Source organism: Rhipicephalus microplus, chromosome 1, assembly GCF_043290135.1.
Source record: "Rhipicephalus microplus isolate Deutch F79 chromosome 1, USDA_Rmic, whole genome shotgun sequence".
Classification (NCBI taxonomy): Eukaryota; Metazoa; Arthropoda; class Arachnida; order Ixodida; family Ixodidae; genus Rhipicephalus; species Rhipicephalus microplus.
In genome coordinates, this window is record NC_134700.1 from 86,109,746 (window position 1) to 87,263,178 (window position 1,153,433).

Below are 1,153,433 nucleotides of genomic sequence, written 5' to 3' on the forward strand. Positions count from 1 at the left end.
GGTCCTGTTTCTTGTAGTTATAGGCTGTCCTGCAGCGCGGCTATTGCGTCGTACGTACGAGTAGAGCGAGCAGGGCAGAAGTTGCCGAGAAATAACGACAGATTCGTAAGGACTGAAGCATAGACAGGTGAATCTTGTTCCTGCGACGTGAGTTGCTTTCTGTGTTTTCCGTTTTTGAAGGGTATGAAAGAAGCGTCGACTGGTAAGACAGGCGGTAGAAATGCTCGGTGTTTAGTTTTTGGCTGAAAATCTACTTGCAATGTGTGCAAGTAGATGTGAAGAAGGCCGAGTAGATGTGTCGACAGACGTACAGAGAAGAGAATAAGTGGTTTGAAGCTTCTGTCAACTGACTTGTTCAGCTTTGTTTAGCTGCGGCTGCATGGGTCGTTTTGTTTGTCTCCTTTGTTTAATGTGTTCCGTAAGATTACGAAAGCTGAGGATGGTTTTGTTTGCTTCTCCGTCGTGGTTCGAAGTCTGGACCACCACTCGGAATACGAATCCTTGAGCTTGTCTGTGGGTGGCGTCGTTACCCAGGTTGCCTGTGTGCCTGGGACAAAAACAAGCTGCTGTTATGAAAAATTTATGATACAGGACGGGTAAAAAAAAGAAAAAAAAAGAAGGAAGTCCTGTACCCCACCCTATCCGACGTGTGTTGTCGTTTTTCTGTTTTCCCAACCCAACCTCTTCCCTCAAACAGAAACTTAACAACACATAATAAATACACTAGAATACATAATAAATACACTACAACAACGGATCAACACTATATACAATATGTACAGCCCAGCAGTGGAGGCCGGCTGGGAAATTCTTGTAGAGCGTTTTTGCGCGTCATCCTCCAATTGCGCGCTGTCCCCTGAGCCAGGTTGTTAACCCTCACTACCGCGGTCTCATGGCGCAACGCTCAAGCCACTCGACCACCCCAGGGGCTACAAGTTGAACAACTTTTTGCACCTTATATGTTTGAGAGCTTGAAGCTGCTCATTGAGAAGAGAGTTATCATGGATTAAAGCAGCGTGTGATAAATTCTGGGGTGGAAGCTCTGTTGTGGATACTAATACATCTATTAAGAAGAATGGTAATGATGATAATGATAGACACAGTCGTTACCTGTTACAAGGCAATGCGCAAGTGGAGGAACTATCCGATAGAATATACATCATTTAACGGTTAGGCACGAAGTTTTTTTTCGATACATTTGTTTCTCTAAACATACTAGAGCAATAACGGGCGACCGCAGGATAGATTATATATATATTGCGTGCAGCAACTGAACACTTGTCGATATGAATGCAACTTTTCTCTGTATTAGTTCAGCTTGTAGCATAAATAACAATACAAGAGGAAATTGTAAACTTAGCACAACTGAGGTTATCTCATTGGAGTATTCATCTGGGGAGGGGGGGGGGACACTCCGAATGGTAGGACTGCTATACCCTCGTTTATAGACTGCCCGGAGGCTTCGCGGTCCTGTTTCTTGTAGTTATAGGCTGTCCTGCAGCGCGGCTATTGTGTCGTACGTACGAGTAGAGCGAGCAGGGCAGAAGTTGCCGAGAAATAACGACAGATTCGTAAGGACTGAAGCATAGACAGGTGAATCTTGTTCCTGCGACGTGAGTTGCTTTCTGTGTTTTCCGTTTTTGAAGGGTATGAAAGAAGCGTCGACTGGTCAGACAGGCGGTAGAAATGCTCGGTGTTTAGTTTTTGGCTGAAAATCTACTTGCAATGTGTGCAAGTAGATGTGAAGAAGGCCGAGTAGATGTGTCGACAGACGTACAGAGAAGAGAATAAGTGGTTTGAAGCTTCTGTCAACTGACTTGTTCAGCTTTGTTTAGCTGCGGCTGCATGGGTCGTTTTGTTTGTCTCCTTTGTTTAATGTGTTCCGTAAGATTACGAAAGCTGAGGATGGTTTTGTTTGCTTCTCCGTCGTGGTTCGAAGTCTGGACCACCACTCGGAATACGAATCCTTCAGCTTGTCTGTGGGTGGCGTCGTTACCCAGGTTGCTTGTGTGCCTGGGACAAAAACAAGCTGCTGTTATGAAAAATTTATGATACAGGACGGGTAAAAAAAAGAAAAAAAAAGAAGGAAGTCCTGTACCCCACCCTATCCGACGTGTGTTGTCGTTTTTCTGTTTTCCCAACCCAACCTCTTCCCTCAAACAGAAACTTAACAACACATAATAAATACACTACAATACATAATAAATACACTACAACAACGGATCAACACTATATACAATATGTACAGCCCAGCAGTGGAGGCCGGCTGGGAAATTCTTGTAGAGCGTTTTTGCGCGTCATCCTTTAATTGCGCGCTGTCCCCGGAGCCAGGTTGTTAACCCTCACTACCGCGGTCTCATGGCGCAACGCTCAAGCCACTCGACCACCCCAGGGGGTACAAGTTGAACAACTTTTTGCACCTTATATGTTTGAGAGCTTGAAGCTGCTCATTGAGAAGAGAGTTATCATGGATTAAAGCAGCGTGTGATAAATTCTGGGGTGGAAGCTCTGTTGTGGATACTAATACATCTATTAAGAAGAATGGTAATGATGATAATGATAGACACAGTCGTTACCTGTTACAAGGCAATGCGCAAGTGGAGGAACTATCCGATAGAATATACCTCATTTAACGGTTAGGCACGAAGTTTTTTTTCGATACATTTGTTTCTCTAAACATACTAGAGCAATAACGGGCGACCGCAGGATAGATTATATATATATTGCGTGCAGCAACTGAACACTTGTCGATATGAATGCAACTTTTCTCTGTATTAGTTCAGCTTGTAGCATAAATAACAATACAAGAGGAAATTGTAAACTTAGCACAACTGAGGTTATCTCATTGGAGTATTCATCTGGGGAGGGGGGGGGGGACACTCCGAATGGTAGGACTGCTATACCCTCGTTTATAGACTGCCCGGAGGCTTCGCGGTCCTGTTTCTTGTAGTTATAGGCTGTCCTGCAGCGCGGCTATTGCGTCGTACGTACGAGTAGAGCGAGCAGGGCAGAAGTTGCCGAGAAATAACGACAGATTCGTAAGGACTGAAGCATAGACAGGTGAATCTTGTTCCTGCGACGTGAGTTGCTTTCTGTGTTTTCCGTTTTTGAAGGGTATGAAAGAAGCGTCGACTGGTCAGACAGGCGGTAGAAATGCTCGGTGTTTAGTTTTTGGCTGAAAATCTACTTGGAATGTGTGCAAGTAGATGTGAAGAAGGCCGAGTAGATGTGTCGACAGACGTACAGAGAAGAGAATAAGTGGTTTGAAGCTTCTGTCAACTGACTTGTTCAGCTTTGTTTAGCTGCGGCTGCATGGGTCGTTTTGTTTGTCTCCTTTGTTTAATGTGTTCCGTAAGATTACGAAAGCTGAGGATGGTTTTGTTTGCTTCTCCGTCGTGGTTCGAAGTCTGGACCACCACTCGGAATACGAATCCTTCAGCTTGTCTGTGGGTGGCGTCGTTACCCAGGTTGCCTGTGTGCCTGGGACAAAAACAAGCTGCTGTTATGAAAAATTTATGATACAGGACGGGTAAAAAAAAGAAAAAAAAAAGAAGGAAGTCCTGTACCCCACCCTATCCGACGTGTGTTGTCGTTTTTCTGTTTTCCCAACCCAACCTCTTCCCTCAAACAGAAACTTAACAACACATAATAAATACACTACAATACATAATAAATACACTACAACAACGGATCAACATTATATACAATATGTACAGCCCAGCAGTGGAGGCCGGCTGGGAAATTCTTGTAGAGCGTTTTTGCGCGTCATCCTCCAATTGCGCGCTGCCCCCGAGCCAGGTTGTTAACCCTCACTACCGCGGTCTCATGGCGCAACGCTCAAGCCACTCGACCACCCCAGGGGCTACAAGTTGAACAACTTTTTGCACCTTATATGTTTGCGAGCTTGAAGCTGCTCATTGAGAAGAGAGTCATCATGGATTAAAGCAGCGTGTGATAAATTCTGGGGTGGAAGCTCTGTTGTGGATACTAATATATCTATTAAGAAGAATGGTAATGATGATAATGATAGACACAGTCGTTACCTGTTACAAGGCAATGCGCAAGTGGAGGAACTATCCGATAGAATATACCTCATTTAACGGTTAGGCACGAAGTTTTTTTTCGATACATTTGTTTCTCTAAACATACTAGAGCAATAACGGGCGACCGCAGGATAGATTATATATATATTGCGTGCAGCAACTGAACACTTGTCGATATGAATGCAACTTTTCTCTGTATTAGTTCAGCTTGTAGCATAAATAACAATACAAGAGGAAATTGTAAACTTAGCACAACTGAGGTTATCTCATTGGAGTATTCATCTGGGGAGGGGGGGGGGACACTCCGAATGGTAGGACTGCTATACCCTCGTTTATAGACTGCCCGGAGGCTTCGCGGTCCTGTTTCTTGTAGTTATAGGCTGTCCTGCAGCGCGGCTATTGCGTCGTACGTACGAGTAGAGCGAGCAGGGCAGAAGTTGCCGAGAAATAACGACAGATTCGTAAGGACTGAAGCATAGACAGGTGAATCTTGTTCCTGCGACGTGAGTTGCTTTCTGTGTTTTCCGTTTTTGAAGGGTATGAAAGAAGCGTCGACTGGTCAGACAGGCGGTAGAAATGCTCGGTGTTTAGTTTTTGGCTGAAAATCTACTTGCAATGTGTGCAAGTAGATGTGAAGAAGGCCGAGTAGATGTGTCGACAGACGTACAGAGAAGAGAATAAGTGGTTTGAAGCTTCTGTCAACTGACTTGTTCAGCTTTGTTTAGCTGCGGCTGCATGGGTCGTTTTGTTTGTCTCCTTTGTTTAATGTGTTCCGTAAGATTACGAAAGCTGAGGATGGTTTTGTTTGCTTCTCCGTCGTGGTTCGAAGTCTGGACCACCACTCGGAATACGAATCCTTGAGCTTGTCTGTGGGTGGCGTCGTTACCCAGGTTGCTTGTGTGCCTGGGACAAAAACAAGCTGCTGTTATGAAAAATTTATGATACAGGACGGGTAAAAAAAAGAAAAAAAAAGAAGGAAGTCCTGTACCCCACCCTATCCGACGTGTGTTGTCGTTTTTCTGTTTTCCCAACCCAACCTCTTCCCTCAAACAGAAACTTAACAACACATAATAAATACACTAGAATACATAATAAATACATTACAACAACGGATCAACACTATATACAATATGTACAGCCCAGCAGTGGAGGCCGGCTGGGAAATTCTTGTAGAGCGTTTTTGCGCGTCATCCTCCAATTGCGCGCTGTCCCCGGAGCCAGGTTGTTAACCCTCACTACCGCGGTCTCATGGCGCAACGCTCAAGCCACTCGACCACCCCAGGGGGTACAATTTGAACAACTTTTTGCACCTTATATGTTTGAGAGCTTGAAGCTGCTCATTGAGAAGAGAGTTATCATGGATTAAAGCAGCGTGTGATAAATTCTGGGGTGGAAGCTCTGTTGTGGATACTAATACATCTATTAAGAAGAATGGTAATGATGATAATGATAGACACAGTCGTTACCTGTTACAAGGCAATGCGCAAGTGGAGGAACTATCCGATAGAATATACCTCATTTAACGGTTAGGCACGAAGTTTTTTTTCGATACATTTGTTTCTCTAAACATACTAGAGCAATAACGGGCGACCGCAGGATAGATTATATATATATTGCGTGCAGCAACTGAACACTTGTCGATATGAATGCAACTTTTCTCTGTATTAGTTCAGCTTGTAGCATAAATAACAATACAAGAGGAAATTGTAAACTTAGCACAACTGAGGTTATCTCATTGGAGTATTCATCTGGGGAGGGGGGGGGGACACTCCGAATGGTAGGACTGCTATACCCTCGTTTATAGACTGCCCGGAGGCTTCGCGGTCCTGTTTCTTGTAGTTATAGGCTGTCCTGCAGCGCGGCTATTGCGTCGTACGTACGAGTAGAGCGAGCAGGGCAGAAGTTGCCGAGAAATAACGACAGATTCGTAAGGACTGAAGCATAGACAGGTGAATCTTGTTCCTGCGACGTGAGTTGCTTTCTGTGTTTTCCGTTTTTGAAGGGTATGAAAGAAGCGTCGACTGGTCAGACAGGCGGTAGAAATGCTCGGTGTTTAGTTTTTGGCTGAAAATCTACTTGGAATGTGTGCAAGTAGATGTGAAGAAGGCCGAGTAGATGTGTCGACAGACGTACAGAGAAGAGAATAAGTGGTTTGAAGCTTCTGTCAACTGACTTGTTCAGCTTTGTTTAGCTGCGGCTGCATGGGTCGTTTTGTTTGTCTCCTTTGTTTAATGTGTTCCGTAAGATTACGAAAGCTGAGGATGGTTTTGTTTGCTTCTCCGTCGTGGTTCGAAGTCTGGACCACCACTCGGAATACGAATCCTTCAGCTTGTCTGTGGGTGGCGTCGTTACCCAGGTTGCCTGTGTGCCTGGGACAAAAACAAGCTGCTGTTATGAAAAATTTATGATACAGGACGGGTAAAAAAAAGAAAAAAAAAGAAGGAAGTCCTGTACCCCACCCTATCCGACGTGTGTTGTCGTTTTTCTGTTTTCCCAACCCAACCTCTTCCCTCAAACAGAAACTTAACAACACATAATAAATACACTAGAATACATAATAAATACACTACAACAACGGATCAACATTATATACAATATGTACAGCCCAGCAGTGGAGGCCGGCTGGGAAATTCTTGTAGAGCGTTTTTGCGCGTCATCCTCCAATTGCGCGCTGCCCCCGAGCCAGGTTGTTAACCCTCACTACCGCGGTCTCATGGCGCAACGCTCAAGCCACTCGACCACCCCAGGGGCTACAAGTTGAACAACTTTTTGCACCTTATATGTTTGCGAGCTTGAAGCTGCTCATTGAGAAGAGAGTCATCATGGATTAAAGCAGCGTGTGATAAATTCTGGGGTGGAAGCTCTGTTGTGGATACTAATATATCTATTAAGAAGAATGGTAATGATGATAATGATAGACACAGTCGTTACCTGTTACAAGGCAATGCGCAAGTGGAGGAACTATCCGATAGAATATACCTCATTTAACGGTTAGGCACGAAGTTTTTTTTCGATACATTTGTTTCTCTAAACATACTAGAGCAATAACGGGCGACCGCAGGATAGATTATATATATATTGCGTGCAGCAACTGAACACTTGTCGATATGAATGCAACTTTTCTCTGTATTAGTTCAGCTTGTAGCATAAATAACAATACAAGAGGAAATTGTAAACTTAGCACAACTGAGGTTATCTCATTGGAGTATTCATCTGGGGAGGGGGGGGGGGGGACACTCCGAATGGTAGGACTGCTATACCCTCGTTTATAGACTGCCCGGAGGCTTCGCGGTCCTGTTTCTTGTAGTTATAGGCTGTCCTGCAGCGCGGCTATTGCGTCGTACGTACGAGTAGAGCGAGCAGGGCAGAAGTTGCCGAGAAATAACGACAGATTCGTAAGGACTGAAGCATAGACAGGTGAATCTTGTTCCTGCGACGTGAGTTGCTTTCTGTGTTTTCCGTTTTTGAAGGGTATGAAAGAAGCGTCGACTGGTCAGGCAGGCGGTAGAAATGCTCGGTGTTTAGTTTTTGGCTGAAAATCTACTTGCAATGTGTGCAAGTAGATGTGAAGAAGGCCGAGTAGATGTGTCGACAGACGTACAGAGAAGAGAATAAGTGGTTTGAAGCTTCTGTCAACTGACTTGTTCAGCTTTGTTTAGCTGCGGCTGCATGGGTCATTTTGTTTGTCTCCTTTGTTTAATGTGTTCCGTAAGATTACGAAAGCTGAGGATGGTTTTGTTTGCTTCTCCGTCGTGGTTCGAAGTCTGGACCACCACTCGGAATACGAATCCTTGAGCTTGTCTGTGGGTGGCGTCGTTACCCAGGTTGCCTGTGTGCCTGGGACAAAAACAAGCTGCTGTTATGAAAAATTTATGATACAGGACGGGTAAAAAAAAGAAAAAAAAGAAGGAAGTCCTGTACCCCACCCTATCCGACGTGTGTTGTCGTTTTTCTGTTTTCCCAACCCAACCTCTTCCCTCAAACAGAAACTTAACAACACATAATAAATACACTACAATACATAATAAATACACTACAACAACGGATCAACACTATATACAATATGTACAGCCCAGCAGTGGAGGCCGGCTGGGAAATTCTTGTAGAGCGTTTTTGCGCGTCATCCTCCAATTGCGCGCTGCCCCCGGAGCCAGGTTGTTAACCCTCACTACCGCGGTCTCATGGCGCAGCGCTCAAGCCACTCGACCACCCCAGGGGGTACAAGTTGAACAACTTTTTGCACCTTATATGTTTGCGAGCTTGAAGCTGCTCATTGAGAAGAGAGTTATCATGGATTAAAGCAGCGTGTGATAAATTCTGGGGTGGAAGCTCTGTTGTGGATACTAATACATCTATGAAGAAGAATGGTAATGATGATAATGATATACACAGTCGTTACCTGTTACAAGGCAATGCGCAAGTGGAGGAACTATCCGATAGAATATACCTCATTTAACGGTTAGGCACGAAGTTTTTTTTCGATACATTTGTTTCTCTAAACATACTAGAGCAATAACGGGCGACCGCAGGATAGATTATAAATATATTGCGTGCAGCAACTGAACACTTGTCGATATGAATGCAACTTTTCTCTGTATTAGTTCAGCTTGTAGCATAAATAACAATACAAGAGGAAATTGTAAACTTAGCACAACTGAGGTTATCTCATTGGAGTATTCACCTGGGGAGGGGGGGGGGACACTCCGAATGGTAGGACTGCTATACCCTCGTTTATAGACTGCCCGGAGGCTTCGCGGTCCTGTTTCTTGTAGTTATAGGCTGTCCTGCAGCGCGGCTATCTCGTCGTACGTACGAGTAGAGCGAGCAGGGCAGAAGTTGCCGAGAAATAACGACAGATTCGTAAGGACTGAAGCATAGACAGGTGAATCTTGTTCCTGCGACGTGAGTTGCTTTCTGTGTTTTCCGTTTTTGAAGGGTATGAAAGAAGCGTCGACTGGTCAGACAGGCGGTAGAAATGCTCGGTGTTTAGTTTTTGGCTGAAAATCTACTTGCAATGTGTGCAAGTAGATGTGAAGAAGGCCGAGTAGATGTGTCGACAGACGTACAGAGAAGAGAATAAGTGGTTTGAAGCTTCTGTCAACTGACTTGTTCAGCTTTGTTTAGCTGCGGCTGCATGGGTCGTTTTGTTTGTCTCCTTTGTTTAATGTGTTCCGTAAGATTACGAAAGCTGAGGATGGTTTTGTTTGCTTCTCCGTCGTGGTTCGAAGTATGGACCACCACTCGGAATACGAATCCTTGAGCTTGTCTGTGGGTGGCGTCGTTACCCAGGTTGCCTGTGTGCCTGGGACAAAAACAAGCTGCTGTTATGAAAAATTTATGATACAGGACGGGTAAAAAAAGAAAAAAAAAGAAGGAAGTCCTGTACCCCACCCTATCCGACGTGTGTTGTCGTTTTTCTGTTTTCCCAACCCAACCTCTTCCCTCAAACAGACACTTAACAACACATAATAAATACACTACAATACATAATAAATACACTACAACAACGGATCAACACTATATACAATATGTACAGCCCAGCAGTGGAGGCCGGCTGGGAAATTCTTGTAGAGCGTTTTTGCGCGTCATCCTCCAATTGCGCGCTGCCCCCGGAGCCAGGTTGTTAACCCTCACTACCGCGGTCTCATGGCGCAACGCTCAAGCCACTCGACCACCCCAGGGGGTACAAGTTGAACAACTTTTTGCACCTTATATGTTTGCGAGCTTGAAGCTGCTCATTGAGAAGAGAGTTATCATGGAATAAAGCAGCGTGTGATAAATTCTGGGGTGGAAGCTCTGTTGTGGATACTAATACATCTATTAAGAAGAATGGTAATGATGATAATGATAGACACAGTCGTTACCTGTTACAAGGCAATGCGCAAGTGGAGGAACTATCCGATAGAATATACCTCATTTAACGGTTAGGCACGAAGTTTTTTTTTCGATACATTTGTTTCTCTAAACATACTAGAGCAATAACGGGCGACCGCAGGATAGATTATATATATATTGCGTGCAGCAACTGAACACTTGTCGATATGAATGCAACTTTTCTCTGTATTAGTTCCGCTTGTAGCATAAATAACAATACAAGAGGAAATTGTAAACTTAGCACAACTGAGGTTATCTCATTGGAGTATTCATCTGGGGAGGGGGGGGGGACACTCCGAATGGTAGGACTGCTATACCCTCGTTTATAGACTGCCCGGAGGCTTCGCGGTCCTGTTTCTTGTAGTTATAGGCTGTCCTGCAGCGCGGCTATTGCGTCGTACGTACGAGTAGAGCGAGCAGGGCAGAAGTTGCCGAGAAATAACGACAGATTCGTAAGGACTGAAGCATAGACAGGTGAATTTTGTTCCTGCGACGTGAGTTGCTTTCTGTGTTTTCCGTTTTTGAAGGGTATGAAAGAAGCGTCGACTGGTCAGACAGGCGGTAGAAATGCTCGGTGTTTAGTTTTTGGCTGAAAATCTACTTGCAATGTGTGCAAGTAGATGTGAAGAAGGCCGAGTAGATGTGTCGACAGACGTACAGAGAAGAGAATAAGTGGTTTGAAGCTTCTGTCAACTGACTTGTTCAGCTTTGTTTAGCTGTGGCTGCATGGGTCGTTTTGTTTGTCTCCTTTGTTTAATGTGTTCCGTAAGATTACGAAAGCTGAGGATGGTTTTGTTTGCTTCTCCGTCGTGGTTCGAAGTCTGGACCACCACTCGGAATACGAATCCTTGAGCTTGTCTGTGGGTGGCGTCGTTACCCAGGTTGCCTGTGTGCCTGGGACAAAAACAAGCTGCTGTTATGAAAAATTTATGATACAGGACGGGTAAAAAAAAGAAAAAAAAAGAAGGAAGTCCTGTACCCCACCCTATCCGACGTGTGTTGTCGTTTTTCTGTTTTCCCAACCCAACCTCTTCCCTCAAACAGAAACTTAACAACACATAATAAATACACTACAATACATAATAAATACACTACAACAACGGATCAACACTATATGCAATATGTACAGCCCAGCAGTGGAGGCCGGCTGGGAAATTCTTGTAGAGCGTTTTTGCGCGTCATCCTATAATTGCGCGCTGCCCCCGGAGCCAGGTTGTTAACCCTCACTACCGCGGTCTCATGGCGCAACGCTCAAGCCACTCGACCACCCCAGGGGGTACAAGTTGAACAAATTTTTGCACCTTATATGTTTGCGAGCTTGAAGCTGCTCATTGAGAAGAGAGTTATCATGGATTAAAGCAGCGTGTGATAAATTCTGGGGTGGAAGCTCTGTTGTGGATACTAATACATCTATGAAGAAGAATGGTAATGATGATAATGATATACACAGTCGTTACCTGTTACAAGGCAATGCGCAAGTGGAGGAACTATCCGATAGAATATACCTCATTTAACGGTTAGGCACGAAGTTTTTTTTCGATACATTTGTTTCTCTAAACATACTAGAGCAATAACGGGCGACCGCAGGATAGATTATATATATATTGCGTGCAGCAACTGAACACTTGTCGATATGAATGCAACTTTTCTCTGTATTAGCTCAGCTTGTAGCATAAATAACAACACAAGAGGAAATTGTAAACTTAGCACAACTGAGGTTATCTCATTGGAGTATTCATCTGGGGAGGGGGGGGGGGACACTCCGAATGGTAGGACTGCTATACCCTCGTTTATAGACTGCCCGGAGGCTTCGCGGTCCTGTTTCTTGTAGTTATAGGCTGTCCTGCAGCGCGGCTATTGCGTCGTACGTACGAGTAGAGCGAGCAGGGCAGAAGTTGCCGAGAAATAACGACAGATTCGTAAGGACTGAAGCATAGACAGGTGAATCTTGTTCCTGCGACGTGAGTTGCTTTCTGTGTTTTCCGTTTTTGAAGGGTATGAAAGAAGCGTCGACTGGTCAGACAGGCGGTAGAAATGCTCGGTGTTTAGTTTTTGGCTGAAAATCTACTTGCAATGTGTGCAAGTAGATGTGAAGAAGGCCGAGTAGATGTGTCGACAGACGTACAGAGAAGAGAATAAGTGGTTTGAAGCTTCTGTCAACTGACTTGTTCAGCTTTGTTTAGCTGCGGCTGCATGGGTCGTTTTGTTTGTCTCCTTTGTTTAATGTGTTCCGTAAGATTACGAAAGCTGAGGATGGTTTTGTTTGCTTCTCCGTCGTGGTTCGAAGTCTGGACCACCACTCGGAATACGAATCCTTGAGCTTGTCTGTGGGTGGCGTCGTTACCCAGGTTGCCTGTGTGCCTGGGACAAAAACAAGCTGCTGTTATGAAAAATTTATGATACAGGACGGGTAAAAAAAAGAAAAAAAAAGAAGGAAGTCCTGTACTCCACCCTATCCGACGTGTGTTGTCGTTTTTCTGTTTTCCCGACCCAACCTCTTCCCTCAAACAGAAACTTAACAACACATAATAAATACACTACAATACATAATAAATACACTACAACAACGGATCAACACTATATACAATATGTACAGCCAAGCAGTGGAGGCCGGCTGGGAAATTCTTGTAGAGCGTTTTTGCGCGTCATCCTCCAATTGCGCGCTGCCCCCGGAGCCAGGTTGTTAACCCTCACTACCGCGGTCTCATGGCGCAACGCTCAAGCCACTCGACCACCCCAGGGGGTACAAGTTGAACAACTTTTTGCACCTTATATGTTTGCGAGCTTGAAGCTGCTCATTGAGAAGAGAGTTATCATGGATTAAAGCAGCGTGTGATAAATTCTGGGGTGGAAGCTCTGTTGTGGATACTAATACATCTATTAAGAAGAATGGTAATGATGATAATGATAGACACAGTCGTTACCTGTTACAAGGCAATGCGCAAGTGGAGGAACTATCCGATAGAATATACCTCATTTAACGGTTAGGCACGAAGTTTTTTTTCGATACATTTGTTTCTCTAAACATACTAGAGCAATAACGGGCGACCGCAGGATAGATTATATATATATTGCGTGCAGCAACTGAACACTTGTCGATATGAATGCAACTTTTCTCTGTATTAGTTCAGCTTGTAGCATAAATAACAATACAAGAGGAAATTGTAAACTTAGCACAACTGAGGTTATCTCATTGGAGTATTCATCTGGGGAGGGGGGGGGGACACTCCGAATGGTAGGACTGCTATACCCTCGTTTATAGACTGCCCGGAGGCTTCGCGGTCCTGTTTCTTGTAGTTATAGGCTGTCCTGCAGCGCGGCTATTGCGTCGTACGTACGAGTAGAGCGAGCAGGGCAGAAGTTGCCGAGAAATAACGACAGATTCGTAAGGACTGAAGCATAGACAGGTGAATCTTGTTCCTGCGACGTGAGTTGCTTTCTGTGTTGTCCGTTTTTGAAGGGTATGAAAGAAGCGTCGACTGGTCAGACAGGCGGTAGAAATGCTCGGTGTTTAGTTTTTGGCTGAAAATCTACTTGCAATGTGTGCAAGTAGATGTGAAGAAGGCCGAGTAGATGTGTCGACAGACGTACAGAGAAGAGAATAAGTGGTTTGAAGCTTCTGTCAACTGACTTGTTCAGCTTTGTTTAGCTGCGGCTGCATGGGTCGTTTTGTTTGTCTCCTTTGTTTAATGTGTTCCGTAAGATTACGAAAGCTGAGGATGGTTTTGTTTGCTTCTCCGTCGTGGTTCGAAGTCTGGACCACCACTCGGAATACGAATCCTTGAGCTTGTCTGTGGGTGGCGTCGTTACCCAGGTTGCCTGTGTGCCTGGGACAAAAACAAGCTGCTGTTATGAAAAATTTATGATACAGGACGCGTAAAAAAAAGAAAAAAAAGAAGGAAGTCCTGTACCCCACCCTATCCGACGTGTGTTGTCGTTTTTCTGTTATCCCGACCCAACCTCTTCCCTCAAACAGAAACTTAACAACACATAATAAATACACTACAATACATAATAAATACACTACAACAACGGATCAACACTATATACAATATGTACAGCCCAGCAGTGGAGGCCGGCTGGGAAATTCTTGTAGAGCGTTTTTGCGCGTCATCCTCCAATTGCGCGCTGCCCCCGGAGCCAGGTTGTTAACCCTCACTACCGCGGTCTCATGGCGCAACGCTCAAGCCACTCGACCACCCCAGGGGGTACAAGTTGAACAACTTTTTGCACCTTATATGTTTGCGAGCTTGAAGCTGCTCATTGAGAAGAGAGTTATCATGGATTAAAGCAGCGTGTGATAAATTCTGGGGTGGAAGCTCTGTTGTGGATACTAATACATCTATTAAGAAGAATGGTAATGATGATAATGATAGACACAGTCGTTACCTGTTACAAGGCAATGCGCAAGTGGAGGAACTATCCGATAGAATATACCTCATTTAACGGTTAGGCACGAAGTTTTTTTTCGATACATTTGTTTCTCTAAACATACTAGAGCAATAACGGGCGACCGCAGGATAGATTATATATATATTGCGTGCAGCAACTGAACACTTGTCGATATGAATGCAACTTTTCTCTGTATTAGTTCAGCTTGTAGCATAAATAACAATACAAGAGGAAATTGTAAACTTAGCACAACTGAGGTTATCTCATTGGAGTATTCATCTGGGGAGGGGGGGGGGGACACTCCGAATGGTAGGACTGCTATACCCTCGTTTATAGACTGCCCGGAGGCTTCGCGGTCCTGTTTCTTGTAGTTATAAGCTGTCCTGCAGCGCGGCTATTGCGTCGTACGTACGAGTAGAGCGAGCAGGGCAGAAGTTGCCGAGAAATAACGACAGATTCGTAAGGACTGAAGCATAGACAGGTGAATCTTGTTCCTGCGACGTGAGTTGCTTTCTGTGTTTTCCGTTTTTGAAGGGTATGAAAGAAGCGTCGACTGGTCAGACAGGCGGTAGAAATGCTCGGTGTTTAGTTTTTGGCTGAAAATCTACTTGCAATGTGTGCAAGTAGATGTGAAGAAGGCCGAGTAGATGTGTCGACAGACGTACAGAGAAGAGAATAAGTGGTTTGAAGCTTCTGTCAACTGACTTGTTCAGCTTTGTTTAGCTGCGGCTGCATGGGTCGTTTTGTTTGTCTCCTTTGTTTAATGTGTTCCGTAAGATTACGAAAGCTGAGGATGGTTTTGTTTGCTTCTCCGTCGTGGTTCGAAGTCTGGACCACCACTCGGAATACGAATCCTTGAGCTTGTCTGTGGGCGGCGTCGTTACCCAGGTTGCCTGTGTGCCTGGGACAAAAACAAGCTGCTGTTATGAAAAATTTATGATACAGGACGGGTAAAAAAAAAGAAAAAAAAGAAGGAAGTCCTGTACCCCACCCTATCCGACGTGTGTTGTCGTTTTTCTGTTTTCCCGACCCAACCTCTTCCCTCAAACAGAAACTTAACAACACATAATAAATACACTACAATACATAATAAATACACTACAACAACGGATCAACACTATATACAATATGTACAGCCCAGCAGTGGAGGCCGGCTGGGAAATTCTTGTAGAGCGTTTTTGCGCGTCATCCTCCAATTGCGCGCTGCCCCCGGAGCCAGGTTGTTAACCCTCACTACCGCGGTCTCATGGCGCAACGCTCAAGCCACTCGACCACCCCAGGGGGTACAAGTTGAACAACTTTTTGCACCTTATATGTTTGCGAGCTTGAAGCTGCTCATTGAGAAGAGAGTTATCATGGATTAAAGCAGCGTGTGATAAATTCTGGGGTGGAAGCTCTGTTGTGGTCACTAATACATCTATTAAGAAGAATGGTAATGATGATAATGATAGACACAGTCGTTACCTGTTACAAGGCAATGCGCAAGTGGAGGAACTATCCGATAGAATATACCTCATTTAACGGTTAGGCGCGAAGTTTTTTTTCGATACATTTGTTTCTCTAAACATACTAGAGCAATAACGGGCGACCGCAGGATAGATTATATATATATTGCGTGCAGCAACTGAACACTTGTCGATATGAATGCAACTTTTCTCTGTATTAGTTCAGCTTGTAGCATAAATAACAATACAAGAGGAAATTGTAAACTTAGCACAACTGAGGTTATCTCATTGGAGTATTCATCTGGGGAGGGGGGGGGGGACACTCCGAATGGTAGGACTGCTATACCCTCGTTTATAGATTGCCCGGAGGCTTCGCGGTCCTGTTTCTTGTAGTTATAGGCTGTCCTGCAGCGCGGCTATTGCGTCGTACGTACGAGTAGAGCGAGCAGGGCAGAAGTTGCCGAGAAATAACGACAGATTCGTAAGGACTGAAGCATAGACAGGTGAATCTTGTTCCTGCGACGTGAGTTGCTTTCTGTGTTTTCCGTTTTTGAAGGGTATGAAAGAAGCGTCGACTGGTCAGACAGGCGGTAGAAATGCTCGGTGTTTAGTTTTTGGCTGAAAATCTACTTGCAATGTGTGCAAGTAGATGTGAAGAAGGCCGAGTAGATGTGTCGACAGACGTACAGAGAAGAGAATAAGTGGTTTGAAGCTTCTGTCAACTGACTTGTTCAGCTTTGTTTAGCTGCGGCTGCATGGGTCGTTTTGTTTGTCTCCTTTGTTTAATGTGTTCCGTAAGATTACGAAAGCTGAGGATGGTTTTGTTTGCTTCTCCGTCGTGGTTCGAAGTCTGGACCACCACTCGGGATACGAATCCTTGAGCTTGTCTGTGGGTGGCGTCGTTACCCAGGTTGCCTGTGTGCCTGGGACAAAAACAAGCTGCTGTTATGAAAAATTTATGATACAGGACGCGTAAAAAAAAGAAAAAAAAGAAGGAAGTCCTGTACCCCACCCTATCCGACGTGTGTTGTCGTTTTTCTGTTGTCCCGACCCAACCTCTTCCCTCAAACAGAAACTTAACAACACATAATAAATACACTACAATACATAATAAATACACTACAACAACGGATCAACACTATATACAATATGTACAGCCCAGCAGTGGAGGCCGGCTGGGAAATTCTTGTAGAGCGTTTTTGCGCGTCATCCTCCAATTGCGCGCTGCCCCCGGAGCCAGGTTGTTAACCCTCACTACCGCGGTCTCATGGCGCAACGCTCAAGCCACTCGACCACCCCAGGGGGTACAAGTTGAACAACTTTTTGCACCTTATATGTTTGCGAGCTTGAAGCTGCTCATTGAGAAGAGAGTTATCATGGATTAAAGCAGCGTGTGATAAATTCTGGGGTGGAAGCTCTGTTGTGGATACTAATACATCTATTAAGAAGAATGGTAATGATGATAATGATAGACACAGTCGTTACCTGTTACAAGGCAATGCGCAAGTGGAGGAACTATCCGATAGAATATACCTCATTTAACGGTTAGGCACGAAGTTTTTTTTCGATACATTTGTTTCTCTAAACATACTAGAGCAATAACGGGCGACCGCAGGATAGATTATATATATATTGCGTGCAGCAACTGAACACTTGTCGATATGAATGCAACTTTTCTCTGTATTAGTTCAGCTTGTAGCATAAATAACAATACAAGAGGAAATTGTAAACTTAGCACAACTGAGGTTATCTCATTGGAGTATTCATCTGGGGAGGGGGGGGGGGGACACTCCGAATGGTAGGACTGCTATACCCTCGTTTATAGACTGCCCAAGGGCTTCGCGGTCCTGTTTCTTGTAGTTATAGGCTGTCCTGCAGCGCGGCTATTGCGTCGTACGTACGAGTAGAGCGAGCAGGGCAGAAGTTGCCGAGAAATAACGACAGATTCGTAAGGACTGAAGCATAGACAGGTGAATCTTGTTCCTGCGACGTGAGTTGCTTTCTGTGTTTTCCGTTTTTGAAGGGTATGAAAGAAGCGTCGACTGGTCAGACAGGCGGTAGAAATGCTCGGTGTTTAGTTTTTGGCTGAAAATCTACTTGCAATGTGTGCAAGTAGATGTGAAGAAGGCCGAGTAGATGTGTCGACAGACGTACAGAGAAGAGAATAAGTGGTTTGAAGCTTCTGTCAACTGACTTGTTCAGCTTTGTTTAGCTGCGGCTGCATGGGTCGTTTTGTTTGTCTCCTTTGTTTAATGTGTTCCGTAAGATTACGAAAGCTGAGGATGGTTTTGTTTGCTTCTCCGTCGTGGTTCGAAGTCTGGACCACCACTCGGAATACGAATCCTTGAGCTTGTCTGTGGGTGGCGTCGTTACCCAGGTTGCCTGTGTGCCTGGGACAAAAACAAGCTGCTGTTATGAAAAATTTATGATACAGGACGGGTAAAAAAAAGAAAAAAAAAGAAGGAAGTCCTGTACCCCACCCTATCCGACGTGTGTTGTCGTTTTTCTGTTTTCCCGACCCAACCTCTTCCCTCAAACAGAAACTTAACAACACATAATAAATACACTACAATACATAATAAATACACTACAACAACGGATCAACACTATATATAATATGTACAGCCCAGCAGTGGAGGCCGGCTGGGAAATTCTTGTGGAGCGTTTTTGCGCGTCATCCTCCAATTGCGCGCTGTCCCCGGAGCCAGGTTGTTAACCCTCACTACCGCGGTCTCATGGCGCAACGCTCAAGCCACTCGACCACCCCAGGGGGTACAAGTTGAACAACTTTTTGCACCTTATATGTTTGAGAGCTTGAAGCTGCTCATTGAGAAGAGAGTCATCATGGATTAAAGCAGCGTGTGATAAATTCTGGGGTGGAAGCTCTGTTGTGGATACTAATACATCTATTAAGAAGAATGGTAATGATGATAATGATAGACACAGTCGTTACCTGTTACAAGGCAATGCGCAAGTGGAGGAACTATCCGATAGAATATACCTCATTTAACGGTTAGGCACGAAGTTTTTTTTCGATACATTTGTTTCTCTAAACATACTAGAGCAATAACGGGCGACCGCAGGATAGATTATATATATATTGCGTGCAGCAACTGAACACTTGTCGATATGAATGCAACTTTTCTCTGTATTAGTTCAGCTTGTAGCATAAATAACAATACAAGAGGAAATTGTAAACTTAGCACAACTGAGGTTATCTCATTGGAGTATTCATCTGGGGAGGGGGGGGGGACACTCCGAATGGTAGGACTGCTATACCCTCGTTTATAGACTGCCCGGAGGCTTCGCGGTCCTGTTTCTTGTAGTTATAGGCTGTCCTGCAGCGCGGCTATTGCGTCGTACGTACGAGTAGAGCGAGCAGGGCAGAAGTTGCCGAGAAATAACGACAGATTCGTAAGGACTGAAGCATAGACAGGTGAATCTTGTTCCTGCGACGTGAGTTGCTTTCTGTGTTTTCCGTTTTTGAAGGGTATGAAAGAAGCGTCGACTGGTCAGACAGGCGGTAGAAATGCTCGGTGTTTAGTTTTTGGCTGAAAATCTACTTGCAATGTGTGCAAGTAGATGTGAAGAAGGCCGAGTAGATGTGTCGACAGACGTACAGAGAAGAGAATAAGTGGTTTGAAGCTTCTGTCAACTGACTTGTTCAGCTTTGTTTAGCTGCGGCTGCATGGGTCGTTTTGTTTGTCTCCTTTGTTTAATGTGTTTCGTAAGATTACGAAAGCTGAGGATGGTTTTGTTTGCTTCTCCGTCGTGGTTCGAAGTCTGGACCACCACTCGGAATACGAATCCTTGAGCTTGTCTGTGGGTGGCGTCGTTACCCAGGTTGCCTGTGTGCCTGGGACAAAAACAAGCTGCTGTTATGAAAAATTTATGATACAGGACGGGTAAAAAAAAAGAAAAAAAAGAAGGAAGTCCTGTACCCCACCCTATCCGACGTGTGTTGTCGTTTTTCTGTTTTCCCGACCCAACCTCTTCCCTCAAACAGAAACTTAACAACACATAATAAATACACTACAATACATAATAAATACACTACAACAACGGATCAACACTATATACAATATGTACAGCCCAGCAGTGGAGGCCGGCTGGGAAATTCTTGTAGAGCGTTTTTGCGCGTCATCCTCCAATTGCGCGCTGCCCCCGGAGCCAGGTTGTTAACCCTCACTACCGCGGTCTCATGGCGCAACGCTCAAGCCACTCGACCACCCCAGGGGGTACAAGTTGAACAACTTTTTGCACCTTATATGTTTGCGAGCTTGAAGCTGCTCATTGAGAAGAGAGTTATCATGGATTAAAGCAGCGTGTGATAAATTCTGGGGTGGAAGCTCTGTTGTGGATACTAATACATCTATTAAGAAGAATGGTAATGATGATAATGATAGACACAGTCGTTACCTGTTACAAGGCAATGCGCAAGTGGAGGAACTATCCGATAGAATATACCTCATTTAACGGTTAGGCACGAAGTTTTTTTTCGATACATTTGTTTCTCTAAACATACTAGAGCAATAACGGGCGACCGCAGGATAGATTATATATATATTGCGTGCAGCAACTGAACACTTGTCGATATGAATGCAACTTTTCTCTGTATTAGTTCAGCTTGTAGCATAAATAACAATACAAGAGGAAATTGTAAACTTAGCACAACTGAGGTTATCTCATTGGAGTATTCATCTGGGGAGGGGGGGGGGGACACTCCGAATGGTAGGACTGCTATACCCTCGTTTATAGACTGCCCGGAGGCTTCGCGGTCCTGTTTCTTGTAGTTATAGGCTGTCCTGCAGCGCGGCTATTGCGTCGTACGTACGAGTAGAGCGAGCAGGGCAGAAGTTGCCGAGAAATAACGACAGATTCGTAAGGACTGAAGCATAGACAGGTTAATCTTGTTCCTGCGACGTGAGTTGCTTTCTGTGTTTTCCGTTTTTGAAGGGTATGAAAGAAGCGTCGACTGGTCAGACAGGCGGTAGAAATGCTCGGTGTTTAGTTTTTGGCTGAAAATATACTTGCAATGTGTGCAAGTAGATGTGAAGAAGGCCGAGTAGATGTGTCGACAGACGTACAGAGAAGAGAATAAGTAATTTGAAGCTTCTGTCAACTGACTTGTTCAGCTTTGTTTAGCTGCGGCTGCATGGGTCGTTTTGTTTGTCTCCTTTGTTTAATGTGTTCCGTAAGATTACGAAAGCTGAGGATGGTTTTGTTTGCTTCTCCGTCGTGGTTCGAAGTCTGGACCACCACTCGGAATACGAATCCTTGAGCTTGTCTGTGGGTGGCGTCGTTACCCAGGTTGCCTGTGTGCCTGGGACAAGAACAAGCTGCTGTTATGAAAAATTTATGATACAGGACGGGTAAAAAAAAGAAAAAAAAGAAGGAAGTCCTGTACCCCACCCTATCCGACGTGTGTTGTCGTTTTTCTGTTTTCCCGACCCAACCTCTTCCCTCAAACAGAAACTTAACAACACATAATAAATACACTACAATACATAATAAATACACTACAACAACGGATCAACACTATATACAATATGTACAGCCCAGCAGTGGAGGCCGGCTGGGAAATTCTTGTAGAGCGTTTTTGCGCGTCATCCTCCAATTGCGCGCTGCCCCAGGAGCCAGGTTGTTAACCCTCACTACCGCGGTCTCATGGCGCAACGCTCAAGCCACTCGACCACCCCAGGGGGTACAAGTTGAACAACTTTTTGCACCTTATATGTTTGCGAGCTTGAAGCTGCTCATTGAGAAGAGAGTTATCATGGATTAAAGCAGCGTGTGATAAATTCTGGGGTGGAAGCTCTATTGTGGATACTAATACATCTATTAAGAAGAATGGTAATGATGATAATGATAGACACAGTCGTTACCTGTTACAAGGCAATGCGCAAGTGGAGGAACTATCCGATAGAATATACCTCATTTAACGGTTAGGCACGAAGTTTTTTTTCGATACATTTGTTTCTCTAAACATACTAGAGCAATAACGGGCGACCGCAGGATAGATTATATATATATTGCGTGCAGCAACTGAACACTTGTCGATATGAATGCAACTTTTCTCTGTATTAGTTCAGCTTGTAGCATAAATAACAATACAAGAGGAAATTGTAAACTTAGCACAACTGAGGTTATCTCATTGGAGTATTCATCTGGGGAGGGGGGGGGGACACTCCGAATGGTAGGACTGCTATACCCTCGTTTATAGACTGCCCAAGGGCTTCGCGGTCCTGTTTCTTGTAGTTATAGGCTGTCCTGCAGCGCGGCTATTGCGTCGTACGTACGAGTAGAGCGAGCAGGGCAGAAGTTGCCGAGAAATAACGACAGATTCGTAAGGACTGAAGCATAGACAGGTGAATCTTGTTCCTGCGACGTGAGTTGCTTTCTGTGTTTTCCGTTTTTGAAGGGTATGAAAGAAGCGTCGACTGGTCAGACAGGCGGTAGAAATGCTCGGTGTTTAGTTTTTGGCTGAAAATCTACTTGCAATGTGTGCAAGTAGATGTGAAGAAGGCCGAGTAGATGTGTCGACAGACGTACAGAGAAGAGAATAAGTGGTTTGAAGCTTCTGTCAACTGACTTGTTCAGCTTTGTTTAGCTGCGGCTGCATGGGTCGTTTTGTTTGTCTCCTTTGTTTAATGTGTTCCGTAAGATTACGAAAGCTGAGGATGGTTTTGTTTGCTTCTCCGTCGTGGTTCGAAGTCTGGACCACCACTCGGAATACGAATCCTTGAGCTTGTCTGTGGGTGGCGTCGTTACCCAGGTTGCCTGTGTGCCTGGGACAAAAACAAGCTGCTGTTATGAAAAATTTATGATACAGGACGGGTAAAAAAAAGAAAAAGAAAGAAGGAAGTCCTGTACCCCACCCTATCCGACGTGTGTTGTCGTTTTTCTGTTTTCCCGACCCAACCTCTTCCCTCAAACAGAAACTTAACAACACATAATAACCCCTTCAGGCGCAGCGTCCACATTTGTGGACGCCAACTTCACAGCTCAATATCTCGAAATTTACTTTGAATCTCGCGCGCAACCAGTGCTCTCTCTATCACTACATGTTGCTGCAGCGACCCGTGGCGCCATCTGCCGCAGCTGACACAAAATAACTACAAAAACAACTCTCAAAGATGGACGCCTCCACGTTTTACGGCGGCGCACGTAAGTGGCTCTCACTTTTCAAGCCCTTGCTATGTTTCATTCGAGGTGGCATGAAATTATGCACTTGTCAGTAAGAGCTAAGAGATACCTCATGCCAATAAACAAGACTTTTGCAACTAGAAACTATTTATAACGTCAAAAAGGGTGCGTAAAATACCGCGTCCACGATCGTGGACATTGCGCCTTAGTGCTGCCTTTGTTGCAGGGCAGCCATTTCGCACCGTGTGCGCAGATATGATGGTTATGTGTGATTTTTTGTCTCCAGGACTTGAAGATCATGCTTCAAAACGTCAGAAAGTTGATGATGCGACAGCAGAAGAAATCCTCATGAGAATATCAAATGGAGATATCTCAGATGGCGACTTTTCAGATGACGAATTGGAAGCAGAAAATGAAGAAAACATAGTAAGTTTGCTCGAGATTGTGAGACATTATTTTGTGTTCTCGGGAAACATATGGCACCAAACTGTCTAAAGGTACTTTGACCCTAATTTACGCTGTTTGTTTCAGCCTGCCAATGGTCAGGTGACCGCATCCACGACCACAGCTGCACTGCCTGCACGACCAGACGCCACGGTCAGCTCGAACGCACCTGCGGCATCTACGAAGGCTGAGTTCAAATGGGTGAAGAAAGATTTTGCTCCAAGTGATGTTGACTGCCACTACAATCCTGAAGTAGCCTCGACATGCCAGCAGCCACTTGTGTATTTTAGCAAGTATTTCACCGAACAGATATTTGAAGACCTTGCTGAATTCACAAACAGGTATGTCCTGCAAAGAGACGGTGCCGTATTAGCCACTACAAAAGAAGAGATCAAAATATTTTTTGGAATGCTCATGCTGATGGGTGTTCTGAAATACCCACGCGTCAGAATGTATTGGCAAACTGCAACGAGGATTCCCGCAATAGCCGATTCGATGGGCGTGAAGCGATTCTTCAAAATCAGAGGCGCTCTCCACATAAGCGACGCTAATGAAGAACGGGACCCGAACAGCCAAGACAAATTTTGGAAAGTTAGGCCGTTGCTAGAAGCTGTCAGAAGCCGCTGCTTACAGCTTGTTCCCTTGGAACAGAATAGCATCGATGAACAGATGGTGCCGTTCACAGGACGCATTGCTGCAAAGCAATTTGTGAAAGGAAAACCGAACCCAGAAGGCGTGAAGGTTTTTGTACGCTGCAGTTTTGACGGTCTTGCACATGACTTTGAGTTTTACCAAGGGAAGGGAACGGGAGTGAGCAAAGAACATGCACATCTTGGCCTTGGTGGCTCCGTCGTAATGCGCCTTGTTGAAAGCCTCCCGAAGGCACAGAACATCAAGTGCTACATGGACAATTATTTTACGTCCGTGAAGCTCTTTCTTGAGTTAAAAAAGATCGGCATTTTGGCTAGTGGCACAATTAGGGGAAACCGCTTGGCAGGATGCGTCATGAAAACAGACAAGGAAATGAAGAAAGAAGGACGGGGAAGCTATGATGAGCGGGTTTCCCAGAACGACGAAGTTGTCCTTGTTCGTTGGCAAGACAACGGGACCGTCAACATGGCTTCTACCCACCTTGGAGTTGGAAATATTGGCACCGTGAGAAGATGGAGCGAATCCCAAAAGGTCCACGTTGACATTGACTGTCCAGAGGTAGTCCTGGACTACAACAAATACATGGGTGGAGTAGACAAACTAGACTTCATCATGTCCCTCTACCCAATGCGGACGCGAACGAAAAAGTGGCCTGTGAGAGTGATTTCCCATTTTGCATCTTTTGCGCTCTCCAACAGTTGGCTTGAATACTTAAGGGATGCCAATAAAGCAGGGCTACTAAGAAAAGAGACACTGGACATGATGGCGTTCCAAACAGACGTCGCGAATTGCCTGCTGAACAGCAATAAGCCACAAAAGAAGCGTGGACGTCCGAGCAATGACAACTCCCGAACAGTGAAAAAGAAGGTACCCAATGCTTCACCACTACCAGTCAGCACTGTTCGCTATGATGGGATTAATCATTGGCCGCAGCAAGTAAACATGGCTAACGCACAACGCTGCCGGAGAGAGGAATGCACATCCAAAAGCCGTGTCCGCTGCAGGAAATGCAACATTTTCCTTTGTCTGACATCTCAGAACGACTGTTTTTATTTGTTTCATACCAAATAGACTCTTTCTGATTATTTTTGCGGAAAAGACTTCCTAAGCAGTGTTCCTGCAATGATTATTTGCGAGCCTCCGAAATAAAAGCGTTTGTTTTCTTCTTCTCCACCGTTCATGGGTATTGCAACAAGGAAAGCGAGATGTAAAATATGTATTTACTAGAGCCTATACAACAGGCAGTATGGCGAAAAACCCACGCACAAGCCATGGCGCACCTTCGTCGTCTTCCTTTCCCTGCGTCTTCGTGCGCGCGCTTGGGTAACGGTCACGTGACAATATGACTGCTTTGAGGCGCAATGTCCACATATGTGGACGCCATTGAAAAATTGAACCAATGAATTTTTTTCTGAATTTCTTGTGGATTCCTTCTTTAATAGCGTTATGTATTCATAATCTGAACAAAATTTTTTTTTCGCTACGTCAGATTTAATTCGCGCCTGAAGGGGATAAATACACTACAATACATAATAAATACACTACAACAACGGATCAACACTATATACAATATGTACAGCCCAGCAGTGGAGGGCGGCTGGGAAATTCTTGTAGAGCGTTTTTGCGCGTCATCCTCCAATTGCGCGCTGCCCCCGGAGCCAGGTTGTTAACCCTCACTACCGCGGTCTCATGGCGCAACGCTCAAGCCACTCGACCACCCCAGGGGGTACAAGTTGAACAACTTTTTGCACCTTATATGTTTGCGAGCTTGAAGCTGCTCATTGAGAAGAGAGTTATCATAGATTAAAGCAGCGTGTGATAAATTCTGGGGTGGAAGCTCTGTTGTGGATACTAATACATCTATTAAGAAGAATGGTAATGATTATAATGATAGACACAGTCGTTACCTGTTACAAGGCAATGCGCAAGTGGAGGAACTATCCGATAGAATATACCTCATTTAACGGTTAGGCACGAAGTTTTTTTTCGATACATTTGTTTCTCTAAACATACTAGAGCAATAACGGGCGACCGCAGGATAGATTATATATATATTGCGTGCAGCAACTGAACACTTGTCGATATGAATGCAACTTTTCTCTGTATTAGTTCAGCTTGTAGCATAAATAACAATACAAGAGGAAATTGTAAACTTAGCACAACTGAGGTTATCTCATTGGAGTATTCATCTGGGGAGGGGGGGGGGGGACACTCCGAATGGTAGGACTGCTATACCCTCGTTTATAGACTGCGCGGAGGCTTCGCGGTCCTGTTTCTTGTAGTTATAGGCTGTCCTGCAGCGCGGCTATTGCGTCGTACGTACGAGTAGAGCGAGCAGGGCAGAAGTTGCCGAGAAATAACGACAGATTCGTAAGGACTGAAGCATAGACAGGTGAATCTTGTTCCTGCGACGTGAGTTGCTTTCTGTGTTTTCCGTTTTTGAAGGGTATGAAAGAAGCGTCGACTGGTCAGACAGGCGGTAGAAATGCTCGGTGTTAAGTTTTTGGCTGAAAATATACTTGCAATGTGTGCAAGTAGATGTGAAGAAGGCCGAGTAGATGTGTCGACAGACGTACAGAGAAGAGAATAAGTGGTTTGAAGCTTCTGTCAACTGACTTGTTCAGCTTTGTTTAGCTGCGGCTGCATGGGTCGTTTTGTTTGTCTCCTTTGTTTAATGTGTTCCGTAAGATTACGAAAGCTGAGGATGGTTTTGTTTGCTTCTCCGTCGTGGTTCGAAGTCTGGACCACCACTCGGAATACGAATCCTTGAGCTTGTCTGTGGGTGGCGTCGTTACCCAGGTTGCCTGTGTGCCTGGGACAAAAACAAGCTGCTGTTATGAAAAATTTATGATACAGGACGGGTAAAAAAAAGAAAAAAAAGAAGGAAGTCCTGTACCCCACCCTATTCGACGTGTGTTGTCGTTTTTCTGTTTTCCCGACCCAACCTCTTCCCTCAAACAGAAACTTAACAACACATAATAAATACACTACAATACATATTAAATACACTACAACAACGGATCAACACTATATACAATATGTACAGCCCAGCAGTGGAGGCCGGCTGGGAAATTCTTGTAGAGCGTTTTTGCGCGTCATCCTCCAATTGCGCGCTGCCCCCGGAGCCAGGTTGTTAACCCTCACTACCGCGGTCTCATGGCGCAACGCTCAAGCCACTCGACCACCCCAGGGGGTACAAGTTGAACAACTTTTTGCACCTTATATGTTTGCGAGATGGAAGCTGCTCATTGAGAAGAGAGTTATCATGGATTAAAGCAGCGTGTGATAAATTCTGGGGTGGAAGCTCTGTTGTGGATACTAATACATCTATTAAGAAGAATGGTAATGATGATAATGATAGACACAGTCGTTACCTGTTACAAGGCAATGCGCAAGTGGAGGAACTATCCGATAGAATATACCTCATTTAACGGTTAGGCACGAAGTTTTTTTTCGATACATTTGTTTCTCTAAACATACTAGAGCAATAACGGGCGACCGCAGGATAGATTATATATATATTGCGTGCAGCAACTGAACACTTGTAGATATGAATGCAACTTTTCTCTGTATTAGTTCAGCTTGTAGCATAAATAACAATACAAGAGGAAATTGTAAACTTAGCCCAACTGAGGTTATCTCATTGGAGTATTCATCTGGGGAGGGGGGGGGACACTCCGAATGGTAGGACTGCTATACCCTCGTTTATAGACTGCCCGGAGGCTTCGCGGTCCTGTTTCTTGTAGTTATAGGCTGTCCTGCAGCGCGGCTATTGCGTCGTACGTACGAGTAGAGCGAGCAGGGCAGAAGTTGCCGAGAAATAACGACAGATTCGTAAGGACTGAAGCATAGACAGGTGAATCTTGTTCCTGCGACGTGAGTTGCTTTCTGTGTTTACCGTTTTTGAAGGGTATGAAAGAAGCGTCGACTGGTCAGACAGGCGGTAGAAATGCTCGGTGTTTAGTTTTTGGCTGAAAATCTACTTGCAATGTGTGCAAGTAGATGTGAAGAAGGCCGAGTAGATGTGTCGACAGACGTACAGAGAAGAGAATAAGTGGTTTGAAGCTTCTGTCAACTGACTTGTTCAGCTTTGTTTAGCTGCGGCTGCATGGGTCGTTTTGTTTGTCTCCTTTGTTTAATGTGTTCCGTAAGATTACGAAAGCTGAGGATGGTTTTGTTTGCTTCTCCGTCGTGGTTCGAAGTCTGGACCACCACTCGGAATACGAATCCTTGAGCTTGTCTGTGGGTGGCGTCGTTACCCAGGTTGCCTGTGTGCCTGGGACAAAAACAAGCTGCTGTTATGAAAAATTTATGATACAGGACGGGTAAAAAAAGAAAAAAAAAAGAAGGAAGTCCTGTACCCCACCCTATCCGACGTGTGTTGTCGTTTTTCTGTTTTCCCGACCCAACCTCTTCCCTCAAACAGAAACTTAACAACACATAATAAATACACTACAATACATAATAAATACACACAACAACGGATCAACACTATATACAATATGTACAGCCCAGCAGTGGAGGCCGGCTGGGAAATTCTTGTACAGCGTTTTTGCGCGTCATCCTCCAATTGCGCGCTGCCCCCGGAGCCAGGTTGTTAACCCTCACTACCGCGGTCTCAAGGCGCAACGCTCAAGCCACTCGACCACCCCAGGGGGTACAAGTTGAACAACGTTTTGCACCTTATATGTTTGCGAGCTTGAAGCTGCTCATTGAGAAGAGAGTTATCATGTATTAAAGCAGCGTGTGATAAATTCTGGGGTGGAAGCTCTGTTGTGGATACTAATACATCTATTAAGAAGAATGGTAATGATGATAATGATAGACACAGTCGTTACCTGTTACAAGGCAATGCGCAAGTGGAGGAACTATCCGATAGAATATACCTCAATAACGGTTAGGCACGAAGTTTTTTTTCGATACATTTGTTTCTCTAAACATACTAGAGCAATAACGGGCGACCGCAGGATAGATTATATATAAATTGCGTGCAGCAACTGAACACTTGTCGATATGAATGCAACTTTTCTCTGTATTAGTTCAGCTTGTAGCATAAATAACAATACAAGAGGAAATTGTAAACTTAGCACAACTGAGGTTATCTTATTGGAGTATTCATCTGGGGAGGGGGGGGGGGGACACTCCGAATGGTAGGACTGCTATACCCTCGTTTATAGACTGCCCGGAGGCTTCGCGGTCCTGTTTCTTGTAGTTATAGGCTGTCCTGCAGCGCGGCTATTGCGTCGTACGTACGAGTAGAGCGAGCAGGGCAGAAGTTGCCGAGAAATAACGACAGATTCGTAAGGACTGAAGCATAGACAGGTGAATCTTGTTCCTGCGACGTGAGTTGCTTTCTGTGTTTTCCGTTTTTGAAGGGTATGAAAGAAGCGTCGACTGGTCAGACAGGCGGTAGAAATGCTCGGTGTTTAGTTTTTGGCTGAAAATCTACTTGCAATGTGTGCAAGTAGATGTGAAGAAGGCCGAGTAGATGTGTCGACAGACGTACAGAGAAGAGAATAAGTGGTTTGAAGCTTCTGTCAACTGACTTGTTCAGCTTTGTTTAGCTGCGGCTGCATGGGTCGTTTTGTTTGTCTCCTTTGTTTAATGTGTTCCGTAAGATTACGAAAGCTGAGGATGGTTTTGTTTGCTTCTCCGTCGTGGTTCGAAGTCTGGACCACCGCTCGGAATACGAATCCTTGAGCTTGTCTGTGGGTGGCGTCGTTACCCAGGTTGCCTGTGTGCCTGGGACAAAAACAAGCTGCTGTTATGAAAAATTTATGATACAGGACGGGTAAAAAAAAGAAAAAAAAAGAAGGAAGTCCTGTACCCCACCCTATCCGACGTGTGTTGTCGTTTTTCTGTTTTCCCGACCCAACCTCTTCCCTCAAACAGAAACTTAACAACACATAATAAATACACTACAATACATAATAAATACACTACAACAACGGATCAACACTATATACAATATGTACAGCCCAGCAGTGGAGGCCGGCTGGGAAATTCTTGTAGAGCGTTTTTGCGCGTCATCCTCCAATTGCGCGCTGCCCCCGGAGCCAGGTTGTTAACCCTCACTACCGCGGTCTCATGGCGCAACGCTCAAGCCACTCGACCACCCCAGGGGGTACAAGTTGAACAACTTTTTGCACCTTATATGTTTGCGAGCTTGAAGCTGCTCATTGAGAAGAGAGTTATCATGGATTAAAGCAGCGTGTGATAAATTCTGGGGTGGAAGCTCTGTTGTGGATACTAATACATCTATTAAGAAGAATGGTAATGATGATAATGATAGACACAGTCGTTACCTGTTACAAGGCAATGCGCAAGTGGAGGAACTATCCGATAGAATATACCTCATTTACCGGTTAGGCACGAAGTTTTTTTTCGATACATTTGTTTCTCTAAACATACTAGAGCAATAACGGGCGACCGCAGGATAGATTATATATATATTGCGTGCAGCAACTGAACACTTGTCGATATGAATGCAACTTTTCTCTGTATTAGTTCAGCTTGTAGCATAAATAACAATACAAGAGGAAATTGTAAACTTAGCACAACTGAGGTTATCTCATTGGAGTATTCATCTGGGGAGGGGGGGGGGGCACTCCGAATGGTAGGACTGCTATACCCTCGTTTATAGACTGCCCGGAGGCTTCGCGGTCCTGTTTCTTGTAGTTATAGGCTGTCCTGCAGCGCGGCTATTGCGTCGTACGTACGAGTAGAGCGAGCAGGGCAGAAGTTGCCGAGAAATAACGACAGATTCGTAAGGACTGAAGCATAGACAGGTGAATCTTGTTCCTGCGACGTGAGTTGCTTTCTGTGTTTTCCGTTTTTGAAGGGTATGAAAGAAGCGTCGACTGGTCAGACAGGCGGTAGAAATGCTCGGTGTTTAGTTTTTGGCTGAAAATCTACTTGCAATGTGTGCAAGTAGATGTGAAGAAGGCCGAGTAGATGTGTCGACAGACGTACAGAGAAGAGAATAAGTGGTTTGAAGCTTCTGTCAACTGACTTGTTCAGCTTTGTTTAGCTGCGGCTGCATGGGTCGTTTTGTTTGTCTCCTTTGTTTAATGTGTTCCGTAAGATTACGAAAGCTGAGGATGGTTTTGTTTGCTTCTCCGTCGTGGTTCGAAGTCTGGACCACCACTCGGAATACGAATCCTTGAGCTTGTCTGTGGGTGGCGTCGTTACCCAGGTTGCCTGTGTGCCTGGGACAAAAACAAGCTGCTGTTATGAAAAATTTATGATACAGGACGGATAAAAAAAAGAAAAAAAAAGAAGGAAGTCCTGTACCCCACCCTATTCGACGTGTGTTGTCGTTTTTCTGTTTTCCCGACCCAACCTCTTCCCTCAAACAGAAACTTAACAACACATAATAAATACACTACAATACATAATAGATACACTACAACAACGGATCAACACTATATACAATATGTACAGCCCAGCAGTGGAGGCCGGCTGGGAAATTCTTGTAGAGCGTTTTTGCGCGTCATCCTCCAATTGCGCGCTGCCCCCGGAGCCAGGTTGTTAACCCTCACTACCGCGGTCTCATGGCGCAACGCTCAAGCCACTCGACCACCCCAGGGGGTACAAGTTGAACAACTTTTTGCACCTTATATGTTTGCGAGCTTGAAGCTGCTCATTCAGAAGAGAGTTATCATGGATTAATGCAGCGAGTGATAAATTCTGGGGTGGAAGCTCTGTTGTGGATACTAATACATCTATTAAGAAGAATGGTAATGATGATAATGATAGACACAGTCGTTACCTGTTACAAGGCAATGCGCAAGTGGAGGAACTATCCGATAGAATATACCTCATTTAACGGTTAGGCGCGAAGTTTTTTTTCGATACATTTGTTTCTCTAAACATACTAGAGCAATAACGGGCGACCGCAGGATAGATTATATATATATTGCGTGCAGCAACTGAACACTTGTCGATATGAATGCAACTTTTCTCTGTATTAGTTCAGCTTGTAGCATAAATAACAATACAAGAGGAAATTGTAAACTTAGCACAACTGAGGTTATCTCATTCGAGTATTCATCTGGGGAGGGGGGGGGGACACTCCGAATGGTAGGACTGCTATACCCTCGTTTATAGACTGCCCGGAGGCTTCGCGGTCCTGTTTCTTGTAGTTATAGGCTGTCCTGCAGCGCCGCTATTGCGTCGTACGTACGAGTAGAGCGAGCAGGGCAGAAGTTGCCGAGAAATAACGACAGATTCGTAAGGACTGAAGCATAGACAGGTGAATCTTGTTCCTGCGACGTGAGTTGCTTTCTGTGTTTTCCGTTTTTGAAGGGTATGAAAGAAGCGTCGACTGGTCAGACAGGCGGTAGAAATGCTCGGTGTTTAGTTTTTGGCTGAAAATCTACTTGCAATGTGTGCAAGTAGATGTGAAGAAGGCCGAGTAGATGTGTCGACAGACGTACAGAGAAGAGAATAAGTGGTTTGAAGCTTCTGTCAACTGACTTGTTCAGCTTTGTTTAGCTGCGGCTGCATGGGTCGTTTTGTTTGTCTCCTTTGTTTAATGTGTTCCGTAAGATTACGAAAGCTGACGATGGTTTTGTTTGCTTCTCCGTCGTGGTTCGAAGTCTGACCCACCACTCGGAATACGAATCCTTGAGCTTGTCTGTGGGTGGCGTCGTTACCCAGGTTGCCTGTGTGGCTGGGACAAAAACAAGCTGCTGTTATGAAAAATTTATGATACAGGACGGGTAAAAAAAAGAAAAAAAAGAAGGAAGTCCTGTACCCCACCCTATCCGACGTGTGTTGTCGTTTTTCTGTTTTCCCGACCCAACCTCTTCCCTCAAACAGAAACTTAACAACACATAATAAATACACTACAATACATAATAAATACACTACAACAACGGATCAACACTATATACAATATGTACAGCCCAGCAGTGGAGGCCGGCTGGGAAATTCTTGTAGAGCGTTTTTGCGCGTCATCCTCCAATTGCGCGCTGCCCCCGGAGCCAGGTTGTTAACCCTCACTACCGCGGTCTCATGGCGCAACGCTCAAGCCACTCGACCACCCCAGGGGGTACAAGTTGAACAACTTTTTGCACCTTATATGTTTGCGAGCTTGAAGCTGCTCATTGAGAAGAGAGTTATCATGGATTAAAGCAGCGTGTGATAAATTCTGGGGTGGAAGCTCTGTTGTGGATACTAATACATCTATTAAGAAGAATGGTAATGATGATAATGATAGACACAGTCGTTACCTGTTACAAGGCAATGCGCAAGTGGAGGAACTATCCGATAGAATATACCTCATTTAACGGTTAGGCACGAAGTTTTTTTTCGATACATTTGTTTCTCTAAACATACTAGAGCAATAACGGGCGACCGCAGGATAGATTATATATATATTGCGTGCAGCAACTGAACACTTGTCGATATGAATGCAGCTTTTCTCTGTATTAGTTCAGCTTGTAGCATAAATAACAATACAAGAGGAAATTGTAAACTTAGCACAACTGAGGTTATCTCATTGGAGTATTCATCTGGGGAGGGGGGGGGACACTCCGAATGGTAGGACTGCTATACCCTCGTTTATAGACTGCCCGGAGGCTTCGCGGTCCTGTTTCTTGTAGTTATAGGCTGTCCTGCAGCGCGGCTATTGCGTCGTACGTACGAGTAGAGCGAGCAGGGCAGAAGTTGCCGAGAAATAACGACAGATTCGTAAGGACTGAAGCATAGACAGGTGAATCTTGTTCCTGCGACGTGAGTTGCTTTCTGTGTTTTCCGTTTTTGAAGGGTATGAAAGAAGCGTCGACTGGTCAGACAGGCGGTAGAAATGCTCGGTGTTTAGTTTTTGGCTGAAAATCTACTTGCAATGTGTGCAAGTAGATGTGAAGAAGGCCGAGTAGATGTGTCGACAGACGTACAGAGAAGAGAATAAGTGGTTTGAAGCTTCTGTCAACTGACTTGTTCAGCTTTGTTTATCTGCGGCTGCATGGGTCGTTTTGTTTGTCTCCTTTGTTTAATGTGTTCCGTAAGATTACGAAAGCTGAGGATGGTTTTGTTTGCTTCTCCGTCGTGGTTCGATGTCTGGACGACCACTCGGAATACGAATCCTTGAGCTTGTCTGTGGGTGGCGTCGTTACCCAGGTTGCCTGTGTGCCTGGGACAAAAACAAGCTGCTGTTATGAAAAATTTATGATACAGGACGGGTAAAAAAAAGAAAAAAAAAGAAGGAAGTCCTGTACCCCACCCTATCCGACGTGTGTTGTCGTTTTTATGTTTTCCCAACCCAACCTCTTCCCTCAAACAGAAACTTAACAACACATAATAAATACACTACAATACATAATAAATACACTACAACAACGGATCAACACTATATACAATATGTACAGCCCAGCAGTGGAGGCCGGCTGGGAAATTCTTGTAGAGCGTTTTTGCGCGTCATCCTCCAATTGCGCGCTGCCCCCGGAGCCAGGTTGTTAACCCTCACTACCGCGGTCTCATGGCGCAACGCTCAAGCCACTCGACCACCCCAGGGGGTACAAGTTGAACAACTTTTTGCACCTTATATGTTTGCGAGCTTGAAGCTGCTCATTGAGAAGAGAGTTATCATGAATTAAAGCAGCGTGTGATAAATTCTGGGGTGGAAGCTCTGTTGTGGATAATAATACATCTATTAAGAAGAATGGTAATGATGATAATGATAGACACAGTCGTTACCTGTTACAAGGCAATGCGCAAGTGGAGGAACTATCCGATAGAATATACCTCATTTAACGGTTAGGCACGAAGTTTTTTTTCGATACATTTGTTTCTCTAAACATACTAGAGCAATAACGGGCGACCGCAGGATAGATTATATATATATTGCGTGCAGCAACTGAACACTTGTCGATATGAATGCAGCTTTTCTCTGTATTAGTTCAGCTTGTAGCATAAATAACAATACAAGAGGAAATTGTAAACTTAGCACAACTGAGGTTATCTCATTGGAGTATTCATCTGGGGAGGGGGGGGGGGACACTCCGAATGGTAGGACTGCTATACCCTCGTTTATAGACTGCCCGGAGGCTTCGCGGTCCTGTTTCTTGTAGTTATAGGCTGTCCTGCAGCGCGGCTATTGCGTCGTACGTACGAGTAGAGCGAGCAGGGCAGAAGTTGCCGAGAAATAACGACAGATTCGTAAGGACTGAAGCATAGACAGGTGAATCTTGTTCCTGCGACGTGAGTTGCTTTCTGTGTTTTCCGTTTTTGAAGGGTATGAATGAAGCGTCGACTGGTCAGACAGGCGGTAGAAATGCTCGGTGTTTAGTTTTTGGCTGAAAATCTACTTGCAATGTGTGCAAGTAGATGTGAAGAAGGCCGAGTAGATGTGTCGACAGACGTACAGAGAAGAGAATAAGTGGTTTGAAGCTTCTGTCAACTGACTTGTTCAGCTTTGTTTAGCTGCGGCTGCATGGGTCGTTTTGTTTGTCTCCTTTGTTTAATGTGTTCCGTAAGATTACGAAAGCTGAGGATGGTTTTGTTTGCTTCTCCGTCGTGGTTCGAAGTCTGGACCACCACTCGGAATACGAATCCTTGAGCTTGTCTGTGGGTGGCGTCGTTACCCAGGTTGCCTGTGTGCCTGGGACAAAAACAAGCTGCTGTTATGAAAAATTTATGATACAGGACGGGTAAAAAAAAGAAAAAAAAAGAAGGAAGTCCTGTACCCCACCCTATCCGACGTGTGTTGTCGTTTTTCCGTTTTCCCGACCCAACCTCTTCCCTCAAACAGAAACTTAACAACACATAATAAATACACTACAATACATAATAAATACACTACAACAACGGATCAACACTATATACAATATGTACAGCCCAGCAGTGGAGGCCGGCTGGGAAATTCTTGTAGAGCGTTTTTGCGCGTCATCCTCCAATTGCGCGCTGCCCCCGGAGCCAGGTTGTTAACCCTCACTACCGCGGTCTCATGGCGCAACGCTCAAGCCACTCGACCACCCCAAGGGGTACAAGTTGAACAACTTTTTGCACCTTATATGTTTGCGAGCTTGAAGCTGCTCATTGAGAAGAGAGTTATCATGGATTAAAGCAGCGTGTGATAAATTCTGGGGTGGAAGCTCTGTTGTGGATACTAATACATCTATTAAGAAGAATGGTAATGATGATAATGATAGACACAGTCGTTACCTGTTACAAGGCAATGCGCAAGTGGAGGAACTATCCGATAGAATATACCTCATTTAACGGTTAGGCGCGAAGTTTTTTTTCGATACATTTGTTTCTCTAAACATACTAGAGCAATAACGGGCGACCGCAGGATAGATTATATATATATTGCGTGCAGCAACTGAACACTTGTCGATATGAATGCAACTTTTCTCTGTATTAGTTCAGCTTGTAGCATAAGTAACAATACAAGAGGAAATTGTAAACTTAGCACAACTGAGGTTATCTCATTGGAGTATTCATCTTGGGAGGGGGGGGGACACTCCGAATGGTAGGACTGCTATACCCTCGTTTATAGACTGCCCGGAGGCTTCGCGGTCCTGTTTCTTGTAGTTATAGGCTGTCCTGCAGCGCGGCTATTGCGTCGTACGTACGAGTAGAGCGAGCAGGGCAGAAGTTGCCGAGAAATAACGACAGATTCGTAAGGACTGAAGCATAGACAGGTGAATCTTGTTCCTGCGACGTGAGTTGCTTTCTGTGTTTTCCGTTTTTGAAGGGTATGAAAGAAGCGTCGACTGGTCAGACAGGCGGTAGAAATGCTCGGTGTTTAGTTTTTGGCTGAAAATCTACTTGCAATGTGTGCAAGTAGATGTGAAGAAGGCCGAGTAGATGTGTCGACAGACGTACAGAGAAGAGAATAAGTGGTTTGAAGCTTCTGTCAACTGACTTGTTCAGCTTTGTTTAGCTGCGGCTGCATGGGTCGTTTTGTTTGTCTCCTTTGTTTAATGTGTTCCGTAAGATTACGAAAGCTGAGGATGGTTTTGTTTGCTTCTCCGTCGTGGTTCGAAGTCTGGACCACCACTCGGAATACGAATCCTTGAGCTTGTCTGTGGGTGGCGTCGTTACCCAGGTTGCCTGTGTGCCTGGGACAAAAACAAGCTGCTGTTATGAAAAATTTATGATACAGGACGGGTAAAAAAAAAAAGAAGGAAGTCCTGTACCCCACCCTATCCGACGTGTGTTGTCGTTTTTCGGTTTTCCCGACCCAACCTCTTCCCTCAAACAGAAACTTAACAACACATATAAATACACTACAATACATAATAAATACACTACAACAACGGATCAACACTATATACAATATGTACAGCCCAGCAGTGGAGGCCGGCTGGGAAATTCTTGTAGAGCGTTTTTGCGCGTCATCCTCCAATTGCGCGCTGCCCCCGGAGCCAGGTTGTTAACCCTCACTACCGCGGTCTCATGGCGCAACGCTCAAGCCACTCGACCACCCCAGGGGGTACAAGTTGAACAACTTTTTGCACCTTATATGTTTGCGAGCTTGAAGCTGCTCATTGAGAAGAGAGTTATCATGGATTAAACAGCGTGTGATAAATTCTGGGGTGGAAGCTCTGTTGTGGATACTAATACATCTATTAAGAAGAATGGTAATGATGATAATGATAGACACAGTCGTTACCTGTTACAAGGCAATGCGCAAGTGGAGGAACTATCCGATAGAATATACCTCATTTAACGGTTAGGCACGAAGTTTTTTTTCGATACATTTGTTTCTCTAAACATACTAGAGCAATAACGGGCGACCACAGGATAGATTATATATATATTGCCTGCAGCAACTGAACACTTGTCGATATGAATGCAACTTTTCTCTGTATTAGTTCAGCTTGTAGCATAAATAACAATACAAGAGGAAATTGTAAACTTAGCACAACTGAGGTTATCTCATTGGAGTATTCATCTGGGGAGGGGGGGGGGGGACACTCCGAATGGTAGGACTGCTATACCCTCGTTTATAGACTGCCCGGAGGCTTCGCGGTCCTGTTTCTTGTAGTTATAGGCTGTCCTGCAGCGCGGCTATTGCGTCGTACGTACGAGTAGAGCGAGCAGGGCAGAAGTTGCCGAGAAATAACGACAGATTCGTAAGGACTGAAGCATAGACAGGTGAATCTTGTTCCTGCGACGTGAGTTGCTTTCTGTGTTTTCCGTTTTTGAAGGGTATGAAAGAAGCGTCGACTGGTCAGACAGGCGGTAGAAATGCTCGGTGTTTAGTTTTTGGCTGAAAATCTACTTGCAATGTGTGCAAGTAGATGTGAAGAAGGCCGAGTAGATGTGTCGACAGACGTACAGAGAAGAGAATAAGTGGTTTGAAGCTTCTGTCAACTGACTTGTTCAGCTTTGTTTAGCTGCGGCTGCATGGGTCGTTTTGTTTGTCTCCTTTGTTTAATGTGTTCCGAAAGATTACGAAAGCTTAGGATGGTTTTGTTTGCTTCTCCGTCGTGGTTCGAAGTCTGGACCACCACTCGGAATACGAATCCTTGAGCTTGTCTGTGGGTGGCGTCGTTACCCAGGTTGCCTGTGTGCCTGGGACAAAAACAAGCTGCTGTTATGAAAAATTTATGATACAGGACGGGTTAAAAAAAGAAAAAAAAAGAAGGAAGTCCTGTACCCCACCCTATCCGACGTGTGTTGTCGTTTTTCTGTTTTCCCGACCCAACCTCTTCCCTCAAACAGAAACTTAACAACACATAATAAATACACTACAATACATAATAAATACACTACAACAACGGATCAACACTATATACAATATGTACAGCCCAGCAGTGGAGGCCGGCTGGGAAATTCTTGTAGAGCGTTTTTGCGCGTCATCCTCCAATTGCGCGCTGCCCCCGGAGCCAGGTTGTTAACCCTCACTACCGCGGTCTCATGGCGCAACGCTCAAGCCACTCGACCACCCCAGGGGGTACAAGTTGAACAACTTTTTGCACCTTATATGTTTGCGAGCTTGAAGCTGCTCATTGAGAAGAGAGTTATCATGGATTAAAGCAGCGTGTGATAAATTCTGGGGTGGAAGCTCTGTTGTGGATACTAATACATCTATTAACAAGAATGGTAATGATGATAATGATAGACACAGTCGTTACCTGTTACAAGGCAATGCGCAAGTGGAGGAACTATCCGATAGAATATACCTCATTTAACGGTTAGGCACGAAGTTTTTTTTCGATACATTTGTTTCTCTAAACATACTAGAGCAATAACGGGCGACCGCAGGATAGATTATATATATATTGCGTGCAGCAACTGAACACTTGTCGATATGAATGCAACTTTTCTCTGTATTAGTTCAGCTTGTAGCATAAATAACAATACAAGAGGAAATTGTAAACTTAGCACAACTGAGGTTATCTCATTGGAGTATTCATCTTGGGAGGGGGGGGGGACACTCCGAATGGTAGGACTGCTATACCCTCGTTTATAGACTGCCCGGAGGCTTCGCGGTCCTGTTTCTTGTAGTTATAGGCTGTCCTGCAGCGCGGCTATTGCGTCGTACGTACGAGTAGAGCGAGCAGGGCAGAAGTTGCCGAGAAATAACGACAGATTCGTAAGGACTGAAGCATAGACAGGTGAATCTTGTTCCTGCGACGTGAGTTGCTTTCTGTGTTTTCCGTTTTTGAAGGGTATGAAAGAAGCGTCGACTGGTCAGACAGGCGGTAGAAATGCTCGGTGTTTAGTTTTTGGCTGAAAATCTACTTGCAATGTGTGCAAGTAGATGTGAAGAAGGCCGAGTAGATGTGTCGACAGACGTACAGAGAAGAGAATAAGTGGTTTGAAGCTTCTGTCAACTGCCTTGTTCAGCTTTGTTTAGCTGCGGCTGCATGGGTCGTTTTGTTTGTCTCCTTTGTTTAATGTGTTCCGTAAGATTACGAAAGCTGAGGATGGTTTTGTTTGCTTCTCCGTCGTGGTTCGAAGTCTGGACCACCACTCGGAATACGAATCCTTGAGCTTGTCTGTGGGTGGCGTCGTTACCCAGGTTGCCTGTGTGCCTGGGACAAAAACAAGCTGCTGTTATGAAAAATTTATGATACAGGACGGGTAAAAAAAAAAAAGAAGGAAGTCCTGTACCCCACCCTATCCGACGTGTGTTGTCGTTTTTCGGTTTTCCCGACCCAACCTCTTCCGTCAAACAGAAACTTAACAACACATATAAATACACTACAATACATAATAAATACACTACAACAACGGATCAACACTATATACAATATGTACAGCCCAGCAGTGGAGGCCGGCTGGGAAATTCTTGTAGAGCGTTTTTGCGCGTCATCCTCCAATTGCGCGCTGCCCCCGGAGCCAGGTTGTTAACCCTCACTACCGCGGTCTCATGGCGCAACGCTCAAGCCACTCGACCACCCCAGGGGGTACAAGTTGAACAACTTTTTGCACCTTATATGTTTGCGAGCTTGAAGCTGCTCATTGAGAAGAGAGTTATCATGGATTAAAGCAGCGTGTGATAAATTCTGGGGTGGAAGCTCTGTTGTGGATACTAATACATCTATTAAGAAGAATGGTAATGATGATAATGATAGACACAGTCGTTACCTGTTACAAGGCAATGCGCAAGTGGAGGAACTATCCGATAGAATATACCTCATTTAACGGTTAGGCACGAAGTTTTTTTTCGATACATTTGTTTCTCTAAACATACTAGAGCAATAACGGGCGACCACAGGATAGATTATATATATATTGCCTGCAGCAACTGAACACTTGTCGATATGAATGCAACTTTTCTCTGTATTAGTTCAGCTTGTAGCATAAGTAACAATACAAGAGGAAATTGTAAACTTAGCACAACTGAGGTTATCTCATTGGAGTATTCATCTGGGGAGGGGGGGGGGACACTCCGAATGGTAGGACTGCTATACCCTCGTTTATAGACTGCCCGGAGGCTTCGCGGTCCTGTTTCTTGTAGTTATAGGCTGTCCTGCAGCGCGGCTATTGCGTCGTACGTACGAGTAGAGCGAGCAGGGCAGAAGTTGCCGAGAAATAACGACAGATTCGTAAGGACTGAAGCATAGACAGGTGAATCTTGTTCCTGCGACGCGAGTTGCTTTCTGTGTTTTCCGTTTTTGAAGGGTATGAAAGAAGCGTCGACTGGTCAGACAGGCGGTAGAAATGCTCGGTGTTTAGTTTTTGGCTGAAAATCTACTTGCAATGTGTGCAAGTAGATGTGAAGAAGGCCGAGTAGATGTGTCGACAGACGTACAGAGAAGAGAATAAGTGGTTTGAAGCTTCTGTCAACTGACTTGTTCAGCTTTGTTTAGCTGCGGCTGCATGGGTCGTTTTGTTTGTCTCCTTTGTTTAATGTGTTCCGAAAGATTACGAAAGCTTAGGATGGTTTTGTTTGCTTCTCCGTCGTGGTTCGAAGTCTGGACCACCACTCGGAATACGAATCCTTGAGCTTGTCTGTGGGTGGCGTCGTTACCCAGGTTGCCTGTGTGCCTGGGACAAAAACAAGCTGCTGTTATGAAAAATTTAACCCCGGAGCCAGGTTGTTATGAAAAAGAAGGAAGTCCTGTACCCCACCCTATCCGACGTGTGTTGTCGTTTTTCTGTTTTCCCGACCCAACCTCTTCCCTCAAACAGAAACTTAACAACACATAATAAATACACTACAATACATAATAAATACACTACAACAACGGATCAACACTATATACAATTTGTACAGCCCAGCAGTGGAGGCCGGCTGGGAAATTCTTGTAGAGCGTTTTTGCGCGTCATCCTCCAATTGCGCGCTGCCCCCGGAGCCAGGTTGTTAACCCTCACTGCCGCGGTCTCATGGCGCAACGCTCAAGCCACTCGACCACCCCAGGGGGTACAAGTTGAACAACTTTTTGCACCTTATATGTTTGCGAGCTTGAAGCTGCTCATTGAGAAGAGAGTTATCATGGATTAAAGCAGCGTGTGATAAATTCTGGGGTGGAAGCTCTGTTGTGGATACTAATACATCTATTAAGAAGAATGGTAATGATGATAATGATAGACACAGTCGTTACCTGTTACAAGGCAATGCGCAAGTGGAGGAACTATCCGATAGAATATACCTCATTTAACGGTTAGGCACGAAGTTTTTTTTCGATACATTTGTTTCTCTAAACATACTAGAGCAATAACGGGCGACCGCAGGATAGATTATATATATATTGCGTGCAGCAACTGAACACTTGTCGATATGAATGCAACTTTTCTCTGTATTAGTTCAGCTTGTAGCATAAATAACAATACAAGAGGAAATTGTAAACTTAGCACAACTGAGGTTATCTCATTGGAGTATTCATCTGGGGAGGGGGGGGGGGACACTCCGAATGGTAGGACTGCTATACCCTCGTTTATAGACTGCCCGGAGGCTTCGCGGTCCTGTTTCTTGTAGTTATAGGCTGTCCTGCAGCGCGGCTATTGCGTCGTACGTACGAGTAGAGCGAGCAGGGCAGAAGTTGCCGAGAAATAACGACAGATTCGTAAGGACTGAAGCATAGACAGGTGAATCTTGTTCCTGCGACGTGAGTTGCTTTCTGTGTTTTCCGTTTTTGAAGGGTATGAAAGAAGCGTCGACTGGTCAGACAGGCAGTAGAAATGCTCGGTGTTTAGTTTTTGGCTGAAAATCTACTTGCAATGTGTGCAAGTAGATGTGAAGAAGGCCGAGTAGATGTGTCGACAGACGTACAGAGAAGAGAATAAGTGGTTTGAAGCTTCTGTCAACTGACTTGTTCAGCTTTGTTTAGCTGCGGCTGCATGGGTCGTTTTGTTTGTCTCCTTTGTTTAATGTGTTCCGTAAGATTACGAAAGCTGAGGATGGTTTTGTTTGCTTCTCCGTCGTGGTTCGAAGTCTGGACCACCACTCGGAATACGAATCCTTGAGCTTGTCTGTGGGTGGCGTCGTTACCCAGGTTGCCTGTGTGCCTGGGACAAAAACAAGCTGCTGTTATGAAAAATTTATGATACAGGACGGGTAAAAAAAAGAAAAAAAAAGAAGGAAGTCCTGTACCCCACCCTATCCGACGTGTGTTGTCGTTTTTCTGTTTTCCCGACCCAACCTCTTCCCTCAAACAGAAACTTAACAACACATAATAAATACACTACAATACATAATAAATACACTACAACAACGGATCAACACTATATACAATATGTACAGCCCAGCAGTGGAGGCCGGCTGGGAAATTCTTGTAGAGCGTTTTTGCGCGTCATCCTCCAATTGCGCGCTGCCCCCGGAGCCAGGTTGTTAACCCTCACTACCGCGGTCTCATGGCGCAACGCTCAAGCCACTCGACCACCCCAGGGGGTACAAGTTGAACAACTTTTTGCACCTTATATGTTTGCGAGCTTGAAGCTGCTCAGTGAGAAGAGAGTTATCATGGATTAAAGCAGCGTGTGATAAATTCTGGGGTGGAAGCTCTGTTGTGGAGACTAATACATCTATTAAGAAGAATGGTAATGATGATAATGATAGACACAGTCGTTACCTGTTACAAGGGAATGCGCAAGTGGAGGAACTATCCGATAGAATATACCTCATTTAACGGTTAGGCACGAAGTTTTTTTTCGATACATTTGTTTCTCTAAACATACTAGAGCAATAACGGGCGACCGCAGGATAGATTATATATATATTGCGTGCAGCAACTGAACACTTGTCGATATGAATGCAACTTTTCTCTGTATTAGTTCAGCTTGTAGCATAAATAACAATACAAGAGGAAATTGTAAACTTAGCACAACTGAGGTTATCTCATTGGAGTATTCATCTGGGGAGGGGGGGGGGGACACTCCGAATGGTAGGACTGCTATACCCTCGTTTATAGACTGCCCGGAGGCTTCGCGGTCCTGTTTCTTGTAGTTATAGGCTGTCCTGCAGCGCGGCTATTGCGTCGTACGTACGAGTAGAGCGAGCAGGGCAGAAGTTGCCGAGAAATAACGACAGATTCGTAAGGACTGAAGCATAGACAGGTGAATCTTGTTCCTGCGACGTGAGTTGCTTTCTGTGTTTTCCGTTTTTGAAGGGTATGAAAGAAGCGTCGACTGGTCAGACAGGCGGTAGAAATGCTCGGTGTTTAGTTTTTGGCTGAAAATCTACTTGCAATGTGTGCAAGTAGATGTGAAGAAGGCCGAGTAGATGTGTCGACAGACGTACAGAGAAGAGAATAGGTGGTTTGAAGCTTCTGTCAACTGACTTGTTCAGCTTTGTTTAGCTGCGGCTGCATGGGTCGTTTTGTTTGTCTCCTTTGTTTAATGTGTTCCGTAAGATTACGAAAGCTGAGGATGGTTTTGTTTGCTTCTCCGTCGTGGTTCGAAGTCTGGACCACCACTCGGAATACGAATCCTTGAGCTTGTCTGTGGGTGGCGTCGTTACCCAGGTTGCCTGTGTGCCTGGGACAAAAACAAGCTGCTGTTATGAAAAATTTATGATACAGGACGGGTAAAAAAAGAAAAAAAAAGAAGGAAGTCCTGTACCCCACCCTATCCGACGTGTGTTGTCGTTTTTCTGTTTTCCCGACCCAACCTCTTCCCTCAAACAGAAACTTAACAACACATAATACACTACAATACATAATAAATACACTACAACAACGGATCAACACTATATACAATATGTACAGCCCAGCAGTGGAGGCCGGCTGGGAAATTCTTGTAGAGCGTTTTTGCGCGTCATCCTCCAATTGCGCGCTGCCCCCGGAGCCAGGTTGTTAACCCTCACTACCGCGGTCTCATGGCGCAACGCTCAAGCCACTCGACCACCCCAGGGGGTACAAGTTGAACAACTTTTTGCACCTTATATGTTTGCGAGCTTGAAGCTGCTCATTGAGAAGAGAGTTATCATGGATTAAAGCAGCGTGTGATAAATTCTGGGGTGGAAGCTCTGTTGTGGATACTAATACATCTATTAAGAAGAATGGTAATAATGATAATGATAGACACAGTCGTTACCTGTTACAAGGCAATGCGCAAGTGGAGGAACTATCCGATAGAATATACCTCATTTAACGGTTAGGCACGAAGTTTTTTTTCGATACATTTGTTTCTCTAAACATACTAGAGCAATAACGGGCGACCGCAGGATAGATTATATATATATTGCGTGCAGCAACTGAACACTTGTCGATATGAATGCAACTTTTCTCTGTATTAGTTCAGCTTGTAGCATAAATAACAATACAAGAGGAAATTGTAAACTTAGCACAACTGAGGTTATCTCATTGGAGTATTCATCTGGGGAGGGGGGGGGACACTCCGAATGGTAGGACTGCTATACCCTCGTTTACAGACTGCCCGGAGGCTTCGCGGTCCTGTTTCTTGTAGTTATAGGCTGTCCTGCAGCGCGGCTATTGCGTCGTACGTACGAGTAGAGCGAGCAGGGCAGAAGTTGCCGAGAAATAACGACAGATTCGTAAGGACTGAAGCATAGACAGGTGAATCTTGTTCCTGCGACGTGAGTTGCTTTCTGTGTTTTCCGTTTTTGAAGGGTATGAAAGAAGCGTCGACTGGTCAGACAGGCGGTAGAAATGCTTGGTGTTTAGTTTTTGGCTGAAAATCTACTTGCAATGTGTGCAAGTAGATGTGAAGAAGGCCGAGTAGATGTGTCGACAGACGTACAGAGAAGAGAATAAGTGGTTTGAAGCTTCTGTCAACTGACTTGTTCAGCTTTGTTTAGCTGCGGCTGCATGGGTCGTTTTGTTTGTCTCCTTTGTTTAATGTGTTCCGTAAGATTACGAAAGCTGAGGATGGTTTTGTTTGCTTCTCCGTCGTGGTTCGAAGTCTGGACCACCACTCGGAATACGAATCCTTGAGCTTGTCTGTGGGTGGCGTCGTTACCCAGGTTGCCTGTGTGCCTGGGACAAAAACAAGCTGCTGTTATGAAAAATTTATGATACAGGACGGGTAAAAAAAAGAAAAAAAAAGAAGGAAGTCCTGTACCCCACCCTATCCGACGTGTGTTGTCGTTTTTCTGTTTTCCCGACCCAACCTCTTCCCTCAAACAGAAACTTAACAACACATAATAAATACACTACAATACATAATAAATACACTACAACAACGGATCAACACTATATACAATATGTACAGCCCAGCAGTGGAGGCCGGCTGGGAAATTCTTGTAGAGCGTTTTTGCGCGTCATCCTCCAATTGCGCGCTGCCCCCGGAGCCAGGTTGTTAACCCTCACTACCGCGGTCTCATGGCGCAACGCTCAAGCCACTCGACCACCCCAGGGGGTACAAGTTGAACAACTTTTTGCACCTTATATGTTTGCGAGCTTGAAGCTGCTCATTGAGAAGAGAGTTATCATGGATTAAAGCAGCGTGTGATAAATTCTGGGGTGGAAGCTCTGTTGTGGATACTAATACATCTATTAAGAAGAATGGTAATGATGATAATGATAGACACAGTCGTTACCTGTTACAAGGCAATGCGCAAGTGGAGGAACTATCCGATAGAATATACCTCATTTAACGGTTAGGCACGAAGTTTTTTTTCGATACATTTGTTTCTCTAAACATACTAGAGCAATAACGGGCGACCGCAGGATAGATTATATATATATTGCGTGCAGCAACTGAACACTTGTCGATATGAATGCAACTTTTCTCTGTATTAGTTCAGCTTGTAGCATAAATAACAATACAAGAGGAAATTGTAAACTTAGCCCAACTGAGGTTATCTCATTGGAGTATTCATCTGGGGAGGGGGGGGGGGGACACTCTGAATGGTAGGACTGCTATACCCTCGTTTATAGACTGCCCGGAGGCTTCGCGGTCCTGTTTCTTGTAGTTATAGGCTGTCCTGCAGCGCGGCTATTGCGTCGTACGTACGAGTAGAGCGAGCAGGGCAGAAGTTGCCGAGAAATAACGACAGATTCGTAAGGACTGAAGCATAGACAGGTGAATCTTGTTCCTGCGACGTGAGTTGCTTTCTGTGTTTTCCGTTTTTGAAGGGTATGAAAGAAGCGTCGACTGGTCAGACAGGCGGTAGAAATGCTCGGTGTTTAGTTTTTGGCTGAAAATCTACTTGCAATGTGTGCAAGTAGATGTGAAGAAGGCCGAGTAGATGTGTCGACAGACGTACAGAGAAGAGAATAAGTGGTTTGAAGCTTCTGTCAACTGACTTGTTCAGCTTTGTTTAGCTGCGGCTGCATGGGTCGTTTTGTTTGTGTCCTTTGTTTAATGTGTTCCGTAAGATTACGAAAGCTGAGGATGGTTTTGTTTGCTTCTCCGTCGTGGTTCGAAGTCTGGACCACCACTCGGAATACGAATCCTTGAGCTTGTCTTTGGGTGGCGTCGTTACCCAGGTTGCCTGTGTGCCTGGGACAAAAACAAGCTGCTGTTATGAAAAATTTATGATACAGGACGGGTAAAAAAAGAAAAAAAAAGAAGGAAGTCCTGTACCCCACCCTATCCGACGTGTGTTGTCGTTTTTCTGTTTTCCCGACCCAACCTCTTCCCTCAAACAGAAACTTAACAACACAATAATAAATACACTACAATACATAATAAATACACTACAACAACGGATCAACACTATATACAATATGTACAGCCCAGCAGTGGAGGCCGGCTGGGAAATTCTTGTAGAGCGTTTTTGCGCGTCATCCTCCAATTGCGCGCTGCCCCCGGAGCCAGGTTGTTAACCCTCACTACCGCGGTCTCATGGCGCAACGCTCAAGCCACTCGACCACCCCAGGGGGTACAAGTTGAACAACTTTTTGCACCTTATATGTTTGCGAGCTTGAAGCTGCTCATTGAGAAGAGAGTTATCATGGATTAAAGCAGCGTGTGATAAATTCTGGGGTGGAAGCTCTGTTGTGGATACTAATACATCTATTAAGAAGAATGGTAATGATGATAATGATAGACACAGTCGTTACCTGTTACAAGGCAATGCGCAAGTGGAGGAACTATCCGATAGAATATACCTCATTTAACGGTTAGGCACGAAGTTTTTTTTCGATACATTTGTTTCTCTAAACATACTAGAGCAATAACGGGCGACCGCAGGATAGATTATATATATATTGCGTGCAGCAACTGAACACTTGTCGATATGAATGCAACTTTTCTCTGTATTAGTTCAGCTTGTAGCATAAATAACAATACAAGAGGAAATTGTAAACTTAGCACAACTGAGGTTATCTCATTGGAGTATTCATCTGGGGAGGGGGGGGGGGACACTTCGAGTGGTAGGACTGCTATACCCTCGTTTATAGACTGCCCGGAGGCTTCGCGGTCCTGTTTCTTGTAGTTATAGGCTGTCCAGCAGCGCGGCTATTGCATCGTACGTACGAGTAGAGCGAGCAGGGCAGAAGTTGCCGAGAAATAACGACAGATTCGTAAGGACTGAAGCATAGACAGGTGAATCTTGTTCCTGCGACGTGAGTTGCTTTCTGTGTTTTCCGTTTTTGAAGGGTATGAAAGAAGCGTCGACTGGTCAGACAGGCGGTAGAAATGCTCGGTGTTTAGTTTTTGGCTGAAAATCTACTTGCAATGTGTGCAAGTAGATGTGAAGAAGGCCGAGTAGATGTGTCGACAGACGTTCAGAGAAGAGAATAAGTGGTTTGAAGCTTCTGTCAACTGACTTGTTCAGCTTTGTTTAGCTGCGGCTGCATGGGTCGTTTTGTTTGTCTCCTTTGTTTAATGTGTTCCGTAAGATTACGAAAGCTGAGGATGGTTTTGTTTGCTTCTCCGTCGTGGTTCGAAGTCTGGACCACCACTCGGAATACGAATCCTTGAGCTTGTCTGTGGGTGGCGTCGTTACCCAGGTTGCCTGTGTGCCTGGGACAAAAACAAGCTGCTGTTATGAAAAATTTATGATACAGGACGGGTAAAAAAAAGAAAAAAAAAGAAGGAAGTCCTGTACCCCACCCTATCCGACGTGTGTTGTCGTTTTTCTGTTTTCCCGACCCAACCTCTTCCCTCAAACAGAAACTTAACAACACATAATAAATACACTACAATACATAATAAATACACTACAACAACGGATCAACACTATATACAATATGTACAGCCCAGCAGTGGAGGCCGGCTGGGAAATTCTTGTAGAGCGTTTTTGCGCGTCATCCTCCAATTGCGCGCTGCCCCCGGAGCCAGGTTGTTAACCCTCACTACCGCGGTCTCATGGCGCAACGCTCAAGCCACTCGACCACCCCAGGGGGTACAAGTTGAACAACTTTTTGCACCTTATATGTTTGCGAGCTTGAAGCTGCTCATTGAGAAGAGAGTTATCATGGATTAAAGCAGCGTGTGATAAATTCTGGGGTGGAAGCTCTGTTGTGGATACTAATACATCTATTAAGAAGAATGGTAATGATGATAATGATAGACACAGTCGTTACCTGTTACAAGGCAATGCGCAAGTGGAGGAACTATCCGATAGAATATACCTCATTTAACGGTTAGGCACGAAGTTTTTTTTCGATACATTTGTTTCTCTAAACATACTAGAGCAATAACGGGCGACCGCAGGATAGATTATATATATATTGCGTGCAGCAACTGAACACTTGTCGATATGAATGCAACTTTTCTCTGTATTAGTTCAGCTTGTAGCATAAATAACAATACAAGAGGAAATTGTAAACTTAGCACAACTGAGGTTATCTCATTGGAGTATTCATCTGGGGAGGGGGGGGGGGACACTCCGAATGGTAGGACTGCTATACCCTCGTTTATAGACTGCCCGGAGGCTTCGCGGTCCTGTTTCTTGTAGTTATAGGCTGTCCAGCAGCGCGGCTATTGCATCGTACGTACGAGTAGAGCGAGCAGGGCAGAAGTTGCCGAGAAATAACGACAGATTCGTAAGGACTGAAGCATAGACAGGTGAATCTTGTTCCTGCGACGTGAGTTGCTTTCTGTGTTTTCCGTTTTTGAAGGGTATGAAAGAAGCGTCGACTGGTCAGACAGGCGGTAGAAATGCTCGGTGTTTAGTTTTTGGCTGAAAATCTACTTGCAATGTGTGCAAGTAGATGTGAAGAAGGCCGAGTAGATGTGTCGACAGACGTACAGAGAAGAGAATAAGTGGTTTGAAGCTTCTGTCAACTGACTTGTTCAGCTTTGTTTAGCTGCGGCTGCATGGGTCGTTTTGTTTGTCTCCTTTGTTTAATGTGTTCCGTAAGATTACGAAAGCTGAGGATGGTTTTGTTTGCTTCTCCGTCGTGGTTCGAAGTCTGGACCACCACTCGGAATACGAATCCTTGAGCTTGTCTGTGGGTGGCGTCGTTACCCAGGTTGCCTGTGTGCCTGGGACAAAAACAAGCTGCTGTAATGAAAAATTTATGATACAGGACGGGTAAAAAAAAGAAAAAAAAGAAGGAAGTCCTGTACCCCACCCTATCCGACGTGTGTTGTCGTTTTTCTGTTTTCCCGACCCAACCTCTTCCCTCAAACAGAAACTTAACAACACATAATAAATACACTACAATACATAATAAATACACTACAACAACGGATCAACACTATATACAATATGTACAGCCCAGCAGTGGAGGCCGGCTGGGAAATTCTTGTAGAGCGTTTTTGCGCGTCATCCTCCAATTGCGCGCTGACCCCGGAGCCAGGTTGTTAACCCTCACTACCGCGGTCTCATGGCGCAACGCTCAAGCCACTCGACCACCCCAGGGGGTACAAGTTGAACAACTTTTTGCACCTTATATGTTTGCGAGCTTGAAGCTGCTCATTGAGAAGAGAGTTATCATGGATTAAAGCAGCGTGTGATAAATTCTGGGGTGGAAGCTCTGTTGTGGATACTAATACATCTATTAAGAAGAATGGTAATGATGATAATGATAGACACAGTCGTTACCTGTTACAAGGCAATGCGCAAGTGGAGGAACTATCCGATAGAATATACCTCATTTAACGGTTAGGCACGAAGTTTTTTTTCGATACATTTGTTTCTCTAAACATACTAGAGCAATAACGGGCGACCGCAGGATAGATTATATATATATTGCGTGCAGCAACTGAACACTTGTCGATATGAATGCAACTTTTCTCTGTATTAGTTCAGCTTGTAGCATAAATAACAATACAAGAGGAAATTGTAAACTTAGCACAACTGAGGTTATCTCATTGGAGTATTCATCTGGGGAGGGGGGGGGGGACACTCCGAATGGTAGGACTGCTATACCCTCGTTTATAGACTGCCCGGAGGCTTCGCGGTCCTGTTTCTTGTAGTTATAGGCTGTCCAGCAGCGCGGCTATTGCATCGTACGTACGAGTAGAGCGAGCAGGGCAGAAGTTGCCGAGAAATAACGACAGATTCGTAAGGACTGAAGCATAGACAGGTGAATCTTGTTCCTGCGACGTGAGTTGCTTTCTGTGTTTTCCGTTTTTGAAGGGTATGAAAGAAGCGTCGACTGGTCAGACAGGCGGTAGAAATGCTCGGTGTTTAGTTTTTGGCTGAAAATCTACTTGCAATGTGTGCAAGTAGATGTGAAGAAGGCCGAGTAGATGTGTCGACAGACGTACAGAGAAGAGAATAAGTGGTTTGAAGCTTCTGTCAACTGACTTGTTCAGCTTTGTTTAGCTGCGGCTGCATGGGTCGTTTTGTTTGTCTCCTTTGTTTAATGTGTTCCGTAAGATTACGAAAGCTGAGGATGGTTTTGTTTGCTTCTCCGTCGTGGTTCGAAGTCTGGACCACCACTCGGAATACGAATCCTTGAGCTTGTCTGTGGGTGGCGTCGTTACCCAGGTTGCCTGTGTGCCTGGGACAAAAACAAGCTGCTGTAATGAAAAATTTATGATACAGGACGGGTAAAAAAAAGAAAAAAAAAGAAGGAAGTCCTGTACCCCACCCTATCCGACGTGTGTTGTCGTTTTTCTGTTTTCCCGACCCAACCTCTTCCCTCAAACAGAAACTTAACAACACATAATAAATACACTACAATACATAATAAATACACTACAACAACGGATCAACACTATATACAATATGTACAGCCCAGCAGTGGAGGCCGGCTGGGAAATTCTTGTAGAGCGTTTTTGCGCGTCATCCTCCAATTGCGCGCTGACCCCGGAGCCAGGTTGTTAACCCTCACTACCGCGGTCTCATGGCGCAACGCTCAAGCCACTCGACCACCCCAGGGGGTACAAGTTGAACAACTTTTTGCACCTTATATGTTTGCGAGCTTGAAGCTGCTCATTGAGAAGAGAGTTATCATGGATTAAAGCAGCGTGTGATAAATTCTGGGGTGGAAGCTCTGTTGTGGATACTAATACATCTATTAAGAAGAATGGTAATGATGATAATGATAGACACAGTCGTTACCTGTTACAAGGCAATGCGCAAGTGGAGGAACTATCCGATAGAATATACCTCATTTAACGGTTAGGCACGAAGTTTTTTTTCGATACATTTGTTTCTCTAAACATACTAGAGCAATAACGGGCGACCGCAGGATAGATTATATATATATTGCGTGCAGCAACTGAACACTTGTCGATATGAATGCAACTTTTCTCTGTATTAGTTCAGCTTGTAGCATAAATAACAATACAAGAGGAAATTGTAAACTTAGCACAACTGAGGTTATCTCATTGGAGTATTCATCTGGGGAGGGGGGGGGGGACACTCCGAATGGTAGGACTGCTATACCCTCGTTTATAGACTGCCCGGAGGCTTCGCGGTCCTGTTTCTTGTAGTTATAGGCTGTCCTGCAGCGCGGCTATTGCGTCGTACGTACGAGTAGAGCGAGCAGGGCAGAAGTTGCCGAGAAATAACGACAGATTCGTAAGGACTGAAGCATAGACAGGTGAATCTTGTTCCTGCGACGTGAGTTGCTTTCTGTGTTTTCCGTTTTTGAAGGGTATGAAAGAAGCGTCGACTGGTCAGACAGGCGGTAGAAATGCTCGGTGTTTAGTTTTTGGCTGAAAATCTACTTGCAATGTGTGCAAGTAGATGTGAAGAAGGCCGAGTAGATGTGTCGACAGACGTACAGAGAAGAGAATAAGTGGTTTGAAGCTTCTGTCAACTGACTTGTTCAGCTTTGTTTAGCTGCGGCTGCATGGGTCGTTTTGTTTGTCTCCTTTGTTTAATGTGTTCCGTAAGATTACGAAAGCTGAGGATGGTTTTGTTTGCTTCTCCGTCGTGGTTCGAAGTCTGGACCACCACTCGGAATACGAATCCTTGAGCTTGTCTGTGGGTGGCGTCGTTACCCAGGTTGCCTGTGTGCCTGGGACAAAAACAAGCTGCTGTTATGAAAAATTTATGATACAGGACGGGTAAAAAAAAGAAAAAAAAAGAAGGAAGTCCTGTACCCCACCCTATCCGACGTGTGTTGTCGTTTTTCTGTTTTCCCGACCCAACCTCTTCCCTCAAACAGAAACTTAACAACACATAATAAATACACTACAATACATAATAAATACACCACAACAACGGATCAACACTATATACAATATGTACAGCCCAGCAGTGGAGGCCGGCTGGGAAATTCTTGTAGAGCGTTTTTGCGCGTCATCCTCCAATTGCGCGCTGCACCCGGAGCCAGGTTGTTAACCCTCACTACCGCGGTCTCATGGCGCAACGCTCAAGCCACTCGACCACCCCAGGGGGTACAAGTTGAACAACTTTTTGCACCTTATATGTTTGCGAGCTTGAAGCTGCTCATTGAGAAGAGAGTTATCATGGATTAAAGCAGCGTGTGATAAATTCTGGGGTGGAAGCTCTGTTGTGGATACTAATACATCTATTAAGAAGAATGGTAATGATGATAATGATAGACACAGTCGTTACCTGTTACAAGGCAATGCGCAAGTGGAGGAACTATCCGATAGAATATACCTCATTTAACGGTTAGGCACGAAGTTTTTTTTCGATACATTTGTTTCTCTAAACATACTAGAGCAATAACGGGCGACCGCAGGATAGATTATATATATATTGCGTGCAGCAACTGAACACTTGTCGATATGAATGCAACTTTTCTCTGTATTAGTTCAGCTTGTAGCATAAATAACAATACAAGAGGAAATTGTAAACTTGACACAACTGAGGTTATCTCATTGGAGTATTCATCTGGGGAGGGGGGGGGGACACTCCGAATGGTAGGACTGCTATACCCTCGTTTATAGACTGCCCGGAGGCTTCGCGGTCCTGTTTCTTGTAGTTATAGGCTGTCCAACAGCGCGGCTATTGCATCGTACGTACGAGTAGAGCGAGCAGGGCAGAAGTTGCCGAGAAATAACGACAGATTCGTAAGGACTGAAGCATAGACAGGTGAATCTTGTTCCTGCGACGTGAGTTGCTTTCTGTGTTTTCCGTTTTTGAAGGGTATGAAAGAAGCGTCGACTGGTCAGACAGGCGGTAGAAATGCTCGGTGTTTAGTTTTTGGCTGAAAATCTACTTGCAATGTGTGCAAGTAGATGTGAAGAAGGCCGAGTAGATGTGTCGACAGACGTACAGAGAAGAGAATAAGTGGTTTGAAGCTTCTGTCAACTGACTTGTTCAGCTTTGTTTAGCTGCGGCTGCATGGGTCGTTTTGTTTGTCTCCTTTGTTTAATGTGTTCCGTAAGATTACGAAAGCTGAGGATGGTTTTGTTTGCTTCTCCGTCGTGGTTCGAAGTCTGGACCACCACTCGGAATACGAATCCTTGAGCTTGTCTGTGGGTGGCGTCGTTACCCAGGTTGCCTGTGTGCCTGGGACAAAAACAAGCTGCTGTAATGAAAAATTTATGATACAGGACGGGTAAAAAAAAGAAAAAAAAAGAAGGAAGTCCTGTACCCCACCCTATCCGACGTGTGTTGTCGTTTTTCTGTTTTCCCGACCCAACCTCTTCCCTCAAACAGAAACTTAACAACACATAATAAATACACTACAATACATAATAAATACACTACAACAACGGATCAACACTATATACAATATGTACAGCCCAGCAGTGGAGGCCGGCTGGGAAATTCTTGTAGAGCGTTTTTGCGCGTCATCCTCCAATTGCGCGCTGACCCCGGAGCCAGGTTGTTAACCCTCACTACCGCGGTCTCATGGCGCAACGCTCAAGCCACTCGACCACCCCAGGGGGTACAAGTTGAACAACTTTTTGCACCTTATATGTTTGCGAGCTTGAAGCTGCTCATTGAGAAGAGAGTTATCATGGATTAAAGCAGCGTGTGATAAATTCTGGGGTGGAAGCTCTGTTGTGGATACTAATACATCTATTAAGAAGAATGGTAATGATGATAATGATAGACACAGTCGTTACCTGTTACAAGGCAATGCGCAAGTGGAGGAACTATCCGATAGAATATACCTCATTTAACGGTTAGGCACGAAGTTTTTTTTCGATACATTTGTTTCTCTAAACATACTAGAGCAATAACGGGCGACCGCAGGATAGATTATATATATATTGCGTGCAGCAACTGAACACTTGTCGATATGAATGCAACTTTTCTCTGTATTAGTTCAGCTTGTAGCATAAATAACAATACAAGAGGAAATTGTAAACTTAGCACAACTGAGGTTATCTCATTGGAGTATTCATCTGGGGAGGGGGGGGGGACACTCCGAATGGTAGGACTGCTATACCCTCGTTTATAGACTGCCCGGAGGCTTCGCGGTCCTGTTTCTTGTAGTTATAGGCTGTCCTGCAGCGCGGCTATTGCGTCGTACGTACGAGTAGAGCGAGCAGGGCAGAAGTTGCCGAGAAATAACGACAGATTCGTAAGGACTGAAGCATAGACAGGTGAATCTTGTTCCTGCGACGTGAGTTGCTTTCTGTGTTTTCCGTTTTTGAAGGGTATGAAAGAAGCGTCGACTGGTCAGACAGGCGGTAGAAATGCTCGGTGTTTAGTTTTTGGCTGAAAATCTACTTGCAATGTGTGCAAGTAGATGTGAAGAAGGCCGAGTAGATGTGTCGACAGACGTACAGAGAAGAGAATAAGTGGTTTGAAGCTTCTGTCAACTGACTTGTTCAGCTTTGTTTAGCTGCGGCTGCATGGGTCGTTTTGTTTGTCTCCTTTGTTTAATGTGTTCCGTAAGATTACGAAAGCTGAGGATGGTTTTGTTTGCTTCTCCGTCGTGGTTCGAAGTCTGGACCACCACTCGGAATACGAATCCTTGAGCTTGTCTGTGGGTGGCGTCGTTACCCAGGTTGCCTGTGTGCCTGGGACAAAAACAAGCTGCTGTTATGAAAAATTTATGATACAGGACGGGTAAAAAAAAGAAAAAAAAAGAAGGAAGTCCTGTACCCCACCCTATCCGACGTGTGTTGTCGTTTTTCTGTTTTCCCGACCCAACCTCTTCCCTCAAACAGAAACTTAACAACACATAATAAATACACTACAATACATAATAAATACACCACAACAACGGATCAACACTATATACAATATGTACAGCCCAGCAGTGGAGGCCGGCTGGGAAATTCTTGTAGAGCGTTTTTGCGCGTCATCCTCCAATTGCGCGCTGCACCCGGAGCCAGGTTGTTAACCCTCACTACCGCGGTCTCATGGCGCAACGCTCAAGCCACTCGACCACCCCAGGGGGTACAAGTTGAACAACTTTTTGCACCTTATATGTTTGCGAGCTTGAAGCTGCTCATTGAGAAGAGAGTTATCATGGATTAAAGCAGCGTGTGATAAATTCTGGGGTGGAAGCTCTGTTGTGGATACTAATACATCTATTAAGAAGAATGGTAATGATGATAATGATAGACACAGTCGTTACCTGTTACAAGGCAATGCGCAAGTGGAGGAACTATCCGATAGAATATACCTCATTTAACGGTTAGGCACGAAGTTTTTTTTCGATACATTTGTTTCTCTAAACATACTAGAGCAATAACGGGCGACCGCAGGATAGATTATATATATATATTGCGTGCAGCAACTGAACACTTGTCGATATGAATGCAACTTTTCTCTGTATTAGTTCAGCTTGTAGCATAAATAACAATACAAGAGGAAATTGTAAACTTAGCACAACTGAGGTTATCTCATTGGAGTATTCATCTGGGGAGGGGGGGGGACACTCCGAATGGTAGGACTGCTATACCCTCGTTTATAGACTGCCCGGAGGCTTCGCGGTCCTGTTTCTTGTAGTTATAGGCTGTCCTGCAGCGCGGCTATTGCGTCGTACGTACGAGTAGAGCGAGCAGGGCAGAAGTTGCCGAGAAATAACGACAGATTCGTAAGGACTGAAGCATAGACAGGTGAATCTTGTTCCTGCGACGTGAGTTGCTTTCTGTGTTTTCCGTTTTTGAAGGGTATGAAAGAAGCGTCGACTGGTCAGACAGGCGGTAGAAATGCTCGGTGTTTAGTTTTTGGCTGAAAATCTACTTGCAATGTGTGCAAGTAGATGTGAAGAAGGCCGAGTAGATGTGTCGACAGACGTACAGAGAAGAGAATAAGTGGTTTGAAGCTTCTGTCAACTGACTTGTTCAGCTTTGTTTAGCTGCGGCTGCATGGGTCGTTTTGTTTGTCTCCTTTGTTTAATGTGTTCCGTAAGATTACGAAAGCTGAGGATGGTTTTGTTTGCTTCTTCGTCGTGGTTCGAAGTCTGGACCACCACTCGGAATGCGAATCCTTGAGCTTGTCTGTGGGTGGCGTCGTTACCCAGGTTGCCTGTGTGCCTGGGACAAAAACAAGCTGCTGTTATGAAAAATTTATGATACAGGACGGGTAAAAAAAAGAAAAAAAAAAGAAGGAAGTCCTGTACCCCACCCTATCCGACGTGTGTTGTCGTTTTTCTGTTTTCCCGACCCAACCTCTTCCCTCAATTAGAAACTTAACAACACATAATAAATACACTACAATACATAATAAATACACTACAACAACGGATCAACACTATATACAATATGTACAGCCCAGCAGTGGAGGCCGGCTGGGAAATTCTTGTAGAGCGTTTTTGCGCGTCATCCTCCAATTGCGCGCTGCCCCCGGAGCCAGGTTGTTAACCCTCACTACCGCGGTCTCATGGCGCAACGCTCAAGCCACTCGACCACCCCAGGGGGTACAAGTTGAACAACTTTTTGCCCCTTATATGTTTGCGAGCTTGAAGCTGCTCATTGAGAAGAGAGTTATCATGGATTAAAGCAGCGTGTGATAATTTCTGGGGTGGAAGCTCTGTTGTGGATACTAATACATCTATTAAGAAGAATGGTAATGATGATAATGATAGACACAGTCGTTACCTGTTACAAGGCAATGCGCAAGTGGAGGAACTATCCGATAGAATATACCTCATTTAACGGTTAGGCACGAAGTTTTTTTTCGATACATTTGTTTCTCTAAACATACTAGAGCAATAACGGGCGACCGCAGGATAGATTATATATATATTGCGTGCAGCAACTGAACACTTGTCGATATGAATGCAACTTTTCTCTGTATTAGTTCAGCTTGTAGCATAAATAACAATACAAGAGGAAATTGTAAACTTAGCACAACTGAGGTTATCTCATTGGAGTATTCATCTGGGGAGGGGGGGGGGACACTCCGAATGGTAGGACTGCTATACCCTCGTTTATAGACTGCCCGGAGGCTACGCGGTCCTGTTTCTTGTAGTTATAGGCTGTCCTGCAGCGCGGCTATTGCGTCGTACGTACGAGTAGAGCGAGCAGGGCAGAAGTTGCCGAGAAATAACGACAGATTCGTAAGGACTGAAGCATAGACAGGTGAATGTTGTTCCTGCGACGTGAGTTGCTTTCTGTGTTTTCCGTTTTTGAAGGGTATGAAAGAAGCGTCGACTGGTCAGACAGGCGGTAGAAATGCTCGGTGTTTAGTTTTTGGCTTAAAATCTACTTGCAATGTGTGCAAGTAGATGTGAAGAAGGCCGAGTAGATGTGTCGACAGACGTACAGAGAAGAGAATAAGTGGTTTGAAGCTTCTGTCAACTGACTTGTTCAGCTTTGTTTAGCTGCGGCTGCATGGGTCGTTTTGTTTGTCTCCTTTGTTTAATGTGTTCCGTAAGATTACGAAAGCTGAGGATGGTTTTGTTTGCTTCTCCGTCGTGGTTCGAAGTCTGGACCACCACTCGGAATGCGAATCCTTAAGCTTGTCTGTGGGTGGCGTCGTTACCCAGGTTGCCTGTGTGCCTGGGACAAAAACAAGCTGCTGTTATGAAAAATTTATGATACAGGACGGGTAAAAAAAAGAAAAAAAAAGAAGGAAGTCCTGTACCCCACCCTATCCGACGAGTGTTGTCGTTTTTCTGTTTTCCCGACCCAACCTCTTCCCTCAAACAGAAACTTAACAACACATAATAAATACACTAAAATACATAATAAATACACTACAACAACGGATCAACACTATATACAATATGTACAGCCCAGCAGTGGAGGCCGGCTGGGAAATTCTTGTAGAGCGTTTTTGCGCGTCATCCTCCAATTGCGCGCTGCCCCCGGAGCCAGGTTGTTAACCCTCACTACCGCGGTCTCATGGCGCAACGCTCAAGCCACTCGACCACCCCAGGGGGTACAAGTTGAACAACTTTTTGCACCTTATATGTTTGCGAGCTTGAAGCTGCTCATTGAGAAGAGAGTTATCATGGATTCAAGCAGCGTGTGATAAATTCTGGGGTGGAAGCTCTGTTGTGGATACTAATACATCTATTAAGAAAAATGGTAATGATGATAATGATAGACACAGTCGTTACCTGTTACAAGGCAATGCGCAAGTGGAGGAACTATCCGATAGAATATACCTCATTTAACGGTTAGGCACGAAGTTTTTTTTCGATACATTTGTTTCTCTAAACATACTAGAGCAATAACGGGCGACCGCAGGATAGATTATATATATATTGCGTGCAGCAACTGAACACTTGTCGATATGAATGCAACTTTTCTCTGTATTAGTTCAGCTTGTAGCATAAATAACAATACAAGAGGAAATTGTAAACTTAGCACAAGTGAGGTTATCTCATTGGAGTATTCATCAGGGGAGGGGGGGGGGACACTTTGAATGGTAGGACTGCTATACCCTCGTTTATAGACTGCCCGGAGGCTTCGCGGTCCTGTTTCTTGTAGTTATAGGCTGTCCTGCAGCGCGGTTATTGCGTCGTACGTACGAGTAGAGCGAGCAGGGCAGAAGTTGCCGAGAAATAACGACAGATTCGTAAGGACTGAAGCATAGACAGGTGAATCTTGTTCCTGCGACGTGAGTTGCTTTCTGTGTTTTCCGTTTTTGAAGGGTATGAAAGAAGCGTCGACTGGTCATACAGGCGGTAGAAATGCTCGGTGTTTAGTTTTTGGCTGAAAATCTACTTGCAATGTGTGCAAGTAGATGTGAAGAAGGCCGAGTAGATGTGTCGACAGACGTACAGAGAAGAGAATAAGTGGTTTGAAGCTTCTGTCAACTGACTTGACAGCTTTGTTTAGCTGCGGCTGCATGGGTCGTTTTGTTTGTCTCCTTTGTTTAATGTGTTCCGTAAGATTACGAAAGCTGAGGATGGTTTTGTTTGCTTCTCCGTCGTGGTTCGAAGTCTGGACCACCACTCGGAATACGAATCCTTGAGCTTGTCTGTGGGTGGCGTCGTTACCCAGGTTGCCTGTGTGCCTGGGACAAAAACAAGCTGCTGTTATGAAAAATTTATGATACAGGACGGGTAAAAAAAAGAAAAAAAAGAAGGAAGTCCTGTACCCCACCCTATCCGACGTGTGTTGTCGTTTTTCTGTTTTCCCGACCCAACCTCTTCCCTCAAACAGAAACTTAACAACACATAATAAATACACTACAATACATAATAAATACACTACAACAACGGATCAACACTATATACAATTTGTACAGCCCAGCAGTGGAGGCCGGCTGGGAAATTCTTGTAGAGCGTTTTTGCGCGTCATCCTCCAATTGCGCGCTGCCCCCGGAGCCAGGTTGTTAACCCTCACTACCGCGGTCTCATGGCGCAACGCTCAAGCCACTCGACCACCCCAGGGGGTACAAGTTGAACAACTTTTTGCACCTTATATGTTTGCGAGCTTGAAGCTGCTCATTGAGAAGAGAGTTATCATGGATTAAAGCAGCGTGTGATAAATTCTGGGGTGGAAGCTCTGTTGTGGATACTAATACATCTATTAAGAAGAATGGTAATGATGATAATGATAGACACAGTCGTTACCTGTTACAAGGCAATGCGCAAGTGGAGGAACTATCCGATAGAATATACCTCATTTAACGGTTAGGCACGAAGTTTTTTTTCGATACATTTGTTTCTCTAAACATACTAGAGCAATAACGGGCGACCGCAGGATAGATTATATATATATTGCGTGCAGCAACTGAACACTTGTCGATATGAATGCAACTTTTCTCTGTATTAGTTCAGCTTGTAGCATAAATAACAATACAAGAGGAAATTGTAAACTTAGCACAACTGAGGTTATCTCATTGGAGTATTCATCTGGGGAGGGGGGGGGGACACTCCGAATGGTAGGACTGCTATACCCTCGTTTATAGACTGCCCGGAGGCTTCGCGGTCCTGTTTCTTGTAGGGTTAGGCTGTCCTGCAGCGCGGCTATTGCGTCGTACGTACGAGTAGAGCGAGCAGGGCAGAAGTTGCCGAGAAATAACGACAGATTCGTAAGGACTGAAGCATAGACAGGTGAATCTTGTTCCTGCGACGTGAGTTGCTTTCTGTGTTTTCCGTTTTTGAAGGGTATGAAAGAAGCGTCGACTGGTCAGACAGGCGGTAGAAATGCTCGGTGTTTAGTTTTTGGCTGAAAATCTACTTGCAATGTGTGCAAGTAGATGTGAAGAAGGCCGAGTAGATGTGTCGACAGACGTACAGAGAAGAGAATAAGTGGTTTGAAGCTTCTGTCAACTGACTTGTTCAGCTTTGTTTAGCTGCGGCTGCATGGGTCGTTTTGTTTGTCTCCTTTGTTTAATGTGTTCCGTAAGATTACGAAAGCTGAGGATGGTTTTGTTTGCTTCTCCGTCGTGGTTCGAAGTCTGGACCACCACTCGGAATACGAATCCTTGAGCTTGTCTGTGGGTGGCGTCGTTACCCAGGTTGCCTGTGTGCCTGGGACAAAAACAAGCTGCTGTTATGAAAAATTTATGATACAGGACGGGTAAAAAAAAGAAAAAAAAGAAGGAAGTCCTGTACCCCACCCTATCCGACGTGTGTTGTCGTTTTTCTGTTTTCCCGACCCAACCTCTTCCCTCAAACAGAAACTTAACAACACATAATAAATACACTACAATACATAATAAATACACTACAACAACGGATCAACACTATATACAATATGTACAGCCCAGCAGTGGAGGCCGGCTGGGAAATTCTTGTAGAGCGTTTTTGCGCGTCATCCTCCAATTGCGCGCTGCCCCCGGAGCCAGGTTGTTAACCCTCACTACCGCGGTCTCATGGCGCAACGCTCAAGCCACTCGACCACCCCAGGGGGTACAAGTTGAACAACTTTTTGCACCTTATATGTTTGCGAGCTTGAAGCTGCTCATTGAGAAGAGAGTTATCATGGATTAAAGCAGCGTGTGATAAATTCTGGGGTGGAAGCTCTGTTGTGGATACTAATACATCTATTAAGAAGAATGGTAATGATGATAATGATAGACACAGTCGTTACCTGTTACAAGGCAATGCGCAAGTGGAGGAACTATCCGATAGAATATACCTCATTTAACGGTTAGGCACGAAGTTTTTTTTCGATACATTTGTTTCTCTAAACATACTAGAGCAATAACGGGCGACCGCAGGATAGATTATATATATATTGCGTGCAGCAACTGAACACTTGTCGATATGAATGCAACTTTTCTCTGTATTAGTTCAGCTTGTAGCATAAATAACAATACAAGAGGAAATTGTAAACTTAGCACAACTGAGGTTATCTCATTGGAGTATTCATCTGGGGAGGGGGGGGGGACACTCCGAATGGTAGGACTGCTATACCCTCGTTTATAGACTGCCCGGAGGCTTCGCGGTCCTGTTTCTTGTAGTTATAGGCTGTCCTGCAGCGCGGCTATTGCGTCGTACGTACGAGTAGAGCGAGCAGGGCAGAAGTTGCCGAGAAATAACGACAGATTCGTAAGGACTGAAGCATAGACAGATGAATCTTGTTCCTGCGACGTGAGTTGCTTTCTGTGTTTTCCGTTTTTGAAGGGTATGAAAGAAGCGTCGACTGGTCAGACAGGCGGTAGAAATGCTCGGTGTTTAGTTTTTGGCTGAAAATCTACTTGCAATGTGTGCAAGTAGATGTGAAGAAGGCCGAGTAGATGTGTCGACAGACGTACAGAGAAGAGAATAAGTGGTTTGAAGCTTCTGTCAACTGACTTGTTCAGCTTTGTTTAGCTGCGGCTGCGTGGGTCGTTTTGTTTGTCTCCTTTGTTTAATGTGTTCCGTAAGATTACGAAAGCTGAGGATGGTTTTGTTTGCTTCTCCGTCGTGGTTCGAAGTCTGGACCACCACTCGGAATACGAATCCTTGAGCTTGTCTGTGGGTGGCGTCGTTACCCAGGTTGCCTGTGTGCCTGGGACAAAAACAAGCTGCTGTTATGAAAAATTTATGATACAGGACGGGTAAAAAAAAGAAAAAAAAGAAGGAAGTCCTGTACCCCACCCTATCCGACGTGTGTTGTCGTTTTTCTGTTTTCCCGACCCAACCTCTTCCCTCAAACAGAAACTTAACTACACATAATAAATACACTACAATACATAATAAATACACTACAACAACGGATCAACACTATATACAATATGTACAGCCCAGCAGTGGAGGCCGGCTGGGAAATTCTTGTAGAGCGTTTTTGCGCGTCATCCTCCAATTGCGCGCTGCCCCCGGAGCCAGGTTGTTAACCCTCACTACCGCGGTCTCATGGCGCAACGCTCAAGCCACTCGACCACCCCAGGGGGTACAAGTTGAACAACTTTTTGCACCTTATATGTTTGCGAGCTTGAAGCTGCTCATTGAGAAGAGAGTTATCATGGATTAAAGCAGCGTGTGATAAATTCTGGGGTGGAAGCTCTGTTGTGGATACTAATACATCTATTAAGAAGAATGGTAATGATGATAATGATAGACACAGTCGTTACCTGTTACAAGGCAATGCGCAAGTGGAGGAACTATCCGATAGAATATACCTCATTTAACGGTTAGGCACGAAGTTTTTTTTCGATACATTTGTTTCTCTAAACATACTAGAGCAATAACGGGCGACCGCAGGATAGATTATATATATATTGCGTGCAGCAACTGAACACTTGTCGATATCAATGCAACTTTTCTCTGTATTAGTTCAGCTTGTAGCATAAATAACAATACAAGAGGAAATTGTAAACTTAGCACAACTGAGGTTATCTCATTGGAGTATTCATCTGGGGAGGGGGGGGGGACACTCCTAATGGTAGGACTGCTATACCCTCGTTTATAGACTGCCCGGAGGCATCGCGGTCCTGTTTCTTGTAGTTATAGGCTGTCCTGCAGCGCGGCTATTGCGTCGTACGTACGAGTAGAGCGAGCAGGGCAGAAGTTGCCGAGAAATAACAACAGATTCGTAAGGACTGAAGCATAGACAGATGAATCTTGTTCCTGCGACGTGAGTTGCTTTCTGTGTTTTCCGTTTTTGAAGGGTATGAAAGAAGCGTCGACTGGTCAGACAGGCGGTAGAAATGCTCGGTGTTTAGTTTTTGGCTGAAAATCTACTTGCAATGTGTGCAAGTAGATGTGAAGAAGGCCGAGTAGATGTGTCGACAGACGTACAGAGAAGAGAATAAGTGGTTTGAAGCTTCTGTCAACTGACTTGTTCAGCTTTGTTTAGCTGCGGCTGCATGGGTCGTTTTGTTTGTCTCCTTTGTTTAATGTGTTCCGTAAGATTACGAAAGCTGAGGATGGTTTTGTTTGCTTCTCCGTCGTGGTTCGAAGTCTGGACCACCACTCGGAATACGAATCCTTGAGCTTGTCTGTGGGTGGCGTCGTTACCCAGGTTGCCTGTGTGCCTGGGACAAAAACAAGCTGCTGTTATGAAAAATTTATGATACAGGACGGGTAAAAAAAAGAAAAAAAAGAAGGAAGTCCTGTACCCCACCCTATCCGACGTGTGTTGTCGTTTTTCTGTTTTCCCGACCCAACCTCTTCCCTCAAACAGACACTTAACAACACATAATAAATACACTACAATACATAATAAATACACTACAACAACGGATCAACACTATATACAATATGTACAGCCCAGCAGTGGAGGCCGGCTGGGAAATTCTTGTAGAGCGTTTTTGCGCGTCATCCTCCAATTGCGCGCTGCCCCCGGAGCCAGGTTGTTAACCCTCACTACCGCGGTCTCATGGCGCAACGCTCAAGCAACTCGACCACCCCAGGGGGTACAAGTTGAACAACTTTTTGCACCTTATATGTTTGCGAGCTTGAAGCTGCTCATTGAGAAGAGAGTTATCATGGATTAAAGCAGCGTGTGATAAATTCTGGGGTGGAAGCTCTGTTGTGGATACTAATACATCTATTAAGAAGAATGGTAATGATGATAATGATAGACACAGTCGTTACCTGTTACAAGGCAATGCGCAAGTGGAGGAACTATCCGATAGAATATACCTCATTTAACGGTTAGGCACGAAGTTTTTTTTCGATACATTTGTTTCTCTAAACATACTAGAGCAATAACGGGCGACCGCAGGATAGATTATATATATATTGCGTGCAGCAACTGAACACTTGTCGATATGAATGCAACTTTTCTCTGTATTAGTTCAGCTTGTAGCATAAATAACAATACAAGAGGAAATTGTAAACTTAGCACAAGTGAGGTTATCTCATTGGAGTATTCATCTGGGGAGGGGGGGGGGGACACTTTGAATGGTAGGACTGCTATACCCTCGTTTATAGACTGCCCGGAGGCTTCGCGGTCCTGTTTCTTGTAGTTATAGGCTGTCCTGCAGCGCGGCTATTGCGTCGTACGTACGAGTAGAGCGAGCAGGGCAGAAGTTGCCGAGAAATAACAACAGATTCGTAAGGACTGAAGCATAGACAGATGAATCTTGTTCCTGCGACGTGAGTTGCTTTCTGTGTTTTCCGTTTTTGAAGGGTATGAAAGAAGCGTCGACTGGTCAGACAGGCGGTAGAAATGCTCGGTGTTTAGTTTTTGGCTGAAAATCTACTTGCAATGTGTGCAAGTAGATGTGAAGAAGGCCGAGTAGATGTGTCGACAGACGTACAGAGAAGAGAATAAGTGGTTTGAAGCTTCTGTCAACTGACTTGTTCAGCTTTGTTTAGCTGCGGCTGCATGGGTCGTTCTGTTTGTCTCCTTTGTTTAATGTGTTCCGTAAGATTACGAAAGCTGAGGATGGTTTTGTTTGCTTCTCCGTCGTGGTTCGAAGTCTGGACCACCACTCGGAATACGAATCCTTGAGCTTGTCTGTGGGTGGCGTCGTTACCCAGGTTGCCTGTGTGCCTGGGACAAAAACAAGCTGCTGTTATGAAAAATTTATGATACAGGACGGGTAAAAAAAAGAAAAAAAAGAAGGAAGTCCTGTACCCCACCCTATCCGACGTGTGTTGTCGTTTTTCTGTTTTCCCGACCCAACCTCTTCCCTCAAACAGACACTTAACAACACATAATAAATACACTACAATACATAATAAATACACTACAACAACGGATCAACACTATATACAATATGTACAGCCCAGCAGTGGAGGCCGGCTGGGAAATTCTTGTAGAGCGTTTTTGCGCGTCATCCTCCAATTGCGCGCTGCCCCCGGAGCCAGGTTGTTAACCCTCACTACCGCGGTCTCATGGCGCAACGCTCAAGCAACTCGACCACCCCAGGGGGTACAAGTTGAACAACTTTTTGCACCTTATATGTTTGCGAGCTTGAAGCTGCTCATTGAGAAGAGAGTTATCATGGATTAAAGCAGCGTGTGATAAATTCTGGGGTGGAAGCTCTGTTGTGGATACTAATACATCTATTAAGAAGAATGGTAATGATGATAATGATAGACACAGTCGTTACCTGTTACAAGGCAATGCGCAAGTGGAGGAACTATCCGATAGAATATACCTCATTTAACGGTTAGGCACGAAGTTTTTTTTCGATACATTTGTTTCTCTAAACATACTAGAGCAATAACGGGCGACCGCAGGATAGATTATATATATATTGCGTGCAGCAACTGAACACTTGTCGATATGAATGCAACTTTTCTCTGTATTAGTTCAGCTTGTAGCATAAATAACAATACAAGAGGAAATTGTAAACTTAGCACAAGTGAGGTTATCTCATTGGAGTATTCATCTGGGGAGGGGGGGGGACACTTTGAATGGTAGGACTGCTATACCCTCGTTTATAGACTGCCCGGAGGCTTCGCGGTCCTGTTTCTTGTAGTTATAGGCTGTCCTGCAGCGCGGCTATTGCGTCGTACGTACGAGTAGAGCGAGCAGGGCAGAAGTTGCCGAGAAATAACGACAGATTCGTAAGGACTGAAGCATAGACAGGTGAATCTTGTTCCTGCGACGTGAGTTGCTTTCTGTGTTTTCCGTTTTTGAAGGGTATGAAAGAAGCGTCGACTGGTCAGACAGGCGGTAGAAATGCTCGGTGTTTAGTTTTTGGCTGAAAATCTACTTGCAATGTGTGCAAGTAGATGTGAAGAAGGCCGAGTAGATGTGTCGACAGACGTACAGAGAAGAGAATAAGTGGTTTGAAGCTTCTGTCAACTGACTTGACAGCTTTGTTTAGCTGCGGCTGCATGGGTCGTTTTGTTTGTCTCCTTTGTTTAATGTGTTCCGTAAGATTACGAAAGCTGAGGATGGTTTTGTTTGCTTCTCCGTCGTGGTTCGAAGTCTGGACCACCACTCGGAATACGAATCCTTGAGCTTGTCTGTGGGTGGCGTCGTTACCCAGGTTGCCTGTGTGCCTGGGACAAAAACAAGCTGCTGTTATGAAAAATTTATGATACAGGACGGGTAAAAAAAAGAAAAAAAAAGAAGGAAGTCCTGTACCCCACCCTATCCGACGTGTGTTGTCGTTTTTCTGTTTTCCCGACCCAACCTCTTCCCTCAAACAGAAACTTAACAACACATAATAAATACACTACAATACATAATAAATACACTACAACAACGGATCAACACTATATACAATATGTACAGCCCAGCAGTGGAGGCCGGCTGGGAAATTCTTGTAGAGCGTTTTTGCGCGTCATCCTCCAATTGCGCGCTGCCCCCGGAGCCAGGTTGTTAACCCTCACTACCGCGGTCTCATGGCGCAACGCTCAAGCCACTCGACCACCCCAGGGGGTACAAGTTGAACAACTTTTTGCACCTTATATGTTTGCGAGCTTGAAGCTGCTCATTGAGAAGAGAGTTATCATGGATTAAAGCAGCGTGTGATAAATTCTGGGGTGGAAGCTCTGTTGTGGATACTAATACATCTATTAAGAAGAATGGTAATGATGATAATGATAGACACAGTCGTTACCTGTTACAAGGCAATGCGCAAGTGGAGGAACTATCCGATAGAATATACCTCATTTAACGGTTAGGCACGAAGTTTTTTTTCGATACATTTGTTTCTCTAAACATACTAGAGCAATAACGGGCGACCGCAGGATAGATTATATATATATTGCGTGCAGCAACTGAACACTTGTCGATATGAATGCAACTTTTCTCTGTATTAGTTCAGCTTGTAGCATAAATAACAATACAAGAGGAAATTGTAAACTTAGCACAACTGAGGTTATCTCATTGGAGTATTCATCTGGGGAGGGGGGGGGGGACACTCCTAATGGTAGGACTGCTATACCCTCGTTTATAGACTGCCCGGAGGCTTCGCGGTCCTGTTTCTTGTAGTTATAGGCTGTCCTGCAGCGCGGCTATTGCGTCGTACGTACGAGTAGAGCGAGCAGGGCAGAAGTTGCCGAGAAATAACAACAGATTCGTAAGGACTGAAGCATAGACAGATGAATCTTGTTCCTGCGACGTGAGTTGCTTTCTGTGTTTTCCGTTTTTGAAGGGTATGAAAGAAGCGTCGACTGGTCAGACAGGCGGTAGAAATGCTCGGTGTTTAGTTTTTGGCTGAAAATCTACTTGCAATGTGTGCAAGTAGATGTGAAGAAGGCCGAGTAGATGTGTCGACAGACGTACAGAGAAGAGAATAAGTGGTTTGAAGCTTCTGTCAACTGACTTGTTCAGCTTTGTTTAGCTGCGGCTGCATGGGTCGTTTTGTTTGTCTCCTTTGTTTAATGTGTTCCGTAAGATTACGAAAGCTGAGGATGGTTTTGTTTGCTTCTCCGTCGTGGTTCGAAGTCTGGACCACCACTCGGAATACGAATCCTTGAGCTTGTCTGTTGGTGGCGTCGTTACCCAGGTTGCCTGTGTGCCTGGGACAAAAACAAGCTGCTGTTATGAAAAATTTATGATACAGGACGGGTAAAAAAAAGAAAAAAAAGAAGGAAGTCCTGTACCCCACCCTATCCGACGTGTGTTGTCATTTTTCTGTTTTCCCGACCCAACCTCTTCCCTCAAACAGACACTTAACAACACATAATAAATACACTACAATACATAATAAATACACTACAACAACGGATCAACACTATATACAATATGTACAGCCCAGCAGTGGAGGCCGGCTGGGAAATTCTTGTAGAGCGTTTTTGCGCGTCATCCTCCAATTGCGCGCTGCCCCCGGAGCCAGGTTGTTAACCCTCACTACCGCGGTCTCATGGCGCAACGCTCAAGCAACTCGACCACCCCAGGGGGTACAAGTTGAACAACTTTTTGCACCTTATATGTTTGCGAGCTTGAAGCTGCTCATTGAGAAGAGAGTTATCATGGATTAAAGCAGCGTGTGATAAATTCTGGGGTGGAAGCTCTGTTGTGGATACTAATACATCTATTAAGAAGAATGGTAATGATGATAATGATAGACACAGTCGTTACCTGTTACAAGGCAATGCGCAAGTGGAGGAACTATCCGATAGAATATACCTCATTTAACGGTTAGGCACGAAGTTTTTTTTCGATACATTTGTTTCTCTAAACATACTAGAGCAATAACGGGCGACCGCAGGATAGATTATATATATATTGCGTGCAGCAACTGAACACTTGTCGATATGAATGCAACTTTTCTCTGTATTAGTTCAGCTTGTAGCATAAATAACAATACAAGAGGAAATTGTAAACTTAGCACAAGTGAGGTTATCTCATTGGAGTATTCATCTGGGGAGGGGGGGGGGGGGACACTTTGAATGGTAGGACTGCTATACCCTCGTTTATAGACTGCCCGGAGGCTTCGCGGTCCTGTTTCTTGTAGTTATAGGCTGTCCTGCAGCGCGGCTATTGCGTCGTACGTACGAGTAGAGCGAGCAGGGCAGAAGTTGCCGAGAAATAACGACAGATTCGTAAGGACTGAAGCATAGACAGGTGAATCTTGTTCCTGCGACGTGAGTTGCTTTCTGTGTTTTCCGTTTTTGAAGGGTATGAAAGAAGCGTCGACTGGTCAGACAGGCGGTAGAAATGCTCGGTGTTTAGTTTTTGGCTGAAAATCTACTTGCAATGTGTGCAAGTAGATGTGAAGAAGGCCGAGTAGATGTGTCGACAGACGTACAGAGAAGAGAATAAGTGGTTTGAAGCTTCTGTCAACTGACTTGACAGCTTTGTTTAGCTGCGGCTGCATGGGTCGTTTTGTTTGTCTTTTTTGTTTAATGTGTTCCGTAAGATTACGAAAGCTGAGGATGGTTTTGTTTGCTTCTCCGTCGTGGTTCGAAGTCTGGACCACCACTCGGAATACGAATCCTTGAGCTTGTCTGTGGGTGGCGTCGTTACCCAGGTTGCCTGTGTGCCTGGGACAAAAACAAGCTGCTGTTATGAAAAATTTATGATACAGGACGGGTAAAAAAAGAAAAAAAAAGAAGGAAGTCCTGTACCCCACCCTATCCGACGTGTGTTGTCGTTTTTCTGTTTTCCCGACCCAACCTCTTCCCTCAAACAGAAACTTAACAACACATAATAAATACACTACAATACATAATAAATACACTACAACAACGGATCAACACTATATACAATATGTACAGCCCAGCAGTGGAGGCCGGCTGGGAAATTCTTGTAGAGCGTTTTTGCGCGTCATCCTCCAATTGCGCGCTGCCCCCGGAGCCAGGTTGTTAACCCTCACTACCGCGGTCTCATTGCGCAACGCTCAAGCCACTCGACCACCCCAGGGGGTACAAGTTGAACAACTTTTTGCACCTTATATGTTTGCGAGCTTGAAGCTGCTCATTGAGAAGAGAGTTATCATGGATTAAAGCAGCGTGTGATAAATTCTGGGGTGGAAGCTCTGTTATGGATACTAATACATCTATTAAGAAGAATGGTAATGATGATAATGATAGACACAGTCGTTACCTGTTACAAGGCAATGCGCAAGTGGAGGAACTATCCGATAGAATATACCTCATTTAACGGTTAGGCACGAAGTTTTTTTTTCGATACATTTGTTTCTCTAAACATACTAGAGCAATAACGGGCGACCGCAGGATAGATTATATATATATTGCGTGCAGCAACGGAACACTTGTCGATATGAATGCAACTTTTCTCTGTATTAGTTCAGCTTGTAGCATAAATAACAATACAAGAGGAAATTGTAAACTTAGCACAACTGAGGTTATCTCATTGGAGTATTCATCTGGGGAGGGGGGGGGGGGCACTCCGAATGGTAGGACTGCTATACCCTCGTTTATAGACTGCCCGGAGGCTTCGCGGTCCTGTTTCTTGTAGTTATAGGCTGTCCTGCAGCGCGGCTATTGCGTCGTACGTACGAGTAGAGCGAGCAGGGCAGAAGTTGCCGAGAAATAACGACAGATTCGTAAGGACTGAAGCATAGACAGGTGAATCTTGTTCCTGCGACGTGAGTTGCTTTCTGTGTTTTCCGTTTTTGAAGGGTATGAAAGAAGCGTCGACTGGTCAGACAGGCGGTAGAAATGCTCGGTGTTTAGTTTTTGGCTGAAAATCTACTTGCAATGTGTGCAAGTAGATGTGAAGAAGGCCGAGTAGATGTGTCGACAGACGTACAGAGAAGAGAATAAGTGGTTTGAAGCTTCTGTCAACTGACTTGTTCAGCTTTGTTTAGCTGCGGCTGCATGGGTCGTTTTGTTTGTCTCCATTGTTTAATGTGTTCCGTAAGATTACGAAAGCTGAGGATGGTTTTGTTTGCTTCTCCGTCGTGGTTCGAAGTCTGGACCACCACTCGGAATACGAATCCTTGAGCTTGTCTGTGGGTGGCGTCGTTACCCAGGTTGCCTGTGTGCCTGGGACAAAAACAAGCTGCTGTTATGAAAAATTTATGATACAGGACGGGTAAAAAAAAGAAAAAAAAGAAGGAAGTCCTGTACCCCACCCTATCCGACGTGTGTTGTCGTTTTTCTGTTTTCCCGACCCAACCTCTTCCCTCAAACAGAAACTTAACAACACATAATAAATACACTACAATACATAATAAATACACTACAACAACGGATCAACACTATATACAATATGTACAGCCCAGCAGTGGAGGCCGGCTGGGAAATTCTTGTAGAGCGTTTTTGCGCGTCATCCTTCAATTGCGCGATGCCCCCGGAGCCAGGTTGTTAACCCTCACTACCGCGGTCTCATGGCGCAACGCTCAAGTCACTCGACCACCCCAGGGGGTACAAGTTGAACAACTTTTTGCACCTTATATGTTTGCGAGCTTGAAGCTGCTCATTGAGAAGAGAGTTATCATGGATTAAAGCAGCGTGTGATAAATTCTGGGGTGGAAGCTCTGTTGTGGATACTAATACATCTATTAAGAAGAATGGTAATGATGATAATGATAGACACAGTCGTTACCTGTTACAAGGCAATGCGCAAGTGGAGGAACTATCCGATAGAATATACCTCATTTAACGGTTAGGCACGAAGTTTTTTTTCGATACATTTGTTTCTCTAAACATACTAGAGCAATAACGGGCGACCGCAGGATAGATTATATATATATTGCGTGCAGCAACTGAATACTTGTCGATATGAATGCAACTTTTCTCTGTATTAGTTCAGCTTGTAGCATAAATAACAATACAACAGGAAATTGTAAACTTAGCACAACTGAGGTTATCTCATTGGAGTATTCATCTGGGGAGGGGGGGGGGACAATCCGAATGGTAGGACTGCTATACCCTCGTTTATAGACTGCCCGGAGGCTTCGCGGTCCTGTTTCTTGTAGTTATAGGCTGTCCTGCAGCGCGGCTATTGCGTCGTACGTACGAGTAGAGTGAGCAGGGCAGAAGTTGCCGAGAAATAACGACAGATTCGTAAGGACTGAAGCATAGACAGGTGAATCTTGTTCCTGCGACGTGAGTTGCTTTCTGTGTTTTCCGTTTTTGAAGGGTATGAAAGAAGCGTCGACTGGTCAGACAGGCGGTAGAAATGCTCGGTGTTTAGTTTTTGGCTGAAAATCTACTTGCAATGTGTGCAAGTAGATGTGAAGAAGGCCGAGTAGATGTGTCGACAGACGTACAGAGAAGAGAATAAGTGGTTTGAAGCTTCTGTCAACTGACTTGTTCAGCTTTGTTTAGCTGCGGCTGCATGGGTCGTTTTGTTTGTCTCCTTTGTTTAATGTGTTCCGTAAGATTACGAAAGCTGAGGATGGTTTTGTTTGCTTCTCCGTCGTGGTTCGAAGTCTGGACCACCACTCGGAATACGAATCCTTGAGCTTGTCTGTGGGTGGCGTCGTTACCCAGGTTGCCTGTGTGCCTGGGACAAAAGCAAGCTGCTGTTATGAAAAATTTATGATACAGGACGGGTAAAAAAAAGAAAAGAAAGAAGGAAGTCCTGTACCCCACCCTATCCGACGTGTGTTGTCGTTTTTCTGTTTTCCCGACCCAACCTCTTCCCTCAAACAGAAACTTAACAACACATAATAAATACACTACAATACATAATAAATACACTACAACAACGGATCAACACTATATACAATTTGTACAGCCCAGCAGTGGAGGCCGGCTGGGAAATTCTTGTAGAGCGTTTTTGCGCGTCATCCTCCAATTGCGCGCTGCCCCCGGAGCCAGGTTGTTAACCCTCACTACCGCGGTCTCATGGCGCAACGCTCAAGCCACTCGACCACCCCAGGGGGTACAAGTTGAACAACTTTTTGCACCTTATATGTTTGCGAGCTTGAAGCTGCTCATTGAGAAGAGAGTTATCATGGATTAAAGCAGCGTGTGATAAATTCTGGGGTGGAAGCTCTGTTGTGGATACTAATACATCTATTAAGAAGAATGGTAATGATGATAATGATAGACACAGTCGTTACCTGTTACAAGGCAATGCGCAAGTGGAGGAACTATCCGATAGAATATACCTCATTTAACGGTTAGGCACGAAGCTTTTTTTCGATACATTTGTTTCTCTAAACATACTAGAGCAATAACGGGCGACCGCAGGATAGATTATATATATATTGCGTGCAGCAACTGAACACTTGTCGATATGAATGCAACTTTTCTCTGTATTAGTTCAGCTTGTAGCATAAATAACAATACAAGAGGAAATTGTAAACTTAGCACAACTGAGGTTATCTCATTGGAGTATTCATCTGGGGAGGGGGGGGGGACACTCCGAATGGTAGGACTGCTATACCCTCGTTTATAGACTGCCCGGAGGCTTCGCGGTCCTGTTTCTTGTAGTTATAGGCTGTCCTGCAGCGCGGCTATTGCGTCGTACGTACGAGTAGAGCGAGCAGGGCAGAAGTTGCCGAGAAATAACGACAGATTCGTAAGGACTGAAGCATAGACAGGTGAATCTTGTTCCTGCGACGTGAGTTGCTTTCTGTGTTTTCCGTTTTTGAAGGGTATGAAAGAAGCGTCGACTGGTCAGACAGGCGGTAGAAATGCTCGGTGTTTAGTTTTTGGCTGAAAATCTACTTGCAATGTGTGCAAGTAGATGTGAAGAAGGCCGAGTAGATGTGTCGACAGACGTACAGAGAAGAGAATAAGTGGTTTGAAGCTTCTGTCAACTGACTTGTTCAGCTTTGTTTAGCTGCGGCTGCATGGGTCGTTTTGTTTGTCTCCTTTGTTTAATGTGTTCCGTAAGATTACGAAAGCTGAGGATGGTTTCGTTTGCTTCTCCGTCGTGGTTCGAAGTCTGGACCACCACTCGGAATACGAATCCTTGAGCTTGTCTGTGGGTGGCGTCGTTACCCAGGTTGCCTGTGTGCCTGGGACAAAAACAAGCTGCTGTTATGAAAAATTTATGATACAGGACGGGTAAAAAAAAGAAAAAAAAGAAGGAAGTCCTGTACCCCACCCTATGCGACGTGTGTTGTCGTTTTTCTGTTTTCCCAACCCAACCTCTTCCCTCAAACAGAAACTTAACAACACATAATAAATACACTACAATACATAATAAATACACTACAACAACGGATCAACACTATATACAATATGTACAGCCCAGCAGTGGAGGCCGGCTGGGAAATTCTTGTAGAGCGTTTTTGCGCGTCATCCTCCAATTGCGCGCTGCCCCCGGAGCCAGGTTGTTAACCCTCACTACCGCGGTCTCATGGCGCAACGCTCAAGCCACTCGACCACCCCAGGGGGTACAAGTTGAACAACTTTTTGCACCTTATATGTTTGCGAGCTTGAAGCTGCTCATTGAGAAGAGAGTTATCATGGATTAAAGCAGCGTGTGATAAATTCTGGGGTGGAAGCTCTGTTGTGGATACTAATACATCTATTAAGAAGAATGGTAATGATGATAATGATAGACACAGTCGTTACCTGTTACAAGGCAATGCGCAAGTGGAGGAACTATCCGATAGAATATACCTCATTTAACGGTTAGGCACGAAGCTTTTTTTCGATACATTTGTTTCTCTAAACATACTAGAGCAATAACGGGCGACCGCAGGATAGATTATATATATATTGCGTGCAGCAACTGAACACTTGTCGATATGAATGCAACTTTTCTCTGTATTAGTTCAGCTTGTAGCATAAATAACAATACAAGAGGAAATTGTAAACTTAGCACAACTGAGGTTATCTCATTGGAGTATTCATCTGGGGAGGGGGGGGGACACTCCGAATGGTAGGACTGCTATACCCTCGTTTATAGACTGCCCGGAGGCTTCGCGGTCCTGTTTCTTGTAGTTATAGGCTGTCCTGCAGCGCGGCTATTGCGTCGTACGTACGAGTAGAGCGAGCAGGGCAGAAGTTGCCGAGAAATAACGACAGATTCGTAAGGACTGAAGCATAGACAGGTGAATCTTGTTCCTGCGACGTGAGTTGCTTTCTGTGTTTTCCGTTTTTGAAGGGTATGAAAGAAGCGTCGACTGGTCAGACAGGCGGTAGAAATGCTCGGTGTTTAGTTTTTGGCTGAAAATCTACTTGCAATGTGTGCAAGTAGATGTGAAGAAGGCCGAGTAGATGTGTCGACAGACGTACAGAGAAGAGAATAAGTGGTTTGAAGCTTCTGTCAACTGACTTGTTCAGCTTTGTTTAGCTGCGGCTGCATGGGTCGTTTTGTTTGTCTCCTTTGTTTAATGTGTTCCGTAAGATTACGAAAGCTGAGGATGGTTTCGTTTGCTTCTCCGTCGTGGTTCGAAGTCTGGACCACCACTCGGAATACGAATCCTTGAGCTTGTCTGTGGGTGGCGTCGTTACCCAGGTTGCCTGTGTGCCTGGGACAAAAACAAGCTGCTGTTATGAAAAATTTATGATACAGGACGGGTAAAAAAAAGAAAAAAAAGAAGGAAGTCCTGTACCCCACCCTATGCGACGTGTGTTGTCGTTTTTCTGTTTTCCCGACCCAACCTCTTCCCTCAAACAGAAACTTAACAACACATAATAAATACACTACAATACATAATAAATACACTACAACAACGGATCAACACTATATACAATATGTACAGCCCAGCAGTGGAGGCCGGCTGGGAAATTCTTGTAGAGCGTTTTTGCGCGTCATCCTCCAATTGCGCGCTGCCCCCGGAGCCAGGTTGTTAACCCTCACTACCGCGGTCTCATGGCGCAACGCTCAAGCCACTCGACCACCCCAGGGGGTACAAGTTGAACAACTTTTTGCACCTTATATGTTTGCGAGCTTGAAGCTGCTCATTGAGAAGAGAGTTATCATGGATTAAAGCAGCGTGTGATAAATTCTGGGGTGGAAGCTCTGTTGTGGATACTAATACATCTATTAAGAAGAATGGTAATGATGATAATGATAGACACAGTCGTTACCTGTTACAAGGCAATGCGCAAGTGGAGGAACTATCCGATAGAATATACCTCATTTAACGGTTAGGCACGAAGTTTTTTTTCGATACATTTGTTTCTCTAAACATACTAGAGCAATAACGGGCGACCGCAGGATAGATTATATATATATTGCGTGCAGCAACTGAACACTTGTCGATATGAATGCAACTTTTCTCTGTATTAGTTCAGCTTGTAGCATAAATAACAATACAAGAGGAAATTGTAAACTTAGCACAACTGAGGTTATCTCATTGGAGTATTCATCTGGGGAGAGGGGGGGGGGACACTCCGAATGGTAGGACTGCTATACCCTCGTTTATAGACTGCCCGGAGGCTTCGCGGTCCTGTTTCTTGTAGTTATAGGCTGTCCTGCAGCGCGGCTATTGCGTCGTACGTACGAGTAGAGCGAGCAGGGCAGAAGTTGCCGAGAAATAACGACAGATTCGTAAGGACTGAAGCATAGACAGGTGAATCTTGTTCCTGCGACGTGAGTTGCTTTCTGTGTTTTCCGTTTTTGAAGGGTATGAAAGAAGCGTCGACTGGTCAGACAGGCGGTAGAAATGCTCGGTGTTTAGTTTTTGGCTGAAAATCTACTTGCAATGTGTGCAAGTAGATGTGAAGAAGGCCGAGTAGATGTGTCGACAGACGTACAGAGAAGAGAATGAGTGGTTTGAAGCTTCTGTCAACTGACTTGTTCAGCTTTGTTTAGCTGCGGCTGCATGGGTCGTTTTGTTTGTCTCCTTTGTTTAATGTGTTCCGTAAGATTACGAAAGCTGAGGATGGTTTTGTTTGCTTCTCCGTCGTGGCTCGAAGTCTGGACCACCACTCGGAATACGAATCCTTGAGCTTGTCTGTGGGTGGCGCGTTACCCAGGTTGCCTGTGTGCCTGGGACAAAAACAAGCTGCTGTTATGAAAAATTTATGATACAGGACGGGTAAAAAAAAGAAAAAAAAAAAGAAGGAAGTCCTGTACCCCACCCTATCCGACGTGTGTTGTCGTTTTTCTGTTTTCCCGACCCAACCTCTTCCCTCAAACAGAAACTTAACAACACATAATAAATACACTACAATACATAATAAATACACTACAACAACGGATCAACACTATATACAATATGTACAGCCCAGCAGTGGAGGCCGGCTGGGAAATTCTTGTAGAGCGTTTTTGCGCGTCATCCTCCAATTGCGCGCTGCCCCCGGAGCCAGGTTGTTAACCCTCACTACCGCGGTCTCATGGCGCAACGCTCAAGCCACTCGACCACCCCAGGGGGTACAAGTTGAACAACTTTTTGCACCTTATATGTTTGCGAGCTTGAAGCTGCTCATTGAGAAGAGAGTTATCATGGATTAAAGCAGCGTGTGATAAATTCTGGGGTGGAAGCTCTGTTGTGGATACTAATACATCTATTAAGAAGAATGGTAATGATGATAATGATAGACACAGTCGTTACCTGTTACAAGGCAATGCGCAAGTGGAGGAACTATCCGATAGAATATACCTCATTTAACGGTTAGGCACGAAGTTTTTTTTCGATACATTTGTTTCTCTAAACATACTAGAGCAATAACGGGCGACCGCAGGACAGATTATATATATATTGCGTGCAGCAACTGAACACTTGTCGATATGAATGCAACTTTTCTCTGTATTAGTTCAGCTTGTAGCATAAATAACAATACAAGAGGAAATTGTAAACTTAGCACAACTGAGGTTATCTCATTGGAGTATTCATCTGGGAAGGGGGGGGGGACACTCCGAATGGTAGGACTGCTATACCCTCGTTTATAGACTGCCCGGAGGCTTCGCGGTCCTGTTTCTTGTAGTTATAGGCTGTCCTGCAGCGCGGCTATTGCGTCGTACGTACGAGTAGAGCGAGCAGGGCAGAAGTTGCCGAGAAATAACGACAGATTCGTAAGGACTGAAGCATAGACAGGTGAATCTTGTTCCTGCGACGTGAGTTGCTTTCTGTGTTTTCCGTTTTTGAAGGGTATGAAAGAAGCGTCGACTGGTCAGACAGGCGGTAGAAATGCTCGGTGTTTAGTTTTTGGCTGAAAATCTACTTGCAATGTGTGCAAGTAGATGTGAAGAAGGCCGAGTAGATGTGTCGACAGACGTACAGAGAAGAGAATAAGTGGTTTGAAGCTTCTGTCAACTGACTTGTTCAGCTTTGTTTAGCTGCGGCTGCATAGGTCGTTTTGTTTGTCTCCATTGTTTAATGTGTTCCGTAAGATTACGAAAGCTGAGGATGGTTTTGTTTGCTTCTCCGTCGTGGTTCGAAGTCTGGACCACCACTCGGAATACGAATCCTTGAGCTTGTCTGTGGGTGGCGTCGTTACCCAGGTTGCCTGTGTGCCTGGGACAAAAGCAAGCTGCTGTTATGAAAAATTTATGATACAGGACGGGTAAAAAAAAGAAAAAAAAGAAGGAAGTCCTGTACCCCACCCTATCCGACGTGTGTTGTCGTTTTTCTGTTTTCCCGACCCAACCTCTTCCCTCAAACAGAAACTTAACAACACATAATAAATACACTACAATACATAATAAATACACTACAACAACGGATCAACACTATATACAATTTGTACAGCCCAGCAGTGGAGGCCGGCTGGGAAATTCTTGTAGAGCGTTTTTGCGCGTCATCCTCCAATTGCGCGCTGCCCCCGGAGCCAGGTTGTTAACCCTCACTACCGCGGTCTCATGGCGCAACGCTCAAGCCACTCGACCACCCCAGGGGGTACAAGTTGAACAACTTTTTGCACCTTATATGTTTGCGAGCTTGAAGCTGCTCATTGAGAAGAGAGTTATCATGGATTAAAGCAGCGTGTGATAAATTCTGGGGTGGAAGCTCTGTTGTGGATACTAATACATCTATTAAGAAGAATGGTAATGATGATAATGATAGACACAGTCGTTACCTGTTACAAGGCAATGCGCAAGTGGAGGAACTATCCGATAGAATATACCTCATTTAACGGTTAGGCACGAAGTTTTTTTTTCGATACATTTGTTTCTCTAAACATACTAGAGCAATAACGGGCGACCGCAGGATAGATTATATATATATTGCGTGCAGCAACTGAACACTTGTCGATATGAGTGCAACTTTTCTCTGTATTAGTTCAGCTTGTAGCATAAATAACAATACAAGAGGAAATTGTAAACTTAGCACAACTGAGGTTATCTCATTGGAGTATTCATCTGGGGAGGGGGGGGGGGGACACTCCGAATGGTAGGACTGCTATACCCTCGTTTATAGACTGCCCGGAGGCTTCGCGGTCCTGTTTCTTGTAGTTATAGGCTGTCCTGCAGCGCGGCTATTGCGTCGTACGTACGAGTAGAGCGAGCAGGGCAGAAGTTGCCGAGAAATAACGACAGATTCGTAAGGACTGAAGCATAGACAGGTGAATCTTGTTCCTGCGACGTGAGTTGCTTTCTGTGTTTTCCGTTTTTGAAGGGTATGAAAGAAGCGTCGACTGGTCAGACAGGCGGTAGAAATGCTCGGTGTTTAGTTTTTGGCTGAAAATCTACTTGCAATGTGTGCAAGTAGATGTGAAGAAGGCCGAGTAGATGTGTCGACAGACGTACAGAGAAGAGAATAAGTGGTTTGAAGCTTCTGTCAACTGACTTGTTCAGCTTTGTTTAGCTGCGGCTGCATGGGTCGTTTTGTTTGTCTCCTTTGTTTAATGTGTTCCGTAAGATTACGAAAGCTGAGGATGGTTTTGTTTGCTTTTCCGTCGTGGTTCGAAGTCTGGACCACCACTCGGAATACGAATCCTTGAGCTTGTCTGTGGGTGGCGTCGTTACCCAGGTTGCCTGTGTGCCTGGGACAAAAACAAGCTGCTGTTATGAAAAATTTATGATACAGGACGGGTAAAAAAAAGAAAAAAAAGAAGGAAGTCCTGTACCCCACCCTATCCGACGTGTGTTGTCGTTTTTCTGTTTTCCCGACCCAACCTCTTCCCTCAAACAGAAACTTAACAACACATAATAAATACACTACAATACATAATAAATACACTACAACAACGGATCAACACTATATACAATATGTACAGCCCAGCAGTGGAGGCCGGCTGGGAAATTCTTGTAGAGCGTTTTTGCGCGTCATCCTCCAATTGCGCGCTGCCCCCGGAGCCAGGTTGTTAACCCTCACTACCGCGGTCTCATGGCGCAACGCTCAAGCCACTCGACCACCCCAGGGGGTACAAGTTGAACAACTTTTTGCACCTTATATGTTTGCGAGCTTGAAGCTGCTCATTGAGAAGAGAGTTATCATGGATTAAAGCAGCGTGTGATAAATTCTGGGGTGGAAGCTCTGTTGTGGATACTAATACATCTATTAAGAAGAATGGTAATGATGATAATGATAGACACAGTCGTTACCTGTTACAAGGCAATGCGCAAGTGGAGGAACTATCCGATAGAATATACCTCATTTAACGGTTAGGCACGAAGTTTTTTTTCGATACATTTGTTTCTCTAAACATACTAGAGCAATAACGGGCGACCGCAGGATAGATCATATATATATTGCGTGCAGCAACTGAACACTTGTCGATATGAATGCAACTTTTCTCTGTATTAGTTCAGCTTGTAGCATAAATAACAATACAAGAGGAAATTGTAAACTTAGCACAACTGAGGTTATCTCATTGGAGTATTCATCTGGGGAGGGGGGGGGGGACACTCCGAATGGTAGGACTGCTATACCCTTGTTTATAGACTGCCCGGAGGCTTCGCGGTCCTGTTTCTTGTAGTTATAGGCTGTCCTGCAGCGCGGCTATTGCGTCGTACGTACGAGTAGAGCGAGCAGGGCAGAAGTTGCCGAGAAATAACGACAGATTCGTAAGGACTGAAGCATAGACAGGTGAATCTTGTTCCTGCGACGTGAGTTGCTTTCTGTGTTTTCTGTTTTTGAAGGGTATGAAAGAAGCGTCGACTGGTCAGACAGGCGGTAGAAATGCTCGGTGTTTAGTTTTTGGCTGAAACTCTACTTGCAATGTTTGCAAGTAGATGTGAAGAAGGCCGAGTAGATGTGTCGACAGACGTACAGAGAAGAGAATAAGTGGTTTGAAGCTTCTGTCAACTGACTTGTTCAGCTTTGTTTAGCTGCGGCTGCATGGGTCGTTTTGTTTGTCTCCTTTGTTTAATGTGTTCCGTAAGATTACGAAAGCTGAGGATGGTTTTGTTTGCTTCTCCGTCGTGGTTCGAAGTCTGGACCACCACTCGGAATACGAATCCTTGAGCTTGTCTGTGGGTGGCGTCGTTACCCAGGTTGCCTGTGTGCCTGGGACAAAAACAAGCTGCTGTTATGAAAAATTTATGATACAGGACGGGTAAAAAAAAGAAAAAAAAGAAGGAAGTCCTGTACCCCACCCTATCCGACGTGTGTTGTCGTTTTTCTGTTTTCCCGACCCAACCTCTTCCCTCAAACAGAAACTTAACAACACATAATAAATACACTACAATACATAATAAATACACTACAACAACGGATCAACACTATATACAATATGTACAGCCCAGCAGTGGAGGCCGGCTGGGAAATTCTTGTAGAGCGTTTTTGCGCGTCATCCTCCAATTGCGCGCTGCCCCCGGAGCCAGGTTGTTAACCCTCACTACCGCGGTCTCATGGCGCAACGCTCAAGCCACTCGACCACCCCAGGGGGTACAAGTTGAACAACTTTTTGCACCTTATATGTTTGCGAGCTTGAAGCTGCTCATTGAGAAGAGAGTTATCATGGATTAAAGCAGCGTGTGATAAATTCTGGGGTGGAAGCTCTGTTGTGAATACTAATACATCTATTAAGAAGAATGGTAATGATGATAATGATAGACACAGTCGTAACCTGTTACAAGGCAATGCGCAAGTGGAGGAACTATCCGATAGAATATACCTCATTTAACGGTTAGGCACGAAGTTTTTTTTCGATACATTTGTTTCTCTAAACATACTAGAGCAATAACGGGCGACCGCAGGATAGATTATATATATATTGCGTGCAGCAACTGAACACTTGTCGATATGAATGCAACTTTTCTCTGTATTAGTTCAGCTTGTAGCATAAATAACAATACAAGAGGAAATTGTAAACTTAGCACAACTGAGGTTATCTCATTGGAGTATTCATCTGGGGAGGGGGGGGGGACACTCCGAATGGTAGGACTGCTATACCCTCGTTTATAGACTGCCCGGAGGCTTCGCGGTCCTGTTTCTTGTAGTTATAGGCTGTCCTGCAGCGCGGCTATTGCGTCGTACGTACGAGTAGAGCGAGCAGGGCAGAAGTTACCGAGAAATAACGACAGATTCGTAAGGACTGAAGCATAGACAGGTGAATCTTGTTCCTGCGACGTGAGTTGCTTTCTGTGTTTTCCGTTTTTGAAGGGTATGAAAGAAGCGTCGACTGGTCAGACAGGCGGTAGAAATGCTCGGTGTTTAGTTTTTGGCTGAAAATCTACTTGCAATGTGTGCAAGCAGATGTGAAGAAGGCCGAGTAGATGTGTCGACAGACGTACAGAGAAGAGAATAAGTGGTTTGAAGCTTCTGTCAACTGACTTGTTCAGCTTTGTTTAGCTGCGGCTGCATGGGTCGTTTTGTTTGTCTCCTTTGTTTAATGTGTTCCGTAAGATTACGAAAGCTGAGGATGGTTTTGTTTGCTTCTCCGTCGTGGTTCGAAGTCTGGACCACCACTCGGAATACGAATCCTTGAGCTTGTCTGTGGGTGGCGTCGTTACCCAGGTTGCCTGTGTGCCTGGGACAAAAACAAGCTGCTGTTATGAAAAATTTATGATACAGGACGGGTAAAAAAAAGAAAAAAAAGGAAGTCCTGTACCCCACCCTATCCGACGTGTGTTGTCGTTTTTCTGTTTTCCCGACCCAACCTCTTCCCTCAAACAGAAACTTAAAGACACATAATAAATACACTACAATACATAATAAATACACTACAACAACGGATCAACACTATATACAATATGTACAGCCCAGCAGTGGAGGCCGGCTGGGAAATTCTTGTAGAGCGTTTTTGCGCGTCATCCTCCAATTGCGCGCTGCCCCCGGAGCCAGGTTGTTAACCCTCACTACCGCGGTCTCATGGCGCAACGCTCAAGCCACTCGACCACCCCAGGGGGTACAAGTTGAACAACTTTTTGCACCTTATATATTTGCGAGCTTGAAGCTGCTCATTGAGAAGAGAGTTATTATGGATTAAAGCAGCGTGTGATAAATTCTGGGGTGGAAGCTCTGTTGTGGATACTAATACATCTATTAAGAAGAATGGTAATGATGATAATGGTAGACACAGTCGTTACCTGTTACAAGGCAATGCGCAAGTGGAGGAACTATCCGATAGAATATACCTCATTTAACGGTTAGGCACGAAGTTTTTTTTCGATACATTTGTTTTCTAAACATACTAGAGCAATAACGGGCGACCGCAGGATAGATTATATATATATTGCGTGCAGCAACTGAACACTTGTCGATATGAATACAACTTTTCTCTGTATTAGTTCAGCTTGTAGCATAAATAACAATACAAGAGGAAATTGTAAACTTAGCACAACTGAGGTTATCTCATTGGAGTATTCATCTGGGGAGGGGGGGGGGACACTCCGAATGGTAGGACTGCTATACCCTCGTTTATAGACTGCCCGGAGGCTTCGCGGTCCTGTTTCTTGTAGTTATAGGCTGTCCTGCAGCGCGGCTATTGCGTCGTACGTACGAGTAGAGCGAGCAGGGCAGAAGTTACCGAGAAATAACGACAGATTCGTAAGGACTGAAGCATAGACAGGTGAATCTTGTTCCTGCGACATGAGTTGCTTTCTGTGTTTTCCGTTTTTGAAGGGTATGAAAGAAGCGTCGACTGGTCAGACAGTCGGTAGAAATGCTCGGTGTTTAGTTTTTGGCTGAAAATCTACTTGCAATGTGTGCAAGTAGATGTGAAGAAGGCCGAGTAGATGTGTCGACAGACGTACAGAGAAGAGAATAAGTGGTTTGAAGCTTCTGTCAACTGACTTGTTCAGCTTTGTTTAGCTGCGGCTGCATGGGTCGTTTTGTTTGTCTCCTTTGTTTAATGTGTTCCGTAAGATTACGAAAGCTGAGGATGGTTTTGTTTGCTTCTCCGTCGTGGTTCGAAGTCTGGACCACCACTCGGAATACGAATCCTTGAGCTTGTCTGTGGGTGGCGTCGTTACCCAGGTTGCCTGTGTGCCTGGGACAAAAACAAGCTGCTGTTATGAAAAATTTATGATACAGGACGGGTAAAAAAAAGAAAAAAAAGAAGGAAGTCCTGTACCCCACCCTATCCGACGTGTGTTGTCGTTTTTCTGTTTTCCCGACCCAACCTCTTCCCTCAAACAGAAACTTAACAACACATAATAAATACACTATAATACATAATAAATACACTACAACAACGGATCAACAATATATACAATATGTACAGCCCAGCAGTGGAGGCCGGCTGGGAAATTCTTGTAGAGCGTTTTTGCGCGTCATCCTCCAATTGCGCGCTGCCCCCGGAGCCAGGTTGTTAACCCTCACTACCGCGGTCTCATGGCGCAACGCTCAAGCCACTCGATTACCCCAGGGGGTACAAGTTGAACAACTTTTTGCACCTTATATGTTTGCGAGCTTGAAGCTGCTCATTGAGAAGAGAGTTATCATGGATTAAAGCAGCGTGTGATAAATTCTGGGGTGGAAGCTCTGTTGTGGATACTAATACATCTATTAAGAAGAATGGTAATGATGATAATGATAGACACAGTCGTTACCTGTTACAAGGCAATGCGCAAGTGGAGGAACTATCCGATAGAATATACCTCATTTAACGGTTAGGCACGAAGTTTTTTTTCGATACATTTGTTTCTCTAAACATACTAGAGCAATAACGGGCGACCGCAGGATAGATCATATATATATTGCGTGCAGCAACTGAACACTTGTCGATATGAATGCAACTTTTCTCTGTATTAGTTCAGCTTGTAGCATAAATAACAATACAAGAGGAAATTGTGAACTTAGCACAACTGAGGTTATCTCATTGGAGTATTCATCTGGGGAGGGGGGGGGGACACTCCGAATGGTAGGACTGCTATACCCTTGTTTATAGACTGCCCGGAGGCTTCGCGGTCCGGTTTCTTGTAGTTATAGGCTGTCCTGCAGCGCGGCTATTGCGTCGTACGTACGAGTAGAGCGAGCAGGGCAGAAGTTGCCGAGAAATAACGACAGATTCGTAAGGACTGAAGCATAGACAGGTGAATCTTGTTCCTGCGACGTGAGTTGCTTTCTGTGTTTTCTGTTTTTGAAGGGTATGAAAGAAGCGTCGACTGGTCAGACAGGCGGTAGAAATGCTCGGTGTTTAGTTTTTGGCTGAAACTCTACTTGCAATGTTTGCAAGTAGATGTGAAGAAGGCCGAGTAGATGTGTCGACAGACGTACAGAGAAGAGAATAAGTGGTTTGAAGCTTCTGTCAACTGACTTGTTCAGCTTTGTTTAGCTGCGGCTGCATGGGTCGTTTTGTTTGTCTCCTTTGTTTAATGTGTTCCGTAAGATTACGAAAGCTGAGGATGGTTTTGTTTGCTTCTCCGTCGTGGTTCGAAGTCTTGACCACCACTCGGAATACGAATCCTTGAGCTTGTCTGTGGGTGGCGTCGTTACCCAGGTTGCCTGTGTGCCTGGGACAAAAACAAGCTGCTGTTATGAAAAATTTATGATACAGGACGGGTAAAAAAAAGAAAAAAAAGAAGGAAGTCCTGTACCCCACCCTATCCGATGTGTGTTGTCGTTTTTCTGTTTTCCCGACCCAACCTCTTGCCTCAAACAGAAACTTAACAACACATAATAAATACACTATAATACATAATAAATACACTACAACAACGGATCAACAATATATACAATATGTACAGCCCAGCAGTGGAGGCCGGCTGGGAAATTCTTGTAGAGCGTTTTTGCGCGTCATCCTCCAATTGCGCGCTGCCCCCGGAGCCAGGTTGTTAACCCTCACTACCGCGGTCTCATGGCGCAACGCTCAAGCCACTCGACCACCCCAGGGGGTACAAGTTGAACAACTTTTTGCACCTTATATGTTTGCGAGCTTGAAGCTGCTCATTGAGAAGAGAGTTATCATGGATTAAAGCAGCGTGTGATAAATTCTGGGGTGGAAGCTCTGTTGTGGATACTAATACATCTATTAAGAAGAATGGTAATGATGATAATGATAGACACAGTCGTTACCTGTTACAAGGCAATGCGCAAGTGGAGGAACTATCCGATAGAATATACCTCAATTAACGGTTAGGCACGAAGTTTTTTTTCGATACATTTGTTTCTCTAAACATACTAGAGCAATAACGGGCGACCGCAGGATAGATCATATATATATTGCGTGCAGCAACTGAACACTTGTCGATATGAATGCAACTTTTCTCTGTATTAGTTCAGCTTGTAGCATAAATAACAATACAAGAGGAAATTGTAAACTTAGCACAACTGAGGTTATCTCATTGGAGTATTCATCTGGGGAGGGGGGGGGACACTCCGAATGGTAGGACTGCTATACCCTCGTTTATAGACTGCCCGGAGGCTTCGCGGTCCTGTTTCTTGTAGTTATAGGCTGTCCTGCAGCGCGGCTATTGCGTCGTACGTACGAGTAGAGCGAGCAGGGCAAAAGTTGCCGAGAAATAACGACAGATTCGTAAGGACTGAAGCATAGACAGGTGAATCTTGTTCCTGCGACGTGAGTTGCTTTCTGTGTTTTCCGTTTTTGAAGGGTATGAAAGAAGCGTCGACTGGTCAGACAGGCGGTAGAAATGCTCGGTGTTTAGTTTTTGGCTGAAAATCTACTTGCAATGTGTGCAAGTAGATGTGAAGAAGGCCGAGTAGATGTGTCGACAGACGTACAGAGAAGAGAATAAGTGGTTTGAAGCTTCTGTCAACTGACTTGTTCAGCTTTGTTTAGCTGCGGCTGCATGGGTCGTTTTGTTTGTCTCCTTTGTTTAATGTGTTCCGTAAGATTACGAAAGCTGAGGATGGTTTTGTTTGCTTCTCCGTCGTGGTTCGAAGTCTGGACCACCACTCGGAATACGAATCCTTGAGCTTGTCTGTGGGTGGCGTCGTTACCCAGGTTGCCTGTGTGCCTGGGACAAAAACAAGCTGCTGTTATGAAAAATTTATGATACAGGACGGGTAAAAAAAAGAAAAAAAAGAGGGAAGTCCTGTACCCCACCCTATCCGACGTGTGTTGTCGTTTTTCTGTTTTCCCGACCCAACCTCTTCCCTCAAACAGAAACTTAACAACACATAATAAATACACTACAATACATAATAAATACACTACCACAACGGATCAACACTATATACAATATGTACAGCCCAGCAGTGGAGGCCGGCTGGGAAATTCTTGTAGAGCGTTTTTGCGCGTCATCCTCCAATTGCGCGCTGCCCCCGGAGCCAGGTTGTTAACCCTCACTACCGCGGTCTCATGGCGCAACGCTCAAGCCACTCGACCACCCCAGGGGGTACAAGTTGAACAACTTTTTGCACCTTATATGTTTGCGAGCTTGAAGCTGCTCAATGAGAAGAGAGTTATCATGGATTAAAGCAGCGTGTGATAAATTCTGGGGTGGAAGCTCTGTTGTGGATACTAATACATCTATTAAGAAGAATGGTAATGATGATAATGATAGACACAGTCGTTACCTGTTACAAGGCAATGCGCAAGTGGAGGAACTATCCGATAGAATATACCTCATTTAACGGTTAGGCACGAAGTTTTTTTTCGATACATTTGTTTCTCTAAACATACTAGAGCAATAACGGGCGACCGCAGGATAGATTATATATATATTGCGTGCAGCAACTGAACACTTGTCGATATGAATGCAACTTTTCTCTGTATTAGTTCAGCTTGTAGCATAAATAACAATACAAGAGGAAATTGTAAACTTAGCACAACTGAGGTTATCTCATTGGAGTATTCATCTGGGGAGGGGGGGGGGACACTCCGAATGGTAGGACTGCTATACCCTCGTTTATAGACTGCCCGGAGGCTTCGCGGTCCTGTTTCTTGTAGTTATATGCTGTCCTGCAGCGCGGCTATTGCGTCGTACGTACGAGTAGAGCGAGCAGGGCAGAAGTTGCCGAGAAATAACGACAGATTCGTAAGGACTGAAGCATAGACAGGTGAATCTTGTTCCTGCGACGTGAGTTGCTTTCTGTGTTTTCCGTTTTTGAAGGGTATGAAAGAAGCGTCGACTGGTCAGACAGGCGGTAGAAATGCTCGGTGTTTAGTTTTTGGCTGAAAATCTACTTGCAATGTGTGCAAGTAGATGTGAAGAAGGCCGAGTAGATGTGTCGACAGATGTACAGAGAAGAGAATAAGTGGTTTGAAGCTTCTGTCAACTGACTTGTTCAGCTTTGTTTAGCTGCGGCTGCATGGGTCGTTTTGTTTGTCTCCTTTGTTTAATGTGTTCCGTAAGATTACGAAAGCTGAGGATGGTTTTGTTTGCTTCTCCGTCGTGGTTCAAAGTCTGGACCACCACTCGGAATACGAATCCTTGAGCTTGTCTGTGGGTGGCGTCGTTACCCAGGTTGCCTGTGTGCCTGGGACAAAAACAAGCTGCTGTTATGAAAAATTTATGATACAGGACGGGTAAAAAAAAGAAAAAAAAAGAAGGAAGTCCTGTACCCCACCCTATCCGACGTGTGTTGTCGTTTTTCTGTTTTCCCGACCCAACCTCTTCCCTCAAACAGAAACTTAACAACACATAATAAATACACTACAATACATAATAAATACACTACAACAACGGATCAACACTATATACAATATGTACAGCCCAGCAGTGGAGGCCGGCTGGGAAATTCTTGTAGAGCGTTTTTGCGCGTCATCCTCCAATTGCGCGCTGCCCCCGGAGCCAGGTTGTTAACCCTCACTACCGCGGTCTCATGGCGCAACGCTCAAGCCACTCGACCACCCCAGGGGGTACAAGTTGAACAACTTTTTGCACCTTATATGTTTGCGAGCTTGAAGCTGCTCATTGAGAAGAGAGTTATCATGGATTAAAGCAGCGTGGGATAAATTCTGGGGTGGAAGCTCTGTTGTGGATACTAATACATCTATTAAGAAGAATGGTAATGATGATAATGATAGACACAGTCGTCACCTGTTACAAGGCAATGCGCAAGTGGAGGAACTATCCGATAGAATATACCTCATTTAACGGTTAGGCACGAAGTTTTTTTTCGATACATTTGTTTCTCTAAACATACTAGAGCAATAACGGGCGACCGCAGGATAGATTATATATATATTGCGTGCAGCAACTGAACACTTGTCGATATGAATGCAACTTTTCTCTGTATTAGTTCAGCTTGTAGCATAAATAACAATACAAGAGGAAATTGTAAACTTAGCACAACTGAGGTTATCTCATTGGAGTATTCATCTGGGGAGGGGGGGGGGGGGGACACTCCGAATGGTAGGACTGCTATACCCTCGTTTATAGACTGCCCGGAGGCTTCGCGGTCCTGTTTCTTGTAGTTATAGGCTGTCCTGCAGCGCGGCTATTGCGTCGTACGTACGAGTAGAGCGAGCAGGGCAGAAGTTGCCGAGAAATAACGACAGATTCGTAAGGACTGAAGCATAGATAGGTGAATCTTGTTCCTGCGACGTGAGTTGCTTTCTGTGTTTTCCGTTTTTGAAGGGTATGAAAGAAGCGTCGACTGGTCAGACAGGCGGTAGAAATGCTCGGTGTTTAGTTTTTGGCTGAAAATCTACTTGCAATGTGTGCAAGTAGATGTGAAGAAGGCCGAGTAGATGTGTCGACAGACGTACAGAGAAGAGAATAAGTGGTTTGAAGCTTCTGTCAACTGACTTGTTCAGCTTTGTTTAGCTGCGGCTGCATGGGTCGTTTTGTTTGTCTCCTTTGTTTAATGTGTTCCGTAAGATTACGAAAGCTGAGGATGGTTTTGTTTGCTTCTCCGTCGTGGTTCGAAGTCTGGACCACCACTCGGAATACGAATCCTTGAGCTTGTCTGTGGGTGGCGTCGTTACCCAGGTTGCCTGTGTGCCTGGGACAAAAACAAGCTGCTGTTATGAAAACTTTATGATACAGGACGGGTAAAAAAAAGAAAAAAAAAGAAGGAAGTCCTGTACGCCACCCTATCCGACGTGTGTTGTCGTTTTTCTGTTTTCCCGACCCAACCTCTTCCCTCAAACAGAAACTTAACAACACATAATAAATACACTACAATACATAATAAATACACTACAACAACGGATCAACACTATATACAATATGTACAGCCCAGCAGTGGAGGCCGGCTGGGAAATTCTTGTAGAGCGTTTTTGCGCGTCATCCTCCAATTGCGCGCTGCCTCCGGAGCCAGGTTGTTAACCCTCACTACCGCGGTCTCATGGCGCAACGCTCAAGCCACTCGACCACCCCAGGGGGTACAAGTTGAACAACTTTTTGCACCTTATATGTTTGCGAGCTTGAAGCTGCTCATTGAGAAGAGAGTTATCATGGATTAAAGCAGCGTGTGATAAATTCTGGGGTGGAAGCTCTGTTGTGGATACTAATACATCTATTAAGAAGAATGGTAATGATGATAATGATAGACACAGTCGTTACCTGTTACAAGGCAATGCGCAAGTGGAGGAACTATCCGATAGAATATACCTCATTTAACGGTTAGGCACGAAGTTTTTTTTCGATACATTTGTTTCTCTAAACATACTAGAGCAATAACGGGCGACCGCAGGATAGATTATATATATATTGCGTGCCGCAACTGAACACTTGTCGATATGAATGCAACTTTTCTCTGTATTAGTTCAGCTTGTAGCATAAATAACAATACAAGAGGAAATTGTAAACTTAGCACAACTGAGGTTATCTCATTGGAGTATTCATCTGGGGAGGGGGGGGGGACACTCCGAATGGTAGGACTGCTATACCCTCGTTTATAGACTGCCCGGAGGCTTCGCGGTCCTGTTTCTTGTAGTTATAGGCTGTCCGGCAGCGCGGCTATTGCGTCGTACGTACGAGTAGAGCGAGCAGGGCAGAAGTTGCCGAGAAATAACGACAGATTCGTAAGGACTGAAGCATAGACAGGTGAATCTTGTTCCTGCGACGTGAGTTGCTTTCTGTGTTTTCCGTTTTTGAAGGGTATGAAAGAAGCGTCGACTGGTTAGACAGGCGGTAGAAATGCTCGGTGTTTAGTTTTTGGCTGAAAATCTACTTGCAATGTGTGCAAGTAGATGTGAAGAAGGCCGAGTAGATGTGTCGACAGACGTACAGAGAAGAGAATAAGTGGTTTGAAGCTTCTGTCAACTGACTTGTTCAGCTTTGTTTAGCTGCGGCTGCATGGGTCGTTTTGTTTGTCTCCTTTGTTTAATGTGTTCCGTAAGATTACGAAAGCTGAGGATGGTTTTGTTTGCTTCTCCGTCGTGGTTCGAAGTCTGGACCACCACTCGGAATACGAATCCTTGAGCTTGTCTGTGGGTGGCGTCGTTACCCAGGTTGCCTGTGTGCCTGGGACAAAAACAAGCTGCTGTTATGAAAAATTTATGATACAGGACGGGTAAAGAAAAGAAAAAAAAGAAGGAAGTCCTGTACCCCACCCTATCCGACGTGTGTTGTCGTTTTTCTGTTTTCCCGACCCAACCTCTTCCCTCAAACAGAAACTTAACAACACATAATAAATACACTACAATACATAATAAATACACTACAACAACGGATCAACACTATATACAATATGTACAGCCCAGCAGTGGAGGCCGGCTGGGAAATTCTTGTAGAGCGTTTTTGCGCGTCATCCTCCAATTGCGCGCTGCCCCCGGAGCCATGTTGTTAACCCTCACTACCGTGGTCTCATGGCGCAACGCTCAAGCCACTCGACCACCCCAGGGGGTACAAGTTGAACAACTTTTTGCACCTTATATGTTTGCGAGCTTGAAGCTGCTCATTGAGAAGAGAGTTATCATGGATTAAAGCAGCGTGTGATAAATTCTGGGGTGGAAGCTCTGTTGTGGATACTAATACATCTATTAAGAAGAATGGTAATGATGATAATGATAGACACAGTCGTTACCTGTTACAAGGCAATGCGCAAGTGGAGGAACTATCCGATAGAATATACCTCATTTAACGGTTAGGCACGAAGTTTTTTTTCGATACATTTGTTTCTCTAAACATACTAGAGCAATAACGGGCGACCGCAGGATAGATTATATATATATTGCGTGCAGCAACTGAACACTTGTCGATATGAATGCAACTTTTCTCTGTATTAGTTCAGCTTGTAGCATAAATAACAATACAAGAGGAAATTGTAAACTTAGCACAACTGAGGTTATCTCATTGGAGTATTCATCTGGGGAGGGGGGGGGGACACTCCGAATGGTAGGACTGCTATACCCTCGTTTATAGACTGCCCGGAGGCTTCGCGGTCCTGTTTCTTGTAGTTATAGGCTGTCCTGCAGCGCGGCTATTGCGTCGTACGTACGAGTAGAGCGAGCAGGGCAGAAGTTGCCGAGAAATAACGACAGATTCGTAAGGACTGAAGCATAGACAGGTGAATCTTGTTCCTGCGACGTGAGTTGCTTTCTGTGTTTTCCGTTTTTGAAGGGTATGAAAGAAGCGTCGACTGGTCAGACAGGCGGTAGAAATGCTCGGTGTTTAGTTTTTGGCTGAAAATCTACTTGCAATGTGTGCAAGTAGATGTGAAGAAGGCCGAGTAGATGTGTCGACAGACGTACAGAGAAGAGAATAAGTGGTTTGAAGCTTCTGTCAACTGACTTGTTCAGCTTTGTTTAGCTGCGGCTGCATGGGTCGTTTTGTTTGTCTCCTTTGTTTAATGTGTTCCGTAAGATTACGAAAGCTGAGGATGGTTTTGTTTGCTTCTCCGTCGTGGTTCGAAGAGTTGACCACCACTCGGAATACGAATCCTTGAGCTTGTCTGTGGGTGGCGTCGTTACCCAGGTTGCCTGTGTGCCTGGGACAAAAACAAGCTGCTGTTATGAAAAATTTATGATACAGGACGGGTAAAAAAAAGAAAAAAAAGAAGGAAGTCCCGTACCCCACCCTATCCGACGTGTGTTGTCGTTTTTCTGTTTTCCCGACCCAACCTCTTCCCTCAAACAGAAACTTAACAACACTTAATAAATACACTACAATACATAATAAATACACTACAACAACGGATCAACACTATATACAATATGTACAGCCCAGCAGTGGAGGCCGGCTGGGAAATTCTTGTAGAGCGTTTTTGCGCGTCATCCTCCAATTGCGCGCTGCCCCCGGAGCCAGGTTGTTAACCCTCACTACCGCGGTCTCATGGCGCAACGCTCAAGCCACTCGACCACCCCAGGGGGTACAAGTTGAACAACTTTTTGCACCTTATATGTTTGCGAGCTTGAAGCTGCTCATTGAGAAGAGAGTTATCATGGATTAAAGCAGCGTGTGATAAATTCTGGGGTGGAAGCTCTGTTGTGGATACTAATACATCTATTAAGAAGAATGGTAATGATGATAATGATAGACACAGTCGTTACCTGTTACAAGGCAATGCGCAAGTGGAGGAACTATCCGATAGAATATACCTCATTTAACGGTTAGGCACGAAGTTTTTTTTCGATACATTTGTTTCTCTAAACATACTAGAGCAATAACGGGCGACCGCAGGATAGATTATATATATATTGCGTGCCGCAACTGAACACTTGTCGATATGAATGCAACTTTTCTCTGTATTAGTTCAGCTTGTAGCATAAATAACAATACAAGAGGAAATTGTAAACTTAGCACAACTGAGGTTATCTCATTGGAGTATTCATCTGGGGAGGGGGGGGGGGACACTCCGAATGGTAGGACTGCTATACCCTCGTTTATAGACTGCCCGGAGGCTTCGCGGTCCTGTTTCTTGTAGTTATAGGCTGTCCGGCAGCGCGGCTATTGCGTCGTACGTACGAGTAGAGCGAGCAGGGCAGAAGTTGCCGAGAAATAACGACAGATTCGTAAGGACTGAAGCATAGACAGGTGAATCTTGTTCCTGCGACGTGAGTTGCTTTCTGTGTTTTCCGTTTTTGAAGGGTATGAAAGAAGCGTCGACTGGTTAGACAGGCGGTAGAAATGCTCGGTGTTTAGTTTTTGGCTGAAAATCTACTTGCAATGTGTGCAAGTAGATGTGAAGAAGGCCGAGTAGATGTGTCGACAGACGTACAGAGAAGAGAATAAGTGGTTTGAAGCTTCTGTCAACTGACTTGTTCAGCTTTGTTTAGCTGCGGCTGCATGGGTCGTTTTGTTTGTCTCCTTTGTTTAATGTGTTCCGTAAGATTACGAAAGCTGAGGATGGTTTTGTTTGCTTCTCCGTCGTGGTTCGAAGTCTGGACCACCACTCGGAATACGAATCCTTGAGCTTGTCTGTGGGTGGCGTCGTTACCCAGGTTGCCTGTGTGCCTGGGACAAAAACAAGCTGCTGTTATGAAAAATTTATGATACAGGACGGGTAAAGAAAAGAAAAAAAAGAAGGAAGTCCTGTACCCCACCCTATCCGACGTGTGTTGTCGTTTTTCTGTTTTCCCGACCCAACCTCTTCCCTCAAACAGAAACTTAACAACACATAATAAATACACTACAATACATAATAAATACACTACAACAACGGATCAACACTATATACAATATGTACAGCCCAGCAGTGGAGGCCGGCTGGGAAATTCTTGTAGAGCGTTTTTGCGCGTCATCCTCCAATTGCGCGCTGCCCCCGGAGCCATGTTGTTAACCCTCACTACCGTGGTCTCATGGCGCAACGCTCAAGCCACTCGACCACCCCAGGGGGTACAAGTTGAACAACTTTTTGCACCTTATATGTTTGCGAGCTTGAAGCTGCTCATTGAGAAGAGAGTTATCATGGATTAAAGCAGCGTGTGATAAATTCTGGGGTGGAAGCTCTGTTGTGGATACTAATACATCTATTAAGAAGAATGGTAATGATGATAATGATAGACACAGTCGTTACCTGTTACAAGGCAATGCGCAAGTGGAGGAACTATCCGATAGAATATACCTCATTTAACGGTTAGGCACGAAGTTTTTTTTCGATACATTTGTTTCTCTAAACATACTAGAGCAATAACGGGCGACCGCAGGATAGATTATATATATATTGCGTGCAGCAACTGAACACTTGTCGATATGAATGCAACTTTTCTCTGTATTAGTTCAGCTTGTAGCATAAATAACAATACAAGAGGAAATTGTAAACTTAGCACAACTGAGGTTATCTCATTGGAGTATTCATCTGGGGAGGGGGGGGGGACACTCCGAATGGTAGGACTGCTATACCCTCGTTTATAGACTGCCCGGAGGCTTCGCGGTCCTGTTTCTTGTAGTTATAGGCTGTCCTGCAGCGCGGCTATTGCGTCGTACGTACGAGTAGAGCGAGCAGGGCAGAAGTTGCCGAGAAATAACGACAGATTCGTAAGGACTGAAGCATAGACAGGTGAATCTTGTTCCTGCGACGTGAGTTGCTTTCTGTGTTTTCCGTTTTTGAAGGGTATGAAAGAAGCGTCGACTGGTCAGACAGGCGGTAGAAATGCTCGGTGTTTAGTTTTTGGCTGAAAATCTACTTGCAATGTGTGCAAGTAGATGTGAAGAAGGCCGAGTAGATGTGTCGACAGACGTACAGAGAAGAGAATAAGTGGTTTGAAGCTTCTGTCAACTGACTTGTTCAGCTTTGTTTAGCTGCGGCTGCATGGGTCGTTTTGTTTGTCTCCTTTGTTTAATGTGTTCCGTAAGATTACGAAAGCTGAGGATGGTTTTGTTTGCTTCTCCGTCGTGGTTCGAAGAGTTGACCACCACTCGGAATACGAATCCTTGAGCTTGTCTGTGGGTGGCGTCATTACCCAGGTTGCCTGTGTGCCTGGGACAAAAACAAGCTGCTGTTATGAAAAATTTATGATACAGGACGGGTAAAAAAAAGAAAAAAAAGAAGGAAGTCCCGTACCCCACCCTATCCGACGTGTGTTGTCGTTTTTCTGTTTTCCCGACCCAACCTCTTCCCTCAAACAGAAACTTAACAACACTTAATAAATACACTACAATACATAATAAATACACTACAACAACGGATCAACACTATATACAATATGTACAGCCCAGCAGTGGAGGCCGGCTGGGAAATTCTTGTAGAGCGTTTTTGCGCGTCATCCTCCAATTGCGCGCTGCCCCCGGAGCCAGGTTGTTAACCCTCACTACCGCGGTCTCATGGCGCAACGCTCAAGCCACTCGACCACCCCAGGGGGTACAAGTTGAACAACTTTTTGCACCTTATATGTTTGCGAGCTTGAAGCTGCTCATTGAGAAGAGAGTTATCATGGATTAAAGCAGCGTGTGATAAATTCTGGGGTGGAAGCTCTGTTGTGGATACTAATACATCTATTAAGAAGAATGGTAATGATGATAATGATAGACACAGTCGTTACCTGTTACAAGGCAATGCGCAAGTGGAGGAACTATCCGATAGAATATACCTCATTTAACGGTTAGGCACGAAGTATTTTTCGATACATTTGTTTCTCTAAACATACTAGAGCAATAACGGGCGACCGCAGGATTGATTATATATATATTGCGTGCAGCAACTGAACACTTGTCGATATGAATGCAACTTTTCTCTGTATTAGTTCAGCTTGTAGCATAAATAACAATACAAGAGGAAATTGTAAACTTAGCACAACTGAGGTTATCTCATTGGAGTATTCATCTGGGGAGGGGGGGGGACACTCCGAATGGTAGGACTGCTATACCCTCGTTTATAGACTGCCCGGAGGCTTCGCGGTCCTGTTTCTTGTAGTTATAGGCTGTCCTGCAGCGCGGCTATTGCGTCGTACGTACGAGTAGAGCGAGCAGGGCAGAAGTTGCCGAGAAATAACGACAGATTCGTAAGGACTGAAGCACAGACAGGTGAATCTTGTTCCTGCGACGTGAGTTGCTTTCTGTGTTTTCCGTTTTTGAAGGGTATGAAAGAAGCGTCGACTGGTCAGACAGGCGGTAGAAATGCTCGGTGTTTAGTTTTTGGCTGAAAATCTACTTGCAATGTGTGCAAGTAGATGTGAAGAAGGCCGAGTAGATGTGTCCACAGACGTACAGAGAAGAGAATAAGTGGTTTGAAGCTTCTGTCAACTGACTTGTTCAGCTTTGTTTAGCTGCGGCTGCATGGGTCGTTTTGTTTGTCTCCTTTGTTTAATGTGTTCCGTAAGATTACGAAAGCTGAGGATGGTTTTGTTTGCTTCTCCGTCGTGGTTCGAAGTCTGGACCACCACTCGGAATACGAATCCTTGAGCTTGTCTGTGGGTGGCGTCGTTACCCAGGTTGCCTGTGTGCCTGGGACAAAAACAAGCTGCTGTTATGAAAAATTTATGATACAGGACGGGTAAAAAAAAGAAAAAAAAAGAAGGAAGTCCTGTACCCCACACTATCCGACGTGTGTTGTCGTTTTTCTGTTTTCCCGACCCAACCTCTTCCCTCAAACAGAAACTTAACAACACATAATAAATACACTACAATACATAATAAATACACTACAACAACGGATCAACACTATATACAATATGTACAGCCCAGCAGTGGAGGCCGGCTGGGAAATTCTTGTAGAGCGTTTTTGCGCGTCATCCTCCAATTGCGCGCTGCCCCCGGAGCCAGGTTGTTAACCCTCACTACCGCGGTCTCATGGCGCAACGCTCAAGCCACTCGACCACCCCAGGGGGTACAAGTTGAACAACTTTTTGCACCTTATATGTTTGCGAGCTTGAAGCTGCTCATTGAGAAGAGAGTTATCATGGATTAAAGCAGCGTGTGATAAATTCTGGGGTGGAAGCTCTGTTGTGGATACTAATACATCTATTAAGAAGAATGATAATGATGATAATGATAGACACAGTCGTTACCTGTTACAAGGCAATGCGCAAGTGGAGGAACTATCCGATAGAATATACCTCATTTAACGGTTAGGCACGAAGTTTTTTTTCGATACATTTGTTTCTCTAAACATACTAGAGCAATAACGGGCGACCGCAGGATAGATTATATATATATTGCGTGCAGCAACTGAACACTTGTCGATATGAATGCAACTTTTCTCTGTATTAGTTCAGCTTGTAGCATAAATAACAATACAAGAGGAAATTGTAAACTTAGCACAACTGAGGTTATCTCATTGGAGTATTCATCTGGGGAGGGGGGGGGGGGGGACACTCCGAATGGTAGGACTGCTATACCCTCGTTTATAGACTGCCCGGAGGCTTCGCGGTCCTGTTTCTTGTAGTTATAGGCTGTCCTGCAGCGCGGCTATTGCCTCGTACGTACGAGTAGAGCGAGCAGGGCAGAAGTTGCCGAGAAATAACGACAGATTCGTAAGGACTGAAGCATAGACAGGTGAATCTTGTTCCTGCGACGTGAGTTGCTTTCTGTGTTTTCCGTTTTTGAAGGGTATGAAAGAAGCGTCGACTGGTCAGACAGGCGGTAGAAATGCTCGGTGTTTAGTTTTTGGCTGAAAATCTACTTGCAATGTGTGCAAGTAGATGTGAAGAAGGCCGAGTAGATGTGTCGACAGACGTACAGAGAAGAGAATAAGTGGTTTGAAGCTTCTGTCAACTGACTTGTTCAGCTTTGTTTAGCTGCGGCTGCATGGGTCGTTTTGTTTGTCTCCTTTGTTTAATGTGTTCCGTAAGATTACGAAAGCTGAGGATGGTTTTGTTTGCTTCTCCGTCGTGGTTCGAAGTCTGGACCACCACTCGGAATACGAATCCTTGAGCTTGTCTGTGGGTGGCGTCGTTACCCAGGTTGCCTGTGTGCCTGGGACAAAAACAAGCTGCTGTTATGAAAAATTTATGATACAGGACGGGTAAAAAAAAGAAAAAAAAGAAGGAAGTCCTGTACCCCACCCTATCCGACGTGTGTTGTCGTTTTTCTGTTTTCCCGACCCAACCTCTTCCCTCAAACAGAAACTTAACAACACATAATAAATACACTACAATACATAATAAATACACTACAACAACGGATCAACACTATATACAATATGTACAGCCCAGCAGTGGAGGCCGGCTGGGAAATTCTTGTAGAGCGTTTTTGCGCGTCATCTTCCAATATCGCGCTGCCCCCGGAGCCAGGTTGTTAACCCTCACTACCGCGGTCTCATGGCGCAACGCTCAAGCCACTCGACCACCCCAGGGGGTACAAGTTGAACAACTTTTTGCACCTTATATGTTTGCGAGCTTGAAGCTGCTCAATGAGAAGAGAGTTATCATGGATTAAAGCAGCGTGTGATTAATTCTGGGGTGGAAGCTCTGTTGTGGATACTAATACATCTATTAAGAAGAATGGTAATGATGATAATGATAGACACAGTCGTTACCTGTTACAAGGCAATGCGCAAGTGGAGGAACTATCCGATAGAATATACCTAATTTAACGGTTAGGCACGAAGTTTTTTTTCGATACATTTGTTTCTCTAAACATACTAGAGCAATAACGGGCGACCGCAGGATAGATTATATATATATTGCGTGCAGCAACTGAACACTTGTCGATATGAATGCAACTTTTCTCTGTATTAGTTCAGCTTGTAGCATAAATAACAATACAAGAGGAAATTGTAAACTTAGCACAACTGAGGTTATCTCATTGGAGTATTCATCTGGGGAGGGGGGGGGGACACTCCGAATGGTAGGACTGCTATACCCTCGTTTATAGACTGCCCGGAGGCTTCGCGGTCCTGTTTCTTGTAGTTATAGGCTGTCCTGCAGCGCGGCTATTGCGTCGTACATACGAGTAGAGCGAGCAGGGCAGAAGTTGCCGAGAAATAACGACAGATTCGTAAGGACTGAAGCATAGACAGGTGAATCTTGTTCCCGCGACGTGAGTTGCTTTCTGTGTTTTCCGTTTTTGAAGGGTATGAAAGAAGCGTCGACTGGTCAGACAGGCGGTAGAAATGCTCGGTGTTTAGTTTTTGGCTGAAAATCTACTTGCAATGTGTGCAAGTAGATGTGAAGAAGGCCGAGTAGATGTGTCGACAGATGTACAGAGAAGAGAATAAGTGGTTTGAAGCTTCTGTCAACTGACTTGTTTAGCTTTGTTTAGCTGCGGCTGCATGGGTCGTTTTGTTTGTCTCCTTCGTTTAATGTGTTCCGTAAGATTACGAAAGCTGAGGATGGTTTTGTTTGCTTCTCCGTCGTGGTTCAAAGTCTGGACCACCACTCGGAATACGAATCCTTGAGCTTGTCTGTGGGTGGCGTCGTTACCCAGGTTGCCTGTGTGCCTGGGACAAAAACAAGCTGCTGTTATGAAAAATTTATGATACAGGACGGGTAAAAAAAAGAAAAAAAAAGAAGGAAGTCCAGTACCCCACCCTATCCGACGTGTGTTGTCGTTTTTCTGTTTTCCCGACCCAACCTCTTCCCTCAAACAGAAACTTAACAACACATAATAAATACACTACAATACATAATAAATACACTACAACAACGGATCAACACTATATACAATATGTACAGCCCAGCAGTGGAGGCCGGCTGGGAAATTCTTGTAGAGCGTTTTTGCGCGTCATCCTCCAATTGCGCGCTGCCCCCGGAGCCAGGTTGTTAACCCTCACTACCGCGGTCTCATGGCGCAACGCTCAAGCCACTCGACCACCCCAGAGGGTACAAGTTGAACAACTTTTTGCACCTTATATGTTTGCGAGCTTGAAGCTGCTCAATGAGAAGAGAGTTATCATGGATTAAAGCAGCGTGTGATTAATTCTGGGGTGGAAGCTCTGTTGTTGATACTAATACATCTATTAAGAAGAATGGTAATGATGATAATGATAGACACAGTCGTTACCTGTTACAAGGCAATGCGCAAGTGGAGGAACTATCCGATAGAATATACCTAATTTAACGGTTAGGCACGAAGTTTTTTTTCGATACATTTGTTTCTCTAAACATACTAGAGCAATAACGGGCGACCGCAGGATAGATTATATATATATTGCGTGCAGCAACTGAACACTTGTCGATATGAATGCAACTTTTCTCTGTATTAGTTCAGCTTGTAGCATAAATAACAATACAAGAGGAAATTGTAAACTTAGCACAACTGAGGTTATCTCATTGGAGTATTCATCTGGGGAGGGGGGGGGGGGGGACACTCCGAATGGTAGGACTGCTATACCCTCGTTTATAGACTGCCCGGAGGCTTCGCGGTCCTGTTTCTTGTAGTTATAGGCTGTCCTGCAGCGCGGCTATTGCGTCGTACATACGAGTAGAGCGAGCAGGGCAGAAGTTGCCGAGAAATAACGACAGATTCGTAAGGACTGAAGCATAGACAGGTGAATCTTGTTCCCGCGACGTGAGTTGCTTTCTGTGTTTTCCGTTTTTGAAGGGTATGAAAGAAGCGTCGACTGGTCAGACAGGCGGTAGAAATGCTCGGTGTTTAGTTTTTGGCTGAAAATCTACTTGCAATGTGTGCAAGTAGATGTGAAGAAGGCCGAGTAGATGTGTCGACAGATGTACAGAGAAGAGAATAAGTGGTTTGAAGCTTCTGTCAACTGACTTGTTTAGCTTTGTTTAGCTGCGGCTGCATGGGTCGTTTTGTTTGTCTCCTTTGTTTAATGTGTTCCGTAAGATTACGAAAGCTGAGGATGGTTTTGTTTGCTTCTCCGTCGTGGTTCAAAGTCTGGACCACCACTCGGAATACGAATCCTTGAGCTTGTCTGTGGGTGGCGTCGTTACCCAGGTTGCCTGTGTGCCTGGGACAAAAACAAGCTGCTGTTATGAAAAATTTATGATACAGGACGGGTAAAAAAAAGAAAAAAAAAGAAGGAAGTCCTGTACCCCACCCTATCCGGCGTGTGTTGTCGTTTTTCTGTTTTCCCGACCCAACCTCTTCCCTCAAACAGAAACTTAACAACACATAATAAATACACTACAATACATAATAAATACACTACAACAACGGATCAACACTATATACAATATGTACAGCCCAGCAGTGGAGGCCGGCTGGGAAATTCTTGTAGAGCGTTTTTGCGCGTCATCCTCCAATTGCGCGCTGCCCCCGGAGCCAGGTTGTTAACCCTCACTACCGTGGTCTCATGGCGCAACGCTCAAGCCACTCGACCACCCCAGGGGGTACAAGTTGAACAACTTTTTGCACCTTATATGTTTGCGAGCTTGAAGCTGCTCATTGAGAAGAGAGTTATCATGGATTAAAGCAGCGTGTGATAAATTCTGGGGTGGAAGCTCTGTTGTGGATACTAATACATCTATTAAGAAGAATGGTAATGATGATAATGATAGACACAGTCGTTACCTGTTACAAGGCAATGCGCAAGTGGAGGAACTATCCGATAGAATATACCTCATTTAACGGTTAGGCACGAAGTTTTTTTTCGATACATTTGTTTCTCTAAACATACTAGAGCAATAACGGGCGACCGCAGGATAGATTATATATATATTGCGTGCAGCAACTGAACACTTGTCGATATGAATGCAACTTTTCTCTGTATTAGTTCAGCTTGTAGCATAAATAACAATACAAGAGGAAATTGTAAACTTAGCACAACTGAGGTTATCTCATTGGAGTATTCATCTGGGGAGGGGGGGGGGGACACTCCGAATGGTAGGACTGCTATACCCTCGTTTATAGACTGCCCGGAGGCTTCGCGGTCCTGTTTCTTGTAGTTATAGGCTGTCCTGCAGCGCGGCTATTGCGTCGTACGTACGAGTAGAGCGAGCAGGGCAGAAGTTGCCGAGAAATAACGACAGATTCGTAAGGACTGAAGCATAGACAGGTGAATCTTGTTCCTGCGACGTGAGTTGCTTTCTGTGTTTTCCGTTTTTGAAGGGTATGAAAGAAGCGTCGACTGGTCAGACAGGCGGTAGAAATGCTCGGTGTTTAGTTTTTGGCTGAAAATCTACTTGCAATGTGTGCAAGTAGATGTGAAGAAGGCCGAGTAGATGTGTCGACAGACGTACAGAGAAGAGAATAAGTGGTTTGAAGCTTCTGTCAACTGACTTGTTCAGCTTTGTTTAGCTGCGGCTGCATGGGTCGTTTTGTTTGTCTCCTTTGTTTAATGTGTTCCGTAAGATTACGAAAGCTGAGGATGGTTTTGTTTGCTTCTCCGTCGTGGTTCGAAGTCTGGACCACCACTCGGAATACGAATCCTTGAGCTTGTCTGTGGGTGGCGTCGTTACCCAGGTTGCCTGTGTGCCTGGGACAAAAACAAGCTGCTGTTATGAAAAATTTATGATACAGGACGGGTAAAAAAAAGAAGAAAAAAGAAGGAAGTCCTGTACCCCACCCTATCCGACGTGTGTTGTCGTTTTTCTGTTTTCCCGACCCAACCTCTTCCCTCAAACAGAAACTTAACAACACATAATAAATACACTACAATACATAATAAATACACTACAACAACGGATCAACACTATATACAATATGTACAGCCCAGCAGTGGAGGCCGGCTGGGAAATTCTTGTAGAGCGTTTTTGCGCGTCATCCTCCAATTGCGCGCTGCCCCCGGAGCCAGGTTGTTAACCCTCACTACCGTGGTCTCATGGCGCAACGCTCAAGCCACTCGACCACCCCAGGGGGTACAAGTTGAACAACTTTTTGCACCTTATATGTTTGCGAGCTTGAAGCTGCTCATTGAGAAGAGAGTTATCATGGATTAAAGCAGCGTGTGATAAATTCTGGGGTGGAAGCTCTGTTGTGGATACTAATACATCTATTAAGAAGAATGGTAATGATGATAATGATAGACACAGTCGTTACCTGTTACAAGGCAATGCGCAAGTGGAGGAACTATCCGATAGAATATACCTCATTTAACGGTTAGGCACGAAGTTTTTTTTCGATACATTTGTTTCTCTAAACATACTAGAGCAATAACGGGCGACCGCAGGATAGATTATATATATATTGCGTGCAGCAACTGAACACTTGTCGATATGAATGCAACTTTTCTCTGTATTAGTTCAGCTTGTAGCATAAATAACAATACAAGAGGAAATTGTAAACTTAGCACAACTGAGGTTATCTCATTGGAGTATTCATCTGGGGAGGGGGGGGGGGACACTCCGAATGGTAGGACTGCTATACCCTCGTTTATAGACTGCCCGGAGGCTTCGCGGTCCTGTTTCTTGTAGTTATAGGCTGTCCTGCAGCGCGGCTATTGCGTCGTACGTACGAGTAGAGCGAGCAGGGCAGAAGTTGCCGAGAAATAACGACAGATTCGCAAGGACTGAAGCATAGACAGGTGAATCTTGCTCCTGCGACGTGAGTTGCTTTCTGTGTTTTCCGTTTTTGAAGGGTATGAAAGAAGCGTCGACTGGTCAGACAGGCGGTAGAAATGCTCGGTGTTTAGTTTTTGGCTGAAAATCTACTTGCAATGTGTGCAAGTAGATGTGAAGAAGGCCGAGTAGATGTGTCGACAGACGTACAGAGAAGAGAATAAGTGGTTTGAAGCTTCTGTCAACTGACTTGTTCAGCTTTGTTTAGCTGCGGCTGCATGGGTCGTTTTGTTTGTCTCCTTTGTTTAATGTGTTCCGTAAGATTACGAAAGCTGAGGATGGTTTTGTTTGCTTCTCCGTCGTGGTTCGAAGTCTGGAGCACCACTCGGAATACGAATCCTTGAGCTTGTTTGTGGGTGGCGTCGTTTCCCAGGTTGCCTGTGTGCCTGGGACAAAAACAAGCTGCTGTTATGAAAAATTTATGATACAGGACGGGTAAAAAAAAGAAAAAAAAAGAAGGAAGTCCTGTACCCCACCCTATCCGACGTGTGTTGTCGTTTTTCTGTTTTCCCGACCCAACCTCTTCCCTCAAACAGAAACTTAACAACACATAATAAATACACTACAATACATAATAAATACACTACAACAACGGATCAACACTATATACAATATGTACAGCCAAGCAGTGGAGGCCGGCTGGGAAATTCTTGTAGAGCGTTTTTGCGCGTCATCCTCCAATTGCGCGCTGCCCCCGGAGCCAGGTTTTTAACCCTCACTACCGCGGTCTCATGGCGCAACGCTCAAGCCACTCGACCACCCCAGGGGGTACAAGTTGAACAACTTTTTGCACCTTATATGTTTGCGAGCTTGAAGCTGCTCATTGAGAAGAGAGTTATCATGAATTAAAGCAGCGTGTGATAAATTCTGGGGGGGAAGCTCTGTTGTGGATACTAATACATCTATTAAGAAGAATGGTAATGATGATAATGATAGACACAGTCGTTACCTGTTACAAGGCAATGCGCAAGTGGAGGAACTATCCGATAGAATATACCTCATTTAACGGTTAGGCACGAAGTTTTTTTTCGATACATTTGTTTCTCTAAACATACTAGAGCAATAACGGGCGACCGCAGGATAGATTATATATATATTGTGTGCAGCAACTGAACACTTGTCGATATGAATGCAACTTTTCTCTGTATTAGTTCAGCTTGTAGCATAAATAACAATACAAGAGGAAATTGTAAACTTAGCACAACAGAGGTTATCTCATTGGAGTATTCATCTGGGGAGGTGGGGGGGACACTCCGAATGGTAGGACTGCTATACCCTCGTTTATAGACTGCCCGGAGGCTTCGCGGTCCTGTTTCTTGTAGTTATAGGCTGTCCTGCAGCGCTGCTATTGCGTCGTACGTACGAGTAGAGCGAGCAGGGCAGAAGTTGCCGAGAAAGAACGACAGATTCGTAAGGACTGAAGCATAGACAGGTGAATCTTGTTCCTGCGACGTGAGTTGCTTTCTGTGTTTTCCGTTTTTGAAGGGTATGAAAGAAGCGTTGACTGGTCAGACAGGCGGTAGAAATGCTCGGTGTTTAGTTTTTGGCTGAAAATCTACTTGCAATGTGTGCAAGTAGATGTGAAGAAGGCCGAGTAGATTTGTCGACAGACGTACAGAGAAGAGAATAAGTGGTTTGAAGCTTCTGTCAACTGACTTGTTCAGCTTTGTTTAGCTGCGGCTGCATGGGTCGTTTTGTTTGTCTCCTTTGTTTAATGTGTTCCGTAAGATTACGAAAGCTGAGGATGGTTTTGTTTGCTTCTCCGTCGTGGTTCGAAGTCTGGACCACCACTCGGAATACGAATCCTTGAGCTTGTCTGTGGGTGGCGTCGTTACCCAGGTTGCCTGTGTGCCTGGGACAAAAACAAGCTGCTGTTATGAAAAATTTATGATACAGGACGGGTAAAAAAAAGAAAAAAAAAGAAGGAAGTCCTGTAAACCACCCTATCCGACGTGTGTTGTCGTTTTTCTGTTTTCCCGACCCAACCTCTTCCCTCAAACAGAAACTTAACAACACATCATAAATACACTACAATACATAATAAATACACTACAACAACGGATAAACACTATATACAATATGTACAGCCCAGCAGTGGAGGCCGGCTGGGAAATTCTTGTAGAGCGTTTTTGCGCGTCATCCTCCAATTGCGCGCTGCCCCCGGAGCCAGGTTGTTAACCCTCACTACCGCGGTCTCATGGCGCAACGCTCAAGCCACTCGACCACCCCAGGGGGTACAAGTTGAACAACTTTTTGCACCTTATATGTTTGCGAGCTTGAAGCTGCTCATTGAGAAGAGAGGTATCATGGATTAAAGCAGCGTGTGATAAATTCTGGGGTGGAAGCTCTGTTGTGGATACTAATACATCTATTAAGAAGAATGGTAATGATGATAATGATAGACACAGTCGTTACCTGTTACAAGGCAATGCGCAAGTGGAGGAACTATCCGATAGAATATACCTCATTTAACGGTTAGGCACGAAGTTTTTTTTCGATACATTCGTTTCTCTAAACATACTAGAGCAATAACGGGCGACCGCAGGATAGATTATATATATATTGCGTGCAGCAACTGAACACTTCTCGATATGAATGCAACTTTTCTCTGTATTAGTTCAGCTTGTAGCATAAATAACAATACAAGAGGAAATTGTAAACTTAGCACAACTGAGGTTATCTCATTGGAGTATTCATCTGGGGAGGGGGGGGGGGGGACACTCCGAATGGTAGGACTGCTATACCCTCGTTTATAGACTGCCCGGAGGCTTCGCGGTCCTGTTTCTTGTAGTTATAGGCTGTCCTGCAGCGCGGCTATTGCGTCGTACGTACGAGTAGAGCGAGCAGGGCAGAAGTTGCCGAGAAATAACGACAGATTCGTAAGGACTGAAGCATAGACAGGTGAATCTTGTTCCTGCGACGTGAGTTGCTTTCTGTGTTTTCCGTTTTTGAAGGGTATGAAAGAAGCGTCGACTGGTCAGACAGGCGGTAGAAATGCTCGGTGTTTAGTTTTTGGCTGAAAATCTACTTGCAATGTGTGCAAGTAGATGTGAAGAAGGCCGAGTAGATGTGTCGACAAACGTACAGAGAAGAGAATAAGTGGTTTGAAGGTTCTGTCAACTGACTTGTTCAGCTTTGTTTAGCTGCGGCTGCATGGGTCGTTTTGTTTGTCTCCTTTGTTTAATGTGTTCCGTAAGATTACGAAAGCTGAGGATGGTTTTGTTTGCTTCTCCGTCGTGGTTCGAAGTCTGGACCACCACTCGGAATACGAATCCTTGAGCTTGTCTGTGGGTGGCGTCGTTACCCAGGTTGCCTGTGTGCCTGGGACAAAAACAAGCTGCTGTTATGAAAAATTTATGATACAGGACGGGTAAAAAAAAAGAAAAAAAAAGAAGGAAGTCCTGTACCCCACCCTATCCGACGTGTGTTGTCGTTTTTCTGTTTTCCCGACCCAACCTCTTCCCTCAAACAGAAACTTAACAACACATAATAAATACACTACAATACATAATAAATACATTACAACAACGGATCAACACTATATACAATATGTACAGCCCAGCAGTGGAGGCCGGCTGGGAAATTCTTGTAGAGCGTTTTTGCGCGTCATCCTCCAATTGCGCGCTGCCCCCGGAGCCAGGTTGTTAACCCTCACTACCGCGGTCTCATGGCGCAACGCTCAAGCCACTCGACCACCCCAGGGGGTACAAGTTGAACAACTTTTTGCACCTTATATGTTTGCGAGCTTGAAGCTGCTCATTGAGAAGAGAGTTATCATGGATTAAAGCAGCGTGTGATAAATTCTGGGGTGGAAGCTCTGTTGTGGATACTAATACATCTATTAAGAAGAATGGTAATGATGATAATGATAGACACAGTCGTTACCTGTTACAAGGCAATGCGCAAGTGGAGGAACTATCCGATAGAATATACCTCATTTAACGGTTAGGCACGAAGTTTTTTTTCGATACATTTGTTTCTCTAAACATACTAGAGCAATAACGGGCGACCGCAGGATAGATTATATATATATTGCGTGCAGCAACTGAACACTTGTCGATATGAATGCAACTTTTCTCTGTATTAGTTCAGCTTGTAGCATAAATAACAATACAAGAGGAAATTGTAAACTTAGCACAACTGAGGTTATCTCATTGGAGTATTCATCTGGGGAGGGGGGGGGGGGACACTCCGAATGGTAGGACTGCTATACCCTCGTTTATAGACTGCCCGGAGGCTTCGCGGTCCTGTTTCTTGTAGTTATAGGCTGTCCTGCAGCGCGGCTATTGCGTCGTACGTACGAGTAGAGCGAGCAGGGCAGAAGTTGCCGAGAAATAACGACAGATTCGTAAGGACTGAAGCATAGACAGGTGAATCTTGTTCCTGCGACGTGAGTTGCTTTCTGTGTTTTCCGTTTTTGAAGGGTATGAAAGAAGCGTCGACTGGTCAGACAGGCGGTAGAAATGCTCGGTGTTTAGTTTTTGGCTGAAAATCTACTTGCAATGTGTGCAAGTAGATGTGAAGAAGGCCGAGTAGATGTGTCGACAGACGTACAGAGAAGAGAATAAGTGGTTTGAAGCTTCTGTCAACTGACTTGTTCAGCTTTGTTTAGCTGCGGCTGCATGGGTCGTTTTGTTTGTCTCCTTTGTTTAATGTGTTCCGTAAGATTACGAAAGCTGAGGATGGTTTTGTTTGCTTCTCCGTCGTGGTTCGAAGTCTGGAGCACCACTCGGAATACGAATCCTTGAGCTTGTCTGTGGGTGGCGTCGTTACCCAGGTTGCCTGTGTGCCTGGGACAAAAACAAGCTGCTGTTATGAAAAATTTATGATACAGGACGGGTAAAAAAAGAAAAAAAAAGAAGGAAGTCCTGTACCCCACCCTATCCGACGTGTGTTGTCGTTTTTCTGTTTTCCCGACCCAACCTCTTCCCTCAAACAGAAACTTAACAACACATAATAAATACACTACAATACATAGTAAATACACTACAACAACGGATCAACACTATATACAATATGTACAGCCCAGCAGTGGAGGCCGGCTGGGAAATTCTTGTAGAGCGTTTTTGCGCGTCATCCTCCAATTGCGCGCTGCCCCCGGAGCCAGGTTGTTAACCCTCACTACCGCGGTCTCATGGCGCAACGCTCAAGCCACTCGACCACCCCAGGGGGTACAAGTTGAACAACTTTTTGCACCTTATATGTTTGCGAGCTTGAAGCTGCTCATTGAGAAGAGAGTTATCATGGATTAAAGCAGCGTGTGATAAATTCTGGGGTGGAAGCTCTGTTGTGGATACTAATACATCTATTAAGAAGAATGGTAATGATGATAATGATAGACACAGTCGTTACCTGTTACAAGGCAATGCGCAAGTGGAGGAACTATTCGATAGAATATACCTCATTTAACGGTTAGGCACGAAGTTTTTTTTCGATACATTTGTTTCTCTAAACATACTAGAGCAATAACGGGCGACCGCAGGATAGATTATATATATATATTGCGTGCAGCAACTGAACACTTGTCGATATGAATGCAACTTTTCTCTGTAATAGTTCAGCTTGTAGCATTAATAACAATACAAGAGGAAATTGTAAACTTAGCACAACTGAGGTTATCTCATTGGAGTATTCATCTGGGGAGGGGGGGGGTACACTCCGAATGGTAGGACTCCTATACCCTCGTTTATAGACGGCCCGGAGGCTTCGCGGTCCTGTTTCTTGTAGTTATAGGCTGTCCTGCAGCGCGGCTATTGCGTCGTACGTACGAGTAGAGCGAGCAGGGCAGAAGTTGCCGAGAAATAACGACAGATTCGTAAGGACTGAAGCATAGACAGGTGAATCTTGTTCCTGCGACGTGAGTTGCTTTCTGTGTTTTCCGTTTTTGAAGGGTATGAAAGAAGCGTCGACTGGTCAGACAGGCGGTAGAAATGCTCGGTGTTTAGTTTTTGGCTGAAAATCTACTTGCTATGTGTGCAAGTAGATGTGAAGAAGGCCGAGTAGATGTGTCGACAGACGTACAGAGAAGAGAATAAGTGGTTTGAAGCTTCTGTCAACTGACTTGTTCAGCTTTGTTTAGCTGCGGCTGGATGGGTCGTTTTGTTTGTCTCCTTTGTTTAATGTGTTCCGTAAGATTACGAAAGCTGAGGATGGTTTTGTTTGCTTCTCCGTCGTGGTTCGAAGTCTGGAGCACCACTCGGAATACGAATCCTTGAGCTTGTCTGTGGGTGGCGTCGTTACCCAGGTTGCCTGTGTGCCTGGGACAAAAACAAGCTGCTGTTATGAAAAATTTATGATACAGGACGGGTAAAAAAAAGAAAAAAAAAGAAGGAAGTCCTGTACCCCACCCTATCCGACGTGTGTTGTCGTTTTTCTGTTTTCCCGACCCAACCTCTTCCCTCAAACAGAAACTTAACAACACATAATAAATACACTACAATACATAATAAATACACTACAACAACGGATCAACACTATATACAATATGTACAGCCCAGCAGTGGAGGCCGGCTGGGAAATTCTTGTAGAGCGTTTTTGCGCGTCATCCTCCAATTGCGCGCTGCCCCCGGAGCCAGGTTGTTAACCCTCACTACCGCGGTCTCATGGCGCAACGCTCAAGCCACTCGACCACCCCAGGGGGTACAAGTTGAACAACTTTTTGCACCTTATATGTTTGCGAGCTTGAAGCTGCTCATTGAGAAGAGAGTTATCATGGATTAAAGCAGCGTGTGATAAATTCTGGGGTGGAAGCTCTGTTGTGGATACTAATACATCTATTAAGAAGAATGGTAATGATGATAATGATAGACACAGTCGTTACCTGTTACAAGGCAATGCGCAAGTGGAGGAACTATCCGATAGAATATACCTCATTTAACGGTTAGGCACGAAGTTTTTTTTCGATACATTTGTTTCTCTAAACATACTAGAGCAATAACGGGCGACCGCAGGATAGATTATATATATATATTGCGTGCAGCAACTGAACACTTGACGATATGAATGCAACTTTTCTCTGTATTAGTTCAGCTTGTAGCATAAATAACAATACAAGAGGAAATTGTAAACTTAGCACAACTGAGGTTATCTCATTGGAGTATTCATCTGGGGAGGGGGGGGGGACACTCCGAATGGTAGGACTGCTATACCCTCGTTTATAGACTGCTCGGAGGCTTCGCGGTCCTGTTTCTTGTAGTTATAGGCTGTCCTGCAGCGCGGCTATTGCGTCGTACGTACGAGTAGAGCGAGCAGGGCAGAAGTTGCCGAGAAATAACGACAGATTCGTAAGGACTGAAGCATAGACAGGTGAATCTTGTTCCTGCGACGTGAGTTGCTTTCTGTGTTTTCCGTTTTTGAAGGGTATGAAAGAAGCGTCGACTGGTCAGACAGGCGGTAGAAATGCTCGGTGTTTAGTTTTTGGCTGAAAATCTACTTGCAATGTGTGCAAGTAGATGTGAAGAAGGCCGAGTAGATGTGTCGACAGACGTACAGAGAAGAGAATAAGTGGTTTGAAGCTTCTGTAAACTGACTTGTTCAGCTTTGTTTAGCTGCGGCTGCATGGGTCGTTTTGTTTGTCTCCTTTGTTTAATGTGTTCCGTAAGATTACGAAAGCTGAGGATGGTTTTGTTTGCTTCTCCGTCGTGGTTCGAAGTCTGGAGCACCACTCGGAATACGAATCCTTGAGCTAGTCTGTGGGTGGCGTCGTTACCCAGGTTGCCTGTGTGCCTGGGACAAAAACAAGCTGCTGTTATGAAAAATTTATGATACAGGACGGGTAAAAAAAAGAAAAAAAAGAAGGAAGTCCTGTACCCCACCCTATCCGACGTGTGTTGTCGTTTTTCTGTTTTCCCGACCCAACCTCTTCCCTCAAACAGAAACTTAACAACACATAATAAATACACTACAATACATAATAAATACACTACAACAACGGATCAACACTATATACAATATGTACAGCCCAGCAGTGGAGGCCGGCTGGGAAATTCTTGTAGAGCGTTTTTGCGCGTCATCCTCCAATTGCGCGCTGCCCCCGGAGCCAGGTTGTTAACCCTCACTACCGCGGTCTCATGGCGCAACGCTCAAGCCACTCGACCACCCCAGGGGGTACAAGTTGAACAACTTTTTGCACCTTATATGTTTGCGAGCTTGAAGCTGCTCATTGAGAAGAGAGTTATCATGGATTAAAGCAGCGTGTGATAAATTCTGGGGTGGAAGCTCTGTTGTGGATACTAATACATCTATTATGAAGAATGGTAATGATGATAATGATAGACACAGTCGTTACCTGTTACAAGGCAATGCGCAAGTGGAGGAACTATCCGATAGAATATACCTCATTTAACGGTTAGGCACGAAGTTTTTTTTCGATACATTTGTTTCTCTAAACATACTAGAGCAATAACGGGCGACCGCAGGATAGATTATATATATATTGCGTGCAGCAACTGAACACTTGTCGATATGAATGCAACTTTTCTCTGTATTAGTTCAGCTTGTAGCATAAATAACAATACAAGAGGAAATTGTAAGCTTAGCACAACTGAGGTTATCTCATTGGAGTATTCATCTGGCGAGGGGGGGGGGGGACACTCCGAATGGTAGGACTGCTATACCCTCGTTTATAGACTGCCCGGAGGCTTCGCGGTCCTGTTTCTTGTAGTTATAGGCTGTCCTGCAGCGCGGCTATTGCGTCGTACGTACGAGAAGAGCGAGCAGGGCAGAAGTTGCCGAGAAATAACGACAGATTCGTAAGGACTGAAGCATAGACAGGTGAATCTTGTTCCTGCGACGTGAGTTGCTTTCTGTGTTTTCCGTTTTTGAAGGGTATGAAAGAAGCGTCGACTGGTCAGACAGGCGGTAGAAATGCTCGGTGTTTAGTTTTTGGCTGAAAATCTACTTGCAATGTGTGCAAGTAGATGTGAAGAAGGCCGAGTAGATGTGTCGACAGACGTACAGAGAAGAGAATAAGTGGTTTGAAGCTTCTGTCAACTGACTTGTTCAGCTTTGTTTAGCTGCGGCTTCATGGGTCGTTTTGTTTGTCTCCTTTGTTTAATGTGTTCCGTAAGATTACGAAAGCTGAGGATGGTTTTGTTTGCTTCTCCGTCGTGGTTCGAAGTCTGGAGCACCACTCGGAATACGAATCCTTGAGCTTTTCTGTGGGTGGCGTCGTTACCCAGGTTGCCTGTGTGCCTGGGACAAAAACAAGCTGCTGTTATGAAAAATTTATGATACAGGACGGGTAAAAAAAAGAAAAAAAAAAGAAGGAAGTCCTGTACCCCACCCTATCCGACGTGTGTTGTCGTTTTTCTGTTTTCCCGACCCAACCTCTTCCCTCAAACAGAACCTAACAACACATAATAAATACACTACAATACATAATAAATACACTACAACAACGGATCAACACTATATACAATATGTACAGCCCAGCAGTGGAGGCCGGCTGGGAAATTCTTGTAGAGCGTTTTTGCGCGTCATCCTCCAATTGCGCGCTGCCCCCGGAGCCAGGTTGTTAACCCTCACTACCACGGTCTCATGGCGCAACGCTCAAGCCACTCGACCACCCCAGGGGGTACAAGTTGAACAACTTTTTGCACCTTATATGTTTGCGAGCTTGAAGCTGCTCATTGAGAAGAGAGTTATCATGGATTAAAGCAGCGTGTGATAAATTCTGGGGTGGAAGCTCTGTTGTGGATACTAATACATCTATTAAGAAGAATGGTAATGATGATAATGATAAACACAGTCGTTACCTGTTACAAGGCAATGCGCAAGTGGAGGAACTATCCGATAGAATATACCTCATTTAACGGTTAGGCACGAAGTTTTTTTTCGATACATTTGTTTCTCTAAACATACTAGAGCAATAACGGGCGACCGCAGGATAGATTATATATATATTGCGTGCAGCAACTGAACACTTGTCGATATGAATGCAACTTTTCTCTGTATTAGTTCAGCTTGTAGCATAAATAACAATACAAGAGGAAATTGTAAACTTAGCACAACTGAGGTTATCTCATTGGAGTATTCATCTGGGGAGGGGGGGGGGACACTCCGAATGGTAGGACTGCTATACCCTCGTTTATAGACTGCCCGGAGGCTTCGCGGTCCTGTTTCTTGTAGTTATAGGCTGTCCTGCAGCGCGGCTATTGCGTCGTACGTACGAGAAGAGCGAGCAGGGCAGAAGTTGCCGAGAAATAACGACAGATTCGTAAGGACTGAAGCATAGACAGGTGAATCTTGTTCCTGCGACGTGAGTTGCTTTCTGTGTTTTCCGTTTTTGAAGGGTATGATAGAAGCGTCGACTGGTCAGACAGGCGGTAGAAATGCTCGGTGTTTAGTTTTTGGCTGAAAATCTACTTGCAATGTGTGCAAGTAGATGTGAAGAAGGCCGAGTAGATGTGTCGACAGACGTACAGAGAAGAGAATAAGTGGTTTGAAGGTTCTGTCAACTGACTTGTTCAGCTTTGTTTAGCTGCGGCTGCATGGGTCGTTTTGTTTGTCTCCTTTGTTTAATGTGTTCCGTAAGATTACGAAAGCTGAGGATGGTTTTGTTTGCTTCTCCGTCGTGGTTCGAAGTCTGGAGCACCACTCGGAATACGGATCCTTGAGCTTGTCTGTGGGTGGCGTCGTTACCCAGGTTGCCTGTGTGCCTGGGACAAAAACAAGCTGCTGTTATGAAAAATTTATGATACAGGACGGGTAAAAAAAAAGAAAAAAAAGGAGGAAGTCCTGTACCCCACCCTATCCGACGTGTGTTGTCGTTTTTCTGTTTTCCCGACCCAACCTCTTCCCTCAAACAGAAACTTAACAACACATAATAAATACACTACAATACATAATAAATACACTACAACAACGGATCAACACTATATACAATATGTACAGCCCAGCAGTGGAGGCCGGCTGGGAAATTCTTGTAGAGCGTTTTTGCGCGTCATCCTCCAATTGCGCGCTGCCCCCGGAGCCAGGTTGTTAACCCTCACTACCACGGTCTCATGGCGCAACGCTCAAGCCACTCGACCACCCCAGGGGGTACAAGTTGAACAACTTTTTGCACCTTATATGTTTGCGAGCTTGAAGCTGCTCATTGAGAAGAGAGTTATCATGGATTAAAGCAGCGTGTGATAAATTCTGGGGTGGAAGCTCTGTTGTGGATACTAATACATCTATTAAGAAGAATGGTAATGATGATAATGATAGACACAGTCGTTACCTGTTACAAGGCAATGCGCAAGTGGAGGAACTATCCGATAGAATATACCTCATTTAACGGTTAGGCACGAAGTTTTTTTTCGATACATTTGTTTCTCTAAACATACTAGAGCAATAACGGGCGACCGCAGGATAGATTATATATATATTGCGTGCAGCAACTGAACACTTGTCGATATGAATGCAACTTTTCTCTGTATTAGTTCAGCTTGTAGCATAAATAACAATACAAGAGGAAATTGTAAACTTAGCACAACTGAGGTTATCTCATTGGAGTATTCATCTGGGGAGGGGGGGGGACACTCCGAATGGTAGGACTGCTATACCCTCGTTTATAGACTGCCCGGAGGCTTCGCGGTCCTGTTTCTTGTAGTTATAGGCTGTCCTGCAGCGCGGCTATTGCGTCGTACGTACGAGAAGAGCGAGCAGGGCAGAAGTTGCCGAGAAATAACGACAGATTCGTAAGGACTGAAGCATAGACAGGTGAATCTTGTTCCTGCGACGTGAGTTGCTTTCTGTGTTTTCCGTTTTTGAAGGGTATGAAAGAAGCGTCGACTGGTCAGACAGGCGGTAGAAATGCTCGGTGTTTAGTTTTTGGCTGAAAATCTTTTTGCAATGTGTGCAAGTAGATGTGAAGAAGGCCGAGTAGATGTGTCGACAGACGTACAGAGAAGAGAATAAGTGGTTTGAAGCTTCTGTCAACGGACTCTTTCAGCTTTGTTTAGCTGCGGCTGCATGGGTCGTTTTGTTTGTCTCCTTTGTTTAATGTGTTCCGTAAGATTACGAAAGCTGAGGATGGTTCTGTTTGCTTCTCCGTCGTGGTTCGAAGTCTGGACCACCACTCGGAATACGAATCCTTGAGCTTGTCTGTGGGTGGCGTCGTTACCCAGGTTGCCTGTGTGCCTGGGACAAAAACAAGCTGCTGTTATGAAAAATTTATGATACAGGACGGGTAAAAAAAAGAAAAAAAAGAAGGAAGTCCTGTACCCCACCCTATCCGACGTGTGTTGTCGTTTTTCTGTTTTCCCGACCCAACCTCTTCCCTCAAACAGAAACTTAACAACACATAATAAATACACTACAATACATAATAAATACACTACAACAACGGATCAACACTATATACAATATGTACAGCCCAGCAGTGGAGGCCGGCTGGGAAATTCTTGTAGAGCGTTTTTGCGCGTCATCCTCCAATTGCGCGCTGCCCCCGGAGCCAGGTTGTTAACCCTCACTACCGCGGTCTCATGGCGCAACGCTCAAGCCACTCGACCACCCCAGGGGGTACAAGTTGAACAACTTTTTGCACCTTATATGTTTGCGAGCTTGAAGCTGCTCATTGAGAAGAGAGTTATCATGGATTAAAGCAGCGTGTGATAAATTCTGGGGTGGAAGCTCTGTTGTGGATACTAATACATCTATTAAGAAGAATGGTAATGATGATAATGATAGACACAGTCGTTACCTGTTACAAGGCAATGCGCAAGTGGAGGAACTATCCGATAGAATATACCTCATTTAACGGTTAGGCACGAAGTTTTTTTTCGATACATTTGTTTCTCTAAACATACTAGAGCAATAACGGGCGACCGCAGGATAGATTATATATATATATTGCGTGCAGCAACTGAACACTTGTCGATATGAATGCAACTTTTCTCTGTATTAGTTCAGCTTGTAGCATAAATAACAATACAAGAGGAAATTGTAAACTTAGCACAACTGAGGTTATCTCATTGGAGTATTCATCTGGGGAGGGGGGGGGGACACTCCGAATGGTAGGACTGCTATACCCTCGTTTATAGACTGCCGGAGGCTTCGCGGTCCTGTTTCTTGTAGTTATAGGCTGTCCTGCAGCGCGGCTATTGCGTCGTACGTACGAGTAGAGCGAGCAGGGCAGAAGTTGCCGAGAAATAACGACAGATTCGTAAGGACTGAAGCATAGACAGGTGAATCTTGTTCCTGCGACGTGAGTTGCTTTCTGTGTTTTCCGTTTTTGAAGGGTATGAAAGAAGCGTCGACTGGTCAGACAGGCGGTAGAAATGCTCGGTGTTTAGTTTTTGGCTGAAAATCTACTTGCAATGTGTGCAAGTAGATGTGAAGAAGGCCGAGTAGATGTGTCGACAGACGTACAGAGAAGAGAATAAGTGGTTTGAAGCTTCTGTCAACTGACTTGTTCAGCTTTGTTTAGCTGCGGCTGCATGGGTCGTTTTGTTTGTCTCCTTTGTTTAATGTGTTCCGTAAGATTACGAAAGCTGAGGATGGTTCTGTTTGCTTCTCCGTCATGGTTCGAAGTCTGGACCACCACTCGGAATACGAATCCTTGAGCTTGTCTGTGGGTGGCGTCGTTACCCAGGTTGCCTGTGTGCCTGGGACAAAAACAAGCTGCTGTTATGAAAAATTTATGATACAGGACGGGTAAAAAAAAGAAAAAAAAAGAAGGAAGTCCTGTACCCCACCCTATCCGACGTGTGTTGTCGTTTTTCTGTTTTCCCGACCCAACCTCTTCCCTCAAACAGAAACTTAACAACACATAATAAATACACTACAATACATAATAAATACACTACAACAACGGATCAACACTATATACAATATGTACAGCCCAGCAGTGGAGGCCGGCTGGGAAATTCTTGTAGAGCGTTTTTGCGCGTCATCCTCCAATTGCGCGCTGCCCCCGGAGCCAGGTTGTTAACCCTCACTACCCGCGGTCTCATGGCGCATCGCTCAAGCCACTCGACCACCCCAGGGGGTACAAGTTGAACAACTTTTTGCACCTTATATGTTTGCGAGCTTGAAGCTGCTCATTGAGAAGAGAGTTATCATGGATTAAAGCAGCGTGTGATAAATTCTGGGGTGGAAGCTCTGTTGTGGATACTAATACATCTATTAAGAAGAATGGTAATGATGATAATGATAGACACAGTCGTTACCTGTTACAAGGCAATGCGCAAGTGGAGGAACTATCCGATAGAATATACCTCATTTAACGGTTAGGCACGAAGTTTTTTTTCGATACATTTGTTTCTCTAAACATACTAGAGCAATAACGGGCGACCGCAGGATAGATTATATATATATTGCGTGCAGCAACTGAACACTTGTCGATATGAATGCAACTTTTCTCTGTATTAGTTCAGCTTGTAGCATAAATAACAATACAAGAGGAAATTGTAAACTTAGCACAACTGAGGTTATCTCATTGGAGTATTCATCTGGGGAGGGGGGGGGGACACTCCGAATGGTAGGACTGCTATACCCTCGTTTATAGACTGCCCGGAGGCTTCGCGGTCCTGTTTCTTGTAGTTATAGGCTGTCCTGCAGCGCGGCTATTGCGTCGTACGTACGAGTAGAGCGAGCAGGGCAGAAGTTGCCGAGAAATAACGACAGATTCGTAAGGACTGAAGCATAGACAGGTGAATCTTGTTCCTGCGACGTGAGTTGCTTTCTGTGTTTTCCGTTTTTGAAGGGTATGAAAGAAGCGTCGACTGGTCAGACAGGCGGTAGAAATGCTCGGTGTTTAGTTTTTGGCTGAAAATCTACTTGCAATGTGTGCAAGTAGATGTGAAGAAGGCCGAGTAGATGTGTCGACAGACGTGCAGAGAAGAGAATAAGTGGTTTGAAGCTTCTGTCAACTGACTTGTTCAGCTTTGTTTAGCTGCGGCTGCATGGGTCGTTTTGTTTGTCTCCTTTGTTTAATGTGTTCCGTAAGATTACGAAAGCTGAGGATAGTTTTGTTTGCTTCTCCGTCGTGGTTAGAAGTCTGGACCACCACTCGGAATACGAATCCTTGAGCTTGTCTGTGGGTGGCGTCGTTACCCAGGTTGCCTGTGTGCCTGGGACAAAAACAAGCTGCTGTTATGAAAAATTTATGATACAGGACGGGTAAAAAAAAGAAAAAAAAAGAAGGAAGTCCTGTACCCCACCCTATCCGACGTGTGTTGTCGTTTTTCTGTTTTCCCGACCCAACCTCTTCCCTCAAACAGAAACTTAACAACACATAATAAATACACTACAATACATAATAAATACACTACAACAACGGATCAACACTATATACAATATGTACAGCCCAGCAGTGGAGGCCGGCTGGGAAATTCTTGTAGAGCGTTTTTGCGCGTCATCCTCCAATTGCGCGCTGCCCCCGGAGCCAGGTTGTTAACCCTCACTACCGCGGTCTCATGGCGCAACGCTCAAGCCACTCGACCACCCCAGGGGGTACAAGTTGAACAACTTTTTGCACCTTATATGTTTGCGAGCTTGAAGCTGCTCATTGAGAAGAGAGTTATCATGGATTAAAGCAGCGTGTGATAAATTCTGGGGTGGAAGCTCTGTTGTGGATACTAATACATCTATTAAGAAGAATGGTAATGATGATAATGATAGACACAGTGGTTACCTGTTACAAGGCAATGCGCAAGTGGAGGAACTATCCGATAGAATATACCTCATTTAACGGTTAGGCACGAAGTTTTTTTTCGATACATTTGTTTCTCTAAACATACTAGAGCAATAACGGGCGACCGCAGGATAGATTATATATATATTGCGTGCAGCAACTGAACACTTGTCGATATGAATGCAACTTTTCTCTGTATTAGTTCAGCTTGTAGCATAAATAACAATACAAGAGGAAATTGTAAACTTAGCACAACTGAGGTTATCTCATTGGAGTATTCATCTGGGGAGGGGGGGGGGACACTCCGAATGGTAGGACTGCTATACCCTCGTTTATAGACTGCCCGGAGGCTTCGCGGTCCTGTTTCTTGTAGTTATAGGCTGTCCTGCAGCGCGGCTATTGCGTCGTACGTACGAGTAGAGCGAGCAGGGCAGAAGTTGCCGAGAAATAACGACAGATTCGTAAGGACTGAAGCATAGAAAGGTGAATCTTGTTCCTGCGACGTGAGTTGCTTTCTGTGTTTTCCGTTTTTGAAGGGTATGAAAGAAGCGTCGACTGGTCAGACAGGCGGTAGAAATGCTCGGTGTTTAGTTTTTGGCTGAAAATCTACTTGCAATGTGTGCAAGTAGATGTGAAGAAGGCCGAGTAGATGTGTCGACAGACGTACAGAGAAGAGAATAAGTGGTTTGAAGCTTCTGTCAACTGACTTGTTCAGCTTTGTTTAGCTGCGGCTGCATGGGTCGTTTTGTTTGTCTCCTTTGTTTAATGTGTTCCGTAAGATTACGAAAGCTGAGGATGGTTTTGTTTGCTTCTCCGTCGTGGTTCGAAGTCTGGACCACCACTCGGAATACGAATCCTTGAGCTTGTCTGTGGGTGGCGTCGTTACCCAGGTTGCCTGTGTGCCTGGGACAAAAAGAAGCTGCTGTTATGAAAAATTTATGATACAGGACAGGTAAAAAAAAGAAAAAAAAAGAAGGAAGTCCTGTACCCCACCCTATCCGACGTGTGTTGTCGTTTTTCTGCTTTCCCGACCCAACCTCTTCCCTCAAACAGAAACTTAACAACACATAATAAATACACTACAATACATAATAAATACACTACAACAACGGATCAACACTATATACAATATGTACAGCCCAGCAGTGGAGGCCGGCTGGGAAATTCTTGTAGAGCGTTTTTGCGCGTCATCCTCCAATTGCGCGCTGCCCCCGGAGCCAGGTTGTTAACCCTCACTACCGCGGTCTCATGGCGCAACGCTCAAGCCACTCGACCACCCCAGGGGGTACAAGTTGAACAACTTTTTGCACCTTATATGTTTGCGAGCTTGAAGCTGCTCATTGAGAAGAGAGTTATCATGGATTAAAGCAGCGTGTGATAAATTCTGGGGTGGAAGCTCTGTTGTGGATACTAATACATCTATTAAGAAGAATGGTAATGATGATAATGATAGACACAGTCGTTACCTGTTACAAGGCAATGCGCAAGTGGAGGAACTATCCGATAGAATATACCTCATTTAACGGTTAGGCACGAAGTTTTTTTTCGATACATTTGTTTCTCTAAACATACTAGAGCAATAACGGGCGACCGCAGGATAGATTATATATATATTGCGTGCAGCAACTGAACACTTGTCGATATGAATGCAACTTTTCTCTGTATTAGTTCAGCTTGTAGCATAAATAACAATACAAGAGGAAATTGTAAACTTAGCACAAGTGAGGTTATCTCATTGGAGTATTCATCTGGGGAGGGGGGGGGGGAGACTCCGAATGGTAGGACTGCTATACCCTCGTTTATAGACTGCCCGGAGGCTTCGCGGTCCTGTTTCTTGTAGTTATAGGCTGTCCTGCAGCGCGGCTATTGCGTCGTACGTACGAGTAGAGCGAGCAGGGCAGAAGTTGCCGAGAAATAACGACAGATTCGTAAGGACTGAAGCATAGACAGGTGAATCTTGTTCCTGCGACGTGAGTTGCTTTCTGTGTTTTCCGTTTTTGAAGGGTATGAAAGAAGCGTCGACTGGTCAGACAGGCGGTAGAAATGCTCGGTGTTTAGTTTTTGGCTGAAAATCTACTTGCAATGTGTGCAAGTAGATGTGAAGAAGGCCGAGTAGATGTGTCGACAGACGTACAGAGAAGAGAATAAGTGGTTTGAAGCTTCTGTCAACTGACTTGTTCAGCTTTGTTTAGCTGCGGCTGCATGGGTCGTTTTGTTTGTCTCCTTTGTTTAATGTGTTCCGTAAGATTACGAAAGCTGAGGATGGTTTTGTTTGCTTCTCCGTCGTGGTTCGAAGTCTGGACCACCACTCGGAATACGAATCCTTGAGCTTGTCTGTGGGTGGCGTCGTTACCCAGGTTGCCTGTGTGCCTGGGACAAAAAAAAACAAGCTGCTGTTATGAAAAATTTATGATACAGGACGGGTAAAAAAAAGAAAAAAAAAGAAGGAAGTCCTGTACCCCACCCTATCCGACGTGTGTTGTCGTTTTTCTGTTTTCCCGACCCAACCTCTTCCCTCAAACAGAAACTTAACAACACATAATACATACACTACAATACATAATAAATACACTACAACAACGGATCAACACTATATACAATATGTACAGCCCAGCAGTGGAGGCCGGCTGGGAAATTCTTGTAGAGCGTTTTTGCGCGTCATCCTCCAATTGCGCGCTGCCCCCGGAGCCAGGTTGTTAACCCTCACTACCGCGGTCTCATGGCGCAACGCTCAAGCCACTCGACCACCCCAGGGGGTACAAGTTGAACAACTTTTTGCACCTTATATGTTTGCGAGCTTGAAGCTGCTCATTGAGAAGAGCGTTATCATGGATTAAAGCAGCGTGTGATAAATTCTGGGGTGGAAGCTCTGTTGTGGATACTAATACATCTATTAAGAAGAATGGTAATGATGATAATGATAGACACAGTCGTTACCTGTTACAAGGCAATGCGCAAGTGGAGGAACTATCCGATAGAATATACCTCATTTAACGGTTAGGCACGAAGTTTTTTTTCGATACATTTGTTTCTCTAAACATACTAGAGCAATAACGGGAGACCGCAGGATAGATTATATATATATTGCGTGCAGCAACTGAACACTTGTCGATATGAATGCAACTTTTCTCTGTATTAGTTCAGCTTGTAGCATAAATAACAATACAAGAGGAAATTGTAAACTTAGCACAACTGAGGTTATCTCATTGGAGTATTCATCTGGGGAGGGGGGGGGGGGGGACACTCCGAATGGTAGGACTGCTATACCCTCGTTTATAGACTGCCCGGAGGCTTCGCGGTCCTGTTTCTTGTAGTTATAGGCTGTCCTGCAGCGCGGCTATTGCGTCGTACGTACGAGTAGAGCGAGCAGGGCAGAAGTTGCCGAGAAATAACGACAGATTCGTAAGGACTGAAGCATAGACAGGTGAATCTTGTTCCTGCGACGTGAGTTGCTTTCTGTGTTTTCCGTTTTTGAAGGGTATGAAAGAAGCGTCGACTGGTCAGACAGGCGGTAGAAATGCTCGGTGTTTAGTTTTTGGCTGAAAATCTACTTGCAATGTGTGCAAGTAGATGTGAAGAAGGCCGAGTAGATGTGTCGACAGACGTACAGAGAAGAGAATAAGTGGTTTTAAGCTTCTGTCAACTGACTTGTTCAGCTTTGTTTAGCTGCGGCTGCATGGGTCGTTTTGTTTGTCTCCTTTGTTTAATGTGTTCCGTAAGATTACGAAAGCTGAGGATGGTTTTGTTTGCTTCTCCGTCGTGGTTCGAAGTCTGGACCACCACTCGGAATACGAATCCTTGAGCTTGTCTGTGGGTGGCGTCGTTACCCAAGTTGCCTGTGTGCCTGGGACAAAAACAAGCTGCTGTTATGAAAAATTTATGATACAGGACGGGTAAAAAAAAGAAAAAAAAAGAAGGAAGTCCTGTACCCCACCCTATCCGACGTGTGTTGTCGTTTTTTTGTTTTCCCGACCCAACCTCTTCCCTCAAACAGAAACTTAACAACACATAATACATACACTACAATACATAATAAATACACTACAACAACGGATCAACACTATATACAATATGTACAGCCCAGCAGTGGAGGCCGGCTGGGAAATTCTTGTAGAGCGTTTTTGCGCGTCATCCTCCAATTGCGCGCTGCCCCCGGAGCCAGGTTGTTAACCCTTACTACCGCGGTCTCATGGCGCAACGCTCAAGCCACTCGACCACCCCAGGGGGTACAAGTTGAACAACTTTTTGCACCTTATATGTTTGCGAGCTTGAAGCTGCTCATTGAGAAGAGAGTTATCATGGATTAAAGCAGCGTGTGATAAATTCTGGGGTGGAAGCTCTGTTGTGGATACTAATACATCTATTAAGAAGAATGGTAATGATGATAATGATAGACACAGTAGTTACCGGTTACAAGGCAATGCGCAAGTGGAGGAACTATCCGATAGAATATACCTCATTTAACGGTTAGGCACGAAGTTTTTTTTCGATACATTTGTTTCTCTAAACATACTAGAGCAATAACGGGTGACCGCAGGATAGATTATATATATATTGCGTGCAGCAACTGAACACTTGTCGATATGAATGCAACTTTTCTCTGTATTAGTTCAGCTTGTAGCATAAATAACAATACAAGAGGAAATTGTAAACTTAGCACAACTGAGGTTATCTCATTGGAGTATTCATCTGGGGAGGGGGGGGGGGGACACTCCGAATGGTAGGACTGCTATACCTTCGTTTATAGACTGCCCGGAGGCTTCGCGGTCCTGTTTCTTGTAGTTATAGGCTGTCCTGCAGCGCGGCTATTGCGTCGTACGTACGAGTAGAGCGAGCAGGGCAGAAGTTGCCGAGAAATAACGACAGATTCGTAAGGACTGAAGCATAGACAGGTGAATCTTGTTCCTGCGACGTGAGTTGCTTTTTGTGTTTTCCGTTTTTGAAGGGTATGAAAGAAGCGTCGACTGGTCAGACAGGCGGTAGAAATGCTCGGTGTTTAGTTTTTGGCTGAAAATCTACTTGCAATGTGTGCAAGTAGATGTGAAGAAGGCCGAGTAGATGTGTCGACAGACGTACAGAGAAGAGAATAAGTGGTTTTAAGCTTCTGTCAACTGACTTGTTCAGCTTTGTTTAGCTGCGGCTGCATGGGTCGTTTTGTTTGTCTCCTTTGTTTAATGTGTTCCGTAAGATTACGAAAGCTGAGGATGGTTTTGTTTGCTTCTCCGTCGTGGTTCGAAGTCTGGACCACCACTCGGAATACGAATCCTTGAGCTTGTCTGTGGGTGGCGTCGTTACCCAGGTTGCCTGTGTGCCTGGGACAAAAACAAGCTGCTGTTATGAAAAATTTATGATACAGGACGGGTAAAAAAAAGAAAAAAAAGAAGGAAGTCCTGTACCCCACCCTATCCGACGTGTGTTGTCGTTTTTCTGTTTTCCCGACCCAACCTCTTTCCTCAAACAGAAACTTAACAACACATAATAAATACACTACAATACATAATAAATACACTACAACAACGGATCAACACTATATACAATATGTACAGCCCAGCAGTGGAGGCCGGCTGGGAAATTCTTGTAGAGCGTTTTTGCGCGTCATCCTCCAATTGCGCGCTGCCCCCGGAGCCAGGTTGTTAACCCTCACTACCGCGGTCTCATGGCGCAACGCTCAAGCCACTCGACCACCCCAGGGGGTACAAGTTGAACAACTTTTTGCACCTTATATGTTTGCGAGCTTGAAGCTGCTCATTGAGAAGAGAGTTATCATGGATTAAAGCAGCGTGTGATAAATTCTGGGGTGGAAGCTCTGTTGTGGATACTAATACATCTATTAAGAAGAATGGTAATGATGATAATGATAGACACAGTCGTTACCTGTTACAAGGCAATGCGCAAGTGGAGGAACTATCCGATAGAATATACCTCATTTAACGGTTAGGCACGAAGTTTTTTTTCGATACATTTGTTTCTCTAAACATACTAGAGCAATAACGGGCGACCGCAGGATAGATTATATATATATTGCGTGCAGCAACTGAACACTTGTCGATATGAATGCAACTTTTCTCTGTATTAGTTCAGCTTGTAGCATAAATAACAATACAAGAGGAAATTGTAAACTTAGCACAACTGAGGTTATCTCATTGGAGTATTCATCTGGGGAGGGGGGGGACACTCCGAATGGTAGGACTGCTATACCCTCGTTTATAGACTGCCCGGAGGCTTCGCGGTCCTGTTTCTTGTAGTTATAGGCTGTCCTGCAGCGCGGCTATTGCGTCGTACGTACGAGTAGAGTGAGCAGGGCAGAAGTGTCCGAGAAATAACGACAGATTCGTAAGGACTGAAGCATAGACAGGTGAACCTTGTTCCTGCGACATGAGTTGCTTTCTGTGTTTTCCGTTTTTGAAGGGTATGAAAGAAGCGTCGACTGGTGAGACAGGCGGTAGAAATGCTCGGTGTTTAGTTTTTGGCTGAAAATCTACTTGCAATGTGTGCAAGTAGATGTGAAGAAGGCCGAGTAGATGTGTCGACAGACGAACAGAGAAGAGAATAAGTGGTTTGAAGCTTCTGTCAACTGACTTGTTCAGCTTTGTTTAGCTGCGGCTGCATGGGTCGTTTTGTTTGTCTCCTTTGTTTAATGTGTTCCGTAAGATTACGAAAGCTGAGGATGGTTTTGTTTGCTTCTCCGTCGTGGTTCGAAGTCTGGACCACCACTCGGAATACGAATCCTTGAGCTTGTCTGTGGGTGGCGTCGTTACCCAGGTTGCCTGTGTGCCTGGGACAAAAACAAGCTGCTGTTATGAAAAATTTATGATACAGGACGGGTAAAAAAAGAAAAAAAAGAAGGAAGTCCTGTACCCCACCCTATCCGACGTGTGTTGTCGTTTTTCTGTTTTCCCGACCCAACCTCTTCCCTCAAACAGAAACTTAACAACACATAATAAATACACTACAATACATAATAAATACACTACAACAACGGATCAACACTATATACAATATGTACAGCCCAGCAGTGGAGGCCGGCTGGGAAATTCTTGTAGAGCGTTTTTGCGCGTTATCCTCCAATTGCGCGCTGCCCCCGGAACCAGGTTGTTAACCCTCACTACCGCGGTCTCATGGCGCAACGCTCAAGCCACTCGACCACCCCAGGGGGTACAAGTTGAACAACGTTTTGCACCTTATATGTTTGCGAGCTTGAAGCTGCTCATTGAGAAGAGAGTTATCATGGATTAAAGCAGCGTGTGATAAATTCTGGGGTGGAAGCTCTGTTGTGGATACTAATACATCTATTAAGAAGAATGGTAATGATGATAAAGATAGACACAGTCGTTACCTGTTACAAGGCAATGCGCAAGTGGAGGAACTATCCGATAGAATATACCTCATTTAACGGTTAGGCACGAAGTTTTTTTTCGATACATTTGTTTCTCTAAACATACTAGAGCAATAACGGGCGACCGCAGGATAGATTTTATATATATTGCGTGCAGCAACTGAACACTTGTCGATATGAATGCAACTTTTCTCTGTATTAGTTCAGCTTGTAGCATAAATAACAATACAAGAGGAAATTGTAAACTTAGCACAACTGAGGTTATCTCATTGGAGTATTCATCTGGGGAGGGGGGGGACACTCCGAATGGTAGGACTGCTATACCCTCGTTTATAGACTGCCCGGAGGCTTCGCGGTCCTGTTTCTTGTAGTTATAGGCTGTCCTGCAGCGCGGCTATTGCGTCGTACGTACGAGTAGAGTGAGCAGGGCAGAAGTGTCCGAGAAATAACGACAGATTCGTAAGGACTGAAGCATAGACAGGTGAATCTTGTTCCTGCGACATGAGTTGCTTTCTGTGTTTTCCGTTTTTGAAGGGTATGAAAGAAGCGTCGACTGGTGAGACAGGCGGTAGAAATGCTCGGTGTTTAGTTTTTGGCTGAAAATCTACTTGCAATGTGTGCAAGTAGATGTGAAGAAGGCCGAGTAGATGTGTCGACAGACGTACAGAGAAGAGAATAAGTGGTTTGAAGCTTCTGTCAACTGACTTGTTCAGCTTTGTTTAGCTGCGGCTGCATGGGTCGTTTTGTTTGTCTCCTTTGTTTAATGTGTTCCGTAAGATTACGAAAGCTGAGGATGGTTTTGTTTGCTTCTCCGTCGTGGTTCGAAGTCTGGACCACCACTCGGAATACGAATCCTTGAGCTTGTCTGTGGGTGGCGTCGTTACCCAGGTTGCCTGTGTGCCTGGGACAAAAACAAGCTGCTGTTATGAAAAATTTGTGATACAGGACGGGTAAAAAAAGAAAAAAAAGAAGGAAGTCCTGTACCCCACCCTATCCGACGTGTGTTGTCGTTTTTCTGTTTTCCCGACCCAACCTCTTCCCTCATACAGAAACTTAACAACACATAATAAATACACTACAATACATAATAAATACACTACAACAACGGATCAACACTATATACAATATGTACAGCCCAGCAGTGGAGGCCGGCTGGGAAATTCTTGTAGAGCGTTTTTGCGCGTTATCCTCCAATTGCGCGCTGCCCCCGGAGCCAGGTTGTTAACCCTCACTACCGCGGTCTCATGGCGCAACGCTCAAGCCACTCGACCACCCCAGGGGGTACAAGTTGAACAACGTTTTGCACCTTATATGTTTGCGAGCTTGAAGCTGCTCATTGAGAAGAGAGTTATCATGGATTAAAGCAGCGTGTGATAAATTCTGGGGTGGAAGCTCTGTTGTGGATACTAATACATCTATTAAGAAGAATGGTAATGATGATAAAGATAGACACAGTCGTTACCTGTTACAAGGCAATGCGCAAGTGGAGGAACTATCCGATAGAATATACCTCATTTAACGGTTAGGCACGAAGTTTTTTTTCGATACATTTGTTTCTCTAAACATACTAGAGCAATAACGGGCGACCGCAGGATAGATTTTATATATATTGCGTGCAGCAACTGAACACTTGTCGATATGAATGCAACTTTTCTCTGTATTAGTTCAGCTTGTAGCATAAATAACAATACAAGAGGAAATTGTAAACTTAGCACAACTGAGGTTATCTCATTGGAGTATTCATCTGGGGAGGGGGGGGGGGGACACTCCGAATGGTAGAACTGCTATACCCTCGTTTATAGACTGCCCGGAGGCTTCGGGGTCCTGTTTCTTGTAGTTATAGGCTGTCCTGCAGCGCGGCTATTGCGTCGTACGTACGAGTAGAGCGAGCAGGGCAGAAGTTGCCGAGAAATAACGACAGATTCGTAAGGACTGAAGCATAGACAGGTGAATCTTGTTCCTGCGACGTGAGTTGCTTTCTGTGTTTTCCGTTTTTGAAGGGTATGAAAGAAGCGTCGACTGGTCAGACAGGCGGTAGAAATGCTCGGTGTTTAGTTTTTGGCTGAAAATCTACTAGCAATGTGTGCAAGTAGATGTGAAGAAGGCCGAGTAGATGTGTCGACAGACGTACAGAGAAGAGAATAAGTGGTTTGAAGCTTCTGTCAACTGACTTGTTCAGCTTTGTTTAGCTGCGGCTGCATGGGTCGTTTTGTTTGTCTCCTTTGTTTAATGTGTTCCGTAAGATTACGAAAGCTGAGGATGGTTTTGTTTGCTTCTCCGTCGTGGTTCGAAGTCTGGACCACCACTCGGAATACGAATCCTTGAGCTTGTCTGTTGGTGGCGTCGTTACCCAGGTTGCCTGTGTGCCTGGGACAAAAACAAGCTGCTGTTATGAAAAATTTATGATACAGGACGGGTAAAAAAAAGAAAAAAAAGAAGGAAGTCCTGTACCCCACCCTATCCGACGTGTGTTGTCGTTTTTCTGTTTTCCCGACCCAACCTCTTCCCTCAAACAGAAACTTAGCAACACATAATAAATACACTACAATACATAATAAATACACTACAACAACGGATCAACACTATATACAATATGTACAGCCCAGCAGTGGAGGCCGGCTGGGAAATTCTTGTAGAGCGTTTTTGCGCGTCATCCTCCAATTGCGCGCTGCCCCCGGAGCCAGGTTGATAACCCTCACTACCGCGGTCTCATGGCGCAACGCTCAAGCCACTCGACCACCCCGGGGGTACAAGTTGAACAACTTTTTGCACCTTATATGTTTGCGAGCTTGAAGCTGCTCATTGAGAAGAGAGTTATCATGGATTAAAGCAGCGTGTGATAAATTCTGGGGTGGAAGCTCTGTTGTGGATACTAATACATCTATTAAGAAGAATGGTAATGATGATAATGATAGACACAGTCGTTACCTGTTACAAGGCAATGCGCAAGTGGAGGAACTATCCGATAGAATATACCTCATTTAACGGTTAGGCACGAAGTTTTTTTTCGATACATTTGTTTCTCTAAACATACTAGAGCAATAACGGGCGACCGCAGGATAGATTATATATATATTGCGTGCAGCAACTGAACAGTTGTCGATATGAATGCAACTTTTCTCTGTATTAGTTCAGCTTGTAGCATAAATAACAATACAAGAGGAAATTGTAAACTTAGCACAACTGAGGTTATCTCATTGGAGTATTCATCTGGGGAGGGGGGGGGGGACACTCCGAATGGTAGGACTGCTATACCCTCGTTTATAGACTGCCCGGAGGCTTCGCGGTCCTGTTTCTTGTAGTTATAGGCTGTCCTGCAGCGCGGCTATTGCGTCGTACGTACGAGTAGAGCGAGCAGGGTAGAAGTTGCCGAGAAATAACGACAGATTCGTAAGGACTGAAGCATAGACAGGTGAATCTTGTTCCTGCGACGTGAGTTGCTTTCTGTGTTTTCCGTTTTTGAAGGGTATGAAAGAAGCGTCGACTGGTCAGACAGGCGGTAGAAATGCTCGGTGTTTAGTTTTTGGCTGAAAATCTACTTGCAATGTGTGCAAGTAGATGTGAAGAAGGCCGAGTAGATGTGTCGACAGACGTACAGAGAAGAGAATAAGTGGTTTGAAGCTTCTATCAACTGACTTGTTCAGCTTTGTTTAGCTGCGGCTGCATGGGTCGTTTTGTTTGTCTCCTTTGTTTAATGTGTTCCGTAAGATTACGAAAGCTGAGGATGGTTTTGTTTGCTTCTCCGTCGTGGTTCGAAGTCTGGACCACCACTCGGAATACGAATCCTTGAGCTTGTCTGTGGGTGGCGTCGTTACCCAGGTTGCCTGTGTGCCTGGGACAAAAACAAGCTGCTGTTATGAAAAATTTATGATACAGGACGGGTAAAAAAAAAGAAAAAATGAAGGAATTCCTGTACCCCACCCTATCCGACGTGTGGTGTCGTTTTTCTGTTTTCCCGACCCAACCTCTTCCCTCAAACAGAAACTTAACAACACATAATAAATACACTACAATACATAATAAATACACTACAACAACGGATCAACACTATATACAATATGTACAGCCCAGCCGTGGAGGCCGGCTGGGAAATTCTTGTAGAGCGTTTTTGCGCGTCATCCTCCAATTGCGCGCTGCCCCCGGAGCCAGGTTGTTAACCCTCACTACCGCGGTCTCATGGCGCAACGCTCAAGCCACTCGACCACCCCAGGGGGTACAAGTTGAACAACTTTTTGCACCTTATATGTTTGCGAGCTTGAAGCTGCTCATTGAGAAGAGAGTTATCATGGATTAAAGCAGCGTGTGATAAATTCTGGGGTGGAAGCTCTGTTGTGGATACTAATACATCTATTAAGAAGAATGGTAATGATGATAATGATAGACACAGTCGTTACCTGTTACAAGGCAATGCGCAAGTGGAGGAACTATCCGATAGAATATACCTCATTTAACGGTTAGGCACGAAGTTTTTTTTCGATACATTTGTGTCTCTAAACATACTAGAGCAATAACGGGCGACCGCAGGATAGATTATATATATATTGCGTGCAGCAACTGAACACTTGTCGATATGAATGCAACTTTTCTCTGTATTAGTTCAGCTTGTAGCATAAATAACAATACAAGAGGAAATTGTAAACTTAGCACAACTGAGGTTATCTCATTGGAGTATTCATCTGGGGAGGGGGGGGGGACACTCCGAATGGTAGGACTGCTATACCCTCGTTTATAGACTGCCCGGAGGCTTCGCGGTCCTGTTTCTTGTAGTTATAGGCTGTCCTGCAGCGCGGCTATTGCGTCGTACGTACGAGTAGAGCGAGCGGGGCAGAAGTTGCCGAGAAATAACGACAGATTCGTAAGGACTGAAGCATAGACAGGTGAATCTTGTTCCTGCGACGTGAGTTGCTTTCTGTGTTTTCCGTTTTTGAAGGGTATGAAAGAAGCGTCGACTGGTCAGACAGGCGGTAGAAATGCTCGGTGTTTAGTTTTTGGCTGAAAATCTACTTGCAATGTGTGCAAGTAGATGTGAAGAAGACCGAGTAGATGTGTCGACAGACGTACAGAGAAGAGAATATGTGGTTTGAAGCTTCTGTCAACTGACTTGTTCAGCTTTGTTTAGCTGCGGCTGCATGGGTCGTTTTGTTTGTCTCCTTTGTTTAATGTGTTCCGTAAGATTACGAAAGCTGAGGATGGTTTTGTTTGCTTCTCCGTCGTGGTTCGAAGTCTGGACCACCACTCGGAATACGAATCCTTGAGCTTGTCTGTGGGTGGCGTCGTTACCCAGGTTGCCTGTGTGCCTGGGACAAAAACAAGCTGCTGTTATGAAAAATTTATGATACAGGACGGGTAAAAAAAAGAAAAAAAAAGAAGGAAGTCCTGTACCCCACCCTATCCGACGTGTGTTGTCGTTTTTCTGTTTTCCCGACCCAACCTCTTCCCTCAAACAGAAACTTAACAACACATAATAAATACACTACAATACATAATAAATACACTACAACAACGGATCAACACTATATACAGTATGTACAGCCCAGCAGTGGAGGCCGGCTGGGAAATTCTTGTAGAGCGTTTTTGCGCGTCATCCTCCAATTGCGCGCTGCCCCCGGAGCCAGGTTGTTAACCCTCACTACCGCGGTCTCATGGCGCAACGCTCAAGCCACTCGACCACCCCAGGGGGTACAAGTTGAACAACTTTTTGCACCTTATATGTTTGCGAGCTTGAAGCTGCTCATTGAGAAGAGAGTTATCATGGATTAAAGCAGCGTGTGATAAATTCTGGGGTGGAAGCTCTGTTGTGGATACTAATACATCTATTAAGAAGAATGGTAATGATGATAATGATAGACACAGTCGTTACCTGTTACAAGGCAATGCGCAAGTGGAGGAACTATCCGATAGAATATACCTCATTTAACGGTTAGGCACGAAGTTTTTTTTCGATACATTTGTTTCTCTAAACATACTAGAGCAATAACGGGCGACCGCAGGATAGATTATATATATATTGCGTGCAGCAACTGAACACTTGTCGATATGAATGCAACTTTTCTCTGTATTAGTTCAGCTTGTAGCATAAATAACAATACAAGAGGAAATTGTAAACTTAGCACAACTGAGGTTATCTCATTGGAGTATTCATCTGGGGAGGGGGGGGGGACACTCCGAATGGTAGGACTGCTATACCCTCGTTTATAGACTGCCCGGAAGCTTCGCGGTCCTGTTTCTTGTAGTTATAGGCTGTCCTGCAGCGCGGCTATTGCGTCGTACGTACGAGTAGAGCGAGCAGGGCAGAAGTTGCCGAGAAATAACGACAGATTCGTAAGGACTGAAGCATACACAGGTGAATCTTGTTCCTGCGACGTGAGTTGCTTTCTGTGTTTTCCGTTTTTGAAGGGTATGAAAGAAGCGTCGACTGGTCAGACAGGCGGTAGAAATGCTCGGTGTTTAGTTTTTGGCGTAAAATCTACTTGCAATGTGTGCAAGTAGATGTGAAGAAGGCCGAGTAGATGTGTCGACAGACGTACAGAGAAGAGAATAAGTGGTTTGAAGCTTCTGTCAACTGACTTGTTCAGCTTTGTTTAGCTGCGGCTGCATGGGTCGTTTTGTTTGTCTCCTTTGTTTAATGTGTTCCGTAAGATTACGAAAGCTGAGGATGGTTTTGTTTGCTTCTCCGTCGTGGTTCGAAGTCTGGACCACCACTCGGAATACGAATCCTTGAGCTTGTCTGTGGGTGGCGTCGTTACCCAGGTTGCCTGTGTGCCTGGGACAAAAACAAGCTGCTGTTATGAAAAATTTATGATACAGGACGGGTAAAAAAAAGAAAAAAAAGAAGGAAGTCCTGTACCCCACCCTATCCGACGTGTGTTGTCGTTTTTCTGTTTTCCCGACCCAACCTCTTCCCTCAAACAGAAACTTAACAACACATAATAAATACACTACAACAACGGATCAACACTATATACAATATGTACAGCCCAGCAGTGGAGGCCGGCTGGGAAATTCTTGTAGAGCGTTTTTGCGCGTCATCCTGCAATTGCGCGCTGCCCCCGGAGCCAGGTTGTTAACCCTCACTACCGCGGTCTCATGGCGCAACGCTCAAGCCACTCGACCACCCCAGGGGGTACAAGTTGAACAACTTTTTGCACCTTATATGTTTGCGAGCTTGAAGCTGCTCATTGAGAAGAGAGTTATCATGGATTAAAGCAGCGTGTGATAAATTCTGGGGTGGAAGCTCTGTTGTGGATACTAATACATCTATTAAGAAGAATGGTAATGATGATAATGATAGACACAGTCGTTACCTGTTACAAGGCAATGCGCAAGTGGAGGAACTATCCGATAGAATATACCTCATTTAACGGTTAGGCACGAAGTTTTTTTTCGATACATTTGTTTCTCTAAACATACTAGAGCAATAACGGGCGACCGCAGGATAGATTATATATATATTGCGTGCAGCAACTGAACACTTGTCGATATGAATGCAACTTTTCTCTGTATTAGTTCAGCTTGTAGCATAAATAACAATACAAGAGGAAATTGTAAACTTAGCACAACTGAGGTTATCTCATTGGAGTATTCATCTGGGGAGGGGGGGGGGGGGACACTCCGAATGGTAGGACTGCTATACCCTCGTTTATAGACTGCCCGGAGGCTTCGCGGTCCTGTTTCTTGTAGTTATAGGCTGTCCTGCAGCGCGGCTATTGCGTCGTACGTACGAGTAGAGCGAGCAGGGCAGAAGTTGCCGAGAAATAACGACAGATTCGTAAGGACTGAAGCATAGACAGGTGAATCTTGTTCCTGCGACGTGAGTTGCTTTCTGTGTTTTCCGTTTTTGAAGGGTATGAAAGAAGCGTCGACTGGTCAGACAGGCGGTAGAAATGCTCGGTGTTTAGTTTTTGGCTGAAAATCTACTTGCAATGTGTGCAAGTAGATGTGAAGAAGGCCGAGTAGATGTGTCGACAGACGTACAGAGAAGAGAATAAGGGGTTTGAAGCTTCTATCAACTGACTTGTTCAGCTTTGTTTAGCTGCGGCTGCATGGGTCGTTTTGTCTCCTTTGTTTAATGTGTTCCGTAAGATTACGAAAGCTGAGGATGGTTTTGTTTGCTTCTCCGTCGTGGTTCGAAGTCTGGACCACCACTCGGAATACGAATCCTTGAGCTTGTCTGTGGGTGGCGTCGTTACCCAGGTTGCCTGTGTGCCTGGGACAAAAACAAGCTGCTGTTATGAAAAATTTATGATACAGGACGGGTAAAAAAAAGAAAAAAAAGAAGGAATTCCTGTACCCCACCCTATCCGACGTGTGGTGTCGTTTTTCTGTTTTCCCGACCCAACCTCTTCCCTCAAACAGAAACTTAACAACACATAATAAATACACTACAATACATAATAAATACACTACAACAACGGATCAACACTATATACAATATGTACAGCCCAGCAGTGGAGGCCGGCTGGGAAATTCTTGTAGAGCGTTTTTGCGCGTCATCCTCCAATTGCGCGCTGCCCCCGGAGCCAGGTTGTTAACCCTCACTACCGCGGTCTCATGGCGCAACGCTCAAGCCACTCGACCACCCCAGGGGGTACAAGTTGAACAACTTTTTGCACCTTATATGTTTGCGAGCTTGAAGCTGCTCATTGAGAAGAGAGTTATCATGGATTAAAGCAGCGTGTGATAAATTCTGGGGTGGAAGCTCTGTTGTGGATACTAATACATCTATTAAGAAGAATGGTAATGATGATAATGATAGACACAGTAGTTACCTGTTACAAGGCAATGCGCAAGTGGAGGAACTATCCGATAGAATATACCTCATTTAACGGTTAGGCACGAAGTTTTTTTTCGATACATTTGTTTCTCTAAACATACTAGAGCAATAACGGGCGACCGCAGGATAGATTATATATATATTGCGTGCAGCAACTGAACACTTGTCGATATGAATGCAACTTTTCTCTGTATTAGTTCAGCTTGTAGCATAAATAACAATACAAGAGGAAATTGTAAACTTAGCACAACTGAGGTTATCTCATTGGAGTATTCATCTGGGGAGGGGGGGGGGACACTCCGAATGGTAGGACTGCTATACCCTCGTTTATAGACTGCCCGGAGGCTTCGCGGTCCTGTTTCTTGTAGTTATAGGCTGTCCTGCAGCGCGGCTATTGCGTCGTACGTACGAGTAGAGCGAGCGGGGCAGAAGTTGCCGAGAAATAACGACAGATTCGTAAGGACTGAAGCATAGACAGGTGAATCTTGTTCCTGCGACGTGAGTTGCTTTCTGTGTTTTCCGTTTTTGAAGGGTATGAAAGAAGCGTCGACTGGTCAGACAGGCGGTAGAAATGCTCGGTGTTTAGTTTTTGGCTGAAAATCTACTTGCAATGTGTGCAAGTAGATGTGAAGAAGACCGAGTAGATGTGTCGACAGACGTACAGAGAAGAGAATATGTGGTTTGAAGCTTCTGTCAACTGACTTGTTCAGCTTTGTTTAGCTGCGGCTGCATGGGTCGTTTTGTTTGTCTCCTTTGTTTAATGTGTTCCGTAAGATTACGAAAGCTGAGGATGGTTTTGTTTGCTTCTCCGTCGTGGTTCGAAGTCTGGACCACCACTCGGAATACGAATCCTTGAGCTTGTCTGTGGGTGGCGTCGTTACCCAGGTTGCCTGTGTGCCTGGGACAAAAACAAGCTGCTGTTATGAAAAATTTATGATACAGGACGGGTAAAAAAAAGAAAAAAAAAGAAGGAAGTCCTGTACCCCACCCTATCCGACGTGTGTTGTCGTTTTTCTGTTTTCCCGACCCAACCTCTTCCCTCAAACAGAAACTTAACAACACATAATAAATACACTACAATACATAATAAATACACTACAACAACGGATCAACACTATATACAGTATGTACAGCCCAGCAGTGGAGGCCGGCTGGGAAATTCTTGTAGAGCGTTTTTGCGCGTCATCCTCCAATTGCGCGCTGCCCCCGGAGCCAGGTTGTTAACCCTCACTACCGCGGTCTCATGGCGCAACGCTCAAGCCACTCGACCACCCCAGGGGGTACAAGTTGAACAACTTTTTGCACCTTATATGTTTGCGAGCTTGAAGCTGCTCATTGAGAAGAGAGTTATCATGGATTAAAGCAGCGTGTGATAAATTCTGGGGTGGAAGCTCTGTTGTGGATACTAATACATCTATTAAGAAGAATGGTAATGATGATAATGATAGACACAGTCGTTACCTGTTACAAGGCAATGCGCAAGTGGAGGAACTATCCGATAGAATATACCTCATTTAACGGTTAGGCACGAAGTTTTTTTTCGATACATTTGTTTCTCTAAACATACTAGAGCAATAACGGGCGACCGCAGGATAGATTATATATATATTGCGTGCAGCAACTGAACACTTGTCGATATGAATGCAACTTTTCTCTGTATTAGTTCAGCTTGTAGCATAAATAACAATACAAGAGGAAATTGTAAACTTAGCACAACTGAGGTTATCTCATTGGAGTATTCATCTGGGGAGGGGGGGGGGACACTCCGAATGGTAGGACTGCTATACCCTCGTTTATAGACTGCCCGGAAGCTTCGCGGTCCTGTTTCTTGTAGTTATAGGCTGTCCTGCAGCGCGGCTATTGCGTCGTACGTACGAGTAGAGCGAGCAGGGCAGAAGTTGCCGAGAAATAACGACAGATTCGTAAGGACTGAAGCATACACAGGTGAATCTTGTTCCTGCGACGTGAGTTGCTTTCTGTGTTTTCCGTTTTTGAAGGGTATGAAAGAAGCGTCGACTGGTCAGACAGGCGGTAGAAATGCTCGGTGTTTAGTTTTTGGCGTAAAATCTACTTGCAATGTGTGCAAGTAGATGTGAAGAAGGCCGAGTAGATGTGTCGACAGACGTACAGAGAAGAGAATAAGTGGTTTGAAGCTTCTGTCAACTGACTTGTTCAGCTTTGTTTAGCTGCGGCTGCATGGGTCGTTTTGTTTGTCTCCTTTGTTTAATGTGTTCCGTAAGATTACGAAAGCTGAGGATGGTTTTGTTTGCTTCTCCGTCGTGGTTCGAAGTCTGGACCACCACTCGGAATACGAATCCTTGAGCTTGTCTGTGGGTGGCGTCGTTACCCAGGTTGCCTGTGTGCCTGGGACAAAAACAAGCTGCTGTTATGAAAAATTTATGATACAGGACGGGTAAAAAAAAGAAAAAAAAAGAAGGAAGTCCTGTACCCCACCCTATCCGACGTGTGTTGTCGTTTTTCTGTTTTCCCGACCCAACCTCTTCCCTCAAACAGAAACTTAACAACACATAATAAATACACTACAACAACGGATCAACACTATATACAATATGTACAGCCCAGCAGTGGAGGCCGGCTGGGAAATTCTTGTAGAGCGTTTTTGCGCGTCATCCTGCAATTGCGCGCTGCCCCCGGAGCCAGGTTGTTAACCCTCACTACCGCGGTCTCATGGCGCAACGCTCAAGCCACTCGACCACCCCAGGGGGTACAAGTTGAACAACTTTTTGCACCTTATATGTTTGCGAGCTTGAAGCTGCTCATTGAGAAGAGAGTTATCATGGATTAAAGCAGCGTGTGATAAATTCTGGGGTGGAAGCTCTGTTGTGGATACTAATACATCTATTAAGAAGAATGGTAATGATGATAATGATAGACACAGTCGTTACCTGTTACAAGGCAATGCGCAAGTGGAGGAACTATCCGATAGAATATACCTCATTTAACGGTTAGGCACGAAGTTTTTTTTCGATACATTTGTTTCTCTAAACATACTAGAGCAATAACGGGCGACCGCAGGATAGATTATATATATATTGCGTGCAGCAACTGAACACTTGTCGATATGAATGCAACTTTTCTCTGTATTAGTTCAGCTTGTAGCATAAATAACAATACAAGAGGAAATTGTAAACTTAGCACAACTGAGGTTATCTCATTGGAGTATTCATCTGGGGAGGGGGGGGGGGGGACACTCCGAATGGTAGGACTGCTATACCCTCGTTTATAGACTGCCCGGAGGCTTCGCGGTCCTGTTTCTTGTAGTTATAGGCTGTCCTGCAGCGCGGCTATTGCGTCGTACGTACGAGTAGAGCGAGCAGGGCAGAAGTTGCCGAGAAATAACGACAGATTCGTAAGGACTGAAGCATAGACAGGTGAATCTTGTTCCTGCGACGTGAGTTGCTTTCTGTGTTTTCCGTTTTTGAAGGGTATGAAAGAAGCGTCGACTGGTCAGACAGGCGGTAGAAATGCTCGGTGTTTAGTTTTTGGCTGAAAATCTACTTGCAATGTGTGCAAGTAGATGTGAAGAAGGCCGAGTAGATGTGTCGACAGACGTACAGAGAAGAGAATAAGGGGTTTGAAGCTTCTATCAACTGACTTGTTCAGCTTTGTTTAGCTGCGGCTGCATGGGTCGTTTTGTCTCCTTTGTTTAATGTGTTCCGTAAGATTACGAAAGCTGAGGATGGTTTTGTTTGCTTCTCCGTCGTGGTTCGAAGTCTGGACCACCACTCGGAATACGAATCCTTGAGCTTGTCTGTGGGTGGCGTCGTTACCCAGGTTGCCTGTGTGCCTGGGACAAAAACAAGCTGCTGTTATGAAAAATTTATGATACAGGACGGGTAAAAAAAAGAAAAAAAAGAAGGAATTCCTGTACCCCACCCTATCCGACGTGTGGTGTCGTTTTTCTGTTTTCCCGACCCAACCTCTTCCCTCAAACAGAAACTTAACAACACATAATAAATACACTACAATACATAATAAATACACTACAACAACGGATCAACACTATATACAATATGTACAGCCCAGCAGTGGAGGCCGGCTGGGAAATTCTTGTAGAGCGTTTTTGCGCGTCATCCTCCAATTGCGCGCTGCCCCCGGAGCCAGGTTGTTAACCCTCACTACCGCGGTCTCATGGCGCAACGCTCAAGCCACTCGACCACCCCAGGGGGTACAAGTTGAACAACTTTTTGCACCTTATATGTTTGCGAGCTTGAAGCTGCTCATTGAGAAGAGAGTTATCATGGATTAAAGCAGCGTGTGATAAATTCTGGGGTGGAAGCTCTGTTGTGGATACTAATACATCTATTAAGAAGAATGGTAATGATGATAATGATAGACACAGTAGTTACCTGTTACAAGGCAATGCGCAAGTGGAGGAACTATCCGATAGAATATACCTCATTTAACGGTTAGGCACGAAGTTTTTTTTCGATACATTTGTTTCTCTAAACATACTAGAGCAATAACGGGCGACCGCAGGATAGATTATATATATATTGCGTGCAGCAACTGAACACTTGTCGATATGAATGCAACTTTTCTCTGTATTAGTTCAGCTTGTAGCATAAATAACAATACAAGAGGAAATTGTAAACTTAGCACAACTGAGGTTATCTCATTGGAGTATTCATCTGGGGAGGGGGGGGGACACTCCGAATGGTAGGACTGCTATACCCTCGTTTATAGACTGCCCGGAGGCTTCGCGGTCCTGTTTCTTGTAGTTATAGGCTGTCCTGCAGCGCGGCTATTGCGTCGTACGTACGAGTAGTGCGAGCGGGGCAGAAGTTGCCGAGAAATAACGACAGATTCGTAAGGACTGAAGCATAGACAGGTGAATCTTGTTCCTGCGACGTGAGTTGCTTTCTGTGTTTTCCGTTTTTGAAGGGTATGAAAGAAGCGTCTACTGGTCAGACAGGCGGTAGAAATGCTCGGTGTTTAGTTTTTGGCTGAAAATCTACTTGCAATGTGTGCAAGTAGATGTGAAGAAGGCCGAGTAGATGTGTCGACAGACGTACAGAGAAGAGAATATGTGGTTTGAAGCTTCTGTCAACTGACTTGTTCAGCTTTGTTTAGCTGCGGCTGCATGGGTCGTTTTGTTTGTCTCCTTTGTTTAATGTGTTCCGTAAGATTACGAAAGCTGAGGATGGTTTTGTTTGCTTCTCCGTCGTGGTTCGAAGTCTGGACCACCACTCGGAATACGAATCCTTGAGCTTGTCTGTGGGTGGCGTCGTTACCCAGGTTGCCTGTGTGCCTGGGACAAAAACAAGCTGCTGTTATGAAAAATTTATGATACAGGACGGGTAAAAAAAAGAAAAAAAAAGAAGGAAGTCCTGTACCCCACCCTATCCGACGTGTGTTGTCGTTTTTCTGTTTTCCCGACCCAACCTCTTCCCTCAAACAGAAACTTAACAACACATAATAAATACACTACAATACATAATAAATACACTACAACAACGGATCAACACTATATACAATATGTACAGCCCAGCAGTGGAGGCCGGCTGGGAAATTCTTGTAGAGCGTTTTTGCGCGTCATCCTCCAATTGCGCGCTGCCCCCGGAGCCAGGTTGTTAACCCTCACTACCGCGGTCTCATGGCGCAACGCTCAAGCCACTCGACCACCCCAGGGGGTACAAGTTGAACAACTTTTTGCACCTTATATGTTTGCGAGCTTGAAGCTGCTCATTGAGAAGAGAGTTATCATGGATTAAAGCAGCGTGTGATAAATTCTGGGGTGGAAGCTCTGTTGTGGATACTAATACATCTATTAAGAAGAATGGTAATGATGATAATGATAGACACAGTCGTTACCTGTTACAAGGCAATGCGCAAGTGGAGGAACTATCCGATAGAATATACCTCATTTAACGGTTAGGCACGAAGTTTTTTTTCGATACATTTGTTTCTCTAAACATACTAGAGCAATAACGGGCGACCGCAGGATAGATTATATATATATTGCGTGCAGCAACTGAACACTTGTCGATATGAATGCAACTTTTCTCTGTATTAGTTCAGCTTGTAGCATAAATAACAATACAAGAGGAAATTGTAAACTTAGCACAACTGAGGTTATCTCATTGGAGTATTCATCTGGGGAGGGGGGGGGACACTCCGAATGGTAGGACTGCTATACCCTCGTTTATAGACTGCCCGGAGGCTTCGCGGTCCTGTTTCTTGTAGTTATAGGCTGTCCTGCAGCGCGGCTATTGCGTCGTACGTACGAGTAGAGCGAGCAGGGCAGAAGTTGCCGAGAAATAACGACAGATTCGTAAGGACTGAAGCATACACAGGTGAATCTTGTTCCTGCGACGTGAGTTGCTTTCTGTGTTTTCCGTTTTTGAAGGGTATGAAAGAAGCGTCGACTGGTCAGACAGGCGGTAGAAATGCTCGGTGTTTAGTTTTTGGCTGAAAATCTACTTGCAATGTGTGCAAGTAGATGTGAAGAAGGCCGAGTAGATGTGTCGACAGACGTACAGAGAAGAGAATAAGTGGTTTGAAGCTTCTGTCAACTGACTTGTTCAGCTTTGTTTAGCTGCGGCTGCATGGGTCGTTTTGTTTGTCTCCTTTGTTTAATGTGTTCCGCAAGATTACGAAAGCTGAGGATGGTTTTGTTTGCTTCTCCGTCGTGGTTCGAAGTCTGGACCACCACTCGGAATACGAATCCTTGAGCTTGTCTGTGGGTGGCGTCGTTACCCAGGTTGCCTGTGTGCCTGGGACAAAAACAAGCTGCTGTTATGAAAAATTTATGATACAGGACGGGTAAAAAAAGAAAAAAAAGAAGGAAGTCCTGTACCCCACCCTATCCGACGTGTGTTGTCGTTTTTCTGTTTTCCCGACCCAACCTCTTCCCTCAAACAGAACCTAACAACACATAATAAATACACTGCAATACATAATAAATACACTACAACAACGGATCAACACTATATACAATATGTACAGCCCAGCAGTGGAGGCCGGCTGGGAAATTCTTGTAGAGCGTTTTTGCGCGTCATCCTCCAATTGCGCGCTGCCCCCGGAGCCAGGTTGTTAACCCTCACTACCGCGGTCTCATGGCGCAACGCTCAAGCCACTCGACCACCCCAGGGGGTACAAGTTGAACAACTTTTTGCACCTTATATGTTTGCGAGCTTGAAGCTGCTCATTGAGAAGAGAGTTATCATGGATTAAAGCAGCGTGTGATAAATTCTGGGGTGGAAGCTCTGTTGTGGATACTAATACATCTATTAAGAAGCATGGTAATGATGATAATGATAGACACAGTCGTTACCTGTTACAAGGCAATGCGCAAGTGGAGGAACTATCCGATAGAATATACCTCATTTAATGGTTAGGCACGAAGTTTTTTTCGATACATTTGTTTCTCTAAACATACTAGAGCAATAACGGGCGACCGCAGGATAGATTATATATATATTGCGTGCAGCAACTGAACACTTGTCGATATGAATGCAACTTTTCTCTGTATTAGTTCAGCTTGTAGCATAAATAACAATACAAGAGGAAATTGTAAACTTAGCACAACTGAGGTTATCTCATTGGAGTATTCATCTGGGGAGGGGGGGGGGACACTCCGAATGGTAGGACTGCTATACCCTCGTTTATAGACTGCCCGAGGCTTCGCGGTCCTGTTTCTTGTAGTTATAGGCTGTCCTGCAGCGCGGCTATTGCGTCGTACGTACGAGTAGAGCGAGCAGGGCAGACTGTCCGAGAAATAACGACAGATTCGTAAAGACTGAAGCATAGACAGGTGAATCTTGTTCCTGCGACATGAGTTGCTTTCTGTGTTTTTCGTTTTTGAAGGGTAAGAAAGAAGCATCGACTGGTCAGACAGCCGGTAGAAATGCTCGGTCTTTAGTTTGTGGCTGAAATTCTACTTGCATTGTGTGCAAGTAGATGTGAAGAAGGCCGAGTAGATGTGTCGACAGACGTACAGAGAAGAGAATAAGTGGTTTGAAGCTTCTGTCAACTGACTTGTTCAGCTTTGTTTAGCTTCGGGTGCATGGGTCGTTTTGTTTGTCTCCCTTGTTTAATGTGTTACGTAAGATTGCGAAAGCTGAGGATGGTTTTGTTTGCTTCTCCGTCGTGGTTCGAATACTGGACCGCCACTCGGAATACGAATCCTTGAGTTTGTCTGTGGGTGGCGTCGTTTCCCAGGTTGCCTGTGTGCCTGGGACAAAAACAAGCTGCTGTTATGAAAAATTTATGATACAGGACGGGTAAAAAAAAAAGAAGAAAGTCCTGTACACCAGCCTATCCGACGTGTGTTGTCGTTTTTCTATTTTCCCGACCCAACCTCTTCCCTCAAACAGAAACTTAACAACACATAATAAATACACTACAATACATAATAAATACACTACAACAACGGATGAACACTATATACAATATGTACAGCCCAGCAGTGGAGGCCGGCTGGGAAATTCTTGTAGAGCGTTTTTGCGCGTCATCCTCCAATTGCGCGCTGCCCCCGGAGCCAGGTTGTTAACCCTCACTACCGCGGTGTCATGGCGCAACGCTCAAGCCACTCGACCATCCCAGGGGGTACAAGTTGAACAACTTTTTGCACCTTATATGTTTGCGAGCTTGAAGCTGCTCATTGAGAAGAGAGTTATCATGGATTAAAGCAGCGTGTGATAAATTCTGGGGTGGAAGCTCTCTTGTGGATACTAATACAACTATTAAGAACAATGGTAATGATGATAATGATAGACACAGTCGTTACCCGTTACAAGGCAATGCGCGGAATGGAGGCACTATCCGATAGAATATACCTCATTTAACGGTTAGGCACGAAGTTTTTTCGATTCATTTGTTTCTCTAAACATACTAGAGCAATAACGGGCGACCGCAGGATAGATTATATATATATTGCGTGCAGCAACTGAACACTTGTGGATATGAATGCAACTTTTCCCTGTATTAGTTCAGCTTGTAGCATAAACAACAATACAAGAGGAAATTGTAAACTTAGCACAACTGAGGTTATCTCTTTGGAGTATTCATCTGAGGAGAGGGGGGGGAACACTCCGAATGGTAGGACTGCTATACCCTCGTTTATAGACTGCCCGGAGGCTTCGCGGTCCTGTTTCTTGTAGTTATAGGCTGTCCTGCAGCGCGGCTATTGCGTCGTACGTACGAGTAGAGCGAGCAGGGCAGACGTTGCCGAGAAATAACGACAGATTCGTAAGGACTGAAGCATAGACAGGTGAATCTTGTTCCTGCGACATGAGTTGCTTTCTGTATTTTCCGTTTTTGAAAGGTAAGAAAGAAGCGTCGACTGGTCAGACAGGCGGTTGAAATGCTCGGTCTTTAGTTTGTGGCTGAAAATCTACTTGCAATGTGTGCAAGTAGATGTGGAGAAGGCCGAGTAGATGTGTCGACAGACGTACAGAGAAGAGAATAACTGGTTTGAAGCTTCTGTCAACTGACTTGTTCAGCTTTGTTTAGCTGCGGCTTGATGGGTCGTTTTGTTTGTCTCCTTTGTTTAATGTGTTACGTAAGATTGCGAAAGCTGAGGATGGATTTGTTTGCTTCTCCATCGTGGTTCGAAGTCTGGACCACCACTCGGAATACGAATCCTTGAGCTTGTCTGTGGGTGGCGTCGTTACCCAGGTTGCCTGTGTGCCTGGGACAAAAACAAGCTGCTGTTATGAAAAATTTATGATACAGGACGGGTAAAAACAGAAAAAAAAGAAGGAAGTCCTGTACACCACCCTATCCGACGTGTGTTGTCGTTTTTCTGTTTTCCCGACCCAACGTCTTCCCTCAAACAGAAACCTAAACACACATAATAAATACACTACAATACATATTAATTACACTACAACAAGGATGAACACTATATACAATATGTACAGCCCAGCAGTGGAGGCCGGCTGGGAAATTCTTTTAGAGCGTTTTTGCGCGTCATCCTCCAATTGCGCGCTGCCCCCGGAGCCAGGTTGTTAACCCTCACTACCGCGGTCTCATGGCACAACGCTCAAGCCACTCGACCACCCCAGGGGTTACAAGTTGAACAACTTTTTGCACCTTATATGTTAGCGAGCTTGAAGCTGCTCATTGAGAAGAGAGTTATCATAGATTAAAGCAGCGTGTGATAAATTCTGGGGTGGAAGCTCTGTTGTGGATACTAATACATCTATTAAGAAGAATGGTAATGATGATAATGATAGACACAGTCGTTACCTGTTACAAGGCAATGCGCGGGATGGAGGCACTATCCGATAGAATATACCTCATTTAACGGTTAGGCACGAAGTTTTTTCGATTCATTTGTTTCTCTAAACATACTAGAGCAATAACGGGCGATCGCAGGATAGATTATATATATATTGCGTGCAGCAACTGAACACTTGTCGATATGAATGCAACTTTTCCCTGTATTAGTTCAGCTTGTAGCATAAACAACAATACAAGAGGAAATTTTAAACTTAGCACAACTGAGGTTATCTCATTGGAGTATTCATCTGGGGAGGGGGGGGGACACTACGGATGGTAGTACTGCTATACCCTCGTTTATAGACTGCCCGGAGGCTGTCCTGCAGCGCGGCTATTGCGTCGTACGTACGAGTAGAGCGAGCCGGGCAGAAGTTGTTGAGAAATAACGACAGATTCGTAAGGACTGAAGCATAGAAAGGTGAATCTTGTTCCTGCGACGAGTTGCTTTCTGTGTTTTCCGTTTTTGAAGGGTAAGAAAGAAGCGTCGACTGGTCAGACAGGCGGTAGAAATGCTCGCTCTTTAGTTTGTGGCTGAAATTCTACTTGCAATGTGTGCAAGTAGATGTGAAGAAGGCCGAGTAGATGTGTCGACAGACGTACAGAGAAGAGAATAAGTGGTTTGAAGCTTCTGTCAACTGACTTGTTCAGCTTTGTTTAGCTTCGGGTGCATGGGTCGTTTTGTTTGTCTCCCTTGTTTAATGTGTTACGTAAGATTGCGAAAGCTGAGGATGGTTTTGTTTGCTTCTCCGTCGTGGTTGGAATACTGGACCGCCACTCGGAATACGAATCCTTGAGCTTGTCTGTGGGTGGCGTCGTTACCCAGGTTGCCTGTGTGCCTGGGACAAAAACAAGCTGCTGTTATGAAAAATTTATGATACAGGACGGGTAAAAAAAAAAGAAGAAAATCCTGTACAACACCCTATCCGACGTTTGTTGTCGTTTTTCTGTTTTCCTGACCCAACCTCTTCCCTCAAACACAAACTTAACAACACATAATAAATACACTACAATACATAATAAATACACTACAACAGCGTATCAACACTATATAAAATATGTACAGCCCAGGAGGGGAGAGGCCGGCTGGGAAATTCTTGTAGAGCGTTTTTGCACGTCATCCTCCAATTGCGCGCTACCCCGGAGCCAGGTTGTTAACCCTCACTACCGCGGTCTCATGGCGCAACGCTCAAGCCACTCGACCACCCCAGGGGGTACAAGTTGAACAACTTTTTGCACCTTATATGTCTGCGAGCTTGAAGCTGCTCATGGAGAAGAGAGTTATCATGGATTAAAGCAGCGTGTGATAAATTCTGGGGTGGAAGCTCTGTTGTGGATACTAATACATCTATTAAGAAGAATGGTAAATGATAATGATAGACACAGTCGTTACCTGTTACAAGGCAATGCGCGGGATGGAGGCACTATCCGATAGAATATACCTCATTTAACGGTTAGGCACGAAGATTTTTGGATTCATTTGTTTCTCTAAACATACTAGAGCAATAACGGGCGACCACAGGATAGATTATATATATATTTCGTGCAGCAACTGAACACTTGTCGATATGAATGCAACTTTTCCCTGTATTAGTTCTGCTTGCAGCGTAAATAACAATACAAGAGGAAATTGTAAACTTAGCCCAACTGAGGTTATCTCATTGGAGTATTCATCTGGGGAGGGGGAGACGACACTCCGAATGGTGGGACTGCTATACCCTCGTTTATAGACTGCCCGGAGGCTTCGCGGTCCTGTTTCTTGTAGTTATAGGCTGTCCTGCAGCGCGGCTATTGCGTCGTACGTACGAGTAGAGCGAGCAGGGCAGAAGTTGCCGAGAGATAATGACAGATTCGTAAGGACTGAAGCATAGACAGGTGAATCTTGTTCCTGCGACGAGTTGCTTTCTGTGTTTTCCGTTTTTGAAGGGTAAGAAAGAAGCGTCGACTGGTCAGACAGGCGGTAGAAATGCTCGGTCTTTAGTTTGTGGCTGAAATTCTAGTTGCAATGTGTGCAAGTAGATGTGAAGAAGACCGAGTAGATGTGTCGACAGACGTACAGAGAAGAGAATAAGTGGTTTGAAGCTTCTGTCAACTGACTTGTTCAGCTTTGTTTAGCTTCGGGTGCATGGGTCGTTTTGTTTGTCTCCCTTGTTTAATGTGTTACGTAAGATTGCGAAAGCTGAGGATGGTTTTGTTTGCTTCTCCGTCGTGGTTGAAATACTGGACCGCCACTCGGAATACGAATCCTTGAGCTTGTCTGTGGGTGGCGTCGTTACCCAGGTTGCCTGTGTGCCTGGGACAAAAACAAGCTGCTGTTATGAAAAATTTATGATACAGGACGGGAAAAAAAAGAAAAAAAAAAGAAGGAAGTCCTGTACACCACCCTATCCGACGTGTGTTGTCGTTTTTTGTTTTCCCGACCCAACGTCTTCCCTCAAACTGAAACTTAACAACACATAATAAATACACTACAATACATAATAAATACACTACAACAACGGATCAACACTATATATAATATGTACAGCCCAGCAGTGGAGGCCGGCTGGGAATTTCTTGTAGAGCGTTTTTGCGCGTCATCCTCCAATTGCGCGCTGCCCCCGGAGCCAGGTTGTTAACCCTCACTACCACGGTCTCATGGCGCAACGCCCAAGCCACTCGACCACCCCAGGGGGGTACAAGTTGAACAACTTTTTGCACCTTATATGTTTGCGAGCTTGAAGCTGCTCATTGAGAAGAGGGTCACATGGATTAAATCAGCGTGTGATAAATTCTGGGGTGGAAGCTCTGTTGTGGATACTAATACATCTATTAAGAAGAATGGTAATGATGATAATGATAGACACAGTCGTTACCTGTTACAAGGCAATGCGCGGAATGGAGGCACTATCCGATAGAATATACCTCAATTAACGGTTAGGCACGAAGTTTTTTCGATTCATTTGTTTCTCTAAACATACTAGAGCAATAACGGGCGACCGCAGGATAGATTGTATATATATTGCGTGCAGCAACTGAACACTTGTCGATATGAATGCAACTTTTCTCTGTATTAGTTCAGCTTGTAGCATAAATAACAATACAAGAGGAAATTGTAAACATAGCACAACTGAGGTAATCTCATTGGAGTATTCATCTGGGGAGGGGGGGGGGCACTCCGAATGGTAGGACTGCTATACCCTCGTTTATAGACTGCCCGGACGCTTCGCGGTCCTGTTTCTTGTAGTTATAGGCTGTTCTGCAGCGCGGCTATTGCGTCGTACGTACGACTAGAGCGAGCAGGGCAGAAGTTGCCGAGAAATAACGACAGATTCGTAAGGACTGAAGCATAGACAGGTGAATCTTGTTCCTGCGACGTGAGTTGCTTTCTGTGTTTTCCGTTTTTGAAGGGTAAAAAAGAAGCGTCGGCTGGTCAGACAGGCGGTAGAAATGCTCGGTCTTTAGTTTGTGGCTGAAAATCTACTTGCATTGTGTGCAAGTAGATGTGAAGAAGCCCGAGTAGATGTGTCGACAGACGTACAGAGAAGAGAATAAGTGGTTTGAAGCTTCTGTCAACTGACTTGTTCAGCTTTTTTTAGGTGCGGCTGCATGGGTCGTTTTGTTTGTCTCCTTTGTTTAATGTGTTACGTAAGATTGCGAAAGCTGAGGATGGTTTTGTTTGCTTCTCCATCGGGGTTCGAAGTATGGACCACCACTCAGAATACGAATCCTTGAGCTTGTCTGTGGGTGGCGTCGTTACCCAGGTTGCCTGTGTGCCTGGGACAAAAACAAGCTGCTGTTATGAAAAATGTATGATACAGGACGGGTAAGAAAAAGAAAAAAAAAGAAAAAAAGTCCTGTACACCACCCTATCCGACGTGTGTTGTCGTTTTTCTGTTTTCCCGACCCAACGTCTTCCCTCAAACAGAAACTTAACAACACATAATAAATACACTACAATACATAATAAATACACTACAACAACGGATCAACACTATATATATATGTACAGCCCAGCAGTGGAGGCCGGCTGGGAATTTCTTGTAGAGCGTTTTTGCGCGTCATCCTCCAATTGCGCGCTGCCCCCGGAGCCTGGTTGTTAACCCTCACTACCACGGTCTCCTGGCGCAACGCTCAAGCCACTCGACCACCCCAGGGGGGTACAAGTTGAACAACTTTTTGCACCTTATATGTTTGCGAGCTTGAAGCTGCTCATTGAGAAGAGGGTCACATGGATTAAATCAGCGTGTGATAAATTCTGGGGTGGAAGCTCTGTTGTGGATACTAATACATCTATTAAGAAGAATGGTAATGATGATAATGATAGACACAGTCGTTACCTGTTACAAGGCAATGCGCGGAATGGAGGCACTATCTGATAGAATATACCTCATTTAACGGTTAGGCGCGAAGTTTTTTCGATTCATTTGTTTCTCTAAACATACAAGAGCAATAACGGGCGACCGCAGGATAGATTATATATATATTGCGTGCAGCAACTGAACACTTGTCGATATGAATGCAACTTTTCCTTGTATTAGTTCAGCTTGTAGCATAAATAACAATACAAGAGGAAATTGTAAACTTAGCACAACTCAGGTTATCTCATTGGAGTATTCATCTGGGGAGGGGGGGGGGGGACACTCCGAATGGTAGGACTGCTATACCCTCGTTTATAGACTGCCCGGAGGCTTCGCGGTCCTGTTTCTTGTAGTTATCGGCTGTCCTGCAGCGCGGCTATTGCGTCGTACGTACGAGTAGAGCGAGCAGGGCAGAAGTTGCCGAGATTTAACGACAGATTCGTAAGGGCTGAAGCATAGACAGGTGAATCTTGTTCCTGCGACATGAGTTGCTTTCTGTGTTTTCCGTTTTTGAAGGTTAAGAAAGAAGCGTCGACTGGTCAGACAGGCGGTAGAAATGCTCGGTCTTTAGTTTGTGGCTGAAATTCTAGTTGCAATGTGTGCAAGTAGATGTGAAGAAGGCCGAGTAGATGTGTCGACAAACGTACAGAGAAGAGAATAAGTGGTTTGAAGCTTCTGTCAACTGACTTGTTCAGCTTTGTTTAGCTTCGGGTGCATGGGTCGTTTTGTTTGTCTCCCTTGTTTAATGTGTTACGTAAGATTGCGAAAGCTGAGGATGGTTTTGTTTGCTTCTCCGTCGTGGTTGGAATACTGGACCGCCACTCGGAATACGAATCCTTGAGCTTGTCTGTGGGTGGCGTCGTTACCCAGGTTGCCTGTGTGCCTGGGACAAAAACAAGCTGCTGTTATGAAAAATTTATGATACAGGACGGGAAAAAAAGAAAAAAAAAGAAGGAAGTCCTGTACACCACCGTATCCGACGTGTGTTGTCGTTTTTTGTTTTCCCGACCCAACGTCTTCCCTCAAACTGAAACTTAACAACACATAATAAATACACTACAATACATAATAAATACACTACAACAACGGATCAACACTATATATAATATGTACAGCCCAGCAGTGGAGGCCGGCTGGGAAATTCTTGTAGAGCGTTTTTGCGCGTCATCCTCCAATTGCGCGCTGCCCCCGGAGCCAGGTTGTTAACCCTCACTACCACGGTCTCATGGCGCAACGCTCAAGCCACTCGATCACCCCAGGGGGGTACAAGATGAACAACTTTTTGCACCTTATATGTTTGCGAGCTTGAAGCTGCTCATTGAGAAGAGGGTCACATGGATTAAATCAGCGTGTGATAAATTCTGGGGTGGAAGCTCTGTTGTGGATACTAATACATCTATTAAGAAGAATGGTAATGATGATAATGATAGACACAGTCGTTACCTGTTACAAGGCATTGCGCGTGATGGAGGCACTATCCCATAGAATATACCTCATTTAACGGTTAGGCACGAAGATTTTTCGATTCATTTCTTTCTCTAAACATACTAGAGCAATAACGGGCGACCGCAGGATAGATTATATATATATTGCGTGCAGCAACTGAACACTTGTCGATATGAATGCAACTTTTCCCTGTACTAGTTCAGCTTGTAGCGTAAATAACAATACAAGAGGAAATTGTAAACTTAGCACAACTGAGGTTATCTCATTGGAGTATTCATCTGGGGAGGGGGGGGACACTACGGATGGTAGGACTGCTATACCCTCGTTTATAGACTGCCCGAGGCTTCGCGGTCCTGTTTCTTGTAGTTATAGGCTGTCCTGCAGCGCGGCTATTGCGTCGTACGTACGAGTAGAGCGAGCAGGGCAGACGTTGCCGAGAAATAACGACAGATTCGTAAAGACTGAAGCATAGACAGGTGAATCTTGTTCCTGCGACATGAGTTGCTTTCTGTGTTTTCCGTTTTTGAAGGGTAAGAAAGAAGCATCGACTGGTCAGACAGCCGGTAGAAATGCTCGGTCTTTAGTTTGTGGCTGAAATTCTACTTGCATTGTGTGCAAGTAGATGTGAAGAAGGCCGAGTAGATGTGTCGACAGACGTACAGAGAAGAGAATAAGTGGTTTGAAGCTTCTGTCAACTGACTTGTTCAGCTTTGTTTAGCTTCGGGTGCATGGGTCGTTTTGTTTTTCTCCCTTGTTTAATGTGTTACGTAAGATTGCGAAAGCTGAGGATGGTTTTGTTTGCTTCTCCGTCGTGGTTGGAATACTGGACCGCCACTCGGAATACGAATCCTTGAGCTTGTCTGTGGGTGGCGTCGTTACCCAGGTTGCCTGTGTGCCTGGGACAAAAACAAGCTGCTGTTATGAAAAATTTATGATACAGGACGGGTAAAAAAAGAAAGAAAAAGAAGGAAGTCCTGTACACCACCCTATCCGACGTGTGTTGTCGTTTTTCTGTTTTCCCGACCCAACGTCTTCCCTCAAACAGAAACCTAAACACACATAATAAATACACTACAATACATATTAATTACACTACAACAACGGATGAACACTATATACAATATGTACAGCCCAGCAGTGGAGGCCGGCTGGGAAATTCTTTTAGAGCGTTTTTGCGCGTCATCCTCCAATTGCGCGCTGCCCCCGGAGCCAGGTTGTTAACCCTCACTACCGCGGTCTCATGGCGCTCTCAAGCCACTCGACCACCCCGAAGGTACAAGTTGAACAACTTTTTGCACCTTATATGTTTGCGAGCTTGAAGCTGCTCATTGAGAAGAGAGTTATCATGGATTAAAGCAGCGTGTGATAAATTCTGGGTTGGAAGCTCTGTTGTGGATACTAATACATCTATTAAGAAGAATGGTAATGATGATAATGATAGACACAGTCGTTACCTGTTACAAGGCAATGCGCGGGATGGAGGCACTATCCGATAGAATATACCTCATTTAACGGTTAGGCACGAAGTTTTTTCGATTCATTTGTTTCTCTAAACATACTAGAGCAATAACGGGCGACCGCAGGATAGATTATATTTATATTGCGTGCAGCAACTGAACACTTGTCGATATGAATGCAACTTTTCCCTGTAATAGTTCAGCTTGTAGTATAAATAACAATACAAGAGGAAATTGTATACTTAGCACAACTGAGGTTATCTCATTGGAGTATTCATCTGGGGAGGGGGCGGGGGAACACTCTGAATGGTAGGACTGCTATACCCTCGTTTATAAACTGCCCGGAGGCTTCGCGGTCCTGTTTCTTGTAGTTATAGGTTGTCCTGCAGCGCGGCTATTGCGTCGTACGTACGAGTAGAGCGAGCAGGGCAGACGTTGCCGAGAAATAACGACAGATTCGTAAGGACTGAAGCATAGACAGGTGAATCTTGTTCCTGCGACATGAGTTGCTTTCTTTTTTCCGTTTTTGAAGGGTAAGAAAGAAGCGTCGACTGGTCAGACAGGCGGTAGAAATGCTCGGTCTTTAGTTTGTGGCTGAAAATCCACTTGCAATGTGTGCAAGTAGATGTGAAGAAGGCCGAGTAGATGTGTCGACAGACGTACAGAGAAGAGAATAAGTGGTTTGAAGCTTCTGTCAACTGACTTGTTCAGCTTTGTCTAGCTGCGGCTGCATGGGTCGTTTTGTTTGTCTCCTTTGTTTAATGTGTTACGTAAGATTGCGAAAGCTGAGGATGGTTTTCTTTGCTTCTCCGTCGTGGTTCGAAGTCTGAACCACCACTCGGAATACGAATCCTTGAGCTTGTCTGTGGGTGGCGTCGTTACCCAGGTTGCCTGTGTGCCTGGGACAAAAACAAGCTGCTGTTGCGAAAAATTTATGATACAGGACGGGTAAAAAAAAAAAAAAGAAGGAAGTCCTGTACACCACCCTATCCGACGTGTGTTGTCGTTTTTCTGTTTTCCCGACCCAACCTCTTCCCTCAAACAGAAACTTAACAACACATAATAAATACACTACAACAACGGATCAACACTATATACAATATATACAGCCCAGCAGTGGAGGCCGGCTGGGAAATTCTTGTAGAGCGTTTTTGCGCGTCATCCTCCAATTGCGCGCTGCCCCCGGAGCCAGGTTGTTAACCCTCACTACCGTGGTCTCATGGCGCTCTCAAGCCACTCGACCACCCCGAAGGTACAAGTTGAACAACTTTTTGCACCTTATATGTTTGCGAGCTTGAAGCTGCTCATTGAGAAGAGAGTTATCATGGATTAAAGCAGCGTGTGATAAATTCTGGGGTGGAAGCTCTGTTGTGGATAATAATACATCTATTAAGAAGAATGGTAATGATGATAATGATAGACACAGTCGTTACCTGTTACAAGGCAATGCGCAAGTGGAGGAACTATCCGATAGAATATACCTCATTTAACGGTTAGGCACGAAGTTTTTTTTCGATACATTTGTTTCTCTAAACATACTAGAGCAATAACGGGCGACCGCAGGATAGATTATATATATATTGCGTGCAGCAACTGAACACTTGTCGATATGAATGCAACTTTTCTCTGTATTAGTTCAGCTTGTAGCATAAATAACAATACAAGAGGAAATTGTAAACTTAGCACAACTGAGGTTATCTCATTGGAGTATTCATCTGGGGAGGGGGGGGGGGGGGGCACTCCGAATGGTAGGACTGCTATACCCTCGTTTATAGACTGCCCGGAGGCTTCGCGGTCCTGTTTCTTGTAGTTATAGGCTGTCCTGCAGCGCGGCTATTGCGTCGTACGTACGAGTAGAGCGAGCAGGGCAGAAGTTGCCGAGAAATAACGACAGATTCGTAAGGACTGAAGCATAGACAGGTGAATCTTGTTCCTGCGACGTGAGTTGCTTTCTGTGTTTTCCGTTTTTGAAGGGTATGAAAGAAGCGTCGACTGGTCAGACAGGCGGTAGAAATGCTCGGTGTTTAGTTTTTGGCTGAAAATCTACTTGCAATGTGTGCAAGTAGATGTGAAGAAGGCCGAGTAGATGTGTCGACAGACGTACAGAGAAGAGAATAAGTGGTTTGAAGCTTCTATCAACTGACTTGTTCAGCTTTGTTTAGCTGCGGCTGCATGGGTCGTTTTGTTTGTCTCCTTTGTTTAATGTGTTCCGTAAGATTACGAAAGCTGAGGATGGTTTTGTTTGCTTCTCCGTCGTGGTTCGAAGTCTGGACCACCACTCGGAATACGAATCCTTGAGCTTGTCTGTGGGTGGCGTCGTTACCCAGGTTGCCTGTGTGCCTGGGACAAAAACAAGCTGCTGTTATGAAAAATTTATGATACAGGACGGGTAAAAAAAAGAAAAAAAAGAAGGAATTCCTGTACCCCACCCTATCCGACGTGTGTTGTCGTTTTTCTGTTTTCCCGACCCAACCTCTTCCCTCAAACAGAAACTTAACAACACATAAGAAATACACTACAATACATAATAAATACACTACAACAACGGATCAACACTATATACAATATGTACAGCCCAGCAGTGGAGGCCGGCTGGGAAATTCTTGTAGAGCGTTTTTGCGCGTCATCCTCCAATTGCGCGCTGCCCCCGGAGCCAGGTTGTTAACCCTCACTACCGCGGTCTCATGGCGCAACGCTCAAGCCACTCGACCACCCCAGGGGGTACAAGTTGAACAACTTTTTGCACCTTATATGTTTGCGAGCTTGAAGCTGCTCATTGAGAAGAGAGTTATCATGGATTAAAGCAGCGTGTGATAAATTCTGGGGTGGAAGCTCTGTTGTGGATACTAATACATCTATTAAGAAGAATGGTAATGATGATAATGATAGACACAGTCGTTACCTGTTACAAGGCAATGCGCAAGTGGAGGAACTATCCGATAGAATATACCTCATTTAACGGTTAGGCACGAAGTTTTTTTTCGATACATTTGTTTCTCTAAACATACTAGAGCAATAACGGGCGACCGCAGGATAGATTATATATATATTGCGTGCAGCAACTGAACACTTGTCGATATGAATGCAACTTTTCTCTGTATTAGTTCAGCTTGTAGCATAAATAACAATACAAGAGGAAATTGTAAACTTAGCACAACTGAGGTTATCTCATTGGAGTATTCATCTGGGGAGGGGGGGGGACACTCCGAATGGTAGGACTGCTATACCCTCGTTTATACACTGCCCGGAGGCTTCGCGGTCCTGTTTCTTGTAGTTATAGGCTGTCCTGCAGCGCGGCTATTGCGTCGTACGTACGAGTAGAGCGAGCAGGGCAGAAGTTGCCGAGAAATAACGACAGATTCGTAAGGACTGAAGCATAGACAGGTGAATCTTGTTCCTGCGACGTGAGTTGCTTTCTGTGTTTTCCGTTTTTGAAGGGTATGAAAGAAGCGTCGACTGGTCAGACAGGCGGTAGAAATGCTCGGTGTTTAGTTTTTGGCTGAAAATCTACTTGCAATGTGTGCAAGTAGATGTGAAGAAGGCCGAGTAGATGTGTCGACAGACGTACAGAGAAGAGAATATGTGGTTTGAAGCTTCTGTGAACTGACTTGTTCAGCTTTGTTTAGCTGCGGCTGCATGGGTCGTTTTGTTTGTCTCCTTTGTTTAATGTGTTCCGTAAGATTACGAAAGCTGAGGATGGTTTTGTTTGCTTCTCCGTCGTGGTTCGAAGTCTGGACCACCACTCGGAATACGAATCCTTGAGCTTGTCTGTGGGTGGCGTCGTTACCCAGGTTGCCTGTGTGCCTGGGACAAAAACAAGCTGCTGTTATGAAAAATTTATGATACAGGACGGGTAAAAAAAGAAAAAAAAAGAAGGAAGTCCTGTACCCCACCCTATCCGACGTGTGTTGTCGTTTTTCTGTTTTCCCGACCCAACCTCTTCCCTCAAACAGAAACTTAACAACACATAATAAATACACTACAATACATAATAAATACACTACAACAACGGATAAACACTATATACAATATGTACAGCCCAGCAGTGGAGGCCGGCTGGGAAATTCTTGTAGAGCGTTTTTGCGCGTCATCCTCCAATTGCGCGCTGCCCCCGGATCCAGGTTGTTAACCCTCACTACCGCGGTCTCATGGCGCAACGCTCAAGCCACTCGACCACCCCAGGGGGTACAAGTTGAACAACTTTTTGCACCTTATATGTTTGCGAGCTTGAAGCTGCTCATTGAGAAGAGAGTTATCATGGATTAAAGCAGCGTGTGATAAATTCTGGGGTGGAAGCTCTGTTGTGGATACTAATACATCTATTAAGAAGAATGGTAATGATGATAATGATAGACACAGTCGTTACCTGTTACAAGGCAATGCGCAAGTGGAGGAACTATCCGATAGAATATACCTCATTTAACGGTTAGGCACGAAGTTTTTTTTCGATACATTTGTTTCTCTAAACATACTAGAGCAATAACGGGCGACCGCAGGATAGATTATATATATATTGCGTGCAGCAACTGAACACTTGTCGATATGAATGCAACTTTTCTCTGTATTAGTTCAGCTTGTAGCATAAATAACAATACAAGAGGAAATTGTAAACTTAGCACAACTGAGGTTATCTCATTGGAGTATTCATCTGGGGAGGGGGGGGGGACACTCCGAATGGTAGGACTGCTATACCCTCGTTTATAGACTGCCCGGAGGCTTCGCGGTCCTGTTTCTTGTAGTTATAGGCTGTCCTGCAGCGCGGCTATTGCGTCGTACGTACGAGTAGAGCGAGCAGGGCAGAAGTTGCCGAGAAATAACGACAGATTCGTAAGGACTGAAGCATAGACAGGTGAATCTTGTTCCTGCGACGTGAGTTGCTTTCTGTGTTTTCCGTTTTTGAAGGGTATGAAAGAAGCGTCGACTGGTCAGACAGGCGGTAGAAATGCTCGGTGTTTAGTTTTTGGCTGAAAATCTACTTGCAATGTGTGCAAGTAGATGTGAAGAAGGCCGAGTAGATGTGTCGACAGACGTACAGAGAAGAGAATAAGTGGTTTGAAGCTTCTGTCAACTGACTTGTTCAGCTTTGTTTAGCTGCGGCTGCATGGGTCGTTTTGTTTGTCTCCTTTGTTTAATGTGTTCCGTAAGATTACGAAAGCTGAGGATGGTTTTGTTTGCTTCTCCGTCGTGGTTCGAAGTCTGGACCACCACTCGGAATACGAATCCTTGAGCTTGTCTGTGGGTGGCGTCGTTACCCAGGTTGCCTGTGTGCCTGGGACAAACACAAGCTGCTGTTATGAAAAATTTATGATACAGGACGGGAAAAAAAAGAAAAAAAAAGAAGGAAGTCCTGTACACCACCCTATCCGACGTGTGTTGTCGTTTTTTGTTTTCCCGACCCAACGTCTTCCCTCAAACTGAAACTTAACAACACATAATAAATACACTACAATACATAATAAATACACTACAACAACGGATCAACACTATATATAATATGTACAGCCCAGCAGTGGAGGCCGGCTGGGAAATTCTTGTAGAGCGTTTTTGCGCGTCATCCTCCAATTGCGCGCTGCCCCCGGAGCCAGGTTGTTAACCCTCACTACCACGGTCTCATGGCGCAACGCTCAAGCCACTCGATCACCCCAGGGGGGTACAAGTTGAACAACTTTTTGCACCTTATATGTTTGCGAGCTTGAAGCTGCTCATTGAGAAGAGGGTCACATGGATTAAATCAGCGTGTGATAAATTCTGGGGTGGAAGCTCTGTTGTGGATACTAATACATCTATTAAGAAGAATGGTAATGATGATAATGATAGACACAGTCGTTACCTGTTACAAGGCAATGCGCGGAATGGAGGCACTATCCGATAGAATATACCTCAATTAACGGTTAGGCACGAAGTTTTTTCGATTCATTTGTTTCTCTAAACATACAAGAGCAATAACGGGCGACCGCAGGATAGATTATATATATATTGCGTGCAGCAACTGAACACTTGTCGATATGAATGCAACTTTTCCTTGTATTAGTTCAGCTTGTAGCATAAATAACAATACAAGAGGAAATTGTAAACTTAGCACAACTCAGGTTATCTCATTGGAGTATTCATCTGGGGAGGGGGGGGGGGGGACACTCCGAATGGTAGGACTGCTATACCCTCGTTTATAGACTGCCCGGAGGCTTCGCGGTCCTGTTTCTTGTAGTTATCGGCTGTCCTGCAGCGCGGCTATTGCGTCGTACGTACGAGTAGAGCGAGCAGGGCAGAAGTTGCCGAGATTTAACGACAGATTCGTAAGGGCTGAAGCATAGACAGGTGAATCTTGTTCCTGCGACATGAGTTGCTTTCTGTGTTTTCCGTTTTTGAAGGTTAAGAAAGAAGCGTCGACTGGTCAGACAGGCGGTAGAAATGCTCGGTCTTTAGTTTGTGGCTGAAAATCTACTTGCAATGTGTGCAAGTAGATGTGAAGAAGGCCGAGAATATGTGTCGACAGACGTACAGAAAAGAGAATAAGTGGTTTGAAGCTTCTGTCAACTGACTTGTTCAGCTTTTTTTAGCTGCGGCTGCATGGGTCGTTTTGTTGGTCTCCTTTGTTTAATGTGTTACGTAAGATTGCGAAAGCTGAGGATGGTTTTGTTTGCTTCTCCGTCGTGGTTCGAAGTCTGAACCACCACTCGGAATACGAATCCTTGAGCTTGTCTGTGGGTGGCGTCGTTATCCAGGTTCCCTGTGTGCCTGGGAAAAAAACAAGCTGCTGTTATGAAAAATGTATGATACAGGACGGGTAAGAAAAAGAAAAAAAAAAAGAAGAAAGTCCTGTACACCACCCTATCCGACGTGTGTTGTCGTTTTTCTGTTTTTCCGACCCAACCTCTTCCCTCAAACACAAACTTAACAACACATAATAAATACACTACAATACATAATAAATACACTACAACAGCGGATCAACACTCTATAAAATATGTACAGCCCAGGAGTGGAGAGGCGGCTGGGAAATTCTTGTAGAGCGTTTTTGCGCTTCATCCTCCAATTGCGCGCTGCCCCCGGAGCCAGGTTGTTAACCCTCACTGCCACGGTCTCATGGCACAACGCTCAAGCCACTCGACCACCCCAGAGGGTACAAGTTGAACAACTTTTTGCACCTTTTATGTCTGGAGCTTGAAGCTGCTCATTGAGAAGAGAGTTATCATGGATTAAAGCAGCGTGTTATAAATTCTGGGGTGGAAGCTCTCTTGTGGATACTAATACATCTATTAAGAAGAATGGTAAATGATAATGATAGACAGAGTCGTTACCTGTTACAAGGCATTGCGCGTGATGGAGGCACTATCCCATAGAATATACCTCATTTAACGGTTAGGCACGAAGATTTTTCGATTCATTTCTTTCTCTAAACATACTAGAGCAATAACGGGCGACCGCAGGATAGATTATATATATATTGCGTGCAGCAACTGAACACTTGTCGATATGAATGCAACTTTTCCCTGTATTAGTTCAGCTTGTAGCGTAAATAACAATACAAGAGGAAATTGTAAACTTAGCACAACTGAGGTTATCTCATTGGAGTATTCATCTGGGGAGGGGGGGGGACACTACGGATGGTAGGACTGCTATACCCTCGTTTATAGACTGCCCGAGGCTTCGCGGTCCTGTTTCTTGTAGTTATAGGCTGTCCTGCAGCGCGGCTATTGCGTCGTACGTACGAGTAGAGCGAGCAGGGCAGACGTTGCCGAGAAATAACGACAGATTCGTAAAGACTGAAGCATAGACAGGTGAATCTTGTTCCTGCGACATGAGTTGCTTTCTGTGTTTTCCGTTTTTGAAGGGTAAGAAAGAAGCATCGACTGGTCAGACAGCCGGTAGAAATGCTCGGTCTTTAGTTTGTGGCTGAAATTCTACTTGCATTGTGTGCAAGTAGATGTGAAGAAGGCCGAGTAGATGTGTCGACAGACGTACAGAGAAGAGAATAAGTGGTTTGAAGCTTCTGTCAACTGACTTGTTCAGCTTTGTTTAGCTTCGGGTGCATGGGTCGTTTTGTTTTTCTCCCTTGTTTAATGTGTTACGTAAGATTGCGAAAGCTGAGGATGGTTTTGTTTGCTTCTCCGTCGTGGTTGGAATACTGGACCGCCACTCGGAATACGAATCCTTGAGCTTGTCTGTGGGTGGCGTCGTTACCCAGGTTGCCTGTGTGCCTGGGACAAAAACAAGCTGCTGTTATGAAAAATTTATGATACAGGACGGGTAAAAAAAGAAAGAAAAAGAAGGAAGTCCTGTACACCACCCTATCCGACGTGTGTTGTCGTTTTTCTGTTTTCCCGACCCAACGTCTTCCCTCAAACAGAAACCTAAACACACATAATAAATACACTACAATACATATTAATTACACTACAACAACGGATGAACACTATATACAATATGTACAGCCCAGCAGTGGAGGCCGGATGGGAAATTCTTTTAGAGCGTTTTTGCGCGTCATCCTCCAATTGCGCGCTGCCCCCGGAGCCAGGTTGTTAACCCTCACTACCGCGGTCTCATGGCGCTCTCAAGCCACTCGACCACCCCGAAGGTACAAGTTGAACAACTTTTTGCACCTTATATGTTTGCGAGCTTGAAGCTGCTCATTGAGAAGAGAGTTATCATGGATTAAAGCAGCGTGTGATAAATTCTGGGTTGGAAGCTCTGTTGTGGATACTAATACATCTATTAAGAAGAATGGTAATGATGATAATGATAGACACAGTCGTTACCTGTTACAAGGCAATGCGCGGGATGGAGGCACTATCCGATAGAATATACCTCATTTAACAGTTAGGCACGAAGTTTTTTCGATTCATTTGTTTCTCTAAACATACTAGAGCAATAACGGGCGACCGCAGGATAGATTATATTTATATTGCGTGCAGCAACTGAACACTTGTCGATATGAATGCAACTTTTCCCTGTAATAGTTCAGCTTGTAGCATAAATAACAATACAAGAGGAAATTGTATGCTTAGCACAACTGAGGTTATCTCATTGGAGTATTCATCTGGGGAGGGGGCGGGGGAACACTCTGAATGGTAGGACTGCTATACCCTCGTTTATAAACTGCCCGGAGGCTTCGCGGTCCTGTTTCTTGTAGTTATAGGTTGTCCTGCAGCGCGGCTATTGCGTCGTACGTACGAGTAGAGCGAGCAGGGCAGACGTTGCCGAGAAATAACGACAGATTCGTAAGGACTGAAGCATAGACAGGTGAATCTTGTTCCTGCGACATGAGTTGCTTTCTTTTTTCCGTTTTTGAAGGGTAAGAAAGAAGCGTCGACTGGTCAGACAGGCGGTAGAAATGCTCGGTCTTTAGTTTGTGGCTGAAAATCCACTTGCAATGTGTGCAAGTAGATGTGAAGAAGGCCGAGTAGATGTGTCGACAGACGTACAGAGAAGAGAATAAGTGGTTTGAAGCTTCTGTCAACTGACTTGTTCAGCTTTGTCTAGCTGCGGCTGCATGGGTCGTTTTGTTTGTCTCCTTTGTTTAATGTGTTACGTAAGATTGCGAAAGCTGAGGATGGTTTTCTTTGCTTCTCCGTCGTGGTTCGAAGTCTGAACCACCACTCGGAATACGAATCCTTGAGCTTGTCTGTGGGTGGCGTCGTTACCCAGGTTGCCTGTGTGCCTGGGACAAAAACAAGCTGCTGTTGCGAAAAATTTATGATACAGGACGGGTAAAAAAAGAAAAAAAAGAAGGAAGTCCTGTACACCACCCTATCCGACGTGTGTTGTCGTTTTTCTGTTTTCCCGACCCAACCTCTTCCCTCAAACAGAAACTTAACAACACATAATAAATACACTACAACAACGGATCAACACTATATACAATATATACAGCCCAGCAGTGGAGGCCGGCTGGGAAATTCTTGTAGAGCGTTTTTGCGCGTCATCCTCCAATTGCGCGCTGCCCCCGGAGCCAGGTTGTTAACCCTCACTACCGTGGTCTCATGGCTCTCTCAAGCCACTCGACCACCCAGAAGGTACAAGTTGAACAACTTTTTGCACCTTATATGTTTGCGAGCTTGAAGCTGCTCATTGAGAAGAGAGTTATCATGGATTAAAGCAGCGTGTGATAAATTCTGGGGTGGAAGCTCTGTTGTGGATACTAATACATCTATTAAGAAGAATGGTAATGATGATAATGATAGACACAGTCGTTACCTGTTACAAGGCAATGCGCAAGTGGAGGAACTATCCGATAGAATATACCTCATTTAACGGTTAGGCACGAAGTTTTTTTTCGATACATTTGTTTCTCTAAACATACTAGAGCAATAACGGGCGACCGCAGGATAGATTATATATATATTGCGTGCAGCAACTGAACACTTGTCGATATGAATGCAACTTTTCTCTGTATTAGTTCAGCTTGTAGCATAAATAACAATACAAGAGGAAATTGTAAACTTAGCACAACTGAGGTTATCTCATTGGAGTATTCATCTGGGGAGGGGGGGGGGGGGGGACACTCCGAATGGTAGGACTGCTATACCCTCGTTTATAGACTGCCCGGAGGCTTCGCGGTCCTGTTTCTTGTAGTTATAGGCTGTCCTGCAGCGCGGCTATTGCGTCGTACGTACGAGTAGAGCGAGCAGGGCAGAAGTTGCCGAGAAATAACGACAGATTCGTAAGGACTGAAGCATAGACAGGTGAATCTTGTTCCTGCGACATGAGTTGCTTTCTGTGTTTTCCGTTTTTGAAGGGTATGAAAGAAGCGTCGACTGGTCAGACAGCCGGTAGAAATGCTCGGTCTTTAGTTTATGGCTGAAATTCTACTTGCATTGTGTGCAAGTAGATGTGAAGAAGGCCGAGTAGATGTGTCGACAGACGTACAGAGAAGAGAATAAGTGGTTTGAAGCTTCTGTCAACTGACTTGTTCAGCTTTGTTTAGCTTCGGGTGCATGGGTCGTTTTGTTTTTCTCCCTTGTTTAATGTGTTACGTAAGATTGCGAAAGCTGAGGATGGTTTTGTTTGCTTCTCCGTCGTGGTTGGAATACTGGACCGCCACTCGGAATACGAATCCTTGAGCTTGTCTGTGGGTGGCGTCGTTACCCAGGTTGCCTGTGTGCCTGGGACAAAAACAAGCTGCTGTTATGAAAAATTTATGATACAGGACGGGTAAAAAAAGAAAGAAAAAGAAGGAAGTCCTGTACACCACCCTATCCGACGTGTGTTGTCGTTTTTCTGTTTTCCCGACCCAACGTCTTCCCTCAAACAGAAACCTAAACACACATAATAAATACACTACAATACATATTAATTACACTACAACAACGGATGAACACTATATACAATATGTACAGCCCAGCAGTGGAGGCCGGATGGGAAATTCTTTTAGAGCGTTTTTGCGCGTCATCCTCCAATTGCGCGCTGCCCCCGGAGCCAGGTTGTTAACCCTCACTACCGCGGTCTCATGGCGCTCTCAAGCCACTCGACCACCCCGAAGGTCCAAGTTGAACAACTTTTTGCACCTTATATGTTTGCGAGCTTGAAGCTGCTCATTGAGAAGAGAGTTATCATGGATTAAAGCAGCGTGTGATAAATTCTGGGTTGGAAGCTCTGTTGTGGATACTAATACATCTATTAAGAAGAATGGTAATGATGATAATGATAGACACAGTCGTTACCTGTTACAAGGCAATGCGCGGGATGGAGGCACTATCCGATAGAATATACCTCATTTAACAGTTAGGCACGAAGTTTTTTCGATTCATTTGTTTCTCTAAACATACTAGAGCAATAACGGGCGACCGCAGGATAGATTATATTTATATTGCGTGCAGCAACTGAACACTTGTCGATATGAATGCAACTTTTCCCTGTAATAGTTCAGCTTGTAGCATAAATAACAATACAAGAGGAAATTGTATGCTTAGCACAACTGAGGTTATCTCATTGGAGTATTCATCTGGGGAGGGGGCGGGGGAACACTCTGAATGGTAGGACTGCTATACCCTCGTTTATAAACTGCCCGGAGGCTTCGCGGTCCTGTTTCTTGTAGTTATAGGTTGTCCTGCAGCGCGGCTATTGCGTCGTACGTACGAGTAGAGCGAGCAGGGCAGACGTTGCCGAGAAATAACGACAGATTCGTAAGGACTGAAGCATAGACAGGTGAATCTTGTTCCTGCGACATGAGTTGCTTTCTTTTTTCCGTTTTTGAAGGGTAAGAAAGAAGCGTCGACTGGTCAGACAGGCGGTAGAAATGCTCGGTCTTTAGTTTGTGGCTGAAAATCCACTTGCAATGTGTGCAAGTAGATGTGAAGAAGGCCGAGTAGATGTGTCGACAGACGTACAGAGAAGAGAATAAGTGGTTTGAAGCTTCTGTCAACTGACTTGTTCAGCTTTGTCTAGCTGCGGCTGCATGGGTCGTTTTGTTTGTCTCCTTTGTTTAATGTGTTACGTAAGATTGCGAAAGCTGAGGATGGTTTTCTTTGCTTCTCCGTCGTGGTTCGAAGTCTGAACCACCACTCGGAATACGAATCCTTGAGCTTGTCTGTGGGTGGCGTCGTTACCCAGGTTGCCTGTGTGCCTGGGACAAAAACAAGCTGCTGTTGCGAAAAATTTATGATACAGGACGGGTAAAAAAAGAAAAAAAAGAAGGAAGTCCTGTACACCACCCTATCCGACGTGTGTTGTCGTTTTTCTGTTTTCCCGACCCAACCTCTTCCCTCAAACAGAAACTTAACAACACATAATAAATACACTACAACAACGGATCAACACTATATACAATATATACAGCCCAGCAGTGGAGGCCGGCTGGGAAATTCTTGTAGAGCGTTTTTGCGCGTCATCCTCCAATTGCGCGCTGCCCCCGGAGCCAGGTTGTTAACCCTCACTACCGTGGTCTCATGGCGCTCTCAAGCCACTCGACCACCCCGAAGGTACAAGTTGAACAACTTTTTGCACCTTATATGTTTGCGAGCTTGAAGCTGCTCATTGAGAAGAGAGTTATCATGGATTAAAGCAGCGTGTGATAAATTCTGGGGTGGAAGCTCTGTTGTGGATACTAATACATCTATTAAGAAGAATGGTAATGATGATAATGATAGACACAGTCGTTACCTGTTACAAGGCAATGCGCAAGTGGAGGAACTATCCGATAGAATATACCTCATTTAACGGTTAGGCACGAAGTTTTTTTTCGATACATTTGTTTCTCTAAACATACTAGAGCAATAACGGGCGACCGCAGGATAGATTATATATATATTGCGTGCAGCAACTGAACACTTGTCGATATGAATGCAACTTTTCTCTGTATTAGTTCAGCTTGTAGCATAAATAACAATACAAGAGGAAATTGTAAACTTAGCACAACTGAGGTTATCTCATTGGAGTATTCATCTGGGGAGGGGGGGGGGGGACACTCCGAATGGTAGGACTGCTATACCCTCGTTTATAGACTGCCCGGAGGCTTCGCGGTCCTGTTTCTTGTAGTTATAGGCTGTCCTGCAGCGCGGCTATTGCGTCGTACGTACGAGTAGAGCGAGCAGGGCAGAAGTTGCCGAGAAATAACGACAGATTCGTAAGGACTGAAGCATAGACAGGTGAATCTTGTTCCTGCGACGTGAGTTGCTTTCTGTGTTTTCCGTTTTTGAAGGGTATGAAAGAAGCGTCGACTGGTCAGACAGGCGGTAGAAATGCTCGGTGTTTAGTTTTTGGCTGAAAATCTACTTGCAATGTGTGCAAGTAGATGTGAAGAAGGCCGAGTAGATGTGTCGACAGACGTACAGAGAAGAGAATAAGTGGTTTGAAGCTTCTATCAACTGACTTGTTCAGCTTTGTTTAGCTGCGGCTGCATGGGTCGTTTTGTTTGTCTCCTTTGTTTAATGTGTTCCGTAAGATTACGAAAGCTGAGGATGGTTTTGTTTGCTTCTCCGTCGTGGTTCGAAGTCTGGACCACCACTCGGAATACGAATCCTTGAGCTTGTCTGTGGGTGGCGTCGTTACCCAGGTTGCCTGTGTGCCTGGGACAAAAACAAGCTGCTGTTATGAAAAATTTATGATACAGGACGGGTAAAAAAAAGAAAAAAAAGAAGGAATTCCTGTACCCCACCCTATCCGACGTGTGTTGTCGTTTTGCTGTTTTCCCGACCCAACCTCTTCCCTCAAACAGAAACTTAACAACACATAATAAATACACTACAATACATAATAAATACACTACAACAACGGATCAACACTATATACAATATGTACAGCCCAGCAGTGGAGGCCGGCTGGGAAATTCTTGTAGAGCGTTTTTGCGCGTCATCCTCCAATTGCGCGCTGCCCCCGGAGCCAGGTTGTTAACCCTCACTACCGCGGTCTCATGGCGCAACGCTCAAGCCACTCGACCACCCCAGGGGGTACAAGTTGAACAACTTTTTGCACCTTATGTGTTTGCGAGCTTGAAGCTGCTCATTGAGAAGAGAGTTATCATGGATTAAAGCAGCGTGTGATAAATTCTGGGGTGGAAGCTCTGTTGTGGATACTAATACATCTATTAAGAAGAATGGTAATGATGATAACGATAGACACAGTCGTTACCTGTTACAAGGCAATGCGCAAGTGGAGGAACTATCCGATAGAATATACCTCATTTAACGGTTAGGCACGAAGTTTTTTTTCGATACATTTGTTTCTCTAAACATACTAGAGCAATAACGGGCGACCGCAGGATAGATTATATATATATTGCGTGCAGCAACTGAACACTTGTCGATATGAATGCAACTTTTCTCTGTATTAGTTCAGCTTGTAGCATAAATAACAATACAAGAGGAAATTGTAAACTTAGCACAACTGAGGTTATCTCATTGGAGTATTCATCTGGGGAGGGGGGGGGGACACTCCGAATGGTAGGACTGCTATACCCTCGTTTATAGACTGCCCGGAGGCTTCGCGGTCCTGTTTCTTGTAGTTATAGGCTGTCCTGCAGCGCGGCTATTGCGTCGTACGTACGAGTAGAGCGAGCAGGGCAGAAGTTGCCGAGAAATAACGACAGATTCGTAAGGACTGAAGCATAGACAGGTGAATCTTGTTCCTGCGACGTGAGTTGCTTTCTGTGTTTTCCGTTTTTGAAGGGTATGAAAGAAGCGTCGACTGGTCAGACAGGCGGTAGAAATGCTCGGTGTTTAGTTTTTGGCTGAAAATCTACTTGCAATGTGTGCAAGTAGATGTGAAGAAGGCCGAGTAGATGTGTCGACAGACGTACAGAGAAGAGAATAAGTGGTTTGAAGCTTCTGTCAACTGACTTGTTCAGCTTTGTTTAGCTGCGGCTGCATGGGTCGTTTTGTTTGTCTCCTTTGTTTAATGTGTTCCGTAAGATTACGAAAGCTGAGGATGGTTTTGTTTGCTTCTCCGTCGTGGTTCGAAGTCTGGACCACCACTCGGAATACGAATCCTTGAGCTTGTCTGTGGGTGGCGTCGTTACCCAGGTTGCCTGTGTGCCTGGGACAAAAACAAGCTGCTGTTATGAAAAATTTATGATACAGGACGGGTAAAAAAAGAAAAAAAAGAAGGAAGTCCTGTACCCCACCCTATCCGACGTGTGTTGTCGTTTTTCTGTTTTCCCGACCCAACCTCTTCCCTCAAACAGAACCTAACAACACATAATAAATACACTACAATACATAATAAATACACTACAACAACGGATCAACACTATATACAATATGTACAGCCCAGCAGTGGAGGCCGGCTGGGAAATTCTTGTAGAGCGTTTTTGCGCGTCATCCTCCAATTGCGCGCTGCCCCCGGAGCCAGGTTGTTAACCCTCACTACCGCGGTCTCATGGCGCAACGCTCAAGCCACTCGACCACCCCAGGGGGTACAAGTTGAACAACTTTTTGCACCTTATATGTTTGCGAGCTTGAAGCTGCTCATTGAGAAGAGAGTTATCATGGATTAAAGCAGCGTGTGATAAATTCTGGGGTGGAAGCTCTGTTGTGGATACTAATACATCTATTAAGAAGAATGGTAATGATGATAATGATAGAAACAGTCGTTACCTGTTACAAGGCAATGCGCAAGTGGAGGAACTATCCGATAGAATATACCTCATTTAACGGTTAGGCACGAAGTTTTTTTTCGATACATTTGTTTCTCTAAACATACTAGAGCAATAACGGGCGACCGCAGGATAGATTATATATATATTGCGTGCAGCAACTGAACACTTGTCGATATGAATGCAACTTTTCTCTGTATTAGTTCAGCTTGTAGCCTAAATAACAATACAAGAGGAAATTGTAAACTTAGCACAACTGAGGTTATCTCATTGGAGTATTCATCTGGGGAGGGGGGGGGGGGGACACTCCGAATGGTAGGACTGCTATACCCTCGTTTATAGACTGCCCGGAGGCTTCGCGGTCCTGTTTCTTGTAGTTATAGGCTGTCCTGCAGCGCGGCTATTGCGTCGTACGTACGAGTAGAGCGAGCAGGGCAGAAGTTGCCGAGAAATAACGACAGATTCGTAAGGACTGAAGCATAGACAGGTGAATCTTGTTCCTGCGACGTGAGTTGCTTTCTGTGTTTTCCGTTTTTGAAGGGTATGAAAGAAGCGTCGACTGGTCAGACAGGCGGTAGAAATGCTCGGTGTTTAGTTTTTGGCTGAAAATCTACTTGCAATGTGTGCAAGTAGATGTGAAGAAGGCCGAGTAGATGTGTCGACAGACGTACAGAGAAGAGAATAAGTGGTTTGAAGCTTCTGTCAACTGACCTGTTCAGCTTTGTTTAGCTGCGGCTGCATGGGTCGTTTTGTTTGTCTCCTTTGTTTAATGTGTTCCGTAAGATTACGAAAGCTGAGGATGGTTTTGTTTGCTTCTCCGTCGTGGTTCGAAGTCTGGACCACCACTCGGAATACGAATCCTTGAGCTTGTCTGTGGTAGGCGTCGTTACCCAGGTTGCCTGTGTGCCTGGGACAAAAACAAGCTGCTGTTATGAAAAATTTATGATACAGGACGGGTAAAAAAAAGAAAAAAAAGAAGGAAGTCCTGTACCCCACCCTATCCGACGTGTGTTGTCGTTTTTCTGTTTTCCCGACCCAACCTCTTCCCACAAACAGAAACTTAACAACACATATATAAATACACTACAATACATAATAAATACACTACAACAACGGATCAACACTATATACAATATGTACAGCCCAGCAGTGGAGGCCGGCTGGGAAATTCTTGTAGAGCGTTTTTGCGCGTCATCCTCCAATTGCGCGCTGCCCCCGGAGCCAGGTTGTTAACCCTCACTACTGCGGTCTCATGGCGCAACGCTCAAGCCACTCGACCACCCAAGGGGGTACAAGTTGAACAACTTTTTGCACCTTATATGTTTGCGAGCTTGAAGCTGCTCATTGAGAAGAGAGTTATCATGGATTAAAGCAGCGTGTGATAAATTCTGGGGTGGAAGCTCTGTTGTGGATACTAAAACATCTATTAAGAAGCATGGTAATGATGATAATGATAGACACAGTCGTTACCTGTTACAAGGCAATGCGCAAGTTGAGGAACTATCCGATAGAATATACCTAATTTAACGGTTAGGCACGAAGTTTTTTTTTCGATACATTTGTTTCTCTAAACATACTAGAGCAATAACGGGCGACCGCAGGATAGATTATATATATATTGCGTGCAGCAACTGAACACTTGTCGATATGAATGCAACTTTTCTCTGTATTAGTTCAGCTTGTAGCATAAATAACAATACAAGAGGAAATTGTAAACTTAGCACAACTGAGGTTATCTCATTGGAGTATTCATCTGGGGAGGGGGGGGGACACTCCGAATGGTAGGACTGCTATACCCTCGTTTATAGACTGCCCGGAGGCTTCGCGGTCATGTTTCTTGTAGTTATAGGCTGTCCTGCAGCGCGGCTATTGCGTCGTACGTACGAGTAGAGCGAGCAGGGCAGAAGTTGCCGAGAAATAACGACAGATTCGTAAGGACTGAAGCATAGACAGGTGAATCTTGTTCCTGCGACGTGAGTTGCTTTCTGTGTTTTCCGTTTTTGAAGGGTATGAAAGAAGTGTCGACTGGTCAGACAGGCGGTAGAAATGCTCGGTGTTTAGTTTTTGGCTGAAAATCTACTTGCAATGTGTGCAAGTAGATGTGAAGAAGGCCGAGTAGATGTGTCGACAGACGTACAGAGAAGAGAATAAGTGGTTTGAAGCTTCTGTCAACTGACTTGTTCAGCTTTGTTTAGCTGCGGCTGCATGGGTCGTTTTGTTTGTCTCCTTTGTTTAATGTGTTCCGTAAGATTACGAAAGCTGAGGATGGTTTTGTTTGCTTCTCCGTCGTGGTTCGAAGTCTGGACCACCACTCGGAATACGAAACCTTGAGCTTGTCTGTGGGTGGCGTCGTTACCCAGGTTGCCTGTGTGCCTGGGACAAAAACAAGCTGCTGTTATGAAAAATTTATGATACAGGACGGGTAAAAAAAAAGAAAAAAAAGAAGGAAGTCCTGTACCCCACCCTATCCGACGTGTGTTGTCGTTTTTCTGTTTTCCCGACCCAACCTCTTCCCTCAAACAGAAACTTAACAACACATAATAAATACACTACAATACATAATAAATACACTACAACAACGGATCAACACTATATACAATATGTACAGCCCAGCAGTGGAGGCCGTCTGGGAAATTCTTGTAGAGCGTTTTTGCGCGTCATCCTCCAATTGCGCGCTGCCCCCGGAGCCAGGTTGTTAACCCTCACTACCGCGGTCTCATGGCGCAACGCTCAAGCCACTCGACCACCCCAGGGGGTACAAGTTGAACAACTTTTTGCACCTTATGTGTTTGCGAGCTTGAAGCTGCTCATTGAGAAGAGAGTTATCATGGATTAAAGCAGCGTGTGATAAATTCTGGGGTGGAAGCTCTGTTGTGGATACTAATACATCTATTAAGAAGAATGGTAATGATGATAATGATAGACACAGTCGTTACCTGTTACAAGGCAATGCGCAAGTGGAGGAACTATCCGATAGAATATACCTCATTTAACGGTTAGGCACGAAGTTTTTTTTCGATACATTTGTTTCTCTAAACATACTAGAGCAATAACGGGCGACCGCAGGATAGATTATATATATATTGCGTGCAGCAACAGAACACTTGTCGATATGAATGCAACTTTTCTCTGTATTAGTTCAGCTTGTAGCATAAATAACAATACAAGAGGAAATTGTAAACTTAGCACAACTGAGGTTATCTCATTGGAGTATTCATCTGGGGAGGGGGGGGACACTCCGAATGGTAGGACTGCTATACCCTCGTTTATAGACTGCCCGGAGGCTTCGCGGTCCTGTTTCTTGTAGTTATAGGCTGTCCTGCAGCGCGGCTATTGCGTCGTACGTACGAGTAGAGCGAGCAGGGCAGAAGTTGCCGAGAAATAACGACAGATTCGTAAGGACTGAAGCATAGACAGGTGAATCTTGTTCCTGCGACGTGAGTTGCTTTCTGTGTTTTCCGTTTTTGAAGGGTATGAAAGAAGCGTCGACTGGTCAGACAGGCGGTAGAAAAGCTCGGTGTTTAGTTTTTGGCTGAAAATCTACTTGCAATGTGTGCAAGTAGATGTGAAGAAGGCCGAGTAGATGTGTCGACAGACGCACAGAGAAGAGAATAAGTGGTTTGAAGCTTCTGTCAACTGACTTGTTCAGCTTTGTTTAGCTGCGGCTGCATGGGTCGTTTTGTTTGTCTCCTTTGTTTAATGTGTTCCGTAAGATTACGAAAGCTGAGGATGGTTTTGTTTGCTTCTCCGTCGTGGTTCGAAGTCTGGACCACCACTCGGAATACGAATCCTTGAGCTTGTCTGTGGGTGGCGTCGTTACCCAGGTTGCCTGTGTGCCTGGGACAAAAACAAGCTGCTGTTATGAAAAATTTATGATACAGGACGGGTAAGAAAAAGAAAAAAAAGAAGGAAGTCCTGTACCCCACCCTATCCGACGTGTGTTGTCGTTTTTCTGTTTTCCCGACCCAACCTCTTCCCTCAAACAGAAACTTAACAACACATAATAAATACACTACAATACATAATAAATACACTACAACAACGGATCAACACTATATACAATATGTACAGCCCAGCAGTGGAGGCCGGCTGGGAAATTCTTGTAGAGCGTTTTTGCGCGTCATCCTCCAATTGCGCGCTGCCCCCGGAGCCAGGTTGTTAACCCTCACTACCGCGGTCTCATGGCGCAACGCTCAAGCCACTCGACCACACCAGGGGGTACAAGTTGAACAACTTTTTGCACCTTATATGTTTGCGAGCTTGAAGCTGCTCATTGAGAAGAGGGTCACATGGATTAAATCAGCGTGTGATAAATTCTGGTGTGGAAGCTCTGTTGTGGATACTAATACATCTATTAAGAAGAATGGTAATGATGATAATGATAGACACAGTCGTTACCTGTTACAAGGCAATGCGCGGAATGGAGGCACTATCCGATAGAATATACCTCAATTAACGGTTAGGCACGAAGTTTTTTCGATTCATTTGTTTCTCTAAACATACAAGAGCAATAACGGGCGACCGCAGGATAGATTATATATATATTGCGTGCAGCAACTGAACACTTGTCGATATGAATGCAACTTTTCCTTGTATTAGTTCAGCTTGTAGCATAAATAACAATACAAGAGGAAATTGTAAACTTAGCACAACTCAGGTTATCTCATTGGAGTATTCATCTGGGGAGGGGGGGGGGACACTCCGAATGGTAGGACTGCTATACCCTCGTTTATAGACTGCCCGGAGGCTTCGCGGTCCTGTTTCTTGTAGTTATCGGCTGTCCTGCAGCGCGGCTATTGCGTCGTACGTACGAGTAGAGCGAGCAGGGCAGAAGTTGCCGAGATTTAACGACAGATTCGTAAGGGCTGAAGCATAGACAGGTGAATCTTGTTCCTGCGACATGAGTTGCTTTCTGTGTTTTCCGTTTTTGAAGGTTAAGAAAGAAGCGTCGACTGGTCAGACACGCGGTAGAAATGCTCGGTCTTTAGTTTGTGGCTGAAAATCTACTTGCAATGTGTGCAAGTAGATGTGAAGAAGGCCGAGAATATGTGTCGACAGACGTACAGAAAAGAGAATAAGTGGTTTGAAGCTTCTGTCAACTGACTTGTTCAGCTTTTTTTAGCTGCGGCTGCATGGGTCGTTTTGTTGGTCTCCTTTGTTTAATGTGTTACGTAAGATTGCGAAAGCTGAGGATGGTTTTGTTTGCTTCTCCGTCGTGGTTCGAAGTCTGAACCACCACTCGGAATACGAATCCTTGAGCTTGTCTGTGGGTGGCGTCGTTACCCAGGTTGCCTGTGTGCCTGGAAAAAAAACAAGCTGCTGTTATGAAAAATGTATGATACAGGACGGGTAAGAAAAAGAAAAAAAAAAGAAGAAAGTCCTGTACACCACCCTATCCGACGTGTGTTGTCGTTTTTCTGTTTTCTCGACCCAACCTCTTCCCTCAAACACAAACTTAACAACACATAATAAATACACTACAATACATAATAAATACACTACAACAGCGGATCAACACTCTATAAAATATGTACAGCCCAGGAGTGGAGAGGCGGCTGGGAAATTCTTGTAGAGCGTTTTTGCGCTTCATCCTCCAATTGCGCGCTGCCCCCGGAGCCAGGTTGTTAACCCTCACTACCACGGTCTCATGGCACAACGCTCAAGCCACTCGACCACCCCAGAGGGTACAAGTTGAACAACTTTTTGCACCTTTTATGTCTGCGAGCTTGAAGCTGCTCATTGAGAAGAGAGTTATCATGGATTAAAGCAGCGTGTTATAAATTCTGGGGTGGAAGCTCTCTTGTGGATACTAATACATCTATTAAGAAGAATGGTAAATGATAATGATAGACAGAGTCGTTACCTGTTACAAGGCATTGCGCGTGATGGAGGCACTATCCCATAGAATATACCTCATTTAACGGTTAGGCACGAAGATTTTTCGATTCATTTCTTTCTCTAAACATACTAGAGCAATAACGGGCGACCGCAGGATAGATTATATATATATTGCGTGCAGCAACTGAACACTTGTCGATATGAATGCAACTTTTCCCTGTATTAGTTCAGCTTCTAGCGTAAATAACAATACAAGAGGAAATTGTAAACTTAGCACAACTGAGGTTATCTCATTGGAGTATTCATCTGGGGAGGGGGGGGGACACTACGGATGGTAGGACTGCTATACCCTCGTTTATAGACTGCCCGAGGCTTCGCGGTCCTGTTTCTTGTAGTTATAGGCTGTCCTGCAGCGCGGCTATTGCGTCGTACGTACGAGTAGAGCGAGCAGGGCAGACGTTGCCGAGAAATAACGACAGATTCGTAAGGACTGAAGCATAGACAGGTGAATCTTGTTCCTGCGACATGAGTTGCTTTCTTTTTTCCGTTTTTGAAGGGTAAGAAAGAAGCGTCGACTGGTCAGACAGGCGGTAGAAATGCTCGGTCTTTAGTTTGTGGCTGAAAATCCACTTGCAATGTGTGCAAGTAGATGTGAAGAAGGCCGAGTAGATGTGTCGACAGACGTACAGAGAAGAGAATAAGTGGTTTGAAGCTTCTGTCAACTGACTTGTTCAGCTTTGTCTAGCTGCGGCTGCATGGGTCGTTTTGTTTGTCTCCTTTGTTTAATGTGTTACGTAAGATTGCGAAAGCTGAGGATGGTTTTCTTTGCTTCTCCGTCGTGGTTCGAAGTCTGAACCACCACTCGGAATACGAATCCTTGAGCTTGTCTGTGGGTGGCGTCGTTACCCAGGTTGCCTGTGTGCCTGGGACAAAAACAAGCTGCTGTTGCGAAAAATTTATGATACAGGACGGGTAAAAAAAAGAAAAAAAAGAAGGAAGTCCTGTACACCACCCTATCCGACGTGTGTTGTCGTTTTTCTGTTTTCCCGACCCAACCTCTTCCCTCAAACAGAAACTTAACAACACATAATAAATACACTACAACAACGGATCAACACTATATACAATATATACAGCCCAGCAGTGGAGGCCGGCTGGGAAATTCTTGTAGAGCGTTTTTGCGCGTCATCCTCCAATTGCGCGCTGCCCCCGGAGCCAGGTTGTTAACCCTCACTACCGTGGTCTCATGGCGCTCTCAAGCCACTCGACCACCCCGAAGGTACAAGTTGAACAACTTTTTGCACCTTATATGTTTGCGAGCTTGAAGCTGCTCATTGAGAAGAGAGTTATCATGGATTAAAGCAGCGTGTGATAAATTCTGGGGTGGAAGCTCTGTTGTGGATACTAATACATCTATTAAGAAGAATGGTAATGATGATAATGATAGACACAGTCGTTACCTGTTACAAGGCAATGCGCAAGTGGAGGAACTATCCGATAAAATATACCTCATTTAACGGTTAGGCACGAAGTTTTTTTTCGATACATTTGTTTCTCTAAACATACTAGAGCAATAACGGGCGACCGCAGGATAGATTATATATATATTGCGTGCAGCAACTGAACACTTGTCGATATGAATGCAACTTTTCTCTGTATTAGTTCAGCTTGTAGCATAAATAACAATACAAGAGGAAATTGTAAACTTAGCACAACTGAGGTTATCTCATTGGAGTATTCATCTGGGGAGGGGGGGGGGACACTCCGAATGGTAGGACTGCTATACCCTCGTTTATAGACTGCCCGGAGGCTTCGCGGTCCTGTTTCTTGTAGTTATAGGCTGTCCTGCAGCGCGGCTATTGCGTCGTACGTACGAGTAGAGCGAGCAGGGCAGAAGTTGCCGAGAAATAACGACAGATTCGTAAGGACTGAAGCATAGACAGGTGAATCTTGTTCCTGCGACGTGAGTTGCTTTCTGTGTTTTCCGTTTTTGAAGGGTATGAAAGAAGCGTCGACTGGTCAGACAGGCGGTAGAAATGCTCGGTGTTTAGTTTTTGGCTGAAAATCTACTTGCAATGTGTGCAAGTAGATGTGAAGAAGGCCGAGTAGATGTGTCGACAGACGTACAGAGAAGAGAATAAGTGGTTTGAAGCTTCTATCAACTGACTTGTTCAGCTTTGTTTAGCTGCGGCTGCATGGGTCGTTTTGTTTGTCTCCTTTGTTTAATGTGTTCCGTAAGATTACGAAAGCTGAGGATGGTTTTGTTTGCTTCTCCGTCGTGGTTCGAAGTCTGGACCACCACTCGGAATACGAATCCTTGAGCTTGTCTGTGGGTGGCGTCGTTACCCAGGTTGCCTGTGTGCCTGGGACAAAAACAAGCTGCTGTTATGAAAAATTTATGATACAGGACGGGTAAAAAAAAGAAAAAAAAGAAGGAATTCCTGTACCCCACCCTATCCGACGTGTGTTGTCGTTTTTCTGTTTTCCCGACCCAACCTCTTCCCTCAAACAGAAACTTAACAACACATAATAAATACACTACAATACACAATAAATACACTACAACAACGGATCAACACTATATACAATATGTACAGCCCAGCAGTGGAGGCCGGCTGGGAAATTCTTGTAGAGCGTTTTTGCGCGTCATCCTCCAATTGCGCGCTGCCCCCGGAGCCAGGTTGTTAACCCTCACTACCGCGGTCTCATGGCGCAACGCTCAAGCCTCTCGACCACCCCAGGGGGTACAAGTTGAACAACTTTTTGCACCTTATGTGTTTGCGAGCTTGAAGCTGCTCATTGAGAAGAGAGTTATCATGGATTAAAGCAGCGTGTGATAAATTCTGGGGTGGAAGCTCTGTTGTGGATACTAATACATCTATTAAGAAGAATGGTAATGATGATAATGATAGACACAGTCGTTACCTGTTACAAGGCAATGCGCAAGTGGAGGAACTATCCGATAGAATATACCTCATTTAACGGTTAGGCACGAAGTTTTTTTTCGATACATTTGTTTCTCTAAACATACTAGAGCAATAACGGGCGACCGCAGGATAGATTATATATATATTGCGTGCAGCAACTGAACACTTGTCGATATGAATGCAACTTTTCTCTGTATTAGTTCAGCTTGTAGCATAAATAACAATACAAGAGGAAATTGTAAACTTAGCACAACTGAGGTTATCTCATTGGAGTATTCATCTGGGGAGGGGGGGGGGGACACTCCGAATGGTAGGACTGCTATACCCTCGTTTATAGACTGCCCGGAGGCTTCGCGGTCCTGTTTCTTGTAGTTATAGGCTGTCCTGCAGCGCGGCTATTGCGTCGTACGTACGAGTAGAGCGAGCAGGGCAGAAGTTGCCGAGAAATAACGACAGATTCGTAAGGACTGAAGCATAGACAGGTGAATCTTGTTCCTGCGACGTGAGTTGCTTTCTGTGTTTTCCGTTTTTGAAGGGTATGAAAGAAGCGTCGACTGGTCAGACAGGCGGTAGAAATGCTCGGTGTTTAGTTTTTGGCTGAAAATCTACTTGCAATGTGTGCAAGTAGATGTGAAGAAGGCCGAGTAGATGTGTCGACAGACGTACAGAGAAGAGAATAAGTGGTTTGAAGCTTCTGTCAACTGACTTGTTCAGCTTTGTTTAGCTGCGGCTGCATGGGTCGTTTTGTTTGTCTCCTTTGTTTAATGTGTTCCGTAAGATTACGAAAGCTGAGGATGGTTTTGTTTGCTTCTCCGTCGTGGTTCGAAGTCTGGACCACCACTCGGAATACGAATCCTTGAGCTTGTCTGTGGGTGGCGTCGTTACCCAGGTTGCCTGTGTGCCTGGGACAAAAACAAGCTGCTGTTATGAAAAATTTATGATACAGGACGGGTAAAAAAAGAAAAAAAAGAAGGAAGTCCTGTACCCCACCCTATCCGACGTGTGTTGTCGTTTTTCTGTTTTCCCGACCCAACCTCTTCCCTCAAACAGAACCTAACAACACATAATAAATACACTACAATACATAATAAATACACTACAACAACGGATCAACACTATATACAATATGTACAGCCCAGCAGTGGAGGCCGGCTGGGAAATTCTTGTAGAGCGTTTTTGCGCGTCATCCTCCAATTGCGCGCTGCCCCCGGAGCCAGGTTGTTAACCCTCACTACCGCGGTCTCATGGCGCAACGCTCAAGCCACTCGACCACCCCAGGGGGTACAAGTTGAACAACTTTTTGCACCTTATATGATTGCGAGCTTGAAGCTGCTCATTGAGAAGAGAGTTATCATGGATTAAAGCAGCGTGTGATAAATTCTGGGGTGGAAGCTCTGTTGTGGATACTAATACATCTATTAAGAAGAATGGTAATGATGATAATGATAGACACAGTCGTTACCTGTTACAAGGCAATGCGCAAGTGGAGGAACTATCCGATAGAATATACCTCATTTAACGGTTAGGCACGAAGTTTTTTTTCGATACATTTGTTTCTCTAAACATACTAGAGCAATAACGGGCGACCGCAGGATAGATTATATATATATTGCGTGCAGCAACTGAACACTTGTCGATATGAATGCAACTTTTCTCTGTATTAGTTCAGCTTGTAGCCTAAATAACAATACAAGAGGAAATTGTAAACTTAGCACAACTGAGGTTATCTCATTGGAGTATTCATCTGGGGAGGGGGGGGGGACACTCCGAATGGTAGGACTGCTATACCCTCGTTTATAGACTGCCCGGAGGCTTCGCGGTCCTGTTTCTTGTAGTTATAGGCTGTCCTGCAGCGCGGCTATTGCGTCGTACGTACGAGTAGAGCGAGCAGGGCAGAAGTTGCCGAGAAATAACGACAGATTCGTAAGGACTGAAGCATAGACAGGTGAATCTTGTTCCTGCGACGTGAGTTGCTTTCTGTGTTTTCCGTTTTTGAAGGGTATGAAAGAAGCGTCGACTGGTCAGACAGGCGGTAGAAATGCTCGGTGTTTAGTTTTTGGCTGAAAATCTACTTGCAATGTGTGCAAGTAGATGTGAAGAAGGCCGAGTAGATGTGTCGACAGACGTACAGAGAAGAGAATAAGTGGTTTGAAGCTTCTGTCAACTGACTTGTTCAGCTTTGTTTAGCTGCGGCTGCATGGGTCGTTTTGTTTGTCTCCTTTGTTTAATGTGTTCCGTAAGATTACGAAAGCTGAGGATGGTTTAGTTTGCTTCTCCGTCGTGGTTCGAAGTCTGGACCACCACTCGGAATACGAAACCTTGAGCTTGTCTGTGGGTGGCGTCGTTACCCAGGTTGCCTGTGTGCCTGGGACAAAAACAAGCTGCTGTTATGAAAAATTTATGATACAGGACGGGTAAAAAAAAAGAAAAAAAAGAAGGAAGTCCTGTACCCCACCCTATCCGACGTGTGTTGTCGTTTTTCTGTTTTCCCGACCCAACCTCTTCCCTCAAACAGAAACTTAACAACACATAATAAATACACTACAATACATAATAAATACACTACAACAACGGATCAACACTATATACAATATGTACAGCCCAGCAGTGGAGGCCGTCTGGGAAATTCTTGTAGAGCGTTTTTGCGCGTCATCCTCCAATTGCGCGCTGCCCCCGGAGCCAGGTTGTTAACCCTCACTACCGCGGTCTCATGGCGCAACGCTCAAGCCACTCGACCACCCCAGGGGGTACAAGTTGAACAACTTTTTGCACCTTATGTGTTTGCGAGCTTGAAGCTGCTCAATGAGAAGAGAGTTATCATGGATTAAAGCAGCGTGTGATAAATTCTGGGGTGGAAGCTCTGTTGTGGATACTAATACATCTATTAAGAAGAATGGTAATGATGATAATGATAGACACAGTCGTTACCTGTTACAAGGCAATGCGCAAGTGGAGGAACTATCCGATAGAATATACCTCATTTAATGGTTAGGCACGAAGTTTTTTTCGATACATTTGTTTCTCTAAACATACTAGAGCAATAACGGGCGACCGCAGGATAGATTATATATATATTGCGTGCAGCAACTGAACACTTGTCGATATGAATGCAACTTTTCTCTGTATTAGTTCAGCTTGTAGCATAAATAACAATACAAGAGGAAATTGTAAACTTAGCACAACTGAGGTTATCTCATTGGAGTATTCATCTGGGGAGCGGCGTTCTACATCAAGCCGCTACCTAAGAATATGCTGGCGGGCCACCACGACGCTCGCCGCCAAGCCCGTGCCGCCATGCTTCACGCAAAGTACGCCGACCACCCGGCCGTCGCCTACGTAGATGCGGCCCGATACAATGCACGCAGGGACGCCTTCGTAGTCGTTTCCGTGTCGCCCTCCTCAGCTCCTTTGGGGCCGACCATCACGGCTGGCACCGTCAGAACGCCTTACGCCGTCGAGGCGGAGGAAGTGGCCATTGCTTTGGCCGCGACCTCGGCTGACGCAAGCGTCATAATCAGCGACTCGAAACAAGCCATCTCGAATTTCGCGCGAGGTCTCGTCTCGCCTACCACCTTACGGCTACTTCGGCCCCTACTGCAGCAAGATGAGCAGTGCCGCATAGAACTGATCTGGGTCCCCGCCCACTCGGGTCACCCCGGCAACGAGACAGCTCACCAACGCGCTCGAGGATTCGTCGACCGAGCGGTGGGCCACTCAGAGTCGGACGCCCTGGTGCCGGAGCCCCTGGTCACCTACCACGACATCACTCAGCACTATCGCCTCGAGCGATATTTCTATTCACATCCTCACAGCAGCCTTCCCAAGCGGTCCGAGATCGCCTGGCGTCGCCTACAGACCCGCACCTTCCCGTGCCCCCTCGTGTTTTCATACATGCACCCAGGTGCCATCGATCCACGCTGCTGCCTGTGCGGCAACGTTGCCTCGTTGAACCACATCCTCTGGGGCTGCCCGGAGGATCCCCCGCCCGCCGACCTCCTTTGCTCACCCCCCACCGAGGGACAATGGGAGGCCCTTCTCTCCAGCAACGACATAGACATCCAGACACGGGTCCTGAAACGAGCGGAAGAAGTCATCGAGAAGCACAGCCTGGCAGCCTTCGTGGCTTAGCCTCCCTTACCCCTCACCCCTTCGACTAATAAAGTTGTTACTCACTCTGGGGAGGGGGGGAACGACACTCCGAATGGTAGGACTGCTATACCCTCGTTTATAGACTGCCCGGAGGCTTCGCGGTCCTGTTTCTTGTAGTTATAGGCTGTCCTGCAGCGCGGCTATTGCGTCGTACGTACGAGTAGAGCGAGCAGGGCAGAAGTTGCCGAGAAATAACGACAGATTCGTAAGGACTGAAGCATAGACAGGTGAATCTTGTTCCTGCGACGTGAGTTGCTTTCTGTGTTTTCCGTTTTTGAAGGGTATGAAAGAAGCGTCGACTGGTCAGACAGGCGGTAGAAAAGCTCGGTGTTTAGTTTTTGGCTGAAAATCTACTTGCAATGTGTGCAAGTAGATGTGAAGAAGGCCGAGTAGATGTGTCGACAGACGTACAGAGAAGAGAATAAGTGGTTTGAAGCTTCTGTCAACTGACTTGTTCAGCTTTGTTTAGCTGCGGCTGCATGGGTCGTTTTGTTTGTCTCCTTTGTTTAATGTGTTCCGTAAGATTACGAAAGCTGAGGATGGTTTTGTTGTCTTCTCCGTCGTGGTTCGAAGTCTGGACCACCACTCGGAATACGAATCCTTGAGCTTGTCTGTGGGTGGCGTCGTTACCCAGGTTGCCTGTGTGCCTGGGACAAAAACAAGCTGCTGTTATGAAAAATTTATGATACCGGACGGGTAAAAAAAAGAAAAAAAAGAAGGAAGTCCTGTACCCCACCCTATCCGACGTGTGTTGTCGTTTTTCTGTTTTCCCGACCCAACCTCTTCCCTCAAACAGAAACTTAACAACACATAATAAATACACTACAATACATAATAAATACACTACAACAACGGATCAACATTATATACAATATGTACAGCCCAGCAGTGGAGGCCGGCTGGGAAATTCTTGTAGAGCGTTTTTGCGCGTCATCCTCCAATTGCGCGCTGCCCCCGGAGCCAGGTTGTTAACCCTCACTACCGCGGTCTCATGGCGCAACGCTCAAGCCACTCGACCACACCAGGGGGTACAAGTTGAACAACTTTTTGCACCTTATATGTTTGCGAGCTTGAAGCTGCTCATTGAGAAGAGAGTTATCATGGATTAAAGCAGCGTGTGATAAATTCTGGGGTGGAAGCTCTGTTGTGGATACTAATACATCTATTAAGAAGAATGGTAATGATGATAATGATAGACACAGTCGTTACCTGTTACAAGGCAATGCGCAAGTGGAGGAACTATCCGATAGAATATACCTCATTTAACGGTTAGGCACGAAGTTTTTTTTCGATACATTTGTTTCTCTAAACATACTAGAGCAATAACGGGCGACCGCAGGATAGATTTTATATATATTGCGTGCAGAAACTGAACACTTGTCGATATGAATGCAACTTTTCTCTGTATTAGTTCAGCTTGTAGCATAAATAACAATACAAGAGGAAATTGTAAACTTAGCACAACTGAGGTTATCTCATTGGAGTATTCATCTGGGGAGGGGGGGGGGGACACTCCGAATGGTAGGACTGCTATACCCTCGTTTATAGACTGCCCGGAGGCTTCGCGGTCCTGTTTCTTGTAGTTATAGGCTGTCCTGCAGCGCGGCTATTGCGTCGTACGTACGAGTAGAGCGAGCAGGGCAGAAGTTGCCGAGAAATAACGACAGATTCGTAAGGACTGAAGCATAGACAGGTGAATCTTGTTCCTGCGACGTGAGTTGCTTTCTGTGTTTTCCGTTTTTGAAGGGTATGAAAGAAGCGTCGACTGGTCAGACAGGCGGTAGAAAAGCTCGGTGTTTAGTTTTTGGCTGAAAATCTACTTGCAATGTGTGCAAGTAGATGTGAAGAAGGCCGAGTAGATGTGTCGACAGACGTACAGAGAAGAGAATAAGTGGTTTGAAGCTTCTGTCAACTGACTTGTTCAGCTTTGTTTAGCTGCGGCTGCATGGGTCGTTTTGTTTGTCTCCTTTGTTTAATGTGTTCCGTAAGATTACGAAAGCTGAGGATGGTTTTGTTTGCTTCTCCGTCGTGGTTCGAAGTCTGGACCACCACTCGGAATACGAATCCTTGAGCTTGTCTGTGGGTGGCGTCGTTACCCAGGTTGCCTGTGTGCCTGGGACAAAAACAAGCTGCTGTTATGAAAAATTTATGATACAGGACGGGTAAAAAAAAGAAAAAAAAGCAGGAAGTCCTGTACCCCACCCTATCCGACGTGTGTTGTCGTTTTTCTGTTTTCCCGACCCAACCTCTTCCCTCAAACAGAAACTTAACAACACATAATAAATACACTACAATACATAATAAATACACTACAACAACGGATCAACACTATATACAATATGTACAGCCCAGCAGTGGAGGCCGGCTGGGAAATTCTTGTAGAGCGTTTTTGCGCGTCATCCTCCAATTGCGCGCTGCCCCCGGAGCCAGGTTGTTAACCCTCACTACCGCGGTCTCATGGCGCAACGCTCAAGCCACTCGACCACCCCAGGGGGTACAAGTTGAACAACTTTTTGCACCTTATATGTTTGCGAGCTTGAAGCTGCTCATTGAGAAGAGAGTTATCATGGATTAAAGCAGCGTGTGATAAATTCTGGGGTGGAAGCTCTGTTGTGGATACTAATACATCTATTAAGAAGAATGGTAATGATGATAATGATAGACACAGTCGTTACCTGTTACAAGGCAATGCGCAAGTGGAGGAACTATCCGATAGAATATACCTCATTTAACGGTTAGGCACGAAGTTTTTTTTCGATACATTTGTTTCTCTAAACATACTAGAGCAATAACGGGCGACCGCAGGATAGATTATATATATATTGCGTGCAGCAACTGAACACTTGTCGATATGAATGCAACTTTTCTCTGTATTAGTTCAGCTTGTAGCATAAATAACAATACAAGAGGAAATTGTAAACTTAGCACAACTGAGGTTATCTCATTGGAGTATTCATCTGGGGAGGGGGGGGGGGACACTCCGAATGGTAGGACTGCTATACCCTCGTTTATAGACTGCCCGGAGGCTTCGCGGTCCTGTTTCTTGTAGTTATAGGCTGTCCTGCAGCGCGGCTATTGCGTCGTACGTACGAGTAGAGCGAGCAGGGCAGAAGTTGCCGAGAAATAACGACAGATTCGTAAGGACTGAAGCATAGACAGGTGAATCTTGTTCCTGCGACGTGAGTTGCTTTCTGTGTTTTCCGTTTTTGAAGGGTATGAAAGAAGCGTCGACTGGTCAGACAGGCGGTAGAAATGCTCGGTGTTTAGTTTTTGGCTGAAAATCTACTTGCAATGTGTGCAAGTAGATGTGAAGAAGGCCGAGTAGATGTGTCGACAGACGTACAGAGAAGAGAATAAGTGGTTTGAAGCTTCTGTCAACTGACTTGTTCAGCTTTGTTTAGCTGCGGCTGCATGGGTCGTTTTGTTTGTCTCCTTTGTTTAATGTGTTCCGTAAGATTACGAAAGCTGAGGATGGTTTTGTTTGCTTCTCCGTCGTGGTTCGAAGTCTGGACCACCACTCGGAATACGAATCCTTGAGCTTGTCTGTGGGTGGCGTCGTTACCCAGGTTGCCTGTGTGCCTGGGACAAAAACAAGCTGCTGTTATGAAAAATTCATGATACAGGACGGCTAAAAAAAAGAAAAAAAAGAAGGAAGTCCTGTACCCCACCCTATCCGACGTGTGTTGTCGTTTTTCTGTTTTCCCGACCCAACCTCTTCCCTCAAACAGAAACTTAACAACACATAATAAATACACTACAATACCTAATAAATACACTACAACAATGGATCAACACTATATACAATATGTACAGCCCAGCAGTGGAGGCCGGCTGGGAAATTCTTGTAGAGCGTTTTTGCGCGTCATCCTCCAATTGCGCGCTGCCCCCGGAGCCAGGTTGTTAACCCTCACTACCGCGGTCTCATGGCGCAACGCTCAAGCCACTCGACCACCCCAGGGGGTACAAGTTGAACAACTTTTTGCACCTTATATGTTTGCGAGCTTGAAGCTGCTCATTGAGAAGAGAGTTATCATGGATTAAAGCAGCGTGTGATAAATTCTGGGGTGGAAGCTCTGTTGTGGATACTAATACATCTATTAAGAAGAATGGTAATGATGATAATGATAGACACAGTCGTTACCTGTTACAAGGCAATGCGCAAGTGGAGGAACAATCCGATAGAATATACCTCATTTAACGGTTAGGCACGAAGTTTTTTTCGATACATTTGTTTCTCTAAACATACTAGAGCAATAACGGGCGACCGCAGAATAGATTATATATATATATTGCGTGCAGCAACTGAACACTTGTCGATATGAATGCAACTTTTCTCTGTATTAGTTCAGCTTGTAGCATAAATAACAATACAAGAGGAAATTGTAAACTTAGCACAACTGAGGTTATCTCATTGGAGTATTCATCTGGGGAGGGGGGGGGGACACTCCGAATGGTCGGACTGCTATACCCTCGTTTATAGACTGCCCGGAGGCTTCGCGGTCCTGTTTCTTGTAGTTATAGGCTGTCCTGCAGCGCGGCTATTGCGTCGTACGTACGAGTAGAGCGAGCAGGGCAGAAGTTGCCGAGAAATAACGACAGATTCGTAAGGACTGAAGCATAGACAGGTGAATCTTGTTCCTGCGACGTGAGTTGCTTTCTGTGTTTTCCGTTTTTGAATGGTATGAAAGAAGCGTCGACTGGTCAGACAGGCGGTAGAAATGCTCGGTGTTTAGTTTTTGGCTGAAAATCTACTTGCAATGTGTGCAAGTAGATGTGAAGAAGGCCGAGTAGATGTGTCGACAGACGTACAGAGAAGAGAATAAGTGGTTTGAAGCTTCTGTCAACTGACTTGTTCAGCTTTGTTTAGCTGCGGCTGCATGGGTCGTTTTGTTTGTCTCCTTTGTTTAATGTGTTCCGTAAGATTACGAAAGCTGAGGATGGTTTTGTTTGCTTCTCCGTCGTGGTTCGAAGTCTGGACCACCACTCGGAATACGAAACCTTGAGCTTGTCTGTGGGTGGCGTCGTTACCCAGGTTGCCTGTGTGCCTGGGACAAAAACAAGCTGCTGTTATGAAAAATTTATGATACAGGACGGGTAAAAAAAAAGAAAAAAAAAGAAGGAAGTCCTGTACCCCACCCTATCCGACGTGTGTTGTCGTTTTTCTGTTTTCCCGACCCAACCTCTTCCCTCAAACAGAAACTTAACAACACATAATAAATACACTACAATACATAATAAATACACTACAACAACGGATCAACACTATATACAATATGTACAGCCCAGCAGTGGAGGCCGTCTGGGAAATTCTTGTAGAGCGTTTTTGCGCGTCATCCTCCAATTGCGCGCTGCCCCCGGAGCCAGGTTGTTAACCCTCACTACCGCGGTCTCATGGCGCAACGCTCAAGCCACTCGACCACCCCAGGGGGTACAAGTTGAACAACTTTTTGCACCTTATGTGTTTGCGAGCTTGAAGCTGCTCATTGAGAAGAGAGTTATCATGGATTAAAGCAGCGTGTGATAAATTCTGGGGTGGAAGCTCTGTTGTGGATACTAATACATCTATTAAGAAGAATGGTAATGATGATAATGATAGACACAGTCGTTACCTGTTACAAGGCAATGCGCAAGTGGAGGAACTATCCGATAGAATATACCTCATTTAACGGTTAGGCACGAAGTTTTTTTTCGATACATTTGTTTCTCTAAACATACTAGAGCAATAACGGGCGACCGCAGGATAGATTATATATATATTGCGTGCAGCAACAGAACACTTGTCGATATGAATGCAACTTTTCTCTGTATTAGTTCAGCTTGTAGCATAAATAACAATACAAGAGGAAATTGTAAACTTAGCACAACTGAGGTTATCTCATTGGAGTATTCATCTGGGGAGGGGGGGGGACACTCCGAATGGTAGGACTGCTATACCCTCGTTTATAGACTGCCCGGAGGCTTCGCGGTCCTGTTTCTTGTAGTTATAGGCTGTCCTGCAGCGCGGCTATTGCGTCGTACGTACGAGTAGAGCGAGCAGGGCAGAAGTTGCCGAGAAATAACGACAGATTCGTAAGGACTGAAGCATAGACAGGTGAATCTTGTTCCTGCGACGTGAGTTGCTTTCTGTGTTTTCCGTTTTTGAAGGGTATGAAAGAAGCGTCGACTGGTCAGACAGGCGGTAGAAAAGCTCGGTGTTTAGTTTTTGGCTGAAAATCTACTTGCAATGTGTGCAAGTAGATGTGAAGAAGGCCGAGTAGATGTGTCGACAGACGTACAGAGAAGAGAATAAGTGGTTTGAAGCTTCTGTCAACTGACTTGTTCAGCTTTGTTTAGCTGCGGCTGCATGGGTCGTTTTGTTTGTCTCCTTTGTTTAATGTGTTCCGTAAGATTACGAAAGCTGAGGATGGTTTTGTTTGCTTCTCCGTCGTGGTTCGAAGTCTGGACCACCACTCGGAATACGAATCCTTGAGCTTGTCTGTGGGTGGCGTCGTTACCCAGGTTGCCTGTGTGCCTGGGACAAAAACAAGCTGCTGTTATGAAAAATTTATGATACAGGACGGGTAAGAAAAAGAAAAAAAAGAAGGAAGTCCTGTACCCCACCCTATCCGACGTGTGTTGTCGTTTTTCTGTTTTCCCGACCCAACCTCTTCCCTCAAACAGAAACTTAACAACACATAATAAATACACTACAATACATAATAAATACACTACAACAACGGATCAACACTATATACAATATGTACAGCCCCGCAGTGGAGGCCGGCTGGGAAATTCTTGTAGAGCGTTTTTGCGCGTCATCCTCCAATTGCGCGCTGCCCCCGGAGCCAGGTTGTTAACCCTCACTACCGCGGTCTCATGGCGCAACGCTCAAGCCACTCGACCACACCAGGGGGTACAAGTTGAACAACTTTTTGCACCTTATATGTTTGCGAGCTTGAAGCTGCTCATTGAGAAGAGAGTTATCATGGATTAAAGCAGCGTGTGATAAATTCTGGGGTGGAAGCTCTGTTGTGGATACTAATACATCTATTAAGAAGAATGGTAATGATGATAATGATAGACACAGTCGTTACCTGTTACAAGGCAATGCGCAAGTGGAGGAACTATCCGATAGAATATACCTCATTTAATGGTTAGGCACGAAGTTTTTTTCGATACATTTGTTTCTCTAAACATACTAGAGCAATAACGGGCGACCGCAGGATAGATTATATATATATTGCGTGCAGCAACTGAACACTTGTCGATATGAATGCAACTTTTCTCTGTATTAGTTCAGCTTGTAGCATAAATAACAATACAAGAGGAAATTGTAAACTTAGCACAACTGAGGTTATCTCATTGGAGTATTCATCTGGGGAGGGGGGGGGGGGACACTCCGAATGGTAGGACTGCTATACCCTCGTTTATAGACTGCCCGGAGGCTTCGCGGTCCTGTTTCTTGTAGTTATAGGCTGTCCTGCAGCGCGGCTATTGCGTCGTACGTACGAGTAGAGCGAGCAGGGCAGAAGTTGCCGAGAAATAACGACAGATTCGTAAGGACTGAAGCATAGACAGGTGAATCTTGTTCCTGCGACGTGAGTTGCTTTCTGTGTTTTCCGTTTTTGAAGGGTATGAAAGAAGCGTCGACTGGTCAGACAGGCGGTAGAAAAGCTCGGTGTTTAGTTTTTGGCTGAAAATCTACTTGCAATGTGTGCAAGTAGATGTGAAGAAGGCCGAGTAGATGTGTCGACAGACGTACAGAGAAGAGAATAAGTGGTTTGAAGCTTCTGTCAACTGACTTGTTCAGCTTTGTTTAGCTGCGGCTGCATGGGTCGTTTTGTTTGTCTCCTTTGTTTAATGTGTTCCGTAAGATTACGAAAGCTGAGGATGGTTTTGTTGTCTTCTCCGTCGTGGTTCGAAGTCTGGACCACCACTCGGAATACGAATCCTTGAGCTTGTCTGTGGGTGGCGTCGTTACCCAGGTTGCCTGTGTGCCTGGGACAAAAACAAGCTGCTGTTATGAAAAATTTATGATACCGGACGGGTAAAAAAAAGAAAAAAAAGAAGGAAGTCCTGTACCCCACCCTATCCGACGTGTGTTGTCGTTTTTCTGTTTTCCCGACCCAACCTCTTCCCTCAAACAGAAACTTAACAACACATAATAAATACACTACAATACATAATAAATACACTACAACAACGGATCAACACTATATACAATATGTACAGCCCAGCAGTGGAGGCCGGCTGGGAAATTCTTGTAGAGCGTTTTTGCGCGTCATCCTCCAATTGCGCGCTGCCCCCGGAGCCAGGTTGTTAACCCTCACTACCGCGGTCTCATGGCGCAACGCTCAAGCCACTCGACCACACCAGGGGGTACAAGTTGAACAACGTTTTGCACCTTATATGTTTGCGAGCTTGAAGCTGCTCATTGAGAAGAGAGTTATCATGGATTAAAGCAGCGTGTGATAAATTCTGGGGTGGAAGCTCTGTTGTGGATACTAATACATCTATTAAGAAGAATGGTAATGATGATAATGATAGACACAGTCGTTACCTGTTACAAGGCAATGCGCAAGTGGAGGAACTATCCGATAGAATATACCTCATTTAATGGTTAGGCACGAAGTTTTTTTCGATACATTTGTTTCTCTAAACATACTAGAGCAATAACGGGCGACCGCAGGATAGATTATATATATATTGCGTGCAGCAACTGAACACTTGTCGATATGAATGCAACTTTTCTCTGTATTAGTTCAGCTTGTAGCATAAATAACAATACAAGAGAAAATTGTAAACTTAGCACAACTGAGGTTATCTCATTGGAGTATTCATCTGGGGAGGGGGGGGGGGACACTCCGAATGGTAGGACTGCTATTCCCTCGTTTATAGACTGCCCGGAGGCTTCGCGGTCCTGTTTCTTGTAGTTATAGGCTGTCCTGCAGCGCGGCTATTGCGTCGTACGTACGAGTAGAGCGAGCAGGGCAGAAGTTGCCGAGAAATAACGACAGATTCGTAAGGACTGAAGCATAGACAGGTGAATCTTGTTCCTGCGACGTGAGTTGCTTTCTGTGTTTTCCGTTTTTGAAGGGTATGAAAGAAGCGTCGACTGGTCAGACAGGCGGTAGAAAAGCTCGGTGTTTAGTTTTTGGCTGAAAATCTACTTGCAATGTGTGCAAGTAGATGTGAAGAAGGCCGAGTAGATGTGTCGACAGACGTACAGAGAAGAGAATAAGTGGTTTGAAGCTTCTGTCAACTGACTTGTTCAGCTTTGTTTAGCTGCGGCTGCATGGGTCGTTTTGTTTGTCTCCTTTGTTTAATGTGTTCCGTAAGATTACGAAAGCTGAGGATGGTTTTGTTGTCTTCTCCGTCGTGGTTCGAAGTCTGGACCACCACTCGGAATACGAATCCTTGAGCTTGTCTGTGGGTGGCGTCGTTACCCAGGTTGCCTGTGTGCCTGGGACAAAAACAAGCTGCTGTTATGAAAAATTTATGATACCGGACGGGTAAAAAAAAGAAAAAAAAGAAGGAAGTCCTGTACCCCACCCTATCCGACGTGTGTTGTCGTTTTTCTGTTTTCCCGACCCAACCTCTTCCCTCAAACAGAAACTTAACAACACATAATAAATACACTACAATACATAATAAATACACTACAACAACGGATCAACACTATATACAATATGTACAGCCCAGCAGTGGAGGCCGGCTGGGAAATTCTTGTAGAGCGTTTTTGCGCGTCATCCTCCAATTGCGCGCTGCCCCCGGAGCCAGGTTGTTAACCCTCACTACCGCGGTCTCATGGCGCAACGCTCAAGCCACTCGACCACCCCAGGGGGTACAAGTTGAACAACGTTTTGCACCTTATATGTTTGCGAGCTTGAAGCTGCTCATTGAGAAGAGAGTTATCATGGATTAAAGCAGCGTGTGATAAATTCTGGGGTGGAAGCTCTGTTGTGGATACTAATACATCTATTAAGAAGAATGGTAATGATGATAATGATAGACACAGTCGTTACCTGTTACAAGGCAATGCGCAAGTGGAGGAACTATCCGATAGAATATACCTCATTTAACGGTTAGGCACGAAGTTTTTTTTCGATACATTTGTTTCTCTAAACATACTAGAGCAATAACGGGCGACCGCAGGATAGATTTTATATATATTGCGTGCAGCAACTGAACACTTGTCGATATGAATGCAACTTTTCTCTGTATTAGTTCAGCTTGTAGCATAAATAACAATACAAGAGGAAATTGTAAACTTAGCACAACTGAGGTTATCTCATTGGAGTATTCATCTGGGGAGGGGGGGGGGACACTCCGAATGGTAGGACTGCTATACCCTCGTTTATAGACTGCCCGGAGGCTTCGCGGTCCTGTTTCTTGTAGTTATAGGCTGTCCTGCAGCACGGCTATTGCGTCGTACGTACGAGTAGAGCGAGCAGGGCAGAAGTTGCCGAGAAATAACGACAGATTCGTAAGGACTGAAGCATAGACAGGTGAATCTTGTTCCTGCGACGTGAGTTGCTTTCTGTGTTTTCCGTTTTTGAAGGGTATGAAAGAAGCGTCGACTGGTCAGACAGGCGGTAGAAATGCTCGGTGTTTAGTTTTTGGCTGAAAATCTACTTGCAATGTGTGCAAGTAGATGTGAAGAAGGCCGAGTAGATGTGTCGACAGACGTACAGAGAAGACAATAAGTGGTTTGAAGCTTCTGTCAACTGACTTGTTCAGCTTTGTTTAGCTGCGGCTGCATGGGTCGTTTTGTTTGTCTCCTTTGTTTAATGTGTTCCGTAAGATTACGAAAGCTGAGGATGGTTTTGTTTGCTTCTCCGTCGTGGTTCGAAGTCTGGACCACCACTCGGAATACGAGTCCTTGAGCTTGTCTGTGGGTGGCGTCGTTACCCAGGTTGCCTGTGTGCCTGGGACAAAAACAAGCTGCTGTTATGAAAAATTTATGATACAGGACGGGTAAAAAAAAGAAAAAAAAGAAGGAAGTCCTGTACCCCACCCTATCCGACGTGTGTTGTCGTTTTTCTGTTTTCCCGACCCAACCTCTTCCCTCAAACAGAAACTTAACAACACATAATAAATACACTACAATACATAATAAATACACTACAACAACGGATCAACACTATATACAATATGTACAGCCCAGCAGTGGAGGCCGGCTGGGAAATTCTTGTAGAGCGTTTTTGCGCGTCATCCTCCAATTGCGCGCTGCCCCCGGAGCCAGGTTGTTAACCCTCACTACCGCGGTCTCATGGCGCAACGCTCAAGCCACTCGACCACCCCAGGGGGTACAAGTTGAACAACTTTTTGCACCTTATATGTTTGCGAGCTTGAAGCTGCTCATTGAGAAGAGAGTTATCATGGATTAAAGCAGCGTGTGATAAATTCTTGGGTGGAAGCTCTGTTGTGGATACTAATACATCTATTAAGAAGAATGGTAATGATGATAATGATAGACACAGTCGTTACCTGTTACAAGGCAATGCGCAAGTGGAGGAACTATCCGATAGAATATACCTCATTTAACGGTTAGGCACGAAGTTTTTTTTCGATACATTTGTTTCTCTAAACATACTAGAGCAATAACGGGCGACCGCAGGATAGATTATATATATATTGCGTGCAGCAACTGAACACTTGTCGATATGAATGCAACTTTTCTCTGTATTAGTTCAGCTTGTAGCATAAATAACAATACAAGAGGAAATTGTAAACTTAGCACAACTGAGGTTATCTCATTGGAGTATTCATCTGGGGAGGGGGGGGGGGGACACTCCGAATGGTAGGACTGCTATACCCTCGTTTATAGACTGCCCGGAGGCTTCGCGGTCCTGTTTCTTGTAGTTATAGGCTGTCCTGCAGCGCGGCTATTGCGTCGTACGTACGAGTAGAGCGAGCAGGGCAGAAGTTGCCGAGAAATAACGACAGATTCGTAAGGACTGAAGCATAGACAGGTGAATCTTGTTCCTGCGACGGGAGTTGCTTTCTGTGTTTTCCGTTTTTGAAGGGTATGAAAGAAGCGTCGACTGGTCAGACAGGCGGTAGAAATGCTCGGTGTTTAGTTTTTGGCTGAAAATCTACTTGCAATGTGTGCAAGTAGATGTGAAGAAGGCCGAGTAGATGTGTCGACAGACGTACAGAGAAGAGAATAAGTGGTTTGAAGCTTCTGTCAACTGACTTGTTCAGCTTTGTTTAGCTGCGGCTGCATGGGTCGTTTTGTTTGTCTCCTTTGTTTAATGTGTTCCGTAAGATTACGAAAGCTGAGGATGGTTTTGTTTGCTTCTCCGTCGTGGTTCGAAGTCTGGACCACCACTCGGAATACAAATCCTTGAGCTTGTCTGTGGGTGGCGTCGTTACCCAGGTTGCCTGTGTGCCTGGGACAAAAACAAGCTGCTGTTATGAAAAATTCATGATACAGGACGGCTAAAAAAAGAAAAAAAAGAAGGAAGTCCTGTACCCCACCCTATCCGACGTGTGTTGTCGTTTTTCTGTTTTCCCGACCCAACCTCTTCCCTCAAACAGAAACTTAACAACACATAATAAATACACTACAATACCTAATAAATACACTACAACAACGGATCAACACTATATACAATATGTACAGCCCAGCAGTGGAGGCCGGCTGGGAAATTCTTGTAAAGCGTTTTTGCGCGTCATCCTCCAATTGCGCGCTGCCCCCGGAGCCAGGTTGTTAACCCTCACTACCGCGGTCTCATGGCGCAACGCTCAAGCCACTCGACCACCCCAGGGGGTACAAGTTGAACAACTTTTTGCACCTTATATGTTTGCGAGCTTGAAGCTGCTCATTGAGAAGAGAGTTATCATGGATTAAAGCAGCGTGTGATAAATTCTGGGGTGGAAGCTCTGTTGTGGATACTAATACATCTATTAAGAAGAATGGTAATGATGATAATGATAGACACAGTCGTTACCTGTTACAAGGCAATGCGCAAGTGGAGGAACTATCCGATAGAATATACCTCATTTACCGGTTAGGCACGAAGTTTTTTTTCGATACATTTGTTTCTCTAAACATACTAGAGCAATAACGGGCGACCGCAGAATAGATTATATATATATTGCGTGCAGCAACTGAACACTTGTCGATATGAATGCAACTTTTCTCTGTATTAGTTCAGCTTGTAGCATAAATAACAATACAAGAGGAAATTGTAAACTTAGCACAACTGAGGTTATCTCATTGGAGTATTCATCTGGGGAGGGGGGGGGGGGACACTCCGAATGGTCGGACTGCTATACCCTCGTTTATAGACTGCCCGGAGGCTTCGCGGTCCTGTTTCTTGTAGTTATAGGCTGTCCTGCAGCGCGGCTATTGCGTCGTACGTACGAGTAGAGCGAGCAGGGCAGAAGTTGCCGAGAAATAACGACAGATTCGTAAGGACTGAAGCATAGACAGGTGAATCTTGTTCCTGCGACGTGAGTTGCTTTCTGTGTTTTCCGTTTTTGAATGGTATGAAAGAAGCGTCGACTGGTCAGACAGGCGGTAGAAATGCTCGGTGTTTAGTTTTTGGCTGAAAATCTACTTGCAATGTGTGCAAGTAGATGTGAAGAAGGCCGAGTAGATGTGTCGACAGACGTACAGAGAAGAGAATAAGTGGTTTGAAGCTTCTGTCAACTGACTTGTTCAGCTTTGTTTAGCTGCGGCTGCATGGGTCGTTTTGTTTGTCTCCTTTGTTTAATGTGTTCCGTAAGATTACGAAAGCTGAGGATGGTTTTGTTTGCTTCTCCGTCGTGGTTCGAAGTCTGGACCACCACTCGGAATACGAATCCTTGAGCTTGTCTGTGGGTGGCGTCGTTACCCAGGTTGCCTGTGTGCCTGGGACAAAAACAAGCTGCTGTGATGAAAAATTTATGATACAGGACGGGTAAAAAAAAGAAAAAAAAGAAGGAAGTCCTGTACCCCACCCTATCCGACGTGTGTTGTCGTTTTTCTGTTTTCCCGACCCAACCTCTTCCCTCAAACAGAAACTTAACAACACATAATAAATACACTACAATACATAATAAATACACTACAGCAACGGATGAACACTATATACAATATGTACAGCCCAGCAGTGTAGGCCGGCTTGGAAATTCTTGTTGAGCGTTTTTGCGCGTCATCCTCCAATTGCGCGCTGCCCCCGGAGCCAGGTTGTTAACCCTCACTACCGCGGTCTCATGGCGCAACGCTCAAGCCACTCGACCACCCCAGGGGGTACAAGTTGAACAACTTTTTGCACCTTATATGTTTGCGAGCTTGAAGCTGCTCATTGAGAAGAGAGTTATCATGGATTAAAGCAGCGTGTGATAAATTCTGGGGTGGAAGCTCTGTTGTGGATACTAATACATCTATTAAGAAGAATGGTAATGATGATAATGATAGACACAGTCGTTACCTGTTACAAGGCAATGCGCAAGTGGAGGAACTATCCGATAGAATATACCTCATTTAACGGTTAGGCACGAAGTTTTTTTTCGATACATTTGTTTCTCTAAACATACTAGAGCAATAACGGGCGACCGCAGGATAGATTATATATATATTGCGTGCAGCAACTGAACACTTGTCGATATGAATGCAACTTTTCTCTGTATTAGTTCAGCTTGTAGCATAAATAACAATACAAGAGGAAATTGTAAACTTAGCACAACTGAGGTTATCTCATTGGAGTATTCATCTGGGGAGGGGGGGGGGGACACTCCGAATGGTCGGACTGCTATACCCTCGTTTATAGACTGCCCGGAGGCTTCGCGGTCCTGTTTCTTGTAGTTATAGGCTGTCCTGCAGCGCGGCTATTGCGTCGTACGTACGAGTAGAGCGAGCAGGGCAGAAGTTGCCGAGAAATAACGACAGATTCGTAAGGACTGAAGCATAGACAGGTGAATCTTGTTCCTGCGACGTGAGTTGCTTTCTGTGTTTTCCGTTTTTGAAGGGTATGAAAGAAGCGTCGACTGGTCAGACAGGCGGTAGAAATGCTCGGTGTTTAGTTTTTGGCTGAAAATCTACTTGCAATGTGTGCAAGTAGATGTGAAGAAGGCCGAGTAGATGTGTCGACAGACGTACAGAGAAGAGAATAAGTGGTTTGAAGCTTCTGTCAACTGACTTGTTCAGCTTTGTTTAGCTGCGGCTGCATGGGTCGTTTTGTTTGTCTCCTTTGTTTAATGTGTTCCGTAAGATTACGAAAGCTGAGGATGGTTTTGTTTGCTTCTCCGTCGTGGTTCGAAGTCTGGACCACCACTCGGAATACGAATCCTTGAGCTTGTCTGGGGGTGACGTCGTTACCCAGGTTGCCTGTGTGCCTGGGACAAAAACAAGCTGCTGTTATGAAAAATTTATGATACAGGACGGGTAAAAAAAAGAAAAAAAAGAAGGAAGTCCTGTACCCCACCCTATCCGGCGTGTGTTGTCGTTTTTCTGTTTTCCCGACCCAACCTCTTCCCTCAAACAGAAACTTAACAACACATAATAAATACACTACAATACATAATAAATACACTACAACAACGGATCAACACTATATACAATATGTACAGCCCAGCAGTGGAGGCCGGCTGGGAAATTCTTGTAGAGCGTTTTTGCGCGTCATCCTCCAATTGCGCGCTGCCCCCGGAGCCAGGTTGTTAACCCTAACTACCGCGGTTTCATGGCGCAACGCTCAAGCCACTCGACCACCCCAGGGGGTACAAGTTGAACAACTTTTTGCACCTTATATGTTTGCGAGCTTGAAGCTGCTCATTGAGAAGAGAGTTATCATGGATTAAAGCAGCGTGTGATAAATTCTCGGGTGGAAGCTCTGTTGTGGATACTAATACATCTATTAAGAAGAATGGTAATGATGATAATGATAGACACAGTCGTTACCTGTTACAAGGCAATGCGCAAGTGGAGGAACTATCCGATAGAATATACCTCATTTAACGGTTAGGCACGAAGTTATTTTTCGATACATTTGTTTCTCTAAACATACTAGAGCAATAACGGGCGACCGCAGGATAGATTATATATATATTGCGTGCAGCAACTGAACACTTGTCGATATGAATGCAACTTTTCTCTGTATTAGTTCAGCTTGTAGCATAAATAACAATACAAGAGGAAATTGTAAACTTAGCACAACTGAGGTTATCTCATTGGAGTATTCATCTGGGGAGCGGGGGGGGAACTCCGAATGGTAGGACTGCTATACCCTCGTTTATAGACTGCCCGGAGGCTTCGCGGTCCTGTTTCTTGTAGTTATAGGCTGTCCTGCAGTGCGGCTATTGCGTCGTACGTACGAGTAGAGCGAGCAGGGCAGAAGTTGCCGAGAAATAACGACAGATTCGTAAGGACTGAAGCATAGACAGGTGAATCTTGTTCCTGCGACGTGAGTTGCTTTCTGTGTTTTCCGTTTTTGAAGGGTATGAAAGAAGCGTCGACTGGTCAGACAGGCGGTAGAAATGCTCGGTGTTTAGTTTTTGGCTGAAAATCTACTTGCAATGTGTGCAAGTAGATGTGAAGAAGGCCGAGTAGATGTGTCGACAGACGTACAGAGAAGAGAATAAGTGGTTTGAAGCTTCTGTCAACTGACTTGTTCAGCTTTGTTTAGCTGCGGCTGCATGGGTCGTTTTGTTTGTCTCCTTTGTTTAATGTGTTCCGTAAGATTACGAAAGCTGAGGATGGTTTTGTTTGCTTCTCCGTCGTGGTTCGAAGTCTGGACCACCACTCGGAATACGAATCCTTGAGCTTGTCTGTGGGTGGCGTCGTTACCCAGGTTGCCTGTGTGCCTGAAACAAAAACAAGCTGCTGTTATGAAAAATTTATGATACAGGACGGGTTAAAAAAAGAAAAAAAAGAAGGAAGTCCTGTACCCCACCCTATCCGACGTGTGTTGTCGTTTTTCTGTTTTCCCGACCCAACATCTTCCCTCAAACAGAAACTTAACAACACATAATAAATACACTACAATACATAATAAATACACTACAACAACGGATCAACACTATATACAATATGTACAGCCCAGCAGTGGAGGCCGGCTGGGAAATTCTTGTAGAGCGTTTTTGCGCGTCATCCTCCAATTGCGCGCTGCCCCCGGAGCCAGGTTGTTAACCCTCACTACCGCGGTCTCATGGCGCAACGCTCAAGCCACTCGACCACCCCAGGGGGTACAAGTTGAACAACGTTTTGCACCTTATATGTTTGCGAGCTTGAAGCTGCTCATTGAGAAGAGAGTTATCATGGATTAAAGCAGCGTGTGATAAATTCTGGGGTGGAAGCTCTGTTGTGGATACTAATACATCTATTAAGAAGAATGGTAATGATGATAATGATAGACACAGTCGTTACCTGTTACAAGGCAATGCGCAAGTGGAGGAACTATCCGATAGAATATACCTCATTTAACGGTTAGGCACGAAGTTTTTTTTTCGATACATTTGTTTCTCTAAACATACTAGAGCAATAACGGGCGACCGCAGGATAGATTATATATATATTGCGTGCAGCAACTGAACACTTGTCGATATGAATGCAACTTTTCTCTGTATTAGTTCAGCTTGTAGCATAAATAACAATACAAGAGGAAATTGTAAACTTAGCACAACTGAGGTTATCTCATTGGAGTATTCATCTGGGGAGGGGGGGGGGGGACACTCCGAATGGTAGGACTGCTATACCCTCGTTTATAGACTGCCCGGAGGCTTCGCGGTCCTGTTTCTAGTAGTTATAGGCTATCCGACGTGTGTTGTCGTTTTTCTGTTTTCCCGACCCAACCTCTTCCCTCAAACAGAAACTTAACAACACATAATAAATACACTACAATACATAATAAATACACTACAACAACGGATCAACACTATATACAATATGTACAGCCCAGCAGGGGAGGCCGGCTGGGAAATTCTTGTAGAGCGTTTTTGCGCGTCATCCTCCAATTGCGCGCTGCCCCCGGAGCCAGGTTGTTAACCCTCACTACCGCGGTCTCATGGCGCAACGCTCAAGCCACTCGACCACCCCAGGGGGTACAAGTTGAACAACTTTTTGCACCTTATATGTTTGCGAGCTTGAAGCTGCTCATTGAGAAGAGAGTTATCATGGATTAAAGCAGCGTGTGATAAATTCTGGGGTGGAAGCTCTGTTGTGGATACTAATACATCTATTAAGAAGAATGGTAATGATGATAATAATAGACACAGTCGTTACCTGTTACAAGGCAATGCGCAAGTGGAGGAACTATCCGATAGAATATACCTCATTTAACGGTTAGGCACGAAGTTTTTTTTCGATACATTTGTTTCTCTAAACATACTAGAGCAATAACGGGCGACCGCAGGATAGATTATATATATATTGCGTGCAGCAACTGAACACTTGTCGATATGAATGCAACTTTTCTCTGTATTAGTTCAGCTTGTAGCATAAATAACAATACAAGAGGAAATTGTAAACTTAGCACAGCTGAGGTTATCTCATTAGAGTATTCATCTGGGGAGGGGGGGGGGGGGGGACACACTCCGAATGGTAGGACTGCTATACCCTCGTTTATAGACTGCCCGGAGGCTTCGCGGTCCTGTTTCTTGTAGTTATAGGCTGTCCTGCAGCGCGGCTATTGCGTCGTACGTACGAGTAGAGCGAGCAGGGCAGAAGTCGCCGAGAAATAACGACAGATTCGTAAGGACTGAAGCATAGACAGGTGAATCTTGTTCCTGCGACGTGAGTTGCTTTCTGTGTTTTCCGTTTTTGAAGGGTATGAAAGAAGCGTCGACTGGTCAGACAGGCGGTAGAAATGCTCGGTGTTTAGTTTTTGGCTGAAAATCTACTTGCAATGTGTGCAAGTAGATGTGAAGAAGGCCGAGTAGATGTGTCGACAGACGTACAGAGAAGAGAATAAGTGGTTTGAAGCTTCTGTCAACTGACTTGTTCAGCTTTGTTTAGCTGCGGCTGCATGGGTCGTTTTGTGTGTCTCCTTTGTTTAATGTGTTCCGTAAGATTACGAAAGCTGAGGATGGTTTTGTTTGCTTCTCCGTCGTGGTTCGAAGTCTGGACCACCACTCGGAATACGAATTCTTGAGCTTGTCTGTGGGTGGCGTCGTTACCCAGGTTGCCTGTGTGCCTGGAACAAAAACAAGCTGCTGTTATGAAAAATTTATGATACAGGACGGGTAAAAAAAAGAAAAAAAAGAAGGATGTCCTGTACCCCACCCTATCCGACGTGTGTTGTCGTTTTTCTGTTTTCCCGACCCAACCTCTTCCCTCAAACAGAAACTTAACAACACATAATAAATACACTACAATACATAATAAATACACTACAACAACGGATCAACACTATATACAATATGTACAGCCCAGCAGTGGAGGCCGGCTGGTAAATTCTTGTAGAGCGTTTTTGCGCGTCATCCTCCAATTGCGCGCTGCCCCCGGAGCCAGGTTGTTAACCCTCACTACCGCGGTCTCATGGCGCAACGCTCAAGCCACTCGACCACCCCAGGGGGTACAAGTTGAACAACTTTTTGCACCTTATATGTTTGCGAGCTTGAAGCTGCTCATTGAGAAGAGAGTTATCATGGATTAAAGCAGCGTGTGATAAATTCTGGGGTGGAAGCTCTGTTGTGGATACTAATACATCTATTAAGAAGAATGGTAATGATGATAATGATAGACACAGTCGTTACCTGTTACAAGGCAATGCGCAAGTGGAGGAACTATCCGATAGAATATACCTCATTTAACGGTTAGGCACGAAGTTTTTTTTCGATACATTTGTTTCTCTAAACATACTAGAGCAATAACGGGCGACCGCAGGATAGATTATATATATATTGCGTGCAGCAACTGAACACTTGTCGATATGAATGCAACTTTTCTCTGTATTAGTTCAGCTTGTAGCATAAATAACAATACAAGAGGAAATTGTAAACTTAGCACAGCTGAGGTTATCTCATTAGAGTATTCATCTGGGGAGGGGGGGGGGGACACACTCCGAATGGTAGTTCTGCTATACCCTCGTTTATAGACTGCCCGGAGGCTTCGCGGTCCTGTTTCTTGTAGTTATAGGCTATCCTGCAGCGCGGCTATTGCGTCGTACGTACGAGTAGAGCGAGCAGGGCAGAAGTCGCCGAGAAATAACGACAGATTCGTAAGGACTGAAGCATAGACAGGTGAATCTTGTTCCTGCGACGTGAGTTGCTTTCTGTGTTTTCCGTTTTTGAAGGGTATGAAAGAAGCGTCGACTGGTCAGACAGGCGGTAGAAATGCTCGGTGTTTAGTTTTTGGCTGAAAATCTACTTGCAATGTGTGCAAGTAGATGTGAAGAAGGCCGAGTAGATGTGTCGACAGACGTACAGAGAAGAGAATAAGTGGTTTGAAGCTTCTGTCAACTGACTTGTTCAGCTTTGTTTAGCTGCGGCTGCATGGGTCGTTTTGTTTGTCTCCTTTGTTTAATGTGTTCCGTAAGATTACGAAAGCTGAGGATGGTTTTGTTTGCTTCTCCGTCGTGGTTCGAAGTCTGGACCACCACTCGGAATACAAATTCTTGAGCTTGTCTGTGGGTGGCGTCGTTACCCAGGTTGCCTGTGTGCCTGGGACAAAAACAAGCTGCTGTTATGAAAAATTTATGATACAGGACGGGTAAAAAAAAGAAAAAAAGAAGGAAGTCCTGTACCCCACCCTATCCGACGTGTGTTGTCGTTTTTCTGTTTTCCCGACCCAACCTCTTCCCTCAAACAGAAACTTAACAACACATAATAAATACACTACAATACATAATAAATACACTACAACAACGGATCAACACTATATACAATATGTACAGCCCAGCAGTGGAGGCCGGCTGGGAAATTCTTGTAGAGCGTTTTTGCGCGTCATCCTCCAATTGCGCGCTGCCCCCGGAGCCAGGTTGTTAACCCTCACTACCGCGGTCTCATGGCGCAACGCTCAAGCCACTCGACCACCCCAGGGGGTACAAGTTGAACAACTTTTTGCACCTTATATGTTTGCGAGCTTGAAGCTGCTCATTGAGAAGAGAGTTATCATGGATTAAAGCAGCGTGTGATAAATTTTGGGGTGGAAGCTCTGTTGTGGATACTAATACATCTATTAAGAAGAATGGTAATGATGATAATGATAGACACAGTCGTTACCTGTTACAAGGCAATGCGCAAGTGGAGGAACTATCCGATACAATATACCTCATTTAACGGTTAGGCACGAAGTTTTTTTTCGATACATTTGTTTCTCTAAACATACTAGAGCAATAACGGGCGACCGCAGGATAGATTATATATATATTGCGTGCAGCAACTGAACACTTGTCGATATGAATGCAACTTTTCTCTGTATTAGTTCAGCTTGTAGCATAAATAACAATACAAGAGGAAATTGTAAACTTAGCACAACTGAGGTTATCTCATTGGAGTATTCATCTGCGGAGGGGGGGGGACACTCCGAATGGTAGGACTGCTATACCCTCGTTTATAGACTGCCCGGAGGCTTCGCGGTCCTGTTTCTTGTAGTTATAGGCTGTCCTGCAGCGCGGCTATTGCGTCGTACGTACGAGTAGAGCGAGCAGGGCAGAAGTTGCCGAGAAATAACGACAGATTCGTAAGGACTGAAGCATAGACAGGTGAATCTTGTTCCTGCGACGTGAGTTGCTTTCTGTGTTTTCCGTTTTTGAAGGGTATGAAAGAAGCGTCGACTGGTCAGACAGGCGGTAGAAATGCTCGGTGTTTAGTTTTTGGCTGAAAATCTACTTGCAATGTGTGCAAGTAGATGTGAAGAAGGCCGAGTAGATGTGTCGACAGACGTACAGAGAAGAGAATAAGTGGTTTGAAGCTTCTGTCAACTGACTTGTTCAGCTTTGTTTAGCTGCGGCTGCATGGGTCGTTTTGTTTGTCTCCTTTGTTTAATGTGTTCCGTAAGATTACGAAAGCTGAGGATGGTTTTGTTTGCTTCTCCGTCGTGGTTCGAAGTCTGGACCACCACTCGGAATACGAATCCTTGAGCTTGTCTGTGGGTGGCGTCGTTACCCAGGTTGCCTGTGTGCCTGGGACAAAAACAAGCTGCTGTTATGAAAAATTTATGATACAGGACGGGTTAAAAAAAGAAAAAAAAGACGGAAGTCCTGTACCCCACCCTATCCGACGTGTGTTGTCGTTTTTCTGTTTTCCCGACCCAACCTCTTCCCTCAAACAGAAACTTAACAACACATAATAAATACACTACAATACATAATAAATACACTACAACAACGGATCAACACTATATACAATATGTACAGCCCAGCAGTGGAGGCCGGGTGGGAAATTCTTGTAGAGCGTTTTTGCGCGTCATCCTCCAATTGCGCGCTGCCCCCGGAGCCAGGTTGTTAACCCTCACTACCGCGGTCTCATGGCGCAACGCTCAAGCCACTCGACCACCCCAGGGGGTACAAGTTGAACAACTTTTTGCACCTTATATGTTTGCGAGCTTGAAGCTGCTCATTGAGAAGAGAGTTATCATGGATTAAAGCAGCGTGTGATAAATTCTGGGGTGGAAGCTCTGTTGTGGATACTAATACATCTATTAAGAAGAATGGTAATGATGATAATGATAGACACAGTCGTTACCTGTTACAAGGCAATGCGCAAGTGGAGGAACTATCCGATAGAATATACCTCATTTAACGGTTAGGCACGAAGTTTTTTTTCGATACATTTGTTTCTCTAAACATACTAGAGCAATAACGGGCGACCGCAGGATAGATTATATATATATTGCGTGCAGCAACTGAACACTTGTCGATATGAATGCAACTTTTCTCTGTATTAGTTCAGCTTGTAGCATAAATAACAATACAAGAGGAAATTGTAAACTTAGCACAACTGAGGTTATCTCATTGGAGTATTCATCTGGGGAGGGGGGGGGGGACACTCCGAATGGTAGGACTGCTATACCCTCGTTTATAGACTGCCCGGAGGCTTCGCGGTCCTGTTTCTAGTAGTTATAGGCTATCCGACGTGTGTTGTCGTTTTTCTGTTTTCCCGACCCAACCTCTTCCCTCAAACAGAAACTTAACAACACATAATAAATACACTACAATACATAATAAATACACTACAACAACGGATCAACACTATATACAATATGTACAGCCCAGCAGTGGAGGCCGGCTGGGAAATTCTTGTAGAGCGTTTTTGCGCGTCATCCTCCAATTGCGCGCTGCCCCCGGAGCCAGGTTGTTAACCCTCACTACCGCGGTCTCATGGCGCAACGCTCAAGCCACTCGACCACCCCAGGGGGTACAAGTTGAACAACTTTTTGCACCTTATATGTTTGCGAGCTTGAAGCTGCTCATTGAGAAAAGAGTTATCATGGATTAAAGCAGCGTGTGATAAATTCTGGGGTGGAAGCTCTGTTGTGGATACTAATACATCTATTAAGAAGAATGGTAATGATGATAATGATAGACACAGTCGTTACCTGTTACAAGGCAATGCGCAAGTGGAGGAACTATCCGATAGAATATACCTCATTTAACGGTTAGGCACGAAGTTTTTTTTCGATACATTTGTTTCTCTAAACATACTAGAGCAATAACGGGCGACCGCAGGATAGATTATATATATATTGCGTGCAACAACTGAACACTTGTCGATATGAATGCAACTTTTCTCTGTATTAGTTCAGCTTGTAGCATAAATAACAATACAAGAGGAAATTGTAAACTTAGCACAGCTGAGGTTATCTCATTAGAGTATTCATCTGGGGAGGGGGGGGGGCACACTCCGAATGGTAGGACTGCTATACCCTCGTTTATAGACTGCCCGGAGGCTTCGCGGTCCTGTTTCTTGTAGTTATAGGCTGTCCTGCAGCGCGGCTATTGCGTCGTACGTACGAGTTGAGCGAGCAGGGCAGAAGTCGCCGAGAAATAACGACAGATTCGTAAGGACTGAAGCATAGACAGGTGAATCTTGTTCCTGCGACGTGAGTTGCTTTCTGTGTTTTCCGTTTTTGAAGGGTATGAAAGAAGCGTCGACTGGTCAGACAGGCGGTAGAAATGCTCGGTGTTTAGTTTTTGGCTGAAAATCTACTTGCAATGTGTGCAAGTAGATGTGAAGAAGGCCGAGTAGATGTGTCGACAGACGTACAGAGAAGAGAATAAGTGGTTTGAAGCTTCTGTCAACTGACTTGTTCAGCTTTGTTTAGCTGCGGCTGCATGGGTCGTTTTGTTTGTCTCCTTTGTTTAATGTGTTCCGTAAGATTACGAAAGCTGAGGATGGTTTTGTTTGCTTCTCCGTCGTGGTTCGAAGTCTGGACCACCACTCGGAATACGAATTCTTGAGCTTGTCTTTGGGTGGCGTCGTTACCCAGGTTGCCTGTGTGCCTGGGACAAAAACAAGCTGCTGTTATGAAAAATTTATGATACAGGACGGGTAAAAAAAAGAAAAAAAAGAAGGAAGTCCTGTACCCCACCCTATCCGACGTGTGTTGTCGTTTTTCTGTTTTCCCGACCCAACCTCTTCCCTCAAACAGAAACTTAACAACAAATAATAAATACACTACAATACATAATAAATACACTACAACAACGGATCAACACTATATACAATATGTACAGCCCAGCAGTGGAGGCCGGCTGGGAAATTCTTGTAGAGCGTTTTTGCGCGTCATCCTCCAATTGCGCGCTGCCCCCGGAGCCAGGTTGTTAACCCTCACTACCGCGGTCTCATGGCGCAACGCTCAAGCCACTCGACCACCCCAGGGGGTACAAGTTGAACAACTTTTTGCGCCTTATATGTTTGCGAGCTTGAAGCTGCTCATTGAGAAGAGAGTTATCATGGATTAAAGCAGCGCGTGATAAATTCTGGGGTGGAAGCTCTGTTGTGGATACTAATACATCTATTAAGAAGAATGGTAATGATGATAATGATAGACACAGTCGTTACCTGTTACAAGGCAATGCGCAAGTGGAGGAACTATCCGATAGAATATACCTCATTTAACGGTTAGGCACGAAGTTTTTTTTCGATACATTTGTTTCTCTAAACATACTAGAGCAATAACGGGCGACTGCAGGATAGATTATATATATATTGCGTGCAGCAACTGAGCACTTGTCGATATGAATGCAACTTTTCTCTGTATTAGTTCAGCTTGTAGCATAAATAACAATACAAGAGGAAATTGTAAACTTAGCACAACTGAGGTTATCTCATTGGAGTATTCATCTGGGGAGGGGGGGGGGACACTCCGAATGGTAGGACTGCTATACCCTCGTTTATAGACTGCCCGGAGGCTTCGCGGTCCTGTTTCTAGTAGTTATAGGCTATCCGACGTGTGTTGTCGTTTTTCTGTTTTCCTGACCCAACCTCTTCCCTCAAACAGAAACTTAACAACACATAATAAATACACTACAATACATAATAAATACACTACAACAACGGATCAACACTATATACAATATGTACAGCCCAGCAGTGGAGGCCGGCTGGGAAATTCTTGTAGAGCGTTTTTGCGCGTCATCCTCCAATTGCGCGCTGCCCCCGGAGCCAGGTTGTTAACCCTCACTACCGCGGTCTCATGGCGCAACGCTCAAGCCACTCGACCACCCCAGGGGGTACAAGTTGAACAACTTTTTGCACCTTATATGTTTGCGAGCTTGAAGCTGCTCATTGAGAAGAGAGTTATCATGGATTAAAGCAGCGTGTGATAAATTCTGGGGTGGAAGCTCTGTTGTGGATACTAATACATCTATTAAGAAGAATGGTAATGATGATAATGATAGACACAGTCGTTACCTGTTACAAGGCAATGCGCAAGTGGAGGAACTATCCGATAGAATATACCTCATTTAACGGTTAGGCACGAAGTTTTTTTCGATACATTTGTTTCTCTAAACATACTAGAGCAATAACGGGCGACCGCAGGATAGATTATATATATATTGCGTGCAGCAACTGAACACTTGTCGATATGAATGCAACTTTTCTCTGTATTAGTTCAGCTTGTAGCATAAATAACAATAGAAGAGGAAATTGTAAACTTAGCACAACTGAGGTTATCTCATTGGAGTATTCATCTGGGGAGGGGGGGGGGGACACTCCGAATGGTAGGACTGCTATACCCTCGTTTATAGACTGCCCGGAGGCTTCGCGGTCCTGTTTCTTGTAGTTATAGGCTGTCCTGCAGCGCGGCTATTGCGTCGTACGTACGAGTAGAGCGAGCAGGGCAGAAGTTGCCGAGAAATAACGACAGATTCGTAAGGACTGAAGCATAGACAGGTGAATCTTGTTCCTGCGACGTGAGTTGCTTTCTGTGTTTTCCGTTTTTGAAGGGTATGAAAGAAGCGTCGACTGGTCAGACAGGCGGTAGAAATGCTCGGTGTTTAGTTTTTGGCTGAAAAGCTACTTGCAATGTGTGCAAGTAGATGTGAAGAAGGCCGAGTAGATGTGTCGACAGACGTACAGAGAAGAGAATAAGTGGTTTGAAGCTTCTGTCAACTGACTTGTTCAGCTTTGTTTAGCTGCGGCTGCATGGGTCGTTTTCTTTGTCTCCTTTGTTTAATGTGTTCCGTAAGATTACGAAAACTGAGGATGGTTTTGTTTGCTTCTCCGTCGTGGTTCGAAGTCTGGACCACCACTCGGAATACGAATCCTTGAGCTTGTCTGTGGGTGGCGTCGTTACCCAGGTTGCCTGTGTGTCTGGGACAAAAACAAGCTGCTGTTATGAAAAATTTATAATACAGGACGGGTAAAAAAAAGAAAAAAAAGAAGGAAGTCCTGTACCCCACCCTATCCGACGTGTGTTGTCGTTTTTCTGTTTTCCCGACCCAACCTCTTCCCTCAAACAGAAACTTAACAACACATAATAAATACACTACAATACATAATAAATACACTACAACAACGGATCAACACTATATACAATATGTACAGCCCAGCAGTGGAGGCCGGCTGGGAAATTCTTGTAGAGCGTTTTTGCGCGTCATCCTCCAATTGCGCGCTGCCCCCGGAGCCAGGTTGTTAACCCTCACTACCGCGGTCTCATGGCGCAACGCTCAAGCCAATCGACCACCCCAGGGGGTACAAGTTGAACAACTTTTTGCACCTTATATGTTTGCGAGCTTGAAGCTGCTCATTGAGAAGAGAGTTATCATGGATTAAAGCAGCGTGTGATAAATTCTGGGGTGGAAGCTCTGTTGTGGATACTAATACATCTATTAAGAAGAATGGTAATGATGATAATGATAGACACAGTCGTTACCTGTTACAAGGCAATGCGCAAGTGGAGGAACTATCCGATAGAATATACCTCATTTAACGGTTAGGCACGAAGTTTTTTTTCGATACATTTGTTTCTTTAAACATACTAGAGCAATAACGGGCGACCACAGGATAGATTATATATATATTGCGTGCAGCAACTGAACACTTGTCGATATGAATGCAACTTTTCTCTGTATTAGTTCAGCTTGTAGCATAAATAACAATACAAGAGGAAATTGTAAACTCAGCACAACTGAGGTTATCTCATTGGAGTATTCATCTGGGGAGGGGGGGGGGACACTCCGAATGGTAGGACTGCTATACCCTCGTTTATAGACTGCCCGGAGGCTTCGCGGTCCTGTTTCTTGTAGTTATAGGCTGTCCTGCAGCGCGGCTATTGCGTCGTACGTACGAGTAGAGCGAGCAGGGCAGAAGTTGCCGAGAAATAAAGACAGATTCGTAAGGACTGAAGCATAGACAGGTGAATCTTGTTCCTGCGACGTGAGTTGCTTTCTGTGTTTTCCGTTTTTGAAGGGTATGAAAGAAGCGTCGACTGGTCAGACAGGCGGTAGAAATGCTCGGTGTTTAGTTTTTGGCTGAAAATCTACTTGCAATGTGTGCAAGTAGATGTGAAGAAGGCCGAGTAGATGTGTCGACAGACGTACAGAGAAGAGAATAAGTGGTTTGAAGCTTCTGTCAACTGACTTGTTCAGCTTTGTTTAGCTGCGGCTGCAAGGGTCGTTTTGTTTGTCTCCTTTGTTTAATGTGTTCCGTAAGATTACGAAAGCTGAGGATGGTTTTGTTTGCTTCTCCGTCGTGGTTCGAAGTCTGGACCACCACTCGGAATACGAATCCTTGAGCTTGTCTGTGGGTGGCGTCGTTACCCAGGTTGCCTGTGTGCCTGGGACAAAAACAAGCTGCTGTTATGAAAAATTTATGATACAGGACGGGTAAAAAAAAGAAAAAAAAGAAGGAAGTCCTGTACCCCACCCTATCCGACGTGTGTTGTCGTTTTTCTGTTTTCCCGACCCAACCTCTTCCCTCAAACAGAAACTTAACAACACATAATAAATACACTACAATACATAATAAATACACTACAACAACGGATCAACACTATATACAATATGTACAGCCCAGCAGTGGAGGCCGGCTGGGAAATTCTTGTAGAGCGTTTTTGCGCGTCATCCTCCAATTGCGCGCTGCCCCCGGAGCCAGGTTGTTAACCCTCACTACCGCGGTCTCATGGCGCAACGCTCAAGCCACTCGACCACCCCAGGGGGTACAAGTTGAACAACTTTTTGCACCTTATATGTTTGCGAGCTTGAAGCTGCTCATTGAGAAGAGAGTTATCATGGATTAAAGCAGCGTGTGATAAATTCTGGGGTGGAAGCTCTGTTGTGGATACTAATACATCTATTAAGAAGAATGGTAATGATGATAATGATAGACACAGTCGTTACCTGTTACAAGGCAATGCGCAAGTGGAGGAACTATCCGATAGAATATACCTCATTTAACGGTTAGGCACGAAGTTTTTTTTCGATACATTTGTTTCTCTAAACATACTAGAGCAATAACGGGCGACCGCAGGATAGATTATATATATATTGCGTGCAGCAACTGAACACTTGTCGATATGAATGCAACTTTTCTCTGTATTAGTTCAGCTTGTAGCATAAATAACAATACAAGAGGAAATTGTAAACTTAGCACAACTGAGGTTATCTCATTGGAGTATTCATCTGGGGAGGGGGGGGGGGGGGACACTCCGAATGGTAGGACTGCTATACCCTCGTTTATAGACTGCCCGGAGGCTTCGCGGTCCTGTTTCTTGTAGTTATAGGCTGTCCTGCAGCGCGGCTATTGCGTCGTTCGTACGAGTAGAGCGAGCAGGGCAGAAGTTGCCGAGAAATAACGACAGATTCGTAAGGACTGAAGCATAGACAGGTGAATCTTGTTCCTGCGACGTGAGTTGCTTTCTGTGTTTTCCGTTTTTGAAGGGTTTGAAAGAAGCGTCGACTGGTCAGACAGGCGGTAGAAATGCTCGGTGTTTAGTTTTTGGCTGAAAATCTACTTGCAATGTGTGCAAGTAGATGTGAAGAAGGCCGAGTAGATGTGTCGACAGACGTACAGAGAAGAGAATAAGTGGTTTGAAGCTTCTGTCAACTGACTTGTTCAGCTTTGTTTAGCTGCGGCTGCATGGGTCGTTTTGTTTGTCTCCTTTGTTTAATGTGTTCCGTAAGATTACGAAAGCTGAGGATGGTTTTGTTTGCTTCTCCGTCGTGGTTCGAAGTCTGGACCACCACTCGGAATACGAATCCTTGAGCTTGTCTGTGGGTGGCGTCGTTACCCAGGTTGCCTGTGTGCCTGGGACAAAAACAAGCTGCTGTTATGAAAAATTTATGATACAGGACGGGTAAAAAAAAGAAAAAAATAAGGAAGTCCTGTACCCCACCCTATCCGACGTGTGTTGTCGTTTTTCTGTTTTCCCTACCCAACCTCTTCCCTCAAACAGAAACTTAACAACACATAATAAATACACTACAATACATAATAAATACACTACAACAACGGATCAACACTATATACAATATGTACAGCCCAGCAGTGGAGGCCGGCTGGGAAATTCTTGTAGAGCGTTTTTGCGCGTCATCCTCCAATTGCGCGCTGCCCCCGGAGCCAGGTTGTTAACCCTCACTACCGCGGTCTCATGGCGCAACGCTCAAGCCACTCGACCACCCCAGGGGGTACAAGTTGAACAACTTTTTGCACCTTATATGTTTGCGAGCTTGAAGCTGCTCATTGAGAAGAGAGTTATCATGAATTAAAGCAGCGTGTGATAAATTCTGGGGTGGAAGCTCTGTTGTGGATACTAATACATCTATTAAGAAGAATGGTAATGATGATAATGATAGACACAGTCGTTACCTGTTACAAGGCAATGCGCAAGTGGAGGAACTATCCGATAGAATATACCTCATTTAACGGTTAGGCATGAAGTTTTTTTTCGATACATTTGTTTCTCTAAACATACTAGAGCAATAACGGGCGACCGCAGGATAGATTACATATATATTGCGTGCAGCAACTGAACACTTGTCGATATGAATGCAACTTTTCTCTGTATTAGTTCAGCTTGTAGCATAAATAACAATACAAGAGGAAATTGTAAACTTAGCACAACTGAGGTTATCTCATTGGAGTATTCATCTGGGGAGGGGGGGGGGGGGGACACTCCGAATGGTAGGACTGCTATACTCTCGTTTATAGACTGCCCGGAGGCTTCGCGGTCCTGTTTCTTGTAGTTATAGGCTGTACTGCAGCGCGGCTATTGCGTCGTACGTACGAGTAGAGCGAGCAGGGCAGAAGTTGCCGAGAAATAACGACAGATTCGTAAGGACTGAAGCATAGACAGGTGAATCTTGTTCCTGCGACGTGAGTTGCTTTCTGTGTTTTCCGTTTTTGAAGGGTATGAAAGAAGCGTCGACTGGTCAGACAGGCGGTAGAAATGCTCGGTGTTTAGTTTTTGGCTGAAAATCTACTTGCAATGTGTGCAAGTAGATGTGAAGAAGGCCGAGTAGATGTGTCGACAGACGTACAGAGAAGAGAATAAGTGGTTTGAAGCTTCTGTCAACTGACTTGTTCAGCTTTGTTTAGCTGCGGCTGCATGGGTCGTTTTGTTTGTCTCCTTTGTTTAATGTGTTCCGTAAGATTACGAAAGCTGAGGATGGTTTTGTTTGCTTCTCCGTCGTGGTTTGAAGTCTGGACCACCACTCGGAATACGAATCCTTGAGCTTGTCTGTGGGTGGCGTCGTTACCCAGGTTGCCTGTGTGCCTGGGACAAAAACAAGCTGCTGTTATGAAAAATTTATGATACAGGACGGGTAAAAAAAAGAAAAAAAAAGAAGGAAGTCTGTTACCCCACCCTATCCGACGTGTGTTGTCGTTTTTCTGTTTTCCCGACCCAACCTCTTCCCTCAAACAGAAACTTAACAACACATAATAAATACACTACAACAACGGATCAACACTATATACTATATGTACAGCCCAGCAGTGGAGGCCGGCTGGGAAATTCTTGTAGAGCGTTTTTGCGCGTCATCCTCCAATGGCGCGCTGCCCCCGGAGCCAGGTTGTTAACCCTCACTACCGCGGTCTCATGGCGCAACGCTCAAGCCACTCGACCACCCCAGGGGGTACAAGTTGAACAACTTTTTGCACCTTATATGTTTGCGAGCTTGAAGCTGCTCATTGAGAAGAGAGTTATCATGGATTAAAGCAGCGTGTGATAAATTCTGGGGTGGAAGCTCTGTTGTGGATACTAATACATCTATTAAGAAGAATGGTAATGATGATAATGATAGACACAGTCGTTACCTGTTACAAGGCAATGCGCAAGTGGAGGAACTATCCGATAGAATATACCTCATTTAACGGTTAGGCACGAAGTTTTTTTTCGATACATTTGTTTCTCTAAACATACTAGAGCAATAACGGGCGACCGCAGGATAGATTATATATATATTGCGTGCAGCAACTGAACACTTGTCGATATGAATGCAACTTTTCTCTGTATTAGTTCAGCTTGTAGCATAAATAACAATACAAGAGGAAATTGTAAACTTAGCACAACTGAGGTTATCTCATTGGAGTATTCATCTGGGGAGGGGGGGGGGGACACTCCGAATGGTAGGACTGCTATACCCTCGTTTATAGACTGCCCGGAGGCTTCGCGGTCCTGTTTCTTGTAGTTATAGGCTGTCCTGCAGCGCGGCTATTGCGTCGTACGTACGAGTAGAGCGAGCAGGGCAGAAGTTGCCGAGAAATAACGACAGATTCGTAAGGACTGAAGCATAGACAGGTGAATCTTGTTCCTGCGACGTGAGTTGCTTTCTGTGTTTTCCGTTTTTGAAGGGTATGAAAGAAGCGTCGACTGGTCAGACAGGCGGTAGAAATGCTCGGTGTTTAGTTTTTGGCTGAAAATCTACTTGCAATGTGTGCAAGTAGATGTGAAGAAGGCCGAGTAGATGTGTCGACAGACGTACAGAGAAGAGAATAAGTGGTTTGAAGCTTCTGTCAACTGACTTGTTCAGCTTTGTTTAGCTGCGGCTGCATGGGTCGTTTTGTTTGTCTCCTTTGTTTAATGTGTTCCGTAAGATTACGAAAGCTGAGGATGGTTTTGTTTGCTTCTCCGTCGTGGTTCGAAGTCTTGACCACCACTCGGAATACGAATCCTTGAGCTTGTCTGTGGGTGGCGTCGTTACCCAGGTTGCCTGTGTGCCTGGGACAAAAACAAGCTGCTGTTATGAAAAATTTATGATACAGGACGGGTAAAAAAAAGAAAAAAAAGAAGGAAGTCCTGTACCCCACCCTATCCGACGTGTGTTGTCGTTTTTCTGTTTTCCCGACCCAACCTCTTCCCTCAAACAGAAACTTAACAACACATAATAAATACACTACAACAACGGATCAACACTATATACAATATGTACAGCCCAGCAGTGGAGGCCGGCTGGGAAATTCTTGTAGAGCGTTTTTGCGCGTCATCCTCCAATTGCGCGCTGCCCCCGGAGCCAGGTTGTTAACCCTCACTACCGCGGTCTCATGGCGCAACGCTCAAGCCACTCGACCACCCCAGGGGGTACAAGTTGAACAACTTTTTGCACCTTATATGTTTGCGAGCTTGAAGCTGCTCATTGAGAAGAGAGTTATCATGGATTAAAGCAGCGTGTGATAAATTCTGGGGTGGAAGCTCTGTTGTGGATACTAATACATCTATTAAGAAGAATGGTAATGATGATAATGATAGACACAGTCGTTACCTGTTACAAGGCAATGCGCAAGTGGAGGAACTATCCGATAGAATATACCTCATTTAACGGTTAGGCACGAAGTTTTTTTTCGATACATTTGTTTCTCTAAACATACTAGAGCAATAACGGGCGACCGCAGGATAGATTATATATATATTGCGTGCAGCAACTGAACACTGGTCGATATGAATGCAACTTTTCTCTGTATTAGTTCAGCTTGTAGCATAAATAACAATACAAGAGGAAATTGTAAACTTAGCACAACTGAGGTTATCTCATTGGAGTATTCATCTGGGGAGGGGGGGGGGGGGACACTCCGAATGGTAGGACTGCTATACCCTCGTTTATAGACTGCCCGGAGGCTTCGCGGTCCTGTTTCTTGTAGTTATAGGCTGTCCTGCAGCGCGGCTATTGCGTCGTACGTACGAGTAGAGCGAGCAGGGCAGAAGTTGCCGAGAAATAACGACAGATTCGTAAGGACTGAAGCATAGACAGGTGAATCTTGTTCCTGCGACGTGAGTTGCTTTCTGTGTTTTCCGTTTTTGAAGGGTATGAAAGAAGCGTCGACTGGTCAGACAGGCGGTAGAAATGCTCGGTGTTTAGTTTTTGGCTGAAAATCTACTTGCAATGTGTGCAAGTAGATGTGCAGAAGGCCGAGTAGATGTGTCGACAGACGTACAGAGAAGAGAATAAGTGGTTTGAAGCTTCTGTCAACTGACTTAATCAGCTTTGTTTAGCTGCGGCTGCATGGGTCGTTTTGTTTGTCTCCTTTGTTTAATGTGTTCCGTAAGATTACGAAAGCTGAGGATGGTTTTGTTTGCTTCTCCGTCGTGGTTCGAAGTCTGGACCACCACTCGGAATACGAATCCTTGAGCTTGTCTGTGGGTGGCGTCGTTACCCAGGTTGCCTGTGTGCCTGGGACAAAAACAAGCTGCTGTTATGAAAAATTTATGATACAGGACGGGTAAAAAAAAGAAAAAAAAGAAGGAAGTCCTGTACCCCACCCTATCCGACGTGTGTTGTCGTTTTTCTGTTTTCCCGACCCAACCTCTTCCCTCAAACAGAAACTTAACAACACATAATAAATACACTACAATACATAATAAATACACTACAACAACGGATCAACACTATATACAATATGTACAGCCCAGCAGTGGAGGCCGGCTGGGAAATTCTTGTAGAGCGTTTTTGCGCGTCATCCTCCAATTGCGCGCTGCCCCCGGAGCCAGGTTGTTAACCCTCACTACCGCGGTCTCATGGCGCAACGCTCAAGCCACCCGACCACCCCAGGGGGTACAAGTTGAACAACTTTTTGCACCTTATATGTTTGCGAGCTTGAAGCTGCTCATTGAGAAGAGAGTTATCATGGATTAAAGCAGCGTGTGATAAATTCTGGGGTGGAAGCTCTGTTGTGGATACTAATACATCTATTAAGAAGAATGGTAATGATGATAATGATAGACACAGTCGTTACCTGTTACAAGGCAATGCGCAAGTGGAGGAACTATTCGATAGAATATACCTCATTTAACGGTTAGGCACGAAGTTTTTTTTCGATACATTTGTTTCTCTAAACATACTAGAGCAATAACGGGCGACCGCAGGATAGATTATATATATATTGCGTGCAGCAACTGAACACTTGTCGATATGAATGCAACTTTTTTCTGTATTAGTTCAGCTTGTAGCATAAATAACAATACAAGAGGAAATTGTAAACTTAGCACAACTGAGGTTATCTCATTGGAGTATTCATCTGGGGAGGGGGGGGGGGACACTCCGAATGGTAGGACTGCTATACCCTCGTTTATAGACTGCCCGGAGGCTTCGCGGTCCTGTTTCTTGTAGTTATAGGCTGTCCTGCAGCGCGGCTATTGCGTCGTACGTACGAGTAGAGCGAGCAGGGCAGAAGTTGCCGAGAAATAACGACAGATTCGTAAGGACTGAAGCATAGACAGGTGAATCTTGTTCCTGCGACGTGAGTTGCTTTCTGTGTTTTCCGTTTTTGAAGGGTATGAAGGAAGCGTCGACTGGTCAGACAGGCGGTAGAAATGCTCGGTGTTTAGTTTTTGGCTGAAAATCTACTTGCAATGTGTGCAAGTAGATGTGAAGAAGGCCGAGTAGATGTGTCGACAGACGTACAGAGAAGAGAATAAGTGGTTTGAAGCTTCTGTCAACTGACTTGTTCAGCTTTGTTTAGCTGCGGCTGCATGGGTCGTTTTGTTTGTCTCCTTTGTTTAATGTGTTCCGTAAGATTACGAAAGCTGAGGATGGTTTTATTTGCTTCTCCGTCGTGGTTCGAAGTCTGGACCACCACTCGGAATACGAATCCTTGAGCTTGTCTGTGGGTGGCGTCGTTACCCAGGTTGCCTGTGTGCCTGGGACAAAAACAAGCTGCTGTTATGAAAAATTTATGATACAGGACGGGTAAAAAAAAGAAAAAAAAGAAGGAAGTCCTGTACCCCACCCTATCCGACGTGTGCTGTCGTTTTTCTGTTTTCCCGACCCAACCTCTTCCCTCAAACAGAAACTTAACAACACATAATAAATACACTACAATACATAATAAATACACTACAACAACGGATCAACACTATATACAATATGTACAGCCCAGCAGTGGAGGCCGGCTGGGAAATTCTTGTAGAGCGTTTTTGCGCGTCATCCTCCAATTGCGCGCTGCCCCCGGAGCCAGGTTGTTAACCCTCACTACCGCGGTCTCATGGCGCAACGCTCAAGCCACTCGACCACCCCAGGGGGTACAAGTTCAACAACTTTTTGCACCTTATATGTTTGCGAGCTTGAAGCTGCTCATTGAGAAGAGAGTTATCATGGATTAAAGCAGCGTGTGATAAATTCTGGGGTGGAAGCTCTGTTGTGGATACTAATACATCTATTAAGAAGAATGGTAATGATGATAATGATAGACACAGTCGTTACCTGTTACAAGGCAATGCGCAAGTGGAGGAACTATCCGATAGAATATACCTCATTTAACGGTTAGGCACGAAGTTTTTTTTCGATACATTTGTTTCTCTAAACATACTAGAGCAATAACGGGCGACCGCAGGATAGATTATATATATATTGCGTGCAGCAACTGAACACTTGTCGATATCAATGCAACTTTTCTCTGTATTAGTTCAGCTTGTAGCATAAATAACAATACAAGAGGAAATTGTAAACTTAGCACAACTAAGGTTATCTCATTGGAGTATTCATCTGGGGAGGGGGGGGGACACTCCGAATGGTAGGACTGCTATACCCTCGTTTATAGACTGCCCGGAGGCTTCGCGGTCCTGTTTCTTGTAGTTATAGGCTGTCCTGCAGCGCGGCTATTGCGTCGTACGTACGAGTAGAGCGAGCAGGGCAGAAGTTGCCGAGAAATAACGACAGATTCGTAAGGACTGAAGCATAGACAGGTGAATCTTGTTCCTGCGACGTGAGTTGCTTTCTGTGTTTTCCGTTTTTGAAGGGTATGAAAGAAGCGTCGACTGGTCAGACAGGCGGTAGAAATGCTCGGTGTTTAGTTTTTGGCTGAAAATCTACTTGCAATGTGTGCAAGAAGATGTGAAGAAGGCCGAGTAGATGTGTCGACAGACGTACAGAGAAGAGAATAAGTGGCTTGAAGCTTCTGTCAACTGACTTGTTCAGCTTTGTTTAGCTGCGGCTGCATGGGTCGTTTTGTTTGTCTCCTTTGTTTAATGTGTTCCGTAAGATTACGAAAGCTGAGGATGGTTTTGTTTGCTTCTCCGTCGTGGTTCGAAGTCTGGACCACCACTCGGAATACGAATGCTTGAGCTTGTCTGTGGGTGGCGTCGTTACCCAGGTTGACTGTGTGCCTGGGACAAAAACAAGCTGCTGTTCTGAAAAATTTATGATACAGGACGGGTAAAAAAAAGAAAAAAAAGAAGGAAGTCCTGTACCCCACCCTATCCGACGTGTGTTGTCGTTTTTCTGTTTTCCCGACCCAACCTCTTCCCTCAAACAGAAACTTAACAAAACATAATAAATACACTACAATACATAATAAATACACTACAACAACGGATCAACACTATATACAATATGTACAGCCCAGCAGTGGAGGCCGGCTGGGAAATTCTTGTAGAGCGTTTTTGCGCGTCATCCTCCAATTGCGCGCTGCCCCCGGAGCCAGGTTGTTAACCCTCACTACCGCGGTCTCATGGCGCAACGCTCAAGCCACTCGACCACCCCAGGGGGTACAAGTTGAACAACTTTTTGCACCTTATATGTTTGCGAGCTTGAAGCTGCTCATTGAGAAGAGAGTTATCATGGATTAAAGCAGCGTGTGATAAATTCTGGGGTGGAAGCTCTGTTGTGGATACTAATACATCTATTAAGAAGAATGGTAATGATGATAATGATAGACACAGTCGTTACCTGTTACAAGGCAATGCGCAAGTGGAGGAACTATCCGATAGAATATACCTCATTTAACGGTTAGGCACGAAGTTTTTTTTCGATACATTTGTTTCTCTAAACATACTAGAGCAATAACGGGCGACCGCAGGATAGATTATATATATATTGCGTGCAGCAACTGAACACTTGTCGATATGAATGCAACTTTTCTCTGTATTAGTTCAGCTTGTAGCATAAATAACAATACAAGAGGAAATTGTAAACTTAGCACAACTGAGGTTATCTCATTGGAGTATTCATCTGGGGAGGGGGGGGGACACTCCGAATGGTAGGACTGCTATACCCTCGTTTATAGACTGCCCGGAGGCTTCGCGGTCCTGTTCCTTGTAGTTATAGGCTGTCCTGCAGCGCGGCTATTGCGTCGTACGTACGAGTAGAGCGAGCAGGGCAGAAGTTGCCGAGAAATAACGACAGATTCGTAAGGACTTAAGCATAGACAGGTGAATCTTGTTCCTGCGACGTGAGTTGCTTTCTGTGTTTTCCGTTTTTGAAGGGTATGAAAGAAGCGTCGACTGGTCAGACAGGCGGTAGAAATGCTCGGTGTTTAGTTTTTGGCTGAAAATCTACTTGCAATGTGTGCAAGTAGATGTGAAGAAGGCCGAGTAGATGTGTCGACAGACGTACAGAGAAGAGAATAAGTGGTTTGAAGCTTCTGTCAACTGACTTGTTCAGCTTTGTTTAGCTGCGGCTGCATGGGTCGTTTTGTTTGTCTCCTTTGTTCAATGTGTTCCGTAAGATTACGAAAGCTGAGGATGGTTTTGTTTGCTTCTCCGTCGTGGTTCGAAGTCTGGACCACCACTCGGAATACGAATCCTTGAGCTTGTCTGTGGGTGGCGTCGTTACCCAGGTTGCCTGTGTGCCTGGGACAAAAACAAGCTGCTGTTATGAAAAATTTATGATACAGGACGGGTAAAAAAAAGAAAAAAAGAAGGAAGTCCTGTACCCCACCCTATCCGACGTGTGTTGTCGTTTTTCTGTTTTCCCGACCCAACCTCTTCCCTCAAACAGAAACTTAACAACACATAATAAATACACTACAATACATAATAAATACACTACAACAACGGATCAACACTATATACAATATGTAAAGCCCAGCAGTGGTGGCCGGCTGGGAAATTCTTGTAGAGCGTTTTTGCGCGTCATCCTCCAATTGCGCGCTGCCCCCGGAGCCAGGTTGTTAACCCTCACTACCGCGGTCTCATGGCGCAACGCTCAAGCCACTCGACCACCCCAGGGGGTACAAGTTGAACAACTTTTTGCACCTTATATGTTTGCGAGCTTGAAGCTGCTCATTGAGAAGAGAGTTATCATGGATTAAAGAAGCGTGTGATAAATTCTGGGGTGGAAGCTCTGTTGTGGATACTAATACATCTATTAAGAAGAATGGTAATGATGATAATGATAGACACAGTCGTTACCTGTTACAAGGCAATGCGCAAGTGGAGGAACTATCCGATAGAATATACCTCATTTAACGGTTAGGCACGAAGTTTTTTTTCGATACATTTGTTTCTCTAAACATACTAGAGCAATAACGGGTGACCGCAGGATAGATTATATATATATTGCGTGCAGCAACTGAACACTTGTCGATATGAATGCAACTTTTCTCTGTATTAGTTCAGCTTGTAGCATAAATAACAATACAAGAGGAAATTGTAAACTTCGCACAACTGAGGTTATCTCATTGGAGTATTCATCTGGGGAGGGGGGGGGACACTCCGAATGGTAGGACTGCTATACCCTCGTTTATAGACTGCCCGGAGGCTTCGCGGTCCTGTTTCTTGTAGTTATAGGCTGTCCTGCAGCGCGGCTATTGCGTCGTACGTACGAGTAGAGCGAGCAGGGCAGAAGTTGCCGAGAAATAACGACAGATTCGTAAAGACTGAAGCATATGATTTGATTGATTTGTGGTGTTTAACGTCCCAAAACCACCATATGATTATGAGAGACGCCGAAGTGGAGGGCTCCGGAAATTTTGACCACCTGGGGTTCCTTAACGTCCACCCAAATCTGAGCACACGGGCCTCGACATTTCCGCCTCCATCGGAAATGCAGCCGCCGCAGCCGGGGTTTGAACCCGCGACCTGCGGGTCAGCAGCCGAGTACCTTAGCCACTAGACCACCGCGGCGGGGCAGGACTGAAGCATAGACAGGTGAATCTTGTTCCTGCGACGTGAGTTGCTTTCTGTGTTTTCCGTTTTTGAAGGGTATGAAAGAAGCGTCGACAGGTCATACAGGCGGTAGAAATGCTCGGTGTTTAGTTTTTGGCTGAAAATCTACTTGCAATGTGTGCAAGTAGATGTGAAGAAGGCCGAGTAGATGTGTCGACAGACGTACAGAGAAGAGAATAAGTGGTTTGAATCTTCTGTCAACTGACTTGTTCAGCTTTGTTTAGCTGCGGCTGCATGGGTCGTTTTGTTTGTCTCCTTTGTTTAATGTGTTCCGTAAGATTACGAAAGCTGAGGATGGTTTTGTTTGCTTCTCCGTCGTGGTTCGAAGTCTGGACCACCACTCGGAATACGAATCCTTGAGCTTGTCTGTGGGTGGCGTCGTTACCCAGGTTGCCTGTGTGTCTGGGACAAAAACAAGCTGCTGTTATGAAAAATTTATGATACAGGACGGGTAAAAAAAAGAAAAAAAAGAAGGAAGTCCTGTACCCCACCCTATCCGAGGTGTGTTGTCGTTTTTCTGTTTTCCCGACCCAAACTCTTCCCTCAAACAGAAACTTAACAACACATAATAAATACACTACAATACATAATAAATACACTACAACAACGGATCAACACTATATACAATATGTACAGCCCAGCAGTGGAGGCCGGCTGGGAAATTCTTGTAGAGCGTTTTTGCGCGTCATCCTCCAATTGCGCGCTGCCCCCGGAGCCAGGTTGTTAACCCTCACTACCGCGGTCTCATGGCGCAACGCTCAAGCCACTCGACCACCCCAGGGGGTACAAGTTGAACAACTTTTTGCACCTTATATGTTTGCGAGCTTGAAGCTGCTCATTGAGAAGAGAGTTATCATGGATTAAAGCAGCGTGTGATAAATTCTGGGGTGGAAGCTCTGTTGTGGATACTAATACATCTATTAAAAAGAATGGTAATGATGATAATGATAGACACAGTCGTTACCTGTTACAAGGCAATGCGCAAGTGGAGGAACTATCCGATAGAATATACCTCATTTAACGGTTAGGCACGAAGTTTTTTTTCGATACATTTGTTTCTCTAAACATACTAGAGCAATAACGGGCGACCGCAGGATAGATTATATATATATTGCGTGCAGCAACTGAACACTTGTCGATATGAATGCAACTTTTTTCTGTATTAGTTCAGCTTGTAGCATAAATAACAATAGAAGAGGAAATTGTAAACTTAGCACAACTGAGGTTATCTCATTGGAGTATTCATCTGGGGAGGGGGGGGGGACACTCCGAATGGTAGGACTGCTATACCCTCGTTTATAGACTGCCCGGAGGCTTCGCGGTCCTGTTTCTTGTAGTTATAGGCTGTCCTGCAGCGCGGCTATTGCGTCGTACGTACGAGTAGAGCGAGCAGGGCAGAAGTTGCCGAGAAATAACGACAGATTCGTAAGGACTGAAGCATAGACAGGTGAATCTTGTTCCTGCGACGTGAGTTGCTTTCTGTGTTTTCCGTTTTTGAAGGGTATGAAAGAAGCGTCGACTGGTCAGACAGGCGGTAGAAATGCTCGGTGTTTAGTTTTTGGCTGAAAAGCTACTTGCAATGTGTGCAAGTAGATGTGAAGAAGGCCGAGTAGATGTGTCGACAGACGTACAGAGAAGAGAATAAGTGGTTTGAAGCTTCTGTCAACTGACTTGTTCAGCTTTGTTTAGCTGCGGCTGCATGGGTCGTTTTGTTTGTCTCCTTTGTTTAATGTGTTCCGTAAGATTACGAAAACTGAGGATGGTTTTGTTTGCTTCTCCGTCGTGGTTCGAAGTCTGGACCACCACTCGGAATACGAATCCTTGAGCTTGTCTGTGGGTGGCGTCGTTACCCAGGTTGCCTGTGTGTCTGGGACAAAAACAAGCTGCTGTTATGAAAAATTTATGATACAGGACGGGTAAAAAAAAGAAAAAAAAGAAGGAAGTCCTGTACCCCACCCTATCCGACGTGTGTTGTCGTTTTTCTGTTTTCCCGACCCAACCTCTTCCCTCAAACAGAAACTTAACAACACATAATAAATACACTACAATACATAATAAATACACTACAACAACGGATCAACACTATATACAATATGTACAGCCCAGCAGTGGAGGCCGGCTGGGAAATTCTTGTAGAGCGTTTTTGCGCGTCATCCTCCAATTGCGCGCTGCCCCCGGAGCCAGGTTGTTAACCCTCACTACCGCGGTCTCATGGCGCAACGCTCAAGCCACTCGACCACCCCAGGGGGTACAAGTTGAACAACTTTTTGCACCTTATATGTTTGCGAGCTTGAAGCTGCTCATTGAGAAGAGAGTTATCATGGATTAAAGCAGCGTGTGATAAATTCTGGGGTGGAAGCTCTGTTGTGGATACTAATACATCTATTAAGAAGAATGGTAATGATGATAATGATAGACACAGTCGTTACCTGTTACAAGGGAATGCGCAAGTGGTGGAACTATCCGATAGAATATACCTCATTTAACGGTTAGGCACGAAGTTTTTTTCGATACATTTGTTTCTCTAAACATACTAGAGCAATAACGGGCGACCGCAGGATAGATTATATATATATTGCGTGCAGCAACTGAACACTTGTCGATATGAATGCAACTTTTCTCTGTATTAGTTCAGCTTGTAGCATAAATAACAATACAAGAGGAAATTGTAAACTTAGCACAACTGAGGTTATCTCATTGGAGTATTCATCTGGGCAGGGGGGGGGGGGACACTCCGAATGGTAGGACTGCTCGTTTATAGACTGCCCGGAGGCTTCGCGGTCCTGTTTCTTGTAGTTATAGGCTGTCCTGCAGCGCGGCTATTGCGTCGTACGTACGAGTAGAGCGAGCAGGGCAGAAGTTGCCGAGAAATAACGACAGATTCGTAAGGACTGAAGCATAGAGAGGTGAATCTTGTTCCTGCGACGTGAGTTGCTTTCTGTGTTTTCCGTTTTTGAAGGGTATGAAAGAAGCGTCGACTGGTCAGACAGGCGGTAGAAATGCTCGGTGTTCAGTTTTTGGCTGAAAATCTACTTGCAATGTGTGCAAGTAGATGTGAAGAAGGCCGAGTAGATGTGTCGACAGAAGTACAGAGAAGAGAATAAGTGGTTTGAAGCTTCTGTCAACTGACTTGTTCAGCTTTGTTTAGCTGCGGCTGCATGGGTCGTTTTGTTTGTCTCCTTTGTTTAATGTGTTCCGTAAGATTACGAAAGCTGAGGATGGTTTTGTTTGCTTCTCCGTCGTGGTTCGAAGTCTGGATCACCACTCAGAATACGAATCCTTGAGCTTGTCTGTGGGTGGCGTCGTTACCCAGGTTGCCTGTGTGCCTGGGACAAAAACAAGCTGCTGTTATGAAAAATTTATGATACAGGACGGGTAAAAAAAAGAAAAAAAAGAAGGAAGTCCTGTACCCCACCCTATCCGACGTGTGTTGTCGTTTTTATGTTTTCCCGACCCAACCTCTTCCCTCAAACAGAAACTTAACAACACATAATAAATACACTACAATACATAATAAATACACTACAACAACGGATCAACACTATATACAATATGTACAGCCCAGCAGTGGAGGCCGGCTGGGAAATTCTTGTAGAGCGTTTTTGCGCGTCATCCTCCAATGGCGCGCTGCCCCCGGAGCCAGGTTGTTAACCCTCACTACCGCGGTCTCATGGCGCAACGCTCAAGCCACTCGACCACCCCAGGGGGTACAAGTTGAACAACTTTTTGCACCTTATATGTTTGCGAGCTTGAAGCTGCTCATTGAGAAGAGAGTTATCATGGATTAAAGCAGCGTGTGATAAATTCTGGGGTGGAAGCTCTGTTGTGGATACTAATACATCTATTAAGAAGAATGGTAATGATGATAATGATAGACACAGTCGTTACCTGTTACAAGGCAATGCGCAAGTGGAGGAACTATCCGATAGAATATACCTCATTTAACGGTTAGGCACGAAGTTTTTTTCGATACATTTGTTTCTCTAAACATACTAGAGCAATAACGGGCGACCGCAGGATAGATTATATATATATTGCGTGCAGCAACTGAACACTTGTCGATATGAATGCAACTTTTCTCTGTATTAGTTCAGCTTGTAGCATAAATAACAATACAAGAGGAAATTGTAAACTTAGCACAACTGAGGTTATCTCATTGGAGTATTCATCTGGGGAGGGGGGGGGGACACTCCGAATGGTAGGACTGCTATACCCTCGTTTATAGACTGCCCGGAGGCTTCGCGGTCCTGTTTCTTGTAGTTATAGGCTGTCCTGCAGCGCGGCTATTGCGTCGTACGTACGAGTAGAGCGAGCAGGGCAGAAGTTGCCGAGAAATAACGACAGATTCGTAAGGACTGAAGCATAGACAGGTGAATCTTGTTCCTGCGACGTGAGTTGCTTTCTGTGTTTTCCGTTTTTGAAGGGTATGAAAGAAGCGTCGACTGGTCAGACAGGCGGTAGAAATGCTCGGTGTTTAGTTTTTGGCTGAAAATCTACTTGCAATGTGTGCAAGTAGATGTGAAGAAGGCCGAGTAGATGTGTCGACAGACGTACAGAGAAGAGAATAAGTGGTTTGAAGCTTCTGTCAACTGACTTGTTCAGCTTTGTTTAGCTGCGGCTGCATGGGTCGTTTTGTTTGTCTCCTTTGTTTAATGTGTTCCGTAAGATTACGAAAGCTGAGGATGGTTTTGTTTGCTTCTCCGTCGTGGTTCGAAGTCTGGACCACCACTCGGAATACGAATCCTTGAGCTTGTCTGTGGGTGGCGTCGTTACCCAGGTTGCCTGTGTGCCTGGGACAAAAACAAGCTGCTGTTATGAAAAATTTATGATACAGGACGGGTAAAAAAAAGAAAAAAAAGAAGGAAGTCCTGTACCCCACCCTATCCGACGTGTGTTGTCGTTTTTCTGTTTTCCCGACCCAACCTCTTCCCTCAAACAGAAACTTAACAACACATAATAAATACACTACAACAACGGATCAACACTATATACAATATGTACAGCCCAGCAGTGGAGGCCGGCTGGGAAATTCTTGTAGAGCGTTTTTGCGCGTCATCCTCCAATTGCGCGCTGCCCCCGGAGCCAGGTTGTTAACCCTCACTGCCGCGGTCTCATGGCACAACGCTCAAGCCACTCGACCACCCCAGGGGGTACAAGTTGAACAACTTTTTGCACCTTATATGTTTGCGAGCTTGAAGCTGCTCATTGAGAAGAGAGTTATCATGGATTAAAGCAGCGTGTGATAAATTCTGGGGTGGAAGCTCTGTTGTGGATACTAATACATCTATTAAGAAGAATGGTAATGATGATAATGATAGACACAGTCGTTACCTGTTACAAGGCAATGCGCAAGTGGAGGAACTATCCGATAGAATATACCTCATTTAACGGTTAGGCACGAAGTTTTTTTTCGATACATTTGTTTCTCTAAACATACTAGAGCAATAACGGGCGACCGCAGGATAGATTATATATATATTGCGTGCAGCAACTGAACACTTGTCGATATGAATGCAACTTTTCTCTGTATTAGTTCAGCTTGTAGCATAAATAACAATACAAGAGGAAATTGTAAACTTAGCACAACTGAGGTTATCTCATTGGAGTATTCATCTGGGGAGGGGGGGGGGGACACTCCGAATGGTAGGACTGCTATACCCTCGTTTATAGACTGCCCGGAGGCTTCGCGGTCCTGTTTCTTGTAGTTATAGGCTGTCCTGCAGCGCGGCTATTGCGTCGTACGTACGAGTAGAGCGAGCAGGGCAGAAGTTGCCGAGAAATAACGACAGATTCGTAAGGACTGAAGCATAGACAGGTGAATCTTGTTCCTGCGACGTGAGTTGCTTTCTGTGTTTTCCGTTTTTGAAGGGTATGAAAGAAGCGTCGACTGGTCAGACAGGCGGTAGAAATGCTCGGTGTTTAGTTTTTGGCTGAAAATCTACTTGCAATGTGTGCAAGTAGATGTGAAGAAGGCCGAGTAGATGTGTCGACAGACGTACAGAGAAGAGAATAAGTGGTTTGAAGCTTCTGTCAACTGACTTGTTCAGCTTTGTTTAGCTGCGGCTGCATGGGTCGTTTTGTTTGTCTCCTTTGTTTAATGTGTTCCGTAAGATTACGAAAGCTGAGGATGGTTTTGTTTGCTTCTCCGTCGTGGTTCGAAGTCTGGACCACCACTCGGAATACGAATCCTTGAGCTTGTCTGTGGGTGGCGTCGTTACCCAGGTTGCCTGTGTGCCTGGGACAAAAACAAGCTGCTGTTATGAAAAATTTATGATACAGGACGGGTAAAAAAAAGAAAAAAAAGAAGGAAGTCCTGTACCCCACCCTATCCGACGTGTGTTGTCGTTTTTCTGTTTTCCCGACCCAACCTCTTCCCTCAAACAGAAACTTAACAACACATAATAAATACACTACAACAACGGATCAACACTATATACAATATGTACAGCCCAGCAGTGGAGGCCGGCTGGGAAATTCTTGTAGAGCGTTTTTGCGCGTCATCCTCCAATTGCGCGCTGCCCCCGGAGCCAGGTTGTTAACCCTCACTACCGCGGTCTCATGGCGTAACGCTCAAGCCTCTCGACCACTCCAGGGGGTACAAGTTGAACAACGTTTTGCACCTTATATGTTTGCGAGCTTGAAGCTGCTCATTGAGAAGAGAGTTATCATGGATTAAAGCAGCGTGTGATAAATTCTGGGGTGGAAGCTCTGTTGTGGATACTAATACATCTATTAAGAAGAATGGTAATGATGATAATGATAGACACAGTCGTTACCTGTTACAAGGCAATGCGCAAGTGGAGGAACTATCCGATAGAATATACCTCATTTAATGGTTAGGCACGAAGTTTTTTTCGATACATTTGTTTCTCTAAACATACTAGAGCAATAACGGGCGACCGCAGGATAGATTATATATATATTGCGTGCAGCAACTGAACACTTGTCGATATGAATGCAACTTTTCTCTGTATTAGTTCAGCTTGTAGCATAAATAACAATACAAGAGGAAATTGTAAACTTAGCACAACTGAGGTTATCTCATTGGAGTATTCATCTGGGGAGGGGGGGGGGGGACACTCCGAATGGTAGGACTGCTATTCCCTCGTTTATAGACTGCCCGGAGGCTTCGCGGTCCTGTTTCTTGTAGTTATAGGCTGTCCTGCAGCGCGGCTATTGCGTCGTACGTACGAGTAGAGCGAGCAGGGCAGAAGTTGCCGAGAAATAACGACAGATTCGTAAGGACTGAAGCATAGACAGGTGAATCTTGTTCCTGCGACGTGAGTTGCTTTCTGTGTTTTCCGTTTTTGAAGGGTATGAAAGAAGCGTCGACTGGTCAGACAGGCGGTAGAAAAGCTCGGTGTTTAGTTTTTGGCTGAAAATCTACTTGCAATGTGTGCAAGTAGATGTGAAGAAGGCCGAGTAGATGTGTCGACAGACGTACAGAGAAGAGAATAAGTGGTTTGAAGCTTCTGTCAACTGACTTGTTCAGCTTTGTTTAGCTGCGGCTGCATGGGTCGTTTTGTTTGTCTCCTTTGTTTAATGTGTTCCGTAAGATTACGAAAGCTGAGGATGGTTTTGTTGTCTTCTCCGTCGTGGTTCGAAGTCTGGACCACCACTCGGAATACGAATCCTTGAGCTTGTCTGTGGGTGGCGTCGTTACCCAGGTTGCCTGTGTGCCTGGGACAAAAACAAGCTGCTGTTATGAAAAATTTATGATACCGGACGGGTAAAAAAAAGAAAAAAAAGAAGGAAGTCCTGTACCCCACCCTATCCGACGTGTGTTGTCGTTTTTCTGTTTTCCCGACCCAACCTCTTCCCTCAAACAGAAACTTAACAACACATAATAAATACACTACAATACATAATAAATACACTACAACAACGGATCAACACTATATACAATATGTACAGCCCAGCAGTGGAGGCCGGCTGGGAAATTCTTGTAGAGCGTTTTTGCGCGTCATCCTCCAATTGCGCGCTGCCCCCGGAGCCAGGTTGTTAACCCTCACTACCGCGGTCTCATGGCGCAACGCTCAAGCCACTCGACCACCCCAGGGGGTACAAGTTGAACAACGTTTTGCACCTTATATGTTTGCGAGCTTGAAGCTGCTCATTGAGAAGAGAGTTATCATGGATTAAAGCAGCGTGTGATAAATTCTGGGGTGGAAGCTCTGTTGTGGATACTAATACATCTATTAAGAAGAATGGTAATGATGATAATGATAGACACAGTCGTTACCTGTTACAAGGCAATGCGCAAGTGGAGGAACTATCCGATAGAATATACCTCATTTAACGGTTAGGCACGAAGTTTTTTTTCGATACATTTGTTTCTCTAAACATACTAGAGCAATAACGGGCGACCGCAGGATAGATTTTATATATATTGCGTGCAGCAACTGAACACTTGTCGATATGAATGCAACTTTTCTCTGTATTAGTTCAGCTTGTAGCATAAATAACAATACAAGAGGAAATTGTAAACTTAGCACAACTGAGGTTATCTCATTGGAGTATTCATCTGGGGAGGGGGGGGGGACACTCCGAATGGTAGGACTGCTATACCCTCGTTTATAGACTGCCCGGAGGCTTCGCGGTCCTGTTTCTTGTAGTTATAGGCTGTCCTGCAGCACGGCTATTGCGTCGTACGTACGAGTAGAGCGAGCAGGGCAGAAGTTGCCGAGAAATAACGACAGATTCGTAAGGACTGAAGCATAGACAGGTGAATCTTGTTCCTGCGACGTGAGTTGCTTTCTGTGTTTTCCGTTTTTGAAGGGTATGAAAGAAGCGTCGACTGGTCAGACAGGCGGTAGAAATGCTCGGTGTTTAGTTTTTGGCTGAAAATCTACTTGCAATGTGTGCAAGTAGATGTGAAGAAGGCCGAGTAGATGTGTCGACAGACGTACAGAGAAGACAATAAGTGGTTTGAAGCTTCTGTCAACTGACTTGTTCAGCTTTGTTTAGCTGCGGCTGCATGGGTCGTTTTGTTTGTCTCCTTTGTTTAATGTGTTCCGTAAGATTACGAAAGCTGAGGATGGTTTTGTTTGCTTCTCCGTCGTGGTTCGAAGTCTGGACCACCACTCGGAATACGAATCCTTGAGCTTGTCTGTGGGTGGCGTCGTTACCCAGGTTGCCTGTGTGCCTGGGACAAAAACAAGCTGCTGTTATGAAAAATTTATGATACAGGACGGGTAAAAAAAAGAAAAAAAAGAAGGAAGTCCTGTACCCCACCCTATCCGACGTGTGTTGTCGTTTTTCTGTTTTCCCGACCCAACCTCTTCCCTCAAACAGAAACTTAACAACACATAATAAATACACTACAATACATAATAAATACACTACAACAACGGATCAACACTATATACAATATGTACAGCCCAGCAGTGGAGGCCGGCTGGGAAATTCTTGTAGAGCGTTTTTGCGCGTCATCCTCCAATTGCGCGCTGCCCCCGGAGCCAGGTTGTTAACCCTCACTACCGCGGTCTCATGGCGCAACGCTCAAGCCACTCGACCACCCCAGGGGGTACAAGTTGAACAACTTTTTGCACCTTATATGTTTGCGAGCTTGAAGCTGCTCATTGAGAAGAGAGTTATCATGGATTAAAGCAGCGTGTGATAAATTCTTGGGTGGAAGCTCTGTTGTGGATACTAATACATCTATTAAGAAGAATGGTAATGATGATAATGATAGACACAGTCGTTACCTGTTACAAGGCAATGCGCAAGTGGAGGAACTATCCGATAGAATATACCTCATTTAACGGTTAGGCACGAAGTTTTTTTTCGATACATTTGTTTCTCTAAACATACTAGAGCAATAACGGGCGACCGCAGGATAGATTATATATATATTGCGTGCAGCAACTGAACACTTGTCGATATGAATGCAACTTTTCTCTGTATTAGTTCAGCTTGTAGCATAAATAACAATACAAGAGGAAATTGTAAACTTAGCACAACTGAGGTTATCTCATTGGAGTATTCATCTGGGGAGGGGGGGGGGGACACTCCGAATGGTAGGACTGCTATACCCTCGTTTATAGACTGCCCGGAGGCTTCGCGGTCCTGTTTCTTGTAGTTATAGGCTGTCCTGCAGCGCGGCTATTGCGTCGTACGTACGAGTAGAGCGAGCAGGGCAGAAGTTGCCGAGAAATAACGACAGATTCGTAAGGACTGAAGCATAGACAGGTGAATCTTGTTCCTGCGACGGGAGTTGCTTTCTGTGTTTTCCGTTTTTGAAGGGTATGAAAGAAGCGTCGACTGGTCAGACAGGCGGTAGAAATGCTCGGTGTTTAGTTTTTGGCTGAAAATCTACTTGCAATGTGTGCAAGTAGATGTGAAGAAGGCCGAGTAGATGTGTCGACAGACGTACAGAGAAGAGAATAAGTGGTTTGAAGCTTCTGTCAACTGACTTGTTCAGCTTTGTTTAGCTGCGGCTGCATGGGTCGTTTTGTTTGTCTCCTTTGTTTAATGTGTTCCGTAAGATTACGAAAGCTGAGGATGGTTTTGTTTGCTTCTCCGTCGTGGTTCGAAGTCTGGACCACCACTCGGAATACGAATCCTTGAGCTTGTCTGTGGGTGGCGTCGTTACCCAGGTTGCCTGTGTGCCTGGGACAAAAACAAGCTGCTGTTATGAAAAATTCATGATACAGGACGGCTAAAAAAAAGAAAAAAAAGAAGGAAGTCCTGTACCCCACCCTATCCGACGTGTGTTGTCGTTTTTCTGTTTTCCCGACCCAACCTCTTCCCTCAAACAGAAACTTAACAACACATAATAAATACACTACAATACCTAATAAATACACTACAACAACGGATCAACACTATATACAATATGTACAGCCCAGCAGTAGAGGCCGGCTGGGAAATTCTTGTAGAGCGTTTTTGCGCGTCATCCTCCAATTGCGCGCTGCCCCCGGAGCCAGGTTGTTAACCCTCACTACCGCGGTCTCATGGCGCAACGCTCAAGCCACTCGACCACCCCAGGGGGTACAAGTTGAACAACTTTTTGCACCTTATATGTTTGCGAGCTTGAAGCTGCTCATTGAGAAGAGAGTTATCATGGATTAAAGCAGCGTGTGATAAATTCTGGGGTGGAAGCTCTGTTGTGGATACTAATACATCTATTAAGAAGAATGGTAATGATGATAATGATAGACACAGTCGTTACCTGTTACAAGGCAATGCGCAAGTGGAGGAACTATCCGATAGAATATACCTCATTTACCGGTTAGGCACGAAGTTTTTTTTCGATACATTTGTTTCTCTAAACATACTAGAGCAATAACGGGCGACCGCAGAATAGATTATATATATATTGCGTGCAGCAACTGAACACTTGTCGATATGAATGCAACTTTTCTCTGTATTAGTTCAGCTTGTAGCATAAATAACAATACAAGAGGAAATTGTAAACTTAGCACAACTGAGGTTATCTCATTGGAGTATTCATCTGGGGAGGGGGGGGGGGGGGACACTCCGAATGGTCGGACTGCTATACCCTCGTTTATAGACTGCCCGGAGGCTTCGCGGTCCTGTTTCTTGTAGTTATAGGCTGTCCTGCAGCGCGGCTATTGCGTCGTACGTACGAGTAGAGCGAGCAGGGCAGAAGTTGCCGAGAAATAACGACAGATTCGTAAGGACTGAAGCATAGACAGGTGAATCTTGTTCCTGCGACGTGAGTTGCTTTCTGTGTTTTCCGTTTTTGAATGGTATGAAAGAAGCGTCGACTGGTCAGACAGGCGGTAGAAATGCTCGGTGTTTAGTTTTTGGCTGAAAATCTACTTGCAATGTGTGCAAGTAGATGTGAAGAAGGCCGAGTAGATGTGTCGACAGACGTACAGAGAAGAGAATAAGTGGTTTGAAGCTTCTGTCAACTGACTTGTTCAGCTTTGTTTAGCTGCGGCTGCATGGGTCGTTTTGTTTGTCTCCTTTGTTTAATGTGTTCCGTAAGATTACGAAAGCTGAGGATGGTTTTGTTTGCTTCTCCGTCGTGGTTCGAAGTCTGGACCACCACTCGGAATACGAATCCTTGAGCTTGTCTGTGGGTGGCGTCGTTACCCAGGTTGCCTGTGTGCCTGGGACAAAAACAAGCTGCTGTTATGAAAAATTTATGATACAGGACGGGTAAAAAAAAGAAAAAAAAGAAGGAAGTCCTGTACCCCACCCTATCCGACGTGTGTTGTCGTTTTTCTGTTTTCCCGACCCAACCTCTTCCCTCAAACAGAAACTTAACAACACATAATAAATACACTACAATACATAATAAATACACTACAACAACGGATGAACACTATATACAATATGTACAGCCCAGCAGTGTAGGCCGGCTTGGAAATTCTTGTTGAGCGTTTTTGCGCGTCATCCTCCAATTGCGCGCTGCCCCCGGAGCCAGGTTGTTAACCCTCACTACCGCGGTCTCATGGCGCAACGCTCAAGCCACTCGACCACCCCAGGGGGTACAAGTTGAACAACTTTTTGCACCTTATATGTTTGCGAGCTTGAAGCTGCTCATTGAGAAGAGAGTTATCATGGATTAAAGCAGCGTGTGATAAATTCTGGGGTGGAAGCTCTGTTGTGGATACTAATACATCTATTAAGAAGAATGGTAATGATGATAATGATAGACACAGTCGTTACCTGTTACAAGGCAATGCGCAAGTGGAGGAACAATCCGATAGAATATACCTCATTTAACGGTTAGGCACGAAGTTTTTTTTCGATACATTTGTTTCTCTAAACATACTAGAGCAATAACGGGCGACCGCAGGATAGATTATATATATATTGCGTGCAGCAACTGAACACTTGTCGATATGAATGCAACTTTTCTCTGTATTAGTTCAGCTTGTAGCATAAATAACAATACAAGAGGAAATTGTAAACTTAGCACAACTGAGGTTATCTCATTGGAGTATTCATCTGGGGAGGGGGGGGGGGACACTCCGAATGGTCGGACTGCTATACCCTCGTTTATAGACTGCCCGGAGGCTTCGCGGTCCTGTTTCTTGTAGTTATAGGCTGTCCTGCAGCGCGGCTATTGCGTCGTACGTACGAGTAGAGCGAGCAGGGCAGAAGTTGCCGAGAAATAACGACAGATTCGTAAGGACTGAAGCATAGACAGGTGAATCTTGTTCCTGCGACGTGAGTTGCTTTCTGTGTTTTCCGTTTTTGAAGGGTATGAAAGAAGCGTCGACTGGTCAGACAGGCGGTAGAAATGCTCGGTGTTTAGTTTTTGGCTGAAAATCTACTTGCAATGTGTGCAAGTAGATGTGAAGAAGGCCGAGTAGATGTGTCGACAGACGTACAGAGAAGAGAATAAGTGGTTTGAAGCTTCTGTCAACTGACTTGTTCAGCTTTGTTTAGCTGCGGCTGCATGGGTCGTTTTGTTTGTCTCCTTTGTTTAATGTGTTCCGTAAGATTACGAAAGCTGAGGATGGTTTTGTTTGCTTCTCCGTCGTGGTTCGAAGTCTGGACCACCACTCGGAATACGAATCCTTGAGCTTGTCTGTGGGTGGCGTCGTTACCCAGGTTGCCTGTGTGCCTGAAACAAAAACAAGCTGCTGTTATGAAAAATTTATGATACAGGACGGGTTAAAAAAAGAAAAAAAAGAAGGAAGTCCTGTACCCCACCCTATCCGACGTGTGTTGTCGTTTTTCTGTTTTCCCGACCCAACATCTTCCCTCAAACAGAAACTTAACAACACATAATAAATACACTACAATACATAATAAATACACTACAACAACGGATCAACACTATATACAATATGTACAGCCCAGCAGTGGAGGCCGGCTGGGAAATTCTTGTAGAGCGTTTTTGCGCGTCATCCTCCAATTGCGCGCTGCCCCCGGAGCCAGGTTGTTAACCCTCACTACCGCGGTCTCATGGCGCAACGCTCAAGCCACTCGACCACCCCAGGGGGTACAAGTTGAACAACGTTTTGCACCTTATATGTTTGCGAGCTTGAAGCTGCTCATTGAGAAGAGAGTTATCATGGATTAAAGCAGCGTGTGATAAATTCTGGGGTGGAAGCTCTGTTGTGGATACTAATACATCTATTAAGAAGAATGGTAATGATGATAATGATAGACACAGTCGTTACCTGTTACAAGGCAATGCGCAAGTGGAGGAACTATCCGATAGAATATACCTCATTTAACGGTTAGGCACGAAGTTTTTTTTCGATACATTTGTTTCTCTAAACATACTAGAGCAATAACGGGCGACCGCAGGATAGATTATATATATATTGCGTGCAGCAACTGAACACTTGTCGATATGAATGCAACTTTTCTCTGTATTAGTTCAGCTTGTAGCATAAATAACAATACAAGAGGAAATTGTAAACTTAGCACAACTGAGGTTATCTCATTGGAGTATTCATCTGGGGAGGGGGGGGGGGACACTCCGAATGGTAGGACTGCTATACCCTCGTTTATAGACTGCCCGGAGGCTTCGCGGTCCTGTTTCTAGTAGTTATAGGCTATCCGACGTGTGTTGTTTTTCTGTTTTCCCGACCCAACCTCTTCCCTCAAACAGAAACTTAACAACACATAATAAATACACTACAATACATAATAAATACACTACAACAACGGATCAACACTATATACAATATGTACAGCCCAGCAGGGGAGGCCGGCTGGGAAATTCTTGTAGAGCGTTTTTGCGCGTCATCCTCCAATTGCGCGCTGCCCCCGGAGCCAGGTTGTTAACCCTCACTACCGCGGTCTCATGGCGCAACGCTCAAGCCACTCGACCACCCCAGGGGGTACAAGTTGAACAACTTTTTGCACCTTATATGTTTGCGAGCTTGAAGCTGCTCATTGAGAAGAGAGTTATCATGGATTAAAGCAGCGTGTGATAAATTCTGGGGTGGAAGCTCTGTTGTGGATACTAATACATCTATTAAGAAGAATGGTAATGATGATAATAATAGACACAGTCGTTACCTGTTACAAGGCAATGCGCAAGTGGAGGAACTATCCGATAGAATATACCTCATTTAACGGTTAGGCACGAAGTTTTTTTTCGATACATTTGTTTCTCTAAACATACTAGAGCAATAACGGGCGACCGCAGGATAGATTATATATATATTGCGTGCAGCAACTGAACACTTGTCGATATGAATGCAACTTTTCTCTGTATTAGTTCAGCTTGTAGCATAAATAACAATACAAGAGGAAATTGTAAACTTAGCACAGCTGAGGTTATCTCATTAGAGTATTCATCTGGGGAGGGGGGGGGGACACACTCCGAATGGTAGGACTGCTATACCCTCGTTTATAGACTGCCCGGAGGCTTCGCGGTCCTGTTTCTTGTAGTTATAGGCTGTCCTGCAGCGCGGCTATTGCGTCGTACGTACGAGTAGAGCGAGCAGGGCAGAAGTCGCCGAGAAATAACGACAGATTCGTAAGGACTGAAGCATAGACAGGTGAATCTTGTTCCTGCGACGTGAGTTGCTTTCTGTGTTTTCCGTTTTTGAAGGGTATGAAAGAAGCGTCGACTGGTCAGACAGGCGGTAGAAATGCTCGGTGTTTAGTTTTTGGCTGAAAATCTACTTGCAATGTGTGCAAGTAGATGTGAAGAAGGCCGAGTAGATGTGTCGACAGACGTACAGAGAAGAGAATAAGTGGTTTGAAGCTTCTGTCAACTGACTTGTTCAGCTTTGTTTAGCTGCGGCTGCATGGGTCGTTTTGTTTGTCTCCTTTGTTTAATGTGTTCCGTAAGATTACGAAAGCTGAGGATGGTTTTGTTTGCTTCTCTGTCGTGGTTCGAAGTCTGGACCACCACTCGGAATACGAATTCTTGAGCTTGTCTGTGGGTGGCGTCGTTACCCAGGTTGCCTGTGTGCCTGGAACAAAAACAAGCTGCTGTTATGAAAAATTTATGATACAGGACGGGTAAAAAAAAGAAAAAAAAGAAGGATGTCCTGTACCCCACCCTATCCGACGTGTGTTGTCGTTTTTCTGTTTTCCCGACCCAACCTCTTCCCTCAAACAGAAACTTAACAACACATAATAAATACACTACAATACATAATAAATACACTACAACAACGGATCAACACTATATACAATATGTACAGCCCAGCAGTGGAGGCCGGCTGGTAAATTCTTGTAGAGCGTTTTTGCGCGTCATCCTCCAATTGCGCGCTGCCCCCGGAGCCAGGTTGTTAACCCTCACTACCGCGGTCTCATGGCGCAACGCTCAAGCCACTCGACCACCCCAGGGGGTACAAGTTGAACAACTTTTTGCACCTTATATGTTTGCGAGCTTGAAGCTGCTCATTGAGAAGAGAGTTATCATGGATTAAAGCAGCGTGTGATAAATTCTGGGGTGGAAGCTCTGTTGTGGATACTAATACATCTATTAAGAAGAATGGTAATGATGATAATGATAGACACAGTCGTTACCTGTTACAAGGCAATGCGCAAGTGGAGGAACTATCCGATAGAATATACCTCATTTAACGGTTAGGCACGAAGTTTTTTTTCGATACATTTGTTTCTCTAAACATACTAGAGCAATAACGGGCGACCGCAGGATAGATTATATATATATTGCGTGCAGCAACTGAACACTTGTCGATATGAATGCAACTTTTCTCTGTATTAGTTCAGCTTGTAGCATAAATAACAATACAAGAGGAAATTGTAAACTTAGCACAGCTGAGGTTATCTCATTAGAGTATTCATCTGGGGAGGGGGGGGGGGACACACTCCGAATGGTAGTTCTGCTATACCCTCGTTTATAGACTGCCCGGAGGCTTCGCGGTCCTGTTTCTTGTAGTTATAGGCTGTCCTGCAGCGCGGCTATTGCGTCGTACGTACGAGTAGAGCGAGCAGGGCAGAAGTCGCCGAGAAATAACGACAGATTCGTAAGGACTGAAGCATAGACAGGTGAATCTTGTTCCTGCGACGTGAGTTGCTTTCTGTGTTTTCCGTTTTTGAAGGGTATGAAAGAAGCGTCGACTGGTCAGACAGGCGGTAGAAATGCTCGGTGTTTAGTTTTTGGCTGAAAATCTACTTGCAATGTGTGCAAGTAGATGTGAAGAAGGCCGAGTAGATGTGTCGACAGACGTACAGAGAAGAGAATAAGTGGTTTGAAGCTTCTGTCAACTGACTTGTTCAGCTTTGTTTAGCTGCGGCTGCATGGGTCGTTTTGTTTGTCTCCTTTGTTTAATGTGTTCCGTAAGATTACGAAAGCTGAGGATGGTTTTGTTTGCTTCTCCGTCGTGGTTCGAAGTCTGGACCACCACTCGGAATACAAATTCTTGAGCTTGTCTGTGGGTGGCGTCGTTACCCAGGTTGCCTGTGTGCCTGGGACAAAAACAAGCTGCTGTTATGAAAAATTTATGATACAGGACGGGTAAAAAAAAGAAAAAAAAGAAGGAAGTCCTGTACCCCACCCTATCCGACGTGTGTTGTCGTTTTTCTGTTTTCCCGACCCAACCTCTTCCCTCAAACAGAAACTTAACAACACATAATAAATACACTACAATACATAATAAATACACTACAACAACGGATCAACACTATATACAATATGTACAGCCCAGCAGTGGAGGCCGGCTGGGAAATTCTTGTAGAGCGTTTTTGCGCGTCATCCTCCAATTGCGCGCTGCCCCCGGAGCCAGGTTGTTAACCCTCACTACCGCGGTCTCATGGCGCAACGCTCAAGCCACTCGACCACCCCAGGGGGTACAAGTTGAACAACTTTTTGCACCTTATATGTTTGCGAGCTTGAAGCTGCTCATTGAGAAGAGAGTTATCATGGATTAAAGCAGCGTGTGATAAATTTTGGGGTGGAAGCTCTGTTGTGGATACTAATACATCTATTAAGAAGAATGGTAATGATGATAATGATAGACACAGTCGTTACCTGTTACAAGGCAATGCGCAAGTGGAGGAACTATCCGATACAATATACCTCATTTAACGGTTAGGCACGAAGTTTTTTTTCGATACATTTGTTTCTCTAAACATACTAGAGCAATAACGGGCGACCGCAGGATAGATTATATATATATTGCGTGCAGCAACTGAACACTTGTCGATATGAATGCAACTTTTCTCTGTATTAGTTCAGCTTGTAGCATAAATAACAATACAAGAGGAAATTGTAAACTTAGCACAACTGAGGTTATCTCATTGGAGTATTCATCTGCGGAGGGGGGGGGGACACTCCGAATGGTAGGACTGCTATACCCTCGTTTATAGACTGCCCGGAGGCTTCGCGGTCCTGTTTCTTGTAGTTATAGGCTGTCCTGCAGCGCGGCTATTGCGTCGTACGTACGAGTAGAGCGAGCAGGGCAGAAGTTGCCGAGAAATAACGACAGATTCGTAAGGACTGAAGCATAGACAGGTGAATCTTGTTCCTGCGACGTGAGATGCTTTCTGTGTTTTCCGTTTTTGAAGGGTATGAAAGAAGCGTCGACTGGTCAGACAGGCGGTAGAAATGCTCGGTGTTTAGTTTTTGGCTGAAAATCTACTTGCAATGTGTGCAAGTAGATGTGAAGAAGGCCGAGTAGATGTGTCGACAGACGTACAGAGAAGAGAATAAGTGGTTTGAAGCTTCTGTCAACTGACTTGTTCAGCTTTGTTTAGCTGCGGCTGCATGGGTCGTTTTGTTTGTCTCCTTTGTTTAATGTGTTCCGTAAGATTACGAAAGCTGAGGATGGTTTTGTTTGCTTCTCCGTCGTGGTTCGAAGTCTGGACCACCACTCGGAATACGAATCCTTGAGCTTGTCTGTGGGTGGCGTCGTTACCCAGGTTGCCTGTGTGCCTGGGACAAAAACAAGCTGCTGTTATGAAAAATTTATGATACAGGACGGGTTAAAAAAAGAAAAAAAAGACGGAAGTCCTGTACCCCACCCTATCCGACGTGTGTTGTCGTTTTTCTGTTTTCCCGACCCAACCTCTTCCCTCAAACAGAAACTTAACAACACATAATAAATACACTACAATACATAATAAATACACTACAACAACGGATCAACACTATATACAATATGTACAGCCCAGCAGTGGAGGCCGGGTGGGAAATTCTTGTAGAGCGTTTTTGCGCGTCATCCTCCAATTGCGCGCTGCCCCCGGAGCCAGGTTGTTAACCCTCACTACCGCGGTCTCATGGCGCAACGCTCAAGCCACTCGACCACCCCAGGGGGTACAAGTTGAACAACTTTTTGCACCTTATATGTTTGCGAGCTTGAAGCTGCTCATTGAGAAGAGAGTTATCATGGATTAAAGCAGCGTGTGATAAATTCTGGGGTGGAAGCTCTGTTGTGGATACTAATACATCTATTAAGAAGAATGGTAATGATGATAATGATAGACACAGTCGTTACCTGTTACAAGGCAATGCGCAAGTGGAGGAACTATCCGATAGAATATACCTCATTTAACGGTTAGGCACGAAGTTTTTTTTCGATACATTTGTTTCTCTAAACATACTAGAGCAATAACGGGCGACCGCAGGATAGATTATATATATATTGCGTGCAGCAACTGAACACTTGTCGATATGAATGCAACTTTTCTCTGTATTAGTTCAGCTTGTAGCATAAATAACAATACAAGAGGAAATTGTAAACTTAGCACAACTGAGGTTATCTCATTAGAGTATTCATCTGGGGAGGGGGGGGGGGACACTCCGAATGGTAGGACTGCTATACCCTCGTTTATAGACTGCCCGGAGGCTTCGCGGTCCTGTTTCTAGTAGTTATAGGCTATCCGACGTGTGTTGTCGTTTTTCTGTTTTCCCGACCCAACCTCTTCCCTCAAACAGAAACTTAACAACACATAATAAATACACTACAATACATAATAAATACACTACAACAACGGATCAACACTATATACAATATGTACAGCCCAGCAGTGGAGGCCGGCTGGGAAATTCTTGTAGAGCGTTTTTGCGCGTCATCCTCCAATTGCGCGCTGCCCCCGGAGCCAGGTTGTTAACCCTCACTACCGCGGTCTCATGGCGCAACGCTCAAGCCACTCGACCACCCCAGGGGGTACAAGTTGAACAACTTTTTGCACCTTATATGTTTGCGAGCTTGAAGCTGCTCATTGAGAAAAGAGTTATCATGGATTAAAGCAGCGTGTGATAAATTCTGGGGTGGAAGCTCTGTTGTGGATACTAATACATCTATTAAGAAGAATGGTAATGATGATAATGATAGACACAGTCGTTACCTGTTACAAGGCAATGCGCAAGTGGAGGAACTATCCGATAGAATATACCTCATTTAACGGTTAGGCACGAAGTTTTTTTTCGATACATTTGTTTCTCTAAACATACTAGAGCAATAACGGGCGACCGCAGGATAGATTATATATATATTGCGTGCAACAACTGAACACTTGTCGATATGAATGCAACTTTTCTCTGTATTAGTTCAGCTTGTAGCATAAATAACAATACAAGAGGAAATTGTAAACTTAGCACAGCTGAGGTTATCTCATTAGAGTATTCATCTGGGGAGGGGGGGGGGGCACACTCCGAATGGTAGGACTGCTATACCCTCGTTTATAGACTGCCCGGAGGCTTCGCGGTCCTGTTTCTTGTAGTTATAGGCTGTCCTGCAGCGCGGCTATTGCGTCGTACGTACGAGTTGAGCGAGCAGGGCAGAAGTCGCCGAGAAATAACGACAGATTCGTAAGGACTGAAGCATAGACAGGTGAATCTTGTTCCTGCGACGTGAGTTGCTTTCTGTGTTTTCCGTTTTTGAAGGGTATGAAAGAAGCGTCGACTGGTCAGACAGGCGGTAGAAATGCTCGGTGTTTAGTTTTTGGCTGAAAATCTACTTGCAATGTGTGCAAGTAGATGTGAAGAAGGCCGAGTAGATGTGTCGACAGACGTACAGAGAAGAGAATAAGTGGTTTGAAGCTTCTGTCAACTGACTTGTTCAGCTTTGTTTAGCTGCGGCTGCATGGGTCGTTTTGTTTGTCTCCTTTGTTTAATGTGTTCCGTAAGATTACGAAAGCTGAGGATGGTTTTGTTTGCTTCTCCGTCGTGGTTCGAAGTCTGGACCACCACTCGGAATACGAATTCTTGAGCTTGTCTTTGGGTGGCGTCGTTACCCAGGTTGCCTGTGTGCCTGGGACAAAAACAAGCTGCTGTTATGAAAAATTTATGATACAGGACGGGTAAAAAAAAGAAAAAAAAGAAGGAAGTCCTGTACCCCACCCTATCCGACGTGTGTTGTCGTTTTTCTGTTTTCCCGACCCAACCTCTTCCCTCAAACAGAAACTTAACAACAAATAATAAATACACTACAATACATAATAAATACACTACAACAACGGATCAACACTATATACAATATGTACAGCCCAGCAGTGGAGGCCGGCTGGGAAATTCTTGTAGAGCGTTTTTGCGCGTCATCCTCCAATTGCGCGCTGCCCCCGGAGCCAGGTTGTTAACCCTCACTACCGCGGTCTCATGGCGCAACGCTCAAGCCACTCGACCACCCCAGGGGGTACAAGTTGAACAACTTTTTGCGCCTTATATGTTTGCGAGCTTGAAGCTGCTCATTGAGAAGAGAGTTATCATGGATTAAAGCAGCGCGTGATAAATTCTGGGGTGGAAGCTCTGTTGTGGATACTAATACATCTATTAAGAAGAATGGTAATGATGATAATGATAGACACAGTCGTTACCTGTTACAAGGCAATGCGCAAGTGGAGGAACTATCCGATAGAATATACCTCATTTAACGGTTAGGCACGAAGTTTTTTTTCGATACATTTGTTTCTCTAAACATACTAGAGCAATAACGGGCGACTGCAGGATAGATTATATATATATTGCGTGCAGCAACTGAGCACTTGTCGATATGAATGCAACTTTTCTCTGTATTAGTTCAGCTTGTAGCATAAATAACAATACAAGAGGAAATTGTAAACTTAGCACAACTGAGGTTATCTCATTGGAGTATTCATCTGGGGAGGGGGGGGGGGACACTCCGAATGGTAGGACTGCTATACCCTCGTTTATAGACTGCCCGGAGGCTTCGCGGTCCTGTTTCTAGTAGTTATAGGCTATCCGACGTGTGTTGTCGTTTTTCTGTTTTCCTGACCCAACCTCTTCCCTCAAACAGAAACTTAACAACACATAATAAATACACTACAATACATAATAAATACACTACAACAACGGATCAACACTATATACAATATGTACAGCCCAGCAGTGGAGGCCGGCTGGGAAATTCTTGTAGAGCGTTTTTGCGCGTCATCCTCCAATTGCGCGCTGCCCCCGGAGCCAGGTTGTTAACCCTCACTACCTCGGTCTCATGGCGCAACGCTCAAGCCACTCGACCACCCCAGGGGGTACAAGTTGAACAACTTTTTGCACCTTATATGTTTGCGAGCTTGAAGCTGCTCATTGAGAAGAGAGTTATCATGGATTAAAGCAGCGTGTGATAAATTCTGGGGTGGAAGCTCTGTTGTGGATACTAATACATCTATTAAGAAGAATGGTAATGATGATAATGATAGACACAGTCGTTACCTGTTACAAGGCAATGCGCAAGTGGAGGAACTATCCGATAGAATATACCTCATTTAACGGTTAGGCACGAAGTTTTTTTCGATACATTTGTTTCTCTAAACATACTAGAGCAATAACGGGCGACCGCAGGATAGATTATATATATATTGCGTGCAGCAACTGAACACTTGTCGATATGAATGCAACTTTTCTCTGTATTAGTTCAGCTTGTAGCATAAATAACAATAGAAGAGGAAATTGTAAACTTAGCACAACTGAGGTTATCTCATTGGAGTATTCATCTGGGGAGGGGGGGGGGGGGACACTCCGAATGGTAGGACTGCTATACCCTCGTTTATAGACTGCCCGGAGGCTTCGCGGTCCTGTTTCTTGTAGTTATAGGCTGTCCTGCAGCGCGGCTATTGCGTCGTACGTACGAGTAGAGCGAGCAGGGCAGAAGTTGCCGAGAAATAACGACAGATTCGTAAGGACTGAAGCATAGACAGGTGAATCTTGTTCCTGCGACGTGAGTTGCTTTCTGTGTTTTCCGTTTTTGAAGGGTATGAAAGAAGCGTCGACTGGTCAGACAGGCGGTAGAAATGCTCGGTGTTTAGTTTTTGGCTGAAAAGCTACTTGCAATGTGTGCAAGTAGACGTGAAGAAGGCCGAGTAGATGTGTCGACAGACGTACAGAGAAGAGAATAAGTGGTTTGAAGCTTCTGTCAACTGACTTGTTCAGCTTTGTTTAGCTGCGGCTGCATGGGTCGTTTTCTTTGTCTCCTTTGTTTAATGTGTTCCGTAAGATTACGAAAACTGAGGATGGTTTTGTTTGCTTCTCCGTCGTGGTTCGAAGTCTGGACCACCACTCGGAATACGAATCCTTGAGCTTGTCTGTGGGTGGCGTCGTTACCCAGGTTGCCTGTGTGTCTGGGACAAAAACAAGCTGCTGTTATGAAAAATTTATAATACAGGACGGGTAAAAAAAAGAAAAAAAAGAAGGAAGTCCTGTACCCCACCCTATCCGACGTGTGTTGTCGTTTTTCTGTTTTCCCGACCCAACCTCTTCCCTCAAACAGAAACTTAACAACACATAATAAATACACTACAATACATAATAAATACACTACAACAACGGATCAACACTATATACAATATGTACAGCCCAGCAGTGGAGGCCGGCTGGGAAATTCTTGTAGAGCGTTTTTGCGCGTCATCCTCCAATTGCGCGCTGCCCCCGGAGCCAGGTTGTTAACCCTCACTACCGCGGTCTCATGGCGCAACGCTCAAGCCAATCGACCACCCCAGGGGGTACAAGTTGAACAACTTTTTGCACCTTATATGTTTGCGAGCTTGAAGCTGCTCATTGAGAAGAGAGTTATCATGGATTAAAGCAGCGTGTGATAAATTCTGGGGTGGAAGCTCTGTTGTGGATACTAATACATCTATTAAGAAGAATGGTAATGATGATAATGATAGACACAGTCGTTACCTGTTACAAGGCAATGCGCAAGTGGAGGAACTATCCGATAGAATATACCTCATTTAACGGTTAGGCACGAAGTTTTTTTTCGATACATTTGTTTCTCTAAACATACTAGAGCAATAACGGGCGACCACAGGATAGATTATATATATATTGCGTGCAGCAACTGAACACTTGTCGATATGAATGCAACTTTTCTCTGTATTAGTTCAGCTTGTAGCATAAATAACAATACAAGAGGAAATTGTAAACTCAGCACAACTGAGGTTATCTCATTGGAGTATTCATCTGGGGAGGGGGGGGGGGACACTCCGAATGGTAGGACTGCTATACCCTCGTTTATAGACTGCCCGGAGGCTTCGCGGTCCTGTTTCTTGTAGTTATAGGCTGTCCTGCAGCGCGGCTATTGCGTCGTACGTACGAGTAGAGCGAGCAGGGCAGAAGTTGCCGAGAAATAAAGACAGATTCGTAAGGACTGAAGCATAGACAGGTGAATCTTGTTCCTGCGACGTGAGTTGCTTTCTGTGTTTTCCGTTTTTGAAGGGTATGAAAGAAGCGTCGACTGGTCAGACAGGCGGTAGAAATGCTCGGTGTTTAGTTTTTGGCTGAAAATCTACTTGCAATGTGTGCAAGTAGATGTGAAGAAGGCCGAGTAGATGTGTCGACAGACGTACAGAGAAGAGAATAAGTGGTTTGAAGCTTCTGTCAACTGACTTGTTCAGCTTTGTTTAGCTGCGGCTGCAAGGGTCGTTTTGTTTGTCTCCTTTGTTTAATGTGTTCCGTAAGATTACGAAAGCTGAGGATGGTTTTGTTTGCTTCTCCGTCGTGGTTCGAAGTCTGGACCACCACTCGGAATACGAATCCTTGAGCTTGTCTGTGGGTGGCGTCGTTACCCAGGTTGCCTGTGTGCCTGGGACAAAAACAAGCTGCTGTTATGAAAAATTTATGATACAGGACGGGTAAAAAAAAGAAAAAAAAGAAGGAAGTCCTGTACCCCACCCTATCCGACGTGTGTTGTCGTTTTTCTGTTTTCCCGACCCAACCTCTTCCCTCAAACAGAAACTTAACAACACATAATAAATACACTACAATACATAATAAATACACTACAACAACGGATCAACACTATATACAATATGTACAGCCCAGCAGTGGAGGCCGGCTGGGAAATTCTTGTAGAGCGTTTTTGCGCGTCATCCTCCAATTGCGCGCTGCCCCCGGAGCCAGGTTGTTAACCCTCACTACCGCGGTCTCATGGCGCAACGCTCAAGCCACTCGACCACCCCAGGGGGTACAAGTTGAACAACTTTTTGCACCTTATATGTTTGCGAGCTTGAAGCTGCTCATTGAGAAGAGAGTTATCATGGATTAAAGCAGCGTGTGATAAATTCTGGGGTGGAAGCTCTGTTGTGGATACTAATACATCTATTAAGAAGAATGGTAATGATGATAATGATAGACACAGTCGTTACCTGTTACAAGGCAATGCGCAAGTGGAGGAACTATCCGATAGAATATACCTCATTTAACGGTTAGGCACGAAGTTTTTTTTCGATACATTTGTTTCTCTAAACATACTAGAGCAATAACGGGCGACCGCAGGATAGATTATATATATATTGCGTGCAGCAACTGAACACTTGTCGATATGAATGCAACTTTTCTCTGTATTAGTTCAGCTTGTAGCATAAATAACAATACAAGAGGAAATTGTAAACTTAGCACAACTGAGGTTATCTCATTGGAGTATTCATCTGGGGAGGGGGGGGGGACACTCCGAATGGTAGGACTGCTATACCCTCGTTTATAGACTGCCCGGAGGCTTCGCGGTCCTGTTTCTTGTAGTTATAGGCTGTCCTGCAGCGCGGCTATTGCGTCGTACGTACGAGTAGAGCGAGCAGGGCAGAAGTTGCCGAGAAATAACGACAGATTCGTAAGGACTGAAGCATAGACAGGTGAATCTTGTTCCTGCGACGTGAGTTGCTTTCTGTGTTTTCCGTTTTTGAAGGGTTTGAAAGAAGCGTCGACTGGTCAGACAGGCGGTAGAAATGCTCGGTGTTTAGTTTTTGGCTGAAAATCTACTTGCAATGTGTGCAAGTAGATGTGAAGAAGGCCGAGTAGATGTGTCGACAGACGTACAGAGAAGAGAATAAGTGGTTTGAAGCTTCTGTCAACTGACTTGTTCAGCTTTGTTTAGCTGCGGCTGCATGGGTCGTTTTGTTTGTCTCCTTTGTTTAATGTGTTCCGTAAGATTACGAAAGCTGAGGATGGTTTTGTTTGCTTCTCCGTCGTGGTTCGAAGTCTGGACCACCACTCGGAATACGAATCCTTGAGCTTGTCTGTGGGTGGCGTCGTTACCCAGGTTGCCTGTGTGCCTGGGACAAAAACAAGCTGCTGTTATGAAAAATTTATGATACAGGACGGGTAAAAAAAAGAAAAAAATAAGGAAGTCCTGTACCCCACCCTATCCGACGTGTGTTGTCGTTTTTCTGTTTTCCCTACCCAACCTCTTCCCTCAAACAGAAACTTAACAACACATAATAAATACACTACAATACATAATAAATACACTACAACAACGGATCAACACTATATACAATATGTACAGCCCAGCAGTGGAGGCCGGCTGGGAAATTCTTGTAGAGCGTTTTTGCGCGTCATCCTCCAATTGCGCGCTGCCCCCGGAGCCAGGTTGTTAACCCTCACTACCGCGGTCTCATGGCGCAACGCTCAAGCCACTCGACCACCCCAGGGGGTACAAGTTGAACAACTTTTTGCACCTTATATGTTTGCGAGCTTGAAGCTGCTCATTGAGAAGAGAGTTATCATGAATTAAAGCAGCGTGTGATAAATTCTGGGGTGGAAGCTCTGTTGTGGATACTAATACATCTATTAAGAAGAATGGTAATGATGATAATGATAGACACAGTCGTTACCTGTTACAAGGCAATGCGCAAGTGGAGGAACTATCCGATAGAATATACCTCATTTAACGGTTAGGCATGAAGTTTTTTTTCGATACATTTGTTTCTCTAAACATACTAGAGCAATAACGGGCGACCGCAGGATAGATTATATATATATTGCGTGCAGCAACTGAACACTTGTCGATATGAATGCAACTTTTCTCTGTATTAGTTCAGCTTGTAGCATAAATAACAATACAAGAGGAAATTGTAAACTTAGCACAACTGAGGTTATCTCATTGGAGTATTCATCTGGGGAGGGGGAAGGGGGGACACTCCGAATGGTAGGACTGCTATACTCTCGTTTATAGACTGCCCGGAGGCTTCGCGGTCCTGTTTCTTGTAGTTATAGGCTGTACTGCAGCGCGGCTATTGCGTCGTACGTACGAGTAGAGCGAGCAGGGCAGAAGTTGCCGAGAAATAACGACAGATTCGTAAGGACTGAAGCATAGACAGGTGAATCTTGTTCCTGCGACGTGAGTTGCTTTCTGTGTTTTCCGTTTTTGAAGGGTATGAAAGAAGCGTCGACTGGTCAGACAGGCGGTAGAAATGCTCGGTGTTTAGTTTTTGGCTGAAAATCTACTTGCAATGTGTGCAAGTAGATGTGAAGAAGGCCGAGTAGATGTGTCGACAGACGTACAGAGAAGAGAATAAGTGGTTTGAAGCTTCTGTCAACTGACTTGTTCAGCTTTGTTTAGCTGCGGCTGCATGGGTCGTTTTGTTTGTCTCCTTTGTTTAATGTGTTCCGTAAGATTACGAAAGCTGAGGATGGTTTTGTTTGCTTCTCCGTCGTGGTTTGAAGTCTGGACCACCACTCGGAATACGAATCCTTGAGCTTGTCTGTGGGTGGCGTCGTTACCCAGGTTGCCTGTGTGCCTGGGACAAAAACAAGCTGCTGTTATGAAAAATTTATGATACAGGACGGGTAAAAAAAAGAAAAAAAAAGAAGGAAGTCCTGTACCCCACCCTATCCGACGTGTGTTGTCGTTTTTCTGTTTTCCCGACCCAACCTCTTCCCTCAAACAGAAACTTAACAACACATAATAAATACACTACAACAACGGATCAACACTATATACTATATGTACAGCCCAGCAGTGGAGGCCGGCTGGGAAATTCTTGTAGAGCGTTTTTGCGCGTCATCCTCCAATGGCGCGCTGCCCCCGGAGCCAGGTTGTTAACCCTCACTACCGCGGTCTCATGGCGCAACGCTCAAGCCACTCGACCACCCCAGGGGGTACAAGTTGAACAACTTTTTGCACCTTATATGTTTGCGAGCTTGAAGCTGCTCATTGAGAAGAGAGTTATCATGGATTAAAGCAGCGTGTGATAAATTCTGGGGTGGAAGCTCTGTTGTGGATACTAATACATCTATTAAGAAGAATGGTAATGATGATAATGATAGACACAGTCGTTACCTGTTACAAGGCAATGCGCAAGTGGAGGAACTATCCGATAGAATATACCTCATTTAACGGTTAGGCACGAAGTTTTTTTTCGATACATTTGTTTCTCTAAACATACTAGAGCAATAACGGGCGACCGCAGGATAGATTATATATATATTGCGTGCAGCAACTGAACACTTGTCGATATGAATGCAACTTTTCTCTGTATTAGTTCAGCTTGTAGCATAAATAACAATACAAGAGGAAATTGTAAACTTAGCACAACTGAGGTTATCTCATTGGAGTATTCATCTGGGGAGGGGGGGGGGGGACACTCCGAATGGTAGGACTGCTATACCCTCGTTTATAGACTGCCCGGAGGCTTCGCGGTCCTGTTTCTTGTAGTTATAGGCTGTCCTGCAGCGCGGCTATTGCGTCGTACGTACGAGTAGAGCGAGCAGGGCAGAAGTTGCCGAGAAATAACGACAGATTCGTAAGGACTGAAGCATAGACAGGTGAATCTTGTTCCTGCGACGTGAGTTGCTTTCTGTGTTTTCCGTTTTTGAAGGGTATGAAAGAAGCGTCGACTGGTCAGACAGGCGGTAGAAATGCTCGGTGTTTAGTTTTTGGCTGAAAATCTACTTGCAATGTGTGCAAGTAGATGTGAAGAAGGCCGAGTAGATGTGTCGACAGACGTACAGAGAAGAGAATAAGTGGTTTGAAGCTTCTGTCAACTGACTTGTTCAGCTTTGTTTAGCTGCGGCTGCATGGGTCGTTTTGTTTGTCTCCTTTGTTTAATGTGTTCCGTAAGATTACGAAAGCTGAGGATGGTTTTGTTTGCTTCTCCGTCGTGGTTCGAAGTCTTGACCACCACTCGGAATACGAATCCTTGAGCTTCGTCTGTGGGTGGCGTCGTTACCCAGGTTGCCTGTGTGCCTGGGACAAAAACAAGCTGCTGTTATGAAAAATTTATGATACAGGACGGGTAAAAAAAAGAAAAAAAAGAAGGAAGTCCTGTACCCCACCCTATCCGACGTGTGTTGTCGTTTTTCTGTTTTCCCGACCCAACCTCTTCCCTCAAACAGAAACTTAACAACACATAATAAATACACTACAACAACGGATCAACACTATATACAATATGTACAGCCCAGCAGTGGAGGCCGGCTGGGAAATTCTTGTAGAGCGTTTTTGCGCGTCATCCTCCAATTGCGCGCTGCCCCCGGAGCCAGGTTGTTAACCCTCACTACCGCGGTCTCATGGCGCAACGCTCAAGCCACTCGACCACCCCAGGGGGTACAAGTTGAACAACTTTTTGCACCTTATATGTTTGCGAGCTTGAAGCTGCTCATTGAGAAGAGAGTTATCATGGATTAAAGCAGCGTGTGATAAATTCTGGGGTGGAAGCTCTGTTGTGGATACTAATACATCTATTAAGAAGAATGGTAATGATGATAATGATAGACACAGTCGTTACCTGTTACAAGGCAATGCGCAAGTGGAGGAACTATCCGATAGAATATACCTCATTTAACGGTTAGGCACGAAGTTTTTTTTCGATACATTTGTTTCTCTAAACATACTAGAGCAATAACGGGCGACCGCAGGATAGATTATATATATATTGCGTGCAGCAACTGAACACTGGTCGATATGAATGCAACTTTTCTCTGTATTAGTTCAGCTTGTAGCATAAATAACAATACAAGAGGAAATTGTAAACTTAGCACAACTGAGGTTATCTCATTGGAGTATTCATCTGGGGAGGGGGGGGGACACTCCGAATGGTAGGACTGCTATACCCTCGTTTATAGACTGCCCGGAGGCTTCGCGGTCCTGTTTCTTGTAGTTATAGGCTGTCCTGCAGCGCGGCTATTGCGTCGTACGTACGAGTAGAGCGAGCAGGGCAGAAGTTGCCGAGAAATAACGACAGATTCGTAAGGACTGAAGCATAGACAGGTGAATCTTGTTCCTGCGACGTGAGTTGCTTTCTGTGTTTTCCGTTTTTGAAGGGTATGAAAGAAGCGTCGACTGGTCAGACAGGCGGTAGAAATGCTCGGTGTTTAGTTTTTGGCTGAAAATCTACTTGCAATGTGTGCAAGTAGATGTGCAGAAGGCCGAGTAGATGTGTCGACAGACGTACAGAGAAGAGAATAAGTGGTTTGAAGCTTCTGTCAACTGACTTAATCAGCTTTGTTTAGCTGCGGCTGCATGGGTCGTTTTGTTTGTCTCCTTTGTTTAATGTGTTCCGTAAGATTACGAAAGCTGAGGATGGTTTTGTTTGCTTCTCCGTCGTGGTTCGAAGTCTGGACCACCACTCGGAATACGAATCCTTGAGCTTGTCTGTGGGTGGCGTCGTTACCCAGGTTGCCTGTGTGCCTGGGACAAAAACAAGCTGCTGTTATGAAAAATTTATGATACAGGACGGGTAAAAAAAAGAAAAAAAAGAAGGAAGTCCTGTACCCCACCCTATCCGACGTGTGTTGTCGTTTTTCTGTTTTCCCGACCCAACCTCTTCCCTCAAACAGAAACTTAACAACACATAATAAATACACTACAATACATAATAAATACACTACAACAACGGATCAACACTATATACAATATGTACAGCCCAGCAGTGGAGGCCGGCTGGGAAATTCTTGTAGAGCGTTTTTGCGCGTCATCCTCCAATTGCGCGCTGCCCCCGGAGCCAGGTTGTTAACCCTCACTACCGCGGTCTCATGGCGCAACGCTCAAGCCACCCGACCACCCCAGGGGGTACAAGTTGAACAACTTTTTGCACCTTATATGTTTGCGAGCTTGAAGCTGCTCATTGAGAAGAGAGTTATCATGGATTAAAGCAGCGTGTGATAAATTCTGGGGTGGAAGCTCTGTTGTGGATACTAATACATCTATTAAGAAGAATGGTAATGATGATAATGATAGACACAGTCGTTACCTGTTACAAGGCAATGCGCAAGTGGAGGAACTATTCGATAGAATATACCTCATTTAACGGTTAGGCACGAAGTTTTTTTTCGATACATTTGTTTCTCTAAACATACTAGAGCAATAACGGGCGACCGCAGGATAGATTATATATATATTGCGTGCAGCAACTGAACACTTGTCGATATGAATGCAACTTTTTTCTGTATTAGTTCAGCTTGTAGCATAAATAACAATACAAGAGGAAATTGTAAACTTAGCACAACTGAGGTTATCTCATTGGAGTATTCATCTGGGGAGGGGGGGGGGGGGACACTCCGAATGGTAGGACTGCTATACCCTCGTTTATAGACTGCCCGGAGGCTTCGCGGTCCTGTTTCTTGTAGTTATAGGCTGTCCTGCAGTGCGGCTATTGCGTCGTACGTACGAGTAGAGCGAGCAGGGCAGAAGTTGCCGAGAAATAACGACAGATTCGTAAGGACTGAAGCATAGACAGGTGAATCTTGTTCCTGCGACGTGAGTTGCTTTCTGTGTTTTCCGTTTTTGAAGGGTATGAAGGAAGCGTCGACTGGTCAGACAGGCGGTAGAAATGCTCGGTGTTTAGTTTTTGGCTGAAAATCTACTTGCAATGTGTGCAAGTAGATGTGAAGAAGGCCGAGTAGATGTGTCGACAGACGTACAGAGAAGAGAATAAGTGGTTTGAAGCTTCTGTCAACTGACTTGTTCAGCTTTGTTTAGCTGCGGCTGCATGGGTCGTTTTGTTTGTCTCCTTTGTTTAATGTGTTCCGTAAGATTACGAAAGCTGAGGATGGTTTTATTTGCTTCTCCGTCGTGGTTCGAAGTCTGGACCACCACTCGGAATACGAATCCTTGAGCTTGTCTGTGGGTGGCGTCGTTACCCAGGTTGCCTGTGTGCCTGGGACAAAAACAAGCTGCTGTTATGAAAAATTTATGATACAGGACGGGTAAAAAAAAGAAAAAAAAGAAGGAAGTCCTGTACCCCACCCTATCCGACGTGTGCTGTCGTTTTTCTGTTTTCCCGACCCAACCTCTTCCCTCAAACAGAAACTTAACAACAGATAATAAATACACTACAATACATAATAAATACACTACAACAACGGATCAACACTATATACAATATGTACAGCCCAGCAGTGGAGGCCGGCTGGGAAATTCTTGTAGAGCGTTTTTGCGCGTCATCCTCCAATTGCGCGCTGCCCCCGGAGCCAGGTTGTTAACCCTCACTACCGCGGTCGCATGGCGCAACGCTCAAGCCACTCGACCACCCCAGGGGGTACAAGTTCAACAACTTTTTGCACCTTATATGTTTGCGAGCTTGAAGCTGCTCATTGAGAAGAGAGTTATCATGGATTAAAGCAGCGTGTGATAAATTCTGGGGTGGAAGCTCTGTTGTGGATACTAATACATCTATTAAGAAGAATGGTAATGATGATAATGATAGACACAGTCGTTACCTGTTACAAGGCAATGCGCAAGTGGAGGAACTATCCGATAGAATATACCTCATTTAACGGTTAGGCACGAAGTTTTTTTTCGATACATTTGTTTCTCTAAACATACTAGAGCAATAACGGGCGACCGCAGGATAGATTATATATATATTGCGTGCAGCAACTGAACACTTGTCGATATCAATGCAACTTTTCTCTGTATTAGTTCAGCTTGTAGCATAAATAACAATACAAGAGGAAATTGTAAACTTAGCACAACTAAGGTTATCTCATTGGAGTATTCATCTGGGGAGGGGGGGGGACACTCCGAATGGTAGGACTGCTATACCCTTGTTTATAGACTGCCCGGAGGCTTCGCGGTCCTGTTTCTTGTAGTTATAGGCTGTCCTGCAGCGCGGCTATTGCGTCGTACGTACGAGTAGAGCGAGCAGGGCAGAAGTTGCCGAGAAATAACGACAGATTCGTAAGGACTGAAGCATAGACAGGTGAATCTTGTTCCTGCGACGTGAGTTGCTTTCTGTGTTTTCCGTTTTTGAAGGGTATGAAAGAAGCGTCGACTGGTCAGACAGGCGGTAGAAATGCTCGGTGTTTAGTTTTTGGCTGAAAATCTACTTGCAATGTGTGCAAGAAGATGTGAAGAAGGCCGAGTAGATGTGTCGACAGACGTACAGAGAAGAGAATAAGTGGCTTGAAGCTTCTGTCAACTGACTTGTTCAGCTTTGTTTAGCTGCGGCTGCATGGGTCGTTTTGTTTGTCTCCTTTGTTTAATGTGTTCCGTAAGATTACGAAAGCTGAGGATGGTTTTGTTTGCTTCTCCGTCGTGGTTCGAAGTCTGGACCACCACTCGGAATACGAATGCTTGAGCTTGTCTGTGGGTGGCGTCGTTACCCAGGTTGACTGTGTGCCTGGGACAAAAACAAGCTGCTGTTCTGAAAAATTTATGATACAGGACGGGTAAAAAAAAGAAAAAAAAGAAGGAAGTCCTGTACCCCACCCTATCCGACGTGTGTTGTCGTTTTTCTGTTTTCCCGACCCAACCTCTTCCCTCAAACAGAAACTTAACAAAACATAATAAATACACTACAATACATAATAAATACACTACAACAACGGATCAACACTATATACAATATGTACAGCCCAGCAGTGGAGGCCGGCTGGGAAATTCTTGTAGAGCGTTTTTGCGCGTCATCCTCCAATTGCGCGCTGCCCCCGGAGCCAGGTTGTTAACCCTCACTACCGCGGTCTCATGGCGCAACGCTCAAGCCACTCGACCACCCCAGGGGGTACAAGTTGAACAACTTTTTGCACCTTATATGTTTGCGAGCTTGAAGCTGCTCATTGAGAAGAGAGTTATCATGGATTAAAGCAGCGTGTGATAAATTCTGGGGTGGAAGCTCTGTTGTGGATACTAATACATCTATTAAGAAGAATGGTAATGATGATAATGATAGACACAGTCGTTACCTGTTACAAGGCAATGCGCAAGTGGAGGAACTATCCGATAGAATATACCTCATTTACCGGTTAGGCACGAAGTTTTTTTTCGATACATTTGTTTCTCTAAACATACTAGAGCAATAACGGGCGACCGCAGGATAGATTATATATATATTGCGTGCAGCAACTGAACACTTGTCGATATGAATGCAACTTTTTTCTGTATTAGTTCAGCTTGTAGCATAAATAACAATACAAGAGGAAATTGTAAACTTAGCACAACTGAGGTTATCTCATTGGAGTATTCATCTGGGGAGGGGGGGGGGGGGACACTCCGAATGGTAGGACTGCTATACCCTCGTTTATAGACTGCCCGGAGGCTTCGCGGTCCTGTTTCTTGTAGTTATAGGCTGTCCTGCAGTGCGGCTATTGCGTCGTACGTACGAGTAGAGCGAGCAGGGCAGAAGTTGCCGAGAAATAACGACAGATTCGTAAGGACTGAAGCATAGACAGGTGAATCTTGTTCCTGCGACGTGAGTTGCTTTCTGTGTTTTCCGTTTTTGAAGGGTATGAAGGAAGCGTCGACTGGTCAGACAGGCGGTAGAAATGCTCGGTGTTTAGTTTTTGGCTGAAAATCTACTTGCAATGTGTGCAAGTAGATGTGAAGAAGGCCGAGTAGATGTGTCGACAGACGTACAGAGAAGAGAATAAGTGGTTTGAAGCTTCTGTCAACTGACTTGTTCAGCTTTGTTTAGCTGCGGCTGCATGGGTCGTTTTGTTTGTCTCCTTTGTTTAATGTGTTCCGTAAGATTACGAAAGCTGAGGATGGTTTTATTTGCTTCTCCGTCGTGGTTCGAAGTCTGGACCACCACTCGGAATACGAATCCTTGAGCTTGTCTGTGGGTGGCGTCGTTACCCAGGTTGCCTGTGTGCCTGGGACAAAAACAAGCTGCTGTTATGAAAAATTTATGATACAGGACGGGTAAAAAAAAGAAAAAAAAGAAGGAAGTCCTGTACCCCACCCTATCCGACGTGTGCTGTCGTTTTTCTGTTTTCCCGACCCAACCTCTTCCCTCAAACAGAAACTTAACAACAGATAATAAATACACTACAATACATAATAAATACACTACAACAACGGATCAACACTATATACAATATGTACAGCCCAGCAGTGGAGGCCGGCTGGGAAATTCTTGTAGAGCGTTTTTGCGCGTCATCCTCCAATTGCGCGCTGCCCCCGGAGCCAGGTTGTTAACCCTCACTACCGCGGTCGCATGGCGCAACGCTCAAGCCACTCGACCACCCCAGGGGGTACAAGTTCAACAACTTTTTGCACCTTATATGTTTGCGAGCTTGAAGCTGCTCATTGAGAAGAGAGTTATCATGGATTAAAGCAGCGTGTGATAAATTCTGGGGTGGAAGCTCTGTTGTGGATACTAATACATCTATTAAGAAGAATGGTAATGATGATAATGATAGACACAGTCGTTACCTGTTACAAGGCAATGCGCAAGTGGAGGAACTATCCGATAGAATATACCTCATTTAACGGTTAGGCACGAAGTTTTTTTTCGATACATTTGTTTCTCTAAACATACTAGAGCAATAACGGGCGACCGCAGGATAGATTATATATATATTGCGTGCAGCAACTGAACACTTGTCGATATCAATGCAACTTTTCTCTGTATTAGTTCAGCTTGTAGCATAAATAACAATACAAGAGGAAATTGTAAACTTAGCACAACTAAGGTTATCTCATTGGAGTATTCATCTGGGGAGGGGGGGGGACACTCCGAATGGTAGGACTGCTATACCCTTGTTTATAGACTGCCCGGAGGCTTCGCGGTCCTGTTTCTTGTAGTTATAGGCTGTCCTGCAGCGCGGCTATTGCGTCGTACGTACGAGTAGAGCGAGCAGGGCAGAAGTTGCCGAGAAATAACGACAGATTCGTAAGGACTGAAGCATAGACAGGTGAATCTTGTTCCTGCGACGTGAGTTGCTTTCTGTGTTTTCCGTTTTTGAAGGGTATGAAAGAAGCGTCGACTGGTCAGACAGGCGGTAGAAATGCTCGGTGTTTAGTTTTTGGCTGAAAATCTACTTGCAATGTGTGCAAGAAGATGTGAAGAAGGCCGAGTAGATGTGTCGACAGACGTACAGAGAAGAGAATAAGTGGCTTGAAGCTTCTGTCAACTGACTTGTTCAGCTTTGTTTAGCTGCGGCTGCATGGGTCGTTTTGTTTGTCTCCTTTGTTTAATGTGTTCCGTAAGATTACGAAAGCTGAGGATGGTTTTGTTTGCTTCTCCGTCGTGGTTCGAAGTCTGGACCACCACTCGGAATACGAATGCTTGAGCTTGTCTGTGGGTGGCGTCGTTACCCAGGTTGACTGTGTGCCTGGGACAAAAACAAGCTGCTGTTCTGAAAAATTTATGATACAGGACGGGTAAAAAAAAGAAAAAAAAGAAGGAAGTCCTGTACCCCACCCTATCCGACGTGTGTTGTCGTTTTTCTGTTTTCCCGACCCAACCTCTTCCCTCAAACAGAAACTTAACAAAACATAATAAATACACTACAATACATAATAAATACACTACAACAACGGATCAACACTATATACAATATGTACAGCCCAGCAGTGGAGGCCGGCTGGGAAATTCTTGTAGAGCGTTTTTGCGCGTCATCCTCCAATTGCGCGCTGCCCCCGGAGCCAGGTTGTTAACCCTCACTACCGCGGTCTCATGGCGCAACGCTCAAGCCACTCGACCACCCCAGGGGGTACAAGTTGAACAACTTTTTGCACCTTATATGTTTGCGAGCTTGAAGCTGCTCATTGAGAAGAGAGTTATCATGGATTAAAGCAGCGTGTGATAAATTCTGGGGTGGAAGCTCTGTTGTGGATACTAATACATCTATTAAGAAGAATGGTAATGATGATAATGATAGACACAGTCGTTACCTGTTACAAGGCAATGCGCAAGTGGAGGAACTATCCGATAGAATATACCTCATTTACCGGTTAGGCACGAAGTTTTTTTTCGATACATTTGTTTCTCTAAACATACTAGAGCAATAACGGGCGACCGCAGGATAGATTATATATATATTGCGTGCAGCAACTGAACACTTGTCGATATGAATGCAACTTTTCTCTGTATTAGTTCAGCTTGTAGCATAAATAACAATACAAGAGGAAATTGTAAACTTAGCACAACTGAGGTTATCTCATTGGAGTATTCATCTGGGGAGGGGGGGGGACACTCCGAATGGTAGGACTGCTATACCCTCGTTTATAGACTGCCCGGAGGCTTCGCGGTCCTGTTCCTTGTAGTTATAGGCTGTCCTGCAGCGCGGCTATTGCGTCGTACGTACGAGTAGAGCGAGCAGGGCAGAAGTTGCCGAGAAGTAACGACAGATTCGTAAGGACTTAAGCATAGACAGGTGAATCTTGTTCCTGCGACGTGAGTTGCTTTCTGTGTTTTCCGTTTTTGAAGGGTATGAAAGAAGCGTCGACTGGTCAGACAGGCGGTAGAAATGCTCGGTGTTTAGTTTTTGGCTGAAAATCTACTTGCAATGTGTGCAAGTAGATGTGAAGAAGGCCGAGTAGATGTGTCGACAGACGTACAGAGAAGAGAATAAGTGGTTTGAAGCTTCTGTCAACTGACTTGTTCAGCTTTGTTTAGCTGCGGCTGCATGGGTCGTTTTGTTTGTCTCCTTTGTTTAATGTGTTCCGTAAGATTACGAAAGCTGAGGATGGTTTTGTTTGCTTCTCCGTCGTGGTTCGAAGTCTGGACCACCACTCGGAATACGAATCCTTGAGCTTGTCTGTGGGTGGCGTCGTTACCCAGGTTGCCTGTGTGCCTGGGACAAAAACAAGCTGCTGTTATGAAAAATTTATGATACAGGACGGGTAAAAAAAAGAAAAAAAGAAGGAAGTCCTGTACCCCACCCTATCCGACGTGTGTTGTCGTTTTTCTGTTTTCCCGACCCAACCTCTTCCCTCAAACAGAAACTTAACAACACATAATAAATACACTACAATACATAATAAATACACTACAACAACGGATCAACACTATATACAATATGTAAAGCCCAGCAGTGGTGGCCGGCTGGGAAATTCTTGTAGAGCGTTTTTGCGCGTCATCCTCCAATTGCGCGCTGCCCCCGGAGCCAGGTTGTTAACCCTCACTACCGCGGTCTCATGGCGCAACGCTCAAGCCACTCGACCACCCCAGGGGGTACAAGTTGAACAACTTTTTGCACCTTATATGTTTGCGAGCTTGAAGCTGCTCATTGAGAAGAGAGTTATCATGGATTAAAGAAGCGTGTGATAAATTCTGGGGTGGAAGCTCTGTTGTGGATACTAATACATCTATTAAGAAGAATGGTAATGATGATAATGATAGACACAGTCGTTACCTGTTACAAGGCAATGCGCAAGTGGAGGAACTATCCGATAGAATATACCTCATTTAACGGTTAGGCACGAAGTTTTTTTTCGATACATTTGTTTCTCTAAACATACTAGAGCAATAACGGGTGACCGCAGGATAGATTATATATATATTGCGTGCAGCAACTGAACACTTGTCGATATGAATGCAACTTTTCTCTGTATTAGTTCAGCTTGTAGCATAAATAACAATACAAGAGGAAATTGTAAACTTCGCACAACTGAGGTTATCTCATTGGAGTATTCATCTGGGGAGGGGGGGGGACACTCCGAATGGTAGGACTGCTATACCCTCGTTTATAGACTGCCCGGAGGCTTCGCGGTCCTGTTTCTTGTAGTTATAGGCTGTCCTGCAGCGCGGCTATTGCGTCGTACGTACGAGTAGAGCGAGCAGGGCAGAAGTTGCCGAGAAATAACGACAGATTCGTAAAGACTGAAGCATATGATTTGATTGATTTGTGGTGTTTAACGTCCCAAAACCACCATATGATTATGAGAGACGCCGAAGTGGAGGGCTCCGGAAATTTTGACCACCTGGGGTTCTTAAACGTCCACCCAAATCTGAGCACACGGGCCTCGACATTTCCGCCTCCATCGGAAATGCAGCCGCCGCAGCCGGGGTTTGAACCCGCGACCTGCGGGTCAGCAGCCGAGTACCTTAGCCACTAGACCACCGCGGCGGGGCAGGACTGAAGCATAGACAGGTGAATCTTGTTCCTGCGACGTGAGTTGCTTTCTGTGTTTTCCGTTTTTGAAGGGTATGAAAGAAGCGTCGACAGGTCATACAGGCGGTAGAAATGCTCGGTGTTTAGTTTTTGGCTGAAAATCTACTTGCAATGTGTGCAAGTAGATGTGAAGAAGGCCGAGTAGATGTGTCGACAGACGTACAGAGAAGAGAATAAGTGGTTTGAAGCTTCTGTCAACTGACTTGTTCAGCTTTGTTTAGCTGCGGCTGCATGGGTCGTTTTGTTTGTCTCCTTTGTTTAATGTGTTCCGTAAGATTACGAAAGCTGAGGATGGTTTTGTTTGCTTCTCCGTCGTGGTTCGAAGTCTGGACCACCACTCGGAATACGAATCCTTGAGCTTGTCTGTGGGTGGCGTCGTTACCCAGGTTGCCTGTGTGTCTGGGACAAAAACAAGCTGCTGTTATGAAAAATTTATGATACAGGACGGGTAAAAAAAAGAAAAAAAAGAAGGAAGTCCTGTACCCCACCCTATCCGAGGTGTGTTGTCGTTTTTCTGTTTTCCCGACCCAAACTCTTCCCTCAAACAGAAACTTAACAACACATAATAAATACACTACAATACATAATAAATACACTACAACAACGGATCAACACTATATACAATATGTACAAACCAGCAGTGGAGGCCGGCTGGGAAATTCTTGTAGAGCGTTTTTGCGCGTCATCCTCCAATTGCGCGCTGCCCCCGGAGCCAGGTTGTTAACCCTCACTACCGCGGTCTCATGGCGCAACGCTCAAGCCACTCGACCACCCCAGGGGGTACAAGTTGAACAACTTTTTGCACCTTATATGTTTGCGAGCTTGAAGCTGCTCATTGAGAAGAGAGTTATCATGGATTAAAGCAGCGTGTGATAAATTCTGGGGTGGAAGCTCTGTTGTGGATACTAATACATCTATTAAAAAGAATGGTAATGATGATAATGATAGACACAGTCGTTACCTGTTACAAGGCAATGCGCAAGTGGAGGAACTATCCGATAGAATATACCTCATTTAACGGTTAGGCACGAAGTTTTTTTTCGATACATTTGTTTCTCTAAACATACTAGAGCAATAACGGGCGACCGCAGGATAGATTATATATATATTGCGTGCAGCAACTGAACACTTGTCGATATGAATGCAACTTTTTTCTGTATTAGTTCAGCTTGTAGCATAAATAACAATAGAAGAGGAAATTGTAAACTTAGCACAACTGAGGTTATCTCATTGGAGTATTCATCTGGGGAGGGGGGGGGACACTCCGAATGGTAGGACTGCTATACCCTCGTTTATAGACTGCCCGGAGGCTTCGCGGTCCTGTTTCTTGTAGTTATAGGCTGTCCTGCAGCGCGGCTATTGCGTCGTACGTACGAGTAGAGCGAGCAGGGCAGAAGTTGCCGAGAAATAACGACAGATTCGTAAGGACTGAAGCATAGACAGGTGAATCTTGTTCCTGCGACGTGAGTTGCTTTCTGTGTTTTCCGTTTTTGAAGGGTATGAAAGAAGCGTCGACTGGTCAGACAGGCGGTAGAAATGCTCGGTGTTTAGTTTTTGGCTGAAAAGCTACTTGCAATGTGTGCAAGTAGATGTGAAGAAGGCCGAGTAGATGTGTCGACAGACGTACAGAGAAGAGAATAAGTGGTTTGAAGCTTCTGTCAACTGACTTGTTCAGCTTTGTTTAGCTGCGGCTGCATGGGTCGTTTTGTTTGTCTCCTTTGTTTAATGTGTTCCGTAAGATTACGAAAACTGAGGATGGTTTTGTTTGCTTCTCCGTCGTGGTTCGAAGTCTGGACCACCACTCGGAATACGAATCCTTGAGCTTGTCTGTGGGTGGCGTCGTTACCCAGGTTGCCTGTGTGTCTGGGACAAAAACAAGCTGCTGTTATGAAAAATTTATGATACAGGACGGGTAAAAAAAAGAAAAAAAAGAAGGAAGTCCTGTACCCCACCCTATCCGACGTGTGTTGTCGTTTTTCTGTTTTCCCGACCCAACCTCTTCCCTCAAACAGAAACTTAACAACACATAATAAATACACTACAATACATAATAAATACACTACAACAACGGATCAACACTATATACAATATGTACAGCCCAGCAGTGGAGGCCGGCTGGGAAATTCTTGTAGAGCGTTTTTGCGCGTCATCCTCCAATTGCGCGCTGCCCCCGGAGCCAGGTTGTTAACCCTCACTACCGCGGTCTCATGGCGCAACGCTCAAGCCACTCGACCACCCCAGGGGGTACAAGTTGAACAACTTTTTGCACCTTATATGTTTGCGAGCTTGAAGCTGCTCATTGAGAAGAGAGTTATCATGGATTAAAGCAGCGTGTGATAAATTCTGGGGTGGAAGCTCTGTTGTGGATACTAATACATCTATTAAGAAGAATGGTAATGATGATAATGATAGACACAGTCGTTACCTGTTACAAGGGAATGCGCAAGTGGTGGAACTATCCGATAGAATATACCTCATTTAACGGTTAGGCACGAAGTTTTTTTTCGATACATTTGTTTCTCTAAACATACTAGAGCAATAACGGGCGACCGCAGGATAGATTATATATATATTGCGTGCAGCAACTGAACACTTGTCGATATGAATGCAACTTTTCTCTGTATTAGTTCAGCTTGTAGCATAAATAACAATACAAGAGGAAATTGTAAACTTAGCACAACTGAGGTTATCTCATTGGAGTATTCATCTGGGCAGGGGGGGGGGACACTCCGAATGGTAGGACTGCTCGTTTATAGACTGCCCGGAGGCTTCGCGGTCCTGTTTCTTGTAGTTATAGGCTGTCCTGCAGCGCGGCTATTGCGTCGTACGTACGAGTAGAGCGAGCAGGGCAGAAGTTGCCGAGAAATAACGACAGATTCGTAAGGACTGAAGCATAGAGAGGTGAATCTTGTTCCTGCGACGTGAGTTGCTTTCTGTGTTTTCCGTTTTTGAAGGGTATGAAAGAAGCGTCGACTGGTCAGACAGGCGGTAGAAATGCTCGGTGTTCAGTTTTTGGCTGAAAATCTACTTGCAATGTGTGCAAGTAGATGTGAAGAAGGCCGAGTAGATGTGTCGACAGACGTACAGAGAAGAGAATAAGTGGTTTGAAGCTTCTGTCAACTGACTTGTTCAGCTTTGTTTAGCTGCGGCTGCATGGGTCGTTTTGTTTGTCTCCTTTGTTTAATGTGTTCCGTAAGATTACGAAAGCTGAGGATGGTTTTGTTTGCTTCTCCGTCGTGGTTCGAAGTCTGGATCACCACTCAGAATACGAATCCTTGAGCTTGTCTGTGGGTGGCGTCGTTACCCAGGTTGCCTGTGTGCCTGGGACAAAAACAAGCTGCTGTTATGAAAAATTTATGATACAGGACGGGTAAAAAAAAGAAAAAAAAGAAGGAAGTCCTGTACCCCACCCTATCCGACGTGTGTTGTCGTTTTTATGTTTTCCCGACCCAACCTCTTCCCTCAAACAGAAACTTAACAACACATAATAAATACACTACAATACATAATAAATACACTACAACAACGGATCAACACTATATACAATATGTACAGCCCAGCAGTGGAGGCCGGCTGGGAAATTCTTGTAGAGCGTTTTTGCGCGTCATCCTCCAATGGCGCGCTGCCCCCGGAGCCAGGTTGTTAACCCTCACTACCGCGGTCTCATGGCGCAACGCTCAAGCCACTCGACCACCCCAGGGGGTACAAGTTGAACAACTTTTTGCACCTTATATGTTTGCGAGCTTGAAGCTGCTCATTGAGAAGAGAGTTATCATGGATTAAAGCAGCGTGTGATAAATTCTGGGGTGGAAGCTCTGTTGTGGATACTAATACATCTATTAAGAAGAATGGTAATGATGATAATGATAGACACAGTCGTTACCTGTTACAAGGCAATGCGCAAGTGGAGGAACTATCCGATAGAATATACCTCATTTAACGGTTAGGCACGAAGTTTTTTTCGATACATTTGTTTCTCTAAACATACTAGAGCAATAACGGGCGACCGCAGGATAGATTATATATATATTGCGTGCAGCAACTGAACACTTGTCGATATGAATGCAACTTTTCTCTGTATTAGTTCAGCTTGTAGCATAAATAACAATACAAGAGGAAATTGTAAACTTAGCACAACTGAGGTTATCTCATTGGAGTATTCATCTGGGGAGGGGGGGGGGACACTCCGAATGGTAGGACTGCTATACCCTCGTTTATAGACTGCCCGGAGGCTTCGCGGTCCTGTTTCTTGTAGTTATAGGCTGTCCTGCAGCGCGGCTATTGCGTCGTACGTACGAGTAGAGCGAGCAGGGCAGAAGTTGCCGAGAAATAACGACAGATTCGTAAGGACTGAAGCATAGACAGGTGAATCTTGTTCCTGCGACGTGAGTTGCTTTCTGTGTTTTCCGTTTTTGAAGGGTATGAAAGAAGCGTCGACTGGTCAGACAGGCGGTAGAAATGCTCGGTGTTTAGTTTTTGGCTGAAAATCTACTTGCAATGTGTGCAAGTAGATGTGAAGAAGGCCGAGTAGATGTGTCGACAGACGTACAGAGAAGAGAATAAGTGGTTTGAAGCTTCTGTCAACTGACTTGTTCAGCTTTGTTTAGCTGCGGCTGCATGGGTCGTTTTGTTTGTCTCCTTTGTTTAATGTGTTCCGTAAGATTACGAAAGCTGAGGATGGTTTTGTTTGCTTCTCCGTCGTGGTTCGAAGTCTGGACCACCACTCGGAATACGAATCCTTGAGCTTGTCTGTGGGTGGCGTCGTTACCCAGGTTGCCTGTGTGCCTGGGACAAAAACAAGCTGCTGTTATGAAAAATTTATGATACAGGACGGGTAAAAAAAAGAAAAAAAAGAAGGAAGTCCTGTACCCCACCCTATCCGACGTGTGTTGTCGTTTTTCTGTTTTCCCGACCCAACCTCTTCCCTCAAACAGAAACTTAACAACACATAATAAATACACTACAACAACGGATCAACACTATATACAATATGTACAGCCCAGCAGTGGAGGCCGGCTGGGAAATTCTTGTAGAGCGTTTTTGCGCGTCATCCTCCAATTGCGCGCTGCCCCCGGAGCCAGGTTGTTAACCCTCACTGCCGCGGTCTCATGGCACAACGCTCAAGCCACTCGACCACCCCAGGGGGTACAAGTTGAACAACTTTTTGCACCTTATATGTTTGCGAGCTTGAAGCTGCTCATTGAGAAGAGAGTTATCATGGATTAAAGCAGCGTGTGATAAATTCTGGGGTGGAAGCTCTGTTGTGGATACTAATACATCTATTAAGAAGAATGGTAATGATGATAATGATAGACACAGTCGTTACCTGTTACAAGGCAATGCGCAAGTGGAGGAACTATCCGATAGAATATACCTCATTTAACGGTTAGGCACGAAGTTTTTTTTCGATACATTTGTTTCTCTAAACATACTAGAGCAATAACGGGCGACCGCAGGATAGATTATATATATATTGCGTGCAGCAACTGAACACTTGTCGATATGAATGCAACTTTTCTCTGTATTAGTTCAGCTTGTAGCATAAATAACAATACAAGAGGAAATTGTAAACTTAGCACAACTGAGGTTATCTCATTGGAGTATTCATCTGGGGAGGGGGGGGGGGACACTCCGAATGGTAGGACTGCTATACCCTCGTTTATAGACTGCCCGGAGGCTTCGCGGTCCTGTTTCTTGTAGTTATAGGCTGTCCTGCAGCGCGGCTATTGCGTCGTACGTACGAGTAGAGCGAGCAGGGCAGAAGTTACCGAGAAATAACGACAGATTCGTAAGGACTGAAGCATAGACAGGTGAATCTTGTTCCTGCGACGTGAGTTGCTTTCTGTGTTTTCCGTTTTTGAAGGGTATGAAAGAAGCGTCGACTGGTCAGACAGGCGGTAGAAATGCTCGGTGTTTAGTTTTTGGCTGAAAATCTACTTGCAATGTGTGCAAGTAGATGTGAAGAAGGCCGAGTAGATGTGTCGACAGACGTACAGAGAAGAGAATAAGTGGTTTGAAGCTTCTGTCAACTGACTTGTTCAGCTTTGTTTAGCTGCGGCTGCATGGGTCGTTTTGTTTGTCTCCTTTGTTTAATGTGTTCCGTAAGATTACGAAAGCTGAGGATGGTTTTGTTTGCTTCTCCGTCGTGGTTCGAAGTCTGGACCACTACTCGGAAGACGAATCCTTGAGCTTGTCTGTGGGTGGCGTCGTTACCCAGGTTGCCTGTGTGCCTGGGACAAAAACAAGCTGCTGTTATGAAAAATTTATGATACAGGACGGGTAAAAAAAAGAAAAAAAAGAAGGAAGTCCTGTACCCCACCCTATCCGACGTGTGTTGTCGTTTTTCTGTTTTCCCGACCCAACCTCTTCCCTCAAACAGAAACTTAACAACACATAATAAATACACTACAATACATAATAAATACACTACAACAACGGATCAACACTATATACAATATGTACAGCCCAGCAGTGGAGGCCGGCTGGGAAATTCTTGTAGAGCGTTTTTGCGCGTCATCCTCCAATTGCGCGCTGCCCCCGGAGCCAGGTTGTTAACCCTCACTACCGCGGTCTCATGGCGCAACGCTCAAGCCACTCGACCACCCCAGGGGGTACAAGTTGAACAACTTTTTGCACCTTATATGTTTGCGAGCTTGAAGCTGCTCATTGAGAAGAGAGTTATCATGGATTAAAGCAGCGTGTGATAAATTCTGGGGTGGAAGCTCTGTTGTGGATACTAATACATCTATTAAGAAGAATGGTAATGATGATAATGATAGACACAGTCGTTACCTGTTACAAGGCAATGCGCAAGTGGAGGAACTATCCGATAGAATATACCTCATTTATCGGTTAGGCACGAAGTTTTTTTTCGATACATTTGTTTCTCTAAACATACTAGAGCAATAACGGGCGACCGCAGGATAGATTATATATATATTGCGTGCAGCAACTGAACACTTGTCGATATGAATGCAACTTTTCTCTGTATTAGTTCAGCTTGTAGCATAAATAACAATACAAGAGGAAATTGTAAACTTAGCACAACTGAGGTTATCTCATTGGAGTATTCATCTGGGGAGGGGGGGGGGACACTCCGAATGGTAGGACTGCTATACCCTCGTTTATAGACTGCCCGGAGGCTTCGCGGTCCTGTTTCTTGTAGTTATAGGCTGTCCTGCAGCGCGGCTATTGCGTCGTACGTACGAGTAGAGCGAGCAGGGCAGAAGTTGCCGAGACATAACGACAGATTCGTAAGGACTGAAGCATAGACAGGTGAATCTTGTTCCTGCGACGTGAGTTGCTTTCTGTGTTTTCCGTTTTTGAAGGGTATGAAAGAAGCGTCGACTGGTCAGACAGGCGGTAGAAATGCTCGGTGTTTAGTTTTTGGCTGAAAATCTACTTGCAATGTGTGCAAGTAGATGTGAAGAAGGCCGAGTAGATGTGTCGACAGACGTACAGAGAAGAGAATAAGTGGTTTGAAGCTTCTGTCAACTGACTTGTTCAGCTTTGTTTAGCTGCGGCTGCATGGGTCGTTTTGTTTGTCTCCTTTGTTTAATGTGTTCCGTAAGATTACGAAAGCTGAGGATGGTTTTGTTTGCTTCTCCGTCGTGGTTCGAAGTCTGGACCACCACTCGGAATACGAATGCTTGAGCTTGTCTGTGGGTGGCGTCGTTACCCAGGTTGCCTGTGTGCCTGGGACAAAAACAAGCTGCTGTTCTGAAAAATGTATGATACAGGACGGGTAAAAAAAAGAAAAAAAAGAAGGAAGTCCTGTACCCCACCCTATCCGACGTGTGTTGTCGTTTTTCTGTTTTCCCGACCCAACCTCTTCCCTCAAACAGAAACTTAACAAAACATAATAAATACACTACAATACATAATAAATACACTACAACAACGGATCAACACTATATACAATATGTACAGCCCAGCAGTGGAGGCCGGCTGGGAAATTCTTGTAGAGCGTTTTTGCGCGTCATCCTCCAATTGCGCGCTGCCCCCGGAGCCAGGTTGTTAACCCTCACTACCGCGGTCTCATGGCGCAACGCTCAAGCCACTCGACCACCCCAGGGGGTACAAGTTGAACAACTTTTTGCACCTTATATGTTTGCGAGCTTGAAGCTGCTCATTGAGAAGAGAGTTATCATGGATTAAAGCAGCGTGTGATAAATTCTGGGGTGGAAGCTCTGTTGTGGATACTAATACATCTATTAAGAAGAATGGTAATGATGATAATGATAGACACAGTCGTTACCTGTTACAAGGCAATGCGCAAGTGGAGGAACTATCCGATAGAATATACCTCATTTAACGGTTAGGCACGAAGTTTTTTTTCGGTACATTTGTTTCTCTAAACATACTAGAGCAATAACGGGCGACCGCAGAATAGATTATGTATATATTGCGTGCAGCAACTGAACACTTGTCGATATGAATGCAACTTTTCTCTGTATTAGTTCAGCTTGTAGCATAAATAACAATACAAGAGGAAATTGTAAACTTAGCACAACTGAGGTTATCTCATTGGAGTATTCATCTGGGGAGGGGGGGGGGGGGCACTCCGAATGGTAGGACTGCTATACCCTCGTTTATAGACTGCCCGGAGGCTTCGCGGTCCTGTTTCTTGTAGTTATAGGCTGTCCTGCAGCGCGGCTATTGCGTCGTACGTACGAGTAGAGCGAGCAGGGCAGAAGTTGCCGAGAAATAACGACAGATTCGTAAGGACTGAAGCATAGACAGGTGAATCTTGTTCCTGCGACGTGAGTTGCTTTCTGTGTTTTCCGTTTTTGAAGGGTATGAAAGAAGCGTCGACTGGTCAGACAGGCGGTAGAAATGCTCGGTGTTCAGTTTTTGGCTGAAAATCTACTTGCAATGTGTGCAAGTAGATGTGAAGAAGGCCGAGTAGATGTGTCGACAGACGTACAGAGAAGAGAATAAGTGGTTTGAAGCTTCTGTCAACTGACTTGTTCAGCTTTGTTTAGCTGCGGCTGCATGGGTCGTTTTGTTTGTCTCCTTTGTTTAATGTGTTCCGTAAGATTACGAAAGCTGAGGATGGTTTTGTTTGCTTCTCCGTCGTGGTTCGAAGTCTGGATCACCACTCAGAATACGAATCCTTGAGCTTGTCTGTGGGTGGCGTCGTTACCCAGGTTGCCTGTGTGCCTGGGACAAAAACAAGCTGCTGTTATGAAAAATTTATGATACAGGACGGGTAAAAAAAAGAAAAAAAAGAAGGAAGTCCTGTACCCCACCCTATCCGACGTGTGTTGTCGTTTTTATGTTTTCCCGACCCAACCTCTTCCCTCAAACAGAAACTTAACAACACATAATAAATACACTACAATACATAATAAATACACTACAACAACGGATCAACACTATATACAATATGTACAGCCCAGCAGTGGAGGCCGGCTGGGAAATTCTTGTAGAGCGTTTTTGCGCGTCATCCTCCAATTGCGCGCTGCCCCCGGAGCCAGGTTGTTAACCCTCACTACCGCGGTCTCATGGCGCAACGCTCAAGCCACTCGACCACCCCAGGGGGTACAAGTTGAACAACTTTTTGCACCTTATATGTTTGCGAGCTTGAAGCTGCTCATTGAGAAGAGAGTTATCATGGATTAAAGCAGCGTGTGATAAAGTCTGGGGTGGAAGCTCTGTTGTGGATACTAATACATCTATTAAGAAGAATGGTAATGATGATAATGATAGACACAGTCGTTACCTGTTACAAGGCAATGCGCAAGTGGAGGAACTATCCGATAGAATATACCTCATTTATCGGTTAGGCACGAAGTTTTTTTTCGATACATTTGTTTCTCTAAACATACTAGAGCAATAACGGGCGACCGCAGGATAGATTATATATATATTGCGTGCAGCAACTGAACACTTGTCGATATGAATGCAACTTTTCTCTGTATTAGTTCAGCTTGTAGCATAAATAACAATACAAGAGGAAATTGTAAACTTAGCACAACTGAGGTTATCTCATTGGAGTATTCATCTGGGGAGGGGGGGGGGACACTCCGAATGGTAGGACTGCTATACCCTCGTTTATAGACTGCCCGGAGGCTTCGCGGTCCTGTTTCTTGTAGTTATAGGCTGTCCTGCAGCGCGGCTATTGCGTCGTACGTACGAGTAGAGCGAGCAGGGCAGAAGTTGCCGAGACATAACGACAGATTCGTAAGGACTGAAGCATAGACAGGTGAATCTTGTTCCTGCGACGTGAGTTGCTTTCTGTGTTTTCCGTTTTTGAAGGGTATGAAAGAAGCGTCGACTGGTCAGACAGGCGGTAGAAATGCTCGGTGTTTAGTTTTTGGCTGAAAATCTACTTGCAATGTGTGCAAGTAGATGTGAAGAAGGCCGAGTAGATGTGTCGACAGACGTACAGAGAAGAGAATAAGTGGTTTGAAGCTTCTGTCAACTGACTTGTTCAGCTTTGTTTAGCTGCGGCTGCATGGGTCGTTTTGTTTGTCTCCTTTGTTTAATGTGTTCCGTAAGATTACGAAAGCTGAGGATGGTTTTGTTTGCTTCTCCGTCGTGGTTCGAAGTCTGGACCACCACTCGGAATACGAATGCTTGAGCTTGTCTGTGGGTGGCGTCGTTACCCAGGTTGCCTGTGTGCCTGGGACAAAAACAAGCTGCTGTTCTGAAAAATGTATGATACAGGACGGGTAAAAAAAAGAAAAAAAAGAAGGAAGTCCTGTACCCCACCCTATCCGACGTGTGTTGTCGTTTTTCTGTTTTCCCGACCCAACCTCTTCCCTCAAACAGAAACTTAACAAAACATAATAAATACACTACAATACATAATAAATACACTACAACAACGGATCAACACTATATACAATATGTACAGCCCAGCAGTGGAGGCCGGCTGGGAAATTCTTGTAGAGCGTTTTTGCGCGTCATCCTCCAATTGCGCGCTGCCCCCGGAGCCAGGTTGTTAACCCTCACTACCGCGGTCTCATGGCGCAACGCTCAAGCCACTCGACCACCCCAGGGGGTACAAGTTGAACAACTTTTTGCACCTTATATGTTTGCGAGCTTGAAGCTGCTCATTGAGAAGAGAGTTATCATGGATTAAAGCAGCGTGTGATAAATTCTGGGGTGGAAGCTCTGTTGTGGATACTAATACATCTATTAAGAAGAATGGTAATGATGATAATGATAGACACAGTCGTTACCTGTTACAAGGCAATGCGCAAGTGGAGGAACTATCCGATAGAATATACCTCATTTAACGGTTAGGCACGAAGTTTTTTTTCGGTACATTTGTTTCTCTAAACATACTAGAGCAATAACGGGCGACCGCAGAATAGATTATGTATATATTGCGTGCAGCAACTGAACACTTGTCGATATGAATGCAACTTTTCTCTGTATTAGTTCAGCTTGTAGCATAAATAACAATACAAGAGGAAATTGTAAACTTAGCACAACTGAGGTTATCTCATTGGAGTATTCATCTGGGGAGGGGGGGGGGGCACTCCGAATGGTAGGACTGCTATACCCTCGTTTATAGACTGCCCGGAGGCTTCGCGGTCCTGTTTCTTGTAGTTATAGGCTGTCCTGCAGCGCGGCTATTGCGTCGTACGTACGAGTAGAGCGAGCAGGGCAGAAGTTGCCGAGAAATAACGACAGATTCGTAAGGACTGAAGCATAGACAGGTGAATCTTGTTCCTGCGACGTGAGTTGCTTTCTGTGTTTTCCGTTTTTGAAGGGTATGAAAGAAGCGTCGACTGGTCAGACAGGCGGTAGAAATGCTCGGTGTTCAGTTTTTGGCTGAAAATCTACTTGCAATGTGTGCAAGTAGATGTGAAGAAGGCCGAGTAGATGTGTCGACAGACGTACAGAGAAGAGAATAAGTGGTTTGAAGCTTCTGTCAACTGACTTGTTCAGCTTTGTTTAGCTGCGGCTGCATGGGTCGTTTTGTTTGTCTCCTTTGTTTAATGTGTTACGTAAGATTACGAAAGCTGAGGATGGTTTTGTTTGCTTCTCCGTCGTGGTTCGAAGTCTGGATCACCACTCAGAATACGAATCCTTGAGCTTGTCTGTGGGTGGCGTCGTTACCCAGGTTGCCTGTGTGCCTGGGACAAAAACAAGCTGCTGTTATGAAAAATTTATGATACAGGACGGGTAAAAAAAAGAAAAAAAGAAGGAAGTCCTGTACCCCACCCTATCCGACGTGTGTTGTCGTTTTTATGTTTTCCCGACCCAACCTCTTCCCTCAAACAGAAACTTAACAACACATAATAAATACACTACAATACATAATAAATACACTACAACAACGGATCAACACTATATACAATATGTACAGCCCAGCAGTGGAGGCCGGCTGGGAAATTCTTGTAGAGCGTTTTTGCGCGTCATCCTCCAATTGCGCGCTGCCCCCGGAGCCAGGTTGTTAACCCTCACTACCGCGGTCTCATGGCGCAACGCTCAAGCCACTCGACCACCCCAGGGGGTACAAGTTGAACAACTTTTTGCACCTTATATGTTTGCGAGCTTGAAGCTGCTCATTGAGAAGAGAGTTATCATGGATTAAAGCAGCGTGTGATAAATTCTGGGGTGGAAGGTCTGTTGTGGATACTAATACATCTATTAAGAAGAATGGTAATGATGATAATGATAGACACAGTCGTTACCTGTTACAAGGCAATGCGCAAGTGGAGGAACTATCCGATAGAATATACCTCATTTAACGGTTAGGCACGAAGTTTTTTTTCGATACATTTGTTTCTCTAAACATACTAGAGCAATAACGGGCGACCGCAGGATAGATTATATATATATATTGCGTGCAGCAACTGAACACTTGTCGATATGAATGCAACTTTTCTCTGTATTAGTTCAGCTTGTAGCATAAATAACAATACAAGAGGAAATTGTAAACTTAGCACAACTGAGGTTATCTCATTGGAGTATTCATCTGGGGAGGGGGGGGGGGACACTCCGAATGGTAGGACTGCTATACCCTCGTTTATAGACTGCCCGGAGGCTTCGCGGTCCTGTTTCTTGTAGTTATAGGCTGTCCTGCAGCGCGGCTATTGCGTCGTACGTACGAGTAGAGCGAGCAGGGCAGAAGTTGCCGAGAAATAACGACAGATTCGTAAGGACTGAAGCATAGACAGGTGAATCTTGTTCCTGCGACGTGAGTTGCTTTCTGTGTTTTCCGTTTTTGAAGGGTATGAAAGAAGCGTCGACTGGTCAGACAGGCGGTAGAAATGCTCGGTGTTTAGTTTTTGGCTGAAAATCTACTTGCAATGTGTGCAAGTAGATGTGAAGAAGGCCGAGTAGATGTGTCGACAGACGTACAGAGAAGAGAATAAGTGGTTTGAAGCTTCTGTCAACTGACTTGTTCAGCTTTGTTTAGCTGCGGCTGCATGGGTCGTTTTGTTTGTCTCCTTTGTTTAATGTGTTCCGTAAGATTACGAAAGCTGAGGATGGTTTTGTTTGCTTCTCCGTCGTGGTTTGAAGTCTGGACCACCACTCGGAATACGAATCCTTGAGCTTGTCTGTGGGTGGCGTCGTTACCCAGGTTGCCTGTGTGCCTGGGACAAAAACAAGCTGCTGTTATGAAAAAATTATGATACAGGACGGGTAAAAAAAAGAAAAAAAAGAAGGAAGTCCTGTACCCCACCCTATCCGACGTGTGTTGTCGTTTTTCTGTTTTCCCGACCCAACCTCTTCCCTCAAACAGAAACTTAACAACACATAATAAATACACTACAACAACGGATCAACACTATATACAATATGTACAGCCCAGCAGTGGAGGCCGGCTGGGAAATTCTTGTAGAGCGTTTTTGCGCGTCATCCTCCAATGGCGCGCTGCCCCCGGAGCCAGGTTGTTAACCCTCACTACCGCGGTCTCATGGCGCAACGCTCAAGCCACTCGACCACCCCAGGGGGTACAAGTTGAACAACTTTTTGCACCTTATATGTTTGCGAGCTTGAAGCTGCTCATTGAGAAGAGAGTTATCATGGATTAAAGCAGCGTGTGATAAATTCTGGGGTGGAAGCTCTGTTGTGGATACTAATACATCTATTAAGAAGAATGGTAATGATGATAATGATAGACACAGTCGTTACCTGTTACAAGGCAATGCGCAAGTGGAGGAACTATCCGATAGAATATACCTCATTTAACGGTTAGGCACGAAGTTTTTTTTCGATACATTTGTTTCTCTAAACATACTAGAGCAATAACGGGCGACCGCAGGATAGATTATATATATATTGCGTGCAGCAACTGAACACTTGTCGATATGAATGCAACTTTTCTCTGTATTAGTTCAGCTTGTAGCATAAATAACAATACAAGAGGAAATTGTAAACTTAGCACAACTGAGGTTATCTCATTGGAGTATTCATCTGGGGAGGGGGGGGGGACACTCCGAATGGTAGGACTGCTATACCCTCGTTCATAGACTGCCCGGAGGCTTCGCGGTCCTGTTTCTTGTAGTTATAGGCTGTCCTGCAGCGCGGCTATTGCGTCGTACGTACGAGTAGAGCGAGCAGGGCAGAAGTTGCCGAGAAATAACGACAGATTCGTAAGGACTGAAGCATAGACAGGTGAATCTTGTTCCTGCGACGTGAGTTGCTTTCTGTGTTTTCCGTTTTTGAAGGGTATGAAAGAAGCGTCGACTGGTCAGACAGGCGGTAGAAATGCTCGGTGTTTAGTTTTTGGCTGAAAATCTACTTGCAATGTGTGCAAGTAGATGTGAAGAAGGCCGAGTAGATGTGTCGACAGACGTACAGAGAAGAGAATAAGTGGTTTGAAGCTTCTGTCAACTGACTTGTTCAGCTTTGTTTAGCTGCGGCTGCATGGGTCGTTTTGTTTGTCTCCTTTGTTTAATGTGTTCCGTAAGATTACGAAAGCTGAGGATGGTTTTGTTTGCTTCTCCGTCGTGGTTCGAAGTCTGGACCACCACTCGGAATACGAATCCTTGAGCTTGTCTGTGGGTGGCGTCGTTACCCAGGTTGCCTGTGTGCCTGGGACAAAAACAAGCTGCTGTTATGAAAAATTTATGATACAGGACGGGTAAAAAAAGAAAAAAAAGAAGGAAGTCCTGTACCCCACCCTATCCGACGTGTGTTGTCGTTTTTCTGTTTTCCCGACCCAACCTCTTCCCTCAAACAGAAACTTAACAACACATAATAAATACACTACAACAACGGATCAACACTATATACAATATGTACAGCCCAGCAGTGGAGGCCGGCTGGGAAATTCTTGTAGAGCGTTTTTGCGCGTCATCCTCCAATTGCGCGCTGCCCCCGGAGCCAGGTTGTTAACCCTCACTACCGCGGTCTCATGGCGCAACGCTCAAGCCACTCGACCACCCCAGGGGGTACAAGTTGAACAACTTTTTGCACCTTATATGTTTGCGAGCTTGAAGCTGCTCATTGAGAAGAGAGTTATCATGGATTAAAGCAGCGTGTGATAAATTCTGGGGTGGAAGCTCTGTTGTGGATACTAATACATCTATTAAGAAGAATGGTAATGATGATAATGATAGACACAGTCGTTACCTGTTGCAAGGCAATGCGCAAGTGGAGGAACTATCCGATAGAATATACCTCATTTAACGGTTAGGCACGAAGTTTTTTTTCGATACATTTGTTTCTCTAAACATACTAGAGCAATAACGGGCGACCGCAGGATAGATTATATATATATTGCGTGCAGCAACTGAACACTTGTCGATATGAATGCAACTTTTCTCTGTATTCAGCTTGTAGCATAAATAACAATACAAGAGGAAATTGTAAACTTAGCACAACTGAGGTTATCTCATTGGAGTATTCATCTGGGGAGGGGGGGGGGACACTCCGAATGGTAGGACTGCTATACCCTCGTTTATAGACTGCCCGGAGGCTTCGCGGTCCTGTTTCTTGTAGTTATAGGCTGTCCTGCAGCGCGGCTATTGCGTCGTACGTACGAGTAGAGCGAGCAGGGCAGAAGTTGCCGAGAAATAACGACAGATTCGTAAGGACTGAAGCATAGACAGGTGAATCTTGTTCCTGCGACGTGAGTTGCTTTCTGTGTTTTCCGTTTTTGAAGGGTATGAAAGAAGCGTCGACTGGTCAGACAGGCGGTAGAAATGCTCGGTGTTTAGTTTTTGGCTGAAAATCTACTTGCAAAGTGTGCAAGTAGATGTGAAGAAGGCCGAGTAGATGTGTCGACAGACGTACAGAGAAGAGAATAAGTGGTTTGAAGCTTCTGTCAACTGACTTGTTCAGCTTTGTTTAGCTGCGGCTGCATGGGTCGTTTTGTTTGTCTCCTTTGTTTAATGTGTTCCGTAAGATTACGAAAGCTGAGGATGGTTTTGTTTGCTTCTCCGTCGTGGTTCGAAGTCTGGACCACCACTCGGAATACGAATCCTTGAGCTTGTCTGTGGGTGGCGTCGTTACCCAGGTTGCCTGTGTGCCTGGGACAAAAACAAGCTGCTGTTATGAAAAATTTATGATACAGGACGGGTAAAAAAAAGAAAAAAAAGAAGGAAGTCCTGTACCCCACCCTATCCGACGTGTGTTGTCGTTTTTCTGTTTTCCCGACCCAACCTCTTCCCTCAAACAGAAACTTAACAACACATAATAAATACACTACAATACATAATAAATACACTACAACAACGGATCAACACTATATACAATATGTACAGCCCAGCAGTGGAGGCCGGCTGGGAAATTCTTGTAGAGCGTTTTTGCGCGTCATCCTCCAATTGCGCGCTGCCCCCGGAGCCAGGTTGTTAACCCTCACTACCGCGGTCTCATGGCGCAACGCTCAAGCCACCCGACCACCCCAGGGGGTACAAGTTGAACAACTTTTTGCACCTTATATGTTTGCGAGCTTGAAGCTGCTCATTGAGAAGAGAGTTATCATGGATTAAAGCAGCGTGTGATAAATTCTGGGGTGGAAGCTCTGTTGTGGATACTAATACATCTATTAAGAAGAATGGTAATGATGATAATGATAGACACAGTCGTTACCTGTTACAAGGCAATGCGCAAGTGGAGGAACTATCCGATAGAATATACCTCATTTAACGGTTAGGCACGAAGTTTTTTTTCGATACATTTGTTTCTCTAAACATACTAGAGCAATAACGGGCGACCGCAGGATAGATTATATATATATTGCGTGCAGCAACTGAACACTTGTCGATATGAATGCAACTTTTCTCTGTATTAGTTCAGCTTGTAGCATAAATAACAATACAAGAGGAAATTGTAAACTTAGCACAACTGAGGTTATCTCATTGGAGTATTCATCTGGGGAGGGGGGGGGGGGGGACACTCCGAATGGTAGGACTGCTATACCCTCGTTTATAGACTGCCCGGAGGCTTCGCGGTCCTGTTTCTTGTAGTTATAGGCTGTCCTGCAGCGCGGCTATTGCGTCGTACGTACGAGTAGAGCGAGCAGGGCAGAAGTTACCGAGAAATAACGACAGATTCGTAAGGACTGAAGCATAGACAGGTGAATCTTGTTCCTGCGACGTGAGTTGCTTTCTGTGTTTTCCGTTTTTGAAGGGTATGAAAGAAGCGTCGACTGGTCAGACAGGCGGTAGAAATGCTCGGTGTTTAGTTTTTGGCTGAAAATCTACTTGCAATGTGTGCAAGTAGATGTGAAGAAGGCCGAGTAGATGTGTCGACAGACGTACAGAGAAGAGAATAAGTGGTTTGAAGCTTCTGTCAACTGACTTGTTCAGCTTTGTTTAGCTGCGGCTGCATGGGTCGTTTTGTTTGTCTCCTTTGTTTAATGTGTTCCGTAAGATTACGAAAGCTGAGGATGGTTTTGTTTGCTTCTCCGTCGTGGTTCGAAGTCTGGACCACTACTCGGAAGACGAATCCTTGAGCTTGTCTGTGGGTGGCGTCGTTACCCAGGTTGCCTGTGTGCCTGGGACAAAAACAAGCTGCTGTTATGAAAAATTTATGATACAGGACGGGTAAAAAAAAAGAAAAAAAAGAAGGAAGTCCTGTACCCCACCTTATCCGACGTGTGTTGTCGTTTTTCTGTTTTCCCGACCCAACCTCTTCCCTCAAACAGAAACTTAACAACACATAATAAATACACTACAATACATAATAAATACACTACAACAACGGATCAACACTATATACAATATGTACAGCCCAGCAGTGGAGGCCGGCTGGGAAATTCTTGTAGAGCGTTTTTGCGCGTCATCCTCCAATTGCGCGCTGCCCCCGGAGCCAGGTTGTTAACCCTCACTACCGCGGTCTCATGGCGCAACGCTCAAGCCACTCGACCACCCCAGGGGGTACAAGTTGAACAACTTTTTGCACCTTATATGTTTGCGAGCTTGAAGCTGCTCATTGAGAAGAGAGTTATCATGGATTAAAGCAGCGTGTGATAAATTCTGGGGTGGAAGCTCTGTTGTGGATACTAATACATCTATTAAGAAGAATGGTAATGATGATAATGATAGACACAGTCGTTACCTGTTACAAGGCAATGCGCAAGTGGAGGAACTATCCGATAGAATATACCTCATTTAACGGTTAGGCACGAAGTTTTTTTTCGATACATTTGTTTCTCTAAACATACTAGAGCAATAACGGGCGACCGCAGGATAGATTATATATATATTGCGTGCAGCAACTGAACACTTGTCGATATGAATGCAACTTTTCTCTGTATTAGTTCAGCTTGTAGCATAAATAACAATACAAGAGGAAATTGTAAACTTAGCACAACTGAGGTTATCTCATTGGAGTATTCATCTGGGGAGGGGGGGGGGGACACTCCGAATGGTAGGACTGCTATACCCTCGTTTATAGACTGCCCGGAGGCTTCGCGGTCCTGTTTCTTGTAGTTATAGGCTGTCCTGCAGCGCGGCTATTGCGTCGTACGTACGAGTAGAGCGAGCAGGGCAGAAGTTGCCGAGACATAACGACAGATTCGTAAGGACTGAAGCATAGACAGGTGAATCTTGTTCCTGCGACGTGAGTTGCTTTCTGTGTTTTCCGTTTTTGAAGGGTATGAAAGAAGCGTCGACTGGTCAGACAGGCGGTAGAAATGCTCGGTGTTTAGTTTTTGGCTGAAAATCTACTTGCAATGTGTGCAAGTAGATGTGAAGAAGGCCGAGTAGATGTGTCGACAGACGTACAGAGAAGAGAATAAGTGGTTTGAAGCTTCTGTCAACTGACTTGTTCAGCTTTGTTTAGCTGCGGCTGCATGGGTCGTTTTGTTTGTCTCCTTTGTTTAATGTGTTCCGTAAGATTACGAAAGCTGAGGATGGTTTTGTTTGCTTCTCCGTCGTGGTTCGAAGTCTGGACCACCACTCGGAATACGAATGCTTGAGCTTGTCTGTGGGTGGTGTCGTTACCCAGGTTGCCTGTGTGCCTGGGACAAAAACAAGCTGCTGTTCTGAAAAATTTATGATACAGGACGGGTAAAAAAAAGAAAAAAAAGAAGGAAGTCCTGTACCCCACCCTATCCGACGTGTGTTGTCGTTTTTCTGTTTTCCCGACCCAACCTCTTCCCTCAAACAGAAACTTAACAAAACATAATAAATACACTACAATACATAATAAATACACTACAACAACGGATCAACACTATATACAATATGTACAGCCCAGCAGTGGAGGCCGGCTGGGAAATTCTTGTAGAGCGTTTTTGCGCGTCATCCTCCAATTGCGCGCTGCCCCCGGAGCCAGGTTGTTAACCCTCACTACCGCGGTCTCATGGCGCAACGCTCAAGCCACTCGACCACCCCAGGGGGTACAAGTTGAACAACTTTTTGCACCTTATATGTTTGCGAGCTTGAAGCTGCTCATTGAGAAGAGAGTTATCATGGATTAAAGCAGCGTGTGATAAATTCTGGGGTGGAAGCTCTGTTGTGGATACTAATACATCTATTAAGAAGAATGGTAATGATGATAATGATAGACACAGTCGTTACCTGTTACAAGGCAATGCGCAAGTGGAGGAACTATCCGATAGAATATACCTCATTTAACGGTTAGGCACGAAGTTTTTTTTCGATACATTTGTTTCTCTAAACATACTAGAGCAATAACGGGCGACCGCAGGATAGATTATATATATATTGCGTGCAGCAACTGAACACTTGTCGATATGAATGCAACTTTTCTCTGTATTAGTTCAGCTTGTAGCATAAATAACAATACAAGAGGAAATTGTAAACTTAGCACAACTGAGGTTATCTCATTGGAGTATTCATCTGGGGAGGGGGGGGGGGACACTCCGAATGGTAGGACTGCTATACCCTCGTTTATAGACTGCCCGGAGGCTTCGCGGTCCTGTTTCTTGTAGTTATAGGCTGTCCTGCAGCGCGGCTATTGCGTCGTACGTACGAGTAGAGCGAGCAGGGCAGAAGTTACCGAGAAATAACGACAGATTCGTAAGGACTGAAGCATAGACAGGTGAATCTTGTTCCTGCGACGTGAGTTGCTTTCTGTGTTTTCCGTTTTTGAAGGGTATGAAAGAAGCGTCGACTGGTCAGACAGGCGGTAGAAATGCTCGGTGTTTAGTTTTTGGCTGAAAATCTACTTGCAATGTGTGCAAGTAGATGTGAAGAAGGCCGAGTAGATGTGTCGACAGACGTACAGAGAAGAGAATAAGTGGTTTGAAGCTTCTGTCAACTGACTTGTTCAGCTTTGTTTAGCTGCGGCTGCATGGGTCGTTTTGTTTGTCTCCTTTGTTTAATGTGTTCCGTAAGATTACGAAAGCTGAGGATGGTTTTGTTTGCTTCTCCGTCGTGGTTCGAAGTCTGGACCACTACTCGGAAGACGAATCCTTGAGCTTGTCTGTGGGTGGCGTCGTTACCCAGGTTGCCTGTGTGCCTGGGACAAAAACAAGCTGCTGTTATGAAAAATTTATGATACAGGACGGGTAAAAAAAAGAAAAAAAAGAAGGAAGTCCTGTACCCCACCTTATCCGACGTGTGTTGTCGTTTTTCTGTTTTCCCGACCCAACCTCTTCCCTCAAACAGAAACTTAACAACACATAATAAATACACTACAATACATAATAAATACACTACAACAACGGATCAACACTATATACAATATGTACAGCCCAGCAGTGGAGGCCGGCTGGGAAATTCTTGTAGAGCGTTTTTGCGCGTCATCCTCCAATTGCGCGCTGCCCCCGGAGCCAGGTTGTTAACCCTCACTACCGCGGTCTCATGGCGCAACGCTCAAGCCACTCGACCACCCCAGGGGGTACAAGTTGAACAACTTTTTGCACCTTATATGTTTGCGAGCTTGAAGCTGCTCATTGAGAAGAGAGTTATCATGGATTAAAGCAGCGTGTGATAAATTCTGGGGTGGAAGCTCTGTTGTGGATACTAATACATCTATTAAGAAGAATGGTAATGATGATAATGATAGACACAGTCGTTACCTGTTACAAGGCAATGCGCAAGTGGAGGAACTATCCGATAGAATATACCTCATTTAACGGTTAGGCACGAAGTTTTTTTTCGGTACATTTGTTTCTCTAAACATACTAGAGCAATAACGGGCGACCGCAGGATAGATTATATATATATTGCGTGCAGCAACTGAACACTTGTCGATATGAATGCAACTTTTCTCTGTATTAGTTCAGCTTGTAGCATAAATAACAATACAAGAGGAAATTGTAAACTTAGCACAACTGAGGTTATCTCATTGGAGTATTCATCTGGGGAGGGGGGGGGCACTCCGAATGGTAGGACTGCTATACCCTCGTTTATAGACTGCCCGGAGGCTTCGCGGTCCTGTTTCTTGTAGTTATAGGCTGTCCTGCAGCGCGGCTATTGCGTCGTACGTACGAGTAGAGCGAGCAGGGCAGAAGTTGCCGAGAAATAACGACAGATTCGTAAGGACTGAAGCATAGACAGGTGAATCTTGTTCCTGCGACGTGAGTTGCTTTCTGTGTTTTCCGTTTTTGAAGGGTATGAAAGAAGCGTCGACTGGTCAGACAGGCGGTAGAAATGCTCGGTGTTTAGTTTTTGGCTGAAAATCTACTTGCAATGTGTGCAAGTAGATGTGAAGAAGGCCGAGTAGATGTGTCGACAGACGTACAGAGAAGAGAATAAGTGGTTTGAAGCTTCTGTCAACTGACTTGTTCAGCTTTGTTTAGCTGCGGCTGCATGGGTCGTTTTGTTTGTCTCCTTTGTTTAATGTGTTCCGTAAGATTACGAAAGCTGAGGATGGTTTTGTTTGCTTCTCCGTCGTGGTTCGAAGTCTGGACCACCACTCGGAATACGAATCCTTGAGCTTGTCTGTGGGTGGCGTCGTTACCCAGGTTGCCTGTGTGCCTGGGACAAAAACAAGCTGCTGTTATGAAAAATTTATGATACAGGACGGGTAAAAAAAAGAAAAAAAGAAGGAAGTCCTGTACCCCACCCTATCCGACGTGTGTTGTCGTTTTTCTGTTTTCCCGACCCAACCTCTTCCCTCAAACAGAAACTTAACAACACATAATAAATACACTACAATACATAATAAATACACTACAACAACGGATCAACACTATATACAATATGTACAGCCCAGCAGTGGAGGCCGGCTGGGAAATTCTTGTAGAGCGTTTTTGCGCGTCATCCTCCAATTGCGCGCTGCCCCCGGAGCCAGGTTGTTAACCCTCACTACCGCGGTCTCATGGCGCAACGCTCAAGCCACTCGACCACCCCAGGGGGTACAAGTTGAACAACTTTTTGCACCTTATATGTTTGCGAGCTTGAAGCTGCTCATTGAGAAGAGAGTTATCATGGATTAAAGAAGCGTGTGATAAATTCTGGGGTGGAAGCTCTGTTGTGGATACTAATACATCTATTAAGAAGAATGGTAATGATGATAATGATAGACACAGTCGTTACCTGTTACAAGGCAATGCGCAAGTGGAGGAACTATCCGATAGAATATACCTCATTTAACGGTTAGGCACGAAGTTTTTTTTTCGATACATTTGTTTCTCTAAACATACTAGAGCAATAACGGGCGACCGAAGGATAGATTATATATATATTGCGTGCAGCAACTGAACACTTGTCGATATGAATGCAACTTTTCTCTGTATTAGTTCAGCTTGTAGCATAAATAACAATACAAGAGGAAATTGTAAACTTCGCACAACTAAGGTTATCTCATTGGAGTATTCATCTGGGGAGGGGGGGGACACTCCGAATGGTAGGACTGCTATACCCTCGTTTATAGACTGCCCGGAGGCTTCGCGGTCCTGTTTCTTGTAGTTATAGGCTGTCCTGCAGCGCGGCTATTGCGTCGTACGTACGAGTAGAGCGAGCAGGGCAGAAGTTGCCGAGAAATAACGACAGATTCGTAAGGACTGAAGCATAGACAGGTGAATCTTGTTCCTGCGACGTGAGTTGCTTTCTGTGTTTTCCGTTTTTGAAGGGTATGAAAGAAGCGTCGACTGGTCATACAGGCGGTAGAAATGCTCGGTGTTTAGTTTTTGGATGAAAATCTACTTGCAATGTGTGCAAGTAGATGTGAAGAAGGCCGAGTAGATGTGTCGACAGACGTACAGAGAAGAGAATAAGTGGTTTGAAGCTTCTGTCAACTGACTTGTTCAGCTTTGTTTAGCTGCGGCTGCATGGGTCGTTTTGTTTGTCTCCTTTGTTTAATGTGTTCCGTAAGATTACGAAAGCTGAGGATGGTTTTGTTTGCTTCTCCGTCGTGGTTCGAAGTCTGGACCACCACTCGGAATACGAATCCTTGAGCTTGTCTGTGGGTGGCGTCGTTACCCAGGTTGCCTGTGTGCCTGGGACAAAAACAAGCTGCTGTTATGGAAAATTTATGATACAGGACGGGTAAAAAAAAGAAAAAAAAGAAGGAAGTCCTGTACCCCACCCTATCCGACGTGTGTTGTCGTTTTTCTGTTTTCCCGACCCAACCTCTTCCCTCAAACAGAAACTTAACAACACATAATAAATACACTACAATACATAATAAATACACTACAACAACGGATCAACACTATATACAATATGTACAGCCCAGCAGTGGAGGCCGGCTGGGAAATTCTTGTAGAGCGTTTTTGCGCGTCATCCTCCAATTGCGCGCTGCCCCCGGAGCCAGGTTGTTAACCCTCACTACCGCGGTCTCATGGCGCAACGCTCAAGCCACTCGACCACCCCAGGGGGTACAAGTTGAACAACTTTTTGCACCTTATATGCTTGCGAGCTTGAAGCTGCTCATTGAGAAGAGAGTTATCATGGATTAAAGCAGCGTGTGATAAATTCTGGGGTGGAAGCTCTGTTGTGGATACTAATACATCTATTAAGAAGAATGGTAATGATGATAATGATAGACACAGTCGTTACCTGTTACAAGGCAATGCGCAAGTGGAGGAACTATCCGATAGAATATACCTCATTTAACGGTTAGGCACGAAGTTTTTTTTTCGATACATTTGTTTCTCTAAACATACTAGAGCAATAACGGGCGACCGAAGGATAGATTATATATATATTGCGTGCAGCAACTGAACACTTGTCGATATGAATGCAACTTTTCTCTGTATTAGTTCAGCTTGTAGCATAAATAACAATACAAGAGGAAATTGTAAACTTCGCACAACTAAGGTTATCTCATTGGAGTATTCATCTGGGGAGGGGGGGGGACACTCCGAATGGTAGGACTGCTATACCCTCGTTTATAGACTGCCCGGAGGCTTCGCGGTCCTGTTTCTTGTAGTTATAGGCTGTCCTGCAGCGCGGCTATTGCGTCGTACGTACGAGTAGAGCGAGCAGGGCAGAAGTTGCCGAGAAATAACGACAGATTCGTAAGGACTGAAGCATAGACAGGTGAATCTTGTTCCTGCGACGTGAGTTGCTTTCTGTGTTTTCCGTTTTTGAAGGGTATGAAAGAAGCGTCGACTGGTCATACAGGCGGTAGAAATGCTCGGTGTTTAGTTTTTGGCTGAAAATCTACTTGCAATGTGTGCAAGTAGATGTGAAGAAGGCCGAGTAGATGTGTCGACAGACGTACAGAGAAGAGAATAAGTGGTTTGAAGCTTCTGTCAACTGACTTGTTCAGCTTTGTTTAGCTGCGGCTGCATGGGTCGTTTTGTTTGTCTCCTTTGTTTAATGTGTTCCGTAAGATTACGAAAGCTGAGGATGGTTTTGTTTGCTTCTCCGTCGTGGTTCGAAGTCTGGACCACCACTCGGAATACGAATCCTTGAGCTTGTCTGTGGGTGGCGTCGTTACCCAGGTTGCCTGTGTGCCTGGGACAAAAACAAGCTGCTGTTATGAAAAATTTATGATACAGGACGGGTAAAAAAAAGAAAAAAAAGAAGGAAGTCCTGTACCCCACCCTATCCGACGTGTGTTGTCGTTTTTCTGTTTTCCCGACCCAACCTCTTCCCTCAAACAGAAACTTAACAACACATAATAAATACACTACAATACATAATAAATACACTACAACAACGGATCAACACTATATACAATATGTACAGCCCAGCAGTGGAGGCCGGCTGGGAAATTCTTGTAGAGCGTTTTTGCGCGTCATCCTCCAATTGCGCGCTGCCCCCGGAGCCAGGTTGTTAACCCTCACTACCGCGGTCTCATGGCGCAACGCTCAAGCCACTCGACCACCCCAGGGGGTACAAGTTGAACAACTTTTTGCACCTTATATGCTTGCGAGCTTGAAGCTGCTCATTGAGAAGAGAGTTATCATGGATTAAAGCAGCGTGTGATAAATTCTGGGGTGGAAGCTCTGTTGTGGATACTAATACATCTATTAAGAAGAATGGTAATGATGATAATGATAGACACAGTCGTTACCTGTTACAAGGCAATGCGCAAGTGGAGGAACTATCCGATAGAATATACCTCATTTAACGGTTAGGCACGAAGTTTTTTTTCGATACATTTGTTTCTCTAAACATACTAGAGCAATAACGGGCGACCGCAGGATAGATTATATATAGATTGCGTGCAGCAACTGAACACTTGTCGATATGAGTGCAACTTTTCTCTGTATTAGATCAGCTTGTGGCATAAATAACAATACAAAAGAAAATTGTAAACTTAGCACAACTGAGGTTATCTCATTGGAGTATTCATCTGGGGAGGGGGGGGGGCACTCCGAATGGTAGGACTGCTATACCCTCGTTTATAGACTGCCCGGAGGCTTCGCGGTCCTGTTTCTTGTAGTTATAGGCTGTCCTGCAGCGCGGCTATTGCGTCGTACGTACAAGTAGAGCGAGCAGGGCAGAAGTCGCCGAGAAATAACGACAGATTCGTAAGGACTGAAGCATAGACAGGTGAATCTTGTTCCTGCGACGTGAGTTGCTTTCTGTGTTTTCCGTTTTTGAAGGGTATGAATGAAGCGTCGACTGGTCAGACAGGCGGTAGAAATGCTCGGTGTTTAGTTTTTGGCTGAAAATCTACTTGCAATGTGTGCAAGTAGATGTGAAGAAGGCCGAGTAGATGTGTCGACAGACGTACAGAGAAGAGAATAAGTGGTTTGAAGCTTCTGTCAACTGACTTGTTCAGCTTTGTTTAGCTGCGGCTGCATGGGTCGTTTTGTTTGTCTCCTTTGTTTAATGTGTTCCGTAAGATTACGAAAGCTGAGGATGGTTTTGTTTGCTTCTCCGTCGTGGTTCGAAGTCTGGACCACCACTCGGAATACGAATCCTTGAGCTTGTCTGTGGGTGGCGTCGTTACCCAGGTTGCCTGTGTGCCTGGGACAAAAACAAGCTGCTGTTATGAAAAATTTATGATACAGGACGGGTAAAAAAAAAAGAAAAAAAAGAAGGAAGTCCTGTACCCCACCCTATCCGACGTGTGTTGTCGTTTTTCTGTTTTCCCGACCCAACCTCTTCCCTCAAACAGAAACTTAACAACACATAATAAATACACTACAATACATAATAAATACACTACAACAACGGATCAACACTATATACAATATGTACAGCCCACCAGTGGAGGCCGGCTGGGAAATTCTTGTAGAGCGTTTTTGCGCATCATCCTCCAATTGCGCGCTGCCCCCGGAGCCAGGTTGTTAACCCTCACTACCGCGGTCTCATGGCGCAACGCTCAAGCCACTCGACCACCCCAGGGGGTACAAGTTGAACAACTTTTTGCACCTTATATGTTTGCGAGCTTGAAGCTGCTCATTGAGAAGAGAGTTATCATGGATTAAAGCAGCGTGTGATAAATTCTGGGGTGGAAGCTCTGTTGTGGATACTAATACATCTATTAAGAAGAATGGTAATGATGATAATGATAGACACAGTCGTTACCTGTTACAAGGCAATGCGCAAGTGGAGGAACTATCCGATAGAATATACCTCATTTAACGGTTAGGCACGAAGTTTTTTTTCGATACATTTGTTTCTCTAAACATACTAGAGCAATAACGGGCGACCGCAGGATAGATTATATATATATTGCGTGCAGCAACTGAACACTTGTCGATATGAATGCAACTTTTCTCTGTATTAGTTCAGCTTGTAGCATAAATAACAATACAAGAGGAAATTGTAAACTTAGCACAACTGAGGTTATCTCATTGGAGTATTCATCTGGGGAGGGGGGGGGGACACTCCGAATGGTAGGACTGCTATACCCTCGTTTATAGACTGCCCGGAGGCTTCGCGGTCCTGTTTCTTGTAGTTATAGGCTGTCCTGCAGCGCGGCTATTGCGTCGTACGTACGAGTAGAGCGAGCAGGGCAGAAGTTGCCGAGAAATAACGACAGATTCGTAAGGACTGAAGCATAGACAGGTGAATCTTGTTCCTGCGACGTGAGTTGCTTTCTGTGTTTTCCGTTTTTGAAGGGTATGAAAGAAGCGTCGACTGGTCAGACAGGCGGTAGAAATGCTCGGTGTTTAGTTTTTGGCTGAAAATCTACTTGCAATGTGTGCAAGTAGATGTGAAGAAGGCCGAGTAGATGTGTCGACAGACGTACAGAGAAGAGAAGAAGTGGTTTGAAGCTTCTGTCAACTGACTTGTTCAGCTTTGTTTAGCTGCGGCTGCATGGGTCGTTTTGTTTGTCTCCTTTGTTTAATGTGTTCCGTAAGATTACGAAAGCTGAGGATGGTTTTGTTTGCTTCTCCGTCGTGGTTCGAAGTCTGGACCACCACTCGGAATACGAATCCTTGAGCTTGTCTGTGGGTGGCGTCGTTACCCAGGTTGCCTGTGTGCCTGGGACAAAAACAAGCTGCTGTTATGAAAAATTTATGATACAGGACGCGTAAAAAAAAGAAAAAAAAAGAAGGAAGTCCTGTACCCCACCCTATCCGGCGTGTGTTGTCGTTTTTCTGTTTTCCCGACCCAACCTCTTCCCTCAAACAGAAACTTAACAACACATAATAAATACACTACAATACATAATAAATACACTACAACAACGGATCAACACTATATACAATATGTACAGCCCAGCAGTGGAGGCCGGCTGGGAAATTCTTGTAGAGCGTTTTTGCGCGTCATCCTCCAATTGCGCGCTGCCCCCGGAGCCAGGTTGTTAACCCTCACTACCGCGGTCTCATGGCGCAACGCTCAAGCCACTCGACCACCCCAGGGGGTACAAGTTGAACAACGTTTTGCACCTTATATGTTTGCGAGCTTGAAGCTGCTCATTGAGAAGAGAGTTATCATGGATTAAAGCAGCGTGTGATAAATTCTGGGGTGGAAGCTCTGTTGTGGATACTAATACATCTATTAAGAAGAATGGTAATGATGATAATGATAGACACAGTCGTTACCTGTTACAAGGCAATGCGCAAGTGGAGGAACTATTCGATAGAATATACCTCATTTAACGGTTAGGCACGAAGTTTTTTTTTCGATACATACGTTTCTCTAAACATACTAGAGCAATAACGGGCACCCGCAGGATAGATTATATATATATTGCGTGCAGCAACTGAACACTTGTCGATATGAATGCAACTTTTCTCTCTATTAGTTCAGCTTGTAGCATAAATAACAATACAAGAGGAAATTGTAAACTTAGCACAACTGAGGTTATCTCATTGGAGTATTCATCTGGGGAGGGGGGGGGGACACTCCGAATGGTAGGACTGCTATACCCTCGTTTATAGACTGCCCGGAGGCTTCGCGGTCCTGTTTCTTGTAGTTATAGGCTGTCCTGCAGCGCGGCTATTGCGTCGTACGTACGAGTAGAGCGAGCAGGGCAGAAGTCGCCGAGAACTAACGATAGATTCGTAAGGACTGAAGGATAGACCGGTAAATCTTGTTCCTGCGACGTGAGTTGCTTTCTGTGTTTTCCGTTTTTGAAGGGTATGAAAGAAGCGTCGACTGGTAAGACAGGCGGTAGAAATGCTCGGTGTTTAGTTTTTAGCTGAAAATCTACTTGCAATGTGTGCAAGTACATGTGAAGAAGGCCGAGTAGATGTGTCGACAGACGTACAGAGAAGAGAATAAGTGGTTTGAAGCTTCTGTCAACTGACTTGTTCAGCTTTGTTTAGCTGCGGCTGCATGGGTCATTTTGTTTGTCTCCTTTGTTTAATGTGTTCCGTAAGATTACGAAAGCTGAGGATGGTTTTGTTTGCTTCTCCGTCGTGGTTCGAAGTCTGGACCACCACTCGGAATACGAATCCTTGAGCTTGTCTGCGGGTGGCGTCGTTACCCAGGTTGCCTGTGTGCGTGGGACAAAAACAAGCTGCTGTTATGAAAAATTTATGATACAGGACGGGTAAAAAAAAGAAAAAAAAGAAGGAAGTCCTGTACCCCACCCTATCCGACGTGTGTTGTAGTTTTTCTGTTTTCCCGACCCAACCTCTTCCCTCAAACAGAAACTTAACAACACATAATAAATACACTACAATACATAATAAATACACTACAACAACGGATCAACACTATATACAATATGTACAGCCCAGCAGTGGAGGCCGGCTGGGAAATTCTTGTAGAGCGTTTTTGCGCGTCATCCTCCAATTGCGCGCTGCCCCCGGAGCCAGGTTGTTAACCCTCACTACCGCGGTCTCATGGCGCAACGCTCAAGCCACTCGACCACCCCAGGGGTTGTTGTGCCTCGCCCAAGTTCCACGTGGTCTTCGCGGCCTGCTGGCACCTGGCAGCTGTTGATGAGTCAACCCTGCACCGGGACGGCGACGGACGCGGACAATCTGGAAAAACCACGTCGCCGGCTCCTCTTGACACAAAAGTCGTTGGCCAAGCTTTTGTCAGCCGCCGAGAGCAACACTCCGAAGCAGCGTCGACCCAGCAGCTGTACGGGGTATTCTGCCTTGCTTGAGTCAACCTGGCTGCATCAGGGAGCGACTTTGCGCATGGGATTCCACGTCATCTCACTGTGGTGCCACGCTGGCGCGTGGGGTCTCCCTCACCAAACAGCGAACTGGGCATGTCTTGCCCCTTTCCTAGGTTCAGAGGGAGGCGGTGTTTGGCTTTCCCTCTTCGGGGACGGAGAGGAAGACGACGATCTCATTGGAGTATCCTGCGCATAAATTTTCTTTGCAAGGGATTTTGGGAAGGCGGACGATGTATAAAAACGCTAGCGCAGAGGCGCTCGTGTGTGATTCTCTTTTCATGTTGTACCACGCTACCATGTAAATACTGTATATAAACATTTTTTTCTCCTTCTCCGGCTTCTCTACTCGTCCTCTCCGGGGACTCGGATGGCCCGAGTCCGCACCACGCTACCCAAAGGCGCAACAGTGGCTGGCAGCTTATGGGATTCGCCTGCGTCGGCTGCATCGAAGTGGTGAGTGCCGCGTGTTTGCTCTTCTTTTCGCCAGACTCGTTAGCGCAGATGGTCGGTAACGTGGTAGGGTGATTTTGGTAAATTTTGATTCGCAGACCAAGAATTGGGTGGCTCGTGGGCAAAATTACCTTAGAAGAGAAACGGTGTGCATATCTAAGATGGAGAAGTTTAAGGTCCAAGAACTCCTCGAAATTTGTCAGGAGCTGAATATTTCGGTCGGCTCGGTTAAAAGAAAACAACAAATTTTGGAGCACTTGGGAAAAGAGGAAGTGAGTTTAGAAGAGGCCATTGAGGCCAGAGAAACCATTTTGGCAAAGAAAGAGGAGCGTGAGCGCTTAGCCCGTGAACAAAGAGAGGAGGAAATAAGGAGGGATCGCGAGGATAAAGAACATGAAATCCGTCTGAAAGAACTGGAGCTTCGTATGTCCGTGGGAAATCAAAATTCAGGGGGTGGAGAATCAAAGATAAAGGATCTAATCCACACCTTCAAGGCGGGTGACGACATTGCATTATACCTCGTGCATTTTGAGCGAGCATGCAAAAATGCAGGGTTTAGTAGGGAGACTTGGCCACAAAAACTGATATGCGTACTACCAGGCGAAGTGTCCGATGTTATCGCAAGAATGAATAAAGAGGACTCCGAGGTGTATGACAGGGTAAAGGCTGCATTGCTACGAAAATGTCGCCTATCGACAGAGGCTTTCCGCCTGCGGTTCAGGCACTCTAAGAGGGGCAACGAATCTCATTCAGACTATGCCTACCAAATTAGAGCCAACTTTGAAGAGTGGCTCAAAAGCGCGCAAGTCTATGGCAACCATGACAAGGTCATTGAGTTGATGGTACTTGAGCAGTTTTACCGGGGAATTCCCGAGGAGGTAAGGCTTTGGGTGCAGGATAGGATGAAAGACGTAGACATGAACAGGGCAGCAGAACTCGCCGAAGATTACTGCTCACGCCGTAGTCTCCGCAATACACCACGAACTTCGGAAAAAAATGAAAAGGTAGAAAGCTGGTCGGGAAACCAGGGACGCAAGAGGTTTGCAAGAAATAACTGGAAACCCGAAAATTCCAAGTTATTAGACAATCAGCAGGGAAAGGACAGTGAGGGGACTAAGGCGGCACCTTCATCAGGTTCAAAGGCGCCTGGTGACATAGCGCATGCGTTAGAAGCGCGGAAGCCAGTTGTTTGCTACAGCTGCGGAGAAAAGGGCCACATGGCCAGGAGCTGTAAGAGGCACATGGCATTTGCCACAATTCAGGAGTCAGAGGATAGCTTAAAGCTGTTGAAGCCTTACATGAGGACACTCTCAGTGAACGGCCGAATGTGTAGGGTATTGAGGGACTCGGCGGCCACAATGGATGTAGCGCATCCAAGTTGCGTATCTTCCGAAGACTATATAGGAGAGTGTGCCTGGATTCGGCAAGTGGCAGAAAAGCAAAGCGTCTGCCTACCGATAGCGAGGGTTGTAATCGAGGGCCCTTTCGGCCAATTGTGTACAGAAGCAGCAATTTCAGCCAACCTTCCGGAGCACTTCCCTTACCTATTTTCAAATAAATCTGAGGAAATGTTAAAAACACGTGGAGAATCATTTGCCACCGAAATAGCTTGCATGGCCCTTACCCGTTCGAAGGCGCGCGAGCTGACGCAACAGCTGAGCAGCTCACCCTCTGGGGAACAGACGTCCGAGGGCAGTGTAGGAAAACCTGAGGTAGTTGCGACGGAAAATGAGTCTGCCATGCGAATTGTCGAGACGGAAACTGGGGCTATGGTCGACAACAGCGAGGAAATATCTCTAACGCCCGAAAACGAGGACTTGGTGACAGGCTCGGTGTTAACACCCGCGTCCACCAGTTGGTGTCAGCTAGCCAAAACCGACCGTGCAACGCTAGTGGTCGATCAAAAGGCGGATCTCGCACTCTCTATGCTGCTAGATGCCATACATAAGGAAGGTAACTCTAGGAAGAACGTTTCGTTCTACACCCAAAACGAGCTGTTGCATCGCAGGTATGAGAACGCTAAAGGGCGGGTCTACACCCAAGTGGTAGTTCCACTAAAATACCGGCGGAACATTCTCGACCTGGCCCACAGCAACGCCTGGGCGGGCCACTTAGGTATAAAGAAAACGAAAGCTAAGCTGGCTCAGGAGTTCTACTGGCCCGGGTGCTGGAAGGATGTAGAGATGTTTGTCCGTGGATGCGACACTTGTCAGCGGATAGGAAAATCAACAGACAAATGGAAGGCACCAATGAAACTAGTGCCAATAGTCACAGAACCCTTCCGTCGGCTCGTGATTGACATCGTGGGGCCTCTGCCTCCATCTAAATCAGGATATCGGTGCGTCCTGACCGCGCTGTGCGTTGCCACCAAGTTCCCGGAGGCAATCGCACTGAAAGAGTTGAGTTCAGTATGCGTGGTGGACGCATTGTTGTCTATTTTTTCTCGGGTGGGTTTTCCCTCGGAGATACAGTGTGACAACGGAAGTGTGTTCACAAGCTGCCTTACGACTACATTCCTAGAACGCTGCGGGATAAAAATCGCGCATAGCTCTATTCACCATCCACAGTCGAACCCTGTGGAACGCATGCACTCGGTCATGAAACGCGTTTTGCGAGCTTTGTGCTTTGAGCATAAAAGTGACTGGGAGGGGTGTATACCAGCTGCGATGTTTTCTCTGAGGTCGGCCCCACACGAGAGTACGGGTTTTAGTCCGGCTGAACTTGTCTACGGCAGGAACTTGAGAGGTCCGCTGCACTTAATACGAGAGTCATGGACTGGATATGGGGAGGACCCTAATGTGGTTTCCTATGTACTGGATTTATTGGGGCGACTGGGGACTACACGCGAAGTGGTGGAGAGCAACATGCGCGCAGCACAGGCGCTTTCCAAGGCCCGTTACGATAAGTCAGCTCGAAAGCGAGTCTTTAGAGTGGGCGATGAGGTGATGCTGTTGTGCCCTTCAAGAAAAAACAAGCTGGACGTACAATGGGAGGGACCAGCGACAGTGTTGTCAGTGCTTTCAGACACCAACTACGAGGTAAAGTGGGGCCGGAAATGCCCCAAAGTGTATCACAGTAACCTAATGAAACCCTACATGCGACGAAAAGCAGTAGTAAACCTTGCACTCAATGTTCCTGAGGATGAGGGCGCGGAAATCCTTTGTCTTTCCGATGGCACGGTCAGCAGCACATTGTCCGATAGGGTAGACACAGGGAACACCCTAAGTAAGGCTCAAGAGGAAGATTTAGAGCTTTTAGTACAGGAATTCGCTACCGTTTTCTCCGAGAAGCCAGGCAAAACGGATGTGATTAAGCACGACATTGAGCTGACGGTTAACAAGCCGATCAGCTGTAAGCCGTATCGGGTGTCACCTAGACAGAGAGAGATACTAGAGGCCGAAATTCGCCGCATGATCGACCTAGGTGTTATCATCGAAGCAGACAGTGATTTCACCTCGCCTTTGATTTTGGTTGAGATTCCGGGCCGTGATCCAAGGCCATGCGTGGACTATCGCCGCCTGAACTCTGTAACAGTCGACCAGACTTACCCTATTCCTAACATTGAAGAGAGGGTAGAGACAGTGTCTAAGGCGAAATACATTTCTACGTTAGACCTTGTTAGGGGGTATTGGCAGGTCCCTTTGACAGAGCGCGCGAGTCGATACGCTGCTTTTATCTCACCCCTGGGCACTTTTCGTCCTTTGATGATGAGCTTTGGGCTCAAGAACGCGCCGTATTGTTTCAGCCGCCTGATGGATAAGGTTCTCCACGGGCTCGAGAAATTTGCGCTGCCTTACCTAGACGATGTGGCGATATTTTCGGACAAATGGGAAGACCATGTTGAACACCTTCGGATGGTTTTGGAACGGGTCAAAAATGCAGGTCTTACGGTAAAGAGAGAGAAATGTCATTTGGGCTGTGCTGAAGTAAGCTATTTAGGGCACATTGTAGGAAATGGGCGTCGTCGACCGTCCGAACTCAAGGTAGCCGCGGTGGTCGGTTATCGTCGTCCCAGCACTAAGACCGAGATGAGAGCATTCCTCGGCCTCACAGGTTACTATCAGCATTACGTCCCGAATTACTCCGAGATTGCCAGCCCTTTGACAGATAGTTTACGCAAGACCGAACCTGTGAACATTCAATGGGACTCTAAAAAGGAAGACGCTTTTCAGAAGCTGAAGCACGCATTGAGTGAGAAACCCGTCTTGAGGGCACCGGATTTTGCAAAACCTTTCACTATTCAGGGTGATGCAAGCGAACGCGGTTTAGGAGCAGTGCTATGTCAGACGGACCAGAGTGGAGAGGAGCGGCCGGTTTTGTATTTGAGTCGCAAATTGAGCAGCAGGGAAGAGGCTTATAGCACTTCGGAAAAAGAATGTGCTTGCATTGTTTGGGCCGTACGAAAACTAGGCTGCTATGTTGCTGGCTCTAAGTTTATTATAGAAACTGATCACTCTCCACTAACCTGGTTACACCAAATGTCACCTAAGAATGGTCGTTTGCTCAGATGGAGCATAGCACTGCAGCAGCACAATTTCGAGGTGCGCTACAAGAGAGGTGGCCTTCATACAAATGCAGACGCCCTAAGTCGAGCGTTTTGACTCGTCAAAAGACGCGGAAGGTTTGTTTGATTTTTTTGTTTACCTTTACCTAGTTTATGTGTACTTTTTTCAATGTGTTACAGTGAGGGCGTAGAGAAATTTTTCACTGACTCCCTCGTTGTCCCGAGCTCTACAGTTTGCTTGTTTAGCTTGATTATAATGTTATCTCGATTCCAAATGGAGTTACGTATGAAAGAGTTACTGGACACTTGTCCCGATTGGTATGCACATTGTTTCCTTGAGCTTAAGTTATTAAGATAAGATGTTTGCTTTGTAAAATCGGAGGCCTGGCGATGAGAGTGGCGTGCACGCGGTGCTTGTCGCATTGTGTGTGGCTGACAAAGGTCGTTTCTTGGAGCTTGTCACCCACTTTTCACCGAAGCGGGGCGCAGAGGCCAGCTCTTGGAGCATTCCAGTTTGACCAGGCCCTTCGAGAAAGCAAGAGCCTTGCCGGAACGTCGCCGACATCGACCCGGCCGAGCTGCATGGAACAACTCGACCTCCCGATGTATCATCTGGCGGCGGGGGTGCTGTTGTGCCTCGCCCAAGTTCCACGTGGTCTTCGCGGCCTGCTGGCACCTGGCAGCTGTTGATGAGTCAACCCTGCACCGGGACGGCGACGGACGCGGACAATCTGGAAAAACCACGTCGCCGGCTCCTCTTGACACAAAAGTCGTTGGCCAAGCTTTTGTCAGCCGCCGAGAGCAACACTCCGAAGCAGCGTCGACCCAGCAGCTGTACGGGGTATTCTGCCTTGCTTGAGTCAACCTGGCTGCATCAGGGAGCGACTTTGCGCATGGGATTCCACGTCATCTCACTGTGGTGCCACGCTGGCGCGTGGGGTCTCCCTCACCAAACAGCGAACTGGGCATGTCTTGCCCCTTTCCTAGGTTCAGAGGGAGGCGGTGTTTGGCTTTCCCTCTTCGGGGACGGAGAGGAAGACGACGATCTCATTGGAGTATCCTGCGCATAAATTTTCTTTGCAAGGGATTTTGGGAAGGCGGACGATGTATAAAAACGCTAGCGCAGAGGCGCTCGTGTGTGATTCTCTTTTCATGTTGTACCACGCTACCATGTAAATACTGTATATAAACATTTTTTTCTCCTTCTCCGGCTTCTCTACTCGTCCTCTCCGGGGACTCGGATGGCCCGAGTCCGCACCACGCTACCCAAAGGCGCAACAGGGTACAAGTTGAACAACGTTTTGCACCTTATATGTTTGCGAGCTTGAAGCTGCTCATTGAGAAGAGAGTTATCATGGAAAAAAGCAGCGTGTGATAAATTCTAAGGTGGAAGCTCTGTTGTGGATACTAATACATCTATTAAGAAGAATGGTAATGATGATAATGATAGACACAGTCGTTACCTGTTACAAGGCAATGCGCAAGTGAAGGAACTATCCGATAGATTATACCTCATTTAACGGTTAGGCACGAAGTTTTTTTTCGATACATTTGTTTCTCTAAACATACTAGAGCAATAACGGGCGACCGCAGGATAGATTATATATATATTGCGTGCAGCAACTGAACACTTGTCGATATGAATGCAACTTTTCTCTGTATTAGTTCAGCTTGTAGCATAAATAACAATACAAGAGGAAATTGTAAACTTAGCACAACTGAGGTTATCTCATTGGAGTATTCATCTGGGGAGGGGGGGGGGACACTCCGAATGGTAGGACTGCTATACCCTCGTTTATAGACTGCCCGGAGGCTTCGCGGTCCTGTTTCTTGTAGTTATAGGCTGTCCTGCAGCGCGGCTATTGCGTCGTACGTACGAGTAGAGCGAGCAGGGCAGAAGTCGCCGAGAAATAACGACAGATTCGTAAAGACTGAAGCATAGACAGGTGAATCTTGTTCCTGCGACGTGAGTTGCTTTCTGTGTTTTCCGTTTTTGAAGGGTATGAAAGAAGCGTCGACTGGTCAGACAGGCGGTAGAAATGCTCGGTGTTTAGTTTTTGGCTGAAAATCTACTTGCAATGTGTGCAAGTAGATGTGAAGAAGGCCGAGTAGATGTGTCGACAGACGTACAGAGAAGAGAATAAGTGGTTTGAAGCTTCTGTCAACTGACTTGTTCAGCTTTGTTTAGCTGCGGCTGCATGGGTCGTTTTGTTTGTCTCCTTTGTTTAATGTGTTCCGTAAGATTACGAAAGCTGAGGATGGTTTTGTTTGCTTCTCCGTCGTGGTTCGAAGTCTGGACCACCACTCGGAATACGAATCCTTGAGCTTGTCTGTGGGTGGCGTCGTTACCCAGGTTGCCTGTGTGCCTGGGACAAAAACAAGCTGCTGATATGAAAAATTTATGATACAGGACGGGTAAAAAAAAGAAAAAAAAGAAGGAAGTCCTGTACCCTACCCTATCCGACGTGTGTTGTCGTTTTTCTGTTTTCCCGACCCAACCTCTTCCCTCAAACAGAAACTTAACAACACATAATAAATACACTACAATACATAATAAATACACTACAACAACGGATCAACACTATATACAATATGTACAGCCCAGCAGTGGAGGCCGGCTGGGAAATTCTTGTAGAGCGTTTTTGCGCGTCATCCTCCAATTGCGCGCTGCCCCCGGAGCCAGGTTGTTAACCCTCACTACCGCGGTCTCATGGCGCAACGCTCAAGCCACTCGACCACCCCAGGGGGTACAAGTTGAACAACGTTTTGCACCTTATATGTTTGCGAGCTTGAAGCTGCTCATTGAAAAGAGAGTTATCATGGATTAAAGCAGCGTGTGATAAATTCAGGGGTGGAAGCTCTGTTGTGGATACTAATACATCTATTAAGAAAAATGGTAATGATGATAATGATAGACACAGTCGTTACCTGTTACAAGGCAATGCGCAAGTGGAGGAACTATCCGATAGAATATACCTCATTTAACGGTTAGGCACGAAGTTTTTTTTCGATACATTTGTTTCTCTAAACATACTAGAGCAATAACGGGCGACCGCAGGATAGATTATATATATATTGCGTGCAGCAACTGAACACTTGTCGATATGAATGCAACTTTACTCTGTATTAGTTCAGCTTGTAGCATAAATAACAATACAAGAGGAAATTGTAAACTTAGCACAACTGAGGTTATCTCATTGGAGTATTCATCTGGGGAGGGGGGGGGGGGGGACACTCCGAATGGTAGGACTGCTATACCCTCGTTTATAGACTGCCCGGAGGCTTCGCGGTCTTGTTTCTTGTAGTTATAATCTGTCCTGCAGCGCGTCTATTGCGTCGTACGTACGAGTAGAGCGAGCAGGGCAGAAGTCGCCGAGAAATAACGACAGATTCGTAAGGACTGAAGCATAGACAGGTGAATCTTGTTCCTGCGACGTGAGTTGCTTTCTGCGTTTTCCGTTTTTGAAGGGTATGAAAGAAGCGTCGACTGGTCAGACAGGCGGTAGAAATGCTCGGTGTTTAGTTTTTGGCTGAAAATCTACTTGCAATGTGTGCAAGTAGATGTGAAGAAGGCCGAGTAGATGTGTCGACAGACGTACAGAGAAGAGAATAAGTGGTTTGAAGCTTCTGTCAACTGACTTGTTCAGCTTTGTTTAGCTGCGGCTGCATGGGTCGTTTTGTTTGTCTCCTTTGTTTAATGTGTTCCGTAAGATTACGAAAGCTGAGGATGGTTTTGTTTGCTTCTCCGTCGTGGTTCGAAGTCTGGACCACCACTCGGAATACGAATCCTTGAGCTTGTCTGTGGGTGGCGTCGTTACCCAGGTTGCCTGTGTGCCTGGGACAAAAACAAGCTGCTGTTATGAAAAATTTATGATACAGGACGGGTAAAAAAAAGAAAAAAAAGAAGGAAGTCCTGTACCCTACCCTATCCGACGTGTGTTGTCGTTTTTCTGTTTTCCCGACCCAACCTCTTCCCTCAAACAGAAACTTAACAACACATAATAAATACACTACAATACATAATAAATACACTACAACAACGGATCAACACTATATACAATATGTACAGCCCAGCAGTGGAGGCCGGCTGGGAAATTCTTGTAGAGCGTTTTTGCGCGTCATCCTCCAATTGCGCGCTGCCCCCGGAGCCAGGTTGTTAACCCTCACTACCGCGGTCTCATGGCGCAACGCTCAAGCCACTCGACCACCCCAGGGGGTACAAGTTGAACAACGTTTTGCACCTTATATGTTTGCGAGCTAGAAGCTGCTCATTGAGAAGAGAGTTATCATGGATTAAAGCAGCGTGTGATAAATTCAGGGGTGGAAGCTCTGTTGTGGATATTAATAAATCTATTAAGAAAAATGGTAATGATGATAATGATAGACACAGTCGTTACCTGTTACAAGGCAATGCGCAAGTGGAGGAATTATCCGATAGAATATACCTCATTTAACGGTTAGGCACGAAGTTTTTTTTCGATACATTTGTTTCTCTAAACATACTAGAGCAATAACGGGCGACCGCAGGATAGATTATATATATATTGCGTGCAGCAACTGAACACTTGTCGATATGAATGCAACTTTTCTCTGTATTAGTTCAGCTTGTAGCATAAATAACAATACAAGAGGAAATTGTAAACTTAGCACAACTGAGGTTATCTCATTGGAGTATTCATCTGGGGAGGGGGGGGGGGACACTCCGAATGGTAGGACTGCTATACCCTCGTTTATAGACTGCCCGGAGGCTTCGCGGTCCTGTTTCTTGTAGTTATAGGCTGTCCTGCAGCGCGCCTATTGCGTCGTACGTACGAGTAGAGCGAGCAGGGCAGAAGTTGCCGAGAAATAACGACAGATTCGTAAGGACTGAAGCATAGACAGGTGAATCTTGTTCCTGCGACGTGAGTTGCTTTCTGTGTTTTCCGTTTTTGAAGGGTATGAAAGAAGCGTCGACTGGTCAGACAGGCGGTAGAAATGCTCGGTGTTTAGTTTTTGGCTGAAAATCTACTTGCAATGTGTGCAAGTAGATGTGAAGAAGGCCGAGTAGATGTGTCGACAGACGTACAGAGAAGAGAATAAGTGGTTTGAAGCTTCTGTCAACTGACTTGTTCAGCTTTGTTTAGCTGCGGCTGCATGGGTCGTTTTGTTTGTCTCCTTTGTTTAATGTGTTCCGTAAGATTACGAAAGCTGAGGATGGTTTGTTTGCTTCTCCGTCGTGGTTCGAAGTCTGGACCACCACTCGGAATACGAATCCTTGAGCTTGTCTGTGGGTGGCGTCGTTACCCAGGTTGCCTGTGTGCCTGGGACAAAAACAAGCTGCTGTTATGAAAAATTTATGATACAGGACGGGTAAAAAAAAGAAAAAAAAGAAGGAAGTCCTGTACCCCACCCTATCCGACGTGTGTTGTCGTTTTTCTGTTTTCCCGACCCAACCTCTTCCCTCAAACAGAAACTTAACAACACATAATAAATACACTACAATACATAATAAATACACTACAACAACGGATCAACACTATATACAATATGTACAGCCCAGCAGTGGAGGCCGGCTGGGAAATTCTTGTAGAGCGTTTTTGCGCGTCATCCTCCGATTGCGCGCTGCCCCCGGAGCCAGGTTGTTAACCCTCACTACCGCGGTCTCATGGCGCAACGCTCAAGCCACTCGACCACCCCAGGGGGTACAAGTTGAACAACGTTTTGCACCTTATATGTTTGCGAGCTTGAAGCTGCTCATTGAGAAGAGAGTTATCATGGATTAAAGCAGCGTGTGATAAATTCTGGGGTGGAAGCTCTGTTGTGGATACTAATACATCTATTAAGAAGAATGGTAATGATGATAATGATAGGCACAGTCGTTACCTGTTACAAGGCAATGCGCAAGTGGAGGAACTATCCGATAGAATATACCTCATTTAACGGTTAGGCACGAAGTTTTTTTTTTCGATACATTTGTTTCTCTAAACATACTAGAGCAATAACGGGCGACCGCAGGATAGATTATATAGATATTGCGTGCAGCAACTGAACACTTGTCGATATGAATGCAACTTTTCTCTGTATTAGTTCAGCTTGTAGCATAAATAACAATACAAGAGGAAATTGGAAACTTAGCACAACTGAGGTTATCTCATTGGAGTATTCATCTGGGGAAGGGGGGGGGGGACACTCCGAATGGTAGGACTGCTATACCCTCGTTTATAGACTGCCCGGAGGCTTCGCGGTCCTGTTTCTTGTAGTTATAGGCTGTCCTGCAGCGCGGCTATTGCGTCGTACGTACGAGTAGAGCGAGCAGGGCAGAAGTCGCCGAGAAATAACGACAGATTCGTAAGGACTGAAGCATAGACAGGTGAATCTTGTTCCTGCGACGTCAGTTGCTTTCTGTGTTTTCCGTTTTTGAAGGGTATGAAAGAAGCGTCGGGGGGGAAGTGGTTCTTAAAATTGGAAAAGAAAAGAAAAGTGAACCCCGCAACTGTCTGCAGCTAAGTGCGACACCTCAGCAGTGGTTCACATGGGAAGGGGAATGGGGGATAATAGACTTGAGCGAAGAGAGGAAAGAGAAAGGAGAGAGCGAGCAAAGGAAGGGGGGGACGCACAGATCGTCTACCAAAATCACGGGGCGCGAATTCTCTAAATTCGCTCACGCAGTCCGCTTCCGTCTACAAAGTAGAGCAGCGCTGAAAGGGCACGCTTGATATGCGCGCGGCCACTGTTCGGGAACAAGAGGTGCTCAGTTGTTGTCCGAGGCAGGCCGAGAGCTCCGTACGTTGCGAGCATCACCTGTCTGCTCGCGTCACCAGCCGGGCAATGAAGCAAAAGGTGGTCCAGAGTCTCCAGGTCGCCGCAGTCCATGCAGTATGGACTGCCACGCCCGGAGTGCCGATGTTTTCGCTCGGCGGTGTAGTTGTCTCTGGTGCGGAGACGGAGAAGGAAACCGCGGTCTCGTCTTGGGAGTCCCTTGAGAGGGAGCCGCCGCGGCGGCCTTCCAGCTGCTACGCGAGGGTCGGAATGACGCTCGCGCACGTAGCGGGCGGTGAGGAGACGGCCGGCATCCGCGGAGCACACGAAGTTGGTGACGCCGGTGTCGGGGTCGTGCGCATCCCTCGCGGCACAGTCGGCCGCCTCGTTGCCGGGTATTCCGATGTGCGAAGGCACCCAGTGCAGCGAAAGGTCGCACCCCGTTTGCTGCACGGCGTGCAGCTTCCGGGCAACTCTCTGCGCAAGGAGGCTGCCGTCTCCCTCGCGCGAAATCGCGGCCAAGGCCGCCCGGGAGTCGCAGATGATGGCTGCAGCGCTCATGGGTGCCCGCTCACTGAGGAAATCGGCTGCCAAATTTATAGCGGCGAGTTCCGCCACAGTGGAGGAGGCGAGGGAGGGGAGGCGGCACTTGAGAACCGCGCCGACTGATGGCACAACGCAGGCGGCGGCCGCGGAGCCGTCGCGAAGCACTGACCCGTCGACGTAAACAAGCAGCCGGCCGTTCAGCTGTTCGTGAAGGAGGGCGGAGCACTCCTGCTGCATCGCTGCCAGCGGGGTGCGCGCCTTCGCTTTGATGCCGCCAATGGTCTTGGTGATCACCAGAGGGGTGTGGCGGTAGGGTGGGATAGCCAGCCAGCTGGGGTACTGCATGTCTGGCACAACTGTCAAGTGCTCACTCGCCCGCTGCCCCGTGGATGAGTGAGGTAGAGCATATAGCCTGTTCACAAGGAGCTGCCCCTGCCTTGTGGTTTTCAGCCGCAGTACATGATTTAGTGTCCGCTGGGTCACCCGCAGGGAGATGGGAGTTTCCCCCGCTTCGGCGAGCGTGGGGCCCACCTGGGAGGTTTGGGGAAGTCCGTAGTACTCCCGCACGGCGTTGCGATGGTCCGCGTCCAAGGCAGCTAGCAGGCAAGCACTCAACGAAGCCACTGCTGCAGTGTAGATCACGCGTGCCGATGCGACTGCGTTGTAGACTCGCAGGGCAAGGGCAGGGGTGCAGCCGTGCCCTCGCGCGAGGAGACTGCGTGCGGCGCCGAGTACCTTGCGGTTGCTCGTCCGCAGATCGTTGACGGCCGGTCGCCAGCTGAGCCGGTGGTCTATGGTCACCCCCAAGTAGCGCACCTTCGTGCTCCACTCGATGGGGAGGCCCCGGAGTGAGAGCCGAGGCGTGGAGCGGCGTGTCGACGCTCGCGGGTGGACGAGCAGTGCCTCCGTCTTGGAGGCGGCGAGCGCCAGTCCAACCCCGTTCAGGAATGCGTCAACCGCGTCGATGGCCACCTGGAGGGACTCGAGAAGGGCTGCCCGGTGGCGACCGGGGCCGCAGGCAAACAGCGCGATGTCATCGGCGTAAATCGCCACATGCACTTCACACGCCGTGTTGCACGGGATGTAGTCGGGCAGCTTGGCAAGAGCCAGATTGAACAGAAAAGGGCTCAGTATGCTGCCCTGGGGTACGCCTGCAGTGACGGAGTGGGGACCGCTGATTGTGGAGCCAACACGAACGCGAAGAGTGCGGTCGCCCAAGAAGCTCTCCAGGTAGTCAAACATCCGCCCGCACACACCGAGGTCACGAAGTGCGTCCAAAATCGATGCGTGGGGCAAACAGTCAAACGCACTTCTCACGTCGAGCAGCACGAGGATGCCGTAATCGCCGCGGTACTTGGCCTCCTCGAGGGTGGCGATCACGTCGGCCAGTGAGTCGAACGTACAGCGCCTTGGGCGAAATCCGCTCTGTTCGGGAGGGAATGCGTTGGTTGCGGTGGCAATCCAGCGAAGGCGTCGCAATGCCATGGCTTCCATGACTTTCCCTGCGGCCGAGGTAAGTGACACTGGCCGGTAGGATGAAAGCTCCGTGGCCGGCTTCCGTGGCTTCAGGATGGGCACCACGAGCGCCTCTTTCCAGCCAGGAGGCACCTGACTTGTGCGCCACACTTCGTTGTAGGCCTCCAGCAACCGGGGCCGCGTGGAGGGGTCAATGTTGCGCAGCACCTGGTAGGTGAGGCCGTCCACTCCCGGGGCAGACCGCTTCGTGCGGTTGTTGAGCACTGCGGTCAGCTCGCTGAGAGTAAACTCCTCCGTGCACAATGCGCGGATCTCTAGCAGAATGCCCTCGGTGGGAAAGTACCGCTCGGGAGCGAAGAGCTCAGGCCTGTTGAGTGCAGGCACAGGTGGTAGTCCCTGTGGAGGCTGTGGGCAAGCAGGAGGGGCAAACTTGTCTGCCAGCAGCTCAGCCAATTCCTGCGTGGCGATCTTCATTGCAACAGCAACACAGAGAACCGGGCAGCGAGGCTCTCTGGTGCGAAGAACGGCAGCGAAAATGCGCCAGGCTTGGGCGTGGTTCTGAGGGTCATCTAGTGACGAGCAGAGGCTCCCCCAGCTCTGGTTGCGACGGCGTCTGGCGTGCCTGCGGCACACCGCGTCAATACGGTTATAGGCACGCCAATGTTCCGCCTTCTGCGAGCGCACCGCCACAATCTGCGCCCTGCGACGCGCGGCGCGAAGGTTGAGGAGGCTGATGTCTGGTGCGGGGGTGCCCGCAGGCACGGTGCAGTGGGTGGTAGCTGCGTCGTGACACTCGGCCAGCGCGGTGAAGAAGTCTGCAGAGACTGGCACTCTAGCACACAGTTCTCTGAAGCGAGTCCACTTCACAACACTGTAGGTCCGAGTGTACCTGATGTAAGCTGAGGGGGGTGTGACCACGATGGGGTAGTGGTCGGAGCCCTGAGAGTCCGGTGCACGTTGCCACTCATATTTACACGTACCACCCACGAGAGTCAGGTCGATGGCACTGTCGGACACACCACGGCGCGCGAGAGTACAGCTACCCGTGTTTATAACGAGCAGTCCGGCCTTTTGCACGGCATCGAGAAGGTCGCGCCCACGGTGGTTCGTCACGCCACTGCCCCACGAGGTGTGGTGAGAGTTAAAGTCGCCACCGATGACCGCGTCGCGATTTAGGCGGTCTGCGAGGCGGCACACGAATTGGGTGTCCCAGCGTGCCGAGTAGTTCGATGTGCACACGTACACGCTAGCGACACTGGTGTCCGTGCTCCCGATGCGCACAGTCAGGGCGACGGCCTCGAGGGTGTCACAGAGAATGTCCTCGATGTCCACTGCAGCGTGAGGGAGGTCGGCGCGCACATAAACCGAAGCCCGCGACGTGCCGGGAGGATGCGAGGGAGTGCTGCACCGGACTGCGCTACACTCTTCAAGTTCGCACTGCGTGGTGCTGTGATAGCCGACAAAACCAGGTATGTTGAGTGTTCTGACGCGAGCGTAGGTTTCCTGCAGCAGCAAGACGTCGTACTCGCGTCGGAGGAGTTGGGTAGACAGCTCGGCGTGACGGCAGCGGAGGGAACGAACGTTCCATTGAAGAATCCGCGGCCGAAACACCTTGCCGCTAGCCATGTTGATTGAGGGCAGCGTGGGCGGCCAGGGCCGCGTTGCACAGCTCGAACACAGGGCCGGATTGCGGTATTGTCCCGATGAGGGCCTGCACGGCAGCGGCCAGGGCACTAATCACCATGTCCTTTTGCACCTCGCAGTCGGGGGCCGAGGGTTCGGCGGCCGGGGGCGAAACAACCGCGCTGTACGTCCGGCCCGGTTGCACTACCGAGGAAATACCAGTGCACGGTGCTCGAGCAGGCACGGCTTTTCCCTCGCTCTTAAGGTTCCTCTCGGCCTCACGACGAGAGAGGGGCGGGTCCGCAGAGGCCATGATTTCTAGCACCTTCCTCTCGTGTTGCCAGCGAGGGCATCGGGGCTCGGTGGCGGGATGTGGGCCGCCGCAGTGTAGGCACTTGGGGCCGGGTGCAACGCAGTCGGCGCGGGCGTGGTCGCCGCCACAGCGCGAACAGCGTGGGGAGCTGGTGCACGTCGCATGAGTGTGTCCGAAAGCGCCACAGCCAGCGCACTGGAGAGGGCGGCGACGACGACAACGTACAGGGCGGGTCTGCTTAAATAACGCCACCTCAGGTGGCGGTGCGTTACCCACAAATCGGAGAAGGACATTGCGTCCGGTACGGGCACAAGAGAGGATGGGAGCAGAGCACTCTATGTTGTTTTTGAGGACCTCCTCGTCAAAAGCCGCGTCAACGCCGTGAAGTACGCCGGTACAGGTTCCTTTGTTGGCGGTCTTGGCGTTGACAGCCACATTCCCGATGCTTTCCACTGCCAGGAGAGCGGAGGTGTCAGCTCCGGGTGTGGTGTCAACCGCAACAACGTTGCCGCTGAAGTTAATGCGCACACGCTTCGTGCCGGGCACCTTCGAGAGCTGTGCTGCAATTGCGTCGCGGCTGAGGGAGAGGAAGTTGTTCTTCCTGCCCTCGGGGCGGTAGAGGATGGTGGCAGAGGTGCGGCGGGGCTCATTCGCGACCAGGTGTTCGATAATATCGAGTTGGTGCTGGCGGCGACCTGGTTTCTGGCGGGGCCCCTTTCCCTTGCTTGGGGGAGCTGCGCTGGCTGGCTGCCTACTGGAAGGGGCATTTGTAGCTGTTGATGCCTGGCACGGAAATCCGTTTTTCTGCTGATGCTTGCGTCGGGCCTCTTCATAATCTGCTTCGGTAGAGGCGTCCACCGTCAGTGGGCGCATGGGGCCGAAAGCAGAAGGAGGGTGTGGCGCGGTGCTAGCGGCAGAGTTCGGAGGAGCTGCGGCCGTAGCAGACGACGCGCCCGTGCTCTCCTTTGAGCGGGAGAGTGGAGGAGAGTGCTGTTGTTGTGGCGAGGAGGTGGGAGGTAAACAGACCACCCCATCAGACACCGGAGAGGCCGCTCTCTCTGGAGGACGGGTCGGACGGGTTGCGTGACCGGAAGAAGGTGGGGAAGGCTCGAGGAGGGTGGGATTTCCTGTGGTGGTCTGGGAGGCTCCCGCTTGCGCAAGAGACTCCAATGTTGCCTCGGTTGCCCTTCCAGTAGAGGTCATGCGCGTTCCTTCGCCTGGAAAAAGGGGAGAGACAGCACTACGTGCACACCCCTCTCCGAACAGGTCTTCTTGACGCCCGGCGCGGCAGGCTTGCCCAGCCAGCAGGCAAGGGCAGAAAGTGGTTGCCGGCGGCGCAGAGTGAGCGCGCGCTCGCTTGGGGGGAGCTGCAAACGAGGCCTGTTGTGTTGCTCGTTGGCGGCCTGGTCCGTCAGCGCAGATTCCGGTTCTGAAAAGGGCCAGACCCTTTGGGGAGGGCGACAGGGACGGAGAGGAAGACGGAGGCGTGTTGTGCTCCCAAGAGGAGGATGATGTGGGCGAGGAGGAATCGGTACTGGCCTGTTCCTCGCTGTCTGCCGGTGTTGATGCGACCGATTCTTGGTAGTCCTGCAGCTCAGCCTTGCTTCCCTCTTGTAGTGTGGGTACAGGATGGAGTTGGGAAGGCTGTGGTACTAAGGAAATGGCGGCGGCGGCCTCCTCGGCTGCGGCCGTTAGCTTCGCGCTTTTCGTGGTGGCGGCCTTGATTGTTGGTGCCTGACGCCGGCGTGGTGGCAACAGTTTCCCGATCCTTCGTACATGGGGCCGAGAAGTTGGGGTGCTGGTAGATGAGTGCTTTTGAAGACGATTGGCAGCAGCCTTCAGTTTACGAGCCCGGGTAATCATCGGGGCCGCAGGCGATTGTTTGGGTGAGCTGGGGCGGCTCGTTGCGGTAGCATGCAGGCTCGCGCAGAGGGTGATCTCGTCAGGAGCGTCCTTAGAAGGGGTGTCCGTCATTACTGGTAGAGGCGATGGGCCGTACTAGGCGAGGTCATTACAGATTAAAAAAAAAAAAGAACTAAGGGGAGATGAGAGGGCTCTACGTTTCCTCAATATCTTGATAGCCCTGAACAGGGCTTGAGACAAAAAATGGCTCAATAGGACAAGGGAGGGAAGAAAAAATTAAAACGGCGAACGGGTGTGTGCAAAAGCTATCAAAATAAAAAACTGGGGGAGAAAAAAAAAATGGAAGCATGGAAGCGCCCGTAAGGTACGGCGCCTCACTAGACGCTCGCGTGCTCCTCCAGGAAAACCGGTCGGGGACCGACCGAAAAACACGTCTGCTCTCTTCGGCGGTCGAGACGAGACTCAAAGAAGCGTCGACTGGTCAGACAGGCGGTAGAAATGCTCGGTGTTTAGTTTTTGGCTGAAAATCTACTTGCAATGTGTGCAAGTAGATGTGAAGAAGGCCGAGTAGATGTGTCGACCGACGTACAGAGAAGAGAATAAGTGGTTTGAAGCTTCTGTCTACTGACTTGTTCAGCTTTGTTTAGCTGCGGCTGCATGGGTCGTTTTGTTTGTCTCCTTTGTTTAATGTGTTCCGTAAGATTACGAAAGCTGAGGATGGATTTGTTTGCTTCTCCGTCGTGGTTCGAAGTCTGGACCACCACTCGGAATACGAATCCTTGAGCTTGTCTGTGGGTGGCGTCGTTTCCCAGGTTGCCTGTGTGCCTGGGACAAAAACAAGCTGCTGTTATGAAAAATTTATGATACAGGACGGATAAAAAAAAGAAAAAAAAGAAGGAAGTCCTGTACCCCACCCTATCCGACGTGTGTTGTCGTTTTTCTGTTTTCCCGACCCAACCTCTTCCCTCAAACAGAAACTTAACAACACATAATAAATACACTACAATACATAATAAATACACTACAACAACGGATCAACACTATATACAATATGTACAGCCCAGCAGTGGAGGCCGGCTGGGAAATTCTTGTAGAGCGTTTTTGCGCGTCATCCTCCAATTGCGCGCTGCCCCCGGAGCCAGGTTGTTAACCCTCACTACCGCGGTCTCATGGCGCAACGCTCAAGCCACTCGACCACCCCAGGGGGTACAAGTTGAACAACGTTTTGCACCTTATATATTTGCGAGCTTGAAGCTGCTCATTGAGAAGAGAGTTATCATGGATTAAAGCAGCGTGTGATAAATTCTGGGGTGGAAGCTCTGTTGTGGATACTAATACATCTATTAAGAAGAATGGTAATGATGATAATGATAGACACAGTCGTTACCTGTTACAAGGCAATGCGCAAGTGGAGGAACTATCCGATAGAATATACCTCATTTAACGGTTAGGCACGAAGTTTTTTTTCGATACATTTGTTTCTCTAAACATACTAGAGCAATAACGGGCGACCGCAGGATAGATTATATATATATTGCGTGCAGCAACTGAACACTTGTCGATATGAATGCAACTTTTCTCTGTATTAGTTCAGCTTGTAGCATAAATAACAATACAAGAGGAAATTGTAAACTTAGCACAACTGAGGTTATCTCATTGGAGTATTCATCTGGGGAGGGGGGGGGGGACACTCCGAATGGTAGGACTGCTATACCCTCGTTTATAGACTGCCCGGAGGCTTCGCGGTCCTGTTTCTTGTAGTTATAGGCTGTCCTGCAGCGCGGCTATTGCGTCGTACGTACGAGTAGAGCGAGCAGGGCAGAAGTTGCCGAGAAATAATGACAGATTCGTAAGGACTGAAGCATAGACAGGTGAATCTTGTTCCTGCGACGTGAGTTGCTTTCTGTGTTTTCCGTTTTTGAAGGGTATGAAAGAAGCGTCGACTGGTCAGACAGGCGGTAGAAATGCTCGGTGTTTAGTTTTTGGCTGAAAATCTACTTGCAATGTGTGCAAGTAGATGTGAAGAAGGCCGAGTAGATGTGTCGACAGACGTACAGAGAAGAGAATAAGTTGTTTGAAGCTTCTGTCAACTGACTTGTTCAGCTTTGTTTAGCTGCGGCTGCATGGGTCGTTTTGTTTGTCTCCTTTGTTTAATGTGTTCCGTAAGATTACCAAAGCTGAGGATGGTTTTGTTTGCTTCTCCGTCGTGGTTCGAAGTCTGGACCACCACTCGGAATACGAATCCTTGAGCTTGTCTGTGGGTGGCGTCGTTACCCAGGTTGCCTGTGTGCCTGGGACAAAAACAAGCTGCTGTTATGAAAAATTTATGATACAGGACGGGTAAAAAAAAGAAAAAAAAGAAGGAAGTCCTGTACCCCACCCTATCCGACGTGTGTTGTCGTTTTTCTGTTTTCCCGACCCAACCTCTTCCCTCAAACAGAAACTTAACAACACATAATAAATACACTACAATACATAATAAATACACTACAACAACGGATCAACACTATATACAATATGTACAGCCCAGCAGTGGAGGCCGGCTGGGAAATTCTTGTAGAGCGTTTTTGCGCGTCATCCTCCAATTGCGCGCTGCCCCCGGAGCCAGGTTGTTAACCCTCACTACCGCGGTCTCATGGCGCAACGCTCAAGCCACTCGACCACCCCAGGGGGTACAAGTTGAACAACGTTTTGCACCTTATATGTTTGCGAGCTTGAAGCTGCTCATTGAGAAGAGAGTTATCATGGATTAAAGCAGCGTGTGATAAATTCTGGGGTGGAAGCTCTGTTGTGGATACTAATACATCTATTAAGAAGAATGGTAATGATGATAATGATAGACACAGTCGTTACCTGTTACAAGGCAATGCGCAAGTGGAGGAACTATCCGATAGAATATACCTCATTTAACGGTTAGGCACGAAGTTTTTTTTCGATACATTTGTTTCTCTAAACATACTAGAGCAATAACGGGCGACCGCAGGATAGATTATATATATATTGCGTGCAGCAACTGAACACTTGTCGATACGAATGCAACTTTTCTCTGTATTAGTTCAGCTTGTAGCATAAATAACAATACAAGAGGAAATTGTAAACTTAGCACAACTGAGGTTATCTCATTGGAGTATTCATCTGGGGAGGGGGGAGGGGGGGACACTCCGAATGGTAGGACTGCTATACCCTCGTTTATAGACTGCCCGGAGGCTTCGCGGTCCTGTTTCTTGTAGTTATAGGCTGTCCTGCAGCGCGGCTATTGCGTCGTACGTACGAGTAGAGCGAGCAGGGCAGAAGTCGCCGAGAAATAACGACAGATTCGTAAGGACTGAAGCATAGACAGGTGAATCTTGTTCCTGCGACGTGAGTTGCTTTCTGTGTTTTCCGTTTTTGAAAGGTATGAAAGAAGCGTCGACTGGTCAGACAGGCGGTAGAAATGCTCGGTGTTTAGTTTTTGGCTGAAAATCTACTTGCAGTGTGTGCAAGTAGATGTGAAGAAGGCCGAGTAGATGTGTCGACAGACGTACAGAGAAGAGAATAAGTGGTTTGAAGCTTCTGTCAACTGACTTGTTCAGCTTTGTTTAGCTGCGGCTGCATGGGTCGTTTTGTTTGTCTCCTTTGTTTAATGTGTTCCGTAAGATTACGAAAGCTGAGGATGGTTTTGTTTGCTTCTCCGTCGTGGTTCGAAGTCTGGACCACCACTCGGAATACGAATCCTTGAGCTTGTCTGTGGGTGGCGTCGTTACCCAGGTTGCCTGTGTGCCTGGGACAAAAACAAGCTGCTGTTATGAAAAATTTATGATACCGGACGGGTAAAAAAAAGAAAAAAAAGAAGGAAGTCCTGTACCCCACCCTATCCGACGTGTGTTGTCGTTTTTCTGTTTTCCCGACCCAACCTCTTCCCTCAAACAGAAACTTAACAACACATAATAAATACACTACAATACATAATAAATACACTACAACAACGGATCAACACTATATACAATATGTACAGCCCAGCAGTGGAGGCCGGCTGGGAAATTCTTGTAGAGCGTTTTTGCGCATCATCCTCCAATTGCGCGCTGCCCCCGGAGCCAGGTTGTTAACCCTCACTACCGCGGTCTCATGGCGCAACGCTCAAGCCACTCGACCAACCCAGGGGGTACAAGTTGAACAACGTTTTGCACCTTATATGTTTGCGAGCTTGAAGCTGCTCATTGAGAAGAGAGTTATCATGGATTAAAGCAGCGTGTGATAAATTCTGGGGTGGAAGCTCTGTTGTGGATACTAATACATCTATTAAGAAGAATGGTAATGATGATAATGATAGACACAGTCGTTACCTGTTACAAGGCAATGCGCAAGTGGAGGAACTATCCGATAGAATATACCTCATTTAACGGTTAGGCACGAAGTTTTTTTTCGATACATTTGTTTCTCTAAACATACTAGAGCAATAACGGGCGACCGCAGGATAGATTATATATATATTGCGTGCAGCAACTGAACACTTGTCGATACGAATGCAACTTTTCTCTGTATTAGTTCAGCTTGTAGCATAAATAACAATACAAGAGGAAATTGTAAACTTAGCACAACTGAGGTTATCTCATTGGAGTATTCATCTGGGGAGGGGGGGGGGGACACTCCGAATGGTAGGACTGCTATACCCTCGTTTATAGACTGCCCGGAGGCTTCGCGGTCCTGTTTCTTGTAGTTATAGGCTGTCCTGCAGCGCGGCTATTGCGTCGTACGTACGAGTAGAGCGAGCAGGGCAGAAGTCGCCGAGAAATAACGACAGATTCGTAAGGACTGAAGCATAGACAGGTGAATCTTGTTCCTGCGACGTGAGTTGCTTTCTGTGTTTTCCGTTTTTGAAAGGTATGAAAGAAGCGTCGACTGGTCAGACAGGCGGTAGAAATGCTCGGTGTTTAGTTTTTGGCTGAAAATCTACTTGCAATGTGTGCAAGTAGATGTGAAGAAGGCCGAGTAGATGTGTCGACAGACGTACAGAGAAGAGAATAAGTGGTTTGAAGCTTCTGTCAACTGACTTGTTCAGCTTTGTTTAGCTGCGGCTGCATGGGTCGTTTTGTTTGTCTCCTTTGTTTATAGTGTTCCGTAAGATTACGAAAGCTGAGGATGGTTTTGTTTGCTTCTCCGTCGTGGTTCGAAGTCTGGACCACCACTCGGAATACGAATCCTTGAGCTTGTCTGTGGGTGGCGTCGTTACCCAGGTTGCCTGTGTGCCTGGGACAAAAACAAGCTGCTGTTATGAAAAATTTATGATACCGGACGGGTAAAAAAAAGAAAAAAAAGAAGGAAGTCCTGTACCCCACCCTATCCGACGTGTGTTGTCGTTTTTCTGTTTTCCCGACCCAACCTCTTCCCTCAAACAGAAACTTAACAACACATAATAAATACACTACAATACATAATAAATACACTACAACAACGGATCAACACTATATACAATATGTACAGCCCAGCAGTGGAGGCCGGCTGGGAAATTCTTGTAGAGCGTTTTTGCGCGTCATCCTCCAATTGCGCGCTGCCCCCGGAGCCAGGTTGTTAACCCTCACTACCGCGGTCTCATGGCGCAACGCTCAAGCCACTCGACCACCCCAGGGGGTACAAGTTGAACAACGTTTTGCACCTTATATGTTTGCGAGCTTGAAGCTGCTCATTGAGAAGAGAGTTATCATGGATTAAAGCAGCGTGTGATAAATTCTGGGGTGGAAGCTCTGTTGTGGATACTAATACATCTATTAAGAAGAATGGTAATGATGATAATGATAGACACAGTCGTTACCTGTTACAAGGCAATGCGCAAGTGGAGGAACTATCCGATAGAATATACCTCATTTAACCGTTAGGCACGAAGTTTTTTTTCGATACATTTGTTTCTCTAAACATACTAGAGCAATAACGGGCGACCGCAGGATAGATTATATATATATTGCGTGCAGCAACTGAACACTTGTCGATATGAATGCAACTTTTCTCTGTATTAGTTCAGCTTGTAGCATAAATAACAATACAAGAGGAAATTGTAAACTTAGCACAACTGAGGTTATCTCATTGGAGTATTCATCTGGGGAGGGGGGGGGGGACACTCCGAATGGTAGGACTGCTATACCCTCGTTTATAGACTGCCCGGAGGCTTCGCGGTCCTGTTTCTTGTAGTTATAGGCTGTCCTGCAGCGCGGCTATTGCGTCGTACGTACGAGTAGAGCGAGCAGGGCAGAAGTCGCCGAGAAATAACGACCGATTCGTAAGGACTGAAGCATAGACAGGTGAATCTTGTTCCTGCGACGTGAGTTGCTTTCTGTGTTTTCCGTTTTTGAAGGGTATGAAAGAAGCGTCGACTGGTCAGACAGGCGGTAGAAATGCTCGGTGTTTAGGTTTTGGCTGAAAATCTACTTGCAATGTGTGCAAGTAGATGTGAAGAAGGCCGAGTAGATGTGTCGACAGACGTACAGAGAAGAGAATAAGTGGTTTGAAGCTTCTGTCAACTGACTTGTTCAGCTTTGTTTAGCTGCGGCTGCATGGGTCGTTTTGTTTGTCTCCTTTGTTTAATGTGTTCCGTAAGATTACGATCGCTGAGGATGGTTTTGTTTGCTTCTCCGTCGTGGTTCGAAGTCTGGACCACCACTCGGAATACGAATCCTTGAGCTTGTCTGTGGGTGGCGTCGTTACCCAGGTTGCCTGTGTGCCTGGGACAAAAACAAGCTGCTGTTATGAAAAATTTATGATACAGGACGGCTAAAAAAAGAAAAAAAAGAAGGAAGTCCTGTACCCCACCCTATCCGACGTGTGTTGTCGTTTTTCTGTTTTCCCGACCCAACCTCTTCCCTCAAACAGAAACTTAACAACACATGATAAATACACTACAATACATAATAAATACACTACAACAACAGATCAACACTATATACAATATGTACAGCCCAGCAGTGGAGGCCGGCTGGGAAATTCTTGTAGAGCGTTTTTGCGCGTCATCCTCCAATTGCGCGCTGCCCCCGGAGCCAGGTTGTTAACCCTCACTACCGCGGTCTCATGGCGCAACGCTCAAGCCACTCGACCACCCCAGGGGGTACAAGTTGAACAACGTCTTGCACCTTATATGTTTGCGAGCTTGAAGCTGCTCATTGAGAAGAGAGTTATCATGGATTAAAGCAGCGTGTGATAAATTCTTGGGTGGAAGCTCTGTTGTGGATACTAATACATCTATTAAGAAGAATGGTAATGATGATAATGATAGACACAGTCGTTACCTGTTACAAGGCAATGCGCAAGTGGAGGAACTATCCGATAGAATATACCTCATTTAACGGTTAGGCACGAAGTTTTTTTTCGATACATTTGTTTCTCTAAACATACTAGAGCAATAACGGGCGACCGCAGGATAGATTATATATATATTGCGTGCAGCAACTGAACACTTGTCGATATGAATGCAACTTTTCTCTGTATTAGTTCAGCTTGTAGCATAAATAACAATACAAGAGGAAATTGTAAACTTAGCACAACTGAGGTTATCTCATTGGAGTATTCATCTGGGGAGGGGGGGGGGGGACACTCCGATTGGTAGGACTGCTATACCCTCGTTTATAGACTGCCCGGAGGCTTCACGGTCCTGTTTCTTGTATCTCATTGGAGTATTCATCTGGGGAGGGGGGGGGGACACTCCGAATGGTAGGACTGCTATACCCTCGTTTATAGACTGCCCGGAGGCTTCGCGGTCCTGTTTCTTGTAGTTATAGGCTGTCCTGCAGCGCGGCTATTGCGTCGTACGTACGAGTAGAGCGAGCAGGGCAGAAGTTGCCGAGAAATAACGACAGATTCGTAAGGACTGAAGCATAGACAGGTGAATCTTGTTTCTGCGACGTGAGTTGCTTTCTGTGTTTTCCGTTTTTGAAGGGTATGAAAGAAGCGTCGACTGGTCAGACAGGCGGTAGAAATGCTCGGTGTTTAGTTTTTGGCTGAAAATCTACTTGCAATGTGTGCAAGTAGATGTGAAGAAGGCCGAGTAGATGTGTCGACAGACGTACAGAGAAGAGAATAAGTGGTTTGAAGCTTCTGTCAACTGACTTGTTCAGCTTTGTTTAGCTGCGGCTGCATGGGTCGTTTTGTTTGTCTCCTTTGTTTAATGTGTTCCGTAAGATTACGAAAGCTGAGGATGGTTTTGTTTGCTTCTCCGTCGTGGTTCGAAGTCTGGACCACCACTCGGAATACGAATCCTTGAGCTTGTCTGTGGGTGGCGTCGTTACCCAGGTTGCCTGTGTGCCTGGGACAAAAACAAGCTGCTGTTATGAAAAATTTATGATACAGGACGGGTAAAAAAAAGAAAAAAAGAAGGAAGTCCTGTACCCCACCCTATCCGACGTGTGTTGTCGTTTTTCTGTTTTCCCGACCCAACCTCTTCCCTCAAACAGAAACTTAACAACACATAATAAATACACTACAATACATAATAAATACACTACAACAACGGATCAACACTATATACAATATGTACAGCCCAGCAGTGGAGGCCGGCTGGGAAATTCTTGTAGAGCGTTTTTGCGCGTCATCCTCCAATTGCGCGCTGCCCCCGGAGCCAGGTTGTTAACCCTCACTACCGCGGTCTCATGGCGCAACGCTCAAGCCACTCGACCACCCCAGGGGGTACAAGTTGAACAACGTTTTGCACCTTATATGTTTGCGAGCTTGAAGCTGCTCATTGAGAAGAGAGTTATCATGGATTAAAGCAGCGTGTGATAAATTCTGGGGTGGAAGCTCTGTTGTGGATACTAATACATCTATTAAGAAGAATGGTAATGATGATAATGATAGACACAGTCGTTACCTGTTACAAGGCAATGCGCAAGTGGAGGAACTATCCGATAGAATATACCTCATTTAACGGTTAGGCACGAAGTTTTTTTTCGATACATTTGTTTCTCTAAACATACTAGAGCAATAACGGGCGACCGCAGGATAGATTATATATATATTGCGTGCAGCAACTGAACACTTGTCGATATGAATGCAACTTTTCTCTGTATTAGTTCAGCTTGTAGCATAAATAACAATACAAGAGGAAATTGTAAACTTAGCACAACTGAGGTTATCTCATTGGAGTATTCATCTGGGGAGGGGGGGGGGGGACCCTCCGAATGGTAGGACTGCTATACCCTCGTTTATAGACTGCCGGGAGGCTTCGCGGTCCTGTTTCTTGTAGTTATAGGCTGTCCTGCAGCGCGGCTATTGCGTCGTGCGTACGAGTAGAGCGAGCAGGGCAGAAGTCGCCGAGAAATAACGACAGATTCGTAAGGACTGAAGCATACACAGGTGAATCTTGTTCCTGCGACGTGAGTTGCTTTCTGTGTTTTCCGTTTTTGAAGGGTATGAAAGAAGCGTCGACTGGTCAGACAGGCGGTAGAAATGCTCGGTGTTTAGTTTTTGGCTGAAAATCTACTCTCAATGTGTGCAAGTAGATGTGAAGAAGGCCGAGTAGATGTGTCGACAGACGTACAGAGAAGAGAATAAGTGGTTTGAAGCTTCTGTCAACTGACTTGTTCAGCTTTGTTTAGCTGCGGCTGCATGGGTCGTTTTGTTTGTCTCCTTTGTTTAATGTGTTCCGTAAGATTACGAAAGCTGAGGATGGTTTTGTTTGCTTCTCGGTCGTGGTTCGAAGTCTGGACCACCACTCGGAATACGAATCCTTGAGCTTGTCTGTGGGTGGCGTCGTTACCCAGGTTGCCTGTGTGCCTGGGACAAAAACCAGCTGCTGTCATGAAAAATTTATGATACAGGACGGGTAAAAAAAAGAAAAAAAAGAAGGAAGTCCTGTACCCCACCCTATCCGACGTGTGTTGTCGTTTTTCTGTTTTCCCGACCCAACCTCTTCCCTAAAACAGAAACTTAACAACACATAATAAATACACTACAATACATAATAAATACACTACAACAACGGATCAACACTATATACAATATGTACAGCCCAGCAGTGGAGGCCGGCTGGGAAATTCTTGTAGAGCGTTTTTGCGCGTCATCCTCCAATTGCGCGCTGCCCCCGGAGCCAGGTTGTTAACCCTCACTACCGCGGTCTCATGGCGCAACGCTCAAGCCACTCGACCACCCCAGGGGGTACAAGTTGAACAACGTTTTGCACCTTATATGTTTGCGAGCTTGAAGCTGCTCATTGAGAAGAGAGTTATCATGGATTAAAGCAGCGTGTGATAAATTCTGGGGTGGAAGCTCTGTTGTGGATACTAATACATCTATTAAGAAGAATGGTAATGATGATAATGATAGACACTGTCGTTACCTGTTACAAGGCAATGCGCAAGTGGAGGAACTATCCGATAGAATATACCTCATTTAACGGTCAGGCACGAAGTTTTTTTTCGATACATTTGTTTCTCTAAACATACTAGAGCAATAACGGGCGACCGCAGGATAGATTATATATATATTGCGTGCAGCAACTGAACACTTGTCGATATGAATGCAACTTTTCTCTGTATTAGTTCAGCTTGTAGCATAAATAACAATACAAGAGGAAATTGTAAACTTAGCACAACTGAGGTTATCTCATTGGAGTATTCATCTGGGGAGGGGGGGGGACACTCCGAATGGTAGGACTGCTATACCCTCGTTTATAGACTGCCCGGAGGCTTCGCGGTCCTGTTTCTTGTAGTTATAGGCTGTCCTGCAGCGCGGCTATTGCGTCGTACGTACGAGTAGAGCGAGCAGGGCAGAAGTTGCCGAGAAATAACGACAGATTCGTAAGGACTGAAGCATAGACAGGTGAATCTTGTTCCTGCGACGTGAGTTGCTTTCTGTGTTTTCCGTTTTTGAAGGGTATGAAAGAAGCGTCGACTGGTCAGACAGGCGGTAGAAATGCTCGGTGTTTAGTTTTTGGCTGAAAATCTACTTGCAATGTGTGCAAGTAGATGTGAAGAAGGCCGAGTAGATGTGTCGACAGACGTACAGAGAAGAGAATAAGTGGTTTGAAGCTTCTGTCAACTGACTTGTTCAGCTTTGTTTAGCTGCGGCTGCATGGGTCGTTTTGTTTGTCTCCTTTGTTTAATGTGTTCCGTAAGATTACGAAAGCTGAGGATGGTTTTGTTTGCTTCTCCGTCGTGGTTCGAAGTCTGGACCACCGCTCGGAATACGAATCCTTGAGCTTGTCTGTGGGTGGCGTCGTTACCCAGGTGTCCTGTGTGCCTGGGACAAAAACAAGCTGCTGTTATGAAAAATTTATGATACAGGACGGGTAAAAAAAAGAAAAAAAAGAAGGAAGTCCTGTACCCCACCCTATCCGACGTGTGTTGTCCTTTTCCGGTTTCCCCGACCCAACCTCTTCCCTCAAACAGAAACTTACCAACACATAATAAATACACTACAATACATAATAAATACACTACAACAGCGGATCAACACTATATACAATATGTACAGCCCAGCAGTGGAGGCCGGCTGGGAAATTCTTGTAGAGCGTTTTTGCGCGTCATCCTCCAATTGCGCGCTGCCCCCGGAGCCAGGTTGTTAACCCTCACTACCGCGGTCTCATGGCGCAACGCTCAAGCCACTCGACCACCCCAGGGGGTACAAGTTGAACAACGTTTTGCACCTTATAAGTTTGCGAGCTTGAAGCTGCTCATTGAGAAGAAAGTTATCATGGATTAAAGCAGCGTGTGATAAATTCTGGGGTGGAAGCTCTGTTGTGGATACTAATACATCTATTAAGAAGAATGGTAATGATGATAATGATAGACACAGTCGTTACCTGTTACAAGGCAATGCGCAAGTGGAGGTACTATCCGTTAGAATATACCTCATTTAACGGTTAGGCACGAAGTTTTTTTTTCGATACATTTGTTTCTCTAAACATACTAGAGCAATAACGGGCGACCGCAGGATAGATTATATATATATTGCGTGCAGCAACTGAACACTTGTCGATATGAATGCAACTTTTCTCTGTATTAGTTCAGCTTGTAGCATAAATAACAATACAAGAGGAAATTGTAAACTTAGCACAACTGAGGTTATCTCATTGGAGTATTCATCTGGGGAGGGGGGGGGGGACACTCCGAATGGTAGGACTGCTATACCCTCGTTTATAGACTGCCCGGAGGCTTCGCGGTCCTGTTTCTTGTAGTTATAGGCTGTCCTGCAGCGCGGATATTGCGTCGTACGTACGAGTAGAGCGAGCAGGGCAGAAGTCGCCGAGAAATAACGACAGATTCGTAAGGACTGAAGCATACACAGGTGAATCTTGTTCCTGCGACGTGAGTTGCTTTCTGTGTTTTCCGTTTTTGAAGGGTATGAAAGAAGCGTCGACTGGTCAGACAGGCGGTAGAAATGCTCGGTGTTTAGTTTTTGGCTGAAAATCTACTTGCAATGTGTGCAAGTAGATGTGAAGAAGGCCGAGTAGATGTGTCGACAGACGTACAGAGAAGAGAATAAGTGGTTTGAAGCTTCTGTCAACTGACTTGTTCAGCTTTGTTTAGCTGCGGCTGCATGGGTCGTTTTGTTTGTCTCCTTTGTTTAATGTGTTCCGTAAGATTACGAAAGCTGAGGATGGTTTTGTTTGCTTCTCCGTCGTGGTTCGAAGTCTGGACCACCGCTCGGAATACGAATCCTTGAGCTTGTCTGTGGGTGGCGTCGTTACCCAGGTGTCCTGTGTGCCTGGGACAAAAACAAGCTGCTGTTATGAAAAATTTATGATACAGGACGGGTAAAAAAAAGAAAAAAAAGAAGGAAGTCCTGTACCCCACCCTATCCGACGTGTGTTGTCCTTTTCCGGTTTCCCCGACCCAACCTCTTCCCTCAAACAGAAACTTACCAACACATAATAAATACACTACAATACATAATAAATACACTACAACAGCGGATCAACACTATATACAATATGTACAGCCCAGCAGTGGAGGCCGGCTGGGAAATTCTTGTAGAGCGTTTTTGCGCGTCATCCTCCAATTGCGCGCTGCCCCCGGAGCCAGGTTGTTAACCCTCACTACCGCGGTCTCATGGCGCAACGCTCAAGCCACTCGACCACCCCAGGGGGTACAAGTTGAACAACGTTTTGCACCTTATAAGTTTGCGAGCTTGAAGCTGCTCATTGAGAAGAAAGTTATCATGGATTAAAGCAGCGTGTGATAAATTCTGGGGTGGAAGCTCTGTTGTGGATACTAATACATCTATTAAGAAGAATGGTAATGATGATAATGATAGACACAGTCGTTACCTGTTACAAGGCAATGCGCAAGTGGAGGAACTATCCGTTAGAATATACCTCATTTAACGGTTAGGCACGAAGTTTTTTTTTCGATACATTTGTTTCTCTAAACATACTAGAGCAATAACGGGCGACCGCAGGATAGATTATATATATATTGCGTGCAGCAACTGAACACTTGTCGATATGAATGCAACTTTTCTCTGTATTAGTTCAGCTTGTAGCATAAATAACAATACAAGAGGAAATTGTAAACTTAGCACAACTGAGGTTATCTCATTGGAGTATTCATCTGGGGAGGGGGGGGGGACACTCCGAATGGTAGGACTGCTATACCCTCGTTTATAGACTGCCCGGAGGCTTCGCGGTCCTGTTTCTTGTAGTTATAGGCTGTCCTGCAGCGCGGATATTGCGTCGTACGTACGAGTAGAGCGAGCAGGGCAGAAGTCGCCGAGAAATAACGACAGATTCGTAAGGACTGAAGCATACACAGGTGAATCTTGTTCCTGCGACGTGAGTTGCTTTCTGTGTTTTCCGTTTTTGAAGGGTATGAAAGAAGCGTCGACTGGTCAGACAGGCGGTAGAAATGCTCGGTGTTTAGTTTTTGGCTGAAAATCTACTTGCAATGTGTGCAAGTAGATGTGAAGAAGGCCGAGTAGATGTGTCGACAGACGTACAGAGAAGAGAATAAGTGGTTTGAAGCTTCTGTCAACTGACTTGTTCAGCTTTGTTTAGCTGCGGCTGCATGGGTCGTTTTGTTTGTCTCCTTTGTTTAATGTGTTCCGTAAGATTACGAAAGCTGAGGATGGTTTTGTTTGCTTCTCCGTCGTGGTTCGAAGTCTGGACCACCACTCGGAATACGAATCCTTGAGCTTGTCTGTGGGTGGCGTCGTTACCCAGGTTGCCTGTGTGCCTGGGACAAAAACAAGCTGCTGTTATGAAAAATTTATGATACAGGACGGGTAAAAAAAAGAAAAAAAAGAAGGAAGTCCTGTACCCCACCCTATCCGACGTGTGTTGTCGTTTTTCTGTTTTCCCGACCCAACCTCTTCCCTCAAACAGAAACTTAACAACACATAATAAATACACTACAATACATAATATATACACTACAACAACGGATCAACACTATATACAATATGTACAGCCCAGCAGTGGAGGCCGGCTGGGAAATTCTTGTAGAGCGTTTTTGCGCGTCATCCTCCAATTGCGCGCTGCCCCCGGAGCCAGGTTGTTAACCCTCACTACCGCGGTCTCATGGCGCAACGCTCAAGCCACTCGACCACCCCAGGGGGTACAAGTTGAACAACGTTTTGCACCTTATATGTTTGCGAGCTTGAAGCTGCTCATTGAGAAGAGAGTTATCATGGATTAAAGCAGCGTGTGATAAATTCTGGGGTGGAAGCTCTGTTGTGGATACTAATACATCTATTAAGAAGAATGGTAATGATGATAATGATAGACACAGTCGTTACCTGTTACAAGGCAATGCGCAAGTGGAGGAACTATCCGTTAGAATATACCTCATTTAACGGTTAGGCACGAAGTTTTTTTTTCGATACATTTGTTTCTCTAAACATACTAGAGCAATAACGGGCGACCGCAGGATAGATTATATATATATTGCGTGCAGCAACTGAACACTTGTCGATATGAATGCAACTTTTCTCTGTATTAGTTCAGCTTGTAGCATAAATAACAATACAAGAGGAAATTGTAAACTTAGCACAACTGAGGTTATCTCATTGGAGTATTCATCTGGGGAGGGGGGGGGGACACTCCGAATGGTAGGACTGCTATACCCTCGTTTATAGACTGCCCGGAGGCTTCGCGGTCCTGTTTCTTGTAGTTATAGGCTGTCCTGCAGCGCGGATATTGCGTCGTACGTACGAGTAGAGCGAGCAGGGCAGAAGTCGCCGAGAAATAACGACAGATTCGTAAGGACTGAAGCATAGACAGGTGAATCTTGTTCCTGCGACGTGAGTTGCTTTCTGTGTTTTCCGTTTTTGAAGGGTATGAAAGAAGCGTCGACTGGTCAGACAGGCGGTAGAAATGCTCGGTGTTTAGTTTTTGGCTGAAAATCTACTTGCAATGTGTGCAAGTAGATGTGAAGAAGGCCGAGTAGATGTGTCGACAGACGTACAGAGAAGAGAATAAGTGGTTTGAAGCTTCTGTCAACTGACTTGTTCAGCTTTGTTTAGCTGCGGCTGCATGGGTCGTTTTGTTTGTCTCCTTTGTTTAATGTGTTCCGTAAGATTACGAAAGCTGAGGATGGTTTTGTTTGCTTCTCCGTCGTGGTTCGAAGTCTGGACCACCACTCGGAATACGAATCCTTGAGCTTGTCTGTGGGTGGCGTCGTTACCCAGGTTGCCTGTGTGCCTGGGACAAAAACAAGCTGCTGTTATGAAAAATTTATGATACAGGACGGGTAAAAAAAAGAAAAAAAAGAAGGAAGTCCTGTACCCCACCCTATCCGACGTGTGTTGTCGTTTTTCTGTTTTCCCGACCCAACCTCTTCCCTCAAACAGAAACTTAACAACACATAATAAATACACTACAATACATAATATATACACTACAACAACGGATCAACACTATATACAATATGTACAGCCCAGCAGTGGAGGCCGGCTGGGAAATTCTTGTAGAGCGTTTTTGCGCGTCATCCTCCAATTGCGCGCTGCCCCCGGAGCCAGGTTGTTAACCCTCACTACCGCGGTCTCATGGCGCAACGCTCAAGCCACTCGACCACCCCAGGGGGTACAAGTTGAACAACGTTTTGCACCTTATATGTTTGCGAGCTTGAAGCTGCTCATTGAGAAGAGAGTTATCATGGATTAAAGCAGCGTGTGATAAATTCTGGGGTGGAAGCTCTGTTGTGGATACTAATACATCTATTAAGAAGAATGGTAATGATGATAATGATAGACACAGTCGTTACCTGTTACAAGGCAATGCGCAAGTGGAGGAACTATCCGTTAGAATATACCTCATTTAACGGTTAGGCACGAAGTTTTTTTTTCGATACATTTGTTTCTCTAAACATACTAGAGCAATAACGGGCGACCGCAGGATAGATTATATATATATTGCGTGCAGCAACTGAACACTTGTCGATATGAATGCAACTTTTCTCTGTATTAGTTCAGCTTGTAGCATAAATAACAATACAAGAGGAAATTGTAAACTTAGCACAACTGAGGTTATCTCATTGGAGTATTCATCTGGGGAGGGGGGGGGGGACACTCCGAATGGTAGGACTGCTATACCCTCGTTTATAGACTGCCCGGAGGCTTCGCGGTCCTGTTTCTTGTAGTTATAGGCTGTCCTGCAGCGCGGATATTGCGTCGTACGTACGAGTAGAGCGAGCAGGGCAGAAGTCGCCGAGAAATAACGACAGGTTCGTAAGGACTGAAGCATACACAGGTGAATCTTGTTCCTGCGACGTGAGTTGCTTTCTGTGTTTTCCGTTTTTGAAGGGTATGAAAGAAGCGTCGACTGGTCAGACAGGCGGTAGAAATGCTCGGTGTTTAGTTTTTGGCTGAAAATCTACTTGCAATGTGTGCAAGTAGATGTGAAGAAGGCCGAGTAGATGTGTCGACAGACGTACAGAGAAGAGAATAAGTGGTTTGAAGCTTCTGTCAACTGACTTGTTCAGCTTTGTTTAGCTGCGGCTGCATGGGTCGTTTTGTTTGTCTCCTTTGTTTAATGTGTTCCGTAAGATTACGAAAGCTGAGGATGGTTTTGTTTGCTTCTCCGTCGTGGTTCGAAGTCTGGACCACCACTCGGAATACGAATCCTTGAGCTTGTCTGTGGGTGGCGTCGTTACCCAGGTTGCCTGTGTGCCTGGGACAAAAACCAGCTGCTGTTATGAAAAATTTATGATACAGGACGGGTAAAAAAAAGAAAAAAAGGAAGGAAGTCCTGTACCCCACCCTATCCGACGTGTGTTGTCGTTTTTCTGTTTTCCCGACCCAACCTCTTCCCTCAAACAGAAACTTAACAACACATAATAAATACACTACAATACATAATAAATACACTACAACAACGGATCAACACTATATACAATATGTACAGCCCAGCAGTGGAGGCCGGCTGGGAAATTCTTGTAGAGCGTTTTTGCGCGTCATCCTCCAATTGCGCGCTGTCCCCGGAGCCAGGTTGTTAACCCTCACTACCGCGGTCTCATGGCGCAACGCTCAAGCCACTCGACCACCCCAGGGGGTACAAGTTGAACAACGTTTTGCACCTTATATGTTTGCGAGCTTGAAGCTGCTCATTGAGAAGAGAGTTATCATGGATTAAAGCAGCGTGTGATAAATTCTGGGGTGGAAGCTCTGTTGTGGATACTAATACATCTATTAAGAAGAATGGTAATGATGATAATGATAGACACTGTCGTTACCTGTTACAAGGCAATGCGCAAGTGGAGGAACTATCCGATAGAATATACCTCATTTAACGGTCAGGCACGAAGTTTTTTTTCGATACATTTGTTTCTCTAAACATACTAGAGCAATAACGGGCGACCGCAGGATAGATTATATATATATTGCGTGCAGCAACTGAACACTTGTCGATATGAATGCAACTTTTCTCTGTATTAGTTCAGCTTGTAGCATAAATAACAATACAAGAGGAAATTGTAAACTTAGCACAACTGAGGTTATCTCATTGGAGTATTCATCTGGGGAGGGGGGGGGACACTCCGAATGGTAGGACTGCTATACCCTCGTTTATAGACTGCCCGGAGGCTTCGCGGTCCTGTTTCTTGTAGTTATAGGCTGTCCTGCAGCGCGGCTATTGCGTCGTACGTACGAGTAGAGCGAGCAGGGCAGAAGTTGCCGAGAAATAACGACAGATTCGTAAGGACTGAAGCATAGACAGGTGAATTTTGTTCCTGCGACGTGAGTTGCTTTCTGTGTTTTCCGTTTTTGAAGGGTATGAAAGAAGCGTCGACTGGTCAGACAGGCGGTAGAAATGCTCGGTGTTTAGTTTTTGGCTGAAAATCTACTCTCAATGTGTGCAAGTAGATGTGAAGAAGGCCGAGTAGATGTGTCGACAGACGTACAGAGAAGAGAATAAGTGGTTTGAAGCTTCTGTCAACTGACTTGTTCAGCTTTGTTTAGCTGCGGCTGCATGGGTCGTTTTGTTTGTCTCCTTTGTTTAATGTTTTCCGTAAGATTACGAAAGCTGAGGATGGTTTTGTTTGCTTCTCCGTCGTGGTTCGAAGTCTGGACCACCACTCGGAATACGAATCCTTGAGCTTGTCTGTGGGTGGCGTCGTTACCCAGGTTGCCTGTGTGCCTGGGACAAAAACAAGCTGCTGTTATGAAAAATTTATGATACAGGACGGGTAAAAAAAAGAAAAAAAAGAAGGAAGTCCTGTACCCCACCCTATCCGACGTGTGTTGTCGTTTTTCTGTTTTCCCGACCCAACCTCTTCCCTCAAACAGAAACTTAACAACACATAATAAATACACTACAATACATAATAAATACACTACAACAACGGATCAACACTATATACAAAATGTACAGCCCAGCAGTGGAGGTCGGCTGGGAAATTCTTGTAGAGCGTTTTTGCGCGTCATCCTCCAATTGCGCGCTGCCCCCGGAGCCAGGTTGTTAACCCTCACTACCGCGGTCTCATGGCGCAACGCTCAAGCCACTCGACCACCCCAGGGGGTACAAGTTGAACAACGTTTTGCACCTTATATGTTTGCGAGCTTGAAGCTGCTCATTGAGAAGAGAGTTATCATGGATTAAAGCAGCGTGTGATAAATTCTGGGGTGGAAGCTCTGTTGTGGATACTAATACATCTATTAAGAAGAATGGTAATGATGATAATGATAGACACAGTCGTTACCTGTTACAAGGCAATGCGCAAGTGGAGGAACTATCCGATAGAATATACCTCATTTAACGGTTAGGCACGAAGTTTTTTTTCGATACATTTGTTTCTCTAAACATACTAGAGCAATAACGGGCGACCGCAGGATAGATTATATATATATTGCGTGCAGCAACTGAACACTTGTCGATATGAATGCAACTTTTCTCTGTATTAGTTCAGCTTGTAGCATAAATAACAATACAAGAGGAAATTGTAAACTTAGCACAACTGAGGTTATCTCATTGGAGTATTCATCTGGGGAGGGGGGGGGGGACACTCCGAATGGTAGGACTGCTATACCCTCGTTTATAGACTGCCCGGAGGCTTCGCGGTCCTGTTTCTTGTAGTTATAGGCTGTCCTGCAGCGCCGCTATTGCGTCGTACGTACGAGTAGAGCGAGCAGGGCAGAAGTCGCCGAGAAATAACGACAGATTCGTAAGGACTGAAGCATACACAGGTGAATCTTGTTCCTGCGACGTGAGTTGCTTTCTGTGTTTTCCGTTTTCGAAGGGTATGAAAGAAGCGTCGACTGGTCAGACAGGCGGTAGAAATGCTCGGTGTTTAGTTTTTGGCTGAAAATCTACTCTCAATGTGTGCAAGTAGATGTGAAGAAGGCCGAGTAGATGTGTCGACAGACGTACAGAGAAGAGAATAAGTGGTTTGAAGCTTCTGTCAACTGACTTGTTCAGCTTTGTTTAGCTGCGGCTGCATGGGTCGTTTTGTTTGTCTCCTTTGTTTAATGTGTTCCGTAAGATTACGAAAGCTGAGGATGGTTTTGTTTGCTTCTCCGTCGTGGTTCGAAGTCTGGACCACCACTCGGAATACGAATCCTTGAGCTTGTCTGTGGGTGGCGTCGTTACCCAGGTTGCCTGTGTGCCTGGGACAAAAACAAGCTGCTGTTATGAAAAATTTATGATACAGGACGGGTAAAAAAAAGAAAAAAAAGAAGGAAGTCCTGTACCCCACCCTATCCGACGTGTGTTGTCCTTTTCCGGTTTCCCCGACCCAACCTCTTCCCTCAAACAGAAACTTACCAACACATAATAAATACACTACAATACATAATAAATACACTACAACAGCGGATCAACACTATATACAATATGTACAGCCCAGCAGTGGAGGCCGGCTGGGAAATTCTTGTACAGCGTTTTTGCGCGTCATCCTCCAATTGCGCGCTGCCCCCGGAGCCAGGTTGTTAACCCTCACTACCGCGGTCTCATGGCGCAACGCTCAAGCCACTCGACCACCCCAGGGGGTACAAGTTGAACAACGTTTTGCACCTTATAAGTTTGCGAGCTTGAAGCTGCTCATTGAGAAGAAAGTTATCATGGATTAAAGCAGCGTGTGATAAATTCTGGGGTGGAAGCTCTGTTGTGGATACTAATACATCTATTAAGAAGAATGGTAATGATAATGATGATAGACACAGTCGTTACCTGTTACAAGGCAATGCGCAAGTGGAGGAACTATCCGTTAGAATATACCTCATTTAACGGTTAGGCACGAAGTTTTTTTTTCGATACATTTGTTTCTCTAAACATACTAGAGCAATAACGGGCGACCGCAGGATAGATTATATATATATTGCGTGCAGCAACTGAACACTTGTCGATATGAATGCAACTTTTCTCTGTATTAGTTCAGCTTGTAGCATAAATAACAATACAAGAGGAAATTGTAAACTTAGCACAACTGAGGTTATCTCATTGGAGTATTCATCTGGGGAGGGGGGGGGGGACACTCCGAATGGTAGGACTGCTATACCCTCGTTTATAGACTGCCCGGAGGCTTCGCGGTCCTGTTTCTTGTAGTTATAGGCTGTCCTGCAGCGCGGATATTGCGTCGTACGTACGAGTAGAGCGAGCAGGGCAGAAGTCGCCGAGAAATAACGACAGATTCGTAAGGACTGAAGCATACACAGGTGAATCTTGTTCCTGCGACGTGAGTTGCTTTCTGTGTTTTCCGTTTTTGAAGGGTATGAAAGAAGCGTCGACTGGTCAGACAGGCGGTAGAAATGCTCGGTGTTTAGTTTTTGGCTGAAAATCTACTTGCAATGTGTGCAAGTAGATGTGAAGAAGGCCGAGTAGATGTGTCGACAGACGTACAGAGAAGAGAATAAGTGGTTTGAAGCTTCTGTCAACTGACTTGTTCAGCTTTGTTTAGCTGCGGCTGCATGGGTCGTTTTGTTTGTCTCCTTTGTTTAATGTGTTCCGTAAGATTACGAAAGCTGAGGATGGTTTTGTTTGCTTCTCCGTCGTGGTTCGAAGTCTGGACCACCACTCGGAATACGAATCCTTGAGCTTGTCTGTGGGTGGCGTCGTTACCCAGGTTGCCTGTGTGCCTGGGACAAAAACAAGCTGCTGTTATGAAAAATTTATGATACAGGACGGGTAAAAAAAAGAAAAAAAAGAAGGAAGTCCTGTACCCCACCCTATCCGACGTGTGTTGTCGTTTTTCTGTTTTCCCGACCCAACCTCTTCCCTCAAACAGAAACTTAACAACACATAATAAATACACTACAATACATAATAAATACACTACAACAACGGATCAACACTATATACAAAATGTACAGCCCAGCAGTGGAGGTCGGCTGGGAAATTCTTGTAGAGCGTTTTTGCGCGTCATCCTCCAATTGCGCGCTGCCCCCGGAGCCAGGTTGTTAACCCTCACTACCGCGGTCTCATGGCGCAACGCTCAAGCCACTCGACCACCCCAGGGGGTACAAGTTGAACAACGTTTTGCACCTTATATGTTTGCGAGCTTGAAGCTGCTCATTGAGAAGAGAGTTATCATGGATTAAAGCAGCGTGTGATAAATTCTGGGGTGGAAGCTCTGTTGTGGATACTAATACATCTATTAAGAAGAATGGTAATGATGATAATGATAGACACAGTCGTTACCTGTTACAAGGCAATGCGCAAGTGGAGGAACTATCCGATAGAATATACCTCATTTAACGGTTAGGCACGAAGTTTTTTTTCGATACATTTGTTTCTCTAAACATACTAGAGCAATAACGGGCGACCGCAGGATAGATTATATATATATTGCGTGCAGCAACTGAACACTTGTCGATATGAATGCAACTTTTCTCTGTATTAGTTCAGCTTGTAGCATAAATAACAATACAAGAGGAAATTGTAAACTTAGCACAACTGAGGTTATCTCATTGGAGTATTCATCTGGGGAGGGGGGGGGGACACTCCGAATGGTAGGACTGCTATACCCTCGTTTATAGACTGCCCGGAGGCTTCGCGGTCCTGTTTCTTGTAGTTATAGGCTGTCCTGCAGCGCCGCTATTGCGTCGTACGTACGAGTAGAGCGAGCAGGGCAGAAGTCGCCGAGAAATAACGACAGATTCGTAAGGACTGAAGCATACACAGGTGAATCTTGTTCCTGCGACGTGAGTTGCTTTCTGTGTTTTCCGTTTTCGAAGGGTATGAAAGAAGCGTCGACTGGTCAGACAGGCGGTAGAAATGCTCGGTGTTTAGTTTTTGGCTGAAAATCTACTCTCAATGTGTGCAAGTAGATGTGAAGAAGGCCGAGTAGATGTGTCGACAGACGTACAGAGAAGAGAATAAGTGGTTTGAAGCTTCTGTCAACTGACTTGTTCAGCTTTGTTTAGCTGCGGCTGCATGGGTCGTTTTGTTTGTCTCCTTTGTTTAATGTGTTCCGTAAGATTACGAAAGCTGAGGATGGTTTTGTTTGCTTCTCCGTCGTGGTTCGAAGTCTGGACCACCACTCGGAATACGAATCCTTGAGCTTGTCTGTGGGTGGCGTCGTTACCCAGGTTGCCTGTGTGCCTGGGACAAAAACAAGCTGCTGTTATGAAAAATTTATGATACAGGACGGGTAAAAAAAAGAAAAAAAAGAAGGAAGTCCTGTACCCCACCCTATCCGACGTGTGTTGTCGTTTTTCTGTTTTCCCGACCCAACCTCTTCCCTCAAACAGAAACTTAACAACACATAATAAATACACTACAATACATAATAAATACACTACAACAACGGATCAACACTATATACAAAATGTACAGCCCAGCAGTGGAGGTCGGCTGGGAAATTCTTGTAGAGCGTTTTTGCGCGTCATCCTCCAATTGCGCGCTGCCCCCGGAGCCAGGTTGTTAACCCTCACTGCCGCGGTCTCATGGCGCAACGCTCAAGCCACTCGACCACCCCAGGGGGTACAAGTTGAACAACGTTTTGCACCTTATATGTTTGCGAGCTTGAAGCTGCTCATTGAGAAGAGAGTTATCATGGATTAAAGCAGCGTGTGATAAATTCTGGGGTGGAAGCTCTGTTGTGGATACTAATACATCTATTAAGAAGAATGGTAATGATGATAATGATAGACACAGTCGTTACCTGTTACAAGGCAATGCGCAAGTGGAGGAACTATCCGATAGAATATACCTCATTTAACGGTTAGGCACGAAGTTTTTTTTCGATACATTTGTTTCTCTAAACATACTAGAGCAATAACGGGCGACCGCAGGATAGATTATATATATATTGCGTGCAGCAACTGAACACTTGTCGATATGAATGCAACTTTTCTCTGTATTAGTTCAGCTTGTAGCATAAATAACAATACAAGAGGAAATTGTAAACTTAGCACAACTGAGGTTATCTCATTGGAGTATTCATCTGGGGAGGGGGGGGGGGGGGACACTCCGAATGGTAGGACTGCTATACCCTCGTTTATAGACTGCCCGGAGGCTTGCGGTCCTGTTTCTTGTAGTTATAGGCTGTCCTGCAGCGCCGCTATTGCGTCGTACGTACGAGTAGAGCGAGCAGGGCAGAAGTCGCCGAGAAATAACGACAGATTCGTAAGGACTGAAGCATACACAGGTGAATCTTGTTCCTGCGACGTGAGTTGCTTTCTGTGTTTTCCGTTTTCGAAGGGTATGAAAGAAGCGTCGACTGGTCAGACAGGCGGTAGAAATGCTCGGTGTTTAGTTTTTGGCTGAAAATCTACTCTCAATGTGTGCAAGTAGATGTGAAGAAGGCCGAGTAGATGTGTCGACAGACGTACAGAGAAGAGAATAAGTGGTTTGAAGCTTCTGTCAACTGACTTGTTCAGCTTTGTTTAGCTGCGGCTGCATGGGTCGTTTTGTTTGTCTCCTTTGTTTAATGTGTTCCGTAAGATTACGAAAGCTGAGGATGGTTTTGTTTGCTTCTCCGTCGTGGTTCGAAGTCTGGACCACCACTCGGAATACGAATCCTTGAGCTTGTCTGTGGGTGGCGTCGTTACCCAGGTTGCCTGTGTGCCTGGGACAAAAACAAGCTGCTGTTATGAAAAATTTATGATACAGGACGGGTAAAAAAAAGAAAAAAAAGAAGGAAGTCCTGTACCCCACCCTATCCGACGTGTGTTGTCGTTTTTCTGTTTTCCCGACCCAACCTCTTCCCTCAAACAGAAACTTAACAACACATAATAAATACACTACAATACATAATAAATACACTACAACAACGGATCAACACTATATACAAAATGTACAGCCCAGCAGTGGAGGTCGGCTGGGAAATTCTTGTAGAGCGTTTTTGCGCGTCATCCTCCAATTGCGCGCTGCCCCCGGAGCCAGGTTGTTAACCCTCACTGCCGCGGTCTCATGGCGCAACGCTCAAGCCACTCGACCACCCCAGGGGGTACAAGTTGAACAACGTTTTGCACCTTATATGTTTGCGAGCTTGAAGCTGCTCATTGAGAAGAGAGTTATCATGGATTAAAGCAGCGTGTGATAAATTCTGGGGTGGAAGCTCTGTTGTGGATACTAATACATCTATTAAGAAGAATGGTAATGATGATAATGATAGACACAGTCGTTACCTGTTACAAGGCAATGCGCAAGTGGAGGAACTATCCGATAGAATATACCTCATTTAACGGTTAGGCACGAAGTTTTTTTTCGATACATTTGTTTCTCTAAACATACTAGAGCAATAACGGGCGACCGCAGGATAGATTATATATATATTGCGTGCAGCAACTGAACACTTGTCGATATGAATGCAACTTTTCTCTGTATTAGTTCAGCTTGTAGCATAAATAACAATACAAGAGGAAATTGTAAACTTAGCACAACTGAGGTTATCTCATTGGAGTATTCATCTGGGGAGGGGGGGGGGGGGGACACTCCGAATGGTAGGACTGCTATACCCTCGTTTATAGACTGCCCGGAGGCTTGCGGTCCTGTTTCTTGTAGTTATAGGCTGTCCTGCAGCGCCGCTATTGCGTCGTACGTACGAGTAGAGCGAGCAGGGCAGAAGTCGCCGAGAAATAACGACAGATTCGTAAGGACTGAAGCATACACAGGTGAATCTTGTTCCTGCGACGTGAGTTGCTTTCTGTGTTTTCCGTTTTCGAAGGGTATGAAAGAAGCGTCGACTGGTCAGACAGGCGGTAGAAATGCTCGGTGTTTAGTTTTTGGCTGAAAATCTACTCTCAATGTGTGCAAGTAGATGTGAAGAAGGCCGAGTAGATGTGTCGACAGACGTACAGAGAAGAGAATAAGTGGTTTGAAGCTTCTGTCAACTGACTTGTTCAGCTTTGTTTAGCTGCGGCTGCATGGGTCGTTTTGTTTGTCTCCTTTGTTTAATGTGTTCCGTAAGATTACGAAAGCTGAGGATGGTTTTGTTTGCTTCTCCGTCGTGGTTCGAAGTCTGGACCACCACTCGGAATACGAATCCTTGAGCTTGTCTGTGGGTGGCGTCGTTACCCAGGTTGCCTGTGTGCCTGGGACAAAAACAAGCTGCTGTTATGAAAAATTTATGATACAGGACGGGTAAAAAAAAGAAAAAAAAGAAGGAAGTCCTGTACCCCACCCTATCCGACGTGTGTTGTCGTTTTTCTGTTTTCCCGACCCAACCTCTTCCCTCAAACAGAAACTTAACAACACATAATAAATACACTACAATACATAATAAATACACTACAACAACGGATCAACACTATATACAAAATGTACAGCCCAGCAGTGGAGGTCGGCTGGGAAATTCTTGTAGAGCGTTTTTGCGCGTCATCCTCCAATTGCGCGCTGCCCCCGGAGCCAGGTTGTTAACCCTCACTACCGCGGTCTCATGGCGCAACGCTCAAGCCACTCGACCACCCCAGGGGGTACAAGTTGAACAACGTTTTGCACCTTATATGTTTGCGAGCTTGAAGCTGCTCATTGAGAAGAGAGTTATCATGGATTAAAGCAGCGTGTGATAAATTCTGGGGTGGAAGCTCTGTTGTGGATACTAATACATCTATTAAGAAGAATGGTAATGATGATAATGATAGACACAGTCGTTACCTGTTACAAGGCAATGCGCAAGTGGAGGAACTATCCGATAGAATATACCTCATTTAACGGTTAGGCACGAAGTTTTTTTTCGATACATTTGTTTCTCTAAACATACTAGAGCAATAACGGGCGACCGCAGGATAGATTATATATATATTGCGTGCAGCAACTGAACACTTGTCGATATGAATGCAACTTTTCTCTGTATTAGTTCAGCTTGTAGCATAAATAACAATACAAGAGGAAATTGTAAACTTAGCACAACTGAGGTTATCTCATTGGAGTATTCATCTGGGGAGGGGGGGGGGACACTCCGAATGGTAGGACTGCTATACCCTCGTTTATAGACTGCCCGGAGGCTTCGCGGTCCTGTTTCTTGTAGTTATAGGCTGTCCTGCAGCGCCGCTATTGCGTCGTACGTACGAGTAGAGCGAGCAGGGCAGAAGTCGCCGAGAAATAACGACAGATTCGTAAGGACTGAAGCATACACAGGTGAATCTTGTTCCTGCGACGTGAGTTGCTTTCTGTGTTTTCCGTTTTCGAAGGGTATGAAAGAAGCGTCGACTGGTCAGACAGGCGGTAGAAATGCTCGGTGTTTAGTTTTTGGCTGAAAATCTACTCTCAATGTGTGCAAGTAGATGTGAAGAAGGCCGAGTAGATGTGTCGACAGACGTACAGAGAAGAGAATAAGTGGTTTGAAGCTTCTGTCAACTGACTTGTTCAGCTTTGTTTAGCTGCGGCTGCATGGGTCGTTTTGTTTGTCTCCTTTGTTTAATGTGTTCCGTAAGATTACGAAAGCTGAGGATGGTTTTGTTTGCTTCTCCGTCGTGGTTCGAAGTCTGGACCACCACTCGGAATACGAATCCTTGAGCTTGTCTGTGGGTGGCGTCGTTACCCAGGTTGCCTGTGTGCCTGGGACAAAAACAAGCTGCTGTTATGAAAAATTTATGATACAGGACGGGTAAAAAAAAGAAAAAAAAGAAGGAAGTCCTGTACCCCACCCTATCCGACGTGTGTTGTCCTTTTCCGGTTTCCCCGACCCAACCTCTTCCCTCAAACAGAAACTTACCAACACATAATAAATACACTACAATACATAATAAATACACTACAACAGCGGATCAACACTATATACAATATGTACAGCCCAGCAGTGGAGGCCGGCTGGGAAATTCTTGTACAGCGTTTTTGCGCGTCATCCTCCAATTGCGCGCTGCCCCCGGAGCCAGGTTGTTAACCCTCACTACCGCGGTCTCATGGCGCAACGCTCAAGCCACTCGACCACCCCAGGGGGTACAAGTTGAACAACGTTTTGCACCTTATAAGTTTGCGAGCTTGAAGCTGCTCATTGAGAAGAAAGTTATCATGGATTAAAGCAGCGTGTGATAAATTCTGGGGTGGAAGCTCTGTTGTGGATACTAATACATCTATTAAGAAGAATGGTAATGATAATGATGATAGACACAGTCGTTACCTGTTACAAGGCAATGCGCAAGTGGAGGAACTATCCGTTAGAATATACCTCATTTAACGGTTAGGCACGAAGTTTTTTTTTCGATACATTTGTTTCTCTAAACATACTAGAGCAATAACGGGCGACCGCAGGATAGAATATATATATATTGCGTGCAGCAACTGAACACTTGTCGATATGAATGCAACTTTTCTCTGTATTAGTTCAGCTTGTAGCATAAATAACAATACAAGAGGAAATTGTAAACTTAGCACAACTGAGGTTATCTCATTGGAGTATTCATCTGGGGAGGGGGGGGGGGACACTTTGAATGGTAGGACTGCTATACCCTCGTTTATAGACTGCCCGGAGGCTTCGCGGTCCTGTTTCTTGTAGTTATAGGCTGTCCTGCAGCGCGGATATTGCGTCGTACGTACGAGTAGAGCGAGCAGGGCAGAAGTCGCCGAGAAATAACGACAGATTCGTAAGGACTGAAGCATACACAGGTGAATCTTGTTCCTGCGACGTGAGTTGCTTTCTGTGTTTTCCGTTTTTGAAGGGTATGAAAGAAGCGTCGACTGGTCAGACAGGCGGTAGAAATGCTCGGTGTTTAGTTTTTGGCTGAAAATCTACTTGCAATGTGTGCAAGTAGATGTGAAGAAGGCCGAGTAGATGTGTCGACAGACGTACAGAGAAGAGAATAAGTGGTTTGAAGCTTCTGTCAACTGACTTGTTCAGCTTTGTTTAGCTGCGGCTGCATGGGTCGTTTTGTTTGTCTCCTTTGTTTAATGTGTTCCGTAAGATTACGAAAGCTGAGGATGGTTTTGTTTGCTTCTCCGTCGTGGTTCGAAGTCTGGACCACCACTCGGAATACGAATCCTTGAGCTTGTCTGTGGGTGGCGTCGTTACCCAGGTTGCCTGTGTGCCTGGGACAAAAACAAGCTGCTGTTATGAAAAATTTATGATACAGGACGGGTAAAAAAAAGAAAAAAAAGAAGGAAGTCCTGTACCCCACCCTATCCGACGTGTGTTGTCGTTTTTCTGTTTTCCCGACCCAACCTCTTCCCTCAAACAGAAACTTAACAACACATAATAAATACACTACAATACATAATAAATACACTACAACAACGGATCAACACTATATACAAAATGTACAGCCCAGCAGTGGAGGTCGGCTGGGAAATTCTTGTAGAGCGTTTTTGCGCGTCATCCTCCAATTGCGCGCTGCCCCCGGAGCCAGGTTGTTAACCCTCACTACCGCGGTCTCATGGCGCAACGCTCAAGCCACTCGACCACCCCAGGGGGTACAAGTTGAACAACGTTTTGCACCTTATATGTTTGCGAGCTTGAAGCTGCTCATTGAGAAGAGAGTTATCATGGATTAAAGCAGCGTGTGATAAATTCTGGGGTGGAAGCTCTGTTGTGGATACTAATACATCTATTAAGAAGAATGGTAATGATGATAATGATAGACACAGTCGTTACCTGTTACAAGGCAATGCGCAAGTGGAGGAACTATCCGATAGAATATACCTCATTTAACGGTTAGGCACGAAGTTTTTTTTCGATACATTTGTTTCTCTAAACATACTAGAGCAATAACGGGCGACCGCAGGATAGATTATATATATATTGCGTGCAGCAACTGAACACTTGTCGATATGAATGCAACTTTTCTCTGTATTAGTTCAGCTTGTAGCATAAATAACAATACAAGAGGAAATTGTAAACTTAGCACAACTGAGGTTATCTCATTGGAGTATTCATCTGGGGAGGGGGGGGGGGACACTCCGAATGGTAGGACTGCTATACCCTCGTTTATAGACTGCCCGGAGGCTTCGCGGTCCTGTTTCTTGTAGTTATAGGCTGTCCTGCAGCGCCGCTATTGCGTCGTACGTACGAGTAGAGCGAGCAGGGCAGAAGTCGCCGAGAAATAACGACAGATTCGTAAGGACTGAAGCATACACAGGTGAATCTTGTTCCTGCGACGTGAGTTGCTTTCTGTGTTTTCCGTTTTCGAAGGGTATGAAAGAAGCGTCGACTGGTCAGACAGGCGGTAGAAATGCTCGGTGTTTAGTTTTTGGCTGAAAATCTACTCTCAATGTGTGCAAGTAGATGTGAAGAAGGCCGAGTAGATGTGTCGACAGACGTACAGAGAAGAGAATAAGTGGTTTGAAGCTTCTGTCAACTGACTTGTTCAGCTTTGTTTAGCTGCGGCTGCATGGGTCGTTTTGTTTGTCTCCTTTGTTTAATGTGTTCCGTAAGATTACGAAAGCTGAGGATGGTTTTGTTTGCTTCTCCGTCGTGGTTCGAAGTCTGGACCACCACTCGGAATACGAATCCTTGAGCTTGTCTGTGGGTGGCGTCGTTACCCAGGTTGCCTGTGTGCCTGGGACAAAAACAAGCTGCTGTTATGAAAAATTTATGATACAGGACGGGTAAAAAAAAGAAAAAAAAAGAAGGAAGTCCTGTACCCCACCCTATCCGACGTGTGTTGTCGTTTTTCTGTTTTCCCGACCCAACCTCTTCCCTCAAACAGAAACTTAACAACACATAATAAATACACTACAATACATAATAAATACACTACAACAACGGATCAACACTATATACAAAATGTACAGCCCAGCAGTGGAGGTCGGCTGGGAAATTCTTGTAGAGCGTTTTTGCGCGTCATCCTCCAATTGCGCGCTGCCCCCGGAGCCAGGTTGTTAACCCTCACTACCGCGGTCTCATGGCGCAACGCTCAAGCCACTCGACCACCCCAGGGGGTACAAGTTGAACAACGTTTTGCACCTTATATGTTTGCGAGCTTGAAGCTGCTCATTGAGAAGAGAGTTATCATGGATTAAAGCAGCGTGTGATAAATTCTGGGGTGGAAGCTCTGTTGTGGATACTAATACATCTATTAAGAAGAATGGTAATGATGATAATGATAGACACAGTCGTTACCTGTTACAAGGCAATGCGCAAGTGGAGGAACTATCCGATAGAATATACCTCATTTAACGGTTAGGCACGAAGTTTTTTTTCGATACATTTGTTTCTCTAAACATACTAGAGCAATAACGGGCGACCGCAGGATAGATTATATATATATTGCGTGCAGCAACTGAACACTTGTCGATATGAATGCAACTTTTCTCTGTATTAGTTCAGCTTGTAGCATAAATAACAATACAAGAGGAAATTGTAAACTTAGCACAACTGAGGTTATCTCATTGGAGTATTCATCTGGGGAGGGGGGGGGGGGACACTCCGAATGGTAGGACTGCTATACCCTCGTTTATAGACTGCCCGGAGGCTTGCGGTCCTGTTTCTTGTAGTTATAGGCTGTCCTGCAGCGCCGCTATTGCGTCGTACGTACGAGTAGAGCGAGCAGGGCAGAAGTCGCCGAGAAATAACGACAGATTCGTAAGGACTGAAGCATACACAGGTGAATCTTGTTCCTGCGACGTGAGTTGCTTTCTGTGTTTTCCGTTTTCGAAGGGTATGAAAGAAGCGTCGACTGGTCAGACAGGCGGTAGAAATGCTCGGTGTTTAGTTTTTGGCTGAAAATCTACTCTCAATGTGTGCAAGTAGATGTGAAGAAGGCCGAGTAGATGTGTCGACAGACGTACAGAGAAGAGAATAAGTGGTTTGAAGCTTCTGTCAACTGACTTGTTCAGCTTTGTTTAGCTGCGGCTGCATGGGTCGTTTTGTTTGTCTCCTTTGTTTAATGTGTTCCGTAAGATTACGAAAGCTGAGGATGGTTTTGTTTGCTTCTCCGTCGTGGTTCGAAGTCTGGACCACCACTCGGAATACGAATCCTTGAGCTTGTCTGTGGGTGGCGTCGTTACCCAGGTTGCCTGTGTGCCTGGGACAAAAACAAGCTGCTGTTATGAAAAATTTATGATACAGGACGGGTAAAAAAAAGAAAAAAAAGAAGGAAGTCCTGTACCCCACCCTATCCGACGTGTGTTGTCGTTTTTCTGTTTTCCCGACCCAACCTCTTCCCTCAAACAGAAACTTAACAACACATAATAAATACACTACAATACATAATAAATACACTACAACAACGGATCAACACTATATACAATATGTACAGCCCAGCAGTGGAGGCCGGCTGGGAAATTCTTGTAGAGCGTTTTTGCGCGTCATCCTCCAATTGCGCGCTGCCCCCGGAGCCAGGTTGTTAACCCTCACTACCGCGGTCTCATGGCGCAACGCTCAATCCACTCGACCACCCCAGGGGGTACAAGTTGAACAACGTTTTGCACCTTATATGTTTGCGAGCTTGAAGCTGCTCATTGAGAAGAGAGTTATCATGGATTAAAGCAGCGTGTGATAAATTCTGGGGTGGAAGCTCTGTTGTGGATACTAATACATCTATTAAGAAGAATGGTAATGATGATAATGATAGACACTGTGGTTACCTGTTACAAGGCAATGCGCAAGTGGAGGAACTATCCGGTAGAATATACCTCATTTAACGGTCAGGCACGAAGTTTTTTTTCGATACATTTGTTTCTCTAAACATACTAGAGCAATAACGGGCGACCGCAGGATAGAATATATATATATTGCGTGCAGCAACTGAACACTTGTCGATATGAATGCAACTTTTCTCTGTATTAGTTCAGCTTGTAGCATAAATAACAATACAAGAGGAAATTGTAAACTTAGCACAACTGAGGTTATCTCATTGGAGTATTCATCTGGGGAGGGGGGGGGGACACTGAATGGTAGGACTGCTATACCCTCGTTTATAGACTGCCCGGAGGCTTCGCGGTCCTGTTTCTTGTAGTTATAGGCTGTCCTGCAGCGCGGCTATTGCGTCGTACGTACGAGTAGAGCGAGCAGGGCAGAAGTCGCCGAGAAATAACGACAGATTCGTAAGGACTGAAGCATAGACAGGTGAATCTTGTTCCTGCGACGTGAGTTGCTTTCTGTGTTTTCCGTTTTTGAAGGGTATGAAAGAAGCGTCAACTGGTCAGACAGGCGGTAGAAATGCTCGGTGTTTAGTTTTTGGCTGAAAATCTACTTGCAATGTGTGCAAGTAGATGTGAAGAAGGCCGAGTAGATGTGTCGACAGACGTACAGAGAAGAGAATAAGTGGTTTGAAGCTTCTGTCAACTGACTTGTTCAGCTTTGTTTAGCTGCGGCTGCATGGGTCGTTTTGTTTGCCTCCTTTGTTTAATGTGTTCCGTAAGATTACGAAAGCTGAGGATAGTTTTGTTTGCTTCTCCGTCGTGGTTCGAAGTCTGGACCACCGCTCGGAATACGAATCCTTGAGCTTGTCTGTGGGTGGCGTCGTTACCCAGGTTGCCTGTGTGCCTGGGACAAAAACAAGCTGCTGTTATGAAAAATTTATGATACAGGACGGGTAAAAAAAAGAAAAAAAAGAAGGAAGTCCTGTACCCCACCCTATCCGACGAGTGTTGTCGTTTTTCTGTTTTCCCGACCCAACCTCCTCCCTCAAACAGAAACTTAAAAACACATAATAAATACACTACAATACATAATAAATACACTACAACAACGGATCAACACTATATACAATATGTACAGCCCAGCAGTGGAGGCCGGCTGGGAAATTCTTGTAGAGCGTTTTTGCGCGTCATCCTCCAATTGCGCGCTGCCCCCGGAGCCAGGTTGTTAACCCTCACTACCGCGGTCTCATGGCGCAACGCTCAAGCCACTCGACCACCCCAGGGGGTACAAGTTGAACAACGTTTTGCACCTTATATGTTTGCGAGCTTGAAGCTGCTCATTGAGAAGAGAGTTATCATGGATTAAAGCAGCGTGTGATAAATTCTGGGGTGGAAGCTCTGTTGTGGATACTAATACATCTATTAAGAAGAATGGTAATGATGATAATGATAGACGCAGTCGTTACCTGTTACAAGGCAATGCGCAAGTGGAGGAACTATCCGATAGAATATACCTCATTTAACGGTTAGGCACGAAGTTTTTTTTCGATACATTTGTTTCTCTAAACATACTAGAGCAATAACGGGCCACCGCAGGATAGATTATATATATATTGCGTGCAGCAACTGAACACTTGTCGATATGAATGCAACTTTTCTCTGTATTAGTTCAGCTTGTAGCATAAATAACAATACAAGAGGAAATTGTAAACTTAGCACAACTGAGGTTATCTCATTGGAGTATTCATCTGGGGAGGGGGGGGGGACACTCCGAATGGTAGGACTGCTATACCCTCGTTTATAGACTGCCCGGAGGCTTCGCGGTCCTGTTTCTTGTAGTTATAGGCTGTCCTGCAGCGCGGCTATTGCGTCGTACGTACGAGTAGAGCGAGCAGGGCAGAAGTTGCCGAGAAATAACGACAGATTCGTAAGGACTGAAGCATAGACAGGCGAATCTTGTTCCTGCGACGTGAGTTGCTTTCTGTGTTTTCCGTTTTTGAAGGGTATGAAAGAAGCGTCGACTGGTCAGACAGGCGGTAGAAATGCTCGGTGTTTAGGTTTTGGCTGAAAATCTACTTGCAATGTGTGCAAGTAGATGTGAAGAAGGCCGAGTAGATGTGTCGACAGACGTACAGAGAAGAGAATAAGTGCTTTGAAGCTTCTGTCAACTGACTTATTCAGCTTTGTTTAGCTGCGGCTGCATGGGTCGTTTTGTTTGTCTCCTTTGTTTAATGTGTTCCGTAAGATTACGAAAGCTGAGGATGGTTTTGTTTGCTTCTCCGTCGTGGTTCGAAGTCTGGACCACCACTCGGAATACGAATCCTTGAGCTTGTCTGTGGGTGGCGTCGTTACCCAGGTTGCCTGTGTGCCTGGGACAAAAACAAGCTGCTGTTATGAAAAATTTATGATACAGGACGGGTAAAAAAAAGAAAAAAAAGAAGGAAGTCCTGTACCCCACCCTATCCGACGTGTGTTGTCGTTTTTCTGTTTTCCCGACCCAACCTCTTCCCTCAAACAGAAACTTAACAACACATAATAAATACACTACAATACATAATAAATACACTACAACAACGGATCAACACTATATACAATATGTACAGCCCAGCAGTGGAGGCCGGCTGGGAAATTCTTGTAGAGCGTTTTTGCGCGTCATCCTCCAATTGCGCGCTGCCCCCGGAGCCAGGTTGTTAACCCTCACTACCGCGGTCTCATGGCGCAACGCTCAAGCCACTCGACCACCCCAGGGGGTACAAGTTGAACAACGTTTTGCACCTTATATGATTGCGAGCTTGAAGCTGCTCATTGAGAAGAGAGTTATCATGGATTAAAGCAGCGTGTGATAAATTCTGGGGTGGAAGCTCTGTTGTGGATACTAATACATCTATTAAGAAGAATGGTAATGATGATAATGATAGACACAGTCGTTACCTGTTACAAGGCAATGCGCAAGTGGAGGAACTATCCGATAGAATATACCTCATTTAACGGTTAGGCACGAAGTTTTTTTTCGATACATTTGTTTCTCTAAACATACTAGAGCAATAACGGGCGACCGCAGGATAGATTATATATATATTGCGTGCAGCAACTGAACACTTGTCGATATGAATGCAACTTTTCTCTGTATTAGTTCAGCTTGTAGCATAAATAACAATACAAGAGGAAATTGTAAACTTAGCACAACTGAGGTTATCTCATTGGAGTATTCATCTGGGGAGGGGGGGGGGACACTCCGAATGGTAGGACTGCTATACCCTCGTTTATAGACTGCCCGGAGGCTTCGCGGTCCTGTTTCTTGTAGTTATAGGCTGTCCTGCAGCGCGGCTATTGCGTCGTACGTACGAGTAGAGCGAGCAGGGCAGAAGTCGCCGAGAAATAACGACAGATTCGTAAGGACTGAAGCATACACAGGTGAATATTGTTCCTGCGACGTGAGTTGCTTTCTGTGTTTTCCGTTTTTGAAGGGTATGAAAGAAGCGTCGACTGGTCAGACAGGCGGTAGAAATGCTCGGTGTTTAGTTTTTGGCTGAAAATCTACTCTCAATGTGTGCAAGTAGATGTGAAGAAGGCCGAGTAGATGTGTCGACAGACGTACAGAGAAGAGAATAAGTGGTTTGAAGCTTCTGTCAACTGACTTGTTCAGCTTTGTTTAGCTGCGGCTGCATGGGTCGTTTTGTTTGTCTCCTTTGTTTAATGTGTTTCGTAAGATTACGAAAGCTGAGGATGGTTTTGTTTGCTTCTCCGTCGTGGTTCGAAGTCTGGACCACCACTCGGAATACGAATCCTTGAGCTTGTCTGTGGGTGGCGTCGTTACCCAGGTTGCCTGTGTGCCTGGGACAAAAACAAGCTGCTGTTATGAAAAATTTATGATACAGGACGGGTAAAAAAAAGAAAAAAAAGAAGGAAGTCCTGTACCCCACCCTATCCGACGTGTGTTGTCGTTTTTCTGTTTTCCCGACCCAACCTCTTCCCTCAAACAGAAACTTAACAACACATAATAAATACACTACAATACATAATAAATACACTACAACAACGGATCAACACTATATACAATATGTACAGCCCAGCAGTGGAGGCCAGCTGGGAAATTCCTTAGAGCGTTTTTGCGCGTCATCCTCCAATTGCGCGCTGCCCCCGGAGCCAGGTTGTTAACCCTCACTACCGCGGTCTCATGGCGCAACGCTCAAGCCACTCGACCACCCCAGGGGGTACAAGTTGAACAACGTTTTGCACCTTATATGTTTGCGAGCTTGAAGCTGCTCATTGAGAAGAGAGTTATCATGGATTAAAGCAGCGTGTGATAAATTCTGGGGTGGAAGCTCTGTTGTGGATACTAATACATCTATTAAGAAGAATGGTAATGATGACAATGATAGACACTGTCGTTACCTGTTACAAGGCAATGCGCAAGTGGAGGAACTATCCGATAGAATATACCTCATTTAACGGTCAGGCACGAAGTTTTTTTTCGATACATTTGTTTCTCTAAACATACTAGAGCAATAGCGGGCGACCGCAGGATAGATTATATATATATTGCGTGCAGCAACTGAACGCTTGTCGATATGAATGCAACTTTTCTCTGTATTAGTTCAGCTTGTAGCATAAATAACAATACAAGAGGAAATTGTAAACTTAGCACAACTGAGGTTATCTCATTGGAGTATTCATCTGGGGAGGGGGGGGGACACTCCGAATGGTAGGACTGCTATACCCTCGTTTATAGACTGCCCGGAGGATTCGCGGTCCTGTTTCTTGTAGTTATAGGCTGTCCTGCAGCGCGGCTATTGCGTCGTACGTACGAGTAGAGCGAGCAGGGCAGAAGTTGCCGAGAAATAACGACAGATTCGTAAGGACTGAAGCATAGACAGGTGAATCTTGTTCCTGCGACGTGAGTTGCTTTCTGTGTTTTCCGTTTTTGAAGGGTATGAAAGAAGCGTCGACTGGTCAGACAGGCGGTAGAAATGCTCGGTGTTTAGTTTTTGGCTGAAAATCTACTTGCAATGTGTGCAAGTAGATGTGAAGAAGGCCGAGTAGATGTGTCGACAGACGTACAGAGAAGAGAATAAGTGGTTTGAAGCTTCTGTCAACTGACTTGTTCAGCTTTGTTTAGCTGCGGCTGCATGGGTCGTTTTGTTTGTCTCCTTTGTTTAATGTGTTCCGTAAGATTACGAAAGCTGAGGATGGTTTTGTTTGCTTCTCCGTCGTGGTTCGAAGTCTGGACCACCACTCGGAATACGAATCCTTGAGCTTGTCTGTGGGTGGCGTCGTTACCCAGGTTGCCTGTGTGCCTGGGACAAAAACAAGCTGCTGTTATGAAAAATTTATGATACAGGACGGGTAAAAAAAAGAAAAAAAAGAAGGAAGTCCTGTACCCCACCCTATCCGACGTGTGTTGTCGTTTTTCTGTTTTCCCGACCCAACCTCTTCCCTCAAACAGAAACTTAACAACACATAATAAATACACTACAATACATAATAAATACACTACAACAACGGATCAACACTATATACAATATGTACAGCCCAGCAGTGGAGGCCGGCTGGGAAATTCTTGTAGAGCGTTTTTGCGCGTCATCCTCCAATTGCGCGCTGCCCCCAGGAGCCAGGTTGTTAACCCTCACTACCGCGGTCTCATGGCGCAACGCTCAAGCCACTCGACCACCCCAGGGGGTACAAGTTGAACAACGTTTTGCACCTTATATGTTTGCGAGCTTGAAGCTGCTCATTGAGAAGAGAGTTATTATGGATTAAAGCAGCGTGTGATAAATTCTGGGGTGGAAGCTCTGTTGTGGATACTAATACATCTATTAAGAAGAATGGTAATGTTGATAATGATAGACACAGTCGTTACCTGTTACAAGGCAATGCGCAAGTGGAGGAACTATCCGATAGAATATACCTCATTTAACGGTTAGGCACGAAGTTTTTTTTCGATACATTTGTTTCTCTAAACATACTAGAGCAATAACGGGCGACCGCAGGATAGATTATATATATATTGCGTGCAGCAACTGAACACTTGTCGATATGAATGCAACTTTTCTCTGTATTAGTTCAGCTTGTAGCATAAATAACAATACAAGAGGAAATTGTAAACTTAGCACAACTGAGGTTATCTCATTGGAGTATTCATCTGGAGGGGAAGGGACACTCCGAATGGTAGGACTGCTATACCCTAGTTTATAGACTGCCCGGAGGCTTCGCGGTCCTGTTTCTTGTAGTTATAGGCTGTCCTGCAGCGCGGCTATTGCGTCGTACGTACGAGTAGAGCGAGCAGGGCAGAAGTTGCCGAGAAATAACGACAGATTCGTAAGGACTGAAGCATAGACAGGTGAATCTTGTTCCTGCGACGTGAGTTGCTTTCTGTGTTTTCCGTTTTTGAAGGGTATGAAGGAAGCGTCGACTGGTCAGACAGGCGGTAGAAATGCTCGGTGTTTAGTTTTTGGCTGAAAATCTACTTGCAATGTGTGCAAGTAGATGTGAAGAAGGCCGAGTAGATGTGTCGACAGACGTACAGAGAAGAGAATAAGTGGTTTGAAGCTTCTGTCAACTGACTTGTTCAGCTTTGTTTAGCTGCGGCTGCATGGGTCGTTTTGTTTGTCTCCTTTGTTTAATGTGTTCCGTAAGATTACGAAAGCTGAGGATGGTTTTATTTGCTTCTCCGTCGTGGTTCGAAGTCTGGACCACCACTCGGAATACGAATCCTTGAGCTTGTCTGTGGGTGGCGTCGTTACCCAGGTTGCCTGTGTGCCTGGGACAAAAACAAGCTGCTGTTATGAAAAATTTATGATACAGGACGGGTAAAAAAAAGAAAAAAAAGAAGGAAGTCCTGTACCCCACCCTATCCGACGTGTGCTGTCGTTTTTCTGTTTTCCCGACCCAACCTCTTCCCTCAAACAGAAACTTAACAACACATAATAAATACACTACAATACATAATAAATACACTACAACAACGGATCAACACTATATACAATATGTACAGCCCAGCAGTGGAGGCCGGCTGGGAAATTCTTGTAGAGCGTTTTTGCGCGTCATCCTCCAATTGCGCGCTGCCCCCGGAGCCAGGTTGTTAACCCTCACTACCGCGGTCTCATGGCGCAACGCTCAAGCCACTCGACCACCCCAGGGGGTACAAGTTGAACAACGTTTTGCACCTTATATGTTTGCGAGCTTGAAGCTGCTCATTGAGAAGAGAGTTATCATGGATTAAAGCAGCGTGTGATAAATTCTGGGGTGGAAGCTCTGTTGTGGATACTAATACATCTATTAAGAAGAATGGTAATGATGATAATGATAGACACTGTCGTTACCTGTTACAAGGCAATGCGCAAGTGGAGGAACTATCCGATAGAATATACCTCATTTAACGGTCAGGCACGAAGTTTTTTTTCGATACATTTGTTTCTCTAAACATACTAGAGCAATAACGGGCGACCGCAGGATAGATTATATATATATTGCGTGCAGCAACTGAACACTTGTCGATATGAATGCAACTTTTCTCTGTATTAGTTCAGCTTGTAGCATAAATAACAATACAAGAGGAAATTGTAAACTTAGCACAACTGAGGTTATCTCATTGGAGTATTCATCTGGGGAGGGGGGGGGGGACACTCCGAATGGTAGGACTGCTATACCCTCGTTTATAGACTGCCCGGAGGCTTCGCGGTCCTGTTTCTTGTAGTTATAGGCTGTCCTGCAGCGCGGCTATTGCGTCGTACGTACGAGTAGAGCGAGCAGGGCAGAAGTTGCCGAGAAATAACGACAGATTCGTAAGGACTGAAGCATAGACAGGTGAATCTTGTTCCTGCGACGTGAGTTGCTTTCTGTGTTTTCCGTTTTTGAAGGGTATGAAAGAAGCGTCGACTGGTCAGACAGGCGGTAGAAATGCTCGGTGTTTAGTTTTTGGCTGAAAATCTACTTGCAATGTGTGCAAGTAGATGTGAAGAAGGCCGAGTAGATGTGTCGACAGACGTACAGAGAAGAGAATAAGAGGTTTGAAGCTTCTGTCAACTGACTTGTTCAGCTTTGTTTAGCTGCGGCTGCATGGGTCGTTTTGTTTGTCTCCTTTGTTTAATGTGTTCCGTAAGATTACGAAAGCTGAGGATGGTTTTGTTTGCTTCTCCGTCCTGGTTCGAAGTCTGGACCACCGCTCGGAATACGAATCCTTGAGCTTGTCTGTGGGTGGCGTCGTTACCCAGGTTGCCTGTGTGCCTGGGACAAAAACAAGCTGCTGTTATGAAAAATTTATGATACAGGACGGGTAAAAAAAAGAAAAAAAAGAAGGAAGTCCTGTACCCCACCCTATCCGACGTGTGTTGTCCTTTTCCGGTTTCCCCGACCCAACCTCTTCCCTCAAACAGAAACTTAACAACACATAATAAATACACTACAATACATAATAAATACACTACAACAGCGGATCAACACTATATACACTATGTACAGCCCAGCAGTGGAGGCCGGCTGGGAAATTCTTGTAGAGCGTTTTTGCGCGTCATCCTCCAATTGCGCGCTGCCCCCGGAGCCAGGTTGTTAACCCTCACTACCGCGGTCTCATGGCGCAACGCTCAAGCCACTCGACCACCCCAGGGGGTACAAGTTGAACAACGTTTTGCACCTTATATGTTTGCGAGCTTGAAGCTGCTCATTGAGAAGAAAGTTATCATGGATTAAAGCAGCGTGTGATAAATTCTGGGGTGGAAGCTCTGTTGTGGATACTAATACATCTATTAAGAAGAATGGTAATGATGATAATGATAGACACAGTCGTTACCTGTTACAAGGCAATGCGCAAGTGGAGGAACTATCCGATAGAATATACCTCATTTAACGGTTAGGCACGAAGTTTTTTTTCGATACATTTGTTTCTCTAAACATACTAGAGCAATAACGGGCGACCGCAGGATAGATTATATATATATTGCGTGCAGCAACTGAACACTTGTCGATATGAATGCAACTTTTCTCTGTATTAGTTCAGCTTGTAGCATAAATAACAATACAAGAGGAAATTGTAAACTTAGCACAACTGAGGTTATCTCATTGGAGTATTCATCTGGGGAGGGGGGGGGGGACACTCCGAATGGTAGGACTGCTATACCCTCGTTTATAGACTGCCCGGAGGCTTCGCGGTCCTGTTTCTTGTAGTTATAGGCTGTCCTGCAGCGCGGATATTGCGTCGTACGTACGAGTAGAGCGAGCAGGGCAGAAGTCGCCGAGAAATAACGACAGATTCGTAAGGACTGAAGCATACACAGGTGAATCTTGTTCCTGCGACGTGAGTTGCTTTCTGTGTTTTCCGTTTTTGAAGGGTATGAAAGAAGCGTCGACTGGTCAGACAGGCGGTAGACATGCTCGGTGTTTAGTTTTTGGCTGAAAATCTACTTGCAATGTGTGCAAGTAGATGTGAAGAAGGCCGAGTAGATGTGTCGACAGACGTACAGAGAAGAAAATAAGTGGTTTGAAGCTTCTGTCAACTGACTTGTTCAGCTTTGTTTAGCTGCGGCTGCATGGGTCGTTTTGTTTGTCTCCTTTGTTTAATGTGTTCCGTAAGATTACGAAAGCTGAGGATGGTTTTGTTTGCTTCGCCGTCGTGGTTCGAAGTCTGGACCACCACTCGGAATACGAATCCTTGAGCTTGTCTGTGGGTGGCGTCGTTACGCAGGTTGCCTGTGTGCCTGGGACAAAAACAAGCTGCTGTTATGAAAAATTTATGATACAGGACGGGTAAAAAAAAGAAAAAAAAGAAGGAAGTCCTGTACCCCACCCTATCCGACGTGTGTTGTCGTTTTTCTGTTTTCCCGACCCAACCTCTTCCCTCAAACAGAAACTTAACAACACATGATAAATACACTACAATACATAATAAATACACTACAACAACAGATCAACACTATATACAATATGTACAGCCCAGCAGTGGAGGCCGGCTGGGAAATTCTTGTAGAGCGTTTTTGCGCGTCATCCTCCAATTGCGCGCTGCCCCCGGAGCCAGGTTGTTAACCCTCACTACCGCGGTCTCATGGCGCAACGCTCAAGCCACTCGACCACCCCAGGGGGTACAAGTTGAACAACGTTTTGCACCTTATATGTTTGCGAGCTTGAAGCTGCTCATTGAGAAGAGAGTTATTATGGATTAAAGCAGCGTGTGATAAATTCTGGGGTGGAAGCTCTGTTGTGGATACTAATACATCTATTAAGAAGAATGGTAATGATGATAATGATAGACACAGTCGTTACCTGTTACAAGGCAATGCGCAAGTGGAGGAACTATCCGATAGAATATACCTCATTTAACGGTTAGGCACGAAGTTTTTTTTCGATACATTTGTTTCTCTAAACATACTAGAGCAATAACGGGCGACCGCAGGATAGATTATATATATATTGCGTGCAGCAACTGAACACTTGTCGATATGAATGCAACTTTTCTCTGTATTAGTTCAGCTTGTAGCATAAATAACAATACAAGAGGAAATTGTAAACTTAGCACAACTGAGGTTATCTCATTGGAGTATTCATCTGGGGAAGGGGGGGGGGGGGGACACTCCGAATGGTAGGACTGCTATACCCTCGTTTATAGACTGCCCGGAGGCTTCGCGGTCCTGTTTCTTGTAGTTATAGGCTGTCCTGCAGCGCGGCTATTGCGTCGTACGTACGAGTAGAGCGAGCAGGGCAGAAGTTGCCGAGAAATAACGACAGATTCGTAATGACTGAAGCATAGACAGGTGAATCTTGTTCCTGCGACGTGAGTTGCTTTCTGTGTTTTCCGTTTTTGAAGGGTATTAAAGAAGCGTCGACTGGTCAGACAGGCGGTAGAAATGCTCGGTGTTTAGTTTTTGGCTGAAAATCTACTTGCAATGTGTGCAAGTAGATGTGAAGAAGGCCGAGTAGATGTGTCGACAGACGTACAGAGAAGAGAATAAGTGGTTTGAAGCTTCTGTCAACTGACTTGTTCAGCTTTGTTTAGCGGCGGCTGCATGGGTCGTTTTGTTTGTCTCCTTTGTTTAATGTGTTCCGTAAGATTACGAAAGCTGAGGATGGTTTTGTTTGCTTCTCCGTCGTGGTTCGAAGTCTGGACCACCACTCGGAATACGAATCCTTGAGCTTGTCTGTGGGTGGCGTCGTTACCCAGGTTGCCTGTGTGCCTGGGACAAAAACAAGCTGCTGTTATGAAAAATTTATGATACAGGACGGGTAAAAAAAAGAAAAAAAAGAAGGAAGTCCTGTACCCCACCCTATCCGACGTGTGTTGTCGTTTTTCTGTTTTCCCGACCCAACCTCTTCCCTCAAACAGAAACTTAACAACACATAATAAATACACTACAATACATATTAAATACACTACAACAACGGATCAACACTATATACAATATGTACAGCCCAGCAGTGGAGGCCGGCTGGGAAATTCTTGTAGAGCGTTTTTGCGCGTCATCCTCCGATTGCGCGCTGCCCCCGGAGCCAGGATGTTAACCCTCACTACCGCGGTCTCATGGCGCAACGCTCAAGCCACTCGACCACCCCAGGGGGTACAAGTTGAACAACGTTTTGCATCTTATATGTTTGCGAGCTTGAAGCTGCTCATTGAGAAGAGAGTTATCATGGATTAAAGCAGCGTGTGATAAATTCTGGGGTGGAAGCTCTGTTGTGGATACCAATACATCTAATAAGAAGAATGGTAATGATGATAATGATAGACACAGTCGTTACCTGTTACAAGGCAATGCGCAAGTGGAGGAACTATCCGATAGAATATACCTCATTTAACGGTTAGGCACGAAGTTTTTTTTCGATACATTTGTTTCTCTAAACATACTAGAGCAATAACGGGCGACCGCAGGATAGATTATATTGCTACGTGCCAGTGCATGGAGCTGAAGAAGACGAAGCAGATAGACTGGCACGAGCTAATCTGTGTGGCTGGCGCTGCTCGCCTAACCGTCTGTAAATACCTCGGTGACTACCCCTCTGAGTCAGTCTCCTTCACGTAACATATTTGGTGGAGTTGTGCGATCCCCGTCCTCGCCACGGAACTCCGAAGCGGACGCTCACTCGCGGCTTACAACATGACCACCCAAGACTCGGCTACATCCTCTCCGGTCGCTCCCCCTTCTGCCCGACCTGTCAACCCAGCGCCCGCAACAACATTCGTGACGCTTCCCGCGCTCAAAGACCCCGGCGTGTTCTCGGGCAGCGAGGGTTCCGACGTCGACCAGTGGCTACGCCTCTACGAACGCGTCAGCGCCACTTACAGGTGGGATCCCACTCTTATGCTGGCAAACGTCATCTTTTATCTCGACGGAACACCTCGTGTTTGGTTTGATAACCACCAGCATGACATAACAAGCTGGGACAGCTTCAAGGCAAAGATCCGTGAGCTTTTTGGCAACATCTCTGGTCGTCGTGAAGCTGCGAAAAATGAGTTGTCGACTCGCGCACAACCTTCCACGGAGCCCTACATCGGTTATATTCAGGCTGTCCTTTCACTATGCCGCCAAGCTGACGAAAATATGTCTGAACCTGAAAAAGTTGCCCATATCCTAAAGGGTATCGCCGACGATGCGTTCAACTTGTTGGTATTCAACAATGTGTCGTCTGTTGATGCCATCATTCAAGAATGCCGCCGGTTCCAACAAGATAAAAGCAGACGCATCTCCCATCAGTTCCAGCGCCTCCCGAACACCACTGCGACGTCCTCATGTCTCGACACATATCATCCACCAGACAACTGTGACAACTTGACGCGAATCGTCAGGCGGGAGCTTGAAGCGGCTGCTCCAGCTAAGGTGGGAACAACGTCCCCTGACCCCTCTCCGCCAATTACGTTGCCTCTCATTCAAGCAGTCGTCCGGCAGGAAATCGCCAGCTTGGGAATTCACTCTATCTCACCGCCTACCCGCACCGACTACCAGCCCCGATACACGCCTGCACGTCCCTTCCCGACCGGCTCTCCCTCAACTTTCCGTAATCCGTCCGCATGGCGAACACACGATGACAAGCCGATATGCTTCTCGTGTCACAGAATCGGGCACATTTCTCGCCATTGCAGAAGTCGCTGGGGTCCTCCTGCACAACCGTCCTCTCGTCCCTTATATGCACGTCCTGCCTATCGCCATGAGACCAACCGCGACCATTTTGCCCAGGAACCTGCTTCTGAACGCCGCTACTCCCGCTCTCCATCCCCCCAACGTCGCCAGTCTCGTTCTCCACAGCCCCGCCGACCATCTTCCCCCGCCTTCCCACGAGGTTCTCCGACGGAAAACTAAGCGTTGCAGCCCCCGGAGGTGGCGCTGCATCGCTCGGACTGACCGAAAATCCTCTTTTGACGATACCGACAAAACGGAACCTCATAGACGTACAAGTAGACGGCCTACATGTCACTGCTCTTGTCGACACCGGCGCCCAACTTTCCGTGATGACGAGTGATTTTCGCCGCAAGCTCAAGAAGGTTCTCACACCTGCGACCACCAAATTCGTCCGTGTTGCGGATGGTGGCATAGCATCGATCGTTGGAATGTGCTCCGCTCGTGTGAGCATTGCGGATCGACACACAGTTGTTCTCTTCACCGTCCTTGATAAATGCCCCCACGACGTAATCTTAGGCCTCGACTTCCTATCCGCGCATTCTGCCCTCATAGACTGTTCGACCAGTACGCTCCGTCTACACTTGCCCGCAACAGAACCTCTTACACAACGGCCGAGTCGCCTCTGCACAACGGGACACGCGCGCCTCCCTCCACAGACACTGACCTACATAGAGCTCGTCTCAATACCACCAGTTCCCGACGGTGACTATGTTCTGACCCCTATCACCGATGTTCTCATAAGCCGTGGCATTACATTACCGCACACCATTCTGTCCGTCGCAGGAAATTCTACGTGCCTCCCAGTTGTCAACTTTAGCTTGACACCTCAAGTTTTGCCGCAAGGGATGTCTTTAGCGTTGCTCTGCACCTTAGAAGACAATGCGGTAGATGTTTTCGCGATGGCCGCCCCTTCTGAACCCCACGCTCAACATCAGTCTGCCACTTGCTCCGACAGCGCTATTACTTCGATGATCGCTTCCAACTTAACACCGCAGCAGACTGATGAGCTCCACCGGGTTCTGCTGTCCTACATCGACGTATTTGACATCAGCGGCCGTCCGTTGGGGAAAGCTACCGGTATGAGCCACCGCATAAACACTGGTAATGAGCATCCTATTCATAGGCGCCCATATCGGGTGTCGGCGGCCGAGCGTCACATCATCCAAAGTGAGGTCGACAAAATGCTCGCCAAGGACATCATTGAGCCATCTTGCAGTCCTTGGGCTTCTCCTGTAGTGCTAGTCCGCAAGAAAGACGGTGCATGGCGTTTCTGTGTGGATTATCGACACCTAAACAAAATTACCAAAAAAGACGTCTACCCTCTGCCACGAATAGATGATGCGCTTGATTGCCTCTATGGGTCCCACTATTTTTCCTCCATAGACCTTCGTTCCGGCTACTGGCAGATAGAGGTAGATGAAATGGACCGTGAAAAGACGGCATTCATCACCCCCGATGGCCTATATTGTCACGGGCTAAGTAGATGCCTGAGGATGACGACGACGAAGTGCTGAACGGGAACGTGCTCGGACTGCAGCAGCGTCGTACGCATTAGCTCGCCAGTATATTCGCCAGTACACATTTGTTCATCAGTGTATACTTTATTCCCCGTAACATCATTGGTGGAGGTGCGGGGTACCACTCGCTATACAGCCCAACGAGCTGGATCTTCGCAGCGGACGGCGCATTGCAGCTACCACGATGACTGACCAGGCTACTCAATGTCAACAAGATCCGTCAGCCCCGCAGCCGATCGTTGTGGTGCAACCTCGTGACCCAGGTCCATTCAACGGCACAAGTGGCATAGACGTCGATGACTGGCTTGTTCAATATGAGCGCGTCAGCAGCAGCAACCATTGGGGTCCAACGCTTATGCTGGCGAACATCATCTTCTACTTGCATGGCACGGCAAAACTCTGGTACGAGACACATCAAGAAGAGTTGACTAGCTGGGACGTCTGTAAGCAGAAATTGCGCTATCTATTTGGGAAACCCATCGGACGTCAAGTGGCCGCAAAGAAAGAGCTTGCGACTCGTGCCCAGACATCCACGGAGCCGTACATCGCGTACATCCAGGACGTGTTGGCTTTGTGCCGCAAGGTCGACAAGGACATGCTCGACGAGGACAAAGTCGGACACATCCTGAAAGGAATTGCGGATGACGCCTTCAATTTTCTCCTGTGCAAGGACTGCTCCACGGTGGAGTCGGTCATCGAAGCATGTCGTCGCTTCGAACAGGCAAAAAGTAGGCGCATAGTTCACCGATTTGACCGCCTTCCCAACACGGCGGCTACGTCCTCTTGCGAAGATTTGCCCACACTACACCAACCACCAGCGCCAGAAAACGTCACCAGAATAGTCCGTCGGGAACTCGAGGCCATGGCTCCCGCTATGCCTAGCGTCAGCGCGCCAGGACACAACCTGGGTGCTGTTTCAATGATACAGGCCGTGGTTCGCCAAGAGATCGCGAATATGGGCATTTCGCCACCTCATCAAAATGCCTCTGCTACTTCCAGCTCGGCTCCAGTCGTTGCGGCTGCCACTCCGAACCGCACGTTCGCGCCACGATGAAACCCAGCTGAATGGCGCACTCATGATGATCGGCCATATGTTTTACGTGCCATCGGATAGGACACATCGCTCGCCATTGCCGCAGCCGGTGGACCTCATCACCTCGACCGAGCTTCTATGATTGGCGGCCTCGCTCTGAACGTGCACCTTATGCCCCGTCCTACCGTGCTGAGACAGGTGCAGAGTATAATCCAGAACGTCGGACCAGCCGCTCGCCATCGCCCGTGCGTCGTCAGTCCCGCTCGCCCCAACCCCGCCGTTCTCGGTCTCCTTACGACCGTCGCTCGGAAAACTAGCCGGTGGAGCCCCCGGAGGTGACGCTGCATACACGACTTGGACTGCAAATCCTCTGATTACTCCCGACCAGCGGTGCAACCTTCTAACAATTCTCGTTGATGATTTACCTATAACGGCTCTTATTGATACCGGTGCACAAATATCTGTGATGAGCTCAGACCTCCGCCGCCGCCTCAAAAAAGTTCTGACGCCTGCGATTGCACCTACCGTTCGTACCGCGGATGGGAGTACTCCTGCTGTGCTTGGAATGTGCACTGCGCGATTAACAATTTCTAAGCATCAAACTTCAGTTTTGTTCGCTGTACTGGAAAATTGCCCTCATGACCTAATCCTTGGACTCGACTTTCTGACTTCACACGCTGCGCTCATTGACTGTTCCAAAGGTCTTCTTCAGCTCGAACTACCATCCTTTTCGGAGACCGTCTCTACCAGCCCACCTCGTCTACGCTCTGTCGATTTCCTTAGACTTCCGCCGCAAGCCGCAGTCCAAGTCCAACTCTCGCCATATCCTGCAGTACCCGATGGTGATTATGTTGCTGCCCCGATTTCTGACGTCGCCATGACACGCAATGTTGCACTCCCCAACACGGTGGTTACCGTTAAGGACAACCGAACTTCGTTTCCCGTCCTCAATTTCGGCCTCTCAGCGCAAGTTATTCCTCGCGGCATGTCACTTGCGCATCTTACACCACTGGTCGACCACACAGTTTCCGCTCTAACCACCAATTCGCCACCCGATTTTTCATCAACGTCGTTCTCGTCACGTTCCTGTTCCGACCTTTTCAAGCCAATGCTATCTGACAAGCTCACCTCTGAACAAGTCTCTGCTTTCTGCCGTGTGCTTGCTCCTTATCAGGACATCTTTGACTTCGGCGACCGTAATTTGGGCCAGACATCTGTAGTAACCCATCGCATCGACACCGGTGACGCTCGACCCATTCGCCGACGACCCTACCGTGTGTCAGCCCCGGAGCGTGCTATTATACAGCGAGAAGTCGATAAAATGCTTGATAAGGGCATAATCGAACCCTCATCTAGTCCCTGGTCCTCACCCGTTGTACTTGTTAAAAAGAAGGACAATAGCTGGAGATTCTGTGTTGATTACCGCCATCTCAACCATATTACCAAGAAAGATGTCTATCCCCTACCGCGCATAGATGATGCACTCGATTGCTTGCACGGTGCCAAATATTTCTCTTCAATAGACCTTCGCACAGGCTACTGGCAGATCGCTGTGGACGACAAAGACAGAGAGAAGACGGCCTTCGTGACTCCTGATGGTCTTTATCAGTTCAAGATGATGCCTTTTGGATTATGCAATGCCCCCGCGACATTTGAGCGCATGATGGACTCTCTCCTTCGAGGCATGAAGTGGACCATCTGGCTCTGCTATCTTGACGACGTTATTGTTTTTTCGACTACTTTCGACGACCATCTTACCCGTCTGTCCGCAGTGCTTGATGTTTTTCGACGTGCCAACTTGCAACTTAACTCGTCCAAATGCCGCTTTGGGCAACGCCAAATTTGCGTACTCGGCCATCTTGTTAACGCTGCGGGTGTTCAACCAGACCCTGCGAAAGTCCGAGCAGTTCGCGACTTCCCCACACCCCGCTCAGTCAAGGACGTCCGAAGTTTTCTGGGACTGTGCTCCTACTTCCGTCGTTTTGTCGAGAAGTTCGCTGAAGTAGCCCGTCCTCTAACCTGCCTCCTCAAAACGGATGTCGCATTCACCTGGGGCCAACAGCAAGCAAACGCCTTCTCGTCGCTCGTCGACATTCTCACCAATCCACCAGTCCTAGCACACTTCGACCCATCTGCTGCTACGGAGCTTCGTACTGACGCCAGTGGCCACGGCATAGGCGCAGTGCTTGCGCAGCGGCAACAAGGAATGCACCGCGTCGTCGCGTATGCAAGCCGTCTGTTGTCGCGCTCGGAACAAAATTATTCCATCACAGAACGCGAGTGCTTAGCTCTCGTCTGGGCCATTGCGAAATTCCGACCGTACCTGTATGGTCGACCATTCTCAGTTATTACGGACCACCATGCGCTTTGCTGGCTCTCCTCACTCAAGGACCCTACGGGACGCCTTGGTCGCTGGGCGCTGCGCTTACAAGAGTACACTTTTTCCGTATCCTATAAATCCGGACAACTTCACAAGGATGCCGACTGCTTGTCCCGTTACCCAGTCGATCCCCCTGACACGAGGGAAGATGAGCAAGAGGCCCTCGTTCTTTCAATTACCGACTTCACCGACATAGCTGCTGAACAACGCCGCGACCCCTCTTTGCGTGCTATTATCAATGGTCTGCACTCTCCCCACCCTGACCACTCCTTACAACTGTTCGTTCTTCACAACGACATTTTGCACCGCTACAACACCCGCCCTGATGGTGCTGAGCTTTTACTCGTTGTTCCTGTGCATCTTCGCTCAGACGTTTTGGCCCAGCTGCATGATGCCCCCTCCGCTGGACACCTAGGGGTGTCACGCACGTATGACCGCATTCGCCGCCGATTCTTTTGGCCTGGCCTCTACCGTTCTGTGCGACAGTACGTTGCGGCATGCGACCTCTGCCAGCGCCGCAAGACACCTGCTCTGAGACCTGCTGGTACCCTCCAGCCCATTGAAGTACCAGATGAGCCATTTTTCCGAGTCGGCCTCGATCTTCTAGGACCCTTTCCCGTGTCGGCCACCGGTAATAAGTGGATTGCTATTGCTACCGACTACGCAACGCGGTATGCCGTTACACGCGCCCTCCCCACCAGCTGCGCTACTGATGTAGCCGATTTCCTTCTTCATGACATCATTCTGCGTCATGGTGCTCCTCGTCAGTTGATCACCGACCGCGGCAGCTGTTTTCTATCTAAAGTAGTCGACGAGCTCCTGCGATCCTGCTCTACCCACCACAAGTTCACTACAGCGTACCATCCGCAAACCAACGGCCTCACGGAACGCCTCAACCGTACCTTGACGAATATGTTAGCGATGTACGTTTCCAAGGATCACAAAGATTGGGACATCCACTTACCTTTCGTTACCTTCGCATACAACAGTTCACGTCATGATACAGCTGGATTTTCCCCTTTTTACCTACTGTTCGGTTATGACCCGCCTTTGCCCATGGACACCATGCTCCAATCTGACGCCGCCTCATCGACTGCTTATGCTCGTGATGCCCTGGCCCGAGCTGACATCGCCCGCCAAGTCGCCCGGGATCGTTTATGTGCCTCGCAGCTTAACCAAAAGAGTGCTTACGATCGCCGGCACCGCGACGTACAGTACTCTCCGGGGTCACTCGTCTTGCTGTGGTTACCATCACGTCGTGTTGGTCTCAGCGAAAAACTGATGTCCCGTTACGTTGGCCCCTACCGCGTCATACGCAAGGTCACCAGCGTGACCTATGAGATAGCTCCACTCCATACCACGTCAGTACCAGCTTCCGTCCCGACCGATATAGTGCACGTCTCACGGCTCAAGCCATACTTCTCACGCCCCGAGAATTGATCGCACCGGGACGGTGCTTCTGCCGCCGGCGGGTAATGTCACGGGCTAAGTAGATGCCTGAGGATGACGACGACGAAGTGCTGAACGGGAACGTGCTCGGACTGCAGCAGCGTCGTACGCATTAGCTCGCCAGTATATTCGCCAGTACACATTTGTTCATCAGTGTATACTTTATTCCCCGTAACAATATCAGTTCAAGGTCATGCCCTTCAGCCTTTGTAACGCTCCAGCCACCTTCGAACGAATGATGGACTCCCTGCTCAGAGGATTCAAATTGTCCACATGTTTGTGCTACTTGGACGACGTCATCGTCTTTTCACCAACGTTTGAAACTCACATAGAGCGCCTCTCAGCCATCCTGGGAATCTTCCGTCGCGCTGGCCTGCAGCTCAACTCGTGCAAATGTCACTTTGGACGCCATCAAATCACAGTGCTTGGCCATTTAGTAGACGCCAACGGTGTGCAACCAGACCCGGCAAAAATCAGCGCCGTCAAAAACTTTCCTGTACCACGATCTGCGAAGGATGTACGCAGCTTTATCGGACTAAGCTCCTACTTCCGACGCTTCGTGAAAAATTTTGCGCACATAGCGAGGCTGCTTACGCAGCTCCTCAAGAAAGAAGTCCCGTTTTCATGGGGCTCCGAAGAGGCTTCTGCGTTCTCGACTCTCGTCGCTCTTCTCACTACCCCTCCGATTCTGGCACACTTCAACCCTGCTGCCCCTACGGAAATCCGTACAGATGCAAGTGGGCATGGCATTGGTGCAGTGCTGGCTCAGAAACAACATGGCCATGATTGCGTTATTGCATATGCCAGCCGCCTCCTATCCGCCCCTGAACGTAACTATTCGATAACAGAGCGTGAGTGCTTGGCTCTTGTATGGGCGGTAGCGAAATTTCGACCTTATCTATACGGACGCCCATTTTCGGTAGTTACCGACCACCACGCACTCTGCTGGCTGAACTCTCTGAAAGATCCATCAGGTCGCCTTGGTCGCTGGGCTTTGCGCCTGCAAGAGTTTTCCTATTCGGTGGTCTACAAATCTGGCCACCTACACCGTGATGCCGATTGCCTCTCCCGGTACCCTGTCGACGATCCTGACGACACTGACGAGCCCATGGAGAACTCTATCTTGTCAGTGTCCGACTTCCTTAATATTGGGGAAGAACAGAAGCGTGATCCAGAGCTGCTTGACATCATCAGCCGTATGGAATCCTCCACAAATGATGCTTCCGTCCGCTACTTTGTCATTCAAAAGGGTGTGCTATACCGTCGCAATTTCCGACTAGACGGGCCCGACCTTCTCATTGTTGTGCCTAAGCATTTGCGCCGCTGTGTTCTCACTGAACTTCACGACGCTCCCACGGCTGGACACCTTGGCGTATCCCGCACGTACGAGCGCGTCCGGCGCCGTTTTTTCTGGCCAGGCCTTGCTCGTTCGGTACGCCGATACGTCGCCACATGTGACCTATGCCAACGTCGTAAGACACCATCGCTGCTACCCGCTGGCCATCTTCAACCAATTGACATACCCGCGGAACCATTTTACCGTGTTGGGTTAGACCTGCTTGGTCCTTTTCCCACATCAACATTGGGAAACAAATGGATAGCCGTTATCACAGACTACGCTACACGCTACGCTATTACGCGAGCTCTACCGACCAGCTGTGCAACCGACGTCGCTGACTTCTTGTTATGGGACGTTATATTGATTCACGGTGCGCCGAGACAGCTTCTCACAGACCGTGGCCGTACATTTTTATCCCATGTCATCGCCGACATTCTGCGTTCTTGTTCGACGCAACACACACTGACAACCGCTTACCACACTCAAACAAACGGCCTTACGGAACGATTTAACCGCACTTTAACAAATATGCTCGCTATGTACGTGTCGCCCGACCACCGAGACTGGGACCTTGCCTTACCCTACGCAACTTTCGCGTATAATTCATCCCGTCACGACACAGCGGGCTTTTCGCCGTTCTACTTATTGTACGGAAGAGAGCCGACTTTACCACTGGACACAGTCATCTCAGCTCACACCTCGTCCACCAGCGAGTATGCCCGCGACACGATTGCGCGAGCCGATCATGCCCGTCAGCTCGCTCGCGCTCGGCTGATGGCGTCGCAAACCAACCAATGCCGTCGGTACGATGCGGAACATAGAGACGTACATTTCGCTCCCGGTACCCTCGTTTTACTCTGGTCCCCTCATCGTCGGCTGGGCCTATCCGAAAAACTTCTGTCTCATTACACGGGACCCTATCGTATATTGCGTCAAGTAACACCTGTCACCTACGAGATCAGCCCCATCTGCCCATCATCATCTACTATGCGGCCCAGTGATATCGTACACGTCTCGCGGATCAAGCCCTACAATAATGCGTCAGATAACGACCTTTAAAGCACCGGGACGGTGCCTCCGCCGCCGGGGGTCATGCTACGTGCCAGTGCATGGAGCTGAAGAAGACGAAGCAGATAGACTGGCACGAGCTAATCTGTGTGGCTGGCGCTGCTCGCCTAACCGTCTGTAAATACATCGGTGACTACCCCTCTGAGTCAGTCTCCTTCACGTAACAATATATATATTGCGTGCAGCAACTGAACACTTGTCGATATGAATGCAACTTTTCTCTGTATTAGTTCAGCTTGTAGCATAAATAACAATACAAGAGGAAATTGTAAACTTAGCACAACTGAGGTTATCTCATTGGAGTATTCATCTGGGGAGGGGGGGGGGGACACTCCGAATGGTAGGACTGCTATACCCTCGTTTATAGACTGCCCGGAGGCTTCGCGGTCCTGTTTCTTGTAGTTATAGGCTGTCCTGCAGCGCGGCTATTGCGTCGTACGTACGAGTAGAGCGAGCAGGGCAGAAGTCGCCGAAAAATAACGACAGATTCGTAAGGACTGAAGCATAGACAGGTGAATCTTGTTCCTGCGACGTGAGTTGCTTTCTGTGTTTTCCGTTTTTGAAGGGTATGAAAGAAGCGTCGACTGGTCAGACAGGCGGTAGAAATGCTCGGTGTTTAGTTTTTGGCTGAAAATCTACTTGCAATGTGTGCAAGTAGATGTGAAGAAGGCCGAGTAGATGTGTCGACAGACGTACAGAGAAGAGAATAAGTGGTTTGAAGCTTCTGTCAACTGACTTTTTCAGCTTTGTTTAGCTGCGGCTGCATGGGTCGTTTTGTTTGTCTCCTTTGTTTAATGTGTTCCGTAAGATTACGAAAGCTGAGGATGGTTTTGTTTGCTTCTCCGTCGTGGTTCGAAGTCTGGACCACCACTCGGAATACGAATCCTTGAGCTTGTCTGTGGGTGGCGTCGTTACCCAGGTTGCCTGTGTGCCTGGGACAAAAACAAGCTGCTGTTATGAAAAATTTATGATACAGGACGGGTAAAAAAAAGAAAAAAAAGAAGGAAGTTCTGTACCCCACCCTATCCGACGTGTGTTGTCGTTTTTCTGTTTTCCCGACCCAACCTCTTCCCTCAAACAGAAACTTAACAACACATAATAAATACACTACAATACATAATAAATACACTACAACAACGGATCAACACTATATACAATATGTACAGCCCAGCAGTGGAGGCCGGCTGGGAAATTCTTGTAGAGCGTTTTTGCGCGTCATCCTCCAATTGCGCGCTGCCCCCGGAGCCAGGTTGTTAACCCTCACTACCGCGGTCTCATGGCGCAACGCTCAAGCCACTCGACCACCCCAGGGGGTACAAGTTGAACAACGTTTTGCACCTTATATGTTTGCGAGCTTGAAGCTGCTCATTGAGAAGAGAGTTATCACGGATTAAAGCAGCGTGTGATAAATTCTGGGGTGGAAGCTCTGTTGTGGATACTAATACATCTATTAAGAAGAATGGTAATGATGATAATGATAGACACAGTCGTTACCTGTTACAAGGCAATGCGCAAGTGGAGGAACTATCCGATAGAATATACCTCATTTAACGGTTAGGCACGAAGTTTTTTTTCGATACATTTGTTTCTCTAAACATACTAGAGCAATAACGGGCGACCGCAGGATAGATTATATAGATATTGCGTGCAGCAACTGAACACTTGTCGATATGAATGCAACTTTTCTCTGTATTAGTTCAGCTTGTAGCATAAATAACAATACAAGAGGAAATTGTAAACTTAGCACAACTGAGGTTATCTCATTGGAGTATTCATCTGGGGAGGGGGGGGGGACACTCCGAATGGTAGGACTGCTATACCCTCGTTTATAGACTGCCCGGAGGCTTCGCGGTCCTGTTTCTTGTAGTTATAGGCTGTCCTGCAGCGCGGCTATTGCGTCGTACGTACGAGTAGAGCGAGCAGGGCAGAAGTTGCCGAGAAATAACGACAGATTCGTAAGGACTGAAGCATAGACAGGTGAATCTTGTTCCTGCGACGTGAGTTGCTTTCTGTGTTTTCCGTTTTTGAAGGGTATGAAAGAAGCGTCGACTGGTCAGACAGGCGGTAGAAATGCTCGGTGTTTAGTTTTTGGCTGAAAATCTACTTGCAATGTGTGCAAGTAGATGTGAAGAAGGCCGAGTAGATGTGTCGACAGACGTACAGAGAAGAGAATAAGTGGTTTGAAGCTTCTGTCAACTGACTTGTTCAGCTTTGTTTAGCTGCGCTGCATGGGTCGTTTTGTTTGTCTCCTTTGTTTAATGTGTTCCGTAAGATTACGAAAGCTGAGGATGGTTTTGTTTGCTTCTCCGTCGTGGTTCGAAGTCTGGACCACCACTCGGAATACGAATCCTTGAGCTTGTCTGTGGGTGGCGTCGTTACCCAGGTTGCCTGTGTGCCTGGGACAAAAACAAGCTGCTGTTATGAAAAATTTATGATACAGGACGGGTAAAAAAAAGAAAAAAAAGAAGGAAGTCCTGTACCCCACCCTATCCGACGTGTGTTGTCGTTTTTCTGTTTTCCCGACCCAACCTCTTCCCTCAAACAGAAACTTAACAACACATAATAAATACACTACAATACATAATAAATACACTACAACAACGGATCAACACTATATACAATATGTACAGCCCAGCAGTGGAGGCCGGCTGGGAAATTCTTGTAGAGCGTTTTTGCGCGTCATCCTCCAATTGCGCGCTGCCCCCGGAGCCAGGTTGTTAACCATCACTACCGCGGTCTCATGGCGCAACGCTCAAGCCACTCGACCACCCCAGGGGGTACAAGTTGAACAACGTTTTGCACCTTATATGTTTGCGAGCTTGAAGCTGCTCATTGAGAAGAGAGTTATCATGGATTAAAGCAGCGTGTGATAAATTCTGGCGTGGAAGCTCTGTTGTGTATACTAATACATCTATTAAGAAGAATGGTAATGATGATAATGATAGACGCAGTCGTTACCTGTTACAAGGCAATGCGCAAGTGGAGGAACTATCCGATAGAATATACCTCATTTAACGGTTAGGCACGAAGTTTTTTTTTCGATACATTTGTTTCTCTAAACATACTAGAGCAATAACGGGCGACCGCAGGATAGATTATATATATATAGCGTGCAGCAACTGAACACTTGTCGATATGAATGCAACTTTTCTCTGTATTAGTTCAGCTTGTAGCATAAATAACAATACAAGAGGAAATTGTAAACTTAGCACAACTGAGGTTATCTCATTGGAGTATTCATCTGGGGAGGGGGGGGGGACACTCCGAATGGTAGGACTGCTATACCCTCGTTTATAGACTGCCCGGAGGCTTCGCGGTCCTGTTTCTCGTAGTTATAGGCTGTCCTGCAGCGCGGCTATTGCGTCGTACGTACGAGTAGAGCGAGCAGGGCAGAAGTTGCCGAGAAATAACGACAGATTCGTAAGGACTGAAGCATAGACAGGCGAATCTTGTTCCTGCGACGTGAGTTGCTTTCTGTGTTTTCCGTTTTTGAAGGGTATGAAAGAAGCGTCGACTGGTCAGACAGGCGGTAGAAATGCTCGGTGTTTAGTTTTTGGCTGAAAATCTACTTGCAATGTGTGCAAGTAGACGTGAAGAAGGCCGAGTAGATGTGTCGACAGACGTACAGAGAAGAGAATAAGTGGTTTGAAGCTTCTGTCAACTGACTTGTTCAGCTTTGTTTCGCTGCGGCTGCATGGGTCGTTTTGTTTGTCTCCTTTGTTTAATGTGTTCCGTAAGATTACGAAAGCTGAGGATGGTTTTGTTTGCTTCTCCGTCGTGGTTCGAAGTCTGGACCACCACTCGGAATACGAATCCTTGAGCTTGTCTGTGGGTGGCGTCGTTACCCAGGTTGCCTGTGTGCCTGGGACAAAAACAAGCTGCTGTTATGAAAAATTTATGATACAGGACGGGTAAAAAAAAGAAAAAAAAGAAGAAAGTCCTGTACCCCACCCTATCCGACGTGTGTTGTCGTTTTTCTGTTTTCCCGACCCAACCTCTTCCCTCAAACAGAAACTTAACAACACATAATAAATACACTACAATACATAATAAGTACACTACAACAACGGATCAACACTATATACAATATGTACAGCCCAGCAGTGGAGGCCGGCTGGGAAATTCTTGTAGAGCGTTTTTGCGCGTCATCCTCCAATTGCGCGCTGCCCCCGGAGCCAGGTTTTTAACCCTCACTACCGCGGTCTCATGGCGCAACGCTCAAGCGACTCGACCACCCCAGGGGGTACAAGTTGAACAACGTTTTGCACCTTATATGTTTGCGAGCTTGAAGCTGCTCATTGAGAAGAGAGTTATCATGGATTAAAGCAGCGTGTGATAAATTCTGGGGTGGAAGCTCTGTTGTGGATTCTAATACATCTATTAAGAAGAATGGTAATGATGATAATGATAGACACAGTCGTTACCTGTTACAAGGCAATGCGCAAGTGGAGGAACTATCCGATAGAATATACCTCATTTAACGGTTAGGCACGAAGTTTTTTTTTGATACATTTGTTTCTCTAAACATACTAGAGCAATAACGGGCGACCGCAGGATAGATTATATATATATATTGCGTGCAGCAACTGAACACTTGTCGATATGAATGCAACTTTTCTCTGTATTAGTTCAGCTTGTAGCATAAATAACAATACAAGAGAAAATTGTAAACTTAGCACAACTGAGGTTATCTCATTGGAGTATTCATCTGGGGAGGGGGGGGGGGACACTCCGAATGGTAGGACTGCTATACCCTCGTTTATAGACTGCCCGGAGGCTTCGCGGTCCTGTTTCTTGTAGTTATAGGCTGTCCTGCAGCGCGGCTATTGCGTCGTACGTACGAGTAGAGCGAGCAGGGCAGAAGTCACCGAGAAATAACGACAGATTCGTAAGGACTGAAGCATAGACAGGTGAATCTTGTTCCTGCAACGTGAGTTGCTTTCTGTGTTTTCCGTTTTTGAAGGGTATGAAAGAAGCGTCGACTGGTCAGACAGGCGGTAGAAATGCTCGGTGTTTAGTTTTTGGCTGAAAATCTACTTGCAATGTGTGCAAGTAGATGTGAAGAAGGCCGAGTAGATGTGTCGACAGACGTACAGAGAAGAGAATAAGTGGTTTGAAGCTTCTGTCAACTGACTTGTTCAGCTTTGTTTAGCTGCGGCTGCATGGGTCGTTTTGTTTGTCTCCTTTGTTTAATGTGTTCCGTAAGATTACGAAAGCTGAGGATGGTTTTGTTTGCTTCTCGGTCGTGGTTCGAAGTCTGGACCACCACTCAGAATACGAATCCTTGAGCTTGTCTGTGGGTGGCATCGTTACCCAGGTTGCCTGTGTGCCTGGGACAAAAACAAGCTGCTGTTATGAAAAATTTATGATACAGGACGGGTAAAAAAAAGAAAAAAAAGAAGGAAGTCCTGTACCCCACCCTATCCGACGTGTGTTGTCGTTTTTCTGTTTTCCCGACCCAACCTCTTCCCTCAAACAGAAACTTAACAACACATAATAAATACACTACAATACATAATAAATACACTACAACAACGGATCAACACTATATACAATATGTACAGCCCAGCAGTGGAGGCCAGCTGGGAAATTCTTGTAGAGCGTTTTTGCGCGTCATCCTCCAATTGCGCGCTGCCCCCGGAGCCAGGTTGTTAACCCTCACTACCGCGGTCTCATGGCGCAACGCTCAAGCCACTCGACCACCCCAGGGGGTACAAGTTGAACAACGTTTTGCACCTTATATGTTTGCGAGCTTGAAGCTGCTCATTGAGAAGAGAGTTATCATGGATTAAAGCAGCGTGTGATAAATTCTGGGGTGGAAGCTCTGTTGTGGATACTAATACATCTATTAAGAAGAATGGTAATGATGATAATGATAGACACAGTCGTTACCTGTTACAAGGCAATGCGCAAGTGGAGGAACTATCCGATAGAATATACCTCATTTAACGGTTAGGCACGAAGTTTTTTTTTCGATACATTTGTTTCTCTAAACATACTAGAGCAATAACGGGCGACCGCAGGATGGATTATATATATATTGCGTGCAGCAACTGAACACTTGTCGATATGAATGCAACTTTTCTCCGTATTAGTTCAGCTTGTAGCATAAATAACAATACAAGAGAAAATTGTAAACTTAGCACAACTGGGGTTATCTCATTGGAGTATTCATCTGGGGAGGGGGGGGGGGGGGACACTCCGAATGGTAGGACTGCTATACCCTCGTTTATAGACTGCCCGGAGGCTTCGCGGTCCTGTTTCTTGTAGTTATAGGCTGTCCTGCAGCGCGGCTATTGCGTCGTACGTACGAGTAGAGCGAGCAGGGCAGAAGTCGCCGAGAAATAACGACAGATTCGTAAGGACTGAAGCATAGACAGGTGAATCTTGTCCCTGCGACGTGAGTTGCTTTCTGTGTTTTCCGTTTTTGAAGGGTATGAAAGAAGCGTCGACTGGTCAGACAGGCGGTAGAAATGCTCGGTGTTTAGTTTTCGGCTGAAAATCTACTTGCAATGTGTGCAAGTAGATGTGAAGAAGGCCGAGTAGATGTGTCGACAGACGTACAGAGAAGAGAATAAGTGGTTTGAAGCTTCTGTCAACTGACTTGTTCAGCTTTGTTTAGCTGCGGCTGCATGGGTCGTTTTGTTTGTCTCCTTTGTTTAATGTGTTCCGTAAGATTACGAAAGCGAGGATGGTTTTGTTTGCTTCTCCGTCGTGGTTCGAAGTCTGGACCACCACTCGGAATACGAATCCTTGAGCTTGTCTGTGGGTGGCGTCGTTACCCAGGTTGCCTGTGTGCCTGGGACAAAAACAAGCTGCTGTTATGAAAAATTTATGATACAGGACGGGTAAAAAAAAGAAAAAAAAGAAGGAAGTCCTGTACCCCACCCTATCCGACGTGTGTTGTCGTTTTTCTGTTTTCCCGACCCAACCTCTTCCCTCAAACAGAAACTTAACAACACATAATAAATACACTACACTACATAATAAATACACTACAACAACGGATCAACACTATATACAATATGTACAGCCCAGCAGTGGAGGCCGGCTGGGAAATTCTTGTAGAGCCTTTTTGCGCGTCATCCTCCAATTGCGCGCTGCCCCCGGAGCCAGGTTGTTAACCTTCACTACCGCGGTCTCATGGCGCAACGCTCAAGCCACTCGACCACCCCAGGGGGTAAAAGTTGAACAACGTTTTGCACCTTATATGTTTGCGAGCTTGAAGCTGCTCAATGAGAAGAGAGTTATCATGGATCAAAGCAGCGTGTGATAAATTCTGGGGTGGAAGCTCTGTTGTGGATACTAATACATCTATTAAGAAGAATGGTAATGATGATAATGATAGACACAGTCGTTACCTGTTACAAGGCAATGCGCAAGTGGAGGAACTATCCGATAGAATATACCTCTATTAACGGTTAGGCACGAAGTTTTTTTTCGATACATTTGTTTCTCTAAACATACTAGAGCAATAACGGGCGACCGCAGGATAGATTATATATATATTGCGTGCAGCAACTGAACACTTGTCGATATGAATGCAACTTTTCTCTGTATTAGTTCAGCTTGTAGCATAAATAACAATACAAGAGAAAATTGTAAACTTAGCACAACTGAGGTTATCTCATTGGAGTATTCATCTGGGGAGGGGGGGGGGACACTCCGAATGGTAGGACTGCTATACCCTCGTTTATAGACTGCCCGGAGGCTTCGCGGTCCTGTTTCTTGTAGTTATAGGCTGTCCTGCAGCGCGGCTATTGCGTCGTACGTACGAGTAGAGCGAGCAGGGCAGAAGTCGCCGAGAAATAACGACAGATTCGTAAGGACTGAAGCATAGACAGGTGAATCTTGTTCCTGCAACGTGAGTTGCTTTCTGTGTTTTCCGTTTTTGAAGGGTATGAAAGAAGCGTCGACTGGTCAGACAGGCGGTAGAAATGCTCGGTGTTTAGTTTTTGGCTGAAAATCTACTTGCAATGTGTGCAAGTAGATGTGAAGAAGGCCGAGTAGATGTGTCGACAGACGTACAGAGAAGAGAATAAGTGGTTTGAAGCTTCTGTCAACTGACTTGTTCAGCTTTGTTTAGCTGCGGCTGCATGGGTCGTTTTGTTTGTCTCCTTTGTTTAATGTGTTCCGTAAGATTACGAAAGCTGAGGATGGTTTTGTTTGCTTCTCGGTCGTGGTTCGAAGTCTGGACCACCACTCAGAATACGAATCCTTGAGCTTGTCTGTGGGTGGCATCGTTACCCAGGTTGCCTGTGTGCCTGGGACAAAAACAAGCTGCTGTTATGAAAAATTTATGATACAGGACGGGTAAAAAAAAGAAAAAAAAGAAGGAAGTCCTGTACCCCACCCTATCCGACGTGTGTTGTCGTTTTTCTGTTTTCCCGACCCAACCTCTTCCCTCAAACAGAAACTTAACAACACATAATAAATACACTACAATACATAATAAATACACTACAACAACGGATCAACACTATATACAATATGTACAGCCCAGCAGTGGAGGCCAGCTGGGAAATTCTTGTAGAGCGTTTTTGCGCGTCATCCTCCAATTGCGCGCTGCCCCCGGAGCCAGGTTGTTAACCCTCACTACCGCGGTCTCATGGCGCAACGCTCAAGCCACTCGACCACCCCAGGGGGTACAAGTTGAACAACGTTTTGCACCTTATATGTTTGCGAGCTTGAAGCTGCTCATTGAGAAGAGAGTTATCATGGATTAAAGCAGCGTGTGATAAATTCTGGGGTGGAAGCTCTGTTGTGGATACTAATACATCTATTAAGAAGAATGGTAATGATGATAATGATAGACACAGTCGTTACCTGTTACAAGGCAATGCGCAAGTGGAGGAACTATCCGATAGAATATACCTCATTTAACGGTTAGGCACGAAGTTTTTTTTTCGATACATTTGTTTCTCTAAACATACTAGAGCAATAACGGGCGACCGCAGGATGGATTATATATATATTGCGTGCAGCAACTGAACACTTGTCGATATGAATGCAACTTTTCTCCGTATTAGTTCAGCTTGTAGCATAAATAACAATACAAGAGAAAATTGTAAACTTAGCACAACTGGGGTTATCTCATTGGAGTATTCATCTGGGGAGGGGGGGGGGACACTCCGAATGGTAGGACTGCCTTACCCTCGTTTATAGACTGCCCGGAAGCTTCGCGGTCCTGTTTCTTGTAGTTATAGGCTGTCCTGCAGCGCGGCTATTGCGTCGTACGTACGAGTAGAGCGAGCAGGGCAGAAGTCGCCGAGAAATAACGACAGATTCGTAAGGACTGAAGCATAGACAGGTGAATCTTGTTCCTGCGACGTGAGTTGCTTTCTGTGTTTTCCGTTTTTGAAGGGTATGAAAGAAGCGTCGACTGGTCAGACAGGCGGTAGAAATGCTCGGTGTTTAGTTTTCGGCTGAAAATCTACTTGCAATGTGTGCAAGTAGATGTGAAGAAGGCCGAGTAGATGTGTCGACAGACGTACAGAGAAGAGAATAAGTGGTTTGAAGCTTCTGTCAACTGACTTGTTCAGCTTTGTTTAGCTGCGGCTGCATGGGTCGTTTTGTTTGTCTCCTTTGTTTAATGTGTTCCGTAAGATTACGAAAGCGAGGATGGTTTTGTTTGCTTCTCCGTCGTGGTTCGAAGTCTGGACCACCACTCGGAATACGAATCCTTGAGCTTGTCTGTGGGTGGCGTCGTTACCCAGGTTGCCTGTGTGCCTGGGACAAAAACAAGCTGCTGTTATGAAAAATTTATGATACAGGACGGGTAAAAAAAAGAAAAAAAAGAAGGAAGTCCTGTACCCCACCCTATCCGACGTGTGTTGTCGTTTTTCTGTTTTCCCGACCCAACCTTTTCCCTCAAACAGAAACTTAACAACACATAATAAATACACTACAATACATAATAAATACACTACAACAACGGATCAACACTATATACAATATGTACAGCCCAGCAGTGGAGGCCAGCTGGGAAATTCTTGTAGAGCGTTTTTGCGCGTCATCCTCCAATTGCGCGCTGCCCCCGGAGCCAGGTTGTTAACCCTCACTACCGCGGTCTCATGGCGCAACGCTCAAGCCACTCGACCACCCCAGGGGGTACAAGTTGAACAACGTTTTGCACCTTATATGTTTGCGAGCTTGAAGCTGCTCATTGAGAAGAGAGTTATCATGGATTAAAGCAGCGTGTGATAAATTCTGGGGTGGAAGCTCTGTTGTGGATACTAATACATCTATTAAGAAGAATGGTAATGATGATAATGATAGACACAGTCGTTACCTGTTACAAGGCAATGCGCAAGTGGAGGAACTATCCGATAGAATATACCTCATTTAACGGTTAGGCACGAAGTTTTTTTTTCGATACATTTGTTTCTCTAAACATACTAGAGCAATAACGGGCGACCGCAGGATGGATTATATATATATTGCGTGCAGCAACTGAACACTTGTCGATATGAATGCAACTTTTCTCCGTATTAGTTCAGCTTGTAGCATAAATAACAATACAAGAGAAAATTGTAAACTTAGCACAACTGGGGTTATCTCATTGGAGTATTCATCTGGGGAGGGGGGGGGGACACTCCGAATGGTAGGACTGCTATACCCTCGTTTATAGACTGCCCGGAGGCTTCGCGGTCCTGTTTCTTGTAGTTATAGGCTGTCCTGCAGCGCGGCTATTGCGTCGTACGTACGAGTAGAGCGAGCAGGGCAGAAGTCGCCGAGAAATAACGACAGATTCGTAAGGACTGAAGCATAGACAGGTGAATCTTGTTCCTGCGACGTGAGTTGCTTTCTGTGTTTTCCGTTTTTGAAGGGTATGAAAGAAGCGTCGACTGGTCAGACAGGCGGTAGAAATGCTCGGTGTTTAGTTTTCGGCTGAAAATCTACTTGCAATGTGTGCAAGTAGATGTGAAGAAGGCCGAGTAGATGTGTCGACAGACGTACAGAGAAGAGAATAAGTGGTTTGAAGCTTCTGTCAACTGACTTGTTCAGCTTTGTTTAGCTGCGGCTGCATGGGTCGTTTTGTTTGTCTCCTTTGTTTAATGTGTTCCGTAAGATTACGAAAGCGAGGATGGTTTTGTTTGCTTCTCCGTCGTGGTTCGAAGTTTGGACCACCACTCGGAATACGAATCCTTGAGCTTGTCTGTGGGTGGCGTCGTTACCCAGGTTGCCTGTGTGCCTGGGACAAAAACAAGCTGCTGTTATGAAAAATTTATGATACAGGACGGGTAAAAAAAAGAAAAAAAAGAAGGAAGTCCTGTACCCCACCCTATCCGACGTGTGTTGTCGTTTTTCTGTTTTCCCGACCCAACCTCTTCCCTCAAACAGAAACTTAACAACACATAATAAATACACTACAATACATAATAAATACACTACAACAACGGATCAACACTATATACAATATGTACAGCCCAGCAGTGGAGGCCGGCTGGGAAATTCTTGTAGAGCCTTTTTGCGCGTCATCCTCCAATTGCGCGCTGCCCCCGGAGCCAGGTTGTTAACCTTCACTACCGCGGTCTCATGGCGCAACGCTCAAGCCACTCGACCACCCCAGGGGGTAAAAGTTGAACAACGTTTTGCACCTTATATGTTTGCGAGCTTGAAGCTGCTCATTGAGAAGAGAGTTATCATGGATCAAAGCAGCGTGTGATAAATTCGGGGGTGGAAGCTCTGTTGTCGATACTAATACATCTATTAAGAAGAATGGTAATGATGATAATGATAGACACAGTCGTTACCTGTTACAAGGCAATGCGCAAGTGGAGGAACTATCCGATAGAATATACCTCTATTAACGGTTAGGCACGAAGTTTTTTTTCGATACATTTGTTTCTCTAAACATACTAGAGCAATAACGGGCGACCGCAGGATAGATTATATATATATTGCGTGCAGCAACTGAACACTTGTCGATATGAATGCAACTTTTCTCTGTATTAGTTCAGCTTGTAGCATAAATAACAATACAAGAGGAAATTGTAAACTTAGCACAACTGAGGTTATCTCATTGGAGTATTCATCTGGGGAGGGGGGGGGGACACTCCGAATGGTAGGACTGCTATACCCTCGTTTATAGGCTGCCCGGAGGCTTCGCGGTCCTGTTTCTTGTAGTTATAGGCTGTCCTGCAGCGCGGCTATTGCGTCGTACGTACGAGTAGAGCGAGCAGGGCAGAAGTTGCCGAGAAATAACGACAGATTCGTAAGGACTGAAGCATAGACAGGTGAATATTGTTCCTGCGACGTGAGTTGCTTTCTGTGTTTTCCGTTTTTGAAGGGTATGAAAGCAGCGTCGACTGGTCAGACAGGCGGTAGAAATGCTCGGTGTTTAGTTTTTGGCTGAAAATCTACTTGCATTGTGTGCAAGTAGATGTGAAGAAGGCCGAGAAGATGTGTCGACAGACGTACAGAGAAGAGAATAAGTGGTTTGAAGCTTCTCTCAACTGACTTGTTCAGCTTTGTTTAGCTGCGGCTGCATGGGTCGTTTTGTTTGTCTCCTTTGTTTAATGTGTTCCGTAAGATTACGAAAGCTGAGGATGGTTTGTTTGCTTCTCCGTCGTGGTTCGAAGTCTGGACCACCACTCGGAATACGAATCCTTGAGCTTGTCTGTGGGTGGCGTCGTTACCCAGGTTGCCTGTGTGCCTGGGACAAAAACAAGCTGCTGTTATGAAAAATTTATGATACAGGACGGGTACAAAAAAGAAAAAAAAGAAGGAAGTCCTGTACCCCACCCTATCCGACGTGTGTTGTCGTTTTTCTGTTTTCCCGACCCAACCTCTTCCCTCAAACAGAAACTTAACAACACATAATAAATACACTACAATACATAATAAATACACTACAACAACGGATCAACACTATATACAATATGTACAGCCCAGCAGTGGAGGCCGGCTGGGGGAAATCTTGTAGAGCGTTTTTGCGCGTCATCCTCTAATTGCGCGCTGCCCCCGGAGCCAGGTTGTTAACCCTCACTACCGCGGTCTCATGGCGCAACGCTCAAGCCACTCGACCACCCCAGGGAATACAAGTTGAACAACGTTTTGCACCTTATATGTTTGCGAGCTTGAAGCTGCTCATTGAGAAGAGAGTTATCATGGATTAAAGCAGCGTGTGATAAATTCTGGGGTGGAAGCTCTGTTGTGGATACTAATACATCTATTAAGAAGAATGGTAATGATGATAATGATAGACACAGTCGTTACCTGTTACAAGGCAATGCGCAAGTGGAGGAACTATCCGATAGAATATACCTCATTTAACGGTTAGGCATGAAGTTTTTTTTCGATACATTTGTTTCTCTAAACATACTAGAGCAATAACGGGCGACCGCAGGATAGATTTTATATATATTGCGTGCAGCAACTGAACACTTGTCGATATGAATGCAACTTTTCTCTGTATTAGTTCAGCTTGTAGCATAAATAACAATACAAGAGGAAATTGTAAACTTAGCACAACTGAGGTTATCTCATTGGAGTATTCATCTGGGGAGGGGGGGGGGGACACTCCGAATGGTAGGACTGCTATACCCTCGTTTATAGACTGCCCGGAGGCTTCGCGGTCCTGTTTCTTGTAGTTATAGGCTGTCCTGCAGCGCGGCTATTGCGTCGTACGTACGAGTAGAGCGAGCAGGGCAGAAGTTGCCGAGAAATAACGACAGATTCGTAAGGACTGAAGCATAGACAGGTGAATCTTGTTCCTGCGACGTGAGTTGCTTTCTGTGTTTTCCGTTTTTGAAGGGTATGAAAGAAGCGTCGACTGGTCAGACAGGCGGTAGAAATGCTCGGTGTTTAGTTTTTGGCTGAAAATCTACTTGCAATGTGTGCAAATAGATGTGAAGAAGGCCGAGTAGATGTGTCGACAGACGTACAGAGAAGAGAATAAGTGGTTTGAAGCTTCTGTCAACTGACTTGTTCAGCTTTGTTTAGCTGCGGCTGCATGGGTCGTTTTGTTTGTCTCCTTTGTTTAATGTGTTCCGTAAGATTACGAAAGCTGAGGATGGTTTTGTTTGCTTCTCCGTCGTGGTTCGAAGTCTGGACCACCACTCGGAATACGAATCCTTGAGCTTGTCTGTGGGTGGCGTCGTTACCCAGGTTGCCTGTGTGCCTGGGACAAAAACAAGCTGCTGTTATGAAAAATTTATGATACAGGACGGGTAAAAAAAAGAAAAAAAAGAAGGAAGTCCTGTACCCCACCCTATCCGACGTGTGTTGTCGTTTTTCTGTTTTCCCGACCCAACCTCTTCCCTCAAACAGAAACTTAACAACACATAATAAATACGCTACAATACATAATAAATACACTACAACAACGGATCAACACTATATACAATATGTACAGCCCAGCAGTGGAGGCCGGCTGGAAAATTCTTGTAGAGCGTTTTTGCGCGTCATCCTATAATTGCGCGCTGCCCCCGGAGCCAGGTTGTTAACCCTCACTACCGCGGTCTCATGGCGCAACGCTCAAGCCACTCGACCACCCCAGGGGGTACAAGTTGAACAACGTTTTGCACCTTATATGTTTGCGAGCTTGAAGCTGCTCATTGAGAAGAGAGTTATCATGGATTAAAGCAGCGTGTGATAAATTCTGGGGTGGAAGCTCTGTTGTGGATACTAATACATCTATTAAGAAGAATGGTAATGATGATAATGATAGACACAGTCGTTACCTGTTGCAAGGCAATGCGCAAGTGGAGGAACTATCCGATAGAATATACCTCATTTAACGGTTAGGCACGAAGTTTTTTTTCGATACATTTGTTTCTCTAAACATACTAGAGCAATAACGGGCGACCGCAGGATAGATTATATATATATTGCGTGCAGCAACTGAACACTTGTCGATATGAATGCAACTTTTCTCTGTATTAGTTCAGCTTGTAGCATAAATAACAATACAAGAGGAAATTGTAAACTTAGCACAGCTGAGGTTATCTCATTAGAGTATTCATCTGGGGAGGGCGGGGACACACTCCGAATGGTAGGACTGCTATACCCTCGTTTATAGACTGCCCGGAGGCTTCGCGGTCCTGTTTCTTGTAGTTATAGGCTGTCCTGCAGCGCGGCTATTGCGTCGTACGTACGAGTAGAGCGAGCAGGGCAGAAGTCGCCGAGAAATAACGACAGATTCGTAAGGACTGAAGCATAGACAGGTGAATCTTGTTCCTGCGACGTGAGTTGCTTTCTGTGTTTTCCGTTTTTGAAGGGTATGAAAGAAGCGTCGACTGGTCAGACAGGCGGTAGAAATGCTCGGTGTTTAGTTTTTGGCTGAAAATCTACTTGCAATGTGTGCAAGTAGATGTGAAGAAGGCCGAGTAGATGTGTCGACAGACGTACAGAGAAGAGAATAAGTGGTTTGAAGCTTCTGTCAACTGACTTGTTCAGCTTTGTTTAGCTGCGGCTGCATGGGTCGTTTTGTTTGTCTCCTTTGTTTAATGTGTTCCGTAAGATTACGAAAGCTGAGGATGGTTTTGTTTGCTTCTCCGTCGTGGTTCGAAGTCTGGACCACCACTCGGAATACGAATCCTTGAGCTTGTCTGTGGGTGGCGTCGTTACCCAGGTTGCCTGTGTGCCTGGGACAAAAACAAGCTGCTGTTATGAAAAATTTATGATACAGGACGGGTAAAAAAAAAGAAAAATAGAAGGAAGTCCTGTACCCCACCCTATCCGACGTGTGTTGTCATTTTCTGTTTTCCCGACCCAACCTCTTCCCTCAAACAGAAACTTAACAACACATAATAAATTCACTACAATACATAATAAATACACTACAACAACGGATCAACACTATATACAATATGTACAGCCCAGCAGTGGAGGCCGGCTGGGAAATTCTTGTAGAGCGTTTTTGCGCGTCATCCTCCAATTGCGCGCTGCCCCCGGAGCCAGGTTGTTAACCCTCACTACCGCGGTGTCATGGCGCAACGCTCAAGCTACTCGACCACCCCAGGGGGTACAAGTTGAACAACGTTTTGCACCTTATATGTTTGCGAGTTGAAGCTGCTCATTGAGAAGAGAGTTATCATGGATTAAAGCAGCGTGTGATAAATTCTGGGGTGGAAGCTCTGTTGTGGATACTAATACATCTATTAAGAAGAATGGTAATGATGATAATGATAGACACAGTCGTTACCTGTTACAAGGCAATGCGCAAGTGGAGGAACTATCCGATAGAATATACCTCATTTAACGGTTAGGCACGAAGTTTTTTTCGATACATTTGTTTCTCTAAACATACTAGAGCAATAACGGGCGACCGCAGGATAGATTATATATATATTGCGTGCAGCAACTGAACACTTGTCGATATGAATGCAACTTTTCTCTGTATTAGTTCAGCTTGTAGCATAAATAACAATACAAGAGGAAATTGTAAACTTAGCACAACTGAGGTTATCTCTTTGGAGTATTCATCTGGGGAGGGGGGGGGGGGGACACTCCGAATGGTAGGACTGCTATACCCTCGTTTATAGACTGCCCGGAGGCTTCGCGGTCCTGTTTCTTGTAGTTATAGGCTGTCCTGCAGCGCGGCAATTGCGTCGTACGTACGAGTAGAGCGAGCAGGGCAGAAGTTGCCGAGAAATAACGACAGATTCGTAAGGACTGAAGCATAGACAGGTGAATCTTGTTCCTGCGACGTGAGTTGCTTTCTGTGTTTTCCGTTTTTGAAGGGTATGAAAGAAGCGTTGACTGGTCAGACAGGCGGTAGAAATGCTCGGTGTTTAGTTTTTGGCTGAAAATCTACTTGCAATGTGTGCAAGTAGATGTGAAGAAGGCCGAGTAGATGTGTCGACAGACGTAGAGAGAAGAGAATAAGTGGTTTGAAGCTTCTGTCAACTGGCTTGTTCAGCTTTGTTTAGCTGCGGCTGCATGGGTCGTTTTGTTTGTCTCTTTTGTTTAATGTGTTCCGTAAGATTACGAAAGCTGAGGATGGTTTTGTTTGCTTATCCGTCGTGGTTCGAAGTCTGGACCACCACTCGGAATACGAATCCTTGAGCTTGTCTGTGGGTGGCGTCGTTACCCAGGTTGCCTGTGTGCCTGGGACAAAAACAAGCTGCTGTTATGAAAAATTTATGATACAGGACGGGTAAAAAAAAGAAAAAAAAGAAGGAAGTCCTGTACCCCACCTTATCCGACGTGTGTTGTCGTTTTTCTGTTTTCCCGACCCAACCTCTTCCCTCAAACAGAAACTTACCAACACATAATAAATACACTACAATACATAATAAATACACTACAACAACGGATCAACACTATATACAATATGTAACCCAGCAGTGGAGGCCGGCTGGGAAATTCTTGTAGAGCGTTTTTGCGCATCATCCTCCAATTGCGCGCTGCCCCCGGAGCCAGGTTGTTAACCCTCACTACCGCGGTCTCATGGCGCAACGCTCAAGCCACTCGACCACCCCAGGGGGTACAAGTTGAACAATGTTTTGCACCTTATATGTTTGCGAGCTTGAAGCTGCTCATTGAGAAGAGAGTTATCATGGATTAAAGCAGCGTGTGATAAATTCTGGGGTGGAAGCTCTGTTGTGGATACTAATACATCTATTAAGAAGAATGGTAATGATGATAATGATAGACACAGTCGTTGCCTGTTACAAGGCAATGCGCAAGTGGAGGAACTATCCGATAGAATATACCTCATTTAACGGTTAGGCACGAAGTTTTTTTTCGATACATTTGTTTCTCTAAACATACTAGAGCAATAACGGGCGACCGCAGGATAGATTATATATATATTGCGTGCAGCAACTGAACACTTGTCGATATGAATGCAACTTTTCTCTGTATTAGTTCAGCTTGTAGCATAAATAACAATACAAGAGGAAATTGTAAACTTAGCACAACTGAGGTTATCTCATTGGAGTATTCATCTGGGGAGGGGGGGGGGACACTCCGAATGGTAGGACTGCTATACCCTCGTTTATAGACTGCCCGGAGGCTTCGCGGTCCTGTTTCTTGTAGTTATAGGCTGTCCTGCAGCGCGGCTATTGCGTCGTACGTACGAGTAGAGCGAGCAGGGCAGAAGTTGCCGAGAAATAACGACAAATTCGTAAGGACTGAAGCATAGACAGGTGAATCTTGTTCCTGCGACGTGAGTTGCTTTCTGTGTTTTCGTTTTTGAAGGGTATGAAAGAAGCGTCGACTGGTCAGACAGGCGGTAGAAATGCTCGGTGTTTAGTTTTTGGCTGAAAATCTACTTGCAATGTGTGCAAGTAGATGTGAAGAAGGCCGAGTAGATGTGTCGACAGACGTACAGAGAAGAGAATAAGTGGTTTGAAGCTTCTGTCAACTGACTTGTTCAGCTTTGTTTAGCTGCGGCTGCATGGGTCGTTTTGTTTGTCTCCTTTGTTTAATGTGTTCCGTAAGATTACGAAAGCTGAGGATGGTTTTGTTTGCTTCTCCGTCGTGGTTCGAAGTCTGGACCACCACTCGGAATACGAATCCTTGAGCTTGTCTGTGGGTGGCGTCGTTACCCAGGTTGCCTGTGTGCCTGGGACAAAAACAAGCTGCTGTTATGAAAAATTTATGATACAGGACGGGTAAAAAAAAGAAAAAAAAGAAGGAAGTCCTGTACCCCACCCTATCCGACGTGTGTTGTCGTTTTTCTGTTTTCCCGACCCAACCTCTTCCCTCAAACAGAAACTTAACAACACATAATAAATACACTACAATACATAATAAATACACTACAACAACGGATCAACACTATATACAATATGTACAGCCCAGCAGTGGAGGCCGGCTGGGAAATTCTTGTAGAGCGTTTTTGCGCGTCATCCTCCAATTGCGCGCTGCCCCCGGAGCCAGGTTGTCAACCCTCACTACCGCGGTCTCATGGCGCAACGCTCAAGCCACTCGACCACCCCAGGGGGTACAAGTTGAACAACGTTTTGCACCTTATATGTTTGCGAGCTTGAAGCTGCTCATTGAGAAGAGAGTTATCATGGATTAAAGCAGCGTGTGATAAATTCTGGGGTGGAAGCTCTGTCGTGGATACTAATACATCTATTAAGAAGAATGGTAATGATGATAATGATAGACACAGTCGTTACCTGTTACAAGGCAATGCGCAAGTGGAGGGACTATCCGATAGAATATACCTCATTTAACGGTTAGGCACGAAGTTTTTTTTCGATACATTTGTTTCTCTAAACATACTAGAGCAATAACGGGCGACCGCAGGATAGATTTTATATATATTGCGTGCAGCAACTGAACACTTGTCGATATGAATGCAACTTTTCTCTGTATTAGTTCAGCTTGTAGCATAAATAACAATACAAGAGGAAATTGTAAACTTAGCACAACTGAGGTTATCTCATTGGAGTATTCATCTGGGGAGGGGGGGGGGACACTCCGAATGGTAGGACTGCTATACCCTCGTTTATAGACTGCCCGGAGGCTTCGCGGTCCTGCTTCTTGTAGTTATAGGCTGTCCTGCAGCGCGGCTATTGCGTCGTACGTACGAGTAGAGCGAGCAGGGCAGAAGTTGCCGAGAAATAACGACAGATTCGTAAAGAGTGAAGCATAGACAGGTGAATCTTGTTCCTGCGACGTGAGTTGCTTTCTGTGTTTTCCGTTTTTGAAGGGTATGAAAGAAGCGTCGACTGGTCAGACAGGCGGTAGAAATGCTCGGTGTTTAGTTTTTGGCTGAAAATCTACTTGCAATGTGTGCAAGTAGATGTGAAGAAGGCCGAGTAGATGTGTCGACAGACGTACAGAGAAGAGAATAAGTGGTTTGAAGCTTCTGTCAATTGACTTGTTCAGCTTTGTTTAGCTGCGGCTGCATGGGTCGTTTTGTTTGTCTCCTTTGTTTAATGTGTTCCGTAAGATTACGAAAGCTGAGGATGGTTTTGTTTGCTTCTCCGTCGCGGTTCGAAGTCTGGCCCACCACTCGGAATACGAATCCTTGAGCTTGTCTGTGGGTGGCGTCGTTACCCAGGTTGCCTGTGTGCCTGGGACAAAAACAAGCTGCTGTTATGAAAAATTTATGATACAGGACGGGTAAAAAAAAGAAAAAAAAGAAGGAAGTCCTGTACCCCACCCTATCCGACGTGTGTTGTCGTTTTTCTGTTTTCCCGACCCAACCTCTTCCCTCAAACAGAAACTTAACAACACATAATAAATACACTACAATACATAATAAATACACTACAACAACGGATCAACACTATATACAATATGTACAGCCCAGCAGTGGAGGCCGGCTGGGAAATTCTTGTAGAGCGTTTTTGCGCGTCATCCTCCAATTGCGCGCTGCCCCCGGAGCCAGGTTGTTAACCCTCACTACCGCGGTCTCATGGCGCAACGCTCAAGCCACTCGACCACCCCAGGGGGTACAAGTTGAACAACGTTTTGCACCTTATATGTTTGCGAGCTTGAAGCTGCTCATTGAGAAGAGAGTTATCATGGATTAAAGCAGCGTGTGATAAATTCTGGGGTGGAAGCTCTGTTGTGGATACTAATACATCTATTAAGAAGAATGGTAATGATGATAATGATAGACACAGTCGTTACTTGTTACAAGGCAATGCGCAAGTGGAGGAACTATCCGATAGAATATACCTCATTTAACGGTTAGGCACGAAGTTTTTTTTCGATACATTTGTTTCTCTAAACATACTAGAGCAATAACGGGCGACCGCAGGATAGATTATATATATATTGCGTGCAGCAACTGAACACTTGTCGATATGAATGCAACTTTTCTCTGTATTAGTTCAGCTTGTAGCATAAATAACAATACAAGAGGAAATTGTAAACTTAGCACAACTGAGGTTATCTCATTGGAGTATTCATCTGGGGAGGGGGGGGGGGACCCTCCGAATGGTAGGACTGCTATACCCTCGTTTATAGACTGCCCGGAGGCTTCGCGGTCCTGTTTCTTGTAGTTATAGGCTGTCCTGCAGCGCGGCTATTACGTCGTACGTACGAGTAGAGCGAGCATGGCAGAAGTTGCCGAGAAATAACGACAGATTCGTAAGGACTGAAGCATAGACAGGTAAATCTTGTTCCTGCGACGTGAGTTGCTTTCGGTGTTTTCCGTTTTTGAAGGGTATTAAAGAAGCGTCGACTGGTCAGACAGGCGGTAGAAATGCTCGGTGTTTAGTTTTTGGCTGAAAATCTACTTGCAATGTGTGCAAGTAGATGTGAAGAAGGCCGAGTAGATGTGTCGACAGACGTACACAGAAGAGAATAAGTGGTTTGAAGCTTCTGTCAACTGACTTGTTCAGCTTTGTTTAGCTGCGGCTGCATGGGTCGTTTTGTTTGTCTCCTTTGTTTAATGTGTTCCTTAAGATTACGAAAGCTGAGGATGGTTTTGTTTGCTTCTCCGTCGTGGTTCGAAGTCTGGACCACCACTCGGAATACGAATCCTTGAGCTTGTCTGTGGGTGGCGTCGTTACCCAGGTTGCCTGTGTGCCTGGGACAAAAACAAGCTGCTGTTATAAAAAATTTATGATACAGGGCGGGTAAAAAAAATAAAAAAAAAAGAAGGAAGTCCTGTACCCCACCCTATCCGACGTGTGTTGTCGTTTTTCTGTTTTCCCGACCCAACCTCTTCCCTCAAACAGAAACTTAACAACACATAATAAATACACTACAATACATAATAAATACACTACAACAACGGATCAACACTATATACAATATGTACAGCCCAGCAGTGGAGGCCGGCTGGGAAATTCTTGTAGAGCGTTTTTGCGCGTCATCCTCCAATTGCGCGCTGCCCCCGGAGTCAGGTTGTTAACCCTCACTACCGCGGTCTCATGGCGCAACGCTCAAGCCACTCGACCACCCCAGGGGGTACAAGTTGAACAACGTTTTGCACCTTATATGTTTGCGAGCTTGAAGCTGCTCATTGAGAAGAGAGTTATCATGGATTAAAGCAGCGTGTGATAAATTCTGGGGTGGAAGCTCTGTTGTGGATACTAATACATCTATTAAGAAGAATGGTAATGATGATAATGATAGACACAGTCGTTACCTGTTACAAGGCAATGCGCAAGTGGAGGAACTATCCGATAGAATATACCTCATTTAACGGTTAGGCACGAAGTTTTTTTTCGATACATTTGTTTCTCTAAACATACTAGAGCAATAACGGGCGACCGCAGGATAGATTATATATATATATTGCGTGCAGCAACTGAACACTTGTCGATATGAATGCAACTTTTCTCTGTATTAGTTCAGCTTGTAGCATAAATAACAATACAAGTGGAAATTGTAAACTTAGCACAACTGGGGTTATCTCATTGGAGTATTCATCTGGGGAGGGGGGGGGGACACTCTGAATGGTAGGACTGCTATACCCTCGTTTATAGACTGCCCGGAGGCTTCGCGGTCCTGTTTCTTGTAGTTATAGGCTGTCCTGCAGCGCGGCTATTGCGTCGTACGTACGAGTAGAGCGAGCAGGGCAGAAGTTGCCGAGAAATAACGACAGATTCGTAAGGACTGAAGCATAGACAGGTGAATCTTGTTCCTGCGACGTGAGTTGCTTTCTGAGTTTTCCGTTTTTGAAGGGTATGAAAGAAGCGTCGACTGGTCAGACAGGCGGTAGAAATGCTCGGTGTTTAGTTTTTGGCTGAAAATCTACTTGCAATGTGTGCAAGTAGATGTGAAGAAGGCCGAGTAGATGTGTCGACAGACGTACAGAGAAGAGAATAAGTGGTTTGAAGCTTCTGTCAACTGACTTGTTCAGCTTTGTTTAGCTGCGGCTGCATGGGTCGTTTTGTTTGTCTCCTTTGTTTAATGTGTTCCGTAAGATTACGAAAGCTGAGGATGGTTTTGTTTGCTTCTCCGTCGTGGTTCGAAGTCTGGACCACCACTCGGAATACGAATCCTTGAGCTTGTCTGTGGGTGGCGTCGTTACCCAGGTTGCCTGTGTGCCTGGGACAAAAACAAGCTGCTGTTATGAAAAATTTATGATACAGGACGGGTAAAAAAAAGAAAAAAAAGAAGGAAGTCCTGTACCCCACCCTATCCGACGTGTGTTGTCGTTTTTCTGTTTTCCCGACCCAACCTCTTCCCTCAAACAGAAACTTAACAACACATAATAAATACACTACAATACATAATAAATACACTACAACAACGGATCAACACTATATACAATATGTACAGCCCAGCAGTGGAGGCCGGCTGGGAAATTCTTGTAGAGCGTTTTTGCGCGTCATCCTCCAATTGCGCGCTGCCCCCGGAGCCAGGTTGTCAACCCTCACTACCGCGGTCTCATGGCGCAACGCTCAAGCCACTCGACCACCCCAGGGGGTACAAGTTGAACAACGTTTTGCACCTTATATGTTTGCGAGCTTGAAGCTGCTCATTGAGAAGAGAGTTATCATGGATTAAAGCAGCGTGTGATAAATTCTGGGGTGGAAGCTCTGTCGTGGATACTAATACATCTATTAAGAAGAATGGTAATGATGATAATGATAGACACAGTCGTTACCTGTTACAAGGCAATGCGCAAGTGGAGGGACTATCCGATAGAATATACCTCATTTAACGGTTAGGCACGAAGTTTTTTTTCGATACATTTGTTTCTCTAAACATACTAGAGCAATAACGGGCGACCGCAGGATAGATTTTATATATATTGCGTGCAGCAACTGAACACTTGTCGATATGAATGCAACTTTTCTCTGTATTAGTTCAGCTTGTAGCATAAATAACAATACAAGAGGAAATTGTAAACTTAGCACAACTGAGGTTATCTCATTGGAGTATTCATCTGGGGAGGGGGGGGGACACTCCGAATGGTAGGACTGCTATACCCTCGTTTATAGACTGCCCGGAGGCTTCGCGGTCCTGCTTCTTGTAGTTATAGGCTGTCCTGCAGCGCGGCTATTGCGTCGTACGTACGAGTAGAGCGAGCAGGGCAGAAGTTGCCGAGAAATAACGACAGATTCGTAAAGAGTGAAGCATAGACAGGTGAATCTTGTTCCTGCGACGTGAGTTGCTTTCTGTGTTTTCCGTTTTTGAAGGGTATGAAAGAAGCGTCGACTGGTCAGACAGGCGGTAGAAATGCTCGGTGTTTAGTTTTTGGCTGAAAATCTACTTGCAATGTGTGCAAGTAGATGTGAAGAAGGCCGAGTAGATGTGTCGACAGACGTACAGAGAAGAGAATAAGTGGTTTGAAGCTTCTGTCAATTGACTTGTTCAGCTTTGTTTAGCTGCGGCTGCATGGGTCGTTTTGTTTGTCTCCTTTGTTTAATGTGTTCCGTAAGATTACGAAAGCTGAGGATGGTTTTGTTTGCTTCTCCGTCGCGGTTCGAAGTCTGGCCCACCACTCGGAATACGAATCCTTGAGCTTGTCTGTGGGTGGCGTCGTTACCCAGGTTGCCTGTGTGCCTGGGACAAAAACAAGCTGCTGTTATGAAAAATTTATGATACAGGACGGGTAAAAAAAAGAAAAAAAAGAAGGAAGTCCTGTACCCCACCCTATCCGACGTGTGTTGTCGTTTTTCTGTTTTCCCGACCCAACCTCTTCCCTCAAACAGAAACTTAACAACACATAATAAATACACTACAATACATAATAAATACACTACAACAACGGATCAACACTATATACAATATGTACAGCCCAGCAGTGGAGGCCGGCTGGGAAATTCTTGTAGAGCGTTTTTGCGCGTCATCCTCCAATTGCGCGCTGCCCCCGGAGCCAGGTTGTTAACCCTCACTACCGCGGTCTCATGGCGCAACGCTCAAGCCACTCGACCACCCCAGGGGGTACAAGTTGAACAACGTTTTGCACCTTATATGTTTGCGAGCTTGAAGCTGCTCATTGAGAAGAGAGTTATCATGGATTAAAGCAGCGTGTGATAAATTCTGGGGTGGAAGCTCTGTTGTGGATACTAATACATCTATTAAGAAGAATGGTAATGATGATAATGATAGACACAGTCGTTACTTGTTACAAGGCAATGCGCAAGTGGAGGAACTATCCGATAGAATATACCTCATTTAACGGTTAGGCACGAAGTTTTTTTTCGATACATTTGTTTCTCTAAACATACTAGAGCAATAACGGGCGACCGCAGGATAGATTATATATATATTGCGTGCAGCAACTGAACACTTGTCGATATGAATGCAACTTTTCTCTGTATTAGTTCAGCTTGTAGCATAAATAACAATACAAGAGGAAATTGTAAACTTAGCACAACTGAGGTTATCTCATTGGAGTATTCATCTGGGGAGGGGGGGGGGGACCCTCCGAATGGTAGGACTGCTATACCCTCGTTTATAGACTGCCCGGAGGCTTCGCGGTCCTGTTTCTTGTAGTTATAGGCTGTCCTGCAGCGCGGCTATTACGTCGTACGTACGAGTAGAGCGAGCATGGCAGAAGTTGCCGAGAAATAACGACAGATTCGTAAGGACTGAAGCATAGACAGGTAAATCTTGTTCCTGCGACGTGAGTTGCTTTCGGTGTTTTCCGTTTTTGAAGGGTATTAAAGAAGCGTCGACTGGTCAGACAGGCGGTAGAAATGCTCGGTGTTTAGTTTTTGGCTGAAAATCTACTTGCAATGTGTGCAAGTAGATGTGAAGAAGGCCGAGTAGATGTGTCGACAGACGTACACAGAAGAGAATAAGTGGTTTGAAGCTTCTGTCAACTGACTTGTTCAGCTTTGTTTAGCTGCGGCTGCATGGGTCGTTTTGTTTGTCTCCTTTGTTTAATGTGTTCCTTAAGATTACGAAAGCTGAGGATGGTTTTGTTTGCTTCTCCGTCGTGGTTCGAAGTCTGGACCACCACTCGGAATACGAATCCTTGAGCTTGTCTGTGGGTGGCGTCGTTACCCAGGTTGCCTGTGTGCCTGGGACAAAAACAAGCTGCTGTTATAAAAAATTTATGATACAGGGCGGGTAAAAAAAATAAAAAAAAAGAAGGAAGTCCTGTACCCCACCCTATCCGACGTGTGTTGTCGTTTTTCTGTTTTCCCGACCCAACCTCTTCCCTCAAACAGAAACTTAACAACACATAATAAATACACTACAATACATAATAAATACACTACAACAACGGATCAACACTATATACAATATGTACAGCCCAGCAGTGGAGGCCGGCTGGGAAATTCTTGTAGAGCGTTTTTGCGCGTCATCCTCCAATTGCGCGCTGCCCCCGGAGTCAGGTTGTTAACCCTCACTACCGCGGTCTCATGGCGCAACGCTCAAGCCACTCGACCACCCCAGGGGGTACAAGTTGAACAACGTTTTGCACCTTATATGTTTGCGAGCTTGAAGCTGCTCATTGAGAAGAGAGTTATCATGGATTAAAGCAGCGTGTGATAAATTCTGGGGTGGAAGCTCTGTTGTGGATACTAATACATCTATTAAGAAGAATGGTAATGATGATAATGATAGACACAGTCGTTACCTGTTACAAGGCAATGCGCAAGTGGAGGAACTATCCGATAGAATATACCTCATTTAACGGTTAGGCACGAAGTTTTTTTTCGATACATTTGTTTCTCTAAACATACTAGAGCAATAACGGGCGACCGCAGGATAGATTATATATATATATTGCGTGCAGCAACTGAACACTTGTCGATATGAATGCAACTTTTCTCTGTATTAGTTCAGCTTGTAGCATAAATAACAATACAAGTGGAAATTGTAAACTTAGCACAACTGGGGTTATCTCATTGGAGTATTCATCTGGGGAGGGGGGGGGGGACACTCTGAATGGTAGGACTGCTATACCCTCGTTTATAGACTGCCCGGAGGCTTCGCGGTCCTGTTTCTTGTAGTTATAGGCTGTCCTGCAGCGCGGCTATTGCGTCGTACGTACGAGTAGAGCGAGCAGGGCAGAAGTTGCCGAGAAATAACGACAGATTCGTAAGGACTGAAGCATAGACAGGTGAATCTTGTTCCTGCGACGTGAGTTGCTTTCTGAGTTTTCCGTTTTTGAAGGGTATGAAAGAAGCGTCGACTGGTCAGACAGGCGGTAGAAATGCTCGGTGTTTAGTTTTTGGCTGAAAATCTACTTGCAATGTGTGCAAGTAGATGTGAAGAAGGCCGAGTAGATGTGTCGACAGACGTACAGAGAAGAGAATAAGTGGTTTGAAGCTTCTGTCAACTGACTTGTTCAGCTTTGTTTAGCTGCGGCTGCATGGGTCGTTTTGTTTGTCTCCTTTGTTTAATGTGTTCCGTAAGATTACGAAAGCTGAGGATGGTTTTGTTTGCTTCTCCGTCGTGGTTCGAAGTCTGGACCACCACTCGGAATACGAATCCTTGAGCTTGTCTGTGGGTGGCGTCGTTACCCAGGTTGCCTGTGTGCCTGGGACAAAAACAAGCTGCTGTTATGAAAAATTTATGATACAGGACGGGTAAAAAAAAGAAAAAAAAACAAGGAAGTCCTGTACCCCACCCTATCCGACGTGTGTTGTCGTTTTTCTGTTTTCCCGACCCAACCTCTTCCCTCAAACAGAAACTTAACAACACATAATAAATACACTACAATACATAATAAATACACTACAACAACGGATCAACACTATATACAATATGTACAGCCCAGCAGTGGAGGCCGGCTGGGAAATTCTTGTAGAGCGTTTTTGCGCGTCATCCTCCAATTGCGCGCTGCCCCCGGAGCCAGGTTGTTAACCCTCACTACCGCGGTCTCATGGCGCAACGCTCAAGCCACTCGACCACCCCAGGGGGTACAAGTTGAACAACGTTTTGCACCTTATATGTTTGCGAGCTTGAAGCTGCTCATTGAGAAGAGAGTTATCATGGATTAAAGCAGCGTGTGATAAATTCTGGGGTGGAAGCTCTGTTGTGGATACTAATACATATATTAAGAAGAATGGTAATGATGATAATGATAGACACAGTCGTTACCTGTTACAAGGCAATGCGCAAGTGGAGGAACTATCCGATAGAATATACCTCATTTAACGGTTAGGCACGAAGTTTTTTTCGATACATTTGTTTCTCTAAACATACTAGAGCAATAACGGGCGACCGCAGGATAGATTATATATATATTGCGTGCAGCAACTGAACACTTGTCGATATGAATGCAACTTTTCTCTGTATTAGTTCAGCTTGTAGCATAAATAACAATACAAGAGGAAATTGTAAAGTTAGCACAACTGAGGTTATCTCATTGGAGTATTCATCTGGGGAGGGGGGGGGGACCCTCTGAATGGTAGGACTGCTATACCCTCGTTTATAGACTGCCCGGAGGCTTCGCGGTCCTGTTTCTTGTAGTTATAGGCTGTCCTGCAGCTCGGCTATTACGTCGTACGTACGAGTAGAGCGAGCATGGCAGAAATTGCCGAGAAATAACGACAGATTCGTAAGGACTGAAGCATAGACAGGTGAATCTTGTTCCTGCGACGTGAGTTGCTTTCTGTGTTTTCCGTTTTTGAAGGGTAAGAAAGAAGCGTCGACTGGTCAGACAGGCGGTAGAAATGCTCGGTGTTTAGTTTTTGGCTGAAAATCTACTTGCAATGTGTGCAAGTAGATGTGAAGAAGGCCGAGTAGATGTGTCGACAGACGTACAGAGAAGAGAATAAGTGGTTTGACGCTTGTGTCAACTGACTTGTTCAGCTTTGTTTAGCTGCGGCTGCATGGGTCGTTTTGTTTGTCTCCTTTGTTTATAGTGTTCCGTAAGATTACGAAAGCTGAGGATGGTTTTGTTTGCTTCTCCGTCGTGGTTCGAAGTCTGGACCACCACTCGGAATACGAATCCTTGAGCTTGTCTGTGGGTGGCGTCGTTACCCAGGTTGCCTGTGTGCCTGGGACGAAAACAAGCTGCTGTTATGAAAAATTTATGATACAGGACGGGTAAAAAAAAAGAAAAAAAAGAAGGAAGTCCTGTACCCCACCCTATCCGACGTGTGTTGTCGTTTTTCTGTTTTCCCGACCCAACCTCTTCCCTCAAACAGAAACTTAACAACACATACTAAATACACTACAATACATAATAAATACACTACAACAACGGATCAACACTATATACAATATGTACAGCCCAGCAGTGGAGGCCGGCTGGGAAATTCTTGTTGAGCGTTTTTGCGCGTCATCCTCCATTTGCGCGCTGCCCCCGGAGCCAGGTTGTTAACCCTCACTACCGCGGTCTCATGGCGCAACGCTCAAGCCACTCGACCACCCCAGGGGGTACAAGTTGAACAACGTTTTGCACCTTATATGTTTGCGAGCTTGAAGCTGCTCATTGAGAAGAGAGTTATCATGGATTAAAGCAGCGTGTGATAAATTCTGGGGTGGAAGCTCTGTTGTGGATACTAATACATCTATTAAGAAGAATGGTAATGATGATAATGATAGACACAGTCGTTACCTGTTACAAGGCAATGCGCAAGTGGAGGAACTATCCGATAGAATATACCTCATTTAACGGTTAGGCACGAAGTTTTTTTTCGATACATTTGTTTCTCTAAACATACTAGAGCAATAACGGGCGACCGCAGGATAGATTATATATATATTGCGTGCAGCAACTGAACACTTGTCGATATGAATGCAACTTTTCTCTGTATTAGTTCAGCTTGTAGCATAAATAACAATACAAGAGGAAATTGTAAACTTAGCACAACTGAGGTTATCTCATTGGAGTATTCATCTGGGGAGGGGGGGGGGACACTCCGAATGGTAGGACTGCTATACCCTCGTTTATAGACTGCCCGGAGGCTTCGCGGTCCTGTTTCTTGTAGTTATAGGCTGTCCTGCAGCGCGGCTATTGCGTCGTACGTACGAGTAGAGCGAGCAGGGCAGAAGTTGCCGAGAAATAACGACAGATTCGTAAGGACTGAAGCATAGACAGGTGAATCTTCTTCCTGCGACGTGAGTTGCTTTCTGTGTTTTCCGTTTTTGAAGGGTATGAAAGAAGCGTCGACTGGTCAGACAGGCGGTAGAAATGCTCGGTGTTTAGTTTTTGGCTGAAAATCTACTTGCAATGTGTGCAAGTAGATGTGAAGAAGGCCGAGTAGATGTGTCGACAGACGTACAGAGAAGAGAATAAGTGGTTTGAAGCTTCTGTCAACTGACTTGTTCAGCTTTGTTTAGCTGCGGCTGCATGGGTCGTTTTGTTAGTCTCCTTTGTTTAATGTGTTCCGTAAGATTACGAAAGCTGAGGGTGGTTTTGTTTGCTTCTCCGTCGTGGTTCGAAGTCTGGACCACCACTCGGAATACGAATCCTTGAGCTTGTCTGTGGGTGGCGTCGTTACCCAGGTTGCCTGTGTGCCTGGGACAAAAACAAGCTGCTGTTATGAAAAATTTATGATACAGGACGGGTAAAAAAAAGAAAAAAAAAGAAGGAAGTCCTGTACCCCACCCTATCCGACGTGTGTTGTCGTTTTTCTGTTTTCCCGACCCAACCTCTTCCCTCAAACAGAAACTTAACAACACATAATAAATACACTACAATACAAAATAAATACACTACAACAACGGATCAACACTATATAAAATATGTACAGCCCAGCAGTGGAGGCCGGCTGGAAAATTCTTGTAGAGCGTTTTTGCGCGTCATCCTCCAATTGCGCGCTGCCCCCGGAGCCAGGTTGTTAACCCTCACTACCGCGGTCTCATGGCGCAACGCTCAAGCCACTCGACCACCCCAGGGGGTACAAGTTGAACAACGTTTTGCACCTTATATGTTTGCGAGCTTGAAGCTGCTCATTGAGAAGAGAGTTATCATGGATTAAAGCAGCGTGTGATAAATTCTGGGGTGGAAGCTCTGTTGTGGATACTAATACATCTATTAAGAAGAATGGTAATGATGATAATGATAGACACAGTCGTTACCTGTTACAAGGCAATGCGCAAGTGGAGGAACTATCCGATAGAATATACCTCATTTAACGGTTAGGCACGAAGTTTTTTTTCGATACATTTGTTTCTCTAAACATACTAGAGCAATAACGGGCGACCGCAGGATAGATTATATATATATTGCGTGCAGCAACTGAACACTTGTCGATATGAATGCAACTTTTCTCTGTATTAGTTCAGCTTGTAGCATAAATAACAATACAAGAGGAAATTGTAAACTTAGCACAACTGAGGTTATCTCATTGGAGTATTCATCTGGGGAGGGATGGGGGGACACTCCGAATGGTAGGACTGCTATACCCTCGTTTATAGACTGCCCGGAGGCTTCGCGGTCCTGTTTCTTGTAGTTATAGGCTGTCCTGCAGCGCGGCTATTGCGTCGTACGTACGAGTAGAGCGAGCAGGGCAGAAGTTGCCGAGAAATAACGACAGATTCGTAAGGACTGAAGCATAGACAGGTGAATCTTGTTCCTGCGACGTGAATTGCTTTCTGTGTTTTCCGTTTTTGAAGGGTATGAAAGAAGCGTCGACTGGTCAGACAGGCGGTAGAAATGCTCGGTGTTTAGTTTTTGGCTGAAAATATACTTGCAATGTGTGCAAGTAGATGTGAAGAAGGCCGAGTAGATGTGTCGACAGACGTACAGAGAAGAGAATAAGTGGTTTGAAGCTTCTGTCAACTGACTTGTTCAGCTTTGTTTAGCTGCAGCTGCATGGGTCGTTTTGTTTGTCTCCTTTGTTTATAGTGTTCCGTAAGATTACGAAAGCTGAGGATGGTTTTGTTTGCTTCTCCGTCGTGGTTCGAAGTCTGGACCACCACTCGGAATACGAATCCTTGAGCTTGTCTGTGGGTGGCGTCGTTACCCTGGTCCTGTGTGCCTGGGACGAAAACAAGCTGCTGTTATGAAAAATTTATGATACAGGACGGGTAAAAAAAAGAAAAAAAAGAAGGAAGTCCTGTACCCCACCCTATCCGACGTGTGTTGTCGTTTTTCTGTTTTCCCGACCCAACCTCTTCCCTCAAACAGAAACTTAACAACACATACTAAATACACTACAATACATAATAAATACACTACAACAACGGATCAACACTATATACAATATGTACAGCCCAGCAGTGGAGGCCGGCTGGGAAATTCTTGTTGAGCGTTTTTGCGCGTCATCCTCCAATTGCGCGCTGCCCCCGGAGCCAGGTTGTTAACCCTCACTACCGCGGTCTCATGGCGCAACGCTCAAGCCACTCGACCACCCCAGGGGGTACAAGTTGAACAACGTTTTGCACCTTATATGTTTGCGAGCTTGAAGCTGCTCATTGAGAAGAGAGTTATCATGGATTAAAGCAGCGTGTGATAAATTCTGGGGTGGAAGCTCTGTTGTGGATACTAATACATCTATTAAGAAGAATGGTAATGATGATAATGATAGACACAGTCGTTACCTGTTACAAGGCAATGCGCAAGTGGAGGAACTATCCGATAGAATATACCTCATTTAACGGTTAGGCACGAAGTTTTTTTTCGATACATTTGTTTCTCTAAACATACTAGAGCAATAACGGGCGACCGCAGGATAGATTATATATATATTGCGTGCAGCAACTGAACACTTGTCGATATGAATGCAACTTTTCTCTGTATTAGTTCAGCTTGTAGCATAAATAACAATACAAGAGGAAATTGTAAACTTAGCACAACTGAGGTTATCTCATTGGAGTATTCATCTGGGGAGGGGGGGGGGGACACTCCGAATGGTAGGACTGCTATACCCTCGTTTATAGACTGCCCGGAGGCTTCGCGGTCCTGTTTCTTGTAGTTATAGGCTGTCCTGCAACGCGGCTATTGCGTCGTACGTACGAGTAGAGCGAGCAGGGCAGAAGTTGCCGAGAAATAACGACAGATTCGTAAGGACTGAAGCATAGACAGGTGAATCTTCTTCCTGCGACGTGAGTTGCTTTCTGTGTTTTCCGTTTTTGAAGGGTATGAAAGAAGCGTCGACTGGTCAGACAGGCGGTAGAAATGCTCGGTGTTTAGTTTTTGGCTGAAAATCTACTTGCAATGTGTGCAAGTAGATGTGAAGAAGGCCGAGTAGATGTGTCGACAGACGTACAGAGAAGAGAATAAGTGGTTTGAAGCTTCTGTCAACTGACTTGTTCAGCTTTGTTTAGCTGCGGCTGCATGGGTCGTTTTGTTTGTCTCCTTTGTTTAATGTGTTCCGTAAGATTACGAAAGCTGAGGATGGTTTTGTTTGCTTCTCCGTCGTGGTTCGAAGTCTGGACCACCACTCGGAATACGAATCCTTGAGCTTGTCTGTGGGTGGCGTCGTTACCCAGGTTGCCTGTGTGCCTGGGACAAAAACAAGCTGCTGTTATGAAAAATTTATGATACAGGACGGGTAAAAAAAAGAAAAAAAAGAAGGAAGTCCTGTACCCCACCCTATCCGACGTGTGTTGTCGTTTTTCTGCTTTCCCGACCCAACCTCTTCCCTCAAACAGAAACTTAACAACACATAATAAATACACTACAATACATAATAAATACACTACAACAACGGATCAACACTATATAAAATATGTACAGCCCAGCAGTGGAGGCCGGCTGGAAAATTCTTGTAGAGCGTTTTTGCGCGTCATCCTCCAATTGCGCGCTGCCCCCGGAGCCAGGTTGTTAACCCTCACTACCGCGGTCTCATGGCGCAACGCTCAAGCCACTCGACCACCCCAGGGGGTACAAGTTGAACAACGTTTTGCACCTTATATGTTTGCGAGCTTGAAGCTGCTCATTGAGAAGAGAGTTATCATGGATTAAAGCAGCGTGTGAGAAATTCTGGGGTGGAAGCTCTGTTGTGGATACTAATACATCTATTAAGAAGAATGGTAATGATGATAATGATAGACACAGTCGTTACCTGTTACAAGGCAATGCGCAAGTGGAGGAACTATCCGATAGAATATACCTCATTTAACGGTTAGGCACGAAGTTTTTTTTCGATAAATTTGTTTCTCTAAACATACTAGAGCAATAACGGGCGACCGCAGGATAGATTATATATATATTGCGTGCAGCAACTGAACACTTGTCGATATGAATGCAACTTTTCTCTGTATTAGTTCAGCTTGTAGCATAAATAACAATACAAGAGGAAATTGTAAACTTAGCACAACTGAGGTTATCTTATTAGAGTATTCATCTGGGGAGGGGGGGGGACACTCCGAATGGTAGGACTGCTATACCCTCGTTTATAGACTGCCCGGAGGCTTCGCGGTCCTGTTTCTTGTAGTTATAGGCTGTCCTGCAGCGCGGCTATTGCGTCGTACGTACGAGTAGAGCGAGCAGGGCAGAAGTTGCCGAGAAATAACGACAGATTCGTAAGGACTGAAGCATAGACAGGTGAATCTTGTTCCTGCGACGTGAGTTGCTTTCTGTGTTTTCCGTTTTTGAAGGGTATGAAAGAAGCGTCGACTGGTCAGACAGGCGGTAGAAATGCTCGCTGTTTAGTTTTTGGCTGAAAATCTACTTGCAATGTGTGCAAGTAGATGTGAAGAAGGCCGAGTAGATGTGTCGACAGACGTACAGAGAAGAGAATAAGTGGTTTGAAGCTTCTGTCAACTGACTTGTTCAGCTTTGTTTAGCTGCGGCTGCATGGGTCGTTTTGTTTGTCTCCTTTGTTTAATGTGTTCCGTAAGATTACGAAAGCTGAGGATGGTTTTGTTTGCTTCTCCGTCGTGGTTCGAAGTCTGGACCACCACTCGGAGTACGAATCCTTGAGCTTGTCTGTGGGTGGCGTCGTTAGCCAGGTTGCCTGTGTGCCTGGGACAAAAACAAGCTGCTGTTATGAAAAATTTATGATACAGGACGGGTAAAAAAAAGAAAAAAAAGAAGGAAGTCCTGTACCCCACCCTATCCGACGTGTGTTGTCGTTTTTCTGTTTTCCCGACCCAACCTCTTCCCTCAAACAGAAACTTAACAACACATAATAAATACACTACAATACATAATAAATACACTACAACAACGGATCAACACTATATACAATATGTACAGCCCAGCAGTGGAGGCCGGCTGGGAAATTCTTGTAGAGCGTTTTTGCGCGTCATCCTCCAATTGCGCGCTGCCCCCGGAGCCAGGTTGTTAACCCTCACTACCGCGGTCTCATGGCGCAACGCTCAAGCCACTCGACCACCCCAGGGGGTACAAGTTGAACAACGTTTTGCACCTTATATGTTTGCGAGCTTGAAGCTGCTCATTGAGAAGAGAGTTATCATGGATTAAAGCAGCGTGCGATAAATTCTGGGGTGGAAGCTCTGTTGTGGATACTAATACATCTATTAAGAAGAATGGTAATGATGATAATGATAGACACAGTCGTTACCTGTTACAAGGCAATGCGCAAGTGGAGGAACTATCCGATAGAATATACCTCATTTAACGGTTAGGCACGAAGTTTTTTTTCGATACATTTGTTTCTCTAAACATACTAGAGCAATAACGGGCGACCGCAGGATAGATTATATATATATTGCGTGCAGCAACTGAACACTTGTCGATATGAATGCAACTTTTCTCTGTATTAGTTCAGCTTGTAGCATAAATAACAATACAAGAGGAAATTGTAAACTTAGCACAACTGAGGTTATCTCATTGGAGTATTCATCTGGGGAGGGGGGGGGGGACACTCCGAATGGTAGGACTGCTATACCCTCGTTTATCGACTGCCCGGAGGCTTCGCGGTCTTGTTTCTTGTAGTTATAGGCTGTCCTGCAGCGCGGCTATTGCGTCGTACGTACGAGTAGAGCGAGCAGGGCAGAAGTTGCCGAGAAATAACGACAGATTCGTAAGGACTGAAGCATAGACAGGTGAATCTTGTTCCTGCGACGTGAGTTGCTTTCTGTGTTTTCCGTTTTTGAAGGGTATGAAAGAAGCGTCGACTGGTCAGACAGGCGGTAGAAATGCTCGGTGTTTAGTTTTTGGCAGAAAATCTACTTGCAATGTGTGCAAGTAGATGTGAAGAAGGCCGAGTAGATGTGTCGACAGACGTACAGAGAAGAGAATAAGTGGTTTGAAGCTTCTGTCAACTGACTTGTTCAGCTTTGTTTAGCTGCGGCTGCATGGGTCGTTTTGTTTGTCTCCTTTGTTTAATGTGTTCCGTAAGATTACGAAAGCTGAGGATGGTTTTGTTTGCTTCTCCGTCGTGGTTCGAAGTCTGGACCACCACTCGGAATACGAATCCTTGAGCTTGTCTGTGGGTGGCGTCGTTACCCAGGTTGCCTGTGTGCCTGGGACAAAAACAAGCTGCTGTTATGAAAAATTTATGATACAGGACGGGTAAAAAAAAGAAAAAAAAGAAGGAAGTCCTGTACCCCACCCTATCCGACGTGTGTTGTCGTTTTTCTGTTTTCCCGACCCAACCTCTTCCCTCAAACAGAAACTTAACAACACATAATAAATACACTACAATACATAATAAATACACTACAACAACGGATCAACACTATATACAATATGTACAGCCCAGCAGTGGAGGCCGGCTGGGAAATTCTTGTAGAGCGTTTTTGCGCGTCATCCTCCAATTGCGCGCTGCCCCCGGAGCCAGGTTGTTAACCCTCACTACCGCGGTCTCATGGCGCAACGCTCAAGCCACTCGACCACCCCAGGGGGTACAAGTTGAACAACGTTTTGCACCTTATATGTTTGCGAGCTTGAAGCTGCTCATTGAGAAGAGAGTTATCATGGATTAAAGCAGCGTGTGATAAATTCTGGGGTGGAAGCTCTGTTGTGAATACTAATACATCTATTAAGAAGAAAGGTAATGATGATAATGATAGACACAGTCGTTACCTGGTACAAGGCAATGCGCAAGTGGAGGAACTATCCGATAGAATATACCTCATTTAACGGTTAGGCACGAAGTTTTTTTTCGATACAATTGTTTCTCTAAACATACTAGAGCAATAACGGGTGACCGCAGGATAGATTATATATATATTGCGTGCAGCAACTGAACACTTGTCGATATGAATGCAACTTTTCTCTGTATTAGTTCAGCTTGTAGCATAAATAACAATACAAGAGGAAATTGTAAACTTAGCACAACTGAGGTTATCTCATTGGAGTATTCATCTGGGGAGGGGGGGGGGACACTCCGAATGGTAGGACTGCTATACCCTCGTTTATAGACTGCCCAGAGGCTTCGCGGTCCTGTTTCTTGTAGTTATAGGCTGTCCTGCAGCGCGGCTATTGCGTCGTACGTACGAGTAGAGCGAGCAGGGCAGAAGTTGCCGAGAAATAACGACAGATTCGTAAGGACTGAAGCATAGACAGTTGAATCTTGTTCCTGCGACGTGAGTTGCTTTCTGTGTTTACTGTTTTTGAAGGGTATGAAAGAAGCGTCGACTGGTCAGACAGGCAGTAGAAATGCTCGGTGTTTAGTTTTTGGCTGAAAATCTACTTGCAATGTGTGCAAGTAGATGTGAAGAAGGCCGAGTAGATGTGTCGACAGACGTACAGAGAAGAGAATAAGTGGTTTGAAGCTTCTGTCAACTGACTTGTTCAGCTTTGTTTAGCTGCGGCCGCATGGGTCGTTTTGTTTGTCTCCTTTGTTTAATGTGTTCCGTAAGATTACGAAAGCTCAGGATGGTTTTGTTTGCTTCTCCGTCGTGGTTCGAAGTCTGGACCACCACTCGGAATACGAATCCTTGAGCTTGTCTGTGGGTGGCGTCGTTACCCAGGTTGCCTGTGTGCCTGGGACAAAATCAAGCTGCTGTTATGAAAAATTTATGATACAGGACGGGTAAAAAAAAGAAGAAAAAGAAGGAAGTCCTGTACCCCACCCTATCCGACGTGTGTTGTCGTTTTTCTGTTTTCCCGACCCAACCTCTTCCCTCAAACAGAAACTTAACAACACATAATAAATACACTACAATACATAATAAATACACTACAACAACGAATCAACACTATATACAATATGTACAGCCCAGCAGTGGAGGCCGGCTGGGAAATTCTTGTAGAGCGTTTTTGCGCGTCATCCTCCAATTGCGCGCTGCCCCCGGAGCCAGGTTGTTAACCCTCACTACCGCGGTCTCATGGCGCAACGCTCAAGCCACTCGACCACCCCAGGGGGTACAAGTTGAACAACGTTTTGCACCTTATATGTTTGCGAGCTTGAAGCTGCTCATTGAGAAGAGAGTTATCATGGATTAAAGCAGCGTGTGATAAATTCTGGGGTGGAAGCTCTGTTGTGGATACTAATACATCTATTAAGAAGAATGGTAATGATGATAATGATAGACACAGTCGTTACCTGTTACAAGGCAATGCGCAAGTGGAGGAACTATCCGATAGAATATACCTCATTTAACGGTTAGGCACGAAGTTTTTTTTCGATACATTTGTTTCTCTAAACATACTAGAGCAATAACGGGCGACCGCAGGATAGATTATATATATATTGCGTGCAGCAACTGAACACTTGTCGATATGAATGCAACTTTTCTCTGTATTAGTTCAGCTTGTAGCATAAATAACAATACAAGAGGAAATTGTAAACTTAGCACAACTGAGGTTATCTCATTGGAGTATTCATCTGGGGAGGGGGGGGGGGACACTCCGAATGGTAGGACTGCTATACCCTCGTTTATCGACTGCCCGGAGGCTTCGCGGTCTTGTTTCTTGTAGTTATAGGCTGTCCTGCAGCGCGGCTATTGCGTCGTACGTACGAGTAGAGCGAGCAGGGCAGAAGTTGCCGAGAAATAACGACAGATTCGTAAGGACTGAAGCATAGACAGGTGAATCTTGTTCCTGCGACGTGAGTTGCTTTCTGTGTTTTCCGTTTTTGAAGGGTATGAAAGAAGCGTCGACTGGTCAGACAGGCGGTAGAAATGCTCGGTGTTTAGTTTTTGGCAGAAAATCTACTTGCAATGTGTGCAAGTAGATGTGAAGAAGGCCGAGTAGATGTGTCGACAGACGTACAGAGAAGAGAATAAGTGGTTTGAAGCTTCTGTCAACTGACTTGTTCAGCTTTGTTTAGCTGCGGCTGCATGGGTCGTTTTGTTTGTCTCCTTTGTTTAATGTGTTCCGTAAGATTACGAAAGCTGAGGATGGTTTTGTTTGCTTCTCCGTCGTGGTTCGAAGTCTGGACCACCACTCGGAATACGAATCCTTGAGCTTGTCTGTGGGTGGCGTCGTTACCCAGGTTGCCTGTGTGCCTGGGACAAAAACAAGCTGCTGTTATGAAAAATTTATGATACAGGACGGGTAAAAAAAAGAAAAAAAAGAAGGAAGTCCTGTACCCCACCCTATCCGACGTGTGTTGTCGTTTTTCTGTTTTCCCGACCCAACCTCTTCCCTCAAACAGAAACTTAACAACACATAATAAATACACTACAATACATAATAAATACACTACAACAACGGATCAACACTATATACAATATGTACAGCCCAGCAGTGGAGGCCGGCTGGGAAATTCTTGTAGAGCGTTTTTGCGCGTCATCCTCCAATTGCGCGCTGCCCCCGGAGCCAGGTTGTTAACCCTCACTACCGCGGTCTCATGGCGCAACGCTCAAGCCACTCGACCACCCCAAGGGGTACAAGTTGAACAACGTTTTGCACCTTATATGTTTGCGAGCTTGAAGCTGCTCATTGAGAAGAGAGTTATCATGGATTAAAGCAGCGTGTGATAAATTCTGGGGTGGAAGCTCTGTTGTGGATACTAATACATCTATTAAGAAGAATGGTAATGATGATAATGATAGACACAGTCGTTACCTGTTACAAGGCAATGCGCAAGTGGAGGAACTATCCGATAGAATAAACCTCATTTAACGGTTAGGCACGAAGTTTTTTTTCGATACATTTGTTTCTCTAAACATACTAGAGCAATAACGGGCGACCGCAGGATAGATTATATATATATTGCGTGCAGCAACTGAACACTTGTCGATATGAATGCAACTTTTCTCTGTATTAGTTCAGCTTGTAGCATAAATAACAATACAAGAGGAAATTGTAAACTTAGCACAACTGAGGTTATCTCATTGGAGTATTCATCTGGGGAGGGGGGGGGGGACACTCCGAATGGTAGGACTGCTATACCCTCGTTTATAGACTGCCCGGAGGCTTCGCGGTCCTGTTTCTTGTAGTTATAGGCTGTCCTGCAGCGCGGCTATTGCGTCGTACGTACGAGTAGAGCGAGCAGGGCAGAAGTTGCCGAGAAATAACGACAGATTCGTAAGGACTGAAGCATAGACAGTTGAATCTTGTTCCTGCGACGTGAGTTGCTTTCTGTGTTTTCCGTTTTTGAAGGGTATGAAAGAAGCGTCGACTGGTCAGACAGGAGGTAGAAATGCTCGGTGTTTAGTTTTTGGCTGAAAATCTACTTGCAATGTGTGCAAGTAGATGTGAAGAAGGCCGAGTAGATGTGTCGACAGACGTACAGAGAAGAGAATAAGTGGTTTGAAGCTTCTGTCAACTGACTTGTTCAGCTTTGTATAGCTGCGGCTGCATGGGTCGTTTTGTTTGTCTCCTTTGTTTAATGTGTTCCGTAAGATTACGAAAGCTGAGGATGGTTTTGTTTGCTTCTCCGTCGTGGTTCGAAGTCTGGACCACCACCTGGAATACGAATCCTTGAGCTTGTCTGTGGGTGGCGTCGTTACCCAGGTTGCCTGTGTGCCTGGGACAAAAACAAGCTGCTGTTATGAAAAATTTATGATACAGGACGGGTAAAAAAAAGAAAAAAAAGAAGGAAGTCCTGTACCCCACCCTATCCGCAGTGTGTTGTCGTTTTTCTGTTTTCCCGACCCAACCTCTTCCCTCAAACCGAAACTTAACAACACATAATAAATACACTACAATACATAATAAATACACTACAACAACGGATCAACACTATATACAATATGTACAGCCCAGCAGTGGAGGCCGGCTGGGAAATTCTTGTAGAGCGTTTTTGCGCGTCATCCTCCAATTGCGCGCTGCCCCCGGAGCCAGGTTGTTAACCCTCACTACCGCGGTCTCATGGCGCAACGCTCAAGCCACTCGACCACCCCAGGGGGTACAAGTTGAACAACGTTTTGCACCTTATATGTTTGCGAGCTTGAAGCTGCTCATTGAGAAGAGAGTTATCATGGATTAAAGCAGCGTGTGATAAATTCTGGGGTGGAAGCTCTGTTGTGAATACTAATACATCTATTAAGAAGAATGGTAATGATGATAATGATAGACACAGTCGTTACCTGGTACAAGGCAATGCGCAAGTGGAGGAACTATCCGATAGAATATACCTCATTTAACGGTTAGGCACGAAGTTTTTTTTCGATACATTTGTTTCTCTAAACATACTAGAGCAATAACGGGCGACCGCAGGATAGATTATATATATATTGCGTGCAGCAACTGAACACTTGTCGATATTAATGCAACTTTTCTCTGTATTAGTTCAGCTTGTAGCATAAATAACAATACAAGAGGAAATTGTACACTTAGCACAACTGAGGTTATCTCATTGGAGTATTCATCTGGGGAGGGGGGGGGGGACACTCCGAATGGTAGGACTGCTATACCCTCGTTTATAGACTGCCCGGAGGCTTCGCGGTCCTGTTTCTTGTAGTTATAGGCTGTCCTGCAGCGCGGCTATTGCGTCGTACGTACGAGTAAAGCGAGCAGGGCAGAAGTTGCCGAGAAATAACGACAGATTCGTAAGGACTGAAGCATAGACAGGTGAATCTTGTTCCTGCGACGTGAGTTGCTTTCTGTGTTTTCCGTTTTTGAAGGGTAAGAAAGAAGCGTCGACTGGTCAGACAGGCGGTAGAAATGCTCGGTGTTTAGTTTTTGGCTGAAAATCTACTTGCAATGTGTGCAAGTAGATGTGAAGAAGGCCGAGTAGATGTGTCGACAGACGTACAGAGAAGAGAATAAGTGGTTTGACGCTTGTGTCAACTGACTTGTTCAGCTTTGTTTAGCTGCGGCTGCATGGGTCGTTTTGTTTGTCTCCTTTGTTTAATGTGTTCCGTAAGATTACGAAAGCTGAGGATGGTTTTGTTTGCTTCTCCGTCGTGGTTCGAAGTCTGGACCACCACTCGGAGTACGAATCCTTGAGCTTGTCTGTAGGTGGCGTCGTTACCCAGGTTGCCTGTGTGCCTGGGACAAAAACAAGCTGCTGTTATGAAAAATTTATGATACAGGACGGGTAAAAAAAAGAAAAAAAAGAAGGAAGTCCTGTACCCCACCCTATCCGACGTGTGTTGTCGTTTTTCTGTTTTCCCGACCCAACCTCTTCCCTCAAACAGAAACTTAACAACACATAATAAATACACTACAATACATAATAAATACACTACAACAACGGATCAACACTATATACAATATGTACAGCCCAGCAGTGGAGGCCGGCTGGGAAATTCTTGTAGAGCGTTTTTGCGCGTCATCCTCCAATTGCGCGCTGCCCCCGGAGCCAGGTTGTTAACCCTCACTACCGCGGTCTCATGGCGCAACGCTCAAGCCACTCGACCACCCCAGGGGGTACAAGTTGAACAACGTTTTGCACCTTATATGTTTGCGAGCTTGAAGCTGCTCATTGAGAAGAGAGTTATCATGGATTAAAGCAGCGTGCGATAAATTCTGGGGTGGAAGCTCTGTTGTGGATACTAATACATCTATTAAGAAGAATGGTAATGATGATAATGATAGACACAGTCGTTACCTGTTACAAGGCAATGCGCAAGTGGAGGAACTATCCGATAGAATATACCTCATTTAACGGTTAGGCACGAAGTTTTTTTTCGATACATTTGTTTCTCTAAACATACTAGAGCAATAACGGGCGACCGCAGGATAGATTATATATATATTGCGTGCAGCAACTGAACACTTGTCGATATGAATGCAACTTTTCTCTGTATTAGTTCAGCTTGTAGCATAAATAACAATACAAGAGGAAATTGTAAACTTAGCACAACTGAGGTTATCTCATTGGAGTATTCATCTGGGGAGGGGGGGGGGGACACTCCGAATGGTAGGACTGCTATACCCTCGTTTATCGACTGCCCGGAGGCTTCGCGGTCTTGTTTCTTGTAGTTATAGGCTGTCCTGCAGCGCGGCTATTGCGTCGTACGTACGAGTAGAGCGAGCAGGGCAGAAGTTGCCGAGAAATAACGACAGATTCGTAAGGACTGAAGCATAGACAGGTGAATCTTGTTCCTGCGACGTGAGTTGCTTTCTGTGTTTTCCGTTTTTGAAGGGTATGAAAGAAGCGTCGACTGGTCAGACAGGCGGTAGAAATGCTCGGTGTTTAGTTTTTGGCAGAAAATCTACTTGCAATGTGTGCAAGTAGATGTGAAGAAGGCCGAGTAGATGTGTCGACAGACGTACAGAGAAGAGAATAAGTGGTTTGAAGCTTCTGTCAACTGACTTGTTCAGCTTTGTTTAGCTGCGGCTGCATGGGTCGTTTTGTTTGTCTCCTTTGTTTAATGTGTTCCGTAAGATTACGAAAGCTGAGGATGGTTTTGTTTGCTTCTCCGTCGTGGTTCGAAGTCTGGACCACCACTCGGAATACGAATCCTTGAGCTTGTCTGTGGGTGGCGTCGTTACCCAGGTTGCCTGTGTGCCTGGGACAAAAACAAGCTGCTGTTATGAACAATTTATGATACAGGACGGGTAAAAAAAAGAAAAAAAAGAAGGAAGTCCTGTACCCCACCCTATCCGACGTGTGTTGTCGTTTTTCTGTTTTCCCGACCCAACCTCTTCCCTCAAACAGAAGTTTAACAACACATAATAAATACACTACAATACATAATAAATACACTACAACAACGGATCAACACTATATACAATATGTACAGCCCAGCAGTGGAGGCCGGCTGGGAAATTCTTGTAGAGCGTTTTTGCGCGTCATCCTCCAATTGCGCGCTGCCCCTGGAGCCAGGTTGTTAACCCTCACTACCGCGGTCTCATGGCGCAACGCTCAAGCCACTCGACCACCCCAAGGGGTACAAGTTGAACAACGTTTTGCACCTTATATGTTTGCGAGCTTGAAGCTGCTCATTGAGAAGAGAGTTATCATGGATTAAAGCAGCGTGTGATAAATTCTGGGGTGGAAGCTCTGTTGTGGATACTAATACATCTATAAAGAAGAATGGTAATGATGATAATGATAGACACAGTCGTTACCTGTTACAAGGCAATGCGCAAGTGGAGGAACTATCCGATAGAATATACCTCATTTAACGGTTAGGCACGAAGTTTTTTTTCGATACATTTGTTTCTCTAAACATACTAGAGCAATAACGGGCGACCGCAGGATAGATTATATATATATTGCGTGCAGCAACTGAACACTTGTCGATATGAATGCAACTTTTCTCTGTATTAGTTCAGCTTGTAGCATAAATAACAATACAAGAGGAAATTGTAAACTTAGCACAACTGAGGTTATCTCATTGGAGTATTTATCTGGGGAGGGGGGGGGGGACACTCCGAATGGTAGGACTGCTATACCCTCGTTTATAGACTGCCCGGAGGCTTCGCGGTCCTGTTTCTTGTAGTTATAGGCTGTCCTGCAGCGCGGCTATTGCGTCGTACGTACGAGTAGAGCGAGCAGGGCAGAAGTTGCCGAGAAATAACGACAGATTCGTAAGGACTGAAGCATAGACAGTTGAATCTTGTTCCTGCGACGTGAGTTGCTTTCTGTGTTTTCCGTTTTTGAAGGGTATGAAAGAAGCGTCGACTGGTCAGACAGGAGGTAGAAATGCTCGGTGTTTAGTTTTTGGCTGAAAATCTACTTGCAATGTGTGCAAGTAGATGTGAAGAAGGCCGAGTAGATGTGTCGACAGACGTACAGAGAAGAGAATAAGTGGTTTGAAGCTTCTGTCAACTGACTTGTTCAGCTTTGTATAGCTGCGGCTGCATGGGTCGTTTTGTTTGTCTCCTTTGTCTAATGTGTTCCGTAAGATTACGAAAGCTGAGGATGGTTTTGTTTGCTTCTCCGTCGTGGTTCGAAGTCTGGACCACCACTCGGAATACGAATCCTTGAGCTTGTCTGTGGGTGGCGTCGTTACCCAGGTTGCCTGTGTGCCTGGGACAAAAACAAGCTGCTGTTATGAAAAATTTATGATACAGGACGGGTAAAAAAAAGAAAAAAAAGAAGGAAGTCCTGTACCCCACCCTATCCGCAGTGTGTTGTCGTTTTTCTGTTTTCCCGACCCAACCTCTTCCCTCAAACAGAAACTTAACAACACATAATAAATACACTGCAATACATAATAAATACACTACAACAACGGATCAACACTATATACAATATGTACAGCCCAGCAGTGGAGGCCGGCTGGGAAATTTTTGTAGAGCGTTTTTGCGCGTCATCCTCCAATTGCGCGCTGCCCCCGGAGCCAGGTTGTTAACCCTCACTACCGCGGTCTCATGGCGCAACGCTCAAGCCACTCGACCACCCCAGGGGGTAGAAGTTGAACATCGTTTTGCACCTTATATGTTTGCGAGCTTGAAGCTGCTCATTGAGAAGAGAGTTATCATGGATTAAAGCAGCGTGTGATAAATTCTGGGGTGGAAGCTCTGTTGTGGATACTAATACATCTATTAAGAAGAATGGTAATGATGATAATGATAGACACAGTCGTTACCTGTTACAAGGCAATGCGCAAGTGGAGGAACTATCCGATAGAATATACCTCATTTAACGGTTAGGCACGAAGTTTTTTTTCGATACATTTGTTTCTCTAAACATACTAGAGCAATAACGGGCGACCGCAGGATAGATTATATATATATTGCGTGAAGCAACTGAACACTTGTCGATATGAATGCAACTTTTCTCTGTATTAGTTCAGCTTGTAGCATAAATAACAATACAAGAGGAAATTGTAAACTTAGCACAACTGAGGTTATCTCATTGGAGTATTCATCTGGGGAGGGGGGGGGACACTCCGAATGGTAGGACTGCTATACCCTCGTTTATAGACTGCCCGGAGGCTTCGCGGTCCTGTTTCTCGTAGTTATAGGCTGTCCTGCAGCGCGGCTATTGCGTCGTACGTACGAGTAGAGCGAGCAGGGCAGAAGTTGCCGAGAAATAACGACAGATTCGTAAGGACTGAAGCATAGACAGTTGAATCTTGTTCCTGCGACGTGAGTTGCTTTCTGTGTTTTCTGTTTTTGAAGGGTATGAAAGAAGCGTCGACTGGTCAGACAGGCAGTAGAAATGCTCGGTGTTTAGTTTTTGGCTGAAAATCTACTTGCAATGTGTGCAAGTAGATGTGAAGAAGGCCGAGTAGATGTGTCGACAGACGTACAGAGAAGAGAATAAGTGGTTTGAAGCTTCTGTCAACTGACTTGTTCAGCTTTGTTTAGCTGCGGCCGCATGGGTCGTTTTGTTTGTCTCCTTTGTTTAATGTGTTCCGTAAGATTACGAAAGCTCAGGATGGTTTTGTTTGCTTCTCCGTCGTGGTTCGAAGTCTGGACCACCACTCGGAATACGAATCCTTGAGCTTGTCTGAGGGTGGCGTCGTTACCCAGGTTGCCTGTGTGCCTGGGACAAAAACAAGCTGCTGTTATGAAAAATTTATGATACAGGACGGGTAAAAAAAAGAAGAAAAAGAAGGAAGTCCTGTACCCCACCCTATCCGACGTGTGTTGTCGTTTTTCTGTTTTCCCGACCCAACCTCTTCCCTCAAACAGAAACTTAACAACACATAATAAATACACTACAATACATAATAAATACACTACAACAACGAATCAACACTATATACAATATGTACAGCCCAGCAGTGGAGGCCGGCTGGGAAATTCTTGTAGAGCGTTTTTGCGCGTCATCCTCCAATTGCGCGCTGCCCCCGGAGCCAGGTTGTTAACCCTCACTACCGCGGTCTCATGGCGCAACGCTCAAGCCACTCGACCACCCCAGGGGGTACAAGTTGAACAACGTTTTGCACCTTATATGTTTGCGAGCTTGAAGCTGCTCATTGAGAAGAGAGTTATCATGGATTAAAGCAGCGTGTGATAAATTCTGGGGTGGAAGCTCTGTTGTGGATACTAATACATCTATTAAGAAGAATGGTAATGATGATAATGATAGACACAGTCGTTACCTGTTACAAGGCAATGCGCAAGTGGAGGAACTATCCGATAGAATATACCTCATTTAACGGTTAGGCACGAAGTTTTTTTTCGATACATTTGTTTCTCTAAACATACTAGAGCAATAACGGGTGACCGCAGGATAGATTATATATATATTGCGTGCAGCAACTGAACACTTGTCGATATGAATGCAACTTTTCTCTGTATTAGTTCAGCTTGTAGCATAAATAACAATACAAGAGGAAATTGTAAACTTAGCACAACTGAGGTTATCTCATTGGAGTATTCATCTGGGGAGGGGGGGGGGGACACTCCGAATGGTAGGACTGCTATACCCTCGTTTATAGACTGCCCAGAGGCTTCGCGGTCCTGTTTCTTGTAGTTATAGGCTGTCCTGCAGCGCGGCTATTGCGTCGTACGTACGAGTAGAGCGAGCAGGGCAGAAGTTGCCGAGAAATAACGACAGATTCGTAAGGACTGAAGCATAGACAGTTGAATCTTGTTCCTGCGACGTGAGTTGCTTTCTGTGTTTTCTGTTTTTGAAGGGTATGAAAGAAGCGTCGACTGGTCAGACAGGCAGTAGAAATGCTCGGTGTTTAGTTTTTGGCTGAAAATCTACTTGCAATGTGTGCAAGTAGATGTGAAGAAGGCCGAGTAGATGTGTCGACAGACGTACAGAGAAGAGAATAAGTGGTTTGAAGCTTCTGTCAACTGACTTGTTCAGCTTTGTTTAGCTGCGGCCGCATGGGTCGTTTTGTTTGTCTCCTTTGTTTAATGTGTTCCGTAAGATTACGAAAGCTCAGGAAGGTTTTGTTTGCTTCTCCGTCGTGGTTCGAAGTCTGGACCACCACTCGGAATACGAATCCTTGAGCTTGTCTGTGGGTGGCGTCGTTACCCAGGTTGCCTGTGTGCCTGGGACAAAAACAAGCTGCTGTTATGAAAAATTTATTATACAGGACGGGTAAAAAAAAAGAAGAAAAAGAAGGAAGTCCTGTACCCCACCCTATCCGACGTGTGTTGTCGTTTTTCTGTTTTCCCGACCCAACCTCTTCCCTCAAACAGAAACTTAACAACACATAATAAATACACTACAATACATAATAAATACACTACAACAACGAATCAACACTATATACAATATGTACAGCCCAGCAGTGGAGGCCGGCTGGGAAATTCTTGTAGAGCGTTTTTGCGCGTCATCCTCCAATTGCGCGCTGCCCCCGGAGCCAGGTTGTTAACCCTCACTACCGCGGTCTCATGGCGCAACGCTCAAGCCACTCGACCACCCCAGGGGGTACAAGTTGAACAACGTTTTGCACCTTATATGTTTGCGAGCTTGAAGCTGCTCATTGAGAAGAGAGTTATCATGGATTAAAGCAGCGTGTGATAAATTCTGGGGTGGAAGCTCTGTTGTGGATACTAATACATCTATTAAGAAGAATGGTAATGATGATAATGATAGACACAGTCGTTACCTGTTACAAGGCAATGCGCAAGTGGAGGAACTATCCGATAGAATATACCTCATTTAACGGTTAGGAACGAAGTTTTTTTTCGATACATTTGTTTCTCTAAACATACTAGAGCAATAACGGGCGACCGCAGGATAGATTATATATATATTGCGTGCAGCAACTGAACACTTGTCGATATGAATGCAACTTTTCTCTGTATTAGTTCAGCTTGTAGCATAAATAACAATACAAGAGGAAATTGTACACTTAGCACAACTGAGGTTATCTCATTGGAGTATTCATCTGGGGAGGGGGGGGGGACACTCCGAATGGTAGGACTGCTATACCCTCGTTTATAGACTGCCCGGAGGCTTCGCGGTCCTGTTTCTTGTAGTTATAGGCTGTCCTGCAGCGCGGCTATTGCGTCGTACGTACGAGTAGAGCGAGCAGGGCAGAAGTTGCCGAGAAATAACGACAGATTCGTAAGGACTGAAGCATAGACAGGTGAATCTTGTTCCTGCGACGTGAGTTGCTTTCTGTGTTTTCCGTTTTTGAAGGGTATGAAAGAAGCGTCGACTGGTCAGACAGGCGGTAGAAATGCTCGGTGTTTAGTTTTTGGCTGAAAATCTACTTGCAATGTGTGCAAGTAGATGTGAAGAAGGCCGAGTAGATGTGTCGACAGACGTACAGAGAAGAGAATAAGTGGTTTGAAGCTTCTGTCAACTGACTTGTTCAGCTTTGTTTAGCTGCGGCTGCATGGGTCGTTTTGTTTGTCTCCTTTGTTTAATGTGTTCCGCAAGATTACGAAAGCTGAGGATGGTTTTGTTTGCTTCTCCGTCGTGGTTCGAAGTCTGGACCACCACTCGGAATACGAATCCTTGAGCTTGTCTGTGGGTGGCGTCGTTACCCAGGTTGCCTGTGTGCCTGGGACAAAAACAAGCTGCTGTTATGAAAAATTTATGATACAGGACGGGTAAAAAAAGAAAAAAAAGAAGAAAGTCCTGTACCCCACCCTATCCGACGTGTGTTGTCGTTTTTCTATTTTCCCGACCCAACCTCTTCCCTCAAACAGAAACTTAACAACACATAATAAATACACTACAATACATAATAAATACACTACAACAACGGATCAACACTATATACAATATGTACAGCCCAGCAGTGGAGGCCGGCTGGGAAATTCTTGTAGAGCGTTTTTGCGCGTCATCCTCCAATTGCGCGCTGCCCCCGGAGCCAGGTTGTTAACCCTCACTACCGCGGTCTCATGGCGCAACGCTCAAGCCACTCGACCACCCCAGGGGGTACAAGTTGAACAACGTTTTGCACCTTATATGTTTGCGAGCTTGAAGCTGCTCATTGAGAAGAGAGTTATCATGGATTAAAGCAGCGTGTGATAAATTCTGGGGTGGAAGCTCTGTTGTGGATACTAATACATCTATTAAGAAGAATGGTAATGATGATAATGATAGACACAGTCGTTACCTGTTACAAGGCAATGCGCAAGTGGAGGAACTATCCGATAGAATATACCTCATTTAACGGTTAGGCACGAAGTTTTTTTTCGATACATTTGTTTCTCTGAACATACTAGAGCAATAACGGGCGACCGCAGGATAGATTATATATATATTGCGTGGAGCAACTGAACACTTGTCGATATGAATGCAACTTTTCTCTGTATTAGTTCAGCTTGTAGCATAAATAACAATACAAGAGGAAATTGTAAACTTAGCACAACTGAGGTTATCTCATTGGAGTATTCATCTGGGGAGGGGGGGGGGACACTCCGAATGGTAGCACTGCTATACCCTCGTTTATAGACTGCCCGGAGGCTTCGCGGTCCTGTTTCTTGTAGTTATAGGCTGTCCTGCAGCGCGGCTATTGCGTCGTACGTACGAGTAGAGCGAGCAGGGCAGAAGTTGCCGAGAAATAACGACAGATTCGTAAGGACTGAAGCATAGACAGGTGAATCTTGTTCCTGCGACGTGAGTTGCTTTCTGTGTTTTCCGTTTTTGAAGGGTATGAAAGAAGCGTCGACTGGTCAGACAGGCGGTAGAAATGCTCGGTGTTTAGTTTTTGGCTGAAAATCTACTTGCAATGTGTGCAAGTAGATGTGAAGAAGGCCGAGTAGATGTGTCGACAGACGTACAGAGAAGAGAATAAGTGGTTTGAAGCTTCTGTCAATTGACTTGTTCAGCTTTGTTTAGCTGCGGCTGCATGGGTCGTTTTGTTTGTCTCCTTTGTTTAATGTGTTCCGTAAGATTACGAAAGCTGAGGATGGTTTGTTTGCTTCTCCGTCGTGGTTCGAAGTCTGGACCACCACTCGGAATACGAATCCTTGAGCTTGTCTGTGGGTGGCGTCGTTACCCAGGTTGCCTGTGTGCCTGGGACAAAAACAAGCTGCTGTTATGAAAAATTTATGATACAGGACGGGTAAAAAAAAGAAAAAAAAGAAGGAAGTCCTGTACCCCACCCTATCCGACGTGTGTTGTCGTTTTTCTGTTTTCCCGACCCAACCTCTTCCCTCAAACAGAAACTTAACAACACATAATAAATACACTACAATACATAATAAATACACTACAACAACGGATCAACACTATATACAATATGTACAGCCCAGCAGTGGAGGCCGGCTGGGAAATTCTTGTAGAGCGTTTTTGCGCGTCATCCTCCAATTGCGCGCTGCCCCCGGAGCCAGGTTGTTAACCCTCACTACCGCGGTCTCATGGCGCAACGCTCAAGCCACTCGACCACCCCAGGGGGTACAAGTTGAACAACGTTTTGCACCTTATATGTTTGCGAGCTTGAAGCTGCTCATTGAGAAGAGAGTTATCATGGATTAAAGCAGCGTGTGATAAATTCTGGGGTGGAAGCTCTGTTGTGGATACTAATACATCTATTAAGAAGAATGGTAATGATGATAATGATAGACACAGTCGTTACCTGTTACAAGGCAATACGCAAGTGGAGGAACTATCCGATAGAATATACCTCATTTAACGGTTAGGCACGAAGTTTTTTTTCGATACATTTGTTTCTCTAAACATACTAGAGCAATAACGGGCGACCGCAGGATAGATTATATATATATTGCGTGCAGCAACTGAACACTTGTCGATATGAATGCAACTTTTCTCTGTATTAGTTCAGCTTGTAGCATAAATAACAATACAAGAGGAAATTGTAAACTTAGCACAACTGAGGTTATCTCATTGGAGTATTCATCTGGGGAGGGGGGGGGGACACTCCGAATGGTAGGACTGCTATACCCTCGTTTATCGACTGCCCGGAGGCTTCGCGGTCCTGTTTCTTGTAGTTATAGGCTGTCCTGCAGCGCGGCTATTGCGTCGTACGTACGAGTAGAGCGAGCAGGGCAGAAGTTGCCGAGAAATAACGACAGATTCGTAAGGACTGAAGCATAGACAGGTGAATCTTGTTCCTGCGACGTGAGTTGCTTTCTGTGTTTTCCGTTTTTGAAGGGTATGAAAGAAGCGTCGACTGGTCAGACAGGCGGTAGAAATGCTCGGTGTTTAGTTTTTGGCTGAAAATCTACTTGCAATGTGTGCAAGTAGATGTGAAGAAGGCCGAGTAGATGTGTCGACAGACGTACAGAGAAGAGAATAAGTGGTTTGAAGCTTCTGTCAACTGACTTGTTCAGCTTTGTTTAGCTGCGGCTGCATGGGTCGTTTTGTTTGTCTCCTTTGTTTAATGTGTTCCGTAAGATTACGAAAGCTGAGGATGGTTTTGTTTGCTTCTCCGTCGTGGTTCGAAGTCTGGACCACCACTCGGAATACGAATCCTTGAGCTTGTCTGTGGGTGGCGTCGTTACCCAGGTTGCCTGTGTGCCTGGGACAAAAACAAGCTGCTGTTATGAAAAATTTAAGATACAGGACGGGTAAAAAAAAGAAAAAAAAGAAGGAAGTCCTGTACCCCACCCTATCCGACGTGTGTTGTCGTTTTTCTGTTTTCCCGACCCAACCTCTTCCCTCAAACAGAAACTTAACAACACATAATAAATACACTACAATACATAATAAATACACTACAACAACGGATCAACACTATATACAATATGTACAGCCCAGCAGTGGAGGCCGGCTGGGAAATTCTTGTAGAGCGTTTTTGCGCGTCATCCTCCTATTGCGCGCTGCCCCCGGAGCCAGGTTGTTAACCCTCACTACCGCGGTCTCATGGCGCAACGCTCAAGCCACTCGACCACCCCAGGGGGTACAAGTTGAACAACGTTTTGCACCTTATATGTTTGCGAGCTTGAAGCTGCTCATTGAGAAGAGAGTTATCATGGATTAAAGCAGCGTGTGATAAATTCTGGGGTGGAAGCTCTGTTGTGGATACTAATACATCTATTAAGAAGAATGGTAATGATGATAATGATAGACACAGTCGTTACCTGTTACAAGGCTATGCGCAAGTGGAGGAACTATCCGATAGAATATACCTCATTTAACGGTTAGGCACGAAGTTTTTTTTCGATACATTTGTTTCTCTAAACATACTAGAGCAATAACGGGCGACCGCAGGATAGATTATATATATATTGCGTGCAGCAACTGAACACTTGTCGATATGAATGCAACTTTTCTCTGTATTAGTTCAGCTTGTAGCATAAATAACAATACAAGAGGAAATTGTAAACTTAGCACAACTGAGGTTATCTCATTGGAGTATTCATCTGAGGAGGGGGGGGGACACTCCGAATGGTAGGACTGCTATACCCTCGTTTATCGACTGCCCGGAGGCTTCGCGGTCCTGTTTCTTGTAGTTATAGGCTGTCCTGCAGCGCGGCTATTGCGTCGTACGTACGAGTAGAGCGAGCAGGGCAGAAGTTGCCGAGAAATAACGACAGATTCGTAAGGACTGAAGCATAGACAGGTGAATCTTGTTCCTGCGACGTGAGTTGCTTTCTGTGTTTTCCGTTTTTGAAGGGTATAAAAGAAGCGTCGACTGGTCAGACAGGCGGTAGAAATGCTCGGTGTTTAGTTTTTGGCTGAAAATCTACTTGCAATGTGTGCGAGTAGATGTGAAGAAGGCCGAGTAGATGTGTCGACAGACGTACAGAGAAGAGAATAAGTGGTTTGAAGCTTCTGTCAACTGACTTGTTCAGCTTTGTTTAGCTGCGGCTGCATGGGTCGTTATGTTTGTCTCCTTTGTTTAATGTGTTCCGTAAGATTACGAAAGCTGAGGATGGTTTTGTTTGCTTCTCCGTCGTGGTTCGAAGTCTGGACCACCACTCGGAATACGAATCCTTGAGCTTGTCTGTGGGTGGCGTCGTTACCCAGGTTGCCTGTGTGCCTGGGACAAAAAAAAAGCTGCTGTTATGAAAAATTTATGATACAGGACGGGTAAAAAAAAGAAAAAAAAGAAGGAAGTCCTGTACCCCACCCTATCCGACGTGTGTTGTCGTTTTTCTGTTTTCCCGACCCAACCTCTTCCCTCAAACAGAAACTTAACAACACATAAGAAATACACTACAATACATAATAAATACACTACAACAACGGATCAACACTATATACAATATGTACAGCCCAGCAGTGGAGGCCGGCTGGGAAATTCTTGTAGAGCGTTTTTGCGCGTCATCCTCCAATTGCGCGCTGCCCCCGGAGCCAGGTTGTTAACCCTCACTACCGCGGTCTCATGGCGCAACGCTCAAGCCACTCGACCACCCCAGGGGGTACAAGTTGAACAACGTTTTGCACCTTATATGTTTGCGAGTTTGAAGCTGCTCATTGAGAAGAGAGTTATCATGGATTAAAGCAGCGTGTGATAAATTCTGGGGTGGAAGCTCTGTTGTGGATACTAATACATCTATTAAGAAGAATGGTAATGATGATAATGATAGACACAGTCGTTACCTGTTACAAGGCAATGCGCAAGTGGAGGAACTATCCGATAGAATATACCTCATTTAACGGTTAGGCACGAAGTTTTTTTTCGATACATTTGTTTCTCTAAACATACTAGCGCAATAACGGGCGACCGCAGGATAGATTATATATATATTGCGTGCAGCAACTGAACACTTGTCGATATGAATGCAACTTTTCTCTGTATTAGTTCAGCTTGTAGCATAAATAACAATACAAGAGGAAATTGTAAACTTAGCACAACTGAGGTTATCTCATTGGAGTATTCATCTGGGGAGGGGGGGGGACACTCCGAATGGTAGGACTGCTATACCCTCGTTTATAGACTGCCCGGAGGCTTCGCGGTCCTGTTTCTTGTAGTTATAGGCTGTCCTGCAGCGCGGCTATTGCGTCGTACGTACGAGTAGAGCGAGCAGGGCAGAAGTTGCCGAGAAATAACGACAGATTCGTAAGGACTGAAGCATAGACAGGTGAATGTTGTTCCTGCGACGTGAGTTGCTTTCTGTGTTTTCCGTTTTTGAAGGGTATGAAAGAAGCGTCGACTGGTCAGACAGGAGGTAGAAATGCTCGGTGTTTAGTTTTTGGCTGAAAATCTACTTGCAATGTGTGCAAGTAGATGTGAAGAAGGCCGAGTAGATGTGTCGACAGACGTACAGAGAAGAGAATAAGTGGTTTGAAGCTTCTGTCAACTGACTTGTTCAGCTTTGTTTAGCTGCGGCTGCATGGGTCGTTTTGTTTGTCTCCTTTGTTTAATGTGTTCCGTAAGATTACGAAAGCTGAGGATGGTTTTGTTTGCTTCTCCGTCGTGGTTCGAAGTCTGGACCACCACTCGGAATACGAATCCTTGAGCTTGTCTGTGGGTGGCGTCGTTACCCAGGTTGCCTGTGTGCCTTGGACAAAAACAAGCTGCTGTTATGAAAAATTTATGATACAGGACGGGTAAAAAAAAGAAAAAAAAGAAGGAAGTCCTGTACCCCACCCTATCCGACGTGTGTTGTCGTTTTTCTGTTTTCCCGACCCAACCTCTTCCCTCAAACAGAAACTTAACAACACATAATAAATACACTACAATACATAATAAATACACTACAACAACGGATCAACACTATATACAATATGTACAGCCCAGCAGTGGAGGCCGGCTGGGAAATTCTTGTAGAGCGTTTTTGCGCGTCATCCTCCAATTGCGCGCTGCCCCCGGAGCCAGGTTGTTAACCCTCACTACCGCGGTCTCATGGCGCAACGCACAAGCCACTCGACCACCCCAGGGGGTACAAGTTGAACAACGTTTTGCACCTTATATGTTTGCGAGCTTGAAGCTGCTCATTGAGAAGAGAGTTATCATGGATTAAAGCAGCGTGTGATAAATTCTGGGGTGGAAGCTCTGTTGTGGATACTAATACATCTATTAAGAAGAATGGTAATGATGATAATGATAGACACAGTCGTTACCTGTTACAAGGCAATGCGCAAGTGGAGGAACTATCCGATAGAATATACCTCATTTAACGGTTAGGCACGAAGTTTTTTTTCGATACATTTGTTTCTCTAAACATACTAGAGCAATAACGGGCGACCGCAGGATAGATTATATATATATTGCGTGCAGCAACTGAACACTTGTCGATATGAATGCAACTTTTCTCTGTATTAGTTCAGCTTGTAGCATAAATAACAATACAAGAGGAAATTATAAACTTAGCACAACTGAGGTTATCTCATTGGAGTATTCATCTGGGGAGGGGGGGGGACACTCCGAATGGTAGGACTGCTATACCCTCGTTTATAGACTGCCCGGAGGCTTCGCGGTCCTGTTTCTTGTAGTTATAGGCTGTCCTGCAGCGCGGCTATTGCGTCGTACGTACGAGTAGAGCGAGCAGGGCAGAAGTTGCCGAGAAATAACGACAGATTCGTAAGGACTGAAGCATAGACAGGTGAATCTTGTTCCTGCGACGTGAGTTGCTTTCTGTGTTTTCCGTTTTTGAAGGGTATGAAAGAAGCGTCGACTGGTCAGACAGGCGGTAGAAATGCTCGGTGTTTAGTTTTTGGCTGAAAATCTACTTGCAATGTGTGCAAGTAGATGTGAAGAAGGCCGAGTAGATGTGTCGACAGACGTACAGAGAAGAGAATAAGTGGTTTGAAGCTTCTGTCAACTGACTTGTTCAGCTTTGTTTAGCTGTGGCTGCATGGGTCGTTTTGTTTGTCTCCTTTGTTTAATGTGTTCCGTAAGATTACGAAAGCTGAGGATGGTTTTGTTTGCTTCTCCGTCGTGGTTCGAAGTCTGGACCACCACTCGGAATACGAATCCTTGAGCTTGTCTGTGGGTGGCGTCGTTACCCAGGTTGCCTGTGTGCCTGGGACAAAAACAAGCTGCTGTTATGAAAAATTTATGATACAGGACGGGTAAAAAAAGAAAAAAAAAGAAGGAAGTCCTGTACCCAACCCTATCCGACGTGTGTTGTCGTTTTTCTGTTTTCCCGACCCAACCTCTTCCCTCAAACAGAGACTTAACAACACATAATAAATACACTACAATACATAATAAATACACTACAACAACGGATCAACACTATATACAATATGTACAGCCTAGCAGTGGAGGCCGGCTGGGAAATTCTTGTAGAGTGTTTTTGCGCGTCATCCTCCAATTGCGCGCTGCCCCCGGAGCCAGGTTGTTAACCCTCACTACCGCGGTCTCATGGCGCAACGCTCAAGCCACTCGACCACCCCAGGGGGTACAAGTTGAACAACGTTTTGCACCTTATATGTTTGCGAGCTTGAAGCTGCTCATTGAGAAGAGAGTTATCATGGATTAAAGCAGCGTGTGATAAATTCTGGGGTGGAAGCTCTGTTGTGGATACTAATACATCTATTAAGAAGAATGGTAATGATGATAATGATAGACACAGTCGTTACCTGTTACAAGGCAATGCGCAAGTGGAGGAACTATCCGATAGAATATACCTCATTTAACGGTTAGGCACGAAGTTTTTTTTCGATACATTTGTTTCTCTAAACATACTAGAGCAATAACGGGCGACCGCAGGATAGATTATATATATATTGCGTGCAGCAACTGAACACTTGTCGATATGAATGCAACTTTTCTCTGTATTAGTTCAGCTTGTAGCATAAATAACAATACAAGAGGAAATAGTAAACTTAGCACAACTGAGGTTATCTCATTGGAGTATTCATCTGGGGAGGGGGGGGGGACACTCCGAATGTTAGGACTGCTATACCCTCGTTTATCGACTGCCCGGAGGCTTCGCGGTCCTGTTTCTTGTAGTTATAGGCTGTCCTGCAGCGCGGCTATTGCGTCGTACGTACGAGTAGAGCGAGCAGGGCAGAAGTTGCCGAGAAATAACGACAGATTCGTAAGGACTGAAGCATAGACAGGTGAATCTTGTTCCTGCGACGTGACTTGCTTTCTGTGTTTTCCGTTTTTGAAGGGTATGAAAGAAGCGTCGACTGGCCAGACAGGCGGTAGAAATGCTCGGTGTTTAGTTTTTGGCTGAAAATCTACTTGCAATGTGTGCAAGTAGATGTGAAGAAGGCCGAGTAGATGTGTCGACAGACGTACAGAGAAGAGAATAAGTGGTTTGAAGCTTCTGTCAACTGACTTGTTCAGCTTTGTTTAGCTGCGGCTGCATGGGTCGTTTTGTTTGTCTCCTTTGTTTAATGTGTTCCGTAAGATTACGAAAGCTGATGATGGTTTTGTTTGCTTCTCCGTCGTGGTTCGAAGTCTGGACCACCACTCGGAATACGAATCCTTGAGCTTGTCTGTGGATGGCGTCGTTACCCAGGTTGCCTGTGTGCCTGGGACAAAAACAAGCTGCTGTTATGAAAAATTTATGATACAGGACGGGTAAAAAAAAGAAAAAAAAGAAGGAAGTCCTGTACCCCACCCTATCCGACGTGTGTTGTCGTTTTTCTGTTTTCCCGACCCAACCTCTTCCCTCAAACAGAAACTTAACAACACATAATAAATACACTACAACAACGGATCAACACTATATACAATATGTACAGCCCAGCAGTGGAGGCCGGCTGGGAAATTCTTGTAGAGCGTTTTTGCGCGTCATCCTCCAATTGCGCGCTGCCCCCGGAGCCAGGTTGTTAACCCTCACTACCGCGGTCTCATGGCGCAACGCTCAAGCCACTCGACCACCCCAGGGGGTACAAGTTGAACAACGTTTTGCACCTTATATGTTTGCGAGCTTGAAGCTGCTCATTGAGAAGAGAGTTATCATGGATTAAAGCAGCGTGTGATAAATTCTGGGGTGGAAGCTCTGTTGTGGATACTAATACATCTATTAAGAAGAATGGTAATGATGATAATGATAGACACAGTCGTTACCTGTTACAAGGCAATGCGCAAGTGGAGGAACTATCCGATAGAATATACCTCATTTAACGGTTAGGCACGAAGTTTTTTTTCGATACATTTGTTTCTCTAAACATACTAGAGCAATAACGGGCGACCGCAGGATAGATTATATATATATATTGCGTGCAGCAACTGAACACTTGTCGATATGAATGCAACTTTTCTCTGTATTAGTTCAGCTTGTAGCATAAATAACAATACAAGAGGAAATTGTAAACTTAGCACAACTGAGGTTATCTCATTGGAGTATTCATCTGGGGAGGGGGGGGGGACACTCCGAATGGTAGGACTGCTATACCCTCGTTTATAGACTGCCCGGAGGCTTCGCGGTCCTGTTTCTTGTAGTTATAGGCTGTCCTGCAGCGCGGCTATTGCGTCGTACGTACGAGTAGAGCGAGCAGGGCAGAAGTTGCCGAGAAATAACGACAGATTCGTAAGGACTGAAGCATAGACAGGTGAATCTTGTTCCTGCGACGTGAGTTGCTTTCTGTGTTTTCCGTTTTTGAAGGGTATGAAAGAAGCGTCGACTGGTCAGACAGGCGGTAGAAATGCTCGGTGTTTAGTTTTTGGCTGAAAATCTACTTGCAATGTGTGCAAGTAGATGTGAAGAAGGCCGAGTAGATGTGTCGACAGACGTACAGAGAAGAGAATAAGTGGTTTCAACCTTCTGTCAACTGACTTGTTCAGCTTTGTTTAGCTGCGGCTGCATGGGTCGTTTTGTTTGTCTCCTTTGTTTAATGTGTTCCGTAAGATTACGAAAGCTGAGGATGGTTTTGTTTGCTTCTCCGTCGTGGTTCGAAGTCTGGACCACCACTCGGAATACGAATCCTTGAGCTTGTCTGTGGGTGGCGTCGTTACCCAGGTTGCCTGTGTGCCTGGGACAAAAACAAGCTGCTGTTATGAAAAATTTATGATACAGGACGGGTAAAAAAAAGAAAAAAAAGAAGGAAATCCTGTACCCCACCCTATCCGACGTGTGTTGTCGTTTTTCTGTTTTCCCGACACAACCTCTTCCCTCAAACAGAAACTTAACAACACATAATAAATACACTACAATACATAATAAATACACTACAACAACGGATCAACACTATATACAATATGTACAGCCCAGCAGTGGAGGCCGGCTGGGAAATTCTTGTAGAGCGTTTTTGCGCGTCATCCTCCTATTGCGCGCTGCCCCCGGAGCCAGGTTGTTAACCCTCACTACCGCGGTCTCATGGCGCAACGCTCAAGCCACTCGACCACCCCAGGGGGTACAAGTTGAACAACGTTTTGCACCTTATATGTTTGCGAGCTTGAAGCTGCTCATTGAGAAGAGAGTTATCATGGAATAAAGCAGCGTGTGATAAATTCTGGGGTGGAAGCTCTGTTGTGGATACTAATACATCTATTAAGAAGAATGGTAATGATGATAATGATAGACACAGTCGTTACCTGTTACAAGGCTATGCGCAAGTGGAGGAACTATCCGATAGAATATACCTGATTTAACGGTTAGGCACGAAGTTTTTTTTCGATACATTTGTTTCTCTAAACATACTAGAGCAATAACGGGCGACCGCAGGATAGATTATATATATATTGCGTGCAGCAACTGAACACTTGTCGATATGAATGCAACTTTTCTCTGTATTAGTTCAGCTTGTAGCATAAATAACAATACAAGAGGAAATTGTAAACTTAGCACAACTGAGGTTATCTCATTGGAGTATTCATCTGGGGAGGGGGGGGGGGCACTCCGAATGGTAGGACTGCTATACCCTCGTTTATAGACTGCCCGGAGGCTTCGCGGTCCTGTTTCTTGTAGTTATAGGCTGTCCTGCAGCGCGGCTATTGCGTCGTACGTACGAGTAGAGCGAGCAGGGCAGAAGTTGCCGAGAAATAACGACAGATTCGTAAGGACTGAAGCATAGACAGGTGAATCTTGTTCCTGCGACGTGAGTTGCTTTCTGTGTTTTCCGTTTTTGAAGGGTATGAAAGAAGCGTCGACTGGTCAGACAGGCGGTAGAAATGCTCGGTGTTTAGTTTTTGGCTGAAAATCTACTTGCAATGTGTGCAAGTAGATGTGAAGAAGGCCGAGTAGATGTGTCGACAGACGTACAGAGAAGAGAATAAGTGGTTTGAAGCTTCTGTCAACTGACTTGTTCAGCTTTGTTTAGCTGCGGCTGCATGGGTCGTTTTGTTTGTCTCCTTTGTTTAATGTGTTCCGTAAGATTACGAAAGCTGAGGATGGTTTTGTTTGCTTCTCCGTCGTGGTTCGAAGTCTGGACCACCACTCGGAATACGAATCCTTGAGCTTGTCTGTGGGTGGCGTCGTTACCCAGGTTGCCTGTGTGCCTGGGACAAAAACAAGCTGCTGTTATGAAAAATTTATGATACAGCACGGGTAAAAAAAAGAAAAAAAAGAAGGAAGTCCTGTACCCCACCCTATCCGACGTGTGTTGTCGTTTTTCTGTTTTCCCGACCCAACCTTTTCCCTCAAACAGAAACTTAACAACACATAATAAATACACTACAATACATAATAAATACACTACAACAACGGATCAACACTATATACAATATGTACAGCCCAGCAGTGGAGGCCGGATGGGAAATTCTTGTAGAGCGTTTTTGCGCGTCATCCTCCAATTGCGCGCTGCCTCCGGAGCCAGGTTGTTAACCTTCACTACCGCGGTCTCATGGCGCAACGCTCAAGCCACTCGACCACCCCAGGGGGTACAAGTTGAACAAAGTTTTGCACCTTATATGTTTGCGAGCTTGAAGCTGCTCATTGAGAAGAGAGTTATCATGGATTAAAGCAGCGTGTGATAAATTCTGGGGTGGAAGCTCTGTTGTGGATACTAATACATCTATTAAGAAGAATGGTAATGATGATAATGATAGACACAGTCGTTACCTGTTACAAGGCAATGCGCAAGTGGAGGAACTATCCGATAGAATATACCTCATTTAACGGTTAGGCACGAAGTTTTTTCGATACATTTGTTTCTCTAAACATACTAGAGCAATAACGGGCGACCGCAGGATAGATTATATATATATTGCGTGCAGCAACTGAACACTTGTCGATATGAATGCAACTTTTCTCTGTATTAGTTCAGCTTGTAGCATAAATAACAATACAAGAGGAAATTGTAAACTTAGCACAACTGAGGTTATCTCATTGGAGTATTCATCTGGGGAGGGGGGGGGGTCGACACTCCGAATGGTAGCACTGCTATACCCTCGTTTATAGACTGCCCGGAGGCTTCGCGGTCCTGTTTCTTGTAGTTATAGGCTGTCCTGCAGCGCGGCTATTGCGTCGTACGTACGAGTAGAGCGAGCAGGGCAGAAGTTGCCGAGAAATAACGACAGATTCGTAAGGACTGAAGCATAGACAGGTGAATCTTGTTCCTGCGACGTGAGTTGCTTTCTGTGTTTTCCGTTTTTGAAGGGTATGAAAGAAGCGTCGACTGGTCAGACAGGCGGTAGAAATGCTCGGTGTTTAGTTTTTGGCTGAAAATCTACTTGCAATCTGTGCAAGTAGATGTGAACAAGGCCGAGTACATGTGTCGACAGACGTACAGAGAAGGGAATAAGTGGTTTGAAGCTTCTGTCAACTGACTTGTTCAGCTTTGTTTAGCTGCGGCTGCATGGGTCGTTTTGTTTGTCTCCTTTGTTTAATGTGTTCCGTAAGATTACGAAAGCTGAGGATGGTTTTGTTTGCTTCTCCGTCGTGGTTCGAAGTCTGGACCACCACTCGGAATACGAATCCTTGAGCTTGTCTGTGGGTGGCGTCGTTACCCAGGTTGCCTGTGCGCCTGGGAAAAAACAAGCTGCTGTTATGAAAAATTTATGATACAGGACGGGTAAAAAAAAGAAAAAAAAGAAGGAAGTCCTGTACCCCACCCTATCCGACGTGTGTTGTCGTTTTTCTGTTTTCCCGACCCAACCTCTTCCCTCAAACAGAAACTTAACAACACATAATAAATACACTACAATACATAATAAATACACTACAACAACGGATCAACACTATATACAATATGTACAGCCCAGAAGTGGAGGCCGGCTGGGAAATTCTTGTAGAGCGTTTTTGCGCGTCATCCTCCAATTGCGCGCTGCCCCCGGAGCCAGGTTGTTAACCCTCACTACCGCGGTCTCATGGCGCAACGCTCAAGCCACTCGACCACCCCAGGGGGTACAAGTTGAACAACGTTTTGCACCTTATATGTTTGCGAGCTTGAATGCTCATTGAGAAGAGAGTTATCATGGATTAAAGCAGCGTGTGATAAATTCTGGGGTGGAAGCTCTGTTGTGGATACTAATACATCTATTAAGAAGAATGGTAATGATGATAATGATAGACACAGTCGTTACCTGTTACAAGGCAATGCGCAAGTGGAGGAACTATCCGATAGAATATACCTCATTTAACGGTTAGGCACGAAGTTTTTTTTCGATACATTTGTTTCTCTAAACATACTAGAGCAATAACGGGCGACCGCAGGATAGTATATATATATATTGCGTGCAGCAACTGAACACTTGTCGATATGAATGCAACTTTTCTCTGTATTATTTCAGCTTGTAGCATAAATAACAATACAAGAGGAAATTGTAAACTTATCACAACTGAGGTTATCTCATTGGAGTATTCATCTGGGGAGGGGGGGGGGACACTCCGAATGGTAGGACTGCTATACCCTCGTTTATAGACTGCCCGGAGGCTTCGCGGTCCTGTTTCTTGTAGTTATAGGCTGTACTGCAGCGCGGCTATTGCGTCGTACGTACGAGTAGAGCGAGCAGGGCAGAAGTTGCCGAGAAATAACGACAGATTCGTAAGGACTGAAGCATAGACAGGTGAATCTTGTTCCTGCGACGTGAGTTGCTTTCTGTGTTTTCCGTTTTTGAAGGGTATGAAAGAAGCGTCGACTGGTCAGACAGGCGGTAGAAATGCTCGGTGTTTAGTTTTTGGCTGAAAATCTACTTGCAATGTGGCAAGTAGATGTGAAGAAGGCCGAGTAGATGTGTCGACAGACGTACAGAGAAGAGAATAAGTGGTTTGAAGCTTCTGTCAACTGACTTGTTCAGCTTTGTTTAGCTGCGGCTGCATGGGTCGTTTTGTTTGTCTCCTTTGTTTAATGTGTTCCGTAAGATTACGAAAGCTGAGGATGGTTTTGTTTGCTTCTCCGTCGTGGTTCGAAGTCTGGACCACCACTCGGAATACGAATCCTTGAGCTTGTCTGTGGGTGGCGTCGTTACCCAGGTTGCCTGTGTGCCTGGGAAAAAACAAGCTGCTGTTATGAAAAATTTATGATACAGGACGGGTAAAAAAAAGAAAAAAAAGAAGGAAGTCCTGTACCCCACCCTATCCGACGTGTGTTGTCGTTTTTCTGTTTTCCCGACCCAACCTCTTCCCTCAAACAGAAACTTAACAACACATAATAAATACACTACAATACATAATAAATACACTACAACAACGGATCAACACTATATACAATATGTACAGCCCAGCTGTGGAGGCCGGCTGGGAAATTCTTGTAGAGCGTTTTTGCGCGTCATCCTCCAATTGCGCGCTGCCCCCGGAGCCAGGTTGTTAACCCTCACTACCGCGGTCTCATGGCGCAACGCTCGAGCCACTCGACCACCCCAGGGGGTACAAGTTGAACAACGTTTTGCACCTTATATGTTTGCGAGCTTGAAGCTGCTCATTGAGAAGAGAGTTATCATGGATTAAAGCAGCGTGTGATAAATTCTGGGGTGGAAGCTCTGTTGTGGATAGTAATACATCTATTAAGAAGAATGGTAATGATGATATTGATAGACACAGTCGTTACCTGTTACAAGGCAATGCGCAAGTGGAGGAACTATCCGATAGAATATACCTCAATTAATGGTTAGGCACGAAGTTTTTTTTTCGATACATTTGTTTCACTAAACATACTAGAGCAATAACGGGCGACCGCAGGATAGTAAATATATATATTGCGTGCAGCAACTGAACACTTGTCGATATGAATGCAACTTTTCTCTGTATTAGTTCAGCTTGTAGCATAAATAACAATACAAGAGGAAATTGTAAACTTAGCACAACTGAGGTTATCTCATTGGAGTATTCATCTGGGGAGGGGGGGGGGACACTCCGAATGGTAGGACTGCTATACCCTCGTTTATAGACTGCCCGGAGGCTTCGCGGTCCTGTTTCTTGTAGTTATAGGCTGTCCTGCAGCGCGGCTATTGCGTCGTACGTACGAGTAGAGCGAGCAGGGCAGAAGTTGCTGAGAAATAACGACAGATTCGTAAGGACTGAAGCATAGACAGGTGAATCTTGTTCCTGCGACGTGAGTTGCTTTCTGTGTTTTCCGTTTTTGAAGGGTATGAAAGAAGCGTCGACTGGTCAGACAGGTGGTAGAAATGCTCGGTGTTTAGTTTTTGGCTGAAAATCTACTTGCAATGTGTGCAAGTAGATGTGAAGAAGGCCGAGTAGATGTGTCGACAGACGTACAGAGAAGAGAATAGGTGGTTTGAACCTTCTGTCAACTGACTTGTTCAGCTTTGTTTAGCTGCGGCTGCATGGGTCGTTTTGTTTGTCTCCTTTGTTTAATGTGTTCCGTAAGATTACGAAAGCTGAGGATGGTTTTGTTTGCTTCTCCGTCGTGGTTCGAAGTCTGGACCACCACTCGGAATACGAATCTTTGAGCTTGTCTGTGGGTGGCGTCGTTACCCAGGTTGCCTGTGTGCCTGGGACGAAAACAAGCTGCTGTTATGAAAAATTTATGATACAGGACGGGTAAAAAAAAGAAAAAAAAGAAGGAAGTCCTGTACCCCACCCTATCCGACGTGTGTTGTCGTTTTTCTGTTTTCCCGACCCAACCTCTTCCCTCAAACAGAAACTTAACAACACATAATAAATACACTACAATACATAATAAATACACTACAACAACGGATCAACACTATATACAATATGTACAGCCCAGCAGTGGAGGCCGGCTGGGAAATTCTAGTAGAGCGTTTTTGCGCGTCATTCTCCAATTGCGCGCTGCCCCCGGAGCCAGGTTGTTAACCCTTACTACCGCGGTCTCATGGCGCAACGCTCAAGCCACTCGACCACCCCAGGGGGTACAAGTTGAACAACGTTTTGCACCTTATATGTTTGCGAGCTTGAAGCTGCTCATTGAGAAGAGAGTTATCATGGATTAAAGCAGCGTGTGATAAATTCTGGGGTGGAAGCTCTGTTGTGGATACTAATACATCTATTAAGAAGAACGGTAATGATGATAATGATAGACACAGTCGTTACCTGTTACAAGGCAATGCGCAAGTGGAGGAACTATCCGATAGAATATACCTCATTTAACGGTTAGGCACGAAGTTTTTTTCGATACATTTGTTTCTCTAAACATACTAGAGCAATAACGGGCGACCGCAGGATAGATTATATATATATTGCGTGCAGCAACTGAACACTTGTCGATATGAATGCAACTTTTCTCTGTATTAGTTCAGCTTGTAGCATAAATAACAATACAAGAGGAAATTGTAAACTTAGCACAACTGAGGTTATCTCATTGGAGTATTCATCTGGGGAGGGGGGGGGGGACACTCCGAATGGTAGGACTGCTATACCCTCGTTTATAGACTGCCCGGAGGCTTCGCGGTCCTGTTTCTTGTAGTTATAGGCTGTCCTGCAGCGCGGCTATTGCGTCGTACGTACGAGTAGAGCGAGCAGGGCAGAAGTTGCCGAGAAATAACGACAGATTCGTAAGGACTGAAGCATAGACAGGTGAATCTTGTTCCTGCGACGTGAGTTGCTTTCTGTGTTTTCCGTTTTTGAAGGGTATGAAAGAAGCGTCGACTGGTCAGACAGGCGGTAGAAATGCTCGGTGTTTAGTTTTTGGCTGAAAGTCTACTTGCAATGTGTGCAAGTAGATGTGAAGAAGGCCGAGTAGATGTGTCGACAGACGTACAGAGAAAAGAATAAGTGGTTTGAAGCTTCTGTCAACTGACTTGTTCAGCTTTGTTTAGCTGCGGCTGCATGGGTCGTTTTGTTTGTCTCCTTTGTTTAATGTGTTCCGTAAGATTACGAAAGCTGAGGATGGTTTTGTTTGCTTCTCCGTCGTGGTTCGAAGTCTGGACCACCACTCGGAATACGAATCCTTGAGCTTGTCTGTGGGTGGCGTCGTTACCCAGGTTGCCTGTGTGCCTGGGACAAAAACAAGCTGCTGTTATAAAAAATTTATGATACAGGACGGGTAAAAAAAAGAAAAAAAAGAAGGAAGTCCTGTACCCCACCCTATCCGACGTGTGTTGTCGTTTTTCTGTTTTCCCGACCCAACCTCTTCCCTCAAACAGAAACTTAACAACACATAATAAATACACTACAATACATAATAAATACACTACAACAACGGATCAACACTATATACAATATGTACAGCCCAGCAGTGGAGGCCGGCTGGGAAATTCTTGTAGAGCGTTTTTGCGCGTCATCCTCCAATTGCGCGCTGCCCCCGCAGCCAGGTTGTTAACCCTCACTACCGCGGTCTCATGGCGCAACGCTCAAGCCACTCGACCACCCCAGGGGGTACAAGTTGAACAACGTTTTGCACCTTATATGTTTGCGAGCTTGAAGCTGCTCATTGAGAAGAGAGTTATCATGGATTAAAGCAGCGTGTGATAAATTTTGGGGTGGAAGCTCTGTTGTGGATACTAATACATCTATTAAGAAGAATGGTAATGATGATAATGATAGACACAGTCGTTACCTGTTACAAGGCAATGCGCAAGTGGAGGAACTATCCGATAGAATATACCTCATTTAACGGTTAGGCACGAAGTTTTTTTTCGATACATTTGTTTTTCTAAACATACTCGAGCAATAACGGGCGACCGCAGGATAGATTATATATATATTGCATGCAGCAACTGAACACTTGTCGATATGAATGCAACTTTTCTCTGTATTAGTTCAGCTTGTAGCATAAATAACAATACAAGAGGAAATTGTAAACTTAGCACAACTGAGGTTATCTCATTGGAGTATTCATCTGGGGGGGGGGGGGGGACACTCCGAATGGTAGGACTGCTATACCCTCGTTTATAGACTGCCCGGAGGCTTCGCGGTCCTGTTTCTTGTAGTTATAGGCTGTCCTGCAGCGCGGCTATTGCGTCGTACGTACGAGTAGAGCGAGCAGGGCAGAAGTTGCCGAGAAATAACGACAGATTCGTAAGGACTGAAGCATAGACAGGTGAATCTTGTTCCTGCGACGTGAGTTGCTTTCTGTGTTTTCCGTTTTTGAAGGGTATGAAAGAAGCGTCGACTGGTCAGACAGGCGGTAGAAATGCTCGGTGTTTAGTTTTTGGCTGAAAATCTACTTGCAATGTGTGCAAGTAGATGTGAAGAAGGCCGAGTAGATGTGTCGACAGACGTACAGAGAAGAGAATAAGTGGTTTGAAGCTCTTGTCAACTGACTTGTTCAGCTTTGTTTAGCTGCGGCTGCATGGGTCGTTTTGTTTGTCTCCTTTGCTTAATGTGTTCCGTAAGATTACGAAAGCTGGGGATGGTTTTGTTTGCTTCTCCGTCGTGGTTCGAAGTCTGGACCACCACTCGGAATACGAATCCTTGAGCTTGTCTGTGGGTGGCGTCGTTACCCAGGTTGCCTGTGTGCCTGGGACAAAAACAAGCTGCTGTTATGAAAAATTTATGATACAGGACGGGTAAAAAAAGAAAAAAAAGAAGGAAGTCCTGTACCCCACCCTATCCGACGTGTGTTGTCGTTTTTCTGTTTTCCCGACCCAACCTCTTCCCTCAAACAGAAACTTAACAACACATAATAAATACACTACAATACATAATAAATACACTACAACAACGGATCAACACTATATACAATATGTACAGCCCAGCAGTGGAGGCCGGCTGGGAAATTCTTGTAGAGCGTTTTTGCGCGTCATCCTCCAATTGCGCGCTGCCCCCGCAGCCAGGTTGTTAACCCTCACTACCGCGGTCTCATGGCGCAACGCTCAAGCCACTCGACCACCCCAGGGGGTACAAGTTGAACAACGTTTTGCACCTTATATGTTTGCGAGCTTGAAGCTGCTCATTGAGAAGAGAGTTATCATGGATTAAAGCAGCGTGTGATAAATTCTGGGGTGGAAGCTCTGTTGTGGATACTAATACATCTATTAAGAAGAATGGTAATGATGAAAATGATAGACACAGTCGTTACCTGTACAAAGGCAATGCGCAAGTGGAGGAACTATCCGATAGAATATACCTCATTTAACGGTTAGGCACGAAGTTTTTTTTCGATACATTTGTTTTTCTAAACATACTAGAGCAATAACGGGCGACCGCAGGATAGATTATATATATATTGCGTGCAGCAACTGAACACTTGTCGATATGAATGCAACTTTTCTCTGTATTAGTTCAGCTTGTAGCATAAATAACAATACAAGAGGAAATTGTAAACTTAGCACAACTGAGGTTATCTCATTGGAATATTCATCTGGGGGGGGGGGACACTCCGAATGGTAGGACTGCTATACCCTCGTTTATAGACTGCCCGGAGGCTTCGCGGTCCTGTTTCTTGTAGTTATAGGCTGTCCTGCAGCACGGCTATTGCGTCGTACGTACGAGTAGAGCGAGCAGGGCAGAAGTTGCCGAGAAATAACGACAGATTCGTAAGGACTGAAGCATAGACAGGTGAATCTTGTTCCTGCGACGTGAGTTGCTTTCTGTGTTTTCCGTTTTTGAAGGGTATGAAAGCAGCGTCGACTGGTCAGACAGGCGGTAGAAATGCTCGGTGTTTAGTTTTTGGCTGAAAATCTACTTGCAATGTGTGCAAGTAGATGTGAAGAAGGCCGAGTAGATGTGTCGACAGACGTACAGAGAAGAGAATAAGTGGTTTGAACCTTCTGTCAACTGACTTGTTCAGCTTTGTTTAGCTGCGGCTGCATGGGTCGTTTTGTTTGTCTCCTTTGTTTAATGTGTTCCGTAAGATTACGAAAGCTGAGGATGGTTTTGTTTGCTTCTCCGTCGTGGTTGGAAGTCTGGACCACCACTCGGAATACGAATCCTTGAGCTTGTCTGTGGGTGGCGTCGTTACCCAGGTTGCCTGTGTGCCTGGGACAAAAACAAGCTGCTGTTATGAAAAATTTATGATACAGGACGGATAAAAAAAAGAAAAAAAAGAAGGAAGTCCTGTACCCCACCCTATCCGACGTGTGTTGTCGTATTTCTGTTTTTTCGACCCAACCTCTTCCCTCAAACAGAAACTTAACAACACATAATAAATGCACTACAATACATAATAAATACACTACAACAACGGATCAACACTATATACAATATGTACAGCCCAGCAGTGGAGGCCGGCTGGGAAATTCTTGTAGAGCGTTTTTGCGCGTCGTCCTCCAATTGCGCGCTGCCCCCGGAGCCAGGTTGTTAACCCTCACTACCGCGGTCTCATGGCGCAACGCTCAAGCCACTCGACCACCCCAGGGGGTACAAGTTGAACAACGTTTTGCACCTTATATGTTTGCGAGCTTGAAGCTGCTCATTGAGAAGAGAGTTATCATGGATTAAAGCAGCGTGTGATAAATTCTGGGGTGGAAGCTCTGTTGTGGATACTAATACATCTATTAAGAAGAATGGTAATGATGATAATGATAGACACAGTCATTACCTGTTACAAGGCAATGCGCAAGTGGAGAAACTATCCGATAGAATATACCTGATTTAACGGTTAGGCACGAAGTTTTTTTTCGATATATTTGTTTCTCTAAACATACTAGAGCAATAACGGGCGACCGCAGGATAGATTATATATATCTTGCGTGCAGCAACTGAACACTTGTCGATATGAATGCAACTTTTCTCTGTATTAGTTCAGCTTGTAGCATAAATAACAATACAAGAGGAAATTGTAAACTTAGCACAACTGAGGTTATCTCATTGGAGTATTCATCTGGGGAGGGGGCGGGGACACTCCGAATGGTAGGACTGCTATACCCTCGTTTATAGACTGCCCGGAGGCTTCGCGGTCCTGTTTCTTGTAGCTATAGGCTGTCCTGCAGCGCGGCTATTGCGTCGTACGTACGAGTAGAGCGAGCAGGGCAGAAGTTGCCGAGAAATAACGACAGATTCGTAAGGACTGAAGCATAGACAGGTGAATCTTGTTCCTGCGACGTGAGTTGCTTTCTGTGTTTTCCGTTTTTGAAGGGTATGAAAGAAGCGTCGACTGGTCGGACAGGCGGTAAAAATGCTCGGTGTTTAGTTTTTGGCTGAAAATCTACTTGCAATGTGTGCAAGTAGATGTGAAGAAGGCCGAGTAGATGTGTCGACAGACGTACAGAGAAGAGAATAAGTGGTTTGAAGCTTCTGTCAACTGACTTGTTCAGCTTTGTTTAGCTTCGGCTGCATGGGTCGTTTTGTTTGTCTCCTTTGTTTAATGTGTTCCGTAAGATTACGAAAGCTGAGGATGGTTTTGTTTGCTTCTCCGTCGTGGTTCGAAGTCTGGACCACCACTCGGAATACGAATCCTTGAGCTTGTCTGTGGGTGGCGTCGTTACCCAGGTTGCCTGTGTGCCTGGGACAAAAACAAGCTGCTGTTATGAAAAATTTATGATACAGGACGGGTAAAAAAAAAGAAAAAAAAGAAGGAAGTCCTGTACCCCACCCTATCCGACGTGTGTTGTCGTTTTTCTGTTTTCCCGACCCAACCTCTTCCCTCAAACAGAAACTTAACAACACATAATAAATACACTACAATACATAATAAATACACTACAACAACAGATCAACACTATATACAATATGTACAGCCCAGCAGTGGAGGCCGGCTGGGAAATTCTTGTAGAGCGTTTTTGCGCGTCATCCTCCAATTGCGTGCTGCCCCCGGAGCCAGGTTGTTAACCCTCACTACCGCGGTCTCATGGCGCAACGCTCAAGCCACTCGACCACCCCAGGGGGTACAAGTTGAACAACGTTTTGCACCTTATATGTTTGCGAGCTTGAAGCTGCTCATTGAGAAGAGAGTTATCATGGATTAAAGCAGCGTGTGATAAATTTTGGGGTGGAAGCTCTGTTGTGGATACTAATACATCTATTAAGAAGAATGGTAATGATGATAATGATAGACACAGTCGTTACCTGTTACAAGGCAATGCGCAAGTGGAGGAACTATCCGATAGAATATACCTCATTTAACGGTTAGGCACGAAGTTTTTTTTCGATACATTTGTTTCTCTAAACATACTAGAGCAATAACGGGCGACCGCAGGATAGATTATATATATATTGCGTGCAGCAACTGAACACTTGTCGATATGAATGCAACTTTTCTCTGTATTAGTTCAGCTTGAAGCATAAATAACAATACAAGAGGAAATTGTAAACTTAGCACAACTGAGGTTATCTCATTGGAGTATTCATCTGGGGAGGGGGGGGGGGGACACTCCGAATGGTAGGACTGCTATACCCTCGTTTATAGACTGCCCGGAGGCTTCGCGGTCCTGTTTCTTGTAGTTATAGGCTGTCCTGCAGCGCGGCTATTGCGTCGTACGTACGAGTAGAGCGAGCAGGGCAGAAGTTGCCGAGAAATAACGACAGATTCGTAAGGACTGAAGCATAGACAGGTGAATCTTGTTCCCGCGACGTGAGTTGCTTTCTGTGTTTTCCGTTTTTGAAGGGTATGAAAGAAGCGTCGACTGGTCAGACAGGCGGTAGAAATGCTCGGTCTTTAGTTTTTGGCTGAAAATCTACTTGCAATGTGTGCAAGTAGATGTGAAGAAGGCCGAGTAGATGTGTCGACAGACGTACAGAGAAGAGAATAAGTGGTTTGAAGCTCTTGTCAACTGACTTGTTCAGCTTTGTTTAGCTGCGGCTGCATGGGTCGTTTTGTTTGTCTCCTTTGCTTAATGTGTTCCGTAAGATTACGAAAGCTGGGGATGGTTTTGTTTGCTTCTCCGTCGTGGTTCGAAGTCTGGACCACCACTCGGAATACGAATCCTTGAGCTTGTCTGTGGGTGGCGTCGTTACCCAGGTTGCCTGTGTGCCTGGGACAAAAACAAGCTGCTGTTATGAAAAATTTATGATACAGGACGGGTAAAAAAAAGAAAAAAAAGAAGGAAGTCCTGTACCCCACCCTATCCGACGTGTGTTGTCGTTTTTCTGTTTTTCCGACCCAACCTCTTCCCTCAAACAGAAACTTAACAACACATAATAAATACACTACAATACATAATAAACACACTACAACAACGGATCAACACTATATACAATATGTACAGCCCAGCAGTGGAGGCCGGCTGGGAAATTCTTGTAGAGCGTTTTTGCGCGTCATCCTCCAATTGCGTGCTGCCCCCGGAGCCAGGTTGTTAACCCTCACTACCGCGGTATCATGGCGCAACGCTCAAGCCACTCGACCACCCCAGGGGGTACAAGTTGAACAACGTTTTGCACCTTATATGTTTGCGAGCTTGAAGCTGCTCATTGAGAAGAGAGTTATCATGGATTAAACAGCGTGTGATAAATTCTCGGGTGGAAGCTCTGTTGTGGATACTAATACATCTATTAAGAAGAATGGTAATGATGATAATGATAGACACAGTCGTTACCTGTTACAAGGCAATGCGCAAGTGGAGGAACTATCCGATAGAATATACCTCATTTAACGGTTAGGCACGAAGTTTTTTTCGATACATTTGTTTCTCTAAACCTACTAGAGCAATAACGGGCGACCGCAGGATAGATTATATATATATTGCGTGCAGCAACTGAACACTTGTCGATATAAATGCAACTTTTCTCTGTATTAGTTCAGCTTGTAGCATAAATAACAATACAAGAGGAAATTGTAAACTTAGCACAACTGAGGTTATCTCATTGGAGTATTCATCTGGGGAGGGGGGGGGGGACACTCCGAATGGTAGGACTGCTATACCCTCGTTTATAGACTGCCCGGAGGCTTCGCGGTCCTGTTTCTTGTAGTTATAGGCTGTCCTGCAGCGCGGCTATTGCGTCGTACGTACGAGTAGAGCGAGCAGGGCAGAAGTTTCCGAGAAATAACGACAGATTCGTAAGGACTGAAGCATAGACAGGTGAATCTTGTTCCTTCGACGTGAGTTGCTTTCTGTGTTTTCCGTTTTTGAAGGGTATGAAAGAAGCGTCGACTGGTCAGACAGGCGGTAGAAATGCTCGGTGTTTAGTTTTTGGCTGAAAATCTACTTGCAATGTGTGCAAGTAGATGTGAAGAAGGCCGAGTAGATGTGTCGACAGACGTACAGAGAAGAGAATAAGTGGTTTGAAGCTTCTGTCAACTGACTTGTTCAGCTTTGTTTAGCTGCGGCTGCATGGGTCGTTTTGTTTGTCTCCTTTGTTTAATGTGTTCCGTAAGATTACGAAAGCTGAGGATGGTTTTGTTTGCTTCTCCGTCGTGGTTCGAAGTCTGGACCACCACTCGGAATACGAATCCTTGAGCTTGTCTGTGGGTGGCGTCGTTACCCAGGTTGCCTGTGTGCCTGGGACAAAAACAAGCTGCTGTTATGAAAATTTATGATACAGGACGGGTAAAAAAAAGAAAAAAAAGAAGGAAGTCCTGTACCCCACCCTATCCGACGTGTGTTGTCGTTTTTCTGTTTTCCCGACCCAACCTCTTCCCTCAAACAGAAACTTAACAACACATAAAAAATACACTACAATACATAATAAATACACTACAACAACGGATCAACACTATATACAATATGTACAGCCCAGCAGTGGAGGCCGGCTGGGAAATTCTTGTAGAGCGTTTTTGCGCGTCATCCTCCAATTGCGCGCTGCCCCCGGAGCCAGGTTGTTAACCCTCACTACCGCGGTCTCATGGCGCAACGCTCAAGCCACTCGACCACCCCAGGGGGTACAAGTTGAACAACGTTTTGCACCTTATATGTTTGCGAGCTTGAAGCTGCTCATTGAGAAGAGAGTTATCATGGATTAAAGCAGCGTGTGATAAATTCTGGGGTGGAAGCTCTGTTGTGGATACTAATACATCTATTAAGAAGAATGGTAATGATGATAATGATAGACACAGTCGTTACCTGTTACAAGGCAATGCGCAAGTGGAGGAACTATCCGATAGAATATACCCCATTTAACGATTAGGCACGAAGTTTTTTTTCGATACATTTGTTTCTCTAAACATACTAGAGCAATAACGGGCGACCGCAGGATAGATTATATATTGTAACGGATATAACAACCTCACAACCGGGACGTCCTATTTACAAGGTTTAATAAGGGCGAACTTGTGCCCAAAGCCAAAAGAACTACACAGTAGCTGGGAGAAAGCAGCGAACGCTCGTCGTCCTCTTCTTCTCCTCTTTTCTTTGCCGCTGCTCGGTAGCAGCTCGTGCACAGGCTGGGCCGGCTCGTGCCTTCCGGCGGGCTTCATGAGTCGTAGCGATGCCGTCAGCGTTCCTCTTTTAACAACGTCTGCGTTGTACTGCGCCTTAGCAATTCCTCGTGGCATTATCCCCCCTCTCAAGCGGCATCGCCCCGATGCTTGCGATGAGGCTGTTCAGTACTTTTTTTTTTTTTTTTTTTTTTTGTGTGTACAAGTTTGTAAAAATGAGGTTGCAGTACGTCAAGGGATTGGGGTGGCTAGGTTTGGAATCGGTCGTAGTACGGTTTCATCCGTACAATGTGTACACGCTCCGTGGGATTGCGTCGCCTCGGATGCAGGTGGCCTGCAGGCTTGACTTCGTAGACGAGGTCATTGTGTCGCTGTACGATCTCGTAGGGGCCAAAATACCGGGAAATGAGTTTTTCGGAGAGGCCTCGTCGTCGTACTGGAGTCCATATCCACACTTTGTCGCCAACGTCATATCGCGTATCAAGTCTTCCTCGGTTGTAGCGGTCGGCATCGATGCGGTGTTGGTGGCGTATTCGGTATCTTGCTAACTGGCGGGCTTCTTCCGCTCTTTGTAGAAAGTCGTCAAGATCGGGGGGGTAGTCATCTTGGTCTATTGGTAACATAGCATCCAGTGTTGTGGTAACAGCACGACCGTAAACTAGTTCAAATGGGGTGATTTTGGTGGTCTCTTGCACAGCCGTATTGTAGGCGAAAGTGACGTATGGTAAAATTTCGTCCCACTTTTTGTGCTCGACATCCACATACATGGATATCATGTCTGCTAGAGTTCTGTTAAGGCGTTCGGTCAGGCCATTGCATTGAGGATGATATGCAGTGGTTTTCCTATGAACAGTGTGAGTCATGTTGAGCAGGCACTTCAAAAGTTGCGCCGTGAAAGCCGTTCCGCGATCGGTGATTACAACCGTTGGAGCGCCATGTCGCAGGACTATTTTGTGTACGAAGAATTGGGCCACTTCTGCTGCCGTTCCTCGTTCCAAAGAGTCTGTTTCGGCGTATCTAGTTAAATAATCAGTGGCCACAACGATCCATTTCTTGCCGAGTAAAGATGTGGGGAAGGGTCCAAGGAGGTCCATTCCAACTTGGCGGAAAGGCGCTTTCGGTGGATCTATAGGTTGTAGAAGGCCCGCTGGTTTAGAACTTGGTGTTTTTCGTCTTTGGCACTCGCGGCATGTTTTGACGTAGTGTTGCACTGAAGCTAGTAGCTTGGGCCAATAATAATGGAGACTGATCCTTGCAAGCGTTCGCGTCACACCCAAATGTCCAGATGTGGGCTCATCGTGACACGCTCGAAGTATTTCTTGTCGCATAGTTGCTGGAACGACAAGCAGGAACTTTTCGCGGTTGGGCTTGAAGTTTCTCTTGTAGAGAACGTTTCCTCGGAGGCAGAACGATGCGAGGCTTCGAGAAAATATACGGGGTACTTGTACGTCAATTCCTTGCAGGTGTTCGATAAGCGGGAGTAATTCTTTGTCTGTACGTTGGAGTTCGGCTATTTGAGTGGTCTCGACAATTCCTACGAACGGAAAGTCGTCTTCTTCTGATGGTGGTGTGTCTGTAGGAGCCCGTGACAAACAGTCGGCATCGGTATGTTTTTTGCCAGATCGGTATACCACGGTTATATCGTATTCTTGCAGTCTGAGGCTCCACCTTGCTAGTCGTCCGGATGGTTCCTTTATGTTCGCCAGCCAGCAAAGCGCATGGTGATCGCTGACTGCCTTGAATGGTCTACCATATAGGTACGGCCGAAATTTACTGATGGCCCAGATGACGGCAAGGCATTCTTTTTCCGTGGCCGAATAGTTTGTCTCTGCTTTTGTTAGAGTCCGACTGGCATAAGCTATCACTTTTTCTTCACCTTTCTGCCACTGTATTAGAACGCATCCAAGGCCGATGTTACTGGCATCTGTGTGTATTTCCGTGTCGGCTGTCTCATCAAAGTGAGAAAGAATCGGGGGGTTTTCTAACCTCTTTCTCAATTCGTTGAAGGCGCTTTGTTGCTCGTTTTGCCACTGGAAAGGCACATCTTCTTTCGTAAGTCTCGTTAAGGGTTCTGCGATCTTTGAAAAATTTCTCACAAATCGTCTATAGTACGCACATAGACCTAGAAATCTCCGTACTGACTTTTTGTCTGTTGGCACCGGAAACCTTGCGACGGCGGTCGTCTTATCAGGATCAGGGCGAACACCTTGGGCGCTGACGACATGCCCAAGAAAACGAAGCTCTTCGAAACCTAATCGGCACTTCTCTGGCTTGATTGTCAAATCTGCCGAACGGATTGCCTCTAACACTGACCGAAGGCGCTTGATGTGCTCCTCAAATGTAGCCGCGAAGATGACCACGTCGTCTAGGTACACTAGGCAACACTGCCACTTCAATCCGGAAAGCACAGTGTCCATCATGCGTTGGAACGTTGCCGGCGCACAACAGAGACCAAACGGGAGAGCCTTAAATTCGTAAAGTCCGTCCGGGGTAACAAAAGCAGTCTTTTCGCGATCACGTTCATCAACCTCGATTTGCCAGTATCCACTTTTCAGATCTAGTGATGAGAAGAACTTGGCACACCGAAGTCGATCTAACGTGTCGTCGATGCGTGGAAGGGGATATACATCCCGTTTAGTCACAGCATTCAGTTTCCTGTAGTCGACACAAAACCGTAGCGTGTTATCCTTCTTCTTGACAAGCACCACGGGAGATGACCACGGGCTGTTAGAAGGCTGGATAACATCATCTTCAAGCATTTCTCGTACCTGCTTCTTGATGACTTCCCTTTCCTTAGGGGAAACACGATACGGGTGCCGGCATACCGGCCTGGTTGTCTCGTCCGTTATGATCCTGTGTTTTGTAATGCTCGTGCGCCGTACCTTTGAACTGTTGGAGAAACAGCTGCCAAATTCCCGCACGAGGTCGTATAGCTGTTGACGTTGAATCTCTGAAAGATTAGGATTTACGTATATTGTGTCGCAGGCATCAGATGGAAGTTTCACATTCGGTGACGTCGTTTCAAGACTGCATATTTCTGTCACTTCACAGAACTCATGAAGAAACGCTATTGCCGTCCCTTTTGCGACGTGCTGGAATTCGTTACCGAAATTCGTCAAGAGGATGTCTGTGCACCCGTTTCGCAGCTGGATAATCCCTCGTGCCACACAAACGCCTCTTTTCAAGAAAACATCCACGTTGCTCTCCGCCACACCCTCGTAGTCGCTGAATGCATCATTATGCACGAGAACCATTATACTGCTCCGTGGCGGTACAGTCACATCATCGTCGACGACGCGCAGTGGAGTGGTACATCGTTCATCCGATCGTGCTACCTTTAAAGCTTGCTCCGTCGAAAAGGACACGCTCGACCTCTGTAAATTGATAATCGCACCATTAGCTTGTAGGAAATCCATTCCCAGTATCACTTCCCTCGAGCACACAGGTAGGACGACAAAGTCACCGACGTAAGTGAAGCCCCGTATCATGACCCTTGCGGTACATCGGCCGGAAGGGGTTATGAGGTGACCACCTGCAGTACGTACTTGAGGTCCACCCCATTCGGTCAGAACTTTCTTGAGTCGCTTCGCTAATTCGTAACTTATCACAGAATAATCCGCACCAGTATCGATCAAAGCATTGAGCTCTAGTCCGTCAATCACCAACGGCAAGTCTGAAGTAATTTTCTCTGTACTGCACTCCTTTACCTGGAAACAGTCGTCGTTATCAGGCTCGTACCGCAGTGGAGGATCTTCATATCCCAAGTCGCCAGCGGCCTCGCCTCCACAGGTCGCCCTCTTCAGTTTCCCGGATTTGGGCTAGGCGAACGCTGCCTAGACGTGCTTGGGAAGGGACGTGGGCTAGACGAGCGGTAGCGCATAGGGGATGGTGAGCGTGGTTGATGACGACGAGGCGGGTCAAATTCCCGACGTGAGCATAGGTATTCTTCAATCTCGGAAGGTCTTTCGCCGTTTCGCGGACACGGTGCATTGATGGCGAATCCCCTAAGACCAGCTTGACGATATCGGCAGAATCGGTACAGGTGGCCAGCCTCTCCACAGTGGAAACACAAGGGCCTACGTGTGGCATCTCGCCACACATCGCTCTTCCGTGGCATCATCTCTCTCGCACGAGGTGGAGTGCGTGTTGCCTCTACGATTTCAGGCGGGCTGCGCATTGTCTGCACATAAGTACTTGGTGTCTCGATCGGCGAACAGTGCGGAGTAGGTCGCCTGAGCACCTCGGAGTACGTTACCGCCCGTCGTGTCGCTGGCACATCACTCCGCGGCTCCCGCATGGCCTGTCGAATTTCATCTCGGACAACTTCAGCAAGAGACAGCTCGGGGGTGACATCAGGTGACTGCAGTTTCCTTAATTCTTCCCTGACAACAGACCGGACGAGCTCGCGCAATGTGTCAAGATTATCCACGACGCCTGCTGAGTAGACTCCTGCGGATGCACCGGCTACGTCGCGGTTGTACTGTCGGGCTCTCTGCTGAAGCGTCGTTTCGATGGTTGTTGCTTCCGACCGAAACTCAGCAACAGTACGGGGCGGATTGCGGATGAGTCCCGCGAACAATTCTTGCTTTACCCCGTGCATGAGGTGGCGCACCTTCTTGTCTTCCGTCATGCCAGGATCAGCTCGCTTGAAAAGGCGGGACATGTCTTCGATGTACATCGCGACAGTTTCGTTCGTTCGTTGAATCCGTGTGCGGAGAGCTGCTTCCGCCCTTTCCCGGCGATCACTGTTGGCGAACGTACTCAGTAGCTGCCGCCGAAACTCTTGCCACGACGTCAGAGATGCCTCGTGGTTTTCGTACCACACTCGTGCAGAGTCTTCCAACGCAATGTAGACGTTACGCAGCTTGCCTTCCTCGTTCCACTGATTTAGATTTCCCACTCTCTCGAAATGCTCTAACCAGTCTTCGGCGTCCTCGTATGGGTCACCATGAAACACCTTTGGAATGACCGGTTGGCTTACGATGAGTTGTGCCGGCGTAACTTGGCTCGTCATGGTGGTGGCGGCGCTTGTCTCCGTCACCGATGCCCTTGATACAGAAGGGAGTGGCCCAAATTCTGGCAACTCTCCTCGGATACGGCGGCTGACTCGTTGGTGCACCGGTGTAAGCTCCACTGGTTGCGGCTGGTCAGTGCTTGGACTTCGCTCTTGCGTGGGGCTCGGAATCATGTACCCAGGCTCCTCCACCAGAAAATGTAACGGATATAACAACCTCACAACCGGGACGTCCTATTTACAAGGTTTAATAAGGGCGAACTTGTGCCCAAAGCCAAAAGAACTACACAGTAGCTGGGAGAAAGCAGCGAACGCTCGTCGTCCTCTTCTTCTCCTCTTTTCTTTGCCGCTGCTCGGTAGTAGCTCGTGCACAGGCTGGGCCGGCTCGTGCCTTCCGGCGGGCTTCATGAGTCGTAGCGATGCCGTCAGCGTTCCTCTTTTAACAACGTCTGCGTTGTACTGCGCCTTAGCAATTCCTCGTGGCAATATATATTGCGGGCAGCAACTGAACACTTGTCGATATGAATGCAACTTTTCTCTGTATTAGTTCAGCTTGTAGCATAAATAACAATACAAGAGGAAATTGTAAACTTAGCACAACTGAGGTTATCTCATTGGAGTATTCATCTGGGGAGGGGGGGGGGGGGACACTCCGAATGGTAGGACTGCTATACCCTCGTTTATAGACTGCCCGGAGGCTTCGCGGTCCTGTTTCTTGTAGTTATAGGCTGTCCTGCAGCGCGGCTATTGCGTCGTACGTACGAGTAGAGCGAGCAGGGCAGAAGTTGCCGAGAAATAACGACAGATTCGTAAGGACTGAAGCATAGAAAGGTGAATCTTGTTCCTGCGACGTGAGTTGCTTTCTGTGTTTTCCGTTTTTGAAGGGTATGAAAGAAGCGTCGACTGGTCAGACAGGCGGTAGAAATGCTCGGTGTTTAGTTTTTGGCTGAAAATCTACTTGCAATGTGTGCAAGTAGATGTGAAGAAGGCCGAGTAGATGTGTCGACAGACGTACAGAGAAGAGAATAAGTGGTTTGAAGCTTCTGTCAACTGACTTGTTCAGCTTCGTTTAGCTGCGGCTGCATGGGTCGTTTTGTTTGTCTCCTTTGTTTAATGTGTTCCGTAAGACTACGAAAGCTGAGGATGGTTTTGTTTGCTTCTCCGTCGTGGTTCGAAGTCTGGACCACCACTCGGAATACGAATCCTTGAGCTTGTCTGTGGGTGGCGTCGTTACCCAGGTTGCCTGTGTGCCTGGGACAAAAACAAGCTGCTGTTATGAAAAATTTATGATACAGGACGGGTAAAAAAAAGAAAAAAAAGAAGGAAGTCCTGTACCCCACCCTATCCGACGTGTGTTGTCGTTTTTCTGTTTTCCCGACCCAACCTCTTCCCTCAAACAGAAACTTAACAACACATAATAAATACACTACAATACATAATAAATACACTACAACAACGGATCAACACTATATACAATATGTACAGCCCAGCAGTGGAGGCCGGCTGGGAAATTCTTGTAGAGCGTTTTTGCGCGTCATCCTCCTATTGCGCGCTGCCCCCGGAGCCAGGTTGTTAACCCTCACTACCGCGGTCTCATGGCGCAACGCTCAAGCCACTCGACCACCCCAGGGGGTACAAGTTGAACAACGTTTTGCACCTTATATGTTTGCGAGCTTGAAGCTGCTCATTGAGAAGAGAGTTATCATGGATTAAAGCAGCGTGTGATAAATTCTGGGGTGGAAGCTCTGTTGTGGATACTAATACATCTATTAAGAAGAATGGTAATGATGATAATGATAGACACAGTCGTTACCTGTTACAAGGCTATGCGCAAGTGGAGGAACTATCCGATAGAATATACCTCATTTAACGGTTAGGCACGAAGTTTTTTTTCGATACATTTGTTTCTCTAAACATACTAGAGCAATAACGGGCGACCGCAGGATAGATTATATATATATTGCGTGCAGCAACTGAACACTTGTCGATATGAATGCAACTTTTCTCTGTATTAGTTCAGCTTGTAGCATAAATAACAATACAAGAGGAAATTGTAAACTTAGCACAACTGAGGTTATCTCATTGGAGTATTCATCTGGGGAGGGGGGGGGGGGCACTCCGAATGGTAGGACTGCTATACCCTCGTTTATAGACTGCCCGGAGGCTTCGCGGTCCTGTTTCTTGTAGTTATAGGCTGTCCTGCAGCGCGGCTATTGCGTCGTACGTACGAGTAGAGCGAGCAGGGCAGAAGTTGCCGAGAAATAACGACAGATTCGTAAGGACTGAAGCATAGACAGGTGAATCTTGTTCCTGCGACGTGAGTTGCTTTCTGTGTTTTCCGTTTTTGAAGGGTATGAAAGAAGCGTCGACTGGTCAGACAGGCGGTAGAAATGCTCGGTGTTTAGTTTTTGGCTGAAAATCTACTTGCAATGTGTGCAAGTAGATGTGAAGAAGGCCGAGTAGATGTGTCGACAGACGTACAGAGAAGAGAATAAGTGGTTTGAAGCTTCTGTCAACTGACTTGTTCAGCTTTGTTTAGCTGCGGCTGCATGGGTCGTTTTGTTTGTCTCCTTTGTTTAATGTGTTCCGTAAGATTACGAAAGCTGAGGATGGTTTTGTTTGCTTCTCCGTCGTGGTTCGAAGTCTGGACCACCACTCGGAATACGAATCCTTGAGCTTGTCTGTGGGTGGCGTCGTTACCCAGGTTGCCTGTGTGCCTGGGACAAAAACAAGCTGCTGTTATGAAAAATTTATGATACAGGACGGGTAAAAAAAAGAAAAAAAAGAAGGAAGTCCTGTACCCCACCCTATCCGACGTGTGTTGTCGTTTTTCTGTTTTCCCGACCCAACCTTTTCCCTCAAACAGAAACTTAACAACACATAATAAATACACTACAATACATAATAAATACACTACAACAACGGATCAACACTATATACAATATGTACAGCCCAGCAGTGGAGGCCGGATGGGAAATTCTTGTAGAGCGTTTTTGCGCGTCATCCTCCAATTGCGCGCTGCCCCCGGAGCCAGGTTGTTAACCTTCACTTCCGCGGTCTCATGGCGCAACGCTCAAGCCACTCGACCACCCCAGGGGGTACAAGTTGAACAAAGTTTTGCACCTTATATGTTTGCGAGCTTGAAGCTGCTCATTGAGAAGAGAGTTATCATGGATTAAAGCAGCGTGTGATAAATTCTGGGGTGGAAGCTCTGTTGTGGATACTAATACATCTATTAAGAAGAATGGTAATGATGATAATGATAGACACAGTCGTTACCTGTTACAAGGCAATGCGCAAGTGGAGGAACTATCCGATAGAATATACCTCATTTAACGGTTAGGCACGAAGTTTTTTTTCGATACATTTGTTTCTCTAAACAAACTAGAGCAATAACGGGCGACCGCAGGATAGATTATATATATATTGCGTGCAGCAACTGAACACTTGTCGATATGAATGCAACTTTTCTCTGTATTAGTTCAGCTTGTAGCATAAATAACAATACAAGAGGAAATTGTAAACTTAGCACAACTGAGGTTATCTCATTGGAGTATTCATCTGGGGAGGGGGGGGGGCGACACTCCGAATGGTAGCACTGCTATACCCTCGTTTATAGACTGCCCGGAGGCTTCGCGGTCCTGTTTCTTGTAGTTATAGGCTGTCCTGCAGCGCGGCTATTGCGTCGTACGTACGAGTAGAGCGAGCAGGGCAGAAGTTGCCGAGAAATAACGACAGATTCGTAAGGACTGAAGCATAGACAGGTGAATCTTGTTCCTGCGACGTGAGTTGCTTTCTGTGTTTTCCGTTTTTGAAGGGTATGAAAGAAGCGTCGACTGGTCAGACAGGCGGTAGAAATGCTCGGTGTTTAGTTTTTGGCTGAAAATCTACTTGCAATCTGTGCAAGTAGATGTGAACAAGGCCGAGTACATGTGTCGACAGACGTACAGAGAAGGGAATAAGTGGTTTGAAGCTTCTGTCAACTGACTTGTTCAGCTTTGTTTAGCTGCGGCTGCATGGGTCGTTTTGTTTGTCTCCTTTGTTTAATGTGTTCCGTAAGATTACGAAAGCTGAGGATGGTTTTGTTTGCTTCTCCGTCGTGGTTCGAAGTCTGGACCACCACTCGGAATACGAATCCTTGAGCTTGTCTGTGGGTGGCGTCGTTACCCAGGTTGCCTGTGTGCCTGGGACAAAAACAAGCTGCTGTTATGAAAAATTTATGATACAGGACGGGTAAAAAAAAGAAAAAAAAGAAGGAAGTCCTGTACCCCACCCTATCCGACGTGTGTTGTCGTTTTTCTGTTTTCCCGACCCAACCTCTTCCCTCAATCAGAAACTTAACAACACATAATAAATACACTACAATACATAATAAATACACTACAACAACGGATCAACACTATATACAATATGTACAGCCCAGCAGTGGAGGCCGGCTGGGAAATTCTTGTAGAGCGTTTTTGCGCGTCATCCTCCAATTGCGCGCTGCCCCCGGAGCCAGGTTGTTAACCCTCACTACCGCGGTCTCATGGCGCAACGCTCAAGCCACTCGACCACCCCAGGGGGTACAAGTTGAACAACGTTTTGCACGTTATATGTTTGCGAGCTTGAAGCTGCTCATTGAGAAGAGAGTTATCATGGATTAAAGCAGCGTGTGATAAATTCTGGGGTGGAAGCTCTGTTGTGGATACTAATACATCTATTAAGAAGAATGGTAATGATGATAATGATAGACACAGTCGTTACCTGTTACAAGGCAATGCGCAAGTGGAGGAACTATCCGATAGAATATACCTCATTTAACGGTTAGGCACGAAGTTTTTTTTCGATACATTTGTTTCTCTAAACATACTAGAGCAATAACGGGCGACCGCAGGATAGATTATATATATATTGCGTGCAGCAACTGAACACTTGTCGATATGAATGCAACTTTTTTCTGTATTAGTTCAGCTTGTAGCATAAATAACAATACAAGAGGAAATTGTAAACTTAGCACAACCGAGGTTATCTCATTGGAGTATTCATCTGGGGAGGGGGGGGGACACTCCGAATGGTAGGACTGCTATACCCTCGTTTATAGACTGCCCGTAGGCTTCGCGGTCCTGTTTCTTGTAGTTATAGGCTGTCCTGCAGCGCGGCTATTGCGTCGTACGTACGAGTAGAGCGAGCAGGGCAGAAGTTGCCGAGAAATAACGACAGATTCGTAAGGACTGAAGCATAGACAGGTGAATCTTGTTCCTGCGACGTGAGTTGCTTTCTGTGTTTTCCGTTTTTGAAGGGTATGAAAGAAGCGTCGACTGGTCAGACAGGCGGTAGAAATGCTCGGTGTTTAGTTTTTGGCTGAAAATCTACTTGCAATGTGTGCAAGTAGATGTGAAGAAGGCCGATTAGATGTGTCGACAGACGTACAGAGAAGAGAATAAGTGGTTTGAAGCTTCTGTCAACTGACTTGTTCAGCTTTGTTTAGCTGCGGCTGCATGGGTCGTTTTGTTTGTCTCCTTTGTTTAATGTGTTCCGTAAGATTACGAAAGCTGAGGATGGTTTTGTTTGCTTCTCCGTCGTGGTTCGAAGTCTGGACCACCACTCGGAATACGAATCCTTGAGCTTGTCTGTGGGTGGCGTCGTTACCCAGGTTGCCTGTGTGCCTGGGACAAAAACAAGCTGCTGTTATGAAAAATTTATGATACAGGACGGGTAAAAAAAAGAAAAAAAAGAAGGAAGTCCTGTACCCCACCCTATCCGACGTGTGTTGTCGTTTTTCTGTTTTCCCGACCCAACCTCTTCCCTCAAACAGAAACTTAACAACACATAATAAATACACTACAATACATAATAAATACACTACAACAACGGATCAACACTATATACAATATGTACAGCCCAGCAGTGGAGGCCGGATGGGAAATTCTTGTAGAGCGTTTTTGCGCGTCATCCTCCAATTGCGCGCTGCCCCCGGAGCCAGGTTGTTAACCCTCACTACCGCGGCCTCATGGCGCAACGCTCAAGCCACTCGACCACCCCAGGGGGTACAAGTTGAACAACGTTTTGCACCTTATATGTTTGCGAGCTTGAAGCTGCTCATTTAGAAGAGAGTTATCATGGATTAAAGCAGCGTGTGATAAATTCTGGGGTGGAAGCTCTGTTGTGGATACTAATACATCTATTAAGAAGAATGGTAATGATGATAATGATAGACACAGTCGTTACCTGTTACAAGGCAATGCGCAAGTGGAGGAACTATCCGATAGAATATACCTCATTTAACGGTTAGGCACGAAGTTTTTTTTCGATACATTTGTTTCTCTAAACATACTAGAGCAATAACGGGCGACCGCAGGATAGATTATATATATATTGCGTGCAGCAACTGAACACTTGTCGATATGAATGCAACTTTTCTCTGTATTAGTTCAGCTTGTAGCATAAATAACAATACAAGAGCAAATTGTAAACTTAGCAAAACTGAGGTTATCTCATTGGAGTATTCATCTGGGGAGGGGGGGGGGACACTCCGAATGGTAGGACTGCTATACCCTCGTTTATAGACTGCCCGGAGGCTTCGCGGTCCTGTTTCTTGTAGTTATAGGCTGTCCTGCAGCGCGGCTATTGCGTCGTACGTACGAGTAGAGCGAGAAGGGCAGAAGTTGCCGAGAAATAACGACAGATTCGTAAGGACTGAAGCATAGACAGGTGAATCTTGTTCCTGCGACGTGAGTTGCTTTCTGTGTTTTCCGTTTTTGAAGGGTATGAGAGAAGCGTCGACAGGTCAGACAGGCGGTAGAAATGCTCGGTGTTTAGTTTTTGGCTGAAAATCTACTTGCAATGTGTGCAAGTAGATGTGAAGAAGGCCGAGTAGATGTGTCGACAAACGTACAGAGAAGAGAATAAGTGGTTTGAAGCTTCTGTCAACTGACTTGTTCAGCTTTGTTTAGCTGCGGCTGCATGGGTCGTTTTGTTTGTCTCCTTTGTTTAATGTGTTTCGTAAGATTACGAAAGCTGAGGATGGTTTTGTTTGCTTCTCCGTCGTGGTTCGAAGTCTGGACCACCACTCGGAATACGAATCCTTGAGCTTGTCTGTGGGTAGCGTCGTTACCCAGGTTGCCTGTGTGCCTGGGACAAAAACAAGCTGCTGTTATGAAAAATTTATGATACAGGACGGGTAAAAAAAAGAAAAAAAAGAAGGAAGTCCTGTACCCCACCCTATCCGACGTGTGTTGTCGTTTTTCTGTTTTCCCGACCCAACCTCTTCCCTCAAACAGAAACTTAACAACACATAATAAATACACTACAATACATAATAAATACACTACAACAACGGATCAACACTATATACAATATGTACAGCCCAGCAGTGGAGGCCGGCTGGGAAATTCTTGTAGAGCGTTTTTGCGCGTCATCCTCCAATTGCGCGCTGCCCCCGGAGCCAGGTTGTTAACCCTCACTACCGCGGTCTCATGGCGCAACGCTCAAGCCACTCGACCACCCCAGGGGGTACAAGTTGAACAACGTTTTGCACCTTATATGTTTGCGAGCTTGAAGCTGCTCATTGAGAAGAGAGTTATCATGGATTAAAGCAGCGTGTGATAAATTATGGGGTGGAAGCTCTGTTGTGGATACTAATACATCTATTAAGAAGAATGGTAATGATGATAATGATAGACACAGTCGTTACCTGTTACAAGGCAATGCGCAAGTGGAGAAACTATCCGATAGAATATACCTCATTTAACGGTTAGGCACGAAGTTTTTTTTCGATACATTTGTTTCTCTAAACATACTAGAGCAATAACGGGCGACCGAGAGATAGATTATATATATATTGCGTGCAGCAACTGAACACTTGTCGATATGAATGCAACTTTTCTCTGTATTAGTTCAGCTTGTAGCATAAATAACAATACAAGAGGAAATTGTAAACTTAGCACAACTGAGGTTATCTCATTGGAGTATTCATCCGGGGGGGGGGGGGGACACTCCGAATGGTAGGACTGCTATACCCTCGTTTATAGACTGCCCGGAGGCTTCGCGGTCCTGTTTCTTGTACTTATAGGCTGTCCTGCAGCGCGGCTATTGCGTCGTACGTACGAGTAGAGCGAGCAGGGCAGAAGTTGCCGAGAAATAACGACAGATTCGTAAGGACTGAAGCATAGACAGGTGAATCTTGTTCCTGCGACGTGAGTTGCTTTCTGTGTTTTCCGTTTTTGAAGGGTATGAAAGAAGCGTCGACTGGTCAGACAGGCGGTAGAAATGCTCGGTGTTTAGTTTTTGGCTGAAAATCTACTTGCAATGTGTGCAAGTAGATGTGAAGAAGGCCGAGTAGATGTGTCGACAGACGTACCGAGAAGAGAATAAGTGGTTTGAAGCTTCTGTCAACTGACTTGTTCAGCTTTGTTTAGCTGCGGCTGCATGGGTCGTTTTGTTTGTCTCCTTTGTTTAATGTGTTTCGTAAGATTACGAAAGCTGAGGATGGTTTTGTTTGCTTCTCCGTCGTGGTTCGAAGTCTGGACCACCACTCGGAATACGAATCCTTGAGCTTGTCTGTGGGTAGCGTCGTTACCCAGGTTGTCTGTGTGCCTGGGACAAAAACAAGCTGCTGTTATGAAAAATTTATGATACAGGACGGGTAAAAAAAAGAAAAAAAAGAAGGAAGTCCTGTACCCCACCCTATCCGACGTGTGTTGTCGTTTTTCTGTTTTCCCGACCCAACCTCTTCCCTCAAACAGAAACTTAACAACACATAATAAATACACTACAATACCTAATACATACACTACAACAACGGATCAACACTATATACAATATGTACAGCCCAGCAGTGGAGGCCGGCTGGGAAATTCTTGTAGAGCGTTTTTGCGCGTCATCCTCCAATTGCGCGCTGCCCCCGGAGCCAGGTTGTTAACCCTCACTACCGCGGTCTCATGGCGCAACGCTCAAGCCACTCGACCACCCCAGGGGGTACAAGTTGAACAACGTTTTGCACCTTATATGTTTGCGAGCTTGAAGCTGCTCATTGAGAAGAGAGTAATCATGGATTAAAGCAGCGTGTGATAAATTCTGGGGTGGAAGCTCTGTTGTGGATACTAATACATCTATTAAGAAGAATGGTAATGATGATAATGATAGACACAGTCGTTACCTGTTACAAGGCAATGCGCAAGTGGAGGAACTATCCGATAGAATATACCTCATTTAACGGTTAGGCACGAAGTTTTTTTTCGATACATTTGTTTCTCTAAACATACTAGAGCAATAACGGGCGACCGCAGGATAGATTATATATATATTGCGTGCAGCAACTGAACACTTGTCGATATGAATGCAACTTTTCTCTGTATTAGTTCAGCTTGTAGCATAAATAGCAATACAAGAGGAAATTGTAAACTTAGCACAACTGAGGTTATCTCATTGGAGTATTCATCTGGGGAGGGGGGGGGGACACTCCGAATGGTAGGACTGCTATACCCTCGTTTATAGACTGCCCGGAGGCTTCGCGGTCCTGTTTCTTGTAGTTATAGGCTGTCCTGCAGCGCGGCTATTGCGTCGTACGTACGAGTAGAGCGAGCAGGGCAGAAGTTGCCGAGAAATAACGACAGATTCGTAAGGACTGAAGCATAGACAGGTGAATCTTGTTCCTGCGACGTGAGTTGCTTTCTGTGTTTTCCGTTTTTGAAGGGTATGAAAGAAGCGTCGACTGGTCAGACAGGCGGTAGAAGTGCTCGGTGTTTAGTTTTTGGCTGAAAATCTACTTGCAATGTGTGCAAGTAGATGTGAAGAAGGCCGAGTAGATGTGTCGACAGACGTACAGAGAAGAGAATAAGTGGTTTGAAGCTTCTGTCAACTGACTTGTTCAGCTTTGTTTAGCTGCGGTTGCATGGGTCGTTTTGTTTGTCTCCTTTGTTTAATGTGTTCCGTAAGATTACGAAAGCTGAGGATGGTTTTGTTTGCTTCTCCGTCGTGGTTCGAAGTCTTGACCACCACTCGGAATACGAATCCTTGAGCTTGTCTGTGGGTGGCGTCGTTACCCAGGTTGCCTGTGTGCCTGGGACAAAAACAAGCTGCTGTTATGAAAAATTTATGATACAGGACGGGTAAAAAAAAGAAAAAAAAGAAGGAAGTCCTGTACCCCACCCTATCCGACGTGTGTTGTCGTTTTTCTGTTTTCCCGACCCAACCTCTTCCCTCAAACAGAAACTTAACAACACATAATAAATACACTACAATACATAATAAATACACTACAACAACGGATCAACACTATATACAATATGTACAGCCCAGCAGTGGAGGCCGGCTGGGAAATTCTTGTAGAGCGTTTTTGCGCGTCATCCTCCAATTGCGCGCTGCCCCCGGCGCCAGGTTGTTAACCCTCACTACCGCGGTCTCATGGCGCAACGCTCAAGCCACTCGACCACCCCAGGGGGTACAAGTTGAACAACGTTTTGCACCTTATATGTTTGCGAGCTTGAAGCTGCTCATTGAGAAGAGAGTTATCATGGATTAAAGCAGCGTGTGATAAATTATGGGGTGGAAGCTCTGTTGTGGATACTAATACATCTATTAAGAAGAATGGTAATGATGATAATGATAGACACAGTCGTTACCTGTTAAAGGCAATGCGCAAGTGGAGAAACTATCCGATAGAATATACCTCATTTAACGGTTAGGCACGAAGTTTTTTTTCGATACATTTGTTTCTCTAAACATACTAGAGCAATAACGGGCGACCGAGAGATAGATTATATATATATTGCGTGCAGCAACTGAACACTTGTCGATATGAATGCAACTTTTCTCTGTATTAGTTCAGCTTGTAGCATAAATAACAATACAAGAGGAAATTGTAAACTTAGCACAACTGAGGTTATCTCATTGGAGTATTCATCCGGGGGGGGGGGGGGACACTCCGAATGGTAGGACTGCTATACCCTCGTTTATAGACTGCCCGGAGGCTTCGCGGTCCTGTTTCTTGTAGTTATAGGCTGTCCTGCAGCGCGGCTATTGCGTCGTACGTACGAGTAGAGCGAGCAGGGCAGAAGTTGCCGAGAAATAACGACAGATTCGTAAGGACTGAAGCATAGACAGGTGAATCTTGTTCCTGCGACGTGAGTTGCTTTCTGTGTTTTCCGTTTTTGAAGGGTATGAAAGAAGCGTCGACTGGTCAGACAGGCGGTAGAAATGCTCGGTGTTTAGTTTTTGGCTGAAAATCTACTTGCAATGTGTGCAAGTAGATGTGAAGAAGGCCGAGTAGATGTGTCGACAGACGTACAGAGAAGAGAATAAGTGGTTTGAAGCTTCTGTCAACTGACTTGTTCAGCTTTGTTTAGCTGCGGCTGCATGGGTCGTTTTGTTTGTCTCCTTTGTTTAATGTGTTCCGTAAGATTACGAAAGCTGAGGATGGTTTTGTTTGCTTCTCCGTCGTGGTTCGAAGTCTGGACCACCACTCGGAATACGAATTTTTTGAGCTTGTCTGTGGGTGGCGTCGTTACCCAGGTTGCCTGTGTGCCTGGGACAAAAACAAGCTGCTGTTATGAAAAATTTATGATACAGGACGGGTAAAAAAAAGAAAAAAAAGAAGAAAGTCCTGTACCCCACCCTATCCGACGTGTGTTGTCGTTTTTCTGTTTTCCCGACCCAACCTCTTCCCTCAAACAGAAACTTAACAACACATAATAAATACACTACAATACATAATAAATACACTACAACAACGGATCAACACTATATACAATATGTACAGCCCAGCAGTGGAGGCCGGCTGGGAAATTCTTGTAGAGCGTTTTTGCGCGTCATCCTCCAATTGCGCGCTGCCCCCGGAGCCAGGTTGTTAACCCTCACTACCGCGGTCTCATGGCGCAACGCTCAAGCCACTCGACCACCCCAGGGGGTACAAGTTGAACCACGTTTTGCACCTTATATGTTTGCGAGCTTGAAGCTGCTCATTGAGAAGAGAGTTATCATGGATTAAAGCAGCGTGTGATAAATTCTGGGGTGGAAGCTCTGTTGTGGATACTAATACATCTATTAAGAAGAATGGTAATGATGATAATGATAGACACAGTCGTTACCTGTTACAAGGCAATGCGCAAGTGGAGGAACTATCCGATAGAATATACCTCATTTAACGGTTAGGCACGAAGTTTTTTTTTCGATACATTTGTTTCTCTAAACATACTAGAGCAATAACGGGCGACCGCAGGATAGATTATATATATATTGCGTGCAGCAACTGAACACTTGTCGATATGAATGCAACTTTTCTCTGTATTACTTCAGCTTGTAGCATAAATAACAATACAAGAGGAAATTGTAAACGTAGCACAACTGAGGTTATCTCATTGGAGTATACATCTGGGGAGGGGGGGGGGGACACTCCGAATGGTAGGACTGCTATACCCTCGTTTATAGACTGCCCGGAGGCTTCGCGGTCCTGTTTCTTGTAGTTATAGGCTGTCCTGCAGCGCGGCTATTGCGTCGTACGTACGAGTAGAGCGAGCAGGGCAGAAGTTGCCGAGAAATAACGACAGATTCGTAAGGACTGAAGCATAGACAGGTGAATCTTGTTCCTGCGACGTGAGTTGCTTTCTGTGTTTTCCGTTTTTGAAGGGTAAGAAAGAAGCGTCGACTGGTCAGACAGGCGGTAGAAATGCTCGGTCTTTAGTTTTTGGCTGAAAATCTACTTGCAATGTGTGCAAGTAGATGTGAAGAAGGCCGAGTAGATGTGTCGACAGACGTACAGAGAAGAGAATAAGTGGTTTGAAGCTTCTGTCAACTGACTTGTTCAGCTTTGTTTAGCTGCGGCTGCATGGGTCGTTTTGTTTGTCTCCTTTGCTTAATGTGTTCCGTAAGATTACGAAAGCTGAGGATGGTTTTGTTTGCTTCTCCGTCGTGGTTCGAAGTCTGGACCACCACTCGGAATACGAATCCTTGAGCTTGTCTGTGAGTGGCGTCGTTACGCAGGTTTCCTGTGTGCCTGGGACAAAAACAAGCTGCTGTTATGAAAAATTTATGATACAGGACGGGTAAAAAAAAGAAAAAAAAGAAGGAAGTCCTGTACCCCACCCTATCCGACGTGTGTTGTCGTTTTTCTGTTTTCGCGACCCGACCGCTTCCCTCAAACAGAAACTTAACAACACATAATAAATACACTACAGTACATAATAAATACACTACAACAACGGATCAACACTATATACAGTATGTACAGCCCAGCAGTGGAGGCCGGCTGGGAAATTCTTGTAGAGCGTTTTTGCGCGTCATCCTCCAATTGCGCGCTGCCCCCGGAGCCAGGTTGTTAACCCTCACTACAGCGGTCTCATGGCGCAACGCTCAAGCCACTCGACCACCCCAGGGGGTACAAGTTGAACAGCGTTTTGCACCTTATATGTTTGCGAGCTTGAAGCTGCTCATTGAGAAGAGAGTTATCATGGATTAAAGCAGCGTTTGATAAATTCTGGGGTGGAAGCTCTGTTGTGGATACTAATACATCTATTAAGAAGAATGGTAATGATGATAATGATAGACACAGTCGTTACCTGTTACAAGGCAATACGCAAGTGGAGGAACTATCCGATAGAATATACCTCATTTAACGGTTAGGCACGAAGTTTTTTTTTTCGATACAATTGTTTCTCTAAACATACTAGAGCAATAACGGGCGACCGCAGGATAGATTATATATATATTGCGTGCAGCAACTGAACACTTGTCGATATGAATGCAACTTTTCTCTGTATTAGTTCAGCTTGTAGCATAAATAACAATACAAGAGGAAATTGTAAACTTAGCACAACTGAGGTTATCTCATTGGAGTATTCATCTGGGGAGGGGGGGGGGGGGACACTCCGAATGGTAGGACTGCTATACCCTCGTTTATAGACTGCCCGGAGGCTTCGCGGTCCTGTTTCTTGTAGTTATAGGCTGTCCTGCAGCGCGGCTATTGCTTCGTACGTACGAGTAGAGCGAGCAGGGCAGAAGTTGCCGAGAAATAACGACAGATTCGTAAGGACTGAAGCATAGACAGGTGAATCTTGTTCCTGCGACGTGAGTTGCTTTCCGTGTTTTCCGTTTTTGAAGGGTAAGAAAGAAGCGTCGACTGGTCAGACAGGCGGTAGAAATGCTCGGTCTTTAGTTTTTGGCTGAAAATCTACTTGCAATGTGTGCAAGTAGATGTGAAGAAGGCCGAGTAGATGTGTCGACAGACGTACAGAGAAGAGAATAAGTGGTTTGAAGCTTCTGTCAACTGACTTGTTCAGCTTTGTTTAGCTGCGGCTGCATGGGTCGTTTTGTTTGTCTCCTTTGCTTAATGTGTTCCGTAAGATTACGAAAGCTGAGGATGGTTTTGTTTGCTTCTCCGTCGTTGTTCGAAGTCTGGACCACCACTCGGAATACGAATCCTTGAGCTTGTCTGTGAGTGGCGTCGTTACGCAGGTTGCCTGTGTGCCTGGGACAAAAACAAGCTGCTGTTATGAAAAATTTATGATACAGGACGGGTAAAAAAAAGAAAAAAAAAGAAGGAAGTCCTGTACCCCACCCTATTCGACGTGTGTTGTCGTTTTTCTGTTTTCCCGACCCAACCTCTTCCCTCAAACAGAAACTTAACAACACATAATAAATACACTACAGTACATAATAAATACACTACAACAACGGATCAACACTATATACAATATGTACAGCCCAGCAGTGGAGGCCGGCTGGGAAATTCTTGTAGAGCGTTTTTGCGAGTCATCCTCCAATTGCGCGCTGCCCCCGGAGCCAGGTTGTTAACCCTCACTACCGCGGTCTTATGGCGCAACGCTAAAGCCACTCGACCACCCCAGGGGGTACAAGTTGAACAACGTTTTGCACCTTATATGTTTGAGAGCTTGAAGCTGCTCATTGAGAAGAGAGTTATCATGGATTAAAGCAGCGTGTGATAAATTCTGGGGTGGAAGCTCTGTTGTGGATACTAATACATCTATTAAGAAGAATGGTAATGATGATAATGATAGACACAGTCGTTACCTGTTACAAGGCAATGCGCAAGTGGAGGAACTATCCGATAGAATATACCTCATTTAACGGTTAGGCACGAAGTTTTTTTTTCGATACATTTGTTTCTCTAAACATACTAGAGCAATAACGGGCGACCGCAGGATAGATTATATATATATTGCGTGCAGCAACTGAACACTTGTCGATATGAATGCAACTTTTCTCTGTATTAGTTCAGCTTGTAGCATAAATAACAATACAAAAGGAAATTGTAAACTTAGCACAACTGAGGTTATCTCATTGGAGTATTCATCTGGGGAGGGGGGGGGGACACTCCGAATGGTAGGACTGCTATACCCTCGTTTATAGACTGCCCGGAGGCTTCGCAGTCCTGTTTCTTGTAGTTATAGGCTGTCCTGCAGCGCGGCTATTGCGTCGTACGTACGAGTAGAGCGAGCAGGGCAGAAGTTGCCGAGAAATAACGACAGATTCGTAAGGACTGAAGCATAGACAGGTGAATCTTGTTCCTGCGACGTGAGTTGCTTTCTGTGTTTTCCGTTTTTAAGGGTAAGAAAGAAGCGTCGACTGGTCGGACAGGCGGTAGAAATGCTCGGTCTTTAGTTTTTGGCTGAAAATCTACTTGCAATGTGTGCAAGTAGATGTGAAGAAGGCCGAGTAGATGTGTCGACAGACGTACAGAGAAGAGAATAAGTGGTTTGAAGCTTCTGTCAACTGACTTGTTCAGCTTTGTTTAGCTGCGGCTGCATGGGTCGTTTTGTTTGTCTCCTTTGCTTAATGTGTTCCGTAAGATTACGAAAGCTGAGGATGGTTTTGTTTGCTTCTCCGTCGTGGTTCGAAGTCTGGGCCACCACTCGGAATACGAATCCTTGAGCTTGTCTGTGGGTGGCGTCGTTACGCAGGTTGCCTGTGTGCCTGGGACAAAAACAAGCTGCTGTTATGAAAAATTTATGATACACGACGGGTAAAAAAAAGAAAAAAAAAGAAGGAAGTCCTGTACCCCACCCTATCCAACGTGTGTTGTCGTTTTTCTGTTTTCCCGACCCAACCTCTTCCCTCAAACAGAAACTTAACAACACATAATAAATACACTACAGTACATAATAAATACACTACAACAACGGATCAACACTATATACAATATGTACAGCCCAGCAGTGGAGGCCGGCTGGGAAATTCTTGTAGAGCGTTTTTGCGCGTCATCCTCCAATTGCGCGCTGCCCCCGGAGCCAGGTTGTTAACCCTCACTACCGCGGTCTCATGGCGCAACGCTCAAGCCACTCGACCACCCCAGGGGGTACAAGTTGAACAACGTTTTGCACCTTATATCTTTGCGAGCTTGAAGCTGGTCATTGAGAAGAGAGTTATCATGGATTAAAGCAGCGTGTGATAAATTCTGGGGTGGAAGCTCTGCTGTGGATACTAATACATCTATTAAGAAGAATGGTAATGATGATAATGATAGCCACAGTCGTTACCTGTTACAAGGCAATACGCAAGTGGAGGAACTATCCGATAGAATATACCTCATTTAACGGTTAGGCACGAAGTTTTTTTTTTCGATACAATTGTTTCTCTAAACATACTAGAGCAATAACGGGCGACCGCAGAATAGATTATATATATATTGCGTGCAGCAACTGAACACTTGTCGATATGAATGCAACTTTTCTCTGTATTAGTTCAGCTTGTAGCATAAATAACAATACAAGAGGAAATTGTAAACTTAGCACAACTGAGGTTATCTCATTGGAGTATTCATCTGGGGAGGGGGGGGGGACACTCCGAATGGTAGGACTGCTATACCCTCGTTTATAGACTGCCCGGAGGCTTCGCGGTCCTGTTTCTTGTAGTTATAGGCTGTCCTGCAGCGCGGCTATTGCGTCGTATGTACGAGTAGAGCGAGCAGGGCAGAAGTTGCCGAGAAATAACGACAGATTCGTAAGGACTGAAGCATAGACAGGTGAATCTTGTTCCTGCGACGTGAGTTGCTTTCCGTGTTTTCCGTTTTTGAAGGGTAAGAAAGAAGCGTCGACTGGTCAGACAGGCGGTAGAAATGCTCGGTCTTTAGTTTTTGGCTGAAAATCTACTTGCAATGTGTGCAAATAGATGTGAAGAAGGCCGAGTAGATGTGTCGACAGACGTACAGAGAAGAGAATAAGTGGTTTGAAGCTTCTGTCAACTGACTTGTTCAGCTTTGTTTAGCTGCGGCTGCATGGGTCGTTTTGTTTGTCTCCTTTGTTTAATGTGTTCCGTAAGATTACGAAAGCTGAGGAGGGTTTTGTTTGCTTCTCCGTCGTGGTTCGAAGTCTGGACCACCACTCGGAATACGAATCCTTGAGCTTGTCTGTGGGTGGCGTCGTTACCCAGGTTGCCTGTGTGCCTGGGACAAAAACAAGCTGCTGTTATGAAAAATTTATGATACAGGACGGGTAAAAAAAAGAAAAAAAAGAAGGAAGTCCTGTACCCCACCCTATCCGACGTGTGTTGTCGTTTTTCTGTTTTCCCGACCCAACCTCTTCCCTCAAACAGAAACTTAACAACACATAATAAATACACTACAATACATAATTAATACACTACAACAACGGATCAACACTATATACAATATGTACAGCCCAGCAGTGGAGGCCGGCTGGGAAATTCTTGTAGAGCGTTTTTGCGCGTCATCCTCCAATTGCGCGCTGCCCCCGGAGCCAGGTTGTTAACCCTCACTACCGCGGTCTCATGGCGCAACGCTCAAGCCACTCGACCACCCCAGGGGGTACAAGTTGAACAACGTTTTGCACCTTATATGTTTGCGAGCTTGAAGCTGCTCATTGAGAAGAGAGTTATCATGGATTAAAGCAGCGTGTGATAAATTCTGGGGTGGAAGCTCTGTTGTGGATACTAATACATCTATTAAGAAGAATGGTAATGATGATAATGATAGACACAGTCGTTACCTGTTACAAGGCAATGCGCAAGTGGAGGAACTATCCGATAGAATATACCTCATTTAACGGTTAGGCACGAAGTTTTTTTTTTCGATACATTTGTTTCTCTAAACATACTAGAGCAGGGATCCGCTAGGTGGCGTGAGGCGGTGAGGACGTGCTCACATCACTCTCCGCTTTATGAAACGCTTTCAGGCGAAAATTTCATTCAAGTCTACTTGAAGAGTGCGTCATCTTTTCCGTGAAGTTGCGAGGACTTGAAGGACACCAAAATCTGGGACCTGGACCAGCTTCACGAGAAATTATCAACGTTTGAAGATACGACGTGCACGAACGCAGCTTACCGTATCACCGGCTTCGGTCGGCGGCGCCGGGACGCTAAACCGGGCGCGGTGCGGCGACGGGTGCGTCGACTGGCTCAACACTATTCGACCGACTTTCTCCGACATTTTCTGACCGAGTTGGAAGTCAATGGTGAGTGCCATTTAACCTCCTTTTCGGACTATGCGTCTTGCGCAGAGGAAAACGGAGGTCGGCCCATTCCCCTGTTTCTACTGAGCATGCATGCATAAGGACGCCTAGAAATTCTTCGTCTACATGGACGTTGACGAAAACCCTCCCGGCGCATCGCTGGTGTCGGATAATCAACCGAGCGACGCGAACAGCGTCTCGTCAAATGAGGAACCAAGTAACGACGCGCGAGCGCCCAGCGCCGCGTCTCTCGATAACAAGAACGATGACGACGCGGGTCTGGCTCTTACTTGGACGGAGGACGGCTGGCACACCGTCCTTTCACGCAGAAGAAAAAAGAACCTTAAAAAAAGCCAGAAAGAACCCGAAAAGGGGCTAGAGAAGAAAAACGAAAAGTCAGCAGGCCATCCGCTTGCCGACGCAGCACGGGGCAGCCAAGTCAAGCGCCATTTCCAGCGCAGAAAACGCCGAGGACCGACGCCCCTTCCAAAGGAAGACATAAAGGTTATCCTGAGACCGCACAAGGGCCTCACAGTGAAAAATCTATTTGGATCCGAGCTCTATGTGGCAGTGATAGAGGCCTGCCGGAACAGCTTTGGAGGAGAAAGTTTTTTGCTGCGGGTCCACCCCGGATCGAACATCATAATATTGTCCACGCCACACGAACAAGTGGCAGGCAGGCTGAGAGAGATCAACCAATTGAAAATCAGAGGACGGATTCACCCCTTCAATGCGTACGTGGCCGACCCAGAAGACGTGCTGCGAGGCATCGTTCACGGACTACCGCCCGGAACCACTCAGGCCGACCTGATGGCAAACCTACGAATACGGACACAAGGGGTGAAGATAGAGAGAGCCAGAATGCTGGGCTCTTCGAAGTCAGCAATAATAACTTTTACGGGTGACGTGCTCCCCAGGTGTGTCTATTTTATGGGTGCAGAGGCGATCTGTTATCCACACAAGCCTACCGTACAGGTTTGTAAGATTTGTCGATCAACTGGACACCGATCCGACGTGTGCCCGACCCCGAACGCCAACGTGTGCTACAAGTGTGGGACGTGTGATCCTACTCAAGAACATGAATGTGCCCTGAACTGCGCCATATGCGGTGAAGAGCACGCTACAGGAGACAAATCATGCAAAAAGAAACTGAAAAATGTGGCCCCCCGAAAATCACGAGTGAAGACGCCTCGAAGACAAACAGAGTGTACCTATGCCGAGAAGGATTTCCCATCATTTGAGCAACACCAGCAGAAACCTCGTCGTTGGTTCAGCTCAGACCGAGAGGAAGCGACGCTTCAGACGCGGCAGGCATCTAGATCCAGCTCCAGATCACGATCAAGATCGAGATCATCATCAAAGACCCCGCAACAGCGGAATATTAGCAAGCCTGCGGAGGCCCCTGGCAAGCCAAACTTGAAGAAAACACCGAGCAGCAGCTTGGAAACAAGCTCCGCCCATGCCAGGAAAGAAGAAGCAGTAGCAGCAACCACTGGCCTTAGTACGCAGGACGTACAAAACAACCAACCAAACAAGGTGAGCTGGGCGAGTCCAGTGCCTCCCAATGTTCCTGCAACTGATAGCCCACAGTATAAGAAAATTCTAGAGGAGAACAAAAGATTAACACAAGAAATTAAACAGCTTAAAAATCAAATGACTGCGGAGCGGAAAGAGTATAAAATGGCCATCTCGTCAATGGAAATCAAATTAGAAAATGCAATTAAGAAAATACAAAACCCAGGGTCGATAGGCAACCCCACCGTGGGCAATAAAGAGGCGCGAGAGCGTCTAGCCCACATGAAGGATAGTGCAGAAACGAGCGCGGAAACGATAGACGAAGACTCGTTCGCTACTCAATCAGAAAGCAGTGAACTAGTAAAGCGAGTGCAGACGCAGGTTCAAGCAAACAGGGAAAGCATAGCTACTTTACATAAACTTCTAAGTGATTTCATGGCGGAAATGAAAACGTTTGTCGTAGAAGAACTGAAAATTCAGAGGCAGTATGTTAACGATGCTGTGGGAGGCTTGCAGAGGGCACAAAACAAACGCTCCATGTCCGCTCCAGGTATTGACAAACCATCCAAAGCGGGCCGCGACAGCATGGGTACGACCATGCAGCATGGCCAAAAATAATATAAAAAGTGTAGAACATTTAGAGATTTGGCAGTGGAACTGTCGCACTTTTCACAAGCGCGCCGCAGCACTCCAAAATTACATGAACTCGGTACCAATTCAGCCAGGCTTAATATGCTTGCAGGAGGTTGGGCCCAAGATGGTCAAACTGCAGGGATATTATTGTTTGCAAGATCCAAATTATCCCCGCATAGCCTCGCTGGTTAGCAAAAGTATTGCAGCAAAGGTTGAGCACATAGAAAGTCTGCGGATAAATCATCAGATAATCACCCTTCTTCCTCTGAAGAGAGGCAAAGTGAAAACCGTAATATTAAATATATACAGCCCTCCCAAAGAGAAACACGAGGACTTTGGTGCGCTGCTTAAATATGTCGTCGGTATTGCAGGGGCGAAAGATCGACTTGTGGTATTGGGCGACTTTAACGCACCCAGCACCACATGGGGTTATTTGAGAGATTCCCCTAAAGGAACACGTCTCGAACACGCCGTATCCAAACTAGGATTGAGCTTAATTACTCTACCCACAACACCTACGAGGCTGGGTAACAGCGTAAGTCGAGACACGTTCCCAGATCTGACATTCACACGTAATGTTAACGACGCTAACTGGACAAACCTGGAAGAGAATCTCGGCAGCGATCACTACATAATCAGTATTTCCCTCTCAACTCCAAAACTCCGCAGGGTCATAGGAGACGTGGTGATCACTGACTGGGTGTGATGCATGGTTCTTGTTGCTGATTTGTTTTTCTCCCGGGCTGAGCCTCAGAGAGTTTTGTTAATAAGGACAAAGCCGTTCGGTTTCCAAGAAACACACAAAAAGTTTAATTGAAAAGTAAAAAGGCAAAGATTCCTCACAAAACAAAACACTTAATAAACAGTTGACTGGACATGACGAAACACATCTGTAAACACCCAACAAGAACGTTCAAAGTCAGTAACTAAACCTAACGTTCGAAAGAGGCTGAGTGATGGGAGTAGCGCAAGAGTATCGGTGCAGTCTCACCCACAAGTTGGTTTTCGGCGGTGATGAGAAACCGGAACGCCGTGACTCCTGCGTCAGCGCGTGGGCTGGACGAGGACGAGGGAACGCTGGCTGCTGGCGACACGTCGAAAAGCCCTACCAAATCGTGATGGTTTCGGCTTGAGGAGCGTGGACACGTCGGAGACGGGAGAACGCAGGCTGGTGGCGACGCGTCCGGGAACTAGGGTCGACCTAGTCAAGCAGCTGGGCGCACAGCTCGGGCCCGGAGCCCGACGGCTGTAGCTCGCCTGCCGGAACCGAAGTCCGCAGGCTCTGGAAAGGAGTTCAGGACCGGATGGCCACGGTCCTTTGGAGCGGGAACCCGACAGCAGGAGGCCCCGGCCGGTGGAAGTCCTGTAGGCTCGGGTCCGGAACCCAACGGCCCATCTTCAGCGCCCGGTCCGGTGACGACCTTCCGCTTGCACTGCCTGCCTCGAATTCCCCTTGCTCTGGTCTGCTCAGGCTCCTGCTTCAGCTCTGGCCCACTTGTCTCGTTCTCATTGGCCTTTCAAAACTCCGTGGTGATCAGCCATTGGCCCTTGTTTTCTTTATGGTCTTGGATGCTTGCGCTCCACGCTCTCACGTGTACCGGTCCTCGGCGTCGTCGTTGTTCAGGCGACCCAGCACGTGCACTCGGTCATCCTTTAATTTCGCGCACTTTTCGAAGGCGCGCACTTTGAACGCGCACCACACATCACATACGCCCCCCTTTCATTCAAGTTTTTTTTTTTTTAGAAAAAAAAACTGCCGATGAGTGCGCGTTCTGCACTACGTCACAATTAAACCACATATTTGCACCACGCAGTTCAACACATCACCGATGGCACCACACTGCTTCTTCGTTGACATGTCTCACGTCGAAACACCGAGTCCACAGAACGTAACATTCAACCAACAACAATAAGAAAAGTTTTTTTTTTTCGAGAAGAAAAAAAAAACTGCCGTTGAGTGCACGTTTCGCACTGCACCACAATTTACCCACATATGTCCGCCACACAGTTCACTGCATTGCCCAAAGGTCCACATTCACTAACCTCAAAATACGCAAGAAGTGAGAAAAAGTATGGACACATCTAGCGGATTGTGAAAATCCCCAAATTAGTATTACACCACCCCTTTTTTTTATCATATATACCCTATCATCTCAAAAACTATACATCATGTTAATGTTACATTGCATGTAACTTCTTCAAATATTTACAAGCAGCACCCTTCCATGGTCCGCAAGCAAGATCCAAAAGAAACCAGCGGGAAATCGAATTTGACGCTTAAGTTATAGCGTCCCGTACAAGACGTTTAACTGCTCTAACCATTTGACAAGAGTAAGGAATCGGAAGCCAGTGGAAGAATTCTCGACCGTAAGCTCGTATGAACCTAAAGCTGTGTATCACCAGGTTCCCAACCTCGAAATCACAAGCATACACGCTGGAATGTCTGTATGCCAGTCGGAGGCGTTGCCTCCAGGCGCACCAGTACAACCACGCCTGAATCATTTCATCCTTCCCACGAACGCCTTGCTTGAGCTCGTAAGCCGCTAATCGTTGAGACATCTTAACAGAAGCGACCTCTTCAACCGAAGATGCCAAAGAGCACCAGTCGGCGTCCTTCCTCGTACAATAACCTGCTGGACCATTACTGCCTTCTGGTTCACTTTCCATCCCTTCAGCTTTCTGTATTGCTTGTTCATCAATACTTTCAACCCTTCTGCCTGGGTCATCGTGATTACCCTCATAGTCACATATAGCTGACCTACATTGCAACTCTACTCTCTGTTCTTCAACAAGTGCTTTTGCATTTTGCTCCAATATTCTTCTAAAAGCATCATCTACAATTTCCCGAGAACACAAGCCATCTCTCTGTATGGGCAAGTTATAATCATGGTGAAAAACCATGTCCGTAGCGTCTGTTGCTATCTCCAGTGGCCCAAAACAATAGGTAGCTGCTACATCAGAGCTTTCATTATGGCATTCGCCGGCATTACCTAGGAGACCTTTTATTGCTCCTTCAGCGGAGCTATTCAGAGGCAATCCTACCTCTGAATAAAGTGCGCTTGACCTCTCACAGGTTTCAAAATACCCTTTACTCTGAATGGAACGTTCTTGTTCCATGCTCACGAAGCATTCCTGCGCTTCAATAAGCTTATCGAGTCTCCTAGTCTTTTGACTGTTTACCTCCCTGTCGTACTCTTTCAGAGTTTCTTTCTCTAGCGAAAGGTCATGACGAGGTACAGGGTCAGTCTCACGTAAATTCAAATCGCTCCCGATGTAACTGCTTTCAGAGCACACCTCATCCACTGGTTGACTACTCTGGCTCTCAGACCACGTATATTCAGCGTTTTCCCTCTCAAGCCACTGCTGCAAATCCTCATATTCTAGTTCCAACAGTCTCTTCTTTTCGCGCATCTCTATCTCGAGCAGCCTTTTCTTTTCACGCATTTCTAGCTCAAGTTGCTCCTTCTTAGCGCGTGTCTCTCGCTCGAGCTTCTCTCTCCTAGCCCGTGTTTCTCGCTCGAACTCCTCTCTCTTAGCGTGTGTTTGCAATGCAATCTGCTGCTTTTTAGCGTCACATATCGCAGCCCGTTCCTCACGCTCCCTCTCCATCCGCTCCGCGTACCATACTCTAAACTCCGCTCCCGTCAGTCCCATTTTATCCGCCAACTCAATTAACTCCCACGTGTTCGTCATCGTGTTAACCGCGTCAAAAAAATCTACTGGAAAAACAAACGACTTTGTCCTGTCGCGGACGCCAATTTGTGATGCATGGTTCTTGTTGCTGATTTGTTTTTCTCCCGGGCTGAGCCTCAGAGAGTTTTGTTAATAAGGACAAAGCCGTTCGGTTTCCAAGAAACACACAAAAAGTTTAATTGAAAAGTAAAAAGGCAAAGATTCCTCACAAAACAAAACACTTAATAAACAGTTGACTGGACATGACGAAACACATCTGTAAACACCCAACAAGAACGTTCAAAGTCAGTAACTAAACCTAACGTTCGAAAGAGGCTGAGTGATGGGAGTAGCGCAAGAGTATCGGTGCAGTCTCACCCACAAGTTGGTTTTCGGCGGTGATGAGAAACCGGAACGCCGTGACTCCTGCGTCAGCGCGTGGGCTGGACGAGGACGAGGGAACGCTGGCTGCTGGCGACACGTCGAAAAGCCCTACCAAATCGTGATGGTTTCGGCTTGAGGAGCGTGGACACGTCGGAGACGGGAGAACGCAGGCTGGTGGCGACGCGTCCGGGAACTAGGGTCGACCTAGTCAAGCAGCTGGGCGCACAGCTCGGGCCCGGAGCCCGACGGCTGTAGCTCGCCTGCCGGAACCGAAGTCCGCAGGCTCTGGAAAGGAGTTCAGGACCGGATGGCCACGGTCCTTTGGAGCGGGAACCCGACAGCAGGAGGCCCCGGCCGGTGGAAGTCCTGTAGGCTCGGGTCCGGAACCCAACGGCCCATCTTCAGCGCCCGGTCCGGTGACGACCTTCCGCTTGCACTGCCTGCCTCGAATTCCCCTTGCTCTGGTCTGCTCAGGCTCCTGCTTCAGCTCTGGCCCACTTGTCTCGTTCTCATTGGCCTTTCAAAACTCCGTGGTGATCAGCCATTGGCCCTTGTTTTCTTTATGGTCTTGGATGCTTGCGCTCCACGCTCTCACGTGTACCGGTCCTCGGCGTCGTCGTTGTTCAGGCGACCCAGCACGTGCACTCGGTCATCCTTTAATTTCGCGCACTTTTCGAAGGCGCGCACTTTGAACGCGCACCACACATCACACTGGGAAAGATACAGACGACGTGATCCCTCACCCGACTCTGTACCGGAGTCAATTGGGGAATGGTCAGAGTACATAATCTCAGTTCACAAACAAACATCTAAACGTATCACAAGAACAGCAGAGACTCCTGCAGTCGACAGGCACCTGCTCCACCTGTGGGAGAGCAGGCGCCGTATGCTGAAAAGGTGGAAAAACCAGCGACTCAACCGGAACCTTCTCCGCAAAATCGCTGCTTTAGGAGAGGAGGCAAATCAATACGCTAACAAAATTGCAACTGAGGGATGGATCCAGTTCTGCAGTTCACTACAGGACACTCTGAGCACTGCGAAAACTTGGGCCATCCTAAGGAACATGCTTGACCCAGAAAAATCAAAATCGGCCTCGAACAGAACACTACAACGAATAATGCATGATTTTCCGGGCACAGAGGAGGAGTTAATACAAGCAATTAAGGACAGATACATAGGAGAAAATACCGATAGTTGCAGTATTGAAATGCAGTACACTGGTGCGAAAAACGAGAGACTCGACGCCCCAATCACCACGGGAGAGGTCTTTGCGGCTGCCCAAGCAGCCAAGAGAAATTCTGCCCCTGGCTCAGATCAAATCACAAATGCAATGATAAGGAACCTCAGCGATAAGGTTATAGAGGCACTGACAAACCATTTTAATGACAACTATTGGCTCAAAGGAAAGATACCCGAGGAATGGAAAGTAGCCAAAATTATTATGATACCGAAACCCGGGAAGAAGCCCTCCCTGCAGGCACTCAGGCCCATATCTTTGACGTCATGCATGGGAAAGCTTTTTGAAAGGGTTATTCATAATCGGCTCCAAAACTTTATAGAGGACAACGGCCTTTTTCCAGCCACTATGCTGGGTTTCCGCAATGGCCTCTCTACCCAAGACGCATTTCTCCTATTACAAGAGGAAGTATTGAGCTGTATACCAACAGGAGGAGAACATCTAATACTAGCCCTTGATTTAAAAGGAGCATTCGACAATATCTCGCATAAGGCCATCCTAACAGAATTAAACAACATGGGATGTGGTACAAACACCTACAATTATATTAAGGCATTCCTCACAGAAAGGCGGGCTTCGATAAGCGTAGCACAAGTCACGTCAGACGCTTTTGAGATGCCAAACAAAGGTACCCCTCAAGGAGCCATCCTCTCTCCCCTGCTCTTTAATATCGCCATGTTAGGACTCACGCGAGCTCTGGATGGAGTTCCACAGTTAGGATACACTCTCTATGCGGACGATATCACCCTATGGGCAACGCGTGGATCTCTAGCTAACAAAGAGCAGACACTTCAAGAGGCTGCAGCAGCAGTTGAAAACTTTGCGAAGGCAAGCGGGCTCAGCTGTGCCCCAGAAAAATCTGAAATTATCAGGGTACATGGAAAAAGATACAAAAGTAACGGAAGCATTGACATAAACATTGAAGGTGTCAAAGTACGTGAGGTGACCGTCGCACGTATTCTGGGTTACTGGATTCAAAGTAATGGACGAGCGAATCATACAATAAACATATTAAAATCAGTCACGAAACAAGTTGCACGAATGATCCATAGAATAACATATCACAAACAGGGCATGAAGGAAGGAGACACAATTAGATTAGTACAGGCACTTGTACTGAGTAAGGTTACGTATAGTCCTCCTTTCCACGTGTTAAACAAATCAGAAGAAGAAACCATCGAGTCCATAATTAGGGGCGCCTACAAAGTGGCCATAGGGCTACCGGTAAGCACACCAACCCAAAAGCTTTTGGACCTCGGTATATATAATACATACCCTGAGCTAAAGACAGCAGTACTGACTGCGCAGAGAAATCGTCTAAGTCAAACGAAAGCGGGGAGAGAGATACTTTCTAGGGTGGGCTTTCCGCCATACCCCCAGAACATGGACGAGGTTCTTGTAGAAATCCCGGATTCCGTCCGCAGCAAGATCTCGATCTCACCGCTGCCCAAGAACATGGACGTAAAAACAAACAGAAAGCGCAGAGAGGAGAGAGTGCGATGGCTCCGAAAAACATTAAAAAACAAATCAAATGTTTTGTATGTGGACGCTTCAAGGTACAATTTTAAACGGTCAGTTGCATCGGTACTTAGCAACGACAACTGCATGATGACATGTGCATCACTGTACACGTCCTCGATCGCCAAGGCGGAATGCTTTGCCATTGCCCTTGCAATCAGGGCGCAGGAACAAAGAGATGAACCGCAGACAACTATCATTTCCGACTCGCAGGAAGCGTGCCGTTTCTTTTTAAGAGGCCGCCTTCCGTTAAAAATAAGCAAGTTCTTAGGCGGGAGCTTGACGAACAAATACAGACTGATCTGGTGTCCAGGACACGCAGGCCTGGAGGGGAACGAAAGTGCTGACGCTTGTGCTCGAGGGCTCACGAACCGAGCAGAGCTTCAACAGCACATTCAATCCTTTGAAACACTCCAGGAGGAAGCTATCGAGGAGGATAATGACCCATCCAGAATGGCCCCTCGCGAAATTCTTGCTAACCAGCGAGGCATGCGACAAAAATACAGCGCCCCCCACAAATCATTAGAAGGGGAGGACGCAATTGACCTCCGCCGAATTTAAACGGGGGTCTTTCCTAATCTTCAAAGGTTACACAAAATTTTTCCAACGCTGTATGGGCATGCTTGTCCGTGGTGTGGCGGCTCGCCATCGCTCTACCACATTTCGTGGGGATGCCTAAAACGACCACCAAATTTAGATACCTTTTTAGGTCAGTACAAGCTTTGTAATACTTTCGAGCAATGGGAGGCACAGCTCGCCAGCTCTGACCCAGAGGTGCAGCTTGCACTTCTGCGGCACGTCAGACAGACGGCGGCAGCCAGTGGAGCCCTGGACTTGGGGCCCCACCCATCAAGCTCATGACCCCTGTCCCAAACCCTTGCAAATAAAGTTTTTCCTTCCTTTTCCTTTCCTACTAGAGCAATAACGGGCGACCGCAGGATAGATTATATATATATTGCGTGCAGCAACTGAACACTTGTCGATATGAATGCAACTTTTCTCTGTATTAGTTCAGCTTGTAGCATAAATAACAACACAAGAGGAAATTGTAAACTTAGCACAACTGAGGTTATCTCATTGGAGTATTCATCTGGGGAGGGGGGGGGGACACTCGGAATGGTAGGACTGCTATACCCTCGTTTATAGACTGCCCGGAGGCTTCGCGGTTCTGTTTCTTGTAGTTATAGGCTGTCCTGCAGCGCGGCTGTTGCGTCGTACGTACGAGTAGAGCGAGCAGGGCAGAAGTTGCCGAGAAATAACGACAGATTCGTAAGGACTGAAGCATAGACAGGTGAATCTTGTTCCTGCGACGTGAGTTGCTTTCTGTGTTTTCCGTTTTTGAAGGGTAAGAAAGAAGCGTCGACTGGTCAGACAGGCGGTAGAAATGCTCGGTCTTTAGTTTTTGGCTGAAAATCTACTTGCAATGTGTGCAAGTAGATGTGAAGATGGCCGAGTAGATGTGTCGACAGACGTACAGAGAAGAGAATAAGTGGTTTGAAGCTTCTGTCAACTGACTTGTTCAGCTTTGTTTAGCTGCGGCTGCATGGGTCGTTTTGTTTGTCTCCTTTGCTTAATGTGTTCCGTAAGATTACGAAAGCTGAGGATGGTTTTGTTTGCTTCTCCGTCGTGGTTCGAAGTCTGGACCACCACTCGGAATACGAATCCTTGAGCTTGTCTGTGGGTGGCGTCGTTACCCAGGTTGCCTGTGTGCCTGGGACAAAAACAAGCTGCTGTTATGAAAAATTTATGATACAGGACGGGTAAAAAAAAGAAAAAAAAGAAGGAAGTCCTGTACCCCACCCTATTCGACGTGTGTTGTCGTTTTTCTGTTTTCCCGACCCAACCTCTTCCCTCAAACAGAAACTTAACAACACATAATAAATACACTAAAGTACATAATAAATACACTACAACAACGGATCAACACTATATACAATATGTACAGCCCAGCAGTGGAGGCCGGCTGGGAAATTCTTGTAGAGCGTTTTTGCGAGTCATCCTCCAATTGCGCGCTGCCCCCGGAGCCAGGTTGTTAACCCTCACTACCGCGGTCTCATGGCGCAACGCTCAAGCCACTCGACCACCCCAGGGGGTACAAGTTGAACAACGTTTTGCACCTTATATGTTTGAGAGCTTGAAGCTGCTCATTGAGAAGAGAGTTATCATGGATTAAAGCAGCGTGTGATAAATTCTGGGGTGGAAGCTCTGTTGTGGATACTAATACATCTATTAAGAAGAATGGTAATGATGATAATGATAGACACAGTCGTTGCCTGTTACAAGGCAATGCGCAAGTGGAGGAACTATCCGATAGAATATACCTCATTTAACGGTTAGGCACGAAGTTTTTTTTTCGATACATTTGTTTCTCTAAACATACTAGAGCAATAACGGGCGATCGCAGGATAGATTATATATATATTGCGTGCAGCAACTGAACACTTGTCGATATGAATGCAACCTTTCTCTGTATTACTTCAGCTTGTAGCATAAATAACAATACAAGAGGAAATTGTAAACTTAGCACAACTGAGGTTATCTCATTGGAGTATTCATCTGGGGAGGGGGGGGGGACACTCCGAATGGTAGGACTGCTATACCCTCGTTTATAGACTGCCCGGAGGCTTCGCGGTCCTGTTTCTTGTAGTTATAGGCTGTCCTGCAGCGCGGCTATTGCGTCGTACGTACGAGTAGAGCGAGCAGGGCAGAAGTTGCCGAGAAATAACGACAGATTCGTAAGGACTGAAGCATAGACAGGTGAATCTTGTTCCTGCGACGTGAGTTGTTTCTGTGTTTTCCGTTTTTGAAGGGTAAGAAAGAAGCGTCGACTGGTCGGACAGGCGGTAGAAATGCTCGGTCTTTAGTTTTTGGCTGAAAATCTACTTGCAATGTGTGCAAGTAGATGTGAAGAAGGCCGAGTAGATGTGTCGACAGACGTACAGAGAAGAGAATAAGTGGTTTGAAGCTTCTGTCAACTGACTTATTCAGCTTTGTTTAGCTGCGGCTGCATGGGTCGTTTTGTTTGTCTCCTTTGCTTAATGTGTTCCGTAAGATTACGAAAGCTGAGGATGGTTTTGTTTGCTTCTCCGTCGTGGTTCGAAGTCTGGACCACCACTCGGAATACGAATCCTTGAGCTTGTCTGTGGGTGGCGTCGTTACGCAGGTTGCCTGTGTGCCTGGGACAAAAACAAGCTGCTGTTATGAAAAATTTATGATACAGGACGGGTAAAAAAAAGAAAAAAAAGAAGGAAGTCCTGTACCCCACCCTATCCAACGTGTGTTGTCGTTTTTCTGTTTTCCCGACACAACCTCTTCCCTCAAACAGAAACTTAACAACACATAATAAATACACTACAGTACATAATAAATACACTACAACAACGGATCAACACTATATACAATATGTTCAGCCCAGCAGTGGAGGCCGGCTGGGAAATTCTTGTAGAGCGTTTTTGCGCGTCATCCTCCAATTGCGCGCTGCCCTCGGAGCCAGGTTGTTAACCCTCACTACCGCGGTCTCATGGCGCAACGCTCAAGCCACTCGACCACCCCAGGGGGTACAAGTTGAACAACGTTTTGCACCTTATATGTTTGCGAGCTTGAAGCTGCTCATTGAGAAGAGAGTTATCATGGATTAAAGCAGCGTGTGAGAAATTCTGGGGTGGAAGCTCTGTTGTGGATACTAATACATCTATTAAGAAGAATGGTAATGATGATAATGATAGACACAGTCGTTACCTGTTACAAGGCAATACGCAAGTGGAGGAACTATCCGATAGAATATACCTCATTGAACGGTTAGGCACGAAGTTTTTTTTTTCGATACAATTGTTTCTCTAAACATACTAGAGCAATAACGGGCGACCGCAGGATAGATTATATATATATTGTGTGCAGCAACTGAACACTTGTCGATATGAATGCAACTTTTCTCTGTATTAGTTCAGCTTGTAGCATAAATAACAATACAAGAGGAAATTGTAAACTTAGCACAACTGAGGTTATCTCATTGGAGTATTCATCTGGGGAGGGGGGGGGGACACTCCGAATGGTAGGACTGCTATACCCTCGTTTATAGACTGCCCGGAGGCTTCGCGGTCCTGTTTCTTGTAGTTATAGGCTGTCCTGCAGCGCGGCTATTGCGTCGTACGTACGAGTAGAGCGAGCAGGGCAGAAGTTGCCGAGAAATAACGACAGATTCGTAAGGACTGAAGCATAGACAGGTGAATCTTGTTCCTGCGACGTGAGTTGCTTTCCGTGTTTTCCGTTTTTGAAGGGTAAGAAAGAAGCGTCGACTGGTCAGACAGGCGGTAGAAATGCTCGGTCTTTAGTTTTTGGCTGAAAATCTACTTGCAATGTGTGCAAGTAGATGTGAAGAAGGCCGAGTAGATGTGTCGACAGACGTACAGAGAAGAGAATAAGTGGTTTGAAGCTTCTGTCAACTGACTTGTTCAGCTTTGTTTAGCTGCGGCTGCATGGGTCGTTTTGTTTGTCTCCTTTGTTTAATGTGTTCCGTAAGATTACGAAAGCTGAGGAGGGTTTTGTTTGCTTCTCCGTCGTGGTTCGAAGTCTGGACCACCACTCGGTATACGAATCCTTGAGCTTGTCTGTGGGTGGCGTCGTTACCCAGGTTGCCTGTGTGCCTGGGACAAAAACAAGCTGCTGTTATGAAAAATTTATGATACAGGACGGGTAAAAAAAAGAAAAAAAAGAAGGAAGTCCTGTACCCCACCTTATCCGACGTGTGTTGTCGTTTTTCTGTTTTCCCGACCCAACCTCTTCCCTCAAACAGAAACTTAACAACACATAATAAATACACTACAATACATAATTAATACACTACAACAACGGATCAACACTATATACAATATGTACAGCCCAGCAGTGGAGGCCGGCTGGGAAATTCTTGTAGAGCGTTTTTGCGCGTCATCCTCCAATTGCGCGCTGCCCCCGGAGCCAGGTTGTTAACCCTCACTACCGCGGTCTCATGGCGCAACGCTCAAGCCACTCGACCACCCCAGGGGGTACAAGTTGAACAACGTTTTGCACCTTAAATGTTTGCGAGCTTGAAGCTGCTCATTGAGAAGAGAGTTATCATGGATTAAAGCAGCGTGTGATAAATTCTGGGGTGGAAGCTCCGTTGTGGATACTAATACATCTATTAAGAAGAATGGTAATGATGATAATGATAGACACAGTCGTTACCTGTTACAAGGCAATGCGCAAGTGGAGGAACTATCCGATAGAATATACCTGAATTAACGGTTAGGCACGAAGTTTTTTTTTCGATACATTTGTTTCTCTAAACATACTAGAGCAATAACGGGCGACCGCAGGATAGATTATATATATATTGCGTGCAGCAACTGAACACTTGTCGATATGAATGCAACTTTTCTCTGTATTAGTTCAGCTTGTAGCATAAATACCAATACAAGAGGAAATCGTAAACTTAGCACAACTGAGGTTATCTCATTGGAGTATTCATCTGGGGAGGGGGGGGGGACACTTCGAATGGTAGGACTGCTATACCCTCGTTTATAGACTGCCCGGAGGCTTCGCGGTCCTGTTTCTTGTAGTTATAGGCTGTCCTGCAGCGCGGCTACTGCGTCGTACGTACGAGTAGAGCGAGCAGGGCAGAAGTTGCCGCGAAATAACGACAGATTCGTAAGGACTGAAGCATAGACAGGTGAATCTTGTTCCTGCGACGTGTGTTGCTTTCTGTGTTTTCCGTTTTTGAAGGGTAAGAAAGAAGCGTCGACTGGTCAGACAGGCGGTAGAAATGCTCGGTCTTTAGTTTTTGGCTGAAAATCTACTTGCAATGTGTGCAAGTAGATGTGAAGAAGGCCGAGTAGATGTGCCGACAGACGTACAGAGAAGAGAATAAGTGGTTTGAAGCTTCTGTCAACTGACTTGTTCAGCTTTGTTTAGCTGCGGCTGCATGGGTCGTTTTGTTTGTCTCCTTTGTTTAATGTGTTCCGTAAGATTACGAAAGCTGAGGATGGTTTTGTTTGCTTCTCCGTCGTGGTTCGAAGTCTGGACCACCACTCGGAATACGAATCCTTGAGCTTGTCTGTGGGTGGCGTAGTTACCCAGGTTGCCTGTGTGCCTCGGACAAAAACAAGCTGCTGTTATGAAAAATTTATGATACAGGACGGGTAAAAAAAAGAAAAAAAAGAAGGAATTCCTCTACCCCACCCTATCCGACGTGTGTTGTCGTTTTTCTGTTTTCCCGACCCAACCTCTTCCCTCAAACAGAAACTTAACAACACATAATAAATACACTACAATACATAATAAATACACTACAACAACGGATCAACACTATATACAATATGTTCAGCCCAGCAGTGGAGGCCGGCTGGGAAATTCTTGTAGAGCATTTTTGCGCGTCATCCTCCAATTGCGCGCTGCCCCCGGAGCCAGGTTGTTAACCCTCACTACCGCGGTCTCATGGCGCAACGCTCGAGCCACTCGACCACCCCAGGGGGTACAAGTTGAACAACGTTTTGCACCTTATACGTTTGCGAGCTTGAAGCTGCTCATTGAGAAGAGAGTTATCATGGATTAAAGCAGCGTGTGATAAATTCTGGGGTGGAAGCTCTGTTGTGGATACTAATACATCTATTAAGAAGAATGGTAATGATGATAATGATAGACACAGTCGTTACCTGTTACAAGGCAATGCGCAAGTGGAGGAACTATCCGATAGAATATACCTCATTTAACGGTTAGGCACGAAGTTTTTTTCGATACATTTGTTTCTCTAAACATACTAGAGCAATAACGGGCGACCGCAGGATAGATTATATATATATTGCGTGCAGCAACTGAACACTTGTCGATATGAATGCAACTTTTCTCAGTATTAGTTCAGCTTGTAGCATAAATAACAATACAAGAGGAAAGTGTAAACTTAGCACAACTGAGGTTATCTCATTGGAGTATTCATCTGGGGAGGGGGGGGGGGGGGACACTCCGAATGGTAGGACTGCTATACCCTCGTTTATAGACTGCCCGGAGGCTTCGCGGTCCTGTTTCTTGTAGTTATAGGCTGTCCTGCAGCGCGGCTATTGCGTCGTACGTACGAGTAGAGCGAGCAGGGCAGAAGTTGCCGAGAAATAACGACAGATTCGTAAGGACTGAAGCATAGACAGGTGAATCTTGTTCCTGCGACGTGAGTTGCTTTCTGTGTTTTCCGTTTTTGAAGGGTAAGAAAGAAGCGTCGACTGGCCAGACAGGCGGTAGAAATGCTCGGTCTTTAGTTTTTGGCTGAAAATCTACTTGCAATGTGTGCAAGTAGATGTGAAGAAGGCCGAGTAGATGTGTCGACAGACGTACAGAGAAGAGAATAAGTGGTTTGAAGCTTCTGTCAACTGACTTGTGCAGCTTTGTTTAGCTGCGGCTGCATGGGTCGTTTTGTTTGTCTCCTTTGTTTAATGTGTTCCGTAAGATTACGAAAGCTGAGGATGGTTTTGTTTGCTTCTCCGTCGTGGTTCGAAGTCTGGACCACCACACGGAATACGAATCCTTGAGCTTGTCCGTGGGTGGCGTCGTTACCCAGGTTGCCTGTGTGCCTGGGACAAAAACAAGCTGCTGTTATGAAAAATTTGTGATACAGGACGGGTAAAAAAAAGAAAAAAAAGAAGGAAGTCCTGTACCCCACCCTATCCGACGTGTGTTGTCGTTTTTCTGTTTTCCCGACACAACCTCTTCCCTCAAACAGAAACTTAACAACACATAATAAATACACTACAGTACATAATAAATACACTACAACAACGGATCAACACTATATACAATATGTTCAGCCCAGCAGTGGAGGCCGGCTGGGAAATTCTTGTAGAGCGTTTTTGCGCGTCATCCTCCAATTGCGCGCTGCCCTCGGAGCCAGGTTGTTAACCCTTACTACCGCGGTCTCATGGCGCAACGCTCAAGCCACTCGACCACCCCAGGGGGTACAAGTTGAACAACGTTTTGCACCTTATATGTTTGCGAGCTTGAAGCTGCTCATTGAGAAGAGAGTTATCATGGATTAAAGCAGCGTGTGAGAAATTCTGGGGTGGAAGCTCTGTTGTGGATACTAATACATCTATTAAGAAGAATGGTAATGATGATAATGATAGACACAGTCGTTACCTGTTACAAGGCAATACGCAAGTGGAGGAACTATCCGATAGAATATACCTCATTTAACGGTTAGGCACGAAGTTTTTTTTTTCGATACAATTGTTTCTCTAAACATACTAGAGCAATAACGGGCGACCGCAGGATAGATTATATATATATTGTGTGCAGCAACTGAACACTTGTCGATATGAATGCAACTTTTCTCTGTATTAGTTCAGCTTGTAGCATAAATAACAATACAAGAGGAAATTGTAAACTTAGCACAACTGAGGTTATCTCATTGGAGTATTCATCTGGGGAGGGGGGGGGGGACACTCCGAATGGTAGGACTGCTATACCCTCGTTTATAGACTGCCCGGAGGCTTCGCGGTCCTGTTTCTTGTAGTTATAGGCTGTCCTGCAGCGCGGCTATTGCGTCGTACGTACGAGTAGAGCGAGCAGGGCAGAAGTTGCCGAGAAATAACGACAGATTCGTAAGGACTGAAGCATAGACAGGTGAATCTTGTTCCTGCGACGTGAGTTGCTTTCCGTGTTTTCCGTTTTTGAAGGGTAAGAAAGAAGCGTCGACTGGTCAGACAGGCGGTAGAAATGCTCGGTCTTTAGTTTTTGGCTGAAAATCTACTTGCAATGTGTGCAAGTAGATGTGAAGAAGGCCGAGTAGATGTGTCGACAGACGTACAGAGAAGAGAATAAGTGGTTTGAAGCTTCTGTCAACTGACTTGTTCAGCTTTGTTTAGCTGCGGCTGCATGGGTCGTTTTGTTTGTCTCCTTTGTTTAATGTGTTCCGTAAGATTACGAAAGCTGAGGAGGGTTTTGTTTGCTTCTCCGTCGTGGTTCGAAGTCTGGACCACCACTCGGTATACGAATCCTTGAGCTTGTCTGTGGGTGGCGTCGTTACCCAGGTTGCCTGTGTGCCTGGGACAAAAACAAGCTGCTGTTATGAAAAATTTATGATACAGGACGGGTAAAAAAAAGAAAAAAAAGAAGGAAGTCCTGTACCCCACCTTATCCGACGTGTGTTGTCGTTTTTCTGTTTTCCCGACCCAACCTCTTCCCTCAAACAGAAACTTAACAACACATAATAAATACACTACAATACATAATTAATACACTACAACAACGGATCAACACTATATACAATATGTACAGCCCAGCAGTGGAGGCCGGCTGGGAAATTCTTGTAGAGCGTTTTTGCGCGTCATCCTCCAATTGCGCGCTGCCCCCGGAGGCAGGTTGTTAACCCTCACTACCGCGGTCTCATGGCGCAACGCTCAAGCCACTCGACCACCCCAGGGGGTACAAGTTGAACAACGTTTTGCACCTTAAATGTTTGCGAGCTTGAAGCTGCTCATTGAGAAGAGAGTTATCATGGATTAAAGCAGCGTGTGATAAATTCTGGGGTGGAAGCTCTGTTGTGGATACTAATACATCTATTAAGAAGAATGGTAATGATGATAATGATAGACACAGTCGTTACCTGTTACAAGGCAATGCGCAAGTGGAGGAACTATCCGATAGAATATACCTGAATTAACGGTTAGGCACGAAGTTTTTTTTTCGATACATTTGTTTCTCTAAACATACTAGAGCAATAACGGGCGACCGCAGGATAGATTATATATATATTGCGTGCAGCAACTGAACACTTGTCGATATGAATGCAACTTTTCTCTGTATTAGTTCAGCTTGTAGCATAAATACCAATACAAGAGGAAATCGTAAACTTAGCACAACTGAGGTTATCTCATTGGAGTATTCATCTGGGGAGGGGGGGGGGGGGACACTTCGAATGGTAGGACTGCTATACCATAGCCTCCTTTATTTTCTGTGCCCGCGCAGTCAGTCCGCCGGGCCCGTTCGGCCGCCTCCCGCATCCTCCTCTCTTTTTGCGTCTGCTGTCCGCCAGGGGCGCTCGCATCCCAGAATCGAGTCGGCGCATTCAGCCGCGACGACGCATCTCCAGGAAACCTTTGTTCGTGTCGCATACGTTTGCAACACCAATTATTTACGACCAAAACGGTACGTAGTACTTTCAGCAAATATAATTGTAACTGTTGCTTCATTGTGTTGCGTGAGCAGATGACACGCGGCATTAACTGAGTGCGTATAAACAAACAACGTCGTTTGTACCCCGCGTTTGCACGGCCGTTGTCAAGCGCGGCTATCATTTTTCGCGCTTCTTTCTGGCAATACTTTTCCGCGCACCTATCTTCGCAGCGTAGTACTTTCAGCAAGTATGATATTTAACTGTTGCTTCATTGTGTTGCGTGAGCAGATGACACGCGGCATTAACTGAGTGCGTATAAACAAACAACGTCGTTTGTACCCCGCGTTTGCACGGCCGTTGTCAAGCGCGGCTATCATTTTTCGCGCTTCTTTCTGGCAATACTTTTCCGCGCACCTATCTTCGCAGCGTAGTACTTTCAGCAAGTATGATATTTAACTGTTGCTTCATTGTGTTGCGTGAACAGATGACACGCGGCAATAAGTGAGTGCGTGTAAACAAACAACGTCGTTTGCACCTCGTGTTTGCAGGGCCGGTTTCATGCTTTGCTATCATTTTTCGCGCTTCTTTCTCGTGAGGCTTTTCCGCGCACCTATCAGCGAATTTCGCTAAGTAATCAGGAATGTTAGTTTACGGTTTCTCTCGTTTCTGTCTCGTGCAGCGGCCTACGCACACAAGTCTCCGTGGTTCATTCGGCTGTGATAACACGCGTCAGGTGCGATGGCGTACTGTTGCGTGCCCGGTTGCAAGTCTTCAAGCAAAAAGAAGGAAGTGGGAATTTCATTCCACGAAATTCCAAGCGACGAGGAGTTGCGGCAAAAGTGGATAAAAGTCATTTCACGAGAGAATTGGACGCCGAACACCACTTCCTGCTACTCAACCGTGTGCAGTCATCATTTCGCTGCTTCTGATTTTAAGCAAGGATGTAAAACACGAAGGCTTATGAAAGGTGTGGTGCTTAGAGTATTCGAAGAATATCCGCGCTACTTGCAGCCTTCGACAAAAGCCCCGAGAAGTGACGCGGCGATCAGAAAAAAAAATTGTGATTGCTGCTTGTGAACAGTGTCAACGAGGGTACTAAAGCTCGTCAGACTGTGTGCGTGTGAGGAACGTTTCGATTGACGCCCTCTTGTTCGTTTCCGAGGGTTGCGAATGAATTAATACGCAATAAACAAGTTTCTCTACCGTTTCCTTGAAGGTATGGTGTTCTGTTCAATGTGCTATCTTGCGTACTTATTCTTTCTCTCTTGCATATGTTCTCTCCTAAATATTTAAGTGGCACACGGGAGTGGTATCACACTTTTGTTTTTTAAGCTTGCCCCGCTTAAAAACGCGCAACGAAGGACCCACTCGTCAGTGCCGGCGGTAGCACCGGAGTCAGTGAACAGGCTCTGCCGGTTCTGGGAAGGCAGCGCCGCCTGGTGGTGATTGCGGGAACTCAGCCTGACGGTCGGCTCCCTTTGATCTCGGCGGCAAAGCGCAGGCACAGAAAATAAAGGAGGCTATGGCTATACCCTCGTTTATAGACTGCCCGGAGGCTTCGCGGTCCTGTTTCTTGTAGTTATAGGCTGTCCTGCAGCGCGGCTACTGCGTCGTACGTACGAGTAGAGCGAGCAGGGCAGAAGTTGCCGCGAAATAACGACAGATTCGTAAGGACTGAAGCATAGACAGGTGAATCTTGTTCCTGCGACGTGTGTTGCTTTCTGTGTTTTCCGTTTTTGAAGGGTAAGAAAGAAGCGTCGACTGGTCAGACAGGCGGTAGAAATGCTCGGTCTTTAGTTTTTGGCTGAAAATCTACTTGCAATGTGTGCAAGTAGATGTGAAGAAGGCCGAGTAGATGTGCCGACAGACGTACAGAGAAGAGAATAAGTGGTTTGAAGCTTCTGTCAACTGACTTGTTCAGCTTTGTTTAGCTGCGGCTGCATGGGTCGTTTTGTTTGTCTCCTTTGTTTAATGTGTTCCGTAAGATTACGAAAGCTGAGGATGGTTTTGTTTGCTTCTCCGTCGTGGTTCGAAGTCTGGACCACCACTCGGAATACGAATCCTTGAGCTTGTCTGTGGGTGGCGTAGTTACCCAGGTTGCCTGTGTGCCTCGGACAAAAACAAGCTGCTGTTATGAAAAATTTATGATACAGGACGGGTAAAAAAAAGAAAAAAAAGAAGGAATTCCTCTACCCCACCCTATCCGACGTGTGTTGTCGTTTTTCTGTTTTCCCGACCCAACCTCTTCCCTCAAACAGAAACTTAACAACACATAATAAATACACTACAATACATAATAAATACACTACAACAACGGATCAACACTATATACAATATGTTCAGCCCAGCAGTGGAGGCCGGCTGGGAAATTCTTGTAGAGCATTTTTGCGCGTCATCCTCCAATTGCGCGCTGCCCCCGGAGCCAGGTTGTTAACCCTCACTACCGCGGTCTCATGGCGCAACGCTCGAGCCACTCGACCACCCCAGGGGGTACAAGTTGAACAACGTTTTGCACCTTATACGTTTGCGAGCTTGAAGCTGCTCATTGAGAAGAGAGTTATCATGGATTAAAGCAGCGTGTGATAAATTCTGGGGTGGAAGCTCTGTTGTGGATACTAATACATCTATTAAGAAGAATGGTAATGATGATAATGATAGACACAGTCGTTACCTGTTACAAGGCAATGCGCAAGTGGAGGAACAATCCGATAGAATATACCTGAATTAACGGTTAGGCACGAAGTTTTTTTCGATACATTTGTTTCTCTAAACATACTAGAGCAATAACGGGCGACCGCAGGATAGATTATATATATATTGCGTGCAGCAACTGAACACTTGTCGATATGAATGCAACTTTTCTCTGTATTAGTTCAGCTTGTAGCATAAATAACAATACAAGAGGAAATTGTAAACTTAGCACAACTGAGGTTATCTCATTGGAGTATTCATCTGGGGAGGGGGGGGGGACACTTCGAATGGTAGGACTGCTATACCCTCGTTTATAGACTGCCCGGAGGCTTCGCGGTCCTGTTTCTTGTAGTTATAGGCTGTCCTGCAGCGCGGCTATTGCGTCGTACGTACGAGTAGAGCGAGCAGGGCAGAAGTTGCCGAGAAATAACGACAGATTCGTAAGGACTGAAGCATAGACAGGTGAATCTTGTTCCTGCGACGTGTGTTGCTTTCTGTGTTTTCCGTTTTTGAAGGGTAAGAAAGAAGCGTCGACTGGTCAGACAGGCGGTAGAAATGCTCGGTCTTTAGTTTTTGGCTGAAAATCTACTTGCAATGTGTGCAAGTAGATGTGAAGAAGGCCGAGTAGATGTGCCGACAGACGTACAGAGAAGAGAATAAGTGGTTTGAAGCTTCTGTCAACTGACTTGTTCAGCTTTGTTTAGCTGCGGCTGCATGGGTCGTTTTGTTTGTCTCCTTTGTTTAATGTGTTCCGTAAGATTACGAAAGCTGAGGATGGTTTTGTTTGCTTCTCCGTCGTGGTTCGAAGTCTGGACCACCACTCGGAATACGAATCCTTGAGCTTGTCTGTGGGTGGCGTAGTTACCCAGGTTGCCTGTGTGCCTCGGACAAAAACAAGCTGCTGTTATGAAAAATTTATGATTCAGGACGGGTAAAAAAAAGAAAAAAAAGAAGGAAGTCCTCTACACCACCCTATCCGACGTGTGTTGTCGTTTTTCTGTTTTCCCGATCCAACCTCTTCCCTCAAACAGAAACTTAACAACACATCATAAATACACTACAATACATAATAAATACACTACAACAACGGATCAACACTATATACAATATGTACAGCCCAGCAGTGGAGGCCGGCTGGGAAATTCTTGTAGAGCATTTTTGCGCGTCATCCTCCAATTGCGCGCTGCCCCCGGAGCCAGGTTGTTAACCCTCACTACCGCGGTCTCATGGCGCAACGCTCGAGCCACTCGACCACCCCAGGGGGTACAAGTTGAACAACGTTTTGCACCTTATACGTTTGCGAGCTTGAAGCTGCTCATTGAGAAGAGAGTTATCATGGATTAAAGCAGCGTGTGATGAATTCTGGGGTGGAAGCTCTGTTGTGGATACTAATACATCTATTAAGAAGAATGGTAATGATGATAATGATAGACACAGTCGTTACTTGTTACAAGGCAATGCGCAAGTGGAGGAACTATCCGATAGAATATACCTCATTTAACGGTTAGGCACGAAGTTTTTTTTCGATACATTTGTTTCTCTAAACATACTAGAGCAATAACGGGCGACCGCAGGATAGATTATATATATATTGCGTGCAGCAACTGAACACTTGTCGATATGAATGCAACTTTTCTCTGTATTAGTTCAGCTTGTAGCATAAATAACAATACAAGAGGAAATTGTAAACTTAGCACAACTGAGGTTATCTCATTGGAGTATTCATCTGGGGGGGGGGGGGGACACTCCGAATGGTAGGACTGCTATACCCTCGTTTATAGACTGCCCGGAGGCTTCGCGGTCCTGTTTCTTGTAGTTATAGGCTGTCCTGCAGCGCGGCTATTGCGTCGTACGTACGAGTAGAGCGAGCAGGGCAGAAGTTTCCGAGAAATAACGACAGATTCGTAAGGACTGAAGCATAGACAGGTGAATCTTGTTCCTGTGACGTGAGTTGCTTTCTGTGTTTTCCGTTTTTGAAGGGTAAGAAAGAAGCGTCGACTGGTCAGACAGGCGGTAGAAATGCTCGGTCTTTAGTTTTTGGCTGAAAATCTACTTGCAATGTGTGCAAGTAGATGTGAAGAAGGCCGAGTAAATGTGTCGACAGACGTACAGAGAAGAGAATAAGTGGTTTGAAGCTTCTGTCAACTGACTTGTTCAGCTTTGTTTAGCTGCGGCTGCATGGGTCGTTTTGTTTGTCTCCTTTGTTTAATGTGTTCCGTAAGATTACGAAAGCTGAGGATGGTTTTGTTTGCTTCTCCGTCGTGGTTCGAAGTCTGGACCACCACTCGGAATACGAATCCTTGAGCTTGTCTGTGGGTGGCGTCGTTACCCAGGTTGCCTGTGTGCCTGGGACAAAAACAAGCTGCTGTTATGAAAAATTTATGATACATGAAGGGTAAAAAAAAGAAAAAAAAGAAGGAAGTCCTGTACCCCACCCTATCCGACGTGTGTTGTCGTTTTTCTGTTTTCCCGACCCAACCTCTTCCCTCAAACAGAAACTTGACAACACATAATAAATACACTACAATACATAATAAATACACTACAACAACGGATCAACACTATATACAATATGTACAGCCCAGCAGTGGAGGCCGGCTGGGAAATTCTTGTAGAGCGTTTTTGCGCGTCATCCTCCAATTGCGCGCTGCCCCCGGAGCCAGGTTGTTAACCCTCACTACCGCGGTCTCATGGCGCAACGCTCAAGCCACTCGACCACCCCAGGGGGTACAAGTTGAACAACGTTTTGCACCTTATATGTTTGCGAGCTTGAAGCTGCTCATTGAGAAGAGAGTTATCATGGATTAAAGCAGCGTGTGATAAATTCTAGGGTGGAAGCTCTGTTGTGGATACTAGTACATCTATTAAGAAGAATGGTAATGATGATAATGATAGACACAGTCGTTACCTGTTACAAGGCAATGCGCAAGTGGAGGAACTATCCGATAGAATATACCTCATTTAACGGTTAGGCACGAAGTTTTTTTTCGATACATTTGTTTCTCTAAACATACTAGAGCAATAACGGACGACCGCAGGATAGATTATATATATATTGCGTGCAGCAACTGAACACTTGTCGATATGAATGCAACTTTTCTCTGTATTAGTTCAGCTTGTAGCATAAATAACAATACAAGAGGAAATTGTAAACTTAGCACAACTGAGGTTATCTCATTGGAGTATTCCTCTGGGGAGGGGGGGGGGACACTCCGAATGGTAGGACTGCTATACCCTCGTTTATAGACTGCCCGGAGGCTTCGCGGTCCTGTTTCTTGTAGTTATAGGCTGTCCTGCAGCGCGGCTATTGCGTCGTACGTACGAGTAGAGCGAGCAAGGCAGAAGTTGCCGAGAAATAACGACAGATTCGTAAGGACTGAAGCATAGACAGGTGAATCTTGTTCCTGCGACGTGAGTTGCTTTCTGTGTTTTCCGTTTTTGAAGGGTAAGAAAGAAGCGTCGACTGGTCAGACAGGCGGTAGAAATCCTCGGTCTTTAGTTTTTGGCTGAAAATCTACTTGCAATGTGTGCAAGTAGATGTGAAGAAGGCCGAGTAGATGTGTCGACAGACGTACAGAGAAGAGAATAAGTGGTTTGAAGCTTCTGTCAACTGACTTGTTCAGCTTTGTTTAGCTGCGGCTGCATGGGTCGTTTTGTTTGTCTCCTTTGTTTAATGTGTTCCGTAAGATAACGAAAGCTGAGGATGGTTTTGTTTGCTTCTCCGTCGTGGTTCGAAGTCTGGACCACCACTCGGAATACGAATCCTTGAGCTTGTCTGTGGGTGGCGTCGTTACCCAGGTTGCCTGTGTGCCTGGGACAAAAACAAGCTGCTGTTATGAAAAATTTATGATACAGGACGGGTAAAAAAAAGAAAAAAAAGAAGGAAGTCCTGTACCCCACCCTATCCGACGTATGTTGTCGTTTTTCTGTTTTCCCGACCCAACCTCTTCCCTCAAACAGAAACTTAACAACACATAATAAATACACTACAATACATAATAAATACACTACAACAACGGAGCAACAACGGATTTGTTCATGACTAACTTCATGTACCACCCTGCTAAGATCACCAAAGGTGATTGCAGTATCTGTAAATAAATAAATAAATAAATAAATAAATAAACACTATATACAATATGTACAGCCCAGCAGTGGAGGCCGGCTGGGAAATTCTTGTAGAGCGTTTTTGCGCGTCATCCTCCAATTGCGCGCTGCCCCCGGAGCCAGGTTGTTAACCCTCACTACCGCGGTCTCATGGCGCAACGCTCAAGCCACTCGACCACCCCAGGGGGTACAAGTTGAACAACGTTTTGCACCTTATATGTTTGCGAGCTTGAAGCTGCTCATTGAGAAGAGAGTTATCATGGATTAAAGCAGCGTGTGATAAATTCTGGGGTGGAAGCTCTGTTGTGGATACTAATACATCTATTAAGAAGAATGATAATGATGATAATGATAGACACAGTCGTTACCTGTTACAAGGCAATGCGCAAGTGGAGGAACTATCCGATAGAATATACCTCATTTAAAGGTTAGGCACGAAGTTTTTTTTCGATACATTTGTTTCTCTAAACATACTAGAGCAATAACGGGCGACCGCAGGATAGATTATATATATATTGCGTGCAGCAACTGAACACTTGTCGATATGAATGCAACTTTTCTCTGTATTAGTTCAGCTTGTAGCATAAATAACAATACAAGAGGAAATTGTAAACTTAGCACAACTGAGGTTATCTCATTGGAGTATTCATCTGGGGAGGGGGGGGGGGGGACACTCCGAATGGTAGGACTGCTATACCCTCGTTTATAGACTGCCCGGAGGCTTCGCGGTCCTGTTTCTTGTAGTTATAGACTGTCCTGCAGCGCGGCTATTGCGTCGTACGTACGAGTAGAGCGAGCAGGGCAGAAGTTGCCGAGAAATAACGACAGATTCGTAAGGACTGAAGCATAGACAGGTGAATCTTGTTCCTGCGACGTGAGTTGCTTTCTGTGTTTTCCGTTTTTGAAGGGTAAGAAAGAAGCGTCGACTGGTCAGACAGGCGGTAGAAATGCTCGGTCTTTAGTTTTTGGCTGAAAATCTACTTGCAATGTGTGCAAGTAGATGTGAAGAAGGCCGAGTAGATGTGTCGACAGACGTACAGAGAAGAGAATAAGTGGTTTGAAGCTTCTGTCAACTGACTTGTTCAGCTTTGTTTAGCTGCGGCTGCAAGGGTCGTTTTGTTTGTCTCCTTTGTTTAATGTGTTCCGTAAGATTACGAAAGCTGAAGATGGTTTTGTTTGCTTCTCCGTCGTGGTTCGAAGTCTGGACCACCACTCGGAATACGAATCCTTGAGCTTGTCTGTGGGTGGCGTCGTTACCTAGGTTGCCTGTGTGCCTGGGACAAAAACAAGCTGCTGTTATGAAAAATTTATGATACAGGACGGGTAAAAAAAAAGAAAAAAAAGAAGGAAGTCCTGTACCCCACCCTATCCGACGTGTGTTGTCGTTTTTCTGTTTTCCCGACCCAACCTCTTCCCTCAAACAGAAACTTAACAACACATAATAAATACACTACAATACATAATAAATACACTACAACAACGGATCAACACTATATACAATATGTACAGCCCAGCAGTGGAGGCCGGCTGGGAAATTCTTGTAGAGGGTTTTTGCGCGTCATCCTCCAATTGCGCGCTGCCCCCGGAGCCAGGTTGTTAACCCTCACTACCGCGGTCTCATGGCGCAACGCTCAAGCCACTCGACCACCCCAGGGGGTACAAGTTGAACAACGTTTTGCACCTTATATGTTTGCGAGCTTGAAGCTGCTCATTGAGAAGAGAGTTATCATGGATTAAAGCAGCATGTGATAAATTCTGGGGTGGAAGCTCTGTTGTGGATACTAATACATCTATTAAGAAGAATGGTAATGATGATAATGATAGACACAGTCGTTACCTGTTACAAGGCAATGCGCAAGTGGAGGAACTATCCGATAGAATATACCTCATTTAACGGTTAGGCACGAAGTTTTTTTTTCGATACATTTGTTTCTCTAAACATACTAGAGCAATTACGGGCGACCGCAGGATAGATTATATATATATTGCGTGCAGCAACTGAACACTTGTCGATATGAATGCAACTTTTCTCTGTATTAGTTCAGCTTGTAGCATAAATAACAATACAAGAGGAAATTGTAAACTTAGCACAACTGAGGTAATCTCATTGGAGTATTCATCTGGGGAGGGGGGGGGGACACTCCAAATGGTAGGACTGCTATACCCTCGTTTATAGACTGCCCGGAGGCTTCGCGGTCCTGTTTCTTGTAGTTATAGGCTGTCCTGCAGCGCGGCTATTGCGTCGTACGTACGAGTAGAGCGAGCAGGGCAGAAGTTGCCGAGAAATAACGACAGATTCGTAAGGACTGAAGCATAGACAGGTGAATCTTGTTCCTGCGACGTGAGTTGCTTTCTGTGTTTTCCGTTTTTGAAGGGTAAGAAAGAAGCGTCGACTGGTCAGACAGGCGGTAGAAATGCTCGGTCTTTAGTTTTTGGCTGAAAATCTACTTGCAATGTGTGCAAGTAGATGTGAAGAAGGCCGAGTAGATGTGTCGACAGACGTACAGAGAAGAGAATAAGTGGTTTGAAGCTTCTGTCAACTGACTTGTTCAGCTTTGTTTAGCTGCGGCTGCATGGGTCGTTTTGTTTGTCTCCTTTGTTTAATGTGTTCCGTAAGATTACGAAAGCTGAGGATGGTTTTGTTTGCTTCTCCGTCGTGGTTCGAAGTCTGGACCACCACTCGGAATACGAATCCTTGAGCTTGTCTGTGGGTGGCGTCGTTACCCAGGTTGCCTGTGTGCCTGGGACAAAAACAAGCTGCTGTTATGAAAAATTTATGATACAGGACGGGTAAAAAAAAGAAAAAAAAGAAGGAAGTCCTGTACCCCACCCTATCCGACGTGTGTTGTCGTTTTTTTGTTTTCCCGACCCAACCTCTTCCCTCAAACAGAAACTTAACAACACATAATAAATACACTACAATACATAATAAATACACTGCAACAACGGATCAACACTATATACAATATGTACAGCCCAGCAGTGGAGGCCGGCTGGGAAATTCTTGTAGAGCGTTTTTGCGCGTCATCCTCCAATTGCGCGCTGCCCCCGGAGCCAGGTTGTTAACCCTCACTACCGCGGTCTCATGGCGCAACGCTCAAGCCACTCGACCACCCCAGGGGGTACAAGTTGAACAACGTTTTGCACCTTATATGTTTGCGAGCTTGAAGCTGCTCATTGAGAAGAGAGTTATCATGGATTAAAGCAGCGTGTGATAAATTCTGGGGTGGAAGCTCTGTTGTGGATACTAATACATCTATTAAGAAGAATGGTAATGATGATAATGATAGACACAGTCGTTACCTGTTACAAGGCAATGCGCAAGTGGAGGAACTATCCGATAGAATATACCTCATTTAACGGTTAGGCACGAAGTTTTTTTTCGATACATTTGTTTCTCTAAACATACTAGAGCAATAACGGGCGACCGCAGGATAGATTATATATATATTGCGTGCAGCAACTGAACACTTGTCGATATGAATGCAACTTTTCTCTGTATTCGTTCAGCTTGTAGCATAAATAACAATACAAGAGGAAATTGTAAACTTAGCACAACTGAGGTTATCTCATTGGAGTATTCATCTGGGGAGGGAGGGGGGGACACTCCGAATAGTAGGACTGCTATACCCTCGTTTATAGACTGCCCGGAGGCTTCGCGGTCCTTTTTCTTGTAGTTATAGGCTGTCCTGCAGCGCGGCTATTGCGTCGTACGTACGAGTAGAGCGAGCAGGGCAGAAGTTGCCGAGAAATAACGACAGATTCGTAAGGACTGAAGCATAGACAGGTGAATCTTGTTCCTGCGACGTGAGTTGCTTTCTGTGTTTTCCGTTTTTGAAGGGTAAGAAAGAAGCGTCGACTGGTCAGACAGGCGGTAGAAATGCTCGGTCTTTAGTTTTTGGCTGAAAATCTACTTGCAATGTGTGCAAGTAGATGTGAAGAAGGCCGAGTAGATGTGTCGACAGACGTACAGAGAAGAGAATAAGTGGTTTGAAGCTTCTGTCAACTGACTTGTTCAGCTTTGTTTAGCTGCGGCTGCATGGGTCGTTTTGTTTGTCTCCTTTGTTTAATGTGTTCCGTAAGATTACGAAAGCTGAGGATGGTTTTGTTTGCTTCTCCGTCGTGGTTCGAAGTCTGGACCTTCACTCGGAATACGAATCCTTGAGCTTGTCTGTGGGTGGCGTCGTTACCCAGGTTGCCTGTGTGCCTGGGACAAAAACAAGCTGCTGTTATGAAAAATTTATGATACAGGACGGGTAAAAAAAAGAAAAAAAGAAGGAAGTCCTGTAACCCACCCTATACGACGTGTGTTGTCGTTTTTCTGTTTTCCCGACCCAACCTCTTCCTTCAAACAGAAACTTAACAACACATAATAAATACACTACAATACATAATAAATACACTACAACAACGGATCAACACTATATACAATATGTACAGCCCAGCAGTGGAGCCCGGCTGGGAAATTCTTGTAGAGCGTTTTTGCGCGTCATCCTCCAATTGCGCGCTGCCCCCTGAGCCAGGTTGTTAACCCTCACTACCGCGGTCTCATGGCGCAACGCTCAAGCCACTCGACCACCCCAGGGGGTACAAGTTGAACAACGTTTTGCACCTTATATGTTTGCGAGCTTGAAGCTGCTCATTGAGAAGAGAGTTATCATGGATTAAAGCAGCGTGTGATAAATTCTGGGGTGGAATCTTTGTTGTGGATACTAATACATCTATTAGGAAGAATGGTAATAATGATAATGATAGACACAGTCGTTACCTGTTACAAGGCAATGCGCAAGTGGAGGAACTATCCGATAGAATATACCTCATTTTACGGTTAGGCACGAAGTTTTTTTTCGATACATTTCTTTCTCTAAACATACTAGAGCAATAACGGGAGACCGCAGGATAGATTATATATATATTGCGTGCAGCAACTGAACACTTGTCGATATGAATGCAACTTTTCTCTGTATTAGTTCAGCTTGTAGCATAAATAACAATACAAGAGGAAATTGTAAACTTAGCACAACTGAGGTTATCTCATTGGAGTATTCATCTGGGGAGGGAGGGGGGGGGGACACTCCGAATGGTAAAACTGCTATACCCTCGTTTATAGACTGCCCGGAGGCTTCGCGGTCCTGTTTCTTGTAGTTATAGGCTGTCCTGCAGCGCGGCTATTGCGTCGTACGTACGAGTAGAGCGAGCAGGGCAGAAGTTGCCGAGAAATAACGACAGATTCGTAAGGACTGAAGCATAGACAGGTGAATCTTGTTCCTGCGACGTGAGTTGCTTTCTGTGTTTTCCGTTTTTGAAGGGTAAAAAAGAAGCGTCGACTGGTCAGACAGGCGGTAGAAATGCTCGGTCTTTAGTTTTTGACTGAAAATCTACTTGCAATGTGTGCAAGTAGATGTGAAGAGGGCCGAGTAGATGTGTCGACAGACGTACAGAGAAGAGAATAAGTGGTTTGAAGCTTCTGTCAACTGACTTGTTCAGCTTTGTTTAGCTGCGGCTGCATGGGTCGTTTTGTTTGTCTCCTTTGTTTAATGTGTTCCGTAAGATTACGAAAGCTGAGGATGGTTTTGTTTGCTTCTCCGTCGTGGTTCGAAGTCTGGACCACCACTCGGAATACGAATCCTTGAGCTTGTCTGTGGGTGGCGTCGTTACCCAGGTTGCCTGTGTGCCTGGGACAAAAACAAGCTGCTGTTATGAAAAATTTATGATACAGGACGGGTAAAAAAAAGAAAAAAAAGAAGGAAGTCCTGTACCCCACCCTATCCGACGTGTGTTGTCGTTTTTCTGTTTTCCCGACCCAACCTCTTCCCTCAAACAGAAACTTAACAACACATAATAAATACACTACAATACATAATAAATACACTACAACAACGGATCAACACTATATACAATATGTACAGCCCAGCAGTGGAGGCCGGCTGGGAAATTCTTGTAGAGCGTTTTTGTGCGTCATCCTCCAATTGCGCGCTGCCCCCGGAGCCAGGTTGTTAACCCTCACTACCGCGGTCTCATGGCGCAACGCTCAAGCCACTCGACGACCCCAGGGGGTACAAGTTGAACAACGTTTTGCACCTTATATGTTTGCGAGCTTGAAGCTGCTCATTGAGAAGAGAGTTATCATGGATTAAAGCAGCGTGTGATAAATTCTGGGGTGGAAGCTCTGTTGTGGATACTAATACATCTATTAAGAAGAATGGTAATGATGATAATGATAGACACAGTCGTTACCTGTTACAAGGCAATGCGCAAGTGGAGGAACTATCCGATAGAATATACCTCATTTAACGGTTAGGCACGAAGTTTTTTTTCGATACATTTGTTTCTCTAAACATACTAGAGCAATAACGGGCGACCGCAGGATAGATTATATATATATTGCGTGCAGCAACTGAACACTTGTCTATATGAATGCAACTTTTCTCTGTATTAGTTCAGCTTGTAGCATAAATAACAATACAAGAGGAAATTGTAAACTTAGCACAACTGAGGTTATCTCATTGGAGTATTCATCTGGGGAGGGGGGGAGGGGGACACTCCGAATGGTAGGACTGCTATACCCTCGTTTATAAACTGCCCGGAGGCTTCGCGGTCCTGTTTCTTGTAGTTATAGGCTGTCCTGCAGCGCGGCTATTGCGTCGTACGTACGAGTAGAGCGAGCAGGGCAGAAGTTGCCGAGAAATAACGACAGATTCGTAAGGACTGAAGCATAGACAGGTGAATCTTGTTCCTGCGACGTGAGTTGCTTTCTGTGTTTTCCGTTTTTGAAGGGTAAGAAAGAAGCGTCGACTGGTCAGACAGGCGGTAGAAATGCTCGGTCTTTAGTTTTTGACTGAAAATCTACTTGCAATGTGTGAAAGTAGATGTGAAGAAGGCCGAGTAGATGTGTCGACAGACGTACAGAGAAGAGAATAAGTGGTTTGAAGCTTCTGTCAACTGACTTGTTCAGCTTTGTTTAGCTGCGGCTGCATGGGTCGTTTTGTTTGTCTCCTTTGTTTAATGTGTTCCGTAAGATTACGAAAGCTCAGGATGGTTTTGTTTGCTTCTCCGTCGTGGTTCGAAGTCTGGACCACCACTCGGAATACGAATCCTTGAGCTTGTCTGTGGGTGGCGTCGTTACCCAGGTTGCCTGTGTGCCTGGGACATAAACAAGCTGCTGTTATGAAAAATTTATGATACAGGACGGGTAAAAAAAAGAAAAAAAAGAAGGAAGTCCTGTACCCCACCCTATCCGACGTGTGTTGTCGTTTTTCTGTTTTCCCGACCCAACCTCTTCCCTCAAACAGAAACTTAACAACACATAATAAATACACTACAATACATAATAAATACACTACAACAACGGATCAACACTATATACAATATGTACAGCCCAGCAGTGGAGGCCGGCTGGGAAATTCTTGTAGAGCGTTTTTGCGCGTCATCCTCCAATTGCGCGCTGCCCCCGGAGCCAGGTTGTTAACCCTCACTACCGCGGTCTCATGGCGCAACGCTCAAGCCACTCGACGACCCCAGGGGGTACAAGTTGAACAACGTTTTGCACCTTATATGTTTGCGAGCTTGAAGCTGCTCATTGAGAAGAGAGTTATCATGGATTAAAGCAGCGTGTGATAAATTCTGGGGTGGAAGCTCTGTTGTGGATACTAATACATCTATTAAGAAGAATGGTAATGATGATAATGATAGACACAGTCGTTACCTGTTACAAGGCAATGCGCAAGTGGAGGAACTATCCGATAGAATATACCTCATTTAACGGTTAGGCACGAAGTTTTTTTTCGATACATTTGTTTCTCTAAACATACTAGAGCAATAACGGGCGACCGCAGGATAGATTTTATATATATTGCGTGCAGCAACTGAACACTTGTCTATATGAATGCAACTTTTCTCTGTATTAGTTCAGCTTGTAGCATAAATAACAATACAAGAGGAAATTGTAAACTTAGCACAACTGAGGTTATCTCATTGGAGTATTCATCTGGGGAGGGGGGGGGGGGGGCACTCCGAATGGTAGGACTGCTATACCCTCGTTTATAGACTGCCCGGAGGCTTCGCGGTCCTGTTTCTTGTAGTTATAGGCTGTCCTGCAGCGCGGCTATTGCGTCGTACGTACGAGTAGAGCGAGCAGGGCAGAAGTTGCCGAGAAATAACGACAGATTCGTAAGGACTGAAGCATAGACAGGTGAATTTTGTTCCTGCGACGTGAGTTGCTTTCTGTGTTTTCCGTTTTTGAAGGGTAAGAAAGAAGCGTCGACTGGTCAGACAGGCGGTAGAAATGCTCGGTCTTTAGTTTTTGACTGAAAATCTACTTGCAATGTGTGCAAGTAGATGTGAAGAAGGCCGAGTAGATGTGTCGACAGACGTACAGAGAAGAGAATAAGTGGTTTGAAGCTTCTGTCAACTGACTTGTTCAGCTTTCTTTAGCTGCGGCTGCATGGGTCGTTTTGTTTGTCTTCTTTGTTTAATGTGTTCCGTAAGATTACGAAAGCTGAGGATGGTTTTGTTTGCTTCTCCGTCGTGGTTCGAAGTCTGGACCACCACTCGGAATACGAATCCTTGAGCTTGTCTGTGGGTGGCGTCGTTACCCAGGTTGCCTGTGTGCCTGGGACAAAAACAAGCTGCTGTTATGAAAAATTTATGATACAGGACGGGTAAAAAAAAGAAAAAAAAGAAGGAAGTCCTGTACCCCACCCTATCCGACGTGTGTTGTCGTTTTTCTGTTTTCCCGACCCAACCTCTTCCCTCAAACAGAAACTTAACAACACATAATAAATACACTACAATACATAATAAATACACTACAACAACGGATTAACACTATATACAATATGTACAGCCCAGCAGTGGAGGCCGGCTGGGAAATTCTTGTAGAGCGTTTTTGCGCGTCATCCTCCAATTGCGCGCTGCCCCCGGAGCCAGGTTGTTAACCCTCACTACCGCGGTCTCATGGCGCAACGCTCAAGCCACTCGACGACCCCAGGGGGTACAAGTTGAACAACGTTTTGCACCTTATATGTTTGCGAGATTGAAGCTGCTCATTGAGAAGAGAGTTATCATGGATTAAAGCAGCGTGTGATAAATTCTGGGGTGGAAGCTCTGTTGTGGATACTAATACATCTATTAAGAAGAATGGTAATGATGATAATGATAGACACAGTCGTTACCTGTTACAAGGCAATGCGCAAGTGGAGGAACTATCCGATAGAATATACCTCATTTAACGGTTAGGCACGAAGTTTTTCTTCGATACATTTGTTTCTCTAAACATACTAGAGCAATAACGGGCGACCGCAGGATAGATTATATATATATTGCGTGCAGCAACTGAACACTTGTCTATATGAATGCAACTTTTCTCTGTATTAGTTCAGCTTGTAGCATAAATAACAATACAAGAGGAAATTGTAAACTTAGCACAACTGAGGTTATCTCATTGGAGTATTCATCTGGGGAGGGGGGGAGGGACACTCCGAATGGTAGGACTGCTATACCCTCGTTTATAGACTGCCCGGAGGCTTCGCGGTCCTGTTTCTTGTAGTTATAGGCTGTCCTGCAGCGCGGCTATTGCGTCGTACGTACGAGTAGAGCGAGCAGGGCAGAAGTTGCCGAGAAATAACGACAGATTCGTAAGGACTGAAGCATAGACAGGTGAGTCTTGTTCCTGCGACGTGAGTTGCTTTCTGTGTTTTCCGCTTTTGAAGGGTAAGAAAGAAGCGTCGACTGGTCAGACAGGCGGTAGAAATGCTCGGTCTTTAGTTTTTGGCTGAAAATCTACTTGCAATGTGTGCAAGTAGATGTGAAGAAGGCCGAGTAGATGTGTCGACAGACGTACAGAGAAGAGAATAAGTGGTTTGAAGCTTCTGTCAACTAACTTGTTCAGCTTTGTTTAGCTGCGGCTGCATGGGTCGTTTTGTTTGTCTCCTTTGTTTAATGTGTTCCGTAAGAGTACGAAAGCTGAGGATGGTTTTGTTTGCTTCTCCGTCGTGGTTCGAAGTCTGGACCACCACTCGGAATACGAATCCTTGAGCTTGTCTGTGGGTGGCGTCGTTACCCAGGTTGCCTGTGTGCCTGGGCAAAAACAAGCTGCTGTTATGAAAAATTTATGATACAGGACGGGTAAAAAAAAAAGAAAAAAAGAAGGAAGTCCTGTACCCCACCCTATCCGACGTGTGTTGTCGTTTTTCTGTTTTCCCGACCCAACCTCTTCCCTCAAACAGAAACTTAACAACACATAATAAATACACTACAATACATAATAAATACACTACAACAACGGATCAACACTATATACAATATGTACAGCCCAGCAGTTGAGGCCGGCTGGGAAATTCTTGTAGAGCGTTTTTGCGCGTCATCCTCCAATTGCCCGCTGCCCCCGGAGCCAGGTTGTTAACCCTCACTACCGCGGTCTCATGGCGCAACGCTCAAGCCACTCGACTACCCCAGGGGGTACAAGTTGAACAACGTTTTGCACCTTATATGTTTGCGAGCTTGAAGCTGCTCATTGAGAAGAGAGTTATCATGGATTAAAGCAGCGTGTGATAAATTCTGGGGTGGAAGCTCTGTTGTGGATACTAATACATCTATTAAGAAGAATCGTAATGATGATAATGATAGACACAGTCGTTACCTGTTACAAGGCAATGCGCAAGTGGAGGAACTATCCGATAGAATATACCTCATTTAACGGTTAGGCACGAAGTGTTTTTTCGATACATTTGTTTCTCTAAACATACTAGAGCAATAACGGGCGACCGCAGGATAGATTATATATATATTGCGTGCAGCAACTGAACACTTGTCGATATGAATGCAACTTTTCTCTGTATTAGTTCAGCTTGTAGCATAAATATCAATACAAGAGGAAATTGTAAACTTAGCACAACTGAGGTTATCTCATTGGAGTATTCATCTGGGGAGGGCGGGGGGACACTCCGAATGGTAGGACTGCTATACCCTCGTTTATAGACTGCCCGGAGGCTTCGCGGTCCTGTTTGTTGTAGTTATAGGCTGTCCTGCAGCGCGGCTATTGCGTCGTACGTACGAGTAGAGCGAGCAGGGCAGAAGTTGCCGAGAAATAACGACAGATTCGTAAGGACTGAAGCATAGACAGGTGAATCTTGTTCCTGCGACGTGAGTTGCTTTCTGTGTTTTCCGTTTTTGAAGGGTAAGAAAGAAGCGTCGACTGGTCAGACAGGCGGTAGAAATGCTCGGTCTTTAGTTTTTGGCTGAAAATCTACTTGCAATGTGTGCAAGTAGATGTGAAGAAGGCCGAGTAGATGTGTCGACAGACGTACAGAGAAGAGAATAAGTGGTTTGAAGCTTCTGTCAACTGACTTGTTCAGCTTTGTTTAGCTGCGGCTGCATGGGTCGTTTTGTTTGTCTCCTTTGTTTAATGTGTTCCGTAAGATTACGAAAGCTGAGGATGGTTTTGTTTGCTTCTCCGTCGTGGTTCGAAGTCTGGACCACCACTCGGAATACGAATCCTTGAGCTTCTCTGTGGGTGGCGTCGTTACCCAGGTTGCCTGTGTGCCTGGGACAAAAACAAGCTGCTGTTATGAAAAATTTATGATACAGGACGGGTAAAAAAAAGAAAAAAAAGAAGGAAGTCCTGTACCCCACCCTATCCGACGTGTGTTGTCGTTTTTCTCTTTTCCCGACCCAACCTCTTCCCTCAAACAGAAACTTAACAACACATAATAAATACACTACAATACATAATAAATACACTACAACAACGGATCAACACTATATACAATATGTACAGCCCAGCAGTGGAGGCCGGCTGGGAAATTCTTGTAGAGCGTTTTTGCGCGTCATCCTCCAATTGCGCGCTGCCCCCGGAGCCAGGTTGTTAACCCTCACTACCGCGGTCTCATGGCACAACGCTCAAGCCACTCGACCACCCCAGGGGGTACAAGTTGAACAATGTTTTGCACCTTATATGTTTGCGAGCTTGAAGCTGCTCATTGAGAAGAGAGTTATTATGGATTAAAGCAGCGTGTGATAAATTCTGGGGTGGAAGCTCTGTTGTGGATAATAATACATCAATTAAGAAGAATGGTAATGATGATAATGATAGACACAGTCGTTACCTGTTACAAGGCAATGCGCAAGTGGAGGAACTATCCGATAGAATATACCTCATTTAACGGTTAGGCACGAAGTTTTTTTTCGATACATTTGTTTCTCTAAACATACTAGAGCAATAACGGGCGACCGCAGGATAGATTATATATATATTGCGTGCAGCAACTGAACACTTGTCGATATGAATGCAACTTTTCTCTGTATTAGTTCAGCTTGTAGCATAAATAACAATACAAGAGGAAATTGTAAACTTAGCACAACTGAGGTTATCTCATTGGAGTATTCATCTGGGGAGGGGGGGGGGACACTCCGAATGGTAGGACTGCTATACCCTCGTTTATAGACTGCCCGGAGGCTTCGCGGTCCTGTTTCTTGTAGTTATAGGCTGTCCTGCAGCGCGGCTATTGCGTCGTACGTACGAGTAGAGCGAGCAGGGCAGAAGTTGCCGAGAAATAACGACAGATTCGTGAGGACTGAAGCATAGACAGGTGAATCTTGTTCCTGCGACGTGAGTTGCTTTCTGTGTTTTCCGTTTTTGAAGGGTAAGAAAGAAGCGTCAACTGGTCAGACAGGCGGTAGAAATGCTCGGTCTTTAGTTTTTGGCTGAAAATCTACTTGCAATGTGTGCAAGTAGATGTGAAGAAGGCCGAGTAGATGTGTCGACAGACGTACAGAGAAGAGAATAAGTGGTTTGAAGCTTCTGTCAACTGACTTGTTCAGCTTTGTTTAGCTGCGGCTGCATGGGTCGTTTTGTTTGTCTCCTTTGTTTAATGTGTTCCGTAAGATTACGAAAGCTGAGGATGGTTTTGTTTGCTTCTCCGTCGTGGTTCGAAGTCTGGACCACCACTCGGAATACGAATCCTTGAGCTTCTCTGTGGGTGGCGTCGTTACCCAGGTTGCCTGTGTGCCTGGGACAAAAACAAGCTGCTGTTATGAAAAATTTATGATACAGGACGGGTAAAAAAAAGAAAAAAAAGAAGGAAGTCCTGTACCCCACCCTATCCGACGTGTGTTGTCGTTTTTCTCTTTTCCCGACCCAACCTCTTCCCTCAAACAGAAACTTAACAACACATAATAAATACACTACAATACATAATAAATACACTACAACAACGGATCAACACTATATACAATATGTACAGCCCAGCAGTGGAGGCCGGCTGGGAAATTCTTGTAGAGCGTTTTTGCGCGTCATCCTCCAATTGCGCGCTGCCCCCGGAGCCAGGTTGTTAACCCTCACTACCGCGGTCTCATGGCACAACGCTCAAGCCACTCGACCACCCCAGGGGGTACAAGTTAAACAACGTTTTGCACCTTATATGTTTGCGAGCTTGAAGCTGCTCATTGAGAAGAGAGTTATCATGGATTAAAGCAGCGTGTGATAAATTCTGGGGTGGAAGCTCTGTTGTGGATACTAATACATCTATTAAGAAGAATGGTAATGATGATAATGATAGACACAGTCGTTACCTGTTACAAGGCAATGCGCAAGTGGAGGAACTATCCGATAGAATATACCTCATTTATCGGTTAGGCACGAAGTTTTTTTTCGATACATTTGTTTCTCTAAACATACTAGAGCAATAACGGGCGACGGCAGGATAGATTATATATATATTGCGTGCAGCAACTGAACACTTGTCGATATGAATGCAACTTTTCTCTGTATTAGTTCAGCTTGTAGCATAATTAACAATACAAGAGGAAATTGTAAACTTAGCACAACTGAGGTTATCTCATTGGAGTATTCATCTGGGGAGGGGGGGGGGGGGACACTCCGAATGGTAGGACTGCTATACCCTCGTTTAGAGACTGCCCGGAGGCTTCGCGGTCCTGTTTCTTGTAGTTATAGGCTGTCCTGCAGCGCGGCTATTGCGTCGTACGTACGAGTAGAGCGAGCAGGGCAGAAGTTGCCGAGAAATAACGACAGATTCGTGAGGACTGAAGCATAGACAGGTGAATCTTGTTCCTGCGACGTGAGTTGCTTTCTGTGTTTTCCGTTTTTGAAGGGTAAGAAAGAAGCGTCAACTGGTCAGACAGGCGGTAGAAATGCTCGGTCTTTAGTTTTTGGCTGAAAATCTACTTGCAATGTGTGCAAGTAGATGTGAAGAAGGCCGAGTAGATGTGTCGACAGACGTACAGAGAAGAGAATAAGTGGTTTGAAGCTTCTGTCAACTGACTTGTTCAGCTTTGTTTAGCTGCGGCTGCATGGGTCGTTTTGTTTGTCTCCTTTGTTTAATGTGTTCCGTAAGATTACGAAAGCTGAGGATGGTTTTGTTTGCTTCTCCGTCGTGGTTCGAAGTCTGGACCACCACTCGGAATACGAATCCTTGAGCTTCTCTGTGGGTGGCGTCGTTACCCAGTTTGCCTGTGTGCCTGGGACAAAAACAAGCTACTGTTATGAAAAATTTATGATACAGGACGGGTAAAAAAAAGAAAAAAAAGAAGGAAGTCCTGTACCCCACCCTATCCGACGTGTGTTGTCGTTTTTCTGTTTTCCCGACCCAACCTCTTCCCTCAAACAGAAACTTAACAACACATAATAAATACACTACAATACATAATAAATACACTACAACAACGGATCAACACTATATACAATATGTACAGCCCAGCAGTGGAGGCCGGCTGGGAAATTCTTGTAGAGCGTTTTTGCGCGTCATCCTCCAATTGCGCGCTGCCCCCGGAGCCAGGTTGTTAACCCTCACTACCGCGGTCTCATGGCGCAACGCTCAAGCCACTCGACCACAACAGGGGGTACAAGTTGAACAACGTTTTGCACCTTATATGTTTGCGAGCTTGAAGCTGCTCATTGAGAAGAGAGTTATCATGGATTAAAGCAGCGTGTGATAAATTCTGGGGTGGAAGCTCTGTTGTGGATACTAATACATCTATTAAGAAGAATGGTAATGATGATAATGATAGACACAGTCGTTACCTGTTACAAGGCAATACGCAAGTGGAGGAACTATCCGAAAGAATATACCTCATTTAACGGTTAGGCACGAAGTTTTTTCGATACATTTGTTTCTCTAAACATACTAGAGCAATAACGGGCGACCGCAGGATAGATTATATATATATTGCGTGCAGCAACTGAACACTTGTCGATATGAATGCAACTTTTCTCTGTATTAGTTCAGCTTGTAGCATAAATAACAATACAAGAGGAAATTGTAAACTTAGCACAACTGAGGTTATCTCATTGGAGTATTCATCTGGGGAGGGGGGGGGGGACACTCCGAATGGTAGGACTGCTATACCCTCGTTTATAGACTGCCCGGAGGCTTCGCGGTCCTGTTTGTTGTAGTTATAGGCTGTCCTGCAGCGCGGCTATTGCGTCGTACGTACGAGTAGAGCGAGCAGGGCAGAAGTTGCCGAGAAATAACGACAGATTCGTAAGGACTGAAGCATAGACAGGTGAATCTTGTTCCTGCGACGTGAGTTGCTTTCTATGTTTTCCGTTTTTGAAGGGTAAGAAAGAAGCGTCGACAGGTCAGACAGGCGGTAGAAGTGCTCGGTCTTTAGTTTTTGGCTGAAAATCTACTTGCAATGTGTGCAAGTAGATGTGAAGAAGGCCGAGTAGATGTGTCGACAGACGTACAGAGAAGAGGATAAGTGATTTGAAGCTTCTGTCAACTGACTTGTTCAGCTTTGTTTAGCTGCGGCTGCATGGGTCGTTTTGTTTGTCTCCTTTGTTTAATGTGTTCCGTAAGATTACGAAAGCTGAGGATGGTTTTGTTTGCTTCTCCGTCGTGGTTCGAAGTCTGGACCACCACTCGGAATACGAATCCTTGAGCTTGTCTGTGGGTGGCGTCGTTACCCAGGTTGCCTGTGTGCCTGGGACAAAAACAAGCTGCTGTTATGAAAAATTTATGATACAGGACGGGTAAAAAAAAGAAAAAAAAGAAGGAAGTCCTGTACCCCACCCTATCCGACGTGTGTTGTCGTTTTTCTGTTTTCCCGACCCAACCTCTTCCCTCAAACAGAAACTTAACAACACATAATAAATACACTACAATACATAATAAATACACTACAACAACGGATCAACGCTATATACAATATGTACAGCCCAGCAGTGGAGGCCGGCTGGGAAATTCTTGCAGAGCGATTTTGCGCGTCATCCTCCAATTGCGCGCTGCCCCCGGAGCCAGGTTGTTAACGCTCACTACCGCGGTCTCATGGCGCAATGCTCAAGCCACTCGACCACCCCAGGGAGTACAAGTTGAACAACGTTTTGCACCTTATATGTTTGCGAGCTTGAAGCTGCTCATTGAGAAGAGAGTTATCATGGATTAAAGCAGCGTGTGATAAATTCTGGGGTGGAAGCTCTGTTGTGGATACTAATACATCTATTAAGAAGAATGGTAATGATGATAATGATAGACACAGTCGTTACCTGTTACAAGGCAATGCGCAAGTGGAGGAACTATCCGATAGAATATACCTCATTTAACGGTTAGGCACGAAGTTTTTTCGATACATTTGTTTCTCTAAACATACTAGAGCAATAACGGGCGACCGCAGGATAGATTATATATATATTGCCTGCAGCAACTGAACACTTGTCGATATAAATGCAACTTTTCCCTGTATTAGTTCAGCTTGTAGCATAAATAACAATACAAGAGGAAATTGTAAACTTAGCACAACTGAGGTTATATCATTGGAGTATTCATCTGGGGAGGGGGGGGGGACACTCCGAATGGTAGGACTGCTATACCCTCGTTTATAGACTGCCCGGAGGCTTCGCGGTCCTGTTTCTTGTAGTTATAGGCTGTCCTGCAGCGCGGCTATTGCGTCGTATGTACGAGTAGAGCGAGCAGGGCAGAAGTTGCCGAGAAATAACGACAGATTCGTAAGGACTGAAGCATAGACAGGTGAATCTTGTTCCTGCGACGTGAGTTGCTTTCTGTGTTTTCCGTTTTTGAAGGGTAAGAAAGAAGCGTCGACAGGTCAGACAGGCGGTAGAGATGCTCGGTCTTTAGTTTTTGGCTGAAAATCTAATTGCAATGTGTGCAAGTAGATGTGAAGAAGGCCGAGTAGATGTGTCGACAGACGTTGTAGAGAAGAGAATAAGTGGTTTGAAGCTTCTGTCAACTGACTTGTTCAGCTTTGTTTAGCTGCGGCTGCATGGGTCGTTTTGTTTGTCTCCTTTGTTTAATGTGTTCCGTAAGATTACGAAAGCTGAGGATGGTTTTGTTTGCTTCTCCGTCGTGGTTCGAAGTCTGGACCACCACTCGGAATACGAATCCTTGAGCTTGTCTGTGGGTGGCGTCGTTACCCAGGTTGCCTGTGTGCCTGGGACAAAAACAAGCTGCTGTTATGAAAAATTTATGATACAGGACGGGTAAAAAAAAGAAAAAAAAGAAGGAAGTCCTGCACCCCACCTTATCCGACGTGTGTTGTCGTTTTTCTGTTTTCCCGACCCAACCTCTTCCCTCAAACAGAAACTTAACAACACATAATAAATACACTACAATACATAATAAATACACTACAACAACGGATCAACACTATATACAATATGTACAGCCCAGCAGTGGAGGCCGGCTGGGAAATTCTTGTAGAGCGTTTTTGCGCGTCATCCTCCAATTGCGCGCTGCCCCCGGAGCCAGGTTGTTAACGCTCACTACCGCGGTCTCAAGGCGCAACGCTCAAGCCACTCGACCACCCCAGGGGGTACAAGTTGAACAACGTTTTGCACCTTATATGTTTGCGAGCTTGAAGCTGCTCATTGAGAAGAGAGTTATCATCGATTAAAGCAGCGTGTGATAAATTCTGGGGTGGAAGCTCTGTTGTGGATACTAATACATCTATTAAGAAGAATGGTAATGATGATAATGATAGACACAGTCGTTACCTGTTACAAGGCAATGCGCAAGTGGAGGAACTATCCGATAGAATATACCTCATTTAACGGTTAGGCACGAAGTTTTTTCGATACATTTGTTTCTCTAGACATACTAGAGCAATAACGGGCGACCGCAGGATAGATTATATATATATTGCGTGCAGCAACTGAACACTTGTCGATATGAATGCAACTTTTCTCTGTATTAGTTCAGCTTGTAGCATAAATAACAATACAAGAGGAAATTGTAAACTTAGCACAACTGAGGTTATCTCATTGGAGTATTCATCTGGGGAGGGGGGGGGGACACTCCGAATGGTAGGACTGCTATACCCTCGTTTATAGACTGCCCGGAGGCTTCGCGGTCCTGTTTCTTGTAGTTATAGGCTGTCCTGCAGCGCGGCTATTGCGTCGTACGTACGAGTAGCGCGAGCAGGGCAGAAGTTGCCGAGAAATAACGACAGATTCGTAAGGACTGAAGCATAGACAGGTGAATCTTGTTCCTGCGACGTGAGTTGCTTTCTGTGTTTTCCGTTTTTGAAGGGTAAGAAAGAAGCGTCGACTGGTCAGACAGGCGGTAGAAATGCTCGGTGTTTAGTTTTTGGCTGAAAATCTACTTGCATTGTGTGCAAGTAGATGTGAAGAAGGCCGAGTAGATGTGTCGACAGACGTACAGAGAAGAGAATAAGTGGTTTGAAGCTTCTGTCAACTGAATTGTTCAGCTTTGTTTAGCTGCGGCTGCATGGGTCGTTTTGTTTGTCTCCTTTGTTTAATGTGTTCCGTAAGATTACGAAAGCTGAGGATGGTTTTGTTTGCTTCTCCGTCGTGGTTCGAAGTCTGGACCACCACTCGGAATACGAATCCTTGAGCTTGTCTGTGGGTGGCGTCGTTACCCAGGTTGCCTGTGTGCCTGGGACAAAAACAAGCTGATGTTATGAAAAATTTATGATACAGGACGGGTAAAAAAAAAAGAAGGAAGTCCTGTACACCACCCTATCCGACGTGTGTTGTCGTTTTTCTGTTTTCCCGACCCAACCTCTTCCCTCAAACAGAAACTTAACAACACATAATAAATACACTACAATACATAATAAATACACTACAACAACGGATGAACACTATATACAATATGTACAGCCCAGCTGTGGAGGCCGGCTGGGAAATTCTTGTAGAGCGTTTTTGCGCGTCATCCTCCAATTGCGCGCTGCCCCCGGAGCCAGGTTGTTAACCCTCACTACCGCGGTCTCATGGCGCAACGCTCAAGCCACTCGACCACCCCAGGGGGTACAAGTTGAACAACGTTTTGCACCTTATATGTTTGCAAGCTTGAAGCTGCTCATTGAGAAGAGAGTTATCATGGATTAAAGCAGCGTGTGATAAATTCTGGGGTGGAAGCTCTGTTGTGGATACTAATACATCTATTAAGAAGAATGGTATTGATGATAATGATAGACACAGTCGTTACCTGTTACAAGGCAATGCGCAAGTGGAGGAACTATCCGATAGAATATACCTCATCTAACGGTTAGGCACGAAGTTTTTTCGATACATTTGTTTCTCTAAACATACTAGAGCAATAACGGGCGACCGCAGGATAGATTATATATATATTGCGTGCAGCAACTGAACACTTGTCGATATGAATGCAACTTTTCTCTGTATTAGTTCAGCTTGTAGCATAAATAACAATACAAGAGGAAATTGTAAACTTAGCACAACTGAGGTTATCTCATTGGAGTATTCATCTGGGGAGGGGGGGGGGACACTCCGAATGGTAGGACTGCTATACCCTCGTTTATAGACTGCCCGGAGGCTTCGCGGTCCTGTTTCTTGTAGTTATAAGCTGTCCTGCAGCGCGGCTATTGCGTCGTACGTACGAGTAGAGCGAGCAGGGCAGAAGTGGCCGAGAAATAACGACAGATTCGTAAGGACTGAAGCATAGACCGGAGAATCTTGTTCCTGCGACGTGAGTTGCTTTCTGTGTTTTCCGTTTTTGAAGGGTAAGAAAGAAGCGTCGACTGGTCAGACAGGCGGTAGAAATGCTCGGTCTTTAGTTTTTGGCTGAAAATCTACTTGCAATGTGTGCAAGTAGATGTGAAGAAGGCCGAGTAGATGTGTCGACAGACGTACAGAGAAGAGAATAAGTGGTTTGAAGCTTCTGTCAACTGACTTGTTCAGCTTTGTTTAGCTGCGGCTGCATGGGTCGTTTTGTTTGTCTCCTTTGTTTAATGTGTTCCGTAAGATTACGAAAGCTGAGGATGGTTTTGTTTGCTTCTCCGTCGTGGTTTGATGTCTGGACCACCACTCGGAATACGAATCCTTGAGCTTGTCTGTGGGTGGCGTCGTTACCCAGGTTGCCTGTGTGCCTGGGACAAAAACAAGCTGCTGTTATGAAAAATTTATGATACAGGACGGGTAAAAAAAAGAAAAAAAAGAAGGAAGTCTTGTACCCCACCCTATCCGACGTGTGTTGTCGTTTTTCTGTTTTCCCGACCCAACCTCTTCCCTCAAACAGAAACTTAACAACACATAATAAATACACTACAATACATAATAAATACACTACAACAACGGATCAACACTATATACAATATGTACAGCTCAGCAGTGGAGGCCGGCTGGGAAATTCTTGTAGAGCGTTTTTGCGCGTCATCCTCCAATTGCGCGCTGCCCCCGGAGCCAGGTTGTTAACCCTCACTACCGCGGTCTCATGGCGCAACGCTCAAGCCACTCGACCACCCCAGGGGGTACAAGTTTAACAACGTTTTGCACCTTATATGTTTGCAAGCTTGAAGCTGCTCATTGAGAAGAGAGTTATCATGGATTAAAGCAGCGTGTGATAAATTCTGGGGTGGAAGCTCTGTTGTGGATACTAATACATCTATTAAGAAGAATGGTAATGATGATAATGATAGACACAGTCGTTACCTGTTACAAGGCAATGCGCAAGTGGAGGAACTATCCGATAGAATATACCTCATTTAACGGTTAGGCACGAAGTTTTTTTTCGATACATTTGTTTCTCTAAACATACTAGAGCAATAACGGGCAACAGCAGGATAGATTATATATATATTGCGTGCAGCAACTGAACACTTGTCGATATGAATGCAACTTTTCTCTGTATTAGTTCAGCTTGTAGCATAAATAACAATACAACAGGAAATTGTAAACTTAGCACAACTGAGGTTATCTCATTGGAGTATTCATCTGGGGAGGGGGGGGGACACTCCGAATGGTAGGACTGCTATACCCTCGTTTATAGACTGCCCGGAGGCTTCGCGGTCCTGTTTCTTGTAGTTATAGGCTGTCCTGCAGCGCGGCTATTGCGTCGTACGTACGAGTAGAGCGAGCAGGGCAGAAGTTGCCGAGAAATAACGACAGATTCGTAAGGACTGAAGCATAGACAGGTGAATCTTGTTCCTGCGACGTGAGTTGCTTTCTGTGTTTTCCGTTTTTGAAGGGTAAGAAAGAAGCGTCGACTGGTCAGACAGGCGGTAGAAATGCTCGGTCTTTAGTTTTTGGCTGAAAATCTACTTAAAATGTGTGCAAGTAGATGTGAAGAAGGCCGAGTAGATGTGTCAACAGACGTACAGAGAAGAGAATAAGTGGTTTGAAGCTTCTGTCAACTGACTTGTTCAGCTTTGTTTAGCTGCGGCTGCATGGGTCGTTTTGTTTGTCTCCTTTGTTTAATGAGTTCCGTAAGATTACGAAAGCTGAGGATGGTTTTGTTTGCTTCTCCGTCGTGGTTTCGAAGTCTGGACCACCACTCGGAATACGAATCCTTGAGCTTGTCTGTGGGTGGCGTCGTTACCCAGGTTGCCTGTGTGCCTGGGACAAAAACAAGCTGCTGTTATGAAAAATTTATGATACAGGACGGGTAAAAAAAAGAAAAAAAGAAGGAAGTCCTGTACACCACCCTATCCGACGTGTGTTGTCGTTTTTCTGTTTTCCCGACCCAACCTCTTCCCTCAAACAGAAACTTAACAACACATAATAAATACACTACGATACATAATAAATACACTACAACAACGGATCAACACTATATACAATATGTACAGCCCAGCAGTGGAGGCCAGCTGGGAAATTCTTGTAGAGCGTTTTTGCGCGTCATCCTCCAATTGCGCGCTGCCCCCGGAGCCAGGTTGTTAACCCTCACTACCGCGGTCTCATGGCGCAACGCTCAAGCCACTCGACCACCCCAGGGGGTACAAGTTGAACAACGTTTTGCACCTTATATGTTTGCAAGCTTGAAGCTGCTCATTGAGAAGAGAGTTATCATGGATTAAAGCAGCGTGTGATAAATTCTGGGGTGGAAGCTCTGTTGTGGATACTAATACATCTGTTAAGGCGTTCATTAGCCGGCAACGAGCGAGAATATGCAATGGCGACAGTCACAGCAAAGCACGGGCTCTCAGCGCGAGCGGCGTCCTTGTTGGGTAGCCCCACTAGAAGGTACGCAAGAGTTCGACCCATTTCATAGTTCGGAGGCTTCGCTACAATTACCCCGGGGTCGAAGAGGGAGCCGCCTGGCGACCTAACAGCTTGTTATTATTAGCGGGTCATAATAAGCCTTCAGGCGCTCCACGTTGACGATGTCTCGCCCACGGCGGCGCATGTCCGAAGATTGTTCAACGGGTTCGATCAGATAATTGACGGGTGAGGTGCGCTCGATGACACGGTAGGGGCCTTCGTATTTGGGACGTAGTTTGGAAGAGGGGCCAGCGGCAGAGGTCGGGGTCGAGAGCCATACAAGCGCACCAGGAAGAAACATGGGCTCAGAAGTGGTGGAGCCATCACGGATACTCTTCTGCCGCTCTTGATCTTGCGTCGTAAAAGTCTTGGCAAGCTCGCGACACTCTTCAGCAAGCCTGGCTGTCTCGGAAATAGGTGTACACTCAGATGGATCCGGCGTGTACGGGAGTATCGTGTCCATGGTGTGCGACGGGTGCCTTCCGTACAGCAAGTAGAAAGGTGAAAAACCAGTCGTGCTCTGGGGGGCGGTGTTGTAGGCGTAGGTGACGAAGGGCAGTATATTATCCCAATTAGTGTGGTTGGCAGCGACGTACATAGAAAGCATGTCGCCGAGGGTGCGGTTAAAGCGTTCGGTGAGGCCATTCGTCTGTGGGTGGTAAGCAGTAGTTTTGCGGTGGACAGAATGGCACTCCGTCAGAATGGCTTCGACGACTTCCGACAAGAAGACATGGCCTCGATCGCTGAGAAGCTCTTGGGGTGGTCCGTGGCGCAGTATAAATCGATGCAGCAGGAAGGACGCAACATCGCGCGCAGCAGCCGCAGGAAGAGCGGCGGTTTCGGCGTATCGCGTTAAATGGTCAACGGCAACGATGGCCCAGCGGTTACCAGCCGACGTCAGAGGAAGTGGTCCATACAAATCGATACCTACGCGCCCAAAGGGACGGTCAGGGCAAGGTAACGGTTGTAGACTGGCGTGCAACATGTGGGCTGACGGTTTACGGCGTTGGCAAGTGAGGCAAGAGCGAACGAACTGCTGCACATAGCGGTACATCCCGCGCCAGAAGTAGCGTTGTCGAATGCGATGGTAGGTTTTGAATACCCCAGAGTGCGCGCATTGCGGATCAGAATGGAATGATTCACATATCTCTGACCGCAGACTGCGGGGTATCACGAGTAACCACTGCCGGCCGTCGGCGTCGTAATTGCGTTGGTGTAGGAGGCCGTCACGAATGGCGAAATGGCGAGCTTGACGACGCAATGCACGCGTGGATGGCGTTGCGGATGGATCAGAGAGCATGTCGATGAGCGGGCCGATCCAATTATCCTTTCGCTGTTCGGTAGCGATGATGTCAACATCAATAGCAGAAACAGCAGCCGAGGATACTGAGCAGAGCACATCACCTTCAGGCAGAGGGGAGCGCGAGAGGGCGTCGGCGTCAGCATGCTGGCGTCCGTTGCGGTACAGCACGCGGATATCGTAGTCTTGTAAGCGAAGAGCCCAACGGGCGAGACGGCCTGAGGGATCCTTCAATGATGAAAGCCAGCATAGTGCATGATGGTCGGTGACGACATCGAATGGGCGACCATACAAATAAGGTCGAAACTTTGTAAGAGCCCAGACGATCGCCAGGCACTCTTTCTCCGTGACGGTGTAGTTTTTCTCGGCTCTCGTGAGCGTACGGCTTGCATATGCTACGACATATTCAGGGAATCCGGGTTTTCGCTGCGCCAGGACAGCGCCGAGGCCTACTCCGCTGGCGTCCGTGTGCACCTCCGTTGGGGCTGTAGGGTCGTAGTGGCGTAGAATGGGAGGCGACGTCAACAAATGGCGGAGCTTCGCGAACGCGTCGTCGCACTCGGATGACCACGAATTGAAGGGCCCGTTGCTTCCAAGGAGCTTCGTTAGCGGTGATATGATCGTGGCGAAATTTCGTATGAAGCGTCGGAAGTATGAGCACAGGCCCACGAAACTACGCAGTTCTTTGACAGATGCAGGTTTGGGGAATTCGGCCACGGCCTGAAGCTTGGTAGGATCAGGAAGAATGCCGTCTTTGGACACGACGTACCCCAGTATGGTGAGTTGCCGTGCTGCAAAGCGGCACTTTTTCAGATTTAGTTGTAAGCCGGCATTGCTCACACGTGCGAAAACTTCTTTCAGACGTTGGAGATGCGTGGAGAAATCCGGAGCAAAGACAATGACATCGTCGAGGTAACACAAGCACGTGTACCATTTCAAGTTGCGCAGAATGGTGTCCATCATGCGCTCAAAGGTCGCAGGTGCATTACATAGACCAAACGGCATGACGTTAAACTCGTACAAGCCGTCTGGTGTGACGAAGGCGGTCTTTGGTCGAGCGTCGTCAGCCATGGGTACTTGCCAGTACCCCGAGCGCAGATCGAGAGAAGAAAAAAAATCGGCTCCATGAAGGCTGTCAATCGCGTCATCGATGCGTGGCAGTGGATAAACATCCTTGCGAGTGATCTTATTGAGCCGTCTGTAGTCTACACAGAACCGCACAGAACCGTCTTTCTTCGCAACAAGAACAACAGGAGACGCCCATGGACTGTCGGAGGGCCGAATAACGTCGCGTCGGAGCATATTGTCAACCTGATCATTAATTACTCGACGTTCAGCAGGCGACACGCGATATGGACGTTGCCGTAAAGGTGGATGGGCACCAGTGTCGATGCGATGCGTAACAACGGACGTGCGACCGAGAGAACTTCGCCCGACATCGAAAGAAGAACGATATTCTTGTAACAGGTCCAGAAGTTGGGAACGCTGTACGGCCGTAAGGTTGTCAGCGATGGAGGGGCCAAATACATCAGCAGACGACGAATCAGAAGTGGAAACAGCATTGATGGTACACGACCTGGGAGCGCGCGTGTCATCGGGTACGTCCAGGACTTGTGCGTCGTCGACTGGTTCCACTCTGCCGAGACATTCCCCTCGAAGCAAGGTAACAGCGTACGGGAACGGGTTGGTTACAAAAATAGCAGTGTTGCCCTGGTTGACCTGCACGGTCGCGAAAGGTACTAGCAACCCTTTCCTGCTGCAAGCGCGGTCAGATGGCGAAACAAGTCCAATGGTGTCGGAGAGACCAGCGCAGTAGACAGACACAGCCGCCGTCGAGTTTGGAGGCACTGTTGTATCGTCTCTCGTTAGAATCTTGCTCAGTGTCGGGGGACTGTCTTCTGGCGTCAAATGCGAGAAGGGTGAGAGCTCAATTTCGGCAGCGGCACAATGAATGACGGCGTCATGGCGGGAGAGAAAGTCCCATCCCAGGATGACGTCATGAGAGCATGCCTGAATGACGATGAACTGGGCGACATACAGAACGTCCTGGATGACAACGCGAGCTGTGCACCCTGCTGTAGGATGAATCCGGTGCAAACTCGCAGTACGAAGGGACAACCCAGAAAGTGGCGTCGTCACTTTTCGAAGTAAGCGGCAGAGTTTTTCGTCCATAACTGATACGGCAGCTCCAGTGTCAATAAGAGCCGATGCACAAACACCGTCCACAAGCACGTCAATGACATTCGAGGGGCTGCTCTGAGGGCTTTCACATTGCGATAGCGTCGCAGTCCTTGCCTCAGGGACTGCGACGACTAGTTTTCCCGCTCATGAGATGCCGCACTTGGCCGCATGGGAGACAGGGAACGGCGTCGTGGAGACGGTGATCTTCGAGATGGACCTGGGCGAGATCGAGGTGGCATAGACGGCGGTTCTTCGCGATAAGGACGGCTGAGTTGGCCAGCAACAGGTGAAGAAATTGGAGTCGGCTGTACGCGATGGCAATAACGGGCCACGTGACCGGCGTAACCGCAGGCAAAGCAGATGGGCCGGTTGTCGGGTGTGCGCCATCTGTTCACCGGGGTAGGTCTCACCCATGTCGCAAGGGCTGATGGACAGAACGGTGGCTGCATGGTGGACTGAAGCTGAGGCTGAGGGGTTACGTCAACATATGTAGCGGGCATACCCGCTGCAACGGACGGAGGTCGTGCAGCAGCTTCAGCGTAGGTCAGAGGGGCGGGTGCTTGAACGACTTGGGGTGGCCTGGCGACCACTTTCGCGTAACTCAGGGACGCAGGAGCCGGAGGCTGTTGGGGGTGGTAAGCAGGCATTACCTCCGCTATTTCCTGTTCAATCGCTCGGCGGATGGGAGGGAGAAGGGTAGTAGCCGATTGTTGAACAGCAGGTTGGTGGGAAAAGGGCAGAAGGGAGAACTGACGCGCGATTTCCTCACGGATAAAGGACTTCAGTTCTGCCATCAGCGCCACTTGGTCAGAACTGGCCTCCAAGCCAGCAAGCGTTGCAGCTCGTGGTGGGGAGCGTCGGGTCATCGAACGCTGCCGGCGGAGCTCCTCGTAGCTCTGGCACAGTGTGATGACCTCAGCCACCGTGCCGGGGTTTTTGGCGAGCAGCATCGTGAAGGCATCATCGTCGATGCCTTTCATGATGTTTCGGATCTTGTCAGACTCGGACATGGTGTGATTGGATTTGTTGCATCGGTCCAGGACATCTTCAATATAGCTGGTGAATGACTCACCAGCCTCCTGAGCACGTTCACGCAAGCGCTGCTCGGCTTGCAGCTTGCGAACAGCAGGGCGGCCGAAGACGTTGACGATTGCGGTCTTGAAATCGGACCAGGTGGCAAAATCGGACGCGTGGTTGTTGTACCACAAACTGGCGACACCGGCAAGGTAAAACACCAAGTTTGTCAGCTTGCCGTCCTCGTCCCATTTGTTGGGGACGCTCACGCGGTCGTAAATGGCGAGCCAGTCCTCCACGTCAGTGCCATCAGCGCCAGTGAAGATGGGTGGATCGCGGATTCTGGGGACACCGGGACAAGGGGGTGGCATTGGAGGAGGCGTTTGCTGAGAAGCGTCTTGGTACATAGTAGATGGCAGGGTACGTGATCGTAGCTCCAAAGGCATAGACAGGGATCGCAGTACCTCCACCAAATTGTTAAGGCGTTTATTAGCCGGCAACGAGCGAGAATATGCAATGGCGACAGTCACAGCAAAGCACGGGCTCTCAGCGCGAGCGGCGTCCTTGTTGGGTAGCCCCACTAGAAGGTACGCAAAACTTCGACCCATTTCATAGTTCGGAGGCTTCGCTACACATCTATTAAGAAGAATGGTAATGATGATAATGATAGACACAGTCGTTACCTGTTACAAGGCAATGCGCAAGTGGAGGAACTATCCGATAGAATATACCTCATTTAACGGTTAGGCACGAAGTTTTTTTTCGATACATTTGTTTCTCTAAACATACTAGAGCAATAACGGGCGACCGCAGGATAGATTTATTTATTTTTTTATTTATTTATTTATTTAAATACTCTCAATGCCATTTGCGGCGTTACAGAGAGGAGTGGTTACAAGTTAGAGATGGCAGTCTTGAATGATGCATGATCAGGGTTGCTGGCGATGGAGGCAGGAAGGTGGTTCCATTCGGATGAAGTCTTCGGCACGTAGGAGTGGAAGTATATGTTGGTATGGCAGAGTGGCACATGGACTTTGAAGTTATGGTCGATGCGAGATGAAACGTAAGAAGGTGACGAGAACAATGTGCCCTTTATTTCAGGATTCATAAAAAAAATTTTGTGAAAGAGACAGAGTCGGGCCTGTTTCCTCCTGTTAGAAAGGGTAGGAAGGTCTAGAGAATTTTTAATTGATGAGATGCTAGCGGTACGGGAGTAATTAGCGACAATGAAGCGAGCTGAGCGATTTTGGATGGCTTCCAGTGCATTAACAAGTGAACAAGAATGAGGATCCCAGATTGATGAGGCGTATTCGAGTTTAGATCTGACTAGTGTTTTATAAAGAAGAAGTTTTAATGAAACAGGTGCTAATGAAAAGTTACGGCGCAAGAAGCCGAGAGTGCGGTTAGCATTGTTAATCACATAACTGACATGATTATTCCATGTTAAATTGTTATCTATGTGAACACCAAGATATTTGTAAGTATTGACAGACGACAACAGAAAATTAGAAATTGAATAAACAGGGCTAGTGCAGTCAGTACTTCCTCGAGAGATCCTCATTATTTTGCACTTGCCAATATTTAGTTTCATTGACCAGAGTGAGCACCAAGATGTAATGTTGTCAAGATCAGATTGAAGTAGTGATGAATCATGAGAGTTAGTTATTATGCGGTAGATGACACAATCGTCGGCAAATAGCCTGATTGTTGATGTAATGCTGGATGGAAGGTCATTAATATAAATTAGAAAGAGTAAGGGTCCAAGGACAGAACCTTGCGGCACACCAGAGATTACTGAACAATTGCGTGAGTCATGATCGTTAGCTGTTACATGTTGGGTTCTGTTAGATAAGAAGCATTCGATCCATCGTAATGTGTTTGAGTCAATATTTAGCATGCTTAGTTTTAGTAGGAGTAAACGGTGAGAAACGGTGTCAAAAGCTTTTTGAAAATCAAGGAAAATGCAATCGATAATGGAGCCAGTGTCAGAAGCTGAAAATAAGTCGTTGGTGAAGAGAAGTAGTTGGGTTTCACATGAGTAGTGTTTCCTAAAACCATGCTGACTGTTGTGAAAGAAGTTATTTTCTTCGAGAAATATAATTAAGTTAGAATAGATTATGTGTTCGAGAAGCTTACATGGAATACTAGTCAAAGTGATGGGCCTGTAGTTAGAAGGATTAGATGAGTCACCTGGTTTAGGCACAGGAACCACCTTCCCCGCCTTCCAGTCACTGGGCAATGAGGCATTTTGTAATGACTGTGAAAAGAGCTGTGAAAAAATGACTGAACAATAAGTGGCAGTCTGTTTGAGAAATTGGGGAGCGATTCCATCTATGCCAGGTGCCGAGGCTTTCATTTTTAATATGAGGTGAAATAGCCCCAATTGATCAATGATGATTGGTTCCATTCGGGGATATCCAGGATCGGCTTGAATTGGTAAATGATTGGAGTTGTCAACGGAAAATGATTTTTTAAATACGTCTTGCAAAGCCTCGCAGCACCTGTCACTTGCAATCGCCAAACCAAGTTCGTCACAAAGATCAATGTTCTTATTTTTTGGACCATTTACTAGACACCAAAACTTACGAGGGTTAGACTGTAGAAGAGAGGGAAGGGTATCGCTGAAGAAACTATGTTTAGCTACTGCATAAGCTTTTTTGTATTCTAATGTTGCGTTGTGATAAGCCGCCCATCTCTCCGTGGTGTCAGATGATGAAGCGCTGCGGTAAAGTCGTTTTTTTTTATTACGTAAGCGAAGAAGTGCTGATGTGAACCACGGAGAGCGGAACGCCGTTCGAACAGTTCGTAAAGGAACATAACAATCTATAAGTGAATTAAACTTATTTTTGAACGATACCCAGTTCTCCTCTACAGTGTTATCAGCGGCACATGCAATGTATTTTTCAGTGAAAACTTCCAACTCAGTACATATAGATGCATAATCAGCTTTCGCATAATCTTTTATAACTTTAGTTGCGTGCATAGGACGCTGTGGTTGCATTGCGCAGGTGAAGTGTACAATGCGATGATCACTAAGCCCGGGTAGGTAGTGAATCGATGAAATGACCGAAGGATTAGTTGTGAAAACCAAATCAAGTATATTTGAAGAAAATGCTGTGATGCGCGTGGGTTCATGGATTACTTGGGTTAAATTAAAATCATTGCATATGTTTAAAAAGCAATTACCTTCCGCTGAAAGACAGCTAGCCGTTCCATCCCCACTGCCCCAAGTAACTTCTGGGAAATTAAAATCGCCCATGACAAATATATGAGAATTTGGGTACCTGACAGAAACTGCGTGCAAACAGTCATGGAAGTTTTCGCAAAAGTCTGAGGGGCAGCGAGGCGGTCGGTAGCAAACGCACAAAATCACGTCCTGATACGCAAATCGAACGCACGCGCATACGATTTCTAGTGGCGAACTTATGGGAACAATATGAGAGGAAAATCTATCTGATATCGCGATAAGAACACCGCCCCCTGTTCTTGTTATTCGATCTGATCTGTAAAAATTGTAGGTGTTTTTGCAGTGTAAAACCTCAGTGTTGCGAATTTTACTTGACAACCAAGTTTCTGTTAACACTACTATGTCCGCAGAACAGTCATCAATTATAGAAGATAACTCGTCACGTTTACTTAGCACACTTCTAATATTTGTAAACAAGACTGAAACTGGTTCAGGTGTTGTGGCACGTTTAGTAGGTTGGGATTGCTAGGAAGAGGGAAGAACACTGCTAGGAATATTGGTACTTGAAGGGGAAAGTGAAGAAGTAAATTCACGGGTAAGTTCACAAACGCTGTCGGTTTGACTGCAGTAAACGAAGCATTTTTTGTTAATGAATAACTTGTTGTAACGCACTGCAAACTGTTGACCAGTCGACTTTCCGTACTCGTACAATTTTTTACGCGTGTTCCTAGTTTCTTTGCAAAAATCTTCACTTAAGCTGACACCGATACCTTTTAATTTGGCCTTATTTGCCATAATGCTTTCCTTAACCTTAAAATTAGAAAGCTTTACAATTACAGGACGGCACTTCTTATTTGCGTATGAACCAAGCCTATGCGCACGTGAAATGGCATCGGTCGGCAGTTGGAGACCTAGAGTGGACATAATCTCGCGAACCTTATCTTCGGACTGCGACCATGTTTCGGCTGCAGCATCAGGTATTCCGAAGAATAGAAGGTTTTCTCGCCGTGACCTATCCTCGAAATCATCTAGGCGTGAACGTAATTCAGCGTTCGCCCCACGAACAGTATCACTTATAGTTTGCTGCAGGTTACTTGGAGGCATTTTGTCGAAGGAATTTACACGAGCTTCTACAGCAACCAATCTTGAGTTAATATCTGACACAGTTTGCTCCAAAATCGCCTGACTGGACTTCAATTCATCAAGAACTGTTTTTAATTCTTTATGGCGTGCGTCAACGTGCGCATTAATTGCCTTCACGACTTCAGCCAGCTCATCAGGAAGACTAGAAGAATTATTGGGACCTGGATTGGATTCGACGTCACCACTCAAAAGCAATAGTTTCACAACATGAACACATTCGCAAATACATAAAAAAAGTACACTTGGGCATGGTACAAGCAGCAGACACAGGTTGTTTGACTTTTTAGAGTGGCATGAGTGAAATTTACCAACCTGGAGTAGAAGAAAAAACGGGTTCTTAGTCGACTGCATAGCTGCTGCTCGACCATGCCCACTGAAGTCGCGCGGGGGATGACGGCTGCTTATAAACTTGTGGCTGGGTGATGACGATGCTGATGAGCATTCGGAGATTATCGGAGTGACAACAGGCAGGCTTGTTGTGCTATCAAACACGGGGCACTGCCAAGCATGATTCCAAGCCGAAGAAGAAGACTGCAGAAGCGTTGGCGGTCCGCCCTGAACAACATGCACCCGTGACGCGAGGCACCACGAAGAGAACCTCGCCGTGTCGTTCCAGTTGGAAGCGCCCTTCGAAGGTAGGTGAAAGCCGTCCGTTAGAGCTTCTTTGCAGGGGGCGGAAGCCAGCATCGTCAGCAACTGGAGTAGAAGAAAAAACGGGTTCTTAGTCGACTGCATAGCTGCTGCTCGACCATGCCCACTGAAGTCGCGCGGGGGATGACGGCTGCTTATAAACTTGTGGCTGGGTGATGACGATGCTGATGAGCATTCGGAGATTATCGGAGTGACAACAGGCAGGCTTGTTGTGCTATCAAACACGGGGCACTGCCAAGCATGATTCCAAGCCGAAGAAGAAGACTGCAGAAGCGTTGGCGGTCCGCCCTGAACAACATGCACCCGTGACGCGAGGCACCACGAAGAGAACCTCGCCGTGTCGTTCCAGTTGGAAGCGCCCTTCGAAGGTAGGTGAAAGCCGTCCGTTAGAGCTTCTTTGCAGGGGGCGGAAGCCAGCATCGTCAGCAACTGGAGTAGAAGAAAAAACGGGTTCTTAGTCGACTGCATAGCTGCTGCTCGACCATGCCCACTCCACTCGACCATGCCCACTCAACCATGCCCACTCAGATTATATATATATTGCGTGCAGCAACTGAACACTTGTCGATATGAATGCTACTTTTCTCTGTATTAGTTCAGCTTGTAGCATAAATAACAATACAAGAGGAAATTGTAAACTTAGCACAACTGAGGTTATCTCATTGGAGTATTCATCTGGGGAGGGGGGGGGGACACTCCAAATGGTAGGACTGCTATTCCCTCGTTTATAGACTGCCCGGAGGCTTCGCGGTCCTGTTTCTTGTAGTTATAAGCTGTCCTGCAGCGCGGCTATTGCGTCGTACGTACGAGTAGAGCGAGCAGGGCAGAAGTTGCCGAGAAATAACGACAGATTCGTAAGGACTGAAGCATAGACAGGTGAATCTTGTTCCTGCGACGTGAGTTGCTTTCTGTGTTTTCCGTTTTTGAAGGGTAAGAAAGAAGCGTCGACTGGTCAGACAGGCGGTAGAAATGCTCGGTCTTTAGTTTTTGGCTGAAAATCTACTTGCAATGTGTGCAAGTAGATGTGAAGAAGGCCGAGTAGATGTGTCGACAGACGTACAGAGAAGAGAATAAGTGGTTTGAAGCTTCTGTCAACTGACTTGTTCAGCTTTGTTTAGCTGCGGCTGCATGGGTCGTTTTGTTTGTCTCCTTTGTTTAATGTGTTCCGTAAGATTACGAAAGCTGAGGATGGTTTTGTTTGCTTCTCCGTCGTGGTTCGAAGTCTGGACCACCACTCGGAATACGAATCCTTGAGCTTGTCTGTGGGTGGCGTCGTTACCCAGGTTGCCTGTGTGCCTGGGACAAAAACAAGCTGCTGTTATTAAAAATTTATGATACAGGACGGGTAAAAAAAAGAAAAAAAGAAGGAAGTCCTGTACCCCACCCTATCCGACGTGTGTTGTCGTTTTTCTGTTTTCCCGACCCAACCTCTTCCCTCAAACAGAAACTTAACAACACATAATAAATACACTACAATACATAATAAATACACTACAACAACGGATCAACACTATATACAATATGTACAGCCCAGCAGTGGAGGCCGGCTGGGAAATTCTTGTAGAGCGTTTTTGCGCGTCATCCTCCGATTGCGCGCTGCCCCCGGAGCCAGGTTGTTAACCCTCACTACCGCGGTCTCATGGCGCAACGCTCAAGCCACTCGACCACCCCAGGGGGTACAAGTTGAACAACGTTTTGCACCTTATATGTTTGCGAGCTTGAAGCTGCTCATTGAGAAGAGAGTTATCATGGATTAAAGCAGCGTGTGATAAATTCTGGGGTGGAAGCTCTGTTGTGGATACTAATACATCTATTAAGAAGAATGGTAATGATGATAATGATAGACACAGTCGTTACCTGTTACAAGGCAATGCGCAAGTGGAGGAACTATCCGATAGAATATACCTCATTCAACGGTTAGGCACGAAGTTTTTTCGATACATTTGTTTCTCTAAACATACTAGAGCAATAACGGGCGACCGCAGGATAGATTATATATATATTGCGTGCAGCAACTGAACACTTGTCGATATGAATGCAACTTTTCTCTGTATTAGTTCAGCTTGTAGCATATATAACAATACAAGAGGAAATTGTAAACTTAGCACAACTGAGGTTATCTCATTGGAGTATTCATCTGGGGAGGGGGGGGGGACACTCCGAATGGTAGGACTGCTATACCCTCGTTTATAGACTGCCCGGAGGCTTCGCGGTCCTGTTTCTTGTAGTTATAGGCTGTCCTGCAGCGCGGCTATTGCGTCGTACGTACGAGTAGAGCGAGCAGGGCAGAAGTTGCCGAGAAATAACGACAGATTCGTAAGGACTGAAGCATAGACAGGTGAATCTTGTTCCTGCGACGTGAGTTGCTTTCTGTGTTTTCCGTTTTTGAAGGGTAAGAAAGAAGCGTCGACTGGTCAGACAGGCGGTAGAAATGCTCGGTCTTTAGTTTTTGGCTGAAAATCTACTTGCAATGTGTGCAAGTAGATGTGAAGAAGGCCGAGTAGATGTGTCGACAGACGTACAGAGAAGAGAATAAGTGGTTTGAAGCTTCTGTCAACTGACTTGTTCAGCTTTGTTTAGCTGCGGCTGCATGGGTCGTTTTGTTTGTCTCCTTTGTTTAATGTGTTCTGTAAGATTACGAAAGCTGAGGATGGTTTTGTTTGCTTCTCCGTCGTGGTTCGAAGTCTGGACCACCACTCGGAATACGAATCCTTGAGCTTGTATGTGGGTGGCGTCGTTACCCAGGTTGCCTATGTGCCTGGGACAAAAACAAGCTGCTGTTATGAAAAATTTATGATACAGGACGGGTAAAAAAAAGAAAAAAAAGAAGGAAGTCCTGTACCCCACCCTATCCGACGTGTGTTGTCGTTTTTCTGTTTTCCCAACCCAACCTCTTCCCTCAAACAGAAACTTAACAACACATAATAAATACACTACAATACATAATAAATACACTACAACAACGGATCAACACTATATACAATATGTACAGCCCAGCAGTGGAGGCCGGCTGGGAATTTCTTGTAGAGCGTTTTTGCGCGTCATCCTCCAATTGCGCGCTGCCCCCGGAGCCAGGTTGTTAACCCTCACTACCGCGGTCTCATGGCGCAACGCTCAAGCCACTCGACCACCCCAGGGGGTACAAGTTGAACAACGTTTTGCACCTTATATGTTTGCGAGCTTGAAGCTGCTCATTGAGAAGAGAGTTATCATGGATTAAGGCAGCGTGTGATAAATTCTGGTGTGGAAGCTCTGTAGTGGATACTAATACATCTATTAAGAAAAATGGTAATGATGATAATGATAGACACAGTCGTTACCTGTTACAAGGCAATGCGCAAGTGGAGGAACTATCCGATAGAATATACCTCATTCAACGGTTAGGCACGAAGTTTTTTCGATACATTTGTTTCTCTAAACATACTAGAGCAATAACGGGCGACCGCAGGATAGATTATATATATATTGCGTGCAGCAACTGAACACTTGTCGATATGAATGCAACTTTTCTCTGTATTAGTTCAGCGTGTAGCATAAATAACAATACAAGAGGAAATTGTAAACTTAGCACAACTGAGGTTATCTCATTGGAGTATTCATCTGGGGAGGGGGGGGGGACACTGCGAATGGTAGGACTGCTATACCCTCGTTTATAGACTGCCCGGAGGATTCGCGGTCCTGTTTCTTGTAGTTATAGGCTGTCCTGCAGCGCGGCTATTGCGTCGTACGTACGAGTAGAGCGAGCAGGGCAGAAGTTGCCGAGAAATAACGACAGATTCGTAAGAACTGAAGCATAGACAGGTGAATCTTGTTCCTGCGACGTGAGTTGCTTTCTGTGTTTTCCGTTTTTGAAGGGTAAGAAAGAAGCGTCGACTGGTCAGACAGGCGGTAGAAATGCTCGTTCTTTAGTTTTTGGCTGAAAATCTACTTGCAATGTGTGCAAGTAGATGTGAAGAAGGCCGAGTAGATGTGTCGACAGACGTACAGAGAAGAGATTAAGTGGTTTGAAGCTTCTGTCAACTGACTTGTTCAGCTTTGTTTAGCTGCGGCTGCATGGGTCGTTTTGTTTGTCTCCTTTGTTTAATGTGTTCCGTAAGATTACGAAAGCTGAGGATGGTTTTGTTTGCTTCTCCGTCGTGGTTCGAAGTCTGGACCACCACTCGGAATACGAATCCTTGAGCTTGTCTGTGGGTGGCGTCGTTACCCAGGTTGCCTGTGTGCCTGGGACAAAAACAAGCTGCTGTTATGAAAAATTTATGATACAGGACGGGTAAAAAAAAGAAAAAAAAGAAGGAAGTCCTGTACTGCACCCTATCCGACGTGTGTTGTCGTTTTTCTGTTTTCCCGACCCAACCTCTTCCCTCAAACAGAAACTTAACAACACATAATAAATACACTACAATACATAATAAATACACTACAACAACGGATCAACACTATATACAATATGTACAGCCCAGCAGTGGAGGCCGGCTGGGAAATTCTTGTAGAGCGTTTTTGCGCGTCATCCTCCAATTGCGCGTTGCCCCCGGAGCCAGGTTGTTAACCCTCACTACCGCGGTCTCATGGCGCAACGCTCAAGCCACTCGACCACCCCAGGGGGTACAAGTTGAACAACGTTTTGCACCTTGTATGTTTGCGAGCTTGAAGCTGCTCATTGAGAAGAGAGTTATCATGGATTAAAGCAGCGTGTGATCAATTCTGGGGTGGAAGCTCTGTTGTGGATACTAATACATCTATTAAGAAGAATGGTAATGATGATAATGATAGACACAGTCGTTACCTGTTACAAGGCAATGCGCAAGTGGAGGAACTATCCGATAGAATATACCTCATTTAACGGTTAGGCACGAAGTTTTTTCGATACATTTGTTTCTCTAAACATACTAGAGCAATAACGGGCGACCGCAGGATAGATTATATATATATTGCGTGCAGCAACTGAACACTTGTCGATATGAATGCAACTTTTCTCTGTATTAGTTCAGCTTGTAGCATAAATAACAATACAAGAGGAAATTGTAAACTTAGCACAACTGAGGTTATCTCATTGGAGTATTCATCTGGGGAGGGGGGGGGGACACTTTGAATGGTAGGACTGCTATACCCTCGTTTATAGACTGCCCGGAGGCTTCGCGGTCCTGTTTCTTGTAGTTATAGGCTGTCCTGCAGCGCGGCTATTGCGTCGTACGTACGAGTAGAGCGAGCAGGGCAGAAGTTGCCGAGAAATAACGACAGATTCGTAAGGACTGAAGCATAGACAGGTGAATCTTGTTCCTGCGACGTGAGTTGCTTTCTGTGTTTTCCGTTTTTGAAGGGTAAGAAAGAAGCGTCGACTGGTCAGACAGGCGGTAGAAATGCTCGGTCTTTAGTTTTTGGCTGAAAATCTACTTGCAATGTGTGCAAGTAGATGTGAAGAAGGCCGAGTAGATGTGTCGACAGACGTACAGAGAAGAGAATAAGTGGTTTGAAGCTTCTGTCAACTGACTTGTTCAGCTTTGTTTACCTGTGGCTGCATGGGTCGTTTTTTTTGTCTCCTTTGTTTAATGTGTTCCGTAAGATTACGAAAGCTGAGGATAGTTTTGTTTGCTTCTCCGTCGTGGTTCGAAGTCTGGACCACCACTCGGAATACGAATCCTTGAGCTTGTCTGTGGGTGGCGTCGTTACCCAGGTTGCCTGTGTGCCTGGGACAAAAACAAGCTGCTGTTATGAAAAATTTATGATACAGGACGGGTAAAAATAAGAAAAAAAAGAAGGAAGTCCTGTACCCCACCCTATCCGACGTGTGTTGTCGTTTTTCTGTTTTCCCGACCCAACCTCTTCCCTCAAACAGAAACTTAACAACACATAATAAATACACTACAATACATAATAAATACACTACAACAACGGATCAACACTATATACAATATGTACAGCCCAGCAGTGGAGGCCGGCTGGGAAATTCTTGTAGAGCGTTTTTGCGCGTCATCCTCCAATTGCGCGCTGCCCCCAGAGCCAGGTTGTTAGCCCTCACTACCGCGGTCTCATGGCGCAACGCTCAAGCCACTCGACCACCCCAGGGGGTACAAGTTTAACAACGTTTTGCACCTTATATGTTTGCGAGCTTGAAGCTGCTCATTGAGAAGAGAGTTATCATGGATTAAAGCAGCGTGTGATAAATTCTGGGGTTGAAGCTCTGTTGTGGATACTAATACATCTATTAAGAAGAATGGTAATGATGATAATGATAGACACAGTCGTTACCTGTTACAAGGCAATGCGCAAGTGGAGGAACTATCCGATAGAATATACCTCATTTAACGGTTAGGCACGAAGTTTTTTCGATACATTTGTTTCTCTAAACATACTAGAGCAATAACGGGCGACCGCAGGATAGATTATATATATATTGCGTGCAGCAACTGAACACTTGTCGATATGAATGCAACTTTTCTCTGTATTAGTTCAGCTTGTAGCATAAATAACAATACAAGAGGAAATTGTAAACTTAGCACAACTGAGGTTATCTCATTGGAGTATTCATCTGGGGAGGGGGGGGGGACACTCCGAATTGTAGGACTGCAATACCCTCGTTTATAGACTGCCCGGAGGCTTCGCGGTCCTGTTTCTTGAGGTTATAGGCTGTCCTGCAGCGCGGCTGTTGCGTCGTACGTACGAGTAGAGCGAGCAGGGCAGAAATTGCCGAGAAATAACGACAGATTCGTAAGGACTGAAGCATAGACAGGTGAATCTTGTTCCTGCGACGTGAGTTGCTTTCTGTGTTTTCCGTTTTTGAAGGGTAAGAAAGAAGCGTCGACTGGTCAGACAGGCGGTAGAAATGCTCGGTCTTTAGTTTTTGGCTGAAAATCTACTTGCAATGTGTGCAAGTAGATGTGAAGAAGGCCGAGTAGATGTGTCGACAGACGTACAGAGAAGAGAATAAGTGGTTTGAAGCTTCTGTCAACTGACTTGTTCAGCTTTGTTTAGCTGCGGCTGCATGGGTCGTTTTGTTTGTCTCCTTTGTTTAATGTGTTCCGTAAGATTACGAAAGCTGAGGATGGTTTTGTTTGCTTCTCCGTCGTGGTTCGAAGTCTGGACCACCACTCGGAATACGAATCCTTGAGCTTGTCTGTGGGTGGCGTCGTTACCCAGGTTGCCTGTGTGCCTGGGACAAAAACAAGCTGCTGTTATGAAAAATTTATGATACAGGACGGATAAAAAAAGAAAAAAAAAGAAGGAAGTCCTGTACCCCACCCTATCCGACGTGTGTTGTCGTTTTTCTGTTTTCCCGACCCAACCTCTTCCCTCAAACAGAAACTTAACAACACATAATAAATACACTACAATACATAATAAATACACTACAACAACGGATCAACACTATATACAATATGTACAGCCCAGCAGTGGAGGCCGGCTGGGAAATTCTTGTAGAGCGTTTTTGCGCGTCATCCTCCAATTGCGCGCTGCCCCCGGAGCCAGGTTGTTAACCCTCACTACCGCGGTCTCATGGCGCAACGCTCAAGCCACTCAACCACCCCAGGGGGTACAAGTTGAACAACGTTTTGCACCTTATATGTTTGCGAGCTTGAAGCTGCTCATTGAGAAGAGAGTTATCATGGATTAAAGCAGCGTGTGATAAATTCTGGGGTGGAAGCTCTGTTGTGGATACTAATACATCTATTAAGAAGAATGGTAATGATGATAATGATAGACACAGTCGTTACCTGTTACAAGGCAATGCGCAAGTGGAGGAACTATCCGATAGAATATACCTCATTGAACGGTTAGGCACGAAGTTTTTTCAATACATTTGTTTCTCTAAACATACTAGAGCAATAACGGGCGACCGCAGGATAGATTATATATATATTGCGTGCAGCAACTGAACACTTGTCGATAAGAATGCAACTTTTCTCTGTATTAGTTCAGCTTGTAGCATAAATAACAATACAAGAGGAAATTGTAAACTTAGCACAACTGAGGTTATCTCATTGGAGTATTTATCTGGGGAGGGGGGGGGGGGGACACTCCGAATGGTAGGACTGCTATACCCTCGTTTATAGACTGCCCGGAGGCTTCGCGGTCCTGTTTCTTGTAGTTATAGGCTGTCCTGCAGCGCGGCTATTGCGTCGTACGTACGAGTAGAGCGAGCAGGGCAGAAGTTGCCGAGAAATAACGACAGATTCGTAAGGACTGAAGCATAGACAGGTGAATCTTGTTCCTGCGACGTGAGTTGCTTTCTGTGTTTTCCGTTTTTGAAGGGTAAGAAATAAGCGTCGACTGGTCAGACAGGCGGTAGAAATGCTCGGTCTTTAGTTTTTGGCTGAAAATCTACTTGCAATGTGTGCAAGTAGATGTGAAGAAGGCCGAGTAGATGTGTCGACAGACGTACAGAGAAGAGAATAAATGGTTTGAAGCTTCTGTCAACTGACTTGTTCAGCTTTGTTTAGCTGCGGCTGCATGGGTCGTTTTGTTTGTCTCCTTTGTTTAATGTGTTCCGTAAGATTACGAAAGCTGAGGATGGTTTTGTTTGCTTCTCCGTCGTGGTTCGAAGTCTGGACCACCACTCGGAATATGAATCCTTGAGCTTGTCTGTGAGTGGCGTCGTTACCCAGGTTGCCTGTGTGCCTGGGACAAAAACAAGCTGCTGTTATGAAAAATTTATGATACAGGACGGGTAAAAAAAAAAAAGAAAAAAAAGAAGGAAGTCCTGTACCCCACCCTATCCGACGTGTGTTGTCGTTTTTCTGTTTTCCCGACCCAACCTCTTCCCTCAAACAGAAACTTAACAACACATAATAAATACACTACAATACATAATAAATACACTACAACAACGGATGAACACTATATACAATATGTACAGCCCAGCAGTGGAGGCCGGCTGGGAAATTCTTGTAGAGCGTTTTTGCGCGTCATCCTCCAATTGCGCGCTGCCCCCGGAGCCAGGTTGTTAACCCTCACTACCGCGGTCTCATGGCGCAACGCTCAAGCCACTCGACCACCCCAGGGGGTACAAGTTGAACAACGTTTTGCGCCTTATATATTTGCGAGCTTGAAGCTGCTCATTGAGAAGAGAGTTATCATGGATTAAAGCAGCGTGTGATAAATTCTGGGGTGGAAGCTCTGTTGTGGATACTAATACATATATTAAGAAGAATGGTAATGATGATAATGATAGACACAGTCGTTACCTGTTACAAGGCAATGCGCCAGTGGAGGAACTATCCGATAGAATATACCTCAATTAACGGTTAGGCACGAAGTTTTTTCGATACATTTGTTTCTCTAAACATACTAGAGCAATAACGGGCGACCACAGGATAGATTATATATATATTGCGTGCAGCAACTGAACACTTGTCGATATGAATGCAACTTTTCTCTGTATTAGTTCAGCTTGCAGCATAAATAACAATACAAGAGGAAATTGTAAACTTAGCACAACTGAGGTTATCTTATTGGAGTATTCATCTGGGGAGGGGGGGGGGGACACTCCGAATGGTAGGACTGCTATATCCTCGTTGATAGACTGCCCGGAGGCTTCGCGGTCCTGTTTCTTGTAGTTATAGGCTGTCCTGCAGCGCGGCTATTGCGTCGTACGTACGAGTAGAGCGAGCAGGGCAGAAGTTGCCGAGAAATAACGACAGATTCGTAAGGACTGAAGCATAGACAGGTGAATGTTGTTCCTGCGACGTGAGTTGCTTTCTGTGTTTTCCGTTTTTGAAGGGTAAGAAAGAAGCGTCGACTGGTCAGACAGGCGGTAGAAATGCTCGGTCTTTAGTTTTTGGCTGAAAATCTACTTGCAATGTGTGCAAGTAGATGTGAAGAAGGCCGAGTACATGTGTCGACAGACGTACAGAGAAGAGAATAAGTGGTTTGAAGCTTCTGTCAACTGACTTGTTCAGCTTTGTTTAGCTGCGGCTGCATGGGTCGTTTTGTTTGTCTCCTTTGTTTAATGTGTTCCGTAAGATTACGAAAGCTGAGGATGGTTTTGTTTGCTTCTCCGTCGTGCTTCGAAGTCTGGACCACCACTCGGAGTACGAATCCTTGAGCTTGTCTGTGGGTGGCGTCGTTACCCAGGTTGCCTGTGTGCCTGGGACAAAAACAAGCTGCTGTTATGAAAATTTTATGATACAGGACGGGTAAAAAAAAAAGAAAAAAAAGAAGGAAGTCCTGTACCCCACCCTATCCGACGTGTGTTGTCGTTTTTCTGTTTTCCCGACCCAACCTCTTCCCTCAAACAGAAACTTAACAACACATATTAAATACACTACAATACATAATAAATACACTACAACAACGGATCAACACTATATACAATATGTACAGCCCAGCAGTGGAGGCCGGCTGGGAAATTCTTGTAGAGCGTTTTTGCGCGTCATCCTCCAATTGCGCGCTGCCCCCGGAGCCAGGTTGTTAACCCTCACTACCGCGGTCTCATGGCGCAACGCTCAAGCCACTCGACCACCCCAGGGGGTACAAGTTGAACAACGTTTTGCACCTTATATGTTTGCGAGCTTGAAGCTGCTCATTGAGAAGAGAGTTATCATGGATTAAAGCAGCCTGTGATAAATTCTGGGGTGGAAGCTCTGTTGTGGATACTAATACATCTATTAAGAAGAATGGTAATGATGATAATGATAGACACAGTCGTTACCTGTTACAAGGCAATGCGCAAGTGGAGGAACTATCCGATAGAATATACCTCATTTAACGGTTAGGCACGAAGTTTTTTCGATACATTTGTTTCTCTAAACATACTAGAGCAATAACGGGCGACCGCAGGATAGATTATATATATATTGCGTGCAGCAACTGAACACTTGTCGATATGAATGCAACTATTCTCTGTATTAGTTCAGCTTGTAGCATAAATAACAATACAAGAGGAAATTGTAAACTTAGCACAACTGAGGTTATCTCATTGGAGTATTCATCTGGGGAGGGGGGGGGGGGACACTCCGAATGGTAGGACTGCTATACCCTCGTTTATAGACTGCCCGGAGGCTTCGCGGTCCTGTTTCTTGTAGTTATAGGCTGTCCTGCAGCGCGGCTATTGCGTCGTACGTACGAGTAGAGCGAGCAGGGCAGAAGTTGCCGAGAAATAACGACAGATTCGTAAGGACTGAAGCATAGACAGGTGAATCTTGTTCCTGCGACGTGAGTTGCTTTCTGTGTTTTCCGTTTTTGAAGGGTAAGAAAGAAGCGTCGACTGGTCAGACAGGCGGTAGAAATGCTCAGTCTTTAGTTTTTGGCTGAAAATCTACTTGCAATGTGTGCAAGTAGATGTGAAGAAGGCCGAGTAGATGTGTCGACAGACGTACAGAGAAGAGAATAAGTGGTTTGAAGCTTCTGTCAACTGACTTGTTCAGCTTTGTTTAGCTGCGGCTGCATGGGTCGTTTTGTTTGTCTCCTTTGTTTAATGTGTTCCGTAAGATTATGAAAGCTGAGGATGGTTTTGTTTGCTTCTCCGTCGTGGTTCGAAGTCTGGACCACCACTCGGAATACGAATCCTTGAGCTTGTCTGTGGGTGGCGTCGTTACCCAGGTTGCCTGTGTGCCTGGGACAAAAACAAGCTGCTGTTATGAAAAATTTATGATACAGGACGGGTAAAAAAAAGAAAAAAAAAGAAGGAAGTCCTGTACCCCACCCTATCCGACGTGTGTGGTCGTTTTTCTGTTTTCCCGACCCAACCTCTTCCCTCAAACAGAAACTTAACAACACATAATAAATACACTACAATACATAATAAATACACTACAACAACGGATCAACACTATATACAATATGTACAGCCCAGCAGTGGAGGCCGGCTGGGAAATTCTTGTAGAGCGTTTTTGCGCGTCATCCTCCGATTGCGCGCTGCCCCCGGAGCCAGGTTGTTAACCCTCACTACCGCGGTCTCATGGCGCAACGCTCAAGCCACTCGACCACCCCAGGGGGTACAAGTTGAACAACGTTTCGCACCTTATATGTTTGCGAGCTTGAAGCTGCTCATTGAGAAGAGAGTTATCATGGATTAAAGCAGCGTGTGATAAATTCTGGGGTGGAAGCTCTGTTGTGGATACTAATACATCTATTAAGAAGAATGGTAATGATGATAATGATAGACACAGTCGTTACCTGTTACGAGGCAATGCGCAAGTGGAGGAACTATCCGATAGAATATACCTCATTTAACGGTTAGGCACGAAGTTTTTTCGATACATTTGTTTCTCTAAACATACTAGAGCAATAACGGGCGACCGCAGGATAGATTATATATATATTGCGTGCAGCAACTGAACACTTGTCGATAAGAATGCAACTTTTCTCTGTATTAGTTCAGCTTGTAGCATAAATAACAATACAAGAGGAAATTGTAAACTTAGCACAACTGAGGTTATCTCATTGGAGTATTCATCTGGGGAGGGGGGGGGGACACTCCGAATGGTAGGACTGCTATACCCTCGTTTATAGACTGCCCGGAGGCTTCGCGGTCCTGTTTCTTGTAGTTATAGGCTGTCCTGCAGCGCGGCTATTGCGTCGTACGTACGAGTAGAGCGAGCAGGGCAGAAGTTGCCGAGAAATAACGACAGATTCGTAAGGACTGAAGCATAGACAGGTGAATCTTGTTCCTGCGACGTGAGTTGCTTTCTGTGTTTTCCGTTTTTGAAGGGTAAGAAATAAGCGTCGACTGGTCAGACAGGCGGTAGAAATGCTCGGTCTTTAGTTTTTGGCTGAAAATCTACTTGCAATGTGTGCAAGTAGATGTGAAGAAGGCCGAGTAGATGTGTCGACAGACGTACAGAGAAGAGAATAAGTGGTTTGAAGCTTCTGTCAACTGACTTGTTCAGCTTTGTTTAGCTGCGGCTGCATGGGTCGTTTTGTTTGTCTCCTTTGTTTAATGTGTTCCGTAAGATTACGAAAGCTGAGGATGGTTTTGTTTGCTTCTCCGTCGTGGTTCGAAGTCTGGACCACCACTCGGAATATGAATCCTTGAGCTTGTCTGTGAGTGGCGTCGTTACCCAGGTTGCCTGTGTGCCTGGGACAAAAACAAGCTGCTGTTATGAAAAATTTATGATACAGGACGGGTAAAAAAAAAAGAAAAAAAAGAAGGAAGTCCTGTACCCCACCCTATCCGACTTGTGTTGTCGTTTTTCTGTTTTCCCGACCCAACCTCTTCCCTCAAACAGAAACTTAACAACACATAATAAATACACTACAATACATAATAAATACACTACAACAACGGATGAACACTATATACAATATGTACAGCCCAGCAGTGGAGGCCGGCTGGGAAATTCTTGTAGAGCGTTTTTGCGCGTCATCCTCCAATTGCGCGCTGCCCCCGGAGCCAGGTTGTTAACCCTCACTACCGCGGTCTCATGGCGCAACGCTCAAGCCACTCGACCACCCCAGGGGGTACAAGTTGAACAACGTTTTGCGCCTTATATATTTGCGAGCTTGAAGCTGCTCATTGAGAAGAGAGTTATCATGGATTAAAGCAGCGTGTGATAAATTCTGGGGTGGAAGCTCTGTTGTGGATACTAATACATATATTAAGAAGAATGGTAATGATGATAATGATAGACACAGTCGTTACCTGTTACAAGGCAATGCGCCAGTGGAGGAACTATCCGATAGAATATACCTCAATTAACGGTTAGGCACGAAGTTTTTTCGATACATTTGTTTCTCTAAACATACTAGAGCAATAACGGGCGACCGCAGGATAGATTATATATATATTGCGTGCAGCAACTGAACACTTGTCGATATGAATGCAACTTTTCTCTGTATTAGTTCAGCTTGCAGCATAAATAACAATACAAGAGGAAATTGTAAACTTAGCACAACTGAGGTTATCTCATTGGAGTATTCATCTGGGGAGGGGGGGGGGACACTCCGAATGGTAGGACTGCTATATCCTCGTTGATAGACTGCCCGGAGGCTTCGCGGTCCTGTTTCTTGTAGTTATAGGCTGTCCTGCAGCGCGGCTATTGCGTCGTACGTACGAGTAGAGCGAGCAGGGCAGAAGTTGCCGAGAAATAACGACAGATTCGTAAGGACTGAAGCATAGACAGGTGAATGTTGTTCCTGCGACGTGAGTTGCTTTCTGTGTTTTCCGTTTTTGAAGGGTAAGAAAGAAGCGTCGACTGGTCAGACAGGCGGTAGAAATGCTCGGTCTTTAGTTTTTGGCTGAAAATCTACTTGCAATGTGTGCAAGTAGATGTGAAGAAGGCCGAGTACATGTGTCGACAGACGTACAGAGAAGAGAATAAGTGGTTTGAAGCTTCTGTCAACTGACTTGTTCAGCTTTGTTTAGCTGCGGCTGCATGGGTCGTTTTGTTTGTCTCCTTTGTTTAATGTGTTCCGTAAGATTACGAAAGCTGAGGATGGTTTTGTTTGCTTCTCCGTCGTGCTTCGAAGTCTGGACCACCACTCGGAGTACGAATCCTTGAGCTTGTCTGTGGGTGGCGTCGTTACCCAGGTTGCCTGTGTGCCTGGGACAAAAACAAGCTGCTGTTATGAAAATTTTATGATACAGGACGGGTAAAAAAAAAGAAAAAAAAGAAGGAAGTCCTGTACCCCACCCTATCCGACGTGTGTTGTCGTTTTTCTGTTTTCCCGACCCAACCTCTTCCCTCAAACAGAAACTTAACAACACATATTAAATACACTACAATACATAATAAATACACTACAACAACGGATCAACACTATATACAATATGTACAGCCCAGCAGTGGAGGCCGGCTGGGAAATTCTTGTAGAGCGTTTTTGCGCGTCATCCTCCAATTGCGCGCTGCCCCCGGAGCCAGGTTGTTAACCCTCACTACCGCGGTCTCATGGCGCAACGCTCAAGCCACTCGACCACCCCAGGGGGTACAAGTTGAACAACGTTTTGCACCTTATATGTTTGCGAGCTTGAAGCTGCTCATTGAGAAGAGAGTTACCATGGATTAAAGCAGCCTGTGATAAATTCTGGGGTGGAAGCTCTGTTGTGGATACTAATACATCTATTAAGAAGAATGGTAATGATGATAATGATAGACACAGTCGTTACCTGTTACAAGGCAATGCGCAAGTGGAGGAACTATCCGATAGAATATACCTCATTTAACGGTTAGGCACGAAGTTTTTTCGATACATTTGTTTCTCTAAACATACTAGAGCAATAACGGGCGACCGCAGGATAGATTATATATATATTGCGTGCAGCAACTGAACACTTGTCGATATGAATGCAACTATTCTCTGTATTAGTTCAGCTTGTAGCATAAATAACAATACAAGAGGAAATTGTAAACTTAGCACAACTGAGGTTATCTCATTGGAGTATTCATCTGGGGAGGGGGGGGGGGGGGACACTCCGAATGGTAGGACTGCTATACCCTCGTTTATAGACTGCCCGGAGGCTTCGCGGTCCTGTTTCTTGTAGTTATAGGCTGTCCTGCAGCGCGGCTATTGCGTCGTACGTACGAGTAGAGCGAGCAGGGCAGAAGTTGCCGAGAAATAACGACAGATTCGTAAGGACTGAAGCATAGACAGGTGAATCTTGTTCCTGCGACGTGAGTTGCTTTCTGTGTTTTCCGTTTTTGAAGGGTAAGAAAGAAGCGTCGACTGGTCAGACAGGCGGTAGAAATGCTCAGTCTTTAGTTTTTGGCTGAAAATCTACTTGCAATGTGTGCAAGTAGATGTGAAGAAGGCCGAGTAGATGTGTCGACAGACGTACAGAGAAGAGAATAAGTGGTTTGAAGCTTCTGTCAACTGACTTGTTCAGCTTTGTTTAGCTGCGGCTGCATGGGTCGTTTTGTTTGTCTCCTTTGTTTAATGTGTTCCGTAAGATTACGAAAGCTGAGGATGGTTTTGTTTGCTTCTCCGTCGTGGTTCGAAGTCTGGACCACCACTCGGAATACGAATCCTTGAGCTTGTCTGTGGGTGGCGTCGTTACCCAGGTTGCCTGTGTGCCTGGGACAAAAACAAGCTGCTGTTATGAAAAATTTATGATACAGGACGGGTAAAAAAAAGAAAAAAAAAGAAGGAAGTCCTGTACCCCACCCTATCCGACGTGTGTGGTCGTTTTTCTGTTTTCCCGACCCAACCTCTTCCCTCAAACAGAAACTTAACAACACATAATAAATACACTACAATACATAATAAATACACTACAACAACGGATCAACACTATATACAATATGTACAGCCCAGCAGTGGAGGCCGGCTGGGAAATTCTTGTAGAGCGTTTTTGCGCGTCATCCTCCGATTGCGCGCTGCCCCCGGAGCCAGGTTGTTAACCCTCACTACCGCGGTCTCATGGCGCAACGCTCAAGCCACTCGACCACCCCAGGGGGTACAAGTTGAACAACGTTTCGCACCTTATATGTTTGCGAGCTTGAAGCTGCTCATTGAGAAGAGAGTTATCATGGATTAAAGCAGCGTGTGATAAATTCTGGGGTGGAAGCTCTGTTGTGGATACTAATACATCTATTAAGAAGAATGGTAATGATGATAATGATAGACACAGTCGTTACCTGTTACGAGGCAATGCGCAAGTGGAGGAACTATCCGATAGAATATACCTCATTTAACGGTTAGGCACGAAGTTTTTTCGATACATTTGTTTCTCTAAACATACTAGAGCAATAACGGGCGACCGCAGGATAGATTATATATATATTGCGTGCAGCAACTGAACACTTGTCGATAAGAATGCAACTTTTCTCTGTATTAGTTCAGCTTGTAGCATAAATAACAATACAAGAGGAAATTGTAAACTTAGCACAACTGAGGTTATCTCATTGGAGTATTCATCTGGGGAGGGGGGGGGGGGACACTCCGAATGGTAGGACTGCTATACCCTCGTTTATAGACTGCCCGGAGGCTTCGCGGTCCTGTTTCTTGTAGTTATAGGCTGTCCTGCAGCGCGGCTATTGCGTCGTACGTACGAGTAGAGCGAGCAGGGCAGAAGTTGCCGAGAAATAACGACAGATTCGTAAGGACTGAAGCATAGACAGGTGAATCTTGTTCCTGCGACGTGAGTTGCTTTCTGTGTTTTCCGTTTTTGAAGGGTAAGAAATAAGCGTCGACTGGTCAGACAGGCGGTAGAAATGCTCGGTCTTTAGTTTTTGGCTGAAAATCTACTTGCAACGTGTGCAAGTAGATGTGAAGAAGGCCGAGTAGATGTGTCGACAGACGTACAGAGAAGAGAATAAGTGGTTTGAAGCTTCTGTCAACTGACTTGTTCAGCTTTGTTTAGCTGCGGCTGCATGGGTCGTTTTGTTTGTCTCCTTTGTTTAATGTGTTCCGTAAGATTACGAAAGCTGAGGATGGTTTTGTTTGCTTCTCCGTCGTGGTTCGAAGTCTGGACCACCACTCGGAATATGAATCCTTGAGCTTGTCTGTGAGTGGCGTCGTTACCCAGGTTGCCTGTGTGCCTGGGACAAAAACAAGCTGCTGTTATGAAAAATTTATGATACAGGACGGGTAAAAAAAAAGAAAAAAAAGAAGGAAGTCCTGTACCCCACCCTATCCGACGTGTGTTGTCGTTTTTCTGTTTTCCCGACCCAACCTCTTCCCTCAAACAGAAACTTAACAACACATAATAAATACACTACAATACATAATAAATACACTACAACAACGGATCAACACTATATACAATATGTACAGCCCAGCAGTGGAGGCCGGCTGGGAAATTCTTGTAGAGCGTTTTTGCGCGTCATCCTCCAATTGCGCGCTGCCCCCGGAGCCAGGTTGTTAACCCTCACTACCGCGGTCTCATGGCGCACCGCTCAAGCCACTCGACCACCCCAGGGGGTACAAGTTGAACAACGTTTTGCACCTTATATGTTTGCGAGCTTGAAGCTGCTCATTGAGAAGAGAGTTATCATGGATTAAAGCAGCGTGTGATAAATTCTGGGGTGGAAGCTCTGTTGTGGATACTAATACATATATTAAGAAGAATGGTAATGATGATAATGATAGACACAGTCGTTACCTGTTACAAGGCAATGCGCCAGTGGAGGAACTATCCGATAGAATATACCTCAATTAACGGTTAGGCACGAAGTTTTTTCGATACATTTGTTTCTCTAAACATACTAGAGCAATAACGGGCGACCGCAGGATAGATTATATATATATTGCGTGCAGCAACTGAACACTTGTCGATATGAATGCAACTTTTCTCTGTATTAGTTCAGCTTGTAGCATAAATAACAATACAAGAGGAAATTGTAAACTTAGCACAACTGAGGTTATCTCATTGGAGTATTCATCTGGGGAGGGGGGGGGGGACACTCCGAATGGTAGGACTGCTATATCCTCGTTGATAGACTGCCCGGAGGCTTCGCGGTCCTGTTTCTTGTAGTTATAGGCTGTCCTGCAGCGCGGCTATTGCGTCGTACGTACGAGTAGAGCGAGCAGGGCAGAAGTTGCCGAGAAATAACGACAGATTCGTAAGGACTGAAGCATAGACAGGTGAATGTTGTTCCTGCGACGTGAGTTGCTTTCTGTGTTTTCCGTTTTTGAAGGGTAAGAAAGAAGCGTCGACTGGTCAGACAGGCGGTAGAAATGCTCGGTCTTTAGTTTTTGGCTGAAAATCTACTTGCAATGTGTGCAAGTAGATGTGAAGAAGGCCGAGTACATGTGTCGACAGACGTACAGAGAAGAGAATAAGTGGTTTGAAGCTTCTGTCAACTGACTTGTTCAGCTTTGTTTAGCTGCGGCTGCATGGGTCGTTTTGTTTGTCTCCTTTGTTTAATGTGTTCCGTAAGATTACGAAAGCTGAGGATGGTTTTGTTTGCTTCTCCGTCGTGCTTCGAAGTCTGGACCACCACTCGGAGTACGAATCCTTGAGCTTGTCTGTGGGTGGCGTCGTTACCCAGGTTGCCTGTGTGCCTGGGACAAAAACAAGCTGTTGTTATGAAAATTTTATGATACAGGACGGGTAAAAAAAAAGAAAAAAAAGAAGGAAGTCCTGTACCCCACCCTATCCGACGTGTGTTGTCGTTTTTCTGTTTTCCCGACCCAACCTCTTCCCTCAAACAGAAACTTAACAACACATATTAAATACACTACAATACATAATAAATACACTACAACAACGGATCAACACTATATACAATATGTACAGCCCAGCAGTGGAGGCCGGCTGGGAAATTCTTGTAGAGCGTTTTTGCGCGTCATCCTCCAATTGCGCGCTGCCCCCGGAGCCAGGTTGTTAACCCTCACTACCGCGGTCTCATGGCGCAACGCTCAAGCCACTCGACCACCCCAGGGGGTACAAGTTGAACAACGTTTTGCACCTTATATGTTTGCGAGCTTGAAGCTGCTCATTGAGAAGAGAGTTATCATGGATTAAAGCAGCCTGTGATAAATTCTGGGGTGGAAGCTCTGTTGTGGATACTAATACATCTATTAAGAAGAATGGTAATGATGATAATGATAGACACAGTCGTTACCTGTTACAAGGCAATGCGCAAGTGGAGGAACTATCCGATAGAATATACCTCATTTAACGGTTAGGCACGAAGTTTTTTCGATACATTTGTTTCTCTAAACATACTAGAGCAATAACGGGCGACCGCAGGATAGATTATATATATATTGCGTGCAGCAACTGAACACTTGTCGATATGAATGCAACTATTCTCTGTATTAGTTCAGCTTGTAGCATAAATAACAATACAAGAGGAAATTGTAAACTTAGCACAACTGAGGTTATCTCATTGGAGTATTCATCTGGGGAGGGGGGGGGGGGGACACTCCGAATGGTAGGACTGCTATACCCTCGTTTATAGACTGCCCGGAGGCTTCGCGGTCCTGTTTCTTGTAGTTATAGGCTGTCCTGCAGCGCGGCTATTGCGTCGTACGTACGAGTAGAGCGAGCAGGGCAGAAGTTGCCGAGAAATAACGACAGATTCGTAAGGACTGAAGCATAGACAGGTGAATCTTGTTCCTGCGACGTGAGTTGCTTTCTGTGTTTTCCGTTTTTGAAGGGTAAGAAAGAAGCGTCGACTGGTCAGACAGGCGGTAGAAATGCTCAGTCTTTAGTTTTTGGCTGAAAATCTACTTGCAATGTGTGCAAGTAGATGTGAAGAAGGCCGAGTAGATGTGTCGACAGACGTACAGAGAAGAGAATAAGTGGTTTGAAGCTTCTGTCAACTGACTTGTTCAGCTTTGTTTAGCTGCGGCTGCATGGGTCGTTTTGTTTGTCTCCTTTGTTTAATGTGTTCCGTAAGATTACGAAAGCTGAGGATGGTTTTGTTTGCTTCTCCGTCGTGGTTCGAAGTCTGGACCACCACTCGGAATACGAATCCTTGAGCTTGTCTGTGGGTGGCGTCGTTACCCAGGTTGCCTGTGTGCCTGGGACAAAAACAAGCTGCTGTTATGAAAAATTTATGATACAGGACGGGTAAAAAAAAGAAAAAAAAGAAGGAAGTCCTGTACCCCACCCTATCCGACGTGTGTGGTCGTTTTTCTGTTTTCCCGACCCAACCTCTTCCCTCAAACAGAAACTTAACAACACATAATAAATACACTACAATACATAATAAATACACTACAACAACGGATCAACACTATATACAATATGTACAGCCCAGCAGTGGAGGCCGGCTGGGAAATTCTTGTAGAGCGTTTTTGCGCGTCATCCTCCGATTGCGCGCTGCCCCCGGAGCCAGGTTGTTAACCCTCACTACCGCGGTCTCATGGCGCAACGCTCAAGCCACTCGACCACCCCAGGGGGTACAAGTTGAACAACGTTTTGCACCTTATATGTTTGCGAGCTTGAAGCTGCTCATTGAGAAGAAAGTTATCATGGATTAAAGCAGCGTGTGATAAATTCTGGGGTGGAAGCTCTGTTGTGGATACTAATACATATATTAAGAAGAATGGTAATGATGATAATGATAGACACAGTCGTTACCTGTTACAAGGCAATGCGCAAGTCGAGGAACTATCTGATAGAATATACCTCATTTAACGGTTAGGCACGAAGTTTTTTCGATACATTTGTTTCTCTAAACATACTAGAGCTATAACGGGCGACCGCAGGATAGATTATATATATATTGCGTGCAGCAACTGAACACTTGTCGATATGAATGCAACTTTTCTCTGTATTAGTTCAGCTTGTAGCATAAATAACAATACAAGAGGAAATTGTAAACTTAGCACAACTGAGGTTATCTCATTGGAGTATTCATCTGGGGAGGGGGGGGGACACTCCGAATGGTAGGACTGCTATACCCTCGTTTATAGACTGCCCGGAGGCTTCGCGGTCCTGTTTCTTGTAGTTATAGGCTGCCCTGCAGCGCGGCTATTGCGTCGTACGTATGAGTAGAGCGAGCATGGCAGAAGTTGCCGAGAAATAACGACAGTTTCGTAAGGACTGAAGCATAGACAGGTGAATCTTTTTCCTGCGACGTGAGTTGCTTTCTGTGTTTTCCGTTTTTGAAGGGTAAGAAAGAAGCGTCGACTGGTCAGACAGGCGGTAGAAATGCTCGGTCTTTAGTTTTTGGCTGAAAATCTACTTGCAATGTGTGCAAGTAGATGTGAAGAAGGCCGAGTAGATGGGTCGACAGACGTACAGAGAAGAGAATAAGTGGTTTGAAGCTTCTGTCAACTGACTTGTTCAGCTTTGTTTAGCTGCGGCTGCATGGGTCGTTTTGTTTGTCTCCTTTGTTTAATGTGTTCCGTAAGATTACGAAAGCTGAGGATGGTTTTGTTTGCTTCTCCGTCGTGGTTCGAAGTCTGGACCACCACTCGGAATACGAATCCTTGAGCTTGTCTGTGGGTGGCGTCGTTACCCAGGTTGCCTGTGTGCCTGGGACAAAAACAAGCTGCTGTTATGAAAAATTTATGATACAGGACGGGTAAAAAAAAAAGAAAAAAAAGAAGAAAGTCCTGTACCCCACCCTATCCGACGTGTGTTGTCGTTTTTCTGTTTTCCCGACCCAACCTCTTCCCTCAAACAGAAACTTAACAACACATAATAAATACACCACAATACATAATAAATACACTACAACAACGGATCAACACTATATACAATATGTACAGCCCAGCAGTGGAGGCCGGCTGGGAAATTCTTGTAGAGCGTTTTTGCGCGTCATCCTCCAATTGCGCGCTGCCCCCGGAGCCAGGTTGTTAACCCTCACTACCGCGGTCTCATGGCGCAACGCTCAAGCCACTCGACCACCCAGGGGGTACAAGTTGAACAACGTTTTGCACCTTATATGTTTGCGAGCTTGAAGCTGCTCATTTAGAAGAGAGTTATCATGGATTAAAGCAGCGTGTGATAAATTCTGGGGTGGAAGCTCTGTTGTGGATACTAATACATATATTAAGAAGAATGGTAATGATGATAATGATAGACACAGTCGTTACCTGTTACAAGGCAATGCGCCAGTGGAGGAACTATCCGATAGAATATACCTCAATTAACGGTTAGGCACGAAGTTTTTTCGATACATTTGTTTCTCTAAACATACTAGAGCAATAACGGGCGACCGCAGGATAGATTATATATATATTGCGTGCAGCAACTGAACACTTGTCGATATGAATGCAACTTTTCTCTGTATTAGTTCAGCTTGTAGCATAAATAACAATACAAGAGGAAATTGTAAACTTAGCACAACTGAGGTTATCTCATTGGAGTATTCATCTGGGGAGGGGGGGGGGACACTCCGAATGGTAGGACTGCTATATCCTCGTTGATAGACTGCCCGGAGGCTTCGCGGTCCTGTTTCTTGTAGTTATAGGCTGTCCTGCAGCGCGGCTATTGCGTCGTACGTACGAGTAGAGCGAGCAGGGCAGAAGTTGCCGAGAAATAACGACAGATTCGTAAGGACTGAAGCATAGACAGGTGAATGTTGTTCCTGCGACGTGAGTTGCTTTCTGTGTTCTCCGTTTTTGAAGGGTAAGAAAGAAGCGTCGACTGGTCAGACAGGCGGTAGAAATGCTCGGTCTTTAGTTTTTGGCTGAAAATCTACTTGCAATGTGTGCAAGTAGATGTGAAGAAGGCCGAGTACATGTGTCGACAGACGTACAGAGAAGAGAATACGTGGTTTGAAGCTTCTGTCAACTGACTTGTTCAGCTTTGTTTAGCTGCGGCTGCATGGGTCGTTTTGTTTGTCTCCTTTGTTTAATGTGTTCCGTAAGATTACGAAAGCTGAGGATGGTTTTGTTTGCTTCTCCGTCGTGCTTCGAAGTCTGGACCACCACTCGGAGTACGAATCCTTGAGCTTGTCTGTGGGTGGCGTCGTTACCCAGGTTGCCTGTGTGCCTGGGACAAAAACAAGCTGCTGTTATGAAAATTTTATGATACAGGACGGGTAAAAAAAAAGAAAAAAAAGAAGGAAGTCCTGTACCCCACCCTATCCGACGTGTGTTGTCGTTTTTCTGTTTTCCCGACCCAACCTCTTCCCTCAAACAGAAACTTAACAACACATATTAAATACACTACAATACATAATAAATACACTACAACAACGGATCAACACTATATACAATATGTACAGCCCAGCAGTGGAGGCCGGCTGGGAAATTCTTGTAGAGCGTTTTTGCGCGTCATCCTCCAATTGCGCGCTGCCCCCGGAGCCAGGTTGTTAACCCTCACTACCGCGGTCTCATGGCGCAACGCTCAAGCCACTCGACCACCCCAGGGGGTACAAGTTGAACAACGTTTTGCACCTTATATGTTTGCGAGCTTGAAGCTGCTCATTGAGAAGAGAGTTATCATGGATTAAAGCAGCCTGTGATAAATTCTGGGGTGGAAGCTCTGTTGTGGATACTAATACATCTATTAAGAAGAATGGTAATGATGATATTGATAGACACAGTCGTTACCTGTTACAAGGCAATGCGCAAGTGGAGGAACTATCCGATAGAATATACCTCATTTAACGGTTAGGCACGAAGTTTTTTCGATACATTTGTTTCTCTAAACATACTAGAGCAATAACGGGCGACCGCAGGATAGATTATATATATATTGCGTGCAGCAACTGAACACTTGTCGATATGAATTCAACTTTTCTCTGTATTAGCTCAGCTTGTAGCATAAATAACAATACAAGAGGAAATTGTAAACTTAGCACAACTGAGGTTATCTCATTGGAGTATTCATCTGGGGAGGGGGGGGGGGACACTCCGAATGGTAGGACTGCTATACCCTCGTTTATAGACTGCCCGGAGGCTTCGCGGTCCTGTTTCTTGTAGTTATAGGCTGTCCTGCAGCGCGGCTATTGCGTCGTACGTACGAGTAGAGCGAGCAGGGCAGAAGTTGCCGAGAAATAACGACAGATTCGTAAGGACTGAAGCATAGACAGGTGAATCTTGTTCCTGCGACGTGAGTTGCTTTCTGTGTTTTCCGTTTTTGAAGGGTAAGAAAGAAGCGTCGACTGGTCAGACAGGCGGTAGAAATGCTCAGTCTTTAGTTTTTGGCTGAAAATCTACTTGCAATGTGTGCAAGTAGATGTGAAGAAGGCCGAGTAGATGTGTCGACAGACGTACAGAGAAGAGAATAAGTGGTTTGAAGCTTCTGTCAACTGACTTGTTCAGCTTTGTTTAGCTGCGGCTGCATGGGTCGTTTTGTTTGTCTCCTTTGTTTAATGTGTTCCGTAAGATTACGAAAGCTGAGGATGGTTTTGTTTGCTTCTCCGTCGTGGTTCGAAGTCTGGACCACCACTCGGAATACGAATCCTTGAGCTTGTCTGTGGGTGGCGTCGTTACCCAGGTTGCCTGTGTGCCTGGGACAAAAACAAGCTGCTGTTATGAAAAATTTATGATACAGGACGGGTAAAAAAAAGAAAAAAAAAGAAGGAAGTCCTGTACCCCACCCTATCCGACGTGTGTGGTCGTTTTTCTGTTTTCCCGACCCAACCTCTTCCCTCAAACAGAAACTTAACAACACATAATAAATACACTACAATACATAATAAATACACTACAACAACGGATCAACACTATATACAATATGTACAGCCCAGCAGTGGAGGCCGGCTGGGAAATTCTTGTAGAGCGTTTTTGCGCGTCATCCTCCGATTGCGCGCTGCCCCCGGAGCCAGGTTGTTAACCCTCACTACCGCGGTCTCATGGCGCAACGCTCAAGCCACTCGACCACCCCAGGGGGTACAAGTTGAACAACGTTTCGCACCTTATATGTTTGCGAGCTTGAAGCTGCTCATTGAGAAGAGAGTTATCATGGATTAAAGCAGCGTGTGATAAATTCTGGGGTGGAAGCTCTGTTGTGGATACTAATACATCTATTAAGAAGAATGGTAATGATGATAATGATAGACACAGTCGTTACCTGTTACGAGGCAATGCGCAAGTGGAGGAACTATCCGATAGAATATACCTCATTTAACGGTTAGGCACGAAGTTTTTTCGATACATTTGTTTCTCTAAACATACTAGAGCAATAACGGGCGACCGCAGGATAGATTATATATATATTGCGTGCAGCAACTGAACACTTGTCGATATGAATGCAACTTTTCTCTGTATTAGTTCAGCTTGTAGCATAAATAACAATACAAGAGGAAATTGTAAACTTAGCACAACTGAGGTTATCTCATTGGAGTATTCATCTGGGGAGGGGGGGGGGGGACACTCCGAATGGTAGGACTGCTATACCCTCGTTTATAGACTGCCCGGAGGCTTCGCGGTCCTGTTTCTTGTAGTTATAGGCTGTCCTGCAGCGCGGCTATTGCGTCGTACGTACGAGTAGAGCGAGCAGGGCCGAAGTTGCCGAGAAATAACGACAGATTCGTAAGGACTGAAGCATAGACAGGTGAATCTTGTTCCTGCGACGTGAGTTGCTTTCTGTGTTTTCCGTTTTTGAAGGGTAAGAAAGAAGCGTCGACTGGTCAGACAGGCGGTAGAAATGCTCGGTCTTTAGTTTTTGGCTGAAAATCTACTTGCAATGTGTGCAAGTAGATGTGAAGAAGGCCGAGTAGATGTGTCGACAGACGTACAGAGAAGAGAATAAGTGGTTTGAAGCTTCTGTCAACTGACTTGTTCAGCTTTGTTTAGCTGCGGCTGCATGGGTCGTTTTGTTTGTCTCCTTTGTTTAATGTGTTCCGTAAGATTACGAAAGCTGAGGAGGGTTTTGTTTGCTTCTCCGTCGTGGTTCGAAGTCTGGACCACCACTCGGAATACGAATCCTTGAGCTTGTCTGTGGGTGGCGTCGTTACCCAGGTTGCCTGTGTGCCTGGGACAAAAACAAGCTGCTGTTATGAAAAATTTATGATACAGGACGGGTAAAAAAAACAAAAAAAAGAAGAAAGTCCTGTACCCCACCCTATCCGACGTGTGTTGTCGTTTTTCTGTTTTCTCGACCCAACCTCTTCCCTCAAACAGAAACTTAACAACACATAATAAATACACTACAATACATAATAAATACACTACAACAACGGATCAACACTATATACAATATGTACAGCCCAGCAGTGGAGGCCGGCTGGGAAATTCTTGTAGAGCGTTTTTGCGCGTCATCCTCCAATTGCGCGCTGCCCCCGGAGCCAGGTTGTTAACCCTCACTACCGCGGTCTCATGGCGCAACGCTCAAGCCACTCGACCACCCCAGGGGGTACAAGTTGAACAACGTTTTGCACCTTATATGTTTGCGAGCTTGAAGCTGCTCATTGAGAAGAAAGTTATCATGGATTAAAGCAGCGTGTGATAAATTCTGGGGTGGAAGCTCTGTTGTGGATACTAATACATATATTAAGAAGAATGGTAATGATGATAATGATAGACACAGTCGTTACCTGTTACAAGGCAATGCGCAAGTCGAGGAACTATCTGATAGAATATACCTCATTTAACGGTTAGGCACGAAGTTTTTTCGATACATTTGTTTCTCTAAACATACTAGAGCTATAACGGGCGACCGCAGGATAGATTATATATATATTGCGTGCAGCAACTGAACACTTGTCGATATGAATGCAACTTTTCTCTGTATTAGTTCAGCTTGTAGCATAAACAACAATACAAGAGGAAATTGTAAACTTAGCACAACTGAGGTTATCTCATTGGAGTATTCATCTGGGGAGGGGGGGGGGGACACTCCGAATGGTAGGACTGCTATACCCTCGTTTATAGACTGCCCGGAGGCTTCGCGGTCCTGTTTCTTGTAGTTATAGGCTGTCCTGCAGCGCGGCTATTGCGTCGTACGTATGAGTAGAGCGAGCAGGGCAGAAGTTGCCGAGAAATAACGACAGTTTCGTAAGGACTGAAGCATAGACAGGTGAATCTTTTTCCTGCGACGTGAGTTGCTTTCTGTGTTTTCCGTTTTTGAAGGGTAAGAAAGAAGCGTCGACTGGTCAGACAGGCGGTAGAAATGCTCGGTCTTTAGTTTTTGGCTGAAAATCTACTTGCAATGTGTGCAAGTAGATGTGAAGAAGGCCGAGTAGATGGGTCGACAGACGTACAGAGAAGAGAATAAGTGGTTTGAAGCTTCTGTCAACTGACTTGTTCAGCTTTGTTTAGCTGCGGCTGCATGGGTCGTTTTGTTTGTCTCCTTTGTTTAATGTGTTCCGTAAGATTACGAAAGCTGAGGATGGTTTTGTTTGCTTCTCCGTCGTGGTTCGAAGTCTGGACCACCACTCGGAATACGAATCCTTGAGCTTGTCTGTGGGTGGCGTCGTTACCCAGGTTGCCTGTGTGCCTGGGACAAAAACAAGCTGCTGTTATGAAAAATTTATGATACAGGACGGGTAAAAAAAAAAGAAAAAAAAGAAGAAAGTCCTGTACCCCACCCTATCCGACGTGTGTTGTCGTTTTTCTGTTTTCCCGACCCAACCTCTTCCCTCAAACAGAAACTTAACAACACATAATAAATACACCACAATACATAATAAATACACTACAACAACGGATCAACACTATATACTATATGTACAGCCCAGCAGTGGAGGCCGGCTGGGAAATTCTTGTAGAGCGTTTTTGCGCGTCATCCTCCAATTGCGCGCTGCCCCCGGAGCCAGGTTGTTAACCCTCACTACCGCGGTCTCATGGCGCAACGCTCAAGCCACTCGACCACCCAGGGGGTACAAGTTGAACAACGTTTTGCACCTTATATGTTTGCGAGCTTGAAGCTGCTCATTGAGAAGAGAGTTATCATGGATTAAAGCAGCGTGTGATAAATTCTGGGGTGGAAGCTCTGTTGTGGATACTAATACATCTATTAAGAAGAATGGTAATGACGATAATGATAGACACAGTCGTTACCTGTTACTGGGCAATGCGCAAGTGGAGGAACTATCCGATAGAATATACCTCATTTAACGGTTAGGCACGAAGTTTTTTCGATACATTTGTTTCTCTAAACATACTAGAGCAATAACGGGCGACCGCAGGATAGATTATATATATATTGCGTGCAGCAACTGAACACTTGTCGATATGAATGCAACTTTTCTCTGTATTAGTTCAGCTTGTAGCATAAATAACAATACAAGAGGAAATTGTAAACTTAGCACAACTGAGGTTATCTCATTGAAGTATTCATCTGGGGAGGGGGGGGGGACACTCCGAATGGTAGGACTGCTATACCCTCGTTTATAGACTGCCCGGAGGCTTCGCGGTCCTGTTTCTTGTAGTTATAGGCTGTCCTGCAGCGCGGCTATTGCGTCGTACGTACGAGTAGAGCGAGCAGGGCAGAAGTTGCCGAGGAATAACGACAGATTCGTAAGGACTGAAGCATAGACAGGTGAATCTTGTTCCTGCGACGTGAGTTGCTTTCTGTGTTTTCCGTTTTTGAAGGGTAAGAAAGAAGCGTCGACTGGTCAGACAGGCGGTAGAAATGCTCGGTTTTTAGTTTTTGGCTGAAAATCTACTTGCAATGTGTGCAAGTAGATGTGAAGAAGGCCGAGTAGATGTGTCGACAGACGTACAGAGAAGAGAATAAGTGGTTTGAAGCTTCTGTCAACTGACTTGTTCAGCTTTGTTTAGCTGCGGCTGCATGGGTCGTTTTGTTTGTCTCCTTTGTTTAATGTGTTCCGTAAGATTACGAAAGCTGAGGATGGTTTTGTTTGCTTCTCCGTCGTGGTTCGAAGTCTGGACCACCACTCGGAATACGAATCCTTGAGCTTGTCTGTGGGTGGCGTCGTTACCCAGGTTGCCTGTGTGCCTGGGACAAAAACAAGCTGCTGTTATGAAAAATTTATGATACAGGACGGGTAAAAAAAGAAAAAAAAGAAGGAAGTCCTGTACCCCACCCTATCCGACGTGTGTTGTCGTTTTTCTGTTTTCCCGACCCAACCTCTTCCCTCAAACAGAAACTTAACAACACATAATAAATACACTACAATACATAATAAATAAACTACAACAACGGATCAACACTATATACAATATGTACAGCCCAGCAGTGGAGGCCGGCTGGGAAATTCTTGTAGAGCGTTTTTGCGCGTCATCCTCCAATTCCGCGCTGCCCCCGGAGCCAGGTTGTTAACCCTCACTACCGCGGTCTCATGGCGCAACGCTCAAGCCACTCGACCACCCCAGGGGGTACAAGTTGAACAACGTTTTGCACCTTATATGTTTGCGAGCTTGAAGCTGCTCATTGAGAAGAGAGTTATCATGGATTAAAGCAGCGTGTGATAAATTCTGGGGTGGAAGCTCTTTGGTGGATACTAATACATCTATTAAGAAGAATGGTAATGATGATAATGATAGACACAGTCGTTACCTGTTACAAGGCAATGCGCAAGTGGAGGAACTATCCGATAGAATATACCTCATTTGACGGTTAGGCACGAAGTTTTTTTTCGATACATTTGTTTCTCTAAACATACTAGAGCAATAACGGGAGACCGCAGGATAGATTATATATATATTGCGTGCAGCAACTGAACACTTGTCGATATGAATGCAACTTTTCTCTGTATTAGTTCAGCTTGTAGCATAAATAACAATACAAGAGGAAATTGTAAACTTAGCACAACTGAGGTTATCTCATTGGAGTATTCATCTGGGGAGGGGGGGGGGGACACTCTGAATGGTAGGACTGCTATACCCTCGTTTATAGACTGCCCGGAGGCTTCGCGGTCCTGTTTCTTGTAGTTATAGGCTGTCCTGCAGCGCGGCTATTGCGTCGTACGTACGAGTAGAGCGAGCAGGGCAGAAGTTGCCGAGAAATAACGACAGATTCGTAAGGACTGAAGCATAGACAGGCTAATCTTGTTCCTGCGACGTGAGTTGCTTTCTGTGTTTTCCGTTTTTGAAGGGTAAGAAAGAAGCGTCGACTGGTCAGACAGGCGGTAGAAATGCTCGGTCTTTAGTTTTTGGCTGAAAATCTACTTGCAATGTGTGCAAGAAGATGTGAAGAAGGCCGAGTAGATGGGTCGACAGACGTACAGAGAAGAGAATAAGTGGTTTGAAGCTTCTGTCAACTGACTTGTTCAGCTTTGTTTAGCTGCGGCTGCATGGGTCGTTTTGTTTGTCTCCTTTGTTTAATGTGTTCCGTAAGATTACGAAAGCTGAGGATGGTTTTGTTTGCTTCTCCGTCGTGGTTCGAAGTCTGGACCACCACTCGGAATACGAATCCTTGAGCTTGTCTGTGGGTGGCGTCGTTACCCAGGTTGCCTGTGTGCCTGGGACAAAAACAAGCTGCTGTTATGAAAAATTTATGATACAGGACGGGTAAAAAAAAGAAAAAAAAAGAAGAAAGTCCTGTACCCCACCCTATCCGACGTGTGTTGTCGTTTTTCTGTCTTCCCGACCCAACCTCTTCCCTCAAACAGAAACTTAACAACACATAATAAATACACCACAATACATAATAAATACACTACAACAACGGATCAACACTATATAGAATATGTACAGCCCAGCAGTGGAGGCCGGCTGGGAAATTCTTGTAGAGCGTTTTTGCGCGTCATCCTCCAATTGCGCGCTGCCCCCGGGGCCAGGTTGTTAACCCTCACTACCGCGGTCTCATGGCGCAACGCTCAAGCCACTCGACCACCCCAGGGGGTACAAGTTGAACAACGTTTTGCACCTTATATGTTTGCGAGCTTGAAGCTGCTCATTGAGAAGAGAGTTATCATGGATTAAAGCAGCGTGTGATAAATTCTGGGGTGGAAGCTCTGTTGTGGATACTAATACATCTATTAAGAAGAATGGTAATGATGATAATGATAGACACAGTCGTTACCTGTTACAAGGCAATGCGCAAGTGGAGGAACTATCCGATAGAATATACCTCATTTAACGGTTAGGCACGAAGTTTTTTCGATACATTTGTTTCTCTAAACATACTAGAGCAATAACGGGCGACCGCAGGATAGATTATATATATATTGCGTGCAGCAACTGAACACTTGTCGATATGAATGCAACTTTTCTCTGTATTAGTTCAGCTTGTAGCATAAATAACAATACAAGAGGAAATTGTAAACTTAGCACAACTGAGGTTATCTCATTGAAGTATTCATCTGGGGAGGGGGGGGGGGACACTCCGAATGGTAGGACTGCTATACCCTCGTTTATAGACTGCCCGGAGGCTTCGCGGTCCTGTTTCTTGTAGTTATAGGCTGTCCTGCAGCGCGGCTATTGCGTCGTACGTACGAGTAGAGCGAGCAGGGCAGAAGTTGCCGAGAAATAACGACAGATTCGTAAGGACTGAAGCATAGACAGGTGAATCTTGTTCCTGCGACGCGAGTTGCTTTCTGTGTTTTCCGTTTTTGAAGGGTAAGAAAGAAGCGTCGACTGGTCAGACAGGCGGTAGAAATGCTCGGTCTTTAGTTTTTGGCTGAAAATCTACTTGCAATGTGTGCAAGTAGATGTGAAGAAGGTCGAGTAGATGTGTCGACAGACGTACAGAGAAGAGAATAAGTTGTTTGAAGCTTCTGTCAACTGACTTGTTCAGCTTTGTTTAGCTGCGGCTGCATGGGTCGTTTTGTTTGTCTCCCTTGTTTAATGTGTTCCGTAAGATTACGAAAGCTGAGGATGGTTTTGTTTGCTTCTCCGTCGTGGTTCGAAGTCTGGATCACCACTCGGAATACGAATCCTTGAGCTTGTCTGTGGGTGGCGTCGTTACCCAGGTTGCCTGTGTGCCTGGGACAAAAACAAGCTGCTGTTATGAAAAATTTATGATACAGGACGGGTAAAAAAAAGAAAAAAAAGAAGGCAGTCCTGTACCCCACCCTATCCGACGTGTGTTGTCGTTTTTCTGTTTTCCCGACCCAACCTCTTCCCTCAAACAGAAACTTAACAACACATAATAAATACACTACAATACATAATAAATAAACTACAACAACGGATCAACACTATATACAATATGTACAGCCCAGCAGTGGAGGCCGGCTGGGAAATTCTTGTAGAGCGTTTTTGCGCGTCATCCTCCAATTGCGCGCTGCCCCCGGAGCCAGGTTGTTAACCCTCACTACCGCGGTCTCATGGCGCAACGCTCAAGCCACTCGACCACCCCAGGGGGTACAAGTTGAACAACGTTTTGCACCTTATATGTTTGCGAGCTTGAAGCTGCTCATTGAGAAGAGAGTTATCATGGATTAAAGCAGCGTGTGATAAATTCTGGGGTGGAAGCTCTGTGGTGGATACAAATACATCTATTAAGAAGAATGGTAATGATGATAATGATAGACACAGTCGTTACCTGTTACAAGGCAATGCGCAAGTGGAGGAACTATCCGATAGAATATACCTCATTTGACGGTTAGGCACGAAGTTTTTTTTCGATACATTTGTTTCTCTAAACATACTAGAGCAATAACGGGCGACCGCAGGATAGATTATATATATATTGCGTGCAGCAACTGAACACTTGTCGATATGAATGCAACTTTTCTCTGTATTAGTTCAGCTTGTAGCATAAATAACAATACAAGAGGAAATTGTAAACTTAGCACAACTGAGGTTATCTCATTGAAGTATTCATCTGGGGAGGGGGGGGGGGACACTCCGAATGGTAGGACTGCTATACCCTCGTTTATAGACTGCCCGGAGGCTTCGCGGTCCTGTTTCTTGTAGTTATAGGCTGTCCTGCAGTGCGGCTATTGCGTCGCACGTACGAGTAAAGCGAGCAGGGCAGAAGTTGCCGAGAAATAACGACAGATTCGTAAGGACTGAAGCATAGACAGGTGAATCTTGTTCCTGCGACGTGAGTTGCTTTCTGTGTTTTCCGTTTTTGAAGGGTAAGAAAGAAGCGTCGACTGGTCAGACAGGCGGTAGAAATGCTCGGATTTTAGTTTTTGGCTGAAAATCTACTTGCAATGTGTGCAAGTAGATGTGAAGAAGGCCGAGTAGATGTGTCGACAGACGTACAGAGAAGAGAATAAGTGGTTTGAAGCTTCTGTCAACTGACTTGTTCAGCTTTGTTTAGCTGTGGCTGCATGGGTCGTTTTGTTTGTCTCCTTTGTTTAATGTGTTCCGTAAGATTACGAAAGCTGAGGATGGTTTTGTTTGCTTCTCCGTCGTGGTTCGAAGTCTGGACCACCACTCGGAATACGAATCCTTGAGCTTGTCTGTGGGTGGCGTCGTTACCCAGGTTGCCTGTGTGCCTGGGACAAAAACAAGCTGCTGTTATGAAAAATTTATGATACAGGACGGGTAAAAAAAAGAAAAAAAAGAAGGAAGTCCTGTACCCCACCCTATCCGACGTGTGTTGTCGTTTTTCTGTTTTCCCGACCCAACCTCTTCCCTCAAACAGAAACTTAACAACACATAATAAATACACTACAATACATAATAAATACACTACAACAACGGATCAACACTATATACAATATGTAGAGCCCAGCAGTGGAGGCCGGCTGGGAAATTCTTGTAGAGCGTTTTTGCGCGTCATCCTCCAATTGCGCGCTGCCCCCGGAGCCAGGTTGTTAACCCTCACTACCGCGGTCTCATGGCGCAACGCTCAAGCCACATGACCACCCCAGGGGGTACAAGTTGAACAACGTTTTGCACCTTATATGTTTGCGAGCTTGAAGCTGCTCATTGAGAAGAGAGTTATCATGGATTAAAGCAGCGTGTGATAAATTCTGGGGTGGAAGCTCTGTTGTGGATACTAATACATCTATTAAGAAGAATGGTAATGATGATAATGATAGACACAGTCGTTACCTGTTACAAGGCAATACGTAAGTGGAGGAACTATCCGATAGAATATACCTCATTTAACGGTTAGGCACGAAGTTTTTTCGATACATTTGTTTCTCTAAACATACTAGAGCAATAACGGGCGACCGCAGGATAGATTATATATATATTGCGTGCAGCAACTGAACACTTGTCGATATGAATGCAACTTTTCTCTGTATTACTTCAGCTTGTAGCATAAATAACAATACAAGAGGAAATTGTAAACTTAGCACAACTGAGGTTATCTCATTGGAGTATTCATCTGGGGAGGGGGGGGGGGGGACACTCCGAATGGTAGGACTGCTATACCCTCGTTTATAGACTGCCCGGAGGCTTCGCGGTCCTGTTTCTTGTAGTTATAGGCTGTCCTGCAGCGCGGCTATTGCGTCGTACGTACGAGTAGAGCGAGCAGGGCAGAAGTTGCCGAGAAATAACGACAGATTCGTAAGGACTGAAGCATAGACAGGTGAATCTTGTTCCTGCGACGCGAGTTGCTTTCTGTGTTTTCCGTTTTTGAAGGGTAAGAAAGAAGCGTCGACTGGTCAGACAGGCGGTAGAAATGCTCGGTCTTTAGTTTTTGGCTGAAAATCTACTTGCAATGTGTGCAAGTAGATGTGAAGAAGGCCGAGTAGATGTGTCGACAGACGTACAGAGAAGAGAATAAGTGGTTTGAAGCTTCTGTCAACTGACTTGTTCAGCTTTGTTTAGCTGCGGCTGCATGGGTCGTTTTGTTTGTCTCCTTTGTTTAATGTGTTCCGTAAGATTACGAAAGCTGAGGATGGTTTTGTTTGCTTCTCCGTCGTGGTTCGAAGTCTGGACCACCACTCGGAATACGAATCCTTGAGCTTGTCTGTGAGTGGCGTCGTTACCCAGGTTGCCTGTGTGCCTGGGACAAAAACAAGCTGCTGTTATGAAAAATTTATGATACCGGACGGGTAAAAAAAGAAAAAAAAGAAGGAAGTCCTGTACCCCACCCTATCCGACGTGTGTTGTCGTTTTTCTGTTTTCCCGACCCAACCTCTTCCCTCAAACAGAAACTTAACAACACATAATAAATACACTACAATACATAATAAATACACTACAACAACGGATCAACACTATATACAATATGTACAGCCCAGCAGTGGAGGCCGGCTGGGAAATTCTTGTAGAGCGTTTTTGCGCGTCATCCTCCAATTGCGCGCTGCCCCCGGAGCCAGGTTGTTAACCCTCACTACCGCGGTCTCATGGCGCAACGCTCAAGCCACTCGACCACCCCAGGGGGTACAAGTTGAACAACGTTTTGCACCTTATATGTTTGCGAGCTTGAAGCTGCTCATTGAGAAGAGAGTTATCATGGATTAAAGCAGCGTGTGATAAATTCTGGGGTGGAAGCTCTGTTGTGGATACTAATACATCTATTAAGAAGAATGGTAATGATGATAATGATAGACACAGTCGTTACCTGTTACAAGGCAATGCGCAAGTGGAGGAACTATCCGATAGAATATACCTCATTTAACGGTTAGGCACGAAGTTTTTTCGATACATTTGTTTCTCTAAACATACTAGAGCAATAACGGGCGACCGCAGGATAGATAATATATATAATGCGTGCAGCAACTGAACACTTGTCGATATGAATTCAACTTTTCTCTGTATTAGTTCAGCTTGTAGCATAAATAACAATACAAGAGGAAATTGTAAACTTAGCACAACTGAGGTTATCTCATTGGAGTATTCATCTGGGGAGGGGGGGGGGACACTCCGAATGGTAGGACTGCTATACCCTCGTTTATAGACTGCCCGGAGGCTTCGCGGTCCTGTTTCTTGTAGTTATAGGCTGTCCTGCAGCGCGGCTATTGCGTCGTACGTACGAGTAGAGCGAGAAGGGCAGAAGTTGCCGAGAAATAACGACAGATTCGTAAGGACTGAAGCATAGACAGGTGAATCTTGTTCCTGCGACGTGAGTTGCTTTCTGTGTTTTCCGTTTTTGAAGGGTAAGAAAGAAGTGTCGACTGGTCAGACAGGCGGTAGAAATGCTCGGTCTTTAGTTTTTGGCTGAAAATCTACTTGCAATGTGTGCAAGTAGATGTGAAGAAGGCCGAGTAGATGTGTCGACAGACGTACAGAGAAGAGAATAAGTGGTTTGAAGCTTCTGTCAACTGACTTGTTCAGCTTTGTTTAGCTGCGGCTGCATGGGTCGTTTTGTTTGTCTCCTTTGTTTAATGTGTTCCGTAAGATTACGAAAGCTGAGGATGGTTTTGTTTGCTTCTCCGTCGTGGTTCGAAGTCTGGACCACCACTCGGAATACGAATCCTTGAGCTTGTCTGTGGGTGGCGTCGTTACCCAGGTTGCCTGTGTGCCTGGGACAAAAACAAGTTGCTGTTATGAAAAATTTATGATACAGGACGGGTAAAAAAAAGAAAAAAAAGAAGGAAGTCCTGTACCCCACCCTATCCGACGTGTGTTGTCGTTTTTCTGTTTTCCCGACCCAACCTCTTCCCTCAAACAGAAACTTAACAACACATAATAAATACACTACAATACATAATAAATACACTACAACAACGGATCAACACTATATACAATATGTACAGCCCAGCAGTGGAGGCCGGCTGGGAAATTCTTGTAGAGCGTTTTTGCGCGTCATCCTCCAATTGCGCGCTGCCCCCGGAGCCAGGTTGTTAACCCTCACTACCGCGGTCTCATGGCGCAACGCTCAAGCCACTCGACCACCCCAGGGGGTACAAGTTGAACAACGTTTTGCACCTTACATGTTTGCGAGCTTGAAGCTGCTCATTGAGAAGAGAGTTATCATGGATTAAAGCAGCGTGTGATAAATTCTGGGGTGGAAGCTCTGTTGTGGATACTAATACATCTATTAAGAAGAATGGCAATGATGATAATGATAGACACAGTCGTTACCTGTTACAAGGCAATGCGCAAGTGGAGGAACTATCCGATAGAATATACCTCATTTAACGGTTAGGCACGAAGTTTTTTCGATACATTTGTTTCTCTAAACATACTAGAGCAATAACGGGTGACCGCAGGATAGATTATATATATATTGCGTGCAGCAACTGAACACTTGTCGATATGAATGCAACTTTTCTCTGTATTAGTTCAGCTTGTAGCATAAATACCAATACAAGAGGAAATTGTAAACTTAGCACAACTGAGGTTATCTCATTGGAGTATTCATCTGGGGAGGGCAGGGGGACACTCCGAATGGTAGGACTGCTATACCCTCGTTTATAGACTGCCCGGAGGCTTCGCGGTCCTGTTTCTTGTAGTTATAGGCTGTCCTGCAGCGCGGCTATTGCGTCGTACGTACGAGTAGAGCGAGCAGGGCAGAAGTTGCCGAGAAATAACGACAGATTCGTAAGGACTGAAGCATAGACAGGTGAATCTTGTTCCTGCGACGTGAGTTGCTTTCTGTGTTTTCCGTTTTTGAAGGGTAAGAAAGAAGCGTCGACTGGTCAGACAGGCGGTAGAAATGCTCGGTCTTTAGTTTTTGGCTGAAAATCTACTTGCAATGTGTGCAAGTAGATGTGAAGAAGGCCGAGTAGATGTGTCGACAGACGTACAGAGAAGAGAATAAGTGGTTTGAAGCTTCTGTCAACTGACTTTTTCAGCTTTGTTTAGCTGCGGCTGCATGGGTCGTTTTGTTTGTCTCCTTTGTTTAATGTGTTCCGTAAGATTACGAAAGCTGAGGATGGTTTTGTTTGCTTCTCCGTCGTGGTTCGAAGTCTGGACCACCACTCGGAATACGAATCCTTGAGCTTGTCTGTGGGTGGCGTCGTTACCCAGGTTGCCTGTGTGCCTGGGACAAAAACAAGCTGCTGTTATGAAAAATTTATGATACAGGACGGGTAAAAAAAGAAAAAAAAAGAAGGAAGTCCTGTACCCCACCCTATCCGACGTAAGTTGTCGTTTTTCTGTTTTCCCGACCCAACCTCTTCCCTCAAACAGAAACTTAACAACACATAATAAATACACTACAATACATAATAAATACACTACAACAACGGATCAACACTATATACAATATGTACAGCCCAGCAGTGGAGGCCGGCTGGGAAATTCTTGTAGAGCGTTTTTGCGCGTCATCCTCCAATTGCGCGCTGCCCCCGGAGCCAGGTTGTTAACCCTCACCACCGCGGTCTCATGGCGCAACGCTCAAGCCACTCGACCACCCCAGGGGGTACAAGTTGAACAACGTTTTGCACCTTATATGTTTGCGAGCTTGAAGCTGCTCATTGAGAAGAGAGTTATCATGGATTAAAGCAGCGTGTGATAAATTCTGGAGTGGAAGCTCTGTTGTGGATACTAATACATCTATTAAGAAGAATGGTAATGATGATAATGATAGACACAGTCGTTACCTGTTACAAGGCAATGCGCAAGTGGAGGAACTATCCGATAGAATATCCATCTTGCTAGGAAGCGCAGCCACTATTACAACGAACACACAACACAAGCGCTTATAAGCGCTTGTGTTGTGTGTTCGTTGTAATAGTGGCTGCGCTTCCTAGCAAGATGGATCCTTACCAACTGGCCCGATACAATTGTTTATCGATAGAATATACCTCATTTAACGGTTAGGCACGAAGTTTTTTCGATACATTTGTTTCTCTAAACATACTAGAGCAATAACGGGCGACCGCAGGATAGATTATAAATATATTGCGTGCAGCAACTGAACACTTGTCGATATGAATGCAACTTTTCTCTGTATTAGTTCAGCTTGTAACATAAATAACAATACAAGAGGAAATTGTAAACTTAGCACAACTGAGGTTATCTCATTGGAGTATTCATCTGGGGAGGGGGGGGGGGGACACTCCGAATGGTAGGACTGCTATACCCTCGTTTATAGACTGCCCGGAGGCTTCGCGGTCCTGTTTCTTGTAGTTATAGGCTGTCCTGCAGCGCGGCTATTGCGTCGTACGTACGAGTAGAGCGAGCAGGGCAGAAGTTGCCGAGAAATAACGACAGATTCGTAAGGACTGAAGCATAGACAGGTGAATCTTGTTCCTGCGACGTGAGTTGCTTTCTGTGTTTTCCGTTTTTGAAGGGTAAGAAAGAAGCGTCGACTGGTCAGACAGGCGGTAGAAATGCTCGGTCTTTAGTTTTTGGCTGAAAATCTACTTGCAATGTGTGCAAGTAGATGTGAAGAAGGCCGAGTAGATGTGTCGACAGACGTACAGAGAAGAGAATAAGTGGTTTGAAGCTTCTGTCAACTGACTTGTTCAGCTTTGTTTAGCTGCGGCTGCATGGGTCGTTTTGTTTGTCTCCTTTGTTTAATGTGTTCCGTAAGATTACGAAAGCTGAGGATGGTTTTGTTTGCTTCTCCGTCGTGGTTCGAAGTCTGGACCACCACTCGGAATACGAATTCTTGAGCTTGTCTGTGGGTGGCGTCGTTACCCAGGTTGCCTGTGTGCCTGGGACAAAAACAAGCTGCTGTTATGAAAAATTTATGATACAGGACGGGTAAAAAAAAGAAAAAAAAGAAGGAAGTCCTGTACCCCACCCTATCCGACGTGTGTTGTCGTTTTTCCGTTTTCCCGACCCAACCTCTTCCCTCAAACAGAAACTTAACAACACATAATAAATACACTACAATACATAATAAATACACTACAACAACGGATCAACACTATAAAAAATATGTACAGCCCAGCAGTGGAGGCCGGCTGGGAAATTCTTGTAGAGCGTTTTTGCGCGTCATCCTCCAATTGCGCGCTGCCCCCGGAGCCAGATTGTTAACCCTCACTACCGCGGTCTCATGGCGCAACGCTCAAGCCACTCGACCACCCCAGGGGGTACAAGTTGAACAACGTTTTGCACCTTATATGTTTGCGAGCTTGAAGCTGCTCATTGAGAAGAGAGTTATCATGGATTAAAGCAGCGTGTGATAAATTCTGGGGTGGAAGCTCTGTTGTGGATACTAATACATCTATTAAGAAGAATGGTAATGATGATAATGATAGACACAGTCGTTACCTGTTACAAGGCAATGCGCAAGTGGAGGAACTATCCGATAGAATATACCTCATTTAACGGTTAGGCACGAAGTTTTTTCGATACATTTGTTTCTCTAAACATACTAGAGCAATAACGGGTGACCGCAGGATAGATTATATATATATTGCGTGCAGCAACTGAACACTTGTCGATATGAATGCAACTTTTCTCTGTATTAGTTCAGCTTGTAGCATAAATAACAATACAAGAGGAAATTGTAAACTTAGCACAACTGAGGTTATCTCATTGGAGTATTCATCTGGGGAGGGGGGGGGACACTCCGAATGGTAGGACTGCTATACCCTCGTTTATAGACTGCCCGGAGGCTTCGCGGTCCTGTTTCTTGTAGTTATAGGCTGTCCTGCAGCGCGGCTATTGCGTCGTACGTACGAGTAGAGCGAGCAGGGCAGAAGTTGCCGAGAAATAACGACAGATTCGTAAGGACTGAAGCATAGACAGGTGAATCTTGTTCCTGCGACGTGAGTTGCTTTCTGTGTTTTCCGTTTTTGAAGGGTAAGAAAGAAGCGTCGACTGGTCAGACAGGCGGTAGAAATGCTCGGTCTTTAGTTTTTGGCTGAAAATCTACTTGCAATGTGTGCAAGTAGATGTGAAGAAGGCCGAGTAGATGTGTCGACAGACGTACAGAGAAGAGAATAAGAGGTTTGAAGCTTCTGTCAACTGACTTGTTCAGCTTTGTTTAGCTGCGGCTGCATGGGTCGTTTTGTTTGTCTCCTTTGTTTAATGTGTTCCGTAAGATTACGAAAGCTGAGGATGGTTTTGTTTGCTTCTCCGTCGTGGTTCGAAGTCTGGACCACCACTCGGAATACGAATCCTTGAGCTTGTCTGTGGGTGGCGTCGTTACCCAGGTTGCCTGTGTGCCTGGGACAAAAACAAGCTGCTGTTATGAAAAATTTATGATACAGGACGGGTAAAAAAAAGAAAAAAAAAGAAGGAAGTCCTGTACCCCACCCTATCCGACGTGTGTTGTCGTTTTTCTGTTTTCCCGACCCAACCTCTTCCCTCAAACAGAAACTTAACAACACATAATAAATACACTACAACAACGGATCAACACTATATACAATATGTACAGCCCAGCAGTGGAGGCCGGCTGGGAAATTCTTGTAGAGCGTTTTTGCGCGTCATCCTCCAATTGCGCGCTGCCCCCGGAGCCAGGTTGTTAACCCTCACTACCGCGGTCTCATGGCGCAACGCTCAAGCCACTCGACCACCCCAGGGGGTACAAGTTGAACAACGTTTTGCACCTTATATGTTTGCGAGCTTGAAGCTGCTCATTGAGAAGAGAGTTATCATGGATTAAAGCAGCGTGTGATAAATTCTGGAGTGGAAGCTCTGTTGTGGATACTAATACATCTATTAAGAAGAATGGTAATGATGATAATGATAGACACAGTCGTTACCTGTTACAAGGCAATGCGCAAGTGGAGGAACTATCCGATAGAATATACCTCATTTAACGGTTAGGCACGAAGTTTTTTGATACATTTGTTTCTCTAAACATACTAGAGCAATAACGGGCGACCGCAGGATAGATTATATATATATTGCGTGCAGCAACTGAACACTTGTCGATATGAATGCAACTTTTCTCTGTATTAGTTCAGCTTGTAGCATAAATACCAATACAAGAGGAAATTGTAAACTTAGCACAACTGAGGTTATCTCATCGGAGTATTCATCTGGGGAGGGCAGGGGGACACTCCGAATGGTAGGACTGCTATACCCTCGTTTATAGACTGCCCGGAGGCTTCGCGGTCCTGTTTCTTGTAGTTATAGGCTGTCCTGCAGCGCGGCTATTGCGTCGTACGTACGAGTAGAGCGAGCAGGGCAGAAGTTGCCGAGAAATAACGACAGATTCGTAAGGACTGAAGCATAGACAGGTGAATCTTGTTCCTGCGACGTGAGTTGCTTTCTGTGTTTTCCGTTTTTGAAGGGTAAGAAAGAAGCGTCGACTGGTCAGACAGGCGGTAGAAATGCTCGGTCTTTAGTTTTTGGCTGAAAATCTACTTGCAATGTGTGCAAGTAGATGTGAAGAAGGCCGAGTAGATGTGTCGACAGACGTACAGAGAAGAGAATAAGTGGTTTGAAGCTTCTGTCAACTGACTTTTTCAGCTTTGTTTAGCTGCGGCTGCATGGGTCGTTTTGTTTGTCTCCTTTGTTTAATGTGTTCCGTAAGATTACGAAAGCTGAGGATGGTTTTGTTTGCTTCTCCGTCGTGGTTCGAAGTCTGGACCACCACTCGGAATACGAATCCTTGAGCTTGTCTGTGGGTGGCGTCGTTACCCAGGTTGCCTGTGTGCCTGGGACAAAAACAAGCTGCTGTTATGAAAAATTTATGATACAGGACGGGTAAAAAAAGAAAAAAAAAGAAGGAAGTCCTGTACCCCACCCTATCCGACGTAAGTTGTCGTTTTTCTGTTTTCCCGACCCAACCTCTTCCCTCAAACAGAAACTTAACAACACATAATAAATACACTACAATACATAATAAATACACTACAACAACGGATCAACACTATATACAATATGTACAGCCCAGCAGTGGAGGCCGGCTGGGAAATTCTTGTAGAGCGTTTTTGCGCGTCATCCTCCAATTGCGCGCTGCCCCCGGAGCCAGGTTGTTAACCCTCACCACCGCGGTCTCATGGCGCAACGCTCAAGCCACTCGACCACCCCAGGGGGTACAAGTTGAACAACGTTTTGCACCTTATATGTTTGCGAGCTTGAAGCTGCTCATTGAGAAGAGAGTTATCATGGATTAAAGCAGCGTGTGATAAATTCTGGGGTGGAAGCTCTGTTGTGGATACTAATACTTCTATTAAGAAGAATGGTATTGATGATAATGATAGACACAGTCGTTACCTGTTACAAGGCAATGCGCAAGTGGAGGAACTATCCGATAGAATATACCTCATTTAACGGTTAGGCACGAAGTTTTTTCGATACATTTGTTTCTCTAAACATACTAGAGCAATAACGGGCGACCGCAGGATAGATTATATATATATTGCGTGCAGCAACTGAACACTTGTCGATATGAATGCAACTTTTCTCTGTATTAGTTCAGCTTGTAGCATAAATAACAATACAAGAGGAAATTGTAAACTTAGCACAACTGAGGTTATCTCATTGGAGTATTCATCTGGGGAGGGGGGGGGGGGGGGGACACTCCGAATGGTAGGACTGCTATACCCTCGTTTATAGACTGCCCGGAGGCTTCGCGGTCCTGTTTCTTGTAGTTATAGGCTGTCCTGCAGCGCGGCTATTGCGTCGTACGTACGAGTAGAGCGAGCAGGGCAGAAGTTGCCGAGAAATAACGAAAGATTCGTAAGGACTGAAGCATAGACAGGTGAATCTTGTTCCTGCGACGTGAGTTGCTTTCTGTGTTTTCCGTTTTTGAAGGGTAAGAAAGAAGCGTCGACTGGTCAGACAGGCGGTAGAAATGCTCGGTCTTTAGTTTTTGGCTGAAAATCTACTTGCAATGTGTGCAAGTAGATGTGAAGAAGGCCGAGTAGATGTGTCGACAGACGTACAGAGAACAGAATAAGTGGTTTGAAGCTTCTGTCAACTGACTTGTTCAGCTTTGTTTAGCTGCGGCTGCATGGGTCGTTTTGTTTGTCTCCTTTGTTTAATGTGTTCCGTAAGATTACGAAAGCTGAGGATGGTTTTGTTTGCTTCTCCGTCGTGGTTCGAAGTCTGGACCACCACTCGGAATACGAATCCTTGAGCTTGTCTGTGGGTGGCGTCGTTACCCAGGTTGCCTGTGTGCCTGGGACAAAAAAAAGCTGCTGTTATGAAAAATTTATGATACAGGACGGGTAAAAAAAAGAAAAAAAGAAGGAAGTCCTGTACCCCACCCTATCCGACGTGTGTTGTCGTTTTTCTGTTTTCCCGACCCAACCTCTTCCCTCAAACAGAAACTTAACAACACATAATAAATACACTACAATACATAATAAATACACTACAACAACGGATCAACACTATATACAATATGTACAGCCCAGCAGTGGAGGCCGGCTGGGAATTTCTTTAGAGCGTTTTTGCGCGTCATCCTCCAATTACGCGCTGCCCCCGGAGCCAGGTTGTTAACCCTCACTACCGCGGTCTCATGGCGCAACGCTCAAGCCACTCGACCACCCCAGGGGGTACAAGTTGAACAACGTTTTGCACCTTATATGTTTGCGAGCTTGAAGCTGCTCATTGAGAAGAGAGTTATCATGGATTAAAGCAGCGTGTGATAAATTCTGGGGTGGAAGCTCTGTTGTGGATACTAATACATCTATTAAGAAGAATGGTAATGATGATAATGATAGACACAGTCGTTACCTGTTACAAGGCAATGCGCAAGTGGAGGAACTATCCGATAGAATATACCTCATTTAACGGTTAGGCACGAAGTTTTTTCGATACATTTGTTTCTCTAAACATACTAGAGCAATAACGGGCGACCGCAGGATAGATTATATATATATTGCGTGCAGCAACTGAACACTTGTCGATATGAATGCAACTTTTCTCTGTATTAGTTCAGCTTGTAGCATAAATAACAATACAAGAGGAAATTGTAAACTTAGCACAACTGAGGTTATCTCATTGGAGTATTCATCTGGGGAAGGGGGGGGGGACACTCCGAATGGTAGGACTGCTATACCCTCGTTTATAGACTGCCCGGAGGCTTCGCGGTCCTGTTTCTTGTAGTTATAGGCTGTCCTGAAGCGCGGCTATTGCGTCGTACGTACGAGTAGAGCGAGCAGGGCAGAAGTTGCCGAGAAATAACGACAGATTCGTAAAGACTGAAGCATAGACAGGTGAATCTTGTTCCTGCGACGTGAGTTGCTTTCTGTGTTTTCCGTTTTTGAAGGGTAAGAAAGAAGCGTCGACTGGTCAGACAGGCGGTAGAAATGCTCGGTCTTTAGTTTTTGGCTGAAAATCTACTTGCAATGTGTGCAAGTAGAGGTGAAGAAGGCTGAGTAGATGTGTCGACAGACGTACAGAGAAGAGAATAAGTGGTTTGAAGCTTCTGTCAACTGACTTGTTCAGCTTTGTTTAGCTGCGGCTGCATGGGTCGTTTTGTTTGTCTCCTTTGTTTAATGTGTTCCGTAAGATTACGAAAGCTGAGGATGGTTTTGTTTGCTTCTCCGTCGTGGTTCGAAGTCTGGACCACCACTCGGAATACGAATCCTTGAGCTTGTCTGTGGGTGGCGTCGTTACCCAGGTTGCCTGTGTGCCTGGGACAAAAAAAAAGCTGCTGTTATGAAAAATTTATGATACAGGACGGGTAAAAAAAAAGAAAAAAAAAGAAGGAAGTCCTGTAACCCACCCTATCCGACGTGTGTTGTCGTTTTTCTGTTTTCCCGACCCAACCTCTTCCCTCAAACAGAAACTTAACAACACGTAATAAATACACTACAATACATAATAAATACACTACAACAACGGATCAACACTATATACAATATGTAGAGCCCAGCAGTGGAGGCCGGCTGGGAAATTCTTGTAGAGCGTTTTTGCGCGTCATCCTCCAATTGCGCGCTGCCCCCGGAGCCAGGTTGTTAACCCTCACTACCGCGGTCTCATGGCGCAACGCTCAAGCCACTCGACCACCCCAGGGGGTACAAGTTGAACAACGTTTTGCACCTTATATGTTTGCGAGCTTGAAGCTGCTCATTGAGAAGAGAGTTATCATGGATTAAAGCAGCGTGTGATAAATTCTGGGGTGGAAGCTCTGTTGTGGATACTAATACATCTATTAAGAAGAATGGTAATGATGATAATGATAGACACAGTCGTTACCTGTTACAGGGCAATGCGCAAGTGGAGGAACTATCCGATAGAATATACCTCATTTAACGGTTAGGCACGAAGTTTTTTCGATACATTTGTTTCTCTAAACATACTAGAGCAATAACGGGCGACCGCAGGATAGATTATATATATATTGCGTGCAGCAACTGAACACTTGTCGATATGAATGCAACTTTTCTCTGTAATAGTTCAGCTTGTAGCATAAATAACAATACAAGAGGAAATTGTAAACTTAGCACAACTGAGGTTATCTCATTGGAGTATTCATCTGGGGAGGGGGGGGGACACTCCGAATGGTAGGACTGCTATACCCTCGTTTATAGACTGCCAGGAGGCTTCGCGGTCCTGTTTCTTGTAGTTATAGGCTGTCCTTAAGCGCGGCTATTGCGTCGTACGTACGAATAGAGCGAGCAGGGCAGAAGTTGCCGAGAAAGAACGACAGATTCGTAAAGACTGAAGCATAGACAGGTGAATCTTGTTCCTGCGACGTGAGTTGCTTTCTGTGTTTTCCGTTTTTGAAGGGTAAGAAGGAAGCGTCGACTGGTCAGACAGGCGGTAGAAATGCTCGGTCTTTAGTTTTTGGCTGAAAATCTACTTGCAGTGTGTGCAAGTAGATGTGAAGAAGGCCGAGTAGATGTGTCGACAGACGTACAGAGAAGAGAATAAGTGGTTTGAAGCTTCTGTGAACTGACTTGTTCAGCTTTGTTTAGCTGCGGCTGCATGGGTCGTTTTGTTTGTCTCCTTTGTTTAATGTGTTCCGTAAGATTACGAAAGCTGAGGATGGTTTTGTTTGCTTCTCCGTCGTGGTTCGAAGTCTGGACCACCACTCGGAATACGAATCCTTGAGCTTGTCTGTGGGTGGCGTCGTTACCCAGGTTGCCTGTGTGCCTGGGACAAAAAAAAGCTGCTGTTATGAAAAAATTTATGATACAGGACGGGTAAAAAAAAGAAAAAAAAGAAGGAAGTCCTGTACCCCACCCTATCCGACGTGTGTTGTCGTTTTTCTGTTTTCCCGACCCAACCTCTTCCCTCAAACAGAAACTTAACAACACGTAATAAATACACTACAATACATAATAAATACACTACAACAACGGATCAACACTATATACAATATGTACAGCCCAGCAGTGGAGGCCGGCTGGGAAATTCTTGTAGAGCATTTTTGCGCGTCATCCTCCAATTGCGCGCTGCCCCCGGAGCCAGGTTGTTAACCCTCACTACCGCGGTCTCATGGCACAACGCTCAAGCCACTCGACCACCCCAGGGGGTACAAGTTTAACAACGTTTTGCACCTTATATGTTTGCGAGCTTGAAGCTGCTCATTGAGAAGAGAGTTATCATGGATTAAAGCAGCGTGTGATAAATTCTGGGGTGGAAGCTCTGTTGTGGATACTAATACATCTATTAAGAAGAATGTAATGATGATAATGATAGACACAGTCGTTACCTGTTACAAGGCAATGCGCAAGTGGAGGAACTATCCGATAGAATATACCTCATTTAACGGTTAGGCACGAAGTTTTTTCGATACATTTGTTTCTCTAAACATACTAGAGCAATAACGGGCGACCGCAGGATAGATTATATATATATTGAGTGCAGCAACTGAACACTTGTCGATATGAATGCAACTTTTCTCTGTATTAGTTCAGCTTGTAGCATAAATAACAATACAAGAGGAAATTGTAAACTTAGCACAACTGAGGTTATCTCATTGGAGTATTCATCTGGGGAGCGGGGGGGGGGACACTCCGAATGGTAGGACTGCTATACCCTCGTTTATAGACTGCCCGGAGGCTTCGCGGTCCTGTTTCTTGTAGTTATAGGCTGTCCTGAAGCGCGGCTATTGCGTCGTACGTACGAGTAGAGCGAGCAGGGCAGAAGTTGCCGAGAAAGAACGACAGATTCGTAAAGACTGAAGCATAGACAGGTGAATCTTGTTCCTGCGACGTGAGTTGCTTTCTGTGTTTTCCGTTTTTGAAGGGTAAGAAAGAAGCGTCGACTGGTCAGACAGGCGGTAGAAATGCTCGGTCTTTAGTTTTTGGCTGAAAATCTACTTGCAATGTGTGCAAGTAGATGTGAAGAAGGCCGAGTAGATGTGTCGACAGACGTACAGAGAAGAGAATAAGTGGTTTGAAGCTTCTGTCAACTGACTTGTTCAGCTTTGTTTAGCTGTGGCTGCATGGGTCGTTTTGTTTGTCTCCTTTGTTTAATGTGTTCCGTAAGATTACGAAAGCTGAAGATGGTTTTGTTTGCTTCTCCGTCGTGGTTCGAAGTCTGGACCACCACTCGGAATACGAATCCTTGAGCTTGTCTGTGGGTGGCGTCGTTACCCAGGTTGCCTGTGTGCCTGGGACAAAAAAAAGCTGCTGTTATGAAAAAATTTATGATACAGGACGGGTAAAAAAAAGAAAAAAAAAGAAGGAAGTCCTGTACCCCACCCTATCCAACGTGTGTTGTCGTTTTTCTGTTTTCCCGACCCAACCTCTTCCCTCAAACAGAAACTTAACAACATGTAATAAATACAATACAATACATAATAAATACACTACAACAACGGATCAACACTATATACAATATGTACAGCCCAGCAGTGGAGGCCGGCTGGGAAATTCTTGTAGAGCATTTTTGCGCGTCATCCTCCAATTGCGCGCTGCCCCCGGAGCCAGGTTGTTAACCCTCACTACCGCGTTCTCATGGCACAACGCTCAAGCCACTCGACCACCCCAGGGGGTACAAGTTTAACAACGTTTTGCACCTTCTATGTTTGCGAGCTTGAAGCTGCTCATTGAGAAGAGAGTTATCATGGATTAAAGCAGCGTGTGATAAATTCTGGGGTGGAAGCTCTGTTGTGGATACTAATACATCTATTAAGATGATAATGATAGACACAGTCGTTACTTGTTACAAGGCAATGCGCAAGTGGTGGAACTATCCGATAGAATATACCTCATTTAACGGTTAGGCACGAAGTTTTTTCGATACATTTGTTTCTCTAAACATACTAGAGCAATAACGGGCGACCGCAGGATAGATTATATATATATTGCGTGCAGCAACTGAACACTTGTCGATATGAATGCAACTTTTCTCTGTAATAGTTCAGCTTGTAGCATAAATAACAATACAAGAGGAAATTGTAAACTTAGCACAACTGAGGTTATCTCATTGGAGTATTCATCTGGGGAAGGGGGGGGGACACTCCGAATGGTAGGACTGCTATACCCTCGTTTATAGACTGCCCGGAGGCTTCGCGGTCCTGTTTCTTGTAGTTATAGGCTGTCCTGAAGCGCGGCTATTGCGTCGTACGTACGAGTAGAGCGAGCAGGGCAGAAGTTGCCGAGAAATAACGACAGATTCGTAAAGACTGAAGCATAGACAGGTGAATCTTGTTCCTGCGACGTGAGTTGCTTTCTGTGTTTTCCGTTTTTGAAGGGTAAGAAAGAAGCGTCGACTGGTCAGACAGGCGGTAGAAATGCTCGGTCTTTAGTTTTTGGCTGAAAATCTACTTGCAATGTGTGCAAGTAGAGGTGAAGAAGGCTGAGTAGATGTGTCGACAGACGTACAGAGAAGAGAATAAGTGGTTTGAAGCTTCTGTCAACTGACTTGTTCAGCTTTGTTTAGCTGCGGCTGCATGGGTCGTTTTGTTTGTCTCCTTTGTTTAATGTGTTCCGTAAGATTACGAAAGCTGAGGATGGTTTTGTTTGCTTCTCCGTCGTGGTTCGAAGTCTGGACCACCACTCGGAATACGAATCCTTGAGCTTGTCTGTGGGTGGCGTCGTTACCCAGGTTGCCTGTGTGCCTGGGACAAAAAAAAAGCTGCTGTTATGAAAAATTTATGATACAGGACGGGTAAAAAAAAAGAAAAAAAAAGAAGGAAGTCCTGTAACCCACCCTATCCGACGTGTGTTGTCGTTTTTCTGTTTTCCCGACCCAACCTCTTCCCTCAAACAGAAACTTAACAACACGTAATAAATACACTACAATACATAATAAATACACTACAACAACGGATCAACACTATATACAATATGTAGAGCCCAGCAGTGGAGGCCGGCTGGGAAATTCTTGTAGAGCGTTTTTGCGCGTCATCCTCCAATTGCGCGCTGCCCCCGGAGCCAGGTTGTTAACCCTCACTACCGCGGTCTCATGGCGCAACGCTCAAGCCACTCGACCACCCCAGGGGGTACAAGTTGAACAACGTTTTGCACCTTATATGTTTGCGAGCTTGAAGCTGCTCATTGAGAAGAGAGTTATCATGGATTAAAGCAGCGTGTGATAAATTCTGGGGTGGAAGCTCTGTTGTGGATACTAATACATCTATTAAGAAGAATGGTAATGATGATAATGATAGACACAGTCGTTACCTGTTACAGGGCAATGCGCAAGTGGAGGAACTATCCGATAGAATATACCTCATTTAACGGTTAGGCACGAAGTTTTTTCGATACATTTGTTTCTCTAAACATACTAGAGCAATAACGGGCGACCGCAGGATAGATTATATATATATTGCGTGCAGCAACTGAACACTTGTCGATATGAATGCAACTTTTCTCTGTAATAGTTCAGCTTGTAGCATAAATAACAATACAAGAGGAAATTGTAAACTTAGCACAACTGAGGTTATCTCATTGGAGTATTCATCTGGGGAGGGGGGGGGGACACTCCGAATGGTAGGACTGCTATACCCTCGTTTATAGACTGCCAGGAGGCTTCGCGGTCCTGTTTCTTGTAGTTATAGGCTGTCCTTAAGCGCGGCTATTGCGTCGTACGTACGAATAGAGCGAGCAGGGCAGAAGTTGCCGAGAAAGAACGACAGATTCGTAAAGACTGAAGCATAGACAGGTGAATCTTGTTCCTGCGACGTGAGTTGCTTTCTGTGTTTTCCGTTTTTGAAGGGTAAGAAGGAAGCGTCGACTGGTCATACAGGCGGTAGAAATGCTCGGTCTTTAGTTTTTGGCTGAAAATCTACTTGCAGTGTGTGCAAGTAGATGTGAAGAAGGCCGAGTAGATGTGTCGACAGACGTACAGAGAAGAGAATAAGTGGTTTGAAGCTTCTGTGAACTGACTTGTTCAGCTTTGTTTAGCTGCGGCTGCATGGGTCGTTTTGTTTGTCTCCTTTGTTTAATGTGTTCCGTAAGATTACGAAAGCTGAGGATGGTTTTGTTTGCTTCTCCGTCGTGGTTCGAAGTCTGGACCACCACTCGGAATACGAATCCTTGAGCTTGTCTGTGGGTGGCGTCGTTACCCAGGTTGCCTGTGTGCCTGGGACAAAAAAAAGCTGCTGTTATGAAAAAATTTATGATACAGGACGGGTAAAAAAAAGAAAAAAAAGAAGGAAGTCCTGTACCCCACCCTATCCGACGTGTGTTGTCGTTTTTCTGTTTTCCCGACCCAACCTCTTCCCTCAAACAGAAACTTAACAACACGTAATAAATACACTACAATACATAATAAATACACTACAACAACGGATCAACACTATATACAATATGTACAGCCCAGCAGTGGAGGCCGGCTGGGAAATTCTTGTAGAGCATTTTTGCGCGTCATCCTCCAATTGCGTGCTGCCCCCGGAGCCAGGTTGTTAACCCTCACTACCGCGGTCTCATGGCACAACGCTCAAGCCACTCGACCACCCCAGGGGGTACAAGTTTAACAACGTTTTGCACCTTATATGTTTGCGAGCTTGAAGCTGCTCATTGAGAAGAGAGTTATCATGGATTAAAGCAGCGTGTGATAAATTCTGGGGTGGAAGCTCTGTTGTGGATACTAATACATCTATTAAGAAGAATGTAATGATGATAATGATAGACACAGTCGTTACCTGTTACAAGGCAATGCGCAAGTGGAGGAACTATCCGATAGAATATACCTCATTTAACGGTTAGGCACGAAGTTTTTTCGATACATTTGTTTCTCTAAACATACTAGAGCAATAACGGGCGACCGCAGGATAGATTATATATATATTGAGTGCAGCAACTGAACACTTGTCGATATGAATGCAACTTTTCTCTGTATTAGTTCAGCTTGTAGCATAAATAACAATACAAGAGGAAATTGTAAACTTAGCACAACTGAGGTTATCTCATTGGAGTATTCATCTGGGGAGCGGGGGGGGGGGACACTCCGAATGGTAGGACTGCTATACCCTCGTTTATAGACTGCCCGGAGGCTTCGCGGTCCTGTTTCTTGTAGTTATAGGCTGTCCTGAAGCGCGGCTATTGCGTCGTACGTACGAGTAGAGCGAGCAGGGCAGAAGTTGCCGAGAAAGAACGACAGATTCGTAAAGACTGAAGCATAGACAGGTGAATCTTGTTCCTGCGACGTGAGTTGCTTTCTGTGTTTTCCGTTTTTGAAGGGTAAGAAAGAAGCGTCGACTGGTCAGACAGGCGGTAGAAATGCTCGGTCTTTAGTTTTTGGCTGAAAATCTACTTGCAATGTGTGCAAGTAGATGTGAAGAAGGCCGAGTAGATGTGTCGACAGACGTACAGAGAAGAGAATAAGTGGTTTGAAGCTTCTGTCAACTGACTTGTTCAGCTTTGTTTAGCTGTGGCTGCATGGGTCGTTTTGTTTGTCTCCTTTGTTTAATGTGTTCCGTAAGATTACGAAAGCTGAAGATGGTTTTGTTTGCTTCTCCGTCGTGGTTCGAAGTCTGGACCACCACTCGGAATACGAATCCTTGAGCTTGTCTGTGGGTGGCGTCGTTACCCAGGTTGCCTGTGTGCCTGGGACAAAAAAAAGCTGCTGTTATGAAAAAATTTATGATACAGGACGGGTAAAAAAAAGAAAAAAAAAGAAGGAAGTCCTGTACCCCACCCTATCCAACGTGTGTTGTCGTTTTTCTGTTTTCCCGACCCAACCTCTTCCCTCAAACAGAAACTTAACAACATGTAATAAATACAATACAATACATAATAAATACACTACAACAACGGATCAACACTATATACAATATGTACAGCCCAGCAGTGGAGGCCGGCTGGGAAATTCTTGTAGAGCATTTTTGCGCGTCATCCTCCAATTGCGCGCTGCCCCCGGAGCCAGGTTGTTAACCCTCACTACCGCGTTCTCATGGCACAACGCTCAAGCCACTCGACCACCCCAGGGGGTACAAGTTTAACAACGTTTTGCACCTTCTATGTTTGCGAGCTTGAAGCTGCTCATTGAGAAGAGAGTTATCATGGATTAAAGCAGCGTGTGATAAATTCTGGGGTGGAAGCTCTGTTGTGGATACTAATACATCTATTAAGATGATAATGATAGACACAGTCGTTACTTGTTACAAGGCAATGCGCAAGTGGTGGAACTATCCGATAGAATATACCTCATTTAACGGTTAGGCACGAAGTTTTTTCGATACATTTGTTTCTCTAAACATACTAGAGCAATAACGGGCGACCGCAGGATAGATTATATATATATTGCGTGCAGCAACTGAACACTTGTCGATATGAATGCAACTTTTCTCTGTAATAGTTCAGCTTGTAGCATAAATAACAATACAAGAGGAAATTGTAAACTTAGCACAACTGAGGTTATCTCATTGGAGTATTCATCTGGGGAGGGGGGGGGGACACTCCGAATGGTAGGACTGCTATACCCTCGTTTATAGACTGCCCGGAGGCTTCGCGGTCCTGTTTCTTGTAGTTATAGGCTGTCCTGCAGCGCGGCTATTGCGTCGTACGTACGAGTAGAGCGAGCGGGGCAGAAGTTGCCGAGAAATAACGACAGATTCATAAGGACTGAAGCATAGACAGGTGAATCTTGTTCCTGCGACGTGAGTTGCTTTCTGTGTTTTCCGTTTTTGAAGGGTAAGAAAGAAGCGTCGACTGGTCAGACAGGCGGTAGAAATGCTCGGTCTTTAGTTTTTGGCTGAAAATCTACTTGCAATGTGTGCAAGTAGATGTGAAGAAGGCCGAGTAGATGTGTCGACAGACGTACAGAGAAGAGAATAAGTGGTTTGAAGCTTCTGTCAACTGACTTGTTCAGCTTTGTTTAGCTGCGGCTGCATGGGTCGTTTTGTTTGTCTCCTTTGTTTAATGTGTTCCGTAAGATTACGAAAGCTGAGGATGGTTTTGTTTGCTTCTCCGTCGTGGTTCGAAGTCTGGACCACCACTCGGAATACGAATGCTTGAGCTTGTCTGTGGGTGGCGTCGTTACCCAGGTTGCCTGTGTGCCTGGGACAAAAACAAGCTGCTGTTATGAAAAATTTATGATACAGGACGAGTAAAAAAAAGAAAAAAAAAGAAGGAAGTCCTGTACCCCACCCTATCCGACGTGTGTTGTCGTTTTTCTGTTTTCCCGACCCAACCTCTTCCCTCAAACAGAAACTTAACAACACATAATAAATACACTACAATACATAATAAATACACTACAACAACGGATCAACACTATATACAATATGTACAGCCCAGCAGTGGAGGCCGGCTGGGAAATTCTTGTAGAGCGTTTTTGCGCGTCATCCTCCAATTGCGCGCTGCCCCCGGAGACAGGTTGTTAACCCTCACTACCGCGGTCTCATGGCGCAACGCTCAAGCCACTCGACCACCCCAGGGGGTACAAGTTGATTAACGTTTTGCACCTTATATGTTTGCGAGCTTGAAGCTGCTCATTGAGAAGAGAGTTATCATGGATTAAAGCAGCGTGTGATAAATTCTGGGGTGGAAGCTCTGTTGTGGATACTAATACATCTATTAAGAAGAATGGTAATGATGATAATGATAGACACAGTCGTTACCTGTTACAAGGCAATGCGCAAGTGGAGGAACTATCCGATAGAATATACCTCATTTAAAGGTTAGGCACGAAGTTTTTTCGATACATTTGTTTCTCTAATCATACTAGAGCAATAACGGGCGACCGCAGGATAGATTATATATATATTGCGTGCAGCAACTGAACACTTGTCGATGTGAATGCAACTTTTCTCTGTATTAGTTCAGCTTGTAGCATAAATAACAATACAAGAGGAAATTGTAAACTTAGCACAACTGAGGTTATCTCATTGGAGTATTCATCTGGGGAGGGGGGGGGACACTCCGAATGGTAGGACAGCTATACCCTCGTTTATAGACTGCCCGGAGGCTTCGCGGTCCTGTTTCTTGTAGTTAAGGGCTGTCCTGCAGCGCAGCTATTGCGTCGTACGTATGAGTAGAGCGAGCAGGGCAGAAGTTGCCGAGAAATAACGACAGATTCGTAAGGACTGAAGCATAGACAGGTGAATCTTGTTCCTGCGACGTGAGTTGCTTTCTGTGTTTTCCGTTTTTGAAGGGTAAGAAAGAAGCGTCGACTGGTCAAACAGGCGGTAGAAATGCTCGGTCTTTAGTTTTTGGCTGAAAATCTACTTGCAATGTGTGCAAGTAGATGTGAAGAAGGCCGAGTAGATGTGTCGACAGACGTACAGAGAAGAGAATAAGTGGTTTGAAGCTTCTGTCAACTGACTTGTTCAGCTTTGTTTAGCTGCGGCTGCATGGGTCGTTTTGTTTGTCTCCTTTGTTTAATGTGTTCCGTAAGATTACGAAAGCTGAGGATGGTTTTGTTTGCTTCTCCGTCGTGGTTCGAAGTCTGGACCACCACTCGGAATACGAATCTTTGAGCTTGTCTGTGGGTGGCGTCGTTACCCAGGTTGCCTGTGTGCCTGGGACAAAAACAAGCTGCTGTTATGAAAAATTTATGATACAGGACGGGTAAAAAAAAGAAAAAAAAGAAGGAAGTCCTGTACCCCACCCTATCCGACGTGTGTTGTCGTTTTTCTGTTTTCCCGACCCAACCTCTTCCGTCAAACAGAAACTTAACCACACATAATAAATACACTACAATACATAATAAATACACTACAACAACGGATCAACACTATATACAATATGTACAGCCCAGCAGAGGAGGCCGGCTGGGAAATTCTTGTAGAGCGTTTTTGCGTGTCATCCTCCAATTGCGCGCTGCCCCCGGAGCCAGGTTGTTAACCCTCACTACCGCGGTCTCATGGCGCAACGCTCAAGCCACTCGACCACCCCAGGGGGTACAAGTTGAACAACGTTTTGCACCTTATATGTTTGCGAGCTTGAAGCTGCTCATTGAGAAGAGAGTTATCATGGATTAAAGCAGCGTGTGATAAATTCTGGGGTGGAAGCTCTGTTGTGGATACTAATACATCTATTAAGAAGAATGGTAATGATGATAATGATAGACACAGTCGTTACCTGTTACAAGGCAATGCGCAAGTGGAGGAACTATCCGATAGAATATACCTCATTTAACGGTTAGGCACGAAGTTTTTTTTCGATACATTTGTTTCTCTAAACATACTAGAGCAATAACGGGCGACCGCAGGATAGATTATATATATATTGCGTGCAGCAACTGAACACTTGTCGATATGAATGCAACTTTTCTCTGTATTAGTTCAGCTTGTAGCATAAATAACAATACAAGAGGAAATTGTAAACTTAGCACAACTGAGGTTATCTCATTGGAGTATTCATCTGGGGAGGGCGGGGGGACACTCCAAATGGTAGGACTGCTATACCCTCGTTTATAGACTGCCCGGAGGCTTCTCGGTCCTGTTTCTTGTAGTTATAGGCTGTCCTGCAGCGCGGCTATTGCGTCGTACGTACGAGTAGAGCGAGCAGGGCAGAAGTTGCCGAGAAATAACGACAGATTCGTAAGGACTGAAGCATAGACAGGTGAATCTTGTTCCTGCGACGTGAGTTGCTTTCTGTGTTTTCCGTTTTTGAAGGGTAAGAAAGAAGCGTCGACTGGTCAGACAGGCGGTAGAAATGCTCGGTCTTTAGTTTTTGCCTGAAAATCTACTTGCAATGTGTGCAAGTAGATGTGAAGAAGGCCGAGTAGATGTGTCGACAGACGTACAGAGAAGAGAATAAGTGGTTTGAAGCTTTTGTCAACTGACATGTTCAGCTTTGTTTAGCTGCGGCTGCATGGGTCATTTTGTTTGTCTCCTTTGTTTAATGTGTTCCGTAAGATTACGAAAGCTGAGGATGGTTTTGTTTGCTTCTCCGTCGTGGTTCGAAGTCTGGACCACCACTCGGAATACGAATCCTTGAGCTTGTCTGTGGGTAGCGTCGTTACCCAGGTTGCCTGTGTGCCTGGGACAAAAAAAGCTGCTCTTATGAAAAATTTATGATACAGGACGGGTAAAAAAAAGAAAAAAAAAGAAGGAAGTCCTGTACCCCACCCTATCCGACGTGTGTTGTCGTTTTTCTGTTTTCCCGACCCAACCTCTTCCCTCAAACAGAAACTTAACAACACGTAATAAATACACTACAATACATAATAAATACACTACAACAACGGATCAACACTATATACAATATGTACAGCCCAGCAGTGGAGGCCGGCTGAGAAACTCTTGTAGAGCGTTTTTGCGCGTCATCCTCCAATTGCGCGCTGCCCCCGGAACCAGGTTGTTAACCCTCACTACCGCGGTCTCATGGCGCAACGCTCAAGCCACTCAACCACCCCAGGGGGTACAAGTTGAACAACGTTTTGCACCTTATATGTTTGCGAGCTTGAAGCTGCTCATTGAGAAGAGAGTTATCATGGATTAAAGCAGCGTGTGATAAATTCTGGGGTGGAAGCTCTCTTGTGGATACTAATACATCTATTAAGAAGAATGGTAATGATGATAATGATAGACACAGTCGTTACCTGTTACAAGGCAATGCGCAAGTGGAGGAACTATCCGATAGAATATACCTCATTTAACGGTTAGGCACGAAGTTTTTTCGATACATTTGTTTCTCTAAACATACTAGAGCAATAACGGGCGACCGCAGGATAGATTATATATATATTGCGTGCAGCAACTGAACACTTGTCGATATGAATGCAACTTTTCTCTGTATTAGTTCAGCTTGTAGCATAAATAACAATACAAGAGGAAATTGTAAACTTAGCACAACTGAGGTTATCTCATTGGAGTATTCATCTGGGGAGGGGGGGGGACACTCCGAATGGTAGGACTGCTATACCCTCGTTTATAGACTGCCCGGAGGCTTCGCGGTCCTGTTTCTTGTAGTTATAGGCTGTCCTGAAGCGCGGCTATTGCGTCGTACGTACGAGTAGAGCGAGCAGGGCAGAAGTTGCCGAGAAATAACGACAGATTCGTAAAGACTGAAGCATAGACAGGTGAATCTTGTTCCTGCGACGTGAGTTGCTTTCTGTGTTTTCCGTTTTTGAAGGGTAAGAAAGAAGCGTCGACTGGTCAGACAGGCGGTAGAAATGCTCGGTCTTTAGTTTTTGGCTGAAAATCTACTTGCAATGTGTGCAAGTAGATGTGAAGAAGGCCGAGTAGATGTGTCGACAGACGTACAGAGAAGAGAATAAGTGGTTTGAAGCTTCTGTCAACTGACTTGTTCAGCTTTGTTTAGCTGCGGCTGCATGGGTCGTTTTGTTTGTCTCCTTTGTTTAATGTGTTCCGTAAGATTACGAAAGCTGAGGATGGTTTTGTTTGCTTCTCCGCCGTGGTTCGAAGTCTGGACTACCACTCGGAATACGAATCCTTGAGCTTGTCTGTGGGTGGCGTCGTTACCCAGATTGCCTGTGTGCCTGGGACAAAAACAAGCTGCTGTTATGAAAAATTTATGATACAGGACGGGTAAAAAAAAGAAAAAAAAAGAAGGAAGTCCTGTACCCCACCCTATCCGACGTGTGTTGTCGTTTTTCTGTTTTCCCGACCCAACCTCTTCCCTCAAACAGAAACTTAACAACACATAATAAATACACTACAATACATAATAAATACACTACAACAACGGATCAACACTATATACAATATGTACAGCCCAGCAGTGGAGGCCGGCTGGGAAATTCTTGTAGAGCGTTTTTGCGCGTCATCCTCCAATTGCGCGCTGCCCCCGGAGCCAGGTTGTTAACCCTCACTACCGCGGTCTCATGGCGCAACGCTCAAGCCACTCGACCACCCCAGGGGGTACAAGTTGAACAACGTTTTGCACCTTATATGTTTGCGAGCTTGAAGCTGCTCATTGAGAAGAGAGTTATCATGGATTAAAGCAGCGTGTGATAAATTCTGGGGTGGAAGCTCTGTTGTGGATACTAATACATCTATTAAGAAGAATGGTAATGATGATAATGATAGACACAGTCGTTACCTGTTACAAGGCAATGCGCAAGTGGAGGAACTATCCGATAGAATATACCTCATTTAACGGTTAGGCACGAAGTTTTTTCGATACATTTGTTTCTCTAAACATACTAGAGCAATAACGGGCGACCGCAGGATAGATTATATATATATTGCGTGCAGCAACTGAACACTTGTCGATATGAATGCAACTTTTCTCTGTATTAGTTCAGCTTGTAGCATAAATAACAATACAAGAGGAAATTGTAAACTTAGCACAACTGAGGTTATCTCATTGGAGTATTCATCTGGGGAGGGGGGGGGGGACACTCCGAATGGCAGGACTGCTATACCCTCGTTTATAGACTGCCCGGAGGCTTCGCGGTCCTGTTTCTTGTAGTTATAGGCTGTCGTGCAGTGCGGCTATTGCGTCGTACGTACGAGTAGAGCGAGCAGGGCAGAAGTTGCCGAGAAATAACGACAGATTCGTAAGGACTGAAGCATAGACAGGTGAATCTTGTTCCTGCGACGTGAGTTGCTTTCTGTGTTTTCCGTTTTTGAAGGGTAAGAAAGAAGCGTCGACTGGTCAGACAGGCGGTTGAAATGCTCGGTCTTTAGTTTTTGGCTGAAAATCTACTTGCAATGTGTGCAAGTAGATGTGAAGAAGGCCGAGTAGATGTGTCGACAGACGTACAGAGAAGAGAATAAGTGGTTTGAAGCTTCTGTCAACTGACTTGTTCAGCTTTGTTTAGCTGCGGCTGCATGGGTCGTTTTGTTTGTCTCCTTTGTTTAATGTGTTCCGTAAGATTACGAAAGCTGAGGATGGTTTTGTTTGCTTCTCCGTCGTGGTTCGAAGTCTGGACCACCACTCGGAATACGAATCCTTGAGCTTGTCTGTGGGTGGCGTCGTTACCCAGGTTGCCTGTGTGCCTGGGACAAGAACAAGCTGCTGTTATGAAAAATTTATGATACAGGACGGGTAAAAAAAAGAAAAAAAAGAAGGAAGTCCTGTACCCCACCCTATCCGACGTGTGTTGTCGTATTTCTGTTTTCCCGACCTAACCTCTTCCCTCAAACAGAAACTTAACAACACATAATAAATACACTACAATACATAATAAATACACTACAACAACGGATCAACACTATATACAATATGTACAGCCCAGCAGTGGAGGCCGGCTGGGAAATTCTTGTAGAGCGTTTTTGCGCGTCATCCTCCAATTGCGCGCTGCCCCCGGAGCCAGGTTGTTAACCCTCACTACCGCGGTCTCATGGCGCAACGCTCAAGCCACTCGACCACCCCAGGGGGTACAAGTTGAACAACGTTTTGCACCTTATATGTTTGCGAGCTTGAAGCTGCTCATTGAGAAGAGAGTTATCATGGATTAAAGCAGCGTGTGATAAATTCTGGGGTGGAAGCTCTGTTGTGGATACTAATACATCTATTAAGAAGAATGGTAATGATGATAATGATAGACACAGTCGTTACCTGTTACAAGGCAATGCGCAAGTGGAGGAACTATCCGATAGAATATACCTCATTTAACGGTTAGGCACGAAGTTTTTTCGATACATTTGTTTCTCTAAACATACTAGAGCAATAACGGGCGACCGCAGGATAGATTATATATATATTGCGTGCAGCAACTGAACACTTGTCGATATGAATGCAACTTTTCTCTGTATTAGTTCAGCTTGTAGCATAAATAACAATACAAGAGGAAATTGTAAACTTAGCACAACTGAGGTTATCTCATTGGAGTATTCATCTGGGGAGGGGGGGGGGACACTCCGAATGGTAGGACTGCTATACCCTCGTTTATTGACTGCCCGGAGGCTTCGCGGTCCTGTTTCTTGTAGTTATAGGCTGTCCTGAAGCGCGGCTATTGCGTCGTACGTACGAGTAGAGCGAGCAGGGCAGAAGTTGCCGAGAAATAACGACAGATTCGTAAAGACTGAAGCATAGACAGGTGAATCTTGTTCCTGCGACGTGAGTTGCTTTCTGTGTTTTCCGTTTTTGAAGGGTAAGAAAGAAGCGTCGACTGGTCAGACAGGCGGTAGAAATGCTCGGTCTTTAGTTTTTGGCTGAAAATCTACTTGCAATGTGTGCAAGTAGATGTGAAGAAGGCCGAGTAGATGTGTCGACAGACGTACAGAGAAGAGAATAAGTGGTTTGAAGCTTCTGTCAACTGACTTGTTCAGCTTTGTTTAGCTGCGGCTGCATGGGTCGTTTTGTTTGTCTCCTTTGTTTAATGTGTTCCGTAAGATTACGAAAGCTGAGGATGGTTTTGTTTGCTTCTCCGTCGTGGTTCGAAGTCTGGACTACCACTCGGAATACGAATCCTTGAGCTTGTCTGTGGGTGGCGTCGTTACCCAGGTTGCCTGTGTGCCTGGGACAAAAAAAGCTGCTGTTATGAAAAATTTATGATACAGGACGGGTAAAAAAAAGAAAAAAAAGAAGGAAGTCCTGTACCCCACCCTATCCGACGTGTGTTGTCGTTTTTCTGTTTTCCCGACCCAACCTCTTCCCTCAAACAGAAACTTAACAACACGTAATAAATACACTACAATACATAATAAATACACTACAACAACGGATCAACACTATATACAATATGTACAGCCCAGCAGTGGAGGCCGGCTGAGAAACTCTTGTAGAGCGTTTTTGCGCGTCATCCTCCAATTGCGCGCTGCCCCCGGAGCCAGGTTGTTAACCCTCACTACCGCGGTCTCATGGCGCAACGCTCAAGCCACTCAACCACCCCAGGGGGTACAAGTTGAACAACGTTTTGCACCTTATATGTTTGCGAGCTTGAAGCTGCTCATTGAGAAGAGAGTTATCATGGATTAAAGCAGCGTGTGATAAATTCTGGGGTGGAAGCTCTGTTGTGGATACTAATACATCTATTAAGAAGAATGGTAATGATGATAATGATAGACACAGTCGTTACCTGTTACAAGGCAATGCGCAAGTGGAGGAACTATCCGATAGAATATACCTCATTTAACGGTTAGGCACGAAGTTTTTTCGATACATTTGTTTCTCTAAACATACTAGAGCAATAACGGGCGACCGCAGGATAGATTATATATATATTGCGTGCAGCAACTGAACACTTGTCGATATGAATGCAACTTTTCTCTGTATTAGTTCAGCTTGTAGCATAAATAACAATACAAGAGGAAATTGTAAACTTAGCACAACTGAGGTTATCTCATTGGAGTATTCATCTGGGGAGGGGGGGGGGACACTCCGAATGGTAGGACTGCTATACCCTCGTTTATAGACTGCCCGGAGGCTTCGCGGTCCTGTTTCTTGTAGTTATAGGCTGTCCTGAAGCGCGGCTATTGCGTCGTACGTACGAGTAGAGCGAGCAGGGCAGAAGTTGCCGAGAAATAACGACAGATTCGTAAGGACTGAAGCATAGACAGGTGAATCTTGTTCCTGCGACGTGAGTTGCTTTCTGTGTTTTCCGTTTTTGAAGGGTAAGAAAGAAGCGTCGACTGGTCAGACAGGCGGTTGAAATGCTCGGTCTTTAGTTTTTGGCTGAAAATCTACTTGCAATGTGTGCAAGTAGATGTGAAGAAGGCCGAGTAGATGTGTCGACAGACGTACAGAGAAGAGAATAAGTGGTTTGAAGCTTCTGTCAACTGACTTGTTCAGCTTTGTTTAGCTGCGGCTGCATGGGTCGTTTTGTTTGTCTCCTTTGTTTAATGTGTTCCGTAAGATTACGAAAGCTGAGGATGGTTTTGTTTGCTTCTCCGTCGTGGTTCGAAGTCTGGACCACCACTCGGAATACGAATCCTTGAGCTTGTCTGTGGGTGGCGTCGTTACCCAGGTTGCCTGTGTGCCTGGGACAAAAACAAGCTGCTGTTATAAAAATTTATGATACAGGACGGGTAAAAAAAAGAAAAAAAAGAAGGAAGTCCTGTACCCCACCCTATCCGACGTGTGTTGTCGTATTTCTGTTTTCCCGACCTAACCTCTTCCCTCAAACAGAAACTTAACAACACATAATAAATACACTACAATACATAATAAATACACTACAACAACGGATCAACACTATATACAATATGTACAGCCCAGCAGTGGAGGCCGGCTGGGAAATTCTTGTAGAGCGTTTTTGCGCGTCATCCTCCAATTGCGCGCTGCCTCCGGAGCCAGGTTGTTAACCCTCACTACCGCGGTCTCATGGCGCAACGCTCATGCCACTCGACCACCCCAGGGGGTACAAGTTGAACAACGTTTTGCACCTTATATGTTTGCGAGCTTGAAGCTGCTCATTGAGAAGAGGGTTATCATGGATTAAAGCAGCGTGTGTTAAATTCTGGGGTGGAAGCTCTGTTGTGGATACTAAAACATCTATTAAGAAGAATGGTAATGATGATAATGATAGACACAGTCGTTACCTGTTACAAGGCAATGCGCAAGTGGAGGAACTATCCGATAGAATATACCTCATTTAACGGTTAGGCACGAAGTTTTTTCGATACATTTGTTTCTCTAAACATACTAGAGCAATAACGGGCGACCGCAGGATAGATTATATATATATTGCGTGCAGCAACTGAACACTTGTCGATATGAATGCAACTTTTCTCTGTATTAGTTCAGCTTGTAGCATAAAGAACAATACAAGAGGAAATTGTAAACTTAGCACAACTGAGGTTATCTCATTGGAGTATTCATCTGGGGAGGGGGGGGGGACACTCCGAATGGTAGGACTGCTATACCCTCGTTTATTGACTGCCCGGAGGCTTCGCGGTCCTGTTTCTTGTAGTTATAGGCTGTCCTGAAGCGCGGCTATTGCGTCGTACGTACGAGTAGAGCGAGCAGGGCAGAAGTTGCCGAGAAATAACGACAGATTCGTAAAGACTGAAGCATAGACAGGTGAATCTTGTTCCTGCGACGTGAGTTGCTTTCTGTGTTTTCCGTTTTTGAAGGGTAAGAAAGAAGCATCGACTGGTCAGACAGGCGGTAGAAATGCTCGGTCTTTAGTTTTTGGCTGAAAATCTACTTGCAATGTGTGCAAGTAGATGTGAAGAAGGCCGAGTAGATGTGTCGACAGACGTACAGAGAAGAGAATAAGTGGTTTGAAGCTTCTGTCAACTGACTTGTTCAGCTTTGTTTAGCTGCGGCTGCATGGGTCGTTTTGTTTGTCTCCTTTGTTTAATGTGTTCCGTAAGATTACGAAAGCTGAGGATGGTTTTGTTTGCTTCTCCGTCGTGGTTCGAAGTCTGGACTACCACTCGGAATACGAATCCTTGAGCTTGTCTGTGGGTGGCGTCGTTACCCAGGTTGCCTGTGTGCCTGGGACAAAAACAAGCTGCTGTTATGAAAAATTTATGATACAGGACGGGTAAAAAAAAGAAAAAAAACAAGGAAGTCCTGTACCCCACCCTATCCGACGTGTGTTGTCGTTTTTTTGTTTTCCCGACCCAACCTCTTCCCTCAAACAGAAACTTAACAACACATAATAAATACACTACAACAACGGATCAACACTATATACAATATGTACAGCCCAGCAGTGGAGGCCGGCTGGGAAATTCTTGTAGAGCGTTTTTGCGCGTCATCCTCCAATTGCGCGCTGCCCCCGGAGCCAGGTTGTTAACCCTCACTACCGCGGTCTCATGGCGCAACGCTCAAGCCACTCGACCACCCCAGGGGGTACAAGTTGAACAACGTTTTGCACCTTATATGTTTGCGAGCTTGAAGCTGCTCATTGAGAAGAGAGTTATCATGGATTAAAGCAGCGTGTGATAAATTCTGGGGTGGAAGCTCTGTTGTGGATACTAATACATCTATTAAGAAGAATGGTAATGATGATAATGATAGACACAGTCGTTACCTGTTACAAGGCAATGCGCAAGTGGAGGAACTATCCGATAGAATATACCTCATTTAACGGTTAGGCACGAAGTTTTTTCGATACATTTGTTTCTCTAAACATACTAGAGCAATAACGGGCGACCGCAGGATAGATTATAGATATATTGCGTGCAGCAACTGAACACTTGTCGATATGAATGCAACTTTTCTCTGTATTAGTTCAGCTTGTAGCATAAATAACAATACAAGAGGAAATTGTAAACTTAGCACAACTGAGGTTATCTCATTAGAGTATTCATCTGGGGAGGGGGGGGGGACACTCCGCATGGTAGGACTGCTATACCCTCGTTTATAGACTGCCCGGAGGCTTCGCGGTCCTGTTTCTTGTAGTTATAGGCTGTCCTGCAGCGCGGCTATTGCGTCGTACGTACGAGTAGAGCGAGCAGGGCAGAAGTTGCCGAGAAATAACGACAGATTCGTAAGGACTGAAGCATAGACAGGTGAATCTTGTTCCTGCGACGTGAGTTGCTTTCTGTGTTTTCCGTTTTTGAAGGGTAAGAAAGAAGCGTCGACTGGTCAGACAGGCGGTAGAAATGCTCGGTCTTTAGTTTTTGGCTGAAAATCTACTTGCAATGTGTGCAAGTAGATGTGAAGAAGGCCGAGTAGATGTGTCGACAGACGTACAGAGAAGAGAATAAGTGGTTTGAAGCTTCTGTCAACTGACTTGTTCAGCTTTGTTTAGCTGCGGCTGCATGGGTCGTTTTGTTTGTCTCCTTTGTTTAATGTGTTCCGTAAGATTACGAAAGCTGAGGATGGTTTTGTTTGCTTCTCCATCGTGGTTCGAAGTCTGGACCACCACTCGGAATACGAATCCTTGAGCTTGTCTGTGGGTGGCGTCGTTACCCCGGTTGCCTGTGTGCCTGGGATAAAAACAAGCTGCTGTTATGAAAAATTTATGATACAGGACGGGTAAATAAAAGAAAAAAAAGAAGGAAGTCCTGTACCTCACCCTATCCGACGTGTGTTGTCGTTTTTCTGTTTTCCCGACCCAACCTCTTCCCTCAAACAGAAACTTAACAACACATAATAAATACACTACAATACATAATAAATACACTACAACAACGGATCAACACTATATACAATATGTACAGCCCAGCAGTGGAGGCCGGCTGGGAAATTCTTGTAGAGCGTTTTTGCGCGTCATCCTCCAATTGCGCGCTGCCCCCGGAGCCACGTTGTTAACCCTCACTACCGCGGTCTCATGGCGCAACGCTCAAGCCACTCGACCACCCCAGGGGGTACAAGTTGAACAACGTTTTGCACCTTATATGTTTGCGAGCTTGAAGCTGCTCATTGAGAAGAGAGTTATCATGGATTAAAGCAGCGTGTGATAAATTCTGGGGTGGAAGCTCTGTTGTGGATACTAATACATCTATTAAGAAGAATGGTAATGATGATAATGATAGACACAGTCGTTACCTGTTACAAGGCAATGCGCAAGTGGAGGAACTATCCGATAGAATATACCTCATTTACCGGTTAGGCACGAAGTTTTTTCAATACATTTGTTTCTCTAAACATACTAGAGCAATAACGGGCGACCGCAGGATAGATTATACATATATTGCGTGCAGCAACTGAACACTTGTCGATATGAATGCAACTTTTCTCTGTATTAGTTCAGCTTGTAGCATAAATAACAATACAAGAGGAAATTGTAAACTTAGCACAACTGAGGTTATCTCATTGGAGTATTCATCTGGGGAGGGGGGGGGGACACTCCAATTGGTAGGACTGCTATACCCTCGTTTATAGACTGCCCGGAGGCTTCGCGGTCCTGTTTCTTGTAGTTATAGGCTGTCCTGCAGCGCGGCTATTGCGTCGTACGTACGAGTAGAGCGAGCAGGGCAGAAGTTGCCGAGAAATAACGACAGATTCGTAAGGACTGAAGCATAGACAGGTGAATCTTGTTCCTGCGACGTGAGTTGCTTTCTGTGTTTTCCGTTTTTGAAGGGTAAGAAAGAAGCGTCGACTGGTCAGACAGGTGGTAGAAATGCTCGGTCTTTAGTTTTTGGCTGAAAATCTACTTGCAATCTGTGCAAGTAGATTTGAAGAAGGCCGAGTAGATGTGTCGACAGACGTGCAGAGAAGAGAATAAGTGGTTTGAAGCTTCTGTCAACTGACTTGTTCAGCTTTGTTTAGCTGCGGCTGCATGGGTCGTTTTGTTTGTCTCCTTTGTTTAATGTGTTCCGTAAGATTACGAAAGCTGAGGATGGTTTTGTTTGCTTCTCCGTCGTGGTTCGAAGTCTGGACCACCACTCGGAATACGAATCCTTGAGCTTGTCTGTGGGTGGCGTCGTTACCCAGGTTGCCTGTGTGCCTGGGACAAAAACAAGCTGCTGTTATGAAAAATTTATGATACAGGACGGGTAAAAAAAAGAAAAAAAAGAAGGAAGTCCTGTACCCCACCCTATCCGACGTGTGTTGTCGTTTTTCTGTTTTCCCGACCCAACCTCTTCCCTCAAACAGAAACTTAACAACACATAATAAATACACTACAATACATAATAAATACACTACAACAACGGATCAACACTATATACAATATGTACAGCCAAGCAGTGGAGGCCGGCTGGGAAATTCTTGTAGAGCGTTTTTGCGCGTCATCCTCCAATTGCGCGCTGCCCCCGGAGCCAGGTTGTTAACCCTCACTACCACGGTCTCATGGCGCAACGCTCAAGCCACTCGACCACCCCAGGGGGTACAAGTTGAACAACGTTTTGCACCTTATATGTTTGCGAGCTTGAAGCTGCTCATTGAGAAGAGAGTTATCATGGATTAAAGCAGCGTGTGATAAATTCTGGGGTGGAAGCTCTGTTGTGAATACTAATACATCTATTAGGAAGAATGGTAATGATGATAATGATAGACACAGTCGTTACCTGTTACAAGGCAATGCGCAAGTGGAGGAACTATCCGATAGAATATACCTCATTTAACGGTTAGGCACGAAGTTTTTTCGATACATTTGTTTCTCTAAACATACTAGAGCAATAACGGGCGACCGCAGGATAGATTATATATATATTGCGTTCAGCAACAGAACACTTGTCGATATGAATGCAACTTTTCTCTGTATTAGTTCAGCTTGTAGCATAAATAACAATACAAGAGGAAATTGTAAACTTAGCACAACTGAGGTTATCTCATTGGAGTATTCATCTTGGGAGGGGGGGGGGACACTCCGAATGGTAGGACTGCTATACCCTCGTTTATAGACTGCCCGGAGGCTTCGCGGTCCTGTTTCTTGTAGTTATAGGCGGTCCTGCAGCGCGGCTATTGCGTCGTACGTACGAGTAGAGCGAGCAGGGCAGAAGTTGCCGAGAAATAACGACAAATTCGTAAGGACTGAAGCATAGACAGGTGAATCTTGTTCCTGCGACGTGAGTTGCTTTCTGTGTTTTCCGTTTTTTAAGGGTAAGAAAGAAGCGTCGACTGGTCAGACAGGCGGTCGAAATGCTCGGTCTTTAGTTTTTGGCTGAAAATCTACTTGCAATGTGTGCAAGTAGATGTGAAGAAGGCCGAGTAGATGTGTCGACAGACGTACAGAGAAGAGAATAAGTGGTTTGAAGCTTCTGTAAACTGACTTGTTCAGCTTTGTTTAGCTGCGGCTGCATGGGTCGTTTTGTTTGTCTCCTTTGTTTAATGTGTTCCGTAAGATTACGAAAGCTGAGGATGGTTTTGTTTGCTTCTCCGTCGTGGTTCGAAGTCTGGACCACCACTCGGAATACGAATCCTTCAGCTTGTCTGTGGGCGGCGTCGTTACCCAGGTTGCCTGTGTGCCTGGGACAAAAACAAGCTGCTGTTATGAAAAATTTGTGATACAGGACGGGTAAAAAAAAGAAAAAAAAGAAGGAAGTCCTGTACCCCACCCTATCCGACGTGTGTTGTCGTTTTTCTGTTTTCCCGACCCAACCTCTTCCCTCAAACAGAAACTTAACAACACATAATAAATACACTACAATACATAATAAATACACTACAACAACGGATCAACACTATATACAATATGTACAGCCAAGCAGTGGAGGCCGGCTGGGAAATTCTTGTAGAGCGTTTTTGCGCGTCATCCTCCAATTGCGCGCTGCCCCCGGAGCCAGGTTGTTAACCCTCACTACCGCGGTCTCATGGCGCAACGCTCAAGCCACTCGACCACCCCAGGGGGTACAAGTTGAACAACGTTTTGCACCTTATATGTTTGCGAGGTTGAAGCTGCTCATTGAGAAGAGAGTTATCATGGATTAAAGCAGCGTGTGATAAATTCTGGGGTGGAAGCTCTGTTGTGAATACTAATACATCTATTAGGAAGAATGGTAATGATGATAATGATAGACACAGTCGTTACCTGTTACAAGGCAATGCGCAAGTGGAGGAACTATCCGATAGAATATACCTCATTTAACGGTTAGGCACGAAGTTTTTTCGATACATTTGTTTCTCTAAACATACTAGAGCAATAACGGGCGACCGCAGGATAGATTATATATATATTGCGTTCAGCAACTGAACACTTGTCGATATGAATGCAACTTTTCTCTGTATTAGTTCAGCTTGTAGCATAAATAACAATACAAGAGGAAATTGTAAACTTAGCACAACTGAGGTTATCTCATTGGAGTATTCATCTGGGGAGGGGGGGGGGGGGACACTCCGAATGGTAGGACTGCTATACCCTCGTTTATAGACTGCCCGGAGGCTTCGCGGTCCTGTTTCTTGTAGTTATAGGCGGTCCTGCAGCGCGGCTATTGCGTCGTACGTACGAGTAGAGCGAGCAGGGCAGAAGTTGCCGAGAAATAACGACAAATTCGTAAGGACTGAAGCATAGACAGGTGAATCTTGTTCCTGCGACGTGAGTTGCTTTCTGTGTTTTCCGTTTTTGAAGGGTAAGAAAGAAGCGTCGACTGGTCAGACAGGCGGTAGAAATGCTCGGTCTTTAGTTTTTGGCTGAAAATCTACTTGCAATGTGTGCAAGTAGATAAGAAGAAGGCCGAGTAGATGTGTCGACAGACGTACAGAGAAGAGAATAAGTGGTTTGAAGCTTCTGTCAACTGACTTGTTCAGCTTTGTTTAGCTGCGGCTGCATGGGTCGTTTTGTTTGTCTCCTTTGTTTAATGTGTTCCGTAAGATTACGAAAGCTGAGGATGGTTTTGTTTGCTTCTCCGTCGTGGTTCGAAGTCTGGACCACCACTCGGAATACGAATCCTTGAGCTTGTCTGTGGGTGGCGTCGTTACCCAGGTTGCCTGTGTGCCTGGGACAAAAACAAGCTGCTGTTATGAAAAATTTATGATACAGGACGGGTAAAAAAAAGAAAAAAAGAAGGAAGTCCTGTACACCACCCTATCCGACGTGTGTTGTCGTTTTTCTGTTTTCCCGACCCAACCTCTTCCCTCAAACAGAAACTTAACAACACATAACAAATACACTACAATACATAATAAATACACTACAACAACGGATCAACACTATATACAATATGTACAGCCCCGCAGTGGAGGCCGGCTGGGAAATTCTTGTAGAGCGTTTTTGCGCGTCATCCTCCAATTGCGCGCTGCCCCCGGAGCCAGGTTGTTAACCCTCACTACCGCGGTCTCATGGCGCAACGCTCAAGCCACTCGACCACCCCAGGGGGTACAAGTTGAACAACGTTTTGCACCTTATATGTTTGCGAGCTTGAAGCTGCTCATTGAGAAGAGAGTTATCATGGATTAAAGCAGCGTGTGATAAATTCTGGGGTGGAAGCTCTGTTGTGGATACTAATACATCTATTAAGAAGAATGGTAATGATGATAATGATAGACACAGTCGTTACCTGTTACAAGGCAATGCGCAAGTGGAGGAACTATCCGATAGAATATACCTCATTTAACGGTTAGGCACGAAGTTTTTTCGATACATTTGTTTCTCTAAACATACTAGAGCAATAACGGGCGACCGCAGGATAGATTATATATATATTGCGTGCAGCAACTGAACACTTGTCGATATGAATGCAACTTTTCTCTGTATTAGTTCAGCTTGTAGCATAAATAACAATACAAGAGGAAATTGTAAACTTAGCACAACTGAGGTTATCTCATTGGAGTATTCATCTGGGGAGGGGGGAGGGGGACACTCCGAATGGTAGGACTGCTATACCCTCGTTTATAGACTGCCCGGAGGCTTCGCGGTCCTGTTTCTTGTAGTTATAGGCTGTCCTGCAGCGCGGCTATTGCGTCGTACGTACGAGTAGAGCGAGCAGGGCAGAAGTTGCCGAGAAATAACGACAGATTCGTAAGGACTGAAGCATAGACAGGTGAATCTTGTTCCTGCGACGTGAGTTGCTTTCTGTGTTTTCCGTTTTTGAAGGGTAAGAAAGAAGCGTCGACTGGTCAGACAGGCGGTAGAAATGCTCGGTCTTTAGTTTTTGGCTGAAAATCTACTTGCAATGTGTGCAAGTAGATGTGAAGAAGGCCGAGTAGATGTGTCGACAGACGTACAGAGAAGAGAATAAGTGGTTTGAAGCTTCTGTCAACTGACTTGTTCAGCTTTGTTTAGCTGCGGCTGCATCGGTCGTTTTGTTTGTCTCCTTTGTTTAATGTGTTCCGTAAGATTACGAAAGCTGAGGATGGTTTTGTTTGCTTCTCCGTCGTGGTTCGAAGTCTGGACCACCACTCGGAATACGAATCCTTGAGCTTGTCTGTGGGTGGCGTCGTTACCCAGGTTGCCTGTGTGCCTGGGACAAAAACAAGCTGCTGTTATGAAAAATTTATGATACAGGACGGGTAAAAAAAAGAAAAAAAAGAAGGAAGTCCTGTACCCCACCCTATCCGACGTGTGTTGTCGTTTTTCTGTTTTCCCGACCCAACCTCTTCCCTCAAACAGAAACTTAACAACACATAATAAATACACTACAATACATAATAAATACACTACAACAACGGATCAACACTATATACAATATGTACAGCCCAGCAGTGGAGGCCGGCTGGGAAATTCTTGTAGAGCGTTTTTGCGCGTCATCCTCCAATTGCGCGCTGCCCCCGGAGCCAGGTTGTTAACCCTCACTACCGCGGTCTCATGGCGCAACGCTCAAGCCACTCGACCACCCCAGGGGGTACAAGTTGAACAATTTTGCACCTTATATGTTTGCGAGCTTGAAGCTGCTCATTGAGAAGAGAGTTATCATGGATTAAAGCAGCGTGTGATAAATTCTGGGGTGGAAGCTCTGTTGTGGATACTAATACATCTATTAAGAAGAATGGTAATGATGATAATGATAGACACAGTCGTTACCTGTTACAAGGCAATGCGCAAGTGGAGGAACTATCCGATAGAATATACCTCATTTAACGGTTAGGCACGAAGTTTTTTCGATACATTTGTTTCTCTAAACATACTAGAGCAATAACGGGCGACCGCAGGATAGATTATATAAATATTGCGTGCAGCAACTGAACACTTGTCGATATGAATGCAACTTTTCTCTGTATTAGTTCAGCTTGTAGCATAAATAACAATTGAAGAGGAAATTGTAAACTTAGGACAATTGAGGTTATCTCATTGGAGTATTCATCTGGGGAGGGGGGGGGACACTCCGAATGGTAGGACTGCTATACCCTCGTTTATAGACTGCCCGGAGGCTTCGCGGTCCTGTTTCTTGTAGTTATAGGTTGTCCTGCAGCGCGGCTATTGCGTCGTACGTACGAGTAGAGCGAGCAGGGCAGAAGTTGCCGAGAAATAACGACAGATTCGTAAGAACTGAAGCATAGACAGGTGAATCTTGTTCCTGCGACGTGAGTTGCTTTCTGTGTTTTCCGCTTTTGAAGGGTAAGAAAGAAGCGTCGAATGGTCAGACAGGCGGTAGAAATGCTCGGTCTTTAGTTTTTGGCTGAAAATCTACTTGCAATGTGTGCAAGTAGATGTGAAGAAGGCCGAGTAGATGTGTCGACAGACGTACAGAGAAGAGAATAAGTGGTTTGAAGCTTCTGTCAACTGACTTGTTCAGCTTTGTTTAGCTGCGGCTGCATGGGTCGTTTTGTTTGTCTCCTTTGTTTAATGTGTTCCGTAAGATTACGAAAGCTGAGGATGGTTTTGTTTGCTTCTCCGTCGTGGTTCGAAGACTGAACCACCACTCGGAATACGAATCCTTGAGCTTGTCTGTGGGTGGCGTCGTTACCCAGGTTGCCTGTGTGCCTGGGACAAAAACAAGCTGCTGTTATGAAAAATTTATGATACAGGACGGGTAAAAAAAAGAAAAAAAAGAAGGAAGTCCTGTACACCACCCTATCCGACGTGTGTTGTCGTTTTTCTGTTTTCCCGACCCAACCTCTTCCCTCAAACAGAAACTTAACAACACATAATAAATACACTACAATACATATTAAATACACTAAAACAACGGATCAACACTATATACAATATGTACAGCCAAGCAGTGGAGGCCGGCTGGGAAATTCTTGTAGAGCGTTTTTGCGCGTCATCCTCCAATTGCGCGCTGCCCCCGGAGCCAGGTTGTTAACCCTCACTACCGCGGTCTCATGGCGCAACGCTCAAGCCACTCGACCACCCCAGGGGGTACAAGTTGAACAACGTTTTGCACCTTATATGTTTGCGAGCTTGAAGCTGCTCATTGAGAAGAGAGTTATCATGGATTAAAGCAGCGTGTGGTAAATTCTGGGGTGGAAGCTCTGTTGTGGATACTAATACATTTATTAAGAAGAATGGTAATGATGATAATGATAGACACAGTCGTTACCTGTTACAAGGCAATGCGCAAGTGGAGGAACTATCCGATAGAATATACCTCATTTAACGGTTAGGCACGAAGTTTTTTCGATACATTTGTTTCTCTAAACATACTAGAGCAATAACGGGCGACCGCAGGATAGATTATATATATATTGCGTGCAGCAACTGAACACTTGTCGATATGAATGCAACTTTTCTCTGTATTAGTTCAGCTTGTAGCATAAATAACAATAGAAGAGGAAATTGTAAACTTAGGACAACTGAGGTTATCTCATTGGAGTATTCATCTGGGGAGGGGGGGGGACACTTCGAATGGTAGGACTGCTATACCCTCGTTTATAGACTGCCCGGAGGCTTCGCGGTCCTGTTTCTTGTAGTTATAGGTTGTCCTGCAGCGCGGCTATTGCGTCGTACGTACGAGTAGAGCGAGCAGGGCAGAAGTTGCCGAGAAATAACGACAGATTCGTAAGAACTGAAGCATAGACAGGTGAATCTTGTTCCTGCGACGTGAGTTGCTTTCTGTGTTTTCCGCTTTTGAAGGGTAAGAAAGAAGCGTCGACTGGTCAGACAGGCGGTAGAAATGCTCGGTCTTTAGTTTTTGGCTGAAAATCTACTTGCAATGTGTGCAAGTAGATGTGAAGAAGACCGAGTAGATGTGTCGACAGACGTACAGAGAAGAGAATAAGTGGTTTGAAGCTTCTGTCAACTGACTTGTTCAGCTTTGTTTAGCTGCGGCTGCATGGGTCGTTTTGTTTGTCTCCTTTGTTTAATGTGTTCCGTAAGATTACGAAAGCTGAGGATGGTTTTGTTTGCTTCTCCGTCGTGGTTCGAAGACTGGACCACCACTCGGAATACGAATCCTTGAGCTTGTCTGTGGGTGGCGTCGTTACCCAGGTTGCTTGTGTGCCTGGGACAAAAACAAGCTGCTGTTATGAAAAATTTATGATACAGGACGGGTAAAAAAAAAGAAAAAAAAGAAGGAAGTCCTGTACACCACCCTATCCGACGTGTGTTGTCGTTTTTCTGTTTTCCCGACCCAACCTCTTCCCTCAAACAGAAACTTAACAACACATAATAAATACACTACAATACATATTAAATACACTACAACAACGGATCAACACTATATACAATATGTACAGCCCAGCAGTGGAGGCCGGCTGGGAAATTCTTGTAGAGCGTTTTTGCGCGTCATCCTCCAATTGCGCGCTGCCCCCGGAGCCAGGTTGTTAACCCTCACTACCGCGGTCTCATGGCGCAACGCTCAAGCCACTCGACCACCCCAGGGGGTACAAGTTGAACAACGTTTTGCACCTTATATGTTTGCGAGCTTGAAGCTGCTCATTGAGAAGAGAGTTATCATGGAATAAAGCAGCGTGTGATAAATTCTGGGGTGGAAGCTCTGTTGTGGTTACTAATACATCTATTAAGAAGAATGGTAATGATGATAATGATAGACACAGTCGTTACCTGTTACAAGGCCATGCGCAAGTGGAGGAACTATCCGATAGAATATACCTCATTTAACGGTTAGGCACGAAGTTTTTTCGATACATTTGTTTCTCTAAACATACTAGAGCAATAACGGGCGACCGCAGGATAGATTAAATATATATTGCGTGCAGCAACTGAACACTTGTCGATATGAATGCAACTTTTCTCTGTATTAGTTCAGCTTGTAGCATAAATAACAATAGAAGAGGAAATTGTAAACTTAGCACAACTGAGGTTATCTCATTGGAGTATTCATCTGGGGAGGGGGGGGGGGGACACTTTGAATGGTAGGACTGCTATACCCTCGTTTCTAGACTGCCCGGAGGCTTCGCGGTCCTGTTTCTTGTAGTTATAGGCTGTCCTGCAGCGCGGCTATTGCGTCGTACGTACGAGTAGAGCGAGCAGGGCAGAAGTTGCCGAGAAATAACGACAGATTCGTAAGGACTGAAGCATAGACAGGTGAATCTTGTTCCTGCGACGTGAGTTGCTTTCTGTGTTTTCCGTTTTTGAAGGGTAAGAAAGAAGCGTCGACTGGTCAGACAGGCGGTAGAAATGCTCGGTCTTTAGTTTTTGGCTGAAAATCTACTTGCAATGTGTGCAAGTAGATGTGAAGAAGGCCGAGTAGATGTGTCGACAGACGTACAGAGAAGAGAATAAGTGGTTTGAAGCTTCTGTCAACTGACTTGTTCAGCTTTGTTTAGCTGCGGCTGCATGGGTCGTTTTGTTTGTCTCCTTTGTTTAATGTGTTCCGTAAGATTACAAAAGCTGAGGATGGTTTTGTTTGCTTCTCCGTCGTGGTTCGAAGTCTGGACCACCACTCGGAATACGAATCCTTGAGCTTGTCTGTGGGTGGCGTCGTTATCCAGGTTGCCTGTGTGCCTGGGACAAAAACAAGCTGCTGTTATGAAAAATTTATGATACAGAACGGGTAAAAAAAAGAAAAAAAAGAAGGAAGTCCTGTACACCACCCTATCCGACGTGTGTTGTCGTTTTTCTGTTTTCCCGACCCAACCTCTTCCCTCAAACAGAAACTTAACAACACATAATAAATACACTACAATACATAATAAATACACTACAACAACGGATCAACACTATATACAATATGTACAGCCCAGCAGTGGAGGCCGGCTGGGAAATTCTTGTAGAGCGTTTTTGCGCGTCATCCTCCAATTGCGCGCTGCCCCCGGAGCCAGGTTGTTAACTCTCACTACCGCGGTCTCATGGGGCAACGCTCAAGCCACTCGACCACCCCAGGGGGTACAAGTTGAACAACGTTTTGCACCTTATATGTTTGCGAGCTTGAAGCTGCTCATTGAGAAGAGAGTTATCATGGATTAAAGCAGCGTGTGATAAATTCTAGGGTGGAAGCTCTGTTGTGGATACTAATACATCTATTAGGAAGAATGGTAATGATGATAATGATAGACACAGTCGTTACCTGTTACAAGGCAATGCGCAAGTGGAGGAACTATCCGATAGAATATACCTCATTTAACGGTTAGGCACGAAGTTTTTTCGATACATTTGTTTCTCTAAACATACTAGAGCAATAACGGGCGACCGCAGGATAGATTATATATATATTGCGTTCAGCAACTGAACACTTGTCGATATGAATGCAACTTTTCTCTGTATTAGTTCAGCTTGTAGCATAAATAACAATACAAGAGGAAATTGTAAACTTAGCACAACTGAGGTTATCTCATTGGAGTATTCATCTGGGGAGGGGGGGGGGACACTCCGAATGGTAGGACTGCTATACCCTCGTTTATAGACTGCCCGGAGGCTTCGCGGTCCTGTTTCTTGTAGTTATAGGCGGTCCTGCAGCGCGGCTATTGCGTCGTACGTACGAGTAGAGCGAGCAGGGCAGAAGTTGCCGAGAAATAACGACAGATTCGTAAGGACTGAAGCATAGACAGGTGAATCTTGTTCCTGCGACGTGAGTTGCTTTCTGTGTTTTCCGTTTTTTAAGGGTAAGAAAGAAGCGTCGACTGGTCAGACAGGCGGTAGAAATGCTCGGTCTTTAGTTTTTGGCTGAAAATCTACTTGCAATGTGTGCAAGTAGATGTGAAGAAGGCCGAGTAGATGTGTCGACAGACGTACAGAGAAGAGAATAAGTGGTTTGAAGCTTCTGTCAACTGACTTGTTCAGCTTTGTTTAGCTGCGGCTGCATGGGTCGTTTTGTTTGTCTCCTTTGTTTAATGTGTTCCGTAAGATTACGAAAGCTGAGGATGGTTTTGTTTGCTTCTCCGTCGTGGTTCGAAGTCTGGACCACCACTCGGAATACGAATCCTTGAGCTTGTCTGTGGGTGGCGTCGTTACCCAGGTTGCCTGTGTGCCTGGGACAAAAACAAGCTGCTGTTATGAAAAATTTATGATACAGGACGGGTAAAAAAAAGAAAAAAAAGAAGGAAGTCCTGTACCCCACCCTATCCGACGTGTGTTGTCGTTTTTCTGTTTTCCCGACCCAACCTCTTCCCTCAAACAGAAACTTAACAACACATAATAAATACACTACAATACATAATAAATACACTACAACAACGGATCAACACTATATACAATATGTACAGCCAAGCAGTGGAGGCCGGCTGGGAAATTCTTGTAGAGCGTTTTTGCGCGTCATCCTCCAATTGCGCGCTGCCCCCGGAGCCAGGTTGTTAACCCTCACTACCGCGGTCTCATGGCGCAACGCTCAAGCCACTCGACCACCCCAGGGGGTACAAGTTGAACAACGTTTTGCACCTTATATGTTTGCGAGCTTGAAGCTGCTCATTGAGAAGAGAGTTATCATGGATTAAAGCAGCGTGTGATAAATTCTGGGGTGGAAGCTCTGTTGTGAATACTAATACATCTATTAGGAAGAATGGTAATGATGATAATGATAGACACAGTCGTTACCTGTTACAAGGCAATGCGCAAGTGGAGGAACTATCCGATAGAATATACCTCATTTAACGGTTAGGCACGAAGTTTTTTCGATACATTTGTTTCTCTAAATATACTAGAGCAATAACGGGCGACCGCAGGATAGATTATATATATATTGCGTTCAGCAACTGAACACTTGTCGATATGAATGCAACTTTTCTCTGTATTAGTTCAGCTTGTAGCATAAATAACAATACAAGAGGAAATTGTAAACTTAGCACAACTGAGGTTATCTCATTGGAGTATTCATCTTGGGAGGGGGGGGGGGACACTCCGAATGGTAGGACTGCTATACCCTCGTTTATAGACTGCCCGGAGGCTTCGCGGTCCTGTTTCTTGTAGTTATAGGCGGTCCTGCAGCGCGGCTATTGCGTCGTACGTACGAGTAGAGCGAGCAGGGCAGAAGTTGCCGAGAAATAACGACAGATTCCTAAGGACTGAAGCATAGACAGGTGAATCTTGTTCCTGCGACGTGAGTTGCTTTCTGTGTTTTCCGTTTTTTAAGGGTAAGAAAGAAGCGTCGACTGGTCAGACAGGCGGTAGAAATGCTCGGTCTTTAGTTTATGGCTGAAAATCTACTTGCAATGTGTGCAAGTAGATGTGAAGAAGGCCGAGTAGATGTGTCGACAGACGTGTCGACAGACAGAAGCTGAGGTTGGTTTTGTTTGCTTCTCCGTCGTGGTTCGAAGTCTGGACCACCACTCGGAATACGAATCCTTGAGCTTGTCTGTGGGTGGCGTCGTTACCCAGGTTGCCTGTGTGCCTGGGACAAAAACAAGCTGCTGTTATGAAAAATTTATGATACAGGACGGGTAAAAAAAAGAAAAAAAAGAAGGAAGTCCTGTACCCCACCCTATCCGACGTGTGTTGTCGTTTTTCTGTTTTCCCGACCCAACCTCTTCCCTCAAACAGAAACTTAACAACACATAATAAATACACTACAATACATAATAAATACACTACAACAACGGATCAACACTATATACATTATGTACAGCCCAGCAGTGGAGGCCGGCTGGGAAATTCTTGTAGAGCGTTTTTGCGCGTCATCCTCCAATTGCGCGCTGCCCCCGGAGCCAGGTTGTTAACCCTCACTACCGCGGTCTCATGGCGCAACGCTCAAGCCACTCGACCACCCCAGGGGGTACAAGTTGAACAACGTTTTGCACCTTATATGTTTGCGAGCTTGAAGCTGCTCATTGAGAAGAGAGTTATCATGGATTAAAGCAGCGTGTGATAAATTCTGGGGTGGAAGCTCTGTTGTGGATACTAATACATCTATTAGGAAGAATGGTAATGATGATAATGATAGACACAGTCGTTACCTGTTACAAGGCAATGCGCAAGTGGAGGAACTATCCGATAGAATATACCTCATTTAACGGTTAGGCACGAAGTTTTTTCGATACATTTGTTTCTCTAAACATACTAGAGCAATAACGGGCGACCGCAGGATAGATTATATATATATTGCGTTCAGCAACTGAACACTTGTCGATATGAATGCAACTTTTCTCTGTATTAGTTCAGCTTGTAGCATAAATAACAATACAAGAGGAAATTGTAAACTTAGCACAACTGAGGTTATCTCATTGGAGTATTCATCTTGGGAGGGGGGGGGGACACTCCGAATGGTAGGACTGCTATACCCTCGTTTATAGACTGCCCGGAGGCTTCGCGGTCCTGTTTCTTGTAGTTATAGGCGGTCCTGCAGCGCGGCTATTGCGTCGTACGTACGAGTAGAGCGAGCAGGGCAGAAGTTGCCGAGAAATAACGACAGATTCCTAAGGACTGAAGCATAGACAGGTGAATCTTGTTCCTGCGACGTGAGTTGCTTTCTGTGTTTTCCGTTTTTTAAGGGTAAGAAAGAAGCGTCGACTGGTCAGACAGGCGGTAGAAATGCTCGGTCTTTAGTTTATGGCTGAAAATCTACTTGCAATGTGTGCAAGTAGATGTGAAGAAGGCCGAGTAGATGTGTCGACAGACGTACAGAGAAGAGAATAAGTGGTTTGAAGCTTCTGTCAACTGACTTGTTCAGCTTTGTTAAGCTGCGGCTGCATGGGTCGTTTTGTTTGTCTCCTTTGTTTAATGTGTTCCGTAAGATTACGAAAGCTGAGGATGGTTTTGTTTGCTTCTCCGTCGTGGTTCGAAGTCTGGACCACCACTCGGAATACGAATCCTTGAGCTTGTCTGTGGGTGGCGTCGTTACCCAGGTTGCCTGTGTGCCTGGGACAAAAACAAGCTGCTGTTATGAAAAATTTATGATACAGGACGGGTAAAAAAAGAAAAAAAGAAGGAAGTCCTGTACACCACCCTATGCGACGTGTGTTGTCGTTTTTCTGTTTTCCCGACCCAACCTCTTCCCTCAAACAGAAACTTAACAACACATAATAAATACACTACAACAACGGATCAACACTATATACAATATGTACAGCCAAGCAGTGGAGGCCGGCTGGGAAATTCTTGTAGAGCGTTTTTGCGCGTCATCCTCCAATTGCGCGCTGCCCCCGGAGCCAGGTTGTTAACCCTCACTACCGCGGTCTCATGGCGCAACGCTCAAGCCACTCGACCACCCCAGGGGGTACAAGTTGAACAACGTTTTGCACCTTATATGTTTGCGAGCTTGAAGCTGCTCATTGAGAAGAGAGTTATCATGGATTAAAGCAGCGTGTGATAAATTCTGGGGTGGAAGCTCTGTTGTGAATACTATTAAATCTATTAGGAAGAATGGTAATGATGATAATGATAGACACAGTCGTTACCTGTTACAAGGCAATGCGCAAGTGGAGGAACTATCCGATAGAATATACCTCATTTAACGGTTAGGCACGAAGTTTTTTCGATACATTTGTTTCTCTAAATATACTAGAGCAATAACGGGCGACCGCAGGATAGATTATATATATATTGCGTTCAGCAACTGAACACTTGTCGATATGAATGCAACTTTTCTCTGTATTAGTTCAGCTTGTAGCATAAATAACAATACAAGAGGAAATTGTAAACTTAGCACAACTGAGGTTATCTCATTGGAGTATTCATCTTGGGAGGGGGGGGGGGACACTCCGAATGGTAGGACTGCTATACCCTCGTTTATAGACTGCCCGGAGGCTTCGCGGTTCTGTTTCTTGTAGTTATAGGCGGTCCTGCAGCGCGGCTATTGCGTCGTACGTACGAGTAGAGCGAGCAGGGCAGAAGTTGCCGAGAAATAACGACAGATTCCTAAGGACTGAAGCATAGACAGGTGAATCTTGTTCCTGCGACGTGAGTTGCTTTCTGTGTTTTCCGTTTTTTAAGGGTAAGAAAGAAGCGTCGACTGGTCAGACAGGCGGTAGAAATGCTCGGTCTTTAGTTTATGGCTGAAAATCTACTTGCAATGTGTGCAAGTAGATGTGAAGAAGGCCGAGTAGATGTGTCGACAGACGTGTCGACAGACAGAAGCTGAGGTTGGTTTTGTTTGCTTCTCCGTCGTGGTTCGAAGTCTGGACCACCACTCGGAATACGAATCCTTGAGCTTGTCTGTGGGTGGCGTCGTTACCCAGGTTGCCTGTGTGCCTGGGACAAAAACAAGCTGCTGTTATGAAAAATTTATGATACAGGACGGGTAAAAAAAAGAAAAAAAAGAAGGAAGTCCTGTACCCCACCCTATCCGACGTGTGTTGTCGTTTTTCTGTTTTCCCGACCCAACCTCTTCCCTCAAACAGAAACTTAACAACACATAATAAATACACTACAATACATAATAAATACACTACAACAACGGATCAACACTATATACATTATGTACAGCCCAGCAGTGGAGGCCGGCTGGGAAATTCTTGTAGAGCGTTTTTGCGCGTCATCCTCCAATTGCGCGCTGCCCCCGGAGCCAGGTTGTTAACCCTCACTACCGCGGTCTCATGGCGCAACGCTCAAGCCACTCGACCACCCCAGGGGGTACAAGTTGAACAACGTTTTGCACCTTATATGTTTGCGAGCTTGAAGCTGCTCATTGAGAAGAGAGTTATCATGGATTAAAGCAGCGTGTGATAAATTCTGGGGTGGAAGCTCTGTTGTGGATACTAATACATCTATTAGGAAGAATGGTAATGATGATAATGATAGACACAGTCGTTACCTGTTACAAGGCAATGCGCAAGTGGAGGAACTATCCGATAGAATATACCTCATTTAACGGTTAGGCACGAAGTTTTTTCGATACATTTGTTTCTCTAAACATACTAGAGCAATAACGGGCGACCGCAGGATAGATTATATATATATTGCGTTCAGCAACTGAACACTTGTCGATATGAATGCAACTTTTCTCTGTATTAGTTCAGCTTGTAGCATAAATAACAATACAAGAGGAAATTGTAAACTTAGCACAACTGAGGTTATCTCATTGGAGTATTCATCTTGGGAGGGGGGGGGGACACTCCGAATGGTAGGACTGCTATACCCTCGTTTATAGACTGCCCGGAGGCTTCGCGGTCCTGTTTCTTGTAGTTATAGGCGGTCCTGCAGCGCGGCTATTGCGTCGTACGTACGAGTAGAGCGAGCAGGGCAGAAGTTGCCGAGAAATAACGACAGATTCCTAAGGACTGAAGCATAGACAGGTGAATCTTGTTCCTGCGACGTGAGTTGCTTTCTGTGTTTTCCGTTTTTTAAGGGTAAGAAAGAAGCGTCGACTGGTCAGACAGGCGGTAGAAATGCTCGGTCTTTAGTTTATGGCTGAAAATCTACTTGCAATGTGTGCAAGTAGATGTGAAGAAGGCCGAGTAGATGTGTCGACAGACGTACAGAGAAGAGAATAAGTGGTTTGAAGCTTCTGTCAACTGACTTGTTCAGCTTTGTTAAGCTGCGGCTGCATGGGTCGTTTTGTTTGTCTCCTTTGTTTAATGTGTTCCGTAAGATTACGAAAGCTGAGGATGGTTTTGTTTGCTTCTCCGTCGTGGTTCGAAGTCTGGACCACCACTCGGAATACGAATCCTTGAGCTTGTCTGTGGGTGGCGTCGTTACCCAGGTTGCCTGTGTGCCTGGGACAAAAACAAGCTGCTGTTATGAAAAATTTATGATACAGGACGGGTAAAAAAACAAAAAAAGAAGGAAGTCCTGTACACCACCCTATGCGACGTGTGTTGTCGTTTTTCTGTTTTCCCGACCCAACCTCTTCCCTCAAACAGAAACTTAACAACACATAATAAATACACTACAACAACGGATCAACACTATATACAATATGCACAGCCCAGCAGTGGAGGCCGGCTGGGAAATTCTTGTAGAGCGTTTTTGCGCGTCATCCTCCAATTGCGCGCTGCCCCCGGAGCCAGGTTGTTAACCCTCACTACCGCGGTCTCATGGCGCAACGCTCAAGCCACTCGACCACCCCAGGGGGTACCAGTTGAACAACGTTTTGCACCTTATATGTTTGCGAGCTTGAAGCTGCTCATTGAGAAGAGAGTTATCATGGATTAAAGCAGCGTGTGATAAATTCTGGGGTGGAAGCTCTGTTGTGGATACTAATACATCAATTAGGAAGAATGGTAATGATGATAATGATAGACAAAGTCGTTACCTGTTACAAGGCAATGCGCAAGTGGAGGAACTATCCGATAGAATATACCTCATTTAACGGTTAGGCATGAAGTTTTTTCGATACATTTGTTTCTCTAAACATACTAGAGCAATAACGGGCGACCGCAGGATAGATTATATATATATTGCGTTCAGCAACTGAACACTTGTCGATATGAATGCAACTTTTCTCTGTATTAGTTCAGCTTGTAGCATAAATAACAATACAAGAGGAAATTGTAAACTTAGCACAACTGAGGTTATCTCATTGGAGTATTCATCTGGGGAGGGGGGGGGGGACACTCCGTATGGTAGGACTGCTATACCCTCGTTTATAGACTGCACGGAGGCTTCGCGGTCCTGTTTCTTGTAGTTATAGGCGGTCCTGCAGCGCGGCTATTGCGTCGTACGTACGAGTAGAGCGAGCAGGGCAGAAGTTGCCGAGAAATAACGACAAATTCGTAAGGACTGAAGCATAGACAGGTGAATCTTGTTCCTGCGACGTGAGTTGCTTTCTGTGTTTTCCGTTTTTTAAGGGTAAGAAAGAAGCGTCGACTGGTCAGACAGGCGGTAGAAATGCTCGGTCTTTAGTTTTTGGCTGAAAATCTACTTGCAATGTGTGCAAGTAGATGTGAAGAAGGCCGAGTAGATGTGTCGACAGACGTACAGAGAAGAGAATAAGTGGTTTGAAGCTTCTGTCAACTGACTTGTTCAGCTTTGTTTAGCTGCGGCTGCATGGGTCGTTTTGTTTGTCTCCTTTGTTTAATGTGTTCCGTAAGATTACGAAAGCTGAGGATGGTTTTGTTTGCTTCTCCGTCGTGGTTCGAAGTCTGGACCACCACTCGGAATACGAATCCTTGAGCTTGTCTGTGGGTGGCGTCGTTATCCAGGTTGCCTGTGTGCCTGGGACAAAAACAAGCTGCTGTTATGAAAAATTTATGATACAGAACGGGTAAAAAAAAGAAAAAAAAGAAGGAAGTCCTGTACACCACCCTATCCGACGTGTGTTGTCGTTTTTCTGTTTTCCCGACCCAACCTCTTCCCTCAAACAGAAACTTAACAACACATAATAAATACACTACAATACATAATAAATACACTACAACAACGGATCAACACTATATACAATATGTACAGCCCAGCAGTGGAGGCCGGCTGGGAAATTCTTGTAGAGCGTTTTTGCGCGTCATCCTCCAATTGCGCGCTGCCCCCGGAGCCAGGTTGTTAACCCTCACTACCGCAGTCTCATGGCGCAACGCTCAAGCCACTCGACCACCCCAGGGGGTACAAGTTGAACAACGTTTTGCACCTTATATGTTTGCGAGCTTGAAGCTGCTCATTGAGAAGAGAGTTATCATGGATTAAAGCAGCGTGTGATAAATTCTGGGGTGGAAGCTCTGTTGTGGATACTAATACATCTATTAAGAAGAATGGTAATGATGATAATGATAGACACAGTCGTTACCTGTTACAAGGCAATGCGCAAGTGGAGGAACTATCCGATAGAATATACCTCATTTAACGGTTAGGCACGAAGTTTTTTCGATACATTTGTTTCTCTAAACATACTAGAGCAATAACGCGCGACCGCAGGATAGATTATATATATATTGCGTGCAGCAACTGAACACTTGTCGATATGAATGCAACTTTTCTCTGTATTAGTTCAGCTTGTAGCATAAATAACAATACAAGAGGAAATTGTAAACTTAGCACAACTGAGGTTATCTCATTGGAGTATTCATCTGGGGAGGGGGGGGGGGGACACTCCGAATGGTAGGACTGCTATACCCTCGTTTACAGACTGCCCGGAGGCTTCGCGGTCCTGTTTCTTGTAGTTATAGGCTGTCCTGCAGCGCGGCTATTGCGTAGTACGTACGAGTAGAGCGAGCAGGGCAGAAGTTGCCGAGAAATAACGACAGATTCGTAAGGACTGAAGCATAGACAGGTGAATCTTGTTCCTGCGACGTGAGTTGCTTTCTGTGTTTTCCGTTTTTGAAGGGTAAGAAAGAAGCGTCGACTGGTCAGACAGGCGGTAGAAATGCTCGGTCTTTAGTTTTTGGCTGAAAATCTACTTGCAATGTGTGCAAGTAGATGTGAAGAAGGCCGAGTAGATGTGTCGACAGACGTACAGAGAAGAGAATAAGTGGTTTGAAGCTTCTGTCAACTGACTTGTTCAGCTTTGTTTAGCTGCGGCTGCATGGGTCGTTTTGTTTGTCTCCTTTGTTTAATGTGTTCCGTAAGATTACGAAAGCTGAGGATGGTTTTGTTTGCTTCTCCGTCGTGGTTCGAAGTCTGGACCACCACTCGGAATACGAATCCTTGAGCTTGTCTGTGGGTGGCGTCGTTACCCAGGTTGCCTGTGTGCCTGGGACAAAAACAAGCTGCTGTTATGAAAAATTTATGATACAGGACGGGTAAAAAAAAGAAAAAAGAGAAGGAAGTCCTGTACCCCACCCTATCCGACGTGTGTTGTCGTTTTTCTGTTTTCCCGACCCAACCTCTTCCCTCAAACAGAAACTTAACAACACATAATAAATACACTACAATACATAATAAATACACTACAACAACGGATCAACACTATATACAATATGTACAGCCCAGCAGTGGAGGCCGGCTGGGAAATTCTTGTAGAGCGTTTTTGCGCGTCATCCTCCAATTGCGCGCTGCCCCCGGAGCCAGGTTGTTAACCCTCACTACCGCGGTCTCATGGCGCAACGCTCAAGCCACTCGACCACCCCAGGGGGTACAAGTTGAACAACGTTTTGCACCTTATATGTTTGCGAGCTTGAAGCTGCTCATTGAGAAGAGAGTTATCATGGATTAAAGCAGCGTGTGATAAATTCTGGGGTGGAAGCTCTGTTGTGGATACTAATACATCTATTAGGAAGAATGGTAATGATGATAATGATAGACACAGTCGTTACCTGTTACAAGGCAATGCGCAAGTGGAGGAACTATCCGATAGAATATACCTCATTTAACGGTTAGGCACGAAGTTTTTTCGATACATTTGTTTCTCTAAACATACTAGAGCAATAACGGGCGACCGCAGGATAGATTATATATATATTGCGTTCAGCAACTGAACACTTGTCGATATGAATGCAACTTTTCTCTGTATTAGTTCAGCTTGTAGCATAAATAACAATACAAGAGGAAATTGTAAACTTAGCACAACTGAGGTTATCTCATTGGAGTATTCATCTTGGGAGGGGGGGGGGACACTCCGAATGGTAGGACTGCTATACCCTCGTTTATAGACTGCCCGGAGGCTTCGCGGTCCTGTTTCTTGTAGTTATAGGCGGTCCTGCAGCGCGGCTATTGCGTCGTACGTACGAGTAGAGCGAGCAGGGCAGAAGTTGCCGAGAAATAACGACAGATTCCTAAGGACTGAAGCATAGACAGGTGAATCTTGTTCCTGCGACGTGAGTTGCTTTCTGTGTTTTCCGTTTTTTAAGGGTAAGAAAGAAGCGTCGACTGGTCAGACAGGCGGTAGAAATGCTCGGTCTTTAGTTTATGGCTGAAAATCTACTTGCAATGTGTGCAAGTAGATGTGAAGAAGGCCGAGTAGATGTGTCGACAGACGTACAGAGAAGAGAATAAGTGGTTTGAAGCTTCTGTCAACTGACTTGTTCAGCTTTGTTAAGCTGCGGCTGCATGGGTCGTTTTGTTTGTCTCCTTTGTTTAATGTGTTCCGTAAGATTACGAAAGCTGAGGATGGTTTTGTTTGCTTCTCCGTCGTGGTTCGAAGTCTGGACCACCACTCGGAATACGAATCCTTGAGCTTGTCTGTGGGTGGCGTCGTTACCCAGGTTGCCTGTGTGCCTGGGACAAAAACAAGCTGCTGTTATGAAAAATTTATGATACAGGACGGGTAAAAAAAGAAAAAAAGAAGGAAGTCCTGTACACCACCCTATGCGACGTGTGTTGTCGTTTTTCTGTTTTCCCGACCCAACCTCTTCCCTCAAACAGAAACTTAACAACACATAATAAATACACTACAACAACGGATCAACACTATATACAATATGTACAGCCCAGCAGTGGAGGCCGGCTGGGAAATTCTTGTAGAGCGTTTTTGCGCGTCATCCTCCAATTGCGCGCTGCCCCCGGAGTCAGGTTGTTAACCCTCACTACCGCGGTCTCATGGCGCAACGCTCAAGCCACTCGACCACCCCAGGGGGTACAAGTTGAACAACGTTTTGCACCTTATATGTTTGCGAGCTTGAAGCTGCTCATTGAGAAGAGAGTTATCATGGATTAAAGCAGCGTGTGATAAATTCTGGGGTGGAAGCTCTGTTGTGGATACTAATACATCAATTAGGAAGAATGGTAATGATGATAATGATAGACACAGTCGTTACCTGTTACAAGGCAATGCGCAAGTGGAGGAACTATCCGATAGAATATACCTCATTTAACGGTTAGGCACGAAGTTTTTTCGATACATTTGTTTCTCTAAACATACTAGAGCAATAACGGGCGACCGCAGGATAGATTATATATATATTGCGTTCAGCAACTGAACACTTGTCGATATGAATGCAACTTTTCTCTGTATTAGTTCAGCTTGTAGCATAAATAACAATACAAGAGGAAATTGTAAACTTAGCACAACTGAGGTTATCTCATTGGAGTATTCATCTGGGGAGGGGGGGGGGACACTCCGAATGGTAGGACTGCTATACCCTCGTTTACAGACTGCCCGGAGGCTTCGCGGTCCTGTTTCTTGTAGTTATAGGCTGTCCTGCAGCGCGGCTATTGCGTAGTACGTACGAGTAGAGCGAGCAGGGCAGAAGTTGCCGAGAAATAACGACAGATTCGTACGGACTGAAGCATAGACAGGTGAATCTTGTTCCTGCGACGTGAGTTGCTTTCTGTGTTTTCCGTTTTTGAAGGGTAAGAAAGAAGCGTCGACTGGTCAGACAGGCGGTAGAAATGCTCGGTCTTTAGTTTTTGGCTGAAAATCTACTTGCAATGTGTGCAAGTAGATGTGAAGAAGGCCGAGTAGATGTGTCGACAGACGTACAGAGAAGAGAATAAGTGGTTTGAAGCTTCTGTCAACTGAGTGTTCAGCTTTGTTTAGCTGCGGCTGCATGGGTCGTTTTGTTTGTCTCCTTTGTTTAATGTGTTCCGTAAGATTACGAAAGCTGAGGATGGTTTTGTTTGCTTCTCCGTCGTGGTTCGAAGTCTGGACCACCACTCGGAATACGAATCCTTGAGCTTGTCTGTGGGTGGCGTCGTTACCCAGGTTGCCTGTGTGCCTGGGACAAAAACAAGCTGCTGTTTTGAAAAATTTATGATACAGGACGGGTAAAAAAAAGAAAAAAAAGAAGGAAGTCCTGTACCCCACCCTATCCGACGTGTGTTGTCGTTTTTCTGTTTTCCCGACCCAACCTCTTCCCTCAAACAGAAACTTAACAACACATAATAAATACACTACAATACATAATAAATACACTACAACAACGGATCAACACTATATACAATATGTACAGCCAAGCAGTGGAGGCCGGCTGGGAAATTCTTGTAGAGCGTTTTTGCGCGTCATCCTCCAATTGCGCGCTGCCCCCGGAGCCAGGTTGTTAACCCTCACTACCGCGGTCTCAAGGCGCAACGCTCAAGCCACTCGACCACCCCAGGGGGTACAAGTTGAACAACGTTTTGCACCTTATATGTTTGCGAGCTTGAAGCTGCTCATTGAGAAGAGAGTTATCATGTATTAAAGCAGCGTGTGATAAATTCTGGGGTGGAAGCTCTGTTGTGAATACTAATACATCTATTAGGAAGAATGGTAATGATGATAATGATAGACACAGTCGTTACCTGTTACAAGGCAATGCGCAAGTGGAGGAACTATCCGATAGAATATACCTCATTTAACGGTTAGGCACGAAGTTTTTTCGATACATTTGTTTCTCTAAACATACTAGAGCAATAACGGGCGACCGCAGGATAGATTATATATATATTGCGTTCAGCAACTGAACACTTGTCGATATGAATGCAACTTTTCTCTGTATTAGTTCAGCTTGTAGCATAAATAACAATACAAGAGGAAATTGTAAACTTAGCACAACTGAGGTTATCTCATTGGAGTATTCATCTTGGGAGGGGGGGGGGGGGACACTCCGAATGGTAGGACTGCTATACCCTCGTTTATAGACTGCCCGGAGGCTTCGCGGTCCTGTTTCTTGTAGTTATAGGCGGTCCTGCAGCGCGGCTATTGCGTCGTACGTACGAGTAGAGCGAGCAGGGCAGAAGTTGCCGAGAAATAACGACAGATTCCTAAGGACTGAAGCATAGACAGGTGAATCTTGTTCCTGCGACGTGAGTTGCTTTCTGTGTTTTCCGTTTTTTAAGGGTAAGAAAGAAGCGTCGACTGGTCAGACAGGCGGTAGAAATGCTCGGTCTTTAGTTTATGGCTGAAAATCTACTTGCAATGTGTGCAAGTAGATGTGAAGAAGGCCGAGTAGATGTGTCGACAGACGTGTCGACAGACAGAAGCTGAGGATGGTTTTGTTTGCTTCTCCGTCGTGGTTCGAAGTCTGGACCACCACTCGGAATACGAATCCTTGAGCTTGTCTGTGGGTGGCGTCGTTACCCAGGTTGCCTGTGTGCCTGGGACAAAAACAAGCTGCTGTTATGAAAAATTTATGATACAGGACGGGTAAAAAGAAGAAAAAAAAGAAGGAAGTCCTGTACCCCACCCTATCCGACGTGTGTTGTCGTTTTTCTGTTTTCCCGACCCAACCTCTTCCCTCAAACAGAAACTTAACAACACATAATAAATACACTACAATACATAATAAATACACTACAACAACGGATCAACACTATATACAATATGTACAGCCCAGCAGTGGAGGCCGGCTGGGAAATTCTTGTAGAGCGTTTTTGCGCGTCATCCTCCAATTGCGCGCTGCCCCCGGAGCCAGGTTGTTAACCCTCACTACCGCGGTCTCATGGCGCAACGCTCAAGCCACTCGACCACCCCAGGGGGTACAAGTTGAACAACGTTTTGCACCTTATATGTTTGCGAGCTTGAACCTGCTCATTGAGAAGAGAGTTATCATGGATTAAAGCAGCGTGTGATAAATTCTGGGGTGGAAGCTCTGTTGTGGATACTAATACATCTATTAAGAAGAATGGTAATGATGATAATGATAGACACAGTCGTTACCTGTTACAAGGCAATGCGCAAGTGGAGGAACTATCCGATAGAATATACCTCATTTAACGGTTGGGCACGAAGTTTTTTCAATACATTTGTTTCTCTAAACATACTAGAGCAATAACGGGCGACCGCAGGATAGATTATACATATATTGCGTGCAGCAACTGAACACTTGTCGATATGAATGCAACTTTTCTCTGTATTAGTTCAGCTTGTAGCATAAATAACAATACAAGAGGAAATTGTAAACTTAGCACAACTGAGGTTATCTCATTGGAGTATTCATCTGGGGAGGGGGGGGGGACACTCCGATTGGTAGGACTGCTATACCCTCGTTTATAGACTGCCCGGAGGCTTCGCGGTCCTGTTTCTTGTAGTTATAGGCTGTCCTGCAGCGCGGCTATTGCGTCGTACGTACGAGTAGAGCGAGCAGGGCAGAAGTTGCCGAGAAATAACGACAGATTCGTAAGGACTGAAGCATAGACAGGTGAATCTTGTTCCTGCGACGTGAGTTGCTTTCTGTGTTTTCAGTTTTTGAAGGGTAAGAAAGAAGCGTCGACTGGTCAGACAGGTGGTAGAAATGCTCGGTCTTTAGTTTTTGGCTGAAAATCTACTTGCAATCTGTGCAAGTAGATTTGAAGAAGGCCGAGTAGATGTGTCGACAGACGTACAGAGAAGAGAATAAGTGGTTTGAAGCTTCTGTCAACTGACTTGTTCAGCTTTGTTTAGCTGCGGCTGCATGGGTCGTTTTGTTTGTCTCCTTTGTTTAATCTGTTCCGTAAGATTACGAAGGCTGAAGATGGTTTTGTTTGCTTCTCCGTCGTGGTTCGAAGTCTGGACCACCACTCGGAATACGAATTCTTGAGCTTGTCTGTGGGTGGCGTCGTTACCCAGGTTGCCTGTGTGCCTGGGACAAAAACAAGCTGCTGTTATGAAAACTTTATGATACAGGACGGGTAAAAAAAAAAAAAAAAGAAGGAAGTCCTGTACACCACCCTATCCGACGTGTGTTGTCGTTTTTCTGGTTTCCCGACGCAACCTCTTCCCTCAAACAGAAACTTAACAACACATAATAAATACACTACAATACTTAATAAATACACTACAACAACGGATCAACACTATATACAATATGTACAGCCCAGCAGTGGAGGCCGGCTGGGAAATTCTTGTAGAGCGTTTTTGCGCGTCATCCTCCAATTGCGCGCTGCCCCCGGAGCCAGGTTGTTAACCCTCACTACCGCGGTCTCATGGCGCAACGCTCAAGCCACTCGACCACCCCAGGGGGTACAAGTTGAACAACGTTTTGCACCTTATATGTTTGCGAGCTTGAAGCTGCTCATTGAGAAGAGAGTTATCATGGATTAAAGCAGCGTGTGATAAATTCTGGGGTGGAAGCTCTGTTGTGGATACTAATACATCTATTAAGAAGAATGGTAATGATGATAATGAAAGACACAGTCGTTACCTGTTACAAGGCAATGCGCAAGTGGAGGAACTATCCGATAAAATATACCTCATTTAACGGTTAGGCACGAAGTTTTTTCGATACATTTGTTTCTCTAAACATACTAGAGCAATAACGGGCGACCGCAGGATAGATTATATATATATATTGCGTGCAGCAACTGAACACTTGTCGATATGAATGCAACTTTTCTCTGTATTAGTTCAGCTTGTAGCATAAATAACAATACAAGAGGAAATTGTAAACTTAGCACAACTGAGGTTATCTCATTGGAGTATTCATCTGGGGAGGGGGGGGGACACTCCGAATGGTAGGACTGCTATACCCTCGTTTATAGACTGCCCGGAGGCTTCGCGGTCCTGTTTCTTGTAGTTATAGGCTGTCCTGCAGCGCGGCTATTGCGTCGTACGTACGAGTAGAGCGAGCAGGGCAGAAGTTGCCGAGAAATAACGACAGATTCGTAAGGACTGAAGCATAGACAGGTGAATCTTGTTCCTGCGACGTGAGTTGCTTTCTGTGTTTTCCGTTTTTGAAGGGTAAGAAAGAAGCGTCGACTGGTCAGACAGGCGGTAGAAATGCTCGGTCTTTAGTTTTTGGCTGAAAATCTACTTGCAATGTGTGCAAGTAGATGTGAAGAAGGCCGAGTAGATGTGTCGACAGACGTACAGAGAAGAGAATAAGTGATTTGAAGCTTCTGTCAACTGACTTGTTCAGCTTTGTTTAGCTGCGGCTGCATGGGTCGTTTTGTTTGTCTCCTTTGTTTAATGTGTTCCGTAAGATTACGAAGGCTGAGGATGGTTTTGTTTGCTTCTCCGTCGTGGTTCGAAGTCTGGACCACCACTCGGAATACGAATCCTTGAGCTTGTCTGTGGGTGGCGTCGTTACCCATGTTGCCTGTGTTCCTGGGACAAAAACAAGCTGCTGTTATGAAAAATTTATGATACAGGACGGGTAAAAAAAAGAAAAAAAAAGAAGGAAGTCCTGTACCCCACCCTATCCGACGTGTGTTGTCGTTTTTCTGTTCTCCCGACCCAACCTCTTCCCTCAAACAGAAACTTAACAACACATAATAAATACACTACAATACTTAATAAATACACTACAACAACGGATCAACACTATATACAATATGTACAGCCCAGCAGTGGAGGCCGGCTGGGAAATTCTTGTAGAGCGTTTTTGCGCGTCATCCTCCAATTGCGCGCTGCCCCCGGAGCCAGGTTGTTAACCCTCACTACCGCGGTCTCATGGCGCAACGCTCAAGCCACTCGACCACCCCAGGGGGTACAAGTTGAACAACGTTTTGCACCTTATATGTTTGCGAGCTTGAAGCTGCTCATTGAGAAGAGAGTTATCATGGATTAAAGCAGCGTGTGATAAATTCTGGGGTGGAAGCTCTGTTGTGGATACTAATACATCTATTAAGAAGAATGGTAATGATGATAATGATAGACACAGTCGTTACCTGTTACAAGGCAATGCGCAAGTGGAGGAACTATCCGATAGAATATACCTCATTTAACGGTTAGGCACGAAGTTTTTTCAATACATTTGTTTCTCTAAACATACTAGAGCAATAACGGGCGACCGCAGGATAGATTATACATATATTGCGTGCAGCAACTGAACACTTGTCGATATGAATGCAACTTTTCTCTGTATTAGTTCAGCTTGTAGCATAAATAACAATACAAGAGGAAATTGTAAACTTAGCACAACTGAGGTTATCTCATTGGAGTATTCATCTGGGGAGGGGGGGGGGGGGGGACACTCCGATTGGTAGGACTGCTATACCCTCGTTTATAGACTGCCCGGAGGCTTCGCGGTCCTGTTTCTTGTAGTTATAGGCTGTCCTGCAGCGCGGCTATTGCGTCGTACGTACGAGTAGAGCGAGCAGGGCAGAAGTTGCCGAGAAATAACGACAGATTCGTAAGGACTGAAGCATAGACAGGTGAATCTTGTTCCTGCGACGTGAGTTGCTTTCTGTGTTTTCCGTTTTTGAAGGGTAAGAAAGAAGCGTCGACTGGTCAGACAGGTGGTAGAAATGCTCGGTCTTTAGTTTTTGGCTGAAAATCTACTTGCAATGTGTGCAAGTAGATGTGAAGAAGGCCGAGTAGATGTGTCGACAGACGTACAGAGAAGAGAATAAGTGATTTGAAGCTTCTGTCAACTGACTTGTTCAGCTTTGTTTAGCTGCGGCTGCATGGGTCGTTTTGTTTGTCTCCTTTGTTTAATGTGTTCCGTAAGATTACGAAGGCTGAGGATGGTTTTGTTTGCTTCTCCGTCGTGGTTCGAAGTCTGGACCACCACTCGGAATACGAATCCTTGAGCTTGTCTTTGGGTGGCGTCGTTACCCAGGTTGCCTGTGTGCCTGGGACAAAAACAAGCTGCTGTTATGAAAAATTTATGATACAGGACGGGTAAAAAAAAGAAAAAAAAGAAGGAAGCTCTGTACACCACCCTATCCGACGTGTGTTGTCGTTTTTCTGGTTTCCCGACGCAACCTCTTCCCTCAAACAGAAACTTAACAACACATAATAAATACACTACAATACTTAATAAATACACTACAACAACGGATCAACACTATATACAATATGTACAGCCCAGCAGTGGAGGCCGGCTGGGAAATTCTTGTAGAGCGTTTTTGCGCGTCATCCTCCAATTGCGCGCTGCCCCCGGAGCCATGTTGTTAACCCTCACTACCGCGGTCTCATGGCGCAACGCTCAAGCCACTCGACCACCCCAGGGGGTACAAGTTGAACAACGTTTTGCACCTTATATGTTTGCGAGCTTGAAGCTGCTCATTGAGAAGAGAGTTATCATGGATTAAAGCAGCGTGTGATAAATTCTGGGGTGGAAGCTCTGTTGTGGATACTAATACATCTATTAAGAAGAATGGTAATGATGATAATGAAAGACACAGTCGTTACCTGTTACAAGGCAATGCGCAAGTGGAGGAACTATCCGATAGAATATACCTCATTTAACGGTTAGGCACGAAGTTTTTTCGATACATTTGTTTCTCTAAACATACTAGAGCAATAACGGGCGACCGCAGGATAGATTATATATATATTGCGTGCAGCAACTGAACACTTGTCGATATGAATGCAACTTTTCTCTGTATTAGTTCAGCTTGTAGCATAAATAACAATACAAGAGGAAATTGTAAACTTAGCACAACTGAGGATATCTCATTGGAGTATTCTTCTGGGGAGGGGGGGGGGGACACTCCGAATGGTAGGACTGCTATACCCTCGTTTATAGACTGCCCGGAGGCTTCGCGGTCCTGTTTCTTGTAGTTATAGGCTGTCCTGCAGCGCGGCTATTGCGTCGTACGTACGAGTAGAGCGAGCAGGGCAGAAGTTGCCGAGAAATAACGACAGATTCGTAAGGACTGAAGCATAGACAGGTGAATCTTGTTCCTGCGACGTGAGTTGCTTTCTGTGTTTTCCGTTTTTGAAGGGTAAGAAAGAAGCGTCGACTGGTCAGACAGGCGGTAGAAATGCTCGGTCTTTAGTTTTTGGCTGAAAATCTACTTGCAATGTGTGCAAGTAGATGTGAAGAAGGCCGAGTAGATGTGTCGACAGACGTACAGAGAAGAGAATAAGTGGTTTGAAGCTTCTGTCAACTGACTTGTTCAGCTTTGTTTAGCCGTGGCTGCATGGGTCGTTTTGTTTGTCTCCTTTGTTTAATGTGTTCCGTAAGATTACGAAAGCTGAGGATGGTTTTGTTTGCTTCTCCGTCGTGGTTCGTAGTCTGGACCACCACTCGGAATACGAATCCTTGAGCTTGTCTGTGGGTGGCGTCGTTACCCAGGTTGCCTGTGTGCTTGGGACAAAAACAAGCTGCTGTTATGAAAAATTTATGATGCAGGACGGGTAAAAAAAAGAAAACAAAGAAGGAAGTCCTGTACACCACCCTATCCGACGTGTGTTGTCGTTTTTCTGTTTTCCCGACCCAACCTCTTCCCTCAAACAGAAACTTAACAACACATAATAAATACACTACAATACATAATAAATACACTACAACAACGGATCAACACTATATACACTATGTACAGCCCAGCAGTGGAGGCCGGCGGGGAAATTCTTGTAGAGCGTTTTTGCGCGTCATCCTCCAATTGCGCGCTGCCCCCGGAGCCAGGTTGTTAACCCTCACTACCGCGGTCTCATGGCGCAACGCTCAAGCCACTCGACCACCCCAGGGGGTACAAGTTGAACAACGTTTTGCACCTTATATGTTTGCGAGCTTGAAGCTGCTCATTGAGAAGAGAGTTATCATGGATTAAAGCAGCGTGTGATGAATTCTGGGGTGGAAGCTCTGTTGTGGATACTAATACATCTATTAAGAAGAATGGTAATGATGATAATGAAAGACACAGTCGTTACCTGTTACAAGGCAATGCGCAAGTGGAGGAACTATCCGATAGAATATACCTCATTTAACGGTTAGGCACGAAGTTTTTTCGATACATTTGTTTCTCTAAACATACTAGAGCAATAACGGGCGACCGCAGGATAGATTATATATATATTGCGTGCAGCAACTGAACACTTGTCGATATGAATGCAACTTTTCTCTGTATTAGTTCAGCTTGTAGCATAAATAACAATACAAGAGGAAATTGTAAACTTAGCACAACTGAGGTTATCTCATTGGAGTATTCTTCTGGGGAGGGGGGGGGGGACACTCCGAATGGTAGGACTGCTATACCCTCGTTTATAGACTGCCCGGAGGCTTCGCGGTCCTGTTTCTTGTAGTTATAGGCTATCCTGCAGCGCGGCTATTGCGTCGTACGTACGAGTAGAGCGAGCAGGGCAGAAGTTGCCGAGAAATAACGACAGATTCGTAAGGACTGAAGCATAGACAGGTGAATCTTGTTCCTGCGACGTGAGTTGCTTTCTGTGTTTTCCGTTTTTGAAGGGTAAGAAAGAAGCGTCGACTGGTCAGACAGGCGGTAGAAATGCTCGGTCTTTAGTTTTTGGCTGAAAATCTACTTGCAATGTGTGCAAGTAGATGTGAAGAAGGCCGAGTAGATGTGTCGACAGACGTACAGAGAAGAGAATAAGTGATTTGAAGCTTCTGTCAACTGACTTGTTCAGCTTTGTTTAGCTGAGGCTGCATGGGTCGTTTTGTTTGTCTCCTTTGTTTAATGTGTTCCGTAAGATTACGAAGGCTGAGGATGGTTTTGTTTGCTTCTCCGTCGTGGTTCGAAGTCTGGACCACCACTCGGAATACGAATCCTTGAGCTTGTCTGTGGGTGGCGTCGTTACCCAGGTTGCCTGTGTGCCTGGGACAAAAACAAGCTGCTGTTATGAAAAATTTATGATACAGGACGGGTAAAAAAAAGAAAAAAAAGAAGGAAGTCCTGTACACCACCCTATTCGACGTGTGTTGTCGTTTTTCTGGTTTCCCGACGCAACCTCTTCCCTCAAACAGAAACTTAACAACACATAATAAATACACTACAATACTTAATAAATACACTACAACAACGGATCAACACTATATACAATATGTACAGCCCAGCAGTGGAGGCCGGCTGGGAAATTCTTGTAGAGCGTTTTTGCGCGTCATCCTCCAATTGCGCGCTGCCCCCGCAGCCAGGTTGTTAACCCTCACTACCGCGGTCTCATGGCGCAACGCTCAAGCCACTCGACCACCCCAGGGGGTACAAGTTGAACAACGTTTTGCACCTTATATGTTTGCGAGCTTGAAGCTGCTCATTGAGAAGAGAGTTATCATGGATTAAAGCAGCGTGTGATGAATTCTGGGGTGGAAGCTCTGTTGTGGATACTAATACATCTATTAAGAAGAATGGTAATGATGATAATGAAAGACACAGTCGTTACCTGTTACAAGGCAATGCGCAAGTGGAGGAACTATCCGATAGAATATACCTCATTTAACGGTTAGGCACGAAGTTTTTTCGATACATTTGTTTCTCTAAACATACTAGAGCAATAACGGGCGACCGCAGGATAGATTATATATATATTGCGTGCAGCAACTGAACACTTGTCGATATGAATGCAACTTTTCTCTGTATTAGTTCAGCTTGTAGCATAAATAACAATACAAGAGGAAATTGTAAACTTAGCACAACTGAGGTTATCTCATTGGAGTATTCATCTGGGGAGGGGGGGGGGGGACACTCCGAATGGTAGGACTGCTATACCCTCGTTTATAGACTGCCCGGAGGCTTCGCGGTCCTGTTTCTTGTAGTTATAGGCTGTCCTGCAGCGCGGCTATTGCGTCGTACGTACGAGTAGAGCGAGCAGGGCAGAAGTTGCCGAGAAATAACGACAGATTCGTAAGGACTGAAGCATAGACAGGTGAATCTTGTTCCTGCGACGTGAGTTGCTTTCTGTGTTTTCCGTTTTTGAAGGGTAAGAAAGAAGCGTCGACTGGTCAGACAGGCGGTAGAAATGCTCGGTCTTTAGTTTTTGGCTGAAAATCTACTTGCAATGTGTGCAAGTAGATGTGAAGAAGGCCGAGTAGATGTGTCGACAGACGTACAGAGAAGAGAATAAGTGATTTGAAGCTTCTGTCAACTGACTTGTTCAGCTTTGTTTAGCTGCGGCTGCATGGGTCATTTTGTTTGTCTCCTTTGTTTAATGTGTTCCGTAAGATTACGAAGGCTGAGGATGGTTTTGTTTGCTTCTCCGTCGTGGTTCGAAGTCTGGACCACCACTCGGAATACGAATCCTTGAGCTTGTCTGTGGGTGGCGTCGTTACCCAGGTTGCCTGTGTGCCTGGGACAAAAACAAGCTGCTGTTATGAAAAATTTATGATACAGGACGGGTAAAAAAAAGAAAAAAAAGAAGGAAGTCCTGTACACCACCCTATCCGACGTGTGTTGTCGTTTTTCTTGTTTCCCGACGCAACCTCTTCCCTCAAACAGAAACTTAACAACACATAATAAATACACTACAATACTTAATAAATACACTACAACAACGGATCAACACTATATACAATATGTACAGCCCAGCAGTGGAGGCCGGCTGGGAAATTCTTGTAGAGCGTTTTTGCGCGTCATCCTCCAATTGCGCGCTGCCCCCCGAGCCATGTTGTTAACCCTCACTACCGCGGTCTCATGGCGCAACGCTCAAGCCACTCGACTACCCCAGGGGGTACAAGTTGAACAACGTTTTGCACCTTATCTGTTTGCGAGCTTGAAGCTGCTCATTGAGAAGAGAGTTATCATGGATTAAAGCAGCGTGTGATAAATTCTGGGGTGGAAGCTCTGTTGTGGATACTAATACATCTATTAAGAAGAATGGTAATGATGATAATGAAAGACACAGTCGTTACCTGTTAGAAGGCAATGCGCAAGTGGAGGAACTATCCGATAGAATATACCTCATTTAACGGTTAGGCACGAAGTTTTTTCGTTTCTCTAAACATACTAGAGCAATAACGGGCGACCGCAGGATAGATTATATATATATTGCGTGCAGCAACTGAACACTTGTCGATATGAATGCAACTTTTCTCTGTATTAGTTCAGCTTGTAGCATAAATAACAATACAAGAGGAAATTGTAAACTTAGCACAACTGAGGTTGTCTCATTGGAGTATTCATCTGGGAAGGGGGGGGGGGGGACACTCCGAATGGTAGGACTGCTATACCCTCGTTTATAGACTGCCCGGAGGCTTCGCGGTCCTGTTTCTTGTAGTTATAGGCTGTCCTGCAGCGCGGCTATTGCGTCGTACGTACGAGTAGAGCGAGCAGGGCAGAAGTTGCCGAGAAATAACGACAGATTCGTGAGGACTGAAGCATAGACAGGTGAATCTTGTTCCTGCGACGTGAGTTGCTTTCTGTGTTTTCCGTTTTTGAAGGGTAAGAAAGAAGCGTCGACTGGTCAGACAGGCGGTAGAAATGCTCGGTCTTTAGTTTTTGGCTGAAAATCTACTTGCAATGTGTGCAAGTAGATGTGAAGAAGGCCGAGTAGATGTGTCGACAGACGTACAGAGAAGAGAATAAGTGGTTTGAAGCTTCTGGCAACTGACTTGTTCAGCTTTGTTTAGCTGTGGCTGCATGGGTCGTTTTGTTTGTCTCCTTTGTTTAATGTGTTCCGTAAGATTACGAAAGCTGAGGATGGTTTTGTTTGCTTCTCCGTCGTGGTTCGAAGTCTGGACCACCACTCGGAATACGAATCCTTGAGCTTGTCTGTGGGTTGCGTCGTTACCCAGGTTGCCTGTGTGCCTCGGACAAAAACAAGCTGCTGTTATGAAAAATTTATGATGCAGGACGGGTAAAAAAAAGAAAAAAAAGAAGGAAGTCCTGTACACCACCCTATCCGACGTGTGTGGTCGTTTTTCTGTTTTCCCGACCCAACCTCTTCCCTCAAACAGAAACTTAACAACACATAATAAATACACTACAATACATAATAAATACACTACAACAACGGATCAACACTATATACAATATGTACAGCCCAGCAGTGGAGGCCGGCGGGGAAATTCTTGTAGAGCGTTTTTGCGCGTCATCCTCCAATTGCGCGCTGCCCCCGGAGCCAGGTTGTTAACCCTCACTACCGCGGTCTCATGGCGCAACGCTCAAGCCACTCGACCACCCCACGGGGTACAAGTTGAACAACGTTTTGCACCTTATATGTTTGCGATCTTGAAGCTGCTCATTGAGAAGAGAGTTATCATGGATTAAAGCAGCGTGTGATAAATTCTGGGGTGGAAGCTCTGTTGTGGATACTAATACATCTATTAAGAAGAATGGTAATGATGATAATGATAGACACAGTCGTTACCTGTTACAAGGCAATGCGCAAGTGGAGGAACTATCCGATAGAATATACCTCATTTAGCGGTTAGTCACGAAGTTTTTTCGATACATTTGTTTCTCTAAACATACTAGAGCAATAACGGGCGACCGCAGGATAGATTATATATATATTGCGTGCAGCAACTGAACACTTGTCGATATGAATGCAACTTTTCTCTGTATCAGTTCAGCTTGTAGCATAAATAACAATACAAGAGGAAATTGTAAACTTAGCACAACTGAGGTTGTCTCATTGGAGTATTCATCTGGGGAGGGGGGGGGGACACTCCGAATGGTAGGACTGCTATACCCTCGTTTATAGACTGCCCGGAGGCTTCGCGGTCCTGTTTCTTGTAGTTATAGGCTGTCCTGCAGCGCGGCTATTGCGTCGTACGTACGAGTAGAGCGAGCAGGGCAGAAGTTGCCGAGAAATAACGACAGATTCGTGAGGACGGAAGCATAGACAGGTGAATCTTGTTCCTGCGACGTGAGTTGCTTTCTGTGTTTTCCGTTTTTGAAGGGTAAGAAAGAAGCGTCGACTGGTCAGACAGGCGGTAGAAATGCTCGGTCTTTAGTTTTTGGCTGAAAATCTACTTGCAATGTGTGCAAGTAGATGTGAAGAAGGCCGAGTAGATGTGTCGACAGACGTACAGAGAAGAGAATAAGTGGTTTGAAGCTTCTGTCAACTGACTTGTTCAGCTTTGTTTAGCTGTGGCTGCATGGGTCGTTTTGTTTGTCTCCTTTGTTTAATGTGTTCTGTAAGATTACGAAAGCTGAGGATGGTTTTGTTTGCTTCTCCGTCGTGGTTCGAAGTCTGGACCACCACTCGGAATACGAATCCTTGAGCTTGTCTGTGGGTGGCGTCGTTACCCAGGTTGCCTGTGTGCCTGGGACAAAAACAAGCTGCTGTTATGAAAAATTTATGATGCAGGACGGGTAAAAAAAAGAAAAAAAAGAAGGAAGTCCTGTACACCACCCTATCCGACGTGTGTTGTCGTTTTTCTGTTTTCCCGACCAAACCTCTTCCCTCAAACAGAAACTTAACAACACATAATAAATACACTACAATACATAATAAATACACTACAACAACGGATCAACACTATATACAATATGTACAGCCCAGCAGTGGAGGCCGGCGGGGAAATTCTTGTAGAGCGTTTTTGCGCGTCATCCTCCAATTGCGCGCTGCCCCCGGAGCCAGGTTGTTAACCCTCACTACCGCGGTCTCATGGCGCAACGCTCAAGCCACTCGACCACCCCAGGGGGTACAAGTTGAACAACGTTTTGCACCTTATATGTTTGCGAGCTTGAAGCTGCTCATTGAGAAGAGAGTTATCATGGGTTAAAGCAGCGTGTGATAAATTCTGGGGTGGAAGCTCTGTTGTGGATACTAATACATCTATTAAGAAGAATGGTAATGATGATAATGATAGACACAGTCGTTACCTGTTACAAGGCAATGCGCAAGTGGAGGAACTATCCGATAGAATATACCTCATTTAACGGTTAGGCACGAAGTTTTTTCGATACATTTGTTTCTCTAAACATACTAGAGCAATAACGAGCGACCGCAGGATAGATTATATATATATTGCGTGCAGCAACTGAACACTTGTCGACATGAATGCAACTTTTCTCTGTATTAGTTCAGCTTGTAGCATAAATAACAATACAAGAGGAAATTGTAAACTTAGCACAACTGAGGTTATCTCATTGGAGTATTCATCTGGGGAGGGGGGGCGGGGACACTCCGAATGGTAGGACTGCTATACCCTCGTTTATAGACTTCCCGGAGGCTTCGCGGTCCTGTTTCTTGTAGTTATAGGCTGTCCTGCAGCGCGGCTATTGCGTCGAACGTACGAGTAGAGCGAGCAGGGCAGAAGTTGCCGAGAAATAACGACAGATTCGTAAGGACTGAAGCATAGACAGGTGAATCTTGTTCCTGCGACGTGAGTTGCTTTCTGTGTTTTCCGTTTTTTAAGGGTAAGAAAGAAGCGTCGACTGGTCAGACAGGCGGTAGAAATGCTCGGTCTTTAGTTTTTGGCTGAAAATTTACTTGCAATGTGTGCAAGTAGATGTGAAGAAGGCCGAGTAGATGTGTCGACAGACGTACAGAGAAGAGAATAAGTGGTTTGAAGCTTCTGTCAACTGACTTGTTCAGCTTTGTTTAGCTGCGGCTGCATGGGTCGTTTTGTTTGCCTCCTTTGTTTAATGTGTTCCGTAAGATTACGAAAGCTGAGGATGGTTTTGTTTGCTTCTCCGTCGTGGTTCGAAGTCTGGACCACCACTCGGAATACGAATCCTTGAGCTTGTCTGTGGGTGGCGTCGTTACCCAGGTTGCCTGTGTGCCTGGGACAAAAACAAGCTGCTGTTATGAAAAATTTATGATACAGGACGGGTAAAAAAAAGAAAAAAAAGAAGGAAGTCCTGTACACCACCCTATCCGACGTGTGTTGTCGTTTTTCTGTTTTCCCGACCCAACCTCTTCCCTCAAACAGAAACTTAACAACACATAATAAATACACTACAATACATAATAAATACACTACAACAACGGATCAACACTATATACAATATGTACAACCCAGCACGGGAGGCCGGCTGGGAAATTCTTGCAGAGCGTTTTTGCGCGTCATCCTCCAATTGCGCGCTGCCCCCGGAGCCAGGTTGTTAACCCTCACTACCGCGGTCTCAAGGCGCAACGCTCAAGCCACTCGACCAGCCCAGGGGGTACAAGTTGAACAACGTTTTGCACCTTATATGTTTGCGAGCTTGAAGCTGCTCATTGAGAAGAGAGTTATCATGGATTAAAGCAGCGTGTGATAAATTCTGGGGTGGAAGCTCTGTTGTGGATACTAATACATCTATTAAGAAGAATGGTAATGATGATAATGATAGACACAGTCGTTACCTGTTACAAGGCAATGCGCAAGTGGAGGAACTATCCGATAGAATATACGTCATTTAACGGTTAGGCACGAAGTTTTTTCGATACATTTGTTTCTCTAAACATACTAGAGCAATAACGGGCGACCGCATGATAGATTATATATATATTGCGTGCAGCAACTGAACACTTGTCGATATGAATGCAACTTTTCTCTGTATTAGTTCAGCTTGTAGCATAAATAACAATACAAGAGGAAATTGTAAACTTAGCACAACTGAGGTTATCTCATTGGAGTATTCATCTGGGGAGGGGGGGGGACACTCCGAATGGTAGGACTGCTATACCCTCGTTTATAGACTGCCCGGAGGCTTCGCGGTCCTGTTTCTTGTAGTTATAGGCTGTCCTGCAGCGCGGCTATTGCGTCGTACGTACGAGTAGAGCGAGCAGGGCAGAAGTTGCCGAGAAATAACGACAGATTCGTAAGGACTGAAGCATAGACAGGTGAATCTTGTTCCTGCGACGTGAGTTGCTTTCTGTGTTTTCCGTTTTTGAAGGGTAAGAAAGAAGCGTCGACTGGTCAGACAGGCGGTAGAAATGCTCGGTCTTTAGTTTTTGGCTGAAAATCTACTTGCAATGTGTGCAAGTAGATGTGAAGAAGGCCGAGTAGATGTGTCGACAGACGTACAGAGAAGAGAATAAGTGGTTTAAAGCTTCTGTCAACTGACTTGTTCAGCTTTGTTTAGCTGCGGCTGCATGGGTCGTTTTGTTTGTCTCCTTTGTTTAATGTGTTCCGTAAGATTACGAAAGCTGAGGATGGTTTTGTTTGCTTCTCCGTCGTGGTTCGAAGTCTGGACCACCACTCGGAATACGAATCCTTGAGCTTTTCTGTGGGTGGCGTCGTTACCCAGGTTGCCTGTGTGCCTGGGACAAAAACAAGCTGCTGTTATGAAAAATTTATGATACAGGACGGGTAAAAAAAGAAAAAAAAGAAGAAAGTCCTGTACACAACCCTATCCGACGTGTGTTGTCGTTTTTCTGTTTTCCCGACCCAACCTCTTCCCTCAAACAAAAACTTAACAACACATAATAAATACACTACAATACATAATAAATACACTACAACAACGGATCAACACTATATACAATATGTACAACCCAGCAGGGGAGGCCGGCTGGGAAATTCTTGTAGAGCGTTTTTTCGCGTCATCCTCCAATTGCGCGCTGCCCCCGGAGCCAGGTTGTTAACCCTCACTACCGCGGTCTCAAGGCGCAACGCTCAAGCCACTCGACCACCCCAGGGGGTACAAGTTGAACAACGTTTTGCACCTTATATGTTTGCGAGCTTGAAGCTGCTCATTGAGAAGAGAGTTATCATGGATTAAAGCAGCGTGTGATAAATTCTGGGGTGGAAGCTCTGTTGTGGATACTAATACATCTATTAAGAAGAATGGTAATGATGATAATGATAGACACAGTCGTTACCTGTTACAAGGCAATGCGCAAGTGGAGGAACTATCCGATAGAATATACCTCATTTAACGGTTAGGCACGAAGTTTTTTCGATACATTTGTTTCTCTAAACATACTAGAGCAATAACGGGCGACCGCATGATAGATTATATATATATTGCGTGCAGCAACTGAACACTTGTCGATATGAATGCAACTTTTCTCTGTATTAGTTCAGCTTGTAGCATAAATAACACTACAAGAGGAAATTGTAAACTTAGCACAACTGAGGTTATCTCATTGGAGTATTCATCTGGGGAGGGGGGGGGGGACACTCCGAATGGTAGGACTGCTATACCCTCGTTTATAGACTGCCCGGAGGCTTCGCGGTCCTGTTTCTTGTAGTTATAGGCTGTCCTGCAGCGCGGCTATTGCGTCGTACGTACGAGTAGAGCGAGCAGGGCAGAAGTTGCCGAGAAATAACGACAGATTCGTAAGGACTGAAGCATAGACAGGTGAATCTTGTTCCTGCGACGTGAGTTGCTTTCTGTGTTTTCCGTTTTTGAAGGGTAAGAAAGAAGCGTCGACTGGTCAGACAGGCGGTAGAAATGCTCGGTCTTTAGTTTTTGGCTGAAAATGTACTTGCAATGTGTGCAAGTAGATGTGAAGAAGGCCGAGTAGATGTGTCGACAGACGTACAGAGAAGAGAATAAGTGGTTTGAAGCTTCTGTCAACTGACTTGTTCAGCTTTGTTTAGCTGCGGCTGCATGGGTCGTTTTGTTTGTCTCCTTTGTTTAATGTGTTCCGTAAGATTACGAAAGCTGAGGATGGTTTTGTTTGCTTCTCCGTCGTGGTTCGAAGTCTGGACCACCACTCGGAATACGAATCCTTGAGCTTGTCTGTGGGTGGCGTCGTTACCCACGTTGCCTGTGTGCCTGGGACAAAAACAAGCTGCTGTTATGAAAAATTTATGATACAGGACGGGTAAAAAAAAGAAAAAAAAGAAGGAAGTCCTGTACACCACCCTATCCGACGTGTGTTGTCGTTTTTCTGTTTTCCCGACCCAACCTCTTCCCTCAAACAGAAACTTAACAACACATAATAAATACACTACAATACATAATAAATACACTACAACAACGGATCAACACTATATACAATATGTACAACCCAGCACGGGAGGCCGGCTGGGAAATTCTTGCAGAGCGTTTTTGCGCGTCATCCTCCAATTGCGCGCTGCCCCCGGAGCCAGGTTGTTAACCCTCACTACCGCGGTCTCAAGGCGCAACGCTCAAGCCACTCGACCAGCCCAGGGGGTACAAGTTGAACAACGTTTTGCACCTTATATGTTTGCGAGCTTGAAGCTGCTCATTGAGAAGAGAGTTATCATGGATTAAAGCAGCGTGTGATAAATTCTGGGGTGGAAGCTCTGTTGTGGATACTAATACATCTATTAAGAAGAATGGTAATGATGATAATGATAGACACAGTCGTTACCTGTTACAAGGCAATGCGCAAGTGGAGGAACTATCCGATAGAATATACGTCATTTAACGGTTAGGCACGAAGTTTTTTCGATACATTTGTTTCTCTAAACATACTAGAGCAATAACGGGCGACCGCATGATAGATTATATATATATTGCGTGCAGCAACTGAACACTTGTCGATATGAATGCAACTTTTCTCTGTATTAGTTCAGCTTGTAGCATAAATAACAATACAAGAGGAAATTGTAAACTTAGCACAACTGAGGTTATCTCATTGGAGTATTCATCTGGGGAGGGGGGGGGACACTCCGAATGGTAGGACTGCTATACCCTCGTTTATAGACTGCCCGGAGGCTTCGCGGTCCTGTTTCTTGTAGTTATAGGCTGTCCTGCAGCGCGGCTATTGCGTCGTACGTACGAGTAGAGCGAGCAGGGCAGAAGTTGCCGAGAAATAACGACAGATTCGTAAGGACTGAAGCATAGACAGGTGAATCTTGTTCCTGCGACGTGAGTTGCTTTCTGTGTTTTCCGTTTTTGAAGGGTAAGAAAGAAGCGTCGACTGGTCAGACAGGCGGTAGAAATGCTCGGTCTTTAGTTTTTGGCTGAAAATCTACTTGCAATGTGTGCAAGTAGATGTGAAGAAGGCCGAGTAGATGTGTCGACAGACGTACAGAGAAGAGAATAAGTGGTTTGAAGCTTCTGTCAACTGACTTGTTCAGCTTTGTTTAGCTGCGGCTGCATGGGTCGTTTTGTTTGTCTCCTTTGTTTAATGTGTTCCGTAAGATTACGAAAGCTGAGGATGGTTTTGTTTGCTTCTCCGTCGTGGTTCGAAGTCTGGACCACCACTCGGAATACGAATCCTTGAGCTTGTCTGTGGGTGGCGTCGTTACCCACGTTGCCTGTGTGCCTGGGACAAAAACAAGCTGCTGTTATGAAAAATTTATGATACAGGACGGGTAAAAAAAAGAAAAAAAAGAAGGAAGTCCTGTACACCACCCTATCCGACGTGTGTTGTCGTTTTTCTGTTTTCCCGACCCAACCTCTTCCCTCAAACAGAAACTTAACAACACATAATAAATACACTACAATACATAATAAATACACTACAACAACGGATCAACACTATATACAATATGTACAACCCAGCACGGGAGGCCGGCTGGGAAATTCTTGCAGAGCGTTTTTGCGCGTCATCCTCCAATTGCGCGCTGCCCCCGGAGCCAGGTTGTTAACCCTCACTACCGCGGTCTCAAGGCGCAACGCTCAAGCCACTCGACCAGCCCAGGGGGTACAAGTTGAACAACGTTTTGCACCTTATATGTTTGCGAGCTTGAAGCTGCTCATTGAGAAGAGAGTTATCATGGATTAAAGCAGCGTGTGATAAATTCTGGGGTGGAAGCTCTGTTGTGGATACTAATACATCTATTAAGAAGAATGGTAATGATGATAATGATAGACACAGTCGTTACCTGTTACAAGGCAATGCGCAAGTGGAGGAACTATCCGATAGAATATACGTCATTTAACGGTTAGGCACGAAGTTTTTTCGATACATTTGTTTCTCTAAACATACTAGAGCAATAACGGGCGACCGCATGATAGATTATATATATATTGCGTGCAGCAACTGAACACTTGTCGATATGAATGCAACTTTTCTCTGTATTAGTTCAGCTTGTAGCATAAATAACAATACAAGAGGAAATTGTAAACTTAGCACAACTGAGGTTATCTCATTGGAGTATTCATCTGGGGAGGGGGGGGGACACTCCGAATGGTAGGACTGCTATACCCTCGTTTATAGACTGCCCGGAGGCTTCGCGGTCCTGTTTCTTGTAGTTATAGGCTGTCCTGCAGCGCGGCTATTGCGTCGTACGTACGAGTAGAGCGAGCAGGGCAGAAGTTGCCGAGAAATAACGACAGATTCGTAAGGACTGAAGCATAGACAGGTGAATCTTGTTCCTGCGACGTGAGTTGCTTTCTGTGTTTTCCGTTTTTGAAGGGTAAGAAAGAAGCGTCGACTGGTCAGACAGGCGGTAGAAATGCTCGGTCTTTAGTTTTTGGCTGAAAATCTACTTGCAATGTGTGCAAGTAGATGTGAAGAAGGCCGAGTAGATGTGTCGACAGACGTACAGAGAAGAGAATAAGTGGTTTAAAGCTTCTGTCAACTGACTTGTTCAGCTTTGTTTAGCTGCGGCTGCATGGGTCGTTTTGTTTGTCTCCTTTGTTTAATGTGTTCCGTAAGATTACGAAAGCTGAGGATGGTTTTGTTTGCTTCTCCGTCGTGGTTCGAAGTCTGGACCACCACTCGGAATACGAATCCTTGAGCTTTTCTGTGGGTGGCGTCGTTACCCAGGTTGCCTGTGTGCCTGGGACAAAAACAAGCTGCTGTTATGAAAAATTTATGATACAGGACGGGTAAAAAAAGAAAAAAAAGAAGAAAGTCCTGTACACAACCCTATCCGACGTGTGTTGTCGTTTTTCTGTTTTCCCGACCCAACCTCTTCCCTCAAACAAAAACTTAACAACACATAATAAATACACTACAATACATAATAAATACACTACAACAACGGATCAACACTATATACAATATGTACAACCCAGCAGGGGAGGCCGGCTGGGAAATTCTTGTAGAGCGTTTTTTCGCGTCATCCTCCAATTGCGCGCTGCCCCCGGAGCCAGGTTGTTAACCCTCACTACCGCGGTCTCAAGGCGCAACGCTCAAGCCACTCGACCACCCCAGGGGGTACAAGTTGAACAACGTTTTGCACCTTATATGTTTGCGAGCTTGAAGCTGCTCATTGAGAAGAGAGTTATCATGGATTAAAGCAGCGTGTGATAAATTCTGGGGTGGAAGCTCTGTTGTGGATACTAATACATCTATTAAGAAGAATGGTAATGATGATAATGATAGACACAGTCGTTACCTGTTACAAGGCAATGCGCAAGTGGAGGAACTATCCGATAGAATATACCTCATTTAACGGTTAGGCACGAAGTTTTTTCGATACATTTGTTTCTCTAAACATACTAGAGCAATAACGGGCGACCGCATGATAGATTATATATATATTGCGTGCAGCAACTGAACACTTGTCGATATGAATGCAACTTTTCTCTGTATTAGTTCAGCTTGTAGCATAAATAACACTACAAGAGGAAATTGTAAACTTAGCACAACTGAGGTTATCTCATTGGAGTATTCATCTGGGGAGGGGGGGGGGGGACACTCCGAATGGTAGGACTGCTATACCCTCGTTTATAGACTGCCCGGAGGCTTCGCGGTCCTGTTTCTTGTAGTTATAGGCTGTCCTGCAGCGCGGCTATTGCGTCGTACGTACGAGTAGAGCGAGCAGGGCAGAAGTTGCCGAGAAATAACGACAGATTCGTAAGGACTGAAGCATAGACAGGTGAATCTTGTTCCTGCGACGTGAGTTGCTTTCTGTGTTTTCCGTTTTTGAAGGGTAAGAAAGAAGCGTCGACTGGTCAGACAGGCGGTAGAAATGCTCGGTCTTTAGTTTTTGGCTGAAAATGTACTTGCAATGTGTGCAAGTAGATGTGAAGAAGGCCGAGTAGATGTGTCGACAGACGTACAGAGAAGAGAATAAGTGGTTTGAAGCTTCTGTCAACTGACTTGTTCAGCTTTGTTTAGCTGCGGCTGCATGGGTCGTTTTGTTTGTCTCCTTTGTTTAATGTGTTCCGTAAGATTACGAAAGCTGAGGATGGTTTTGTTTGCTTCTCCGTCGTGGTTCGAAGTCTGGACCACCACTCGGAATACGAATCCTTGAGCTTGTCTGTGGGTGGCGTCGTTACCCACGTTGCCTGTGTGCCTGGGACAAAAACAAGCTGCTGTTATGAAAAATTTATGATACAGGACGGGTAAAAAAAAGAAAAAAAAGAAGGAAGTCCTGTACACCACCCTATCCGACGTGTGTTGTCGTTTTTCTGTTTTCCCGACCCAACCTCTTCCCTCAAACAGAAACTTGACAACACATAATAAATACACTACAATACATAATAAATACACTACAACAACGGATCAACACTATATACAATATGTACAGCCCAGCAGTGGAGGCCGGCTGGGAAATTCTTGTAGAGCGTTTTTGCGCGTCATCCTCCAATTGCGCGCTGCCCCCGGAGCCAGGTTGTTAACCCTCACTACCGCGGTCTCATGGCGCAACGCTCAAGCCACTCGACCACCCCAGGGGGTACAAGTTGAACAACGTTTTGCACCTTATATGTTTGCGAGCTTGAAGCTGCTCATTGAGAAGAGAGTTATCATGGATTAAAGCAGCGTGTGATAAATTCTGGGGTGAAAGCTCTGTTGTGGATACTAATACATCTATTAAGAAGAATGGTAATGATGATAATGATAGACACAGTCGTTACCTGTTACAAGGCAATGCGCAAGTGGAGGAACTATCCGATAGAATATACCTCATTTAACGGTTAGGCACGAAGTTTTTTCGATACATTTGTTTCTCTAAACATACTAGAGCAATAACGGGCGACCGCAGGATACATTATATATATATATTGCGTGCAGCAACTGAACACTTGTCGATATGAATGCAACTTTTCTCTGTATAAGTTCAGCTTGTAGCATAAATAACAATACAAGAGGAAATTGTAAACTTAGCACAACTGAGGTTATCTCATTGGAGTATTCATCTGGGGAGGGGGGGGGGACACTCCGAATGGTAGGACTGCTATACCCTCGTTTATAGACTGCCCGGAGGCTTCGCGGTCCTGTTCCTTGTAGTTATAGGCTGTCCTGCAGCGCGGCTATTGCGTCGTACGTACGAGTAGAGCGAGCAGGGCAGAAGTTGCCGAGAAATAACGACAGATTCGTAAGGACTGAAGCATAGACAGGTGAATCTTGTTCCTGCGACGTGAGTTGCTTTCTGTGTTTCCCGTTTTCGAAGGGTAAGAAAGAAGCGTCGACTGGTCAGGCAGGCGGTAGAAATGCTCGGTCTTTAGTTTTTGGCTGAAAATCTACTTGCAATGTGTGCAAGTAGATGTGAAGAAGGCCGAGTAGATGTGTCGACAGACGTACAGAGAAGCGAATAAGTGGTTTGAAGCTTCTGTCAACTGACTTGTTCAGCTTTGTTTAGCTGCGGCTGCATGGGTCGTTTTGTTTGTCTCCTTTGTTTAATGTGTTCCGTAAGATTACGAAAGCTGAGGATGGTTTTGTTTGCTTCTCCGTCGTGGTTCGAAGTCTGGACCACCACTCGGAATACGAATCCTTGAGCTTGTCTGTGGGTGGCGTCGTTACCCAGGTTGCCTGTGTGCCTGGGACAAAAACAAGCTGCTGTTATGAAAAATTTATGATACAGGACGGGTAAAAAAAAGAAAAAAAAGAAGGAAGTCCTGTACACCACCCTATCCGACGTGTGTTGTCGTTTTTCTGTTTTCCCGACCCAACCTCTTCCCTCAAACAGAAACTTAACAACACATAATAAATACACTACAATACATAATAAATACACTACAACAACGGATCAACACTATATACAATATGTACAGCCCAGCAGTGGAGGCCGGCTGGGAAATTCTTGTAGAGCGTTTTTGCGCGTCATCCTCCAATTGCGCGCTGCCCCCGGAGCCAGGTTGTTAACCCTCACTACCGCGGTCTCATGGCGCATTGCTCAAGCCACTCGACCACCCCAGGGGGTACAAGTTGAACAACGTTTTGCACCTTATATGTTTGCGAGCTTGAAGCTGCTCATTGAGAAGAGAGTTATCATGGATTAAAGCAGCGTGTGATAAATTCTGGGGTGGAAGCTCTGTTGTGGATACTAATACATCTATTAAGAAGAATGGTAATGATGATAATGATAGACACAGTCGTTACCTGTTACAAGGCAATGCGCAAGTGGAGGATCTATCCGATAGAATATACCTCATTTAACGGTTAGGCACGAAGTTTTTTCGATACATTTGTTTCTCTAAACATACTAGAGCAATAACGGGCGACCGCATGATAGATTATATATATATTGCGTGCAGCAACTGAACACTTGTCGATATGAATGCAACTTTTCTCTGTATTAGTTCAGCTTGTAGCATAAATAACAATACAAGAGGAAATTGTAAACTTAGCACAACTGAGGTTATCTCATTGGAGTATTCATCTGGGGAGGGGGGGGGGACACTCCGAATGGTAGGACTGCTATACCCTCGTTTATAGACTGCCCGGAGGCTTCGCGGTCCTGTTTCTTGTAGGTATAGGCTGTACTGCAGCGCGGCTATTGCGTCGTACGTACGAGTAGAGCGAGCAGGGCAGAAGTTGGCGAGAAATAACGACAGATTCGTAAGGACTGAAGCATAGACAGGTGAATCTTGTTCCTGCGACGTGAGTTGCTTTCTGTGTTTTCCGTTTTTGAAGGGTAAGAAAGAAGCGTCGACTGGTCAGACAGGCGGTAGAAATGCTCGGTCTTTAGTTTTTGGCTGAAAATTTACTTGCAATGTGTGCAAGTAGATGTGAAGAAGGCCGAGTAGATGTGTCGACAGACGTACAGAGAAGAGAATAAGTGGTTTGAAGCTTCTGTCAACTGACTTGTTCAGCTTTGTTTAGCTGCGGCTGCATGGGTCGTTTTGTTTGTCTCCTTTGTTTAATGTGTTCCGTAAGATTACGAAAGCTGAGGATGGTTTTGTTTGCTTCTCCGTCGTGGTTCGAAGTCTGGACCACCACTCGGAATACGAATCCTTGAGCTTGTCTGTGGGTGGCGTCGTTACCCACGTTGCCTGTGTGCCTGGGACAAAAACAAGCTGCTGTTATGAAAAATTTATGATACAGGACGGGTAAAAAAAGAAAAAAAAGAAGGAAGTCCTCTACACCACCCTATCCGACGTGTGTTGTCGTTTTTCTGTTTTCCCGACCCAACCTCTTCCCTCAAACAGAAACTTAACAACACATAATAAATACACTACAATACATAATAATTACACTACAACAACGGATCAACACTATATACAATATGTACAGCCCAGCAGTGGAGGCCGGCTGGGAAATTCTTGTAGAGCGTTTTTGCGCGTCATCCTCCAATTGCGCGCTGCCCCCGGAGCCAGGTTGTTAACCCTCACTACCGCGGTCTCATGGCGCAACGCTCAAGCCACTCGACCACCCCAGGGGGTACAAGTTGAACAACGTTTTGCACCTTATATGTTTGCGAGCTTGAAGCTGCTCATTGAGAAGAGAGTTATCATGGATTAAAGCAGCGTGTGATAAATTCTGGGGTGGAAGCTCTGTTGTGGATACTAATACATCTATTAAGAAGAATGGTAATGATGATAATGATAGACACAGTCGTTACCTGTTACAAGGCAATGCGCAAGTGTAGGAACTATCCGATAGAATATACCTCATTTAACGGTTAGGCACGAAGTTTTTTCGATACATTTGTTTCTCTAAACATACTAGAGCAATAACGGGCGACCGCAGGATACATTATATATATATTGCGTGCAGCAACTGAACACTTGTCGATATGAATGCAACTTTTCTCTGTATTAGTTCAGCTTGTAGCATAAATAACAATACAAGAGGAAATTGTAAACTTAGCACAACTGAGGTTATCTCATTGGAGTATTCATCTGGGGAGGGGGGGGGGGACACTCCGAATGGTAGGACTGCTATACCCTCGTTTATAGACTGCCCGGAGGCTTCGCGGTCCTGTTTCTTGTAGTTATAGGCTGTCCTGCAGCGCGGCTATTGCGTCGTACGTACGAGTAGAGCGAGCAGGGCAGAAGTTGCCGAGAAATAACGACAGATTCGTAAGGACTGAAGCATAGACAGGTGAATCTTGTTCCTGCGACGTGAGTTGCTTTCTGTGTTTTCCGTTTTTGAAGGGTAAGAAAGAAGCGTCGACTGGTCAGACAGGCGGTAGAAATGCTCGGTCTTTAGTTTTTGGCTGAAAATCTACTTGCAATGTGTGCAAGTAGATGTGAAGAAGGCCGAGTAGATGTGTCGACAGACGTACAGAGAAGAGAATAAGTGGTTTGAAGCTTCTGTCAACTGACTTGTTCAGCTTTGTTTAGCTGCGGCTGCATGGGTCGTTTTGTTTGTCTCCTTTGTTTAATGTGTTCCGTAAGATTACGAAAGCTGAGGATGGTTTTGTTTGCTTCTCCGTCGTGGTTCGAAGTCTGGACCACCACTCGGAATACGAATCCTTGAGCTTGTCTGTGGGTGGCGTCGTTACCCAGGTTGCCTGTGTGCCTGGGACAAAAACAAGCTGCTGTTATGAAAAATTTATGATACAGGACGGGTAAAAAAAAGAAAAAAAAGAAGGAAGTCCTGTACACCACCCTATCCGACGTGTGTTGTCGTTTTTCTGTTTTCCCGACCCAACCTCTTCCCTCAAACAGAAACTTAACAACACATAATAAATACACTACAATACATAATAAATACACTACAACAACGGATCAACACTATATACAATATGTACAGCCCAGCAGTGGAGGCCGGCTGGGAAATTCTTGTAGAGCGTTTTTGCGCGTCATCCTCCAATTGCGCGCTGCCCCCGGAGCCAGGTTGTTAACCCTCACTACCGCGGTCTCATTGCACAACGCTCAAGCCACTCGACCACCCCAAAGGGTACAAGTTGAACAACGTTTTGCACCTTATATGTTTGCGAGCTTGAAGCTGCTCATTGAGAAGAGAGTTATCATAGATTAAAGCAGCGTGTGATAAATTCTGGGGTGAAAGCTCTGTTGTGGATACTAATACATCTATTAGGAAAAATGGTAATGATGATAATGATAGACACAGTCGTTACCTGTTACAAGGCAATGCGCAAGTGGAGGAACTATCCGATAGAATATACCTCATTTAACGGTTAGGCACGAAGTTTTTTCGATACATTTGTTTCTCTAAACATACTAGAGCAATAACGGGCGACCGCAGGATACATTATATATATATTGCGTGCAGCAACTGAACACTTGTCGATATGAATGCAACTTTTCTCTGTATAAGTTCAGCTTGTAGCATAAATAACAATACAAGAGGAAATTGTAAACTTAGCACAACTGAGGTTATCTCATTGGAGTATTCATCTGGGGAGGGGGGGGGGGGACACTCCGAATGGTAGGACTGCTATACCCTCGTTTATAGACTGCCCGGAGGCTTCGCGGTCCTGTTTCTTGTAGTTATAGGCTGTCCTGCAGCGCGGCTATTGCGTCGTACGTACGAGTAGAGCGAGCAGGGCAGAAGTTGCCGAGAAATAACGACAGATTCGTAAGGACTGAAGCATAGACAGGTGAATCAGGTTCCTGCGACGTGAGTTGCTTTCTGTGTTTTCCGTTTTTGAAGGGTAAGAAAGAAGCGTCGACTGGTCAGACAGGCGGTAGAAATGCTCGGTCTTTAGTTTTTGGCTGAAAATCTACTTGCAATGTGTGCAAGTTGATGTGGAGAAGGCCGAGTAGATGGGTCGACAGACGTACAGAGAAGAGAATAAGTGGTTTGAAGCTTCTGTCAACTGACTTGTTCAGCTTTGTTTAGCTGCGGCTGCATGGGTCGTTTTGTTTGTCTCCTTTGTTTAATGTGTTCCGTAAGATTACGAAAGCTGAGGATGGTTTTGTTTGCTTCTCCGTCGTGGTTCGAAGTCTGGACCACCACTCGGAATACGAATCCTTGAGCTTGTCTGTGGGTGGCGTCGTTACCCAGGTTGCCTGTGTGCCTGGGACAAAAACAAGCTGCTGTTATGAAAAATTTATGATACAGGACGGGTAAAAAAAAGAAAAAAAAGAAGGAAGTCCTGTACACCACCCTATCCGACGTGTGTTGTCGTTTTTCTGTTTTCCCGACCCAACCTCTCCCCTCAAACAGAAACTTAACAACACATAATAAATACACTACAATACATAATAAATACACTACAACAACGGATCAAAACTATATACACTATGTACAGCCCAGCAGTGGAGGCCGGCTGGGAAATTCTTGTAGAGCGTTTTTGCGCGTCATCCTCCAATTGCGCGCTGCCCCCGGAGCCAGGTTGTTAACCCTCACTACCGCGGTCTCATGGCGCAACGCTCAAGCTACTCGACCACCCCAGGGGGTACAAGTTGAACAACGTTTTGCACCTTAAATGTTTGCGAGCTTGAAGCTGCTCATTGAGAAGAGAGTTATCATGGATTAAAGCAGCGTGTGATAAATTCTGGGGTGAAAGCTCTGTTGTGGATACTAATACATCTATTAAGAAGAATGGTAATGATGATAATGATAGACACAGTCGTTACCTGTTACAAGGCAATGCGCAAGTGGAGGAACTATCCGATAGAATATACCTCATTTAACGGTTAGGCACGAAGTTTTTTCGATACATTTGTTTCTCTAAACATACTAGAGCAATAACGGGCGACCGCAGGATACATTATATATATATTGCGTGCAGCAACTGAACACTTGTCGATATGAATGCAAGTTTTCTCTGTATTAGTTCAGCTTGTAGCATAAATAACAATACAAGAGGAAATTGTAAACTTAGCACAACTGAGGTTATCTCATTGGAGTATTCATCTGGGGAGAGGGGGGGGGGGGGACACTCCGAATGGTAGGACTGCTATACCCTCGTTTATAGACTGCCCGGAGGCTTCGCGGTCCTGTTTCTTGTAGTTATAGGCTGTCCTGCAGCGCGGCTATTGCGTCGTACGTACGAGTAGAGCGAGCAGGGCAGAAGTTGGCGAGAAATAACGACAGATTCGTAAGGACTGAAGCATAGACAGGTGAATCTTGTTCCTGCGACGTGAGTTGCTTTCTGTGTTTTCCGTTTTTGAAGGGTAAGAAAGAAGCGTCGACTGGTCAGACAGGCGGTAGAAATGCTCGGTCTTTAGTTTTTGGCTGAAAATCTACTTGCAATGTGTGCAAGTAGATGTGAAGAAGGCCGAGTAGATGTGTCGACAGACGTACAGAGAAGAGAATAAGTGGTTTGAAGCTTCTGTCAACTGACTTGTTCAGCTTTGTTTAGCTGCGGCTGCATGGGTCGTTTTGTTTGTCTCCTTTGTTTAATGTGTTCCGTCAGATTACGAAAGCTGAGGATGGTTTTGTTTGCTTCTCCGTCGTGGTTCGAAGTCTGGACCACCACTCGGAATACGAATCCTTGAGCTTGTCTGTGGGTGGCGTCGTTACCCAGGTTGCCTGTGTGCCTGGGACAAAAACAAGCTGCTGTTATGAAAAATTTATGATACAGGACGGGTAAAAAAAGAAAAAAAAGAAGGAAGTCCTCTACACCACCCTATCCGACGTGTGTTGTCGTTTTTCTGTTTTCCCGACCCAACCTCTTCCCTCAAACAGAAACTTAACAACACATAATAAATACACTACAATACATAATAATTACACTACAACAACGGATCAACACTATATACAATATGTACAGCCCAGCAGTGGAGGCCGGCTGGGAAATTCTTGTAGAGCGTTTTTGCGCGTCATCCTCCAATTGCGCGCTGCCCCCGGAGCCAGGTTGTTAACCCTCACTACCGCGGTCTCATGGCGCAACGCTCAAGCCACTCGACCACCCCAGGGGGTACAAGTTGAACAACGTTTTGCACCTTATATGTTTGCGAGCTTGAAGCTGCTCATTGAGAAGAGAGTTATCATGGATTAAAGCAGCGTGTGATAAATTCTGGGGTGGAAGCTCTGTTGTGGATACTAATACATCTATTAAGAAGAATGGTAATGATGATAATGATAGACACAGTCGTTATCTGTTACAAGGCAATGCGCAAGTGTAGGAACTATCCGATAGAATATACCTCATTTAACGGTTAGGCACGAAGTTTTTTCGATACATTTGTTTCTCTAAACATACTAGAGCAATAACGGGCGACCGCAGGATACATTATATATATATTGCGTGCAGCAACTGAACACTTGTCGATATGAATGCAACTTTTCTCTGTATTAGTTCAGCTTGTAGCATAAATAACAATACAAGAGGAAATTGTAAACTTAGCACAACTGAGGTTATCTCATTGGAGTATTCATCTGGGGAGGGGGGGGGGGGGACACTCCGAATGGTAGGACTGCTATACCCTCGTTTATAGACTGCCCGGAGGCTTCGCGGTCCTGTTTCTTGTAGTTATAGGCTGTCCTGCAGCGCGGCTATTGCGTCGTACGTACGAGTAGAGCGAGCAGGGCAGAAGTTGCCGAGAAATAACGACAGATTCGTAAGGACTGAAGCATAGACAGGTGAATCTTGTTCCTGCGACGTGAGTTGCTTTCTGTGTTTTCCGTTTTTGAAGGGTAAGAAAGAAGCGTCGACTGGTCAGACAGGCGGTAGAAATGCTCGGTCTTTAGTTTTTGGCTGAAAATCTACTTGCAATGTGTGCAAGTAGATGTGAAGAAGGCCGAGTAGATGTGTCGACAGACGTACAGAGAAGAGAATAAGTGGTTTGAAGCTTCTGTCAACTGACTTGTTCAGCTTTGTTTAGCTGCGGCTGCATGGGTCGTTTTGTTTGTCTCCTTTGTTTAATGTGTTCCGTAAGATTACGAAAGCTGAGGATGGTTTTGTTTGCTTCTCCGTCGTGGTTCGAAGTCTGGACCACCACTCGGAATACGAATCCTTGAGCTTGTCTGTGGGTGGCGTCGTTACCCAGGTTGCCTGTGTGCCTGGGACAAAAACAAGCTGCTGTTATGAAAAATTTATGATACAGGACGGGTAAAAAAAAGAAAAAAAAGAAGGAAGTCCTGTACACCACCCTATCCGACGTGTGTTGTCGTTTTTCTGTTTTCCCGACCCAACCTCTTCCTCAAACAGAAACTTAACAACACATAATAAATACACTACAATACATAATAAATACACTACAACAACGGATCAACACTATATACAATATGTACAGCCCAGCAGTGGAGGCCGGCTGGGAAATTCTTGTAGAGCGTTTTTGCGCGTCATCCTCCAATTGCGCGCTGCCCCCGGAGCCAGGTTGTTAACCCTCACTACCGCGGTCTCATTGCACAACGCTCAAGCCACTCGACCACCCCAAAGGGTACAAGTTGAACAACGTTTTGCACCTTATATGTTTGCGAGCTTGAAGCTGCTCATTGAGAAGAGAGTTATCATAGATTAAAGCAGCGTGTGATAAATTCTGGGGTGAAAGCTCTGTTGTGGATACTAATACATCTATTAGGAAAAATGGTAATGATGATAATGATAGACACAGTCGTTACCTGTTACAAGGCAATGCGCAAGTGGAGGAACTATCCGATAGAATATACCTAATTTAACGGTTAGGCACGAAGTTTTTTCGATACATTTGTTTCTCTAAACATACTAGAGCAATAACGGGCGACCGCAGGATACATTATATATATATTGCGTGCAGCAACTGAACACTTGTCGATATGAATGCAACTTTTCTCTGTATAAGTTCAGCTTGTAGCATAAATAACAATACAAGAGGAAATTGTAAACTTAGCACAACTGAGGTTATCTCATTGGAGTATTCATCTGGGGAGGGGGGGGGGGGACACTCCGAATGGTAGGACTGCTATACCCTCGTTTATAGACTGCCCGGAGGCTTCGCGGTCCTGTTTCTTGTAGTTATAGGCTGTCCTGCAGCGCGGCTATTGCGTCGTACGTACGAGTAGAGCGAGCAGGGCAGAAGTTGCCGAGAAATAACGACAGATTCGTAAGGACTGAAGCATAGACAGGTGAATCAGGTTCCTGCGACGTGAGTTGCTTTCTGTGTTTTCCGTTTTTGAAGGGTAAGAAAGAAGCGTCGACTGGTCAGACAGGCGGTAGAAATGCTCGGTCTTTAGTTTTTGGCTGAAAATCTACTTGCAATGTGTGCAAGTTGATGTGGAGAAGGCCGAGTAGATGGGTCGACAGACGTACAGAGAAGAGAATAAGTGGTTTGAAGCTTCTGTCAACTGACTTGTTCAGCTTTGTTTAGCTGCGGCTGCATGGGTCGTTTTGTTTGTCTCCTTTGTTTAATGTGTTCCGTAAGATTACGAAAGCTGAGGATGGTTTTGTTTGCTTCTCCGTCGTGGTTCGAAGTCTGGACCACCACTCGGAATACGAATCCTTGAGCTTGTCTGTGGGTGGCGTCGTTACCCAGGTTGCCTGTGTGCCTGGGACAAAAACAAGCTGCTGTTATGAAAAATTTATGATACAGGACGGGTAAAAAAAAGAAAAAAAAGAAGGAAGTCCTGTACACCACCCTATCCGACGTGTGTTGTCGTTTTTCTGTTTTCCCGACCCAACCTCTCCCCTCAAACAGAAACTTAACAACACATAATAAATACACTACAATACATAATAAATACACTACAACAACGGATCAAAACTATATACAATATGTACAGCCCAGCAGTGGAGGCCGGCTGGGAAATTCTTGTAGAGCGTTTTTGCGCGTCATCCTCCAATTGCGCGCTGCCCCCGGAGCCAGGTTGTTAACCCTCACTACCGCGGTCTCATGGCGCAACGCTCAAGCTACTCGACCACCCCAGGGGGTACAAGTTGAACAACGTTTTGCACCTTAAATGTTTGCGAGCTTGAAGCTGCTCATTGAGAAGAGAGTTATCATGGATTAAAGCAGCGTGTGATAAATTCTGGGGTGAAAGCTCTGTTGTGGATACTAATACATCTATTAAGAAGAATGGTAATGATGATAATGATAGACACAGTCGTTACCTGTTACAAGGCAATGCGCAAGTGGAGGAACTATCCGATAGAATATACCTCATTTAACGGTTAGGCACGAAGTTTTTTCGATACATTTGTTTCTCTAAACATACTAGAGCAATAACGGGCGACCGCAGGATACATTATATATATATTGCGTGCAGCAACTGAACACTTGTCGATATGAATGCAAGTTTTCTCTGTATTAGTTCAGCTTGTAGCATAAATAACAATACAAGAGGAAATTGTAAACTTAGCACAACTGAGGTTATCTCATTGGAGTATTCATCTGGGGAGAGGGGGGGGGGGACACTCCGAATGGTAGGACTGCTATACCCTCGTTTATAGACTGCCCGGAGGCTTCGCGGTCCTGTTTCTTGTAGTTATAGGCTGTCCTGCAGCGCGGCTATTGCGTCGTACGTACGAGTAGAGCGAGCAGGGCAGAAGTTGCCGAGAAATAACGACAGATTCGTAAGGACTGAAGCATAGACAGGTGAATCTTGTTCCTGCGACGTGAGTTGCTTTCTGTGTTTTCCGTTTTTGAAGGGTAAGAAAGAAGCGTCGACTGGTCAGACAGGCGGTAGAAATGCTCGGTCTTTAGTTTTTGGCTGAAAATCTACTTGCAATGTGTGCAAGTAGATGTGAAGAAGGCCGAGTAGATGTGTCGACAGACGTACAGAGAAGAGAATAAGTGGTTTGAAGCTTCTGTCAACTGACTTGTTCAGCTTTGTTTAGCTGCGGCTGCATGGGTCGTTTTGTTTGTCTCCTTTGTTTAATGTGTTCCGTAAGATTACGAAAGCTGAGGATGGTTTTGTTTGCTTCTCCGTCGTGGTTCGAAGTCTGGACCACCACTCGGAATACGAATCCTTGAGCTTGTCTGTGGGTGGCGTCGTTACCCAGGTTGCCTGTGTGCCTGGGACAAAAACAAGCTGCTGTTATGAAAAATTTATGATACAGGACGGGTAAAAAAAAGAAAAAAAAGAAGGAAGTCCTGTACACCACCCTATCCGACGTGTGTTGTCGTTTTTCTGTTTTCCCGACCCAACCTCTTCCCTCAAACAGAAACTTAACAACACATAATAAATACACTACAATACATAATAAATACACTACAACAACGGATCAACACTATATACAATATGTACAGCCCAGCAGTGGAGGCCGGCTGGGAAATTCTTGTAGAGCGTTTTTGCGCGTCATCCTCCAATTGCGCGCTGCCCCCGGAGCCAGGTTGTTAACCCTCACTACCGCGGTCTCATTGCACAACGCTCAAGCCACTCGACCACCCCAAAGGGTACAAGTTGAACAACGTTTTGCACCTTATATGTTTGCGAGCTTGAAGCTGCTCATTGAGAAGAGAGTTATCATAGATTAAAGCAGCGTGTGATAAATTCTGGGGTGAAAGCTCTGTTGTGGATACTAATACATCTATTAGGAAAAATGGTAATGATGATAATGATAGACACAGTCGTTACCTGTTACAAGGCAATGCGCAAGTGGAGGAACTATCCGATAGAATATACCTCATTTAACGGTTAGGCACGAAGTTTTTTCGATACATTTGTTTCTCTAAACATACTAGAGCAATAACGGGCGACCGCAGGATACATTATATATATATTGCGTGCAGCAACTGAACACTTGTCGATATGAATGCAACTTTTCTCTGTATAAGTTCAGCTTGTAGCATAAATAACAATACAAGAGGAAATTGTAAACTTAGCACAACTGAGGTTATCTCATTGGAGTATTCATCTGGGGAGGGGGGGGGGGACACTCCGAATGGTAGGACTGCTATACCCTCGTTTATAGACTGCCCGGAGGCTTCGCGGTCCTGTTTCTTGTAGTTATAGGCTGTCCTGCAGCGCGGCTATTGCGTCGTACGTACGAGTAGAGCGAGCAGGGCAGAAGTTGCCGAGAAATAACGACAGATTCGTAAGGACTGAAGCATAGACAGGTGAATCAGGTTCCTGCGACGTGAGTTGCTTTCTGTGTTTTCCGTTTTTGAAGGGTAAGAAAGAAGCGTCGACTGGTCAGACAGGCGGTAGAAATGCTCGGTCTTTAGTTTTTGGCTGAAAATCTACTTGCAATGTGTGCAAGTTGATGTGGAGAAGGCCGAGTAGATGGGTCGACAGACGTACAGAGAAGAGAATAAGTGGTTTGAAGCTTCTGTCAACTGACTTGTTCAGCTTTGTTTAGCTGCGGCTGCATGGGTCGTTTTGTTTGTCTCCTTTGTTTAATGTGTTCCGTAAGATTACGAAAGCTGAGGATGGTTTTGTTTGCTTCTCCGTCGTGGTTCGAAGTCTGGACCACCACTCGGAATACGAATCCTTGAGCTTGTCTGTGGGTGGCGTCGTTACCCAGGTTGCCTGTGTGCCTGGGACAAAAACAAGCTGCTGTTATGAAAAATTTATGATACAGGACGGGTAAAAAAAAGAAAAAAAAGAAGGAAGTCCTGTACACCACCCTATCCGACGTGTGTTGTCGTTTTTCTGTTTTCCCGACCCAACCTCTCCCCTCAAACAGAAACTTAACAACACATAATAAATACACTACAATACATAATAAATACACTACAACAACGGATCAAAACTATATACAATATGTACAGCCCAGCAGTGGAGGCCGGCTGGGAAATTCTTGTAGAGCGTTTTTGCGCGTCATCCTCCAATTGCGCGCTGCCCCCGGAGCCAGGTTGTTAACCCTCACTACCGCGGTCTCATGGCGCAACGCTCAAGCTACTCGACCACCCCAGGGGGTACAAGTTGAACAACGTTTTGCACCTTAAATGTTTGCGAGCTTGAAGCTGCTCATTGAGAAGAGAGTTATCATGGATTAAAGCAGCGTGTGATAAATTCTGGGGTGAAAGCTCTGTTGTGGATACTAATACATCTATTAAGAAGAATGGTAATGATGATAATGATAGACACAGTCGTTACCTGTTACAAGGCAATGCGCAAGTGGAGGAACTATCCGATAGAATATACCTCATTTAACGGTTAGGCACGAAGTTTTTTCGATACATTTGTTTCTCTAAACATACTAGAGCAATAACGGGCGACCGCAGGATACATTATATATATATTGCGTGCAGCAACTGAACACTTGTCGATATGAATGCAAGTTTTCTCTGTATTAGTTCAGCTTGTAGCATAAATAACAATACAAGAGGAAATTGTAAACTTAGCACAACTGAGGTTATCTCATTGGAGTATTCATCTGGGGAGAGGGGGGGGGGGGACACTCCGAATGGTAGGACTGCTATACCCTCGTTTATAGACTGCCCGGAGGCTTCGCGGTCCTGTTTCTTGTAGTTATAGGCTGTCCTGCAGCGCGGCTATTGCGTCGTACGTACGAGTAGAGCGAGCAGGGCAGAAGTTGCCGAGAAATAACGACAGATTCGTAAGGACTGAAGCATAGACAGGTGAATCTTGTTCCTGCGACGTGAGTTGCTTTCTGTGTTTTCCGTTTTTGAAGGGTAAGAAAGAAGCGTCGACTGGTCAGACAGGCGGTAGAAATGCTCGGTCTTTAGTTTTTGGCTGAAAATCTACTTGCAATGTGTGCAAGTAGATGTGAAGAAGGGCGAGTAGATGTGTCGACAGACGTACAGAGAAGAGAATAAGTGGTTTGAAGCTTCTGTCAACTGACTTGTTCAGCTTTGTTTAGCTGCGGCTGCATGGGTCGTTTTGTTTGTCTCCTTTGTTTAATGTGTTCCGTAAGATTACGAAAGCTGAGGATGGTTTTGTTTGCTTCTCCGTCGTGGTTCGAAGTCTGGACCACCACTCGGAATACGAATCCTTGAGCTTGTCTGTGGGTGGCGTCGTTACCCAGGTTGCCTGTGTGCCTGGGACAAAAACAAGCTGCTGTTATGAAAAATTTATGATACAGGACGGGTAAAAAAAAGAAAAAAAAGAAGGAAGTCCTGTACACCACCCTATCCGACGTGTGTTGTCGTTTTTCTGTTTTCCCGACCCAACCTCTTCCCTCAAACAGAAACTTAACAACACATAATAAATACACTACAATACATAATAAATACACTACAACAACGGATCAACACTATATACAATATGTACAGCCCAGCAGTGGAGGCCGGCTGGGAAATTCTTGTAGAGCGTTTTTGCGCGTCATCCTCCAATTGCGCGCTGCCCCCGGAGCCAGGTTGTTAACCCTCACTACCGCGGTCTCATGGCACAACGCTCAAGCCACTCGACCACCCCAGGGGGTACAAGTTGAACAACGTTTTGCACCTTATATGTTTGCGAGCTTGAAGCTGCTCATTGAGAAGAGAGTTATCATGGATTAAAGCAGCGTGTGATAAATTCTTGGGTGAAAGCTCTGTTGTGGATACTAATACATCTATTAGGAAAAATGGTAATGATGATAATGATAGACACAGTCGTTACCTGTTACAAGGCAATGCGCAAGTGGAGGAACTATCCGATAGAATATACCTCATTTAACGGTTAGGCACGAAGTTTTTTCGATACATTTGTTTCTCTAAACATACTAGAGCAATAACGGGCGACCGCAGGATACATTATATATATATTGCGTGCAGCAACTGAACACTTGTCGATATGAATGCAACTTTTCTCTGTATAAGTTCAGCTTGTAGCATAAATAACAATACAAGAGGAAATTGTAAACTTAGCACAACTGAGGTTATCTCATTGGAGTATTCATCTGGGGAGGGGGGGGGACACTCCGAATGGTAGGACTGCTATACCCTCGTTTATAGACTGCCCGGAGGCTTCGCGGTCCTGTTTCTTGTAGTTATAGGCTGTCCTGCAGCGCGGCTATTGCGTCGTACGTACGAGTAGAGCGAGCAGGGCAGAAGTTGCCGAGAAATAACGACAGATTCGTAAGGACTGAAGCATAGACAGGTGAATCTTGTTCCTGCGACGTGAGTTGCTTTCTGTGTTTTCCGTTTTTGAAGGGTAAGAAAGAAGCGTCGACTGGTCAGACAGGCGGTAGAAATGCTCGGTCTTTAGTTTTTGGCTGAAAATCTACTTGCAATGTGTGCAAGTAGATGTGGAGAAGGCCGAGTAGATGTGTCGACAGACGTACAGAGAAGAGAATAAGTGGTTTGAAGCTTCTGTCAACTGACTTGTTCAGCTTTGTTTAGCTGCGGCTGCATGGGTCGTTTTGTTTGTCTCCTTTGTTTAATGTGTTCCGTAAGATTACGAAAGCTGAGGATGGTTTTGTTTGCTTCTCCGTCGTGGTTCGAAGTCTGGACCACCACTCGGAATACGAATCCTTGAGCTTGTCTGTGGGTGGCGTCGTTACCCAGGTTGCCTGTGTGCCTGGGACAAAAACAAGCTGCTGTTATGAAAAATTTATGATACAGGACGGGTAAAAAAAAGAAAAAAAAGAATGAAGTCCTGTACACCACCCTATCCGACGTGTGTTGTCGTTTTTCTGTTTTCCCGACCCAACCTGTCCCCTCAAACAGAAACTTAACAACACATAATAAATACACTACAATGCATAATAAATACACTACAACAACGGATCAACACTATATACAATATGTACAGCCCAGCAGTGGAGGCCGGCTGGGAAATTCTTGTAGAGCGTTTTTGCTCGTCATCCTCCAATCGCGCGCTGCCCCCGGAGCCAGGTTGTTAACCCTCACTACCGCGGTCTCATGGCGCAACGCTCAAGCCACTCGACCACCCCAGGGGGTACAAGTTGAACAACGTTTTGCACCTTAAATGTTTGCGAGCTTGAAGCTGCTCATTGAGAAGAGAGTTATCATGGATTAAAGCAGCGTGTGATAAATTCTGGGGTGAAAGCTCTGTTGTGGATACTAATACATCTATTAAGAAGAATGGTAATGATGATAATGATAGACACAGTCGTTACCTGTTACAAGGCAATGCGCAAGTGGAGGAACTATCCGATAGAATATACCTCATTTAACGGTTAGGCACGAAGTTTTTTCGATACATTTGTTTCTCTAAACATACTAGAGCAATAACGGGCGACCGCAGGATACATTATATATATATTGCGTGCAGCAACTGAACACTTGTCGATATGAATGCAAGTTTTCTCTGTATTAGTTCAGCTTGTAGCATAAATAACAATACAAGAGGAAATTGTAAACTTAGCACAACTGAGGTTATCTCATTAGAGTATTCATCTGGGGAGAGGGGGGGGACACTCCGAATGGTAGGACTGCTATACCCTCGTTTATAGACTGCCCGGAGGCTTCGCGGTCCTGTTTCTTGTAGTTATAGGCTGTCCTGCAGCGCGGCTATTGCGTCGTACGTACGAGTAGAGCGAGCAGGGCAGAAGTTGCCGAGAAATACCGACAGATTCGTAAGGACTGAAGCATAGACAGGTGAATCTTGTTCCTGCGACGTGAGTTGCTTTCTGTGTTTTCCGTTTTTGAAGGGTAAGAAAGAAGCGTCGACTGGTCAGACAGGCGGTAGAAATGCTCGGTCTTTAGTTTTTGGCTGAAAATCTACTTGCAATGTGTGCAAGTAGATGTGAAGAAGGCCGAGTAGATGTGTCGACAGACGTACAGAGAAGAGAATAAGTGGTTTGAAGCTTCTGTCAACTGACTTGTTCAGCTTTGTTTAGCTGCGGCTGCATGGGTCGTTTTGTTTGTCTCCTTTGTTTAATGTGTTCCGTAAGATTACGAAAGCTGAGGATGGTTTTGTTTGCTTCTCCGTCGTGGTTCGAAGTCTGGACCACCACTCGGAATACGAATCCTTGAGCTTGTCTGTGGGTGGCGTCGTTACCCAGGTTGCTTGTGTGCCTGGGACAAAAACAAGCTGCTGTTATGAAAAATTTATGATACAGGACGGGTAAAAAAAAGAAAAAAAAAGAAGGAAGTCCTGTACACCACCCTATCCGACGTGTGTTGTCGTTTTTCTGTTTTCCCGACCCAACCTCTTCCCTCAAACAGAAACTTAACAACACATAATAAATACACTACAATACATAATAAATACACTACAACAACGGATCAACACTATATACAATATGTACAGCCCAGCAGGGGAGGCCGGCTGGGAAATTCTTGTAGAGCGTTTTTGCGCGTCATCCTCCAATTGCGCGCTGCCCCCGGAGCCAGGTTGTTAACCCTCACTACCGCGGTCTCATGGCGCAACGCTCAAGCCACTCGACCACCCCAGGGGGTACAAGTTGAACAACGTTTTGCACCTTATATGTTTGCGAGCTTGAAGCTGCTCATTGAGAAGAGAGTTATCATGGATTAAAGCAGCGTGTGATGAATTCTGGGGTGGAAGCTCTGTTGTGGATACTAATACATCTATTAAGAAGAATGGTAATGATGATAATGATAGACACAGTCGTTACCTGTTACAAGGCAATGCGCAAGTGGAGGAACTATCCGATAGAATATACCTCATTTAACGGTTAGGCACGAAGTTTTTTCGATACATTTGTTTCTCTAAACATACTAGAGCAATAACGGGCGACCGCATGATAGATTATATATATATTGCGTGCAGCAACTGAACACTTGTCGATATGAATGCAACTTTTCTCTGTATTAGTTCAGCTTGTAGCATAAGTAACAATACAAGAGGAAATTGTAAACTTAGCACAACTGAGGTTATCTCATTGGAGTATTCATCTGGGGAGGGGGGGGGACACTCCGAATGGTAGGACTGCTATACCCTCGTTTATATACTGCCCGGAGGCTTCGCGGTCCTGTTTCTTGTAGTTATAGGCTCCTTCAGCGCGGCTATTGCGTCGTACGTACGAGTAGAGCGAGCAGGGCAGAAGTTGCCGAGAAATAACGACAGATTCGTAAGGACTGAAGCATAGACAGGTGAATCTTGTTCCTGCGACGTGAGTTGCTTTCTGTGTTTTCCGTTTTTGAAGGGTAAGAAAGAAGCGTCGACTGGTCAGACAGGCGGTAGAAATGCTCGGTCTTTAGTTTTTGGCTGAAAATCTACTTGCAATGTGTGCAAGTAGATGTGAAGAAGGCCGAGTAGATGTGTCGACAGACGTACAGAGAAGAGAATAAGTGGTTTGAAGCTTCTGTCAACTGACTTGTTCAGCTTTGTTTAGCTGCGGCTGCATGGGTCGTTTTGTTTGTCTCCTTTGTTTAATGTGTTCCGTAAGATTACGAAAGCTGAGGATGGTTTTGTTTGCTTCTCCGTCGTGGTTCGAAGTCTGGACCACCACTCGGAATACGAATCCTTGAGCTTGTCTGTGGGTGGCGTCGTTACCCAGGTTGCCTGTGTGCCTGGGACAAAAACAAGCTGCTGTTATGAAAAATTTATGATACAGGACGGGTAAAAAAAAAAAGAAGGAAGTCCTGTTCACCACCCTATTCGACGTGTGTTGTCGTTTTTCTGTTTTCCCGACCCAACCTCTTCCCTCAAACAGAAACTTAACAACACATAATAAATACACTACAACAACGGATCAACACTATATACAATATGTACAGCCCAGCAGTGGAGGCCGGCTGGGAAATTCTTGTAGAGCGTTTTTGCGCGTCATCCTCCAATTGCGCGCTGCCCCCGGAGCCAGGTTGTTAACCCTCACTACCGCGGTCTCATGGCGCAACGCTCAAGCCACTCGACCACCCCAGGGGGTACAAGTTGAACAACGTTTTGCACCTTATATGTTTGCGAGCTTGAAGCTGCTCATTGAGAAGAGAGTTATCTTGGATTAAAGCAGCGTGTGATAAATTCTGGGGTGGAAGCTCTGTTGTGGATACTAATACATCTATTAAGAAGAATGGTAATGATGATAATGATAGACACAGTCGTTACCTGTTACAAGGCAATGCGCAAGTGGAGGAACTATCCGATAGAATTTACCTCATTTAACGGTTAGGCACGAAGTTTTTTCGATACATTTGTTTCTCTAAACATACTAGAGCAATAACGGGCGACCGCATGATAGATTATATATATATTGCGTGCAGCAACTGAACACTTGTCGATATGAATGCAACTTTTCTCTGTATTAGTTCAGCTTGTAGCATAAATAACAATACAAGAGGAAATTGTAAACTTAGCACAACTGAGGTTATCTCATTGGAGTATTCATCTGGGGAGGGGGGGGGGGACACTCCGAATGGTAGGACTGCTAAACCCTCGTTTATAGACTGCCCGCAGGCTTCGCGGTCCTGTTTCTTGTAGTTATAGGCTGTCCTGCAGCGCGGCTATTGCGTCGTACGTACGAGTATTGCGAGCAGGGCAGAAGTTGCCGAGAAATAACGACAGATTCGTAAGGACTGAAGCATAGACAGGTGAATCTTGTTCCTGCGACGTGAGTTGCTTTCTGTGTTTTCCGTTTTTGAAGGGTAAGAAAGAAGCGTCGACTGGTCAGACAGGCGGTAGAAATGCTCGGTCTTTAGTTTTTGGCTGAAAATCTACTTGCAATGTGTGCAAGTAGATGTGAAGAAGGCCGAGTAGATGTGTCGACAGACGTACAGAGAAGAGAATAAGTGGTTTGAAGCTTCTGTCAACTGACTTGTTCAGCTTTGTTTAGCTGCGGCTGCATGGGTCGTTTTGTTTGTCTCCTTTGTTTAATGTGTTCCGTAAGATTACGAAAGCTGAGGATGGTTTTGTTTGCTTCTCCGTCGTGGTTCGAAGTCTGGACCACCACTCGGAATACGAATCCTTGAGCTTGTCTGTGGGTGGCGTCGTTACCGAGGTTGCCTGTGTGCCTGGGACAAAAACAAGCTGCTGTTATGAAAAATTTATGATACAGGACGGGTAAAAAAAAGAAAAAAAAAGAAGGAAGTCCTGTACACCACCCTATCCGACGTGTGTTGTCGTTTTTCTGTTTTCCTGACCCAACCTCTTCCCTCAAACAGAAACTTAACAACACATAATAAATACACTACAATACATAATAAATACACTACAACAACGGATCAACACTATATACAATATGTACAGCCCAGCAGTGGAGGCCGGCTGGGAAATTCTTGTAGAGCGTTTTTGCGCGTCATCCTCCAATTGCGCGCTGCCCCCGGAGCCATGTTGTTAACCCTCACTACCGCGGTCTCATGGCGCAACGCTCAAGCCACTCGACCACCCCAGGGGGTACAAGTTGAACAACGTTTTGCACCTTATATGTTTGCGAGCTTGAAGCTGCTCATTGAGAAGAGAGTTATCATGGATTAAAGCAGCGTGTGATAAATTCTGGGGTGGAAGCTCTGTTGTGGATACTAATACATCTATTAAGAAGAATGGTAATGATGATAATGATAGACACAGTCGTTACCTGTTACAAGGCAATGCGCAAGTGGAGGAACTATCCGATAGAATTTACCTCATTTAACGGTTAGGCACGAAGTTTTTTCGATACATTTGTTTCTCTAAACATACTAGAGCAATAACGGGCGACCGCATGATAGATTATATATATATTGCGTGCAGCAACTGAACACTTGTCGATATGAATGCAACTTTTCTCTGTATTAGTTCAGCTTGTAGCATAAATAACAATACAAGAGGAAATTGTAAACTTAGCACAACTGAGGTTATCTCATTGGAGTATTCATCTGGGGAGGGGGGGGGGGACACTCCGAATGGTAGGACTGCTATACCCTCGTTTATAGACTGCCCGGAGGCTTCGCGGTCCTGTTTCTTGTAGTTATAGGCTGTCCTGCAGCGCGGCTATTGCGTCGTACGTACGAGTAGAGCGAGCAGGGCAGAAGTTGCCGAGAAATAACGACAGATTCGTAAGGACTGAAGCATAGACAGGTGAATCTTGTTCCTGCGACGTGAGTTGCTTTCTGTGTTTTCCGTTTTTGAAGGGTAAGAAAGAAGCGTCGACTGGTCAGACAGGCGGTAGAAATGCTCGGTCTTTAGTTTTTGGCTGAAAATCTACTTGCAATGTGTGCAAGTAGATGTGAAGAAGGCCGAATAGATGTGTCGACAGACGTACAGAGAAGAGAATAAGTGGTTTGAAGCTTCTGTCAACTGACTTGTTCAGCTTTGTTTAGCTGCGGCTGCATGGGTCGTTTTGTTTGTCTCCTTTGTTTAATGTGTTCCGTAAGATTACGAAAGCTGAGGATGGTTTTGTTTGCTTCTCCGTCGTGGTTCGAAGTCTGGACCACCACTCGGAATACGAATCCTTGAGCTTGTCTGTGGGTGGCGTCGTTACCCAGGTTGCCTGTGTGCCTGGGACAAAAACAAGCTGCTCTTATGACAAATTTATGATACAGGACGGGTAAAAAAAAGAAAAAAAAGAAGGAAGTCCTGTACACCACCCTATCCGACGTGTGTTGTCGTTTTTCTGTTTTCCCGACCCAACCTCTTCCCTCAAACAGAAACTTAACAACACATAATAAATACACTACAATACATAATCAATACACTACAACAACGGATCAACACTATATACAATATGTACAGCCCAGCAGTGGAGGCCGGCTGGGAAATTCTTGTAGAGCGTTTTTGCGCGTCATCCTCCAATGGCGCGCTGCCCCCGGAGCCAGGTTGTTAACCCTCACTACCGCGGTCTCATGGCGACACGCTCAAGCCACTCGACCACCCCAGGGGGTACAAGTTGAAGAACGTTTTGCACCTTAAACGTTTGCGAGCTTAAAGCTGCTCATTGAGAAGAGAGTTATCATGGATTAAAGCAGCGTGTGATAAATTCTGGGGTGAAAGCTCTGTTGTGGATACTAATACATCTATTAGGAAGAATGGTAATGATGATAATGATAGACACAGTCGTTACCTGTTACAAGGCAATGCGCAAGTGGAGGAACTATCCGATAGAATATACCTCATTTAACGGTGAGGCACGAAGTTTTTTCGATACATTTGTTTCTCTAAACATACTAGAGCAATAACGGGCGACCGCAGGATAGATTATATATATATTGCATGCAGCAACTGAACACTTGTCGATATGAATGCAACTTTTCTCTGTATTAGTTCAGCTTGTAGCATAAATAACAATACAAGAGGAAATTGTAAACTTAGCACAACTGAGGTTATCTCATTGAAGTATTCATCTGGGGAGGGGGGGGGGGGACACTCCGAATGGTAGGACTGCTATACCCTCGTTTATAGACTGCCCGGAGGCTTCGCGGTCCTGTTTCTTGTAGTTATAGGCTGTCCTACAGCGCGGCTATTGCGTCGACCTACGAGTAGAGCGAGCAGGGCAGAAGTTGTTGAGAAATAACGACAGATTCGTAAGGACTGAAGCATAGACAGGTGAATCTTGTTCCTGCGACGTGAGTTGCTTTCTGTGTTTTCCGTTTTTGAAGGGTAAGAAAGAAGCGTCGACTGGTCAGACAGGCGGTAGAAATTCTCGGTCTTTAGTTTTTGGCTGAAAATCTACTTGCAATGTGTGCAAGTAGATGTGAAGAAGGCCGAGTAGATGTGTCGACAGACGTACAGAGAAGAGAAAGTGGTTTGAAGCTTCTGTCAACTGACTTGTTCAGCTTTGTTTAGCTGCGGCTGCATGGGTCGTTTTGTTTGTCTCCTTTGTTTAATGTGTTCCGTAAGATTACGAAAGCTGAGGATGGTTTTGTTTGCTTCTCCGTCGTGGTTCGAAGTCTGGACCACCACTCGGAATACGAATCCTTGAGCTTGTCTGTGGGTGGCGTCGTTACCCAGGTTGCCTGTGTGCCTGGGACAAAAACAAGCTGCTGTTATGAAAAATTTATGATACAGGACGGGTAAAAAAAAAGAAAAAAAAAGAAGGAAGTCCTGTACACCACCCTATCCGACGTGTGTTGTCGTTTTTCTGTTTTCCCGACCCAACATCTTCCCTCAAACAGAAACTTAACAACACATAATAAATACACTACAATACATAATAAATACACTACAACAACGGATCAACACTATATACAATAGGTACAGCCCAGCAGTGGAGGCCGGCTGGGAAATTCTTGTAGAGCGTTTTTGCGCGTCATTCTCCAATTGCGCGCTGCCCCCGGAGCCAGGTTGTTAACCCTCACTACCGCGGTCTCATGGCGCAACGCTCAAGCCACTCGACCACCCCAGGGGGTACAAGTTGAACAACGTTTTGCACCTTATATGTTTGCGAGCTTGAAGCTGCTCATTGAGAAGAGAGTTATCATGGATTAAAGCAGCGTGTGATAAATTCTGGGGTGGAAGCTCTGTTGTGGATACTAATACATCTATTAAGAAGAATGGTAATGATGATAATGATAGACACAGTCGTTACCTGTTACAAGGCAATGCGCAAGTGGAGGAATTATCCGATAGAATATACCTCATTTAACGGTTAGGCACGAAGTTTTTTCGATACATTTGTTTCTCTAAACATACTAGAGCAATAACGGGCGACCGCAGGATAGATTATATATATATTGCGTGCAGCAACTGAACACTTGTCGATATGAATGCAACTTTTCCCTGTATTAGTTCAGCTTGTAGCATAAATAACAATACAAGAGGAAATTGTAAACTTAGCACAACTGAGGTTATCTCATTGGAGTATTCATCTGGGGAGGGGGGGGACACTCCGAATGGTAGGACTGCTATACCCTCGTTTATAGACTGCCCGGAGGCTTCGCAGTCCTGTTTCTTGTAGTTATAGGCTGTCCTGCAGCGCGGCTATTGCGTCGTACGTACGAGTAGAGCGAGCAGGGCAGAAGTTGCCGAGAAATAACGACAGATTCGTAAGGACTGAAGCATAGACAGGTGAATCTTGTTCCTGCGACGTGAGTTGCTTTCTGTGTTTTCCGTTTTTGAAGGGTAAGAAAGAAGCGTCGACTGGTCAGACAGGCGGTAGAAATGCTCGGTCTTTAGTTTTTGGCGGAAAATCTACTTGCAATGTGTGCAAGTAGATGTGAAGAAGGCCGAGTAGATGTGACGACAGACGTACAGAGAAGAGAATAAGTGGTTTGAAGCTTCTGTCAACTGACTTGTTCAGCTTTGTTTAGCTGCGGCTGCATGGGTCGTTTTGTTTGTCTCCTTTGTTTAATGCGTTCCGTAAGATTACGAAAGCTGAGGATGGTTTTGTTTGCTTCTCCGTCGTGGTTCGAAGTCTGGACCACCACTCGGAATACGAATCCTTGAGCTTGTCTGTTTGTGGCATCGTTACCCAGGTTGCCTGTGTGCCTGGGACAAAAACAAGCTGCTGTTATGAAAAATTTATGATACAGGACGGGTAAAAAAAAGAAAAAAAAGAAGGAAGTCCTGTACACCACCCTATCCGACGTGTGTTGTCGTTTTTCTGTTTTCCCGACCCAACCTCTTCCCTCAAACAGAAACTTAACAACACATAATAAATACACTACAATACATAATAAATACACTACAACAACGGATCAACACTATATACAATATGTACAGCCCAGCAGTGGAGGCCGGCTGGGAAATTCTTGTAGAGCGTTTTTGCGCGTCATCCTCCAATTGCGCGCTGCCCCCGGAGCCAGGTTGTTAACCCTCACTACCGCGGTCTCATGGCGCAACGCTCAAGCCACTCGACCACCCCAGGGGGTACAAGTTGAACAACGTTTTGCACCTTATATGTTTGCGAGCTTGAAGCTGCTGATTGAGAAGAGAGTTATCATGGATTAAAGCAGCGTGTGATAAATTCTGGGGTGGAAGCTCTGTTGTGGATAATAATACATCTATTAAGAAGAATGGTAATGATGATAATGATAGACACAGTCGTTACCTGTTACAAGGCAATGCACAAGTGGAGGAACTATTCGATAGAATATACCTCATTTAACGGTTAGGCACGAAGTTTTTTCGATACATTTGTTTCTCTAAACATACTAGAGCAATAACGGGCGACCGCAGGATAGATTATATATGTATTGCGTGCAGCAACTGAACACTTGTCGATATGAATGCAACTTTTCTCTGTATTAGTTCAGCTTGTAGCATAAATAACAATACAAGAGGAAATTGTAAACTTAGCACAACTGAGGTTATCTCATTGGAGTATTCATCTGGGGAGGGGGGGGGGGACACTCCGAATGGTAGGACTGCTATACCCTCGTTTATAGACTGCCCGGAGGCTTCGCGGTCCTGTTTCTTGTAGTTTTAGGCTGTCCTGCAGCGCGGCTATTGCGTCGTACGTACGAGTAGAGCGAGCAGGGCAGAAGTTGCCGAGAAATAACGACAGATTCGTAAGGACTGAAGCATATACAGGTGAATCTTGTTCCTGCGACGTGAGTTGCTTTCTGTGTTTTCCGTTTTTTGAAGGGTAAGAAAGAAGCGTCGACTGGTCAGACAGGCGGTAGAAATGCTCGGTCTTTAGTTTTTGGCTGAAAATCTACTTGCAATGTGTGCAAGTAGATGTGAAGAAGGCCGAGTAGATGTGTCGACAGACGTACAGAGAAGAGAATAAGTGGTTTGAAGCTTCTGTCAACTGACTTGTTCAGCTTTGTTTAGCTGCGGCTGCATGGGTCGTTTTGTTTGTCTCCTTTGTTTAATGTGTTCCGTAAGATTAAGAAAGCTGAGGATGGTTTTGTTTGCTTCTCCGTCGTGGTTCGAAGTCTGGACCACCACTCGGAATACGAATCCTTGAGCTTGTCTGTGGGTGGCGTCGTTACCCAGGTTGCCTGTGTGCCTGGGACAAAAACAAGCTGCTGTTATGAAAAATTTATGATACAGGACGGGTAAAAAAAAGAAAAAAAAGAAGGAAGTCCTGTACACCACCCTATCCGACGTGTGTTGTCGTTTTTCTGTTTTCCCGACCCAACCTCTTCCCTCAAACAGAAACTTAACAACACATAATAAATACACTACAATACATAATAAATACACTACAACAACGGATCAACACTATATACAATATGTACAGCCCAGCAGTGGAGGCCGGCTGGGAAATTCTTGTAGAGCGTTTTTGCGCGTCATCCTCCAATTGCGCGCTGCCCCCGGAGCCAGGTTGTTATCCCTCACTACCGCGGTCTCATGGCGCAACGCTCAAGCCACTCGACCACCCCAGGGGGTACAAGTTGAACAACGTTTTGCACCTTATATGTTTGCGAGCTTGAAGCAGCTGATTGAGAAGAGAGTTATCATGGATTAAAGCAGCGTGTGATAAATTCTGGGGTGGAAGCTCTGTTGTGGATATTAATACATCTATTAAGAAGAATGGTAATGATGATAATGATAGACACAGTCGTTACCTGTTACAAGGCAATGCACAAGTGGAGGAACTATTCGATAGAATATACCTCATTTAACGGTTAGGCACGAAGTTTTTTCGATACATTTGTTTCTCTAAACATACTAGAGCAATAACGGGCGACCGCAGGATAGATTATATATATATTGCGTGCAGCAACTGAATACTTGTCGATATGAATGCAACTTTTCTCTGTATTAGTTCAGCTTGTAGCATAAATAACAATACAAGAGGAAATTGTAAACTTAGCACAACTGAGGTTATCTCATTGGAGTATTCATCTGGGGAGGGGGGGGGACACTCCGAATGGTAGGACTGCTATACCCTCGTTTATAGACTGCCCGGAGGCTTCGCGGTCCTGTTTCTTGTAGTTATAGGCTGTCCTGCAGCGCGGCTATTGCGTCGTACGTACGAGTAGAGCGAGCAGGGCAGAAGTTGCCGAGAAATAACGACAGATTCGTAAGGACTGAAGCATAGACAGGTGAATCTTGTTCCTGCGACGTGAGTTGCTTTCTGTGTTTTCCGTTTTTGAAGTGTAAGAAAGAAGCGTCGACTGGTCAGACAGGCGGTAGAAATGCTCGGTCTTTAGTTTTTGGCTGAAAATCTACTTGGAATGTGTGCAAGTAGATGTAAAGAAGGCCGAGTAGATGTGTCGACAGACGTACAGAGAAGAGAATAAGTGGTTTGAAGCTTCTGTCAACTGACTTGTTCAGCTTTGTTTAGCTGCGGCTGCATGGGTCGTTTTGTTTGTCTCCTTTGTTTAATGTGTTCCGTAAGATTACGAAAGCTGAGGATGGTTTTGTTTGCTTCTCCGTCGTGGTTCGAAGTCTGGACCACCACTCGGAATACGAATCCTTGAGCTTGTCTGTGGATGGCGTCGTTACCCAGGTTGCCTGTGTGCCTGGGACAAAAACAAGCTGCTGTTATGAAAAATTTATGATACAGGACGGGTAAAAAAAAGAAAAAAAAGAAGGAAGTCCTGTACACCACCCTATCCGACGTGTGTTGTCGTTTTTCTGTTTTCCCGACCCAACCTCTTCCCTCAAACAGAAACTTAACAACACATAATAAATACACTACAATACATAATAAATACACTACAACAACGGATCAACACTATATACAATATGTACAGCCCAGCAGTGGAGGCCGGCTGGGAAATTCTTGTAGAGCGTTTTTGCGCGTCATCCTCCAATTGCGCGCTGCCCCCGTAGCCAGGTTGTTAACCCTCACTACCGCGGTCTCATGGCGCAACGCTCAAGCCACTCGACCACCCCAAGGGGTACAAGTTGAACAACGTTTTGCACCTTATATGTTTGCGAGCTTGAAGCTGCTCATTGAGAAGAGAGTTATCATGGATTAAAGCAGCGTGTGATAAATTCTGGGGTGGAAGCTCTGTTGTGGATACTAATACATCTATTAAGAAGAATGGTAATGATGATAATGATAGACACAGTCGTTACCTGTTACAAGGCAATGCGCAAGTGGACGAACTATTCGATAGAATATACCTCATTTAACGGTTAGGCACGAAGTTTTTTCGATACATTTGTTTCTCTAAACATACTAGAGCAATAACGGGCGACCGCAGGATAGATTATATATATATTGCGTGCAGCAACTGAACACTTGTCGATATGAATGCAACTTTTCTCTGTATTAGTTCAGCTTGTAGCATAAATAACAATACAAGAGGAAATTGTAAACTTAGCACAACTGAGGTTATCTCATTGGAGTATTCATCTGGGCAGGGGGGGAAGGGGACACTCCGAATGGTAGGACGGCTATACCCTCGTTTATAGACTGATCGGAGGCTTCGCGGTCCTGTTTCTTGTAGTTATAGGCTGTCCTGCAGCGCGGCTATTGCGTCGTACGTACGAGTAGAGCGAGCAGGGCAGAAGTTTCCGAGAAATAACGACAGATTCGTAAGGACTGAAGCATAGACAGGTGAATCTTGTTCCTGCGACGTGAGTTGATTTCTGTGTTTTCCGTTTTTGAAGGGTAAGAAAGAAGCGTCGACTGGTCAGACAGGCGGTAGAAATGCTCGGTCTTTAGTTTTTGGCTGAAAATCTACTTGCAATGTGTGCAAGTAGATGTGAAGAAGGCCGAGTAGATGTGTCGACAGACGTACAGATAAGAGAATAGGTGGTTTGAAGCTTCTGTCAACTGACTTGTTCAGCTTTGTTTAGCTGCGGCTGCATGGGTCGTTTTGTTTGTCTCCTTTGTTTAATGTGTTCCGTAAGATTACGAAAGCTGAGGATGGTTTTGTTTGCTTCTCCGTCGTGGTTCGAAGTCTGGACCACCACTCGGAATACAAATCCTTGAGCTTGTCTGTGGGTGGCGTCGTTACCCAGCATGCCTGTGTGCCTGGGACAAAAACAAGCTGCTGTTATGAAAAATGTATGATACAGGACGGGTAAAAAAAAGAAAAAAAAGAAGGAAGTCCTGTACACCACCCTATCCGACGTGTGTTGTCGTTTTTCTGTTTTCCCGACCCAACCTCTTCCCTCAAACAGAAACTTAACAACACATAATAAATACACTACAATACATAATAAATACACTACAACAACGGATCAACACTATATACAATATGTACAGCCCAGCAGTGGAGGCCGGCTGGGAAATTCTTGTAGAGCGTTTTTGCGCGTCATCCTCCAATTGCGCGCTGCCCCCGGAGCCAGGTTGTTAACCCTCACTACCGCGGTCTCATGGCGCAACGCTCAAGCCACTCGACCACCCCAGGGGGTACAAGTTGAACAACGTTTTGCACCTTATATGTTTGCGAGCTTGAAGCTGCTCATTGAGAAGAGAGTTATCATGGATTAAAGCAGCGTGTGATAAATTCTGGGGTGGAAGCTCTGTTGTGGATACTAATACATCTATTAAGAAGAATGGTAATGATGATAATGATAGACACAGTCGTTACCTGTTACAAGGCAATGCGCAAGTGGAGGAACTAACCGATAGAATATACCTCATTTAACGGTTAGGCACGAAGTTTCTTCGATACATTTGTTTCTCTAAACATACTAGAGCAATAACGGGCGACCGCAGGATAGATTATATATATATTTTGTGCAGCAACTGAACACTTGTCGATATGAATGCACCTTTTCTTTGTATTAGTTCAGCTTGTAGCATAAATAACAATACAAGAGGAAATTGTAAACTTAGCACAATTGAGGTTATCTCATTGGAGTATTCATCTGGGGAGGGGGGGGGGGGACACTCCGAATGGTAGGACTGCTATACCCTCGTTTATAGACGGCCCGGAGGCTTCGCGGTCCTGTTTCTTGTAGTTATAGGCTGTCCTGCAGCGCGGCTATTGCGTCGTACGTACGAGTAGAGCGAGCAGGGCAGAAGTTGCCGAGAAATAACGACAGATTCGTAAGGACTGAAGCATAGACAGGTGAATCTTGTTCCTGTGACGTGAGTTGCTTTCTGTGTTTTCCGTTTTTGAAGGGTAAGAAAGAAGCGTCGACTGGTCAGACAGGCGGTAGAAATGCTCGGTCTTTAGTTTTTGGCTGAAAATCTACTTGCAATGTGTGCAAGTAGATGTGAAGAAGGCCGAGTAGATGTGTCGACAGACGTACAGAGAAGAGAATAAGTGGTTTGAAGCTTCTGTCAACTGACTTGTTCAGCTTTGTTTAGCTGCGGCTGCATGGGTCGTTTTGTTTGTCTCCTTTGTTTAATGTGTTCCGTAAGATAACGAAAGCTGAGGATGGTTTTGTTTGCTTCTCCGTCGTGGTTCGAAGTCTGGACCACCACTCGGAATACGAATCCTTGAGCGTGTCTGCGGGTGGCGTCGTTACCCAGGTTGCCTGTGTGCCTGGGACAAAAACAAGCTGCTGTTATGAAAAATTAATGATACAGGACAGGTAAAAAAAGAAAAAAAAGAAGGAAGTCCTGTACACCACCCTATCCGACGTGTGTTGTCGTTTTTCTGTTTTCCCGACCCAACCTCTTCCCTCAAACAGAAACTTAAAAACACATAATAAATACACTACAATACATAATAAATACACTACAACAACGGATCAACACTATATACAATATGTACAGCCCAGCAGTGGAGGCCGGCTGGGAAATTCTTGTAGAGCGTTTTTGCGCGTCATCCTCCAATTGCGTGCTGCCCCCGGAGCCAGGTTGTTAACCCTCACTACCGCGGTCTCATGGCGCAACGCTCAAGCCACTCGACCACCCCAGGGGGTAGAAGTTGAACAACGTTTTGCACCTTATATGTTTGCGAGCTTGAAGCTGCTCATTGAGAAGAGAGTTATCATGGATTAAAGCAGCGTGTGATAAATTTTGTGGTGGAAGCTCTGTTGTGGATACTAATACATCTATTAAGAAGAATGGTAATGATGATAATGATAGACACAGTCGTTACCTGTTACAAGGCAATGCGCAAGTGGAGGAACTATCCGATAGAATATACCTCATTTAACGGTTAGGCACGAAGTTTTTTCGATACATTTGTTTCTCTAAACATACTAGAGCAATAACGGGCGACCGCAGGATAGATTATATATATATTGCGTGCAGCAACTTAACACTTGTCGATATGAATGCAACTTTTCTCTGTATTAGTTCAGCTTGTAGCATAAATAACAATACAAGAGGAAATTGTAAACTTAGCACAACTGAGGTTATCTCATTGGAGTATTCATCTGGGGAGGGGGGGAAGGGACACTCCGAATGGTAGGACTGCTATACCCTCGTTTATAGACTGCCCGGAGGCTTCGCGGTCCTGTTTCTTGTAGTTATAGGCTGTCCTGCAGCGCGGCTATTGCGTCGTACGTACGAGTAGAGCGAGCAGGGCAGAAGTTGCCGAGAAATAACGACAGATTCGTAAGGACTGAAGCATAGACAGGTGAATCTTGTTCCTGCGACGTGAGTTGCTTTCTGTGTTTTCCGTTTTTTGAAGGGTAAGAAAGAAGCGTCGACTGGTCAGACAGGCGGTAGAAATGCTCGGTCTTTAGTTTTTGGCTGAAAATCTACTTGCAATGTGTGCAAGTAGATGTGAAGAAGGCCGAGTAGATGTGTCGACAGACGTACAGAGAAGAGAATAAGTGGTTTGAAGCTTCTGTCAACTGACTTGTTCAGCTTTGTTTAGCTGCGGCTGTATGGGTCGTTTTGTTTGTCTCCTTTGTTTAATGTGTTCCGTAAGATTACGAAAGCTGAGGATGGTTTTGTTTGCTTCTCCGTCGTGGTTCGAAGTCTGGACCACCACTCGGAATACGAATCCTTGAGCTTGTCTGTGGGTGGCGTCGTTACCCAGGTTGCCTGTGTGCCTGGGACAAAAACAAGCTGCTGTTATGAAAAATTTATGATACAGGACGGGTAAAAAAAAGAAAAAAAAGAAGGAAGTCCTGTACACTACCCTATCCGACGTGTGTTGTCGTTTTTCTGTTTTCCCGACCCAACCTCTTCCCTCAAACAGAAACTTAACAACACATAATAAATACACTACAATACATAATAAATACACTACAACAACGGATCAACACTATATACAATTTGTACAGCCCAGCAGTGGAGGCAAGCTGGGAAATTCTTGTAGAGCGTTTTTGCGCGTCATCCTCCAATTGCGCGCTGCCCCCGGAGCCAGGTTGTTAACCCTCACTACCGCGGTCTCATGGCGCAACGCTCAAGCCACTCGACCACCCCAGGGGTACAAGTTGAACAACGTTTTGCACCTTATATGTTTGCGAGCTTGAAGCTGTTCATTGAGAAGAGAGTTATCATGGATTAAAGCAGCGTGTGATAAATTCTGGGGTGGAAGCTCTGTTGTGGATACTAATACATCTATTAAGAAGAATGGTAATGATGATAATGATAGACACAGTCGTTACCTGTTACAAGGCAATGCGCAAGTGGAGGAACTATCTGATAGAATATACCTCATTTAACGGTTAGGCACGAAGTTTTTTCGATACATTTGTTTCTCTAAACATACTAGAGCAATAACGGGCGACCGCAGGATAGATTATATATATATTGCGTGCAGCAACTGAACACTTGTCGATATGAATGCAACTTTTCTCTGTATTAGTTCAGCTTGTAGCATAAATAACAATACAAGAGGAAATTGTAAACTTAGCACAACTGAGGTTATCTCATTGGAGTATTCATCTGGGCAGGGGGGGAAGGGGACACTCCGAATGGTAGGACGGCTATACCCTCGTTTATAGACTGATCGGAGGCTTCGCGGTCCTGTTTCTTGTAGTTATAGGCTGTCCTGCAGCGCGGCTATTGCGTCGTACGTACGAGTAGAGTGAGCAGGGCAGAAGTTTCCGAGAAATAACGACAGATTCGTAAGGACTGAAGCATAGACAGGTGAATCTTGTTCCTGCGACGTGAGTTGATTTCTGTGTTTTCCGTTTTTGAAGGGTAAGAAAGAAGCGTCGACTGGTCAGACAGGCGGTAGAAATGCTCGGTCTTTAGTTTTTGGCTGAAAATCTACTTGCAATGTGTGCAAGTAGATGTGAAGAAGGCCGAGTAGATGTGTCGACAGACGTACAGATAAGAGAATAGGTGGTTTGAAGCTTCTGTCAACTGACTTGTTCAGCTTTGTTTAGCTGCGGCTGCATGGGTCGTTTTGTTTGTCTCCTTTGTTTAATGTGTTCCGTAAGATTACGAAAGCTGAGGATGGTTTTGTTTGCTTCTCCGTCGTGGTTCGAAGTCTGGACCACCACTCGGAATACAAATCCTTGAGCTTGTCTGTGGGTGGCGTCGTTACCCAGCATGCCTGTGTGCCTGGGACAAAAACAAGCTGCTGTTATGAAAAATGTATGATACAGGACGGGTAAAAAAAAGAAAAAAAAGAAGGAAGTCCTGTACACTACCCTATCCGACGTGTGTTGTCGTTTTTCTGTTTTCCCGACCCAACCTCTTCCCTCAAACAGAAACTTAACAACACATAATAAATACACTACAATACATAATAAATACACTACAACAACGGATCAACACTATATACAATATGTACAGCCCAGCAGTGGAGGCCGGCTGGGAAATTCTTGTAGAGCGTTTTTGCGCGTCATCCTCCAATTGCGCGCTGCCCCCGGAGCCAGGTTGTTAACCCTCACTACCGCGGTCTCATGGCGCAACGCTCAAGCCACTCGACCACCCCAGGGGGTAGAAGTTGAACAACGTTTTGCACCTTATATGTTTGCGAGCTTGAAGCTGCTCATTGAGAAGAGAGTTATCATGGATTAAAGCAGCGTGTGATAAATTTTGTGGTGGAAGCTCTGTTGTGGATACTAATACATCTATTAAGAAGAATGGTAATGATGATAATGATAGACACAGTCGTTACCTGTTACAAGGCAATGCGCAAGTGGAGGAACTATCCGATAGAATATACCTCATTTAACGGTTAGGCACGAAGTTTTTTCGATACATTTGTTTCTCTAAACATACTAGAGCAATAACGGGCGACCGCAGGATAGATTATATATATATTGCGTGCAGCAACTTAACACTTGTCGATATGAATGCAACTTTTCTCTGTATTAGTTCAGCTTGTAGCATAAATAACAATACAAGAGGAAATTGTAAACTTAGCACAACTGAGGTTATCTCATTGGAGTATTCATCTGGGGAGGGGGGGGGGGGACACTCCGAATGGTAGGACTGCTATACCCTCGTTTATAGACTGCCCGGAGGCTTCGCGGTCCTGTTTCTTGTAGTTATAGGCTGTCCTGCAGCGCGGCTATTGCGTCGTACGTACGAGTAGAGCGAGCAGGGCAGAAGTTGCCGAGAAATAACGACAGATTCGTAAGGACTGAAGCATAGACAGGTGAATCTTGTTCCTGCGACGTGAGTTGCTTTCTGTGTTTTCCGTTTTTGAAGGGTAAGAAAGAAGCGTCGACTGGTCAGACAGGCGGTAGAAATGCTCGGTCTTTAGTTTTTGGCTGAAAATCTACTTGCAATGTGTGCAAGTAGATGTGAAGAAGGCCGAGTAGATGTGTCGACAGACGTACAGAGAAGAGAATAAGTGGTTTGAAGCTTCTGTCAACTGACTTGTTCAGCTTTGTTTAGCTGTGGCTGCATGGGTCGTTTTGTTTGTCTCCTTTGTTTAATGTGTTCCGTAAGATTACGAAAGCTGAGGATGGTTTTGTTTGCTTCTCCGTCGTGGTTCGAAGTCTGGACCACCACTCGGAATACGAATCCTTGAGCGTGTCTGCGGGTGGCGTCGTTACCCAGGTTGCCTGTGTGCCTGGGACAAAAACAAGCTGCTGTTATGAAAAATTAATGATACAGGACAGGTAAAAAAAAGAAAAAAAAGAAGGAAGTCCTGTACACCACCCTATCCGACAAGTGTTGTCGTTTTTCTGTTTTCCCGACCCAACCTCTTCCCTCAAACAGAAACTTAAAAACACATAATAAATACACTACAATACATAATAAATACACTACAACAACGGATCAACACTATATACAATATGTACAGCCCAGCAGTGGAGGCCGGCTGGGAAATTCTTGTAGAGCGTTTTTGCGCGTCATCCTCCAATTGCGCGCTGCCCCCAGAGCCAGGTTGTTAACCCTCACTACCGCGGTCTCATGGCGCAACGCTCAAGCCACTCGACCACACCAGGGGGTAGAAGTTGAACAACGTTTTGCACCTTATATGTTTGCGAGCTTGAAGCTGTTCATTGAGAAGAGAGTTATCATGGATTAAAGCAGCGTGTGATAAATTCTGGGGTGGAAGCTCTGTTGTGGATACTAATACATCTATTAAGAAGAATGGTAATGATGATAATGATAGACACAGTCGTTACCTGTTACAAGGCAATGCGCAAGTGGAGGAACTATCTGATAGAATATACCTCATTTAACGGTTAGGCACGAAGTTTTTTCGATACATTTGTTTCTCTAAACATACTAGAGCAATAACGGGCGACCGCAGGATAGATTATATATATATTGCGTGCAGCAACTGAACACTTGTCGATATGAATGCAACTTTTCTCTGTATTAGTTCAGCTTGTAGCATAAATAACAATACAAGAGGAAATTGTAAACTTAGCACAATTGAGGTTATCTCATTGGAGTATTCATCTGGGGAGGGGGGGGGGGGACACTCCGAATGGTAGGACTGCTATACCCTCGTTTATAGACTGCCCGGAGGCTTCGCGGTCCTGTTTCTTGTAGTTATAGGCTGTCCTGCAGCGCGGCTATTGCGTCGTACGTACGAGTAGAGCGAGCAGGGCAGAAGTTGCCGAGAAATAACGACAGATTCGTAAGGACTGAAGCATAGACAGGTGAATCTTGTTCCTGTGACGTGAGTTGCTTTCTGTGTTTTCCGTTTTTGAAGGGTAAGAAAGAAGCGTCGACTGGTCAGACAGGCGGTAGAAATGCTCGGTCTTTAGTTTTTGGCTGAAAATCTACTTGCAATGTGTGCAAGTAGATGTGAAGAAGGCCGAGTAGATGTGTCGACAGACGTACAGAGAAGAGAATAAGTGGTTTGAAGCTTCTGTCAACTGACTTGTTCAGCTTTGTTTAGCTGCGGCTGCATGGGTCGTTTTGTTTGTCTCCTTTGTTTAATGTGTTCCGTAAGATTACGAAAGCTGAGGATGGTTTTGTTTGCTTCTCCGTCGTGGTTCGAAGTCTGGACCACCACTCGGAATACGAATCCTTGAGCGTGTCTGCGGGTGGCGTCGTTACCCAGGTTGCCTGTGTGCCTGGGACAAAAACAAGCTGCTGTTATGAAAAATTAATGATACAGGACAGGTAAAAAAAAGAAAAAAAAGAAGGAAGTCCTGTACACCACCCTATCCGACAAGTGTTGTCGTTTTTCTGTTTTCCCGACCCAACCTCTTCCCTCAAACAGAAACTTAAAAACACATAATAAATACACTACAATACATAATAAATACACTACAACAACGGATCAACACTATATACAATATGTACAGCCCAGCAGTGGAGGCCGGCTGGGAAATTCTTGTAGAGCGTTTTTGCGCGTCATCCTCCAATTGCGCGCTGCCCCCGGAGCCAGGTTGTTAACCCTCACTACCGCGGTCTCATGGCGCAACGCTCAAGCCACTCGACCACACCAGGGGGTAGAAGTTGAACAACGTTTTGCACCTTATATGTTTGCGAGCTTGAAGCTGCTCATTGAGAAGAGAGTTATCATGGATTAAAGCAGCGTGTGATAAATTCTGGGGTGGAAGCTCTGTTGTGGATACTAATACATCTATTAAGAAGAATGGTAATGATGATAATGATAGACACAGTCGTTACCTGTTACAAGGCAATGCGCAAGTGGAGGAACTAACCGATAGAATATACCTCATTTAACGGTTAGGCACGAAGTTTCTTCGATACATTTGTTTCTCTAAACATACTAGAGCAATAACGGGCGACCGCAGGATAGATTATATATATATTTTGTGCAGCAACTGAACACTTGTCGATATGAATGCACCTTTTCTCTGTATTAGTTCAGCTTGTAGCATAAATAACAATACAAGAGGAAATTGTAAACTTAGCACAATTGAGGTTATCTCATTGGAGTATTCATCTGGGGAGGGTGGGGGGACACTCCGAATGGTAGGACTGCTATACCCTCGTTTATAGACTGCCCGGAGGCTTCGCGGTCCTGTTTCTTGTAGTTATAGGCTGTCCTGCAGCGCGGCTATTGCGTCGTACGTACGAGTAGAGCGAGCAGGGCAGAAGTTGCCGAGAAATAACGACAGATTCGTAAGGACTGAAGCATAGACAGGTGAATCTTGTTCCTGTGACGTGAGTTGCTTTCTGTGTTTTCCGTTTTTGAAGGGTAAGAAAGAAGCGTCGACTGGTCAGACAGGCGGTAGAAATGCTCGGTCTTTAGTTTTTGGCTGAAAATCTACTTGCAATGTGTGCAAGTAGATGTGAAGAAGGCCGAGTAGATGTGTCGACAGACGTACAGAGAAGAGAATAAGTGGTTTGAAGCTTCTGTCAACTGACTTGTTCAGCTTTGTTTAGCTGCGGCTGCATGGGTCGTTTTGTTTGTCTCCTTTGTTTAATGTGTTCCGTAAGATTACGAAAGCTGAGGATGGTTTTGTTTGCTTCTCCGTCGTGGTTCGAAGTCTGGACCACCACTCGGAATACGAATCCTTGAGCGTGTCTGCGGGTGGCGTCGTTACCCAGGTTGCCTGTGTGCCTGGGACAAAAACAAGCTGCTGTTATGAAAAATTAATGATACAGGACAGGTAAAAAAAAGAAAAAAAAGAAGGAAATCCTGTACACCACCCTATCCGACGTGTGTTGTCGTTTTTCTGTTTTCCCGACCCAACCTCTTCCCTCAAACAGAAACTTGACAACACATAATAAATACACTACAATACATAATAAATACACTACAACAACGGATCAACACTATATACAATATGTACAGCTCAGCAGTGGAGGCCAGCTGGGAAATTCTTGTAGAGCGTTTTTGCGCGTCATCCTCCAATTGCGCGCTGCCCCCGGAGCCAGGTTGTTAACCCTCACTACCGCGGTCTCATGGCGCAACGCTCAAGCCACTCGACCACCCCAGGGGGTAGAAGTTGAACAACGTTTTGCACCTTATATGTTTGCGAGCTTGAAGCTGCTCATTGAGAAGAGAGTTATCATGGATTAAAGCAGCGTGTGATAAATTCTGGGGTGGAAGCTCTGTTGTGGATACTAATACATCTATTAAGAAGAATGGTAATGATGATAATGATAGACACAGTCGTTACCTGTTACAAGGCAATGCGCAAGTGGAGGAACTATCCGACAGAATATACCTCATTTAACGGTTAGGCACGAAGTTTTTTCGATACATTTGTTTCTCTAAACATACTAGAGCAATAACGGGCGACCGCAGGATAGATTATATATATATTGCGTGCAGCAACTTAACACTTGTCGATATGAATGCAACTTTTCTCTGTATTAGTTCAGCTTGTAGCATTAATAACAATACAAGAGGAAATTGTAAACTTAGCACAACTGAGGTTATCTCATTGGAGTATTCATCTGGGGAGGGGGGGGGGACACTCCGAATGGTAGGACTGCTATACCCTCGTTTATAGACTGCTCGGAGGCTTCGCGGTCCTGTTTCTTGTAGTTATAGGCTGTCCTGCAGCGCGGCTATTGTGTCGTACGTACGAGTAGAGCGAGCAGGGCAGAAGTTGCCGAGAAATAACGACAGATTCGTAAGGACTGAAGCATAGACAGGTGAATCTTGTTCCTGCGACGTGAGTTGCTTTCTGTGTTTTCCGTTTTTGAAGGGTAAGAAAGAAGCGTCGACTGGTCAGACAGGCGGTAGAAATGCTCGGTCTTTAGTTTTTGGCTGAAAATCTACTTGCAATGTGTGCAAGTAGATGTGAAGAAGGCCGAGTAGATGTGTCGACAGACGTACAGAGAAGAGAATAAGTGGTTTGAAGCTACTGTCAACTGACTTGTTCAGCTTTGTTTAGCTGCGGCTGCATGGGTCGTTTTGTTTGTCTCCTTTGTTTAACGTATTCCGTAAGATTACGAAAGCTGAGGATGGTTTTGTTTGCTTCTCCCTCGTGGTTCGAAGTCTGGACCACCACTCGGAATACGAATCCTTGAGCTTGTCTGTGGGTGGCGTCGTTACCCAGGTTGCCTGTGTGCCTGGGACAAAAACAAGCTGCTGTTATGAAAAATTTATGATACAGGACGGGTAAAAAAAAGAAAAAAAAGAAGGAAGTCCTGTACACCACCCTATTCGACGTGTGTTGTCGTTTTTCTGTTTTCCCGACCCAACCTCTTCCCTCAAACAGAAACTTAAAAACACATAATAAATACACTACAACAACGGATCAACACTATATACAATATGTACAGCCCAGCAGTGGAGGCCGGCTGGGAAATTCTTGTAGAGCGTTTTTGCGCGTCATCCTCCAATTGCGCGCTGCCCCCGGAGCCAGGTTGTTAACCCTCACTACCGCGGTCTCAAGGCGCAACGCTCAAGCCACTCGACCACCCCAGGGGGTACAAGTTGAACAACGTTTTGCACCTTATATGTTTGCGAGCTTGAAGCTGCTCATTGAGAAGAGAGTTATCATGGATTAAAGCAGCGTGTGATAAATTCTGGGGTGGAAGCTCTGTTATGGATACTAATACATCTATTAAGAAGAATGGTAATGATGATAATGATAGACACAGTCGTTACCTGTTACAAGGCAATGCGCAAGTGGAAGAACTATCCGATAGAATATACCTCATTTAACGGTTAGGCACGAAGTTTTTTCGATACATTTGTTTCTCTAAACATACTAGAGCAATAACGGGCGACCGCAGGATAGATTATATATATATTGCGTGCAGCAACTGAACACTTGTCGATATGAATGCAACTTTTCCCTGTATTAGTTCAGCTTGTAGCATAAATAACAATACAAGAGGAAATTGTAAACTTAGCACAACTGAGGTTATCTCATTGAAGTATTCATCTGGGGAGGGGGGGGACACTCCGAATGGTAGCACTGCTATACCCTCGTTTATAGACTGCCCGGAGGCTTCGCCGTCCTGTTTCTTGTAGTTATAGGCTGTCCTGCAGCGCGGCTATTGCGTCGTACGTACGAGTAGAGCGAGCAGGGCAGAAGTTGCCGAGAAATAACGACAGATTCGTAAGGACTGAAGCATAGACAGGTGAATCTTGTTCCTGTGACGTGAGTTGCTTTCTGTGTTTTCCGTTTTTGAAGGGTAAGAAAGAAGCGTCGACTGGTCAGACAGGCGGTAGAAATGCTCGGTCTTTAGTTTTTGGCTGAAAATCTACTTGCAATGTGTGCAAGTAGATGTGAAGAAGGCCGAGTAGATGTGTCGACAGACGTACAGAGAAGAGAATAAGTGGTTTGAAGCTTCTGTCAACTGACTTGTTCAGCTTTGTTTAGCTGCGGCTGCATGGGTCGTTTTGTTTGTCTCCTTTGTTTAATGTGTTCCGTAAGATTACGAAAGCTGAGGATGGTTTTGTTTGCTTCTCCGTCGTGGTTCGAAGTCTGGACCACCACTCGGAATACGAATCCTTGAGCGTGTCTGCGGGTGGCGTCGTTACCCAGGTTGCCTGTGTGCCTGGGACAAAAACAAGCTGCTGTTATGAAAAATTAATGATACAGGACAGGTAAAAAAAAGAAAAAAAAGAAGGAAGTCCTGTACACCACCCTATCCGACAAGTGTTGTCGTTTTTCTGTTTTCCCGACCCAACCTCTTCCCTCAAACAGAAACTTAAAAACACATAATAAATACACTACAATACATAATAAATACACTACAACAACGGATCAACACTATATACAATATGTACAGCCCAGCAGTGGAGGCCGGCTGGGAAATTCTTGTAGAGCGTTTTTGCGCGTCATCCTCCAATTGCGCGCTGCCCCCGGAGCCAGGTTGTTAACCCTCACTACCGCGGTCTCATGGCGCAACGCTCAAGCCACTCGACCACACCAGGGGGTAGAAGTTGAACAACGTTTTGCACCTTATATGTTTGCGAGCTTGAAGCTGCTCATTGAGAAGAGAGTTATCATGGATTAAAGCAGCGTGTGATAAATTCTGGGGTGGAAGCTCTGTTGTGGATACTAATACATCTATTAAGAAGAATGGTAATGATGATAATGATAGACACAGTCGTTACCTGTTACAAGGCAATGCGCAAGTGGAGGAACTAACCGATAGAATATACCTCATTTAACGGTTAGGCACGAAGTTTCTTCGATACATTTGTTTCTCTAAACATACTAGAGCAATAACGGGCGACCGCAGGATAGATTATATATATATTTTGTGCAGCAACTGAACACTTGTCGATATGAATGCACCTTTTCTCTGTATTAGTTCAGCTTGTAGCATAAATAACAATACAAGAGGAAATTGTAAACTTAGCACAATTGAGGTTATCTCATTGGAGTATTCATCTGGGGAGGGTGGGGGGACACTCCGAATGGTAGGACTGCTATACCCTCGTTTATAGACTGCCCGGAGGCTTCGCGGTCCTGTTTCTTGTAGTTATAGGCTGTCCTGCAGCGCGGCTATTGCGTCGTACGTACGAGTAGAGCGAGCAGGGCAGAAGTTGCCGAGAAATAACGACAGATTCGTAAGGACTGAAGCATAGACAGGTGAATCTTGTTCCTGTGACGTGAGTTGCTTTCTGTGTTTTCCGTTTTTGAAGGGTAAGAAAGAAGCGTCGACTGGTCAGACAGGCGGTAGAAATGCTCGGTCTTTAGTTTTTGGCTGAAAATCTACTTGCAATGTGTGCAAGTAGATGTGAAGAAGGCCGAGTAGATGTGTCGACAGACGTACAGAGAAGAGAATAAGTGGTTTGAAGCTTCTGTCAACTGACTTGTTCAGCTTTGTTTAGCTGCGGCTGCATGGGTCGTTTTGTTTGTCTCCTTTGTTTAATGTGTTCCGTAAGATTACGAAAGCTGAGGATGGTTTTGTTTGCTTCTCCGTCGTGGTTCGAAGTCTGGACCACCACTCGGAATACGAATCCTTGAGCGTGTCTGCGGGTGGCGTCGTTACCCAGGTTGCCTGTGTGCCTGGGACAAAAACAAGCTGCTGTTATGAAAAATTAATGATACAGGACAGGTAAAAAAAAGAAAAAAAAGAAGGAAGTCCTGTACACCACCCTATCCGACGTGTGTTGTCGTTTTTCTGTTTTCCCGACCCAACCTCTTCCCTCAAACAGAAACTTGACAACACATAATAAATACACTACAATACATAATAAATACACTACAACAACGGATCAACACTATATACAATATGTACAGCTCAGCAGTGGAGGCCAGCTGGGAAATTCTTGTAGAGCGTTTTTGCGCGTCATCCTCCAATTGCGCGCTGCCCCCGGAGCCAGGTTGTTAACCCTCACTACCGCGGTCTCATGGCGCAACGCTCAAGCCACTCGACCACCCCAGGGGGTAGAAGTTGAACAACGTTTTGCACCTTATATGTTTGCGAGCTTGAAGCTGCTCATTGAGAAGAGAGTTATCATGGATTAAAGCAGCGTGTGATAAATTCTGGGGTGGAAGCTCTGTTGTGGATACTAATACATCTATTAAGAAGAATGGTAATGATGATAATGATAGACACAGTCGTTACCTGTTACAAGGCAATGCGCAAGTGGAGGAACTATCCGACAGAATATACCTCATTTAACGGTTAGGCACGAAGTTTTTTCGATACATTTGTTTCTCTAAACATACTAGAGCAATAACGGGCGACCGCAGGATAGATTATATATATATTGCGTGCAGCAACTTAACACTTGTCGATATGAATGCAACTTTTCTCTGTATTAGTTCAGCTTGTAGCATTAATAACAATACAAGAGGAAATTGTAAACTTAGCACAACTGAGGTTATCTCATTGGAGTATTCATCTGGGGAGGGGGGGGGGACACTCCGAATGGTAGGACTGCTATACCCTCGTTTATAGACTGCTCGGAGGCTTCGCGGTCCTGTTTCTTGTAGTTATAGGCTGTCCTGCAGCGCGGCTATTGTGTCGTACGTACGAGTAGAGCGAGCAGGGCAGAAGTTGCCGAGAAATAACGACAGATTCGTAAGGACTGAAGCATAGACAGGTGAATCTTGTTCCTGCGACGTGAGTTGCTTTCTGTGTTTTCCGTTTTTGAAGGGTAAGAAAGAAGCGTCGACTGGTCAGACAGGCGGTAGAAATGCTCGGTCTTTAGTTTTTGGCTGAAAATCTACTTGCAATGTGTGCAAGTAGATGTGAAGAAGGCCGAGTAGATGTGTCGACAGACGTACAGAGAAGAGAATAAGTGGTTTGAAGCTACTGTCAACTGACTTGTTCAGCTTTGTTTAGCTGCGGCTGCATGGGTCGTTTTGTTTGTCTCCTTTGTTTAACGTATTCCGTAAGATTACGAAAGCTGAGGATGGTTTTGTTTGCTTCTCCCTCGTGGTTCGAAGTCTGGACCACCACTCGGAATACGAATCCTTGAGCTTGTCTGTGGGTGGCGTCGTTACCCAGGTTGCCTGTGTGCCTGGGACAAAAACAAGCTGCTGTTATGAAAAATTTATGATACAGGACGGGTAAAAAAAAGAAAAAAAAGAAGGAAGTCCTGTACACCACCCTATTCGACGTGTGTTGTCGTTTTTCTGTTTTCCCGACCCAACCTCTTCCCTCAAACAGAAACTTAAAAACACATAATAAATACACTACAATACATAATACATACACTACAACAACGGATCAACACTATATACAATATGTACAGCCCAGCAGTGGAGGCCGGCTGGGAAATTCTTGTAGAGCGTTTTTGCGCGTCATCCTCCAATTGCGCGCTGCCCCCGGAGCCAGGTTGTTAACCCTCACTACCGCGGTCTCAAGGCGCAACGCTCAAGCCACTCGACCACCCCAGGGGGTACAAGTTGAACAACGTTTTGCACCTTATATGTTTGCGAGCTTGAAGCTGCTCATTGAGAAGAGAGTTATCATGGATTAAAGCAGCGTGTGATAAATTCTGGGGTGGAAGCTCTGTTATGGATACTAATACATCTATTAAGAAGAATGGTAATGATGATAATGATAGACACAGTCGTTACCTGTTACAAGGCAATGCGCAAGTGGAAGAACTATCCGATAGAATATACCTCATTTAACGGTTAGGCACGAAGTTTTTTCGATACATTTGTTTCTCTAAACATACTAGAGCAATAACGGGCGACCGCAGGATAGATTATATATATATTGCGTGCAGCAACTGAACACTTGTCGATATGAATGCAACTTTTCCCTGTATTAGTTCAGCTTGTAGCATAAATAACAATACAAGAGGAAATTGTAAACTTAGCACAACTGAGGTTATCTCATTGAAGTATTCATCTGGGGAGGGGGGGGACACTCCGAATGGTAGCACTGCTATACCCTCGTTTATAGACTGCCCGGAGGCTTCGCCGTCCTGTTTCTTGTAGTTATAGGCTGTCCTGCAGCGCGGCTATTGCGTCGTACGTACGAGTAGAGCGAGCAGGGCAGAAGTTGCCGAGAAATAACGACAGATTCGTAAAGACTGAAGCATAGACAGGTGAATCTTGTTCCTGCGACGTGAGTTGCTTTCTGTGTTTTCCGTTTTTGAAGGGTAAGAAAGAAGCGTCGACTGGTCAGACAGGCGGTAGAAATGCTCGGTCTTTAGTTTTTGGCTGAAAATCTACTTGCAATGTGTGCAAGTAGATGTGAAGAAGGCCGAGTAGATGTGTCGACAGACGTACAGAGAAGAGAATAAGTGGTTTGAAGCTACTGTCAACTGACTTGTTCAGCTTTGTTTAGCTGCGGCTGCGTGGGTCGTTTTGTTTGTCTCCTTTGTTTAACGTGTTCCGTAAGATTACGAAAGCTGAGGATGGTTTTGTTTGCTTCTCCCTCGTGGTTCGAAGTCTGGACCACCACTCGGAATACGAATCCTTGAGCTTGTCTGTGGGTGGCGTCGTTACCCAGGTTGCCTGTGTGCCTGGGACAAAAACAAGCTGCTGTTATGAAAAATTTATGATACAGGACGGGTAAAAAAAAGAAAAAAAAGATGGAAGTCCTGTACACCACCCTATCCGACGTGTGTTGTCGTTTTTCTGTTTTCCCGACCCAACCTCTTCCCTCAAACAGAAACTTGACAACACATAATAAATACACTACAATACATAATACATACACTACAACAACGGATCAACACTATATACAATATGTACAGCCCAGCAGTGGAGGCCGGCTGGGAAATTCTTGTAAAGCGTTTTTGCGCGTCATCCTCCAATTGCGCGCTGCCCCCGGAGCCAGGTTGTTAACCCTCACTACCGCGGTCTCATGGCGCAACGCTCAAGCCACTCGACCACCCCAGGGGGTAGAAGTTGAACAACGTTTTGCACCTTATATGTTTGCGAGCTTGAAGCTGCTCATTGAGAAGAGAGTTATCATGGATTAAAGCAGCGTGTGATAAATTTTGTGGTGGAAGCTCTGTTGTGGATACTAATACATCTATTAAGAAGAATGGTAATGATGATAATGATAGACCAGTCGTTACCTGTTACAAGGCAATGCGCAAGTGGAGGAACTATCCGATAGAATATACCTCATTTAACGGTTAGGCACGAAGTTTTTTCGATACATTTGTTTCTCTAAACATACTAGAGCAATAACGGGCGACCGCAGGATAGATTATATATATATTGCGTGCAGCAACTGAACACTTGTCGATATGAATGCAACTTTTCCCTGTATTAGTTCAGCTTGTAGCATAAATAACAATACAAGAGGAAATTGTAAACTTAGCACAACTGAGGTTATCTCTTTGAAGTATTCATCTGGGGAGGGGGGGGGGGACACTCCGAATGGTAGCACTGCTATACCCTCGTTTATAGACTGCCCGGAGGCTTCGCCGTCCTGTTTCTTGTAGTTATAGGCTGTCCTGCAGCGCGGCTATTGCGTCGTACGTACGAGTAGAGCGAGCAGGGCAGAAGTTGCCGAGAAATAACGACAGATTCGTAAGGACTGAAGCATAGACAGGTGAATCTTGTTCCTGCGACGTGAGTTGCTTTCTGTGTTTTCCGTTTTTGAAGGGTAAGAAAGAAGCGTCGACTGGTCAGACAGGCGGTAGAAATGCTCGGTCTTTAGTTTTTGGCTGAAAATCTACTTGCAATGTGTGCAAGTAGATGTGAAGAAGGCCGAGTAGATGTGTCGACAGACGTACAGAGAAGAGAATAAGTGGTTTGAAGCTACTGTCAACTGACTTGTTCAGCTTTGTTTAGCTGCGGCTGCATGGGTCGTTTTGTTTGTCTCCTTTGTTTAATGTGTTCCGTAAGATTACGAAAGCTGAGGATGGTTTTGTTTGCTTCTCCGTCGTGGTTCGAAGTCTGGACCACCACTCGGAATACGAATCCTTGAGCTTGTCTGTGGGTGGCGTCGTTACCCAGGTTGCCTGTGTGCCTGGGACAAAAACAAGCTGCTGTTATGAAAAATTTATGATACAGGACGGGTAAAAAAAAGAAAAAAAAGAAGGAAGTCCTATACACCACCCTATCCGACGTGTGTTGTCGTTTTTCTGTTTTCCCGACCCAACCTCTTCCCTCAAACAGAAACTTGACAACACATAATAAATACACTACAATACAAAATAAATACACTACAACAACGGATCAACACTATATACAATATGTACAGCCCAGCAGTGGAGGCCAGCTGGGAAATTCTTGTAGAGCGTTTTTGCGCGTCATCCTCCAATTGCGCGCTGCCCCCGGAGCCAGGTTGTTAACCCTCACTACCGCGGTCTCATGGCGCAACGCTCAAGCCACTCGACCACCCCAGGGGGTACAAGTTGAACAACGTTTTGCACCTTATATGTTTGCGAGCTTGAAGCTGCTCATTGAGAAGAGAGTTATCATGGATTAAAGCAGCGTGTGATAAATTCTGGGGTGGAAGCTCTGTTGTGGATACTAATACATCTATTAAGAAGAATGGTAATGATGATAATGATAGACACAGTCGTTACCTGTTACAAGGCAATGCGCAAGTGGAGGAACTATCCGACAGAATATACCTCATTTAACGGTTAGGCACGAAGTTTTTTCGATACATTTGTTTCTCTAAACATACTAGAGCAATAACGGGCGACCGCAGGATAGATTATATATATATTGCGTGCAGCAACTGAACACTTGTCGATATGAATGCAACTTTTCCCTGTATTAGTTCAGCTTGTAGCATAAATAACAATACAAGAGGAAATTGTAAACTTAGCACAACTGAGGTTATCTCATTGAAGTATTCATCTGGGGAGGGGGGGGGGGACACTCCGAATGGTAGGACTGCTATACCCTCGTTTATAGACTGCCCGGAGGCTTCGCGGTCCTGTTTCTTGTAGTTATAGGCTGTCCTGCAGCGCGGCTATTGCGTCGTACGTACGAGTAGAGCGAGCAGGGCAGAAGTTGCCGAGAAATAACGACAGATTCGTAAGGACTGAAGCACAGACAGGTGAATCTTGTTCCTGCGACGTGAGTTGCTTTCTGTGTTTTCCGTTTTTGAAGGGTAAGAAAGAAGCGTCGACTGGTCAGACAGGCGGTAGAAATGCTCGGTCTTTAGTTTTTGGCTGAAAATCTACTTGCAATGTGTGCAAGTAGATGTGAAGAAGGCCGAGTAGATGTGTCGACAGACGTACAGAGAAGAGAATAAGTGGTTTGAAGCTACTGTCAACTGACTTGTTCAGCTTTGTTTAGCTGCGGCTGCATGGGTCGTTTTGTTTGTCTCCTTTGTTTAATGTGTTCCGTAAGATTACGAAAGCTGAGGATGGTTTTGTTTGCTTCTCCCTCGTGGTTCGAAGTCTGGACCACCACTCGGAATACGAATCCTTGAGCTTGTCTGTGGGTGGCGTCGTTACCCAGGTTGCCTGTGTGCCTGGGACAAAAACAAGCTGCTGTTATGAAAAATTTATGATACAGGACGGGTAAAAAAAAGAAAAAAAAAGAAGGAAGTCCTGTACACCACCCTATCCGACGTGTGTTGTCGTTTTTCTGTTTTCCCGACCCAACCTCTTCCCTCAAACAGAAACTTGACAACACATAATAAATACACTACAATACATAATAAATGCACTACAACAACGGATCAACACTATATACAATATGTACAGCCCAGCAGTGGAGGCCGGCTGGGAAATTCTTGTAGAGCGTTTTTGCGCGTCATCCTCCAATTGCGCGCTGCCCCCGAAGCCAGGTTGTTAACCCTCACTACCGCGGTCTCATGGCGCAACGCTCAAGCCACTCGACCACCCCAGGGGGTACAAGTTGAACAACGTTTTGCACCTTATATGTTTGCGAGCTTGAAGCTGCTCATTGAGAAGAGAGTTATCATGGATTAAAGCAGCGTGTGATAAATTCTGGGGTGGAAGCTCTGTTGTGGATACTAATACATCTATTAAGAAGAATGGTAATGATGATAATGATAGACACAGTCGTTACCTGTTACAAGGCAATGCGCAAGTGGAGGAACTATCCGACAGAATATACCTCATTTAACGGTTAGGCACGAAGTTTTTTCGATACATTTGTTTCTCTAAACATACTAGAGCAATAACGGGCGACCGCAGGATAGATTATATATATATTGTCACGATGAGTCACAAGTACTGGGAGATATATTGAACAACCGGGTAGCTAGCTCTAGGACGATGCGTCAGTCGTGGCTGGCTCTCAAGCCGAGAAGAGACACGCAATTCTTCTTCCTTTCCTTCAGATGGTAGAGCCGCTCTTGCAGTCGACCCACTACGTGTGGGTGGCATTATCCCCCCTTTCGAAAAGAGAAAAAAAAAAGTCCCAAAAGGGGAAAAGAAAAGTACATAGCACCACCACGATGTTACGACATAGGCACGTGGAAAAAAAAGAAATTGGAAATTCGGATAAAGTAAAAATAGAAATGAACGAGCGTGCCAATATAGGAAAAATCAGTGAACGAAGAAGCAAGTTCACAAAAATAAATAAATAACACAAAGAACGCTGTACGGCAAAAAAAAGTTATGAACAACGCGCAATAAATGGTTTCATGCGCAACGCATGAACGACATCCGACCTCGGTCGTGTCCTACTCCGTGCCTGCGATGTTGAGTCCGGAACCACTTCATAGTTCACGTCACTGACGCGGCGTAACACTTTATAAGGGCCAAAGTACCGGCTGAGTAACTTTTCACTAAGGCCACGGCGGCGGACGGGCGTCCACACCCAAACTTGGTCTCCGGGGTTGTAAAATACTTCACTGTGGCGGATGTTATAGCGCCGTGCGTCTGCCTGCTGTTGCTGGCCGATGTGTAGTCGCGCGAGCTGCCGGGCTTCCTCAGCACGCTCTGCGAATTCATCGGCGTCAGTTGTCAACTCGTCTTCGTCTTGACACGGTAGCATAGAGTCCAGCATGGTCTGCACTTCGCGGCCGTAGAGAAGCCGAAATGGCGTGAATCGCGTGGTCTCTTGCACGGCGGTATTATACGCGAAGGTCACGTACGGTAAGATCCGGTCCCATGTTTTGTGCTGTACGTCGATGTACATTGAGATCATGTCTGCAATGGTCTTATTCAGTCGCTCGGTAAGTCCGTTGGTTTGCGGGTGGTACGCAGTTGTCTTTCGGTGTCTGGTGTTGCTCAGTTTGAAAACCTCGTCCATAAGCTGCGCCGTGAATGCCGTCCCTCTGTCCGTTATTATAGTGGAAGGAGCACCGTGTCGTAACACGATGTGGCGCATGAAAAATTGTGCTACCTCAGAAGCCGTGGCTCGTGGGATCGCCTGCGTCTCAGCGTAGCGTGTCAGATAGTCGGTCGCGACGATCACCCATTTGTTGCTGTCCGCAGATAGGGGGAATGGCCCGAGAATGTCCATGCCGACTTTGTCGAACGGCGTGCAGGGTGCTTCAATCGGCTGAAGCAAACCAGCTGGCTTAACAGATGGTTGCTTTCGACGCTGACATTCCCGACAGCTCTTGACGTACTTCTTGACGCTTGCCGAAAGTCCTGGCCAATAGTACCTCTCACTCACTCTGGCAAGTGTCCGTGAGTAGCCCAGATGACCGGATGTGGGTTCGTCATGGCAAGCGAAAAGGACGTCGTCTCGCATGTCTCGAGGAACCACCAGGAGGTAGGTACGGTTGTTCGAACGAGCGTTCTTCTTGTACAGCACACCCTCTCGAAGGCAGAATGACGGCAACGAGCGGGATAAATGACGTGGTATGATTGTGTCCTGGCCCTCTAAATGATCGATGATCGGACGAATCTCTGCGTCATCCCGCTGCAGTTTACTCAAGTCTGATGAGCTAATGGCGCCCAGGAAGCCTTCGTCTTCCTCTGCTTCCTGACTGACGACATGAAGGGGTGCGCGTGACAGTGTGTCAGCGTCTTCATGCTTACGGCCGGACTTATGGACGATGGTGACGTCAAATTCCTGCAGCCGCAAGCTCCACCGTGCTAGCCGTCCTGAAGGGTCGCGCAGGCTTGCCAACCAGCAGAGGGCATGGTGGTCCGTCACTACCTTGAAGGGACGACCATAAAGGTACGGGCGAAACTTGGTGATTGCCCACACGACTGCGAGGCACTCTTTCTCCGTAGTGGAATAATTCGCCTCGGCACGGGATAGAGAGCGGCTGGCGTAGGCTATCACCCTTTCGATGTCGTCTTGACGCTGAACGAGCACTGCACCAAGCCCAACGTTACTAGCGTCAGTATGGACCTCCGTGTCAGCATCATCGTCGAAATGAGCGAGAACGGGTGCTGATTGCATGCGCTGTCGCAGTTCATCAAAAGCTGCTTGTTGCTCGTTTTCCCAGACAAACGGCGTGTCGTCCCTTGTGAGACGAGTCAGAGGTTCTGCTATCTGTGAAAAGCCATGAATGAACCGGCGATAGTAGGCGCACAAACCAAGGAAGCGCTGGACGGCTTTCTTATCGACAGGAGCTGGTAATTCGGCAACAGCGGCAAGCTTGTCTGGATCGGGCCGGACTCCTTCAGCGCTAACTACATGTCCAAGAAATTTCAGTTCTTCATAGCCGAAGTGGCACTTCTGTGGCTTTAGAGTGAGGTCCGCCGATCGGATAGCCTCCAGCACGCTGCGCAGGCGCTGTAGGTGCTGCTCGAACGTGGCAGAGAAGACCACCACATCATCAAGGTAGACAAGACAAGTCTGCCACTTGAGCCCTGTGAGGACAGTGTCCATCATTCGCTGGAAAGTTGCTGGCGCTGAACACAAGCCGAAAGGGAGTACTCGAAATTGGTATAGGCCGTCTGGAGTCACGAAGGCTGTCTTTTCGCGGTCTCGCTGATCTACCTCGATTTGCCAGTACCCACTTTTGAGGTCGAGAGAAGTGAAATAATGGGCACGACGAAGTCTATCCAGCGAATCGTCGATACGCGGTAGCGGGTACACATCCTTTTTGGTCACGTTGTTGAGCTTTCGGTAATCGACGCAGAAGCGTAGCGATCCGTCTTTCTTTTTAACAAGCACGACTGGAGATGACCACGGGCTGTTGGATGGTTCGATAACGCCATCGTCAAGCATCTCGCGAACTTGCGTACGTATCGCTTCACGTTCTTTAGCCGACACGCGGTAGGGGTGCTGGTGTATTGGGCGTGCGTCCTCGTACGTGATGATCCTGTGCTGAGTGATGGACGTCTGGCGGATCTTTGAGCAACTTGCGAAGCAAGACCTGTACTCGAACAAGAGCGCTCGCAGCGCAGTCTGGTTATCGGTGGACAGATCAGGATTGATGTCAATGTTGCTCATTGATGTGTCTGCGTTATCCACTATTTCTGACGTGGGACAGTTGGTTACGTTTGCTACTTCGTGGGCAAACGCTATCGAAGTGCCACGGAAAAGGTGTCGATGCTCGTTGCTAAAGTTGGTAACGAGCAATTCAGATCGGCCGTCGCGAACGTGAATTACACTTCTCGCTACACATATGCCTTGCTGCAGGAGGTGTTCTAAATTTGTCTCGGCCACCACATCGCCATCGCTCAAACCACAGCATCTTACGTCGACTAGAACACTGGCTCGGGGAGGAAGCGTCACGCTCTGTTCAGAAATACGGAGTACGTCGACACGCATTCCGTCATCCTGCACGTTGATTGCTCGCTGGGCTGAGAACGTGACGCGGCGCTCTTGCAGATCAATGATAGCTCCATTTTCCTGTAGAAAATCAACTCCCAGAATGACGTCACGGGAGCATTCACGTAGAACAAGGCAGCTTGCTACGAATGTGTACCCTTGAATCTGTACTCTAATTGTGCAGGCACCCAGTGGAGTTACGACATGGCCACCAGCTGTCCGAATCTGCGAGTTATGCCACGGCGTGATTACTTTCTTCAGCTGCGTTGTCAGTTTCCCGCTCAGTATGGAATAGTCTGCGCCGGTGTCCACTAACGCATTCACTACACAACCATCAATTGTTACTGCTATGTCGAGTGAAAGCCGGCTATCCTTTGCAGCAGCAGGTGATGTCGGACCAGTTTCTGTACGGTTCTGCGTCAATAGGAGGTCTTCAGCGCTTTGACGTTCAGCGACCCCGCCCCCAGAGGTCGCTTCGGCTAGTTTTCCCGGCGGGGGCTGGGAGATCGTGCGGTAGAATACCGCTGGGGCATTGATGAAAATCGCCTCGGTGATGGCGAGCGCGACTGGCGCCCGGCAGACGGTGGTTCATGCTGCTGGGAGAGGTAGTTTTGGATGTCGCGTGGTCTCTGACCGTAACGGGGGGGGCGGCGAGTACGCAGAGAAGCCGCGAAGCCCAAGACGGCGATAAGGACACTGGCGGTACAAGTGATCAGCTTCTCCGCAATGAAAGCATAGAGGTCGGTGATCGCGTGTGCGCCAGACAACAGACTTCCGAGGATACGAGTGCCGATCGTCGATGTACTGGACCGGTTGTACCGAACGATGGGCAACAGAAGCACCACGGCCAAAGGGCAGGGGCGGTGGCGTGTACGTGCCTTCGTAGTATGGCATGTGCTGCGCTGACTCGAGTGAAACTGCAGGGACAGGATGAACGAACAAGGGCGGCGATGCAGCAGGGCGTTTCAGGGCTTCCGCGTAGGTTGTCTTACGGTGGTATTCAGCAGGAGCTGGCGCAGCTGTGTCAGGAGGCAAGGTGTCCCGGAGGGCCTGGTGCAGCTCATCTTTGATGACGGTTGCAATAGAGCTAACCGTAGGATTAGGTGTTACACCAGCCTTTTGCAACTCCTCACGTACGATATTACGGATGAGTTCACGTAAGGAGTCATTGCTGGTCCCAGCGGCGGCGAAAATGTCAGCAGAGGACATGCCTCTGACTTGCCTGTCGTATTGGTTTGATCGCTGCTGTAGCATTTTTTCCATTGTCACGGCTTCAGACAAGAACTCCGCGACCGTCTTCGGAGGGCTTCGCACGAGGCCGGCGAAAAGCTGGTCCTTGACACCACGCATCAAGTGACGCAACTTCTTGTCCTCCGTCATTCTTGAATCTGCCCGTCGGAAGAGACGCGTCATGTCTTCGACGTACGCGGTCACAGTTTCGTTTGGCGACTGGACGCGGGCAAGAATGGCTCGTTCAGCTCTTTCTTGGCGGTCAGCACTGGCATATGTCTGCAGAAGTCTACGAGAGAATTCTGGCCACGTCGTCAGCTGCTCCTCTCGATTTTGATACCACGTGCGAGCCCCGTCTTCGAGATAGAAGTAGACACGACCCAGTTTCGCCGCGTTGTCCCACTGATTCAAGTTGGCTACGCGCTCGAAGTCCGCCAACCAGTCCTCAACGTCTTCGCTCTCCGTACCATGGAACGTCGTCGGTGCCCGTGGGCTTTCCAACGTATATCGGTTCGACGACGTGCTTCCCGTGCCGGTTGGCAAGGTTTGTATCGAAGTGCTGGTCATGTTTGTTGACGTGGTGGTAGCAGTATCGTTGACTTCCGGAGGCAATCCCCTGATTCGGCGGCTCGTCCGATGCACGGGAGTATTGACTGGCACTGGACTCGTATTACGGCTTCCTGGGGGGGTCTGCAGCATCCGTGAGACTACCCAGCACCTTCCACCAGTTTGTCACGATGAGTCACAAGTACTGGGAGATATATTGAACAACCGGGTAGCTAGCTCTAGGACGATGCGTCAGTCGTGGCTGGCTCTCAAGCCGAGAAGAGACACGCAATTCTTCTTCCTTTCCTTCAGATGGTAGAGCCGCTCTTGCAGTCGACCCACTACGTGTGGGTGGCAATATATTGCGTGCAGCAACTTAACACTTGTCGATATGAATGCAACTTTTCTCTGTATTAGTTCAGCTTGTAGCATAAATAACAATACAAGAGGAAATTGTAAACTTAGCACAACTGAGGTTATCTCATTGGAGTATTCATCTGGGGAGGGGGGGGGGACACTCCGAATGGTAGGACTGCTATACCCTCGTTTATAGACTGCTCGGAGGCTTCGCGGTCCTGTTTCTTGTAGTTATAGGCTGTCCTGCAGCGCGGCTATTGTGTCGTACGTACGAGTAGAGTGAGCAGGGCAGAAGTTGCCGAGAAATAACGACAGATTCGTAAGGACTGAAGCATAGACAGGTGAATCTTGTTCCTGCGACGTGAGTTGCTTTCTGTGTTTTCCGTTTTTGAAGGGTAAGAAAGAAGCGTCGACTGGTCAGACAGGCGGTAGAAATGCTCGGTCTTTAGCTTTTGGCTGAAAATCTACTTGCAATCTGTGCAAGTAGATGTGAAGAAGGCCGAGTAGATGTGTCGACAGACGTACAGAGAAGAGAATAAGTGGTTTGAAGCTTCTGTCAACTGACTTGTTCAGCTTTGTTTAGCTGCGGCTGCATGGGTCGTTTTGTTTGTCTCCTTTGTTTAACGTGTTCCGTAAGATTACGAAACCTGAGGATGGTTTTGTCTGCTCTCCGTCGTGGTTCGAAGTCTGGACCACCACTCGGAATACGAATCCTTGAGCTTGTCTGTGGGTGGCGTCGTTACCCAGGTTGCCTGTGTGCCTGGGACAAAAACAAGCTGCTGTTATGAAAAATTTATGATACAGGACGGGTAAAAAAAAGAAAAAAAAGAAGGAAGTCCTGTACACCACCCTATTCGACGTGTGTTGTCGTTTTTCTGTTTTCCCGACCCAACCTCTTCCCTCAAACAGAAACTTAACAACACATAATAAATACACTACAATACATAATACATACACTACAACAACGGATCAACACTATATACAATATGTACAGCCCAGCAGTGGAGGCCGGCTGGGAAATTCTTGTAGAGCGTTTTTGCGCGTCATCCTCCAATTGCGCGCTGCCCCCGGAGCCAGGTTGTTAACCCTCACTACCGCGGTCTCATGGCGCAACGCTCAAGCCACTCGACCACCCCAGGGGGTACAAGTTGAACAACGTTTTGCACCTTATATGTTTGCGAGCTTGAAGCTGCTCATTGAGAAGAGAGTTATCATGGATTAAAGCAGCGTGTGATAAATTCTGGGGTGGAAGCTCTGTTGTGGATACTAATACATCTATTAAGAAGAATGCTAATGATGATAATGATAGACACAGTCGTTACCTGTTACAAGGCAATGCGCAAGTGGAGGAACTATCCGATAGAATATACCTCATTTAACGGTTAGGCACGAAGTTTTTTCGATACATTTGTTTCTCTAAACATACTATAGCAATAACGGGCGACCGCAGGATAGATTATATATTAATTGCGTGCAGCAACTGAACACTTGTCGATATGAATGCAACTTTTCCCTGTATTAGTTCAGCTTGTAGCATAAATAACAATACAAGAGGAAATTGTAAACTTAGCACAACTGAGGTTATCTCATTGAAGTATTAATCTGGGGAGGGGGGGGGGGACACTCCGAATGGTAGGACTGCTATACCCTCGTTTATAGACTGCCCGGAGGCTTCGCGGTCCTGTTTCTTGTAGTTATAGGCTGTCCTGCAGCGCGGCTATTGCGTCGTACGTACGAGTAGAGCGAGCAGGGCAGAAGTTGCCGAGAAATAACGACAGATTCGTAAGGACTGAAGCATAGACAGGTGAATCTTGTTCCTGCGACGTGAGTTGCTTTCTGTGTTTTCCGTTATTGAAGGGTAAGAAAGAAGCGTCGACTGGTCAGACAGGCGGTAGAAATGCTCGGTCTTTAGTTTTTGGCTGAAAATCTACTTGCAATGTGTGCAAGTAGATGTGAAGAAGGCCGAGTAGATGTGTCGACAGACGTACAGAGAAGAGAATAAGTGGTTTGAAGCTTCTGTCAACTGACTTGTTCAGCTTTGTTTAGCTGCGGCTGCATGGGTCGTTTTGTTTGTCTCCTTTGTTTAATGTGTTCCGTAAGATTACGAAAGCTGAGGATGGTTTTGTTTGCTTCTCCCTCGTGGTTCGAAGTCTGGACCACCACTCGGAATACGAATCCTTGAGCTTGTCTGTGGGTGGCGTCGTTACCCAGGTTGCCTGTGTGCCTGGGACAAAAACAAGCTGCTGTTATGAAAAATTTATGATACAGGACGGGTAAAAAAAAGAAAAAAAAGAAGGAAGTCCTGTACACCACCCTATCCGACGTGTGTTGTCGTTTTTCTGTTTTCCCGACCCAACCTCTTCCCTCAAACAGAAACTTGACAACACATAATAAATACACTACAATACATAATAAATACACTACAACAACGGATCAACACTATATACAATATGTACAGCCCAGCAGTGGAGGCCGGCTGGGAAATTCTTGTAGAGCGTTTTTGCGCGTCATCCTCCAATTGCGCGCTGCCCCCGGAGCCAGGTTGTTAACCCTCACTACCGCGGTCTCATGGCGCAACGCTCAAGCCACTCGACCACCCCAGGGGGTACAAGTTGAACAACGTTTTGCACCTTATATGTTTGCGAGCTTGAAGCTGCTCATTGAGAAGAGAGTTATCATGGATTAAAGCAGCGTGTGATAAATTCTGGGGTGGAAGCTCTGTTGTGGATACTAATACATCTATTAAGAAGAATGGTAATGATGATAATGATAGACACAGTCGTTACCTGTTACAAGGCAATGCGCAAGTGGAGGAACTATCCGACAGAATATACCTCATTTAACGGTTAGGCACGAAGTTTTTTCGATACATTTGTTTCTCTAAACATACTAGAGCAATAACGGGCGACCGCAGGATAGATTATATATATATTGCGTGCAGCAACTGAACACTTGTCGATATGAATGCAACTTTTCCCTGTATTAGTTCAGCTTGTAGCATAAATAACAATACAAGAGGAAATTGTAAACTTAGCACAACTGAGGTTATCTCATTGGAGTATTCATCTGGGGAGGGGGGGGGGGACACTCCGAATGGTAGGACTGCTATACCCTCGTTTATAGACTGCCCGGAGGCTTCGCGGTCCTGTTTCTTGTAGTTATAGGCTGTCCTGCAGCGCGGCTATTGCGTCGTACGTACGAGTAGAGCGAGCAGGGCAGAAGTTGCCGAGAAATAACGACAGATTCGTAAGGACTGAAGCATAGACAGGTGAATCTTGTTCCTGCGACGTAAGTTGCTTTCTGTATTTTCCGTTTTTGAAGGGTAAGAAAGAAGCGTCGACTGGTCAGACAGGCGGTAGAAATGCTCGGTCTTTAGTTTTTGGCTGAAAGTCTACTTGCAATGTGTGCAAGTAGATGTGAAGAAGGCCGAGTAGATGTGTCGACAGACGTACAGAGAAGAGAATAAGTGGTTTGAAGCTTCTGTCAACTGACTTGTTCAGCTTTGTTTAGCTGCGGCTGCATGGGTCGTTTTGTTTGTCTCCTTTGTTTAATGTGTTCCGTAAGATTACGAAAGCTGAGGATGGTTTTGTTTGCTTCTCCGTCGTGGTTCGAAGTCTGGACCACCACTCGGAATACGAATCCTTGAGCTTGTCTGTGGGTGGCGTCGTTACCCAGGTTGCCTGTGTGCCTGGGACAAAAACAAGCTGCTGTTATGAAAAATTTATGATACAGGACGGGTAAAAAAAAGAAAAAAAAAGAAGGAAGTCCTGTACACCACCCTATCCGACGTGTGTTGTCGTTTTTCTGTTTTCCCGACCCACCCTCTTCCCTCAAACAGAAACTTAACAACACATAATAAATACACTACAATACATAATAAATACACTACAACAACGGATCAACACTATATACAATATGTACAGCCCGGCAGTGGAGGCCGGCTGGGAAATTCTTGTAGAGCATTTTTGCGCGTCATCCTCCAATTGCGCGCTGCCCCCGGAGCCAGGTTGTTAACCCTCACTACCGCGGTCTCATGGCGCAACGCTCAAGCCACTCGACCACCCCAGGGGGTACAAGTTGAACAACGTTTTGCACCTTATATGTTTGCGAGCTTGAAGCTGCTCATTGAGAAGAGAGTTATCATGGATTAAAGCAGCGTGTGATAAATTCTGGGGTGGAAGCTCTGTTGTGGATACTAATACATCTATTAAGAAGAATGGTAATGATGATAATGATAGACACAGTCGTTACCTGTTACAAGGCAATGCGCAAGTGGAGGAACTATCCGATAGAATATACCTCATTTAACGGTTAGGCACGAAGTTTTTTCGATACATTTGTTTCTCTAAACATACTAGAGCAATAACGGGCGACCGCAGGATAGATTATATATATATTGTCACGATGAGTCACAAGTACTGGGAGATATATTGAACAACCGGGTAGCTAGCTCTAGGACGATGCGTCAGTCGTGGCTGGCTCTCAAGCCGAGAAGAGACACGCAATTCTTCTTCCTTTCCTTCAGATGGTAGAGCCGCTCTTGCAGTCGACCCACTACGTGTGGGTGGCATTATCCCCCCTTTCGAAAAGAGAAAAAAAAAAGTCCCAAAAGGGGAAAAGAAAAGTACATAGCACCACCACGATGTTACGACATAGGCACGTGGAAAAAAAAGAAATTGGAAATTCGGATAAAGTAAAAATAGAAATGAACGAGCGTGCCAATATAGGAAAAATCAGTGAACGAAGAAGCAAGTTCACAAAAATAAATAAATAACACAAAGAACGCTGTACGGCAAAAAAAAAGTTATGAACAACGCGCAATAAATGGTTTCATGCGCAACACATGAACGACATCCGACCTCGGTCGTGTCCTACTCCGTGCCTGCGATGTTGAGTCCGGAACCACTTCATAGTTCACGTCACTGACGCGGCGTAACACTTTATAAGGGCCAAAGTACCGGCTGAGTAACTTTTCACTAAGGCCACGGCGGCGGACGGGCGTCCACACCCAAACTTGGTCTCCGGGGTTGTAAAATACTTCACTGTGGCGGATGTTATAGTGCCGTGCGTCTGCCTGCTGTTGCTGGCCGATGTGTAGTCGCGCGAGCTGCCGGGCTTCCTCAGCACGCTCTGCGAATTCATCGGCGTCAGTTGTCAACTCGTCTTCGTCTTGACACGGTAGCATAGAGTCCAGCATGGTCTGCACTTCGCGGCCGTAGAGAAGCCGAAATGGCGTGAATCGCGTGGTCTCTTGCACGGCGGTATTATACGCGAAGGTCACGTACGGTAAGATCCGGTCCCATGTTTTGTGCTGTACGTCGATGTACATTGAGATCATGTCTGCAATGGTCTTATTCAGTCGCTCGGTAAGTCCGTTGGTTTGCGGGTGGTACGCAGTTGTCTTTCGGTGTCTGGTGTTGCTCAGTTTGAAAACCTCGTCCATAAGCTGCGCCGTGAATGCCGTCCCTCTGTCCGTTATTATAGTGGAAGGAGCACCGTGTCGTAACACGATGTGGCGCATGAAAAATTGTGCTACCTCAGAAGCCGTGGCTCGTGGGATCGCCTGCGTCTCAGCGTAGCGTGTCAGATAGTCGGTCGCGACGATCACCCATTTGTTGCTGTCCGCAGATAGGGGGAATGGCCCGAGAATGTCCATGCCGACTTTGTCGAACGGCGTGCAGGGTGCTTCAATCGGCTGAAGCAAACCAGCTGGCTTAACAGATGGTTGCTTTCGACGCTGACATTCCCGACAGCTCTTGACGTACTTCTTGACGCTTGCCGAAAGTCCTGGCCAATAGTACCTCTCACTCACTCTGGCAAGTGTCCGTGAGTAGCCCAGATGACCGGATGTGGGTTCGTCATGGCAAGCGAAAAGGACGTCGTCTCGCATGTCTCGAGGAACCACCAGGAGGTAGGTACGGTTGTTCGAACGAGCGTTCTTCTTGTACAGCACACCCTCTCGAAGGCAGAATGACGGCAACGAGCGGGATAAATGACGTGGTATGATTGTGTCCTGGCCCTCTAAATGATCGATGATCGGACGAATCTCTGCGTCATCCCGCTGCAGTTTACTCAAGTCTGATGAGCTAATGGCGCCCAGGAAGCCTTCGTCTTCCTCTGCTTCCTGACTGACGACATGAAGGGGTGCGCGTGGCAGTGTGTCAGCGTCTTCATGCTTACGGCCGGACTTATGGACGATGGTGACGTCAAATTCCTGCAGCCGCAAGCTCCACCGTGCTAGCCGTCCTGAAGGGTCGCGCAGGCTTGCCAACCAGCAGAGGGCATGGTGGTCCGTCACTACCTTGAAGGGACGACCATAAAGGTACGGGCGAAACTTGGTGATTGCCCACACGACTGCGAGGCACTCTTTCTCCGTAGTGGAATAATTCGCCTCGGCACGGGATAGAGAGCGGCTGGCGTAGGCTATCACCCTTTCGATGTCGTCTTGACGCTGAACGAGCACTGCACCAAGCCCAACAATACTAGCGTCAGTATGGACCTCCGTGTCAGCATCATCGTCGAAATGAGCGAGAACGGGTGCTGATTGCATGCGCTGTCGCAGTTCATCAAAAGCTGCTTGTTGCTCGTTTTCCCAGACAAACGGCGTGTCGTCCCTTGTGAGACGAGTCAGAGGTTCTGCTATCTGTGAAAAGCCATGAATGAACCGGCGATAGTAGGCGCACAAACCAAGGAAGCGCTGGACGGCTTTCTTATCGACAGGAGCTGGTAATTCGGCAACAGCGGCAAGCTTGTCTGGATCGGGCCGGACTCCTTCAGCGCTAACTACATGTCCAAGAAATTTCAGTTCTTCATAGCCGAAGTGGCACTTCTGTGGCTTTAGAGTGAGGTCCGCCGATCGGATAGCCTCCAGCACGCTGCGCAGGCGCTGTAGGTGCTGCTCGAACGTGGCAGAGAAGACCACCACATCATCAAGGTAGACAAGACAAGTCTGCCACTTGAGCCCTGTGAGGACAGTGTCCATTATTCGCTGGAAAGTTGCTGGCGCTGAACACAAGCCGAAAGGGAGTACTCGAAATTGGTATAGGCCGTCTGGAGTCACGAAGGCTGTCTTTTCGCGGTCTCGCTGATCTACCTCGATTTGCCAGTACCCACTTTTGAGGTCGAGAGAAGTGAAATAATGGGCACGACGAAGTCTATCCAGCGAATCGTCGATACGCGGTAGCGGGTACACATCCTTTTTGGTCACGTTGTTGAGCTTTCGGTAATCGACGCAGAAGCGTAGCGATCCGTCTTTCTTTTTAACAAGCACGACTGGAGATGACCACGGGCTGTTGGATGGTTCGATAACGCCATCGTCAAGCATCTCGCGAACTTGCGTACGTATCGCTTCACGTTCTTTAGCCGACACGTGGTAGGGGTGCTGGTGTATTGGGCGTGCGTCCTCGTACGTGATGATCCTGTGCTGAGTGATGGACGTCTGGCGGATCTTTGAGCAACTTGCGAAGCAAGACCTGTACTCGAACAAGAGCGCTCGCAGCGCAGTCTGGTTATCGGTGGACAGATCAGGATTGATGTCAATGTTGCTCATTGATGTGTCTGCGTTATCCACTATTTCTGACGTGGGACAGTTGGTTACGTTTGCTACTTCGTGGGCAAACGCTATCGAAGTGCCACGGAAAAGGTGTCGATGCTCGTTGCTAAAGTTGGTAACGAGCAATTCAGATCGGCCGTCGCGAACGTGAATTACACTTCTCGCTACACATATGCCTTGCTGCAGGAGGTGTTCTAAATTTGTCTCGGCCACCACATCGCCATCGCTCAAACCACAGCATCTTACGTCGACTAGAACACTGGCTCGGGGAGGAAGCGTCACGCTCTGTTCAGAAATACGGAGTACGTCGACACGCATTCCGTCATCCTGCACGTTGATTGCTCGCTGGGCTGAGAACGTGACGCGGCGCTCTTGCAGATCAATGATAGCTCCATTCTCCTGTAGAAAATCAACTCCCAGAATGACGTCACGGGAGCATTCACGTAGAACAAGGCAGCTTGCTACGAATGTGTACCCTTGAATCTGTACTCTAATTGTGCAGGCACCCAGTGGAGTTACGACATGGCCACCAGCTGTCCGAATCTGCGAGTTATGCCACGGCGTGATTACTTTCTTCAGCTGCGTTGTCAGTTTCCCGCTCAGTATGGAATAGTCTGCGCCGGTGTCCACTAACGCATTCACTACACAACCATCAATTGTTACTGCTATGTCGAGTGAAAGCCGGCTATCCTTTGCAGCAGCAGGTGATGTCGGACCAGTTTCTGTACGGTTCTGCGTCAATAGGAGGTCTTCAGCGCTTTGACGTTCAGCGACCCCGCCCCCAGAGGTCGCTTCGGCTAGTTTTCCCGGCGGGGGCTGGGAGATCGTGCGGTAGAATACCGCTGGGGCATTGATGAAAATCGCCTCGGTGATGGCGAGCGCGACTGGCGCCCGGCAGACGGTGGTTCATGCTGCTGGGAGAGGTAGTTTTGGATGTCGCGTGGTCTCTGACCGTAACGGGGGGGCGGCGAGTACGCAGAGAAGCCGCGAAGCCCAAGACGGCGATAAGGACACTGGCGGTACAAGTGATCAGCTTCTCCGCAATGAAAGCATAGAGGTCGGTGATCGCGTGTGCGCCAGACATCAGACTTCCGAGGATACGAGTGCCGATCGTCGATGTACTGGACCGGTTGTACCGAACGATGGGCAACAGAAGCACCACGGCCAAAGGGCAGGGGCGGTGGCGTGTACGTGCCTTCGTAGTATGGCATGTGCTGCGCTGACTCGAGTGAAACTGCAGGGACAGGATGAACGAACAAGGGCGGCGATGCAGCAGGGCGTTTCAGGGCTTCCGCGTAGGTTGTCTTACGGTGGTATTCAGCAGGAGCTGGCGCAGCTGTGTCAGGAGGCAAGGTGTCCCGGAGGGCCTGGTGCAGCTCATCTTTGATGACGGTTGCAATAGAGCTAACCGTAGGATTAGGTGTTACACCAGCCTTTTGCAACTCCTCACGTACGATATTACGGATGAGTTCACGTAAGGAGTCATTGCTGGTCCCAGCGGCGGCGAAAATGTCAGCAGAGGACATGCCTCTGACTTGCCTGTCGTATTGGTTTGATCGCTGCTGTAGCATTTTTTCCATTGTCACGGCTTCAGACAAGAACTCCGCGACCGTCTTCGGAGGGCTTCGCACGAGGCCGGCGAAAAGCTGGTCCTTGACACCACGCATCAAGTGACGCAACTTCTTGTCCTCCGTCATTCTTGAATCTGCCCGTCGGAAGAGACGCGTCATGTCTTCGACGTACGCGGTCACAGTTTCGTTTGGCGACTGGACGCGGGCAAGAATGGCTCGTTCAGCTCTTTCTTGGCGGTCAGCACTGGCATATGTCTGCAGAAGTGTACGAGAGAATTCTGGCCACGTCGTCAGCTGCTCCTCTCGATTTTGATACCACGTGCGAGCCCCGTCTTCGAGATAGAAGTAGACACGACCCAGTTTCGCCGCGTTGTCCCACTGATTCAAGTTGGCTACGCGCTCGAAGTCCGCCAACCAGTCCTCAACGTCTTCGCTCTCCGTACCATGGAACGTCGTCGGTGCCCGTGGGCTTTCCAACGTATATCGGTTCGACGACGTGCTTCCCGTGCCGGTTGGCAAGGTTTGTATCGAAGTGCTGGTCATGTTTGTTGACGTGGTGGTAGCAGTATCGTTGACTTCCGGAGGCAATCCCCTGATTCGGCGGCTCGTCCGATGCACGGGAGTATTGACTGGCACTGGACTCGTATTACGGCTTCCTGGGGGGGTCTGCAGCATCCGTGAGACTACCCAGCACCTTCCACCAGTTTGTCACGATGAGTCACAAGTACTGGGAGATATATTGAACAACCGGGTAGCTAGCTCTAGGACGATGCGTCAGTCGTGGCTGGCTCTCAAGCCGAGAAGAGACACGCAATTCTTCTTCCTTTCCTTCAGATGGTAGAGCCGCTCTTGCAGTCGACCCACTACGTGTGGGTGGCAATATATTGCGTGCAGCAACTTAACACTTGTCGATATGAATGCAACTTTTCTCTGTATTAGTTCAGCTTGTAGCATAAATAACAATACAAGAGGAAATTGTAAACTTAGCACAACTGAGGTTATCTCATTGGAGTATTCATCTGGGGAGGGGGGGGGGACACTCCGAATGGTAGGACTGCTATACCCTCGTTTATAGACTGCTCGGAGGCTTCGCGGTCCTGTTTCTTGTAGTTATAGGCTGTCCTGCAGCGCGGCTATTGTGTCGTACGTACGAGTAGAGTGAGCAGGGCAGAAGTTGCCGAGAAATAACGACAGATTCGTAAGGACTGAAGCATAGACAGGTGAATCTTGTTCCTGCGACGTGAGTTGCTTTCTGTGTTTTCCGTTTTTGAAGGGTAAGAAAGAAGCGTCGACTGGTCAGACAGGCGGTAGAAATGCTCGGTCTTTAGCTTTTGGCTGAAAATCTACTTGCAATCTGTGCAAGTAGATGTGAAGAAGGCCGAGTAGATGTGTCGACAGACGTACAGAGAAGAGAATAAGTGGTTTGAAGCTTCTGTCAACTGACTTGTTCAGCTTTGTTTAGCTGCGGCTGCATGGGTCGTTTTGTTTGTCTCCTTTGTTTAACGTGTTCCGTAAGATTACGAAACCTGAGGATGGTTTTGTCTGCTCTCCGTCGTGGTTCGAAGTCTGGACCACCACTCGGAATACGAATCCTTGAGCTTGTCTATGGGTGGCGTCGTTACCCAGGTTGCCTGTGTGCCTGGGACAAAAACAAGCTGCTGTTATGAAAAATTTATGATACAGGACGGGTAAAAAAAAGAAAAAAAAGAAGGAAGTCCTGAACACCACATTCTATTCGACGTGTGTTGTCGTTTTTCTGTTTTCCCGACCCAACCTCTTCCCTCAAACAGAAACTTAACAACACATAATAAATACACTACAATACATAATACATACACTACAACAACGGATCAACACTATATACAATATGTACAGCCCAGCAGTGGAGGCCGGCTGGGAAATTCTTGTAGAGCGTTTTTGCGCGTCATCCTCCAATTGCGCGCTGCCCCCGGAGCCAGGTTGTTAACCCTCACTACCGCGGTCTCATGGCGCAACGCTCAAGCCACTCGACCACCCCAGGGGGTACAAGTTGAACAACGTTTTGCACCTTATATGTTTGCGAGCTTGAAGCTGCTAAATGAGAAGAGAGTTATCATGGATTAAAGCAGCGTGTGATAAATTCTGGGGTGGAAGCTCTGTTGTGGATACTAATACATCTATTAAGAAGAATGCTAATGATGATAATGATAGACACAGTCGTTACCTGTTACAAGGCAATGCGCAAGTGGAGGAACTATCCGATAGAATATACCTCATTTAACGGTTAGGCACGAAGTTTTTTCGATACATTTGTTTCTCTAAACATACTATAGCAATAACGGGCGACCGCAGGATAGATTATATATATATTGCGTGCAGCAACTGAACACTTGTCGATATGAATACAACTTTTCCCTGTATTAGTTCAGCTTGTAGCATAAATAACAATACAAGAGGAAATTGTAAACTTAGCACAACTGAGGTTATCTCATTGAAGTATTCATCTGGGGAGGGGGGGGGACACTCCGAATGGTAGGACTGCTATACCCTCGTTTATAGACTGCCCGGAGGCTTCGCGGTCCTGTTTCTTGTAGTTATAGGCTGTCCTGCAGCGCGGCTATTGCGTCGTACGTACGAGTAGAGCGAGCAGGGCAGAAGTTGCCGAGAAATAACGACAGATTCGTAAGGACTGAAGCATAGACAGGTGAATCTTGTTCCTGCGACGTGAGTTGCTTTCTGTGTTTTCCGTTTTTGAAGGGTAAGAAAGAAGCGTCCACTGGTCAGACAGGCGGTAGAAATGCTCGGTCTTTAGTTTTTGGCTGAAAATCTACTTGCAATGTGTGCAAGTAGATGTGAAGAAGGCCGAGTAGATGTGTCGACAGACGTACAGAGAAGAGAATAAGTGGTTTGAAGCTTCTGTCAACTGACTTGTTCAGCTTTGTTTAGCTGCGGCTGCATGGGTCGTTTTGTTTGTCTCCTTTGTTTAATGTGTTCCGTAAGATTACGAAAGCTGAGGATGGTTTTGTTTGCTTCTCCCTCGTGGTTCGAAGTCTGGACCACCACTCGGAATACGAATCCTTGAGCTTGTCTGTGGGAGGCGTCGTTACCCAGGTTGCCTGTGTGCCTGGGACAAAAACAAGCTGCTGTTATGAAAAATTTATGATACAGGACGGGTAAAAAAAAGAAAAAAAAGAAGGAAGTCCTGTACACCACCCTATCCGACGTGTGTTGTCGTTTTTCTGTTTTCCCGACCCAACCTCTTCCCTCAAACAGAAACTTGACAACACATAATAAATACACTACAATACATAATAAATACACTACAACAACGGATCAACACTATATACAATATGTACAGCCCAGCAGTGGAGGCCGGCTGGGAAATTCTTGTAGAGCGTTTTTGCGCGTCATCCTCCAATTGCGCGCTGCCCCCGGAGCCAGGTTGTTAACCCTCACTACCGCGGTCTCATGGCGCAACGCTCAAGCCACTCGACCACCCCAGGGGGTACAAGTTGAACAACGTTTTGCACCTTATATGTTTGCGAGCTTGAAGCTGCTCATTGAGAAGAGAGTTATCATGGATTAAAGCAGCGTGTGATAAATTCTGGGGTGGAAGCTCTGTTGTGGATACTAATACATCTATTAAGAAGAATGGTAATGATGATAATGATAGACACAGTCGTTACCTGTTACAAGGCAATGCGCAAGTGGAGGAACTATCCGACAGAATATACCTCATTTAACAGTTAGGCACGAAGTTTTTTCGATACATTTGTTTCTCTAAACATACTAGAGCAATAACGGGCGACCGCAGGATAGATTATATATATATTGCGTGCAGCAACTGAACACTTGTCGATATGAATGCAACTTTTCCCTGTATTAGTTCAGCTTGTAGCATAAATAACAATACAAGAGGAAATTGTAAACTTAGCACAACTGAGGTTATCTCATTGGAGTATTCATCTGGGGAGGGGGGGGGACACTCCGAATGGTAGGACTGCTATACCCTCGTTTATAGACTGCCCGGAGGCTTCGCGGTCCTGTTTCTTGTAGTTATAGGCTGTCCTGCAGCGCGGCTATTGCGTCGTACGTACGAGTAGAGCGAGCAGGGCAGAAGTTGCCGAGAAATAACGACAGATTCGTAAGGACTGAAGCATAGACAGGTGAATCTTGTTCCTGCGACGTAAGTTGCTTTCTGTGTTTTCCGTTTTTGAAGGGTAAGAAAGAAGCGTCGACTGGTCAGACAGGCGGTAGAAATGCTCGGTCTTTAGTTTTTGGCTGAAAGTCTACTTGCAATGTGTGCAAGTAGATGTGAAGAAGGCCGAGTAGATGTGTCGACAGACGTACAGAGAAGAGAATAAGTGGTTTGAAGCTTCTGTCAACTGACTTGTTCAGCTTTGTTTAGCTGCGGCTGCATGGGTCGTTTTGTTTGTCTCCTTTGTTTAATGTGTTCCGTAAGATTACGAAAGCTGAGGATGGTTTTGTTTGCTTCTCCGTCGTGGTTCGAAGTCTGGACCACCACTCGGAATACGAATCCTTGAGCTTGTCTGTGGGTGGCGTCGTTACCCAGGTTGCCTGTGTGCCTGGGACAAAAACAAGCTGCTGTTATGAAAAATTTATGATACAGGACGGGTAAAAAAAAGAAAAAAAAAGAAGGAAGTCCTGTACACCACCCTATCCGACGTGTGTTGTCGTTTTTCTGTTTTTCCGACCCACCCTCTTCCCTCAAACAGAAACTTAACAACACATAATAAATACACTACAATACATAATAAATACACTACAACAACGGATCAACACTATATACAATATGTACAGCCCGGCAGTGGAGGCCGGCTGGGAAATTTTGTAGAGCATTTTTGCGCGTCATCCTCCAATTGCGCGCTGCCCCCGGAGCCAGGTTGTTGACCCTCACTACCGCGGTCTCATGGCACAACGCTCAAGCCACTCGACCACCCCAGGGGGTACAAGTTGAACAACGTTTTGCACCTTATATGTTTGCGAGCTTGAAGCTGCTCATTGAGAAGAGAGTTATCATGGATTAAAGCAGCATGTGATAAATTCTGGGGTGGAAGCTCTGTTGTGGATACTAATACATCTATTAAGAAGAATGGTAATGATGATAATGATAGACACAGTCGTTACCTGTTACAAGGCAATGCGCAAGTGGAGGAACTATCCGATAGAATATACCTCATTTAACGGTTAGGCACGAAGTTTTTTCGATACATTTGTTTCTCTAAACATACTAGAGCAATAACGGGCGACCGCAGGATAGATTATATATATATTGCGTGCAGCAACTGAACACTTGTCGATATGAATGCAACTTTTCTCTGTATTAGTTCAGCTTGTAGCATAAATAACAATACAAGAGGAAATTGTAAACTTAGTACAACTGAGGTTATCTCATTGGAGTATTCATCTGGGGAGGGGGGGGGGACACTTCGAATGGTAGGACTGCTATACCCTCGTTTATAGACTGCCCGGAGGCTTCGCGGTCCTGTTTCTTGTAGTTATAGGCTGTCCTGCAGCGCGGCTATTGCGTCGTACGTACGAGTAGAGCGAGCAGGGCAGAAGTTGCCGAGAAATAACGACAGATTCGTAAGGACTGAAGCATAGACAGGTGAATCTTGTTCCTGCGACGTGAGTTGCTTTCTGTGTTTTCCGTTTTTGAAGGGTAAGAAAGAAGCGTCGACTGGTCAGACAGGCGGTAGAAATGCTCGGTCTTTAGTTTTTGGCTGAAAATCTACTTGCAATGTGTGCAAGTAGATGTGAAGAAGGCCGAGTAGATGTGTCGACAGACGTACAGAGAAGAGAATAAGTGGTTTGAAGCTTCTGTGAAGAAGAAAACGCATTGTTGGCAAGCAACATCGCCACCGTCGCTTGGGTATTGGGTGCTGGGCTTCTCTCGCTCGGCTCGTGCTGATCATCGCCGGCATCTGCTTGACCGTTGCTCTTGTCCGATCGTGTTTCGTCGTAGGACCACCGTCACAAGAGTCGCCAATAAACTCTTTTTCAATTGGTGAAGGGTGCTGACATTCCCCGTCGCCTGAACCTGGGTGCTGCCATTCGCCGTGGCCTAAACCTGGAGCTGCGCAACCGAACGCTACTTCCCACCATGGCTACCAACAACGCGCAACCTGGCTCTTCCACTCCATCCCCCAGCAACCCCGGCGTTCTTCGTTTGCGAGAGCCCAAAGTCTTCAGCGGAGCTGATGAGACCGACGTGGACGACTGGTTCGATAACTACGAACTGGTGAGCGCAAACAACAAGTGGGATGACGCGGACAAACTGACTAACGTCATCTTTTATCTCACTGACGTGGCCGAAATGTGGTATAACAACCACAAAAACGACATTACGACGTGGTCCATCTTCAAAACGTCGTTTGCTGACGTTTTCGGCCGACCCGCTGTCCGCAAGTCCAGAGCCGAACAACGCTTGCGGACTCGCGCACAGAAGCCATCTGAGTCGTTCACCAGTTATATCGAAGACATTATTGCTCTTTGCAACCGCGTGAACAACGCCATGCCCGAGTCAGAGAAGATTCAACACATCCTCAAAGGGATAAATGACGGCGCATTTCAGATACTCCTGGCGCGCAATCCTGCCACTGTTGCGGAACTTGTGACGTTATGTCAAAGCTTCGACGAGTTGAGGAAGCAGCGCGCCCTGACTCGGCCATTTTCCTCACACGCTGACTCGCTATCAAGTCTTACTTCTGTTCCTGATTACTCAACAACCCTGCAAGAGATCAAAGTCTTTGTGCGTGAAGAAGTAGCTCGGCAGCTGTCGCTAATTCCCTTCACGCAGCAGCCGCCTTCCTCTCGTCTGCCCTCCCCACTCCGCGACGTTATTGCCGAAAAGGTAGCTCAGGCTGTTCCCGTCGCTGCCCACCAGCAGCCTGTGGCCATGCCTGTTCCCCATGCGCCGGCTATGCAGCCCGTGGCCGCGCCTCTTACTTATGCCCAGGTGGTACGGAGCAGACCTCGCCAGCAGCTTTTGCCACCCATGCCTGCAGTTGCTCCCCACTCTACCCCTCTTTCGACACCTTGGGCCGCACCGCGAGTCAGCAATTCCTGGCGCACTGCTGACAATCGACCGATCTGCTACGCCTGCGGTACTCCAGGACACGTGGCACGATATTGTCGTCGTCGCTTCCAATCGCAACACAACACTACTTGGCCGTTACTGTATGACCCGCAGCCCACGCACCTACCTGCTCCCTATCCTTCACCGCAGTATGGCTACACTAATCTTCCCGAGTCTCGGTCACCCCGGCCTCCAGCGCCGACTCACTCTCCCCGCTCGCCGTCTCCTCGCAGGCGATCTCTGTCCCCAATGCGTCCCCGACCCGCTTCCTCCAACCGGGAAAACTGAACGCCGCAGTTCCAGAGGCAAGAACTGCGCCGTCATCGAAAGGCCCAAGTCCTCGCACTTCACCTGCTAACGTCGTCGCCATATCTGTCGATGGTGTTTCTACCTTTGCCCTCATCGACACAGGTGCTGCCGTTTCTGTTATAGCCGCCCAGCTCTGCCGCTCCCTACGCAAAGTGACCATGCCGCTCTCTGGACTATCGCTTCGTACGGCTAGCGCACAACCAGTTCGACCTCTCGGCACCTGTACAGCCCGCATTTTCATCCAAGGCTCTATGTACGTTGTCGAGTTCATCGTCCTTTCGGTGTGCTCGCATGACGTTATCCTCGGGTGGGACTTCCTGTCACATCATCATGCCGTCATCGACTGCGCACGCGCTGAAGTTCAATTTTCGCACCTGTCTGACGAACCTTTGCACGAAGCTCTTGAGCGGTCCCCAAAACTCGTCGTACGGGAAGACACTGAAATTCCGCCAGCCTCTCTTGCCGTTGTCCCTGTTTGCTGCGATGGCCATATTGACGCTACAGTAATGTTTACACCTTCCGACATTTTCATGAGCCGCAGAGCCGTTTCCTTGCTATTCGCTACACTTGACGTCACTGCGGGCCGAAGCAATATTTTCGTCCACAACCCCCTTTCTGCACCGCTTACGCTACTTGCCGGCGAATGTCTCGGTCGAGTGGAGTACCTCGATTCCTCTTTATTCCTTAACATGCCAGACGAATCGTGCAGTAGCGCCTCGACCGAACTTCATGCCCTTTCCCCACTGGAATGCCCACCGAGCTCATCGAGTGACACCTTCTCGAGCTCCATCGCCGACACCTTAAGTGCCCATGAACGCGCCGAGCTTCTTAATCTCCTCCAGCACTTCGCGAATTCATTCGACGTTTCTCAGCCGCAATTGGGTCGGACTTCCGCAGTGCACCACTACATTGACACCGGTTCACACCAGCCATTGCGTCAAAGACCGTACCGTGTCTCTGCTGCAGAACGTCACGTCATCAACGACCAGGTCGAAGAGATGCTACGCCGTCGCGTTATTAAACCATCGCACAGTCCTTGGGCATCTCCTGTCGTTCTAGTTCGAAAGAAGGATGGATCGATTCGCTTTTGCGTCGACTACCGGCGATTAAACAAGGTGACGCGGAAAGACGTCTATCCACTACCGCGCATCGACGACGCCCTTGACAGCCTCCAAGGAGCCGAATTCTTCTCCTCCTTAGACTTACGATCTGGATACTGGCAGGTTCCTATGGCAGAAGCTGATCGCCAGAAAACTGCGTTCATTACACCAGATGGCCTGTACGAATTTAACGTAATGCCATTTGGTCTCTGTAATGCTCCTGCCACGTTTGAACGACTCATGGACAACACACTGCGTGGACTGAAGTGGTCTGTGTGTCTATGCTACCTCGACGATATTGTCGTTTTCTCTCCCGATTTTCCTACACATCTGCTTCGGCTCCAACTGGTTCTGACGTGTTTAACCAACGCTGGTCTCCAACTGAACCTTAAAAAGTGCCGCTTCGCCGCGCGAGAGCTGTCCATCTTAGGACACATCGTGTCCAAGCATGGTGTTCGACCCGACCCTGCAAAATTGCGAGCAGTCGCTGAGTTCCCGAAACCTACTACACTGAAAGAATTACGCAGTTTTGTCGGACTTTGCTCGTACTTCCGGCGCTTCGTGCGAAATTTTGCGTCGATCATGTCACCACTGACCAACCTCCTACGCGGTGATGCAGACCTTTCATCCTGGTCTTCTGACTGTGACGTCGCGTTTGCCACGCTCCGTAGTCTGCTAACATCTCCTCCAATTCTTCGGCATTTCGACCCAACAGCTGCAACGGAAGTTCACACAGACGCTAGTGGGGTTGGTCTAGGCGCCGTCCTCGCCCAACGCAAGCCGGGCTACTCCGAATACGTCGTCGCTTATGCGAGTCGCACACTTACTAAAGCTGAGGCCAATTACAGCGTCACTGAAAAAGAGTGCTTGGCGCTAGTGTGGGCGCTTCGCAAGTTCCGCCCTTATTTGTACGGTCGCCCATTCGACTTGGTAACGGACCACCACGCACTTTGTTGGCTCGCCACATTGAAAGATCCTTCTGGCCGCCTAGCTCGGTGGGCACTGCAAATCCAGGAGTACGACATTCGTGTCATCTATCGCAGCGGACGCAAGCATTCTGACGCCGACGCCCTGTCGCGTTCGCCTTTACCTCCCGACTCGGCCTGCGGAACCACTGGTACCAACACCGTCGCCTCTCTCGACCTCGACTCCTTTACCAGTGAACAACACAAGGACCCGTGGATCGCTTCCCTTTTTAACTGTCTCTCTGGATCGTCAACCACTGCAGTACCACGATCTCTCCGACGTCAAGCTGCACATTTCGCCATTCGTGATCGGCTGCTACACCGACGCAACTACGCCCCCGAAGGTCGTAAGTGGCTCTTGGTTGTCCCACGCAGCTTGCGATCACAAATCTGTGCCTCCTTTCACGATGATCCCCAATGTGGTCATGCCGGAGTTTTCAAAACTTACGAACGCATTCGCCATCGCTTCTACTGGCGCGGAATGTATAATTTCGTTCGAAAATTTGTTATGGGCTGCCCTGACTGTCAACGCCGCAAATCACCGCCTTTCCACTCGTCCGGTGCGCTTCAACCGCTTCCGTGCCCTGCCAAACCTTTCGATCAGATCGGAATCGATCTCTATGGCCCTCTACCGACAACATCAGATGAAAATCGGTGGATAATAGTCGCCGTGGACCATTTAACACGCTACGCTGAGACCGCCGCCCTTCCAAGTGCCACTGCGCGGGACGTAGCATCCTTCATCCTTCATCGCTTCAGACTACGACATGGTGCACCTCGAGAACTACTAAGCGACCGAGGTAGAGCCTTCCTATCAGAAGTCGTCACGCCTCTGCTTTCTGAATGCCATGTTGTTCATCGCAAGACCACCGCATACCACCCGCAGACTAACGGGCTCACGGAAAGATTTAACCGCACCCTTGGCGATATGCTCGCCATGTATGTGACATCCGATCATACTAACTGGGATCGCATTCTTCCATTCATCACGTTCGCATATAACACCGCGACACAGTCTACCACTGGATTTTCACCTTTCTTTCTTCTTTATGGACGCGAACCATCTCACACCATCGACACTCTCCTTCCATACCGTCCTGACGCATTCGAATGCCCATCTGTGTCCGAAGCTGCCCGAAATGCGGATGATTGCCGTGAACTCGCACGCACCTTTACGTCGCAAGAACAACAGCGCCAGAAAGAAAACAACGCCGACTCTTCACAAAGCCCCAGCTATTCCCATGGATCACTTGTATGGCTGGCTGTTCCTTACCAAACCCCCAGCCTTTCCTCAAAACTCGTTCCAAAGTACGAGGGCCCATACCGCGTTTTGGAGAAAACCTCGCCGGTGAATTTTCTCATCGAGCCACTTTCCCCATCTGACGACATGCGCCGGCGTGGACGTGACATCGTCCACGTCGCCCGCCTTAAGCCATATCATAGCCCTCTGCCTCCAGACTCTTAGGTCGCCAGGATGGCTCTTTTTTGGCGGGGGCAAATTGTGAAGAAGAAAACGCATTGTTGGCAAGCAACATCGCCACCGTCGCTTGGGTACTGGGTGCTGGGCTTCTCTCGCTCGGCTCGTGCTGATCATCGCCGGCATCTGCTTGACCGTTGCTCTTGTCCGATCGTGTTTCGTCGTAGGACCACCGTCACAACAGTCGCCAATAAACCCTTTTTCACTTCTGTCAACTGACTTGTTCAGCTTTGTTTAGCTGCGGCTGCATGGGTCGTTTTGTTTGTCTCCTTTGTTTAATGTGTTCCGTAAGATTACGAAAGCTGAGGATGGTTTTGTTTGCTTCTCCGTCGTGGTTCGAAGTCTGGACCACCACTCGAAATACGAATCCTTGAGCTTGTCTGTGGGTGGCGTCGTTACCCAGGTTGCCTGTGTGCCTGGGACAAAAACAAGCTGCTGTTGTGAAAAATTTATGATACAGGACGGGTAAAAAAAAGAAAAAAAAGAAGGAAGTCCTGTACACCACCCTATCCAACGTGTGTTGTCGTTTTTCTGTTTTCCCGACCCAACCTCTTCCCTCAAACAGAAACTTAACAACACATAATAAATACACTACAATACATAATAAATACACTACAACAACGGATCAACACTATATACAATATGTACAGCCCAGCAGTGGAGGCCGGCTGGGAAATTCTTGTAGAGCGTTTTTGCGCGTCATCCTCCAATTGCGCGCTGCCCCCGGAGCCAGGTTGTTAACCCTCACTACCGCGGTCTCATGGCGCAACGCTCAAGCCACTCGACCACCCCAGGGGGTACAAGTTGAACAACATTTTGCACCTTATATGTTTGCGAGCTTGAAGCTGCTCATTGAGAAGAGAGTTATCATGGATTAAAGCAGCGTGTGATAAATTCTGGGGTGGAAGCTCTGTTGTGGATACTAATACATCTATTAAGAAGAATGGTAATGATGATAATGATAGACACAGTCGTTACCTGTTACAAGGCAATGCGCAAGTGGAGGAACTATCCGATATAATATACCTCATTTAACGGTTAGGCACGAAGCTTTTTCGATACATTTGTTTCTCTAAACATACTAGAGCAATAACGGGCGACCGCAGGATAGATTATATATATATTGCGTGCAGCAACTGAACACTTGTCGATATGAATGCAACTTTTCCCTGTATTAGTTCAGCTTGTAGCATAAATAACAATACAAGAGGAAATTGTAAACTTAGCACAACTGAGGTTATCTCATTGGAGTATTCATCTGGGGAGGGGGGGGGGACACTCCGAATGGTAGGACTGCTATACCCTCGTTTATAGACTGCCCGGAGGCTTCGCGGTCCTGTTTCTTGTAGTTATAGGCTGTCCTGCAGCGCGGCTATTGCGTCGTACGTACGAGTAGAGCGAGCAGGGCAGACGTTGCCGAGAAATAACGACAGATTCGTCAGGACTGAAGCATAGACAGGTGAATCTTGTTCCTGCGACGTGAGTTGCTTTCTGTGTTTTCCGTTTTTGAAGGGTAAGAAAGAAGCGTCGACTGGTCAGACAGGCGGTAGAAATGCTCGGTCTTTAGTTTTTGGCTGAAAATCTACTTGCAATGTGTGCAAGTAGATGTGAAGAAGGCCGAGTAGATGTGTCGACAGACGTACAGAGAAGAGAATAAGTGGTTTGAAGCTTCTGTCAACTGACTTGTTCAGCTTTGTTTTGCTGCGGCTGCATGGGTCGTTTTGTTTGTCTCCTTTGTTTAATGTGTTCCGTAAGATTACGAAAGCTGAGGATGGTTTTGTTTGCTTCTCCGTCGTGGTTCGAAGTCTGGACCACCACTCGGAATACGAATCCTTGAGCTTGTCTGTGGGTGGCGTCGTTACCCAGGTTGCCTGTGTGCCTGGGACAAAAACAAGCTGCTGTTATGAAAAATTTATGATACAGGACGGGTAAAAAAAAAAGAAGAAAGTCCTGTACACCACCCTATCCGACGTGTGTTGTCGTTTTTCTGTTTTCCCGACCCAACCTCTTCCCTCAAACAGAAACTTAACAACACGTAATAAATACACTACAATACATAATAAATACACTACAACAACGGATCAACACTATATACAATATGTACAGCCCAGCAGTGGAGGCCGGCTGGGAAATTCTTGTAGAGCGTTTTTGCGCGTCATCCTCCAATTGCGCGCTGCCCCCGGAGCCAGGTTGTTAACCCTCACTACCGCGGTCTCATGGCGCAACGCTCAAGCCACTCGACCACCCCAGGGGGTACAAGTTGAACAACGTTTTGCACCTTATATGTTTGCGAGCTTGAAGCTGCTCATTGAGAAGAGAGTTATCATGGATTAAAGCAGCGTGTGATAAATTCTGGGGTGGAAGCTCTGTTGTGGATACTAATACATCTATTAAGAAGAATGGTAATGATGATAATGATAGACACAGTCGTTACCTGTTACAAGGCAATGCGCAAGTGGAGGAACTATCCGATAGAATATACCTCATTTAACGGTTAGGCACGAAGTTTTTTCGATACATTTGTTTCTCTAAACATACTAGAGCAATAACGGGCGACCGCAGGATAGATTATATATATATTGCGTGCAGCAACTGAACACTTGTCGATATGAATGCAACTTTTCCCTGTATTAGTTCAGCTTGTAGCATAAATAACAGTACAAGAGGAAATTGTAAACTTAGCACAACTGAGGTTATCTCATTGGACTATTCATCTGGGGAGGGGGGGGGGGACACTCCGAATGGTAGGACTGCTATACCCTCGTTTATAGACTGCCCGGAGGCTTCGTGGTCCTGTTTCTTGTAGTTATAGGCTGTCCTGCAGCGCGGCTATTGCGTCGTACGTACGAGTAGAGCGAGCAGGGCAGACGTTGCCGAGAAATAACGACAGATTCGTAAGGACTGAAGCATAGACAGGTGAATCTTGTTCCTGCGACGTGAGTTGCTTTCTGTGTTTTCCGTTTTTGAAGGGTAAGAAAGAATTGTCGACTGGTCAGACAGGCGGTAGAAATGCTCGGTCTTTAGTTTTTGGCTGAAAATCTACTTGCAATGTGTGCAAGTAGATGTGAAGAAGGCCGAGTAGATGTGTCGACAGACGTACAGAGAAGAGAATAAGTGGTTTGAAGCTTCTGTCAACTGACTTGTTCAGCATTGTTTAGCTGCGGCTGCATGGGTCGTTTTGTTTGTCTCCTTTGTTTAATGTGTTCCGTAAGATTACGAAAGCTGAAAATGGTTTTGTTTCCTTCTCCGTCGTGGTTCGAAGTCTGGACCACCACTCGGAATACGAATCCTTGAGCTTGTCTGTGGGTGGCGTCGTTACCCAGGTTGCCTGTGTGCCTGGGACAAAAACAAGCTGCTGTTATGAAAAATTTATGATACAGGACGGGTAAAAAAAAGAAAAAAAGAAGGAAGTCCTGTACACCACCCTATCCGACGTGTGTTGTCGTTTTTCTGTTTTCCCGACCCAACCTCTTCCCTCAAACAGAAACCTAACAACACATAATAAATACACTACAATACATAATAAATACACTGCAACAACGGATCAACACTATATACAATATGTACAGCCCAGCAGTGGAGGCCGGCTGGGAAATTCTTGTAGAGCGTTTTTGCGCGTCATCCTCCAATTGCGCGCTGCCCCCGGAGCCAGGTTGTTAACCCTCACTACCGCGGTCTCATGGCGCAACGCTCAAGCCACTCGACCACCCCAGGGGGTACAAGTTGAACAACGTTTTGCACCTTATATGTTTGCGAGCTTGAAGCTGCTCATTGAGAAGAGAGTTATCATGGATTAAAGCAGCGTGTGATAAATTCTGGGGTGGAAGCTCTGTTGTGGATACTAATACATCTATTAAGAAGAATGGTAATGATGATAATGATAGACACAGTCGTTACCTGTTACAAGGCAATGCGCAAGTGGAGGAACTATCCGATAGAATATACCTCATTTAACGGTTAGGCACGAAGTTTTTTCGATACATTTGTTTCTCTAAACATACTAGAGCAATAACGGGCGACCGCAGGATAGATTATATATATATTGCGTGCAGCAACTGAACACTTGTCGATATGAATGCAACTTTTCCCTGTATTAGTTCAGCTTGTAGCATAAATAACAATACAAGAGGAAATTGTAAACTTAGCACAACTGAGGTTATCTCATTGGAGTATTCATCTGGGGAGGGGGGAAGGACACTCCGAATGGTAGGACTGCTATACCCTCGTTTATAGACTGCCCGGAGGCTTCGCGGTCCTGTTTCTTGTAGTTATAGGCTGTCCTGCAGCGCGGCTATTGCGTCGTACGTACGAGTAGAGCGAGCAGGGCAGACGTTGCCGAGAAATAACGACAGATTCGTAAGGACTGAAGCATAGACAGGTGAATCTTGTTCCTGCGACGTGAGTTGCTTTCTGTGTTTTCCGTTTTTGAAGGGTAAGAAAGAAGCGTCGACTGGTCAGACAGGCGGTAGAAATGCTCGGTCTTTAGTTTTTGGCTGAAAATCTACTTGGAATGTGTGCAAGTAGATGTGAAGAAGGCCGAGTAGATGTGTCGACAGACGTACAGAGAAGAGAATAAGTGGTTTGAAGCTTCTGTCAACTGACTTGTTCAGCTTTGTTTTGCTGCGGCTGCATGGGTCGTTTTGTTTGTCTCCTTTGTTTAATGTGTTCCGTAAGATTACGAAAGCTGAGGATGGTTTTGTTTGCTTCTCCGTCGTGGTTCGAAGTCTGGACCACCACTCGGAATACGAATCCTTGAGCTTGTCTGTGGGTGGCGTCGTTACCCAGGTTGCCTGTGTGCCTGGGACAAAAACAAGCTGCTGTTATGAAAAATTTATGATACAGGACGGGTAAAAAAAAGAAAAAAAGAAGGAAGTCCTGTACACCACCCTATCCGACGTGTGTTGTCGTTTTTCTGTTTTCCCGACCCAACCTCTTCCCTCAAACAGAAACCTAACAACACATAATAAATACACTACAATACATAATAAATACACTGCAACAACGGATCAACACTATATACAATATGTACAGCCCAGCAGTGGAGGCCGGCTGGGAAATTCTTGTAGAGCGTTTTTGCGCGTCATCCTCCAATTGCGCGCTGCCCCCGGAGCCAGGTCGTTAACCCTCACTACCGCGGTCTCATGGCGCAACGCTCAAGCCACTCGACCACCCCAGGGGGTACAAGTTGAACAACGTTTTGCACCTTATATGTTTGCGAGCTTGAAGCTTCTCATTGAGAAGAGAGTTATCATGGATTAAAGCAGCGTGTGATAAATTCTGGGGTGGAAGCTCTGTTGTGGATACTAATACATCTATTAAGAAGAATGGTAATGATGATAATGATAGACACAGTCGTTACCTGTTACAAGGCAATGCGCAAGTGGAGGAACTATCCGAAAGAATATACCTCATTTAACGGTTAGGCACGAAGTTTTTTCGATACATTTGTTTCTCTAAACATACTAGAGCAATAACGGGCGACCGCAGGATAGATTATATATATATTGCGTGCAGCAACTGAACACTTGTCGATATGAATGCAACTTTTCCCTGTATTAGTTCAGCTTGTAGCATAAATAACAATACAAGAGGAAATTGTAAACTTAGCACAACTGAGGTTATCTCATTGGAGTATTCATCTGGGGAGGGGGGGGGGACACTCTGAATGGTAGGACTGCTATACCCTCGTTTATAGACTGCCCGGAGGCTTCGCGGTCCTGTTTCTTGTAGTTATAGGCTGTCCTGCAGCGCGGCTATTGCGTCGTACGTACGAGTAGAGCGAGCAGGGCAGAACTTGCCGAGAAATAACGACAGATTCGTAAGGACTGAAGCATAGACAGGTAAATCTTGTTCCTGCGACGTGAGTTGCTTTCTGTGTTTTCCGTTTTTGAAGGGTAAGAAAGAAGCGTGGACTGGTCAGACAGGCGGTAGAAATGCTCGGTCTTTAGTTTTTGGCTGAAAGTCTACTTGCAATGTGTGCAAGTAGATGTGAAGAAGGCCGAGTAGATGTGTCGACAGACGTACAGAGAAGAGAATAAGTGGTTTGAAGCTTCTGTCAACTGACTTGTTCAGCATTGTTTAGCTGCGGCTGCATGGGTCGTTTTGTTTGTCTCCTTTGTTTAATGTGTTCCGTAAGATTACGAAAGCTGAGGATGGTTTTGTTTGCTTCTCCGTCGTGGTTCGAAGTCTGGACCACCACTCGGAATACGAATCCTTGAGCTTGTCTGTGGGTGGCGTCGTTACCCAGGTTGCCTGTGTGCCTGGGACAAAAACAAGCTGCTGTTATGAAAAATTTATGATACAGGACGGGTAAAAAAAAAAGAAAAAAAAGAAGGAAGTCCTGTACACCACCCTATCCGACGTGTGTTGTCGTTTTTCTGTTTTCCCGACCCAACCTCCTCCCTCAAACAGAAACTTACCAACACATAATAAATACACTACAACAACGGATCAACACTATATACAATATGTACAGCCCAGCAGTGGAGGCCAGCTGGGAAATTGTTGTAGAGCGTTTTTGCGCGTCATCCTCCAATTGCGCGCTGCCCCCGGAGCCAGGTTGTTAACCCTCACTACCGCGGTCTCATGGCGCAACGCTCAAGCCACTCGACCACCCCAGGGGGTACAAGTTGAACAACGTTTTGCACCTTATATGTTTGCGAGCTTGAAGCTGCTCATTGAGAAGAGAGTTATCATGGATTAAAGCAGCGTGTGATAAATTCTGGGGTGGAAGCTCTGTTGTGGATACTAATACATCTATTAAGAAGAATGGTAATGATGATAATGATAGACACAGTCGTTACCTGTTACAAGGCAATGCGCAAGTGGAGGAACTATCCGATAGAATATACCTCATTTAACGGTTAGGCACGAAGTTTTTTCGATACATTTGTTTCTCTAAACATACTAGAGCAATAACGGGCGACCGCAGGATAGATTATATATATATTGCGTGCAGCAACTGAACACTTGTCGATATGAATGCAACTTTTCCCTGTATTAGTTCAGCTTGTAGCATAAATAACAATACAAGAGGAAATTGTAAACTTAGCACAACTGAGGTTATCTCATTGGAGTATTCATCTGGGGAGGGGGGGGGGGGGACACTCCGAATGGTAGGACTGCTATACCCTCGTTTATAGACTGCCCGGAGGCTTCGCGGTCCTGTTTCTTGTAGTTATAGGCTGTCCTGCAGCGCGGCTATTGCGTCGTACGTACGAGTAGAGCGAGCAGGGCAGAAGTTGCCGAGAAATAACGACAGATTCGTAAGGACTGAAGCATAGACAGGTGAATCTTGTTCCTGCGACGTGAGTTGCTTTCTGTGTTTTCTGTTTTTGAAGGGTAAGAAAGAAGCGTCGACTGGTCAGACAGGCGGTAGAAATGCTCGGTCTTTAGTTTTTGGCTGAAAATCTACTTGCAATGTGTGCAAGTAGATGTGAAGAAGGCCGAGTAGATGTGTCAACAGACGTACAGAGAAGAGAATAAGTGGTTTGAAGCTTCTGTCAACTGACTTGTTCAGCATTGTTCAGCTGCGGCTGCATGTGTCGTTTTGTTTGTCTCCTTTGTTTAATGTGTTCCGTAAGATTACGAAAGCTGAGGATGGTTTTGTTTGCTTCTCCGTCGTGGTTCGAGGTCTGGACCACCACTCGGAATACGAATCCTTGAGCTTGTCTGTGGGTGGCGTCGTTACCCAGGTTGCCTGTGTGCCTGGGACAAAAACAAGCTGCTGTTATGAAAAATTTATGATACAGGACGGGTAAAAAAACAAAAAAAGAAGGAAGTCCTGTACACCACCCTATCCGACGTGTGTTGTCGTTTTTCTGTTTTCCCGACCCAACCTCTTCCCTCAAACAGAAACTTAACAACACATAATAAATACACTACAATACATAATAAATACACTACAACAACGGATCAACACTAAATACAATATGTACAGCCCAGCAGTGGAGGCCGGCTGGGAAATTCTTGTAGAGCGTTTTTGCGCGTCATCCTCCAATTGCGCGCTGCCCCCGGAGCCAGGTTGTTAACCCTCACTACCGCGGTCTCATGGCGCAACGCTCAAGCCACTCGACCACCCCAGGGGGTACAAGTTGAACAACGTTTTGCACCTTATATGTTTGCGAGCTTGAAGCTGCTCATTGAGAAGAGAGTTATCATGGATTAAAGCAGCATGTGATAAATTCTGGGGTGGAAGCTCTGTTGTGGATACTAATACATCTATTAAGAAGAATGGTAATGATGATAATGATAGACACAGTCGTTACCTGTTACAAGGCAATGCGCAAGTGGAGGAACTATCCGATAGAATATACCTCATTTAACGGTTAGGCACGAAGTTTTTTCGATACATTTGTTTCTCTAAACATACTAGAGCAATAACGGGCGACCGCAGGATAGATTATATATATATTGCGTGCAGCAACTGAACACTTGTCGATATGAATGCAACTTTTCTCTGTATTAGTTCAGCTTGTAGCATAAATAACAATACAAGAGGAAATTGTAAACTTAGTACAACTGAGGTTATCTCATTGGAGTATTCATCTGGGGAGGGGGGGGGGACACTTCGAATGGTAGGACTGCTATACCCTCGTTTATAGACTGCCCGGAGGCTTCGCGGTCCTGTTTCTTGTAGTTATAGGCTGTCCTGCAGCGCGGCTATTGCGTCGTACGTACGAGTAGAGCGAGCAGGGCAGAAGTTGCCGAGAAATAACGACAGATTCGTAAGGACTGAAGCATAGACAGGTGAATCTTGTTCCTGCGACGTGAGTTGCTTTCTGTGTTTTCCGTTTTTGAAGGGTAAGAAAGAAGCGTCGACTGGTCAGACAGGCGGTAGAAATGCTCGGTCTTTAGTTTTTGGCTGAAAATCTACTTGCAATGTGTGCAAGTAGATGTGAAGAAGGCCGAGTAGATGTGTCGACAGACGTACAGAGAAGAGAATAAGTGGTTTGAAGCTTCTGTGAAGAAGAAAACGCATTGTTGGCAAGCAACATCGCCACCGTCGCTTGGGTATTGGGTGCTGGGCTTCTCTCGCTCGGCTCGTGCTGATCATCGCCGGCATCTGCTTGACCGTTGCTCTTGTCCGATCGTGTTTCGTCGTAGGACCACCGTCACAAGAGTCGCCAATAAACTCTTTTTCAATTGGTGAAGGGTGCTGACATTCCCCGTCGCCTGAACCTGGGTGCTGCCATTCGCCGTGGCCTAAACCTGGAGCTGCGCAACCGAACGCTACTTCCCACCATGGCTACCAACAACGCGCAACCTGGCTCTTCCACTCCATCCCCCAGCAACCCCGGCGTTCTTCGTTTGCGAGAGCCCAAAGTCTTCAGCGGAGCTGATGAGACCGACGTGGACGACTGGTTCGATAACTACGAACTGGTGAGCGCAAACAACAAGTGGGATGACGCGGACAAACTGACTAACGTCATCTTTTATCTCACTGACGTGGCCGAAATGTGGTATAACAACCACAAAAACGACATTACGACGTGGTCCATCTTCAAAACGTCGTTTGCTGACGTTTTCGGCCGACCCGCTGTCCGCAAGTCCAGAGCCGAACAACGCTTGCGGACTCGCGCACAGAAGCCATCTGAGTCGTTCACCAGTTATATCGAAGACATTATTGCTCTTTGCAACCGCGTGAACAACGCCATGCCCGAGTCAGAGAAGATTCAACACATCCTCAAAGGGATAAATGACGGCGCATTTCAGATGCTCCTGGCGCGCAATCCTGCCACTGTTGCGGAACTTGTGACGTTATGTCAAAGCTTCGACGAGTTGAGGAAGCAGCGCGCCCTGACTCGGCCATTTTCCTCACACGCTGACTCGCTATCAAGTCTTACTTCTGTTCCTGATTACTCAACAACCCTGCAAGAGATCAAAGTCTTTGTGCGTGAAGAAGTAGCTCGGCAGCTGTCGCTAATTCCCTTCACGCAGCAGCCGCCTTCCTCTCGTCTGCCCTCCCCACTCCGCGACGTTATTGCCGAAAAGGTAGCTCAGGCTGTTCCCGTCGCTGCCCACCAGCAGCCTGTGGCCATGCCTGTTCCCCATGCGCCGGCTATGCAGCCCGTGGCCGCGCCTCTTACTTATGCCCAGGTGGTACGGAGCAGACCTCGCCAGCAGCTTTTGCCACCCATGCCTGCAGTTGCTCCCCACTCTACCCCTCTTTCGACACCTTGGGCCGCACCGCGAGTCAGCAATTCCTGGCGCACTGCTGACAATCGACCGATCTGCTACGCCTGCGGTACTCCAGGACACGTGGCACGATATTGTCGTCGTCGCTTCCAATCGCAACACAACACTACTTGGCCGTTACTGTATGACCCGCAGCCCACGCACCTACCTGCTCCCTATCCTTCACCGCAGTATGGCTACACTAATCTTCCCGAGTCTCGGTCACCCCGGCCTCCAGCGCCGACTCACTCTCCCCGCTCGCCGTCTCCTCGCAGGCGATCTCTGTCCCCAATGCGTCCCCGACCCGCTTCCTCCAACCGGGAAAACTGAACGCCGCAGTTCCAGAGGCAAGAACTGCGCCGTCATCGAAAGGCCCAAGTCCTCGCACTTCACCTGCTAACGTCGTCGCCATATCTGTCGATGGTGTTTCTACCTTTGCCCTCATCGACACAGGTGCTGCCGTTTCTGTTATAGCCGCCCAGCTCTGCCGCTCCCTACGCAAAGTGACCATGCCGCTCTCTGGACTATCGCTTCGTACGGCTAGCGCACAACCAGTTCGACCTCTCGGCACCTGTACAGCCCGCATTTTCATCCAAGGCTCTATGTACGTTGTCGAGTTCATCGTCCTTTCGGTGTGCTCGCATGACGTTATCCTCGGGTGGGACTTCCTGTCACATCATCATGCCGTCATCGACTGCGCACGCGCTGAAGTTCAATTTTCGCACCTGTCTGACGAACCTTTGCACGAAGCTCTTGAGCGGTCCCCAAAACTCGTCGTACGGGAAGACACTGAAATTCCGCCAGCCTCTCTTGCCGTTGTCCCTGTTTGCTGCGATGGCCATATTGACGCTACAGTAATGTTTACACCTTCCGACATTTTCATGAGCCGCAGAGCCGTTTCCTTGCTATTCGCTACACTTGACGTCACTGCGGGCCGAAGCAATATTTTCGTCCACAACCCCCTTTCTGCACCGCTTACGCTACTTGCCGGCGAATGTCTCGGTCGAGTGGAGTACCTCGATTCCTCTTTATTCCTTAACATGCCAGACGAATCGTGCAGTAGCGCCTCGACCGAACTTCATGCCCTTTCCCCACTGGAATGCCCACCGAGCTCATCGAGTGACACCTTCTCGAGCTCCATCGCCGACACCTTAAGTGCCCATGAACGCGCCGAGCTTCTTAATCTCCTCCAGCACTTCGCGAATTCATTCGACGTTTCTCAGCCGCAATTGGGTCGGACTTCCGCAGTGCACCACTACATTGACACCGGTTCACACCAGCCATTGCGTCAAAGACCGTACCGTGTCTCTGCTGCAGAACGTCACGTCATCAACGACCAGGTCGAAGAGATGCTACGCCGTCGCGTTATTAAACCATCGCACAGTCCTTGGGCATCTCCTGTCGTTCTAGTTCGAAAGAAGGATGGATCGATTCGCTTTTGCGTCGACTACCGGCGATTAAACAAGGTGACGCGGAAAGACGTCTATCCACTACCGCGCATCGACGACGCCCTTGACAGCCTCCAAGGAGCCGAATTCTTCTCCTCCTTAGACTTACGATCTGGATACTGGCAGGTTCCTATGGCAGAAGCTGATCGCCAGAAAACTGCGTTCATTACACCAGATGGCCTGTACGAATTTAACGTAATGCCATTTGGTCTCTGTAATGCTCCTGCCACGTTTGAACGACTCATGGACAACACACTGCGTGGACTGAAGTGGTCTGTGTGTCTATGCTACCTCGACGATATTGTCGTTTTCTCTCCCGATTTTCCTACACATCTGCTTCGGCTCCAACTGGTTCTGACGTGTTTAACCAACGCTGGTCTCCAACTGAACCTTAAAAAGTGCCGCTTCGCCGCGCGAGAGCTGTCCATCTTAGGACACATCGTGTCCAAGCATGGTGTTCGACCCGACCCTGCAAAATTGCGAGCAGTCGCTGAGTTCCCGAAACCTACTACACTGAAAGAATTACGCAGTTTTGTCGGACTTTGCTCGTACTTCCGGCGCTTCGTGCGAAATTTTGCGTCGATCATGTCACCACTGACCAACCTCCTACGCGGTGATGCAGACCTTTCATCCTGGTCTTCTGACTGTGACGTCGCGTTTGCCACGCTCCGTAGTCTGCTAACATCTCCTCCAATTCTTCGGCATTTCGACCCAACAGCTGCAACGGAAGTTCACACAGACGCTAGTGGGGTTGGTCTAGGCGCCGTCCTCGCCCAACGCAAGCCGGGCTACTCCGAATACGTCGTCGCTTATGCGAGTCGCACACTTACTAAAGCTGAGGCCAATTACAGCGTCACTGAAAAAGAGTGCTTGGCGCTAGTGTGGGCGCTTCGCAAGTTCCGCCCTTATTTGTACGGTCGCCCATTCGACTTGGTAACGGACCACCACGCACTTTGTTGGCTCGCCACATTGAAAGATCCTTCTGGCCGCCTAGCTCGGTGGGCACTGCAAATCCAGGAGTACGACATTCGTGTCATCTATCGCAGCGGACGCAAGCATTCTGACGCCGACGCCCTGTCGCGTTCGCCTTTACCTCCCGACTCGGCCTGCGGAACCACTGGTACCAACACCGTCGCCTCTCTCGACCTCGACTCCTTTACCAGTGAACAACACAAGGACCCGTGGATCGCTTCCCTTTTTAACTGTCTCTCTGGATCGTCAACCACTGCAGTACCACGATCTCTCCGACGTCAAGCTGCACATTTCGCCATTCGTGATCGGCTGCTACACCGACGCAACTACGCCCCCGAAGGTCGTAAGTGGCTCTTGGTTGTCCCACGCAGCTTGCGATCACAAATCTGTGCCTCCTTTCACGATGATCCCCAATGTGGTCATGCCGGAGTTTTCAAAACTTACGAACGCATTCGCCATCGCTTCTACTGGCGCGGAATGTATAATTTCGTTCGAAAATTTGTTATGGGCTGCCCTGACTGTCAACGCCGCAAATCACCGCCTTTCCACTCGTCCGGTGCGCTTCAACCGCTTCCGTGCCCTGCCAAACCTTTCGATCAGATCGGAATCGATCTCTATGGCCCTCTACCGACAACATCAGATGAAAATCGGTGGATAATAGTCGCCGTGGACCATTTAACACGCTACGCTGAGACCGCCGCCCTTCCAAGTGCCACTGCGCGGGACGTAGCATCCTTCATCCTTCATCGCTTCAGACTACGACATGGTGCACCTCGAGAACTACTAAGCGACCGAGGTAGAGCCTTCCTATCAGAAGTCGTCACGCCTCTGCTTTCTGAATGCCATGTTGTTCATCGCAAGACCACCGCATACCACCCGCAGACTAACGGGCTCACGGAAAGATTTAACCGCACCCTTGGCGATATGCTCGCCATGTATGTGACATCCGATCATACTAACTGGGATCGCATTCTTCCATTCATCACGTTCGCATATAACACCGCGACACAGTCTACCACTGGATTTTCACCTTTCTTTCTTCTTTATGGACGCGAACCATCTCACACCATCGACACTCTCCTTCCATACCGTCCTGACGCATTCGAATGCCCATCTGTGTCCGAAGCTGCCCGAAATGCGGATGATTGCCGTGAACTCGCACGCACCTTTACGTCGCAAGAACAACAGCGCCAGAAAGAAAACAACGCCGACTCTTCACAAAGCCCCAGCTATTCCCATGGATCACTTGTATGGCTGGCTGTTCCTTACCAAACCCCCAGCCTTTCCTCAAAACTCGTTCCAAAGTACGAGGGCCCATACCGCGTTTTGGAGAAAACCTCGCCGGTGAATTTTCTCATCGAGCCACTTTCCCCATCTGACGACATGCGCCGGCGTGGACGTGACATCGTCCACGTCGCCCGCCTTAAGCCATATCATAGCCCTCTGCCTCCAGACTCTTAGGTCGCCAGGATGGCTCTTTTTTGGCGGGGGCAAATTGTGAAGAAGAAAACGCATTGTTGGCAAGCAACATCGCCACCGTCGCTTGGGTACTGGGTGCTGGGCTTCTCTCGCTCGGCTCGTGCTGATCATCGCCGGCATCTGCTTGACCGTTGCTCTTGTCCGATCGTGTTTCGTCGTAGGACCACCGTCACAACAGTCGCCAATAAACCCTTTTTCACTTCTGTCAACTGACTTGTTCAGCTTTGTTTAGCTGCGGCTGCATGGGTCGTTTTGTTTGTCTCCTTTGTTTAATGTGTTCCGTAAGATTACGAAAGCTGAGGATGGTTTTGTTTGCTTCTCCGTCGTGGTTCGAAGTCTGGACCACCACTCGAAATACGAATCCTTGAGCTTGTCTGTGGGTGGCGTCGTTACCCAGGTTGCCTGTGTGCCTGGGACAAAAACAAGCTGCTGTTGTGAAAAATTTATGATACAGGACGGGTAAAAAAAAAGAAAAAAAAGAAGGAAGTCCTGTACACCACCCTATCCAACGTGTGTTGTCGTTTTTCTGTTTTCCCGACCCAACCTCTTCCCTCAAACAGAAACTTAACAACACATAATAAATACACTACAATACATAATAAATACACTACAACAACGGATCAACACTATATACAATATGTACAGCCCAGCAGTGGAGGCCGGCTGGGAAATTCTTGTAGAGCGTTTTTGCGCGTCATCCTCCAATTGCGCGCTGCCCCCGGAGCCAGGTTGTTAACCCTCACTACCGCGGTCTCATGGCGCAACGCTCAAGCCACTCGACCACCCCAGGGGGTACAAGTTGAACAACATTTTGCACCTTATATGTTTGCGAGCTTGAAGCTGCTCATTGAGAAGAGAGTTATCATGGATTAAAGCAGCGTGTGATAAATTCTGGGGTGGAAGCTCTGTTGTGGATACTAATACATCTATTAAGAAGAATGGTAATGATGATAATGATAGACACAGTCGTTACCTGTTACAAGGCAATGCGCAAGTGGAGGAACTATCCGATATAATATACCTCATTTAACGGTTAGGCACGAAGCTTTTTCGATACATTTGTTTCTCTAAACATACTAGAGCAATAACGGGCGACCGCAGGATAGATTATATATATATTGCGTGCAGCAACTGAACACTTGTCGATATGAATGCAACTTTTCCCTGTATTAGTTCAGCTTGTAGCATAAATAACAATACAAGAGGAAATTGTAAACTTAGCACAACTGAGGTTATCTCATTGGAGTATTCATCTGGGGAGGGGGGGGGGACACTCCGAATGGTAGGACTGCTATACCCTCGTTTATAGACTGCCCGGAGGCTTCGCGGTCCTGTTTCTTGTAGTTATAGGCTGTCCTGCAGCGCGGCTATTGCGTCGTACGTACGAGTAGAGCGAGCAGGGCAGACGTTGCCGAGAAATAACGACAGATTCGTAAGGACTGAAGCATAGACAGGTGAATCTTGTTCCTGCGACGTGAGTTGCTTTCTGTGTTTTCCGTTTTTGAAGGGTAAGAAAGAAGCGTCGACTGGTCAGACAGGCGGTAGAAATGCTCGGTCTTTAGTTTTTGGCTGAAAATCTACTTGCAATGTGTGCAAGTAGATGTGAAGAAGGCCGAGTAGATGTGTCGACAGACGTACAGAGAAGAGAATAAGTGGTTTGAAGCTTCTGTCAACTGACTTGTTCAGCTTTGTTTTGCTGCGGCTGCATGGGTCGTTTTGTTTGTCTCCTTTGTTTAATGTGTTCCGTAAGATTACGAAAGCTGAGGATGGTTTTGTTTGCTTCTCCGTCGTGGTTCGAAGTCTGGACCACCACTCGGAATACGAATCCTTGAGCTTGTCTGTGGGTGGCGTCGTTACCCAGGTTGCCTGTGTGCCTGGGACAAAAACAAGCTGCTGTTATGAAAAATTTATGATACAGGACGGGTAAAAAAAAAAGAAGAAAGTCCTGTACACCACCCTATCCGACGTGTGTTGTCGTTTTTCTGTTTTCCCGACCCAACCTCTTCCCTCAAACAGAAACTTAACAACACGTAATAAATACACTACAATACATAATAAATACACTACAACAACGGATCAACACTATATACAATATGTACAGCCCAGCAGTGGAGGCCGGCTGGGAAATTCTTGTAGAGCGTTTTTGCGCGTCATCCTCCAATTGCGCGCTGCCCCCGGAGCCAGGTTGTTAACCCTCACTACCGCGGTCTCATGGCGCAACGCTCAAGCCACTCGACCACCCCAGGGGGTACAAGTTGAACAACGTTTTGCACCTTATATGTTTGCGAGCTTGAAGCTGCTCATTGAGAAGAGAGTTATCATGGATTAAAGCAGCGTGTGATAAATTCTGGGGTGGAAGCTCTGTTGTGGATACTAATACATCTATTAAGAAGAATGGTAATGATGATAATGATAGACACAGTCGTTACCTGTTACAAGGCAATGCGCAAGTGGAGGAACTATCCGATAGAATATACCTCATTTAACGGTTAGGCACGAAGTTTTTTCGATACATTTGTTTCTCTAAACATACTAGAGCAATAACGGGCGACCGCAGGATAGATTATATATATATTGCGTGCAGCAACTGAACACTTGTCGATATGAATGCAACTTTTCCCTGTATTAGTTCAGCTTGTAGCATAAATAACAGTACAAGAGGAAATTGTAAACTTAGCACAACTGAGGTTATCTCATTGGACTATTCATCTGGGGAGGGGGGGGGGGACACTCCGAATGGTAGGACTGCTATACCCTCGTTTATAGACTGCCCGGAGGCTTCGTGGTCCTGTTTCTTGTAGTTATAGGCTGTCCTGCAGCGCGGCTATTGCGTCGTACGTACGAGTAGAGCGAGCAGGGCAGACGTTGCCGAGAAATAACGACAGATTCGTAAGGACTGAAGCATAGACAGGTGAATCTTGTTCCTGCGACGTGAGTTGCTTTCTGTGTTTTCCGTTTTTGAAGGGTAAGAAAGAATTGTCGACTGGTCAGACAGGCGGTAGAAATGCTCGGTCTTTAGTTTTTGGCTGAAAATCTACTTGCAATGTGTGCAAGTAGATGTGAAGAAGGCCGAGTAGATGTGTCGACAGACGTACAGAGAAGAGAATAAGTGGTTTGAAGCTTCTGTCAACTGACTTGTTCAGCATTGTTTAGCTGCGGCTGCATGGGTCGTTTTGTTTGTCTCCTTTGTTTAATGTGTTCCGTAAGATTACGAAAGCTGAAAATGGTTTTGTTTCCTTCTCCGTCGTGGTTCGAAGTCTGGACCACCACTCGGAATACGAATCCTTGAGCTTGTCTGTGGGTGGCGTCGTTACCCAGGTTGCCTGTGTGCCTGGGACAAAAACAAGCTGCTGTTATGAAAAATTTATGATACAGGACGGGTAAAAAAAAGAAAAAAAGAAGGAAGTCCTGTACACCACCCTATCCGACGTGTGTTGTCGTTTTTCTGTTTTCCCGACCCAACCTCTTCCCTCAAACAGAAACCTAACAACACATAATAAATACACTACAATACATAATAAATACACTGCAACAACGGATCAACACTATATACAATATGTACAGCCCAGCAGTGGAGGCCGGCTGGGAAATTCTTGTAGAGCGTTTTTGCGCGTCATCCTCCAATTGCGCGCTGCCCCCGGAGCCAGGTTGTTAACCCTCACTACCGCGGTCTCATGGCGCAACGCTCAAGCCACTCGACCACCCCAGGGGGTACAAGTTGAACAACGTTTTGCACCTTATATGTTTGCGAGCTTGAAGCTGCTCATTGAGAAGAGAGTTATCATGGATTAAAGCAGCGTGTGATAAATTCTGGGGTGGAAGCTCTGTTGTGGATACTAATACATCTATTAAGAAGAATGGTAATGATGATAATGATAGACACAGTCGTTACCTGTTACAAGGCAATGCGCAAGTGGAGGAACTATCCGATAGAATATACCTCATTTAACGGTTAGGCACGAAGTTTTTTCGATACATTTGTTTCTCTAAACATACTAGAGCAATAACGGGCGACCGCAGGATAGATTATATATATATTGCGTGCAGCAACTGAACACTTGTCGATATGAATGCAACTTTTCCCTGTATTAGTTCAGCTTGTAGCATAAATAACAATACAAGAGGAAATTGTAAACTTAGCACAACTGAGGTTATCTCATTGGAGTATTCATCTGGGGAGGGGGGAAGGACACTCCGAATGGTAGGACTGCTATACCCTCGTTTATAGACTGCCCGGAGGCTTCGCGGTCCTGTTTCTTGTAGTTATAGGCTGTCCTGCAGCGCGGCTATTGCGTCGTACGTACGAGTAGAGCGAGCAGGGCAGACGTTGCCGAGAAATAACGACAGATTCGTAAGGACTGAAGCATAGACAGGTGAATCTTGTTCCTGCGACGTGAGTTGCTTTCTGTGTTTTCCGTTTTTGAAGGGTAAGAAAGAAGCGTCGACTGGTCAGACAGGCGGTAGAAATGCTCGGTCTTTAGTTTTTGGCTGAAAATCTACTTGGAATGTGTGCAAGTAGATGTGAAGAAGGCCGAGTAGATGTGTCGACAGACGTACAGAGAAGAGAATAAGTGGTTTGAAGCTTCTGTCAACTGACTTGTTCAGCTTTGTTTTGCTGCGGCTGCATGGGTCGTTTTGTTTGTCTCCTTTGTTTAATGTGTTCCGTAAGATTACGAAAGCTGAGGATGGTTTTGTTTGCTTCTCCGTCGTGGTTCGAAGTCTGGACCACCACTCGGAATACGAATCCTTGAGCTTGTCTGTGGGTGGCGTCGTTACCCAGGTTGCCTGTGTGCCTGGGACAAAAACAAGCTGCTGTTATGAAAAATTTATGATACAGGACGGGTAAAAAAAAGAAAAAAAGAAGGAAGTCCTGTACACCACCCTATCCGACGTGTGTTGTCGTTTTTCTGTTTTCCCGACCCAACCTCTTCCCTCAAACAGAAACCTAACAACACATAATAAATACACTACAATACATAATAAATACACTGCAACAACGGATCAACACTATATACAATATGTACAGCCCAGCAGTGGAGGCCGGCTGGGAAATTCTTGTAGAGCGTTTTTGCGCGTCATCCTCCAATTGCGCGCTGCCCCCGGAGCCAGGTCGTTAACCCTCACTACCGCGGTCTCATGGCGCAACGCTCAAGCCACTCGACCACCCCAGGGGGTACAAGTTGAACAACGTTTTGCACCTTATATGTTTGCGAGCTTGAAGCTGCTCATTGAGAAGAGAGTTATCATGGATTAAAGCAGCGTGTGATAAATTCTGGGGTGGAAGCTCTGTTGTGGATACTAATACATCTATTAAGAAGAATGGTAATGATGATAATGATAGACACAGTCGTTACCTGTTACAAGGCAATGCGCAAGTGGAGGAACTATCCGAAAGAATATACCTCATTTAACGGTTAGGCACGAAGTTTTTTCGATACATTTGTTTCTCTAAACATACTAGAGCAATAACGGGCGACCGCAGGATAGATTATATATATATTGCGTGCAGCAACTGAACACTTGTCGATATGAATGCAACTTTTCCCTGTATTAGTTCAGCTTGTAGCATAAATAACAATACAAGAGGAAATTGTAAACTTAGCACAACTGAGGTTATCTCATTGGAGTATTCATCTGGGGAGGGGGGGGGGACACTCTGAATGGTAGGACTGCTATACCCTCGTTTATAGACTGCCCGGAGGCTTCGCGGTCCTGTTTTTTGTAGTTATAGGCTGTCCTGCAGCGCGGCTATTGCGTCGTACGTACGAGTAGAGCGAGCAGGGCAGAACTTGCCGAGAAATAACGACAGATTCGTAAGGACTGAAGCATAGACAGGTAAATCTTGTTCCTGCGACGTGAGTTGCTTTCTGTGTTTTCCGTTTTTGAAGGGTAAGAAAGAAGCGTGGACTGGTCAGACAGGCGGTAGAAATGCTCGGTCTTTAGTTTTTGGCTGAAAGTCTACTTGCAATGTGTGCAAGTAGATGTGAAGAAGGCCGAGTAGATGTGTCGACAGACGTACAGAGAAGAGAATAAGTGGTTTGAAGCTTCTGTCAACTGACTTGTTCAGCATTGTTTAGCTGCGGCTGCATGGGTCGTTTTGTTTGTCTCCTTTGTTTAATGTGTTCCGTAAGATTACGAAAGCTGAGGATGGTTTTGTTTGCTTCTCCGTCGTGGTTCGAAGTCTGGACCACCACTCGGAATACGAATCCTTGAGCTTGTCTGTGGGTGGCGTCGTTACCCAGGTTGCCTGTGTGCCTGGGACAAAAACAAGCTGCTGTTATGAAAAATTTATGATACAGGACGGGTAAAAAAAAAGAAAAAAAAGAAGGAAGTCCTGTACACCACCCTATCCGACGTGTGTTGTCGTTTTTCTGTTTTCCCGACCCAACCTCCTCCCTCAAACAGAAACTTACCAACACATAATAAATACACTACAACAACGGATCAACACTATATACAATATGTACAGCCCAGCAGTGGAGGCCAGCTGGGAAATTGTTGTAGAGCGTTTTTGCGCGTCATCCTCCAATTGCGCGCTGCCCCCGGAGCCAGGTTGTTAACCCTCACTACCGCGGTCTCATGGCGCAACGCTCAAGCCACTCGACCACCCCAGGGGGTACAAGTTGAACAACGTTTTGCACCTTATATGTTTGCGAGCTTGAAGCTGCTCATTGAGAAGAGAGTTATCATGGATTAAAGCAGCGTGTGATAAATTCTGGGGTGGAAGCTCTGTTGTGGATACTAATACATCTATTAAGAAGAATGGTAATGATGATAATGATAGACACAGTCGTTACCTGTTACAAGGCAATGCGCAAGTGGAGGAACTATCCGATAGAATATACCTCATTTAACGGTTAGGCACGAAGTTTTTTCGATACATTTGTTTCTCTAAACATACTAGAGCAATAACGGGCGACCGCAGGATAGATTATATATATATTGCGTGCAGCAACTGAACACTTGTCGATATGAATGCAACTTTTCCCTGTATTAGTTCAGCTTGTAGCATAAATAACAATACAAGAGGAAATTGTAAACTTAGCACAACTGAGGTTATCTCATTGGAGTATTCATCTGGGGAGGGGGGGGGGGGGGACACTCCGAATGGTAGGACTGCTATACCCTCGTTTATAGACTGCCCGGAGGCTTCGCGGTCCTGTTTCTTGTAGTTATAGGCTGTCCTGCAGCGCGGCTATTGCGTCGTACGTACGAGTAGAGCGAGCAGGGCAGAAGTTGCCGAGAAATAACGACAGATTCGTAAGGACTGAAGCATAGACAGGTGAATCTTGTTCCTGCGACGTGAGTTGCTTTCTGTGTTTTCTGTTTTTGAAGGGTAAGAAAGAAGCGTCGACTGGTCAGACAGGCGGTAGAAATGCTCGGTCTTTAGTTTTTGGCTGAAAATCTACTTGCAATGTGTGCAAGTAGATGTGAAGAAGGCCGAGTAGATGTGTCAACAGACGTACAGAGAAGAGAATAAGTGGTTTGAAGCTTCTGTCAACTGACTTGTTCAGCATTGTTCAGCTGCGGCTGCATGTGTCGTTTTGTTTGTCTCCTTTGTTTAATGTGTTCCGTAAGATTACGAAAGCTGAGGATGGTTTTGTTTGCTTCTCCGTCGTGGTTCGAGGTCTGGACCACCACTCGGAATACGAATCCTTGAGCTTGTCTGTGGGTGGCGTCGTTACCCAGGTTGCCTGTGTGCCTGGGACAAAAACAAGCTGCTGTTATGAAAAATTTATGATACAGGACGGGTAAAAAAACAAAAAAAGAAGGAAGTCCTGTACACCACCCTATCCGACGTGTGTTGTCGTTTTTCTGTTTTCCCGACCCAACCTCTTCCCTCAAACAGAAACTTAACAACACATAATAAATACACTACAATACATAATAAATACACTACAACAACGGATCAACACTAAATACAATATGTACAGCCCAGCAGTGGAGGCCGGCTGGGAAATTCTTGTAGAGCGTTTTTGCGCGTCATCCTCCAATTGCGCGCTGCCCCCGGAGCCAGGTTGTTAACCCTCACTACCGCGGTCTCATGGCGCAACGCTCAAGCCACTCGACCACCCCAGGGGGTACAAGTTGAACAACGTTTTGCACCTTATATGTTTGCGAGCTTGAAGCTGCTCATTGAGAAGAGAGTTATAATGGATTAAAGCAGCGTGTGATAAATTCTGGGGTGGAAGCTCTGTTGTGGGTACTAATACATCTATTAAGAAGAATGGTAATGATGATAATGATAGACACAGTCGTTACCTGTTACAAGGCAATGCGCAAGTGGAGGAACTATCCGATAGATTATACCTCATTTAACGGTTAGGCACGAAGTTTTTTCGATACATTTGTTTCTTTAAACATACTAGAGCAATAACGGGTGACCGCAGGATAGATTATATATATATTGCGTGCAGCAACTGAACACTTGTCGATATGAATGCAACTTTTCTCTGTATTAGTTCACCTTGTAGCATAAATAACAATACAAGAGGAAATTGTAAACTTAGCACAACTGAGGTTATCTCATTGGAGTATTCATCTGGGGAGGGGGGGGGGACACTCCGAATGGTAGGACTGCTATACCCTCGTTTATAGACTGCCCGGAGGCTTTGCGGTCCTGTTTCTTGTAGTTATAGGCTGTCCTGCAGCGCGGCTATTGCGTCGTACGTACGAGTAGAGCGAGCAGGGCAGACGTTGCCGAGAAATAACGACAGATTCGTAAGGACTGAAGCATAGACAGGTGAATCTTGTTCCTGCGACGTGAGTTGCTTTCTGTGTTTTCCGTTTTCGAAGGGTAAGAAACAAGCGTCGACTGGTCAGACAGGCGGTAGAAATGCTCGGTCTTTAGTTTTTGGCTGAAAATCTACTTGCAATGTGTGCAAGTAGATGTGAAGAAGGCCGAGTAGATGTGTCGACAGACGTACAGAGAAGAGAATAAGTGGTTTGAAGCTTCTGTCAACTGACTTGTTCAGCTTTGTTTTGCTGCGGCTGCATGGGTCGTTTTGTTTGTCTCCTTTGTTTAATGTGTTCCGTAAGATTACGAAAGCTGAGGATGGTTTTGTTTGCTTCTCCGTCGTGGTTCGAAGTCTGGACCACCACTCGGAATACGAATCCTTGAGCTTGTCTGTGGGTGGCGTCGTTACCCAGGTTGCCTGTGTGCCTGGGACAAAAACAAGCTGCTGTTATGAAAAATTTATGATACAGGACGGGTAAAAAAAAGAAAAAAAAGAAGGAAGTCCTGTACACCACCCTATCCGACGTGTGTTGTCGTTTTTCTGTTTTCCCGACCCAACCTCTTCCCTCAAACAGAAACTTACCAACACATAATAAATACACTACAACAACGGATCAACACTATATACAATATGTACAGCCCAGCAGTGGAGGCCGGCTGGGAAATTGTTGTAGAGCGTTTTTGCGCGTCATCCTCCAATTGCGCGCTGCCCCCGGAGCCAGGATGTTAACCCTCACTACCGCGGTCTCATGGCGCAACGCTCAAGCCACTCGACCACCCCAGGGGGTACAAGTTGAACAACGTTTTGCACCTTATATGTTTGCGAGCTTGAAGCTGCTCATTGAGAAGAGAGTTATCATGGATTAAAGCAGCGTGTGATAAATTTTGGGGTGGAAGCTCTGTTGTGGATACTGATACATTTATTAAGAAGAATGGCAATGATGATAATGATAGACACAGTCGTTACCTGTTACAAGGCAATGCGCAAGTGGAGGAACTATCCGATAGAATATACCTCATTTAACGGTTAGGCACGAAGTTTTTTCGATACATTTGTTTCTCTAAACATACTAGAGCAATAACGGGCGACCGCAGGATAGATTATATATATATTGCGTGCAGCAACTGAACACTTGTCGATATGAATGCAACTTTTCTCTGTATTAGTTCAGCTTGTAGCATAAATAACAATACAAGAGGAAATTGTAAACTTAGCACAACTGAGGTTATCTCATTGGAGTATTCATCTGGGGAGGGGGGGGGGACACTCTGAATGGTAGGACTGCTATACCCTCGTTTATAGACTGCCCGGAGGCTTCGCGGTCCTGTTTCTTGTAGTTATAGGCTGTCCTGCAGCGCGGCTATTGCGTCGTACGTACGAGTAGAGCGAGCAGGGCAGACGTTGCCGAGAAATAACGACCGATTCGTAAGGACTGAAGCATAGACAGGTGAATCTTGTTCCTGCGACGTGAGTTGCTTTCTGTGTTTTCCGTTTTTGAAGGGTAAGAAAGAAGCGTCGACTGGTCAGACAGGCGGTAGAAATGCTCGGTCTTTAGTTTTTGGCTGAAAATCTACTTGCAATGTGTGCAAGTAGATGTGAAGAAGGCCGAGTAGATGTGTCGACAGACGTACAGAGAAGAGAATAAGTTATTTGAAGCTTCTGTCAACTGACTTGTTCAGCTTTGTTTTGCTGCGGCTGCATGGGTCTTTTTGTTTGTCTCCTTTGTTTAATGTGTTCCGTAAGATTACGAAAGCTGAGGATGGTTTCGTTTGCTTCTCCGTCGTGGTTCGAAGTCTGGACCACCACTCGGAATACGAATCCTTGAGCTTGTCTGTGGGTGGCGTCGTTACCCAGGTTACCTGTGTGCCTGGGACAAAAACAAGCTGCTGTTATGAAAAATTTATGATACAGGACGGGTAAAAAAAAGAAAAAAAAGAAGGAAGTCCTGTACACCACCCTATCCGACGTGTGTTGTCGTTTTTCTGTTTTCCCGACCCAACCTCTTCCCTCAAACAGAAACTTAACAACACATAATAAATACACTACAATACATAATAAATACACTACAACAACGGATCAACACTATATACAATATGTACAGCCCAGCAGTGGAGGCCGGCTGGGAAATTGTTGTAGAGCGTTTTTGCGCGTCATCCTCCAATTGCGCGCTGCCCCCGGAGCCAGGATGTTAACCCTCACTACCGCGGTCTCATGGCGCAACGCTCAAGCCACTCGACCACCCCAGGGGGTACAAGTTGAACAACGTTTTGCACCTTATATGTTTGCGAGCTTGAAGCTGCTCATTGAGAAGAGAGTTATCATGGATTAAAGCAGCGTGTGATAAATTTTGGGGTGGAAGCTCTGTTGTGGATACTAATACATTTATTAAGAAGAATGGTAATGATGATAATGATAGACACAGTCGTTACCTGTTACAAGGCAATGCGCAAGTGGAGGAACTATCCGATAGAATATACCTCATTTAACGGTTAGGCACGAAGTTTTTTCGATACATTTGTTTCTCTAAACATACTAGAGCAATAACGGGCGACCGCAGGATAGATTATATATATATTGCGTGCAGCAACTGAACACTTGTCGATATGAATGCAACTTTTCTCTGTATTAGTTCAGCTTGTAGCATAAATAACAATACAAGAGGAAATTGTAAACTTAGCACAACTGAGGTTATCTCATTGGAGTATTCATCTGGGGAGGGGGGGGGGGGACACTCCGAATGGTAGGACTGCTATACCCTCGTTTATAGACTGCCCGGAGGCTTCGCGGTCCTGTTTCTTGTAGTTATAGGCTGTCCTGCAGCGCGGCTATTGCGTCGTACGTACGAGTAGAGCGAGCAGGGCAGACGTTGCCGAGAAATAACGACAGATTCGTAAGGACTGAAGCATAGACAGGTGAATCTTGTTCCTGCGACGTGAGTTGCTTTCTGTGTTTTCCGTTTTTGAAGGGTAAGAAAGAAGCGTCGACTGGTCAGACAGGCGGTAGAAATGCTCGGTCTTTAGTTTTTGGCTGAAAATCTACTTGCAATGTGTGCAAGTAGATGTGAAGAAGGCCGAGTAGATGTGTCGACAGACGTACAGAGAAGAGAATAAGTGATTTGAAGCTTCTGTCAACTGACTTGTTCAGCTTTGTTTTGCTGCGGCTGCATGGGTCGTTTTGTTTGTCTCCTTTGTTTAATGTGTTCCGTAAGATTACGAAAGCTGAGGATGGTTTCGTTTGCTTCTCCGTCGTGGTTCGAAGTCTGGACCACCACTCGGAATACGAATCCTTGAGCTTGTCTGTGGGTGGCGTCGTTACCCAGGTTACCTGTGTGCCTGGGACAAAAACAAGCTGCTGTTATGAAAAATTTATGATACAGGACGGGTAAAAAAAAGAAAAAAAAAGAAGGAAGTCCTGTACACCACCCTATCCGACGTGTGTTGTCGTTTTTCTGTTTTCCCGACCCAACCTCTTCCCTCAAACAGAAACTTAACAACACATAATAAATACACTACAATACATAATAAATACACTACAACAACGGATCAACACTATATACAATATGTACAGCCTAGCAGTGGAGGCCGGCTGGGAAATTCTTGTAGAGCGTTTTTGCGCGTCATCCTCCAATTGCGCGCTGCCCCCGGAGCCAGGTTGTTAACCCTCACTACCGCGGTCTCATGGCGCAACGCTCAAGCCACTCGACCACCCCAGGGGGTACAAGTTGAACAACGTTTTGCACCTTATATGTTTGCGAGCTTGAAGCTGCTCATTGAGAAGAGAGTTATCATGGATTAAAGCAGCGTGTGATAAATTCTGGGGTGGAAGCTCTGTTGTGGATACTAATACATCTATTAAGAAGAATGGTAATGATGATAATGATAGACACAGTCGTTACCTGTTACAAGGCAATGCGCAAGTGGAGGAACTATCCGATAGAATATACCTCATTTACCGGTTAGGCACGAAGTTTTTTCGATACATTTGTTTTTCTAAACATACTAGAGCAATAACGGGCGACCGCAGGATAGATTATATATATAATGCGTGCAGCAACTGAACACTTGTCGATATCAGTGCAACTTTTCTCTGTATTAGTTCAGCTTGTAGCATAAGTAACAATACAAGAGGAAATTGTAAACTTAGCGCAACTGAGGTTATCTCATAGGAGTATTCATCTGGGGAGGGGGGGGGGGGGACACTCCGAATGGTAGGACTGCTATACCCTCGTTTATAGACTGCCCGGAGGCTTCGCGGTCCTGTTTCTTGTAGTTATAGGCTGTCCTGCAGCGCGGCTATTGCGTCGTACGTACGAGTAGAGCGAGCAGGGCAGAAGTTGCCGAGAAATAACGACAGATTCCTAAGGACTAAAGCATAGACAGGTGAATCTTGTTCCTGCGACGTGAGTTGCTTTCTGGGTTTTCCGTTTTTGAAGGGTAAGAAAGAAGCGTCGACTGGTCAGACAGGCGGTAGAAATGCTCGGTCTTTAGTTTTTGGCTGAAAATCTACTTGCAATGTGTGCAAGTAGATGTGAAGAAGGCTGAGTAGATGTGTCGACAGACGTACAGAGAAGAGAATAAGTGGTTTGAAGCTTCTGTCAACTGACTTGTTCAGCTTTGTTTAACTGCGGCTGCATGGGTCGTTTTGTTTGTCTCCTTTGTTTAATGTGTTCCGTAAGATTACGAAAGCTGAGGATGGTTTTGTTTGCTTCTCCGTCGTGGTTCGAAGTCTGGACCACCACTCGGAATACGAATCCTTGAGCTTGTCTGTGGGTGGCGTCGTTACCCAGGTTGCCTGTGTGCCTGGGACAAAAACAAGCTGCTGTTATGAAAAATTTATGATACAGGACGGGTAAAAAAAAGAAAAAAAGAAGGAAGTCCTGTACACCACCCTATCCGACGTGTGTTGTCGTTTTTCTGTTTTCCCGACCCAACCTCTTCCCTCAAACAGAAACTTAACAACACATAATAAATACACTACAATACATAATAAATACACTACAACAACGGATCAACACTATATACAATATGTACAGCCCAGCAGTGGAGGCTGGCTGGGAAATTCTTGTAGAGCGTTTTTGCGCGTCATCCTCCAATTGCGCGCTGCCCCCGGAGCCAGGTTGTTAACCCTCACTACCGCGGTCTCATGGCGCAACGCTCAAGCCACTCGACCACCCCAGGGGGTACAAGTTGAACAACGTTTTGCACCTTATATGTTTGCGAGCTTGAAGCTGCTCATTGAGAAGAGAGTTATCATGGATTAAAGCAGCGTGTGATAAATTCTGGGGTGGAAGCTCTGTTGTGGATACTAATACATCTATTAAGAAGAATGGTAATGATGATAATGATAGACATAGTCGTTACCTGTTACAAGGCAATGCGCAAGTGGAGGAACTATCCGATAGAATATACCTCATTTAACGGTTAGGCACGAAGTTTTTTCGATACATTTGTTTCTCTAAACATACTAGAGCAATAACGGGCGACCGCAGGATAGATTATATATATATTGCGTGCAGCAACTGAACACTTGTCGATATGAATGCAACTTTTCCCTGTATTAGTTCAGCTTGTAGCATAAATAACAATACAAGAGGAAATTGTAAACTTAGCACAACTGAGGTTATCTCATTGGAGTATTCATCTGGGGAGGGGGGGGGGACACTCCGAATGGTAGGACTGCTATACCCTCGTTTATAGACTGCCCGGAGGCTTCGCGGTCCTGTTTCTTGTAGTTATAGGCTGTCCTGCAGCGCGGCTATTGCGTCGTACGTACGAGTAGAGCGAGCAGGGCAGAAGTTGCCGAGAAATAACGACAGATTCGTAAGGACTGAAGCATAGACAGGTGAATCTTGTTCCTGCGACGTGAGTTGCTTTCTGTGTTTTCCGTTTTTGAAGGGTAAGAAAGAAGCGTCGACTGGTCAGACAGGCGGTAGAAATGCTCGGTCTTTAGTTTTTGGCTGAAAATCTACTTGCAATGTGTGCAAGTAGATGTGAAGAAGGCTGAGTAGATGTGTCGACAGACGTACAGAGAAGAGAATAAGCGGTTTGAAGCTTCTGTCAACTGACTTGTTCAGCTTTGTTTAACTGCGGCTGCATGGGTCGTTTTGTTTGTCTCCTTTGTTTAATGTGTTCCGTAAGATTACGAAAGCTGAGGATGGTTTTGTTTGCTTCTCCGTCGTGGTTCGAAGTCTGGACCACCACTCGGAATACGAATCCTTGAGCTTGTCTGTGGGTGGCGTCGTTACCCAGGTTGCCTGTGTGCCTGGGACAAAAACAAGCTGCTGTTATGAAAAATTTATGATACAGGACGGGTAAAAAAAAGAAAAAAAGAAGGAAGTCCTGTACACCACCCTATCCGACGTGTGTTGTCGTTTTTCTGTTTTCCCGACCCAACCTCTTCCCTCAAACAGAAACTTAACAACACATAATAAATACACTACAATACATAATAAATACACTACAACAACGGATCAACACTATATACAATATGTACAGCCCAGCAGGGGAGGCCGGCTGGGAAATTCTTGTAGAGCGTTTTTGCGCGTCATCCTCCAATTGCGCGCTGCCCCCGGAGCCAGGTTGTTAACCCTCACTACCGCGGTCTCATGGCGCAACGCTCAAGCCACTCGACCACCCTAGGGGGTACAAGTTGAACAACGTTTTGCACCTTATATGTTTGCGAGCTTGAAGCTGCTCATTGAGAAGAGAGTTATCATGGATTAAAGCAGCGTGTGATAAATTCTGGGGTGGAAGCTCTGTTGTGGATACTAATACATCTATTAAGAAGAATGGTAATGATGATAATGATAGACACAGTCGTTACCTGTTACAAGGCAATGCGCAAGTGGAGGAACTATCCGATAGAATATACCTCATTTAACGGTTAGGCACGAAGTTTTTTCGATACATTTGTTTCTCTAAACATACTAGAGCAATAACGGGCGACCGCAGGATAGATTATATATATAATGCGTGCAGCAACTGAACACTTGTCGATATCAATGCAACTTTTCTCTGTATTAGTTCAGCTTGTAGCATAAATAACAATACAAGAGGAAATTGTAAACTTAGCGCAACTGAGGTTATCTCATTGGAGTATTCATCTGGGGAGGGGGGGGGGACACTCCGAATGGTAGGACTGCTATACCCTCGTTTATAGACTGCCCGGAGGCTTCGCGGTCCTGTTTCTTGTAGTTATAGGCTGTCCTGCAGCGCGGCTATTGCGTCGTACGTACGAGTAGAGCGAGCAGGGCAGAAGTTGCCGAGAAATAACGACAGATTCGTAAGGACTGAAGCATAGACAGGTGAATCTTGTTCCTGCGACGTGAGTTGCTTTCTGTGTTTTCCGTTTTTGAAGGGTAAGAAAGAAGCGTCGACTGGTCAGACAGGCGGTAGAAATGCTCGGTCTTTAGTTTTTGGCTGAAAATCTACTTGCAATGTGTGCAAGTAAATGTGAAGAAGGCCGAGTAGATGTGTCGACAGACGTACAGAGAAGAGAATAAGTGGTTTGAAGCTTCTGTCAACTGACTTGTTTAGCTTTGTTTAGCTGCGGCTGCATGGGTCGTTTTGTTTGTCTCCTTTGTTTAATGTGTTCCGTAAGATTACGAAAGCTGAGGATGGTTTTGTTTGCTTCTCCGTCGTGGTTCGAAGTCTGGACCACCACTCGGAATACGAATCCTTGAGCTTGTCTGTGGGTGGCGTCGTTACCCAGGTTGCCTGTGTGCCTGGGACAAAAACAAGCTGCTGTTATGAAAAATTTATGATACAGGACGGGTTAAAAAAAGAAAAAAAAGAAGGAAGTCCTGTACACCACCCTATCCGACGTGTGTTGTCGTTTTTCTGTTTTCCCGACCCAACCTATTCCCTCAAACAGAAACTTAACAACACATAATAAATACACTACAATACATAATAAATACACTACAACAACAGATCAACACTATATACAATATGTACAGCCCAGCAGTGGAGGCCGTCTGGGAAATTCTTGTAGAGCGTTTTTGCGCGTCATCCTCCAATTGCGGGCTGCCCCTGGAGCCAGGTTGTTAACCCTCACTACCGCGGTCTCATGGCGCAACGCTCAAGCCACTCGACCACCCCAGGGGGTACAAGTTGAACAACGTTTTGCACCTTATATGTTTGCGAGCTTGAAGCTGCTCATTGAGAAGGGAGTTATCATGGATTAAAGCAGCGTGTGATAAATTCTGGGGTGGAAGCTCTGTTGTGGATACTAATACATCTATTAAGAAGAATGGTAATGATGATAATGATAGACACAGTCGTTACCTGTTACAAGGCGATGCGCAAGTGGAGGAACTATCCGATAGAATATACCTCATTTAACGGTTAGGCACGAAGTTTTTTCGATACATTTGTTTCTCTAAACATACTAGAGCAATAACGGGCGACCGCAGGATAGATTATATATATATTGCGTGCAGCAACTGAACACTTGTCGATATGAATGCAACTTTTCCCTGTATTAGTTCAGCTTGTAGCATAAATAACAATACAAGAGGAAATTGTAAACTTAGCACAACTGAGGTTATCTCATTGGAGTATTCATCTGGGGAGGGGGGGGGGGACACTCCGAATGGTAGGACTGCTATACCCTCGTTTATAGACTGCCCGGAGGCTTCGCGGTCCTGTTTCTTGTAGTTATAGGCTGTCCTGCAGCGCGGCTATTGCGTCGTACGTACGAGTAGAGCGAGCAGGGCAGAAGTTGCCGAGAAATAACGACTGATTCGTAAGGACTGAAGCATAGACAGGTGAATCTTGTTCCTGCGACGTGAGTTGCTTTCTGTGTTTTCCGTTTTTGAAGGGTAAGAAAGAAGCGTCGACTGGTCAGACAGGCGGTAGAAGTGCTCGGTCTTTAGTTTTTGGCTGAAAATCTACTTGCAATGTGTGCAAGTAGATGTGAAGAAGGCCGAGTAGATGTGTCGACAGACGTACAGAGAAGAGAATAAGTGGTTTGAAGCTTCTGTCAACTGACTTGTTCAGCTTTGTTTAGCTGCGGCTGCATGGGTCGTTTTGTTTGTCTCCTTTGTTTAATGTGTTCCGTAAGATTACGAAAGCTGAGGATGGTTTTGTTTGCTTCTCCGTCGTGGTTCGAAGTCTGGACCACCACTCGGAATACGAATCCTTGAGCTTGTCTGTGGGTGGCGTCGTTACCCAGGTTGCCTGTGTGCCTGGGACAAAAACAAGCTGCTGTTATGAAAAATTTATGATACAGGACGGGTAAAAAAAGAAAAAAAAGAAGGAAGTCCTGTACACCACCCTATCCGACGTGTGTTGTCGTTTTTCTGTTTTCCCTACCCAACCTCTTCCCTCAAACAGAAACTTAACAACACATAATAAATACACTACAATACATAATAAATACACTACAACAACGGATCAACACTATATACCATATGTACAGCCCAGCAGTGGAGGCCGGCTGGGAAATTCTTGTAGAGCGTTTTTGCGCGTCATCCTCCAATTGCGCGCTGCCCCCGGAGCCAGGTTGTTAACCCTCACTACCGCGGTCTCATGGCGCAACGCTCAAGCCAGTCGACCACCCCAGGGGGTACAAGTTGAACAACGTTTTGCACCTTATATGTTTGCGAGCTTGAAGCTGCTCATTGAGAAGAGGGTTATCATGGATTAAAGCAGCGTGTGATAAATTCTGGGGTGGAAGCTCTGTTGTGGATACTAATACATCTATTAAGAAGAATGGTAATGATGATAATGATAGACACAGTCGTTACCTGTTACAAGGCAATGCGCAAGTGGAGGAACTATCCGATAGAATATACCTCATTTAACGGTTAGGCACGAAGTTTTTTTGATACATTTGTTTCTCTAAACATACTAGAGCAATAACGGGCGACCGCAGGATAGATTATATATATATTGCGTGCAGCAACTGAACACTTGTCGATATGAATGCAACTTTTCCCTGTATTATTTCAGCTTGTAGCATAAATAACAATACAAGAGGAAATTGTAAACTTAGCACAACTGAGGTTATCTCATTGGAGTATTCATCTGGGGAGGGGGGGGGGACACTCCGAATGGTAGGACTGCTATACCCTCGTTTATAGACTGCCCGGAGGCTTCGCGGTCCTGTTTCTTGTAGTTAGAGGCTGTCCTGCAGCGCGGCTATTGCGTCGTACGTACGAGTAGAGCGAGCAGGGCAGAAGTTGCCGAGAAATAACGACAGATTCGTAAGGACTGAAGCATAGACAGGTGAATCTTGTTCCTGCGACGTGAGTTGCTTTCTGTGTTTTCCGTTTTTGAAGGGTAAGAAAGAAGCGTCGACTGGTCAGACAGGCGGTAGAAATGCTCGGTCTTTAGTTTTTGGCTGAAAATCTACTTGCAATGTGTGCAAGTAGATGTGAAGAAGGCCGAGTAGATGAGTCGACAGACGTACAGAGAAGAGAATAAGTGGTTTGAAGCTTCTGTCAACTGACTTGTTCAGCTTTGTTTAGCTGCGGCTGCATGGGTCGTTTTGTTTGTCTCCTTTGTTTAATATGTTCCGTAAGATTACGAAAGCTGAGGATGGTTTTGTTTGCTTCTCCGTCGTGGTTCGAAGTCTGGACCACCACTCGGAATACGAATCCTTGAGCTTGTCTGTGGGTGGCGTCGTTACCCAGGTTGCCTGTGTGCCTGGGACAAAAACAAGCTGCTGTTATGAAAGTTTATGATACAGGACGGGCAAAAAAAAGAAAAAAAAGAAGGAAGTCCTGTACACCACCCTATCCGACGTGTGTTGTCGTTTTTCTGTTTTCCCGACCCAACCTCTTCCCTCAAACAGAAACTTAACAACACATAATAAATACACTACAATACGTAATAAATACACTACAACAACAGATCAACACTATATACAATATGTACAGCCCAGCAGTGGAGGCCGTCTGGGAAATTCTTGTAGAGCGTTTTTGCGCGTCATCCTCCAATTGCGGGCTGCCCCTGGAGCCAGGTTGTTAACCCTCACTACCGCGGTCTCATGGCGCAACGCTCAAGCCACTCGACCACCCCAGGGGGTACAAGTTGAACAACGTTTTGCACCTTATATGTTTGCGAGCTTGAAGCTGCTCATTGAGAAGGGAGTTATCATGGATTAAAGCAGCGTGTGATAAATTCTGGGGTGGAAGCTCTGTTGTGGATACTAATACATCTATTAAGAAGAATGGTAATGATGATAATGATAGACACAGTCGTTACCTGTTACAAGGCGATGCGCAAGTGGAGGAACTATCCGATAGAATATACCTCATTTAACGGTTAGGCACGAAGTTTTTCGATACATTTGTTTCTCTAAACATACTAGAGCAATAACGGGCGACCACAGGATAGATTATATATATATTGCGTGCAGCAACTGAACACTTGTCGATATGAATGCAACTTTTCCCTGTATTAGTTCAGCTTGTAGCATAAATAACAATACAAGAGGAAATTGTAAACTTAGCACAACTGAGGTTATCTCATTGGAGTATTCATCTGGGGAGGGGGGGGGGACACTCCGAATGGTAGGACTGCTATACCCTCGTTTATAGACTGCCCGGAGGCTTCGCGGTCCTGTTTCTTGTAGTTATAGGCTGTCCTGCAGCGCGGCTATTGCGTCGTACGTACGAGTAGAGCGAGCAGGGCAGAAGTTGCCGAGAAATAACGACTGATTCGTAAGGACTGAAGCATAGACAGGTGAATCTTGTTCCTGCGACGTGAGTTGCTTTCTGTGTTTTCCGTTTTTGAAGGGTAAGAAAGAAGCGTCGACTGGTCAGACAGGCGGTAGAAGTGCTCGGTCTTTAGTTTTTGGCTGAAAATCTACTTGCAATGTGTGCAAGTAGATGTGAAGAAGGCCGAGTAGATGTGTCGACAGACGTACAGAGAAGAGAATAAGTGGTTTGAAGCTTCTGTCAACTGACTTGTTCAGCTTTGTTTAGCTGCGGCTGCATGGGTCGTTTTGTTTGTCTCCTTTGTTTAATGTGTTCCGTAAGATTACGAAAGCTGAGGATGGTTTTGTTTGCTTCTCCGTCGTGGTTCGAAGTCTGGACCACCACTCGGCATACGAATCCTTGAGCTTGTCTGTGGGTGGCGTCGTTACCCAGGTTGCCTGTGTGCCTGGGACAAAAACAAGCTGCTGTTATGAAAAATTTATGATACAGGACGGGTAAAAAAAGAAAAAAAAGAAGGAAGTCCTGTACACCACCCTATCCGACGTGTGTTGTCGTTTTTCTGTTTTCCCTACCCAACCTCTTCCCTCAAACAGAAACTTAACAACACATAATAAATACACTACAATACATAATAAATACACTACAACAACGGATCAACACTATATACCATATGTACAGCCCAGCAGTGGAGGCCGGCTGGGAAATTCTTGTAGAGCGTTTTTGCTAGTCATCCTCCAATTGCGCGCTGCCCCCGGAGCCAGGTTGTTAACCCTCACTACCGCGGTCTCATGGCGCAACGCTCAAGCCAGTCGACCACCCCAGGGGGTACAAGTTGAACAACGTTTTGCACCTTATATGTTTGCGAGCTTGAAGCTGCTCATTGAGAAGAGGGTTATCATGGATTAAAGCAGCGTGTGATAAATTCTGGGGTGGAAGCTCTGTTGTGGATACTAATACATCTATTAAGAAGAATGGTAATGATGATAATGATAGACACAGTCGTTACCTGTTACAAGGCAATGCGCAAGTGGAGGAACTATCCGATAGAATATACCTCATTTAACGGTTAGGCACGAAGTTTTTTTGATACATTTGTTTCTCTAAACATACTAGAGCAATAACGGGCGACCGCAGGATAGATTATATATATATTGCGTGCAGCAACTGAACACTTGTCGATATGAATGCAACTTTTCCCTGTATTATTTCAGCTTGTAGCATAAATAACAATACAAGAGGAAATTGTAAACTTAGCACAACTGAGGTTATCTCATTGGAGTATTCATCTGGGGAGGGGGGGGGGACACTCCGAATGGTAGGACTGCTATACCCTCGTTTATAGACTGCCCGGAGGCTTCGCGGTCCTGTTTCTTGTAGTTAGAGGCTGTCCTGCAGCGCGGCTATTGCGTCGTACGTACGAGTAGAGCGAGCAGGGCAGAAGTTGCCGAGAAATAACGACAGATTCGTAAGGACTGAAGCATAGACAGGTGAATCTTGTTCCTGCGACGTGAGTTGCTTTCTGTGTTTTCCGTTTTTGAAGGGTAAGAAAGAAGCGTCGACTGGTCAGACAGGCGGTAGAAATGCTCGGTCTTTAGTTTTTGGCTGAAAATCTACTTGCAATGTGTGCAAGTAGATGTGAAGAAGGCCGAGTAGATGAGTCGACAGACGTACAGAGAAGAGAATAAGTGGTTTGAAGCTTCTGTCAACTGACTTGTTCAGCTTTGTTTAGCTGCGGCTGCATGGGTCGTTTTGTTTGTCTCCTTTGTTTAATATGTTCCGTAAGATTACGAAAGCTGAGGATGGTTTTGTTTGCTTCTCCGTCGTGGTTCGAAGTCTGGACCACCACTCGGAATACGAATCCTTGAGCTTGTCTGTGGGTGGCGTCGTTACCCAGGTTGCCTGTGTGCCTGGGACAAAAACAAGCTGCTGTTATGAAAGTTTATGATACAGGACGGGCAAAAAAAAGAAAAAAAAGAAGGAAGTCCTGTACACCACCCTATCCGACGTGTGTTGTCGTTTTTCTGTTTTCCCGACCCAACCTCTTCCCTCAAACAGAAACTTAACAACACATAATAAATACACTACAATACGTAATAAATACACTACAACAACGGATCAACACTAGATACAATATGTACAGCCCAGCAGTGGAGGCCGGCTGGGAAATTCTTGTAGAGCGTTTTTGCGCGTCATCCTCCAATTGCGCGCTGCCCCCGGAGCCAGGTTGTTAACCCTCACTACCGCGGTCTCATGGCGCAACGCTCAAGCCACTCGACCACCCCAGGGGGTACAAGTTGAACAACGTTTTGCACCTTATATGTTTGCGAGCTTGAAGCTGCTCATTGAGAAGAGAGTTATCATGGATTAAAGCAGCGTGTGATAAATTCTGGGGTGGAAGCTCTGTTGTGAATACTAATACATCTATTAAGAAGAATGGTAATGATGATAATGATAGACACAGTCGTTACCTGTTACAAGGCAATGCGCAAGTGGAGGAACTATCTGATAGAATATACCTCATTTAACGGTTAGGCACGAAGTTTTTTCGATACATTTGTTTCTCTAAACATACTAGAGCAATAACGGGCGACCGCAGGATAGATTATATATATATATTGCGTGCAGCAACTGAACACTTGTCGATATGAATGCAACTTTTTCCTGTATTAGTTCAGCTTGTAGCATAAATAACAATACAAGAGGAAATTGTAAACTTAGCACAACTGAGGTTATCTCATTGGAGTATTCATCTGGGGAGGGGGGGGGACACTCCGAATGGTAGGACTGCTATACCCTCGTTTATAGACTGCCCGGAGGCTTCGCGGTCCTGTTTCTTGTAGTTATAGGCTGTCCTGCAGCGCGGCTACTGCGTCGTACGTACGAGTAGAGCGAGCAGGGCAGAAGTTGCCAAGAAATAACGACAGATTCGTAAGGACTGAAGCATAGACAAGTGAATCTTGTTCCTGCGACGTGAGTTGCTTTCTGTGTTTTCCGTTTTTGAAGGGTAAGAAAGAAGCGTCGACTGGTCAGACAGGCGGTAGAAATGCTCGGTCTTTAGTTTTTGGCTGAAAATCTACTTGCAATGTGTGCAAGTAGATGTGAAGAAGGCCGAGTAGATGTGTCGACAGACGTACAGAGAAGAGAATAAGTGGTTTGAAGCTTCTGTCAACTGACTTGTTCAGCTTTGTTTAGCTGCGGCTGCATGGGTCGTTTTGTTTGTCTCCTTTGTTTAATGTGTTCCGTAAGATTACGAAAGCTGAGGATGGTTTTGTTTGCTTCTCCGTCGTGGTTCGAAGTCTGGACCACCACTCGGAATACGAATCCTTGAGCTTGTCTGTGGGTGGCGTCGTTACCCAGGTTGCCTGTGTGCCTGGGACAAAAACAAGCTGCTGTTATGAAAAATTTATGATACAGGACGGGTAAAAAAAAGAAAAAAAAGAAGGAAGTCCTGTACACCACCCTATCCGACGTGTGTTGTCGTTTTTCTGTTTTCCCGACCCAACCTCTTCCCTCAAACAGAAACTTAACAACACATAATAAATACACTACAATACATAATAAATACACTACAACAACGGATCAACACTATATACAATATGTACAGCCCAGCAGTGGAGGCCGGCTGGGAAATTCTTGTAGAGCGTTTTTGCGCGTCATCCTCCAATTGCGCGCTGCCCCCGGAGCCAGGTTGTTAACCCTCACTACCGCGGTCTCATGGCGCAACGCTCAAGCCACTCGACCAACCCAGGGGGTACAAGTTGAACAACGTTTTGCACCTTATATGTTTGCGAGCTTGAAGCTGCTCATTGAGAAGAGAGTTATCATGGATTAAAGCAGCGTGTGATAAATTCTGGGGTGGAAGCTCTGTTGTGGATACTAATACATCTATTAAGAAGAATGGTAATGATGATAATGATAGACACAGTCGTTACCTGTTACAAGGCAATGCGCAAGTGGAGGAACTATCCGATAGAATATACCTCATTTAACGGTTAGGCACGAAGTTTTTTTGATACATTTGTTTCTCTAAACATACTAGAGCAATAACGGGCGACCGCAGGATAGATTATATATATATTGCGTGCAGCAACTGAACACTTGTCGATATGAATGCAACTTTTCCCTGTATTATTTCAGCTTGTAGCATAAATAACAATACAAGAGGAAATTGTAAACTTAGCACAACTGAGGTTATCTCATTGGAGTATTCATCTGGGGAGGGGGGGGGGGACACTCCGAATGGTAGGACTGCTATACCCTCGTTTATAGACTGCCCGGAGGCTTCGCGGTCCTGTTTCTTGTAGTTAGAGGCTGTCCTGCAGCGCGGCTATTGCGTCGTACGTACGAGTAGAGCGAGCAGGGCAGAAGTTGCCGAGAAATAACGACAGATTCGTAAGGACTGAAGCATAGACAGGTGAATCTTGTTCCTGCGACGTGAGTTGCTTTCTGTGTTTTCCGTTTTTGAAGGGTAAGAAAGAAGCGTCGACTGGTCAGACAGGCGGTAGAAATGCTCGGTCTTTAGTTTTTGGCTGAAAATCTACTTGCAATGTGTGCAAGTAGATGTGAAGAAGGCCGAGTAGATGAGTCGACAGACGTACAGAGAAGAGAATAAGTGGTTTGAAGCTTCTGTCAACTGACTTGTTCAGCTTTGTTTAGCTGCGGCTGCATGGGTCGTTTTGTTTGTCTCCTTTGTTTAATATGTTCCGTAAGATTACGAAAGCTGAGGATGGTTTTGTTTGCTTCTCCGTCGTGGTTCGAAGTCTGGACCACCACTCGGAATACGAATCCTTGAGCTTGTCTGTGGGTGGCGTCGTTACCCAGGTTGCCTGTGTGCCTGGGACAAAAACAAGCTGCTGTTATGAAAGTTTATGATACAGGACGGGCAAAAAAAAGAAAAAAAAGAAGGAAGTCCTGTACACCACCCTATCCGACGTGTGTTGTCGTTTTTCTGTTTTCCCGACCCAACCTCTTCCCTCAAACAGAAACTTAACAACACATAATAAATACACTACAATACGTAATAAATACACTACAACAACGGATCAACACTAGATACAATATGTACAGCCCAGCAGTGGAGGCCGGCTGGGAAATTCTTGTAGAGCGTTTTTGCGCGTCATCCTCCAATTGCGCGCTGCCCCCGGAGCCAGGTTGTTAACCCTCACTACCGCGGTCTCATGGCGCAACGCTCAAGCCACTCGACCACCCCAGGGGGTACAAGTTGAACAACGTTTTGCACCTTATATGTTTGCGAGCTTGAAGCTGCTCATTGAGAAGAGAGTTATCATGGATTAAAGCAGCGTGTGATAAATTCTGGGGTGGAAGCTCTGTTGTGAATACTAATACATCTATTAAGAAGAATGGTAATGATGATAATGATAGACACAGTCGTTACCTGTTACAAGGCAATGCGCAAGTGGAGGAACTATCTGATAGAATATACCTCATTTAACGGTTAGGCACGAAGTTTTTTCGATACATTTGTTTCTCTAAACATACTAGAGCAATAACGGGCGACCGCAGGATAGATTATATATATATATTGCGTGCAGCAACTGAACACTTGTCGATATGAATGCAACTTTTTCCTGTATTAGTTCAGCTTGTAGCATAAATAACAATACAAGAGGAAATTGTAAACTTAGCACAACTGAGGTTATCTCATTGGAGTATTCATCTGGGGAGGGGGGGGGACACTCCGAATGGTAGGACTGCTATACCCTCGTTTATAGACTGCCCGGAGGCTTCGCGGTCCTGTTTCTTGTAGTTATAGGCTGTCCTGCAGCGCGGCTACTGCGTCGTACGTACGAGTAGAGCGAGCAGGGCAGAAGTTGCCAAGAAATAACGACAGATTCGTAAGGACTGAAGCATAGACAAGTGAATCTTGTTCCTGCGACGTGAGTTGCTTTCTGTGTTTTCCGTTTTTGAAGGGTAAGAAAGAAGCGTCGACTGGTCAGACAGGCGGTAGAAATGCTCGGTCTTTAGTTTTTGGCTGAAAATCTACTTGCAATGTGTGCAAGTAGATGTGAAGAAGGCCGAGTAGATGTGTCGACAGACGTACAGAGAAGAGAATAAGTGGTTTGAAGCTTCTGTCAACTGACTTGTTCAGCTTTGTTTAGCTGCGGCTGCATGGGTCGTTTTGTTTGTCTCCTTTGTTTAATGTGTTCCGTAAGATTACGAAAGCTGAGGATGGTTTTGTTTGCTTCTCCGTCGTGGTTCGAAGTCTGGACCACCACTCGGAATACGAATCCTTGAGCTTGTCTGTGGGTGGCGTCGTTACCCAGGTTGCCTGTGTGCCTGGGACAAAAACAAGCTGCTGTTATGAAAAATTTATGATACAGGACGGGTAAAAAAAAGAAAAAAAAGAAGGAAGTCCTGTACACCACCCTATCCGACGTGTGTTGTCGTTTTTCTGTTTTCCCGACCCAACCTCTTCCCTCAAACAGAAACTTAACAACACATAATAAATACACTACAATACATAATAAATACACTACAACAACGGATCAACACTATATACAATATGTACAGCCCAGCAGTGGAGGCCGGCTGGGAAATTCTTGTAGAGCGTTTTTGCGCGTCATCCTCCAATTGCGCGCTGCCCCCGGAGCCAGGTTGTTAACCCTCACTACCGCGGTCTCATGGCGCAACGCTCAAGCCACTCGACCAACCCAGGGGGTACAAGTTGAACAACGTTTTGCACCTTATATGTTTGCGAGCTTGAAGCTGCTCATTGAGAAGAGAGTTATCATGGATTAAAGCAGCGTGTGATAAATTCTGGGGTGGAAGCTCTGTTGTGGATACTAATACATCTATTAAGAAGAATGGTAATGATGATAATGATAGACACAGTCGTTACCTGTTACAAGGCAATGCGCAAGTGGAGGAACTATCCGATAGAATATACCTCATTTAACGGTTAGGCACGAAGTTTTTTCGATACATTTGTTTCTCTAAACATACTAGAGCAATAACGGGCGACCGCAGGATAGATTATATATATATTGCGTGCAGCAACTGAACACTTGTCGATATGAATGCAACTTTTTCCTGTATTAGTTCAGCTTATAGCATAAATAACAATACAAGAGGAAATTGTAAACTTAGCACAACTGAGGTTATCTGATTGGAGTATTCATCTGGGGAGGGGGGGGGGACACTCCGAATGGTAGGACTGCTATACCCTCGTTTATAGACTGCCCGGAGGCTTCGCGGTCCTGTTTCTTGTAGTTATAGGCTGTCCTGCAGCGCGGCTATTGCGTCGTACGTACGAGTAGAGCGAGCAGGGCAGAAGTTGCCGAGAAATAACGACAGATTCGTAAGGACTGAAGCATAGACAGGTGAAACTTGTTCCTGCGACGTGAGTTGCTTTCTGTGTTTTCCGTTTTTGAAGGGTAAGAAAGAAGCGTCGACTGGTCAGACAGGCGGTAGAAATGCTCGGTCTTTAGTTTTTGGCTGAAAATCTACTTGCAATGTGTGCAAGTAGATGTGAAGAAGGCCGAGTAGATGTGTCGACAGACGTACAGAGAAGAGAATAAGTGGTTTGAAGCTTCTGTCAACTGACTTGTTCAGCTTTGTTTAGCTGCGGCTGCATGGGTCGTTTTGTTTGTCTCCTTTGTTTAATGTGTTCCGTAAGATTACGAAAGCTGAGGATGGTTTTGTTTGCTTCTCCGTCGTGGTTCGAAGTCTGGACCACCACTCGGAATACGAATCCTTGAGCTTGTCTGTGGGTGGCGTCGTTACCCAGGTTGCCTGTGTGCCTGGGACAAAAACAAGCTGCTGTTATGAAAAATTTATGATACAGGACGGGTAAAAAAAAGAAAAAAAAGAAGGAAGTCCTGTACACCACCCTATCCGACGTGTGTTGTCGTTTTTCTGTTTTCCCGACCCAACCTCTTCCCTCAAACAGAAACTTAACAACACAGAATAAATACACTACAATACATAATAAATACACTACAACAACGGATCAACACTACATACAATATGTACAGCCCAGCAGTGGAGGCCGGCTGGGAAATTCTTGTAGAGCGTTTTTGCGCGTCATCCTCCAATTGCGCGCTGCCCCCGGAGCCACGTTGTTAACCCTCACTACCGCGGTCTCATGGCGCAACGCTCAAGCCACTCGACCACCCCAGGGGGTACAAGTTGAACAACGTTTTGCACCTTATATGTTTGCGAGCTTGAAGCTGCTCATTGAGAAGAGAGTTATCATGGATTAAAGCAGCGTGTGATAAATTCTGGGGTGGAAGCTCTGTTGTGGATACTAATACATCTATTAAGAAGAATGGTAATGATGATAATGATAGACACAGTCGTTACCTGTTACAAGGCAATGCGCAAGTGGAGGAACTATCCGATAGAATATACCTCATTTAACGGTTAGGCACGAAGTTTTTTCGATACATTTGTTTCTCTAAACATACTAGAGCAATAACGGGCGACCGCAGGATAGATTATATATATATTGCGTGCAGCAACTGAACACTTGTCGATATGAATGCAACTTTTCCCTGTATTAGTTCAGCTTGTAGCATAAATAACAATACAAGAGGAAATTGTAAACTTAGCACAACTGATGTTATCTCAATAAAGTATTCATCTGGGGAGGGGGGGGGGACACTCCGAATGGTAGGACTGCTATACCCTCGTTTATAGACTGCCCAGAGGCTTCGCGGTCCTGTTTCTTGTAGTTATAGGCTGTCCTGCAGCGCAGCTATTGCGTCGTACGTACGAGTAGAGCGAGCAGGGCAGAAGTTGCCGAGAAATAACGACAGATTCGTACGGACTGAAGCATAGACAGGTGAATCTTGTTCCTGCGATGTGAGTTGCTTTCTGTGTTTTCCGTTTTTGAAGGGTAAGAAAGAAGCGTCGACTGGTCAGACAGGCGGTGGAAATGCTCGGTCTTTAGTTTTTGGCTGAAAATCTACTTGCAATGTGTGCAAGTAGATGTGAAGAAGGCCGAGTAGATGTGTCGACAGACGTACAGAGAAGAGAATAAGTGGTTTGAAGCTTCTGTCAACTGACTTGTTCAGCTTTGTTTAGCTGCGGCTGCATGGGTCGTTTTGTTTGTCTCCTTTGTTTAATGTGTTCCGTAAGATTACGAAAGCTGAGGATGGTTTTGTTTGCTTCTCCGTCGTGGTTCGAAGTCTGGACCACCACTCGGAATACGAATCCTTGAGCTTGTCTGTGGGTGGCGTCGTTACCCAGGTTGCCTGTGTGCCTGGGACAAAAACAAGCTGCTGTTATGAAAAATGTATGATACAGGACGGGTAAAAAAAAGAAAAAAAAGAAGGAAGTCCTGTACACCACCCTATCCGACGTGTGTTGTCGTTTTCCTGTTTTCCCGACCCAACCTCTTCCCTCAAACAGAAACTTAACAACACATAATAAATACACTACAATACATGATAAATACACTACAACAACGGATCAACACTATATACATTATGTACAGCCCAGCAGTGGAGGCCGGCTGGGAAATTCTTGTAGAGCGTTTTTGCGCGTCATCCTCCAATTGCGCGCTGCCCCCGGAGCCAGGTTGTTAACCCTCACTACCGCGGTCTCATGGCGCAACGCTCAAGCCACTCGACCACCCCAGGGGGTACAAGTTGAACAACGTTTTGCACCTTATATGTTTTCGAGCTTGAAGTTGCTCATTGAGAAGAGAGTTATCATGGATTAAAGCAGCATGTGATAAATTCTGGGGTGGAAGCTCTGTTGTGGATACTAATACATCTATTAAGAAGAGTGGTAATGATGATAATGATAGACACAGTCGTTACCTGTTACAAGGCAATGCGCAAGTGGAGGAACTATCCGATAGAATATACCTCATTTAACGGTTAGGCACGAAGTTTTTTCGATACATTTGTTTCTCTAAACATACTAGAGCAATAACGGGCGACCGCAGGATAGATTATATATATATTGCGTGCAGCAACTGAACACTTGTCGATATGAATGCAACTTTTCCCTGTATTAGTTCAGCTTGTAGCATAAAGAACAATACAAGAGGAAATTGTAAACTTAGCACAACTGATGTTATCTCAATAAAGTATTCATCTGGGGAGGGGGGGGGACACTCCGAATGGTAGGACTGCTATACCCTCGTTTATAGACTGCCCAGAGGCTTCGCGGTCCTGTTTCTTGTAGTTATAGGCTGTCCTGCAGCGCAGCTATTGCGTCGTACGTACGAGTAGAGCGAGCAGGGCAGAAGTTGCCGAGAAATAACGACAGATTCGTACGGACTGAAGCATAGACAGGTGAATCTTGTTCCTGCGATGTGAGTTGCTTTCTGTGTTTTCCGTTTTTGAAGGGTAAGAAAGAAGCGTCGACTGGTCAGACAGGCGGTGGAAATGCTCGGTCTTTAGTTTTTGGCTGAAAATCTACTTGCAATGTGTGCAAGTAGATGTGAAGAAGGCCGAGTAGATGTGTCGACAGACGTACAGAGAAGAGAATAAGTGGTTTGAAGCTTCTGTCAACTGACTTGTTCAGCTTTGTTTAGCTGCGGCTGCATGGGTCGTTTTGTTTGTCTCCTTTGTTTAATGTGTTCCGTAAGATTACGAAAGCTGAGCATGGTTTTGTTTGCTTCTCCGTCGTGGTTCGAAGTCTGGACCACCACTCGGAATACGAATCCTTGAGCTTGTCTGTGGGTGGCGTCGTTACCCAGGTTGCCTGTGTGCCTGGGACAAAAACAAGCTGCTGTTATGAAAAATGTATGATACAGGACGGGTAAAAAAAAGAAAAAAAAGAAGGAAGTCCTGTACACCACCCTATCCGACGTGTGTTGTCGTTTTCCTGTTTTCCCGACCCAACCTCTTCCCTCAAACAGAAACTTAACAACACATAATAAATACACTACAATACATAATAAATACACTACAACAACGGATCAACACTACATACAATATGTACAGCCCAGCAGTGGAGGCCGGCTGGGAAATTCTTGTAGAGCGTTTTTGCGCGTCATCCTCCAATTGCGCGCTGCCCCCGGAGCCACGTTGTTAACCCTCACTACCGCGGTCTCATGGCGCAACGCTCAAGCCACTCGACCACCCCAGGGGGTACAAGTTGAACAACGTTTTGCACCTTATATGTTTGCGAGCTTGAAGCTGCTCATTGAGAAGAGAGTTATCATGGATTAAAGCAGCGTGTGATAAATTCTGGGGTGGAAGCTCTGTTGTGGATACTAATACATCTATTAAGAAGAATGGTAATGATGATAATGATAGACACAGTCGTTACCTGTTACAAGGCAATGCGCAAGTGGAGGAACTATCCGATAGAATATACCTCATTTAACGGTTAGGCACGAAGTTTTTTCGATACATTTGTTTCTCTAAACATACTAGAGCAATAACGGGCGACCGCAGGATAGATTATATATATATTGCGTGCAGCAACTGAACACTTGTCGATATGAATGCAACTTTTCCCTGTATTAGTTCAGCTTGTAGCATAAATAACAATACAAGAGGAAATTGTAAACTTAGCACAACTGATGTTATCTCAATAAAGTATTCATCTGGGGAGGGGGGGGGACACTCCGAATGGTAGGACTGCTATACCCTCGTTTATAGACTGCCCAGAGGCTTCGCGGTCCTGTTTCTTGTAGTTATAGGCTGTCCTGCAGCGCAGCTATTGCGTCGTACGTACGAGTAGAGCGAGCAGGGCAGAAGTTGCCGAGAAATAACGACAGATTCGTACGGACTGAAGCATAGACAGGTGAATCTTGTTCCTGCGATGTGAGTTGCTTTCTGTGTTTTCCGTTTTTGAAGGGTAAGAAAGAAGCGTCGACTGGTCAGACAGGCGGTGGAAATGCTCGGTCTTTAGTTTTTGGCTGAAAATCTACTTGCAATGTGTGCAAGTAGATGTGAAGAAGGCCGAGTAGATGTGTCGACAGACGTACAGAGAAGAGAATAAGTGGTTTGAAGCTTCTGTCAACTGACTTGTTCAGCTTTGTTTAGCTGCGGCTGCATGGGTCGTTTTGTTTGTCTCCTTTGTTTAATGTGTTCCGTAAGATTACGAAAGCTGAGGATGGTTTTGTTTGCTTCTCCGTCGTGGTTCGAAGTCTGGACCACCACTCGGAATACGAATCCTTGAGCTTGTCTGTGGGTGGCGTCGTTACCCAGGTTGCCTGTGTGCCTGGGACAAAAACAAGCTGCTGTTATGAAAAATGTATGATACAGGACGGGTAAAAAAAAGAAAAAAAAGAAGGAAGTCCTGTACACCACCCTATCCGACGTGTGTTGTCGTTTTCCTGTTTTCCCGACCCAACCTCTTCCCTCAAACAGAAACTTAACAACACATAATAAATACACTACAATACATGATAAATACACTACAACAACGGATCAACACTATATACATTATGTACAGCCCAGCAGTGGAGGCCGGCTGGGAAATTCTTGTAGAGCGTTTTTGCGCGTCATCCTCCAATTGCGCGCTGCCCCCGGAGCCAGGTTGTTAACCCTCACTACCGCGGTCTCATGGCGCAACGCTCAAGCCACTCGACCACCCCAGGGGGTACAAGTTGAACAACGTTTTGCACCTTATATGTTTTCGAGCTTGAAGTTGCTCATTGAGAAGAGAGTTATCATGGATTAAAGCAGCATGTGATAAATTCTGGGGTGGAAGCTCTGTTGTGGATACTAATACATCTATTAAGAAGAGTGGTAATGATGATAATGATAGACACAGTCGTTACCTGTTACAAGGCAATGCGCAAGTGGAGGAACTATCCGATAGAATATACCTCATTTAACGGTTAGGCACGAAGTTTTTTCGATACATTTGTTTCTCTAAACATACTAGAGCAATAACGGGCGACCGCAGGATAGATTATATATATATTGCGTGCAGCAACTGAACACTTGTCGATATAAATGCAACTTTTCCCTGTATTAGTTCAGCTTGTAGCATAAAGAACAATACAAGAGGAAATTGTAAACTTAGCACAACTGATGTTATCTCAATAAAGTATTCATCTGGGGAGGGGGGGGGACACTCCGAATGGTAGGACTGCTATACCCTCGTTTATAGACTGCCCAGAGGCTTCGCGGTCCTGTTTCTTGTAGTTATAGGCTGTCCTGCAGCGCAGCTATTGCGTCGTACGTACGAGTAGAGCGAGCAGGGCAGAAGTTGCCGAGAAATAACGACAGATTCGTACGGACTGAAGCATAGACAGGTGAATCTTGTTCCTGCGATGTGAGTTGCTTTCTGTGTTTTCCGTTTTTGAAGGGTAAGAAAGAAGCGTCGACTGGTCAGACAGGCGGTGGAAATGCTCGGTCTTTAGTTTTTGGCTGAAAATCTACTTGCAATGTGTGCAAGTAGATGTGAAGAAGGCCGAGTAGATGTGTCGACAGACGTACAGAGAAGAGAATAAGTGGTTTGAAGCTTCTGTCAACTGACTTGTTCAGCTTTGTTTAGCTGCGGCTGCATGGGTCGTTTTGTTTGTCTCCTTTGTTTAATGTGTTCCGTAAGATTACGAAAGCTGAGCATGGTTTTGTTTGCTTCTCCGTCGTGGTTCGAAGTCTGGACCACCACTCGGAATACGAATCCTTGAGCTTGTCTGTGGGTGGCGTCGTTACCCAGGTTGCCTGTGTGCCTGGGACAAAAACAAGCTGCTGTTATGAAAAATGTATGATACAGGACGGGTAAAAAAAAGAAAAAAAAGAAGGAAGTCCTGTACACCACCCTATCCGACGTGTGTTGTCGTTTTCCTGTTTTCCCGACCCAACCTCTTCCCTCAAACAGAAACTTAACAACACATAATAAATACACTACAATACATAATAAATACACTACAACAACGGATCAACACTATATACTATATGTACAGCCCAGCAGTGGAGGCCGGCTGGGAAATTCTTGTAGAGCGTTTTTGCGCGTCATCCTCCAATTGCGCGCTGCCCCCGGAGCCAGGTTGTTAACCCTCACTACCACGGTCTCATGGCGCAACGCTCAAGCCACTCGACCACCCCAGGGGGTACAAGTTGAACAACGTTTTGCACCCTATATGTTTGCGAGCTTGAAGCTGCTCATTGAGAAGAGAGTTATCATGGATTAAAGCAGCGTGTGATAAATTCTGGGGTGGAAGCTCTGTTGTGGATACTAATACAACTATTAAGAAGAATGGTAATGATGATAATGATAGACACAGTCGTTACCTGTTACAAGGCAATGCGCGGGATGGAGGAACTATCCGATAGAATATACCTCATTTAACGGTTAGGCACGAAGTTTTTCCGATACATTTGTTTCTCTAAACATACTAGAGCAATAACGGGCGACCGCAGGATAGATTATATATATATTGCGTGCAGCAACTGAACACTTGTCGATATGAATGCAACTTTTTCCTGTATTAGTTCAGCTTGTAGCATAAATAACAATACAAGAGGAAATTGTAAACTTAGCACAACTAAGGTTATCTCATTGGAGTATTCATCTGGGGAGGGGGGGGGACACTCCGAATAGTAGGACTGCTATACCCTCGTTTATAGACTGCCCGGAGGCTTCGCGGTCCTGTTTCTTGTAGTTATAGGCTGTCCTGCAGCGCGGCTATTGCGTCGTACGTACGAGCAGAGCGAGCAGGGCAGAAGTTGCCGAGAAATAACGACAGATTCGTAAGGACTGAAGCGTAGACAGGTGAATCTTGTTCCTGCGACGTGAGTTGCTTTCTTTGTTTTCCGTTTTTGAAGGGTAAGAAAGAAGCGTCGACTGGTCAGACAGGCGGTAGAAATGCTCGGTCTTTAGTTTTTGGCTGAAAATCTACTTGCAATGTGTGCAAGTAGATGTGAAGAAGGCCGAGTAGATGTGTCGACAGACGTACAGAGAAGAGAATAAGTGGTTTGAAGCTTCTGTCAACTGACTTGTTCAGCTTTGTTTAGCTGCGGCTGCATGGGTCGTTTTGTTTGTCTCCTTTGTTTAATGTGTTCCGTAAGATTACGAAAGCTGAGGATGGTTTTGTTTGCTTCTCCGTCGTGGTTCGAAGTCTGGACCACCACTCGGAATAGGAATCCTTGAGCTTGTCTGTGGGTGGCGTCGTTACCCAAGTTGCCTGTGTGCCTGGGACAAAAACAAGCTGCTGTTATGAAAAATTTATGATACAGGACGGGTAAAAAAAAGAAAAAAAGAAGGAAGTCCTGTACACCACCCTATCCGACGTGTGTAGTCGTTTTTCTGTTTTCCCGACCCAACCTCTTCCCTCAAACAGAAACTTAACAACCCATAATAAATACACTACAATACATAATAAATACACTACAACAACGGACACACACTATATACAATATGTACAGCCCAGCAGTGGAGTCCGGCTGGGAAATTCTTGTAGAGCGTTTTTGCGCGTCATCCTCCAATTGCGCGCTGCCCCCGGAGCCAGGTTGTTAACCCTCACTACCGCGGTCTCATGGCGCAACGCTCAAGCCACTCGACCACCCCAGGGGGTACAAGTTGAACAACGTTTTGCACCTTATATGTTTGCGAGCTTGAAGCTGCTCATTGAGAAGAGAGTTATCATGGATTAAAGCAGCGTGTGATAAATTCTGGGGTGGAAGCTCTGTTGTGGATACTAATACATCTATTAAGAAGAATGGTAATGATGATAATGATAGACGCAGTCGTTACCTGTTACAAGGCAATGCGCAAGTGGAGGAACTATCCGATAGAATATACCTCATTTAACGGTTAGGCACGAAGTTTTTTCGATACATTTGTTTCTCTAAACATACTAGAGCAATAACGGGCGACCGCAGGATAGATTATATATATATTGCGTGCAGCAACTGAACACTTGTCGATATGGATGCAACTTTTCCTTGTATTAGTTCAGCTTGTAGCATAAATAACAATACAAGAGGAAATTGTAAACTTAGCACAACTGAGGTTATCTCATTAAAGTATTCATCTGGGGAGGGGGGGGGGGGAACACTCCGAATGGTAGGACTGCTATACCCTCGTTTATAGACTGCCCGGAGGCTTCGCGGTCCTGTTTCTTGTAGTTATAGGCTGTCCTGCAGCGCAGCTATTGCGTCGTACGTACGAGTAGAGCGAGCAGGGCGGAAGTTGCCGAGAAATAACGACAGATTCCTAAGGACTGAAGCATAGACAGGTGAATCTTGTTCCTGCGACGTGAGTTGCTTTCTGTGTTTTCCGTTTTTGAAGGGTAAGAAAGAGCGTCTACTGGTCAGACAGGCGGTAGAAATGCTCGGTCTTTAGTTTTTGGCTGAAAATCTACTTGCAATGTGTGCAAGTAGATGTGAAGAAGGCCGAGTAGATGTGTCGACAGACGTACAGAGAAGAGAATAAGTGGTTTGAAGCTTCTGTCAACTGACTTGTTCAGCTTTGTTTAGCTGCGGCTGCATGGGTCGTTTTGTTTGTCTCCTTTGTTTAATGTGTTCCGTAAGATTACGAAAGCTGAGGATGGTTTTGTTTGCTTCTCCGTCGTGGTTCGAAGTCTGGACCACCACTCGGAATACGAATCCTTGAGCTTGTCTGTGGGTGGCGTCGTTACCCAGGTTGCCTGTGTGCCTGGGACAAAAACAAGCTGCTGTTATGAAAAATTTATGATACAGGACGGGTAAAAAAAAAAAAAAAGAAGGAAGTCCTGTACACCACCCTATTCGACGTGTGTTGTCGTTTTTCTGTTTTCCCGACCCAACCTCTTCCCTCAAACAGAAACTTAACAGCACATAATAAATACACTACAATACATAATAAATACACTACAACAACGGATCAACACTATATTCAATATGTAGAGCCCAGCAGTGGAGGCCGGCTGGGAAATTCTTGTAGAGCGTTTTTGCGCGTCATCCTCCAATTGCGCGCTGCCCTCGAAGCCAGGTTGTTAACCCTCACTACCGCGGTCTCATGGCGCAACGCTCAAGCCACTCGACCACCCCAGGGGGTACAAGTTGAACAACGTTTTGCACCCTATATGTTTGCGAGCTTGAAGCTGCTCATTGAGAAGAGAGTTATCATGGATTAAAGCAGCGTGTGATAAATTCTGGGGTGGAAGCTCTGTTGTGGATACTAATACAACTATTAAGAAGAATGGTAATGATGATAATGATAGACACAGTCGTTACCTGTTACAAGGCAATGCGCGGGATGGAGGAACTATCCGATAGAATATACCTCATTTAACGGTTAGGCACGAAGTTTTTCCGATACATTTGTTTCTCTAAACATACTAGAGCAATAACGGGCGACCGCAGGATAGATTATATATATATTGCGTGCAGCAACTGAACACTTGTCGATATGAATGCAACTTTTTCCTGTATTAGTTCAGCTTGTAGCATAAATAACAATACAAGAGGAAATTGTAAACTTAGCACAACTAAGGTTATCTCATTGGAGTATTCATCTGGGGAGGGGGGGGGACACTCCGAATAGTAGGACTGCTATACCCTCGTTTATAGACTGCCCGGAGGCTTCGCGGTCCTGTTTCTTGTAGTTATAGGCTGTCCTGCAGCGCGGCTATTGCGTCGTACGTACGAGCAGAGCGAGCAGGGCAGAAGTTGCCGAGAAATAACGACAGATTCGTAAGGACTGAAGCGTAGACAGGTGAATCTTGTTCCTGCGACGTGAGTTGCTTTCTGTGTTTTCCGTTTTTGAAGGGTAAGAAAGAAGCGTCGACTGGTCAGACAGGCGGTAGAAATGCTCGGTCTTTAGTTTTTGGCTGAAAATCTACTTGCAATGTGTGCAAGTAGATGTGAAGAAGGCCGAGTAGATGTGTCGACAGACGTACAGAGAAGAGAATAAGTGGTTTGAAGCTTCTGTCAACTGACTTGTTCAGCTTTGTTTAGCTGCGGCTGCATGGGTCGTTTTGTTTGTCTCCTTTGTTTAATGTGTTCCGTAAGATTACGAAAGCTGAGGATGGTTTTGTTTGCTTCTCCGTCGTGGTTCGAAGTCTGGACCACCACTCGGAATAGGAATCCTTGAGCTTGTCTGTGGGTGGCGTCGTTACCCAAGTTGCCTGTGTGCCTGGGACAAAAACAAGCTGCTGTTATGAAAAATTTATGATACAGGACGGGTAAAAAAAAGAAAAAAAGAAGGAAGTCCTGTACACCACCCTATCCGACGTGTGTAGTCGTTTTTCTGTTTTCCCGACCCAACCTCTTCCCTCAAACAGAAACTTAACAACCCATAATAAATACACTACAATACATAATAAATACACTACAACAACGGACACACACTATATACAATATGTACAGCCCAGCAGTGGAGTCCGGCTGGGAAATTCTTGTAGAGCGTTTTTGCGCGTCATCCTCCAATTGCGCGCTGCCCCCGGAGCCAGGTTGTTAACCCTCACTACCGCGGTCTCATGGCGCAACGCTCAAGCCACTCGACCACCCCAGGGGGTACAAGTTGAACAACGTTTTGCACCTTATATGTTTGCGAGCTTGAAGCTGCTCATTGAGAAGAGAGTTATCATGGATTAAAGCAGCGTGTGATAAATTCTGGGGTGGAAGCTCTGTTGTGGATACTAATACATCTATTAAGAAGAATGGTAATGATGATAATGATAGACGCAGTCGTTACCTGTTACAAGGCAATGCGCAAGTGGAGGAACTATCCGATAGAATATACCTCATTTAACGGTTAGGCACGAAGTTTTTTCGATACATTTGTTTCTCTAAACATACTAGAGCAATAACGGGCGACCGCAGGATAGATTATATATATATTGCGTGCAGCAACTGAACACTTGTCGATATGGATGCAACTTTTCCTTGTATTAGTTCAGCTTGTAGCATAAATAACAATACAAGAGGAAATTGTAAACTTAGCACAACTGAGGTTATCTCATTAAAGTATTCATCTGGGGAGGGGGGGGGGGAACACTCCGAATGGTAGGACTGCTATACCCTCGTTTATAGACTGCCCGGAGGCTTCGCGGTCCTGTTTCTTGTAGTTATAGGCTGTCCTGCAGCGCAGCTATTGCGTCGTACGTACGAGTAGAGCGAGCAGGGCGGAAGTTGCCGAGAAATAACGACAGATTCCTAAGGACTGAAGCATAGACAGGTGAATCTTGTTCCTGCGACGTGAGTTGCTTTCTGTGTTTTCCGTTTTTGAAGGGTAAGAAAGAGCGTCTACTGGTCAGACAGGCGGTAGAAATGCTCGGTCTTTAGTTTTTGGCTGAAAATCTACTTGCAATGTGTGCAAGTAGATGTGAAGAAGGCCGAGTAGATGTGTCGACAGACGTACAGAGAAGAGAATAAGTGGTTTGAAGCTTCTGTCAACTGACTTGTTCAGCTTTGTTTAGCTGCGGCTGCATGGGTCGTTTTGTTTGTCTCCTTTGTTTAATGTGTTCCGTAAGATTACGAAAGCTGAGGATGGTTTTGTTTGCTTCTCCGTCGTGGTTCGAAGTCTGGACCACCACTCGGAATACGAATCCTTGAGCTTGTCTGTGGGTGGCGTCGTTACCCAGGTTGCCTGTGTGCCTGGGACAAAAACAAGCTGCTGTTATGAAAAATTTATGATACAGGACGGGTAAAAAAAAAAAAAAAAGAAGGAAGTCCTGTACACCACCCTATTCGACGTGTGTTGTCGTTTTTCTGTTTTCCCGACCCAACCTCTTCCCTCAAACAGAAACTTAACAGCACATAATAAATACACTACAATACATAATAAATACACTACAACAACGGATCAACACTATATTCAATATGTAGAGCCCAGCAGTGGAGGCCGGCTGGGAAATTCTTGTAGAGCGTTTTTGCGCGTCATCCTCCAATTGCGCGCTGCCCTCGAAGCCAGGTTGTTAACCCTCACTACCGCGGTCTCATGGCGCAACGCTCAAGCCACTCGACCACCCCAGGGGGTACAAGTTGAACAACGTTTTGCACCTTATATGTTTGCGAGCTTGAAGCTGCTCATTGAGAAGAGAGTTATCATGGATTAAAGCAGCGTGTGATAAATTCTGGGGTGGAAGCTCTGTTGTGGATACTAATACATCTATTAAGAAGAATGGTAATGATGATAATGATAGACACAGTCGTTACCTGGTACAAGGCAATGCGCGGGATGGAGGAACTATCCGATAGAATATACCTCATTTAACGGTTAGGCACGAAGATTTTCGATACATTTGTTTCTCTAAACATACTAGAGCAATAACGGGCGACCGCAGGATAGATTATATATATATTGCGTGCAGCAACTGAACACTTGTCGATATGAATGCAACTTTTCCCTGTATTAGTTCAGCTTGTAGCATAAATAACAATACAAGAGGAAATTGTAAACTTAGCACAACTGAGGTTATCTCATTGGAGTATTCATCTGGGGAGGGGGGGGGGACACTCCGAATGGTAGGACTGCTATACCCTCGTTTATAGACTGCCCGGAGGCTTCGCGGTCCTGTTTCTTGTAGTTATAGGCTGTCCTGCAGCGCGGCTATTGCGTCGTACGTACGAGTAGAGCGAGCAGGGCAGAAGTTGCCGAGGAATAACGACAGATTCGTAAGGACTGAAGCATAGACAGGTGAATCTTGTTCCTGCGACGTGAGTTGCTTTCAGTGTTTTCCGTTTTTGAAGGGTAAGAAAGAAGCGTCGACTGGTCAGACAGGCGGTAGAAATGCTCGGTCTTTAGTTTTTGGCTGAAAATCTACTTGCAATGTGTGCAAGTAGATGTGAAGAAGGCCGAGTAGATGTGTCGACAGACGTACACAGAAGAGAATAAGTGGTTTGAAGCTTCTGTCAACTGACTTGTTCAGCTTTGTTTAGCTGCGGCTGCATGGGTTGTTTTGTTTGTCTCCTTTGTTTAATGTGTTCCGTAAGATTACGAAAGCTGAGGATGGTTTTTTTTGCTTCTCCGTCGTGGTTCGAAGTCTGGACCACCACTCGGAATACGAATCCTTGAGCTTGTCTGTGGGTGGCGTCGTTACCCAGGTTGCCTGTGTGCCTGGGACAAAAACAAGCTGCTATGAAAAATTTATGATACAGGACGGGTAAAAAAAAGAAAAAAAAGAAGGAAGTCCTGTACACCACCCTATCCGACGTGTGTTGTCGTTTTTCTGTTTTCCCGACCCAATCTCTTCCCTCAAACAGAAACTTAACAACACATAATAAATACACTACAATACATAATAAATACACTTCAACAACGGATCAACACTATATACAATATGTACAGCCCAGCAGTGGAGGCCGGCTGGGAAATTCTTGTAGAGCGTTTTTGCGCGTCATCCTCCAATATCGCGCTGCCCCCGGAGCCAGGTTGTTAACCCTCACTACCGCGGTCTCATGGCGCAACGCTCAAGCCACTCGACCACCCCAGGGGGTACAAGTTGAACAACGTTTTGCACCTTATATGTTTGCGAGCTTGAAGCTGCTCATTGAGAAGAGAGTTATCATGGATTAAAGCTGCGTGTGATAAATTCTGGGGTGGAAGCTCTGTTGTGGATACTAATACATCTATTAAGAAGAATGGTAATGATGATAATGATAGACACAGTCGTTACCTGTTACAAGGCAATGCGCAAGTGGAGGAACTATCCGATAGAATATACCTCATTTAACGGTTAGGCACGAAGTTTTTTCGATACATTTGTTTCTCTAAACATACTAGAGCAATAACGTGCGACCGCAGGATAGATTATATATATATTGCGTGCAGCAACTGAACACTTGTCGATATGAATGCAACTTTTCCCTGTATTAGTTCAGCTTGTAGCATAAATAACAATACAAGAGGAAATTGTAAACTTAGCACAACTGAGGTTATCTCATTGGAGTATTCATCTGGGGAGGGGGGGGGGACACTCCGAATGGTAGGACTGCTATACCCTCGTTTATAGACTGCCCGGAGGCTTCGCGGTCCTGTTTCTTGTAGTTATAGGCTGTCCTGCAGCGCGGCTATTGCGTCCTACGTACGAGTAGAGCGAGCAGGGCAGAAGTTGCCGAGAAATAACGACAGATTCGTAAGGACTGAAGCATAGACAGGTGAATCTTGTTCCTGCGACGTGAGTTGCTTTCTGTGTTTTCCGTTTTTGAAGGGTAAGAAAGAAGCGTCGACTGGTCAGACAGGCGGTAGAAATGCTCGGTCTTTAGTTTTTGGCTGAAAATCTACTTGCAATGTGTGCAAGTAGATGTGAAGAAGGCCGAGTAGATGTGTCGACAGACGTACAGAGAAGAGAATAAGTGGTTTGAAGCTTCTGTCAACTGACCTGTTCAGCTTTGTTTAGCTGCAGCTGCATGGGTCGTTTTGTTTGTCTCCTTTGTTTAATGTGTTCCGTAAGATTACGAAAGCTGAGGATCGTTTTGTTTGCTTCTCCGTCGTGGTTCGAAGTCTGGACCACCACTCGGAATACGAATCCTTGAGCTTGTCTGTGGGTGGCGTCGTTACCCAGGTTGCCTGTGTGCCTGGGACAAAAACAAGCTGCTGTTATGAAAAATTTATGATACAGGACGGGTAAAAAAAAGAAAAAAAAAGAAACAAGTCCTGTAAACCACCCTATCCGACGTGTGTTGTCGTTTTTCTGTTTTCCCGACCCAACCTCTTCCCTCAAACAGAAACTTAACAACACATAATAAATACACTACAATATAATAAATACACTACAACAACGGATAAACACTATATACAATATGTACAGCCCAGCAGTGGAGGCCGGCTGGGAAATTCTTGTAGAGCGTTTTTGCGCGTCATCCTCCAATTGCGTGCTGCCCCCGGAGCCAGGTTGTTAACCCTCACTACCGCGGTCTCATGGCACAACGCTCAAGCCACTCGACCACCCCAGGGGGTACAAGTTGAACAACGTTTTGCACCTTATATGTTTGCGAGCTTGAAGCAGCTCATTGAGAAGAGAGTTATCATGGATTAAAGCAGCGTGTGATAAATTCTGGGGTGGAAGCTCTGTTGTGGATACTATTACATCTATTAGGAAGAATGGTAATGATGATAATGATAGACACAGTCGTTACCTGTTACAAGGCAATGCGCAAGTGGAGGAACTATCCGATAGAATATACCTCATTTAACGGTTAGGCACGAAGTTTTTTCGATACATTTGTTTCTCTAAACATACTAGAGCAATAACGGGCGACCGCAGGATAGATTATATATATATTGCGTGCAGCAACTGAACACTTGTCGATATGAATGCAACTTTTCCCTGTATTAGTTCAGCTTGTAGCATAAATAACAATACAAGAGGAAATTGTAAACTTAGCACAACTGAGGTTATCTCATTGGAGTATTCATCTGGGGAGGGGGGGGGGGACACTCCGAATGGTAGGACTGCTATACCCTCGTTTATAGACTGCCCGGAGGCTTCGCGGTCCTGTTTCTTGTAGTTATAGGCTGTCCTGCAGCGCGGCTATTGCGTCGTACGTACGAGTAGAGCGAGCAGGGCAGAAGTTGCCGAGAAATAACGACAGATTCGTAAGGACTGAAGCATAGACAGGTGAATCTTGTTCCTGCGACGTGAGTTGCTTTCTGTGTTTTCCGTTTTTGAAGGGTAAGAAAGAAGCGTCGACTGGTCAGACAGGCGGTAGAAATGCTCGGTCTTTAGTTTTTCGCTGAAAATCTACTTGCAATGTGTGCAAGTAGATGTGAAGAAGGCCGAGTAGATGTGTCGACAGACGTACAGAGAAGAGAATAAGTGGTTTGAAGCTTCTGTCAACTGACTTGTTCAGCTTTGTTTAGCTGCGGCTGCATGGGTCGTTTTGTTTGTCTCCTTTGTTTAATGTGTTCCGTAAGATTACGAAAGCTGAGGATGGTTTTGTTTGCTTCTCCGTCGTGGTTCGAAGTCTGGACCACCACTCGGAATACGAATCCTTGAGCTTGTCTGTGGGTGGCGTCGTTACCCAGGTTGCCTGTGTGCCTGGGACAAAAACAAGCTGCTGTTATGAAAAATTTATGATACAGGACGGGTAAAAAAAAGAAAAAAAAGAAGGAAGTCCTGTACACCACCCTATCCGACGTGTGTTGTCGTTTTTCTGTTTTCCCGACCCAATCTCTTCCCTCAAACAGAAACTTAACAACACAATAAATACACTACAATACATAATAAATACACTTCAACAACGGATCAACACTATATACAATATGTACAGCCCAGCAGTGGAGGCCGGCTGGGAAATTCTTGTAGAGCGTTTTTGCGCGTCATCCTCCAATTGCGCGCTGCCCCCGGAGCCAGGTTGTTAACCCTCACTACCGCGGTCTCATGGCGCAACGCTCAAGCCACTCGACCACCCCAGGGGGTACAAGTTGAACAACGTTTTGCACCTTATATGTTTGCGAGCTTGAAGCTGCTCATTGAGAAGAGAGTTATCATGGATTAAAGCAGCGTGTGATAAATTCTGGGGTGGAAGCTCTGTTGTGAATACTAATACATCTATTAAGAAGAATGGTAATGATGATAATGATAGACACAGTCGTTACCTGTTACAAGGCAATGCGCAAGTGGAGGAACTATCCGATAGAATATACCTCATTTAACAGTTAGGCACGAAGTTTTTTTTCGATACATTTGTTTCTCTAAACATACTAGAGCAATAACGGGCGACCGCAGGATAGATTATATATATATTGCGTGCAGCAACTGAACACTTGTCGATATGAATGCAACTTTTCTCTGTATTAGTTCAGCTTGTAGCATAAATAACAATACAAGAGGAAATTATAAACTTAGCACAACTGAGGTTATCTCATTGGAGTATTCATCTGGGGAGGGGGGGGGGGGGACACTCCGAATGGTAGGACTGCTATACCCTCGTTTATAGACTGCCCGGAGGCTTCGCGGTCCTGTTTCTTATAGTTATAGGCTGTCCTGCAGCGCGGCAATTGCGTCGTACGTACGAGTAGAGCGAGCAGGGCAGAAGTTGCCGAGAAATAACGACAGATTCGTAAGGACTGAAGCATAGACAGGTGAATCTTGTTCCTGCGACGTGAGTTGCTTTCTGTGTTTTCCGTTTTTGAAGGGTAAGAAAGAAGCGTCGACTGGTCAGACAGGCGGTAGAAATGCTCGGTCTTTAGTTTTTGGCTGAAAATCTACTTGCAATGTGTGCAAGTAGATGTGAAGAAGGCTGAGTAGATGTGTCGACAGACGTACAGAGAAGAGAATAAGTGGTTTGAAGCTTCTGTGAACTGACTTGTTCAGCTTTGTTTAGCTGCGGCTGCATGGGTCGTTTTGTTTGTCTCCTTTGTTTAATGTGTTCCGTAAGATTACGAAAGCTGAGGATCGTTTTGTTTGCTTCTCCGTCGTGGTTCGAAGTCTGGACCACCACTCGGAATACGAATCCTTGAGCTTGTCTGTGGGTGGCGTCGTTACCCAGGTTGCCTGTGTGCCTGGGACAAAAACAAGCTGCTGTTATGAAAAATTTATGATACAGGACGGGTAAAAAAAAGACAAAAAAGAAGGAAGTCCTGTACACCACCCTATCCGACGTGTGTTGTCGTTTTTCTGTTTTCCCGACCCAACCTCTTCCCTCAAACAGAAACTTAACAACACATAATAAATACACTACAATACATAATAAATACACTACAACAACGGATCAACACTATATACAATATGTACAGCCCAGCAGTGGAGGCCGGCTGGGAAATTCTTGTAGAGCGTTTTTGCGCGTCATCCTCCAATTGCGCGCTGCCCCCGGAGCCAGGTTGTTAACCCTCACTACCGCGGTCTCGTGGCACAACGCTCAAGCCACTCGACCACCCCAGGGGGTACAAGTTGAACAACGTTTTGCACCTTATATGTTTGCGAGTTTGAAGCTGCTCATTGAGAAGAGAGTTATCATGGATTAAAGCAGCGTGTGATAAATTCTGGGGTGGAAGCTCTGTTGTGGATACTAATACATCTATTAAGAAGAATGGTAATGATGATAATGATAGACACAGTCGTTACCTGTTACAAGGCAATGCGCAAGTGGAGGAACTATCCGATAGAATATACCTCATTTAACGGTTAGGCACGAAGTTTTTTCGATACATTTGTTTCTCTAAACATACTAGAGCAATAACGGGCGACCGCAGGATAGATTATATATATATTGCGTGCAGCAACTGAACACTTGTCGATATGAATGCAACTTTTCCCTGTATTAGTTCAGCTTGTAGCATAAATAACAATACAAGAGGAAATTGTAAACTTAGCACAACTGAGGTTATCTCATTGGAGTATTCATCTGGGGAGGGGAGGGGGACACTCCGAATGGTAGGACTGCTATACCCTCGTTTATACCCTGCCCGGAGGCTTCGCGGTCCTGTTTCTTGTAGTTATAGGCTGTCCTGCAGCGCGGCTATTGCGTCGTACGTACGAGTAGAGCGAGCAGGGCAGAAGTTGCCGAGAAATAACGACAGATTCGTAAGGACTGAAGCATAGACAGGTGAATCTTGTTCCTGCGACGTGAGTTGCTTTCTGTGTTTTCCGTTTTTGAAGGGTAAGAAAGAAGCGTCGACTGGTCAGACAGGCGGTAGAAATGCTCGGTCTTTAGTTTTTGGCTGAAAATCTACTTGCAATGTGTGCAAGTAGATGTGAAGAAGGCCGAGTAGATGTGTCGACAGACGTACAGAGAAGAGAATAAGTGGTTTGAAGCTTCTGTGAACTGACTTGTTCAGCTTTGTTTAGCTGCGGCTGCATGGGTCGTTTTGTTTGTCTCCTTTGTTTAATGTGTTCCGTAAGATTACGAAAGCTGAGGATGGTTTTGTTTGCTTCTCCGTCGTGGTTCGAAGTCTGGACCACCACTCGGAATACGAATCCTTGAGCTTGTCTGTGGGTGGCGTCGTTACCCAGGTTGCCTGTGTGCCTGGGACAAAAACAAGCTGCTGTTATGAAAAATTTATGATACAGGACGGGTAAAAAAAAGAAAAAAAAGAAGGAAGCCCTGTACAACACCCTATCCGACGTGTGTTGTTGTTTTTCTGTTTTCCCGACCCAGCTCTTCCCTCAAACAGAAACTTAAAAACACATAATAAATACACTACAATACATAATAAGTACACTACAACAACGGATCAACACTATATACAATATGTACATCCCAGCATTGGAGGCCGGCTAGAAAATTCTTGTAGAGCGTTTTTGCGCGTCATCCTCCAATTGCGCGCTGCCCCCGGAGCCAGGTTGTTAACCCTCACTACCGCGGTCTCATGGCGCAACGCTCAAGCCACTCGACCACCCCAGGGGGTACAAGTTGAACAACGTTTTGCACCTTATATGTTTGCGAGCTTGAAGCTGCTCATTGAGAAGAGAGTTATCATGGATTAAAGCAGCGTGTGATAAAATCTGGGGTGGAAGCTCTGTTGTGGATACTAATACATCTATTAAGAAGAATGGTAATGATGATAATGATAGACACAGTCGTTACCTGTTACAAGGCAATGCGCAAGTGGAGGAACTATCCGATAGAATATACCTCATTTAACGGTTAGGCACGAAGTTTTTTCGATACATTTGTTTCTCTAAACATACTAGAGCAATAACGGGCGACCGCAGGATAGATTATATATATATTGCGTGCAGCAACTGAACACTTGTCGATATGAATGCAACTTTTCCCTGTATTAGTTCAGCTTGTAGCATAAATAACAATACAAGAGGAAATTGTAAACTTAGCACAACTGAGGTTATCTCATTGAAGTATTCATCTGGGGAGGGGGGGGGGACACTCTGAATGGTAGGACTGCTATACCCTCGTTTATACCCTGCCCGAAAGCTTCGCGGTCCTGTTTCTTATAGTTATAGGCTGTCCTGCAGCGCGGCTATTGCGTCGTACGTACGAGTAGAGCGAGCAGGGCAGAAGTTGCCGAGAAATAACGACAGATTCGTAAGGACTGAAGCATAGACAGGTGAATCTTGTTCCTGCGACGTGAGTTGCTTTCTGTGTTTTCCGTTTTTGAAGGGTAAGAAAGAATTGTCGACTGGTCAGACAGGCGGTAGAAATGCTCGGTCTTTAGTTTTTGGCTGAAAATCTACTTGCAATGTGTGCAAGTAGATGTGAAGAAGGCCGAGTAGATGTGTCGACAGACGTACAGAGAAGAGAATAAGTGGTTTGAAGCTTCTGTCAACTGACTTGTTCAGCTTTGTTTAGCTGCGGCTGCATGGGTCGTTTTGTTTGTCTCCTTTGTTTAATGTGTTCCGTAAGATTAGGAAATCTGAGGATGGTTTTGTTTGCTTCTCCGTCGTGGTTAGAAGTCTGGACCACCACTCGGAGTACGAATCCTTGAGCTTGTCTGTGGGTGGCGTCGTTACCCAGGTTGCCTGTGTGCCTGGGACAAAAACAAGCTGCTGTTATGAAAAATTTATGATACAGGACGGGTAAAAAAAAGAAAAAAAAGAAGGAAGTCCTGTACACCACCCTATCCAACGTGTGTTGTCGTTTTTCTGTTTTCCCGACCCAACCTCTTCCCTCAAACAGAAACTTAACAACACATAATAAATACACTACAATACATAATAAATACACTACAACAACGGATCAACACTATATACAATATGTACAGCCCAGCAGTGGAGGCCGGCTGGGAAATTCTTGTAGAGCGTTTTTGCGCGTCATCCTCCAATTGCGCGCTGCCCCCGGAGCCAGGTTGTTAACCCTCACTACCGCGGTCTCATGGCGCAACGCTCAAGCCACTCGACCACCCCAGGGGGTACAAGTTGAACAACGTTTTGCACCTTATATGTTTGCGAGCTTGAAGCTGCTCATTGAGAAGAGAGTTATCATGGATTAAAGCAGCGTGTGATAAATTCTGGGGTGGAAGCTCTGTTGTGGATACTAATACATCTATTAAGAAGAATGGTAATGATGATAATGATAGACACAGTCGTTACCTGTTACAAGGCAATGCGCAAGTGGAGGAACTATCCGATAGAATATACCTCATTTAACGGTTAGGCACGAAGTTTTTTCGATACATTTGTTTCTCTAAACATACTAGAGCAATAACGGGCGACCGCAGGATAGATTATATATATATTGCGTGCAGCAACTGAACACTTGTCGATATGAATGCAACTTTTCCCTGTATTAGTTCAGCTTGTAGCATAAATAACAATACAAGAGGAAATTGTAAACTTAGCACAACTGAGGTTATCTCATTGGAGTATTCATCTGGGGAGGGGGGGGGGGACACTCCGAATGGTAGGACTGCTATACCCTCGTTTATAGACTGCCCGGAGGCTTCGCGGTCCTGTTTCTTGTAGTTATAGGCTGTCCTGCAGCGCGGCTATTGCGTCGTACGTACGAGTAGAGCGAGCAGGGCAGAAGTTGCCGAGAAATAACGACAGATTCGTAAGGACTGAAGCATAGACAGGTGAATCTTGTTCCTGCGACGTGAGTTGCTTTCTGTGTTTTCCGTTTTTGAAGGGTAAGAAAGAAGCGTCGACTGGTCAGACAGGCGGTAGAAATGCTCGGTCTTTAGTTTTTGGCTGAAAATCTACTTGCAATGTGTGCAAGTAGATGTGAAGAAGGCCGAGTAGATGTGTCGACAGACGTACAGAGAAGAGAATAAGTGGTTTGAAGCTTCTGTCAACTGACTTGTTCAGCTTTGTTTAGCTGCGGCTGCATTGGTCGTTTTGTTTGTCTCCTTTGTTTAATGTGTTCCGTAAGATTACGAAAGCTGAGGATCGTTTTGTTTGCTTCTCCGTCGTGGTTCGAAGTCTGGACCACCACTCGGAATATGAATCCTTGAGCTTGTCTGTGGGTGGCGTCGTTACCCAGGTTGCCTGTGTGCCTGGGACAAAAACAAGCTGCTGTTATGAAAAATTTATGATACAGGACGGGTAAAAAAAAACAAAAAAAAAGAAACAAGTCCTGTACACCACCCTATCCGACGTGTGTTGTCATTTTTCTGTTTTCCCGACCCAACCTCTTCCCTCAAACAGAAACTTAACAACACATAATAAATACACTACAACAACGGATAAACACTATATACAATATGTACAGCCCAGCAGTGGAGGCCGGCTGGGAAATTCTTGTAGAGCGTTTTTGCGCGTCATCCTCCAATGGCGCGCTGCCCCCGGAGCCAGGTTGTTAACCCTCACTACCGCGGTCTCATGGCACAACGCTCAAGCCACTCGACCACCCCAGGGGGTACAAGTTGAACAACGTTTTGCACCTTATATGTTTGCGAGCTTGAAGCTGCTCATTGAGAAGAGAGTTATCATGGATTAAAGCAGCGTGTGATAAATTCTGGGGTGGAAGCTCTGTTGTGGATACTATTACATCTATTAGGAAGAATGGTAATGATGATAATGATAGACACAGTCGTTACCTGTTACAAGGCAATGCGCAAGTGGAGGAACTATCCGATAGAATATACCTCATTTAACGGTTTGGCACGAAGTTTTTTCGATACATTTGTTTCTCTAAACATACTAGAGCAATAACGGGCGACCGCAGGATAGATTATATATATATTGCGTGCAGCAACTGAACACTTGTCGATATGAATGCAACTTTTCCCTGTATTAGTTCAGCTTGTAGCATAAATAACAATACAAGAGGAAATTGTAAACTTAGCACAACTGAGGTTATCTCATTGGAGTATTCATCTGGGAAGGGGGGGGGGGACACTCCGAATGGTAGGACTGCTCTACCCTCGTTTATAGACTGCCCGGAGGCTTCGCGGTCCTGTTTTTTGTAGTTATAGGCTGTCCTGCAGCGCGGCTATTGCATCGTACGTACGAGTAGAGCGAGCAGGGCAGAAGTTGCCGAGAAATAACGACAGATTCGTAAGGACTGAAGCATAGACAGGTGAATCTTGTTCCTGCGACGTGAGTTGCTTTCTGTGTTTTCCGTTTTTGAAGGGTAAGAAAGAGTTGTCGACTGGTCAGACAGGCGGTAGAAATGCTCGGTCTTTAGTTTTTGGCTGAAAATCTACTTGCAATGTGTGCAAGTAGATGTGAAGAAGGCCGAGTAGATGTGTCGACAGACGTACAGAGAAGAGAATAAGTGGTTTGAAGCTTCTGTCAACTGACTTGTTCAGCTTTGTTTAGCTGCGGCTGCATGGGTCGTTTTGTTTGTCTCCTTTGTTTAATGTGTTCCGTAAGATTACGAAATCTGAGGATGGTTTTGTTTGCTTCTCCGTCGTGGTTAGAAGTCTGGACCACCACTCGGAGTACGAATCCTTGAGCTTGTCTGTGGGTGGCGTCGTTACCCAGGTTGCCTGTGTGCCTGGGACAAAAACAAGCTGCTGTTATGAAAAATTTATGATACAGGACGGGTAAAAAAAAGAAAAAAAGAAGGAAGTCCTGTACACCACCCTATCCGACGTGTGTTGTCGTTTTTCTGTTTTCCCGACCCAACCTCTTCCCTCAAACAGAAACTTAACAACACATAATAAATACACTACAATACATAATAAATACACTACAACAACGGATCAACACTATATACAATATGTACAGCCCAGCAGTGGAGGCCGGCTGGGAAATTCTTGTAGAGCGTTTTTGCGCGTCATCCTCCAATTGCGCGCTGCCCCCGGAGCCAGGTTGTTAACCCTCACTACCGCGGTCTCATGGCGCAACGCTCAAGCCACTCGACCACCCCAGGGGGTACAAGTTGAACAACGTTTTGCACCTTATATGTTTGCGAGCTTGAAGCTGCTCATTCAGAAGAGAGTTATCATGGATTAAAGCAGCGTGTGATAAATTCTGGGGTGGAAGCTCTGTTGTGGATACTAATAGATCTATTAAGAAGAATGGTAATGATGATAATGATAGACACAGTCGTTACCTGTTACAAGGCAATGCGCAAGTGGAGGAACTATCCGATAGAATATACCTCATTTAACGGTTAGGCACGAAGTTTTTTCGATACAATTGTTTCTCTAAACATACTAGAGCAATAACGGGCGACCGCAGGATAGATTATATATATATTGCGTGCAGCAACTGAACACTTGTCGATATGAATGCAACTTTTCCCTGTATTAGTTCAGCTTGTAGCATAAATAACAATACAAGAGGAAATTGTAAAGTTAGCACAACTGAGGTTATCTCATTGGAGTATTCATCAGGGGAGGGGGGGGACACTCCGAATGGTAGGACTGCTATACCCTCGTTTATAGACTGCCCGGAGGCTTCGCGGTCCTGTTTCTTGTAGTTATAGGCTGTCCTGCAGCGCGGCTATTGCGTCGTACGTACGAGTAGAGCGAGCAGGGCAGAAGTTGCCGAGAAATAACGACAGATTCGTAAGGACTGAAGCATAGACAGGTGAATCTTGTTCCTGCGACGTGAGTTGCTTTCTGTGTTTTCCGTTTTTGAAGGGTAAGAATGAAGCGTCGACTGGTCAGACAGGCGCTAGAAATGCTCGGTCTTTAGTTTTTGGCTGAAAATCTACTTGCAATGTGTGCAAGTAGATGTGAAGAAGGCCGAGTAGATGTGTCGACAGACGTACAGAGAAGAGAATAAGTGGTTTTAAGCTTCTGTCAACTGACTTGTTCAGCTTTGTTTAGCTGCGGCTGCATTGGTCGTTTTGTTTGTCTCCTTTGTTTAATGTGTTCCGTAAGATTACGAAAGCTGAGGATCGTTTTGTTTGCTTCTCCGTCGTGGTTCGAAGTCTGGACCACCACTCGGAATACGAATCCTTGAGCTTGTCTGTGGGTGGCGTCGTTACCCAGGTTGCCTGTGTGCCTGGGACAAAAACAAGCTGCTGTTATGAAAAATTTATGATACAGGACGGGTAAAAAAAAAGAAAAAAAAAGAAACAAGTCCTGTACACCACCCTATCCGACGTGTGTTGTCATTTTTCTGTTTTCCCGACCCAACCTCTTCCCTCAAACAGAAACTTAACAACACATAATAAATACACTACAACAACGGATAGACACTATATACAATATGTACAGCCCAGCAGTGGAGGCCGGCTGGGAAATTCTTGTAGAGCGTTTTTGCGCGTCATCCTCCAATGGCGCGCTGCCCCCGGAGCCAGGTTGTTAACCCTCACTACCGCGGTCTCATGGCACAACGCTCAAGCCACTCGACCACCCCAGGGGGTACAAGTTGAACAACGTTTTGCACCTTATATGTTTGCGAGCTTGAAGCTGCTCATTGAGAAGAGAGTTATCATGGATTAAAGCAGCGTGTGATAAATTCTGGGGTGGAAGCTCTGTTGTGGATACTATTACATCTATTAGGAAGAATGGTAATGATGATAATGATAGACACAGTCGTTACCTGTTACAAGGCAATGCGCAAGTGGAGGAACTATCCGATAGAATATACCTCATTTAACGGTTTGGCACGAAGTTTTTTCGATACATTTGTTTCTCTAAACATACTAGAGCAATAACGGGCGACCGCAGGATAGATTATATATATATTGCGTGCAGCAACTGAACACTTGTCGATATGAATGCAACTTTTCCCTGTATTAGTTCAGCTTGTAGCATAAATAACAATACAAGAGGAAATTGTAAACTTAGAACAACTGAGGTTATCTCATTGGAGTATTCATCTGGGAAGGGGGGGGGGGGGACACTCCGAATGGTAGGACTGCTCTACCCTCGTTTATAGACTGCCCGGAGGCTTCGCGGTCCTGTTTCTTGTAGTTATAGGCTGTCCTGCAGCGCGGCTATTGCATCGTACGTACGAGTAGAGCGAGTAGGGCAGAAGTTGCCGAGAAATAACGACAGATTCGTAAGGACTGAAGCATAGACAGGTGAATCTTGTTCCTGCGACGTGAGTTGCTTTCTGTGTTTTCCGTTTTTGAAGGGTAAGAAAGAAGCGTCGACTGGTCAGACAGGCGGTAGAAATGCTCGGTCTTTAGTTTTTGGCTGAAAATCTACTTGCAATGTGTGCAAGTAGATGTGAAGAAGGCCGAGTAGATGTGTCGACAGACGTACAGAGAAGAGAATAAGTGGTTTGAAGCTTCTGTCAACTGACTTGTTCAGCTTTGTTTAGCTGCGGCTGCATGGGTCGTTTTGTTTGTCTCCTTTGTTTAATGTGTTCCGTAAGATTACGAAAGCTGAGGATGGTTTTGTTTGCTTCTCCGTCGTGGTTCGAAGTCTGGACCACCACTCGGAATACGTATCCTTGAGCTTGTCTGTGGGTGGCGTCGTTACCCAGGTTGCCTGTGTGCCTGGGACAAAAACAAGCTGCTGTTATGAAAAATTTATGATACAGGACGGGTAAAAAAAAGAAAAAAAAGAAGGAAGTCCTGTACACCACCCTATCCGACGTGTGTTGTCGTTTTTCTGTTTTCCCGACCCAACCTCTTCCCTCAAACAGAAACTTAACAACACATAATAAATACACTACAATACATAATAAATACACTACAACAACGGATCAACACTATATACAATATGTACAGCCCAGCAGTGGAGGCCGGCTGGGAAATTCTTGTAGAGCGTTTTTGCGCGTCATCCTCCAATTGCGCGCTGCCCCCGGAGCCAGGTTGTTAACCCTCACTACCGCGGTCTCATGGCGCAACGCTCAAGCCACTCGACCACCCCAGGGGGTACAAGTTGAACAACGTTTTGCACCTTATATGTTTGCGAGCTTGAAGCTGCTCATTGAGAAGAGAGTTATCATGGATTAAAGCAGCGTGTGATAAATTCTGGGGTGGAAGCTCTGTTGTGGATACTAATACATCTATTAAGAAGAATGGTAATGATGATAATGATAGACACAGTCGTTACCTGTTACAAGGCAATGCGCAAGTGGAGGAACTATCCGATAGAATATACCTCATTTAACGGTTAGGCACGAAGTTTTTTCGATACATTTGTTTCTCTAAACATACTAGAGCAATAACGGGCGACCGCAGGACAGATTATATATATATTGCGTGCAGCAACTGAACACTTGTCGATATGAATGCAACTTTTCGCTGTATTAGTTCAGCTTGTAGCATAAATAACAATACAAGAGGAAATTGTAAACTTAGCACAACTGAGGTTATCTCATTGGAGTATTCATCTGGGGAGGGGGGGGGGACACTCCGAATGGTAGGACTGCTATACCCTCGTTTATAGACTGCCCGGAGGCTTCGCGGTCCTGTTTCCTGTAGTTATAGGCTGTCCTGCAGCGCGGCGTGCGTGCAGCAACTGAACACCACCCTATCCGACGTGTGTTGTCGTTTTTTCTGTTTTCCCGACCCAACCTCTTCCCTCAAACAGAAACTTAACAACACATAATAAATACACTACAATACATAATAAATACACTACAACAACGGATCAACATTATACACAATATGTACAGCCCAGCAGTGGAGGCCGGCTGGGAAATTCTTGTAGAGCGTTTTTGCGCGTCATCCTCCAATTGCGCGCTGCCCCCGGAGCCAGGTTGTTAACCCTCACTACCGCGGTCTCCTGGCGCAACGCTCAAGCCACTCGACCACCTCAGGGGGTACAAGTTCGACAACGTTTTGCACCTTTTATGTTTGCGAGCTTGAAGCTGCTCATTGAGAAGAGAGTTATCATGGATTAAAGCAGTGTGTGATAAATTCTGGGGTGGAAGCTCTGTTGTGGATACTAATACATCTATTAAGAAGAATGGTAATGATGATAATGATAGACACAGTCGTTACCTGTTACAAGGCAATGCGCAAGTGGAGGAACTATCCGATAGAATATACCTCATTTAACGGTTAGGCACGAAGTTTTTTCGATACATTTGTTTCTCTAAACATACTAGAGCAATAACGGGCGACCGCAGGATAGATTATATATATATTGCGTGCAGCAACTGAACACTTGTCGATATGAATGCAACTTTTCCCTGTATTAGTTCAGCTTGTAGCATAAATAACAATACAAGAGGAAATTGTAAACTTAGCACAACTGAGGTTATCTCATTGGAGTATTCATCTGGGGAGGGGGGGGGGGGACACTCCGAATGGTAGGACTGCTATACCCTCGTTTATAGACTGCCCGGAGGCTTCGCGGTCCTGTTTCTTGTAGTTATAGGCTGTCCTGCAGCGCGGCTATTGCGTCGTACGTACGAGTAGAGCGAGCAGGGAAGAAGTTGCCGAGAAATAACGACAGATTCGTAAGGACTGAAGCATAGACAGGTGAATCTTGTTCCTGCGACGTGAGTTGCTTTCTGTGTTTTCCGTTTTTGAAGGGTAAGAAAGAAGCGTCGACTGGTCAGACAGGCGGTAGAAATGCTCAGTCTTTAGTTTTTGGCTGAAAATCTACTTGCAATGTGTGCAAGTAGATGTGAAGAAGGCCGAGTAGATGTGTCGACAGACGTACAGAGAAGAGAATAAGTGGTTTGAAGCTTCTGTCAACTGACTTGTTCAGCTTTGTTTAGCTGCGGCTGCATGGGTCGTTTTGTTTGTCTCCTTTGTTTAATGTGTTACGTAAGATTACGAAAGCTGAGGATGGTTTTGTTTGCTTCTCCATCGTGGTTCGAAGTCTGCACCACCACTCGGAATACGAATCCTTGAGCTTGTCTGTGGGTGGCGTCGTTACCCAGGTTGCCTGTGTGCCTGGGACAAAAACAAGCTGCTGTTATGAAAAATTTATGATACAGGACGGGTAAAAAAAAAGAAAAAAAAGGAAGTCCTGTACACCACCCTATCTGACGTGTGTTGTCGTTTTTCTGTTTTCCCGACCCAACCTCTTCCCTCAAACAGAAACTTAACAACACATAATAAATACACTACAATACATAATAAATACACTACAACAACGGATCAACACTATATACAAAAAGTACAGCCCAGCAGTGGAGGCCGGCTGGGAAATTCTTGTAGAGCGTTTTTGCGCGTCATCCTCCAATTGCGCGCTGCCCCCGGAGCCAGGTTGTTAACCCTCACTACCGCGGTCTCATGGCGCAACGCTCAAGCCACTCGACCACCCCAGGGGGTACAAGTTGAACAACGTTTTGCACCTTATATGTTTGCGAGCTTGAAGCTGCTCATTGAGAAGAGAGTTATCATGGAATAAAGCAGCGTGTGATAAATTCTGGGGTGGAAGCTCTGTTGTGGATACTAATACATCTATTAAGAAGAATGGTAATGATGATAATGATAGACACAGTCGTTACCTGTTACAAGGCAATGCGCAAGTGGAGAACCTATCCGATAGAATATACCTCATTTAACGGTTAGGCACGAAGTTTTTTCGATACATTTGTTTCTCTGAACATACTAGAGCAATAACGGGCGACCGCAGGATAGATTATATATATATTGCGTGCAGCAACTGAACACTTGTCGATATCAATGCAACTTTTCCCTGTATTAGTTCAGCTTGTAGCATAAATAACAATACAAGAGGAAATTGTAAACTTAGCACAACTGAGGTTATCTCATTGGAGTATTCATCTGGGGAGGGGGGGGGGGACACTCCGAATGGTAGGACTGCTATACCCTCGTTTATAGACTGCCCGGAGGCTTCGCGCGTCCTGTTTCTTGTAGTTATAGGCTGTCCTGCAGCGCGGCTATTGCGTCGTACGTACGAGTAGAGCGAGCAGGGCAGAAGTTGCCAAGAAATAACGACAGATTCGTAAGGACTGAAGCATAGACAGGTGAATCTTGTTCCTGCGACGTGAGTTGCTTTCTGTGTTTTCCGTTTTTGAAGGGTAAGAAAGAAGCGTCGACTGGTCAGACAGGTGGTAGAAATGCTCGGTCTTTAGTTTTTGGCTGAAAATCTACTTGCAATGTGTGCAAGTAGATGTGAGAAGGCCGAGTAGATGTGTCGACAGACGTACAGAGAAGAGAATAAGTGGTTTGAAGCTTGTGTAAACTGACTTGTTCAGCTTTGTTTAGCTGCGGCTGCATGGGTCGTTTTGTTTGTCTCCTTTGTTTAATGTGTTACGTAAGATTACGAAAGCTGAGGATGGTTTTGTTTGCTTCTCAGTCGTGGTTCGAAGTCTGGACCACCACTCGGAATACGAATCCTTGAGCTTGTCTGTGGGTGGCGTCGTTACCCAGGTTGCCTGTGTGCCTGGGACAAAAACAAGCTGCTGTTATGAAAAATTTATGATACAGGACGGGTAAAAAAAAGAAAAAAAAGAAGGAAGTCCTGTACACCACCCTATCCGACGTGTGTTGTCGTTTTTTCTGTTTTCCCGACCCAACCTCTTCCCTCAAACAGAAACTTAACAACACATAATAAATACACTACAATACATAATAAATACACTACAACAACGGATCAACATTATACACAATATGTACAGCCCAGCAGTGGAGGCCGGCTGGGAAATTCTTGTAGAGCGTTTTTGCGCGTCATCCTCCAATTGCGCGCTGCCCCCGGAGCCAGGTTGTTAACCCTCACTACCGCGGTCTCCTGGCGCAACGCTCAAGCCACTCGACCACCCCAGGGGGTACAAGTTCGACAACGTTTTGCACCTTTTATGTTTGCGAGCTTGAAGCTGCTCATTGAGAAGAGAGTTATCATGGATTAAAGCAGTGTGTGATAAATTCTGGGGTGGAAGCTCTGTTGTGGATACTAATACATCTATTAAGAAGAATGGTAATGATGATAATGATAGACACAGTCGTTACCTGTTACAAGGCAATGCGCAAGTGGAGGAACTATCCGATAGAATATACCTCATTTAACGGTTAGGCACGAAGTTTTTTCGATACATTTGTTTCTCTAAACATACTAGAGCAATAACGGGCGACCGCAGGATAGATTATATATATATTGCGTGCAGCAACTGAACACTTGTCGATATGAATGCAACTTTTCCCTGTATTAGTTCAGCTTGTAGCATAAATAACAATACAAGAGGAAATTGTAAACTTAGCACAACTGAGGTTATCTCATTGGAGTATTCATCTGGGGAGGGGGGGGGGGGGACACTCCGAATGGTAGGACTGCTATACCCTCGTTTATAGACTGCCCGGAGGCTTCGCGGTCCTGTTTCTTGTAGTTATAGGCTGTCCTGCAGCGCGGCTATTGCGTCGTACGTACGAGTAGAGCGAGCAGGGCAGAAGTTGCCGAGAAATAACGACAGATTCGTAAGGACTGAAGCATAGACAGGTGAATCTTGTTCCTGCGACGTGAGTTGCTTTCTGTGTTTTCCGTTTTTGAAGGGTAAGAAAGAAGCGTCGACTGGTCAGACAGGCGGTAGAAATGCTCAGTCTTTAGTTTTTGGCTGAAAATCTACTTGCAATGTGTGCAAGCAGATGTGAAGAAGGCCGAGTAGATGTGTCGACAGACGTACAGAGAAGAGAATAAGTGGTTTGAAGCTTCTGTCAACTGACTTGTTCAGCTTTGTTTAGCTGCGGCTGCATGGGTCGTTTTGTTTGTCTCCTTTGTTTAATGTGTTACGTAAGATTACGAAAGCTGAGGATGGTTTTGTTTGCTTCTCCATCGTGGTTCGAAGTCTGCACCACCACTCGGAATACGAATCCTTGAGCTTGTCTGTGGGTGGCGTCGTTACCCAGGTTGCCTGTGTGCCTGGGACAAAAACAAGCTGCTGTTATGAAAAATTTATGATACAGGACGGGTAAAAAAAAAGAAAAAAAAGGAAGTCCTGTACACCACCCTATCTGACGTGTGTTGTCGTTTTTCTGTTTTTCCGACCCAACCTCTTCCCTCAAACAGAAACTTAACAACACATAATAAATACACTACAATACATAATAAATACACTACAACAACGGATCAACACTATATACAATAAGTACAGCCCAGCAGTGGAGGCCGGCTGGGAAATTCTTGTAGAGCGTTTTTGCGCGTCATCCTCCAATTGCGCGCTGCCCCCGGAGCCAGGTTGTTAACCCTCACTACCGCGGTCTCATGGCGCAACGCTCAAGCCACTCGACCACCCCAGGGGGTACAAGTTGAACAACGTTTTGCACCTTATATGTTTGCGAGCTTGAAGCTGCTCATTGAGAAGAGAGTTATCATGGATTAAAGCAGCGTGTGATAAATTCTGGGGTGGAAGCTCTGTTGTGGATACTAATACATCTATTAAGAAGAATGGTAATGATGATAATGATAGACACAGTCGTTACCTGTTACAAGGCAATGCGCAAGTGGAGGACCTATCCGATAGAATATACCTCATTTAACGGTTAGGCACGAAGTTTTTTCGATACATTTGTTTCTCTGAACATACTAGAGCAATAACGGGCGACCGCAGGATAGATTATATATATATTGCGTGCAGCAACTGAACACTTGTCGATATCAATGCAACTTTTCCCTGTATTAGTTCAGCTTGTAGCATAAATAACAATACAAGAGGAAATTGTAAACTTAGCACAACTGAGGTTATCTCATTGGAGTATTCATCTGGGGAGTCCGAATGGTAGGACTGCTATACCCTCGTTTATAGACTGCCCGGAGGCTTTGCGGTCCTGTTTCTTGTAGTTATAGGCTGTCCTGCAGCGCGGCTATTGCGTCGTACGTACGAGTAGAGCGAGCAGGGCAGAAGTTGCCGAGAAATAACGACAGATTCGTAAGGACTGAAGCATAGACAGGTGAATATTGTTCCTGCGACGTGAGTTGCTTTCTGTGTTTTCCGTTTTTGAAGGGTAAGAAAGAAGCGTCGACTGGTCAGACAGGCGGTAGAAATGCTCGGTCTTTAGTTTTTGGCTGAAAATCTACTTGCAATGTGTGCAAGTAGATGTGAAGAAGGCCGAGTAGATGTGTCGACAGACGTACAGAGAAGAGAATAAGTGGTTTGAAGCTTCTGTCAACTGACTTGTTCAGCTTTGTTTAGCTGCGGCTGCACGGGTCGTTTTGTTTGTCTCCTTTGTTTAATGTGTTACGTAACATTACGAAAGCTGAGGATGGTTTTGTTTGCTTCTCCGTCGTGGTTCGAAGTCTGGACCACCACTCGGAACACGAATCCTTGAGCTTGTCTGGGGGTGGCGTCGTTACCCAGGTTGCCTGTGTGCCTGGGACAAAAACAAGCCGCTGTTATGAAAAATTTATGATACAGGACGGGTATAAAAAAGAAAAAAAAGAAGGAAGTCCTGTACACCACCCTATCCGACGTGATTTGTCGTTTTTCTGTTTTCCCGACCCAACCTCTTCCCTCAAACAGAAACTTAACAACACATAATAAATACACTACAATACATAATAAATACACTACAACAACGGATCAACACTATATACAATATGTGCAGCCCAGCAGTGGAGGCCGGCTGGGAAATTCTTGTAGAGCATTTTTGCGCGTCATCCTCCAATTGCGCGCTGCCCCCGGAGCCAGCTTGTTAACCCTCACTACCGCGGTATCATGGCGCAACGCTCAAGCAACTCGACCACCCCAGGGGGTACAAGTTGAACAACGTTTTGCACCTTATATGTTTGCGAGCTTGAAGCTGCTCATTGAGAAGAGAGTTGTCATGGATAAAAGCAGCGTGTGATAAATTCTGGGGTGGAAGCTCTGTTGTGGATACTAATACATCTATTAAGAAGAATGGTAATGATGATAATGATAGACACAGTCGTTACCTGTTACAAGGCAATGCGCGGGATGGAGGAACTATCCGATAGAATATACCTCATTTAACGGTTAGGCACGAAGTTTTTTCGATACATTTGTTTCTCTAAACATACTAGAGCAATAACGGGCGACCGCAGGATAGATTATATATATATTGCGTGCAGCAACTGAACCCTTGTCGATATGAATGCAACTTTTCCCTGTATTAGTTCAGCTTGTAGCATAAATAACAATACAAGAGGAAATTGTAAACTTAGCACAACTGAGGTTATCTCATTGGAGTATTCATCTGGGGAGGGGGGGGGGGGACACTCCGAATGGTAGGACTGCTATACCCTCGTTTATAGACTGCCCGGAGGCTTCGCGGTCCTGTTTCTTGTAGTTATAGGCTGTCCTGCAGCGCGGCTATTGCGTCGTACGTACGAGTAGAGCGAGCAGGGCAGAATTTGCCGAGAAATAACGACAGATTCGTAAGGACTGAAGCATAGACAGGTGAATCTTGTTCCTGCAACGTGAGTTGCTTTCTGTGTTTTCCGTTTTTGAAGGGTAAGAAAGAAGCGTCGACTGGTCAGACGGGCTGTAAAAATGCTCGGTCTTTAGTTTTTGGCTGAAAATCTACTTGCAATGTGTGCAAGTAGATGTGAAGAAGGCCGAGTAGATGTGTCGACAGACGTACAGAGAAGAGAATAAGTGGTTTGAAGCTTCTGTCAACTGACTTGTTCAGCTTTGTTTAGCTGCGGCTGCATGGGTCGTTTTGTTTGTCTCAATTGTTTAATGTGTTACGTAAGATTACGAAAGCTGAGGATGGTTTTGTTTGCTTCTCCGTCGTGGTTCGAAGTCTGGACCACCACTCGGAACACGAATCCTTGAGCTTGTCTGTGGGTGGCGTCGTTACCCAGGTTGCCTGTGTGCCTGGGACAAAAACAAGCTGCTGTTATGAAAACTTTATGATACAGGACGGGTAAAAAGAAAAAAAAAAGAAGGAAGTCCTGTACACCACCCTATCCGACGTGTGTTGTCGTTTTTCTGTTTTCCCGACCCAACCTCTTCCCTCAAACAGAAACTTAACAACACATAATAAATACACTACAATACATAACAAATACACTACAACAACGGATCAACACTATATACAATATGTACAGCCCAGCAGTGGAGGCCGGCTGGGAAATTCTTGTAGAGCGTTTTTGCGCGTCATCCTCCAATTGCGCGCTGCCCCCGGAGCCACGTTGTTAACCCTCACTACCGCGGTCTCATTGCGCAACGCTCAAGCCACTCGACCACCCCAGGGGGTACAAGTTGAACAACGTTTTGCACCTTATATGTTTGCGACCTTGAAGCTGCTCATTGAGAAGAGAGTTATCATGGATTAAAGCAGCGTGTGATAAATTCTGGGGTGGAAGCTCTGTTGTGGATACTAATACATCTATTAAGAAGAATGGTAATGATGATAATGATAGACACAGTCGTTACCTGTTACAAGGCAATGCGCGGGACGGAGGAACTATCCGATAGAATATACCTCATTTAACGGTTAGGCACGAAGTTTTTTCGATACATTTGTTTCTCTAAACATACTAGAGCATTAACGGGCGACCGCAGGATAGATTATATATATATTGCGTGCAGCAACTGAACACTTGTCGATATGAATGCAACTTTTCCCTGTATTAGTTCAGCTTGTAGCATAAATAACAATACAAGAGGAAATTGTAAACTTAGCACAACTGAGGTTATCTCATTGGAGTATTCATCTTGGGAGGGGGGGGGGGACACTCCGAATGGTGGGACTGCTATACCCTCGTTTATAGACATCCCGGAGGCTTCGCGGTCCTGTTTCTTGTAGTTATAGGCTGTCCTGCAGCGCGGCTATTGCGTCGTACGTACGAGTAGAGCGAGCAGGGCAGAAGTTGCCGAGAAATAACGACAGATTCGTTAGGACTGAAGCATAGACAGGTGAATCTTGTTCCTGCGACGTGAGTCGCTTTCTGTGTTTTCCGTTTTTGAAGGGTAAGAAAGAAGCGTCGACTGGTCAGACAGGCGGTAGAAATGCTCGGTCTTTAGTTTTTGGCTGAAAATCTACTTGCAATGTGTGCAAGTAGATGTGAAGAAGGCCGAGTAGATGTGTCGACAGACGTACAGAGAAGAGAATAAGTGGTTTGAAGCTTCTGTCAACTGACTTGTTCACCTTTGTTTAGCTGCGGCTGCATGGGTCGTTTTGTTTGTCTCCTTTGTTTAATGTGTTACGTAAGATTACGAAAGCTGAGGAAGGTTTTGTTTGCTTCTCCGTCGTGGTTCGAAGTCTGGACCACCACTCGGAATACGAATCCTTGAGCTTGTCTGTGGGTGGCGTCATTACCCAGGTTGCCTGTGTGCCTGGGACAAAAACAAGCTGCTGTTATGAAAAATTTATGATACAGGACGGGTAAAAAAAAGAAAAAAAAAGAAGGAAGTCCTGTACACCACCCTATCCGACGTGTGTTGTCGTTTTTCTATTTTCCCGACCCAACCTCTTCCCTCAAACAGAAACTTAACAAAACATAATAAATACACTACAATACATAATAAATACACTACAACAACGGATCAACACTATATACAATATGTACAACCCAGCAGTGGAGGCCGGCTGGGAAATTCTTGTAGAGCGTTTTTGCGCGTCATCCTCCAATTGCAAGCTGCCCCCGGAGCCAGGTTGTTAACCCTCACTACCGCGGTCTCATGGCGCAACGCTCAAGCCACTCGACCACCCAAGGGGGTACAATTTGAACAACGTTTTGCACCTTATATGTTTGCGAGCTTGAAGCTGCTCATTGAGAAGAGAGTTATCATGGATTAAAGCAGCGTGTGATAAATTCTGGGGTGGAAGCTCTGTTGTGGATACTAATACATCTATTAAGAAGAATGGTAATGATGATAATGATGGACACAGTCGTTACCTGTTACAAGGCAATGCGCGGGATGGAGGAACTATCCGATAGAATATACCTCATTTAACGGTTAGGCACGAAGTTTTTTCGATACATTTGTTTCTCTAAACATACTAGAGCAATAACGGGCGACCGCAGGATAGATTATATATATATATTGCGTGCAGCAACTGAACACTTGTCGATATGAATGCAACTTTTCCCTGTATTAGTTCAGCTTGTAGCATAAATAACAATACAAGAGGAAATTGTAAAGTTAGCACAACTGAGGTTACCTCATTGGAGTATTCTGTTGGGGAGGGGGGGGGGGGGGACAATCCTAATGATAGGACTGCTATACCCTCGTTTATAGACTGCCCGGAGGCTTCGCGGTCCTGTTTCTTGTAGTTATAGGCTGTCCTGCAGCGCGGCTATTGCGTCGTACGTACGAGTAGAGCGAGCAGGGCAGAAGTTGCCGAGAAATAACGACAGATTCGTAAGGACTGAAGCATAAACACGTGAATCTTGTTCCTGCGACGTGAGTTGCTTTCTGTGTTTTCCGTTTTTGAAGGGTAAGAAAGAAGCGTCGACTGGTCAGACAGGCGGTAGAAATGCTCGGTCTTTAGTTTTTGGCTGAAAATCTACTTGCAATGTGTGCAAGTAGATGTGAAGAAGGCCGAGTAGATGTGTCGACAGACGTACAGAGAAGAGAATAAGTGGTTTGAAGCTTCTGTCAACTGACTTGTTCAGCTTTGTTTAGCTGCGGCTGCATGGGTCGTTTTCTTTGTCTCCTTTGGTTAATGTGTTACGTAAGATTACGAAAGCTGAGGATGGTTTTGTTTGCTTCTCCGTCGTGGTTCGAAGTCTGGACCACCACTCGGAATACGAATCCTTGAGCTTGTCTGTGGGTGGCGTCGTTACTCAGGTTGCCTGTGTGCCTGGGACAAAAACAAGCTGCCGTTATGAAAAATTTATGATACGGGACGGGTAAAAAAAAAGAAAAAAAAGAAGGAAGTCCTGTACACCACCCTATCCGACGTGTGTTGTCGTTTTTCTGTTTTCCCGACCCAACCTCTTCCCTCAAACAGAAACTTAACAACACATAATAAATACACTACAATACATAATAAATACACTACAGCAACGGATCAACACTATATACAATATGTACAGCCCAGCAGTGGAGGCCGGCTGGGAAATTCTTGTAGAGCGTTTTTGTGCGTCATCCTCCAATTGCGCGCTGCCCCCGGAGCCAGGTTGTTAACCCTCACTACCGCGGTCTCATGGCGCAACGCTCAAGCCACTCGACCACCCCAGGGGGTACAAGTTGAACAACGTTTTGCACCTTATATGTTTGCGAGCTTGAAGCTGCTCATTGAGAAGAGAGTTATCATGGATTAAAGCAGCGTGCGATAAATTCTGGGGTGGAAGCTCTGTTGTGGATACTAATACATCTATTAAGAAGAATGGTAATGATGATAATGATAGACACAGTCGTTACCTGTTAGAAGGCAATGCGCGGGATGGAGGAACTATCCGATAGAATATACCTCATTTAACGGTTAGGCACGAAGTTTTTCCGATACATTTGTTTCTCTAAACATACTAGAGCAATAACGGGCGACCGCAGGATGGATTATATATATATTGCGTGCAGCAACTGAACACTTGTCGATATGAATGCAACTTTTCCCTGTATTAGTTCAGCTTGTAGCATAAATAACAATACAAGAGAAAATTGTACACTTAGCACAACTGAGGTTACCTCATTGGAGTATTCATCTGGGGAGGGGGGGGGAAACTCCGAATGATAGGACTGCTATACCCTCGTTTACAGACTGCCCGGAGGCTTCGCGGTCCTGTTTCTTGTAGTTATAGGCTGTCCTGCAGCGCGGCTATTGCGTCGTACGTACGAGTAGAGCGAGCAGGGCAGAAGTTGCCGAGAAATAACGACAGATTCGTAAGGACTGAAGCATAGACAGGTGAATCTTGTTCCTGCGACGTGAGTTGCTTTCTGTGTTTTCCGTTTTTGAAGGGTAAGAAAGAAGCGTCGACTGGTCAGACAGGCGGTAGAAATGATCGGTCTTTAGTTTTTGGCTGAAAATCTACTTGCAATGTGTGCAAGTAGATGTGAAGAAGGCCGAGTAGATGTGTCGACAGACGTACAGAGAAGAGAATAAGTGGTTTGAAGCTTCTGTCAACTGACTTGTTCAGCTTTGTTTAGCTGTGGCTGCATGGGTCGTTTTGTTTGTCTCCTTTGTTTAATGTGTTACGTAAGATTACGAAAGCTGAGGATGGTTTTGTTTGCTTCTCCGTCGTGGTTCGAAGTCTGGACCACCACTCGGAATACGAATCCTTGAGCTTGTCTGTGTGTGGCGTCCTTACCCAGGTTGCCTGTGTGCCTGGGACAAAAACAAGCTGCTGTTATGAAAAATTTATGATACAGGACGGGTAAAAAAAAGAAAAAAAAGAAGGAAGTCCTGTACACCACCCTATTCGACGTGTGTTGTCGTTTTTCTGTTTTCCCGACCCAACCTCTTCCCTCAAACAGAAACTTAACAACACATAATAAATACACTACAATACATAATAAATACACTACAACAACGGATCAACACTATATACAATATGTACAGCCCAGCAGTGGAGGCCGGCTGGGAAATTCTTGTAGAGCGTTTTTGCGCGTCATCCTCCAATTGCGCGCTGCCCCCGGAGCCAGGTTGTTAACCCTCACTACCGCGGTCTCATGGCGCAACGCTCAAGCCACTCGACCACCCCAGGGGGTACAAGTTGAACAACGTTTTGCACCTTATATGTTTGCGAGCTTGAAGCTGCTCATTGAGAAGAGAGTTATCATGGATTAAAGCAGCGTGTGATAAATTCTGGGGTGGAAGCTCTGTTGTGGATACTAATACATCTATTAAGAAGAATGGTAATGATGATAATGATAGACACAGTCGTTACCTGTTACAAGGCAATGCGCGGGATGGACGAACTATCCGATAGAATATACCTCATTTAACGGTTAGGCACGAAGTTTTTTCGATACATTTGTTTCTCTAAACATACTAGAGCAATAACGGGGACCGCAGGATAGATTATATATATATTGCGTGCAGCAACTGAACACTTGTCGATATGAATGCAACTTTTCCCTGTATTAGTTCAGCTTGTAGCATAAATAACAATACAAGAGGAAATTGTAAACTTAGCACAACTGAGGTTATCTCCTTGGAGTATTCATCTGGGGAGGGGGGGGGGGACACTCCGAATGGTAGGACTGCTATACCCTCGTTTATAGACTGCCCGGAGGCTTCGCGGTCCTGTTTCTTGTAGTTATAGGCTGTCCTGCAGCGCGGCTATTGCGTCGTACGTACGAGTAGAGCGAGCAGGGCAGAAGTTGCCGAGAAATAACGGAAGATTCGTTAGGACTGAAGCATAGACAGGTGAATCTTGTTCCTGCGACGTGAGTCGCTTTCTGTGTTTTCCGTTTTTGAAGGGTAAGAAAGAAGCGTCGACTGGTCAGACAGGCGGTAGAAATGCTCGGTCTTTAGTTTTTGGCTGAAAATCTACTTGCAATGTCTGCAAGTAGATGTGAAGAAGGCCGAGTAGATGTGTCGACAGACGTACATAGAAGAGAATAAGTGGTTTGAAGCTTCTGTCAACTGACTTGTTCAGCTTTGTTTAGCTGCGGCTGCATGGGTCGTTTTGTTTGTCTCCTTTGTTTAATGTGTTACGTAAGATTACGAAAGCTGAGGATGGTTTTGTTTGCTTCTCCGTCGTGGTTCGAAGTCTGGACCACCACTCGGAATACGAATCCTTGAGCTTGTCTGTGGGTGGCGTCATTACCCAGGTTGCCTGTGTGCCTGGGACAAAAACAAGCTGCTGTTATGAAAAATTTATGATACAGGACGGGTAAAAAAAAGAAAAAAAAGAAGGAAGTCCTGTACACCACCCTATCCGACCTGTGTTGTCGTTTTTCTGTTTTCCCGACCCAACCTCTTCCCTCAAACAGAAACTTAACAAAACATAATAAATAGACTTCAATACATAATAAATACACTACAACAACGGATCAACACTATATACAATATGTACAGCCCAGCAGTGGAGGCCGGCTGGGAACTTCTTGTAGAGCGTTTTTGCGCGTCATCCTCCAATTGCGCGCTGCCTCCGGAGCCAGGTTGTTAACACTCACTACCGCGGTCTCATAGAGCAACGCTCAAGCCACTCCACCACCCCAGGGGGTACAAGTTGAACAACGTTTTGCACCTTATATGTTTGCGAGCTTGAAGCTGCTCATCGAGAAGAGAGTTATCATGGATTAAAGCAGCGTGTGATAAATTCTGGGGTGGAAGCTCTGTTGTGGATACTAATACATCTATTAAGAAGAATGGTAATGATGATAATGATAGACACAGTCGTTACCTGTTACAAGGCAATGCGCGGGACGGAGGAACTATCCGATAGAATATACCTCATTTAACGGTTAGGCACGAAGTTTTTTCGATACATTTGTTTCTCTAAACATACTAGAGCAATAACGGGCGACCGCAGGATAGATTATATATATATTGCGTGCAGCAACTGAACACTTGTCGATATGAATGCAACTTTTCCCTGTATTAGTTCAGCTGGTAGCATAAATAAAAATACAAGAGGAAATTGTAAACTTAGCACAACTGAGGTTATCTCATTGGAGTATTCATCTGGGGAGGGGGGGGACACACTCCGAATGATAGGACTGCTATACCCTCGTTTATAGACTGCCCGGAGGCTTCGCGGTCCTGTTTCTTGTAGTTATAGGCTGTCCTGCAGCGCGGCTATTGCGTCGTACGTACGAGTAGAGCGAGCAGGGCAGAAGTTGCCGAGAAATAACGACAGATTCGTAAGGACTGAAGCATAGACAGGTGAATCTTGTTCCTGCGACGTGAGTTGCTTTCTGTGTTTTCCGTTTTTGAAGGGTAAGAAAGAAGCGTCGACTGGTCAGACAGGCGGTAGAAATGCTCGGTCTTTAGTTTTTGGCTGAAAATCTACTTGCAATGTGTGCAAGTAGATGTGAAGAAGGCCGAGTAGATGTGTCGACAGACGTACAGAGAAGAGAATAAGTGGTTTGAAGCTTCTGTCAACTGACTTGTTCAGCTTTGTTTAGCTGCGGCTGCATGGGTCGTTTTGTTTGTCTCCTTTGTTTAATGTGTTACGTAAGATTACGAAAGCTGAGGATGGTTTTGTTTGCTTCTCCGTCGTGGTTCGAAGTCTGGACCACCACTCGGAATACGAATCCTTGAGCTTGTCTGTGGGTGGCGTCGTTACTCAGGTTGCCTGTGTGCCTGGGACAAAAACAAGCTGCTGTTATGAAAAATTTATGATACGGGACGGGTAAAAAAAAAGAAAAAAAAGAAGGAAGTCCTGTACACCACCCTATCCGACGTGTGTTGTCGTTTTTCTGTTTTCCCGACCCAACCTCTTCCCTCAAACAGAAACTTAACAACACATAATAAATACACTACAATACATAATAAATACACTACAGCAACGGATCAACACTATATACAATATGTACAGCCCAGCAGTGGAGGCCGGCTGGGAAATTCTTGTAGAGCGTTTTTGCGCGTCATCCTCCAATTGCGCGCTGCCCCCGGAGCCAGGTTGTTAACCCTCACTACCGCGGTCTCATGGCGCAACGCTCAAGCCACTCGACCACCCCAGGGGGTACAAGTTGAACAACGTTTTGCACCTTATATGTTTGCGAGCTTGAAGCTGCTCATTGAGAAGAGAGTTATCATGGATTAAAGCAGCGTGCGATAAATTCTGGGGTGGAAGCTCTGTTGTGGATACTAATACATCTATTAAGAAGAATGGTAATGATGATAATATAGACACAGTCGTTACCTGTTACAAGGCAATGCGCGGGATGGAGGAACTATCCGATAGAATATACCTCATTTAACGGTTAGGCACGAAGTTTTTCCGATACATTTGTTTCTGTAAACATACTAGAGCAATAACGGGCGACCGCAGGATAGATTATATATATATTGCGTGCAGCAACTGAACACTTGTCGATATGAATGCAACTTTTCCCTGTATTAGTTCAGCTTGTAGCATAAATAACAATACAAGAGAAGATTGTAAACTTAGCACAACTGAGGTTACCTCATTGGAGTATTCATCTGGGGAGGGGGGGGGGGAAACTCCGAATGATAGGACTGCTATACCCTCGTTTACAGACTGCCCGGAGGCTTCGCGGTCCTGTTTCTTGTAGTTATAGGCTGTCCTGCAGCGCGGCTATTGCGTCGTACGTACGAGTAGAGCGAGCAGGGCAGAAGTTGCCGAGAAATAACGACAGATTCGTAAGGACTGAAGCATAGACAGGTGAATCTTGTTCCTGCGACGTGAGTTGCTTTCTGTGTTTTCCGTTTTTGAAGGGTAAGAAAGAAGCGTCGACTGGTCAGACAGGCGGTAGAAATGCTCGGTCTTTAGTTTTTGGCTGAAAATCTACTTGCAATGTGTGCAAGTAGATGTGAAGAAGGCCGAGTAGATGTGTCGACAGACGTACAGAGAAGAGAATAAGTGGTTTGAAGCTTTTGTCAACTGACTTGTTCAGCTTTGTTTAGCTGTGGCTGCATGGGTCGTTTTGTTTGTCTCCTTTGTTTAATGTGTTACGTAAGATTACGAAAGCTGAGGATGGTTTTGTTTGCTTCTCCGTCGTGGTTCGAAGTCTGAACCACCACTCGGAATACGAATCCTTGAGCTTGTCTGTGGGTGGCGTCGTTACCCAGGTTGCCTGTGTGCCTGGGACAAAAACAAGCTGCTGTTATGAAAAATTTATGATACAGGACGGGTAAAAAAAAGAAAAAAAAGAAGGAAGTCCTGTACACCACCCTATCCGACGTGTGTTGTCGTTTTTCTGTTTTCCCGACCCAACCTCTTCCCTCAAACAGAAACTTAACAACACATAATAAATACACTACAATACATAATAAATACACAACAACAACGGATCAACACAATATACAATATGTACAGCCCAGCAGTGGAGGCCGACTGGGAAATTCTTGTAGAGCGTTTTTGCGCGTCATCCTCCAATTGCGCGCTGCCCCCGGAGCCAGGTTGTTAACCCTCACTACCGCGGTCTCATGGCGCAACGCTCAAGCCACTCGACCACCCCAGGGGTACAAGTTGAACAACGTTTTGCACCTTATATGTTTGCGAGCTTGAAGCTGCTCATTGAGAAGAGAGTTATTATTGATTAAAGCAGCGTGTGATAAATTTTGGGGTGGAAGATCTGTTGTGGATACTAATACATCTATTAAGAAGAATGGTAATGATGATAATGATAGACACAGTCGTTACCTGTTACAAGGCAATGCGCGGGATTGAGGAACTATCCGATAGAATATACCTCATTTAACGGTTAGGCACGAAGTTTTTTCGATACATTTCTTTCTTTAAACATACTAGAGCAATGACGGGCGACCGCAGGATAGATTATATATATATTGCGTGCAGCAACTGAACACTTGTCGATATGAATGCAACTTTTCCCTGTATTAGTTCAGCTTGTAGCATAAATGACAATACAAGAGGAAATTGTAAACTTAGCACAACTGAGGTTACCTCATTGGAGTATTCATCTCGGGAGGGGGGGGGGACACTCCGAATGATAGGACTGCTATACCCTCGTTTATAGACTGCCCTGAGGCTTCGCGGTCCTGTTTCTTGTAGTTATAGGCTGTCCTGCAGCGCGGCTTTTGCGTCGTACGTACGAGTAGAGCGAGCAGGGCAGAAGTTGCCGAGAAATAACGACAGATTCGTAAGGACTGAAGCATAGACAGGTGAATCTTGTTCCCGCGACGTGAGTTGCTTTCTGTGTTTTCCGTTTTTGAAGGGTAAGAAAGAAGCGTCGACTGGTCAGACAGGCGGTAGAAATGCTCGGTCTTTAGTTTTTGGCTGAAAATCTACTCGCAATGTGTGCAAGTAGATGTGAAGAAGGCCGAGTAGATGTGTCGACAGACGTACAGAGAAGAGAATAAGTGGTTTGAAGCTTCTGTCAACTGACTTGTTCAGCTTTGTTTAGCTGCGGCTGCATGGGTCGTTTTGTTTGTCTCCTTTGTTTAATGTGTTACGTAAGATTACGAAAGCTGAGGATGGTTTTGTTTGCTTCTCCGTCGTGGTTCGAAGTCTGGACCACCACTCGGAATACGAATCCTTGAGCTTGTCTGTGGGTGGCGTCGTTACCCAGGTTGCCTGTGTGCCTGGGACAAAAACAAGCTGCTGTTATGAAAAATTTATGATACAGGACGGGTAAAAAAAAGAAAAAAAGAAGGAAGTACTGTACACCACCCTATCCGACGTGTGTTGTCGTTTTTCTGTTTTCCCGTCCCAACCTCTTCCCTCAAACAGAAACTTAACAACACATAATAAATACACTACAATACATAATAAATACACAACAACAACGGATCAACACAATATACAATATGTACAGCCCAGCAGTGGAGGCCGACTGGGAAATTCTTGTAGAGCGTTTTTGCGCGTCATCCTCCAATTGCGCGCTGCCCCCGGAGCCAGGTTGTTAACCCTCACTACCGCGGTCTCATGGCGCAACGCTCAAGCCACTCGACCACCCCAGGGGGTACAAGTTGAACAACGTTTTGCACCTTATATGTTTGCGAGCTTGAAGCTGCTCATTGAGAAGAGAGTTATCATTGATTAAAGCAGCGTGTGATAAATTTTGGGATGGAAGATCTGTTGTGGATACTAATACATCTATTAAGAAGAATGGTAATGATGATAATGATAGACACAGTCGTTACCTGTTACAAGGCAATGCGCGGGATGGAGGAACTATCCGATAGAATATACCTTATTTAACGGTTAGGCACGAAGTTTTTTCGATACATTTGTTTCTTTAAACATACTAGAGCAATGACGGGCGACCGCAGGATAGATTATATATATATTGCGTGCAGCAACTGAACACTTGTCGATATGAATGCAACTTTTCCCTGTATTAGTTCAGCTTGTAGCATAAATAACAATACAAGAGGAAATTGTAAACTTAGCACAACTGAGGTTACCTCATTGGAGTATTCATCTGGGGAGGGGGGGGGGACACTCCGAATGATAGGACTGCTATACCCTCGTTTATAGACTGCCCTGAGGCTTCGCGGTCCTGTTTCTTGTAGTTATAGGCTGTTCTGCAGCGCGGCTTTTGCGTCGTACGTACGAGTAGAGCGAGCAGGGCAGAAGTTGCCGAGAAATAACGACAGATTCGTAAGGACTGAAGCATAGACAGGTGAATCTTGTTCCCGCGACGTGAGTTGCTTTCTGTGTTTTCCGTTTTTGAAGGGTAAGAAAGAAGCGTCGACTGGTCAGACAGGCGGTAGAAATGCTCGGTCTTTAGTTTTTGGCTGAAAATCTACTCGCAATGTGTGCAAGTAGATGTGAAGAAGGCCGAGTAGATGTGTCGACAGACGTACAGAGAAGAGAATAAGTGGTTTGAAGCTTCTGTCAACTGACTTGTTCAGCTTTGTTTAGCTGCGGCTGCATGGGTCGTTTTGTTTGTCTCCTTTGTTTAATGTGTTACGTAAGATTACGAAAGCTGAGGAGGGTTTTGTTTGCTTCTCCATGGTGGTTCGAAGTCTGGACCACCACTCGGAATACGAATCCTTGAGCTTGTCTGTGGGTGGCGTCGTTACCCAGGTTGCCTGTGTGCCTGGGACAAAAACAAGCTGCTGTTATGAAAAATTTATGATACAGGACGGGTAAAAAAAAAGAAAAAAAAGAAGGAAGTCCTGTACACCACCCTATTCGACGTGTGTTGTCGTTTTTCTGTTTTCCCGACCCAACCTCTTCCCTCAAACAGAAACTTAACAACACATAATAAATACACTACAATACATAATAAATACACTACAACAACGGATCAACACTATATACAATATGTACAGCCCAGCAGTGGAGGCCGGCTGGGAAATTCTTGTAGAGCGTTTTTGCGCGTCATCCTCCAATTGCGCGCTGCCCCCGGAGCCAGGTTGTTAACCCTCACTACCGCGGTCTCATGGCGCAACGCTCAAGCCACTCGACCACCCCAGGGGGTACAAGTTGAACAACGTTTTGCACCTTATATGTTTGCGAGCTTGAAGCTGCTCATTGAGAAGAGAGTTATCATGGATTAAAGCAGCGTGTGATGAATTCTGGGGTGGAAGCTCTGTTGTGGATACTAATACATCTATTAAGAAGAATGGTAATGATGATAATGATAGACACAGTCGTTACCTGTTACAAGGCAATGCGCGGGATGGAGGAACTATCCGATAGAATATACCTCATTTAACGGTTAGGCACGAAGTTTTTTCGATACATTTGTTTCTCTAAACATACTAGAGCAATAACGGGCGACCGCAGGATAGATTATATATATATTGCGTGCAGCAACTGAACACTTGTCGATATGAATGCAACTTTTCCCTGTATTAGTTCAGCTTGTAGCATAAATAACAATACAAGAAGAAATTGTAAACTTAGCACAACTGAGGTTATCTCCTTGGAGTATTCATCTGGGGAGGGGGGGGGGGACACTCCGAATGGTAGGACTGCTATACCCTCGTTTATAGACTGCCCGGAGGCTTCGCGGTCCTGTTTCTTGTAGTTATAGGCTGTCCTGCAGCGCGGCTATTGCGTCGTACGTACGAGTAGAGCGAGCAGGGCAGAAGTTGCCGAGAAATAACGACAGATTCGTAATGGACCACCACTCGGAATACGAATCCTTGAGCTTGTCTGTGGGTGGCGTCGTTACCCAGGTTGCCTGTGTGCCTGGGACAAAAACAAGCTGCTGTTATGAAAAATTTATGATACAGGACGGGTAAAAAAAAGAAAAAAAAGAAGGAAGTCCTGTACACCACCCTATCCGACGTGTGTTGTCGTTTTTCTGTTTTCCCGACCCAACCTCTTCCCTCAAACAGAAACTTAACAACACATAATAAATACACTACAATACATAATAAATACACAACAACAACGGATCAACACAATATACAATATGTACAGCCCAGCAGTGGAGGCCGACTGGGAAATTCTTGTAGAGCGTTTTTGCGCGTCATCCTCCAATTGTGCGCTGCCCCCCGAGCCAGGTTGTTAACCCTCACTACCGCGGTCTCATGGCGCAACGCTCAAGCCACTCGACCACCCCAGGGGGTACAAGTTGAACAACGTTTTGCACCTTATATGTTTGCGAGCTTGAAGCTGCTCATTGAGAAGAGAGTTATCATTGATTAAAGCAGCGTGTGACAAATTTTGGGGTGGAAGATCTGTTGTGGATACTAATACATCTATTAAGAAGAATGGTAATGATGATAATGATAGACACAGTCGTTACCTGTTACAAGGCAATGCGCGGGATGGAGGTACTATCCGATAGAATATACCTCATTTAACGGTTAGGCACGAAGTTTTTTCGATACATTTGTTCCTCTAAACATACTAGAGCAATGACGGGCGACCGCAGGATAGATTATATATATATTGCGTGCAGCAACTGAACACTTGTCGATATGAATGCAACTTTTCCCTGTATTTGTTCAGCTTGTAGCATAAATAACAATACAAGAGGAAATTGTAAACTTAGCACAACTGAGGTTACCTCATTGGAGTATTCATCTGGGGAGGGGGGGGGGACACTCCGAACTATAGGCCTGCTATACCCTCGTTTATAGACTGCCCGGAGGCTTCGCGGTCCTGTTTCTTGTAGTTATAGGCTGTCCTGCAGCGCGGCTTTTGCGTCGTACGTACGAGTAGAGCGAGCAGGGCAGAAGTTGCCGAGAAATAACGACAGATTCGTAAGGACTGAAGCATAGACAGGTGAATCTTGTTCCCGCGACGTGAGTTGCTTTCTGTGTTTTCCGTTTTTGAAGGGTAAGAAAGAAGCGTCGACTGGTCAGACAGGCGGTAGAAATGCTCGGTCTTTAGTTTTTGGCTGAAAATCTACTTGCAATGTGTGCAAGTAGATGTGAAGAAGGCCGAGTAGATGTGTCGACAGACGTACAGAGAAGAGAATAAGTGGTTTGAAGCTTCTGTCAACTGACTTGTTGAGCTTTGTTTAGCTGCGGCTGCATGGGTCGTTTTGTTTGTCTCCTTTGTTTAATGTGTTACGTAAGATTACGAAAGCTGAGGATGGTTTTGTTTGCTTCTCCGTCGTGGTTCGAAGTCTGGACCAATACTCGGAATACGAATCCTTGAGCTTGTCTGTGGGTGGCGTCGTTACCCAGGTTGCGTGTGTGCCTGGGACAAAAACAAGCTGCTGTTATGAAAAATTTATGATACAGGACGGGTAAAAAAAAAGAAAAAAAAGAAGGAAGTCCTGTACACCACCCTATTCGACGTGTGTTGTCGTTTTTCTGTTTTCCCGACCCAACCTCTTCCCTCAAACAGAAACTTAACAACACATAATAAATACACTACAATACATAATAAATACACTACAACAACGGATCAACACTATATACAATATGTACCGCCCAACAGTGGAGGCCGGCTGGGAAATTCTTGTAGAGCGTTTTTGCGCGTCATCCTCCAATTGCGCGCTGCCCCCGGAGCCAGGTTGTTAACCCTCACTACCGCGGTCTCATGGCGCAACGCTCAAGCCACTCGACCACCCCAGGGGGTACAAGTTGAACAACGTTTTGCACCTTATATGTTTGCGAGCTTGAAGCTGCTCATTGAGAAGAGAGTTATCATGGATTAAAGCAGCGTGTGATAAATTTTGGGGTGGAAGATCTGTTGTGGATACTAATACATCTATTAAGAAGAATGGTAATGATGATAATGATAGACACAGTCGTTACCTGTTACAAGGCAATGCGCGGGATGGAGGAACTATCCGATAGAATATACCTCATTTAACGGTTAGGCACGAAGTTTTTTCGATACATTTGTTTCTCTAAACATACTAGAGCAATAACGGGCGACCGCAGGATAGATTATATATATATTGCGTGCAGCAACTGAACACTTGTCGATATGAATGCAACTTTTCCCTGTATTAGTTCAGCTTGTAGCATAAATAACAATACAAGAGGAAATTGTAAACTTAGCACAACTGAGGTTACCTCATTGGAGTATTCATCTGGGGAGGGGGGGGGGGACACTCCGAACTATAGGCTTGCTAAACCCTCGTTTATAGACTGCCCGGAGGCTTCGCGGTCCTGTTTCTTGTAGTTATAGGCTGTCCTGCAGCGCGGCTTTTGCGTCGTACGTACGAGTAGAGCGAGCAGGGCAGAAGTTGCCGAGAAATAACGACAGATTCGTAAGGACTGAAGCATAGACAGGTGAATCTTGTTCCCGCGACGTGAGTTGCTTTCTGTGTTTTCCGTTTTTGAAGGGTAAGAAAGAAGCGTCGACTGGTCAGACAGGCGGTAGAAATGCTCGGTCTTTAGTTTTTGGCTGAAAATCTACTTGCAATGTGTGCAAGTAGATGTGAAGAAGGCCGAGTAGATGTGTCGACAGACGTACAGAGAAGAGAATAAGTGGTTTGAAGCTTCTGTCAACTGACTTGTTCAGCTTTGTTTAGCTGCGGCTGCATGGGTCGTTTTGTTTGTCTCCTTTGTTTAATGTGTTACGTAAGATTACGAAAGCTGAGGATGGTTTTGTTTGCTTCTCCGTCGTGGTTCGAAGTCTGGACCACCACTCGGAATACGAATCCTTGAGCTTGTCTGTGGGTGGCGTCGTTACCCAGGTTGCCTGTGTGCCTGGGACAAAAACAAGCTGCTGTTATGAAAAATTTATGATACAGGACGGGTAAAAAAAAGAAAAAAAAGAAGGAAGTCCTGTACACCACCCTATCCGACGTGTGTTGTCGTTTTTCTGTTTTCCCGACCCAACCTCTTCCCTCAAACAGAAACTTAACAACACATAATAAATACACTACAATACATAATAAATACACAACAACAACGGATCAACACAATATACAATATGTACAGCCCAGCAGTGGAGGCCGACTGGGAAATTCTTGTAGAGCGTTTTTGCGCGTCATCCTCCAATTGCGCGCTGCCCCCGGAGCCAGGTTGTTAACCCTCATTACCGCGGTCTCATGGCGCAACGCTCAAGCCACTCGACCACCCCAGGGGGTACAAGTTGAACAACGTTTTGCACCTTATATGTTTGCGAGCTTGAAGCTGCTCATTGAGAAGAGAGTTATCATTGATTAAAGCAGCGTGTGATAAATTTTGGGGTGGAAGATCTGTTGTGGATACTAATACATCTATTAAGAAGAATGGTAATGATGATAATGATAGACACAGTCGTTACCTGTTACAAGGCAATGCGCGGGATGGAGGAACTATCCGATAGAATATACCTCATTTAACGGTTAGGCACGAAGTTTTTTCGATACATTTGTTTCTCTAAACATACTAGAGCAATGACGGGCGACCGCAGGATAGCTTATATATATATTGCGTGCAGCAACTGAACACTTGTCGATATGAATGCAACTTTTCCCTGAATTAGTTCAGCTTGTAGCATAAATAACAATACAAGAGGAAATTGTAAACTTAGCACAACTGAGGTTACCTCATTGGAGTATTCATCTGGGGAGGGGGGGGGGGACACTCCGAATGATAGGACTGCTATACCCTCGTTTATAGACTTCCCGGAGGCTTCGCGGTCCTGTTTCTTGTAGTTATAGGCTGTCCTGCAGCGCGGCTTTTGCGTCGTACGTACGAGTAGAGCGAGCAGGGCAGAAGTTGCCGAGAAATAACGACAGATTCGTAAGGACTGAAGCATAGACAGGTGAATTTTGTTCCCGCGACGTGAGTTGCTTTCTGTGTTTTCCGTTTTTGAAGGGTAAGAAAGAAGCGTCGACTGGTCAGACAGGCGGTAGAAATGCTCGGTCTTTAGTTTTTGGCTGAAAATCTACTTGCAATGTGTGCAAGTAGATGTGAAGAAGGCCGAGTATATGTGTCGACAGACGTACAGAGAAGAGAATAAGTGGTTTGAAGCTTCTGTCAACTGACTTGTTGAGCTTTGTTTAGCTGCGGCTGCATGGGTCGTTTTGTTTGTCTCCTTTGTTTAATGTGTTACGTAAGATTACGAAAGCTGAGGATGGTTTTGTTTGCTTCTCCGTCGTGGTTCGAAGTCTGGACCACCACTCGGAATACGAATCCTTGAGCTTGTCTGTGGGTGGCGTCGTTACCCAGGTTGCCTGTGTGCCTGGGACAAAAACAAGCTGCTGTTATGAAAAATTTATGATACAGGACGGGTAAAAAAAAAGAAAAAAAAGAAGGAAGTCCTGTACACCACCCTATTCGACGTGTGTTGTCGTTTTTCTGTTTTCCCGACCCAACCTCTTCCCTCAAACAGAAACTTAACAACACATAATAAATACACTACAATACATAATAAATACACAACAACAACGGATCAACACAATATACAATATGTACAGCCCAGCAGTGGAGGCCGACTGGGAAATTCTTGTAGAGCGTTTTTGCGCGTCATCCTCCAATTGCGCGCTGCCCCCGGAGCCAGGTTGTTAACCCTCATTACCGCGGTCTCATGGCGCAACGCTCAAGCCACTCGACCACCCCAGGGGGTACAAGTTGAACAACGTTTTGCACCTTATATGTTTGCGAGCTTGAAGCTGCTCATTGAGAAGAGAGTTATCATTGATTAAAGCAGCGTGTGATAAATTTTGGGGTGGAAGATCTGTTGTGGATACTAATACATCTATTAAGAAGAATGGTAATGATGATAATGATAGACACAGTCGTTACCTGTTACAAGGCAATGCGCGGGATGGAGGAACTATCCGATAGAATATACCTCATTTAACGGTTAGGCACGAAGTTTTTTCGATACATTTGTTTCTCTAAACATACTAGAGCAATGACGGGCGACCGCAGGATAGCTTATATATATATTGCGTGCAGCAACTGAACACTTGTCGATATGAATGCAACTTTTCCCTGAATTAGTTCAGCTTGTAGCATAAATAACAATACAAGAGGAAATTGTAAACTTAGCACAACTGAGGTTACCTCATTGGAGTATTCATCTGGGGAGGGGGGGGGACACTCCGAATGATAGGACTGCTATACCCTCGTTTATAGACTTCCCGGAGGCTTCGCGGTCCTGTTTCTTGTAGTTGTAGGCTGTCCTGCAGCGCGGCTATTGCGTCGTACGTACGAGTAGAGCGAGCAGGGCAGAAGTTGCCGAGAAATAACGACAGATTCGTAAGGACTGAAGCATAGAGAGGTGAATCTTGTTCCTACGACGTGAGTTGCTTTCTGCGTTTTTCGTTTTTGAAGGGTAAGAAAGAAGCGTCGACTGGTCAGACAGGCGGTAGAAATGCTCGGTCTTTAGTTTTTGGCTGAAAATCTACTTGCAATGTGTGCAAGTAGATGTGAAGAAGGCCGAGTAGATGTGTCGACAGACGTACAGAGAAGAGAATAAGTGGTTTGAAGCTTCTGTCAACTGACTTGTTCAGCTTTGTTTAGCTGCGGCTGCATGGGTCGTTTTGTTTGTCTCCTTTGTTTAATGTGTTACGTAAGATTACGAAAGCTGAGGATGGTTTTGTTTGCTTCTCCGTCGTGGTTCGAAGTCTGGACCACCACTCGGAATACGAATCCTTGAGCTTGTCTGTGGGTGGCGTCGTTACCCAGGTTGCCTGTGTGCCTGGGACAAAAACAAGCTGCTGTTATGAAAAACTTATGATACAGGACGGGTAAAAAAAGAAAAAAAAGAAGGAAGTCCTGTACACCACCCTATCCGACGTGTGTTGTCGTTTTTCTGTTTTCCCGACCCAACCTCTTCCCTCAAACAGAAACTTAACAACACATAATAAATACACTACAATACATAATAAATACACTAAAACAACGGATCAACACTATATACAATATGTACAGCCCAGCAGTGGAGGCCGACTGGGAAATTCTTGTAGAGCGTTTTTGCGCGTCATCCTCCAATTGCGCGCTGCCCCCGGAGCCAGGTTGTTAACCCTCACTACCGCGGTCTCATGGCGCAACGCTCAAGCCACTCGACCACCCCAGGGGGTACAAGTTGAACAACTTTTTGCACCTTATATGTCTGCGACATTGAAGCTGCTCATTGAGAAGAGAGTTATCACGGATTAAAGCAGCGTGTGATAAATTCTGGGGTGGAAGCTCTGTTGTGGATACTAATACATCTATTAAGAAGAATGGTAATGATGATAATGATAGACACAGTCGTTACCTGTTACAAGGCAATGCACGGGATGGAGGAACTATCCGATAGAATATACCTCATTTAACGGTTAGGCACGAAGTTTTTTCGATACATTTGTTTCTCTAAACATACTAAAGCAATAACGGGCGACCGCAGGATAGATTATATATATATTGCGTGCAGCAACTGAACACTTGTCGATATGAATGCAACTTTTCCCTGTATTAGTTCAGCTTGTAGCATAAATAACAATACAAGAGGAAATTGTAAACTTAGCACAACTGAGGTTACCTCATTGGAGTATTCATCTGGGGAGGGGGGGGGACACTCCGAATGATAGGACTGCTATACCCTCGTTTATAGACTGCCCGGAGGCTTCGCGGTCCTATTTCTTGTAGTTATAGGCTGTCCTGCAGCGCGGCTATTGCGTCGTACGTACGAGTAGAGCGAGCAGGGCAGAAGTTGCCGAGAAATAACGACAGATTCGTAAGGACTGAAGCATAGACAGGTGATTCTTGTTCCTGCGACGTGAGTTGCTTTCTGTGTTTTCCGTTTTTGAAGGGTAAGAAAGAAGCGTCGACTGGTCAGACAGGCGGTAGAAATGCTCGGTCTTTAGTTTTTGGCTGAAAATCTACTTGCAATGTGTGCAAGTAGATGTGAAGAAGGCCGAGTAGATGTGTCGACAGGCGTACAGAGAAGAGAATAAGTGGTTTGAAGCTTCTGTCAACTGACTTGTTCAGCTTTGTTTAGCTGCGGCTGCATGGGTCGTTTTGTTTGTCTCCTTTGTTTAATGTGTTACGTAAGATTACGAAAGCTGAGGATGGTTTTGTTTGCTTCTCCGTCGTGGTTCGAAGTCTGGACCACCACTCGGAATACGAATCCTTGAGCTTGTCTGTGGGTGGCGTCGTTACCCAGGTTGCCTGTGTGCCTGGGACAAAAACAAGCTGCTGTTATGAAAAATTTATGATACAGGACGGGTAAAAAAAAGAAAAAAAAGAAGGAAGTCCTGTACACCACCCTATCCGACGTGTGTTGTCGTTTTTCTGTTTTCCCGATCCAACCTCTTCCCTCAAACAGAAACTTAACAACACATAATAAATACACTACAATACATAATAAATACACTAAAACAACGGATCAACACTATATACAATATGTACAGCCCAGCAGTGGAGGCCGACTGGGAAATACTTGTAGAGCGTTTTTGCGCGTCATCCTCCAATTGCGCGCTGCCCCCGGAGCCAGGTTGTTAACCCTCACTACCGCGGCCTCATGGCGCAACGCTCAAGCCACTCGACCACCCCAGGGGGTACAAGTTGAACAACGTTTTGCACCTTATATGTTTGCGAGCTTGAAGCTGCTCATTGAGAAGAGAGTTATCATGGATTAAAGCAGCGTGTGATAAATTCTGGGGTGGAAGCTCTGTTGTGGATACTAATACATCTATTAAGAAGAATGGTAATGATGATAATGATAGACACAGTCGTTACCTGTTACAAGGCAATGCACGGGATGGAGGAACTATCCGATAGAATATACCTCATTTAACGGTTAGGCACGAAGTTTTTTCGATACATTTGTTTCTCTAAACATACTAAAGCAATAACGGGCGACCGCAGGATAGATTATATATATATTGCGTGCAGCAACTGAACACTTGTCGATATGAATGCAACTTTTCCCTGTATTAGTTCAGCTTGTAGCATAAATAACAATACAAGAGGAAATTGTAAACTCAGCACAACTGAGGTTATCTCATTGGAGTATTCATCTGAGGAGGGGGGGGGGGCACTCTGAATGGTAGGACTGCTATACCCTCGTTTATAGACTGCCCGGAGGCTTCGCGGTCCTGTTTCTTGTTGTTATAGGCTGTCCTGCAGCGCGGCTATTGCGTCGTACGTACGAGTAGAGCGAGCAGGGCAGAAGTTGCCGAGAAATAACGACAGATTCGTAAGGACTGAAGCATAGACAGGTGAATCTTGTTCCTGCGACGTGAGTTGCTTTCTGTGTTTTTCGTTTTTTAAGGGTGAGAAAGAAGCGTCGACTGGTCAGACAGGCGGTAGAAATGCTCGGTCTTTAGTTTTTGGCTGAAAATCTACTTGCATTGTGTGCAAGTAGATGTGAAGAAGGCCGAGTAGATGTGTCGACAGACGTACAGAGAAGAGAATAAGTGGTTTGAAGCTTCTGCCAACTGACTTGTTCAGCTTTGTTTAGCTGCGGCTGCATGGGTCGTTTTGTTTGTCTCCTTTGTTTAATGTGTTACGTAAGATTACGAAAGCTGAGGATGGTTTTGTTTGCTTCTCCGTCGTGGTTCGAAGTCTGGACCACCACTCGGAATACGAATCCTTGAGCTTGTCTGTGGGTGGCGTCGTTACCCAGGTTGCCTGTGTGCCTGGGACAAAAACAAGCTGCTGTTATGAAAAATTTATGATACAGGACGGGTAAAAAAAAGAAAAAAAAGAAGGAAGTCCTGTACACCACCCTATCCGACGTGTGTTGTCGTTTTTCTGTTTTCCCGATCCAACCTCTTCCCTCAAACAGAAACTTAACAACACATAATAAATACACTACAATACATAATAAATACACTAAAACAACGGATCAACACTATATACAATATGTACAGCCCAGCAGTGGAGGCCGACTGGGAAATTCTTGTAGAGCGTTTTTGCGCGTCATCCTCCAATTGCGCGCTGCCCCCGGAGCCAGGTTGTTAACCCTCACTACCGCGGTCTCATGGCGCAACGCTCAAGCCACTCGACCACCCCAGGGGGTACAAGTTGAACAACTTTTTGCACCTTATATGTCTGCGACATTGAAGCTGCTCATTGAGAAGAGAGTTATCACGGATTAAAGCAGCGTGTGATAAATTCTGGGGTGGAAGCTCTGTTGTGGATACTAATACATCTATTAAGAAGAATGGTAATGATGATAATGATAGACACAGTCGTTACCTGTTACAAGGCAATGCACGGGATGGAGGAACTATCCGATAGAATATACCTCATTTAACGGTTAGGCACGAAGTTTTTTCGATACATTTGTTTCTCTAAACATACTAAAGCAATAACGGGCGACCGCAGGATAGATTATATATATATTGCGTGCAGCAACTGAACACTTGTCGATATGAATGCAACTTTTCCCTGTATTAGTTCAGCTTGTAGCATAAATAACAATACAAGAGGAAATTGTAAACTTAGCACAACTGAGGTTACCTCATTGGAGTATTCATCTGGGGAGGGGGGGGGGACACTCCGAATGATAGGACTGCTATACCCTCGTTTATAGACTGCCCGGAGGCTTCGCGGTCCTATTTCTTGTAGTTATAGGCTGTCCTGCAGCGCGGCTATTGCGTCGTACGTACGAGTAGAGCGAGCAGGGCAGAAGTTGCCGAGAAATAACGACAGATTCGTAAGGACTGAAGCATAGACAGGTGATTCTTGTTCCTGCGACGTGAGTTGCTTTCTGTGTTTTCCGTTTTTGAAGGGTAAGAAAGAAGCGTCGACTGGTCAGACAGGCGGTAGAAATGCTCGGTCTTTAGTTTTTGGCTGAAAATCTACTTGCAATGTGTGCAAGTAGATGTGAAGAAGGCCGAGTAGATGTGTCGACAGGCGTACAGAGAAGAGAATAAGTGGTTTGAAGCTTCTGTCAACTGACTTGTTCAGCTTTGTTTAGCTGCGGCTGCATGGGTCGTTTTGTTTGTCTCCTTTGTTTAATGTGTTACGTAAGATTACGAAAGCTGAGGATGGTTTTGTTTGCTTCTCCGTCGTGGTTCGAAGTCTGGACCACCACTCGGAATACGAATCCTTGAGCTTGTCTGTGGGTGGCGTCGTTACCCAGGTTGCCTGTGTGCCTGGGACAAAAACAAGCTGCTGTTATGAAAAATTTATGATACAGGACGGGTAAAAAAAAGAAAAAAAAGAAGGAAGTCCTGTACACCACCCTATCCGACGTGTGTTGTCGTTTTTCTGTTTTCCCGATCCAACCTCTTCCCTCAAACAGAAACTTAACAACACATAATAAATACACTACAATACATAATAAATACACTAAAACAACGGATCAACACTATATACAATATGTACAGCCCAGCAGTGGAGGCCGACTGGGAAATACTTGTAGAGCGTTTTTGCGCGTCATCCTCCAATTGCGCGCTGCCCCCGGAGCCAGGTTGTTAACCCTCACTACCGCGGCCTCATGGCGCAACGCTCAAGCCACTCGACCACCCCAGGGGGTACAAGTTGAACAACGTTTTGCACCTTATATGTTTGCGAGCTTGAAGCTGCTCATTGAGAAGAGAGTTATCATGGATTAAAGCAGCGTGTGATAAATTCTGGGGTGGAAGCTCTGTTGTGGATACTAATACATCTATTAAGAAGAATGGTAATGATGATAATGATAGACACAGTCGTTACCTGTTACAAGGCAATGCACGGGATGGAGGAACTATCCGATAGAATATACCTCATTTAACGGTTAGGCACGAAGTTTTTTCGATACATTTGTTTCTCTAAACATACTAAAGCAATAACGGGCGACCGCAGGATAGATTATATATATATTGCGTGCAGCAACTGAACACTTGTCGATATGAATGCAACTTTTCCCTGTATTAGTTCAGCTTGTAGCATAAATAACAATACAAGAGGAAATTGTAAACTTAGCACAACTGAGGTTACCTCATTGGAGTATTCATCTGGGGAGGGGGGGGGGGGGACACTCCGAATGATAGGACTGCTATACCCTCGTTTATAGACTGCCCGGAGGCTTCGCGGTCCTATTTCTTGTAGTTATAGGCTGTCCTGCAGCGCGGCTATTGCGTCGTACGTACGAGTAGAGCGAGCAGGGCAGAAGTTGCCGAGAAATAACGACAGATTCGTAAGGACTGAAGCATAGACAGGTGAATCTTGTTCCTGCGACGTGAGTTGCTTTCTGTGTTTTCCGTTTTTGAAGGGTAAGAAAGAAGCGTCGACTGGTCAGACAGGCGGTAGAAATGCTCGGTCTTTAGTTTTTGGCTGAAAATCTACTTGCAATGTGTGCAAGTAGATGTGAAGAAGGCCGAGTAGATGTGTCGACAGACGTACAGAGAAGAGAATAAGTGGTTTGAAGCTTCTGTCAACTGACTTGTTCAGCTTTGTTTAGCTGCGGCTGCATGGGTCGTTTTGTTTGTCTCCTTTGTTTAATGTGTTACGTAAGATTACGAAAGCTGAGGATGGTTTTGTTTGCTTCTCCGTCGTGGTTCGAAGTCTGGACCACCACTCGGAATACGAATCCTTGAGCTTGTCTGTGGGTGGCGTCGTTACCCAGGTTGCCTGTGTGCCTGGGACAAAAACAAGCTGCTGTTATGAAAAATTTATGATACAGGACGGGTAAAAAAAAGAAAAAAAAGAAGGAAGTCCTGTACACCACCCTATCCGACGTGTGTTGTCGTTTTTCTGTTTTCCCGATCCAACCTCTTCCCTCAAACAGAAACTTAACAACACATAATAAATACACTACAATACATAATAAATACACTAAAACAACGGATCAACACTATATACAATATGTACAGCCCAGCAGTGGAGGCCGACTGGGAAATTTTTTGTAGAGCGTTTTTGCGCGTCATCCTCCAATTGCGCGCTGCCCCCGGAGCCAGGTTGTTAACCCTCACTACCGCGGTCTCATGGCGCAACGCTCAAGCCACTCGACCACCCCAGGGGGTACAAGTTGAAGAACGTTTTGCACCTTATATGTTTGCGAGCTTGAAGCTGCTCATTGAGAAGAGAGTTATCATGGATTAAAGCAGCGTGTGATAAATTCTGGGGTGGAAGCTCTGTTGTGGATACTAATACATCTATTAAGAAGAATGGTAATGATGATAATGATAGACACAGTCGTTACCTGTTACAAGGCAATGCACGGGATGGAGGAACTATCCGATAGAATATACCTCATTTAACGGTTAGGCACGAAGTTTTTTCGATACATTTGTTTCTCTAAACATACTAGAGCAATAACGGGCGACCGCAGGATAGATTATATATATATTGCGTGCAGCAACTGAACACTTGTCGATATGAATGCAACTCTTCCCTGTATTAGTTCAGCTTGTAGCATAAATAACAATACAAGAGGAAATTGTAAACTTAGCACAACTGAGGTTATCTCATTGGAGTATTCATCTGGGGATGGAGGGGGGGGTGTAACGTTTGCAGTGCTCGCCCTCTTTCTACGTCGGGGCTTTCTGATAACATTGCCCGATTGCTGTTATCTTGCTGTTTTCTTTTCTTTCGTGCCAACCTGCGATTGGCTGCGTAGCGCTTAAAAACGCGCCGCAAGGTGAATAAACTGGGATTGTCTTCCTGGCACTGCTTGAGTCGTCTCTTTCCTGGGCCGGCTGTCGTCCAGCCGCCGAATACGTAACAGGGGACACTCCGAATTGTAGGACTGCTATACCCTCGTTTATAGACTGCCCGGAGGCTTCGCGGTCCTGTTTCTTGTAGTTATAGGCAGTCCTTCAGCGCGGCTATTGCGTCGTACGTACGAGTAGAGCGAGCAGGGCAGAAGTTGCCGAGAAATAACGACAGATTCGTAAGGACTGAAGCATAGACAGGTGAATCTTGTTCCTGCGACGTGAGTTGCTTTCGGTGTTTTCCGTTTTTGAAGGGTAAGAAAGAAGCGTCGACTGGTCAGACAGGCGGTAGAAATGCTCGGTCTTTAGTTTTTGGCTGAAAATCTACTTGCAATGTGTGCAAGTATATGTGAAGAAGGCCGAGTAGATGTGTCGACAGACGTACAGAGAAGAGAAAAAGTGGTTTGAAGGTTCTGTCAACTGACTTGTTCAGCTTTCTTTAGCTGCGGCTGCATGGGTCGTTTTGTTTGTCTCCTTTGTTTAATGTGTTACGTAAGATTACGAAAGCTGAGGATGGTTTTGTTTGCTTCTCCGTCGTGGTTCGAAGTCTGAACCACCACTCGGAATACGAATCCTTGAGCTTGTCTGTGGGTGGCGTCGTTACCCAGGTTGCCTGTGTGCCTGGGACAAAAACAAGCTGCTGTTATGAAAAATTCATGATACAGGACGGGTAAAAAAAAGAAAAAAAAGAAGGAAGTCCTGTACACCACCCTATCCGACGTGTGTTGTCGTTTTTCTGTTTTCCCGACCCAACCTCTTCCCTCAAACAGAAACTTAACAACACATAATAAATACACTACAATACATAATAAATACACTACAACAACGCATCAACACTATATACAATATGTACAGCCAAGCAGTGGAGGCCGGCTGGGAAATTCTTGTAGAGCGTTTTTGCGCGTCATCCTCCAATTGCGCGCTGCCCCCGGAGCCAGGTTGTTAACCCTCACTACCGCGGTCTCATGGCGCAACGCTGAAGCCACTCGACCACCCCAGGGGGTACAAGTTGAACAACGTTTTGCACCTTATATGTTTGCGAGCTTGAAGCTGCTCATTGAGAAGAGAGTTATCATGAATTAAAGCAGCGTGTGATAAATTCTGGGGTGGAAGCTCTGTTGTGGATACTAATACATCTATTAAGAAGAATGGTAATGATGATAATGATAGACACAGTCGTTACCTGTTACAAGGCAATGCGCGGGATGGAGGAACTATCCGATAGAATATACCTCATTTAACGGTTAGGCACGAAGTTTTTTTCGATACATTTGTTTCTCTAAACATACTAGAGCAATAACGGGCGACCGCAGGATAGATTATATATATATTGCGTGCAGCAACTGAACACTTGTCGATATGAATGCAACTTTTCCCTGTATTAGTTCAGCTTGTAGCATAAATAAGAATACAAGAGGAAATTGTAAACTTAGCACAACTGAGGTTATCTCATTGGAGTATTCATCTGGGGAGGGGGGGGGGACACTCCGAATGGTAGGACTGCTATACCCTCGTTTATAGACTGCCCGGAGGCTTCGCGGTCCTGTTTCTTGTAGTTGTAGGCTGTCCTGCAGCGCGGCTATTGCGTCGTACGTACGAGTAGAGCGAGCAGGGCAGAAGTTGCCGGGAAATAACGACAGATTCGTAAGGACTGAAGCATAGAGAGGTGAATCTTGTTCCTACGACGTGAGTTGCTTTCTGCGTTTTTCGTTTTTGAAGGGTAAGAAAGAAGCGTCGACTGGTCAGACAGGCGGTAGAAATGCTCGGTCTTTAGTTTTTGGCTGAAAATCTACTTGCAATGTGTGCAAGTATATGTGAAGAAGGCCGAGTAGATGTGTCGACAGACGTACAGAGAAGAGAAAAAGTGGTTTGAAGGTTCTGTCAACTGACTTGTTCAGCTTTCTTTAGCTGCGGCTGCATGGGTCGTTTTGTTTGTCTCCTTTGTTTAATGTGTTACGTAAGATTACGAAAGCTGAGGATGGTTTTGTTTGCTTCTCCGTCGTGGTTCGAAGTCTGAACCACCACTCGGAATACGAATCCTTGAGCTTGTCTGTGGGTGGCGTCGTTACCCAGGTTGCCTGTGTGCCTGGGACAAAAACAAGCTGCTGTTATGAAAAATTCATGATACAGGACGGGTAAAAAAAAGAAAAAAAAGAAGGAAGTCCTGTACACCACCCTATCCGACGTGTGTTGTCGTTTTTCTGTTTTCCCGACCCAACCTCTTCCCTCAAACAGAAACTTAACAACACATAATAAATACACTACAATACATAATAAATACACTACAACAACGCATCAACACTATATACAATATGTACAGCCAAGCAGTGGAGGCCGGCTGGGAAATTCTTGTAGAGCGTTTTTGCGCGTCATCCTCCAATTGCGCGCTGCCCCCGGAGCCAGGTTGTTAACCCTCACTACCGCGGTCTCATGGCGCAACGCTGAAGCCACTCGACCACCCCAGGGGGTACAACTTGAACAACGTTTTGCACCTTATATGTTTGCGAGCTTGAAGCTGCTCATTGAGAAGAGAGTTATCATGAATTAAAGCAGCGTGTGATAAATTCTGGGGTGGAAGCTCTGTTGTGGATACTAATACATCTATTAAGAAGAATGGTAATGATGATAATGATAGACACAGTCGTTACCTGTTACAAGGCAATGCGCGGGATGGAGGAACTATCCGATAGAATATACCTCATTTAACGGTTAGGCACGAAGTTTTTTTCGATACATTTGTTTCTCTAAACATACTAGAGCAATAACGGGCGACCGCAGGATAGATTATATATATATTGCGTGCAGCAACTGAACACTTGTCGATATGAATGCAACTTTTCCCTGTATTAGTTCAGCTTGTAGCATAAATAAGAATACAAGAGGAAATTGTAAACTTAGCACAACTGAGGTTATCTCATTGGAGTATTCATCTGGGGAGGGGGGGGGGGGGGACACTCCGAATGGTAGGACTGCTATACCCTCGTTTATAGACTGCCCGGAGGCTTCGCGGTCCTGTTTCTTGTAGTTGTAGGCTGTCCTGCAGCGCGGCTATTGCGTCGTACGTACGAGTAGAGCGAGCAGGGCAGAAGTTGCCGAGAAATAACGACAGATTCGTAAGGACTGAAGCATAGAGAGGTGAATCTTGTTCCTACGACGTGAGTTGCTTTCTGCGTTTTTCGTTTTTGAAGGGTAAGAAAGAAGCGTCGACTGGTCAGACAGGCGGTAGAAATGCTCGGTCTTTAGTTTTTGGCTGAAAATCTACTTGCAATGTGTGCAAGTAGATGTGAAGAAGGCCGAGTAGATGTGTCGACAGACGTACAGAGAAGAGAATAAGTGGTTTGAAGCTTCTGTCAACTGACTTGTTCAGCTTTGTTTAGCTGCGGCTGCATGGGTCGTTTTGTTTGTCTCCTTTGTTTAATGTGTTACGTAAGATTACGAAAGCTGAGGATGGTTTTGTTTGCTTCTCCGTCGTGGTTCGAAGTCTGGACCACCACTCGGAATACGAATCCTTGAGCTTGTCTGTGGGTGGCGTCGTTACCCAGGTTGCCTGTGTGCCTGGGACAAAAACAAGCTGCTGTTATGAAAAACTTATGATACAGGACGGGTAAAAAAAGAAAAAAAAGAAGGAAGTCCTGTACACCACCCTATCCGACGTGTGTTGTCGTTTTTCTGTTTTCCCGACCCAACCTCTTCCCTCAAACAGAAACTTAACAACACATAATAAATACACTACAATACATAATAAATACACTACAACAACGCATCAACACTATATACAATATGTACAGCCCAGCAGTGGAGGCCGGCTGGGAAATTCTTGTAGAGCGTTTTTGCGCGTCATCCTCCAATTGCGCGCTGCCCCCGGAGCCAGGTTGTTAACCCTCACTACCGCGGTCTCATGGCGCAGCGCTCAAGCCACTCGACCACCCCAGGGGGTACAAGTTGAACAACGTTTGGCACCTTATATGTTTGCGAGCTTGAAGCTGCTCATTGAGAAGAGAGTTATCATGGATTAAAGCAGCGTGTGATAAATTCTGGGGTGGAAGCTCTGTTGTGGATACTAATACATCTATTAAGAAGAATGGTAATGATGATAATGATAGACACAGTCGTTACCTGTTACAAGGCAATGCGCGGGATGGAGGAACTATCCGATAGAATATACCTCATTTAACGGTTAGGCACGAAGTTTTTTCGATACATTTGTTTCTCTAAACATACTAGAGCAATAACGGGCGACCGCAGGATAGATTATATATATATTGCGTGCAGCAACTGAACACTTGTCGATATGAATGCAACTTTTCCCTGTATTAGTTCAGCTTGTAGCATAAATAACAATACAAGAGGAAATTGTAAACTTAGCACAACTGAGGTTATCTCATTGGAGTATTCATCTGGGGAGGCGGGGGGGGGGGGACACTCCGAATGGTAGGACTGCTATACCCTCGTTTATAGACTGCCCGGAGGCTTCGCGGTCCTGTTTCTTGTAGTTTTAGGCTGTCCTGCAGCGCGGCTATTGCGTCGTACGTACGAGTAGAGCGAGCAGGGCAGAAGTTGCCGAGATATAACGACAGACTCGTAAGGACTGAAGCATAGACATGTGAATCTTGTTCCTGCGACGTGAGTTGCTTTCTGTGTTTTCCATTTTTGAAGGGTAAGAAAGAAGCGTCGACTGGTCAGACAGGCGGTAGAAATGCTCGGTCTTTAGTTTTTGGCTGAAAATCTACTTGCAATGTGTGCAAGTAGATGTGAAGAAGGCCGAGTAGATGTGTCGACAGAGGTACAGAGAAGAGAATAAGTGGTTTGAAGCTTCTGTCAACTGACTTGTTCAGCTTTGTTTAGCTGCGGGCGTTGCCAAGACATGGTTCTTGAACCATGAGATCGACCTCACCGACTGGCCTGCCTTCAAGCAGCAGCTTCGCCAAGTATTCGGCACGCCAGCCGTTCGATCCGCTCTAGCGAGGAGGGCCCTAGATACTCGCCAACAACATCCCGGCGAGTCATACACATCTTATATCGAGGATGTCCTTGCGCTTTGCCGGCGCGTCAATTCTTCGATGTCCGAGTCGGACAAACTGCGCCACATCCTGAAGGGCATCGGAAGCATTGCCTACAATGTCCTTGTTGCCCAGAATCCTTCTACTGTCACGGACGTCGTCTCTACGTGTCAGCGTCTCGACGAACTTGATTCTGTTCGCCTTCAGTCGGGCAATAGTGAACGCCGTACCGCAGACCGGGACCTGCGTGACATGATACGGGAGATCATACGAGAAGAACTTCAATCAATGGGTATCTCAAAACCTTCTCCATCGTTCACACAGCCTTCAAGCATGGCCCTCCGTGACATCGTAAGGGAGGAACTAACATCATTCACCGGTCCAGCCTACGTCCAGCCACCTCCGTCTAGCCCTCCAACGTACGCGCAAGTTGCGGCCGCGCCTCCTCGCAACGTAAACTCTACTTCACCGCTGCCATCATTCACGCCGGTTGCTGCTGCACCACCGGTCCACTTCCGGCCAATCCCACCCGAACCTCCGTCAGTCCACTTGAGTGCGCTATCTCCCGGTGTGCCGAACGCCCTCTACTACCCGCCTTGGCGTCCGTCTCGCCCAACATGCTTTTACTGTGGATATCGTGGCCATATATCGCGCTTCTGCCGCAAGCGCCAGCAGGACGAGCGTCGCGGGTATGACATGCGCGAACGGGACTTTTCCAGAGGGGACTCTTACGCTCGGAGTTAATCATCTGGACAGCAGCGGTCTCCATCTCCGCCCGCGTCGACTGAGACGCGGAACACTTACCGTTCAAGCCGACGCCGATCACCTTCGCCCTTCCGTCGCTCCTCCTCTCCTCTTCGGCCAGCCTCGTTTACTACTGATAACCGGTCGGAAAACTAAATGATGCAGTTTTCGGAGGAGAAACTGCATGTAACAGTAGGACTCATATTCCTCCAGCACGCCCGTTCAACATGGTTTCTCTTACGGTGGAAGGAGCTCTCGTGGACGCTTTGGTGGACACCGGTGCTACAGTTTCTGTGATTAGGTATGATTTGTGCAAGCGCCTGTAGAAAGTAATGACACCTTATAATGGACCCAATCTAGTCGAAGCCCAGGGGAACGCTATCCGCCCTTTTGCTCTTTGTACTGCTCGTGTGTTTATTGATGACATTTTGCATTACATCGAGTTCACTGTGCTTACCCGGTGCTCTCACCAGCTGATTCTAGGGTGGGACTTCCTATCTTCTTCTTCAGCCGCTATATGTTGTGGTGAACGGATTCTGCACCTAACTAATACGGACTCCATGTTCGACGAAGGCGCCTACAAGCCTCTACGCCTGTTCGCTCGCGAAGATCTCAAACTACCGCCACACCAAGAACGAATTGTGACCCTGATTTCTAAGGACATCGACCACGGTGACGTCTTGGTGTCCCCTTCGTCGACTTGCGTCGCAAAAGGCATAGCCCTTGCATCAGGTGTCGTACGCTTTCACCATGGCTCCGCGCTCGTCATTGCTACGAATGAAACGCCAGAGAAAGTTCTCCTGCCAGAGGGCACTGCAGTAGCCTGTGTTGTGGATGCTGAGCCTGTCAGCGTCACGCCACTTAACCCTGTCTCTACCAACGACCGTTCTATGAGTAAGCCTGCCTCATCCTCTCCGTTCACAGCTCTTATCAGTGATAACTTAACATCTATGCAGGCGCAGCAGTTGCTTGCGTTATTAACGAAACACGCCGATTCTTTCGACACCTGCTCCTCAACGTTGGGCCGAACTACCACTACAGCGCATCGCATTCAGACGGAGGGAACATCTATTGTACATCGCCGCCCGTACCGCGTGTCTCTCGCTGAGCGAAAAATCATCGAGGAAAACGTCGCTGACATGCTCCAACGAGAAATAATTCGTCCATCAACTAGCCCTTGGTCATCCCCTGTTGTTTTGGTACGGAAAAAAGATGGCTCCGTGCACTTTTGCGTTGATTACCGGGCACTTAACAACATCACAAGCAAGGACGTATACCCCATGCCACGCATCGACGACGCCCTTGATTCGCTGCAAGGCGCCGAATACTTTTCAAGCCTTGATTTGCGTTCGGGATAATGGCAAATTCCCATGCACGATGACGACAAAGAAAAAAACGGCATTTGCAACCCCCGATGGCCTATACGAATTTAACGTGATGCCTTTCGGGCTCTGCAATGCGCCCGCGACGTTTGAACGCATGATCGACACCGTCCTGCGTGGTCTGAAATGGAAGACGTGTCTCTGTTACCTTGATGACATTAACATCTTTTCATCAACGTTTTCTCAGCACCTGAGCCGCTTGGATGACGTCCTAACATGCCTCGCCGGTGCGGGTCTGCAGCTCAACACTAAGAAGTGCCGTTTCGCCACCAAATCCATCAAGGTTCTCGGTCATGTCGTCAGCAAGGACGGTATTCGCCCTGACCCCGAAAAGATCGCTGCCGTCCTTCGATTTCCATGCCCCACAAGACTTAAGGATTTGCGAAGTTTTCTTGGCCTCGCATCATATTTTCGTCGCTTCATACAAAATTTCGCTTCAATAGCTGCGCCACTTCACAAACTACTTGCATCTAATGCACCCTTTGTGTGGTCCGAGGAATGTCAGTCGGCGTTTCACCTATTGAAGAAAGCTTTGACGTCAGAGCCTGTTCTCTGCCATTTTGATGACACCGCCCCAACACTCCTGCATACCGGCGCCAGCGGCTGCGGTATAGGTGCTGTTCTCCTCCACCGCGATAACTCTGGACGGGAAAGGGTCATCGCATATGCTAGCCGAGTGCTAACTTCTACCGAAAAAAACTATACCATCACTGAGCAGGAGTGCCTCGCTGTGGTTTGGTCCATACAAAAGTTCCGTCCTTATCTCTACGGCCGTCAATTCACCATCGTAACGGACCACCACGCCTTATGCTGGATTTCTACAATGAAGAACTTGTCCGGACGCTTGGGTCGTTGGATTTTACGCCTGCAGGAGTATCAGTTTGAGATTATTTATAAATCGGGCAAAAAACATCAAGACGCCGACGCTATTTCTCGTTGCCCACTACCTACAGCGTCGTTAGACACTCCAGCTGCCACCTCCAACGACACCAGTGCGGACGTGACTCCCACTTCTGTTGCCTTGCTCGCCTCGCTGTACCAACCGCCAATCGACGATGAACAACCCTTCAGTTCTCACCAGCAGGCTGACCTGTATTGTCGGCGCATTATAGACCACCTTTCAGGAGCTACGCGTCCACCCAATGCACTCCTTCGTCGACAACTCGAGCACTTCAAGTTTCAGCACAGTGTGCTGTATCGTCACATATATCATCCTGACGGCACACGCTGGGTACCTGTTCTGCCACGCGCTCTTCAACATCATGTACTTAACGCCTTTCATGACGATTTAACTGCTGGCCACCTAGGCTTTCAAAAAACCTACGACCGCATTCGAAGCCGCTTTTATTGGCCTGGGATTTCTACCAGCGTAGCAAAGTACGTGGGTTCCTGCTCTCCATGCCAACTTCGCAAACTTCCGACATCTCTCCCAGCTGGTTAGTTACAGCCAATGACGTGCCCTACAACACCTTTCGAGGTCGTCGGCGTCGATCTTTATGGACCCCTTCCTGTTACTGGTGCTGGAAATAGATGGATAGTCACCGCCGTAGAACATATGACACGCTACGCCGAGACAACTTCAGTTGCTACTGGTTCAGCATCGGAAGTTGCTGACTTCGTCCTTCAGGCCATAATACTACGTCATGGTGCACCTCGTGTACTTCTGAGTGACCGTGGAAAGGTGTTCTTATCACAGCTTTTAGGTGAAGTTCTTCGCGTTTCTGGTACCACACACAAGATGGCGTCTAGCTACCATCCTCAAACAAATGGTCTGACCGAGAGATTACATCGAACCCTTGCCGACATGATCGCCGTATACATTCAACCGGATCACAGAAACTGGGATAAACTTCTACCGTTCCTCCCTTTCGCCTACAACACCGCTGTTCAGCGCACAACAGGCTACTCACCGTTTTATCTCGTTTACGGACGTTCACCTACTTTCTTTATCGATGTTTCCTTCTTCACCAGCAATGGCCCTACATCACCATCTTCTTGCGAAGAATATATTTCTCGCCTTGCCCAGTGCCGCCAGCGCGCTCGTATGAACACGGAAGCTACGCAACAAGCAAGGAAGGCCGTCTACGACACCTCTCATCGTGTGGTATCATTCCGACCGGGTGACGAGGTGCTGCTATTGACACCAATTTCACACCTGGTCTCTGCGACAAGTTCCAGCCTCGATTCATCGGCCCATATGTTGTTTTAGAGCAGACTTCACCTGTCAACTATCGTGTGACGCCTCTTGTCGTGCCAACTGACCGCCGTTACCGCAGCACCGAAATTGTACACGTTTCCCGCATGAAGCTTTTCACACGACGTTCCTCGTCACCTTGACTACCCGCCCGCAGCGGCCAGGCTGGCCGCTTCCACGGGGGGGGGGGGGGGGAATCAGTGTAGGCATCTATTATGCGCTTCATCCTCATCTGAACAGCAGTCAATCATCATCATATGTTCTGGCTGACAATCATCATCTGCTTGGCACGAGCGCTTCTTTGTCGGGTCCGTTGCGCTTGTTCGTTCCCGAGTTCACGGCCAATAAACCTCGCTACAACCGAGTCATCATACGGTGGTTTTGTTTGCTTCTCCGTCGTGGTTCGAAGTCTGGACCACCACTCGGAATGCGAATCCTTGAGCTTGTCTGTGGGTGGCGTCGTTACCCAGGTTTCCTGTGTGCCTGGGACAAAAACAAGCTGCTGTTATGAAAAATTTATGATACAGGACGGGTAAAAAAACGAAAAAACAGAAGGAAGTCCTGTACACCACCCTATCCGACGTGTGTTGTCGTTTTTCTATTTTCCCGACCCAACCTCTTCCTCAAACAGAAACTTAACAACACATATTACACTACAATACATAATAAATACACTACAACAAAGGATCAACACAATATACAATATGTACAGCCCAGCAGTGGAGGCCGGCTGGGAAATTCTTGTAGAGCGTTTTTGCGCGTCATCCTCCAATTGCGCGCTGCCCCCGGAGCCAGGTTGTTAACCCTCACTACCGCGGTCTCATGGCGCAACGCTCAAGCCACTCGACCACCCCAGGGGGTACAAGTTGAACAACGTTTTGCACCTTATATGTTTGCGAGCTTGAAGCTGCTCATTGAGAAGAGAGTTATCATAGATTAAAGCAGCGTGTGATAAATTCTGGGGTGGAAGCTCTGTTGTGGATACTAATACATCTAGTAAGAAGAATGGTAATGATGATAATGATAGACACAGTCGTTACCTGTTACAAGGCAATGCGCAAGTGGAGGAACTATCCGATAGAATATACCTCATTTAACGGTTAGGCACGAAGTTTTTTCGATACATTTGTTTCTCTAAACATACTAGAGCAATAACGGGCGACCGCAGGATAGATTATATATATATTGCGTGCAGCAACTGAACACTTGTCGATATGAATGCAACTTTTCCCTGTATTAGTTCAGCTTGTAGCATAAATAACAATACAAGAGGAAATTGTAAACTTAGCACAACTGAGCTTATCTCAATGGAGTATTCATCTGGGGAGGGGGGGGGGACACTCCGAATGGTAGGACTGCTATACCCTCGTTTATAGACTGCCCGGAGGCTTCGCGGTCCTGTTTCTTGTAGTTATAGGCTGTCCTGCAGCGCGGCTATTGCGTCGTACGTACGAGTAGAGCGAGCAGGGCAGAAGTTGCCGAGAAATAACGACAGATTCGTAAGGACTGAAGCATAGACAGGTGAATCTTGTTGCTGCGACGTGAGTTGCTTTCGGTGTTTTCCGTTTTTGAAGGGTAAGAAAGAAGCGTCGACTGGTCAGACAGGCGGTAGAAATGCTCGGTCTTTAGTTTTTGGCTGAAAATCTACTTGCAATGTGTGCAAGTAGATGTGAAGAAGGCCGAGTAGATGTGTCGACAGACGTACAGAGAAGAGAATAAGTGGTTTGAAGCTTCTGTCAACTGACTTCTTCAGCTTTGTTTAGCTGCGGCTGCATGGGTCATTTTGTTTGTCTCCTTTCTTTAATGTGTTACGTAAGATTACGATAGCTGAGGATGGTTTTGTTTGCTTCTCCGTCGTGGTTCGAAGTCTGGACCACCACTCGGAATACGAATCCTTGAGCTTGTCTGTGGGTGGCGTCGTTACCCAGGTTACCTGTGTGCCTGGGACAAAAACAAGCTGCTGTTATGAAAAATTTATGATACAGGACGGGTAAAAAAAAGAAAAAAAAGAAGGAAGTCCTGTACACCACCCTATCCGACGTGTGTGGTCGTTTTTCTGTTTTCCCGACCCAACCTCTTCCCTCAAACAGAAACTTAACAACACATAATACACTACAATACATAATAAATACACTACAACAACGGATCAACACAATATACAATATGTACACGCCCAGCAGTGGAGGCCGGCTGGGAAATTCTTGTAGAGCGTTTTTGCGCGTCAGAATCAGAATCAGAATCAGAAATTTATTAATAAAATTCGGTACAAGTGACAGGAATTTAGTATACAGAAGGAGGTCCCATAGTCAAGTGACTGTATCGGGACCTCCTGTACAAATGCAATGAGTTATTAAACACATTAAAGCAACAGGAGCGTAAGTATAAATCAAAGCGTACAACTGAGCGCATAAAAAATAGAGAAAACAAAATAAAGGTGTGAAGTACAAAAAAAAAAAAAAGCGATAGAACAGTTTAACAATCAATATACAAAACTAAATAATAAAAGGAAATAAAAAAAAAACAAATAAAAAGAAATACAAAAAACAGACCAAACAAAAGCATACGTCAAATAAAACAAGCAGTAAGTCTTATGGTTAGTCCGCATGAAGCAAATACAATTTATACTGTTTCTTAAATTGATGAAATGAACTGATAGATTTTATGTTAAGTGGAAGAGTATTCCACAATGAGATAGAAGTGAATTTAACAGTTTGTTTGCCATAATTAGTACGTATACTGGGTAGAAGGAAGTTATTGTTTAGTGCAAATCGGGTATTACTATAAATAACAAGATCAGAAGACGGGAAAATGGTAGGGGGAAGTTGATTATTAAGAAGTCTGTAGAAAAAAATGCCAAGGTTGAACTTAGTAAGTTCAGTGAGAGTAAGGATGTTATTTTCATGTAGTAAAAATTTAGCATTAGAAAAACGTGGGCTGGATGTAATTAGTCGAATAGCATGATTTTGGACGATTTGAAGAGACGAAATGTGAGTATTGTAAGTATTGCCCCAACATGTTATACCGTAGGTAAAATGAGAATGTACGAAAGAGTGATAGAGGGATAGTAATGTGCTGCGTGAGAAGTACGGGCGCGTTTTTACCAAGACTCTTATACCATATGCTAATTTTTTTTTTATGTGAGCAATATGTCTCTGATATTTTAAATTGCAATCTAGAAGGATGCCAAGGAAGGAAGAAAATGAGCAAGGAGAGATAGAGTGGGGGCCAAAAGTAATATTAGGTGCTGATGTTACATTCCGCTGGTGTGAGGTGAAAACAACAAACTTGGTTTTAGAGGCATTAATAGACAACATATTAGTATTACACCATTTGAAAATACTTTCTAAGTCAGTATTCAAAATGGTTACAAGAGATGAGATGTCTTTATGAGAGGTGAATATGGTGGTATCGTCGGCGTACAAAATGCATTGTGATGAAGACAGACACTTGGGCAAATCATTAATATAAATCAAAAACAGAAGTGGCCCCAAAATGGAGCCTTGGGGCACACCAATGTTAGTGGTTCGCTGTCGGGAATAGACGTTGGAAATAGAAACAACTTGAACTCTGTTGTGTAAGTAGCTTTTTAGTAATGAAAGAGCAGGGCCGCAAATGCCAATGGACTCCAGTTTAGTGAACAGAATATTATGATTTATGCTGTCAAATGCTTTTGTTAGATCGATGAATATTGAGGCAACTAGGCGTCCTTCGTCTATTAATTTTTTTATCTGATCAGTAAGATGAATAAGCGCCATCTCTGTTGAGTAGCCATGGCGAAAACCAAACTGAGAGGAAGAGATAATGTTAAACTTGGAAAGATATTTAGTTAGTCGTGTCTCAATGAGTTTCTCAACCACTTTTCCAAGGAATGGTAACATACAAATAGGACGGTAGTTGTTTAGTAATGATTTATCCCCCTTTTTAAAAACAGGGATAACTTTGCCACGCTTTAATTCATAAGGGAATACACCATTCTTGAACATCAAATTAACAATAAATGAAAGAATGTCTGATATTATATGCACAATAGATTTTATGTTAGCAGGATGGATCTCATCTATGCCAGCACTAGTCATTTTTAAATTACGAATAACATCAGTTATTTCATCCGGTATTGTAGGAAATAAAAAGAATGAGTGGGGTAAGCGAGAAGTGTTAATGCTTTCTGTAGGAGAATTGGTATTATCAGGGAAGAATCATCCTCCAATTGCGCGCTGCCCCCGGAGCCAGGTTGTTAACCCTCACTACCGCGGTCTCATGGCGCAACGCTCAAGCCACTCGACCACCCCAGGGGGTACAAGTTGAACAACGTTTTGCACCTTATATGTTTGCGAGCTTGAAGCTGCTCATTGAGAAGAGAGTTATCATGGATTAAAGCAGCGTGTGATAATTTCTGGGGTGGAAGCTCTGTTGTGGATACTAATACATTTCTTAAGAAGAATGGTAATGATGATAATGATAGACACAGTCGTTACCTGTTACAAGACAATGCGCAAGTGGAGGAACTATCCGATAGAATATACCTCATTTAACGGTTAGGCACGAAGTTTTTTCGATACATTGTTTCTTTAAACATACTAGAGCAATAACGGGCGACCGCAGGATAGATTATATATATATTGCGTGCAGCAACTGAACACTTGTCGATATGAATGCAACTTTTCCCTGTATTAGTTCAGCTTGTAGCATAAATAACAATACAAGAGGAAATTGGAAACTTAGCACAACTGAGGTTATCTCATTGGAGTATTCATCTGGGGATAGGGGGGGACACTCCGAATGGTAGGACTGCTATACCCTCGTTTATGGACTGCCCGGAGGCTTCGCGGTCCATTTTCTTGTAGTTATAGGCTGTCCTGCAGCGCGGCTATTGCGTCGTACGTACGAGTAGAGCGAGCAGGGCAGAAGTTGCCGAGAAATAACGACAGATTCGTAAGGACTGAAGCATAGACAGGTGAATCTTGTTTCTGCGACGTGAGTTGCTTTCTGTGTTTTCCGTTTTTGAAGGGTAAGAAAGAAGCGTCGACTGGTCAGACATGCGGTAGAAATGTTCGGTCTTTAGTTTTTGGCTGAAAATCTACTTGCAATGTGTGCAAGTAGATGTGAAGAAGGCCGAGTAGATGTGTCGACAGACGTACAGAGAAGAGAATAAGTGGTTTGAAGCTTCTGTCAACTGACTTGTTCAGCTTTGTTTAGCTGCGGCTGCATGGGTCGTTTTGTTTGTCTCCTTTGTTTAATGTGTTACGTAAGATTACGAAAGCTGAGGATGGTTTTGTTTTCTTCTCCGTCGTGGTTCGAAGTCTGGACCACCACTCGGAATACGAATCCTTGAGCTTGTCTGTGGGTGGCGTCGTTACTCAGGTTGCCTGTGTGCCTGGGACAAAAACAAGCTGCTGTTATAAAAAATTTATGATACAGGACGGGTAAAAAAAAGAAAAAAAAGAAGGAAGTCCTGTACACCACCCTAATCCGCCGTGTGTTGTCGTTTTTCTGTTTTCCCGACGCAACCTCTTCCCTCAAACAGAAACTTAACAACACATAATAAATACACAACAATACATAATAAATACACTACAACAACGGATCAACACTATATACAATATGTACAGCCCAGCAGTGGAGGCCGGCTGGGAAATTCTTGTAGAGCGTTTTTGCGCGTCATCCTCCAATTGCGCGCTGCCCCCGGAGCCAGGTTGTTAACCCTCACTACCGCGGTCTCATGGCGCAACGCTCAAGCCACTCGACCACCCCAGGGGGTACAAGTTGAACAACGTTTTGCACCTTATATGTTTGCGAGCTTGAAGCTGCTCATTGAGAAGAGAGTTATCATGGATTAAAGCAGCGTGTCATAAATTCTGGAGTGGAAGCTCTGTTGTGGATACTGATACATCTATTAAGAAGAATGGTAATGATGATAATGATAGACACAGTCGTTACCTGTTACAAGGCAATGCGCGGGATGGAGGAACTATCCGATAGAATATACCTCATTTAACGGTTAGGCACGAAGTTTTTTCGATACATTTGTTTCTCTAAACATACTAGAGCAATAACGGGCGACCGCAGGATAGATTATATATATATTGCGTGCAGCAACTGAACACTTGTCGATATGAATGCAACTTTTCCCTGTATTAGTTCAGCTTGTAGCATAAATAACAATACAAGAGGAAATTGTAAACTTAGCACAACTGAGGTTATCTCATTGGAGTATTCATCTGGGGAGGGGGGGGACACTCCGAATGGTAGGACTGCTATACCCTCGTTTATAGACTGCCCGGAGGCTTCGCGGTCCTGTTTCTTGTAGTTATAGGCTGTCCTGCAGCGCGGCTATTGCGTCGTACGTACGAGTAGAGCGAGCAGGGCAGAAGTTGCCGAGAAATAACGACAGATTCGTAAGGACTGAAGCATAGACAGGTGAATCTTGTTCCTGCGACGTGAGTTGCTTTCTGTGTTTTCCGTTTTTGAAGGGTAAGAAAGAAGCGTCGACTGGTCAGACAGGCGGTAGAAATGCTCGGTCTTTAGTTTTTGGCTGAAAATCTACTTGCAATGTGGGCAAGTAGATGTGAAGAAGGCCGAGTAGATGTGTCGACAGACAAACAGAGAAGAGAATAAGTGGTTTGAAGCTTCTGTCAACTGACTTGTTCAGCTTTGTTTAGCTGCGGCTGCATGGGTCGTTTTGTTTGTCTCCTTTGTTTAATGTGTTATGTAAGATTACGAAAGCTGAGGATGGTTTTGTGTGCTTCTCCGTCGTGGTTCGAAGTCTGGACCACCACTCGGAATACGAATCCTTGAGCTTGTCTGTGGGCGGCGTCGTTACCCAGGTTGCCTGTGTGCCTGGGACAAAAACAAGCTGCTTTTATGAAAACTTTATGATACAGGATGGGTAAAAAAAAGAAAAAAAAAGAAGGAAGTCCTGTACACCACCCTATCCGACGTGTGTTGTCGTTTTACTGTTTTCTCGACCCAACCTCTTCCCTCAAACAGAAACTTAACAACACATAATAAATACACTACAATACATGATAAATACACTACAACAACGGATCAACACTATATACAATATGTACAGCCCAGCAGTGGAGGCCGGCTGGGAAATTCTTGTAGAGCGTTTTTGCACGTCATCCTCCAATTGCGGGCTGCCCCCGGAGCCAGGTTGTTAACCCTCACTACCGCGGTCTCATGGCGCAACGCTCAAGCCACTCGACCACCCCAGGGGGTACAAGTTGAACAACGTTTTGCACCTTATATGTTTGCGAGCTTGAAGCTGCTCATTGAGAAGAGAGTTATCATGGATTAAAGCAGCGTGTGATAAATTCTGAGGTGGAAGCTCTGTTGTGGATACTAATACATCTATTAAGAAGAATGGTAATGATGATAATGATAGACACAGTCGTTACCTGTTACAAGGCAATGCGCGGGATGGAGGAACTATCCGATAGAATATACCTCATTTAACGGTTAGGCACGAAGTTTTTTCGATACATTTGTTTCTCTAAACATACTAGAGCAATAACGGGCGACCGCAGGATAGAATATATATATATTGCGTGCAGCAACTGAACACTTGTCGATATGAATGCAACTTTTCCCTGTATTAGTTCAGCTTGTAGCATAAATAACAATACAAGAGGAAATTGTAAACTTAGCACAACTGAGGTTATCTCATTGGAGTATTCATCTGGGAAGGGGGGGGACACTCTGAATGGTAGGACTGCTATACCCTCGTTTATAGACTGCCCGGAGGCTTCGCGGTCCTGTTTCTTGTAGTTATAGGCTGTCCTGCAGCGAGGCTATTGCGTCGTACGTACGAGTAGAGCGAGCAGGGCAGAAGTTGCCGAGAAATAACGACAGATTCGTAAGGACTGAAGCATAGACAGGTGAATCTTGTTCCGGCGACGTGAGTTGCTTTCTGTGTTTTCCGTTTTTGAAGGGTAAGAAAGAAGCGTCGACTGGTCACACAGGCGGTAGAAATGCTCGGTCTTTAGTTTTTGGCTGAAAATCTACTTGCAATGTGTGGAAGTAGATGTGAAGAAGGCCGAGTAGATGTGTCGACAGACGTACAGAGAAGAGAATAAGTGGTTTGAAGCTTCTGTCAACTGACTTGTTCAGCTTTGTTTAGCTGCGGCTGCATGGGTCGTTTTGTTTGTCTCCTTTGTTTAATGTGTTACGTAAGATTACGAAAGCTGAGGATGGTTTTGTTTGCTTCTCCGTCGTGGTTCGAAGTCTGGACCACCACTCGGAATACGAATCCTTGAGCTTGTCTGTGGGTGGCGTCGTTACCCAGGTTGCCTGTGTGCCTGGGACAAAAACAAGCTGCTGTTATGAAAAATTTATGATACAGGACGGGTAAAAAAAAGAAAAAAAAGAAGGAAGTCCTGTACACCACCCTATCCGACGTGTGTTGTCGTTTTTCTGTTTTCCCGAGCCAACCTCTTCCCTCAAAGAGAAACTTACCAACACATAATAAATACACTACAATACATAATAAATACACTACAACAACGGATCAACACTATATACATTATGTACAGCCCAGCAGTGGAGGCTGGCTGGGAAATTCTTGTAGAGCGTTTTTGCGCGTCATCCTCCAATTGCGCGCTGCCCCCGGAGCCAGGTTGTTAACCCTCACTACCGCGGTCTCATGGCGCAACGCTCAAGCCACTCGACCACCCCAGGGGGTACAAGTTGAACAACGTTTTGCACCTTATATGTTTGCGAGCTTGAAGCTGCTCATTGAGAAGAGAGTTATCATGAATTAAAGCAGCGTGTGATAAATTCTGGGGTGGAAGCTCTGTTGTGGTTACTAATACATCTATTAAGAAGAATGGTAATGATGATAATGATAGACACAGTCGTTACCTGTTACAAGGCAATGCGCGGGATGGAGGAACTATCCGATAGAATATACCTCATTTAACGGTTAGGCACGAAGTTTTTTCGATACATTTGTTTCTCTAAACATACTAGAGCAATAACGGGTGACCGCAGGATAGATTATATATATATTGCGTGCAGCAACTGAACACTTGTCGATATGAATGCAACTTTTCCCTGTATTAGTTCAGCTTGTAGCATAAATAACAATACAAGAGGAAATTGTAAACTTAGCACAACTGAGGTTATCTCATTGGAGTATTCCTCTGGGGAGGGGGGGGGGGAACACTCCGAATGGTAGGACTGCTATACCCTCGTTTATAGACTGCCCGGAGGCTTCGCGGTCCTGTTTCTTGTAGTTATAGGCTGTCCTGCAGCGCGGCTATTGCGTCGTACGTACGAGTAGAGCGAGCAGGGCAGAAGTTGCCGAGAAATAACGACAGATTCGTAAGGACTGAAGCATAGACAGGTGAATCTTGTTCCTGCGACGTGAGTTGCTTTCTGTGTTTTCCGTTTTTGAAGGGTAAGAAAGAAGCGTCGACTGGTCAGACAGGCGGTAGAAATGCTCGGTCTTTAGTTTTTGGCTGAAAATCTACTTGCAATGTGTGCAAGTACATGTGAAGAAGGCCGAGTAGATGTGTCGACAGACGTACAGAGAAGAGAATAAGTGGTTTGAAGCTTCTGTCAACTGACTTGTTCAGTTTTGTTTAGCTGCGGCTGCATGGGTCGTTTTGTTTGTCTTCTTTGTTTAATGTGTTACGTAAGATTACGAAAGCTGAGGATGGTTTTGTTTGCTTCTCCGTCGTGGTTCGAAGTCTGGACCACCACTCGGAATACGAATCCTTGAGCTTGTCTGTGGGTGGCGTCGTTACCCAGGTTGCCTGTGTGCCTGGGACAAAAACAAGCTGCTGTTATGAAAAATTTATGATACAGGACGGATAAAAAAAGAAAAAAAAGAAGGAAGTCCTGTACACCACCCTATCGGACGTGTGTTGTCCTTTTTCTGTTATTCCCGACCCAACCTCTTCCCTCAAACAGAAACTTAACAAACATAATAAATACACTACAATACATAATAAATACACTACAACAACGGATCAACACTATATACAATATGTACAGCCCAGCAGTGGAGGCCGGCTGGGAAATTCTTGTAGAGCGTTTTTGCGCGTCATCCTCCAATTGCGCGCTGCCCCCGGAGCCAGGTTGTTAACCCTCACTACCGCGGTCTCATGGCCCAACGCTCAAGCCACTCGACCACCCCAGGGGGTACAAGTTGAACAACGTTTTGCACCTTATATGTTTGCGAGCTTGAAGCTGCTCATTGAGAAGAGAGTTATCATGGATTAAAGCAGCGTGTGATAAATTCTGGGGTGGAAGCTCTGTTGTGGATACTAATACATCAATTAAGAAGAATGGTAATGATGATAATGATAGACACAGTCGTTACCTGTTACAAGGCAATGCGCGGGATGGAGGAACTATCCGATAGAATATACCTCATTTAACGGTTAGGCACGAAGATTTTTCGATACATTTGTTTCTCTAAACATACTAGAGCAATAACGGGCGACCGCAGGATAGATTATATATATATTGCGTGCAGCAACTGAACACTTGTCGATATGAATGCAACTTTTCCCTGTATTAGTTCAGCTTGTAGCATAAATAACAATACAACAGGAAATTGTAAACTTAGCACAACTGAGGTTCTCTCATTGGAGTATTCATCTGGGGAGGGGGGGGGGGACACTCCGAATGGTAGGACTGCTATACCCTCGTTTATAGACTGCCCGGAGGCTTCGCGGTCCTGTTTCTTGTAGTTATAGGCTGTCCTGCAGCGCGGCTATTGCGTCGTACGTACGAGTAGAGCGAGCAGGGCAGAAGTTGCCGAGAAATAACGACAGATTCGTAAGGACTGAAGCATAGACAGGTGAATCTTGTTCCTGCGACGTGAGTTGCTTTCTGTGTTTTCCCTTTTTGAAGGGTAAGAAAGAAGCGTCGGCTGGTCAGACAGGCGGTAGAAATGCTCGGTCTTTAGTTTTTGGCTGAAAATCTACTTGCAATGTGTGCAAGTCGATGTGAAGAAGGCCGAGTAGATGTGTCGACAGACGTACAGAGAAGAGAATAAGTGGTTTGAAGCTTCTGTCAACTGACTTGTTCAGCTTTGTTTAGCTGCGGCTGCATGGGTCGTTTTGTTTGTCTCCTTTGTTTAATGTGTTACGTAAAATTACGAAAGCTGAGGATGGTTTTGTTTGCTTCTCCGTCGTGGTTAGAAGTCTGGACCACCACTCGGAATACGAATCCTTGAGCTTGTCTGTGGGTGGCGTCGTTACCCAGGTTGCCTGTGTGCCTGGGACAAAAACAAGCTGCTGTTATGAAAAATTTATGATACAGGACGGGTAAAAAAAAGAAAAAAAAGAAGGAAGTCCTGTACACCACCCCATCCGACGTGTGTTATCGTTTTTCTGTTTTCCCGACCCAACCTCTTCCCTCAAACGGAAACTTAACAACACGTAATAAATACACTACAATACATAATAAATACACTACAACTACGGATCAACACTATATACAATATGTACAGCCCAGCAGTGGAGGCCGGCTGGGAAATTCTTGTAGAGCGTTTTTGCGCGTCATCCTCCGATTGCGCGCTGCCCCCGGAGCCAGGTTGTTAACCCTCACTACCGCGGTCTCATGGCGCAACGCTCAAGCCACTCGACCACCCCAGGGGGTACAAGTTGAACAATGTTTTGCACGTTATATGTTTGCGAGCTTGAAGCTGCTCATTGAGAAGAGAGTTATCATGGATTAAAGCAGCGTGTGATAAATTCTGGGGTGGAAGCTCTGTTGTGGATACTAATACATCTATTAAGAAGAATGGTAATGATGATAATGATAGACACAGTCGTTACCTGTTACAAGGCAATGCGCGGGATGGAGGAACTATCCGATAGAATATACGTCATTTAACGGTTAGGCACGAAGTTTTTTCGATACATTTGTTTCTCTAAACATACTAGAGCAATAACGGGCGACCGCAGGATAGATTATATATATATTGCGTGCAGCAACTGAACACTTGTCGATATGAATGCAACTTTTCCCTGTATTAGTTCAGCTTGTAGCATAAATAACAATACAAGAGGAAATTGTAAACTTAGCACAACTGAGGTTATCTCATTGGAGTATTCATCTGGGGAGGGGGGGGGGAACACTCCGAATGGTAGGACTGCTATACCCTCGTTTATAGACTGCCCGGAGGCTTCGCGGTCCTGTTTCTTGTAGTTATAGGCTTTCCTGCAGCGCGGCTATTGCGTCGTACGTACGAGTAGAGCGAGTAGGGCAGAAGTTGCCGAGAAATAACGACAGATTCGTAACGACTGAAGTATAGACAGGTGAATCTTGTTCCTGCGACGTGAGTTGCTTTCTGTGTTTTCCGTTTTTGAAGGGTAAGAAAGAAGCGTCGACTGGTCAGACAGGCGGTAGAAATGCTCGGTCTGTAGTTTTTGGCTGAAAATCTACTTGCAATGTGTGCAAGTAGATGTGAAGAAGGCCGAGTAGATGTGTCGAAGCACGTACAGAGAAGAGAATAAGTGGTTTGAAGCTTCTGTCAACTGACTTGTTCAGCTTTGTTTAGCTGCGGCTGCATGGGTCGTTTTGTTTGTCTCCTTTGTTTAATGTGTTACGTAAAATTACGAAAGCTGAGGATGGTTTTGTTTGCTTCTCCGTCGTGGTTAGAAGTCTGGACCACCACTCGGAATACGAATCCTTGAGCTTGTCTGTGGGTGGCGTCGTTACCCAGGTTGCCTGTGTGCCTGGGACAAAAACAAGCTGCTGTTATGAAAAATTTATGATACAGGACGGGTAAAAAAAAGAAAAAAAAGAAGGAAGTCCTGTACACCACCCTATCCGACGTGTGTTGTCGTTTTTCTGTTTTCCTGACCAAACCTCTTCCCTCAAACAGAAACTTAAGAACACATAATAAATACACTACAATACATAATAAATACACTACAACAACGGATCAACACTATATACAATATGCACAGCCCAGCAGTGGAGGCCGGCTGGGAAATTCTTGTAGAGCGTTTTTGCGCGTCATCCTCAAATTGCGCGCTGCCCCCGGAGCCAGGTTGTTAACCCTCACTACCGCGGTCTCATGGCGCAACGCTCAAGCCACTCGACCACCCCAGGGGGTACAAGCTGAACAACGTTTTGCACCTTATATGTTTGCGAGCTTGAAGCTGCTCATTGAGAAGAGAGTTATCATGGATTAAAGCAGCGTGTGATAAATTCTGGGGTGGAAGCTCTGTTGTGGATACTAATACATCTATTAAGAAGAATGGTAATGATGATAATGATAGACACAGTCGTTACCTGTTACAAGGCAATGCACGGGATGGAGGAACTATCCGATAGAATATACCTCATTTAACGGTTAGGCACGAAGTTTTTTCGATACATTTGTTTCTCTAAACATACTAGAGCAATAACGGGCGACCGCAGGATAGATTATATATATATTGCGTGCAGCAAATGAACACTTGTCGATATGAATGCAACTTTTCCCTGTATTAGTTCAGCTTGTAGCATAAATAACAATACAAGAGGAAATTGTAAACTTAGCACAACTGAGGTTATCTCATTGGAGTATTCATCTGGGGAGGGGGGGGGGGGAACACTCCGAATGGTAGGACTGCTATACCCTCGTTTATAGACTGCCCGGAGGCTTCGCGGTCCTGTTTCTTGTAGTTATAGGCTGTCCTGCAGCGCGGCTATTGCGTCGTACGTACGAATAGAGCGAGCAGGGAAGAAGTTGCCGAGAAATAACGACAGATTCGTAAGGACTGAAGCATAGACAGGTGAAACTTGTTCCTGCGACGTGAGTTGCTTTCTGTGTTTTCCGTTTTTGAAGGGTAACAAAGAAGCGTCGACTGGTCAGACGGGCGGTAGAAATGCTCGGTCTTTAGTTTTTGGCTGAAAATCTACTTGCAATGTGTGCAAATAGATGTGAAGAAGGCCGAGTAGATGTGTCGACATACGTACAAAGAAGAGAATAAGTGGTTTGAAGCTTCTGTCAACTGACTTGCTCAGCTTTGTTTAGCTGCGGCTGCATGGGTCGTTTTGTTTGTCTCCTTTGTTTAATGTGTTACGTAAGATTATGAAAGCTGAGGATGGTTTTGTTTGCTTCTCCGTCGTGGTTCGAAGTCTGGACCACCACTCGGAATACGAATCCTTGAGCTTGTCTGTGGGTGGCGTCGTTAGCCAGGTTGCCTGTGTGCCTGGGACAAAAACAAGCTGCTGTTATGAAAAATTTATGATACAGGACGGGTAAAAAAAAGAAAAAAAAGAAGGAAGTCCTGTACACCACCCTATCCGACGTGTGTTGTCGTTTTTCTGTTTCCCGACCCAACCTCTTCCCTCAAACAGAAACTTAACAACACATAATAAATACACTACAATACATAATAAATACACTACAACAACGGATCAACACTATATACAATATGTAAGGCCCAGCAGTGGAGGCCGGCTGGGAAATTCTAGTAGAGCGTTTATGCGCGTCATCCTCCAATCGCGCGCTGCCCCAGGAGCCAGGTTGTTAACCCTCACTACCGCGGTCTCATGGCGCAACGCTCAAGCCACTCGACCACCCCAGGGGGTACAAGTTGAACAACGTTTTGCACCTTATATGTTTGCGAGCTTGAAGCTGCTCATTGAGAAGAGAGTTATCAAGGATTAAAGCAGCGTGTGATAAATTCTGGGGTGGAAGCTCTGTTGTGGATACTAATACATCTATTAAGAAGAATGGTAATGATGATAATGATAGACACAGTCGTTACCTGTTACAAGGCAATGCGCGGGATGGAGGAACTATCCGATAGAATATACCTCATTTAACGGTTAGGCACGAAGTTTTTTCGATACATTTGTTTCTCTAAACATACTAGAGCAATAAAGGGCGACCGCAGGATAGATTATATATATATTGCGTGCAGCAACTGAACACTTGTCGATATGAATGCAACTTTTCCCTGTATTAGTTCAGCTTGTAGCATAAATAACAATACAAGAGGAAATTGTAAACTTAGCACAACTGAGGTTATCTCATTGGAGTATTCATCTGGGGAGGGGGGGGACACTCCGAATGGTAGGACTGCTATACCCTCGTTTATAGACTGCCCGGAGGCTTCGCGGTCCTGTTTCTTGTAGTTATAGGCTGTCCTGCAGCGCGGCTATTGCGTCGTACGTACGAGTAGAGCGAGCAGGGCAGAAGTTGCCGAGAAATAACGACAGATTCGTAAGGACTGAAGCATAGACAGGTGAATCTTGTTCCTGCGACGTGAGTTGCTTTCTGTGTTTTCCGTTTTTGAAGGGTAAGAAAGAAGCGTCGACTGGTCAGACAGGCGGTAGAAATGCTCGGTCTTTAGTTTTTGGCTGAAAATCTACTTGCAATGTGGGCAAGTAGATGTGAAGAAGGCCGAGTAGATGTGTCGACAGACAAACAGAGAAGAGAATAAGTGGTTTGAAGCTTCTGTCAACTGACTTGTTCAGCTTTGTTTAGCTGCGGCTGCATGGGTCGTTTTGTTTGTCTCCTTTGTTTAATGTGTTATGTAAGATTACGAAAGCTGAGGATGGTTTTGTGTGCTTCTCCGTCGTGGTTCGAAGTCTGGACCACCACTCGGAATACGAATCCTTGAGCTTGTCTGTGGGCGGCGTCGTTACCCAGGTTGCCTGTGTGCCTGGGACAAAAACAAGCTGCTTTTATGAAAACTTTATGATACAGGATGGGTAAAAAAAAGAAAAAAAAAGAAGGAAGTCCTGTACACCACCCTATCCGACGTGTGTTGTCGTTTTACTGTTTTCTCGACCCAACCTCTTCCCTCAAACAGAAACTTAACAACACATAATAAATACACTACAATACATGATAAATACACTACAACAACGGATCAACACTATATACAATATGTACAGCCCAGCAGTGGAGGCCGGCTGGGAAATTCTTGTAGAGCGTTTTTGCACGTCATCCTCCAATTGCGGGCTGCCCCCGGAGCCAGGTTGTTAACCCTCACTACCGCGGTCTCATGGCGCAACGCTCAAGCCACTCGACCACCCCAGGGGGTACAAGTTGAACAACGTTTTGCACCTTATATGTTTGCGAGCTTGAAGCTGCTCATTGAGAAGAGAGTTATCATGGATTAAAGCAGCGTGTGATAAATTCTGAGGTGGAAGCTCTGTTGTGGATACTAATACATCTATTAAGAAGAATGGTAATGATGATAATGATAGACACAGTCGTTACCTGTTACAAGGCAATGCGCGGGATGGAGGAACTATCCGATAGAATATACCTCATTTAACGGTTAGGCACGAAGTTTTTTCGATACATTTGTTTCTCTAAACATACTAGAGCAATAACGGGCGACCGCAGGATAGAATATATATATATTGCGTGCAGCAACTGAACACTTGTCGATATGAATGCAACTTTTCCCTGTATTAGTTCAGCTTGTAGCATAAATAACAATACAAGAGGAAATTGTAAACTTAGCACAACTGAGGTTATCTCATTGGAGTATTCATCTGGGAAGGGGGGGGACACTCTGAATGGTAGGACTGCTATACCCTCGTTTATAGACTGCCCGGAGGCTTCGCGGTCCTGTTTCTTGTAGTTATAGGCTGTCCTGCAGCGAGGCTATTGCGTCGTACGTACGAGTAGAGCGAGCAGGGCAGAAGTTGCCGAGAAATAACGACAGATTCGTAAGGACTGAAGCATAGACAGGTGAATCTTGTTCCGGCGACGTGAGTTGCTTTCTGTGTTTTCCGTTTTTGAAGGGTAAGAAAGAAGCGTCGACTGGTCACACAGGCGGTAGAAATGCTCGGTCTTTAGTTTTTGGCTGAAAATCTACTTGCAATGTGTGGAAGTAGATGTGAAGAAGGCCGAGTAGATGTGTCGACAGACGTACAGAGAAGAGAATAAGTGGTTTGAAGCTTCTGTCAACTGACTTGTTCAGCTTTGTTTAGCTGCGGCTGCATGGGTCGTTTTGTTTGTCTCCTTTGTTTAATGTGTTACGTAAGATTACGAAAGCTGAGGATGGTTTTGTTTGCTTCTCCGTCGTGGTTCGAAGTCTGGACCACCACTCGGAATACGAATCCTTGAGCTTGTCTGTGGGTGGCGTCGTTACCCAGGTTGCCTGTGTGCCTGGGACAAAAACAAGCTGCTGTTATGAAAAATTTATGATACAGGACGGGTAAAAAAAAGAAAAAAAAGAAGGAAGTCCTGTACACCACCCTATCCGACGTGTGTTGTCGTTTTTCTGTTTTCCCGAGCCAACCTCTTCCCTCAAAGAGAAACTTACCAACACATAATAAATACACTACAATACATAATAAATACACTACAACAACGGATCAACACTATATACATTATGTACAGCCCAGCAGTGGAGGCTGGCTGGGAAATTCTTGTAGAGCGTTTTTGCGCGTCATCCTCCAATTGCGCGCTGCCCCCGGAGCCAGGTTGTTAACCCTCACTACCGCGGTCTCATGGCGCAACGCTCAAGCCACTCGACCACCCCAGGGGGTACAAGTTGAACAACGTTTTGCACCTTATATGTTTGCGAGCTTGAAGCTGCTCATTGAGAAGAGAGTTATCATGAATTAAAGCAGCGTGTGATAAATTCTGGGGTGGAAGCTCTGTTGTGGTTACTAATACATCTATTAAGAAGAATGGTAATGATGATAATGATAGACACAGTCGTTACCTGTTACAAGGCAATGCGCGGGATGGAGGAACTATCCGATAGAATATACCTCATTTAACGGTTAGGCACGAAGTTTTTTCGATACATTTGTTTCTCTAAACATACTAGAGCAATAACGGGTGACCGCAGGATAGATTATATATATATTGCGTGCAGCAACTGAACACTTGTCGATATGAATGCAACTTTTCCCTGTATTAGTTCAGCTTGTAGCATAAATAACAATACAAGAGGAAATTGTAAACTTAGCACAACTGAGGTTATCTCATTGGAGTATTCCTCTGGGGAGGGGGGGGGGGAACACTCCGAATGGTAGGACTGCTATACCCTCGTTTATAGACTGCCCGGAGGCTTCGCGGTCCTGTTTCTTGTAGTTATAGGCTGTCCTCCAGCGCGGCTATTGCGTCGTACGTACGAGTAGAGCGAGCAGGGCAGAAGTTGCCGAGAAATAACGACAGATTCGTAAGGACTGAAGCATAGACAGGTGAATCTTGTTCCTGCGACGTGAGTTGCTTTCTGTGTTTTCCGTTTTTGAAGGGTAAGAAAGAAGCGTCGACTGGTCAGACAGGCGGTAGAAATGCTCGGTCTTTAGTTTTTGGCTGAAAATCTACTTGCAATGTGTGCAAGTACATGTGAAGAAGGCCGAGTAGATGTGTCGACAGACGTACAGAGAAGAGAATAAGTGGTTTGAAGCTTCTGTCAACTGACTTGTTCAGTTTTGTTTAGCTGCGGCTGCATGGGTCGTTTTGTTTGTCTTCTTTGTTTAATGTGTTACGTAAGATTACGAAAGCTGAGGATGGTTTTGTTTGCTTCTCCGTCGTGGTTCGAAGTCTGGACCACCACTCGGAATACGAATCCTTGAGCTTGTCTGTGGGTGGCGTCGTTACCCAGGTTGCCTGTGTGCCTGGGACAAAAACAAGCTGCTGTTATGAAAAATTTATGATACAGGACGGATAAAAAAAGAAAAAAAAGAAGGAAGTCCTGTACACCACCCTATCGGACGTGTGTTGTCCTTTTTCTGTTATTCCCGACCCAACCTCTTCCCTCAAACAGAAACTTAACAAACATAATAAATACACTACAATACATAATAAATACACTACAACAACGGATCAACACTATATACAATATGTACAGCCCAGCAGTGGAGGCCGGCTGGGAAATTCTTGTAGAGCGTTTTTGCGCGTCATCCTCCAATTGCGCGCTGCCCCCGGAGCCAGGTTGTTAACCCTCACTACCGCGGTCTCATGGCCCAACGCTCAAGCCACTCGACCACCCCAGGGGGTACAAGTTGAACAACGTTTTGCACCTTATATGTTTGCGAGCTTGAAGCTGCTCATTGAGAAGAGAGTTATCATGGATTAAAGCAGCGTGTGATAAATTCTGGGGTGGAAGCTCTGTTGTGGATACTAATACATCAATTAAGAAGAATGGTAATGATGATAATGATAGACACAGTCGTTACCTGTTACAAGGCAATGCGCGGGATGGAGGAACTATCCGATAGAATATACCTCATTTAACGGTTAGGCACGAAGATTTTTCGATACATTTGTTTCTCTAAACATACTAGAGCAATAACGGGCGACCGCAGGATAGATTATATATATATTGCGTGCAGCAACTGAACACTTGTCGATATGAATGCAACTTTTCCCTGTATTAGTTCAGCTTGTAGCATAAATAACAATACAACAGGAAATTGTAAACTTAGCACAACTGAGGTTCTCTCATTGGAGTATTCATCTGGGGAGGGGGGGGGGGGACACTCCGAATGGTAGGACTGCTATACCCTCGTTTATAGACTGCCCGGAGGCTTCGCGGTCCTGTTTCTTGTAGTTATAGGCTGTCCTGCAGCGCGGCTATTGCGTCGTACGTACGAGTAGAGCGAGCAGGGCAGAAGTTGCCGAGAAATAACGACAGATTCGTAAGGACTGAAGCATAGACAGGTGAATCTTGTTCCTGCGACGTGAGTTGCTTTCTGTGTTTTCCCTTTTTGAAGGGTAAGAAAGAAGCGTCGGCTGGTCAGACAGGCGGTAGAAATGCTCGGTCTTTAGTTTTTGGCTGAAAATCTACTTGCAATGTGTGCAAGTCGATGTGAAGAAGGCCGAGTAGATGTGTCGACAGACGTACAGAGAAGAGAATAAGTGGTTTGAAGCTTCTGTCAACTGACTTGTTCAGCTTTGTTTAGCTGCGGCTGCATGGGTCGTTTTGTTTGTCTCCTTTGTTTAATGTGTTACGTAAAATTACGAAAGCTGAGGATGGTTTTGTTTGCTTCTCCGTCGTGGTTAGAAGTCTGGACCACCACTCGGAATACGAATCCTTGAGCTTGTCTGTGGGTGGCGTCGTTACCCAGGTTGCCTGTGTGCCTGGGACAAAAACAAGCTGCTGTTATGAAAAATTTATGATACAGGACGGGTAAAAAAAAGAAAAAAAAGAAGGAAGTCCTGTACACCACCCCATCCGACGTGTGTTATCGTTTTTCTGTTTTCCCGACCCAACCTCTTCCCTCAAACGGAAACTTAACAACACGTAATAAATACACTACAATACATAATAAATACACTACAACTACGGATCAACACTATATACAATATGTACAGCCCAGCAGTGGAGGCCGGCTGGGAAATTCTTGTAGAGCGTTTTTGCGCGTCATCCTCCGATTGCGCGCTGCCCCCGGAGCCAGGTTGTTAACCCTCACTACCGCGGTCTCATGGCGCAACGCTCAAGCCACTCGACCACCCCAGGGGGTACAAGTTGAACAATGTTTTGCACGTTATATGTTTGCGAGCTTGAAGCTGCTCATTGAGAAGAGAGTTATCATGGATTAAAGCAGCGTGTGATAAATTCTGGGGTGGAAGCTCTGTTGTGGATACTAATACATCTATTAAGAAGAATGGTAATGATGATAATGATAGACACAGTCGTTACCTGTTACAAGGCAATGCGCGGGATGGAGGAACTATCCGATAGAATATACGTCATTTAACGGTTAGGCACGAAGTTTTTTCGATACATTTGTTTCTCTAAACATACTAGAGCAATAACGGGCGACCGCAGGATAGATTATATATATATTGCGTGCAGCAACTGAACACTTGTCGATATGAATGCAACTTTTCCCTGTATTAGTTCAGCTTGTAGCATAAATAACAATACAAGAGGAAATTGTAAACTTAGCACAACTGAGGTTATCTCATTGGAGTATTCATCTGGGGAGGGGGGGGGGGAACACTCCGAATGGTAGGACTGCTATACCCTCGTTTATAGACTGCCCGGAGGCTTCGCGGTCCTGTTTCTTGTAGTTATAGGCTTTCCTGCAGCGCGGCTATTGCGTCGTACGTACGAGTAGAGCGAGTAGGGCAGAAGTTGCCGAGAAATAACGACAGATTCGTAACGACTGAAGTATAGACAGGTGAATCTTGTTCCTGCGACGTGAGTTGCTTTCTGTGTTTTCCGTTTTTGAAGGGTAAGAAAGAAGCGTCGACTGGTCAGACAGGCGGTAGAAATGCTCGGTCTGTAGTTTTTGGCTGAAAATCTACTTGCAATGTGTGCAAGTAGATGTGAAGAAGGCCGAGTAGATGTGTCGAAGCACGTACAGAGAAGAGAATAAGTGGTTTGAAGCTTCTGTCAACTGACTTGTTCAGCTTTGTTTAGCTGCGGCTGCATGGGTCGTTTTGTTTGTCTCCTTTGTTTAATGTGTTACGTAAAATTACGAAAGCTGAGGATGGTTTTGTTTGCTTCTCCGTCGTGGTTAGAAGTCTGGACCACCACTCGGAATACGAATCCTTGAGCTTGTCTGTGGGTGGCGTCGTTACCCAGGTTGCCTGTGTGCCTGGGACAAAAACAAGCTGCTGTTATGAAAAATTTATGATACAGGACGGGTAAAAAAAAGAAAAAAAAGAAGGAAGTCCTGTACACCACCCTATCCGACGTGTGTTGTCGTTTTTCTGTTTTCCTGACCAAACCTCTTCCCTCAAACAGAAACTTAAGAACACATAATAAATACACTACAATACATAATAAATACACTACAACAACGGATCAACACTATATACAATATGCACAGCCCAGCAGTGGAGGCCGGCTGGGAAATTCTTGTAGAGCGTTTTTGCGCGTCATCCTCAAATTGCGCGCTGCCCCCGGAGCCAGGTTGTTAACCCTCACTACCGCGGTCTCATGGCGCAACGCTCAAGCCACTCGACCACCCCAGGGGGTACAAGCTGAACAACGTTTTGCACCTTATATGTTTGCGAGCTTGAAGCTGCTCATTGAGAAGAGAGTTATCATGGATTAAAGCAGCGTGTGATAAATTCTGGGGTGGAAGCTCTGTTGTGGATACTAATACATCTATTAAGAAGAATGGTAATGATGATAATGATAGACACAGTCGTTACCTGTTACAAGGCAATGCACGGGATGGAGGAACTATCCGATAGAATATACCTCATTTAACGGTTAGGCACGAAGTTTTTTCGATACATTTGTTTCTCTAAACATACTAGAGCAATAACGGGCGACCGCAGGATAGATTATATATATATTGCGTGCAGCAAATGAACACTTGTCGATATGAATGCAACTTTTCCCTGTATTAGTTCAGCTTGTAGCATAAATAACAATACAAGAGGAAATTGTAAACTTAGCACAACTGAGGTTATCTCATTGGAGTATTCATCTGGGGAGGGGGGGGGGGGAACACTCCGAATGGTAGGACTGCTATACCCTCGTTTATAGACTGCCCGGAGGCTTCGCGGTCCTGTTTCTTGTAGTTATAGGCTGTCCTGCAGCGCGGCTATTGCGTCGTACGTACGAATAGAGCGAGCAGGGAAGAAGTTGCCGAGAAATAACGACAGATTCGTAAGGACTGAAGCATAGACAGGTGAAACTTGTTCCTGCGACGTGAGTTGCTTTCTGTGTTTTCCGTTTTTGAAGGGTAACAAAGAAGCGTCGACTGGTCAGACGGGCGGTAGAAATGCTCGGTCTTTAGTTTTTGGCTGAAAATCTACTTGCAATGTGTGCAAATAGATGTGAAGAAGGCCGAGTAGATGTGTCGACATACGTACAAAGAAGAGAATAAGTGGTTTGAAGCTTCTGTCAACTGACTTGCTCAGCTTTGTTTAGCTGCGGCTGCATGGGTCGTTTTGTTTGTCTCCTTTGTTTAATGTGTTACGTAAGATTATGAAAGCTGAGGATGGTTTTGTTTGCTTCTCCGTCGTGGTTCGAAGTCTGGACCACCACTCGGAATACGAATCCTTGAGCTTGTCTGTGGGTGGCGTCGTTAGCCAGGTTGCCTGTGTGCCTGGGACAAAAACAAGCTGCTGTTATGAAAAATTTATGATACAGGACGGGTAAAAAAAAGAAAAAAAAGAAGGAAGTCCTGTACACCACCCTATCCGACGTGTGTTGTCGTTTTTCTGTTTCCCGACCCAACCTCTTCCCTCAAACAGAAACTTAACAACACATAATAAATACACTACAATACATAATAAATACACTACAACAACGGATCAACACTATATACAATATGTAAGGCCCAGCAGTGGAGGCCGGCTGGGAAATTCTAGTAGAGCGTTTATGCGCGTCATCCTCCAATCGCGCGCTGCCCCAGGAGCCAGGTTGTTAACCCTCACTACCGCGGTCTCATGGCGCAACGCTCAAGCCACTCGACCACCCCAGGGGGTACAAGTTGAACAACGTTTTGCACCTTATATGTTTGCGAGCTTGAAGCTGCTCATTGAGAAGAGAGTTATCAAGGATTAAAGCAGCGTGTGATAAATTCTGGGGTGGAAGCTCTGTTGTGGATACTAATACATCTATTAAGAAGAATGGTAATGATGATAATGATAGACACAGTCGTTACCTGTTACAAGGCAATGCGCGGGATGGAGGAACTATCCGATAGAATATACCTCATTTAACGGTTAGGCACGAAGTTTTTTCGATACATTTGTTTCTCTAAACATACTAGAGCAATAAAGGGCGACCGCAGGATAGATTATATATATATTGCGTGCAGTAACTGAACACTTGTCGATATCAATGCAACTTTTCCCTGTATTAGTTCAGTTTGTAGCATAAATAACAATACAAGAGGAAATTGTAAACTTAGCACAACTGAGGTTATCTCATTAGAGTATTCATCTGGGGAGGGGGGGGGGGAACACTCCGAATGGTAGGACTGCCATAACCTCGTTTATAGACTGCCCGTAGGCTTCGCGGTCCTGTTTCTTGTAGTTATAGGCTGTCCTGCAGCGCGGCTATTGCGTCGCACGTACGAGTAGAGCAAGCAGGGCAGAAGTTGCCGAGAAATAACGACAGATTCGTAAGGACTGAAGCACAGACAGGTGAATCTTGTTCCTGCGACGTGAGTTGCTTTCTGTGTTTTGCGTTTTTGAAGGGTAAGAAAGAAGCGTCGACTGGTCAGACAGGCGGTAGAAATGCTCGGTCTTTAGTTTTTGGCTGAAAATGTACTTGCAATGTGTGCAAGTAGATGTGAAGAAGGCCGAATAGATGTGTCGACAGACGTACAGAGAAGAGAATAAGTGGTTTGAAGCTTCTGTCAACTGACTTGTTCAGCTTTGTTTAGCTGCGGCTGCATGGGTCGTTTTGTTTGTCTCCTTTGTTTAATGTGTTACGTAAGATTACGAAAGCTGAGGATGGTTTTGTTTGCTTCTCCGTCGTGGTTCGAAGTCTGGACCACCACTCGGAATACGAATACTTGAGCTTGTCTGTGGGTGGCGTCATTACCCAGGTTGCCTTTGTGCCTGGGACAAAAACAAGCTGCTGTTATGAAAAATTTATGATACAGGACGGGTAAAAAAAAGAAAAAAATGAAGGAAGTCCTGTACACCACCCTATCCGACGAGTGTTGTCGATTTTCTGTTTTCCCGACCCAACCTCTTCCCTCAAACAGAAACTTAACAACACATAATAAATACACAATACATAATAAATACACTACAACAACGGATCAACACTATATACAATATTTACAGCCCAGCAGTGGAGGCCGGCTGGGAAATTCTTGTGGAGCGCTTTTGCGCGTCATCCTCCAATTGCGCGCTGCCCCCGGAGCCAGGTTGTTAACCCTCACTACCGCGGTCTCATGGCGCAACGCTCAAGCCACTCGACCACACCAGGGGGTACAAGTTGAACAACGTTTTGCGCCTTATATGTTTGCGAGCTTGAAGCTGCTCATTGAGAAGAGAGTTATCATGGATTAAAGCAGCGTGTGATAAATTCTGGGGTGGAAGCTCTGTTGTGGATACTAATACATCTATTAAGAAGAATGGTAATGATGGTAATGATAGACACAGTCGTTACCTGTTACAAGGCAATGCACGGGATGGAGGAACTATCCGATAGAATATACCTCATTTAACGCTTAGGCACGAAGTTTTTTCGATACATTTGTTTCTCTAAACATACTAGAGCAATAACGGGCGACCGCAGGATAGATTATATATATATTGCGTGCAGCAAATGAACACTTGTCGATATGAATGCAACTTTTCCCTGTATTAGTTCAGCTTGTAGCATAAATAAAAATACAAGAGGAAATTAGTAAACTTAGCACAACTGAGGTTATCTCATTGGAGTATTCATCTGGGGAGGGGGGGGGAACACTCCGAATGGTAGGACTGCTATACCCTCGTTTATAGACTGCCCGGAGGCTTCGCGGTCCTGTTTCTTGTAGTTATAGGCTGTCCTGCAGCGCGGCTATTGCGTCGTACGTACGAGTAGAGCAAGCAGGGCAGAAGTTGCCGAGAAATAACGACAGATTCGTAAGGACTGAAGCACAGACAGGTGAATCTTGTTCCTGCGACGTGAGTTGCTTTCTGTGTTTTGCGTTTTTGAAGGGTAAGAAAGAAGCGTCGACTGGTCAGACAGGCGGTAGAAATGCTCGGTCTTTAGTTTTTGGCTGAAAATGTACTTGCAATGTGTGCAAGTAGATGTGAAGAAGGCCGAATAGATGTGTCGACAGACGTACAGAGAAGAGAATAAGTGGTTTGAAGCTTCTGTCAACTGACTTGTTCAGCTTTGTTTAGCTGCGGCTGCATGGGTCGTTTTGTTTGTCTCCTTTGTTTAATGTGTTACGTAAGATTACGAAAGCTGAGGATGGTTTTGTTTGCTTCTCCGTCGTGGTTCGAAGTCTGGACCACCACTCGGAATACGAATCCTTGAGCTTGTCTGTGGGTGGCGTCGTTACCCAGGTTGCCTGTGTGCCTGGGACAAAAACAAGCTGCTGTTATGAAAAATTTATGATACAGGACGGGTAAAAAAAAGAAAAAAAAATGAAGGAAGTCCTGTACACCACCCTATCCGACGTGTGTTGTCAATTTTCTGTTTTCCCGACCCAACCTCTTCCCTCAAACAGAAACTTAACAACACATAATAAATACACTACAATACTTAATAAATACACTACAACAACGGATCAACACTATATACAATATTTACAGCCCAGCAGTGGAGGCCGGCTGGGAAATTCTTGTGGAGCGCTTTTGCGCGTCATCCTCCAATTGCGCGCTGCCCCCGGAGCCAGGTTGTTAACCCTCACTACCGCGGTCTCATGGCGCAACGCTCAAGCCACTCGACCACACCAGGGGGTACAAGTTGAACAACGTTTTGCACCTTATATGTTTGCGAGCTTGAAGCTGCTCATTGAGAAGAGAGTTATCATGGATTAAAGCAGCGTGTGATAAACTCTGGGGTGGAAGCTCTGTTGTGGATACTAATACATCTATTAAGAAAATGGTAATGATGGTAATGATAGACACAGTCGTTACCTGTTACAAGGCAATGCACGGGATGGAGGAACTATTCGATAGAATATACCTCATTTAACGGTTAGGCAAGAAGTTTTTTCGATACATTTGTTTCTCTAAACATACTGGAGCAATAACGGGTGACCGCAGGATAGATTATATATATATTGCGTGCAGCAAATGAACACTTGTCGATATGAATGCAACTTTTCCCTGTATTAGTTCAGCTTGTAGCATAAATAACAATACAAGAGGAAATTGTAAACTTAGCACAACTGAGGTTATCTCATTGGAGTATTCATCTGGGGAGGGGGGGGGGGGGGGGAACACTCCGAATGGTAGGACTGCTATACCCTCGTTTATAGACTGCCCGGAGGCTTCGCGGTCCTGTTTCTTGTAGTTATAGGCTGTCCTGCAGCGCCGCTATTGCGTCGTACGTAAGAGTTGAGCGAGCAGGGCAGAAGTTGCCGAGAAATAACGACAGATTCGTATATAAGGACTGAAGCATAGACAGGTGAATCTTGTTCCTGCGACATGAGTTGCTTTCTGTGTTTTCCGTTTTTGAGGGGTAAGAAAGAAGCGTCGACTGGTCAGACAGGCGGTAGAAATGCTCGGTCTTTAGTTTGTGGCTGAAAATCTACTTTCAATGTGTGCAAGTAGATGTGAAGAAGGCCGAGTAGATGTGTCGACAGACGTACAGAGAAGAGAATACGTGGTTTGAAGCTTCTGTCAACTGACTTGTTCAGCTTTGTTTAGCTGCGGCCGCATCGGTCGTTTTGTTTGTCTCCTTTGTTTAATGTGTTACGTAAGATTGCGAAAGCTGAGGGTGGTTTTGTTTGCTTCTCCGTCGTGGTTCGAAGTCTGGACCACCACTCGGAATACGAATCCTTGAGCTTGTCTGTGGGTGAAGTCGTTACCCAGGTTGCCTGTGTGCCTGGGACAAAAACAAGCTGCTGTTATGGAAAATGTATGATACAGGACGGGTAAGAAAAAGAAAAAAAAAGAAAAAAAGTCCTGTACACCACCCTATCCGACGTGTGTTGTCGTTTTTCTGTTTTCCCGACCCAACGTCTTCCCTCAAACAGAAACTTAACAACACATAATAAATACACTACAATACATAATAAATACACTACAACAACGGATCAACACTATATATAATATGTACAGCCCAGCAGTGGAGGCCGGCTGGGAAATTCTTGTAGAGCGTTTTTGCGCGTCATCCTCCAATTGCGCGCTGCCCCCGGAGCCAGGTTGTTAACCCTCACTACCGCGGTCTCATGGCGCAACGCTCAAGCCACTCGACCACCCCAGGGGGGTACAAGTTGAACAACTTTTTGCACCTTATATGTTTGCGAGCTTGAAGCTGCTCATTAAGAAGAGGGTCACATGGATTAAATCAGCGTGTGATAAATTCTGGGGTGGAAGCTCTGTTGTGGATACTAATACATCTATTAAGAAGAATGGTAATGATGGTAATGATAGACACAGTCGTTACCTGTTACAAGGCAATGCGCGGAATGGAGGCACTATCCGATAGAATATACCTGATTTAACGGTTAGGCACGAAGTTTTTTCGATTCATTTGTTTCTCTAAACATACTAGAGCAATAACGGGCGACCGCAGGATAGATTGTATATATATTGCGTGCAGCAACTGAACACTTGTCGATCTGAATGCAACTTTTCCCTGTATTAGTTCAGCTTGTAGCAGAAATAAGAATACAAGAGGAAATTGTAAACTTAGCAGAAATGAGGTTATATCATTGGAGTATTCTTCTGGGGAGGGGGGGGGGACACTCTGAATGGTAGGACTGCTATACCCTCGTTTATAGACTGCCCGGAGGCTTCGCGGTCCTGTTTCTTGTAGTTATAGGCTGTCCTGCAGCGCGGCTATTGCGTCGTACGTACGAGTAGAGCGAGCAGGGCAGAAGTTGCGGAGAAATAACGACAGATTCGTAAGGACTGAAGCATAGACAGGTGAATCTTGTTCCTGCGACATGAGTTGCTTTCTGTGTTTTCCGTTTTTGAAGGGTAAGAAAGAAGCGTCGGCTGGTCAGACAGGCGGTAGAAATGCTCGGTCTTTAGTTTGTGGCTGAAAATCTACTTGCATTGTGTGCAAGTAGATGTGAAGAAGCCCGAGTAGATGTGTCGACAGACGTACAGAGAAGAGAATAAGTGGTTTGAAGCTTCTGTCAACTGACTTGTTCAGCTTTGTTTAGCTGCGGCTGCATGGGTCGTTTTGTTTGTCCTTTGTTTAATGTGTTACGTAAGATTGCGAAAGCTGAGGATGGTTTTGTTTGCTTCTCCGTCGGGGTTCGAAGTCTGGACCACCACTCAGAATACGAATCCTTGAGCTTGTCTGTGGGTGGCGTCGTTACCCAGGTTGCCTGTGTGCCTGGGACAAAAACAAGCTGCTGTTATGAAAAATGTATGATACAGGACGGGTAAGAAAAAGAAAAAAAAAAGAAGGAAGTCCTGTACAACACCCTATCCGACGTGTGTTGTCGTTTTTCTGTTTTCCCGACCCAACCTCTTCCCTCAAACAGAAACTTAACGACACATAATAAATACACTACAATACATAATAAATACACTACAACAACGGATCAACACTATATACAATATGTACAGCCCAGCAGTGGAGGCCGGCTGGGAAATTCTTGTAGAGCGTTTTTGCGCGTCATCCTCCAATTGCGCGCTGCCCCCGGAGCCAGGTTGTTAACCCTCACTACCGCGGTCTCATGGCGCAACGCTCAAGCCACTCGACCACCCCAGTGGGTACAAGTTGAACAACGTTTTGCACCTCATATGTTTGCGAGCTTGAAGCTGCTCATTGAGAAGAGAGTTATCATGGATTAAAGCAGCGTGTGATGAATTCTGGGGTGGAAGCTCTGTTGTGGATACTAATACATCTATTAAGAAGAATGGTAATGATGATAATGATAGACACAGTCGTTACCTGTTACAAGGCAATGCGTGGGATGGAGGAACTATCCGATAGAATATACCTCATTTAACGGTTAGGCACGAAGTTTTCTCGATACATTTGTTTCTCTAAACATACTAGAGCAATAACGGGCGACCGCAGGATAGATTATATATATATTGCGTGCAGCAGCTGAACACTTGTCGATATGAATGCAACTTATACCTGTATTAGTTCAGCTTGTAGCATAAATAACACTACAAGAGGAAATTGTAAACTTAGCACAACTGAGGTTATCTCATTGGAGTATTCATCTGGGGAGGGGGGGGAAACACTCCGAATGGTAGGACTGCTATACCCTCGTTTATAGACTGCCCGGAGGCTTCGCGGTCCTGTTTCTTGTAGTTATAGGCTGTCCTGCAGCGCGGCTATTGCGTCGTACGTACGAGTAGAGCGAGCAGGGCAGAAGTTGCCGAGAAACAACGACAGATTCGTAAGGACTGAAGCATAGACAGGTGAATCTTGTTCCTGCGGCGTCAGTTGCTTTCTGTGTTTTCCGTTTTTGAAGGGTAAGAAAGAAGCGTCGACTGGTCAGACAGGCGGTAGAAATGCTCGGTCTTTAGTTTTTGGCTGAAAATCTACTTGCAATGTGAGCAAATAGATGTGAAGAAGGCCGAGTAGATGTGTCGACAGACGTACAGAGAAGAGAATAAGTGGTTTGAAGCTTCTGTCAACTGACTTGTTCAGCTTTGTTTAGCTGCGGCTGCATGGGTCATTTTGTTTGTCTCCTTTGTTTAATGTGTTACGTAAGATTACGAAAGCTGAGGATGGTTTTCTTTGCTTCTCCGTCGTGGTTCGAAGTCTGGACCACCACTCGGAATACGAATCCTTGAGCTTGTCTGTGGGTGGCGTCGTTACCCAGGTTGCCTGTGTGCCTGGGACAAAAACAAGCTGCTGTTATGAAAAATTTATGATACAGGATGGGTAAAAAAAAGAAAATAAAGAAGGAAGTCCTTTACACCACCCTATCCGACGTGTGTTGTCGTTTTTCTGTTTTCCCGACCCAACCTATTCCCTCAAACAGAAACTTAACAACACATAATAAATACACTACAATACATAATAAATACACTACAACAACGGATCAACACTATATACAATATGTACAGCCCAGCAGTGGAGGCCGGCTGGGAAATTCTTGTAGAGCGTTTTTGCGCGTCATCCTCCAATTGCGCGCTGCCCCCGGAGCCAGGTTGTTAACCCTCACTACCGCGGTCTCATGGTGAAACGCTCAAGCCACTCGACCACCCCAGGGGGTACAAGTTGAACAACGTTTTGCACCTTATATGTTTGCGAGCTTGAAGCTGCTCACTGAGAAGAGAGTTATCATGGATTAAAGCAGCGTGTGATAAATTCTGGGGTGGAAGCTCTGTTGTGGATACTAATACATCTATTAAGAAGAATGGTAATGACGATAATGATAGACACAGTCGTTACCCGTTACAAGGCAATGCGCGGGATAAAGGAACTATCCGATAGAGTATACCTCATTTAACGGTTAGGCACGAAGTTTTTTCGATACATTTGTTTCTCTAAACATACTAGAGCAATAACGGGCGACCGCAGGATAGATTATATATATATTGCGTGCAGCAACTGAACACTTGTCGATATGAATGCAAATTTTCCCTGTATTAGTTCAGCTTGTAGCATAAATAACAATACAAGAGGAAATTGTAAACTTAGCACAACTGAGGTTATCTCATTGGAGTATTCATCTGGGGAGGGGGGGGGGGGGGAACACTCCGAATGGTAGGACTGCTATACCCTCGTTTATAGACTGCCCGGAGGCTTCGCGGTCCTGTTTCTTGTAGTAATAGGCTGTCCTGCAGCGCGGCTATTGCGTCGTACGTACGAGTAGAGCGAGCAGGGCAGAAGTTGCCGAGAAATAACGACAGATTCGTAAGGACTGAAGCATAGACAGGTGAATCTTGTTCCTGCAACGTGAGTTTCTTTCTGTGTTTTCCGTTTTTGAAGGGTAAGAAAGAAGCGTCGACTGGTCAGACAGGTGGTAGAAATGCTCGGTCTTTAGTTTTTGGCTGAAAATCTACTTGCAATGTGTGCAAGTAGATGTGAAGAAGGCCGAGTAGATGTGTCGACAGACGTACAGAGAAGAGAATAAGTGGTTTGAAGCTTCTGTCAACTGACTTGTTCAGCTTTGTTTAGCTGCGGCTGCATGGGTCGTTTTGTTTGTCTCCTTTGTTTAATGTGTTACGTAAGATTACGAAAGCTGAGGATGGTTTTGTTTGCTTCTCCGTCGTGGTTCGAAGTCTGGACCACCACTCGGAATACGAATCCTTGAGCTTGTCTGTGGGTGGCGTCGTTACCCAGGTTGCCTGTGTGCCTGGGACAAAAACAAGCTGCTGTTATGAAAAATTTATGATACAGGACGGGTAAAAAAAAGAAAAAAAAGAAGGAAGTCCTGTACCCCACCCTATCCGACGTGCGTTGTCGTTTTTCTGTTTTCCCTACCCAACCTCTTCCCTCAAACAGAAACTTAACAACACATAATAAATACACTACAATACATAATAAATACACTACAACAACGGATCAACACTATATACAATATGTACAGCCCAGCAGTGGAGGCCAGCTGGGAAATTCTTGTAGAGCGTTTTTGCGCGTCATCCTCCAATTGCGCGCTGGCCCCGGAGCCAGGTTGTTAACCCTCACTACCGCGGTCTCATGGCGCAACGCTCAAGCCACTCGACCACCCCAGGGGGTACAAGTTGAACAACGTTTTGCACCTTATAAGTTTCGAGCTTGAAGCTGCTCATTGAGAAGAGAGTTATCATGGATTAAAGCAGCGTGTGATAAATTCTGGGGTGGAAGCTCTGTTGTGGATACTAATACATCTATTAAGAAGAATGGTAATGATGATAATGATAGACACAGTCGTTACCTGTTACAAGGCAATGCGCGGGATGGAGGAACTATCCGATAGAATATACCTCATTTAACGGTTAGGCACGAAGTTTTAGATGCGGAAGCATCTTATACTCGCACCTTGTAGTGCGCCGTCCGCGCCGTCCGCACCGCTTCTCGACCATTCAACAGTTGACGCGCGCGCTTGCGCCGTCGCGCCGTCGCCCACCATCTGTGCCGCGCGCGCTTCTCCTTCGAGAACATTCGACAGCTGACAGCGCATGCGCCGTCGCGCCGTCGCCATCTGTGCCGCGCGCGCGCTTCTCCTTCGAGACATTCGACAGCTGACAGCGCATGCGCCGTCGCGCTGTATATATACTCAAGGTCGGCGCTCGCTCGCTCAGTTGCCGCTCGTCGGTTGGTTTGTACGGCGCGTCGACGTCCAAGGTCGCGGTGAAATGAATTCCAACGAATCCACAAACACAATGATCGACGTCCCTTCGACCAGCGCCGCCCTTTCGCATACGTGTGTACGTGTTCACTCATTTAACACCCCCTCCTACAACCACGTTAACCAATTTAGCCATCGACCCAAGTAAGTCGCAATTTAACACCCCATTTCACAACCACGTTAACCAATGTAGCCATCGACCCAAGTAAGTCGCACTTTAACACCCCGTTATCCAATTATATGCTCCGCATCCTCCTCAGTGTTCCCCCGAGGGAAGCTGCGGGCAATTTTTTTTTCGATACATTTGTTTCTCTAAACATACTAGAGCAATAACGGGCGACCGCAGGATCGATTATACATATATTGCGTGCAGCAACTGAACACTTGTCGATATGAATGCAACTTTTCCCTGTATTAGTTCAGCTTGTAGCATAAATAACAATACAAGAGGAAATTGTAAACTTAGCACAACTGAGGTTATCTCATTAGAGTATTCATCTGGGGAGGGGGGGGGGACACTCCGAATGGTAGGACTGCTATACCCTCGTTTATAGACTGCCCGGAGGCTTCGCGGTCCTGTTTCTTGTAGTTATAGGCTGTCCTGCAGCGCGGCTATTGCGTCGTACGTACGAGTAGAGCGAGCAGGGCAGAAGTTGCCGAGAAATAACGACAGATTCGTAAGGACTGAAGCATAGACAGGTGAATCTTGTTCCTGCGACGTGAGTTGCTTTCTGTGTTTTCCGTTTTTGAAGGGTAAGAAAGAAGCGTCGACTGGTCAGACAGGCAGTACAAATGCTCGGTCTTTAGTCTTTGGCTGAAAATCTACTTGCAATGTGTGCAAGTAGATGTGAAGAAGGCCGAGTAGATGTGTCGACAGACGTACAGAGAAGAGAATAAGTGGTTTTAAGCTTCTGTCAACTGACTTGTTCAGCTTTGTTTAGCTGCGGATGCATGGGTCGTTTTGTTTGTCTCCTTTGTTTAATGTGTTACGTAAGATTACGAAAGCTGAGGATGGTTTTGTTTGCTTCTCCGTCGTGGTTCGAAGTCTGGACCACCACTCGGAATACGAATCCTTGAGCTTGTCTGTGGGTGGCGTCGTTACCCAGGTTGCCTGTGTGCCTGGGACAAAAACAAGCTGCTGTTATGAAAAATTTATGATACAGGACGGGTAAAAAAAGGAAAAAAAAGAAGGAAGTCCTGTACACCACCCTATCCGACGTGTGTTGTCGTTTTTCTGTTTTCCCGACCCAACCTCTTCCCTCAAACAGAAACTTAACAACACGTAATAAATACACTACAATTCATAATAAATACACTACAACAACGGATCAACACTATATACAATATGTACAGCCCAGCAGTGGAGGCCGGCTGGGAAATTCTTGTAGAGCGTTTTTGCGCGTCATCCTCCAATTGCGCGCTGCCCCTGGAGCCAGGTTGTTACCCCTCACTACCGCGGTCTCATGGCGCAACGCTCAAGCCACTCGACCACCCCAGGGGGTACAAGTTGAACAACGTTTTGCACCTTAGATGTTTGCGAGCTTGAAGCTGCTCATTGAGAAGAGAGTTATCAAGGATTAAAGCAGCGTGTGATAAATTCTGGGGTGGAAGCTCTGTTGTGGATACTAATACATCTATTAAGAAGAATGGTAATGATGATAATGATAGACACAGTCGTTACCTGTTACAAGGCAATGCGCGGGATGGAGGAACTATCCGATAGAATATACCTCATTTAACGGTTAGGCACGAAGTTTTTTCGATACATTTGTTTCTCTAAACATACTAGAGCAATAACGGGCGACCGCAGGATAGATTATATACATATTGCGTGCAGCAACTGAACACTTGTCGATATGAATGCAACTTTTCCCTGTATTAGTTCAGCTTGTATCATAAATAACAATACAAGAGGAAATTGTAAACTTAGCACAACTGAGGTTATCTCATTGGAGTATTCATCTGGGGAGGGGGGGGGGACACTCCGAATGGTAGGATTGCTATACCCTCGTTTATAAACTGCCCGGAGGCTTCGCGGTCCTGTTTCTTGTAGTTATAGGCTGTCCTGCAGCGCGGCTATTGCGTCGTACGTACGAGTAGAGCGAGCAGGGCAGAAGTTGCCGAGAAATAACGACAGATTCGTAAGGACTGAAGCATAGACAGGTGAATCTTGTTCCTGCGACATGAGTTGCTTTCTGTGTTTTCCGTTTTTGAAGGGTAAGAAAGAAGCGTCGGCTGGTCAGACAGGCGGTAGAAATGCTCGGTCTTTAGTTTGTGGCTGAAAATCTACTTGCATTGTGTGCAAGTAGATGTGAAGAAGCCCGAGTAGATGTGTCGACAGACGTACAGAGAAGAGAATAAGTGGTTTGAAGCTTCTGTCAACTGACTTGTTCAGCTTTGTTTAGCTGCGGCTGCATGGGTCGTTTTGTTTGTCCTTTGTTTAATGTGTTACGTAAGATTGCGAAAGCTGAGGATGGTTTTGTTTGCTTCTCCGTCGGGGTTCGAAGTCTGGACCACCACTCAGAATACGAATCCTTGAGCTTGTCTGTGGGTGGCGTCGTTACCCAGGTTGCCTGTGTGCCTGGGACAAAAACAAGCTGCTGTTATGAAAAATGTATGATACAGGACGGGTAAGAAAAAGAAAAAAAAAAGAAGGAAGTCCTGTACAACACCCTATCCGACGTGTGTTGTCGTTTTTCTGTTTTCCCGACCCAACCTCTTCCCTCAAACAGAAACTTAACGACACATAATAAATACACTACAATACATAATAAATACACTACAACAACGGATCAACACTATATACAATATGTACAGCCCAGCAGTGGAGGCCGGCTGGGAAATTCTTGTAGAGCGTTTTTGCGCGTCATCCTCCAATTGCGCGCTGCCCCCGGAGCCAGGTTGTTAACCCTCACTACCGCGGTCTCATGGCGCAACGCTCAAGGCACTCGACCACCCCAGTGGGTACAAGTTGAACAACGTTTTGCACCTCATATGTTTGCGAGCTTGAAGCTGCTCATTGAGAAGAGAGTTATCATGGATTAAAGCAGCGTGTGATGAATTCTGGGGTGGAAGCTCTGTTGTGGATACTAATACATCTATTAAGAAGAATGGTAATGATGATAATGATAGACACAGTCGTTACCTGTTACAAGGCAATGCGTGGGATGGAGGAACTATCCGATAGAATATACCTCATTTAACGGTTAGGCACGAAGTTTTCTCGATACATTTGTTTCTCTAAACATACTAGAGCAATAACGGGCGACCGCAGGATAGATTATATATATATTGCGTGCAGCAGCTGAACACTTGTCGATATGAATGCAACTTATACCTGTATTAGTTCAGCTTGTAGCATAAATAACACTACAAGAGGAAATTGTAAACTTAGCACAACTGAGGTTATCTCATTGGAGTATTCATCTGGGGAGGGGGGGGAAACACTCCGAATGGTAGGACTGCTATACCCTCGTTTATAGACTGCCCGGAGGCTTCGCGGTCCTGTTTCTTGTAGTTATAGGCTGTCCTGCAGCGCGGCTATTGCGTCGTACGTACGAGTAGAGCGAGCAGGGCAGAAGTTGCCGAGAAACAACGACAGATTCGTAAGGACTGAAGCATAGACAGGTGAATCTTGTTCCTGCGGCGTCAGTTGCTTTCTGTGTTTTCCGTTTTTGAAGGGTAAGAAAGAAGCGTCGACTGGTCAGACAGGCGGTAGAAATGCTCGGTCTTTAGTTTTTGGCTGAAAATCTACTTGCAATGTGAGCAAATAGATGTGAAGAAGGCCGAGTAGATGTGTCGACAGACGTACAGAGAAGAGAATAAGTGGTTTGAAGCTTCTGTCAACTGACTTGTTCAGCTTTGTTTAGCTGCGGCTGCATGGGTCATTTTGTTTGTCTCCTTTGTTTAATGTGTTACGTAAGATTACGAAAGCTGAGGATGGTTTTCTTTGCTTCTCCGTCGTGGTTCGAAGTCTGGACCACCACTCGGAATACGAATCCTTGAGCTTGTCTGTGGGTGGCGTCGTTACCCAGGTTGCCTGTGTGCCTGGGACAAAAACAAGCTGCTGTTATGAAAAATTTATGATACAGGATGGGTAAAAAAAAGAAAATAAAGAAGGAAGTCTTTTACACCACCCTATCCGACGTGTGTTGTCGTTTTTCTGTTTTCCCGACCCAACCTATTCCCTCAAACAGAAACTTAACAACACATAATAAATACACTACAATACATAATAAATACACTACAACAACGGATCAACACTATATACAATATGTACAGCCCAGCAGTGGAGGCCGGCTGGGAAATTCTTGTAGAGCGTTTTTGCGCGTCATCCTCCAATTGCGCGCTGCCCCCGGAGCCAGGTTGTTAACCCTCACTACCGCGGTCTCATGGTGAAACGCTCAAGCCACTCGACCACCCCAGGGGGTACAAGTTGAACAACGTTTTGCACCTTATATGTTTGCGAGCTTGAAGCTGCTCACTGAGAAGAGAGTTATCATGGATTAAAGCAGCGTGTGATAAATTCTGGGGTGGAAGCTCTGTTGTGGATACTAATATATCTATTAAGAAGAATGGTAATGACGATAATGATAGACACAGTCGTTACCCGTTACAAGGCAATGCGCGGGATAAAGGAACTATCCGATAGAGTATACCTCATTTAACGGTTAGGCACGAAGTTTTTTCGATACATTTGTTTCTCTAAACATACTAGAGCAATAACGGGCGACCGCAGGATAGATTATATATATATTGCGTGCAGCAACTGAACACTTGTCGATATGAATGCAAATTTTCCCTGTATTAGTTCAGCTTGTAGCATAAATAACAATACAAGAGGAAATTGTAAACTTAGCACAACTGAGGTTATCTCATTGGAGTATTCATCTGGGGAGGGGGGGGGGGGACACTCCGAATGGTAGGACTGCTATACCCTCGTTTATAGACTGCCCGGAGGCTTCGCGGTCCTGTTTCTTGTAGTAATAGGCTGTCCTGCAGCGCGGCTATTGCGTCGTACGTACGAGTAGAGCGAGCAGGGCAGAAGTTGCCGAGAAATAACGACAGATTCGTAAGGACTGAAGCATAGACAGGTGAATCTTGTTCCTGCAACGTGAGTTTCTTTCTGTGTTTTCCGTTTTTGAAGGGTAAGAAAGAAGCGTCGACTGGTCAGACAGGTGGTAGAAATGCTCGGTCTTTAGTTTTTGGCTGAAAATCTACTTGCAATGTGTGCAAGTAGATGTGAAGAAGGCCGAGTAGATGTGTCGACAGACGTACAGAGAAGAGAATAAGTGGTTTGAAGCTTCTGTCAACTGACTTGTTCAGCTTTGTTTAGCTGCGGCTGCATGGGTCGTTTTGTTTGTCTCCTTTGTTTAATGTGTTACGTAAGATTACGAAAGCTGAGGATGGTTTTGTTTGCTTCTCCGTCGTGGTTCGAAGTCTGGACCACCACTCGGAATACGAATCCTTGAGCTTGTCTGTGGGTGGCGTCGTTACCCAGGTTGCCTGTGTGCCTGGGACAAAAACAAGCTGCTGTTATGAAAAATTTATGATACAGGACGGGTAAAAAAAAGAAAAAAAAGAAGGAAGTCCTGTACCCCACCCTATCCGACGTGCGTTGTCGTTTTTCTGTTTTCCCTACCCAACCTCTTCCCTCAAACAGTAACTTAACAACACATAATAAATACACTCCAATACATAATAAATACACTACAACAACGGATCAACACTATATACAATATGTACAGCCCAGCAGTGGAGGCCAGCTGGGAAATTCTTGTAGAGCGTTTTTGCGCGTCATCCTCCAATTGCGCGCTGGCCCCGGAGCCAGGTTGTTAACCCTCACTACCGCGGTCTCATGGCGCAACGCTCAAGCCACTCGACCACCCCAGGGGGTACAAGTTGAACAACGTTTTGCACCTTATATGTTTCGAGCTTGAAGCTGCTCATTGAGAAGAGAGTTATCATGGATTAAAGCAGCGTGTGATAAATTCTGGGGTGGAAGCTCTGTTGTGGATACTAATACATCTATTAAGAAGAATGGTAATGATGATAATGATAGACACAGTCGTTACCTGTTACAAGGCAATGCGCGGGATGGAGGAACTATCCGATAGAATATACCTCATTTAACGGTTAGGCACGAAGTTTTAGATGCGGAAGCATCTTATACTCGCACCTTGTAGTGCGCCGTCCGCGCCGTCCGCACCGCTTCTCGACCATTCAACAGTTGACGCGCGCGCTTGCGCCGTCGCGCCGTCGCCCACCATCTGTGCCGCGCGCGCTTCTCCTTCGAGAACATTCGACAGCTGACAGCGCATGCGCCGTCGCGCCGTCGCCATCTGTGCCGCGCGCGCGCTTCTCCTTCGAGACATTCGACAGCTGACAGCGCATGCGCCGTCGCGCTGTATATATACTCAAGGTCGGCGCTCGCTCGCTCAGTTGCCGCTCGTCGGTTGGTTTGTACGGCGCGTCGACGTCCAAGGTCGCGGTGAAATGAATTCCAACGAATCCACAAACACAATGATCGACGTCCCTTCGACCAGCGCCGCCCTTTCGCATACGTGTGTACGTGTTCACTCATTTAACACCCCCTCCTACAACCACGTTAACCAATTTAGCCATCGACCCAAGTAAGTCGCAATTTAACACCCCATTTCACAACCACGTTAACCAATGTAGCCATCGACCCAAGTAAGTCGCACTTTAACACCCCGTTATCCAATTATATGCTCCGCATCCTCCTCAGTGTTCCCCCGAGGGAAGCTGCGGGCAATTTTTTTTTCGATACATTTGTTTCTCTAAACATACTAGAGCAATAACGGGCGACCGCAGGATCGATTATACATATATTGCGTGCAGCAACTGAACACTTGTCGATATGAATGCAACTTTTCCCTGTATTAGTTCAGCTTGTAGCATAAATAACAATACAAGAGGAAATTGTAAACTTAGCACAACTGAGGTTATCTCATTAGAGTATTCATCTGGGGAGGGGGGGGGAACACTCCGAATGGTAGGACTGCTATACCCTCGTTTATAGACTGCCCGGAGGCTTCGCGGTCCTGTTTCTTGTAGTTATAGGCTGTCCTGCAGCGCGGCTATTGCGTCGTACGTACGAGTAGAGCGAGCAGGGCAGAAGTTGCCGAGAAATAACGACAGATTCGTAAGGACTGAAGCATAGACAGGTGAATCTTGTTCCTGCGACGTGAGTTGCTTTCTGTGTTTTCCGTTTTTGAAGGGTAAGAAAGAAGCGTCGACTGGTCAGACAGGCGGTACAAATGCTCGGTCTTTAGTCTTTGGCTGAAAATCTACTTGCAATGTGTGCAAGTAGATGTGAAGAAGGCCGAGTAGATGTGTCGACAGACGTACAGAGAAGAGAATAAGTGGTTTTAAGCTTCTGTCAACTGACTTGTTCAGCTTTGTTTAGCTGCGGATGCATGGGTCGTTTTGTTTGTCTCCTTTGTTTAATGTGTTACGTAAGATTACGAAAGCTGAGGATGGTTTTGTTTGCTTCTCCGTCGTGGTTCGAAGTCTGGACCACCACTCGGAATACGAATCCTTGAGCTTGTCTGTGGGTGGCGTCGTTACCCAGGTTGCCTGTGTGCCTGGGACAAAAACAAGCTGCTGTTATGAAAAATTTATGATACAGGACGGGTAAAAAAAGGAAAAAAAAGAAGGAAGTCCTGTACACCACCCTATCCGACGTGTGTTGTCGTTTTTCTGTTTTCCCGACCCAACCTCTTCCCTCAAACAGAAACTTAACAACACGTAATAAATACACTACAATTCATAATAAATACACTACAACAACGGATCAACACTATATACAATATGTACAGCCCAGCAGTGGAGGCCGGCTGGGAAATTCTTGTAGAGCGTTTTTGCGCGTCATCCTCCAATTGCGCGCTGCCCCTGGAGCCAGGTTGTTACCCCTCACTACCGCGGTCTCATGGCGCAACGCTCAAGCCACTCGACCACCCCAGGGGGTACAAGTTGAACAACGTTTTGCACCTTAGATGTTTGCGAGCTTGAAGCTGCTCATTGAGAAGAGAGTTATCAAGGATTAAAGCAGCGTGTGATAAATTCTGGGGTGGAAGCTCTGTTGTGGATACTAATACATCTATTAAGAAGAATGGTAATGATGATAATGATAGACACAGTCGTTACCTGTTACAAGGCAATGCGCGGGATGGAGGAACTATCCGATAGAATATACCTCATTTAACGGTTAGGCACGAAGTTTTTTCGATACATTTGTTTCTCTAAACATACTAGAGCAATAACGGGCGACCGCAGGATAGATTATATACATATTGCGTGCAGCAACTGAACACTTGTCGATATGAATGCAACTTTTCCCTGTATTAGTTCAGCTTGTATCATAAATAACAATACAAGAGGAAATTGTAAACTTAGCACAACTGAGGTTATCTCATTGGAGTATTCATCTGGGGAGGGGGGGGGGACACTCCGAATGGTAGGATTGCTATACCCTCGTTTATAAACTGCCCGGAGGCTTCGCGGTCCTGTTTCTTGTAGTTATAGGCTGTCCTGCAGCGCGGCTATTGCGTCGTACGTACGAGTAGAGCGAGCAGGGCAGAAGTTGCCGAGAAATAACGACAGATTCGTAAGGACTGAAGCATAGACAGGTGAATCTTGTTCCTGCGACGTGAGTTGCTTTCTGTGTTTTCCGTTTTTGAAGGGTAAGAAAGAAGCGTCGACTGGTCAGACAGGCAGTAGAAATGCTCGGTCTTTAGTTTTTGGCTGAAAATCTACTTGCAATGTGTGCAAGTAGATGTGAAGAAGGCCGAGTAGATGTGTCGACAGACGTACAGAGAAGAGACTAAGTGGTTTGAAGCTTCTGTCAACTGACTTGTTCAGCTTTGTTTAGCTGCGGCTGCATGGGTCGTTTTGTTTGTCTTCTTTGTTTAATGTGTTACGTAAGATTACGAAAGCTGAGGATGGTTTTCTTTGCTTCTCCGTCATGGTTCAAAGTCTGGACCACCACTCGGAATACGAATCCTTGAGCTTGTCTGTGGGTGGCGTCGTTACCCAGGTTGCCTGTGTGCCTGGGACAAAAATAAGCTGCTGTTATGAAAAATTTATGATACAGGACGGGTAAAAAAAAGAAAAAAAAAGAAGGAAGTCCTGTACACCACCCTATCCGACGTGTGTTGTCGTTTTTCTGTTTTCCTTACCCAACCTCTTCCTTCGAACAGAAACTTAACAACACATAATAAATACACTACAATACATAATAAATACACTACAACAACGGATCAACACTATATTTAATATGTACAGCCCAGCAGTGGAGGCCGGCTGGGAAATTCTTGTAGAGCGTTTTTGCGCGTCATCCGCCAATAGCGCGCTGCCCCCGGAGCCAGGTCGTTAACCCTCACTACCGCGGTCTCATGGCGCAACGCTCAAGCCACTCGACCACCCCAGGGGGTACAAGTTGAACAACGTTTTGCACCTTATATGTTTGCGAGCTTGAAGCTGCTTATTGAGAAGAGAGTTATCATGGATTAAAGCAGCGTGTGATAAATTCTGGGGTGGAAGCTCTGTTGTGGATACTAATACATCTATTAAGAAGAATGGTAATGATGATAATGATAGACACAGTCGTTACCTGTTACAAGTCAATGCGCGGGATGGAGGAACTATCCGATAGAATATACCTCATTTAACGGTTAGGCACGAAGTTTTTTCGATACATTTGTTTCTCTAAACATACTAGAGCAATAACGGGCGACCGCAGGATAGATTATATATATATTGCGTGCAGCAACTGAACACTTGTCGATATGAATGCAACTTTTCCCTGTATTAGTTCAGCTTGTAGCATAAATAACAATACAAGAGGAAATTGTAAACTTAGCACAACTGAGGTTATCTCATTGGAGTATTCATCTGGGGAGGGGGGGGAACACTCCGAATGGTAGGACTGCTATACCCTCGTTTATAGACGGCCCGGAGGCTTTGCAGTCCTGTTTCTTGTAGTTATAGGCTGTCCTGCAGCGCGGCTATTGCGTCGTACGTACGAGTAGAGCGAGCAGGGCAGAAGTTTCCGAGAAATAACGACAGATTCGTAAGGACTGAAGCATAGACAGGTGAATCTTGTTCCTGCGACGTGAGTTGCTTTCTGTGTTTTCCGTTTTTGAAGGGTAAGAAAGAAGCGTGGACTGGTCAGACAGGCGGTAGAAATGCTCGGTCTTTAGTTTTTGGCTGAAAATCTACTTGCAATGTGTGCAAGTAGATGTGAAGAAGGCCAAGTAGATGTGTCGACAGACGTACAGAGAAGAGAATAAGTGGTTTGAAGCTTCTGTCAACTGACTTGTTCAGCTTTGTTTAGCTGCGGCTGCAGGGGTCGTTTTGTTTGTCTCTTTTGTTTAATGTGTTCCGTAAGATTACGAATACTTAGGATGGTTTTGTTTGCTTCTCCGTCGTGGTTCGAAGTCTGGACCACCACTCGGAATACGAATCCTTGAGCTTGTCTGTGGGTGGCGTCGTTACCCAGGTTGCCTGTGTGCCTGGGTCAAAAACAAGCTGCTGTTATTAAAAATTTATGATACAGGACGGGTAAAAAAAAGAAAAAAAAGAAGGAAGTCCTGTACACCACCCTATCCGACGTGTGTTGTCATTTTTCTGCTTTCCCGACCCAACGTCTTCTTTCAAACAGAAACTTAACAACACATAATAAATACACTACAATACATAATAAATACACTACAACAATGGATCAACACTATATACAATACCTACAGCCCAGCAGTGGAGGCCGGTTGGGAAATTCTTGTAGAACGTTTTTGCGCGTCATCCTCCAATTGCGCGCTGCCCCCAGAGCCAGGTTGTTAACCCTCACTACCACGGTCTCATGGCGCAACGCTCAAGCCACTCGACCACCCCAGGGGGTACAAGTTGAACAACGTTTTGCACCTTATATGTTTGCGAGCTTGAAGCTGCTCATTGAGAAGAGAGTTATCATGGATTAAAGCAGTGTGTGATAAACTCTGGGGTGGAAGCTCTGTTGTGGATACTAATACATCTATTAAGAAGAATGGTAATGATGATAATGATAGACACAGTCGTTACCTGTTACAAGGCAAAGCGCGGGATGGAGGAACTATCCGATAGAATATACCTCATTTAACGGTTAGGCACGAAGTTTTTTCGATACATTTGTTTCTCTAAACATACTAGAGCAATAACGGGCGACCGCAGGATAGATTATATACATATTGCGTGCAGCAACTGAACACTTGTCGATATGAATGCAACTTTTCCCTGTATTAGTTCAGCTTGTATCATAAATAACAATACAAGAGGAAATTGTAAACTTAGCACAACTGAGGTTATCTCATTGGAGTATTCATCTGGGGAGGGGGGGGGGGACACTCCGAATGGTAGGATTGCTATACCCTCGTTTATAAACTGCCCGGAGGCTTCGCGGTCCTGTTTCTTGTAGTTATAGGCTGTCCTGCAGCGCGGCTATTGCGTCGTACGTACGAGTAGAGCGAGCAGGGCAGAAGTTGCCGAGAAATAACGACAGATTCGTAAGGACTGAAGCATAGACAGGTGAATCTTGTTCCTGCGACGTGAGTTGCTTTCTGTGTTTTCCGTTTTTGAAGGGTAAGAAAGAAGCGTCGACTGGTCAGACAGGCAGTAGAAATGCTCGGTCTTTAGTTTTTGGCTGAAAATCTACTTGCAATGTGTGCAAGTAGATGTGAAGAAGGCCGAGTAGATGTGTCGACAGACGTACAGAGAAGAGACTAAGTGGTTTGAAGCTTCTGTCAACTGACTTGTTCAGCTTTGTTTAGCTGCGGCTGCATGGGTCGTTTTGTTTGTCTTCTTTGTTTAATGTGTTACGTAAGATTACGAAAGCTGAGGATGGTTTTCTTTGCTTCTCCGTCATGGTTCAAAGTCTGGACCACCACTCGGAATACGAATCCTTGAGCTTGTCTGTGGGTGGCGTCGTTACCCAGGTTGCCTGTGTGCCTGGGACAAAAATAAGCTGCTGTTATGAAAAATTTATGATACAGGACGGGTAAAAAAAAGAAAAAAAAAGAAGGAAGTCCTGTACACCACCCTATCCGACGTGTGTTGTCGTTTTTCTGTTTTCCTTACCCAACCTCTTCCTTCGAACAGAAACTTAACAACACATAATAAATACACTACAATACATAATAAATACACTACAACAACGGATCAACACTATATTTAATACCTACAGCCCAGCAGTGAAGGCCGGCTGGGAAATTCTTGTAGAGCGTTTTTGCGCGTCATCCGCCAATAGCGCGCTGCCCCCGGAGCCAGGTCGTTAACCCTCACTACCGCGGTCTCATGGCGGAACGCTCAAGCCACTCGACCACCCCAGGGGGTACAAGTTGAACAACGTTTTGCACCTTATATGTTTGCGAGCTTGAAGCTGCTCATTGAGAAGAGAGTTATCATGGATTAAAGCAGTGTGTGATAAACTCTGGGGTGGAAGCTCTGTTGTGGATACTAATACATCTATTAAGAAGAATGGTAATGATGATAATGATAGACACAGTCGTTACCTGTTACAAGGCAATGCGCGGGATGGAGGAACTATCCGATAGAATATACCTCATTTAACGGTTAGGCATGAAGTTTTTTCGATACATTTGTTTCTCTAAACATACTAGAGCAATATTGGGCGACCGCAGGATACATTATATATATATTGCGTGCAGCAACTGAACACTTGTCGATATGAATGCAACTTTTCCCTGTATCAGTTCAGCTTGTAGCATAAATAACAATACAAGAGGAAATTGTAAACGTAGCACAACTGAGGTTATCTCATTGGAGTATTCATCTGGGGAGGGGGCGGGGAATACTCCGAATGGTAGGACTGCTATACCCTCGTTTATAGACTGCCCGGAGGCTTCGCGGTCCTGTTTCTTGTAGTTATAGGCTGTCCAGCAGCGCGGCTATTGCGTCGTACGTACGAGTAGAGCGAGCAGGGCAGAATTTGCCGAGAAATAACGACAGATTCGTAAGGACTGAAGCATAGACAGGTGAATCTTGTTCCTGCGACGTGAGTTGCTTTCTGTGTTTTCCGTTTTTGAAGGGTAAGAAAGAAGCGTCCACTGGTCAGACAGGCGGTAGAAATGCTCGCTCTTTAGTTTTTGGCTGAGAATCTACTTGCAATGTGTGCAAGAAGATGTGAAGAAGGCCGAGTAGATGTGTCGACAGACGTACAGAGAAGAGAATAAGTGGTTTGAAGCTTCTGTCAACTGACTTGTTCAGCTTTGTTTAGCTGCGGCTGCATGGTTCGTTTTGTTTGTCTCCTTTGTTTAATGTGTTACGTAAGATTGCGAAAGCTGAGGATGGTTTTGTTTGCTTCTCCGTCGTGGTTCGAAGTCTGGACCACCACTCGGAATACGAATCCTTGAGCTTGTCTGTGGGTGGCGTCGTTACCCAGGTTGCCTGTGTGCCTGGGACAAAAACAAGCTGCTGTTATGAAAAATGGATGATACAGGACGGGTAAAAAAAAGAAAAAAAAGAAGGAAGTCCTGTACACCACCCTATCCGACGTGTGTGGTCGTTTTTCTGTTTTCCCCACCCAACCTCTGCCCGCAAACAGAAACTTAACAACACATAATAAATACACTACAATACATAATACACTACAACAATGGATCAACACTATATACAATACGTACAGCCCAGCAGTGGAGGCCGGCTGTCATAATATGTGCTGCGCGGGCGCGAAACAGAAACTAAAAAAAACGACAATAGTGTGCCGTGTGGTGGCGAAGAGGATGTGATGTGTGCGTGTATGTGCCGGGCGGTGCCTACGAGGAAGACGACAGCTCGTGAGGCGCGGCCTCGAGCGTGGGTGACCCGTGCCTTTGGCAGTGCGCGAGGTACGTCGTTCGAGGCAGGACTACCTCGTTGGGCGTCTGGCCCATAGGTACGACCCAGGCCACGTCGCGACACTCGTACTAGCCGAGTGGACAGCTCAGCCTCCGCTAGACGACCGGTCTAGGAGAGCTGGCGCCTGGTTCCTGAACCTGTCCTTGTCCCGCTGGTCGTGGAGAGCTGGCGCCGGGTGCCTGAACCTGCCCTTGCGCCGCTGTTCCAGGAGGGCTGGCGTGGGTTTCCGAGGCGGACTACTGGTGCTCAAGGGCACAACTCCCCGCCGCCGGCACACGTGAGTCGTCGGCTCCAGTTCGTCGACAGTGGCGGTAAGCCACTGGAGTTCGACGCGGCGACCCTGCGTCTCCCGACTTCGTCACTGCAGGTGACGACGCCGCCCAACGTCGACTTCGCCACTGAATGTTGCCGACGGGACATCAACGACGGCCCAGGCTACTACCCCGACGACCTGAACTGTAGGCCGAACGTTCTACATATTCATTTAGTTTAGCCGCGTGTTTTTTGTGTTAGGAACTTCGTAATGTGTGGGTTGTCCATGTGTGAAGGGTACAATAGAAGTTGGACGTGTGTTTGTGCACTGGCGTGCTGTCTGATTCTTTCTGGAGCGGTCCTGCCCCTATAACATCACAAACTGGCGAGCCTGCCAGGATCCGCTCGTTAAACCAGGGAAAGAAGATAGTTTCGCTCGAGGCAGACACACGTTCAGACTGCACCATGGACTTGGAAAAACTCGCCGCTATAGGGCTCCAACTAGGTTTCTCGGGTGCAGAGCTAAACAAGTGGATTGAGGCCCAACAGGCTAAGCTAAGGGATGAGAGAGCTGCAGAGCGAGAGGCAGCCAAAGAAGCTGACGAGAGGCAGCGTGAAATTCTGCAGCTTAAGCTAAAGCTTCAGGAAGGAGCTCAGAATATGCCTGTAGCAGCTAATGATGCTTTGACTGCGCCCAGCACCTCCTCACCCCTCAATCCGCAGAAGTTACTGCCTGTATTTGACGAGAAACGCGATGATCTGCACGCGTATCTGCAGCGATTCGAGCGCGTAGCCACAGGACAGGATTGGCCGCAAGAAAAATGGGGTCTCGCTGTTAGCCTGTGCCTAACGGGGGACGCGTTAACCGTGATAGGCCGAATGACTGCCGCTGATTCGCTGGACTACCAAAAAGTAAAGAAAGCGCTACTGCAGAGATTTCAGTTTACGGCTCAAGGCTACCAAGATAAGTTTCGGAAAGCACGAGCAGCAGATGGTGAAACTGGACGACAGTTAGCAGCAAGAATTACCAGTTATTTCGACCATTGGATAGACATGGCAAACGTATCCCAAACCTATGAAGGTCTAAGGGATCACGTAATCTCTGAGCAATTCTTGCGTTGTTGCCATCCAAAGCTGGTTGTTTTCTTAAAAGAGCGAGAGTGCAAGTCACTAGATGAACTCGCTAATTTGACGGATCGCTTCCTTGAGGCGCAGAATTTGACTAATATAGGAAAAGGTCCTGACCCCGCGAAAGAATCCAGTGGAAAGCCTACCGAAGCGTCGCGGAAACCGCAACTCAAGTGTATCCTGTGTCATCGTTTCGGACATTTGGCTCCTGACTGCCGCAATCCACCTAAGCAGATGCTGAAATGCAAGTTGTGCGGTAAAACGGGACATGTCACAGAAACTTGCCGAAACCAGCATGGGAACAACAAACCGAGTTCTTCGTGCGCATTTAGCGAACCTGACTCTGCCCGGGCTGGTGCTAGAAAAACAGCCAAGCGTCCAGGAGGGAAGATTCCTTGCTCAAGTCACCACGACGACAAGAACGTGCAGGGTACAATGCGTTTCCTGGCCGACGGGATGCCAGTGGTCGAAGGTCTGCTGCTAGGAAGAGAGGTTCGAGTCTTACGCGATACGGGATGCAACATGGCAATCGTCCGACGGGAGCTCGTTCCTGATGTGTGCCTGACAGGCAAGAAAATCAGTGTCGTTCTCCTAGACAGGTCAACTAGCCATCTCCCGGAAGCTATTGTACAAGTCAACACGCCGTACTTCACAGGGATGCTGAAAGTGGCTAGTATGGATCAACCCCTCTATGACCTTGTGCTGGGAAATCTTCCAGGCGTCAGAGGACCATACGATCCAGATTCTTACTGGAAGCAGGCGACTCATACCCAGGTGGATGAGTTACCTGCGCAAGCACACCCGACCAAGTCACCTGTCACCTCAAGATCTGCTTCTTCAAGCGTGGCAAAAACCAAAGCCAATCAACAAGGTCAAGAAAATATCAGGCCTTTGTACGTGTCAACAACGCTCTTACCTGACGTGACCAGAGCCCAACTCGCCGAGGAACAGCGAAATGACCCGACACTCAAAGCTGTCTTTGCTAAAGTGAATAAAGAGTTCAAATCGGGAAAGGGACACTGTTACGATTTCATCGAAGATAAAGGATTGCTTTATTGACGCTACCGCCTTGCCACTGGCAGGACGTTTGAACAGCTGGTCACTCCGAAAGCGTTCCGGGTAGGCATACTGGACATTGCTCATGGCAGTATCATGGCGGGACACCAAGGCATCAAAAGAACTACTGATCGTGTCCGAGAAGAATTTCATTGGCCTGACCTGAACGGAGACGTAAAGCGCTTTGTCAAGTCTTGCGACAAGTGCCAGAGAACTACCCCTAAAGGAAAAGTTGGGGTCGCACCACTAGGCAACATGCCTCTTATCCGGACAGACAATGCAGTGCAGTGCAGGGACCGTGCAGTGACCGTGCAGTGCAGTGACCATTCGTTCGCCCCGCGCCCTTGTAGTAGAATAGTTGCAAACAACTTTCTCGGAAAAGGGGGTGATGTCATAATATGTGCTGCGCGGGCGCGAAACAGAAACTAAAAAAAACGACAATAGTGTGCCGTGCGGTGGCGAAGAGGATGTGATGTGTGCGTGTATGTGCCGGGCGGTGCCTACGAGGAAGACGACAGCTCGTGAGGCGCGGCCTCGAGCGTGGGTGACCCGTGCCTTCGGCAGTGCGCGAGGTACGTCGTTCGAGGCAGGACTACCTCGTTGGGCGTCTGGCCCATAGGTACGACCCAGGCCACGTCGCGACACTCGTACTAGCCGAGTGGACAGCTCAGCCTCCGCTAGACGACCGGTCTAAGAGAGCTGGCGCCTGGTTCCTGAACCTGTCCTTGTCCCGCTGGTCGTGGAGAGCCGGCGCCGGGTGCCTGAACCTGCCCTTGCGCCGCTGTTCCAGGAGGGCTGGCGTGGGTTTCCGAGGCGGACTACAGGAGCTCAAGGGCACAACTCCCCGCCGCCGGAACACGTGAGTCGTCGGCTCCAGTTCGTCGACAGTGGCGCTGAGCCACTGGAGTTCGACGCGGCAACCCTGCGTCTCCCGACTTCGTCACTGCAGGTGACGACGCCGCCCAACGTCGACTTCGCCACTGAATGTTGCCGACGGGACATCAACGACGGCCCAGGCTACTACCCCGACGACCTGAACTGTAGGCCGAACGTTCTACATATTCATTTAGTTTAGCCGCGTGTTTTTTGTGTTAGGAACTTCGTAATGTGTGGGTTGTCCATGTGTGAAGGGTACAATAGAAGTTGGACGTGTGTTTGTGCACTGGCGTGCTGTCTGATTCTTTCTGGAGCGGTCCTGCCCCTATAACATCACACCGGCTGGGAAATTCTTGTAGAACGTTTTTGCGCGTCATCCTCCAATTGCGCGCTGCCCCCGGAGCCAGGTTGTTAACCCTCACTAACGCGGTCTCATGGCGCAACGCTCAAGCCACTCGACCACCCCAGGGGGTACAAGTTGAACAACGTTTTGCACCTTATATGTTTGCGAGCTTGAAGCTGCTCATTGAGAAGAGAGTTATCATGGATTAAAGCAGCGTGTGATAAATTCTAGGGTGGAAGCTCTGTTGTGGATACTAATACATCTATTAAGAAGAATGGTAATGATGATAATGATAGACACAGTCGTTACCTGTTACAAGTCAATGCGCGGGATGGAGGAACTATCCGATAGAATATACCTCATTTAACGGTTAGGCAGGAACTTTTTTCGATTCATTTGTTTATCTAAACATACTAGAGCAATAACGGGCGACCGCAGGATAGATTATATATATATTGCGTGCAGCAACTGAACACTTGTCGATATGAATGCAACTTTTCCCTGTATTAGTTCAGCTTGTAGCATAAGTAACAATACAAGAGGAAATGGTGAACTTAGCACGACTGAGGTTATCTCATTGTAGTATTCATCTGGGGAGGGGAGGGGGAACACTCCAAATGGTAGGACTGCTATACCCTCGTTTATAGACTGCCCGGAGGCTTCGCGGTCCTGTTTCTTGTAGTTATAGGCTGTCCTGCAGCGCCGCTATTGCGTCGTACGTAAGAGTTGAGCGAGCAGGGCAGAAGTTGCCGAGAAATAACGACAGATTCGTATATAAGGACTGAAGCATAGACAGGTGAATCTTGTTCCTGCGACATGAGTTGCTTTCTGTGTTTTCCGTTTTTGAGGGGTAAGAAAGAAGCGTCGACTGGTCAGACAGGCGGTAGAAATGCTCGGTCTTTAGTTTGTGGCTGAAAATCTACTTTCAATGTGTGCAAGTAGATGTGAAGAAAGCCGAGTAGATGTGTCGACAGACGTACAGAGAAGAGAATACGTGGTTTGAAGCTTCTGTCAACTGACTTGTTTAGCTTTGTTTAGCTGCGGCCGCATGGGTCGTTTTGTTTGTCTCCTTTGTTTAATGTGTTACGTAAGATTGCGAAAGCTGAGGGTGGTTTTGTTTGCTTCTCCGTCGTGGTTCGAAGTCTGGACCACCACTCGGAATACGAATCCTTGAGCTTGTCTGTGGGTGAAGTCGTTACCCAGGTTGCCTGTGTGCCTGGGACAAAAACAAGCTGCTGTTATGGAAAATGTATGATACAGGACGGGTAAGAAAAAGAAAAAAAAGAAAAAAAGTCCTGTACACCACCCTATCCGACGTGTGTTGTCGTTTTTCTGTTTTCCCGACCCAACGTCTTCCCTCAAACAGAAACTTAACAACACATAATAAATACACTACAATACATAATAAATACACTACAACAACGGATCAACACTATATATAATATGTACAGCCCAGCAGTGGAGGCCGGCTGGGAAATTCTTGTAGAGCGTTTTTGCGCGTCATCCTCCAATTGCGCGCTGCCCCCGGAGCCAGGTTGTTAACCCTCACTACCACGGTCTCATGGCGCAACGCTCAAGCCACTCGACCACCCCAGGGGGTACAAGTTGAACAACTTTTTGCACCTTATATGTTTGCGAGCTTGAAGCTGCTCATTGAGAAGAGGGTCACATGGATTAAATCAGCGTGTGATAAATTCTGGGGTGGAAGCTCTGTTGTGGATACTAATACATCTATTAAGAAGAATGGTAATGATGATAATGATAGACACAGTCGTTACCTGTTACAAGGCAATGCGCGGAATGGAGGCACTATCCGATAGAATATACCTCAATTAACGGTTAGGCACGAAGTTTTTTCGATTCATTTGTTTCTCTAAACATACTAGAGCAATAACGGGCGACCGCAGGATAGATTGTATATATATTGCGTGCAGCAACTGAACACTTGTCGATATGAATGCAACTTTTCCCTGTATTAGTTCAGCTTGTAGCATAAATAACAATACAAGAGGAAATTGTAAACATAGCACAACTGAGGTAATCTCATTGGAGTATTCATCTGGGGAGGGGGGGGGGCACTCCGAATGGTAGGACTGCTATACCCTCGTTTATAGACTGCCCGGACGCTTCGCGGTCCTGTTTCTTGTAGTTATAGGCTGTCCTGCAGCGCGGCTATTGCGTCGTACGTACGACTAGAGCGAGCAGGGCAGAAGCTGCCGAGAAATAACGAGAGATTCGTAAGGACTTAAGCATAGACAGGTGAATCTTTTTCCTGCGACATGAGTTGCTTTCTGTGTTTTCCGTTTTTGAAGGGTAAGAAAGAAGCGTCGGCTGGTCAGATAGGCGGTAGAAATGCTCGGTCTTTAGTTTGTGGCTGAAAATCTACTTGCATTGTGTGCAAGTAGATGTGAAGAAGCCCGAGTAGATGTGTCGACAGACGTACAGAGAAGAGAATAAGTGGTTTGAAGCTTCTGTCAACTGACTTGTTCAGCTTTTTTTAGGTGCGGCTGCATGGGTCGTTTTGTTTGTCTCCTTTGTTTAATGTGTTACGTAAGATTACGAATACTTAGGATGGTTTTGTTTGCTTCTCCGTCGTGGTTCGAAGTCTGGACCACCACTCGGAATACGAATCCTTGAGCTTGTCTGTGGGTGGCGTCGTTACCCAGGTTGCCTGTGTGCCTGGGACAAAAACAAGCTGCTGTTATTAAAAATTTATGATACAGGACGGGTAAAAAAAAGAAAAAAAAGAAGGAAGTCCTGTACACCACCCTATCCGACGTGTGTTGTCATTTTTCTGCTTTCCCGACCCAACGTCTTCTTTCAAACAGAAACTTAACAACACATAATAAATACACTACAATACATAATAAATACACTACAACAATGGATCAACACTATATACAATACCTACAGCCCAGCAGTGGAGGCCGGTTGGGAAATTCTTGTAGAACGTTTTTGCGCGTCATCCTCCAATTGCGCGCTGCCCCCGGAGCCAGGTTGTTAACCCTCACTACCACGGTCTCATGGCGCAACGCTCAAGCCACTCGACCACCCCAGGGGGTACAAGTTGAACAACGTTTTGCACCTTATATGTTTGCGAGCTTGAAGCTGCTCATTGAGAAGAGAGTTATCATGGATTAAAGCAGTGTGTGATAAACTCTGGGGTGGAAGCTCTGTTGTGGATACTAATACATCTATTAAGAAGAATGGTAATGATGATAATGATAGACACAGTCGTTACCTGTTACAAGGCAATGCGCGGGATGGAGAAACTATCCGATAGAATATACCTCATTTAACGGTTAGGCACGAAGTTTTTTCGATACATTTGTTTCTCTAAACATACTAGAGCAATAACGGGCGACCGCAGGATAGATTATATACATATTGCGTGCAGCAACTGAACACTTGTCGATATGAATGCAACTTTTCCCTGTATTAGTTCAGCTTGTATCATAAATAACAATACAAGAGGAAATTGTAAACTTAGCACAACTGAGGTTATCTCATTGGAGTATTCATCTGGGGAGGGGGGGGGGACACTCCGAATGGTAGGATTGCTATACCCTCGTTTATAAACTGCCCGGAGGCTTCGCGGTCCTGTTTCTTGTAGTTATAGGCTGTCCTGCAGCGCGGCTATTGCGTCGTACGTACGAGTAGAGCGAGCAGGGCAGAAGTTGCCGAGAAATAACGACAGATTCGTAAGGACTGAAGCATAGACAGGTGAATCTTGTTCCTGCGACGTGAGTTGCTTTCTGTGTTTTCCGTTTTTGAAGGGTAAGAAAGAAGCGTCGACTGGTCAGACAGGCAGTAGAAATGCTCGGTCTTTAGTTTTTGGCTGAAAATCTACTTGCAATGTGTGCAAGTAGATGTGAAGAAGGCCGAGTAGATGTGTCGACAGACGTACAGAGAAGAGACTAAGTGGTTTGAAGCTTCTGTCAACTGACTTGTTCAGCTTTGTTTAGCTGCGGCTGCATGGGTCGTTTTGTTTGTCTTCTTTGTTTAATGTGTTACGTAAGATTACGTAAGCTGAGGATGGTTTTCTTTGCTTCTCCGTCATGGTTCAAAGTCTGGACCACCACTCGGAATACGAATCCTTGAGCTTGTCTGTGGGTGGCGTCGTTACCCAGGTTGCCTGTGTGCCTGGGACAAAAATAAGCTGCTGTTATGAAAAATTTATGATACAGGACGGGTAAAAAAAAGAAAAAAAAAAGAAGGAAGTCCTGTACACCACCCTATCCGACGTGTGTTGTCGTTTTTCTGTTTTCCTTACCCAACCTCTTCCTTCGAACAGAAACTTAACAACACATAATAAATACACTACAATACATAATAAATACACTACAACAACGGATCAACACTATATTTAATATGTACAGCCCAGCAGTGGAGGCCGGCTGGGAAATTCTTGTAGAGCGTTTTTGCGCGTCATCCGCCAATAGCGCGCTGCCCCCGGAGCCAGGTCGTTAACCCTCACTACCGCGGTCTCATGGCGCAACGCTCAAGCCACTCGACCACCCCAGGGGGTACAAGTTGAACAACGTTTTGCACCTTATATGTTTGCGAGCTTGAAGCTGTTTATTGAGAAGAGAGTTATCATGGATTAAAGCAGCGTGTGATAAATTCTGGGGTGGAAGCTCTGTTGTGGATACTAATACATCTATTAAGAAGAATGGTAATGATGATAATGATAGACACAGTCGTTACCTGTTACAAGTCAATGCGCGGGATGGAGGAACTATCCGATAGAATATACCTCATTTAACGGTTAGGCACGAAGTTTTTTCGATACATTTGTTTCTCTAAACATACTAGAGCAATAACGGGCGACCGCAGGATAGATTATATATATATTGCGTGCAGCAACTGAACACTTGTCGATATGAATGCAACTTTTCCCTGTATTAGTTCAGCTTGTAGCATAAATAACAATACAAGAGGAAATTGTAAACTTAGCACAACTGAGGTTATCTCATTGGAGTATTCATCTGGGGAGGGGGGGGGGGAACACTCCGAATGGTAGGACTGCTATACCCTCGTTTATAGACGGCCCGGAGGCTTTGCAGTCCTGTTTCTTGTAGTTATAGGCTGTCCTGCAGCGCGGCTATTGCGTCGTACGTACGAGTAGAGCGAGCAGGGCAGAAGTTTCCGAGAAATAACGACAGATTCGTAAGGACTGAAGCATAGACAGGTGAATCTTGTTCCTGCGACGTGAGTTGCTTTCTGTGTTTTCCGTTTTTGAAGGGTAAGAAAGAAGCGTGGACTGGTCAGACAGGCGGTAGAAATGCTCGGTCTTTAGTTTTTGGCTGAAAATCTACTTGCAATGTGTGCAAGTAGATGTGAAGAAGGCCAAGTAGATGTGTCGACAGACGTACAGAGAAGAGAATAAGTGGTTTGAAGCTTCTGTCAACTGACTTGTTCAGCTTTGTTTAGCTGCGGCTGCATGGGTCGTTTTGTTTGTCTCTTTTGTTTAATGTGTTCCGTAAGATTACGAATACTTAGGATGGTTTTGTTTGCTTCTCCGTCGTGGTTCGAAGTCTGGACCACCACTCGGAATACGAATCCTTGAGCTTGTCTGTGGGTGGCGTCGTTACCCAGGTTGCCTGTGTGCCTGGGACAAAAACAAGCTGCTGTTATTAAAAATTTATGATACAGGACGGGTAAAAAAAAGAAAAAAAAGAAGGAAGTCCTGTACACCACCCTATCCGACGTGTGTTGTCATTTTTCTGCTTTCCCGACCCAACGTCTTCTTTCAAACAGAAACTTAACAACACATAATAAATACACTACAATACATAATAAATACACTACAACAATGGATCAACACTATATACAATACCTACAGCCCAGCAGTGGAGGCCGGTTGGGAAATTCTTGTAGAACGTTTTTGCGCGTCATCCTCCAATTGCGCGCTGCCCCCGGAGCCAGGTTGTTAACCCTCACTACCACGGTCTCATGGCGCAACGCTCAAGCCACTCGACCACCCCAGGGGGTACAAGTTGAACAACGTTTTGCACCTTATATGTTTGCGAGCTTGAAGCTGCTCATTGAGAAGAGAGTTATCATGGATTAAAGCAGTGTGTGATAAACTCTGGGGTGGAAGCTCTGTTGTGGATACTAATACATCTATTAAGAAGAATGGTAATGATGATAATGATAGACACAGTCGTTACCTGTTACAAGGCAATGCGCGGGATGGAGAAACTATCCGATAGAATATACCTCATTTAACGGTTAGGCACGAAGTTTTTTCGATACATTTGTTTCTCTAAACATACTAGAGCAATAACGGGCGACCGCAGGATAGATTATATACATATTGCGTGCAGCAACTGAACACTTGTCGATATGAATGCAACTTTTCCCTGTATTAGTTCAGCTTGTATCATAAATAACAATACAAGAGGAAATTGTAAACTTAGCACAACTGAGGTTATCTCATTGGAGTATTCATCTGGGGAGGGGGGGGGGGGGACACTCCGAATGGTAGGATTGCTATACCCTCGTTTATAAACTGCCCGGAGGCTTCGCGGTCCTGTTTCTTGTAGTTATAGGCTGTCCTGCAGCGCGGCTATTGCGTCGTACGTACGAGTAGAGCGAGCAGGGCAGAAGTTGCCGAGAAATAACGACAGATTCGTAAGGACTGAAGCATAGACAGGTGAATCTTGTTCCTGCGACGTGAGTTGCTTTCTGTGTTTTCCGTTTTTGAAGGGTAAGAAAGAAGCGTCGACTGGTCAGACAGGCAGTAGAAATGCTCGGTCTTTAGTTTTTGGCTGAAAATCTACTTGCAATGTGTGCAAGTAGATGTGAAGAAGGCCGAGTAGATGTGTCGACAGACGTACAGAGAAGAGACTAAGTGGTTTGAAGCTTCTGTCAACTGACTTGTTCAGCTTTGTTTAGCTGCGGCTGCATGGGTCGTTTTGTTTGTCTTCTTTGTTTAATGTGTTACGTAAGATTACGTAAGCTGAGGATGGTTTTCTTTGCTTCTCCGTCATGGTTCAAAGTCTGGACCACCACTCGGAATACGAATCCTTGAGCTTGTCTGTGGGTGGCGTCGTTACCCAGGTTGCCTGTGTGCCTGGGACAAAAATAAGCTGCTGTTATGAAAAATTTATGATACAGGACGGGTAAAAAAAAGAAAAAAAAAAGAAGGAAGTCCTGTACACCACCCTATCCGACGTGTGTTGTCGTTTTTCTGTTTTCCTTACCCAACCTCTTCCTTCGAACAGAAACTTAACAACACATAATAAATACACTACAATACATAATAAATACACTACAACAACGGATCAACACTATATTTAATATGTACAGCCCAGCAGTGGAGGCCGGCTGGGAAATTCTTGTAGAGCGTTTTTGCGCGTCATCCGCCAATAGCGCGCTGCCCCCGGAGCCAGGTCGTTAACCCTCACTACCGCGGTCTCATGGCGCAACGCTCAAGCCACTCGACCACCCCAGGGGGTACAAGTTGAACAACGTTTTGCACCTTATATGTTTGCGAGCTTGAAGCTGTTTATTGAGAAGAGAGTTATCATGGATTAAAGCAGCGTGTGATAAATTCTGGGGTGGAAGCTCTGTTGTGGATACTAATACATCTATTAAGAAGAATGGTAATGATGATAATGATAGACACAGTCGTTACCTGTTACAAGTCAATGCGCGGGATGGAGGAACTATCCGATAGAATATACCTCATTTAACGGTTAGGCACGAAGTTTTTTCGATACATTTGTTTCTCTAAACATACTAGAGCAATAACGGGCGACCGCAGGATAGATTATATATATATTGCGTGCAGCAACTGAACACTTGTCGATATGAATGCAACTTTTCCCTGTATTAGTTCAGCTTGTAGCATAAATAACAATACAAGAGGAAATTGTAAACTTAGCACAACTGAGGTTATCTCATTGGAGTATTCATCTGGGGAGGGGGGGGGGAACACTCCGAATGGTAGGACTGCTATACCCTCGTTTATAGACGGCCCGGAGGCTTTGCAGTCCTGTTTCTTGTAGTTATAGGCTGTCCTGCAGCGCGGCTATTGCGTCGTACGTACGAGTAGAGCGAGCAGGGCAGAAGTTTCCGAGAAATAACGACAGATTCGTAAGGACTGAAGCATAGACAGGTGAATCTTGTTCCTGCGACGTGAGTTGCTTTCTGTGTTTTCCGTTTTTGAAGGGTAAGAAAGAAGCGTGGACTGGTCAGACAGGCGGTAGAAATGCTCGGTCTTTAGTTTTTGGCTGAAAATCTACTTGCAATGTGTGCAAGTAGATGTGAAGAAGGCCAAGTAGATGTGTCGACAGACGTACAGAGAAGAGAATAAGTGGTTTGAAGCTTCTGTCAACTGACTTGTTCAGCTTTGTTTAGCTGCGGCTGCATGGGTCGTTTTGTTTGTCTCTTTTGTTTAATGTGTTCCGTAAGATTACGAATACTTAGGATGGTTTTGTTTGCTTCTCCGTCGTGGTTCGAAGTCTGGACCACCACTCGGAATACGAATCCTTGAGCTTGTCTGTGGGTGGCGTCGTTACCCAGGTTGCCTGTGTGCCTGGGACAAAAACAAGCTGCTGTTATTAAAAATTTATGATACAGGACGGGTAAAAAAAAGAAAAAAAAGAAGGAAGTCCTGTACACCACCCTATCCGACGTGTGTTGTCATTTTTCTGCTTTCCCGACCCAACGTCTTCTTTCAAACAGAAACTTAACAACACATAATAAATACACTACAATACATAATAAATACACTACAACAATGGATCAACACTATATACAATACCTACAGCCCAGCAGTGGAGGCCGGTTGGGAAATTCTTGTAGAACGTTTTTGCGCGTCATCCTCCAATTGCGCGCTGCCCCCGGAGCCAGGTTGTTAACCCTCACTACCACGGTCTCATGGCGCAACGCTCAAGCCACTCGACCACCCCAGGGGGTACAAGTTGAACAACGTTTTGCACCTTATATGTTTGCGAGCTTGAAGCTGCTCATTGAGAAGAGAGTTATCATGGATTAAAGCAGTGTGTGATAAACTCTGGGGTGGAAGCTCTGTTGTGGATACTAATACATCTATTAAGAAGAATGGTAATGATGATAATGATAGACACAGTCGTTACCTGTTACAAGGCAATGCGCGGGATGGAGGAACTATCCGATAGAATATACCTCATTTAACGGTTAGGCATGAAGTTTTTTCGATACATTTGTTTCTCTAAACATACTAGAGCAATATTGGGCGACCGCAGGATACATTATATATATATTGCGTGCAGCAACTGAACACTTGTCGATATGAATGCAACTTTTCCCTGTATCAGTTCAGCTTGTAGCATAAATAACAATACAAGAGGAAATTGTAAACGTAGCACAACTGAGGTTATCTCATTGGAGTATTCATCTGGGGAGGGGGTGGGGAATACTCCGAATGGTAGGACTGCTATACCCTCGTTTATAGACTGCCCGGAGGCTTCGCGGTCCTGTTTCTTGTAGTTATAGGCTGTCCAGCAGCGCGGCTATTGCGTCGTACGTACGAGTAGAGCGAGCAGGGCAGAATTTGCCGAGAAATAACGACAGATTCGTAAGGACTGAAGCATAGACAGGTGAATCTTGTTCCTGCGACGTGAGTTGCTTTCTGTGTTTTCCGTTTTTGAAGGGTAAGAAAGAAGCGTCCACTGGTCAGACAGGCGGTAGAAATGCTCGCTCTTTAGTTTTTGGCTGAGAATCTACTTGCAATGTGTGCAAGAAGATGTGAAGAAGGCCGAGTAGATGTGTCGACAGACGTACAGAGAAGAGAATAAGTGGTTTGAAGCTTCTGTCAACTGACTTGTTCAGCTTTGTTTAGCTGCGGCTGCATGGTTCGTTTTGTTTGTCTCCTTTGTTTAATGTGTTACGTAAGATTGCGAAAGCTGAGGATGGTTTTGTTTGCTTCTCCGTCGTGGTTCGAAGTCTGGACCACCACTCGGAATACGAATCCTTGAGCTTGTCTGTGGGTGGCGTCGTTACCCAGGTTGCCTGTGTGCCTGGGACAAAAACAAGCTGCTGTTATGAAAAATGGATGATACAGGACGGGTAAAAAAAAGAAAAAAAAGAAGGAAGTCCTGTACACCACCCTATCCGACGTGTGTGGTCGTTTTTCTGTTTTCCCGACCCAACCTCTGCCCGCAAACAGAAACTTAACAACACATAATAAATACACTACAATACATAATACACTACAACAATGGATCAACACTATATACAATACGTACAGCCCAGCAGTGGAGGCCGGCTGTCATAATATGTGCTGCGCGGGCGCGAAACAGAAACTAAAAAAAACGACAATAGTGTGCCGTGTGGTGGCGAAGAGGATGTGATGTGTGCGTGTATGTGCCGGGCGGTGCCTACGAGGAAGACGACAGCTCGTGAGGCGCGGCCTCGAGCGTGGGTGACCCGTGCCTTTGGCAGTGCGCGAGGTACGTCGTTCGAGGCAGGACTACCTCGTTGGGCGTCTGGCCCATAGGTACGACCCAGGCCACGTCGCGACACTCGTACTAGCCGAGTGGACAGCTCAGCCTCCGCTAGACGACCGGTCTAGGAGAGCTGGCGCCTGGTTCCTGAACCTGTCCTTGTCCCGCTGGTCGTGGAGAGCTGGCGCCGGGTGCCTGAACCTGCCCTTGCGCCGCTGTTCCAGGAGGGCTGGCGTGGGTTTCCGAGGCGGACTACTGGTGCTCAAGGGCACAACTCCCCGCCGCCGGCACACGTGAGTCGTCGGCTCCAGTTCGTCGACAGTGGCGGTAAGCCACTGGAGTTCGACGCGGCGACCCTGCGTCTCCCGACTTCGTCACTGCAGGTGACGACGCCGCCCAACGTCGACTTCGCCACTGAATGTTGCCGACGGGACATCAACGACGGCCCAGGCTACTACCCCGACGACCTGAACTGTAGGCCGAACGTTCTACATATTCATTTAGTTTAGCCGCGTGTTTTTTGTGTTAGGAACTTCGTAATGTGTGGGTTGTCCATGTGTGAAGGGTACAATGGAAGTTGGACGTGTGTTTGTGCACTGGCGTGCTGTCTGATTCTTTCTGGAGCGGTCCTGCCCCTATAACATCACAAACTGGCGAGCCTGCCAGGATCCGCTCGTTAAACCAGGGAAAGAAGATAGTTTCGCTCGAGGCAGACACACGTTCAGACTGCACCATGGACTTGGAAAAACTCGCCGCTATAGGGCTCCAACTAGGTTTCTCGGGTGCAGAGCTAAACAAGTGGATTGAGGCCCAACAGGCTAAGCTAAGGGATGAGAGAGCTGCAGAGCGACAGGCAGCCAAAGAAGCTGACGAGAGACAGCGTGAAATTCTGCAGCTTAAGCTAAAGCTTCAGGAAGGAGCTCAGAATATGCCTGTAGCAGCTAATGATGCTTTGACTGCGCCCAGCACCTCCTCACCCCTCAATCCGCAGAAGTTACTGCCTGTATTTGACGAGAAACGCGATGATCTGCACGCGTATCTGCAGCGATTCGAGCGCGTAGCCACAGGACAGGATTGGCCGCAAGAAAAATGGGGTCTCGCTGTTAGCCTGTGCCTAACGGGGGACGCGTTAACCGTGATAGGCCGAATGACTGCCGCTGATTCGCTGGACTACCAAAAAGTAAAGAAAGCGCTACTGCAGAGATTTCAGTTTACGGCTCAAGGCTACCAAGATAAGTTTCGGAAAGCACGAGCAGCAGATGGTGAAACTGGACGACAGTTAGCAGCAAGAATTACCAGTTATTTCGACCATTGGATAGACATGGCAAACGTATCCCAAACCTATGAAGGTCTAAGGGATCACGTAATCTCTGAGCAATTCTTGCGTTGTTGCCATCCAAAGCTGGTTGTTTTCTTAAAAGAGCGAGAGTGCAAGTCACTAGATGAACTCGCTAATTTGACGGATCGCTTCCTTGAGGCGCAGAATTTGACTAATATAGGAAAAGGTCCTGACCCCGCGAAAGAATCCAGTGGAAAGCCTACCGAAGCGTCGCGGAAACCGCAACTCAAGTGTATCCTGTGTCATCGTTTCGGACATTTGGCTCCTGACTGCCGCAATCCACCTAAGCAGATGCTGAAATGCAAGTTGTGCGGTAAAACGGGACATGTCACAGAAACTTGCCGAAACCAGCATGGGAACAACAAACCGAGTTCTTCGTGCGCATTTAGCGAACCTGACTCTGCCCGGGCTGGTGCTAGAAAAACAGCCAAGCGTCCAGGAGGGAAGATTCCTTGCTCAAGTCACCACGACGACAAGAACGTGCAGGGTACAATACGTTTCCTGGCCGACGGGATGCCAGTGGTCGAAGGTCTGCTGCTAGGAAGAGAGGTTCGAGTCTTACGCGATACGGGATGCAACATGGCAATCGTCCGACGGGAGCTCGTTCCTGATGTGTGCCTGACAGGCAAGAAAATCAGTGTCGTTCTCCTAGACAGGTCAACTAGCCATCTCCCGGAAGCTATTGTACAAGTCAACACGCCGTACTTCACAGGGATGCTGAAAGTGGCTAGTATGGATCAACCCCTCCATGACCTTGTGCTGGGAAATCTTCCAGGCGTCAGAGGACCATACGATCCAGATTCTTACTGGAAGCAGGCGACTCATACCCAGGTGGATGAGTTACCTGCGCAAGCACACCCGACCAAGTCACCTGTCACCTCAAGATCTGCTTCTTCAAGCGTGGCAAAAACCAAAGCCAATCAACAAGGTCAAGAAAATATCAGGCCTTTGTACGTGTCAACAACGCTCTTACCTGACGTGACCAGAGCCCAACTCGCCGAGGAACAGCGAAATGACCCGACACTCAAAGCTGTCTTTGCTAAAGTGAATAAAGAGTTCAAATCGGGAAAGGGACACTGTTACGATTTCATCGAAGATAAAGGATTGCTTTATTGACGCTACCGCCTTGCCACTGGCAGGACGTTTGAACAGCTGGTCACTCCGAAAGCGTTCCGGGTAGGCATACTGGACATTGCTCATGGCAGTATCATGGCGGGACACCAAGGCATCAAAAGAACTACTGATCGTGTCCGAGAAGAATTTCATTGGCCTGACCTGAACGGAGACGTAAAGCGCTTTGTCAAGTCTTGCGACAAGTGCCAGAGAACTACCCCTAAAGGAAAAGTTGGGGTCGCACCACTAGGCAACATGCCTCTTATCCGGACAGACAATGCAGTGCAGTGCAGGGACCGTGCAGTGACCGTGCAGTGCAGTGACCATTCGTTCGCCCCGCGCCCTTGTAGTAGAATAGTTGCAAACAACTTTCTCGGAAAAGGGGGTGATGTCATAATATGTGCTGCGCGGGCGCGAAACAGAAACTAAAAAAAACGACAATAGTGTGCCGTGCGGTGGCGAAGAGGATGTGATGTGTGCGTGTATGTGCCGGGCGGTGCCTACGAGGAAGACGACAGCTCGTGAGGCGCGGCCTCGAGCGTGGGTGACCCGTGCCTTCGGCAGTGCGCGAGGTACGTCGTTCGAGGCAGGACTACCTCGTTGGGCGTCTGGCCCATAGGTACAACCCAGGCCACGTCGCGACACTCGTACTAGCCGAGTGGACAGCTCAGCCTCCGCTAGACGACCGGTCTAGGAGAGCTGGCGCCTGGTTCCTGAACCTGTCCTTGTCCCGCTGGTCGTGGAGAGCTGGCGCCGGGTGCCTGAACCTGCCCTTGCGCCGCTGTTCCAGGAGGGCTGGCGTGGGTTTCCGAGGCGGACTACAGGAGCTCAAGGGCACAACTCCCCGCCGCCGGAACACGTGAGTCGTCGGCTCCAGTTCGTCGACAGTGGCGCTGAGCCACTGGAGTTCGACGCGGCAACCCTGCGTCTCCCGACTTCGTCACTGCAGGTGACGACGCCGCCCAACGTCGACTTCGCCACTGAATGTTGCCGACGGGACATCAACGACGGCCCAGGCTACTACCCCGACGACCTGAACTGTAGGCCGAACGTTCTACATATTCATTTAGTTTAGCCGCGTGTTTTTTGTGTTAGGAACTTCGTAATGTGTGGGTTGTCCATGTGTGAAGGGTACAATAGAAGTTGGACGTGTGTTTGTGCACTGGCGTGCTGTCTGATTCTTTCTGGAGCGGTCCTGCCCCTATAACATCACACCGGCTGGGAAATTCTTGTAGAACGTTTTTGCGCGTCATCCTCCAGTTGCGCGCTGCCCCCGGAGCCAGGTTGTTAACCCTCACTAACGCGGTCTCATGGCGCAACGCTCAAGCCACTCGACCACCCCAGGGGGTACAAGTTGAACAACGTTTTGCACCTTATACGTTTGCGAGCTTGAAGCTGCTCATTGAGAAGAGAGTTATCATGGATTAAAGCAGCGTGTGATAAATTCTAGGGTGGAAGCTCTGTTGTGGATACTAATACATCTATTAAGAAGAATGGTAATGATGATAATGATAGACACAGTCGTTACCTGTTACAAGTCAATGCGCGGGATGGAGGAACTATCCGATAGAATATACCTCATTTAACGGTTAGGCAGGAACTTTTTTCGATTCATTTGTTTATCTAAACATACTAGAGCAATAACGGGCGACCGCAGGATAGATTATATATATATTGCGTGCAGCAACTGAACACTTGTCGATATGAATGCAACTTTTCCCTGTATTAGTTCAGCTTGTAGCATAAGTAACAATACAAGAGGAAATGGTGAACTTAGCACGACTGAGGTTATCTCATTGTAGTATTCATCTGGGGAGGGGAGGGGGAACACTCCAAATGGTAGGACTGCTATACCCTCGTTTATAGACTGCCCGGAGGCTTCGCGGTCCTGTTTCTTGTAGTTATAGGCTGTCCTGCAGCGCCGCTATTGCGTCGTACGTAAGAGTTGAGCGAGCAGGGCAGAAGTTGCCGAGAAATAACGACAGATTCGTATATAAGGACTGAAGCATAGACAGGTGAATCTTGTTCCTGCGACATGAGTTGCTTTCTGTGTTTTCCGTTTTTGAGGGGTAAGAAAGAAGCGTCGACTGGTCAGACAGGCGGTAGAAATGCTCGGTCTTTAGTTTGTGGCTGAAAATCTACTTTCAATGTGTGCAAGTAGATGTGAAGAAAGCCGAGTAGATGTGTCGACAGACGTACAGAGAAGAGAATACGTGGTTTGAAGCTTCTGTCAACTGACTTGTTTAGCTTTGTTTAGCTGCGGCCGCATGGGTCGTTTTGTTTGTCTCCTTTGTTTAATGTGTTACGTAAGATTGCGAAAGCTGAGGGTGGTTTTGTTTGCTTCTCCGTCGTGGTTCGAAGTCTGGACCACCACTCGGAATACGAATCCTTGAGCTTGTCTGTGGGTGAAGTCGTTACCCAGGTTGCCTGTGTGCCTGGGACAAAAACAAGCTGCTGTTATGGAAAATGTATGATACAGGACGGGTAAGAAAAAGAAAAAAAAAGAAAAAAAGTCCTGTACACCACCCTATCCGACGTGTGTTGTCGTTTTTCTGTTTTCCCGACCCAACGTCTTCCCTCAAACAGAAACTTAACAACACATAATAAATACACTACAATACATAATAAATACACTACAACAACGGATCAACACTATATATAATATGTACAGCCCAGGAGTGGAGAGGCGGCTGGGAAATTCTTGTAGAGCGTTTTTGCGCGTCATCCTCCAATTGCGCGCTACCCCGGAGCCAGGTTGTTAACCCTCACTACCGCGGTCTCATGGCGCAACGCTCAAGCCACTCGACCACCCCAGGGGGTACAAGTTGAACAACTTTTTGCACCTTATATGTCTGCGAGCTTGAAGCTGCTCATTGAGAAGAGAGTTATCACGGATTAAAGCAGCGTGTTATAAATTCTGGGGTGGAAGCTCTGTTGTGGATACTAATACATCTATTAAGAAGAATGGTAAATGATAATGATAGACAGAGTCGTTACTTGTTACAAGGCAATGCGCGTGATGGAGGCACTATCCCATAGAATATACCTCATTTAACGGTTAGGCACGAAGATTTTTCGATTCATTTCTTTCTTTAAACATACTAGAGCAATAACGGGCGACCACAGGATAGATTATATATATATTGCGTGCAGCAACTGAACACTTGTCGATATGAATGCAACTTTTCCCTGTATTAGTTCAGCTTGTAGCGTAAATAACAATACAAGAGGAAATTTTAAACTTAGCACAACTGAGGCTATCTCATTGGAGTATTCATCTGGGGAGGGGGGGGGGGGACACTACGGATGGTAGTACTGCTATACCCTCGTTTATAGACTGCCCGGAGGCTTCGCGGTCCTGTTTCTTGTAGTTATAGGCTGTCCTGCAGCGCGGCTATTGCGTCGTACGTACGAGTAGAGCGAGCCGGGCAGAAGTTGACGAGAAATAACGACAGATTCGTAAGGACTGAAGCATAGAAAGGTGAATCTTGTTCCTGCGACGAGTTGCTTTCTGTGTTTTCCGTTTTTGAAGGGTAAGAAAGAAGCGTCGACTGGTCAGACAGGCGGTAAAATGCTCGGTCTTTAGTTTGTGGCTGAAATTCTACTTGCAATGTGTGCAAGTAGATGTGAAGAAGGCCGAGTAGATGTGTCGACAGACGTACAGAGAAGAGAATAAGTGGTTTGAAGCTTCTGTCAACTGACTTGTTCAGCTTTGTTTAGCTTCGGGTGCATGGGTCGTTTTGTTTGTCTCCCTTGTTTAATGTGTTACGTAAGATTGCGAAAGCTGAGGATGGTTTTGTTTGCTTCTCCGTCGTGGTTGGAATACTGGACCGCCACTCGGAATACGAATCCTTGAGCTTGTCTGTGGGTGGCGTCGTTACCCAGGTTGCCTGTGTGCCTGGGACAAAAACAAGCTGCTGTTATGAAAAATTTATGATACAGGACGGGTAAAAAAAAAAAAAGAAGAAAATCCTGTACACCACCCTATCCGACGTTTGTTGTCGTTTTTCTGTTTTCCTGACCCAACCTCTTCCCTCAAACAGAAACTTAACAACACATAATAAATACACTACAATACATAATAAATACACTACAACAACGGATCAACACTATATATAATATGTACAGCCCAGCAGTGGAGGCCGGCTGGGAAATTCTTGTAGAGCGTTTTCGCGCGTCATCCTCCAATTGCGCGCTGCCCCCGGAGCCAGGTTGTTAACCCTCACTACCACGGTCTCATGGCGCAACGCTCAAGCCACTCGACCACCCCAGGGGGTACAAGTTGAACAACTTTTTGCACCTTATATGTTTGCGAGCTTGAAGCTGCTCATTGAGAAGAGGGTCACATGGATTAAATCAGCGTGTGATAAATTCTGGGGTGGAAGCTCTGTTGTGGATACTAATACATCTATTAAGAAGAATGGTAATGATGATAATGATAGACACAGTCGTTACCTGTTACAAGGCAATGCGCGGAATGGAGGCACTATCCGATAGAATATACCTCAATTAACGGTTAGGCACGAAGTTTTTTCGATTCATTTGTTTCTCTAAACATACTAGAGCAATAACGGGCGACCGCAGGATAGATTGTATATATATTGCGTGCAGCAACTGAACACTTGTCGATATGAATGCAACTTTTCCCTGTATTAGTTCAGCTTGTAGCATAAATAACAATACAAGAGGAAATTGTAAACATAGCACAACTGAGGTAATCTCATTGGAGTATTCATCTGGGGAGGGGGGGGGGGCACTCCGAATGGTAGGACTGCTATACCCTCGTTTATAGACTGCCCGGACGCTTCGCGGTCCTGTTTCTTGTAGTTATAGGCTGTCCTGCAGCGCGGCTATTGCGTCGTACGTACGACTAGAGCGAGCAGGGCAGAAGCTGCCGAGAAATAACGAGAGATTCGTAAGGACTGAAGCATAGACAGGTGAATCTTTTTCCTGCGACATGAGTTGCTTTCTGTGTTTTCCGTTTTTGAAGGGTAAGAAAGAAGCGTCGGCTGGTCAGATAGGCGGTAGAAATGCTCGGTCTTTAGTTTGTGGCTGAAAATCTACTTGCATTGTGTGCAAGTAGATGTGAAGAAGCCCGAGTAGATGTGTCGACAGACGTACAGAGAAGAGAATAAGTGGTTTGAAGCTTCTGTCAACTGACTTGTTCAGCTTTTTTTAGGAGCGGCTGCATGGGTCGTTTTGTTTGTCTCCTTTGTTTAATGTGTTACGTAAGATTGCGAAAGCTGAGGATGGTTTTGTTTGCTTCTCCATCGGGGTTCGAAGTCTGGACCACCACTCAGAATTCGAATCCTTGAGCTTGTCTGTGGGTGGCGTCGTTACCCAGGTTGCCTGTGTGCCTGGGACAAAAACAAGCTGCTGTTATGAAAAATGTATGATACAGGACGGGTAAGAAAAAGAAAAAAAAGAAAAAAAGTCCTGTACACCACCCTATCCGACGTGTGTTGTCGTTTTTCTGTTTTCCCGACCCAACGTCTTCCCTCAAACAGAAACTTAACAACACATAATAAATACACTACAATACATAATAAATACACTACAACAACGGATCAACACTATATATAATATGTACAGCCCAGCAGTGGAGGCCGGCTGGGAATTTCTTGTAGAGCGTTTTTGCGCGTCATCCTCCAATTGCGCGCTGCCCCCGGAGCCAGGTTGTTAACCCTCACTACCACGGTCTCATGGCGCAACGCTCAAGCCACTCGACCACCCCAGGGGGGTACAAGTTGAACAACTTTTTGCACCTTATATGTTTGCGAGCTTGAAGCTGCTCATTGAGAAGAGGGTCACATGGATTAAATCAGCGTGTGATAAATTCTGGGGTGGAAGCTCTGTTGTGGATACTAATACATCTATTAAGAAGAATGGTAATGATGATAAAGATAGACACAGTCGTTACCTGTTACAAGGCAATGCGCGGAATGGAGGCACTATCCGATAGAATATACCTCATTTAACGGTTAGGCACGAAGTTTTTTCGATTCATTTGTTTCTCTAAACATACAAGAGCAATAACGGGCGACCGCAGGATAGATTATATATATATTGCGTGCAGCAACTGAACACTTGTCGATATGAATGCAACTTTTCCTTGTATTAGTTCAGCTTGTAGCATAAATAACAATACAAGAGGAAATTGTAAACTTAGCACAACTCAGGTTATCTCATTGGAGTATTCATCTGGGGAGGGGGGAGGGGGGACACTCCGAATGGTAGGACTGCTATACCCTCGTTTATAGACTGCCCGGAGGCTTCGCGGTCCTGTTTCTTGTAGTTATCGGCTGTCCTGCAGCGCGGCTATTGCGTCGTACGTACGAGTAGAGCGAGCAGGGCAGAAGTTGCCGAGATTTAACGACAGATTCGTAAGGACTGAAGCATAGACAGGTGAATCTTGTTCCTGCGACATGAGTTGCTTTCTGTGTTTTCCGTTTTTGAAGGTTAAGAAAGAAGCGTCGACTGGTCAGACAGGCGGTAGAAATGCTCGGTCTTTAGTTTGTGGCTGAAAATCTACTTGCAATGTGTGCAAGTAGATGTGAAGAAGGCCGAGTAGATGTGTCGACAGACGTACAGAAAAGAGAATAAGTGGTTTGAAGCTTGTGTCAACTGACTTCTTCAGCTTTTTTTAGCTGCGGCTGCATGGGTCGTTTTGTTGGTCTCCTTTGTTTAATGTGTTACGTAAGATTGCGAAAGCTGAGGATGGTTTTGTTTGCTTCTCCGTCGTGGTTGGAATACTGGACCGCCACTCGGAATACGAATCCTTGAGCTTGTCTGTGGGTGGCGTCGTTACCCAGGTTGCCTGTGTGCCTGGGACAAAAACAAGCTGCTGTTATGAAAAATTTATGATACAGGACGGGTAAAAAAAAAAGAAGAAAATCCTGTACACCACCCTATCCGACGTTTGTTGTCGTTTTTCTGTTTTCCTGACCCAACCTCTTCCCTCAAACAGAAACTTAACAACACATAATAAATACACTACAATACATAATAAATACACTACAACAACGGATCAACACTATATATAATATGTACAGCCCAGCAGTGGAGGCCGGCTGGGAAATTCTTGTAGAGCGTTTTTGCGCGTCATCCTCCAATTGTGCGCTGCCCCCGGAGCCAGGTTGTTAACCCTCACTACCACGGTCTCATGGCGCAACGCTCAAGCCACTCGACCACCCCAGGGGGTACAAGTTGAACAACTTTTTGCACCTTATATGTTTGCGAGCTTGAAGCTGCTCATTGAGAAGAGGGTCACATGGATTAAATCAGCGTGTGATAAATTCTGGGGTGGAAGCTCTGTTGTGGATACTAATACATCTATTAAGAAGAATGGTAATGATGATAATGATAGACACAGTCGTTACCTGTTACAAGGCAATGCGCGGAATGGAGGCACTATCCGATAGAATATACCTCAATTAACGGTTAGGCACGAAGTTTTTTCGATTCATTTGTTTCTCTAAACATACTAGAGCAATAACGGGCGACCGCAGGATAGATTGTATATATATTGCGTGCAGCAACTGAACACTTGTCGATATGAATGCAACTTTTCCCTGTATTAGTTCAGCTTGTAGCATAAATAACAATACAAGAGGAAATTGTAAACATAGCACAACTGAGGTAATCTCATTGGAGTATTCATCTGGGGAGGGGGGGGGGCACTCCGAATGGTAGGACTGCTATACCCTCGTTTATAGACTGCCCGGACGCTTCGCGGTCCTGTTTCTTGTAGTTATAGGCTGTCCTGCAGCGCGGCTATTGCGTCGTACGTACGACTAGAGCGAGCAGGGCAGAAGCTACCGAGAAATAACGAGAGATTCGTAAGGACTGAAGCATAGACAGGTGAATCTTTTTCCTGCGACATGAGTTGCTTTCTGTGTTTTCCGTTTTTGAAGGGTAAGAAAGAAGCGTCGGCTGGTCAGATAGGCGGTAGAAATGCTCGGTCTTTAGTTTGTGGCTGAAAATCTACTTGCATTGTGTGCAAGTAGATGTGAAGAAGCCCGAGTAGATGTGTCGACAGACGTACAGAGAAGAGAATAAGTGGTTTGAAGCTTCTGTCAACTGACTTGTTCAGCTTTTTTTAGGTGCGGCTGCATGGGTCGTTTTGTTTGTCTCCTTTGTTTAATGTGTTACGTAAGACTGCGAAAGCTGAGGATGGTTTTGTTTGCTTCTCCATCGGGGTTCGAAGTCTGGACCACCACTCAGAATACGAATCCTTGAGCTTGTCTGTGGGTGGCGTCGTTACCCAGGTTGCCTGTGTGCCTGGGACAAAAACAAGCTGCTGTTATGAAAAATGTATGATACAGGACGGGTAAGAAAAAGAAAAAAAAAGAAAAAAAGTCCTGTACACCACCCTATCCGACGTGTGTTGTCGTTTTTCTGTTTTCCCGACCCAACGTCTTTCCTCAAACAGAAACTTAACAACACATAATAAATACACTACAATACATAATAAATACACTACAACAACGGATCAACACTATATATAATATGTACAGCCCAGCAGTGGAGGCCGGCTGGGAATTTCTTGTAGAGCGTTTTTGCGCGTCATCCTCCAATTGCGCGCTGCCCCCGGAGCCAGGTTGTTAACCCTCACTACCACGGTCTCATGGCGCAACGCTCAAGCCACTCGACCACCCCAGGGGGGTACAAGTTGAACAACTTTTTGCACCTTATATGTTTGCGAGCTTGAAGCTGCTCATTGAGAAGAGGGTCACATGGATTAAATCAGCGTGTGATAAATTCTGGGGTGGAAGCTCTGTTGTGGATACTAATACATCTATTAAGAAGAATGGTAATGATGATAAAGATAGACACAGTCGTTACCTGTTACAAGGCAATGCGCGAAATGGAGGCACTATCCGATAGAATATACCTCATTTAACGGTTAGGCACGAAGTTTTTTCGATTCATTTGTTTCTCTAAACATACAAGAGCAATAACGGGCGACCGCAGGATAGATTATATATATATTGCGTGCAGCAACTGAACACTTGTCGATATGATTGCAACTTTTCCTTGTATTAGTTCAGCTTGTAGCATAAATAACAATACAAGAGGAAATTGTAAACTTAGCACAACTCAGGTTATCTCATTGGAGTATTCATCTGGGGAGGGGGGGGGGGACACTCCGAATGGTAGGACTGCTATACCCTCGTTTATAGACTGCCCGGAGGCTTCGCGGTCCTGTTTCTTGTAGTTATAGGCTGTCCTGCAGCGCGGCTATTGCGTCGTACGTACGACTAGAGCGAGCAGGGCAGAAGCTGCCGAGAAATAACGAGAGATTCGTAAGGACTGAAGCATAGACAGGTGAATCTTGTTCCTGCGACATGAGTTGCTTTCTGTGTTTTCCGTTTTTGAAGGGTAAGAAAGAAGCGTCGACTGGTCAGACAGGCGGTAGAAATGCTCGGTCTTTAGTTTGTGGCTGAAAATCTACTTGCAATGTGTGCAAGTAGATGTGAAGAAGGCCGAGTAGATGTGTCGACAGACGTACAGAAAAGAGAATAAGTGGTTTGAAGCTTCTGTCAACTGACTTGTTCAGCTTTTTTTAGCTGCGGCTGCATGGGTCGTTTTGTTGGTCTCCTTTGTTTAATGTGTTACGTAAGATTGCGAAAGCTGAGGATGGTTTTGTTTGCTTCTCCGTCGTGGTTCGAAGTCTGAACCACCACTCGGAATACGAATCCTTGAGCTTGTCTGTGGGTGGCGTCGTTACCCAGGTTGCCTGTGTGCCTGGGAAAAAAACAAGCTGCTGTTATGAAAAATGTATGATACAGGACGGACAAGAAAAAGAAAAAAAAAAGAAGAAAGTCCTGTACACCACCCTATCCGACGTGTGTTGTCGTTTTTCTGTTTTCCCGACCCAACCTCTTTCTTCAAACACAAACTTAACAACACATAATAAATACACTACAATACATAATAAATACACTACAACAGCGGATCAACACTATATAAAATATGTACAGCCCAGGAGTGGAGAGGCGGCTGGGAAATTCTTGTAGGGCGTTTTTGCGCTTCATCCTCCAATTGCGCGCTGCTTCCGGAGCCAGGTTGTTAACCCTCACTACCACGGTCTCATGGCGCAACGCTCAAGCCACTCGACCACCCCAGAGGGTACAAGTTGAACAACTTTTTGCACCTTTTATGTCTGCGAGCTTGAAGCTGCTCATTGAGAAGAGAGTTATCATGGATTAAAGCAGCGTGTTATAAATTCTGGGGTGGAAGCTCTGTTGTGGATACTAATACATCTATTAAGAAGAATGGTAAATGATAATGATAGACAGAGTCGTTACCTGTTACAAGGCATTGCGCGTGATGGAGGCACTATCCCATAGAATATACCTCATTTAACGGTTAGGCACGAAGATTTTTCTATTCATTTCTTTCTCTAAACATACTAGAGCAATAACGGGCGACCGCAGGATAGATTATATATATATTGCGTGCAGCAACTGAACACTTGTCGATATGAATGCAACTTTTCCCTGTATTAGTTCAGCTTGTAGCGTAAATAACAATACAAGAGGAAATTGTAAACTTAGCACAACTGAGGTTATCTCATTGGAGTATTCATCTGGGGAGGGGGGGGACACTACGGATGGTAGGACTGCTATACCCTCGTTTATAGACTGCCCGAGGCTTCGCGGTCCTGTTTCTTGTAGTTATAGGCTGTCCTGCAGCGCGGCTATTGCGTCGTACGTACGAGTAGAGCGAGCAGGGCAGACGTTGCCGAGAAATAACGACAGATTCGTAAAGACTGAAGCATAGACAGGTGAATCTTGTTCCTGCGACATGAGTTGGTTTCTGTGTTTTTCGTTTTTGAAGGGTAAGAAAGAAGCATCGAATGGTCAGACAGCCGGTAGAAATGCTCGGTCTTTAGTTTGTGGCTGAAATTCTACTTGCATTGTGTGCAAGTAGATGTGAAGAAGGCCGAGTAGATGTGTCGACAGACGTACAGAGAAGAGAATAAGTGGTTTGAAGCTTCTGTCAACTGACTTGTTCAGCTTTGTTTAGCTTCGGGTGCATGGGTCGTTTTGTTTGTCTCCCTTGTTTAATGTGTTACGTAAGATTGCGAAAGCTGAGGATGGTTTTGTTTGCTTCTCCGTCGTGGTTGGAATACTGGACCGCCACTCGGAATACGAATCCTTGAGCTTGTCTGTGGGTGGCGTCGTTTCCCAGGTTGCCTGTGTGCCTGGGACAAAAACAAGCTGCTGTTATGAAAAATTTATGATACAGGACGGGTAAAAAAAAAAGAAGAAAGTCCTGTACACCACCCTATCCGACGTGTGTTGTCGTTTTTCTGTTTTCCCGACCCAACCTCTTCCCTCAAACAGAAACTTAACAACACATAATAAATACACTACAATACATAATAAATACACTACAACAACGGATGAACACTATATACAATATGTACAGCCCAGCAGTGGAGGCCGGCTGGGAAATTCTTGTAGAGCGTTTTTGCGCGTCATCCTCCAATTGCGCGCTGCCCCCGGAGCCAGGTTGTTAACCCTCACTACCGCGGTGTCATGGCGCAACGCTCAAGCCACTCGACCATCCCAGGGGGTACAAGTTGAACAACTTTTTGCACCTTATATGTTTGCGAGCTTGAAGCTGCTCATTGAGAAGAGAGTTATCATGGATTAAAGCAGCGTGTGATAAATTCTGGGGTGGAAGCTCTCTTGTGGATACTAATACAACTATTAAGAACAATGGTAATGATGATAATGATAGACACAGTCGTTACCCGTTACAAGGCAATGCGCGGGATGGAGGCACTATCCGATAGAATATACCTCATTTAACGGTTAGGCACGAAGTTTTTTCGATTCATTTGTTTCTCTAAACATACTAGAGCAATAACGGGCGACCGCAGGATAGATTATATATATATTGCGTGCAGCAACTGAACACTTGTGGATATGAATGCAACTTTTCCCTGTATTAGTTCAGCTTGTAGCATAAACAACAATACAAGAAGAAATTGTAAACTTAGCACAACTGAGGTTATCTCTTTGGAGTATTCATCTGAGGAGAGGGGGGGGAACACTCCGAATGGTAGGACTGCTATACCCTCGTTTATAGACTGCCCGGAGGCTTCGCGGTCCTGTTTCTTGTAGTTATAGGCTGTCCTGCAGCGCGGCTATTGCGTCGTACGTACGAGTAGAGCGAGCAGGGCAGAAGTTGCCGAGAAATAACGACATATTCGTAAGGACTGAAGCATAGACAGGTGAATCTTGTTCCTGCGACATGAGTTGCTTTCTGTGTTTTCCGTTTTTGAAAGGTAAGAAAGAAGCGTCGACTGGTCAGACAGGCGGTTGAAATGCTCGGTCTTTAGTTTGTGGCTGAAAATCTACTTGCAATGTGTGCAAGTAGATGTGGAGAAGGCCGAGTAGATGTATCGACAGACGTACAGAGAAGAGAATAAGTGGTTTGAAGCTTCTGTCAACTGACTTGTTCAGCTTTGTTTAGCTGCGGCTGGATGGGTCGTTTTGTTTGTCTCCTTTGTTTAATGTGTTACGTAAGATTGCGAAAGCTGAGGATGGATTTGTTTGCTTCTCCATCGTGGTTCGAAGTCTGGACCACCACTCGGAATACGAATCCTTGAGCTTGTCTGTGGGTGGCGTCGTTACCCAGGTTGCCTGTGTGCCTGGGACAAAAACAAGCTGCTGTTATGAAAAATTTATGATACAGGACGGGTAAAAAAAGAAAAAAAAAGAAGGAAGTCCTGTACACCACCCTATCCGACGTGTGTTGTCGTTTTTCTGTTTTCCCGACCCAACGTCTTCCCTCAAACAGAAACCTAAACACACATAATAAATACACTACAATACATATTAATTACACTACAACAAGGATGAACACTATATACAATATGTACAGCCCAGCAGTGGAGAGGCCGGCTGGGAAATTCTTTTAGAGCGTTTTTGCGCGTCATCCTCCAATTGCGCGCTGCCCCCGGAGCCAGGTTGTTAACCCTCACTACCGCGGTCTCATGGCGCAACGCTCAAGCCACTCGACCACCCCAGGGGGTACAAGTTGAACAACTTTTTGCACCTTATATGTCTGCGAGCTTGAAGCTGCTCATGGAGAAGAGAGTTATCATGGATTAAAGCAGCGTGTGATAAATTCTGGGGTGGAAGCTCTGTTGTGGATACTAATACATCTATGAAGAAGAATGGTAAATGATAATGATAGACACAGTCGTTACCTGTTACAAGGCAATGCGCGGGATGGAGGCACTATCCGATAGAATATACCTCATTTAACGGTTAGGCACGAAGATTTTTGGATTCATTTGTTTCTCTAAACATACTAGAGCAATAACGGGCGACCGCAGGATAGATTATATATATATTTCGTGCAGCAACTGAACACTTGTCGATATGAATGCAACTTTTCCCTGTATTAGTTCTGCTTGTAGCGTAAATAACAATACAAGAGGAAATTGTAAACTTAGCCCAACTGAGGTTATCGGTAAGAGCGAAGACCAGTGATGTGGTCAGCGTTGACGCTGCAGCACGAGAAAAAGTATTCCAACCGGCAACATTCACCCGCTTCGGAAACCCGGGATGGTGCTGCTTTTTGCCGTCGTGGGCCAGCTGTCGTCTGCTTCATCGGATGGCCTACCGACTACAGTCACCGAAGATTCTGGCGTGTGCTCGGGTACACCTTTGAGCAGCTTTTCCGCGCACCACAGCCCGTTTTTTCGGGTTTCGGATGGTTTGCCGCCAAATCTGGACTTTACGGTGTTCGCCGTCCGGCAACATGGTGCAACGTCGGCTGACCCACCCCTTCAAAAGCGCGCCGGCTACATCGACACTTCGGGCCACGGCACTGCCGCTGCGGATCGACGCTCACCCATCATGTATCTGCAGGTGCTGCTTTTTGCCGTCGTGGGCCAGCTGTCGTCTGCTTCATCGGATGGCCTACCGACTACAGTCACCGAAGATTCTGGCGTGTGCTCGGGTACACCTTTGAGCAGCTTTTCCGCGCACCACAGCCCGTTTTTTCGGGTTTCGGATGGTTTGCCGCCAAATCTGGACTTTACGGTGTTCGCCGTCCGGCAACATGGTGCAACGTCGGCTGACCCACCTCTTCAAAAGCGCGCCGGCTACATCGACACTGCGGGCCACGGCACTGCCGCTGCGGATCGACGCTCACCCATCATGTATCTGCAGGTTAGTTATTACAACTGTTGTTCCTACCGGAACGATGATATTTGCCTTTTGGTGGTGTCGTGGCCTTCTGGGTTTTTGAAATTTGCTCGGAGTGCAGCGCTGTTCCTCAGCCGCCTTTTGTTACTTCACGGTGACGTGGAGGAAAACCCTGGACCAATGAATAAGCCCCAGGAAGAAAAATTGAATTTCGTGTTCGATGCTATTAAGCGCCTAGAAAACAACAACGCTACCTTGCTGGAATCCGTAAATAAGGTTTTATTAATACATGCTGCTATTCAAAACGATGTCGAACAGCTCAAAACTCGGGTGCAGGCTATCGAATCTAAAATGCAGAACAACGATAAAAGCGTAATTCTACCAACCCACGATCATTTTTCTACATTACAAGATAAAATCGACGACCTGGAAAATAGATCTTGGCGTTCCAATGTTCTTTTCTTTGGCGTAGATGATAAAGAACCATCTGAAACGTGGGATGCAACTGAAGGTCTCGTTAGGGACTTTTGCGCGTCAAAGTTAGGCATAACAGTAGATTCCGTTGCCCGAGCTCACAGATTAGGTCGTTTTGTACGGGACAAAAAGAGACCCATTATAGCCAAGTTTTTCAACGATAGGGAAATCGAAGCAATTTTGAACAAAGGACCTAAACTAAAAAACACGCCCTTCAGCATCTCGCGCGATTACTCGGTGCCCGTTCGCGACAAGCGTCGAAAGCTTGCCCAGTTCAAGAGATCTGTAGCCAAGGAGGGTGACCGTTGCCGCCTTGTATTCACTAAGCTGTTCGTGAATGACATCTACGTGTGGGACACTGTAAATGAATGCGCTGTCCGATTAAATCCTCGTGAAAACGCACACGCGGCGAAAACCCCCGTAAACGACACGTGCAAATGACGTGGCTCTCCTACAAGAATTGAGTGTTCTTCGCCTCTCGTACCCCGCCCGATAGTCAAACATTTTCCATTCTTGTTTACAAATATCCGTAGTGTTCTTTCTAAAACTGTCCCTCTTTCTTCACTGATAGACTCGTTGTCAGCATCAGTAGTAATATTAACCGAAACATGGCTTAATGACACTGTTAGTGATAACAATATCTTTGTTTGTGCATCTGAATTCAACTTTTTTCGTTACGATCGAAAGCACCGAAGGGGCGGTGGTGTCCTCCTTGCCGTCAAGAATGATCTTGTTGTTACCCCCATCTCAGTATGTTCTTTTCTGGAATGTGCCTTTGTTTCCTTGAAGTGTGCTGGTAGCCATGTTATAATTGCTGTTTTTTACCGTCCCCCCGATATGGGCTGCACGTTTTCGGATGAATTTTCTCGTGTTCTGGGCGATATTCACACCCGTTTTCCGAACGCTGTACTTATCATTTTCGGTGATTTCAATTTTCCTGCCATTAACTGGAGTGCCCTTACTGTTCCACCAAGTGATGTTGAAGCGCACAAATTTTTGCAAAGTTGCCTTGACTTTTCTTTAACTCAACTCATCAATTTTCCTACACGCTGCTCAGCGACAAGTTCAAATACCCTTGACCTAATTTTAACAAATGAGCCCGATGTTTGCTCGAACATTAATATTTTTGATGGTCTTTCCGACCATGCGATTATTACCGGAAACTTGATTCGCCCACTGGTCGAAAGAATAGCAACTAACAAATCGATTAGGTGCTATAACAGAGGTAACTTTGATGGTATAAATAATGAATTGTCTGCCTTTTACGAAGAATTTATACATGGTCACCTCCAGCGCACCATTCAAGAAAACTGGTTGCTGTTAAAAAATAAACTTACTGGTCTCATCAATAAATTCATACCTGTCATCACGGTGAAAACCCGAAGCACGGTTCCTTGGTTTACTCAGCAGCTCCGACGGTTGAACAACAAAAAAAAAACGTTTATTTAAACAGGCCGTCCAAAAGGATACCTTTAACTATTGGACGAAATACAAAAAATGTGATAAAGAATATCAGTCGCTTTTGAAATCTACTCGCCGCCATTTCTTTAACCATGATTTATCATCTATACTTGCAAATAATCCACGCAGATTCTGGCGCGTTGTTAACCCCAAATGTTATCCTGATATAGTCCTAAGCAATAACGATGGCGTTTCAGTTCCCACATCTCAATGCGCAGATGTCTTAAACCAGGCGTTTTCCTCAGTTTTTACCAGAGAAGACCTTTCAACCGCTCCCATATTGCATAGTTTCAGCAGCACAGTCATGCCGGAGATTGTTATCAGTGAGGCCGGTGTTCTGTCCCTTTTACAGAAACTAAAAATTTCTTCCACCTTGGATAATATAGGCTTAAATAATAAAATCCTGAAATCTATATCATTCAGTATCACCCCCTTCTTATGCGCTCTGTTTTCACAGTCTTTGTCTACCGGAACTCTACCCCAAGATTGGCTATCAGCTAAAGTCGTCCCCCTCTTCAAATCAGGTGAACGTTCCTCACCGCTAAATTACAGGCCCATTTCCTTAACTAGTACCATTTGCAAACTCATGGAGCATATCATACACACTCAAGTAATAAACTATCTCGAACGTCACAATATCATTTTCAATTTTCAGCACGGTTTTCGCAAGGGATTTTCATGCGACACCCAACTTGCCGGTTTTGTTCACGACCTTCATAAATCCATGGATGCTGGTTGCCAGGTCGACGCCATTTTCTTAGATTTTGCTAAAGCTTTTGACCGCGTTCCTCACCACAGATTACTACTAAAGCTAGAACAACTCAACATTCACCCTATAGTTCTTGCATGGATAAAAGCTTTTCTTTCCTCCAGGTCTCAATTCACCTTTGCTATGAATTTTTATTCTTCCTCTTTACCGGTAACATCTGGTGTACCTCAAGGCAGTGTTCTTGGTCCTCTACTCTTCCTCGTTTACATTAATGATCTACCCAATTCTTTATCTTCACACGTTTGACTTTTCGCGGATGACTGCGTAATATACCGTAACATTTCTTCTGATTCGGACCGCTTAGCTTTGCAATCTGACCTTAACAAAATTAATCATTGGTGTTCAACTTGGCTTATGTCGTTAAATGTTTCTAAAACAAAGTGCATGTCCTTTACTAACGCTGCTACACGTTTTCCTAGTCAATACTCGTTGAATAATATGACACTTGAGTTAACATCTACCTACAAGTACCTTGGTCTCCACTTTCAATCGAATCTATCTTGGCACCATCATATAGAAGTCACTCTTGCAGCTGCTAACCGGTCTCTCGGGTTACTGAAACGAAATCTTAAACAGGCTCCATCGCAGTTAAAAAAACTTGCTTTTACCACTTTAATTCGCCCTAAAATAGAATATGCCAGTGCCATTTGGGATCCTCATCAAGCCTACATCGTATTAAATATTGAATCTTTGCAAAACCGAGCTGCTCGTTTCATTTACTCCGATTATTCTACCTATTCCAGCGTAAATAACTTAAAAAACCGTGCTGAGCTAGAGGATTTGGCCACTCGTCGGAAATATGCACGCCTATCACTTTTTCACAAACTTTACAATCACCCATCATTACATGACAGTTTCTTTGAACCCGCCTGTTCCATCTTTCCCCGCCGTGATCATCCTAACAAAGTCAAACGCCCGCTATCTCGCACCCTTCGGTTCGCTCAGTCATTCATCCCGCGCACTATTATTGAGTGGAACAGTTTGCCTGCACATATTGCCACCGAGAAAGACTCGGTAAAGTTTTCAGAGCTCATGCGCACTACGGTGACTAACTAAATATTTTTTCCTTTTGTTGTTTTATTTTCTTTCGTTTTTTAACTATTGTATAACGCCATGCAATTGCTGCCCGTATTCATGGTTTGTGCTTTGTTGCGGTTGTCAGGTTGCACTGTATCTCGCTGTACTGCTTTTTTATTTCTGTTTTGTTGTATTGGCCCCATGTATTGTATTCCCCATGTATTTCTGTATGTTGTATTGGCAAACTATGTTGTATTGGCCCCCCCCCCCTATGTAATACCCTCTTCTAGAGGGCCTTTAGGGGTAACCTGAATAAATAAATAAATCTCATTGGAGTATTCATCTGGGGAGGGGGGGGGGACACTCCGAATGGTAGGACTGCTATACCCTCGTTTATAGACTGCCCGGAGGCTTCGCGGTCCTGTTTCTTGTAGTTATAGGCTGTCCTGCAGCGCGGCTATTGCGTCGTACGTACGAGTAGAGCGAGCAGGGCCGAAGTTGCCGAGAAATAACGACAGATTCGTAAGGACTGAAGCATAGACAGGTGAATCTTGTTCCTGCGACGTGAGTTGCTTTCTGTGTTTTCCGTTTTTGAAGGGTAAGAAAGAAGCGTCGACTGGTCAGACAGGCGGTAGAAATGCTCGGTCTTTAGTTTGTGGCTGAAATTCTAGTTGCAATGTGTGCAAGTAGATGTGAAGAAGGCCGAGTAGATGTGTCGACAGACGTACAGAGAAGAGAATAAGTGGTTTGAAGCTTCTGTCAACTGACTTGTTCAGCTTTGTTTAGCTTCGGGTGCATGGGTCGTTTTGTTTGTCTCCCTTGTTTAATGTGTTACGTAAGATTGCGAAAGCTGAGGATGGTTTTGTTTGCTTCTCCGTCGTGGTTGGAATACTGGACCGCCACTCGGAATACGAATCCTTGAGCTTGTCTGTGGGTGGCGTCGTTACCCAGGTTGCCTGTGTGCCTGGGACAAAAACAAGCTGCTGTTATGAAAAATTTATGATACAGGACGGGAAAAAAAAGAAAAAAAAAAGAAGGAAGTCCTGTACACCACCCTATCCGACGTGTGTTGTCGTTTTTTGTTTTCCCGACCCTACGTCTTCCCTCAAACTGAAACTTAACAACACATAATAAATACACTACAATACATAATAAATACACTACAACAACGGATCAACACTATATATAATATGTACAGCCCAGCAGTGGAGGCCGGCTGGGAAATTCTTGTAGAGCGTTTTTGCGCGTCATCCTCCAATTGCGCGCTGCCCCCGGAGCCAGGTTGTTAACCCTCACTACCACGGTCTCATGGCGCAACGCTCAAGCCACTCGACCACCCCAGGGGGGTACAAGTTCAACAACTTTTTGCACCTTATATGTTTGCGAGCTTGAAGCTGCTCATTGAGAAGAGGGTCACATGGATTAAATCAGCGTGTGATAAATTCTGGGGTGGAAGCTCTGTTGTGGATACTAATACATCTATTAAGAAGAATGGTAATGATGATAATGATAGACACAGTCGTTACCTGTTACAAGGCAATGCGCGGAATGGAGGCACTATCCGATAGAATATACCTCAATTAACGGTTAGGCACGAAGTTTTTTCGATTCATTTGTTTCTCTAAACATACTAGAGCAATAACGGGCGACCGCAGGATAGATTGTATATATATTGCGTGCAGCAACTGAACACTTGTCGATATGAATGCAACTTTTCCTTGTATTAGTTCAGCTTGTAGCATAAATAACAATACAAGAGGAAATTGTAAACTTAGCACAACTCAGGTTATCTCATTGGAGTATTCATCTGGGGAGGGGGGGGGGGACACTCCGAATGGTAGGACTGCTATACCCTCGTTTATAGACTGCCCGGAGGCTTCGCGGTCCTGTTTCTTGTAGTTATCGGCTGTCCTGCAGCGCGGCTATTGCGTCGTACGTACGAGTAGAGCGAGCAGGGCAGAAGTTGCCGAGATTTAACGACAGATTCGTAAGGGCTGAAGCATAGACAGGTGAATCTTGTTCCTGCGACATGAGTTGCTTTCTGTGTTTTCCGTTTTTGAAGGTTAAGAAAGAAGCGTCGACTGGTCAGACAGGCGGTAGAAATGCTCGGTCTTTAGTTTGTGGCTGAAAATCTACTTGCAATGTGTGCAAGTAGATGTGAAGAAGGCCGAGTAGATGTGTCGACAGACGTACAGAAAAGAGAATAAGTGGTTTGAAGCTTCTGTCAACTGACTTGTTCAGCTTTTTTTAGCTGCGGCTGCATGGGTCGTTTTGTTGGTCTCCTTTGTTTAATGTGTTACGTAAGATTGCGAAAGCTGAGGATGGTTTTGTTTGCTTCTCCGTCGTGGTTCGAAGTCTGAACCACCAATCGGAATACGAATCCTTGAGCTTGTCTGTGGGTGGCGTCGTTACCCAGGTTGCCTGTGTGCCTGGGAAAAAAACAAGCTGCTGTTATGAAAAATGTATGATACAGGACGGGTAAGAAAAAGAAAAAAAAAGAAGAAAGTCCTGTACACCACCCTATCCGACGTGTGTTGTCGTTTTTCTGTTTTCCCGACCCAACCTCTTCCCTCAAACACAAACTTAACAACACATAATAAATACACTACAATACATAATAAATACACTACAACAGCGGATCAACACTCTATAAAATATGTACAGCCCAGGAGTGGAGAGGCGGCTGGGAAATTCTTGTAGAGCGTTTTTGCGCTTCATCCTCCAATTGCGCGCTGCCCCCGGAGCCAGGTTGTTAACCCTCACTACCACGGTCTCATGGCGCAACGCTCAAGCCACTCGACCACCCGAGAGGGTACAAATTGAACAACTTTTTGCACCTTTTATGTCTGCGAGCTTGAAGCTGCTCATTGAGAAGAGAGTTATCATGGATTAAAGCAGCGTGTTATAAATTCTGGGGTGGAAGCTCTGTTGTGGATACTAATACATCTATTAAGAAGAATGGTAAATGATAATGATAGACAGAGTCGTTACCTGTTACAAGGCATTGCGCGTGATGGAGGCACTATCCCATAGAATATACCTCATTTAACGGTTAGGCACGAAGATTTTTCAATTCATTTCTTTCTCTAAACATACTAGAGCAATAACGGGCGACCGCAGGATAGATTATATATATATTGCGTGCAGCAACTGAACACTTGTCGATATGAATGCAACTTTTCCCTGTATTAGTTCAGCTTGTAGCGTAAATAACAATACAAGAGGAAATTGTAAACTTAGCACAACTGAGGTTATCTCATTGGAGTATTCATCTGGGGAGGGGGGGGGGACACTACGGATGGTAGGACTGCTATACCCTCGTTTATAGACTGCCCGAGGCTTCGCGGTCCTCTTTCTTGTAGTTATAGGCTGTCCTGCAGCGCGGCTATTGCGTCGTACGTACGAGTAGAGCGAGCAGGGCCGACGTTGCCGAGAAATAACGACAGATTCGTAAAGACTGAAGCATAGACAGGTGAATCTTGTTCCTGCGACATGAGTTGCTTTCTGTGTTTTACGTTTTTGAAGGGTAAGAAAGAAGCATCGACTGGTCAGACAGCCGGTAGAAATGCTCGGTCTTTAGTTTGTGGCTGAAATTCTACTTGCATTGTGTGCAAGTAGATGTGAAGAAGGCCGAGTAGATGTGTCGACAGACGTACAGAGAAGAGAATAAGTGGTTTGAAGCTTCTGTCAACTGACTTGTTCAGCTTTGTTTAGCTTCGGGTGCATGGGTCGTTTTGTTTGTCTCCTTTGTTTAATGTGTTACGTAAGATTGCGAAAGCTGAGGATGGCTTTCTTTGCTTCTCCGTCGTGGTTCGAAGTCTGAACCACCACTCGGAATACGAATCCTTGAGCTTGTCTGTGGGTGGCGTCGTTACCCAGGTTGCCTGTGTGCCTGGGACAAAAACAAGCTGCTGTTGCGAAAAATTTATGATACAGGACGGGTAAAAAAAAGAAAAAAAAAGAAGGAAGTCCTCTACACCACCCTATCCGACGTGTGTTGTCGTTTTTCTGTTTTCCCGACCCAACCTCTTCCCTCAAACAGAAACTTAACAACACATAATAAATACACTACAACAACGGATCAACACTATATACAATATATACAGCCCAGCAGTGGAGGCCGGCTGGGAAATTCTTGTAGAGCGTTTTTGCGCGTCATCCTCCAATTGCGCGCTGCCCCCGGAGCCAGGTTGTTAACCCTCACTACCGTGGTCTCATGGCGCTCTCAAGCCACTCGACCACCCCGAAGGTACAAGTTGAACAACTTTTTGCACCTTATATGTTTGCGAGCTTGAAGCTGCTCATTGAGAAGAGAGTTATCATGGATTAAAGCAGCGTGTGATAAATTCTGGGTTGGAAGTTCTGTTGTGGATACTAATACATCTATTAAGAAGAATGGTAATGATGATAATGATAGACAGAGTCGTTACCTGTTACAAGGCAATGCGCGGGATGGAGGCACTATCCGATAGAATATACCTCATTTAACGGTTAGGCACGAAGTTTTTTCGATTCATTTGTTTCTCTAAACATACTAGAGCAATAACGGGCGACCGCAGGATAGATTATATATATATTGCGTGCAGCAACTGAACACTTGTCGATATGAATGCAACTTTTCCCTGTAATAGTTCAGCTTGTAGCATAAATAACAATACAAGAGGAAATTGTATACTTAGCACAACTGAGGTTATCTCATTGGAGTATTCATCTGGGGAGGGGGGGGTAACACTCTGAATGGTAGGACTGCTATACCCTCGTTTATAAACTGCCCGGAGGCTTCGCGGTCCTGTTTCTTGTAGTTATAGGTTGTCCTGCAGCGCGGCTATTGCGTCGTACGTACGAGTAGAGCGAGCAGGGCAGAAGTTGCCGAGAAATAACGACAGATTCGTAAGGACTGAAGCATACGCAGGTGAATCTTGTTCCTGCGACATGAGTTGCTTTCTCTTTTTTCCGTTTTTGAAGGGTAAGAAAGAAGCGTCGACTGGTCAGACAGGCGGTTGAAATGCTCGGTCTCTAGTTTGTGGCTGAAAATCTACTTGCAATGTGTGCAAGTAGATGTGAAGAAGGCCGAGTAGATATGTCGACAGACGTACAGAGAAGAGAATGAGTGGTTTGAAGCTTCTGTCAACTGACTTGTTCAGCTTTGTTTAGCTGCGGCTGCATGGGTCGTTTTGTTTGTCTCCTTTGTTTAATGATTTACGTAAGATCGCGAAAGCTGAGGATGGTTTTGTTTGCTTCTCCGTCGTGGTTCGAAGTCTGGACCACCACTCGGAATACGAATCCTTGAGCTTGTCTGTGGGTGGCGTCGTTACCCAGGTTGCCTGTGTGCCTGGTACAAAAACAAGCTGCTGTGATGAAAATTTTATGATACAGGACGGGTAAAAAAAAGAAAAAAAAGAAGAAAGTCATGTACACCACCCTATCCGACGTGTGTTGTCGTTTTTCTGTTTTCCCGACCCAACCTCTTCCCTCAAACAGAAACTTACCAACACATAATAAATACACTACAATACATAATAAATACACTACAACAACGGATGAACACTATATACAATATGTACAGCCCAGCAGTGGAGGCCGGCTGGGAAATTCTTGTAGAGCGTTTTTGCGCGTCATCCTCCAATTGCGCGCTGCCCCCGGAGCCAGGTTGTTAACCCTCACTACCGTGGTCTCATGGCGCTCTCAAGCCACTCGACCACCCCGAAGGTACAAGTTGAACAACTTTTTGCACCTTATATGTTTGCGAGCTTGAAGCTGCTCATTGAGAAGAGAGTTATCATGGATTAAAGCAGCGTGTGATAAATTCTGGGGTGGAAGCTCTGTTGTGGATACTAATACATCTATTAAGAAGAATGGTAATGATGATAATGATAGACACAGTCGTTACCTGTTACAAGGCAATGCGCGGGATGGAGGCACTATCCGATAGAATATACCTCATTTAACGGTTAGGCACGAAGTTTTTTCGATTCATTTGTTTCTCTAAACATACTAGAGCAATAACGGGCAACCGCAGGATAGATTATATATATATTGCGTGCAGCAACTGAACACTTGTCGATATGAATGCAATTTTTCCCTGTAGTAGTTCAGCTTGTAGCATAAATAACAATACAAAGGAAATTGTAAACTTAGCACAACTGAGGTTATCTCATTGGAGTATTCATCTGGGGAGGGAGAGGGGGAACACTCCGAATGGTAGGACTGCTATACCCTCGTTTATAGACCGCCCAGAGGCTTCGCGGTCCTGTTTCTTGTAGTTACAGGCTGTCCTGCAGCGCGGCTATTGCGTCGTACGTACGAGTAGAGTGAGCAGGGCAGAAGTTGCCGAGAAATAACGACAGATTCGTAAGGACTGAAGCATAGACAGGTGAATCTTGTTCCTGCAACATGAGTTGCTTTCTGTGTTTTCCGTTTTTGAAGGGTAAGAAAGAAGCGTCGACTGGTCAGACAGGCGGTTGAAATGCTCGGTCTCTAGTTTGTGGCTGAAAATCTACTTGCAATGTGTGCAAGTAGATGTGGAGAAGGCCGAGTAGATGTGTCGACAGACGTACAGAGAAGAGAATAAGTGGTTTGAAGATTGTGTCAACTGACTTGTTCAGCTTTGTTTAGCTGCGGCTGGATTGGTCGTTTTGTTTGTCTCCTTTGTTTAATGTGTAACGTAAGATTGCGAAAGCTGAGGATGGTTTTGTTTGCTTCTCCATCGTGGTTCGAAGTCTGGACCACCACTCGGAATACGAATCCTTGAGCTTGTCTGTGGGTGGCGTCGTTACCCAGGTTGCCTGTGTGCCTGGGACAAAAACAAGCTGCTGTTATGAAAAATTTATGATATGGGACGGGTAAAAAAAAAAAAAAAGAAGGAAGTCCTGTACACCACCCTATCCGACGTGTGTTGTCGTTTTTCTGTTTTCCCGGCCCAACCTCTTCCCTCAAACAGAAACTTAACAACACATTATAAATACACTACAGTACATAATAAATACTTTACAACAACGGATCAACACTATATACAATATGTACAGCCCAGCAGTGGAGGCCGCCGGGGAAATTCTTGTAGAGCGTTTTTGCGCGTCATCCTCCAATTGCGCGCTGCCCCCGGAGCCAGGTTGTTAACCCTCACTACCGCGGTCTCATGGCTAACGCTCAAGCCACTCGACCACCCCAGGGGGTACAAGTTGAACAACTTTTTGCACCTTATATGTTTGCGAGCTTGAAGCTGCTCATTGAGAAGAGAGTTATCATGGATTAAAGCAGCGTGTGATAAATTCTGGGGTGGAAGCTCTGTTGTGGATACTAATACATCTATTAAGAAGAATGGTAATGATGATAATGATAGACACTGTCGTTACCTGTTACAAGGCAATGCGCGGGATGGAGGCACTATCCGATAGAATATACCTCATTTAACGGTTAGGCACGAAGTTTTTTCGATTCATTTGTTTCTCTAAACATACTAGAGCAATAACGGGCGACCGCAGGATAGATTATATATATATATTGCGTGCAGCAACTGAACACTTGTCGATATTGACACGTGCGGTTCTTTTGGTTTACGAAGGAAGACGCTATCAATTTCTGTTAAGCGCAACGCAGGCCGCGTTTATCTTGTATGCCACTCTGGAACGCGTTATGACGCGTGTATAAAAGACTGACACGTGCGGTTCTTTTGGTTTACGAAGGAAGACGCTATCACCTTCTGTTATGCGCAACGCAGGCCGCGTTTATCTTGTATGCCACTCTGGAACGCGTTATGACGCGTGTATAAAAGATTGACACGTGCGGTTCTTTTCGTTTGCGAAGGAAGACGCTATCACTTTCTGTTAAGCGCAACGCAGGCCGCGTTTATCTTGTATGCCACTTTGGAACGCGTTACGACGCGTGTATAAAAAGCCGGCGCAGTGCGCCACTGGGGGTCTTTTTTTTTTCCGTCGGCCGACGACTGTTCACGCCGCTGTTGCTGTGAGTTGTGTTTGGCCCTGTTTTGCTGGGCACAAGTTCGCCCAATAAACAGTTCGCCTGACACCGCCCTGACTCCTGCGTGCTTCCTCTCAAGTGCTGCGTGTATCACAACCTCGTGACATCTGGTGGAGGTGCTTCTCAATCCATGTACCGTACGCCCCCGTCCAGCCGTGAGCCAAGCCCAAGCCGCCAAGAGGACGACGCCGACCCGGTTGTTCGAGTGAGCCGTAGACAACAAAGACTACCGCCCGAATACCTGCCGCTCCCCGACAAGGACAAGAAAACAAAGGCTGCTACGAAGCCGGCATCCACGATGACGGAAGCAAGGTCTTCGGCAACCGTGGTCGTCAACCAGCCCAAAGAGCCGCCTACCTTCCGCGGATCGACCTACGAAGACCCGGAAAGCTGGCTTGACATTTACGACCGCGTCGCAGCCCTCAATAAGTGGGACCCGGACGACAAGCTGCGTCATGTGTATTTTTACCTGGAAGACGCCGCAAGGACTTGGTTCGAGAACCGCGAGTCAACGCTTCGAACCTGGGACGACTTCCGCGTTGCTTTCCTGCGCACCTTTGCAAGCGTCGTGCGGAAGGAAAGAGCCGCATCACTGCTTGAAACTCGGGTGCAGCTCCCCAACGAAAACGTAACGATCTTCACGGAGGAGATGACGCGACTTTTCCGCCACGCCGACGCCGACATGTCTGAAGACAAGAAGGTTCGCCTGCTTATGCGAGGAGTGAAGCAGGAGCTCTTCGCCGGACTGATCAGAACCCCGCCAAAGACGGTACAAGAGTTCCTTTCCGAGGCTACCACCATCGAGAAGACTCTTGAAATGCGGACCAGCCAATACGATCGGCGCATGTCGCCAGACGTCGCAGAAGTCCGAGGACTCTGCCCCGACGACCTGCGCGAGACCATACGCGCTATTGTTCGTGAAGAACTGCGCCGCATGTTGCCATCGTCTCAGCCCCAAGTCGCCTCTCTCGAAGACGTAGTCCGCGAGGAACTACAGCGCTCACTGAGCGTTCCTGAACGGCCACAGCCCCAACCGGAGGCGATGACCTACGCCGCTACTGCACGACGACCTGTCGCCGCTCCTCGCCAACACCAGGACCCAACGTCTCCGCAGTTTCGTCGCCAGCCACCGCTGCCACCCCCGACGCCTTCCCGCTCGCCAGTAATCCAGCGCTCGCCGAGGAAAACTGACGTTTGGCGCACCCCGAACCACCGCCCACTATGCTACCACTGCGGCGAAGCCGGGCACACCTACCGCTACTGCCAGTACCATGAGATGGGACTGCGTGGCTTCGACGTGAACGCGCCGCGTCCGCGCCCAGGTGAGCGACCTCGCGACATCGCCGACTACATCACCGGATCGCAGTGGCAACAACGACGACCATCCCGTTCACCTTCGCCTGGCCGCTACGTCTCCCCGGATCGCCGCCAGTACACCGGCCCTAACCGGGGCCGATCCCCAAGCCCCTACCCGGGAAACTAAAGGCAGCAACCGATGGAGGTGCGGTTGCTGCACGACGCAATGCCGAAGATCCTCCTCCGCCGCCGCCGCCGCTGCCGATGACGACGACCACGACGCACGAACTTTCCCGACGTAGTCGCAGTACGCCGCCTGAGCAGAGTCTTTACGACAAAGCCTCGCCGCCGACGCGACATAGCAGCACCGGACCAAGCCGACGCAGCCGTGATCCGACGCCCCGACCTAACCGGAACGCCAGACGACGAACCACCGACCTCGACGTGATCATCGACGGCCACAGCGTCACCGCCCTAGTCGATACCGGCGCCGACTACTCTATCATCAGTGGTCTCTTCGCCGCTAAGCTCAAGAAGGTAAAGACTGCATGGGAAGGACCGGATATCCGAACAGCAGGGGGCCACCTTATAACACCGACTGGAACCTGCACGGCAAGAGTCACGATTCACAGCCAGACGTATTCTGTAAATTTTGTGGTCCTGCAGCAATGCTCGCGAGACGTCATTTTAGGCATGGATTTCCTGGACCAGCAAGGCGCAGTAATCGACCTAAGATCCAGGTCAATCACGCTGTCCACGGATAATGCAACGGCGTCAGACTGCAACGTCGCTCACAATGCCTTGAATGTGACAGAAGAGCAGGTAACCATCCCGCCACTGTCGAGCGTCATCATTTCCGTCGGCACCAAAGCGTCTACCAACTTACAAGGTGTCATCGAAGGCGACCAGCACCTGCTCCTAAACCGTCAGATGTGCGTCGCAAGAGGCATAGCCAAGCTTCATAACGGCGAAGCCAAGGTAATGGTGACGAACTTCAGCAACGAATATAGGCACTTAAATAGGGGCACGACGGTAGCACATCTAAGCGAATTTGTGGAAGCGAGCAATGCCTTCGCCCTCACTGATTCTCAGGGAGCCGCAACGTCGACAGCAGTGTCCGCGCCCGCCTTCGACGTCAATCAAAGCCTTTCCAGGCAGCAACAAAAGGAGCTCAAAGCCTTACTCCACCAATACAAGGACTGCTTCTCGTCGTCGTCGAGGCTTCGTCAGACCCCTCTCGCGAAACATCGCGTCATAACCGACGAATATGCCCGTCCGCTCCGTCAGAGCCCCTACCAAGTTTCTGCACGGGAACGCGAGGCCATCAAGCAACAAGTCGACGAAATGCTGCGTGACGACATCATTCAGCCGTCTACGAGTCCGTGGGCATCACCCGTGGTGTTGGTGAAGAAGAAGGACGGAACCCTACGTTTTTGCGTCGATTATCGTCGCCTGAACAACATCACGAAGAAAGACGTGTATCCCCTCCCACGGATAGACGATGCTCTGGACAGACTCTACAACGCCAAGTATTTTTCGTCGATGGATCTCAAAACCGGCTACTGGCAAATCGAAGTAGACGAGAGAGACCGAGAGAAGACTGCCTTCATAACACCAGACGGCCTATTCGAGTTTAAGGTCATGCCCTTTGGTCTTTGCTCGGCGCCTGCGACGTTCCAACGGGTTATGGACACAGTACTCGCAGGCTTGAAGTGGCAGACTTGCCTCGTCTACTTGGACGACGTAGTCGTATTTTCTTCCAACTTCGACGAGCACCTCCGGCGCCTTGAAGCTGTTCTTCGGGTAATCAAAGCCTCGGGACTTACCCTGAAGCCAGAAAAGTGCCGCTTCGCCTACGAGGAACTATTGTTCCTTGGCCACGTTATCAGCAAGTCGGGAGTGCTCCCTGATCCACAGAAAACAGCTGCGATCGCCGACTTTCCTGCACCCACCGACAAGAAAGCAGTACGCCGATTTCTTGGCCTCTGCGCTTATTACAGGCGCTTCGTGAAGAACTTTTCGCGGATCGCCGAGTCACTGACGTACCTCACGAAGGCCGACGTCGACTTCAAATGGGAAACGCCGCAAGTCAAGGCATTTCAAGAATTAAAGCGACGCCTGCAAACGCCGCCAATACTGGCTCACTTCGACGAAGAAGCTGACACCGAAATTCACACGGACGCAAGCAGCACAGGGCTCGGCGCCGTGATCGTGCAGAGGACCGACGGACTTGAAAGGGTCATCAGTTACGCTAGCCGGTCACTTTCGAAGGCAGAAGCCAATTATTCCACGACAGAAAAGGAATGCCTTGCCATCATCTGGGCTACATCAAAGTTCCGCCCCTACCTGTACGGCAGGCCTTTCAAAGTCGTGAGTGACCACCACGCCTTGTGTTGGCTAGCTAACTTGAAGGATCCATCAGGGCGCCTCGCACGGTGGAGTCTCAGACTACAAGAATTTGACATCACCGTCGTCTACAAGAGCGGACGAAAGCACTCCGACGCCGACTGCTTGTCTCGCGCCCCTGTCGATCCGCCGCCCCAGGATGACCAGGACGACTCTTTCCTGGGACCCATAAGTACCGACGACTACGCGGAACGCCAACGAGCTGACCCGGAGCTCAAGATCCTCATGGACTACCTGCAAGGCAAGACCGCCGACGTGCCGAAAGTATTCCGCCGGGGACTGGCTTCGTTTTTCCTGCGAAACAACGTCCTCCTGAAGAAAAACTTCTCGCCGCTCCGCGCCGACCACCTCCTCGTGGTACCTTCAGCGTTACGTCCAGAGGTTCTGGAAGCATTACACGACGACCCGACAGCCGTATATCTTGGTGTTTCCCGCACACTGTCACGAATACAAGAGAAGTACTATTGGCCTCGCCTCGCTGCCGACGTCGCCCACTACGTAAAAACATGCAGAGACTGTCAGCGACGCAAGACGCCGACAACTAGGCCAGCCGGACTTCTGCAACCCGTCGAACCACCTCAACGGCCATTCCAACATATCGGCATGGACTTACTGGGGCCGTTCCCGATGTCAACTTCTGGCAACAAATGGATTGTCGTAGCGACTGACTACCTCACCCGCTATGCCGAAACAAGGGCCTTGCCCAAGGGCACTGCCGCCGAGGTCGCCATGTTCTTCATTGAGAACATCGTCCTCCGCCACGGAGCCCCCGAGGTCCTCATCACCGACAGAGGTACGGCCTTTACGGCTGACCTAACGCAAGCGATCTTGAGGTACAGTCAGACAAGCCACCGCCGAACCACCGCGTACCACCCACAGACGAATGGCCTCACCGAGCGTCTAAATAAGACCATCGCCGACATGCTGGCCATGTACGTGGACGTCGAGCACAAGACGTGGGACGCCATACTCCCGTATGTAACCTTCGCGTACAACACGGCCGTGCAGGAAACGACGCAGTTTGCTCCATACAAGCTCGTCTACGGACGGAGCCCAACAACGACGCTTGACGCCATGCTACCGGTCGGCACCAACGAAGAAGACCTCGACGTCGCCAGCTACCTGGATCGCGCTGAAGAAGCTCGACAGCTAGCCCGCCTGCGTATCAAGAGCCAACAGACGGTCGACAGGCGCCACTACAACCTTCGACGACACCACACCGAATACCAACCAGGTGACCTTGTCTGGGTCTGGACGCCGATACGACGACGGGGATTGTCTGAGAAGCTCCTGCGACGCTACTTTGGACCCTACAAGGTAGTCCGACGTCGTGGTGAACTGGACTATGAGGTCGTGCCCGATGGCTTAACGTCATCCCAACGACGCCGTGCACGACCCGAAGTCGTACACGTGGTGCGACTTAAACCTTATTACGCGCGCTGATTAGCTGTGACGCATTGTTAATGTAATTTATTGCATGTACTCTCTCTTATGTTCTGTCTTTAGCATCGGGACGATGCTTTTTCAGAGGGGGGTAGTGACACGTGCGGTTCTTTTGGTTTACGAAGGAAGACGCTATCAATTTCTGTTAAGCGCAACGCAGGCCGCGTTTATCTTGTATGCCACTCTGGAACGCGTTATGACGCGTGTATAGAAGACTGACACGTGCGGTTCTTTTGGTTTACGAAGGAAGACGCTATCACTTTCTGTTATGCGCAACGCAGGCCGCGTTTATCTTGTATGCCACTCTGGAACGCGTTATGACGCGTGTATAAAAGACTGACACGTGCGGTTTTTTTCGTTTGCGAAGGAAGACGCTATCACTTTCTGTTAAGCGCAACGCAGGCCGCGTTTATCTTGTATGCCACTTTGGAACGCGTTACGACGCGTGTATAAAAAGCCGGCGCAGTGCGCCACTGGGGGTCTTTTTTTTTCCGTCGGCCGACGACTGTTCACGCCGCTGTTGCTGTGAGTTGTGTTTGGCCCTGTTTTGCTGGGCACAAGTTCGCCCAATAAACAGTTCGCCTGACACCGCCCTGACTCCTGCGTGCTTCCTCTCAAGTACTGCGTGCATCACAACCTCGTGACACGTAAAAAGACCCCCAGTGGCGCACTGCGCCGGCTTTTTATACACGCGTCGTAACGCGTTCCAAAGTGGCATACAAGATAAACGCGGCCTGCGTTGCGCTTAACAGAAATTGATAGCGTCTTCCTTCGCAAACGAAAAGAACCGCACGTGTCAGTATTTTATACACGCGTCATAACGCGTTCCAGAGTGGCATACAAGATAAACGCGGCCTGCGTTGCGCTTAACAGAAATTGATAGCGTCTTCCTTCGTAAACCAAAAGAACCGCACGTGTCAGTCTTTTATACACGCGTCATAACGCGTTCCAGAGTGACATACAAGATAAACGCGGCCTGCGTTGCGCTTAACAGAAATTGATAGCGTCTTCCTTCGCAAACTAAAAGAACCGCACGTGTCAGTCTTTTATACACGCGTCATAACGCGTTCCAGAGTGGCATACAAGATAAACGCGGACTGCGTTGCGCTTAACAGAAAGTGATAGCGTCTTCCTTCGTAAACCAAAAGAACCGCACGTGTCAGTCTTTTATACACGCGTCATAACGCGTTCCAGAGTGGCATACAAGATAAACGCGGCCTGCGTTGCGCTTAACAGAAATTGATAGCGTCTTCCTTCGTAAACCAAAATAACCGCACGTGTCAATATGAATGCAATTTTTCCCTGTATTAGTTCAGCTTGTAGCATAAATAACAATACAAAGGAAATTGTAAACTTAGCACAACTGAGGTTATCTCATTGGAGTGTTCATCTGGGGAGGGGGAGGGGGAACACTCCGAATGGTAGGACTGCTATACCCTCGTTTATAGACTGCCAAGAGGCTTCGCGGTCCTGTTTCTTGTAGTTATAGGCTGTCCTGCAGCGCGGCTATTGCGTCGTACGTACGAGTAGAGCAAGCAGGCCAGAAGTTGCCGAGAAATAACGACAGATTCGTAAGGACTGAAGCATAGACAGGTGAATCTTGTTCCTGCAACATGAGTTGCTTTCTGTGTTTTCCGTTTTTGAAGGGTAAGAAAGAAGCGTCGACTGGTCAGACAGGCGGTTGAAATGCTCGGTCTCTAGTTTGTGGCTGAAAATCTACTTGCATTGTGTGCAAGTAGATGTGGAGAAGGCCGAGTAGATGTGTCGACAGACGTACAGAGAAGAGAATGAGTGGTTTGAAGCTTCTGTCAACTGACTTGTTCAGCTTTGTTTAGCTGCGGCTGCATGGGTCGTTTTGTTTGTCTCCTTTGTTTAATGATTTACGTAAGATTGCGAAAGCTGATGATGGTTTTGTTTGCTTCTCCGTCGTGGTTCGAAGTCTGGACCACCACTCGGAATACGAATCCTTGAGCTTGTCTGTGGGTGGCGTCGTTACCCAGGTTGCCTGTGTGCCTGGTACAAAAACAAGCTGCTGTGCTGAAAAATTTATGATACAGGACGGGTAAAAAAAAGAAAAAAAAGAGGAAGTCATGTACACCACCCTATCCGACGTGTGTTGTCGTTTTTCTGTATTCCCGACCCAACCTCTTCCCTCAAACAGAAACTTAACAACACATTATAAATACACTACAGTACATAATAAATACTTTACATCAACGGATCAACACTATATACAATATGTACAGCCCAGCAGTGGAGGCCGGCGGGGAAATTCTTGTAGAGCGTTTTTGCGCGTCATCCTCCAATTGCGCGCTGCCCCCGGAGCCAGGTTGTTAACCCTCACTACCGTGGTCTCATGGCGCAACGCTCAAGCCACTCGACCACCCCGAAGGTACAAGTTGAACAACTTTTTGCACCTTATATGTTTGCGAGCTTGAAGCTGCTCATTGAGAAGAGAGTTATCATGGATTAAAGCAGCGTGTGATAAATTCTGGGTTGGAAGCTCTGTTGTGGATACTAATACATCTATTAGGAAGACTGGTAATGATGATAATGATAGACACAGTCGTTACCTGTTACAAGGCAATGCGCGGGATGGAGGCACTATCCGATAGAATATACCTCATTTAACGGTTAGGCACGAAGTTTTTTCGATTCATTTGTTTCTCTAAACATACTAGAGCAATAACGGGCGACCGCAGGATAGATTATATATATATTGCGTGCAGCAACTGAACACTTGTCGATATGAATGCAACTTTTCTTGTATTAGTTCAGCTTGTAGCATAAATAACAATACAAGAGGAAATTGTATACTTAGCACAACTGAGGTTATCTCATTGGAGTATTCATCTGGGGAGGGGGGGGGAACACTCCGAATGGTAGGACTGCTATACTCTCGTTTATAGACTGCCCGGAGGCTTCGCGGTCCTGTTTCTTGTAGTTATAGGCTGTCCTGCAGCGCGGCTATTGCGTCGTACGTACGAGTAGAGCGAGCAGGGCAGAAGTTGCCGAGAAATAACGACAGATTCGTAAGGACTGAAGCATAGACAGGTGAATCTTGTTCCTGCGACATGAGTTGCTTTCTCTTTTTTCCGTTTTTGAAGGGTAAGAAAGAAGCGTCGACTGGTCAGACAGGCGGTAGAAATGCTCGGTCTTTAGTTTCTGGCTGAAAATCTACTTGCAATGTGTGCAAGTAGATGTGAAGAAGGCCGAGTAGATGTGTCGACAGACGTACAGAGAAGAGAATAAGTGGTTTGAAGCTTCTGTCAACTGACTTGTTCAGCTTTGTTTAGCTGCGGCTGCATGGGTCGTTTTGTTTGTCTCCTTTGTTTAATGTGTTACGTAAGATTGCGAAAGCTGAGGATGGTTTCCTTTGCTTCTCCGTCGTGGTTCGAAGTCTGGACCACCACTAGGAATACGAATCCTTGAGCTTGTCTGTGGGTGGCGTAGTTACCCAGGTTGCCTGTGTGCCTGACACAAAAACAAGCTGCTGTTGTAAAAAATTTATGATACAGGACGGGTAAAAAAAAAGAAAAAAAGAAGGAACTGCTGTACACCTCCCTATCCGACGTGTGTTGTCGTTTTTCTGTTTTCCTGACCCAACCTCTTCCCTCAAACAGAAACTTAACAACACATAATAAATACACTACAACAACGGATCAACACTATATACAATATATACAGCCCAGCAGTGGAGGCCGGCTGGGAAATTCTTGTAGAGCGTTTTTGCGCGTCATCCTCCAATTGCAGCTGCCCCCGGAGCCAGGTTGTTAACCCTCACTACCGCGGTCTCATGGCGCAACGCTCAAGCCACTCGACCACCCCAGGGGGTACAAGTTGAACAACTTTTTGCACCTTATATGTTTGGGAGCTTGAAGCTGCTCATTGAGAAGAGAGTTATCATGGATTAAAGCAGCGTGTGATAAATTCTGGGGTGGAAGCTCTGTTGTGGATACTAATACATCTATTAAGAGGAATGGTAATGATGATAATGATAGACACAGTCGTTACCTGTTACAAGGCAATGCGCGGGATGGAGGCATTATCCGATAGAATATACCTCATTTAATGGTTAGGCACGAAGTTTTTTCGATTCATTTGTTTCTCTAAACATACTAGAGCAATAATGGGCGACCGCAGGATAGATTATATATATATTGCGTGCAGCAACTGAACACTTGTCGATATGAATGCAATTTTTCCCTGTATTAGTTCAGCTTGTAGCATAAATAACAATACAAAGGAAATTGTAAACTTAGCACAACTGAGGCTATCTCATTGGAGTATTCATCTGGGGAGGGGGAGGGGGAACACTCCGAATGGTAGGACTGCTATACCCTCGTTTATAGACTGCCCAGAGGCTTCGCGGTCCTGTTTCTTGTAGTTATAGGCTGTCCTGCAGCGCGGCTATTGCGTCGTACGTACGGGTAGAGCGAGCAGGGCAGAAGTTGCCGTGAAATAACGACAGATTCGTAGGGACTGAAGCATAGACAGGTGAATCTTGTTCCTGCAACATGAGTTGCTTTCTGTGTTTTCCGTTTTTGAAGGGTAAGAAAGAAGCGTCGACTGGTCAGACAGGCGGTTGAAATGCTCGTTCTCTAGTTTGTGGCTGAAAATCTACTTGCAATGTGTGCAAGTAGATTTGAAGAAGGCCGAGTAGATGTGTCGACAGACGTACAGAGAAGATAATAAGTGGTTTGAAGCTTCTGTCAACTGACTTGTTCAGCTTTGTTTAGCTGCGTGTGCATGGGTCGTTTTGTTTGTCTCCTTTGTTTAATGTGTTACGTAAGATTGCAAAAGCTGAGGATGGTTTTGTTTCCTTCTCCGTCGTGGTTCAAAGTCTGGACCACCACTCGGAATACGAATCCTTGAGCTTGTCTGTGGGTGGCGTCGTTACCCAGGTTGCCTGTGCGCCTGGGACAAAAACAAGCTGCTGTTATGAAAACTTTATGATACAGGATGGGTAAAAAAAAGAAAAAAAACAAGGAAGTCCTGTACACCACCCTATTCGACGTGTGTTGTCGTTTTTCTGTTTTCCCGACCCAACCTCTTCCCTCAAACAGAAACTGAACAACACATAATAAATACACTACAGTACATAATCAATACACTACAACAACGGATCAACACTATATACAATATGTACAGCCCAGCAGTGGAGGCCGGCTGCGAAATTCCTATAGAGCGTTTTTGCGCGTCATCCACCAATTGCGCGCTGCCCCCGGAGCCAGGTTGTTAACCCTCACTACCACGGTGTCATGGCGCAACGCTCAAGCCACTCGACCACCCCAGGGGGTACAAGTTGAACAACTTTTTGCCCCTTATATGTTTCCGAGCTTGAAGCTGCTCATTGAGAAGAGAGTTATCACGGATTAAAGCTACGTGTGATAAATTCTGGGGTGGAAGCTCTGTTGTGGATACTAATACATCTATTAAGAAGAATGGTATTGATGATAATGATAGACACAGTCGTTACCTGTTACAAGGCAATGCGGGGGATTAAGGCACTATCCGATAGAATATACCTCATTTAACGGTTACGCACGAAGTTTTTTTCGATTCATTTGTTTCTCTAAACGTACTAGAGCAATAACGGGCGACCGCAGGATAGATTATATATATATTGCGTGCAGCAACTGAACACTTGTCGATATGAATGCAACTTTTCCCTGTATTAGTTCAGCTTGTAGCATAAATAACAATACAAGAGGAACTTGGAAACTTAGCACAACTGAGGTTATCTCATTGGAGTATTCATCTGGGGAGGGGGGGGGGACACTCCGAATGGTAGGACTGCTCTACCCTCGTTTATAGACTGCCCGGAGGCTTCGCGGTACTGTTTCTTGTAGTTATAGGCTGTCCAGCAGCGCGGCTATTGCGTCGTACGTACGAGTAGAGCGAGCAGGGCAGAAGTTGCCGAGAAATAACGACAGATTCGTAAGGACTGAAGCATAGACAGGTGAATCTTGTTCCTGCGACGTGAGTTGCTTTCTGTGTTTTCCGTTTTTGAAGGGTAAGAAAGAAGCGTCGACTGGTCAGACAGGCGGTAGAAATGCTCGGTCTTTAGTTTGTGGCTGAAAATCTACTTGCAATGTGTGCAAGTAGATGTGAAGAAGGCCGAGTAGATGTGTCGACAGACGTACAGAGAAGAGAATAAGTGGTTTGAAGCTTCTGTCAACTGACTTGTTCAGCTTTGTTTAGCTGCGGCTGCATGGGTCATCGTTTTGTTTGTCTCCTTTGTTTAATGTGTTATGTAAGATTGCGAAAGCTGAGGATGGTTTTGTTTGCTTCTCCGTCGTGGTTCGAAGTCTGGACCACCACTCGGAATACGAATCCTTGAGCTTATCTGTGGATGGCGTCGTTTCCCAGGTTGCCTGTGTGCCTGGGACAAAAACAAGCTGCTGTTATGAAAAATTTATGATACAAGACGGGTAAAAAAAAAGAAAAAACAGAAGGAAGTCCTGTACACCACCCTATCCGACGTGTGTTGTCGTGTTCAGGTTTTCCCGACCCAACCTCTTCCTTCAAACAGAAACTTAACAACACATAATAAATACACTACAATACATAATAAATACACTACAACAACGGATCAACACTATATACAATATGTACAGCCCAGCAGTGGAGGCCGGCTGGGAAATTCTTGCAGAGCGTTTTTGCGCATCATCCTCCAATTGCGCGCTGCCCCCGGAGCCAGGTTGTTAACCCTCACTACCGCGGTCTCATGGCGCAACGCTCAAGCCACTCGACCACCCCAGGGGGTACAAGTTGAACAACTTTTTGCACCTTATATGTTTGCGAGCTTGAAGCTGCTCATTGAGAAGAGAGTTATCATGGATTAAAGCAGCGTGTGATAAACTCTGGGGTGGAAACTCTGTTGTGGATACTAATACATCTATTAAGAAGAATGGTAATGATGATAATGATAGACACAGTCGTTACCTGTTACAAGGCAATGCGTGGGATGGAGGCACTATCCGATAGAATATACCTCATTTAACGGTTAGGCATGAAGTTTTTTCAATTCATTTGTTTTTCTCGTAGCGAAGCCTCCGAACTCTGAAATGGGTTGAACTCTTGAGTACCTTCTAGTGGGGCTACCCAACAAGAACGCCGCTCGCGCTGAGAGTCCGTGCTTGGCCGTTACTCTCGCCATTGTGTATACTCGCTGTCTGCCCGCTAATAAACGCCATAACAAATTGGTGGAGAGTGCTACGATCCCCTTTGATGTCCTGGGAACTGCGTTCACCTACCCTGCAATCTACAATGTCCCACGACGCCTCTCAGCAAACGCCTCCTCCCATGCCACCCCCTTGTCCCGGTGTCCCCAGGATCCGAGATCCACCCATCTTCACGGGCGCCGATGGCACTGACGTGGAGGACTGGCTCGCTATTTACGAGCGCGTGAGCGTCCCTAGCAAATGGGACGAGGACGGCAAGTTGACAAACTTGATGTTCTACCTTGCGGGCGTTCTAAGCTTGTGGTACAACAACCACGCGTCCGATTTCACAACCTGGTCCAATTTCAAGACCGCTATTACCAACGTTTTTGGCCGCCCTGCCGTTCGTAAGCTGTGAGCCGAGCAGCGCTTACGCGAACGCGCTCAGCAGGCCGGTGAATCATTCACCAGTTACATAGAAAATGTCCTGGACCTTTGCAAGAAATCCAATGACAGCATGTTCGAATCAGACAAGATCCAGAACGTCATGAAGGGCATTGATGATGATGCCTTCACGATGCTGCTTGCCAAAAACTCAGGCACAGTAGCTGAGGTCATCACGCTGTGCCAGAGCTACGAGGAGCTCCGCCGGCAGCGTTCGATGACCCGTCGCTCTACACCACGAGATGCAGGGCTTGCAGGCTTGGAGGCGAGCTGTGATCAGGTGGCACTGCTGGCAGACCTCAAGTCCTTCATACGTGAGGAAATCGCGCGGCAGTTCTCTATCCTGCCCTTTGCCCACCCACCGGCTGCTCAACAATCGGCCACTACCATTCTTCCACCCATCCGCCGAGCAATTGAGCAAGAGATAGCGGAGGTCATGCCGGCGTACCAACCACAACAGCTTCCGGCCCCTGCGCCCGCAAGTTACGCCCAAGTGGTCGCCAGGCCGCCTCCAGTCGTTCAACAGCCCGCCCCACTGACTTACGCCGAAGCTGCCGCACGACCTCCATCCTTTACAGCGGCTATGCCGGCTACGTATGTTGACGTGACCTGTCAGACTCAGCTCCAGCACCCCCTGCAGCCTTTCCAGCCACAGTTCTGTCCATCGGCTCTTACGTCATGGACAAGACCTACCCCAGCGAACCGATGGCGCACACCCGACAACCGGCCCATCTGCTTTGCCTGCGGTTACGCCGGTCACGTAGCCCGTTATTGCCATCGTGTACAGCCGGCTCCAATTTCTTCGCCTATTGCTGGCCACCTCAGCCATCCCTATCACGACGAACCACCGTCTATGCCACCGCCGTCTCGCCCAGGTCCATCTCCTCGAAGGTTGCCGTCTCCACGACGTCGTTCCCTGTCCCCCATGAGGCCAAGTTCGGCTACTCATGAGCGGGAAAACTAGTCGTCGCAGTCCCCGAGCCAAGGACTGCGATGCTATTGCGATGTGAAAGCCCTCAGAGCCGCCCATCTAATGTCATAGACGTGCTTGTGGACGGTGTTCATGCATCTGCTCTTATTGACACTGGAGCTGCAGTATCCGTTATGAACGAAAACTTCTGCCGCTTGCTTCGAAAAAAGACGACGCCAATTTCTGGGTTGTCCCTTCGTACTGCCGGTTCACATCGTATCCATCCTTCAGCAGAGTGCACAGCTCGCGTTGTCGTTCAGGACGTTCTGTATGTCGGCCAATTCATCATCATTCCTGCATGCTCTCATGACGTCATCCTGGGGTGGGATTTTCTCTCCCGCAACGACGCCGTCATCCATTGTGCCGCTGCCGAAATTGAACTCTCACCCTTCTCGCATTTGACGCCGGAAGACAGTCCCTCGACACTGAGTAAGATTCTCGTGAAAGACGATACCATAGTGCCTCCAAATTCGGCAATGGGTGTATCTGTCTACTGCGCTGGACTCTCTGACACAATTGCACTCGTTTCGCCATCCGACCGTGCTTGCCGAAGGAAAGGGTTGCTAGTACCTTTCGCGACCGTGCAAATCACCCAGAGCAACGCCGCTATTTTTGTGACCAACCCATCCCCGTACACTGTTACCTTGGTTCGAGGGGAATGTCTCGGCAGAGTGGAACCAGTGGATAACGCACAAGTCCTAGACGTACCTGATGACTCGCGTTGTCCCAGTTCGTGTACCGTCAGCGCTGTTTCCACTTATGATTCATCATCTCCTGATGTATTTGGCCCTTACATTGATGACAATCTTACGTCGGTACAGCGTTCCCAGCTTCTGAACCTGCTGCGAGAATATCATTCTTCTTTCGATGTCGGGCGAAGTTCTCTAGGTTGCACGTCAGCTGTTACACATTGTATCGACACTGGTGCCCATCCACCATTACGGCAACGTCCCTACCGCGTGTCGCCTGCTGAACGTCGGGAAATTAACGAGCAGGTTGATGATATGCTCAGACGCGACGTTATTCGGCCCCCGGACAGTCCATGGGCGTCTCCTGTTGTTCTTGTCACGAAGAAAAATGGTTCTGTGCGGTTCTGTGTGGACTACAGACGGCTCAATAAGATCACTCGCAAGGATGTTTACCCACTGCCGCGCATCGATGACGCAATTGACAGCATTCACGGAGCCAAATTTTTTTCTTCTCTCGATCTGCGCTCGGGGTACTGGCAAGTACCCATGGCTGATGACGCTCGACCGAAGACTGCGTTCATCACACCCGACGGCTTGTACGAATTCAACGTCATGCCGTTTGGTCTATGTAATGCACCTGCGACCTTTGAGCGCATGATGGACACCGTTGTGCACAACTTGAAATGGCACACGTGCTTGTGTTACCTCGATGACGTTGTTGTGTTCGCTCCAGATTTCTCCACGCATCTCCAACGTCTGAAAGAAGTTTTCGCACGTGTGAGCAATGCCGGCTTGCAACTAAATCTGAAGAAGTGCCGCTTTGCAGCACGGCAACTCGCCATCCTAGGGTACGTCGTGTCTAACGATGGCATTCTTCCTGACCCAGCCAAGCTTCGGGCCGTGGCTGAATTCCCCAAACCTGCGTCCGTCAAAGAACTGCGTAGTTTCGTGGGCCTGTGCTCATACTTCCGACGCTTCATACGAAACTTTGCTACGATTATATCACCGCTGACGAAGCTCCTTGGAATTAACGGGCCCTTCCATTCGTGGTCGTCTGAGTGCGACGACGCGTTCGCGAAGCTCCGCCATTTGCTGACGTCTCCTCCCATTCTACGCCACTACGACCCTACGGCCCCGACGGAGGTGCACACATACGCCAGTGGTGTAGGCCTTGGCGCTGTCCTGGCGCAGCGCAAACCCGGATTCTCTGAATATGTCGTAGCATATGCAAGCCGTACGCTCACGAGAGCCGAGACAAACTACACCGTCACGGAGAAAGAGTGTCTGGCGATCGTCTGGGTCCTTACAAAGTTTCGACCTTATTTGTATGGTCGCCCATTCGATGTCGTCACCGACCATCATGCACTATGCTGGCTTTCATCATTGAAAGATCCCTCAGGCCGTCTCGCCCGTTGGGCTCTTCGCTTACAAGACTATGACATCCGCGTGCTGTACCGCAACGGACGCCAGCATGCTGACGCCGACGCCCTCTCGCGCTTCCCTCGGCCTGAAGGTGATGTGCTCTGCTCACTATCCTCGGCTGCTGTTTCTGCCATTGATGTTGACATCATCGCTACCAAACAGCGAAAGGATAATTCGATCGGCCCGCTCATCGACTTGCTCTCTGATGCATCCGCAACGCAATCCACGCGTGCCTTGCGTCGTTAAGCTCGCCGTTTCGCCATCCGTGACGGCCTTCTACACCGACGCAATTACGACGCCAATGGCCGGCAGTGGTTACTCGTGATACCCCGCAGTCTGCGGTCAGAGATATGTGAATCCTTCCCTTCTGATCCGCAATGCACGCACTCTGGGGTATTCAAAACCTACCGTCGCATTCGACAACGCTACTTCTGGCGCGGGATGTACCGCTACGTGCAGCAGTTCGTTCGCTCTTGCCTCGCTTGCCAACGCCGCAAACCGTCAGCACACATGTCGCCAGCCAGTCTGCAACCGTTACCTTGCCCTGAGCGTCCGTTTGGGCGCTTGGGCGCATAGGTATCGATTTGTATGGACCACTTCCTCTGACGTCGGCTGGTAACCGCTGGGCCATCGTCGCCGTAGATCATTTAACGCGATACGCCGAAACCGCCGCTATCCCTGCGGCTACTGCGCGTGATGTTGCGTCCTTCCTACTGCATCGATTTATACTGCGCCACGGTCCACCTCAGGAGCTTCTCAGTGATCGAGGCCGTGTCTTCTTGTCGGAAGTCGTCGAAGCCATTCTGACGGAGTGCCATTCTGTCTACCGCAAAACTACTGCTTACCACCCACAGACGAATGGCCTCACCGAACGCTTTAACCGCACCCTCGGCGACATGCTTTCTATGTACGTCGCTGCCAACCACACTAATTGGGATAATATACTGCCCTTCTTCACCTACGCCTACAACACCGCCCTTCAGAGCACGACTGGTTTTTCACCTTTCTACTTGCTGTACGGAAGGCACCCGTCGGACACCATGGACACAATGCTCCCGTTCACGCCGGATCCATCTTAGTGTACACCTATTTCCGAGACAGCCAGGCTTGCTGAAGAGTGTTGCGAGCTTGCCAAGACTTTTACGACACAAGAGCAAGAGCGGCAGAAGAGTATTCGTGATGGCTCCACCACTTCTGAGCCCACGTTCCTTCCTGGAGCGCTTGTATGGCTCTCGATCCCGACCTCTGCAGCTGGCCTCTCTTCCAAACTACGTCCCAAATACGAAGGCCCCTACCGTGTCATCGAGCGCACCTCACCCGTCAACTATCTGATCGAACCCGTTGAACAATCTTCGGACATGCGCCGCCGTGGGCGAGACATCGTCAACGTGGAGCGCCTGAAGGCTTATTATGACCCGCTCATAGTAACAAGCTGTTAGGTCGCCAGGCGGCTCCCTCTTCGACCCCGGGGTAATTGTAGCGAAGCCTCCGAACTCTGAAATGGGTCGAACTATTGAGTACCTTCTAGTGGGGCTACCCAACAAGAACGCCGCTCACGCTGAGAGTCCGTGCTTGGCCGTTACTGTCGCCATTGTGTATACTCGCAGTCTGCCCGCGAATAAACGCCATAACACTCTGAACATACTAGAGCAATAACGGGTGACCACAGGATAGATTATATATATATTGCGTGCAGCAACTGAACACTTGTCGATATGAATGCAACTTTTCCCTGAATTAGTTCAGCTTGTAGCATAAATAACAATACAAGAGGAAATTGTAAACTTAGCACAACTGAGGTTATCTTATTGGAGTATTCATCTGGGGAGGGGGGGTGTCACGGACGGCTATTTTCGGCGACACCGCGTCACGGCAATTAACGGGCGCCGTACTCCCCGACCATGAGAAATGGCGGCACATGAAAGGGAACCAATAAGTGCAAAATGGGGTGCTCTCCTTAGAACGTCGCCGCCGATAGTTAATCCTTTTGTAACCGTGGCGACGTCTGCAAGGTCGTAGAAGGCCGCGGTATACCCCGAACAAGGATTAGACTACAAGACGCCCGGCTGAGAGCTAAGTGGTTGACCGTTCCCATGGGGAAAAGCATGGGAAACGCTCTGGTGGCCAAGCCGTATGACAACAACCCGACAGGTTGTCACTCTCGCTAGTTGCAGCCCTTTCCCAATTAAAAAGGGGTGGGGTCAAAATATTTTTGGGGCGGAGTTTCCCATCAATTAAACGCGCATGATTGGACCCAGGTAGAGGTCTCTTGTCCCCAAGGAAGAGGGCGAGGAGACACGAGGGGGATTTAAGCGCAGGATTTTGCCCTGCTAGGCAGACTAGTCGCTGACCAAGATGGTGTAGAAACAGATCAACAAGCATCTCTTCTAGAAGATTTTAGTGTGGCTAGCCGTTCGTCTAGTTGTGACGCGATATTAACGTCTGCAACGTAGACATCGGGACTTCGCCTCGAGTTAGCTCAACCTGCTCGAAGTCACCTGAAAGCACTAGCCTCCCGGAGCCACCAGCGTTGCAACACCGCCGACATCGCAGTCGTGCCAGAACTCTCTTCGACTTCTCGCTTCCGATCGTCGGGGACACAACGCTGCCGGTCATCACACGTATGCCTTCACCTGTTAATATCTTCGAACTTTCTCCTCCGTCGTTCTATTCTTGTTAGTTTGTGTAGTTTGTAATAGTTCTCTCTCGTAAGCCGATTTATTGTTTCTGTTATATATTTCTTTAGTTGTATCAAGTGTTGATGTATTTTGTTAGTTGTATAGAAGTCTTGTATTAGATCCCGTGTGCTGCCATATCACTAGAGTAAAGTTGTTTTGTTTTCTCACGTCTCTGATCTCTTCACTGTCTCTGCTTGCGTGCGGAACGAACTAACCTGCTGTCATTCCCGTCGCCGACTTCGCGCTGGCGACGCTAGAGTGGCAGCTTGTAACAGGGGGGAACACTCCGAATGGTAGGACTGGTATACCCTCGTTTATAGACTGCCCAGAGGCTTCGCGGTCCTGTTTTTTGTAGTTATAGGCTGTCCTGCAGCGCGGCTATTGCGTCGTACGTACGACTAGAGCCAGCAGGGCAGAAGTTGCCGAGAAATAACGACAGATTCGTAAGGACTGAAGCATAGACATGTGAATCTTGTTCCTGCGACATGAGTTGCTTTCTGTGTTTTCCGTTTTTTAAGGGTAAGAAAGAAGCGTCGACTGGTCAGACAGGCGGTAGAAATGCTCGGTCTTTAGTTTGTGGCTGAAAATCTACTTGCAATGTGTGCAAGTAGATGTGAAGAAGGCCGAGTAGATGTGTCGACAGACGTACAGAGAAGAGAATAAGTGGTTTGAAGCTTCTGTCAACTGACTTGTTCAGCTTTGTTTAGCTGCGGCTGCATGGGTCGTTTTGTTTGTCTCCTTTGTTTAATGTGTTACGTAAGATTGCGAAAGCTGAGGATGGTTTTGTTTGCTTCTCCGTCGTGGTTCGAAGTCTGGACCACCACTCGGAATACGAATCCTTGAGCTTGTCTGTGGGTGGCGTCGTTGCCCAGGTTGCCTGTGTGCCTGGGACAAAAACAAGCTGCTGTTATGAAAAATTTATGATACAGGACGGGTAAAAAAACACAAAAAAGATAGAAGTCCTGTACACCACCCTATCCGACGTGTGTTGTCGTTTTTCTGTTTTCCCGACCCAACGTCTTCCCTCAAACAGAAACTTAACATCACATAATAAATACACTACAATACATAATAAATACACTACAACAACGGATCAACACTATATACAATATGTACAGCCCAGCAGTGGAGGCCGGCTGGGAAATACTTGTAGAGAGTTTTTGCGCGTCATCCTCCAATTGCGCGCTGCCCCCGGAGCCAGGTTATTAACCCTCACTACCGCGGTCTCATGGCGCAACGCTCAAGCCATTCGACCACCCCAGGGGGTACAAGTTGAACAACTTTTTGCACCTTATATGTTTGCGAGCTTGAAGCTGCTCATTGAGAAGAGAGTTATCATGGATTAAGGCAGCGCGTGATAAATTCTGGGGTGGAAGCTCTGTTGTGGATACTAATACATCTATTAAGAAAAATGGTAATGATGATAATGATAGACACAGTCGTTACCTGTTACGAGGCAATGTGCGGGATGGAGGCACTATCCGATAGAATATACCTCATTCAACGGTTAGGCAAGAAGTTTTTTCGATTCATTTGTTTCTCTAAACATACTAGAGCAATAACGGGCGACCGCAGGATAGATTATATATATATTGCGTGCAGCAACTGAACACTTGTCGATATGAATGCAACTTTTCTCTGTATTAGTTCAGCTTGTAGCATAAATAACAATACAAGAGGAAATTGTAAACTTAGCACAACTGAGGTTATCTCATTGGAGTATTCATCTGAGGAGGGGGGGGGGGGGGAGCACTCCCAATGGTAGGACTGCTATACCCTCGTTTATTGACCGCCCGGAGGCTTCGCGGTCCTGTTTCTTGTAGTTATAGGCTGTCCTGCAGCGCGCCTATTGCGTCGTACGTACGAGTAGAGCGAGCAGGGCAGAAGTTGCCGAGAAATAACGACAGATTCGTAAGGACTGAAGCATAGACAGGTGAATCTTGTTCCTGCGACATGAGTTGCTTTCTGTGTTTTCCGTTTTTGAAGGGTAAGAAACAAGCGTCGACTGGTCAGACAGGCGGTAGAAATGCTCGGTCTTTAGTTTGTGGGTGAAAATCTACTTGCAATGTGTGCAAGTAGATGTGAAGAAGGCCGAGTAGATGTGTCGACAGACGTACAGAGAAGAGAATAAGTGGTTTGAAGCTTCTGTCAACTGACTTGTTCAGCATTGTTTTGCTGCGGCTGCATGGGTCGTTTTGTTTGTCTCCTTTGTTTAATGTGTTACGTAAGATTGCGAAAGCTGAGGATGGTTTTGTTTGCTTCTCCGTCGTGGTTCGAAGTCTGGACCACCACTGGGAATACGAATCCTTGAGCTTGTCTGTGGGTGGCGTCGTTACCCAGGTTGCCTGTGTGCCTGGGACAAAAACAAGCTGCTGTTATGAAAAATTTATGATACAGGACGGGCAAAAAAAAGAAAATAAAGAAGCAATTCCTGTACACCACCCTATCCGACGTGTGTTGTCGTTTTTCTGTTTTCCCGACCCAACATCTTCCCTCAAACAGAAACTTAACAACACATAATAAATACACTACAGTACATAATAAATACACTACAACAAGGGTCAACACTATATACAATATGTACAGCCCTGCAGTGGAGGCCGGCTGGGAAATTCTTGTAGAGCGTTTTTGCGCGTCATCCTCCAATTGCGCGCTGCCCCCGGAGCCAGGTTGTTAACCCTCACTACCGCGGTCTCATGGCGCAATGCTCAAGCCACTCGACCACCCCAGGGGGTACAAGTTGAACAACGTTTTGCACCTTATATGTTTGCGAGCTTGAAGCTGCTCATTGAGAAGAAAGTTATCATGGATTAAAGCAGCGTGTGATAAATTCTGGGGTGGAAGCTCTGTTGTGGATACTAATACATCTATTAAGAAGAATGGTAATGATGATAATGATAGACACAGTCGTTACCTGTTACAAGGCAATGCGCGGGATGGAGGCACTATCCGATAGAATATATCGCATTTAACGGTTAGGCAGGAAGTTTTTTCGATTCATTTGTTTCTCTACACATACTAGAGCAATAACGGGTGACCGCAGGATAGATTATATATATATTGCGTGCAGCAACTGAACACTTGTCGATATGAATGCAACTTTTCCCTGTATTAGTTCAGCTTGTAGCATAAATAACAATACAAGAGGAAATTGTAAACTTAGCACAACTGAGGTTATCTCATTGGAGTATTCATCTGGGGAGGGGGGGGGGGGGGAACACTCCGAATGGTAGGGCTGCTATACCCTCGTTTATAGACTGCCCGGAGGCTTCGCGGTCCTGTTTCTTGTAGTTATAGGCTGTCCTGCAGCGCGGCTATTGCGTCGTAAGTACGAGTAGAGCGAGCAGGGCAGAAGTTGCCGAGAAATAACGACAGATTCGTAAGGACTGAAGCATAGACAGGTGAATCTTGTTCCTGCGACATGAGTTGCTTTCTGTGTTTTCCGTTCTTCAAGGGTAAGAAAGAAGCGTCGACTGGTCAGACAGGCGGTAGAAATGCTCGGTCTTTAGTTTGTGGCTGAAAATATTCTTGCAATGTGTGCAAGTAGATGTGAAGAAGGCCGAGTAGATGTGTCAACAGACGTACAGAGAAGAGAATAATTGGTTTAAGCTTCTCCTAACTGACTTGTTCAGCTTTGTTTAGCTGCGGCTGCATGGGTCGTTTTGTTTGTCTCCTTTGTTTAATGTGTTACGTAAGATTGCGAAAGCTGAGGATGGTTTTGTTTGCTTCTCCGTCGTGGTTCGAAGTCTGGACCACCACTCGGAATACGAATCCTTGAGCTTGTCTGTGGGTGGCGTCGTTACCCAGGTTGCCTGTGTGCCTGGGACAAAAACAAGCTGCTGTTATGAAAAATTTATGATACAGGACGGGTAAAAAAAAGAAAAAAAAGAAGGAAGTCCTGTACACCACCCTATCCGACGTGTGTTGTCGTTTTTCTGTTTTCCCGACCCAACCTCGTCCCTCAAACAGAAACTTAACAACACATAATAAATACACTACAGTACGAAATAAATACACTAAAACAAGTGTCAACACTATATACAATATGCGCAGCCCAGCAGTGGAGGCCGGCTGGGAAATTCTTGTAGAGCGTTTTTGCGCGTCATCCTCCGATTGCGCGCTGCCCCTGGAGCCAGGTTGTTAACCCTCACTACCGCGGTCTCATGGCGCAACGCTCAAGCCACTCGACCACCCAAAGGGGTACAAGTTGAACAACTTTTTGCACCTTATATGTTTGCGAGCTTGAAGCTGCTCATTGAGAAGAGAGTTATCATGGATTAAAGCAGCGTGTGATAAATTCTGGGGTGGAAGCTCTGTTGTGGATACTAATACATCTATTAAGAAGAATGGTAATGATGATAATGATAGACACAGTCGTTACCTGTTACAAGGCACTGCGCGGGATGGAGGCACTATCCGATAGAATATACCTCATTTAACGGTTAGGCACGAAGTTTTTTCGATTCATTTGTTTCTCTACACATACTAGAGCAATAACGGGTGACCACAGGATAGATTTGATATATATTGCGTGCAGCAACTGAACACTTGTCGATATGAATGCAACTTTTCCCTGTATTAGTTCAGCTTGTAGCATAAAGAACAATACAAGAGGAAATTGTAAACTTAGCACAACTGAGGTTATCTCATTGGAGTATTCATCTGGGGAGGGGGGGGGGACACTCCGAATTGTAGGACTGCTATACCCTCGTTTATAGACTGCCCGGAGGCTTCGCGGTCCTGTTTCTTGTAGTTATAGGCTGTCCTGCAGCGCGGCCATTGCGTGATACGTACGAGTAGAGCGAGCAGGACAGAAGTTGCCGAGAAATAACGACAGATTCGTAAGGACTGAAGCATAGACAGGTGAATCTTGTTCCTGCGACATGAGTTGCTTTCTGTGTTTTCCGTTTTTGAAGGGTAAGAAAGAAGCGTCGACTGGTCAGACAGGCGGTAGAAATGCTCGGTCTTTAGTTTGTGGCTGAAAATCTACTTGCAATGTGTGCAAGTAGATGTGAAGAAGGCCGAGTAGTAGTGTCGACAGACGTACAGAGAAGAGAATAAGTGGTTTGAACCTTCTGTCAACTGACTTGTTCAGCTTTGTTTAGCTGCGGCTGCATGGGTCGTTTTGTTTGTCTTCTTTGTTCAATGTGTTACGTAAGATTGCGAAAGCTGAGGATGGTTTTGTTTGCTTCTCCGTCGTGGTTCGAAGTCTGGACCACCACTGGGAATACGAATCCTTGAGCTTGTCTGTGGGTGGCGTCGTTACCCAGGTTGCCTGTGTGCCTGGGACAAAAACAAGCTGCTGTTATGAAAAATTTATGATACAGGACGGGTAAAAAAAAGAAAAAAAGAAGGAAGTCCTGTACACCACCCTATCCAACGTGTGTTGTCGTTTTTCTGTTTTCCAGACCCAACCTCTTCCCTCAAACAGAAACTTAACAACACATAATACACTACAATACATATCAAATACACTACAACAACGGATCAACACTATATACAATATGTACAGCCCAGCAGTGGAGGCCGGCTGGGAAATTCTTGTAGAGCGTTTTTGCGCGTCATCCTCCAATTGCGCGCTGCCCCCGGAGCCACGTTGTTAACCCTCACTACCGCGGTCTCATGGCGCAACGCTCAAGCCACTCGACCACCCCAGGGGGTACAAGTTGAACAACTTTTTGCACCTTATATGTTTGCGAGCTTGAAGCTGCTCATTGAGAAGAGAGTTATCATGGATTAAAGCAGCGTGTGATAAATTCTGGGATGGAAGCTCTGTTGTGGATACTGTAAAGAAGAGGAAGTACTCCGGCGCAGAGGCAGCAGCATCGAGTGTGCAGCGGCGGCTCGAGCTCGGAAATTGCGGCTGGTGCATCGCCTTCCAAGCCTTCCAAGCACCAACCTTTCTGCTTAATAAATCTCCTTTATTTACCTACCCGGTGGAGACGTGCCGGGTACCGTCCCTTACACCTTCCCGCTACCATCCTGGAACTCCGTTCTCGACGGCTACCTTCTGCTATGCCGGACGCCGATGAGCAGACGCTTCCATCTCTTCCGGCCACCTGTCCAGGCAGTGTTCTTCAGCGGGAGCCTCCAATCTTCAGTGGAACAGATGACAACGACGTTGAAGAGTGTCTCTCTTCTTTCGAACGGGTGAGCGCTTTAAACAGATGGACGGACGCGGACAAGTTGACACGCGTTTCGTTCTATCTCACGGGTGTAGCCGGCCTTTGGCTTAGAAACCACCAGGCAGACGTCCGAACGTGGCCGCAATTTAAAACGTCGATTGTAGCAGTCTTCGATCGACCTGCTGTCCGAAAACTTCGTGCCGAGCAACGTTTACGCACACGTGCACAAGAAACGGGTGAAACCTTTACAAGTTACATAGAGGACGTCGTCGATTTGTGCAGACACGTGAACGCCGAAATGACGGAAGCTGAAAAATGTAAGCACATCCTCAAAGGGATTGACGACGACGCTTTTCAAATGCTCTTAGCGAAAAGCCCGACCACTGTTAACGACGTAATTAGCCTCTGCCAAAGCTACGATAAATTGCGGAAGCAGCGAGCTCTGACAAGACGTCCTCCAGCGCACGATTCGGCATCGCTGTCTAGTGTGATCAGTGGTCATGACCACGCGTCACTAATAGCCGAAATAAAAGCATTTGTCCGCGAAGAAGTTGCACGACAGCTTTCCTTGGTGCCTTTCACACCAGAAGCTACCACAACTTTACCATGGTCTCTACGTGACGTCATTCAAGGAGAGGTCGCCGAGGCCTTACCAGCTGCTCGCGAGCCTAATCTTGTGGCTGCTCCTCTCACCTACGCCGCGGCTGCAGCCATGCCAACTCGCAAGGCGCCTGCGCCTCCGTTCCAGCCTCGAGCGAGCTATCCCCCAGCTCCAGTTCACTGGACCAGCACTAACACCGCCAACCCGTGGCGCACCCTCGATAATCGCCCGATATGTTACGCTTGTCGATACCCCGGACACGTCGCAAGGTATTGTCACCGCCGGACGCATATCACCAATGAAAACCGCCGTGAGCCTTTCTTCCCGCTTGACTCCAACGCGCGATACGGTTCCTCCGCTCCAATGCCAGCCCGCTACCAGGACGACCACCGCCCTCGGTCGGGACGTCTTCGCTCGCCCTCTCCACGCCGCCGCTCGCCTTCTCCTATGCGTCGACGGCCCGCACATAACGAGGAGGAAAACTAGACGACGCAGTTCCTGAGGCAAGAACTGCGCAAGTTTCGGTTTGCCCAAGTCCTCATTTGTCACCTACCATTGTTATTGATGTGTTCGTCGAAAATATCCCTACTGTCGCTCTTGTAGATACCGGTGCAGCTGTTTCGGTAATAGATGCTGCATTTTGCCGCTCAATTCGTAAGGTTACGACGCCTTTCTCCGGATTATCGCTTCGCACAGCCAGTGCTCAACCTGTTTAACCGACCGCAGTGTGTACAGCCCACGTGACAATTCAGGACGTTCTGTATACGATAGAGTTCGTTGTTCTTTCATCATGCTCCCATAATATTATTTTGGGATGGGACTTTTTGTCGCGTCATAACGCCGTAATCGACTGTGCTAGGGCTGAGGTCGAATTTTGCTCACTGGATGACCAAGCGTCTGTCGACACCCAGTTTGCCGCTAAACTTGTCGTTAGCGATGACACCTACATCCCTCCATGCTCTTTTGCGTTCGTGCCAGTTTCATGCAGCGCCATATCCGACGGCACGGTCTTCTTCACACCATCTCCAATATTCGTCGCCCGAAGAGCTCTCCCCCTGCCTTTTGCTGCTCTCGATCTTGTAAAAGGGACAACCACAATGCCAATTTATAATCATGAGTCGTCGTCTTTATCTCTACTTTGTCGCGAGTGCCTTGGCCACGTCGAGACAATCAGTTCTTCCAGAATTATATCCGTCCCCGATGAGGTGCCTTCTACCTCCGTCTGTGAACTGGCTGTCGTCTCAGCACCTGACTCAACGTCGGCAAACATATTTCAACCATTCATCGCTGCAGATTTGACATCTTCGCAGCGTTCACAACTCCTCACCATTCTTGAGAGCTACCGCCAATCTTTCGACGTTGAACAAACATCTCTCGGCCGTGCCTTAGCAGTAGAACACCACATCGACACTGGGTCCCACTCACCGCTGCGACAACGACCATATCGCGTGTCCGCTACAGAACGCCGCGTCATTGCTGACCAAGTAGACGACATGCTTCGCAGAGGCGTCATTCGACCTTCACAGAGCCCATGGGCGTCTCCGGTGGTTCTCGTCAAAAAGAAAGACGGTTCTATTCGTTTCTGTGTCGATTTCCGGCGAATGAACAAGATCACGCTGAAGGATGTCTATCCACTACCGCGCATTGACGATGCTTTCGACAGTTTGCAGGGTGCCGAGTTCTTTTCCTCGTTAGACTTGCGGTCAGGCTACTGGCAGGTGCCTATGGCGGAGGCCGATCACCCCAAAACCGCTTTTGTCACGCCAGACGGCTTATATGAATTCACCGTCATGCCCTTCGGACTTTGCAATGCACCTGCAACGTTCGAACGAATGATGCACAACATCCTGCGTGGACTGAAATGGAAGATATGTTTGTGTTACCTCGATGATATCGTGGTCTTCGCCCCGAACTTTGACACACACTTACGTCGCCTTCAGCACGTCCTTACTTGCTTAACTAACGCCGGTTTGCCATGCGTCAACTCAACATTTTGGGCCACGTTGTTTCCAAGGAAGGCATCCTCCCGGATCCCGAGAAATTGCGAGCTGTTACGGCGTTTCCTAAACCTGCCACCATCAAAGAACTTCGCAGTTCCATCGGCTTGTGTTCGTATTTCCGGCGATTCGTCCGAAACTTCGCGTCTATTATATCACCTCTCACGCAACTTCTCAGCAGCTGTAAAGACCTCTTATCGTGGTCCCCTGCCTGCGACGAGGCTTTCAACACCCTGCGGCGGCTTCTTACGACGCCACCAATTCTACGCCATTTCGATCCTGAAGCTCCAACTGAAATCCACACCGACGCCAGTGGTGTAGGCCTGGGTGCTGTGCTCGCACAGCGTAAACCGGAACATCAGGAATACGTCGTGGCATACGCTAGTCGCACACTTACCAAGGCTGAGAGCAACTACAGCGTCACAGAAAAGGAGTGCTTGGCCATTGTGTGGGCCCTTGGAAAGTTTCGCCCATATCTATACGGTCGTTCTTTTGACGTCGTGACCGACCACCACGCGCTGTGCTGGCTTTCGACGTTAAAAGACCCATCTGGCCGCCTCGCTCGCTGGGCGTTGAAAATTCAAGATTACGAAATACGCGTGGTTTATCGGTCAGGACGGAAGCATGCTGACGCCGACGCCCTTTCTCGTTCCCCCCTGTCCCAGAATGCCACAGCTGACTCCGCTTGCGATTCCACATTGTCATCGCTTGACTTTGACACTATTGCTATCGAACAACGCAATGACCCGTGGACAGCATCTCTCCTCAATCATCTCTCCGACACTTCTGAACTCCCAAAGACGCGAACGCTTCGGCGCCAAGTTCCACACTTCTCGATACGTGACACGCTTTTCTATCGACGTAACTACGCACCAGAGGGACGCAAGTGGCTGCTCGTCGTTCCACAAACCCTGAGGTCGCAGATTTGTTCCTCGTTTCACGCTGACCCACAATGTGGCCACGCAGGAGTCTTCAAGACCTACGAAAGGCTTCGACATCACTACTACTGGCGTCGCATGTATACCTTCGTCCGCAACTTCGTCCGCTCTTGTGCCGAATGTCAGCGCCGAAAATCTCTACCACACGCCTCCGCCGGTGAACTGCAGCCTTTACCATGCCCTTCCCGACCCTTCGAACGGGTTGGAATAGATATTTATGGGCCACTTCCATTGACTCCGACTGGCAACAGGTGGATAATAGTTGCTATCGACCACCTAACGCGCTAGGCTGAGACCGCTGCTCTTAAAACGGCTACAGCACAGGAGGTTGCCACTTTCCTACTGCGTCATTTTGTGTTGCGTCATGGAGGCCGTCAAGAACTCCTCAGTGACCGCGGCCGCGCCTTCTTGTCCAAGGTCATTGAAAAATTGCTCGCTGAGTGTGCTATTGTACATCGCACATGTACCGCTTACCACCCACAAACCAGTGGGGCTACCGAGCGCTTTAATCGTACTCTCGGTGACATGCTATCTATGTATGTGACGCCTGACCACTCTAACTGGGACTTAGTTCTCCCATTCATTACATACGCCTACAATACGGCAACGCAAGCGACAACAGGCTTCTCCCCTTTTTACCTCCTCTACGGCCGTCACCCCTCCCACACCATTGACACCATTTTGCCCTATCGACCAGACGCGTCCGAGTGCCTACCAATCTTGGACGCCGCCAGGCACGCAGAAGAATGCCGCCAGTTAGCTCGTCGCTTTAGCTGCGATGCCCAAAACAGGCAAAAAGCAATTCGTGATGCCCAGACCTCAACTCCCGTTTTTCTTCCGGGTTCTCTTGTATGGCTGTCAGTGCCGCATCGCACACCTGGGCTCTCTTCCAAACTTCTGCCAAAGTACGATGGGCCATATCGTATTGTCGAACAAGCTTCACCAGTAAACTAGCTCATTGAGCCTCTTACGCCACCATCAGACTTGCGACGTCGCAACCGCGAGGTTGTACACGTACAGAGGCTCAAGCAATACCACGGTTCAACGTCGCCTGCACAGGACTAAGTCGCCAGGATGGCTTCTTTTTTCTCCGTGGGGCCATTGTAAAGAAGAGGAAGTACTCCGGCGCAGAGGCAGCAGCATCGAGTGTGCAGCGGCGGCTCAAGCTCGGAAATTGCGGCTGGTGCATCGCCTTCCAAGCCTTCCAAGCACCAACCTTTCTGCTTAATAAATCTCCTTTATAATACTAATACATCTATTAAGAAGAATGGTAATGATGATAATGATAGACACAGCCGTTACCTGTTACAAGGCAATGCGCGAGATGTAGGCACTATCCGATAGAATATACCTCATTTAATGGTTAGGCACGAAGTTTTTTCGATTCATTTGTTTCTCTAAACATACTAGAGCAATAACGGGAGACCGCAGGATAGATTATATATATATTGCGTGCAGCAACTGAACACTTGTCGATATGAATGCAACTTTTCCCTGTATTAGTTCAGCTTGTAGCATAAATAACAATACAAGAGGAAATTGTAAACTTAGCACAACTGAGGTTATCTCATTGGAGTATTCATCTGGGGAGGGGGGGGGAACACTCCGAATTGTAGGACTGCTATACCCTCGTTTATAGACTGCCCGGAGGCTTCGCGGTCCTGTTTCTTGTAGTTATAGGCTGTACTGCAGCGCAGCCATTGCGTGGTACGTACGAGTAGAGCGAGCAGGGCAGAAGTTGCCGAGAAATAACGACAGATTCATAAGGACTGAAGCATAGACAGGTGAATCTTGTTCCTGCGACATGAGTTGCTTTCTGTGTTTTCCGTTTTTGAAGGGTAAGAAAGAAGCGTCGACTGGTCAGACAGGCGGTAGAAATGCTCGGTCTTTAGTTTGTGGCTGAAAATCTACTTGCAATGTGTGCAAGTAGATGTGAAGAAGGCCGAGTAGTAGTGTCGACAGACGTACAGAGAAGAGAATAAGTGGTTTGAACCTTCTGTCAACTGACTTGTTCAGCTTTGTTTAGCTGCGGCTGCATGGGTCGTTTTGTTTGTCTCCTTTGTTTAATGTGTTACGTAAGATCGCGAAAGCTGAGGATGGTTTTGTTTGCTTCTCCGTCGTGGTTTGAAGTCTGGACCACCACTCGGAATACGAATCCTTGAGCTTGTCTGTGGGTGGCGACCTTACCCAGGTTGCCTGTGTGCCTGGGAGAAAAACAAGCTGCTGTTATGAAAAATTTATGATACAGGACGGGTAAGAAAAGAAAAAAAAAGAAGGAAGTCCTGTACACCACCCTATCCAACGTGTGTTGTCGTTTTTGTGTTTTCCCGACCCAACCTCTTCCCTCAAACAGAAATTTAACAACACATAATAAATACACTACAATACATAATAAATACACTACAACAACGGATCAACCCTATATACAATATGTACAGCCCAGCAGTGGAGGCCGGCTTGGAAATTCTTGTAGAGCGTTTTTGCGCGTCATCCTCCAATTGCGCGCTGCCCCCGGAGCCAGGTTGTTAACCCTCACTACCGCGGTCTCATGGCGCAACGCTCAAGCCACTCGATTACCCCAGGGGGTACAAGTTGAACAACGTTTTGCACCTTATATGTTTGCGAGCTTGAAGCTGCTCATTGAGAAGAGAGTTATCATGGATTAAAGCAGCGTGTGATAAATTCTGGGGTGGAAGCTCTGTTGTGGATACTAATACATCTATTGAGAAGAATGGTAATGATGATAATGATAGACACAGTCGTTACCTGTTACAAGCCAATGCGCGGAATGGAGGCACTATCCGATAGAATATACCTCATTTAACGGTTAGGCACGAACTTTTTTCGATTCATTTGTTTCTCTAAACATACTAGAGCAATAACGGGCGACCGCAGGATAGATTATATATATATTGCGTGCAGCAACTGAACACTTGTCGATATGAATGCAACTTTTCCCTGTATTAGTTCAGCTTGTAGCATAAATAACAATACAAGAGGAAATTGTAAACTTAGCACAACTGAGGTCATCTCATTGGAGTATTCATCTGGGGAGGGGGGGGAACACTCCGAATGGTAGGACTGCTATACCCTCGTTTATAGACTGCCCGGAGGCTTCGCGGTCCTGTTTCTTGTCGTTATAGGCTGTCCTGCAGCGCGGCTATTGCGTCGTACGTACGAGTAGAGCGAGCAGGGCAGAAGTTGCCGAGAAATAACGACAGATTCGTAAGGACTGAAGCATAGACAGGTGAATCTTGTTCCTGCGACATGAGTTGCTTTCTGTGTTTTCCGTTTTTGAAGGGTAAGAAAGAAGCGTCGACTGGTCAGACAGGCGGTAGAAATGCTCGGTCTTTAGTTTGTGGCTGAAAATCTACTTGCAATGTGTGCAAGTAGATGTGAAGAAGGCCGAGTAGATGTGTCGACAGACGTACAGAGAAGAGAATAAGTGGTTTGAAGATTCTGTCAACTGACTTGTTCAGCTTTGTTTTACTGCGGCTGCATAGGTCGTTTTGTTTGTCTCCTTTGTTTAATGTGTTACGTAAGATTGCGAAAGCTGAGGATGGTTTTGTTTGCTTCTCCGTCGTGGTTCCAAGTCTGGACCACCACTCGGAATACGAATCCTTGAGCTTTTCTGTGGGTGGCGTCGTTACCCAGGTAGCCTGTGTGCCTGGGACAAAAACAAGCTGCTGTTATGAAAAATTTATGATACAGGACGGGTAAAAAAAAGAAAAAAAAGAAGGAAGTCCTATACACCACCCTATCCGACGAGTGTTGTCGTTTTTGTGTTTTCCCGACCCAACATCTTCACTCAAACAGAAACTTAACAACAAATAATAAATACACTACAATACATAATAAATACACTACAACAACAGATCAACACTATATACAATATGTACAGCTCAGCAGTGGAGGCCGGCTGGGAAATTCTTGTAGAGCGTTTTTGCGCGTCATCCTTCAATTGCGCGCTGCCCCCGGAGCCTGGTTGTTAACCCTCACTACCGCGGTCTCATGGCGCAACGCTCAAGCCACTCGACCACCCCAGGGGGTACAAGTTGAACAACGTTTTGCACCTTATATGTTTGCGAGCTTGAAGCTGCTCATTGAGAAGAGAGTTATCATGGATTAAAGCAGCGTGTGATAAATTCTGGGGTGGAAGCTCTGTTGTGGATACTAATACATCTATTGAGAAGAATGGTAATGATGATAATGATAGACACAGTCGTTACCTGTTACAAGCCAATGCGCGGAATGGAGGCACTATCCGATAGAATATACCTCATTTAACGGTTAGGCACAAACTTCTTTCGATTCATTTGTTTCTCTAAACATACTAGAGCAATAACGGGCGACCGCAGGATAGATTATATATATATTGCGTGCAGCAACTGAACACTTGTCGATATGAATGCAACTTTTCCCTGTATTAGTTCAGCTTGTAGCATAAATAACAATACAAGAGGAAATTGTAAACTTAGCACAACTGAGGTCATCTCATTGAAGTATTCATCTGGGGAGGGAGGGGGGGAACACTCTGAATGGTAGGACTGCTATACCCTCGTTTATAGACTGCCCGGAGGCTTCGCGGTCCTGTTTCTTGTCGTTATAGGCTGTCCTGCAGCGCGGCTATTGCGTCGTACGTACGAGTAGAGCGAGCAGGGCAGAAGTTGCCGAGAAATAACGACAGATTCGTAAGGACTGAAGCATAGACAGGTGAATCTTGTTCCTGCGACATGAGTTGCTTTCTGTGTTTTCCGTTTTTGAAGGGTAAGAAAGAAGCGTCGACTGGTCAGACAGGCGGTAGAAATGCTCGGTCTTTAGTTTGTGGCTGAAAATCTACTTGCAATGTGTGCAAGTAAATGTGAAGAAGGCCGAGTAGATGTGTCGACAGACGTACAGAGAAGAGAATAAGTGGTTTGAAGCTTCTGTCAACTGACTTGTTCAGCTTTGTTTAGCTGCGGCTGCATGGGTCGTTTTGTTTGTCTCCTTTGTTTAATGTGTCACGTAAGATTGCGAAAGCTGAGGATGGTTTTGTTTGCTTCTCCGTCGTGGTTCGAAGTCTGGACCACCACTCGGAATACGAATCCTTGAGCTTGTCTGTGGGTGGCGACGTTACCCAGGTTGCCTCTGTGCCTGGGAGAAAAATTTATGATACAGGACGGCTATAAAAAAAAAAAAAAGAAGGAAGTCCTGTACACCACCCTATCCGACGTGTGTTGTCGTTTTTCTGTTTTCCCGACCCAATCTCTTCCCTCAAACAGAAACTTAACAACACATAATAAATACACTACAATACATAATAAGTACACTACAACAACGGATCAACCCTATATACAATATGTATAGCCCAGCAGTGGAGGCCGTCTGGGAAATTCTTGTAGAGCGTTTTTGCGCGTCATCCTCCAATTGCGCGCTGCCCCCGGAGCCAGGTTGTTAACCCTCACTACCGCGGTCTCATGGCGCAACGCTCAAGCCACTCAACCACCTCAGAGGGTACAAGTTGAACAACTTTTTGCACCTTATATGTTTGCGAGCTTGAGGCTGCTCATTGAGAAGAGAGTTATCATGGATTAAAGCAGCGTGTGATAAATTCTGGGGTGGAAGCTCCGTTGTGGATACTAATACATCTATTAAGAAGAATGGTAATGATGATAATGATAGACACAGTCGTTACCTGTTACAAGGCAATGCGCGGGATGGAGGCACTATCCGATAGAATATACCTCATTTAACGGTTAGGCACGAAGTTTTTTCGATTCATTTGTTTCTCTAAACATACTAGAGCAATAACGGGCGACCGCAGGATAGATTATATATATATTGCGTGCAGCAACTGAACACTTGTCGATATGAATGCAACTTTTCCCTGTATTAGTTCAGCTTGTAGCATAAATAACAATACAAGAGGAAATTGTAAACTTAGCACAACTGAGGTTATCTCATTGGAGTATTCATCTGGGGAGGGGGGGGGGACACTCCGAATGGTAGGACTGCTATACCCTCGTTTATAGACGGCCCGGAGGCTTCGCGGTCCTGTTTCTTGTAGTTATAGGCTGTCCTGCAGCGGGGCTATTGCGTAGTACGTACGAGTAGAGCGAGCAGGGCAGAAGTTGCCGAGAAATAACGACAGATTCGTAAGGACTGAAGCATAGACAGGTGAATCTTGTTCCTGCGACATGAGTTGCTTTCTGTGTTTTCCGTTTTTGAAGGGTAAGAAAGAAGCGTCGACTGGTCAGACAGGCGGTAGAAATGCTCGGTCTTTAGTTTGTGGCTGAAAATCTACTTGCAATGTGTGCAAGTAGATGTGAAGAAGGCCGAGTAGATGTGTCGACAGACGTACAGAGAAGAGAATAAGTGGTTTGAAGATTCTGTCAACTGACTTGTTCAGCTTTGTTTTACTGCGGCTGCATAGGTCGTTTTGTTTGTCTCCTTTGTTTAATGTGTTACGTAAGATTGCGAAAGCTGAGGATGGTTTTGTTTGCTTCTCCGTCGTGGTTCCAAGTCTGGACCACCACTCGGAATACGAATCCTTGAGCTTTTCTGTGGGTGGCGTCGTTACCCAGGTAGCCTGTGTGCCTGGGACAAAAACAAGCTGCTGTTATGAAAAATTTATGATACAGGACGGGTAAAAAAAAGAAAAAAAAGAAGGAAGTCCTATACACCACCCTATCCGACGAGTGTTGTCGTTTTTGTGTTTTCCCGACCCAACATCTTCACTCAAACAGAAACTTAACAACAAATAATAAATACACTACAATATATAATAAATACACTACAACAACAGATCAACACTATATACAATATGTACAGCTCAGCAGTGGAGGCCGGCTGGGAAATTCTTGTAGAGCGTTTTTGCGCGTCATCCTTCAATTGCGCGCTGCCCCCGGAGCCTGGTTGTTAACCCTCACTACCGCGGTCTCATGGCGCAACGCTCAAGCCACTCGACCACCCCAGGGGGTACAAGTTGAACAACGTTTTGCACCTTATATGTTTGCGAGCTTGAAGCTGCTCATTGAGAAGAGAGTTATCATGGATTAAAGCAGCGTGTGATAAATTCTGGGGTGGAAGCTCTGTTGTGGATACTAATACATCTATTGAGAAGAATGGTAATGATGATAATGATAGACACAGTCGTTACCTGTTACAAGCCAATGCGCGGAATGGAGGCACTATCCGATAGAATATACCTCATTTAACGGTTAGGCACGAAGTTTTTTCGATTCATTTGTTTCTCTAAACATACTAGAGCAATAACGGGCGACCGCAGGATAGATTATATATATATTGCGTGCAGCAACTGAACACTTGTCGATATGAATGCAACTTTTCCCTGTACTAGTTCAGCTTGTAGCGTAAATAACAATACAAGAGGAAATTGTAAACTTAGCACAACTGAGGTTATCTTATTGGAGTAGTCATCTGGGGAGGGGGGGGGGGGGACACTCCAAATGGTAGGACTGACTGCTATACCCTCGTTTATAGACTGCCCGGAGGCTTCGTGGTCCTGTTTCTTATAGTTATAGGCTGTCCTGCAGCGCGGCTATTGCGTCGTACTTACGAGTAGAGCGAGCAGGGCAGAAGTTGCCGAGAAATAACGACAGATTCGTAAGGACTGAAGCATAGACAGGTGAATCTTGTTCCTGCGAGATGAGTTGCTTTCTGTGTTTTCAGTTTTTGAAGGGTAAGAAAGAAGCGTCGACTGGTCAGACAGGCGGTAGAAATGCTCGGTCTTTAGTTTGTGGCTGAAAATCTACTTGCAATGTGTGCAAGTAGATGTGAAGAAGGCCGAGTAGATGTGTCGACAGACGTACAGAGAAGAGAATAAGTGGTTTGAAGCTTCTGTCAACTGACTTGTTCAGCTTTGTTTAGCTGCGGCTGCATGGGTCGTTTTGTTTGTCTCCTTTGTTTAATGTGTTACGTAAGATTGCGAAAGCTGAGGATGGTTTTGTTTGCTTCTCCGTCGTGGTTCAAAGTCTGGACCACCACTCGGAATACGAATCCTTGAGCTTGTCTGTGGGTGGCGACGTTACCCAGGTTGCCTGTGTGCCTGGGAGAAAAACAAGCTGCTGTTATGAAAAATTTATGATACAGGACGGGTATAGAAAAGAAAAAAAAGAAGGAAGTCCTGTACACCACCCTATCCGACGTGTGTTGTCGTTTTTCTGTTTTCCCGACCCAACCTCTTCCCTCAAACAGAAACTTAACAACACATAATATATACACTACAATACATAATAAATACACTACAACAACGGATCAACCCTTTATACAATATGTATAGCCCAGCAGTGGAGGCCGTCTGGGAAATTCTTGTAGAGCGTTTTTGCGCGTCATCCTCCAATTGCGCGCTGCCCCCGGAGCCAGGTTGTTAACCCTCACTACCGCGGTCTCATGGCGCAACGCTCAAGCCACTCGACCACCCCAGGGGGTACAAGTTGAACAACTTTTTGCACCTTATATGTTTGCGAGCTTGAGGCTGCTCATTGAGAAGAGAGTTATCATGGATTAAAGCAGCGTGTGATAAATTCTGGGGTGGAAGCTCCGTTGTGGATACTAATACATCTATTAAGAAGAATGGTAATGATGATAATGATAGACACAGTCGTTACCTGTTACAAGGCAATGCGCGGGATGGAGGCACTATCCGATAGAATATACCTCATTTAACGGTTAGGCACGAAGTTTTTTCGATTCATTTGTTTCTCTAAACATACTAGAGCAATAACGGGCGACCGCAGGATAGATTATATATATATTGCGTGCAGCAACTGAACACTTGTCGATATGAATGCAACTTTTCCCTGTATTAGTTCAGCTTGTAGCATAAATAACAATACAAGAGGAAATCGTAAACTTAGCACAACTGAGGTTATCTCATTGGAGTATTCATCTGGGGAGGGGGGGGGGGAACACTCCGAATGGTAGGACTGCTATACCCTCATTTATAGACGGCCCGGAGGCTTCGCGGTCCTGTTTCTTGTAGTTATAGGCTGTCCTGCAGCGGGGCTATTGCGTAGTACGTACGAGTAGAGCGAGCAGGGCAGAAGTTGCCGAGAAATAACGACAGATTCGTAAGAACTGAAGCATAGACAGGTGAATATTGTTCCTGCGAGATGAGTTGCTTTCTGTGTTTTCCGTTTTTGAAGGGTAAGAAAGAAGCGTCGACTGGTCAGACAGGCGGTAGAAATGCTCGGTCTTTAGTTTGTGGCTGAAAATCTACTTGTAATGTGTGCAAGTAGATGTGAAGAAGGCCGAGTAGATGTGTCGACAGACGTACAGAGAAGAGAATAAGTGGTTTGAAGATTCTGTGAACTGACTTGTTCAGCTTTGTTTTACTGCGGCTGCATGGGTCGTTTTGTTTGTCTCCTTTGTTTAATGTGTTACGTAAGATTGCGAAAGCTGAGGATGGTTTTGTTTGCTTCTCCGTCGTGGTTCCAAGTCTGGACCACCACTCGGAATACGAATCCTTGAGCTTTTCTGTGGGTGGCGTCGTTACCCAGGTTGCCTGTGTGCCTGGGACAAAAACAAGCTGCTGTTATGAAAAATTTATGATACAGGACGGGTAAAAAAAGAAAAAAAGAAGGAAGTCCGGTACACCACCCTATCCGACGTGTGTTGTCGTTTTTCTGTTTTCCCGACCCAACCTCTTCCCTCAAACAGAAACTTAACAACACATAATAAATACACTACAATACATAATAAATACACTACAACAACGGATCAACACTATATAAATTATTTACAGCCCAGCAGTGTAGGCCGGCTGGGAAATTCTTGTAGAGCGTTTTTGCGCGTCATCCTCCAATTGCGCGCTGCCCCCGGAGCCAGGTTGTTAACCCTCACTACCGCAGTCTCATGGCGCAACGCTCAAGCCACTCGACCACCCCAGCGGGTACAAGTTGAACCACTTTTTGCACCTTATATGTTTGCGAGCTTGAAGCTGCTCATTGAGAAGAAAGTTATCATGGATCAAAGCAGCGTGTGATAAATTCTGGGGTGGAAGCTCTGTTGTGGATACTAATACATCTATTAAGAAGAATGGTAATGATGATAATGATAGACACAGTCATTACCTGTTACAAGGCAATGCGCGGGATGGAGGCACTATCCGATAGAATATACCTCATTTAACGGTTAGGCACGAAGTTTTTTCGATTCATTTGTTTCTCTAAACATACTAGAGCAATAACGGGCGACCGCAGGATATATTATATAGATATTGCGTGCAGCAACTGAACACTTGTCGATATGAATGCAACTTTTCCCTGTATTAGTTCAGCTTGTAGCATAAATAACAATACAAGAGGAAAATGTAAACTTAGAACAACTGAGGTTATCTCATTGCAGTATTCATCTGGGGAGGGGGGGAACATCCCGAATGGTAGGACTGCTATACCCTTGTTTATAGACTGCCCGGAGGCTTCGCGGTCCTGTTTCTTGTAGTTATAGGCTGTCCTGCAGCGCGGCTATTGCGTCGTACGTATGAGTAGAGCGAACAGGGCAGAAGTTGCCGAGAAATAACGACAGATTCGTAAGGACTGAAGCATAGACAGGTGAATCTTGTTTCTGCGACATGAGTTGCTTTCTGTGTTTTCCGTTTTTGAAGGGTAAGAAAGAAGCGTCGACTGGTCAGACAGGCGGTAGAAATGCTCGGTCTTTAGTTTGCGGCTGAAAATCTACTTGTAATGTGTGCAAGTAGATGTGAAAAAGGCCGAGTAGATGTGTCGACAGACGTACAGAGAAGACAATAAGTGGTTTGAAGCTTCTGTCAACTGACTTGTTCAGCTTTGTTTAGCTGCGACTGCATGGGTCGTTTTGTTTGTCTCCTTTGTTTAATGTGTTACGTAAGATTGCGAAAGCTGAGGTTGGTTTTGTTTGCTTCTCCGTCGTGGTTCGAAGTCTGGACCACCACTCGGAATACGAATCCTTGAGCTTGTCTGTGGGTGGCGTCGTTACCCAGGTTGCCTGTGTGCCTTGGACAAAAACAAGCTGCTGTTATGAAAAAGTTATTATATAGGACGGGTAAAAAAAGAAAAAAAAAGAAGGAAGTCCTGTACACCACCCTATCCGACGTGTGTTGTCGTTTTTCTGTTTTCCCGACCCAACCTCTTCCCTCAAACAGAAACTTAACAACACATAATAAATACACTACAACAACGGATCAACACTATATACAATATGTACAGCCCAGCAATGGAGGCCGGCTGAGAAATTTTTGTAGAGCGTTTTTGCGCGTCATCCTCCAATTGCGCGCTGCCCCCGGAGCCAGGTTGTTAACCCTCACTACCGCGGTCTCATGGCGCAACGCTCAAGCCACTCGACCACCCCAGGGGGTACAAGTTGAACACCTTTTTGCACCTTATATGTTTGCGTGCTTGAAGCTGCTCATTGAGAAGAGAGTTATCATAGATTAAAGCAGCGTGTGATAAATTCTGGGGTGGAAGCTCTGTTGTGGATACTAATACATCTATTAAGAAGAATGGTATTGATGATAATGATACACACAGTCGTTACCTGTTACAAGGCAATGCGCGGGATGGAGGCACTATCCGATAGAACATACCTCATTTAACGGTTAGGCACGAAGTTTTTTCGATTTATTTCTTTCTTTAAACATATACTAGAGCAATAACGGGCGACCGCAGGATAGATTATATATATATTGCGTGCAGCAACTGAACACTTGTCGATATGAATGCAACTTTTCCCTGTGTGAAGAAGAAGATGTGCCTGCAGCAAGCAGCATCGCCAACGCCCGGCTCTCTCGGCTCGTGCTTCGGTTCGTTGCTGTGCCGATCACTGGACGGTTCTTCACGCTGTCTCGTCGCTGCCTTTAACGGCTAATAAACCTCTTCACATTGAAGGGTGTCGATGGCGTCATCAATGCGCGGCAAAGGATATAAGTCCTTGCGGGTTATCTTATTCAAACGACGATAGTCTACGCAAATTCGGATAGATCCGTCTTTCTTACGCACCAAGACGACAGGAGACGCCCAGGGACTGTGAGATGGTCGAATAACGTCTCTACGAAGCATATCTTCGACTTGATTGTTGATGACGCGGCGCTCTTCAGTGGAGACACAGTATGGTCTTTGACGCAGTGGCTGGTGTAGGCCGGTGTTAACATGATGCTTGACTTGCGACGTGCGGCCTAGTTGAGTTTGGGACACATCGAAGGAATTCCGGAACTCATGCAGAAGATCAAGCAGGTCTGCATGTTCGGTGGGAGTAAGGGTGTCGGCGATGGCGCTGGAAAACATATCCTTGGACGACTCCTCGAGGGCCGACAGTGATTTTGGGTGGTCGCAGTAGTCATCCGGGACATCAACCAAACACGAAGGGTCGAGATCCTGCACGCGGCCGAGACATTCCCCCGCAAGCAAAGTGACAGTTGTGGAAAGCGGGTTGAGTATGAACATATTGCTTCTTCCGGAGGCAGGGTCAATCGTTGCGAAAGGCAGCGGCAGAACTCGACGACTCGTGAAGATATCGGAAGGCATAAAAAAGACTGTAGCGTCAGTGTAGGCGTTGCATGAAATTGGAACAAGTGCGAAGTTTTCAGGCGGAATATCGGTGACTTCATGCACGAACAACTTCAACGGCTGATGATGAGCGTCAAGTAATGGGACATCACAAAAGGGTGAAAACTCAACTTCAGCGCGTGCGCAGTCGATGACGGCATTATGGCGGGATAGGAAGTCCCATCCGAGGATGACATCATGTGAACAGACAGCGCGGACAATAAACTCCACAGTGTAAACAATGCCTTCGATGGACACTCTTGCAGTGCAGGCTGCGAGAGGCGTTACTTGCTGTGCACTTGCGGTGTGGAGTGACAGTCCCGAAAGCGGCGTCGTGACTTTACGTAATACACGGCAGACATTAGCGGCAATAACAGAAAGAGCGGCGCCGGTGTTTACAAGGGCGAAAGTAGAATAACCTTCAACAGTTACTGCGACCACGTTAGCAGGAGAGGGGCGAGGGCTTAGACAGTTCGAAAATGGCGCAGTTCTTGCCTCTTGAACTGCGGTGCTTAGTTTTCGTGGTCAGGTCTGGGCCGGCGACGCATGGGGGAGGGCGATCGCCGACGAGGAGAGGTTGCGCGCGGCGTCACGAAGTCGGGGTCGTTAGGAGGGGCATAGCGAGGTGACGAGACAGGCCCGTATGGCGCGAAGGGTTGGCTGCCGGTTTGCGACGATCGGACATAGTCGCCGAACGTCTGAGGTCGACGGCGGCAGTAGCGGGCAACGTGTCCGGGAGTAAAGCAGGCGTAGCATATCGGTCGGTTATCGGGCGTCCTCCAAGAATTGGCTACTGGTGGTGCCGCCCAAGGTGCAGTATAAGCAGCCGGGTGCGCGGGCTGTGAGCGCGAGGTTTAGGGTGGTTGCGGAAGCCTACGCACAGCGTCTGCATATGTGAACGGCGCTGCTACAGGCAGCATCACTTGCGAGCAGGCGACAGGAGGAGCCACAGGCTGCGCTGCATACATTAGGGGCGCGGCCACAGGCTGCACGGCTGGCGGAAAGGCGACAGGAGGGCCTACCGGCTGCGCGGCACGGTGGCAGTGGGCAAGGCTGGATAGAGGCGGCTCGTGGTGCGCAACAGGAACAGCTTGGGCAACCTCTTCCGAAATAGCAGTGCGAAGCCGGGAAGGTAGACGGGTGGTGGTCTCGTGAGTGAAGGGCACTAGGGAAAGTTGGCGGGCGACTTCCTCACGGACGAAGGCTCGAACTTGCTGAAGCAGCGGTGAATTGTCCGGCAGGGTGTCGAAACTGGACAGTGACTCACCACCATGCTGAGGCTGCCGAGTCAGAGTGCGTTGCTTCTTTAACTCGTCGTAGCTCTGACACAAGCTGACGACTTCGGAAACTGTGCTCGGATTTCTTGCCAAGAGCATTTGAAATGCGCCGTCGTCGATGCCCTTCAGGATGTTCTTGACTTTGTCAGATTCGGGCATGGTGTTGTAGCGGCGAGGAGGAGAGAGACGTGAGATGACGTCGAAGGCGGCCGACGGGGCCGTGCCGATCTCGCCACTTTATTGCAAGCCTGAAGAGGAGCCGCGCTGGCTGTCCACGTCCGACGCGCCAGGTGCGTGAGCTCGTTCTCCTTCTCGCGCAGCTCGAGCTCGCGCCAGCTGCGCGAGAGACGCGGCGCGGTGATGGAAAAAATGACGATGGTGATGATGGCACTACAGTGTCATTCACACGTCGACAATGGTAGACGACGTCCTCAATATAGCTGGTAAAGGTCTCGCCAGTCTGCTGAGAGAGGACGCGCAAGCGCTGTTCTGCCCTCAGCTTGCGGACAGCCGGCCGACCGAACACTTCAGCACATGACGTCTTGAAGACGCTCCATGTGGGGATGTTGTGTTTGTGGTTATTAAACCACAATTCGGCGATGCCAGTGAGATAAAATATCACGTGGCCCATCATGTCGGCTTCATCCCACTTATTGTTGGCGCTCACCAGTTCGTAGTGCTCGAGCCAGTCTTCGACGTCGGTCCCATCCGCACCACTGAAGACCTTCGGCTCCCGTAGCCTAGGATGGCGAGGGCAGTTGAACTGGAGCGAAGGCGTCGATGTAGTGGCGTTGGTAGTCATGACAGGTGGTAGCGTGCGGCTTCGCAGCTCCAGGGTGTAGCAACGGGGATTAACAGCACCTTCCACCAAATGTGAAGAGGATTATTAGCCGTTAAAGGCAGCGACGAGGCAGCGCGAAGAACCGTCCAGCGATCGCCACAGCAACGAACCGAAGCACGAGCCGAGAGAGCCGGGCGTTGGCGATGCTGCTTCCTGCAGGCACATCTTCTTCTTCACAAATGTATTAGTTCAGCTTGTAGCATAAATAACAATACAAGAGGAAATTGTAAACTTAGCACAACTGAGGTTATCTCATTGGAGTATTCATCTGGGGAGGGGGGAGGGAACACTCCAAATGGTAGGACTGCTATACCCTCGTTTATAGACTGCCCGGAGGCTTCGCGATCCTGTTTCTTGTAGTTATAGGCTGTCCTGCAGCGCGGCTATTGCGTCGTACGTACGAGTAGAGCGCGCAGGGCAGAAGTTGCCGAAAAATAACGACAGATTCGTAAGTACTGAAGCATAGACAGGTGAATCTTGTTCCTGCGACATGAGTTGCTTTCTGTGTTTTCCGTTTTTGAAGGGTAAGAAAGAAGCGTCGACTGGTCAGACAGGCGGTAGAAATGCTCGGTCTTTAGTTTGTGGCTGAAAATCTACTTGCAATGCGTGCAAGTAGATGTGAAGAAGGCCGAGTAGATGTGTCGACAGACGTAAAGAGAAGAGAATAAGTGGTTTGAAGCTTCTGTCAACTGACTTGTTCAGCTTTGTTTAGCTGCGGCTGCATGGGTCGTTTTGTTTGTCTCCTTTGTTTAATGTGTTACGTAAGATTGCGAAAGCTGAGGTTGGTTTTGTTTGCTTCTCCGTCGTGGTTCGAAGTCTGGACCACCACTCGGAATACGAATCCTTGAGCTTGTCTGTGGGTGGCGTCGTTACCCAGGTTGCCTGTGTGCCTGGGACAAAAACAAGCTGCTGTTATGAAACATTTATGATACAGGACGGGTAAAAAAAAGAAAAAAAAGAAGGAAGTCCTGTACACCACCCTATCCGACGTGTGTTGTCGTTTTTCTGTTTTCCCTACCCAACGTCTTCCCTCAAACAGAAACTTAACACATAATAACTACACTACAATACATAACAAATACACTACAACAACGGATCAACAATATATACAATATGTACAGCCCAGCAGTGGAGGCCGTCTGGGAAATTCCTGTAGAGCGTTTTTTCGCGTCATTCTCCAATTGCGCGCTGCCCCGGAGCCAGGTTGTTAACCCTCACTACCGCGGTCTCATGGCGCAACGCTCAAGCCACTCGACCACCCCAGGGGGAACAAGTTGAACAACTTTTTGCACCTTATACGTTTGCGAGCTTGAAGCTGCTCATTGAGAAGAGAGTTATCATGGATTAAAGCAGCGTGTGATAAATTCTGGGGTGGAAGCTCTGTTGTGGATACTAACACATCTATTAAAAAGAATGGTAATGATGATAATAATAGACACAGTCGTTACCTGTTACAAGGCGATGCGTGGGATGGAGGCACTATCCGATAGAATATACCTCATTTAACGGTTAGGCACGAAGTTTTTTCGATTCATTATTTTCTCTAAACATACTAGAGCAATAACGGGCGACCGCAGGATAGATTATATATATATATTGCGTGCAGCAACTGAACACTTGTCGATATGAATGCAACTTTTCCCTGTATTAGTTCAGCTTGTAGCATAAATAACAATACAAGAGGAAATTGTAAACTTAGCACAACCGTGGTTATCTCACTGGAGTATACATCTGGGGAGGGGGGGGGGACACTCCGAATGGTAGGACTGCTATACCCTCGTTTATAGACTGCCCGGAGGCTTCGCGGTCCTGTTTCTTGTAGTTATAGGCTGTCCTGCAGCGCGGCTATTGCGTCGTACGTACGAGTAGAGCGAGCAGGGCAGAAGTTGCCGAGAAATAACGAGAAATTCGTAAGGACTGAAGCATAGACAGGTGAATCTTGTTCCTGCGACATGAGTTGCTTTCTGTGTTTTCCGTTTTTGAAGGGTAAGAAAGAAGCGTCGACTGGTCAGACAGGCGGTAGAAATGCTCGGTCTTTAGTTTGTGGCTGAAAATCTACTTGCAATGTGTGCAAGTAGATGTGAAGAAGGCCGAGTAGATGTGTCGACAGACGTACAGAGAAGAGTGTCACACCTGTCCCGTTTATTAGGGAGGCGATCGCCGGGCTAATTCCAAGAGCCGAAGTATCGGCCCCCCGAACCGCACCACGAAAGCGTGGACAATTTAGAAGTGGTCCTTATTGGTGCGCCAGCGGACGCCGGCTGTGGCCCAAAGAACAAGACAGAGTCGAGAGTTGATAAACAAAACAAATATTATATTCTCAAAAATGGCAGATCGAAAACATTACACAAGAATGCACACTCCACAATAGTTACATACAATACGTCACCAATCAGACAACGTACTACACAGTACAATCAGCCACACTCAAAACAACGGACACAGACAACAGTACGCACTACAATGCAGTCGCTTGCATTGAACAACCAAGACACTTAAGGACTAAAGAGATAGAAAACCTATTCAGTCCAAAGTCCTTGGAACAAAAGTCTGAATGATACTCTTCCGAGAATCACTCACTCAAAGTCCAGCGTTGTTGTCGTTCCGTAGTTCTCGAAGTTTCTCTTCCAGGAAACCTCGCGTCCTCAAATGGCCACTCTCCAAGCTTCAAACTTCTTCGCCGGAAATCCGTCGGCTTCACACACGCAGCTGTTGCCCGCGTCTTCGCTCGATAGCGGTAAACCCACGCTCTTGCCTGTAGCTCGAGCCGTCCCTACGGACCAAAACTTCGCCGACTACACGGCGGAATCTCTACGCACTCTGGCGCTCACTTCCGTCTCCTCCTGTTCTGTCACTACGGGCAGAACCTTCGCCGACTACACGGCGGAATTCCTACGCGCTCCGGCGCTAACTTTCCGTCTCCTCCTGATTTCTCGTCTCGGCTGCTCGGTTAAATACCTTGCGCGCGACTTTCCAGATGTTTCTCGTCATTTCGTCGGCGCGATACACAGCGAAGGCTGGGGAGAGGCACGAGACGGTTCGACTGCCCTCTCCGGAGGATGATTCACTCGGTCTGACCCCGCCTCCTTCGTTCTAGAAAAATCGCGGTCTTGCTGGGCCGCCGATGTGGGGTGAGGAGGATCGTCTGCGAAGCCGTGCTTCTGCGGGGAGAGCGCGCGCCCGGGAGCCCTGGATGTTGGCTTTCTTTTTTTTTCTTTTTACCTCGCGGCGTTTCTGCCGCCCGTTGTCGCAAGGATTTGGCGGCGCGCTCTTGTTTAGCGCTCGTTCTGTGACACTGCCCCCCACTTTAAGAATATTATCTCATAATATTCAAAACCACACAAACGAGCGCGAACAGTCACCATACATTCTCACAGAGTGTAACACAATCCGTCGCTCGTGACACGTCACATTCACAATATATCACTCAATACGATTGGACATTGTAATTCAATTACACAACGCGGGAAAACACAACCACAAGCACATGAGTACAACACTACACCACACATTCCCAATAATACAAATGTACAAAGTTCTCTCATTCCAACAATGGTCCAATACTATACATCACATCACAGCACAACACTTTGACACTTGTGACACAGGATACCACAAGGTTAACACAACATATGGCACTCAACACTGCCAACCACATTCTGATTCCACCTCTGCACCTATCTTGAGTACTTCGAACAGCGCTTGCGCCCCTTTTCGCGGTGTTCGCTCGATCTCTTCTTGTGTTTCCACGTTCTTTTTCGGCGAGCCCCTTCCGACGACGATATCTGAGGCGTCGTCTCAGCCATCGTTGTCTCTTCCGACACCGTTAACGCGTCATTACATTCGACGGGTCCTGTCTGCTTATTTACCCGCTTGATCATGCCTCTACATTTTGCCCGGCTGGCCAACTCCGTCTCCTTTACACTGTCGGTCGGTTGAGGTCGTGCCGACGTAAGTCCGGTTGCTCGGCCCGTGAACCTATTCGACGCGATCGTCTTCTCCTTCGCTGTCTCTTGCGCCGCAGCTTCACCTTGGGCTCTAGTGAGATCCGTCACGGGATGTTCCTCCACTGTATCTCGCGGCCGCTGTGTTGGCGAGGGCTCTATCTTCGGGTCTTCTCCCAAACATTCTGGATCACTTGGCCCTCGCGCCCCGTCGATATTTCCGATGACAAGGTCATACAGGGGGGTCGTCATGCATAACGCAGTAACCTTCCCGCTGAAGTACGGGGTTTCAACCTCAATTTCTGCTTCGGGAAGCATCCGGACCGTACGGTCAATTAGGCAAACTGGTTTCGTTCTGCCTGTCAACTCTCTTTCCCGTACCAAATTTCTCCTCACGATAACCGTGGAGCTACCGGTGTCTCTTAGAACCGTAATCTTCTTGCCTGCAATCTTTCTAGGAAGCGTTGGCATTCCCTTCGTAACACCGGTTGGCTGTTTTGACATTACAGCCCCCACAATAGGAATTTTCTCCCCATTCTTCAACTCTACGAATCCATCAGTGACGGGATTATTATCAGATTTCGGTGCTGCTTGCACACAGGATACCTGGTGAGTTTGACTCACTCCGTTCCGACATGCATCTGCTTTGTGCCCAGTCTGACCACACTTAAAACATTTCACTACCGTAGGGCTCGTAAAGATCGTTCGACAGTTTTTCGCGCGATGACCCACTCGGTTGCACAGAAAACATCGCGGAATGTTCTCGGGTGCACGCTTCTTTTCTTCGGGAGCCAATTTCTTCGAATCATCGGGACAATCCTTCTTGACCTTGGCCAAATTAGTGCCACCTTGCGCTTCCAAGAATTGATCAGCCAATTCCAGCATGTCTTCAAATGAGTCAGCCTTCCTCTCTTTTGAGTACAGTGACAGGCTTGGGTGGCAACTAGTAAGAAATTGTTCTCTAATTAGCAGCTCTCTAAGCTCATCGTACTCCTGCGCTGTCCCTGAAAGTTCAATCCATCTGTCGAAATAATGGCAAAGTCGGGCGGCATACTGCGTAGCCGTCTCCCCATCAGCTGGCTTTCCTGTTCGAAATCTGTCCCGGAATCCTTCCACAGTGAATATAAATCGCTTCAACAAAGCAGCTTTCACCTTTGCATAGTTGGCTGCATCGGTCGGCGTCAGCCTACCGTACACATTGAGCGCTTCACCACTCAAGCAGGTACTTAAAGCAGTTGCCCATTGATGTTCCGGCCAATTCTGGCTCTTCGCAATCGTCTCAAATCGGTGAAGGTACGCGTCAAGGTCGTCCTTCCTTTCATCAAACGCCACGAGCAGCTTGCTTGGGTTCAAGCGGAAGCCATGATCTTCCCGTTCGCTGCTTTCAACTCTAGCTTGGACGGGAGTTTCGCTTCGCTGTTGCAAACGGAGCCGCTCGAGTTCCATCTCGTGCTGCCGCTGCCGCTCCCTTTCCTCTCTTTCTTCTTTCAGCTGTCGCTCCCTCGCTTCTCTTTTTTCTCTCGCCCTTTCGGCTGCCAACTTCTCTCTCTCCAGCTCCAACTTCAATTGCTGCTCTCTTTCTTCCTTCAGCTGTCGCTCTTTTGCCTCTCTTTCTTCTTTCAGCTGTCGCTCCTTTGCATCTCTTTCTTCTCTCGCCCTTTCAGCGGCCAGCCTTTCTCTCTCTCCAACTCAGCTGCCTTTTCTTCCTTGGCCCTCTCTGCCGCCAACCTCTCTCTCTCCACCTCAGCTTCTTTTTCCGCTTTGGCTCTTTCGACCGCCAACCTCTCTTTTTCCAGCTCGGCTGCTTTTTCTTCTTTGGCTCTCTCTTTTTCTTCTTTTTCCTTCTGGGTGACCCACTTCCGTAGTTCGACGCAAGAAAGACCCATCTTTTCACCAAGAGCAACTAACTTTTCGAGATCCATTGTGTCTCGCAACTCGCAACTAAAACCTTGCCACGTGCAAAAAGTATCTGCCTAAATCAGTCTATCGGAACACTCCCCTGCACTCGTTAACGAGAACACTGAACAACACACAAAATCGTTCCGATAGCACTATCAACAACTCGAGGCTCTTTCTCACAACTTTGGACACACTGTGCACCAAAAGGTCCTGTATCGCGGACGCCAGAATAATTGTCACACATGTCCCGTTTATTAGCGAGGCGATCGCCGGGCTAATTCCAAGAGCCGAAGTATCGGCCCCCCGAACCGCACCACGAAAGCGTGGACAATTTAGAAGTGGTCCTTATTGGTGCGCCAGCGGACGCCGGCTGTGGCCCAAAGAACAAGACAGAGTCGAGAGTTGATAAACAAAACAAATATTATATTCTCAAAAATGGCAGATCGAAAACAATACACAAGAATGCACACTCCACAATAGTTACATACAATGCGTCACCAATCAGACAACGTACTACACAGTACAATCAGCCACACTCAAAACAACGGACACAGACAACAGTACGCACTACAATGCAGTCGCATGCATTGAACAACCAAGACACTTAAGGACTAAAGAGATAGAAAACCTATTCAGTCCAAAGTCCTTGGAACAAAAGTCTGAATGATACTCTTCCGAGAATCACTCACTCAAAGTCCAGCGTTGTTGTCGTTCCGTAGTTCTCGAAGTTTCTCTTCCAGGAAACCTCGCGTCCTCAAATGGCCACTCTCCAAGCTTCAAACTTCTTCGCCGGAAATCCGTCGGCTTCACGCACGCAGCTGTTGCCCGCGTCTTCGCTCGATAGCGGTAAACCCACGCTCTTGCCTGTAGCTCGAGCCGTCCCTACGGACCAAAACTTCGCCGACTACACGGCGGAATCTCTACGCACTCTGGCGCTCACTTCCGTCTCCTCCTGTTCTGTCACTACGGGCAGAACCTTCGCCGACTACACGGCGGAATTCCTACGCGCTCCGGCGCTAACCTTCCGTCTCCTCCTGATTTCTCGTCTCGGCTGCTCGGTTAAATACCTTGCGCGCGACTTTCCAGATGTTTCTCGTCATTTCGTCGGCGCGATACACAGCGAAGGCTGGGAAGAGGCACGAGACGGTTCGACTGCCCTCTCCGGAGGATGATTCACTCGGTCTGACCCCGCCTCCTTCGTTCTAGAAAAATCGCGGTCTTGCTGGGCCGCCGATGTGGGGTGAGGAGGATCGTCTGCGAAGCCGTGCTTCTGCGGGGAGAGCGCGCGCCCGGGAGCCCTGGATGTTGGCTTTCTTTTTTTTTTCTTTTTACCTCGCGGCGTTTCTGCCGCCCGTTGTCGCAAGGATTTGGCGGCGCGCTCTTGTTTAGCGCTCGTTCTGTGACAAAGAGAATAAGTGGTTTGAAGCTTCTGTCAACTGACTTGTTCAGCTTTGTTTAGCTGCGGCTGCATGGGTCGTTTTGTTTGAGTCCTTTGTTTAATGTGTTACGTAAGATTGCGAAAGCTGAGGATGGTTTTGTTTGCTTCTCCGTCGTGGTTCGAAGTCTGGACCACTACTCGGAATACGAATCCTTGAGCTTGTCTGTGGGTGGCGTCGTTACCCAGGTTGCCTGTGTGCCTGGGACAATAACAAGCTGCTGTTATGAAAAATTTATGATACAGGACGGGTAAAAAAAAAGAAAAAAAAGAAGGAAGTCCTGTATACCACCCTATCCGACGTGTGTTGTCGTTTTTCTGTTTTCCCGACCCAACCTCTTCCCTCTAACAGAAACTTAACAACACATAATAAATACACTACAATACATAATAAATACACTACAACAACGGATCAACACTATATACAATACGTACAGCCCAGCAGTGGAGGCCGGCTGTGAAATTCTTGTAGAGCGTTTTTGCGCGTCATCCTCCAATTGCGCGCTGCCCCCGGAGCCAGGTTGTTAACCCTCACTACCGCGGTCTCACGGCGCAACGCTCAAGCCACTCGACCACCCCAGGGGCTACAAGTTGAACAACTTTTTGCACCTTATATGTTTGCGAGCTTGAAGCTGCTCATTGAGAAGAGAGTTATCATGGATTAAAGCAGCGTGTGATAAATTCTGGGGTGGAAGCTCTGTTGTGGATATACTAATACATTTATTAAGAAGAATGGTAATGATGATAATGATAGACACAGTCGTTACCTGTTACAATGCAATGCGCGGGATGGAGGCACTATCCGATAGAATATACCTCAATTAACGGTTAGGCACGAAGTTTTTTCGATTCATTTGTTTCTCTAAACATACTAGAGCAATAACGGGCGACCGCAGGATAGATTATATATATATTGCGTGCAGCAACTGAACACTTGTCGATATGAATGCAACTTTTCCCTGTATTAGTTCAGCTTGTAGCATAAATAACAATACAAGAGGAAATTGTAAACTTAGCACAACCGTGGTTATCTCATTGGAGTATTCATCTGGGGAGGGGGGGGGGACACTCCGAATGGTAGGACTGCTATACCCTCGTTTATAGACTGCCCGGAGGCTTCGCGGTCCTGTTTCTTTAAGTATAGGCTGTCCTGCAGCGCGGCTATTGCGTCGTACGTACGAGTAGAGCGAGCAGGGCAGAAGTTGCCGAGAAATAACGACAGATTCGTAAGGACTGAAGCATAGACAGGTGAATCTTGTTCCTGCGACATGAGTTGCTTTCTGTGTTTTCCGTTTTTGAAGGGTAAGAAAGAAGCGTCGGCTGGTCAGACAGGCGGTAGAAATGCTCGGTCTTTAGTTTGTGGCTGAAAATCTACTTGCAATGTGTGCAAGTAGATGTGAAGAAGGCCAAGTAGATGTGTCGACAGACGTACAGAGAAGAGAATAAGTGGTTTGAAGCTTCTGTCAACTGACTTGTTCAGCTTTGTTTAGCTGCGGCTGCATGGGTCGTTTTGTTTGTCTCCTTTGTTTAATGTGTTAAGTAAGATTGCGAAGTCTGAGGATGGTTTTGTTTGCTTCTCCGTCGTGGTTCGAAGTCTGGACCACCACTCGGAATACGAATCCTTGAGCTTGTCTGTGGGTGGCGTCGTTACCCAGGTTGCCTGTGTGCCTGGGACAAAAACAAGCTGCCGTTATGAAAAATTTATGATACAGGACGGGTAAAAAAAAGAAAAAAAAGAAGGAAGTCCTGTATACCACCCTATCCGACGTGTGTTGTCGTTTTTCTGTTTTCCCGACCCAACCTCTTCCCTCAAACAGAAACTTAACAACACATAATAAATACACTACAATACATAATAAATACACTACAACAACGGATCAACACTATATACAATACGTACAGCCCAGCAGTGGAGGCCGGCTGTGAAATTCTTGTAGAGCGTTTTTGCGCGTCATCCTCCAATTGCGCGCTGCCCCCGGAGCCAGGTTGTTAACCCTCACTACCGCGGTCTCATGGCGCAACGCTCAAGCCACTCGACCACCCCAGGGGGTACAAGTTGAACAACTTTTTGCACCTTATATGTTTGCGAGCTTGAAGCTGCTCATTGAGAAGAGAGTTTTGATGGATTAAAGCAGCGTGTGATAAATTCTGGGGTGGAAGCTCTGTTGTGGATACTGATTAATCTATTAAGAAGAATGGTAATGATGATAATGATAGACACAGTCGTTACCTGTTACAATGCAATGCGCGTGATGGAGGCACTATCCGATAGAATATACCTCATTCAACGGTTAGGGACGAAGTTTTTTTGATTCATTTGTTTCTCTAAACATACTAGAGCAATAACTGGCGACCGCAGGATAGATTATATATATATTGCGTGCAGCAACTGAACACATGTCGATATGAATGCAACTTTTCCCTGTATTAGTTCAGCTTGTAGCATAAATAACAATACAAGAGGAAATTGTAAACTTAGCACAACTGAGGTTATCTCGTAGGAGTATTCATCTGGGGAGGGGGGGGGGACACTCCGAATGGTAGGACTGCTATACCCTCGTTTATAGACTGCCCGGAGGCTTCGCGGTCCTGTTTCTTGTAGTTATAGGCTGTCCTGCAGCGCGGCTATGGAGTCGTACGTACGAGTAGAGCGAGCAGGGCAGAAGTTGCCGAGAAATAACGACAGATTCGTAAGGACTGAAGCATAGACAGGTGAATCTTGTTCCTGCGACATGAATTGCTTTCTGTGTTTTCCTTTTTTGAACGGTAAGAAAGAACCGTCGACTGGTCAGACAGGCGGTAGAAATGCTCGGTCTTTAGTTTGTGGCTGAAAATCTACTTGCAATGTGTGCAAGTAGATGTGAAGAAGGCCGAGTAGATGTGTCAACAGACGTACAGAGAAGAGAATAAGTGGTTTGAAGCTTCTGTCAACTGACTTGTTCAGCTTTGTTTAGCTGCGGCTGCATGGGTCGTTACTTTGGGTCATTTGTTTAATGTGTTACGTAAGATTGCGAAAGCTGAGGATGGTTTTTTTTGCTTCTCCGTCGTGGTTCGAAGTCTGAACCACCAATCGGAATACGAATCCTTGAGCTTGTCTGTGGGTGGCGTCGTTACCCAGGTTGCCTGTGTGCCTGGGACAAAAACAAGCTGCTGTTATGAAAAATTCATGATACAGGACGGGTAAAAAAAAGAAAAAAAAAGGAAGTCCTGTACACCACCCAATCCGACGTGTGTTGTCGTTTTTCTGTTTTCCTGACCCAACCTCTTCCCTCAAACAGAAACTTAACAACACATAATAAATACACTACAATACATAATAAATACACTACAACAACGAATCAACGTTATATACAATATGTACAGCCCAGCAGTGGAGGCCGGCTGGGAAATTCTTGTAGAGCGTTTTCGCGCGTCATCCTCCAATTGCGCGCTGCCCCCGGAGCCAGATTGTTAACCCTCACTACCGCGGTCTCATGCCGCAACGCTCAAGCCACTCGACCACCCCAGAGGGTACAAGTTGAACAACTTTTTGCACCTTATATGTTTGCGAGCTTGAAGCTGCTCACTGAGAACAGCGTTATCATGGATTAAAGCAGCGTGTGATAAATTCTGGGGTGGAAGCTCTGTTGTGGATACTAATACATCTATTAAGGAGAATGGTAATGATGATAATGATAGACACAGTCGTTACCTGTTACAAAGCAATGCGCGGGATGGAGGCACTATCCGATAGAATATACCTCATTTAATGGTTAGGCACGAATTTTTTCGATTCATTTGTTCCTCTAAACTTACTAGAGCAATAACGGGCGACCGCAGGATAGAGTATATATATATTGCGTGCAGCAACTGAACACTTGTCGATATGAATGCAACTTTTCCCTGTATTAGTTAGCTTGTAGCATAAATAACAATACAAGAGGAAATTGTAAACTTAGCACAACTGAGGTTATCGCATTGGAGTATTCATCTGGGGAGGGGGGGGGAACACTCCGAATGGTAGGACTGCTATACTCTCGTTTATAGACTGCTGGGAGGCTTCGCGGTCCTGTTTCTTGTAGTTATAGGCTGTCCTGCAGCGCGGCTATTGCGTCGTACGTACGAGTAGAGCGAGCAGGGCAGAAGTTGCCGAGAAACAACGACAGATTCGTAAGGACTGAAGCACACACAGGTGAATCTTGTTCCTGCGACATGAGTTGCTTTCTGTGTTTTCCGTTTTTGAATGGTAAGAAAGAAGCGTCGACTGGTCAGACAGGCGGTAGAAATGCTCGGTCTTTAGTTTGTGGCTGAAAATCGACTTGCAATGTGTGCAAGTAGATGTGAAGAAGGCCGAGTAGATGTGTCGACAGACGTACAGAGAACAGAATAAGTGGTTTGAAGCTTCTGTCAACTGACTTGTTCAGCTTTGTTTAGCTGCGGCTGCATGGGTCGTTTTGTTTGTCTCCTTTGTTTATAGTGTTACGTAAGATTGCAAAGCTGAGGATGGTTTTGTTTGCTTCTCCGTCGTGGTTCGAAGTCTGGACCACCACTCGGAATACGAATCCTTGAGCTTGTCTGTGGGTGGCGTCGTTACCCAGGTTGCCTGTGTGCCTGGGACAAAAACAAGCTGCTGTTATGAAAAATTTATGATACAGGACGGGTAAAAAAAAGAAAAAAAAAGAAGGAAGTCCTGTACGCCACCCTGTCCGACGTGTGTTGTCGTTTTTCTGTTTTCCCGACCCAACTTTTTTCTCAAACAGAAACTTAACAACACATAATAAATACACTACAATACATAATAAGTACACTACAACAACGGATCAACACTATATACAATATGTACTGCCCAGCAGAGGAGGCCGGCTGGGAAATTCTTGTAGAGCGTTTTTGCGCGTCATCCTCCAATTGCGCGCTGCCCCCCGGAGCCAGGTTGTTAACCCACACTACCGCGGTCTCATGGCGCAACGCTCAAGCCACTCGACCACCCCAGGGGGTACAAGTTGAACAACTTTTTGCACCTTATTTGTTTGCGAGCTTGAAGCTGCTCATTAAGAAGAGAGTTATCATGGATTAAAGCAGCGTGTGATAAATTCTGGGGTGGAAGCTCTGTTGTGGATACTAATACATCTATTAAGAAGAATGGTAATGATGATAATGCTAGACACAGTCGTTACCTGTTACAAGGCAATGCGCGGGAAGGAGGCACTATCCGATAGAATATACCTCATTTACCGGTAAGGCACGAAGTTTTTCCGATTCATTTGTTTCTCTAAACATACTAGAGCATTAACGGGCGACCGCAGGATAGATTATATGAATATTGCGTGCAGCAACTGAACACTTGTCGATATGAATGCAACTTTTCCCTGTATTAGTTCAGCTTGTAGCATAAATAACAATATAAGAGGAAATTGTAAACTTAGCACACTGAGGTTATCTCATTGAAGTATTCATCTGAGGAGGTGAGAAGGAACACTCCGAATGGTAGGACTGCTATACCCTCGTTTATAGACGGCCCGGAGGCTTCGCGGTGCTGTTTCTTGTAGTTAGAGGCTGTCCTGCAGCGCGGCTATTGCGTCGTACGTACAAGTAGAGCGAGCAGGGCGGAAGGTGCCGAGAAATAACGACAGATTCGTAAGGACTGAAGCATAGACAGGTGAATCTTGTTCCTGCGACAAGAGTTGCTTTCTGTGTTTTCCGTTTTTGAAGGGTAAGAAAGAAGCGTCGACTGGTCAGACTGGCGGTAGAAATGCTCGATCTTTATTTTGTGGCTGAAAATCTACTTGCAATGTATGCAAGTAGATGTGAAGAAGGCCGAGTAGATGTGTCGACAGATGTACAGAGAAGAGAATAAGTGGTTTGAAGCTTCTGTCAACTCACTTGTTCAGCTTTGTTAAGCTGCGGCTGCATGGGTCGTTTTGTTTGTCTCCTTTGTTTAATGTGTTACGTAAGATTGCGAAAGCTGAGGATGGTTTTGTTTGCTTCTCCGTCGTGGTTCGAAGTCTGGACCACCACTCGGAATGCGAATCCTTGAGCTTGTCTGTGGGTGGCGTCGTTACCCAGGTTGCTTGTGTGCCTGGGACAAAAACAAGCTGCTGTTATGAAATATTTATGATACAGGACGGGTAAAAAAAGGAAAAAAAAGAAGGAAGTCCTTTACACCACCCCATCCGATGTGTGTTGTCGTTTTTCTGTTTGCCCGACCCAACCTCTTCCCTCAAACAGAAACTTAACAACACATAATAAATACACTACAATACATAATAAATACACTACAACAACGGATCAACACTATATACAATATGTACAGCCCAGCAGTGGAGGCCGGCTGGGCAATTCTTGTAGAGCGTTTTTGCGCGCCATCCTCCAATTGCGCGCTGCCCCCGGAGCCAGGGTGTTGACCCTCACTACCGCGGTCTCATGGCGCAACGCTCAAGCCACTTGACCACCCCAGGGGGTACAAGTTGAACAACTTTTTGCACCTTATATGTTTGCGAGCTTGAAGCTTCTCATTGAGAAGAGAGTTATCATGGATTAAAGCAGCGTGTGATAAATTCTGGGGTGGAAGCTCTGTTGTGGATACTAATACATCTATTAAGAAGAATGGTAATGATGATAATTATAGACACAGTCGTTACCTGTTACAAGGCAATGCGCGGGATATACCTCATTTAACGGTTAGGCACGAAGTTTTTTCGATTCATTTGTTTCTCTAAACATACTAGAGCAATAACGGGTGACCGCAGGATAGATTATATATTGTCGCGGTGCAGCGCGAACCAAAGGCAGATGAACGTTGACACAGCGACTCTAAGCAGCCGAACAGCAAGATCGCCTTCTTTATCTTCAATCAGCCAGAGCACCACTACCTGATGTGCGCCAATTCCCCTTATTGTCGTTTTGGTCCACCAGTACAAACGCGTCATTTGCCCCCCCCCCCCCTCTTAATGAGCATCGCCCCGATGCTAAACCAGTAGTGCAGTTTTTTTTTGTCTGTTCTTTAAGAAGTGTCTTGCGCAGTCACTACCTTTCATAAGGCTTCATGCGCACAACGTGAACTAGTTCAGGACGGTGCTGGCGAAGCCTCGTACTATATGAACTGTCGCGGACGACCTCGTAGGTAACATCACTCAGTCGTCGCAGTACTAGATATGGCCCAAAGTATCTCCACGGCAGCTTTTCAGAGAGTCCTCGTTTCCGTATGGGCGTCCAAACCCATACTCTGTCGCCGGTCTGGTAAACGACTGTTCTGCGGCGAGAAATGTAGCGGCTCGCGTCGTACTCTTGTTGTTGCTGGATTCGCAGGCGTGCTAGTTGCCTTGCTTCTTCCGCTCGTTCTGTAAACATCTCGGCGTCCGGTTCGATGTCGTCCCATTCGTGCGCTAGCATCGCATCTAACATGGTTCGTAGTTCTCTTCCGTGAATTAGGCTGAACGGGGTCATCTGGGTTGTTTCTTGCTTGGCAGTGTTGTATGCAAACAAGATATATGGCAAGATTTCGTCCCGATTTTTGTGTTGGACGTCTACGTACATTGAAAGCATGTCTTCAATTGTTTAGGTTCAGACGCTCTGTAAGCCCGTTCGTTTGTGGGTGGTAGGCGGTGGTCTTGCGATGGGTTGTACCACTCAGCACGAGGACTTGTTCGAAAAGAGCTGCCGTAAATGCGGTTCCTCTGTCTGTGATTACTACGCCTGGTGCACCATGCCGCAGGACATCGTTCTCGATGAAAAATTGTGCCACCTCCGCTGCTGTACCTCTCTGGATAGCCTTTGTTTCAGCATAACGGGTAAGGTAATCAGTCGCGACAATAACCCAGTGGTTCCCCGCAGTAGAAGTAGGAAGTGGGCCCAAAATATCCATGCCAATCTGGTCGAATGGTGTTCTTGGGACCTGCACGGGCTGCAGGAGGCCAGCTGGTTTATTCGGCGGTGACTTCCGTCGCTGGCAGTCGAGGCAAGTACGAACATGGTGTTTTACGGCTACGGTCAGTCTTGGCCAGAAGTAGCGCTGCCGTACTCTGGTCAACGTTCTTGTGTAACCTAAGTGGCCTGAAGTCACCTCGTTGTGGCATGCTTCGAGTACTTCGGAGCGAAGGGCTGCTGGGATGACGAGCGAATACGCAGATCCTGTCGAAGAGAAGTTTCTTTTGTATAGTACTCCGCTCCGTAAGCAAAACGATGACAGCGCTCTTACGAAAACAGTTGGTGCCTTCTGAGATCTTCTCTCCAAGTAATTAATTAGGGCAAGTAACTCAGGGTCGCCAGGTTGTTGCTATGTAATAGCGGTTGAGTCAAGCACACCGAGAAATGCTGTTTCCTCCTCATCGGATAGAGTTGCCGTTTCAATGGGTGAGCGGGCTAGACAGTCGGCGTCCATGTGGCGCTTTCCTGACTTGTGTACGACAGTCATGTCGTACTCTTGCAGCCTAAGACTCCAACGCGCTAATCTCCCGGCAGGATCTTTAAGATTTGTCAACCAACACAGTGAGTGGTGGTCGCTGATGACTTTGAAAGGGCGGCCGTATAAATACGGGCGAAATTTTGTAACCGCCCATACCACGGCGAGGCATTCCTTCTCAGTCGTGGAGTTATTAGTCTCGGCGCGTGTTAGTGTTCGGCTTGCATAGGCGATTACTCTTTATGTGTCCTCTTGCAGCTGCACAAGCACAGCTCCCAAACCAATATTGCTGGCATCCGTGTGTAGCATCGTTGGGGCTTTCTCATCAAAGTGGGCAAGCACTGGAGGCGTCTGTAGTCGCTGGCGGAGGTTCTTAAAAGCAGCTTCCTCTTCGTTGCTCCATTGGAAAGCAACGTCTTCTCTCGTGAGGCGGGTCAACGGTGATGCGATGCGTGCGAAGTCCGCGATGAATCGCCTATAATACGCACACAGTCCGAGGAATCGTCGGACAGCCTTCTTATCAGACGGCACCGGGAACTGTGCAACAGCTGCGATCTTTTCAGGATCAGGACGAACGCCTGCGTGACTCACAACGTGGCCAAGACATTGCAGCTCTTCATAGAAAAAGTGGCATTTTTCAGGCTTCAACGTCAAGCCCGCAGACCGTATGGCTTGTAAAACTGCCTCAAGTCTTTTAAGGTGCTGGTCAAATGTTGCGGCGAAAACTACGACATCATCAAAGTAGACCAAGCAGGTTTTCCACTTCAACCCAGAAAGTACGGTATCCATAAGTCTGAAAGGTAGCAGGCGCTGAACATAAACCAAAGGGCAAGACTTTAAATTCATATAAGCTATCTGGTGTCACAAAAGCCGTCTTCTCGCGGTCTCTTAGGTCTACCTCGATTTGCCAATACCCACTCCTTAAGTCCATCGATGAAAAGTAACGAGCATGTCGAAGTCTGCCGAGAGAGTAGCTATACGAGGAAGTGGATACACATCTCTCTTTGTCACCTGATTGAGTTTTCGGTAATCTACACAGAAGCGCAGGCTGCCATCTTTTTTTAACGAGGACTACAGGTGACGCCCAGGGGCTTTTTGAGGGCTGAATGACGTCATCCTCTAGCATTTTGTCGACTTGCTCTTGTATCACTTCGCGTTCCTTTGCAGCCACGCGATAGGGGTTTTGGTGAATTGGTCTCGCCATGTCCTCGGTAATTATCTGATGCTTGGTTAGAGGCGTGCCGCCAACTCTTGATGTTGTCGAAAAGCAGTCTTTGAATTCGGCCAGTAGCTCAAGAAGCCTCTTTCGCTCGTTCTTAGGCAAAGTAGTGCTAACGTCAAGAACTGGTGTCGAATCAAGTTTTGGCGCCTCGTCGACTACTGCCAAGCAGCCTTCTGCGTCTGTGATATCATCGAAGTAAGCGACGGCCATGCCTTTTGGAAGGTGCCGGCGCTCATCACTAAAATTTGTCAGAAGCAAGTCCGTGCGTCCAGCGGCGACACTGACGATACCTCTTGCGACGGAAATGCCGTGTGTGAAGAGGAGCGAGGTTATTCGGTCTGCTACTCCTTCGCCGTCAAACTGGACAGCGGCTGCCACAGAAACAAGCGTGCATGACCGTGGAGGGAAAACCACATCGTCATCAGTTAGGCGCAATTGGTTTGGTCGTGCTTGTGTACAATCAGGTGCGCCCGAACTGTTGTGGAATTTAATTAAACTGTCTGGGATATTGATGACGGCGCCGTACTCTCGTAAGAAGTCCTTACCAATAATTAGATCCTTGCAGCATGCGGGGAGAACAACGAACGACGCAACGAAAGAAGAACCTCCTATGCCAGTTCTCGCTGTGCATCTTCCAGAAGGCATCAATAACTGACCACCTGCCATCCTTATTTGAGGGTCTGTCCACGGTGTCTTCACTTCCTTGAGGCGCATGGCGAGGTCCTGACTGATGATAGAAAAGTCGGCACCGGTGTCGACTAAGGCTGTTACTTTCTGGCCGTCAAGAAAAACAGTCAGGTCAGCGGTCACATTGTCGTCGCTCTCACGCCTTGTCGGATTTACAGGGTTGTGTAATGGGGGCTTTCCGTCGTCATCTTCGTGGCCTGCAACCTTACCCCCGGAGGTCGCCGCCCTCAGTTTCCCCGTCGCGGGCTGGGTGACCTTCTTGCGTTAAGGTCCGCGGAGGTACGTCGGTGTGATGAAGGTGAATGAGCGGGAGAAGGAGAGCGGGATTGACGTCCCAAACCTGGCTGGCGGGTAGGTATTGCCTCCTCGTCAGAAGTACGGTATTCGTAAAGGTGAGAACGGGCTCCATGGAAAGAGGCGTCCTCCAGGCGTGGTATGTATTCTTCGTTCGCACGTCGATCGTCAGACCATGTTAGAAGCAGGCGGAACGAATCATTGCGATGCCAGCAATGACGGGCAATATGACCTGCACCTCCGCAGTTAAAGCAGAGTGGACGTCGATCGACTGTGCGCCATGCGTCTGTTCTTCGGAGCGGTGGAGGTCTGAGCCTCCCTTCTTGCGACGATGTCCGTGGTGCTGCTGTTGACGCCTGGTGGTACGTCGGTTGGCTTGGCGGTCGGCTCAGGGTCTGCTCTTGCCACGGTGACCAAGGGGCCGTCGGCACTGGGTGATATGGCGGCGATGTACCAGATGGTAAACGTCGCAGAGCATCGGCCTAGCTCATGGGACGGTGCTCGTCACCAGGACCAGCGGTAGAAAAGGCGTGGCGGATTTCGTCACGTACCAGTTCAGCGATAGACGCAACGGGGGTTTGAGCAACTGGATTCCGGAACTTTTGAAGTTCTTCGCGAACTATCTCCCTAATGAGGTCTCGCAGGGAGCTTCGATCCTCAGGTATGGCGGTAGCATTGATTGTGGCGCTGCTAGACATTCGATGATACTGCCTGCATCGTTGATGGAGCACCCGCTCGATAGCCGTAGCCTCCTTGATGAAGTCAACTACGGTACTTGGAGGGTGGCGCAGTAGCCCGGCGAAAAGTTGCTCCTTAACGCCGTGCATCAGGTAGCTCAGCTTTCTATCTTCACTCATGTTCGGGTCAGCTCGACGAAAAAGACGAGTCATATCTTCAGCAAACATAGTAACGCTTTCATTGGGTTTTTGAACCCGTAGCTCCAACAGCTGCTGCGCACGGTCGCGTCAATCGACATTGGTGAACGTATCGACAAGCTGTTGTCGGAAGTCGCCCCAAGTTAACAGACTGGCTTCTCTGTTCTCATACCAAATTTTCGCACCGCCGTCAAGGTAGAAATAGGCGCGTTAGAGCTTTCCTTGTTCAGGCCACAGATTCATCTTGGCGACACGCTCGTAGTGCTCAAGCCAGTCGTCCACGTCCTCATGGGCGCCGCCACTAAAGTGATAGGGAACCAGCGGTTGAAAGATGGTTACCTGTGAATGCTGTGTTGGCGGGGGGCCTTGGGTCGCCGGTTGCGGACTGGCGTTGGCCATTTGGAGAGGTAATCGGCACTTGCGAGGTTCCGTGGAAGGCGTGAACTCTGGAGCGAGGCCTATCAGCCGCCGACTGAACCGGTGCACGGGAGTTGTAATGGGTGACAATGCGTCCGAGCTAGACGAACGGCTCCCAGTGGGAGTATGGAGCATTAGGTAGGGTTGCGTCCCAGCACCTCCACCAGTGTCGCGGTGCAGCGAGAACCAAAGGCAGATGAACGTTGACACAGCGACTCTCAGCAGTCGAACAGCAAGATCGCCTTCTTTATCTTCAATCAGCCGGAGCTCCACTACCTGGTGTTCGCCAAATCCCCTTATTGTCGTTTTGGTCCACCAGTACACACGCGTCAATATATATTGCGTGCAGCAACTGAACACTTGTAGGTATGAATGCAACTTTTCCCTGTATTAGTTCAGCTTGTAGCATAAATAACAATACAAGAGAAAATTGTAAACTTAGCACAACTGAGGTTATCTCATTGGAGTATTCATCTGGGGAGGGGGGGGGGGACACTCCGAATGGTAGGACTGCTATACCCTCGTTTATAGACTGCCCGGAGGCTTCGCGGTCCTGTTTCTTGTAGTTATAGCCTGTACTGCAGCGCGGCTATTGCGTCGTACGTACGAGTAGAGCGAGCAGGGCAGAAGTTGCCGAGAAAGAACGACAGATTCGTAAGGACTGAAGCATAGACAGGTGAATCTTGTTCCTGCGACATGAGTTGCTTTCTGTGTTTTCCGTTTTTGAAGGGTAAGAAAGAAGCGTCGACTGGTCAGACAGGCGGTTGAAATGCTGGGTCTTTAGTTTGTGGCTGAAAATCTACTTGCAATGTGTGCAAGTAGATGTGAAGAAGGCCGAATAGATGTGTCGACAGATGTAAAGAGAAGAGAATAAGTGGTTTGGAGCTTCTGTCAACTGACTTGTTCAGCTTTGGTTAGCTGCGGCTGCATGGGTCGTTTTGTTTGTCTCCTTTGTTTAATGTCTTACGTAAGATTGCGAAAGCTGAGGATGGTTTTGTTTGCTTCTCATTCGTGGTTCGAAGTCGGGACCACCACTCGGAATACGAATCCTAAAGCTTGTCTGTGGGTGGCGTCGTTACCCAGGTTGCCTGTGTGCCTGGGACAAAAACAAGCTGCTGTTATGAAAAATTTATGATACAGGACGGGTAAAGAAAGAAAAAAAAGAAGGAAGTCCTGTACACCACCCTATCCGACGTGTGTTGTCGTTTTTCTGTTTTCCCGACCCAACCTCTTCCCTCAAACAGAAACTTAACAACACATAATAAATACACTACAATACATATTAAATACACTACAACAACGAATCAACACTATATACAATATGTACAGCCCAGCAGTGGAGGCCGGCTGGGAAATTCTTGTAGAGCGTTTTTGTGCGTCATCCTCCAATTGCGCGCTGCCCCCGGAGCCAGGTCGTTAACCCTCACTACCGCGGTCTCATGGCGCAACGCTCAAGCCACTCGACCACCCCGGAGTACAAGTTGAACAACTTTTTGCACCTTATATGTTTGCGAGCTTGAAGCTGCTCATTGAGAAGAGAGTTATCATGAATTAAAGCAGCGTGTGATAAATTCTGGGGTGGAAGCTCTGTTGTGGATACTAATACATCTATTAGGAAGAATGGTAATGATGATAATGATAGACACAGTCGTTACCTGTTACAAGGCAATGCGCGGGATGGAGGCACTATCCGATAGAATATACCTCATTTAACAGTTAGGCACGAAGTTTTTTCGATTCATTTGTTTCTCTAAACATACTAGAGCAATAACGGGCGACCGCAGGATAGATTATATATATATTGCGTGCAGCAACTGAACACTTGTCGATATGAATGCAACTTTTCCCTGTATTAGTTCAGCTTTTAGCATAAATAACAATACATGAGGAAATTGTAAACTTAGCACAACTGAGGTTATCTCACTGGAGTATTCACCTGGGGAGGGGGGGGGGGGACACTCCGAATGGTAAGACTGCTATACCCTCGTTTATAGACTGCCCGGAGGCTTCGCGGGTCTGTTTCTTGTAGTTATAGGCTGTCCTGCAGCGCGGCTATTGCGTCGTACGTACGAGTAGAGCGAGCAGGGCAGAAGTTGCCGAGAAATAACGACAGATTCGTAAGGACTGAAGCATAGACAGGTGAATCTTGTTCCTGCGACATGAGTTGCTTTCTGTGTTTTCCGTTTTTGAAGGGTAAGAAAGAAGCGTCGACTGGTCAGACAGGCGGTAGAAATGCTCGGTCTTTAGTTTGTGGCTGAAAATCTACTTGCAATGTGTGCAAGTAGATGTGAAGAAGGCCGAGTAGATGTGTCGACAGGCGTACAGAGAAGAGAATAAGTGGTTTGAAGCTTCAGTCAACTGACTTGTTCAGCTTTGTTTAGCTGCAACTGCATGGGTCGTTTTGTTTGTCTCCTTTGTTTAATGTGTTTCGTAAGATTGCCAAAGCTGAGGATGGTTTTGTTTGCTTCTTCATCGTGATTCGAAGTCTGGACCACCACTCGGAATACGAATCCTTGAGCTTGTCTGTGGGTGGCGTCGTTACCCAGGTTGCCTGTGTGCCTGGGACAAAAACAAGCTGCTGTTATGAAAAATTTATGATACAGGACGGGTAAAAAAAAGAAAAAAAAGAAGGAAGACCTGTACACCACCCTATCCGACGTGTGTTGTCGTTTTTCTGTTTTCCCGACCCAACCTCTTCTCTCAAATAGAAACTTAACAACACATAATAAATACACTACAATACATAATAAATACCCTACAATAACGGATCAACACTATATACAATATGTACAGCCCAGCAGTGGAGGTCGACTGGGACATTCTTGTAGAGCGTTTTTGCGCGTCATCCTCCAATTGCGTGCTGCCCCCGGAGCCAGGTTGTTAACCCTCACTACCGCGGTCTCATGGCGCAACGCTCAAGCCACTCGACCGCCCCAGGGGTACAAGTTGAACAAATTTTTGCACCTTATATGTTTGCGAGCTTGAAGCTGCTCATTGAGAAGAGAGTTATCATGGATTAAAGCAGCGTGTGATAAATTCTGGGGTGGAAGCTCTGTTGTAGATACTAATACATCTATTAGGAAGAATTGTAATGATGATAATGATAGACACAGTCGTTACCTGTTACAAGGCAATGCGCGGGATGGAGGCACTATCCGATAGAATATACCTCATTTAACGGTTAGGCACGAAGTTTTTTCGATTCATTTGTTTCTCTAAACATACTAGAGCAATAACGGGCGACCGCAGGATAGATTATATTTATATTGCGTGCAGCAACTGAACACTTGTCGATATGAATGCAACTTTTCCCTGTATTAGTTTAGCTTGTAGCATAAATAACAATACAAGAGGAAATTGTAAACTTAGCACAACTGAGGTTATCTCATTGGAGTATTCATCTGGGGATGGGGGGGGGGGACACTCCGAATGGTAGGACTGCCATACCCTCGTTTATAGACTGCCCGGAGGCTTCGCGGTCCTGTTTCTTGTAGTGATAGGCTGTCCTGCAGCGCGGCTATTGCGTCGTACGTGCGAGTAGAGCGAGCAGGGCAGAAGTTGCCGAGAAATAACGACAGTTTCGTAAGGGCTGAAGCATAGACAGGTGAATCTTGTTCCTGCAACATGAGTTGCTTTCTGTGTTTTCCGTTTTTGAAGGGTAAGAAAGAAGCGTCGACTGGTCAGACAGGCGGTAGAAATGCTCGGTCTTTAGCTTGTGGGTGAAAATCTACTTGCAATGTGTGCGAGTAGATGTGAAGAAGGCCGAGTAGATGTGTCGACAGGCGTACAGAGAAGAGAATAAGTGGTTTGAAGCTTCTGTCAACTGACTTGTTCAGCTTTGTTTGGCTACGGCTGCATGGGTCGTTTTGTTTGTCTCCTTTGTTTAATGTGTTACGTAAGATTGCGAAAGCTGAGGATGGTTTTGTTTGCTTCTTCATCGTGGTTCGAAGTCTGGACCACCACTCGGAATACGAATCCTTGAGCTTGTCTGTGGGTGGCGTCGTTACCCAGGTTGCCTGTGTGCCTGGGACCAAAACAAGCTGCTGTTATGAAAAATTTATACAGGACGGGTAAAAAAAAGAAAAAAAAAGAAGGAAGTCCTGTACACCACCCTATCCGACGTGTGTTGTTGTTTTTCTGTTTTCCCGACCCAACCTCTTCCCTCAAACAGAAACTTAACAACACATAATAAATACACTACAATACATAATAAATACACTACAACAACGGATCAACACTATATACAATATGTACAGCCCAGCAGTGGAGGCCGACTGGGACATTCTTGTAGAGCGTTTTTGCGCGTCATCCTCCAATTGTGCGCTGCCCCCGGAGCCAGGTTGTTAACCCTCACTACCTCGGTCTCATGGCGCAACGCTCAAGCCACTCGACCCCCCCCAGGGGGTACAAGTTGAACAACTTTTTGCACCTTATATGTTTGCGAGCTTGAAGCTGCTCATTGAGAAGAGAGTTATCATGGATTAAAGCAGCGTGTGATAAATTCTGGGGTGGAAGGTCTGTTGTATATACTAATACATCTATTAGGAAGAATGGTAATGATGATAATGATAGACACAGTCGTTACCTGTTACAAGGCAATGCGCGGGAAGGAGGCACTATCCGGTAGAATATACCTCATTTAACGGTTAGGCACGAAGTTTTTTCGATTCATTTGTTTCTCTAAACATACTAGAGCAATAACGGGCGACCGCAGGATAGATTATATATATTGTCACGTGATCACAGAACGACCACAACGTCTGTTCACAGGAGCAGCACTGGACGTCGAGCCGAACCGAACGTTAGAGCACGAGCACACACCAACCGTCCTCTTCTTCTTTCTCACCATGGCACATACTCGCATTGGCGTGGCTAAACCTCGTTCCATGCCTGTGGCATCACCCCCCCTTCGAAAAAAAGTACCACCCCGATGACCAATGCCGATTAAAAGTTAAAGTAGTCGCGTACACGCACAAAGACGCGTGAAAAAGCAGTGTCAGGTGGCTCGGGGATGGTGTGGTTTCATCCGTGACACATGAACAATGTCGGGCTGCTGGGAACATCGAGATCGCTGAGCTGTGTCTTCAAGCAGAATTTCGTAGTTGACATCTGTGAGGCGCCGTAGTACTCTATAGGGACCGAAGTAGCGGTGAAGTAACTTTTCCGAGTGGCCCCTTTTGCGAACGGGGATCCACAGCCAGACCAGATCACCGGGTTGGTAAATGACATGGCGATGACGTGAGTTGTACCTCTGCGAGTCGATTCGTTGTTGTTTTCGGATCCGCTTGAGTGCAAGCTGGCGGGCCGCGTTGGCGAGCCGGAGAAAGTCGTTCGCATCAGTAGTAATATCGGTCGTGTCAGGCAACAGCATGGCATCAAGCATCGTAATTGCTTCTCGGCCGTGAAGCAACCGGAATGGAGTGAAACCCGTAGTCTCTTGAACCGCAGTGTTGTAAGCGAACGTTACGTATGGCAAAATTGCATCCCAGTTCTTGTGATTACGGTCGACGTACATAGATAGCATGTCAGCGAGCGTCTTGTTTAATCTCTCCGTCAGACCGTTGGATTGTGGATGGTATGCGGTTGTTTTGCGATGAGCTGTTCCACTAAGTCTCGTAACGTCTTGCATCAATTGGGCTGTAAAGGCTGTTCCACGGTCAGTGATAAGAACTGTTGGCGCTCCATGGCGGAAGACGATGTTGTTGATAAAAAAATACGCAACCTCATTGGCGGTGCCTCGTTGTAGGGCTTTCGTTTCGCAGTACCTCGTTAAATAGTCAGTAGCGACTACGATCCAGCGGTTGCCATCATGTGACTTCGGGAAGGGCCCAAGCAAGTCCATGCCGATTCGTTCAAACGGTTGTGACGGGGGTGCAATAGGATGTAATAAACCAGCAGGGCGCACAGGTGGGGCTTTACGGCGCTGGCAATGATTGCATGTTTTAACGTAATGCTTGACATCCTGGGTGAGCTTTGGCCAGTAGTAGCGAGTCCGAATCCGGGCAAGGGTACGTGCGAATCCTAGGTGGCCGGAGGAAGGCTCGTCGTGGCAGGCAGATAAAATGTCAGCACGTAGCCCTGGTGGAACGACGAGGAGGTACTCAGTCGCATAAGGTTCGAAGTTCTTTTTGTAGACGATGTCGTTGCGGAGACAAAATGACCCTGAACGTGCAAATGCCGATGGTGGATTCGAGCTGTGACCTTGAAGGTATTTGATAAGTTGTTGGATCTCTGAATCATTCCACTGTTGTTGGGCCAAGTCAGATTCACTGACTGCACAAAGAAAATGGCCATCGGTATCATCGTTCCTCGATGTCGTCGCGAGGGGTGCGCGCGAAAGGCAATCAGCATCAGTGTGCTTGCGGCCCGACTTGTAGACGACTGTAACCTCAAATTCTTGAAGGCGTAAGCTCCATCTCGCGAGGCGCCCTGAAGGGTCCTTGAGATTGGCCAGCCAACAGAGGGCATGATGGTCCGTAACTACTCTGAATGGACGGCCATACAGATACGGTCGGAACTTTGTTATCGCCCAAATAACAGCAAGACATTCCTTCTCCGTGGTCGAGTAGTTAGTTTCCGCAGATGACAAAATGCGGCTAGCATAAGCGATGGGACGTTCAGCGCCGTCTTGCCACTGGACGAGTACTGCACCAAGACCGATGTTGCTTGCGTCAGTGTGAAGTTCGGTGATGGCATCTTCATCAAAGTGCCCTAGTAAGGGTTCACTCTGAAGGCACTGCTGAAGCTGGGAAAAAGCGGCTCTCTGCTCTGGACCCCACACGAAAGGAGTATCCTCCTTCGTTAAACGGGTAAGGGGTTCAGCGATGTTGGCAAAGCTCTGGACAAAGCGCCTGTAGTAGGCGCAGAGACCCAAAAACCGGCGCAAATCCCGTTTGTTCGAAGGTGGAGGAAATGCAGCAACAGCCATGGTCTTTTCTGGGTCTGGTCTAATGCCATCGTGACTGATAAGGTGGCCGAGGAACTTTAGTTCTTCGTAGCCGAAATGACACTTCTCCGGTTTTAGAGATAGGCCTGCAGATCGAATAGCGACGAAGACGGACTGAAGTCGTTGTAAATGTTGCTCAAATGTTTTGGAAAAAACAACGACGTCGTCTAAATACACGAGGCAGGATTCCCACTTCAGACCGGACAGGACGGTGTCCATCATCCTTTGGAACGTTGCCGGTGCAGAGCACAATCCAAATGGTAACACTTTGAATTCATAGAGGCCATCGGGAGTTATGAATGCTGTTTTTTCCCTGTCACGTTCATCGACCTCGATCTGCCAGTAGCCGCTGCGTAAATCCATTGAGGAAAAATATCGGGCATGTCGAAGTCGATCCAGTGAGTCATCTATGCGTGGGAGAGGGTAGACGTCTCTCTTCGTCACTTTGTTGAGCTTCCGGTAATCGACGCAAAATCGAAGAGTGCCGTCTTTCTTTTTAACAAGTACGACGGGTTACGCCCATGGACTGTTCGAGGGTTGGATGACGTCGTCGTCGAGCATCTGTTTCACTTGAAAACGTATTGCCTCTTGTTCTTTCTTCGACACGCGGTAGGCGTGCTGTCGTACAGGCCGTTCGGTAGGGTCCGTTATAATGCGGTGCTTCACGGTTGGGGTCTGCTTGATTTTGGAGGTGGACGCAAAGCAATCACTATACGTACGTAAAATCATGCGTATCTGCTGTTGCTGCGCACAGGATAGCTGGCAATTCACGTCAACCGTGCTGGCTATATCAGTGTTACCTTCGGCAGCAGTGGCAATCGGAGCGATAGTGGAACATTCTGCGTCATCGATGGCTTCAAAGTTCGCGATTGCTGTTCGCTTTGCTAAGTGTTGGTACTGGCCGCCGAAATTCGTGATCAGAAGCTGAGTCCTCCGTTGTTTCAGTTTGACGACAGCACGCGCGACACAAATCTGCCGAGCCAAGAGCATCGAGAGGTTAGTTTCCGCGATGCCACTACTCTTGTTGTCACAGTCGCTCTCCACCGTTACGAACATACTGGCTCGCGGCGGCAGTGCGATGGTGTCGTCAGCAATTCGAAGTGTTGTGGTCGGCGCAACTGCATCCTTTCGTAGGGCTGTATGGTCGTTAGATAACGTTATGAGCAGGTCGCGAAGGTTAATAATAGCTCCATGCTCGCGGAGAAAATCCATTCCGAGAATCAGGTTTTGGGAGCATTCGCGCAATACAACGAAGGAAACAATGTACGTCGACTCACGAATTCGGAGGCGGGCAGTGCACATTCCTAGCGGTGTCAATAGGTGACCTCCCGCAGTCCGGAGGTTGGTTCCATGTCCCCAAGGTGTCGTTACCTTTCTTAGCTGTGCAGCGAGGTCAGCGCTTATAACAGAATAATCGGCACCCGTATCTACCAGAGTGGTCAGCGGGTGGTTGTCGACAAGAACAGAGATACGAGCAGAGACCTGTTTGTCGTCGATGGCGCACGTCGGTGAAAGAATGTCGTCGGATGTCGGCAGGCAAATCGGGGGAGGGTCTTGTAACGGTCGATCAACAGCGGCCTCACCCCCAGAGGTCGCTGTTCTTAGTTTCCCCGGCGCGGGCTTGTGGATCTAGGTGATCTTCCTGCAAGGACGTCCGCAAAGGTCGATTGTTGGCCAGGTGACGTGGAACGCCGTGGAGATGGTGAGCGGGATTGGCGACGCGGAAGGGTTGAGGATCGTTGGCTTGCCAAGTATTCGGCGATAGCACGGGGCCGCTCACCATCTCTGGGTCGACGAGCATCCGGACGAAAGCCGGGAAGACCCATGTGCCTGTAGGCGCACTCACGGTAGATGTGACCTGGTTCACCACAGTGATAACATAGAGGCCGGTTGTCGGGAGCACGCCATACACTGGATTTCCGTGTAAGGGGTGGGTTGCCGTACTGCGGTGGTCCCGAGTAGAACGACGGTGCCGTCTGCAGGGTGGACGGACGGGACGGATAGCCAACAGCCGGCGCAGGAGTACGCAGTGCTTCCGCGTACGTTAATAGCGGAGCTTCGGCTGGACGCGGGGCCATCATGGGTTGGACTTCGGCTGCACGCAGAGTCGTAATGGGGTGCACCAGCTGCCGGACCTCTTCGCGAACGACATCCGTTAAAGCAGCAACATGGGGCGGAGAAGACACCACGTGCAGCTTTTGAAGCTCCTCGCGCACAATACTGCGCACGAGCTCCGTCAGGTCTTTTACAGTCGTGACGTCAGGTGTTTGTAGGACCGACGACACTGACGAAAGACTGCCAGGACGTTCATACTGGTACGAACGCTGCCTTAGCATTCTCTCCATTGTCGTGGCTTCGCGAAGGAAATCCTCTACAGTGCCGGGAGGGTTCCGCACTAGTCCCGCGAACAGCTGCTCCTTCACTCACCGCATTAGGAGGCGCACCTTCTTTTCTTCCGTCATTGAAGAGTCGGCTCGCCTGAACAGCCGCGTCATGTCCTCAACGAACATGGCAACACTCTCGTTCGGACGCTGGTTTCGGGAATTGAGGAGCCGTTCCGCTTGCTCCTTTCGGTCAGAGCTTCGGAAAGTATTTCGCAACTGGTTGCAAAACTCTGGCCAGGTTATCATAGTGGCTTCATGGTTTTCGAACCAAGTGCGCGCAGAGTCCTCGAGATAAAAGTAGACGTACCGAAGCTTTCGCTGCTCGTTCCACTCGTTGACGCTGCCGCAACGGTTGTAGTCGTCAAGCCAGTCGTCGACGTCCTCATAAGGGTCACCGTGGAACGGCTTCGGAGTACGCGGGACGTTGAAGAACCATGGAGGAGGCAGCGTTGATGTTTCTTGGGTTTGCGTTCCCGCACTAGCCATAGTACTGCCGAGTTGAGGAAATGGTCCGAATTCAGGAGGTAGGCCTAGTTGTCGCCTGCTACGCCGTAGGTCAGCTGGTTCTTCCAAGTCGCGGCTAGTGTCGGGACCTTGCTGCTGATTGCAGTGCATACAACACTACCCAGCACTTCCACCAGAAAATGTCACGTGATCACAGAACGACCACAACGTCTGTTCACAGGAGCAGCACTGGACGTCGAGCCGAACCGAACGTTAGAGCACGAGCACACACCAACCGTCCTCTTCTTCTTTCTCACCATGGCACATACTCGCATTGGCGTGGCTAAACCTCGTTCCATGCCTGTGGCAATATATTGCGTGCAGCAACTGAACACTTGTCGATATGAATGCAACTTTTCCCTGTATTAGTTCAGCTTGTAGCATAAATAACAATACAAGAGGAAATTGTGAACTTAGCACAACTGAGGTTATCTCATTGGAGTATTCATCTGGGGATGGGGGGGGGGACACTCCGAATGGTAGGACTGCCATACCCTCGTTTATAGACTGCCCGGAGGCTTCGCGGTCCTGTTTCTTGTAGTGATAGGCTGTCCTGCAGCGCGGCTATTGCGTCGTACGTGCGAGTAGAGCGAGCAGGGCAGAAGTTGCCGAGAAATAACGACAGTTTCGTAAGGACTGAAGCATAGACAGGTGAATCTTGTTCCTGCAACATGAGTTGCTTTCTGTGTTTTCCGTTTTTGAAGGGTAAGAAAGAAGCGTCGACTGGTCAGACAGGCGGTAGAAATGCTCGGTCTTTAGTTTGTGGGTGAAAATCTACTTGCAATGTGTGCAAGTAGATGTGAAGAAGGCCGAGTAGATGTGTCGACAGACGTACAGAGAAGAGAATAAGTGGTATGAAGCATCTGTCAACTGACTTGTTCAGCTTTGTTTAGCTGCGGCTGCATGGGTCGTTTTGTTTGTCTCCTTTGTTTAATGTGTTACGTAAGATTGCGAAAGCTGAGGATGGTTTTGTTTGCTTCTCCGTCGTGGTTCAAAGTCTGGAAAACCACTCGAAATACGAATCCTTGAGCTTGTCTGTGGGTGGCGTCGTTACCCAGGTTGTCTGTGTGCCTGGGACAAAAACAAGCTGCTGTTATGAAAAATTTATGATACAGGCCGGGTAAAAAAAAGAAAAAAAAGAAGGAAGTACTGTACACCACCCTATCCGACGTGTGTTGTCGTTTTTCTGTTTTCACGACCCAACCTCTTCCCTCTAACAGAAACTTAACAACACGTAATAAATACACTAAAATACATAATACATACACTACAACAACGGATCAACACTATATACAATATGTACAGCCCAGCAGTGGAGGCTGGCTGGGAAATTCTTGTAGAGCGTTTTTGCGCGTCATCCTCCAATTGCGCGCTGCCCCCGGAGCCAGGTTGTTAACCCTCACTACCGCGGTCTCATGGCGCAACGCTCAAGCCACTCGACCGCCCCAGGGGTACAAGTTGAACAAATTTTTGCACCTTATATGTTTGCGAGCTTGAAGCTGCTCATTGAGAAGAGAGTTATCATGGATTAAAGCAGCGTGTGATAAATTCTGGGGTGGAAGCTCTGTTGTAGATACTAATACATCTATTAGGAAGAATTGTAATGATGATAATGATAGACACAGTCGTTACCTGTTACAAGGCAATGCGCGGGATGGAGGCACTATCCGATAGAATATACCTCATTTAACGGTTAGGCATGAAGTTTTTTCGATTCATTTGTTTCTCTAAACATACTAGAGCAATAACGGGTGACCGCAGGATAGATTATATATATATTGCGTGCAGCAACTGAACACTTGTCGATATGAATGCAACTTTTCCCTGTATTAGTTCAGCTTGTAGCATAAATAACAGTACAAGAGGAAATTGTAAACTTAGCACAACTGAGGTTATCCCATTGGAGTATTCATCTGGGGAGGGGGGGAACACTCCGAATGGTAGGAATGCCATACCCTCGTTTATAGACAGCCCGGAGGCTTCGCGGTCCTGTTTCATGTAGTTATAGTCTGTCCTGCAGCGCGGCTATTGCATCGTACGTACGGGTAGAGCGAGCAGGGCAGAAGTTGCCGAAAAATAACGGCAGATTCGTGAGGACTGAACCATAGACAGGTGAACCTTGTTCCTGCGACATGAGTTGCTTTCTGTGTTTTCCGTTTATGAAGGGTAAGAAAGAAGCGTCGACTGGTCAGACAGGCGGTAGAAATGCTCGGTCTTCAGTTTGTGGGTGAAAATCTACTTGCAAAGTGTGCAAGTAGATGTGAAGAAGGCCGAGTAGATGTGTCGACAGACGTACAGAGAAGAGAATAAGTGGTATGAAGCATCTGTCAACTGACTTGTTCAGGTTTGTTTAGCTGCGGCTGCATGGGTCGTTTTGTTTGTCTCCTTTGTTTAATGTGTTACGTAAGATTGCGAAAGCTGAGGATGGTTTTGTTTGCTTCTCCGTCGTGGTTCAAAGTCTGGAAAACCACTCGAAATACGAATCCTTGAGCTTGTCTGTGGGTGGCGTCGTTACCCAGGTTGTCTGTGTGCCTGGGACAAAAACAAGCTGCTGTTATGAAAAATTTATGATACAGGCCGGGTAAAAAAAAGAAAAAAAAGAAGGAAGTACTGTACACCACCCTATCCGACGTGTGTTGTCGTTTTTCTGTTTTCACGACCCAACCTCTTCCCTCTAACAGAAACTTAACAACACGTAATAAATACACTAAAATACATAATACATACACTACAACAACGGATCAACACTATATACAATATGTACAGCCCAGCAGTGGAGGCTGGCTGGGAAATTCTTGTAGAGCGTTTTTGCGCGTCATCCTCCAATTGCGCGCTGCCCCCGGAGCCAGGTTGTTAACCCTCACTACCGCGGTCTCATGGCGCAACGCTCAAGCCACTCGACCACCCCAGAGGTACAAGTTGAACAACTTTTTGCACCTTATATGTTTGCGAGCTTGAAGCTGCTCATTGAGAAGAGAGTTATCATGGATTAAAGCAGCGTGTGATAAATGCTGGGGTGGAAGCTCTGTTGTGGATACAGTACATCTATTAAGAAGAATGGTAATGATGATAATGATAGACACAGTCGTTACATGTTACAAGGCAATGTGCGGGATGGAGGCACTATCCGATAGAATATACCTCATTTAACGGTTAGGCACGAAGTTTTTTCGATTCATTTGTTTCTCTAAACATACTAGAGCAATTACGGGCGACCGCAGGATAGATTATATATATATTGCGTGCAGCAACTGAACACTTGTCGATATGAATGCAACTTTTCCCTGTATTAGTTCAGCTTGTAGCATAAATAACAATACAAGAGGAAATTGTAAACATAGCACAACTGAGGTTATCTCATTGGAGTATTCATCTGGCGAGGGGGGGGGGGGACACTCCGAATTGTAGGACTGCTATACCCTCGTTTATAGACTGCCCGGAGGCTTCGCGGTCCTGTTTCTTGTAGTTATAGGCTGTCCTGCAGCGTGGCTATTGCGTCGTACGTACGAGTAGAGCGAGCCGGGCAGAAGTTGCCGAGAAATAACGACAGATTCGTAAGGACTGAAGCATAGACAGGTGAATCTTGTTCCTGCGACATGAGTTGCTTTCTGTGTTTTCCATTTTTGAAGGGTAACAAAGAAGCGTCGACTGGTCAGACAGGCGGTAGAAATGCTCGGTCTTTGGTTTGTGGCTGAAAATCTACTTGCAATGTGTGCAAGTAGATGTGAAGAAGGCCCAGTAGATGTGTCGACAGACGTACAGAGAAGAGGATAAGTGGTTTCAAGCTTCTGTCAACTCACTTGTTCAGCTTTGTTTAGCTGCGGCTGCATGGGTCGTTTTGTTTGTCTCCTTTGTTTAATGTGTTACGTAAGATTGCGAAAGCTGATGATGGTTTTGTTTGCTTCTCCGTCGTGGTTCGAAGTCTGGACCACCACTCGGAATACGAATCCTTGAGCTTGTCTGTGGGTGGCGTCGTTACCCAGGTTGCCTGTGTGCCTGGGACAAAAACAACCTGCTGTTATGAAAAATTTATGATACAGGACGGGTAAAAAAAAGAAAAAAAAGAAGGAAGTCCTGTACACCACCCTATCCGACGTGTGTTGTCGTTTTTATGTTTTCCCGGCCCAACCTCTTCCCTCAAACAGAAACTTAACAACACATAATAAATACACTACAATACATAATAAATACACTAACACAACGGATCAACACTAAATACAATATGTACAGCCCAGCAGTGGAGGCCGGCTGGGAAATTCTTGTAGAGCGTTTTTGCGCGTCATCCTCCAATTGCGCGCTGCCCCCGGAGCCAGGTTGTTAACCCTCACTACCGCGGTCTCATGGCGCAACGCTCAAGCCACTCGACCACCCCAGGGGGTACAAGTTGAACAACTTTTTGCACCTTATATGTTTGCGAGCTTGAAGCTGCTCATTGAGAAGAGAGTTATCATGGATTAAAGCAGCGTGTGATAAATTCTGGGGTGGAAGCTCTGTTGTGGATACTAATACATCTATTAAAAAGAACGGTAATGACGATAATGATAGACACAGTCGTTACCTGTTACAAAGCAATGCGCGGGATGGAGGCACTATCCGATAGAATATACCTCATTTAACGGTTAGGAACGAAGTTTTTTCGCTTCTTTGTTTCTCTAAACATACTAGAGCAATAACGGGCGACCACAGGATAGATTATATATATATTGCGTGCAGCAACTGAACACTTGTCGATATGAATGCAACTTTTCCCTGTACTAGTTCAGCTTGTAGCGTAAATAACAATACAAGAGGAAATTGTAAACTTAGCACAACTGAGGTTATCTTATTGGAGTAGTCATCTGGGGAGGGGGGGGGGACACTCCAAATGGTAGGACTGACTGCTATACCCTCGTTTATAGACTGCCCGGAGGCTTCGTGGTCCTGTTTCTTATAGTTATAGGCTGTCCTGCAGCGCGGCTATTGCGTCGTACTTACGAGTAGAGCGAGCAAGGCAGAAGTTGCCGAGAAATAACGACAGATTCGTAAGGACTGAAGCATAGACAGGTGAATCTTGTTCCTGCGAGATGAGTTGCTTTCTGTGTTTTCAGTTTTTGAAGGGTAAGAAAGAAGCGTCGACTGGTCAGACAGGCGGTAGAAATGCTCGGTCTTTAGTTTGTGGCTGAAAATCTACTTGCAATGTGTGCAAGTAGATGTGAAGAAGGCCGAGTAGATGTGTCGACAGACGTACAGAGAAGAGAATAAGTGGTTTGAAGCTTCTGTCAACTGACTTGTTCAGCTTTGTTTAGCTGCGGCTGCTTGGGTCGTTTTGTTTGTCTCCTTTGTTTAATGTGTTACGTAAGATTGCGAATGCTGAGGATGGTTTTGTTTGCTTCTCCATCGTGGTTCGAAGTCTGGACCACCACTCGGAATACGAATCCTTGAGCTTGCCTGTGGGTGGCGTCGTTACCCAGGTTGCCTGTGTGCCTGGGACAAAAATAAGCTGCTGTTATGAAAAATTTATGATACAGGACGGGTAAAAAAAGAAAAAAAAAGAAGGAAGTCCTGTACACCACCCTATCCGACGTGTGTTGTCGTTTTTCTGTTTTCCCGACCCAACCTCTTCCCTCAAACAGAAACTTAACAACACATAATAAATACACTACAATACATAATAAATACACTACAACAACGGATCAACACTATATAGAATATGTACAGCCCAGCAGTGGAGGCCGGCTGGGAAATTCTTGTAGAGCGTTTTTGCGCGTCATCTTCCAATTGCGCGCTGCCCCCGGAGCCAGGTTGTTAACCCTCACTACCGCGGTCTCATGGCGCAACGCTCAAGCCACTCGACCACCCCAAGGGGTACAAGTTGAACAACTTTTTGCACCTTATATGTTTGCGAGCTTGAAGCTGCTCATTGAGAAGAGAGTTATCATGGATTAAAGCAGCGTGTGATAAATTCTGGGGTGGAAGCTCTGTTGTGGATACTAATACATCTATTAGGAAGAATGGTAATGATGATAATGATAGACACAGTCGTTACCTGTTACAAGGTAATGCGCGGGATGGAGGCACTATCCGATAGAATATACCTCATTTAACGGTTAGGCACGAAGTTTTTTCGATTCATTTGTTTCTCTAAACATACTGGAGCAATAACGGGCGACGGCAGGATAGATTATATATATATTGCGTGCAGCAACTGAACACTTGTCGATATGAATGCAACTTTTCCCTGTATTAGTTCAGCTTGTAACATAAATAACAATACAAGAGGAAATTGTAAACTTAGCACAACTGAGGTTATCTCATTGGAGTATTCATCTGGGGAGGGGGGGGGAACACTCCGAATGGTAGGACTGCCATACCCTCATTTATAGACTGCCCGGAGGCTTCGCGGTCCTGTTTCTTGTAGTTATAGGCCGTCCTGCAGCGCGGCTATTGCGTCGTACGTACGATTAGAGCGAGCAGGGCAGAAGTTGCCGAGAAATAACGACAGATTCGTAAGGACTGAAGCATAGACAGGTGAATCTTGTTCCTGCGACATGAGTTGCTCTCTGTGTTTTCCGTTTTTGAAAGGTAAGAAAGAAGCGTCGACTGGTCAGACAGGCGGTAGAAATGCTCGGCCTTTAGTTTGTGGCTGAAAATCTACTTGCAATGTGTGCAAGTAGATGTGAACAAGGCCGAATAGATGTGTCGACAGACGTACAGAGAAGAGAATAAGTGGTTTGAAGCTTCTGTCAACTGACTTGTTCAGCTGTGTTTAGCTGCGGCTGCATGGGTCGTTTTGTTTCTCTCCTTTGTTTAATGTGTTACGTAAGATTGCGAAAAATGAGGATTGTTTTGTTTGCTTCTCCGTCGTGGTTCGAAGTCTGGACCACCACTCGGAATACGAATCCTTGAGCTTGTCTGTGGGTGGCGTCGTTACCCAGATTGCCTGTGTGCCTGGGACAAAAACAAGCTGCTGTTATGAAATGAAAAATTTATGATACAGGACGGGTAAAAAAAAGAAAAAAAAGAAGGAACTCCTGTACACCACCCTATCCGACGTGTGTTGTCGTTTTTCTGTTTTCCCGACCCAACCTCTTCCCTCAAACAGAAACTTAACAACACATAATAAATACACTACAATACATAATAGATACACTACAATATCGAATCAACACTATATACAATATGTACAGCCCAGCAGTGGAGGCCGGCTGGGAAATTCTTGTAGAGCGTTTTTGCGCGTCATCCTCCAATTGCGCGCTGCCCCCGGAGCCAGGTTGTTAACCCTCACTACCGCGGTCTCATGGCGCAACGCTCAAGCCACTCGACCACCCCAGGGGGTACAAGTTGAACAACTTTATGCACCTTATATGTTTGCGAGCTTGAAGCTGCTCATTGAGAAGAGAGTTATCATGGATTAAAGCAGCGTGTGATAAATTCTGGGGTGGAAGCTCTGTTGTGGATACTAATACATCTATTAGGAAGAATGGTAATGATGATAATGATAGACACAGTCGTTACCTGTTACAAGGCAATGCGCGGGATGAAGGCACTATTCGATAGATTATACCTCATTTAACGGTTAGGCACGAAGTTTTTTCGATTCATTTGTTTCTCTAAACATACTGGAGCAATAACGGGCGACCGCAGGATAGATTATATATATATTGCGTGCAGCAACTGAACACTTGTCGATATGAATGCAACTTTTCCCTGTATTAGTTCAGCTTGTAGCATAAATAACAATACAAGAGGAAATTGTAAACTTAGCACAACTGAGGTTATCTCATTGGAGTATACATCTGGGGAGGGGGGGGGGAACTCCGAATGGTAGGACTGCTATACCCTCGTTTATAGACTGCCCGGAGGCCTCGCGGTCCTGTTTCTTGTAGTTATAGGCGGTCCTGCAGCGCGGCTATTGCGTCGTACGTACGAGTAGAGCGAGCAGGGCAGAAGTTGCCGACAAATAACGACAGATTCGTAAGGACTGAAGCATAGACAAGTGAATCTTGTTCCTGCGAGATGAGTTGCTTTCTGTGTTTTCCGTTTTTGAAGGGTAAGAAAGAAGCGTCGACTGGTCAGACAGGCGGTAGAAATGCTCGGTCTTTAGTTTGTGGCTGAAAATCTACTTGCAATGTGTGCAAGTAGATGTGAAGAAGGCCGAGTAGATGTGTCGACAGACGTACAGAGAAGAGAATAAGTGGTTTGAAGCTTCTGTCAACTGACTTGTTCAGCTGTGTTTAGCTGCGGCTGCATGGGTCGTTTTGTTTCTCTCCTCTGTTTAATGTGTTACGTAAGATTGCGAAAAATGAGGATTGTTTTGTTTGCTTCTCCGTCGTGGTTCGAAGTCTGGACCACCACTCGGAATACGAATCCTTGAGCTTGTCTGTGGGTGGCGTCGTTACCCAGATTGCCTGTGTGCCTGGGACAAAAACAAGCTGCTGTTATGAAAAATTTATGATGCAGGACGGGTAAAAAAAAGAAAAAAAAAGAAGGAACTCCTGTACACCACCCTATCCGACGTGTGTTGTCGTTTTTCTGTTTTCCCGACCCAACCTCTTCCCTCAAACAGAAACTTAACAACACATAATAAATACACTACAATACATAATAGACACACTACAATAACGGATCAACACTATATACAATACGTACAGCCCAGCAGTGGAGGCCGGCTGGGAAATTCTTGTAGAGCGTTTTTGCGCGTCATCCTCCAATTGCGCGCTGCCCCCGGAGCCAGGTTCTAACCCTCACTACCGCGGTCTCATGGCGCAACGCTCAAGCCACTCGACCACCCCAGGGGGTACAAGTTGAACAACTTTTTGCACCTTATATGTTTGCGAGCTTGAAGCTGCTCCTTGAGAAGAGAGTTATCATGGATTAAAGCAGCGTGTGATAAATTCTGGGGTGGAAGCTCTGTTGTGGATACTAATACATCTATTAGGAAGAATGGTAATGATGATAATGATAGACACAGTCGTTACCTGTTACAAGGTAATGCGCGGGATGGAGGCACTATCCGATAGAATATACCTCATTTAACGGTTAGGCACGAAGTTTTTTCGATTCATTTGTTTTTCTAAACATACTGGAGCAATAACGGGCGACGGCAGGATAGATTATATATATATTGCGTGCAGCAACTGAACACTTGTCGATATGAATGCAACTTTTCCCTGTATTAGCTCAGCTTGTAGCATAAATAACAATACAAGAGGAAATTGTAAACTTAGCACGACTGAGGTTATCTCATTGGAGTATTCATCTGGGGAGGGGGGGGGGGGGGGGGAACACTCCGAATGGTAGGACTGCCATACCCTCATTTAGAGACTGCCCGGAGGCTTCGCGGTCCTGTTTCTTGTAGTTATAGGCCGTCCTGCAGCGCGGCTATTGCGTCGTACGTACGATTAGAGCGAGCAGGGCAGAAGTTGCCGAGAAATAACGACAGATTCGTAAGGACTGAAGCATAGACAGGTGAATCTTGTTCCTGCGACATGAGTTGCTCTCTGTGTTTTCCGTTTTTGAAGGGTAAGAAAGAAGCGTCGACTGGTCAGACAGGCGGTAGAAATGCTCGGCCTTTAGTTTGTGGCTGAAAATCTACTTGCAATGTGTGCAAGTAGATGTGAAGAAGGCCGAGTAGATGTGTCGACAGACGTACAGAGAAGAGAATAAGTGGTTTGAAGCTTCTGTCAACTGACTTGTTCAGCTGTGTTTAGCTGCGGCTGCATGGGTCGTTTTGTTTCTCTCCTTTGTTTATAGTGTTACGTAAGATTGCGAAAAATGAGGATTGTTTTGTTTGCTTCTCCGTCGTGGTTCGAAGTCTGGACCACCACTCGGAATACGAATCGTTGAGCTTGTCTGTGGGTGGCGTCGTTACCCAGATTGCCTGTGTGCCTGGGACAAAAACAAGCTGCTGTTATGAAAAATTTATGATACAGGACGGGTAAAAAAAAAGAAAAAAAAAAGAAGGAACTCCTGTACACCACCCTATCCGACGTGTGTTGTCGTTTTTCTGTTTTCCCGACCCAACCTATTCCCTCAAACAGAAACTTAACAACACATAATAAATACACTACAATACATAATAGACACACTACAATAACGGATCAACACTATATACAATATGTACAGCCCAGCAGTGGAGGCCGGCTGGGAAATTCTTGTAGAGCGTTTTTGCGCGTCATCCTCCAATTGCGCGCTGCCCCCGGAGCCAGGTTGTTAACCCTCACTACCGAGGTCTCATGGCGCAACGCTCAAGCCACTCGATCACCCCAGGGGGTACAAGTTGAACAACTTTTTGCACCTTATATGTTTGCGAGCTTGAAGCTGCTCCTTGAGAAGAGAGTTATCATGGATTAAAGCAGCGTGTGATAAATTCTGGGGTGGAAGCTCTGTTGTGGATACTAATACATCTATTAGGAAGAATGGTAATGATGATAATGATAGACACAGTCGTTACCTGTTACAAGGTAATGCGCGGGATGGAGCCACTATCCGATAGAATATACCTCATTTAACGGTTAGGCACGAAGTTTTTTCGATTCATTTGTTTTTCTAAACATACTGGAGCAATAACGGGCGACGGCAGGATAGATTATATATATATTGCGTGCAGCAACTGAACACTTGTCGATATGAATGCAACTTTTCCCTGTATTAGTTCAGCTTGTAGCATAAATAACAATACAAGAGGAAATTGTAAACTTAGCACAACTGAGGTTATCTCATTGGAGTATTCATCTGGGGAGGGGGGGGGGAACACTCCGAATGGTAGGACTGCCATACCCTCATTTATAGACTGCCCGGAGGCTTCGCGGTCCTGTTTCTTGTAGTTATAGGCCGTCCTGCAGCGCGGCTATTGCGTCGTACGTACGATTAGAGCGAGCAGGGCAGAAGTTGCCGAGAAATAACGACAGATTCGTAAGGACTGAAGCATAGACAGGTGAATCTTGTTCCTGCGACATGAGTTGCTCTCTGGGTTTTCCGTTTTTGAAGGGTAAGAAAGAAGCGTCGACTGGTCAGACAGGCGGTAGAAATGCTCGGCCTTTAGTTTGTGGCTGAAAATCTACTTGCAATGTGTGCAAGTAGATGTGAAGAAGGCCGAGTAGATGTGTCGACAGACGTACAGAGAAGAGAATAAGTGGTTTGAAGCTTCTGTCAACTGACTTGTTCAGCTGTGTTTAGCTGCGGCTGCATGGGTCGTTTTGTTTCTCTCCGTTGTTTAATGTGTTACGTAAGATTGCGAAAAATGAGGATTGTTTTGTTTGCTTCTCCGTCGTGGTTCGAAGTCTGGACCACCACTCGGAATACGAATCCTTGAGCTTGTCTGTGGGTGGCGTCGTTACCCAGATTGCCTGTGTGCCTGGGACAAAAACAAGCTGCTGTTATGAAATGAAAAATTTATGATACAGGACGGGTAAAAAAAAAGAAAAAAAAAGGAACTCCTGTACACCACCCTATCCGACGTGTGTTGTCGTTTTTCTGTTTTCCCGACCCAACCTCTTCCCTTAAACAGAAACTTAACAACACATAATAAATACACTACAATACATAATAGATACACTACAATATCGGATCAACACTATATACAATATGTACAGCCCAGCAGTGGAGGCCGGCTGGAAAATTCTTGTAGAGCGTTTTTGCGCGTCATCCTCCAATTGCGCGCTGCCCCAGGAGCCAGGTTGTTAACCCTCACTACCGCGGTCTCATGGCGCAACGCTCAAGCCACTCGACCACCCCAGGGGGTACAAGTTGAACAACTTTTTGCACATTATATGTTTGCGAGCTTGAAGCTGCTCATTGAGAAGAGAGTTATCATGGATTAAAGCAGCGTGTGATAAATTCTGGGGTGGAAGCTCTGTTGTGGATACTAATACAACTATTAGGAAGAATGGTAATGATGATAATGATAGACACAATCGTTACCTGTTACAAGGCAATGCGCGGGATGAAGGCACTATTCGATAGAATATACCTCATTTAACGGTTAGGCACGAAGTTTTTTCGATTCATTTGTTTCTCTAAACATACTGGAGCAATAACGGGCGACCGCAGGATAGATTATATATATATATTGCGTGCAGCAACTGAACACTTGTCGATATGAATGCAACTTTTCCCTGTATTAGTTCAGCTTGTAGCATAAATAACAATACAAGAGGAAATTGTAAACTTAGCACAACTGAGGTTATCTCATTGGAGTATTCATCTGGGGAGGGGGGGGGGGGAACTCCGAATGGTAGGACTGCTATACCCTCGTTTATAGACTGCCCGGAGGCCTCGCGGTCCTGTTTCTTGTAGTTATAGGCGGTCCTGCAGCGCGGCTATTGCGTCGTACGTACGAGTAGAGCGAGCAGGGCAGAAGTTGCCGAGAAATAACGGCAGATTCGTAAGGACTGAAGCATAGACAGGTGAATCTTGCTCCTGCGAGATGAGTTGCTTTCTGTGTTTTCCGTTTTTGAAGGGTAAGAAAGAAGCGTCGACTGGTCAGACAGGCGGTAGAAATGCTCGGTCTTTAGTTTGTGGCTGAAAATCTACTTGCAATGTGTGCAAGTAGATGTGAAGAAGGCCGAGTAGATGTGTCGACAGACGTACAGAGAAGATAATAAGGGGTTTGAAGCTTCTGTCAAGTGACTTGTACAGCTTTGTTTAGCTGCGGCTGCATGGGTCGTTTTGTTTGTCTCCTTTGTTTAATGTGGCACGTAAGATTGCGAAAGCTGAGGATGGTTTTGTTTGCTTCTCCGTCGTGGTTCGAAGTCTGGACCACCACTCGGAATACGAATCCTTGAGCCTGTCTGTGGGTGGCGTCGTTACCCAGGTTGCCTGTGTGCCAGGGACAAAAACAAGCTGCTGTTATGAAAAATTTATGATACAGGATGGGTAAAAAAAAAAAAGAAGGAAGTCCTGTACACCACCCTAACTGACGTGTGTTGTCGTTTTTCTGTTTTCCCGACCCAACCTCTTCCCTCAAACAGAAACTTAACAACACATAATAAATATACTACAATACATAATAAATACATTACAACAACGGATCAACACTATATACAATATGTACAGCCCAGCAGTGGAGGCCGGCTGGGAAATTCTTGTAGAGCGTTTTTGCACGTCATCCTCCAATTGCGCGCTGCCCCCGGAGCCAGGTTGTTAACCCTCACTACCGCGGTCTCATGGCGCAACGCTCAAGCCCCTCGACCACCCCAGGGGGTACAAGTTGAACAACTTTTTGCACCTTATATGTTTGCGAGCTTGAAGCTGCTCATTGAGAAGAGAGTTATCATGGATTAAAGCAGCGTGTGATAAATTCTGGGGTGGAAGCTCTGTTGTGGATACTAATACATCTATTAAGATGAATGGTAATGATGATAATGATAGACACAGTCGTTACCTATTACAAGGCAATTGCGGGATGGAGGCACTATCCCATAGAATATGCCTCATTTAACGGTTAGGCACGAAGTTTTTTCGATTCATTTGTTTCTCTAAACATACTAGAGCAATAACGGGCGACCGCAGGATAGATTATATATATATTGCGTGCAGCAACTGAACACATGTCGTTATGAATGCAACTTTTCGCTGTATTAGTTCAGCTTGTAGCATAAATAACAATACAAGAGGAAATTGATAACTTAGCACAACTGAGGTTATATCATTGCAGTATACATCTGGGGAGGGGTGGGGGACACTCCGAATGGTAGGACTGCTATACCCTCGTTTATAGACTGCCCGGAGGCTTCGCGGTCCTGTTTCTTGTAGTTATAGGCAGCCCTGCAGTGCGGCTATTGCGTCGTACGTACGAGTAGAGCGAGCAGGGCAGAAGTTGCCGAGAAATAACGACAGATTCGTAGAGACTGAAGCATAGACAGGTGAATCTTGTTCCTGCGACGTGAGTTGCTTTCTGTGTTTTCCGTTTTTGAAGGGTAAGAAAGAAGCGTCGACTGGTCAGACAGGCAGTAGAAATGCTCGGTCTTTAGTTTGTGGCTGAAAATCTACTTGCAATGTGTGCAAGTAGATGTGAAGAAGGCCGAGAAGATGTGTCGACAGACGTACAGAGAAGAGAATAAGTGGTTTGAAGCTTCTGTCAACTGACTTGTTCAGCTGTGTTTAGCTGCGGCTGCATGGGTCGTTTTGTTTCTCTCCTTTGTTTCATGTGTTACGTAAGATTGCGAAAAATGAGGATTGTTTTGTTTGCTTCTCCGTCGTGGTTCGAAGTCTGGACCACCACTCGGAATACGAATCCTTGTGCTTGTCTGTGGGTGGCGTCGTTACCCAGATTGCCTGTGTGCCTTGGACAAAAACAAGCCGCTGTTATGAAAAATTTATGATACAGGACGGGTAAAAAAAAGAAAAAAAAAGAATGAACTCCTGTACACCACCCAATCCGACGTGTGTTGTCGTTTTTCTGTTTTCCCGACCCAACCTCTTCCCTCAAACAGAAACTTAACAACACATAATAAATACACTACAATACATAATAAATACACTACAACAACGGATCAACACTATATACAATAAGTACAGCCCAGCAGTGGAGGCCGGCTGGGAAATCCTTGTAGAGCGTGTGTGCGCGTCATCCTCCAATTGCGCGCTGCCCCCGGAGCCAGGTTGTTAACCCTCACTACCGCGGTCTCATGGCGCAACGCTCAAGCCACTCGACCACCCCAGAGGGTACAAGTTGAAACACTTTTTGCACCTTACATGTTTGCGAGCTTGAAGCTGCTCATTGAGAAGAGAGTTATCATGGATTAAAGCAGCGTGTGATAAATTCTGGGGTGGAGGCTCTGTTGTGGATACTAATACATCTATTAAGAAGAATGGTAATGATGATAATGATAGACACAGTCGTTACCTGTTACCAGGCAATGCGCTGGATGGAGGCATTATTCGATAGAATATACCTCATTTAACGGTTAGGCACGAAGTTTTTTCGATTCATTTGTTTCTCTAAACATACTAGAGCAATAACGGGCGACCGCAGGATAGATTATATATATATTGCGTGCAGCAACTGAACACATGTCGATATGAATGCAACTTTTCCCTGTATTAGTTCAGCTTGTAGCAAAAATAACAATACAAGAGGAAATTGTAAACTTAGCACAACTGAGGTTATATCATTGGAGTATACATCTGGGGAGGGGTGGGGGAAACTCCGAATGGTAGGACTGCTATACCCTCGTTTATAGACTGCCCGGAGGCTTCGCGGTCCTGTTTCTTGTAGTTATAGGCAGCCCTGCAGCGCGGCTCTTGCGTCGTACGTACGAGTAGAGCGAGCAGGGCAGAAGTTGCCGAGAAATAACGACAGATTCGTAGAGACTGAAGCATAGACAGGTGAATCTTGTTCCTGCGACGTGAGTTGCTTTCTGTGTTTTCCGTTTTTGAAGGGTAAGAAAGAAGCGTCGACTGGTCAGACAGGCGGTAGAAACGCTCGGTCTTTAGTTTGTGGCTGAAAATCTACTTGCAATGTGTGCAAGTAGATGTGAAGAAGGCCGAGAAGATGTGTCGACAGACGTACAGAGAAGAGAATAAGTGGTTTGAAGCTTCTGTCAACTGACTTGTTCAGCTGTGTTTAGCTGCGGCTGCATGGGTCGTTTTGTTTCTCTCCTTTGTTTCATGTGTTACGTAAGATTGCGAAAAATGAGGATTGTTTCGTTTGCTTCTCCGTCGTGGTTCGATGTCTGGACCACCACTCGGAATACGAATCCTTGAGCTTGTCTGTGGGTGGCGTCGTTACCCAGATTGCCTGTGTGCCTGGGACAAAAACAAGCTGCTGTTATGAAAAATTTATAATACAGGACAGGTAAAAAAAAAAGAAGGAAGTCCTGTACACCACCCTAACCGACGTGTGTTGTCGTTTTTCTGTTTTCCCGACCCAACCTCTTCCCTCAAACAGAACCTAACAACACATAATAAATACACTACAATACATAATAAATACATTACAACAACGGATCAACACTATATACAATATGTACAGCCCAGCAGTGGAGGCCGGCTGGGAAATTCTTGTAGAGCGTTTTTGCGCGTCATCCTCCAATTGCGCGCTGCCCCCGGAGCCAGGTTGTTAACCCTCACTACCGCGGTCTCATGGCGCAACGCTCAAGCCACTCGACCACCCCAGGGGGTACGAGTTGAACAACTTTTTGCACCTTATATGTTTGCGAGCTTGAAGCTGCTCATTGAGAAGAGAGTTATCATGGATTAAAGCAGCGTGTGATAAATTCTGGTGTGGAAGCTCTGTTGTGGATACTAATACATCTATTAAGAAGAATGGTAATGATGATAATGATAGACACAGTCGTTACCTATTACAAGGCAATGCGCGGGATGGAGGCACTATCCCATAGAATATGCCTCATTTAACGGTTAGGCACGAAGTTTTTTCGATTCATTTGTTTCTCTAAACATACTAGAGCAATAACGGGCGACCGCAGGATAGATTATATATATATTGCGTGCAGCAACTGAACACATGTCGATATGAATGCAACTTTTCACTGTATTAGTTCAGCTTGTAGCAAAAATAACAATACAAGAGGAAATTGTAAACTTAGCACAACTGAGGTTATATCATTGGAGTATACATCTGGGGAGGGGTGGGGGAAACTCCGAATGGTAGGACTGCTATACCCTCGTTTATAGACTGCCCGGAGGCTTCGCGGTCCTGTTTCTTGTAGTTATAGGCAGCCCTGCAGCGCGGCTCTTGCGTCGTACGTACGAGTAGAGCGAGCAGGGCAGAAGTTGCCGAGAAATAACGACAGATTCGTAAGGACTGAAGCATAGACAGGTGAATCTTGTTCCTGCGACGTGAGTTGCTTTCTGTGTTTTCCGTTTTTGAAGGGTAAGAAAGAAGCGTCGACTGGTCAGACAGGCGGTAGAAACGCTCGGTCTTTAGTTTGTGGCTGAAAATCTACTTGCAATGTGTGCAACTAGATGTGAAGAAGGCCGAGAAGATGTGTCGACAGACGTACAGAGAAGAGAATAAGTGGTTTGAAGCTTCTGTCAACTGACTTGTTCAGCTGTGTTTAGCTGCGGCTGCATGGGTCGTTTTGTTTCTCTCCTTTGTTTCATGTGTTACGTAAGATTGCGAAAAATGAGGATTGTTTCGTTTGCTTCTCCGTCGTGGTTCGAAGTGTGGACCACCACTCGGAATACGAATCCTTGAGCTTGTCTGTGGGTGGCGTCGTTACCCAGATTGCCTGTGTGCCTGGGACAAAAACAAGCTCCTGTTATGAAAAATTCATAATACAGGACAGGTAAAAAAAAGAAAAAAAAAGAACGAACTCCTGTACACCACCCTATCCGACGTGTGTTGTCGTTTTTTTGTTTTCCCGACCAAACCTCTTCCCTCAAACAAAAACTTAACAACACATAATAAATACACTACAATACATAATAAATACACTACAACAACGGATCAACACTATATACAATATGTACAGCCCAGCAGTGGATGCCGGCTGGGAAAATCTTGTAGAGCGTTTTTGCGCGTCATCCTCCAATTGCGCGCTGCCCCCGGAGCCAGGTTGCTAACCCTCACTACGCGGTATCATGGCGCAACGCTCAAGCCACTCGACCACCCCAGGGGGTACAAGTTGAACAACTTTTTGCACCTTATATGTTTGCGAGTTGAAGCTGCTCATTGAGAAGACAGTTATCATAGAATAAAGAAGCGTGTGATAAATTCTGGGGTGGAAGCTCTGTTGTGGATACTAATCCATCTATTAAGAAGAATGGTAATGATGATAATGACAGACACAGTCGTTCCCTGTTACAAGGCAATGCGCGGGATGGAGGCACTATCCGATAGAATATACCTCATTTAACGGTTGGCACGAAGTTTTTTCGGTTAATTTGTTTCTCTAAACATACTAGAGCAATAACGGGCGACCGCAGGATAGATTATATATATATTGCGTGCAGCAACTGAACACTTGTTGATATGAATGCAACTTTTCCCTGTATTAGTTCAGCTTGTAGCGTAAATAACAATACAAGAGGAAATTGTACACTTAGCACAACTGAGGTTATCTCATTGGAGTATTCATCTGGGGAGGGGGGGGGGAGAACACTCCGTATGGTAGGACTGCTATACCCTCGTTTATAGACTGCCCGGAAGCTTCGCGGTCCTGTTTCTTGAGGTTATAGGCTGTCCTGCAGCGCGTCTATTGCGTCGTACGTACGAGTAGAGCGAGCAGGGCAGAAGTTGCCGAGAAATAACGACAGATTCGTAAGGACCAAAGCATAGACAGGTGAATCTTGTTCGTGCGACATGAGTTGCTTTCTGTGTTTTCAGTTTTTGAAGGGTAAGAAAGAAGCGTCGACTGGTCAAACAGGCGGTAGAAATGCTCGGTCTTTAGTTTGTGGCTGAAAATCTACTTGCAATGTGTGCAAGTAGATGTGAAGAAGGCCGAGTAGATGAGTCGACAGACGTACAGAGAAGAGAATAAGTGGTTTGAAGCTTCTGTCAACTGACTTGTTCAGCTGTGTTTAGCTGCGGCTGCATGGGTCGTTTTGTTTCTCTCCTTTGTTTCATGTGTTACGTAAGATTGCGAAAAATGAGGATTGTTTTGTTTGCTTCTCCGTCGTGGTTCGAAGTCTGGACCACCACTCGGAATACGAATCCTTGAGCTTGTCTGTGGGTGGCGTCGTTACCCAGATTGCCTGTGTGCCTGGGACAAAAACAAGCTGCTGTTATGAAAAATTTATGATACAGGACGGGTAAAAAAAAGAAAAAAAAAGAAGGAACTCCTGTACACCACCCTATCCGACGTGTGTTGTCGTTTTTCTGTTTTCCCGACCCAACCTCTTCCCTCAAACAGAAACTTAACAACTTATAATAAATACACTACAATACATAATAAATACACTAACACAACGGATCAACACTATATATAATATGTACAGCTAAGCAGTGGAGGCCAGCTGGGAAATTCTTGTAGAGCGTTTTTACGCGTCATCCTCCAATTGCGCGCTGCCCCCGGAGCCAGGTTGTTAACCCTCACTACCGCGGTCTCATGGCGAAACGCTCAAGCCACTCGACCACCCCAGGGGGTACAAGTTGAACAACTCTTTGCACCTTATATGTTTGCGAGCTTGAAGCTGCTCATTCAGAAGAGAGTTATCATGGATTAACGCAGCGTGTGATAAATTCTGGGGTGGAAGCTCTGTTGTGGATACTAATACATCTATTAAGAAGAATGGTAATGATGATAATGATAGACACAGTCGTTACCTGTTACAAGGCAATGCGCGGGATGGAGGCCCTATCCGATAGAATATACCTCATTTAACGGTTAGGCACGAAGTTTTTTCGATTCATTTGTTTCTATAAACATACTAGAGCAATAACGGGCAACCGCAGGATAGATTATATATATATTGCGTGCAGCAACTGAACACTTGTCGATATGAATGCAACTTTTCCCTGTATTAGTTCAGCTTGTAGCGTAAATAACAATACACGAGGAAATTGTAAACTTAGCACAACTGAGGTTATCTCATTGAAGTATTCATCTGGGGAGGAGGGGGGGAACACTCCGAATGGTAGGACTGCTATACCCTCGTTTATAGACTGCCCGGAGGCTTCGCGGTCCTGTTTCTTGTAGTTATAGGCTGTCCTACAGCACGGATTTTGCGTCGTACGTACGAGTAGAGCGAGCAGGGCAGAAGTTGCCGAGAAATAACGACAGATTCGTAAGGACTGAAGCATAGACGGGTGAATCTTGTTCCTGCGACATGAGTTGCTTTCTGTGTTTTCCGTTTTTGAAGGGTAAGAAAGAAGCGTCGACTGGTCAGACAGGCGGTAGAAATGCTGGGTCTTTAGTTTGTGGCTGAAAATCTACTTGCAATGTGTGCAAGTAGATGTGAAGAAGGCCGAGTAGATGTGTCGACAGACGTACAGAGAAGAGAATAGGTAGTTTGAAGCTTCTGTCAACTGACTTGTTCAGCTTTGTTTAGCTGCGGCTGCATGGGTCGTTTTGTTTGTCTCCTTTGTTTAATGTGTTACGTAAGATTGCGAAAGCTGAGGATGGTTTTGTTTGCTTATCCGTCGTGGTTCGAAGTCTGGACCACCACTCGGAATACGAATCCTTGAGTTTCTCTGTGGGTGGCGTCGTTACCCAGGTTGCCTGTGTGCCTGGGACACAAACAAGCTGCTGTTATGAAAAATTTATGATACAGGACGGGTAAAAAAAATAAAAAAAAGAAGGAAGTCCTGTACACCACCCTATCCGACGTGTGTTGTCGTTTTTCTGTTTTCCCGACAAAACCTCTTCCCTCAAACAAAAACTTAACAACACATAATAAATACACTACAATACATAATAAATACACTACAACAACGGATCAACACTATATACAATAAGTACAGCCCAGCAGTGGAGGCCGGCTGGGAAAATCTTGTAGAGCGTTTTTACGCGTCATCCTCCAATTGCGCGCTGCCCCCGGAGCCAGGTTGTTAACCCTCACTACCGCGGTCTCATGGCGCAACGCTCAAGCCACTCGACCACCCCAGGGGGTACGAGTTGAACAACTTTTTGCACCTTATATGTTTGCGAGCTTGAAGCTGCTCGTTGAGAAGAGAGTTATCATGGATTAAAGCAGCGTGTGATAAATTCTGGGGTGGAAGCTCTGTTGTGGATACTAATACATCTATTAAGAAGAACGGTAATGATAATAATGATAGACACAGTCGTTACCTGTTACAAAGCAATGCGCGGGATGGAGGCACTATCCGATAGAGTATACCTCATTTAGCGGTTAGGCACGAAGTTTTTTCGCTTCATTTGTTTCTCTAAACATACTAGAGCAATAACGGGAGACCACAGGATAGATTATATATATATTGCGTGCAGCAACTGAACACTTTTCGATATGAATGCAACTTTTCCCTGTATTAGTTCAGCTTGTTACGTAAATAACAATACAAGAGGAAATTGTAAACTTAGCACAACTGAGGTTATCTCATTGCAGTAGTCATCTGGGGAGGGGGGGGGGGGGGAACACTCCTAATGGTAGGACTGACTGCTATACCCTCGTTTATAGACTGCCCGGAGGCTTCGTGGTCCTGTTTCTTATAGTTATAGGCTGTCCTGCAGCGTGGCTATTGCGTCGTACGTACGAGTAGAGCGAGCAGGGCAGAAGTTGCCGAGAAATAACGACAGATTCGTAAAGACTGAAGCATAGACAGGTGAATCTTGTTCCTGCGACATGAGTTGCTTTCTGTGTTTTCCGTTTTTGAAGGGTAAGAAAGAAGCGTCGACTGGTCAGACAGGCGGGAGAAATGCTCGGTCTTTAGTTTGTGGCTGAAAATCTACTTGCAATGTGTGCAAGTAGATGTGAAGAAGGCCGTGTAGATGTGTCGACAGACGTACAGAGAAGAATATAAGTGGTTTGAAGCTTCTTTCAACTGACTTGTTCAGCTTTGTTTAGCTGCGGCTGCATGGGTCGTTTTGTTTGTCTCCTTTGTTTAATGTGATACGTAAGATTGCGAAAGCTGAGGATGGTTTTGTTTGCTTCTCCGTCGTGGTTCGAAGTCTGGACAACCACTCGGAATACGAATCCTTGAGCTTCTCCGTGGGTGGCGTCGTTACCCAGGTTGCCTGTGTGCCTGGGACACAAACAAGCTGCTGTTATGAAAAATTTATGATACAGGATGGGTAAAAAAAAATAAAAAAAGAAGGAAGTCCTGTACACCACCCTCTCCGACGTGTGTTGTCGTTTTTGTTTTCCCGACCCAACCTTTTCCCTCAAACAGAAACTTAACAACACATAATAAATACACTACAATACACAATAAATACACTAACACAACGGATCAACACTATATACAATATGTACAGCCAAGCAGTGGAGGCCGGCTGGGAAATTCTTGTAGAGCGTTTTTACGCGTCATCCTCCAATTGCGCGCTGCCCCCGGAGCCAGGTTGTTAACCCTCACTACCGCGGTCTCATGGCGCAACGCTCAAGCCACTCGACTACCCCAGGGGGTACAAGTTGAACAACTTTTTGCACCTTATATGTTTGCGAGCTTGAAGCTGCTCATTGAGAAGAGAGTTATCATGGATTAACGCAGCGTGTGATAAATTCTGGGGTGGATGCTCTGTTGTGGATACTAATACATCTATTAAGAAGAATGGTAACGATGATAATGATAGACACAGTCGTTACCTGTTACAAGGCAATGCGCGGGATGGAGGCCCTATCCGATAGAATATACCTCATTTAACGGTTAGGCACGAAGTTTTTTCGATTCATTTGTTTCTATAAACATACTAGAGCAATAACGGGCGACTGCAGGATAGATTATATATATATTGCGTGCAGCAACTGAACACTTGTCGATATGAATGCAACTTTTCGCTGTATTAGTTCAGCTTGTAGCATAAATAACAATACAAGAGGAAATTGTAAACTTAGCACAACTGAGGTTATCTCATTGAAGTATTCATCTGGGGAGGAGGGGGGAAACACTCCGAATGGTAGGACTGCTATACCCTCGATTATAGACATACCGGAGGCTTCGCGGTCCTGTTTCTTGTAGTTATAGGCTGTCCTACAGCACGGCTATTGCGTCGTACGTACGAGTAGAGCGAGCAGGGCAGAAGGTGCCGAGAAATAACGACAGATTCGTAAGGACTGAAGCATAGACGGGTGAATCTTGTTCCTGCGACATGAGTTGCTTTCTGTGTTTTCCGTTTTTGAAGGGTAAGAAAGAAGCGTCGACTGGTCAGACAGGTGGTAGAAATGCTGGGTCTTTAGTTTGTGGCTGAAAATCTACTTGCAATGTGTGCAAGTAGATGTGAAGAAGGCCGAGTAGATGAGTCGACAGACGTACAGAGAAGAGAATAAGTGGTTTGAAGCTTCTGTCAACTGACTTGTTCAGCTGTGTTTAGCTGCGGCTGCATGGGTCGTTTTGTTTCTCTCCTTTGTTTCATGTGTTACGTAAGATTGCGAAAAATGAGGATTGTTTTGTTTGCTTCTCCGTCGTGGTTCGAAGTCTGGACCACCACTCGGAATACGAATCCTTGAGCTTGTCTGTGGGTGGCGTCGTTACCCAGATTGCCTGTGTGCCTGGGACAAAAACAAGCTGCTGTTATGAAAAATTTATGATACAGGACGGGTAAAAAAAAGAAAAAAAAAGAAGGAACTCCTGTACACCACCCTATCCGACGTAAGTTGTCGTTTTTGTTTTCCCGACCCAACCTCTTCCCTCAAACAGAAACTTAACAACACATAATAAATACACTACAATACATAATAAATACACTAACACAACGGATCAACACTATATAAAATATGTACAGCCAAGCAGTGGAGGCCGGCTGGGAAATTCTTGTAGAGCGTTTTTACGCGTCATCCTCCAATTGCGCGCTGCCCCCGGAGCCAGGTTGTTAACCCTCACTACCACGGTCTCATGGCGCAACGCTCAAGCCACTCGACTACCCCAGGGGGTACAAGTTGAACAACTTTTTGCACCTTATATGTTTGCGAGCTTGAAGCTGCTCATTGAGAAGAGAGTTATCATGGATTAAAGCAGCGTGTGATAAATTCTGGGGTGGAAGCTCTGTTGTGGATACTAATACATCTATTAAGAAGAACGGTAATGATGATAATGATAGACACAGTCGTTACCTGTTACAAAGTAATGCGCGGGATGGAGGCACTATCCGATAGAGTATACCTCATTTAGCGGTTAGGCACGAAGTATTTTCGCTTCATTTGTTTCTCTAAACATACTAGAGCAATAACGGGAGACCACAGGATAGATTATATATATATTGCGTGCAGCAACTGAACACTTTTCGATATGAATGCAACTTTTCCCTGTATTAGTTCAGCTTGTTACGTAAATAACAATACAAGAGGAAATTGTAAACTTAGCACAACTGAGGTTATCTCATTGGAGTAGTCATCTGGGGAGGGGGGGGGAACACTCCTAATGGTAGGACTGACTGCTATACCCTCGTTTATAGACTGCCCGGAGGCTTCCTGGTCCTGTTTCTTATAGTTATAGGCTGTCCTGCAGCGTGGCTATTGCGTCGTACGTACGAGTAGAGCGAGCAGGGCAGAAGTTGCCGAGAAATAACGACAGATTCGTAAGGACTGAAGCATAGACAGGTGAATCTTGTTCCTGCGACATGAGTTGCTTTCTGTGTTTTCCGTTTTTGAAGGGTAAGAAAGAAGCGTCGACTGGTCAGACAGGTGGGAGAAATGCTCGGTCTTTAGTTTGTGGCTGAAAATCTACTTGCAATGTGTGCAAGTAGATGTGAAGAAGGCCGTGTAGATGTGTCGACAGACGTACAGAGAAGAATATAAGTGGTTTGAAGCTTCTGTCAACTGACTTGTTCAGCTTTGTTTAGCTGCGGCTGCATGGGTCGTTTTGTTTGTCTCCTTTGTTTAATGTGATACGTAAGATTGCGAAAGCTGAGGATGGTTTTGTTTGCTTCTCCGTCGTGGTTCGAAGTCTGGACAACCACTCGGAATACGAATCCTTGAGCTTCTCCGTGGGTGGCGTCGTTACCCAGGTTGCCTGTGTGCCTGGGACACAAACAAGCTGCTGTTATGAAAAATTTATGATACAGGACGGGTAAAAAAAATAAAAAAAAAAGAAGGAAGTCCTGTACACCACCCTATCCGACGTGTGTTGTCGTTTTTGTTTTCCCGACCCAACCTCTTCCCTCAAACAGAAACTTAAGAACACATAATAAATACACTACAATACATAATAAATACACTAACACAACGGATCAACACTATATACAATATGTACAGCCAAGCAGTGGAGGCCGGCTGGGAAATTCTTGTAGAGCGTTTTTACGCGTCATCCTCCAATTGCGCGCTGCCCCCGGAGCCAGGTTGTTAACCCTCACTACCGCGGTCTCATGGCGCAACGCTCAAGCCACTCGACTACCCCAGGGGGTACAAGTTGAACAACTTTTTGCACCTTATATGTTTTCGAGCTTGAAGCTGCTCATTGAGAAGAGAGTTATCATGGATTAACGCAGCGTGTGATAAATTCTGGGGTGGAAGCTCTGTTGTGGATACTAATACATCTATTAAGAAGAATGGTAATGATGATAATGATAGACACAGTCGTTACCTGTTACAAGGCAATGCGCGGGATGGAGGCCCTATCCGATAGAATATACCTCATGTAACGGTTAGGCACGAAGTTTTTTCGATTCATTTGTTTCTATAAACATACTAGAGCAATAACGGGCGACTGCAGGATAGATTATATATATATTGCGTGCAGCAACTGAACACTTGTCGATATGAATGCAACTTTTCGCTGTATTAGTTCAGCTTGTAGCATAAATAACAATACAAGAGGAAATTGTAAACTTAGCACAACTGAGGTTATCTCATTGAAGTATTCATCTGGGGAGGAGGGGGGAAACACTCCGAATGGTAGGACTGCTATACCCTCGTTTATAGACTGCCCGGAGGCTTCGTGGTCCTGTTTCTTATAGTTATAGGCTGTCCTGCAGCGTGGCTATTGCGTCGTACGTACGAGTAGAGCGAGCAGGGCAGAAGTTGCCGAGAAATAACGACAGATTCGTAAAGACTGAAGCATAGACAGGTGAATCTTGTTCCTGCGACATGAGTTGCTTTCTGTGTTTTCCGTTTTTGAAGGGTAAGAAAGAAGCGTCGACTGGTCAGACAGGCGGGAGAAATGCTCGGTCTTTAGTTTGTGGCTGAAAATCTACTTGCAATGTGTGCAAGTAGATGTGAAGAAGGCCGTGTAGATGTGTCGACAGACGTACAGAGAAGAATATAAGTGGTTTGAAGCTTCTTTCAACTGACTTGTTCAGCTTTGTTTAGCTGCGGCTGCATGGGTCGTTTTGTTTGTCTCCTTTGTTTAATGTGATACGTAAGATTGCGAAAGCTCAGGATGGTTTTGTTTGCTTCTCCGTCGTGGTTCGAAGTCTGGACAACCACTCGGAATACGAATCCTTGAGCTTCTCCGTGGGTGGCGTCGTTACCCAGGTTGCCTGTGTGCCTGGGACACAAACAAGCTGCTGTTATGAAAAATTTATGATACAGGATGGGTAAAAAAAAATAAAAAAAAGAAGGAAGTCCTGTACACCACCCTCTCCGACGTGTGTTGTCGTTTTTGTTTTCCCGACCCAACCTTTTCCCTCAAACAGAAACTTAACAACACATAATAAATACACTACAATACACAATAAATACACTAACACAACGGATCAACACTATATACAATATGTACAGCCAAGCAGTGGAGGCCGGCTGGGAAATTCTTGTAGAGCGTTTTTACGCGTCATCCTCCAATTGCGCGCTGCCCCCGGAGCCAGGTTGTTAACCCTCACTACCGCGGTCTCATGGCGCAACGCTCAAGCCACTCGACTACCCCAGGGGGTACAAGTTGAACAACTTTTTGCACCTTATATGTTTGCGAGCTTGAAGCTGCTCATTGAGAAGAGAGTTATCATGGATTAACGCAGCGTGTGATAAATTCTGGGGTGGATGCTCTGTTGTGGATACTAATACATCTATTAAGAAGAATGGTAACGATGATAATGATAGACACAGTCGTTACCTGTTACAAGGCAATGCGCGGGATGGAGGCCCTATCCGATAGAATATACCTCATTTAACGGTTAGGCACGAAGTTTTTTCGATTCATTTGTTTCTATAAACATACTAGAGCAATAACGGGCGACTGCAGGATAGATTATATATATATTGCGTGCAGCAACTGAACACTTGTCGATATGAATGCAACTTTTCGCTGTATTAGTTCAGCTTGTAGCATAAATAACAATACAAGAGGAAATTGTAAACTTAGCACAACTGAGGTTATCTCATTGGAGTAGTCATCTGGGGAGGGGGGGGGGAACACTCCTAATGGTAGGACTGACTGCTATACCCTCGTTTATAGACTGCCCGGAGGCTTCCTGGTCCTGTTTCTTATAGTTATAGGCTGTCCTGCAGCGTGGCTATTGCGTCGTACGTACGAGTAGAGCGAGCAGGGCAGAAGTTGCCGAGAAATAACGACAGATTCGTAAGGACTGAAGCATAGACAGGTGAATCTTGTTCCTGCGACATGAGTTGCTTTCTGTGTTTTCCGTTTTTGAAGGGTAAGAAAGAAGCGTCGACTGGTCAGACAGGTGGGAGAAATGCTCGGTCTTTAGTTTGTGGCTGAAAATCTACTTGCAATGTGTGCAAGTAGATGTGAAGAAGGCCGTGTAGATGTGTCGACAGACGTACAGAGAAGAATATAGGTGGTTTGAAGCTTCTGTCAACTGACTTGTTCAGCTTTGTTTAGCTGCGGCTGCATGGGTCGTTTTGTTTGTCTCCTTTGTTTAATGTGATACGTAAGATTGCGAAAGCTGAGGATGGTTTTGTTTGCTTCTCCGTCGTGGTTCGAAGTCTGGACAACCACTCGGAATACGAATCCTTGAGCTTCTCCGTGGGTGGCGTCGTTACCCAGGTTGCCTGTGTGCCTGGGACACAAACAAGCTGCTGTTATGAAAAATTTATGATACAGGACGGGTAAAAAAAATAAAAAAAAAGAAGGAAGTCCTGTACACCACCCTATCCGACGTGTGTTGTCGTTTTTGTTTTCCCGACCCAACCTCTTCCCTCAAACAGAAACTTAAGAACACATAATAAATACACTACAATACATAATAAATACACTAACACAACGGATCAACACTATATACAATATGTACAGCCAAGCAGTGGAGGCCGGCTGGGAAATTCTTGTAGAGCGTTTTTACGCGTCATCCTCCAATTGCGCGCTGCCCCCGGAGCCAGGTTGTTAACCCTCACTACCGCGGTCTCATGGCGCAACGCTCAAGCCACTCGACTACCCCAGGGGGTACAAGTTGAACAACTTTTTGCACCTTATATGTTTTCGAGCTTGAAGCTGCTCATTGAGAAGAGAGTTATCATGGATTAACGCAGCGTGTGATAAATTCTGGGGTGGAAGCTCTGTTGTGGATACTAATACATCTATTAAGAAGAATGGTAATGATGATAATGATAGACACAGTCGTTACCTGTTACAAGGCAATGCGCGGGATGGAGGCCCTATCCGATAGAATATACCTCATGTAACGGTTAGGCACGAAGTTTTTTCGATTCATTTGTTTCTATAAACATACTAGAGCAATAACGGGCGACTGCAGGATAGATTATATATATATTGCGTGCAGCAACTGAACACTTGTCGATATGAATGCAACTTTTCGCTGTATTAGTTCAGCTTGTAGCATAAATAACAATACAAGAGGAAATTGTAAACTTAGCACAACTGAGGTTATCTCATTGAAGTATTCATCTGGGGAGGAGGGGGGAAACACTCCGAATGGTAGGACTGCTATACCCTCGTTTATAGACTGCCCGGAGGCTTCGTGGTCCTGTTTCTTATAGTTATAGGCTGTCCTGCAGCGTGGCTATTGCGTCGTACGTACGAGTAGAGCGAGCAGGGCAGAAGTTGCCGAGAAATAACGACAGATTCGTAAAGACTGAAGCATAGACAGGTGAATCTTGTTCCTGCGACATGAGTTGCTTTCTGTGTTTTCCGTTTTTGAAGGGTAAGAAAGAAGCGTCGACTGGTCAGACAGGCGGGAGAAATGCTCGGTCTTTAGTTTGTGGCTGAAAATCTACTTGCAATGTGTGCAAGTAGATGTGAAGAAGGCCGTGTAGATGTGTCGACAGACGTACAGAGAAGAATATAAGTGGTTTGAAGCTTCTTTCAACTGACTTGTTCAGCTTTGTTTAGCTGCGGCTGCATGGGTCGTTTTGTTTGTCTCCTTTGTTTAATGTGATACGTAAGATTGCGAAAGCTGAGGATGGTTTTGTTTGCTTCTCCGTCGTGGTTCGAAGTCTGGACAACCACTCGGAATACGAATCCTTGAGCTTCTCCGTGGGTGGCGTCGTTACCCAGGTTGCCTGTGTGCCTGGGACACAAACAAGCTGCTGTTATGAAAAATTTATGATACAGGATGGGTAAAAAAAAATAAAAAAAAGAAGGAAGTCCTGTACACCACCCTCTCCGACGTGTGTTGTCGTTTTTGTTTTCCCGACCCAACCTTTTCCCTCAAACAGAAACTTAACAACACATAATAAATACACTACAATACACAATAAATACACTAACACAACGGATCAACACTATATACAATATGTACAGCCAAGCAGTGGAGGCCGGCTGGGAAATTCTTGTAGAGCGTTTTTACGCGTCATCCTCCAATTGCGCGCTGCCCCCGGAGCCAGGTTGTTAACCCTCACTACCGCGGTCTCATGGCGCAACGCTCAAGCCACTCGACTACCCCAGGGGGTACAAGTTGAACAACTTTTTGCACCTTATATGTTTGCGAGCTTGAAGCTGCTCATTGAGAAGAGAGTTATCATGGATTAACGCAGCGTGTGATAAATTCTGGGGTGGATGCTCTGTTGTGGATACTAATACATCTATTAAGAAGAATGGTAACGATGATAATGATAGACACAGTCGTTACCTGTTACAAGGCAATGCGCGGGATGGAGGCCCTATCCGATAGAATATACCTCATTTAACGGTTAGGCACGAAGTTTTTTCGATTCATTTGTTTCTATAAACATACTAGAGCAATAACGGGCGACTGCAGGATAGATTATATATATATTGCGTGCAGCAACTGAACACTTGTCGATATGAATGCAACTTTTCGCTGTATTAGTTCAGCTTGTAGCATAAATAACAATACAAGAGGAAATTGTAAACTTAGCACAACTGAGGTTATCTCATTGAAGTATTCATCTGGGGAGGAGGGGGGAAACACTCCGAATGGTAGGACTGCTATACCCTCGATTATAGACATACCGGAGGCTTCGCGGTCCTGTTTCTTGTAGTTATAGGCTGTCCTACAGCACGGCTATTGCGTCGTACGTACGAGTAGAGCGAGCAGGGCAGAAGGTGCCGAGAAATAACGACAGATTCGTAAGGACTGAAGCATAGACGGGTGAATCTTGTTCCTGCGACATGAGTTGCTTTCTGTGTTTTCCGTTTTTGAAGGGTAAGAAAGAAGCGTCGACTGGTCAGACAGGTGGTAGAAATGCTGGGTCTTTAGTTTGTGGCTGAAAATCTACTTGCAATGTGTGCAAGTAGATGTGAAGAAGGCCGAGTAGATGTGTCGACAGACGTACAGAGAAGAATATAAGTGGTTTGAAGCTTCTGTCAACTGACTTGTTCAGCTTTGTTTAGCTGTGGCTGCATGGGTCGTTTTCTTTGTCTCCTTTGTTTAATGTGATACGTAAGATTGCGAAAGCTGAGGATGGTTTTGTTTGCTTCTCCGTCGTGGTTCGAAGTCTGGACAACCACTCGGAATACGAATCCTTGAGCTTCTCCGTGGGTGGCGTCGTTACCCAGGTTGCCTGTGTGCCTGGGACACAAACAAGCTGCTGTTATGAAAAATTTATGATACAGGACGGGTAAAAAAAATAAAAAAGAAGGAAGTCCTGTACACCACCCTATCCGACGTGTGTTGTCGTTTTTGTTTTCCCGACCCAACCTCTTCCCTCAAACAGAAACTTAACAGCACATAATAAATACACTACAATACATAATAAATACACTACAACAACGGATCAACACTATATACAATATGTACAGCCAAGCAGAGGAGGCCTGCAGGGAAATTCTTGTAGAGCGTTTTTACGCGTCATCCTCCAATTGCGCGCTGCCCACGGAGCCAGGTTGTTAACCCTCACTACCGCGGTCTCATGGCGCAACGCTCAAGCCACTCGACCACCCAAGGGGGTACAAGTTGACCAACTTTTAGATGCGGAAGCATCTTATACTCGCGCCTTGTAGTGCGCCGTCCGCGCCGTCCGCACCGCTTCTCGAACATTCGACAGCTGACGCGCGCGCATGCACCGTCGCGCCGTCGCCCACCATCTGTGCCGCGCGCGCTTCTCCTTCGAGAACACTTGACAGCTGACAGCGCATGCGCCATCGCGCTGTATATATACTCAAGGTCGGCGCTTGCTCGCTCAGTTGCCGCTCGTCGGTTGGTTTGTACGGCGCGTCGACGTCCAAGGTCGCGGTGAAATGAATTCCAACGAATTCACAAACACAATGATCGACGTCCCTTCGACCAGCGCCGCCCTTTCGCATACGTGTGTACGTGTTCACTCATTTAACACCCCCTCCTACAACCACGTTAACCAATTTAGCCATCGACCCAAGTAAGTCGCAATTTAACACCCCATTTCACAACCACGTTAACCAATTTAGCCATCGACCCAAGTAAGTCGCACTTTAACACCCCGTTAACCAATTATATGCTCCGCATCCTCCTCAGTGTTCCCCCGAGGGAAGCTGCGGGCAATTTTTTTTGCACCTTATATGTTTGCGAGCTCGAAGCTGCTCATTGAGAAGAGAGTTATCATGGATTAAAGCAGCGTGTGATAAATTCTGTGGTGGAAGCTCTGTTGTCGATACTAATACATCTATTAAGAAGAATGGTAATGATGATAATGATAGACACAGTCGTTACCTGTTACAAGGCAATGCGCGGGATGGAGGCACTATCCGATAGAATATACCTCATTTAACGGTTAGGCACGAAGTTTTTTCGATTCATTTGTTTCTCTAAACATACTAGAGCAATAACGCGCGACCGCAGGATAGATTATATATATATTGCGTGCAGCAATTGAACACTTGTCGATATGAGTGCAACTTTTCCCTGTATTAGTTCAGCTTGTAGCATAAATAACAATACAAGAGGAAATTGTAAACTTAGCACAACTGAGGTTATCTCATTGGAGTATTCATCTGGGGAGGGGGAGGGGACACTCCGAATTGTAGGACTGCTATATCCTCGTTTATAGACTGCCCGGAGGCTCCGCGGTCCTGTTTCTTGTAGTTATAGGCTGTCCTGCAGCGCGGCTATTGCGTCGTACGTACGAGTAGAGCGAGCAGGGCAGAAGTTGCCGAGAAATAAAGACAGATTCGTAAGGACTGAAGCATAGACAGGTGAATCTTGTTCCTGCGACATGAGTTGCTTTCTGTGTTTTCCGTTTTTGAAGAGTAAGAAAGAAGCGTCGACTGGTCAGACAGGCGGTAGAAATGCTCGGTCTTTAGTTTGTGGCTGAAAATCTACTTGCAATGTGTGCAAGTAGATGTGAAGAAGGCCGAGTAGATGTGTCGACAGACGTACAGAGAAGAGAATAAGTGGTTTGAAGCTTCTGTCAACTGACTTGTTCAGCTTTGTTTAGCTGCGGCTGCATGGGTCGTTTTGTGTGTCTCCTTTGTTTAATGTGTTACGTAAGATTGCGAAAGCTGAGGATGGTTTTGTTTGCTTCTCCGTCGTGGTTCGAAGTCTGGACCACCACTCGGAATACGAATCTTTGAGCTTGTCTGTGGGTGGCGTCGTTACCCAGGTTGCCTGTGTGCCTGGGGCACAAACAAGCTGCTGTTATGAAAAATTTATGATACAGGACGGGTAAAAAAAAAGAAAAAAAAAGAAGGAACTCCTGTACACCACCCTATCCGACGTGTGTTGTCGTTTTTCTGTTTTCCCGAACCAACCTCTTCCCTCAAACAGAAACTTAACAACACATAATAATACACTACAATACATAATAAATACACTACAACAACGGATCAACACTATATACAATATGTACAGCCCAGCAGTGGAGGCCGGCTGGGAAATTCTTGTAGAGCGTTTTTGCGCGTCATCCTCCAATTGCGCGCTGCCCCCGGAGCCAGGTTGTTAACCCTCACTACCGCGGTCTCATGGCGCAACGCTCAAGCCACTCGACCACCCCAGGGGGTACAAGTTGAACAACTTTTTGCACCTTATATGTTTTCGAGCTTGAAGCTGCTCATTGAGAAGAGAGTTATCATGGATTAACGCAGCGTGTGATAAATTCTGGGGTGGAAGCTCTGTTGTGGATACTAATACATCTATTAAGAAGAATGGTAATGATGATAATGATAGACACAGTCGTTACCTGTTACAAGGCAATGCGCGGGATGGAGGCACTATCCCATAGAATATGCATCATTTAACGGTTAGGCACGAAGTTTTTTCGATTCATTTGTTTCTATAAACATACTAGAGCAATAACGGGCGACCGCAGGATAGATTATATATATATTGCGTGCAGCAACTGAACACTTGTCGATATGAATGCAACTTTTCCCTGCATTAGTTCAGCTTGTAGCATAAATAACAATACAAGAGGAAATTGTAAACTTAGCACAACCTAGGTTATCTCATTGGAGTATTCATCTGTGGAGGGGGGGGGGACACTCCGAATGGTAGGACTGCTATACCCTCGTTTATAGACTGCCCGGAGGCTTCGTGGTCCTGTTTCTTGTAGTTATAGGCTGTCCTGCAGCGCGGCTATTGCGTCGTACGTACGAGTTGAGCGAGCAGGGCAGAAGTTGCCGAGAAATAACGACAGATTCGTAAGGACTGAAGCATAGACGGGTGAATCTTGTTCCTTCGACATGAGTTGCTTTCTGTGTTTTCCGTTTTTGAAGGGTAAGAAAGAAGCGTCGACTGGTCAGACAGGCGGTAGAAATGCTCGGTCTTTAGTTTGTGGGTGAAAATATACTTGCAATGTGTGCTAGTAGATGTGAAGAAGGCCGAGTAGATGTGTCGAATGACGTACAGAGAAGAGAATAACTGGTTTGAAGCTTCCGTCAACTGACTTGTTCAGCTTTGTATAGCTGCGGCTGCATGGGTCGTTTTGTTTGTCTCCTTTGTTTAATGTGTTACGTAAGATTGCGAAAGCTGAGGATGGTTTTGTTTGCTTCTCCGTCGTGGTTCGAAGTCTAGACCACCACTCGGAATACGAATCCTTGAGCTTGTCTGTGGGTGGCGTCGTTACCCAGGTTGCCTGTGTGCCTGGGACACAAACAAGCTGCTGTTATGAAAAATTTATGACACAGGACAGGTAAAAAAAATAAAAAAAGAAGGAACTCCTGTACACCACCCTATCCGACGTGCGTTGTCGTTTTTCTGTTTTCCCGACCCAACCTCTTCTCTCAAACAGAAACTTAACAACACATAATAAATACACTACAATACATAATAAATACACTACAACAACGGATCAACATTATATACATTATGTACAGCCCAGCAGTGGAGGTCGGCTGGGAAATTCTTGTAGAGTGTTTTTGCGCGTCATCCTCCAATTGCGCGCTGCCCCCGGAGCCAGGTTGTTAACCCTCACTACCGCGGTCTCATGGCGCAACGCTCAAGCCACTCGACCACCAGGGGGTACAAGTTGAACAACTTTTTGCACCTTATATGTTTGCGAGCTTGAAGCTGCTCATTGAGAAGAGAGTTATCATGGATTAAAGCAGCGTGTGATAAATTCTGGGGTGGAAGCTCTGTTGTGGATACTAATACATCTATTAAGAAGAATGGTAATGATGATAATGATAGACACAGTGGTTACCTGTTACAAGGCAATGCGCGGGATGGAGGCACTATCCGATAGAGTATACCTCATTTAACAGTTAGGCACGAGGTTTTTTCGATTCATTTGTTTCTCTAAACATACTAGAGAAATAACGGGCGACCGCAGGATAGATTATATATATATTGCGTGCAGCAACTGAACACTTGTCGATATGAATGCAACTTTTCCCTGTATTAGTTCAGCTTGTAGCATAAATAACAATACAAGAGGAAATTGTAAACTTAGCACAACCTAGGTTATCTCATTGGAGTATTCATCTGTGGAGGGGGGGGGGGGGGGACACTCCGAATGGTAGGACTGACTGCTATACCCTCGTTTATAGACTGCCCGGAGGCTTCGTGGTCCTGTTTCTTGTAGTTATAGGCTGTCCTGCAGCGCGGCTATTGCGTCGTACGTACGAGTAGAGCGAGCAGGGCAGAAGTTGCCGAGAAATAACGACAGATTCGTAAGGACTGAAGCATAGACAGGTGAATCTTGTTCCTTCGACATGAGTTGCTTTCTGTGTTTTCCGTTTTTGAAGGGTAAGAAAGAAGCGTCGACTGGTCAGACAGGCGGTAGAAATGCTCGGTCTTTAGTTTGTGGGTGAAAATATACTTGCAATGTGTGCTAGTAGATGTGAAGAAGGCCGAGTAGATGTGTCGACAGACGTACAGAGAAGAGAATAAGTGGTTTGAAGCTTCTGTCAACTGACTTGTTCAGCTTTGTTTAGCTGCAGCTGCATGGGTCGTTTTGTTGGTCTCCTTTGTTTAATGTGTTACGTAAGATTGCGAAAGCTGAGGATGGTTTTGTTTGCTTCTCCGTCGTAGTTCGAAGTCTGGACCACCACTCGGAATACGAATCCTTGAGCTTGTCTGTGGGTGGCGTCATTACCCAGGTTGCCTGTGTGCCTGGGACACAAACAAGCCGCTGTTATGAAAAATTTATGACACAGGACGGGTAAAAAAATAAAAAAAGAAGGAAGTCCTGTACACCACCCTATCCGACGTGTGTTGTCGTTTTTCTGTTTTCCCGAACCAACCTCTTCCCTCAAACAGAAACTTAACAACACATAATAATACACTACAATACATAATAAATACACTACAACAACGGATCAACACTATATACAATATGTACAGCCCAGCAGTGGAGGCCGGCTGGGAAATTCTTGTAGAGCGTTTTTGCGCGTCATCCTCCAATTGCGCGCTGCCCCCGGAGCCAGGTTGTTAACCCTCACTACCGCGGTCTCATGGCGCAACGCTCAAGCCACTCGACCACCCCAGGGGGTACAAGTTGAACAACTTTTTGCACCTTATATGTTTTCGAGCTTGAAGCTGCTCATTGAGAAGAGAGTTATCATGGATTAACGCAGCGTGTGATAAATTCTGGGGTGGAAGCTCTGTTGTGGATACTAATACATCTATTAAGAAGAATGGTAATGATGATAATGATAGACACAGTCGTTACCTGTTACAAGGCAATGCGCGGGATGGAGGCACTATCCCATAGAATATGCATCATTTAACGGTTAGGCACGAAGTTTTTTCGATTCATTTGTTTCTATAAACATACTAGAGCAATAACGGGCGACCGCAGGATAGATTATATATATATTGCGTGCAGCAACTGAACACTTGTCGATATGAATGCAACTTTTCCCTGCATTAGTTCAGCTTGTAGCATAAATAACAATACAAGAGGAAATTGTAAACTTAGCAAAACCTAGGTTATCTCATTGGAGTATTCATCTGTGGAGGGGGGGGGACACTCCGAATGGTAGGACTGCTATACCCTCGTTTATAGACTGCCCGGAGGCTTCGTGGTCCTGTTTCTTGTAGTTATAGGCTGTCCTGCAGCGCGGCTATTGCGTCGTACGTACGAGTAGAGCGAGCAGGGCAGAAGTTGCCGAGAAATAAAGACAGATTCGTAAGGACTGAAGCATAGACAGGTGAATCTTGTTCCTGCGACATGAGTTGCTTTCTGTGTTTTCCGTTTTTGAAGAGTAAGAAAGAAGCGTCGACTGGTCAGACAGGCGGTAGAAATGCTCGGTCTTTAGTTTGTGGCTGAAAATCTACTTGCAATGTGTGCAAGTAGATGTGAAGAAGGCCGAGTAGATGTGTCGACAGACGTACAGAGAAGAGAATAAGTGGTTTGAAGCTTCTGTCAACTGACTTGTTCAGCTTTGTTTAGCTGCGGCTGCATGGGTCGTTTTGTGTGTCTCCTTTGTTTAATGTGTTACGTAAGATTGCGAAAGCTGAGGATGGTTTTGTTTGCTTCTCCGTCGTGGTTCGAAGTCTGGACCACCACTCGGAATACGAATCTTTGAGCTTGTCTGTGGGTGGCGTCGTTACCCAGGTTGCCTGTGTGCCTGGGGCACAAACAAGCTGCTGTTATGAAAAATTTATGATACAGGACGGGTAAAAAAAAAGAAAAAAAAAGAAGGAACTCCTGTACACCACCCTATCCGACGTGTGTTGTCGTTTTTCTGTTTTCCCGAACCAACCTCTTCCCTCAAACAGAAACTTAACAACACATAATAATACACTACAATACATAATAAATACACTACAACAACGGATCAACACTATATACAATATGTACAGCCCAGCAGTGGAGGCCGGCTGGGAAATTCTTGTAGAGCGTTTTTGCGCGTCATCCTCCAATTGCGCGCTGCCCCCGGAGCCAGGTTGTTAACCCTCACTACCGCGGTCTCATGGCGCAACGCTCAAGCCACTCGACCACCCCAGGGGGTACAAGTTGAACAACTTTTTGCACCTTATATGTTTTCGAGCTTGAAGCTGCTCATTGAGAAGAGAGTTATCATGGATTAACGCAGCGTGTGATAAATTCTGGGGTGGAAGCTCTGTTGTGGATACTAATACATCTATTAAGAAGAATGGTAATGATGATAATGATAGACACAGTCGTTACCTGTTACAAGGCAATGCGCGGGATGGAGGCACTATCCCATAGAATATGCATCATTTAACGGTTAGGCACGAAGTTTTTTCGATTCATTTGTTTCTATAAACATACTAGAGCAATAACGGGCGACCGCAGGATAGATTATATATATATTGCGTGCAGCAACTGAACACTTGTCGATATGAATGCAACTTTTCCCTGCATTAGTTCAGCTTGTAGCATAAATAACAATACAAGAGGAAATTGTAAACTTAGCACAACCTAGGTTATCTCATTGGAGTATTCATCTGTGGAGGGGGGGGGACACTCCGAATGGTAGGACTGCTATACCCTCGTTTATAGACTGCCCGGAGGCTTCGTGGTCCTGTTTCTTGTAGTTATAGGCTGTCCTGCAGCGCGGCTATTGCGTCGTACGTACGAGTTGAGCGAGCAGGGCAGAAGTTGCCGAGAAATAACGACAGATTCGTAAGGACTGAAGCATAGACGGGTGAATCTTGTTCCTTCGACATGAGTTGCTTTCTGTGTTTTCCGTTTTTGAAGGGTAAGAAAGAAGCGTCGACTGGTCAGACAGGCGGTAGAAATGCTCGGTCTTTAGTTTGTGGGTGAAAATATACTTGCAATGTGTGCTAGTAGATGTGAAGAAGGCCGAGTAGATGTGTCGAATGACGTACAGAGAAGAGAATAACTGGTTTGAAGCTTCCGTCAACTGACTTGTTCAGCTTTGTATAGCTGCGGCTGCATGGGTCGTTTTGTTTGTCTCCTTTGTTTAATGTGTTACGTAAGATTGCGAAAGCTGAGGATGGTTTTGTTTGCTTCTCCGTCGTGGTTCGAAGTCTAGACCACCACTCGGAATACGAATCCTTGAGCTTGTCTGTGGGTGGCGTCGTTACCCAGGTTGCCTGTGTGCCTGGGACACAAACAAGCTGCTGTTATGAAAAATTTATGACACAGGACAGGTAAAAAAAATAAAAAAAGAAGGAACTCCTGTACACCACCCTATCCGACGTGCGTTGTCGTTTTTCTGTTTTCCCGACCCAACCTCTTCTCTCAAACAGAAACTTAACAACACATAATAAATACACTACAATACATAATAAATACACTACAACAACGGATCAACATTATATACATTATGTACAGCCCAGCAGTGGAGGTCGGCTGGGAAATTCTTGTAGAGTGTTTTTGCGCGTCATCCTCCAATTGCGCGCTGCCCCCGGAGCCAGGTTGTTAACCCTCACTACCGCGGTCTCATGGCGCAACGCTCAAGCCACTCGACCACCAGGGGGTACAAGTTGAACAACTTTTTGCACCTTATATGTTTGCGAGCTTGAAGCTGCTCATTGAGAAGAGAGTTATCATGGATTAAAGCAGCGTGTGATAAATTCTGGGGTGGAAGCTCTGTTGTGGATACTAATACATCTATTAAGAAGAATGGTAATGATGATAATGATAGACACAGTGGTTACCTGTTACAAGGCAATGCGCGGGATGGAGGCACTATCCGATAGAGTATACCTCATTTAACAGTTAGGCACGAGGTTTTTTCGATTCATTTGTTTCTCTAAACATACTAGAGAAATAACGGGCGACCGCAGGATAGATTATATATATATTGCGTGCAGCAACTGAACACTTGTCGATATGAATGCAACTTTTCCCTGTATTAGTTCAGCTTGTAGCATAAATAACAATACAAGAGGAAATTGTAAACTTAGCACAACCTAGGTTATCTCATTGGAGTATTCATCTGTGGAGGGGGGGGGGGGGACACTCCGAATGGTAGGACTGACTGCTATACCCTCGTTTATAGACTGCCCGGAGGCTTCGTGGTCCTGTTTCTTGTAGTTATAGGCTGTCCTGCAGCGCGGCTATTGCGTCGTACGTACGAGTAGAGCGAGCAGGGCAGAAGTTGCCGAGAAATAACGACAGATTCGTAAGGACTGAAGCATAGACAGGTGAATCTTGTTCCTTCGACATGAGTTGCTTTCTGTGTTTTCCGTTTTTGAAGGGTAAGAAAGAAGCGTCGACTGGTCAGACAGGCGGTAGAAATGCTCGGTCTTTAGTTTGTGGGTGAAAATATACTTGCAATGTGTGCTAGTAGATGTGAAGAAGGCCGAGTAGATGTGTCGACAGACGTACAGAGAAGAGAATAAGTGGTTTGAAGCTTCTGTCAACTGACTTGTTCAGCTTTGTTTAGCTGCAGCTGCATGGGTCGTTTTGTTGGTCTCCTTTGTTTAATGTGTTACGTAAGATTGCGAAAGCTGAGGATGGTTTTGTTTGCTTCTCCGTCGTAGTTCGAAGTCTGGACCACCACTCGGAATACGAATCCTTGAGCTTGTCTGTGGGTGGCGTCATTACCCAGGTTGCCTGTGTGCCTGGGACACAAACAAGCCGCTGTTATGAAAAATTTATGACACAGGACGGGTAAAAAAAATAAAAAAAGAAGGAAGTCCTGTACACCACCCTATCCGACGTGTGTTGTCGTTTTTCTGTTTTCCCGAACCAACCTCTTCCCTCAAACAGAAACTTAACAACACATAATAATACACTACAATACATAATAAATACACTACAACAACGGATCAACACTATATACAATATGTACAGCCCAGCAGTGGAGGCCGGCTGGGAAATTCTTGTAGAGCGTTTTTGCGCGTCATCCTCCAATTGCGCGCTGCCCCCGGAGCCAGGTTGTTAACCCTCACTACCGCGGTCTCATGGCGCAACGCTCAAGCCACTCGACCACCCCAGGGGGTACAAGTTGAACAACTTTTTGCACCTTATATGTTTTCGAGCTTGAAGCTGCTCATTGAGAAGAGAGTTATCATGGATTAACGCAGCGTGTGATAAATTCTGGGGTGGAAGCTCTGTTGTGGATACTAATACATCTATTAAGAAGAATGGTAATGATGATAATGATAGACACAGTCGTTACCTGTTACAAGGCAATGCGCGGGATGGAGGCACTATCCCATAGAATATGCATCATTTAACGGTTAGGCACGAAGTTTTTTCGATTCATTTGTTTCTATAAACATACTAGAGCAATAACGGGCGACCGCAGGATAGATTATATATATATTGCGTGCAGCAACTGAACACTTGTCGATATGAATGCAACTTTTCCCTGCATTAGTTCAGCTTGTAGCATAAATAACAATACAAGAGGAAATTGTAAACTTAGCACAACCTAGGTTATCTCATTGGAGTATTCATCTGTGGAGGGGGGGGGACACTCCGAATGGTAGGACTGCTATACCCTCGTTTATAGACTGCCCGGAGGCTTCGTGGTCCTGTTTCTTGTAGTTATAGGCTGTCCTGCAGCGCGGCTATTGCGTCGTACGTACGAGTTGAGCGAGCAGGGCAGAAGTTGCCGAGAAATAACGACAGATTCGTAAGGACTGAAGCATAGACGGGTGAATCTTGTTCCTTCGACATGAGTTGCTTTCTGTGTTTTCCGTTTTTGAAGGGTAAGAAAGAAGCGTCGACTGGTCAGACAGGCGGTAGAAATGCTCGGTCTTTAGTTTGTGGGTGAAAATATACTTGCAATGTGTGCTAGTAGATGTGAAGAAGGCCGAGTAGATGTGTCGAATGACGTACAGAGAAGAGAATAACTGGTTTGAAGCTTCCGTCAACTGACTTGTTCAGCTTTGTATAGCTGCGGCTGCATGGGTCGTTTTGTTTGTCTCCTTTGTTTAATGTGTTACGTAAGATTGCGAAAGCTGAGGATGGTTTTGTTTGCTTCTCCGTCGTGGTTCGAAGTCTAGACCACCACTCGGAATACGAATCCTTGAGCTTGTCTGTGGGTGGCGTCGTTACCCAGGTTGCCTGTGTGCCTGGGACACAAACAAGCTGCTGTTATGAAAAATTTATGACACAGGACAGGTAAAAAAAATAAAAAAAGAAGGAACTCCTGTACACCACCCTATCCGACGTGCGTTGTCGTTTTTCTGTTTTCCCGACCCAACCTCTTCTCTCAAACAGAAACTTAACAACACATAATAAATACACTACAATACATAATAAATACACTACAACAACGGATCAACATTATATACATTATGTACAGCCCAGCAGTGGAGGTCGGCTGGGAAATTCTTGTAGAGTGTTTTTGCGCGTCATCCTCCAATTGCGCGCTGCCCCCGGAGCCAGGTTGTTAACCCTCACTACCGCGGTCTCATGGCGCAACGCTCAAGCCACTCGACCACCAGGGGGTACAAGTTGAACAACTTTTTGCACCTTATATGTTTGCGAGCTTGAAGCTGCTCATTGAGAAGAGAGTTATCATGGATTAAAGCAGCGTGTGATAAATTCTGGGGTGGAAGCTCTGTTGTGGATACTAATACATCTATTAAGAAGAATGGTAATGATGATAATGATAGACACAGTGGTTACCTGTTACAAGGCAATGCGCGGGATGGAGGCACTATCCGATAGAGTATACCTCATTTAACAGTTAGGCACGAGGTTTTTTCGATTCATTTGTTTCTCTAAACATACTAGAGAAATAACGGGCGACCGCAGGATAGATTATATATATATTGCGTGCAGCAACTGAACACTTGTCGATATGAATGCAACTTTTCCCTGTATTAGTTCAGCTTGTAGCATAAATAACAATACAAGAGGAAATTGTAAACTTAGCACAACCTAGGTTATCTCATTGGAGTATTCATCTGTGGAGGGGGGGGGGGGGGGGGGACACTCCGAATGGTAGGACTGACTGCTATACCCTCGTTTATAGACTGCCCGGAGGCTTCGTGGTCCTGTTTCTTGTAGTTATAGGCTGTCCTGCAGCGCGGCTATTGCGTCGTACGTACGAGTAGAGCGAGCAGGGCAGAAGTTGCCGAGAAATAACGACAGATTCGTAAGGACTGAAGCATAGACAGGTGAATCTTGTTCCTTCGACATGAGTTGCTTTCTGTGTTTTCCGTTTTTGAAGGGTAAGAAAGAAGCGTCGACTGGTCAGACAGGCGGTAGAAATGCTCGGTCTTTAGTTTGTGGGTGAAAATATACTTGCAATGTGTGCTAGTAGATGTGAAGAAGGCCGAGTAGATGTGTCGACAGACGTACAGAGAAGAGAATAAGTGGTTTGAAGCTTCTGTCAACTGACTTGTTCAGCTTTGTTTAGCTGCAGCTGCATGGGTCGTTTTGTTGGTCTCCTTTGTTTAATGTGTTACGTAAGATTGCGAAAGCTGAGGATGGTTTTGTTTGCTTCTCCGTCGTAGTTCGAAGTCTGGACCACCACTCGGAATACGAATCCTTGAGCTTGTCTGTGGGTGGCGTCATTACCCAGGTTGCCTGTGTGCCTGGGACACAAACAAGCCGCTGTTATGAAAAATTTATGACACAGGACGGGTAAAAAAAATAAAAAAAGAAGGAAGTCCTGTACACCACCCTATCCGACGTGTGTTGTCGTTTTTCTGTTTTCCCGACCCAACCTCTTCTCTCAAACAGAAACTTAACAACACATAATAAATACACTACAATACATAATAAATACACTACTACAACGGATCAACATTATATACATTATGTACAGCCCAGCAGTGGAGGTCGGCTGGGAAATTTTTGTAGAGTGTTTTTGCGCGTCATCCTCCAATTGCGCGCTGCCCCCGGAGCCAGGTTGTTAACCCTCACTACCGCGGTCTCATGGCGCAACGCTCAAGCCACTCGACCACCAGGGGGTACAAGTTGAACAACTTTTTGCACCTTCTTTGTTTGCGAGCTTGAAGCTGCTCATTGAGAAGAGAGTTATCATGGATTAAAGCAGCGTGTGATAAATTCTGTGGTGGAAGCTCTGCTGTGGATACTAATACATCTATTAAGAAGAATGGTAATGATGATAATGATAGACACAGTGGTTACCTGTTACAAGGCAATGCGCGGGATGGAGGCACTATCCGATAGAATATACCTCATTTAACGGTTAGGCACGAGGTTTTTTCGATTCATTTGTTTCTCTAAACATACTAGAGCAATAACGGGCGACCGCAGGATAGAATATATATATATTGCGTGCAGCAACTGAACACTTGTCGATATGAATGCAACTTTTCCCTGTAGTAGTTCATCTTGTAGCATAAATAACAATACAAGAGGAAATTGTAAACTTAGCACAACTGAGGTTATCTCATTGGAGTATTCATCTGGGGAGGGGGGGGGGAACACTCTGAATGGTAGGACTGCTATACCCTCGTTTATAGACTTGCCTGAGGCTTCGCGGTCCTGTTTCTTGTAGTTATAGGCTGTCCTGCAGCGTGGCTATTGCGTCGTATGTATGAGTAGAGCGAGCAGGGCAGAAGTTGCCGAGAAATAACGACAGATTCGTTAGGACTGAAGCATAGACAGGTGAAACTTGTTCCTGCGACATGAGTTGCTTTCTGTGTTTTCCGTTTTTGAAGGATAAGAAAAAAGCGTCGACTGGTGAGACAGGCGATAGAAATGCTCGGTCTTTAGTTTGTGGCTAAAATTCTACTTGCAATGTGTGCAAGTAGATGTGAAGAAGGCCGAGTAGATGTGTCGACAGACGTACAGACAAGAGAATAAGTGGTATGAAGCTTCTGTCAACTGACTTGTTCAGCTTTGTTTAGCTGCGGCAGGATGGGTTGTTTTGTTTGTCTCCTTTGTTTAATGTGTTACGTAAGATTGCGAAAGCTGAGGATGGTTTTGTTTGCTCTCCGTCGTGGTTCGAAGTCTGGACCACCACTCGGAATACGAATCCTTGAGCTTGTATGTGGGTGGCGTAGTTTCCAAGGTTGCCTGTGTGCCTGGGACACAAACAAGCTGCTGTTATGAAAAATTTATGATACAGGACGGGTAAAATAAAATAAAAAAAGGAAGTCTAGTACACCACCCTATCCGACGTGTGTTGTCGTTTTTCTGTTTTCCCGACCCGACCTCTTCCCTCAAACAGAAACTTAACAACACATAATAAATACACTACATTACAGAATAAATACACTACAACAACGGATCAACACTATATACAATACGTACAGCCCAGCAGTGGAGGCCGGCTGGGAAATTCTTGTAGAGCGTTTTTGCGCGTCATCCTCCAATTGCGCGCTGCCCCCGGAGCCAGGTTGTTAACCCTCACTACCGCGGTCTCATGGCGCAACGCTCAAGCCACTCGACCACCCCAGGGGGTACAAGTTGAACAACTTTTTGCACCTTATATGTTTGCGAGCTTGAAGCTGCTCATTGAGAAGAGAGTTATCATGGATTAAAGCAGCGTGTGATAAATTCTGGTGTGGAAGCTCTGTTGTGGATACTAATACATCTATTAAAAAGAATGGTAATGATGATAATGATAGACACAGTCGTTACCTATTACAAGGCAATGCGCGGGATGGAGGCACTATCCCATAGAATATGCCTCATTTAACGGTTAGGCACGAAGTTTTTTCGATTCATTTGTTTCTCTAAACATACTAGAGCAATAACGGGCGACCGCAGGATAGATTATATATATATTGCGTGCAGCAACTGAACACTTGTCGATATGAATGCAACTTTTCCCTGTATAAGTTCAGCTTGTAGCATAAATAACAATACAAGAGGAAATTGTAAACTTAGCACAACTGAGGTTATCTCATTGGAGTATTTATCTGGGGAGGGGGGGGGGGGGGGAACACTACGAATGGTAGGACTGCTATACCGTCGTTTATAGACTGCCCGGAGGCTTCGCGGTCCTGTTTCTTGTAGTTATAGGCTGTCCTGCAGCGCGGCTATTGCGTCGTACGTACGAGTAGAGCGAGCAGGGCAGAAGTTGCCGAGAAATAACGACAGATTCGTAAGGACTGAAGCATAGACAGGTGAATCTTGTTCCTGCGACATGATTTGTTTCTGTGTTTTCCGTTTTTGAAGGGTAAGAAAGAAGCGTCGACTGGTCAGACAGGCGGTAGAAATGCTCGGTCTTTAGTTTGTGGCTGAAAATTTACTTGCAATGTGTGCAAGTAGATGTGAAGAAGGCCGAGTAGATGTGTCGAATGACGTACAGAGAAGAGAATAAGTGGTTTGAGGCTTCCGTCAACTGACTTGTTCAGCTTTGCATAGCTGCGGCCGCATGGGTCGTTTTGTTTGTCTCCTTTGTTTAATGTGTTACGTAAGATTGCGAAAGCTGAGGATGGTTTTGTTTGCTTCTCCGTCGTAATTCGAAATCTGGACCACCACTCGGAATACGAATCCTTGAGCTTGTCTGTGGGTGGCGTCGTTACCCAGGTTGCCTGCGTGCCTGGGACACAAACAAGCTGCTGTTATGAAAAATTTATGATACAGGATGGGTAAAAAAATAAAAAAAGGAAGGAAGTCCTGTACACCACCCTATCCGACGTGTGTTGTCGTTTTTCTGTTTTCCCGACCCAACCTCTTCCCTCAAAGAGAAACTTAACAACACATAATAAATACACTACAATACATAATAAATACACTACTACAACGGATCAACATTATATACATTATGTACAGCCCAGCAGTGGAGGTCGGCTGGGAAATTTTTGTAGAGTGTTTTTGCGCGTCATCCTCCAATTGCGCGCTGCCCCCGGAGCCAGGTTGTTAACCCTCACTACCGCGGTCTCATGGCGCAACGCTCAAGCCACTCGACCACCAGGGGGTACAAGTTGAACAACTTTTTGCACCTTCTTTGTTTGCGAGCTTGAAGCTGCTCATTGAGAAGAGAGTTATCATGGATTAAAGCAGCGTGTGATAAATTCTGTGGTGGAAGCTCTGCTGTGGATACTAATACATCTATTAAGAAGAATGGTAATGATGATAATGATAGACACAGTGGTTACCTGTTACAAGGCAATGCGCGGGATGGAGGCACTATTCGATAGAATATACCTCATTTAACGGTTAGGCACGAGGTTTTTTCGATTCATTTGTTTCTCTAAACATACTAGAGCAATAACGGGCGACCGCAGGATAGAATATATATATATTGCGTGCAGCAACTGAACACTTGTCGATATGAATGCAACTTTTCCCTGTAGTAGTTCATCTTGTAGCATAAATAACAATACAAGAGGAAATTGTAAACTTAGCACAACTGAGGTTATCTCATTGGAGTATTCATCTGGGGAGGGGGGGGGAACACTCTGAATGGTAGGACTGCTATACCCTCGTTTATAGACTTGCCTGAGGCTTCGCGGTCCTGTTTCTTGTAGTTATAGGCTGTCCTGCAGCGTGGCTATTGCGTCGTATGTATGAGTAGAGCGAGCAGGGCAGAAGTTGCCGAGAAATAACGACAGATTCGTTAGGACTGAAGCATAGACAGGTGAAACTTGTTCCTGCGACATGAGTTGCTTTCTGTGTTTTCCGTTTTTGAAGGATAAGAAAAAAGCGTCGACTGGTGAGACAGGCGATAGAAATGCTCGGTCTTTAGTTTGTGGCTAAAAATCTACTTGCAATGTGTGCAAGTAGATGTGAAGAAGGCCGAGTAGATGTGTCGACAGACGTACAGACAAGAGAATAAGTGGTATGAAGCTTCTGTCAACTGACTTGTTCAGCTTTGTTTAGCTGCGGCAGGATGGGTTGTTTTGTTTGTCTCCTTTGTTTAATATGTTACGTAAGATTGCGAAAGCTGAGGATGGTTTTGTTTGCTCTCCGTCGTGGTTCGAAGTCTGGACCACCACTCGGAATACGAATCCTTGAGCTTGTATGTGGGTGGCGTAGTTTCCAAGGTTGCCTGTGTGCCTGGGACACAAACAAGCTGCTGTTATGAAAAATTTATGATACAGGACGGGTAAAATAAAATAAAAAAAGGAAGTCTAGTACACCACCCTATCCGACGTGTGTTGTCGTTTTTCTGTTTTCCCGACCCAACCTCTTCCCTCAAACAGAAACTTAACAACACATAATAAATACACTACAATACATATTACACTACAACAATGGATCAACACTATATACAATATGTACAGCCCAGCAGAGGAGGCCGGCTGAGAAATTCTTGTAGAGCGTTTCTGCGCGTCATCCTCCAAATGCGCGCTGCTCCAGAGCCAGGTTGTTAACCCTCACTACCGCGGTCTCATGGCGCAATGATCAAGCCACTCGACCACCCCAGGAGGTACAAGTTGAACAACTTTTTGCACCTTATATTTTTGCGAGCTTGAAGCTGCTCATTGAGGAGAGAGTTATCATGGATTAAAGCAGCGTGTGATAAATTCTGGGGTGGAAGCTCTATTGTGGATACTAATACATCTATTAAGAAGAATGGTAATAATGAAAATGATAGACACAGTCGTTACCTGTTACAAGGCAATGCGCGGGATGGAGACACTATCCGATAGAATATACCTCATTTAACGGTTAGGCACGAGGTTTTTTCGATTCATTTGTTTCTCTAAACATACTAGAGCAATAACGGGTGACCGCAGGATAGATTATATATATATTGCGTGCAGCAACTGAACACTTGTCGATATGAATGCAACTTTTCCCTGTATAAGTTCAGCTTGTAGCATAAATAACAATACAAGAGGAAATTGTAAACTTAGCACAACTGAGGTTATCTCATTGGAGTATTTATCTGGGGAGGGGGGGGGAACACTACGAATGGTAGGACTGCTATACCCTCGTTTATAGACTGCCCGGAGGCTTCGCGGTCCTGTTTCTTGTAGTTATAGGCTGTCCTGCAGCGCGGCTATTGCGTCGTACGTACGAGTAGAGCGAGCAGGGCAGAAGTTGCCGAGAAATAACGACAGATTCGTAAGGACTGAAGCATAGACAGGTGAATCTTGTTCCTGCGACATGAGTTGTTTCTGTGTTTTCCGTTTTTGAAGGGTAAGAAAGAAGCGTCGACTGGTCAGACAGGCGGTAGAAATGCTCGGTCTTTAGTTTGTGGCTGAAAATTTACTTGCAATGTGTGCAAGTAGATGTGAAGAAGGCCGAGTAGATGTGTCGAATAACGTACAGAGAAGAGAATAAGTGGTTTGAGGCTTCCGTCAACTGACTTGTTCAGCTTTGTATAGCTGCGGCCGCATGGGTCGTTTTGTTTGTCTCCTTTGTTTAATGTGTTACGTAAGATTGCGAAAGTTGAGGATGGTTTTGTTTGCTTCTCCGTCGTAATTCGAAATCTGGACCACCACTCGGAAAACGAATCCTTGAGCTTGTCTGTGGGTGGCGTCGTTACCCAGGTTGCCTGTGGGCCTGGGACACAAACAAGCTGCTGTTATGAAAAATTTATGATACAGGACGGGTAAAAAAAGAAAAAAAAAAGAAGGAAGTCCTGTACACCACCCTATCCGACGTGTGTTGTCGTTTTTCTGTTTTCCCGACCCGACCTCTTCCCTCAAACAGAAACTTAACAACACATAATAAATACACTACATTACAGAATAAATACACTACAACAACGGATCAACACTATATACAATACGTACAGCCCAGCAGTGGAGGCCGGCTGGGAAATTCTTGTAGAGCGTTTTTGCGCGTCATCCTCCAATTGCGCGCTGCCCCCGGAGCCAGGTTGTTAACCCTCACTACCGCGGTCTCATGGCGCAACGCTCAAGCCACTCGACCACCCCAGGGGGTACAAGTTGAACAACTTTTTGCACCTTATATGTTTGCGAGCTTGAAGCTGCTCATTGAGAAGAGAGTTATCATGGATTAAAGCAGCGTGTGATAAATTCTGGTGTGGAAGCTCTGTTGTGGATACTAATACATCTATTAAAAAGAATGGTAATGATGATAATGATAGACACAGTCGTTACCTATTACAAGGCAATGCGCGGGATGGAGGCACTATCCCATAGAATATGCCTCATTTAACGGTTAGGCACGAAGTTTTTTCGATTCATTTGTTTCTCTAAACATACTAGAGCAATAACGGGCGACCGCAGGATAGATTATATATATATTGCGTGCAGCAACTGAACACTTGTCGATATGAATGCAACTTTTCCCTGTATAAGTTCAGCTTGTAGCATAAATAACAATACAAGAGGAAATTGTAAACTTAGCACAACTGAGGTTATCTCATTGGAGTATTTATCTGGGGAGGGGGGGGGGGAACACTACGAATGGTAGGACTGCTATACCGTCGTTTATAGACTGCCCGGAGGCTTCGCGGTCCTGTTTCTTGTAGTTATAGGCTGTCCTGCAGCGCGGCTATTGCGTCGTACGTACGAGTAGAGCGAGCAGGGCAGAAGTTGCCGAGAAATAACGACAGATTCGTAAGGACTGAAGCATAGACAGGTGAATCTTGTTCCTGCGACATGATTTGTTTCTGTGTTTTCCGTTTTTGAAGGGTAAGAAAGAAGCGTCGACTGGTCAGACAGGCGGTAGAAATGCTCGGTCTTTAGTTTGTGGCTGAAAATTTACTTGCAATGTGTGCAAGTAGATGTGAAGAAGGCCGAGTAGATGTGTCGAATGACGTACAGAGAAGAGAATAAGTGGTTTGAGGCTTCCGTCAACTGACTTGTTCAGCTTTGTATAGCTGCGGCCGCATGGGTCGTTTTGTTTGTCTCCTTTGTTTAATGTGTTACGTAAGATTGCGAAAGCTGAGGATGGTTTTGTTTGCTTCTCCGTCGTAATTCGAAATCTGGACCACCACTCGGAATACGAATCCTTGAGCTTGTCTGTGGGTGGCGTCGTTACCCAGGTTGCCTGCGTGCCTGGGACACAAACAAGCTGCTGTTATGAAAAATTTATGATACAGGATGGGTAAAAAAATAAAAAAAGGAAGGAAGTCCTGTACACCACCCTATCCGACGTGTGTTGTCGTTTTTCTGTTTTCCCGACCCAACCTCTTCCCTCAAAGAGAAACTTAACAACACATAATAAATACACTACAATACATAATAAATACACTACAACAACGGATCAACATTATATACATTATGTACAGCCCAGCAGTGGAGGCCGGCTGGGAAATTCTTGAAGAGCGTTTTTGCGCGTCATCCTCCAATTGCGCGCTGCCCCCGGAGCCAGGTTGTTAACCCTCACTACCGCGGTCTCATGGCGCAACGCTCAAGCCACTCGACCACCCCAGGGGGTACAAGTTGAACAACTTTTTGCACCTTATATGTTTGCGAGCTTGAAGCTGCTCATTGAGAAGAGAGTTATCATGGATTAAAGCAGCGTGTGATAAATTCTGGGGTGGAAGCTCTGTTGTGGATACTAATACATCTATTAAGAAGAATGGTAATGATGATAATGATAGACACAGTCGTTACCTGTTACAATAATTGCGCGGGATGGAGGCACTATCCGATAGAATACACCACATTTAACGGTTAGGCACGAAGTTATTTCAATTCATTTGTTTCTCTAAACATACTAGAGCAATAACGGGCGACAGCAGGATAGATTATATATATATTGCGTGCAGCAACTGAACACTTGTCGATATGAATGCAACTTTTCCCTGTATTGGTTCAGCTTGTAGCATAAATAACAATACAAGAGGAAATTGTAAACTTAGCACAACTGAGGTGTTCTGATTGGAGTATTCATCTGGGGAGGGGGGGGAGGACACTCCGAATGGTAGGACTGCTATGCCCTCGTTTATAGACTGCCCGGAGGCTTCGCGGTCCTGTTTCTTGTAGTTATAGGCTGTCCTGCAGCGCGGCTATTGCGTGGTACGTACGAGTAGAGCGATCAGGGCAGAAGTTGGCGAGAAATAACGACACATTCGTAAGGACTGAAACATAGACAGGTGAATCTTGTTCCTGCGACATGAGTTGCTTTCTGTGTTTTCCGTTTTTGAAGAGTAAGAAAGATGCGTCGACTGGTCAGAAAGGTGGTAGTAATGCTCGGCCTTTAGTTTGTGGCTGAAAATCTACTTGCATTGTGTGCAAGTAGATGTGAAGAAGGCCGAGTAGATGTGTCGACAGACGTACAGAGAAGAGAATAAGTGGTTTGAAGCTTCTGTCAACTGACTTGTTCAGCTTTGTTTAGCTGCAGCTGCATGGGTCGTTTTGTTTGTCTCCTTTGTTTAATGTGTTACGTAAGATTGCGAAAGCTGAGGATGGTTTTGTTTGCTTCTCCGTCGTAGTTCGAAGTCTGGACCACCACTCGGAATACGAATCCTTGAGCTTGTCTGTGGGTGGCGTCATTACCCAGGTTGCCTGTGTGCCTGGGACACAAACAAGCCGCTGTTATGAAAAATTTATGACACAGGACGGGTAAAAAAAATAAAAAAAGAAGGAAGTCCTGTACACCAACCTATCCGACGTGTGTTGTCGTTTTTCTGTTTTCCCGACCCAACCTCTTCTCTCAAACAGAAACTTAACAACACATAATAAATACACTACAATACATAATAAATACACTACAACAACGGATCAACATTATATACATTATGTACAGCCCAGCAGTGGAGGTCGGCTGGGAAATTCTTGTAGAGTGTTTTTGCGCGTCATCCTCCAATTGCGCGCTGCCCCCGGAGCCAGGTTGTTAACCCTCACTACCGCGGTCTCATGGCGCAACGCTCAAGCCACTCGACCACCAGGGGGTACAAGTTGAACAACTTTTTGCACCTTCTTTGTTTGCGAGCTTGAAGCTGCTCATTGAGAAGAGAGTTATCATGGATTAAAGCAGCGTGTGATAAATTCTGTGGTGGAAGCTCTGCTGTGGATACTAATACATCTATTAAGAAGAATGGTAATGATGATAATGATAGACACAGTGGTTACCTGTTACAAGGCAATGCGCGGGATGGAGGCACTATCCGATAGAATATACCTCATTTAACGGTTAGGCACGAGGTTTTTTCGATTCATTTGTTTCTCTAAACATACTAGAGCAATAACGGGCGACCGCAGGATAGAATATATATATATTGCGTGCAGCAACTGAACACTTGTCGATATGAATGCAACTTTTCCCTGTAGTAGTTCATCTTGTAGCATAAATAACAATACAAGAGGAAATTGTAAACTTAGCACAACTGAGGTTATCTCATTGGAGTATTCATCTGGGGAGGGGGGGGGAACACTCTGAATGGTAGGACTGCTATACCCTCGTTTATAGACTTGCCTGAGGCTTCGCGGTCCTGTTTCTTGTAGTTATAGGCTGTCCTGCAGCGTGGCTATTGCGTCGTATGTATGAGTAGAGCGAGCAGGGCAGAAGTTGCCGAGAAATAACGACAGATTCGTTAGGACTGAAGCATAGACAGGTGAAACTTGTTCCTGCGACATGAGTTGCTTTCTGTGTTTTCCGTTTTTGAAGGATAAGAAAAAAGCGTCGACTGGTGAGACAGGCGATAGAAATGCTCGGTCTTTAGTTTGTGGCTAAAAATCTACTTGCAATGTGTGCAAGTAGATGTGAAGAAGGTCGAGTAGATGAGTCGACAGACGTACAGACAAGAGAATAAGTGGTATGAAGCTTCTGTCAACTGACTTGTTCAGCTTTGTTTAGCTGCGGCAGGATGGGTTGTTTTGTTTGTCTCCTTTGTTTAATGTGTTACGTAAGATTGCGAAAGCTGAGGATGGTTTTGTTTGCTCTCCGTCGTGGTTCGAAGTCTGGACCACCACTCGGAATACGAATCCTTGAGCTTGTATGTGGGTGGCGTAGTTTCCCAGGTTGCCTGTGTGCCTGGGACACAAACAAGCTGCTGTTATGAAAAATTTATGATACAGGACGGGTAAAATAAAATAAAAAAAGGAAGTCTAGTACACCACCCTATCCGACGTGTGTTGTCGTTTTTCTGTTTTCCCGACCCAACCTCTTCCCTCAAACAGAAACTTAACAACACATAATAAATACACTACAATACATATTACACTACAACAATGGATCAACACTATATACAATATGTACAGCCCAGCAGTGGAGGCCGGCTGAGAAATTCTTGTAGAGCGTTTCTGCGCGTCATCCTCCAAATGCGCGCTGCTCCAGAGCCAGGTTGTTAACCCTCACTACCGCGGTCTCATGGCGCAATGATCAAGCCACTCGACCACCCCAGGAGGTACAAGTTGAACAACTTTTTGCACCTTATATTTTTGCGAGCTTGAAGCTGCTCATTGAGGAGAGAGTTATCATGGATTAAAGCAGCGTGTGATAAATTCTGGGGTGGAAGCTCTATTGTGGATACTAATACATCTATTAAGAAGAATGGTAATAATGAAAATGATAGACACAGTCGTTACCTGTTACAAGGCAATGCGCGGGATGGAGACACTATCCGATAGAATATACCTCATTTAACGGTTAGGCACGAGGTTTTTTCGATTCATTTGTTTCTCTAAACATACTAGAGCAATAACGGGTGACCGCAGGATAGATTATATATATATTGCGTGCAGCAACTGAACACTTGTCGATATGAATGCAACTTTTCCCTGTATAAGTTCAGCTTGTAGCATAAATAACAATACAAGAGGAAATTGTAAACTTAGCACAACTGAGGTTATCTCATTGGAGTATTTATCTGGGGAGGGGGGGGGAACACTACGAATGGTAGGACTGCTATACCCTCGTTTATAGACTGCCCGGAGGCTTCGCGGTCCTGTTTCTTGTAGTTATAGGCTGTCCTGCAGCGCGGCTATTGCGTCGTACGTACGAGTAGAGCGAGCAGGGCAGAAGTTGCCGAGAAATAACGACAGATTCGTAAGAACTGAAGCATAGACAGGTGAATCTTGTTCCTGCGACATGAGTTGTTTCTGTGTTTTCCGTTTTTGAAGGGTAAGAAAGAAGCGTCGACTGGTCAGACAGGCGGTAGAAATGCTCGGTCTTTAGTTTGTGGCTGAAAATTTACTTGCAATGTGTGCAAGTAGATGTGAAGAAGGCCGAGTAGATGTGTCGAATAACGTACAGAGAAGAGAATAAGTGGTTTGAGGCTTCCGTCAACTGACTTGTTCAGCTTTGTATAGCTGCGGCCGCATGGGTCGTTTTGTTTGTCTTCTTTGTTTAATGTGTTACGTAAGATTGCGAAAGTTGAGGATGGTTTTGTTTGCTTCTCCGTCGTAATTCGAAATCTGGACCACCACTCGGAAAACGAATCCTTGAGCTTGTCTGTGGGTGGCGTCGTTACCCAGGTTGCCTGTGGGCCTGGGACACAAACAAGCTGCTGTTATGAAAAATTTATGATACAGGACGGGTAAAAAAAGAAAAAAAAAAGAAGGAAGTCCTGTACACCACCCTATCCGACGTGTGTTGTCGTTTTTCTGTTTTCCCGACCCGACCTCTTCCCTCAAACAGAAACTTAACAACACATAATAAATACACTACATTACAGAATAAATACACTACAACAACGGATCAACACTATATACAATACGTACAGCCCAGCAGTGGAGGCCGGCTGGGAAATTCTTGTAGAGCGTTTTTGCGCGTCATCCTCCAATTGCGCGCTGCCCCCGGAGCCAGGTTGTTAACCCTCACTACCGCGGTCTCATGGCGCAACGCTCAAGCCACTCGACCACCCCAGGGGGTACAAGTTGAACAACTTTTTGCACCTTATATGTTTGCGAGCTTGAAGCTGCTCATTGAGAAGAGAGTTATCATGGATTAAAGCAGCGTGTGATAAATTCTGGTGTGGAAGCTCTGTTGTGGATACTAATACATCTATTAAAAAGAATGGTAATGATGATAATGATAGACACAGTCGTTACCTATTACAAGGCAATGCGCGGGATGGAGGCACTATCCCATAGAATATGCCTCATTTAACGGTTAGGCACGAAGTTTTTTCGATTCATTTGTTTCTCTAAACATACTAGAGCAATAACGGGCGACCGCAGGATAGATTATATATATATTGCGTGCAGCAACTGAACACTTGTCGATATGAATGCAACTTTTCCCTGTATAAGTTCAGCTTGTAGCATAAATAACAATACAAGAGGAAATTGTAAACTTAGCACAACTGAGGTTATCTCATTGGAGTATTTATCTGGGGAGGGGGGGGGGGAACACTACGAATGGTAGGACTGCTATACCGTCGTTTATAGACTGCCCGGAGGCTTCGCGGTCCTGTTTCTTGTAGTTATAGGCTGTCCTGCAGCGCGGCTATTGCGTCGTACGTACGAGTAGAGCGAGCAGGGCAGAAGTTGCCGAGAAATAACGACAGATTCGTAAGGACTGAAGCATAGACAGGTGAATCTTGTTCCTGCGACATGATTTGTTTCTGTGTTTTCCGTTTTTGAAGGGTAAGAAAGAAGCGTCGACTGGTCAGACAGGCGGTAGAAATGCTCGGTCTTTAGTTTGTGGCTGAAAATTTACTTGCAATGTGTGCAAGTAGATGTGAAGAAGGCCGAGTAGATGTGTCGAATGACGTACAGAGAAGAGAATAAGTGGTTTGAGGCTTCCGTCAACTGACTTGTTCAGCTTTGTATAGCTGCGGCCGCATGGGTCGTTTTGTTTGTCTCCTTTGTTTAATGTGTTACGTAAGATTGCGAAAGCTGAGGATGGTTTTGTTTGCTTCTCCGTCGTAATTCGAAATCTGGACCACCACTCGGAATACGAATCCTTGAGCTTGTCTGTGGGTGGCGTCGTTACCCAGGTTGCCTGCGTGCCTGGGACACAAACAAGCTGCTGTTATGAAAAATTTATGATACAGGATGGGTAAAAAAATAAAAAAAGGAAGGAAGTCCTGTACACCACCCTATCCGACGTGTGTTGTCGTTTTTCTGTTTTCCCGACCCAACCTCTTCCCTCAAAGAGAAACTTAACAACACATAATAAATACACTACAATACATAATAAATACACTACAACAACGGATCAACATTATATACATTATGTACAGCCCAGCAGTGGAGGCCGGCTGGGAAATTCTTGAAGAGCGTTTTTGCGCGTCATCCTCCAATTGCGCGCTGCCCCCGGAGCCAGGTTGTTAACCCTCACTACCGCGGTCTCATGGCGCAACGCTCAAGCCACTCGACCACCCCAGGGGGTACAAGTTGAACAACTTTTTGCACCTTATATGTTTGCGAGCTTGAAGCTGCTCATTGAGAAGAGAGTTATCATGGATTAAAGCAGCGTGTGATAAATTCTGGGGTGGAAGCTCTGTTGTGGATACTAATACATCTATTAAGAAGAATGGTAATGATGATAATGATAGACACAGTCGTTACCTGTTACAATAATTGCGCGGGATGGAGGCACTATCCGATAGAATACACCACATTTAACGGTTAGGCACGAAGTTATTTCAATTCATTTGTTTCTCTAAACATACTAGAGCAATAACGGGCGACAGCAGGATAGATTATATATATATTGCGTGCAGCAACTGAACACTTGTCGATATGAATGCAACTTTTCCCTGTATTGGTTCAGCTTGTAGCATAAATAACAATACAAGAGGAAATTGTAAACTTAGCACAACTGAGGTGTTCTGATTGGAGTATTCATCTGGGGAGGGGGGGGAGGACACTCCGAATGGTAGGACTGCTATGCCCTCGTTTATAGACTGCCCGGAGGCTTCGCGGTCCTGTTTCTTGTAGTTATAGGCTGTCCTGCAGCGCGGCTATTGCGTGGTACGTACGAGTAGAGCGATCAGGGCAGAAGTTGGCGAGAAATAACGACACATTCGTAAGGACTGAAACATAGACAGGTGAATCTTGTTCCTGCGACATGAGTTGCTTTCTGTGTTTTCCGTTTTTGAAGAGTAAGAAAGATGCGTCGACTGGTCAGAAAGGTGGTAGTAATGCTCGGCCTTTAGTTTGTGGCTGAAAATCTACTTGCATTGTGTGCAAGTAGATGTGAAGAAGGCCGAGTAGATGTGTCGACAGACGTACAGAGAAGAGAATAAGTGGTTTGAAGCTTCTGTCAACTGACTTGTTCAGCTTTGTTTAGCTGCAGCTGCATGGGTCGTTTTGTTTGTCTCCTTTGTTTAATGTGTTACGTAAGATTGCGAAAGCTGAGGATGGTTTTGTTTGCTTCTCCGTCGTAGTTCGAAGTCTGGACCACCACTCGGAATACGAATCCTTGAGCTTGTCTGTGGGTGGCGTCATTACCCAGGTTGCCTGTGTGCCTGGGACACAAACAAGCCGCTGTTATGAAAAATTTATGACACAGGACGGGTAAAAAAAATAAAAAAAGAAGGAAGTCCTGTACACCAACCTATCCGACGTGTGTTGTCGTTTTTCTGTTTTCCCGACCCAACCTCTTCTCTCAAACAGAAACTTAACAACACATAATAAATACACTACAATACATAATAAATACACTACAACAACGGATCAACATTATATACATTATGTACAGCCCAGCAGTGGAGGTCGGCTGGGAAATTCTTGTAGAGTGTTTTTGCGCGTCATCCTCCAATTGCGCGCTGCCCCCGGAGCCAGGTTGTTAACCCTCACTACCGCGGTCTCATGGCGCAACGCTCAAGCCACTCGACCACCAGGGGGTACAAGTTGAACAACTTTTTGCACCTTCTTTGTTTGCGAGCTTGAAGCTGCTCATTGAGAAGAGAGTTATCATGGATTAAAGCAGCGTGTGATAAATTCTGTGGTGGAAGCTCTGCTGTGGATACTAATACATCTATTAAGAAGAATGGTAATGATGATAATGATAGACACAGTGGTTACCTGTTACAAGGCAATGCGCGGGATGGAGGCACTATCCGATAGAATATACCTCATTTAACGGTTAGGCACGAGGTTTTTTCGATTCATTTGTTTCTCTAAACATACTAGAGCAATAACGGGCGACCGCAGGATAGAATATATATATATTGCGTGCAGCAACTGAACACTTGTCGATATGAATGCAACTTTTCCCTGTAGTAGTTCATCTTGTAGCATAAATAACAATACAAGAGGAAATTGTAAACTTAGCACAACTGAGGTTATCTCATTGGAGTATTCATCTAAGGAGGGGGGGGGAACACTCTGAATGGTAGGACTACTATACCCTCGTTTATAGACTTGCCTGAGGCTTCGCGGTCCTGTTTCTTGTAGTTATAGGCTGTCCTGCAGCGTGGCTATTGCGTCGTATGTATGAGTAGAGCGAGCAGGGCAGAAGTTGCCGAGAAATAACGACAGATTCGTTAGGACTGAAGCATAGACAGGTGAAACTTGTTCCTGCGACATGAGTTGCTTTCTGTGTTTTCCGTTTTTGAAGGATAAGAAAAAAGCGTCGACTGGTGAGACAGGCGATAGAAATGCTCGGTCTTTAGTTTGTGGCTAAAAATCTACTTGCAATGTGTGCAAGTAGATGTGAAGAAGGCCGAGTAGATGTGTCGACAGACGTACAGACAAGAGAATAAGTGGTATGAAGCTTCTGTCAACTGACTTGTTCAGCTTTGTTTAGCTGCGGCAGGATGGGTTGTTTTGTTTGTCTCCTTTGTTTAATGTGTTACGTAAGATTGCGAAAGCTGAGGATGGTTTTGTTTGCTCTCCGTCGTGGTTCGAAGTCTGGACCACCACTCGGAATACGAATCCTTGAGCTTGTATGTGGGTGGCGTAGTTTCCCAGGTTGCCTGTGTGCCTGGGACACAAACAAGCTGCTGTTATGAAAAATTTATGATACAGGACGGGTAAAATAAAATAAAAAAAGGAAGTCTAGTACACCACCCTATCCGACGTGTGTTGTCGTTTTTCTGTTTTCCCGACCCAACCTCTTCCCTCAAACAGAAACTTAACAACACATAATAAATACACTACAATACATATTACACTACAACAATGGATCAACACTATATACAATATGTACAGCCCAGCAGTGGAGGCCGGCTGAGAAATTCTTGTAGAGCGTTTCTGCGCGTCATCCTCCAAATGCGCGCTGCTCCAGAGCCAGGTTGTTAACCCTCACTACCGCGGTCTCATGGCGCAATGATCAAGCCACTCGACCACCCCAGGAGGTACAAGTTGAACAACTTTTTGCACCTTATTATTTTGCGAGCTTGAAGCTGCTCATTGAGGAGAGAGTTATCATGGATTAAAGCAGCGTGTGATAAATTCTGGGGAGGAAGCTCTATTGTGGATACTAATACATCTATTAAGAAGAATGGTAATAATGAAAATGACAGACACAGTCGTTACCTGTTACAAGGCAATGCGCGGGATGGAGACACTATCCGATAGAATATACCTCATTTAACGGTTAGGCACGAGGTTTTTTCGATTCATTTGTTTCTCTAAACATACTAGAGCAATAACGGGCGACCGCAGGATAGATTATATATATATTGCGTGCAGCAACTGAACACTTGTCGATATGAATGCAACTTTTCCCTGTATAAGTTCAGCTTGTAGCATAAATAACAATACAAGAGGAAATTGTAAACTTAGCACAACTGAGGTTATCTCATTGGAGTATTTATCTGGGGAGGGGGGGGGAACACTACGAATGGTAGGACTGCTATACCCTCGTTTATAGACTGCCCGGAGGCTTCGCGGTCCTGTTTCTTGTAGTTAGAGGCTGTCCTGCAGCGCGGCTATTGCGTCGTACGTACGAGTAGAGCGAGCAGGGCAGAAGTTGCCGAGAAATAACGACAGATTCGTAAGGACTGAAGCATAGACAGGTGAATCTTGTTCCTGCGACATGAGTTGTTTCTGTGTTTTCCGTTTTTGAAGGGTAAGAAAGAAGCGTCGACTGGTCAGACAGGCGGTAGAAATGCTCGGTCTTTAGTTTGTGGCTGAAAATTTACTTGCAATGTGTGCAAGTAGATGTGAAGAAGGCCGAGTAGATGTGTCGAATAACGTACAGAGAAGAGAATAAGTGGTTTGAGGCTTCCGTCAACTGACTTGTTCAGCTTTGTATAGCTGCGGCCGCATGGGTCGTTTTGTTTGTCTCCTTTGTTTAATGTGTTACGTAAGATTGCGAAAGTTGAGGATGGTTTTGTTTGCTTCTCCGTCGTAATTCGAAATCTGGACCACCACTCGGAAAACGAATCCTTGAGCTTGTCTGTGGGTGGCGTCGTTACCCAGGTTGCCTGTGGGCCTGGGACACAAACAAGCTGCTGTTATGAAAAATTTATGATACAGGACGGGTAAAAAAAGAAAAAAAAAGAAGGAAGTCCTGTACACCACCCTATCCGACGTGTGTTGTCGTTTTTCTGTTTTCCCGACCCGACCTCTTCCCTCAAACAGAAACTTAACAACACATAATAAATACACCACATTACAGAATAAATACACTACAACAACGGATCAACACTATATACAATACGTACAGCCCAGCAGTGGAGGCCGGCTGGGAAATTCTTGTAGAGCGTTTTTGCGCGTCATCCTCCAATTGCGCGCTGCCCCCGGAGCCAGGTTGTTAACCCTCACTACCGCGGTCTCATGGCGCAACGCTCAAGCCACTCGACCACCCCAGGGGGTACAAGTTGAACAACTTTTTGCACCTTATATGTTTGCGAGCTTGAAGCTGCTCATTGAGAAGAGAGTTATCATGGATTAAAGCAGCGTGTGATAAATTCTGGTGTGGAAGCTCTGTTGTGGATACTAATACATCTATTAAAAAGAATGGTAATGATGATAATGATAGACACAGTCGTTACCTATTACAAGGCAATGCGCGGGATGGAGGCACTATCCCATAGAATATGCCTCATTTAACGGTTAGGCACGAAGTTTTTTCGATTCATTTGTTTCTCTAAACATACTAGAGCAATAACGGGCGACCGCAGGATAGATTATATATATATTGCGTGCAGCAACTGAACACTTGTCGATATGAATGCAACTTTTCCCTGTATAAGTTCAGCTTGTAGCATAAATAACAATACAAGAGGAAATTGTAAACTTAGCACAACTGAGGTTATCTCATTGGAGTATTTATCTGGGGAGGGGGGGGGGGAACACTACGAATGGTAGGACTGCTATACCGTCGTTTATAGACTGCCCGGAGGCTTCGCGGTCCTGTTTCTTGTAGTTATAGGCTGTCCTGCAGCGCGGCTATTGCGTCGTACGTACGAGTAGAGCGAGCAGGGCAGAAGTTGCCGAGAAATAACGACAGATTCGTAAGGACTGAAGCATAGACAGGTGAATCTTGTTCCTGCGACATGATTTGTTTCTGTGTTTTCCGTTTTTGAAGGGTAAGAAAGAATCGTCGACTGGTCAGACAGGCGGTAGAAATGCTCGGTCTTTAGTTTGTGGCTGAAAATTTACTTGCAATGTGTGCAAGTAGATGTGAAGAAGGCCGAGTAGATGTGTCGAATGACGTACAGAGAAGAGAATAAGTGGTTTGAGGCTTCCGTCAACTGACTTGTTCAGCTTTGTATAGCTGCGGCCGCATGGGTCGTTTTGTTTGTCTCCTTTGTTTAATGTGTTACGTTAGATTGTGAAAGCTGAGGATGGTTTTGTTTGCTTCTCCGTCGTAATTCGAAATCTGGACCACCACTCGGAATACGAATCCTTGAGCTTGTCTGTGGGTGGCGTCGTTACCCAGGTTGCCTGCGTGCCTGGGACACAAACAAGCTGCTGTTATGAAAAATTTATGATACAGGATGGGTAAAAAAATAAAAAAAGGAAGGAAGTCCTGTACACCACCCTATCCGACGTGTGTTGTCGTTTTTCTGTTTTCCCGACCCAACCTCTTCCCTCAAAGAGAAACTTAACAACACATAATAAATACACTACAATACATAATAAATACACTACAACAACGGATCAACATTATATACATTATGTACAGCCCAGCAGTGGAGGCCGGCTGGGAAATTCTTGAAGAGCGTTTTTGCGCGTCATCCTCCAATTGCGCGCTGCCCCCGGAGCCAGGTTGTTAACCCTCACTACCGCGGTCTCATGGCGCAACGCTCAAGCCACTCGACCACCCCAGGGGGTACAAGTTGAACAACTTTTTGCACCTTATATGTTTGCGAGCTTGAAGCTGCTCATTGAGAAGAGAGTTATCATGGATTAAAGCAGCGTGTGATAAATTCTGGTGTGGAAGCTCTGTTGTGGATACTAATACATCTATTAAAAAGAATGGTAATGATGATAATGATAGACACAGTCGTTACCTATTACAAGGCAATGCGCGGGATGGAGGCACTATCCCATAGAATATGCCTCATTTAACGGTTAGGCACGAAGTTTTTTCGATTCATTTGTTTCTCTAAACATACTAGAGCAATAACGGGCGACCGCAGGATAGATTATATATATATTGCGTGCAGCAACTGAACACTTGTCGATATGAATGCAACTTTTCCCTGTATAAGTTCAGCTTAAAGCATAAATAACAATACAAGAGGAAATTGTAAACTTAGCACAACTGAGGTTATCTCATTGGAGTATTTATCTGGGGAGGGGGGGGGGGGAACTACGAATGGTAGGACTGCTATACCCTCGTTTATAGACTGCCCGGAAGCTTCGCGGTCCTGTTTCTTGTAGTTATAGGCTGTCCTGCAGCGCGGCTATTGCGTCGTACGTACGAGTAGAGCGAGCAGGGCAGAAGTTGCCGAGAAATAACGACAGATTCGTAAGGACTGAAGCATAGACAGGTGAATCTTGTTCCTGCGACATGATTTGTTTCTGTGTTTTCCGTTTTTGAAGCGTAAGAAAGAAGCGTCGACTGGTCAGACAGGCGGTAGAAATGCTCGGTCTTTAGTTTGTGGCTGAAAATTTACTTGCAATGTGTGCAAGTAGATGTGAAGAAGGCCGAGTAGATGTGTCGAATGACGTACAGAGAAGAGAATAAGTGGTTTGAGGCTTCCATCAACTGACTTGTTCAGCTTTGTATAGCTGCGGCCGCATGGGTCGTTTTGTTTGTCTCCTTTGTTTAATGTGTTACGTAAGATTGCGAAAGCTGAGGATGGTTTTGTTTGCTTCTCCGTCGTAATTCGAAATCTGGACCACCACTCGGAATACGAATCCTTGAGCTTGTCTGTGGGTGGCGTCGTTACCCAGGTTGCCTGCGTGCCTGGGACACAAACAAGCTGCTGTTATGAAAAATTTATGATACAGGATGGGTAAAAAAATAAAAAAAGGAAGGAAGTCCTGTACACCACCCTATCTGACGTGTGTTGTCGTTTTTCTGATTTCCCGTTCCAACCTCTTCCCTCAAACAGAAACTTAACAACACGTAATAAATACACTACAACAACGGATCAACACTATATACAATACGTACAGCCCAGCAGTGGAGGCCGGCTGGGAAATTCGTGTAGAGCGTTTTTGCGCGTCATCCCCCAATTGCGCGCTGCCCCCTCAGCCAGGTTGTTAATCCTCACTACCGCGGGCTCATGGCGCAACGCTCAAGCCACTCGACCACCCCAGGGGGTACAAGTTGAACAACCATTTGCACGTTATATGTTTGCGAGCTTGAAGCTGCTCATTGAGAAGAGAGTTATCATGGATTAAAGCAGCGTGTGATAAATTCCGGGGTGGAAGCTCTGTTGTGGATACTAATACATCTATTAGGAAAAACGGTAATGATGATAATGATAGACACAGTCGTTACCTGTTACAAGGCAATGCGCGGGATGGAGGCACTATCCGATAGAATATACCTCGTTTAACGGTTAGCACGAAGTTTTTCGATTCATTTGTTTCTCTAAACATACTAGGGCAATAACGGGCAACCACAGGATAGATTATATATATATTGCGTGCAGCAACTGAACACTTGTCGATATGAATGCAACTTTTCTCTGTATTAGTTCAGCTTGTAGCATAAATAACAATACAAGAGGAAATTGTAAACTTAGCATCACTGAGGTTATCTCATTGGAGTATTCATCTGGGGAGAAGGGGGGGAACACTCCGAATGGTAGGACTGATATACCCTCGTTTATAAACTGCCCGGAGGCTTCACGGTCCTGTTTCTTGTTGTTATAGGCTGTCCTGCAGCGTGGCTATTGCGTCGTACGTACGAGTAGAGCGAGCAGGGCAGAAGTTGCCGAGAAATAACGACAGATTCGTAAGGACTGAAACATAGACAGGTGAATCTTGTTCCTGCGACATGAGTTGCTTTCTGTGTTTTCCGTTTTTGAAGGGTAAGAAAGAAGCGTCGACTGGTCAGACAGGCGGTAGAAATGCTTGGTCTTTAGTTTGTGGCTGAAAATCTACTTGCAATGTGTGCAAGTAGATGTGAAGAACGCCGAGTAGATGTGTCGACAGACGTACACAGAAGAGAATAAGTGGTTTGAAGCCTCTGTCAACTGACTTGTTCAGCTTTGTGTAGCTGCGGCTGCATGAGTCGTTTTGTTTGTCTCCTTTGTTCAATGTGTTACGTAAGATTGAGAAAGCTGAGGATGGTTTTGTTTGCTTCTCCGTCGTAATTCGAAATCTGGACCACCACTCGGAATACGAATCCTTGAGCTTGTCTGTGGGTGGCGTCGTTACCCAGGTTGCCTGCGTGCCTGGGACACAAACAAGCTGCTGTTATGAAAAATTTATGATACAGGATGGGTAAAAAAATAAAAAAAGGAAGGAAGTCCTGTAGACCACCCTATCCGACGTGTGTTGTCGTTTTTCTGTTTTCCCGACCCAACCTCTTCCCTCAAAGAGAAACTTAACAACACATAATAAATACACTACAATACATAATAAATACACTACAACAACGGATCAACATTATATACATTATGTACAGCCCAGCAGTGGAGGCCGGCTGGGAAATTCTTGAAGAGCGTTTTTGCGCGTCATCCTCCAATTGCGCGCTGCCCCCGGAGCCAGGTTGTTAACCCTCACTACCGCGGTCTCATGGCGCAACGCTCAAGCCACTCGACCACCCCAGGGGGTACAAGTTGAACAACTTTTTGCACCTTATATGTTTGCGAGCTTGAAGCTGCTCATTGAGAAGAGAGTTATCATGGATTAAAGCAGCGTGTGATAAATTCTGGGGTGGAAGCTCTGTTGTGGATACTAATACATCTATTAAGAAGAATGGTAATGATGATAATGATAGACACAGTCGTTACCTGTTACAATAATTGCGCGGGATGGAGGCACTATCCGATAGAATACACCACATTTAACGGTTAGGCACGAAGTTATTTCAATTCATTTGTTTCTCTAAACATACAAGAGCAATAACGGGCGACAGCAGGATAGATTATATATATATTGCGTGCAGCAACTGAACACTTGTCGATATGAATGCAACTTTTCCCTGTATTAGTTCAGCTTGTAGCATAAATAACAATACAAGAGGAAATTGTAAACTTAGCACAACTGAGGTGTTCTGATTGGAGTATTCATCTGGGGAGGGGGGGGAGGACACTCCGAATGGTAGGACTGCTATGCCCTCGTTTATAGACTGCCCGGAGGCTTCGCGGTCCTGTTTCTTGTAGTTATAGGCTGTCCTGCAGCGCGGCTATTGCGTGGTACGTACGAGTAGAGCGAGCAGGGCAGAAGTTGGCGAGAAATAACGACACATTCGTAAGGACTGAAACATAGACAGGTGAATCTTGTTCCTGCGACATGAGTTGCTTTCTGTGTTTTCCGTTTTTGAAGAGTAAGAAAGATGCGTCGACTGGTCAGAAAGGTGGTAGTAATGCTCGGCCTTTAGTTTGTGGCTGAAAATCTACTTGCATTGTGTGCAAGTAGATGTGAAGAAGGCCGAGTAGATGTGTCGACAGACGTACAGAGAAGAGAATAAGTGGTTTGAAGCTTCTGTCAACTGACTTGTTCAGGTTTGTTTAGCTGCGGCTGCATGGGTCGTTTTGTTTGTCTCCTTTGTTCAATGTGTTACGTAAGATTGCGAAAGCTGACGATGGTTTTGTTTGCTTCTCCGTAGTGGTTCGAAGTCTGGACCACCACTCGGAATACGAGTCCTTGAGCTTGTCTGTGGGTGGCGTCGTTACCCAGGTTGCCTGTGTGCCTGGGACAAAAACAAGCTGCTGTTATGAAAAATTTTTGATACAGGACGGGTAAAAAAAGAAAAAGAAAGAAGGAAGTCCTCTACACCACCCTATCTGACGTGTGTTGTCGTTTTTCTGATTTCCCGTTCCAACCTCTTCCCTCAAACTGAAACTTAACAACACGTAATAAATACACTACAACAACGGATCAACACTATATACAATATGTACAGCCCAGCAGTGGAGGCCGGCTTGGAAATTCTTGTAGAGCGTTTTTGCGCGTCATCCTCCAATTGCGTGCTGCCCCCGGAGCCAGGTTGTTAACCCTCACTACCGCGGTCTCATGGCGCAACGCTCAAGCCACTCGACCACCCCAGGGGGTACAAGTTGAACAACTTTTTGCACCTTATATGTTTGCGAGCTTGAAGCTGCTCATTGAGAAGAAAGTTATCATGGAATAAAGCAGCGTGTGATAAATTCTGGAATGGAAGCTCTGTTGTGGATACTAATACATCTATTAAGAAGAATGGTAATGATGATAATGATAAACACAGTCGTTACCTGTTACAAGACAATGCGCGGGATGGAGGCACTACCCGATAGAATATACTTCATTGAACGGTTAGGCACGAAGTTTTTTCAATTCATTTGTTTCTCTAAACATACTAGAGCAATAACGGGCGACCGCAGGATAGATTATATATATATTGCGTGCAGCAACTGAACACTTGTCGATATGAATGCAACTTTTCCCTGTATTAGTTCAGCTTGTAGCATAAATAACAATACAAGAGGAAATTGTAAACTTAGCACAACTGAGGTTATCTCATTGGAGTATTAATCTGGGGAGGGGGGGGGAACACTCCGAATGGTAGGACTTCTATACCCTTGTTTATAGACCGCCCGGAGGCTTCGCGCTCCTGTTTCTTGTTATTATAGGCTGTCCTGCAGTGCGGCTATTGCGTAGTACGTACGAGTAGAGCGAGCAGGGCGGAAGGTGGTGAGAAATAACGACACATTCGTAAGGACTGAAACATAGACAGGTGAATCTTGTTCCTGCGACATGAGTTGCTTTCTGTGTTTTCCGTTTTTGAAGGGTAAGAAAGAAGCGTCGACTGGTCAGACAGGCGGTAGAAATGCTCCGTCTTTAGTTTGTGGCTGAAAATCTACTTGCAATGTGTGCAAGTAGATGTGAAGAAGGCCGAGTAGATGTGTCGACAGACGTACAGAAAAGAGATTACGTGGTTTGAAGCTTCTGTCAACTGACTTGTTCAGCTTTGTTTAGCTTCGGCTGCATGGGTCGTTTTGTTTGTCTCCTTTATTTAATGTGTTACGTAAGATTGCGAAAACTGAGGATGGTTTTCTTTGCTTCTCCGTCGTGGTTCGAAGTCTGGACGACCACTCGGAATACGAATCCTTGAGCTTGTCTGTGGGTGGCATCGTTACCCAGGTTGCCTGTGTGCCTGAGACACAAACAAGCTTCTGTGATGAAAAATTTATGATACAGGACGGGTAAAAAAAGAAAAAAAAAGAAGGAAGTCGTGTACCCCACCCTATCCGACGTGTGTTGTCGTTTTTCTGTTTTCTCGACCAACCTCTTCCCTCAAACAAAAACTTAACAACACATGATAAATACACTACAATACATAATATATACACTACAAAAACGGATCAACACTATATACAATATGTACAGCCCAGCAGTGGAGGCCGGCTGGGAAATTCGTGTAGAGCGTTTTTGCGCGTCATCCTCCAATTGCGCGCTGCCCCCGGAGCCAGGGTGTTAACCCTCACTACCGCGGTCTCATGGCGCAACGCTCAAGCCACTCGACCACCCCAGGGGGTACAAGTTGAACAACGTTTTGTGCCTTATATGTTTGCGAGTTGAAGCTGCTCATTGAGAAGAGAGTTATCATGGATCAAAGCAGCGTGTGATAAATTCTGGGGTGGAAGCTCTGTTGTGGATACTAATACATCTATTAAGAAGAACGGTAATGATGATAATGATAGACACAGTCGTTACCTATTACAGAGCAATGCGCGGGATGGAGGCACTATCCGATAGAATATACCTCGTTTAACGGTTAGGCACGAAGTTTTTCCGATTCATTTGTTTCTCTAAACACACTAGAGCAATAACGGGCGACCACAGGATAGATTATATATATATTGCGTGCAGCAACTGAACACTTGTCGATATGAATGCAACTTTTCCCTGTATTAGTTCAGCTTGTAGCATAAATAAAAATACAAGAGGAAATTGTAAACTTAGCACAACTGAGGTTATCTCATTGGAGTATTCATCTGGGGAGGGGGGAAGGGAACACTCCGAATGATAGGACTGCTATACCCTCGTTTATAGACTGCCAGGAGGTTTCGCGGTCCTGTTTCTTGTATTTATAGGCTGTCCTGAAGCGCGGCTATTGCGTCGTACGTACGAGTAGAGCGAGCAGGGCAGAAGTTGCCGAGAAATAACGACAGATTCCTAAGGACTGAAGCATAGACAGGTGAGTCTTGTTCCTGCGACATGAGTTGCTTTCTGTGTTTTCCGTTTTTGAAGGGTAAGAAAGAAGCGTCGACTGGTCAGACAGGCGGTAGAAATGCTCGGTCTTTAGTTTGTGGCTCAAAATCTACTTGCAATGTGTGCAAGTAAATGTGAAGAAGGCCGAGTAGATGTGTCGACAGACGTACAGAAAAGAGAATAAGTGGTTTGAAGCTTCTGTCAACTGACTTGTTCAGCTTTGTTTAGCTGTGGCTGCATGGGTCGTTTTGTTTGTCTCCTTTGTTTAATGTGTTACGTAAGATTGCGAAAGCTGAGGATGGTTTTGTTTGCTTCTCCGTCGTGGTTCGAAGTCTGGACCACCACTCGGAATACGAATCCTTGAGCTTGTCTTTGGGTGGCGTCGTTACCCAGGTTATGTGTGTGCCTGGGACACATAAAAGCTTCCGTGATGAAAAATTTATGATACAGGACGGGTAAAAAAAGAAAAAAAAGAAGGAAGTCATGTACACCACCCTATCTGACGTGTGTTGTCATTTTTCTGTTTTCCCGACCCAACCTCTTCCCTCAAACAGAAACTTAACAACGCATAATAAATACACTACAATACATAATAAATACACTACAACAACGGATCAACACTATATACAATATGTACAGCCCAGCAGTGGAGGCCGGCTGGGAAATTCTTGTAGAGCGTTTTTGCGCGTCATCCCCCAATTGCGCGCTGCCCCCGGAGTCAGGTTGTTAACCCTCACTACCGCGGTCTCATGGCGCAACGCTCAAGCCACTCGACCACCCCAGGGGGTACAAGTTGAACAACGTTTTGCACCTTATATGTTTGCGAGTTGAAGCTGCTCATTGAGAAGAGAGTTATCAAGGATCAAATCAGCGTGTGATAAATTCTGGGGTGGAAGCTCTGTTGTGGATACTAATACATCTATTAAGAAGAATGGTAATGATGATAATGATAGACACAGTCATTACCTGTTACAAGGCAATGCGCGGGATGGAGGCACTATCCGATTGAATTAACCTCATTTAACGGTTAGGCACGAAGTTTTTTCGATTCATTTGTTTCTCTAAACATACTAGGGCAATAACGGGCGACCACAGGATAGATTATATATATATTGCGTGCAGCAACTGAACACTTGTCGATATGAATGCAACTTTTCTCTGTATTAGTTCAGCTTGTAGCATAAATAACAATACAAGAGGAAATTGTAAACTTAGCATCACTGAGGTTATCTCATTGGAGTATTCATCTGGGGAGAAGGGGGGGAACACTCCGAATGGTAGGACTGCTATACCCTCGTTTATAAACTGCCCGGAGGCTTCACGGTCCTGTTTCTTGTTGTTATAGGCTGTCCTGCAGCGTGGCTATTGCGTCGTACGTACGAGTAGAGCGAGCAGGGCAGAAGTTGCCGAGAAATAACGACAGATTCGTAAGGACTGAAACATGGACAGGTGAATCTTGTTCCTGCGACATGAGTTGCTTTCTGTGTTTTCCGTTTTTGAAGGGTAAGAAAGAAGCGTCGACTGGTCAGACAGGCGGTAGAAATGCTTGGTCTTTAGTTTGTGGCTGAAAATCTACTTGCAATGTGTGCAAGTAGATGTGAAGAACGCCGAGTAGATGTGTCGACAGACGTACACAGAAGAGAATAAGTGGCTTGAAGCCTCTGTCAACTGACTTGTTCAGCTTTGTGTAGCTGCGGCTGCATGAGTCGTTTTGTTTGTCTCCTTTGTTCAATGTGTTACGTAAGATTGCGAAAGCTGAGGATGGTTTTGTTTGCTTCTCCGTAGTGGTTCGAAGTCTGGACCACAACTCGGAATACGAATCCTTGAGATTGTCTGTGGGTGGCGTCGTTACCCAGGTTGCCTGTGTGCCTGGGACACAAACACGCTGCTGTTATGAAAAATTTATGTTACAGGACGGGTAAAAAAAAGAAAAAAATGAAGGAAGTCCTCTACACCACCCTATCCGACGTGTGTTGTCGTTTTTCTGTTTTCCCGACCCAGCCCCTCTCCCTCAAACAGAAACTTAACAACACACAATAAATACACTACAATACATATTATATACACTACAACATCGGATCAACACTATATACAATATGTACAGCCCAGCAGTGGTGGCCGGCTGGGAAATTCGTGTAGAGCGTTTTTGCGCGTCATCCTCCAATTGCACGCTGCCCCCGGAGTCAGGTTGTTAACCCTCACTACCGCGGTCTCATGGCGCAACGCTCAAGCCACTCGACCACCCCAGGGGGTACAAGTTGAACAACGTTTTGCACCTTATATGTTTGCGAGTTGAAGCTGCTCATTGAGAAGAGAGTTATCAAGGATCAAAGCAGCGTGTGATAAATTCTGGGGTGGAAGCTCTGTTGTGGATACTAATACATCTATTAAGAAGAATGGTAATGATGATAATGATAGACACAGTCATTACCTGTTACAAGGCAATGCGCGGGATGGAGGCACTATCCGATTGAATTAACCTCATTTAACGGTTAGGCACGAAGTTTTTTCGATTCATTTGTTTCTCTAAACATACTAGAGCAATAACGGGCGACCGCAGGATATATTATATATATATTGCGTGCAGCAACTGAACACTTGTCGATATGAATGCAACTTTTCCTGAATTAGTTCAGCTTGTACCATAAATAACAATCCAAGAGGAAATTGTAAACTTACCACAACTGAGGTTATCTGATTGGAGTATTCATCTGGGGAGGGGGGGAAACACTCCGAATGGTAGGACTGCTATACCCTCGTTTATAAACTGCCCGGAGGCTTCACGGTCCTGTTTCTTGTTGTTATAGGCTGCCCTGCAGCGCGGCTATTGCGTCGTACGTACGAGTAGAGCGAGCAGGGCAGAAGTTGCCGAGAAATAACGACAGATTCGTTAGGACTGAAGCATAGACAGGTGAATCTTGTTCCTGCGACATGAGTTGCTTTCTGTGTTTTCCGTTTTTCAAGGGTAAGAAAGAAGCGTCGACTGGTCAGACAGGCGGTAGAAATGCTCGGTCTCTAGTTTGTGGCTGGAAATCTACTTGCAATGTGTGCAAGTAGATGTGAAGAAGGCCGAGTAGATGTGTCGACAGACGAACAGAGAAGAGAATAAGTGGTTTGAAGCTTCTGTCAACTGACTTGTTCAGCTTTGTTTAGCTGCGGCTGCATGGGTCGTTTTGTTTGTCTCCTTTATTTAATGTGTTACGTAAGTTTGCGAAAACTGAGGATGGTTTTGTTTGCTTCTCCGTCGTGGTTCGAAGTCTGGACCACCACTCGGAATACGAATCCTTGAGCTTGTCTGTGGGTGGCGTCGTTACCCAGGTTGCCTGTGTGCCTGAGACACAAACAAGCTTCTGTGATGAAAAGTTTATGATACAGGACGGGTAAAAAAAAGAAAAAAAAAGAAGGAAGTCCTGTACACCACCCTATCCGACGTGTGTTGTCGTTTTTCTGTTTTCCCGAACCAACCTCTTCCCTCAAACAGAAACTTAACAACACATAATAAATACACTACAATACATAATAAATACACTACAACAACGGATCTATGCTATATACAATATGTACAGCCCAGCAGTGGAGGCCGGCTGGGAAATTCTTGTGGAGCGTTTTTGCGCGTCATCCTCCAAGTGCGCGCTGCCCCCGGAGCCAAGTTGTTAACCCTCACTACCGCGGTCTGATGGCGCAACGATCAAGCCACTCGACCACCCCAGGGGGTACAAGTTGAACAACTTTTTGCACCTTATATGTTTGCGAGCTGGAAGCTGCTCATTGAGAAGAGAGTTATCATGGATTAAAGCAGCGTGTGATAAATTCTGGGGTGGAAGCTCTGTTGTGGATACTAATACATCTATTAAGAAGAGTGGTAATGATGATAATGATAGACACAGTCGTTACCTGTTACAAAGCAATGCGCGGGATGGAGGCACTATCCGATAGAATATACCTCATTTAATGGTTAGCACGAAGTTTTTTCGATTCATTTGTTTGTTAAACATACTAGAGCAATAACGGGCGATCGCAGGATAGATTATATATATATTGCTTGCAGCAACTGAACACTTGTCGACATGAATGCAACTTTTCCCTGTATTAGTTCAGCTTGTAGCATAAATAACAATACAAGAGGAAATTGTAAACTTAGCACAACTCAGGTTATCTCATTGGAGTATTCATCTGGAAAGGGGGGGGGAACACTCCGAATGGTAGGACTGCTATACCCTTGTTTATAGACCGCCCGGAGCCTTCGCGGTCCTGCTTCTGGTAGTTATAGGCTGTCCTGCAGCATGGCTATTGCGTCGTACGTACGAGTAGAGCGAGCAGGGAACAAGTTGCCAAGAAATAACGACAGATTCGTAAGGACTGAAGCATAGACAAGTGAATCTTGTTCCTGCGAAATGAGTTGCTTTCTGAGTTTTCCGTTTTTGAAGGGTAAGAAAGAAGAGTCCACTGGTCAGACAGGCGGTAGAAATGCTCGGTCTTTAGTTTGTGGCTGAAAATCTACTTGCAATGTGTGCAAGTAGATGTGAAGAAGGCCGAGTAGATGTGTTGATAGACGTACAGAGAAGAGAATAAGTGGTTTGAAGCTTCTGTCAACTGACTTGTTCAGCTTTGTTTAGCTGCGGCTGCATGGGTCGTTTTGTTTGTCTCCTTTGTTTAATGTGTTGCGTAAGATTGCGAAAGCTGAGGATGGTTTTGTTTGCTTCTCCGTCGTGGTTCGAAGTCTGGACCACCACCCGGAATACGAATCCTTGAGCTTGTCTGTGGGTGGCGTCGTTACCCAGGTTGTCTGTGTGCCTGGGACACAAACAAGCTGCTGTTATGATAACTTTATGATACAGGACCGGTAAAAAAAATAAAAAAAAGAAGGAAGCCCGGTACACCACCCTATCCGACGTGTGTTGTCGTTTTTCTGTTTTCCCGACCCAACCTCTTTCCTCAAACAGAAACTCAACAACTCATAATAAATACACTAGAATACATAATAGATACACTACAACAACGGATCAATACTATATACGATATGTACAGCCCAGCAGTGGAGGCCGGCTGGGAAATTCTTGTAGAGCGTTTTTGCGCGTCATCCTCCAAGTGCGTGCTGCGCCCGGAGCCAAGTTGTTAACCCTCACTACCGCGGTCTCATGGTGCAACGATCAAGCCACTCGACCACCCCAGGGTGTACAAGTTGAACAACTTTTTGCACCTTATATGTTTGCGAGCTTGAAGCTGCTCATTGAGAAGAGAGTTATCATGGATTAAATAGCGTGTGATAAATTCTGGGGTGGAAGCTCTGTTGTGGATACTAATACATCTATTAAGAATAATGGTAATGATGATAATGATAGACACAGTCGTTACCTGTTACAAGGCAATGCGCGGGATGGAGGCACTATCCGATAGAATATACCTCATTTAATGGTTAGGCACGAAGTTTTTTCGATTCATTTGTTTGTCTAAACATACTAGAGCAATAACGGGCGATCGCAGGATAGATTATATATATATTGCGTGCAGCAACTGAACACTTGTCGATATGAATGCAACTTTTCCCTGTATTAGTTCAACTTGTAGCATAAATAACAATACAAGAGGAAATTGTAAACTTAGCACAACTGAGGTTATCTCATTGGAGTATTCATCTGGGGAGAGGGGGGGGGAACACTTCGAATGGTAGGACTGCTATACCCTCGTTTATAGACTGCCCGGAGGCTTCGCGGTCCTGCTTCTGGTAGTTATAGGCTGTCCTGCAGCGCGGCTATTGCGTCGTACGTACAAGTAGAGCGAGCAGGGCACAAGTTGCTGAGAAATAACGACAGATTCGTAAGGACTGAAGCATAGACAGGTGAATCTTGTTCCTGCGAAATGAGTTGCTTTCTGCGTTTTTCGTTTTTGAAGGGTAAGAAAGAAGCGTCCACTGGTCAGACAGGCGGTAGAAATGCTCGATCTTTAGTTTGTGGCTGAAAATCTACTTGCAATGTGTGCAAGTAGATGTGAAGAAGGCCGAGTAGATTCGTCGACAGACGTACAGAAAAGAGAGAAAAGAGAATGAGTGGTTTGAAGCTTCTGTCAACTGACTTGTTCAGCTTTGTTTAGCTGCGGCTGCATGGGTCGTTTTGTTTGTCTCCTTTGTTTAAAGTGTTACGTAAGATTGCGAAAGCTGAGGAGGGTTTCGTTTGCTTCTCCCTCGTGTTTCGAAGTCTGGACTACCACTCGGCATACGAATCCTTGAGCTTGTTTGTGGGTGGCGTCGTTACCCAGGTTGCCTGTGTGCCTGGGACACAAACAAGCTGCTCTTATGAAAAATTTATGATACAGGACGGGTCAAAAAATAAAAAAAGAAGGAAGTCCTGTTCACCACCCTGTCCGACGTGTGTTGTTATTTTTCTGTTTTCCCGACCCAACCTCTTCCCTCAAACGGAAACTTAACAACACATAATAAATACACTACAATACATAATAAATACACTACCAGAACAGATCAACACTATATACAATATGTACAGCCCAGCAGTGGAGGCCAGCTGGGAAAGAGAGCTCGCATTCGCCTTGTCGGTGTTGCAATCCGGGTACAAAAAAAGGACCGGGAGGTCGAGTGCCACAGAAATTGTGGACCGATGATCCAGCAGCCTTTCAAGCCACGCTGAATCGCAAACGTGAATGCAATAGTCGGTAGCAGGCTATTCCTGCAAACTCCGCTGTCAAGTCAGCTCGCGATGTTAAACGCTTCCAACAACGCGGCGTGCTGACGTCAGTGGGATGAAAGCGGGAGCGCGTTTGCCGGGGCATACGCCTGTTTTCGGCGGGAGTTTCTCCAGCGCCGTATTGCCTTGAGCTGTGACGTCTGTGACCTGCAGTTGCTCGAGAACAACCACTGTGATGAACGGTTAGCGAAATGCAGTTAACCACTCGTTACACTCTTCCATGATCGTGATCCTGGAAAGCACAAATTGCAGCATGTAAAAAAAATATTGTGGTAAACCCAAACCAAATCTGTGCCTAATCTTATGAAGAAGCCGAATATGTTACCGATAATTAAGAAAGGCTTCAATGCGACATAGGGTTGAACCCACCGCTAAACGCTGAGGCCGCACGCTTCAGCTTTCGCTGGTTAACCATTTGTACGCACTCCTGTACGTAGCAGCCACCTCTCGTTCTTGCCCTTGGAATGTCGGCTGGATGGCAGAACTTCTCAATTGTAACGGACATGCGAAAGGCTGAGAAGGAAAAGAAGACGTAATTAGGTCCGTTAGCAGTGCCGCAATCGAGCTGCGTGAGGCTTTACCGAAGAGAGTTATCTTAGTCCCGCGAGGAAGCACAACCGGCGTTGCAGAACAATTCAAGGACCACAATGTGGCCACTTTTTTGTGATGCACACATCAGAACAGGGCCCAAGCATGCCCTTTTTAGAGCAGTTCTTTCATAGAGGCCCAACCACAAGGTCAACACAAGCAGCATCAGCCAGTGTAAAAGAGACCCGAATGGGTGGGGGGCACCAAATGGTGCTATCACTTAATTAATCACAATTAGTATGTTCCTGTTTTCGCTATGATAGCCTTGTTAGAAAAGCAACGGTTGAAGCAAATTGCTTATCGAATTTTTTTACTGCCACAGTCAACGGAAGCACCGCATCGTTTTAAGAAAATTGGTAGCAAAAATGACAGCCTGCGAACAACTAAACAGAACCAGAAATTTGGATACGAACCACTTGCCAGCCAACGAAACACTCACAACACATACACCAAGAGGATGAAGCCACTCGCCACCGATACGCCGCTAAAGGCAATAAAATAGTTTCATTTGCGGCCTGAGTGGTTTCTGAAGGCGAGGCTCATGACAGACATAGTCGCCCCAGTGTCAACTAACGCCATAGTTGGTATTCTGTCAATGAACACATTCACTTTGTTTTTCAGCGTAACAACAGGCAGAGGTATATCTTGAAAAGACCATCCGGTGACCTCACCCCCATTGGCCGCGGATGCTAGTTTCCCGGTGGCGGAAAGGAACAACGACGCAGAGGAGACGGCGAGCGACGAAAAAGGTTGAATGGTGGTGTCAAACACCGCTCGCATGCTGGAGAATTGTTGCATCTGGTCTTGCGAGAAAAAGGGTCTCTTGGAGACAAGTCGATTGTTCGCAGGTCATATGATAAGCCGGTTCTCGGCGGCGAAGACATTGCTAGTGCCTTTCGTCACGGGCGGCGCTCTTGACTACAATATCGAGCGATATGCCCAGTTCAACCACAGTTTTAGCACGTGGGAGGGTCGCGGTTTAACTATATTAATTGTAACGAATCTTGGGCTGCTGCTGTCGGCGGAAAAGTTCATTATCACGTGATTAACGGGTTTCTGCTACTGTCTGGAATCTATTGTATTGGTCGCGAGTTGCATCATGATAGTAAGGTCGGAGTTGTTTTTGGCGCAGCGGGACGTAGTCGGGGTCCATGTCTTCAGTATAAGAACGTGGCTGTCCTCGTTGTGATCGACCGTCATCGGCAGGACCTTTATCGTAGAGACGAGGCTGATACCAATGCGCGGAATCATTATCCTCAATGTTCTCCGCTGCTCGGTGCGAGGAGAAGGAAGCAACTTTTCACTCGAACTCTGGTGGCAGCTTCGATGGATGAGTGCTTGGGTGGTGTGACACCTGCGCGTACAGGCCGAGTTCTTCATGTTCTGTTTGCCGGATCGTTGATGCAACATCAAGCGGCTGGCGTCCGCTGACAAGAGGGAGCTGCGTTGCTGGCACTAGCCCAACCAAAGTTTGCTGACGTCGGCCGTTCAGTTACCCAGGGGTTTACTACATAGACGTCACCAGACCTCGACTTAGGGATACTATACGGCAGCAATACTTCACAAGAAAACACAGGTGGATGGCCTTTACTTTAAGGCTCGCAACTCAACACAGGTGGAGGAGGTCGCAATGGCATTAGGTCTCTCGCACCACGCTTCTAATGTAATCATTACCGATTCCCAACGATGTCCCCCCTCGCCTACGAAATTCGGCCCGTGAGCACGAGGTTCGCTGCACCCACCCCAAAACGTGTGGTATGGTCCACAGGTCATCAAAGACTTCGAGCGAACGAGGCCGCAGACGCGGCTGCTCGAGTGCTCGTTCCTCGGGTACCTCTTACGGGATGCCCAAGGAGAGAAGAAGCGAAAAGCGAGCCCCGTAACTGTGTTCATCAGTGTGCTCACGAGGAATGGGGGTAAAAAAGGAATAAAAGGATAGTATTAAAAGGCAAATGAATTGAGAGAGGAAAGAGAGTGAGGCGCAGGGACAGCGAACAACAGAAAACAACGAAAGTAGGAAGAAGATATGAAAGATGGACACGGTCGCGGAAGTCTGATGACGGGGCACCACACAGCGAGAGCTCTTGTAGGCGGCAAGAGATGGCGTAGGGCGAGCCAGTCGTCCAGAGCTGCGCTGTCGTCGGAGATCGCGGGGGCACAACCAGTTGGCACGAAACCCAGAGAGCGAGTCGCCCGGGTACTTCATTCGAGCCCTATGAACTGAACCCCGCAATCACCGCTGCTCATCTACAAAGAAATTGCGCAATATTATCGCTCGTAGAATTGCCGGTATCCACCCCTTGCCCGGGATCGGGATAAGGCGGGAGAAAAAATATCACGCCGGCTCCAAACAAACACGTTGTTTTTTCTGGCAATATTACAATATTTTGATTCCGCAGTCACTGACAGCGCAAGCACAGTGGGCAGACAGCCGATGTCTACCACATCATGTGGTCCTGTCAGCCAAACACAGCCGTTTCTCTTCTCCTCAGCACTACGTGAGAGGACTTGGAGGCGACAGTGCTTAGGTGCTGCGACCTTGAGGCCCAGGAGGCCCTGATTGCCCGAGCAAAGGCAGCGGCATGGTCCAATGACGCCCCGGACTGAGGATGTCACGTAGCCTAAGGCCCTTTCGGGGGCTCATACGCTGTCTTTTATAATAAAGTTTTTCATCACCATCACCACGTTAGTCGTTAGGGGCACAAAGTAAAAAGACGTTCGCACGCGTCCCCATGTATCTCTACTGCAATCCTCCTGCTCACGTTGGCGGAAGACGCGGGCGTCGCGTTACATTTTGACTGACGCATTGCATTATTGCGTTTTAGGGGCGCAGCTCCTTATAGTGGCACCCGTTCGTCCCTCGTAGCCGTTGTAGTGTGTAACAAGTATAACATTTTGACCTCCGAGGTGGTACCGGTGAAACATTTCTTCTGTGGGTTGTTGAACAATAAAAAAACTTGACAGCATATCCACGGAGTGAATGATGGAGAGTGGGGCGAAGCATTCGTCCGTCCATTCGTTCTTGGTTCCGTCCGTCCATGCGTCCGTCTGTGTGACCGTTCATGCGTCCATCTGCCTGTCTGTGCGCGCGTCTGTTCAAGCGTCCGTTCACGCGTTCTTCCGTGCATATGTCTGTGTGTCAGTTCGTCCATCTATTCAACACTCCAAGTACCACCATCTCGCATTTTTGATCATATATTCCCCATATAGAAGCACCGCCATCCAGTGGACATTCCGAGAACTAAATGAGAGTTGGCGCACGCACACTTTCTTACGGCTTGCGCCTCGGGTCTATTTCCCACCTTTAACCACCTTGAGTTCTGCAGTGCCAAGAACTCGGATAATGTACTGCCTATTATCACGTACGCATACAACACGATGAAAAAAGACACAACGAAGCCCATTTTATCTGATGTACGCCAGGTTGGTTGCCACTAAGCCCTCTGGATACTTTCTCTCCCTTCATTCAACACAATCACGATTATGTATTGAATACCTTGTGCTTCGCGGAAGAAGCCTGTCGAATCGCTCGTCTTCGGACTCTGGTCTCTCAACGTCGTTCGAAGGAACGATACAATGACTGTCACGAACCAGTATCGTTAGAAAACATTCACCCCGTATCTGCTTGTTAATCTAAAATGTCGTCAAAAGACGATAGTCTTGCGTGCGCAGAGAGTGAACAAAACATTTATTTGATGTTCTGCGCAAGGAAATCGGTTAATGGTATTCTGGAGGCGCTGCGTTAGAGTACCTCGGGCGTGCAGCGGAGGCGAACGAGCACATCAAGTCACGTTACGCGTGAGACATAAGCGCCATCTGGCAGTTTTCTGGAAAACGAAGCGCATGGCACTGAGACAGGTGTGCGCTCCCGTCTCAGAGGTGATAAGGTGTAGAATGCAAAGCGACGATTCGGTGCCACCACCGTCTCGTCTTAGGTCTCGTCTTAGCAAAGCTTTGGAAACACTCGACTTTTCGTGCAAGCGTTGCATGGTCAGCACAGCGTGATAAGCGCTGTGGTCCTAAAATTACTTACGTATGCTTTTTGTTGTAAAAGACACACATGTGGATTATAAACGTGTTCTTAAGGTGCCCCAGACACGCAGAATAATTGCTTTTTAATTGACAATTGCACAAGTATAAACGCTAAACCTTGAGCGACATTGGTGGGCGCTGCGGATGGGGTCAACCGTTTCAAATACCCAATGAGTAGGTGACTGTCATGTACCAGTACCGTTAGAAAAAAATGGCATGATATCTAAGAGGTGAGTGGTACGGGGTGAAGCTGGGTCCGCACGCCACTGCCGCGCCGCTTCAGCCTCCTATTCTCATACGCCGGGATCTTGCCAGAGCTGCCGCGCAGCTTCACCGCACGTTTCTGTTTTGCACATTTAGACATTTGGGTTCCGTCTGGAAGCGCCAGCCGCCGCTGTCTTGCACGCACTCCACCCTGGAGCTTTGTCCATCCGGTAGCTTTCTGAACACGCGCTCTCGCCAAGACGGCTTTTATTTTACTACACTGCGCCCCCTAGCGTATGGCGCCGCTGACAATCACGCGATCGCCAACGTCTTTCTGCGACGTCATTCCTATTTTCTCGCGCACTGGCACATCGGGTTTCTCTTCGGGTGCGAGCTGCCGCCACCTTGTGCGTATCGGCAAACCGAGAATCCCCCGCTGGCCGCGTCTGTCCGTCGTTTGTCTGTCTCTCTGTTTGACGGACAGATTGACGCATGGACGAACGCACGGACAGATGAATGAACGGAAGCACGAATGAACGCACGAGGGGATGGACGCATGGACGGATGCTCGAATAAATGGACGCAGAGATGGACGGATGAACGCGCACACGGATGAACGCACAAGAGGACGGACGGACGCTGCACGAATGGATGGGTGCACGGTCGGATGGATGGACGGAAGCAAGAACGAAGGAATGGACAGATGGGCGCTTCACTCCACTCATCATAATTCACTCCATGAATATGCTGTGATTTTTATAATTTTTCCACTACAAGTAACGTCCTCTTGTATTGTACCATTTGCATTTTTCAGCGTATATGCATTTTGTTATATGTACAAGTACCGCTTTCTACGGCTGGTTCAAGAACTAACGAGAAGTGGCTACATACGATTACGGCGGGACGCTCAGCCCACGCCTTAAGCAGCTTCGCTCCTAAAAGGGGACTTGGGGTGCAATGCAAGAAGGCCCGAGCTGATGTTCTCACTTCCGGAAAATTTATTTGTGTTGCACACATGCGACCATCTGCCTATGGACTGTTTTTTCACATTTGTACCAAGCCCTACACAAAGTTGCAAAAACACACGATTTACTGAGACTTACAAGGCCTCTTCAAAGCGCTCGGCCGAGAATGCCAACGCAGCAGCTGTATTTGTTTTTCTTATGCACTTGCTCACTCGTAATATAATTTGTCACTTTTCTCACAGTGATTTCGGGGTTTATTTCACTCAAAAACAACTTGAGCTAAATTATGATTATTCGATGCAGCATCTTAGTAACAGCGCTTTTACACCTACACCCAAGCTTTATAAACTTGTATGTGAATATGACCTGCGAGACCCACCCAGCTGGCCGCGTATGTCCGTCGTCTGTCTGTCTGTCTGTTTGACGGACAGATGGACACATGGACGAACGCACGAACAGATGAATGAACGGAAGCACGAATGAACGCACCATCCACAACGCTCATTTTGAGTTGCAAACGTACGGCAAACGATTGTTGTCAATAGTTCTCTTACGTCAATTAAACAATAGCGTTTGTGACGCGGTGTTCGGACCAGCAGTTCAAGAAAATCGGTATAGACGGCCACTTACTTTCTAATGACGTGCTGTTCCGAAAAAGATAGTAACAGAATTCAATACACTAAGATATGTGTGACCGTATACATTCTGGATATATTGAAAAATTATTATAGATAATCTAACGTCTCTTTTAGCTAAACGCGCAACCTTGTTGAATCACCTGAATATTGTGCCTAAAACTGGGATGTGGCAGTGAACTCCAAAGCACTCTAATAATATTATTTGTAGTTTTTCGAGACACATATGTTCTAATCCCGGAGTGCACGTCAAGTTGTAGTGAAGTTAGAATCTTTAACGTAAATACATTTAGCACGAGTTTCTTAGCGTGGGCAGTGGCAACAACTAATGCCTTGTTGTAATAAAACACCATTTTCCCAGTGAATCTCCCGTATAGGTGGGAGTTAGCTATTCAGATATACGCAGCTTTCTGCAGCTCACTTGACTTTCGATAACAGAGTAAAAAGCCGCCTTGTACCTTGGTAGATTTGCATCGCGACAATGAGCAGTTATCACCACTGCATAGTGTAAAAGCGAGCAAAAGGCCGGTGCCGTAAAACGCAATACTTGGTTGTGGAGCAAGCGAGTCCTTGGCGCGACGTCCCTTCACACCGACTGTCGCGCCAGCAGTGTTCGTGCTCAGGGCTGATAGGTTCTTGTAGTTTTAGATGCGGAGCATCTAATACTCGAGGCTTGTAGTGCGGCGCCGTCCGCAAGCTTCCTCCTCCTTCTTCCACCATCTGTGCATCCCTTCCTCCTCTACACACCGCGCGCGCTTCACTCCTCCACCATCTGTGCACCCTTCCTCCTCTACACACCGCGTGCGCTTCTCCTCTTCACGAACATTCGCTAGCTGTATAATGTAGCGCGCATGCGCCGTCACGCTTCGAGAACATCGGCAGCTGACGCGCGCACATGCGCCGCCGCGCTTCGAGAACATCGGCAGCTGACGCGCGCGCATGCGCCGTTGCGCTTCTCCCCCTTCTCGAACATTCGACAGCTGACAGTGCATGCGCCGTCGCGCTGTATATATACTCAAGGTCGGCGCTCGCTCGCTCAGTTGCCGCTCGTCGGTTGGTTTGTACGGCGCGTCGACGTCCAAGGTCGCGGTGAAATGAATTCCAACGAATCCACAAACGCAATGGTCGACGTCCCTTCGACCAGCGCCGCCCTTTCGCATACGTGTGTACGTGTTCACTCATTTAACACCCCCTCCTACAACCACATTAACCAGTTTAGCCATCGACCCAAGTAAGTCGCACTTTAACACCCCGTTAACCAATTATATGCTCCGCATCCTCCTCAGTGTTCCCCCGAGGGAAGCTGCGGGCAATTTTTTTAAGTAGATCGTCTACTCACGTGCGCGATCGGCTTCGAAACGAAGACAGCATCAGCTGTTTTGATTTTACGGTATGAATCGACTGAGGCGTAAAGACCATTACACGGAGCTATCTTTTCTTCATGGATGGCTTCAAATAAATGGCTGTTATCTCGGGCGCAATCAGCAACACCATGAAAAGTATGAAGCTCTTAAACATAATCTGTATTGGCAGCAAACTAATTGTCATCATACTCGTTAGTAGTAAATAACATGGCGTTGCTTAGCGTGTTCATAATTAACGTCATGTTAATTAGCATAGTTATGTTCCCTCATCAACTAACATGCTTTAGTTAGCCCCATACTAGATATACATGGCTTTATTAGCATGGTCTTTTTAAGACGGGGCGTAATTACCTCGGATTTAACATGACTTGGCGTATGTTTCTTGATAATATAGCATGTCCTGACTTACCTATTCAAATAAACCACTCAGAAAATATATCAGAGCATATCTACGGAGTGAATGATGATGAGCGGGGCGAAGCTTCTGATGGCTGTATTGCTCAACCGTGAATTGTCTGCATGTGTGTTTGTGTGTCTTTCAACCCACCTGTCCACTCGTCTGTCCGTCTGTACATCCGTCTGCCCATGCGTCTGTCCACCTGTCCGCGCCTGCTGATTGAGTCCTTGTACTAGGAGGCGCCCTGTCACGAGCTAGGAGGGACAGCCTCATGGCTTTAGGAGCTTCACCCCCAATTGTAACTAGCCAACCGCACGTGCTCGGGTGCTAGCGGGTGGTGACAACAGACTACGCGCACTGGCCGAGCCGCGCGATATACTCGGCGACCACATTTCTTGGTACTTGAGGGAAAGCTACGGAGGCGGAGCTTCTGCATATAAAGCACTGCGCAAAGTAGTCCGTTTCGGTGCGCGTCTCGTTACTCTGTGGAAAGCGACAGAGGTGCACCATTAGCGTTGCATGTAGACGCTGACGCCGCTTAGCGTTTGAGGTGCACGCACTAAGGCTAGACTTTCTCGAGCGTTGAAAAAGGCGAAGTCACAACGTATAAATTAAAGTAAATATAACTATCTTCATGCTATGAGCTGCGTCCTGTCTCAAAAGGTCCACGTAGATATAAAGGTTGAATTTTTATATTTCACGGTGAAAATACGGGCGCTGTTGTGGAACAACATTCACTAGCGGGAAGACGCCCGAAATTTGGCTTTGTAGCCTTCCCTCCAATGCCAAAAAAATTTCTCGTCGAGCATGAAATGTGCAGACTGACCATGATTATTAACATGTGTCTCAGGTTTAGCCGTGGTGGCGATGTTGTAGCATGCTCGGCCGGTGCTAATCTCATAGGCCACCGTACTGAGTATTGCAAAACACAGCTTCATACTCTATTGAAGGCAAGACTTCCTCCCGCGTGTGGCCATTAGTAAACCTGGTGCCTCATCATGGTGCCTCTCCGGCGAATTGAGGTTTGGCAGTTGAACTGCAGTGACCTTCGTCTAAAGCGGGGTAACGTGCAGTTGCACGTACAAAATCTGGATAGTGAACCGGACATAATAGCCTTACAGGAGGCTAGTGGTTCCGTAAAATTACCCGGATTCAAGGGATTCACAGCGCCAGAGATTGATTCAAGGTGTGTACCACGTATCTTCACAGCCATGCTAGTTCATCGCAACATCACTGCCATTCAGCATTCCGTAGTAAGGTCCCTAGATGAAACAAGGTAGCGTCACTCATTGTTCTCGAGCTGTCCTCCTCACTCTCTTGATTACTCCTCTTTTTTCTCTGCAATCCGCGTCTGTAATTGGTGCATTACTTGCACGTGATCTTGCAACTGGCTGGTGGTGTTATTTATTATTATGCAAAAGGTTCAAAACGAGTACGCATGCGCATATGGCTCCAGCCGGATTCTCGCCGTGACCAAAGACAAAATCGTAGCCAGAACATAAACTGAAGAGGAGGAGCGTTTCGGTGTGCGCTAAGTCGACCAAGATTGTTTCGCCATGCTCGTTCAATGCAACATCTGCGTTTTTCAGCAATGCTGCGTTGCCGTAAACAACAGAAAATGGTTTCGCTCTCTTCAACTTACCTCGTGCTTTCCGAAATGAAGCGCACCATGAACTGCAACTATGAACCATTTCACGCGAATGCTTTCGTGCAACTCCGTCAACGTCTGTCGACGCGGATCTGCGAAGCGAGTTCACTTGTCGGTTTTTATTGAAACGCCAGGCGCGTGTCTAATGCGTGTCTAGTGCATGCCAGTTGGTACAAATACATGTGGGTATGCACGTATACAGAGCAGCTGTAGGTTCTAATCAATGCACCTTCAGAATCATTTCACTCTTGACCAGTTCCCGCTTGAGCCGAAACGCGCTGCTTCGAGACACCTCACCAGTAGAACTCTCACTTTTCAGGAAGTTCCCAGCACCGCATCAGAATCACTTGGCATAACGATTGTCCAAATGGGCAAATTTAAAAAAACGTCATCGCAGTGCTGCTGGACGAGTGTTCGTACCAGTGTGCTCGTAGTTTTTTTTTCTTGCGTGTGCACAAGCTGGTTGTAATCAATCGTCACAACGTCACGCCCTGTGGCCACTCACAGGATCCAGCAAGAAGCACGTTCACTGTGTCACAGCACGAACAAAACACAATCGGAGAAGTGGACTAGTTAGAACTGGACGAAATAGCGCGGCCGTGGAACTAAAATGTACTACGCGAGACGCCATGGCTAGTGGTGTAAAGTATAGAACTGCACAACGTTGCCGGTTGAGTAACGCACATCCCGCTTGCTCTTGTGTTGTGCCGTTTATGTTCATAAAGGTAACTAACTGTTTATTCTACGTCTTATTTCGTTCCATTTTGTTTCATTTACATCTATTCACCGTAGCAACAGAACCCAAACATTCGCTTTTGGATGAAAGTTTTAAACCTTCTAGGGGGCGCTTCAGGCAAATAAGCGAGGAGGAAAAGGGAGGGTGTCGCTACCTTGGAAACTTGTTTCATCTAGGGACCTTATTCCGTAGATAGCAGCAGAGAAGACTACGTCCTGCTAGAGATTTTGCCTAAACTAAAGTATGAGAAGAGTTTGTATTTACTTAATGTATATAGTTCTCCAAAAGATTAAGGATTGGGCTTGCCAGAACTCCTGATTCAAACTCAATGGTTAGCAGCTCGCACTGAGCTTGTTGTGGTATGAGACTTCAATTCGCCCACCCGGAGTAAGGTTATATTCGAGCCAACCCAAAGAGCATTCGGCTTTGGCAAGTTACCCGGTATCTGCGATGGACGCTGTTAAACAATCCGCAAGATCATACGAGGTGGGCATATGCATAAGCATTCACACCTCTCCAGACCTTATGTTTTTTAGGCGTATCAGTACTGCAAAGTGGACTGACATGATACAAGCACTAGGAAGTGGTCACTATATCCTTTCCACGACGATTAGCGCTGCGAAGCATGAAGACAAAGTGAAGGGGCATAGAATTAGGATTGGGACAAATTTGGGAAAAACAGAGCAGACACTGCGAACGGCAAAATTAAAGACCTGGTCGCATGGGTAGAGGCGCTCAAGGAAGATGCAAAGGATACCACGGTATAAGTGCCAGTCGAGCAGGAGAAGTTGTCGGCAGACTCTTGACTAGTACACATGCGGGAGGCGCACGCAAGTCTGCTGAGAAGATAGAAGAAGCAAAAACACAATGGCGTCCTTCGCAGAAGGACTGCCAAGTTAGAACGTAAAATTGAAAATTATACAAGTGAGTTGCGAGCCAAGCAGTGGGGCCCGACTTATGATCGCATGAATGGACAGTTTAGATGCAAAAATACATGGTAGCTGTGGAGGCATCTTTTGGATCCGACAGCAACGAAATCGGCGCAACGAAGATAATGACTCAAATAATGCATTATTATGAAGGCACAATTGAAGAGTTTATAAAGAAACTCCGGAATCGGTACATAACTAATGGAGTAGACGCTTGCTTACCACACTACTCGGGGGTGGAAAACTCGGAACTAGATGAAGAGTTTACGATTGCGGAGGTGGATTTTGTCATGGGGCAGCTGAGTACTACGTCTGCCGCAGGTCCGGATGGGGCTACTAAAAGAATGCTGAGAAACCTAGATTTCAAATCAGTGGGGGCAATCACTGACTTGATAAATGAGTGCTGGGTGGCCGGGGAGATCCCAGCACCAGGGAGGCATGTAAGGATTGTATCTATTCCTAAGCCAGGCAGAAAACTGCTTGGAGAACCTACGCCCCATATCGCGGACATCATGCGTGGGCAAATTGATAGAGCACGTGGTTATCAACAGGCTTCAGGGTTATGCAGAGGGCAAGGCGATGTTTTCCCCAACATCATAGGTTTCAGGGCAAATTTATCCACGCAGGTTGTCATGATACAGTTGGAACATGATGTAGTCGATTCCGGGCATGGCACGGGCACCAAAGCTGTATTGGGGCTTGAACTCAATAAATCTTTCGACAATGTTTCGCATGAGGCAATATTGAATAACCTATCGGAAATCGGCCCAGTGTCAGGACATTCTACTACATCAGATGATTCTTGAAGGATCGAACCGCAGAAATTGCAATAGAAGATATCAAATCGGATTCCTTCACATTGGGAGGCAAAGATGTGCCAGAAGGTTCAGTTTTGTCACCGTTCCTGTTTAACCTTGCCCCAGATAAAATACCGCCGAGGCTGAAGGAGACACCAGGACGCAAACACACATTTTATGCGGATTGATTGATTTGTGGGGTTTAACGTCCCAAAACCACCATATGATTATGAGAGACGCCGTAGTGGAGGGCTGCGGAAATTTCGACCACCTGGGGTTCTTTAACGTGCAACCAAATCTGAGCACATGGGCCTACAACATTTCCGCCTCCATCGGAAATGCAGCCGCCGCAGCCGGAATTTGAGCCCGCGACCTGCGGGTCAGCAGCCGAGTACCTTAGCCACTATACCACCGTGGCGGGGCCATTTTATGCGGATCATATTACTCTATGGGTAACCAGGGGTAGTGACGTGCATCTGAAAACAAAAACGCTGCAACAGGCAGTGAATATTGTCGAAAAGATGGCAGGGGAGGCGGGACGAGACCCAGAGGGCCACATGCAAGACACTATATTCCGCCACCACCGTTGGAGGTAAATGTAGGGGGTAGGCCGGTAGCTGAAGCTCAAACGATTAGAATTCTTGGCCTATATCTACAAACCAACAGCACAAATATGGTGGTCCCTGAAAAACGTAATACCACAGTCAGCACTACTGTCAGGCTAATCAAGAGAATCACCTACCGTAAGAGCGGTGTTAAAGAAAAAGAACTCTGTAAGCTGGAACAGGCGTTTGTGCTCTGCAGAATCACTTACGCGACACCTTATATGAAGTTGGATGCTTGAGTGGGCAGAACAGCGGATTTTTCCATGGCGTCTTTTGTGATGGCGCCGCCTCATCGTCCCTGGTGCCTTTTTTGCGACACGTGGAAACTGCCGATAGAGTGCCTCCGGACTGCCCCGCCACTCGTCTTGGTGATGGCCATGGCGTGTTCTGCCACTTTTCGAACGGCCTGCCACGTGCTTAACGATTGATTGGGGCAATTGTTGTTCAGCCAATTACCGGTCAGCTGCGGACAGCCACGTCTACATGGGAGACTATAAAGGACATCCCGTCAGCACATTCCTTCAGTGGGCAGAACAGCGGTGACGCAGGAAAGAGGCCTAATCACTGCTTGTTCTTCGTGCAGCTCCTCGGACGTTTCCATGGCTTCTTCTGCGACGGCGATGCCTCATTGTCCATGGTGCTTTTTTGCGACACGTGAAACTTGCCGATAAGGTTCCTCCGGACTGCCCCGTCACTCGTCTCGGTGATGGCCATGGCGTGTTCTGCGGCTTTTTGAACGGCCTGCCACGTGCTGAACTATTGATTGAGGCCATTGTTGTTCAGCCAATTACCGGTCACCAGCGGACAGCGACGTCTACATGGGAGACTATAAAGGACATCGCGTCAGCGCATTCCTTCAGTAGGCAGAACAGCGGTGACGCCGGAAAGATGCCTAATCACTGCTTGTTCTTCGTGAAGCTTCTCGGATTTTTCCATGGCTTCTTCTGCGACGGCGCTGCATCATCGTCCATGGTGCCTTTTTTGTGACACGTGGAACCTGCCGATAGAGTGCCTCCGGACTGCACCGTCACTCGTCTTGGTGATGGCCATGGTGTGTTCGGCGGCTTTTTGAACGGCCTGCCACGTGCTGAACTATTGATTGAGGCCATTGTTGTTCAGCCAATTACCGGACACCTGTGGACAGCGACGTCTACATGGGAGACTATAAAGGACATCCCGTCAACACATTCCTTCAGCGGGCAGAACAGCGGTGACGCCGGAACGATGCCTAATCACTGCTTGTTCTTCGTGCAGGTATCGTACATCCAGCATGCCTATAGTTATCGATCAGATGACCGCTTTTTGTTACTGCTGTTGTGCCCGAGTAGTCTTGTTGATTTCTCTTTTCGTATGTTGCAATGCTACGATGACCTTCTCTTGAGTGGGGACGTTCAGCTTAACCCTGGGCCTTTGGGGGTGCCTTCAACAAGTGTATCAAAGGTACAGGGGGCTAATGCCAATAATACAATTGTCAATCACTGCCCAGACAGTCCCACTCTAAAACCGCTAATCTCCTCGCGCAAATGTTGGCTAGTCAAAAGCAAATTGCTAGTGACTTTGCAGATATAAAGGAGTCTTTTATACTCTCGCTTTGATGCCCTTGAAGCGCGCGTATCTTCACTGGAATCTTCTACAGCTGCTGTTGACTGCAGTGCAGTGTACGACAAGCTTAACTCTAAAGTTGTCTCTCTTAGGCAATCAGTCTGTAAACTCACTTCGAGATCCGACGATTTAGAAAACCGTTCGCGCCGGAACAACATCCTTTTGCATGGTTTACTAGAAACTCACGACGAAAACACTGGCTCTTTATTGAATACTGTTTCGCAAATACTAACAGAGCATCTTAAACTAACATGTAAAAATATTGAGCGCTGTCAACGTGTGGGCCGACCACGGGTTGGGAGATCACGTCCTGTTATACTGAATTTTTTTATTTCAGGGAAAAAATGCGGGTTATGCAAAACGTCATGAAACTGAAAGGTTCTGCTTTTCATATCACTAAGGACTTATCACCAAACGTGCGGGCCTTACATAAGAAACTGTCAAACGCTACGGGAAGTTTTCGTGATAAGGGATGGAGAGTTAAACTACGCTACGATCATGCTTATATTGATGATGTACGCTGCATGTGGGACACTGATACAGACACGCTAAAGCGCGTTACCAACAAAGTTGCTAAAAACACTTCTACTTCTACGGCCGGAGCAAGTTCACGTTGACTGCAACCATGTAACAGCAGTATAAGTTTTTTTGTGTTTGAATGCAAGAAGCATTGTGAACAAGGTTATACCTTTACTCGCTCTTGTATCATCATAATCACCCCATGTAATTGCGTTAACAGAGACTTGGTTACACAGCGACGTGTACGATTCCAAATTTACACCCCCAGGCTATGTAGCAATACGGAACGACCAATCTTGTGGTAAAAGGGTGGTGTCGCTCTTGTTCTTCATTCGGACATAAAATTTTCTGTGCTCCCTGATACGCCTAATGTCAAAGTTACTTGGTGTAAGCTACGTTTAAAAGGGCTGTCTATGATTGTTGGTGTGTGCTATAAAACACCTGGTTCTCCAATAAAAACTTCAGAAAAGCTTAGCTTGTTCATGCACGAACAGTACTTCGGCGCCTCGGATATTGTGTTCATGAAGGATTTCAATGCCCCGGGTAGTGATGCCCCGGGTAAGACGGAAACGTTGATAAACTGGTTGAAGAATTTGAGCGCATCGTTGAACTATGCATTAATAACTTTGTCCCCCTTAAGTCTAAAAAAAATAAATCGAAAAGTCTCTTGGATGAATAGCACTCTACTGCATTCAACACGCCGCGTTCGTCGTTTGCGGCGCCAAAAAAAAAAAGACGCAAGATCCTGACAGTATCGTTCGATTTCATAATACCGTGCTGCAACTACGAACCGAATTGCAAAAAGCTAAAGACTTCTATTTTCAAGTTGAGCTTCCAAGGTTACTTCAATCCAACTCACGCAAATTTTGGACTTCCATATCACCAACTAAATCTGATACGATATCGTTTATGCTATACAGTAAGGCTATTTCAGACCCACTTGGAATCGCTAACGCTTTCAATGTCTACCTTATGTCTGTATTAACGCATGACAACAGTTCTCTCCCAGTATTCAGAAGCCCTAATCCTGAGCTCGCTATTGATGATCTGTTGATTAACGAGAATGGCATCCTCAACATGATATTTAAGTTAGACACAAAAAAGTGCACTGGTGCCGACAACATTCCAAACAGCTTTCTCGTACGATGCTCTCTGTGGTGTGCACGTCATTTGTCAATCCTTTTTCGAAAATCCGTATTTTCAAGCACTGTTCCCTAGTCCTGGAAACTAGCCAAAGTCTTGGCCTTGCATAAGTCTAGTAACAAGCAACTCCTGTCCAACTACAGACCAATATCACTTACTTCAAATTCCGGTAAACTGCTTGAGCATGTCATTCACAATCATATCACAGAATATCTTGAGTCAAATAACCTACTCTCGTACATTCAACATGGCTTTCGTTGTGGTTTCAGCACACTAACGCAACTGGTTGAATTTGCGGATGACATATCTAGCAATCTAGACATTGGCAATCAGATTGACGCGTTATTCTTAGACTTTTCCAAGGCCTTCGACACCGTTATACACAATAAGCTGCTAAGTAAAATTGATGCTATTTTAAACAACCCTCGATTAACCAACTCGATTGCTAGCTTACTTAAATCTCGATCTCAATATGTGTCATTCCACTCCACTTCGTGCTCAACTGTTGATGTATTTTCGGGTGTTCCACAGGGATCTGTTCTAGGACCTTTATTATTTTTAATATTTATAAATGACCTTCCGAACAATTTGAAGTCTCAGGTCTGTCTTTATGCCGACGACTCCGTCTTATGTAAGGTAATTTCTTCTCCTAGCGATCATGCCTTACTTCAGGATTCCTTCACCAGCTTTTGCACATGGTGCAGGCTTTGGCAGATGCGCATTAACTTTCAGAAAACTGTAGTGGTATCATTCACTAACAGCCGTTTTCCGTTGCTGCATGATTACACTTCCGAGAACACAATAATTCCCCGGGCACAAGAGTATAAGTACCTTGCGGTTATCTTATCACACAACCTACATTGGGCGCGGCATATTGATTACATCACATCCAAAGCGTTGAAAAATTTAGGTTACCTGCGTCGTATGTCATCTAAATCTCCGAAGTGCACCAAGTTATTGTTGTATAAAACGCTTATACGCCCTATACTAGAATATGCTTCATGTGTCTGGGACCCGTATATAACATGCGACGTCAACAAAACTGAATCTCTTCAAAGGATGGCGGTTCATTTCATTTGCCATCGTCATGATCATAACTTTTCACCTTCATCAGCAATGACGTGTTTGAAACTCCCTCTCCTATCCACCAGACGTGATACCGATTCTTTGAAGCTATTGCATTCATTTCTTCACCCATCTTGTCGACTATCTTCAGATGATTACATCTCATATGCTGATACTCTTTCAACTAGACGTTACCACAGCCTCAACATAAAGCCTTTCTTTACACACACGAACATTTTCAAGAAGTTTTTTTCCTAGAGTTATTGAAATGTGGAATGACTTACCCGGTAGCATTCGTAAATTGTCGTTGTCGAAATTCGTAGACGCACTGTTATAGTAAATGTCAAATGTTATATAATGTAAACCTTGTAATCAGTGTATTCTGTTGATGTAAATGTACCCCACTCCTGAAATAGCCATGTAATGGGCTGCAATATTTGAAAATAAATAATAAATGAATAGGCAAAGGTCGAGGCAATGATCTGGCAAGCTTACAACGCAGCGCTTGGGTTGCCTAACAACCACGCCTGCAGAAAGACTGTTGAAACTAGGGGTGCAGAACACCCTAGACGAATTATGGGAGGCGCATCTGGGGATGCAGCACGCTAGGCTTTCGACAATCAAACTGAGCAGTATCATATTGGAAAGCATTAGCATTGGAGCTGGGGATCCCACTGGGGGACACTAAAATTCAGGTGTTGCGAAAGTTACATAAGGCCCTGTACATAAAACCTTTGCCCAAAAATACGCATCCCATTCACCATATGCAGCGCGGACAGGCCACAACCAGAGCTTTACACATTGAGTACAGCCAGTACAAAGCGACAGTCTGTACAGATGTCGCGAAATATAAGGACAAACACGCTTTTGTGATTGTGGCGGTGGACAGGTGAGGACGCTTGGTCGCCTCTGGATTGGTCAAAACCCGATCCTCAGAAACTGCAGAGGAAGCGGATAGCGCTAGCTATAACTAATTCGCAGTCGGACTTAAATCTCAGTGATTCAAAGACATCCATCCGAAATCTGGCGAAGGGAAGAATATCGGCGACCACCGCACGATTTCTGCACGGGGCCACGGGATGAGAAATTCAAGAAATAGAAATTGTCTGGGTACCAGAACACTCTGGGAACCCTGAGAATGAGGCGGCTCACCTGAATGCTCGAACTTTCGTCAGCCGGGTAGATGAGCCGCCCGTTTCAGGGAGGTCCGCGAAAGATGGGCTGGTGTACTTTCACGACTTAACGAATCACTATAAACTAGAGCGGAGGTTCTTTCCGCTCCTGCACAAGCGGTTGACTAACCCCTGTATTCAAAAACGCTCCTCTACATGGCCCTTCACACGAAACGCTCCGTGAGTGGCGTTTCCCCATTCACAAATCACCCTTCACTTCAAACGCTTCCTTCGCTTGAGAAAATCTCGAGTATTTCTTCGAGATTGTCAAGGAAGCGATCGAGCTACCTTGAATCAGCCCTCGAGTGAAATTTCTGTGCCAACATCGTGTCCATGGCGCCGCTCGTCTGATTTACTGCGTTTCTTGATCAATTAGGCTGCCAACGTCGCGTTTTTTCGACCGTGACGGTACGCGTTTACTACGGAGCTGTCTTCGAACGGCTCGGCAACTGCTACTGTGGCTGCGGGACAGGCGGGCGTGGTGTCAAGGCGACTGCTCGCCAGTGTAGTGATGTGTTGTGTTCCGTGCATGAGCCAGTAGATTACCTGCCCTCGGTTGTGCGTATGCTCGCCGTGCGAGTGCTCCAAGACTTCTGTGGACGCCAGTGCTTTGAAGTGTTTCGATAAAGCTCGCAGACTGCATCAGTTCAAGCATGGCGCGAAAGCTTGACAAGCAAGCGGAAAGGAAACGTAATAGCCAATTTTTGATGCACTGCATTTACCGTGGCTTCCTCTCCGGTGAATCTTTGCTACTCTAGCTGAAGTTTACGGCGAAGAATACCTCCGTTAAACGACCACCTGTATCAACGAGAAGGTAAGTTCTCCTGTGTGTTTTTTTGTCATTTTTTCTGCTTCGGCCAGATCACTATTGGAGAGAGTTTAAGAAACGCAAAACAGAATACAATGGGGCGCAATGAGTGTGAAACATAGCTTCCATATACAATGTCTATGCAGATCACAATACCAATGAACAACGAAGCCCACCTTTAGGGGATCAAGCAAAGGGTCATACTCTGTGAAACCTTCATTTACGCAAAAATGCATCGAGTGTCGTGTGAAAACGCAGACATATGAAATAGAAATACAGCAGATAGATAATAAGATTGTTTCTTTATTGAACCCTTCTCCTTCCCCTCCGAAGAAGAATTCCTGGCTAAGACACTGATTCATGCAATTAGATAATAAAATTTTATAACCATATGCCTGGTCAGCTGCCCAAGTGCCTGAGCCAAACATGTGTCGAAATAGTCAAAGCGCAATACTTCAACCATGTCTGTTCCTTAACGCAAGAAATACTAATGAATGTGTGTACCGCTAGAAGTGAAGAAAGATGTGGCTGTAGTCTCCAAGCTGTTACGTTTTTCTAATATTATTTCTTGCCTCCTTTGTGCAGGGGACCAGCTGCCGACAGAAGAACACAGAGAAAAGGAATCCTAAAATCTGCCGTATTATCAATGCATTGAGAGTTTGCACGACTGTATACGAAAGCACAAAAACTGCAATTAATCAGTGCAGCTGCACTGCATTATGCACGCTATGGTGCCTACTTCTTCGATCTTAATTATGATGTCCACAGAGCTAATACTTTAGCTTTACAGTGTGTAGGTTGCGCATGTTTGATTGATGAACACTTTGCAGTTGCATTATTGTGTTTGCCACGTTGCTCTTCATCAGACACAGGTAATAAAGGTTTATTGCCATTCACAACTTCTGTTTTGTTCTATTATCAATACATATTATCGTCATGTCTGTCTTTTCTAGATGAGACAGGACGGCAAAAACCACTTCTCTAATTCTACAGAAAAGCAGTTCTAGAAAAATCAAACTTGTTTTATATAACGCAGCACGACTCCTCTTCCACGGAACTGAGCTGACATAGTTCAAACGGGTAGACGTGCTAATGATACAGCAATATCGGATATTTTATTTACAGGGTTCTGACCAGATGTATCCGCGATGACTGCAATACTCTTGAGCATTTTTCACCGCTTTGTTGCACTGGTCTTCAATATATAGGCAGAGTTAAATACGCTCCTTCTTGACGACTTTCTCCAAGGTTGTGAGAACCCACAGGATTTTTTTAACAAAACAATGCCAAAAGTCAACGCGGCTTCAATTTTGTGATTTTCAAAAGAATAAAACATCTCCTATAAATTTTCAGTGCTGAGGCTTTGGAACGGATCACAGACACTACGATCCTTTTCAACAGGTATTTCCAGCAATTACATTCTGCAAGTAAAAGCCAAAACATTAGTGCGAAGGTCATTAGTGCACTAACGAATGTGCTTCTGAGCTCTCAGATGAATAAGATGGGGGAAAAACTTTAAGACGTGGCCGCTTTGTGAACTTGGAGACGGAAGCTACACACATTTAAAGGCTACGTCTCTGCGAATCTGTCAAATAGGACACATCCACAAATGCAGGACAAATAGAAGAATATTGAAAAACAATAACTGATTACTCAGGCATCCTTGGAAGTTTAAAATTCTAAAATTGGCACACAGACACACACCAGTCCCTGTTAACCAACTATATATGCTGCTAAAGGAAGAAAACAAATTTAAAATGTAATTTTCGCCTATAGGTAAAGAAAGGCACATGATCGCTTTTCTTAACTTGCGTAGCAGTCCAATTGGAACGCTCAGCCACGAGTATAACATGCATAGTTTTTAACGCTACCCTGGTATAACCTTGAATAGCAGTTGTGAGAATTGTGTTCCAAATTTTCTATTATACGCAGAAGAACAACTACGAAAGCGCCTGGTTTAAATTCGCAGTAAATGAGAAAATAAGCATTCCATAGGCCCCTGAAGTTAGGACCGGTGCCCGTGCTCCCGTAGCGAGAACGAAGTTGCGTATGAGTAATCCTTATACATAATGCGATGGTGAATTCTAAAACCACACCAATGTAATGCTATATATAGTAAAAATTACTCACTGCACCACGTTATCCATTCGGTGGCTACATTATGGATCACAAGGCTCTCAGTAAAGCGAAAGTAAACAAAAAAACACACTATCTGTTGTGCTTCCTGTCATCACTCACGTAGTTACTTAGTCACCCCGGTGAAAGTAGGGTCTCAAACGACACACACGCAGACACTGCCGTAAATATAAAGTGCAAATAATAGACGCATACGCGACAAAATAAACTAAACAGGTAGACACGTTCAGCAGCACACGAAACGCCATCAGCTGTTCGTTCAGCTGCCAGGGTGCGCCTGTTGCCAGACTTGAGGCGGAGGTTCCGCTAACTCCACCAGCACATGGCTTGAGAAAACCACGCTGCCACTCTAAATGCGTGCATTTTGCTGAGATGTCAATTTATAAAAAAAGAATAACTAGAACAAGCGTTCTTTTATTGCACATAGAAAGGCAATATTTAACCACATTTATGAATACTCTCGTTATCAGGCACTTTTCTCGGCGCACGCAGTTCAATCAAGTGAAGGGAGCATTTCTAAGGCCCGTACTCACAAACACTGCTCCACTCGACCCTTCACTCGAAACGCTCCTTAAGGGGCGTTTTCCCATTCACAAACCGCCCTTCACTTGAAACGCTTCCTTCACTTGAGAAAATCTTCAGCGTTTCCTCGAGATTGTCAAGGAAGCGATCGAGCAACCTTGAATTGTCCCTCGAGTGAAATTTTTGCGCCTGCACCGCGTCCATGGTGGAGCCCATCTCGCTTTGACGGCGTTGATCGACTAATTTGGCTGCCACCGCCGCGTTCTTTCGACAATGACGGTGCGCGTTTACTACGGAGCTGTCTTCGAACGGTTCAGCAACGGCTACTGTGGCGCCGGGACAAGCGGGCGTGGTGTCAAGAGGAGCACTCACCAGTGCCGTGAAGTGTTGCGTTCCGTGCATGAGCCAGTGGATTACCTGCCTTCGGGTGCGCGTATACTCCTCGTGCGAGTGCTCCATGACTTACTGCGGATTGCAGTGCTTTGAAGTGTTTTGATGAAGCTCGCACACCGCATCAGTTCAAGCGTGGTGCGAAAACCAGACAAGCAAGCGGCATAGCAAACTTTTGATGCGCTGGGTTCACCGTACTTTAGAGTGGCTTCCTCTCCGGTGAACCTTTGCTGCCCTAGCCATAATTTACGACGAAGCACACCTCCAATAGACGACCATCTGTACCAATGAGAAGGTAAGTTCTCCTGTGTATTTTAATTTTTTTTCCTGCTTCAGTGACTTTACTATTAAAGACAGTTTAGGAAAAGCACAACACAATACATTGGGTGCAATGAGTGTGCTGCTCCAGCTACTAGGCGTGAAACTTACCTTCTTTATACAGTGTCTATGCAGCTCACAATACCAATGAACAACCAAGTACACATTTAGGGAGTAAAGCAGATGATCATGCTCTGTGAAACCTTCATGTACGCAAACGTGCGTCGACTGTCGTATGAAAACGCAAACATATGAAATATAAATACAGCAGATACATAATGAGATTGTTTTTTTTAACTGAACCCATTCCTCCCCCCGAAGAAGAATTGCTGGCTATGGCACTGATTCGTGCGATTATATATTGAAATTATATACCCACATGCCTGGTCAGCTGCCCAAGTGCCTGAGCCAAACATGTGTCAAAATAGTCAAAGCTCAATACTTCAACCATGTCTGTTCTTGAACGCGAGACATACTAATGAATGTGTGCACCGCTAGAATTAAAGAAAAATGCGGCTTTTGTATCCAATCTATTACGTTTTTCTAATATTATTTCTTGCCTCCTTTGTGCAGGGGACCAGCTGCCGACAGAAGAACACAGAGAAAAGGCCTCCTAAAATCTGCCGTATTATCAATGCATTGCAGAGTTTGCACGACTGTATACAAAAGCACAAAAACAGCAGTGAATGCGTTCAGCTACACTGCATTAGGCGCGCTATGGTGTCTACTTCCTTAATCCTATTTATGATGTCCTCCGAGCTCGTACTTTATCTTTACAGTGTGTAGGTTGCATATGTTTGATTGATGAACACTTTTCATTTGCATTCTTATGTTTGCCACGTTGCTCCTCATCAGCCACATGTAATAAAGGTCCACTTGCCATTCACAACTTCTGTTTTGTTCATTTATTAATACATAATTATCGTCGTGTTTGTCTTTTCATGATGAGACAGGACTGCAAAAACCACTTCTCCGATTCTACAGGAAAGCAATTCTAGGAAAATTAAACTTGTTTTATATAAAGCAGCACCAGTTCTCTTCCACGGAACTGAGATGGCGTGGTTCCAACTGGTAGACTTGCTAGTGATGCAGCAAGAGCGGATATTTTATATACAGGGTTCTGACCAGATGTATCCGCGATGACTGCAGTACTCTTGAGCATTTTTCACCGCTTTGTTGCACTGGTCTTCAATAAATCAGCAGAATAATATACGCTGCTCTTGACGACACTTTCTGGAAGGTTGAGAGAACCCCCACAGGATAGTTTTTAAAAGAGAACAACGCCAAAAGTCAGACGTGGCTTCAATATTATGATTTCCAAAAAAAATAAAACATCCCCTATAATTTATGTTGTGCCGGGGCTTTGGAATGCAGCACAGACACCACGATTCTTTTCAACAGGTATTTCCAGCAGTTATATTGGAAATAAAATTCTAAACATTAGTGCGAAGGTCATTCATGCACGAACGAATGTGCTTCTGAGCATGCAGATGAAGGAGACGGGAAAAAAAGTTAAGACGTTGCCGTTGTGTGAACTTGGAGACGGGAGCTACACAAATTTAAAGGTTACGTCTATGCAAATCTGTCAAATTAGACGCCTCCACAAATGCAGGGCAAATAGAAAGACAATGCAAAAACAATAACTTATTCCTTGGAAGTTTAAATTGTCAAAGTTGACACACACACACACCAGTCCCTGTTAACCGACTATATGTGTTGGTAAAAGAAGAAAACAAATTTAAAATGTATTTTTCGCCAATAGTGAAAGAAAGGCACACGATCGCTTTTCTTAACTTGCGTAGCAGTCTAATTCGAACGCTCAGCCACGAGTATAACAAGCCTAGTATTTAACGCTACCCTGGTATAACCTTGAATATCAGTTGCGAGCAATGTCTTTCAAATTTCCTATTATACGCAGAGGAACAACTACGAAAACGACACGGTGAAATTCGCAGTAAATGAGAAAAATAAACATTGCACAGGCCCCTGAAACCAGGAACAGTGCACGTACTCCTGTAGCGAGAACGAATTTACGAACGAGTAATCCTTATACTTAATGCGGTGGTGAATGCTAAAAGCACGCCAATATAATGTGATATACAGTAAAAAAATACTCATTCCACCACGTTATACATTCGGTGGCTACATTAGTGATCAGAAGGGTCTCAGTAAAGCGAAAGTAAACAAAGCAACAAACCACCTATTGTGCTTCCAGTCATCACTCACGTAGTTCGTTAGTCACCCCGGCGAAAGTAGGCTCTTAAACGACACACATGCAAACACTACCGTAAATATAAACTGCAATTAATAGACGCATACAAGACAAAATAAACTAAGCAGGTAGACACGTTCAGCAGCAGACGAAATGCCGCCAGCTGTTCGTTCAGCTGTCTGGGTGCGACTGTTGCCAGACTTGAAGCAGGGTTTCGCTAACTCTATCAGCACAAGGCTTAGGATACAACACTACCACTCTAAATGCACGTATTTTGCTGTAATGTCAATTTAGAAAAATGAATAACTAGAAAAAGCGTTGTTTTCATGTAAAGAGATAGGCAATTCTTAACCACAATTGCGAATACTCTCGTTATCAGGCGCTTTTCTCGGCGCATGCAGTTCACTCAAGTGAAGGGAGCTTTTCCAAGGCGAAGAAAGTGCGTAGGAGCGTTCATGAAACGCAGTGGCCCCTTGAGTGGAGGAGCACGCTCCACCTTGACTTCGTGAAGTCGAGGGGAGCCCTTGAGTGAAGGAGCGTTTGTGAATACGGGCCTAAGGCCTCCCTTGGCTATGGAAGTGTGGAGGAGTGTTCGTAAAATGCAGCGGCCCCTTGAGTGGAGGAGCACGCTCCGCCTCGACTTCGTCAAATCGAGAAAAGCCCTTGAGTGGAGAAGCGTTTGTGAATACGGGCCTAAGGCTCAGGAATGCGTCTGGTGAAAACGGCAACTGAAAACTGAGAGGTCATTTTGACCAGATCAGAACGAGTCGTGCAGTCAAGGGTCATCGAGTGGGCCACACAGGTCACCGCCAACCTTGGGTTTATGACCATCTAACACACAATCGTCAGCAGTTGCTTTTTGGCGAAAAAAAGTTTTACCATCCATACAATGTAAAACATCCTTAGTGCAGGTGATGAAAGCTTCAAAATAATTTCAAAGACCCTGTGTTTTATCAAAAAAAAAGTCACAGCTTTGCCGCAAAGGCGAAAGAATGAACGCAGTGGCAACAATTTCAAAGATCACGCGCACTATAAAAAGCAGATCGAAACATGCCCGACGTTTTTCGCGCACAAATTAGGCACTAAACATACTCAAAGGTATGGATGCACGCAAATAGGTTTCTTATTGGTTACTTCGCTAAGTCTGAAAAGTGTGTGCTTTTCGGGAACGGAGACAGCAATGATAGCAGTGACCTTTGTGTGCTCGGTAACTTCAGCAGAATTGTTCCCCGTAAAGCCTGAGGCCAGCCAAAGTGTACGATCCTCCCCTCCTCACCACCGCGAAATAAGCGTGCGCGAGGGAGCGTCGCTTCCCTTCTCTAAGCCGGGAAAAGTACACGCAGGAGATTAGAGCAGGCACCGCAGCGAGATGTGGTGCCGTGCGCTCATTGCGCCATCTTTCTGGTAATGCTGAAAACACAGCAGCTGTAAGTGGTAGATAGAATTACTTCCCGTTCGAATGGTTAAGAACATTGTTCGGGGTGGCTCGGTGGTTAAAGTCTCGCTCTCCCTGCGCCCCGCCACGGTGGTCTAGTGGCTAAGGTACTCGGCTGCTGACCCGCAGGTTGCGGGATCGAATCCCAGCTGTGGCGGCTGCATTTCCGATGGAGGCGGAAATGTTGTAGGCCCGTGTACTCAGATTTGAGTGCACGTTAAAGAACCCCAGGTGGGCGAAATTTCCGGAGCCCTCTACTACGGCGTCTCTCATAATCATATGGTGGTTTTGGGACGTTAAACCCCACAAGTCCAAAGTCTCGCTCTCCCGACGCAGAGATCGCACTTTCATTACCGCGCGCAGAAGTCATTTTTGTGGATTTGTTAAAGACGATAGTCTTCCTTTGGAGACCTTCCACGCAAAAATGATTGGTATATCTGTCTTTCTGTCTGTTTGTCTACACATTTTTCTCTTTGCTCTCACTAACAGTCTCTCTAAACGTACCAAACCATATTTCAAACGGCCAACCCCATCTGCAGCACCCACCAATATTGCTCAAGATTGAGCGTTAATACTTGTGCAATCGTCAGTTAAAATCAATTACTGCGAATATGTGAGGCACCATAAGAACACGTCGACCTTTTCTATATGTGCCTTTATACTAGAGAAGGCACATACAAATCCTTCTAAGGACCATAGCGTTTATCACGATGCGCTGACAGTGCAAGGCAATGCTAAGAAGGCAAGAGTTTCCAACGCTTAGCTAAGACGACGCGGTGGTGGCACCTGCCCGTCGCTTTGCGTTCAACTCTTTATCGCTCCCGACACAAGCACGCATCTTTCTCCGCGGGCGCTGAAGCCTTCCTTGGTTTTCGAAGATAACTGCCAGATGGTGCTCGTGTCTAACGTGCCTCCTAAGACACGTAGAGCCTGGAGTAGAAATTGACGTAACCTCGAGGGCCGAGCCAACTCAGACGTAGGGTGTAATAACATGCAGGCTGGCAGAAATAGGCGCTTGAAACGGTCCCCTATCAACCATCGTTACACATCGTGGTAGTGCCCGGCTGCGAAGTTCCAGCAGTTTCAGCATGAAAACCAGGTGTACCCAACGCCTTGACAGAGCTCGGTTTCAGGAATGCACCAGCACGCGTTTTCTGACCTGGCGCACTCCAGCAGCCCGATCTTCCCATATTCAGTGATACAGATGTGCACGACTTGTAAGACTGCCTCACCGAGTAAAATCTGGTGGCCGCTTGATATATAAGGAATGTCAGGGACAAGCTGACTTACGTGAACTTGTACTCTACCGACGTTGCAGAACTCTGGTACAAGAACTACCACATGAATTGCACCACCTGGTGGACAACGTTCACCTGGAGGACAACGTTCACGGAGTTCTTTGGACGCCCTGCTTTACACGGGCTAAGAGTGTAGCAGGCTTGCATTGCAGAGACCAAAGACAGCGTGAAAGATTCATGCACTGCATTGTGGATGTGCTTTCTTTTTGGACGCCCATCAGCTTGTCGCTGCGCGAAGTGGGGAAAATCAACCACATCCTGAAAGACATTGATGATAATGCATTTCAGATACTTGCTGCCAAAAGTTCTCAAACGGTTGCGGATATGATCCAGCTGTGCCAGAGTTACGGTGCACTGCGAGGGCCATGCGCTTCCACACGTGGTGCTGCTGAACCTGCCACAAACCTTTAATCTTGGGGCCTACGCCGTGACAGCAGCAATCAGACAGCTTTGCTTCGACTGATACAGAAATTCATTCGTGAGGAAATCACGTGGTTACTTTTATTTGTCATATCAAACCGGCGTCGATGACGTCTTTGACGCCTTCTCTTCGTCAAGTTATCAAGAAGTAAGTGGCCGAAGCATTGGCATCTAGTTCGACTATATTGCCTGTGGCTGCCCCACTCACCTGCGCTGCTGTTTCAGTTCAAGTGTGTTCTCCACTGCCCTCCCCCCACTTCACGCCTAGCAAGCTACTGGGAGTGTTTGGACGTCTCAGCTACTGCGGACACGCCCACCTACAGCTCCGTATTCAGCCAAGTGAGCCAGTGCTCTCAACAAGAGCTGTGCGCCACCGCCGCCATACCGTTTTCAGTCACGCCGTTCACGCTATCGTCGCAGTCGTGAGAGAGACCAAGCCGCCGCCGCCGCCGGGCAATGCTCGCGGCGTGCCGCAGTTATTCTTATTTTAACGCCAGCGTGGAAGCTGGCTATGAAATAGAAAACTTAAGCTTCCTATTCACAACTTAAACTATTTCGTTACCGTATGAATATGGTTATCTTTCAGATGTATCGGGAAAACAGTGTTTCCCAGTCTTAAAAGCTCTGCAGCACGTATTTCAGCATATAAACGTTTTTACAATGAAATTCTCCTTACATAAAATACATATTTTTGAGCAAAATAATTATCTTGGAATGATTTTAAATGTGGAATTTGTGAAATTGTAGGTTGCCCGCTGGTAAACAGTGCGACAAAAACACTACATATGCATTGTTGTTTGGAAAGAAACTACGATATACTTTTTGAGAGCAAATTACACAGGAAGAGTATAAACATAATAAATTTAGTCGAAAACGTTTCTTCTCTCACAGACGAAGGAATTCTAAACTGACGGGCTATTTATTTGCTAGTGACATGCTGTGAAGCACTGGTCAGTTTTTTCTGAGACACAAGTGAAATCATTCACTTATCTCAATTAACTTTTGTTTTCGTTTTTTTTGCGATAACATCCTAAAGGTATTTCGCTAAAGATGGCTTCTCCTGATAGGAATAAATCCCTCCATAATGCAGATGCCACATGAACTCCGCCGTTTCGTCTAGCGTCGTCTCTTTTAATTAGCCTCCTCACTCCGGATGGGTCAGCTTTCCGAAATATCCATCCGAGCATATTTTTTTAATTCTTTCGCATGGTACTAAAGGTAACGTGGTGCGCAGATCTAGAACGTTTCAAGCTGCTGTATAGTCAGGGCCTTGATGTGCTCCGGAAGCGTTTTTGTCGGGAGGAGAAGCTCTGCAGCTGGTGCCATCACATTGCGCCCCAGCGACATTGGGATCCCGCAGGTAACAGGGGTAGCTATAAAATTGTGCACTATGATCAACAGCTACACACTTGTGGTGGAGGATACAATTTGAGGCCGTTAGCAAAATTAACCAATGGATGGTTCCGGATGGCTCAGGCTGACGCAAAACATTGTGGCCATAAAACTTGAAGCTCACTGTGCTGTCTTCCTCGGACTCTAAGCTTGTCTTCCAGTACTTTCCTGTGTGGTTGCAAAACAGTTTTGAGTGGCGCGTCTTTTTGGCAGCGCAAGTGCGCAGAAATGCGCGTATGACGCCGCCGCCATAGGACTGACTAGTGGCACTAGATGCCACCCGCGGTCTCATGTAACAATACAAGCGAAACCAAAGCTACTGGGAACAGGCTGAGAAGGCCCCTCTACACTTTATACATGCGGCAAACCTTCAGAACTGTTTTAAGTGTGAATACACTTTATAAGCGACCCCAAACCATCCACTGCCGTCGGCGGCGTCCGCAGTCTTCTCTCTATCTTTAAAAGAAAGAGGACTTGGCGGGCTGCAGCGCGACGCTCTACCGAATAAGCCACGGACGCGACGCTGATATCGGTGTCAGTAACGCGCCTTATACCCCCTCCCCCTTCGCTCGCTCCTCCGCTCTCCTCGCTCGCTGCAGCTGCGCCCGCACCCCACTCTCTCGCGCGCCCGCAAGTTAAAATCCGTTGGCATTCGCCAGTGAGTTAACGTAAACTCCCCCGTGTGATCAAATTGCGATTCCCAGGAACCATTACACCATGAAGGCACCATAGTGTGATTAATAATATAATAGTGCGAATTAATAAATACCCCTCATAGCATCACCCCGTGCATTCACACTTAACCATGTTCACCCTCGGGGAAATGCTTGGGAGTTTTTTTTGTAGAACATCTCTTTCTCTATTCAAGCAACAGTTTTCTATTGAACAGGTGGCATAAATATCAGGCAGTTATTACTGCTCAACACTGTGAGATTGCGAAGCTGATATCTTAATGCCATATTTGAGTTACGAAGGTTCACTTAATTTCAGAACTTTGACGATAAAGTACCATAACCATGAGTAACACACACTTCTGTCAAGCTTAGAAGCTAAGTGCGTTTTCTCGAAAAAAAGCACGCACATTTGGTTTACCTCACTACATATTTGCCGTAACACTGCTGGCTAAGAGCTCTATAAGTTGTCTGATCATGTGCTGTGGCAGTGTCCAACGTAACATGTCTCGTTGTTGTCATCCCTCCTGCTAGGACCTAAGTGTAGGCCTGCAGGACCTGTAATCTATAAAATTAATAAATAAATAAAACCCGTTGGCGCAAATGTCTGTCAAAATTGATCATATCGTTAAAACATGCAAAGACAAACAGATTCTCAAAGTTGAGTGGCTAGACTAATTACTATACACGTTTGGGTGTACGAGAAACAAATTGAAAATGCAAAGATCGGCAATCCAAAGCATCGATCACCGGTTATTGATTTGAATACGAGTTGTAACGAAAGAGCGAACAGGTTTCAGAGTGGCGTTTGCAGTGTCTTGACTACTCTGTTGTGCCCGTGTTTCCATGTCCATCTAACACAAAGCCCTAAAACAGCTTGTCATAATACACATTCGCGTGCATCATTCTCTCTAGGCGTTTATAGTTTTTTTTCTTTTTTGCGGGGGGGGGGGGACTTTCCGTGACGCCGGGACGGCAAATAATGTGACATTAGGGCGTGTACTTTTGAATGGTCCATATACGAGAAACTTAAGTTGTGAATCGTTTCCAACCATGCGTTGCCATGCATTCACCCCACACTTCTCCTAATCTTGCGTGATCATCGCATGGAACCATCTTTTAATTTTGCTGCATTTTGCGAGTTTACGAAATAACAAAACTGTAGCCGACAAGCTCAAAACACTGATAGGCTTAGCGCTTGGAGCCCACATTGCCCGCGTGCTTTATCAAGACACATGTGTCAAAGAGATATAGCATGTCAGAATTGTAGCGAAGGCACTGTAGTGGAGAACGCAACCAAAGGAGGAGGCGCCGGTTTATTTTACTGTCCCAATAGACGAATACTTTACAGTGAAGGTAACGTGGCTTTCCAAAAGAAGGGCAGCCCGATTCAACCATTCTCGCAACTTTTTATTGCGACAAGATTTGTTTGGAAGCTCTGCAGGGGCGTTCATCTTCGCCGTCTCGTTCCGTATGAAGCGTGATGTTTATAGGTATATTTCACATTTGTCAATACCCTGCTCTTTATTTCATATTACAATATACACGAATGCCTTCTCAGTACACTCATGTCCACGCCAATTGTTTCGTGTAGTATTCTTCTCTAGGTAAAGAAACGAGAACGAACCATATTCAAACAAATCTCTCGAATAGAAAAGATATTTTTTTACCGCTTTACCTAATTATTTGCACAGTTCTTATGAGACCTCTTCTATTAATTTATTCCTTTCTTGGCCGATCGCTTAGAGTGGGTGTGAGCCATACATATTAGCCATCATCAGCACCATCATCTTCACGCGAGTGACGCTACGTGCTTCGAAATTTTATTCAGAAAACTAGGAATATCACCTAATACTCCCAACATTTTGTCTTTTGGAACCACTTCATTGGGACACAGCGACAGGAACATCTGCGGTGCTCTCTGTGAATTCATATATAACACAAGAAGATTACCTTGCTGAGTCAGCGATCCACTCTCGAATTTTACTAGCCACACTACCACTTATTATTTAGCTTATACAATGCAATTATTCAACTTTCAGGAGAATTTCATATAAGGATTCCACCTCAGATATTCAACAAATTCTTATACTTCTCTCCCCCTTTTTTTCCTTTTTTTACATTGCGCCTAATCAAGTTTAACAGTAAAAACACAGTAATGCCCATTAAAGTAAAGGTTGCCCAGTGAGTAAAGTAAAGGTAAACACAGTAAAGGTTTTCTAGACTACGGAAATATTATTACTGTGTTTTGACTGTGTTGAAGTATTCGGCTTTGACTATTTCGACACGTTTGGCTCAGGCACTTGGGCAGCTGACCAGGCATATGGTTATATAATTTTATTATCTAATTGCATGAATCAGTGTCAGAGCCAGGAATTCTTCTTCAGAGGGGAAGGAGAAGGGTTCAATAAAAAAAAAATCTTATTATGTATCTGCTGTATTTCTATTTCATATGTCTGCGTTTTCATACGACACTGGATGCATTTTTGCGTACATGCAGGTTTTACAGAGTATGACCCTCTGCTTGATCCCCTAAAGGTGGGCTTCGTTGTTCATTGGTATTGTGAGCTGCATAAATATTGTATATTGAAGCTGTGTTTCACACCCATTGCGCCCAATTGTATTCTGTTTTGCGTTTCCTAAACTGTCTCTAAAAGTGATCGAACCGAAGCAGAAAAAAATGAAAAAAAAACACACAGGAGAACTTACCTTCTCGTTGATACAGGTGGTCGTCTAACGGAGGTATGCTTCGCCGTAAACTTCGGCTAGAGTAGCAAAGATTCACCGGAGAGGAAGCCACGGTGAATACAGTGCATCAAAAGTTGGCTATTAGGTTTTCTTTCCGCTTGCTTGTCTAGCTTTCGCGCCATGCTTGAACTGATGCAGTGTGCGAGCATTATCGAAACACTTCAAAGCACTGGGGTCCACAGAAGTCTTGGAACACTCGCACGGCGAGCATACGCACAACCGAGGGCAGGTAATCTACTGGCGCATGCACGGAACACAACACATCACGACACTGGCGAGCAGTCGCCTTAACACCACGCCCGCCTGTCCCGCAGCCACAGTAGCAGTTGCCGAGCCGTTCGAAGACAGCTCCGTAGTAAATGCGTACCGTCACGGTCGAAAAAACGCGACGTTGGCAGCCTAATTGATCAAGAAACGCAGTCAAAATCAGACGAGCGGCGCCATGGACACGATGTTGGCACAGAAATGATTCAAGGTAGCTCGATCGCTTCCTTGAAAATCTCGAGGAAATACTCGAGATTTTCTCAAGCGAAGGAAGCGTTTGAAGTGAAGGGTGATTTGTGAATGGGAAAACGCCACTCACGGAGCGTTTCGAGTGAAGGGCCAAGTAGAGGAGCGTTTTTGAATACGGGGGTTAGTCAACCGCTTGTGCGGGAGCGGAAAGAACCTCCGCTCTAGTTTATAGTGATTCGTTAAGTCATGAAAGGACACCAGCCCATCTTTCGCGGACCTCCCTGAAACGGGCGGCTCATCTATCCGGCTGACGAAACTTCGAGCATTCAGGCGAGCCGCCTCATTCTCAGGGTTCCCAGAGTGTTCTGGTACCCAGACAATTTCTATTTCTTGAATTTCTCGTCCCTTGGCCCGTGCAGAAATCGTGATGTGGTCGCCGATATTCTTCCCTTCGCCAGATTTCGGATGGCTGTCTTTTAATCACTGAGATTTAAGTCCGACTGCGAATTAGTTATAGCTAGCGTTTTGCCGCTTCCTCTGCAGTTTTTGAGGAGCGGGTTTTGACCAATCCAGAGACGGCCAAGCGTCATCGCCTGTCCACCGCCACAATCACAAAAGCGCGTTTGTCCTTATATTTCGCGACATCTGTACAGACTGTCGCTTTGTACTGGCTGTACTCAATGTGTAAAGCTCTGGTTGTGGCCTGTCCGCTCTGCATATGGTGAATGGGATGCGTATTTTTGGGCAAAGGTTTTATGTACAGGGCCTTATGTAACTTTCGCAACACCTGAATTTTAGTGTCCCCCAGTGGGATCCTCAGCTCCAATGCTAATGCTTTCCAATATGATACTGCTCAGTTTGATTGTCGAAAGCCTAGCGTGCTGCATCCCCAGATGCGCCTCCCATAATTCGTCCAGGGTGTTCTGCACCCCTAGTTTCAACAGTCTTTCTGTAGGCGTGGTTGTTAGGCAACCCAAGCGCTGCCTTGTAAGCTTGCCAGAGCATGGCCTCCACCTTTGCCTATTTATTTATTATTTATTTTCAAATACTGCAGCCCAATACAGGGCAATTGCAGGAGTGGGGTACATTTACATGAACAAAATACACTGATTACAATGTTTACATTATATAACATTTGACATTTATTATAACAGTGCGTCTAGACATTCCGACAACGATAATTCACGAATACTACCGGGTAAGTCATTCCAAATTTCAATAACTCTAGGAAAAAAACTGTTCTTGAAAATGTTCGTGTGTGTAAAGAAAGGCTTTACGTTGAGGCTGTGGTAACGTCTAGTTGAAAGAGTATCAGCATATGAGATGTAATCATCTGAAGATAGTCGACAAGATGAGTGAAGAAATGAATGCAATAGCTTCAAAGAATCGGTATCACGTCTGGTGGATAGGAGAGGGAGTTTCAAGGACGTCATTGCTGATGAAGGTGAAAAGTTATGATCATGGCGATGGCAAATGAAACGAACCGCCTTCCTTTGAACAGATTGAATTTTGTTGACGTCGCATGTTATATACGGGTTCCAGTCACATGAAGCATATTCTTGTATAGGGCGTATGAGCGTTTTATAAAACAGTAACTTGGTGCATTTCGAAGATTTAGATGACGTACGACGCAGGTTCTAATTTTTTCAATGCTTTGGATGTGATTTAATTAAGTCGCCGCGACCAATGTTAGTTGTGTGATAAGATAACCGCAAGGTATTTATACTCTTGTGCCCGGGGAATTATTGTGTTCTCGAAAGTGTAATCATGCAGCAACGGAGAACAGCTGTTAGTGAACGATATCACTACAGTTTTCTGAAAGTTAATGCGCATCTGCCAAAGCCTGAACCAAGTGCAATACCTGGTGAAGGAATCCTGAAGTAAGGCATGATCGCTAGGAGAAGAAATTACCTGATATAAGACGCAGTTGTCGGCATAAAGACGGACCTGAGACTTCAAATTGTTCGGAAGGTCATTTATAAATATTAAAAATAATAAAGGTCCTAGAACAGATCCCTGTGGAACACCCGAAGTTACATCAACAGTTGAGCACGAAGTGGAGTGGAATGACACATATTGAGATCGAGATTTAAGTAAGCTAGCAATCGAGTTGGTTAATCGAGGGTTGTTTAAAATAGCATCAATTTTACTTAGCAGCTTATTGTGTATAACGGTGTCGAAGGCCTTGGAAAAGTCTTTGAATAACAAGTCAATCTGATTGCCAATGTCAAGATTGCTAGATATGATATGCGCAAATTCGACCAGTTGTGTTAGTGTGCTGAAACCACAACGAAAGCCATGTTGATTGTGCGAGAGTAGGTTATTTGACTCAAGATATTCCGTTATACGATTGTGACTGACATGCTCAAGCAGTTTACCGGAATTTGAAGTAAGTGATATCGGTCTTTAGTTGGACAGGAATTGCTTGTTACTAGACTTACGCAAGGGCAAGATTTTGGCTAGTTTCCAGGACTGGGGAACAATACTAGAAAATACGTATTTTCGAAAAATTATTGACAAATAACGTGCACGCCACAGAGAGCATCGTACGAGAAAGCTGTTTGGAATGTCGTTGGGACCAGTGCACTTTTTGTGTCTAACTTAGGTATCATGGTAAGGATGCTGTTCTCGTTAATCAACACATTATCAATAGCGAGCTCAGGATTAGGGCTTTTGAATACTGGGAGAGAACTGTTGTAATGCGTGAATACAGACTGAAAGTAGACATTGAAAGCGTTAGCTATTTCAAGTGGGTCTGAAATAGCCTTACCGTCTAGCATGAACGATATGGTATCAGTTTTAGTTGGTGATATGGAAGTCCGAAATTTGCGTGGGTTGAATTGAAGTAATCTTGGAAGCTCAACTTGAAAATAAAAGTCTTTAGCTTTTTGCAATTCGGTACGTAGTTTCAGCACGGTATTAAAAAATCGAACGATACTGTCAGGATCTTGCGTCTTTTTTTTTTGGCACCGCATACAACGAACGCGACGTGATGTATGCAGTAGAGTGCGATTCATCCAAGGGACTTTTGGATTTCTTTTTTTTGAGACTTAAGGGGGACAAAGTCATTAATGCATAGTTCAACGATGCGCTCAAATTCTTCAACCAGTTTATCAATGTTTCCGTCTTCGCGAACATTAAGCGCTTGAAAAGAATGAAAATAAATGCAAGGGTGTTCATTATTGACGCGTCATCAGCACGAGAGAAGTGAGGGAAATGAGTAATTTTGGGCTGTACTTTAGTCATTGGAGAAAGGATTGAAAAGAAACCAGCTTCGTGGTCAGAAATGCCATCGATTACTTCGTCCTGAAAACCAGTTTCATCTAGATGAGAACTTAGAAGACCAGATCAAGGACAGATGTGTTTCGGGTAGGTGTTTGCACGATTTGAGTAAGACCAAGGGATAATGAAAGAGATAAAAGTTTCCTACAAACGGCCAGATTATGGCTGGTGCAACACAGAGTTCGCCAATCAATGCCCGCAGCATTGAAATCCCTCATGAACACAATATCCGAGGTGCCGAAGTCCTGTTCGTGCATGAACAAGCTAAGCTTTTCTAAAGTTTTTATTGGAGAACAAGGTGCTCTATAGCACACACCAACAATCATAGACACCCCTTTTAAACATAGCTTACACCAAGTAACTTCGACATTAGGCGTATCAGGGAGCACAGAAAAGTTTATGTCCGAATGAAGAAGAAGAGCGGCACCACCCCCTCTACCACCAGATCGGTCGTTCCGTATTGCTACATAGCCTGGGGGTGTAAATTCGGAATCGTACACGTCGCTGTGTAACCAAGTCTCTGTTAACGCAATTACATGGGGTGAATATGATGATACAAGAGCGAGTAAAGGTATAAACTTGTTCACAATGCTTCTTGCATTCAAACACAAAACTTATACTGCTGTTACATGGCGGCAGTACGAGAACTTGCTCCGACCGTAGAAGTAGAAGTGTTTTTAGCAACTTTGTTGGTAACGCGCTTTAGCGTGTCTGTATCAGTGTCCCACAAGTAGCGTACATCATCAATATAAGCATGATCGCAGCGTAGTTTAACTCTGCATCCCGTATCACGAAAACTTCCCGTAGCGTCCCACAGTTTCTTACGTAAGGCGCGCACGTTTGGTGATAAGCCCTCAGTGATATGAAAACCACAACCTTTCAGTTTCTTGACGTTTTTCGTAACCCGCATTTTTTCCCTGAAGTCAAAAATTTTAAGTATAACAGGACGTGGTCTCCCAACCCGTGGTCGGTCCACACGTTGACAGCGCTCAATATTTTTACATGTTAGTTTAAGATGCTCTGTTAGTATTTGCGAAACAGTATTCAATAAAGAGCCAGTATTTTCGTCGTGAGTTTCTAGTAAACCATGCAAAAGGATGTTGTTCCGGCGCGAACGAATTTCTAAATTGTCGGATCTCGAAGTGAGTTTACAGACTGATTGCCTAAGAGAGACAACTTCAGAGTTAAGCTTGTCGTACACTGCACTGCAGTCAACAGCAGCTGTAGAAGATTCCAGTGAAGATACGTGCGCTTCAAGGGCATCAAAGCGAGAATAGAAGAGACTCCTTTATATCTGCAAAGTCACTAGCAATTTGCTTTTGACCAGCCGACATTTGCGCGAGGAGATTAGCGGTTTTAGAGTGGGACTGTCTGGGCAGTGATTGACACTTGTATTATTGGCATTAGCCCCCTGTACCTTTGATACACTTGTTGAAGGCACCCCCAAAGGCCCAGGGTTAAGCTGAACGTCCCCACTCAAGAGAAGGTCATCGTAGCATTGCAACATACGAAAAAAGAAATCAACAAGACTGCTCGGGCAGAACAGCAGTAACAAAAAGCGGTCATCTGATCGATAACTATAGGCATGCTGGATGTACGATACTTGCACGAAGAACGAGCAGTGATTAGGCATCGTTCCGGCGTCACCGCTGTTCTGCCCACTGAAGGAATGTGTTGACGGGATGTCCTTTATAGTCTCCCAGATAGACATCGCTGTTCACAGGTGACCGGATTGGCTGAACAACAATGGCCTCAGTCAATAGTTCAGCACGTGGCAGGCCGTTCGAAAAGCCGCAGAACACGCCATGGCCATCACCAAGACGAGTGACGGAGCAGTCCGGAGGCACTCTATTGGCAGGTTCCACGTGTCGCAAAAAAGGCACCATGGACAATCAGGCAGCGCCGTCACAGAAGAAGCCATGGAAAATCCGAAGAGCTGCACGAAGAACAAGCAATGATTAGGCATCGTTGCGGCGTCACCGCTGTTCTGCCCACTCAAGCATCCAACTTCATATAAGGTGTCGCGTAAGTGATTCTGCAGAGCACAAACACCTGTACCAGCTTACAGAGTTCTTTTTCTTTAACACCGCTCTTACGGTAAGCGATTCTCTTGATTAGCCTGACAGTAGCGCTGACTGTGGTATTAAGTTTTTCAGGGGCCACCCTGTTTGTGTTGTTCGTTTGCAGATATAGGCCAAGAAATCTAATCGTTTGAGCTTCAGCTACCGGCCTACTCTTACATTTACCTCCAATGGTGGTGGCGGAATATAGTGTCTTGCATGTAGCCCTCTGGGTTTGGCCCGAACCACAAAGAGCTCAGACTTGGGCTGAGCGCATGAAAGTACCACCTCCCCTGCCATCTTTTCGACAATATTCACTGCCTGTTGCAGCGTTTTTTTTTTTCAGATGCACATCACCACCCCTGGTTACCCATAGAGTAATATCATCCGCATAAAATGTGTGTTTGCGTCCCGGTGTCTCCTTCAGCCTCGCCGGTATTTGAATTAGGGCGAGGTTAAACAGGAACGGCGACAAAACTGAACCCTCTGGCACCTCTTTTCCTCCCAATGCGAAGGAATCCGATTTGATATCTTCTATTGCGATTTTTGCGGTTTGATCCTCCAAGAATCATCTGATGTAGCAGAATGTCCTGACACTGGGCCGATTTTCGATAGGTTATTCAATATTGTCTCATGTCAAACATTGTCGAAAGATTTATTGAGTCCAAGCCCCAATACAGCTTTGGTGCCCGTGCGATGCGCCGAATCGACTACATCATGTTCCAACTGTATCATGACATCCTGCGTGGACAAATTATCCCTGAAACCTATGATGGTAGGGAAAACATCACCTTGCCCTCTGCATAGTCCTGAAGCCTGTTGAGAACCACGTGCTCTATCAATTTGCCCACGCATGATGTCCGCGATATGGGGCGTAGGTTCCCCAAGCAGAGTTTCCTGCGTGGCTTAGGAATAGATACAATCCTGGCATGCCTCTCTTGTGCTGGGATCTCCCCGGCCACCCAGTAGTCATTTATCAAGTCAGTGATTGCCCCCACTGATTTGAAATCTAGGTTTCTCAGCATTCTATTTGTAGCCCCATCCGCACCTGCGGCAGACGTAGTACGCAGCTGCCCCATGACAAAATCCACCTCCGCAATTGTAAACTCTTCATCTAGTTCCGAGTTTTCCACCCCCGAGTAGTGTGGTAAGCAAGCGTCTACTTCATTAGTTATGTACCGATTCCGGAGTTTCTTTACAAACTCTTCAATTGTGCCTTCATAATAATGCGTTATTCGAGTCATTATCTTCGTTGCGCCGATTTTGTTGCTGTCGGATCCAAAAGATGCCTCCACAGCTACCATGCATTTTTGCATCTAAACTGTCCATTCATGCGATCACAAGTCGGGCCCCACTGCTTGGCTTGCAACTCACTTGTATAATTTTCAATTTTACGTTCTAACTTGGCAGTCCTTCTGCGAAAGACGCCATTGTGTTTTTGCTTCTTCTATCTTCTCAGGAGACTTGCGTGCGCCTCCCACATGTGTACTAGTCAAGAGTCTGCCGACAACTCCTCCTGCTCGACTGGCACTTATACCGTGGTATTCTTTATATCTTCCTTGAGCGCCTCTACCCATGCGACCGGGTCTTTAATTTTGCCGTTCGCAGTGTCTGCTCTGTTTTTCCTAAATCTGACCCAATCCGTAATTCTATGTCCCTTCACTTTGTCTTTATGCTTCGCTGCGCTAAACGTCGTGGAAAGGATATAGTGACCACTTGCTAGTGCTTGTATCATGTTAGTCCACTTTGCAGTACTGATACGCCTAAAAACATAAGGTCTGGTGAGGTATGAATGCTTATGCATATGCCCACCTCGTATGATCTTGCGGATTGTTTAACAGCGTCCATCGCAGATACCGGGTAACTTGCCAAAGCCGAATGCTCTTTGGGTTGGCTCGAATATAAACCCACTCCGGGTGAGGCGCATTGAAATCTCATACCACAACAAGCCCAGCGCAAGCTGCTAACCATTGAGTTTGAATCAGGAGTTCTGCGAGCCCAATCCTTAATCCTTCAGAGAAAAATACACATTAGGTAAAAACAAACCCTTCTCATACTTTTGTTTAGGCCAAATCTCTAGCAGGACGTAGTCTTCTCTGCTGCTATCTACGGAATGCTGAATTGCAGTGATGCTGCGATGGATTAGCATGGCTGTGAAGACGCGTGGTGCACCCTTGAATCAATCCCTGGCGCTGTAAATGCCTTGAATCCGGGTAATTTTACGGAACCACTAGCCTCCTGTAAGGCTATTATGTCCGGTTCACTATACAGATTTTGTACGTGCAACTGCACGTTACCCCGCTTTAATGAAAGCCTCTGCAGTTAACTGTCAAACCTCAATTTGCCAGCGAGGCACCATGTTGAGGCACCAGGTTTACTAATGGCCACACGCGGGAGGCAGTCTTGCCTTCAATAGAGTATGAAGCTGTGTTTCGCAATACTCAGTACGATGGCTTATGAGATTAGCACCGGCCGAGCGTCCTACAACATCGCCAAGGCAGCTAAACCTGAGACACATGTTAATAATCATGGTCAGTCTGCACATTTCATGCTCGACGAGAATTTTTTTCGGCATTGGAGTGAAGGCTACAAAGCCAAATTTTGGGCGTCTTCCCGCTAGTGAATGTTATTCCACAACAGCGCCCGTATTTTCATCGTGAAATATAAAAATTCAACCTTTATATTTAGGTGGAGCTTTTTGAGACAGGACGCAGCTCATAGCATGAAGATAGTTATATTTACTTTAATTTATACGTTGTCACTTCGCCTTTTTCAACGCCCGAGAAAGTCTAGCCTTAGTGCGTGCACCTCAAACGCTAAGCGGCGTGGGCGTCTACATGCAACGCTAATGGTGCACCTCTGTCGCTTTGCACAGAGTAACGAGACGCGCACCGAAACGGACTACTTTGCGCAGTGCTTTATATGCAGAAGCTCCGCCTCCGTAGCTTTCCCTCAAGTATCAAGAAATGTTGTCGCCGAGTATATCGCGCGGCTCGGCCAGTGCGCGTAGTCTGTTGTCACCACCCACTAGCACCCGAGCACGTGCGGCTGGCTAATTACAATTGGGGGTGAAGCTCCTAAAGCCATGAGGCTGTCCCTCCTAGCTCGTGGCACGGCGCCTCATAGTACAACGACTCAATAAGCAGGCGCGGACAGGCGGACAGACGCATGGGCATGCGGATGTACAGACGGACGGACGAGTGGACAGATGGGTGGAAAGACACACAGACACACATGCAGACAATTCACGATTGAGCAATACAACCATCAGAAGCTTCGCCTCACTCTTCATCATTCACTCGGTAGATATGCTGTGATATATTTGCTGAATGGTTTATTTCAACAGTTAAGCCGTAAAATGTCCGCTAGATGGCGCTGCTTCTATATGGGGAATATATGATCAAAAGATGCGAGATGGTGGTACTTGGAGTGTTGAATAGATGGACGAACCGACACACACACAGATGCACGGGAGAACGCATGAACGGAAGCAGGGGCGGATGCATGGGCGAACGTAGGGACGGACGCATGAACAGACGCGCGCACAGACAGGCGGATGGATGCATGAACGGTCACACTGACGGACGCATGGATGGACGGAACCAAGAACGAATGGACGCGCGAATGCTTCGCCCCACTCTCCGTCATTCACTCCGTGGATATGCTGCCAATTTTTTATTGTTCAACAACGCACAGAAGAAATGTTTCACCGGTACCACCTCGGAGGTCAAAATGTTATACTTGTTACACACTACAACGGCTACGAGGGACAAACGGGTGCCGCTATAAGGAGCTTCGCCCCTAAAACGCAATATTGCGATGGCGTCAGTCAAAATGGAACGCGATGCCCGCGTCTTTCGGCCCACGTGAGCGGGTCGATTGCAGTAGAGATACATGCGGACGCGTGCGAGCGTTTTTTTTCTTTTTGCCCCTAACGACTAACGTGGTGATGGTGATGAAAAACTTTATTATATAAGACAGCGTATGAGCCCCCGAAAGGGCCTTAGGCTACGTGACATCCTCAGTCCGGGGCGTCATTGGACCATGCCGCTGCCTTTGCTCGGGCAATCAGGGCCTGTTGGGCCTCAAGGTCGCAGCACCTAAGCACTGTCGCCTCCAAGTCCTCTCACGTAGTGCTGAAGAGGAGGGAAACGGCTGTGTTCGGCTGACAGGACCTCATGATGTGGTAGACATCGGCTGTCTGCCCACTGTGCTTGCGCTGTCGGTTACTGTGAAATCAAAATATTGTAGTATCGCCAGAAAAAACAACGTGTTTGTTTGGAGCCGGCGTAATATTTTTTCTCCCGCCTTATCCAGACCCCGGGCAAGGGGTGGATACCGGCGATTCTGCGAGCGATAATATTGCACAATTTCTTTGTAGATGAGCAGCGGTGATGTAGATGAGCAGCGGGTGAAGCAGCGGGGTCCAGTTGATAGGGCTCGAATGAAGTACCCGGGCGACTCGCTCTCTGGCTTTCGTGCCAACTGGTTGTGCCCCCGCGATCTCCGACGACAGCGCAGCTCTGGCCGACTAGTTCATCCTACGCCATCTCTTGCCGCCTACAAGAGCTCTCGCTGTGTGGTGCCCCGTCATCAGACTTCTGCGACCGTGTCCATCTTTCATATATTCTTCCTACTTCCGTTGTTTTCTGTTGTTCGCTGTCCCTGCGCCTCACTCTCTCCTTCCTCTCTCAATCCATTTACAATTTAATTCTATCCTTTTATTCCGTTTTTACCCCTATTTCTCGTGAGCTACTGTTAAGGTGTCGCACACTGATGAAGACAGTTACGGGGCTCGCTTTTCGCTTCTTCTCTCCTTGGGAATCCCGTAAAAGGTACCCGAGGAACGAGCACTCGAGCAGCCGCGTCAGCGGCCTCGTTCGCGCGAAGTCTTTGATGACCTGTGGACCACACCACACGTTTTGGGGTGGGTGCAGCGAACCTCGTGCTCACGGGCCGAATTTCGTACGCGAGGGGGGACAGCGTTGGGAATCGGTAATTATTACATTAGAAGCGTGGTGCGAGAGACCTAATGCCATTGCGACCTCCTCCATCTGTGTTGAGTTGCAAGCCTTAAAGAAAAGGCCATCCACCTGTGTTTTCTTGTGAAGTATTGCTGCCGTATAGTATCCCCTCAGTCGAGGTCTGGCGACGTCTATGTAGTAAACCCCTGTGTAACTGAACGGCCAACGTCAGCGAACTTTGGTTGGCATAGTGCCAGCAACGCAGCTCCCTCTTGTTTGCGGACGCCAGCCGCTTGATGTTGCATCAACGGTCCGGCAAACAGAACATGAAGAACTCAGCCTGTACGCACAAGTGTCACACAACCCAAGCACTCATCCATCTTAGCTGCCACCAGAGTTCGAGTGAAAAGTTGCTTCCTTCTCCTCGCACCGAGCAGCGGAGAACATTGAGGATAATGATTCCGCGCATCGGTATCAGCCTCGTCTCTACGATAGAGGCCCTGCCCATGATGGTCGATCACAACGAGGACAGCCGCGTTCTTATACTGAAGCCTCGGAGCCCGACTACGTCCCGCTGCGCCAAAGACAACTCCGACCTTACTATCATGATGCAACTCGCGACTATGGATTCCACAGATTGGCAGAAACCCGTTAATCACGTGATAACGAACTTTTCCGCCGACAGCAGCAGCCCAAGATTCGTTTAAATATATATAGTATAAACAACGACCCTCCCAAGTGCTAAAAATGCTGTTTAACTGGGCATATCGCTCGATGTTGTAGTCAACAGTGCCACCCTTGACGAAAGGCACTAGCAATGTCTTCGCCACCGAGAACCGGCTCATCATATGACCTGCGGACAATCGACTTGTCTCCAAGGGACCCTTTTTCTCGCAAGACCAGACGCAACGATTCGCCAGCATGCGAGCGATGTTTGACACCACCATCCAACCTTTTTTGTCGCTCGCCGTCTCCTCCGCGTCGTTGTTCCTCTCCGCCACCGGGAAACTAGCATCCGCGGCCAATGGGGGTGAGGTCGCCGGATGGTCTTGTCAAGATATACCTCTGCCTGTTGTTATGCTGAAAAACAAAGTGATTGTGTTCATTGACAGAATACCAACGATGGCGTTAGTTGACACTGGGGCGACTGTGTCTGTCATGAGCCTCGCCTCCAGAAACCACTCAGGCCGCAAATGAAACTATTTTATTGCCTTTAGTGGCGTATAGGTGGCGAGTCGCTTCATCCTCTTGGTGTATGTGTTGTGAGTGTTTCGTTGGCTGGCTAGGCGTTGGTATCCAAATTTCTGGTTCTATTTCGTTGTTCGCAGGCTGTCAGTCTTGGTACCAATTTTCTTAAAACAATGCGGTGCTTTCGTCGACTGTAGCAGTAGAAAAATTCAATAAGCAATTTGCTTCAACCGTTGCTTCTCGAACAAGGCTATCATAGCGAAAACAGGAAGATACTAATTGTGATTGATTAAGTGATAGCACCATTTGGTGCCCCCCACCCGTTCGTGTCTCTTTCACAATGGCTGATGCTGCTTGTGTTGACCTTGTGGTTGGGCCTCTATGAAATAACTGCTCTAAGAAGGCCATGCTTGGGCCCTGTTCTGATGTGAGCATCACAAAAAGAGTGGCCATATTGTGGTCCTTGAATTGTTCTGCCACGCTGGTTGTGCTTCCTCGCTGGACTAAGATAACTCTCTTCGATAAAGCCTCACGCATCTCGATAGTGGCACTACTAACGGACCTAATTACGTCGCATGTCCTTTACAATTGAGAAGTTCTGCCATCCAGCCGACATTCCAAGGACAAAAACGAGAGGTGGCTGCTACATATAGGAGACGCTCGACGCACGCCCTAAGGAGCTTCGCCCCCCCCCCCCAAAAAAAAAATTCAGCGCCCGAACACTCGGTACAAATGGTTAACCAGCGAAAGCTGAAGCGGGCAGCCCCGGCGTTTAGAAGTTGGTTCAACCCTGTGTCGCATTGAAGCATTTCTTAATTATCGTTAACATATTCGCGCTTCTTCATAAGATTAGGCACACGTTTGTTTTGGGTTTACCACAATATTTTTTTTACATGCTGCAATTTGTGCTTTCCAGGATCACGGTCATGGAAGAGTGTAACGAGTGGTTAACTGCATTTCGCTAAGCGTTCATCACAGTGGTTTTTCTCGAGCCACTGCAGGTCACAGACGTCACAGCGCAAGGCAATGCGGCGCTGGAGAAACTCCCGCCGAAAACGGGCGTATATCCCGGCAAACGCGCTCCCGCTTTCATCCCACTGACGTCACCACGCTGCGTTGTTGGAAGCGTTTGACATCGCGAGCTGACTTGGCAGCGGAGTTTGCAGGAACCGCCTGCTACCGACTATTGCATTCATGTTTGCGATTCAGCGTGACTTGGAAGGCTGCCGGATCACCGGTCCACAATTTCTGCCGGCACTCGGCCTCCCGGTCCTTTTTTTGTGCCCGGACTGCAACATCGACAAGGCGAATGCGAGCTCTCTCACATTTCCACTGTCGGCGCTTTGTCAGAGTTGTACGTGACCTACCTATGTTTAATGTTCCAGGATAAACTGATGCGCACGTGTGGGCGCCACGGCATCATCGGGATGGACGACATCACTGACAACACAGCCAATGACGCGCGCGCCTTGAGTACGATGATGCGTACGGCGAAAGAGATGTCACATTCAATGGCGACCGCTCTTGACACCACTGCCGGAAGGTTTTTCGTACCTCATAGTTACTTACAGCTTTCGCTGTAAAAGAAGACGTAGAGGACTCAGATGTGAACGTAGCACTTGCCTTGTTCCTTCGTAATTAGTTTCTTAAAGGGCGCTTCATGGGGCCACGTGACAAATTTATTAAGACACTGGAAGTTGTTGTGTGCCCAATGAAGAGCTTTGTACCACAGTAGTTTTTTTAGTTCATCACAATGCCGCGAAAGCATAATGCGAGGAGGTGACCTTAAAACTTCTGCTACTTGCCCAATTTCGACTTTGCTAGCAAAATTATTTCTCTGCCCTCTTCCGTAAAAGAGCTACAGGAAGCCGGAAGATTACATGACGCAGATGCAAGAATGCGACATGCACACGCATGGTCAAAAGGGCGTGACATGTCCAAGCCAGGTTTTCAACCCAACCGGTGTTGGGTCGTTTCAGCGTTTTCCCTTAGTATTGCCTATTACTACAAGATAGATCCCTCTATGGGAGCATGTTTCGAAAGGCTGGCATAGTTCATGTATCCTAATTACGATACACTACGTCACTGCTGGAACTGCTGTCAGGGATGATGCCCCAAAAATGCGACAAGGGTTGTCATGGAGGGTGCCGGCACGACAGGGGAAGGTGAGAACACGAACGCCAACGAAATAGAGACAACATATTTTCGTAGCTCAGCCAAATCAAAGTAAAGTAAAATGAAATTAAAAACTTTAAATAAGATGCGCACACATTCTGATCTTATTTTTATTATATTTTTATCATTCTTTGTTCTTCTGTTCAAGAAACAGATTGCACATATTGCACATATCGCCTCAAATATTTCTCGCAGTGTCATATACTACTGAAATGTACGTAGAAATATTTCTTGCTTTATGTCACATCTTTCATATCGGGGATCGCGTTCGTGAGATGAAGGGCAATCGACATTTAGTTTAGGGCAATTGACTTTAAGATGTTTAGAGACAGAGGAGCAGTTGACCCTTCGCTATTACAGCCGGCCAATACAATGCTATCGGCTCATGTGGCCTTTTAGCGCCCTGGCTATTTACTCCTATGCTGCCCTTCTCAACCATGCTTAAAGAAAAGAGACCCTGGAGCGAACTTGTTAGATGATGAACGCAGCCCCCCTCCCCCCTTCGTATACTAGACAATAAAAGGAGCCACCGTGTTGAGTGAACTGTGTTTGAAAAAAAAGGACAATTGCATGGTTATGTTAAACCATTGGCACTTTTGTGCGATATTATACTCTATAGCTTTTCGCTTTCCTAAGCACCAAGTCGCGAATGTCTTTCTTCGAAAATTTATATTTTTGTAAAATTTTATTGTGCCTATATTGTGCCTATATTATGCCTGTATTTACAATTTTGGGGGGCCTAAAACGGAGTCATCCCTGCCTAGTTTTGGCCCTTATAAAACAATTTTTAAGAATCGAGAAATCCGTCGGCCAGTCACAAACCAACCAGCCTACCAAAGTGTTTCTTTGAGGTGCGATATTGTCGCATATTTGACCTGCATTCCTGTCAAGTTAGAGTTGAAGTTTATTGAACCGCACTTTCTACACTGTTTAAAACACAGCATAAACACATGTACATATAAAAATTACCATGAGTTGGGCACTGTTCAGTCATTTCCTTGCCCGGGCAGCCCAAAGTCGCACTTGGTAGATCCCACTATAAACTTTTCCTTGAAATTGAAATCAGTTTCTTTACTTCCCTTTGTTGAGAAGGCTTTCCGCTGCAGACGCCACCAGTTTACGAGGGAACTCGGCATCTGTCAAGCGGAACACTTGCGTTTGCAAGCTTTCAGCGACCTCATGCCGGCAGGCCTTTTGTATGGAGCCGCGCAGACAGTTATTCGCTATAACACGTTTCAACATCAAATGCGCCGAGATGTTACCCTAAAAGCTGATTTTTATAGCGGCTTTGATGCGTCCTGCAAATACGGTCATCAGTCAAGCGCATTAACATGTAAAGATTAAATACTTCCATGCGATAAAACTTAATGGTGAAATTCTGCCCCCCCCCCCTTGAACAGTCTTCTAAATCACCTAAAAGTGCTTTGAACAATCCGCTTCCGTTCTAGACATTGTACACTTCCAGAAAACTGAAAGGCTGAGCAAATGTGTCTTTACGGATTTAACAACAGTGTGATAATGACACGCTGTAATGCACATGTGAAAGCTGGCTAAAACAGCTTGAAAAGCGCAGTGGTGGCACTGGAGGCCATTATTACTCAACGCTATCTACAAAAGACTGGTCCTGATAAACAAACGTACAGTAAAGGTAGAGTAGTAAAAGGTGTGACTGCACTGTCCAAATATGTCAATCGATGCTCCGTGGCAGCATTGGTATTATTGTTCTTTGTTCTTTTTCTTATTTACATATCATCGAAGTGGTCGGTGAGCTCTGCAGAAGCAAGTCAGATGTGACCTTTAGACAATACAAATCTAATGAAGAATAAAGTTAATTTTTCGTCATGCACACTTGCTTGAATGCCGAAAACGGCAGAGGTCAGCTATAAAAGCAGCGGTACCCTACGGCCTAAGCATACCCTTAAACAATGGAGCATCAAACCACACTTCACCTCGTGGTTCTTTCAATGAAATATATGGCGTCACTGGCTATTACCCTAAGCAAATCTTACAATGTCTCCTATACAGAAGTAGCTGATCACTTGGCCCAGTATCAGGATGGCTGGGCTGTAAGTAATGCCTTTCGTTTTCTCCACTATGTTGCTGAGGCTACACATGTTGCTCACCTGATAAGAATATGGTCCTTGTAATACTGGCGCACGCCCACAAAGAGGGATCGACCGAAAACCAGGTGGCAGGATCTTTAGATTTAGGGCTTAAGCCTTTACTAACAGAAGGTAAGTTTGGACTATATATATATATATATAGTGGCAGTAATAATTCAATGGGCCAGTTAGTCTTCGTGAAGGTATGGGATATGGCACAGCGGGAGAATTGTCAACAAGGGTAAATATATTTATTTCCCAACAGTTTCGGGAGGGTCCTCCCTTCATCAGGGGATGAGTTATACTAACATGAACTTCCAAACTTCGTTGCTGCCGCGTCTCTTTCGCCTTGAAAAATGTTTGCGAGAGTGAGAGAGAACTAAAGAAAGAAAGAAAAAAGAGAAGAAAAGGGACAAAAAAAAGAAAAAGAAAAAGAAAAGAAAGAAAGTAAAAAACAGGAAGAACCATTGTTAACACTGAGAACGAAACCAAATGTCCGTGTACGTCCACATCCGGTTCTTATCCCGTACTGCTCAGTTCTAGACGTGTGTCGGGCCACCCAAGATTGTCGCCGCGGTGGCGGGAGGGGTCCGTGACGGCGTGCGTAAGGAAAGGGTTTCTCCTTACTGGGTCGGTCGGCTCTTTACCTTTCATCATCGTCCCGAAACTGCTGGGAAATAGATATATTTATCCTTGTTGACAACGCTGCCGTTGTGCCATATCCCATATATATATATATATATATATATATATATATATATATATATATATATATATACTCTATTGCTTGAGCCGTATATTTAAGTTAACAAAGTGCATGCGAATAGGCATATACTTTCACTTTCGGCATGCGTCGAGACAAGCCCCTGCGAATTCGACCTTCACCCTTCTGCTCTACCTTCTTGATTTCCACCAAAGGTTCATCCTACTGACCGAGCCCACACAAGTGTTATGAGCGCTTCTAAGTTTCAGAATGCGCGATTTTCTCGAGCGAAAATGACAATACAGCAAAGCTGTGGCATCATTTAACCTAAATGAAGCCTTTTCTATAGTGTGCGATGTCAACGCAGGAAGCGACAAATGTCGAGGCGACGCGCTTGCAGCATTTCCACCCAAATGTACGCCTCCCCGAACCGACGACCGCCGGTCGCACTCGCCGCCACTTCACTGGCTCTTATGCTAGAACACAGTCTCCTCAATTTGTATGCTTACTGCACCAATATGATAGCATAATGTTTCTGGCGCACTGCATTACTTTTGGCCAAGCCGTTATGTAGTTGTTCCAAACGACAGAGCAACAGCAGTACGCTGGCACGGCTGCGCTGTGCGTTGCGCGAAAAACATCACAATCAATTATGTGGGCGTACCTGTCCAATGAGCATAGAAGCGTGATAAAGCCTGAACAGATATCGCCCCTTGGAAGGAGCGAGAAACAGATATTAAACTTGGCAGTAATTGCCGATAAACTCTACCTGCTCCTCAGTCCACTGAGTTGTTTATTTTCTTGCGGTTGTAAATTCTTACAAAAACATAGCGCTGTTTCCATTATCGCAATGGCAGTCATTACAAAGAGCACTTGTTCGTGGTTATCAAATGTGCAAATGATAGTAGCCAGTGCAGATCCCGTTAGTCTCGAGTAAGCGACAAACAAAACTGTAGCTAAATAGTAGTTTAGTGACCTGACTACTTCTTTAACATCAAAACAGCCATCTGTGTAGGTGACCACCAAACATGCGGAATTCGCGGTCGCTCTATACAGAAAAACATTCATATTGCACGTTCAGTCTTGAGAGTACTGATGGTAGCATGGAACCAGTAGCCCTCCTTCAAATAGACCTTGCAGAACCATTTGATTAGGTACAGCATGCTTTTTTGTTCCGGCTCCTAAGACACCTCCAGTTGGGTGATGCACTGTACAATAGTATTTCAGTCTGTTATAAGAAGTGCACAACTAGGCTAATTGTAAATCACACACTTTCCAATATAATAGAGTTAAATTCATCTGTACGTCAGGGATGTCCACTGCCACCTTTGCTTTTTGATATTTATTTGGAACCATTATGTTTAAGTGTGCTTCTAATGTCTAGCATAAAAGGCTACCGATATGATGCTGAGGAAGTTCAAGTTCTAGCTTATGCAGATGACAGTGCCTCTTTGGCGCTGACAAACCCAGCGTTCAAGAAACAGTCAACACTACTTTACGTTTCTGTGAGGTCGCTGGCGCCAGCATAAATTTTGATAAAAGTAGTGGATTCTGGCTAGGCATGTCAGCCCAAACTCCTTCGGTCTTCGCAAATATCATTGGAATGTGACTCCTTTGAAATACCTTGGTGTGCCTCTCGATAACTACCGTACCAGTGGCCCACACTCGACCGCTGCGATAACTACGATCCGCCTAAAGGTGGCAACATGGCACGTACGGGAGGATTTCATTTTTGCTAGAGCGAAAGTGTGCAATATATTCCTTGTATCACTGCTTATTTAAATTCTGAAGGTGTTCCACTGCCCTCGTGTACACAATCAAGCCTTTCATAGGATATTTGCCTGCTTTATTTGGAGCTGTTCCTGGGAACCCATGAAAAGAGACAATCTTTTTCTTCCGCTTGAAAAGGGTGGCCTCGGCCTTGTGCATTCGTTTGTGCGACAGTTGGTGTTGCGATTTTTTTTACCTCAAGAATGCGTGTCACCCCTTTCTTTTAGCGGTTCTTCGTAACCGTCTATATTACCACCTTCCTTTTATTCATGTCACAACAAGCGTTTATAAGGAATCGCCATTGCGGGGATTCCTAAAAAAATTGTTGATACTGTCGATTTTTCGGAAGCCAGATTTACCTTAAAGTATTTGTATACTATTCACAGAACAAATTTAACCACTGCACTTGTGAATAACCTTTTCCCCTAACCTGTTTATCATAAGCCATATTTGCTTTTGCCTGGTCACTATGTAATATTTTGTGTACGTAGAATGTGGATATCTCCTTCAGCGAAAACATTTTTCCTTAAACTGCACACTTCCACGGTGCCAGTGAAAACGTGGCTGAATGAAAAATAAATAAACGTACCCTGGACAGTGGATTGTAGACTCTGCAACCTACCTGAGACCATATATGTATTGTTTTATTCATTGTCGTGACGCTTTTTATTTTTGGGACACTCTAAAAGAACATTAGAAAAGAAATTTCCAATCACAGCCCATGGTATCAGGGTCCTCGCATTCCAAAAGAGTCTGACTGATAACAGTCCTTATGACCTGTTTATGTTGTTGGGACTTTATTCACTATGGGAAAGTCGCATGATTGATAAACACGCCGAGCCACCACGTTCAACGAGATCCGTCTTCCAAGAACCAGCTGCTCAAGTGCGCAGTGTTGTTGAGACTTTTCACCCCGTTCCGGAGTGGCTTCCCGCTCTTGACGCTTGTGTGTGTTTGCCTGACTTTTGACGAAGTATGTTGTGTGTACTTTACTGGTGATACTTTCATTCATTTAAAAAAATGTAGGCGTGGCGCAGTGGTTAGTGTGCGCAGTTAGAAATCCAATGGTGGCAGGTTCGATTCCGCGCTGTCGCACTTTTTTTAGCGGGTGCTTTTTGTATGGTTTTTGATACAATTATTTTTATTGTTTTTTAGTACCAGCTCGTCACGGTGGTTCTGACGCTGTTTCGCGCTCCAGCACTGCCAGCTGTAGCACGCCATCTACAATCCGCTCCACCATACGCCACCATACATCTTGTGCGATCAACATTTCCACCGCCATAATCTACCAAAATATTGGTTAGTGGAATCGACCATTCCAATGATGGACGTTTTTTCAATAGGGAAATAGAAGCGCTCTGTGGTCTTCTATTTTCTTATCTCGACATTTTTTATATGGAGAACCGCTCCTTGGGGCGCATGAACGTCGTAGCCCACCGTATGGACAATGGCGACGCCAGTTCCGTTACCGTGTGTCTCATTCAGAGCCCATAATAATCCACAAGCAGGTAGAAAAAATGCTCGACAAAGACGTCATACAGCCTTCAACCAGTCCTTGGGCGTCACCTGTTGTGCTTGTTAAAAATAAGGACAACACCTGGCGGTTCTGCGTCGACTATCGCCATCTTAATCGAATAACTAAGGAAAATGTCTATCATCTACATCGAGTTGATGATGCGTTTGAGTGACTTCATGGTGCCAAGTATTTCTCATCCCTGGATTTACGATCTGGATATTGGCAAACTTCAGTCATGACCACGACCGTGAGAAGACGCCATTCATAACACCGCCGACTGGCTATATCAATTTGTAGTAAAGCCATTTGGGTTGTGCGATGCGCCAGCAACTTTTGAACGCTTGATGGACTCCCTCCTTCGCGGCTTTAAATGGTCGACTTGCCTGTGCTATCTGGACGATGTCATCGTTTTCTCGCCAGCCTTTGAATGCGATCTTCCACGTCTGTCGGTCATTCGTGACGTTTTTCGCTGTGCTGGTCTCCAGCTTAAAGCATCTAAGTGCTCTTTTGGGCACCGTGAGATAAAGCTACTTTGCCACTTTGTTGACGCTACTGGTGTACGACCCGACCCTGGTAAAGTCTGCACGGTGCGCGAGGTTCCGGTCCCACGTTCCACGCAAGAGTTCCGCAGCTTTTTGGGACTCTGCTCATATTTCCGCCGTTTTGTCAGCAACTTCGCGGAAATTGCTCGGCCCCTCACGGATCTCCTCAAAAAGAACGTGGCTTTTTTCTGGCGTTAAGATCAACAACATTCCTTTGCGTCATGAACACATGAACGAAGACACATGTCATGCACATTAACATATTTTCACACGTAATGCTTTCTTTCTCGTTTGATTTTACCACGCCATTACAGTGAAGCAACCTAATTTGGAACTGGAGAACCCTAATCAGACACCCCTCGAACAGGGATCTATCATCATTGCTGGCAATGCCCATACCGGAACTAGAATACAATGGTGCGCCACCTATGCGGTGGCCTCCTGGACTGCTGAGAGCTCAGAGCTTTTAAGGTATCCGTCTTAGTTCTGTTCTGTGCGGAACTTAGCGCTACGTATTGCTGGGAACTGCAAAGTTATGTGAGCAAGGTGGAATTGTCCGTCCCACAGCTAGGGCGCTTTGGGCTTATGCCTTCAGCGATGTGACCAAACGTGTTATGAGACTCGAATAAACCAGCATGCAGCATCCGGAGAGCCGAAGATCGCTGTCCAATGAGATTCGAATGCGGGAGAATGTACATCCACGTTGACAGTTGGTAGTGATACGTTTTTTCGTCAAAGGTGCCAAGAGGATCCGTGAAACTCCCCGCGAACTTGCCTTCTGGCCCAGCCAGACTGCAGAGGCTTGTCATTTCTCATGCACAGATATGGGAAAGTTAACTGACGTTCCAAGAATTTGCATGAATTCCTAAACCTGTCTGGGCCAGGACCGTGGTAATTGTGTGAAAGTGAAAACTTACTACAGCCCGTAACCCGACAAGAGGGGCAGCCTCACTGAAGATCACTGCCGAGGCAAACAGCTGGATGGCAGCCCTGCAGTCAGTAAATATAACAGCGTGGGAAGTTTATAACTGTTGGGGTTATCACCTACTGCTTTGCTACGAAGGCGGACACCATCTAACGGAATCTCAGTTCAGTGCGTGAACGCAATGACCAACCACCATGACCGCAAAGACAGCAGAGTGGCCTAACTGCACCGCATCGACGAGAGCATCGTTTTTTGGTGATTTAGCTACAAAATCAAGCAGATACTGCAACAGTGTCTTTCCCTGGCCAACACTGTACGGCGGATGAACGTTACGAGGGAATTGTGCAACCTGGTAAGTACCCTTCAATTTTACGATAAGAACATCTGTTTTGCACTGACCATATGCTGGCATTCTAGTGACTGTGAGAGACGCTGCACAGGAGTACCGTGTGGCCTGAACCTCAGTTACATCCGAGAAAGAGTCGTGCATGCCTCGGCACTAAGCGTGCTCGTGTTGTAGCTCATTGGAACTTCTAGCACTCACATAATGGTTATCCAGCATAGAAGTGGTGATTTTGTTCTTTTAACATTTGTACCAATTCAGGGATGATGCCACCTAAAATATATGGCTCGTGAAGAACGCATGGTGGAGCCGAAGAAGTTTTTTTCTTGAAGTTGATACAGGCCAAAACCTGCGACCTTTGCCTTTATGCCATTATATTGCCGCGACAGGTTGGCCGAGTTCAAGCAGCGCGCCTCGACCATCATGGCACAAGCACTATGCCAAACCCGGCTCGCATGCGTCACGGGCTCACGCGGTCGGGCTACGAAGAAGAATAAGACAGCTGGACATCTGTGGAATGCGACTGAATCAGACTTTGATGACCATAGTCACTTAGTGTTCTGGGCACACGTCCGCCCTAATAAATTATGTTTGTTTTACTAGCCTTCCTTCCTCAGTATCGCTGCATTTCTGATGGAGGTTTGGGGTACGAATCGAAGTCCCACGAGCTCTAGATTGCGTAGCCCCAATCTACCATCGAGTGAACACGGAGCTCCTCTACACCAGAGGGCAAGTCCCCGTCTTCAAGGTGACTCACCTGAGTTCAGTCCACTTTACGCTAAGGGGAACTCAGACGATGAACGCCACCACCATAACTAGCCAGGCAACACTGGCACAAGTGTTCATCAGCCAACCACAACAGCCACCAGTACTCCATGGTGACTCGTGGGAAAACGTGGAAGATTAGTTGGACCTGTTCGAGAGAGTGGCGAGCTGGAATTGATGGAACGACAGAGAGAAGCTCCGTCGCGTATATGCTGTGCCTTGAAAGGGTTCGTGAACACATGGTTGGAGAACCATGAAAGCTCGTTTTTTACATGGGAGGTATGTGGACGAGAAGCGGTGGCTACTGATGCGAACACAGACCGGAAAGAAAAGGCGGAGGCTACTCTTCCATCTAAAAAGCAGCTCACAAACGAGAGTGATGCAGTGTGCTTCGAGGACATTGTCCACCTGGTCAACCGCGTGGATCCTAATATGGTTGAAATTAGCAAGGTGCGCCATTTAATGCGCGGGTTGATGCAACAGCTGTTCGCCGTTCTCGTACACAATACCGCAAGCACAGTTTCTGAGGTTTATTCGCACGCGACAGCCCTCGTAAAAATACTGGAGCAGTGGGCCTGGCAGTACAACCGGAATCTAAACTACGCATCTGCACGGGCGTTATCTGGAGGCATGCGGACAACGTCGCAGTCCTGCAAGAGCTCATTAGATCTGGTATTCAAGAAGAACTCACTAGACTGCACATACCCCAGACTGCCATTGCCCTCTATGTTGCCGACTTTGTTCAGGACGAGTTTACAGATTATACGAAAACCAGAACGTGAGCTACAGCCGATTTGACCTGTCCCAACATGCCCCAAAGTTCTCAGACAACCCATGGTAGACAGCAATGCAGCAGCTGCGATGGCGGCGAATCCTATCCCACTCGCAGCACGCAGCGCACCTTGTCCACGGGAACCAACGGCTACCTATTTGCCTCAGGAGCACGTAGAATTACGTCAGTATGAAATATACCACGCTATGTGTAGCATAGGCCCCGGAAAAGATACGTCTGGCATGAACATGAGTGCAGCTGAAGCGGGTCGTCTGTACAGATTCTCCACTTACCGACAGGCTGGATTAAGAGGATTCCCGTTGTATGCACCATGCCTCCGAAACGGCAAAATACCAGCGAAGATTGAGTAGTACTTGTCCACGCGTGAGAACTCACCCCCTCGACGTCAAAATCACTCACGGTCACCATCTTCTATGCGCTACCGGTCACCCAGCCCAAGTGCACCTTCAAGCCACCCTGGTCGTTTTTAGATGCGGAGCATCTAATACTCGAGGCTTGTAGTGCGGCGCCGTCCGCAAGCTTCCTCCTTCTTCTTCCACCATCTGTGCATCCCTTCCTCCTCTACGCACCGCGCGCGCTTCACTCCTCCACCATCTGTGCACCCTTCCTCCTCTACACACCGCGTGCGCTTCTCCTCTTCACGAACATTCGCTAGCTGTATAATGTAGCGCGCATGCGCCGTCACGCTTCGAGAACATCGGCAGCTGACGCGCGCGCATGCGCCGTCGCGCTTCGAGAACATCGGCAGCTGACGCGCGCGCATGCGCCGTTGCGCTTCTCCCCCTTCTCGAACATTCGACAGCTGACAGTGCATGCGCCGTCGCGCTGTATATATACTCAAGGTCGGCGCTCGCTCGCTCAGTTGCCGCTCTTCGGTTGGTTTGTACGGCGCGTCGACGTCCAAGGTCGCGGTGAAATGAATTCCAACGAATCCACAAACACAATGATCGACGTCCCTTCGACCAGCGCCACCCTTTCGCATACGTGTGTACGTGTTCACTCATTTAACGCCCCCTCCTACAACCACGTTAACCAATTTAGCCATCGACCCAAGTAAGTCGCAATTTAACACCCCATTTCACAACCACGTTAACCAATTTAGCCATCGACCCAAGTAAGTCGCACTTTAACACCCCGTTAACCAATTATATGCTCCGCATCCTCCTCAGTGTTCCCCCGAGGGAAGCTGCGGGCAAATTTTTTTCCCCAAGCCCAATCCCCAAAAACTGATGCAAGTGACCTGTGGAGGTGAGGCCACTGATAAACTTGGTTACGAAAATCCTGCAATATAGTTTGAGGGTGATGACGGTGTATTTCCGGTAAATAGGCGTCAAAATTAAAGGCATCACATCAAATTTGAGCTTGCGAATGGAATGATGGGACCTGACTGCCTCAGTCGGCACCAGTTCTAATTATTTAGGGATAAGCCACAAGATAGCAAAGAAGCTAAAAAACGTTGTGACACAGTGGAATCGGATCGCACATGCGAACACAGACGGCCTAATTACTACGCCCCTTGGCAGCTGCAAAGCAAATATTGAAATACGGGGATTTATTTACGTTGCCAACTTCATTGTACAACCCAAATGATCAAGAGAACTCATAAAAGGAATGAGGTTTTCGCAAGCTAATTGCATCGCAATTTATCTGCGTAGGTCCAGCGTGACCTTCTTGATCGAACAAGCTCTGGATGTGGAGGAATCTGAAGAATGACGCCTAACTGATCTACGCGTTGTTCACGACGACGTAACTGTGCTGCCATGCTGCAGTGTAATGGTGCTCGTAGAGAAGGAGGCATTGTACGACAGCGAAGGAATAGCGGATACAAATGTGGGGCTGTTTTTGAACAAATATATCTGCGTGGCTCGGGATTTTATTCACTTCACAAATGGCCGTGAAGAAATCCTACTCACCGGGCTTATATTCCAGATGCTTTAGAGACGTTTGTCTCCCACTTACGTGTTCCGCCCATCCCACCTTCGCCTGTGTACATCTCTGACCATCGTCCGATTCTATTAGAACTAAAAATTCTATTTTCTTTTTCGGAGAAACCATGAATTCTTGATGTTCGCGTCCTCCAGGACGCGTGCTCTCGCTCAAATTTGTCCCGTGCAATACGCGTGTCAGTCGCTGCGTCTGATTTATTTTATTGGGATGCGCTTAAAACCCAGTGGCACCTGCACTGCTCAGTTGAAGGGCGTTCCCTTCATCGTCGCGTTTCTGAGGAGTTGGCCGATACTGCAGCGAAGTTACGCATCACATTGCGCGCGGAAACGCCGTCTCCCTTGATGCGAGCTTGGCAACATGAATTACGTGAACGCTTCCAGGGTGTGATTGCCTCCTCGTCTCTGGCGGCGGCTGCATGGCGTTGTAGGCACCACCCTTGCGCCCACACCGAGCTGCTACGCTATGCGGGGCAATCGTGTTTTGGGCAGTCACAATCACCTGTTTTTACGGCCATGCAGACACCACCTACACAGCCGCTTCCTACGCGGGTCGATCTCTCTTTCTGGTGCATTTCGAAGAGATGTCATGTTCGGCCATGCGGACAAACTGTGATTTAATACCGCCTATGCTTAGAGGTTTGCCTCGCGTTCCTGGACAAGCTGCTGACTCTCTGCACGTCCCTCCATCAGTTGAAGAGGTAAAGGCAGCACTACAATCTATGAAACGGTGGAGAGCCCCTGGGCCAGACGGTTTTCCAGTTGAATTTTACTTATCATTTTGGAATGAGCTTGGTACTGCATTAACCGTGGTTATCCGGCGATGTTTCGAGGATGGTGTCTTTCCATCAAGTTTTCGAGATGTACGAATTGTGCTTATTCCAAAAGGTGATGCTTCTTCTGTTAATCCTGAAAATTAAAGACCTATCACGCTTCTTAACGTCGACTATAAGATATTCGCGACGGTGATCGTGCAACTTTTGAAGGCTCTGTTGAACACCCTGGTGGGTCATCACCAGGCTTCATCTATGCCTGGATGGGAAATACACAGTTTGTCCTTTAGCACCCGGTATATCATAGACTATACTCTGTCGCAATCTTTGCGTGGTCTACTTGTGTCTTTAGACCAAGAGAAAACATTTGACCGACTAGAGCACACGTATATCTTTAAAGTGCTCACAGCCCTTGGTTTTCCTGGTACTTTTGTTGAATTAATTAGACATACCTACTCTGTTATAAAAAGCACACTAGTTCTAGATGGTTGGGAGAGTGCTGCCTTTTCTATTACACGTGGGGTCCGTCAAGGGTGCCCCTTGTCTCCTGTTCTATATGTCCTCAGCCTTGAGCCATTTTTGTGTGCTCTAGAAGCAGATTCGCATGTCCGGGGTCTTGCGCATCCCGGCAGCAGTACCGTAAATGTCACAGCTTTTGCTGACAACATAACCCTGTACCTTTTAGATGAAGATAGTCCTTCTCATAGCCTGCGTTTATTCTTCCAGTATGGGGACATTTCAGGTGCCGCGCTAAACCTCTCTAAATGCCGGTATTTGTTCATCGGCTATCCCAACTCCACACTTAGGTCCACATCTCTTCTTCAGCCGGCTGCGTCTCTTCGAATTTTAGAAATTCTATACAACCACTACGGCGTTTGTAACTCCGTTTGGTCAAACGTCCTCGATGAAGTAAAACAAGAAATTGAGAACGCCTGGGAATTCGACTTCCCGCTTCTTGAGCGAAGGTACCTTGCGCAGACTGTGTTCTGCGGTCGCATTTGGTACCTTTCTCACGCGGAACAGCTGCCTTTACGCATCGTGAGGTCATTGCAGTCTGCCTTGTGTTCCTTCTTTTGGTCTGGTGGCACTGAGTTGGTTTCTCGTGCGGCGTTAGGACAGCAGCGTTCCCAGGGAGGTTTTGCTTTCCCTTCGGTGTCAATACGCTGCCGGCTATTGGCCCTGCGCTTCTTGTTGCGCCTCGTACAAGGAGAGGAATCCCACGCGCGAACTCTGGCATATCATTTTCTAGGCACTCACCTTCGGTATTTATTGCCTAATGTGCGCCTTAATCGTGGCCCACAATCATTAGTACTTCCTTCGCTTTATGCAACAGCTGTCGCGCTATTTCGTCATATCCAGTCAACTTGCCCTGATTTAGATGTGTTAGACAATTCTATTGTTGACAGAACAGCCGCGTTTTTGCTCCCGTTAGTTCCTCCGGCACGCCGCACCCGCTCTAGTCGTGTGTCTTGGAGGACTCTGACGGCATCATTTCTACCTGGCCACTTCCGTGACTTCATGTGGCGGCTTGGGTGTGCCGTTCTTCCTACCCTTGACCGCCCAGAAAGGTGGAGAATGGTCCAGTCATCAACATGTACAAACTGCTCCCTACGGGAAACAAATCAGCATGTGTTAAGGCAATGTGTCTTTGCTCGTGTTTTCTGGAGGGCTGTGCATGCAGGATTTCGTGGCCTCGGAGTAAACCGCTTTGTTTCTTCTGGACGTTGTTCTCGAGGCCGCTTTGCCTGCCTTCTTATTGTTGCGGGTGCCTACTGTCTTTGGCGTTGCCGTTGTGAAGCTGTTGCAGCAGGTCGTTACCGCCGTGCTCTCTTCCCAATTTTGGAGCGACTGTACAAAGAAATACTATCTGTGTTGTCGGAGGAACTCTTCTTTCTAGGTGAGGAAAAATTCCTTCGACACTGGTCCTGCCGTTTTGTATTCTCTGTGAGAGACGTGTAAGGCTTGTTTTCAGGCCTGCCTGGTATTCGTAGGTTAATCTTTGTTTAGTACTCATACAAATACCTTGTAAATACTATGTAAATATATGACATATATCTCTACATTTCTTTTGTGTGTTCTTCGTTTACCATGTATTGTGCATATGTAGACATTGTTTTTGTAAAAATTCCTGTGTAGTTGGTTAAGTTCTGTATGTTGTGTTCTGTTTACATATGTGCACACATCTTTTTGTAACAACTTTTGGTGTGTCTGTGGTTGTTGTGTTCTGTCGCAATGTTCTGTTGGATTGTAATTGATGTTCACTGTCTGTGAGAATAAATTTCTCTAAACACAAATTTCTCCAATCAACTTCAACACCTCGCTCAAGGCATGGCTATAGCCTGTTTCCACGCGTTCTGTATGGCGACACAACTATGCAGCGTAACGACGTCAACCACTCAACAAGTGGCCTGCCACATATTGACTATAATCCGTGACAGTCAGCCAGAGCCCTCCGGAAAGTCAAAAGAAACGGAATTATGACTTTGTAAATGAATCCTCTTATTGCTTCTCAACTGCCTCTAAGGTCCAGCGCACGTCAATTACGAAACACAGAATTATAACGCAAGATGCCACGAGGCAGATATGACATCACCCATATCGAGTATCACAAAAAGAAAGGGAAATTATTCAAGACACAAGTGAAAAGCATGTTCTCAAATGATTTTGTCCAACATTTACAATAGCCCATGGCCGTCCCCCTCAGTACTCGGTATGAAGAAAAACAACACACTTCGATTCTGTGTCGACTACCAGAAACTCAACAGTGTACCTAAACGAGATGTCTACCCCCTGCCACGTCTGGGCAATACACTTAATTGTCTGTGATCCACAAAGTCCTTCTTGGAAACCTTCAACGTAAAAATTTTGGTCTGTCTGTCTGTATGTTTGTCTCTTTGTAAAAGGAATTTATTGTTTACTAAATTTACATGGCACAGGTTCCACACACAATACGGTTCCGTGTTCAAATGACCTTCAATTACAATGACAAGGTACCACAACAGAGTCAAACAAATATTTCACATTATTACCAGCAGAAGTTTGAGAACACACACAGCAAATCATTGGGGTGGGTTTTAAGTGGTTTGCAGTCCCTGTATTGGAGAACAGGCAAGCACAACCCTGTTGTTGATAATTTTGATAAAGGCACTAGAGCAATGCATGAGGAACTCTTCCTCACCTAGGAGGAACGATTGAGTTTTCAAATGATTGGTTACAATGTTGTACATTCGCACTATTATCGGCCACGGGCTCTTGCGGGCCCGTCCGTGGCTTACTGCTATACTTTTGTTTTTCCACAAGCAAAACTTTGCGGCCGCCAGATCTAGACGTACCAGTGCACCATTCGGGCACCTAGCCCTTTTTATGAACCGCTGTATACCTAACGAGTGGTACGCCCCGCTCACGAGGCACCAGAATGTCTTCGCCACACGGCAGGTTAGCTATGCGTGTTCATTATTCTCGTGCCCCTGCAGTGCATGCACTGCTCTGAGCGGACGAGATGCCATCTGTACATCCGCTTCTCGATATGTAAGATGGACCACCCAAAGCACTACAGCACATCCTGAATACTGCCCGGTAGCCAGCTAGGGGTCAGCAGGACCTATGGAAACCCAGGGTTCTTAGCCTCGCAGCCAGAATTCACCAATAACTCCTGCGCCAACTCTGTGTTGCGAATCTCCAAGAGTGGAGTATCCAAAATAAATGCGGCTATCTCCTATAGATAGATATGACATGCGTATAGAAGGGCGTCGGATTCAGCGCCTTGGGCCCCTGGGGCTGCGTCGGCAAAAACAGGTGACTTTGCACCCCTAAAAAAGGGGTTGCCAGTTTTCGGGCGGAGTGTTGTTCTGGTAGCTGTAACACAATGAAGATCGTGTTCAACGCAAAAGTACCTGCCAAAACGACGGCCGAAGGGATGTTTCAGCCACTCTTCGCGCGAGGCAGGCCTAGCTGTTCATGTTTGACAATGGAGGCTTTTGCATTCGAAAAAAAAGCTAACAATTGGTGATTCAACCTTGCGTGCGACCTGATAGGGCATCACTAGGGAATTCGACAAAAACCAGAGGCGACCAGTAAGGACGCTCATGAGTAAATAACGGCGTACATAGTACGGGAATTTAAACTTTAGGGCTCTGTTGATTTGGAGTTTCAGCGCCTTAACCTCCTCGTCCCAACTCCTCCTGGTCGCTCCACGGTCCTGATAGCTCACTCCTAGAATGCATACTTTATCTACAGCGGAAATGTTGTGCAGGCTTGTTTTAGCGGCGACGCGTGAAGACGCAAAAATTTGCACTTGTGTAGACTAAGCTTCGCTCCGGATAGCTCAGTGTATACATAAAAAACCTTGAAAACAGCCGTGAGGCTGTCCTGGTCCCAATGATATATCGTTATCTCATCTGCGAAAACAGCTACATTAACGGTACCACTACCGGGGGTTTGTGACCTGGTGACACTCTTGTGTTTTTGACTCCAAATCAGGAAAGGTTCTATCGTTAACGCGAATAACAGGTGAGAAAGAGGGCATCCCTGTCTAACGCCTCTCGTTACTAGAAAAGGAAAAAAGGAAAAGACGCTACAAAAGGGAAGACATAATACATAGGGCACTCGTGTGTATGGGCATTTGTGCCACTGCACTACACGGCGGTCTGACTTTGAACATAAGTGCGCTCACGGATCACTATTGCTTGCCTCCCTTGAGGCTAAAAAAAAAAGAACCTGCATCACAAGCTAAGGGTTGCGAACTCATACACTCTACCACTGCCATTATGACGCTAACCTTACGGGGCAGTGGAGTAGTCAATATGAAGATTTGCCTGGGAAATACACAGCAAACTTGTGCACAGCAGACTCGGCAAACTGCCTCACGTCTCCACCTAAAAAGCAGGTGACCGCTCCGACGCATAAGACTTCGAATACACATGACATTCGCACGACACTGCAAATAACTCATTAAATTGTTCCTAGTGTGGGGCTAAACAATTACCTGACTGGGACATATCGTCAAAAAAACACCGTCGTATGGCGCGGGCTTCATGTACTTGGTATAGTGGACGCGCTGCGGTGCCGATTCTGGCAGATAACTTTGTGGTGGCATTGCTCAGCTGTGCATTTACAGCACACACTTATCGCAAGGATGGGCGTATAAAGCTGTTCATGCTCCAAATGACTGGGTATAATCATTACCAATGACAATAAGTACTAGAGTGCAATAGATACGTTGCAGACATTGAGACAAGTGAAGAAAAGAAAAGAAAAACACACCACGTGCACTAACTCTTCGCCGGCAACAAACCAACGAAGTAACGTCGCACTCAGGGCGCGTACATTAAGGTACTTTCTACGACGAAGAAAAAAAGACATAGAAAAAGGCAAAGAAGAAAAAGAAGGGTGCAGGGGTCCGACATGTGCGCACACGCCATGCATGCATGACTCTTATAGAGCCCTTAGCTGTTGGGGCTCGTTTATCGACTATTTGTTCAAGTTATTCACGCTTCATTTTCGCACTCCTGAGAGTTCCAAACCTCGCAAAGAACAGCGTGACAATTATTGCAGAGCCACTGAGGCTTGCATACTAGCGTCGCTCTGCAAATGTTCAGCCCTCGGCTCTTGATGATAAAAGTGGGCGTGGAAACACATGACGCCATGAAACATGGAAAGCACATACCTATCGATCATCATCTGCTACCGGATTCAGGCTCCGATGTTGTTTTGACGTCACCACTGTGTGTTTGCTCCGCGACGTGTGGCCTCTTGGGCGCCCCACAGTCTCACGGCGTACCTTTCTGGCGCTGCGTTGAGGGCGCCCCGCGTCAGCCTCCTGCGCACCTGGGCCCGAAGGCCGGAGCGACATGAGAAGTGTTCCACCCTGGTCCGTCTCGGAGTCGCAGCTCCGGCTGTTTCGCCCTCAACCGACGCCTGCCGGCATCGAGAAAGTTCACTGCTGATTATGCTCCAGAAAGTCTGAATATGTCGGTGCACGCTCGCCAATAACAAGCTCGCCGGGCTCATGCTCACCTGACGATGGTGTTATTGATTTCTGGGTTTCCACAGAAGCTACCATCTTGTTCTCTCTGCTCGGCCTTCTTCCCGCTTTGCCATGTTGGTCGCCTTGTTGAGCTTCCTCACAGGCACACTTCTGTGAGGCACCACCATGTTGGTGCGCCGACTCAGGCAGCGGTTGCTGTCGGCTGCAAAAGAACGGCTCGGGGTGTTTCGGCATGTCTTCTGGCACCGTCACAGACTTTCCTTGCGTGGCTGAGCTGCTGAGGTGCTTGTCGTAAGTGGTCTGCAGGAGGTCGCGACCATGCGTCCTGTCGTCTCCTTTCTTGTCTCACCACGTTCCTCGCACGGCGGTGCTGTTTCTTGCCCTTGAGGCTGGGCGTGGGCTCTGCTTGCGACCCTTTGCACGCCACGGGGCCGTCATTCTTCCCGTCACCAGACAGTCTCTCGGCGCCGCTCTCGGCAGCGACCATGTCTTCCGCGGTCACCCAACTCACTGCCCTAATGGCTTCATCATCCGCTTCGTGATCACCACTCGCGCTTCGTGTGCCGTTTTCGCCTCGCTTCCTTGAGGGTTGCCGATTTTGTTGCCGCTGTCGGCAACCCTCTATAAGTCAGTGGTGGAAGCTTGGCTAGGTTCACCATGGCTGTCTTCCTCCTCCATTCTCTCGTTGCAGCGCACGCTCACTGGCATCTGTACGTCCACTTGGCTGCCTGCTTGATGCGCCTGCGGTGCGTTAATGGCCTGCGCCAGGGTTTTCTCCGGAACAACAGGCAGTTCCGGCCGTTTTCGCACCTGGCGCAATGCGGAGTTTCGCGTTTGGCCCTGAAGTGGCCTTCTTGGTTGCAACGACGGCAGAGGCGCTTCGCGCCGCGGTACTTGAAGGTCGCTTGATGTGCTCCCACTCGCGGTAAGTTCAAGAGTGGGTTCTCCAGCTGCATGTTCATCTTGAAATACCTGGTTCCCGTGCGGATACTTGGGCGGTCTCTATACCGTGCCTCTTCAATTCTCGACATGGTTCTGTAGCAATTCAGGCTGATTGCGACCTCATTGTCGGGCACATATTAAGGCAGGTAAAGGCACGTGATGGTGGCTACCTGCGAGGCCACCGGGAGGGTGACTGTCTTAGTTCTAAGGCGGAGACCGCTAGTTTCTGAAAGGACTTCAACTGCTCGCGTCGAGTTGACACCGACCTAGAAGTCTAACCCCCTCATTCACAAACACTCCTCGACTTGACTTCCACTCTTCACTTGGCAGAGTTGAGCACTGCACCACCGCTCACCTGAAAATGACGCTGTGCTACTCAATAATCACAGCAGATTACCGCTGATATGCAGTGACGTGCCGTGCCTAGAGATGGCGCTCCTATCGGCTTTCTTAAAAAAATGATGGTTGCCCAGAGTGAACTGCTGATGAGAATCGCAGAGCTCGAGACTGCGTTGGCGACAGAGCAAGAGAAAACGAGGGCAATGGGAGAAAGACTGAAGTCCGCCGATGAAGCGCTAGCGAAGCTGAACAAAGAAGCGACCTACCGAGAGAACAGTAGAGAACCGGCAACCAGAATGGTGGAGAAGGAAAAGCAAGCAAGTTTGGAAAAAACAGGTTTAGCCGGTTCAACTGTCGCAAGGCCCAGCTTCAGCGAGGTAATGGTGGGGCAGGGAGGGAACAAAGCAGCCGGCGTCACAGGTGCAAGTAGCCCCCAGGTGCAGAACGCTCAAGCTGAAAAGTCACAGCATGTGATAATCGCTGGGGACTCGAATTTTATTCGATGCACAGAAGCCATCAAAGAGAGGGTAAGAGGTGACAAGAGGGTTGCAGTAGGGGCGTTCCGAGGACGCAAGCTGGAAGCAGTCATGAGGCAAGCGAGCGCAAACCTCAAAACGACAGCTGATAGACGAAACCTCGTGATAATTTCAGGCGGTTTAAACGATGTTCTAAATGAAGATGCAGCAGGACTAGCAGCCACACTGGCGAAGGGCGTCGATGACATGCGCGCCACTTCTCCTAAGATACAGGTAGTTATATGCACGATACCGGAGGTACCGGTGCGTGATAGCAACCTGCAAAAAGCGGTGGTCAACGCAAACCAAGAGATATGGCAGATGAGTCGAGAGAAAGGCTTCGAGGTGGTGGAACTAAACAGAGAGGTGCATAGGTGGCGGGGTTTTCAACGAGACAGAATTCACTTCGATGGGCGGCTAGGTCATGAGGTGGGTTGGCGACTTGCAGGACGCGCAGTAGCTTTTTGGGGGGGGCAAGCGAGCCCTTCGGGGTGCAGGATAGCCAGTAACGAGGAAAACAACCAGGGAGACTCTTCGACAGGTGGTATGGACAGATACGATTCCAAAGTGGCACCAATATTTAAGATAGGTAGAGTCCGGGGCATAAATAGACGTAGCCACGAGCGCCGAGCCAATTCAGACATAGGGTATATTAACATGCAGGGTGGTAGGAACAGGCTGAAGTGGGAAGAGATAGAAGAACAGCTAAGGGAAGAGGGGCAGATGGTATACGGTTTTGTAGAAACACATCTCAGGGACATGGAACAACCTCCGAACAATCCGGACTACGCGTGGGAATATTGTAATAGAACAGAAGGCAGCAGAAAGGGGGGTGGTATTGGGGCATTCATTCATAAAAGTACAGACTGGCAAAGGGTCAAGCAGGAGTGCAAGGAACATTTATGGCTGAAAGGGAAAGTGGCAGGTCAAATGACACTCCTTGGTTTCGTGTACTTGTGGACGGTAGCAAAGACAAGAGAGGAAAACCGGACAATGGTAGAGTGTATATCAAAGGACATTAAGGAGTTAGGAAGAGAGTGCGAGATAATCATACTAGGAGACATGAATGCGCACATAGAAGATATAGATGGGTATACCGACTCGACAGGCAAAATGATCATGAATATGTGTGAAAGGCTTGATTTGATCATTTGCAACAGTACCGAGAAGTGTGAAGGGCAAATAACATGGGAGGTAGGAAGGCTTTAGTCGACGATAGAGTATGCACTGATGTCACATAGGATGTATGATAAGCTCAGGGGAATGAAGATAGATGAAGGTGGCTCCAGAAGTCTGGGTAGTGATCACAAACGTATCAAGCTAAGTTTTGGAAGAGCAGTGAAAATGGGAAGCAGACAAGATGAGCAACAACAGGAAAAGTTTTACCCAGAAAGGCAAATTGAAATAGCCACTAAAGAAATTGAGAAAGTATTCATGGAGGATAATAAGACAGTGTGGACATACACGAATCTAATTAGACTCTTTGAGCTACAGTTTGCTAAGACGCGTGACAAGTCACCCCGGAAAAGAAGACACAAACCCAAAAGTTGGTGGGATGAGGAAGTTAAGAGAGCCATAGCAAAACGTCAGGAAGCCTCTAGGGAACAAAGACATGCTAAGCAGCGGGGTGAACCGACAGATGATGTTGAAAGAAAATGGGCAACCTTTCTAAGCTGTAGAAGGGATGCATCCCTTCTGATCAATGAAAATATTAGAAGGAAGGGAGCTCAGTGGCTGGCAGAAGTACATAAAAAAGATAGAAAGGCAGCTGCGAAATTTTGGAACCATCTAAACTCCCTAAGAAATGAGACGAGCCTAGAGCAGAGTTTTATAACTACAGCCCAAGGTGCTAGGCTAGAAGGGGACGAAGCTATTGAATATATAAGAACAAGGGTGACAGAAAAATTTCAACAAAGAAGTACTTTATGCACCAAAATAGACAAGGACGAATCAAGTGGTGCAATGGCTCCATTTTCACAACAAGAGTGAGAAAGGGCTGAGAAAAGGGTTCTTAGTAGTACATCAACAGGCCCAGATGGCATTCCAATTAGGCTGATAAAGACATTAGGTGCGAAGTCTAAGCAGGCTTTGAGAAAGACAGTGAGCACAATAATAATCGATGGTGAAGTTCCCGATGGATAGAAACTTAGCAGTATGAGCATGATCTATAAAGGAAAGGGGGACAAAGCTGACATAAACAACTACCGTCCTATAACAGTGACATCAGTGGTCTACAGGCTGGCGATGCAGATCATAAAGGAAAGACTGCAGGCGTGGATAGAGGATGAGGGGGTGCTGGGGGAACTGCAGAATGGGTTTCGGAAACACAGGAGGTTGGAAGACAATCTGTTCTCACTGACGCAGTGCATCGAAATAGCAGAAAACGAACACAGGCCCCTGTGGCTAGCATTTTTGGATATCAAGGGAGCGTACGATAGCGTGGTTCAAGAGCAATTGTGGGGAATACTGGACACACTAGGCGTGGAACATGTAGTCACTAATCTTTTAAAGGGTATCTATAAAGGTAACAAGGTAGTTATAAAGTGGGAAAAACAGGTATCCAAGCCTGCAGAGGTAAAGCGGGGGCTTAGGCAGGGGTGCCCCCTGTCACCCTTATTATTCATGATGTACCTACAAGGATTAGAGGCAAAAATAGAGGGAAGTGGACTGGGCTTCAACCTCTCTTTAGTCAAACAAAGAAAACTCATTGAACAGGCACTACCAGCATTAATGTACGCAGATGATATAGTGCTAATGGCCAACAACAAGGAAGATTTGCAGAGATTGATGGATATCTGCGGTAATGAGAGAGATGGGTTAGATTTTAGATTCAGTAAGGAAAAATCAGCAGTCATGATTTTCAATGACAACGAAGGTAGTGAGCTTAGAATACAGGAGGTCACGCTAGAGATAACAGATAAATACAGATATCTGGGCGTATGGATAAGCAATGGGACTGAGTATCTGAGAGAACACAAAATATACGTGACGACTAAAGGTAACAGGAATGCAGCATTCATGAAAAATAGGGCTTACAATAGGAATGATGTTGTGAGAGGAATATGGAAAGGGGTCATGGTTCCTGGGCTGACGTTCGGCAATGCGGTCTTGTGCATGAGATCAGAAGTTCAAGCAAGATTAGAAATTAAGTAACGTGGAATAGGCAGGCTTGCTTTGGGAGCTCACGGGAATACACCAAATCAAGGAGTACAAGGTGATATGGAATGGACATCATTTGAGGGAAGGGAAGCTAGCAGCAAGATAAAATTTGAGAAGCGATTGAGAGAAATGGGGGAAGAGCGTTGGGCTAGGAAGGTTTTCAGCTACTTGTACATGAAGAATGTGGATACAAAATGGAGGAAGCGAACCAGGAAGTTGACTGGTAAATACTTAGAAAACAGCAGGTGGCCAAACCAAAAAGAACTATCGGTTAAGAAGAAAGTGAAGGAAACAGAGACTGACATGTGGAGAATGGGCATGATTAAGAAGTCCGCACTAGAGATCTATCGATCTTTTAAGCAGGAAATTGCCAAGAAAAGGATCTATGATAATACTCGGGGTAGTTCTCTACTGTTTGAGGCCAGGACGGGAGTACTGCGAACCAAGACATATCGAGCCAAATACGAAGGGGTAGACACGGTATGCAGTGCGTGTGGAGAGGAAGAAGAAACTGCCGAACACTTGATAATGTTCTGTAAAGGGCTTCACCCTATAGTTCAGGATGATGGCGGAGAGTTTTTCAAAGGACTGGGGTTTAGGGACCGGGAGGGCAAAATAAACTTTAAGCGGGTAGACTTAACTAGAAGGAGGTTATCTGATTGGTGGTTAAAGTCAAGGCACGAGTGAAAATAACTCTTCACTGCAAAGTACGAATCCTCAAACTCACTTTTTAAGGGAAAAAACAAATATAGTTTTTGGTTCATTAGGTAATACGGCTTGGTGGCGCTAGCCACCGCCTGATCCAAAGGGTACAGCCATATCCATCCATCCATCCATTAAGTGAAGGTGAAGCGTTGGATAAAGGGAAGTTCTAGAACACGGGGGCAATCCTCTGTGGTGTTGAACACTGTAGGATTTTGGATGCCGACCAGTGCTTCCATTGCATAGATGACCTAGTTCACTGACGTCCCCAGCGGAGTGCGAACATTAATAAAATGTTCCTTGGGTGGCGGCATGGTGACTACCCGTGTGCCGCCCTCATGTGAGCACTTGCTTGAGAGACCTAAATTTCTGGCGGTGCGGAATCCAGTGACAAAAAGCTGGACTTCTCTGTTTATCAGTTCTGAACGGCACCGAAGTGGTTAAACAATTCTCTAAATGGCTGACCCCATCCGCAGCGCCCACCAATATCTCTGAGGGTTCAGCGTTCATACCTCTGCAATTTTCAAATAAAAAGCAATTGCTGCGCATACCTGAGGCACCATAAGAACTCGTCCATATTCTGTATGTGTGTCTCTTACAAGAAGAAGCATACATAGGTAAATCTAAGGACCGTAACCTTTATCACGTTGCGCTTACTATGCAATGCTTCCAAGAAAAGCTAAGTTTTCCCCACGCTTTGCTAAGACGACACGGTAAAGGAATCTACCAGCCGCCTTGAGTTGTACTCCTTGTCACCTGTGAGGCAGGCGTGCAAGGCGCGCGCTCCACTTTCCAAGATGACTGCGCTCATGTCTCACATGTGACGTGACTTGACGCACTCGTTCTCCTCCGCTCCAGAATACCGTCACCAAATTTCTTGCGGAGAACATCAAATAAGCGTTTTGTTCACTCTCTCTAGACGCAACACTATCGCCTTTTACCTTTTCCTATTTTAAGAGCAGATATTGGCAAACAGAGATTGACGTGCGGGACCGCGAAAAAAGGGAATTCATAAAACCAGATCATTATGTCTCTACACCGCGCCAGCGAGGTTCCAGCAAATGATGGACACTGTCCACGCGGGATAGAAATGGTAGTCATGCCTTGCGTATTTGGTTGATTTTGTCGGTTTCTCTGCCACATTTTACCCACGTCTAGAACGACTACGCACAGTATCGGCACCCATTCGGTCATCAGACAGGACAATTAAACTAAAAATATGCCACTTCTGGTTCGAAGAGCTCTGATTGGTTGCACATGTCACTACTTCTTGTGAAGGCAGCTTTTGAAGAATTAAGAAAGCGGATACAGGGTTTACCAATACTTGCCCATTTTGATGACACAGCTGAAACTAAAAGTCATACCAATGCCAATGTCGGCCTCAGTGCCATGCCTCAATAGACAGTTTCCAGTAAGAAAACGTGGCCATCCACGCCGCTGCCGTGCAACCACCTGCTAGGGTGGCATTGTTAGCGTGAGTACTGCATCTTGGGGCGTGGCCTGGCCTGCTGTTCTGTTTTTGCCGAGGGAATTGCGGATCTCGGTGAGGCATATCTACAGTCAGTCTTTAGGCACAGCGATGGATGTGACCTGGCCAATGGTCACTGTTGCGCCGAGCATCGCGTCTCGGAGCAATCTGTTCGCTGGATAAGCTGATTATTCCCTGCAAGGAGCACGATGTCTTCGATACGGGTTGACTGCTCCATAGTGGGACCAACCCTTTCAAGCACCATCGTCGCCACAGCGTTGCAAATATAGACGCGAATCAGATTCCGCAGCGCGTGTCCACCGCCTCCCGCCTTGCACCTCAGTGTTCATCGGACCTTCCACTGCATCGTGAGGTCTTTGAACTTTCTTTTGGATGAACGTCCATTGCATTCCTAGCTTAGCGTACTTTATCCGTTTGCGTACCAATTGGTGCTGTCTTTCCGTCTCCGTTCTTACGACACCGTCTCTCACTGTGTATTCCTCCTAACATGGCACGCATAAAAAGCGTTGACGAAGCAGTCCTTCACTATTTACTTTATATTAGGTTATCAACGACTGACGCTATCTTGATCACTATCTCTGTGCAGCGTTAATTAGTTCTATCTTATTTTTCGTTTTCCGTGCAGAGGTTTAGCCTAAAAAAGTTTAATTTCGAACATGCTTTCTCCTACCTTCGTCCATGTCACGACTCTATGACAATACTTCACATATTTTGAACATATTTATCGCACACTTTAGACGTATTCTCCACGTATAGGAATTCAGCGCCTGACGTCTCGAATGTAGTGTGTTGTCTAGCCTTCCACCCAGAAACTTTCACCTCAGGATAAGCTTGTTCTTTTTTTTACAAGTGACTCTGTGTTTACCCTACAGTTTATGAGTGGTACATCGAGAATGTACATGACAAAAAGGAACATTAACACAGATCCAAAAGGACGAAACCTTACAAGTTGTGTTTCTGCTCAAACAATACATGTGGATAGATCCACCCACGAGATCGAGCAGAACTATACCTACTACAACTCCTCTTCTTGCACATAATAAGCTATCGTAATAGATTTTCTATTTTCCAATGATATATGGCACATACCTACTTTAGGGGAATGACCAAGAATGCGACGTTTAGACTTTTAAATCGTAATATTTTAAGAATGGTAGGTAATCTAAAAAAATAAAGAATTCAAATGGCAATAATACGTAATACATTTATTTTAAACCGCAAGTATTATTTTTTGCATGTATTCCAGGCTGCCGTAAAAAGCTGTTTTCAACAATTTCGAAAATCTTGGTTAGGTTTTACATTGTTCAAATGGCAAAAAAATTTTAATGCCAGATTAAAATGGTACTTGTTAAGTAGCTTTAATAAAGTTATACAAAGACTCAAAGGCATCCCTGGGGCAGAATCAAAAGGCTGAGACACTGAAGCTTAAAACATTTTTCTTCGGTACGACTTAATCTATTTTTGAAAGATGAGTTAGGAGAGATCGAGTGCTAATACGAGAATAATTTTGACGTGACAAAAAGTGAGGTTCAAGAACTTCTAGTTCTCTGAAGAGTCGGCAGAAGGGTAATACCCTCAGACCAGCCCTGTGCGAGTATAACATTCATGGAGAGACATGGCATCTAAATCTTATGACCACCCCTTCTTATTGCCGAGATTGGCTCCACTGCCACTTTCATGGAAATTGTATTAGGTATTCTGAATGGGCATGTTATTAGAAACCAAAGCAATGCTCGACAGGTGAGCTAAGCTTTCAAAGTGCTTGCTAGGTGTATATTCCTAACTACACCTAGCAAACACCACGATGGAAGAACTGCCAGCATGTGCATCAGATTACCCCACAAGCTCGAGCTCATTGAAACTACCACCATATATTTTCAAGATATTGTGAATGGAAGCACCAATATTTGTAATAATTTTTCTCAATTCAGACACCTTGATCTGGTGAAATACGTGTATAGATAAATTGCGAGTAATGCAAATGCGTACCTTCTTGAAATATATTGCTGGACATTACGAAACTCTCTGGGGTAAAACTTTGACAAAATTTTCGGTCTCTTCTCATGTCGCAACTTATTGGTGAAAAAAATAGAAGCGTGCATCTAGATAGATAGATAGATAGATAGATAATATTTTTTATTATTCAATAAAAGATAATACATAGGAAAAAAGTTATACAGAAGGAGGTCCCAAAGCTCTAGGCTGCAAGGGGACCTCCTGTGCTAGTTACATAAAGAAAACAAAACATGTAAAGCAACTCGGTAAACAATAGAATAAGTTTAAAGGAATCAAGTACATTTCATTGCAAAAGAAACAAACAGTCAATTATTGTCAAATCGAAACACTTGATAGCAGATGAAATCCATCAGCAAATGATCAATAACACCTGGCAGCAGAAGAAATGAAACTTGAATTGTATATACACCTAAGTGCATGTTAGATGATAAACGATCGATACAAATATCACATGTGCTGAGTAGTAATAGGTAAAAAAAAGAAAAGTTAAAAGTGGTATGTCTCAAAGCGGCAACAATGCCAGACACATGTTATTCATCTAATTTGGTACAAAACAGAGCAAACATAATGAACGATTAGTTCCGAATTGAACAGCATAAACAACGAGATTATTTAAACATTAAGTAAATAGGAATTTAAGCGTTTTTTAAAACTGCCTATGTTTGGAGACATTTTTACGTCACTTGGAATACCGTTCCAAACGGAAATAGCTGTAAAGGTAGAAGTGAATCTGCCATAGTTAGTTCTAACTTTCGGTAACAGGAGGTTATTATTTGATGCAAATCGAGTTATATTTTGATTAATGAGTTGTTCTTTATTGAAGACCATGAAAGGCATGTTTGAGTGAAGAGAATTGTATGTAAGGGTTGCCATGTTGAAAAGAAAAAGTTTATGAATTGTTAGAATACGAAGCCCTTGTAAAATAGCAGATGCGCTACATCGTGATGGTTGATATGTGATAATGCGAATGGCCTGGTTTTGAACATATTGCAAAGGAGCAAGATGAGTGCTATATGTATTGCACCAGGATGCAATGCAGTAAGTGAAGTGACTGTGAACGAAGGCATAGTAAAGAGAAAGCAAGGTATTTGGCCCAAAGTATGGACGTGCTTTGATGAGAATCCGGATGCCATAAGCTGCTTTTTGCTTTAGGTGTGAGACATGGGAAGTATACTTTAAATTTGCATCAAGAATCACTCCTAGAAATCTACACTGACTGGAGGCTTTGATAGGATAATTATTGACCGTTATAGACGGATATTCAGTGACCTTTTTTTGAGTGGGGTGAAATAGCACAAAAACTGTTTTACTAGGGTTAATTTCCAGTGAATTATGACGACACCAGCGAATTATATTTTCAAGATCACTGTTTAGTTTAAAAGTAACAGTATCGATCGAGGTGCAAGCAGTTAAAATCGTAGTGTCATCCGCATACAGATAAGGTAGACAGTGCGATAGGTGAGAAGTTAGATCATTAATGTAAACAGTGAAGAGTATTGGGCCTAGAATTGATCCTTGAGGTACTCCCCGATTGATTATTTTAAAATTAGAAAGATGATTGGATATGCTGACAGCCTGTTCTCTGTCAGTTAAGTAGCTGTGAATGAAGTTCAGGGCAGGTCCTACAACACCGGCCGCGTTTAGCTTGGTAATTAAAATTTTATGAAGGATTGAATCGAACGCTTTCGTGAGGTCAATAAACACTGCTCCAGCATATTTACCTGAGTCAATATAGTGTTTAATCGTATCCGTGAATGAAAGAAGCGCGAGGTTGGTAGAGTAGCCTGCACGAAAGCCAAACTGCGAGGCAGACAGAATGCTAAATTTAGTTAAGTAATTTGTTAGTCGCTTTTCAAAGCACTTCTCTATAACTTTGCTGAGCACAGACAGAATTGCAATGGGGCGATAGTTAGAAACCAAACCCTTATCGCCTTTTTTAAAGACAGGAACTATTTTGGCTCTCTTTAAATCAGATGGAAATGTGCCATTTTTAAACAAAAGGTTAATTACATGTGAGAGGGGATCAGCGACGATATCAGCGACATATTTCAAGTGAACTGGTTGAATTTCATCAAGACCCGCGCTTGTTAGTTTTAATTTCTTGATCACATTGTGAATTTCTTCTGGTATGGTAGGATATAGAAAAAAGGACTGTGGTTGCCTTTCAAGCGTACCTTCAAAGCTGTCGGAAACGGGTGTGTTATTAACTGTAAAATAATTATTAAATTCATTCGCAATGGCTGTTGGTTCTTTGTAGGTGCCATTAATGCTAGAAATCTCATTTATTAGTGTTTCTTTTGAGTTCCTGTTCAGAAAAGAGTTGATGAGCTTCCATTGTTCAGTGATACCAGTGGCTTCATGAAATTTAGCTTCGTAATACCTTTTTTTGGCGTCTCTCAATAATTTATTTAGGATATTTTTGTAACAGGAATATCGCTGCTGCAATTTGTAGTTAAATGGACAACGTTTCGTCTTTTTGTACATATTGTCTTTCTTACGCATACACTTCAGTAGACCATCAGTGAGCCATGGGTTATGGGGTGCCGGATACCTTTTGTGGCATCTAACAAAAGTGGTTGCTTCGCGAATACATTGCTTCAATACTGATGAGAATGCCTCAAAAGCTAGCTCTGCATTTGTTTCGGATTTAATTCTCGACCAGTCAAATGATGACATGGAATCTATAAATGAAACTTTGTCAAAGAGGGCTTTTCGAAAAGAATGCTTCGTTCGTGACAAGGCCGACGACAAGCGACAAAAAATGGCATAGTGATCGGTGATATCGAGGGGTATTATGCCACATTCATTACTTGATAAGTGGTTAGATAGAATGTGGTCAATAAGCGTGTTTGAGCCACCCGTAATACATCTTGTCGGCAACGTAAGAAGCTGCTCATAACCAAAACCTGTAAAACAATTTGAATATTCAACCGAACCTTGATTGGAATCTTCTAATAGATTGATGTTTATATCTCCCATAATAACAACGTTTTTCCTTTCTCGTGAAATTCGATCCAGGGTTTCATGCAGTGCCGAACAAAACTCGGGCACGGATGATGACGGTGAGCGGTAGACGCATGCTAGAATAGTTTTTTCTGAATGGGGTTGTTCAAGATTGTCGTCGATTTCAATCCATACAGATTCCGTGTTATCAGCTAGAATGGCGAGATCGTTACGACGCTTATATTTTACTGAAGATGATATGAATATAGCTGATCCACCATGACTGTTCGATTGGCGGTGACAATATTCTGGAGTGTAGTGTGGTAAGCAATATATGTTTCGGTCGTCAGACGATAGCCACGTTTCAGACATACAGATGAAGGAAAAGTGATGGGCAAGGGATGCTAGGTAAACACAGATGTCGTCATAATGTTTTCTGAGACTACGCGTGTTGAAGTGGATGGCCGATAATCCTGGGCTTTCGAAAAAACGTCGAAGCTGGTTAGCGGAGTAATACATTTTGAGGCGTTTTGAAGGTTACTCAGCAATTCAGTTGATTGCCAGACACCAACTAGGAGGCAGAATGAAACACAGAAAGGTCTGCATCCTTCGTGATGCGGTATACCCGACTGTCAACTGATTTTCGTGCTTTGATCTGACAATTGTCGGTCCATAGGAACTTCCAGCCATGTTCCCTCTTAAGCTTCAGTGCCTTAGCGAAAAGTCCTTTCTTTTCCAACGTTAGATGATCATTTACATAAACAGGACGACTTTGCGAGCCCCCAAAGCCTAGTTCATTGGTGTTCAGTTTAGCTTTTCGTGCCTTAGTAATGAAATCTTGTTTCTTAGTACGTGAGCAGAACCGCGCGATGAGATTCTTGTCCCCCGTTCCAACTTTCCCTCGAACGCGATGAACGACGTCAATGTCCCCATCTGTAATAACGCAATCAATTTTTGCCCCTACAGCCTTCAAAATTGCCGTACAGTCTTCTCCCTGTGTACACGGAACATTCTTCAATTCAATGTTATTTAGCCGAGAGTATTGCTCAAGTTCAGCTACTCTGGTTGTCAAGGCATCATTCTGTGACTGCAGAGCTTGATTGACTGTGCGTAAACGGTCGCTTTCTGACCTCACTTCTTCGACAATAGAATTCAGCATTTCGACACTGGAGACCAAACTGTTGACTTCGGCCTTCAATGCGTCAATTTCAGGTTGCGTTGCGGAGGCTTTTTGGTTCATCTTCGCAACCAGCTTTTCCACTACATCATCCAGTTTACCTTCGGACCAGGCCTCAAGCGACTGGATTCTTTTCGTTAGTTCAGCTACAGTTGGCATAGTAAGACAAGCTACAAGCTATACACTACAAGCTACAATACACTGGCAGCAGCAAATGCGGTAATATGTTTATGAGCACGATGCAATAAGAAAACCCACCAACCTGCAAAGGCAAGTAAGTTCGTTTAGCTTGCGTTCCTCCAGCCGCAGGTGCTGCTGCCAAATGAAGCCGGGCAGCCTCCCGCACTACTTTTGTAGTCTGTTGGTATCAGCAGTCTTTATCACCAGGCGATGTTTCCACGGTTGACACTGGTCACGCAGGCGCGTTAGCCACCGACAGACCAAATCAGATGACCAGGTAGAAAGCGTGCGCACCCGTTGAGCAGTGAGCACGGGCACCCAGCAAAGCCCAGGCGAACCAGCGTCGTGTGGTCAGCTACGTAACCAAGTTGGGAACGTCGCAGAAAGCCCAGGTGAACCAACGCTGTATGGTCTGCAAAGGCAAGTAAGTTCGTTTAGCTTGCGTTCCTCCAGCCGCAGGTGCTGCTGCCAAATGAAGCCGGGCAGCCTCCCGCACTACTTTTGTAGTCTGTTGGTATCAGCAGTCTTTATCACCAGGCGATGTTTCCACGGTTGACACTGGTCACGCAGGCGCGTTAGCCACCGACAGACCAAATCAGATGACCAGGTAGAAAGCGTGCGCACCCGTTGAGCAGTGAGCACGGGCACCCAGCAAAGCCCAGGCGAACCAGCGTCGTGTGGTCAGCTACGTAACCAAGTTGGGAACGTCGCAGAAAGCCCAGGTGAACCAACGCTGTATGGTCTGCAAAGGCAAGTAAGTTCGTTTAGCTTGCGTTCCTCCAGCCGCAGGTGCTGCTGCCAAATCATGTTTACATATACTACAGGAAATTATTTGTTCTTAAAGGGGAACCTGTTAAGCATGAGATAGAACGACTGCACATTGCAAGATACCTTGCCAGCCCTTTCTTAGCAATCACCGAAGCTACAGCTCTGCCCTACTTGACCTCACCTCACTACCGCAACAGTTTGTCTCAAAAAATGCCAAGCTGCCCGTTTCCCGAAGCACTAGCCACGAAGAAGCCACCATCATGCACGCTCAGCAACGAAACTGAGCGCACCTATATACTGCGAGAGCCGATTTCACGTCATTTCAGGCCACGCATGAGCTTCAGCAACGGCTGTGAAGAAGCGGCGTGGAAGCTATAAAATGTTCGAGTAAAATATATGTTCAAATAGAACAATCTTCTAGCAACTTTCTGCGTCACCAAAAAGTCACAACTTTGCTGCAAAGATGAAGCAATCAATAGGATGGCAACAAATTGGAATGCCACGCGAAGAATTGCAAGCAGATCGAAACTTGCCCCACGTTGCTCACGCAGAAATGACGCACGAAACGTACCCACAAGATCAGAAGAACGTGAATAAGTGTCTCAGTTGTTACTTCACAGTGTCTGAAAAGCGCACCCTATTTTGCGAACTGGGGCTGTGCAGCGAGTGCAGTCACATTTGTGTACCAGTAATTACCGCAGAATCGTTCCGATGAAAGCCCAAGCCATTCAATTTTCACCATTGAGAGACAAGCACACACGCATGAGCGTCCACTCCCCCCCCCCCCCCTTCGCCGCAGGGCAAAGCACGCATGGAAGGTAAACGCATCAGCGCGTCGCAACGATCTGGAGACATGCGCTCATCGCACCATATCGCTGGTAATTGTGAAAACCCGATAGTTTTCCTCACATCGGCATCGCCAGTGATAAGAGCTAGTTCTAAACAGCTTGCCGTTTCAACGTTGAAGGAGCAGCTGCTTCGTGGCTCAGTGGCGAGCACCCCCACGCACAAGCAAGAGGCCGGACGTTCGATTTTGCGCACAGAAGTCTTGTTCTCGATTATTTTTTTCTTTCCCGCGTTTTCACATATACATAGGTACAGACATATATATGGTGAAAGACGGTGGTCACTAACGTTGACCGCGACGGTGGCGCCAAAATCCCCCCGAGAGTGTCCATATAGCTGCTATTACAAAAGTAAATCGTAAATGTCTATGTCAAAGGCATCGTTTTGATTGGAACGCTTCTCCTCGGCCGTAGCAGTTTCTAGCATGGGTAGTCCCAGAAAGACCTGCACACCTGATTGAGATGCTGCCTATCGCGGCAATCGATGTGATCTAGAGCGAGAACAGTGGCGACGACCCGATTCATACTTTACCAATAATGCGCCCGACGTGAAGGGAAAGGTGGTACACCATAGAGCCCAAAACAACAAGCTGAAAAGAATCTTGCCTAATTCAAGCTTTAAAGACGGCCTTAGCCAAGTGCACTAGCATTCGCCGATAAGGTCCCCTACTTGTGTTGACCAGTCTCTCAGTTATCAAGTTTTGCTCAGCCGAAAACAAGCTTCTTAGTTGGTTATCTTCACAATTACATGAATGTTATCTTTCGGAGCGAGGCTCCTTGTAGTCAAACCTTGTCCGGCGTCAAGCCTAACTGGCAGTACCTCCAGAACAGTATAATCGATTGCACTTTCTCATAGAAGTGCATACACATCACAGTTGAGTGAGAGTATTTTAGTTGGTGCTGTACCTCTACTCTTCGATTGGCTGCTGTGAGGTCTGTGCCTGGGTGCGCGGGGAACAATTGCTTCTCTCATTATCCTGTCTCGTCTCCGTACAGCGTGGCAGTGCACTACGTATCGTCATTGAAGCCAGCGCCGCCGTGAGAGGCCCTGGTGTTGCGTTTGGCGGGCCACCCTTTTGCTGCGGCCGCCAGAACGGAAGAAAGGCAGCCGCCACGTTTTGTGGAGATAAGGAGCGATGCCAAGACGCCCTGCTGTTTCCACCTAATAGGCGCAGCGTGGCTGCAATTACTTTACGGAGCACCGCTGTGCCTCGGCTTTGCACAGAGTTGCGACACGTGGCGTCTTCGTGCCCTGGTAAAAGCCACAATGCCGAGATTCCGCCGATTACGGACGTCGGACCACCACGCTGTGCGTCTCTGACTGATAAGCCACCGACGCTCAAATCAGTAGCAGATGTTGAGGTATGGCCCCTCGGGGGCACCTAGACCGCGATCACCGTTCGAAAATGCTTGGGTGGTCGGCGCGAGCAGCGAGATGAAAAACACGTTTCATCCCGCTCGCTGTAAGCAAGATTCACTGGATCAGGCAGCATCGCTGGAACCATACACGTGTTTCGTTTTTGTACATGTGTTTGTTGGGGGCGGTGCTGGCATAATGACACTCGTGTGTGCGGCATGACATGTTATTGGACAGTGCCGTATCGACCTATTCTCCGATCTAGGATCTCGGGAGATGAGACTGCATTTAATCAGCCCTCGCGGGCTAATTAGGGTGGTTTGCGGAGCTTGTTCAATAGACAGCCTTTTTTAAATGTAGAGCTTTCAATGTAGAGCTTCGGGCCAGAGATCCCATGACATGTAAATAATCTAAATAAACCCTCTCTACGAAGTTCAACCTCCTCCCGCCTCGACATCTTGATCCCGGATACTCGGTGCCGAAAACCCCGGTCGCAACTACTGGATGACAGCGGTGAGATGAGACTCAGTGACGGAGAGCGACATGGACCGGAGGTCAGCCGAAAACCTTAGCCCTGGAATTTTGTGGGATCGATGCAGCGTACCACTACCACACGTATTCGAGTGAGTTTATGGCTTTGTGCTCGAAATGTATTGAGTCTTTCAGTTTTGACCTGTTGAAAGACAGATGTAACGAACTGCTTAGCTCCTGTTGTTATTTGAGTACAGAGCAGCACATGATCATTATCTGAGCAAGTAGAATAAGCAAGAAAGCTTAGGTAATTCAGTAGGTACGTGAGATTTGTGGCAGTTGTAAGGGTAAATTACGGGTAAAGTTTTGGTATGTTTTGGGAGCAGAGGAGGGCAAAAGAAACAGAAAAAGTGTAGATAGGGAGGTTGGCCACGTAGTGCTATTGTGAGTTTATGTTTTCGGTCTCCGCTGTGCGATTTACCAGCCTTCAATTTCCCCAGACCCCGGATTGAATCGCTCGCGGGTTTGTGTTTTTTCGCAGCTGAGCCAAAGCAACGTAGTCGCCAAGTACCTGATGAGATTGACGAGAGATAACCTGCTGAACCTGTGTTGGGATGTCAACCTAAAATTAGAGGTTGATATGCCTGAATTTAAACTCCATGAGGTAATTCTCGAAAGAAAAAGTAACACGGCCAATATTTAGCACTTCGTAAATACTTATATATTGCAACAGGAATGGATAGAGAAACAGAGAATAAGGAAGCACGAATACAGAAAGGCAATGCAAGAAATCGCTGAGGAGGAGGAAAGGTTCGAAGGCGAGTGTGAAAGATTAGAACGCAGGCTGAATGCGAAGCAGAGGAGGGGTTAATCGGTACAGATAGCACACGAGAAGTGCGAAAAACAACCTAATGCGGTGCAAATCGGAGCCGCTGAAAACACCAGCACCTACGAGGGTAGCAGTAGGTTTATGTATGAACCGAGGTTGACAGCTGCAAAGAAGCGGCGCTTAGAGAAGAAATCGCCGACGACGAAAGTAAATGCGGCGAGGTGCTGTGCTAGGGGAATTCTAGTATAACAGCTGAAATAGTTGTAGACAACCTGTCACAGACACAAAGTGAGAGTGTGTCTATGTCGAATCTTGCCTGCGGAGTCCAGGAAGATTTCGACCAGCTAGACAAGAACACCACATTAGGCCAGCATAGTGTAAGGAAGTAGCGCAAGATAGAGTTGTTGTGGACAGCTCTCAGGTAGGTGAGCCTGGCTCACGTGAGAGTATCACAATGGTGTGTCCCGCAAATGGTGCCCAAGAGTATTTAGACCAGCTTGTCAGGGACATTGGGGCGAATTCAGGAAATGAAGTTATAATAGAGATGGGTGAGGACAATGCAGTTGTGGGCAGCTCCCTAGAATGTGAGCTACCTTCCTCAGAAAAAACAGCTGCAGTGTTGCAAGACGTGTTAGGCGGACCACCAGTATGCAGTGTGAGGGACAAGAGGGTTTGTGCGCAAATCTTTTACACTGCGTGGGCTAGACAGCTAACGAAAACAGTGAGAGTGCTGGTGAGCAGGAGAGGCAAGTGGAAGGGTCAGTCATAGGCCCAAAGGAAAAGCATAGGCGGAAGCAGCGTCGTAAAGGCAGGAAAGTGACAGAGAACACGTGCTTGAAGAAAGGCAGTACACGTTTAACGGTAGTATTCCAAATCAGGCGTTTTTTATCGGTGCTGGAGTCGCTTTGCATGTGTCTGTGCTGCCAGAAGCAAAGGAAAAGAAAAGTGCGCAAAGCGATCATGCAAACAGAAGGAAGGGGCATAGTAAGCAGAATGATGTCTTTCTCATCCACGCCGAAGATTGTTTGCATGCGTCCAAGCTGCCAGGCGAAAAGGAAAGGAAGGGCGCGTTGTACCAAAATGCAGACAGAAGAAAGGGAGCAGTCAACCTTCCGTAGTTCTATGCACATCACGTTCGATTGAACACGGAAGTGCAAGGTCGCTGGCTAGCAAAAAGTAGCCGAGCGAGGGAGACAATGCAGGTTGCCAGCGAGGGGCTTAGTGGGGTTCGGAGGCGAAGTGAACTGCTTTCACGATTGTTGTAGTCTTCATTTGATAAGAAAGGCTCAGAGAGTGCGACCACAACGTATACGGCTGAAAATGAGTGAACGGCCGTTAACTTTTGAGAGATGGTCACTCGCTGATTGGTTTGTTGTCGTTTTGAAGTTCTGTTTTGACTGTTAGGTTGGTTTTGGTTTCGAAAACTATTTTTTAAGTTTTTGGGCAATGAGCTAACATTTAGGTAACAAGTGCTAGGTTGTTTATTTATTAAGCTTTGTATTCTTTGGTTTTAAAGGTAGGCGTTATGTGGTTGCCTAACGAGACGCCTAATAGCATTTGTCGAGTAGGAGCGACGTTAGAGACTGATTTTAAGGGAGCGTGGAGACGCAAGTATATTTCTTCTCAACTTTTTCAGGGTTCATACGAAAGTTTTTTGTTATGTTTTTGTTCTGTTCGCATGTCTCTGGTTCGAGAATAAGGAAAGTTAGTTCAACAGTTCACGTGTATGGTTTAGGAGAGTGGTAACGGCAAGGCAGAGTTAGTAGTTCATCCGCGCATAGCACTACAACGTGCTATTGCAAACGCTTAATGTGGATGTCCAGATGCAGGTGCAGGACGACAGTTATTTTTTCTGTCTGCTCAAAGGAAATCTATGACTAGCTTTGGCGGCACAAAATTTTGTGGACTAAAAAACCACGTGAAGCAAAACGCTTTATTTTAGGAGTATGAGACCTGGCAGGTTACAGCGAATTACTACCGCTGGCACGCCAGCATGCCATGGAGAGCGCATTCAGTGGGGGTTTATTTTTTTAGGAGCAGTTTAGGCGAAGGTTATTCTTGTGTTGGTATTGGGAGCTTCAGAAAAAGCCCAGAGAAACTCTTCGACTGCTGCTATGTGTTTGATTATAACACTTAAAAAGGCTGGTTTTAGAATATTTTCGGACTCAATGTGTCTCAAAAGCCGGCAGGGTAACCTCGCATGTCTGTGGTTGTGTGTATGTCTGTGTAAACCCAGGGAGGAAAGGTGCATGCATGATTGAAGATTGCCGTATTCCGTCATCGGCAGTGGCCTTAATGACGCCAGCAAACAAAGACGCTACGGGCAATCTGTACAGCTGGTCACACTCAGGTCGCTAGTTTCGAGCCGGTGGACGACCTTTTGTGTTTAACGGGCCGCACTTTTGCCGCCACCGCCAGAACACAAGAAGGACAGCCGCCTAATTTTGTGAAGATAAGGAGCAGCGCCAAGACGCCCTGGTGTTCCCTGGTTCTGGGCGCTGCGTGGCTGAAACTACTCTATGGAGCACCACTGTCCTTTGGGTCCACGCAGAGAGGCGACACGTGGCGTCTTCGTGCCCCGGTAAAAGCCACAATACCGAGCTCCCATCGATTATAGACGTCAGACCACCACGCTGTGCGTCTCTGACTGGTAAGCCGCCGACGCTCAAATTTGTAGCAGATATCCAGGTATGGCCCCTCGGAGGCGCCTAGATCTCGATCGCCGTTCGACAAAGCTTGGATGGTCGGCGCGAGCGGCGAGATGACAAACACGTTTCATCCCGCTCGCTGGAAGCAAGATTCGCTGGATGAGGCAGCATAACTGGGACCATACGCGTGTATGGTTTGTGTATGTGCGTTTGTTGGGGTCGGTGCCGGCATAATGACACTCGTGTGGGCTGCGCGACATGTTATTGGACAGTGCCATATGGGCCTATTTCCTGATCTAGGGATCTGGAGAAATGAGACTATTTATTCAGGAATCGCGGGATGCTTAGGGTGGTTCACGGAGCTTGTTCAATGAACAGCCTTTTTAAATGTAGAGTTTTGAATGTAGACCTTCGGGCCAGAGAGCCCGTGCCATTTAAATAATGTAACTAAACCTTCTCTACAAAGTTCAACCACCTCCTGCTTTGACAATTTGATCCCGGATCTCCGGAGCCGCAAACCCAGGTCACAACAACAGAAACTCGGAGCTAGTTTCTGTTTCAGGGACCATTCACGCTCGTTGCGGTTGCAGGGCATCCAAGATCTGGTTTAACCGACTGAGGCTGATGTGAATGTTAACATTTTTTGACTTTCACAAGTTTTTACAACAAAAACAAATTGATACCCCTGAAAACAACTTTTTTTTGTATATATTTCTTCCTTTATAGAATATTTGGAAAAGTTTAAATCAGGCGAAGCACGACAAGTGATTGACTTGCCTTCGTAGCACTTCCCTCCACTTCTTCTTGCCCCTTGCCCAGTGAGATTAGAAGTTGGATCACGCTCAGTTGCCCTGTCGCGGTGGTCTAGTAGCTAAGCTACTCGGCTGCTGTCCCGCAGGTCTCAGGATTGAATCCCGGCTACGGTGGCCGCATTTCCTGAGCCCTCCACTACGGCGTATCTCATAATCCAATGGTGGTTTTGGGAAGTGAAACTCCACATATCAATCATCAATGGCGCTCAGTTATGTCGCTCAGTTGGTGTGTCAACTACAGGCAAGATAAAGACAGCAAGTAATGGGGCAAACAACGGAGGCCACAATAAGCCACACCAAACAAGTCAGCCATGCATTCAACGAAGATGGCTTAAACGGGCAACACATGATTTGCGCGGCTCTGCGCTGTAGTGACCCGGGAATTTCTAGTTTCATGAAGGTTCTTCAGCATTTCCTAAAGGCAAAGGGTGAGTACAAAATTAAGGACCCATTATTTGAGCTGGTATTATTTTGGCATGAGTACATATGTTTAAACCCAGTTCTCTACAAGCCTCACTTGACTTACAGAAGTGCGGCGATGCTTGACTGATTTCCGAAGACGCCGCCATGCCCCTGTCGGGAAAACGCGTTAAGTAAAATATTGACATTTAGGTTGGCTTGGCTACATAGTTTTATGTTCTTTTCAATCGGCACGGCAGACCTTGCGGGAGCATGGCTCGTTTTAAGCCATTTTTCTACCTCATGCAGGGCTTGCTAAGCTACTTTGCTGCGCTGGCCAACCCGTTGGCCACACAGTTCTCCTTGCCCTCGGACACTTTCCCGCCGCCCTTGCATCAGCGACTATCCGTCAAAGAGCCACATCGCCCACACGTACCACATATAGGTGACGTCATCGTCTCCCTGCTGCCACCTATGCAACTCGGGGCCGTGACGTCTACCGATGCGGTGCCTATAAAAGATCGTCTCCAACACTTTGTCTTCAATGGGCACGACGGACCTTGCGGGAGCATGGCTCGTTTTAAGCCGTTTTTATACCTCATGCAGGTTGGTTCAGTTTACACCAGTCTTAAAAGCAACAATCCTTTTCTGCTGGTCCTGCCGTGCTCCGATCAGTGCTGCAAATGTGCTTATGAATGCTTTCTTGTTCTAGAATTACTTCTTTTATGAAGATGTTGAAACCAATCCTGGTCCTAAAACCCAAGAATTGTCGGTACAAATTTTGGAAGGGCAAGAGGCTCTGCGAAGTGAGGTGGCAGATCTGAAAGCGAAAACTGAAAGCCTTTTAGGGGACTCGAAAAGCCGTTTTTTAGAATTGGATATTCACATTAACGAGCTTAATTCTAAAACTGCAAGATTAAACCACATCGACAACGCCATAAGATCCTTTTCTACTTCGGTGGAATCCCAGAAGCGCAAACTTGTCGACCTTGAAGACCGAAGCAGACGGTCGAATTTGGTGGTTTTTAGAATAACTGAAGACCGCAACGAAACAGAAGACGATCTTAAGCGAAAAGTCATTAGGGAAACATTTCAACAAAAACTGGGAGTTAAGTGTGATTCCGTAGGTCGAATCCACAGGCTAGACAAAGGTCCAGTCAAAAGGCCAGTTATTTTGTTTTTCCAGGACTTTAATGAAAAAGTTGCTGTCCTCAAGAATGCAAAAAAACTAAAGGGCTCTAAAGTTTACATACAGAATGACTACTCAGCACATACCCTAAAAAACGAAAAATGCTCTGGGAAAGTGCCAAAAGTGAGAAAGCTGCTGGTAAAAAAGTTTACCTCGTACATGATAAACTGCACGTTGACGGCGATACTTTTATTTGGAACGCAAACTCCAATCAGCGGCAAAAAATCTCCACTCATTCTGATCAACGGCGCGCGCCTTCACAATCCAGTGGGGTGATTAGCATTGAAACTGTCCCGGTTGACGTCGTAGACCCGTCCTCCGATGGTAACGGTAACAATCCTAACTTGTCCGCTCTGTGACATTCATCTGAACTTGCCATCAGGGTCGTTGACTTAAATGCCCGCAGTCTCGTTAACCAAACGGCACAGCTTGAAGCCCTTTTGTTATGTCGTAGCCCACACTTGACCGTCATTACGGAAACATGGCTTCACAGTGAAATACCTGATGACAACTTAGTTCCGCCAGGTTACAAAATATTTCGAAGAGACCGGCCAACTAGAGGTGGGGGTGTTGCAGTGATTGTAAAAAGCAGTATCAAAGCATCCCTTCTAGCGCAATCGCCAGATACTGAAAGCCTATGTTTAAGGGTTTCTTTCGGAAACAAAGTAATCATTGTTATCGCTGTGTACAGACCACCTGATTCTGGGCCCAATTTTCTTGTAAATTTGCGATCTCATTCGGCCTCATTCAGTAAAGACAAGCTTTTCGTCCTAGGGGATTTTAATGTGCCCAACTTTGATTGGGACAGCTTGAAAACAAGACCCGATTCTTGCCACAGTGACGACATTCTCGACATTATGTTTTCACACAACCTTGTCCAAATAGTTCAGCAACCAACCCGAGATTGTGGCAATTCATCTTCTCTACTTGACCTTGTTTTCCTGCCCGGATCTTTCGAAAAGTACCACGTGTCTGTGGAACACGGTTTCTCAGATCACAAAATTGTTTTTGCATCCATTTCCCTTTATTACAAAAATGCAAAAAGTTGCCCAGCTCTCAAAAATGTGAAAGACTTTGCGAAAGCTAATGACACTTCAATTACTGAGTATTTGGAAAATACCTGGCCAAATTTCAATGATCACGATGTTGAAGTCCTTTGGAATAAATTTAAAAATATGTGTTTATTCTGTTTGCGAAACATTGTACCCGATAAAGTTAAGAAGACCGCCCCGCCGTGGTGGTCTAGTGGCTAAGGTACTCGGCTGCATTTTCGATGGAGGCGGAAATGTTGTAGGCCCGTGTGCTCAGATTTGGGTGCACGGTAAAGAACCCCAGGTGGTCGAAATTTCCGGAGCCCTCCACTACGGCGTCTCTCATAATCATATAGTGGTTTTGGGACGTTAAACCCCACATATCAATCATCAATCAAAGTTAAGAAGACCGCTAAATATACGCCCTAGATATCTAGATCTATAATTCACCTTAAACGCAAAGCTAAGCGCTTGTGAAAAAAATGTACAGCGCCTCAACAACTCGCCGAAATTTGTACTACCCTTTTCAATGCTATTACTCGTGCCAAAAATTTCTACTTTAACACTACTTTACCGAACTTCCTAAGAGAGGAACCACATAAATTCTGGAACTTTATTAGAAAGCACAATGAAAACATAACTGAAATTTCAGTCGACGGCTCTAATTTTACTAATCCTCGAGCAATCGCGAATCATTTCAATTTGTTTTTCCATAGCGTATTTTCGCAGTCTCAGTTAAAACAGAGTAGTACAGTAGCTTCATACCCTGATGTCAATATTGTTTCGCACAATAGTGTCTTAAATATGTTACTTCGATTAAAAAACAAATCGACGCCAGGGCCCGATTGCATCCCGAACGCATTTCTCCGTCGTTATGCTGAAGCTTTGACGAAATTTTTTGTACTTATTTTTGAATCTCCTCTTCATACGGCCACGCTACCTTCTGATATTAAAATAGCCCGTATCGTACCTATTCCCAAAAAGGCGACCCACTCTTAATTCCCAGCTACAAACCTATATCTATGTTTTAATCCGCCTGCAAGTTACTTGAACACGTTGTTGCTACGTTCATTACACAATTTTTAGATACCCATCAAATCCTTTCTCCATTTCAACACGGGTTTCGCAAGAGATTCTCGACCGTCACTCAACTACTTACAGTTGTTCACCACGCTTCTTCAGTTCTTGATAAGGGGGGACAGGTTGACCTCATACTCTTAGATTTTAGTAAGGCCTTCGATCGCGTATCGCACGACAAATTAATCAATAAATTAGTTAAAATCGGGCTTCCAGCCTTCATCGTCTCTTGGCTAACTGCCTATTTAAGTAACCGTAGACAGAACGTCGACGTTAATGGAAGCACTTCTGACGCTCTCCCTGTTACGTCTGGCGTACCGCAAGAAGTGTACTAGGCCCTTTACTTTTCCTTATTTTTTGTAATGACATTGTTAACGTTATAAACAGTCCGGTCCAAATACGTCTTTTTGCAGATGACTGTATACTTTTTAATGAAATTAATAGCATCGAGGACCAACTTGCGTTAAACTCGGCGTTAGAAAACGTTGCTTCTTGGAGTAAAACTACAAACATGCAATTCAACCATGACAAAACAGTTTACCTCCGAATGACTAGAAAGAAACACCCCCTTGAATTCTCTTATTGTACTTGTGACCAACCGCTTAAGCAAGTAGATGAACACAAATATCTTGGCGTAACATTAACCAGTACCTTAAGTTGGAACTCTCACATTACTAACATATGCGCTGCCGCTTTCCGTCAACTTTGTTTATTACGACACAAACTCAAAACCGCTCCCTCTGAGGTTGAATACTTAGAATATACTTCTATAATTAGACCTAAACTTGAATATGCCTGAGTTATTTGGGACCCTCACACTAAAACCAATATCGAATGCCTCGAAATAATTCAAAGAAGGACCGTCCGCTTTATTTATGGTATGTACGGTTCAACAGAGTCCGTTTTTGCCCAGATGGAAAGACATGGTATCCGAACATTATAATCACGACGTAAATCATTTAGGCTAAAATTACTGTACCAAATAGTTAACCGGAAGCTCTTATATGATCACAGCCCCTACATTAGTCGCCTGGAAACACGGCGTGGTCGTCATTCACACTCCCTTGCCATAACTCCGTATTTCTCCAAAACTAATCTCTTCAAATTTTCGTTTTTCCCGCGCACAATTTGTGAATGGAACAATTTACCGTTTGCCGTCCTGCTGTCGACAGATTCTATTGACGCACATGTTTTCCAGAGGATCTAAAAATGTTTTGCAGTTTTTTTTCTTACTTTCAGTGCCATGTTGTTTCCCTTTGTTTCCCTTTGCGATTCCCGCAATCCCACTTAAATCATCACTGTTACGATAAGTTTCGTTGCATTATTGTTGTATGTGTGTGATGATTGAATTATTGTATGCTGTGTGATGTTTGGCTTGATTGTCTTACTGCCTGTACCATTCCTGCTTGGGCTTTATGCCTGCAGTTTCTTGTAAATAAATAAATAAATAAATAAATAAATAAATAAATAAATAAATAAATAAATAAATAATAAATAAATAAATAAATACCTGAAGTTTGATTATAGGTCACTTCCCATGCATGCTATTCTTGCAACAACAGTATGATAATTTGTGATTCTTTATTTCGAATAGTGCCACTCAAGTACACGGGGTGGACTGAATGCTTCCAAAAATAATACAGAGAATGTCGTGTAGCCAACGTTTTGACAAGCGTTGTGTTGACGAAAAAAACTTCGCCAACACAACGCTGTTGTCCTGACAAAAAGATCTCATCTTGCCGAAACACAGTTTCCAGCGACGTTCTTTCTGGGAAAAATTCTGACCCCTTCAAGTCTCTACATGCCTCTGAACTTCAGTTTTGTTTGGTGCTCAATTTCAGTAAGAAAACTATGAGCGTCCTCATAACAAACGTGATTGAGTCCAATACAACTTGTCCTTTCCGCGCTTGTTGTTTTCGCGTTGGTTCGAATGTTCTTAGATGAACGGTTGCTCATTATGTCCGTATATCAGTTGTAAGCTATAACTATGACATTTTCACACTACGTGCGTGTCTATGTTTTATACAAAACGTGCAATACACAGTTCACGTTATTTGTGCTAATCAAGTTTCTACTTACTGAGAAATTATACAGCCTTCCTTCGGCCTCTTCAGAAAACACGAACAAAATCTAAATTAAAATAAAACAATCAAGAAAATTTTATGAGTCACCGCATCTCTCGAGCAGCTCAGCGGACCTGAAAGAAGGCACGAGCACATTCCGCTTATTGTGAAGTGAGATAGCAAGGCTTCTGCGGCACCCTACAGCTCTCAGTTTTTCGCCCTTTTCCTCTATTTCTCCACGTCACCAGTCACGTAATTAATAACATTTTTGTTCTTGATTTATTTTTATTAGGTTTCCCGGCAACCGCCGATAGTGAAATTAGTGCTGCCACTCAGCCCCCCTAATCATGCATCAAATCCAAGTGGCGCAGGCGCAAACGAGCGTGCCGTTCTTTCTCTACTACAGACAATTGAGACCGGCGCTTTGATACTGCGCAGTGGCAGACTCAAGCATTGTAGCTCACGACATAAACCAGCTTCCGTGCGTGCGTGGGCGCATGCGCCGCTACGCTTCCATGCTTGCCCACGCCAGTGAACTGGCGCTGCACCGGGCGTCGCCACGCGCTCGAGTGCTCATCGCAGTACGATAAGCCTCCCAACCTCGGCTATGGGGCGCTGCGCCACGCGTGCGGGTGGATAGACATCTGTGGTAATGACGCAGATAGGTTAAATTTGAAGTTCTTTAGGGGAAAAAAACCACTAGGTTGCCAACCGAGGTGACTTACTCTACATGTGTTCCTGATTCCGAGTGCAATGCCTGTGGATTACTGCTTTGAAGCGCTTGACTGCCTGCAGCACTCGATTTGTCTTGAGAAGCGCCATTCAGAGAGACCACGGGCATCAACGTGAGTCATTATTTATGCAATTACTATTGAATGTTGCAAGCCGACGGTGACGCCCAGTTAAACCTCCTCATAATTGCCAAGCCTGCTCACTGAGACCACGCGCCTCCTGCATCGAGATCCACGTGCGCGTCGCGCCGTCCTACACGATTTTTAAAGTTGTTTTCTCGTTTTCGTAAGTAGGCTCCTTAAAACGCTATAGAAACTTAGCGCCAGACTTCTCTTGCACGACCTAAGAATAATGAAGCAGAGATGAGCAACATGGAACCAACCTTCGAGAGCAATAGCGGGAAAACAATATTCAAGAACGAACCATAGATTAGGCTTTTAGCACGTCAGCAGAACAAAAATTCGCTGCAACAGAGAAGAAGCGTGAGGCATCTCTATGTCACAACCGCCAGAATCACAGCGCAAATGACGGAAAACAGCAAGTAGCGTCACAAGAATTTTCGGGCCACACCAACACAATCAAATGATTTTCTCGCTGGCCAACAGTTCCATCTATCAAACTGAAATGAAGATATCAAGCTGGAAAGACGGAGTTATAGAACGAGGACTAGCCCAAACATTCAAAGTCCAACTCCAGTAACTCTATGCTGAAGTCATCATACAGACGCTGTGACACCAGAACTTAATTTTGGCGAGTACTGAAGCGGAGAAACGTGCACTTAATCTTGAACGAGTGACAAACATTCGAAGTCGAACCGTACCTCAAGCTGATTACGGGCACCATGTTTTGCGTTGTACACGAAATAGACTAAGGCACCACGAACGAGCAGTTAAGGGATATCCTTGCTGGGAACTACTGCAATATTCTATACGCCCGAACGCAAAGCAGATCGACATCAGCAGTGATCCCTTTTGAAAGTATGTTCCGTTCTACATTAAAGTCGGATGCACGCTCTGCCATGGCAGACCGTACAGAAAGTCTATCCAACACTGCAGATCCTGTGGGAAGATAGGACACAGGCAAACATATGCTCTAATCCCCACGACGACCTATGCGACAACTGTAGAGATCAGAACAGTGACCCAAGGAAACCATAAATGCGAATCAAAATATAAGCTCTCCGGAACATCACATGTATCAGTGAGCAGAGATTATCGGAGAAAACTGAAGCAGGCCCCACCTCCATTGAGATTCCGGGAGCGAGCAAGATCGAAGCAGAGAAGCTTCGGTTATCAAAACAATGAGGGTAACATGAGCGACAACCATCGCGTGGTGCCTCTAGCGCCAAAGTCACCGAATGAGAACCAACAGGATAGAATGTCCAGATCTAAGCTGAGGTCGAAATTGAGAGAAAAAGGGCTGAGCGTGCCCAGGACGACGTCAATGGACAACACCAATCGAAAATGTCCAGCGCAAGTTAAGCTTGGCCAACGTTGTCACAGGGCAGAGTCAATTTTCGACAGAAACTATTATCAACCCAACCACGACACAATATAGGTGCAAAGAAAAGTTCTAATAGAAAACGAATTGCACTTCCAATAGAAAACGAATTGAAGCGAGCGCTAGAGGTGCAAAAGAAGAAGACGCAAGAGAAGAAAGCCAGTATAAGAGAAGCAGCCCATTTACCTTATGCGAGAAGTGGAAAAGCTACGGAGAGAGCAGACTCAAAATGTGCAAACACCTGAAACAGTCCACCGTCATCCCAACAAGCATAACCTCCAACCCCAAAGGCAGCAAGATTGCCAAATCAAACAGAGACAATGCAGAACGACCTTCGCGTACTTGAAGACCGTATCAACGGCAATATGGCAGTCATGACGAATGACATGATGTCCAAGGTATCTCAGGTGGTTCAAAGTATGGGGCCTCAGATGCTAAAAACTGTGCTTTGAAAACTCAAGAATGAAGTGGAGAACCAGATTTTTGCACTATTGACAAAAATGGCGAAATCAGGGGAAAGCTTCCGTCAGCGCATTCACACGCTGGACGAAGAAGAAAATGCCCGCAAGAAGCCTCAGTACCCAGTGAGAGAAGCTAAGATCCGGCCGACGTCAAGAAAGATCGCGAAAAAAAGCTGACCAGGAACTTCAAGACAAGCAGCACCCACAGCATAAAATTTGGCAATGAAACTGTCATTCTATACGAAGTAAGAGAAGTAATCTTTCTCAATTATGCTTGCAGTTTGACGCCGATATTATTGCCATGCAAATAACCGAAGCTGATGACTTCAAGGTGAGATGCTACATCACTCACGTCAGTGACGGCAAAGCAAAGATTACAATCCTGAAGTTAAAGACCATCAATGCCCAGAAACATTGCATCGATCACCGCATCGAGTACACCCTTGGGGAAATTGTGCCTGAGAAAAAGCAGCAGCGATGCTTGTTTGTGGTAAACGTGTACAGCCCTCTAAAAGACCACCTAGAAAATCTAGATAAGCTAAAGCTAAAAGTAAAAAAGCTGAGCAAGGGCAACGGACTTGCTATAACTATGCAGAAGTGTATAACTATGTTAGATTTTTTTGAAGGAAAGTACATTTCCAGTGGAAATTGGTGACTTGCGCACTAAGAAGTTCGAAATACTACCCTAGGCTCCATTATTTCTCCCGCCCTCTTCAATCTGGTGCAGAGTTCATTATCAAAGGAATTCAAACAAAGAGCAGGGATTGACCATGCAATATATGCTGATGACCTCGCCATCTGGACTACGCAGGGGTCCACAGGCCAAAAGTAAGACGTTCTGCAAGAAGCGGTCAACTGAACAGAAAGATATTTGTGAGTATGTTTACTGACGTATGCACCAGAAAAGTCTGAACTCTTAATCCTAAAAAAACGCTCACGACGCTGACAACATCCGCAGACACGGGACCCGGAAGTGAAAGTGGGAGGCATCGTAATTCCTGAGGTTTAAACGTTGCGCATTGTCGGACTGCTTATTCGAAAGGATGGAGCTGGCATAGCACAGTTAGCAAAAGTTCAGAAAACCGTGCAACAGGTCACTCACGGACTGAAAAAAGCCTGCACGAAATTGATCCAGGCGCTAGTCACAAGCATAATCACAAACGAGACCGCGCATGCATATATGAAGAATAGCCATAAAATTAAAATTAGCACTCATCACAAAATTCAACAAGATTTCCATGGGCCTGTCACCGTTATTATCTATGCAAACGTTGCTCAAGATGAAAGGGCACAACACATGGGAAGAGCTATGGAATCACACCGTATCAACCAGCTGGACAGACTGCAGCTGACGAATACGGGTAGAGCCCTACTCCAAGATTTGGGTTACCGAATCAAGGATGACATGCATGTTCCTCAGCCTATTCCATACGAGAGTAGAAATAACTTTCCCATAAGCAAATATACGAAAAACATGCATCCCGAATAAGACGAAGAAACAAGACAAACCATGATAAAACTGCTCAAGCATATACTAGAGAGCATCAACGCCAAAGAAGATGTAACATACACGGATGCAGTGGCTTACCTTGCAAATGATCGTTTTGCTATAAGTGTGGTTGACGAGAACGGCAATGAATTGAGAGGCACATTTATATGTGCCAAGTACGCGGGTACATGGGAGGAGCTGGGAATAGGCCTGGCCACCGCTACATTCAAGGAAACGCGGGCTACTGTGAAAACGAGTTCGCAAAAGGCGTGCAGAAGATACATGAATAGTACGATCGGAAAGGCAGCACTATGTGGCTTTAAAAAAACGCCATGATGGCCGCAACAGTCATGCTTAGAACACCGAGACACAAGTCTCTCACGGAGAACCAAGCGGAACACACCACGTTTCAGGATTATGTAAACCGGCCCGCAGTGTGCGCCTCCTGGTTCCCCGCGAGAGACTGATGTCACGGTGTCCAAAGAATGTCTGTTTCGTCCATCTTGGTTTCGCCGCAGCTTGTGATAATGCACGCCGAGTCATCTTTGACACGCTGGCAACATGTACTGATGGCTGTCACGGCGAGCATGAGCGCATACCGAAGTGCGCAGACATTTTGACACACTACAGGAAGCAGAGGAAGTGGTCCCCGCCAGCACACAAGAGTATGAGTAGGGAACAAGCAGTGATATGGAATTGACTACAAGCCGGAACTTAACCGCACGGAACATTGATGTGTGCAATGTATCCTGGGACCTTCCGGTGGGACTGCAAGTTTTGCTCTCCAGACACGCGCAACACTCTCTGTTTTATGGTGCTGGAGTGTCGCAACAATCAGGACCTACCACCGTCGCCACCACCAAGTGCAAATGAAGAGAAAGAAACGGAACTAGAGGAAGTATTCAATGACGAGTGGGAGGCTTTACTTTGACGCGGACCCTGAAAACCAGCTACGCTTGATGAACCAGACACAGGTGGTGGGGGCGGGCCATGGCTACCTGAACTGAGGGGGTTACCCACCTTAGGGTTGAAGTACACAGAGCTTGGTTCAAAAAAGTTCAATTTTCGTCGCAGTAAGAAATAATCGGCAATCATAATTTTTCATGGTAACGAATGCATTGAACATAAAATACAGGAGGTCAAAGTAGAAATTGTGTATAAATATGAATAATTAGGCATATTGATAAACAACAGGGCTGAGTACGTAAGGGAGCACGAAAGATACGTAACGCCAAAGGGTAACAGGGATGCAGCTGTAAGAAAAATAGGACACTGTGGAACTACAATAGGTATGACGTTGTGACAGGCAATTTGAAAGGTGACATGGTCCCGGGTTCGACATTTGGCAATGTGGTCTTGTGCATGAAATCAAAGGTTCAAGCAAGATTGGAAATGAAACAACATGGCATATGTACACTTGCTTTGGGAGCACACGGGAATACCCTAAATTAGGGGGTACGGGGTCACTTGGGATGGACATGTATCGTTCGAGTGCAGGAAAGCTAGCAGCAAGATAGAATTTGAGGACCGATTGAGAAATTAGGGAGCAGAGCATGGGGCTAGGAAATGTTTCAGCTACTTGTACATAAAAAATCTTGGTTCTAAACGGAGGAAGTGAATTCGAAAATTGTGTAGCAAATATTTAGAGACAGCAGAATACCACGCCAAAAATAAATATCGGTTAAGAAGAAGGTGAAGGAAGCAGAGAGGGACATGTGAAAAATTGTTATGCTTACAAAGTCATCAATGGAGACCTACCGAACTCTCAAGCAGGGATTTGCGAAAGAAATATCTATAATAATTATGGGGGTAGTTCTCTGCTGTTCGAGGCTAGAATGGGAGTATTGAGGACCAAGACGTACCGAGCCAAATACGATGGCACAGACACGTTATGTAGTGCGTGTGTAGAGCAGGAGAAAACCGCTGAACATTTCAAAATCATTCTGCAAAGAGCTGCACCCTATAGTTCAAGATGAAGGCGCGGAATTTTTCAAAGCATACGGGTTTAGGGACAGTGAAGGCAAAGTAGACATTAAACGAGTAGAAATAACTAGGAGAAGGCAAACTGATTAGTGGCTAATTGTAGGTGCGAGTGAGATTAAATCCTTCAACACATAGTGATAGTAATTAACTTTATTGCTAAGTGACATGGAAAATAAAAAAGAATTTCTGGAGCCCTCCACTACGGCGTCTCTTATAATCAAATAGTGGTTTCGGGACGGTAAACCTCACAAATCAATCAATCAATAAGTGACGTGGGGCACCGCCTGATTTGAATTGCAAAGCCGGATCCATCCATCCGTCCAACCGTCCGTCCATCCGTCCGTCCGTCCTTCCGTCCATTCGTCCATCCGTCCATCCATCCATCCATCCATTCATCCATCCATCCATCCGTCCGTCCATCCATCCGTCCGTCCATCCGTCCGTCCGTCCGTCCGTCCATCCGTCCGTCCGTCCGTTCGTCCATCCATCCATCCATCCATCCATCCATCCATCCATCCATCCATCCATCCATCCATCCATCCATCCATTCTTCCTTCCTTCCTTCCTTCCTTCCTTCCTTCCTTCATTTCGCCGCCTTCCTGGCAAAACCGGTCAGTGCCCGCGCTCGTTCAGCACGTTCTGCACACACCGTTGTCTGGTCAACCTGAACATGCAGCGTCAACTGTGACTTCCTCGAAAGTTCAAAAAGAGTGTAAAAACGTTTTTTGGTGTGAATCATATTCGATCTGAGTGATATTTACTGACAGCTTTTGCACCAAGCATGACGAACATAATGTCTTTGAGCGAGTGCTATGTGCGTGTCCATGGCGAATAGCCGAATTTATATGTCAATAATGGTGACGTGATGGCACGCATGCTATATATATGTTACCGGTAAAACGAGCATCTGCTGCGGACGTCGTGTCTTCCAGCGGAGCTGCCTCAAAACCACCACCACGCTTTCGCGTGCGTTTGCATATAGCGCTCGGATTTTGATTGCTTGGATGCTAAGTTTGTCGCGTGGCTTTAAATTTATCTGGAGGTCAGTGTGAAGAGACTAAATATCCATCTTCCCTGTCGAGTCGATGGCACCATTGCAATGCGCAGTTCACAAGAGTTTCACTTTTGCCGATGTTTTCATGGGATGTTAAAAACGTCGTATCGTAAGTTCAATGCCACATTGTATTT